The 996,150-nt window shown below is 40.9% G+C and overlaps 1 protein-coding gene across 4 annotated transcripts; it reads right to left on the bottom strand.

The window, feature by feature from the left end:
* Nucleotides 1-21,399: 21,399 nt before the first annotated feature.
* Nucleotides 21,400-703,269, bottom strand: LOC140200858 (follistatin-related protein 5-like). 4 transcript variants are annotated; one of them, XM_072264488.1, is made up of 15 exons: nucleotides 703,121-703,269; nucleotides 696,878-697,008; nucleotides 576,445-576,472; nucleotides 454,393-454,641; nucleotides 251,503-251,693; nucleotides 243,884-244,004; nucleotides 77,913-78,079; nucleotides 76,619-76,739; nucleotides 68,422-68,583; nucleotides 60,583-60,717; nucleotides 38,004-38,122; nucleotides 36,606-36,755; nucleotides 32,060-32,167; nucleotides 26,475-26,599; nucleotides 21,400-22,712 (listed from the first exon to the last, which is right to left on the bottom strand). In XM_072264488.1, exons 2-15 carry the CDS (start codon nucleotides 697,001-697,003, stop codon nucleotides 22,010-22,012), a joined length of 2,505 nt encoding a protein of 834 aa, XP_072120589.1. In that variant the 5' UTR covers nucleotides 697,004-697,008; nucleotides 703,121-703,269; the 3' UTR covers nucleotides 21,400-22,009. The 4 variants fall into 4 exon arrangements, with proteins under 4 accessions (XP_072120589.1, XP_072120592.1, XP_072120590.1 ...); XM_072264491.1 differs by having other exon boundaries at nucleotides 38,013-38,122; XM_072264489.1 differs by lacking the exon at nucleotides 703,121-703,269 and adding an exon at nucleotides 701,330-701,410.
* Nucleotides 703,270-996,150: the final 292,881 nt, after the last annotated feature.

The following is a 996,150-nucleotide window of genomic DNA, read 5'->3' as shown; positions in this document are numbered from 1 at the left end:
ATACTCTCTCATGCCTCTGTAATTTCCTTTACTCCACTGTAATACTGATACATCTGATTTTAGCTACTCCTTCTCAAATTTCAAGGTTAATTCAATCATATTATGATCACCTGACCTTAAGGGTTCTTTTACTTTAAGCTCTCCAATAAATTTTGGTTGATTGCACAACACCCAATCCTGAATAGCTGATACCCCGGTGGGCTCAACCATGAGCTGCTCTAAAAAGCCATCTTCTAGGCACTGTAGAATCTCCCCCTCCTGTAATGCAGCGGCAAGTGATTTTCCCAATCTACCTGCATAATGAAGTCCACCGTGAGTATCGTAACCTTGCCCATTTGGCATGCATTTTCTATCTCCCATTGTAATTTGTAGGCAATATCCTTTCTATTGTTTGAGTGTGTGTGCATGCAGTAACTCCCATCAAAGTATTTTTACCTTTGCCATTCCTTAGCTCGATTCACAATAATTCAACATCTTCTGACTCTCTGTTACCTCTTTCTAATGATTTGATTTCATTTTATACCAATAGAGCAATGCTGCCTCCTCTTCCTTCCTGCCCGACCTTTCAATACAATGTATATCCTTGAACATTAAACTTGCAGCAATGATTCCATGATGCTGACAACATCATATTTAGACCATAAGACAAAGGAGCAGAAGTCAGCCATTCGGCCCATTGAGTCTGCTCCACCATTTTATCATGAGCTGATCCATTCTCCCATTTAGTCCCACTCCCCCGCCTTCTCACCATAACCTTTGATGCCCTGGCTACTCAGATACCTATCAATCTCTGCCTTAAATACACCCAATGACTTGGCCTCCACTGCTGGCCATGGCAACAAATTCCATAGATTCACCACCCTCTGACAAAAAATTTCTTCGCATTTCTGTTCCGAATGGGCGCCCTTCGATCCTTAAGTCATGCCCTCTTGTACTAGACTCCCTCATCATGGGAAACAACTTTGCCACATCCACTCTGTCCATGCCTTTCAACATTCGAAATGTTTCTATCAGGTCTCCCCTCATTCTTCTAAACTCCAAGGAATACAGTCCAAGAGCGGACAATTGTTCCTCATATGTTAACCCTGTCATTCCCGGAATCGCTCTAGTGAATCTTCTCTGTACCCTCTCCAACGTCAGCAAATCCTTTCTTAAATAAGGAGACCAAAACTGCCCACAGTACTCCAAGTGAGGTCTCACCAGTGCCTTATAGAGCCTCAACATCACATCCTTGCTCCTATACTCTATTCCTCTAGAAATGAATGCCAACATTGCATTTACCTTCTTCACTACTGACTCAACCTGGAGGTTAACTTTAAGGGTATCCTGTACAAGGACTCCCAAGTCCCATTGCATCTCAGAACTTTGAATTCTTTCCCAATTTAAATAATAGTCTGCCAGTTTATTTCTTCTGCCAAAGTGCATAACCATACACTTTCCAACTTTGTACTTCATTTGCCACTTCTCTGCCTGTTCTTCCAATCTATCCAAGTCTCTCTGCAGACTCTCCGTTTCCTCAGCACTACCGGCCCCTCCATCTATCTTTGTATTGTCAGCAAACTTAGCCACAAAGCCATCTATTCCATAATCCAAATCGTTGATGTACAATGTAAAAAGAAGCGGCCCCAACACGGACCCCTGTGGAACACCACTGGTAACCAGCAGCCAACCAGAATAGGATCCCTTTATTCCCACTCTCTGTTTCCTGCCAATCAGCCAACGCTCTATCCACGAATGTAACTTTCCGTAATTCCATGGGCTCTTATCTTGTTAAGTAGCCTCATGTGTGGCACCTTGTCAAAGGCCTTCTGAAAATCCAAATATACAACATCCACTGCATCTCCCTTGTCTAGCCTACTGGTAATTTTCTCAAAAAATTGCAATAGGTTTGTCAGGCAGGATTTTCCTTTAAGGAATCCATACTGAGTTCTGCCTATCTTGTCATATGCTCCAGGTACTCTGTAACCTCATCCTTGACGATCGACTCCAACAAGTTCCCAACCACCGATGTCAAGCTAACTGGTCCATAATTTCCTTTTTGCTTCCTTGCCCTCTTCTTAAATAGCGGAGTGACATTTGCAATCTTCCAGTCCTCTGGAACCATGCCAGAATCTATCGACTTTTGAAAGATCATCGCTAATGCCTCCGCAATCTCCACAGCTACTTCCTTCAGAACACGCGGGTGCATTCCATCTGTTCCAGGAGATTTATCTACCTTTAGACTATTCAGCTTCCTAAGTACTTTCTCTGTCGTAATTGTGACTGCGCACACTTCTCTTCTCTGCCACCCTTGAATGTCCGGTATACTGCTGATGTCTTCTTCAGTGAAGACTGATGCAAAATACTCGTTCAATTCCTCTGCCATCTCCTTATCTCCCATTACAATTTCTCCAGCATCATTTTCTATCGGTCCTCTATCTACTCTCACCTGTCTTTTACTCTTTATATACTTGAAAAAGCGTTTAGTATCCTCTTTGATATTATTTGCTAGCTTCCTTTCATAGTTAATCTTTTCCCTCTTAATGACCTTCTTGATTTCCTTTTGTAAGGTTTTAAAAACTTCCCAATCCTCTGTCTTCCCATTAATTTTTGCTTCCTTGTATGCCCTCTCCTTTGCTTTAACTTTGGCTTTGACTTCTCTTGTCAACCACGGTTGCATCCTTTTTCCATTCGAAAATTTCTTCTTTTTTGGAATATACCTGTCTTGCACCTTCCTCATTTCTCGCATAAACTCCAGCCACCGCTGCTCTGCTGTCTTTCCTGCCAGTGTCCCTTTCCAGTCAACTTTGGCCAGTTCCTCTCTCATGCCACTGTAATTTCCTTTACTCCACTGAAATACCGACATATCAGATTTCGGCTTCTCTTTTTCAAATTTCACAGTGAACTCATGTTATGATCACTGCCTCCTAAGGGTTCCTTCACTTCAATCTCACTAATCACCTCCAGTTCATTACACAATACCCAATCCAGTACAGCCAATCCCCTAGTGGGCTCAACAACAAGCAGTTCTAAAAAGCCATCTTGCAGACACTCTACAAATTCTCCCTCTTGAGATCCAGTGCCGACCTGATTTTCCCAATCCACTCGCATTTTAAAATCCCCCACAATTATCGTAACACTGCCCTTCTGACAAGCCTTTTCTACTTCCAGTTGTAATTTGTAGTCCATATCCCTGCAGCTGTTTGGAGGCCTATAAATAACTGCCATCAGGGTCCTGATTTGCCGATCTGTAACTGTGCTGCAAGTTAATCTATTTTATTCTGTATACTGTGCACATTCAGTTACAGACCTGTACATTCACTCTTTTCGATTTTGTCACACCATGCTCAGAATCAGAATCAGGTTTATTATCACCTGCATGTGACATGATATTTTGTAATTTAGCAGCAGCAGTTCAATGCAATACATAATCTAGCAGAGAGAAAATAATAATAAATAAAATAAAAAAATAAATAAACAAGTAAATCAATTACATATATTGAATAGATTAAAAAATGTGCAAAAACAGAAATACTGTATATTTAAAAAAAAGTGAGGTAGTGTCCAAAGATTCAGTGTCCATTTAGGAATTAGATGGCAGAGGGGAAGAATCAGTTCCTGAATCACTGAGTGTGTGCCTTCAGGCTTCTGTACCTCCTACCTGATGGTAACAGTGAGAGAAGGGCATGCCCTGGGTGCTGGAGGTCCTTAATAATGGACTCTGCCCTTCTGAGACACTGCTCCCTAAAGATGTCCTGGGTACTTTGTCGGCCAGTGCCCAAAATGGAGCTGACTAGATCTACAACCTCCTGCAGCTTCTTTCGGCCCTGTGCAGTAGCCCCTCCATACCAGACATTGATGCAGCCTGTCAGAATGTTCTCCAAAGTACAACTATAGAAGTTTTTGAGTGTATTGGTTGACATGCCAAATCTCTTCAAACTCCTAATAAAGCATAGCTGCTGTCTTGCCTTCTTTATAACTACAGCGATATGATGGGACCATTTGATTTCTAACATTGTCTGGTCTTACCAATATTGGTCGCCACAACCTCTCCACTAACTGTTCTGGCACTCTGGTTCTTATCTCCCTGCAACTCTAGTTTAAACCCCACCATGCAGAATTAACAAAACTTCCTGTGAGGATATTAGTCCCCCTCCAGTTCAGGTGCAAACCATCCCACCTGTACAGGTCCTACCTTCCCTGGAAGAGAGACAAATGATCCAAAAACCTTATGCCCTCCCTTATACACCAGCTCCTTTGCCGTGTATTAAACTGTACAATCTTCCTAGTTTTAACCTCACTAGCACGTGGCAAGGGTAGCAATCCTGAGATCATACCCCTGGAGGTCCTGCCCTTTAACTTAGCACCTAACTCCCTGAGCTCCCTAAGCAGAACCTCATCATTCATCTAACCCATATCACTGGTGCCTATATGGAGAATGACTTCTGGCTGTTCACTCCCCACCCCCTCCACATAAGAATGCTTAAGAACAATGGACATGGCGCTTGTGTTTCTGTTTTGTACTGAGGTCTCATTCACCATCACTTGAATGGTCTTTGGTGGCCAGTGGCAGGACTCGGAGATAATAAGAGTTTTCTTATTCCTAATCATCTTAATATTGCCTTTATCCTTCATCTTATAACCACTTATGATTTAGAAACTGAATCTTTCTAAGTGAGCCCCATGGATCTGTGGTCAGTCTCGCAAGTTTCTGCTGTGGCAGGATCAGTGAATTTACCCCAAGTACAGTAATTGTGCAGAGATGAGCTTATCTATTTTGATTTCAGATCAGAACAGGTGGCATTTCAGCTGAGGAGCTTATTTGTGTTGCTTGCTTTTGACGAGTGCAGGCAGCCATAGGTTCAACTTGTGTCCATGAGGACTCCTTGGGTTCTTTCCTTGATGGAAAGGGTGCCCAGTTCTTGCATGTGCAGATGGTTGTATATGATCAAGAGGTTCTCCTGATGGCGAGGGCTGTGTCTCTAGGATTCGCACATGCTGTGAGCATATCTCTGTGGATCTTTAGTTGCCAATTTGCAGTCTTATCACAGTTACAACAAGAATCACATGGGCACCAGAACTGTAGAGGTAATGGCAACTGGTGTTCTGCAAATGAGATGCTGGAGCCAGGATCAGTCTGAGGATGCTCTGTAGTGCAGACCCAGCTGATGCCGGAACTTGTGTTGAGTTGTTAGCTGCACAACCTCACACTTTGATCACAGTAGCTGCTGCCACAGGGAAGCAGTATGGAGACCCAGAGCCCGTGCAGCTTGAGATAAAGGTTGAAGATCAGTAAGAAGAAGTGAAGTGGGAGCTCATTTTCCAGCAGAGAGGAGGGAAGCATTCTCTGCATGGACAATGAGGGATTGCTCTACAGAAGGCTCCAATTTGTGAGGAGCTTGCAAAATCATACACCCAATGTGGCGCTCTCTTCAATTCATTTAATTACACTAGTTTACCAGTAATCAGCCAAAAGAGTGTAGATAATAATTCAGTGCATCTTCCAGTGACCCAGCTGGACTGATTATCAACAATCAGTGACTCCTCGCCAGTTCTGAAGCATGGTCTCTGACTAGGAACATTAACTGTGTTTCTCAGTCCACAAAAACTGCCTGACTTACTCAGTTATTTTTTTTTTATCAACGACTGAATCCCCTGATCTATTTCTTGAAAAATCTTGGTGTTCTACTTATATTCCTTGTGTGTCTCATGAGAATATGAAACATATTGATATACAATGCCTGAGCAAGTGCTCATTATCATAGCTGGAAGAGCCAGTGAGGCCATTCCTCCTGCAAGGCTTTCCCTGTGATTAGTTAATCTTCCTTCAACACCTACTCTTGCCCTGGGGGCAAAGTGGTGCAGCCAGAAGAGCCGTGGCTAAAGCTAGAGCTGAAGCTGTTGCCCCACAGCTTTAGTAACTAGGATTCAGTTTCAACTCCCAATGATCTCTGTGTGAACTTTGTAAGTTCTTCATGTAGCTTTGGTTTCTTTCTACATTCCTGAAGTTTGCAGGTCGGCCAGTTATTGGTCATTGCAAATTGGACCTAGTTTATAGACAAGTGGTAGAACCAGCGATGTTGATCGAAGCTGATGTAATGTGGGAAGAATAAAAAGTTTTAGGATAGCATTAGTGAAAAAAATGGGAACTCGATAGTTGGCGTTGGTTCGGTGGGCGAAAGCTCATGTTGCATGGCAATAAGGACCTTCCTGGTGGCTGCATTCTCACTTTACCCTGGAACCTTTTCTTCCTCTATGCCAGTCACAATGTGTGCATTTTGGTTGTTGTTTCCATGGGGAGTGCCCTTAAGGGTTAACATTATTCCTGTATTCTACTGCTGAACACTATAGACAGTGGTGTCAAATTAAGTGAGGGTTCTTTATGTAGTTCTTGCTTTATCAAATATGTCTAGACCAGTACATTTGCATTTTGACCATAAGTAACATTTTTTTAAATAAATCATTTAATAGTAGGGCAAATTTGGATCTTTGTTCAATGCACATTGCCTATTACACATTAGTGGAGTCTCATAAAGCGTAGCAGTCTGAAACATGAACTGTTTTTCATAGATGCTGCCTGGCCTGCTGAGTTCCTCCAGCATTGTGTGTGTGTGTGTGTGTGTGTGTGTGTGTGTGTGTGTGTGTGTGGCTTGGCTTTCCAGCATCTGTAGCTTTTCTTGTCTTTGTGACTAAATGCACCCCACCACACCACATCATTGATTTTGTATTTAAGATGGCTTCACGGAATGTATGTTCTCTTTTACAACATTGTCTGTATCCTTTGTGAAAGAGATCTTCTTAGCCATGTGCAACTTCATTACTTTAAACAGAGGATGATGATCTAATCGTTATTTTGTTTAGTGCATCTTATGTTCCATTCCCGTTTATATCATCTTCAATATCCTGAAATAGTATGATAACTCACTAAAGCGTTCATGTGCATTACTGTTTTTGTTGCAAGCACAAGTGATGCATTCCCAACAATTAACTCACAAATTGCACATGAATCCATTGGGAAAGGACAGAAATAGTTGAGTTTAAAAAAAAAAATGCACAAATGGATTAAATTCATGGGTTGATAAACAGTGAGTTCTGGGTGATCATAATCATAAATAACAAAAAGCAGAAAACGTTGGCTACATTGGAAAGATAGAAAGAAAGACGTGTTCAATTGCACATAAGATAATTGGATATTGTGTACTGAGCAAATTGAGCAGTATTTAAAAGCAAATGTAATAGCGGCTAATGCATTGGGTGGAAGTGCATACAGTTTGCTTAGAAGTTTAACTGCTCCAATGAAACCAGCCAAAGTGAGCTTTGCTGATACCTTGAGCATAATGCAGGAACATTTCGAACCAAAACCAATGCTGATTGCACAGCACTTTAGGTTTCATAAGTGGATTCAAAAGGAAGGGCAATCCATTTCTGTGTACATGGCTGAATTGAGAAGATTATCTGATGGGCTTAGTGGTGCCCCGAGAGATTGGTTAGTTCATGGAATCTTAAAAGAAAACATTTAAAATGGTTCGTAACTGAAGCACAACTTGTATTTAAAAGAGCAGCTAATTTGCTGCACTAATGGAAACAGCAAGCAGAGACACAATTGAGTTGCAGTCAGTAATGAAAGTGAGTGTGAACAAAATTGCAACATCTAAACAGAATGGTCGAAGAAATGGTGTTACCATTGTGGCCGGAGCTCACATACAACAGACTGATGCAGGTTTAAAGGTGAAACTTCAGTATAGTTCAATAGTTCAATAATTCCATTTAATATCAGGGAATGTATACAATATACATCCTGAAAGTCTTGGTCTCCACAGATACCTACAAAAATAGACAAATACTCCATAGAATGAGTGACAGTAAAATCGTTCGAACCCCGTTCTTCCCCCTCTCATGCACATGCAGCAGCAAAGTTATCAATTTTCTTCCACCTCCACTTACTCAACAAAAAAGCATCAGCATGCACCGCCCACCAAACAAGCAACAGCAAAGCCCCCAAGTGAGACCATGGTCTGCAGTACAGAAAAACTAATTGTTCACCCGACAAGTTTGATGTGCCACATGCTCTCTCTTTCCCTAATAAAGGGGCAGAGGGATGTCACAGAGTGAGAGGAGAGACCAGCAAAAACAAACAACTCATTGACTTACAGTGCTAAAGTCTGCTGCATCGCTTTTTCCAAGTTGTCCAACTTGAGCATCGGCAGTAAACTCTCTCCACCAACGAGAGAAAGAGCCGTTCAATCTGGGACAGAGACTTACACAGCTGATCTGCTGTTCTGAGACACTAGCATGGGATCAGCTTGTCCACAGGGCTGCCAAGCCTTGGAACCCCGAATGCACGTTGGTCTTCTCGGCTGTGCTCTTGTGATATCACCTTGTGTCAATGAGCCCTGGGAGTGGGCCCTGTTGCTGCAAATCAGCACAGTTTGAGTGCAACTACAGGTCAAGAGCACTGATAGAACCAATCCACCTTGAAAATGGGAAAAAAAAGAGACATTGGAGGTAATAATTAAGCTGTTTCTGTAGATGAGCTTGAAGAAGCTGCTCTCTAGTGTCGTTGTAGCTCTGCACAAATTGTCCACCTTGTGCTGTAGAGAAATGTTCTCCCTGTCCATAGCTTTAATGGACTTCTTGAATGCTTGGATAAACCTTTCAGTTGACCCATTCGTTGCTGGCTTGCGATGAGCTGACTTGAAATGTTTGATGCCATTTTTCTTCATGAATAGTCTGAATTCTTCCAATGTGTGTTGTGGTCCGTTGTCACTCACAATTTGTTCAGGTTGTTTCTGGCAAAGATAGTTCTCAGAGTGGAAACTTTTCTGATGTGGTTGACTTCATTGGTATGGCCTCTGGCCACTTCGAATGAGCATCCACAGCAATCAGAAACATGGCGTACATGAATGGTCCAGCAAAATCAATATGTACTCTTTGCCATGGTGATGATGGCTATACCCATGGGTGTAACAGTACCCGGGGGGAGCGGGGTTGTTTTTCGAACTTTTTGGCATTCCTAATAGAATTTGGCCAAGTCTTCAATCTGTCTATCTATTTCCAGTCAAACTCTTCATCTGGACTGTATCCAGATATCTTTCATGCAGATTCTCTAACATTCTCATTTGCAGTTTAGAGGGAACCACAATATCAGCATTCTGTGACATATAGACAGTGGGTCTCGTCTCATCGAGAACTAAGGAAGCATAGGATTACCCTGAACTGCCCATTCTTGCATGGTGATGTCATACACTTTTGACAATATCAGGTTGTTCCTTGTTTTCCTTTGTATTTCAGAATTTGTTACTGGCAACTGGTCCACAAATGCTGTGTTAACATTTCTGCTGGGTCACAGTATGAAGACTTTTCTTTTTCAATTGCCAATAGTGGAAGACTTGACAAGCTATCAGTATTTCTGTGTTGTTTAGTACTCTTGAACTCTAAGAATGGGCTCCTAGGAAAAGTACCCAACCTTGTAAATGAGTCACAGTTATCACCAGAATTTCCTTCCTGGGATTGAAGATGGACACAAGGGGCTGGTGATCCTTCACTTGTGTAAACTTTTGTCTGCAGATGTCATGGTGAAATTTTGTTATTCCCCATACTAGCCTAGGGGTCCCTAGGTTGATCTGTGCATAGTTACGTTCTGCAAACATCAGTGTTCTTGAAGCCAATGCAATTGGACGTTCAGATCCATCTTTCACAGTGTGTGACAAAACAGCTCCAATGCCATAAGAAATCACATCATAAGCCAGTCTGATGGGCAAAGTTGGGTCATAATGGGTGAGCAATTCATCTGATGTTATTATAGTCTCTTTGTTTCCTTGAATGTTCTGTCACATCTTTCTGATCATTCCTACTTGGCTCCTGTCTGTAACAGTGCATACAATGGATGCAAAACTGTAGCAATGTTTGGGAGAAACTAATGGCAGTAGTTTACAAGGCCCAAGAATGACCTGAATTGTGATTCATTTTCCTGCTTAGGTGACTACAGCACTGTTTCCATCTTCTCTTGTGACTTATGTAAGCCATGCTTGTCAATAACTTGTCCACAATATGAGATTTCATTCTTGAAGAACTCACATTTCAATACCTTTGCACGCAGGCCATACTCACTCAACCTAGTAAGCACCTTACTGAGGTTCTGGAGGGGCTCTTCATCATCCTTGCCAGTCACAATGATGTCATCAAGGTAACATTGTGTTCCTGGGATATCTTAGAACACTTGATCCATTGTGCTTTGCACATGTGGGTTCGAATCCCATCCTTGTCGCCAATTTGTTGTGTCTGTACAAATTCATATCAAATAAATAAAGGCACACACACGGGAGGTCTTTAAATTGTGTATTCACATTGCTGTGGGGCGGGTGGGAGAGGAGAGCAGATCAATGGGCATCTATAGACAACAGATCAATGCACACAGGCAAGTAATCAGTCCATAGGTAGTGTTAAGGGGAATCATTGCTCTAAAAGCAATAGATCCATACATTACAGTAGCATTTCTCTAATTTATTCACCTATCTTGTATGTTAATTCTCAATTATTCAACTCCTACAGCCACCACAGAGGAGGCCCAAAACCTGAGATTGTTTCACTGCCAGAAGAGTCTCCTGTCAAGTAGAGTGGCGTCCCTTTTCAGGACGTATATTATCCCACAAGAGTAAGAAATCCTTCACAGCAATTAAATCTTTAAGCCTGATTAGGACAATTTAAAATTTACTATGCTGTATAAGTCTATATAGTAGTTGTATTATATAGTATACTGTATATAGTGACTGTATATATTCCCGACTTTGTGTTTCTTTTCACTTCAATTTTTTTTGTTTTGGAGTTACAAGACATGACACAGTACCTATACACCTCTATCCACCATCAAAATGGCCTTAGCGCTCCCAGCTTCTTTCTTGACAACAGAGTTGATCATTTCCCCTCTACCACCACCTTTCTCCATGTGGCAGAACTGGTTCTCACTGTCAACAATTTCTCCTCCCACAATCCCCAAACTCAGTGTAGCCATGGACACCCACATGGTCCACATCAATGCCTGCTTTTTCTTTGGCTCTGTGGAACAATCCATGTTTCAAGCCTTCTCTGGTAATGCTCCACACATCTTCCTCTGTTGTATTGACGACTGCATTGGTGCTGCTTCATGCATCCAAGCTTCCAACTTCCACCCTGCCTTTAAATTCATTTAATCCATTACTGATACCTCCCTCCCCTTTCTTGATCTCTCTCTGTCTCCGTTTCTGAGGACAAACTGTCTACTGATATCTTTTATAAGCCTACCAATTCCCATGGCTATGTTGGCTATACTTCTCCCCACTCTGTCTCCTGTGTAAAAAAGAAAAAATCTATTCCCTTTTCTCACTTTGTTCATCTCTGTGGCATCTATTCCCAGGATGACGCTTTCCTTTCCAGGATATCAGTATTATAACCTTCTTCAAAGAACGTTTTTTCCCTTCCTCCACCATTGTTGCTGCCCTCACCCTCACCTCCTCCATTTCCCTGACATCCGCGCTCACCCCATCTTCCTGCTGCCTTAACAGGGATAGACTTCCTCTTGTCCACACTTACCATCCCATAAGCCTGTGCACCCAACTCGTCATTCTCTGCAACTTCCATCATCTTCAATGGAATCCTTACCAGTAAACATATCTTTGTCTTCCTCCATTCTCTGCTTTCCACGGTGATCACCCCCTTCATGATTCCCTTGTCCATTCATCCCTCCCCACTAAACTCCCTTCTGGCACTAATCCTTTCAAGTGGGAGAAGTGCTACACCTGCCCATTTACCTCCTCCCTCACCTCCATTCAGAGCATCAGGTAGTCCTTCCAGTGAGGAAACACTTCACCTCCGAATCTGTTGGAGTCATCTACTGTATCCAGTGCTCTTGATGTGATCTCCTCTACATTGGTGAGACCCGACGTAAATTGGGGGACTGCTATGTCAAGCACATCTACTCCATCCAGAAAATGCAGAGATGCACTGGTATCTGTCCTCCAGCTTGTCTTTGACCTCTGTGCATGCAATGGACAAGTGCTGTAGACAAAGGTGAGATGACCTGTGAAGAGGACTTAATTAGTTCACTACAGATCTGCTGACAAAATACAGGAGTATTTCAGATCAAGGGATTTTCCTGAGTTCTAGTACCAGGCAACTCGAGTAAAATTGAGAAACTCAGCTGACACAAAGGGAGTCGATTTTCATGAATTCCTTAACTGTAGCTGCAAAAATCAGAGAAGGAAAGCATAACATAACTGTTGTTAAGAGATATTTCCAGGACCTCCGTGGTTCTTTTAATGACATTACGGTGTAGAAGTTGAAGAATTATAGGTTAAAAGTGCTGAAATGGTAACCTTGTTATGTTACTGGAGGATCTGTCATATTCAGAATCATAAGGCAAAGGAGGATGGAGGTTAATGTAAAAATTGATAAGAACAAAACTGAATAACCATGGGACGTCCTTTACTTAAGCTGTAATATCAGTGGGAGTGCTAGTTAGCACTCCCTCCAGCACAAGCTCCTTGTACTTGAATTTCAGTCAATTAAACTTCTATAAATCAAGCACTGTTCACTGATAGCACATCATTAGTGAATCAGCTTTTATGTTTCAACTTTGAAAATCCAAGAATGATACAGTAATGGGAAGCTGGTGCCGAGGTGGTACATTGTGATAGCATTAAAATATTGCTTCTCTGATTTTCTTTAAAATAAATGGTATTTATTTATTTTCTGTGCTTGGCACTGATCTGATTTAATGTAGCAGACAAATCATTCAAGAATGAAATTTTAGATATATTCCCAGAAGTGATTTTAATATCTAAATTAGACTAGTGTAAGTGAGCTATTTATCATCATGATGTGCTGATAATATGAGGTTTACCTATTTAAGTGCCTTCTGTTTCTTCTAAGAAATTTATTGAAATACATCAGTCTGATGTCTTTTATTTATGCTCATTTGTAAGTTGTGGAAAAAGTCAACAATTTCCTTAGGAACTTTCAAAATCCTTAATTAAATTGTAAAGGGAAATATGATTGGAGGTCAAGTTTGAAGCCCCTCACTGAGAGAGTGAATATTAGGAAAATAAGGAAATGACGGAAGAATTAAACAATTATTTTGAGTCTATTTTCCCAGATGTGCAAAACCTGCCAGATATATCAGAGAAACAATTGTTTTGTGAAAATCAGAAACTGAAAGACGTATTATTAGTTAAAAATAGTGTGCAATCCAAAGGAATTGACGATTGATCTACATCCCAACTTTTGAAGATCCTGGCTTTAGAGATGGTCAATGCTGTAATTATCACCTTCTAGGCTTCTATGTTTCCTGGAATTATTCCTGAGGTTGTAAGATAGCAAACGTGACCCTTATGTTTAAGGAAGAAGAGAGAAAATGAAGAACTACTGACCTATTTGACTAAATTAGTGATAAGGAAAATAATGCAATTTATAATATGTCTAATATAAATTACATTAGGGCTTCATGAGACCATATTGAAATATTGTGTAGAGTTTTGGTCTCCTTACAAGATAGCTTTGGCAGAGAAGGTTAAGGAGAATCCAAATAGATTTTATAAGTATACTAAGAGGGAAAATAGAGAGACAATAGGGCCTCTCAATAGACTAAAATGAATATCTTTGTGTGGAGCTGGAGAAGATGGGTGGAGTCCTCGATGATCATTTCTCTGCTGTTTTTACCATGAAGAAAAACATGAAGACTTTTATACATGAAGACATGTAGAAAAAGGGATGTCTTAAGATGGTCCACATTATAGTAGAGAAGGTACTGGATATCTTAAAACATATAAAGGTAGATAAATCTGCAGGGCCTGGTCAGGTATATTCTAGACCACTTTCGAAATTTAGAGACGTAATTGCGGGAACACTATTTGAAGGACGGCTAATGTTGTGCCTTTATTTAATGAGGGTTGCAAAGAAAATCCTGGGGACTAAACATCAATAAGCCCAACATTTGAAATAGGTAAATTAGTAGAGGGAATTCTGAGGAAAAGGTGTACATACATTTGGAAAGATGGGTTGATTAGAAATAGTCAGCATGATTGTGTGTGGGAGATCATGCCTCATGAATTTGAGTTTTTTGATGAAGTAACCAGGTAGGTTGATGAATGCAGCACAGAAAACACATGGTTTGTATCAGGGGTTCCCAACCTTTTTTATGTCATGGACCAATACCATTAAGACATTGTTTGTGGACCTTGGGTTGGAACCCTTGATCTATATGGACTTCTTATTGAAGACTTTTCATATGGTTCACATGGTAGAATGCTATGTAAACTTGGATCACATAGGATACAGATAGTCCTAGGTAATTGGGTACAAAGTTGGTGATGGTGGAAGTTTGATTTTTTTTGGACCAGAAGACAGTGACTAGTGTGGTTCAATACTAGGCCCATTGTTATTTGTCATCTATATCTTGAAGAGAATGTACAAGGCAATAATTTTGCAGATGACACAAAAATAGGTCGAGTTGTAGACTGTGAAGCTGGTTATCAGGTATTGCAGAGTGATCTTTATTAGCTGGATACTTGGGTCAAGGAATGGCAAATGGAGTTTAATTCAGATAAATGTAAGGTGTTGCATTGGCCTTCATTGGTCAAGGGACTGTGTACAGAAGCTGAGATGTCATGTTACAATTGTACAGAATGTCGGGAAGGCATCAGTTAGAATATTGTGTTTGGTTTTGGTCACCCAGCTATCGGAAAGATCTTAATAAGGTGAATGAAGTGCAGAGGAGATTTATGAAGATGTTTACAGCACTGAGTTACAACAAAAGGTTGAGCAGGAGCATAGGGGAATGAGGGGTGATATAATAGAAGAGTCTAAAATCACAAGGGGCATAGATAGTGTGAATGCACATAGTCTTTTTTCCAGAATTGTGGAATCATTAACCAGGGTCATGGGTTTTGAGTGAGAGAGGAGCGATTTAAAAGGAACCAGAGGGGCAACTTTTCACCTCAGGATGAACTGCCAGAGGAGGTGGCAGAAGCCGGTACATTAATGACATTTCAAACACTTGGACTGGTACATTGATAGGAATGGTCTCAGGGGTTATGGGCTAAAAGTGACCAAGTAGTACTAACTTAGATTGGAATCTTTGTTGGTATGGACCAGTTGGGCCAAAAACCCTGTTTCCATGCTCAATGAATCTATAATTCTGTGAGTGAGGGGGCATCTCATTGGAACATTACTAAATTCTTGTGTTCCTAACAGGCTAGATGTAGGGACACTGTTTCCCCTAATTCAGTAGCCTAGACCAATAGGCATAGTTTCAGAATTGGTGGTAGGATATTCAGGAGTGAGATGAGGAAAACATGCAAAATGCTGGAGGAACTCAGCAGGTCAGACAGCATCTACTGGAAAAGAGTAAATAGTCTATGTTTCGGGCTGAGACTCTTCTTCAGGACTGAGAAGGAAGGAGGAAGATGCCGGAATAAAAGGTGGGGAGAGGGGAAAGAGGCTGGCTGGGAGGTGATAGGTGAAGACAGGTGGAAGGGAAAGGTCAAGGGTTGGAGAAGAAAGAATCTGATAGGAGAGGATAGTGGACGAATAGGAGAAAGGGAAGGGGGGAGGGTAACCCAGGGGGAAGTAATAGGCAGGAGAGAAGAAGTGAAAGGTCAGAGTGGAGATTGGGGGGGGGGGGACATAGGTCAGAAATTTGTTCACCGGAAAGTAAAAATGATATTCATGGGTACCCAGATGGAATATGAGGAGTTGTTCCTCCACCCTAAGGGTATCCTGTTCTTGGCACAAGCGGATGCCAAGGATTTGCACATGGGAATAAAAATGTTTGGCCACCAGGAAGTCCTGTTTGTGGCAGATAGTGTGGATGTACTTGGTGAAATGGTCCCCCAAATTGCAATGGGTCTCACCAATGTAGAGGAGGCCGCATGAGAAAATAATTCTTCATTCGGATTTGGTGAACCTTGGAATTCTCAGTACAGGACAGTTTTGGAGGCTCTGCTGTTCTGTTCATTCAAACAGTGATCAATACATTCCTGCATATTACAAGAATCAAAAGATATGGTCATGGCTCTGACACTGAGCTATAAATGAGTTATCTTGAATGGCACAACAGGCTTGAAGGGCCAGTTAGCCTATTTCTTGCATTCTTCATTTCGATTCCCAAAATCTGCAGTAATTTTTGCTTCCCACTTGGTGGCTAGATAACTGTTCCTTGATTACTACTTGTGCTGTTCTTTGAATGGATTGCAAGGAGAGCTATGAGAAACCCCAGATAGCTTGGCAAGCAATTTTTTATCCTTCTGTGAGGAAGTGCACAGCTTCTGCTCAGAACACCCATCTGTCATGTACGATACAACTACACACATTGCTGTATGACTCAGGAACTCAATGATAAAGCATGAATTACCGTGACCATTTTCAGAGAAGTTGCCCTTAAAAAGATTCATTTCACTTTTCCTTCACTTTCTGTGTTCTGTATTTTTGAGTAACACTTTTGCAATCAATTAGTTAATAAATTTATGGATTATTATTGCAACTACCCAGAGTAAATGACCATAGGAATCAGTAACAGGGCATAATGAACAGAATGTTCAGGCTTTAATGAAGATTACTGAGTGATTTGTGCTGGTGTGGATACAACACTTCTGCAGCCAATCAAAGACTTGTTCTTGGTCTCACTGCATTTATGCAGATCAGATTATAGTATCACACATGCTTTTTCGACTAATAATGCAACTCCCATATTGCTTTTAATGCTCTGGTTATGAATTATAATTATGAAATAAAATAAACTTAAAACTTTTTGTATTCAATTTTAAATTGTCTACATCCCACCTTGAATAAAATGAAACATTTTCCAAGAAATGGCATCCAAATTGACCTGTCATGGCTTCTCTCTCTCTCTACCCCATTCCTAATTCCACTTCTTAAAACAAAAGGGGTGATGTGAGTAATGATATGATGTGAGTAAAATACAAACAAAATATTATTTCAGCCACTTCAGCAAACTGTTGGTTTTTAGGAATGGAAATAACAATGCATATTTACTTCCATTTTCTTCCCATTTTGCATTTTTGTGTTTAACTGTTTTAAAAATGCATATTTACATTTTTCGGGGTGGGAATAAGTAGTTAAGTGCACAGCATTTCCACTGGGATTATGAAAATATATTAACAAGCACAAAATATGCATATTTGTTAAAGAGTCTTGGTACTCATCATTTAAAAATGAGTCATTTCAATATTAATAATTTTGTACAGTAGATCTATCACTTTAATGCAAAATAACCATCAGAGATTTATAAAGCATGTAGAGAGAACACTAAATTCAGAAAACAAAAAGAAACTTAAAATATAAATACATATATAAACTCAAACTACAAAGAGAATAATTCATATACAGAAACTTGTATGAGAAGGATACAATCTGATTTAGAGAAAGCAGTGGTTAGGAAATACCATTAAAATTGCAGAACATAAACAACTTTATACTAGTAATTTTTGGTAGGTCTTATTAGTCTTTACTTGCTTGAAGACTACTTCTGAAAATTACCTTGGAAGCTTTTGCACTTACTACGGATAAATACTTTTCATACTGAAAAGCCTTTCTTGAGTTATTTTTGTGTAAAGCAATTGGTAAATCGGTCCCTTCTGTTTTCCAAGCACCAATATTACCAAGCTATCTTCACCCAGATAAAAACAAGGTAATTTTCTTTTTTCCTTTTTCATTGAAGAGCTTAGAAAAAGTGGAGATCTCTATTTACTTCCATAAAATTCTGATCTCGAATAAAATGAAAGTGTTTCCAAGGAATGCCATCCAAATTGACCTCTGGAAGAAAGTATCAAGTGGAGTTTAAAATGGAGAAATCTGGAAATACTTTGCAACATCCATAGAGGGCAAAAGAGAGTTAATGATTCAGGTGGAGGACAATTGATAAAGTCCCACGCAATCTACTGAGTACTTTCATTTATATTGTTTTTTTTATTTCTGGTGAGTATGGCTAATTTGCAACACTGAGCCAGTGCTAGACAAACTTTAATGAGGAATACCTGGCCTTGAAACTTTTTTTTGGTGTCCTATCACCTTGGGGGTGGGTGAAGGAAGACTGGCTAAGGGAACAGGCGAGCAAGGAGACAGACATAGAAAAACAATAATGATAGTGCTCTATTGCTCCTCTATTGCTTTTTGCTGTTAGAAAATTATCACTATAGCATTGGAAGTGTTCATTTCTGATTTGTAATAACTCAAGTTCCTTGAACCCAGCTCTACAGCTAAACCTGTCGCTTTTCAGTTGTGTTGTCATACTTTAACAGCTCCTAAGCTGTTGCGGATATTTGGCTCATTATGCTTGTTCACTGCACTTTATTAATCAATATTTATAATGAACTCTAGGAAAGCTTTCATCCATCTTTAGTGTGTTTCACAAGCTTTAGCTTACACAATAATCTACAGCACCTTGCTAAACCATTCAATGTACTCAATTAGAATTGATGCCTTGGAAAAGGCATTACAACAAATAGTCTTCATTGGGGATATTGACATCCTTAAATTTAGGTCATAAAATACTATATTATAGTGCCAATATATGTGATTTATAATAATATTTTGTCACATTACAAGGCATTTGTGGGTATGGTTCAAATTTAAAAAGTTATTGTATTTAACAAATAGAGCAAAAATTAGGCTTCAAAGTTTCAAATTATGAAATTCATTGTAACAGTTGAAAAACTCTTGTGAGGGTTTCTGCTTAAATTTTGCCTCTAGGTTCCATACTTATTTTACTAGCTGTATTACAACAGTGAACTCTGAGAATGCAATAACAGGGAGAAAGAACAAATTCACAGTCCCTTGACACAACAACACATTAAGTTATAAATGAATTTTAAGACTGGAAGAAAAAGTAGGTGCTTAAGCTTTAAGGAGCCATCCAGATCAATGGCTCGATGAGTGGTGTTATGTAGTTATTGAAGAGCTGAAATGTCACCGTCCTTTATCATTTCTCTATACTCTACATTTCCTTGCTTATTGCACCACAGGTAATGCCTTAAAACTACTTTGTTAGAAATAGGATTTCACTGGTTTTAAAAATTGTGCTCCAACTATGTACTGTACATAATATTTAAGCTGTATTGGACACCCGAAAATAAATTATAGAATTGGCCAAAAATATGTTGAAAATGCTTTATAGTTCACACCCAGAATTGGGCAGTTTACTAAACACATATTTTGAGAAGGTGAGAACACAATGTATAAGAGGCTGCAGGAATGAAAAAGACTTAATGAATGTAACCTGGTATTTTCATCAGAATGAGAACTTCCAGGTGGGGAGTGGGAGGTTCTGTCTGCTAGGATGGCATTGGAATGTTTTTCTGGGGTGGTGCAGGAGAACATCTAGGTCAACTGAAAGAAAAGCTTGGCATGGGCTAAGTCTGCTTACTGTATATAATTTAGGGATGAGAATACCTACTCATTTTAAAATTTGCACAATTTTTCAGGTCACTGAAAACCACTGTAGTTGAGCCTTGCTGTAAATGGATCAGGGATCATTCATTGAAGTGTTTTAATCAGTGCACTTAATCATGCAAAGAAGAATAGGATGGTTTATTATGTGCTATGTGGGTGCTCTCAGCTTTTTATTGGTGAACTATTTTCATATAAAGAATTGAATGGGGAGAGAGCCATTCTGGGGATCATGAATTAGAAGGCTGCTTATGAAAAGTATTGTTCATTCTGCTTGGAGCTAAAACTGTTGGTGTCATGCTGGGTCCTCATAGTAGCTGCCATTACCACTGCTCCTTCTGCCTCTGCTCACACTTGCATTGCTCTTTCTCAAGCACCAAACTTTACACCGTATAAAGCAAGTGACGATGTCTGTACCCTTGCTGAGCATAAACTGCAGGACACGTCTGGACTGATACTTCAGTTGACCAATACCATTTCTCCCAATTTATTAGAAGAGGATAAAATCAATTCTGTAGGGATTTAGTCTCTGAATGACTGCTGATGCTGCTCTGCGCAAATTATGTGATACGGTTGTTGGGGTGCTTTGGGAGAACCCTATGGCAAGAAAGCAGATAATTAAGATGAAGCAACACACATCAACGTTGCTGGTGAATGCAGCAGGCCAGGCAGCATCTCTGGGAAGAGGTACAGTTGACGTTTCAGGCCGAGACCCTTCGTTCTGACGAAGGGTCTCAGCCTGAAACGTTGACTGTACCTCTTCCTAGAGATGCTGCCTGGCCTGCTGCATTCACCAGCAACGTTGATGTGTGTTGCTTGAGTTTCCAACATCTGCAGAATTCCTGTTGTTTGCGTAATTAAGATGAACCTTGATCTCCATAGAGGGAGCATGTGATGTCTCTGATGACTCATGGATGTAGTCTCTTTATGACTGTAATAATAGCACCATTAGAATGAAGTCAGCAGTATCTCATACTGAGATATCTATTGAATGAATATCTTTAGATAGTGTTAGCACAGTCTGTGTACTGTTTCTTGTCCAGTCTAGTCTCCTGATGTCATCAGTGTTCTATTTAAGTAGACGTATGTAAATATAAGCAAGTGGCAATGGTGAGTTCTTAGTTATGAGAAGGTTAAATATTGCACCTCAATTTATACTAGCAAGGGAGGAACCATATTATATGCAATGAGTGTTTAGTACTGGGAAAATGCCTGACATGAGACATGAATTTCACAGAACATCTATCCAATTTCCCAATACACCCAATTTCATTTGGAAATGACTAAGAAACAGATCTAATCTAGGTGTCACCTATGTATGGTATGTACATGAAAACTTGATCCAACTTCTGTCTTTGATACCGAGTTGCAGAAGGAAACTCTGGATTTGATTATAGGTATTTAGTTTCTCTTGATCAGACCAGGTTGCTTGGACAACAGCAAAGGAACTTTGCTAAAGTTGTTGAATAATCCTAATATGCCAGTTTGTCAGTATGTGTTTGGCAGCTGTTTTTGTCATTAGATTCAATGTGTTTCAGGTATAAAATTCAGCAAACGGCACTCAATTTTGTCTTTAAGAGGATGGTGGAAATCCTGTTTCAAAAGTATTTTCTATTCAGCCCTGTGCATTGCTTATTCACCATCAGGGTTAGGAAATGCATTAATGACACAGTGAGTTATTTTCTCCTCTGCTCTACCTCTTCTGTACAAAGACAGTACACTGCATGAAGGGTCTGACCATACATAATAACATAGCAGAAGCAAATCTGTTAATTTTTGGACACACAAGAGATTCTGCAGATGCTGGAAATCTAAAGCAACACATACAAAATGTTGGAAAAAACCTAGCAGATTAGGCAGCATCTATGGAGAGGAGTAAAGAGTTGATGTTTTGCGAGTCTTGATGAAGAGTTTTGGCCCAAAATGTCAACTCTTTATTCCTCTCCATAGATGTTGCATTACTTGCTAAGTTCCTGCTGAGTTGTGTGTGTGTGTGATGCTCTGTTAAATTTTAGAAATTGTACCTTATACAGAATGTCCATCAATTTAATAAAAGAATCTCAGAACTAGAGGGGAAGAGCAAAATACTAAACAACAATTAGCTGAATTAATTTCAATCAACGTGTATCTTTATTGTTTTTGCTTTGTGACCATTTGAGGACTGTAGTTCATGATCACACCCAAATTTAAAAATAAAGATGGAACAATGTGATTGATTTCAAAGTAAAAATTGTAGGAACAGATGAATAAGGGGTGGAAAAGAAATATCCTGTAGCTCTTGTTTTCTTTTAGAATACATTTATGATAGTCCACAGTGAAAAGTTATCGAAAATATATTTCTTTCTCTGCAGAAATGAAAGAGGTGATGTATGATTTTAAAGATGAAAACATTAAAACATAAAAGGTTTAATTTATTAATAACTCATACTTGCAATCTATGCTCACAATAATATTCAAAACACTAAGTTCAGCAAAGTTGTGTACAGTAAGATTGCTTTTCAGTGTGTAAAAAAATGCAGATGCTATCTGTACAGTTGTCTTAAAAGCAGTGTAAAAGGTCATTGGATGAAGTTAAGCTCCGCTCTGTGGATTTTCATGCTTCCCCAACCCACACAATTGTGTTGCCTCGTGTTATCTTGGATATCTCACAGTTCAATTTCTTTTGTCTTGCTCCTATGATGAATAGGGAATCCTTAGACGGAGTAATGAGATGCTGTCCAAATAGACCACTGTTAACTATTGCCCTGTTATTGCTATTCCACAACCAGTCCTTTTGTTTAATGGGAACTTCCAAGCCCTTAATGAATTTAATGTTCCCTGTGGAGAGTTCCAGAAACAACAAATCCGTTTGAACACGGGAGCTGGCATAGATGTAATATTCATTGGCTTCTGTGAAAGATAGCTGGAAGGTCACATCAACAATGTGTAGATTTGTAGTAATTTCAAATGTAGATATGATCTCACCCCGCAAGGTAACAGACTGGACTGTAATTAGCCCCCTGTAATCATCTGTGCTGACTATGTAGTGTCCATCAGGGGAGATGTATGGAGTACCTGACACTTTATCATTGTATCCAATCACAGAATCAGTGACACTGTCAATGATGATCTGTGACTGAGGCAAACTTGAGTCATTTGTCTGACAATGGATAAAGTAATAGCCACCCAGATGAGTGTAGGCCATTGCTTCTGGGATGCAGCTGTAGTTCTTTAGGCTGATTGTCTTGATGTAGGCCACAGTTTCCAGGTCAATCTTGTGAAGTGCTGCTTCTGAGCTATGAACAATAAATCCGAATCTAAACAAAAAGACATAAATGATTAGTTCTCCATCAAATGGAGATGCAGAGTAATTTCTTTAGCTAGAGAGTGGTGAATTTGTGGAATTTGTTACCACAGGCAGCTGTGGAGGCCAGGTCGTTGGGTGTATTTAAGGCAGAGATTGATCGGTTCGTGATTGATTGGAAACGCCGTCAAGGGTTATGGGGAAAAGACTGGGAAATGAGGCAGAGGAGGGGAAAAAAGGATCAGCCATGATTGAATGGCAGATCAGACTAGATGGGTCAAATGGCCTAATTCTGTTCCTATGACTTATGGTCTTAAATCTACTTTTGGAAGATAAAAGAATACCTTTTGTAAAGAGTTGCTGATTATTTTGGGTAGAGTCTACCCAGCTAGCAGAAGAACCATGGAAAATCTTGTAAGACAAGTTTTTCCTGGAGTTTCCAAATTCTTCAAAAATTATGATAGAGGAGCAATGAACACTTACTGACATTCCCTTCATGTTAAACAATGATTATTTAATTAACAACAACTGCAGTTTTCTAAGGACAACTGGCATCTACAAAAAGGGTTTTCCACATATTCCTGTGGTGTGGTTCTGCAGGTAAGGAAGTTGACTAAAAAGAAAGGCAGTTGAACACTGGATGATTCTATGGTATATATGTGAGTAAATAAGTCACATATGACATTATATGTGTGACATGCAGCCATTCTTTAAGACTGCAGTAAAGTGTATCCACATATTCTGAAGCCCCAATTCCTCTTAATTATTATAATTAACATCTAAACGAGACTGGTTTATAGATCACCTCAGCACACACTACAGATACACTCAGTTATGTTGCAACATCTGAAACAGGCAAAGAAACATGTTGAGCCTCTACCTGTGTTAGTACCCCACATAGGATCACAGGGTCTGATTGAGTCCTTTGTCAGGAACAGTTGCATGAGGAAGGATAACCAATGAGGCAGAGATCACAGTGTGCAGCTCTAGATCAATGAAGGACCTTTTTAGAATCCCAAATTTTGAAAATTCAGGCTGTTGGATGCTACAAGTGAGACACTGATGTTTCAGGGCAGGTCATTTAATTGACATCTTATTGGTGATCTCAGCATGATGTCATTTACGTGAGTGTTCAGTGAAAGTCATAAGTTGTACCAAAAGACTCTAGTTTATGTGTTGGTAAGAGTGAAAAAACATCAGGTGTGACATTTATGACATTTTAAAATCTGCAATTGTTGCTGGGTAATTACACTGCACAACAAAGATTTTGCTTCCTGAATACTTTTAAGTGTATCTTATGGACTTTGGACTGCTTGAGCACGAAAATCATCATGAAATTTCCTTATCACGCACTTTTTAATTTTGAAATCACTTATATCTGTTATTTCAATTCATAAATTCAAGTAAGAATAACTGATGCCCAGATTAAGGAAGGCATTTTTGTTGGTCCACAAATCGAACAGGTCATCAATGGCAGGCAATTCGAAGACTTCTAGTGGTACTGGAGAAAATTGCTTGGAAGACATTTAAGGACGTTGTTGAAATTTATCTTGACAACTACAGAGCACCAAACTACGTGGATTTGGTTGGCAACATGCTTGAAGCAAACAAAACCATGAAGTGCAACATGCCACTAAAGATTCATTTTCTGCATTCCCATTTAGACTTCTTCCCTGCAAAATCTTAGTACTGTCCATGACGAGCATGGTGAAAGATTTCACCAGGATATTGCGGTCACAGAGGAACAGAATCAGGGTAACTGGAATCCATCAATGCTGGCTGATTATTGTTGGACACTTAAGTGAGAAGCCTCAGACACTGAGTGCAAATGAAAATTATTAACAGGACATTTTTAGCTTAGTAGATTGAACAATTGCAATGCATCAGCACCATTATGCTATTGTTGTTTCTCCAAATTCCTATTTGATACAAGTAGCCCAAAATTATATTTGTGTTCAGCTTCAAGTGGTCTATCATAAACAAAAAAGAAATTCTGAGGAAGCAACACTTACAAAAAGAATTTCTGTCCATTGTTATCAATCTTGCTCAAGTGAAGTATTCACCAATGGGGCCAGGCTGATTTTCCTGAGGTGCAATTACACCTGGAAACAACTGCTCAGGGTACCTACCCAGGTCAGATAATGTTTATGTGCATTTTGGAGATGACAAGTGTACTCTAATGAATTGCATTTGCACGGTGTCAGCCAAATTACCAGGAGCAAACATACCAATAAGACTTCAGTGTCATCCTCGATTGTGCTGAGTACTTAGTATACATTTTTGTAGATTTAATGTAATACTAATTAATAAGAATTGTTCAAGAGGAAAGATACCTCCAACATGCTTGCAATGTATGACATATTGCATACTGATTCTAAACACGAAACATCCTTGATAATCATTGGTTCTGATATTACAATACCTTTGAAACATACAATATGAGTTTACTGTTTTTACACCATGAAGATGACAGAATTCATGGTTTTCTCCACAGCTAAGCTTGCTGCAGCTTTTCTTTCAATGGAATTAGGATAAATTAGTCAACTTGGTGTGAGGTGTTTCAGAAGACACTTTTGTGCAATGAACAGTTTTGTCTATAGATCAGGTAATGGGCAAAGTTGAAAACTAACTCAGAGTTAATTGCACATAATGGGAGACCTCACGTTTCAGATCAATTGCCAACACTCAGTAGAGGTCAGGAAGGTCTTTATGACCCATTCTCTCCTGCTGATTGCCACTTGCTATGGTCAGCGTGCTAACCTCTATCAAGGATTAGAGATCTACTTTACTCACCATATACAATTACACGTATTAGGAATTTGCTGTGGTGTGTTGGTCAGGGTGCAACATTCAATAAAAATCAACAACATTCAATAATTATAAAGAGTAATAAATTATATAAAATAAAGGTAGAGGTTAAACTACGGATATGGAATAAGATATGCATAAAAACAGTACGTAGATATCAGCATGCATTTACAATGTAAACAGCCTCATAACACTGTTTTAAAAAGCTTCTTCCCCAGGCAATTGATCTGCTCAACCATTCTAGTAGCCTCCCCTCACCCCCCCACCCCGCCCTTTATCTGTGCCACCATCACTGCACTGTAAACACTTTAAAATAGTGTTAAGTTTTGTTTTAATAGCCCTGTATAGCTTTCCAGAAGGGAGACTTTGGAAAAGGCATTTTACAGGGTGGGTTGTGTTTGTAATGATCTGTCCTGCCTGATTCTTTGAGCTGGACACATACAAGTTCTGTAGTGATGGTAAACAGCAGCTAATGAACTTTACTGCTGCCATCTATGTTGCATACATCAGAGTGTGTGTTAACACCTTAATGATCACCTTGCTATTTTACAGACTGGCTGTCAGAAAGAAATAAAGTGCAAGGTCATCCTCAAGCATTAAGCCACTATATGCCACACAGTGTTCGACCTCATTTCTTGAGAGTCTCTCCTCACTTCCATGTTAAGCCCAAAGCCCACAAGCAGGGCTTGTGGGAGATCCACCACACCAGCCTTGCAGAACTTATTTCTTCCAACCTTGACTCCATCTTTCTCCCCAGGTCCAGTCATTTCCCATGAACATCCTTGATACTTTGGATGGCCTCCATCATTTTAGCTTTCCATTCTCTGGCTCCAATTGGCTTATCTTTAACAAAGGATGTACAATTGCTTTACACTTACATTCCACGTCTTCCTGTAAACAGAGACCCACCCGGTTCCACTCTACCAACACCGGAACCTTCCCTTAAAAGAAAACAATAAGGTTGTACCTAATGTGATTGATGATGAGATTGGTTGGAGGAATGAAGAAGTCATCAACGCGATCAAACTGCTTGCCAACTGGTTGCATGTGGATAGTATGATGGTCTCCATTTCCACTTGCTTGAGTGATAACCTGCAAAAATACAAGTCTGATAATCAGTCGTGTAACTCCAAATTAAAGTTCACTATTTAGATCTCTAACTACAACTGCCAGATCCTGGTGCCTTCAGTTCACCTTCTTTGACATTTACTTAATTTTTTAATACTACATACCTGCCGGATTATGACTCCATATACACTGCCTCTGTTATGCTGTCTTATCTAAGGATGAATTCAACATTTGTAATGCTGCACTGTGTGGAATATTTAATTGAAAGGGATACTGCTGAGAACAACCTTCTGCATCACGTATCCCAACATGTGTGTTAAAATTTCAATGGATGTAAAGTCAAAGGATCCTTTAGGAGGGGTGCAGCTGTTCAAACAAAAATGTTGGCCAGATCATAAAAATGGGAATCTTGCTCCTGAATTTTCCTGCACATTGAGACAAGAACTTATTATTTAGAACTCAGTGTAATCAGGATATATGCAACAATGAGCACAATGAATCAGACCAGTTAATTTTGTACTGTATGGATGCAGGATTTCTCCCTACGGAATGCTGCATGATCTGTTGTGTGTTTTCTGAACACTTTATTATTACAATGCAGATTGGGTTGAATCAAGGGCAGCTTCTATATTTGTATACCTTACTGAATTTCTTACAATGGAGCTCTATATAATTATATCATTGGGTACTTGCAAACTTAGTTAGGACTAAATATTTCCAAGAAGCCTGGAGACAGTGTGTGAGACCACGATTAACTCCATTTCTCACCTATCTCGCCAATTAAAGCACAAGGAAGATTGAAGTCATTGAGACGAGTGTGGAAGGTGAGAGGGTGTTCACTGCTGTCTACCAGCCTCTCACTCGCTGCTGCCGTAGGGAGGCATCTATGTGTGATGGTCTCTCTCTCCCTCTCTCCCTCTTGCTCGCTGCTCTTGAAGGGAGGTTCCTGTGTTCAAATGGTATCTCTCTCCCTCGATGCTGTTGGAGGCTGGTACCAGAGTCCTTGGGCAAGGTTTGATGGATGCATTTTGTGGATTGGACTCTGTAGTCCACGTTATGATGTGTTTCTGGTTTCTGGGCGCTCCTTTTTTGTTGCTATTTTGGGTGACCTTGAATCCAGGCAGCCTGCAGATACTGATCAGTGAGCTGAACTGAATATGCCTGGACTCTTGTTTTTGTGTTTTATTTTCTGTGTTTTCTCAGTCACTTTTTTTTGTTGCTGGTTGAGTGATTTGCTTTTATGGGCTTGGGAGAGGGGTTTGCTGTTTTCTTTGAATGGGTTCCATGGTTTTCTTTGCGTCAAGGCTATCTGTGGGGAAGGCAAACCTCAGGGTTGCATACTGCATACACATTTTGATAATAAATGTACATTGTGTCTTTGAATCATAGTGAACAGCAGGAGAACTTCTATTGCTGCTTACTAATCTATAATTTCAAAGCACCTACCAATTTTACATAAACAGGGAAGATTATTAAAAACTGCCATAACTGAGTACTTCCGTAACATTATTCAGGAGTTTTATATTTTTTTAAATCTCCTTTGAATGGAAATATCTGGAGTTGTTCTCAGAAAAATTATTCTGATTTTATATTTCATAACACTTTACCACCAGTTTTATACTACACAGGCGGTGTTAAATTTCCCTTCATACAAAGTAAAATATATTGTTATTGAAGTCAGGCTAATTCAACTCTCGGGCATACATTCTATGAAATAAATCTTTTTAAGCACTTGGAGATTGTTTGGCAATTTCTTAGAGCAAAAGAGCTCACTGTGCCAAAAAGGAATGCAAGTGAAGGTTTATGGTTTAGTTTTGCTACTCCTCCTTAAGGTCAAGTTGCTCTTTAGCTGCTTGACCAACTCACTTGCTGTAGTGATTGTTTGTTGCTCCAGATTCCAGCATCTGCACTTTCTTGTGACTCCTTTGATCTTACATTTTGTGTAACTGACTATACTACTAGGAGATGGGTATGACATCATCAGCATCCATTTTCCAGCTCACAAAACTGTCCGCAATATGGCGACATTAAGAGGAAGCTGGTAGAATGAATAAATAAATATTTTGATCAATTTCATTTTCAATTTAAAAAGAGTATTTTTAGTTTATTGTGTTTACTTTTAGATCGGACAGTATTACAGAAGGACTAAGAAACAGGAATGGGCCACTCAGCATCTTACGTCTGTTCTACTGTTCATTCAGATCATGGATTATTTATTCTCTCAACGCAATGTTCCCACACTTGCTCAGGTACGTTCATCACTCAATTACTAAAAATCGACATGACTTTCCTAAGAAGAGAACGCCAAAGGTTCATTGGTCTCTCGATGAAGAAATTTCTGCTGAATTTTGTCCTGTATAGCTGGGCCCTTAATTTGAAATAGTCATAAACCACTACAGAGTCTGCTCAGTCCATCTAATCTGTGTTGAATGTTTAATTTGCTTAGTCCCATTAACCTGCCTCAATTCCTCTACCAGCCATGTACTCATCTAAACTTCTCTTAAATGTTGAAATCAAGCTTGCATGCATCACTTGCACTGGCAGTTCATTCCACACTCTTACGACCCTCTCAGTGAAGAAATTTCCCCTCATTTTCCCCTTAACTATTTCATCTTTTATCCTTATCCCATGGCCTGTAGTTCTAGTCTCTCACAACCTCACTGGAAAACGCCTGCTTGCATTTACCCTATCTATACCCTGCATAATTTTGTATACCTTTACTAAATATCTTCTCATTCTTTTACACTAGAGGAAACAAAGTTCTAACCTATTCAACATTTCCCTATAACTCAGCACCTCAAGTCCTGGGCAACATCCTTGTAAATATTCCATGCACTCCTTCAATCTTATTGACATCTTTCCTGTAGCTAGGTGACCACAATACTCCAAATTAGGTCTCACCAGGATTTTATACTGTATAACTTCAACATAACACCTCAACTCCTGACTCAGTACTCTGATTAACATGCACAACACGCTGGAGGAACTCAGCAGGTTGGGCAGCATCCGTGGAAATGAACAGTCAATGTTTTGGGCCAAGACCTTTCATCAGGACTGAAGAGGACTTCCAGCATCTGCAGAGAATTTTGTGTTCAGTACTCTGATTTATGAAGGCCAATGTGCCAAGAGCTTTCTTTATGACCCTATCTACCTGTGACACTGCTTTCAAGGAATTACGGATCTGTATTCCCAGATCCTTCTGTTCTACGGCACTCCTCACAGCCCTATCACTCACTGTGTAAGTCCTAAATAGTGAGCCTTTGATTTAAGATACTGACCAGTAAACATCAGCTTTTCTTCTGTCCAACCGAACCCCTTCAAAATTCTGTGCTTTTCAAGAAGTTTGTCTCTCATTCTCCTACAAGATCTGGTATAGACCCTGTCTGTTTAACCTCATTGAAAAATGTCAACATGAACTTTTTGAGTGTGATAAAGTATTGGCCTAGAAAATCTAAACTTCTTGTCCTGTTGATGGAGAAAAGAAAGTAGAAATATATGAGCTGGAGCTGCAGGTTATGATTTTTTTACTATATATTTAATGTATTCTCTAGTGTATAGGAACTTATTTACATTTATAAAATGTCCCTAGTCCAGTATATGAAAACTATTTCACACAATGAAAACGTTCAGTTTTAAGCCCTGTATAACAAGAAGACTTGGTAGGATGAATGCTCACAATGGTTCTATTGGAAGCTAGCCAGTCACTAACAGAGAAAAGAAGCCAGTTAATAGTAATTAGCTGTCTGTCATCTGTCTGTGTGCAGCCACCAGCTGTGAGGAGCTGCTCAGCCTCCATCACCACCAGCTGAAAAAACCATATCAACCCCAGCATCAACGCTCAGTCACCAGAACGTGCTCTCTAAAACTAATGGCCACCTGCTGGAGATAATCCAACTGCCATTAAGTAACTTTCCAAACTGCAGCCAACCACCGTCAGAAACCATTCTTCAGCCAGGCACCAACAAACAGCTATTAGTTCTCTATCAAACAGCTATTAGTTCTCAACAGGCCATCTCCAAACAGTTCACAGCTATGCATGAGCAGACAGCTCACAATTAAAGACCAACAGCTAGCTGTCTATTGCAGACACACAGGATTCAGCCATCTGCCCGTTAGCCATTGTCATAAAGCAATAGCACTGCACAGTGTAATGAAATTATAGAGAATGGATTTAACCTGCAGACCAAAGGAGTGGAGCAGGATAATGCTCCACTACTTGGGTTTGCAGAAGGAGGCCAATACCTGGATGTTTGGGTATGAAATGGGTTGGCCTGGATTTGGAAGTCTGGGATTGGGAATTAAAAGGACAAGATTTGGAAGTTGCAGTCCTGGAGATGCACAGCATGGGAACTAAAATATTGTACAGAAGTAGACGGTCTAATGTTGTCAGATTCTTGCAGTATAAGTATTCTTGGTCCCATATTTGCTGCTTGGTCCCAGATGTTGATAATCAAGAAATAATTAAGTAGCTAATGACAATCAAAACAAAACTGCAGGTTTGGAAAATCTCAAAAAAATGAAGTGCTAGAAATCTGTGGGAAGACTTTCAGCCTATCCTGCTGAGTACTTCCAGCACTGCTTGTTTTGGTAATTAACGGTAATGTCTCTTGACTATGGACTCAATTCTGATCATTGGTATCCAAAAGATATGGGAGCAGGATTAGACTATACATCCCATAACTGTTTTTTTTCCAACCCCATTTCTGTGTAGAGTTTGCACATTTTTAAGTTCTAATTAAACTTCAAGTTTAATTATGATTCAACCATACATGAATACCCATGAATACAGCCAAAAGAAACTGAGTTCTTCTGGAGCCAAGGTGCAAAACGCAGTACCAACAGTCATACACAGCACAAGGCACATATAAGATGCAGTAAACATATAGTCACATATATATATATATATATAATATAGCCCTAGTCCCTGACTGACATGTCCTGTAAATTGATGGTGTTGTTGACAAGAACAAACAATTCTCTGCAGTCTGCAGATGAACATATGCATTAATGCACGGATGTATGCAATCTAGCTTCCTGTGACCACACATGGGTGGTTCTCCTGAGTGTTTCAGCTCCCTCCCATATCAAAAGCTGCGCTGGTAGTTAGGTTAATAGTGTATTGTAAATTATCCTTAGCATAAGCAGTTCACAAGAGAATGAGTGGGATGTCAGTAAACATACAAAAATAGGTTACAAGGGCAGATAAATGGTGCCTATGACGGTTGGGATTATTCTGTGAAATGGCATTGACTCAATGGTCTAAATTGTCTCCCTCTGTATCAAACAAAAATATAAAATAGGTTATGCAAAATGACCACAGAGAGAGAAATGCTTTGGCAAGGAGTTATTTTATATTGACTAGGAAGAATTAGAGGCTTACCTACCTTTAAGTAGTCTTTACCTACTTTAAATTATTAATTTAAAATTGATGACACTAGTTTTGGTTATTCCTCACAAAAGGAAGATATGTTAACTTTCACATACCTGTAGAGTCGGATTGCTTTTGTTCACATCTCCCCAGCTGAGGACCCAGACTTGGTCATGTGATTTGTCATACTGTAATTTCACTGGAACAGGATCTGTTGACACTGCCTGTGAAGAAATTATGAGAGGTTATTAATGTAACCGGGTGACCGTCGAATCTTATTCATTATCGTTAAAAGTGTACTTAATCATCCATCCGGGTAATGCTAGAATAGTTGTTTGTGCCTTTAAGTGGAGATGGTGATGTCATTATGCGCGCGCGGGATAGTGGGGAGACCATTTTTGTTTACAGCAGAAGAAGCTGGTGGGGCTTTGGGATTAAGTTCCTCCCAGAGATACTGGGCATGGCGAGGAATGGTGAGTATTAATTGACGACATCCATGCGAATTTGTTTATGCTTGTTGGCGAATCGAGAATATTGGTAATTTGACAGGTTTTACATGTGGATACTTTAGATTTTCATGAGTGAAGGCATCGGCGCTGGATAGCGTGGCTTGTGCAAACTTCCTTATCGGCCAAGTAGGTCAGTCTTCCTGTAATTTAACTATCAGGCAATATCTTGTAAAAGTTGTGCCAAAGTGTACCTTTTGTCTAACTTTATTGTATCATGACTGATTGTGCATGTAACAGCGTAACGTGAATGTTTAGTCTCTGTTTGGAAGTTAAGCACGTGCATACTAAAAGGGAGTAGACGTCTTAGATGAGATGTATTTGCTTACATTTTCACTGCTATGTATAAGGTACAGGGTTGGTGGGATTCTAATGTTGTTTGTATTGTGTTCCTTCAGAATTGCCACTACCGTATTAGTTTTATATTAGTTTTGTGCGGTTTACTTTATGTATTTTTATACTGCATACGCGATTCGTCGATACACAAGGGTGTGGATCAAAAGTTAAACTGAGATTGTAACAGCAGGAACTGGTCGTAAATTCATTCGTTTTGTTTTGAGACCTTCTTCCGGCGCTGAAACATCTAAAACAGATAAAGGAATTAAAACCCGAAAAAAGTATTTGTTGTAACACACATAAAAATTGCTGATGAACGCAGATTCACAGGTCGACCAAAAACATCGACTGTACCTCTTCCTATAGATGCTGCCTGGCCTGCTGTGTTTCACTAGCAATTTTTATGTGTGTTGCTTGAAATTCCAGCATCTGCAGATTTCCTTGTGTTTGCATTCTTAAAGTATTTGTTGTCCTGAGTTTGTACTTTTCCCCAGGCTACAAAATTATTAAATGGCTACTCCCCACATAAATAAACACCTTGACCTCCATTTTGAAACAGGTAATATTTACAATAGTGTCAGATTGCACAAAGCAACAAGATAAACTAAAGTTCCTCTATTTCCCACTCTGACCTTTCACTTCTCACTTGCAGATTACTTCCTCCTGGGTCCCCCACCCCCTTCCCTTTCTCTTATGGTCCACTCTCCTTTCCTATCAGATTCTTCTTCTCCAGCCCTTGACCTTTCCCACCCCCTTGGCTTCATCTGTCACCTTCTATTTAGCTTCTTTCACCTCCCCACACATTTTTATTCAGGCATCTCACCACTTCCTCCTCAGTCCTGAAGAAGAGTCTTGGCCCAAATTGTCGACGGTTTATTATATGCTGCCTGACCCACTGAGTTCCTACAGCATTTTGTATGTGTTGCTTTGGATTTCTAGCATCTGTAGACTTTCTCATGTTTGTGAAACTAAAGTTCTATTCTGCATCATGGCTGGTACCAAACTTCTCAAAATCTTGACATGATTTAAAGAAAATCTTAAAATAGAGACATTATATTTTCTGATTTCAAGATAGTTAGTTGGAATGATTTATAGGGAACATAGAATAGATTTAAACTAACGGGCTAGCATCCACAGAATCTGGTCCAATAATCTGGAAATGCATGCTTGAAAGCCACTATGACAGCTGGCGAATTTAAATTCAAGCAATTAAAACCAGGATTTTTAAAAAAATATATAAAGCTCATCACAATAAAGTGACAATGAAGGTAAGATTCTGTTATAAAATTCCATCTTGTTCACTGATATCCTTCAAACGACAAGATATTCCACCTTTACCTGTTTTTGTCTATATGTAGCTAACTAATATGTCTATATGTAGCCCAGTAATATGCTTGATTCGTGAATGCCTCAGTTCTGAGGCAGTTAGAGGTGGATGATAATGGAAACATTGCCAACAAAGAACACATCATGTAAACAAATAAATGAGGAAAATATTTTCAAAATCATGCTTTAAAGTAGAGAAACCCAAAGTAGAAATACCTTTGTAGGCCATTTACTACCATAGGCCCATATATTTAAGTTTTTGTAAACACAGCTATTAGAAGTGATTCACATGTAGCATATGTGATGTAGGTTGCAATAAGATAATTATTGCTGTAAGGTACCTTCAGTTTAAGTACATTAAATTAATTGTTGTCTTGTTTCTAGTATTGTTTGTAGAAGCTTCCAAAGTCAGTCTGGAAGAGCCATTGGAATTAACAATGGTTAGTTTGTCAAACACTTCAAAAGTATTGCCAAACAAAGAGAACCAGGAAACATATTGTTGATAATCTTGCAATGTTGTAATGGTTCAGGCTAGCAGAAGGCATGTTGAATTAAATAAGTATAAGCTAATATGGGGAACTGTGAGTGCAGATAGAGTCTGGGGAGAAGGGACAATATTACTCAGGTTGGATATATTGTAAGATTAGTTACATATAACAAAGATTGAGAGACATTTAGAATATATTTGCATTTTCCCCAATAGTAATAATGTTTTATCTATACTTGAACAATCTAAAGCCACATGATCAGGAATTATTTTAGTGGAAATAAGATTGGATAGTTTATTAGGGTCCTCCAGGTCAATTGACAATATTTCAATGAGGTTACCAAAATATCAGCCAGCCACTATAACCAAGCAACCAGGGAAAGTTATGAAAGCTATAAACACAGTATCCAGTCAAAGACTACTGAAATATCCATGAGTTATTTCACTGTGTTGGCTGTAAATTTTGAAATGTTCCTAGAGTTGGCATTGAGGGATCAGTTTCTATGTGGGTTACAAATGCATTCATTTGTCAAAGTTCTAAAGTTATAAATTTACTTAATAAAGTAAATTTATTATCACATTAAATATATGTCACCATATACTGTCCTGACATTTGTTTTCTTGTGGGCATACACAGTAAATCCAAGAAACATAAAAGAATCAATGAAAGACATCACTCAATAGGTTGGTAAAAACAACCGTGCAAGAGACAACAAACTATGCAAATACAAAAGACAAAGAGTGAAAAAAATAAGTAAGCAATAAATATTGAGAACATGAGACGAAGAGTCCTTGAAAATGAGTCCATAGGTTGTGGGAACAGTTCAGTGATGGGGCAAGTGAAGTTATCCCCTCTGGTTCAAGAGCCTGAAGGTTGAGAGATCATAACTGTTCCTGAACCTGGTGGTGTGGGTCCTGAGGCTCCTGTACCTTATTCTTGATGGCAGCAGTGAAAAGAGAGCATGGCCTTGTCTTATATTACAGTGATTCTTTTAATAAAAAGGAACATGCAATTGCTAGGGTATATACGAATGCTCATCCTATGGAAATAGTGCTGAAGAAAGCATGGGAGTTGCGTTCAGTGAGGGGCATAAGTGCAAACTTGCATGCTGAGCATAAGCTGACAGTTGCAGCAATGATGGTATCTTCTTTAGGCATCATTCGCATTAATGTAAATGGTGGGAGACTATCCTTTGTCATAGACTAGCAGGTGGAGAGGGGATGTACCTGTGCAAAACTCTAGGCTATCCCATGATACAAGGGAATAACCACAACAAGACATGCCTGACAGTTTATGTACAAGCCTGAAGTCTGTAAAACTCTTTCAACATTTGTGACAGTAATCCCTGTAGACTTCTACAACTCGAATCAGCTGTAGAATCACCAAACACTTGCACTGTCAGAACAGCAGGCAGAAGACATTTGCACTCAACTTTAAAGTAAACCATGGTCCCTTTTAAGTAGCACTGATGGTGGGTGGATACAGACATGCAGATGTTAAAGATGTGTTCTGCCATGTTAACCAACGGTAGTGTGTTTCAAAACGTTAGCGAAGGGATCAGATCATCTGTTGCCCTGCCAACTTCCAACTGGCATACTTGAAAGACTTAATTCAACTTGTATTACAACTTCCTTGCAGGATGCAAAATAGTTGTGGGTTCTGAGACCCCTGTGAGTCTCCAAAATACGTGCAATGTCACAATAAAATTTCATCTCTTTTTTTCTCCCAGACAAATGTGATGTTTCAATTTCTTGCTGCATTCTTTCTTGTGGCTTGCAAATGTCAGATTGTGATATATATTTCAAATGGTATCTACTAGAAAGATTGGATCTAAAGGGAACAAAATCATACGCACAAATTTAGTTGACAATGTATGATCAATGGCCATTAGAAATTTTCTTTCTATCAATTTTAGCAAGACATGACACCTATTCCATTTAAGCTAATAAGGAAGATTTAATCCCTTATGAGATGCAATAATTATTTAATATATTAATTAAGGTTACCTGTAAGACTTTCTGAGATGAAATGTCAATGATCAGTATTCGGTTCTGCATGGGTTGGGAAACATAGATGTACTTGTCTCTGATATTGACAGCAAAGGCCCAGACACAACGTGAATGGGTTTGCCCTTCTTCAGAGGGGCAGATTTCTTCCTGTAAAGGAGGAGAATTTATCATTAAGGACTTTATCTATTAAAAAGTCTGAAGTAAATATTCAAATTGAGCCTGTTGTGTTTAATTTCTGAAGAGATGTACACTTCGTTGTTAGCTTTGCAGATTACTGAAGCAAGTTTCTGAATGAGAATGACATGTTTAGTATATTCATTAAGGCTTTTTAGGCTGAGCCAGCCTTTGAATGTGGTATGGGGAAGACACCTTTAAATTTGGAATACTTATTGGAACCATAAAGGAAACTTCTAGATTGTTGAAAGCTTCCCCAGCCTGGTTCATTAGATAATTGATTGCCTTTTAGAAACATGAAACTCCAAGTTGGAACAAGGCTTCTGAACATCATTCAGATTAGAATATTTGGAGATGTCAGTGAATAAAAACTTGTATCCCAAGAGATTAGGGACTGTACTTGGCTTCAGCAATTAAGGAATAATATTTTAAATCATTGCACCAAAACCATTGTGTTCTTAACCATTTGCTTCTGACATGTCTGTATATTTTAATACATTCTCAGTTAAGATGTGCAGCAACATAGCAATGTGATTGTTTTATTTAACTTTTGTATTACTGAAATAATTTTATTTGATTATTGAAGGGGTGAGGGAAAGATTTCCATGCATATCCTACCATGCATTATCTGAAGATCTTCTTGGAAATTCATCTTCTAGGGTCACATTTTGTAACATTAACATATCTCAAGCTTCAGAAGGCATTAATTAAATGCTCAAACATTAATTGTTTGTATCCCATACCAACATTTGGTCCTATTAAATGTACCTAACCACCAATACGTGCATAATTAATAGTTACAATATTTCAGTATGGGAAGGATTTGTGATTGAAATATGGGTACCTTACAACATTTGCCCTAGGAATGTGTATGATTAATTTTCAGATGTTTTGTACAGTAGGAAATGGTTACCAGAAGATTATGGTTCCACCTGCCTTACAATATTGGTTGGAGAATGACTAGGGAGAAGCCCAATCAATATTTGAGATCAAGTATCATTTAAGCAGAATGGGCAATGTGCAGTGCTATGCAGTTTGCTCGGAAGGGCAGGAAATGAAGATGATCATATTGTACTTCACTGGAGCCTGCTACAAAGTTTTCTTTTATAAAAATTGGCCTTCAAAAATAGGTCAAAAGTGAAAGTTTAAGCAATGCAAAAATACAAATAAAAGTCCAAAAATCAGGATGTTTAAAAATCTATTGAAATATCTTAAACTTACAAAGCTTACAATGATCTTGTCGCTAGCTTTGATCTGTCTTTGAATCTCACATCCTGTAGGCTGAATGACTGTGATTCCATCATCAGAGAAAACATAGAACATGTTTCCAACACTTAGCCCTTGAAGACAAAACAGAAAAATATTTCTTTTGCACACATGCTGAAAAGATATTAAAATATTAAAATTATTTATTTTTAAAGCTCAGAATTTCAAAAATAATACGGGAAATAAAAAGGAAAAGCAATGCTGAAGGCAATGAAAATGCAGCCTTCAAAGAAAAAGGAAATTGCACAGATGTGTTTGCCAGTTTAACAATTTTCTACAGCAACTTTTGGCATCAGGAAAAGCATCAAAACAATAATACATAAATTTGTGAAAAAATGCAATTGGTCATTTTCCATCAGTGCCTTCTCAAATTATAACATTAATTTTCTCACAATACCTCAATGACAGGCTTGAGGGATGATTGTTTTGCAATGGAAAGTTAAATCTTATACAGTTTTGACATCTAGAATTTTCAGATCTATGCATGCTATATATGACATGGCTCCTATATAGTATATATTGATGGATTATTCTTTTAAGTAACATATCTAGGGCCTACTGTTATAGTTTGGGGCTCTAAACTCGGCTCTCTGTAATGATGGCATGTATTCAAAGTTTGTTATCAAAGTAAATGTATGTCACCCATATACAACCTTGAAATTCATTTTCCTGCAGGCATTCATAGTAAGTACAAAGAGACAACAAAAGAAAGAATAATAATAATAATAAATAGCTAAGTAATAAATATCAAGAACACGAGGTGAAGAGCTCTTGAAAGTGAGTCATAGGTTGTGGGAACAGTTTAGTGTTTGTCGTATTGTGCAGAGATCAGTTGCAACTACATGCTTCCATCCTGGTGAGGGATGGAATATCCTCAGCACTGCAAACCCAGGTCTGCTACAATATTTCGACTCTATCACTGTCACAGGCAGTTTTACATTGGGAATCTTAAACTGTAAAACACAAAATACTCTGTGGATGCTGGGGTCAAAGCAACACTCACAACACGCTGGAGGAACTCAGCAGATTGGGCAGCATCCGTTGACTGATCGTTTCCACGGATGCTGCCCGACCTGCTGAGTTCCTCCAGCGTGTTGTAAGTGTTGCTTAAAATGTAAAAGGTACTTCTACATTGACAGATTGTTCATTGCACAAGAAGACTTTCTAATTTACATTTTCCCCTGATATTTCATCAGAATAAAGGTACTAGTTGCAAACAAAAGTCTTTATTCTTGTACCAAAAATATGCTTAAGTTTGTATATAAACCCAAACAGATATGCAGTTGCAACCTCAGCCCCTCCTCATGGCAGAGTGACATTGTTCGGGTGGATTGATATGTGCCACAAGTAACTAAAATGTCATTCTCCTTGTATCAATTGTGATAAGTGGCTAAATGCCATACTGCATTATTTGAAATTCATTTCTCTGATTATTATTTGGCTTTATAATAGTTTTAGGATTTATAATTTTGCTATGCCAGAAAGAAAAAGATTAATTATTTAGGTTAATCAGTCTCAAAAATAAATGGTCTATACACAAATCATAGTGCTTTATAACAATGGTATAATGTTTTATTTACATAATGTATGGACTCTTATTATTATGAATAATGACCATTAAATATATCATCTATTATATGGAACACTATGTAAACAATAATTTAATTACATATACTATATAAGTCATTGCAATATACAACTTACTGATTTGGGATTTACAAATGCAGAAAGTACTGTTAATGGTTAGTGTTATTTATTAACACATGCAATGCTATATACCTTTCAAATTGCATGCATATATGCAATTGCATGTAGATCATTCTGTGATTGGTGAAGGAAAACTCTGATCTCAAACCTCCACTGCTTTGCAGCTATACCCAACATGGGAAAGGCTTCTGGAGTAAACTGCAAGGAAAGACCCTGAGCTGGTGTCTCTAAGGCAGTCTTATGCTGAGTATGACTCCTGCAATGCCACTGATGCCAAAATATATCCTTTGAATTCATCAGCTGTCTGGAGAGGGAGAGACTACTGCACGGGCACCAGCTTGCTCTCCATATTATAATGCCCTGGCTGGTGTACTGGCTTGCAATTACAGGTAGGACGTGACATCCATGGTCAATCATGACCAATGGAAGGCCTCATTCTGTGATGGCAGTTTGACAGCTGCCAATTTTTTAATTACGTAAGTTCAAATAGTTCATTTGTCAGCACTGTTTATTTAACAATTTACCAACATCTACTGAAAATAGATCTGGCAATTCATCTGTAACATTGTTAAAACAAGAAAATTGCTGTAAATGCTGATTTATGTCAGATGCTAGTTTAAGCAATGATTTGAGAAACATAAATGATTGAAGTACGTTTGTAATTTAAGAAGTTTATCTAGAATTAGTTAGCTGATTCTTGAAATGAATCTTTAAGCAGGGTTCAGATACGTAGGGCTTTTGGCCTGGATCTTTGACCCAGTCAACAGAACACATAAAGAAGTCTAATAAAAACAGTTGTTGAAGAGTAGAGAGCAAGTGGTTCCTCTCTGATTTAGTAGGCTAATATCTGATTCATCAGTCCATTATACCAGATAGGGTCTAGCAGTTAACCATCTGATCTCAAGCTTTTAAGGAGAAATGTCTGGATTTTTCTATCCTGTTGGAAACCGCTACATGTAAACCCGAACAGAAGACATTAAGGTTTTTGCGTAATATCTACTGTGCTAAAATTTTTCAGTACCATTGTATCAGCTCAGATTTCTCCTTACAGTATAACTAACATATTCAAAATGCACCTCTGTGAATTAAATAATACCCAGCTTATTTTGTCACCAATAGGAGAAGATATTAAGACATTAAGAAATAGATTGTTTCTTCACCAAATAATATCTTACTTGTGAATTGGTATTTATTATATATTTTATAAACAATCCTTTTTATTTTATTGTAAACTAAAACAAAATTTACTTCTTTGCTGAGGTTTGAGCTGCTTTTTTTATTCAGCTGGCTATTGATTTTCCCATGTGTATCTGTGGACATTGCCATCGGCAGAGAAAGAAAATTGTAATTCTTTTCTTATGCAAAATAACCATTAAAATCAAGCACTAGGGCTGTAAGGCTGGGCATCTGAGTGACTTGGATTAAAGAGTATTAGCGATAAGGCTGACCAAACTTGGACTGGTTTCCCTGGAGTGTTGGAGGCCGACAGGTGACCTGATGGAGGTATGTAAAATTATGAGAAGTGTGTAGAGTGAAAAAGGGCCTTGTGTAGGGAGGCTTTTTCTCAGAGTGGAAATGTCAAATAACAGAGAGCATTGCTTTAATATGGGGGGTGGTGAAGTTTAAAGGACACTTATGTGGCAAGTTTTATTTTACACAGAGACCAGTAGACGTGTGGAATATGCTGCCAGGGATAGTGCTGGAAGCAGATAAGAGAGCAACATCTAAGAAGCAATTAAGCAAGTGAAAATGCTAGAAATTGAAGGATTTAGATAGATGCAGGCAGATGTGAAGTTTAAATTCAGAATCAGGTTTAATATCATCAGTATATATCATGGAAAATGTTGTTTTGTGGGAGCAGTACATTGCAATACATAATAATAGAGGAAAAAACTGTGTTATAGTAAAAAAAATATATATATATATATAGTTAAATTCAATAAGTAGTGCAAAAATAACAATTAAAAGAAGCACTGAGGTAGTATTCATGGGTTCAAAGTCCATTCAGAAATCGATGGCAGAGGAGAAGAATCTGCTCCTGAATCGTTGAGTGTGGTTGGCACAGGCATCGTGGGCAGAATGGCCTATTTCTGTGCTATACTGTTTTGCTTCCATCTCCCCTCATACATTCTTGATTGTCTCCTAGAAAGAACATACTTTTTCTGGTGAATAAGATAAATTTCCTTCTATTCTCCTGGTTCCAGATTAAAATAAAATTTGAATTTGAACAAGTAACGAACACTTGTTTCCAAGTTACGGTCATGAGAGATTTGATATCAACACTTCATGCAGATTTAAAACGTGGTAGAGCTCCTGGGGAGTGGACTTCCACCCACAATTTCCTCACTTCACAACTGTCCAAGCTTGTGCTAGGCTGGCAGGGGCTAACAGGGAAATTGATACATTTTCTTCAATGAACAATTAGAAGCAAGACAACAGTGGTTCTGAAGAAGATCTGATTACAAACTGTTATGTTTTGTAACTCCATAATATAAAAACTAATTGCAATAAAAAGGGAGCCCAGAAGATCGTTCATGTACGTTCGTTTTTACTTTAAGTGAGGCATGTGCATATCGTGGTAGCATCATGACATATACAATTCATGTATTTTACATATGACTCCAAATTAATTATTTCAATGAACAAGAATGCTTAATCAAACAACATATTTACAATATTACTCATATTACTGAAATATTAAATACACAACACCCCTCTCTGCTTAGTTATAAACTCCAACTCAATATAGAATGCATCTTAACTATACACAGTAAACTATGTAATACAACTACCATACAGACATCCACAGCATAGCAAATTTTAAATTGTGTCATTCAGGCCTAAAGATTTAATCGCTGTGGAGGTTTTCTTACTCTTGTCGGAAAACATCTTTACTGACAAAAGGGATCATGCTGCTCAGCAGGTGAGACTTGTGGCTGTGAAGCAATTTTAGGTTCTAGGGCTTCCTCCATGGTGATTGACACTGGGGCTGCAGGACGTGGTTCTGGCCGTTCCGGACAGCTTTCTTCTGGATGCGTTGGCATCTTGAACAGTGCATGGCAAGCTTCATCGGGTGATATGGATCATAATGTGTGAGGACAGTGATTGATGTTACCATTTATTTTACCTTTTGGGTGCCACCTCACACTCCTTTGTCCATTGCCATTTCTTCCTAATCTGTAGTAATGAGTTCAAGGGGTCAAGCACAGTAGCCAGGTTTATAAGGAAGCTGTTATAGTATTTGACAAATCCTTAACTGGACTACAACTGTGACACATCCTTTGGCCTTGAGGAATCCACCACTGCTTGAATTTTCTCGGCACACTTGTGAAATCCTTGATGGTGCTGGTGGTGTGAGCACAGTAAGTGATACTTGATTTAAAAAAAATCACATTGTTGTATCATACTCTGAACCCATAATTTTCTAATTGTTTTTAACAATGTCTTAAGATTTTGGAGATGTTCCATTTACCAGTCACAATGAGGTCACCCAGGTAACATTGAATGCCTGAGCAGCCTTGCAGTACCTGGTCCCTAGCTTTCTGCCAGAATGCCAGCGTGCAGGTGCAGATGCTCCTCCAAAAATAAGCCTTTTTATAGTGATAAAGCCCTTTGTGAGTGTTTACAGAGAGAAACACTTTGGACTCTTCTTCCATCTCCATCTGCAGGTAGGCCTCTGCTGAAGTGTTTTCCTCAAGAAAAGTTTGCAAAGATAGCCTCCAGTGACCTACTTTCAGTACTGGGTTGATGATAATCTTAAAATCACCACAGAGCCTGTCTGACCCATTCTTCATGGCTATTAGGACCAGTAGTGGTGCCAATGGGCTCCATTTATTGTTGGAAAGAATTCCTTCAGCCTCCATGCGATCTAGCTCATTGGCTACTTTATCAATGATGGCACGAGGAACCAGCTGGGCTTTGTAAAACATGGGTGTTGCATTTTCATTTAACAAGATTTTAACCTTGATATGTTTGAGTTTTCTAACACCATCCTTGAACATTGCTTTCAGTACCATCACCCAGTTAACCTTTCTTAATTCACTTTCAGTTGACTCTTTCAGGGGATGTGACGTGTAAATGGTGGATGGATCTCCAATCAAGCTTTAGTTGTACTTGTCTCAGACAATCATGCCCCCTCAAGGCTGGCAATTTTGTTTTTACCAATGTGATTTGTTGGTTGCTGTATCTCAATATTAGGAACATCATTCCCACAAGAGTAATCGTTAAGATGCTGTTAAAACTCCTTTTGTGGAATGACTGAAACAGATGAGTCAGTTCGCAGTTGCATGTTATTTAATTTGCTGTTCACTTCTAGTGTAAACTGCGTTGTTTGTCTCTTATTAGTTTTCACATTGTAAACCTCGAGGCTATCCAGTCCTACATCAAAGGATCAAAGGTCCAATTTAATGTCAGAGAAATGTATACAACATACATTGTGAAATGCTTTTCTTTGCAAACATCCACAAAAAGAGAAGTGTCCCAAAGAATGAATGACAGATAAACGTAAGAACCCCAAAGTCCCCCCCAGCTCCCCTCCCTCCCACGCGTAAGCGGCAGCGAGCAAAATCCCCCTTCCCCCCACCAGCAAAAAAAGGCAAGCATCAGCACCATCATGAAGCACTCAAGCGTGAGCAAAGCAATAGCAAAGACACAGACTTGCAGTTACCCCAAAGACTTCGCGTTACACCCGGCATTCAACATACCACAGATTCTCTCTCTCCCTAATAAGGGAGAAAAAGGTGTCTCCATTTTCCCAGTGAGCGGAGAGACATAACAAACAACTCGTTCGATTGCGATGTTAAAAAGTCCGTTACGTTGCTTTTTTTGAGCTCTGATCATTATCAGATTTTTCATCAACACCATGCAGATTAGTGCTCTTTTTGAAACTGCAATTTAACTTTTTATCTTTTTCTCTTCCCTGTGCAGTCTATTTATTTTCCTTTTTTTGCAAGTTTTTCCCTTAAATCTGCATTGGTCTGGTGTATGTAAATCCTTGCCACAATGGTACACAATTCATTCGGCCAGGCTGGTTTCTGATTAGATGTTGCGATTTGTTCACACTCACTTTCATTTCTGAGTGCAGCTCAGTTGTGTTTCTGTCCGTTGTTCCCACTGATCCAACACTTTCAACTGCTCTTTTAATTTGTGACTTGTGCTTCAGTTGGAAGCTGTTTTTGACTGCTTGTGAGATTCCATAGACTAAGCAATCCCTCAGTACATCATTGTGCCCATTACCGAATTGACAATGCTGAGACAGCTTCTTCAATTCTGCCATGTACGCTGAAATGGACTCCCCTTCCTTTTCAGTCCACTTAGGAACCCTAAAGCCTTCTGCAATCAACACTGGTTTTAGTTCTAAATGTTCCTGCATTACTTTCACGATATCAGCAAAGCACACTTCAGCAAAGCACATTTCAGCTGGCGTAGTTGGAGCAGTCAAACTTTGAAGCAAGCTGTATGCCTTTAAATCAAATCCACTCGGCAAAGTAGGCATTTGCTTCCCAATGACTATTCTGTTTGCTTTAAACTATTGATCAATCTGTTCAGTATATAGAATACAGTTATCTGTTGTGGAATCAAATATGTCAATCTTTCCGATGCATCCAGCCATTTCTCCTCTTTTTTATGATTAATATCACCCAGTACTCAATTTTATGAACCCGTGAATTCTTCTGCCTTTTTAAAATCTCTGTCATCTTTCTTTTTGCGAAGAAAACTTGCTGCTCCAAAGAAGAAAATTGTGCTCTTTTTTTTTAAACGATGTTTTCCCACTGTGCTTTTTTTCACTTGAACACCTCACTACATTTCAAAAGGTAGGTAGTTGTCTCAGGTTTTTTAAAAAAAATACCTCACTACCATTGTTGTACTTTGTAACTCCGAAACATAATAACAAAATGCTGTATAAGTGATAACTTGGATATGTTCATTTTAACGAGGCAAGGAGCATGCATATTACGTGGTAACATATGCAATTTGCATACATTTGCATATGACCTTTAATGAATTATCTAAATGAACAAGAATGCTTAATCAAACAATATATTTACAATAGTACTCTAACATTACTGAAATATTAAACATATAACACAAACTGTTGTTGAATTTTTGATGATTGCCTGTCATTCCCAATGATGATATGCCCAGACTTTAAACTTTATTATGACAAATTAATACCTATTAAGATGGCTGATTAATGGTTATTTAAGTCATTGTTTTGGATCTTTTGAATTTATTATATAATTTTAATAATATTTCAAAGTGCAGATTCATACTAGTTATAATAGTAAAATGATTGTAACCAGTTTGTGCTATACTGATTTGATCTTAATTTCACCTCCTTCCTTTCTCTCCTTTCATTGAAAAGGTGATTCCTTCACATTGGCATCAAGGACATAGGTAGAAAGGAGGAAGAGGTCCTGCACAATGAATATAGGAAGTTAGGCAAGAGGCTGAACAGCAGGACTTCCAGGGTAGTAAATTCTGGGTTACTCCCAAGTACCATACGCTAGTCAGGACTGGTATACGATGACGGTACAGATGAGTGAGTGGCTGAGGAAGTGGTGCAGGGGGCAGGCTTTCAGATTTCTGGATCATTGGGATTTCTTTTGGGCAAGATACAAAAGGATGGTTTACACCTGAATCTGAGGGGGACCAATATCATAAGACCATAGGAGCAGCGTTAGGCCATTTGGCCCATCAAGTCTGCTCCGCCATTCAGTCACGGCTGATCCTGTTCTCCCCTCCTCAGCCCCACTTCCCGGCCTTCTCCCTGTAACTGTTGATGCCATGTCCAATCAAGAGTCTTTGCCTTAAGTACACCCAAGGACCTGGCTTCCACAGCTGCCTGTGGTAACAAATTGCACAAATTTAACACCCTCTGGCTAAAGAAAATTCTCTGCATCTCTGTTTAAATGGGCACCGCTCTTTCCTGAGGCTCTTGCCTAGACTCCCCCACCACGGGAAACAGCCTTTCCACATCTACTCTGTCTAGGTCTTTCAACATTCCAAAAGTTTCAGTGAGATCACCCTCATGCTTCTAAATTCCAGTAAGTACAGGCTCAGAGCCATCATGTGTTCTTCATGTGATAATCCTTTCATTCCCGGAACCTCCTCCGAACCTTCTCAAATACTAGCACATCTTTTCTTAGATAAGGAGCCCAAAATTGTTCACAATACTCAAGGTGAGGCCTCACCAGTGCCTTATAAAGCTTCAGCATCACATCACTACTCTTATATTCTAGACCTCTTGAAATGAATGCTAACATTCGATTTGCCTTCCTCAATACTGACTCTACCTGCAAGTTAATCTTTAGAATCTTCTGCACAAGGACCCCCAATTTTCTTTGCATCTCAGATTTTTGGATTTTCTCCTCATTTAGAAAACAGTCTAGACATTTATTTCTTCTACCAAAGTGCAGGAGGATGCATTGTCCAACATTGTATTTCATTTGCCACTTTCTTATCAATTCTTCTAATCAATCTTAAGAGCCTTCTTGTGTCCTCAACACTACCTGTCTCTCCGTCAATCATATCATCTGCAAACGTGGCAACAAACCCATCTATTCCACCATCTAAATCACTGATATACAGCATAAAAAGAAGCAGTCCCAACATTGACCCCTGTGGAAAACCACTAGTCACTGGCAGCCAACCAGAAAGGATCCTTTTATTCCCACTCACTGCTTCCTACCATTCAGCAATTCTCTAACCGTGCTAGTAACTTTCCTGTAATTCCATGGGCTCTTAACTTGTTAAGCTGCCTCATGTATGGAACCTTGTCAAAGGCATTCTGAAAGTCCAAATATACATCATTCACTGCATCGTCCTTATCTATCCTACTTGTAATCTCCTCAAAGAATTCCAACAGGTAAGATTTTCCCTTAAGGGAACCATGCTGACTCTGTCCTATGTTGTTCTGTGTCAACAAGTACTCCATAACCTCGTTCTTAACAATTGACTCCAACATCTTACCAACCACTAAGTTCAGGCTACCTGGTTTGCTTTCTGCCGCTTTCCTTCTTTCTTAAAGAGTGGAGTGACATTTGCAATTTTCCAGTCCTCTGGCATTTCCTTTACCTTAAGCTCCCTAATCCCCTCCGGTTCATTACATAACACCCAATTCAGTATAGCTGATCCCCGATTAGGCTCAGTGACAAGCTGCTCGAAAAAGCCTTCTCTGGGTTGCGGGCTGGTTTGCTAAAGCTTTTGGGAAGATTTTAAGATTAATTTGGCAGGTGGATGGGAACTGGAATGATAGGCCTGAGAATGGGTCAGTCGGTACAAAATTTGTTGCAGTGTGTAGTGAGATTGTGAGATGACAGGGCAAAATTGCATTCAGTTGAATGAGGTGAAATGTAACATGGGGCAAAACAGAAAAAGGTGATGAATACAGGACTGAAGATTTTATATTTGAATGCACGAAGTATACAAAATAAGGTAGATGATCTTGTAGCACATTTAGAGATTGGCAGCTATTACGTTATGGGCATCGCTAAGATGTGGGAGCTTAACATCCAAGGATACATCTTGTATCAAAAGGACAGGTAAATAGGCAAAAAGGGTAGTGTGGCTCTGTTTGTTAAAAAGTGAAATCAATTCCTTATAAGGAGGTGACATAGGATCAGAAGATGTAGAATCCTTCTGGGCACAGTTAAGAAACTGCAAGGGTAAAAGTTCCCCGATGGGAGTTTCATATAGGCCCCTGAACTGTAGCCAGGATATGGAATATAAATTTCAATGGGAAATAGAAAAGGCATGTAATAAGGGGAATACTCCGATAGTCATGGGGAATTTCAATATGCAGTGACTGTAGATTGAGAAACCGGTTTGGTGCTGAATCCCAAGAAGACAGGGAATTTATAGAATACCTACAGGATGGCTTTTAAGAACAGTTTCTGGTTGAGATCACTGGGGAAAGGCAATTCTGTATTGGGCGTTGTGTAATGAACCAGATTTGATTAGTGATCTTAAGGTAAAGTTATTTTTGGGAAGCAGTGATTATAATATGATAGAAATCAACCTGCTGTTTGAAAGGGAGAAGATAGAGTCAGATGTGTCAGTATTATAGTAAGCTGGCCAAAGATGATTGGAAGGGGACACTAGCAGGGATGATGTCAGAACAGCAATGGCTGGAGTTTCTGGGGCAATTGGAAGGTGCAGGGTAGATACATCCCAAAGATGGACAAGTATTCTAAGGGGAGGATGAAGCAACTGCCGAGGGAAGTCAAAGGCAGCTTAAAAGCAAAAGAGAGGGCATATAGTATAGTAAAAAATTAATGGGAAGTTAAAGGTTTGCGATACTTTTAGGGCAACTGAAAAAAACCATGAGGAGAGAAAGATGAAATATGAAGGTAAACTAGCTGTTAGTATCAAAGAGAATTCCAAAATAATTTTCTTTTTGAAATATATAAAGAGTAGTAGGGAGGATCCAGTGGAGGTTCACAAGAATGACTCCAGGAATGAAAGGATTAATGTATGAGGAGTGTTTGTTGGCCTATATTCACTGGAGTACAATGCGGGGTGAATCTCATGGAAACCTATCTATTATTGAAAGGCTTAGATAGAGTAGATGTGGCAAGAATGATTCCTATAGTGAGTGAATCTATAGGGTAGATTCACTTCAGTGAGTACACCCTCAGAACTGAAGGTCATCCATTTAAAACAGATAAAAAGGAATTTCTTGAGCCAGAGGGTGGTATATCTGTGAAACTCATTGCCACAGATGGCTGTGGAGGGCAAGTCATTGGGTATATTTAAAGCAGAGGTTGATAGGTTCTTGGTTAGTCAGGATTTCAGTGGTTATGTGGAGAAGGCAGGAGAATGGGGTTGAGAGGGTAATAAATCAGCCATGATAGAACGATGGGACAAACTCAATCAGCCGAGTGGCCTAATTCTGCTCCCAAGTCTTATGTTCTCTTATGGTATTCCTTTATATAATTTCATTGCTGTCCTTTAAACTTTTTCTTTTATTGTTAGAGTTTGCTTTCTTGGATGCCTAATACAAAGACAATCTCATGCTTACACACCTCCTAAAGAGGTAACTGAGACAATAAATTAGTTAGAAATCTTGACTTGATTTTATTTCTTTGACTAGTACTTATCCTTTGAAGTCCCATTTCTGCCCTGCAGACATCATTATAGATTTGAGATCACATTTGTGTTATTAACAGTCCAATCTATTTGTTCTAGTTTTGTGTGCTATAAACAAATGCCACTCGGTACTGACCTCAGCTTTGTCTGGTTTGAACCCATTTGACATGTACACTCAAAGTGTAGAAACGTTTCAATTATCTGCAATTGGTTTTCATTTAAGAATTTGGCAGATCTTTATTTTATTAGTTATCTAATCTAATGATGTTTATAGTGCTCTAATTAATTATTCTCCAATTTGCACATCAGTAGATGAAAGATATTCATGTGGCACATTGTTCCCCCCCCCCCCCCAAAATAATGTTGGCAGAGTTGTTCCATTAATGATGTATGAACCTGCCGTATGTGGATTGAGAATGATTAAGAAATTTTAGGAGGCTATCCATGTAATAGAAAAACAGTACTCTCTGAGAGATGTTTAATTCATGTAGCCCTAAGGATAATCTGGATTTTTTGTATTTACTCAGAAAAAAGTAAGCAATATTTGCAAAGATGATTGAAACAGCCTGTCTCAGAGGTAGTGAGGATATTCGACTTGGAGGCACAGTATGGAGAAGGACCTGTTATCGTAAGTAATAAATTTGCTATAAACAGTGGACAAGCACATGATCACTACAACACCACAATGCACTGAAGTACCTTCCTCTCGCCACAGTATGTTTGCAACTGCAGCATCAGAGATTGGAGAAAGCCAGACAATGATTTAAAAAAAAAGGGAAAAAAATGTCAAAAATTTCATTCATTCACACATGCAAAGAGCTGTTTACATTTACATTTATAAACATTCATTAAAAATAAGATACATTTCAGCCTTATATGTGTTTCAGATGGTTCTATTACCTTAAATTACTTAAAGCGTGCCTTCTATAGATTGAAGGAGGAAGGTGGGAATGGCTGGCACTTTGCTACCAGTATTCCATAACTCACGAGAGCGGTATTTTCCCTCTAATACTGTCTCATCCTGGGAGAGTTGCTTTTAAGTGCATCACAGGAATATGACTTGGACCAGACCTTGTTCAATTTGTTAAATTTGTGTCCTTCTCTCTTGTAGTGATGCTCCAGTAAATACACAATTTGAAATGGCAATGGATATGAGCAGAAGGAAGATGGTTCTGGCCAAATATGTTTTAGGCAGATTGGTAAGGGCAGGAGTGGGTAAGTAAGATTTTTATCACTTGTGTAGGATATTTTTGGTGCGCTTGAAAATAGCCATTTTGTTATCGTGGCTCTGGTGAAAATTCTGGTGATTGGAGGGATTTACAGTAAGCTCTGTGCCCAGGAAGTGCTTAATTACAGCAATTTGAGGAGTTTGGAAAGGAAAGAGGGTTTACAGGATGGAAGTGTATTTTTGGAAGTTAAAATTTAAGACACCAGATTTCAAGGAGAGGGTGTCATACCTAGAGGTGGAACTATTAGAAGATTTAGATGCTCGAAGGAGTGGAAAGTGCCAGAAGAGTAAGGGATGAAATGAGGTGAAATTTGGTGATAACTTGCATGACCCTATTAATCTATTTGAACTTATATTTTCAGCAGAAATTAGTTATTCCATCTACATTTTGACATGGCCCTAGGTAAAGAAGAAAACGTAACGTGCACAGATTAGAATAATCTCCACACTAAAATTCTAAACCATGTAACATGTCTTCAGGCTGTGAACTCAAGTGGTTCTAGATCATAGCTACCCAATGCAAATGGATTTAATAACTTCAATTTGATTTCAACAAGCATAATATTGAGTGATTCCATCACCACACAGAACTCTAAGCATCAGTTCATTGCAAAGAATAGTGATTTTAGACTGCTTAACTATTTCACTCCATTAGAGATGAAATCAACATAGTTAACTTTGTTAAACAACAGTTTAATCAAGGAGGGGAGGTGCATTTTTGAAGCATTTTAAATTATATATTATGATATTTCAGAATGTGGATCTCTACAGATATCATGAGTAGTGTATTTCCTAGAGTCAATAGCTTTAGATCAGCTCTCAGAGCACAACAGAACAGAACTAATCTAGGAACACAGAACATATAACAGCAGAGAATAGTATAGGCCCTTCAGCCCATGATGTTGTGCTGACACTTTAACCTATCCTATGATCAAATTGACTCTTCCCTCTCTCATAACTTTGCATTTTCTTTCATCCATGTGCCTATTTAAGAATCTGTTAAATGTCCCTAATGTCTTTGCATCTACCATCAACCCTGGCAGTGCGTTCCATGCACCTACTATTTTTTTGTGTAAAAACATAGCTTTGATGTGTCCCCTGTACTTCCCACCAAATCCCTTACAGTTATGCCCCCTCATATTAGACATTTCCACCCTGGGAAAAATTATCTGGCTATCTATGACTCTTATCATTTTGCACACTTCTATCAAGACGCCTCTCATTCTCCTTTGCTCCAAAGAGTATAGCCCTAGCTCACTCTACCTTTTCTCATAACACATGCAATCCAATCCAGGCAGCATCCTGGTAAATCTTCCCTGCGCCCTCTCTAAAGCTGTCACATTCTTCCAATAATGAAGCAACCAGAACTAAATACAATACTCCAAATGCAGCCTGAACAGAATTTTACAGAGCTGCAACATTACTTTGCTGCTCTTGAAGGCCAATTCACCATTTTTAACGACCCTATCAACCGGTGCTGCAAATTTGTGGGATCTATGGATGTGGACCTCAAGATCTCGCTGTTTCTCCACACTTATAAATCTTGTCATTAACCCTGTATTCTGCCTTCAAATTTGATACTTGAAAGTGAATGACTTCACTCTTTTCTGCATTGAACTCATTTACCATTTCTCAGCCAAGTTCTTCATCCTATCAAAGTCCCGATGTAACCCTACACCAACCTTCTACACTATCCACAACACTATCAATCTTTGTCATTTGCAAACTTACTAACCCACCCTTCCACTTCCTCATCTAAATCATTAATAAAAACCACAAAAAGCAATGATCCCAGAACAGAGCCCTGTAGAATACCATTAGTCACCAACCTCCTAGCAGAATACACTCTATGCACTACCACCTTCTGCCTTCTGTGGGCAGGCTAATTCTGTACCCACTCAGCCAAGCTTCCCTGAATCCAATGCTTCCTGACTTTCTGAATGAGTCTACTGTGGAGAACCTTGTCAAATGCATACTAAAGTCTATATGCACCACATTCACTGATCTGCCGTTGTCAATTTACTTTGCCACCTCCTCACAGAATTCAGTCAGGCTCATGAGATAACATCTGCCCCTCACAAAACCATGTCGACCTTCGCTAATCAGACTATGTATCTTCAAATACTCATAAAGCCTTTCACTAAGAATAATCTCCAACAGTTTGCCCACCATTGATGTGAGACTCACAAGACTCATCTTCTTTGTGATTTTTATAAATGACCTGGATGAGGAAGTGGAGAGATGGGTTAGTAAATTTGCTGATGACACAAAGGTTGGGGGTGTTGTGAATTCTGTTAGAGGTTACAGTGGGACATCGATAGGATGCCAAACTGGACTGCAAAGTGGCAGATGGAGTTCAACACAGTTAAGTGTGAGGTGGTTCATTTTGGTAGGTCAAATATGATGACAGAATATAGTATTAATGGTAAGAGTCTTGGCAGTGTGGAGGATCAGAGGGATCTTGGGGTCCGAGTCCATGGGACACTCAAAGCTGTTGCGCAGGTTGATTGTGTGGTTAAGAAGGCACGTGGTGCATTGGCCTTCATCAACCATGGGATTGAGCTTAAGAGCTGAGAGCTAATGTTACAGCTTTATAGGACCTTGGTCAGACCCCAGTTGGAGTACTGTGCTCAGTTCTGGTCACCTCACGACAGGAAAGATGTGGAAACCATAGCAAGGGTGCAGAGGAGACTTACAAGGATGTTGCCTGGATTGGGGAGCATGCTGTATTAGAGTAGGACGAGTGAACTTGGCCTTTTCTCCTTGGAGTGACGGAGGGTGAGAGGTGACCTGATAAAGGTGTATAAGATGATGAGAGGCATTGATCATGTGGATAGTCAAAGGTTTTTTCCCAGGGCTGAAGTAGCTAACATGAGAGGGCACAGTTTTAAGGTGCTTGGAAGTAGGTACAGAGGAGATGTCAGGGCTAAGTTTTTTACGCAGAGAGTGGTGAGTGTGTGGATTGGGCTGCCGGCGATGATGGTGGAGGCAGGTCTTTTAAGAGACTCCTGCATAGGTATATGGAGCTTAGAAAAATAGAGGGCTATGGGTAACCCTAGGTAATTTCTAAAATAGGTACATGTTTGGCACAGCATTGTGAGCCAAAGGGCCTGTATTGTGCTGTAGGTTTTCTATGTTTCTAAGTCTATAATTTTATAATTCCCAGGGTATTCCCTATGACCTTTCTTGAATAAAGGAATGATGCTTGCCACTCCCAGTCATCTAGGACTACATCCATGGTCAGTAAGGATGCAAACATCATTGAAAACAGGCACAACAATTTCTTCCCTTACTTCCTGTTGTAACCTGGAATTTATCCCATCCAACGCTATCTATCTTAATGTTTTTCAAAAGTTCCAGCACATCCTTTTTCTTAGCCTCAACATGTTCAAGCATCTCAGCCTGTTTTATGCTGACCTCACATTTGTCAGTGTCCCTCTCACTGAGAACACTGAAGTAAAGTCTTCGTTAAGGACCTCCGCTACCTCCTCCAATTCCAAGCACGTTTCCACTTCTATCCCCAATCGGTCCTAACCTTACTCTAGGTACCCTCCTATTCTTCACATATCTTTGAATGTCTCAGAAATCTCCTTCATCCTACTTGAAAAGGCCTTCCCATACCGCTTTCTAGTTCTCCTAAATCCATCTTAAGCTCTGTCTTGGCCTTCTTGTAACTGTCCAGAGCCCTGTCTTGCTTCCTAAACCTCAAGTATGTTTCTATCTTCCTCTTGACTAGATGTTCCACATCTCTTTTCAACCATGGTTGTTTCATCCTACCATCCTTTCCCTGGCTCCATTGTGCATTTCTTTGAGTACATATGTTCCCAATTTATGCTCCCAAGTTCCTCCCTAATAACATCATAACTCAGCCTCCCCCAGTTAAATACTTTCCTATACCGTCTGCTCCTATCCCTGTCCAAGGTAATGGTAAAGATCAGGGAGTTCTGGTCACTGTCTCTGAAAAACTCACCCACTTTAACCTGACCAGGCCCATGGCCTAGTACCAGACCCAGAATGGCCTCTCCTCTATTCAGCCTGTCTACATATTGCGTCAGAAATCCATCCGGGTCACACTGAACAAATTCCACCCCAACTATACCTTTTGCATTAAGGGGATGCCAATCAATATTAGGGAAGTTGAAGTCACTCAATGACAACAACCCTGTTATCTTTGCATCTTTCCAAAATATGCCACCTGATCTGCACTGCAATGTCTTTAGAAAACCCCCAATAGAGTGATTGTTGCCTTCCTATTTCTGGCATCCGCCCTCACTGATTCAGGCGATGATCCCTCCATGAAGTCCTCTCTTTCTGCAGCTTTGAATTTATCCCTAATCAGCAAAGCTACCCCACTTCTTTTACCTCCTTCCCTGTCTCTTTTGAAACCTCTAAACACCCTGGAACTATTTATGTTCTTGTCACAGCTAAGTTTCTGTGATATCCACAACATCAGAGTTCCATGTACTGACCCATGCTCTAAGTTCTTCACTCTTGTTTCTGGTACTTGCATTAAAATAGACAGATTTGAACCATCCCACTAACTGCAATTAAGCCCTTTTCAATACATGAATATGGGAGGTCCATCTTCCTACCAGACAAATAGAACAGCTAAGGAGAGCGGGAGAACTCAAATAATTAGGTTCTCTGAGTCAATAAATCTAACAGGTACTGTCTGTCATATTCCATAAAATTGATCATAATTATTTCAAAAACAAAGTTATTCATCCTAGTTAATCCTCCTTTCTTAACTGACAACAATCATCTTATAGATTATTGTGGAATGGCAAATTTAAGAAATGATGGTGACCAGAAACCTTTCTGGTATATTGTTGATATATTACAAACAAAAAGGTGCAAAGGTGATATAAAGGTTATAATTCCCTTCAAGGGTTTGATGATTTACTATTAAATTATTCAAAGCCTCACGGAAAGAATATTAAATCATTCTTAGTTGTTCAATGTATAAATGGTAATTTGTCATAAAAATTCAGTTAATTGACTATTGACTATTTTACTTTAATTTTTATCAGGAATTAAATGTTTAATCAGTTACTTATGAATATGCTGTCTATGAGATCAGGTCTAGCTCCAGACTACTGGAGCCACTGTCAGTCTGTATTAGGCAAATACAATGAAAAGGACAGGAGATAGGATAGATGGCAGGCATTTTATTTAGCAAGATGTAGCTAACATTATCCTGCAAGGACATGTATAGAATGCAAAATGATGTATTGTGTAGATAGATTCTTGAATGGAGTGCCATTCATCAAGATTTATCAATAACAGGACTCCCACACTATAGAAGGACTGGATAGGAAAGAGTTTGTCAAATATGTTCAGTCTAGTTTCCTTAATCAGGACATAGAAGTCCCAAACAGAGAGAGTGTGACACTAGATCTCTTATTAGGGGATGAGCCAGGACAGGTGACAGAAGCTTGTTTAGGGGAACAGTTTGTATGTCCTGAAGTCCCAACCAGAGAGAGTGTGACACTAGATCTCTTTTTAGGGAATGAGGCAGGGCAGGTGACAGAAGCTTGTTTAGGGGAACACTTTGATCATAATGCCATCAGCTTCAAGGTAACTATGAAAAAGGTCTGGACCTCAGGTTGAGCTTCTAAATTGGAGAAAGGCCAACTTTGATGGCATCAGAAAAGAACTGGCAAGTGTGGATTGGGACAGGTTATTTTCTGGCAAAAGTATTCTTGGTTACTGGGAGACCTTCAAAACTGAAATTTGAGATTACAGAGTTTGTACTTTCCTGTCAGAATAAAAAAAAGCAAGGATACAGCTTTAGGGAACTTTGGTTTTCAAAAGATACTGAGGTTCTGGTTAAGAAAAAGAAGGAGGTGCATAGTAGGTGTAGACAGGCAGGAACAAATGAGGAACTTATGTATAAGAAATGCAAGAGAACATTTAAGAAGGAAATCGGGAGGGCTAAAAGAAGACAGAGGTTGCTGAAGTAGACAAGGTGAAGGAGAATCCTAAGGGCTTCTGCAGATATACTAAGAGCAAAAGGATAGCAAGAGACAAACATGGTCCTCTGGAACATCAGAGTGTTGATATATACATGGAGTCGAAAGAGATGGGGGAAGATCTTAAATGGAGTTTTTGCACCTGTATTTACTCAGGAGATGGATACAGAGTCTATAGAGATTTAGATAGACAGGGGCTGATTAGGGATAGTTAACATGGCTTTGTGCTTGGTGAGTCATGTCTAATCCATTTTATGGGTTTTTTTTTCAGAAAGATCCCAGGAAGATTGATGAAAGCAAGGCAGTGGATATTGTCTGTGTGGACTTTAGCAGAGCCTTCAACAAAGTCCCATATGGGAAATTGATCAGGAAGGTTGCCACTAGGCATTCAAGATGAGGTAGTAAATTGGATTAGTTATTAGTTTCACGGAATAAGCCAGAGTGTGGTTGTAGATGGTTACCTCTCTGACTGAAGGTTTGTGACCAGTGGACTTGTGACTCGGTACTGGGTCCATTGTTGTTTGTCATCTATTTCAATGATCTCGATAACATGGTTAACTTGATCAGCAAATTTGTGGATGACACCAAGATTGTGGATGTAGTGGATGGTAAAGAAGACTATCAAAGCTTGCAGTGGGATCTGAACCAGCTGGAAAAATGGGCTGAAAATGGCAGATGGAATTTAATGCAGACAAGTGTGAGGTGTTATACTTTGGGACGACCAACCTGGATTGGTCTTGCATGGTGAGCGGTAGGGCACTGAGGCATGTGATAGAACAGAGGTATCTGAGAATACTAATACATAATGCCCTGAAAGTGGTATCACAGGTAGATATGGTTGTAAAGAAATCTTTTGACACATTGGCCTTCATAAACCAATGTACAGAGTAGAGGAGTTGGGATGTAATGTTGAAATTGTGTAAGATGCTGTTGAGACCTAATTTGGAGAATTGTGTCCAGATTTGGTCAACTACCTACAGGTAAGATGTAAATAAGATTGAAAGAATGCAGAGAAAATTTATAAGGATGTTGCCAGTGCTTGAAAACCTGAGTTATAGAGAAAGGCTGAATAGATTGGGACTTCACTCTCTAGAATGTAGAAGGTTGATGGGAGATGTGATAGAGGTGTACAAAATTATGAGGTTCATAAAAAGGGTAAATGCAAGTAGTCTTTTTTCACTGATGTTGGGTGAGACTAGAACTAGAGGTTATGGATTAAGCAGAACATGAGGGAAAAATTTTTCACTCAGAGCATGGTGAGAGAGTGGATTGAACTGCCAGTGCAAGTGGTGAATATGGGGCCGATTTCAATACTTAAGAGAAGTTTAGATAGGTATATGGATGGGAAGGAGTGGGATGGGTATGGAGGGCTACGGACCAGGTGCAGGTTGATGGGACTAGTCAGATTATTGGTTCAGCACAGACTACATGGGCTGTTTCTGTGCTGTAGTGTTCTATCAATCTATGACTCTATAGTATCACAAGAGAATGATTGAAATGAAGAAATTTGGAGGAGGTGGTTGTATGACACAAATGTGTTTGAACAGATCAAAAAGTATTTCCAGTGTTTTTCTGGGTTATTACATAAATTGATTAAATAAGTCTGCTAAGCTCTTAATGGTTTCTTCCGAGCAACTGCTTAAAAATACATTGATAGAAAAAATTTGGTTTAGATAAAATTAACAGTGTAATTTTAAAACAGGCTACTCTAACTGGGCTCATGGAAGCTGTGTGGCATATAACACGTATCATAAAAGGCTTTTAATTTAAATTCTACAGGATCTAAAATTAAATGAAAAGCCTTCGGGCTTAACAAGTAATAAGAACACAAAGCGATAAATAGAACCGTGATACAATAGATAAAAGTGCAAATGGTATCTCAGAGGAAGGGATTGTTGACTAGAAGTGTTGTGCAGTCAATTGGTTTTAATGCTGCTTTGGTGTGCAGTTTGAGTGTAGCTAGCAACTTTGAAGAAAAAAGATTAGTTGGTCCTAGGTCAAGGTATTTCAAAGTTTTTTGTGGTGAGTTAAGGGAAGTCTCTTACATCTTCCGGCCAAACAAAAATTCCCTTCAAGAATTCATTGTGTCATGGAGGTAACAGTAGTCCCCTTTAGAACTACAATTACGCTGTTCACAACATTTCCTCGAATATTTTTTACAGCTGCATGGACCAACCACTGCTCTAAGCAGGAAATGTTTATACGGACTGAACTCTGCGTAGCATTTTAAATTTTTTTTGGTAACATGCATACTATGAATATTTAGAATGAAAATTTAAAAATCACATACTTTTGATTTTATTTATTAATGGTAGGGTATAATAAAATACAGTACATTAAGGAAAATCTTTCACGTTTTGTAAACCTTTTTCTAGCGATGTTCAATTCTAGCTGTGTGGAAACAGAGGCAACGAGTGCAGGAGCATTTCAGTTACTATACAGCCGCACAGCAGCATAGCTTAGAGGGAACAGTGGCTGCTCATCACCAAGTACAAGTTGCATGACATTCTTAGTATATGGGCCAGCCAGTTGCTTTGTAAAATGGAACGGCAGTCGTACTACAGCAGGAGCCAACGTTGTAGATAAAAGTGGACCCCTGCTCCAAATCATTGGGTGTGCTGTTTCCCTTTTCAAAAGTCCATTTGAAAATTGAAAATGTTAAGTGAAGTTTATCCTCTTGATTTTCAGTTAATGGGAAATAGGAGTTGGACATTTGGGAGAATACCCTTTGAGAAATGAGAGAATTGATAGCAAGAGGAGTTTGCTTTGCCATGAGTAGATTTAAACAGATCAAACAAAATTTGGTCACGCTGAGATCAGAAAGGACATGATAATTTGTGAATGTTATGACACAGGCTGTCGAATTTATGAAGTTTAGGTTTGGTGTTGGATTGGAGCCTGGCTTGTAGAGCACTGAAGATATAAAAAGAACAAAATATTGCTTCACTAGATGCAATGTTGAAGAAGGCAATGTTAAAAATGTTGAATTGAGGTAGTTTTTGATTTAAGAAATATGGTAAAGGGAGTTCTGTACTTCATTAGAGTTTAGTCACACTGACTTTCTTTTCTTATAATTTGTATTAGATTAATAGACCCTATCATGTTCCTACTTAAATTTTATTATAAAATTCTAATTGAAAAAAAGACTTTTTTGAACAGACCTTGCTGGGTTTGGCAACCTTATTATTCATCAAATTTGAAAAACGAATTTTGCTCATCCCACATCGCTTTCCTCGTACAAAATATTTAAAATTTGCCATGATTAAGACTTACAGGTGTATAGATTTTGGAATTAGTTCTGTTAACTTATGACCAAAGCAACTTTACTAGATTTCAGATTAAAGACTATCTAATTTCAAATAAACTTTCATCTGTTTATTCTGTGTTTGTAGTATTCCAACTCTCTGTGGCATACAGTCCTCTCATGCTAACATCCAATGTAACTAAAAACAGATGTTATTTTGATTATTTTCTTACACCAAATAAGCTTTGGAGAAAGTTCAATCATAACAAGTAGTTTAATGCATTTTAAACATACGAGTCTTTCGAGCTGAATCCTCAACAAAAAGTGAAGAGATATCTTCGTCAACTCCTGCATCGTTCTTCGCAATACAAGTATATGCCCCAGTGTCTTCATATCGTACACTGTTAATGTGAATTTCACCTCCATTTGCTGTAGTAGAAACACAGAATACAACAAACAAAAATGCACAAAACAATAATTCTGCATTGATGGGCACCATTTAGACATCATAGCAGCATTTATATAGCATTTTTAATGTAGTAAAGCATCTCAAGATGTTGCACGAGAATAATTATCATACTAAATTTGATACAAGACTATGTGAAAAGCCATTAAGGAAGATAAAAGAAAACTTGGACTATTTTTTTAAAGAATGTATTGAAGGATAAAGGGAATGAAGCGGAAGATTAAGGTAAAAATTCTAGGACTTTACATAGGTTTTGGAATAGCTATTAATTGAAAGAAAGGAATGTACAAAGGGAATATAGGAAACGGAGGACAGTTCAAGAAGTTTACTTTGTAATTCCTCAAAGTAATGATTTGATCTGTATGAACAGTATGCAAGACAAGCTTTTCACTGTATCTCAGTATAGATGCCATAATATTCCAACTGCAGTTCAAGAACTAGAATTGAAGGCCATACAATGATTTGAACATGATGATATAAGTTTTAAAATTGAATTGTTAGCTTTTAAAAGTGTGAGCTCATAACCAGATCTACGTTTACATGACCAAGGACCTGATTTCTTTTGATTTCTTTTCATTGTTGAAGTGCTGGATTTGATGACATTTTTGGGGTAACATCTTTTGAAGAAGTTGCTGACGCCAATGTTAGAAAGAAACCAAACTAGCACATAAAACTGAAACTAGGTTAATGATAATGTAAGTTAATGTGGTCAGTGCTGAACGTTGTTAGATCTCATTAATCTGTGGAAAAACTTGACTCAATTGCCATCAGGACTTTCTGGCAGGTAGCAGTTAGAAAAAAAAATCAATATCCAGAGAAAACTAACTTATGTGCAACGTTATCAGTATAATCTGTAGGCATTTTAAAGTGGAACTCAAAGTTAACTCTTGCCCTTAAACATAAGGATTATACAAAATCCATATTCATGAACCATGATTTCTCAGCCAGATCTAGTGACAACCCATTGATGTGCAGTAGGTCATGAACCATCTCTAGAAGTTAAAGATCTACAAATTCACAGATCTGTTTTTTTTCCACCAGCAGTATTTTAATTCTTTGTTCATTGTGTATGGAGTGACATCATTTTCCTTGCTATTTTCCCTTGCAGCAATGCCTGTGAAATTTAAGTTACACTGTCCTGAAATGCTTGCCAGTGTCTATATTGCATTAGGAGTTTTAGGAGATTTGGTAGGTAGGTATGTCACCAAAGACTCTAGCAAATTGCTACAGATATGCGGTGGTGAGCTCTATAATGGTTGCTCCAGTGCACAAGATTGTGAGAAGCTGCAGAGGGTTGTAGATTTAGCCAGTTCCATCACATGCACAAGCCTCTTTCACATTGATGTCATCTTCAAAAGGCAGTGCCTCTAGAAGGTGGCATCCTTCATTGAGGACTCACATCTGGGACAAGCCCTTTTCTCATTATTATCATCTGGGAGGAGGTAGAGGTGCCTGATGATGCACTCTCTCTGTTTTAGTAACACTTTCCTCTTCTTCATCATCAGTTTTCTGAATGGTCCACGAATTCATGAACAACTGCCTCAGCAACCTTCCTTTGCACCGCTTATTTATTCTAATTTTTATTGTAACTTGAAAGGAGGCATGGGATCCAAGTGGAAATTGCTTTATGGATCCAGAACTGGCTTGCCCACAGAAGGCAAAAAGTGGTTGTAAATGGGTTATATTCTGCATGGAGGTCGGTGACCAGTGGTGTGCCTCAGGGATCTGTTCTGGGACCCCTGCTCTTCATGATTTTTATAAATGACCTGGATGAAGAAGTGGAGGGATGAGTTAGTACATTTGCTGATGACACAAAGGTTGGAGGTGTTGTGGATAGTGTGGAGGGCTGTCAGAGGTTACAGCGGGACATCGATAGGATGCAAAACTGGGCTGAGAAGTGGCAGATGGAGTTCAACCCAGGTACGTGTAAGGTGGTTCATTTTGGTACGTCAAATATGATGGCAGAATATAGTATTAATGGTAAGACTCTTGGCAGTGTGGAGGAGCAGAGGGATCTTGGAGTCTGAGTCCATAGGACACTCAAAGCTGCTGCGCAGATTAACTCTGTGGTTTAGAAAACATACGGTGTATTGGCCTTCATCAATCATGGGATTGAGTTTAGGAGCTGAGAGGTAATGTTGCAGCTATATAGGACCCTGGTCAGACCCCACTTGGAGTATTGTGCTCAGTTCTGTTCGCCTCACTACAGGAATGATGTGGAAACCATAGAAAGGGTGCAGAGGAGATTTACAAGGATGTTGCCTGGATTGGGGAGCATGCCTTATGAGAATAGGTTGAGAGAACTCGGCCTTTTTTCCTTGGAGTGACAGAGGATGAGAGGTGACCTGATAGAGGTGTATAAGATGCTGAGAGGCATTGATCGTGTAGATAGTCAAAGGCTTTTCCCCAGGGCTGAAATGGCTAGCATGAGTGGGCACAGCTTTAAGGTGTTTGGAAGTAGGTACGGAGGAGATGTCAGGGGTAAATTTTTTTTATGCAGAGAGTGGTGAGTGCGTGGGATAGGCTACCGTTGACTGTGGTGGAGGCGGATACGATAGGGTCTTTTAAGATATCCCTGGATAGGTACATGGAGCTCAGAAAAATAGAGGGCTGTGGGTACCCGAGGTCATTTCTCAGGTAAGGACATGTTTGGCACAGTTTTGTGGGCTGAAGGGCCTGATTGTGCTTTAAGTTTTCTATGTTTTGTAGTACTACTTGTGTGTTGCATTGCAATGCTGCCACAAACAGCAAATTTCATAACATGTCAGTGATAATAAACCTGATTCTGATGTGCCTGTTATTGGACTGTTTTAGAACAACTATGAGAAAACCTGAGCCTTTGATGAGAAAACCTTTGGAAAGGTTTCCTTTACTTCTCTCCTCTCCTTTGGATCCCTGCCTCACAATACTATTTCCTCCCAGCCTTTCTCTCACCCCCAACTCTTTGATCACACTTGCATCTATCAATTTTGCCTTGACCCTCAAATCCCTGATGGAGATCTAAATTCAGCCTGAACTCTGTCTCCAACATCAGTCCTGACCCCTGATCTTGACCCCTGCCTCCACAATACACCATCCAACTCCAATAAAACCTCAATCCAACACCCATCTGAGACTGCACTTTTGTGGTGAACTGTCAGATGAATCCATATTTGGGAGTCAGATAGGTATGTGAGGGCTTCTATTGATGGGGAGGGTAGGTGAGGCATTCAAAAGGGGAAAGAGATAGGCTAATTAGGCCACCGTGCAGTCTCTTCTGTAGATGAGGCAGATGTGGGATGTTCTTGCTCCTGTGTACCCAAGGCTCCATTGTGATTTCACTGAATGTGTCAATGAGGTTCTCAGTACCACCCCAAATACTCCTTTTCTGCCTTTAGTGTTCATCAGCCAGAGATTTCTGAGAGTTGATGGGAAAACTGCATTTCTTCAAGGAGGTTTTGAGTCTAATGTTTAATCTTCTGATAACTTGGTAATCTCCTCCCACAAAGGAATGCACAATGCAACGTTGGTTTTGGGAGCCTGGTGTTTGGCATACAAATAACTGAGTGTAACCAGAGCCTGGAAGACATTGCTTTGAAAGTCCTTCCAGTGAATATTGAGAATTTTGCAAAGATAATGTTGGTGTTATTATTCCAGCAAAGGCTGCCTCTGGCAGTCCAGGTCTTAGAAGTGTAAAGGAGAGCAGCTATCAGTGCTGTTCAGCTCATAGTTTTATGCTTGATTCAAAGTATTTCAAGATTAGCTTTAGTTGTCACTGTATATCAACACATACAGTGAAATGCATTGTCTGTGTCATGAATGTGCTGCAGGCAACCCACAATAGACGCAATGCTTCTGGCGCCAACATAGCAAGCCCACAAATTACTAACTCTAACACGTATGTCTCTTCAAATACCTTTTTCATTAACTGAGCAAAGTCTGCATTGGCAACATTGGAGGTACGGTAGTGGTCAATTTCATCACTGAATTTTGCCTTAGTGAGAGTTGGTTCTTGTGATATCAGATGTGAGCCATTATTAGCAGGGTAGGACACGAGTAAGGCATCCTTCCTGTTATATCCAGGTGCTTAAGTACTTATGTCTTTGTGCAAAGAATGTGGGGCCCACATACAACATGAGCACATGTCTAGTTGGAAATACTAATTCAAACTCTGCCAGACTGGACTAAAAATAAACTCCATATCTGTCTCATTGCATAGTGGATTGTATTTTGGTCAATTTTTGTACAAGTTATCTGAATTCTGTCTTAAATTGACACCGAGATCATTTGCAAAATTAGATGCTTTTAATTGCTAATGTTTTTTTGGTGACAGCTCATTGTGTTTATGGATATATACAATTATGTGCCAATGACTTTCTCTTCCTACAAATGATTGTTTACAGTTGAATGTCATTTTAGAAGATGTGACCATTCATAATTGGTGCTCACTCCCTTTTGGATAACAGTAATGCCTGTTTATATCAGAAAGAGGAAGGCATTTTTATTGTTAAATATTTGTTTTAAATATGCATGTGTGCACAGAATTAGAATACTGGGTGTACTAATTCAAGAGGATTAATTGCGTGACAAACATGGCCATTGATTGTCAGAAGTTAAATATTTTTAAATCTACCTGATAGTCTAGTCATTAAAAGGAGCGAGCAGGAAGGACATGGGAGAGAGCCACAGGAAGCAGCAATCAGGTCTCATTCACCCCATAGAGACTGCAGCAGAGCTCAAAGCAGCGTCACGTGGCAGCAAAGGCAGCTGATTGACGAGCATCAATCAGCTAGGTGTTTTCTATTTAACTTTTTCAGGGAAATTATATTGAAGTAAGTAGTGTTTAAAGTAGAAATGTTCCTCAATACAAACAGAACTCTAAGCTGAAGAGAGTAATTAAATATTGAGTCTGGAAGTATGCCAGGAAGGCCTGGCCCTGTGGAAATGCTCCTCCTGCAATATGTGGGAAATCTGGGAGACATTCAGTGTTCCTGTTGTGTTCTCCTGCAGCTCCTGACTGACAGTAAGGCATAGCTTAAGTGGGAAATGGACTCAATGTGGAGATCCATGGTACTGAACACTTTGTGGATAGCATATTTATTTTTAACTTACCGAGATACAGCATGGAATAGGCCCAGCAATCCCCTGATCATAGGGCAGTTTACAATGACCAATTAACCTACCAACCGGTACGTCTTTGGACTGTGGGAGGAAACTGAAGCACCAGGAGGAAACCCATGCAGCCATGGGGAGAACGTACAAATTCCTTACAGGCAGCAGAGGGAACTGAACCCTGGTCGCCTGCACTGTAACCGGTCACATTGTAAACAATGGATGTACAAGTGGGAAAGTGATATGTGACCACCAGGGAGAGCAACAAGTGAAAGCAGATACTTCAGCAGATATTGGTGGCAATTGTCCTTGTGCTCTCTCACTCAAACAGGTGGATCATACTGGATACAGTTGAATGGCCTCTTAGGAAAACAGCAAGAGCCATAATTTATACCCCGGTACAGCAGAAAGCTATAGTGACAGGGGATCAATGGCATGGGGGAGCATATGCTTTGATTGTGAATACGACAGGGGAATAGAATGTTACCTTCCTGGTGTAAAGGCCAGGGAGCTCTCAGAGTGGCTGTAGGGTGCTCTAAAGGGAAAGATGAACAGCCAGTGATTGTGGCATAAATTGTGAAACTGTAGTACCAATAATACCAGTAGAAAAAGTGATGGAGTCCTGAAACGTAATTTTGGGAATTAGGGAGTAGGTTAAAAAGCAAGGCCTGTCCTTGGCTGCTTTGAAAGTTAAGGGAGGAGATCGATGGAGATCTGATGGAGGTATTTAAATCTTAGCTAGTCACAGATGAAGATGCTAGGTGACTGGAAGACAAAAATGTGGAACAATTATTCAAGAAAGACAAGGCAAACAGGGATAAACTAGGGGACTGCAGGCCAATTAGTCCAAAATCAGTGCTAGGGAAATGGCTGGAAAACATTCCGAGGGATAGGTTAGTCAGAACGTATTTTTTTGTGGGAAATCCTGTCTAATAATTTAATTGAGCTTTTTTGGAGAGGTAATTAAATACATAGAGGAGGGCAATATGGTTTATATGGGCTTCACTAAGGCCACTGACAAGGTCCCAATTGGAATGTAGGTCCAAAAGGTTAGATCACATAGGGTCCAAGGAAATTGGCAAAATGGGTCTTGAACTGGTGTAGTAATTGAAAACTGAGGGTGACAGTGAGGGTTCAAAGGTTCATTTTATTATCAAAGTATGTATGCAGAATGCAACTCTCAGATTTGTCTTTGAGGGTTGCTTTGGAATTGAAAGTCGGTGACCAGTACCATAAGGATCAGTGCTAGGACTCTTGTTGTTACATATATTAATAGCTTATATATGAATGTAAGAGGTATGATTAGTAAGTTAGCACATGACAGAAAAATTGGTGGTGGCATTGAAAGTGAGGTGGATGATCTAAGGTCTCAAAACTTATCACCTGGTACTTTGGGCAGATAAAAAGAAAGGGAATTTAATCTTGATGCATGAGATTATATGCCTTGGGATGTCAATTGAGGAAAGTACCTATCCCATGAATGGTAGGGCCTAGAGAGTATTGAGGAACAAAGGGACTTCAGTGCTCAAATCCGATGATCCTGAAGGTAGCAGCACAGGTAGATAGGCTGGTGAGAAGGGAATGTTTTCCCTTTTAGATATTGCACAGAATAGGTAAAAGCATATGTTAGTCTTTATAAAATGTTGCTTTGGTCACAGCTGGTCACTGCAATATAGGAAGGCATGACTGCATGGAAAGGGTACAGAGGAGATTTACAAGGAAGGAGGATTTCACTTTTATGAAGAGTTATCAACATACTCAAGAGTATGAATGTACCCTACCTTTGTAAATTGCGATACAAAGTACTCGTTTTCTATCTCCTCTACTTCTGCTGGATCTGGGAATTAATTCCCTCTCTTGTCCTTGAGTGGTCCCATCCTTTCCCCAGCTACCCTCTTGAGTTTAATGTATGTTTAAAATGCCTTGGGATTTTCCTTAATCCTATTCACTAAGGACATTTCATGGTACCTTTTAGCCGTCCCGATCTGCTGTTTAAGTAACTTCCAGCTTCCTTTGTATTCCTCAGGAGTGTTGTCCGCTCTCAGTCTTTCTAAACCTGATGTATGTTTTTATATTAGTCTAGAGTTCTGGCCAGCTCACCCCACATGTCAGATGCAGTCTTACCCAATGGCAGCTGCCCCAATCTACTCTTCTCAGCTTCTTTTATAATTAGCATACACTCAAATTAATACCTTTTGCCAAGGCAGATTTTCTTTATGTCAGACTGATTATATGGCATAAAACTCCTATAAAACAACTTGAAACCTTCGACTAGTAAGCCTGGAACAAAAGTTTTTAGTCCAAATGATCTGAGTAATTATTCATGGCAAAACAGATTTTATGCTCAGTAATCAAGCTGTTGCTGTTGGGAGCTTGCCAATGCAGAAAAATAGTATAGTTGCAGAATTTGCCTGTTTTAGAAAGTCTGTAGCTTTTGCCTGTATAATCAGTTATTGAGCCTCACAAGACATTAAACTTGTGAAATGCTTTACTAAGTTTTGATGAGGTAAAGTGCTATATAAAAGCAAATATCACTGTATTTAAAAACACAAAATGCGGGTGGAAATAGATACTACCTAGCAGCACAAGTTGATTAGGCAAAGTTGAAGTAATGTCTAAACCATTTTTCAGCCAAGTAATTTTTGGGTTGGGGATTCCATCCGCATGGCATCTCAAACTTGAAGCCACACCGGGTTCTTGGGCCTGGCTCTCTGGGTACACTCTGATCACTGGAGGGACTATCAGTGGAAAAAAAGAGAATACTTCAGTGAGTATCAATTATAATCATTAACCATAAAAGTAAATAAAAACTATCCATGAACCACAGCCAGAGATTGTGACTGAACAACATTATGTCAATTAATGTTAACCTGAAATTAATTATTCTTTAATCTATTTTACAAAGTTCTTTAATCTTTTAAAATATACATCTACAGTATATAGCTGTGCTGGAGTGTTGTTTATATACTTCTAAATATTTCTTTGTGATTTGTATGATATTTACCATTGGCTGGCATAACTAATTAGAGGCATTCTTTGTTTACTTGTAAATTTTGCATTAGAAAAGTATACATATAACCAGGATAATGTTGGTAATCCTTGTCCAACCAGAAGATATGGCTGGGACATGATAAATGCCCTTTTGATACCATTTCTGGTTCTTCTCTGTTAACTTCAGTAAAAGTTAAGTGGTGCTTAAAATATGTGATTGATCCAGACCTGTCAGGATCCTGCTGTGGAGTAAGTTAAAATCTTTTCCTTGTCAAAATGGAGCTTTTTTCTCCCCATCAAAACACGTCAAAATAGGGCAAATCCTTTTTGTAGGATCTAAACAAGATGATCGCAGAGGATTATATGGAATACTGAGCTCAGAAACAGAGTTTCTGCTGAACTAATGCATGCAGGTGTGGCTATTCTCCAATTGATATTTCTCAAAGCAATAACTACAGGCACAAGCATTAGGAAAATGGTAATTTTCATTTAATTTTGATGTAAATTGATTTAAATTTAATTATTTTCTGTTTTCTATATTTTAATAATTTAAATCAAATGTATTTAAAAGTTTTAATAGTTTTGAGTGTCTACGAATGCTTGAGCATCTCAGAGACATTCACAAATATAACCTCTTTGACAGCAGGTTTGACATAGGGTAGGTCTTAATCAGTACTTGAACCTACTCTGAACTCAGCTACTCTGGCAGCAGTACTTAAATGTTTTGTCCAGAAACGATCTGTACTGATGTCCAGTTAGATGTTAAGCTGTTTTCCTGTACAAGATTATAACTGGGGACCCACTCTGGTATGAGACCAGTTGGCAAGACCATATCTTCCTAATCATTAAGATTTAGACATTTTTGAGGGATGTGTGTCAAATGCAGGCATATGGGTCAAGCTTGGGTGGGCCTCTTAGTCAGAATGGATAAGTTTTGCCAAAGGGCCTGTTTCTATGATGTATGGTTCTGTGCTTGGTCACTGCTGTGAAGGACAACTGAGGAGGGTAAATTTGAGTCAAACCAGTATCAATAAGGTGCAGCAGACAAAAAAAAAACATGCAGATGTAATTTTTTGGTTTAATTGACTTTTTAAAATCCCTAAAAATAACTTATCCATTGAAATAAATAGACTGCTCACTTTGCTGGCCAAAGAGCACTGTTGGTATTGAATAACATATTATAATCATGTTGTGAAAATGCATTTATAACAAGACTTATATACAAGTAGATTTTGGAAATATTGAGTAACACACACAAAATGCTGTAGGAAGGAACTCAGTAGGCCAGGTAGCATCTATGTTGGGGACTAAACACTTGACATTTCCGGCTGAGATGCTACATCAAGACTATCCTGATGAAGGGTCTCATCCTTCATTAAAAACAACACAAGGACGAGTAGAAAAATAGATTGTTCAAAGGTTCATTGATTATCAAAGTATAGAACTCTGAAATTTTTCATTTCTCCGGGTAGCCATGAAACCAAGAAAAAGAAAGGCAGCACGACTATCAATACCCCAAATCCAACCTCCCTGCAAAAGAAAAAGAACAAAAACAGAACGGGCATATCAATCCACAGATTCCTCCTCCTGAATAAAAATTGTAGTAACTTCTACTTTGAAAAGGCACACTCGACAACTTCATGCCCAAGAAACAACTTTATCTTGAACTTCAAAACCGTTATGTATATACAGAGGCTTTCACAACCTGTACAGCATGGCAGGAACACTACATACAAAAGCACACTGGAAGTAAAAAGAACGGAAGTAGAACCCCTCATTATCCTAATTAGTATTAACTTACTTTTATTAATGCTCATATCACAACACTTCTCCCCCTTTAAAACCCAACATCCCCAAATGTAAAAAACTAGGAAATAAAAGCAGTGGTGTTATTAACTTGCGTACCCCTGAAAACATATACTAGTATCTCAGCAACAGTTTATTAATACAAAACATCTGGAAAACATGACAGATTCAACATTCAATCTAACAACAACAAAAAAGAACTGTCCAGTCAAAGATTCAGTCTGTCAGGAGGTTTACAAGTGCGCTGTGATCTGCGCACTATCCCCGGTGACCCAGCAGGCACCGCTGGTGAGGGTGTTTTGGGTGGATCTGGTGTTGGGGGCATGAGAGGGGTCTGTTTGTCTGCGTGAGAATGTCTATCCTCTTCAGGGGACCCCGACCCCTCTGCCAGCGTCTCGCCCTCTGGCAAAGTCACTGGTGGACGTGCTTCCACCGTAGTCTGTCTCACAAATGGAAACTCCATGGAACTGTCTGCCTCTGAGCCGGTATCATGATGCAGTTGCACATGGTCCTGATGTCTATGGAAAACACGCCCATCAGTCAGCTTAACAACATAGCAGATGGGACCACTCTGCTTAAGAATAACCCCAGGCAGCCATTGCTGATTGTTTCTCACGTAGACATTGTCATCCGGTTTTAACTGCCTCTCTTGCGCATGTTGATCATGTCCCTCCTTCTGCTTTTCCTGCTTTCTCTCCACTTTCGCCTTCCTGTCCGGGCGCAGCAGGTCCAACCTTGACTTGGGCCTACGCCCCATCAGCATCTCTGCTGGAGTGCAGACAGTTGTAGTCTGTGGCGTGAGGCGGTATTTAAACAGGAAATGTGAAAGCCGCATGCTAAGAGAGTTCCCTGTCATCCGCTTCAGGCATTCCTTCACTGTCTGAACAGCCTGTTCAGCCAAACCATTGGAGGCTGGGTGGAAAGGGGCCGTCCGAATGTGATGAATGCCATTCTGCTGCATGTACTCACTGAACAGCTCACAGGTGAATGTTGGGCCATTTCAGGGACCAAAGTGTCAGGCAACCCGTGGACTGCAAACACTTGCCTGAGTTTGTCTATGGTTGAGGGGGCTGTGATGTTGTTCATGATGTGAGCTTTGATCCATTTAGAATGTGCATCTACCATTACAAGAAATACCTGCCCCATAAAAGGGCCAGCAAAGTCCAAATGTAGCCAAGACCAGGGGTGGTCTAGCCACTCCCATGGGTGCAAAGGAACTGGTGGTGACATATTCTGATTAGTCTGACATTGCGTGCATGATTTTACCTTGTTCTCCGGATCCTGATCCATTCTTGACCACTAAACATAGGATCTTGCAAGGCTTTTCATTCGAGACACTCCTGGGTGAGCCTCATGAATTTCCTCCACAATCTGTGAATGGCCAGGGGGAGGCACGATGACCCTCACCCCCCCCCCCCCCCCCAGAAAATGCTGCCATCCTGCAGACTGAGTTCTGTCTTGCATTTGACATAAGGTCTCAGTTCCACTCCTTCCATGACTCTGGGCCAACCTTGTAAAAGAAAAGTCTTGACTTGGGACAGGACTGGGTCCTTCTCTCTCCACTGCCTGATATGGGTCGCCTTTACAGGTGTCTCTGACAGCCTCTCCAATGAAAACACAGTCTCTGGAGGCACATATGTAGTAACAGGGTCTCAGGTAAGGGTAGTAGACTCAGTGCATCAGCATTTGCATTATTCCTACCCGCTCTGTACACTATAGTGTACCAGTAGGCTGACAATGTAAGAGCCCAATGCTGTATCCTGGCTGAGGCTAGTGGTGGGATGCATCTAGTCTCACTGAACAGGCTCATCAGTGGTTTATGGTCCATATAAATTGTAAATACGTATCCATAAAGGTACTGATGAAAGCGTTTGACCGCAAAAACAATGGCCAGGCCTTCTTTGTCTAGCTGTGAATATCCCTTCTCAGCAGCTGTCAGGGTACGTGAAGCAAAACCAATAGGCTTCTCTGAACGGTCCTCCATTACATGTGAGCGTAAAAAAACGTGGTGTGGCCTCAGGGAGTTTCACTGTCATGCCCTTCAGTGTTCTTAGCTCATCCCTGAAAACATCACTACCGCTGCAGAATATCCTCCGTCGTGTGTGCATACTTAATTTCATGCTAGTTTAGCCAGATTTTGCAAAGCCAATTGCGACCCAAAAGTCTGGCCCCTTGCCCTTAGCTATCACTAGCCTGGCTTCAGCCTTCTGCCCCCCGGCTGAAATGTCCACATATAACACCCCTAAGTGAGGTATGAGCTGCCCCTTATAGGTCCTGAGTTTGAGCTTTGACGGTCTAGTGGGAGGCAGATTGGACCCCCATGTCCTCCTGTAGGTCTCCTCACTAATGACCGATGCAGTAGCCCCTGAATCAATCTCAAATTTAATGTCCTTTCCCCTGACAGTGACTGTGGCATAATATGGTTCAGGTAGTTCCTCATCTGTTTCCACTGCAAACATGTTGTAGGCACACGCTGCCTCTTCATCTGCATCTTCTAGATGGTGTGTGGCTGCCTGAGCCTGTTGAGCTTTCCCCCGACCAGGCTTAATCTTACCCTTTGAACTTCTGCACTTTGCTACAAGTATGGCAGACAGTGTCTTTGAATTTGCAATCATTTGCATAGTGCATCCCTCCACACTGGAAACATTCCACCCGCTTTGCCTGTTTACCAGTCTCCCTCCTGACTTGGTGCGCTGCTGCCGACTGTGAACCCCCCCCATGTCCTTTCTGGATATCCTTGACATTATTAGCAGCCATCTCCATGCCTTCAGCAATCTCTAAGGCTTTCTTGAAAAACTGCAGTGTGGTTTCCCCTAACATGTGGCGTTGTATGCCGTCATTATTAATGCCGCATACCAATCTATCACGGAGCATGTCTTCCAATACCGCTCAGAAATCACAATGCTCCAACAGCTGCCGAAGCTCGGCCACGAAATTGGCCACAGACTGACCTGGCTTCCTGAAATGGCTGTGAAACTTACACCATTGGACTATCACAGAAGGTTTTGGATTGTAGTGATTCCCCATGAGCTTGACCAGTTCGTCATATGGAATGTCCCACGGTTTCCGCGTGCGGCTAAATTCTTTATTAGCTTGTAAGTCTTTGCCCCACACACACTCAGGAGAATAGAGTGCTTTTTATCCTCCTCTGTAATTCCATTAGCACAGAAAAGGTGTCCCAACCTTTCCTCATACCCCGGCCAGTCTTCGTTCCCTTCCAGAAATTCACCGATAGCTCCAAACGTTGCCATCTGAAACGCGAAGCTCCCATTTGAAAAACCTGCCGATACGTTCACAAAACCAGTTCACTTTGTCTCGAAAAATACATAGTAACTTCTATTTTGAAAAAGGCACACTCGACAACTTCATGCCCAAGAAACAACTTTACCTCGAACTTCAAAACCATTATGTGTATACAGAGGATTTCACAACACGTACGGCATGACAGGAACAGTATATACAAAAGCACACCGGAAGTAGGACCCCCCATTATCCTAGTTAGTATTAACTTACTTTTATTAATGCTCACACTACAACAAAAATGAGCAAAATGGAGCAAGCACATCGACCCCAAAATCCCTCCTCCCGCACAAAACAAAAGTGATCGAAGCGGATGAAGCACATTGACCTCTCAAATCCCTCCTTCCACACAAAATGAACAAAAAAAAATGGATCAGGCACATCGATTTCCAAATCCCCCTCCCTGCACAAGAAAAACACGAAGATCAGGCAAGGAAATACAGAATAACAAAACTATAAGACTGAAAAAAAGTCTATAGTTAAAGTCCACATCCAAAACACAGGAAAAAAACCTGGCAACGCTCTCCGGGAGCAGTGATAGGCTCTCCCCTCTCTGATATAGCGCAACCGATCAAAAGGCAAGCAGCCAGCGCTCAGCTCCTGCACTTGCTTTGATGCTTCAATCACCCTCCTAAGTGTGAACAATGGAAGTTATATTCGATGAAATAGAGCCAAACATCGGCTTGCAGTCTGTCCTGCAGCCTGCCCATTACGAGGTTCGGTCACGCTACCTCTACCTCCCAGAACCCTTTTGCAGACTGTAGAGTGCTGGAACACCCAAGTGATCTCCAAACTTCCACAATTGCCTTGATGTTTTAATTGTCCTTGTCACTTCAACTGGGCGAACAACAAAAGCTATAATGAGCAAAATGGGGTCAAACATCAGCTTGTGTGTCCTCCTGCCACCTTCTCAGCACGAGGTTTGCTCACACTGCCTCTGCTTCCCGGAATCTTCTCGGAGACTGCACAGCACTGAAGCACCCAATAGATCTCCAAACAGCAAAAGACAGGCTGTTTTCATATTTTCACATGGAATCATATTCAAGACGAGAAACAAACGCAAAAGACATAAAAGAAGTGAAAAAGATGGTTTCATGATCTACCCAGTAGACGTCAACCAAAGGAGCATCGTACACACACACTATCTTGACCAGATCAAGATTGTGAAAAAGACATGAGGAGGATACAAAAGGATATGGAATAGATTACATGAGTACGCAAAGATCTAACAGAGTATAATGTAGGGAAATGTGAAATTGTTCAGTCTGGCAGGAACAAATAAACTATATTATTAAAAAGGTGAGACATTACAGGGCTTGTACGTGGTTATTACAACAGATTTGGAAAGCCACCAGAATACTGTTTATTTCAATGGGAATTGAATACAAAAGCAAAGACACAAGGGTCACTACAGATGCTGGAATCAGGTGCAAAAAATGAACTTCTGGAGGAACTCAGCCGGTGAAATGGCAAGTGTTGGGGCACGAGGATGGTTGACTTTTCAGATAAGCCACTGCATTGGGACTGAGAACACAAAGGGGAGAAAGCTAACGTAAAGAGATAAGAGGATGGAATGAGATAAGGGCTGGCAGGCAGTAGGTGTAACCAGTACCTACTACACCCCTCCCCTTCACCTCTTTATACCCCTTTATATCTCTCCTCTTCACTCCAAGTACTAATGCAGGGCTCAAATCAAAACATGAACAATCTCTCTGCCTGCACAGAGTTCCTATAAAAGTAGAGATGTCCTGTTTTAGTTATCTAGGGCACTGATGAGAACACAGTGAGTGGTCTGTTGATACTGGCTGCTGAGTTCCTCCTGCATTTTGTGTGTTGCTTTGGATTTCCAGCATCTGCATAATCTTGTGTACAAGATGTTGTTCTCTTTACTTAAAGGAGGATGTGGAAGTATCGGGAGCAGGTCAGACAAAATGTATTAGACTCATACCTGGCAGATTGTCTTATGAGGGAATGTTGGGCAGGTTAATTGCGTATTTGTTGAAATTTAGAAGAGCATGCAAGATCCTGAGGGAGTTTTTACATAGCATGTTTCTTTGTGAAAGGAACTGGAGCTCGGGATTACAGTCTAAAGATAACAGGTTGTCAATTGAAGGCAATGATGAGATGAAAATGTTATTCTTCTGTCTTTGGATACACTTCTGGAAAAGGCAGTGGAAGCAGATATTTTGAATATTTTAAAAGCAGCAGATGATAGATTCTTGATAAGCAAGAGATTAAAAGGATCTGGAATTGAAGTGTGGTCCTTCAGGTCTGCTTTCCCATCTATTGAGATAATAATAGATACTATCAGATCCATTATGATCTTAGTACGTAAATGGAAGTGGAGACCTGGAGGCACAAATTGTCTATTTCTGCTGCCAGTTTATATGCTGACCAGCAATTTGCTGACATTTGTAACTTGCCATTTATCTGATTTCTATTTTAGCAACAGCGTGGTGTGGTTAACACCTCATTATTCCACTAGCAACATCTGGCCGATTTTCATCATTTCTTTTGTTCTTTCCAATGTTCGATGCGGGTGATGCAATGAGCTTAAACACCAGAAACATCAAATTGCAAATCCACAGAGACAATAGTCTAAGTATGGAAATAAGATTATATGTTTTATAACACTTGCAGACTATCTGTGACTGTCAGGTATGATAATTTACTAACCATTCACCTGCAGGATGTGGGTCTGGTGGAGGTCATCATAGCCCAAAGCATGGCAGGTGTAATTCCCCATGTGGATTGTTGTAACCTTTGTAATATAAAGGGAGCCATCATCACCAAAATCCTGCAAAAAGAAATGGAGACACTTAGCCTTGCAGTAAAGAAATGGCATTGCAAATATAAAATAAATTCAAAAACAACATTGGCTTTTCAGTAATATACCAAATTCATTGAAGTGTTGCAATTATCAGCATTAATTAATCATAGTTGAAGTCAATGATTAAACAATCGATAGTCTTTAGCTGGAAAGATTTTGTAAAGAGTAAAAGCAAGAAGATGCACAGAGTAGAAGGCATAAAGAGTAGGGACTACAAAGGTTGAGGAAAAGTGTTACTTAATGAACCTTGAGTTATTCCAAAAATCCACGTGACAGCCTACTGGGCAACCTTCAGTTCTTGCTGGATACTCTGGAGTGGGTGGGTTGAGATGTACTTGGATATTGGCTATGACTTTCACATTTTATGCCTTAATAATAATAATAATACTGAATGCAATTTTTTTTCAGACACTCACATCTGACAAATATCTGCCTCGATATCCACTGCATCACTCTTTTATTTGGTAGATTTTGAGTTCAGATAGTAATAAACATGGTGTCAGGCCCATTTGATCTTCTGATATTCTCAGGTAGTTTTCGAAGGTATAAGCTTATATTAATAATATCTTACAAGTTTATACTGAAGCAAAAATAGCATTCCAGTACTTCTTCATAATCCCTGTTTAAGCGAAGCAAGAGAAGAACAACTGGGACTTAATTACAAATCTGTGATCCCATTATTGGATCTTGATATATCTATGAAAGAAATAAATGAGATCTGGTCCTAAAACCCTTGTATAGCTACAGGCCAAATAGATTAATATTCCTGGAAGTATTGCAGTTACTTTAAAATAATTGGTTGCTTTGATACAATGTAAGTGAAGAAAATGCGTTCAAGACAAAAATGTGCTAATTAATGTGAAGAATGAAACCATTAGAGAATGGAATCCTAGGCAGCGTTTCCACTTTGTTTTAAGCAAAAAGCAGGCAGCCGCGATTCAGCCATCTGTAATATACTCCACCTGATATGGTGAAATACATATTGCAATGGATTTGATTTGGCTGAATTTCACACTTTTTAAATTTTCATTGACTTTATGGGAAATTGTTCTTGGGAATGTGAATTCTTGGGAAGGTGGCATAACATGTCATACACCAAGCTCTTGGCAAATGATATTATATGTTGTTATATAAACTTACATTGATATCTTCTAGATCCAAGAAATTTAATGTGATTCCATTGTGCTTCCAGATGATCGGTGGTCTCAGGGTGCCCTGTACAGCACATGACAAGACGGCGCTCAGTCCAACAGTTACTGTGGTTATACTGACCTTCTTATCTTCTGGAAGATTTAGCTGAATAACCTCTGGAGAGAATAATATTGAAATCGCAACTAATCAAACAATTCAAAATGATCTATATCCAAAAATAGTGCATAAATTAACATATTAAACAATTTAAACACATGATTAACCATTTAAAATTCCACTGCTTAAAAATCCAGTAATGAAGATTTTGTGAGACACTTGTGGACAGCTGCTAATTAAATGAATGGTCTTATTCTTCTTTGGTGGGGAGCATACAGCTTAACCCTCCATTCTTAAAATAGCACCATCCTAGCAGATAACCCATGCTGTGATTAATTCCTCCAGAATGGTCATGGGTTTTCTAAAGGAATGGAACTGAAGTTTGCTTGAGACATCAGGACCTGGGGCTTGGAGATAACTTGGATTATCAATTGCAGAGAGCACAGCGTTGAGTTTGATTGAAAAACAACTTTTAACTCAGGAATTTAAAGAGTGGGTAAATTAATGCAATCAGCGAGTTACGGGAATCTTAGAGCCTTTTCCAATGTTTTAGAAACTAATTTCCCCAACTGTACATTTGACCTAATTTGAATATTTCCTCCTGATGTTTGTTTTATTTAGCATTTTAGCTCTATTGCTGGTGCGTTTGCATTTTCTCTTTCCTTAGTTCTTGCTGCAATCAAAATTACAAAGTTTTTTTCATTATCTGTAATCAAGAAGGCACCTCTTTATTTGACTAGTGCAAGTGTACAATCATTGGCTGAATATATCTGGCAAAGGTTGTTGAAAAGCTAATCTCAATCAAAAAGCAACACTGTCTATATTGGTGCTTTGGCAATTAAAAAGCAAAATATAAGGTTGAGTACAATTTGCTTCTATCTTGATTTGTGGTTTTCTGAGATAGCCAATGAAGCCATTTTGCCCCTGTAGATTCAGCCACAGGTGGGACAGGTGGTGGTGTTAGATGGGTGGGTAGTTTGGAAGGTGGTGCATTCTTTCGGCTGTTTACACCAACTTTCTGTGCACACGTGGCAGAGTCCTTCGGAGCAACATTAGCTTTATCAGCCACCTTAGAACCTATAGAGCCAAAGTGCTCAGAGGTACCTTTCGTAGGTTGTTCATGTCTCAGAAGCTCAGGAACTGCTGCCCAGCAGACCTTTGAGAAAGATGCTGGATTTGAGGTCTTGCTCTTCAAAGACACTTCTCCTCAAAAAGCCAAAGGCAATAATGAATTTAATTAACAATGTCTGACTTTGTTGATAGATGACTCATGAGATATGGTAAGTACTTTCATGTTTTACAGAGTCTTGTTGTGGATTTCTATTTTAGGAAGGCAGAGTTATATAGCAGGGACAGGTTGACGTTGTTAAATAGCAGACCTATTCTTTCACATGCTCCAGCGAACAAATATCAATGACGACTTGAAACTCAGCTTCTGAGCATGTGCTGCAGCTCAAAAGACTAATGTTGGGGTGACTTTTGTTTTGGAGTAGTGGAGACATGAATTATACAGTTTCCAATTTGGCTGCAAACCAGCTCAACATCTTTGTGAAGCTTCTTGAAGGTTCAAAATTCAAGGTTCAAGAATGCTTAATGTAATTTCCAGTACACAAGTGTAAAAGAGAACAAAATAAATATTACTCTGGATCTGATGCAGCACAAAAAGAAAAACACTATGATAAAGAACACAATAATAACGAAACACAATACAGTTAAATACATAGAAAAGTTTATATACATTGACTGTATGTCTATAAAGTGATGCTAGGTACAGGAGTACCTGTAGATAAGGTGACTCTGACAGGAAATGAGGAAGTAGTGGTGGTGGGGGGTGTGGAGGGGTGGGTTAGTGGGCGGAGGTGTTGATCAGCCTTATTGCTTGAGGAAAGTAACTGGTTTTGAGTCTGGTGATCCTAACATGGATACTATATAGCCTCCTCCCTGATGGGAGTGGAACAAAGATGGCGTGGGATCCATCATGATGTTACTGGCCCTTTTCCAGTACCTTTCTGTACATATGTTCTTGATGGTGGGTACGCTGGTGCCAGTGATGCGTTGTGCGGTTTTGACTATCCAATGTAAAGCCGCCTTCTCCATTGCAGTGCAGTTCCACGTGACCCAATCTTTCCTCATAAGATAATCCCCTCCTCTCTGGCTTCAACCCCTGTATCCCCTCCAAAGCCAGGATATCTTTCCTCAAGTAAGGAGACCAGAACTGCATGCAGTATTCCAGATATGCCCTCTCTAGTATCCTGAACAATCATTACATATCCTCCCGACTTTCAAATTCAATCTCTCTGGCAGTGAAGGCTAAATTTCTATTTATCTTCTTGATAACCTGCAGCACCTACAAATCAACCTTCTGTGATTCATGCACAAGCACTCTCAAGTCCCTCTGCACAATAGCAGGCTGCTATTTTTCCCTATTTAAATAAAAATCTGATCTTCTATTTATCCTTCCTAAATGGATGACATTGCACAGAGGCGTAGTGGTTAGACTAATGCTATTACAGCAGGGACAGGTTAGGGTTCTTGACCTGGGATCAGAGTCTGCCGTTTGTATGGAGATTGTACCTTCTCCACGTGACCGAGAGGGTTTCCTCCAAGTACTCTGGCTTCCTTCCACACTGCAAAGGTGTACGGGTTAGTATGTTAATTGGTCACATGGGTGGGATTGTGCTGTGCAGGTTCACTGGGCTAGAAGGGCCTGTTACTGTACTGTGTCTCTAAATAAAATAAAATAAACATCATTCGATGCGATATACTCTGCATAGGGTCTATGACATCGCTGCAATGCAGCAGTGAGATCATGGACCCTATACAGATTTCACAGGAGGAGGTGTTTGCTATCTTGAGGCAAATTAGGGTGGATAAATACACAGGGGCTGATAATGCATTCAAACAGACAATCAGGGAGGTTAGTGCAGAAAATGCAGGGGCTTTAGCAGAGATATTTAAAATATCCTTAGGCACAGGTGAGGTGGTGAAGGACTGGAGGATAGCTTATATTGTTTCGTTGTTTAAGAAAGACTGTAAGTGGGACTACCACTAAAGGTCATGGGTTAAAGGTGAGGTGTTTGAAAGGAATGAGTGGATAATTCTTCACTGAGAGGGTTGAGGGACTATGGAATGAGTTCCCAGCACAAGTAATAGATGTGGGGTTGGTTTCAACATTTAAGGGAAATTTGGACAGGTACATTGATGGGAGGGGTATGGAGGGCTATAGTCTGGGTGCTGGTTGATGGGTCTAGGCAGATCAATGGTTTGGCATGGATTGGATGAGCTGAAGGACCTGTTTCTGTTATGTGGTGTTCTATGACTCCATTGTCCAGATCTTTGATCACTCACTTAAGCCATATATATCTTTCTGCATCCGCATTGACAGAATGAAAGACTAAATGAGGTAAAATAAAGAGGCATGTATAATGGTTGGTGCTGCTCCCTGCACTTGGAGTTTATGTCTATTATGTCTTTTGGTGGGCAGAATCCACACCATAATTCAGAAGGTCGTTCTTTAGCCACTAGAGAGAGATGGTTGAGGTGGATGCTTGCAATGACTTTCTCTATAGCAAGCTACTGTGAAGCCCTTTTGAAGTTAGCGCCATTGGACACGTCTCCTTCGTTGCAGATGGTCGATGAAGAATTACTTCATCTCCTGAGTGCCTTGGTAGTTTCTCATCTTTCCTTCATAGCAGATGAGTTTGCAATTTTCAGAGTGAAGATGAGGTGTGTAGTGGTGTCAAGGATGCTCAAGTCATAGAGAAGTTATTCTTGAGGATTGTTATCAAGCAATTCTTCCTGTGGACACTGACTGTCATCATTAATAGTTTCACTTCTCTCATCCTCCCTCCTTCCTTTCTTATATCCCCTAGCCCCATTCCTCCTTTCCCTAAACCAGTACAGACTAAACTGACTAGCTGTTACAGGACAAACTATTGGTCTGAGCCTGCAAGGAATAAACTAAATTGATCTCAGCAATCTTAACCTAATTGTGGCAGATGCATCCATCCACTTTAACACGTCTACAATTCACAAGTGCACAATCTTTGTGGAGGCAAAGTGTTATCCTTATGCTGTGGAAGTGCTCACCCTCAAAGAGAGGAATTATAATTGCACTGCACGGGTTAGATACAGACCTGGCAGCTTAAAATTGGGCATCTTTGAGATGCTGTGGGTCAACAGCAGAAATATAATTACCATATTCTGTAACCCTGGCATGGCTCTGTTGTGATCAACCCTGTCTCAATGAGAAGTACCGGCAGGCAATTCAGCTAAGGCATCAGGTCCACCTATTATGAAAAAGTGCCAGCCTAATGAAGCTACAGTGCAGGATAATGTGTGATAACTAGCATCAGAGCTAAGCAACATCACAACCCATGAATCAGACTAAAGCTCTGTCGTCTTAACAGAGCTATTTATGTATGGATGGACAATTAACAGTCTTGAAGACTGACTTCAAGAGTATTCCCATTCCCATTCCCATCCTTATCAATGCCTGGTTCCAGCATTTGACTGCTGACAAACGGATGAAACATTTGAACCTTCGTCAGCCAGACATACTGAATAGATAATCCATTTCTGCTTCCTCTTGAGATGACCATTACGGAAGCTACCTTTTGCCAATTCAATTCCACCAACTCATCATGATATAAAGCATTGGCTGAGATCACTGGATGTACAATGATCACGGAACCAGACAACATTCCAGCTGCTGTACTGAAGACCTAAGCTCCATCTTCATCTTTAATCAAGTGGCTCCAACACAGTTACAACTGGCATCCAGCTAATTATTTGATAACTTGCTCAGTATACCTGTTCATAAAAAGCAGGAGAAATCAATCTGGCTAATTACTGCCAATCTGTCCACTCTCCATCATCAGCAAGATGATAAAAGTGCATGTCAACAATACTCTGAAATGACACTCACTCAGCAGTAGCCTACTATCAGTGCCCAGTTTGCATTTTGTCACAACCAATCAGCTCTAATCTCATGACAAACTTAGTGCTTAGATAGAACCATAAAGCTGAACTCCACAGGTGAGGTGAGGAAGTCTGCCCTTGAGTCAAGGCAACATGTGCAACAAGTCCAACAAGTCCTATTGTTAAAATGGAAGTTGGTGGACATGAAAACAAAATCACACCAGTGATTGGAGTCATATATCACACATAGGAAGATGGCTCTGTGTGTCAGAAATCAATCATTCTAGATCCAGGCTAACACTACAGGAGATATTCTTGGGTCAACCAACTTCAACTGCTTCACCAATAGATTTTCATTCCTTCATTAGGTTGAAAGTGGTGATGCTTGTGATGATCTGTATATTATCCAATTCTGTTCTGAACACTTAAGTAAATGAATCCATTCAAGCTTATCTGTACCAAGCCGTAAGTAATGTTCAAGCATGGGCTGATAATTAGCAAGTAAGACCCCTAATAAAATAAAATATTATGACCTATGATTCACATGCAATTGCATTTCTAATGATATTTCTCACCATCAATAACCCAGAGGTCAATGTTGTCAAGAAATTCAATTGGACCAATCACATAAATATCATGGCTATAGGAGGATATCAGAAGCAGGATGCCTTGCATTGGATGACACGTAGTCTAACATCCCAAGACCTTTTTACAATTTACAAGGCACAAGTCTGAAGTGCAGTGTATACGTCCATGGATGAATACAATGCCAACAGTACTCAAGAAGCTTGATAGCATTCAAGACCCAGCTATCTGCTTTATTGGAACCCATCAAATACTCTACTGTTGGCTTCATCCAACAAGGGTCCACAATGATTGCAGCATCGATCATCTACAAAATGCTCTGAAGTTATTCTTTCAAGCTATGGAGCTCACAAAACTATAATCTCCATCATCAAGAAGGTCCGGGGCAGCAGGTACATGGTAAAGCTATCATCTGCATTTTCATGTTCAAAGTGTACAAAAACACTAACTTGGAACTATATTGCCTGTATTTTATTGTTGCTGGATTTAAATCCTCAAACTCCCTCCCCAATAGCACTGTGCAAGTACCTTCATAAAAAAAGAACTGGAGCAGCTCAAGAAGATAACTCAGCATCATCTTCACAAGGCAGTTAGGGAAGAGCAATAAATCCTGACCATGTCCGTGAAGTCCAGATCCAGAAAATGAATAAAACAAAACAGACGCTTCTCCCCTTCATTGCGTACACTGTTACTATTTTGAACAACTTCCTCGAACACTGTTCTTGCTTAACTCAATGCTTCTCATGTCAGTCCACATAGCTGCTTCAGCATTGAAGTATTGTACAGTAATTCATACATTGACAAGGCAATATTGATTAGAAGACCCAAGAGTGGCAAGAGAACCTAAAAAGGCCATAAGACATAAGAGCTGAATTAGGCCATTTGGCCATTGAGTCTGCTCCACCATTCAATCATGGCTGATCCTTTTTTCTCCTCCTCAGTGCCGCTCGCCAGCTTTCTCCCTGTAACCTTTGGTGCCAAGTCCAGTCAAGAAGCTATCAAGCTCTTCCTTGACCACAGCCAATGACCTGGCCTCCACGGTTGCCTGCGGTAACAAATTCCACAAATTCACCACCCTCTGGCTAAAGAAACTTCTCCGCATCTCTCTTTTAATTGGACACCTCTCTATTGTAAGGCTGTGCACACTTGTCTTAGACTCCCTCACCATGGGAAACATCCTTTCCACATCTACTCTGTCTAGACCTTTCAACATTCAAAAGGTTTCAATGAGATCACCCCTCATCCTTCTAAATTCCAGTGAGTACAGGCCCAGGGCCTTCAAATGTTATTCATATGATAACCCTTTCATTCCCGGAATCACCCTTGTGAACCTCCTCTGAACCTTCTACAATGCCAGCACAGCTTTTCTTAAATAAGGAGCACAAAACTGTTCAGAATACTCAAGGTGAAGCCTCACCAGTGCTTTATAAAGCCTCAGCATCACATCCCTACTCTTGTATTCTAGACCTTTTGCTATGAACACTAACATTGCATTTGCCTTCCTCACCACTGACTCATCCTGCAAGTTAACCTTTACGGTGTTATGCACAAGGACTCCCAAGTCCCTTTGCATCTCAGATTTTTGGATTTTCTCCACATTTAGAAAATAGACTTCACATTTATTTCTTCCACCAAAGTACATGACCATGCATTTTCCAACATTGTATTTCATCTGCCACATTCTTGCCCATTCTCCTAATTTGTCTAAGTCCTTCTGCAGCCTTCCTGTTTCCTCAACACTACCTGCCCCTCCACCAATCTTCGTGTTATCTGCAAACCTGTCTATAAAGCCACCTATTCCATCATCTAAGTCATTAATATACAGCATAAAAAGAAGTGGTCCCAACGCCGACTCCTGCGGAATACCACTAGTCACCGGTAGCCCACCAGAAAAGAATCCTTTTATCCCCACTTGCTGCCTCCTACTGATCAGTCAATACTCTAATGATGCTAGTAACTTTCCTGTAATACCACGGGTTCTTAACTTGATAAGCAGCTCGTGTGTGGACCTTGTCAAAGGTCTTCTGAAAATTCATATATACAGTACTGTATCCACAGCATCCCCTTTATCTGTCCTACTTATAATCTTCTCAAAGAACTCCAACAGGTTCATCAAGCAAGATTTTCCCTTAAGGAAACAATGCTGATATTGTCCTATCTTGTCCTGTGTCACTAAGTACTCCATAACCTCATCCTTAACAATTGTCTTCAACATCTTCCCAGCCACTGAGATAAGGCTAACTGGTCTATGATTTCCTTTCTGCTGCCCCTCTCCTTTCTTAAAGAGTGGAGTGACATTTGCAATTTTTCACTCCTCAAGAACCTTGCAGCGTCCAATGATTTCTGAAAGATCATTGCTAATGCCTTCTACCGCTACCTCTTTCTGAACCCTAGGGCGCAGTTCATCTGGTCCAGGTGACATATGTTCCTTAATGTATTTCAGATTATTGAGCATCTTCTCCCTTGTAATAGTAACTGCATTCACTTCTCTTCCTCACACTCTTCAACATCTGGCACACTGCTAGTGTCTTCCACAGTGAAGACTGATACAAAACACTCATTTAATTTATCTTGGATCTCCTTGTCCCCCGTTATTATTTCTCTGGTCTCATTTCCTAGAGGTCCTATATCCATTCTCTTCTGTCTTTTATTTTTTATAGAGTTGAAAAAGATTTTTCTATCCATCTTGATATTGTTTGCTAGCTTGCTTCCATATTTTAGCTTTTCCCTCCTAATGATTCTTTTAGTTGTTTTCTGTAGGTTTTTAAAAGCCTCCTAATTCTCTATCTTCCCACTAATTTTTGCTTTGTTGTATGCCCTCTCTTTTGCTTTTACAATGGCTTTGACTTCCCTGTCAGCCACGGTTGTGCTATTTTGCCTTTTGAGTACTTCTTTGTTTTTGGAATACATCTATCCTGCAGCTTCCTCATTTTTCCCAGAAACTCACACCGCTGCTGCTCTGTTGTCATCCCTGCCTGAATCTCCTTCCAATTTACTTTGGCCAACTTCTCTCTCATAGCACTGTAATTTTCTTTACTCTACTGAAATACTGTTACATTAGACTTTACTTTCTCCCTATCAAATTTCAAGTTAATCTCAATTATATTGTGATCACTGCCTCCTAAGTGTACCTTTACCTTAAGCTTCCTAATCACCACTAGTTCATTACATAGCACCCAATCTAGTTTAACTGATCCCCTCGTAGGCTCAATGACAAACTGCTCTAAAAAGCCATCTCGTAGGCATTCAACAAATTCATTCTCTCTTGAAATCCATTACCAACTTGATTTTCCAAATCGACCTGAATGTTAAAATCTCCCATGACTATCATAACATTGCCCTTTTGTCATGCCTTTTCTATTTCCCATTGTAATCTGTGGTCCACATCCCAGCTACTATTTGAAGGCCTGTATATAGCTGCCATCAGGGTCCTTTTACCCTTGTTGTTTCTTAACTCAACCCACAAGGATTCCACATTTCCGATCCCATGTTACATCTTTCTAATGATTTGATGCCATTCTTAACCAACAGAGTCATGCCATCCCTCCTGCTTACCTTCCTATCCCTCAAATACAATATGTAATCTTGGACTTTCTGCTCCCAACTACAACCATTCTTCAGCCAGGATTCAGTGATGGCTACAACGTCATAGCTGACAATCTGTAAAAGTGCAACAAGATCCTCCACCTTATTTTTTATACCCTGTGCCTTGAGATATAACACGTTGAGTACCATATTTGCTTCTCTTTTTGACTTTGCATCCCTAATACACTGATATTCACTCTGCTGGCCACAATTTTGTCCTGTCATACCTAACGGTCTGACTGCACACTATCTTTGCTTTTTTACCATCCATCCTACCCTGAGTCCATTCATTCTGGTTGACATCCCCCTGCCAAATTAGTTTAGAAACAATCCCCAACGCTCTACAGAAAACCTGCCTGCGAGAATATTGGTCCCCCTTGAGTTCAGGTACAACCCATCCCTTTTGTACAAGTCTCTGCCCCAGAACAGATCACAATGTTCCAAGAACCTGAAGCTCTGCCCCTTGCACCAGCTTTTCAGCCATGCATTTATCTGCCAAATCATCCTGTTTCTACCTTCAGTGGTGTAAGCATGGCTAGCAATCCAGAAATTACTACCCTGGAAGTCCTGTTTCTCAGCTTTCGTCTAGCTCTCTAAATACTCTCTGCAGGACCTCTTCGCTTTTCCTTCCTATGTCATTGGTACCAATATGTAGCAAGACATCTGACTGCTCTTGTCCCTCTCCAAGTCCTCAGGATCTAAGCACTGAATACAATTGTCATTATGATTTATGGTACAATGTTAGCATGAAATAAAGATTAAAACCTAACTGAAACTTAATATTACTTTTCCCATACCTAAAATGTTGAGACTTTTGTTGATAATATTAATTTACAGCCATTGTTATGTGGTAGAAGTACACAGTGAAATATACTTGGCAGGCATTGCACTAGCATATTGTGAAACAGCTGGGTGTGTACTTGAACCAGTCTCTTGCACTCATAGCCTCAGTAGGAAATGAAAGAAATTTCCGGTTCAGAAAGAGGTATTTCATGTTCATATCAATCAAAACAAAAAGTTATTGACATTATTACCAGTAGCAGACTTGAAAGTTATCAGATACTTATTCTCGAACTTTAAAACTACGGCAAATGTTTCTGCCTAAGTTACACTCACAAGCAAGAAGTCCGATCTCCCATCAATCTGTGAGTGATTTTGTTTTACCCTCTTCTAAGCCCAAAATCTTCCACCTATTACCTCAAATCTAGGCACCCCAACAGTCTCCTCTCAGCTTAGAAAAGTAGGTGGAACTGGTGAAAAGTCTTCAGAGTAAGGAATGAGGGGAACATGAAGAGAATAAACCAAAGCATTGGAAAATGGGAAGCGAAATGCTGAAATGCTGAAGTAAAAGCTTGCAGTTTGGCTACGCAGAGTCACAATGTCAGCTTGCAGTGCACAAAATTCTTGAAGAAAGACCAAGGCAACTAACTCGAATCTTACAGAAATTGACAATGTAGCTGATGAAGAATTACAAGTATCATTGGACGAAAGGCACAATGATATGACCAGAAAGACTCAGGTAGTGAAAATTAGCTAACGATACCTACAGTGAGCAGCTGTACAATAAACAAATTATTGTGCCACCATTCCAGAAACTGACCGGAGTTCCAGAACCTCATCACAACCCAAGAGAACTTATACTTTGTTGAATTTCAAGCTGTGAGTTCAGTAACAGTAAGAGAGAAGGGGAAACACAAGCCTAATCTCTAACAATCTTTGATTATCCACAGAGCTATAATAATTATAATATTGCTATAAAATGAAGTATTCATGTCTTGAATCTATTCCAAGTATTTTTAAGTTAAATGACTTAAAATTACCGGTTTACAGTTGGCATCAAGTTGGCTTGGCTCAAAAATGGAAAACTGATGCGGGGAACTTTTTTTTAATGGTTTTTGCTTTCCTCATTTAATGCATAATTCTACTGAATTAACTTCACACCTGAAATAGCATGGGAGTAACATTTACATAATTATCTTTAATCACTTGGAAAATAATTCAAAATTATGACTTTGCAATGTTAAACATTGAATCAACTAATACAAATACCGGACATGAAAGGGAGGGAAGCCAAGGACCTGCTCACTCAGGGTAAGAGAGGAACGGAAGGGGAGTGTTAAACTTAATGTAAGGGAAAAGTGACTGCTGCAATTTCTATTGTTTATGACAGTGAAGTTTTATCATAAAGGTAAAACTTAGCTACAAAGTTATACTGTTAGCAAAAGCAATTTTTGTCAGTCACTGGAATTAGTAACTCAGTTGGACTGTTGGTGGATTGAGCTCTGGGATAGTGGGGAAAGGGACAAAGGAGGACTTCTGGGTGGATATGAGCACAATACATCTTTTGGGGAATCAAGAGACTCATGATGAAATATGACAACTATGTCAGGATTTAAATTCTTTCTTTAACATCCATTCCAAGTTGCACACCAATAGATCTTGACTATGTTCCTCCCTCAGTCCCTACAATGAGTAACTTTTACAGTCGACGTTTCGGGCCGAGATCCTTCACGATGAATGGTCTCTGCCCAAAACGTCGACTGTACTTCTTCCTATAGATGCTGCCTGGTCTGCTGCGTTCCACCGGCATTTTGTGTGTGTTGCTTGAATTTCTAGCATCTGCAGATTTTCTCGTGTATGAGTAACTTTTCATCTTTTTGATTTCAACCCATCATGCCTACATTCCTCTTAAATTATTCTACTTTTTTTTTGTTGATCCATCACTGCACATAAATTTGCCTACCTAGATTCACTTATTTTCTGCTTTGCTATCTCATGAGATGTTTTACTTCCATCACGTTATCACAGATTAAGGCAACCTCATCATCTGGTATCCAGTTCTGTGCTAATCCCTATTGCTCCTCCCCCTTTATCTGACTTTTGAGATAAAAATCTGTTTCTTGAGTTACTTACACTCCAGTTTTAAATGCACTAACTGCTGGTCCTCAGGTTGCCGTTTCCTCGGCCTCATGTCTACCTCTGATGTCACTGACACCATTGTTTGTCTCTTGCATTGGCTTGTGACATGGGGTCGCCTTCCATTCCTTAATTCAAAGTCCTGAACTTTTATGATGAAGAACTAGTTTTTTGCTTAACAGAACAGGCAATTCCTTTGCTCTCCTTACTAAGAGCACAAGAGCAGAGTTCATTGAAAGTGATTGCACAGGTACACAGGGTGTTGAAAAAGGCATTTAGCATGTTTTCCTTCATCAGCCAGGATGCTGAGTATAGGAGTTCAGACTTTATTCTGCAGATGTATAAGCTGATTGTGAGGCTGCACATGGAGTACTGTGTACAGTTTTGGTGACCCATTTATAGGAAAGACGTGGTTAAAATGGAAAGAGTGCAGAAAGGATTTAAGTGGATGTTGCTTGGACTAGAGAGCCTGAATTATTGGGAAGGACTGACCAGGCTAGAACTTTATTCCCTGGAACATAGGAGAACGAGTAGCAACTTTATAGACATTTTTAAAACTACGAGGGGCATAGATTTGGGATACGAGGGGAAAGATAAAAGAGGACTTGATGGTAACTTTTTCATGGTGTGTATATGGAATAAGCTGCCAGAGGAAGTAGTTGAGGCAGGTATAATATTATCATTTAAGCATTTTGATAGGAAAATACAGGGTTGGGGTTTAGCATGATATGGACCGAATGCAGGAAATTGAGACTAGCTAGGTGGGCACTGTGGTCAGCACGGAGTCGATGGGCCAAATGGCTTGTATCCACACAATTTTCTCTCTTTTTGTTCTGTTTATATTCCTTTGAACCCTGTCACCATTACTCCTGTCCATCCATTCTCCAACATTTTCTCGCAGGTAATAGTTCCACCTCAAATTCGTCAGCAATGTGGTCAACCCCAAAATCTGTCTCCATCTTTCCCTTCGTCCACTTTGAGCAGTTTGAATCAGAGTTCTACCCCTACCTGATAACGAGATTAAAATGACCTTTATCATATTTACAAATGAAAATCCCATGTAACATTAAGATTTGTCTGTAGCCTTTTGTATAACAATTTCCAGCCATCCCACGCCACGCTTTGGAAAGTCTGATCACCTGGCTGTATTTCTACCCCTGGCATTTAGGCATGGACTAAAGAATGTAGCACCAGTGGTGAGGACTAACAAGTTATGCTCACTCAAGGGAGATGGAGGAATACTTACGGGACTTCTTTGAGTCAGCAGACTGGCTGTATCGAGGGATTCATCTTCAAATCTGAATGACTATTTCACAGCTTTCACTGACCTCATCAAGACCTGTGTGGATGAGTGTGTGCCTTCAAGAACGTACCAGACATACTCAAATCAAAAGCTGTGGATGAACCAGGAGGTTCATATTCTGGTGAGGGTTAGATCTCTGCCATTCAATACCAATGATCCAGAACTATACAAGAAGTCCAGGCACGACATACAGAGGCTATTTTAAGAATGATAAAGCTAATCTGATTGAAGTTGGAGACAGATTGGGATTCACGTCAGCTTTGGCAGGATTTGTAGGTCACTAATTCCACAAGACAAAACTTAACATCATGAATGGCTGTGATGCTTTATTCTCAGATGATCTCAACACCTCTTATGCAGACTTTGAAAGGGAGAATAAAACTACACCTTTGCAAATCTCTGCAGCATCTGGTGAGCCAGTGATCTCTGTCTTGGAGGACTACATCAGAACATCTTTCAAGAGGGCAAACCCTCACAAGGCTTCAGGTCATGATGGTAAGGCACTGAAAAGCTGTACCAACCAACTGGACATCTTCAGTCTCTCACTGTTGTGGTCAGACATTCCCACCTGCTTTAAGAGGGAGCATAAAATCATAGCAGTACCCAAGAAGAGCAACAACAGCTGCCTCAATGACTATCACCCAGTTGCACTCACATCTACTATGATGAAATGCTTTGAGATGTTGGTCATGGCCAGAATCAACTCTCGCCTATGCAAGGACTGGACCCATTGTAGCTTGCCCATTGCCACAATAGGTCTACAGCAGATGCAATCTCACTGGCTCTCCACTTGGTCTTGGATCACCTGGACAATAGCAGTATCAATGTCAGGCTGCTGTTTTTTTGATTCAGCTGTGACAAGAATACACATAGATTAAGAAGTAGCTGTCCTGTGCTGGCACCAGTGGAATCAGCAGTTGGTCTGCCACCTGTCTTCAGGAGAGAGAGAGATAAGGAAAACAATGGAACAGCATTTGGAGATGTTAATGAAGGAAGGCGAGTTGTCAAGAGCGGCTCACCCTTTGAACCCCGAACTGTTTGAAGTGATGGACAGGCGATACCCCAGCAGGGGGATAAAAAGGGACAGGTTCACTAAGGCGACACACACATGACACCCGAGGTAACGAGACCCTGGAAGCGGTGCGCCTCTCACAAGTCGGTGGGGAGCTTTTGGACGGCTGATCGCGGGATCAAGCCATAGACGCTCAGGGCGGAAAGGCACGATTGGCGGGAACCTGGTGTGTGTCCACCCTTGCCTGGGAAACGATTCGTACCTGGAAACGGAGGGGTCACGGTCGGTGACCTCAGATGACATCACAAAGGACTCGCCCGAAAGCTGACTGCGAAGGTCTGTGTGGAAGCTGTGTTGAATATTCATTCGTTTTGCTCTCTCTCTCCTTCCCCCACACTGTCCATCGCCACGGCAGTGATTACTGTGAACTGAACTGAACTAAATTGAACTGAACTTTGCGTCACTTTGAAACTGGTCATTTACCCCTAGACAACGATAGAGCTTGATTGATCCTGTTATCTTAATTCTGTGTACATGTATGTTTATCATTGCTGAACTGTTGCATTCATTATCCTTTTGATTAGAGTACTGTGTTGCTTGTTTCTTTAATAAAACTTTCTTAGTTCTAGTAATCCAGACTCCAACTGAGTGATCCATTTCTGCTGGTTTGGCAACCCAGTTACGGGGTACGTAACACAGCTCAGTGTTCAACACAATCATAGACTCAATTCAAATCAACAAGCTCCAAAACTGGGCCTCTATACCACCCTCTCAAATGGATTCTTGATTTCCTCACTTGAAAACGATAGACAGTGCAGATTAGAAATAACATCTCCTCCTTGCTTACAATCAAAGTCACTGGTACACCTCAAGGATACATGCTTATCCCACTGCTCTACTCTCTTTACACCCACGACTGTGTGGCTAGGCACAGTTCAAATGCTATCTATAAATTTGCTGATGATACTACTACTGTTGGCAGAATTTCAGATAGTGACGAGGAGGCATACTTGAGCGAGACAGATCAGCTGATTTGAGTGTTGTTGAAACAATAACTTTGCACTCAATTTCAGTAAGACCAAGAAATTCATTGTGGACTTCAGGAGGGGGAAGTCAAGTTAACACACAGCAGTCCTCATTGAGGGATCAGAAGTGGAAAGGGTGAGCAGCTTCAAGTTCCTGTGTGTCGACATTTCTGGGCCCAACATTTTGACGCAATTACAAAGAAGGCACTACGATGGCTATATTTCATGAGGAAACATAGAAACATAGAAAATAGGTGCAGGAGTAGGCCATTCGGCCCTTCGAGCCTGCACCGCCATTTATTATGATCATGGCTGATCATCCAACTCAGAACCCCGCCCCAGCCTTCCCTCCATACCCCCTGACCCCCGTAGCCACAAGGGCCATATCTAACTCCTCTTAAATATAGCCAATGAACTGGCCTCAACTGTTTCCTGTGGCAGAGAATTCCACAGATTCACCACTCTCTGTGTGAAGAAGTTTTTCCTAATCTCGGTCCTAAAAGGCTTCCCCTTTATCCTGAAACTGTGACCCCTTGTTCTGGACTTCCCCAACATCGGGAACAATCTTCCTGCATCTAGCCTGTCCAATCCCTTTAGGATTTTATACGTTTCAATCAGATCCCCCCTCAATCTTCTAAATTCCAACGAGTACAAGTCCAGTTCATCCAGTCTTTCTTCATATGAAAGTCCTGCCATCCCAGGAATCAATCTGGTGAACCTTCTTTGTACTTCCTCTATGGCAAGGATGTCTTTCCTCAGATTAGGGGACCAAAACTGCACACAATACTCCAGGTGTGGTCTCACCAAGGCCTTGTACAACTGCAGTAGTACCTCCCTGCTCCTGTACTCGAATCCTCTCGCTATAAATGCCAGCATACCATTCGCCTTTTTCACCGCCTGCTGTACCTGCATGCCCACTTTCAATGACTGGTGTATAATGACACCCAGGTCACGTTGCACCTCCCCTTTTCCTAATTGGCCACCATTCAGATAATAATCTGTTTTCCTATTTTTGCTACCAAAGTGGATAACCTCACATTTATCCACATTATATTGCATCTGCCATGAATTTGCCCACTCACCCAACCTATCCAAGTCACTCTGCATCCTCTTAGCATCCTCCTCACAGCTAACACTGCCACCCAGCTTCGTGTCATCCGCAAACTTGGAAATGCTGCATTTAATTCCCTCATCTAAGTCATTAGTATATATTGTAAACAACTGGGGTCCCAGCACTGAGCCTTGCGGTACCCCACTAGTCACCGCCTGCCATTCTGAAAAGGTCCCGTTTATTCCCACTCTTTGCTTGCTGTCTGCTAACCAATTCTCCATCCACATCAATACCTTACCCCCAATACCATGTGCTTTAAGTTTGCACACTAATCTCCTGTGTGGGACCTTGTCAAAAGCCTTTTGAAAATCCAAATATACCACATCCGCTGGTTCTCCCCTATCCACTCTACTAGTTACATCCTCAAAAAATTCAATGAGATTCGTCAGACATGATTTTCCCTTCACAAATCCATGCTGACTTTGTCCGATGATTTCACCACTTTCCAAATGTGCTGTTATCACATCTTTGATAACTGACTCCAGCAGTTTCCCCACCACCGACGTTAGGCTAACCGGTCTATAATTCCCCGGTTTCTCTCTCCCTCCTTTTTTAAAAAGTGGGGTTACATTAGCCACCCTCCAATCCTCAGGAACTAGTCCAGAATCTAACGAGTTTTGAAAAATTATCACTAATGCATCCACTATTTCTTGGGCTACTTCCTTAAGCACTCTAGGGTGCAGACCATCTGGCCCTGGGGATTTATCTGCCTTCAATCCCTTCAATTTACCTAACACCACTTCCCTACTAACAAGTATTTTGCTCAGTTCCTCCATCTCACTGGACCCTATGTCCCCTACTATTTCTGGAAGATTATTTATGTCCTCCTTAGTGAAGACAGAAGCAAAGTAATTATTCAATTGGTCTGCCATGTCCTTGCTCCCCATAATCAATTCACCTGTTTTTGTCTGTAGGGGACCTACATTTGTCTTTACCAGTCTTTTCCTTTTTACATACCTATAAAAGCTTTTACAGTCAGTTTTTATGTTCCCTGCCAGTTTTCTCTCATAATCTTTTTTCCCCTTCCTAATTAAGCCCTTTGTCCTCCTCTGCTGAACTCTGAATTTCTCCCAGTCCTCAGGTGAGCCACTTTCTCTGGCTAATTTGTATGCTGCTTCTTTGGAATTGATACTATCCCTAATTTCTCTTGTCAGCCACGGGTGCACTACCTTCCTTGATTTATTCTTTTGCCAAACTGGGATGAACAATTGTTGTAGTTCATCCATGCAACCTTTAAATGCTTGCCATTGCATATCCACCGTCAATCCTTTGTGTCATTTGCCAGTCTATCTTAGCTAATTCACGTCTCATACCTTCAAAGTTACCCCTCTTTAAGTTCAGAACCTTTGTTTCTGAATTAACTATGTCACTCTCCATCTTAATGAAGAATTCCACCATATTATGGTCACTCTTACCCAAAGGGCCTCTCACGACAAGATTGCTAATTAACCCTTACTCATTGCTCAAAACCCAGTCCAGAATAGCCTGCTCTCTAGTTGGTTCCTCGACATGTCGGTTCAAAAAACCATCCTGCATACATTCCAAGAAATTCTCTTCCTCAGTACCTTTACCAATTTGGTTCACCCAATCTACATGTAGATTGAAGTCACCCATTATAACTGCTGTTCCTTTATTGCACACATTTCTAATTTCCTGTTTAATACCATCTCCGACCTCACTACTACTGTTAGGTGGCCTGTACACAACTCCCACCAGCGTCTTCTGCCCCTTAGTGTTACGCAGCTCTACCCATATCGATTCCACATCTTCCCGGCTTATGCCCTTCCTTTCTATTGCGTTAGCCTCTTCTTTAACCAGCAACGCCACCCCACCTCCCCTCCCTTCATGTCTATCCCTCCTGAATATTGAATATCCCTGAACGTTGAGCTCCCATCCTTGGTCACCCTGGAGCCATGTCTCTGTGATCCCAACTATATCATAATCATTAATAACAATCTGCACTTTCAATTCATCCACCTTATTACGAATGCTCCTTGCATTGACACACAAAGCCTTCAGGCGCTCTTTTACAACTCTCTTAGCCCTTATACAATTATGTTGAAAAGTGGCCCTTTTTAATGCTTGCCCTGGATTTGTTGGCCTGCCACTTTTACTCTTCTCCTTAGTACTTTTTGCTTCTACCCTCACTTTACACCCCCCTGTCTCTTGAGTTTGAGGAGACCAAGTATATCACAAAGACTCTCACAAATTGCTAAAGATGTGCCAGGAAAAGCATTCTAACTGGTTGCATGACTGTCTGGTATGGAGGAGTCACTCCACAGGATCGTAAGAAGTTGCAGAGAGTTGTAAACTCAGCCAGCTCTATCACGGGCACGAGCACTGAAGACACCTTCAAAAGGCAATGTCTCGAAAAGGTGGCATCCATCATTATGGATCCTTATTGCCCAGGACACACCCTTTCCTGTTGTTACCATCAAGCAGGAGGTACAAGAGCCTAAAGACAAACAATCAACATTTCAGGAACAGCTTCTTATGCTCTGCTATCAGATTTCTGAATGTACACTACTTCACCATTGATTTTTTTTCCCTCTGTTTTTGCACTAATTATTTAATTTAATGTAATTTACAGTTTATTATTATGTATGCAATATACCGCTGCTGCAAAACAACAAATTTCACATTATTTGCCAGTGACATTGCACGCAATTCTGATTCTAATTCTAATTGATTTCACAACTCTCCACATGCGTACTCACCAGGTTTGCTTCATAACCATAAGACATAAGACCATAAAACATAGGAGCAGAGATAACCAGCTATAACCAGTCATGATCACAAAACCAATCATCTACTCACTCCCACACTCCTTCAGAATCATCCATGGATGTAATCTATAACTTGTATATCTTTCCCCACATTCTCACTCATGATGACATCTTCTGAAAATATCTTAGATTCCACAGAAATCCTAAAGACTCCCAGCTATTCACCACTTCAGCCCTTTCACTGTCATTCATCATTTCTGCTTTTGATCAAATTCTAGTCATTAATGATAACTTTTGTTCCAATCAAATAGTAGAATGAACAATATCACTAGCCAAAGTGGTACCTCTAATTATGAAATTAGAGCTACACAATCACATAATCGGAAATAGCGCTGAGTATGGAGTGAAAATAGCATAGCAACAGCTACCAGTAATACTTCAATGGTACTACTCAGTATGGAGTGCTGCATGTAACTAAATGACACTGTATTTTACAGAACCCAAAGTAGTTGACCATTCTACATTTCCAAACACAAAATCCTGTATTACATTACTCATTTTCTTAATTTATATTTGTGAACAATTTAATGATATTGAGAGCAAAACCAAGTCAAGATTGATATATAATCATACCCTGGAAGGCTTTCTGTAATGCGTTTTACCAAGATGCAGTAATACAGATTCAGATTTAGGGCTTATGCTTGTTGTGAGGAAAGAATTGGATTTAAATTAGCAGCATCTGGATTTGTCAGGGTTGACTAATGCTACAATTAGAATTGACTCTTCCTTACGCAAAAAAAAATACTGATTTTCTTCCTCCCCTCATCCCCTCCACAAGATTGTTCTTGTCAATTTTTACAAATACAATCAAATTAATTCAGACAATTTCTGGAAAAGTAGGGAAGGTTAAGTTCTTGGAAAATTTATATTTTGCCTTGAAATTTGACGAAGTAAATAATCAGCAGTTGAAATAGCAACCCAGATAAAGTTTTTTCTGCTTTCTTCAAGTGCTTAATTCACTGCCAAGAAGATGGATGTCCTCCACCAGTTCCATACTACATACAAAAAAAGTGTGTAAAGCAGAGATATTAGAAAGTTTTTAAACTTTGATAGGAGATAAGGCTCCGACCCTAGTCTTGCCTCCTGATAAAGTCTAACAGAGCATTCTAGGGATATGACATCAGCACCATGGTGGCTGAGGCTTACTTGCCTGTTTGGTCAATGTTCTGCCTATCACGACGGTCAGGAGGCCAAGGATCACTGGACTATGCATCAATACCAGATGAGTACAAGCCTTGAGAGAATGTGGAGAGAGCAAATGTTGCATGACTCAGCTCATTGTCCTCTCAAGAATAAAGGAATAGTCCTTTCCAATTCTCTGCCTGTAAAACTATGCAGCAGCTGTTGTAGAATAAATGCCATTCCTCTAAAATCAAGATATATAGTGTGAGAGAAATGACAGCGTGAGATGCTCAATTGGACTGGAAAGAGACAGAATGAATGTTGCTTTGTCAGAAATGGGAAAGAGAAAAAAATAGCAGCAAAGGTGAAGGAGTAATGTACAGGACAAAGGGAATATCTCTTATAGGACGAGAAAGAAAAAAAAGAGGGCAAATGTTACAAAATGCAGTGCTGTAGGACATGCCCAGCAGGTCAGACAACGATGAGGACAGAGAAAAACTGAGTTTATATCACAGAAGTTACCAATTCTGATACAGCCAGAGAAAACCTTCTTACTCTCCAGTTGCCTTAATTTCATTGTTTTAGTGCATTTTCTCTTTTCACTTTTTCCACTGACCTCTACACTTTGCTCTAGAGTAATCCTGTCCTTGCCCTTTCCATATATATTCCCTTTGTCCTATCCATCACTCCCCCAGCCACTTTGCAACTTAAAACTAGCTTTCTTTTACCCGTTCCAACAAAAAGTCTTCAACCTTAACGTTAACTCTGTTTCTCTTTGCTCAGATGCTGCCTGGCCTGCTGAGTATTTCCAACATAACAGGTGTTACAGGAAAGATACTAGTGTTATGTTCTGTAACTCCCAAAAGATAAAACTACCTAAGGGGAGGGAAACATGAAGCCTAGGAATGCTTGCCTTAATTTCATTTTTACTTTAAGCAAGATGCACACACATGATGCGGTGGCATATGCCAGCGGTCCCCAACCACTGGGCCGCGGACTGGTACCGGGCTGCAAAGCATGAGCTACCGGGCCGCGAGGAAACGATATGATTTCGCGATATGTGTCAGTAGCACCTTTTCTCATTCCCTGTCACACCCACTGTTGAGCCATTACACATGCGAGGTCATTACCTGCGTGTCATCCGTGTCAGCGCAGGAAGGAGATCAACTCCTTAAGCTTGCAACTGACGGCGGGTGGAAAGGTATGTTTGACATAACATCTCTGCCGGCATTCTGGATCAAAGTCAAGGCTAAATATCCTGAGATAGCCACAAAAGCACTGAAAACGTTGCTTCCATTTCCATCATTTTTCTGCGAAGCGGAGTTTTCTGCAATGAATGCAACGGAAGCTAAATTGCGGAACAGACTGGACATAAGGACCCCCCTTCGAGTATCGCTGTCTCCCATCACCCCTCGATGGGACAGTCTTTGTTGCAGGGAAACAAGCCCAGGGCTCCCACTGATTCAGCGATATTGGTGTGTTGCAATGATTTTATATGTTCATACGGGGAAAATATGTGCTGTGTGTTTAATATCCAAACGTTACTTAAAATGTTATGATGCTATTGACTTATATAACCATATAACAATTACAGCATGGAAACAGGGCATCTCTGCCCTTCTAGTCCGTGCTAAACGTTACTCTCACCTAGTCCCACCGACCTTCACACAGCCCATAACCCTCCATTCCTTTCCTGTCCAGATACCTATCCAATTTTTCTTTAAATGATAATATTGAACCTGCTTCTGCCACTTCTACTGGAAGTTCGTTCAACACTTACTTCAAGCTCCCCGTCCTCCCCTGATAATTGACTTATCACTATATTCACGCGAGGAAAATATGCGCTGTGTGTTTAATATTAAATTCGTTAGATAAACCCTTTTAGAAACAAAATTGAGTGTATTAGCCACTCATCACCTATATTCCGGTGGTGATTAACATGCCCCCCCCCACAACAGAATTGCTGAAAACGATTTGCAGGAAAAAAAATCAGCACGTACACCCATACGTAGGTCACGCATGCGCACTGGTGCCCGCACAAGGCTTCATGGTCATTGTAGTCTTTCTTGGGGAAAACACAACGTATTTGCCTGCGACTTTTGCCTGTTGGCAACCCTACTCCCACCGCCCCCCCCCCCCCGGGTCGGCCGGTCCGCAAGAATATTGTCAATATTAAACCGGTCCGCGTGCAAAAGAGGTTGGGGAACCCTGGCATATGCTATTTGTGTACTTTTAGGTATAAGCGACAATGCATTAGGTAAACAATAATGAATGCTTAATCAAACAATATATTTACAATATTACTTAAATATTAAATAGGCAATACTCCTCCCTGTTTAGCTATAAACTCCAACTCAATATAGAATGCAACTTAACTCAAATATTTAATGTATTAATCTCTGGTCATTATATATACATAAAATACAGTGTACTATATAATGCAACTACTATATACCACCCACATCCACAGTATACTAAATTTTAAATTGGCCCATTCAGAACCAAAGGCTGTGAAACAATCTTAGGTTCTGGGGCTTCCTACTTGGTGATTGTAGGAGTTGACACTGGTATTGCAGGAAGTGGTCCTGTAAATTCTGAACATCTTTGTTCCAAAAGCATCCCCAACTATGCATGGGAAGCTTCACTGGAAGATCTGGATCATAATATGTGAGAACAGTATCTGGTATCACCATTTTCTTTACCTTTTGGAAAGCAACCTGACACGGCTTTGTCCACTGCTATTTCTTCCCAATCTGCAGTAATGAGTTCAAGGAGAGGAGCGCAGTAGCCAGGGACCTATTATAGTAATTGACGAATCTAAAAAGGACCACAACTGTGACATGTCATTTGGTCTTGGGGCATCCACCACTGCTTGAATTTTCTCAGCACACTTGTGTATCCCTTGTGCATCAATAGTGTGACCACAGTAAGGGATGCTTGGCTTAGAGAATTCACATTTGTTACGCTGTGCTCTGAGCCCATAATCTTCTAATCTTTTTTACACTGTGTTGATATTTTGTAGATGTTCCTTGTCATCCTTACTGGCAAGAAAGATGTCAACCAGGTAACACTGCATGCCTGGGCAGCCTTGTAGCACCTGGTCCATAGCTTTCTCCAAGAATGCAGGAATGCAGGTACAGATTCTACTCCTTAAAAAAAGCCTATTATAGTGATAAAGCCCTTTGTCAGAGATAATAGTGAAGAATACTTTGGACACTCTTTCCATCTCCATCTGTAGGTAGGCCTCAGCTAAGTCCACTTTGCTGAAGTGCTTCCTTTCCAAAAGGTTTACAAAGATACCCTCTGTACTCTGCAGAGGTTATTGATCTACTTTCAGTTCTTGGTTGACGGTGACTTTCAAATTACCACAGATTCTTCTTGGCTACTGGAATCATTGGCATTCCCCTTGGGCTCCAGTCAACTTGCAAAGAATTCTTTCAGCCTCCATGTGATCTTGCTCACTGGCAACTTTATCATGGGTGGTATAAGGAATTGGACAAGGTTTGCAAAACCTGGGTGTGGCATTTTCATTTAACACTATTTACCTTTGTTATGTTTGAGTTTTCCAATTTCATCCTTCAAACTGCTGTAGCATTATCGAACACATTTCTTAATTCACTTTCATTTCACTGTATTACAGGTGATGTGGCATATAAATGATGGATGGATTTGTCTCAGCCACTCACAAACTCTCAATGTTGGCTCTCCTGTTTTTGCCACATGCAAGCCCAATGTTTTGTTGACTTATGTATTTCACTGTTACAATGTCATTTTCACTGGAATGGGTGTAAGTTCTTAATTGGATATCTGGAGGCATCAGTTCAGTATCTTTGAAATACCATTGAAACTCATTTTGTGGAATGTCTGAAACAGCTGAGCCAGTGTACAATTCCATTTTAATTAATGTGCCGTTCACATCTGGTGTAAGCCCTATTGCTTCTTAATTACTAGTTTTCTCACTGTAAATCTCTAGGCTACCTAGTTCTGTATCACTCTCATCAATATCAAATTTGATCATCAACAGCATACAGATTTGTGTTCTTTTTGAAACTGAAACTTGACTTCTTAGTTTTTTTCTTTTCCCTCTGCAGTCCATTTATTTTGTCTGCCCAACATGCTCTTTGTACTTGTCCTCTTTTATTGCATTTTCTGCAAGTTTTGCCTTTAAACTTGCATTGGTCTTGTGTATGTGAACTCTTGCCTCAATGGTAACACAATTTGCTTGGCCAGGATATTTACCATTTAAATGTTGCAATTCTGTTCATACTGTCTTTCATTACCGACTGCAACTCAGTCTTTTGACTTGTGTCTCTGTCGTCTGTTTCCATTTATACGGTTATTTCAACTTCTCTTTTCCATGTAATTTGAACTTTGGTTAGGAGCCATTTTGAATGCTTTCTTGTAAGATTCAAGAAACTACACAATCTCTCTGTGCATCATTAAGCCCATCACTGAACTGACAATACTCAGATAATCTCATCAATTCAGCCACATAAGCTGAAATGGACTCCCCTTCCTCTTGATTCCATTGATGAAAGCTAAAGTGTTCTGGAATCAACAATGACTCTGGTTCTAAATGTTCTGCAGTACTTTCATGATATTAGCAAAGCTCAATTTGGCTGGTTTGGTTGTAGCAGTCAAACTTCTAAGCCAACTGTATGCTTTTCAAAGGTTCAAAGGTTCACTTATTATCAAAGTATTCATCTCTGAAATTCTCTTTCTCCAGATAGACACAAAACCAAGAAAGAAAAGAATGGCAGCATGATCATCAACCCCAAATCCCTCCTCCCCACAAATACAACCAAACAAAACCAGAACACACACCTCAACCCACAAATCCCCTCCCCCACACACAAAAAGAGAGAGATCCGGCAAAAACACAAATATAAAAACTATAAGACTGGAAAAAAAGTCTATAGTCCAAGTCCTTATTCAAAATGCAGAAAACCTGGGTAACATTCTTCAGGCACAGCTGCAGACCCTTCCCTCTCCTGCAGCAGAGCAAACCACCAGCGATCAAAAGGCAGTCTCCCCTCACTGGTAGCAGAGCGATCTCACCAGCGATCAAAAGGCAGTCTCCCCTCACTGGTAGCAGAGCGATCTCACCAGCGATCAAAAGGCAGTCTCCCCTCACTGGTAGCAGAGCGATCTCACCAGCGATCAAAAGGCAGTCTCCCCTCACTGGTAGCAGAGTGATCTCACCAGCAATGAAAAGGCAGTCTCCCCTCACTGGTAGCAGAGCGATCTCACCAGCAATGAAAAAGCAGTCTCCCCTCACTGGTAGCAGAGCGATCTCACCAGCAATGAAAAGGCAGCCTCCCCTCTCTGCAGCAGAGTGACCCCACCAGCAATCAAAGGGCAGGCAACCAGCGCTTACCTTCTGCATTCGTCTTGATGTTTCAATCTACCTTGTCACTTTTAATAGCAAAGAAATAGAAGCTTTAATTGGAGAAATAGGGTCGAATATCAGTTCGCGCCCCGTCCTGCAGACTTCGCAACATGAGGTTTGCAATGCTGCCTCTATCTCCCAGTATTCTCTCAGAAACTGCAGGGCACTGAAACACCAAAATGATCTCCGAACTACAAATCACCAGCTCCAACAGTTGCAGAATCACATTTAAGATGAAAAAAAAACAAATGTAAAAACATAAAAGAAGTGAAGTACATGGTTTCATGATCTATTCAGAAGATGTTGACCAAAGGCGTCACAGTCCCAACCATTAATTCCTCTAATTTTCCTAATTCCCTTTTCCCCGTGTTCTCCTGGGCTCCTTGATTGCGACACCTGATTCTCATCTAAACCTGCCCATAAAAACCCCGGCTTTGCATCCACTCGTTGCCAGACTGCTGCTTCAGCCAGTGTGGTTATTCACATTCCTGGCCACTTAGAATGGTGTATTCCAAGTTTTACTTCAGTACTGAGGTTTACCTGTGTAACTCTGTGTCTCTGTGTCAAGATAAGGATTGCCTGCCATTTGCCTTTCCATTTAACGTTCCTTATCAAGATAAGTGTTGCCTGCCGCCTGTCTCCTGTTTGCCGTTCAGCTCCAGCAATGCCCTGTGTCAAGAAAAGTATTGTCTGCTGTATGCCTTTCCATTTAATGCTCCGTGTCAAGTTAAGTGTTGCGTCCCATCTGTCTCCGGTTTGCCATTCAGCTCCAGCAATGTCCTGTGTCAAGAAAAGTTTTGCCTGCTTCCTGCTTTTACGTTCATCCACACTATTTGCCTGTGTTAACTCTGTCTCTTGACCGCTTAGAATTGTGTATTCTAAGTTTTATTTCCGTGCTATTTGCCTGTGTTAACCCTGTCTCTCGGCCGCTTAGAATTGTGTATTCTAAGTTTTGTTTCCGTGCTGTTGTTTGTCTATGTTAACTCTGTTTCTCCGTGTTGGATGGCACGTTGGAGCATGGCAGGCCGCCCGCCGTTCTCCCACAGCCACGCTCATCCCCTTGTCCGCATCCCTGCTCTGCCTCGTCCCACTGTCCGTCTACAACTTCTGCTGGCTCAGTGGTTAAACACCATGTTCTCACTGTAGCGACCCAGGTTCGATCCCTGGTCCAGCCTCACTCACTCCTCGGCTTTCCTCTGCCTAATCCTTGCTCCCCGGCCTTCCCTGTAACCATTAATAAACACTTTTCTGGTTTCGCTACCTCCGTGTCAGTATACTGCATTTGGGTTCACCTGTTCTCTTTGCAACAAAAAGAGAATTGTACACAGGGACATCTTGAATGGAAGCACTCAATGCTCTGGTCAATTCCATCCAATGCATTCATCAAAACTGGTACTTGTTTCTCATTTGTTATTCCATTTGATTTAAAATACTGTTGAATTTGTTTAGTATGCAATGTAGAGTTATCTTTTGTGCAATCGAACACATCTATCTTTCCAACGTAACCAGCCATTTCTGCTTTTTCTATTTACGATTATAATCACCTGGTATTCATTATTTATGAACCTGATAACTTAGTTAATTTTCTTCCTTTCTTTAAAACTCAGTTATTTTTCTTGTTTAGAAGAAAATATGCTGCTCTGAAGAAAAAAATTGTGCTGCACTTTTTTTTACTGGACTGTCTCACTTCAGTTTTTAAAAGTTTGAACATCTCGCTGTGCTTCAACAGGCAGGTCGTTGTCTCGGATTCATTTAAAACTTTCTTGTCGCCACTGTTGTGTTTTGTAATTCCCAAAATGTAAAACTAATTGAAAGGAAACATGGAGCTGAGAATTCGTGTCTTAGTTTCATTTTTACTTTAACCAAGATTCATGACTATTGCCATTCACGTACATTTGCATATAACTCACAGTGCAACATGCAAACAAATACTGCTTAATCAAACAGTATATTTACAATATTACTCAGAACTGACTGAAATATAAATGCACAACAATGGGCATGCATAGAAGATTGGCTGACTGACAGGTGGAAAGAATAGGAATAAAGGGAGCCTTTTCTGGTTGGCTGCTGAGAACAAGTGGTGTTCTGCAGAGGTCGATATTGGCACCACTTCTTTTCATGTTATATGTTAATGAGTTGGATGACAGAATTGATGGCTTTGTGGCCAGGTTTGCAGACGGTAGGAAGATAGGTGGAGGAGCAGGGCATGTTTTGAAAACAAGGAGCCTGTAGAAAGACTTAGACAGATCAGGAGAATGGTCAAACAAGTAGCTGATTGAATATAGTGTAGAGAAGTGTATAGTCATGCACCTTGATTCCAAGGTTCATTCATTATCAAAGTGCAACTCTGAAATTCTTCTTCTCCAGATAGCCACAGAACCAAGAAGGAAAATGAACGGCAGCAAAATCATGAATCTCCAAATTTCCCCCCTCTCTGCACAAAAAAAAGAACACAAGTGGAACAGGCACATCAGCTCCCCAATTTCCCCACCCCACACACAAAAAAAAAACGAGAAGAATTGGGCATAAAACATCGAATATAAAGAACTGTAAGACTGAAGAAAAGGAAGTCTATAGTCCATGTCCACATCCAAAACACAGAAAACCTGGGTAACATTCTCTGGACAGAGTGGCAGGCTCTCCTCTCTCAGGTCACAAAGGGTTTTGCAAATGTTCAAAAGTCAGCAGGTGCTCACATTCCACATTCGCCTCAATGTTTCAATCTCCCTCGCCACTTTGATAGCAAACAATGGAAGCTTTAATCAGCAAAATGGAATTGAACAACAGCTCACACCCCGTCTCACAGCCTTCTCACCGTGAAGTTCGTGCACACTGTCTCTATCTCCTGGAATCCTCTCAGAGACTGCAGAGTGCTGAAACACCCAAATAATCTCCAAACTTCCGCATTCGCCTTGATGTTTCAATCTCCCTCGTCACTTTAGTCAGTGAACGACGGAAGCTTTAATCGGTGAAATGGAATCAAACATTGGCTCATGCCTTGTCCCGCAGCCTGCCCATGTCCGCCACCTCTGCCTCCTGGAATCCTCTCAGAGATTGCTGAGTGCTGGAACACCCAAACGATCTCCAAACTGCAAATCGCAGGCTCCAACACTTCCAGAAAAATATTCAAGATGAAAAACAAATGTAAAGGACATAAACAAAGTAAAATATATGGTTTCACCACCTATCTAGAAGATGTTGACCGAAGGACCATTGTACACAGACACCATCCTGATGGAATGTCAAGATGGTTGAAGGGATAAAGGCATAGACATTTTTCTAAACTAGAAGCAAATTCAGAAATCAAAGCTGTAAGTGGATTTGGGAGGTTTGGTGCAATATTCACTAAAGGTTACCTTGCAGGTTGAGTGGCTGGTAAGGAAGGCAAATACAATGTTAGCAGTCATTTTAAGAGGACAAAAATTTAAAAGCACGGAAGTAATGCTGAGGCTCTATAAGGCATTGATATGAGCCTATGTGGGAAAATTGTGAGCAGTTTAGGGCCCTTTATCTAAGAAAGGATGTGCTTGCATTTGAGATGGTCCAGAGGAGGTTCATGAGAATGACAGGGTTAACATATGAGAGGTGTTTGACACCTTTGGGTCTGTATATTGCTGGAGCTAAGAAGAATGAAGAGGGATCTTATTGAAAATTATTGAATATTGAAAGGCCTGGACAGAATGCATGTTGAGAGGATATTGAGAGGAGAGTGTAAGACCTCTGAATGGAAGGCAGCCCATTTGAGCAGAGATAAAGAGGAACCACAGACAAGAGAATATCTGCAGATGCTGGAAATCCAAGCAACACACACAAGATGCTGGAGGAACTCAGCAGGTCAGCCAGCACCTATGGCAAAATGTACAGTCGACATTTCGGGCCGAAACCCTTCGGCAGGACTTTCTTTAGCCAGAGTTTTGTAAATCTGTGAAGTTCTTTCCCACAAGTGGCTGTGGAGACCAAGCCGTTGGGTATATTAAAGTGGAGGTTGAGCGGTCCTTAGTAAAGGCGTCAAAAGTTATTGGGAGAAGGAATTGAGAAGGAACAGGGGAATGGAATTGAGAGGGATAATAAATCGACCATGCTGAAATGGCAAAGATCATAGTGGCCTAATTCCACTCCTGTGTCTTATGGTCTTGGGGAACAACATCTATCTTCAGTTCTGTTGCCAACATTTGTACTTTTCCAACTTTTACATAGTGTAAGTGATTTTCTCTGTAGGTTACTACACAAATTGTGAAGATTACCTTAACTTCTGTGCCACAGAGCAAACTAAACACAAAAACTGTAAGAAACTGTAAGAAATGGGCATTCATCCTCTTCAGCCTGCTTTGCATTCAATTAGATTTTAGCCCACATAACCCTCTAACTCTTGACTCTTATATTGATTGAAACTTAACTCAACTTTGAATATATTAAAGGATTCATCCTCTACAACTTTCTAGGCAATAAGTTCAAAAGACTCACAACTCTTCTGGAGAATAAATTCTTTCTTGTTTCAGGCTTAAATGGATAGTTGATTATTATGAGACTATGCTCTCTGTTCCTATTAGAAATTCAGAAGTTAGGTTTTGCTGGACTGGGATCCCATGTGGGTCAGCAACTGGAGTGCTGAGGTGGGCAAAATTACCTGTTTTTCTATTGATAAATCCCAATTCAATTACCTTTCCAGAATAGGCATGGAAGTGACCTTGTTGAAAATAATTAGTGTTGATTTATTTGAGCAATGAAAGTTAGGTATGTGTTTAAAATATGAATAATATGGTTCAGTATTTGTACTATTAGTATGAAATACTACTTCACCACTTCTAGATTAATAGGCCAGGCTGCACTGCTGGGAACCATCGTCTATCAGACCTCAGGACATCAATGACTTCAAAGCTTATGCAGTAACAAGTAAAAAGTTTGATTTGACAGTGAGTGCCTGCCTGCTACGTCACAGTACTCTCTGCTGAATCCAATGGCAGTATAGTAACTCCCGGAAGAGAGGATAACTTTGGCAGGGAGGCATTTAATCACTTTGTTACCTTCACACTGGTGAGGACAAATGTAGGAACTTTGACCTTGTATAAAAAGTAAGAGATATTTATGTTAATTTTAAATGCTTTGAAATACTAGTTTTAATATATTTTAATTGCATTTATATTTAATTTTAATTTTTTTAAATTATTTAAATCTATTTTAATGGATTCTTAATGTCTGACTTTTTTGGAGGTGATACTGAAGATCACTCTGGTTCTATGGATTGTAGATAATTGATGAGGCAAAAGTGGAATCCACGGACATAGCAACAAATAAGGAAGGGTGGTGAGGGAGATCCACCTACATTACCCTTGGCTTTGTGTGCTCTCCGAAAGATTGGATATGAGGTCTCAATGCCATTCTGGATGCTTCTACTGCATTAAGAAAACAGAATAGGAGTCATTCAGCTCTTCCAGCCTGTTTTCCCCATTTCCTATAATCACAGTTGATCATTTACCTCAGTCACGAGGAAATCTGCAGATGCGGGAATTTCAAGCAACACACATAAAAGTTGCTGGTGAACTCAGCAGGCCAGGAAGCATCTCTAGGAAGAGGTACAGTCAACGTTTTGGGCCGAGATCCTTCAGGGGAGGGGGAGATCCGACATGATAGGAGAAGACAGGAGGGGGAGGGATGGAGCCAAGAGCTGGACAGTTGATTGGCAAAAGGGATATGAGAGGATCACGGGACAGGAGGCCCAGGGAGAAAGAAAGGGGGAGGGGGGAAGCCCAGAGGATGGGCAAGGGGTATAGTGAGAGGGACAGAGGGAGAAAAAGGAGAGAGAGAAAAAGAATGTGTGTATATAAATAAATAAATAACGGATGGGGTACGAGGGGGAGGTGGGGCATTAGCGGAAGTTTGAGAAGTCAGTGTTCATGCCATCAGGTTGGAGGCTACCCAGACGGAATATAAGGTGTTGCTCCTCCAACCTGAGTGTGGCTTCATCTTTACAGTAGAGGAGGCTGTGGATAGACATATTAGAATGGAAATGGGACGTGGAATTAAAATGTGTGGCCACTGGGAGATCCTGCTTTCTCTGGCGGACAGAGCGTAGGTGTTCAGCGAAACGATCTCCCAGTCTGCGTCGGGTCTTGCCAATATATAGAAGGCCGTGTTCAACCCTCCTCTTCTTCATGGACACTCCGCTCTGGTCTTCTGCCTGCTCTGGATCTCTTTATCGCTAACTGCCGACGGGACATCAACCGTCTCAACTTCACCGCACCTTGTTCCCATTCCAACCTCACTCCTTCCGAATGCTCTGCTCTTCAGTCCCTCTGCACTAATCCTAACCTTACTATAAAATTCGCCAATAAGGGGGGTGTTGTTGTAGTCTGGCACACTGACCTCTACCTTGCCGAGGCACAGCGACAACTTGCAGATACCTCCTCTTATTTACCCCTCGATCATGACCCCACTAAGGAGCACCAGGCCATTGTCTCCCACACCATCACCGACTTTATCCGCTCAGGGGATCTCCCATTCACTGCTACCAACCGTATAGTTCCCACACCTCTTACATTCTAAGAAATAAAGCCCTAACAAATTCAATCTTTCCTTATAACTCAGTTCCTCCAGACCCAGCAACATCTTTGTAAATTTGCCCTGAACTCCTTCAACCTTATTTACATCTTTTCTATAGATAGGTGATCAAAACTGCACACAATACTCTGAACTAGACCTCACCAATGTCTTATATAACTTCAACATAACATCTCCTGTGCTCAATACATTGATTTATGAAGGCCAATGTGCCAAAAACATTTTTTACAACTCTACCTACCTGTGACATGACTTTCAATGAATTATGGACCTGTACTCCCAAATCACTTTGTTCTACCACACTCCTCAGTGCCCTACCATTCAATGTGTAAGACCTCCCTTGGTTGGTCCACCCAAAGTGAAATACCTTGACCTTGTCTGCATTAAATTCTATCTGCAACTTTTCAGCCCATTTTTTTTCTGCTGATCCACATCCCTCTGCAAGACATGATAGCTTTCCTCACTGTCCACTACACCCCCAATCTTGGTGTCATTCACAAATTTGCTGATCCAGTTAACCACATGATCATCTAGATCATTAACATATATAACAAATAACAACAGACCCAGCACCTATCATTGCGGCACATCGCTAGTCACAGGCCTCCAGTCAGAGAGGTAATCATTTCCTACCACTCTCTGGCTTCTCCCACCAAAGCAATGTCTATACCAATTTACCTTGTCTTGAATGTTAAGCGACTGATCCTTCTTGACCAATCTCCCACGTGGATCTTCTTGACCAACATCCACTGCCTTGCCTTCATCTAATTTCCCAGTAACTTCCTCGAAAAATTATAAGGTTGGTTCTACTTGACCTACCACGCACGAAGCCATTTTGACTATCGTTAATCAGTCCATATCTATCCCAATACTTACTGTATATATCTGTCCTTTAGAATACCATCAATAACTTTCCCACAACTGATGTCAGACTCACGGGCCTGTAATTTCCTGGTTGAGTAATTTCTAGTTCCTGGGTGTCAACATCTCTGAAGACCTGTCCTGGGCCTAACATATTGATGTAATTACAAAGAAGGCATGACACTGGCTATATTCCACTCTGAGTTTGAGTAGACATGGTATGTCACCAATGACACTCACAAATTTCAACCGATGTACCATGAAGTGCATTCTAACAGGTTGCATCATCATCTGGTAAGGAGGGGTCATTGGACAGGATCAGAAAAAGCTGCAGAATATTGTAAGCTTAGCCAAATCCATCATGGGCACGAGCCTCCCTAGCATTGTGGACCTTCGAGTCGCTCCACCTAGCAACCACCGACACCTCCATTTTAACCCTAATCTAATTGTGGCACAATTTAGATTAGATTATGAGAACACTCAGTCCTCTTTTATTGTCATTTAGAAATGCATACATGCATTAAGAAATGATACAATGTTTCTCCGGCGTGATATCACAGAAAACAAGACAGACCAAAGACTAACACTGACAAAACCACATAATTATAACATATAGATACAGCAGTGCAAAGCAATACCACAATTTGATGAAGAACAGTCCATAGGCACAGTAAAAAAAATAGTCTCAAAGTCCCGAGTCAATCGACTCCCGAGTCCTCGATAACAGGGGCAAAAGGGAGAAAGTCCCTGCCATAAACCTCCAGGCACCGTCAACTTGCCGATATCTTGGAAGCAGCTGACCCTGAGTCCATCCGTCCGAAAACTTTGAGCCTCCGAACAGCCCCTCCGATACAGACTCCCGAGCGCCATCCTCTACTGAGCGCCTTCGACCTCTCCCCAGCCGCTGAAGCACACAAAGCCGAGGATTTCGAGGCCTTCAGCTCCAGAGATTCCGGTTACCACGCAGTAGCAGCTGTAGCAAAGCAGACATTTCAGAAGTTTTCCAGGTGTTCCGCTGTGCACTCACATCTGTCTCCATCAAATCAGGATTGTATACGGTCCCCTACTTGACAGATAACAGATATTTATCACCGGAGAGGCCGTGCGCGCTGCCGTTGTGCCGCCATCTTCTCCCAATTTAAACTGACCAATTAACCTAACCCGGTACATCTTTGGACTGTGGAAGGAAACTAGAGGACACATAGTAAATCCATGCATTGTACAGGGAGGACGTAGAGAGACTCCTTAGAGAGGACTCCAAGATTGAACTCTGAACCCTGACACTCTGAGCTGTAATAGCATCCTGCCACTGTGGTACTCTTCTCATCTACTATCAGCTTTCTGAATGGACAATTAACCCATGAACACTACCTGACTATTTTTCCCTCTCTTTTTTCTAGTACTTATTTAATTTTACTTTTTTTCTCATATATATACACACATATACTAATTGTAATTTATATTTTTTATATTACAGTATATATTGCAATCTACTAATACCACAAAACAACAAATTTCATGTCAGTGATATGCAACCTGATTCTAGACACTAGACACTAGAACACTACAGCACAGTACAGGCCCTTCGGCCTGATTTGTTGTGCCGACCCATATATTCCTTAAAAAAATGTACTAAACCCACATTACCCCGTAATCCTCTATTTTTCTTTCATCCATGTCCCTGTCCAAGATGCTCTTAAATACCTCTAATGTTTTAGCCTCCACCACCATCCCAGGCAAGTCATTTCAGGCACCCACAACCCTCTGTGTAAAAAAACTTACCCTTGATGTCTCCCCTAAATTTCCCTCCCTTAACTTTGTACATATGCCCTTTGCTGTTTGCTATTCATGCCCTGGGAAACAGATACTGGCTATCCACCCTACCTATGCCTCTCACAATCTTGTAGACCTCTATCAAGTCCCCTCTCATCCTTCTATGCTCCAAACAGAAAAGTCCCAACTCTGCTAACCTTGCCTCATAAGACTTGTTTTCTAATCCAGGCAACATCCTGGTAAGTCTCCTCTGCACCCTCTTCATAGCTTCCACATCCTTCCTATAATGAGGTGACTAGAACTGAACACAATACTCTAAGTGTGATCTCACCAGAGGTTTGTAGAGTTGCAACATGACCTCTCTACCCTTGAACTCAATTCCCCATTAATGAAGCCTAGCATCTCATAGGCCTTCTTAACTATCCTATCAACCTGTGCAGCAACCTTGAGGGATGTATGGATTTGAACCCCAAGCTCCCTCTGTTCATCCACACTCTTAAGTAACTGACCATTAACCCTGTACTCAGCTTTCTGGTTTATCCTTTCGAAATGCATCACCTCACACTTATCCTGATTGAAATCCATCTGCCACTTTTCTGTCCAACTCTGCATCCTGTCTATATCCTCTTGTAACCTTCGACAACCTACAGCTCCATCCACAACTCCTCCGATCTTCGTGTTGTCTGCAAACTTACTCACCCATTCTTCCGCCTCTTCATCCAAGTCATTTATAAAAATCACAAAGAGCAGGGGTCCCAGGACAGATCCTTGTGGCATTCCACTAGTCACTGACCTCCAGGCAGAATACTTTCCTTCCACTACCACCCTCTGCTTTCTTCCTTTAAGCCAATTTTTTATCCAACCAGCCAAGGTTCCACTGATCCCATACATCATGACTTTCTGGATGAGGGGACCTTGTCAAATGCCTTGCTAAAATCCATGTAGACCACATCTACCACCCTACTCTCATCAATTTCTTTTGTTACCTCTTCAAAAAACTCAATTAGGCTCGTGAGGCACGACCTTCCCTTCACAAAGCCATGTTGACTATCCTTGAGTAGACTGTACTTCTCCAAGTGCTCGTAGGTCCTATTCTTAAGAATCCTTTCCAATAGTTTCCAGACCACCGACATGAGACTCACTGGTCTATAGTTCCCAGGATTCTCCCTATTATCTTTTTTAAACAAGGGAACCACATTTGCCATTGTCCAATCTTCCGGCACCTCCCCTGCAGCTAAAGAGGATCCAAGGATCAGAGATACTGCCCCAGTGATCTCTTCTCTCACTTCCCACAGCAACCTGGGGTATATCACATCCGGCCCTGGGGACTTATCAATCCTGATTCTGATTCTCCCTGAAGTTTAGAAGAATGAAGGGGATTTAATTGAAACCTATTGAATATTGAAAGACCTAGATAGATTGGATGCAGAGAGGTATTTCTTATAGTGGGAGAGTCTAGGACCAGAGACCACAGCCTCCGTATAGTGGGATATCCCATCTAGAACAAAGATGAGGAGGAACTTCTTTAGCCAGAGGGTGGTGAATCTGTGGAATTCATTGCCATGGATGGCTGTGGAGGCTAAGTCATTGACTATATTTAAGGCAGAGGTTGATAATCTCTTGATTAGTCAGGGCATTGAAGGTTACGGGGAGAAGGCAGCAGAATGGCTTTGAGAGGGATAATAAATCAACCATGATGGAATGGCGGAGCAGGGTAGGTGAGCCAAGTGGCTTAATTCTGCTCCTATCTTACGGTGTCGTGGTTTTTCTAATGTATTAATACTTTCAAGAAAATTAGTAACTTTCGGTAGAAGTCTACTAGGCATTTTGGAAGCATGACCTCGTGATATGTTCTCTGAGATTTAAAATATGGAATTCTAACAACCTCATCGAATATTTATTTAGTGTGGAAAATCAATTGGCTCTGCCTCCACATCAAAAAAAATTCAGGCCAAGCAGCCAGATCAGGTCAGGGACAATTTGGCCCAATGAGTTTCTTCACCAAAAGTGTTATTATCCATTCCATTATTTACAGTTCATTCAGCATTGTTTCTCAGTTTCCATCAATTTCATCTTCTGAATAAGTTGCAACTTTGATTTTCTTTCAGCAGTCTGAATACTTTGTTTTATCAATTTCACTGCAGGCAACTATATCCACAACCCAGTGGTGTTCTGTCCTGCAGTTTTAGGCCTTCTGAGTAGACCGCAGAAACACATGAACGTGCCATCTTTTAAAATTGTCTCAAAATGCATTTGAAGGAGCAATGAAAAGAACAAGATAAGTTGTTTGTTGGTTATTCCACCAGAAACATTCCCTGCAGACATTTAAGGTGTAGTTTTCTAACATCAAATCATAGACACATTGAATATGAAAATAATTATATGAAACTTAAATCAGGTTACATCAATAAGCAACAAGTTGTTTATCAAGATTTGTATAAATTTCTCTTGCATTATGTTGGAAACTGTGCTTCAAAGAAGCTCTACTGGCAGTTTATATCACTGCCAATGCTGGTACAGGGAGGTAGAAAGTTTTTGATTCTCTTTTTGTCACTGTACAGGTTCCCATTGATTTCTTGATATGACATTGACAGTGCAATTAGGTGCCACTTAAGGGGGTTTACATACCTCATAAATGATACAGAAATGATATACTTATTTGGATTAAAAATAATTAGGGATAAGCAAGAATAGTGACAATCTTGTGCCACTCATCAAGCAAATCTTGATCAATGAAAATCAAACAACTGCAGATGCTGAAAATATGGCACAAAAACCAGACAATGATAGAAACACTCAGTAGGTCAGGAAACACTTGTTGGAAGAGGAGCAATTAACTTCTCAGGTCCAGGACCCTTTGTGAGTTCTGACAATGGTGGCATGACACAGTTATTTCTTAGCTGTGAATCAATTATAGCTGTAGGTTATCAATCACATCTCATATGGTGTGTAGATGATCTATCTTTTTATGTAGGTACAGTATGATTTTAAAAGTATGGTCTAATACAAATAAAGAACCCAAATACAAATAAAGAACCCAATACTTATTCGAGGTTTTGAAGTGAAAATCATACGAGGTGTGATTCTAAATATTTGGTAAATCTCTCGGCTCACAGTGAGAGGTAACACGTGTCCCGACATGCAACACTCTTCCACCTCTGTCTCTGCTGGCGTAAGAATCAAATATAGATGTAGTTAAATATGGCTGCTGTAAAGGGGCAGTATTTTGCCCTGTAGTGTGCTTTGAAATGTACCCTTATTACCACAGCCATGCTTCTGACCTTTCTGATTGAAACTAACTAGTTTAATAATGCACGGTAATATCAAATGTTGGATAAATTCATGCTGTGGGCCTATAGTTAAATTAAAGCTTTACCAAGCTCAATTCATGTGGTTCAGTCAGAAAGTCAAGATGTGCGTTCCATCAACTTGTGTGATTTCAGAGGTGAAAGGACAATTTGCTGCCTTATTAAATCCTCCATTCCTTTGGAATGCATCATTTGTCGGATCAGTGCTGAAGTTAGAAAAAGTTGTACTTGTAGGCAGCCCTGCATGCTGGAGCTGAGCACAAGTGTTTCAAAGCTAAAATGGTTACTCATTAAAATGAAGAATTGTCTTAATATGGTTTAGTTCCATCGAAGTTGGCAGCTCTTATTTAGATCTATCGCCCATTGTCAAATGACAACAGCTAGATGAAGATGGTATGCTTTTCTATTAAAGTGAAATGTAGTAACCTGTATAAAATGAATGCAATCACCCCGAGGCTAAGCTAGGCTCATTTAGTCATCATTTCAAATATTCCTTACTCAAAGAACCTTTATCTCCATGATGCTAATAAGAAAAGATGCCATTATTTAAAAAAAAGAGAAAAAGGAAAACTTAAATAGCAGGATTGGTATTCAGATCAATATCTCCAGAGATTTATGTCAATACCATGACAAAGATGTTAAATTAGGATTATTTAATGAAGCTGAATTATACAACATCCTGACCAAAAGTAGAGAATGATAATTGCTAGTGTGGCGTCTCATCTCATGAAACACTGCAGGAAAGATATCAAACAAGACCGTATAAAGCTGGTGATTCTAAATGCATGAAGTAGTTTGTTCTGAAATTCAATGTCATGGAATTTGTTTTATAGTCTAATGGTTTATGCTTTTCACATAGCCACAATTTTTGTAAACAAGAAACAACAGTTTATTCCAAGGTCAGTAAACTAACAGATGATATGATGCAACTGGAATTTATAGTAATCAAGTTGGAACACCTAGGGGGGGATCCTGCACCCTACCGATCCACAGTTGGTAGTCTCAGTGTCTATTTCCACAGGATAAACTGATATTAATCCTTTCAACGTCAATATGGTAGGATGAGGGTTACCCTTCATATGAATACTTAAGTCCAAGTTTAAATATGTATTATCATTTCAAAACATAAGTTGTGAGGCTTTCAATCTTAATGGGGAAAATTTCATCTTTGTCCCATTGGTAGGCAGATAAATGTACAAAGAAAAAAGGAGCATAGATTGAAGTTCAGAATGCATATGGGCAATGTAGGTGTCTGCTGTGCACAAGTTAGTTGCTGGGGTAAATTAATGGGCAGAAAATCGTGCACAGTGTGTGAACCAGATATGTACACTGTGGGGAGTGTAAAGACAGAAACTAATCCATGATGGGAAATCAGTCAAGTAAAAAATGGTTCACAGAGGAGTCTGCATTGTAATGACAATGAGAAAAACAGATTCTAAGATGACTTAATATGAATTTTGTTTTCTGTTTTCTCATGGGATACAGGCATCACTAACAAGGCCAGCATTTTTCTCAATCCCAATTATCCCCTGAACTGAAATCGTTGCTGGGCTATTTCAGAGGTGGATAGCACAATGCTATACAGCTCAGAGTGCCAAAGTTCAGAGCATAACTCTGGTGCCATCTGCAAAGGGTTTGTACATTCTCCCTGTGACTGCGTGGGTTTCTTCCAGGTGCTCTGGTTTCCTCCCACAGTCCAAAGATGTACTGGTTAGTAGGTTATTTGGTTATTGTAAATTGTCCTGTAATTCGGCTACTGCTTATTAGAACAGAAGGTCCTATTTCTCACTGTATCTTTAAATAAATCAAAAAATAAATTACTGGTGTATCTGCCATCACATAGACCATAGATCAGGTAAGGATAGCAGATTTCTCCCTGAAGGAGCTGCTAAATTGTAAAACTAGACAATTAAGCAGTTTCAACGATAGCACTACTGACACCAGGCTTTATTGTTAATTCCAGATTTATGTAATTGCTTCAGTTTAACTGCATCAAACAAAAATAATACAACATCGAGCTATGGTCTAGTAAATGAAGATAATTCTTCATACTTGCTCCATGTTGATGTCTGTACTTTAGCTTATTATATGGTAACCCATGATATGAGGGATATTGGGCAGAAATTTACCTGAAGTTTCATGCACTGAATACTTTTTTATATATTGCTTTTGAAATTCAGTTTCATTGAAGTCAACAAGGGAACTTAGAGCTTGCAACAGTTGACTAATTATTACTCAAATCTTCTTTGTACATAAAGACTTGTAATTAGGAGCCTGGGGGATTCTGCTTTTAAAAGAGGACATGTATTAAGCTTTAAGTATATAGTGACTGACATACTTCTCCACAATTGCTCATCAAGTTTGGATGATCAAATGAACCTAAAACTTTTGAACACAGACTATTATGTTAGAAAGAAGATGAAGAGATACCTTGCACATGTAACATTGCAATAAGAAAGACAGCAAGTGCAGGCAGCAGCATCGGGTTGATTGGCATGAAGGAGGGGAGATGCAGCTGCTAAATTGTAGAGAGTGTCGTCCGGCCGCATTTCATTTGTAAAGGAAAGCTTTCCTTGCAGGGGCTATTTAAACTCTCCATTCCTCACCTCTGAGCTGCAGGGAACATCTTTTGGGAGGGCTTTGCAAGTCAGTGATTTACTTTCTCTCTAGCAGAGTTCAGATTAAATCTCCCACTCCTAGAGGGCAGGATTACACTTTGTTTGGGACAGATTAGGGACATGCATTAGGATAAAGAGAAATCTTTTGCAGCAACTAAACTCTGGATCAATTGAAATATAATTGACATAAATACAGTATATCCAATTTCCGTCACCTTGTATAGTCAGATTACTTCCAATTGAAAAAGAAGAGAATCAACTTTAATTAACCTGTTATGGTTTGTACCTCCAAAATGAGTTGATAGAAAAACACGGGAAAACGTGCACTCTACATTCATTTTATTTTTAGCAAGGCGCTCACATATGATGTGGTGGCATAAAGACATACTTTTAAATATTACCCTTATTGAATTGTTTAAACAACAATGTTTAATCAAACAATATATTTACAATATTAATCAAATATTACTGAAATATTAAATACACTTCAACGTGTAGGTAGTCGTCATTTAAAAATTCCTCCGCACCACTGTTATGATTTGTAACTACAGGAATTATTTGCCAGATATTCTTGTTTACATGGAAAAGCCAGTCATTGAAATTTCAGTAAAGGATGAAATATCCTTTCAGTACTTTTGAGTTAAGCACAGTGCATTTATTCTACCTCTTCGCACCATGCTTTGATGGGTTGTTTTAGTTATCATTTGGCATTATTAGGTGCATTATTCCTTCTCTTAATAAAATATATTACCATTCCAAATAACTTGCAGCAGACAATGACAGTGTATACTTCACAGTACCTGAAGTTTCTAGTAAGATATCAAACCAGTGAAAACTTTAATTAAGGAGTTCATGTAAACCTCAATCGTTTTAATGCAGACTTTTCCTCTCCCACATTCACTCCACACACATCTCTATTTTCAAGAGATTATTGGATATTTATTTTTGTGTAACCTACACAGCAACCATATCTGAATTCAAAGTTAAGCTGAGCAGTTATTGCTTGTCATGCTGCTTTAACAAGGAAATCATTTGGTTGCCGTGATCTGCAGGCTGCTAGAGGCAATGTTTAATATTGAGATGAGGACTTTACATAATTGAGGTCAGTATTTGGATCATGCAGCAACAGGCCTGTGGTGAAGAAAAGCACATTAATTTGCCATGCTCGGGAATAAAGATCACAGTGAGTATAAAGTAAGTTAACATATACCACAGTACCCATGAGCTGAGCATTATTTTCTAGATAAAATTACTTTAACCATTTTATGACCAATGATAATCTTGCAATGTTTAATGTATTTACATGTGATCTTTGTGGAAAAAATTTAATTTCTGTTTATAGATAGATAAGGTATTCTACTGAAACGTCATCTAACAGAACAAAGTGTAAATGGGAATTCTAACCCCATAAAATCAACCACAGGATAGCTACAAACTACATTCGCATGCCATCAGTACCATCTAGTTAACACAATACATTGAAGCTAATCACGAAGAAGACATGCTAGTAGGGATATTTCATTGGGAGTTTGAGGAGATTTAGTATATCAACAAAAACTAAATCAAATTTCGACAGCATACTCACTAGTTCTATCATTGCCTAGTATGGAGGGTCTTTTACACAGGATTGAAAGAGGCCGCAGAGGGTTGTAGGCTCAGGAATCTCCATCATGGACACAAGCCTTTCCAGCATCAAAGACATCGTCAAAATGCATTGCCTCAGTAACAGGACACACACCATGCAGGACATCCTCTCTTCTCATTAGCATTATAAAGCAGAAGATACTTTATACTTTATTGTCACCAAACAATTGATACTAGAACGTACAATCATCATAGCGATATTTGATTCTGCGCTTCACCTCCCTGGATTACAAATATTAAATATTAAAGATATTAAAAACAGTTAAAATTAGTAAATATTAAAAATTTAAATTATAAATCATAAATAGAAAATAGAAAAATGGGAAGTAAGGTAGTGCAAAAAAACCGAGAGGCAGGTCCGGATATTTGGAGGGTACGGCCTAGATCCGGGTCAGGATCCATTCAGCAGTCTTATCACAGTTGGAAAGAAGCTGTTCCCAAATCTGGCCAAACAAGTCTTCAAGCTCCTGAACCTTCTCCCGGAGAGAAGAGGGACAAAAATTCTGTTGGCTGGGTGGGTCGTGTCCTTGATTATCCTGGCAGCACTGCTCCGACAGCATGTGGTGTAAAGTGAGTCCACAGACGGAGAATTGGTTTGTGTGATGTGCTGCGCCATGTTCACGATCTTCTGCAGCTTCTTTCGGTCTTGGACAGGACAACTTTCATACCAGGTTGTGAAGCACCCTAGAAGAATGCTTTCTACGGTGCATCTATAAAAATTAGTGAGGGTTTTAGGGGACAGGCCAAATTTCTTTAGTTTTCTCAGGAAGTAAAGGCACTGATGGGCCTTCTTGGCATTGAACTCTGCTTGGTTGGACCAAGTCAGGTCATTTGTGATATTGACCCTGAGGAACTTAAAGCTTTTGACCTGTTCCACTTCTGCACCACCGATGTAAATTGGGTCGTGCGGTCCGCTACTCCTTCTGAAGTCAACAACAAATTCCTTCATCTTGCTGACATTGAGGGATAGGTTATTGTCTTTGCATCATGCCACCAGGTTCTTAATTTCCTCTCTGTACTCAATCTCATCATTACCCGAGATACGGCCAACAATACTGGAGCTTGAAGATTCATACTCAATGTTTTAGGAAAAGTTTCCTTCTGGACTTCATGCAATTGGTTTCAAAAGTGACTGTCAGGACGTCTACCGAGTGGGGGACTGCAGAATGCACTGGAGACAGGTCCTTGCGGACCTTACATGCCAGTTTTAAAAAGCGACCAGGGTCTGTCAGGACTTACCTGTGGAGCAGCAGATCATGGAGTAAGTTGGAGACAACTCCTTGCGGACTTTACACACCAGGTATAAAAAGGGATGGGGGCCTGTTGGAATTTGTCTGCCAAGAGGGAGATTGCTTGAGTTATTAGTAACTTAACAAGAGACATTAAAAAGAAGCAATGTGTAAGCACATACCACAGTACCCATGAGCTGGGAGTGCCTATTGCAGGAGTGGGCCAGTGTTTGAGCAGTTACACATTAGCTCAACAGGTTTTAGTAACATCAGCCAGAGGCTTAGGGTACTGAGTTGTTTGGGATCATGTAGTCGATGTTAGAACTTAAGCTTAAGAATTTAGAGCTAAAGGTATAACAAGCGTAGACAGGATGGTATGTTAAGGCAGTGGAATGCTCTTTGTGTAAGATGTGGGACTGCAGCATACTGATGATTACATCTGTAGAACGTGTACCCAAGTTCAGTTCCTGACTGACAACTTCAAGGAACTGGAGCAGGAGCTGGATGCACTCAGGATCATCCAAGCGGGTGAAAATCTCATAGCTGAGATTTCTACTGAAGAGGTTATACCCAGGGTGCAGGCTTGAGACCTCCTCAGGAGGAGTAAGGGGAGTAAACAGTTGGAGTGGGTTTCCCCTATGGGCATTCCCTTCAGTAAGAAGTATATCCCTTTGGATACTGCTGGGAGGGTGACTTAGCAGGGCACGGCAGCAGCAACTAGGCCAGTGGCACTATGGTCGGTTCTGAGGCTCAGCAGGGAAGAGTAGAGTCATAGCTGGATTCTAAGAGATGGAATTTGTAGAGCGATAACGATGGGACTTGATAGTTAGCGGGAAAGACAGGAGACTGTCCCAGGATGTTGTACTGTCTTTTGGGTGCGAGAGTCATGGATGACTCAGAGCAGCTGCAGAATATATTCAAGAGAGAGGGTGAGTAGCACATTGGCACCAAAGAAAGGAAATAGGAAATTGCCTTTTTTTAAAACTCATAAGAGAGCATAGGCCATCAACTTTTTGCTGTTGATGTTTCTGTAGCAGGCAATTTCTTTTTTAAGAGGTTGAGTTGCTAGCTCGACGCTCATCCCAGCATGGATGGAAAGCGATTGGCACCAATGACACAAGTAGAAAAGGGGAAGAAGTGCTGTGCAGTGAGGATAGGGAGATGGAGAAGAGACTGATGAACAGGATCTCCAAGGTAGTAATCTCTGGATTACTCTAAGTACCATGTGCTAATCAGGGCAGGTTTTAGGACAATAGTATGAATGCGTAGCTGTGGAAGTGACGCAGGGGCCAGGGTTTCAGATTTCTAGATCGTTGGGATCGCTTCTGGGGAAAGTACGACCTGCACAAAAAGTTTGGGTTACACTTGAACCAGAGGGGCCCAATATCCTTGCAGGCAGTTTGCTAGTGTTGGGGAGGATTTAAACTAATTTAGCAGTGGAATGGGAACAGGAGTGACAGGGCTGAGGATGGGGCAATTAGTATACAAGTAGGCACTGTATAGTGCATAATGAGACTGTGAGGGAGGACAGGCAGATGATAAGGCAAAATTGTAGTCAGTGGAATGAGTTGATGTGTAACATGGGAACAAGATTGAAAAGGGTAATGAATACAGGACTGAAGGTGTTATCTTTCAATGCATGTAGTATATGGAATAATGTAGATGATCTAGTAGTACAGTCAGAAATTGGCAGGTATGACATTGTGGGAATCACTGAATTGTGGCTGACTGAAGTTCATAGTAAGGAGCTTAACATCCAAGGATACACGTTGTGACAAAAAGACAGGCAGGTAGGCAGAGGGGCTGGGATGGCTGTATTGGTTAAAATGAAATCAAATCCCTAGAGGGAAGTGACATAGGATTAGGTGGTGTAGAATCCTTGTGGGTAGAGTGAAGAAACTGCAAAGGGTAAAAAGATCCACATGGGAGTTACTTTGATACATGCTTCCAAACAATAGCCGGGCTGTGGGGTACAAATTAGAATGGAGATAGAAAAGGATTGTAAAAAAAGAAAATGCTATAATTGTCCTGGGGGATTTCAATATGCAAGTAGATTGGGAAAATCACTTCTAAGATTTGCATCTTAGAATTCTAAGATGCTTGAATTCTAAGAGATGAAATTTGTAGAATGCCTACGAGATGGCTTTTTAAAACAGCTTGTGCTTGAATCTACCAGGTGAAAGGCAATTCTGGATTGTGTATTGTGTAATGAACCAGATGTGATTAAGGAACTTGTAAAGGAACTCTTAGGAAGCAGTGATCATAATACGATAGAATTCAATCTGCTAAAGTCAGATATATCAGTATTATAGTGGAGTAAAGGGGAAAAAAGGCATAAGAGAAGAGCTGGCCATAGTTAATTGTAAGGGGACACTAGCAAGATGATGGCGGAACAGCAATAGCTGGAGTTTCTCGAAGCAAATCAGAAGGCACAGCATAGATACATTCAAAGATGAAAAAGTATTCTAAAGCAGGGGTCTCCAACCATTTTTGCACTGCAGACCGGCTGACCGGGGGGGGGGGGGGGGGGGGGAGGGGTTGTCAACGGACAAGAATGGTGATCAAATATGTTGTGTTCCCCAAGAAAGACTACAATAACCATGAAGCCTTGCGTGGGCACCTGTGTGCGCATGCGTGTATGTGCCGATTTTTTACAAATCGTTTCTGGCGATTCTGTTCGGGGGAGGTGTTAATCACGGCTGGAATATAGGTGATAAGTGGCTAATACACTCAATTTCATTTCTAAAAGGGTTTATCTAACGAATTTAACATTAAACACACAGCGCATATTTTTCTCGCATGAATATAGTGATGTCAATTATCAGGGGAGGACAGGGGAGCTTGAAGTAAGCGTTGAACGAACTTCCAGTAGAATTGGTAGAGGCAGGTTTGATATTACCATTTAAAGAAAAATTGGACAGGTATGTGGACAGGAAAGGAATGGAGGGTTATGGGCTGAGTGCAGGTCGGTGGGACTAGGTGAGAGTAAGCGTTCGGCACCAACTAGAGGGGCCGAGGTGGCCTGTTTCCATGCTGTAATTGTTATATGGTTATATAAGTCACTTATAAGTCAATAGCATCATAACATTTCAAGTAACATTTAGATATTAAACACACAGCACATATTTTCCCTGTATGAACATATAAAATCATTGCAACACACCAATATCGCTGAATCAGTGGGAGCCCTGGGCTTGTTTCCCTGCAACAAGATGGTCCTATCGAGGGGTGATGGGAGACAGCGATACTCGAAGGGGGTTCCTTATGTCCAGTCTATTCCACAATTTTGTTTTCGTTCCATTCATTGCAGAGATATGTTGGAAATGGAAGCAATATTTTCAGTGCTTTCGTGGCTGTCTCAGGATATTTAACCTTGACTTTGATCCAGAATGCTGGCAGAGATGTTATGTCAAACATACTTTTCAGCCCGCCGTCATTTGCAAGCTTGAGGAGTTGATCTCCTTCCCCCGCTGACATGGTGGTAATGACCTCGCATGCGTTCAAGTTTAATAGTGGGCATGACAGGGAATGAGGAGAGGTGCAGCTGATTCATATCACCAAATCATATTGTTTCCTTGCGGCCCGGTAGCACATGCTTTGCGGCCTGGTGGTTGGGGACTGCTGTTCTAAAGAGTGGATAAAGCAACTGCATCTGACAAGGAAAGTCAAAGGTAGCATAAAAGCAATATTAGTGGGATGTTAGAGGCTTGGGAAGCTTTTAAAAACCAACAGAAGGCAATTAAAAAGTCGTAAGGAGAGAAAATATGAAATATGAAGGTAAGATAGCCAACAACATAAAAGAGGATACCAAAAATCTTCCAGATATACTGTATGAAGAGTAAAAGAGAGGCAAGAATGCTGTTGAGTCACTGGAAAATAATGCTGGAGAGGTGGGAATGGGGTACAAAGAAATGGCAGATGATCTTAATAAGTATTTTTTATCTGCCTTCAATGTTGAAGACATTAGCAGTATGCTAGAAATTTGAGTGTCCCGATGGAATATACCCCAAGGTTCTGAAAGAGGTAGCTGAAGAAATTGTGGAGACAGTAGTAATGAGCTTTCAAATATCACTAGATTCTGGAATGCTTCCAGAGGACTGGAAAATTGCAAATGTCACTTGATTCTTTTAAAAAGGAGGGAGGCAGAAGAAAGGAAACTGTAGGCCAGTTAGCTTGACTTCAGTGGTTGGGTTGACATTGTAGTCATTATTAAGGATGAGGTTTCAGGGTACTCAGAGGAACATAATAAAATAGACCAAAGTCGGCATGGTTTCTTTAAGGGGAAATCTTGCCTGACAAATTTGTTGGAATGCTTAGGGGAAATGATAGGCAGGATTGGCAGAGGAGAGTCTGTGGATGTTATGTACTTGGATTTTCAGAAAGCCTTTAACAAAGTGCCACACATGACACTGCTTAATGAGATAAGTACCCACGGTCTCACAGGAAAGATATTAGCATAGGTAGAAGATTGACTGACTGGCAGGAGGCAAAAAGTGGGAATATTGAGGGCATATGATGGCTGAGTGCCGGTTACTAGTGGAGTTCTGCAGGGGTCGGTACTGGGATCCTTTTTTTCACATTATATGTCAAACATTTGGATGATATAATTGATGGCTTTATGGCCAAGTTTATGGATGATACAAAGATAGGTGGCATGTCAAGTATTGTTGAGGAAGCAGGGCATCTGCAGAGTACTTAGACCAACTGGGAGAATGGGCAAAGAAGAGTCAGAAGAAATATAGTGTAGGAGGTGTATGTCATGCACTTTGGCAGAAGGAATAAAGGCATGAATTATTTTCTAAGTGGGAAGAAAACTCAAAAATCAGAGGTGCAAGGGGAACCTGAGGATTTATAAAGTGTTAGCCTCACTTGGAGTATTGTGAGCAGTTTTGGGCCCCCTATCTAAGAAAATGTGTGCTAGCATTGGAGAAGGCCCAGAGGAGGTACACGAGAATGAAAGCATTGATGTATGAGGCGCATTGGATGGCTCTGAGCTTGTACTTACTGGAGTTTAGAAGAATGAGGTGGGGGGGGGGGTGGATCTCGTTGAAACCTATCGAATATTGAAAGGTCTGGATACAGTGGATAGAGGGAGAATGTTTCCTATAGTGGGTGAGTCGAGGACTAGTGTGCACAGCTTCAAACTGGTGAGATGTCCATTTCAAACAGAGATGAGGAGGAATTTCTTTAGCCAGAGGGTTGTGAACTGGTGGAGTTCATTGCCATAGTAGGCCAAGTCATTGAGTATATTTAAAGTGGAGGCTGAGAGGTTCCTGATCAGTCAGAACATCAAAGGTTTTGGGGAGAAGGCAGGAGAATGGGGTTGAGAGGGATAATAAATAAGCCATGATGGAATTACAGAGCATGGTCGACAGGCTGAATGGCTTAATTCTGCTCCCATGTCTTATGTTTGTATAGCTTTTTCCCCTCCACCATTAAATCTCTGAGTGATCCATGAACACAACCCTCTTTTGCATTACTTATTTATTTTTGTACTTTTTCATGTCTTGCACTGTACTGTTGCCAGAAAACTACACATTTCCAAATTTCACTACCTATGTCAGTGAAAGCAAACCTGATTCTGGATTCAGAATTCTAATTCTGATAGAAAGGATTCAACAGGATCCATAACTACCAATGAAACATTTGCCTATTTCAGCTTCTGAGAATAATTAATTTCCCACTTTCTATTGTCCGGATTATCTGAGGAAGCAAGCGAAATAGAAAGCAGAATTTGAGACACCTAGCAAAAACAGCACTTGCATAGCCAGTTATACTGACATTTTACAACCAAGTGACCAAACCTTACAGGTAGTACAATAAGAATGGGGTAAAGGAGAAAAGCCAACAGGAAAAAGTAGAGTCTCACACCTTCTATAGAAAGGACATACAAGCGTATGTTGCAACCATGGTAATTAATCAGTTATCAAACTAGGAATTATTTAAGTCATAGCATTTCAAATGTCTATAAATTTTGTCTAAAACAATAATTTTGACCAATGCAAACATCTGTTCAATTGTCCTGCTAAAAGGAACTCTTGAAATCTGCTATTTAAATTCTATATACAGAAGTCCTAGAAATTAGATTGTGTTGTGCTGTTTTTAGACACTAGGAATAGAAAAATTAATTTTACCTGGAGTAGTTTACACCAGTAATTTATTTCCAAGCAAAATCATGCCAATCACATCTCTGTATTTCGCAACGTTGCCTGTAATCCATTTTTTTCCTGTCATCAAGGCTGCACCTAATGGCACTACAATATGTGCATTGCACATTTCTATAACTGTACCAACACTAATTGGAGCTCAAAGGCACTTGCAGGCTGTCCCAATACATCCTTGATTGTGTTGGTTGTTATTGCAAATGACGCATTGCACTGTATGTATATGTGATAAATAAATCTGAATCTGAAAGGTTTATAGAATGATTACCATAGAACAGCCTTATTCCAGTGAGGAACACATCATGAATGCATATTTTTCACTTCATATAAATAGTTCAGCATTGAAAAGTTTGTAAATCTGAGACACGTTCCAAGATCCATGAAACCTAGGTTGCTGACGTTGCAGGAACTGTAGATAATACATTTATACTTCAGCTTGCTGATAATAGCAGACAGACACTTGAGGGCATGTTCCAGGCTGACAGTGCTGCTTTGCTGGAGATTTCTATCCTTGCTACAAAACCTCCATACAAACATATGCACAATGATCTCTGACTTCACTAAATAAATGCAGTTGCAGTGACAGTGAGGGCACAGGAGAAGGTTACATTATTCCAGAGGTTCTTGGGTATCTCTCCATGAAAGCATCAAATAAAGCAGTCTGCAAGAGCTTGTGTCCTGTGCTTAAAACATTTTGTTTGTTTTCCTTTAAATGAAAGTCAATTCTGTTTTTGTAACAAATCTACACTACACGTCATGAATAAGTTTAGGAATTGCTAGATGTGGTAGCAGGTGGAATTCACTGTGTAAACCTATTTGATTTTTACTTTGGTGAGTACCTGAAGATGGTGTCATTGGAAAACTACTCAGAAAAATAACTTCTACCTTTGTCACTAGCACAAGATCTTGAAATACTTCAGAAAAATGTTAAGAAAGGCAAAGATATTCAAGTTATCTTGGAAGAATCATCCTACAGCAATGAAGCTGGAGCAGAAGATAGAATGAGCCTAGCACACCTTGTGTCTTACTGCTTAAAGTTTAATCCACTGGACACTGGCCTAAAGTATGGGATAAATATAAAATCTAACAGTGGTGCAAAAATTCTCATTATCAGCATGTACAATCAAACATTCTCTTCAAGTGGTGTAAATGAATCTCATGGGTGTCTATGGTGACACACACAGTACTCTATGTACTTTGATTACAAATTTACTTTGAAATGTGAAAGGAGAAAGCAAAAAAGCTGACAGATTGTATGATCTGTGCAGAAATGCTACAAAAATCCACCTAATGTTGCTAGTTTCTTGAAGATACTATTGAAGAAACATTCAAGGGCATCTTCTGTTTGGAAATATAGATTACAGGGTGTGATGGAGATTGCTTAAGAAATTAACTTGATCTCAGAGAAAATGAAGGAAATTTCTGATTTAGCAGAAAACATTCAAGTTCAACATGAACTAATTAGTAATTAAGACAGAGTGCTCATGCAGCATGTAAACCTAAGAACATTTCTAATCTCTGATACACTAGGGGCTGATTGGTAGAGTACTTTTGACTTGCAAAACTTAGAAGTAAAACCCTTCTTCTTGTATGTTTTGGTGAACAAGTAAATGATAATTTGAATTTAGTGTCTAATTGCATGCAAAATACAGCTTGACTATTGAGCTTCAGATAACTTGGTTCCAGGGGTATTTGGGCAGTTCCCCATTCCCTGTGAAAATGATCACGGTTCTTACAGGAAGCTTAACAAAAGTGAGATACAACATTCTGGGAATTGGTACAGCAAGTGTGTTAGGAGAATGGCACACACTGTTTTGCTTGGTACTGACCTGCACAGAGATAGAATTCATTGTGTACTCGTCAGTTAGGTTCATGGCGTGCATACTGTCATTAATCAAATCTACGATTGATTTATTTTATTTAGAGATACAGCACGATAACAGGCCCTGTCAACCCAACAAGTCCATACTGCCCAATTGCACCCATGTAACCAAGTAACCTACTAATCTTTTGAATGTGGAAGGAAACGAAGAAAAATAATTTCAGGATGTATATTGTATACATTTTTCTGACATTAAAATGCACCTATTGAAACTAGAGCACCCGGAGGAAACCCAATCTCCTTACAGACAGTGGTGGAATTGAACCTGTGTCACTGGTGCTATAATCAGTCTCTCCTGGTTGATAATAACAAAGGTTAGCATGAGTGAAAATAAATATGTAGTGGCTGATGCTGTTCCCTGCCTCTACCCTGAAGTTATTGTTCAATAAAATTATGTCATTGTTCACCTAAGTGGATGAAATTCACGATGAGAGTCAGTTAGCAGTTTTTCACCCACTGGGAAGAAGAAATTGAGGAGGATCCTATGACAGAAAGCTGGAAGATTCCTCAGTTGTTACTACAATTGGACTTGTCTCTTTTCTTAAAGATAGTCACAATTATTCCACCACTAGTCCCTTAGTATATTCTCCTCTTTCTAAATATGGGCATTGAGATTGTAGATTTATGATCAAAGTTCTTCACTGAGGAGTACAAGGACTTGCACAGAAATGCTTTATGTTTGCAGCTTATCAGATTAGATTTATTACTCACATATTCATCAAAACATATAGTGGGAAGCATTTAAATGTTTTCTGATAGCTCAAATGAAAGTAAAAAGAAAACATGCAATCAAAAATGGCCAATTTTGCACATTTTCCCATTGTACATGGAAGGTGTATATCATACATGGATTCTGTCCCATACTTTGTTCTCCATGAAAATACTACAAACATTAGTCTAGTTTTACCAAGACATCCACAAAAAATGTAGAATATGATCACATAGTCTTTATATTATGTTCCAAGTTGTTTTCCACAAATACTTCCTCAGTCCTAGGAAAGTTGAAACAATTGCGCGTAGTCTCCGACCACTATGTCATGCTCATCACAATAAAAGAAACTATCTGCTTAGAAATTTACCTTCCAGCAACCTGTCAGCAGTACCTCACCTTCAGTTTATTAGTTCACTGTTGTCATCAGTCTAAAACTGCATTTAGCACATTTTATTTCTGCAATACGTATCTACTCGATACTAATCTGATCTAAATGACTTTTGCACTAAAGCCTTATACTGGTAGAGTGCTGAATAATTCACCAATATGGATGGGATTTAACCCATTTCTGTCAGTATACCAGCCATTAATGTTACCAATTGCTCAGAAGGCTTCTGTTAGATTTATCAGGCCGGATCCTCTGTCCCATATATTACCAGCTATTGGTAGAGTCAACACCCCCAGAACTGTGGCCTTGACTTCTGTAGAGTTCAAGCTGGTAATCTCCCATCTCAGGAACAGCTGAATCAACTGTCCCAAGAACTGTTCAATGCAACTGGAAAGTGTATGATGTGGCAAATGATTATGGCCCTAATGTTTTTCTGCCTCCTCATGCTCAGTAAGTAAAAGTTTAACTTTTCCTCCTTCCTATTGTTTTTGAATGTTTTGTACACTTTTTGCATCATTTACATCTGTAGTGTCTTCATAAATCTTCTTGCGCTGGGACTCGACTTTTGAGTTCAAAGATTCAAGATTCAAAAAACTTTATTGTCATTCTAACCGTACATCAGCTCCGCAGGGCAGAATGAGACAGTGTTTCCCAGGAGCAGTGCAATCATAACACAACAAACGCAATGTTAAATAATAAACATAACAATAAATAGTAAAACACAACAGCCACATGTCAGTTAAAATCAAGTTTTAAGTGTCTAGTGCAAGTTAGCCGTGGCCGTAGTTCTGTTGCATATTTTTCAGTGAAATGCCACTAATAAAATAGAGGCATTTTCAGAATGACACATGCAGGATTCCTTGGAAAGCAAACAAGACATTTGGGAACTCAAGCTTGAGAAACACTCTCATCTTCCAGGCACATTACACTCCTTTGTACACAATACTGAATTCTAGCCTTTCCCAAGTGTATCCAGTGCTCCCAGTATGGCCTGCTCTACACTGGTGAGATCCAATGCAGATAGGGGAACTGCTTTGTTGAGCACCTTCACTCTATCCATTGCAAAGGGCGGCATTTCCTGGTGGCCACCCATTTCAATTTGTCTTCCTATTTCCATTCCGACATTCTATCCATGGCCTCCTCTTTTGCCTTAATAAGGTCAAACTCAGGTTGGAGGAGGAACACCTCATATTCCATCTGGAGAGGTACCAACCTGATGGATTGAACATCAATTTCTCAAACTTCTTGTAATTTCTCTCCCTTTCCTTCTCTCTTTTTTCCATTTGTCATCTTGGTTACCTCTCACCTATTCTCTTCTCCTTACCTACCTATTCACCTTCATGCCTTTCTTGGACCACCATCCTCTCCTATTAGATTCCTTCTTCCTCAGCCCTTTAGCAATTCCACCTATCCTCTGAGCATCTTATTTCATCCTCTCTAACCCACCTACCCAACTTCTCCTTCATCTATTCTCATCTCTCACCTTGTACTCCTTCCTCTCCCCCACCTTATTTTAGCTTCTGCCCCCTTCTTTTCCAGTTCTGATGAGGTTCTCAGCCTGAAACATTGACTATCTCCAATATTTCTGCCATTAATTTCATTGCTGATTTCCATAAAGTATGGTATACCACACCTCCCATATTTCCAATGAAACTAGTCCAAAATGCTTATGGATGCATGGGAACCAGTGATATTATTGTTGTCCTCAAAGATCTGAGAAATTTTGAGGAAAGGGCTTCTCAGTAGCTGAGCATCCACAGCCTGATGCACAAGGAGATGCTGGTGTTGTTGTTTCTTGTGGTGCATCGAGCAGCAACTTTTGCCATTTCCTTTGCATTTGTCTGTTTTCTATGAGGCCAAATTTCTAGCTTGACTTTTAACCCAGCATGGATGGAAAGCATGCAAGGAGCCGGCCGGATTCGAATCCGGAACCTTTTTCCTTGAAGTTCGGTGTTGATGCCACTACACCACCAGCCAGCAAGCTGACACAAGGAGAAGTACACAACATATTACGCACACTTCAAATACGCAAGTAGATTTTAACGTGAGTGAAGAAATTTATGAGCTCTGCATTTTTGTGTCAAAGTTGTGCCATGGCACATGTAATATAAAGATAAATGTAGGAGAAAATGTAAAATATAATGATTTTCATCATTTTTTTCCCCTTGTGACATGATCGGCAACCACTAGTTGGTCTTGAACTAACTGTTGTCAGCTCAGAGGCTGAAGGTACTGTTTTGTCGTTAGGTGAGGGTGGGATGATTCTGAGAAAGGGAAAGTGGGTACTCGTCTTTCAGTCCATGAGTGGAGGAACATGAAGGAGCTGCACCCAGGCCAAGTGCAGTTTGGAGTCTTTGTGTCTCAGCAGGTGAAATATTCCATTGAATGCTGATTTGGAGGAGGACTCATTTTATGCTTTGACAGGATTTTATACTTTGCTGGATTATCAATATCGCCAGCAAAGATACTTTCTCTGATGATTTCAGTGCTGGGAAATCCTAGCAAGACATTCCTTTGCCAATGGAATTGAACAAGGAGCCTGTACAGACATGATAGCACCTGTCACTGAGTAAAACTGATCTTCTGTACTCCAGCACATGCACAGAAGTCAGAGGCTTACTTTCCACGGCTGAAAGATTGCAGATGCAGAGTTCCAGCTGGACATGCTGACTTCCGCTCGATTGGACGTACACCACAGGCTGCGCAGCACCTGGAATTACTCTGACCATCAAGCTTCATAGCTGCAATCTACTCACTTCAAATGGTAACACATCCCTTACATATCAGGTGTCTGAGTTCACAGAATAAGTTGTATCAGATACCATTGTAATACTAATAAAGTGTAATAAAACTGAAGTAGGTGTCACAATAACATAACATGGTTAAAGGTTAGAAAAATTAACTAGCTTGGTTTACTCAACTGGAAAGAGCCCAGTAGTTATTCAAATCACTTATTTTACAAGTAAAATGACTGATTTGGCTTCCTGAATTATCAAATCAAGAGCATACATAATAAAGAGTGATATTTAATTTACTAGTAAAGTGAATTGTTTAGTGCAAAGTATCATTCAATAAGAATATCTACATACAGGGCTATGGATCTTCACTTATCTGCTATTAAAACTTTCATTCAAGCCTTTGTTACTTGTTGACTGAATTATTCATACTTCTTCCCTGGACAAATTCTGATATTCCATTCTCCGTAAACTTCAGCTTTTCAAAATGTTGCTTGTATTCTCACCCTGTGCTTATTGACTTTCATTCCAGTTCAATTTGAAAATTCTTTGTGTTTGCTTCAAATAATCTGAAATCTCCTCCTTCTCCTTGACAACCCTCTATGATCTTTGTGATACTCCTTGTTCAGCTGTCAATTTAATCATTTTACTGCAGGGGACCATGTCTTCAGATATCCACCTAGCAAATTGAAACTAGATCTGTCTGTCACTGGCCTCTGCAAGTGACAGCATTAATAACCACTTTGCTTAAACTGGATTGCATGCTGCTGTTTATTTTAGTGATGTTTAAGACAGAATCAATGCAATCTAGAGTAAATAATTTCCAATGAACCACACTAAGTGTCTTCATTTTCCCAGTGAAGTAAGTAACCTTTTTTTTAACTATATGTTTATAGAATTGATTCATATGTGGGGTTTGTAAAGGTGCTTGGAATGGAGAGTCAATGGAAGGAGTGGGGACTTGGGCTGAGGCTGTAGGCGAGGGTCGATATGTCTCTGTGTTTGTGTATGCCAATGCCAGCATTAAACAGAAGAACTTAAAGGTCCTTCAGACCACTTTGACTTATCTACTGATTATGATATTTCTCTGACATTCGTTGACATGGGTTCTCCTCCTGCACTCTATCTCATTCATTAGCAAGCCAATATCTCTGTCAGAGCCTGTACTCTCTTCATGCCCTTTCAGCATGATATCCATATTATATGTTGCTGCTGGAAATGGTTGCTATGGGGAGTATGGCTTTAAGGACTTGGCACCCTTCCCTGCTGGCAAGTGGCAGGAGCTGAATTGAATTGTTGTCCTCTCATTGGGATCAACATAAGAAACCTGGCATTTAAAGCACTATTTTTCTTTGAGAACCATCTTAACACTGCTGTATATTTTGGGTTGAACTTGGTGGTGCATGAGATTTTATATCTCCACAAATGTCACATTTATAGGCATTTATGTTTTAATGTCCAGAACTTTTATTTCAAGTTTAACCAGAGTTCAATTAATATTCTAAGGTTTCTTAGATATATAGGAATTAATACAACTTTTAAAGTTTTGTTTGTGGTATACTCTGTATTTTCAATATTTAAAAAAATCATAATATATAAAATCAGGTCTATTATATATATAAAGTAGTGATTTTGAACAATAATTATTATTGTTATGACTAAATGCTCTCTGGACTGCAACAATGTTCATAGAAAGTCATTGAGATATTCTACAAAAAGTAATTGAATAGACTACACAAACTTTACTTAAGCACATGTGACTTGCACAGATCAATCTGAATATTCTGCTTTGGATGTTGCTAGAGGTTAATACTCCATTGAACATATTTTACAGAATACAATATATAGTGGAAAGCATCTTTTGATGAAGATCCAATAAAAAAGTTTCTGATAATGCAGTCTGCCCTCAGGTTACAAAAGTGTTTAATAGGTTCTACGCAGTCCTATCTGAGTGGAAGTAGGGATTATTTCTGATTTAGCAACAGTGACTACATTTACATATGTTGTTACACTATGAAATGGTCCATTTGGAAAAGCACATTTCTAACGAGAGAGATTACAAGAATAAAAGTGTACTTTTGAAATCTACAGTTTTAGCTGTGACCATTGCAAATTGTGGGTTATTACTTTACATACTAAATTATCTGAAAATATGAAAGGCAAATGTACTTTTGGAAAAGTGCATTAAGTACATTCATTGATCATTATTACAAGAGAAAGATAGCAGAGAATTCAAAGGCTTTCCAAATGATGTAGTACTGAAGGTTAATGATCATCTTTGACCCTCAGTATGAAAGGTAATGAGATGACAGTATTACAACAGACACTCACAATTTCCTCACATTATTCTTCTCCATTTCTCCATAACCATTTGATTTTAATGAGATGTATCCCGATATATAAACAATAGTCTTCACGCTTTCAACTCTTAGTGTTTCTCTCCAATATATTACACTTATGACAAAAGTCTAATAATTTAAATATAAACAGCAGTTTCTGTTTCTTATTTAAAGATTTTTGTTTTGCATTTTCTGCTCATGTACTACCTGGGAGAAATACATACAAAAATATAATTGTATATTTGAAACCCCAGGATGTCAAATGTTGGGCAACTGTACAGACACTCTTTGCCTGATAGTGCCTATCATTGTTGGTACAGGTAGATATGTACTGTACATCTGGAGCTACCTCCAGCATCTCTGAGCTCATGGACAAGAATTTTAAGGCTGGTAAAGGAAATCAATAATCAGCAGGACTTTTTTGAGTCCCTCCAGCATTTTGTGTGTGTTGCTCAATAATCAGCAGGTCCTGATCGGAATAGTCACTTTTTAAAATAGCTGGGGTTAAGGTGGGAACAAAATAAAATTAAGCCAAATAGAATTGCGTATTATAAAATAAAAACAGTCCAATTCTTGTAATCAAGCAGTAGTCTCTGCTGAAGAAAAGCTGGCACATAAAATTGTCAAGAATCCTCTGTGTATCCCATTTTACTAACGTAATTTGTTGCATTAGAAAAGCCAAGGAAACCTAAGCCAGCTTTGAACAGCTGCTCCTTTTTCCTGACCATAGGATTCACTCATTATCCTAGATTCAATGACCAAGGAACGTTTTTTTCTTTTCTTTCTCTCTCCTTCATTTCTTAAATTAACTATCTTACGCATAGTACAGTGTTTCTAACATATGCTTTGTTACCATTGTTGCATGAAATGTGCTACAAAACCCACAACATTCAAAATGATATTTCATGTTCTTTCATCATCATCACTCTTTCCTTGTCATGTAATGTCACATGATAGAACCAGATAAAAGTAAGTTGACAAAGAATTACCAAAGTTATATATACCCCTTCCTGAATGCAAAACCCTTCCGTAAGACCATAAAACAAGGGAGCAGGATTAGGCCATGCAGTCCATTCAAATGGGGAGACTTTCCATAATGGAACCGATAGATGTCTTTCTGGATCTAGGTAGAGTCTTCAGTAAAGATTTATTTCCTTTATCAGCAATAAAATTTTAAGCCAACAAATCAATGTATTCAAATAATAAACCATGCAGAGCCCATGTGTTTTTACGTTACCAAATAATTCTCGCCTCAAAGTGAAAGTACTCTAAGTAATTGAATCTAAAATTAACGTTCACAGCAAAAACATCATTATCCTTAAATCAATGTTGCTGCTTCTGCTCTAGTGACTCATTTAATCTTCCAATAGCAGCAGTTATTCAGGCAATTCAGGTAATGGGTCTCCCCATTATCCCATTGGTCCACTCTTTTCCCATTAATAACTGAAAAAATTCACTTATGTGCTGTTTATTGCAGTTGGTACAGCAGCAGGTTCTTGAGGGTCTATAAACATTTCAATTAACAAAAAAAAATCAGATGTGCTATAGTGATCACCATATAATTAATTATTTCCAAGTTTGTTTTTAGATATTAAGTTACTGATTTACAATACATTCTGTCCCACAAACTTCCAAGAGGACCATAACCTTGTTGTTGGGTTTGGAGATTTGTATGCCTCAGTGACCTGGAGAGCTATGTTGGCTGGAGTCAGGTCTTTCTGATTTGGCTCTTGGTAGGTTCACCCATGCCAAGCAGGTCAAAGGGTAGAGGCTAGACTAAGAGTGGTCCAGGTTTTGGTGTTCAGCTCAGAGCTAACAACCTTAACTGGTAAAACAAAACTGTTTGCAGAAACAGCAATGAAGAATCCTGTATTTGTGTGCAACCGTATTCCTGAGTCTCTATCCAAGACATGCATGACTGACAATAGTGAAAACGAGAGAAGCTACAGAAATGATGAAGGAAGCTGGTCATTGCCAGAGATGGAAGACCTTCATTACTGCTCTAAATGCCATGGGCCATAATAGGCAGTAAGTAAGTAAGTAAGTATCTCAAAAACCATTTCAATGGCAGGTATTATGTCAACTACAATTTTTGTATTTTAATGTGGGCTGTGATCAGAGTATTAGAGTTTGAAATTCCTCAGATTATTAATGTCATTTTGTAATATAATAGGCAGAAGCCAAATGAAGTCAGAGGGAAAATTGAATAGTGACCCAAGTTCTGCTTTCATTGTACTATAATGGCTGCTACTACAGTAACTTTGAAAGAAGTCTGAAGAATGAAGGGGCACCTTCTGAAACAAAGACAGGCAAAAAAGAAAGCAACAGGCTAAAAATTAAACAGACAGATAAATAACTTGTATATTCCAAAGGATAGCTGGGTCCAAGCTGTGATTTGATTTGGCTCCAAGGTAACTGGTTTATATAATCTTTGGCTTCTGCAACACTGTTACGTATTTATAACACTCAACTATTTAGCAATAACTCAAAAGCAAGATGTGGGAGGATCCTTTTAATATTTGAATTATAACAAGATGAAAACATATTAAGTAGATAAAATGAATCATAAGAATATTAAATGTTTGACATGCTATACTTTATAATATGTACTGCTTTGATAATAAAATTAAGGGCTAATAGATAACTAATGATTGGGCTATTGATTGATATTGTCCATGTCCTTTGTGAATGTGGGAAAAAATAGAAGTCTAAAGAAAGGTCTGGATGGTGGAATTATTTTTTTAAATGATTTTGAGTGAGAAATCATCAAAATTTCTATCAAGTTAGTTAGAATTGTCTTTAATACAGAAGCAAGTTCAGAGCAATATTGGGGTGGTTAACTTGAAGCTGCCTATGTAATTTTCTTTCTGGTATATCACATAAAGTAGAATTCAGGCCAATACCTCTAGAGCCACTCAAACAAATGCTGGATGGGGTCAAATTTATAATCTTCCTGGATGGACTAAGTGATATTACTCATAATTGTGTAAATACCCATCCAAACAAAATTAACATAGCATGCAATGTTACTGTCACTGGGCATGGCTCTGTGATGCAGAAGGGAAAGAGGGGAAAGAGGGAGAAGAGGGGAGCAGTAGTGACGGGGGACTCAATAGTCAAAGGAACAGACAGGAGATTCTGTGGATGTAAATTGGACACGCGGAAGGTATGTTGCCTTCCAGGTACAAGGGTCAGGGATGTCTTGGATCAAGCCCACAGCATTTTAGAGAGGGAGAGAGAGCAGCCAGATGTCTTGGTACCTATTGGTACCAATGACATAGAAAGGAAAACAAAGAGGTTCTCTGAAGAGAGAATTTAGAGAGCTAGATAGAAAGCTGAGAAGCAGGACTTCCAGGGTAGTAATTTCTGGAGTGCTACCTGTGCTACAGGCCAGTGAAGGAGAACAAGTATGATCCGGCAGAGAAGCTGGTGCAGGAAGTGGGGCTTCAAATCCTTGGATTTTCTGGGGGATTCATGACCTGTACAAAAGTGATAGGCTGCACCTGAACCTGAGGGGGACCAATATTGTTGTGGGCTGGTTTCTTAGAGCTGTTGAGAAGGAATTAAACTAATTTGGCAGAGGGATGGAACTGGAGTGAAAGGACAGAGAAAATGATAGATGGTAAAAAAGCAAAGGTAGTGTGCAGGCAGATGATAAGACAAAATTGCAGCCAGCAGGGTGAGTTTTAGTGTATTAAGGATGCAGAATCAAAAAGGGTAGCAAATACAGTACTCAAAGAATTATATCTCAATGCATGGAGTATAAGAAATAAGGTGGATGATCTTGTTGCACTTTTACAGATTACTGGGTATCATGTTGTGGCCATCACTGAATCATGGCTGAAGCATGGTTATAGTTGGGAACTGAATTCCAAGTTAACAAGTGTCAGAGGGATAGGAAGGTAGGCAGAGGGGGTGGTGTGGGTCTGCTGGTAAAGAATGGCATCAAATCATTAGAAAGATGTGATACAGGATCGGAAGATGTTGAATACCTGTGGGTTGAGTTAAGAAACTACAAAGGTAAAAGGACCCTGATGGCAGTTATATACAGGCCTGCAAGCAGTAGCTGGGATGTGGACTACAGATAACAATGGGAAAAAGAAAAGGTGTGTCAAAAGGGCAATGTTATGATAGCCATGAGAGAGTTTAACATTGGGAAAATCAGGTTGGTAATGGTCTTCAAGAGAGTGAATTTGTTGAATGCCTACAAGATGGCTTTTTAGTGCAGTTTGTCGTTGAGCCTAATTGGGGATGAGCTATACTTCATTGGGTGTTATATAATGAACAAGAGGTGATAAGGGAACTTAGTGTAAAGGAACTATTAGGAGACTGATCACAATATAATTGAGTTCAACTTGGAATTTGATAGGGGGAAAGTAAAGTCTGAAATAGCAGTATTACAGTGGAGTAAAGGAAATTACAGTGGTATAAGAGAGGAGTTGGCCAAAGTAAATTGGCAGGAGATGCTGGCAGGAATGACAGCAGAGCCGCAATGGCTTGTTTCTGGGGAAGATATGGAAGGTAGTGGATAGATGTCTTCTAAAAACAAGGAAATACTTAAATGGCAAAATAGCACCACCATGGCTGACAATGGAAGTCAAAGCTAATGTAAAAGCGAAAGAGAGGGTAAAAGCAAAAATTATTGGGAATATAAAGAATTGGGAAGCTTTTAAAAACCTACAGACAGCAACTAAAAGAATCATTAGAAGGTGAAAGATAAAATATGACAGCAAGATAGCAAACAATAACAAGTAGGCTAGAAAAAACTTTCAAGTCTATATAAAAAAAGAGAGATGAAAATGGATCTAGGGCCACTAGAAAATGAGGCTGGAGAAATAATAACAGGATACAAGGAAATGGCGGATGAACTAAATTAGTATTTGCATTAGTCTTCACTGTGGAAGACACTAGTAGTGTGCCAGGTGTTGAAGGGTGTGAGAGAAGAGAAGTGAGTGCAGTTACTATTACAAGTGAGAAGGTGCTCAAAAAGCTGAAAGACCTAAAGGTGCCTTGGTCACCTGGACCAGAGGAGCTGCATCCTAGGGTTCTGAAAGAGGTAGCAGTGGAGATTGTGGAGACGTTAGAAATGATCTTTCAAAAATCATTGGGCTCTGGCATGGTACCAGAGGACAGGAAAATTACAAATGTCACTCCACTCTTTAAGAAAGGAGGAAAGCAGCAGAAAGCAAACTATAGACCAACAAGCCTGACCTTAGTGGTTGGTAAGATGTTGGAGTCAATTTTTAAGGAAGAGGTTATGGAGGACTTGGTGACACAGGACAAGATAGAACAAAGTCATCATGGCTCCCTTAAGGGAAAATCTTGCCTGATGAACCTGTTGGAATTCTTTGTGGAGATTACAAGTAGGACAGATAAAGGGGATGCAGTGGATGTTGTATATTTGGACTTTCAGAAGGCCTTTGACAAGGTGCCACACAAGAGGCTGCTTACTAAGTTAAGAGCCCATGGTATTACAGGAAAGTTACTAGCATGGTTAGAGCATTGTCTGAATGGTAGGAGGCAATGAGCAGGAATAAAAGGATTCTTTTCTGTTCGACTGCCAGTGGCTAGTGGTGTTCCACAGGGAATGGTGCTGGGACTGCTTTTTTATTGGGTATGTCAGTGATTTAGACAATGGAATAGATGGCTTTGTTGCCAAGTTTGCAGATGATATGAAGATTGATAGAGGGGCAGGTAGTGTTGAGGAAACAGGAAGGTTATTAAGATAGATTAGGAGAATGGGCAAGAAAGTGGCAAATGAAATACAATGTTGGAAAATGCTTCTTCATGCACTTTGGTAGAAGAAATAAATGTGCAGATTATTTTTCAATTGGAGATAAAATCCAAAAATCTGAGATGCAAAGGAACTTTGGAGTCCTTGTGCAGTATACACTAACGATTAACTTGCAGGTTGAGTCGATGTTGAGGAAGGCAAATGCAATGTTAGCATTCATTTCAAGAGGTCTAGAATATAAGAGCAGTGAGTGATGCTTAAGTTTTATAAGGCACTAGTGAGGCCTCACCTTGAGTATTATGAACAGGTTTGGGCTTTTTATCTAAGAAAAGATGAGCTGGTATTAGAGAGGTTTCAGAGGAGGTTCACAAGGATGATTCCAGAAATGAAAGGGTTATCATACGAGCAAAGTTTGATTGCTCTGGGCCTGTACTCACTGAAATTTAGAAGGATAAAGGGGGAATCTCATTGAAACTTTTTGAATGCTGAAAGCCCTAGACAGAGTAGATGGGGAAAGGATGCTTCCTATGGTGGGGGAGTCTAGGACAAGAGCCTCACTATAGAGGGTATCCATTTAAAACAGAGATGCAGAGAAATCTCTTTAGCCAGAGGGCAGTGAATTTGTGGAATTAGTTGCCACAGGCAGTTGGGGAGTTCAGGTCAATGGGTGTATTTAAGGCAGAGATTGATAGGTTCTTGTTTGGCCATGGCATCAAAGGTTACAGGGAGAAGGCCGGGGAGTGGGACTGAGGAAGGAAAAAAAGGATCAGCCATGATTGCATGGTGGAGCAGACACGCTGGGCCTAATTCTGGTCTTATGTCTTATGGCCTTAACATTCCCTCAAATTTATTTTTGCAGCTGCATGGATCAACCATGGATCTGAGCAGGCCTGAAATCTGCCTGGAAAAAACAACAACTTTTTTTGTAATATGTCCATCAGACAAACACAAGCCACAACAGAGATACTGACAATGTAGAATTAGGGTCAGAATCAGGTTTAATATCACCAGCATATGTTGTGAAATTTGTTAACTTTGCATCAGCAGTACAATGCAAAGCATGGTAATAGAGAGGAAAAAAGTGTGAATTACAGTAAATATATATATAATAACTAAAAAAATGTTGAGCAAAGAATAGGAAATTAAAAAGTGAGTTAGCGTTCATGGTTTCATTGTCCATTCAGAAATCGGATAGCAGAGAGGAAGAAGCTGTTCGGAATCATTGAGTTTGTGCCTTCAGGCTTCTGTACCTCCTCTTTTTTGATGGTAGCAATGAGAAGAGGTCATGCCTTGATGGTGGGGGTCGTCAATGATGGACACTGCCTTTCTTGGGCACCACTCCTTGAAGATGCCCTGTATACTGTGGAGCAGCCTTTCTCAAACCTTTCGCCGTGGAAGAACCTTGAAACAATACTCAAGGAACCCCTGCATAAAAATAATTATACCTGCAGCTCACTGTACATTAGCATGATCAGTGAATTGTAGATAAAATAATCCAAAAATAATTGTCAATGCTTTTTTGATAGAGAATGAATTTTTAGCCAAGCTTTCTTGGGAAAAAAAAACAGGTAGTTAAGCTTAGCTTATTTATCTTGAAATTAATCCCTTTCTTTCCCTTTCACAAATTTTAAAAACTCATATTGTAAGTATAATAAATTTCTGTTAAATAACTGCCTTAAATCAAAATGGGATTTAATTTTTCTGAAGGCAGGCTCGATAGATTTAATTTAAATAAAGATTGTAAATTGATTTTAATTAATGCAATTTGCAACATGAATATTTATTGACAATATTGAATAGTGAAGTTACAAAAAACCATAAGCCAAAACAATATGAATAAAAATATAACCTAAGACACAATTTTATACAAGACTTTGAAAAAAAAACACTTTCTTACTAAGTGACATGATCAGGCTCAAATATAGGCCTAGCATGTGAAACTGTGCTTGCTTTTTACTGCACAAATACTCAATGCTGGGTCAAATTTAAGATAAGCACACATGGATTTCATCTTCAACTGAATTGAGGTGATTTCTATACTTGCTCTTGATACTTGTTAAACAAGAAAAAGCTTGCTCACACATGTAAGAAGTTGAAAACTGCAGCAAATTATTTATTACTTTCTTATGAATGGCAGGAAACTCTTCTTTCACAGAAATCCAGAACTTGTCCAGGTGCAGGTCAGTAAATCTTATCTTGAGTGCATTATCAGATGGCAGCTCACAAAGTCAAGTTATCAGGCTCAGCAGAAATTTCAGAGAAAGGGTTCTTCACTCAGTTATCAACTTGTGTTGAAAGGAGGAAAAATACTGTTCAATTTAGTTCTGCAGTTCTTCCAGGTGGTTTTCAATAAGACTTGAAACTTCCTGGTATCTTTCCTCACTCTCAAGACCGAGCAGCAGTGGAAACATTTCAATATTTCCTTTGGGAACATGTTTTTTTCCAAAGATTCAGTTTCCTTTTAAATCCAAGATTCTTGTCACTTGGAGTCAAAATGTTTTCTCCAGGGCCTTGCAGAGACTTGTTCAATTGGTTCATATGATGAATGATGTCTGCTAAGTAGCCTAGTTTCTGCAGCCATTCTTCATCTTCAAAGCATTCAGCCAAAACTGGCCTACTATTTTCTTGAAAGTACTCTGGCAATTCATCTCACAGCTCAAACACCATGTTGAGAACTCTTCCTCTGCTACGCCACCAGATTTCTGTATGCAGCAGGAAATTAGGGTGTTCTTTGTCCAGGATTTCACACAGTTTTTTAAACATTCTCAAGTGAACTAGTCTTTATTTAATAAAGTTAACCATTTTCGTAGCATCATCCAGTATTTTTTTCTCCAAGAGTTTTGACACCCGCACCTCTCTGTGAAGAAAGCAGTGTGTTGTGATAATGTCAGGATTTTCTTTTTTTTTTACAAGAGAAACAAAACCTCTCACGGAGCCAACCATGATGGGCCACAATCAGTACAGATGCCAACACAATCCCTCTAAGACAGACCTTTTGTTTCCAGATACAGTATGAAGACAAAACATTAAATATATCTTGGCCTTTACTTGTTTTGAGCACTTCTTTGCAACAGATAAAGTTTTCTTGAATTTCACCATCTTACACATGCTACAACATAACATTTATTGATGAAATCTGTTGACTCATCAACATGCATAAGGAAGCTCTTGTTTTTCAGTTCATCACAAAACCTCTTAAGCATCATGTGACATACCATCAACACGCCAATTTATCGTACCGTTTGAGAGTGAAACCTTTTCAATTTCATGTACTGCACCTTGTCCTAGCATCTTTCTCACTATAATTTTACATGCTGGAATTACTAGGCTCTCACCAACTGTATGACTTTTCCTTTTCTGGGTAATAAGTTCTGCTACTAAATAACCTGCTAACTGGGTGTTCTTCAGAATGAAAATTTCCCTCCAATTTTCTACTACACTTGTAGAGTTTTTTCGTTCCCATAAGTCAGTTGGCGCATGCAAGGAAAAGATGAGGGAGATAATGCGGGAGAGAGAGGCTGACATCACAGCAAAGTTGGGTGATTCCATTCAATGCTCTGAAAACGGGCTTCATGCCAACCATCCTCCCCTCTGTGCAATACAGTGCTCACCAGTTATCAACAACTTCCCCTACCTTGCATCGAAAGCAGAGAATGGACTTGACGAAATAAACACAGTCTGACTGTGCACTGCCATAGAGGGCTGAGAGGCCTCTAACGAGGTTGCTAACGGAGCTGCACAGTCACTGCCCACCGCTGCGAGCGCTAACATCAAGAGTCATGCGAAGTTCAAAAAACAATGCTTATTTTTTTTTTAATCACGATCTCTCACGGAACCCCTAGTGACCTCTTACAGAACTCTAGGGTCCTGCAGGATCTCAGTTGAGAAATGATAGAGCTGACTAATTTTACAGCTCTCTACAGCTTACTTCAATCCTGTGCAGTAGGCCCTCCACCCCCCATAACAGACAGTGATGCAGCCAGTTAGAATGCTCTCCATAGTACATCTGTAGAAATCTGTGAGTGTTTTTCGTGACATGCCAAATCTCCTTAAACTCCTAATGAAATATAGCTGCTGTCTTGCATTCTTTATATTTGCATTGATATGTTAGGTCCAGGTTAGGTGCTCAGAGATATTGACACCCAGGAACTTGAAGTTGCTCATTCTTTCTACTTCTGATCCTTCAAAGAGGACTGGTGTGTGTTCCCTTCTCTTATCCTTTCTAAAGTCCACAATCAGTTCTTTGGTCTAACTGATGCTGAGTGCAAGGTTGTTGCTGTGACACCACTCAACTGGCTGATATATCTCATTCCTGTACACCCTCTCATCTCCATTAGAGATTCTGCCAACCATGGTTGTATTGTCAGCAAATGTATAGATGTTAGCCACATAGTCTTGGTCTTGGGTGTATAGAGCAGCAGTCCCCAACCACCGGGCTGCGGACCGGTACCAGGCCACGAGGAAACGATATAATTTGGCGATATGAGTCAGTGGCACCTTTCCTCATTCCCTCTCACGCACTGTTGAGCTTGAACACATGCAAAGTTATTCCGTACGTGAGGTCATTACGCATGCGTCATCCATGTCAGCGCGGGAAGAAGATCAACTCCTCGAGCTTGCAAATGACGGTGGGCTGAAAAGTATGTTTGACATAACATCTCTGCCGGCATTCTGGATCAAAGTCAAGGCTAAATATCCTGAGATAGCCACGAAAGCACTGAAAATGTTGCTTCCATTTCCAACAAAAACTAAATTGTGGAATACACTGGACATAAGGAACCCCCTTCGAGTATCGCTGTCTCCCATCACCCCTCGATAGCACCATCTCGTTGAGGGAAACAAGCCCAGGGCTCCCACTGATTCAGCGATATTGATGTGTTGCAATGATTTTATATGTTCATACGGGGAAAATATGTGCTGTGTGTCTAATATCCAAACGTTACTTAAAATGTTATGATGTTATTGACTTATAAGTGACTTATAATTGACTTATCACTATATTCATGCCAGGAAAATATGCGCTGTGTGTTTAATATTAAATTCGTTAGATAAACCCTTTCAGAAACGAAATTGAGTGTATTAGCCACTTATCACCTATATTCCGGTTGTGATTAACACCCCGCCCCCAAACAGAATCACCAAAAACGATTTGTAGAAAAAAATCGGCACATACACGCATGCGCACTGGTGCCCGTGTAAGGCTTCATGGTCATGGTAGTCTTTCTCGGGGTAAACACAACGTATTTGACTGCTACTTTCGTCCATAGCAACCTCCCCCCCCCCCGGTCTGCCGGTCCGCAAGAATATTGTCAATCATAAACCGGTCCGCAGTGCAAAAATGGTTGGGGACCCCTGGTATAGAGAGTAGAGCAGTGGACTAAACATACATCCCTGAGGTACACCAGTGTTGATTGTTAGCAAGGTGGAGATGTTATTTCTAATCCACACAGATTGTGGTCTTCTGGTTAGGAAGTCAATGAATCAGTTGCAGAGAGATGTCCAGAGGCCCATGTTCTGGAGCTTTTCAATCATAACTGTAGGAATGATGGTGTTAAACACTGAGCTGTAGTCAATGAACAGCATCCTGACATAGGTATTTGTACTGTCCAGGTGATCCAAGGCCACATGGAGAACCAGTAAGATCATATCCGGTGTAGACCTATTGGGGTGATTGGAAATTGCCATGGGTCCAGGTCCTTGCTGAGGCAGGAGTTGATTCTAGCCATAACCGTTATGTTTATTCTTGACAAAGACAAACTGTGCATGGGTAAAATGAACACATCTTTATTCAGGATACCCCAGCAATGGCTTCCAGCTCAGCATGAGCATGTGCAACCCACTCACCAACATCACTTCCAGTTTCGGATAAACTGTCCACATTAACCACCAGGAACTGCAGTTCTTTATTATGTCACACATAATAACAACTATTCCCCCTTTAAAGAAAAAAAATCAAACATAATATTATGTTCTCATCAACCTGCAAGAAACAATAATGTTTTCCCACATTAACTTCAATTGTAATGAGCAAATACAGTCCCTTATTCACTGGCAAGAAGGTTTTTCTCTATCTGCGCACAGTTGGCTTCCACACTTGTTAAACCCTTGAAGCCTAGGCCCCAGGTTGCCATGTGTTATCATGCTGCTGCAGTGGTACTGCTCTAAGGCCGTACCAGGATGCACCAGCCGAGATCCTCGTTCACCTTTCTGGATCATAAAACTTCACCAGGGGCTCTTCAGTTAGGATTCTTTTCAGCCTCTGGAAACACTCTTCGTGCTCATGAGACCAAACCCACCCATTTCACTGCTCAAGGAGTGACCTAAGTGGTACTGACACAGTGGGCAGTCGAGGGATGAATTTAGCCAGGTAAGTCACCATACCCAGGAAACCTCTCACCTCCTCCTCCGTGTTCTCAATGGCTGACATCGTTGTTGGGTGAAGCTTTACTCCCTCTTCAGATATGAAACCTCCTATAACAGTCAATATCTTAACACCAAACTCACATTCATCTTTATTTGATTTCAAACTGACATTCCATGCATCTCGAGCACCCGTCTCAGTCACGCATCATGTTCTTCCTTGGTAGAACCCAAACAATGATGTCATCCATCATGGTCTTGACACCAGGTATGCCCTCAAAGATCATATGGATGGATTTATGGTAGATTCTCGTGCAGACACAATCCCATACGGTAACCAAAGTAAGTTCTATCTTCCCCCAGTGGGTTAGAAGTACACAGTCTCAAACTTCCCTTATTAAGTTTTATCTGCCAAAACCCAGATGACATATCAAGTTTGCTAAACCACTTGGCACCTGCAAAATGGAACAAGATCCTCTCCCTTGTTTGCAGTTTAAAATGATCTCTCTTGTTGGTTTTATTGAGATCTTTTGGGTCTGGACGTATCCGTAATGCTCCATTTTTCTTTTCCACAATGACTGGTGAGCTCACTCAATCTGTTAGTTCTTCAATTTTATGTATGATATTTATCCATTCCATGCATGCTTGCTCTTGTCAGAGTTTGTCCCTAAGTGCAAATGGAATTTTCCTGCATGCATGGACAATAGCAGGAACTGTCTCATTTATATGAACTTTGTGTACACAGGTATGTATCCGAGCCCTTCAAAGACAGCTGCCTACTCTTCCAGAAGTGAAGCGTGGTTATCTTTGTTCTGTGAAGCCACTACAAAAACTCTTTTCTACAATCAATAACTGTACCATTAGATGCTGCCCCTTGTGCTTGAAGGTCACTATACAGTCTCCTTTACAGGAACATTCTCACCAGTAGAGCCTTTCACTTTTAACTTAACTAAGTTAAATCTTGCTCTTTACCTTGAGAGTCTTGTATTGATCAATGGATAACAGATTCACCCGGACTCCAGTGTCAAGCCTGGATGGAATTACTGTTTCATTCACAGTCACTGGAACAATCCATTCTGTTTTACCAGCACCTGTAGTCTGTCACAGCCACGGATTCAGCAGCACAGTAGATATAACAATTGCGCCTGTGAATGTGCACATGTCAGCTAATTATTATTTAATCGTGATAGTACTTAACTCCATACTTGTCATCTTAGTGCTTGTCGAGACTTGGACAGTGCACAGCAACGCTTTGCTGCCTGTTTGCAATCGGCCTTCCTTGGACTATTGAGTCAACTGACTCTGAAGACTAGTGGTATTCATTTCACGTTTAGATGTTCCTTTCAGCCACAGTGTAGGCTTCGTTTTCCACTTGAGAGTTTTAGTTAATGGCCCTATTTGGCCTAGCGTTTATTGTATTATTTTTCCCTTTAACACTGTTCACATTAAAGTCTGTGAACTACCGACCTGCTTCAGTGTCTCTCACTCTGTACTTGGGCCATATCCGAACCTGATGACACAGCCTGCAGAGAGCCTACACAGACTTTTATTTCCTCAGCAATCATGCGCACCTTTCTCTTGGTAGCCCCAGCAGGGCAGCACTCTGAAAAATGATTCTTCTTCCTACAATTATTGTAGGACTTTCCATATGCCGGACATGTTTTTAGGATGTGCCTAACTCTGTGCATTACTATATTTACTGTTTGAGCCTACCTCTTTGCTGTGTTGTTGCTTTGTGAAACGCCTTGTGCTCTGCCTGTTTTCCCAGCATGCATTGTTGGTTCTGTCCTGTGCAGCTCGTTAGCTTGTGATTGTTTGGTCTCCACTGCCCTTCACAAGTTCACAGCCTTTTCATTGTTAAAATCTTTTTCACAGAGCAGACTTTCTCTAATTCCGTTATCTGGGATTTTGCAGTCTATTCTGTCTCTAACTAGTGAGTCTTTCAAATCTCCAAACTCACAGGGCTTACTCGGTGTTGGAACCTCAGCTAAATATTTGTCAAAGCTATCAACTTATTTTTGAATATTGAATCGCTGTTTGAAGCGCTTCCAGTTATCTGTTAAATTGTTGCTAAACTGCATAGGTACGGGAGGATTTAGATTACCCAATATTGAGAATTTCAGTATTTCTCACATTAATCTCTGGAACAATGTGTTGTGTCACCACACTGGCCGCTGACCTCACTTGCTTCTACTGCAGTATTTTTTTCCCCGTCGGAACTAGTGTCTCTTCCTCAGTCACCCACTTTATTGGTTTATGCCCTGTGTTTAGACCTGACACAGACTTCTGACGCCACGCTATGTTCTTGATAAAGACAAACTTAGTGTGGGTAAAACTAACACATCTTTATTCGGGACATACCAGCAATGGCTTACAACCTGATAACAGTGCTTGCGATCCGCTCACCAACATCACTTCTGGTTCCAGGCGAACTGCCAGTAGTGCCCACTGGGAACTGTGGTTCATTACAATGCACACACAAAGCACTTCATCACCGTAGATGTGAGAGTTACTGGATGATCGTTGTTAAGACAGTTCGCCCTGCTCTTCTTGGGCACCGCTCTTGTGCTGGGTTATCCAAGAAGTGTTGGAATGGGACCATAAGGGAACAAGACCTCTACATCTCTGTAATGTAATTGATGTTGATTGGCTAATACTACTGGTATTTTCGTGATCGCTAACCTTGTTGCAATCTAGTTTTATGGAGTAATTTCACAAAATGCTATTTTGTTTAGCAAAGCAGTTATATTCTGCCTGCATTTCTGTTGATTCCTTAATATAATTTTCACAATGGTTCCCTATCAATGCACTGAGAAAAGAAATAGCCTTATATATTGTAACAAAATTAACTGGGAATAATTTGTAGTTTCTAACCATTATCATCAACTTGGCTTCCTATGATACACCCAATGTGACTTTCCCTTCCACTAAGGTCAGTGAAGAGAGTTTTCAGATCGAGTAAGAGTCGAAACTTACTGGTACAGAATCAATCATCTGTCATTCACTACCATCCAGTTTTCCTTTCAAGAAAATCTGTTATTAAATCAATTTATTTAAAGTGGAAATTCTGTTGCTTTCTGAATAGATGATTGGAAAAGAGGTTTGGGTGCATGTCATGGATAATCTAGGTACTAACCAGCTGATCTCCGGGCAGCAGAAGCAGGGGTGGGGATAACAAAGAGACATAAAACATAGAACATAGAAATCTATAGCGCATTACAGGGCCTTGGGCCCACAAAGTTGTGCGGACCATGTAACCTACTCTAGAAACTAGCTAGAATTTCCCTACCGCATAGCCTTCTACTTTTTCTAAGCTCCATGTACCTATCTAAATGTCTCTTAAAAGACCCTATTGTACCTGCCTCCACCACCATCACTGGCAGTGCATTCCATTTACCCACCACTCTCTGTGTGAAAAACTTATCTCTGACATCCCCCTTCTACCTACATCCAAGCACCTTAAAACTATATCCCCTTGTGTTAACATTTTCAGCTCTGGGGAAAAAAACCTCTGGCTATCCACATGATCAATGCCTCTCATCATCTTATACACCTCTATCTTATATACCTCTGTCACTCCAAGAAGAAAAGGCCTAGTTCACTCTCCAATCTAGGCAACATCCTTGTTAAACTCCTCTACACTCTCTCTATAGTATTCACATTCTTCCTGTAGTGAAATGACCAGAACTAAACATAGTACTCCAGCTGGGGTCTAACTAAGGTCTTATATAGCTTTAACATTACCTCACAGCTCTTGAACTCAATCCCATGATTGGAGAAGGCCATCACACCACACACCTTCTTAACAACACTGTCAATCTGCCCTGCAGCTTTGAGTGTCCTATGGACACAGACCCCAAGATCTCACTGATCCTCCATACTGCCAAGAGTCTTACCACTAATATTATATTCTGTCTTCAAACTTGACCTACCAAAATGAACCACTTCACACTTATCTGGGTTGAGCTCCACCTGCCACTTCTAAGCCCAGTTCTGCATCCTATTGATGTCTCGCTGTAACCTCTGACAACCCTCCAGACTATCCACAACACCCCCAACTTTTGTGTCATCAGCAAACATCCTAACCCACCCTTCTACTTCCTCATCCAGGTCATTTATAAAAATCACAAAGGGGAGGGGTCCCAGAACAGAACCCCACAGAACACTACTTGTCACCATTCTCCATGCAGAATACGAACCAGGTACAACCACCCTTTGCCTTCTGTGAGCAAGCCAATTCTGGATCCACAAAGCAAATTCTCCTTGGATCCCATGCCTCCTTACTTTTTGAATGAGTCTTGTATGGGGAGCCTTATCAAATGCCTTGCTGGAATCCATTTACACTACTTCCACTGCTCTACCTTCATCAATGTATATTGTTACAACCTCAAATAATTCAATCAGTCTTGTAAGGCACAACCTGCCCTTGACAAAGCCATGCTGACTATTCCTAATTAGATGATGTCTCTCTAAATGCTCGTAAATCCTGCCTCTCAGGATCTTCTCCAACAACTTGCCCACCACTGAGGTAAGACTCACTGGTCTATAATTTCCTGCATTATCTCTATTCCATTTCTTGAACAAAAGAACAATATTTGTAACCTTCTAATCCTCTGGTACTTCTGTCCCTATTGATGATGCAAAGATCATCAGCAGAGGCTCAACAATCTCCTCCCTCGCTTCCCACAGTAATCTGTGGTATATCTCGTCTGGTCCCAGTGAGTTATCTAACTTAATACTGTTCAAAAGCTCCAGCACATCCTCTTTCTTAATGACTATATGCTCAAGCGTTTCAGTCCGCTTTAAGTCATCCCCATAATTGCCAAGATCCTTTTCGTGATGGAAAAGGAGAAAAATGTGACTGAAAAGATTTTTGCCCCAAACATAGTTCTAAATGCCTTAGGTTAATCAATGGCCCTGGCACTTTGCATCAACCAGCTGCTGATGATGGTACAAATGAGGAAGAGAGTTAGAAAACAGGAATAGCCAGTTTTTTTTTCTCAAGAAACAGCCATAATCATGCCACAGACTACATCTCAATTTATCCAATCCCCAAACAACTGAGAAAGTTCATTAATCATGTGCTTCATTTGAATCAAAAGACGAAAGTGTTCTGTATCACAAGCAAGGTCTCAAATTCATTATCAGCAATCACTCAGAGAACAGCTCCAGATGAACAGCAGGACTTCAATTCGCAAGAAAGTGTAATGATTGTTGAATCTGCCTGTGAAAGGTAATCAAAACTTTACAGCAAAAGCAGATAAATTTTTGATTAGCAGATTATCTTTCTTCACACTTGTCTGCCTTTGATGCTATTGTCCTGCTGTTTATGATATCCTTGTCAGATATCTATAATAATAATATTTGAAAATTTAATGTGTAATATAATATGCAAGGCAGTAAAACATGGATAGTTATTCAAATGCAGTAATATGTTGTGGTTTATATAAGGATCCTGGGTGATATCTTAGTCAAATAAAGCCATGAGCTTCAGCTCTTATTGCCTATCACTATTACATGAGTACTGCTACCTAAATCAGGATTGAAGAAATTTCTTCAAAATAAGTTTCTTGACCTTCAAAAACAAATTTTGGACATAATCATATAATGTCCTTGCACTTGAGAGAAATGAGTAATTCAAAGTTCAAAGTAAATTTGTTATCAAAGTACATAACATGTCACCATATGCTGAGATTGATTTTCTTGTGGGCATACTCAGTAAATCCAAGAACTATAATAGAATCAATAAAAGACTGCATGCAACAGGATGGACAAGCAACCAATGTTCAAAAGACAACAAATGGTACAAATACGGAAGAGGAAAATAATAATAATAATGATAAATAAATAAATTGGCAATAAATATTGAGAATGTGTGCTGAAGGGTCCTTGAAAGTGAGTCCATAGGTTGTGGGAACAGTTCAGTGATGGGGCATTACCCCTGATGGCTGAGGTATAATCACTGTTTCTGAACCTGGTAGTAGCTTCTTCCTGATGGCAGCAGTGAGAAGAGAGCATGCCCTGGGTGTTGGGGGTCCCTGATGATGGATGCTGCTTTCCTGCGACAGCACTTCATGCAGACATGCTCAATGGAGGGGTGGGCTTTATTCTTGATGGACTGGGTTGTATCCACTACTTTTTATATGATTTTCCATTCAAGGGAATTGGTGTTTCCGTACCAGGCTGTGATGTAATCAGTCAATATACTCTCCACCACATATCTGTAAAAGTTTGGCAGAGTATTAGATGTCATGCTGAATCTTCGCAAACTTCTAAGTAAGTAGAGGTGCTGCCATGCTTTCTTTATAATTGCACTGACATGCTGCGAGCACAACAGATCCTCTAAAATAATGACACTGAGGAATTTAAAGCTGCTGACCCTCTCCACTATTGATTCCCTGATGAGGACTGGCTCATGGACTTCTGGTTTCTTTCTCCTGAAGTCAATAATCAGCTCCTTGGTCTTTCTGACATTGATTGAGAGGTTGTCGTTGTGGTACCATTCACCCAGATTTTCATCTCCCTCCTATATGCTGATTCATCACCACCTTAGATTTGGTCAATCACAGTGATGTTGTCAGCAAACTTAAACATGTCATTGGAACTGTGCTTAGCCACACAGTCATGAGTGTAAAGTGAGTAGAGCATGGGGCTAAGCACAAAGCCTTATGGTGCACCTGTGCTGATGGAGATTGTGGAGGAGATGTTGTTGCCAATCCAAACTCACTGGGGTCTGCAAGTGAGGAAATCAAGGATCCGATTGTACAAGGAGATATTAAAGCAGAGGCTTTAAAGCTTATTGATAAGGAGCATCCCGATATATGGATTTTTGCTGTCCAGCTGTTCCAGGTTTGAATGCTGTGGACCAGTTGTGATGGTAGTAGCTTCTCAGGTAGGAGTTGGTATGTTTCATCACTGAACTCTCAAAACACTTCATCACTGTGGAGGTAAGTGCTACTGAACGCTAGTCATTGAGTCAGGTTGCCATGTTCTTCTTAGGCACCTCAGACTGCTAAAACGAGGGGTTAAAGATATCAGTGAACACTCCATCCAGTTGATTAGCACATATCTTTAGTACTTGGCCAGGTGTCCTACCTGGACCAGATGCTTTCCATTGATTCACCCTCTAAAAGGAAAGAATTATTCCCCAAAATTAGCTTAAGATTCTTTAATTCTATAGATTCAGATAGGAAATTCTGCAAGTGGATATTTGAGCAACTAATATGCATCAAAAGCAAATATTTATACTCAATTTGAGACCAAGAAAAATTATAATTATGCTGGTATCACTCTAACACCCAGGTAGTCAATTCCTTAAACAGCTTCAAAATAGTTACTTAGTTATAACTTCAGTGTCTTGCAATGGAATCATTCTTATTTTTATAAAAATACTAATGAATACTGCTACCACTTAAAATGCATTTGAAGCTACTGAACAATCACCTGATACACATCAATATACGTTACAGATATTTTATAAGACAGAATTCATCTGGAGTTTATCTAGATAAAATTTTCATTCTAGATGAACTATTGGCTCTGGGATAAACACTTAAACTCACAGATGTTTAAGAAACTTATTGCTTAACTAGAATCATTGTTATGATGATGATAATGTACATATTGCTTTCAGTACAACAGGCTTAAGTAAGGGGTGAAGGGATTGTGGTGTTGTAAGGGTAGGGACACAAATGGTCAGAACATTAAAGTATTTGTCTATACAATGCCACCTGTGTGCTAAATCACTGAATACTCACTCCCAGGAGGAAATCAATCTTGAAGGGTTTGCACGGTGGGGAAAGGTTTCCAACAAGAGCTCAGCTTACATTTTGGAGGCTTGTGGTATGGTTGCCTCCATCAATCAATATAAATTGATCAGTTCAGTTTGAGAGTATGGAACACTCAATATACCCAATAGCTACATGGGGGTGCCCTCTTTTCATTATTACAATCAGGGAGTAGGTACAGAAGCCTACTCCTTGATGCAAACTAAAGTAATTACTACGGTTTCTCTATTCTCCATCATTTTCAGAAGTTTGTTCCTTCCAATGTATACCCAGCACAAAGTGCAACACTTTCAAGGTTGTTATTTGTAGTATAGCATTTAAAATCTACTCTTCACATGCAGCTTCATCATCTTTCTGAGGTCAATCCTTCCACAATTACCTTCTTTAAGTGCAGTCATCTCACTTCCCTGTACAAGGACATATTTCTGTTCTGGCTCATGGTGTTCTGTAAGGTGCACCTAATTTACCTACAGATATTCTGCAGTGATTGGTTAAGTAACAGAGGTTTTCAGAAATGTCGAGGGATGATGGTGACAGACAGATAAGAAAAGGATTTGAAGTGTATATAGTAAAGGAAGTAACTGTCAGTGTGTCATTGTTGTTGAAGTTAGAATGGCAATAGTCATGGACCATGATCCAGCAGCCAGGAACAGTCCTTGAAGTTGCCTTTCATATCTGACAAATAAAATGATGTTTGAGGCACATACACTTTCATTCGTCAAAGCACAGTTATGTTTTCCACCAAGGAGAAGACCAGTGAACCCAAAAATTATTGATAAACCTCGCTGATATCAATCATTATTCAGACCTGTGTCACATATATTTGATGCTCTAAAGCAGGCTACATTTTGTTCTGATACTGATTTATTGTTTCTTGAGATTACACAGAATCAGAAGGCTCTGGGAAAATTATTTAACCAAGTCTTTGTTAAACAAGAGAAAATCTGCAGATGCTGGAAATCCATGCAACACACACAAAATGCTGGAAGAACTCAGCCGGCCAGGCAGCACCTATGGAAAAAAATACAGTCGATGTTTCAGGCTGAGACCCTTCATCAGGACTGGAGAAACCAAAGATGAGGAGTCAGAGCTGCAAGGTGGGCTGGGTGGGAGGGGAGGAAGAAACACAAGGTGATAGGTGAAAGTGGGAAGGGGGTGGTGTGAAGTAAAGAGCTGCGAAGTTGATTGGTGAAAGAGATACAGGGCTGGAGAAGGAGGGAATTGGACAGGAAAGGACAGAAGGCCATAAAAGAAAGCAAAAGAGGAGGAGCACAAGAGGGAGGCAATGGTATTGCAAGGAGATAAGGTGAGAGAGGGAAAAGGGAATGGGGAATAGAGAAGGGGGCTATTAATGGAAGTTTGAAAAATCAATGTTTATGTCATCAGGTTGGAGTCTACCCAGATGGAATATAAGGTGTTGCTCCTCCAGCAGCAGATGAGGACATGGATGGTCATGTCAGAATGGGAATGGGAAGTGGAGTTAAAATGGGTGGCCTTGGGAGATCCCGTTTTTTTCTGGTAGGTGCTCAGCAAAGCGCTCTCCCTATCTATGTCGTGGCTGAGAAGTTGGTGCAGGGGGCAGGGTTTTAGATTTTTGGATCATTGGGATCTCTTCTGGGGAAGGTGGGACCTGTACAGATTGGATGGGTTGCACCTGAACTCGAGGGGGAGCAATATCCTTGCAGGTTGGTTTGCTAGCATGGTTCGGGAGGGTTTAAACTAATTTGCAAGGGGGATGGGACCCAGAGCGATAGAGCAGTGAAAGAAGTGCATGGAGTAAAGCCAGATCTAACATACAGAGAGGCTTTGAGGAAAGAGAAGCATAATAAACGGTGTAAAGACAGTAAGGTAGAAGGGCTGAAGTGTGGGTACCTCAATGCAAGAAGCATCAGGAACAAAGGTGATGAACTGAGAGCTTGGATACATACATGGAATTATGATGTAGTGGCCATTACAGCGACTTGGCTGGCATCAGGGGAGGAATAGATTCTCAAAATTCCTGGATTTCAGTGCTTTAAAAGAGATAGAGAGGGCAGAAAAGGGGGAGGAGGGGTGGCATTACTGGTCAGGGATACTATTACAGCTACAGAAAGGGTGAGTAATGTAGCAGGATCCTGTTTTGAGTCAGTATGGGTGGAAGTCAGGAACAGAAAGGGAGCAGTTACTCTACTGGGGGTATTCTATAGGCCCCCTGGTAGCAGCAGAGATACAGAGGAGCTGATTGGGAGGCAGATTTTAGAAAGGTGCAAAAATAACTGTGTTGTTACCATGGGTGACTTTAACTTCCCTAATATTGATTGGCACCTGATTAGTTCCAAGGGTTTAGATGGGGCAGAGTTTGTTAAGTGTGTCCAAGACAGATTCCTGTCACAGTATGTGGACAGGCCGACTAGGGGGAATGCCATACTAGATCTAGTACTTGATAATGAACCGGGTCAGGTCACAGATCTCTCAGTGGGTGAGCATCTGGGGGGCAGTAACCACCGCTTCCTGGCCTTTAACATTATCATGGAAAAGGATAGACTCCTAGGAAAAGGAGGACAGGAAAATTTTTAATTGGGGAAGGGCAAATAATGAGGCTATAAGGCTGGAACTTGCGGGTGTGAATTGGGATGATGTTTTTGCAGACAAATGTACTATGGAAATGTGGTTGATGTTTAGAGATCTCTTGCAGGATGTTAGGGATAAATTTGTCCCGGTGAGGAAGATAAAGAATGATAGGGTGAAAGAACCAGGGGTGACAAGTGAGGTGGAAAATCCAGTCAGGTGGAAGAAGGCAGCATACATGAGGTTTAGGAAGCAAGGATCAGATGGGTCTATTGAGGAATATAGGGAAGCAAGAAAGGAGCTTAAGAAGGGGCTGAGAAGAGCAAGAAGGGGGCATGAAAAGGCCTTGGCGAGTAGGGTAAAGGAAAATCCCAAGGTATTCTTCAATTATGTGAAGAAAAAAAGGATGACAGGAGTGAAGGTAGGACCGATTAGAGATAAAGGTGGGAAGATGTGCATGGAGGCTGTGGAAGTGAGCGAGGTCCTCAATGAATACTTCTCTTCGGTATTCACCAATGAGAGGGAACTTGATGATGGTGAGGACAGTATGAGTGAGGTTGATGTTCTGGAGCATGCTGATATTAAGGGAGAGGAGGTGTTGGAGTTGTTAAAATACATTAGGATGGATAGGTCCCCGGGGCTTGATGGAATATTCCCCAGGCTGCTCCACGAGGCGAGGGAAGAGATTGCTGAGCCTCTGGCTAGGATCTTTATGTCCTCCTTGTCTACGGGAATGGTACCGGAGGATTGGAGGGAGGCGAATGTTGTCCCCTTGTTCAAAAAAGGTGGTAGGGATAGTTCGCGTAATTATAGACCAATAAGCCTTCCGTCTGTGGTGGGAAATCTGTTGGAAAAGATTCTTAGAGATAGAATCTATGGGCATTTAGGGAATCATGGTCTGATCAGGGACAGTCAGCATGGCTTTGTGAAGGGCAGATTGCGTTTAACAAGCCTGATAGAGTTCTTTGAGGAGGTGACCAGGCATATAGATTAGGGTAGTGCAGTGGATGTGATCTATATGGATTTTAGTAAGGCATTTGACAAGGTTCAACATGGTAGGCTTATTCAGAAAGTCAGAAGGCATGGGATCCAGGGAAGTTTGGCCAGGTGGATTCAGAATTGGCTTGCCTGCAGAAGGCAGAGGGTCGTGGTGGAGGGAGTACATTCAGATTGGAGGATTGTGACTAGTGGTGTCCCACAAGGATCTGGTCTGGGACCTCTACTTTTTGTGCTTTTTATTAACAACCTGGATGTGGAGGTAGAAGGGTGGGTTGGCAAGTTTGCAGACAACACAAAGGTTGGTGGTGTTGTAGATAGCGTAGAGGATTGTCAAAGATTGCAGAGAGATTAATAAGATGCAGAAGTGGGCTGAGAAGTGGCAGATGGAGTTCAACCTGGAGAAATGTGAGGTGGTACACCTTGGAAGGACAAACTCCAAGGCAGAGTACAAAGTAAATGGCAGGATACTTGGTAGTGTGGAGGAGCAGAGGGATCTCGGAGTACATGTCCACAGATCCCTAAAAGTTGCCTCACAGGTGGATAGGGTAGTTAAGAAAGCTTATGGGGTGTTAGCTTTCATAAGTCGAGGTATAGAGCTTAAGAGTCGCGATGTAATGATGCAGCTCTGTAAAACTCTGGTTAGGCCACACTTGGAGTACTGTGTCCAGTTCTGGTCGCCTCACTATAGGAAGGATGTGGAAGCATTGGAAAGGGTACAGAGGAAATTTACCAGAATGCTGCCCGATTTAGAGAGTATGCATTATGATCAGAGATTAAGGGAGCTAGGGCTTTACGCTTTGGAGAGAAGGAGGATGAGAGGAGACATGATAGAGGTGTACAAGATAATAAGAGGAATAGATAGAGTGGATAGCCAGCGCCTCTTCCCCAGGGCACCACTGCTCAATACAAGAGGACATGGCTTTAAGGTAAGGGATGGGAAGTTCAAGGGGGATATTAGAGGAAGGTTTTTTACTCAGAGAGTGGTTGTTGCGTGGAATGCACTGCCTGAGTCAGTGGTGGAGGGAGATACACTAGTGAAGTTTAAGAGACTACTAGACAGGTATATGGAGGAATTTAGAGTGGGGGCTTATATGGGAGGCAGGGTTTGAGGGTCAGCACAACATTGTGGGCCGAAGGGCCTGTACTGTGCTGTACTATTCTATGTTGGGTCTCACTGATATACAAGAGGCTGATATTCAATCATATTTTTTTCACACCACTGTTCCAAAACTGGAATCTGTGAAAGTACAAGGGTGAATCATTGATTTTGCTCTGTGATTTATAGACAAGTCCTTACGCTAATATTCCCTTCTATTTCAAGCTAATGGCAGCTGTGCACGCAGGTCTTAATCTCTGGAAATTTAATCGCACTGACTTCAAGGCAGGGACATCCTTCTTTAGATACCTAAACCAAAGTAGCCTCCATTACGCTAAATGAGACATAATCTCCCATCACCTTCTGAACATAAAAATAATTACAACATATTTAAATAGTAAGATGAATTGCTTTTATATTTATAATGTTATTAAGTCAAGTTATTTCTTTTTCCAAAGACCAAATTAATTTCAAATGGCAAGTAAGAGGTAAAGGAAGAGCAAAATCCCCAAAACAGTACTTCAGACTCAATGAGAAGCAAATCTCAAAGTATCACTGATTAGAATCTTTTTTCAGTTTTTTATGAAACTACTTTGGCTCTTCTTTTCTTATATTGTAATTGCTGGATATGTTCAGTGGACTGGTTGCTCAAAAGGCTGAGCTTCACAACAAATTACGGTTTACTAGATTTACACTATGCTCAAAATCTGTTGACTACATCCACACCAAAAGCCTCAGACCAACTGATAAAATACCATTCTTAAAAATGCTGACAAAAACTTAAAAACTATATTTTTAATATTGAAGTAATTACCATAAAGCAGTGTTATTTCTTCCAGAGGCTGTGGTGAGGGGGTATATGTTTGATTATCTTTTGAGTTGTTAGTACAGTCATATCACCATTGCACAATTTTTGGTTTGCTACACTATCTTGATGTAGTGATAATCCTTCACCTCAGTATCATTTGGTTGTGGTGGTTTCCAGCAGTAATCCATATATAATTAAGTGCTAGTGTCGCGTGAACAAAGTCCTTCGCGAGAAGTAGCTGAAGTAGTCTCTTTATCTGACAAAATGAGACACAGCAGGCTTAATATTGAGATCCTTTCAGAGGAAGAGGCCTGCTCGACTCAGCATTTCATAACCATTTACATGCTAAAGATCAAAGGACAATCGATATTTACAATGTATCTACAATGCTTTCTTTTGAATTATGTTTAACTTTTACACTTCCTTCTTTGCACACAAACTACAGATTCTCCAAATGAATTTTAAATCAGCATTGTCTGGTCTTCCAATTAACTGTGGTTCATGGCTGTTCGGAACCCATCATCGAGAGCTGCATTTTAAATTCAATCTACAGTCCATTTTCAGATCTGAAGGTTGGTGGATAAATCTATAGTAATCGCTGAAGTTAAAGTCTTGCAATACACCCTAAGTCCAGAATATGCTCTAACACTAGATCATAACTCTGTCTAAAAATGAAACAGAAGATAAACATTCTCCAATGAATTGTTGTAATGCACAGATCTGCACGACAGCTGAGAAGTAACAATATTTATCTCGATACTGCAGAATTGACTAAACATTGGATTAGTTCTCTATTAGGGTTGAGGTTTTGTTTGCCTCTATACCTAGGGAAAGCTTGGATAATCCTCTGCCAATTCTCTGTGTACATGTGTGTGTTTGTGTAAATTAAGGAAATGACTGGAATCACTAGTCATGGTTCAGGTGAGATAATATTCCATCAGAAAACACTGACATCTGGAAATTACAACATGGGATAAAGTACAGGACTCTGACAGCCAAATGAGTGCCCCTATACATTAGTTTGTTTATATATGACCATTCTCACCCCAGGATTGGCAGATTATGGGTTCAAGTTTCACTCTGTGGTCACAGTTCCCAATGTAAAGCAGAACATTAAATAATTTAGGCCATCTTGTTGATATTGAATTCACTTTATAATTACAAAACATTTTTCACATTAGTATAAAACAACAGACTAAGAAAACAATACTTTATTTCTGAACAAAAATTTCTACAGTAGCAAGATAGATTGATTCAATATATTCTTTTTATGGAGTCCCTGACCTTTATCCCTGTTAACTTCAATCTCATCTTCTCTTCATTGTGCAGTTATAATGCTGCATCCATTTAGTAGACACTCATACTTTATCAGCACATGAATCTCGCTGGGACTTAATAGTCAATATAAAACCTTAACGATAATGCCTTTGCCAATTATGTGCAAGTTATTAATTTCACACACTGTTACCACTTGTGTAGGCTTACTCAAAGCAGATCACTAAAAGGATAATAAAAGCATGCCATAAATATATTTTACTGTTTTTACAACAATAAAAGATAACCAGCACTGTATGAATATAATGACTTGCATGATTTGACAAGCATGTCACTTGTTAACTTTTTCCAGCAGTCCAGTAACATATTTATAACAATCATGGTTTAATATTAGAAATGAATTACACAGTATGAGGTAACACTTAAGATCTGAATAGTATTGTCCAAAATTAGATTATCTAGAATTCCAGAACAGCCTCTTGCACATGGCATAACAGTTTTCTGTTTTATCAATGAATGTGTACATTCCTTAACCTTCATACAGTTTATGACTTGCATCATGGCCCACCTAAAATTGATGAGAGTACCTTAGATAGCAGGTAATCTCACCTCTCCTTCACATGTTCTACCAGTCTATTGTCACCAGTACAATCTTCTATGCGGTGGTGTGCTGGGGCAATGGTATCAACACAGGTGAAGCCAACAGGCTCAATAAACTGATTAGAAAGGGTGACTCTGTTTTAAGAGTCAAACTGGAGGCTGTGGTAGAACAAAGGATCCTATGGAAAATCCTGGCAGTTCCGGGCAATGTTTCTCACCCTCTGAATGTCACCTTGGCTGAACGAAGGAGCACTATTAGTAATAGACTAAGACAACTATGCTGCTCCAAAGAGCACTGTATGAGGTCATTCTTACTCTTGGCCATTAGGCTCTATATTGAGACAACCTATAGCTGGGGAAGTGGTGAGCCCCCCCCCACCCCTCCTATTAGACTGTTCGTGGTAACTTATTTTTTATTATTTCTTCACTTCTAGTTTTAGTATACTTGTATATCTGTGTACTTGTAATGCTACTGTGACACTATAATTTCCTTTGGGATCAATAAAGTATCTATCTATCTATCTAGATTCATGACAACCAGAACTTTTACAAGAAACTGAAGTAGATAAGTTGTCATTATCACTCATTATGAACATAAAATTGGGTCTCTAGAGTGAAAAGAGAACAAATCAAGCCAAACTGAAGCATATTATATAGCCTTAGAATGGCAATTAATGCTAAGAAAATATTAATTTACCAATATGCAATCCTAATGATATTATATATCTAGATTCAACACCTAACAGGAAAGAACTAGGAGTAGCTACGTCAAAACTTATGGTTATGCTGGACAAGTGAACAAATAATTTTAAAAAATGATATAAAGAGGACTAATTTGCTTGTGTTTGTGGACTGAATTGTTGTGATTCAGAAACTGCAGTCTTTTTATCCTACAGCTCAGCAAGTAAGCTAGCACTCAACATGAATATTTGCAGAGATGCACAATAATATGAATGCAATCCAATAATAATTCTAAGAGGATAAAGCCAAAGTTTAGGAAGTCAATATTTTAAGAGTGTTCATAAAAATATGGATTTTGAAAAAAATCATATTTTTAAAATCAAAATATGAAATAGAAAAATATACTATTTTATATGGAGATCTAGGGTTAAAATTTCTTGGCTTTCTTCCCCTATTCAATGTCAGCTACAGAGGCTTTAACCAGAACCCATTTCCTTATCGTGCTGGGAATTTTATCCAGTATATATTTGTTACTCTGATTCAGATTCTGATTATTCACAATTCCCTTTAACTATAATAATAGTAGTCATGCTTCAATTCTAAAACTAGGCATATGGTAGAGGTGTCCCCTCTGTATCAGAACCAGGGCTCGGTATAGTTCAACCATTACTGTAGCTTCAAATAAAATTTGGCAGGAATAGATGCAAATATCAGTCGTGGAAGCACAAAGGGGTACTAACTGATTTACGCATGGAAAAGTGGATTTGAGAGCCGCCCTGCAAGGAATCCAGTGGTGCTCATGCACGACGGATCCAGGAAGCGTCAATAGAAAAATTTTACAATTTTGCAGACATTAAACTTCCATGTTTTCTGCTGAAGCCAACCGGATGCATTTCATTAGAACACATAGGAAGTTCAGGATGACAATCTATCTAGTACATTGGCAGAAGAGTTTAGATGTCCGTGTGTGATTGAAACTCCATCTATTTGAAGCGGCAGATCTCTATTGCCACTAACCTGGACTATTCTAGTTTTTGGATGTATTGCTCCTCAAGTAAGGGGAGGTGGGAGTCTGGAGAGAGAAGGTATGAACACTAGACAACCCTGATCATATTTAGCAATCAATTTTGTGCTAAATTTAAATCAGGCAGAATATATATATATATAGAAAATACTCTATACAATTGAATTTCCAAGTCAATGGATTAAAAATGCTGAGAAAATGAATCATTTTCATCACCTTGAAGCGACACAAAGAGTCTGTCCTTTACAACTGTTCTTCAGAGTTGGCTGACTTACTAATTTTTTCAGCGGTAAGTGAGAGTACATAGGGCTAGCTCCTTTGAGAAAAAATATGTTCTTCGGTTTCTCCTTTTAAAAAAAATATGTTCACTGATAAATTCTTCATCTTTGCTATATTGGAAAGGGAAAATATTAACCACAGGATATTTTTCCCATGAAAGGAGGAATAACTATGGGAGATTGATGTCTGAGGTCAGTTTTACACATTTACAGGCAAGTTTCTTCAAAAAAAGGCCATTGAGTAATTGTCTAAGTTGGTCTCTAGGCTGTGTTTGGTGAACTTTATGGGAAAGAAGGAAATAAAAGAAAAATGTAAACTTAAAAGCAATTCAAAATTCCAAATTACCATAAGATGTTGCAGATAGAGGCAAGATAACACCATTTACCTTTGAAATTGAAGAAAATTGTTCACAACTATGCTATGATATCTGTTGTATAGTTATCTGTGAGTGGCACAGTAATGTAATGGTTATCACAGCACTTTACAGTGCCAGTGATCACAATAGGGCTTCAATTCCTGCTGCTGTCTATAAGGAGTTTGTATGTTCTCCCTGTAACTGTGTGTGTTTCCTCTGGCTGATCTGATTTGCTCCCTCATTCTATAAATGTACAGCTCAGGATTAGTAAGTTGCCGGCATGCTACATTGGCGCTGTAATGATGGTGCCACTTGCGGGCTGCCCCTTACACAACTGTGGACGCTATTGGTTGTTCATGCAAATAGCACATTTCACTGCATTTTTCCATATACATGTGACAAATAAAACTAATTCTAAAACTTTCTTACAGATATTATCCTTCCTGTTATTGCACTGCCATGTATTGTTGGCCCCCAGTAACAGAGTTGGCTTCAAGCTGTTAAGGTAACGAAACAACGAGTTTTTACATTCAACTCCAGAAATGTTATCCGTTTCACAATTCCACCATTAAACACCAACAGTTTAATCATCATTACCACTAAATTGGGACCAATATTTAATGGAAAAGTGGAAATGCTTATATTTCTCATATGGCGATAATAAAGAGTAGAATGAATCTCCATATTGTGCAATTAGTCAGACTATCCAACAATTCTGTTTAGTTGAGATAATTTATTAATAGTTCACTTCTGTGAATAACTTGTGGATTTAGCAATTTAACACAAGGTCATACTTATGACCATATTAACAGTCAACCATTAATCTTAAACAGACAAAACATGAATTAATTAGGAATTTAGTGTCAATTCCCTTTTTAATCTGTTTGGAGACCTTCATGGGAGATAAATTTTATTGTTTCCCATTTGTCTATGATTTTACTTATTGACAAGTTCATTCTCAATTCCTAGTAGTTACAATGTTGAAACTTGAGCTTATCTGAAAACATTAAACATGAGCAAGCAAATATTCAGAGTTTACAAAATTACACGAGGCTACAAATATCTGTGACGCTGAACATAATAAAATTTTACTTTATAAATTTGTTTGCTAAATTTTTGCAGCTTGTTGCTTTATGGCCTTACCGTCATTGTGCCTTTCAAGTACATGCTTGATGCCAGCTCTTTATATTGGTTTCAACTGATAGATGTAGTATAACGGTGTAATAGCTTTATTGAACGTTAGATCAAGAATCTACATACCACTCAATTATTGTTCAGCAAAACATGGCGAGTTAAAACAAAGTGCTTTCTTATAAAGCAGACATTTTACCTTGACTAATCATCTCACTTATATCAATATTTTATTACATACAAGTGGATTATAGTTGACATTGCAGTCATTGGCAATGTTGGAAAAAAGATATTGGTTTCAGTGTGATGTAACTGTTAGAGAACCATTTCCTTCATTTGGGTTTTAATTTTATTTTGTTACCCTTTAATCATAGATTCATAAAGTCATGGAAAACCACAGCGTAGCAACAGATCCTTCTAGTCCATGTTGAAGTATTTATTTGCATAATCCCATTGACCTGCACCTGGATTATAGCCCTCCTACCCATGCACCTATCCAAACTTCGCTTAAACATTGAAATCAAAATCGCATCTACTTCCTGCAATGGCAGCTCATTCCACCCTCTCACCACACTCTGAGTGAAATTATTCTCACGATCCTCTTGAACAATCCACCTCTCACCCTTAAACCATGACCTCTAGTTGCAGTCTCACCTGACCTCAGTGGAAAAAGCCTGTTGGTATTTACCCTATCTATACCAATCATAATTTTGTATACCTCTATCAAATCTCCCCTCAATCTTCTGCAATGTAGTGAATAAAGTCTAACTTATTCAACCTTTCCTTTTGACTCGGGTCTGCCAGTCTCAGCAACATCCTTGTAAATTTTCTCTGTACTCTTTCAATCTTATTTCCATTTTTCTTTTAAGTAGGCGACAAAAACTGCACACAATACTCCAAATTAGGCCTCATCAACATCTTGTACAACTTCAACATCACATCCCAACTCCTGTACTCAATACTTCAATCTATGTAAGCCAATGTGTGAAAAGCTTTCTTTACAACCCTATCTACCTGTGACACCACTTTAAATGAACTATGGACCTCTATCCTCAGATCTCTTTGTTCTACCACACTCCTCAGAACCCTGCCATTCACTGTGTCAGACCTGTACCGGTTGAACCTCCCAATGTGCAACATCTCACACATGTCTGAATTAAATTCCATCTGCCATTTTTCATCCCAGTTTTCCAGCTGGTTTCAGATCCCACTGCAAGCTTTGATAGCCTTCCTCGCTGTCCACTGCACCCCCAGTCTTGTGTCATTCTGCTAATTTGCTGATCTAGTTAACCACATTATCATCCAGATCGTTGATATAGATGAGAAACAACAATAGACCCAGAACTAGTCCCTGCAGAACGCCAGGGCCACAGGCCTCCAGTCAGAGAGGAAACCATCCTCAACCACTCCCCGGCTTCTTCTGCAAAGCCAATGTCTAATCCCATTTACTACTTCATCTTAAATGTCAGGGTGCTTTTTGACCAGCCTGCCATGTGTGACCTTGTAACGTGCTTTACTGAAGTCCATGTGGACAATATCCACTGCCTTGCCTTCATCAACTTGCCTGGTAAAATCCTCGAAAAAACTCTAGAAGATTGATTAGACCTGACCTATCATGCACAAAGCCATGCTGACTATCCTTAATCAAACCCTGTCTATCGAAACACTTATGTATCCAGTACCTTAGAATACTTTCCAATAACTTTCCCACCACTGTCAGGGAGGACACACATCTGCACATCTGCTCTCACCCCATCCTCCCACCACCCCACTACAGATAGGGTTCCCCTTGTCCTCACCTACCACCCCACCAGCCTCCAGGTCCAACATATAATTCTCCATAACTTCCGCCTCCTCCAACTGGATCCCACCACCAAGCACACCTTTCCCTCCCTCCCCTTTCTGCTTTCCGCAGGGATCACTCCCTATGTGACTCCCTTGTCCATTCGTCCCCCCATCATTTCCCACCGATCTCCCTCCCGGCACTTATCCTTGTAAGCGGAACAAGTGCTACACATGCCCTTACACTTCCTCCCTCACCACCATTCAGGGCCCCAGACAGTCCTTCCAGGTGAGGCGACACTTCACCTGTGAGTCGGCTGGTGTGATATACTGCATCCGGTGCTCCCGGTGCGGCCTTCTATATATTGGTGAGACCCGACGCAGACTGGGAGACTGTTTCGCTGAACACCTACGCTCTGTCTGCCAGAGAAAGCAGGATCTCCCAGTGGTCATACATTTTAATTCCACGTCCTATTCCCACTCTGACATGTCTATCCACAGCCTCTTCTACTGTTAAGATGAAGCCACACTCAGGTTGGAGGAACAACACCTTATATTCCGTCTGGGTAGCCTCCAACTTGATGACATGAACATTGACTTCTCTAACTTCCGTTAATGCCCCTCCTCCCCTTCTTACCCCATCCCTTATTAATTAATTAATTAATTATTCTCTCTCACCCCCCCCCCCTTCTCTCTCTCTTTTCTCCCTCTGTCCCTCTCACTATATCTTCCTCTGGTACTCCCCTTCCCCCTTCTTTCTCCCTAGGCCTCCCGTCCCATGATCCTCTCGCTTCTCCAGCCTTGTATCCCTTTTGCCAATCAAGTTTCCAGCTCTTAGCTCCATCCCTCCCCCTCCTGCCTTCTCCTATCATTTTGGATCTCCCCCTCCCCTCCCACTTTCAAATCTCTTACTGACTCTTCTTTCAGTTAGTCCTGATGGAGGGTCTTGGCCTGAAACGTCGCCTGTACCTCTTCCTATAGATGCTGCCTCACCTGCTGCGTTCCACCAGCATTTTGTGTGTAATTTTTTGGTTTACTTTCAGAGCCTTTCTTAAACAGTTGAACCACATTAGCTATCCTCCAATCCTCTGATATCTCTCGTGCTGCTAATCAATTTTTTGATCTTAGAAATATCTAAGAGACACCTCAGTGCCTCAATAGGGAGACAATATTTCTTTAGATAGAAGTTTATATTTATTGAAAGACCTTCATTATAATTGTTAGTTGTAGTTCAGCACAGTGCAGCATGCTTCCCTCTTAATGAGGGGGTTTCAAAGTGTCATTGTAATTCACAGATTTAAGCTAAAATATTCCATGCTGACTCCTTCCTGTGAGTGCTGCACTACGGGAAGTGTGTTGTGTCGCTGAGGTATTAACTCTTAGCTCTATCTGAATCCAGAAATGGAAAGAAAAGTTCTATTAGACTACATGAGAAAGGACAAGGGAGAAATTCCTGGGGTCCAGGCTAACTTTTATCCACAAAGGTAGATTTTCTGCTGATTATCTCATTACTGCTTGAGGGAGTACACATACTGGTTGCTATGTTTGCAGCATCACATTAGTAACCATAGTTCAGGGTATTTTGAAGAAAAGTGCTGGTAGAGATCTTAGTCTGTGAAATGTAGTAGAAATATATATTCTATCCTGTGGTATTGTGAATTGCCTACCAAACCTTTCAGTGTTTGGGAAAATTAATGATGTAGCATGCAAATGACATAATGCTGCACTTAAAACAAATTTACATTTTATCATGTCAAGTAATTATAAGCAAACTAAGATTTAAAAATTGTTATTAACCATGTCCCAATCTATTTAGTTTTAATTGTTTGGCATTTGAAAATCAAATGGCAAAATGTTATAACTAAATATTAACCTTGGGAATCCATGTTGAAGCATTAGACGGTGTCTGATATATGGCATGGGGATATCGAATGACATGTATGGTGTGCAGTGGTTGGTTGAGAACTAACCAAATTGTACCGCACCACATGTGTATTTTTCAGAAACGTATCTGCACCTACCATGTGCTGGTTAAAAACAATTAATCTGTAGCCATGGCATTCTGCATGATCTGAAGGCAGCTAAATGCACCATGGGTCAACCAGCTTGCACGCTGTCAATCGCCAGAATCCCCTAGAGCATTACAGGAATCTTAGTGTGATCCCATCAAGGTGTGTAGGGTATCAGCCAGTTTGACATTACATATTGGGCATTCTGGTATAAACAGATCATTTAGCAATCTTAGATCATAATAATGTTAATGACAGAATATTAGATGGAATTGGTAGTCGTGATGGAAGTTTGGAGTTTAGTGTGCCATGATTATGCTCTTACCAACAATGATTACTCTGTACTCTATATAATAGTTTATACCCTATATAATATTTTAAGATGGAGTGCTTCACCTGTCACCTTCAAGCTTATACTGCTACACCTTGCACTATCTTCTCCCCCCCCACCGCCCCGCCCCGCCCCCGGACCTTCTAATCCTGATGAAGGGTCATAAAGTGGATATTCATAGGTTCTTGATTCATAAGGGGCATCAAAGTTTACAGGTTGAAGGCAGGAGAGTGGGGTTGAGAGGAATAATAAATCAGCCATGATGGAATGGTGGTGTAGACTCAATGGGCTGACTGGCCTAATTCTGCTCCTAAACGTTTGCAGGTTCTTGTTGATAAAAATATTGAGTTCAATTCCAAAGGTATTAACTTGGACCTGGTTCTATTTATTGTGTTGAATTTCAGTGTCAAAGGAGATAAGTGTTGATTTTAATATAATTCCAAAACAATGAACAGGAACATTTGCAATTCCTTGAGAAATAATTTTTAATGGACAGCATGGAAGCTTAAATCAAGGATGAAGGATTGATTTTGTTTGCTATTAACGTTTACATCTATCAGGAATTTGCTGTGGTTTGTTGGTGCAACATGCAACAAAAACAACAACATTCAAGAATTATAAGAATAAGGAATTATATAAAAATAAACTTAGAGGTTAAAGTATGCATAACATTTGCATAGTTACATAAATACCAGCATATATTTACAATTTAAACAACATTTTAAAAAGTGGTTTAAAGAGATTAGAGTGCAGTGCAGTGACTGGGGGTGCAAGTGGCTAACTAGAATGGTTGCTTGCATTTGTTTTAATAACCCTAATTAGATGGTATGAAGTTTTTGTTTTAATAGCTTGATACAGCTTAATGAGTAGGTCAGGCAACATCTACATAGAGCAATGTAGAGTTAACATTTTAGGTTCATTATCTCACATTACCATTTGAATTGCTTTGTTTGCGAATTAGTTAATAAAATTATGTTTACCATGTTGGATTTGAAGACTGTAGCTGATTACTTATGCCTTTTATACAGGCCTCACACTTCAATATGGTGACCTTGAGAATCATATTAATGGGTATAAACGATATATATATTTAGGGCTCTTTATTTGTACATGGAGGGAAATGTGATAATACCCATTTTCAGGTATTATCATTCCAACATTTAACTGGGAATTTCACAGTGTGAATAACATTTTCCCCATTAAGGCCACTCACAATTGTTAGACCTTGATCAACATTTTGGTACTGTTGTTAAAGGGAGGCAACTTTTTAGAGGCCTTATATCCTTCTGGCTCAGTGATCATTCTGTACTGACCCTGATCTCCGATGATGCGATCAATGGAACACTCCATTTCTTGAATTATGGGTGCCTCAAATTTCTAGTGCATGATGTGAACATAATAATTGAGTGCCATTAAATATTTCAGACATTCTCCCTCTGCTGATAACTTCAGTCACACCCTTCACTTTGATGGCTATCTTTGTTAATTTATTACAAGAGTTCACAGCTTGCACATGACAGATTCAAACAAGTGGTTTTGTTTTCAAGTATTCATTTCACAATCAAAACTAACTGTGCTATCCACATTTCCAGGGCAAGCTATTATGTTTTGGCTGGGTGATCAGCCTTGCCAATTTTAGAAATGGCTTGGATATTGATCAGGTCTGAACTTCTTGCTCCTCTAAGTAACCAGCCAGAAGCAGACTTTTGTTTAATTTCATTTGTTTCTTCGGGAGTGAGAAAAAAGTCAATTATAGGAGCAGATCTCATAATAAGCAACTTCAGGAAACAATAAGTTTTTGCAAGAGTTTGAATTGATTTAAAACAAGACCACACATCTTTAATTATCTGCATAAAATAATAAGAAATTTTGCTGCAATCCAATTAAATAAGAAAATGCCTTAAAGAATTTCAAATTGATTAACTATCAGATACCATTCAGCAATTAGAACTTACACATCTCTAATAGCAGACTTCAACAGGCTCACACAATTTTATACAGGCTTGTTAGATCTTTTGCTTATCAAGAGCTTACTTAACTCTAATTTCTTTTCTGCATGCCTGGGTTATAGACCAGGAACCATGTGTACACTCGCCGTGGTTAAGCTCTTAGTCATAATGTGTTGATTGATTATTTCTCCAACTCATTTTTCCTCAGCTCAAATTCTAATCAATTTGTTCTCCTTCTTGGAGCAGAATTATTCAATTGTTGCAACACTTGTCATGTTTAAAATGTTAAATTAAACACAGATAAGATGCTAAATTTAGCCAAGTTTATGGCAGTAGTTACTGTTTGACCAGCATGTTTCAGGCCCAAAAAGAGCTTTAAACGAGCTTTAATATGTTTGACTCAGTAGTGTTGTAACACTCAGCGACAAACCAATAAATGATAAACGAGTAATCTCACTTGGCTACTGCACATTCTATGTGACAGAATTGAGTTCCATAAACTGCCTTCTTGGCTATTGTCTTCCAGTTGCTATGAGCATTCTACCTTTTATATACAGGGTGCTCTACTTCTACTTAGTTTGACTTTTATTGGTTTTACTCTCAGCCACCAATTGGCAGTCTGACAGTCTGATTCCATATCAACAAAGAAAGAATGAACTATTATAAATAGTGACGACGTCATCTGGACCTCCATCTTTATCACTGTTACTGTACTCAGGGTAGTCTTTACCTACACATTGCCAGAGCGGGCTTTCAAAATAATCAGCCCCTGGAAAATATTTGTGCCTTAGCAATTGTAACTGTATCTAGGAGCAGATTATATCCTGATTTAATGTTTTCCATAATTCTCACTCCTCCTTATTCCAAGACTTCCTACAAACTGAAGACACAAGAGGTACTGCAGATGCTGGAAATCTAGAGCAATATACAAAATGCATTGGAGGAGCCGAGACCCTTCACGGGTCCTGATGAAGCATCTTGGCCCAAAATGTTGACTGTTTTATAAAGGCAGCCTGAGCTGCTGAGCTCGTCAGGCAAATTTTGTGTATTGTTTTTGCAAATTGGTTTCGTGTGCACACAGCAGCTGTGACGGGATCCTGAATTATCCATATGAACTGTGCTTTTATTAAGAGAGAGAGACAGAGAGTTGTGCAACACAGACACATTGTTATTAAGAGAGAGAGAGGCAAAGACTGCTCACAGTTTGTTTGGAATTTCTGCAAGGACACTGGCAGCTTCTAAGTTCCTACAGAGAGAGAAGGGAGGAGCTACTTGATGGATAGCTGGTGTTCAGCACAACAGTATTTAAACCAGCGTAATTGCTTGTTTCACAGACAGGACACGCAGATGCACAAGGGTGTGGTGAAGTTACCGCTATCCTGTTCAGGTGCCCACGAGTGTGGGACTGAGGATCGATTCTGAGGGATCGATCTGTAATTATTAGTGCATGAAAGAATGACCTTGTGGAGCCTACTAGTGTGTCTAACTCTCGCCTGGGTTGGTAGACTATCACTCAAAAACTGTGCTCTTAAGTTGGTCAAGTTTGGCTAACTTGGAAGTTTCGGAGGACAACGGGAAGATCGACGGCATCAGCTCACCTGAAGAACCAAACACCTCTCTCTCTCCATCACTACTCAACTCAATACCATGAACTGAACTGAACTTCACTTATCACTGTAAGACTGTATCCATTTACCCCTAGGCTTGAAGAAGCTTGGATTTTCTATCTACACACACACACACACACACACACACACACACACACACACACACACACACACACACACACACATATATATATATAATCATTGCTAACCTATTTGATATATCTGAATTTATATTACCGTATTGTGTAGTTACTAATAAATACCATTAGTGAATAGCAATACCAGACTTCGAAGTGTTTTCTATTTCTGCTGGTTCTTTAACCCGTCACGAGGCACGCGACACAGCAGAGCCTACCATCATTGGCTTCATCTTTTCACCAAAATAAACCCTGAAGTCAAGTAAGATCAGAAACTTGATTATTCTTTGGACTAAAACACATTAGTGTATAAATCATGGATGGTAGTTAAAGAGACAATAAAACAGTAATGGTAGCAATTTTCAGTGAGTTAAGAGAACATCCCAGGAAACTGAGATAAAATTGCAGGTCAATGATTTGCCATCAGAACTTGGAAATGTTTGAAATTGAATAAATTGCATAGAAGGGAGGTAAGTGAGGAAAATAAAAGGATTGTACTGTATGTGACTGGGAGAATACAGCACAACTAATCCATGCCCAACTGCTCTGTGCTGACACCACATTCTGCCTGCTAGTACCAGTTGCCTGCATTCAGTCTATAATCCTCCAAATCCCTCCTTTCCAAATACTTATCCAAATGCCCCTTAGATGCTACAATTGTATCCACTCCAACCACATCCTCTGGCAGATCATTCCAGATACAGTACTTAACACTCTCTGCATAAAGAAGTTACTTGTCAGGTCTCTTTTAAATGCTGTTATCTTATATCTGTACCCTCCCTAACACTGGCGAAAAGATGATCACCATCTTGCTTGTCCATACCTCTCATGATTTTGTAAACTTCTATGGGGTTAGCCCCTCATTCTTCTATGTTCTAAGGAATAAAGAGCCACAGTGGCCACCCTCTTCCTATAACTTGGGCCCTCTCCTCCAGGTAGTATTTTCATGAAACTTTTCTGCACTCTTTAAGTATAACTTTATCCTTCCTATAACAGGCTGACCAAAACTATGCACAGTACTCCAAATGTGGCCTCGCCAATGACTTACACAACTGTAACATAATGTCCTTACCCCTAAACCTGATGCCATGACTGATGCAGGCCTGTATACTAGATGCCTTCTTCATCATCCAGTCTTGTACAGCAACTTTCAAATAAATGTGCACTTGTTCTCTCCGGGCCCTCTCACTCATTGTATACGTTCTACCTTAGTTATAATATCCAAAATGCATCTGCTCACATTTATCTAAGTTGAGCTCCATTTGCCATCCCTCAGCCCATCTTCTTAACTAATCAAAATCTTTTTTGCCAAGAGACCAGGAGAAAATGAGTAGTACAGATTGAGATCAGTAGTGGCAAAACATTTGGAAGTTTGACATCAGACACTTCCCCAGTTCTGGGTTTTGTCAACAAGTATATAAACCACTGCTTTCTTACATGTGGATTCCCAGCAGACACTTCAATATTGTAAATTTGAGAATGCAGTTGTCTCCACCATCTTATATGATTTCCCACTGACAATTTACTATTATCTAGATTGGTTTTGATTATCTAGATCTGTTTTGATGACCGAATGATAAATTCTCTGATAGGTTTCTTAGTACACCAATTCTCATTGTTTGGATAACAGGCTTGAACTCTATGTCTATCCTTAATACCCTAGACCTGACTTCATATCAAGGACACACACAAAGTGCTGGAGGAACTCAGCAGCCAGGTAGCATCAATGGAAAAGAGTACTGTCGACATTTCGGACCGAGACCTTTCATCAGTCCTGATGAAGGTGTCTTAGCCTGAAACGTCGACTGCACTCTTTTCCACGGATGCTGCCTGGCCTGCTGAGTTCCTCCAGAATTTTGTGTGTGTTGCTTGGAAATCCAGCATCTCCAGATTTTCTCTTGTTTCCCATATCAAGAACATTCTGTGGATGAAAAAAAAATCTGATAAAATCAAAAATCAATATTCCTAAAAAAAAGTGCCATTGACCAAATTGCTATATTAAAATTAAATCCAATCCAGTTTTATTTAGTTTCACATCCCCTTTTACCTGGTGACAATTTTTCAGATACTGATCAAGAGTAGAGGTCTGGCTGATTTTCTTCCTCCCCACATCATTAACAGTGAGGACTAATATATTGCTGTCTGAGCTGACAGTGACTGGCTCATCATATGCCTGGAAGCTGTTCTCTGTTGACTGTTATCAAATAATATCAGTATTTCCTAAAGCTCACTACTTTCATAAACACTGGATTCATATGTTTTATTTTGTCCATTTCAGCCATGCTAAATTTTGATGAAAATGTTTAGTGTTTGCAAAATTAATCAAACAGATCACTTCAACGGAATTTAACCACAATGAATTATGTAATATGCATTTTAATTATAATTTCATTTGTATTTATACACTTTCTAGCAGTCTACAAAAATAATTTCTGCAAGTAAGCTCCTGTTTCCTTCCAAGTGAAACAAGGCTTCATGAAAAGAACAATGCAAAAAATAATAATTTCAGGCTGAAATATAGTTTCAGTATCTCTTTCAATTTTGCTCATGTCTTGCAGATTAACCTGCCACTTTTACAGGCTACACAATAAAAAAAACACAGCTAGTGATTTATAGAAGAAAGCAGCATCAATGAGTTGCTACAGTGCTGACAACACAATACAGAAACAGATAATGAAGGCCTGAAGTATTCAAAAAAATCTGCCCTTTGAGCCTTGCCCATTTCTTTCTAATCAAAGATATTCATGTACTTCTTGACAAGGAAGTAGGTACACAATTCATTGTGATAGCAATTATTGTTTGATTTTCATTCTTATCTACAATATCTTCTGCAACTGCAGCTGTTGAAGCCAGATCATATTAAGGATTAACTAGCAATTCAAATATATTAAAATATTTTACTCTCAAGACTCTTAGAGTAGACAATTTGGGATGGAAACATTTTGCCAAGATACAAACAAGAAAAATACCCACTTGTGTTACTGAACAAGTGCAGTTGATGCAGGGATATTCCAATTACCTTACATTGCTGTTTATTAACTCAGTATTCCCCATTAAGTGCAGTGCTTTATGCTTGTTTCAGCAAATAGGCAAAATACAACAAAAAATAGGAGTAGCAATAGACCATACAACCCAACGAGCCTACTTCCTCAAGATTCTAAGCTCAAAGTGTGTATTCATTATACAACATTAAGATTTGATTCCTAACAGGCAGCCACAAAACAAGGAAACCCCCAAGGAACCCATAAAAAAGATCATCAAACATCCAATGTGCAGAGAAAAGGAACAAATCATGCAAACAATAAGAACAAGCAAATAGCGTTCAGAATGTAAATCCACAAAGAGAGTTCATCTGGTTGATATTCTACATCAAATCTAGTAGCATGCCAGAAATTTGAGTGCGTCAGGGGGCAAATATGAGTGGCAGAAGGCGCTTGGGAAGTTGAAAGGTCTGAAATAGATGTCAGCTGATCTAAATGGATTACACCCCATGGCTGCTGAAAGAGGTAGCTGAAGATACTGTGGAGGCATTATTAATGATTTTTCAAGAATCATTAGGTTCTGGAATGGTTCTGGAGGACTGGAGAATTGCTAATTGGCACTCTTTAAGAAGGGAGGGAGGCAGAGGAAGGGAAATTATAGGCCAATTAGCCTGACTTAAGGATGAGGTTTCAGGCTACTTGGAGGTGCATGACAAATTAGGCCAAAGTCAGCTTGGTTTCCTTAAGGGGAAAATATTGCCTGACAAATCTGTTGGAATTAGTTGAGGAAATAGATAGATAATTTATTGATCCCAAAGGAAAGTATAGTGCCACAATAGCATTACAAGTGCACAGATATAGAAATATTAGAAGTAAAAAAGAATTAAAAAATAAGTTACTTTAAAAATATAGTGTACAATATTTACAAAGATGACAAGATTTACAAATTCACACTGATAAGACAGAAGTGCAAAAATTACCATAAAATTATACAGCAAGGTATACACATTCACACCATCTGGATAAGAAGTGATGGTAGTATTGCACTTGTATTGCACAGGGTGTCCATGATAACAGGGTGAAGTAAACAGAGCTAAACAGCTTATACAGAGCTCTGGTAAACAGAGGTTAATAGCAGTCTAACATGAGGGGGTCATCACTGCCCTGGCTATAGGTTGACTCATTGTAGAGCCTAATGGCCAATGACATCATATAGCGCTCTTTGGAGCAGCACAGTTGTCTTAATCTATTACTGAAAGTGTACTTCTGTTCAGCCAAGATGGCATGCAGAGGGTAAGAAACATTGTGCAGAATTGTTAGGATTTTCCAGAGGGTCCTCTGTTCTGCCACAATTTCCATTATGTCCAGTTTGACTCCAAAAACAGAGCAGGATAGACAAAGGAGAGTCAGCGGATGTTGTTAATTTGGTTTTTCAGAAGGCCTTTCACATGGTGCCATACATGAGGCTGCTTAACAAGATAAGAGCCCATTGTATTACAGGAAAGATAGTAGCATGGATAGAAGTTTGGCTGATGGCAGGAGGCAAAGAATTGCAGTAAAGGTTGGTTGCCCATGACTAGTGGTGTTTTGCAGAGATCTGTGTAGACACTGCTGCTTTTCAGTTTATATGTCAATCATTTGAATGATGGATTTAATGGCTCTGAGGCCAAGTTTGCAGATAATACAAAGGTAGGCGGAGGCAATTAGTATTGAGGAAGCAGATGGTCTGCAGAAGGACTTAGACAGATTGGGAGAATGGGCAAAGAAGTGACAGGTGGAATCTAGTGTAAGTAAATGTATAATCATGCACTTTGATAGCAGTAAAGGCATAGACTATTTTCTAAATGGGGAGAAAATTCAAAAATCAGAAGTGCAAATGATTTAGGAGTCCTGGTGCAGGATACCTAACAGGTTAACTAGTTTCAGTCGGTGATAATGAAGACAAATGCAAAGTCAGCATTCATTTCAGGAGGACTAGAATATACTTTGACGTTTTCATATTTATTGTTTTACAACATTAAATTACGATGGCTTTTTTGACACTGATCAACGGAAAAAGACTCTTGCATGTCAAAGTGAAAACTGATCTCTATAAAGTGATCTAAATTAATTACAAATATGAAACACAAAATAACTAATTGCGTAAATATTCACCCCCTTCAAGTCAGTATTTAGTAGATGTACCTTTGGCAGCAATTTGGCAGCCTTGAATCTGTGAGGATAGGTCTCTATCAGCTTTGCACATCTGGACACTGCAATTTTTCCCCATTCTTCTTTACCAAACAAAAATGTTGTTTTAACTTTATTGCAAGAGTTTTGTAGTATAAGGATAAGGATTTCTTGCCACAAGAGATGGGGGACAAACAAAATGAAACTGAGAGGCACCATTTTGATCTCCTAATTCATAGAAGAGCACAATTTTTACAGATGGTTGCATCAGAGTGATTCCTAGGATAAGAGACCTATACGAGGGGTGATTGATAAGTTCGTGGCCTAAGGTAGAAGGAGTCAATTTTAGAAAACCTAGCACATTTATTTTTCCTACATTTACACACTTAGTCCAGTGGTCGTGGAGCAATACGGATCCCTTCTTTGTAGAAGTCGGCGCTTTGGACCTCCAGAAAGTGGTCCACAGCAGGGGTAATTGATAAGTTCGTGGCCTAAGGTAGAAGGAGATGAGGAGAAACTTCAAACAGTCTGCATTTTCACTGAAAGAGTTGAACTGCACGTGCATGTAACGAGAGCTGTATAACTCATCTCCTTCTACCTTAGGCCACAAACTTATCAATCACCCCTGCTGTGGACCACTTTCTGGAGGTCCAAGATGCTGACTTCTACAAAGAAGGGATCCGTATGCTCTACGACTGCTGGACTAAGTGTATAAATGTAGGAGGGGACTATGTTGAAAAATAAATGTGCTAGGTTTTCTAAAATTGACTCCTTCTCCCCAAAATAAATGTGCTAGGTTTTCTAAAATTGACTCCTTCTCCCCTAGGCCACGGACTTATCAATCACCCCTCGTACAATGGGGAGATAAAACAGGATAGACATTTATTCTTTGGTTAGGAAAAATTAAAGATGGTCCCTTTGAAGGATATACAATTCTTTGATTGCTTAACCAAGTAAATTCTGATCAGTGTTCCTCTGGTGAAGAAAGCCAAACTGGGTGGAGTCCTTTGGATTATGGAACCAATTTTTAAAGATTGAAATGAGGGGAAAATTCTTTATTTAGAAGGTTTAGAACACTGGGTGATATTGACTGGTTATTTGTGAATGTGTTCACTATAAGATTATTTGTTTCCCATCAGAAATAACGTACCTAGCAATAAAGAAGAACATGGATTTGACCATAAGACATAGGAGCAGAAGTAGGCCACTTGGTCCATCAAGACTGTTCTGCCATTCAAGCATGGCTGATTTATTATACCTCTTAATCCCATTCTTCAACCTTCTCCCCATAACCTTTGACACCCTGACTAACCAAGATCCAATCAACCTCTGCTGCTTCTAAATACACTCAATGACCTTGCCTCCACAGCTCTCCATGGCAATGAATTCCACAGGTTCACCACACTCTAGCTAAAGAAATTCCTTCTCACCTCTGTTCTAAATGGACATCTCTCTATTGTGAGGCTCCATCCTCTGGTCCTAGACTCACGCAGTACAGGAAATATCCTCTCCACATCCACTCTATCTTGAGGCCCTCCACTGGTCGAGGTTGACCATGGACGTTATGCTCCAGCTAGCTGTCTATGTGATACTCCGGCCAATACACAAGAAAGGGCAGGACGATATGGAGAGCAAGCTGTTGTCCCTGTAACAGGCTCCCCCTTTCCACGCTGTTGATGAATCCAAAGGAACAGCAGGGACAAATACAATTTGGCACCAGTGGTGTCGCAGGAGTTGGCAGTCAGTGCTGAACTCAACAAAGGACTGCCTTGGGGACTCCAGCTCTGGATTTTTCCCTTGGGGTTTACTCCAAAAGCCTTCCTAATGAGTGGGTATCACTGCAAAGCAGTGGAGGTTTGAGATCAGTGCTTTCCTTCTCCTAGATGAGCTACCAACCATGTCCGATGGACCCCATCTCCCCAAAGTGACTGGTTTTGAGGCATCAGTGAACCTGTCAGTAGAAACGGTTCTACCACACTTAGAAGCTAAGCCACACATGAAGGCCAGGAGCTGGACTTGATTGTCATTGGCTATTTGAGATGCATATCTCAAATTTAATAGAAAATAGGAGCTTATCCACTCTACCACCCCCAGGCTATAACAACCTTAACGATTCACTTTATCTAGGCCTATCAATATTCAATAGGTTTTCAATAAGATTCCTCCTCATTCTTCTAAACACTAGCAAGTACAGGCCAGAGTCATCAAACACTGCCCACTCATTCCCAGAATCATTGTAGTGAACCTCCTCTGGACCCTTCACATTGCCACCCCATCTTTTCTTAGATATGAGGCCCAAAACTACTCCTAATACTCCAAGTGCAACCTGACCAATACCTTATGAAGCATCAGCGTCACATCCGTGCACTTACAGTGCCTATAAAAAGTATTCATTTCCCCCACCTTTGGAAGTTTCCATTTTTGATGGTTTTACAACATTGAATCTCAGTGGATTTAATTTGGCTTTTTTGACACTGATCAACCGAAAAAGATTCTTTGGTGTCAAAGTAAAAACAGATCTCTACAAAGTGATCTAAATTAATTACCAATATAAAACACAAGATAATTGATTGCATATTTATTCAACCCCTTTAATATGCCACACCAAATCATTATGGGGGCAGCCAATTGGTTTTTGAAGTCACATAATTATAATTAAAGGGAGATCTGCTTTTGGAGACCTGTGTGCAGTTGAGGTGTTTCAATTGATTATAGTGAAAATACACCTGTATCTGGAAGGTCCAACTGCTGGTGAGTCAGTATTCTGGCAAAAACTACACCATGAAGAAAAAAGAACACTCCAAGCAACTCTGTTAAAAGTTTATTGAAAAGCACAAGTCAGGAAATGGATACAAGAAAACTTCCAAGTCACTGAATATCCCTTGGAGTACAGGTAAGTCAGTCATTAAGAAATGGAAAGAATATGGCACAGCTGTACATCTAACTACATTTGACCTGGCCATCCTTGAAAACTGAGTGAGCATACAGGAAAGGGAGTAGCGAGGGAAGCCATCAAGTGACCTATGACAACCTGGAGTAGTTGCAAGTTCCAGAGGCTGAGGTGGGAGAGACTGTGCTTACAACATCTGTTGTCTGGGTACTTCACCTGTTGCAGCTTTATGGGAGAGTGGCAAAGAGAAAGTCACTGTTGGAAAAAAACTCACATGAAATCTCAGCTAGTGTTTGCATGTGGGCAGCTCTGAAGTCAGCTGGAAGAAGGTTCTATAGTCTGATGAAACCAAAATTGAGCTTTTTGGCTATCAGAGTAAATGTTATGTTTGGCATAAGCCAAACTCTGCCCATCGTCGAAAACACACCAACCCTACCGTGAAGCATGGTGGTGGCTGCATCATGCTGTGGGAATGCTTCACTGCAGCAGGCCCTGGAAGGACTGTGAAGGTGGAGGATAAAATGAATGCAGCAAAATACTGGGAAATCCTGGAGGAAAACCTGATGCAGTCTGCAAGAGAACTGCAACTTGGGAGAAGACTTGTTTCCCAGCAAGAAACAACCCAAGCATAAAGCCAAAGCAAAGCAGGAATGGCTTAAAAACAACATAATTAATTACAAGCCTGTAATTGCTGCCAAAGGTGCATCTACTAAATACTGACTTGAAGGGAGTGAATACTTATGCAATCAATTATTTTGTGTTTTATAGTTGTATTTAATTTAAATTACTTATTAGATTCCTTCTCCTTCAGCTTTTTACCTCTTCCACCTATCCCTTCCCAGCTTCTTCCTTCATTCTCTCTCCCCCACCTGGTCTCACTTATCACCTGCCAACTTGCACTCCTTCCCACCTTCTTGTTCTGGCCTCTGCTCCCTTTGTTTCCAATCCAGATGAAGGGTCACGGTCTAAAATATTGACTGTTTATTCCCCTCCATGGTTCTGTCTGACTTGCTGCGATCCTCCAGCGTGTGGTGTGTGTGTATCTATATAAATAAGTGTAATGTCAATACAATGCTCATGTGCAGTCAAAAAACATCAAGGGCACACTCTATAGAATTCTTTCCATTTCATAAGTTACTCTACATGTTATTTCACTATTGACTAGAAACCCACAAAAGGAACGTACACTGCCGGTGCGAATGAAGTGAAGAAGAATTGGAGGTCCATAAAACAACAAGTTCCTTAGATAAATCTGTGCACAATATACTAATGGTGGTAGAATGAGTCTGAATACTCAGAATAATTCATAGAAATTTCAGCATGAAGCAATGGACTTGAACAAAGATTGTCAGACTAGGTCTCAGCTGACATAATCAGGAACCTTGGCAATTTAAAAAAAGCTGCATTTATTTGAGTGGATGAAGATGTCCTTCAGGCTAAAAAGAATATGAAACAGAGGAAGGCGATGCACAGCCATCAAAGAGCAGAAGAAAAACAATATTACTAACAGAGATTATGTTGGATGTATTTGCCACGTTTGGCAGGCTTCCTGGCATTGAATAAGACAAAAGAATCACTTCAACCCAGCATAAAGCATAAAAAGTTAGCAACAGGGATAGACTAAATGACCCTTCAATCCCGCTCTATCAAACAATCAGATTATATTTTACCTCAAAAGCATTTTAAGTCTTTCACAAACAGACCTCTTGATTCTCTAATATCCAAAAGGCCTTTTATGGATCATCACTTTGAATGCTATCTGTAACAAGTCTTCACATATCTACAGGGTGGAGAAATCCAAAGATTCGCCAACATTCTTTCAGAAATAAGGTGGCCTATAATTAGGCAGCATCTCTAGGAAGAGGTGCAGTCGACGTTTCAGGCCGAGACGAAGTGAGTCCTGACGAAGGGTCTCGGCCTGAAACGCCGACTACACCTCTTCCTAGAGATGCTGCCTGGCCTGCTGCGTTCACCAGCAACTTTTATGTGTGTTGCTTGAATTTCCAGCATCTGCAGAATTCCTGTTGTTTGGCCTATAATTAGTTTGAGATTGAAACATCTTTTTCTAGACAACCTTGTCAGGGGAAATATCTTTTCTGTATTTATCCTGTCTAATTCTTTAAACATTTGGGAGCCTGAGTCACTCATTGTTTTAAATTCTAGACAAGAGGCCTCTAACCTGTTCAAGATCTGCTGATCAATTCAAGATCATGTGACCTATCTGCACCTAGGAACAAACCTATTGACTCTTCACTGCGTTTCCCCTATCGCAAGTAAGCCGTAGGCAACACTCCGGACAAGATCTTACCAAAGAATCAGAATCAGATTCATTACCACAAACAAACAATATGTCATGAAGTTAGTTGTGCAGTGCAAGACATAAAAAATATTTTAAGTTACAACAAAAAGTATAAAAAGTAAAAGAGGAACAGTGAGTTAGTGTTCATGGACCGTTCAGAAATCCGATGGCAGATGGGAAGATTCTATTCCTAAAATAGTGAGTGTTCAAGGTTAACTTATCATCAAAGTACATACTGTATATGTCACCATATACTACCCTGAAATTCATTTTCTTGTGGGCATTCACAATACATACAAAAAAACACATTAGAACAAATGATAAACTATGCGCCAAAGATGGACAAACAACCAAAGTGCAAAGGAACAAACTGCAGATACAAAATGAAAATAATAATAATCGTTAATAAGTAAGCAATAGGTATCAAGAACAAGTTGCAGAGTCCTTAAAAGTAAGTCCATAGGTTGTGTAATCAGTTAGCATTGGCGCCAGTGAAGTTATTCCCTCTAGCTCAAAAGCCTGATGGCTAAGGGGTAATAATTGTTCCTGATATTAAATCTGATTCTGATTCAGAACTTGGTAGTGTGGGACTTGAGTCTCCTATAGCTCTTTCCTGATGGTAGCAGCAAGAAGAGAGCATGGCCTGGATATTGGGGGTCCTTGATGATGGATGCTGCTTTCCTGTGACACTGCTCCTTGTAAATGTGCTCAGTGAAGGGGAGACTTTATGTGTGATGGATTGGGCTGTATCCACTACTTTCTGTAGGACTTACTGTTCAAGAACATTGGCTTTCTGATACCAGGTCATGATGTAACCAGTCAGTATACGTGACACCAGGGGTCGGCAACCTTTTTGCCTCCGTGGGCCGGATCGCATATTAATGAGCGGACGGTGGGCCAGATAAATGCCATAAAAAACTTGAAATATGGGAATTATCCATTTAAGCATCTAGTTATGTTTTGCCTCAAATTAATGAGTAGCTCATGCTAGAAGATCATTTGTGCTTAACCAAGGATGCCATTAGTAATCAAAGAAATCAGTTTAGTTTTTCTGTCCCACCATTACTGGTGCCCCATCAGCTGTGATGCCAATTAGCTTCGACACATTAAGTTTCATTTCTGACATCATTTTCAGCAAAGCTTCAAAAATGTCTTCTCCAGTAACCCTGTCCTTCATAGGAATTAATTGAATAAACTCTTCAAAAACTTGAAAAGTTGAGGTCACTCCTCACACAAACACTGCAAGTTGAGCAGTGTCTCTCAAGTCCGTGTTCTCATCAAGTGCAATTGGAAAAAAAAGCAATTCGTTGCAGGCATCCCTTAAACAACTTCTAACATCTGCTGACATTTCTTCAACTTGTCGTGCGATCGTTCTTGCTGACAGGCTGATAGATGCAAATAAAGATTTCTTTTCAGGACAAACAATATCCACCACTGCCAGTAAACATTCTTTGACAAACTCTCCATTTGTAAAAGTCTTCATCTTTTCTGCAAAACGTTTTGAGACTTCGTAGCTGGCACGGGTATTTCCTTCATTTTCACTGCTTTTTCAGCACTCAGCATCTACCTTCCTGCGTTTCACATTCATTGCAATTGGATTTTTTTTCTTTAATTTTATTTCGAAATGTGAGTTATTCAACAAGTATCGTATCACATGTAAATATCTGGATATTTAGCGTGGATTTTTTGTTAAACCACAGTGGCGCTGTTTCTGTTTACAAATTTGAACGATCCCATCTGAAAACCTGCGCGGGCACAGAGAGTATCTATTACATATTAATAAGGTAGTCTGCCTTCCTGTTATACCAGTAACACACATCAAAGTTGCTGGTGAATGCAGCAGGCCGGGCAGCGTCTCTAGGAAGAGGTGCTGTCGACATTTCAGGCCGAGACCCTTCGTCAGGACTAGAGATGCTGCCTGGCCTGCTGCGTTCACCAGCAACTTTGATGTGTGTTGCTTGAATTTCCAGCATCTGCAGAATTCCTGTTTGTATTATACCAGTGTTTGGTTTGGAATAAAACAGAACCTGGGGCCAGTGTAACAAGACGCCATGCATGTCCATCAGTGTGGTCGCGTGAAACACTCAGAATAAGGAAAAATCGCTCATGGGCCGGATAAGCATAGTATCTCAATATTTGCTCGTGGGCCAGTCAAAATACCTTCGCGGGCCGGACTTGGCCCGTGGGCCGTAGGTTGCCTACCCCACTCTATACCATGCGTTTGTAGAAGTTTGTCAAAGTTTTAGATGACATGCTGAATCTATGCAAAGTTTTCAGAAAGTAAATGCACCTACGTTCTGGACCCAGGACAGACCCTCTGAAACGAAAATGCTGAGGAATTTAAATTTGCTGACCCTCTCCACCGCTGAACTGCTGACGAAGATTGGCTCATGGACCTCTGGTTTCCTCCTCCTGCAGTGAATAATTGGCTCTTCGATTTTGTGACATTAAGGGAGAGGTTGTTGCGGCACTATTCTGTCACGTTTTCAATCTCTCTCCTATATGCTGATTTGTCACCGTCTTTGATTTGGCCAATAACATTATTGCTGTCAGCAAACGTAATTTTGGCATTGGAGCTGTGCTTACCCTCACAGTCATAAGTATAAAGTGAATAGATCATGGGGCTATGCACACAGCCTTGTGGTGCGCCTGTGCTGACAATGATTGTGGAGAAGATGTTGTTGCTAATCCAAAATGACTGAGGTCTGCAGGTGAAGAAATCAAGGATCCATTTGGGCAGGGAGGTATCAAGGCCTAGGGCCTGGAGCTTTTTGATTAGTTTTGTGGGGATAAATATGTTGAATGTTGAACTGTGGTCAGTGAAGAGCATCCTGGCATATGCATCTTCTCTGTCCAGATGTTCCAGGGTTGAGTGAAGAACCAATGAAATGGCATCTGTTGTTGACCTGTTGTGATGGAAAGCAACTTGGGGTGGTTCCAAGTTCCTCCTCAGATCGGAGGTGATATGCTTCATTACCAACCACTTAAAGCACTTCATCACAGTGGATGTAAGTTCTGATGGGTGATAGTCTTTGAGGCAGGTTGCCATGTTTTTCTTGGGCACCAATATGATTGAAGCCTGCTTAAAGCAGGTGGGTAACTTAGATTGTTGAAGCAAGATATCAGTGAATACACCAGTCAGTTGAATAACACAGGTCTTCAGTACTTAGCCAGGCATCCCATCTGGATCAAATGCTCTCTGTGGGTTGACCCCCCCGAAGGATGCTCTCACGTCGACCTCAGAGACTGAAATCACGGAGTCGATGGGGGCTGTGGGAGTTCTTGAATGTGCTTCCATGTTTTGTCAGTCAAAGTGAGCATAAAAGGCATTGAGCTTATCTGGGAGTAAAACCTTGCTGCATGGTTTTACTTTGCAGAAGGTGATAGCATTCTAGTCCTGGTACAGGTTTTGAGCATTTTTCTGTGATTCAAATTTGGTCTGACAGACAGTCACTGAAAAGTGTGTATCTTCAGGCTCCTATACCTCCTCCCTGATGGTAGTAAAGAGAGGGAAAATGAAGGATTATGGGCTGTGGAAGAGGGAAGGATTAGATTGATTGAGGAGTAGGTTAAAAGGACAGCACAATATTGTGGGCAGAAGGACCCATACTGTGGAACAGTCTGTTCTCCAAACCTATTCTGGTACTGCTCCCCAACTTTTCCTTCGATACATTGACGACTACATTGGTGCTGCTTCCTGCACCCATGCTGAGCTTGTCAATTTCATCGACTTTACTTCAAACTTCCACCCAGCCCTCAAATTCACTTGGTCTATCTTGGACACTTCTCTCCCCTTTCTTGATGTCTCGGTCTCCATCTCTGGAGACAGACTGTCCACTGACATCTTCTACAAGCCCACTGACTCTCATAATTACCTTGACTATACCTCTTCCCACCCCGCCACATGCAAAAATGCCATTCCCTATTCCCAGTTCCTCCGTCTCCGCCACATCTGCTCCGAGGATGAGGCTTTCCGTTCCAGGACATCTCAAATGTCCTCTTTCTCTAAGGATCATAGTTTCCCTTCTACCGTCATCAATGATGCCCTCACCTGCCTCTCCTCCATTTCCCGCACTTCGGCTCTCACCCCATCCTCCTGCAACCACAACAGGGACAGAGTTCCCCTTGTCCTCACCTACCACCCCACCAGCCTCCGGATCCAGCACATTATCCTGTGCAACTTCCGCCACCTTCAACAGGACGCCACCACTAAGCACATCTTTCCCTCTCCACCCCTCTCCACTTTCCGCAGGGATCGGTCCCTCCGCGACTGCCTTATCCGCACGTCCATCCCCATGGATCTCCCACCCGGCACTTATCCCTGTAAGCGTAAGCGCTACACCTGTCCCTACACCTCTCTTGCCACCATTCAGGGCCCCAAACAGTCCTTCCAGGTGAGGCAACACTTCACTTGTGAGTCTGATGGGGTTATCTATTGCATCCGGTGCTCACGGTGTGGCCTCCTGTACATCGGTGAAACGCGACGCAGATTCGTGGAGCACCTCCACTCCGTCCGCCACAACAAGCAGGATCTCCCGGTAGCCACCCACTTCAACTCTGCTTCCCATTCCCATTCAGATATGTCCATACATGGCCTCCTCTACTGCCATGATGAGGCTAAACTCAGGTTGGAGGAGCAACATCTCGTATACCGTCTAGGTAGTCTCCAGCCCCTTGGTCTGAACATAGAATTCTCCAACTTCTGGTAATTCCCTCCCCCTCCCTTCCTCTCTCCCTATTTCACTCTGCTCCCTCCCCCAGCTGCCTATCACCTCCCTCATGGTTCCGCCTCCTTCTTCTACTACCCATTGTTTTCCTGTCTATGACGTCCCTGCTTCCCCTCCCCCACCCCTTTGTCTTTCAAATTACTGGTTTTTCAACTGAACCTACAAGCACTCTTCAAATCCTTTCCCCTCCTTCTTTCTTCAGTCCTGACGAAGGGTTCCGGCCCAAAATGTTGACATCATTTCCACTGATGCTGCCTGACCTGCTGAGTTCCTCCAGCGTGCTGTGAGTGTTGCTTTGATCCCAGCATGTGCCGATTATTTTGTGTTTACAACCCATACTGTGCAGTATTCTTCAATGGTCTATATTCAAGTACCTACAAGTACCTCGGGTCAAGAATGATGAGTTTGGAGAAGGACATAAAGATACGGAAGGCACTGGTGTGGAGGGCTATGAATGACATGAAAGAAATCTGGAAGTCGAACCTGACCAGAGGGCTTAAAAAGAGGATTTTTATAGCAGTCACAGAGTCCATTCTCACGTCCGGATGCAAGACGTGGACACTCACCAAGACGGTGCGAAAGTCTCTAGATGGGTACTATACACGAATGCTCCAGATGGCTCTTGACGTGAGTTGGCAACAACAACCTACCCGATGCTCACCACTAAAATCGAGGTGAGAAGATTGCAACTAGCGGGGCACTGTCTATGCCACCCTGAGCTACCAGCCAGCCTAGTCATCATATGGGAGCCCAAGCACGGGAGGATGAACCCTGGGCGCCCTCCCAAGACTATGGTCAACATGCTCCTTGAAGACAGCGGTGCGGCTAATGTAGATGAACCGAACACACTGATGAGGGAGAGGGAGAAGTGGAGAGTCCGTCTTTGTGCCCGATGCCGACCCCCTAGGCCTGAGTTGACGTAGTAGTAGTAGTAGTCGTCTATATACTGTAAGTATATTCCTGGATGATAAGGGTCCTTAATGATGGATGCTGCTTTACTGAGGCACCAATGTTGAAGGAGTCCTCAATGTTGAAGGAGTCCTCAATGGTGGGGAGGCTTGCACCCATGATGGAGTTGGTTGAGTCCACAGCTCTCTATAGCCCCTTTCGTTCTTGTCCACTGGAGCTTCCATACCAGATGGTGATGCAACTGGTCAGAATGCTCTTCATGGTCTATCTACAGAAATTTGCTAGTAAATTGTAATAAGGCTTTTTTGGAGATGCAGAAAGCTACAAACTTAGAACCAAAGTTGAGCAAGAGCATTAGTAGTATGTAGCTTTGCTGAAGTATCTGTCTTGACAGTGTAAATTTGGCACCTAGCTGATCAAAGATACAGATATACAGTAGGTGTATGAGCAATCTGAGAGTGGCTGTGCTGATTTATATTCATTCTGTATGAAAACATAAAGCATCACAAATGTTTTGCGCGCTCCACACATCAAATGGAGTCACAGAGTATCTGCACTCAAGGAATAACAAAGCCTAGTATTGGAGAAACTTCATTCAGGCACATGGACATTGTTAAGATACATAGCATCTAGCTTTACCTAATGGTTTGGAATAGAAAGTGACTGGGAAGAAACAAGGCTGCAGTGCAAAATCTGATGATCATTGCCATCAGTAGCATGAGTGATTCAGGAGTGTGGACAGTGTTGGTAGATGAGTGTTCACAACAGATCAAAACAAAGCATGTGGGGTCATAAACTATCAATGAAAGGATAAAAGTCATCTTCATTTTTACAATGGATTGTCATTCTGAGAGGCATCTGATTGATATATGTCCACAATTTTGGAGATTACAATTTGAACATATTGTGAAGTTCAATTGGATCAAACATAGTGTCACATCATCTATCACCCAACCTCAAATGGGGAAGTTAAGAGATCAACACATACAATAATAAAAAATCTCCAAAACAGCAAGCCATGCAATGAAAATAAAGTTTTACATGAAGCTTCAACTTGTGGATTTTTTTTTTCAGAGCCACAGTTTAGTGCTACACTACAGCAGAAATGCTTATTCACAGAAGCCTCAGGTTGTGTCTCAAATTGCCCTGGTGAAACTGAAAGAGAAGGACGAAGAAGGGCACATAAAACAAAGCAAATATCACAATAAATTCTATGAAGGGTGTCATGGTATATCATGATAGGTTGATTCAAAAGATAATGATATATAGGATCCATGGTGATTTGCAAATTTGAATTCAAAACTGACTTGCTCAAACAAGACAGAGAGTAGGAATAGAAGGCTGTGACTTTCCACAAGAAATGGTGCTGGGACCTCTGTTGATAATGATACTGTATATATTAATTATTTGGACAAAACTGTAGATTAGCAATTTTGTGGATGATTTCCAGACTCGTGGATTTGAAAGTGTAAAGTACTATCAAATAATAAGGTGGGATATAGATCAGTTATAGATATAGATACGTAGATACTTCATTTATCTCAAAATTACAGTGTCACAGTAGCAGTACAAATGCACAGATAAACAAATATTAGAAGAGCAGTAAAAAAGAATAAAGAATAAGTTACCTCAAACAGTCCAACAGGAGGGGGTCTTAACTTCCCTGGATATAGGTTGACTCATTATAGAGCCTAACAGCTGAGGGTAAAATTGACCTCATATCGTGCTCTTTGGAGCAGCACTGTTTTAGCCTATTACTAAAAGTGCTCTATTCAGCCAAGGTGGCAAGCAAAGGGTGAGAAACATTGTCCAGAATTGCCAGGATTTGACAGAGAGTCTTTTGTTCTATCACAGCCTCCAGTGTGTCCAGTTTGACTCCTAAAACAGAGCCAGCCTTTCTAATTAGTTTATTGAGCCTGTTGCCATCACCCGTTGAAGACATTGCCTCAGCGCACCACCACATAGAAGATTATACGGGTGACAACAGACTGGTAAAACATGTGAAGGAGAGGTCTGCATACTCCAAAGGTGTTCAGTCTCCTAGGAAGTAGAGGCGACTCTTGCCTTTCCTGTACACATCCTCTGTGTTGGTGCTCCACTCAAGTCTGTCATCCAGGTGCACCCCCAGGTATTTGTAGGTCCTCACCATATCCACACCCTCACCATCAATATTAACTGGGAGCAGTGCAGGCTTAGTCTTTATAAGGTCCATCACCATCTCCTTTGTCTTACTGATGTTGAACTGCAGATGATACAGCTTGCACCATTGGACACAGAAGAGGCGGATGGAGTTTAGTCTGTGTAAGTATGAGGAGTTGCACTTTGGGATATCAAATGAAAGGATAAAGTATACAGTTAATGTTGGTTCCCTTAATAGCATTGAGATACAGAGGGATTCCAGGCCCATCGTTTTCTGAAATAGGCTACACAAGTAGATAACGTGGTTAAAAAAAAAAGGTGCTTGCCTTCATTGGCACAAATGTTGAGTATCAGAGTATGGAAGTCATATTGCAGCTATATAAAACTTTAGTCAAACCGCATTTGTGTGCATTTCTAGTTGCTGCATTATAGGAAGGATGTGGAGACTATGGAAAGGATGCAAGGAGGTATAATAGGAAGCTGCCTAGATTAGAAGGTATGAGCTATAAGGTTGGACAAACTTAGGTTGTTCTTTCTACAGCACCAGAGGCTGAGGGAAGACGTGATAGAATTTTTTTTTAATTACAAGAGGCATAGAAGGGATGGACAATCAGAATCTTTTCCCCAGGGTTGAAATGTTAAACACCAGAGAATGGGGGTGGGGGGTGAGGGTGGTAGACAGAGAATGTTTAAAGGCAATGTGCAGGGATGTTTTCAGTCTTGTGCCTAAGATAGGTTACTAGGTATAGAAGTGCTGGAGTTTAGTGGCTTTTAGATAGACGCATGAATATGAAGGGATTGTAGGAATATGGATAATAAACAGGAGAAGGATATTTAAATAGCTGAATAGCCTGACCAGTGCTGCATTGTTTTATGTTCTAATTGTTGTATCAATCACTGTAGAACAATGCCCTTTGGCTTTTGATCCTTGCGTCATGGGAAATGGTTCTTCCTATTTAGTCTATCCCAGTCTATTTGAGCCTCTCAAAGTTTTGTACACCTTAGCTAACATAAAGGCCAAAGTGAGGGCATGTAATAGACTAAAAATTAGTGAGAAGTTAGAGGGTTGGGAAGTTTCTAAAAATTAACAGAAGGCAACTAAAAAGACATTAAGATGGTAAAGATGGAGTACGAAAATAAGGTAGTCAATAATATTAAAGAGGATACAAAAGTTTCTTTGGATACATGAAGTGTAAAAGAGAGGCCAGAGTGGATATTGGACCACTGAAAAACAATGCTGGAGAGGTAGTAACGGAGGATAATGAAAAGGTGTATGAACTGAATAACTATTTTGCATCAGTCTTCACTGTGGAAGACACTAATAATATGGTGGAAGTTCCATGTGTCAGGGGGCATAAAATGTGTGAAGTTACCATAACTAGAGAGAAGGTTCTTGGGAAATCGAAAGGTCTGAAGGTCGGTAAGTCACCTGGACCAGATAGTGCACATCCCAAGGTTCTGAAAGAGGTGGGTGAAGAAATTGTGGAGGCATTAGTAATAATCTTTTAAGAATCATGAGACCCTGGAATGGATCTGGAGGACGGGAAAATTGTAAATGTCACTCCGTTCTTCAAGAAGAGAGAGAGGCAGAAGAAAATAAATTATAAACCAGTTAATCTGATATTAATGGTTGGGAAGATGTTGGAATCAATTGTTAAGGATATGGTTTTGGGATACTTGGAGGCGCATGATAAAATTGGCCATAGTCAGCGTGGTTTCCTCAAGGGAAAATTGTGCCTGACAAATCTGTTGGAAACCTTTGAAGAAATAACAAGCAGGATAGACAAAGGAGAATTGGTTGATGTTGTGTACTTGGGTTTTCAGGAGGTCTTTGACAAGGTGCCACACATGAGGCTGCTTAACAAGCTACGAGCCCATGGTATTACAGAAAAGATTCTAGCATGGATAAAGCAGTGGCTGATTTGTAGGAGACAAAGAGTGGGAATAAAGGGAGCCTTTTCTGGTTGCCTGCCAGTGAATAGTAAGTGTTCCACAGGGGTGTGTGATGGGACCAATTCTTTTTACGTTATTTGTTAGTGATTTGGAAGATGGAATTGATGGCTTTGTTGCAAAGTTTGCAGACGATATGAAGATAAGTGGAGGGGCAGGTAATTCTGAGAAACTAAAGAGGCTACAGAATAACTTAGACAAATTAGGAGAATTGAGATTGAAATGGAAGATGAATTACAATGTTAGGAAGTGTATGGCCATGTACATTTGCAGAAGAAATGAAAGGGTTTATTATTTTCCAAATGGAGAGAAAATACAAAAAACTGAGATGTAAAGGGTCTTGGGAGTCCTTATGCAGGATTCCCTAAAGGTTACTTTGCAGTTTGAGTCTGTGGTTAGGAAGGCAAATGCAATGTAAGCATTTGTTTCAAGAGGACCGGAATATACAAGCAAGGATGTAATATTGAGACTTTATAAAGGACAGTGAGGCTTCACTTAGAGTACTGTGAGCAAGTTTGGGCTCCTTATCTTAGAACGGATGTGTTGAAACTGGAGAGGTTTCAAAGGAGGTTCAAGAAAACGATTCCAGGATTGAATGGCTTGTCATACAGACAGAGTTTTATTTTTAACAGAAGGACTGCAGCAACTCAAGGACTATTCCCAATTTCTCTGGGCAAAATAAGAGATGAGCTTTTAAATACTTGCCTATCCAGTGATGCTAAGTTTCTCAAGAATAAGTAAAAAAAAATCGATACTCTATAAAAACATATTTTGTGTTTTTAAAGAAATTCTCCACCAATTGGATAGTTTCACATTTCTCCATTTACATTCCACCTGCCCTAATATGTTACAGTTACTTTCCACCTTTGCACTGGTGTAAATTTCGATATATTACACTTGATTCCTCCATGTAAGTTACTAATATAGGTTACAAATAACTGCGGGTTAAGCACTGATTTTTGCATCAGACCAGTGGTTGCAATCTGCCAATTCATAATGATTCATTTACTCTCCATTAGTTAAGACTCTGACCTTTCCCCATGAGCCTTAATCTTGTTGGAGGCCATTAAGGAATATGTTCTGAAAATTCAAATATGCTATATTAAGTACCTTAACTTCCCTGTTAAATATCACCTCAAAGAAGTATAATAGATTTAGTCAATACTTCATGAAACTGTGTTAACATTGTCTAATATTTTCAAATGTAAACTTCCAACAGAATCATAGAGTCATACAGAACTATAGCACAGAAACAGGGCTTTCAACCCATCTAGTCCATGCTAGCCTGTTCTTCTGCCAAGTCTCACCTTTGCACCTGGAGCATAGCCCTCCATACCTTTCTAATCAATGTAGCTATCCAAACTTCTCTTAAATGTTACCATTGAACTCACATTTACCATTTCCTCTGGCAACTCATTTGGCACTCGTTCTACCCTCTAAAGAAGTTCTTCTTCAGTTTGCACTTAAATCTTTCACCTCTCACCCTGAACTAGTCTCATCGAACCTAAGGGGAAAAGCCTGAAACCTTCACTCTGAATAAATTTGTAAGATTTTATTTGTTTATTTAGTTAGTGGGATAGGCCCCTCTAGCCCTTCAAGCCTTGCTGCCAAGAAACCTCCAACAATTCTGATTTAGCCCTAAACTAATCACAGGTCAATTAACAATGACCCATTAACCTACCTGGTATGTCTCTGAACCGTGAGAGGAAACTGGAGCACCTGTGGAAAACTAATGCACTCTACAGGGAGGACGTACAGAGACCCCGACAGAGAATGCTGGGAATGAACTCTGAACTCCAATGCCCAAGCTGTAATAGCATTGCGCTAACCGCCACACTACTGCGGTGCCCCTCATTATCCTGTAATCCAGTAATCCAGTGAACAAAGTCCTAACCTAGTCAACTTTTCTATATAACTCATATCCTTAAGTCCCAGCAACATCCTTGTAAATTTTCTCTGTGCTCCTTCAAGCCTATTAAAATCTTTCCTGTAGATTAATGGCCAGCATTGTACATAATGCACACAGTAATATGCAGTAAGTTCTATCTTTAGAACTTTGGTGCTGCGGTAATGTCAGATTTTCTGAAATACTGGATGTTACTGCCATTAACAAACTAACTCACTATTATTTTAATGTTACATATCAGTACGATGTATTTTCCAGTGATGCAGGTGAGTTTAAATAGAGTGCAAAAAACAGGGTCCAGGAATTTAAAGGGAGTGAGAGAAAAGAGTGCCTGGGAGTTTAAACGAATTGCAGGGACTGTTTTAAAGGAGCATTGAACAGCACCCCTGTAAGTTTAAATAAAGTTAGGACGGGGCACCAGAGACTTTATAAGGATGAATGAAACAGATTGGTGATGAGTTTAAAAGGACCACAGGACCAGCCCCTTGGTGAGAATGAGAGAGCCGGAAACAGAATCAGGTTATCTAAATGCTGAATCATCAATTTCTCCAAAAATCTGAATAGCTGATCATCAGAGTTTTACTATAGCTATTTGAATGATCTTCCACCACTTCTCTAACAACTTACTATGTAACTTTATCCTTGCTGCTGATATCAGACTAACTTTTTAAATTCATCATGGAATGTGCACATTGCCGGTGAAGTCAATAGTTTTGTTCCTCATTCCCAAATCTGCCCTTGGCGAGATGATGTTGATTGTCCCTCTTTTTGCAGATGACCCCTGCGTGCTGTTGGGTTTGTAGTTGCAGGATTTTGAGACAGCGATAATGTATGACAGTGAAATAAATCGCAAGGAAAGATTAGTCATTATAGTTAAAGATATCATGGTGTCATCCTGGCAGATAATTTAAAGGTGTTTTGGCATATGTCTGCCAAATTTGTCCTTTTAGGTGGTTGAGACTAATAGCATGGAAATGTAGCTATGAACCAAGCTATCAGGATAGGATATCACCCAATGGAAAATAATGTAACATATTTGCTATCTGTGATGACAAGATGTAAATTATGATATTGAAATTCTCATCTAAACCGATCATTACTTGTTGGGCAATAAAGACACATGCCATAATAAATGTGAAGGATAAATGATGATCTTACTTATTTCTTCACACTATATTGACAGGTTTGAACAATTTGGTACAAATTCAATCAGCTTGAATGATTTAACTGCACTTTTTGAAGAATCAATGTCTCAACAGAAGGTAAGGTAGCAATAAAGATACATGAATCAGCCACCCGTACCAAGACAGAAGTCTGAAGGGAAGAAAACTAGCAATTATTACTCCCATTACTAAGGAGGTTGACAAATCCAGATAAAGGAGATGATGTGGTGCACCAAGTGAAGCATTGACTCTTGGGTGATTATGTTGTTCTGCTGAGTGTCATGAGTGGAAAAAAAAACCATCAAGACTGCAGGAAACACGTAGTGCAAAATAAAATGAGGATTTAGTTACAATGGTGGATATTATTGGAGACATAGAAGCTGGTCGTTTGATCAGTTTGCAAAGGCAGGGAAAGAGATGGCTGAAGGACAGTAAGTAGTAGGGTGAGAAATGATCAGAGTTTTAGCGAGGTAAAGAAAGATTAAGTAATAAAAGAGCACAAGAATTTTTTGATGATAAGCAGTTAATGCAGAAATGAGACATTGTTGCATGTCACCAGGCAACAAATGATTTAATTTGCTAATATGTTCAAATGCATTTATATTAACAGTAATAAGGCAAAACACACATTGAAGACCCCACACTAATCTGTTAACCTGATCAACAGAGATTGAAAGTAAATTATCATATCTCCTAGAAGGTAGGCAAGACATTTGTAAGCTTACCAATCCCCTGACTTCAATCCTCAGTTTTTCCCATTACAGGAAGGATTCAGATGAGATATATATTTACCCTGTGCCTGCTTCCTGCTGTCAGTATGTTTTGTTGCCATGCTGGCCGAGGGCTCAGAACGTGCTCCACACTGACTGCACAATAACTCTCAGAAACTACAGTACATGAAGGCATCATCCTATAATGGAATACAACTGACATCTGATTGTGGCAAGTAGGTCTCAGTTCATCCCTTGAAAGGGCGGTGAAAGGAAATTCTGTTCTCCAGCTCCTTTCGTAATCATTGCCACATGGATCCCTTTGTCCAATAACCAGCGCCCTCTGGTTAACTGTTCATCAAATCTGACATGCTGAAGAACCACTGCAGCATTCAGAGCGCACTGCACATGATAAATTGTATATGTGCTTACCAGTATATTATAATTTAGTGTAAGTAAGTTCAGAGATGTTGGGGTGAATGATTTTTGAATTCACTCAAACCTAGTGTAGCCCCCCAGGCCAGCCTCAGGGTCGCTCAGCTCACTGTCATCTAGGGAAGCAGCCCTCGGCCCCGCCAAACTGGGTAATAGTTTGTGTGGATGCTGTTTGATGTATCCCACACTGCCCAAATAACAGACAATACACTAGATACGATTAAATGATTTACAGTTTATAGATATTTCTGGAACTATATAATTAATAGAGAATAAAATATAAAAGGAAAATAAAAGGTGCCACACTTAGCAAAGTTCAATCTCTTCGTGCACAAACAGTTGGAGCTCAGGACCCTCCTTCTTCACTCTGCGATCCCCTCGGACCACCTCGACCTGCTGCCTGGGACCAACAACGGTGGTCGACCAGACGCTCCACATGAGTCCGTCTCCGTCTCCGTCTCCTCTCCTCGCTGAACACCTTGGGCCTCTGACTCCTGCTCATGGTCCGACCCCGTTAGCGGACTCACAGCACATGGTCCATCCTCTGTCTCTCTCTCCCGCCTTCTCTCCAAAAACCCGCGCATCACACTAACATACAGACACGCAGAAAGAATAACATCTATCCCAATTGGTTTGTTCACACTCTTATCAGTAACATGATCCAAACAAACTGCTAGCGGGAGGACTTTCTCAGCAGTTAACATAACAAAGAAGTCATTTCAATTATAACATAACAAAGAAGCCATTTTAATTAGACTACGCAATAACATAAAAGAAGAAACCCCTTAGACTAGCATGAAGTCAACAGGCCATTTGCATGACTCACTTGAAAATGATTAATGAATCTGGAATGTTAAGTGAAAAGAAAGCTTTGCATCATGCTGTGCCTCTCATGATGTCAAAACGTTCCCAAAAATCTTATGTTCAGTAAAGTATGTCCACTGAAAATTCAGCAGTCAATTTATGCTCCCATCAGGCTCCCACAAATCATAATGGGATTATGAACAGAAATTCTGTAGTGGCTTAGCTTAACAGTGACCATGTATAACTCAAGATTCAGAAAGAACACAGATAGAGGAAATCCGATGCAAAAAAGCAAAAATGGGAAGTCGAGGATGCTGGGTAAAAGTGAGGGATCAAATGTCCTCATATTCTAACCCAAAGACCACCTTTAGTTCACAATGAGTTAGTTCTGATTTCAAGTGTTTTTTTTTGCAATATATTGACTGCCACAGGAAAAAAGAACCTCTTATCATGCAGCTGTTCCACAAGATTCATTCAATTCTTTGAGGCTATTCAATAACAGGCAAAAATGTAAATCTACCAAAGGACTTCACAGCAAAAATTAATTTTGACTGTAGGATATTAACCTTGAGCTGAACGCCACTACTGAAGCAGTAGAAATACACAGTCAGTTTTATTGTGCTTTCCACATCAACCATGAAACTCATCCCTTTGTGGTTTGCAAAGGTCATGGACTCTGTTTGGCGTGTGCTCATGCTTTTCAGTTTGCACTGATGCAGAATACAATAAACACACAAAAACAACAGAGATCTGACAATAGATATCAGCGTCAGTGGCTCAACAATGACTCTAAAGGATTCAAGGAGTTCAGAGTTCAGCGAGTTGTAGCATTTGATGCTGTGTAATAAATGGTCAAACAACATGCTGTTCTGGTAAATAAAAAAAGATCTTCAAATGATCAAACCTAAATTTAAGGACATCTAAATAAAGTTGCAATGCTGCCTCCCCTTGCTTGCATATTTGCACCTCTTTCCACACTCATCTGCTTGTCTTAAAACAGCTAAATCAGTTGTAGTCCGGGTCACTACTCTCTGTCACTTCACTCGCTGCAGTAAACTGTACTGGAATCAATTTATAATACTTCAGTTTTAAAAGAAAATGTGTTGTTTTGAAACTTCAAAACATTGAACTAATTCAAAGGAAGACATGGGGTGGAGCGAGGTGTACTGGTATCATGTTGACGTATGCAATCCACGTATTCATACATGTAGCTTGTAATGAATTTTTGAAACAAACAAGAATGCTTAATCAAACTATACATTTACAAGATTACTCAATCATTACTGAAATATTAAATACACAACAGAATGAATAGAATTTCTATTTAAAATTATGGAAACAATTCTGGTTTTTAAGATCTTCTGAGTCTTTATGAAGTCAATGCATGTGAAAACATAAGTTTTGTTAATTATAACAGTCAGTGGATTTATGGAAAAAATGCATGCTAGAAATTTGAAATAAAAATTGAAAGTGATGGATGAACTCAGCATGTCAGTCTACATCTATGGAAAGAGAAACTGTTTCTCCTTCCACAGGTGTAGCTTTGTCTGCTGAGTGGCTCCAGCATATTGTCCTTTCATTGCAGTAAATTGATGAAGGCCAATGGAATGATTTTTCCACCTATGGCTCACATTCTCTACATAATATTGTAAAGAAAATACGTATACTTCATTTAATGTAAAATAGATTTGTAATATTTTGGACTTTTAAATCAAATGTACATCCTTTTGCATTACACCTGGCAGAATGGAAAATGGGGTGGAAGAATGTTTTTAATGAAGGATGGTGGTAATGAGAAATGCCTCTGCAGATCCAGACGTGGAATCAGTTCGGGTGAAAATAGGAGACAGCAATGAAAGAAGTATCTAATGGTGAAGGCTTTTCAATAACAATAACAGCATGAGACAAAATATAAATCAATACAAAATGAGGACTTGTCTGAAGGACATTGCAATTATTGTGGTTAATTTATTGTGCATTGGGATTGGACAAATTAAATTACCAAAGACTGTCTTAAGGTGGGAATATGAATTGGGTCCTGTCAATAAGAATAAAGAAGAATAAAGGTGAAACCATCAAAGGATCAGAACATTGTGGACCTCATCAGGTGTAGCGAGACAGGATTAATTAATAACATCACAGTAAAGGATCTGCTGGAGAAACTAATGCTTTAAACTAAAATAAAAGAAAATTTAAGAACATAAAAGCTGAGCTGGCTAAAATGGAATTGAGAAATAGATTAAAAAAGATCTTGGTACAAAAATAGTGACATACAATCATGAAAATAATTCATAATTTTCAATCAAGGCATAAATATTGAAATAATGCGGAGAACACTATTAATCAAACAGAAGTTTCTAAAGAAAATCAGAAGGCATTTCAGTAGAAACAACAGGTTTTATGAAAGATAAATCAGATTTAACACATTGCTTTTATACTTCTTTGAAGTATTACCAACAGAGTGGATGAAGGGGAAATCTACAGTTGTTGAATATTTGAATTTCGCAAAGGCATTTGAGAAGATCATTGAACAAGACAATAAGATTATTGAACAAATTTTGTGTTATACATTAGTGCGGATAGGGAATTGAATAAGTAACGGAAAACAGAAATTGGCAAATAGTTCATTTTCAAGTTATCAAACGTAACCAAGGGGGTAACCATGGGGATTTGTGCCGCATCCACAGCTTCTTAAAATCCACATTAATAACTTAAATAAAATAACTGAATACATTGTTGTAATATTTGCTGAAGACAGTGTGGTTGGAGGAAAAGCAAGTTGTGAGGAAGACCATAAATAAATCTACAAAGAGATATAGGTTGGTTAAGTGACATGGGCAAAAATCTAGAGTACAAGGTCAAGAAATCTACAGTTGTCCACTTAGGGCAGAAAATAGGAAGGCAAGTGGCATTGTGGCCTTTATAGCAAGGGGGTACTGAGTACAAAAGTAATGTTAAAGGGAGATGGGCATATAGCTACAAGATCTGCTCAGAGTTTTATTAGCATGAAATTTGAAGCATCCACAAGGCTTAGACATCTAATTAGGTACACCCCCATGCTGGGTCTCAGAGGATTCTTTGAAAGTGCCTTTAAAGAGCTGTCTTGGATGAAAAAAATAGTACAGCAGGCTGAATGTGCAGAATGGCATACCACTGTTTCAAGGTAATAATAGAGATTGTTGGAGTAAATTGGAGCATTTCAGACCCAGTTCTCATTTACTGCCTCCAACCATAGAGATTTTCACATTTCTATAATATTAAATTTAGAAGCAATTTTCAGGCCATTACACTTATTCCAGTCATTTTAGTGCTTACTGTCAGTGCTAAGAGCTATCATTTCAGTGATGTGTTGTATTTAGCTTGTGGTTGTTTTTTTTTAAAGCTGCATTTATCTGCTGCGACTCTTTAGTAGATTTGTGGTGTAGTTTCCAATATTTCTGCGACTTAAAGTACAGCCATGCAACATCATTTGCTCCAGTTATGCTGTACCTGGTTTCATTATGCAATTCAATATGGTGCTATCCTGGATCGATGCTATGCTATCTACATCTGGGTTCAGAAGGAGATGGTTCTCATATACATTAAAGAGCAAGGTATTGTTGTCATAAGCAGAGGACATTATGTACATTAAAAGCATATAATCTTTGGAGAAGTTGAGGAAATCTGAACTTATCTGCACAATGACCCACTATGTCTCACACTCTTGCAGCTGTGGTCTTTATCTGGAACCATTATTGGAAGTGTGGTGGAGTCTAATGCAAAGTATGCTGGGGTGGGCACAGGAACAGAAATTTCCCAACTCTGAAACTGGATTGGACATTGGAATGGTGTGGCTGGGTACAGCTGGATATTGGAAAGAAGATTGGAATAGTGGCTGTTTGTTCCGAAGAACAGTAAGAAGGTTGAAGAATTTCATACTGCAATTTGACAGGGAGAAGTATAAGTGGCATGTATTAGTATCGCAATGGAATAAAGGGAATTACAGAGGCATGGGAAAGGAGCTTGTCCAGGTGGATTGGAGGAAGATACCGGTGGGGATGGTGGCAGAGCAGAGATGGCTGAAGTTTCAGGGAGTAGTTCACAAAGTGCAGGATAGATATGTCCCATAGAGGAAGAAGTTCTCAAATGGCAGGGGTAGACAACTGTGATTGACAAAGGAAGTTAAGGGCTGTATAAAAGCCAAGGAAAAGGCATATAAGGCAGCAAAAGTGTGTGGAAAGTTGGATGATTGGGAAGCTTTTGAGATCCAACAAAGCCAACTAAAAAGGCTATCAGAAGGGAAAAGATGAAATATGAGGGTAGACTAGCCAATAATATAAAGCAGGATACCAGAAGTTTTTTTTTTCAGTTAAATAAGAGTAAAGGGGGGGGGGAGGTGAGGGTTGATATTGGACCACTGGAAAATGATGCTGGTGAGGTAGTAATGGGGGAATAGGAAATGGCTACTTTGCATCTGTCTTCACTGTGGAAGACACCAGCATTGTGCCAGACGTCCGTGAGTAGGAGTGGATGGCACTACTATTACAAAGGAAATAGTGCTAGGTACATTCAAAGGTCTTAAGGTGGATAAGTCACCTGGACCAGATGGACTACATCCGAGAGTCCTGAGAGAGGTTGCTGAAGAGATTACAGATTCATTGGTCATGATCTTTCATAAATCTCTTGATCCTGTCATGGTTTCGGAGGACTAGGAGATTGCAAATATCACTCCACTCTTTAAGAAGGGAGGAAGGTAAAAGAAAGGTAATTCTAGGCCAGTTATCCTAACCTTAGTGGTTGGGTAAGTGTTGGAGTCTATTACTCAGGTATTTGGAGACTAATGATAAAGGAAGTCAAAGTCAGCATGGTTTCTGTAAAGAGAAATCTGTTAGAGTTCTTCGAGCAAGTAACAAGTAGGGTGGACAAAGGAGAGACAGTGGATGTCATTTACTTGGATTTTGACAAGACATTTGATAAGGTGCCACACATGAGGTTGCTTAACAAGATAAAATCCTATGTTATTACAGGAAAGATACTGGCATGTTTAGTGGAATGGCTGACAGGCAGGAGGCAGCAAGTGGGAATAAAGGGGCCTTTTCTGGTTGGCTGTTACTGACTAGTGGTGTTCCTCAGTGGGCAGTATTGGGACCGCTACTCTTCACATTGTTTGTCAATATTTTAGATAATGGAATTGATGGCTTTGTGGCAAAGTTTGCGGATGACTCGAAGATAGGTGGAAGAGTAGGTAGTATCAAGGAAGCAAAGCGATCGCAGCAGGATTTGGACAGATTGGAAGAATGGGCAAAAAAGTGGCAGATGGAATACAGTGTTGGGAAATGTATGATAATGCATTTCAGTGAAGAAACAATAATGCCGACTATTAGCTAAATGAGGAGAAGGTTCAAACATCAGAGGCGCAGAGGGACCTAGGAGTCCTTGAGCAAGACTCCCAGAAGATTAATTTACAGGTTAAGTCTGTGGTAAAGAAGTTAAATGTAATGTTGGTATTTATTTCAAGAGAAATAGAATATAAAAACAAGGATATAAAGCTGAGCATTCATGAGACGCTAGTCAGGCTGCACTTGGAGTACTGTGAACGGTTTTGAGCCGCCTATCTCAGAAAGGATATGCTGTCAGGTGCCTGAGGAGTATAAGAAGTGCAAGAAAATACTTAAGAAAGAAATCAGGAGGGCTAAAAGAAGACATGAGGTTGCCTTGGCAGTCAAAGTGAAGGATAATCCAAAGAGCTTTTACAAGTATATTAAGAGCAAAAGGAAAGTAAGGGATAAAGTTGGTCCTCTTGAAGATCAGAGTGGTCGGCTTTGTGCGGAACCAAAGGAAATGGGGGAGATCTTAAATAGGTTTTTTGCATCTGTATTTACTAAGGAAGCTGGCATGAAATCTATGGAATTGAGGGAATCAAGTAGCGAGACCATGGAAACAGTACAGATTGAAAAGGAGGAGGTGCTTGCTGTCTTGAGGAAAATTAAAGTGGATAAATCCCCGGGACCTGACAGAGTGTTCCCTTGGACCTTGAAGGAGGCTAGTGTTGAAATTGTGGGGGCCCTGGCAGAAATATTTAAAATGTCGCTGTCTATGGGTGAAGTGCCAGAGGATTGGAGAGTGGCTCATGTTGTTCCGTTGTTTAAAAAAGGATCGAAAAGTAATCCGGGAAATTATAGGCCGGTGAGTTTAACGTCAGTAGTAGGTAAGTTATTGGAAGGAGTACTAAGAGACAGAATCTACAAGCATTTGGATAGACAGGGGCTTATTAGGGAGAGTCAACATGGCTTTGTGCGTGGTAGGTCATGTTTGACCAATCTGTTGGAGTTTTTCGAGGAGGTTACCAGGAAAGTGGATGAAGGGAAGGCAGTGGATATTGTCTACATGGACTTCAGTAAGGCCTTTGACAAGGTCCCGCATGGGAGGTTAGTTAGGAAAATTTAGTCGCTAGGTATACATGGAGAGGTGGTAAATTGGATTAGACATTGGCTCGATGGAAGAAGCCAGAGAGTGGTGGTAGAGAATTGTTTCTCTGAGTGGAGGCCTGTGACTAGTGGTGTGCCACAGGGATCAGTGCTGAGTCCATTGTTATTTGTCATCTATATCCATGATCTGGATGATAATGTGGTAAATTGGATCAGCAAGTTTGCTGATGATACAAAGATTGGAGGTGTAGTAGACAGTGAGGAAGGTTTTCAGAGCCTGCAGAGGGACTTGGACCAGCTGGAAAAATGGGCTGAAAAATGGCAGATGGAGTTTAATACTGACAAGTGTGAGGTATTGCACGATGGAAGGACAAACCAACTTAGAACATATAGGGTTAATGGTAAGGCTCTGAGGAGTGCAGAGGGATCTGGGAATACAGATACAAAATTCCCTGAGAGTGTCGTCACAGGTAGATAGGGTCGTAAAGAGAGCTTTTGGTACATTGGCCTTTATTAATCGAAGTATTGAGTATAAGAGCTGGAATGTTATGATGAGGTTGTATAAGGCATTGGTGAGGCCGAATCTGGAGTATTGTGTTGAGTTTTGGTCACCAAATTACAGGAAGGATATAAATAAGGTTGAAAGAGTGCAGAGTAGGTTTACAATGATGTTGCCGGGACTTGAGAAACTCAGTTACAGAGAAAGTTTGAATAGGTTAGGACTTTATTCCCTGGAGCGTAGAAGAATGAGGGGAGATTTGATAGAGGTATATAAAATTATGATGGGTATAGATAGAGTGAATGCAAGCAGGCTTTTTCCACTGAGGCAAGGGGAGAAAAAAACCAGAGGACATGGGTTAAGGGTGAGGGGGGAAAAGTTTAAAGGGAACATTAGGGGGGGCTTCTTCACACAGAGAGTGGTGGGAGTATGGAATGGGCTGCCAGACGAGGTGGTAAATTTGGGTTCTTTTTTAACATTTAAGAATAAATTGGACAGATACATGGATGGGAGGTGTATGGAGGGATATGGTCCGTGTGCAGGTCAGTGGGACTAGGCAGAAAATGGTTCGGCACAGCCAAGAAGGGCCAAAGGGCCTGTTTCTGTGCTGTAGTTTCTATGGTCCTATGGTTCTATGCTGTCATTGGAGAGAGTCCAGAGGAGGTTCACAAAGATGATTCTGGGAATGATGGGGTTAACATATGAGGAGCGCTTGGTAGCTTTGGGCCAGTAGTCACTAGAACTTAGAAGAATCCGGGAGGATCTCACTGAATCCTACCGAATGTTAAAAGGCTAGATAGGGTGGATGTGGAGAGGATGTTTCCCATGGTTAGGGTATCCAGAACTCAGAATTGAAGGGCAACCCTTTAGAACAGAGGTGAGGAGGAATTTTTTTTAGCCAGAGAGCAGTAAATCTGTGGAATGCTCTGCCACAGACTGTGGTGGAGGTCAAGTACGTGGGTATATTTAAGGTAGAAGTTGATAGTTTCCTGATCGGTCAGGGCATCAAAGGTTATGGCAAGTAGGCAGATGTATGGGGTTGAGTGGGATCCAGGATAAGCTATGATGGAATGGAAGAGGAAGCTCAATGAGCTGAATGGCCTAATTCTGCTCCTATGTCTTAAGGTCTTCTGCACATTCCCTTAAGTGGTATAGGCAGAGTCTAGCTTTTAATGAGAACTTGAGTGGACTTGCTTCACTTAATCAGCGTCTTCCTTTCCAAATATGCTTCATATTATTTCCCAGTTGGTTTTTGAGGTGGGAAGTCCAGCCAAACGTCAACTGTGTGCAAACAACAGGAATTCTGCAGATGCTGGAAATTCAAGCAACACACATCAAAGTTGCTGGTGAACGCAGCAGGCCAGACAGCATCTCTAGGAACAGGTACAGTCGACGTTTCAGGCCGAGACCCTTCGTCGACTGTACCTGTTCCTAGAGGTGCTGCCTGGCCTGCTGCGTTCACCAGTAACTTTGATGTGTGTCAACTGTGTGCTGCTTGTTGATTGACGTCACCACTTGATAACATTCACGCATACGTGCGTCATCTAAGTTCAAGTTGCATTCAGTACAGTCATATACAGTAAAAATGAGGGTATATATATGGCCTGGTGGACAAATGGGGCTCGTCAGCTGTGGTTGGTAACTCATCTAGAAGGGAAACTCTGATCTCAAACTTCTGTTGCCTTGCAGCTATACTCACTCATGGGGAAGGCTTTGGGAGTAAACCCCTAAGGGAAGTATCCAGAGCTGGAGCCCCTAAGGCAGTCCTATGTTAAGTTCAATGCTGAATGGTAACTCCTGTGACGCTGCTGGTACCAAACTGTATCAGCCCCTGCCTTTCCTTTGGGTTCATCAGATGTGTGGAGAGGGGGAGCTAGCTACAGGGGCATGAGCTTGCTTTCCATTTTACACTGCCCTGGTTTGCTAGGGTGGAAAATCCTGACTGACGGAAGCATCCAATAAATGACCTGAAGGTCTTTTTGCAACAGCAGCAGCAACATGACAAACTTACATTAGCATAGATTTGGATTAACATAAATCATGTATAACTTGCACAATAAGCGAAAAGAAACATAACAACATTACTACAAGTTGAGAGTAAGAAGAAATATTCACACATAAGTGTGCAATTTACTGTCACAATTTGTCTTATGGCTCCAGAGAAGTACTAATCACATTCAGTGATCAACTTCACACTTCTTTCAATTTTTTGACGTAGAGAGAATGAGGAAGTGCTCCATGTGTAAATTTCTGAAGTACTTTCTTCTCCAATAAATGAAGATGTAACTGGAAGCCTTAACCTCATTCTCTCTGAATGTTTGCTGCATCTGACTGGATAATACTCTCACAATGAGACTGTGAACTTGCAGGTTACTCCTAGATTTGATCTCAGAATCCAAATAGGCAGTTCAGAGAACCACTGGAAGATTGCTGCATTGCCAGAGGTGTCATCTTTCAAATGGGAATATTACACCAAGGTGTTATCTGTTATCTCAACTGGAGTACAAAATCCCAAGGAATTATTTCAGTCATAACTGGTACTTCAATCAATACTTATCTCTTAAACAGTATTACTGAAACATTATCTGGTCACGGTCCTATTGTGATTAGCAGTAGTTTGGTGCAAGTTATCTGTGCTACTTTCCATTGTATAACACTGACCATACTACAAAAGCATTTCATTGGGCACGAGGCATTTTGCAGGTAGAGGCACCAAGAAAACATTATATAAATGCTAATCTTTCTTTATTTGAAGCTGCAGTGTGAGAAAACCTGCTCCCTATCTATTGTATCAACAGTTCCACAATTTAGCAGGCTGAATATATCTTTATGAGAGAGAAAGGAATTCATTTACTGAGACAATGAGGATATTTGTATTCTGCAGTACCTCTCCTTTGTTCAGTGGTTCAGAGAATGTATACAGTATACAACCTGAAATTCGTGATCTTTGCAGACATCCATGAAAACAGAAGAGAACTCCAAAAGATGAATAACAGTGCAGCATTAGGACCCTGAGGCCTCCCCTCCCCTCTCCCATGCACAAGCAGCAGCAAAGCTTCAACCCTTCCCCCTTCCCCACTTATTTTAGCAGGAATTATCAGTACCCACCTCCACTAAGCGAGCAATAGCTTGTTTGTTGTTTGGGATGTTTCTCAAGGTCTAATTCCTTTACAAGAAACAGTGGTGAGACTTTGCTTTGGTGTCGATGATCAACTGCAACATTTTAGACCTTTGGGCTCACTAGTGATCGATGGCATCGCTTAATCTGTGTCAATGCTCCCTTTGAACTGTCATCTTACAGTTCATAGCTCAAAGAACAAAATGGAGCAGATGTAGTCTGAATTGACCAGGGGATTGTTTGTGAGGATCTGAGATTATTTCCTTTCTCTTTACCATCTATTTTTGCTGGTCACGATGTAGATTTCTGAAGATGCTGTGTTCATCTTACTGCTTCACATTTCATCCTGGCTGAATTTGGATATCTTAGTGTGGGCAGTGCTTATAGTCTACATGAGTCCTACACACCTCTCAAAGTATCATTCAAAGGCCATCTATGAGCCTGCAGGCAGTGATATACATTGGCCAACGTTTCTGTGTGCAGCACTAGTGAATCGTACGAAACAGAATCAGAACCTGTTTTATTAACACTGACGTATGTCGTGAATTTGTTGTTTTGTAGCAGCAGTCACACAGTTATTAAAAGAGTCCAGGCATATTCATTCCTGCTCAGTTCAGACTAACCCAGCACTGTGTCTTCATCATCTGCAAGCCGCCGGGTCCAGTCCGGCCCGATCAAACTCGCGCAAAAATAGCAACAAAAAATGGAGCGACCAGAAATACGTCATGATGTGAACTACAGAGGCCAAACCACAATCTGTGTTGATTAAACCTTGCCCAGCACACATGGATGCCACCCACCATACCCCGGTAGCATCGAGTGGGGGGGGGGGGGGAGAGAGAGAGAGAGAGAGAGAGAGAGAGAGAGAGAGAGAGAGAGAGAGAGAGAGAGAGAGAGAGAGAGAGAGAGAGAGAGAGAGACAGACAGACAGACAGACAGACAGACAGACACTGTTCATACCCAGACACCATTCTCTGGGAGCAGTGGGTGAGGAGAGAGAGAGAGACCGGTCACTTGCAGACACCTTCCTCTGGCAGCAGTTAGCAAGAGAGAGGGGACTGGTCACCGCAGATAGTCAGCTCTGAACTTCTTCTGCTCTCATCCTTGTTGGTTTCAATCTTCCAGGACGCTTCAATCCTGAGAAATTGAGTCGATCATGGGCTCATGCTCCATTTCCAGGCTTCCTGGCCTCCAGGCCCCAAACTTCACTCGATACCTCACTGAACTCACTCGGAGGCAGCAAAGTGGCAGATTGTTCTATCGGCCCAAAAACACACAACCAAAATATAGATCACAGGCTCTGACCGTAGCAGAACGATGTTTGAAAAAAGAAGTAAAAGAAGTGAAAGAAGTAGCTTTGTGAACCATCTGGAGGACGACGCCTTTGGTCGTGTTGTTTGCTGGCGCCATCTTCTTCCGGACATTGATTACAATGATTATAATTTGGTTATATGCAGCTGCAATATGTTTTGATGATTGCACTTACTACACCAAATGATGCCTCAATGATGAGGAAGAGGAGAGTCAGGTAAAGGATCGGGACGTACTCACACAGACAAATTTACTGTAGATTTTATAAGTCTTCTTGAGTGTTGTCAGAGAAGCATTCATCCCAGAAATAAGAGAACATTCCATGACACTCTTTCTTCTTCCTCAGAAATGATTAAAAGGACTTTGAGGATTCAGGAGTTGCTATCTGCCATGGGGGACACAGTCTCTGATTTACCTTTGTAATTATCGTAATAACAATTTTTTGGCTGAAATAATGGTAACCTCAAAATATTTATGGTTGGTGCTGTAAATTTGTTGAGTGTTATATTAAGTCTCTCTCATTGAAGGTGGTCATTGCCTGAACTTCAGTGGCACGCCTGTTACATGCCCCTTATCAGCCAGTGTCTTCATGCTTTCAGTCATGGACAGCTTCACTTTCTGAGGAATTGCTATTTGCAGATAACGTTAATGCCTTTAGCTAGCATTTCTAACATCTTTAAATGACATCCCATCAGCCACTATTTCTAACAGCAGAGGTGCAACTGCCGTATAAATATTTTAAGGTTTTCCTAATGACATTGATAACAGAAAGTTCAGGACAATTTAGTGTGCTTTCCATGAACAGCGAATAAATGTCTAAGTATGTTGTAATTTGATTTCAGTAATATAGTGGTTTCTGGTTCATTGGGCCATCGGTTAATCAGGACAGCTGCTTATTTGGGATAACTCTTAAAGAAAAAATACCAATTGATAAAATAGACAGAACTCTCTTAATTTATTTGAGACATGATGCCACTTAATTGGGGCAGGAGATTGCTCCGGAACAGTTTCTAGCTAGTATCAGACATATGCGCTTGTGTGGCCATTAGACGCGACACGGTATTTAGAGCAAGCAGTCTTTAAATAGTGGCACTTGTGTAGGCTTGTGTTTAAAAAGCAGTGATTTTCATCACTGATGGTGAGAAATTAGCAGCAAGATGACTCAAATGTGTTTTGCTCACAGTAGTTTCAAGCCTTCAAGCTTGAAGATGCCAGAAATGGCCAGAAGTGAAAATGTCACTACTTCAACAAGTTAGGCACTATGAAGAATCCAAAGGTAATGACAATCATCTTGAATGTAACAATGAAGATGAAGATTTTGAACAAGAAATTGCCAATAGGATTTTATGAAGGCAGTCTATTTTTCTCACTAGGTGTCTGCACTGATTTTGTTCATTTACATCAATCAAAATACCGCAGCAGTGTACAGGTGTACTGCAGGAATTCCTCTGCTGATAGCCATTAGGAACGAATATATAGTTTATAGTACTGTAATAGTACTGATAGTTTACTAATTTGTTTTGTATTTTATTTAAATATATAATTTGTTACTCAGGTAAATGGTAATTGGTCTTTTTTTCGGCTAATCGGGCGTCCGTTTAAACGAGCCAAAACGTACTGGTCCTAATGTGACCCAATTAATCGGAATGCACTGTATTTCAAATTCAGCATTAAATAGGATTTTTTTTTCCAATGATAAGTGAAAAGAAGCATTCTTCTCTTCTGTTTGCATTGTCCAGGAGCTAGATGCCATCAATTTAAAGTGAAGCCTTTTCTGAGAATGATGCTCAGGAAATGTTTAATATTGCATGTATTATTTTTGAAATTGTATGGATACTTAAAATATTATTTGAGGACTATTTTACTTAGTTTTCTATTTGAATTTGATAAATATATTTAATATAGCTTCATTTTATAATGATACTGTTGGTAGATAGGCTGTTGTATTTTTATGTGTTCTTTGACAGCTAGAATTAATATTTGAATTTGCATCATTACGGATAGACTAAATAAATATCATTACAAGGTTATGAGATTGTCATGAAATAACAATCAATACTGTATATATTTATTATATAATAAAAATGGTAGGTGCTCTCAAGATTTCGATAGCCATCTGAACGTGAAGACACGCAAGTAATTAAGCATTATAGTTTAGCAACTAACATTACAATGGGATAAGTGGAAAAGACATCAGATTTAGTTTGGAAAGAAGTTCCTGTTTAATTTCAGTCCATTTTGTTCTATTGGCATTAATTGATTTCACTCTCTTTGCCTTCTAGATTTACCCTCACAAGATGACAACAGGGTTGTGGCTCATCTTACATAAATACTGAGAGGTGCTGCTTAGTGTGAACCTAATAATAGGCTGACCATTACATTCATCATTCTGATTACAGAGTAAGTCAGAGGATCAGGGTCCCATTGATCACAGAAACATGAACATAACACAGAACGTATAAAACCTGTGGTGATGAACTTGACTCTTTGTTAGACATTCCAGGCAACATAAAATTAATAATATTTGACCAGCTTCAGGCACACAGAAGCATTACTCCATTCCACCTAAAGATTCATTTCTTTGTTTTCCTCAAGGGCACTCTGTTTCAATAACCTAAAATTTATCTAATTCAGATTATATGGGTTGGATTCTGCAATCAGCAAACCTATTGTTTCCTGCATTCGCACCGACAAATAAGATAATTATAATGAGGTCTCCACACACAAAGAGTGGGCACGTGGCCAAGTGGTTAAGGCATTGGACTAGCTCCCTGAAGATCGTGAGTTCGAGCCCCAGCCGAGGGAATGTGTTGTGTCCTTGAGCAAGGCACTTAATTACACATTGCTCTGCGACGACACTGGTGCCAAGCTGTATGCCCTTCCCTTGGACAACATTGGTGTCATGGAGAGGGGGGACCTGCAGCATGGGCAACTGCTGGTCTTCCATACAACCTTGTCCAGGCCTGCGCCCTGGAGAGTGAAGACTTTCCAGGCGCAGATCCATGGTCTCGCAAGACTAACGGGTGCCTTTACTTTTTACACACAAAGGTCCTGCAATATGCATATAAGTAGTGTAGGGTGATGTAATTGGTAGAAACATACTTAATTACCGACATTGAGTTGGGGTTCATTTTAAGAAGCTGATCTGACATGATTACGTATTACGTGAAGTTATATTACTGTGCTTTTTGTGTTCAGTATTTGGAGTACAATAAAGAAGTTGTTACGCCTCTTGGTAAACATAAAATGCCTCACGTCATTTTATTTGTGAAAACCTACAATGGTGAGCACGATGCTCTAGAAAGATTCCAATATTGTTGAACACTGTCAGCCAACATAGTCATCTTGAAACTGTGGGAGATTTGAGAGCAGAATACCATGGCTTGGTTTGTAAAAGCCAAGACCCGATCCACACTGCAAGAAATCACTGCTGACAACACCAAATTTTTCTATGTGTAGTGTCACTAAGCAACCTCATGGCTCTAAGAGTGGTGATACTCTACTGGAATACCAGCCTCAACACGATAAATACTGATCACTGAAAACTCACCTTTTACAGATTTTTGGACTATCGGGGGCCGAGCGAGCCAAATAGTTTCTCTCCTTGCCAGGCCTCGGTGATGCTAAGCCGTCAGTGCTAATGTACCACGTGCTGTCTCTCCTGGGAAATCATTATCCCATTTTATTTTTAAAGAACTCTTCAAGCAGCAAGTGCCTGATCAAGTTTGCATAGCCTTCGCTAATGCACCTGTGAAGGACTATAGGGAGCTTGCTAGAATGGCCGATTGTCTATACTCAGATGGGCAATAGTGCATCATTCCTTCTCCTTTCTCTGCCTCTCCTCAATAAGAATGGACAACAAGGCCCCCATCATAAGTATGCCCGCTGCTGTGTTTTTACCAGGCTCACTTTGGTATGAATGCTCAGAAGTGCCAACCACCTTGCCGCTTCGACAGTGCCAGCGGATCAGGACATCAGAAATCTGTAAACACCAGGGGCTGCAGCTGCCAGGGTCATCTACTGTTCATTATGAACACCCTTTCAGGGTGATGCTTCCTGTGTGACATGGATACTCAAGTGTGTGTGCTGCCAGCGTCGCCTGCTGATGAGAAAGCAAAGAGCTGGCAGTTGTGTCCCTCGGAAAGGAAGTACAGTCCATTTAACCCTGTGCTTCTCAGTTTCTCTCTGGCTGTCCGCCATTTTTGTTTTCTTCTCGAGGGTCACCATTTCACAGTGTTCCTTAACCACAATCCACCCCCCGCCCCCCCCCCCCGTGCATATAATGTCTAAAGTAACAGACCCTTGGTCTGTTACGGTAGCAACCAGGCTGATGTATCAGAGTTCACAACTGATATACAACATATCAAGTGGAAAAATTATGCTGTGGCTGATTGCCTCTTATGGCCAGCCATTGAGGCCATACACATAGGGTTTGACGATGCCAGCATGGCAGCCAACCAAGCTACTCACCCAGAGGTCCAGGCTTACCGAACAGCAGTCACAGGCCTGCAGCTGGCTGACATTAAGTTTGCGGAAGCTGGGGTTTCTCTCATTTGTGATGTCTCAACTGGCCACCCTCACCCCATAGTGCCCGCAAGTTGGAGGCGGACTGTTTTTATCTCCATACATGGCCTCTCACATCCGGGCCAGGTGCACTGAAGTTTGTGTGGCACGGCCTTAGCAAGGACATGCATGATTGGAGTGCAGCCTGTTTGGTGTGCCAGTTGACATATCAAGGCACCATTGGTAGCTTATGAGGTCGACCACGTCAAAGTAGTGTTACGTACCCTGTAACTGGGTTGCCAAACCAGCAGAAATGGACCACTTAGTTGGAGTCTGGATTACTGAAACTAAGAAAGTTTTATTAAAGAAATAAGTAACACAGTACTCTAATTGTAAGGATATAAATGCAACAGGTTAGCAATGATAAAACACACATGTACACAGAACTAGAGTAATAGGAATCAAACAAGCTCTATCGCAGTCTAGGGGTAAAATGATCAGTCTCAAGTAACGCGGAGTTCAGTTCAGCTTAGTACAGTTCGCAGCAATCGCTGTTGTGCCATTGGAGAGAGAGAGAGAGAGAAGGATGTTATGCAAATCGGATTCAGACAGACCTTTGATGTTCCTCGCAGTTAGCTTTCGGGCAAGCCCTTTTAATGTCTTCTGAGGTCACCGACTGTGACCCCTCCGTTCCGGATACGATCGTTCTTCCGCGGTGAACCCGGCACCCAGGCAAGGGCGGACACACACACCAGGTTCCCGCCGATTGTACCTTTTCACCCTGTGCGTCTATGGTCAGTCCCGCGACCACACCTCCAAACTCCTACCAACTTGTGGGGGCACACCGCTTTTCCACGGTCTCGTTATCTCGTGATCTCGTGGTGTCTGTCGTGCCTTAGCAAACCTGTTCCTTTTATCCCCCTGCTGGGGTATCGCCTGTCCATCAAACTTCAAACAGTTCAGGCTCAAAGCAACCGGTCTGTCAATACTCGGAACTGTGTCTCCTTTCCTTAATCTCTCTCTTCTCTCATTAACATTTTGAACGCTTCTCCATTTGTCTCTCTTATCTCTCTCATCATCATCAATCTTCTGATAACTTGGTTTTTCGTCACAGTAGACATGGTTGGTCATTTTCCCCCTGCCCCATGGTTTTACACACCTCCTTATTATGGTGGTCCACACCAGAAGGTGGCCAGAGATCGTCCACCCAGCATTGATGACAACCATAGACATGGTTCAGGAATTCATCGGCACCTAGGTTACTCGGTCCGGCACCCCATCTGATATTTCTTCTAACCGCAGTCCCCAATTATTTCAGACTATATGTTCATTCTTAATGAAAGAAAGAGAAACATCTCTGATGAAAGTCAGTGTCTTAACACCAAACTCACACTTCTCTTTGTTTAATTTCAAATTGACATTCCTTGTCATGTTGAGTACCCTTCTCAATCGTGCATCATGTTCTTCCTTGGTGGGCCCCCAAAAGATGATGTCATCCATCATGGTCTCGACACCAGGTATGCCCTCAAAGATCATGTGGATGGAGCTGTGATAGACTTCTGGTGCAGATAGGATTCCGTACGGTAACTGAAGAAAGTGATGTCCTCCATCTGGCGTGTTAAATGTGCACAGTCTCGAACTTGCCTTACCATTTTCATCTGCTGGAATCCAGATGACGTGTCGAGTTTGCTAAACCACTTGGCACCTGCAAACTAGGACACGTTCTTCTCCCTTGTTGGCAGTTTAAAATACTCTCTTGATAGCTTTATTATGATCTCTTGGGTCTAGACATATCTGCAATGCTTCATTTCACTTTTGTACAATGACCAGTGAGCTCACTCAGTCTGTTAGTTCTTCAATTTTCTGTATGACATTCATCCATTTCATGTGTGCTAGTTCCTGTTTCAGTTTGTCTCTAAGTGCAAACGGAACCTTCTTCCATGCATGAACAATGGGAGCCACTGTCTCATCTATATGAATTTTGTGTTCACTAGGTAAGTATCCGAGTTCCTCAAAGACGTCTGCGTACTCTTTCATGAGTGAAGTGTAGTCGTCTTTGGACTATGAAGCCACTATGGAAAATAAAAACTCTTTTCACCATGTTGAGCTTTTCAGATGCACTCAGACCTAATATTGGCTGTAATCGCTTTTCTACAATCAGTAGCTGTGCCTTTAGGTGCTGATCCTTGTGCTTGAAAGTCACTATATAGTCCCCTTTTACTGAAGTATTCTCTCTAGTATAGCTTGCCACTTTTAACTCAACTGTGTAAATCTTGCTCTTTACTTTGAGAGTTCTGTAATCATCCATGGACAACAGATTCCCCTGGGCTCCAGTGTCAAGCTTGAATGGAATTACTGTCTCATTCATTGTCGCTGGAACAATTCATACTGTTCTATCAGCACCCGTAGTCTGTAGAGAATCTACAAGAACTTCCTCTGCAACAGCAAGCTCCTTTATCTTGATAGCTCCAGCTTTGCAGCACTTTGCAAAATGATTCCTCTTCCCACAATTATTGCAGGACACATGTTTGGGATGTACCTACCTCCACAGTTGATGCATTTGCTGTTTGAGCTTAACTCTTTGCTTTACTTTTGCTTTGGGAAATGTTTTGTGCTCTGCCCCTCTGTTTTCACGGCATACATTGTTGTTTCTGCCCTGTGCAGCTCCTTGGCTTGTGCTCATGCGGTCTCCATTGCCTGACAGATATTCACAGCCTTTTCCTGTGTTAAATCTTTTTCATGGAGCAGGCATTCTCTGAGTCCATTATTTGGGATTCCACAAACTGTTTTGTCTCTAACTATTGAATGCCTCAAATCTCCAAACTTACTTAGTGTCCGAAGTGCAGCTAAGTATTGGTCAAAGCTAACAGCTTGCTTCTGGTCACAGGAAAAGAAGTTATATCTTTGAAATGTGATGTTTTTTACTTGGGACAAAATACTTCTCAAATTTTGTTATCAGAGTGTCCTCAAAGTGAAAGATGTCCAAAACATCTTTGCCAATTACATGCAGAAAGATAGACATTTCAATGTTATATATATATTTAGATTTTATATAAATATATATAGGACTTAGGTTACCCAATTTGGCCCCTCAGTTGAATCTCTCTTGGTAAATCTGCTGAACAATGGCAGCTCCCAGACACAACATGCTCTCTGTCTGGCAGCTTCTCTCTGTCGGAACCCGGAGTCTCTTTTGTAATCACTCGTAGTACATTTACTCTCTGTGATGAGTCCTCAAGTCGACTTCTAACACCATGTTATGGTTTTTCTAATGAAGCCAAACTTAGCATGGGTAAAACCAACACATGTTTATTTACAGTAAATGGCTTTAACCGGACATGAACGAGTGCATCCAGCTCACCAACGTTACTTCCAGTTCCGGGTGAACTGCCTGCATTGCACGCTGGGAACTGAAGTTCTTTATTACGTACATACGTAATAACTCACAGACCTCTGGGCTGCGATGACCCAGAACCTCAGCGGGGCATATCACTTGCAGTCCAATGGCCTATGCCAGTGGTTTAACCCCTCCTTGAAGGCTGCTCTGAGAGGGTCCCTGAAGGATGACTGTTGGCATGATCATCATGCTGGGGCTCAGAACAGTTCCAAAAGAGGACCTTCAGTCATCCACAGCTGTTCATATACGGGCAGCTCTTACGAGTGCTAGGTGATTTTATTCCTGATGCCATGACTGCCCGGTCAACCTCTCAACAGCGTTCCACCCTCCTCAGTAAATTCAACCCCTTTGCACCTATTCCTACCTCTCATCATGGCATACAGCAGTCTTGGACTCCTGCTGACCTACGTTGTTTGTTTTCATCCATCATGACGCATGCTAACATCCCCTTAGGATCCCTTATGATGGTCCATTCCACATTTGGATTGGACAGAAAAGACTTATCATCCATAAGAGGGGTAAACCTGAATGTATTTCAATAGATCACCTTAAACCGGCCCACCAAGATTTGGAGGATTCTGCTGTCATGCCCCTGCCATCACAACATGACCATAAGCGTATCCACACACCTCTGGACAAGCCAGACGCATCTGCTGTTCCTCCACCCATGGGACACAGGGCCTGGGCTGGGCGACTCTGGACAGGCTCACAAAGCCAGTTTTAGTAAATTCTGGCGGGGGTGGTGCCTGTGTAGGGTAATTTAATTGGTGCAAACGTACATAACTCACAATGAGTTAGAGTTCACTTTAAGAGGCTGGTCTGACATTATGATATATTACGTGAAATTCTGTTACCACACTTTTGGCGTTCAGTTGTTGGACTGAGCTGTTTTGGCTTTTCTTAAACATAAAATGTCTCATGTTGTTTTATTTGTGAAATACTACAATAGTAACACATGGGGTTTTGAGTGGTGATGGGGCTGGGGGGAGATGGGATAAGACAGGATAGAGACAAAAGGCCACTTTTCTTTGAGCCTTTAGAAATCATAACAATATATCGAAAGTGTGGCTGCTATTCTAAAATAGAATAAATCCATCATCGAGAGCCCCCACCATCCAAGCCATGCTCTCTTTTCACTACTACCATCAGGAAGGAGCTTTGGGAGCTTTATGTCCCACACCACAGGTTCAGGAACAGTTATTAACCCTCAACTGTCAGGCTCCTGATCTAGAGCGGATAACTTCACTTACCCCAATACTGAACTGATTCCACAACCTATGGACTCACTTTCAAGGACTCTGCAACTAATATTCTCAATACTATTTATTTATTTATTTTCTCTTTCCAAATGCACAATATGTTGTTTTTTGCACATTAGTTGGCTGTCCATCCTATTGGGTGAGCTCTTTCATTGATTCTATTTCGTATCTTTGTACTTACTGTGAATACCAACGAGAACATTAATCTCCAAATCCTGTGTCCAAAATATTAAATATTGAATATTAATTGCCCAGTAGTAAAATCTTAAATTCGGCAATGCCAAACCACCGTCCTTTTTGGACTTCTGTAAGTATTTTTTACTTAGTCAAGGATTTTTATTCTGCCATATATATGAGAAAATGTTATAATCAATAGAATCAAAAAAGGACTTAGAAATAAAAATTGGTACCGCCTGAAATAGATATAAAATTTAGGTAGAATAATCATCTTAACTGATTCAGCCAATCAGTGATAAAGACAATGGGGACCATTTAGTAAACAATTGTTTAAGCTGATTAATTAACGGTAAAAAATTGAGCTTAAATAAGTCCTCAGTAATTTTAACACCCAGATGAGTAAAATAGTCAGTAACCAATCTGAATGGTGAACATCTTTAAATTGGAACCTGCATATTTAATGGGAAGAGTTCACTCTCACTAAGATTCAATTTGTAGCCAGAAAAGTTACTAAACTGAACAAGCAGGGATATTACTGCTGGAATGGATTTCTCAGGGTTAGAGGTATATAGTAATTAATCAACTGCATATAGTGATAACTTTTGTATCTCATTCCCGCGGTTAATGCCAAGCATATTAGGTGAGTCACGAATAGTAATAGCTAAAGGTTCCAAGGCAATATCGAATAATAATAGACTAAGAGGACAGCCCTGCCTAGTACCACGAAACAACTGAAAAATGGGAGATTTTTGATTATTGGTAAATACCGAAGCCGAAGGGGTATGGTATATCAATTTAATCCAAGATATAAATATCGGACTAAAATTGAATTTCTCAAGCGTATTAAATAAATATGACCATTCGACTCTGTCAAACTCTTTCTCAGCGTCCAGTGAAATGACACATTCTGGAGTTCTAAATGAAGTATAAACAATATTCATTAATCTCCCAATATTAAAGAAAGAATAACGATTTTTAATAAATCCAGTCTGGTCAACAGAAATAATTTGAGACAATACATTCTCCAGTCTAGTTGCCAGTATTTTAGAAAAGATCTTGGAATCCACGTTCAGCAAGCATATAGGCCTATATGACGCACATTCAGCAGGATCCTTATCTTTTTTAAGAATTAGGGAAATAGAAGCTCAATAAAAAGTTTGTGGTAACTTACCTATAAATAATGCATCCTTAAAGATTCTACGTAACCAAGGAGAAAGTACAGCAGAAAAGGATTTTAAAAATTCCGCTGTATTCCAAGACCACAATACGTAAACCTTGAATGTAATTCTGTACAAGGGTTCTCAGTGGTTTCTATTTTAGGGACGTTGCTTCCCCTTTTTCTCTCTAAGTTGAATAAACAAATAGTTAATCCAATAATTAAATACACATTATGAATATGGTTTCAATTTCGTAAATTTTTTGGTTTAAACAAATTTATTTTATCAAACCCTATTATATCTAATTTTTTTCCCAACCCTCTGATATGGATCAAGCCTTTTTGATACGGAAAATGAAGGGTATAATATGTTTTCGTGATTTATTCTTGGATATCTGTTTCATGCCTTTTGAACAGTCGTCTAATAAATATAATTTGCCCAGATCCTATTTTTTTAGGTATTTACAAATTAGAGACTTTTTAAATACTACGCTACCTACCTTTCCGACTTCATATCCAACTGATGTCACGGAAAAAATTTTAGGTTTAAATCTTTATCAGAAGGGTTTAACAGCAATTATTTATGATATGATTGTGAAAATACAGCCAGGTATATCTGATAAAATTAAGAATGAATGGGAAAGGGAACTTCAACTTCACTTACCTATAGAGAAATGGGAGAAGATTTTGCACTTAGTTAACTTTTCCTCTATATGTGCTAAACATACATTGATACAATTTAAGGTGGTGAATAGGGCCCACAGGTCTAAAGGTAATCTAGCTCGTTTTTACTCTCATAGAAGTCCTGTTTGTGACAGATGTCATTCTGAGGTGGCTTCTTTGACTCATATGTTCTGGTCTTGCCCTCTTTTGAAAAAATTTTTGAAAGATATTTTTGATATTGTTTCAACAGTTTTGCGTATTGATTTACAATCTCATCCTATTACCGCAATTTTTGGTTTACCAACGATGGAACATAGCTATTTATCCTCTTCAACTCGATGGATTATTGCATTTGTTACATTAATGGCTAGAAGATCCATTTTATTGCATTGGAAAGAGATCAATCCACCTACTACATTTCAATGGTTTTCCCAAACTATATCATGTTTAAATTTAGAAAAAAATCAGAAGTGTCACTTTTGATCCTTCGGTTAAATTTGAAGAGACTTGGAGGCCATTTATTCAACAATTTCATATGATCTAGCTTGACCTTTTCCGAATCCTTTTTATTAACCTAAAATATATGGACAGAGGAGCAGATAAACGACATTAATGATTTTATTCAATGTAATATAATAGCCCAGCTTTGTTTAGTTTTGTTTAGTTCAGTTTTTGGTTCAGTTTAGATTAGTTTTTTTTATTTTGGGGTTTTTTCCCCTTGATATTTTTTCATTTTTCTTGTTATCATGTTTAATTATATTAAGAGTTTGGGAGGTCTAATATACTTGTATTATCTGTAGTTTTTACTTGCATATGTCAATTACCAATAATGTAATCCCAATCTCTTTGTATTAGTACTGTTGCTATGTTTATGAACTTGAAAATTAATAAAGAGATTAAAAAAGAAAAAAAGAAAATTAATCTCAGGTAATCTATATGTATTTTGATAATAAATTCACTTTGAACATAAATGTGCAGAAATGATACCTGCCTGACAAATTAATCCTACTCAAACATAACTGATTCCTATGAGCTGTCTGAAGTGGCCTTGAAGGCATCCATTTGTATCTAAATCTATATAAGGAAACTTTGTTTGCAGAGCCCATATTCAGACTGAATAACAAAGATTTACAATATACAAAAGGGATCAAGTACGTATATCATAAATGTCCGTGTCAGTTTATAATTGCACTTATGCCAATTCTTCATACATCGTTGTAACATTTTTGTTTCCAATAACTTTTCACACAATTTGAAAACATTGCCACAAAATCCACTCAAAGGATTTCAGATGAGAAGCCATTTTAGCAAGAGCAGTATCTTCCCGCATTTCCAGGTGGGCTTCATCACAGCCAGTATTGTGCTTCAATAAATGTAGTAATTCAGTAATACCGGGCAGCAGGGCCGGATTTAGTGGGGCCAGGGCCCCTGGGCTGGAGGCCCTGATGGGCCCCTGCTGACACCGTAAAATGCTGCTGTACCAAGCAAAAAAAGGCAAGAACAAGAGCAAAGGTCATACTGGTCTAAATATCAAAGCTTTGGACCAAGACATTGGTTTAGTACAATATGCAGGCTATAAACCTACAGGCCTTAAGAGGGAGGACAGAAAGTAATGCAGATTCTTAGTTTGAAGGACAGCAGCTAAAGCACTCAAAAATTGACCTAGGCTGAGTTGGCTTAGTAAAGTAATGAGGGAGACAGAGTATGATGTTCCCAGTCTTAAATTTTCATTTAGCTATTGCTGCACATACCATAGGCCTTATTTCTCAAACAATACCAAAGCATTTTTATCTCGGTATTTTTCTCAACTGTGTGTTCTGAGAAAGTAAAATGGAAACGAGAGACAAAAAGGCCAAGAAAAATGGCACTATGGTAAACTAGCAAACTTGACGATACTCCAACAATCGTTTTGAAAAATGAGATCTAGCACATACTAATCTATTGCTGTGCTCTGTGGCTTGCAGAGTAAATAACACTTATTACTTACTAAGTTTGTAAATAGTCAACTATTAGCCCATTGCCACAAAAACAGGAACAGCACTGACACACAAGCCTAGATATTTACAAAGTCAGATGCTTGTTTTTCAAAATTAAAGCCTAGTTCTTCCGGATTTCTTTGCAGCAAAGTCCTTGATCAGATCACTAAAATCCAGTTTCCGAACAAGATCACTTTCAAGTGACATCAGAGTAAGATGACTCAGCCTGTCCTGTCCCACTGTGGATCTGAGCCTATGTAGTTGCTGTTATCAGGCCTGCCAAATATGTCATTGGAGCCTCGGATGGCCAGTCCCCTCTTGACCAAAAACTTCACAACCACCAACACTCTTCTCTATACATCGGTCCAGTAGACACACTCTGACTCAAGCTGTTTTTGCAGTTCTATATCTATTCTTCCGCTGTCAGATGCGAGTGTAACATAGATCAGTATCGTTTTCCTGTGGTGTTCGCTATTTTCATGCTCTCCTGTGCGCTCAGCAGCATGTTTCCAGTCGCTAAAGCCAGTTTCGAAGATGGACTGACGGTTACCATCACTGAAGATGCGGCATGCAAAACACACAGCTGGTGGAAGGGGAATATAAGAGCCACTGCCTTGATATGTACTCACCGTTTACCAGCTTGTGTTTGAAGTGAAATTTGGAGAAAAGACGTCTCTGCTGTTTGTATATTCGTTCCAAAGCTTTGATATCCACAACCTTATTCTGGCAGGACTCCGGCCCTTTCTTAGCCCAGTATGCTCGGACTGAATCATCTAACGTTTCCTTTCCCCAGCGAGCAGGATCAGTGCCGTAAGGATCCTCAGTAGCGGTAATGTTAACATTAATGTTAATGGCTGCCCAACTTGGTTGTTCGGAGGCCTCTGTGGTCGGGAATCCCAAAGTCATGCTCTCTGCCTCTTCAATGTTTGCTGCTGACTGTGGCAAGGACGGTGGTCCTGTGCTAACGCTGGTGCTAGCGCTAGCTGTTGTACAAGTCTCCATTTGTCCACCGGTCTCAGACTGTGACAAGAGCGATGGTACTGCTGCACCATCGAGAACAGGTTTAAAAAATCCTGTCAATTTCAATGTCTTTGTTAATGCTTCTTTCTCATGGTCCTCCTTTTCTTGTCTCTTTTTTCCTTTCTGTTCTCCACTCTCCTATTTTTTTGTGTCTGCCATGATGATAGCTACCTATTTTGGGCCCCTCTGCAGCTCTGGCCCCTGGGCTGCGCCCAGCCTAACCCTGCCTAAAGTTCGGCCCTGCCGGGCAGGAGATCAGAATGTCCAGTGGAAGAAAATGCTGACCATAAAGAAAGACAGATCATTTATAAGTTCAATACCTGTTCTTTGATGTTGTGACATTTACTGGGAATTACATCTTTTAGTTTTTTAGTCTTTTAGTCTTTTAGTCCCGGTGCCCAACGGATGTTCTTCTAAACATTCTCCATATTTCAGGTGTGTGACATCATATAAAAATCAGAAAAAAAACTAAAAAGTACTCAAGTAGAAATGAACACAATCTTAAAAAGTTCAATAGTGGTTGAAAAATTAGGAACTTTAATTAGAACGGCTATAATAGAACAAAGGGAATTGTCCACAATAGTGTTTAAACTGAAGCTGTCAGAGAAGGCAATAAGATATATTTCAGGTCATGAAAATGTAGAAATACTGCTAATACTTAATCCTACTGTGCCTGTACTGGCTTCTTGAATGATTGCACAAATAATCCCAGCATTGTTCTCTACCCCTGTATTTGCAGAATTAAATATCTATACTTTCCTTAAAAGCTGCTTCCACTGCATGTACAGGCAGTGCAATCCATATATAATAGAGATAAATAGCAAATTTTCCAAACTCAACTTCAATTATGAAATACAAGAAAAAATTGACATATAGTGCTACTCAAAAATTGCACCAATAGTATGTGTGGTCAAATGGTGGGTTTCAGTCTGGTGGTTTTGCACCACCTTATTGTCAATGTCGTTGGAAATTACTTTACTAACACAGCCTAATATCATTGAATACAATATTTATATATTTCATATTTTAATTATTTTTATTATGATTTTTATGCTATAAAAATTGCAGTGTTATTCTCTAGATGTAGCTGAATTAGGGTATGGCATTACCTTATTCTTCTGGGATCACAGTAAAGAATTGGATCATTGGCATATTAAGATAAATGATTTCCGAACAAAAATCCACTGATAAAAAGATCTAAGAGAGTAATCCTATCCTGGGATTGGGGTGACAAGCTTAAAGTGTTGGATTTATAGATGTAATAACAGTCACACTTCCTGACTGACTTCGAATTTGCCCATATACGTTGAAAATTTTTACATCTTTCAGGTGAACTGCTTCATTGCAAGATCCAGGCAGACAATATATAGAGAATGCCAGACAAATATGCTTTTTAAAAATGAGCTCATATATATGCCAAGTAAATAATTTTCCTCTATCAAGTGCCAGTTCTTTGCACAACCACACTGAACAATTGATAATTGCAAAACTTGAAATTGATGTATTAAATTATTGCACAAGACAGTATAGGCGAAAGGAAGAGAACAGAAGGGTTATGACTATCCAGGAATTATTTTCTTCCAATAATAACCTTCCAAAACAACCAGCAGGGTGCATTTAGATCCCAGGCCAGGATGTGAGATCTCAGTGTAATCAATGGCAACTGTAGAGCAAAGATTAGGAAGGCAAAGGGCAAGGAAAGGCAAGTCTGTATTCTTTCCAAATGACCAATCATACACATACTTTTCTATCAGCTGACAGGCAACTCTCTCTTCAGACTTGACCACCTACAGTCACACTTGATAGAAATAAGGTTGGTTCAACTCATGCATCCTTCCTTACTTGCATGCATGCCATCTACCATCACCTTTTAGAGCTTCCTGTTGCTTTAAATTATTTATCGACTTTATCCTTTTTCTAATAACCACAGAGAAAAAAAAAACTTTTCCTTGAATGACTGCAGGTCTATGCCTATTATGCCCACTTCTACTCCCCCCCCAATATTAAAATATGACTTTCAACATCCTTGTAGTGGCACAATGGTTAGTGTTGCTGCTGCATAGTTTTAGAGATCAGCTTTAAATTCTGATCTGTGTGCAAGTTTGCACATTTGCCCTGTGACCATGTGAGATTCCCAAAGATTTACTAGCTTGCAGGTCAATTGGCTACAGTAAATTAAGCCTAGTACAGGTGATTGGCCGGAGAACTGATTTACATTAGAGAGAATAGATTACAAGAATTAATAGGCCACTGGGACTGATGGCAACACTCTGAAAGCTGACAAAAACTTGCTGGGCTGAATGGCCTTGCTGCCTGCTGCAAAACAATATGAGATTTCCTAAATCTGAAAACAATTTTGCTGGTCTTATCTTTCAGTAAATTTCTTCTTTGAGACTTGGTTTTTTATGGAGTTTTTTTTTATATATGACTATTATCATTGAACTAGAAAGCAATTTCCAGCATACACAAATGTTGGTCTTAACTTTTGAAACAAAACCAAGAAATATTGTAAACAATCATCAAGTCAGCCAATATCTGAGGAAATTTCCAATATCTGCATTTTATTTTTCATTTAGACTGAAGTTCTCCTCATTTAGTATTATATATTGTCGAGTCTCACCCCACTTGGTTTTTAGCCTAACACCAGTTCTCTTCCCTGCTGACTCTGGAATTCTAATTTTATTAAATTCATAAACACAAGAGATTCTGCAGATGCTGGAAAGCTAGATCAACAAACACAAAATGCTGCGGGTACTCAGGACTGATGAATGGTTTCAACTTGAAATGCTGACTACTTTTCCTGTCCATTGATACTGCCTGACTTGTTGAGTTCCTCCAGCGTGTCATGGGTGTGGCTCCTATGAAATGCATATTCTATTGGCAATACTTTACTTTTTTGGAATATTTTAGGATTGCCTGTCATATTAAATTCTAATAACACCTACATTTTCCTAGGTCATCGTCAGAGGCATTTCCACCCATTGGTTAATTTTTTGGAAATCTTTCACTTGCAACTTCATTTATCACAACTGCATTCATTTGCAAATTTATTAATGACAATTCCTCAGTTTCCGCAGATGCTGCCTGACTTCCGAGTTCTTCCAGCAGTTTTATTTTAGTTCCTAATATATCACTTGTTCATGGTAATATTTTAACAGATAGTTAAAATAGTGTTCTCATAAAATGTTTTTAAATAATGCCTCTTTTAAAAGAGGAACACAAATGTTCCTTTAAAATATTAATCTCTAGGATTTATGCATATCATCCCAGCTGAACATTGGATTGTTTTCATTCTATAATAACTTGCCCTTTTAAAGACTCCATTGCCTTCCAAAAGAACCTCTAGGTAATTTCAATATAAGACACTGGAGTTACTGTTAAGCATATATGGATGATATTTGGAGGAAATAAGTTTGATAGGATTTCCCATTTTATTCCCTCCATGGAGTGTGCACAAAATATTATTAGGTACATCAGCATTGAAATTCAATGGTTTTGTTGTGGTTAATCCAGCAAAAACACAACCAACATACACAAGATGCTGGAGAACTCAGCAGGCCAGGCAGCATCTATGGAAAGAAGTACAGTTGACGTTTTGGGCCGTAACCCTTCAGCAGGACTGGTGAAAAAATGCTGAGGAGTAGATTTAAAAGGTGAGGGGAGGGGAGAGGGAACTACCAGGAGATAGGTGAAACTTGGAAGGGGGGAAATGAAGTAAAGAGCTGGGAAGTTCATTGGTGAAGGAGACAGTAGGCCATGGAAGAAAGAAAAAGGGGGAAGGAGCAACAGAGGGAGGTGACAGGCAGACAAGGAGATAGGGTGAGAGAGGGAAAAGGGGATGGGAAATGGAGGGGGTGGGGTTGGGAGGCATTACTGGAAGCCTGAGAAATCAATGTTCATGGCATCAGGTTAGAGGCTACCCAAACAGAATATAAGGTGATATTCCTCCAACCTAAGTGTGGCCTCATCACAACGGTGGAGGAAGCCATGGATGGACATGTCTGCATGGGAAGTGGAATTAAAACAGTTAGCCACTAGCAGATCCCACTTGTTCTGGCAGACGGAGTGTAGATGCTCGGCAAAGTGGACTCCCAATCTACGTTGGTTCTCCCCAATGTACAGGAAGCCACACCGAGAGCACTGAACACAGAATATGACCCCAACAGACTCACAGATGAAGTGTCACCTCACCTGGAAGGACTGGATGGTAGTGAGGGAGGAGGTGTAGGGGCAGGTGAAGAACCTGTTCCGCTTGCGAGGTAAGTGCCAGGAGGGAGATCAGTGGGGAGGGTCAAACAGACAAGGGAGTGCTTGGTGGTAGGATCCCACTGGAGGCAGTGGAAGTTTTGGAGAATTATGTGCTGGATGTGGAAGTTGGTGGGATGGTCGGTGAGGACAAGAGAACCCTATCCCTGAATGGGTGCCAGGAGGACGGGTTAAGAGCAGACATGCATGAAACAGAAGAGATATGGTTGAGGGCAGCGTTGATGGTGGAGGAAGAGAAGTCCCTTTCTTTTAAAAAGGAAGACATCTCCTTTGCTTTAGAATGAAAAGCCTCATCATCAGAGCAGATACAGCAAAGACAGCGGAATTGAGAAAAGGGGATGGTGTTTTTATAGGTAGTAGGGTGGGACGAGGTGTAGTTCAGGTAGCTGTGAGAGTCCGTTGGTTTGTAATAGACATCGGTGGATAAGCTGTCTCCAGAGAAAGAGACAGTGAGATCGAAAAAGGGGAGGGAGGTGTCAGAAATGGACCAGGTGTATTTGAGGGCAGGGTGGAAGGTGGAGGCGAAGTGGATGAAGTCGATGAGTTCAGCACAGGTGCAGGAAGCAACACCAATGCATTTGTTGATGTAGCATAGGAAAGGTGCGGGATGGTCACCAGTGTAGGCTTGGAACATAGACTGTTCCACGTAGCCAGCAAACAGGCAGGCATAGCTGGGACTCGAGTGAGTGCCCAAGGCTACCCCTTTTGTTCGAAGGAAGTGGGAGAAGCCAAAGGAGGAATTATTGAGAGTGAGGACAAGTTCTGCTAGGTGGAGGAAAGTGGTGGTGGAGAGGAACTGGTTAGGTCTGGTGTCCAGAAAAAAAATAGAGAGTTTTGAGGCCTTCCTGGTGGGGGATGGAGGTGTATAAGGACTGGGCATCCATAGTAAAATACTTTATACTTTAAGTATAAAGTGTACATCTACAGAGCATTATCTACCATGATGCAGTTTATTAAATATTAGTGACTGCAAATAAGACAATGAAATTCCAGACCAGCACAGGAAGACATTTCAGTACTATCAGAAGTGCAATTATTCTAATGGGACATTCAGCTCAGATAGACATACAAAATCGTACAGCAGTATTTTGAAAAAGAGTAGCAATATTTATCCTTCAACATTTAAACAGATTACTTGGTTATCACAAAAATAGTATGACAGCTGTTCCTCATTTGCTAACCCTTTCATTCCCGGGATAATTTTTGTAAACCTCCTGTGGTCACTCTCCAATGCCATTACTCCCTTTGTTAACTCTGTGGCCCAAAACTGCTTCGAGTACTCTGAATGTGATCTGACCAGTGTCTTATAAAGCCACAGCATTGCATCCTAGCTTTTATGTTCTAGTCTCTTCAAACGAATGCTAACTTTGTATTTGTCTTCCTTACTAACAATCTCGTTTGCAATAAATGCTCTAAGGAAGCACCATATAAACTCACGGTTCATCTTCCGATCAGGAACTTATCTTCCGATCAGGAATGTTAAAATCCTCAGGACTTAACGGTATGTCCTTGCATTCAGTTCAACTCACACTTCTCCCTCATCTAGACCATACCTATGATACACCTGCTCTCAAGAACTCAAAAATCTAATCAGCCTTATTGTCACATTTTAACCATGCTTTCACTCTGAGGCTGTGTTATGTTCTTTGTATCCAATGTGGGAATTCTGGAGACCTCCAGCCTCCCAGATAACCACATCTGCACCACATGCATTGAACTGCAGCTCCTCAGAGTCCGTGTTAAGGAACTGGAGCTGCAGCTCGATGATCTTCAGCTCTTATGGGAAACTAGAGAGGTGATAATTATGAGCTACTGGGAGGTAGTCATCCTTAAGTTGCTGGAGGCAGGTAACCGGGTGACTGTCAAAACAGGGAAAGGAACTAGGCAGCAAATGCAGAGTATTCCTGTAGCCATTCCCCTCAATAATAAGTATACCATTTTGGATACTGTTGAGGGAGACGACTTACTGGGGGGAGCCACAGTGACAGAGTCTCTGGCAGTGAGTCTTGCTAGTGCTGTGGCTCAGAAGGGAAGGGGGGAGAAAAGGACTGCAGTAGTGATAGGGGATTCCATAGTTAGAAGAGTAGACACGAGATCTGATGGACATGAGTGAGACACCAGGATGTTACCTCCCAGGTTCCAGGGTCCGCGATGTCTTGGATCGCATCCATGGCATTCCAAATGGGGAGGTGTGAGTATCCAGAAGTCAAAAGTCATTATGTTTCCTTAAGGGAAAATCTTCCCTGACCAATCTATTGGAATTCTTTGAGGAAATAACAAGCAGTATAGACAAAGGTGAATCAGTAGATGTTCTGTACTTGGCTTTTCAGAAGGCCTTTAACAAGGTACCACGCTTGAGGTTGCTTAACAAGAGTCCATAATATGAAAGGGAAGATACCAGCATGGATAGAAGATTGGCTGATTGGCAGGAGGCTAAGTGTGGGAATGAAGGGAGCCTTTCCTGGTTGGCTGCCTGGTGGCCAGAGGTGACTGGTGGGTCAGCTTCTTTTTTGAGACCACTTCTTTTCACATTATATGTCAAGGATTTAGATGACAGAATTGATAGCTTTGGGGCCAAGTTTGCAGAAGACACAAAGGTATGTGGAGGGGCAGTTAGTGTTGAGGAAGCAGGGAGGCTGCAGAAAGACTTAGACAGATTAGGAGAATGGGCAAGGGAGACTAGATGGTAATGACTGAAGTGAGGATGCTCTCTATGATGACAGTGTAGAACTGCACTGCCATCTTCTGCACCGTGTTATTAAAGGAGCAGATAAGGCTCATCCACGTGAGGTCTCGTGAAGAAATAAAGCTGAATGTTGAAATGGTGTTAACCGTAGAGTAGTCGATGATGTGTAAGTGGAGAGGAGAGATTTCTCCTGAAGTTGATATACATCTCCATGACTTTGAGGCCATTCAGCTCCAAGCTGAGGTAGTAATGGGTGACAAGGACAAACTGAATGAGTATTTTGCATCAGTCTTTACTGTGGAAGACACTAGCAGCATGGTGGAAATTACAGGTGTCAAGGGCATGAAGTGTGTGCAGTTACCATTTCCAGAGAGAAGGTTATTGGAAAACTGAAAAGTTTGAAGGTAGGTAAGTCACCTGGACAAGATGGTGTACACCCCAGGGTTCTGAAAGAGGTGGCTGAGGAGATTGTGGAGGCATTAGTAATGCTCCTTCAAGAATCACTGGACTCTGGAATGGTTGCAGAAGACTAGAAAGTTGCAAATGCCATGTCACTCTTTAAGAAAGCAGAGAGGCACAAGAAAGGAAACTATAGGCTAGTTAGTCTGACCTCTGTGGTTGGGAAGATGTTGAAGTCATTTATTAAGGATGAGGGTTCAGGGTACTTGGAGGGACATGATAAAATAGCCAGTAGTCAGCAATGGTTTTCTGAAGGGAATATCTTGTTTGACAAATCTGCTAGAATTCTTTGAAAAAAATAACAAGCAGGAAAGACAAAAGAGAACTTGGTTGATGTTGTGTACTTGGATTTTCAGAAGGCCTGTAATAAGGTGCCACACATGAGGCTGCTTAACAAGCTATGAGCCCAAGGTATTACAGGAACGATTCTAGCATGGATAAAGCAGTGGCTGATTGACAGGAGGTAATGAGTGAGAATAAAGGGAGCCTTTTCTGGTTGGCTGCTGGTGACTAGTGGTGCTCCACAGTGGTCTGTGTTGGGTCTGATTCTTTTTACATTATATGTCAATGATTTGCATAATGGGATTGATGGCTTTGTTGTAGTTTTGAGGAAATATAGAGGCTACAAAAAGACTTTGACTGATTAGGAGAATGGATAAAGAAGTGGCAGATGGAATACAGTGTCAGGAACTGTACGGTCATGCATTTTGGTAGATGGAACAAAAGCGCAGACTATTTTCTAAAGAGAGAGAAAATTCTAAAATTTGAGGAGCAAATGATTCCAGAGTCCTCGTATAGGATTCCCTAAAGGTTAAATTGTAGGGTGAGTCAGTTAGACACTTATCTGAGAAAGAATGGGCTGACATTGGAAAGGTTTCAGAGGAGGTTCACAAAAATGATTCCTGGAATGAAAGGGTTATCGTATGAGAAGCGTTTGATATTTCTGTACCTGTACTCGCTCAAATTTAGAAGAATGAGGTGGGATCTCTTTGAAACCTATCGAAGTGTTGAAGGGCCATAATAGAGTTGATGTGGAGAAGATATTTTCTATGGTGGGGCAGTCTAGGATCAGAGGGAGCACAACCTCAGAATAGAGGAACATCTATTCAGAATGGAGGTGTGGTGGAATTTCTTTAGCCAGAGGATGGTGAATCTGTGGAATTCATTGCCAGAGGTGGCTGTGGAAGCCAGGTCTTTAGGCATATTTAAGGCACAATTTGATAGGTTCTTGATTAGTCAGGATGTGAAACGTTACTAGGAGAAGGTAGGAGATTTGAGTTGAGAGGGAAATTTGATCAGCCATGATGAAATGGCAGAGCAGACTCGATGGGCCAAGTGACCTAATTCTGCTCCTATGTCTAATGATCATTTTCACACGGTGTATTTTAAAGCACAGAAGATATATCACCTACCAAATGATGGAGGAACTCAACAGGCCAGGTAGCATCTATGAAAAAAAGTACAGTTGACGTTTCGGGCCGAGATCCTTTGGCAGGACTGCATTTGCAGATTCACTCTTGTTTGAGATATAATACCTGCTCTTTTACCTCTTCTTTCCCAGATGAAGCATTGATTTGGTTGTATCTTATCCAACTTCAGCATTTCGTATTGAGTACTCATGATATAGACCATAAGGCCATAGGGCATTCAGCCCATCAAGTCTTTTCCACCATTCCATCACTCTGTCTTATCCTTTCAACATTCAGTAGGTTTCAATGAGATCCCACATTCTTCTAAATTCCAGAGAGTACAGGCCCAAAGCGGTCAAATGCGTCTCATATGTTAATCCCTTCATTCCCGGAATCATCCTAGTCTGGACTCTCTCCAATGACAACACATCCTTTCTGTGATATTAGGCACAAGGCTGTTGACAATTCTCCAACTGTGGCCTGGTTAGCGTCATATAAAGGTTCAGCATTATCTCCTTGCCTTTTATATTCTATTCCCTTTGAAATAAATGTCAACATTGCATTTATTATAGTCTTGTCTACATTAAGAAACCAAATGTAGACTGCATGACCACTTTGCCGAGCACTTTCATTCATTTGATAAGGGTGACACTGATCCTGTAATTGTCCTTCAGTTCAATTTGCCACCCACTCCTACTCTGACTTCACTGCTTTTGGCGTCCCATTTCATATTCTGACAATGCATCTTATAGCCTCTAGACATCAACAGCAAATTCAACAACATTTACCAAGTATTTTGAGTTTTGAGTCAGAACTGGCTAGTTCTTACAAATCGTTCTTCAACTGCAATGTCAACTCAAAGTTTTCTCTCCAAAGATTTCATCTGACCTGCTGGATATTTCCGAAACATACCCGGTTACTTCAGTTTTCCATCGACTGCTGTGCACTGTACTTGCAAATCTAGTAATTTGTTTTTGCTCTTCCATCCTCCATCTCTTTCTATTTTCACCAGGTGGGAGGGTGGATAAGGTTTATTAATTGTAGTTGATCAGCTGTAGATCAACATTTCAACTGTAATTAATAAGTTTGATGTACCCTCTCGCAAGAAGTGTCATTTATTCTCTCCTGATTACCATTCTCTCACAGATGATCCTTAGTTCTTTCCATTTAATTCCTCCTCTCTGTAAATTAACACATTGATTTATAACTTTTCCTATTTTTGATGCATGCTCATTAACATGAGATATATTAACTTTATTTTTCTCTCTCTCTTCTCCTCTGCTGCTTGACATGCTGAGTATTTCCAGTAATTTCTACATTTATTACTTCTGCATTTTTAAATTATCTGGCTCCCATTAAATGGAGTAAATAAAACAGTTCTGAGCCCATATTGGTATTGTCAGATATATTTTAACCAAATGTAGCATTACCTTTTTGAAATCGGCTCTTTCTGCATTAGTCTTTTGATTTCCAATAATTCAAATAATTCAATAACATAATTAACTAATTCACCATCTGATTCAATTATCATCTCTTTCTTGTTCTTTTAAGATTAAATGCACCAGAACAAAGGCATCAAACAGAAGAGTTCTGAGGTATTATAAATCAGCACTTTGTACAATGAGGTATAACAGATTATATTGATACTGGACTCATTCATGTGTACAGAACATAATGAACTTTACAAATGATTAAATTTTAATCCTGTATTGACTCTTCATATGTGTGCATATAAATTACTTGTAATACAAGCACTGGATTTTGAAACTTAGTTGTAAAACTTATTTGGATTTCAAGCAGACATCTTTTGATTTGCCATGCACAGAACCACCGACCACATTGCCTGGTTATGAGCTGTGCAAGGAATGAACCAACCAAATGTCATAAAGTAAGACATAAAGTTACATAAAAGTATGCAGAATACCATGAAAAAAGTTAGATTATCTTACAAACTAATGTGCACTACCATGGGTTTATGATAATACAACCTATGAGAAGCAATTTTCCTAAATAGTAAGGTTCTGGCTTAATTAAAATATCTCGTTAGCTTAACTGAAACATCTTAACCTCTTGGAAATAAACTGTTGCATTGATAATAGTGGATTGGTAATGTAATTTCTGGTTATTCTCCACAACTGCATTGTGCTGCTTCATGCTCCTAGGCTCAGTGTGTCAATTTCATTAACATTGCCTCCAACTTCCACTCTGCCCTTAAATTCAATTGGTCAATTTCTGGCACCGTGCTCCCCTTTTTCATCTTTCTGTTTCCATCTGTGTCTACTGATATCTTTTATAAACTCACCAATTTCCACATCTATCTTGACTATACCTCTTCCCACCCTGTCACTTGCAAAAATGCCATTCCCTTTTCTCAGTTCTTTTGTCTCCGTCACATCTGTCCCCACCTCTTTCCAAGGTGATGTTCCAATGCAAATATTCCCATTTAGGACGACTACAGCTGAAACACACAGTCATAGCCATGGGTACTTCAGTAAGCAGTATTGTTTAAAGATGCTTAAAAACACTGTTGATACAGTGGATTCTGGATGGCAAGCTCAGGTTACAAGTGCAGTTCCCCTTTAAGAGAACGGAAGCAGGGAAGGCACTTCAGTCTACAGGTACGATTGAAATGCAGCGCACTTAGACCCTATTTTCTGACCATCCTGCTGGTGAACATAAGTCTCTGGAAAATAAAATTGAAGACCTCAAACCAATATTGCAGTACAAGAGGAATATCAGGGACTGCTGTGTACTTTGCTTCACAGAAACTTGGCTAACCTCCACCATCTCAGATGCAGCTCTGCAGCCGGAGGGCTTCAACATTCATTGCAAAGACAGGACCATTCAGTCTTTTAAAGACAGAGGAGGTGGAGTATGCTTTGTGATTAACTCAGCATGGTGTACAGACGTAGCAGTTTAGTCTCAGTCCTGCTCACACGATCTGGAACATCTAATGGTCAAATGTCATCCATTTTATCTGCAGAAGGAGTTTTCTGCCATCATCCTGGTAGTGGTATACATTTCACCTCAGGCCCATGTCAAGCAGGCACTGGAGGAGTTGAGCACCATGATCAGCAGGCACGTAACAGCACACCCGGATACCTTCCCTATCATTTCAAGGAATTTCAACTATGCCAGTTTGAAGAAGTCTGAACAACTACTATCAACTACTATTACCTGTGGAATCAGAGGAGCCATAACACTTGACCACCATTACACCACCATCAATAATGCTAACTATACCATCTCACGCCCACACTTTGGATTTAGAACGTCCGATCACCTGGTGTATAGGCAGGTGTGCGATGCCATTCCTTTCTCAGTTCTTTCATCTCCGCCACATCTGTCCCCACCTCTTTCCAAGGTGATGTTCCAATGGGCATCTTCAAATATTCCCATTTAGGACTAAATTCACCGTCACAGCCAGCACCAGTGGTGAGGACCAAGAAAAATGGTCAAGGGAGGTGCAGGAGTATTTACAGGATTGCTTTGGGTTGGTGGACTGTACAGTATTTGGGGATTCATCTCTCAAATCTGAATAAGTATGTCACAGTTTGCAAAGAAAAATGTATCCTGTGAGACTGAGAGCATATTGAAGACTGACAATAAGGCTGGTTAGATTTTTGAGTTCGTGATCCGGAAGCGTCACTGATACGGTCTTGGTGAGGGAGAGGGTCTGAGTTGAACTGAAACAAGGACTAATTGTCCCGATGAAGGGTCTCGGCCTGAAACGTCAACTGTACCTCTTCCTAGAGCTGCTGCCTGGCCTGCTGCATTCACCAGCAACTTTGATGTGTGTTGCAAGGACTAATTGTTGAGTCTTGAGTGTTTTAACATATAAATTAGGTCACTATCTGTAATCCAAAAAACACTGAGCTGTACATTTAGTTCCAAACTCTTCACAATAACAACTGGTCTGGGTTGCTGTTTGAGCAGACTGTTGCACTCTGCATCACCATAGAGGACAGTTTGCATTTTCAACTAGGCAGTAACCTACTACAGCTTATAATGAAGAACAAATGGCATGGTAGAAAGTCCACTCTGAAAGTGGACAGATATATTAAGTTGTTGGGAATCTATACCTAAGTTAAAATGATAACTTATTTTCTCAGATTTAATTGACCATCTCCTGCCAAACAAATTATTTACTTCTGCAGGAAGCCAGTAATTTCCATGTGATAACAGACACCAGCAGACACTGCTTTAATCTTTCTTTCATGATCACCAGGACTTTCGGAAACATTAGGAGAACTTTGCTCTGTCAAATTCAGGTGACCCTCAGACAAATTATTCCCAGCCCATCACCACAATTCATAATGGGACTCTTAAGATACTGATTGATGCAATTATTTTTTCTTTCTGATTAACTAGCCCATTCGGCTGGAAACAATTTTCAGTGCTGGTTGCATTGACCATCTCCCACACAGTTTTATCTTTGATGCGAAATAAAAATAATTGAAGGTTGGCACTGATTACAATATTTTTGAGGATATGCATGTTCTTGGCACCAATAAACATCAAAAAGTCAATTTCAATGAATTTTGTTTGTGTTGAGGTGAAATGTATTAGGCTCAGAATACTATTAACTATTGACTCTCTGGGTCAGGAATGTACAAGAGAGGTCCATCTATTTTTGTTTCTCCAGCTATACACACAGAATTGGAAAAAAGTGTGTAAATGTAGTCTGCTGTACCTCTCCTACTAGAGGATTCCAGACCTGAATGAAATTCACAAACTGGAGGCAAACTGCCTAATTTTAAGTTTTTTGGCCTTTTCAGGAGAAAGAGAAAGAGTCACTTTTACTGGTTTTATTTCTGCTATGCCATCCTTTTAAATCTTATTTGATTTGCTTGATAGTGCATAATTCAATGTAATCAATGCACTTTACTTATAATCATATAAATGTTTATTGTCAACAAATTCCATAATTAATAATTTTTACAGCCATGCAGACCGCAGAAAGTCCCACACTTGAGACTAAGCTGATTAATTCATCTCTGTCAAGGTGGCAATTGTAGGTATTTTAACCAGTCTAAGCACCTTTAAGATAAATTTAAAGGGTAAAAAAACCTGGACGAATTTCTACTCCTAATTTCTTCTAACAGCACCTATCAGAATAATTGACTGAGTGACAATAGAGCTCGGCTAAATTCGATTGCCATGACATCTAACTGACACTCAAAGGATGTTTCAAAATGTATGAGGAGATTTGGAAGCAGTCAGAGGGGACAGGGAAGGATATCATGGCTGCATGTGAGCTTCTAAATGTGGCAAAGTCAATGCACCAGCTTCCTCATTTAACCCAAGTACATCAGGGTATATGTAGGGCATCCCTTAGGGCAAAGTTTAGGGTAACATTAGGGCAGTAATTGCTATTTCAGCATATTACCAAGTGTTTAAAACTTCAACTCAATGTACAGATACCTCATGAGCACCCAGGAAGGTGGTAGTTGGACAAGGTTGAAGCTCAACTTGCAGCTCTCTTACTGAGTAGAGTGTATACAAGTGAAAGAGTAGTTTTAAAAGCTGAGGCCACCTTGTACTATAACTTTGATGCATTGTTTTATCAGACTCTGAGCTCTAGTTGAGAGTTACTGCCTGTTATAGATAGTGATACATCTCTATTTGCTGCACGCTAAAATACAAAAGAGTATACGAATACCACTCTAACTGATTTGGTGAAAATCTGTTTTCACAGAAGTTGTACAGTTTAGGGAAATAGTTCAGAAAGTTTTAGAGAACTTTTTTTTAAATTACATGAGCTAAGTTTAGGAAATTTGCAGTCTGTTGGCAACTTTTAAAGATATAATTTCTGAGTTGCATTTCGTACCTCCCCATGGCAATATTTCTATTTGTTTATTTTGTACTGAGAAATTGTGCGACTGGGAGATCAAAAGGTAAGAAAATAGATGACAGATGTAACAGTAGGTCATCCAGCATTCAATATTATCTCAATATCACACCGTTGATGCCCCTTTAACTAGCTTTGCCTCATAATTATTCAGCGACTTTGGTTCCTCAGCAAGATTAGTGAATTCCAACATATGCCATGCTCAGTGAAGAAAATTCCTATTGCAGTCCTAATTCTCAGCCATTTCCAAACCTTCTCCAGTTGTGTTCCAAGTTATTTAAGAATAAATGTTGCAATGAAAAAGACATAATAATCTGCAATGAAGACAACACATTCCATTAACATCTCATTTTAGCAAGAATTAAGTTGTGTGAAAGCTCCTTTCAGTCCCTATTAGGAAGTGTTATCTGTAAAATAATTTGCACCTTGTAACACACTTGAATTTATTTTTGCACATTTTTCCAGATGACTTCTTAATTTTATAGCTGATTTGACCACCTAACAAATTACTGAAAAAGACAACAAAAGTGTCTATATTAAATCTGTTTATAAAGAAAAGATTGGCCCTACTTGCACCAAAAAAATTGCTTTTCCCTTTTTTTCTCTTCTATGCATTAAGTGTGAGAGGACAGACCCAAATTGCTTCCGAACTCTCATTACTTGTACTCCGAAAACTACTTGGAACTGTGCAAGAAGTCTAACTCCCATCCTGTCTTCGTTGTAATCTGTTAGATGTCCATTTTCTTTTATTGCTGAAGTGATGGTTGCAAATGAAACTTCAGCATAAATGTATCTCTGATCCAAACCCTATATTCAATCACTCTCTGACACAGCAGGTACTCCTGAAACCTATCCCTAATCCACATTTGATATCAATATCTAGAACAATGGAAGATTTGCTTATTATTGAATGTCGGATGAGGGGATAGAAGAAAAACTAATTGTTAACTCACATTATGATTATGTAATCTGCTGTCACATATTTCTGAATGTTCTTGTTGTTGTTGAGTGCCGTCGAGTCGCCTGCTAAGTTATGGTGACCCCCTATGGATAGTGTAGGTGTCCATAGTGCTTTTGTGGCAAGATATGGAAGTAGATTGCCAGGGTGATTACATGTCATAAAATAATGTATGTCCTTAATTACACGATGCTCCTCTTGAATTCAGCATGGAAGTGAAATGACTGATATGCCAAAGATATATCCAGACTTTTTTGTTGAAAAATATTAAATCACAAAGTAGTTCCATCAATGGATTAAAAGTAGTCCATAAAACACAGGGTTTAAATGAATGCCATGAAATAGTTGAAATTTATGCAGATGTTTCATTATGCCATTTGAAGCTACTGATAAATTCTTGTTTCATCATTCAGTTCCAGGTAGCTACCATTCTCTCAGGTCAACCAACTCAATACCAACTTTTCAACTTCACAGAGCCCAAAAACATCTGGGGAAGGAAAAGGAAGTAAAGGAAGGAACAGTGAAACTAATGCAGAGAAAGAATTAATACGGAAAATAGAAGATGATAAATACTTAAAAAAAAGTAATAAAGAAATAAAGCTGTGTATAAACAGAAGGACAGAGGCTGGTCCAGATGATATTGTTCATTAGCTACTACAATCAGACTGTTTTGGATGTCAACTTTGGGACTTATCTTTCCAACTTCCTCCTTTATCTCAATTACTGAACATCTTTGTTTAAAAGAATCAGAAGAATTTTGGGATTAAGACATCATTCATAAGTTTGAAAGAAATAGTAATAGTATGATCAAAAATGGGAAGGTGAGTGATATAAACAAAGGGCTTTATGTACAAGGACAGAGACAACAGCAGAGAGAAAGAATCAGTGGAAAACTCCACATGATTCATGGAGCACTTTTCTCAGTTCTACTACATATTGAGAAGATTTAAAGGCATCATATACGTACATATAAACATTTTGATAATATCATATAAATTTTCTTAAACCTTTGACATGGAGACTACTACCCATTATCACATATACATCCATTAAAGGCTTAGTAAGCATTATGCTCAAGATTGTCATATTGACAGCTAAGGGTTTAGATGACATTGGATGAACATAATACAAGAACAAAGCATTGATTAATGTTGACAGCTGAATATCACCCAAACAACTAAGACTAAACTATCAAGCTTCTGGTAGTTAATAAAGCCACACAGCCTGAAGAAAAATGCATAAATGGTCATTACTTCACAAAGAACAGTTTATCTCATTACTCCTCACTATCAGAAAAAAAGTTAAATGGATTAAAATGTTACTGTATAATGTAACTACATCACCCTTAACTTATTTAAAAGCATCAGTATATGCTCTATTAAAGTAGCAGGTAGCATTGTTGCATTTGTTAGAACATATGGCAAAATATCATTGCATAGTTAAGTATGATCAGTTCTTGTGTACAACACTGGAGGGTGCTCCTACAACCACCCTGCTGTTCATTAGATTACTTTTAAACAGACCTTTCTTGTATACTTTATTTATAGTTAAATTAAATGCATTTTCTTAAAATTAGCTGCAGTTTCCAATGGCTAGCCATAAAATTCTAGTAGATTTCTGAACCTTGGCCATAGTAGGCTCAAATGCTTAACTCAAGCAAACTCTGCCTTCTGCTACCACATTAATTTAGCGAAGACGAAAAAAAATGAAGAGTGTCCTTCTTTAATGTATTCAAACCTTCCCTGTAGCTGTAGTGTCTTTGCAATTTTGGTGATGCCATTCACTACTCAGATTAAGAACGGGGGACACACAAGGGAATCTCCAAAGGAACATTGTTTCCGAACTCCCAGGTGCAAATGACTCATTTCCTCACTGATGCAGCAAGTAATTTGTAAAAAAAGTAAATCAGTCTAATTTAGAAACTGCCAGCAAGTCTCTTTCCTGCTCTCCAGGGCAACAGCTGGGTTTAAGGGCCTGAAGTAATACATACAGGAATAGACTATTGTCTCTATCCACTCCACTTGTCAACCCTCAACCACACACACACATTCCCTTATAATTCAGTGCCTTTGCTTTGCAGATTTCAGATCCACTCTTTGCAGGAAATATATAGCATTGTGGTACTACAATTGATCAAAATAACTCAGAATGTCAGCATATGGGATCTACAGGAGATCCTGTGGATGAGCACCAGCACAAGCAAGAAATTACCATCAGGAATATAGTAAGAGCTTGATAATCTGGCACTTGCTGTACTTGACAGGAGCTCACTAATCAAGAGCAGGCCCAGGTGCTCGCTCAGCACTGCTCCTGTGTCAGCTTGGGAAGTCTCTTTACCAATGAGCCATTCTCTAAGTGCTAGCTCTTCATCAACCCAACTGCTCCTTCCAAAGTGAGGCTTACCAGAGAGCACCGGATTATAATATGCCAGGTTAAAAATATTTTATGAATTTTACACTGAATATTGTTGTGGGCACTGAAACCCACAGTATTTTTGCAATAAAACAACAACAAAATCATGAAGGTGCTAGAAATCTCAACTGTTGATTAGATCTGCTCTAATAAAAGGTCATCAACATGAAACATTAACTTCCACACCTTCCGCACATAGACTGCTTGACCCGCTGAGCATCTCCTGCATCTTCAGTTGTTATAAAAACACTTCAACAAATTGGCATTCTCTGGTGGATGCCATCACTGATATTAGATATTAAATATACTACAACTTCCCCTCTTTTTCTGTTCAGATAAACCATTCATAGTTAAGTTGATGGCAATAAATCTATCTCTGAAACGGGCTAACTGGAAAAAAAGAGATACTAAAAGATAACTTACTTCTGCTATTTTGTAGCTTTCACTCATAGAACCACTAGAAAATGATTCAACTTGTTCAGGGTGGAAAAGGACCAGTTTGCATCCTTCAACCACAGCACTGCTTTGCATTCCAAAATATTCAACTTATGTGATAATATTACAGTACACAAAGCAAAACACTGACTGCTAACAATTCCTAATCAGTCTAAAATTCTTTTAAGCTGAAGCTAACCCAACGCAATACTGGTCCCAGCAGGACATGCTACCAACATGAACTAAATGTGTGGTTTAAAATGCTTAAGCTTGTGCTACACCAGGTGCACAGTAGCCATTTTACCAGGTTAAACATATTTACAGAGGATCATAATAACACACTTCTTGGACGGAACTTACGGAATGCTGTGTAGAGTTCTTCTAGAGTCAGCATCCTGTCATTATTGTAGTCATCGTACTGAAGAAGATCAAATAAGTTGCAGTCAAGTGGGTCGTGATCAAGGGCATCCTGTGTCATTGCCTGACAAAATTAAACATAGCTTCAGTAAACTTAAAAAAATACAAACGTCAAACTTTTATCGCAAGTGTGCTTTGTTGAGAAACTAGCAATGTTTGACTAAGGGCATAAATTTCCCATTAATATTTTTCAAACCCTGTTTTTAGAATCTCAACCTTAAAAGAAATATGCTTTTAGTCTCCTGATGCTGCTTTCCTGGAGCTGAATGTTAGCAGAAGCTTAATGGTGGCTTTAAAGACAAACACTTTAGTTTTTTAGAGCAAAATATTTTGCTGTTCTCCTCAGTTGGGGATGAAGATTTACTATATGTTACAGTGAATCCTGGTATAAAAGTCAAGCAATGCACATTAAGCAGCATATCATCTGTGGCAGCAAATCATTGTGCATTTGATACAAAGTTTTATAGATATTTCAAAACAGTCTATAATTAGAATAGTGTCAGAATTTTGAGACAATTTAGATTTTGATGAGCTGAAATTTTGGGTTAGTTTCAGTTGCAATAGCAAAGGAAACTGAAAAGAGTAACTGGTACTCGCTGCTCCAGATTGCAGTACCTTCCAAAGCATCGCTCCTTCCCTCCTACACAAACTGTGTTTCTCACCTTCGCAAAAGTACTTAGTTATTTTTCACACACTTCTCTCACACATTCATGTACACAGTTAGGGAAAATTGGAGAACTCCAGGACAATACAGTGCAAAATAATATTAATTCTTGGCACACTGAAGCTTGTCTTTGGTCCCTCTGTAATTGATACTTGCACCTCTATATCAATGACACACCACCTTGGTTATTATTTCCTAAATCATAGAGTGCTGGTTCTGTGAGAAGTATATCCAAATTGTCCCTTTAACTAGCTGTTAAAAAAATTGTCCCTGGAATTTTTATTTCACACACATATGTCATTCAATTTTTGCAAGTTACTGTTGAACTTGCCACCACCATCCTTTCAAGATGGGCAACCTAGATCACACAACTTTGGCTGGCATAACTGAGAAAACAGATTACAGTTAGGGCAAATCTGGAAGGACTCGAACAGCTTTGAAAATCATTAGTTAGCCTTTTTTAAAAAACATTCATTGTGATGCACTTAATGCACCATAACTAATGATTTTAAAAAGTCCATGCTGGTTACTAATTTAGCATGATAGGTAGTATTCTTGACTATGATAATTGAATTAAGGACAGCCATGGAAAGTTCTGAAATGTAATAACCTTAAAAAAAGTTCATTGAGGAAATAAAGGGGAGCACAGATTATAGCCTTTGCAAATAGCACAAGCGTCACAGTTGCTGATCAACCCATACCCAGTGAGGGCAGTGTATTACTGTGTTGCCCGATCATCAGGATTTTAGTGCAAAGCCAGCATTAAATACTGTAAATTGGCTGAACACATCAGCAGGGAGATAATGTCACAGACAGGCAACTCTATTCAAAGCTAGCCTGTACCTCTAAAGGGTGGGCTGCAGAGAATGCAGGCAATCAGTCCAAAAAGAACCTGAGAGAGGGAGCTTGAAGAATCCTATGTTATTAGAAAGAATAGACTACAGTGTTTGTAAATAACAAGTCAGAGAGTCATAGAGAAGTACAGCACAGAAACAGGCTATTTGGCCCATCTAGTCCATGCTGAACAATTTAAACTGCCGATGCTCATTAACCTGCACCGGGACCATAGGCCTCCATACCCCTACTATCTACGTACCTATCCAAACTTTCAAATCAAGCTCGCAAGCACCACTTGTGCTGGCAACTCATTCCACATTCTTATGCCCCTCTGAATGAAGAAGTTTCCCCTTAGAACTTTCACCTTTCACCCTTAAGTCATGACCTCTGGTTGGTGTCCGAGTCAACCTCAGTGGAAAAAACCTGCTTGCGTTTACCGTATCTATACCCCTCATAATTTTGTATACCTTTATCAAATGTCCTCTCAATCTTCTATGTTCTGAGAAATAAAGTCTTAACCTGTTCAATTGTCCTTATAACTCAGGTGCTCCAGACTCGGAACCATTCTTGTAAATTTTGCAGAAAAGTGTGTATGGAATTGGAGGAGATAGCAAAGGTACTTAATGAATACTTTACTTCAGTATTCACTACGGAAAAGGATCTTGGCAATTGTAGGGATGATGTACAGCGGACTGAAAAGCTTGAGCATGTAGATATTAAGGATGAGGATGTGCTGGAGCTTTTGGAAACCATCAAAGGTTCAAAGGTCGAATTTAATACCAGAGAAATGTATATAATATACATCCTGAAAGTTAGGTAAGCTGGGACCGGACAAGATGTACCCCAGGCTAATGTGGGAGGCAAGGGAGGAGATTGCTGAGCCTCTATCGATGATCTTTGCATCATCAATGGGGACAGGAGAGGTTCCGGAGGATTGGAGGGTTGCTCCTTATGTTATTCCTTATTCAAGAAAGGGAGTAGGGATAGCCCTGGGAATTATAGACCAGTGAGTCTTACTTCAGTGGTTGGTAAGTTGACAGAGAAGATCCTGAGAGGTAGGATTTATGAACATTTGGAAAGGCATAATATGATTAGGAATAGTCAGCATGGCTTTGTCAAAGGCAGGTCGTGCCTTACAAGCCTAATTGAATTTTTTGAGGATGTGATTTAACACATTGATGAAGGTAGAGCAGCAGATGTAGCCTATATGGATTTCAGCAAGGCATTTGATAAGGTACCCCATGCATGGCTTATTGAGAAAGTAAGGAGGCATGGGATCCAAGGAGACATTGCTTTGTGGATCCAGAACTGACTTGCCCACAGAAGGCAAAGAGTGGTTGTAGATGGGTCATATTCTGCATGGAGGCCGGTGACCAGTGGTGTGCCTCAGGGATCTGTTCTGGGACCCCTACTCTTTGTGATTTTTATAAATGACCTGGATGAGGAAGTGGAGGGATGGGTTAGTAAATTTGATGATGACACAAAGGTTAGGGGTGTTGTGGATAGTGTGGAGGGCTGTCAGAGGTTACAGTGGGACATTGATAAGATGCAAAACTGGGATGATAAGTGGCAGATAGAGTTCAACCCAAGTAAGTGTGAAGTGGTTCATTTTGGTAGGTCAAATATGATGGCAGAAGATAGTATTAATGCTAAGACTCTTGGCAGTGTGGAGGATCAGAGGGACCGTGTTCAGTTCTAGTCACCTCATTACAGGAAGGAGGTGGATACTCTAAAGACAGTGCACAGGAGACTTACAAGGATGTTGCCTGGATTGGAGAGCATGCATTATGAGAATAGGTTGCGTGAACTTGGCCTTTTCTCCTTGGGGTGACAGAGGATGAGAGGTGGCCTGATAGAGGAGTATAAGATGATGAGAAGTATTGATTATGTGTATAGCCAGAGGGTTTTTCCCAGGTTTGAAATGGCTAACCTGAGGGGGCAGAATTTTAAGATTCTTGGAAGCAGGTACAAGGGGGATGTCAGAGGCAAGTTTTTCACACAGAGAGTGGTGGGTGCGTGGAATGCACTGCCAGTGAAAGTGGTAGGTGCGGATACAATGGGGTCTTTTAAGAGGCTCTTAGATAGGTACATGGAGCTTAGAAAAATAGAGGGCTTTGCAGTAGGGAGATTCTAGGCAGCTTCTCGAGTAGGTTACATGGTTGGCACAACATTGTGGGCTGAAGGGCCTGTAATGTGCTATAGATTGTCTGTGTTTCTATGTCTCCTGAGTAAATACAGATGTAAAAAAAATTATTTAAGATCTCTCCCATTGTTTTGGCTCCACACATGGGTTACCATTCTGATCTTCCGGAGGGCCAATTTTGCCCTTTGCAATCCCTTTGCTCTTCATTTATCTGTAGAGTCCCTTAGGAGTCTCCTTCACCTTGTCTGCTGGAGCAATTTCATGCCTTCTTTTAGCCCTCCTGATTTTCTTCTTGTGTTTTCTTGCATTTCTTATATTCCATAAGCACCTCATTTGTTTCTACCTGCCTATACCTGCTATGCACCTCTTTTTTTTTCTCTTAACCGGGGCCTCAATATCTCTTGAAAACCAAGGCTTCCTTACACTTGCTATTTTCACTTTTTATTCTGGCAGACACAAACAAGCTTTGTGCTCTCAAATCTTCTCTTTTGAAGGCCTTCCACCTACCAAGTACACCTTTGCCAGCAAACGGTCTGTCCCAATCCATACTTGCTCAGAAGATTTGACAGAAGTGATGCAAATTAGGAGAATTGCCCTATGCTCAGGTGGTCATCCAGATGTATGCTTAGAGGAGAGTGGGACAGGATAGCCATTGGGGTTATACTTGGTTGAAGATGCTATCATGTGTTCAAGATCCTCATGGATAGTCAAAACCAATAAGTATACAATAGATTCAATATTTTACCATGAGTGTTGATAGTCCCACATCACAAATATGACAATCAGATGTTGTATCATACCTCACACCTAGCAACACTGTTAGCCACACACAGATACACCTACTACCCATACAGATCACAGACAGTCTTAACCAATGGTGTTTCAGTTGCGATAGCCACATCTGCCAAACACTTTGCATGAGATTAACTAATACATCTCACTTTCCTTAACAAAATAAGGTGATGCACAACTGGAATCTGCAGTAGACAACCGGCAAAGGATGGACATAGATGCATAAACCTTTGAACTGACGGGTTTGACCACTGGAATAGTCTGCAGCAGGTCTTAATTCATTGAAGATATCTGGAACCTTAGACCTAGCCTTTCCTGGTGCCCAACACCTTCTCAACCCATACGTCTGCCTTACAATTGCACCATCACTTTCTTCTTTCCCTCTCACAACAACACCACTCAAGTCTTTCTCATTGCAGTTTCCTGCAACCTTGCCGTATGTTGAAGGAACAACTTAAAATCCGAGATTGAGAAGACTGCCATTTGATTTCACACATGCTACCACTATCTCGGATAATGACGGGGCATTATTCTGAAGAAAGCTTAGAAACTGGTAGACCCTGAGCACAAGGGACCTGAAGCCAGGACAGTGACTAATGATAGGCCAGTTCATTGGCTATATTTAAGAGGGAGTTAGATATGGCCCTTGTGGCTAAAGGGATCAGGGGGTATGGAGGGAAGGCTGGTACAGGGTTCTGAGTTGGATGATCAGCCATGATCATACTGAATGGCGGTGCAGGCTCGAAGGGCCGAATGGCCTACTCCTGCGCCTATTTTCTATGTTTCTGTACTGTACGTGCCAACTCATTCGTATGTGAACTTGTTCAGTAGACAAAACTGGTGAAAATTCTGATGGGCAAAATCTCCGATATATTAAGGCACGGCTGAATAGGAAGTGAACAAGAAAACCAAAGTTTCAAATTAACAACAAAAATCTCCATTATACAGTTTAATACGGGTCTGGCTAATGGTAGTCCATAATAGAGCAAGGAAGTACAATATGACCTTTTAAAGATAGATTAGGTTTACTTGTCACATGCTTTCTCACTAACTCCATTAGTATAACTTTCTTTTTCTTCATTTACTATCTAGTTTTCCTTTAAATACACCCATTCTCTTCACCTCAACCACTTTTCATTAGTAATAAGTTCCACATTCTCAGCAAAATATTTAGTTTTTAAAAATACAGTTTTTTTTGTATGCAGGCCACTGTGAATAGAGTGCTGCATAGCTTCAGTGACTGAGGTTCAAGCCAGATCTCCAGTGTGGTCTATGTGGAGTTTGCCCTTGCTTCATGTGGTTGTCCTAGTCTTCCCTGGGCTCTTTGGTTTCCTCCCACATGCCAAGGAGTTGCTTGTAGGTGGAGTAGTTGCTATGAATTATCCTTGTGTAAGTAGGTGGCAGGAGAATCATCAGAGAGTGATGGGCATAAGTGACCTACAGGGGAAAAAATGAGGAGTGGCATTCATGAAAACATTCTTTGAGCCGCCATAGACTTGAGGCTGAACAGCTTTCTCTTTCTAAGGTAGGTTATTTTTTTTTTTACACAAGGCATGTGGAATGCACCGCCACAGGTGATGGTAGAAGAGGATACATTCGGGACATTTAAGAGATTCTTAGATAGGTACATGAATGAAAGAAAAATGGAGGGCTATGTGGGAGGAATTGTCTTCCGTTCAGAAGGCAGATCAATAGTAGTATTCTGCCCAGGAGTCTGTAACTAGTGGTGTTCCACTGTGATCTGTTTTGGGATTCCTGCTCATTGTGATGTTCATAAATTGTTTAGCTGAGAAGTGGATAGGTAGTTAGTAAGTTTGCAGATGACATGAAAGTTGGTGGTGCTGTGGATAAGGTAGAAGATTGTTGTAGGTTACAGTGGGAGATTGGCAGGATGGAAACTTGGACTGTGAAGTGACAGATGGAGGCTAATCTGGAAAAGTGGTACATTTTGGAAGGTTGGATTTGAAGGCAGAGTATAGGGTTAATGGCAGGATTTTAGCAGTATGGAGGAACAGTGGGATCTTGAGGTCCAAGTCCTCATATGCCTCAGAGTTGCCATGCAAGTTGAGGAGGTGGCTAAGAAGGCATATGGCATGTTGGCCTTCACTAGTTGTGGATTGCGCTCAAGATGTGTGAGGGCATACCCTTAACGTGACTGGAGTAAAATATAGGGGGAATGTCAGAGGTATCAGAGATAGTTTTTTTTCACACGAAGAGCGGCAAGTACATAGTGTGCACTTCTGGGAGTGGTGGCAGAGGCAGATAGATTTAAGAGACTGATAGATGGGCACATGGATGAAAAAAAAATAGAGTGCTATGTGGGAGTGAAGGGTTAAATTGATCTTGGAGTAGGTTAAAAGGTTGGCCTGTACTGTACTGTTCTTTGCTCTATACAATTTCAGGATTGATAATAATAGTTTTTTGTTTATAGCATTGAATTAATAGCTCCCAGGTTTAATGGTTCAAAACCAACATGCTAAAGTTCAAAATAGCAGTGATATATCTCGGCTTTTTGCATAACTGCAAACACAAATTGATCGATTGGGGATGAAATCCAGGCTCCCTTATGTATTCAAGATCTGGATGACTCTTGGCACTCACTGCATCCTGTGGTGGACTGTAGACACCATTGTCCAGACACTTAGAGTTCAGTACAATGACAACCTATTAGAGATTCTGCCTCTCAGTCTAGTCACCCAGATTCAGTCTTGACCTCCGATGTTGAGGGTTTTCTTTAGATGAATCCTTCTACACCCATCTCCAAGGTGCGTGGGTTGGTAGATTATGTGGTCACTTTAAATTTCCCTTTTTGTGTTGGTGAGTTGCAGAAACTGGGAAACTGATAGAAATGTGAGAATAGAATGGGTCAGTGTAAGATTAATACAAGCAAGTGCTGATGGTTGATCAGGATCATGTTGAAAGGCTTTTTCCCATGCTGTATTACTTTATAGTATCACTTATATCCTAAGAAAAATCTAACATTAATAAACCAATGCCAGCTTGTCAAGCTTTCAATAAGCTGGCAAGACACATTGTCAAATTGTATTCTTCGAGCTCACTATTAAGAGGAAGAAAAGGAAAGTAAAGTAAATCCTTGCAAGAAGGGATTCAGATCTTGATATTTACCTGTTCTAGTTCACTGTTGTCAACAAAACCATTACTATTGATGTCAAGCTCTTTGAACAGGCTTTCCACTAAATGCCTCTTGAAAGTTACTGTATCTGTTGTCATATTTTCTTGCTGGTAATACTTCTGACTCTGCAGATCCAATAAGATGCTCTTCAGTCTGCTGTACTCTGCCAATTTACAGCGTTCTCCTGGACAAAAGACAAGACATGCAAAATTACTTATTTTTGTTTAGGTTTGTGTCATGATTAAGATTAGGACTGTATTTTAGGTTTGGAATGTTAAATAAGATTTTAGTTAGATAATTAGTTAAAACAATTCTTCTCTCTGTTATTTGTTTCTGAGTATAACAACTAGGTTCAGGCGCTGTGGAGTACAGCATTAATGTAAAATACTGTGATTTCATGTTCAGACACATACTAATGATATTCTACCTGCACTGATTTAGCTATAGTGGTGAAGACAAGAAATGAGACACTTGAGAAAGAGTGCAAAGTTATTTGAATACTCTCATGTGGGAATTGCATCTGATAGGATTTCTTGATTGCACAACAAGCTAAAAATGATTTCCTCTCAAATTTTCAACAGCAGTGCAATGTGTCTGCACTATGCAAGCATAACAATTTCAGGTAAAATGTCCACAAAATCAATCTGATTTTTATATTATTTTGAGATAGACTCCTCAAAAGTTTTTTCAAATGGTAATTATAATTAGCTGTTAAAGAATTTTCACTGAAGGCTTTCAATTTCAATAACAGTATTCCTCTTTATTTTTAATCCACTTTAGAATCAAAATCATGAGGAAATCCATGAGAAATCGCATTTGACTGGAGAGAAACAGACAGAAAATAAAATAGAAACAGCAGATCAAGCAGCATCTTTAATGGTGGGGGAATCAGAATTAACATTTCAGCAAAGGAACCCTTCATCAGAACGGCAAAGGTGTGAAAATAGCATATTAAATTGTTCAGAAGGGAAGGGTGGAAAGAGAAATGGAGACATATTTGAAAGAGTGCAGAGTTTGTCAAGAGTGCATTATGTAAAACAGCAGTACTGCAGATAGAAAAGAAAAATAAACAAATTATAGCATAATGATATAGCCACATCTGCAGGAAGAGAGGAAATAAAAAAAGTGATGATTTGAAATTGTTCATTTATGATTTAATCCTATGGGATTCAACATAACCGGATGGATAATGAAATACAGTTCATCATGCTTCAGGTACCAAGATATATTAGGTATATTTAGAGCAATATAGGAGGCTGAAGTCAAAGGTCAGAGCAGGAATAGAAGGAGAGTTAAAATGACAGGTGACCAAAGCTCAGAATCAACTTTGTAGACTAAATGGAGGTATTCTGTAACACAGCCATCTAAACTGCAGTGTAGGGGAGACCACATCTTAAGCTCTGAATGCAGTGCGCTTAGTTGGAAGAAGTGCAAGCACATTGCTACTTCTTTGAGGTGGATTCTTTAGTTACATGGGTGGTAGAAAAGGAAGGGGTGTTGCACCTCCTGTGGGCACATGGCAGAATACTGTGTAAAGGTGAGTAGCTGTTGGAGAAGGAGAAATAGACCAGAGATTGGGTGGAGTGGGGGGAAGGACAATGATCAGTTCAGAATGCTGAAAGAGGAGGTGGGTAGAACTGTATGATGATGGAAACTAATCGGTAATGTTGGAAAGTATGAAGAATGATTTATTTAATGTAAAGACTCGTGGGTTGACAGGCCGAGACCAGGTATGTGGGACATGGATGCAACATCCTGATGACTATGGATAAGAAAAAAATTGGTTAAAGTAACAGAAAGACACTGGTATAGAAAGTCTTATCATCAGAATAGATACACCACAAGTGGAGAAGTGGGATAATGGAACAGAATGATTGCAAAAAGCAAGATTGAGGAGATACGTATGTCAGTGAACTTAAAACTCACATTGCTAACTAGCCTACACCTTGAGATGGAGAAATGAAGAAGGAGAAGGGAAGAATCCGATATGGGCCATATAAAAATGAGAGAAGGTTAGACATCGGCAGCAAAGATGAAGACCTTTACAGTTCCATATACTATAAGTGGAACAAACAGTACCATTCCAGTCATCAATATAATGAAACACATTGAGGCAGGAGACCTGAAGTAAGATTGTTCCATGTATTGAACACAAAGACAGGCACAGCTTGGACTCTTGGATGTTGCCATAGCTATACCTTTGACGAAGAAAGAAGGTAAAATTAAAGGAAAAGTTCTTTAATGAAGAACAACTTCAGCCAGGTGAGTGAGTGGTCGAAAGGAACCATTCAAGGGAGAAAAAAAGGACCTTTGACCTGCAAGCTGTGGGACGGGGGTATAGAGGGCAGAAGAGATCCGGAATTTAAGTATATAAATGGGAAGGGATAAATAAAGAGAGAAAGGAATGGAAGGAATAAATAAGTTCTCTAGGGTAATAGTGGGCTTGAACAATGGGTTTAACAGGATAATAGAGAAAGGCTTTGGTTTCATAATAAAAAGAACACAACAAGCCAAAGAGTAATTCAAAACATTAATATACATATATTAGCATAACAGCATAGAAGTTTGCTGTAGCATGAAATTTATGATTATTCAATGGTAGCAGCTATGTTGTTAAACAAGTAGCACATAGAAATGGATTTTCAATTTATTGGTTTAATCTTGCAGTTTATGGAGGGCCTGTATTATTACACCATGCTGGTTTCGGGTTCCCTACAACAATTTATTATCCTTTGTTGTCAAAATGCAATGTTGCTTTCTCTCGGGAGTATTTTTCAAGAAACATCTTTTTTGACAATCTCCTGGCACTGCCAGTGAGATGCAACAAATGACTGTTGCTATAGGAAACCAATCAGCATGGTGTCTCCAACAGCACATTTGACAGAATGTAGCTTATGTCACAAAGTTACAATTTTTGTAACTTTTATAAATTGGAAATAATTTTTGGGTTTTAACTTTTTCTTCAAATGCCAATGTTCTACCTAGAGTTTCAGGAAGTTTAATTAAATTATGGTTTATCCAGTATACCGCTGTGTTAGATTTGCTTAAATATTCTGAATAGACATAAATTGAGCATTTTTGATTTGGTAAGGGGTAGGACTGGTCTAGTAGTCAGTTCCAGACTCCCCTCCACAGTAGAACAAATGGTTTCCCTACACTCCCTATCAAATCCTTCAGCTATCAGTTAGATCACCCCATAATCTTCAACCTCAAACAGGACATACTCATTCGCATTATTTAACCCTTTCAGCCTAAGTGCCGCATCAACTAGGGAAAATGAAATGGGTTACATTCGCCCACTCTCAGAATAGGTTGAGAGGCTGGCACAACATCATGGGCAAAGGTCCTGCACTGTGCTATAATGTTCTACGTTCTATGTTTCAATTTATTTCACATGAGATCTTTAAGCCCAGCAGGTGGAAAAGAATTTTATCCCATAAAGAAAGGCTTATTTTGAAAACAGGATTTAAAGTATAGGGCCATTATCTAGCCCATCAGATGGTCCATTTGAAGAAACAATGTAATATCATGAAGCTTTCCTTTGACAAAAGTTTAATTATTAAGTCTAAGTTCTTTTCACTAAGGAGAAACAAGGATTCAATTATTAAAAACCATCAACGGATATTAGAATCAAAGGAAATATCAGTAGATTACAATCAGCAGTGACAACATTGATTGAAGACACTTGAGATATTTGTTAGCTTGGTCATCTTCTGAAGGTAATTGTAATTCAATAGGTTCCAGATCACTTTTGTTGTCTTTTCCAAGTGGCCATTATATTCCTTTAACTAAGAATGTAGCAGAAGAAATTTGGTCTAGATTCAAAGTTCCTTATGGTAGTGGAATGCAACCCATGTGCACTCTGAACTTTAACCCCATTGAAGTAGATAGATTTATGGCTGGAAGCAGGTACTCCATGATTAGTATTGATATAGATGGAGAACACGGAGTTAGTTACAATTGCAATCACTTCTGTAGAGTCTAGAATTCAACTGTACTGCACTATATTATAACATTTGTGAATAACGGCTGTTTATCTCAGATCTGACATCTCTGTAGATTGGAAATTAGACTTTGGCTGAAGAAGAGGAGTCTAAATTTTGACTCAAGCAAGGTTTAATGTGAAATTGGACTACATCAGTGATGTGGAGAGGGGGAACCCACTGCATGGGAAACAGCCGGTTCTTCAAATCTCCCTACCCAGACTTACAGCCTGGAAAGGACACAGTTCAGCAGAGGTGCAAAACCATGATCCCCTGGAATCAAAGGCTGCCTACTGCTATAATTTAAAGGTTCTAAGCATTACTGGCATGGTCAGCAATTATTGACCATCTCTACTGAACCATATTAATGCATAGCTGTTTGTGGCAGCTCGCTGTGCTCACATAGGCAACTACATTATAATAGCGACTGCACATCAAAGGTGCTTCACCGACTATAAAACACTTCGGGATCCATAATGTCACAAAAGTGTTTTAAATCTATCTTCATCGTTTAGTCTTGATTGACTAATTTGTCCACGTCCTAATGCTACGGTACTAACATTTTGAAATATAGTCAGCCTCTCAACTTACAAAAAAACAGAAATCTTTTGTTTAAAAAATACAAAATATAAATTTTTGTCTGTCTCTTTCTCGGTCATACTTTTAGAAAAATATAATTACCACCAACAAAATGCAGGTGGTAATTACAGCTTTCAACATTTAACTCATTAGCTTTTTATTTAAAAAGCAAATTACGTGAGTGAGTGTACTAAGTATGTATCTATGTATGTCTGACAGCTGGTAGTAATCTGAATAGTTATCAACATAATGTGTAATAATCTATTGAAATAATTGATGACATTCTGCATCAAAACTCTATATTTATTAAATGAGGAACTATTTCCAATGTCACTAATGGGCTGTAACCTGGCAGAGTGGAGACAATCACCTTTGTGCACTTTCTATCCAAGGAGTGATCTAATCAGAACTAAAAACACAGCAACTAGAATTGGGACATCCATTGAAAATGTTAGCAGTCTTCACACCTCAGTGGATAATGGGATAACGGCTTGTGACAGTTGTGACTACTTTGCATTTTCCTTACACTGCACCTAATTATCAATCAAAGCTGCATTCATTAACATTTTAAACATGCTATTCTACCACCAATGTAACCTCATCAAAACTGATTCCTAATGAAGAGAAATTATTCCAATTGAAAAGAGTTCTTTTTAAACCTGAGCTACTCTTAGGTTCATAAGAAATGGGAGCCACATAGGCTACTTGGCACCTTGTGCCCACTTTACCATTCAATAAGATTGCAGTTGAAGTTTTTAATCTTAACAACACTCTGCTATATTTGTCTATATTCCCTGATTCCATTAATACCTAAGAATTCATCAATATGTAACTTGAATACATTTTGGGAAGAGTATTCCAAAGATTAATAAACTCTTCTTGGGCTTCAAGCTGGGTACATGTATCAATTATAACTGATGTTTCGATTACAGACTCTGCCATCTCCTTCAGGGATGATGCTTGTGTAAGTGTAGTCCAGTGGCATTTATGCCCCTGTAGTCCATCCCTCCTGATTGGCAAGTTCCTATCCAATCAGGTTTCTGCTCTTCCACCTTGTTTACAATCAAATTCCTATTCTTACTTAGAATGAAACCTTGGTCTTTGTTAAAAATTCTTTTCCTTTAGTTTTATTTTCAATGGCTTCCTTTACAAGGTGGTCCTAAAAGCCATTGGTGTGGCACTTCAGTTTCGTGCCATCGAAGTCAATCCTATGGCCATTGTGAATGCAGTGTTCTGCTACCGCTGATTTCTCCAGGTAGCCCAAATTTGAGGTTCCTTACAGGTTTGTGGATGGTATTAATTGGGTATTTCTTCAGGATCCAGGCGATCCTTCCAGGGACTGTGGAAATATAGGGAAGGCGGGCGGTAGTGACAGGTTCCTCCTCCATGTTAGGTTTCCTTGTTTTTCTGTCAGCCCTTTTAACGACCCAATTGACTTTCTTCATCTTGTAGCCATTCTGTAGGAACGTCATGCACAATTGTCTTATTTCCTGGGGAGACTCTCCAGGTCCAAAATGGTTTTTGCATAGTTAATCAAAGTCAAAAGAACTGCTCTATGTTGGGGAGGTGTGATGTTGGCACTGTTTACATTGTATTAGAATGTCCAGGAACGTGAGGCAACCATTCTTCTCCGTATCTATCGTAAATTGAATGTTTGGATGATCAGATGGTCATAGAAATGTTGAAGTGCCTAGAGTCCTACAAGGTGAAGGATATCAACAGGGCCCTTAAAAGGGCTGACAGAAAAACCAAGAAACCTAACAATGAGGAGGAACTCATTGCTACTGCCTGTCTTCCGTATATATTGACAGTTTCTGGAAGGATCACCAGGATCATGAAGAAGTCACAGTTTATGTGGGTTTATGATGACCTGGGGCTCAAGTCAGCTGGCGTTTACAAGATTCTCTGTGAATGTGAAGCAGTGGGTATCGGCTAGACGGGGCACTTGATGGAAACCCACATCAAGAAGCACAGAAGGTGTATCCGTTTGGGTTCCTCAGAGAAATCAGCGGTAGCAGAAACTGCATTCACAATGGCCATAGGATTGACTTCGATGGCACAAAACTACAGTGCCACATCAATGGCTTTGAGGACCGCCTGGTAAAGGAAACCATTGAAATAAAACTAAAGGAAAAGAATTTTAACAAAGACAAAGGTCTCACTGTAAGTAAGAAGCGGAATTTGATTGTAAACATGATGAGGGAGCAGAAAACTGATTGGATGAGGACTAACCAATCAGGAGGGACGGACTACGGGGGTATAAATACCACTGGACTAAACATACCCAGTCATCATCCTTGATGAAGATGGCAGAGTTTGTCATTGAAACATCAGTTATAATCGATACCTGCACCTGGCTTGAAGCCCGAGAATAGTTTATTTGGCATGTATGCCAGGAAAACACCAGATCCTTATTCCACTGATTCACCAAATTCTAGGTGAAGAATTTTCTTCCAATCCCATTCTTATCTGAATGGCAAGCTTTTACTTTGTGACTCATTCCAGATATTCTATCAAGGGGGAAAAGTTATTTTATCTGAGTCATGTAAGAATTATGAAGCACGGTTGTCACAGACTTTATGAAATCAGTTGTAGATGATTGTATCCCCACAAAATCATTCAGGGTCTTCCCCAACCAGAAGCCCTCAATAAACCATGAGATTCACAATCTGCTGAGGGCCAAATTAGAGGTGTTCAGGTCTGGCGTACAAATAAGATACAAGAGGCCCATGTACAATCTCCGGAAAGCCATCTCATGGTTGAAGTGGCAATTCTAGACAAAACTTGAATCATTGAAGGATGCTTGACAGCTGTGAAACGGCTTGAGTGCCATCACCTTTTACAAAGTGAAATCAAGCAACATACATCAAGGCTTTGCTTCCAGATGAGCTCAATATCCCTATACTCACTTTGATCATCGAAACATGGAGGAACATTCACGGACTCCCCTAGTCTCCGATGACCCTGTGATTTCAGTCTCTGATGCTGACATGACAGCAATATTCAGGCACTTAGTGAACCCACAGAAAGAATCCAGCCGAGATAGTATATCTGGTCAAGTACTAAAGACCTGTGCTGATCAACAGTCTGTAATGTTCACTGTTATCCTTAACCCCTTGCATTGACTATCTGGGGCATCCACCAGCTTCAGGCAGGCTTCAATTATACTGGTGCTTAAGAAGAATATGGTAACCTGCCTCAATGACTATTGTCCAGTAGCACTTACATCCACTGTGATGAAGTGTCTCGAGAGGTTGGTGGTGAAACAATTCAGCTCCTCCCTGAGAAGCAACTTGGATCCACTCCAATTTGCCCACCAGCATAAAAAGTCCACGGCAGATGCCATTTCACTCTTCACTCAACCATGGAACATCTGGATGGCAAAGATGTATTCATCAAGATGCCCTTTATTGACTACAGCTCAGCATTCAATACAATCATCTCCTGAAATCTAATCAAGAAGTTTGAAGACGTTGGCCTCAATACCTCCTTGTGCAATTGCATCATCAATTTCTTCACTTGTAGACCCCAGTCAATTTGGATTGACAACAATATCTCTTCCACAATCTCCATCAGCACAGGTGCACCATAAGGCTGTGTGCTTAGCCCCCTGTTCTCCTTGCTCTTCGCGCTTCATGACTGTGAGGCCAAGCACAGCTCCAATGTCATATTTAAGTTTGCTGATGACACACCACTGTCATTGGCCAAATCAAAGGTGGTGATGAATCAGCATATAGAAGAGAGAGTAGAAATCTAGCTGAGTGGTGCCACAACAACAACCTCTCACTTCTCAACACTACCTCACTTTTTGTGTGTATTTTTTTAAATGTGATGAGAGTTTCTGCCTCAAGGACTCTTTCAGGCAGTAGGATCGTGATCTTCACTGTTCTTTGCTTGAAAAACTAGTTCTCATCTTCTCTCTTATCCCTCCAACAATTATTTTATTTTATTCACCTCCTCTTCACCCTCCACCCCCACCCACTCATTTTGACATCTCTGTTGAGAAAAATATCTCTTTTCCAATTATTCTCTCTGGCACTGTTGATCAGAGATAGTGTCACGGCTGCAGAAAAGGAGGATTTCATGGAACGGTTGTTTACGGAGTCTCTGTGGGTGGAAGTTAGGAACAAGAAGGGGTCAATAACTATACTGGGTGTTTTTTTATAGACCACCCAATAGTAACAGGGACATCGAGGAGCAGATAGGGAGACTGATTCTGGAAAGGTGTAATATTAACAGGGTCATTGTGGTGGGAGATTTTAATTTCCCAAATATTGATTGACATCTCCCTAGAATGAGGGGTTTAGATGGGGTAGAGTTTGTTAGGTGTGTTCAGGAAGGTTTCTTGACACAATATGTTGATACGCCTACAAGAGGAGAGGCTGTATTGATCTGGTATGGGGCAATGAACCTGGTCAGGTATCAAGTCTCTCTGTGGGAGAGCATTTTGGAGATAGTGATCACAATTCTATCTCCTTTACCATAGCATTGGAGAGGGATAGGAACAGACAAGTTAGGGAAACGTATAATTGGAGTAAGGGGAAATATGAGGCTATCAGGCAGGATCTTGGAAGCATAAATTGCAAACAGATGTTCTCAGGGAAACATACGGAAGATACGTGGCAAATGTTCAGGCGATATTTGCGTGGGGTTCTGAGTGGGTGCGTTCCAATGAGACAGGGAAAAGATGGTAGGGTACAAGATCTGTGGTGTACAAAGGCTGTTATAAATCTAGACAAGGAGAAAAGAAGAGCTTACGAAAGGTTCAAAAAATTAGGCAATAATAGGAATCTAGAAGATTATAAAGCTAGCAGGAAGGAGTTTAAGAATGAAATTAGGAGAGCTAGAAGGTGCCATGAGAAGGCCTTGGCAGACAGGATTAAGGAAAACCCCAAGGCATTCTGCAAGTATGTGAAGAGCAAGAAGATAAGATGAGAGAATAGGACAAATCAAGTGTGGCAGTGGAAAAGTGTGTATGGAACCAATGGAAATATCGGAGGTACTCAATGAATACTTTGCTTCAGTATTCACTACGGAAAAGGATCTTGGCAATTGTAGGGATGACTTGCAGTGGACTGGAAAAGCTTGAGCATGTCGATATTAAGGATGAGGATGTGCTAGGCTTTTAGATAGATTCAAGTTGGATATATCACTGGGACCGGATGGGATGCACCCCAGGCTACTGTGGGAAGCAAGGGAGGAGATTGCTGAGCCTCTGGCAATGATCTTTGCTTCACAATGAGCACAGGAGAGGTTCCGGAGGATTGGAGGGTTGCGGATGTTATTCCCTTGTTCAAAAAAGGGAGTAGGGATAGCCCAGGAAATTATAGGCCAGTGAGTCTTACTTCAGTGGTTAGTAAGTTGATGGAGAAGATCCTGAGAGGCAGGATTTATGAACATTTGGAGAGGCATAATATGACTAGCAATAGTCAGCATGGCTTTATCAAAGGCAGGTTGTGCCTTACAAGCCTGACTGAATTTTTTGAGGATGTGACTAAACACATTGATGAAGGTAGAGCAGTAGATGTAGTGTATATAGATTTTAGCAAGGAATTTGATAAGGTACCCCATGCAAGTCTTATTAAGAATGTAAGGAGGCATGGGATCCAATGGACTTTGCTTTGTGGATCCAGAACTGGCTTGCCCACAGCAGGCAAAGAGTGGTTGTAGATGGGTCATATTCTACATGGAGGCCGGCGACCAGTGGTGTGCCTCAGGGATCTGTTCTGGGACCCTTAATCTTTGTGGTTTTTATAAATGACCTGGATGAGGAAGTGGAGGGATGGGTTAGTAAATTTGCTGATGACACAAAGGTTGGGGGTGTTGTGGATAGTGTGGAGGGCTGTCAGAGGTTACAATGGGACATTGATAGGATGCAAAACCGGGCTGAGAAGTGGCAGATGGAGCTCAATGCAGCTAAGTGTGAGGTGGTTCATTTTGGTAGGTCAAATATGATGGCAGAATATAACATTAATGGTAAGTGTGGAGGATCAGAGGGATCTTGGGGTCCCAGTCCCTCTGACAACGTTGCTATGTCAGAGGGACAAAAAGCTGCTGTGCAGGTTGACTCTGTGGTTAAGAAGGCATATGGTGCATTGGCCTTCATCAATCGTGGGATTGAGTTTAAGAGTCGAGAGGTAATGTTGCAGCTATATAGGGCCCTGGTCAGACCCCACTTGGAGTACTGTGCTCATTTCTGGTCGCCTCACTACAGGAAGGATGTGAAAACCATAGAAAGGGCGCAGAGGAGATTTAGAACGATGCTTCCTGGATTGGGGAGCATGCCTTATGAGAATAGGTTGAGTGAACTCAGCCTTTTCTACTTGGAGCAACAGAGGATGAGAGCTGACCTGATAGAGGTGTAGAAGATAATGAGAGGTATCGATCGTGTGGCTGGTCAGAGGCTTTTCACCAGGGCTGAAACGGCTAGCCGAGAGGGTATAGTTGTCAGGTGCTTGGAAGTACCTTCCAAGCCAGCGAGCACTGTGAGGGTCATGTTTTTTGACTTCTCCAGTGCGTTCAACACCATCCGCCCTGCTCTGTTGGGGGAGAAGCTGACAGCGATGCGGGTGGATGCCTTCCTGGTGTCATGGATTCTTGATTACCTGACTGGCAGACCACGGTACGTGTGCTTGCCACACTGTGTGTCTGACAGAGTGATCAGCAGCACTGGGTCTCCACAGCTGACTGTCTTGTCTCCCTTTCTCTTCACCATTTACACCTCGGACTTCAACTACTGCACAGATTCTTGTCATCTTCAGAAGTTTTCTGATGACTCTGCCATAGTTGGATGCATCAGCAGGGGAGATGAGGCTGAGTACAGGGCTACGGTAGGAAACTTTGTCACATGGTGTGAACAGAATTATCTGCAGCTTAATGCGAAAAAGACTATGGAGCTGGTGGTAGACCTGAGGAGCGCTAAGGTACCGGTGATCCCTGTTTCCATCCAGGGGGTCAGTGTGGACATGGTGGAGGATTACAAATACCTGGGGATACGAATTGACAATAAACTGGACTGGTCAAAGAACACTGAGGCTGTCTACAAGAAGGGTCAGAGCCGTCTCTATTTCCTGAGGAGACTGAGGTCCTTTAACATCTGCCGCATGATGCTGAGGATGTTCTATGAGTCTGTGGTGGCCAGTGCAATCATGTTTGCTGTTGCGTGCTGGGGCAGCAGGCTGAGGGTAGCAGACACCAACAGAATCAACAAACTCATTCGTAAGGCCAGTGATGTTGTGGGGATGGAACTGGATTCTCTGACGGTGGTGTCTGAAAAGAGGATGCTGTCCAAGTTGCATGCCATCTTGGACAATGTCTCCCATCCACTACATAATGTACTGGGTGGGCACAGGAGTACATTCAGCCAGAGACTCATCCCACCGAGATGCAGTACTGAGCGTCATCGGATGTCATCCCTGCCTGTGGCCATCAAAGTTTACAACTCCTCCCTTGGAGGATCAGACACCCTGAGCCAATAGGCTGGTCCTGGACTTATTTCCTGGCATAATTTATATATTACAATTTAATTATTTATGGTTTTATTACTATTTAATTATTTATGGTGCAACTGTAATGAAAACCAATTTCCCCCGGGATCAATAAAGTATGACTATGACTATGACTAAGTACGTACAGAGGTAAGTTTTTTACACAGAGAGTGGTGAATGCGTGGAATGGGCTGCCGGCGGCGGTGGTGAAGTTGGAAACGATAGGGTCTCTTAAGAGACTCCTGGATGGCTACATGGAGCTTCGAATAATAGAGAGCTATGGATAAAGCCTAGGTAGTTCTCAGGTAGGGCCATGTTCAGCACAGCTTTGTGGGCCGAAGGGCCTGTATTGTGCTGTAGCGTTTCTATGTTTCTATTGCAATTACTTTTATTTAATATCATGACAGAACATAACAGCTACCCTTGATACTCAAACTGTGACCTAATTTGCTGTAGGTATTTCATTTTAGCAGTTCTGTAAGAGCAGTCAATTCTGCTCTCAGCCTGTTTGGGTTTGAGCTGAGATAAGAGGCCTTGTTGTTCAACTTAGGAATGTGGTGTCAGCCAGTCAGAATGGTGGAATTAGGAGAAGGTCCTAGAGAACGCTAGGAAGAAAGGTTCTTGTGAGGGGCACGGGTATTTTTGGCAGGAGCTGTGAAAAGACAGGAGGGAAGATGGCCAAGAATGCCGGCCCTGTTGCATAAGGTGCTTTGTGCAGATGAACGGCTTCAAGGAGGAGTGGCCAATACTCCCGTGAAAAGGCCCATTTGTTCAAGATGGATTTCGAGTGACATTCAGGAAGGTGGACAGAGGGTCCAGCACTTGAGTTAAAGAAAACTGTCAAGATGAGCCCCAACGTATGTGCATATTTGACTGTTTAGGTATGATGGACCATTTTCCTTTCCTTTCTTTTTTTCCTTTCGTTTCTTTAATAACTGTTTGGTTAAGTTAACATTCTTAAATATATTTCCATTATAATTGTATCCCGTGTACAACCTGTTATTTCTTACTGGCGGCCGATTGTGGTGGGGGCAGTAAATCACACAGCATTCACACAAACCAGGGCTTGGGTGGGCAAGACATCCCAACCTCACAGGTTTGGTGGGATCAAAGTCATATACACCCTAGACATATGGAGTCTGAGAAAGGTGGGTTCGTCACCACAGAGTTCAGTGGCTGTTAGCGAGGGGCTATCAAGCTGCATTTCCAGGGACGCCCGGAGAAAGGGGTTTCATGTGTAATACTCCTTAAATTTAAATTACACATTGTTGATAATAAAGGAAAACATCTCAAATTAACTTTTGATGCCATCTCATTGGCCAGCTCTGCTAATTTTGAGGATATGTGGGCATACTGTTCTTGAAAACCTCTCAGTATCCTTCCAGTTATGGTGCACTCCCATGGTTTGTCACCCCTTATGAATGAAGCTAAGAGAATTGCTTTAAATTGAGGCAAGCACATAATAATTTAAAGGATTTTCAAAATAAGGTAATAAAAAAACACAGCCCATTAGATATAGCATACTGCAGACCTGGTACAAATTGCTTTGCCTTTGTGTCTTGAAGTAAGCAAATGCGCACAGATTAAAATTCGACGAACTTCGTGTTTGGTTAATGAAAGACATTAACAATGAACTCCAGAACATTAATCTAACATGGTTATCTACTGATTCTGCTCTCTCAGGTCATTGTAAAAGATCCCAAGGGTAGAGAAGGGCAGCAGGTTTCTCCGGGCTTTGAGGCCAATATTCATCTGTTAACCAACATCATAACTCATCTGATTGTTGTTCCATTTCTGATGAACTGCTGTACAAAATTGGTTGCATTATTTGTAAAATTAAAATACAAACAAGTCTGCCGTTTCCTTCTCTGTGTGAACTGAATAGTCCAATTCTTTACAACTGTTAATTTCTTTTGAAGCACTTTAGGACACTCTGAAATTGTGAAATAAGTTTTCTTTTTTTACACTTCCATGGCCACATATGGCATTGTTCTTGTCCAAACAAATAATATTCTATGTTTCAGTAAATGTCTCTATAACTAGCTTTAAAACCTTGTCCATAATTCCTTACTCATTGAAATAATCAACACAGCAATAATTACTTTTGACAAAAGTCTGGTATATTAGGATGAGGATGAGACCTGAAGGCACGGTGTCGCCTGTTTGCAACCCACCGGGAGTGAAGAAACAAGGCTGTCGTGCTTCACTGAGAGCGGTATGGCATGACACTGTGTCTAGAACTGAGTTGCAGTTGCCCCCCCAGGATTTTGCTCAGCAGAAGACAGGCTCAGTTGTGGCCAACTGCAGATTTTTTAGTGGCAGTTAATGGACTCAGGTCCCAGGCTGCAGGATCGCTTGCTTTTCAGCCTCATCACGCTCTACTGGGGGGCAGCGTAGCACAGTTGTGGTGACTGAAGATTTAAAAGGGACGATATACATATATATTTGTCTAGTTGTGTTTTTACTAATATTCTACATGCACTTGTATATGCAAGGACTGGGTCTCAAAGCCATGGACTCGCCTAACAGGAGTCAGGCATTATGTCGCGGACTGGGTCTCAAAGCCACGGTGTTGCTTAGTGGGTTTCGAGGGCCAGTCGACAGCTAATATCAGTGGGCTGGGGGTGTCTGGACTGTATACATACATGCATATTCTGTGTCGCTGTATGTTTACTGATGCCCTATATGGGTTTGTTGACTTGTATGCGTCAAGCCGTGGCATTGCAGGGTGGGTGGGTGGAGGGCCTCAGGACTCTTATTATGTGATTGTGATCTTGTGTGTGCTTACTGAGTGTGGCTGTTGGTAATGTGTCCTTGAATCTTGACTCCATAGTTATGCTGTCTCGTTTGACTGTAGTCATGAGTATTCAGATATGGTTCAATGACAATTAAACCTGAATTGAATATGTCAAAAAAGCTGATATTCTAGCTTTTTGCTTTCTTTTTTCGTTAGATTCCAAACATGTTTAAAAACTGGCAGATTTCCTGAGGCTGAATTTTACATTATAAGCAGCGCATGCAATGTAACCATGTCAATTGAACTGTTTCCAATCAAGTTGCATGTTGAAGCAACAGAAAACTTACTTGACTGATGCATGCCAGTGACAAGGTCAAACACTTTGCCAGTTTGTAAACATTTGAGTATACTACAATTTCCTTTCCTCTTCCAGCAATCTTTACTTATTAAGCAACTAAAATTTTACTTCAAAAATACATTGAACTCACACATACTTAGTCACTTGTATCAATATTTGATGACACACAATGAAAACAGGGATCTAACACGATCTATCAGAGAAATAAATATAAATAGCTGGGACCATTTGCACTGTTCTTTACTAGTAGTTCTAGCAAACTTAGGCCTTGTTGTTAATTGAATCTGTCAGTTTGCTCTGTGCTAAGTTATTAGTCAGTTGAATTACTTCTCAGATTCTGCACCAGTGTAAACTTGGCACAATTGAGACTTTGTATTCTTCAATGGGGATTGTAGCACAAAGTTTAAGGAGGCAAAGATGACTTATTTTTTTAAAAAAAGTAAATTTGCCTCAGTTTATTATGTTTATCTTATCTATTATAGGGGCAGGCCACTTGATCCATCAGATTCATACTGGCTCTTTTTCCTTCTTCATTTTTCCATATTCCTGCAATTTACACTCTCTCTCCCCACTGCACTTTGGGTCCCCTGTGATTCTTTTGACATTCATGTAACCCAAAGGGTAATTTATAGGAACCTATTAACCCTTCAGTATTCTTTTGTTTCTTAATTATGTGCATTAGTTGTGCGTGTTTAATGTACTTGCAATTATTTAAATTATTTGGCAGCATTTAGTTGATCAGGTGGTTATGGCGGCACATGATGTGCTGGCCTTCATTAGTTGGGGAACTGAGATCAAGAGCTGCCTTATAATGTCATAGCTCTATAAAATTTTGTTGGTCCTGATGAAGGGTCCTGGCATGCAACTTTGTTTATTCTCCTCTGTAGATGCTGCCTGAACTGGTGAGTTCCTCCAGAATTTTGTGTGTGCCTCTGTAAAACTCTGGTTAGACCATTCTTAGCATTTTCTGTTCAGCTCTGGTCACCTCATTATAGTCAGAACGTGGAGGTTTTGCGAGGGTGCAGTGGAGATTTACCAGGATGCTGCCTGTATAAGATACATGTTTTATGCGGAAAATTTGAGCAAGCTCTTTGGAGTGATGATGCATGAGAGAACTTGATAGAGGCATATAAGATTATGAGAGGCTTAGACAGAGTAGAGAGCCAGCACGCTTCTGCAGGGCGGTACTGGCCAATACCAGAGGACATCCATTTAAAGTGAGTGAAGGAAAGTTTAGGGAGCTGTAAAGATAGTAATTTTTTTCTCTCACACAGACAGATGGGTTCCTGAAATACACTGCCAGGAACAGTGGCAGATGCTGATAAAGTGGGGATATTTAAAAGATTGTTAGATGGACACATGGATTTAAGAAAAATGGAGGGTGTAGGAGGCAAGGGTTAGACTGATGGTGGAGTTGGTTTATAAAGGATGGTGAAACATCATGGGCTGAAAGTCCTGTAGTGTAGCGTACCCTTTTATCTAATGTGACTTTTCTTACATTTTATAAACATTTTGCCTATCATTAGCTATGTACTTCAATTTAACGGTCCCTGTTAAAAGCACAAATGCCTTTAATAACATGCAGAGGCCCTGTTTAAGTTTACTCAAGCCTGCCGGGGACAGCTTGAGCACAAACTTCACAGAAAACCACCTGAGGCTAAGAAGCCACAGACCAAACTGCTGGACTCTGGGTTATGGCACACCAGTGAGAAACAGTGGAGTCTCTGCACTCTGTTCACTGAGTGTAGGCGTCGGCAGACTGTGGGTGCTGATTTCAAAAATGAACATTGGGACAATATTTAAATATCCCCTAGTTCCACATTCAGTCTTTATTCTGTTACTTCATCATTTGAGACCATCTTTTAGTTTGAAGGGCAAGAATTCACAGATCCTCTCTTGCATCTGATCTCAACACTTACACCATGCTGGGTGATAAGGAACAAGTTTTGAAAAATCAACAACTATTATAGATGCTGGAAATTTGAAATAAAATCAGAAAAAAAAAGCTGGAAAGACTGAGCAAAGTAGGCAGCATTTGTGGAAAGAGTTAATTTTTCAGGTGGGAGACCCTTTATCAGAACAATAAAGGTCTTTAACCAGAATCTGTACCTCTGTTTCACTTTCTACTGGTGCTGCCTGATGTACTGAGTATAAGGAACAATAATTCCATGCTTTTCTTCCCTTCTGGGGCTCTTTTGGTTTTAGTTAGTGTAATGTATGACCTGCTATGTGCCGTTTCTTCACATTTTGAGCTTGCCGAAACTTGACTGCAGAATGACCTTTACTCAATTTCTTTTTGCTATTTTTGCTTTCTCTGAAGAGGAAAGATCCACCTGTGCATGTTTCAGGTTTTTAGTACATGAAGTTCAAACACAGAGGGCAAAGTAGATGACAGTGAAGTTTTTTTTTTCTGATAGTGTTTTGGTTCCAACACTGATTGTTTCCTGGCAAGGTCACCAAACTTCCTGCTGCATTAAATAATGCTTTAGTTAATACCATAGCTAAGTTCACTCCTTGTGTTGTGCCTGCAAAATCTCCCTGTTCCTTTACTGTTATACTAATATAAATACAAATATATAAACTTGGAAGTGTTGATACACTGAAGGTTCATGATCTTGAGACATTGCAATGGGTAAGGTAGTTGTGGGTGGAAAGTAACTGTTCTTCACTACACAATTTTTCTGAATGTCCCTTCTTCCTTTTTCTACACCTAGACTTTAATTATCTTGGGAGCCAATGCTGAATATTTGGCGAAACATCACATACGGAGAGTCACGGTAGCTTAGTGGTGCTATTAAGGTTTTGGATGTCAGAGTTAAATTCGGGCATCCTCTGTAAGTAAGTTCCTCCCCGTGCGAATATGGGTTTCCTCCAGGTGCTCCAGTTTTCTCCCACAGTTCAAAGACGTAACAGTTAGAAGGTTAATTTGTCATTCTAGATTGTCCTGTGATTAGGCTAGGGTTAAAATAGTGGGTAGTGTGTCTTGAAGGGCCAGAAGGACCAGCTCCGTGCTGTACCTCTAAATAAAATAATAAATACAGTTATAAACATACAACAAAGTTTGCTTCACCTGGTGAGCAAAATTTGGTTCCAATAACCCTACTAAAGATGGAGAATAAGCTGTGTAATCTAAATTAAATTAAATTAAATTAAGATAGGGGCAGGCAATAAACCCAGGCCTTGTTAGCAATATCCACATCCTGAAAATTAACAAAAAAACATCATATTAAACAGGGTTGTTTAGCTGTTTTCAGCAGCAAATTATGAAAAACACAGATGGACAGTATGACCTTTAAATTATATACAGATGAGACAACTCTACAAAGCAATTGCTGAGATTGACATAAACCAACCATATTCCTTGAATTATGAAGGACAGGGTAATTTATTTTTTACATGTGCAAGATTTTCAAAACTTTCTTGAAAAGTGTTTTATGACGTGGTTTTAAGGAGTAAAAGTTATATTTTTTAAAATTCTGTAAATCTGCAGTTTGACAATGTAGTAAATTAGTAATGAGCTATGAATATCCAAATCAATTTTCTAATTGTAAACAAGAGCTAGCAATACCTTTATGGCAATGGATCAAAGTATTTATACTGTAATTTAATAAAACCATTAAAATATGCTAATTTTTCATTGCATAATATAAATTAAAGTGACATCCTGCTGTTTCTCATTTACTACAGGTTCTGCTGACACCAGTGCCATATTGCACAATGATCTCTGTTGATGCAAACATAACAATTAATAGCACCAAGACAAAGACAACTAATCTGTAATTGTGCTTGAAACGATTTCATACAGAGGGTCATTGTATATGATTATCTCTATAATCACAATATATTTTACTTAGTATTTCAACTTCCTTAGGTAGATTAATTATTGATAATTTTAAAGGAATATGAAGTGTGATTGGTTTTTTGACAGAGTTTGTAAGACTATCTTATTTTCAAGTCAAAACTCTATAATGAACCGTATCTATCAAACCTGGATTCTACCACAAAGGTCAGTAACGATTTAAACTAAGTTGTTATGACAGATCATTAATCTGAACTCTTCAATTATCTTCTGAGAGGTCTCAAATTCATGTGGAGAAATCCATTTTCTTCCATAAATTGTAGCTGACAATTACCGCAAGGTCTTTCCTTTATAACTATTCATGCAGCGAGTGCAAGCAATGACCTTTGTAAGCTTTAGAAGTGCCAGAGAAAGAAATGGGATTTCATTTCAAAAGTCAGCTTTAAATGTTTGGTGGAGAAATAAAATAAAGAGAAAATTGGAACGTCATTGCAATTTTAATAATGACTTTTTTTTATTCATAAACTACATCGGGCACTACACGATGCATGTCTAGAAGATAGACGAGGAGGCAATACCATATGACATGAAAGCTTGCTTCATCAGAAGACTAGGTGGCAAATGCTTAAGTTCCATCTCAAGCTGATGCGATGAACAGCTTCTGTGGCTATAAGTATCTTGTGAGGTGAGTTTAGTCCTGATCCAACATACAAGCCAGAAATCTGAGTACAACTGATAATATCTTTGAAAGCTAGGCTCGATTCATCTGAAAAATGGAAATAATTGTCGGGTTGTTTAAAAATGCTTCAGTACATTAAACCTTGTTTTTTCTAACTTATATGTATATTTTCTGGTGCTGGGTATATGAAATTACACAATATCCAATACCCAATGTTAACAATTCTCTTACAATATAGAGAAAATTTATCTAGGTACTACCAAGTCTTAAAGTCGTCTACACAATGCCAAAGAAGGTGACAAAAAAGACACTGCTACGTTGACAATTCGAGTGGTGCTGAAAAGTGTAATTTTGCACATATTTCTGGATGACTCAGTTGTTAACATTAGATGCTCATTTTTGTGTGAAATTTTCAATTCACTTTTGTTTGCTTTTGGTGCCAAATCCACCCAAAATGATGTTAACAGTTTTGGCAATGCCTCCCGGCTCCCGGCAGTAGGGTTTATTTATGCCTTTATTTATACTTTCTGCCTGTCACTCTTTAATGCTCCTCTGCATGCTCTAGTTTCCATACCATCTCAAATATATGCTGTAAGGTTAAACTAGTTAACACCAATTATTCTTTGGAGTAGATCAATGGCAAAAAGAAAGAAAGTGGAGTTGATAGGCATGAACACAACAGAATAAGTTGAAGGGGTACAGGAGAAATAAGGAAAAGGGATCCTTTTGAGTCCTGATGAACGTTTCTTGGCCCGAAACTTCATCTGCTTATTCTTTTCCATAGATGCTGCCTGACCTGCTGAGTTCCTCCAGTATTTTGTGTATGTTACTGTCTGTAGTTCTGATCTCCAAATTTAAGGGATGATTAACTAGTATGAAGGGTTTGTTGAGAGAAGACCGGAAAAGCGGTTTGGACATTTAAACCACTGGAGTTCAATGGAATGAGAGGTGCTCTTATTGAGATGTATAAGATATTCGTAGGGGATTGATAGGGTGGATGCTGAGAGGATATTTCCCCCGGTAGGAGTATATAGAACTATGGACATGGTTTTTAGAATGATGGGCTGTGTTTCCAAGACTGAAATGACAAGTTTCATTTCCGAGAGGGTCATGAGTCTTTGGAATTCTCTACCAAGACTGCAGTGGAGGTGGTGTCACTCTGGGGGGAATGAGAGCTACTGGAGAACTCTGGCAGTTGTCATTGACTTGGCATCTCCTATGTCTTAAATAAGTACAAGAATTGAATCCATTCAAGATGGGGATTGATAGACACAAACTACAAAAGAGTTGAGGGACATGGGGAGAGGTGGTGCTGAGGCCAAGACCATGTTGTTCATGATCTTATTGAATGGTGAACAGGCCCAAGGGGCTGATTGGATTCTTCTCCCTATGGTTTCTCATGTCCTTATGTACTGATTCCTTTTTCATCCTGGATAATTCAATACAAGCAGCAAACAAATGTAACTTTTATCATGTGAGTCCAGGTCAAATTTGAATCCAGTTTCGGGGGGTCCAGTATCTAGTCCTTTTACAGCATTCAATTTGAGAATATTTATTCTATTTCTAGGACATATCGTTGCTCATTGATTTTAATCTTTAATCTTGCTGTGTAATAACACTCTCAGTGACTTCAATTTTGCCTCATTCTCTGTGGGCAGAACCTTTTCTCTGCCTGACAGTAACATGACTGCTCAGCAATTCAATGGAATAAAGAAAGAATGTTTTGCCATTGTGGACTATGGCATCAATTCACATACTCCTACAATATCTGTCAGCTATGTCCCAGATATGAATATAGAACACTGAATAGTACAGCATAGTAAGGGTTCTTCCGCTCATAATAGACCACCTTTTAACCTAGTCCATGATCAGCTTAACCCTTCCCACCTCCATAGCCCACAATCATTGAATTTTTCTTAAATCCATGTGCATATCTAACAGTCCCTTAAATGTCCCTAATATATCAACCTCTACCACCACTCCCATATGCCTACCACTCTCTGTGTAAAAAAAAACTGCCTCTGACATCTCCCTAAAACTTCTTTCCACTCAACTTAAAAAGGATATCCTGTGGTATAAGCACCTGAGAAACAGGTGCTGGCTGTCCACTCTATCTTTGCCTCTTAAAATCATACATACATCTACCAAATTGCCTCACATCCTCCTTTGCTCCAAAGAGGAAAACACTGAACCTCTCTATGTATAAAAGATTTTATATAATTTCTATTACTGTCTCCAGTCAATGTTATGAATTGGTCTGGCTTGTCATTGGGCAAAATCAGGCTAGACACTTGCTTTCTAATCTCCAATAAAGAACATAACAATTAAACCTCAAATCTGCATATTGTCATGAAAAGACTGTCCATGACAGACAAAGCCCCTCCCAGCATGAGTACACTTACATGGAGTGCTGTCATAAGAAAGCAGCATCAATCATCAAAGACCCCCATCATCTCGGCAATGCTTTCCGAACCAGCATGGATAACTTCTCTCACCACACTTGGAAATGATTTTACAACTTACAGACTCATTTAAAGGACTCTTTGCAACTTATATCCTTGGTATTGCACAGTTTGCATTCTTTTGCATATCGGCTGCTTGCAATGTATAATTGTAACATATATGTACAGTACTTTGATAATAAGTTCATTTTGAACTTTGCAATATTGTATTCAAATATATCTCAAGATTTCATCAAAGATTAGAAACAAATCTTCTTGATTTAAAGATATAGGCAATGCTGAACAGTTCTCATTTATTGTCCCTTCTGAAAAGTTAGAGATAGATTTTCTCCTTAAACTGTTGTGGATCTTGTGGTGAAAATAACAACAGTGGGAATTCTAGCATACTGACTCTTTAGTGACTGGAGAGAGGCAGTTGATGCATCCAAGATAACATTTTGGGAATTATTATAATTAAAGGGGGTTACAGCTCCCAGAAAGTCATGTTAAATCATCAGTGTGCAGTTATGCTAGGGTGGGTAGAAGTGACCTCGGACGTTTTGTCTGAAGGCCATTTGCTCTTAATTCTAAAGAACTCAAAACTAAAGGTATCATAAACAAAATCCAATTTTTGCTTTTATGAAATGCACAGGAAAAGAAGATATTCTCATGGAAAATGGGAGGGGGAAGCTGATGATGTTAGTCGGTTGAGTGGTAGGAAGGTAATAAAGGTCTGATTAGGCTGAAGAGCAAAGATGGGCAGTGCTTAAGGTAGCAGACAAGTAAAGTAGTATTCTAAACTAACTGAAGTTCATGCGGTACCTTTTTAGATTTGGACAAGATTATTGTAAAATCAAATCACGCTCACTGATGTTTTTTTTTGAGAGGAAGGAAATTTGGCATGTTTGCTAGTTGGGCCCCTATCTTTGACTCCAAACCCACATTAATGTATTTTATTCTTAAATGCCAGTGGAAAGGTCTGAAACCTACTGGGTTGATCAAACTGCTCAATTAAAGCAGACAAAAAAAAAATATAGGTAAAGCACACGGCATTGTTCCAGCCATTGAACTTGGATTTAATTCACAAACACCTGGGGACGGATGCCTCAGTTCTGAGCGTTATCCCACAGATTAGTCAAGTGATGGACACAGCAGTCTCTGCTATCATCCATTAATACATCTTTACTACAAAGTGAATTCAATCACTCACCTACACTTCTCGAGTACCACTTCTGTGACATCAACACCATTTTCTTCATGCTCTCCTTCAATTAAGAGAGGCCTCTGTTGGTCAGAGTTGGCCATGGACATTGTGTCCTAGCTGTTTGGATATGCAAGCCTGGGCAGCACAATATGGAGAGCAAGCAGTTGCCCATGTAGCAAGCTCCTCCTTTCCACGCATCTGATAAACCTAAAGGAAGGGCAGGGACTGAAAGAGTTTGGCACCAGCAGCATTTGCAGGAGTTGCTAGTCAGCATTGAACTCAATATATGACTGCCTTACGGACTCTAGTTCTGGATTATCCCCTCAGGGTTTACTCCCGAAGCCTTCCCCATGAGTGGGTATAGCTGCGAGGCAGCGGAGGTTTGAGATCAGAGTTTTCCTTCTCCTAGATGAGCTGCCAACCATGACTGATGAGTCCAATCTTCCCGAAGCGATTGGTTTTAAGGCGGCAGTAACCTGCCTTTGCCCCTTCTCCTCTCAGTAGAAACAGTTCTGCTGGGCTTAGTATATGTGACAATCATAAACCAATTTAAATTCTAATTCTTTACTTCATTGTCGTTGGTTTAAATCCCTATCCGTCAGTACCGTGGGAGTACCTTCAGCAGAAGTCGTGTAGTACTCATGTAGGTGGTACTCGTGACCAAGTTCTCTAAAGCATCCTCCATTCCCTCATCCATTCCTGTCTCAGAGCTTTGAAGCCTGAATCTCTCCCTGCTTCTGCAATAGTGGGGGACAACGAAGAAAGGTTGTTGAAGATGCAAGGCTAGTTTAGTATCACACGATACTAGAGGCCTCAAATAATACTGAATTTCTAAGAGGCATACCCTTAAACAAAACACCTGTGGCTCAGTCAGAGGTGACTAGTCAACCTTGCTCTACAGGCGTGAACCTACACCTCGCAAAGATACTTGAAACATTTATTCGATGCAATGGACAGAGAAGTGCAACTTAGCATGATTAATAATATGCTGAAGTCAACAGATCACTAAAGACTGTCCTGAGTAGCTTCTAAAGTGTGAATAATTGCAACTTAAAAGTTGAAGTCACTGCAACATGTTTTAGTGCGGCAATAAAACAACCATTATTGAACTGCCTTATCAGCCAGCTAAACAAATCTCGGCTGGGGATTTTAAAGCAGTCTGCTACAGTCACTGGCCCGCTGAAATAACTCCTGGAGATTGCCAGGAGGTGAACATCCATTCCGGAAAAAATGTTGCTGTAAGTTTTGTACTTTTTCCAAACACCAATCACAGTGGCATAATCTTCACAGTGCAGCCTCAACACATGCTGAATGTGCAGAATCACTGTAAGCAGTGAACCATTCATCACTCTATCTCTAATGATGTTACGCTTCTTGAAACCTTTCATTTATTTAATTTGGAAGGTCCTCAATGAAGATATATGTTGCATCTAATCTAAGTCATTTACTGATAAAGAACATGCAACCTGCTTTTAAATCACACTCTGGAATTAAACCAGGAATTTAACACACAATTTTCAACCAAGGTAAAATATAACAGTGCAAGTTTAGCAAGCATACAGCTTTGGTTTTCTTTTTGATTTTTTTTTAATGTTTACTTTCACCTTGAAAAATTGTTTCTAACAACAGCTACCATGAGCAAACTCTTTATTGAAATGATGCGGTGTAATTGGGAAAGGCATTGTAAATCTTCACAAATATTCACTGCAAAAAATCCAGGGATTTCTTCCCTTATATTATAAAGCACTTCTGCTCAGGGGACTAATTAAGCTAGGTGTTCTTTCACAAGGTATGTAACCTAGCATTCCGAATCTATTGCTTTCATGGTGTTACGGATTGGCAACATCAAAATGAAAAGTGATGACCAACTTTCACCAATATCACATACATTAAACTACATATTCTATAGTTAGAATTGAAGAAGCAATTAGTTGTATCTCTAGACTTTGATGAAAAGAGTTTGCCGCGCTGCACAAAATATATCACAGATCGGGTTTAAAAGATTGTAGAATGCATCATGGGCATAAATGGACCCTGTGGAAGTTTTTATTTTGAGGATACTATTAATAATTCCTAGCTATGGTTTAATGATGTATCTGCAATAGCAAATCTTTACTAGAAAGAGATCTGTGATTTTTTCAACTTCTCATTAGGGAATACTAGATATAAACATTTTATTGTAAGCACAGTTTTATAAGCTAGATCAAAAGGCACGATCACATTGTGAAAATGTTTTAGCATTTCCATATGGCCTCTTTGAAATAAGGTGAGAATTCTTCTGTTGCACAGTTTGAAATTTACTCAGATATAATACAGGATGTCACAGTATCAGGATCAATGCAGTGCACTCTCCACACATCCTGATATAACCATCTTAGTTTTGTAACAGGCAATTCTGACAATTTCAAGTTTTGTAGTTAATAAAAGGACACACTATTCCCAATGACTGCTAAGTGTACAAAAAAAATGCTGCCCTGTTCTTGTAGCGTCTTCATCTTGCTTTCCTCAGCATTAAAAGACAAAGTTGAAATCAATTAATTCTGCCTGATATATTGTCACAAAAGTTCAGTCTTAAATTGTTGCATCAGTACAAGACTCACATCTTGTAATAAATGGCATCCTGAAGGCACAATAATATTTTCTTTTTTTATTGTTTTTGAAGTAATTGCAGAGCAAGATCTATACAATGCTCAGTGAGACAAGAAGTTGCCTCTTCACCAGTTCTGTACTCATTTCATAGTTTTGTGCTAGTTAGATAAGACTATTAACTGCATTTTATGTTAGTATAGTGATGCATAATAAGGCTATCAGATGAACATATAACAGAAACAATCAATAATAGAAAGTAAAATATTATTTTATTTCTTTGTGAATGGCATCCCTCTACTTTTAGTTTTTCCATATTAAGTAAAAATTGTAAGAATCAGAGACTATTATTGTTGATTTCTGAAATTAGCATCAAATGCAGTTTGCTCTGGTAAACATCTTTTTATGGAGGCTCTGTCAATATCTGTTCAGCAGAGAGCTGTAGGATGCATGTTAGTTTAAGTGGCTTTAAGAACTCAGCATGATTTTCAATACATTATTGCATCTGCCATTGCTCAGAGTTAGGAATAGGTTGCCTTCAACAATGAATGCTTTGTTAGTAGGTCCAACTCTTCCACTTGCTTCAGTAAACAGCACTAAAGGATTTTAACAGATGCGGCACTAATGATGAGAATGGGACATTGCTACTTGAGCAAGTGTCAGAGTACTGGCAATAGTTAATAGAGCAGTGGTGTTGACAGCAGCGGAAGTGTCAGCAAGCTCAAGAAATGCAAATTGTTGCAGTCAATTGCCCTTTAACTACTGCACAGAGTTTTGTCATCTTCAGAAGTTTTCTGATGACTCTGCCATAGTTGGATGCATCAGCAAGGGAGATGAGGCTAAGTACAGGGCTACGGTAGGAAACTTTGTCACATGGTGTGAGCAGAATTATCTGCAGCTTAATGTGAAAAAGACTAAGGAGCTGGTGGTAGACCTGAGGAGAGCTAAGGTACCGGTGACCCCTGTTTCCATCCAGGGGTTCAGTGTGGACATGGTGGAGGATTACACATACCTGGGGATACGAATTGACAATAAACTGGACTGGTCAAAGAACACTGAGGCTGTCTACAAGAAGGGTCAGAGCTGCCTCTACTTCCTGAGGAGACAGGTCCTTTAACATCTGCCGGACGATGCTGAGGATGTTCTACGAGTCCGTGGTGGCCAGTGCGATCATGTTTGCTGTTGTGTGCTGGGGCAGCAGGCTGAGGGTAGCAGACACCAACAGAATCAACAAACACATTTGTAAGGCCAGTGATGTTGTGGGGATGGAACTGGACTCTCTGATTGTGGTGTCTGAAAAGAGGATGCTGTCTAAGTTGCATGCCATCTTGGACAATGTCTCCCATCCACTACATAATGGACTGGGTGGGCACAGGAGTACATTCAGCCAGAGACTCATTCCACCAAGATGCAACACTGAGCGTCATAGGAAGTCATTCCTGCTTGTGGCCATCAAACTTTACAACTCCTCCCTTGGAGGGTCAGACACCCTGAGCTCATAGGCTGGTCCTGGACTTATTTCATAATTTACTGGCATAATTTACATATTACTATTTAACTATTTATGGTTTTATTACTATTTAATTATTTATGGTGCAACTGATCCCCCGGGATCAATAAAGTATGACTATGACCATGACTGTGACTATGTATGTAGACCAAGTGGAAATGTTCCCGAGGACAAACAGAACCCTGGAAAGGACAAAGCAATACAGCTATACATGTAAAGACAAGCTGATATAACTGCTGACAAATGAGGTGAATGCACATAAGATATTAATGTGTCTACTAAAACAATGAATCATGACCAAGGTCTCTTAAATAACATTGCTAAAAACCTTGAAGAGTTTTCTTTAATTTTGAGAACCTCAGGTTTGGTACATGCAAAGAAGAATCAGAAGAAATGATAATGAAAGTATAGTCAGCTTAAGGTTCACGGAAGACTGGGATATTTTCCTGATATTTTTAGATTGCCTACTGTTTTTAGGGCGGCCGTGCAGTTGGGGAAAAGAAACAAGCTGGTGATATGGAGATAGAGTTGAAAATCATTTAGTGGTTCTGTTTAGGTCATAATGTCAAGGTCAAGCAGGCAATGTGCAAATAAGGTGGTGGAAACAATGATTTAGATGACATTTATTGTACAGTTAACGAAGTTAACTCTGATAGCACAATTAGGCTTAACTTGCTATTTGTGAAAAAATATTACAAGTATCATACTGATTCCATGTCAAATCAGCCTTTCTAAGCTAGAATGAACCACATTTCCTCAAAGCAGAGCAAAATGGTGCAAGGTACATATTCGAGAAAATCATAGAAATAGGCTGAAGGATGTAAAGGTGACTCTTACATTACAGAACGGTTGCATTCCCAGAAAACTACTTGTAGAGTGATTTTATGATACAAAACCCCTTTTTCCTTTGAATCCCGTTATAAGAGATGTGTTCCCAAGGAATAGTTTCCTCTCATTTTAAGCCATTTTATTGTAATGACAAAATGACGTATTACTGTTATTTACCAGCATTAGATGTAGGCGTTTTTTTAAAATCTTTAGTCACATTATAAGAGAAGGCAACAATATTTGGGCATGATATCACTGCATTGATTGGGTGGCAGTGACAGCCAAGACCCCATTTGCTATGCCCTCTCCTGTCTGATGAGATGGGAACAGATATCTCAGACTACGGGGCTGCCATGCTCTTCATCCGCGAGGCATTTTCTCTGAAACACAAGGTGCTGAGTTCCTCCAGCATTTTGCGTGTGTTGTTTGCGGATTAGGTAAGGACTTGGAAGGATCTGAGCTCATGGGAGTAAGGTGGTGTAATCCCCTTTTACCAGGCCTTTCTAATGCAGCTCATTAGTCCCTCGCTAACAGCCACCGGACTCAGTGGCAAGAAAACCACCTTTCTCAAACTCTGTACGTCAAAGGTCAATATGACTTGGGTCCCACCAAACCCAGGAGGTTGGGATGTCTGTCCCACCTGAACCCAGATCTGTGTGAATATTGTGTAATTCCTGCCCCCATGCAGTTGCCCATTGGCAAGAAATAACAAACCATACACTGCATACAATGATAAGGAAAGTAAACTTAAAAATTTCACCTTTATTGTACAGTTAGTAGGACAAAGAAAAGGAAAAAAATAAAAAAGGCCCATTACAGTTAACCCAGTCCAAATGGTGCGCTTAAGTTGGAGCTAATCTCGAAGTTGACTTTAACTCACAAGGTGAACCCACAGTCTGCATGAAAGCCCACACCTCCTCCTAATGTTGCTTGAAATTCATCTCGAACAAACAGGTTATCCCACAGCGGTCCAAGCACAAACAAGAGAAAATATGCAGATGCTGGAAATCCAAGCAACACACACAAAATGCTGGAGGAATTCAGCAGGCCAGGCAGCATCTAGGAAAGCATCTAGGCGGCATTCAGTCCTGCTGAAGGGTTTCAGCCTGAAACATTATCTGCACTCTTTTCCTAGTTGCTGACTGGCCTGCTGAGTTCCTCTAGCATTTTGTGTATGTTACCCCACAGGGGTATTGGTCCTTCCTCCTTAAAGCCATTCATCTGCGCAAAGCTCCTTGTGCAACAGGGTTGGCAGCCTCAGCCATCTTCCGTCCTGTCTTCTCCCAGTCTCAACAAAAGGATCTTGACCTACACCAGTGTCCACCACAAAAACCTCTCCACCCAGTGTTCTCTAGAACCTTCTCCCGGTTCCACCATCCTGATTGACTGACACAACTTTCCTAAGTTGAACAACAGAGCTCTTTATCTTTAGCTCAAACCCAAACATACTGAAAGCCGAACAGACAACTCTTACAGAACTGCTAAGTTGAAATACCTACAGCATAGCAGCAAAAATCTTAACCAGGGCATTATGGTGGCTTAGAAGGACTTCAGTGGAGGGTAATGGGCTGGAGCAATGGAACTGAAGCAAAGAATTCCTTTAAGTAGCTGTTCATGGCTGCTGAAGCTCCCCATATTGCAGAGGGGCAGAGAAAACACCTCACAGGTGAAGTGCATAAAAGTGAAGCATTTAAAGTTTCTGAATTTTACGGGAGAATGTCAAATTTGCAAACAAGCAAATCTACAATTCTGCAGAATCATTAATAAATCGATACCATACACTTCCTGGCATGTTGACAAAAATGAAAGGCAGGCATGATGCAAGTGATATATCCAGGAATGAGTATGCAGACATTTGATATCCTCCAAAAAAAAACTTGCCTGATACTAACATGCCCTTCCTGACATTATAGACAATTTTCATTTATAAGCAATTAGGAATATCAATGTCTGTTTATTCCCAATGATGCAAGTATCTAAGAATAGCTATCCAAGCAGACTTTTTATTGTGAGAAATCATAGCAAATGTGTGCCAATAAATATCTTCAATTATCCACTTTTTTATTATTACTTGAAATATGCCTGCTCATTGCAAATAATCTTGTAAATCCACTTATTATTATTTTGACCCTTGGTTTTAACCTGCAATTAAGTATTTATCAAAGCACCTTGGCAGGCTTCTCCTACACTTTATCTCTGCTGTTCTGTTGATTTATCTTATACTAAGCAAAGAGATTTTGGTAAACTGCCAGAGAACTTCCATTTGCTAACCATTATTTGTGCAAAAGGTCCAGAGACGCCAGCTATATAACCATAGGAGTTAACAGCTGATACTTTTCAATTCCATTGTGCAATCAAGCACTTGTCCTCCATTTCAGCATCAGAAAAAACCAATTAGAGGTAAAAACTCTGGCAGTTTTCCTCTTCCTTAGCTAAAGGTCAACTTTAGCAAACTACAACTGACTGATGCAGGGTTCTGAACTGAAACATTGTCAATTCCTTCACTCAGCCCCTTAGATAATGCTGGACCCATTGACTTTCTCCTGCAGATTATTTGTTACTACCAAGTGAATACACATCAAATAACTCTACACAAATCAGAAATAAAAACTACATTACTGAAATAAATATATTTGCCAACCTGCATTTAAACTCTGAGGACACTGAACAAAATGTGTCTTTTATAGATCTGAAACAATTTCAATAGATCTAAAATGGAAAGGGGTTCCAACAGAAAGAAAGAAAGCCTGCATATTGGTGGGGCAACACGGTAGTTTAGTGGTTAGCATTACACTTTTATAGTACCAGTGACTAGGGTTCAATTCCCACCACTGCCTGTAAGGAGCTTGTATGTTCTCTTTATGACCCACATGGGTTTCTCCCAGATACTCCAATTTCCTCCCACATTCCAGAGACATAGGGGTTAGTACATTAATTAGTCATATGGGTGTAATTGGGTGGAATGGGAACACTGGGCCGGAAGAGCCTGTTACCATGCTGTCCTTCTCAATAACTAAAAAAATAAATATAAATATCCATCCATTCATGAGATACAGAATGTAATAGAAATATTCAGCTCCCCCTACGGTAAGGAAAATCGTTAAGTACAAGGAAGATAAAGAGCAAACATTAAATTAAATGATTATAAACCATAGATCAAAATATTAATATATTTTACTGAGATCAATGAAAATGGAGAGATTAAATATTAATAAGGTCATTAAGCGATAGACCTCCTGGTACAGATGGACAATATTCAGGCAAGACAAAAAAATAGCAGAAACGTCACTACACATACTTAATAATCCATTAAGAAAAGGTGCTGTGTTAGGGCAATGATGGAGAGCTAACATAATACCTTTAAGTGAAGCCTGGATATGGGGAAGGGAGCACAGTTAATGCCGACAAATTTAGGTGGAGACAGCCAGAAGTTTAGTGGAACATGTATTCATTGGGCCCTCTTCTGCACTTGATGCAATGCTCATCCAGGTCTTCAAGAAGGCCATTTTCCACCCATTCCTCACTAATAGCATACAAAATGCACAACAGATTTTACAGCACTGCCCTCCAGCAATAAAAAGTCACAGAAATCATGGAAAGTGCAGACCAAATTTTAGATCTCAATAGTCACACCTCAGCAAAGGAAAACAGTGATGAACTTTACAGTTGCCTTTAGCACACTATTATAGTCTTTATTCAACTGATGATGATCAATACCTCAAATTTCTAAGTAAATTTACTATCAAAGTACATATATGTCACCATATACAACCCTGAGATTCATTTTCTTGCAGTCATTCACAGTAAATTCAAGAAACACAATAGAACCAATGAAAGACTGCACCCAACAGGATGGACGGATGGCCGATGTGTAAAGAACAACAAATGTGCAAATACAAAAGCAAAAGATACATAATAAATAAGCAAAAAATAGAGAAACATGAGATGAAGAGTTCTTGAAAGTGAGGTTGTGGAAGCAGTTCAATGACGGGGTGAATGAAGTTGAGTGAAGTTATCCTCTCAGGTTCAAGAGCATAATGTTTGAGGGATAATAACTGTGGGTGTGGGTTCTGAGGTTCTTGTACCTCCTTCTGGATGGCAGCAATGAGAAGAGAGCATGGCCTGGATGGTGGGGACCCTTGATGATATATGCTGTTTTCCTGTGACAGCACTCCATCTAGATGTGCTCAAAGGTGGAGAGAGTTTTACCTGTGGTGACCAGGCTGTATCGACTACTTTTTGTAGGTTTTTCCATTCAAGGGTAATGCTGTTTCCATACCAGGCCATGATGCAACCAGTCAATATACTCTACACCAAACATCTATAGAAGTTTGTCACAGTTTTAGATAACATGCCGAATCTTGACAAGCTTCTAATTAAGTAGAGGCACTTCCTTCATAACAGCAGTTATGTGCTGGACCCAGGACAGATTCTCTGAAGTGATAACACTGAGGAAATTAGAGTTGCTGACCATCTCCACCTCTGACACCCCAGTAAGGACTGGCTCATGGACTTCTAGTTTCCTCCTTCTGAAGTCGATAATGAGCTCCTTGGTCTTATTGATATTGAGTGAGAGGTTGTTTTTTTGACACCACTTAGCCAGGTTTTCAATCCCCTTATCTCTGCTGATTTATCACCATCTTTGATTCGGCCAATGACAGTGGTGATATTAGCAAACTTAATTACGGCATCAGAGCTGTGCTTATCCGCACAGTTAGAAGCATATTGCTAATAGCGCAGAGGGCGAAGCACACAGTCTTGTGGTGCACCTGTGCTGATCGCGATTTTGGAGGAGATATTGTTGCCAATCGGAACCAACAAGGGTCTGTGAGTGATGAAATCGAGGATACAATTGCACAAGGAGGTATTGAGGCCCATGTCTTGAAGTTTATTGATTCGTTTTGAGAGGATGATAGTATTGAAGGTTGAGCTGTAGTCAATGAAGAGCATCCTGATGTATGCATCTTCACTGTCCAGATGATCCAGGGTTTGGTAACAAGTTTATGATCTTTCCCTGTCTTCCTGTATACTATGAGACTGTGACTACATGTAGCAGCAGGGATTTCCAGAGTGCTCTCTGCAAAGCCCTCCAAATACACTGACAAGTATAAGCAATGTCAGCAACCTTTCCGATATGATGATCCCCCATATTAAGGTAAGAACTACACAAGTAAAGCACATGCCACCTCATCAAAAAATATTTGTCCTATTTATGTCAGAGCTTGTAGGTCTACATTGCATCAGTCTCCTAAAAGCCCACAGAGACAAAGTCAAAGCTGGTAACCGTGTTATTATATGTGCATAATAAAGCACTTCTCATTGGGAGGGGTTCACCCAGAACCAGAAGCTATGATGGTGACCTGGTTACACGCACAAAGGGCTGAGCAGCAGCTCAGTAATAAAATATGCTAATATAAAGGCACACCAAGTTTGACTTTATTAAGAACAGACATAACATGGTGCCAGAAAAAGACTGTGTGAGTATGAAAGGTGCTCGCAGCAAGTGAGGTCAGACACAGCTGAAAAACGAGGCAAGAGAGCATGTTGTTGCTGAAGTTCAGCGGTCACTGGACATGTCAAGAAAGATTCAGCTGAGAGGCCAAGAGTTCCTATCATGGATAAACTAGGTTCTCCCACACCAGTGCAGTTTACTGGCAATCTGACAACTGGAAATGCTTCAAACAGAGATTCAGTATATACGTAGCTGCTAGCCGAGCAGGAGGGGCCGATGAAAAATTGAAAGCATCTATTTTTCTACATATAATTGGTGAAGATGCTTTGGACATCTATAACGACTTTCAGATTGAGGAGACAGCCTTTAAACTGGACACTTTGATGACAAAATTTGCTGAGTATTTTGCCCCAAGTAAAAACATTATGTTCGATAGATATAATTTTTGTTTTGTTGTGACCAGAAACAAGATGTTTTCGTCGACCAAAACTTATTTGAGCTTCACGCCCTAAGTGAGTTTTATGAATTTGGAGTTTTGAGAAGCTCACTAGTTGGAGACAGATAGTTTGTGGAATACCAGATTATGGGCTCAGAGAAAGACTGCTGCGTGAAAAAGACGATGCTGGAAAAGCCTGTGAATATATGTAGGGCAGGAGAGACCACAGTAGCACAAGCTAAGTAGCTGTACAGGGCGGACACAGCAGTGCATACTGTGAAAACAGAGGGGCAGGGCCCAAGACAACAGTCCAGCAAAGAGGAACGTTCAAACAGTAAATGCAGCAAATGTGGAGATAGTGACATAACAAAGCCATGTCCTGCTTATGGAAAGTTCTGCAATAATTGTAGGAAGAAGAATCACTTTGCAAAGAGCAGCAAAGCTGGCGACACCAAGAGAAAGGTGCACATGGTTCATGATGAAATGGAGAAACTCTGTGGATTCTCTACAGACCACAGGTGCTGGTAAAAAAAAAAATCGGTTGTTCTAGTAACTATGAATGAGACAGTAATTCCACTTAAGCTTGACACCAGAGCACAGATGAATCTGTTATCCATGGATGATTAAAATACTCTCACAGTAAAGAGCAAGATTTTCCAGTGAAGTCAAAAGTGAGAGGCTACACTGGAGAGAACGTTTCAGTAAAAGGGAGCTGTATAGTGACCTTCAAGCACAAGGGGCAGCACAGTTGCTGATTATAGAAAAGAGAACAGAGCCAACATTAGATCTGAATGCACGTGAGAAGCTCAACCTGGTGAAAAGAGTGTTCATAATGGCTTCACAGACCAAACACTTGTGAAAGAATACACAGCTGTCTTTCAGGGGTCCAGGTACTTACCTGGTGTACACAAAATTCATATAGATGAGACAGTGATTTCTGTTGTCCATGCATGCAGGGAAGTTACTTTTCTACTTTGAGACAAACTTAAACAAGAACTAGTTTGCATGGAATGGATGAATGTCGTATAGAAAATAATAGAACCAACAGATTTGGTGAGCTCGCTGGCCATTGAACAAAAGAAATACGGAGCACTGCAGGTACGTCTAGGTCCAAGAGATCTCAGGAAATCCATCAAGATAGAGCATTTTAGATTCAAGATTCAAGATTTAAAGATTTAAAAAACTTTATTGCCATTCTAACCATACATCAGCTCTGCAGGGCAGAATGAGACAGCGTTTCTCAGGGGCAGTGCAATCATAACATAACAAACGCAACACTAAATAATAAACATAACAATAAATAGTAAAACACAACAAGGTGGGAGGAGATCATGCCCTGGTTTGCAGGTGACAAACTCAACCCATTATCTGGGTTTTGGCAGATGAGGTGTTTGAGACTGTGTACTTTTAACACACCACAGGGAAAATACCATTTCTTCAGTTACTGTATGGGATTCTGTCCACACCAGAAGTCTACCATAAAACCATCCACACGATGTTTGAGGGCATAGCCGGTATCAAGACTAAGATGGAAGACATCATCGTCTGGGAATGAACATGATACATGACTGAGATAAGTGCTTGACGTGACACGGAATGTCAATTTGAAATTAAATAAAGGGAAATGTGAGTTTGGTGTTAAGATACCGAACTTCATAGAAGATGTCGTAGGAGAAGAGGGAGTGAAGCCTCACCCAAGAAAGATCTCAGCTATTGAAAACATGGAGAGGCATTTCTTGAGAATGGTGAATTACCTGGCTAAGTTTATCCCTCAACTGTCAACTGTGTCAGCACAATGTACATCACTCTTTGAGAGGCAAAATGAGTGGATTTGGTCTCATGAGCAAGAAGAATATTTCCAGATGCTGAAAAGATTCATAACTGAAGAGCTGAAGAGCCCATGCTGAAGTTTCATGATCTGGAAAGGTGTACTAGGACCTTGGCTGATGCATCCCGGGATAGCCTTGAAGCAGTATGCAGCAGCATGATGACACATGGCAACCTGTGGCCAATACATCAACAGCTTTAACTAGAGCAGAAGCCAACTATGCTCAGATAGAGAAAGAGCTTCTTGCCGGCACATATGCATGCAAAAGATTCCATCAGTATATCTATAAACAAGCTTTTGTGAAGTAGAGACAGATCGTAAACCACTGGTCTCAATTATGCCCAAACCACTGAATAACTGTCCCATGAGGATACAGTACATGTTGATAAGACCATAAGGCACAGGAGTAAACTTATGCCATTTGGCCCATCAAGTATGCTCTGCCATTCAATCATGGCTGGTCCTTTTTCCCCTTCTCTGCCCATTCCCCAGCCTTCTCCCCGTAACCTTTGATGCCATGCCTAATAAAGAACCTATCAATCTCTGTCTTAAATACATCCAATGACCTGGCCTCCTTAGCTGCTTGTGGTAACAAATTCCACAAATTCACCACACTCCGGCTAAAGAAATTTCTCCACATATCTGTTTTAAATGTATGCCCATCTATCCAGAGGCTGTGCCCTCTTGTCCTAGACTCCCCACCCTGGGAAACATCCTTTTGACATCTACTCTGTCTAGGTCTTTCAACATTCAAAAAGTTTCAATGAGATCCCATGTCATCCTTCTAAATTCCAGCAAGTACTGATCTAGAGCTATTAAACATTTCTCATATGATAACCTTTTCATTCCCGGAATCATCCTAGAGAACTTCCTCTGAACCGTATCCAATGGCAGAATATCATTCCTTAGATGGAGAGCCCAGAACTGTTCACAATACTCAAGGTGAGGCCTCACCAGTGCCTTATAAAGCCTCAGCATCACATCCCTGCTCTTGTATTCTAGATCTCTTGAAATGAAATCTAACCTTGCATTTACTTTCCTCTCCACCGACTCTACCTGCAAGTTAAGTTTTAGGGTGTTTTGCACAAGGAGTCTTAAATTCCTTTGCATATCAATTTTTTGGATTTTATCCCCATTTAGAAAATGGTCTACACATTTATTTCTTCTACTAAAGTGCATGACCATGCATCTTCCAACACTGTATTCCATTTGCCACTCTCTTGCCTATTCTCCTAATCTGTCCAAATCCTTCTGCATTCTACCTGCTTCCTCAACAATATCTGCCCATCCACCAATCTTCATATAATCTGCAAACTTGACAACAAAGCCATCTATTCCATCATCTAAATCATTGATATACAGCATAAAAAGAAGTGGTCCCAACACTGACCCCTGCGGAACACCTCTAGTCACTGGTAGCCAAGCAGAATAGGATCCTTTTATAAACAAGAGAAAATCTGCAGATGCTGGAAATCCAAGCAACACACACAAAATGCTGGAGGAACTCAGCAGGCCAAGCAGCATTGATGGAAAAGAGTACAGTCAACGTTTCGGGCTTAGACCCTTTGGAGATCCTTTTATTGCCACTCACTGCCTCCTACCAATCAGCCGATGCTCTAACCATGCCAGTACCGTTTCTGTAGTACAACGGGCTCTTAACTTGGTAAGCAGCCTCATGAGTAGCAGCTTGTCAAAGGCCTTCTGCAAGTCCAAATATACCATGTCCACTGCGTCCCCTTTATCTATGTTACTTGTAATCTCCTCAAGGAATTACAGTAGGCTGCAGAAATATGCTGTGAAGATGATCTGTACACTGGGAAAATATATGTTTGCCGATGAGCTGTCTCAAGCAGTCGACAAGAAAGAAAAGAGTGACCAAGAGGTTAATGCAGATATACAGCCCTATGTCAACATGATTGTCACCTCCCTTTCAGTATCTCCTGATAGAACAGCAGCAGGGTCAGGTGAAACAATGAAAGAAATCAAAGGCACAATATGGAAAGGATGGCCAGCAGCTAAGAATGATGGTCCAATTTGTAATTAGGATTATTGGGCATGTAGATCTGAACTGTCTGTAGTGACAGATATGGTCTTCAAAGGGAACAAGTTTGTGATTCTGGTGTTGCAATGCAAGGAAATGCTCCAGAGGATACACAAATGACATCCAGTAAGGAAAAATGTGAAGTGATGTACTGGCCAAGAAAGAACCAAGACATCAGCTGGACCATTGTTTCATGTGAAATATGTCTTACCTACAGTCCAAAGCAGCAAACAGAACCACTTACACCACACCCTGTACCAGGCTTCAAATTTGGAATGGATTTGTTTGATTGTAATGAGAAGAGTCATGTTGTTATAACAGACTACTTTTCCAATTACCTAGAGGTTGCAACATTGCAATTAACGTCCAGCAAAGCATTCAACGCCTTCCTGAAAACTGTGTTTGCAAGGAAAGGAGTTCCATGCGAAGTAGTATCAAACAATGGTCCAGAGTTTTTGAGCTGTGAATTTCAGTCCTTTGCCAATATTTGCGGGTTTTGACATATAACTTCAAGTCCATGTCACCCGAACTCTAATGGCCTGCAGAGTTCAGTCAAGGTAGACAAGGCCCTCATGAAGAAAGTGCATGATGGACGTGAGGATTTCCAAAAAAGTCTCATGATTTACAGAAGTGTGCCACTGAGGAATAGCCTTTCTCCAACCCAAATGCTGATGGGCTGATGTCCAGTGCACGAAAACCTTTTGACACCTAAAGAAGCACAAAAGGCCAAATTGGCTGAAGTGAAATGGAAAGAAAAAATGGAAACAGTATCACAATAAGACTGTGAAAAGCCCACCAGTCCTGAAGCCTGGAGGTCAAGTGCTTCAAGTGAGATCATGATTCTGGCACGTGGTCCATGCAAGGATATGTGCAAAAGGAAGTAGATCCACATTCCTAGCAGATCCAGATAGAATGAGAGACATCTCTGAGAAGGGACTGCACGGATCTACACCACAAGCTCCAACCCATAGTTGTGACTTGTTACCTATCAGTACACCAAAGGGGCGAGCATGTGTAAAAAAATGAACATGTTGATCAGCATTCTCAGAAAGACACAAATATTAACACAGCAAATGTAAGCAATACACCTGTGGAAACAAATAGCAGATCAAAAATGATCATTAAACCACCTCAAAGACTGATTGAAAGTGAAGAGTGAGTAAGGGTCTTTAGCCGCTCTTTACAATTGATGTTGAAATGCTGAACAGTTGAAAATTCAAAAAAAAAGAAAAATTACCATCTATGGAATGTAGATATCTTTATTCAAAAAGATTATTGTTCCTCATAGGTTTATGAGGACATAGAATGGTGTTCGTTTTTCTTTTAAGAGGGAAGATGTATAAGTTTGTATGCATAATAAAGAACTTCAGTTCTCAGTAGGCAATGCAAGGGGTTCAGCTGGAACCAAAGCAGTCTTTATTTTGCACTACATAAGCTGTGATAGTGACCTGGTTGCACACACACAGGGTTGAACAGCCGTTCAGTAATAAAATGTTCTGATGTAAATCCACATCAAGTTTGTCTTTCGTAAGAACAAATGTAAGTTACCTTCAGTCTTGAAATAATAATCTGGAACTACACCATAAACTGCAGCCCACCTCCATACACTAATCAGCAACGTCACTCCCCACTGAACTCTTCAGCATTTCTTCCTTCTACTAGTACCTTTGATCTCTTGCCACACTACACAGCCATAGCTCTTTCTTTCCAATTACCAAGGGAGTTTTCTGAGGAACACTAGCTGAAGCTTCTGCTCGTAAATTAGAGCAGCAGAAAGATAACATCATAGGTTCTACTGTGTCCCAGAACTTGGCTAATATCCCTCACAGCTTCATCCCGCCACCTTCCCAAATTAGTGCAAGAAAACTGTAAATTAGCTCAGCAGCTGGAAAAGGGAAAATATTTAATCATACTTAATAAATGGTTAAGTATGTCTTCAAACTTGTTATATGGGGGTCATAGTAACAGGTGACTGATGTGAGGAGAAGACAAGCACTTTAGAAATGTTAAAGTATGTTACTACAAAAAACTCCATGTAGTAATTTCAAAATGCAGTTGAAGAATGGTAGATACTTTGAGATAAACAACAAAAATTCATTAAATATTTAAATTATTGTGCAAAGATACATTCTGCTCATTTCTAATGTGCCATGATCACATCATGCTTTATCACTGCTGAAACAGATTATGGCTCAATATTGAAGGTGAAGAGCTAATGTTTACTAAGCTTAAACTGAAAAAGGTCAGCAACTGAAATATAATAGATGGGAAGATCCAATTATCCAGACCCTCAGGATATTGATCTTTTCAAAAGGGCAACATGGCTGCAGAATGTGTAATTGTCAAGGCCCTCTTTTTGATTTCATTATTCTACAGATTTGACCTGAGAGCTCAAAGCATGGTTTGACACTGTTGACACAAGCTAGTCTGATTTCATGCTGATAGTAACATTAATATTTCTTTAAATCATTAAGAGAAATACTAATAATGATAATAATACAACTGTATTTTCAGTTAATCTATTTAAAAGGATTAAATGATAGGAAATTACAACTTTTCTCAATGAATAACTAACCTCACTGCAATTCTCATTACTTCAGAGGGACTTTACATTTGCCATCCCTTAGAGAACAACCCGCTTGGCAGAGCAAATTGTGCTAATGCTGTGGCAGGGGGTAACACACACTAGACCAATGCAGGTTTAATGGTGAAACTTGCAGAAAATACACATACAAACAATAGGACACATATAAAGAGCATGTCAAGCAAACAAAAACAAATGACTGCCCCTGTGAAAAAGCTAAAAAGTCAAGTTGCAGTTTCAAAAAAAGCACAAATTTGTATGGTATTAAGTAACGATTTGATAATGATGAATGACATAGGACTGAGCAGCCTTGAGATTTAAAATGTGAAAACTAACAATATCAAGCAATAAGGCTTACACCAGAAGTGAATAGCAAATTAATTAAAATGGAATTGGAGACTGGCTTGACTTTTTCAGTTATTCCATAAAATGAGTTTGAATGGCATTTTAAAGATACTGAACTGAATCCTGCAGGTATTCACCCAAGAACTTATACTGGAGAAAAGATAACTCCTGTGGGAAAGACATTTGTAACAATGAAATACAACAACCAACATGCCACTCTGGGTTTGTATGTGGTAAAAACAGGAGGGCCAGCATTGTGGGGATGTGAGTGGCTGAGACTACTACAGTTTGATTGGAGATCCATCCACCACTTTCATGTCACAACCCCTGCAATAGAGTTAACTGAAAGCAAGTTAAGAAAGGTACTGAATGATGCCACAGCAATGTTCAAGGATGGAATTGTAAAACTCAAACATATCATGGGTAAAATAGTGTTAAATGAAAACGTCACAGCCAAGCTTTCCAAAGCCTGTCTGGTTCCTCGTACCATCTGTGATAAAGTAGCCAGTGAGCTAGATTGCATGGAAGCTGAGGGAGTTCTTTCCAAGGTTGAATGGAGCTTATAGACAATGCTAATGGTCCCAGTTGACTTTTTCAGTTATTCCATAATATGATGGGTCTGTCTGGATCTATGGTGATCCTAAGGTCACTATCCACCTGTACTGAAAGAAAATCAATACCCTCTGCCCAGGATACCTTTGCAAATCTTCCTGAAGGGAAATACATAAGCAAAGTAGATTTAGCTGAGACCAAAGTGTTTCTCACTGTAAGTACTCACAAAGGGTTTTATCATTATAATTGGCTTACTTCTGGAGCAGTATCTGCTCCAGCACTCTGGAGGAAAGTTATGGACCAGGTGCTGCAAGGCTACCCAGGAACTCAGTGTTACCTGGATGCCATCATTGTTACTGGTAAGGATAACAAGGAGCATCTCCAAAATCTCAAGAGCGTATTTAAAGATTATGGGCTCACAGCATGACACAAGTGCGAATTCTTTAAACCAATCATTACTTACTACAGTCAACCACTGATGCACAACGTTTACACAATTGTGCTGAGAAAATTCAAGCAGTGATGGATGCCTCAAGGCCGAAGGATGTGTCACAGTTGTGGTACTTTTCCTGAATTCATGCCTCACATTTATCTGTATTGAAACCAATTGGCTCTCCTCAACATTTATCCCTTCGCCAATTAGTCATTGGAGAGAGTCCAGAGGAGGGTCACAAAGATGATTTCAGGAATGGATGGGTTAACGAAGTTTGGCAGCATTGGACCAGTTCTCACTGAAATTTAGAAGAACGTTGCGGGGTGAGGATCTCACTGAAACCTATGGAATGTTGAAAGGATTAGATAGGGTGGATGTGGAGAGGATGTTTACTATGGTGGGTCACCCAGAACTACAGAGCACAGCCTCAAAATTGAGGGGCAGCCTTTTAGAACAGAGGTACGGAGGATTTTTTTTTGCCAGGGAGTAGTGAATCGGTGCCGTAGACTGTGGTGGAGGCCAAGTCCGTGGGTATATTTAAGGTGGAAATTGATAGTTTCCTGATTGGTCAGGGCATCAAAGGATATGGCAAGAAGGCAGGTGTATGGAGTAAAGTGGGATCTGGGATCAGCCATGATGGAATGGCAGAGCAGATTCGATGGGTTGAATGGCCTAATTCTGCTCCTATGTCTTATGGTCTTATAATTTCCTATAATTTGGAAACTGATAGATCAAGCCTTATGCATTTGCATCCAAGTATATACAGTATAGAAACACAAGTAATAAATGTCCCAAAACTGACTCTTGATGCAGAACATTCTTCACTGGCTTCCATTCTGAGAGGCAAATTTCAATCACCACTATCTGTTTCTTACTTCTGCTGAAATTTAGAATTCACTAAACTAGCTACCCGCATTCCATGGGACCTAACCTTCCAGACTAGCCTATCATGTGGGGTTTTGGTCGAAGGTCTTGCTGAAGTCCAAACACACAACTTTCAGTGCCAACCTTCATCTATCTTTTTAAAAAACCTCTAAAATGTTTGTCAAGTATGACATCCCATACGCAAAACTATGTTGACTCCTCCTATACAAACAGAAGAAAATATACAGATGCTTCCAAGTAATACACACAATATGCTGAAGGAACTCAGCTGGACAGGCAGCATCTATGGAAGAGATTATAGTTGACATTTTGGGCTGAGACCCTTCATCAAGACTGGAGAGAAAAAGATGAGGAGTCAGAGTAAGAAGGTGGGGGGAGAGGATGAAAAGATACAACATGATAGGTGAAATAGGCGGGGGAGGAGGTGTGAAGTAAAGAGCTAGGAAGTTGATTGGTGAAAGAGATGCAGGGCTGGAGAAGGGAGAACTTGATAGGAGAGGACAGAAGATTATGGAAGAAAGAAAAGGGGGAAGGAGCACCAGAGAGAGGTAAGTAGATAAAGTGAGAGAGGAAAATGGGAATGCTGAATGGTGAAAGACAGGTGGGGGGGGGGTGGGAGGCAGCATTACCAGAAGTTTGAGAAATCAATGTTCCTGCCAGATGGAATATAAGGTGTTGCTCTTCCTGCCTGAGTGTGGCTATGGACTGACATGCCAGAATGGGTATGGGATGTGGAATTAAAATGTGTAGCCACTGGGAGCTCCTGCTTTTTCTGGCGGACAGGGTGTAAGTGCTTGGTGAAGAGGTCTCCCATTCTATGTCTGGTCTCATGGATATACAGGAGGCCACACCGGGAGCATGGGATACAGTAGATGACCCCAACAGACTCACAGATGAAGTGTCACCTTACATGGAAGGATTGTTTGGGACCCTGAGTGGTAGTGATGGATGAGGTGTAGGGGCAGGTGTAGCATTTGTGCCAGGAGGGAGATCAGTGGGGAGGGATAAATGGACAAGGGAGTCACATTGACAGCAATCGCTGTGGAAAGCAGAAATTGGGGGGAAGGGGGAGGGAAGGAAGTGGTTGGTGGTAGGATCTCATTGGAGATGGCATAAGTTACAGTGAATTATGTGTTGGACATGAAGGCTGGTGGGGTGGTAGGTGAGGACAAGAGGAACCCTACCCCTGGTGGTGGGTGGCTTGAGGATGGAGTGGGGTCAGGCATGCGCAACATTGAGGGCTGTGTTTATGGTGGAGGAAGGGAATCCTGTTTCTTTGAAGAAGGAGAACTTCCCCTTAGTTGTGGAATGAAAAGCCTCATCCTGAGTGCAGATGCAGCACAGTTGGAGGAATTGAGGTAAGGGGATAGTGTTTTTACAAGTCACAGGGTGGGAAGAGGTATAGTCCAGGTAGCTGCGAGAGTCAGTGAGTGTATAATAGACATCAGTAGATAAGCTGTCTCCAGAGGTGGAGACAGAGAGATCAAGAAAGGGGAGGGAGGTGTTGGAGATAGACCAGGTAAATGGACCTGGTTCATTTCTGACACCTCCCCTTCCTCTTTCTCAATCCATCACTCCATGGTGTTCTCTATTGTTGCGATGAGGCCACATTCAGGTTGGAGGATAAACTCCTTATATTCCGTCGAGGTAACCTCCATCTGATGGCACGAACACCAATTTCCCGAACTTCCGGTAATGCCCTCCACCTCTCCTTCACCATTCTGCAGTCCTATTTTGCTCTCTCACCATAACTCCTTACCTGCCATTCACCTCCTTCTGGTGCTCCTCCGCCTTTTCCTTCTTCCTTCTTCCTTCTGTCCTCTATCAGATTCTCCCTTCAGCTGCCCTGTAACTCTCACCAATCAACTTCCCAGCTCTACCCTTCACCCCTCCCCCTCCCAGTTTCACCTATCACCTTGTGTTTCTTCCTCCCTTCCCGCCACCTTCTTACTCTGATTTATCTTTGTTTCTCTAGTCCTGATGAAGGGTCTCAGCCCGAAATGTCAACTGTACTCTTTTTCATAGATGCTGCTTGGCCTGTTGAGTTCCTACAGTATTTTTTTTTGTGTTGCTTGATTCATCCTAATTAGAATTTGTCTATCAAATGTTGGTAGATCCTGTCCCTAAAAATCCCTTCCAGTAACTTCTACTACTGAAGTCAGACTGACTAGCCAGTAGTTTCCTGGCTTGGCCTTGCTATCCTTCTTGAGCAATGGAACAACAGTAGCTCCCTTCCAGTTTTCAGGGGCTTTACCAATGGCTAACGATGAAATAAGTATCTCCACAAGGGCCTTGAAATTTCCTCTCTAACTTCTCAAAAAATCTAAAGATGCATTCAGTCAGACCATGGGGATTTATTTAGATTTAGATTTAGATTAGATTAGATTATGAGGACACGCAGTCCTCTTTTATTGTCATTTAGTATGCATGCATTAAGAAATGATACAATGTTGCTCCAGAATGATATCACAGAAACACATGACAAACCAAGACTGAAAAACTGACAAAAACCACATAATTATAACATATAGTTACAACAGTGCAAAGCAATACCGTAATTTGATAAAGAACAGACCATGGGCACGGTAATAAAAAGTCTCAAAGTCTATTGAAAGTCCCAGCATCTCACGCAGACAGCACAAGGAAGAGAAACTCTCCCTGCCATGAGCTTCCAGTGCCGCAAACTTGCTGATGCAGCACCCTGGAAGTACCTGACCACAGGTGACTCTTGAGTCTGTCCGAAAACTTCGAGCCTCCGACCAGCCCTGCGACATCGAGCACCGTCTCTGTCGAGCGCTTCAACCCCGGACCCGGCAACAGGCAGTAGGCAAAGCCGAGGATTTGGGGCCTTTCCCTCCGGAGATTCTCAATCACACAGTAGCAGCGGTAGCGAAGCGGGCATTTCAGAAGTTTTCTCCAGATGTTCCTCCGTGCTTCTCACATCTGTCTCCATCAAATCAGGATTGTGCAGAGTACCTTCTTACAAATATGATATTATTTTGGAGCAGCCACGCGCGCTGCGTCGCGCTGCCATCTTTTCCTCCCCTCCTAGTAATATGCACTGTAAATCTGCAATTAACCTCCTAAACACCTGCACTTGTTTTGCTTAATCTTTGGAGCATCCATGATTTACTCTTTAATGAACACAGCAGAGAAACATTCATTCAAAGTCTCGCCATCTCTGATTGCTCAAGTCCTACTGATCTCTAATGGATCTACCATCTCTCTAGCCAACCTTTTAGCTGTAGAACTTTTTGGGATTTTCCCTAACCTTACCTGACAGATGCACCACTAATCCTTTTTGCCCTCTTGGCTTCCTTCTTAAGAATATCCTTAATTGTTTTATTGTCAAATGATTCACCTGATTCCCAATCTCCTAAACCTAATGTATGATTCCTTCGTTTTTCTTGTCCAGAGCCTCAATATCTCTTATCATTCCCAAACTTTCAAGATTTACCCTTCACCCTAACAGGAACATGCTGCTTCTGGACACCTGATATCACCAACTAAAAGGACATCCACTTGCAATTCATTCCTTCCCCTTCTAGCAGACTGACTCATTGACCTCTGCTAGATCCTGTCTAATACCCCCAAAATCAGCCATGGCTTAGTTTAGGACCTTAAACCATGTACCTATTTTATCCTTTTCCAGCGCCATCTTAAAACTCATAGAATTAAGGAATTATAATATAGAAATAACTTGCTGCTCATGTTCCTGCTGACTATCGGGGCAACTACAATAAATGGTCTCACTAGAGATACCCTCCTCTTCTTGTGTCTAAGTTTTACCCATTTGACCTCACTGAAACATCTCCAAAGAATTTTATCTTTAGTACATCTGTTACATCTTCCATTATCAAGAAGGCAACTCCCCGCCCTCCCATACCAGTTCCTTTGTAATGCCTGAAGCGTATGTATCCCGGGATACCGAGATGCTCGTCTTGCCCATCTCTAGCATGTTTCTATTATGGCTGTAACATCCTAGTCCTCAGAGCCAATCCATGCACTGAGTCCGTCTGGCTGCCTGCTAAATCTCAAGCACTAAACAAATTGTAGCTTAGCTAGCTGAATATTCCTTGCCCTGCCTTTACTTTGTCCCTGCCTATCCTGATTACTAGACTAGTTACGGCTTTATCCCACGACTTGCTCCTGCCATTCCCCTGCCAATTTTGTATATATCATCCAGTGGAGGATGTACAGTTTGTTCTATAGAATGTGCTGCACAATATCACCAAGGCAACCATCACTGAGCAACTGTTTCCTCCAACCTCAGCACTACAAAGAAAGAAACCAATGTTCTCTATTAAATTCTGATCTGGACATATAATGACTTCTCAACATCACTGCAGGGTTACTACTTTGAAGTTTACACCTTAAGACAACTGTGGACATCACAGGGACAAATAATCTTTTGATTTACCTTTAATAAATCCTTAAATTGGCTTAGCCCATTGTATTTTTAATACAGTTAGATTAACCTTAAACACCTTTTTACTTTTACTTTCTTGGGATGGAAACAACCTCAGTTCAAAGCACTCTTGAAGTAAATTATAGAAGAAGTAACAGGGTGATTTGGAACATCAAATCTATGCATTGAGATCATAAGGAAGCCCTGCAAAAAGGATGGCAGGAGATTTCCACTTCACAAGCCACTCATCCATCTGTCCTGTCCAGCTACATTCCCTATCTGTGGAGGTTTGTGGTTCCTACACTGGCCTCTTTTACGACCTCAGATCCCCTGCAGCTGGAGTGGATAAAAATCATCCTTGATCCTGAGATAAGGTGAAGAAAACTCTGTTAAAAAAAACTCATTAAAACTGCTAAAAAGGAAAATAACTTAATTTGCTATCCGCGTTTACTGAATGGTCCAATTTTGGTTTTATGCTAAAGATCAGTACTTGCTGAAATTGGACTAGAGATTAAATTGGATCAAAGGTGCCAGATTACTGATGTCAGGCTCATACAAATGACTCACAATTATACATTTCTACTTGTTGTGACATCAACTGGTATGGAAAGGTTGACAATATACTCATTGAGAAGTGAACTCAGTGGAACCTTAGAGCATGTTATACTAATGTTTCATTATTTAAAGGGACAGTCTGCTATGTATTTGTCCTAGATATGTATGCACAGGATACCTCATTGCTGGCAGCATTCCATTACAAGAAGTGTCATGAAAATGGATGGGCACCCTTGTTGTGTCAGGGATCTCGGGTGAGGGGGTAAAGGCATTCCCATCAGGGATGAGAATAATCCAAATAAGTCTACAGAGATGCTGCATCTTACCCAGATCTCTCCAGTCAAAAATACAGGCTCAAGTTTTTCAAGGCTGTCATCACAGACGTATGTGACAGTCTGTGGGAAAAACATCAGCCACTTAATGTTTTCTTCATCATGATAAATATCACTGAGACACAAGAGACTGCATCATATTAACTCTCACTCCTTCACCACATGACTTACCCAAGCAGACACAGTAGACTGCTGTCACATCTCCCAACCTGCTATTCACCACTATACCAGGAAGAGCACCAAGGCAGCATACTTGAAAATAAATTATTTTAGGCACTATGATTATAGTGAAGAACAGGAGACACTGTGGCATTGGGATCTGTCAACACTTCTGGCTTCTCAAAAGCAAAGACAGCCATTCATGGGTCTATTAGGGCTACGTGAAGGCTCCAGACCTTTGTGTATATTCTCTCAGTGAGCAGGTGATGTGGATCACAAGACTCAAGGTGAATGCTATCTTTTGGGGAAGCACACAATTCCTCCATCCCAAATAAGTCTACTCAGCCAGATGGTTTCAGAGGACAGCATTGTCAGTTTGGAGTCCACAGACTCCTGCTAATGGGGTTGGTCCATGACATAAAAAAGGCTGGGAACCCTTGGTCTAGTGGGATATATCTTGGGGCTCAAGTGCTGCACTCTACATCCTTGACCACTCATTCCAGTTTGTTTTCCAACTGCAACAACCAAACATATATATGAGACCTGGCCAATTTATGAGACTACAAGTGAAAGCACTTTTGTTGTCCTCGACATGATATTTTGATGCTAGCATCAGTCTAAGAGAGCTTTACAGTGGAAACTGAATCATTAGCTAATGAATGGTGCACAGACTTGCCAGTCAAAGGCAACAGCTACTGACCAAGGAAGAAGAGTAAAGGGACCCACAGCTGATAAATATGAGAGGGTGTATGAAATGGAGAAGGAGCTAGATGACCAGAAGGAAGAGTAAGGCTGCCAAAGGAGCTGCCCAAGCTCAGCACCAAGGCATCTTCCAGCTGAGTGGAAGAAATAGGTACTAGCCTTCTTAATAAAAAATTATTTCCATGGAGTCTAGAAAATTATAAACTTTAAAAGAAATCAACTGCCTTTCTCCATGCTGCAATCCTAAATGACAACGTAGTACACAAATAATCAGACAGAAGAACCCAGATAATGCATAAATAACTCTCACACCCTGCTCTGCAGGTCTTCCAGTACAGAAAATAATATGAGTGACAGAATCTTTCCTCTGTTATGTAAATCGCTTGCTACAACATCCATACACTTAGTAATTAGTGGCATCTTGCTTTGAGAACTTAAAGAACTACATAAAACGGATATTCGGTGAGGATCTTCATTCTGCAAATCACTTTGACATATCTGGTGAAATGCATCTTTTCCCATTGGTTATTTAAACTCCAACAGCAGCATGGTAGCATGATAATTAGCATAAAGCTGTTACAGGGTCAGTTGTAACATTGTGGCTTAATTCCTGCCACTGTCTGTGATGAGTTTGTAGGTTCTCTGGGTGCTCTGGTTTCCTCCCACATTAGAAAGAACTACTCTGACACGGACTGTTAGGAGGAACTGCTTCGCCCTTCCTGTCACCACTGGCTAGTAGACATACATTTTGTATTGACACCGTCTCCTTCTCTTTAAGCTATGCTATTCTAGGGAAGCTGGTCCTCAGATTGGTTTCTCTGGTGGAGTACGGGATATATATAGGACTATAAGGTCATTGATATTTGTGAACTAAAATTCTGCCGTTGTTTCTGAAGAAGCATCTACTTCTGAACGACTGTACCACCCACTTCTCAGGGGTCAATTGTGCCGGTGATGGAAGAGTCTGAATCATTCGCCAAACTAAATTTTCTACGGAGAGTTAGATGTTTGGCTCATCGGTAAGACACTCCTCCCAATTTTAAACAAAATCCCAAGATTTCAGGTGAATGATTTTTCAAGATTAATTGGGCTGGGTAGACTTTCCTTATGACTTTATCCAGAAAGTAGATCTATCTCAGGATGAAGGGTCTTGGCCCAAAATTCTCCATAGACGCTGCCTAACTTGCTGAGTTTTTCCAGCATTTTGTGTGTGTTAACATACATCAGTGGAACAATGGGCTTGATTCTTGTTGCAGCTTGATTTATTCATGAGAAAATTCATGATGCAGCAGAACATGGAGAGGCTGAGCCATCTGTCCTACCTTTCAGTGAAGTACCAACCACAGGCTCAATTTTGCAAGCTCTCCAAGGTTATTGACAAATAATGTCCCTGTCATCAAAAGCAAAGCCCTGTATGCTGGTGTTGTCACATGAATGGGCCACACAGTTTTTGGGAAAGAAGAATACTTTTGCACCTGGCAAATCATGACTTCAGCCCATGCTATTTGTCAAAGTTTCTGAGTATCCTTGAAAATCTGAAACATTCATAACCTAAAAATCATGAACAGAAGTTACAACTGTTAAAACTAAATATGCAATAAATCAGTTAAGGACACTTAAATAGTTAGAAGTACAGTGAATAATTAGGACACATCGGGACCATTTTGGCCCAATTGAATGGCTGCCTCAATTAGCCAAAATAGTTGAAAAGGTATAAAAAAGACAAACTGTACAGACAAATCCTGTCACAGTATGTGGACAGGCCAACCAGGGGGAATGCCATACTAGATCTAGTACTAGGTAATGAACCGGGTCAGGGCACAGATCTCTCAGTGGGTGAGCATCTGGGGGACAGTGACCACCGCTGCCTGGCCTTTATAATTATCATGGAAAAGGATAGAATCAAAGAGGACAGGAAAATTTTTAATTGGGGAAAGGCAAATTATGAGGCTATAAGGCTAGAACTTGCAGCTGTGAATTGGGATGATGTTTTTTGCAGGGAAATGTACTATGGATATGTGGTCGATGTTTAGAGATCTCTTGCGGGATGTAAGGGATAAATTTGTCCCGGTGATGAAGATAAAGAATGGTAGGGTGAAGGAACCATGGGTGACAAGTGAGGTGGAAAATCAAGTCAGGAGGAAGAAGGCAGCATACATGAGGTTTAGGAAGCAAGGATCAGATGGGTCTATTGAGGAATATAGGGAAGCAAGAAAGGAGCTTAAGAAGGGGCTGAGAAGAGCAAGAAGGGAGCATGAGAAGGCCGTGGCAAGTAGGGTAAAGGAAAACCCCAAGGCATTCTTCAATTATGTGAAGAAAAAAAGGATGACAGGAGTGAAGGTAGGACCGATTAAAGATAAAGGTGGGGAGATGTGCCTGGAGGCTGTGGAAGTGAGCGAGGTCCTCAGTGAATACTTCTCTTCGGTATTCACCAATGAGAGGGAACTTGATGATGGTGAGGACAATATGAGTGAGGTTGATGTTCTGGAGCATGCTGATATTAAGGGAGAGGAGGTGTTGGAGTTGTTAAAATACATTAGGACAGATAAGTCCCCGGGGCCTGACGGAATATTCCCCAGGCTGCTCCACGAGGCGAGAGAAGAGATTGCTGAGCCTCTGGCTAGGATCTTTATGTCCTCGTTGTCCACGGGATTGGTACCGGAGGATTGGAGGGAAGCAAATGTTGTTCCTTTGTTCAAAAAAGGTAGTAGGAATAGTCCGGGTAATTATAGACCAGTGACCCTTACGTCTGTGGTGGGAAAGCTGTTGTAAAAGGTTCTTAGAGATAGGATCTATAGGCATTTAGAGAATCATGGTCTGATCAGGGACAGTCAGCATGGCTTTGTGAAGGGCAGATCGTGTCTAACAAGCCTGATAGAGTTCTTTGAGGAGGTGACCAGGCATATAGTTGAGGGTAGTGCAGTGGATGTGATCTATATGGATTTTAGTAAGGCATTTGACAAGGTTCCACACAGTAGGCTTATTCGGAAAGTTAGAAGGCATGGGATCCAGGGAAGTTTGGCCAGGTGGATTCAGAATTGGCTTGCCTGCAGAAGGCAGAGGGTCGTGGTGGAGGGAGTACATTCAGATTGGAGGATTGTGACTAGTGGTGTCCCACAAGGATCTGTTCTGGGACCTCTACCTTTCGTGATTTTTATTAACGACCTGGATGCGGTGGTAGAAGGGTGGGTTGGCAAGTTTGCAGATGACACAAAGGTTGGTGGTGTTGTAGATAGTGTAGAGGATTGTCAAAGATTGCAGAGAGACATTGATAGGATGCAGAAGTGGGCTGAGAAGTGGCAGATGGAGTTCAACCTGGAAAAGTGTGAGGTGGTACACTTTGGAAGGACAAACTCCAAGGCAGAGTACAAAGTAAGTGGCAGGATACTTGGTAGTGTGGAGGAGCAGAGGGATCTGGGGGTACATGTCCACAGATCCCTGAAAGTTGCCTCACAGGTGGATAGGGTAGTTAAGAAAGCTTATGGGGTGTTAGCTTTCATAAGTCGAGGGATAGAGTTTAAGAGTCGCGATGTAATTATGCAGCTCTATAAACCTCTGGTTAGGTCACACTTGGAGTATTGTGTCCAGTTCTGGTCACCTCACTATAGGAAGGATGTGGAAGCATTGGAAAGGGTACAGAGGAGATTTACCAGGATGTTGCCTGGTTTAGAAAGTATGCATTATGATCAGGGATTAAGGGATCTAGGGTTTTACTCTTTGGAGAGAAGGAGGATGAGAGGAGACATGATAGAGGTGTCCAAGATAATAAGAGGAATAGATAGAGTGGATAGGCCGCGCCTCTTCCCCAGGGCACCACTGCTCAATACAAGAGGACATGGCTTTAAGGTAAGGGGTGGGAAATTCAAGGGGGATATTAGAGGAAGGTTTTTTACTCAGAGAGTGGTTGGTGCGTGGAATGCACTGCCTGAGTCAGTGGTGGAGGCAGATACACTAGTGAAGTTTAAGAGATTACTAGACAGGTATATGGAGGAATTTAAGGTGGGGGCTTATATGGGAGGCATGGTTTGAGGGTCGGCACAACATTGTGGGCAGAAGGGCCTGTAGTGTGCTGTACTATTCTATGTTCTATGTTCTATACTTTAACTGAGTAACAAATTATGTATTTAAATAAAATACAGATAAAATTAGAACACTACAAATACCCCTACAATACTATAACACTGCTTATTAATTCCTAATAGTTATTGATGCCGCATTCTTTTGATTGACTGCAAATCAACAAAGTTAGTGCTGACATCTAGTGCAGACAATGTTTCATACAGTGTTTTCAATGATTGCATCATCCAAATCTTCATTTTCATTGTAACATTCAAGGTGATTGTTGATAACTTCAGATTCTTCATCGTTCTTAACATTATGAAGAAGTGCATATTATGTTCACTCTTGGCCATTTCTGGCATCTCCAAGCCTGAATGCTTGAAACCACAGTGAGCAAAATAGTTCTGAATTGTATTACTATCTATTTCTTGCTAACTATCAGTACCATAAATCACGGCTTTTTGAACACAATCACATGCAACTGACGCAACACAAAAGCTTTTCGCTTGATGCACAATGCAGTGTCTTACGGCCATACCAAGTGCACGTGACTCAAGCTCGTTAGAAACTGTTCAGCAACATCTCCTATCCAAATTAAGCAGCATAGTGTTCCCAAATAAATGAAGAGAATCTTGGCTATTTTCCTGATTAGTTTTTGTTCTTTAAGAGTTGTCCCAAATAAGCAGCTGCTCTGATTAACTGATGGCTCAATTAACCAGAATCCACTGAAATTAAGAATATTGTAGCAATCTCAGTTAATTCAGCAGAACAGGCACAGCAGTGGGAGTTCTTCAGGACAATCTCAGACCCAATGATTCTCATCTGTTTCATCAGTAAAGTTTCTCTTCACCATGAGGTCAGGATTGGGGATGGTCACTCATGATTGCACAATATCAAATTCAATTCACAACAGTCAGCAAGGCCCATAAATAATTTGTCATTGGCGAATAAGTAGCAAGTACAGTGCCTATAAAAATTATTCACCCACCTTGGAAGTTTTTGCTTTATTATTTTACAACATTGAATTAGAGTGGATTTAATTTGGCATTTTTGACACTAATCAACAAAAAAACTCTCATGTCAAAGTGAAAACACAAAGTGATCTAAATTAATTATAAATATAAAACACAAAATATCTGAGTGGATAAGTATTCATCCCGGCCCCCTTTTAAATGACACACCAAATCATCACTGGTGCAGCCAATTGGTTTTAGAGGTCACATAATTAGTTAAATGGAGATCTGTTTTTGGAGACCTGTGTGCAATCAAGGTGTTTCAACTGATTGAGGTAAAAATACACCTGCATCTGGAAGGTCCAACTGCTGGTGAGTCAGTATCCTGGCAAAAACTTCACCATAGAGACAAAAGAACTCTCCAAGCGACTCTGCGAAAAGGTTATTGAAAAGCACAAGTCAGGAGATGGATACAAGAAAAATTTCCAAGCCACTCAATATCCCTTAGAGCAGTGGTCCTCAACCTCCGAGCCGTGGACCAATACCGGGCCGCGAAGCATGCAGGGGTGCAGTGGTAGCCGGAACGCACCCAGCACATCTTTAAGAAAAGAGCTGAAATAAACCAGCTAATTAATTAGGTGCCGCCCAGCACGTAAATGTCGGCCCAGATCAGAGGCGATTGCTGATTTCACTTGCTCTACGCGATGTTCATTCCTCTTTCCAGGGTGCTGGAGCCTTTAGCTGTTCCATTGTTTGGTCAATTTAAATCCAGTCCAGACAGGCTGAAAAGACAGGGCTGTCAGGATCAAGGTGACATGTTGAATCTACACAAACATCTAATAAAGTATAGGCGCTGCCGTGCTTTTTTATAATGACAGTTACATGCTGGTCCCAGGACAGATCCTCTGACACTTTTCAGAGAGAGAAACGTCGATCCTTAATGCCGAAGAATTTAAAGTTATTGACCCTCTCCACCAGTTCCTCTAATGAAGACTGGCTTCTGGGCAGCACCTAATTAATTAGCTTGTTTATTTTGGCTTTTTAAAAAAGATGTGCTGGGTGCGCTCTGGCTACCGCTGCACCCCTGCATGCTTCACGGCCCGGTATTGGTCCGCGCCCCAGAGGTTGGGGACCACTGTCTTAGAGTACAGTTAAGTCAATCATCAAGAAATGAAAAGAATATGACACAGCTGTAAATGTGTCTAGAGCAAACCGTCCTCAAAAACTGAGTGACCATGCAAGATGGGGACTAGTGAAGGAGGCCACCAAGACACCTATGACTCTGGAGGAGTTACAAGCTTCAGTGGCTGAGGAGGTTGAGACTTCGCATATAACAATTGTTGCCTAGGTGTATCATCAGTTGTAACTTTATGGGAGAGTGGCAAACAGAAAGCCACTGTTGAAACATCTCACATGAAATCTTGGCTAGAGCTTGCCAGAATGCACGTGAGAGACTCTGAAGACAGCTGGAAGAAGATTCTATGGTCTGATGAAACCAAAATTGAGTTTTTCAGCCATCAGACTAAATGCTATGTTTAGCATAAGCCGAACACCGCACATCATCAAAAACACACCATCCCTACTGTGAAGCATGGTGGTGGCTGCATCATACTATGGGGATGCTTCACGGCAGCAAGCACTGGAAGTCTTGTGAAGGTAGAGGGTAAGATGAGTACAGCAAAATACAGGGAAATCCTGGAGGAAAACCAAATGCAGTCTGCAAGCGAACTGCAATTTGGCAGAAGATTTGTTTTCCAGCAAAACAATGAGCCCAAGCATAAAGCCAAAGCAACACAGGAATGGCTGAAGTACAACAAAGTTAATGTCCTGGAGTGGCCAAGTCAGAGTCCAGACTTCAATCTAATTGAAAATTTGTGGCTGGACCTGAAAAGGGCTGTTTCACTCATGATTCCCATCCAATCTGACGGAGCTTGAGCAGTTTTGTAAAGAATGGGAAAAAATTGCAGTGCCCAGATTTGCAATGCTGATAGAGTCCTATCCACACAGAGTCCATATAGTAAGTACTGCCAAAGGTGTATCTACAAAATACTGACTTGAAAGGGGTGGATACTTACACACTTAATTATTTTGTTTTATATTTGTAACTAATTTAGATCTGTTTTCACTTTGACAAGAAAGAGTCTCCTTCTGCTGGTCAATGCCAAAAAAATCCAAATTAAATCCACTGTGACTCAATGTTGTAAAACAATAAAACATGAAAATTTCCAAGGGATGAGGGGGTGGGGGGGGATGTTGAATACTTTTTATAGGCACTGTGTTTCCCAAGCAATGTTCTTCACCAAAAGGTAGAATCTGGAAAGGTTAATTAATCATCTTTCTGCAGTTGCTGTAAAAGAAAACAAATACTGATGTTGCCTGTATCACCAAAAGTCACAAATAAATAAAAATCTACATATACCAGACTGATTAAGTACAGCAGATTTTCCTTCCATAACGGTCAAAGGAGTATTACATATGACAATTGGGTGGTTTTGTGATCATTATTACTGGCAATTTCATTTCAGATTATTTAGTTAACTGAATTAGGTTTCACCAGCTGTCACGGTAAAATCACATTCCTACGTTGAGGCATCAAGATTATTATGTAAATAGTCCACCATTTTATTATATGTGAATTTGTGGGACTGCTTATGTAGCACAAAATCCAAGATAGAAGCAGGTTATGCTAAATTTAAACTCCATTAACAGTCCCTGGATATTAAGAAACCTGAATCTCAATATTCAAAGCTGTGATGTTAGTTCAGTTTCTTGGCCAGAAAATATCTGTAGTGTTTATTGAACAGTTTCTTGTTATTCCATTGGTGTCCTGGCACTTGCTTGCACTCAATAATTTTGCTGGTTTGTTATCAAAAGCTTATCTGCAAAATCACTGTCAACAGTTACAGCTACATTGAGTTAGCATCAGAGACGTTCTCTCCAATAAACTAACAAGAACAGCTATGCTGCCACTTGCAATCTTCTTTCATTCATAGACATGGAACAGATGAACTTTTGTAGTCAGAATTACATCTGTAATGGAAGCATATACTCTGAAACAACCAGGTTTCATGTAATGTCTGCTGCGGCCATCCCTTAAACTAATCTGATTCAAGGTTACATGTCATGAATGCCGTATCTACTAATAAAAGTAAATATATTATTGATCTGCAAGCTCTTGCCTCTTTTTTAAACTAAATGATAAATGAAAAATAAAATAGAGTTTATGTTCGACATTGGATTGAGACTAGTTTCAATATTTTCCAGCAAGAGAGAAAGATCCCACTGAAACACAGCAAATTTTTCATTCATTTAATCAAAACTAAGCTTTTTTTTATTGCAGCTTGACAGATACAGCAAACCTCAGGACAAAGTTTACATGATGAATAAGAATTGTTCAGGTAATCTTTTCAGTAGATCATATGCAAAAGAACCCCCATAATAATGTTAAGAAAAATATATATTCTACATCTACAATAATCCTAACAGTGATTTTCTTAAATTATTAGCTATTATTTCTATACTTGCTAGATTGTAAAATATTCTTCACCTTAACTTATATCCTCTCAAAAAGTCTGCAGGTTTTAAAGTTTATACCTAATAGATATCATAGTTCAATCTTCCTGCTCTGAATTCCCTAATCAAACACCTATGCATTTATTAGAGAAATAGCAGATCTTTCTGTCAATTGCAATGTGGCAAATGATGTGTAAGGAAAGAACCTGGACAAACTCAGCTCCAAGAGACTGTAACATTTTCAAAGATGCAGGGTGGATTGAAGGATGAACTTCCCTTAGTTACCAATATTTTGGTTTGATGTTGAGTATCCATTCAAACTTTAACAATTTCAAAATTCAAAAGTGGAAGTAACAAGTACTTGATATGCCAGTCAGAAGAGATGTTTAAGCTTACACCAAGGGATTATATAAGAAGAAGAATTCACACAAGTATATCTGGACACCAATCCAAACAGTTTAATGATCCCTCTCCCTTACCTCGTCTGGCCATCCATACCGGTTTAGCATATCACAACTGGATCTCAGCCACTCCTGGTAAAATCATTCCTTACTTCAGGATTTTCCTAGATTGCCCCAGCTTATTTCCAGCAAGCCCATCATTTCTCAAACCCCCTCTGTCCTCAGTATGAACAAAGTCTCTCAACACTTCTTTGTAATGAGTCAAAGTTCCATCTTAGTCACTAAAGTTCAGTTGAATAAAATTACTAAATCTGTGTTGCCACTTTCTATCCTCACAGATGTGCAACATGGATGCTAAAGTAGATAAACCATACTCTGAAAGTTAAGTGTTTCACTCAAAATAAAAATGCAGCAGTTCATTGTATTTAAGTGCTTCTGGGCTGTTTCCCTAGCAAAGGATAAAAACACATATCATGTTTCTGCAACAGGGAATATACTAAATAAATTGCCTACTTAAACAGAACTGACAAGCTGTCAAAATGCAGCACCTAGGAAATCATTTGATGATTCTCATACTGTTTAAATTAGACCTCCCTGTCGGAAAAAATCAGCTTCAGTGCTGCTGCAGTTTACTTGCATTACGAGTGAATAAAGTTACCACCATTTTTTTCAGTTAAAACACTGAACCAGAAAATTATTAGATCGGTGATTATGAACTGCCTGTGTTTATTAGTAGTTTCCACTGACATTTTACACTAAGGTAACTTCATGCTTTTTGTTGGTTCTGGCGAGTTCAGTCACTGAGGTGTATTGATTTCATCCTCGTCTAGTCATCCAAGAGTACCCTATACTCATCCATCATATCATCCACCCGCTTCTTATGAAGAAGCAGCTGGAAGGCCCTGCTGATGATTTTCCATATAGAAAACTTGACATCGGCCCTAAACTTGTTTCTCATGAGTTTGATCTCAACTTGCATTTCTCCCTCATAGTCATGGAAATAAAAGCTGTGGAATGGTAACATGACTGGACTAATCATCCACGGGCCTAAACTAAAGGATTGGAGAATGGAATTCAAATCCAGAAATAAGGAAGAGAATTTTAGTTCAGTTAATTAAATAGGCATGGAATCAAATGTTAGAAAACATGATGATGGTGACCATGAATTGTATAAAACTCCAACTGATTTCATTGATATCTTTGAGGAAGGACAAATGCCTCCCTGTTCTATTCTGTGGCTGTTACATAATTTACTCTTAACTGCCTCGGGAAGTGGTCTAGAAAGTAATTCAGTTGTTCAGAACTTTTATGCTCTGTGGGAGTACCTTCACTGTTCAAGTAAACATTAGCCGGAGGGTTATGGGAGATGGGAATTGCACACTGGATTTGCCAGTGATACCCACACCTCATGAATAATAAATAAATTCTGCCTGCTTTCAAACACAGACAAAATGCTGGAGTAACCCAGCAGGACAGGCAGCATCAACAGAGGGGGATAAACAGGTGACGTTTCTGGACCAAACCCTTCATCTGGATTTCCAGCATCTGCAAAATATCGTGTGCTTTCTGAGTTACACTAGCTCCGTCACACTGTGGGTAAAACAAGAGGTCACTAATGACCCCTTAGGATTTTGCATGTTTCAATCACGTTATCTGCTACTTTTCTAAACTACAGAGTAAACAAGCCTAGCCTGTTCAACCTTTCTTCGGAAGGCAAAAGCAACATTTCTCACTAATTTTTCAAATAATTTATGAAGCATAAAGATTGGAACGGTTAAGATTAAATATTAAGTAAAGATTTAAAAATGAAAATCCATTACACTTACAATATTGATTCAGGTAATTTTTTATTTGCATTCATAAAATACCATAAGACCATAAGACATATAGTAGAAGCAGAATTAAGCCAGTTGGCCCATCTAGTCTGCACCACATTCTATCACGATTAAGTTTTTATCCCTCTCAATCCTACTCTCCTGCCTTCTCCCTGTAACCTTTGACACCAACAGCCTATCAACCTCCGCTTTAAATATACCTGATGACTTGGCCTCAATAGCGGTCCGTGGCAATGAATTCCACAGATTCACCATCCTCTAGCTCAAGACATTCCTTCTCAATTCTGTTAAAAATACATTTACTTGTGGCATAATGTTTGCTAAGATATACAGTAGCTTAAGATTTAGTACACCACTAAAACCTCTTTTAGTTTATGTAAGAAAGCTTAACATTTTCAGAAATAAAATCTGAAAATGTAGGGAGTACTCAGCAGTTCAGGAATATCTGTAGGTAGAGAAGCAAGGCCAATATTTCAGGCCCATCACACTTCATCAGAATGGGAAAATTGAGAGAACAAGTTGCTGTGGGGGGGGGCAGGGGTGGAGAGGTCTGTCTTCATTCATCTATTAACAAGATGGCACCAGAAGCATTGCATCACCTCAACAATCTTGGTCTTCACCCTATCACAGACAACATCTTTTAGATGTTGCCGGATGCAACATCTGTTTAGATGCAGGATCACTGACCTGAAGCATTAACTCTGTTTCACTTGAACACATACAGTCTGACCTACTGAACATTTCCAGTGCTTTCTGGCATTAATTTAAGATTAACAATAAAATTACATTAAGAGAACATTAATATTAAGATATCAAGATACAGGAAGAGGATGTTAGTATAAATTGGCAACAAGATTGACATAGTATCACAAACTCAATGGCCTGTCCACTGCAGAAATATTCTAGGTCCTATCTCCAGTACCTGCAGCCTTATTTTATTTTCATTAGCATTAACAGGGTAACATATGACTTTGATTGGGGGCTGTAATAAGCAGGATTTCCCGATGGCTAGCCATTTTAATTCCAATCGCTATTCCCATTCCAACATGTCAATCCATACCATCCTCTACTGCAATGACAAGGCCACTCTCAGGTTGGAGTAGCAACACCTCACAGTCCGTCTGCTGGGTAGCCCCCAGCCTGATGGCATGAACATCGATTTCACTAACTTATGTTAATTCTTCACCATCCCCTTTCCACATTCTGACTCCCCTCTTACCTCTTCTCTTCTCCTCATCTGACTATCTTTTCCCATGATGCCCCTCCACCTTTCCTGTCACCCATGGTCCCCTCTCCTCTCCTATCAAACACCTTCTTCTTCAGCCCTTTACCTTTTTCATCCATCATCTCTTAGTTCCTCACTTCATTCCCCCTCCCCCAGCCCTGTAACTTCATCTATCACCTTCTAGCTTTTACTCCTTCTCCTCCCCTATCTTCTTATTCTGGTTTCTTCTCCTTTCTTTTCCAGTCCCAATAAAAGGTCTCAGACCAAAACTTTTGCTGTTTATTTCTTTCCATAGATGCCAGCTTACCTACTGAGCTCCTCTAGCATTTTGTACGTTATCCTAGGTTTCCAGCATCTGCAAAATCTCTTGTGGTTAGCTTATGGCAAGATTTATTTATAATTACCTGCAGCTCATGTCAATTCAATAATGTTTCTCGATCCTGATAAGGAAGACTATATTGCAGTGCAACAGTAATAGCCCTTCAACATCATGGACAACTTCTCTCCAAAGCTACTCGACCTGCTGAGTTCATCCACCAGACTGCCAGCTGCTCCATATTCCTGCTTTTGCAGGTTTTTAACTCCAGCTCTGTCAAAGCTTCAGAAATCTCCTGGGGAGGGGGAGTGGTGGTAGATGGTGGTTGGGAGTGTTGTAGTGTGGATGAAATCACCAGACAGACAGAGTCACTGGTAGATATGAAGCAGCTTCTTTATTCGACACAACAAGCAGGCATCATACGGACGGAGACGCTTTTGGTAGAAAGGGCTGCTAGCCCAATGTGGACTCGATATTTATATACTAAACACAAAGGCAATCGCTACTTAAAAAGTTATAGACAATGCATAGACAATGCTTCCTATTGAAGCTACATACAAAATAACACACCACCTAACTCCATCCTTTCCTTCCGACGCCAGCATGTCTGGGTTGGTATCCACAGCCTTTAGGAATGCAATTAAATCTACAATACATTTATTTGGCATTTTACGTGCTAACATGGAAGACAATTAATATTTATAATGTATAGATAATACTGTCTTCGAAACTACAGCATCAGGTCAAACTATGGCGCCAGAAGCATCTGGTATTCACACCTTTTTAGGAAGCGCATTGTTGTGGACTCAATCCACGGTACTTTGTCAAATAGAAGTCTGGTGGCCAAAGTCATTTAAGTGTAAACAAATCATCTACCCCAAAACACTCACTCTAACAGGAGAACCACCCCCATGCTAATTTCTTCTGATCATGCTGCTTCTCCCATGTGAATTCCCACCAGTCCCTGTCACCCAGTTTGTTCCCCTCTCCCATGTGGTCCCATCTGCATATCAGCCACATACTAATTCCTTTGGTGCTTCTATTCCCTCTCCCAAGTGGTTCCATGTACCCATCATAACTTCCTTATCTTGTTCTGTTTCTCATCTTGTGAGGTGCTGCACTTTGGGAAACGAGACGTGCACTGTTAATAGTAGATGGATCTTGGACCCTAAGTCCATAGCTCCCTGAAAGTGGCCGCACAGGTTTACACAGTGGTAAAGAACGTATATGCCATGTTTGCTTTTATTAGTTGAAGCACTAAGTTCAAGAGTTAGGAAGTAATAGCATGTGAGAGCCATTACAAAGAAACCACAGCAGCATCTCTACTTTCTTAGAAGTTTGTGAAGGTTCGGCATCTCATCTAAAACTTTGACAAAATTCTAGAGATCTGCGGTAGATAGTATGCCATTGTTTGCATCACAGCCTGGTATGGAAACACTAATGCCCTTGATTGGAAAAGCCTACATAATTAGTGGATACAGGTAAAGCCCCCTCCACCATTGAGCGCATCTACAAGGAGTGCTGTCACAGAGGAAAGCAGCATCCATTATCAAGGACCCCCACCATATAGACCATGATCTCTTCTCACTGCTGGCATCATGGGGGATTTCAATATGCAGGTAAATTGGTAAAATCAGATTGGTGCTGGATCCCAAGAGGGGGAATTGTCAGAATGCCTAAGAGGTAACTTTTTAGAGTAGCTCGTGGTTGACCCAAGTAGAACAATTCTGGATTGGGTGTTGTGCAATGAACTGGAATTGATTAGAGAGATTAAGGGAAAAGAAACCTTGGGGAAAGTGATTATAATATAATTAAATCCTTCCATAAATTTGAGGAGAAGCTACAATCAGATGAATCAGTATTAAAGGGAATTACAGGGACATGAAACAGGAGTGGGCCAAAATTGATTGGAAAAGAACACTGGCAGGGATGATGGCAGAGCAGCAATGGCTAGAATTTCTGGAGGCAACTTGGCAGGCACAGGATATCTACATCTCAAAGAGGAAGAAGTATTCCAGAGGTAAGGTGACACAACCATGGCTAACAAGGGAAGTCAAAGCCAACATAAACGCCAAGAAGAAGTCATATAATATAGCAAAGATTAGTGAGGAGTTAGAGAATTGGGAAGCTTTCAAAAGCCAACAGAAGGCAACTAAAAAGTCATAAAGATAAAGATGAAATACAAAAATAAGCTAGCCAATAATAAATAAAGTTTCTTCAGATTCATAAGTGTGGATATCAGACTGCTGGAAAATGATGCTGGAGTAAATGAAATGTCTAAATGTAGATAAGTCACCTGGACCAGATGGTGTACACACCAGAATTTTGAAGGAGATGCCTGAAAAGATTATGAAGGCAGTAGTAATGATGTTTCAAGAATCACTAGATTCTGAAGTGCTTCCGGAAGACTGGAAAATTGGAGATGTCATTCCACTCTTCAAGAAGGAAGAGAGGCAGAAAAAAGGAAATTATAAGCCAGTTAGTCTGATATCAGTGGTTGGGAAGATGTTGGAGTCGATTGTTAAGGATATGGTTTTGTGATACTTGGAGGCACCTAATAAAATAGGCCATAGTCAGCATGGTTTCCTCAAGGGAAAATTTTGCCTGACAAATCTGTTGGAATTCTTTGAAGAAATAACAAGCAGGATAGACAAAGAATATTTGGTTGATGTGGTGAACTTAGATTTTCAGAAGGCTTTTGTCAAGGTGCCACACATGAGGCTGCTAAACAAGCTACAAGCCCATGGTACTACAGAAACAATTCTAGCATGGATAAAGCAGCGGGTGTTTGGCAGGAGGCAAAGAGTATGAATAAGGGGAGTATTTTCTGGTTGGCTGCCGATGACCAGAGATGTGCCTCGGAGGTCTGTGTTGGGACTAATTATTTTTATGTTATATGTCACTGATTTGGATGATGGAATTGAAGGCTTTGTTGCAAAGACTGCGGACAATATGAAGATAGCTGAGAGATGCGTGGAAGATGCGTGAAGATATGAAGATGCGTGGCTGAGAGACTGGTGCAAGGGGCAAGGTTTCAGATTCTTGGATAATTGGGATCTCTTCTGGGGGAAGTATGACCTGTTCAAAAAGGACAGGTTACACCTGAACCCGAAGGGGACCAATATCCTGGCGGGAAAGTTTAATAGAGCTGTTAGGGAGGGTTTAAACTAATTTGGCAGGGGGATGGGAACTGGAATGACAGAGTGGAGGAAGGGGAAAACAGAAATAAATCTAAGATAGTGAGCAGTAAAAGATGTCAGGAAAGACAGGCAGGTGATGGGGCAAATTTGTAGTCATTGGGATGAGTTGCAGTGCAATAAAGTTGCAGTGAAATCAAAGCGAAAAGTACCAAATACTGGTCTTAAGGTGTTATACTTAAATGCACGCAGCATAAGGAATAAAGTAGATGATCTTGTCGTACAGCTACAGATTGGCAGGCCTGATATTGTGGCCATCACAGAGACGTGGCTAAAGGATGCATGTGTCTGGGAGCTGAATGTCCGAGGATACACGGTGTATCGGAAGGATAGGAAGGTAGGCAGAGGGGGAGGCGTGACTTTATTGGTAAGAAATGATATTAAATCATTAGAAAGAGGTGATATAAGATTGGAAGCTGCAGAATCTTTATGGGTTGAGCTAAGAAATTGCAGGGGTAAAAGGACCCTGATGGCAGTTATTTATGGGCCTCCAAACAGCTGCAGGGATGTGGACTACAAATTACAACAGGAAGTAGAAAAAGCTTGTCAGAAGGGCAGTGTTATGATAATTGTGGGGGATTTTAACATGCGAGTGGATTGGGAAAATTAGGTCAGCACTGGATCTCAAGAGAGAGAATTTATAGAATGTCTGTGAGATGGCTTTTCAGAACAGCTTATTCTTGAGCCCACTAGGGGATCGGCTGTACTGGATTGGGTATTGTGTAATGAACCGGAGGTTATTAGAGAGATTGAGGTGAAGGAACCCTTAGGAGGCAGTGATCATAACATGATTGAGTTCACTGTGAAACCTGAAAAAGAGAAGCCGAAATCTGATGTGTCGGTATTTCAGTGGAGTAAAGGAAATTACAGTGGCATGAGAGAGGAGCTGGCCAAAGTTGACTGGAAAGGGACACTGGCGGGAAAGACAGCAGAGCAGCGGTGGCTGGAATTTATGCGAGAAGTGAGGAAGGTGCAAGACAGGTATATTCCAAAAAAGAAGAAATTTTCGAATGGAAAAAGGATGCAACCGTGGTTGACAAGAGAAGTCAACGCCAAAGTTAAAGCAAAGGAGAGGGCATACAAGGAAGCAAAAATTTGTGGGAAGACAGAGGATTGGGAAGTTTTTAAAACCGTACAAAAGGAAATCAAGAAGGTCATTAAGAGGGAAAAGATTAACTATGAAAGGAGGCTAGCAAATAATATCAAAGAGGATACTAAAAGCTTTTTCAAGTATATAAAGAGTAAAGACAGGTGAGAATAGATATAGGACCGATAGAAAATGATGCTGGAGAAATTGTAATGGGAGATAAGGAGATGGCAGAGAAACTGAACGAGTATTTTGCATCAGTCTTCACTGAGGAACACATCAGCAGTATACCGGACACTCAAGGGTGGGAAGGAAGAGAAGTGTGTGCAGTCACAATTACGACAGAGAAAGTACTCAGGAAGCTGAACAGGCTAAAGGTAGATAAATCTCCGGGACCAGATGGAATGCACCATTGTGTACTGAAGGAAGTAGCTGTGGAGATTGCGGAGGCATTAGCGATGATCTTTCAAAAGTCGATAGATTCTGGCATGGTTCCGGAGGACTGGAGGATTGCAAATGACACTCCACTATTTAAGAAGGGGGCAAGGAAGCAAAAAGGAAATTATAGACCTATTAGCTTGACATCAGTGGTTGGGAAGTTGTTGGAGTCGATTGTCAAGGATGAGGTTACGGAGTACCTGGAGGCATATGACAAGATGGGCAGAACTCAGCATGGATTTCTTAAAGGAAAATCCTGCCTGACAAACCTATTACAATTTTTTGAGGAAATTACCAGTAGGCTAGACAAGGGAGATGCAGTGGATGTTGTATATTTGGATTTTCAGAAGGCCTTTGACAAGGTGCCACACATGAGGCTACTTAACAAGATAAGAGCCCATGGAATTACGGGAAAGTTACATACGTGGATAGAGCATTGGTTGATTGGCAGGAAACAGAGAGAGGGAATAAAGGGATCCTATTCTGGTTGGCTGCCAGTTACCAGTGGTGTTCCACAGGGGTTCGTGTTGGGGCCGCTTCTTTTTACATTGTACATCAACGATTTGGATTATGGAATCGATGGCTTTGTGGCTAAGTTTGCTGACAATACAAAGATAGGTGGAGGGGCTGGTAGTGCTGAGGAAACGGAGAGTCTGCAGAGAGAATTGGATAGATTGGAAGAATGGGCAGAGAAGTGGCAAATGAAGTACAATGTTGGAAAGTGTATGGTTATGCACTTTGGCAGAAATAATAAACAGGCAGACTATTATTTAAATGGGGAAAGAATTCAAAGTTCAGAGATGCAACGGGACTTAGGAGTCCTCGTACAGGATACCTTTAAGGTTAACCTCCAGGTTGAGTCGGTAGTGAAGAAGGCAACTACAATGTTGGCATTCCTTTCTAGAGGAATAGAGTATAGGAGCAGGGATGTGATGTTGAGGCTCTATAAGGCGCTGGTGAGACCTCATTTGGTCTCCTTATTTAAGAAAGGATATGCTGACGTTGGACAGGGTACAAAGAAGATTCACTAGAATGATTCCGGGAATGAGAGGGTTATCATATGAGGAACATTTATCCGCTCTTGGACTGTATTCCTTGGAGTTTAGAAGAATGAGGGGAGACCTCATAGAAACATTTCGAATGTTGAAAGGCATGGACAGATGGATGTGGCAAAGTTGTTTCCCATGATGGGGGAGTCTAGTACAAGAGGGCATGACTTAAGGATTGAAGGGCGCCCATTCAGAACAGAAATGCGAAGAAATTTTTTTAGTCAGAGGGTGGTGAATCTTTGGAATTTGTTGCCACAGGCAGCAGTGGAGGCCAAGTCATTGGGTGTATTTAAGGCAGAGATTGATAGGTATCTGAGTAGCCAGGGCATCAAAGGTTATGGTGAGAAGGCAGGGGAGTGGGACTGAATGGGAGAATGGCAGCTCATGATAAAAAGGCAGAGCAGACTAGATGGGCCAAATGGCCGACTTCTGCTCCTTTGTCTTATGGTCTTATGGATAGGTGGAGTGGCTGGTAGTTTTGAAGAGGTTAAAGTACAACTTAGACAGATTAGGAGAATGGGCAAAGAATTGGCAAAAGGAATACAGTGTTGGGAAGTATATTGTCATGAACTTTGGTAGAAGAAATAAAAGGGAAGACTATTTTCTAAATGGAGAGAAAATACAAAAAACTGAGGTGCAATGGGACTTGAGAGTCCTCCAAAGCACTGGTTAGGCCATAACGGGAGTTTTGCAATCAGTTCTAGTCGCCCCATTATAAGTAGGATGTAGAGGCTTTGGATAGGGTTCAGAAGGTTTACCAGGATGCTGCCTGGATTAGAGGATATGTGCTACACAGAGAGTTTAGACAAGCTTGGATTGTTTTCCCTGCAGTAGCTGAGGGTGAGAATCAGAATCAGAATCAGGTTTATTGCTGACACACCCTATGTTGTGAAATTGTTGTGAAATTTGAGGAGAGAATGGAAAGGGGTTTATAACATTATGAAGAGGCACAAGTAAACAGCTGGAATATCTGCCCTGGGCTCAAAGTGTCTAACAATAGAGGGCATATGTTTAAGATGAGAGAGGCTATGTTCAATGGAGGTGTATGGGGCAAGGCTTTTTTATACAGAGAGAGATGGGTACCTGAAGTGAGCTGTCAGGAATGGTAGTAGAGACAAATACAATGTGCAGAAATTTGAGGGACATGGAGCTTGTGTAGGCAAATGGATTAATTTAGATAGACATTTAATTACTATTTTACCACATCATGGGACAAAAACCCTGTTTTGTGCTGTACTTCTCTATCCTCTCTGTTCAACTTTCTTTAACTATCAGAATCCAGCATCTCCATATCACTTGCTAGCCTTTGTCTTCGCCCTCCTCTCCCCTCTTCCCACTTGGCTCAATCTGCTTCCTTTTTTCACTATCTTTACCTGTTCTAGTTTTCACTCTTCTTATCTGTTCCACCATCTTTGCCACCTGTGCCTCACCCCTCCCTCTCACCCCTTTAAAGTTTAAAGTTCAAAGTAAATTTGCTCTCAGATTACATATATGTCACCATATGCAACCATGAGATTCATTTTATTGCGGGCATACTCAGTAAATCCAAGAAAGTTAATAGATTCAGTGAAAGACTATACTCAACAAGATGGATAGACAACAAATGTGCAAAAGACAAAAAACAAAAAAAAAACAAAAAAAAAATCGATAAATGTTGAGAACATGAGAGGAAGAGTCCTTGAAAGTGTGTCCATAGATTGCGGAAACATTTCAGTGATGCGGCAAGTGAAGATGAGTGAAGATATCCCCTCTGGTTCAAAAGCCTGATGGGTGAGTGATAATAACTCTTCCTGAAGTCCTGAGGCGCCTGCACTTTCTCCCTGATAGTGGCAGCAAGAAGAGAGCATGGCCTGGGAGGCGGGATCCTTGATGATGGATGCTGCTGCTTTCCTGTGACAGATCTCTGCGTAGATATGCTCAATGGTGGGGAGACCTTTACCCATGATGGACTAGCAAAATACCAGCTATCTCCCTTCTTTGCTTTCAACTTTCTTGTAGGTGGACCAGATATTTACAAAAACTTGGTCTGACTCATTGTTCCTCTAGCAGATTTATTTTTGCTCCAGATTATGACATTTACAATCTCATGTCTTAATTCTAAATTACTGGGTTCCTCCCATGAGACACTTAATCACTGGTATAACGTTGAAAAAATATAGAACAAATTGCCTGCAAACATGTTAGACTTGAGTCCATCATAACATAATCTGGAACAGAAAAATAACACAACAAAACCAAGGTGAAATAATCCCATTAAAAACACTGCACTAATCGACAGCATTGTGTCTCATATACGTACTGCAGATTGAAGCAGAAAAATCTGAATAATTCAAAATAGGCCACATTCAGAAAGCAATGATAAATTGAAGATCAAGTTATGCATCTATGGAATTTCTTAGTTACTGTCAAATATATTGAATATAAAGACAAGCATTGCAATAATTTATTACTTGTATACTGCATTTCTCTGGAGCATGAACACAAGTATTGTCATTTGAATTCTGAAGACCTAGAATGACAGTTGTTAACAGGTGGCCAGGATCTTGTGTAGGAGAGGAAAGCTCTCATGGGAACGTGACTAATGAAGGGAAAAATGAACACTCCCTGAGATGAAATTAGCAAGGAATTAAAGAGGTAGGTTAAAGATCAATGTTTTAGTAATTACAAGTTAAATCTCGGCAATGTATCTGGCTAATTCAGATCCAATGATGGAAAACAGAGGCATAGAAATTTACTTAGACTAGTTTTCAAGCACCGAAACAATTTGCAACCAGAGTTGGTCTCATGTCCTCCTCATATAATGGTTCAGTTTCCCAGGTAATCAGACTCCTCATTAACACATTCAAGGATCTTCACGTACATTTTATTTTAAAATGTTATTTTCTGTAAATGTCAGGAACGTTCAAGCTTTTTGACATTTGGTTCAGCTGGAAGTTTAATCAGCTGTAAATGCAATTTTGTGGGAATTAGAAGCACAAGGCTTTACGTATCACTGATACGAAGGGGGCATAACTTCAGGAGCCAAGTTGTCACAGGAAGTAGAATGAGGCAGGTCGTGGATCATAAACTCAAGAGGTTCTACAGATGCTAGAAATCTTGAGGAACACACACAAAGTGCTCCAAGAGCTGTGCAGGTCAGGCAGCATCGATGGAGAGGAATAAACAGTTAACATTTTGAGCTGAAGTACTTCATCATAAATTAGAATCAAATTTATTTTCATTTACATGTGTCGTGAAATTTGTTTTAGCAGCAGCAGTACAATGCAATACATGATGATATAGAAAGAAAAAATAATAAGTAGATCAATTACAGTATATATATGTACAGATTAAAAATAATTCAAAAATAGAAATAATATATATAAAATGTGAGGTAGTGTTCATGGGTGCAATTTCCATTTCAGAATCATATGGCAGAGGGAAGAAGCTGTTCCTGAATCACTGAGTATGTGCTTTCAGGCTTCTGTACCTCCTTCCTGATGGTAACAACGAGAAGAGGGCATGCCTTGGGTGATGGGGGTCCTTAATAATGTACATTACCTTTCTGAGGCATCACTCCTTGAAGATAACTTGGATCTTGGATACTAGGGAGGATAGTATCCAAAATGGAGCTGACTAATTTTACAACTTTCTGTTCCTTCTTTCGGTCCTGTGCAGTAGCTCCCCGCGCCCCCCCCCCCCCCCCCCAATACCAGGCAGTGATGTAGCCTGCCAGAATGCCCTCCACGGTACATCTATAGAAGTCTTTGAGTGTTTTAGTTGACAAGCCAAATTTCCTCAAATTCCTAATGAAACATAGCTGCTGTCTTGCCTTCTTTATAGCTGCATCGATATGTTGAGACCAGGTTAGATCCTCAGAGATCTTGACACCCAGGAAATTGAAACTGCTCACTCTCTCCACTTCTGATCCCCCCATGAGGATTGGTTCATGTTCCCTTGTCTTACCCTTCCTAAAGTCCAGAATCAGTTCTTTCATCTTACTGATGTTGAGTGCAAGGTTGTTGCTGTGACATCACTCAACTAGCTGGTATATCTCACTCTTGTAAACCTTTCGCCTCCATCTGAGGTTCTACCAATAATATCATCAACACATTTATAGATGGTATTTGAGCTATACCTGACCACATAGGCATGAGCATAGAGGGCAAAGCACACAATCCTGAGGTTCACCAGTGTTGATCGTCAGTGAGGAAATATAATCATCAATCCACATAGATTGTGGTCTTCCTGTTAGCAAGTTGAAGATCCAATTGCGGAAGGAGGTACAGAGGCACAGGTTCTGTAGCTTATCGATCATGACTGTAGGAGCTATAGTGAACAAACAGCATCCTGTCATAAGTGTTCGTATTGTCCAAGTGATCTAAGGCCATTTGAAGAGCCATTGAGATTGCATCTGCTGTTGACCTTTTGTGGCGATAGGCAAATTGCAATGGGTCCAAGTCCTTGCTGAGGCTGGAGTTTAATCTAACCATGACCAACCTCTTAAAGCATTTCATCACCATAGATGTGAGTGCTTCTGGGCGATAGCCATTAAGGCAGCTCACACTACTTTTCTTAAGCACTGGTATAATTGTTACCTTTTTGAAGTGGATGGGAACTTCTGACCGTAGCAATGAGAGGTTGAAAATACCTTAGGATATTGTGTACTGGGTGGTAAATGCAGACAGCTTCTCACTCCCAGGTAGCTCTGAGCCAACATTTGATTGCGTGGAGCAGGTATGGAACAGCTGATACTGGACCTGCGGTCAGGGATACTAGTTTAAGTCCCACCATGGTATTTGGGGAATTTAAATTCAAGGAATTAAATAAATCTTAAGTTACGGTAAAGTTAACCAAAGCAACTACTAGATTATTTTAGTATACTGTTTGCCTGATTCATTCATGTCTGTCATGGAAGGAATTCTGTCATCCTTTCCCTATGGCCTGAATGTAACTTCAGCCCTATCAATGAAGTTGGGTCTTAATCTGTTCCCTGAGTTTAGGCCTGATTGGGGATGGACGGTGAAAGTTGCCATCACCACTATTGTTCGCATCCTGCAAATGACTGTATAAATAAGAGAGCTGTCATGACTAACATTTTTCATTAATGATATCCACAAAACTACACTTTGCAAAGAGTTAAAATGCTACTTTAAACTGGAACGACATTGAATTTCTCCTTTCTGGTTTGTAATACAGCAGGACAAAAATAGCACCTGCACCACTTTTGAGATGTGACAGTTTACCACTGACAGAGGATTGGATTCAGGATCTTTTTTTCCCTCTGTTGGATCACCTCCAAAACAGATTACACACCTACCTAATGAATCACAAATAGCTCTGGTCTTTAGGAGATTGGATGCAGGAAGAATTATCTTGTGCTTTTTTAGAAGTCCCACAGATTTACAATGAGGTAAGTGCACAAACAGGCCCCCTTAAAGAAGGCAGAAATAGAGGAAACACCCCACAGGTCTGGTGGCACCTGAGCAAAGAGAAAAGAAATATGTATTTCAGCTCGAAGGCCCTTCATCAGACAACAACGTTCCGACAAAGAATCTCCAACCTGAAACATTAACCCCATTTCACTTCCCACGGATGCAATCTGATCTGCTGGGTAATTCCTGCATTTCTGCTTCTGTTTCAGATGTTTCAGCATCTGTTCTTGTCTTTACTGATTTTTCACCTTAATGAAGTTTTGACAAATACTATTTTGCAATAAGTTGCCAGGCATACATAAACCATACCTATGCAGGACACGCATGCTTTGGATTTCTATAAAAACTGTTGCCTACAGAGAATACAGTCTACTTTGTGCTATCTAGTAGATATTGCCTCACTTACATCATCAATCCAGCAATGGAGGAAATATGATAATGAAAATGGTATCAGTAAACAAGGTATACTGGTGTGTTGCTTATATCCTTGCCCTATGCGGGTCTTAGTTATAATTCTCCTTTGTTTGCACAGATTAAAATGTTTGCTTAGGGCTGCTTAAAATATAAAAGATTAACAATTTGCCTTCAAGGATCTTGTCTAATCCTGCGAGAGCAATTAGATTGCAATAGAAAACAAGCTGTGTGTTTCTGCATATAATCAGATAAAACTTCTCAAACATCTGTCTCACCTTTCCAAAGCTTAACAGGCTAACAAGAGAATTATTAAAAGTTTCTCTATTGACAACAGCTATACCTGGAATCAAACTTTGAGGCATAACTGCAGAAGATCTGAACTAGGTTCCAGAATCCCTGCAATTACGATCTTCTAATCTGATGGGTTGTGTACACCATCATATGTCACTATCTGACTAAAATGACATTTTATCTTAATTTTCAAAACAGGATAAATATTCTCCTCCTTCAGGAATTCCAGTAGCAATATTAAACAGTTAATTTCCCCTCTAAGACAAAATACTGCTGATTCTGCCCAAATCTATTCTTGCTTGAACTTTCACGTCCAGGTTAAACTATAAATTGTTAGTTCTGACAAAGATTGTGCATCTAAACTTTGTTTTTTATTCTCCCTCTCTTGGATGAGTTACATAATTTGGTCTTTGTCTTTTTAATCTTTTGCAGGTACAAAATCTTTCCACAGAAGAGAGAAAGAAGTGGGAACAGACCATTCGGTCCCTTATTGCCGGTTCCACCATTTACTGATTGTGCTTGATCTTTTATATCAGTACCACTTTCCTGCCTTAACCCACAACCCTCAATTCCTTTACTATCTCAGAATCTGTCAGGCCCTAGCTTGAATATTCCTGGTGACTGAGTCTCATGGATCATTTGGGTGAATAGCTCCAAAGATTCACTGTCCTTTGGGGGTAGAATTTGCTTCCTATCTCTTCCTTGAATGGCCAACAGCTTATTTTGCGAAGGTGCCCATTTTTCACATCCCATAAAGGAGAAAACATAACCACTGACCCCAATTAGACTATTGTTTTCATTTCTGGTTATCTCATTATAGGAAGGAAATGGAAGCTTCAAAGTTGGTGCAGAGGAGAACCACCAGGATGCAGTCTGCACAGAGAAAATGCCTTAAGAGGAGAGGATGAGTAAACTAGGGCTTTTCTCTTTGGAGTAACAGAGGATGAGTGTTTAAAAGAGATGTCAGAGATTTTTTTTTACACAGAATTTACTGGGTGCCCAGAACACACTGCTGAAGATGGTGGTTGAGGCTGATTCAACAGGGACTCTTAGATAGGTACATGTGTGATGAAAAACCAAGTTATCAGAAGATTGATGATGATAAGAGAGACAAATGGAGAAGCGTTCAAAATGTTAATGAGAGAGGAGAGAGATTAACGAAAAGAAACACAGTTCCGAGTATTGACAGACCGGTTGCTTTGAACCTGAATTGTTTGAAATTTGATGGACAGGTGATACCCCAGCAGGGGGATAAAAAGAACAGGTTCGCTAAGGCACGACACACACCACGAGATCATGAGATAAGGAGACCCTGGAAGAGCGGTGTGCCCCCACAAGCTGGGGGGAGCTTGGAGGTTGGGTTTGAGGGAACTGACCATAGACGCACAGGGTGAAAAGGTACGATCGGCGGGAACCTGGTGTGTGTGTCCGCCCTTGCCTGGATGCCGGATTTACTGCGGAAGAACGGTTGTATCCGGAACGGAGGGGTCACAGTCGGTGACCACAGAAGACATAAAAAGGGTCCGCCCAAAAGCCAACTGCGAAGAACATCAAAGGTCTGTCTGAATCAGATTTGCATACCTCTCTCTCTCTCTCCAACGGCAGAACAGCGATTACTGCGAACTGTACTAAGCTGAACTGAACTCTGCGTCACTTGAGACTGATCATTTTACCCCTAGACTGCGATAGAGCTTGGTTGATTCCTATTATCCTAGTTCTGTGTACATGTGTGTTTCATCATTGCTAACCTGTTGCATTTATATCCTTACGATTGGAGTACTGTGTTACTTATTTCTTTAATAAAACTTTATTAGTTTCTGTTAAACCAGACTCCAACTAAGTGGTCTATTTCTGCTGGTTTGGCAACCCAGTTACGGGGTACGTAACACATGAATGCAAAAAAATTGTGGGGTTATGGCCTGGAGCAGGTTAAAAGGATAGCACAACATTGATGGCAAAAGGGCCTGTACAAAATTTTCTATATGTTCTCAGTCCTGCTAAGAATTCTTTATGTTTTGATCTGTCTCATTCTTCAACGCACACAACAGTATAAACTCAGGCTGCTTAATCTTGCACCATGTAGCAAACCTGCCATCCCAGGAAATAATCACAAGTTTATTCACTGCCAAGTTTATACAGCCTATGGTAGCAAGACAAGGCCTGTACAAATGCAGTGTCAACCAAGTTATGCTTTTATATACTACTGTAAAAACAGACAAAAAAAATAGAAGCAGGAGTAAGCTACTTAGCCCTTTAAGGCTGCTCAGAGAATCAAAGAATAATACAATACAGAAACAGGCCCTTTGGCCTATCATGTCCTTATCGATATTCAAATATCCAACTATGCTAAACCTACACTCAGTTGTCACTTTATTAGGTACCTCCTATACCTAATAAAGTGGCCACTGAGTGTATGTTCATGGTCTTCTGCTGCTGTAGCCTGTCCACTTCAAGCTTCAGTATGTTGTGTGATCAGGCATCCTCTTCTGCACACAACTGTTGTAATGAATGGTTATTGGAATTACTGTCTCCTTCCTGTCAGCTTGAATCAGTCCGGCCATTCTCCTCTGACCTCTCTTATTAACCGGGCATTTGTTTTGTTTCTTGCACGTTCCTCCGTAAACTCTAGGGATTGTTGTGTGTGAAAATCCAGGGAGATCAGCAGTGTTTGAGATACTCAAACCACTCCGTCTGGCACCAACAATCATTCTGCTGCCAAAGTCACTTGGATCACATTTCTTCCCCATTCTGATGTTTGACCTGAACAACAACTGAACCTCTTGAACAAGTTCTAAGGTAGGGATATGTTTGGCATAGCTTTGTGGGCCGAAGGACCTGTATTGTGCTGTATGTTTTCTATGTTTCTAAGTCTATATGTATTATGTTGCTGCCACATGATTGGCTGATTAGATATTTGTATTAACGAGCAGGTGTACAGGTACATCTCATAAAGTGGCGACTGAGTTTATTTGTACTTGGTCCTTAACCTTTAGTAGCTTAGAGATTCGAGTGCTCAGCTGAATACATTTTAAATATGTGAGAGACCTTACTTTCATCAGCTTCTTATCACCGTCTGGGTGATATATTTTTCCCTTCTAACCCTTTCTTATTTTTATCCTAAATCAAAAAGCCTTAGGTTCAGATATCTCTGTTATGTGGAAAAGGTTCTTACTATCCCTCCTACCTGTAGACTACGTAATCTTGTACACATCCCTCAAAACCACCTCTGTCTCCTCCACTCCAAGAAAAACAAACAGCCCATCCATTCACTACAGTTTTTTGCATCCTGTTCTGTCTTTCATTATGATCTCTTCTGGTTATTCAAAATAAGTACCATGTTCCAGCTTTTCTTCCACATCTCTTGGTCCCTCCATTCCCAACAACAGTAATTAATTCCTTCTTGATATCAATATGAAATGAAGATTTGGGACATATACAACATAATATCATGTAAAAACTGAGATATGAAGAATGAGCTGAAATTAGTAAGTATTTAGTATGTTGGAAAGAATGGCTTATTGAAATAAGTAACTGAATATTATAGTAATCCCTATATTAAATTATCTTCTCAAGGCCAGAGAGTTTGATAAGTCACGTTTATGACTTTGTATAATATTAAAACTCAATGTATATACATTTTAGCTCTTAAGTTCTGTTTTCAGAGCATTTGATACATGATATTAATTCAAAAAGCTTCTATATTTATAAAAATTGTCTGTTCCCTGATTGCCCCTAACAAACAGGATTGCAGCATGCAATAACATTTCAAGGAATACATAAAAGGTACCGGTGAATCCAGGCCTGTGAACTTCCCCTTTGTTTAAAGCACAGGAAGTTAATTAATTCACAGATCGTTAATATTCTAAAAAGATTCCAACATTCTGTGTGTATGGTGGTTTTGGTTAACACGCTTGTCTACTTTCCTACCCTTCACTCTTCAAAAACATCATCAGTGAAAACTAGTTTTTACAACTTGAAGATGTTAGTAAATATGCCCACGATGATGCTTTCCACTCATTCCAAAGGGGCCCCAGCTCTTCAGTCTGAGAGCAATGTGGGTTAATCATAAATTAAAGTCATCTTATTTCGAGGGGCAGAAAAACGTGTTTCAGACTACCTGTCATTTCGATTAACTGATTTATCATCTCTGAGGAGAGGAAATGGAAAATGAGAAACATGTCACTTTCACAACACTGCCATCAGGCCATTTAACAAAACCAAAAGAAGGAGTTTTATTTTCACTGTCAAAACCATTTGGGAAATACAATTTCTTCCTATGATTGTGTACCTGAGGCTATTTGAATTTTAAAAGTTAATGCATTAAATGCATTACTTTTATTGCCCTAGTTTTTCTAATGTGGTATATATATATATATATATATATAATTTATTTAGTGGTACAACGTGGAGTAGATCCTTCCAGCCCTTTGAGCAGTGCCCCCACCTTCCAGCAATCCTCGACAGCCCTCATTTAACCCTAACCTAATCAGGGGACTATTTACAATGACCAACGAACCTACTCAGCACATTTTGGACTGGGCAAGGGAACTGGAGCACATGGGGAAAGCCCACGCATTCCACAGGGAGGGCGTACAGACTCCTTACAGAGGAGTCTGCGATTGAACTCTGAACTCTGATGTCCCAAGCTGTAATAGCACTGTAATAGCATCGTGCTAACCACAGTGCTACTCTCTGGCGCTTATATATATATATATGTGTGTGTGTGTGTGTGTAAATATACACATATATAGGATTTTCCTGGGCCCAGCACTTAAGTGCAATTATGAAGAAAGGATAGCAGTGCCTCTACATCCTTAGAAGTTTGCAAAGATTTGGCATAATACTAAGACTTTGACATACTTCTATAGATGTGTAGTGAAGAATATATTGACTGTCTGCATCTCAGCCTGGTTAGGAAGCACCAAATGCCCTTGATCAGAAAACCCTACAGAAAGTAATGGATACGGACTAGTCCATTCTAGGTAAAGCACTCCTGACCATTGAGCACATCTATAGAAAACATGGTCACAGCGAAGTAGCATCCATCATCAGGGACCACCGCCACCCAGGTCATGCTGTCCTCTCACTGTTGTCATCAGAAAGAATGTACAGGAATCTCAGCACCCATACCACCAGGATCAGGAACAGTTATTACCCCTCAACCAAAGAACCAACTTCACTCAACCTCACTTGCCCCATCATTGAAATGCTCCCACAACTACTGCAATTACTTTCAATGACTCTTCATCTCATGTTCTCGATTCTTATTGCTTATTTATTATTATTCTTTCTTTCTTTCTGTATTTGCACAGTTGCCTTTTGCACACTGGTTGAACGCCCAAGTCGGTGCGGTCTTTCATTGATCCTGTATGAATATTATTCTATGGATTTATTGAGTAGGCCCACAAAAAAAGAAAATAAATCTCAGGGTTGTATATGGTGACTTACATGTACTTTGAGAATAAATTTACTCTGAACTTTGAAACTATACCAAATATAATTTTCAAATTTACTATCAAAACTATCTGGTTAAAATATCTGCCTTGCTCCAAAATTCTTCGTAAAAGTAAAGAGGAAGCAAAAAATAGGAGGAATTAGAAGCAGATGTAGACTGTTCAGATCCTCACACCTTCTCTGTCATTCAGTAAGATCATGGCCGATGTTTTACCTCAATACCATTTTCCTTCACTAACCATGTACAATATACTCTGTGACTGAGTTTACACAACCTTTTTGGGACAGAAAATCCAAATCTTTGGCCTCTGGAAAGAAGAAATTTCATCTAATTTCTGAATGACAAAATCCTTCCTTTCAAAATATAACCATTGGTTTGAGATATTCCTGCCAAGTAAAAAATAATTTGTAGATCTACCCTGTCAAGCCAGTAAGAAATTAATATATTTTATTAAGATCACCCATCTTTCCTAATGGCAGTGAATATATAGTATGCTTTCTGTGGAATCATAGAAATTCACCTTCTGATGCCAAACTTGCAATACAGTAGATGAAATACATTAAATCACACTCTTTCTACTGTCTTCAACAAATCCAAAAATTTGAAGCAGAGTGTATCTAGTCATACACAATTATACCATGCATCTTAGGTTTGTAGAGATGGTTGGGGGCAGTGTGGGCAGCTGCCGGTCAGGTTAGGGTTTAGGGAGTGGGATGAGCAAAGTTGATAGTCAGGGGCAGTAAATGAAGAGTCAGCAGCAGGAGCCAATGTTCAAAGTCCAGGTCACTTCAGAGTGCTCAGTGATTGAAAGTCATCCATCCCAGAGGGCGAGTCAGCAGTTGCTGAGGAGATCAGTGATTCCCCAGGTCAGAGTGTCAGAGTGATCCAGATCAAAGGTCTGTATGACCCCCCCCCCCCCCCAAAATCACTGGAATCAGAGATTTGTGCAAGGCTGGGGGTTGAGGCCCAAAGGTCAAACACGTGATCGGCGAGAGCTCAGGTTGATACTCTGGGCTGACTTGTTCGTACGTCAGATTCCTTACATCTCCAAGTCTACAAGTTTGGGCTAGTGACTAGAAGTTGGAGGCCCAATATCTGTAAGTCTGAGATCAAGGACTGGAGGCCCAGAGGTAGCCTGGAGGAGGGGGATGTGAGTGAGTGTGAGTGAGACTGAGAGTTGTTCTGCTGTTGTTAGCTTATTTAGTTTTGTTATTGTTGTGCTTGCTGTTTCTGCTTGTGTTGTTCTGCTGAATATTGTGATCATGCTATGTTGGTGCCAGAATGTGTGCCGCGACACTTACGGGCTGCCCCAGCACATACCTGGATGTGATGGTTGTGATGCAATCGTCATATTTCGATGTGCTTGTGATAAATAAACCTGAATCTGAAACTGAAATAAAAAGCTCGTTGATCCTACCTGTTCCTTTTCTATCGTCTTATGTTTCTATGCTTGCTTTCTTCTACTGTGACTGTAGTTGCTCCCTTCACTCTGTGACATTCATGTATTGCCCTCTAAATTGATTCTGTGATGAGACACGGTGGCAAAGTCTAAACCTGAAATTGTATAGTGTAAGTTGAGCTGGCCCCTTGAAAGGTTTCTGCAGCTATGAAACAACTTAAACAGCATCTAATTGAAAGTGCAGATGTCCTGACAACTACTTAAACCAGAACCTCCAGAGAGTTTCTCATGGCAGATCCACAGGAAATTTAGCACAGCATTAACAAGACCAAAACTTGTTTCAGGAATAATATTCAGGGATGCAGAGACATGGATCAAATAAAAGGAAGGAAATCTGCAGGTACTGAAAATCTTGAACAATAAACACAAAATGCTGGAGGAACTCAGCAAGTCAGGCAGTATCTATGCTAGAGAGATTAACTGTGGAAAGGATGTTTTCACTGGCTTGTAGGTAGTGTAGGAGAGGTCGAGAACAAGGAGCCACAGTCACAAAGTACAGGGTGAGACATTAAGGACCATGATGAAGAAAAAATTTCTTCACTCTGAAGGTGGTAGTTCTTTGGAATTTTTTAGGCAATGGAAATCAAGTATCTGAATATATTAAAGAATATAAATACATTTCCGGATAGAAACATTATCAATAGTTATGGTGAAATATGTGGAATATGGCCTTACAACAGAGGACAATCATACTGAATGGTAGAACAGACCTGAAGGGACAAACGGTCTACTCCTGTTACTATTTTTTAAATTTCGCTGTTTGATTTGGCTGCATTCATGTGTGGTTGATGACAAGTAAACTTGAACTTGTTTAAAACTGTGGTGAAACATGACAGCCCAGTACTTTACCTGATCCAGTGATGGAGATGTCAGAAGTGTTTGACAACTCATTTCAGTATTGAGTTTCTCTGAAGGGCTTCCAAATGTGATGTCAAAAAACCCTCAGTTAAACTCCCTACAGCTCAAGAGGCCTGCTGTATTTACTGATAGTGACCACAAACCCAGTGCTGAAAGTGATGGACAATTAATGAAGCATGTTGAGAAAGGGCTTGATCTCCTTAGCCATCAGAGTATTGTGCAGATCAAAAATATTTTTGACAGAATTGTTTCATGTGGTGGATTACTTGACTGAAAGATTCCACCTGAAGGCATTTATTTTAAGATGCTTTGGCTTATTTGATGTCAAAGACCTCCCAATGATTTTTGGACAAAAAAGAACTTCAGAAGTATGTGGAATGATCTGAGAGTGTAAGTTGAGTTCAGCTTTCTGTTCAATGTTCCGCAATCCTTAAATTCATCTCTTTCATTCAAAACTCCCAATGTGTGAGATCCAAAGATGTACTAATGAATAGCTTAATGCGTTTGTAAAAACTAACTTTCCTATAGATGCAGAGGGGCACAGGGGTAAAGGGGCAAAGGGGCAGAAGGGCAAAGGGACAGAGAGACAGACACATTTTATGGAAGTACAAATGGTAATAAAACATTGAATTGAATTTATTTCTTACATCCTTCACATACATGAGGAGTAAAAATCTTTATGTTACATCTCCATCTAAATGTGCAATGATAGGAATTTATAGTAATTTATAATAAATAGAACAGTCATTGTAACATAGAAATACACTCAAATCAGTGTGAGTTCATCAGTCTGATGGCCTGGTGGAAGAAGCTGTCCCAGAGCCTGTTGGTCTTGGCTTTTATGCTGCGGTACCGTTTCCCGGATGGTAGCAGCTGGAATAGATTGTGATTGGGGTGACTCAGGACCCCAATGATCCTTCGGTCCCTTTTTTCACACCTGTCTTTGTAAATGTCCTGAATCATGGGATGGTCACAACTACAGGTGCACTGGGTTGTCTACACCACTCTCTGCAGAGTCCTACAGTTAGGGGAGGTACAGTTCCCATGCCAGGTAGTGATGCAGCCAGTCAGGATGCTCTCAACTGTGCCCCTATAGAAAGTTCTTAGGATACCAAACTTCCTCAACTGTCTGAGTTAAAAGAGGTGCTGTTGTGCCTTTTTCACCACACAGCTGGTGTGTACAGACCATGAGAGGTCTGCGGTGATGTGGATGCCAAGGAACTTAAATCTGTTTACCCTCTCAACCCCACATCCATCGATGTCAATGTCAATGCTCATCTCCATTCCTCCTGTAATCCACAACCAGCTCCTTTGGTTTTGTGACATTGAGGGAGAGGTTGTTTTCTGACACCACTGTGTCAGAGTGATGACTTCTTCCCTGTATGCCACCTCATTACTGTTTGAGATTAAGCCAATCAATGTAGTGTCGTTGTCAAATTTAATTAGCAGGTTAGAGCTGTGGGTAGCGATACAGTCATGGGTACACGGTGAGTAAAGGAGGGGACATGGTACACAGCCCTTTAGGAGCCCTTCAACACAGGAGAGTCAGAGGGGCAGAGGTGAGGGAGCCCACTCTTACCACCTGCCGGTGATCTGACAGTAAGTCCAGGATCCAGCTGCACAAGGCCGAGGTCTCTGAACTTCCTGTTGAGCCTAAATGGAATTATGGTGTAAAATGCTGAACTGTAGTCTAAGAGCAGCATTCTCACATGCATCCTTCCTCTCCAGATGTGTAAGGACGGTATGTAGAGCAGTGGCTATTGCGTCCTCTGTTGATCGGTTGTGTCGGCAGGCAAACATTTGACACAAAACAAGTCAATACAGTGAGTTTAATAGATTAAAGGTTTAATATGATTTCTCCATATCTGCACAGGCAGAAAGAGCATTACATTGCACTTCTTACATCTCAGAATATTTAGTAGTTAGCATTTGGTGAAAAGTGAATTTGATTGTCGATATCTGTTTTGCTGAGAAGTGGAAAGTAGTGCAGTAAGGCTGAGTTCGCAGAAGACCTTTATCTTCAGGAAGTTAAGTGCAAGGCCTAACTACTCTCATACTTCAGACATTGTGAGCCAATGGTGTAATGTGAGTGGTAGAATCTGGAATAGGAGTTGGTTTATGGGTATGTGGAAAGAAGAAAATAAGACTAATGTAGGAAAATGTGTAAATGGTTGTCTGACAATTGGTCATATAGTCATAGACTAATACAGCATGGAAATTAGCTGTCCAGTATATTGTCCCTGTTAGCCCCAGTAGCTCGAGTTTGGACAATAACTCTCCAAACCCCCCCCCCCCACCACCCCTTCACTATACCAATCCAAATGCTTCTTAAATATTACAACTCTGTCTGCCTTGACCACTTCCTCCAGCAGCCCTTTCCAGTTACTCACTTTCTTCTGCATAAAGATGTTACCTGGCAGATATTTTATAACTCTCCCCCTCTAGCTTTGGACATCCCAGCTCTTGAGTTACTTAATGGAAATGATATGACCTTACTTCAAATGATATGACCTCCCATACACAAAACCATGCTGACTATTTCGAATCAGGTGGTGATATCCAAATGGTGGTAGATCTTGCTCCTCTTGTGAATTACTGTAACATACTAAAGAAATGCCATGGTGTTGAGGTGACATTCCCCTACTTTACTGAGTTGATAATATTTGTCTCTGTGCACGCTGCAGGAAGCCAAGGCCCTCCTTATTAAATGTGGTGACTTCTTCTACATGATGTGCTGTGTCTCTCAGTGTTCGTTTCAGATCTGCACTGGAGCAGGAAAGATTCTGATCTCTGGAATATACATAGGATATGAAAAATATTGAAGGAAAAGCCCTGAAAAGTGATGCTGGACAAAAATTAACTGATGTATGAATGGAATCTGGAATGAGGAAGACATGAATTATAAAGGTCTTACCACACTAGATGTCTTTAATTGTGTAAGTACTTGTGGTTTAGGAGCCGTTTTATTCTACAACGCTATGGTCTACTTTTTAATCATAAAAGCTCTGGCAATACACACAGGAATCAGTGAATATAGCTTATAAATTCATTTGTGAAGAAGGCATGCATGGTCGCAGCAGCCACTCTGGGTCCAAACCAAGATGTAATTGTTCATCCTTTACATCTATTTTACAATCGCAAGAGTCTGCTAGTTATCAAGTACAGCAGGTCTACCCCACCTGCGAGTTGCTTGGGTAACGGAGAAGCTGGACTGGACTTGCTGTGGACCGTGTTGCCCCTGCCTCAGGAAGGCATCGGAGTCGGTGTGCAGCCTAACAAATGGACCAAGTGATTGTCTTGGACGTTTGACTTGTGGTTGCAAGACCCTGGCGGGCATTGGTAATGTAGAATACTTCACTGGTTGACTGGGGAGACTGATGGCAGGGGAGCTGCATGGCCTCATTGTAGCGTGGACTAGCGTCGCCCAGGGAGAGATGCCGGAGACAGTGTGGAAGAGAGCAGAGTGCAGCAAGCGTGCTGGAGTCCATGCTGTGTTGACAGCCAGTCCCGCTGTCGCTGATGCCCTCCTGTTGGTGATGCCCCTCCAGTGTTCACTCAGTGGAAGACACGATGGATTGTGTTTGCCCATGGCCGATGATCAGACTTCTACGTGCTTCTTCTTGCTGACAACATCCATGCACCATCAATCTACAGGATAAGATACTTGGGAACTTGGGCTATAATGTATTTTATTGTGTGACTATATGTTTTCTTGTTTTCTGATATCTTGTACATGTTGTGCATGACTGATGGTTCTATGTTTTGCACCTGGGCACCAGAGAAATACTGTTTCATTTGGCTGCATTCGTGGGTATTCACGTATGGTTGAATGACAAGGAAACTGAATTTGGTCAATTTAAGATAGGAAGATACTTTATTGAACCCAAAGGAAAATACAGTGTCACAGTAGCATTATAAGTGAACAGATATACAAATATTAGAAGAGAAATAAGAAAGAATAAAAAAATAAGTTATCTCAAACAGTCTAATAGGAGGGGTCATCACTTCCCCAGCGATAGGTTGACTCATTATAGAGCCTATTGGCTGCGGGTAAGACTGTCCTTATACAGTGATCTTTGGAGCAGTGCAGTTGTCTTAGTCTATTACTAAAAGTGCTCCTCTGTTCAGCCAGAGGGTGAGAAACATTACCCAGTATTGCTTGTATTTTCTGTAGGGTCCCTTGTTCTAACACAGCCTTCAGTGTGTCCAGTTTGACTCCTAAAACAGAGCCAGCCTTTCTCATCAGTTTATTGAGCTATTGGCATCATCCATGATGATGTCATTGCCCCAGCACACCACCGCATAAAAGATTATACAGTACTGGCAACAAAAGACTGGTACAACATGTAAAGGAGAACCTCAGTCTCCTCAGGAAGTAGAGGCGACTCTGGCCCGTCTTGTACACAGCCTGTGTTGGTGTTCCACTCAAGTCTGTCATCCAGGTGCACCCCCAAGTACTTGTAGGTCTTCACCACATCCATGTCCTCACCATCAATAGTAACAGGCAGCAGTGCAGGCTTAGTCTTCCTAAGGTCCTTCACCATCTCCTTTGTCTTACTGATGTTGTGCTGCAGATGACTCAGCTTACACCATTTGACAAAGTGCTCCACCAGGGCCCTGTATCAAGGCAGTTAAAAACAAAGGGAGTCGAAAATGGTAGAAGAAAGCTGCAGAGGTAGAACAGCATCATTCAGAGTTCTAGTTGTAGATGCACTGCACCAGAGATCTTGCAGAGAAACACAGATCTCTTTGAAATACAGGGACACCTTACAGCCAAGTGTATCATGAGTGCTGCCAAGTTGAATATGGTTAAAAGGAACAATGTTAGCTCCTTTATACACCAAACATGTACTTCAGTGAAAAACAGACAGATTTATTGGTCTCGGGAAGATAGGTCGTAAAAAGCATACGAAGCCAAGAATTGCCTTCCAAAATTTATATCATTGACTTGTAAGTTTGATGCACAGTTATTTGCCAACTGTTCAACTTCTTTCTAATTACACAGGCACAGAACACTCAGCTGTGCTGCCAGCATAGAGCATTTGTCCATTAAATAAGTTTTGCAACGAACTGTAACCATGGGGTCCACATAAGCTAAAAAACTCACACACACACACACACAAACGCAGAAGGGGCCATACTGCACCTGGGTGTCACACAGATATTCTATCGGCTGACAGAAGGTGACAACTAACCTGCTACACTTGACTCATTGGAACCAACAGTAAAACCATCTGGGTATGGTTAAAAATCTACTAAACTTGTAACTAATGCATTAACAGTGCGATACTTGAGTCAAATATGATGTTCTCTTGAGACGTTGTCCATCAGTGGATCTATGGACATAGACAACTAAGATATGATGATATGTAGGCAAGTATAAAAATGATAATAGAATGCCTACATATCTTTTGTAAGATGTATTCTCAGAATATGCACATCACTAACAATATCAGCGCTATTTTTCTAATGCATTCTGAATACATTCCTCATTATCACTGACCCAAAAAGACAGCAAAGAGTCAACTACGCTGTTATATCTCAACTCACCTTTGAAATAGAGGAGATAAGGGAGGCAGATTACTGATAACTTCAATCAGAATTGCTGGTTTAAGCCAAGTTACATACCCGTTCACATTAGTTAAGTTAATCTTTGAACAGTGCAACTGACCAGAAGGAATGAACTTTCACTCTGAAGTGATCCATTAAAAGAATAATCATGGTAATATGAAAGATGACTTCCTTTGTAAAATGACTGTAGTAATGATTGCTTTTCATTCAAACAAACACAATGATTTGTGTTATTGAGACGCATTGCAATAAGTAGCATACAACTCTATCAAGAACGATTAAAGTCATTCTTAATATGCTTGTAAAATATTTAATTCTACAAATTAAAGTAAGGGCAGATGTAGTCTTTGACTACGTTTGGAAAATTTGCAGAACAGTTATAAGGTTGGGTTTGTATCAGTAATTTGGTTCAATATTCAGTTTGTCATTTTCTTACTTTCTGTAATATTTTCCCAAAGGAACTGGTGATACCATGCCATCAGTCGAGAGCCACTGGACTGTATTTGAGCTTTCTTTAAAATTAACTGCCTTTGATGGAGATCCTGTGACTCTCTGTAACTTAAAGGAGGTTAATCTAAATGTGTACATTCATAGTAACTTAAAGCAGTTTTGACTGCAAACTGATAGCATATTATTGATGTGGTACTGACAACTAATAAAGATGAACTACATTAAGTGCATCTTGAAAAGCTTTTTCTGTTATAGCGCATAGTACATCATCATAACAAGGTTGGCACATTAATGTGCAAATTCTTCCTGTCATGCTTTAAAGAGGAGCATCATTTTACAGGTTTCTTTAATATGGGTACATTAATGATTATAGAAGGAAGCTAATTATTAAGATATAATACTGGGACTAGTAAAAATGGATCCGAGGGGATTCAGAAGTTCATTACATACGGCACCATTAAAGATTTTATGAACATAGGTATTGACTTTGAATTGTACCAAGAATGTTAATGCAACATCAGCACAGAAGAAATCTTGATGCTAAGGTTTACAGAACTAAAATTAGTAAATGTACAAATTTGTAATATATGGTATTCTGTCTCCCGGACATTATATTTATGTGCTGAATAAAAATCAATGCAATTCTTAGTACGAATCTATGAATCATTTAATAAGAATCATGTAACCATGACTGCTTTTTTAATACTAATTGTTCTTCCATGCACATCAAGCACTATTCCACAACCAACAGCTGAAATACCACCAAGATTTTAAACTGAAATTGCCATAGTATTTGATGGGTTACAGTAAAAATAGGTGTTGAATATAGTTGTTCTTTTTCAACTCGTGAGATGATAGGCATTGAGGATTGTTATTACATGCTACACCTAAAGAATATGACAACATGTTTTAATTGATTGTATAATTGTTTTTGCATGTAAATGAAAATATATTAACCAGAAATTTAAATTTGCCCATGTAAACCATTAGAGTGAACAAAACATGATGTGTTTATAACCTACTGGAATACCTGGAATACTTCAGATAACAAAAACGGATACAAATATATTAAAGGAGTCTGAGGTTGTAGTTTTTGGATTGCCTCAGGTGCCATGAGCTGATGAATTAGCAGAAATAGAAAGAAAGGTCAGATGAATGTGTGCCTGAAGGAAAGGCAAAGGAGGATGTGCTTTAGATTCCTCGATCATTCCAACTCTTTTTAGGAAAGGTGGGACCTATACAAAGACAGATTCAACATAAAGTAAATTTATTATCAAAGTACATATACATTCCTGAGATTCATTGTCTTATGGGCATACTCATTAAAACTACAGAATAATAACCATAACAGAATTAATGAAAGACCTCACCAGCTTGGGCATTCAACCAGTGTGCAAATGACAACGAACTGTGCAAACTCAAAAAGAAATAATAATAATAGTATATAAATAAGCAATAAATATCAAAAACATGAGATGAAGGGTCCTTGAAAGTGAGTCCATAGGCTGTGGCAATATTTCTATGATGGGGCAAGTGAAGTTGAGTGACGTTATCTCCGTTGGTTCAAGAGACTGATGGTTCAGGGTTGGTAACTGCTCTTGACCCTGGTGCTATGAGTTCTGAGGCTCCTGTATGTCCTCCCTGATGGCAGCAGTGATAAGAGAGCATGGCCTGGGTGATGGGGGTCCCTGATGATAAATGCTGCAACACGAAGTTAGAACAGGGCTAGTATCCTGGTGGAGAGGTTTGTCAGTACCATTGGAGAAGGATTAAATTGAGATGGCAGGGGCATGGCATTCAGATGGTATGGTATAGTCACCTAGAGGAAACCCAGCATTCAAAACAGGAGAGTAACGGCACATGAGGTGAATACTGTGCTAAAATGCATATATTTCAATGTTGGAACCTAACTCATAAAGTTGAAGAACTCGTAAGGTTTATCTTAAATGTGTGAGGACAATATTGTTGCCATTACTGAGGCATGGTTGAAAGATGGGAAGGACTGGTAACCAGTATCATGCAGTAGAGAACTTCTAGGCAAGACAAAGATGATATAAACGAGAAGGTGATACTGTACTGTTCTCAAGGAATACATTATTTCCGTATTGATGGAGGATATCTTTGAAGGCTCAGGCACAAGAGATTCTGCAGATGCTAGAGATTCTGAGCATCGCACACAAAATGCTGGAGGAACTCAACAAGATGGGCTACATCTACGGAGGGAAATAAACAGTTGATGTTTCGCGCTGAAAACTTTCAACAGGGCTAAAATGGAAAAGGGCTTAAACTAGAATAAGAAGGTAAATGGAAAGGAAGGAGCACAATCTGGCAGGTGGTAGATAACTCCCAGTGAAAAGGACTGTCCACTCGTATCAAATTCCTTCTTCATCAACCCTTTACCAATTCCACCTATTCCCTGCCAGCAATTTGTTTCATTCCACCCCCTCCCCCGCCTTCCCCCCAACCACTTTCCACATCACCTGGGAAATGAGAAGAAGGCATGGTGAGGGTCCTTAATGGTGAATGCTGCCTTCCTGAGGTACAGCATTTAAAGATTGCATTGACTTTTATTACTTACATACTTCACATACATAAGGAGTAAAAACCTTTATGTTACGTCTCTGTCTAAATGTGCAATCATAGTAATTTATAGTAAAAACAGTCAATGTTATATAGAAATACACTCAAATCAGTGTGAGTTCATCAGTCTGATGGCCTAGTGGAAGAAGCTGTCTCGGAGCCGTTGGTCCTGGCTTTTATGCTGCGGTACCATTTCCCGGATGGCAGCAGCTGGAATAGATTGTGGTTGGGCTGACTCGCGTCCCCAATGATCCTTTGGGCCCTTTTTTCACACCTGTCTTTGTAAATGTCCTGAATCATAGGAAGTTCACAACTACAGATGTGCTGGACTGTCTGCACCACTCTCTGCAGAGTCCTGCGATTGAGGGAACTACGTACAGTTCCCATACCAGGTCAGTGATGCAGCCAGTCAGGATGCACTCAATTGTGCCCCTCTAGAAATTTCTTAGGATACCAAACTTCCTCAACTGTCTGAGGTGAAGGAGGCACTGTTGTGCTTTTTTCATCACACAGTGGTGTGTACAGACTACGTGAGGTCTTTGGTGATGTGGATATCAAAGAGCTTAAAGCAGTTTATCCTATCAAACCCAGATCCATTGATATCAATAGGGGTTAGCTCGTCTCCCTTCCTCCTGTAAGCCACAACAAGCTCCATTGTTTTTGTGACATTGAGGGAGAGGTTGTATGCTTGACACCACTGTGTCAGGGTGATGACTTCTTCCCTGTAGGCCACCTCGTTATTGTTTGAGATTAAGCCAATCAATGTAGTGTCGTTGTCAAATTTAATTAGCAGATTGGAGCTGCGGGTGGAGACATAGTACATAGACCTGAGGGGCACCTGTGTTGAGAGTCAGAGGGGTGGAGGTGAGGGAGCCCACTCTTACCACCTGCCGGCAATCTGACAGGAAGTCCAGGATCCAGCTTCACAAGGCAGGGTCAAGGCCGAGGTCTCTGAGGTTCTCGTTGAGCCTGGAGGGAATTATCGTGTCAGATGCTGAACTGTAGACCAAGAACAGCATTTTCGCACACGCATCCTTCTTCTCCAGATGTGTAAGGACGATGTGTAGAGCAGTAGCTATTGCGTCATCTGTCAATGGGTTGTGTCGGTAGGTGAATTGTAAGGGTCCAGTGTGGGTGGTAGCTTGATGAAGATGTAATCCTTGACCAGCCTCTCAAAGCATTCAATGATGGGGAGGCTTGTGTCCTTGATGGATCTGGCTCAGTCTATAACTGTCTGAAGTCTCTTACGATCCTCTGCATTGGCACCTCCATACCAGAAAGTGATGCAATCAGTCAGAATGTTTTCCACAGTACATCACCAGAAATTTGCTAGACTCTTTGGTGACATACTGTACAAATTCTCCTCAAACTCCTAATGAACTAAAGCCACTGGTGCGCCAATGATGGAGACAGAGGAATAGATAGGAGCAAAAGACGGAGTAAAGTGATGAAAGTAGGGTTACAGTACTTGAAGATTTCAACTTCCAAGACATAACATAAAAGGCTCAGATTGGTGAAAGTTTTGAGGCATGTGTTCAGGAGACCTTTTTAACACCATTTGCAGACCAACCAACAAAGGTTCATTAATGGTTCTTGTCCTGGGAAATATAGCTGGTCAGGTGGATGGAGTGTCAGTGGGGGAATGTTTTACAGATAGTCCATAACTCTGTATATTTCAATGTGTTTAAGGAAAAGTAAATGGATAGACCAGAAGTGAAATTTTTAAACCGGGAAGGACCTATTTCATTAAAGTAAGACACAGCAGGGGCAAACCTGGAACATCTAGCTGCAGGCAAGTCTACATCTGCACTGTGTGAATCATTCAAAGGAGGGAAAGAAACAAGAGTTCATGCCATCATGTTCCTGTAAGAGTGAAGCCAAGGGTAGCTAGTACAGGGAACACTGAATATTGAAGAGTGTTGAGAGATGAATAAAGAGGGAAAAGGGAAGCATATCATGAGTTATAAGAACTTAAGATGGGGGATGCAACTTCATGTATAGAAAGTGTAGAGAAATGCTTAAAAAGGAAATTAGTAAGGCTAACAGCTGACATAACATATCACTGCAGACACAATGAACCTAAATCCAAAGGTGTTTTATAAATTTATAATGGACAAAAGAATAACAAAGGAAAGCGTAGGGTCCATTAGGAGCCAGAAGGCATAGGTGAGATCATAAATTAATACTTTTCATTGACATTTGCGAAGGAAAGGGACACTGCAGTTGGAGACTCAGTGAAGAGGAAAGTGAAATTCTCGTCTACGTCTCAGTAAAGTAAGGTGGAAGTATTCAATACCCTAGCCAAAGCTGGATACATTCCCAGGCCAGATGAGACTTATACATCTTTACTAGCCATATGTGAGATATCAGATTGCTGGAGATCTGCCAACATGCTTCCATCAGAAAAACATGGCAGTCACTATTAGAACTATCAGCCTAACATCAGTAGTGTGGGAATAAATTGCTGGAAAATTTGAAGGACTGGACTAGTCTATAATTATTTGAATAGGCAGGGACTAATCATTGACAGCCAGCATGGTTGCCCGGCCAACATTTTTGATAAATTAACAAAGTTTATTGATGAGTAAAGATATAGTTCACATTGATTACAGTAAGGCTTTCAACAAGTCATTGGTTCAAAAGGTTAAAACCCACGGAGTCTAGGGCAATTTGTCAAACTGGATAAAAAGATTGGCTTGGTAATAGGAGACAGGGAGTTGCAGAGGATTATCTTCTGATTAGATGCCTACGACTAGGATCTTCGCTTGCAGTTTGTAATATAGGTGAATGATTAGGATGTAGATGTGGTAAGTTTGTAGATGACATTAAGATTGATGCAGTTATTGATAATGTGAAGAGTAACCTTAGGTTACAGAGCCATACTGATGTGACGGTGAAATGGGCTAAGCAGTGGCAGGAGGAATATATTCCTGATAAATGAGGTGATACATTTTGGGAATACGAATGAGGTTAAGACACGCAGTGTGAATAGTATAGTCCTAGGGAGTGCTGAGGCCTGGGTGTGCAAGCCCAAAGATCTTGAAGATGCGGTACAGATAGATAGCATAGTTAAGAAAGCAGATAGGATACCGGTATTTGTATGTCATGGCACTGAATACAAAAGCAGGATGGACCAACTTTTATCAACATTCGTCAGACCTCAGCTGGAGGTGTGGAGCCACACTACTGTATAGGAAGTCTGTGATCGTTCTACGCAAAGAGCAGAGGATGTTGCCTGGTATGGAACATTTTACTAATGAGAAGAGACTGGAAAATTTTTTCCTAGAGAAGAGGATTCAAAAGGCAAAACGGATCAGTTATTTAAATGTTCTTCTTATGCCCTTATCTTACGTAAATAAAACTAGAGGATGTAAACAGAAAGGATTCTGCAGATGCTGGAAAGCCAGAGCAATACACACAAAATTCTGGAGGAACTCAGCAGGTCAGGCAGCATTTATGGAAATTAATCAACAGTTGACTTTTCAGTCCGAGACCCTTCATCAGGACTGGAAATGAAGGGAGATGATGCCAAAATAAGATGAGTGGGGGAGGGGATAAAGTAAGAGATTTAGAGGGGATGTGAGGGAGCTGTGAGTGCCTGATGGAAAGGGAGTTGATAAAGTATTAAAAGTGGTCTCTAAATGCTTACTTGAATTGTCCAGGTGTTAAAACTGCTGGAATGTGGGATTAACACATTCAGAAATAAGCATTTTTTAAAATCCCATGCACTCGAGTTACACCATGGAGAGAATGGCATTTCTGAAAGACTTTTACTCATTAATGCATTATATAAATGTTTCATATTTATTTCCTCTTCATTTTGCACAATAAATTTCTCATCCAATAAATCATATTAGGGGATGTTTGCAGAAGTAAAGGTATGAATTCACAATCTCATTCAAACACCAGATTCAGTGCATTGTTATACATCCAACATTATAGTTTCCCATTCATTGAAAGTTAATAAAAGCAGAAAGAGTAAGAATGTATCCTGAAAAGTGGTCTTACCGAATCTTGCTGTTAAATAATTTATTAAAGCAGAGTTAACATTTTGATTAGGGATCACAGAAATGTATAAATTCAATGATAATAGTAGTCTTCCAGATAAATTACCATTACAGGCATTAATAGTTGCCAAATATTTCAAAAAATACATACATAGAAACATAGAAAATCTTCAGCACAATACAGGCCCTTTGGCCCACAAAGCTATGCTGAACATGTACTTACTTTAGAAATTACCGAGGGGTACCCATAGCTCTCTACTTTTCTAAGCTCCATGTACCAATCCAGGAGTCTCTTAAAAGACCTTATCACATCTGCCTCCACCACCATCGCCGGCAGCCCATTCCACACACCCTCTGTGTAAAAAACTTATCCCTAACATCTCCTCTGTACCTGTTTCCAAGCACCTTAAAACTATGCGCTCTCGTGTTACCCATTTCAGCCCTGGGAAAAAGCCTCTGACTATCCACAAGATCAATGACTCTCATCATCTTATACACCTCTATCAGGTCACTTCTTATCTGTCACACAGTGCAGAAAAGGCTGAGTTTACTCAATTGTGACGAGAATACACATAAATTAAGATGTTTGCTGGCCTGGGCCGGCATCAGTGGCATCAGCAGTTGGTCTGCCACCTGTCCTCAGGGGAAGGAGAGATAAGGAACAATGAAGCAGCATCTGGAGATGTGTAATGAAGGGACGGGAGAGAGAGCTGTCTAGAGTGGCTCCCCCTTTGAACCCTGAACTGTTTGAAGTGATGGACAGGCGATCTGGAGATGTGTAATGAAGGGACGGGAGAGAGAGCTGTCTAGAGCGGCTCCCCCTTTGAACCCTGAACTGTTTGAAGTGATGGACAGGCGATACCCCAGCAGGGGGATAAAAAGGGACAGGTTCGCTAAGGCAGGACACGCACGACACCCGAGGTAACGAGACCCTGGAAGCAGTGCGCCTCTCACGAGTCGGTGGGAAGTACCGGGTCTTAAACGCACAGGGTGCAAAGGTACGATCAGCGGGAACCCAGTGTGTGTCCACCCTCGCTTGGGTGCTGGGTTCACTGCAGAGGATCGACCGCATCTGGAGGAGGGGTCACAGTCGGTGACCTCAGGTGACATCACAAAGGACCCGCCCGAAAGCTGCTTGTGAGCAATATCGCCGGTCTGTGAGTGGAAGCCGTTCTGAATGATCAGTCGTTCTCGTTCTCTCTCCCTCCCCCCACGTTGTCCATCGCCATGGTAACGATTACTGCGAACTGAACTAAATTGGACTGAACTTTGTGTCACTTTGAAATTGGTCATTTACCCCTAGACAACGATAGAGCTTGATTGATGCTGTTATCTTAATTCTGTGCACATGTATGTTTATCATTGCTGAACTGTTGCATTTATTATCCTTTCGATTACTGTGTTGCTTGTTTCTTTAATAAAACTTTCTTAGTTCTAGTAATCCAGACTACAACTGAGTGATCCATTTCTGCTGGTTTGGCAACCCAGTTACGGGGTACGTAACACAATCTATTCTCATAAGGCATGCTTCCCAATCCAGGCAACATCCTTGTAAATCACCTCCGCACCCTTTCTATAGTTTCCACATCCTTCCTGTAGTGAGGTGACCAGAACTGAGCACAGTACTCCAAGTGGGGTCTGACCAGGGTCCTATAAAGCTCTAACATTACCTCTCGGCTCTTAAACTCAATCCCACGGTTGATGAAGGCCAATGCACCGTAGGCCTTCTTAACCACACAGTCAACCTGCGCAGCAGCTTTGAGTGTCCCATTGACTCAGACCCCAAGATCCCTCTGATCCTCCACACTGCCAAGAGTCTTACCAGTAATACTACATTCTGTCATCATATTTTACCTAACAAAATGAACCACCTCACACTTATCTGGGTTGAACTCCATCTGCCACTTCTCAGCCCAATTTTGCATCTTATTGATGTCCCATTGTAACCTCTGACAGCCCTCCACACTATCCACAATACCCCCAATCTTTGTGTCATCAGCATATTTACTAACCCATCCCTCCACTTCCTCATCCAGGTCATTTATAAAAATCATGAAGAGAAGGGTTCCAGAACAGATCTCTGAGGCACACCACTGGTGACTGACCTCCATGCAGAATATGACCCATCTGCAAAGGAGCATTTCTTAATACCTTGTCTAATTGCTAATTTCTGCTTAGTCAACCAATTTATTTATAGTTACAGATCAAAATGGGCTTAACATTGCAAAAAAAAACACACACAAAGCTCTTGGAAACATCTATTATTCAGATTTGCAATTGGGAACAAATGTGCAGTTTTGTTCACCATAAAAGTAAGAATTATAAAAACCTGGGGATGAATCTGTAGAACAATGATACAACGAGCATTAATTGTTATCTGTGTGGATATTCTTTCCTTCCTGTTCATTGCACGAGATTGTTTTTTGTTCTGTAAATCAGATCCTAAGGAACTGGAAAATCATGAAAAACACAATGAAATTCTAACATCTACTAGAACGAGGATTTATTTTTTCTCATAAAGTGAGGAAATTCTATTATGAATATTTTGGTGTCAACACCCCTGAGAGAAGCAGAGAGTAACACTCTCAACCTCAGTAACCTTGTCTTTGGAGCAGGTGGGGAAATAAAGTCAGGGGAGATCGTTTCCTTTGGCTTGACTTTAGCAGGCTATGTGTACTAATTTGCCTTTGAAAATTGCAATGCAGATAAAAGTAAAGCCAGCAGTACCTACCAATTGTCATGGGACAAATGATGTGGAGATTGGAGGTACAAGGCTATTAATGTAGAGAACAGGCTTTCAGGGTCATGCATTAAAGTAATTGCTGTCAGGGGAGCTGTATGTTCATAGTGCTGAGGCTGACTTGGAGCATCCCTTTAACAGAAAGCATTGTCAATGATTAGTTATGGAAGTTGCTTAAAGAGGCTGAAGATTGATGGCAACCAATGTGACAAAGAAGAAAAGGATAAGGTACTTAGTAGTTACCTTGCTTGCCTCATTAAGGGTGTGAAACTAATTGCAATAATGTTCTGCAGTCCTGATGATGAGGGAGTTAATAGTCAAAAATATTGCTAAGGCATGCAATGAAGTTATTAGAAAATGAAGCTCCAATGTGTCTTTCAATTTAGCTGAGTTACAATCTTTATTTCACTAAGTCTTTATTTAGAGGTACTTAGACTATGATAAATAGTGGTGATTTCTCTTTTATCTTCATTTCAACCAAAAAGACAGTCAAGTTTTGTATAGTCAGGAGAAATTCTCCTTAATCCACACACAGCCATTGCTTTGTGAAAAGTCTTGATTGGTTCCTCTGAAAGCCTCAATATAAATAATGGCATTTCAATTCTTGTGAAATGATCCCATTTTTATTTATTTCTGACTATTTCTACTGGTAATATCTGTGTGCATTCAACCACAATGCATTTTCTGACTTCTAATTAAACTTGACTATTCATTTTCTCCTGACTATAAAGGTGCTGAGTCCAGCAATACAGCAGATAGATGCACCATCTCTGACCTCCTGCTTGTCTTTGACTGCCAAGTTTCCATGCAGAGATTTAGAAGTCAGAAATGAATTGACCTCAGTGAAAGACATTGCTCACAATTTCTTACCGAACTGCTCAATTCTCATGCAGTTCAATCATGGAAAGGACCCAGGACAGAAAAAGAAAAATCCCATCAGGTTATATTTGGCACAATATTGTTTGTGCAAAATTCATGTCGGGACCCTGTTAATATATAGTTAAACATCAGTTTAATTCTCCTTTTAAAAGAATTATAGCTCATGTCAGAGCAGGCAGCCTATGCCACGCCCATCGAGATATCAAGGCATAATGGTTTACACACATGGGTAGAATTACAAGCGCACATTACTTGTGCTCAGGTGGATATTTAAATGCCAAACTCCTGATATCTTCTACTATGCCCAAATGCAATATCCAATACATGAAATGCAAAACAAAGGACATGTTTAACATATGCAATGAATTCCACAAGGTTTACTGATTTCCACCCTCTCCTCTGTTTCAATGAGACCTGGTCCATACCCTCCCCCGTATTTCACTGAAACCCAGGTTCCCACCCTCCTCACTGTCTCACTGAGGCCCTTGTTTCCACCTTTCCCTCTGCCTTACTGAGACCTGGTTACCATCCAGCCCCCTCTATTTCTCTGAGACCTGGGTTCCCACCTTCCCTTCTTTCTTACTGAGACGCTTGGTCCCACTCACCTCTGTGTCTCACTGAGATCGGGTTCCTACCCATCCCTCTGACTCATTAAGATCCTGGTTGTCACCTTCCTCTTTGTTTCACTGAGATCTTGGTTACCACACTCTCATTCAACTCTTCAGGCTCTGTGTCTCACATTACCTTTGAATTGTCTAGAGTCCTGTTTTCACACTCTGTTTAATCAGAACCAGTTCACTGGGAAATTTATTATAACATTATATAACACTTAATAAAGTGAATTTTAAAACACATTAGGGTATTAATAGGAACAATATTTAACATCATGTTTGCTCAGCACCACTGCAGTCCTGAACATACCAGAATTGGAGTTTTACTGTACTTTGTGACTTGCAGTATATAGAGTAACCAAGAAATATTGTATCAAAAAGCCACAAGATGGTCTTACATTGACACCATTAACACAAGGGCATTTATGAATGTGGAAAGCAACATTAGTATACATTAGGGGAGTTTCAAATTCTCTGCTTTCAATTGGCAATTCTTTTCCATGAGAAGCTATTATCGAGAATTCAATTTTCAATCATCACCTGTATCATAAAATTAAGGATACTTGTGATAATAGAAAATTAAATTCCTGACAAAGGCATTTGGTATATAAACAGCTAATAACACTTCTCTAATATTCAGACAAAAATTGCACAATTTTCTTAAAGGGACTCTGTGGTCAGGTGCAAATACATATGGTAATCTTTAATTAGTTTATCAAAACCACAATACAGAAGATCTGTGTTTCACCACTGTTATATCAATTATGGCTTTCTATCCACTTCTCAAAATGGTTCTGAATTCTTGCTACCCACAATACCATATCCAAGTGACTACTTTTCATTTGTTCAGACAGACTCAGAAGGGCATCACAAATAATCATGAAGGTATGTAGCCTTACATCACTCTTACATCTTTTCATATTTTGAATTAAATTTCCACTGCCATTTGCCATCTATTTTACTAGCCTCTATATTCTGCAGACGCCTCAGCGCTCACATATTCTGACTTCCATTTCAAATGCAAACTGTGAAATCATCTATGTCCAAATTCAGGCATGGTTCACCAGATTGAAGCCGCCACAATGAAGTCATGCCTGTGGCTATACTTCATTTGGAGTTTGGGGCAATTTGGTGTGTCACCGAAGACTCTCGCAAATTTCTACAGATGCACCTTAGGGAGCAATCTGACTGGCCATGTCATTGTCTGGCATGGAGGCAGCAATGCTCTCTGACCCTCAACACAGGAACCCCCCCAGGGCTGTGTCCTAAGCCCCCCTCCTTTAATCTCTGTACACCCATGACTGTGCCACCACCACCAGTTCCAATCTGCTAATTAAGTTTGCTGACGATACTACACTGATTAGTCTAATCTCAAATAATAATGACACAGCCTACAGAGTAGAAGTCATCACCCTGACACAGTGGTGTCAAGAAAACAACCTCTCTATCAATGTTGCAAAAACAAAGGAGCTGGTTGTGGACTAGAATGGAGACAGGCTAACCCCTATTGACATCAGTGGATCTGGGGTTGAGAGGGTGAACAGCTTTGAGTTCCTCGGCATAAACATCACCGAGGATCACACGTGGTCCGTAGATACCAGCTATGTGGTGAAAAAGGCACAACAGCACCTCTTTCACCTCAGACAGTTGAAGAAGTTTGGTATGGGCCCACAAATCCTAAGAACTTTCTATAAAGGTACAATTGAGAGCATCCTGACTGGCTGCATCACTGCCTGGTATCGGAATTGTACTTCCCTCAATCGCAGGACTCTGCAGAGAGCAGTGTGGACAGCCCAGCCCATCTGTAGATGTCAACTTCCCACTACTGAGGACATTTACAAAGACAGGTGTGTAAAAGGGGCCCAAAGGATCACTGGGGACCCAAGCCACCCCAACCACAAACTGTTTCAGCTGTTACCATCTGAGAAACTGTACTGCAGCATAAAAGCCAGGACCAATAGCTTCCTCCACCAGGCAATCAGACTGATTAATTCATGTTGATACAATTGTATTCCTATGTTGTCCTGTTGTACATAATATTTATTATAAGTTACAATAAATTGCACATTACACATTTAGATGGAGACATAACATTAAAGATGTTTACTCCTCTTGTATATGAAGGATGTAAGTAATAAAGTTAATTCAAAAGTCAATTCAATTCAATGCATAGGATCACAAACCTCCTTGCCAATGAGGACATCTTCCAAACGTGTTGTCCCAAGAAGGTGGCATCCATCCGGGACTTGCCCTCCTCTTACTACTACCATCAAGGAGGAGGTACAGGAGAATGAAGATGCAAACTCAATGTTTTAGGAATAGCATCTTCCATATGAATCCATGAACATTACCTCACTATTTGTCTTTTGCACTACTTTTTTTTAATGTTAATTTATAACAATTTGCTATGCCTGCACTGTACTGCTGCCGGAAAACAAGACATTTCAACAGTTATGTCAGTGAAATATCTGATTTTGAGGTTATGAATATCAACTTGTACCAAATGGTGTCCCAGGATTCCCCTGATCAAAGCTATCTTATTTAATGTTTATTGCACAGTTTAGCAGGTTACACTGGTAAAGGCTTCCTCCAGAAATTTGTGCTTGGCTTCTTGGTATTTGGATATTTCATATTTTCAGTTCAGAGTCCATTCAGTTCTACTGGCTCTAATAATTTCTCAGCAGTCCATTCCTTCTGACCCATTCCTTATTCCCTCCCATACGTCCATCAACTGCACATACTCCTCTTCATCCCACCCGGCCCCAACACCAACTCACCAACTCTCACACTATCTGCTCACAATTTAGGGGTGCTCTCCCTATCAGAAATATATGCATCCTCAGAAGACCTGGTACACCAGTTTTTTTTTATGTTTTGGACATGGCTTATTGCTGGTATTATCAACATCAGACAAGCAGCTTAGGGTTGGCGATAGCTGTTTGAAAAATGGAACCTAACCAAAAAACCCTTGTCCAATGTTTGCCCAATATTGAGCCATTAAGATTAGACATGTGACAGAAAACAAAGCTGCAGGATGGTAAAATCCTTCTAGCAATACAAAAGGTAAACAAATCCAAAAAGGTCTAAAGATGATTCAAACATTAACTTTAAAAAAATGCCTCCACATGTCAGTGTTGACACACAATTGGCAATGAACTAACAGTACAACTTAAGAGTGTTGCAGACATCAGGTCCCTGCTCAATATCTTTCAGAAATAAATGCCACATTGATTTATCTTGCATCTGGTTTGAGAAAATTATTTTTCAGGACGATGATATTTAACATTGATTTCAGGCTTCTAAAGATCATTCATAAAAGGCAAAAATCCTTTTGAGAGTTTTCATTGCTTTTAAGCAATAGGACCATAAGACATAGCAACAGAATTAGGCCATTTTGATCCATCAAATCTGTTCCACCATTTGATCATAGCTGATTTATTTTCCCTCTCAAACCCATTCTCCTGCCTTCTCCCTGAAACTTTATAGAACCACGAAGAACTGCTTATCTGCTTCACATTGGTTGGGTGGATATCGGAGCTGAGTAGAAGTAGTCAGGCTCCAACAAATGAGTTTTCCCAGCACAACTAAGGCATTTGGTTAACACAAATGGATTACAATTTATCGATAAGTTAAACTGCAGGGTAATGTAATAGCCGTTGAGGCTGTACACACAGGGTTCGACTATGTCGACGTGGCAGCTGACCAAGCTCCTGACCCAAAGGTCGAGGGTTACGAACAGCAGTCATGGGCCTGAGGTTGACTGACATTAAATTTGGGGAGTCTGGGGTTTCTCTCCTGTGCAATGCCTAAACCAGTCACCCTCACTCCATAGTGCCCGCAAACTGGAGATGGACTGTTTTTGACTCGCATCCGGGTCAGAATGTCTCACAGGAAATGGTTGTACTGCAGTTTGTAAACTGGCCTTGGAAAGAACGTGCGTGATTGGAGTGCAACCAGCGTGGAGTGCCAGTGGGCAAAAATTACCCATCAAGTCCAAGCACCAGTGGCATCTCTTGAGGTCCTAATGGTTTGGCCATGTCAATGTGGACCTTATTGGTCCTCTTCCACCCCCCTCCACGGTTTCACGCACCTCCTTACTGTGGTGGATCATACCACCAAGTGGCCAGAGGTTGTCTCTCTAGCATCGATGATGGTCGTAGGCACGTCTCAGGCATTCACCGGCACCTGGGTTGCTCGGTTTGGCGCCCTATTTGATATTCCCTCTGACTGCCGTCCCCAATTCATGTCCGACCTCTGGGCAGTGGTGGCCCAGACCCTCGGAGTTAGGCTACATCAGACCATGGCATATCTCCCACAGCCTAGTGGCCTATGGGAGTGTTTCATCACTCCTTAAAGGCTGTGACCCCGTTGCTCTAGGGTGATTCCAGAGTTATTGAACATGTCAGCCAATGCAGTCATTTTGAAACTGCTGGAGTTTCGGGAACAAAATGCCGTTGCTGGGTTTGTACAAGCCAAGGCCCAGTTCACAAGGTGAGAAATCTCTGCTGATGACACCAAATTTTACTAGGTGATAGCATTGGTCAGCAACTCCACAGCTGAAAGAGCAGTGAGTCTGCTAGAACACCAGCCTGAGCACGTTAAATACCGGTCACTGAAAACCCACCTTCGACAGACTTCAGGACTATCTGAGTCTAAGCATCCAAACAGGTGCTCTCCATGCCCCATGCCAGCGATGCTAAGCTGTCAGAGTAAATAGACCACACGCTGTCTCTCCTGGGAAGTCACCATTCTTGTTTTTATACGTAAAGAACTTTTCATGCAGCAAATGCCTAATGAAGTCTGTATAGCCTTCGCTAATGCAACTGTGAAGGACTATAGGGAGCTTGCTAAGATGACCGTAGTCTACACTCAGCCAGACAGCAGTGCATCATTCCTCCTCCTTTCTCTATCTCAATATGCCCGGTCAGCAAGGCCACCAACGTAAGGATGTCTCCCGCCTGCGAAATAGAGAACAGCGGGTTTGTGTTTTCACAATGCTCGCTTTGGTACGAATGGTGGGAAGTGCTGGCCGCCTTGCAGCCTTGACAGTGCCAATGTATCGTGACATCAGAGGTCTGTGAACATCATGGGTTCCAGCTGCCAAGGATGTCTACTGTTCATTATGGACACCCTTTCAGGGCGGTGCTTCCTGTGAGACATAGGTGCTCAAGTGAGTGTGCTGCCAGCATCGCCTATTGATGAGAAGGCAAAGAATGATGAAACCTCGCTGGAGGCCGCCAACGGCAGCAGGATCTGGACTTACGGGACAAGTGACACTCTGCTTCGGTGGGCAACGTTACACATGGGACTTCGTACTGGCTAAAGTGGCTAAACCTCTACTTAGCCCAGATTTCTTGTTAGCTGAGCTAAAGAACTGTCAGCTTGCAGGTGTCAAGGACTCTGGGTTGTTACTTTGCTCCCCCAGTAAATTCCCCACAATCACTCCATCAAACACATGCACCACCACCTGAGCTTACTCGACTGCTGAGCGCAAGTCCCAAACCTCACCAAGCCCACATTCTCCTTGACAGTCACAAAACAGGGGGTTGGGAACCACATTTCCACAACTGGTCTGCCAGTCCATGGACACGTGCGCAGACTGGACCCAGAAAAGCTGGAAACCATAAAGAGTGAGATTGCCAACATGGAAAGACTTGGTATCGTACACCTGTTGAATAGCCCCTGGGCTTCGCTCCTCCATATGATCTCTAAGTCCACTGGTGTTTGCCATCCATGTGACGACTGTTACCTAGTCCCACACATCCAAGATTTTTCAGCATATTCAGTCAGAAAGTTAATTTTTTCCAAAGGCAGCTTAGTTAGGAGCTACCATCAGGTGTCTGTGTGCTCAGAGGACATTCCCAAAATGGCTGTGATAACCCTGTTTGACCTCTTTGAGTTTCTGTGCATGTCGATTGGGCTGAAAAGTGCAGCACAGACTTTCCAGTGGCTGATGGACTCTGTATTAAAAGACTTAGATCTTTTCGTTTACCTGGACGACATGCTTGTCACCAGTGCATTCAAATCGGAACACGTATCTCATCTCCGTACACTTTTTGAGCACTTAAGCCAACACGAGTTAATTATTAACCCTACTAAACACCAGTCTGGGTTGTCAATCATTGGCTTTCTCAGCCATCACATCTCTGCAGAAGCTGCGAAACCCCCTCATCAAAAGTAGCTACTATTACGGATTCCCCACTGCACTGAACTGCTACAAACTAGAGGAGTTTTTAGGTATGGTGAATTTCTATCACTGCTTCATTCCCCCTCTCTAGTGCTCTTGTAATAACCCTAATCACATGCTTGACTGGTCAGCAGATATGACCAGGACGTTTGATGATCCCAAGCACGTTCTTTCTAACACAACCTTACTGGCACACCAGCTCCCCAATTCACCTATAGCTATTACTACTGACACTTCAGAATATCCTGTTGGTGCTGTGCATGGACAGTTGGTCGCAGAAGTGTGGCAGCGACTCATTTTCTTCAGCCTGCAGCCTACCACCCACCACCCAAAAGGAAGTACAGCACATTTGACTGAGTTTCTCAGTCGCCATCTGGCTGTCCACCATTTTCATTTTCTTCTCAAGGGTTGCCGCTTCACAGTGGTTGTAGACCACGAACCCCTCGTGCATGCAATTGGCCAAATTATCAGACCTTTGATCTGCACGGCAGCAACACCGCCTGGCCTACGTATCAGAGTTCACAACTGATATACAACACATCAAGGGTTAAAAATAATACCATAGCTGAATACTGTGCAAGTATCCCAAAGATAACAGAGAGGCTAGTTTCAAATAGAATGGAAGAAACTGTAACAATCCTTTTCATGTGGGACTAATTACAGAGAGGTCAGCAGGGCCAATGGCCTGCATCCAAGAGTTTTAATGGAAGCAGCTGTGGAGATACTGGAGGATTTGTCAATTCTTTTTTCCAAAATGCACAGTTTCAGTGTGTACCAACAGGCTGGAAAATCCATAAAGATGGCTCCCTGGTTCAGGAATGGGAGGAGGTTAAAGAATGGGAAATATGGGCCATTAGTTTAATGCCTGTTGTTGACCAGATACTGGACATTAACTAATGAAGAAGATAGTTATTTTATGAAAGTTAATATAGCCAAAACAAGTCAACATGTTTTTTTTTAAACATAACCATATTCTTTCTCTAATATGAGATATTACAGATTCTGCAAATCTGAAGCAATACACACGAAATGCTGGTGAACTCAGCAAGTCAGGGAGCATGAGTGGAGGGAAGTTAACATTAGACATTTCCATAAGACAATAAGACATATAGTTGGGATTGTGGGCTGAGACCCTTCATTAGGTCTCATTCACTCTGGCTTTTACATTATTCTTTTCTAGTGTTCTTTAAGGATGTAACAAACAAAGTTGATCGAGGGAAATGTGTTGATGTAGCGTATTTGGATTTCCAGAATGTATTTGATAAGGTGCCACGTAAAAGTCTGGTGCACAAGATGAGAAAATTCACAACTTTGAGGAAAGTGTGTTAGCATGGTTTGAAAACTTGTTTTCACACAGCACAAACAGAAAAAGTGGATTTATTTTCAGGCTGAAAGAATGTAACAAGTGGAGCACCCCAAGGATCATTTCTTGGCCCTGAGTGATGCACTTTATCTCTTATTGACTTGAAGGAGTGAACAGTGTTCGCTAATCACACTAAAACAGGTTGAAGGGCATGTTGCAGTAGGTTATTTGGATTTCTGCAGTCATAGATAGGTTAAGGGAGAGATTGAAACTTGAGTAGATCTTAGTGTGAGAAAGTGCAAGGTCACACAATTTGCTAAGAAGAAACAAAACTCAAAACTATTATCTACAGGAGAGAGATCGCAGATGACAGGAGTACAGAAAGAGCAGTCCTGATGCAAGGTCTTGACCTGAAAATTCATAACATTCCTTCTGCCTCTGGACATGCTGCTTGATCTGCTGAGTTTTTCCAACAGTTTATTTTTCTTACCCCAGATTCCAGTGCCTGCAGATACATTTCTACAGAAAGATTTTGGTGTTCTTGTAGATGGTTCTCAAAACATTCACTGGCAGGTACGGCAAGTTGACGGTAAAGGAAATGGCACAATGGTGCTTATTGCAAAGGGAAATAGTATTAGAATTGTACATGGTAGTGTTGAGGCCATAATGAGAGTACTTTTCATAGTCCTAGTCCCATTACTTAATAAACAATATACCAGAACCAGACACAGTCCAAAAGAAATTCACGTCTCTAATTCTTAGGATAGCAGGGTTGTCATAGGAGTAGCAAAAAATGTTGAATCTGCATTGTTTGGAGCTCAGAAGACTGGGGGTGTTCTGACTGAAATACATCACATTCTAAGGGAGCACATTAAGGTGTTTCCATTAGTGGAAAGTCTAAAGCAAGTGGGTGCAGTCACAAAACGGGGGTGGTGGGGGGAGGGGTTGGGATTCATTTAAAACCAAGGTGTCTGTGAAATTCTTTTCAGAGAGGCTGGTGAATCTATAATTTTCTGCCCTAGAAGGTTGTGGAGGCTACATTGTTGGTGGTTTTTAAAGAGGCAGCATATAATTTTTGTAAGATTGGAGAATTCAGAACAGTGTTGAATTGAAACAGGAGAGGAGATGACGACCGAGGCATGATGATACTGATTGGCAGGATAGGTGTGGGTGGCAGAAGGTCTTCTCCATCTCCTATTTTCTTGTATTGTTGTAAGCTGAAATTCTTCCACTTATTTATATTTATTTGCCTTCATTCTTATTCTAGCACGAAGGATGCAGTTAAAAACAATATAGATCAAAATAAATGTTTTTGCCGGAGGATCTGTCTACATAGATATAGCAAGGGAACGGAACTTGATGTGTACCTTTTCCAATATTTGTCTGCATAGAATTAACTTCAAGGTCAAGTGCATTTTCATTACTCCTTAAATTGAGCTTGATGCAAGTGTCGGCAAGGAGTGTCAGTAAAGTTCTTTCTTTTTTACAGCTGGAAGTGTTGCATTGTGGAACATCTATTCATAATACATAACAACGAGTCCTTCGGGCTTTCTATTTAATGGAAATTAATTATACCCTGTTCTGCTTGGTACCTGTTAAAAGGTAACCAAATACAATGGAATGTTTATGTTTTGGGAAGGAGATGCAAGACCCATAAGCTTGTGAAGCTTGACTGATTCTCCAGCAAGATGAATTACCGAGACACAGAACCGAACAAGCTTACTAAATACGTGAGAAATCTATTGCAGTTCATTAGCTGAAAATCCAAACAAAATATATATTGAAGAGGGTCTGAAAGAATATATTTTACAATAATAGGACAAGAGGAACACCCTGAATACTAAGATAAATGATCACATTATTTTTAATTGGATGTACAGGGAAAACTTTGCACCAGACTGACAAGTTGTGTTTGCTTGCAGATTGTGTGCTGTTGATTACCTTTCCTAAAATTAACTCAGGCTTTTGCATACTATCTTAGATATGTATTATTTGTGACAATGTTATGCAAATTCACAGCCTATTATTGCTGATGATCGGAAATGTAACTCCATTATAGATGTCACAGAGTATTAATTATGGCCTGGAATACTAAAGTCATATTACCTGCATTGTGAATATTTTAATCATTACCTCATTTCCTGAATTTTCTTTTTTTCTGACCTTTTTTTTTAAGGTATGCAGGATCTTATGCAATAATTAGGTTGGATATGAGATGAGATATATTAGCATCACTGTCAGTTGATATCATAAAATGCAATTATGCATTTCTTTTTGACATACATGTAGTCAAACAGAAAAAAAAGTGGTAAAGACACTGAAAAATAGGAGTGAGCAAGGAAAAGACAGATTCAATGAAGTCATTCAGAGATGTTGAAGAAGAATAGGACAGAGACATGTACAAGTTAGGATATTTCATGTGTACAGCACATTATGAGTGATGTCTTGGTGTAAAAAACCAAATTCTGCTACAACCACATTTCCCTGGCCACTGATTCTTCCAGAGCATTTTCTGCCACCAAGCCAGATCAACTGTAACCTCGGTATCTCGTTTGACCCTACATTAAGCTTCAAATGGCATCTGTGCCAATTGTTCTCCCTCCATGTAATTATTTATTACAACACCTGTCTCAGCTCTTCTCCGTGAATTTTCTATCTTGAGACGTCTCCTTCCACCGTTTCCTTCCCATAACTTAAGCTCATCCAAATGTCTGCTGCTCAAATTCTAACTTCTACCAGTGCGTTTAAGTGGCTTTCAGCTAAATGACAATCCAATTTTTACAGTTAACTCCTATTTTCAAATTCCTGGATATACTGGTTCTTTCCTCTCACCACCCCAGTAATCCTCCATGTTGTCCACTTCGTCCCATTCAGATCTGACTTCAATGTTCACCATCACTTGATAAGACAATATGACCCGAAGCATGAATTCTGTTCCTAATCTGTGCTACCTCTTCATCATTCTCTCTTCATTTTTTAAGAAATTATTTTTAATGTGTTATTACGCAACATGAATTCAAATTTTATTTAGTACTTCGAGACTTTACATTGAAGACCATTAATTGCAACATATGACTGTAAACTATTTAATTCTGTTCACATTTTGCAACCAAGTTTATATTACAACTTTCCATTTTACTAGCAAATATACTGTAGTAGATGAAAGAAAATATAGTAGTAAATATCACATAACACATTATTAAAACAGCCAAACAAATGGCTTGCAGTTAATGTATTAAAATACCTCAAGCCATTTAGCAGGAACATTATTACTGTACAGGAAAATAATATTATAATTTCATATAAGGTATGAGGATGGATAATAGAAAACTTGCTTAAAAGAACTAGTTTTTTTGAGATTAATCATAAAGAAAGAAAGTGAGAAAAACATTTTAGGGTAGGGGACTCATAGCTTAAGGCCCAGTCTGCTAGAGATGTACCCACTATAATCGGAGAAGTTTAGTAAACAGGAATAAAAAAAAATACTTTTCATTCTTTTTTGTTATAGGGAAATTGCACTAATGAGAGCTCAGCTGGACCTGTCAAGTATGTGATACAAATCAAACACAATTGCTTTGGGCATCACTAAACTTGCAGTCACCAGACCACAAACAAGAAAGATTTTCTTTGGCTAAATGTCAAAGGTTCTTGCCTTTTGCTTTGTATTTCTCATTAATTTTCCACATCTACTTTATTCCATACCTACAGAACAAAGCAGCTAAAATGTCTTTGAAGTGAGATGAAAAGTAAACTGGGCAGAATGTGGATAATGGGCCCAGAATCTCAGAGCAATCGTCTCAGAACTCAACTCAAAATGTTCAGTGAATGACAGTTTCCAGAAAAACTAAGGAATGTACAAAGACAAAATCCCAGAGAATATCATTGTATTTATTATTCTAAGAATAAGGTAGTTGCAGATTCAATTAATCTCTGTCAATTTTAGAGTCACAGACTTCAGTTGTTTCCGATTAATAGCACAATGAAGGAGGGGGTGATGTTACAAAGAGGAAAAACAATGTCATTTTATTTTCTTAGCAATCTAAATTTCTCCTACAGAGATCTGCAATTCAGGATCTCCTCTTGTCCAGGGAGTTGCTCTAGTGACGTCCCGAGATTTACGGACAACAAAAACAAATGCATCAAAACTGGCAAGTGACCCTTTTTCATACTAACTCTGTCATGTCTGGTCTGAATCAAAATTGACACAAGGTCAATTTCCAGTTAATATTGTGAAAACCTGCTGGGGTAGACTGAAATTCTATGTTGTCCATCAATCTGTGCACAGCAGCACATTGTAAGAGATCACCCAGTGGAATGCATCCAAAGCAGAATGTATGCTAAGGTAGGGAAAATATTGATAAAAGCATTATCTCTTGGAGAGTGGGAAGGGAAAATGGCCTTACTGTCTGTTCCCAGTACTTACAAGCTGGGTCAGCTACTATATAGCGACAGGCATACCATGCTGGGTTTTCTGTCCACTTGAATTAAAAGCCCAAGAAGAATATGATAACCTGCCTCAATGATTATTGCCCAGTAGCACTTATATTACTGCAGTGAAGTGTTTGAGAGGTTAGTGATAAAACATATCGACTCCTGCCTGAGAAGCAACTTGGATCCATTCCAATTTTCCTAATGCAACAACAGGTCCATAGCAGATGCCATTTCACTGGCTCTTCATTCAACCCTGGAGCATCTGGACAGCAAAGGTGCATACATCAGGATGCTCTTCTTCGACTACAGCTTGGCGTTCAGTAATTTCATCCTCCGAGAACTAATCAAAAAGCATCAACACCTTGGCCTTAATGCCTCCTTGTGCAATTGGATGCTCAATTTCCTCACTTGCGGACCCCAGTCAATACAGATTTGCAATAACATCTCCCCTATAATCTCGATTAGCACAGGTGCACGACAAGGTTGTTTTGCTTAGTTCCCTGTTCTACTCACTTTACACATGACTGTGTGGCTAAGCACAACTCCAATGCCATATTTAAGTTTGCTGATGATATCACTGTCTTTGGTCAAATCAAAGATGGTAATGAATCACCTTGTCCTGGGTATGACTCGAAACTGGAACCGGTGATGAGGCTCTGTTTGGGGACTTTCAGAGCTTTGGGGAAAGTGGAGTTACCCCTTAGTCATTCATTGCTTCCAGGGCCGCTCTGACCCGGAATGGTAGCACCTGCAAGGGTTCCTGCTCAGGATATGAGCGAAGGCCAACGGCAGATCTGGTAGGTTCAGTAACTGAACTTATGACGGAGAAGACGGATGAGCTACAACCTCAAATGACAACGGCTATAGTACAGGTGGATGAACATTTGGGAAGAGAAATGGCGATTTCTTCAGCTCGCCTAACAGAAGGCAATAGCAAACCACCGTTGCTAGATACTAGGTTTCCTAGAATCTATTTGCTAAGAAAACCATGGTCAAACTCACAAAATGTATCGCTACTGCTCATAAAATTCAAGTAACACAAAATAAAATTATTGCCACTTGGAATGTAACAACCCTATATCAAGCAGGAAAATTGGACAATGTGATAAATGAAATAGAAAGACTAAAAATTAACACCATGGGAATTAGCGAAGTTCGTTGGACGGGTGCTGAAACATGTCAGAATAGAAATAAAATTCTAATTTATTCTTGTGGAAGGAATTCTTAAGGATGAAAACATGGCAAAAAGTGTTTTAGGACATAGGGCAATATCAGAAAGAGTGCTCCTTGTTAGATTCTGAGGACAACCATTTGTTTTAGCAATTATACAGGTATATGCACCAACAACAGATGGAACAAATGAGGATATAGATAAATTCTATGAAGAGCTTGAACAAGCAAAGAATGGATTCAAATCTCAAGATATGGTTATTGTCATGGGAGATCTAAATGCTAAAGTAGGACAAGGTGCTGATGGAAACACCACAGGAAAATTTGGACCAGGGGAAAGAAATGAAAGAGGCGAGAAATAGGTAGAATGGTGCAAGATGAATAATCAAGTCATTATGAATACCTACCTTAAAAACCATCCAAGATGCTTGTGGACCTGAGAAGTCCACGTGATAACACCAGAAATCAAACTGACTCACTATACACCAAAGATCTAGAAACTCAGTGACTCAATGCAAAACATATCCAGGTGCGGACTGTAATAGTAACCATAACCCAGTAATATGTCATGTAAAAGTAAAACTTAAAAAACTAAAGAAGCAAAACCTGAACAATCCCTTGACTACTCGCAATTAATTAAAGAAGGAAACTTAAGATAAAAATTTACAATTGAAGTAAGGAATAGATTTCAAAGTCTAGAAATAGAATCTGTTGAAGATGATAGCAATTATGTAGAAATGAAGTTTAACTCTCTGAAAGATGCCTTGGTAGAATCAGCAAAGTCAGTGATTCCTAAAAAAGAAAAAAGCACAAAGAATAAATGGATGACAGATGAAATCAAAAATCTAATGGAAGAAAGGAGACAGAAGAAAGCAAGTCCTATAGAATATAAGTCATTAGATAAAAAAGTTAAAAGCCTACGTCAAAAAGCCAAAGAAGAATGGTTAAACCAGGAGTGTGAGCAACTAGAAAGAATCCCTATTACTGATCCAAAAAGTTACATCAACAAATCAAGAATATTACTGGTAAAAAGCTCCTCTGTTCTTCGGGTGGATGTTTGAAAGCAAAGGGTGGTACCATTATCATGAAAAACGATGAGATTATGAACAGATGGACTAAGGATATTCAGGAATTGTTTGAAGACGATTGAAGCAAAAAAACAGAAATTAAGAAGAACATTGAAGATCCAAGTATATTAAAATCTGAAGATCGTATGCTATAAATAAGATGAAGAAAGGCAGCAGGTCCTGATGAAATAGTAATAGAACAAATTATCGCCCTTGAAGATTATGGAATTGAAAATCTTACTGATTTAATCAATGACATTTATGAGACTGGAATAATACCAGAAGAGATGAAAAAAATCAATATTTATCACTCTTCTTACGAAACCTGGAGCAATAGAATGTGAATTACATAGGACCATAAGTTTAATGAGTCATATCACCAAGATACTTCTAAGAGTTTTGATGACAAGAGCTAAAAGTAAGATACAAGCTGAAATAGGTAAAGAAAAATATGGTTTTGTGAAAGACAAAGGTACAAGAAACGTGATATTGATGTTAAGGATACTATCAGAACGAGCTATTCAAGTGCAAAGAGATTTGTTTGTTTGTTTTATCGACTACACAAAAGCATTTGATAAAGTGAGGCACAATAAGTTATTTGAAATATTACAGGAAACTCTAGATCTAGATTCAAAAGACCTCCGCCTAATCAGAAATCTGTACTGGGAACAAACTGCCACTGCAAGAATAGATGGAGAAGTGAGTCAGTTTATGAAAATCAAGAGGGGCGTCAGACAAGGGTGTGTTTTCTCCCCTGATTTGTTTAATGTGTACAGTTAAACAATATTACAAAAAATAAGAGACATCTTGGGAATCGAAGTTGGCGGTGAAAACATCAATAATTTTAGATATGCGGATGACTCTGTGTTAATTGCAAGTGCGAAGGAAGAACTACAAAACTTAATTGATATAGTTGTTGAAGAAAATGCAGAAATGGGTCTATCTATCAATTACAAAAAGACAGAATGTATGGTGACATCCAAAAAGAAGGAGAATCCTATCTTCAGGCTGAGAATAAACAGGGAAGACATAAAACAAGTACAGAACTTTTGCTACTTAGGTAGCTGGGTGACATCAGATGGCAGGTGCGACATGGACATCAAAAGAAGAATAGGGATGGCAAAAGACACCTTTACGAGAATGAAGAATAAACTGACCAATACTAAACTAGGCATGACAGCCCACCTCAGAGTACTGAAATGTTACGTTTATCCAGTTATGTTATATGGCTCAGAATGTTGGACATGAGAAAACGAATTGAAGCAGCAAAGATGTGGTTTTTGAGGAGGATGCAAAGAATATCATGGAAGAAATGAATATCTAACGAGGATGTCATGAACAGAGCAAGCACAAAAAAAGAAATAATGTATGAGATCATGAAAAGGTAAAGTATCTTCATTGGACATGTGATTAGGAAAGAGGGGTTAGAATGCATGGTAATTATGGGAAAGATTGAAGGGAAGAAAACAAGAGGAAGGCAAAGACAAATGATGATGGAGACAGCAGCCAGAGAAGTGGAAATGAATACCAATGAATTGATCCACTTGACCAGAAACAGGAGTGTGTGGGTCATGGCAGTCAAAGCTCAAAGTGGGCATGGCACCTGATGATGATGATGATGATGAATGAATCACCATATAGGAGGGAGGTTAAAAATCTGGCTGAGGGGTGCCACTACATCAGTCTCTCACTCAACATCATCAAGTCCAAGGAGCTGATTGTTGACCTCCAGGAGGAAATTGGAGGTTCATGAGCCAGTCCTCATGGGGGGAATAGGAGGTGGAGAGGGTCAGTGTCTTTCAATTCCTCATTGTTATTTGAAAGGATCTGTCCTGGGCCTAGCAGGTAAGTGCAATCATGAAGAAAGCACAGCAGTGCCTCTACTTCTTTAAAAGTTTACAAAGATTCAGCATGACATCCAAAATTTTAACAAACTTCCATAGATGTATGGTGGAAAGTATATTGACCAGTTGCATCATGACCTAAGTATGGAAACACCAATGCCCTTGAACTTTATACTTTATTGTCACCAAACTATTGATACTAGAACGTACAATCATCACAGCGATATTTGATTCTGCGCTTCCCGCCCCCTGGATTACAAATCAATAGTAAATATTAAAAATTTAAATTATAAATCATAAATAGAAAATAGAAAAATGGAAGGTAAGGTAGTGCAAAAAAACTGAGAGGCAGGTCCGGATACTTGGAGGGTACAGCCCAGATCCGGGTTAGGAAAATGCAAACAAAAAGTAATGGATATAACCCAGTCCATCACGGGTAAAACCCTCCCCACTATTGTGCATACCTACACAGATGCTATTGCAGGAAAGCAGCATCCATCATCAAGTCCTCCCCATCCAAGCCATGCTTTCTTCTTACTTGTGTGATCAAGAAGAAGGTATAGGAACCTCAGGACTCACACCACCAGATTTAGGAACAGTTATTAACCCTCAACCATCAGGGTCTTGAACCAGTGGGGACAACTTCACTCGTCCCATCACTGATCTGTTCCCACAACTTATAGACTCATTTTCAAGGACTCTTCATCTCATGTTCTCAATATCTATTTTTGTAATGCCCTGGTTAAGAACATGTTTTATTGTATTTCTACTGCTATGCTGTGAAGTAGTTTACTTTTAGCAGTTTTCTGCAAATGCAGCATATTCTGCTTGTTAAGCTTCATAGCCTAGTGTTTTGGCTTCAGCTGACATATAGAGCCATTTGCTCAACCAAGGAATGTTGTGTCAGCCATGTGGGTTTGGCTTGGTATTGTGCCCAGTGGGATGCCATGGAATATTTGAGAGAGATGGACAGAATCAGATTTCTGAAGAACAGTCATCTGGTTTTGGGGTCATTTGTTGGCAGGTGTTGGAAGATGAAAGTGGTGCGGAGTGGAGCACAAAGGAAGATGCTTGCAGAATTCCACCAGAAGGAGAGACCCCCTTGTAAGAAGTGCTTTGTGCAGGCGAATGGTTCCAAGGAGGAAGTGCCAATACTCCTGAGTTAACCAGTTTGTTTGAAATGGTCTTTGAGGGAAGTTAAATCTGTGGCTGGTGTCTTTCATGTAGAACGTGGGTTCAGTGCGTGAGTAATCAAGGTGAAGCACCCGACTACTCCAGAAATGAGCTCCAATGTTTATGTGCATGTTTAGACTGATTTAACTGTACTGGGTCCTTTTCAATTTCCCCCCTGTTAACTGTTTGTTAAAGTTGAAATATCTGTAAATATACTTCCACTTTAATTTTATGCTGGTGCAAAGTCTGTTTTTTCCTGGTAACTTTGCATGGGGCAGCATTTAAATGGCATTCACCATAATTTCCATTCCCCTGTCAGAATACTCCAACTTTGCTGTTGGGTTGAACCTGTATCATATCGACCCTCGATGTGTGTTGCTTATTAAAGGTGGCTTTCTCACCATTACCCATGCAATGCTGTGTCACGTGGCTGTTAGCCAGAGTTAACTAACGAGCCAAATTTGTTAAGAGCTGTGGTGAGAGGGCTACATTGCTAATTTATTTATTATTATATTTTTTCTTTTGTATTTGCACTGTCCGTTGTCTTTTGCACATGGGTTGTTTTTCCATCTTCCATTGATTCTTTTATGTTTCATGAATTTAGTGAGTGTGCCCGAAAAAAAAATGAACCTCGGGGTGGAAAATTCTGACATATACATTATGTACTTTGATAATAGATGTACTTTGTCCTTTGAAGAACTTGAAGTGGACTTAGTTTGTGATTGCCAGGCAACGCCATTTTCAGATTTTGTTCTGAAACAGGTACATCCTTAACTTCAGCCTCTAAGAGCAACCCTGGATAGTTTAGCTCCTTGTTTGAAATTTCACAGGTAAGCAGAATCATTGGGCTAAAACTAATATGTGTGAAACATTACTAATTCTAAGCCATGCCATGGACGATGCAAATCACTTACAGTGCATTAGCAAGTAAGGATGCAAGTTATGGCTCATTTGAAACTGCAGCAGAATCAGAATCAGAATTAATATCACTGTCAAAAGTTGTGAGCTTTATGGCAGCAGTACAAGGAAATAAGTAGCCCAAAAAAAAGAACCAGAAATAAAAAAAGTAGTGAGATATTGTTCGTGAGTTCAATATCCATTTAGAATTCAGATGGCAGAGGGGAAGAAATTGAGTGTGTGCCTTTAGGCTCCTGTACCTCCTTCTCAATGGTAACAGCGTGAAAAGGGCATATCTTGGATGAGAGATCCTAAATGATGGACACTTCCTTCCAAAGGCACCACTCCTTGAAGATGTATTGGATACCACAGAGCTAAGTACCCATGATGGAGCTTACAAGTTTCTGCAACTTATCTCAATCTTGTGCAATAGTCCCTCCCGCCCATGTACCAGTGACGCAGCCAGTCAGAATGATCTCTATGGTACACTTGTAGAAGTTTGCAAATGTTTTAGTTAACAAACCTAATCTCCTCAAGGCTTACTGCTTGCTTGGCTAGTTACACTAGAACAATGTGTGGAATGTCTGGCTGACCACAGTACATGTGCTTGCAACACTGTGTCTCCGACAGAGTGATCAGCAGCACTGGGGCTCCACAGGGGACTGTCTTGTCTCCCTTTCTCTTCACCATTTACACCTCGGACTTCAACTACTGTACAGAGTCTTGTCATCTTCAGAAGTTTTCGGATGACTCTGCCATAGTTGGATGCATCAGCAAGGCAGATGAGGCTGAGTACAGGGCTACGGTAGGAATCTGTCACATGGTGTGAGCAGAATTATCTGCAGCTTAATGTGAAAAAGACTAAGGAGCTGGTTGTAGACCTGAGGAGAGCTAAGGTACCAGTGACCCCTCTTTCCATCCAGGGGGTCAGTGTGGACATGGTGGAGGATTACAGATACCTGGGGATACGAATTGATAATAAACTGGACTGGTCAAAGAACACTGAGGCTGTCTACAAGAAGGGTCAGAGCTGTCTCTATTTCCTGAGGAGACTGACGTCCTTTAACATCTGCTGGATGATGCTGAGGATGTTCTATGAGTCTGTGGTGGTCAGTGCTATCATGTTTGCTGTTGTGTGCCGGGGCAGCAGGCTGAGGGTGGCAGACACCAACAGAATCAACAAACTCATTCGTAACGCCAGTGATGTTGTGGGGATGGAACTGGACTCTCTCATGGTGGTGTCTGAAAAGAGGATGCTGTCTAAGTTGCATGCCATCTTGGACAATGTCTCCCATCCACTACATAATGTACTGGGTGGGCACAGAAGTACATTCAGCCAGAGACTCATTCCACCGAGATGCAGCACTGAGTGTCATAGGAAGTCATTCCTGCCTGTGGCCATCAAACTTTACAATTCCTCCCTTGGAGGGTCAGACATCCTGAGCCAATAGGCCGGTCCTGGACTTATTTCATAATTTACTGGCATATTTTACATATTACGATTCAACTCTTTATGGTTCTATTACTATTTATTATTTATGGAGCAACTGTAACAAAAACCGATTTCCCCCGGGATTAATAAAGTATGACTATGACTATGAATGAATAAACTCTTCTCAGGCTTCCATCTGGCTACAAGTATTGATTTTAACCGTTTCAATGACAAACTCTACCATCTCCATCCAGGATGATTCCTGGGCATGTCTCATTGGTGGTATTTATACCCCCGTCATTTGACCCTCCTACATAAGAACATAAGAAATAGGAGCAGGAGTAGGCCATCCAGCCCATCGAGCCTGCTCCACCATTCAATGAGATCATGGCTGATCTGTCCGTAAACTCAGCTCCATCTACCTGTCTTTTCCCCATAACCCTTAATTCCCTTACTATGTAAAAATCTATGTAACTGTATCTTAAGTATATTTAGTGAAGAAGCCTCAACTGCTTCCCTGGGCAGAGAATTCCACAGATTCACCACTCTCTGAGAAAAACAGTTTCTCCTCATCTCCGTCCTAAATCTTCTCCCCTGAATCTTGAGGCAATGTCCCCTAGCTCTAGTCTCACCTACCAATGGAAACAACTTTCCTACTTCTATCTTATCTATCACTTTCAAAATTTTGTATGTTTCTATAAGATCCCTTCTCATTCTTCTGAATTCCAGAGAGTATAGTCCCAGGCGATTCAATCTCTCCTCATAGGTTAACCTCTGCATCCCTGGAATCAACCTGGTGAACCTCCTCTGTACTGTCTCCAAAGCCAGTATATCCTTCCTCAAATATGGAGATCAGAACTGCACACAGTACTCCAGGTGCGGCCTCACCAGGACTGCCTCATAGTTGCAGCATGACCTCCCTGCTCTTGAATTCAATCCCTCTAGCAATGAATGACAACATTCCGTTTGCCTTCTTAATAACCTGTTGTACCTGCAAGCCAACTTTTTGCAATTCATGCACAAGCACTCCCAAGTCCCTCTGCACAACAGCATGCTGCAATCTTTCACCATTTAATCAGCTCTTCTATTATTCCTTCCAAAGTGGATGATCTCGCATTTACCAATGTTGTATTCCATCTGCCAGACCTTAGCCCACTCACTTAACCTATCTATATCCCTCTGCAGACTCTCCACATCCTCTGTACAATTTGCTTTTCCACTCAGTTTAGTGTCATCAGCAAATTTTGCTACGCTGCACTCAGTCCCCTCTTCCAAATCATCAAGGTAAATGATAAACAGCTGCGGGCCCAGCACCGACCCCTGCGGCACCCCACTCACTACAGACTGCTAACCAGAGAAACATCCATTTATACCAACTCTCTGCCTTCTATTGGTTAACCAATCCACTATCCATGCCAAAACACTTTCTCCGAATCCATGCATCCGTATCTTATTTATAAGTCTCTTGTGCGGCACCTTATCGAACGCCTTCTGGAAATCCAAGTAGAATTGTTAAGAACCTCAAAGTTTAGAGGTAGAATTCATGAATATTGTTTAATCACGCACAGTCCATACATTGAAACTGTTCAAAGCTCACTTGAGCCATTTGTGGGCAAAATTGTGCCCATTAATTCACTGAGATAAGCACGTACCAACACTAATACAGTATTTATTATATCATTTTGAGGGTGTCATCACAGGTGCCCACACATTTACTCTACCACCAGCATAAAGTGGGTGCATCTGACAGCCTTTGCTGAATGCACACTACATAACCAGGAGCACATCATACTGAGATTGGCAACAAGACAGTAATTAAATGGTCTCCACTGTGACACTGATATCTAACACACATCTGCCAGGCTCAGTCTTCAGTTCTCAGGATAATGGAAATGGAATCACTGGCAGTTCTTTACTGTTCACAGCCTTCTTGTATCAATCACCTCACAACTGAAAACTACAATCTTTGTCACCCTACAACTTGCAGTGACATGGGGCCAGGACTTGATCAAGGCAAGGCATTATTATATGTTAGGTATGCACGCACACAGTGAAGGACTATTTTCCCGACAATTATCTTTCTCTCACCTTCCATGGCACATTTTTATGCAGCTGCTCTGGGGAGAGATCATTTAAGGCTTCAAGCCTTAATAATTGGCGCATTGCTGATGAACAACTCCTGACAAGAAACAGTTCAAGCTAACAAGAACAGCACAGGTTCCATTTTGATGGAAGATCTTCAGGATGGGAACTGTTTCAAATGTGCTTCTGATCAATTTCATGATTTTTACACAGCAGGGAATGGGTGCTGTCATTTGGCAGCAGTACAATAGACAGAACAATATTATTTTATTTACTTACCAATACAGCAAGGTAACAGACCCTTCCAGTTGAAAGAGTACATACCACCCAGTTACACCGATGCGACCAATTTGTTGAACATCTTTGGACTGTGGGAGGAAACCAGAGCACCCAGAGGAAACCCACACAGTCATGGCGAGAATGTCCAGACAGCAGCTGGAATTGAATCCAGGATGCTGGTGGTATAATAATGTTACGCTGACCACTGTACTATTTTTGAAACAATGACTACTACAATGGTGTAGCTCTACTTGAACAATCCCACTTAAATTATGGCCAGCTCAGGGAGAGGTGATCCATACATGAAAAAGAATCGATTGCAGGGTGATAAACAGGAGAATGGGAGTGAGGGAAACCTTAAAAACTAGTGTAGAACTAATGGGCCAAATGGCCTCCATTAATGTCATGAAGAATTACGAAAAGTGCGCAGTACATGTTAGATAAATGAAAAGAAATTCTAGGCAAGATACTCATAATTTATTGTCCATGTAAGCTATTGTGAAATTGCTACTCTTTGCATTTGAACAATTAATGACAAGATGAGCCATAAATATAATTAACTTTCTGACCCTTCAAAAACTTAATTAAATACAATATGTAGGAATTCTAAACTACTTAGATATAAATATAACTCCAAAACAAAAGGCTGTTGAAAATCAAGATCACCAGGAGTAGGACAATGTTTCTGAGTAACTTATGCCCCCCTATTTCATTATATATCTGGCATAAATTCCTCAAATGATACCAACAGTAGGGCAAGTTGTAATGTTTGCCTGCAGCACCATTTTCAAACTCAGTAGTTAGAAACACATTTTTTCTTATTTGCTTAAAGCTGACTTTTATTCATTTTTTTCATAAATTCTATTGTATTTTTATTTTCCTGTAAATGCGTGGAAGAAAATTAATCTCAAGGTAGTATATGGCAACATATGCGTACTTTGATAATAAATTTAACATTGACTTTACTTTGACTTTGACTATTTTGCCTGAAACTGTGTTGCATTTGGAGCAAACATTCAAACTGCATCGTCTTCAATGAAACCTATGCCCTCCTATGTCTTCAAAAATCATGTCATGTGTCGTTACTGCTTTGCTTATGAAGATTAGAATCTAAAATTCCTGGCCTCACACATTCCAAGGATGCTGCTACTGATCTCTGCCACACCTATGGTTTACTGCTTACAGCTTCCAACCCTACAGTCAAGGTAAGGGGATTTCATCTACTTTTCTTTCAGCAGGCTCCACAGGCTCATCGGCAGACAACTCCCGACATCAAATCCTTCCCCAAAATAAACTGGACTCACGTCTTCACAAAGACTGCCCTGATAGCGTCCTTCTGGAAGTAACTGGGGGAGGCATCATGGCTTCAGTAGCCTGTCCATGCTCTAGTGGGCAGCATGGTAACATAGGGATGAGCACAATGACTTCATAGCTCGAACGATCACCGATCTGGGTTTGATTCTTGCCGTTGCCTGTCAGGAATCTGTACATTCTCCCTGTGACTGTGTGGGTTTCCTCAACATTCCCAAGATGTATGGTTAGTGTAACACTTAGTGAGACGTGGGCATGCTTTGCTGGCACTGGAAGCATGGTAACATTTGCAGGTTGGCCCCAACACAATCCTCGCTGATTTGATTTGATGCATTTTACTGTACCTATCGATGTACATATGGCAAATAAAGTTCATGTTTAATCTTTCACTTCCACCTCTTCAAGAGCATTACCTCAACCTCCTTTCATCACTGCAGCATCCACTTACTTGTGGCATGTCTGTAGCAGATAGTGCCTGAAATGTGTCATATCCCTTTAACAGTTGCTGGCAAGCGTAGTACCTGACATGTTACATCATGAGAAGTCTGAGAAATTACATCTGTGAACAGGGAACGCCACACTGAAACTGACAATGTCAATTTCGCTGCAGTGTTCCATCAGACAATGCTTCTGTAATACCTCGCTCATTATGCTACTTTCACAAACAGCACAACATCAATGTGTCAAAATTCTGTCAAACAAGTTCTAGGCCAAAGGATTTTAAATTAAAATTGGTTCATGTTCGTTCAGCTTCTACCCTAATACTACATTAGTAAAAAAAACTTAATTTGCCTTCTGTATTATGCTCAAAATGTTTGTTGAAAATACCTGATGTATTCTTCCACGTTTGCTTTCTAAGAGAATCCTCCAACATTCATGTTATTATGCTGAGTGATGTCACAGACATTGAGTTGCAGAGATTTCCTGTAACTGATGTTAGATGTTACATGTCAAGGCAGCAGTCTGCACCAGCAGAGATCCCAAGAAATTTGTGACTATCTTTCTTGATGTTGATGACTGTCACCAGTGAAATCCAGGCCTTTTAATTTATTAGTATACAGAATGCATTGTATGCAAATGAAAAACTTAAATTGCTGTGATTCAATGTTTTTAAATTACTTTCAGTCATTTTAAGTCTGGTTCCAAGTGAAAAGTTCAAGAGTTTCACTATCTAAACCCCTGACAAACAATGTGAAAAGTAGTGGTCCCAATACTGACCTGAGGAACACCACTAGTCATTGGCAGCCAACCAGAAAAGGCCCCTTTATTCCCACTTGCAGCCTCCTAACTGTGAGCCATTCCTCTATCCATGCCAGTATACTTCCCATAACACCAGAGGATTTTATTTTGTTAAGTAGCCTCGTGTGGCACCTCATCATGTGCCTTCTGAAAATCCAAGTAAATGACATCCACGGCCTCTCCTTTGTCCACCCTGCTTGTTACTTCCTTGAAGAATTCTAACATATTTTGCAAGCAAGATTTCTCTCTCCAGAAACCATGCTGACTTTGACTTACTTTATCATTAGTCTCCAAGTAAACCGAAATTTTGTCCTTAATAATGGATTCCAATATTTTTCCGACCACTGAGGTTAGGCTAACTGGTCTGCAATTTCCTCTCTTTTGTCTTCCTCCCTTCTTAAGGAATGGAGTGACATTTGCTATTTTCCATTCCTCTGGGACCATGCCAAAATCAAGTGACTCTTTGAAAGATCATGACCAATGCATCCATTATCTCTTCAGCAATCTCTGTTAGGACTCTGGGATGTAGTCCATCTCGTCCAGGTGACTTATCCACCTCAAGACCTTTCAGTTTGCCTAGCATTTTTTCCTTTGTCATAGCAATGGCATTCACTGATGCTCCCTGACACTCATGAGCCTCTGTCATATAGCTAGTTTATTCTACAATAAAGACTGAAGTAAATAAGTTCATCTGCCATTTCTTTGACCCCCATTACTACCTCAACAGCATCATTTTCCAGTGGTCCAATATCAAGTCTCACCTCCCTTCATTCTTCATATAACAGGAAAAACTTTTAGTATCCTGCTTTATATTATTGGCTAGTTTGCTCTCACTTTTCATCTTTTCCCTTCTTAAAGCTTTTTTAGTTGCCTTTTGTTGGATCTTAAAAGCTTCCCAATCAGTCAACTTCCTGTTTAATTTTGCTACCTTATATGCCCTTTCCTTGGCTTTTATGCAGTCCTTAATTTCCTTGTCAGCCACATTTGTCTACCCCTGCCATTTGTGAACAAGTTCTTCTTTGGAATATATCTATCCTATGCCTTGTGAACTATTCCTACAAACTTCATCCATCTCTGTTCTGCCATCATCCCCGCCAGTAGCCTCCTCCAACCCATCTGGGCAAGCTCCTCTCTCATGCCTCTATAGTTCCCTTCATTCCACTGCAATACTGATACTTGTGAGTTATGCTTCTCCCTCTGAAATTGCAGTCTGAATTCAATCATATTATGATTACTGCCTCCTAAGGATTCCTTTACATTAAGTTCCTTAATAAAATCTAGATTATTACACAACACCCAATCTAAGGTAGTCTTTCCCGAGTAGGCTGAAGCACAGGCTGCTCTAAAAAGCTATTTTGTAGGCATTTATCAAATTCCCTCTCTTGTGATCTGACAGCAACCTGATTTTCCCAATCCCATCCAGATTGAAGTTCCCCACTACAAATCTGACATTACCCTTATTACATACCCTTTCTAGTTCCCTTTTCAATCTCAACCCCCACATCTTGGCTACTATTTAGAGACCTATATATAATTCCCATCATGGTTTTGTTTACCCTTACAGTGAGCTGGTGCTCAGAGAACAACCTGTCTCTAAATCCAGTCTACATTAATGGAGGCATAGTGGAAAGAGTGTCCAGTTTCAGGTTTCTGGGAATACGCATCTCAGAAGACCTTACATGGTCCACTAACACCACAACAATAGTTAAGAAAGCACAGCAACGCTTGTTTTTCCTCAGGACACTGAAGAAAGCTGGTCTACCTGAACAGATGCCGATGACCTTTTACTGCTGCACCATAGAGAGCATCTTAACATACTGCATCTCTGTGTGGTATCTCAGTTGTACAGCAGCTGATAGGAAAGCATTTCAGCGGGTCGTCTCTAGCGCACAGAAGATCATTGGGACACAGCTCCCAGCCCTGGAGGACACCTACAGCTCTCGCTGCCTAAGAAAAGCTATAAGCATCTGTAAGGACAATACACACCCATGCAATCATCTGTTTGAACTTCTTCCATCTAGCAGACATTGTAAGATTTTCTATGCCCACACTTCCAGACTGAAAAATAGCTTTTTTCCCCAGAGCTATAATTGCTCTGAACCAATTAATCAAGCATCATCCATAAATTGCTATATTGCTACCTTAATACTGGTGTTATGGCTGTCATGCATCTGAGTTGTGTTTTTGTACTGCTGGACAATGCTTGTGCTGGCTGGTTACTTGATTTTATTTATTGTTTATTTATTTTATTTATTGTTTCATAGCATTGAGTACGAGAGTTGCAAACTCATTTTCGCTGTATTGGTGTATGACCAATTGTACTATGCAATGACAATAAAGATATTTCAATTTCAATTTCTTAACTCCATTCACAAAGATTAGACATTTGCTGACCCTGTGTCACTTTTCTAAAGATGTAATTCCATCTGTTACCAATAGATCTCTTTTACCAATGCCTATGCCTTCCTGCCTGTCCTTTCAATGTGAAGTATATCCTTTAGGTTAAACTCCCAACTATGACCTTCTTTCAGCCACAGCTCAGTGATGCCCACAAAGTCACACTGATCAATCTCTAATTGCACCATGAGTTCGTCCCCCTTATTCTGAATGCGATGTGCATTTAAATACTGCACCTTCACGCTAATGAATTTTGCCTCTGTGGTATAACTTATCACTTGGCTCTGTCTACATTTGTACTCAATCATTGGCTTGTACTTCCTTAAATTCACATTATATATTACATCATCTACTTGCAGACCTGCTGGCTCATCCTCAGCTCTATCAGAATGGTTCCCATCCCCCTGCCATATTAGATTAAACCACTCCCAACATGTTATGGTATTTCTCTTCTTTTTAAATGGGTATTCTGATTTCTTGCTTTGTGGCTGCCTGCAAACAAACTCATCTCAAGGTGGACAATTTATACATTCTTTGATAACAAATGTACTTTGAATCCTTGAATTCTGGGTTCTTGCTGTATGTAAATTGGCTGCAGCTCTTTCCCACAATACAATCTCAAGACACATGATTTGTTCTGAGGTATTTTGGGACATTGTGAAAGTTGCTTCAAAATGCTCCTTTTGTCACTATTAACCATTTGAAGTTCGAAAGAAACATTGTGCATCCAATGAAGACATTACTGTGCTTCTGCATACGCAGATACATTCCAATCTCCTCTGTATTCTAAAATGTACTTTGTGAACATTTCCCTCTTTTAAAATACAAAAAAAACCCAGTAATTTTCTGTTTTTGTGTAGGAGGGAGATGGGGAACTGTATGGTAAAAGAATAAAACTACCAAACACTGTGAAATGGTTTGTACAGCCTCTCATCTTTGTAGTAGTTTTACCAAACATTGATGGTGTGTACATTCAACTAACAGTTCACTTCTGGTGAGTTACACCTCCATATACAAGATGGATGTACAGTAGGGCCATTAAAGTGTGCTGCTCTGATGCTAAATTACTGGTCTATTGATTCAAAATTACCATATAAATCAAATATCTATCGATGTGCTTCAACAGAAGAAATATTATTTTATATTTACAAAAGTGCCATGTAGCATGATTGATAACAAGGACAGTGACAAGAAATGATCACAGGACACCACCGCATCATCCAGGTGCCACTTGGAAAATGATGTTCTGCATGAGATGGATGTTGTGGTGACTTGCATCACAGACCCTGTTGACAGATTACAGCTGGTGTTTGGTCTCTCCTTACTAAATACTTCTAGTGTAGGGAAAGTAGCCTTTTTGGCCAGTCACTGAAAACATCCAAATCAATCCCACTCAGTGAAAGATGAACATCAAACTTTGACTCCACTCTTTGCTTATCAGTACAATTATGTAGATTGCAAAATAGCAGGTTGAGAACCAAAAGATATGTGTGTGGGGGGGGGGAGGGGGGAGTTGCTGAAAGAAGTGGAAGAACTAATTTTAGTTATTGATTGTATGATATTGTAAGATTTGCATAAAAGTCATGGGAGAAGTGTCACTTTGAAAAGTACTTGAGAACTGCTGAAATGTATTACAACTCTTCTTTTGTTTTTAAGCCCCATTTTGCTTAAAATATATGAAGCACGGTCCTCATCATCCAGTGCAATAAAGTGCCTGATTTATGGCATATCCTTCATTATATGACATTTAAAATAATATTCCTTTCATAATTTGGTCACCCTTATGTAAATATTATGTTAACTCGTTTAGAAATAGCCTATAGTCCATTTCAGTTAATGCCTGCAGCCTTCACAACAGAATAATGTATAGCACGTTCCAGCACTGAATACTCAATAATTGTCTTCAGAGATGCTTTGCTCTCTAACATAGAAAGATTTGTTGCAGGACATATATGTTACCATAATGGTTTGCTGACAATGAGATTGCTAAACTGTGGCAGTGCTTGAATCCAAAGCCCTGCATTGGTCATGGTCGATCATGGATGTTGCATCCCAGCTGTCTACGTGAAACACAAGCTAATACACAAGACAGGGCAGTACGATATGGAGAGCAAGCTGTTGCCCATGTAACAGGCTTGCCCTCTCCATGCAGCTGATGAATCCAAAGGAATGGCAGAAAGCGATACAGTTTATCACCAGGGGCATCGCAGGAGTTGCCAGTCATCGTTTGTCTCAACGTAGGACTGCCATAACGATTCCAGCTCCAGATTTTTCCTCAGGTTTTACTCCTGATGCCTTCCCTATGAACGGAAATAGCCAGAAGGCAGAAGAAGTTTGAGATCAGAGATTTCCTTCTTCTAGATGAGTTGCCAACATGGCTGATGAGCCCTATCTCTCTGAAGATGGGCTCGTTGGTTCTTAAGTAATCAACTTTATACTGCACGTTTAAAGTAATTAAGAGAGGTTGAACTGCAGGTCTCTGGTCTTTCTAATGGAGCCAGAATATAGCTCTAATGTTACCTGTCCTCTTTTCCAATTATCTCATTATATCTTCCAAGTTGCCTTTGGTTCCTCCAATTTTAACCACATACTCTTGACTAATCTCTGCAAGGACATCCTGTTGAAAGTTTAGTAACTTCAGGAATCTGTTTTTTTTTTGTAGCTTAGCAGGCACTATCAAGAACTATAAGACACATCCAGTATGCAGGAGTATTCTAAATGTTCAAAAAGAATATCCCATGTCATTTGCACAGGTGAAAAAAATCATTTTCCAGTTTTGAGTAGACATCAGTCTGGAACAATACATGATGTCATCCATGGATTTAAAGGAAATAATCACATATATCCTGGGTGGTCAAGATCTCTGAGGACCTCTGAGGATCTAACCTGGTCCCAACACATTGATGTAGTCATAAAGAAGGCAAGAGAGCAGCTATACCTTATTAGGAGTTTGAAGTGATTGGGCATGACAACAAATATACTCAAAAACTTCTATAGTTGTACCACGGAGAGCATTCTGACAGGCTGCATCACTGTCTAGTATGGAGGGGCTACTGCACAGGACCGAAAGAAGCTGCAGAAGGTTGTAAATCTAGTCAGCTCCATCTTGGGTACTAGCCTACAAAGCACCCAGGACATCTTTAGAGAGCAGTGTCTCAGAAAGGCAGCGTCCATGATTAAGGACCTCCAGCACCCAGAGCATGCCCTTTTCTCACTGTTACCATCAGGTAGGAGGTACAGAAGCCTGAAGGCACACACTCAGCGATTCAGGAACAGCTTCTTCCCTTCTGCCATCCAATTCCTGAATGGACTTCGAAGCTTGGGACACTACCTCACTTTTTTTAATATACAGTATTTCTGTTTTTGCACATTTTTAATTTATTCAATATACGTAATTGATTTACTTCTTTATTTATTATTTTATTTATTATTTTTTTTTCTCTCTCTCTCTCTCTCTGCTAGATTATGTATTGCATTGAACTGCTGCTGCTAAGTTAACAAATTGCACATCAGAAGCCGGTGATAATAAACTAAGCAAGAGAAACGCCCGAGGAAAGCAGAAGACACTGGCAAGATACGATACACGGCCAAACCAAAGTGATGAAGGTGTTCCACATGGGTCTGTAATGGAACTGCTTCTTTTCATCTCATGGATGAACAGTTTAGATGATGGCTAAGTTTGCAGATGATACAAAGATAGGTGGAGGGGTTAATAGTGTTGAAAGCAGGGTACCTACGGGAGTTTTTACACAGACTGGGAGAATGGGCAAAGACGTAGCAGATGGAATGTAGTGTCGAGAAGTGTATTGTCATGCACTTTGGAAAAATGAATAAAGGCATAGACTATTTTCTAAATGGGGAAAAATTCAAAACTCAGAGGTGCTAAGCGACTTCTGCAGGATTCCCTAAAGGTTAACTTGCAGGCTGAGTTGGTGGTAAGGAAGGAAAATGCAATGTTAGCATTCATTTCATGAGGACTAGAACATAAAAGCAAGGATGTGATGCTGAGTCTTCATTAGACATTGGTCAGACTACACAAAGTACTATGAGCAGTTTTGGGACACTTATCTAAGAAAAGATATGTTCACATTGGAGATGGTCTCAAGGGGACTGATGAGAATGATTCTGAGAATGAATGTATGAGGAGCATTTGATGGCTCTGGGCCTGTACTTGCAGGCATTAAGAAAAATGTGGGGGAGGAGTTCATTGAAATCTATCAAATATTGAAGGGCCCTTATAGAGTGGCGTGTGAAGAGGATGTTTCCTATAGTGGGTGAGTCTAGGACCAGAGGGCACAGCCTCAGAATAGAGGGATGTCCATTTAGAACAGAGATGAGGAGGAATTTCTTTAGCCAAAGCTAGTGAATCTGTAGAATTCATTGCCATGGACAGTTGTGGAGGCCAACTCAAGGAATATATTTAAAGCAGAGATCGATAGGTTCTTGATTTGTGAGAGCATCAGAGATTATGGGGAGAAGGCAGGAGCTTGGGGTTGGTGGGATAATAAATCAGCCATGATGGAATGACAGAGCAAACTCCATAGATTGAGTGGTCCAATTCTGCTCCTGTGTGTTATAGTCTTATGGTCTAAGAAGGGGGACACAATAACCTGCTTAGCACATGGCCATGGCTGAGAGGTTGATAAAAAGAAAGTACCAATAAAATCTCTCCATCATGGGAATGGCTGCTTGGAGACCAAAGGATCCACAGGATTAGTTAATATCTAATGACCTTCCTGAAAGTCAAGGATAAGGGAACTAGATACTATACATGAATGTAACCGAGAGCAAGGACTGCCAAAAACAAGCAGATGTTCAGGACGATGAAAAGTTGATAGAATCAATGTACATGTGACAAAATTATGACGCTGACAAATCACCAGCACTGGACAGTGAGGTCATCAAATCTGAGGCTGATTTTACAGAGCATATGTCCACCATGGGTTATTAGCAAGGTCTTCCCTGGTTAGATTAGGGTGAAGTAGCTCAGCAACTACAAATGTGTTTGTAGTTGGAGACCAGAAAAGAAAGGATTGTTCATTTATTCCTTTTTGATCCTTAGATAAATCCAAGCAGGCAGGTAGCATAGTTCACCTGAATACATGTATAATACTCAGAGAGTGCGGTGTTAGAACTTTTAATAAAGTGGCTTGGTGTAGACAACTTTAGTGGTTCAAAGTTGTTGATACCATGAGTAAATCTATGAACCAGATATAAGAGCAGCCTATATGAACAAGGGTCATTAGCCCACAAAATTCATTCAAGATAGTGCTGTTCTATCTGGTTTGCTCAAATGGCATTGATTGTACTAGAGTGCACAGAATATGTTTCTGCTGGTCTGAATACAATTGGGACTCTTGCTTTAAAGAAAAATAAAACACCTTTCAATAACATTGAAAGCTCAAACCGAATGTTATTAAAGGATCAGGCACATCATCTTGCAGTCATAGGCAGAGTGCTAGACAAATAGCAGCAGAAAACAAAGACAAGCACTTGCACTATTCTCACACTGGAAGTCAGGATTACTCTCAGGATCCTCACGGATTGTCTCTGCTGATATACAACATCGTGCTGCTTTGCAAAGGTCAATAAGAGCTCTACAGGCAAAATAAGAACCTTTCAATGTTAATAAATGTGACTGCAAACATGGAAGGAACAGTTGCTATATTGCAGGGTTCAAGAAAGTGCTAGCATACACGGAGAGAATTCTTGTCATTATGATCACATCTCTGGTAACTTCCTCCCATAAATGTCCTTTGCACAACGAGGTACCACCTGAATGTCCTCTTCATGTGGAAGATTCTTTTGTTCCTTGGGGAGGCCACAGGCCACTCCTTTGCATCTTTAGAACATGCGCATTCTTTGCCAACATTTCCCAGTAGTTCGTGGTTGTATTGTGTTGTAGTATTTAGAGAGTACTTCCCGTGGTCAGAGCTTGGAGGAAAGATGCTATCATTATGCAATATTTGACCACTGTTCCCAAATCCGAGTGGTGTTACATGAAGAAGCAGAACAATTATGAATAAACAATAGGCTATCTAGCTGCTTGAACTTATTCTGCCATTCATCAAGATCACAGTTTTTCTTCTATCTCCATATTTATCATATTTTAATGATCAGAGATTGATCCATCTCTATCTTGAATAAGCTCAAATGACTAACCCTCTGTATGAAGAAATTTCTCCATCCCTTATTCTTAACTGACCGATTATGATCTCCTCATCCACAGGAAATGTCTTTTCTGAAACCACCTTATGAAGCCTTTCAAGAATTTGTCAAATTTCAGTGAGCTCATCTCATATTCTTATAATCTTTAGAGAATAAATACCTAACTTTTTAACCTCTTCTCATACAGAAAAACCATTGACACTAGATAAGTTTGTTAAATGTCTTGTGCACTTTCTCTATGAAAAATACACTGTATGACTGTGTAGCTAGGCATAGCTCTAACTGCATCTATAAATTCAACGACACCACTATCATTGGCAAAATCTCAGATGGCGATGAGGAGCTGTACAGGAGTGAGACAGATCAGCTGGTTGAGTGTTTCACAACAATCTTCTATCTGCTCCACGTGAGCAACACTAATGAATTTGGGAAGGGGGGTGGTGGTTAAGGAGAAAACACGCCAATGCTCATTGTGAGGTCAGAGGTGGAAAAAGTGAGTAGCTTCAAGTTCCTCGACATCAGTATCTCAGAGGATCTATCCTGGGCCAAACTCGTTGATACAGCCATGAAAGAGCAATGAATTAATCATGATTCATTCCTGTTCTGCACTTCTTACACATTTTATGTTTTATTGTAATTTATAGCAACTTTCTGTGTCTTGCACTGTTCTACTGCCATAATATAACAAATTTCACAATATACAGTATGTCAGTAATAATAAACCAGATTCTGATTCCTTTTCATTTCGATCAGGAGACCAAAATTGAAATTGATGCTCAACATTTGGTCTCATCAAGGCCGTACATATTTGCAGTTGTCTGCTGGAATTTGTATAAAGGTCTTTCGGAAACAGCTTAGTAGATGGTTTAAACCAACTTAACGTCAGGAAAATGATTGCAATTGAATTTTATACAAGCATCTTTACCCTTTGATATAGCTCACCACAATGTAACTGTTTAACAACCTGTTTCTCTGCAGCTGACTGGTACCACACTCACATGAACAAGAGAGTCATGAATTCAAACCCAGTTGAGTTCATGTCAAAGTTGAAGCACTGCTGAATGTCAGACAAAATGTTAAACTGAGGTCCCAACTCACTGATTCAAGTATATGGAAAGAAAGATTTAAAAGCACAATTTGAAGAGATTTGTAGAGAAAACCATTGTCATGTGAAATGTCTATGTTCATGTGGAAATTTTTAAGCTGCTCTCATTATGTAGAGAAATATGAATGATATTGACTACTTTAAATAATTTATCAATTATTTGTAGTTGTTCTGCCTCAAATGCCTGCTGAGAATTTTCTATGAGATACCATCTATCAGCTTATATTTATTTACCCTGGCCCAATGATCTGTGCCACCCAGCAACACTAACCTAAATCACAAGACAATTTACGATGGCCAATTAAACTACTAACCGGTACATCTTTGGACTGTGGGAGGAAACCAGAACACCCAAAGGAAGCCCACACAGTCACGGGGAGAATGTACACATCCATTACAGATGGCGCTGGAGTTGAACTCTGAACCCCAACACCCCAAGCTGTAATAGTGTTTCACTAATCACTTTGCTATTGTGGCTGTTAGTATTAATGCAAAAAATAATTAGTAGATATATTTGGAGGGCATTTCTGTTTCAATTCAGACATTCAGAAATATTTTAAAACTATTCTCTATTCACACTACTGAATATATATTAAAAATCAAACAATACTAACACGTATGACCTACAGAAGACCATTGTGAGAGTGAGAAGGCAATTCCACGTGAGGCTAGAGACACAATCAGATACACACCAGCTGTAGCAGGATTTGCATGAAATTACTTCCTTTCAGGTGAACTCTACTGCATAAATGGCAATGAAGTATCATTCCCCAGTGAACTCAAAACCTGTAATGCAACATTTGAAAGACTACATCCGTGCAAATCCCTATAGCATCTAGCAACCCCGTGATCTTTGTCTCAAGGCCGAGGTCAGACTGAAGCCAAGGTTATGGCTAGAATTAACTCCTGCCTGAACACGCAGCAATTTGCCAACTGCCGCAACTGTTCTACAGCGGACACAATCTCATTAGCTCTCCACTCTGTTTTGGAGCAGTCAAACAATATGAGAACCTACATCCGGCTGCAGTACATCAATTACAGCTTGGTATTCAACACCACCATTCCCTCAATATTAACCAACAAGCTTCAAAACCTGGAGCTCCACACCTCCCTCTGCACTGGATCCTCAGTTTCTTTATTGGGAGACCACAGTCAGTGCAGATCAGCAATAACATCTCCTCGTCATGGACAATCAATACATCTCCGGAATGTATTCTTAGCCCACAGCCCTAGTCTCTCGATGCTCATGACTGTCCTGGTAAGCACAGCTCATACACCATCTACAAATTCGCCAATGTCAGCACCGTTGTGAGTAGAATCTCAGATGCCTATGAGGAAGTTGTCCTGTCCAAGACCGGAAGAAGCTGCAGAAGATCGTGAACACAGCCCAGCACATCACACAAACCAATCTTCCATCCTTGGACTCACTTTACACCGCACGCTGTCGGAGCAGTGCTGCCAGGATAATCAAGGACATGACCCACCCAGCCAACACACTTTTTGTCCCTCTTCCCTCCGGGAGAAGGCTCAGGAGCTTGAAGACTCGTATGGCCAGATTTGGGAACAGCTTCTTTCCAACTGTGATAAGACTGCTGAACAGATCCTGACCCAGATCTGGGCCATACCCTCCAAATATCCGGACCTGCCTCTCGGTTTTTTTGCACTACCTTACTTTCCCTTTTCTATTTTCTATTTATGATTTATAATTAAAATTTTTAATATTTACTATTGATTTGTACTCCAGGAAGCGCGAAGTGTAGAATCAAATCTCGCTGTGATGATTGTATGCTCTAGTATTAATTGTTTGGCGACAATAAAGTAAAGTAAAAAGGTGGCATGCAAGAGTGAGATATATCTGCTGTCCATGATAACAACTGTAAAAACTAATTCAAGTATGATTCGAGGAACTGTAGCCTCAAACTTCTTACTCATCACCACAAGGAATTGTAAAGAGTGTAATCAACTGATACTCACTGATAACCTACTCACTGACACTCCGGTTGTGTTCCACCGGGACAGATTGGTTATCCATCGTATCCAACAGTAACAGTTAGATGTGTGCAGTTCTGTTGTGTGTGCAGGTGACTGCTGAGTCCATGTTGTGAGCAACATAGTTGTCCACAATAAAGACATGGGAACAGTGCTGGATCTGGAAGTGGAACCGCTGCTATTGTTTTCCTTCTTTGTCAGGCAGCGATTAGTACTGCTCGGTGTCTCTCCTCCAGGTGGTCGTGAGTGGTTCCAACCAAGACTCGCCAGCCACTCTGGTCTAGTGCACAATGTACCAGCCATTTGGTACAAGCCCAGCATGTGCAATATTAGCTTTCACACAGTCTTTGAACCTCTTCCGAGGCTCGTCTTGATTCCTCTTGCCCAGTGAAAGCATGCCATATAGTAGCTTCTTGGGGATTTGGGAATCTTTCACGTGTATGACATGCCCTGTTCACCGAAGCTGTGCATTTACAACCAGGGTCTCACACTTGTAGTCCCTGCCCTGCCAAGGGCCTCTAGGTTTGCAACTGGTCCTGCCAACAGATGCCAAGTATTGACCTCAGATTACACATATGAAACCCCTTGAGCATGTTGAGGTGTCTTCTGTACACAGTCTACATTTCATACCCATTTAGGAGATTGTTGAGGACAACAGCTTGGTATACCTTTAATTTTGTAGACAGGTGGGTGTTGTGTTGGTTCAACACACGATTGCAGTCAACCAAGGTTCTGGTTGGCCTTGTAAATTCTGGCACTGATTTCTCTGTCTAGTGAGCCAACACTACAAATTATACTGTTGAGATACTTGAGTTCTTCCACTGTTCTCAGTCTTGTCCCTCAACAGTGACAGCGGGGGCTGTAGCAGCCGATCTAGGAGCAGGTTGAACTAGGACCTCAGTCTTGCTCAGGCTGACGGTAAAACCAAAGAGATGTGAAGCTTCAGAAAAATTGTTGACACTTCACTGAAGGTCAGACTCAGTGTGAGCCATCAGACTGCGGCATAGAGGACTTCAAGGATGCAGTGGGACTAATTCAGCTCCAATCTTCAATGCAATCTAAGCAAGAATCAATGAGTTGGATCCAAAGTTGACATGACAGCAACATCAGAACAGCATTTAATGTAACGTGGCATCAAGGAGTCCTTGTAAAAGATAAAGCTAATATGCAGCAACAGAAAAATCCCGTGGCATGCATTATACCTTTCTCAAAGGAAGATGGCTGTGGCTGTTCGTGGGTGATTGTTCCAGCCTCTGGATATCACTGTAATAGTTCCTGAGTCAGTGGCCTAAGCCCTAAATTTCTTAGACTGCTCCATCAATGGCTTTCCTCCCATCACATGGTCAGTAGTGAGGATGTTTTACTGATGCTTGTACAACGTTCAATTCCACAAGCCACCCCTCAGCAAGTGAAACAGTCCACCACTGTATGCAGCAAAATAAAGACAATTTTCAGAGATGAGCTGCAAGTGGCAAGCAATGTTTGTGCCAGTGTGAAGCCAGACAAAGGTCAGTCTCAAAAGCAAGAGTATAAGTACCTAGAGTACACTTGATATTCCTAACACTAACCCTAACCCTAACAGGCGGTACTACCACTGCCAAGTCTCACTGGTAATCACCGCTGACTAGAGTCTCAGCTGCACCTGTCATACAAATAACATAGTGTAGCTACAAGCATCGGTTATACACAAGTAGTGACTCACTCATGAGAAATTCTGCCATGCACTTTACAAAGAGCAAGTCAGGAGAGGAACAGAATACTCTCAACAACACTCTATATACTCACCAGGGTGGAGACAAGCAACACACACAAAATGCTGGAGGAACTCAGCAAATCTCCAGTCCTGCCAAAGGGTCTTGGCCCGAAACACTGACTGCACTTTTTTTCCATAGATGCCGCCTGGCCTGCTGAGTTCCTCAAGCATTTTGAATTGAATTGAATTGATTTTATTTCTTACATCCTTCACACACACGAGGAGTTAAAAATCTTTCTGTTACATCTCCGTCTAAGTGTGCAATGTGCAATCATAGTAATTTAGAATAAATAGAACAGTCGCTGTTACATAGAAATACACTCAAATCAGCAAGAGTTAATCAGTCTGATGGCCTGGTGGAAGAAACTATCCCAGAGTCTGCTTGTCCTGGCTTTTATGCTGCGGTACCATTTCCAGATGGTAGCAGTTGGAACAGATTGTGACTGGGGTGATCCAGGTCCCCAATGATCCTTCAGACCCCTTTTTCACACCTATCTTTGGAAGTGTCCTGAATCATGGGAAGATCGCAACTACAGATGCGCTGGGCTGTCCACATCACTCTCGGCAGAATCCTGCGATTAAGGGAAGTACAGTTCCCATACCAGGCAGTGATGCAGTCAGTCAAGATTGTGCTCCTGTAGAAAGTCCTAAGGATTTGGGGGCCCATACCAAACTTTCTCAACTGTCTGAGGTGAAAGAGGCACTGTTGTGCCTTTTTCACCGCACAGCTGATGTGTACAGACCATGTGTGATCATGGTGGTGTGGATACCGAGGAACGTAAATCTGTTCACCCTCTCAACCCCAGATCCATTGATGTCAATAGGTGTTAGCCCATGTCCATTCCTCCTGTAATCCACAACCAGCTCCTTTGTTTTTGTGACATTGAGGGAGAGGTTGTTTTCTTGACACCACTGTGTCAGAGAGATGACTTCTTCCCTCTAGGCTACTTGGGTTTCCAGCATCTGTAGATTCTCTCTTGTTTGAGAGGGTGCAGACAAAGCCACTGTACCTAATGCATTACTCCAAATGTACACTCTTTCCATCTCAATGCAGAGTGACTGCAATATGCACCACCTATAAAATATGCTACAGTTATTTAGACTTCCCAAGCCCACAATCTCTACCAATCAGGTGGTTGTCAAGGACGCCCAGTGTGGCGCATGGCCAAGTGGTTAGTGTATTAGACTAGCGATCTGAAGGTCGTGAGTTTGAGCCTCAACCGAGGCAGCATGTTGTATCCTTGAGCAAGGCACTTAACCACACAATACTCCAATCCACCCAGCTGAAAATGGGTACCAGCAAAATGCTGGGGGTTAACCTTGTGATAGACTGGCATCCTATCCGGGGGGAGAGTCTCGTACTCTCAGTCACTTCATGCCACGGAAACCGGCATGAGCCTAGAGGCTCGGGACAGACCTTAACTTTAACTTTAACAAGGACGTCCAGATCCTACAAAATTAATACAAAGAATTCTGTGCAGTATACAGTATACACTGCAACTAAGAGAAAACAATAACAATGAAATTACAATAGTGATCTATATTAAGTGTTGCTCTAACCAGGAGATAAAACAAAATCAGATTTTCTATTAACGCTTTAGACTTTAGATGTACTAGTCTGCCTCTCTCCACAGATGTTGTCTAAACTGCTGACTGTTTCCATCATTCTTTGTTTTTGAGTCTTCCAGCATCAACTGTACCTTCTGTCATTGGTTCAGCCCTAATTTTGGATTTCGTTATGTGCCCCCCAGGTGCTGGACAAGCAACAACCTGAAAGAGTGTGCAGAAGACTAGGAAAGTGATTCTCTCTTTGGTGATAAAGTGTTCTACAATTCTGCCACTTAGTCATAATTTCTCCTTTTCCAGATGGCTCCATATTAAAATAACACTGCATGTGCTTCTGTAATTCCACTTTAGCAGCAAATAACCTGAAATTTGTCAAGCTTTTGTAACAAAGATTGCTGATAATCATAGGATAAAACAGAATCCACTTTAAACTTGTTCTGAAAAAAATCCCTGTAATTTACTTTAATTGAGTGCAACAAACCATGCAGAGCCAATTCACTGAAAAATATAATTTTCTACCTTTGTAAACTTCTATTTATAAGCATGTTTGCGCAGAATGAAGTTCATAGAAACAGCCAGAGCTTTTCAAAGCAATAGGAATTTAATAGCAGGATTTCTGGGACTACAAATTTCAACATTCCGGATTAGAACTCAATTACTGCAAGATGTGAAAATTGTCATTATGACCAAAGAGCAGTTCAATAGGAAAGAAAGGGCTCCTTTACAAAACTCAATAGCACCATTGAGATAATTTCTACTACAATGGAGCTGAGGTGCTAACAGAATGGATTAATAGGGAGGTCATAAGGACTGTGTTAAAAAATCCTCAAAACGCAGGACAAGATCAATTCTCATCTCAAATGAGTGACCTAACGCCTATATCAAACAGTGGGGAGATTGCCTGCACTTTACGAAATAAAATGAAAAACATTCACATTGGAGATGACACATTAATGCCAAATTTTGCAACATCGAAGGAGAGACCAATGTGTGAATGTGGTGATAAAACACATTTTTCTCAACACCTCCTCATATCCAGAGTGCCTGCACACTCTGAATAATGATCAGGCAAGTCGTAACCAGGAAGCAATTGTGGTGATATTAGTGATATGGAGACAAGGAAATGAAATACAGGAGATTGATGCAAGGGTACAAAAATAATAATTTTAAACCTGGAGCAGAGTGGATTGGATTCATCCACCATTGTGTCGAAGGTGCTACTGTAAAGGGAAAGCTAGAAGAATCAAAGTAAAGTTGGAGCAAGGTAAATAAGAAATTTATGATTCGCATACTATAGCAGAGATATGTCTCTACCAAAGGAGGTGTAAGGTACTCCTTTCTTACGCTAGCTTAGAAGTCATCTTTGGGCAAGATGTAGCACCTGCTTAGACCCCCAAACAGAGTCATATGAAGCCACGTGAGCAGGTGGTGGATGAGCAGCTGATACATATCACAAGTTCTGGTTATGCGACCAACTGATGCCAGGTAGACAATCTCCGAAGTGTATTGACAATGGCTGGGGCTACCCGTCTTGTAAAGACACTGCCTGGAAGAAGGCAATGACAATCCCCTTTTGTAGATAGATTTGCCAAGAACAATCATGGTCAGGATCCTGATCGCCCATGTCATATGGCAGGGCACATAATAATGATGATGATGATGATTATTATTATTATTATTATTTGTTTGGGGCATGTGGTTAATTGAGCATCTCTTGCATAAACTTATAAGACCATAAGGCATAGGGGCAGAATTAGGAAATTAAGTTCGTCAAGTCGGCTCTGACATTCTATCATGGCTGATTTATCGTCCCTCTCAACCCCACTCTCCTGCCTTCCCCATTACCTTTGACACCATGACTAATCAAGAACCTATCAACCTCCAGTCTCGATATACCCAATGACTTGGCTTCCATATCCATACAGAACACATAGAAGTAGTTAGATGGATCATAGACATCAATCCAATTTGGATTTTCACAGTAGTGATTACAAGGAAATGGCTGTAAGATGGCCAATTGATATATTAAATATACCAATTTAAGGTCTAAAGAAAAGGACCTGGAACATTGATGCTAATAATCAGAGGCTGGAGCCAGAGATAGGCAGGCAGCTGAGATTTGGTCGGGAAAAGTATTGTTTGCACACAGCTAGTGTTCATAATATGAAGTTTTTGTGGGCCAGCAACATCCCAACAGTAGCCAATGATGTTGGCATACGACGACTAGACACTGCTCAGTCCAAGCTGTTTCAAAACAATTCCAGCACTGGTGACTGCCCATAATATGAAGAGTACCCAAGCTTATGCCTATCAGCTTGCTTTCAATGATCAGCAAATCACTGCAAATTATCATAACTGAGCAACATCCATCACTAATAAACTGCTCATATTGCTCATTTTTGGTTTTCCAATAACCACATGGCTCCAAGTATAATAAACTTAGTTGGAACATTCTTATAAAGGTCTGACTTGAAGGAGTAGCTGCCCTTGACCTCAAAATATTCAACAGAGTGGCCTCAATGAACACAGAACAGTTTAGCACAATGGCCAGTAATGTTGTAGGCACAATGGCCGATGATGTCGTAGGCACAATGGCCGATGATGTCGTAGGCACAATGGCCGATGATGATGTAGGCACAATGGCCGATGATGTCGTAGGCACAATGGCCGATGTAGTGGTAGGCACTATGGCCGATGATGTCGTAGGCACTATGGCCGGCGATGTCGTAGGCACTATGGCATCTTACCCTTTCCTCCCACATGTGCCTACCGAAGAGTCTCTGAAATGTCCCTAATGCATCTTTCTTTATCACCACCCCCTGCAGTGCAATCTTACCACTGTCTGTACAAAAAATTTACCTCTGAAATCCCCCCATACTTTCCTCCGATTTCCATAAAAATTTAAACAGAAGGAAGTCTGTATATGCTGGAAATCCAGAGCAACACACACGAAGTGCTGGAGGAACTCAGCAGGTCAGGCAGCATCCATTGTTGTTTGGCGCTGAGACCCTTCTGCAGTCCTGAAGAAGGGACTCGGGCCAAAACGTCGACTGTTTGCTCATTTCCATGGATGTTGCCCGACCTGCTGAGTTCCTCCAGAATTTTGTATGTGTTCCTTAAAAAATATGTTCTCCTGTATTAAGTGTAACTATCCTTTAAAATGTCATTAGTCACAGACCTCTAGACAGAATGCATTCCATCTACTACCAGCTAATTATGAATCTATGCTGCCAAGTTTCCCTTGATCCCATGCCTCCTGACTTTTGGAATGAGCCTACCATGAGGATCCTTGTCAAGCGCTTTGCTAAAATCCATATACACCCCATCTACCGTCATCAAGTTGCTTCGTCACTTTCTTGAAACAGTCACTCAATGCTTTAGAAACAGCTTCTTTCCCTCCAACATCAGATTTTTGACCAGTCCATGAATACCACTTCACTGATTTGCTCTCTTTTTGCATTACTTTTATGTACTGCATATTCTTACAGTAATTGTAAATATTCTTATAGTAATTTATAGTAATAGTTACATATGGAGTTGTACTGCTGCAGCAAAACAACAAATTTCACTACCCATGTCAATGATAATAAACCTGATTATGATTCTGACTCTGAAAGTCAGTCAGGCTCATAAGAAATAACCTACCCTCACAGAGCCATGCTGATTACCTCTAATCAGACTACGCTCATAAATCTTGTCTTTACGAATCCTCTCCAATAAATTGCACACCACTAACGTAAGACTCACTGTTCTATAATTCCCAGGGTTATCCCTATTACCTCTTTTGAAAAAAGTAATAATATTTGCCATCCTCCAGTCTGCTCATACCTCTCCTGTAGCCAGTAAGGACACAAAGGTCGTCGTCAAACATGCAGCAATCTTTCTTTCACTCTCTGTAGTAATCTGCAGTACATCCTATCCAGCCCTGAGTACTCATCCACCTGGTACGAAGGGATGTTAATAATGGTACTCATCATTGTATTTAATGAATAAATATCATTAATATTTTTCAACGGCTGTCTTTTCCTTAGCCTCAACATGTTCCAGCATATTATCCTTTTCTAGGCTGTTCTCACATTTGTCAAAGTCTCTTTCACTGGTGAATACTGAAGCAAAGTATTCATCAAGGGCCACTCCTGCCTCCTCGAACTGCCGGCATATGTTTCCCCTTTTATCCCCGATCGGTGCCACTCTCACTCTAGTCATCCTCCTTTTCTTCACTAATCCTAATCTCTATGGCCTTGTCTCTCCTAAGTCCCTTCTTAAACCCTTACCAGGAGAAACTGACATTTCTTAGCCACTATCGCAAAATAAAACATGAATAAAAATATTGAAAAAAAATATCATAGCTGAATTATAACAAAAATGGCAAATCAGTGGCCCTGAAATTCAATCATGAAGTACATGCTTTTTAAGGTGCTAAGTGATTGATTGAGTGCAAAATCAATTGCTTTTTAGATTGTGGCCTACAGAGCTCCTGGAACATAATGTAATCTTTGATCAGCCACTCAACATGGCTATGCATGGTGCATAGTCTAGTGATTTAAAGTCTGCAGCTGAGTGCTGAAGGAAGAGCAGCATACAGACTCCGCCTGAAGGCCAGGAGACAAGGGATATAGACCAGTAGAATGAGAGAAGTCACAATACCAAAAGCGTTATCGCTCAGCAAAGAGGCTGAGAAAGATAATATATCAGCCATGGTGGAGCAGACTTGATGGACTGAATGGCCTAATTCACTCCTAAGTTTTATAGTTTCCAAGGAGAAAGGATATTGACCGCAAGGGCAATAAGGAAGCTCCTGAAAGAGAAAGATTTGTTAAAAGATACCAGAAAAATCATAGTCTTTAGACAAGACAAAAGTGTCTATCTACAAACTCCAGTCTTTAACACAAATATATTTCACCAATAATTATTTGCAGGACTCTAGATGCTGGATAGTAATTATTTACATACTGTTGTGTAACTTACCCTGAGGTAAGGATGTAAAATTTATTTCTGCAATAGAGGATTGAGAGGGAATTATCAAACATGGATGAGGCATGTTGGAAGCACTTGCTGCCAGATGGTCATAGAGTGTCCTTCATTTCACCCCAATTTTCCTGCACCTCTCATCCTCCCCACCCCTACATCCCAGCAGCTCTCCCCTCAGCATCTTTCTGCTCCTTAGCAGCGTCAATGTAAATTTTATTCTCAAAGTACATATATGTTACTATATACGAGGGGTGATTGATAGATTCATGGCCTAAGGTAAAAGGAGATGAGTTATACAGCTCTCGTTACATGCACGTGCAGTTCAACTCTTTGAGTGAAAATGCAGGAAGTCTGAAGTTAATAACTCATCTCCTTCTACCTTAGGGCACAAACTTATCAGTCACCCCTGCTGTGTACCACTTCTGGAGGTCCAAGACAGCGACTTCTACAAAGAAGGGATCCGTATGCTCCATGTCCGCTGGACTGAGTGTGTAAACGTAGGAAAAATAAATGTGCTAGGTTTTCTAAAATTGACTCCTTCTACCTTAGGCCACAAATGTATCAATCACCCCTCGTACAACCCCGAGATTTAGTTACTTAGGGGTATACTCAATAAATCTATAGAATAAAAGGCATAAAAGAATCAATGAAAGACAGCCCATCTAGGGTGTTCAACCAGAATGCAGAAGACAACAAACTGTGCAAATAAAAAAGTGGAAATAATAATACTGTAAATAAATAAGCAGTCAATATTAGGAACATGAGATGAAGAGTCCTTGAAAGAATCCATAGGTTGTGAGAAATTTCAATGATAGGGCAAGTAAAGTTGAGTGAAGTTATCCCCTCTGGTTCAAAGAGCCTGATGGTTGAGCAGTAGTAACTGTTCCTGAGCCTGATGGTGCAAGTCCTGAGGCTCTTGTACCTTCTTCCTGATGGCAACAGTGAGAAGCGAGCATGTCCTAGGTGGTGGGGGTCCCTGATGATGGATGCTGCTTTTCTGTGACAGTGTTTCATGTAGATGTGCTCATTGGTGGGGGGGGGGGGACTTCACCCATGATGGGCTTGGGCTGCATCCACTATTTTTGTATGATTTTCCATTCAAGGGCATTGGTGTTTCTCATCGAACACCACCACGCTGTTTTAATGTATTTTGGACAATATCATACTTACTGGCATGACCTCCATCTGGATTTGCAGTATCTGCTTAGAACTGTTGAGGAAGATGGTTTGAATGCACTTTATTTCTTGGGTCAAAGAGTGAAAATGGAAGACACACGGCAGGTGAATGGTGAGCTCATGGCAGCCTTGAACTGCAGCCTTATACAGAGACACAAAGTCACATAGTATGGAAAGAGACCCTCCAGGATACACAGTGCACCCTGATCATTGAGAACCTACTTGCACTAATACCATTATAATTCCCCCAAATTCCTTTCAGTTCCTTTCAGTTTCTCTGGCTTCTGAGTAGTTGCAAGTAAAATTCTTATGAGCAATACCATTTATGAAATGCAAATATGCACTGTTTATACTCAGACACATTCGCCACATTTCAGTCCTTGTGTCAGATCAGCATATAGCTCTTAATATGGTGCCACTGTAGCGTAACGGTTAATGCAACACTATTACAGCTTCGGCTGTTGGGGATCGGAGTTCAATTCTGGCTTTGTCTGAAAGAAGTCTCTGTATGTTTTCCCTGTGGAATGCATGGGTTTTCCCTGGGAGCTACTGTTTCCTCCCACAGTCCAAAGACTTACCGGGTGGGATAATTTGTAACATTGTCAATTGTCCCCTGATTAGGTTAGGGTTAATCAGGGCTGTCGGGTGTTGCTGGGGCGATGGGGCCTGAAGGGTCAGAATGGGCTACTCTGCACTGTATGGTTAAGTAAAAATAAATAAAATAATAGAAAAGGGCTATCCTCAATACACGTGGAGCACAATTACTACCAGAGGGGTGGACTCAAGAAGACAGGTAGAGTGTGCCATCCGGGTCACCAAGTTCTGATTCTGATGTGTGGACTATTCAGATGCAATATTGTAACACTTTCTAGAGAGTGTCCAAAGCCTTATCAATGGGGTACGGCAGCGGAAGGAGTGACGGAGAAGCAGGGTGAGGAGGATAAGAAGACATCTCTGAACATTTCTTTACAACCCTGAGATTCTCCTGAGGACTCACTGTACTGGCCCTGGGCCAGAGCAGTGAGAAAGTACTTCTAATAATGCTGCAAGGCTTGGATTTTTAAATACAGATTGCCATTGTGACAATATCAGCACTGACTATGATCACCCCTTCACTGTCGTCTCATGTCCTCTTGACACTCAACAGGAGTAGTTTTGCTCATTAGTAGATTCCCTGGGAATTAGCAATGATCTGGGACTTAATTATTGAAGCAGCAGCAACATGCTGGAAATTGTGAACATGAAGGTGGGAAGCAGGAGCACAAAAAATCATGCATTATCAATAACAAGTCCCTCATGTGGGGAAATGTTAATCTCATTTTTATGGGTTTATGAACTTCTAACCTAATCTGTAGCAGGCTGTCAGATAACTGTGTAAACTGCAAGAATTTTGCATCATCATTTTTAATTCAATCTGATCTTTCTATTCTGTCACAACATAGAAGCCCGGTTTGCTTTCCTTTACTCTCTGCTGTGTGCACAGCAGCATGTTCAGACCACCTGTAGGACTCCCTTCTTATTAAGGCATTGACAAGTGTAGTCAAGAAGCTCGCAGGTGGCCAAGATGACTAGGGCTTTCAACACAAAATTTTGAGAGTATCACAGAGAATTTCAACTGGGAACATTGAAATTCAAATTAACATGCCAGGTTTGTCTTTTCAATTTAATTACATCAATAGAGACTATAGTCATGAAACAAAGTGCCCCAGAAGGCAAACATCAGGACTTCCTTCTGAAAGCATCAGGAACAAAGGTGATGAACTGAGAGCTTGGATACATACATGGAATTATGATGCAGTGGCCATTACAGAGACTTGGCTGGCACCAGGGCAGGAATGGATTCTCAAAATTCCTGGATTTCAGTGCTTTAAAAGGGATAGAGAGGGAGGAAAAAGGGGAGGAGGGGTGGCATTACTGGTCAGGGATACTATTACAGCTACAGAAAGGGTGGGTAATGTAGCAGGATGCCCCTTTGAGTCAATATGGGTGGAAGTCAGGAACAGGAAGGGAGCAGTTACTCTACTGGGGGTATTCTATAGGCCCCCTGGTAGCAGCAGAGATACAGAGGAGCAGATCGGGAGGCAGATTTTGGAAAGGTGCAAAGATAACAGGGTTGTTATCATGGGTGACTTTAACTTCCCTAATATTGATTGGCACCTGATTAGTTCCAAGGGTTTAGATGGGGCAGAGTTTGTTAAGTGTGTCCAGGATGGGTTCCTGTCACAGTACGTCGACAGGCCGACTAGGGGGAATACCATACTAGATCTAGTACTAGGTAATGAACCGGGTCAGGTCACAGATCTCTCAGTGGGTGAGCATCTGGGGGACAGTGACCACCGCTCCCTGGCCTTCAGCATTACCATGGAAAAAGATAGAATCAGAGAGGACAGGAAAATTTTTAATTGGGGAAAGGCAAATTATGAGGCTATAAGGCTAGAACTTGCGGGTGTGAATTGGGATGATGTTTTTGCAGGGAAAGACACTATGGAAATGTGGTCGATGTTTAGAGATCTCTTGCGGGATGTAAAGGATAAATTTGTCTGGTGAGGAAGATAAAGAATGGTAGGGTGAAGGAACCATGGGTGATAAGTGAGGTGGAATATCTAGTCAGGTGGAAGAAGGCAGCATACATGAGGTTTAGGAAGCAAGGATCAGATGGGTCTATTGAAGAATATAGGGAAGCAAGAAAGGAGCTTAAGAGGGGGCTGAGAAGAGCAAGAAGGGGGCATGAGAAGGCCTTGGCGAGTAGGGTAAAGGAAAACCCCAAGGCATTCTTCAATTATGTGAAGAAAAAAAGGATGACAGGAGTGAAGGTAGGACCAATTAGAGATAAAGGTGGGAAGATGTGCCTGGAGGCTGTGGAAGTGAGTGAGGTTCTCAATGAATACTTCTCTTCGGTATTCACCAATGAGAGGGAACTTGATGATGGTGAGGACAATATGAGTGAGGTTGATGTTTTGGAGCATGTTGATATTAAGGGAGAGGAGGTGTTGGAGTTGTTAAAATACATTAAGACAGGTAAGTCACTGGGGCCGGACGGAATATTCCCCAGGCTGCTCCATGAGGTGAGGGAAGAGATTGCTGAGCCTCTGGCTAGGATCTTTATGTCCTCATTGTCTACGGGAATGATACCGGAGGATTGGAGGGAAGTGAATGTTGTTCCCTTGTTCAAAAATGGTAGTTGGGATAGTCCGGGTAATTATAGACCAGTGAGCCTTATGCCTGTGGTGGGAAAGCTGTTGCAAAAGATTCTTAGAGATAGGATCTATAGACATTTAGAGAATCATGGTCTGATCAGGGACAGTCAGCATGGCTTTGTGAAGGGCAGATCGTGTCTAACAAGCCTGATAGAGTTCTTTGAGGAGGTGACCAGGCATATAGATGAGGGTAGTGCAGTGGATGTGATCTATATGGATTTTAGTAAGGCATTTGACAAGGTTCCACACGGTAGGCTTATTCAGAAACTTAGAAGGCATGGGATCCAGGGAAGTTTGGCCAGGTGGATTCAGAATTGGCTTGCCTGCAGAAGGCAGAGGGTCGTGGTGGAGGGAGTACATTCAGATTGGAGGATTGTGACTAGTGGTGTCTCACAAGGATCTGTTCTGGGACCTCTACTTTTCGTGATTTTTATTAACAACCTGGATGTGGGGGTAGAAGGGTGGGTTGGCAAGTTTGCAGACGACACAAAGGTTGGTGGTGTTGTAGATAGTGTAGAGGATTGTCAAAGATTGCAGAGAGACATCGACAGGATGCAGAAGTGGGCTGAGAAGTGGCAGATGGAGTTCAACCCCGAGAAGTGTGAGGTGGTACACTTTGGAAGGACAAACTCCAAGGCAGAGTACAAAGTAAATGGCAGGATACTTCATAGTGTGGAGGAGCACAGGGATCTCGGGGTACATGTCCACAGATCCCTGAAAGTTGCCTCACAGGTGGATAGGGTAGTTAAAAAAGCTTATGGGGTGTTAGCTTTCATAAGTCGAGGGATAGAGCTTAAGAGTCGCGATGTAATTATGCAGCTCTATAAAACTCTGGTTAGGCCACACTTGGAGTACTGTGTCCAGTTCTGGTCGCCTCACTATAGGAAGGATGTGGAAGCATTGGAAAGGGTACAGAGGAGATTTACCAGGATGCTGCCTGGTTTAGAAAGTATGCATTATGATCAGAGATTAAGGGAGCTAGGGCTTTACTCATTGGAGAGAAGGAGGATGAGAGGAGACATGATAGAGGTGTACAAGATAATAAGAGGAATAGATAGAGTGGATAGCCAGCGCCTCTTCCCCAGGGCACCACTGCTCAATACAAGAGGACATGGCTTTAAGGTAAGGGGTGGGAAGTTCAAGGGGGACATTAGAGGAAGGTTTTTCACTCAGAGAGTGGTTGGTGCGTGGAATGCACTGCCTGAGTCAGTGGTGGAGGCAGATACACTAGTGAAGTTTAAGAGACTACTAGACAGGTATATGGAGGAATTTAAGGTGGGAGCTTATATGGGAGGCAGGGTTTGAGGATCGGCAAAACATTGTGGGCCGAAGGGCCTGTACTGTGCTGTACTATTCTATGTTCTATGTTACCACAGAGAACAATACAGACATTGTCATGTACCAGCAGCAGCATATTCTGATTACTGACTGGTTTACAGTTAAATAACAGAAGAGTTAATAGGGAGAATCTATTTCCACTGGTAAGCCAGTCAGTAATCCAAATACAGCCCATATCTCTAAATTCTGCTGACGGTGAAGGAAGCATGCATTGCAAGCCTACAATATAATTCAATACATGTCAGCCACACTAAGATGAACCACATAATGCAATTTACCAAAGGACACTGTTTGACCTGGACAATGATCACCAACATCATGTAACTTGAAGAAAATCACTCATTTGTTCATTTGCATGAGTGGTCCCATTTCAAGACTACAATTTTATATGTATTTGACAAAGACACATGTAGTCAGTAAAGTATTTGTAGTGAATTTGAAGAAACAGTATCACATATACACTTTCCGCTCTCACACTTTGCATATTGCAATCATTGCTGTTTTCATTCAATCCATTGCAAACACAGTAAGTGCAGGAACTTCTAGTGAGGTAGAAGACTGTGAACCTGGGCAAGCACCGAGCAGATGAAATTTAATGTAGGTAAGTGTCAAGTGATGGACTTTGACAGGAAGGCAGAAGACAGTAGACTGAAGAAAGCATTGCTACCTGACATACAAGAGTATTTCAAGTACTTTATCTTCTTTTATAAACCAAATACTTTCATTTTAAACAAGGAGACACATTTAGTTGAGATAGGCACAAATCTTTTTGGACTGCAAATAAACTTGTGATTGTCAACAACCTTTAAACATATAAAACCCAGCAAACTGCCTTTTCCAAAAGCTCCCTACTGGAAAGTGCTACAGGGCTATTAGAACAAAAGCATCATGCCATTTTAAAGCAACACACATCAAAGTTGCTGGTGAACGCAGCAGGCCAGGCAGCATCTCTAGGAAGAGGTGCAGTCGACGTTTCAGGCCGAGACCCCTCGTCAGGACCTCTTCCTAGAGATGCTGCCTGGCCTGCTGCGTTCACCAGCAACTTTGATGTGTGTTGCTTGAATTTCCAGCATCTGCAGAATTCCTGTTGTATGCCATTTTAAAAGTTTCTTCCTCCAGGAGGTTAATCTGATCAATCATTCTAGATAGAACCAGCCCTTCCCACTCCCCCTACCTATTATTCCAGTCACTGCAAAGTATTGTAAATATGTTAAACCATTTTTATAATGCTGTTTACATTGTAAATACGTACATACTGGTATTTATGTATTTATGCACATTCTATTCCATAACTGGACTTTAACTCTATTTTTCTATAATTCTTTATAATTGTTGAAAGTTGTTTTTTTTTGTTGCACATCACACCAATACACCACAGCAAATTCCTGATCTATGTATATGATGAATAAGGTTGATCCTTAATCTTAAAGTATCCTAAATGCTTGCCAGGACCATTATCAGAGAAAATCTGACTCTGAAGCACGAGGAGATATTAGGGCAAATGCATTTTCATGAGATTCGACTTTGGAAGCATCTTAAAGGACTAGAGGTACAGGGAGAAACTTCCAGAAATGTAAGCCTTCTCGCTGAAGGATTGACTGGCAATGGTAGCATTATTATATTTCGCAATGGCATAAAGGCTGGAAGTGGCAAGTGGTCAGGTTGGAAGAGCTTATAGCTATTGGAAAGAATTAATTTCTGACAAGATATGGAACAAGCTTGAGAATTTTAAAACTGAGTTGGCCTTAACAGACACCCAAGATAAGCCAACAACCACAGGGGTGATATGTGTTAAAACAAAATGCATGTAAACAGAGATAAAGTGTCAAAAAGCAAGGTTGTTGTGTATACTGGTTATTAACTCAGCTGAGGGATTGTGTCTATTTATGGGTTTCATGCTTTAGAAAGCTTAAGACCTAACAGGTATGCAGAGAAGCAAGATTAAGACAACTCAAACAAGAGAAAATCCATGGCCTTCTGTCCCCTTCTATCAGATTGCCCCTTCTCCCACTCTGTATCTCTTTCACCAATCAACTTCCCAGCTCTTTACTTCACCCCTTCCCCCCACTCCTGGTTTCACCTATCACCTTGTGTTTCTTCTTCCCCTTCTCTCATCTAACTCTGACCCATCTTCTTCCTTCCCCAGTCCTGATGAAGGGGCTCGGCCCGAAAAGTTGACTGTACTCATTTCCATAGATGCTGCCTAGCTCACTGAGTTCCTCCAGCATTTTGTGTGTGTTGCAAGTCAACTCAAGTTCAAGTTAATTGTCATCTCAACTGTAGACATGTATACCGCCAAATCTAACAATGTTCCTCTGGACCAAGGTGCACAACATAGTATACGTAACTCATACACAACACTTAAAGTAATATGACTACAAATAAATTAACAATAACGTGTATTTCTGACAAAAGTTGAAAATAAAACTGTATAACGCTACTAATGCGTCATATGTGATGAGATCTGAGTGATGGCAGGGAGATCGGTAGTCTCACGGCCTGGGGAAATAAGTTGTTTCCCATCTTAACAGTCCTTGTCCTAATGCTGCAGTACGTCCTGCCTGATGGTAGGGAGTCAAAGAGATTGTTGGACAAATGGGAGGGTCATTGACAATGCTATACAATTGAATGCTACATATATGATGCTATACATTATCAATACAATTGACCTTGGGGAGATATCAGTGTTTTAGATGATGGAATAGATGGCTTTATTGTCAAGTTTGCATATGATATGAAGACTGATATGGAGAGGCAAGTAGTGCTCACGAAACAGCTAGGCTGCAGAAGGAATTGGAGAGATTAGGAGAATGGGCAAGGGAGTGGCAAATGAAATACAATTTTGGAAAATGTACGGTCATGCACTTTGGAGGTAGAAATAAATGTGCAGACTATTCTCTAACCAGGGAGATAATCCAAAAACCTGAGACGCAAAGGGAGCTGGGAGCCCTTGTGCAGAGCACCCTAAAAGTTAACTTACAGGCAGAGTCGGTGGCGAGGAAGGCAAATGCAATGTTAACATTCATTTCAAGAGGTCTAGAATACAAGAGCAGGTATGTGATGCTGAGACTTTATAAGGCACAGGTGAGACCTCACCTTGAGTGTTCTGAACAGTTTTGGGTTCCTCATCTAAGAAAAGAAATGCTGGTGTTGGAGAGGGTCCAGAGGAGGTTCAGAAGGTTGATTCTGGGAATGAAAGGGTTATCGTACGAGGAATGTTTGATAGCTCTGGGTCTGTACTCTCTGGAATTTAAAAGGATGAGAGGAGATCTCATTGAAACCTTTTGAATGTTGAAAGGCCTTGACAGAGAAGTTATGGAAAGGATGGGGGAGTCTAGGACAAAAGGGCACAGCCTCAGGATGGAGGAGCACCCATTTAAAACAGAGATGCAGAGAAATTTCTTTAGCCAGAGGGTGGTGAACTGGTGAAATTTGTTACCACAGGCAGCTGTGGAGGCCAGGTCATTGGGTGTATTTAAGGCAGAGATTGATAGGTTCTCGATTAGGCATGGCATCAAAGGTTACGGGAAGAAGGCCAGAAACTGGGGTTGAGGAGGAGAAAGAAAAAAGGATCAGCCATGATTGAATGACAGAGCAGACTTGATGGGCCAAATGGCCTAATTCTGCTCCCATGTCTTAAGGTCTTATAATCTGGAAATGGTCATGAATCCTGAAAAGCCAAATATAATTTTTTACAGAAATTCACCTCAAAAAGGCAAGTACAGTATCTATGTAACATGTAACAAATAACAATGCAACATTTTTAATAAATATACAAATATGTTCCCATAATCTAACCACCATAATCATCTACTGTGCTGGCAACTCTGCTATTTGCCGCTTCACTAACAAGCACTACCTACTAGCAGCAAATCAAAAGCAAACCATGCTTGCTTTGACAAGCTGAAGCACACAAGTTATTCATTGAACTGTGTGTTCCTACTGATGGCAACGCCACATGGAAGAGCATTATTTGCTGACTAGCTGAATTTCAGTAAATGGCTTTCATTTCCAAAATTCAATTTGAATGCTGGGAAGGATCACTGTTAGTTTATTCTTCTTTGTCCTGTCACTCGTCCAGAAATTACTATATTCATGAAGGGTTTGACTGTGGATTACTGAAACTGAAAAAAAAAATGAAAGGCTTCCTGTAGTGCCAAGAAAATGGAAATTGAGTTACCTAAAAGGCTTGTAGAAGTTGAGGTAGTTTCAGTTTGAGTGCAGAACAGTAAAACAGTAGCTATTATCATCCAAAGTCACAACTGGTTTAGATTACGTGAACAAGAAAAATCAGTTTCAAGTGGCAAAATGGTTATTAACCAATGGACTTAAGAAATTAGACAAAGAATCAAAGACAAATGTAACATTTTAAATTCCCTGGCCCTGACCACCTCAACTTCAGCATGGATATTCAGTCCTCATGCACTTCTATCCTCCATCAGGAAGTCTTCAAAGCCCTCCGCTTCTTTCTTAACAAAAGAACGAACCAGCCCCCTCCACCACTAACCTCCTCCATATGGCAGAACTGGTCCTCACCCTGAACAACGTTTCCTTCAGCTCCTCCCACTTTCTCCAAATCCAACAGGTAGCCATGGGCACTCTCATGGGCCCAAGCTATGTCTCCCTCTTTGTCGGCTACGTAGAACAGTCAATGTTCATAGCCTTCTCCGGCTATACTCCCTAACTCTTCCTCTACATTGGTGATGACTGCATTGGTGCTGGTTCATGCACCCATGTTAAGCTCGTCAATTTCATCAATTTTGCCTCCAACTTCCACCTAAGTTCCACTTAACTTTATTTGGGCCATCTCTGACACCTTCCTACCCATTTTTGATCTCTCTGTCTCCATCTCTAGAAACAAACTGTCAACGGATATCTTTTATAAACCTACTGATTCCCATGGTTATCTAGACTATACCTCTTCTCACCCTATCTCCTGTAAAAATACTACTCCCTTTCCTCATTTTCTTCGCCTCCACCAGATCTGTTCCCAAGATGCAGCTTTCCATTCCAGGACATTAGCGCTGTCCTTTTGCTTTAAAGAGCAGGGCTTCCCTCCCTCCACTATTGATGCTGCCCTCTCCCACATCTCCTCGATTTCCCATACATCTGACCTCACTCCATCTTCCTGCTGCCGTGGTAGTGATAGAGTCCCTCTTGTCCATACCTACCACCCCATCAGCCTCAATATCCAACACACTATTCTCTGCAACTTCTGACATCTCCAAAGGGGTTAAACATATCTTTACCTCCCTGCTTTCTGCAGAGTTCACTCCTTTCGTGATTCCCTTGTCCATTTGTGCTTCCACACTAATCTCCCTCCTGGGATTTATCCCTGCAACTGGTCTAAGTGCTAGACCTGTCCATACATCTCCTCCGTCACCCCCATTCAGGGCCCCAACCATCCTTCCAGGTGAGGTAACACTTCGTCTGCGAACCTTTTGGGGTTGTATATTGTGTCCAGTGCTCCCGATGAGGCCTCCTTTACATGAGGCAATAAAACCATAAGATGTAAGAGCAGAATTAGGCCATTTGGCACATAGAGACTGGTCCACCATTTCATCATGGCTGATCTGTTTTCCTCTCAGCCCCAATCTCCTGCATTCCCTCCCCCCATATCCCCTTATGCCCTGACTAATCAAGAATCTATCAAACTCTGTCTTAAATACACATTCAGATTTGGCTTCCACATCTGCCTGTGGCAACAAATTCCACAGATTCACCACTCTCTGGCTAAAGAAAGTCATCCTCATCTCCATTCTAAAAAAAGATGCCCCTCTATTCTGAGGCAGTGGATTCTGGTCTTAGACTCTCCCATCATAGGAAACATCCTCTCCACATCCACTCTATCAAGGCCTTTCACCATTTGATAGGTCTCAAGGAGATCACCCCTCATTCTTCTGAATTCCGGGTGAATACCTAGAGCCATCAAATGCTCTTCATATCATAAGCTGTTCAAAATGGAATCATTTTTGTGAACCTCTTTTAAACCCTCTCCAGTTTCAGCACATCCTTTTGAAGATAAGAGGCCCAAAGTGATTCACAACTCTCCAAAATGAAGTGCTTTATAAAGTCTCAACATCACTGTACTTCCTTGCTTTTATATTCTAGTCCTCTTTAAATGAATATTATCATCACATTCAGCTTACTCAGCACAGACTCAATTTGCAAAATAACCTTAGGGAATCCTGCACAAGAACTCCCAAATCCCTTTGCGCTTCAGATTTTTGTATTTACTCTCCACTTAGAAAATAGTCAGCCTTTTCATTTCTTCTACCAAAGTGCATGACCATATACTTCCCAACACTGTATTCCATCTGCCATTTTATTTGCCAGTTCTCCTAATCTATCTGTCCTTCTGTAGTCTCTCTACTTCCTCAAAACTATCTGCCACTCCACCTATCTTTGTATTATCTGCAAAGTTCACAACAATATCATCAATTCCATCACCCAAATCATTGACATATAATGTGAAAAGATTCTGTCCCAAAACAGATCCCTGTGGAACACCTTTAACCACCAGCAGCCAACCAGAAAAGGCTCCCTTTATTCCCACACTTTGCCTCCAGCCAGTCAGCCAGTGCTTTTTGCATACAAGAACCTTTCCTGTAATACCGTAGGCTCGAAGTTTGTTAAGCAGCCTTATGTGTGACACCATGCTAAAGGTCTTCTGAAAATCCAAGTACACAACATCTACCAATTCTCCTTTATCTATTCTGCTCGATATTTCTTCAAAGAATTCCAACAGATTTGTCAGGCTTAAGGAAACCATGCTGGCTATGGCTTATTTCATCATGTGCCTCCAAGTACCCCGAAAACACATCCTTAGCAATCAACTCCATCTTCCCAACCACTGAGGTTAGACTAACCGACTTATAATTTCCTTTCTTCTGCCTCTCTCCCTTCTTGAAGAGTAGAATGACATTTGCAAATTTCCAGTTTTCCAGAACCATTCCAGAATCCCATTATTTTTGAAAGGTCATTACTAATGCCTCCACAATCTTTTCAGCCACCTCTTTCAGAACCCTGGGGTGTGCACCATCTGGTCCAGGTGACTTATCTACCTTCAGTCCTTTCAGTTTGCCAAGAATTTTCTCAGAATCAGAATCAGGTTTATTATCAGCAGCATGTGATGTGAAATTTGTTAACTTAGCAGCAGCAGTTCAATGCAGTACATAATCTAGCAGAGAGAGGCGGGAGGAGAGAGAGCAGCGCGCCGCACGTGCGCAGCCTTCCAGTGAAAATGATATCGTATCCATTAAATAGGGGCTGTGGACAATTCTGATTTGATGGAGACAGACATGAAAGCACAGAGGAACATCTAGAGAAATTTCTGAAACGCCAGTTCACTGCGCGATCGAGAATCTTCCGGAGGGAAGGCCTCAAAATCCCCAGCTTTGCCTGCTGCTGGCGACCGAGATTGAGGTCGAATTGTTCGAATAGAGATGGTGCTCGGTACTCGGAGAGCTGATCAGAGCTCTAAGTTTTCGGACGACTCAGAGTCGGACTGTGGTGGGGCATGGCAGGGAGAGTTTTCTTCCTTCTCCCGTCTGCATGAGATGTGGGACATTTGAAAGACTTTGAACTTTTTACTGTGCTCATGGACTGTTCTTCATCAAGTTATGGTATTGTTGCACTGTTGTAACTATATGTTATAATTATGTGGTTTTGTTAGTTTTTTTCAGTCTTGCTCTGTCCTGTGTTTTGTGATATCACACCAGAGGAAATATTGTATCATTTCTTAATGCATGCATTACTAAATGACAATAAAGGAGGACTGTGTGCCTTCATAATCTAAATAAAACATAATAATAAATAAGTAAATCAATTACATATATTGAATAGATTACTAAAAATGTGCAAAAACAGAAATACTGTACTATATATTAAAAAAGTGAGGTAGTGACCAAAGCTTCAAAGTCTATTCAGGAACTGGATGGCACAGGGGAAGAAGTGGTTCCTGAATCGCTGAGTGTGTGCCTTCAGGCTTCTGTATCTCCTACGTGATGGTAACAGTAAGAAAAGGGCATGCCCTGGGTGCTGGTGGTCTTTAATAATGGACGCTGCCTTTCTAAGACACCACTCCCTAATGATGTCCTGGTTACTTTGTAGGCTAGTGCCCAAGATGGGGCTGACTAGATTTACAACTTCCTGCAGCTTCTTTCAGTCCTGTGCAGTAGCCTCTCCATACCAGACAGTGATGCAGCCTGTCAGAATGCTCTCCACAGTACAACTATAGAAGTTTTTGAGTGTATTTGTTGACATGCCTCATCTCTTCAAACTCCTGATAAAGTATAGCCGCTGTCTTGCCTTCTTTATGACTACATCAATGTGTTGGGACCAGGTTAAATCCTCAGAGATCTTGACACCCAGGAACTTGAAGCTTCTCACTCTCTCCACTTCTGATCCCTCTATGATTGGTACATGTTCCTTCGTCTTACCCTTCCTAAAGTCCACAATCAGCTCTTTCGTCTTACTGACACTGAGTGGCAGGTTGTTGCTGCGGCACCATTCCACTAGTTGGCATTTCTCACTCCTGTATGCCCTCTCATCACCACCTGAGATTCTACCAACAGTGGTTATATCGTCAGAAAATTTGTAGATGGTTTTTGAGCTATGCCTAGCCACACAGAGAGTAGAGCAGTGGTCTAAGCACACACACCTGAGGTAAACACACTCCCTAGTAATGATAACTTCACACATCATGTCCCGTGACATCTGAAATTTCCAACATTCTGCCACGTTTTCCACAGCGAAGAGTGATGCAAAATACTTATTCAGTTCATCTGCCATTTCGGTGTCCCCCATTGCTACCTCTTCTGCCGAGTTTTCCAGTGGTCCGATATCCACTCTTGCCTTTCTCTTACACTTTGTGTATCTGAATAAAGTTTTGGTATCCTCTTTAATATTATTGCCTAGGTTACTTTTGTATTCCATCTTGACCTACTTAATGACTTTTTTTTAGTTGCCCTCTATTGGTATTTAAAAGTTTCCCCATTCTGTGCCTTCCCACTAACCTTTGCTCTATTATATGCTGACTCTTTGGCTTTTATATTGGCTTTGACTTACCTTGTTAGCCACAGTTGCATTACCTTGCCTTTAAAATACTTATTCCTCTTTGGTATGTATATATCCTATGTCTTCCAAATTGCTTCCAGAAATTTCAGCCATTGCTGCTCTGCTATCATCCCTGCCAGTGTTATTTTCCAAACAATTCTGGCCAACTCCTCTCTCATGCCTCTGTAATTCCCTTTACTCCACTGTAATACTGATACCTCTGACTTTAGCTTCTCCTTCTCAAAGTTTAGGGTGAGTTCAATCGTATTATGATCATTTTCCCCCAAGGTTCTTTTACCTTAATCTCTTTAATCAATTCCAGTTCATTGCCCAGCACCCAATCCAGAATAGTTATTCCCCTAGTGGGTTCAACCATGAGCTACTCTAAAAAGCCATCTCATAGGTATTCTAGAAAGTCCCCCCGGGATCCAGCCCCAACCTGATTTTCCCCAATCTACCAGTATATTTAAATCCCCCATGACTATTGCAACATTGCCCTTTTCACGTGCATTTTCTATCTCCAGTTGTAATTTGTAGACAACATCCTTATTACTGTTTGGGGTCTGTATACAACTCCTATCAAGGTCTTTTTACTCTTGTAATTCCTTAGCTCCACCCACAATGATTCAACATCTTCCAAACCTATGTCACCTTTTTCTAATAATTTGATTTCATTTTTTTTATCAACAGAGCAACACCACCCCCTCTGTTTTCCTGCCTTTCTTTTCAATATAATGTGTATCCTTGGACCTTATGCTCCCAGATATAAATTTCATTCAGCCACGATTCATTGAAGCCTACAACATCATACATGCCCATTGGTAACTGTGCTAAAAGTTCATCTAGATCATTCCATATACTGTGCACATTCAAATATAACATGCACAGTCCTGTACTCACCCTTTTTGATTTTGTCCACCTTTTATGTTTCAACTCAGTCTGTTGACAGCAATTTTGCCCGGTCATCAGCCCCTCCTTGCAAGGAGTCGCACTATACACTGCCTCTGTTTGTAAACCAACTACATCTTCAACACTATCACCCTGTTTCCAATTCTCCTGCCATATTTGTCTTGGTGACAGCTGTTGTAAATTGGGGGGCCCCTTCATTGAGCACCTCCAAGCCATCTGCTGTAAGTGGGCCTTCCTGGTTGCCAAACATTTTAATTCTGATCTGCATTCCTGTTCCAACATGTTGTTCCACGATCTCATCTTATGCCAAAATGATGCCATCCTCAGGGTGGAGGAGGAAACCTTATATTCCATCTGGGTACCCTCCAGCCTGATGGTATGAATATCAATTTTTCCTTCCAGTGAATAAATTCCATCCCTCCTCTCTTCCTCTATTCTCCACTCTGACCTTTTACTTCTTCTCACCTACCTACTACTTCCTCCTGGGTCTCCTCCTCCTTCCTCTTCTTCAATTGTCCACTCTCTCTCCTATCAGATTCTTTCTTCTTCAGTCCTCGACCTTTCTCACCCACATAGCTTCACCTATCCCCTTCCAGCTAACCTCTTCCCCTCCCCCAAACTTCTAATTCAGACGTCTTCTTCCCCCTCACCCCAACTTCCCTCTCAGTCTTGAAGAAGGGTGTTGGCCCGAAACATTGACTGTTTACTCTTATTGACTGTTTACTCTTTTCCTTAAATGCTGCCTGGCCTCCTGACTTCCTCCAACATTTTGTGTGCGCTGCTTTGGATCTCCAGCCTCTGTAGATTTCCGTGTGTTGGCAAATGAGATTTATTTGTTTTACATGATGAGGTGTTATGCGTTGCTGTTCTTTACTCTTTGTCACTGTTCGAAGGTAACTGTTTCAGCCTCCACCTCCGTAATCACTACTGCATGGGGAGAGGCCATTCAGCCCAAATAGTCCAATGCTGGCTCAGCTCTCATTCTTCACATTTTCATATATCTACTATCCAGAATCTTAAATGTGTCCCCCTAGTGCTTGTGCTGCGAGCTAATGGAAATCAAACACTTCTACTGTATCTCAACCTGTTGTATTGTAAAACCTACTGCTACTAGTTGACCTAAATCAAACCTCCCCTTAGCTACCTCTGCTTCAAGCAGATGAAAACTCGGCATTTCCAACCTGACCTTTAAATCTAATAAACAAGCTGCTTAGAGACCAGGAGATATGGGGTTATCTCAGTACCACTGAGAGAAGCAATTGAATGCTTGAAGGGTTGAATCATCCACTCCTGCCCTTACCTCTAATGTGTTTGTGGACAAATTACCTCATCTCTGATACATATTCTCAAGAACTTTCCTATCCATCCTAAAGTGTCGAGTCATGAACAATACCCTCATTGTGGCTTAACCAGATTTTCTATAAAGATATTGTATTCGATAACCTGTCTTTATGAAGCCACATATTTTTCTAATTATGCACTCAGCATTTCTCACCTCCAAATATCGATGCACCTGAGTCTCCAGGCTCTCATAACCCTGTACAGTTCTTAGGACAGTGTCATTACTTTCTAATAAAGTACACCATACTTTTCTGTATTAAATTCTATCTGCCAAATATATGCCCATTCTGCTGGCCTGTTCACATCCTACTGCATTTGATAGGTATCATCCTTTCTACGAAGTTTACAAATTTGAGTTAATGAGAGCATTTTAAAATTTTACTGCATTATAATCCAGTTTTAATTTCTTTTGATCTGGATCCCTATCAAATACTGCTGTTACATCTTCCCTTTCTCCCTCTCTACTTTTTCCAAATAGGCAAGACCCAGCACAGTTTAATCCTCAGTCCTTATTTTTCTACAGCCATGTTAAAGAATCCTTCCTCTGCCTGGTTCCTCCCAATTCATGCTTAACTCCAGCTCCGTATTTTTAAAAATATGAAGAACTTTGCTGGAATCAGTGCAGGGAAAAGATGGACGGCCATCTGAACTACTACTGCCAGTTTCAGGGTGAAGTCCTAGCATTAATTCTGATTAAAAAGTCATTGATCTGAACTTCACTTCTCTATCCACATGTGCTAGCTGGCCTGCTGAGTACTTTAGTTTTCACTTGAGATTTCCAGCAGAGGCAATATTTTGCTGTTGAATTTAATGTGACGGAGGATTTGGTGTAGTCACATAGTATATCTGGTTTGCTCCAGTCTCCGCTCTGCAAACCTCCGGCCGGTCACTCGCGCCAATACTCCAGCCCCACAAATCATACCTTATTCTGATTCTTCTGCCTCCTTCCTAGCTACACTCCTTATTGATTCAGGGCCAACCATTCTGTTTGACAATCTGACCATACCTCTTCACACTAAGTTTCCGCACAAAATGCTGGAGGAACTCAGCAGGTCAGGCAGTATCAATGCAGGGGAATCAACAATCAATGTTTTGGGCCGAAACACTTCGTCAGGACTGAATGTGTGTGTGTTGCACTAGATTTCCAGCCTCTGCAGAATCTCATGTTTTTATTATCTCTAACTCCCCACGGCCTTTTAATCTATAAGTTGGACTCATATCTGTCATGTATTTCTCAGCTGTGGCAAATGGAATAAAATATTCACTGACCCATGCAAACTAATTGCTTAGATTGCCTAAACGGGCACTTTTTACTTTCTAGGCCGATCTCTTCAATTATCCTTGTGTTCTAAGCTATGAATGAAGCTCCTTCCCCTCCAGAGGGAATGTGTCTAGCCAAAAAGTGTGCTCTACGTAGCTTTCTCATTAGTCATTTACGTTTTACCTGCCAATCCTTTATTTCAATTCACTTGATCCAGATTCTCTTTCAATTCACTGGAGTTTGTCAACTTTCAGGTGAGTGTTATTAGATTTGATTGATCTTTTGCCTCTTTACTAATTGCTTTAAACCAAATGCTGGTCTGATCATTGTTTCCTGGTGAAATGTGCACTAGCAATAAATAGTCTGCTGGAGAAACTTGGTGCACTGAGCAGCCTCTGTGGGGGGAGGTATTGCTGCTGTTACAAGTCGAAAACCTACATCATCGCTTCATTCCGCCGAACCACTGCTTCCTGGAAATGTGCTGATCAACAAAATTATTTTTGCGACTATTTCAAAACTGTTCCTCCCTCATGTTGACTGGTGCCTTCCTACACTACAGGAGGATAATGTGATTTTCAAAATCTCTGTTAAAGAAAATGGCTTTTCCTTATGCTGCATCCAGAAAATGTATTACATCGGCTTGAAGAGACACATGTTTATTGTTTCTGCATCTGAAACAATACTTAATGTGCTCAAGTGCCTGGAATAGTGCTTATACCTGCCACCTTCTGACTCAGAAATAAAATCTCTTCCTTGTTCCTTGAAGTAAGACTGACATCTAAATATATTAATTTTATACCAACAAGCCTTTTCACTGCGTAACCAATAACTAGATAGAAAATGAAATTAATTTTAATAAACTCAATTTGAATATATTTATATAAACTCGATTTGCCAAGGACCCTACCTATTTCCATGTTATATATAATTGAGTATGAGTATCCATTCTCAAAAGATGAACCATATACTACTAGGCATACATTTTATTTTACCACTGGCATTAACATTGTATTATCTGAATAAAATAATTCTGTTACTACCAACAAATCGCAAGTGATCACAGAAAAAGACTATGGGCTACAAATTCTACACTGACTAAAATGCAAAACAGAACAGCATTGTATTGGTTGAGTGTGGCACTCATGGCAAATTTGAGAGACAGCACCTCTCAGCAAAATATTACAATGACAAATTCAAGGCACAAAAAATACTTTGTGTAAAAACAGCTTCTAGCAATAGAGAAAAATCAGGCAAGATGAGAAGTATGGCAGATGGACTAGAGATAGAACTGGGCAAAACTAGAGAGGATCAAAGTTCAAAAGGTCAAAGTAAATTTATTATCACATTACGTATATGTAACCACATACTACACTGAGTTTCATTTTCTTGCAGGCATTTACATTAAAATAAAGAAATACAATACCATCAGTGAAAAACTACACACAAAGACTGACGGGTCATTAATGTGCAAAAGATGACAAACTGCAAATACAAAGCATGATAATAAATAAACAAACAAACACATAAATAATACCAAGAACATGAATTGCAGAGTCTACAAAAGTGAGTCCACAGGTTGTGAAGTCCATTCAGTATTACATTTACAGCAAAGGTGCTACTGCAGGAGGCCTGCAGGTTGGTTGTAATAAGACTTGGGAGGGAGTGGTGTTTACACAAGCAACAGGGGTTCATGGTGAGGGTCAGGAAAGAGATGGATACACAATCAAGAACTCTGAGCTCATAAATGGTGAGACAGGTGTGCAGAGAGTAATTAAAATGAGGGCCAACCTCAGCACCCTAGTAGAACAGATAAAGCCATGCCCCCTTAAGTTAAGCTGCTTGACCCACTGAGTTCTTCCGGTAGATTGTTTGTTGCTCCCCCTTAAGCTTATGTTGAAGTAAGTGTCGATTGTTTGCTGAGATCACAGTTGCCTCGTTAACTTAATGCCCGAACTGACATCAAATTCTTTAAGTTAGTGAATTTAATTCTCATTAATTGTACATTTGGCCCCTGGAATCTAATTAGACATGTTAGATCTTGTTATATAATATGCTTCTATATTCACACATTCAGGCCTCAGTACAGTTCAATACTCCACTATTTCAGCTTTTTTTTAAATCCTCCTGATAATAATGCGGGATAAAGCCATTTAATTGAGTATGTTTCATTGAACTGAGACTCGAATTTGACAGGAAAATGTCCATTTACTCCTTCCTGAACAGATTTCAAAAACTGATCCAACATTTTTTGTTAATCTGATTTATGAAAGAAATATATTTCAACCAGTTCATCAGGCTAAGCACCAGAGGACTGAGCAGGCTGGTTAAATGAGGGAGCAGCTGAATTATACAGATGAGAAGATTTCAAGTTTGATCTGCGTCAGCTGATCTCATCCACCACTATATCTAGCTTTGTTACTACTGAACAGAGGGATGGAAAAGAAGTTGTACAACTGACTGGTGTTCATCAATCCGTTGCAAGTAGATGTTACACACGAATTCCTTCAGAATCATTTAAATATGCCATCAACATATATCTCCCCTTCTTTCCATCCAGTCACCAGTCTTTAAACTCATTCTCTTCCTTTGCCCTCACATCTTCTGCTTGCTTAGGAAAGAATATAGGTCACCAATCACAACGGTGTTGGATAAACAGGGCTTGGTTATTCAGATTGATACAGACATTTCTTTTTACCTGTACTTCTGCTTGACAGGTGCCAGCACCTACCAAGGGTCAGGCAACCATAGTGTAATCTTGTTATCTTAAGTTCCAACCTGATAATTTTATTCTCAATGAAATGACTGGAATTTAATTGAATCTGCAATTTTGAAGACTAATGCCCTTCAATGTTTATTTCCATCAGGAATTTCATAACGTTGTTTTGACAAGTGAGGTCTAAACCATCCATTTTACAAATTTATGTACAATAGATTGATTGATATTAGGTGTTCTTGCATGAACCAGATAAGTACAAGTTAAAATCTGAAGTAACTTTTATAGTTACTGGAGTTTGTTGATCTGGTGCCCCTCCTACTTCCCTTCCTCCTATGGCCTACTGTCCTCTCCTATGAGATCCATCCTTCTTCAAACCATTACCCCTTTCACCTCCAAGCTTCTTACTTCACCTTCACCGTACCCTTGCACCTTTCCACTCAGCTGGTTTTGCCAATCATCTGCCAGCGTGTACCCCTTTCATTCCCCCCACCTTCTTATTCTGGCTTCTTCCCCCTTCCTTTCCAGTCCTGATGAAGGTTCTCAGCCCAAAATGCTGATTGCTGTATTCCCCGCAATGGGTGCAGCCTGCCCTGCTGAGTTCCTCCAGCATTTTGTGTTTATTGAATATAGCATGGTGTTGTTTCTCCCAAATGAAGTTGCCCCTACATAAACACAGCTTCAGCAAATCCATCTGGCCACTCTTCTGTCTCGAGATGCAGATGAACGGACATCAATCAGTACTGACGAAAAGGGTTTTCAACCTAGAACATAAACTCTTTATACAGATGCTGACTGACCTGCTGGGTGTTTCCAGTTATTCCTGATTTTGTTTCTGGATTCTAACAACTGTGCTACTTGATTTTTAATGACAGTTAACAGTCAGAGGATTTGGCTGGTACATAGCCAGCTGTAGAACATTGATACGCTCTTGCTCTTCATTTTCATGCCTTTTTAGAAAATACAGAATGCAGCAAATTCACTATTAATAAATCCACTATTTTGTAGATGAAGCTTTAGGTCCCACACTGCCAGGTTCTGGAATAATTATTACCTTTCAACTATCAGCCTCCTGAACCAGCGTGAATAACTTCACTTACTTCAACACTGAACTGATTCCACAATCTATGCACTTATTTTCAAGGACTTTACAATTCCTGCACTCAGTATTATTTATTTATGTTTTTTTTTGCATTTGCACAGTTTGTCTTTTGTACATTGGTTGTTTGTCAGTCTGTCTGTAGTTTTGCATTTATCCTATTATATTTCTTTGTTCCACTGTAAATGCCTCCAAGAAAATGAATCTCAGGGTAGCATATGGTGATATATATGTACTTCGATAATAAATTTACTTTGAATTTTGAATCCAATAATTTGAAACTTTTGTAGTGTAGCATTACAAGTATTCTTTTAAATTCATATCCAGGAATGCCCACATTATGAGGTCGTTTTTTGCTGAGGCATTTTTCATGATGTGAAGTTCTAGAGAAATTGCATGAATGTCTAAACAGTATGGTCAGGCCCTCATTGCATACGTTTTCAAACCGTCAAAAAGAGTTAAATATTCCACTTAATAATCATCCGAGAGAAAACATTTTCGAAGGTCTAGCTTGTGCATTTGCAGCTATAATTCCACCTGCTTTCACCTAGAGTGTCAGCTTACAAATGCAAGTGATTGAAATAAATCTACTTCATTACATTCAATTTTGCAGGTCTCACATTTCTGGAAATCCTCGCTGTTATTTTATTAGTAGGCAGCTTTGGAGATTTAATGATTCAAAGTTATGCTGTTCTGAAAATGCTTTGATTCTTAGTACCATAACAGGTCCAATTTTATCCATTCATGAAGTCATTAACTTTAAATACATCTCACTACCCACTAATGGGTTTTCATTTTCAGATTCTGAATGGTGGAAACAACTCATCAGTAATAATTATTTTGCAGCACACTGATGGACATACAAATGCTTAGTTTACATCAGCCAAAGAACGTAAAGATGGGTCTTGCTCAAAAGTAAGCAGGCTTTTTGCTTGGACTTTCTTTGAGACATAGGATGTTTAAGAGCAAAAGAATTATAACTACAAATCCCAAACCAGGACTCAGTTTCTAACACGTGTGCACTCAGTTGAAAGGTGTACATTTTACATATTTTTCATGAACATATTGACAACAGCAATCAAATCTCAATATGAAATTTCTTCACTAGCCTTACATCAGTGGTGGGGAAAATGCTAGAGACAGTTATCAAAGATGTGATAACAGCACATTTGGAAAGCGGTGAAATCATCGGACAAAGTCAGCATGGATTTGTGAAAGGAAAATTATGTCTCACGAATTTCATAGAATTTTTTGAGGATGTAACTAGTAGAGTGGATAGGGGAGAACCAGTGGATGTGGTATATTTGGATTTTCAAAAGGCTTTTGACAAGGTCCCATACAAGAGATTAGGGTGCAAACTTAAAGCACACGGTATTGGGGGTATGGTATTGATATGGATAGAGAATTGGTTGGCAGACAGGAAGCAAAGAGTGGGAATAAACGGGACCTTTTCAAGAATGGCAGGCAGTGACTAGTGGGGTACCGCAAGGCTCAGTGCTGGGACCCCAGTTGTTTACAATATATATTAATGACTTAGACGAGGGAATTAAATGTAGCATCTCCAAGTTTGCGGATGACACGAAGCTGGGCGGCAGTGTTAGCTGTGAGGAGGATGCTAAGAGGATACAGGGTGACTTGGATAGGTTAGGTGAGTGGGCAAATTCATGGCAGATGCAATTTAATGTGGATAAATGTGAGGTTATCCACTTTGGTGGCAAGAACAGGAAAACAGATTATTATTTGAATGGTGGCCAATTAGGAAAAGGGGAGGTGTAACGAGAACTGGGTGTCATTGTACACCAGTCATTGAAAGTGGGCATGCAGGTACAGCAGGCGGTGAAAAAGGTGAATGGTATGCTGGCATTCATAGCAAGAGGATTCGAGTACAGGAGTAGGGTGGTACTACTGCAGTTGTACAAGGCCTTGGTGAGACCACACCTGGAGTATTGTGTGCAGTTTTGGTCCCCTAATCTAAGGAAGGACATTCTTGCCATAGAGAGAGTTCAAAGAAGGTTCACCAGATTGATTCCTGGGATGGCAGGACTTTCATATGATGAAAGACTGGATCGACTAGGCTTATACTCGCTGGAATTTAGAAGATTGAGGGGGGATCCTATTGAAACGTATAAAATCCTAAAGGGATTGGACAGGCTAGATGCAGGAAGATTGTTCCCGATGTTGGGGAAGTCCAGAACGAGGGGTCACAGTTTAACGATAAAGGGGAAGCCTTTTAGGACCGAGATGAGGAAAAACTTCTTCACACAGAGTGGTGAATCTGTGGAATTCTCTGCCACAGGAAATAGTTGAGGCCAGTTCATTGGCTATATTTAAGAGGGAGTTAGATATGGCCCTTGTTGCTAAAGGGATCAGCGGGTATGGAAAGAAGACAGGTACAGGGTTCTGAGTTGGACGATCAGCCATGATCATACTGAATGGCGATGCAGGCTCGAAGGGCCGAATGGCCTACTCCTGCACCTGTTTTCTATGTTTCTCTGTTTCTATTCCCTGGTGCAAGTTCTTTGATTAGTGCACTAAGTTATTAAATTCATCCAAATTTTGAAGTCTTTCTGTGTGTATATTATAATCAAAATAGATCTCAGTGAGATTTTAGTGAACCTGTGCGATGTATTCCCAGTTTTTTCCCAATCCTAAAAAAAGCTGTATAGTTTCTGCAGCAATGCCTATGTACGGTTTCAGAAGCATTACTATGGCATACAACTATAGGCTAAAAAAATTAAATAGGGAACAAGTTGGACAGCAAGTTGCAAGGCCACCATTACTGAATTTGTGATAAACATCCCAGTATCTGTAACACTGCATGGTTATCTCCAGCTGATGTTTCAATTAGTACTTCCAGTGACATTATGGTCAACTTTATCATCATCCTCTGCTTCATTGACCTATAGAACAGGAGCCAATGGAATACCAAACAAATAATCATTATGCTATCAATGTTGCAAATCCCTGTAAGCCATTTCAGTAATTTTATCACTGTTATTTGCATCACCATTTCCCATAACATCTAATAGTTTGCTGAATGCTTATTGCCCCACAAAAAATCTTTAACAACACATTTTCAGTCACCTCATATGGCCAGGAAAAACCCCTTTCTGCCTACTTAAAACACTTTGGAATGTATGAAAGAGAGGAGAGACAGAGCGTGCGAGTGCGAGGAAGAGAGAGAGCAAGTGAGCGAGGTGGAGGGAGCGTGAGTGCGAGAGGGGGAGAGGGAGTGTGAGTGCGCGAGGGGAGAGAGTGTGAGACAGGGAGAGAGGGAGAGAGGGGTTTGAGAGTGAGAGTGTGAGTGTGAGAGTGGGAGAGAGAGAGAGAGAAACAAACTCCTAAAGGCACATCTACTGATGGCCGAGACTTTACTCGTGCAGCATAAATTAATTGTATCCAGTTAGACCAATGCTGCTAGCACATCATCTGGCATGACCACACATTTGACCTGTTCTGCAGGAACGCTTTTCTTGTGAATGAGAGAAAAATATTCCATCCTAAACTTGAAACACAAAGTACTTTGACTTAGTCAGAATTATGTGGCAGGAATGTAATTACCAGATCCTATGAAATTTTATAATTGTGAACATCAGTAATTGTTTTTCAGATGAGACTTTAATCTGAGGCTCTGTCTATCCTCTCAAGTATTCATAAAAGGTCTCTTGGCAATACTTCAAAGAATAGCAAATAATTCTTTCCACTGTGGTGAAACTTTTTATTATTCAACCATCATCTTGGAATCAAAACACATTTATCTTAAAGATGGATTTCATCCATTAGTTGGTGCATTTAACATTCTGCATAGCACTAACACCAAATGTATTTATTTATTTATTGAGATTCAGCATGGAACAGGCCCTTCCAGTCCTTTAAACTGTGCCACCCAGCAAACCCCAATTTAATGGGACAATCTACAATGACCAATTAATCTACGAAATGGTACATCTTTAGATTTTGGAAGGAAACCAGAGCACCCGGAGGAAACCCACGCGGTCATGGGGAAAATGGAAAAAAATCCCTGCAGACAGCAGCAGGAACTGGACCTGGGTCACTGGTACTGTAAAGCGTCATGCTATCTACTACACTACAGTGTCACCCTAGAGATTAGAATCACCAAACGGTCATAGCAGTTACTCATCAGCTCAACCTTTCTGGACTTCTCCTTACAAATCTTTCCCCACCGTGTTTATTTAATTCCCTCTTGAGGCTATGATGAAATCTGCCTTCACATCTGCAGGTAGCAACCACTAGATTCCAAAAACACGCTGTGCTAGAGTTTCCCCCCGTGTCACTGTTAATCCTCTTCCATTCTGTTTTATATCTGTGATCCCACGAAGATATAAATGACTCCCACGTTTTTTCCTAAAGAATATATTATCAGAATCTCTAATTTATCACTGTAACTTTTTCATATTCATCCTGATCATGACTGAACTTCTACCTCAGTGATCTTTCCCCATATCCCTTGGTTAGGCCACACTTGGATTACTGTGTCCAGTTCTGGTCACCTCACTATTGGAAGGATGTGGAAGCATTGGAAAGGGTACAGAGGAGATTTACCAGGATGCTGTCTGGTTTAGAAAGTATGCATTATGATCAGAGACTAAGGGAGCTAGGGCTTTACTCTTTGGAGAGAAGGAGGATGAGAGGAGACATGATAGAGGTGTACAAGATAATAAGAGGAATAGATAGAGTGGATACAACACCTTATATTCCGTCTGGGTAGCCTCCAACCTGATGGCATGAACATCGACTTCTCTAACTTCAGCTAATGTCCCACCTCCCCCTCGTACCCCATCTGTTACTTATTGTTATACACACATTCTTTCTCTCACTCTCCTTTTTCTCCCTCTGTCCCTCTGAATATACCCCTTGCCCATCCTCTGGGTCCCCACCCCCCTTGTCTTTCTTCCCGGACCTCCTGTCCCATGATCCTCTCGCATCCCTTTTGCCTATCACCTGTCCAGCTCTTGGCTCCATCCCTCCCCCTCCTGTCTTCTCTATCATTTTGGATCTACCCTCCCCCTCCAACTTTCAAATTCCTTACTCACTCTTCCTTCAATTAGTCCTGACAAAGGGTCTTGGCCTGAAACGTCGACTGCACCTCTTCCTAGAGATGCTGCCTGGCCTGCTGCGTTCACCAGCAACTTTTATGTGTGTTGCTTGAATTTTCAGCATCTGCAGAATTCCTGTTGTTTTAGAGTGGATAGCCAGCGCTTCTTCCCCAGGGCACCACTGCTCAATACAAGAGGACATGGCTTTAAGGTAAGGGGTGGGAAGTTCAAGGGGGATATTAGAGGAAGGTTTTTTACTCAGAGAGTGGTTGGTGTGTGGAATACACTGCCTGAGTCAGTGGTGGAGGCAGATACATTAGTGAAGTTTAAGAGACTACTAGACAGGTATATGGAGGAATCTAAGGTGGGGGCTTATATGGGAGGCAGGGTTTGAGGGTCGGCACAACATTGTGGGCCGAAGGACCTGTACTGTGCTGTACTATTCTATGTTCTATGATCCATGTAATTACTAGAAATCTGTCAATCATTGTTTAGAATCAACTCTGTCACTGTGCTTCCATAGTTCTTCAGGTTAGAGAATTCCAAAGGTTTGCCACCCTCTGCATCTCAGTCCTAAATGATCTACCTATTACTGAGACTCAGGCTTAGTTTTAGACTTTTCAGCCAGGGGAAATATCCTCTTTGCCTCTTGCCTGTTCAACCCAGCAAAAATTTTGTAAATTTCAATGAAATCTCCTGTCATTCTTCTGAGGTCTTGAGAATGCAGGCCTTAGCCTGGAGAATTTTCACAGGAACTAACCTCCCCCACCCCCCACAACCTCAGGCAAGTATGTTATTTTCTTGTTTAGGTAAAAAGACCAAAACTATACAAAACACCTCAGGTTATGTCTCCTGAAGACCCTATATAATGCAGTCAGACAATCAGTAGTCAAATCCCTTTGCAATAAATGTCAACCTATCAATCGTTTTGCTAGCAGCTTGCTTCACCTGCATGTTGGCATCCATTCGCAAGCACACTCATATCCCTCTGTACAACAGCATTACCCATTCTCCCTCCATTTTAAAAAATGCCCAAAAGTGGGAGCAAATAACAGGGAAGTGACACCTTGTTAAGCTTAATTGCAACAGGACATGCCAGGCCAGTTTCTTGATTAGACCATAAGGCATAGGAGCAGAATTAGGCCATTCACATCATTGAGTTTGCTCTGCCATTCCATCATGGCTACTTTATTATTCCTCTCAAACCCATTCTCCTGCCTTCTCCCTGTAACCTTGATACTCTTGCAAATCAAGAATCTATCAACCTCTGCTTTAAGCATACCCAATGTTGGCCTCCATAGCTGTCTAAGGCAATGATTCTACAGATTCACCACCCTCTGGCTAAGGGTTCACTGGGCTTTGTGGTGATGGACATAAATGAAACTAAATACATTTTTATTCATTTTATCATTCAACATCATTACACCACTTACTTTCAAAGAGTAATTCAAATCTTTCACTAGTTATTGAAAAAATAAATCGAAACTTGGTGCAACATTTGGAAATTACTAGCTTCTATTTGGAGGGTTTTAAAATTTGATTCACTTTCCTCACTATATTTTTTGCAAGTCTAGTGCAGGAAACAAACTGAACAGAAATAAGCAATACTTCTTCTCTATCTAGATTAGAAATTAAGAGGCTCATCATATGCTTAATGAATATGCTGCATTCCCCAAAAGAATGAAAAGATTCTCACAATATAAAACAAATTATACTTCACCTTTCCTTTCAACTTCCTTTTCCATTCAAATGTTTCTCTGAGTATACAGAAATATTTTTACAACATTTTAGTATATTGATTATTCACCCATCCATTTACAGAACTGACAACCAAGTAGAGGAGGCACAAGAGCTCAACCACTAAAATTAATAAAATATAAAGAGCAACCAATTCACCAAGCAGAATTCCAAACAATTTACAAGAGCTATATTTTCCTAGATGATGTCCATTCTTAAATGCCTGACCTGTATTTTTCCAGAAATACTCTTTTATATATCAGTGAGCCAATGCATATACAGTACGCTTACATAATGTCTATACAACTAAGTCCACCTAGTAAATCGTGGGATGACTATTGCAGAACATATGTTCCCCAAACACTTTCTTATAATAGTGAAAATGAAAATAAAGCTAAATCATAATAAGTAACTGCCATCTTTATATTTAGATTTCCAGAGAATTGTAGAGATTTAAGTGAAAACCGAAAATTGGGAATAAAACAAAGATAATAGAAGTTCAAATTGGGCATGGTACGGGAAAGAAGCGGAGACCAGAGGAATATACCTGATTATGGTTCAAAGGCATAAATCTAAAAAAAAAATTGTTTGAATATCTGACATTGGAAAAATAGTAGGTAATTATATTTGGCAGCCATCAATTCTCCCATATTGCTGAGTGCCAGGACTTCCACAGGAGATAGGTGCAAACATCAAGACTCGCAAAAGAAAACTCTTTATGCTTGATATACATGTAAAGGAAAGGGGAAGATGTTAATTTCTAAGATCTAATCAGATAAATAAACACATTATTCATCATAGGACCTTGCACTTCAAATATTGGCTGACACATTGTTTCCATTGCAACAGAGATCATTCTTAAAAAGGAACTAGTTGATTTTCTGATACTTATTTTGAGGCATCTCAATTCAAAACATGCTTTCCAAGTATGTGTGATTTTTTAAAATTTACATCTAAAAGGTGTTGCCTTTCTCATATTCCTGGAAACTGGAACAAGTTGTCTGTTGGAATCAACCCACATTGCCTAGATTTGTACATCTATATCAAGAGTATGAGACATCACAGAGTCGGTCGAAATACATCCTTCCTCCCTTGAAACCTCATTTAAAACATCTTCTAATTTAATCTGCACTTGCCTCATATAGCTTCTCCTATCTTCTTAATCTTACATCCAATAAAAAACACCAACAAAGAACATAACTCAGAGCCTAAAATTACTACAAACAACATTATAAAATGATTGCTACTTAATAGTTTCTTCAGTTTATGTATCTATTAAAATAGCAGAGTGGAATTCAATATGAATACTTATAATTGCTAAGTTTGTACACATGGATAAAACAAATGCATTGGAAAATGCCATGTTTGTCTAAATATACTTAAGTACTCTTATTCAGCATGATAATATTTAAACTCAGCTTACTATGTGCAATGCACAACTGATGTGTGTAGCCTCTGACATCACAACGGAGATGTGCATAATTGATTTTTTTTTACAAAAGTATGAGCTTCTTCCTTTTGAATACAAAATCATTCTACAAGTCAGTTCCGTGGTCAAAGATCAAAATCAGATTGTTATAACAAACACCTTCATGTTCACGCGATATGCTTCTTGCACCAGCAATGATGATGAAAATATTGGACTAAAGAAATAGTCAAGTATCTTAAGAGACTTATGGAGCAAATATTGAAGTTTTACAGAAATGCCTTCACTTCTATTCAGGGCACTTGCCAACCTCGATTAGGCGGACATAGCCAATCCACATAATGAAACTGGAATCTTACTGGACTGTGAGATTTCATTGCTTCCTTTTACTCTCTAAAATTATTTTTATCATATCTAAAATATTAATGCCTAGAAATTGAATTCATTAGAAAATTGCATAATAAAATGACTTAAAAAGAGTTTGATACTGCATGTGTTTTCAGCCCTGGCCCCAGTGTTTCTGTGTACAATCTACCTAACATATCCAATGTATCTCTGTTGTACACTAAGTGATGTTACAAGTCATGCAACGTGCTTACCCTGGAGCTTTTAGTATAATCTACTACCTTCCTTTAACATAGGAACAATGATTCCATTTCACTGAGATTACCAATGTGATATCAGTTAAAGGGACATCACATCTTTCTCATCTTGGCAGTCCCTTGGGATCAAGGATGACTCACTTACACTCCAGCTTTGTGGGTGTTGAGGTGACTAATTAGACAAAAGTTGGGTCAGGTGATGACGGATGGGGTTGGTGAACGGAAAATTTGTGAGATGGTCCATTCTTTCTTTACATATGTAGAGCCACTCTGTGCTCCCAATGGATGGTGATGATATTCTCACTTAGATCACATTTCTTCCCCATTCTGATGTTTGCTTTGAACAACTGAACATCTGTATTCTGTTATGCATTGAGTAGTTGCCTCATGATTGACTAATTATATATTTGCATTAATGAATAGGTGTACAGGTGTACCTAGTAAAGTGACTACTGCCTAAATGAACATAAACAGGGCCTCAATACTTCTGAAATAATGTGCACAGTATGAAAGCTCATCAGGCATAGGATATTGACATTGCTTTGCTTGCCCTTCCAGTGAGTTTGAAGGACTTGGAGGAGATGTCTGCTGTGGATAATCCAGGTCTCAAAAGCATATACTGCTGCTCGATAGACCAAAAGCTTTGTGCCAGATGTGAGATCTCTATCTTCAGAAAACATTTGTCACAGTTACATCGAAACATACAATGAAACGTGTCATCTTTGCTTCAACAACTAACACACTCCGAGGAAGGTGCTGGGGGCAGCCCACAAGTGTTGGCCTCTTCTGGCGCCAACATAGCATGCCCATAACTAACTAACCCTAACCAGAGCACCAGAGGAAACCCACACGGTCATGGGGAGAATGAATAAACTCCTTATAGGCAATGGTAGGAATTGAACCCTGGCTAGTGATCACTGTAAACTGTTGCATTATCTGCTAGGCTGCAGTGCCATCCAAATCCTCAAATGACCAAAGACTGCACTGGTGTGTTAATTAGAACCTGCCTTGGCAAAAAAGAAAGTGACTACCAAGCACATATAATTTGCCAAACTTTGTTTTAAGATCTATAACTAGTAGTCCATTTCTGATTGATGTGCTTTCATATTGTACACATCAGAGTTAATGGTGCATTACTTCAGAATCATTCCACAACACTCAGTAAGTTGGTACAGACCTTAGTCAGGAGCGAGTTGAGTGCAAATATGCACAGATCACAGAGTTCCCTTTCTTCCCTGTTTCCCTCACTTCCATAATAGTTTTCATCTTCTTGACTGCCATGGAGAAGTTCTTTTAAGGTCTGAAATCCCTCCCAGTGATTAACACAATTAAGACAATAGGGTGCCTCTTATGTGATCAAACAGATGCCATATTAATGCAATGAATCAAGGCAGACATCACCAAAGAATTATTGTTGATGTATTTTTGGCCAAATTCACTATTTACTGAGGGAGATCAAACTGGATGTTCCCAATAACAGAGGGCATTTTTAGCACATCAAAAAAAAAAATCATGAAATCCAATTGATCAGTGTGAAATCTAGAAATAGTAATTTGGCTTTTAAGAACGCGTGAAAAACACTTCTTGCACCTCTTTTTATAAGAAAAGTTTTTATTCCTTTAAACTAATGTACAAAGATCTATCGAATGAAAGGACAGTGAGGAAAGTCAGTCAGTCAGAGGCAGTGACTATAACTTCCAAATTTCTGACAGAATATTGGCATCTATGTTTGAGTATAATCAGAAGTAACAATCTCGGCATTTTAAAATTCCTCTAGCCATATCTTCAGAAGATGAAGGTAAATTAACTCCCTTCAGTGCAGCCAAGTTATTGACCTCGGTCTCGGTCCAGCTGCAAAGAACATTTAGTATTTCTACGATGAATGGTTAGGAAGTTGCTTGAGAATTTTAATGACTTACATCACTTTTAGAAATTTAAACTGATAAATCTCTGCTTTAACAAGAAGAGCAAAAATATCATTGGTTACATAAACTGTGCTGAGGAATTTCTATGTGAAATACTCATTACAAACATATCCCCAATAACAGTAACATTTACACACAGTGATAATTCAGTGACACAAATGTTTTTTTTTCAAAATCTAGCATTTTTAATAAAATAAAACTGCAGCATATCACAGAATATATGAAGGAGTAAAATTGGCACTGCCGTAGTATGGAAATTTCTGAAGTCATGATCACTGCACCATTTTTGTTTTATATTGTATGCACACCAAAGACTTTAAAATGAGATACCAGGCAGAGAAAACCTTATAAAGAACCTTCTCTGACATAATTTTTGTTGTCTCTGTAGAAATACATATCAAATAAATAAAGTCACATACTCGGAGGTGAAGATAACTGTCTGCAGCAGTGCATTCAATGGGTTCATCACTGTAGCAAGATTTGGGAGAAATCTGTGGTAGTAATTTACAAGGCCCAGGTATGACCTGAGTTCTGAAAGGCTTTTTTCAGTTTGGGTGCCTGCAGCACTGCTTCCGTCTTTTCTTGTGACTTATGTGGGGAATGGTACCGGAGGACTGGAGGGAGGCGAATGTTGTTCCCTTGTTCAAAAAAGGTAGTAGGGATAGTCCAGGTAATTATAGACCAGTGAGCCTTACATCTGTGGTGGGAAAGCTGTTGGAAAAGATTCTTAGAGATAGGATCTATAGGCATTTAGAGAATCATGGTCTGATCAGGGACAGTCAGCATGGCTTTGTGAAGGGCAGATCATGTCTAACAAGCCTGATAGAGTTCTTTGAGGAGGTGACCAGGCATATAGATGAGGGTAGTGCAGTGGATGTGATCTACATGGATTTTAGTAAGGCATTTGACAAGGTTCCACACAGTAGGCTTATTCAGAAAGTTAGAAGGCATGGGATCCAGGGAAGTTTGGCCAGGTGGATTCAGAATAGGCTTGCCTGCAGAAGGCAGAGGGTCGTGGTGGAGGGAGTACATTCAGATTGGAGGATTGTGACTAGTGGTGTCTCACAAGGATCTGTTCTGGGACCTCTACTTTTCGTGATTTTTATTAACAACCTGGATGTGGGGATAGAAGGGTGGGTTGGCAAGTTTGCAGACGACACAAAGGTTGGTGGTGTTGTAGATAGTGTAGAGGATTGTCAAAGATTGCAGAGAGACATTGATAGGATGCAGAAGTGGGCTGAGAAGTGGCAGATGGAGTGCAACCCGGAGAAGTGTAAGGTGGTACACTTTGGAAGGACAAACTCCAAGGCAGAGTACAAAGTAAATGGCAGGGTACTTGGTAGTGTGGAGGAGCAGAGGGATCTCGGGGTACATGACCATAGGTCCCTGAAAGTTGCCTCACAGGTAGATAGGGTAGTTAAGAAAGCTTATGGGGTGTTAGCTTTCATAAGTCGAGGGATAGAGTTTAAGAGTCGCGATGTAATTATGCAGCTCTATAAAACTCTGGTTAGGCCACACTTGGAGTACTGTGTCCAGTTCTGGTCACCTCACTATAGGAAGGATGTGGAAGCATTGGAAAGGGTACAGTGGAGATTTACCAGGATGCTGCATGGTTTAGAAAGTATGCATTATGATCAGAGATTAAGGGAGCTAGGGCTTTACTCATTGGAGAGAAGATGAGAGGAGACATGATAGAGGTGTACAAGATAATAAGAGGAATAGATAGAGTGGATAGGCAGCACCTCTTCCCCAGGGCACCACTGCTCAATACAAGAAGACATGGCTTTAAGGTAAGGGGTGGGAAGTTCAAGAGGGATATTAGAGGAAGGTTTTTCACTCAGAGAGTGGTTGGTGCGTGGAATGCACTGCCTGAGTCAATGGTGGAGGCAGATACACTAGTGAAGTTTAAGAGACTACTAGACAGGTATATGGAGGAATTTAAGGTGGGGGCTTATATGGGAGGCAGGGTTTGAGGGTCGGCACAACATTGTGTGCCGAAGGTCCTGTACTGTGCTGTACTATTCTATGTTCTATGTTCTCTGTAAGTCATGCTTGTCAATGACATGCCCACAATATGAGACTTCATTCTCGAGAAACTCACATTTGTCTCTCTTTGTGCGCAAACCATACTTACTCAGCTTTGTGAGCACCATACCAAGGTTCTGGAGTTGCTCTACATCATTCTTGCCAGTCACAAGGATGTAATCAAGGTATCATTGTATTCCTGGGCTATCTTAGAACACTTGGTTTATTGCTCTTTGCCAAATTGCTGGAGCTGATGTGACACCAGAGATGAGACAAATAAACTGGAATATTCCCTTGTGAGTGTTGATGGTGAGGAACTTCCTACTTGACTCCTCCATCTCCATTTTAGGATTGTCTTGTGACAAGTCAACCTTTGAAAACCTCTCCCCATCTGCCAAAGATGCAAACATGTTTTCTATTCATGGCAAGGAATACTATACAGTACGCAGCACACGGTTGATGCTCACTTTGAAGTCCCTGCAGATACGAACAACTCCAGCCTTCCTTTTCTTGACCACTGGGGCAACGGGCATGGCACAATCACTTCATTCAACTTGAAGAGAATGCCAGGTGCCTCCAAACTCTGTAGTTCAGCATCCACTTTAGGATGTAGTGTGTAAGGTACCGGATGTGCTTTATGGAATCTTGGTCTTGCTGCTTCATCAAGTTCAATTCTGGCCTTCATGCCTTTGAGTTTACCAATTCCCTCCTCAGCACTTTCTCATTAGCATTAAACAGTTGTGATAATCTCTGGTTAGTGCGACCATTTGGGCTGCTGTTGCCTGTTGATAATACATTGAGAGCTTTGATTGTTTGCCAGTCCAGCTGGATTTTTCCTCAACTCTTCACATCCAAAAAGTGCGTGCCTTCACTTTTTAACACAAAGCTCTAACTGTTGTGTTTGGCCTCCATTTGTCACGTTCACTTTTAGTTTGCCTTTCGGAGACATGTTTTCACCTGTGTTGGTCTTTTGCATCACTGATGGGTTTTCTAATGCTAGCTTAGAAAACAGTCTGTTGTGCTTATCCTCTGAAATTACAGACAATGTTGACCCAGCTTCATTTTCAGTTTTACACACGAAGCATCTGTTGTGATCCATATGATTTCACAATCTGCTTCAGTTCGCCGTATGACAGCTCACCTTTGTCAGACTCTGTATTATCTGATTCAGTTTCATATTCAATCACTTTATGCATTTTTTAGTTTTGTGTTTGAAACTTTTCAGTCTGTGTGGTTTTTCTCTTTGGTTGTGCTTTTCTGTCGGACTTACACATTCACTCTATGTGGCTTTGTCTGTGACACTTTCTGCAAACTTTTTTTCTTTGAACCAACAGTCATTTGCCATATTGATAACATTTTTGTTTTTTGCACCATTCAGGGAGATTTTGTGTGTTTCACATTCTAAACTCTTTTTCTGTAGTTCTGATGCATCCTTTCTTGTTGTCTCCAATGATAATGCAATGGTCAATGCCTGTTCTTTGGTTGGGTCTCTTTCTGATAGTAGTCTTTTTTGAGTGCTCTGACTATGTGTGCCACACACATGCCTGTCCCTTAATGCATCAGAAAGTCCATCTTCAAAATCACAGTACTGGGATTTTTTTTTTGCAGTTCTGCAATGTATTCAGAAATGCTTTCATTCTTTGACTGATTCGTCTTGTAAAATCTAAAATCTCTCAGCTATTACTAGCAGCTTTGGGCTGCAGTGATATTGTAAAACTTCAATTATTTTGTCAAACGTCTTTTGCTCGCTGGCTTTTCAGGAGTTATTAAGTTGTAATAAGAGACTGTACGTTTTAGCACCCATTAAGCTAAGAGGTATGGAGACCTTCTTTTCCTCCTCTGTGTCATTAGCATCACAGTACAGTTCGACCCTCTCGATATACAATTCCCAGTCTTCATTAGCACTATCAAATTCATCAACTTTCCCAACTAAAGCCATTGTCATGTTATTTTCACTTTTAGCTTTGCTAGTTGTGAATCTCTCACTATGTACTGTGCACTGTCACTCATACAGCCCTGTGCTAGCAGCCATGACTGTCTACTCTGTCCTGGTTCAATATTTCCTCTCACTGTCTCTCTCGCTTCCTCCAACTTCTGTCTTCTCATAGCGGTTGCTGCAGTTGGCGATGTTTCCTGGCATTCAGGTTCGTACTCGTTGCCAATTTGTACTGGCTGTGCAACTACATATCAAATAGAGTAAGGTATGCACTTGGAGGCGAAGTTAACTTGTATATTCAATTCGCAGAGAGAACTACAAATCAATGTGCATGGATAAGTTATCAGTCAGTAATTAGTGCTCGGCGGAGTCACTGCATGAAAAGAAATTGAACCATACACTACAATCTTCTAAAGTGCTCCTTTGGCACCATGGAAGAAAATGAGGGTCACTTTCTCACTTCAGATGATGCCAGAGTGAAATGGCACAACACAAGACTTCACCTGAAAAAGAGTGATATGCCATTTCTCTTGGAGAGGTGAAGTAAATCAGTAAGATAAAGGAAGTAGCAATTTAAGGAATAATCTTAATTTTTTTTTAAAAGATGAGGTGATGAATTAGCCAATGGAATAGACTAAGAACAAGAGTTTAACAAAAGAAATAACTCATCAGATTCTATTTTGGGCAATAGAAAAATCCATGTGACAAAAAGGTTAGGATTAAGAATGAAGGTAATGATTGAAAATCAAGAAATACAGATAGTGGAAATCTGAAATAAAAACAAATACTGCTGAAAACATTCACATCAATGGAAAACAGCTGAAGTGATTATCTAGTGTGTCTGGTGCCAGGGAAATAGTAGGATTAAGGGCCCAGATTAAATTTTCATGGATGCAATGAAAAGCTCCATCAATTTGGCATTTTACTCACTTGCTTGGAGTTTTCGAATTTGCCTTGAGAAATTGGGGAACATTATATAGTGATCAGATTGAAGAAGTTATAGATGAAAGCAAACAGCACTCCACACAAAGCACCACCATTTGCAGTGCACAGCTGGATTATTCACTATTTGTATTTGATTGAGCAGTTTTGACAGGAGAGGTATTTCTACAATGCCACAGCAAATTTGTTCCACGTACTGTGAACATCTTTGCAGCTCACATACAGGCACCATTTTAATACAGTTTCCTTCATTTCTACACTGCAATTCAGAAATGTCAATACAACTACACAGCCATACAAGATATGCTTCCTCGGCTGCCACAAGGAGGCCGCACTCAGGTGGGAGGTGTAACACCTCATATTCCATCTAGGTGGCATCCAATGGCACGCACATTGATTACTCTATCTTCTAATAATTCCTCCCCCTCCCCCTTCACTCTTTTTCCATTCACCATTCTGGTTCCCTCTCACCCCTTTTTATCTTCCATCACCTCCCTCTGGTACTTTTCCTTTTTCCCTTTGTTCCATGGTTGAATGTCCTCTCCTTTTGGATTCTTCCTTCTTCATCCCTTTTCCTCTTCCTTCTATCACATCCCAGATTATTACTTCAAACTCCTTCCTCACCCACCTTCTCCCTCAAATGGTTTCACCTATCTTCTGCCAGCCTGTACTTCTCCCCCTTCCCCATCACCTTATTCTGGCCTCTGACCCCATTCTTTCTTGTCCTGATGAAGGGTCTCAGCCTGATATATCAACTGTTTATTCCCCTTCATAGATGCTGCCTGACTTGCTGAGTTCCTCCAGTGTTTTGCGTGCATTCCTCGGGTATTTTGTTCTCTAGACCTTGCTATATAATCTGCTTTGCTTCAGGAACCAACACATCATAGCCACTTGATCACAATTACTCCTGCAATTTACTCAGAAATTCAGAACACTGGAAGAACTTCGCAAGTCAAGCAGCACATGCGGGTGCAAAAAGTACAAGCTGATATTTGGAGTCTTGTTCCTGTACCTGGACTAGAAGTGCTGATCAGGAGTTCCTACTTGGAGTTTCTCATCTGTTGTTCACAAGTGGATGAGTGAGAAATGACTCCTATAATGAAACACAGTCAAGGCTGGATTTTCTATGGTCTCTGTTTTCCTTCATCAAGAAGAGGAAATGAGGCGATCATGGATACCTGTGCAGATAGATTAATTTCACCTTTAATTGGTTTGACACAGTAAGGTCTGATAAGGTCAGAAACAGGGAGTTTCTCAGGTTGAAGATTGCAGTCTTTCAGTAACGAAGACTGCTGTCTTTCAGTAATGAAGACTGCATAGCTTAAGACTTAATCAACATTCTTGTTTGGACTAAAAAGTGGGAACTAACATGCACAACGAGGATCATCCTCCAAAAGAGAGAATCTAAACCTCTACCCCTGCCATTGAAGCACATTCCCCAACATGAACACTGGAGCAGGAAGGTGGGCTAGTGTGGGTGGAATGCAGGAGGAGCAGAAGTGATTATTGTCCTCAACCTTAACTGGACCAGACATGTGAATGTAGTGGCCACAAAAGCAAGGGCTGGTTATCCTGCAATAAATAACTCAGTCCCAAATGCCTTTCTACCAATCACAAGGTTGAGTCAGGAGTATTATGGAATATGGACCCTTGCACATGGATGATAGAGAAATGGAGGGCTACAGATGATAATAAATGGAGGACTATGTAGGAAGGAAAGCTTAGATTTACAACATTGTGGACTGAGGGGCCTGCACGGTGCTGTAGTGTTCTGTGTCCTGTGCTTGAGTGCAACACTAACAACAAACTAAAGGCGCTACAGCATCCAGGACAAAGCAGAACAATTAATTTGTACCCAATCCAACATAGCTTACATTCATTTTCTCCACCTTGTTGTACTTTTGACCACCTCAAAGGCACGGCAGCAATATTCCAAGGCTTCTTCAACACCAATTCCCAAATGTGTGACCTCTACTGCCAAGGAGGATTAGGATGGTAAATGCATGAGTTATTTCTACTTGGTCCTTAATAAGCTATTTATAAATCATCACCATTTTTTTTTAGCTTCTAAAACTTGGAACTTCCTAACAGCGTGTTGGCAGTATCTTTACCGGAGGTACTGCAGTGGTTCAAGAAGGTGGATCACTTCTCTTCAAGAAGTCATTATTAAGGGACTTTTCAGGTCAGAATCAGATTAATTATTACTGACATATATTGCAAAATTGCTCTTTTTGTTTAAGAAAGGCTCTAAGAAAAATTCAAGGAAATTATAGCCTGACATCAGTAGTGGGTAAGTTATTGGAAGGTATTCTCAGGGACTGAATAAATGAGTATTTGGATAAGCAGGAACAGATTAGGGACAGGGAACATGGCTTTGTGCATGGCAGGTCATATCTAACCTAACTCATGGAGTTTTTTGAGGAAGTTATTGGGAAAGTTGATGAAGACAAGGCAGTGGATGTTGTCTGCATAGACTTTAGCAAGACCTTTGACAAGGAATATTAGTCAAGGAGGTTCAGTTGCTTGGCATTCAAGATGAGGTAGTAAATTGGATTAGACATTGGCTTCACAGGAGAAGCCAGAGAGGGGTAGTAGATGGTTGCCTTTCTGATTGGAAGCCTGTGACTAGTGTTTGTGCCACAGGGATTGGCGCTGGGTCTGTTGCTGTTTGTCATCTATATCAATTAACTGAATGATAATGGGGTAAAATGGATAAGCATTTTTTCAGATAGCAAGGAAGGCTATCAAAGCTTACAGTGGGATCTAGACCAGCTGGAAAAATGGGTTGAAAAATGGCAGATGGAATTTGATGCAGGCCATGCTCTTTTCTCACTGCTACTAAAAGTAGAAGGTTCAACTGTCTCAGGACTTGCACCACCAGGTTCAAGAACAGTTACTACCCCTCAGCCATCAGGCTCTTGAACAAAAGAGGATAACTGCATTCATTCTACTTCTGGTGTTACCATAACCAATGATCTCAATTTAACAACTCTTTATCTTATTATTTCAGGCTCTCATTATTTATTGCTATTTATTTGTATTTGCATTTGCACAGTTTGTTGTCTTCTATGCTCTTGCTTTTTCATGGATCTTGTTTACAGTTACTGTTCTATAGATTTGCTGAGTACGCCTGCAGGAAAAAGAATCTTGGGGTTGTACGTGGTGATATGTATGTATATCAGATAATACATTTTCTTTGAGATTTGAAGTGTGAGGTATCGCACTTTGTGAGGACAAACCAGGGTAGTATTTACGTGGTGAGAGGTAGGGCATAGAGCAATGCAATAGAACAGAGGGATCTAGGAATACGGATCTATAATTGGCATCACATGTAGATAGGGTCGCAAAGAAAGCTTTTGGCATATGCACCTTCATAAATCAAGGTATTAACTATAGGAGTTGGAATGGTATGTTGAAATTGTACAAGACATTGGTGAGGCTTAATATGGAGCATAGTGTGTGTTTTGGTCACCTACCTACAGGAACGGTATCAATAAAATCGAAAGAGTGCAGAGAAGATTTACAAGAGTGTTGACAGGACTTGAGGATCTGAGTTACAGGGAAAGGTTACAAAGGTTTGGACTTTATTCCCTAGACCGTAGAATGATGACGGGAGATTTGATGGAAGTTTACAAAATTATGAGGGGAATTTCAAGCAGGCTTTATCCACTGACGTTGGGTGAGACTAGAACTAGAAGTCATGAGTTACAGTTGAAACAGAAACATGAGGGGGAATTTCTTCACTAGAGTGTGGAATATGCTGCCAGTGGAAGAGGCGGATGTGGGTTCGATTTCAACATTTGAGAGAAATTTAGATAGGTACATGGATGGGAGGGGTATGGACAGGCTATGGTCCAGGTACAGATTGATGAGATGAGGCAGATTAGTAGTTTGGCATGGACTATCTGGGCTGAAGGGCCTGTTTCTGGGCTGTAGTGTTTTATGACTCTAGCAGTACAGTGCACGACCTAAGAATTATTATAAGCTATTACTTTAAGTTGCAAGATGGCACTGGCAACCAACAGCGCTGTTTTGCAGACACCTCACAAAACTACTAGATCCTCTATTAGATATATTTCTCAAACAAACTCTACATTCAAGACAGAAATTAATATATTTTTGAATATTAAGTGAATTAGGAATATGTGGCGAGTTCAGCAAACTGGTACTGAGGTAAAAGACCCAGTTAAACAACGGAGAAAGCACCAGAGTCTGGTTTACTCCTGTTGCTATTCCCTATGTACTTATGTTGTCAGTGACACTACATCAAATAAACTAATTTTTTTAAAAAAGAGTGAATCAACCAAACAATTATGTACAAATATATAAATCAGGCTACAGATGTCGCTTTGTTCTATAAACCTAGCAGTGTAATCTGCTTTGCTCTGGAAATCAAAGCACCGTGACCAGGCAGCTGCTATGTACACCTGCAGTTTATTCTCTAATCCCCCTGTAATAAATGCCTCTGGCCTGCTCCTTTCAAGTGAATGAGTGATGGCAAACATGATAACATGCTGGCAAGCCTGCACCCAGGAAGCATGTGTTTTCCTTCTAAAAGTACTTTGTTAATAGAAAATAAAAGGATATGAAGCTGGAAAAGCTTACCGAGCAGTTAGTAATGGTTACAGTACAAGAAGAACCCCTGTACTCCCTTGACCAGGACAATTCACTAATCACACTCCTTCTTCATTGCCTTGCAATTATTTTTCTCTCTAATTCTCTCTGAGAACTTGTCTCCAACATTTGTACAGGCAATGACTTTCAGTTTCCAACTGTTGAGGCCCTCCATTGGTTGGAGACAACCATGGATGCTGTGTCTGAGCTGCCCACATGTTACGCAAGCCAGTACACAAACCAGGCCAGTACGATATGGAGAGCAAGCTGCTGCCCATGCAGTAGGATCCCCTCTCCACTCAGCCAGTGAATCCAAAGGAACAGCAGAGACTGACTCAGTTTGCATAAGCGATGTCGCAGGAGTTGCCGGTCTGCATTGAACTCAGTGTAGAACTGCCTTAGGGACTCCAGCTCCGGATTTTTCCACAGGGTTTACTCCTGAAGTCTTTCCCATGAGTGGGTATAGCTGCAAGGCAGAGGAGGTTTGAGATCAGAGTTCTCCCTCTTCTAGGTGAGCTGCCAGCCATGGCTGCTGAGCCCCATCTGCCTGAGATCCTAAGCACACGTTGTATAAACACGTTTCTTCCACCTGCCACTGTTCTCTTCCCATGAGCTTTAGCCCACGATCTCTCCCTCCAAGTGAACAGTCTCTCATTATCCATTCTGTCCAGGTCCCTTGTCATTTTATAGACTGCCATCAGATTTCCCTCAGCTTTCTCTTACCGTAAAGATACAGAACCAGCCTCTCAAATCTACCCTTGTAACTGGTCCCTCATCCCAGGATCAATTCCTGTATATCTCCTCCCACCCTCCCTACTGAATCCGCAGCATTTCAATCAAAAGGCAAGATGAACTGCCAGAATGCAGCAGCTGAACTGACCCAGTGGTTTATAAAGTCACAACATGATTTCCCTGCATTTTTCTCTATACCTCTGTTGATGAAGCCTAGGAGTGTGTGTGTATGGCTAATTAACTACTTTTTCAACCTATCCTGCCACTTTCAATGACTTTTGCACACATATCCCTGGGTCTATCTACTCATGCGTTCCTTTTTGAATGATATCCTTTGTTCTGTTTTGCTTCTGCTCAGTCATCCTACCAAAAATCATCACCTCAGATCCCTGCTTTTAGCTTCATCTGCCAAGCAACTGCCAATTCTAACAGACTGCTTAAATCCTGCTACAATTTATCACTTCTGTTTGCAATGCACAATAACGCCAAGGATACGTCAACCACACATTTAGAAACTGTGGCTTGCACTACCAAATCATGGTCATTAAAATAAAACTAACACTGAACTGTAAGGAGTACCACGAATCACTTTCCCCCAGTGCAAAACCAAATATTTACCTCAACCATCTCCTCCCTATTTTGTGTCCCTGATATTGACATCTCTTTGACTTTAAACAAGATTTCATTGTATGGACTTTTGAAGAAAACATGAAGCACAATAGGCCGATGAGTGGAAGCGGAATGAAGAACCTGCAGTTAGGACTTTCTTTCTTATTTTCCCTTGGTGATCTGCCAGCAACAGATACCTAAACTAGGAAGCCCTTGGAGGGGCATAAATTCTTTTATTTACTTATTTACAGATGCAGCACAGTTACACACCTATCTGGCCAATGAGCTCATGCCACCCAATTACATCTATGTGACCAATTAACCTACCAACTCACACGTCTTTGGAATGCGGGAGGAAACTGAAGTACCCGGTCGTGTGGATAAGCTTTGCCCAACTAACACAAGCAAGCTGCGGGCTTCTCTGATATCTTCACTGACAGTGTGCTCTCATGCAAGAAACAGTTATCGGTTCTCCCTAGGTTATGGCAGAGAGCCATTCTGGTGAACTGCTCGTGGCATAGTCAGGGCACAAGTTGGAAATGTGACCACTAACCAAATCCCCAGGCTGGCCAATCCATCCCACCAGTATCTCAAATGCTCACTTGTATATATGGTCTGTACATTACTCAAGTGTTTGTAACTTGTAGAAAGAATCTGGCTCACCAGTAGGGTTGCCAACTTTCTCACTCCCAAATAAGGGACAAAAGTAGCAGTCAAATGCAGGACACTCGTGTTTACCCCGAGAAAGACTACTATGACCATGAAGCCTTGCGCGGGCACCTGTGTGCACAAGCATGACGTGCGCATACGTGACATGTGCGTGCGCATGTGTGTACGTGCCGACTTTTCTACAGATCTGTTTTGGCTTAATCTTCCCGATTCTGATACACTGTACATATATTATTTCTACTTTATATAGGCTGTGCATTTATCATATCATTCCTACTTCCACTATATGTTAGTGTTATTTTAGGTTTTATGTGTTATTTGGTATGATTTGGTAGGTTATTTTTTGGGTCTGGGAACGCTCAAAAATTTTTCCCGTATAAGTTAATGGTAATTGCTTCTGCGCTTTACGCCATTTCGGCTTACGAACGGTTTCATAGGAACGCTTTACCTTAGCGGGGGAAATACGGGACAAGGGCGGTCCCGTATGGGACAAACCAATTTAGCCCGATATATGGGACGTCCTGGCTAAGACGGGACAGTTGGCAACCCTACTCACCAGTAACAGCTGTGTGAGAGTGTGGGAACATCAGTGATGGGGGAATAGTGGAGGAGGATCCTTATAAACAAGTTTACTTTGGAAAACCCTTACTCCTCTGGCTTCACATGATAGTTAAAAAAGTTAAAGCTCTCAAGATGCATCCACATTAAAACCATAAGGCATATAGCAGAATTAGGCCATTCAGCCTATCAAGTCTAATCTGCATTAAGTGCCTTGAAAAGATTGGATGTCTGCTCCATGTGTTAGGACACCAAACTCCCGAAGATGGATACTGAATACATAACATACACATGCTAGACATTCATTGCCAGGGGTGTGTGAATTGTGTTCTGGCAGAAGTTTAAAAAGGCATCATTCAGGAATCAATAAAGCAATGACACAATGGTTCCAAATTCATGAATTATATGGGTCCTAGAATGAACTGACACACTGTATACCTGACAGGAAGAGAGAAGTAATTTTATTTTGCCTTGATGACCATGTTTGAATCTCAATGAATTTCAACCACATCACTGACCTCAAACATGTTACCCAACAAATTTAATTCAATGTAAAATAAGGAAGAATTATCAATTTAAAATCATGGGATAGATTCAAATTAATTGTGTTACCTTAAGAATTAGATTTTGAATCCAAAATACTTTCTGAGTTGTTATTTGGTCTGCATTATATCTTCATAGAAAGCACTGCTTGCACATCGTTCTTTTATACAAAACTCCACAATGTCGTCCTACTTTGTAGAGGATTTGTCTCCAGAACACCAGTTATAGATGGGTTGATGAGTAAGTGAGAGAGAGAAAAAGACTGAAATCCCCCTTCACTTCTCTCCTTCATTACATTCTCTAGGGCAAAAAAAAATCCATACAGTATTGGTAAAAGGGTCAGAACTAATTTGCACAACTCACATTGGATTGATTATGAAATTATGAATAATTGGCACTGGGGTAAACAGGAGAATCTTATTATTCCTCGGTCACACACCCAACTCCCCAAAAATGTACATATTATCATCCATTTTGAGAATTGCTCGTTTCAATCGAGCGAACGTTTTAGAGTTCAGACACTAATGTTGTGATTTCATTAAATCAAATACCAGAGATAAGTGGAGAAGATGATGATTAGAATGCCCAGGACATTTACAGAATTTATCCCATCAAGTTATCTAGAAGCCTATTTAACTCCGGTATTGCCGTTAATGGGGGAAAAAGTCAAGACCTGGGGAACAGGTTATTTAGGAGAACAATGGGTGGGGATTGCTCACCTAAGTCAAATTATCTTTGACCATTTCTCCTTGCATGGAACAGTTTTTTTGCGCATTTATTCTTTACTTGTCTCTGACCCTTACAACAAGGAATTTGAAACTTAAGTAACTTTTCTCAGGCAGTGAAAGTGTCCTTCGACGCCTAATGTGTTTTCTGTGGAACATGGGTATTTGCGAGATCATTTATTCACCATTGGCAGACACACTAGCTCATACACAGTATATAGGGATGTACAGATCCAGAGGTGGCAGGCAATGAAGTTAATCAGCATGCAATGTCAGCTTGACGTTGATAGTCAATACCATCATTTGAGCTCAATGCTCTAGCTAGCTAATGCAATCTTTTAAGCTTCACAGAGTTAAACAGGTTCATCACCAAGGAACAGTTGAAAATAATCATCAACTGCTAACTGGTTACTTTGTGGTTAATTTCTTCTTTCTTTTGCTCCAATTGGTTTCTTTACAGCAATCAAACGTGACCTGCACAGGATGTGATGGCTTCTTGGATTATGTACAAAGCTATTGCTCCAGAAACACATTTATAGGGATCATCCTTGGAATACAGAAATGGACAAGTAGTTACGACTGTTTTAGGAGTAATTTGCCTATCTGATCCTCAGTAACAGGGGTTCCCAGCCTTTTTTATGCTGTGGAACAATACCATTAACAAAGGGTCCATGGACCCCAGGTTGTGAACCCCTGCATGCTCAATAATCTGTGATTCATGAATAATGTCCCCTCCAAATTCTGCAAACGACTTTTTTAAACTTAGAGCAGGACAGAGACATAGTGGTCACCAAGCACTGTGGCAATGAATATTTATACCTCTAGCTTCTGCCAGGCTGGAACTGGAGGTATTTACAATATGTCACTTTTTGCCATCTATAATTGAGAAACGGGATCACTGAGACCTTATTCAAAAAGAACTGACTACATTTATGTTTTCAGAAAAGATTCGGGGACAGCTTTTTCCCAGCTGCTACAAGATTTCTGAGGCGGTCCATGAATACTACCTCATTATTTCAGCACTATTTATTTGTGCAATTTATAATTACGTCTTTGCATTGTACTGCTGTTGCAAAGCAACAAATATTACATCATTTACAATACCTGTAAGTCAGCGGTAATAAATCTGATTCTTCTTCTTAATTTTCTTTCTAGAAACCAGTGACAATATACAGCCTTGCTTGAAGAGGTTTCCTAATAGGATATTGTGACATTTGGCTTTACGGCCTCTACGTTTATGGTTACCGCATCATCTACACTCAGAAGCCACTTTATTAGATACTGGTGTATACTTAAAGTGGCCACAGGAATGGAACCTGGTGTGGTCTTCTGCTGCTGCAGCCCATCCACTTCAAGGTTTGACATGTTGCGCATTCAGGGATACTATTCTCCACAGCACTGTTGTAACTCATGGTTGTGTCTGTTAATATTGCCTTCCTGTCTAGCCATTCTCCTCCGACCTCTCATTAACAAGGTGCCTTTGCCCACAGAACTGTCTCTGGTAAGATGGCTGTGCATTCGGATGCAATGGCTTCTTGGGGGGGGGGGGGCAACTAAAACTGCTTTTGTCTTTTTTATGATCGCAGGACAATGCTGGACATTAAGAATTTCAGGTACTGTAGATCTGCCCCATTAGTGAACTCTGCAGATTGGCAGAGGAGCTGGTCTTGGTATGGATCGCATTACTGCCTGCTACAGGAAGGCATCAGTGTCGTTGTGCTTTCTACCTGCGAGTGATTATCTTGGACGTTTCTCTTGTGATTGCAAGGGGGTTGCATGGCCTTGGTCATAGCAAGGACTGGGCCTCAAGCTGTGGGCTTTCCTGTTGCAACAGTCCAGGAGGGGGAGACGCCAGAGGTGCTGTAGCGTGGCATCCAGGTTGGATTGGGGACTGGCCCCTCTTGTCAGTGCTGCCCTCCAGTGTACGATTGGTGGTACGACAAGCTGGATTGCATGTGCACGCGTGTACATTCATTTGTAGATTGCTGAGAACTACTTGCTCTTGCTGATAATAGCCATGTACCATCAATTTACAGGGCCTTGGGCTATATAAATAAATCTTGTGTGACTATGTTTTACTGTTATCTTATACGTGCCATATGTGCCTTGAGTTGTGTATGATTATTTGTACTTGTTTTGCATCTTAGCCCTAGAGAAATGCTGTTTTATTTGGCTATATTCATAAGTATTCATATATGGTTGAATGATAATTAAACATGAATCTGAGCTTGCTGCATATTAGATGGTTTTTATGTTTTTATCATTTCTGTAAACTCCAGAGACTGTTGAGTGTGAAAATCTCTGATCAACAGTTTCTGAGATACTCAGACAACCCTGTTTGCCAACAAGAATCATTCCACAATCAAAATCACTGAGATCAAATTTGTTCTCCTTTCTGATGTTTGGCCTGAACAACAGCTGAACCTCTTGACCATGTTTACATGCTGTTCTTTTGTTCATATACAATATCACTCCATGGGCTGCATCAAGGTCCTGTAGATAGCCTTAAAGACTGATCACAAGGAACTCTGAGCCTAAAAAACAGAAATGGGCTTTGCACCATTTCAACATGTTTGGCATCATTACAGATTATCCAGCTGACAAGTAACAACAATGGTTGAAAGTAGTGACGGGAGCATGAATGAAAGTTGATGATTTTTATATAGGAGTCAACAACTTACATGAACTAGATGGGCCAAAGGGCCAGGTTCAGTACTGTAGTGTTCTATAACAACTCTAAATGTTTCCATTGACACACACAGGCAGCACCAATGGAGAGGAATAAACAATCAACACTTCAGGCCAAAACCCTTCATCAGTCCAGATGAAGGATCGTGGCCCAAAATACCAACCATTTATTCCTCTCCATAGATGCTGCCTGACCTGCTGAGTTCCTCCAGCATTTGGTGTGTTGCTGTGGATTTCCAGCATCTTCAGAATCTCTTGTGTTTATATTTCCACTGAGGAAGTGATTTTTTTTTTTCCCCAACCAAAGGTCATGGTGAAAGTTTGCAGGTGATTGTGTAGGGTGCCTTTCGGCACCTGGATGAAGTTAAATGGTGAGCTAATCAGATAACTTTCTCAAATTGGTATTGTTCTTGCAAAGTGAAAGATTTCCAATAATCAGCAGGAAAGAACTGCCTCCGGGGTCAGAACAGCAATCGTCAGTGCTTCAAGTGTAGATAAGGAGGATGCGCTTCAAGTCCACAAAATACAGAGGCAATGGAAGATTGGGAAATACAAGGCACATTGTCGAGAATAAATTGGCAATGGTCTGAATTGCCCATGGTATAATGAGCTATTATCATCTTCACTTATTTCTCTTTTTAGTAAGACTCTTTTGCTCTAATATAATCACCAAAGTCAATGGAAAGGACTTTTTTCCAGAAACCATTTCCTTTGTGGTACTTGCTTCAACTCAAGTACTTGGGCCTTTGTGATAATTTGAATGGACTAATAGTGCAGCAGGCCTCTATTGTTCTGTTGGCCTTGGGGACTGTGTGCAGGCCCCAAGCAAATCTTTCAAGGCACTCAGACTAACTAAATATTCTGACCGTCAATTCAATAAGAATTCAAGCTGCTTAAAGTGTCTTCTTACATGTATAATGCTTCCTCCACTTACCACATCCCCCCTGCACTTTATAAAGCAGGTCAATGAATGATGAAAATGTTTTGGTGCAATCATGTAGATGTACTTTATTGACAAGCCCTACAGCTTTATAATGTGTAAAATAAAATGATAACCTGCAAATCAAACTAATAGAATAGATTCCAGTTTACAGCATTGAACGGAAACACAAACATTGTTTTTTCTTAATCTATATGTTCCATATTTATGGCAATATACATTTGTGCAAAAATGTTTGTGTCCTTTGATATAAATTCCCCTGCTTGTTCACTTGTTCTTTGGAATGTGATTATAGAAGGTGTTCTCTTTTACTTAAGTCAGCAATGGACCAACGTTATCTACATCATTTGAAATGTCTTCGAAGAACCCAACAAGAGACAATAGTTTACAAAAAAAAATGGTGTTGCTTGACGATATGAACTGCAAACTTCAGCAGTCACCTGGGAGGCTCTTATGCAGGAAATAATAGATTGGGCATGATCCAGGCAGCTGTTGATAGAAATTCCTGTATTAGAATGAAAATCAGAGTCTGGTTTAATATCTCCACCATATGTCATGAAATTTGTTGTCTTGAGGCAGAGATAAATGCATTACATGTAAAAATAGAGCACAGTATTGAGGCTGTGTTCATAAGACCATGTTATGGAGCAGAATTAGACCATCTGGACCATCAGCTCTGCTCTGCCATTTCATCATGCCTGATTTATTATTTCTATCAACCCCACTCCCCTATAACCCTTGATGGGCTTATAATCAAGAACTTATCAACCTCTGCTTTAAATATACCCAGTGATGTGGCCTCCACAGCCATCTGTGACAATGAATTCCACAGATTCACCACTGTCTGGCTAAAGAAATTCCTCCTCATCTCTGTTCTAAAGGGACAGCCTTTTATTCTGAGGCTGTGTCCCCTGATCCTAGGTTCCCCCACAAAAGGAAACACCCTCTCTATATCCACTTTGTCTAGGCTTTTCAGTATTTAATAGGTTTCAATGAGATTCCTCTCCACTGCCCCACTTCTTTCTTCTAATCCCTGGCGAGTACAGGCCCGAAGCCATTCACCCCCCTAGACATTTTCATTCTCACAAACTTCCTCTAAACCCTCTCCAATGCCAGCACATCCTTTTTCAGATAAAGTGTCCAAAATTGCTCACAATACTCGAAGTGCAATTTGATCAATGCATTATAAAGCCTCAGCATTACATCCTCGCTTTTATATTTTACTCCCCTTGAAATGAATGCTAACATTGCATTTGTCTTCCTTACTACCAACTCAACTTGTAAGTTAATCTTACATGAGGCCTCCCTTTGCACCTCTGATTTCTAAGTTGGCTACACCTTTATTCTTTCTACCAAAGTGCATGACCATATGCTTCCCTACATTATATCCTATCTGCCCATTCTTTGTCCATTCTCTTAAACTGTCCAAGTCCTTCTGCAGACTCCCTGCTTCCTTTACTTGCCCCTCTACTTATCTTCTGCAAACTAGGCCACAAAGCCATTAATTCCATTATCCAAATCATTGGCATTCAACATGAAAATAATCTGCCCCAAAACTGACCCCTGTGAAACACCACTAATCACCCCTAGCCAACCAGAATAGGCCCCCATTTATTCCCATTCTTTGCCTCTTGCCAGTCACTAATATCATTACTAATGCCTCAATAATCTCATCAGCTATCTGTCCATTCAGAAATTTGAAGGTGGAAGGGAAGAAGCTATTTCTAAAACATTGAGTGTGTATCTTCAAGCTCCTGTACCTCCTTTCTGATGGTAGTAACAAGAAGAAAGAACATCCTGGGTGATGGGGCTCTTTAATGACGGATGCCACCTTTGTGAGACACTGCCTTTTAAAGATGTCCCTGATGCTGGTGCTGCAATGCCCCGCTTATCTAACCTCCAGCTTAGCTCCTTTCAACAGAGGAATAAGCAAACTTCCAAATAAAGATACTTATAGTAACAATGTTAATTTATGTTTAAAATTAGCCAAAATTTAGTTTTTGGAGTAATTCTATTTCCAACTCAGGATCTGTAGCCTGGCAGATTACACATTTCCATGTTCCTCTTCCAGATACGTTTTAAGTGTGATGTTGACTTCTGATAAGCTTCAAACCCTCAATACTCAGAAAAAAACTATATTCTTCACACTCTCTTAACATTTTATTAACATAAATCAATAACTCCTAGTTACTGAGATGATCAGACTCTCCCTCTATACCCATAACTGTGCGGCTAGTGTTACGTACCCCGTAACTGGGTTGCCAAACCAGCAGAAATGGATCACTCAGTTGGAGTCTGGATTACTAGAACTAAGAAAGTTTTATTAAAGAAACAAGCAACACAGTACTCTAATCAAAAGGATAATGAATGCAACAGTTCAGCAATGATAAACATACATGTACACAGAATTCAGATAACAGGATCAATCAAGCTCTATCGTTGTCTAGGAGTAAATGACCAGTTTCAAAGTGACGCAAAGTTCAGTTCAATTTAGTTCAGTTCAGTTCGCAGTAATCGCTGCCGTGGCGATGGACAGTGGGGGGAAGGAGAAAGAGAGCAAAACGAATGAATATTCAACACAGCTTCCACACAGACCTTCGCAGTCAGCTTTCGGGCGAGTCCTTTGTGATGTCATCTGAGGTCACCGACCGTGACCCCTCCGTTTCCAGATACGATCGTTTCTCTGCGGTGAACCCGGCACCCAGGCAAGGGTGGACACACACCAGGTTCCACCCTATCGTGCCTTTCCACCCTGTGCGTCTATGGCCCGGTACTTCCCACCGACTTGTGAGAGACGCACCGCTTCCAGGGTCTCGTTACCTCGGGTGTCGTGTGTGTCCGGCCTTTGCGAACCTGTCCCTTTTTATCCCCCTGCTGGGGTATTGCCTGTCCATTACTTCAAACAGTTCAGGGTTCAAAGGGGGAGCCGATCTTGACAGCTCTCCTTCCTTCATTAACATCTCCAAATGCTGCTCTGTTGTTTTCCTTATCTCTCTCTCTCTCCTGAAGACAGGTGGCAGACCAACTGCTGATTCCACTGGTGCCAGCACAGGACAGCTCACATCTTAATCTATGTGTATTCTCGTCACACTAGGTATAGATCAAATGCTATCTAGAAATTTGCTGATGAGACAACCATTGTTGGTAGAATCTCAGATGGAGATGAGAGGGTGTACTGGAGTGAAATATACCAGCTAGTTGAGTGGTGTCACAGCAACAACCTTGCGCTCAATATCAGTAAGATAACAGAGCTGATTGTGGATTTCAGAATGGGTAAGACGAGGGAACACGAACTAACCCTCACAGGGATAAGAAGTGGAGAGAGTGAGCAATTTCAAGTTCCAAGGTGTTAAGATCTCTGAGGATCTAACCTGGTCCCAACATATCGATGCAGCTATAAAGAAGTCAAGACAGTGGCTATATTTTATTAAGTGCTTGAAGGGATTTCATTTGTCATCTAAAACACTCAAAACCGTCTATAGATGAACCATCAACACACATAAAAGTTGCTGGTGAATGCAGCAGGCCAGGCAACATCTCTAGGAAGAGGTGCAGTCGACGTTTCAGGCCGAGAGCCTTCGTCAGGACTAACTGAAGGAAGAGTGAGTAATCCCTTACTCACTCTTCCTTCAGTTAGTCCTGACGAAGGGTCTCGGCCTGAAACGTCGACTGCACCTCTTCCTAGAGATGTTGCCTGGCCTGCTGCGTTCACCAGCAACTTTTATGTGTGTTGCTTGAATTTCCAGCATCTGCAGAATTCCTGTTGTTTGCGTATAGATGAACCATCGCTGTCTGGTATGGGTCGGGGGGGGGGAGGTGGGGGAGGGTCCACTGCGTTGGTTCAAATGAAGCTACAGAAAGTTGTAAAATTATTCAGCTCCGTTTTGGGTATTAGCCTCTGTAGTATCCAAGACACCTTCAAGGAGCAATGCCTCAGAAAGGTGCTATCCATTATTAAAAATCCCCTTCAGCCAGGGCATGTCCTCTTTTCATTGTTACCATCAGGAAGGAGGTATAGAAGCCTGAAAGCACACATTCAGTGATTCAGGAACAGCTTTTTCCCTTCTGCCATATGATTCCTAAATGGATATTGAACCCATGAACACAACCTCACCTTTTTATTTATGCTAATTATCTTTTGCACTATTTTAAATTATATATAACCTGCTTCTGATTATTGCTTCCCTGCTAAAGGGGATCTTTTATTTTGCCAAACAAAAAGTGATTGCGGTAAAATTTAAGCAAAATTCTATCTATTTTAGGCTTTCAAGAATTACATTTTTCAAAAACTCTGTGGATACAAAATTGTAGCAGCTCAGTTGATATTATAAATTAATATGTATGTAGAACTATGAGTAAAAGAAACATGTTTATTTGAAGAATTGTGATTGTGCAAGAATATTTTCAAGAGTGGTATTTTGGGGAAAAGACTATCAATATTCAAAACAAGCATTGGATTGGTCGATAAAAAAAAGTTCATTAGAATCAGTTAGGAATATGTGATTAAGATTGTAATGTAAAAGTACAGAGCAATGAGAATAAGGTGATCAATTAACTTCATTTATTTCTTTTTTTTAAGTGCCAACTGACCTTTATTATTTCATATTTCCAGTGGCCTTGGAGCAGAAGGATGGATAACCATGGGATTCATTGATATTTTCATTTGGTTTTGATAAAGTGAATTCAAACAGAGTTCTAACGAGAAAAATGCTAAATGCTTTTGAGTTGATGACAAGCAAAAATATCTCATTGCTCCATTATCCTTATTTTACTCTTGCTAAGCAGACCAAAGACTCTCTAAAGATTTATCTTACATTCTCTTCAGTATTTGTTGCCATAAAATTAAGAAGCTCCATGTATCAAAATATGCATCTAATTGGATTGCAATCATTAAGAATGCATCACACACACATATAACAAGTTAAATGGCTGAATACGCTAATATCACAGCATGAGTTGGAACATCAACTAATTACCTCCATGAAATTAACCCAGAGGACTGTGTTAGTCCAAAGCATTGATAATTGTTAAGATATTTCTGGCCAAGATTTTCAATTTGATTTAAGCACTGGAGTGCAATTTACATTTCAATCGAGGTATTTGATTGGTCTTTGAATGAACCAGCCTCCTCCATCTCAAATCTCTCAGTAAAATAACAGATATAAAAAAAAATCCAATCATAAATTCTTCACTGCTTTCCAGATGTCTTAATAATGCGTGAGCATTCTGGATCAGGTCATAACCAGCTTTCATATATAAAAAAAGTTTTTTCAGTCATTGAGCTCCACTAGCTGTGACCACCTGAATGATATCAGGCTACAGAGCTTTCAAATATTTTGCTATGGATTGTGATCCTTCCTCTGAGGCATTTTAATCTGATTATCGAAATCGCCACTACCTTCTTCACAACTCTGCTGCATGAAAATGATAAATCCAAACAAACAGCTGGCCTTTATTACTCCAAAGTATCTATATGGGCCAATCGGATGCCTCCTAACTAGTTTTTCTAATTCAGAGAACAAAATATACACAGTTCGTTTAAAACTAATATGTGTTTGCTGTTTAACCGAATCTCATAAAAATTGCACGCATAATAGAGGCAAGCCTTTACTCATTAATAGGCATTATTAAAATACATCTTATGTTATTGTTTCAATTAGATAAATTGAATCTCAAACAAATATATAAGACTCCACTTTTATTATGATTTTAGATTGTACAAATATCAAATACAATTTCAACTCAGAACTCTTCAGCTCAAAATTTTATTTGCACAATAAAAAATGTGCTAAAATGGCATCGTCTGGGGTCCTGCCCAGCTTATTCTGATACCATTCTAGGAAAAAGTTCACAGGCAGCTATCATACATGTGCATGGCAGGGGTCACAATATTTTAAGGAGTTGGAATATTAATCAGGTCGGTTAAGGAGTCATATTCGCACTAGGCTGTGTTTTGTCATAGCTAGAGCTTTCCAGGTGATGGGCAGCACAGGCCAAGTTGATCACCTGCCCTCTTTTGGGCTGATGTCTACATTTACCCCGAGTTGCCCCTGGAAAAGAGCATGTTGTATCCATGGGTATAATGTGGAATTTATGGGAATGATGTGCCCTTCAAGGGCTCAAATGTGCTATAGACAGTACTGCAGCATTTTAATTTGAAACTGTAAATATCGTGTTTTATCTAGACTTGAATATTATATAATGTGATATTGGGGTAACTGTTTATAAAATAAAGAAAATGGCTAGAACTTAAAGATGCAGTGTCCATCTGTAATCGCTGCTGCAAGTTGATGCTCAGCTTGACGTGAATTGGTTAGAAGAATGAAAAGACAGTCATTGGAGCATGAAGCCCAGTTACGAAGTGGTTGTTGTGGTTGAGGTAACCATTCAGATATTGCATCAAAATGCACATAAACCCCACAAAAGCATAGACGTTTTCATTAAAATAACAAATGAGAAAACTGTTCTATTGTTGCTGCTGAAATGATCCAAACAGCTTGGTATATCAATCAATCAGACCAAGACTGAAATAAATTACAGAGAGTTATGGACACACGTCAATCCTTTATGAAAAACAAATTCCCATCCATTGACACAGCCTACACTTCCCAATGCCTCAGAAAACCTGCCAACATAATCAGAGACCCCTCCCAACCTGGTCATTCTCTAATCTCCTCCATTCTATTGCGCAGAAGATGCTAATGCTGCACACCACCAGGCTCAGCAACAGCTTCTATCCTGCTGTTGCAAGACTCTTGAGTGGTCCTTTTGTATGAAACAGATGAACTCTTGATCTCACCATCTACCTCATTGTAGTCCTCACACCTTATTTTTGCACTGCACTCTGTAACTGTAACAATGCATTATGCATCAATGCATAATGATCTGTTTGGGTGGCATGCAAAACAGTTTCTCACTGCATCTTGATTCATGTGACAATAATGACCCAATTACAAACCATAATTAATACTACGTGCATGCATAAAGTATGCTGAGATTTCAGATTGGTTAATTTTGTGTAAAGCCATTCATAGGTTTGATCCACAACGAACACCAGAGAACTAGAATTAGTGACTAAATCTATTCTGCATTATTGCTAGGAATAGCCTGCTAACAAATCACTTAGACTAATCTCATATGTACTAGCAGTAAAAATCCAAAGATTCCCTTGAACTGAACAATAAGCACTGAAATGCAGTTTAGCACAGTTCTCTGTTGCTTCAGGTGGGATTTGGTTTGATCTTTCCTTGGGACTCAGAATGGACACAGAATGGCTCCAAATATAATTCCATAAACAAAAAAGAAGCAAGTCTTCAAGCTTTATATACATCTTCTGCTGTCTCACTTCACAGTATCTGATCTTATAATTTCATTTATGAAATGTATTTTCATTTATTTTTAACAATACATCATATTTATTCGTAAGTCAAAATCAATATTATTTGATTATTGTTTGCTGATCTCTCACAAGTCACTTTACACTTATTCTGGACAAGACTTGTTAGAAAACCGCACACACAAGGTAGGTCTCGGGCAGTGTTAAGACTACCCACTTCATAGTTGAGACAAGACTTGCACCCTACCTGCATGTATTACAATGGCCATGTGATGATGATACCAGGAATGATCTGCAACTTCTTTGAATACTCTGATAAAAGAAGACAAGCTGCAAGGTTGCTTATTGTCGGCCAGCCATTAATGTGGAATAAATATACTGTATAAGCGAAATTTTGTTGTGCAAAAAAATGGTAAATGATTCCATTGGACTTCATTTATCATGGTGGGTCCCCAAACCATACTGATTTTCTTTGCTTCCTGAACACAGGTCCATGACTGGTTACACAGGCTTTCCAGCACAGGTCAGACATCATTTATAGTTTCCCTGTGGGGCAGATAACCTGGAGTGCCACACGGAGGAATTCCCATTGCATTAAACTAAACAGCAGAATCCGCTATGTTGTCCAGCTGGTGTTGTATGTAATTTGCCACCCTTTTACATTAACATGGGTTCTTTACCTGCTTCAATACTCTTCAAGAACATGATTTTGCTCTGCATGTTTTCGAACTACTGAGAAAACAATTTCATTTTCTTGATGCCATGTTTGTTTTTTTTAAGACAAGGAGTTAAAATGCTGAATCTTCAGCTCATATCCACAGATGGAGTTTCATACACGCAGACATCAAATCCTAAAAATACTGATGTCTTTTGATAAGATTTCAAACAATCATATCATACATTACAATGACCTCACTACAACCTTTTTAAAGGTCCCACTTCCACCTTTCTGAATTTGCAGTATCATATTTGACATGGATAATTCACTTGGCTAGCTCTGGACAGGTCCTGGGGCTTTACTTTGGATTAGCTTGTTGCTATTATTTTAGCTTTATATTTGAAAACATGACAGAGCAATCTGCAATAGTAGGCCGCTGTGATAACAGAATGGCACTTAAAGTAATGGCAGCAGCATCAAGAGCATAAATCCATTACCGTTACCTTTATTTATAACTATTGATAAATAAAAGCAACACTATCACAACTGACACAGTATTTATCCATCCAACTGATAACATTATCCAAGCAGAACATCATGATGAGGCACTAATAACTGCACCTTTTAGCATCAGTTGGAGGAGATAACAAATTCAACATCACATCCAGTGGTACAAAGTTGTGCCATCCTTTAGCACTTCTGTTGATTGAATTGCTTCATTTACTGTTTAAGCACAGCTCTCTAGCTTTAAGCAGTTTTGGGCATCTTATCTAAGAAAAGATGTGCTGACGTCAGAGAGGGTTCAGAGAAAGTTCACAAGAATGATTCTGGGAATGAAAGGCTTATTGTATGAGGAAAGATTGATGGCTCTGGGCCCCTACTTGCCAGAATTTAGAAGAAAGAGGAGTGATCACATTGAAATCTATCAAATGTTGAAAGGCCACGAGAGAGCGGATGTGGAGAGAATGTTTCCTATGGTGGGGGAGTCTTGGACCAGAGGGCACAGTCTCAGAACAGAACAGCCTCCATTTAGGACAGAGATGAGGAGGAACTTCTTAAGCTGGAGAGTGGTGAATCTGTGGAATTCATTGTCATTGGCAGTTGTGAAGGCCAAGACATTGGGCATATTTAAGGCAGTTGATAGATTAATGATTAGTCAGCACATGAAGGGATATGGGGAGAAGGCAGGAGATTGGGGCTGAGAGGGAAGTGGATCAGACATGATGAAACGGTGAAGCAGACTTGATGGGCCAAATGGCCTAATTACACTCCTATATCTTATGGTCATACAGTCTTCCAGCTTGTGCAATATATTGCATTTGGGCTGCTGAATAGGCAGCAGTAACTTCTTTTGAAGAGAGCACAGTGCACAGTTTCTGTCAATTAGCCTATTGCAAGTTACCCTGAACAATCCTGTTTAGTTATATTTTCTGCTTCCACTTAAGCCTTTTCTGTGTTTTCCCAGGCTTTTAAACATTTTTTATGAATTGGAGGCCTTTACTGGTTGGCCTATGATGACAACTGGTGTTCTGCTGGGGTCAGTGTTGGGTCCGCTACTTTTCATGTTAAATGCTGATGATTTGGATGACAGAATTAATGGCTTTGTGGCCAGTTTTGTGGATGGTGCAAAGATCAGTGGAAGGTAGTATTGAGAAAGCAGGGAGTCTGCTGAAGAACTTGGACAGATGGGAGAATGGGCATAGAAGCAGCGAATGGACTACAGTGTAGGAAGTGTATGGTCATGTATTTGATAGAAGGAATAAGGGCAGAGACTATGTTTGAAACAGGGAGCAATTACAGAATTTGGGATGCAAAGTGACTTCAAAGTCCTAGTGCAAGATTCCCTAAAGGTTAACTTGCGGGTTGAGTCAGTTGTAAGGCAGGCAAGTGCAATGTGAGCATTCATTTCAAGAGGATTAAAATATAAAAGTAAGGGTGTAATGCTGAGGCTTTATAAGGCATTGGTCAAGACCACATATAGAGTAATGAGAGAGGTTTTGGGCTCCTTACTCGAGAACGTGCTGGCAATTGAGAGGGTCCAGAAGAGGTTAACGAGAATGATCTTGGAATGAAAGGGTTAACATATGAGAAGAGTTTGATTACTTTGGGCCTGCACTCGCTGGAGATTTGAATAATGGGGGGGGGGCGGGCTCATTAAAATCTACTGAATATTGAAAACCTAAATAGAGTGGACGTGGAGAGAAGGTTTCCATTAGTATGAAAGTCTAGGACCAGAGGCCAGAGCCTCAGAATAAAAGGATATCTCTTTAGAACAGTGATAAGGAGGAATTTCTCTTGTTATAGGATGCGACACTCTGGAGATTGTTCCCACAGATGGCTGTGGGGGCCAGGTCATTAGGTATTTTCAAAGTGGAGGTTGCTGGGTTCTTGATTAGCAAGGCTGACAAAAGTTATGGGGAGAAGGCACGAGAATGTGGTTGAGAGGAAAAGTAAGTCATGTTGAAATGATGGAGCATACTCGATGTACTGAACGATCTAATTATGCCTTCATATCTTATGGGTCAAAGGCTGAAATGGCTTTAACAGCACAGCAAGAATACTTGTTCAAACCAATATTTTAAAGTACATCACGAGGATTATCAATCATATATGGATGCATAACTTTCAGTCAAATATTGTAGCACATTTTCTATCATATTTTAATCAATATAGAAAAACTTACAAGTTCAGTAGCAATCTCTGTTGTTCCAAACTCAACTGTTTTATACAGTTTTGCAATTCCTGAAAAGTCCTTGATGCATCTATTAAATTGTTTTATAATAAGCAAATAAATTGTATAATTGAGAAACTAATGTTTCATAATTGCTATAGGAGTACTTAAAATTACATATGGCTTGAATTCTGATTCCTGAGGAAAATTCCAGCTGATTTCAATGCGGCTTGAGGTAAGAAAACAATGGAAAACTAAATCTAAAGTAGTATCAACTGCCTAACTTCACAAAAATGAAACTCTCATAATTGCTGTTAAACGGTGCCTTACCTTGGAAAAAACACTCTTTATTGTCTACAACGTGGATTCTCTTTTGCTGTTGACAGGCAGCACGATGCAGTTCACAGTGATTCTCATAAAACTCCCCATCGGAGCCACAAATGGGTAAATAATTTGGCTTGCACTCTTGTATACATACACATTCAGGCAGTTCAGTCTGTTTACTGATGATGCACTGCTGTCCACGGCCACAGTACTTCTTTTGACAAGCTCTGTCTAGACCATCATGACCAGCGTGCACTGCAGAAACAAAAAGCAATTTAAGTCGTGCATTAGAGAGGGTCAGATGTTGTCATTGAATCCATGGTATTTACCATAGACTTAATAGTTGTTCATAGCAATTACAATTATTCTCCTTGGAGTTAGAAGATCAAGAGGGGACATGACAGAGACATACAATATTATGAGGTTATAGACTACAGGAAGATTGTTCCCATGTCAGAGCTGGATAAAACTCATGTACATTGATTTGAAACCCTCCATTGGTTGAGGTCGACTATGGATGTTGCGTCTTAGCTGTCTACATGATACACAAGCCAGGGCAGTACGATAGGGGGAGCAACCTGCTGCCCACACAGCAGGCTCCCTCTCTCCATGCAGCTGGTGAATCCAAAGGAATGGCAGAGACCGATACATTTTGGCACCAGCAGCATCACAGGAGATGCCAGTGTTGACCTCAAGGCACAACTGCCTAAGGGATTCCAGTTCTGAATTTTTCCCTCAGGGTTTACACCCGAAGCTTTCCCCATGAATGGGTACAGCCGCAAGGTATCGAAGATTTGAGATCAGGGTTTTCCTTCTTCTAGATGAGCTGCCAACCACAGCTGATAAGGCCATTTGCTCAAAGTGAATAGTTTTAAGGTGCCAGTAACATGCCATTGTTCTATCTCCTGTCAGTAGAAACCGCTCTGCTGTGCTTAGTAGCTAAGCCACACAGGAAGGCTAGGAACTGGACTATTTGAGACACACGCCATTGGGAATATTTAATAGGTAATGGTAATGGGATCTTATCCGCACAACCTCCCCCAGCTGTGACAACCTTAAGAAACTGACATTAGGGTAAGAGAAAAGAGACTCAGAGAGGATATGAAAGGGACCTTCTTCACACAGAGAGTGGTAAGTACCTAGAATGCCTGAAAGAGTGAATGAAGCTGGGTCCCGGAGAGCACTTCTCAAACATCTTGATGAGCACTTGAGTCACTCAGGCAAAGAAGGCTATGAACCAAGTGCTGGGAAAAAGGATTAATACAGAAAGCTGCCTCTGGTCAGCATGGGTGAGCAGGGCCAAGTTTCCTATGCTGTACAGGTCTATGGCTTTAAAATATTTGTGTCAAAAGACATAGGTACTGAAGAATAAAATTTTAACTGTTTCACAAGTCATGTCTGTATTAAATACATTTACCATTTATCTCGGAATAAGAAGTAATATGTACAACGGCAAATTATAGAAGAGATGGGATGTTATGTTGAAGTTGTATAAGACATTGGTGAGATATAATATGGAGTATTATGTGCAGTTTTGGTCACCTACTTAGAGGAAAGATGTAAATAAGGTTGAAGGAGTACAGGGAAAATTTACAGGGACATTGCCGGGTCTGGAACACCTGAGTTATGAGGAAAGATTGAATAGGTTAGGACTTTATTCCTTGGAATACAGAAGATTCAGGGGTGTGTAGATAGAAGTATACAAAATTACGAGGGGTACAGATAGGGTAAATGCAAGCAGGCTTTTCTCACTGAGGTTGAGTGGGACTACAACTAGAGATCATGGGTTAAGGGTGAAATGTGAAAAGTTTAAGGGGAACATGTGGGAAAACTTCTTCACTCAGAAGGCTGTGAGAGTATGGAATGAGCTGCCTCCACAAGTGGTGTATGTGAGCGCGATTTTGACATCTAAGAGAAGTTTGGATAAGTACATGGATGGTAAGAGTATGGAGTGATATGGTCCCAGTGCAGATTGATGGGAGCAGGCTGTTCAAATGGTTCAGCACAGACTAAATGGGCCAAAGGGCCTCCCTCTGTGTTGTATTTTTCTATGACTCTATGACTCCTTCAGCACTACACTGAAAGAATCAGAATCAGGTTTATTATCACCAGCATGTGTCATGAAATTTGTTAACTTCACAGCAGCAGTTCAATGCAATACATTATAGATATATATATAAAAAAAAGTAAAGTAGGTAAATCAATTATAGTATATGTATATCGAATAGATTAAAAAATAGTGCAAACACAGAAATAATATATATTAAAAAAGTGAGATAGTGTTCATGGGTTCAATGTCCATTTAGGAATCAGATAGCAGAGGGGAAGAAGCTGTTCCTGAATTGCTGAGTGTGTACCTTTAAGCTTTTGCACCTTCTACCTGGTGGTAATAATGAGAAAAGGGCATGCCCTGGATCCAATTGCAGAGAGAGGTACAGAAGCCCAGGTTGTGTAACTTATCCATCAGACTGACTTCTATTTTCCAGTCTTATGCTCCTATGTCTGATGCACTGTGAAGTAGAGCTTGGATCATTATACTCAATACATTATAGTCAATAAGAGTTTTTTTATGCTTGACTATAAATGCTATTATCAATTACAATATATTGAACATAAAGACTCAAGCACTACTTCACTGACTTGAAAACACATCTCAGCCTGGGGTTTCAAGGCTGCGAGACTATCAAAAGATGCTTTCTTCTGGATGAAATGCTAAATCAAATCCCCATTCTGCCAGTCAATGAATCCTAAAAATTACTCGGCCGTATTTTGAATGTGAAGAGCACTCCCCAGTTATCTGACCAATATTAATTCCACAAACAGCAATTTTTGGATGCCTGCAGGACTGGGGACTACCTTTGCTAAAAGCCTCGGGAAATTTATTGGGTAATACAGTTGACCAAATGATCTTTCTTTCAATCCCCAACTGAAATACTTTATCAGAGCACAAATAATAATGGAAATTCTAGGAATAAAACTTCATTATGCAAAGTAGTATCTGATGATGTATTTTTGGGAGAACAGACTATTGACCTGACAGCATGGAAATTCTTTTGTGTGATGCTGAACAAAAGCACAAATGTTCATTTAAAAATTGGCTTAATCCGGAATAGCAAACACAATAAAAATCTGCAGATGCTGGAAATTCAAAGCAACAGACACAAAATGCTGGAGGAACTCGACAAGCCAGGCAGCATCTATGGAGAAAGTGTAAACAGACTTATTTAACTCTGGAAGTAATAGTGCTAATTCAAAAACCTGAAATCTGACTTTCATTTGCATTAGTGCCTTTCCTCCTCCTGTATAAAGCTCATCAAAAAGGCAATGGTGCAATGCCCAAAATTTCTCTGAAGAATGACAATTCTTATTTGCTCACAGAACAACCACCTCAGAACATTCATCTTCTTCTTTCCCTTTAGTAAAGCAGTAACACTCCCATGTAACTGGAATAACATTGCTTCAATTGTGACACATCTCTTTAACAGCTAGTCACTTAGCTTGCAGCTGCTTGGTGAAGTGTTGGCTGCTGTGAGAATTTGGAAGAGATTAATATAGTAGCACACTCTGAAAGAAGCACTGAAAATATTGTTCACTAAGCATTGAAAATGAAAACAATGGCAATTATGGGACTTCTAAAAAGCATTAAGTAATAACCAATGCAGTTCTAACAGCATTAAAATTTAGCAAAACAACTTCTAGTCTATGTGTTTGATTGCAGGCTCATGATTTAAAAATGTTTTAATTTGGATCACCAATGGGAAAAGGAAATATTCATTTTGTTGTCTAACCCTAAACCTGTATTTCCTGAGAATATAGACCAACTTTAAACCAACAAGAGTGAAAATACTGAAGATTCTAACAATCTAATTTTAAAGAGTAATTGCTGGAAATATACAGCAGTCAGTTAGAAAACCAAAGTGGAGATTATAGAATGGAAAATTCTTAAAAGCTTAGATATATACCAACCAATACTCAACCATGTAATGATTAGTTGATTTTCTTATAAAGACAGGAAAGAAGGGAAGGTGACAAAAGTGTACAGCCAATAAACTGAATGTAAAGTTCTGAACAACAAAAGGAAGGATGTGCTGAGGGTTATTTGGTAACAGGTATATCTTGCATTATACCGGTAATGTCCTATTTGTAATACTTACAAGACAACGCACCTTCCATGAATTGGGCGAAGAGACAACTACCAAAGATGTTGGCAGAATGAAAAGTTCTCAGGTTAGAACTCCAAAAGTACAAACTCAGTCTAGTTTTATTACAGAATAAAATGCTGAACAGAAATAAATATTACTCAAAATATAACCAAGATTTGAGCAAAAAATCTTGAAAACGGTAGGCTTAAAATTAACAATCCTGAAATTGGCTAATTAACAGAATTTCATAACAGCATAAGACATAGGAGCAGAATTAGGTCATTAGGCCCATCGAGTCTGTTCCACCATTCCATCAAGGTTGATTTACTATCCCTCTCAGCTCCATTCTTCTGCCTTCACCCTGCAACCTTTGATGCCCTTGTTAATTAAGAACCTATTAACCTCTGCTGTAACTTTACCCAATCATTTGGCTTCCACAGCTGTGGCAATGATTTCCACAGATTCACCACCCTCCGAGCGATATGGTAGCACAGTAGTCAGCTCAGTGCTATTACAGCTTGGGGTGTTGCAGAGATCGGCATTCAATGCCAGCGCTACCTGTGAGGGGTCTGTAGATCCTCCCCGTGGAACATGTGGGTTTTCTCCGGGGTGTTCCAGTTTTTTTTTCACAGTCCAATGGCGCAGCTGCTAGGTTAACTAGTCATTGTAAATTGTCCCATGATTAGGTTTGAGTTAATTGGGTTTGCTGGGGATTGATAGGGCAGTGTGGCTTGAAGGGCCAGAAAGGCCTACTTCAGGCTGTGTTGCTAAATAAATAAAGATAATATTATTATCATTCCCCTTTTACCCTCTTTCAACCACATCTTCTGCATTTTTTTGTAAGATTGGCCCATTACTATTATCCTTTTGCTTGCCATCCGATTAAAGGCCTTTCCTTTTTTTATCCTTTTCTCACTCTCTTCTTTCCAGCATCTTAAAACATTTTTCCCATTTATAATGAAGATCATCAACATGAATTGTTATTTAATTTTTCTCTTCAAAGATGCTCCCTGATCTGTTAAGTATTTCCAACATTCATTAATTTTTATTGGGCTTAGCTCTGATGATTCATAATATTTATTACTCTGACAGTTCTCCCTATCTAGCCTTTTGCAGGCACTTAGCTATTAGCAACAGAGCTGCATCAAAAATCATAACAAAATTTAATTTGCAGTACCCTTGAATAGGGTAGTGAAAGAGAGTCAGAGGTACTTCCCAAATTAAAATCCATAGTAAAAACTCATGATACCCACTTATGCCCAGGCATTGAAGAGTAAAATTGACTCCCTAATTTTGATAATGAACTACGTGGCCAGTGCAGCAGCAGAAAGCTTAAATGGTACAAGTCCTAAAAGGAATAATGGTTGAAATCTCATTCACTTTAATAATTGGTATCCAGGTCTGCTAAGGGCTTGAGCTAGTTACAATCCCAGAGATCATATTTTTGCTGTGCTCTCATTCTTAAGGTTATTAACAATATCTGCATCTGCCAAACTGTCAGCCAGAAATATCAGCCTGATCTGGTCTAAAGACAAGAGAACTCCTCAGAGTAAAAGAATTTCCTTATAGAACACAGAACTGAATGCAAGATCATTAGCTGGCAGTGCATTCTTTAACGAACATTGAATTCAGATGTAATGGATTAATTAAACAGGCCCCACATCAACATTTCATTTTTTTTTTTATTAAAGCTGAATTATTTCCTGAACCCACAAGGATTGGGAAATGCAATAATGGAAAGTGTAATCAACTGAGACTGTGCATTACTGGATTTTACTATTTATAAGTTTCATAACCACAAAGTGAGAAAGGTAGGGTTTCATTTAGAAGAAAAATATGTTTAATCACTTGTTTTAATTAAAGCAATTGAAGTAAAATAAAATAAATCGAGATGAAATTTTGAAGCAGTCTTTTGCATAGTACCAGGAAATGGGTGTATAATACCCAATTAAAGATTTTATTTTCTTTTAACTCGTAAAATAATCAAAATAAGGAACATGAAATGAAACCCTCACTTACATGCTGACGTATATAATGCACAGTGACAGAGATCAAGACATGTATCGACCACTTGCTGTGGGAGGGAACTACGACTGTCTATGAAATGCAGAGAAGCTTATATGCACTTACACCTGACAATAAAGAGCAATGCTGATAAGTGTAGAGAAAAGGATTGAATGTCTATTTGTTCAATTAGATTTAGCTAAGAAACTGATGATGATGGCATTTTTGCTCTTTTACATACTTAGTTGGAGAAAATCTTTGATTAAGTATGGGATGCAGGTCAAACAGCATGTCAAATAAGGGTTGAGAGGAGCAGTGATGTATAGCTAAGCCCACAAATGGAAACTGGCATCTTCTTTATAGGATTGAGAAAATTGGGGTGCAAGGAAGAACTTTAGGGGAATTCAGAAGATTCAAGTACAAGAACAAGAAGGCAAAGCAGCTGATTTTCTTTTATGGCTGAATAAACAAGAAGGAACCTGATGAGATAGATGCACCCAGATCTACAATGACAAAAGATGGTATCACAAAGTTGTACATGATTCGAGAAGGTTCAGATTCACTTATTTATCGCTTGTACAGTACATCAAAAAACAAATGGCACAGTTCACCTTGTTAACGACCAACACAACCCAAGGATGTGCTGGGGGCACAGATTTCGGCACCAAGCCAGCATGCCCACCATGTTCAGCAGAACAACACAAGCAGCAACAAGAGTAACAAAACGACAAGGAGCATCGATTAACCTTTGGGTTCTGTTATACCTAGAAAGGCATATTCTTCCTTCTACAACAAAAGCAATCGCAAGAATTGAAAAGTTTAGTTCTTGGAAATTTGGGAAAAGAAAGGCAAGCATTGACAGGCTCTGGAAGAAGGGAAGTTAGAACGTGAATGGTAGCTTCCAAGAACAAAGGAGCTGAGGTTTTTTTCTGAGGTAGGGTGATGTCATGGCAATAGGAGATTTCAAAGAGAGGGGCTTATATCTGATAACATTTGCAGATGATGGAAATCCATGAAACACACAAAATGCTGGAAAAACTTAGCAGGCCAGGCAGCATCTATGGAAAAGAGTACAGTCGACAAATTGAGCCAAGACCCTTCAGCAGGACTCAGCCCGAAATGACGACTGCACTCTTTTCCACAGATGCTGCCTGGCCTGTTGAGTTCCTCCGGCATTTCATGTGTGTTTTGTGGATTTCCAGCATTTTCAGATTTTCTCTTGTTTGTGATTAGAATATTACACTGTGAAGTCTCTTCCAGTGATGCCTACCCTGAAGAAGTTTAAATCTTCCAATCCTGCTGAAGGGTCTTGACCTGAAACATCAACTGTACCCTTTTCTATAGATGCTGCTAGGCCTGCTGAGTTCCTCCAGCATTGTGTGTGTGTTCCTTGGGTTTATATCTGACTTGAGCAAACTATTACAAATATCAGCTAATACATATCCCAGATTAGTACACAAAGCAGTGAGCATTTGGTAGGGAACAGGTAATAGGGAGAAGATTGCAGAGGTCCTGACAGACATCTTTGTATCCTCTTTAGCCACAGGTGAGGCCCCAGTGGACTGGAAAATAGCAGATATTGTTCCTCTGTTTTCCGAAGGCAATAGGGACAAACCAGGCCACTATATGTTGGTAAGCCATACATCAATGTTTGGGAAGCTATTGGAGAAGGTTCTTGGAGACGGAATCCATTCCCATCTGTAAAACCATAGACTTACTTGGGATCATTCATATGGCGCTCTGCAGGGGAGGTCATGTCTTTTAAACTTGATTGAGCTTTTTCACTGAGACGGTGAAGAAGATGTCTGATGAGGATAGGGTAGTAAATATTACATACGGGGACTTCAGTAAAACTTTCACAAGATCCCTCATAGTAGACTTATCCAGAATATTAAGCCATGTGGGATGCAAGGAGACGTGGTACTCTAAATTCAAAATTGGCCTGGCCAAGAAGATAGAGTAGTGATGGAGGTCTGTGATCAGTGTTGTTCCTGAAGGTATACAGGCCAGCTACAGATACCTGGGGATCCTGCAGCTGCATGGAAACCACAATGAGGACACAAGGAATGCTACAACATCTAAATACCTGCAAAGAGTGAGACAGGTCCTAAAAAGCCAGCTGAATGGGAAGAACAAGATCAGATCCACCAACACATTTTCCCTGCCAGTCATCAGATACCAGCCACAATAGTGTGCTGGCCAAGAAACGAACTGGAAGCCGCTGACTTCAAAACCCGGAAACTACTAACAGTACATGGAGGATTCCGCCTAAAGTCCAACGTCGAGTGACTGTACACCCATCGGAATAAAGGAGGACGGGGACTTGGAAGTGTCAAGGCCACTGTCCTGGAAGAAACGTGAAACATCCAAGAAATATGTCAGGAAGACGTCCCCTAAGAATGGCCTACTAGGAGAATACTTCAGACAACCTACTAGGAGTATACCTTCAGGAACAACACTGATCACAGGGACATGGAAATGGAAGTGTGTGAAGCAGAGCCAGAGGACCAGCAGGACAAGCCACTGCACGGGATGTACCATCACAAGATATCTGAGGTCATTGACATAAGAAAGTCCGATCAATGGCTGGAAATGGTAGGGCTGAGGGACAGCACGGAGGTGCTGCTCTTGGCTGCACAAGAACAGGAGCTGAGCACAAGAGCAATAGAAGTAGGAGCCTATCACACCAGACAAGACCAAAGATGCAGACTGTGTGAGGAATCCACTGAAACCATCCAGCAGGGTGCAAAACACAGGCAGGGACAGCATCCACTGAGCGGCACCACCAAGTTGCAGGAATTTGGACACTCTAAGTATGGATTGAACACTGCCAAGTCCAAATGGGAAACATCTGAGTTGGTAGTGGAGATCCTGTGGGACTTCTAAATACATGCTGATAAACAGGTACTGGCCACCCTACCAGACATAGTAGTACTGGAAGAGGAACAGAAGAAAACAATAGTAATAGACTAGACAACAGAGTGACCTGTTGGGGCACCCTTTGAGAGAAGGGTAGTGCAGTCTGATGTGACCAGAATGAACATGAAATTTTCCTGAATGCTATTGGTATCGCTTTGCTTTGGAAACTGAAGTAGAAAACCTCAGTTTATTAAAGAAGAACGACGCGTAGTAAAGCAAATATAGCTTCTCCTCATTTAACGAAGGACACTTTTGGTGGCATCATTTCTGGTTTATCTGCCACCGTTGTGCCTCTCGTTGTCATTCTGGAGACGTGCAGTCCTTTCATCCCCCGTCTCTTTATCTCTTCCGCTGTTTGTTCCTTGTCTCTGATCCTGGAGATGTGCATGCCTCTCCTCCTCTGTCTCTTCTTGTTTCATCTTATTTTGTCCTGACTCTTTGATCCTGGAGTCATGCGGCCCTGGCCTCATCCGATTCTTGTTCTCTTCCTCTCTTTGCCACTTCCTGACGACGTTTGGCGTCATCTCTTGACCATAGTGTCCCCCTTCCCTTTCCACGTGGTATAATTAGGCTGACCATTTTTTTTTACCCTAATACTGTATAGCAGATACAAAGCAGTAACATCAAAGGATCCTGATTATTCTTGATGATGTGGTTGGCGCTCTCCTAAATGGACGTGATATAGTCACCGCTGTCCTTTAACTGCAGCAAAGGGTTTTATGGGTGTCTTGAAGTACGTCATTACAATAAGATTTAATTACCTCTTACTGATGGGTCTCAGTTTGGTCTGTCCCAATCCTGCACACACTGATGGTGATTAGCAGAATGTGACCCCTCGAAATAAAGCTGCCCTGCCCTTTTGCTCCGGTAGGTGTCGCTGCTGAGGCTGGCCGTGCACATGCGTCGGGTTGTCGCATCCCGATTTCCATGGTGGCAGATTGGCTCTCGGGTGAAAGTGAGCCTGTTGATTGTAGCGAATGAGGAACTTTATACAAATATATAACCCTGAGCTTTGCCTGCATTCTGTAAGTTAGCGCATTTTAATTCAATTTAGCCAAAAAAGTGCTGCTGTAATGCACCGTTTGCGCTAATTGGAGGTCACAAACAGACAGACAGAGCATGAGAGTTTTAGTAATATATAGATAGATGTAGCGATCCCAAATGACAGTAACATCAAGGAGAAAGAATATGAGAAGCTGGAGAAATAACAGTGCTTGAAAGAGAAGATAGAAAGGATGTGGAAGGTTACAGCCACAGTAATCCCAGTGGTGATAGGGGCACTTAGAGCTGCGACTCCTGGACTGGGAGAGTGACCCCAATCAATCCCAAGAACAGCTTCTGAGATCTCGGTCCAGAAGAGTGCACTAATAGGAACAGCTGAACCCTCAAGCTCCCAGGCCTCTGGTAGAGGACACCAGATTGAAGGAAAATACACATACAGACCATCCATTTGGGGTGAAAAAATATATATATAAATATAAATGTTTTGGATGAAAATGTAGGTGGGCTGATTAGTAAGCTTCCAGCTGAAAAAAAATTGGCACAGTCGTGGATAGTAAAGAAGATTGTTAAAGGATTCAGCAAGATACAAACTGGATGGAAAATGGCAGATGGAGTTTCATCTGTAGAGTGTTGGACTTTGCAAGGTTAAATGTATGAAGAAAGTATACAGCAAAAAGCAGGACCCTTAAGAGCATGATGTAGAGAGGAATCTTGGGAGTCCAGTTCATGCTTCCCTAAAAAAAATGACAACATAGGTAGACAGAGAGCAGAAGTACAGTATACTGTAGGTACTTGCGCTCATCAACTGGAGAGTTGAGCATAAAAGCTAGGAAGTCAAGTATGAAACTTCAGTTACACAGCAGTTGGAGTATGGTTGCTATAGTATCGAAGGATGTGACAAGTTTGGAGAGAATGCAGACAAGGTTTTTCTAGGTTGCTGCGTGGATTAGAGTGTATTAGCCATAAAGAGAGGACTTACAGATTTATGTTGTTTCCTCTGGAGTGTCAGAGGCAGAGGGACGACCTGATAAAAACATGTAAAATTATGAGAGACGTACTGTACAGTAGACAGGGTCGGAATCTTCTCCCCCCTCCACCCCCGCGTGGAAATGTCAAATACTGGAGGGCATAGTTACAGGATGTGAAGGGGAAAGATGAACGGAGATATATGAGGCAAGTTATTTTTAGTGGTAGGTGGCTGGATCTCCTCAGGGGAAATGGTGGAGGCAGATATGATAGTAATATTTAACAGGCATTTAGACAGGCACACGAACAGGAAAAGAATGGAGGGATGTACAGTGCCTATAAAAGGTATTAACTCCCTTGGAAGTTTTCAAGTTTTATTGTGTTATAATGTTGAATCACAGTGGATTTAATTTGTTTTTTTGACACTGATCAACAGAAGAGACTCATTCGTGTCAAAGTGAAAACAAATTTCTACAATTTGGTCTAAATTTAGTACAGATAATAGGAAAAAATAGGAAATTAAAGAAAGCTGACTGAAGGTTAATAACGGCCATTTAAAATAAGCATCAACTTGTAATGAGAACTAAAATCCATCTAGTATTAAAACCAGGGGATTTGCAACAATTGAAAAGAGGATCTGGAAGGAAGAGTTGGTTATCTCATACTTAATCTACATTTTTAATTTAAATCGACCTGTTTGAAATTTCCAGGCTTCAAAAAATTCACTGACTAAAGAGAAGCCAAAATTGGTCCTCAACCTTCTCGACGTTGTGGAACTGCATTCACACGCAAGCCTTCTTTTTATCTTTATAGGCGTCTGTGATCCTACCTTTCCAGAATCAAAGCTTCCCTTCCTCTCTTCAATACATCTTCACAATTTGGCTGTGTATGAGCAGGAAATGGAGATAAAAATAATTAACCAACTCCTAAAGCTCCTGAAACTTGTCAGGTCTCTATGATCATTGGTGGAGATAGTAATAGAAGCTGAGTCACTGAAAGCATTTTAGAAGTGACTATGTGAACAGTTGAATCATACAGGCATTGAAGGCTACAGACTAATTGCTGAATGATGGGGTTAATATGCACAGGTGTCTACTTGTTGGCGTGGAACTGGTAGGCCCAATGGCCTATTCCATAAAGTATGACTCTTTGACTCTATGCTAAACCTCCCAGGTTTTCAGGCCCAAAATGAGAGGAGATCTTAAAGAAAAATATAAACTTATGAAAGGGATAGATAAAATAGAGGCAGGAAAGTTGTTTCTACTGATAGGTGAGCCTAGAACTAGGAAACATAGCCTCATGATACAGGGGAGTAGATTTAGGACCGAGATGAGGAGGAACTGCTTTTCCCAGAGGGTGGCAAATCTGTGGAATTCACTGCACAATGAAGCAGTGGAGGCTACCTCAGTAAATATATTTAAGACAAGGTTGGATAGATTTTTGCATTGTAGGGGAATTAAGGTTTATGGGGAAAAGGCAGGTAGGCGGAGATGTGTCCATGGCCAGATCAGCCATGATCTATCGAATGCCAGAGCTGGCTTAACTCGCCAGATGGCCTACTCATGTTCCTATTTCTAATGTTCTTAAGTTCTTATGAAAGGAGAACTGCTGTCGTCTCCCTCCCTCTGTTAGGACTCTGTTCAGGCTAAAATGGTTGAACCATTCTTTGAGTTGCTCTCTTCAGAAAAATAATGGTTTTATGAAGAACTAATGTTTTTTGTGGCACGAATTGTACTTTATACTAGGTTAAATTCTTTAAATTAATAAATATTTACCTCATCAGCGACATACCTGGCTTATATGAAAATCGATGTGTACCTTAAGAATTGTACCAAGTTCTTACATATTGCTATATTAAGTGTATTGGATGGGTTTGAATAGCCTAAGAGTAGATGCACAGATGAAAAGAAATGTTCCTTTCTTCCTGTCACTTCTTTTGTTATAAAAAGTTAGATTGGCTTACCAGCTATCCTCTAGTATCTTAGAATTACTGATACAGCATCTTGCCTCATTTCTCAGTGTGTATTCGAAACAGGAGAGTTATGCCAAAATTATCAGATCTAACATGCTCCATTTCCCACCCCCCATCCTCACCACATTCTACAGAGGTTGTATTGAGAGCATCCTGACCAGTTGCATCACTGTCTGGTTCAGAAATTGCACCATCTCGGATCGCAAGACCCTGCAGTGGATAGTGAGGTCAGCTGAGAAGATCATCGGGGCCTCTCTCCCCGCCATTACAGACATTTACACCACATACTGCATCCGCAAAGCAAACAACATTATGAAGGACCCCACGCACCCCTCATATAAACTCTTCTCCCTCCTGCCATCTGGCAAAAGGCACCAAAGTATTCGGGCTCTCACAACAAGATTATGTAACAGTTTCTTCCCCCAAGCCATCAGACTCCTCAATTCCCAGAGCCTGGACTGACACCAACCTACTGCCCTCTACTGTGTATATTGTGTTGTTTATTATTTATTGTAATGCCTGTGCTGTTTTGTGCACTTTATGCAGTCCTGGGTAGATCTGTAGTCTAGTGTAGTTTTGTGTTGTTTTACATAGTTCAGCGTAGTTTTTGTAATGTTTCATGTAGCACCATGGTCCTGAAAATCATTGTCTCATTTTTACTGTGTACTGTACCAGCAGTTATGGTTGAAATGACAATAAAAAGTGACGACTTGAGGAAAGGCCATTCTGATGAAGAGTGATCCACCTAAAACAGTAACACTGCCTTTCTCTCCACAAATGTGGGCTGACCTGCTGAGTATTTCAGCAGTTTCTCTTCCTGTAATTAACTGAGGCAGATGCCATGTCTCAGATACCTAAGGATTGAGAGTGCAATCTGCCAAGCACACAGAATGTGTGTTTCAGCAACAGCTCAGTGCACGATCAAGAAGTAAAGGAAGAGCACTCCAGCACCAGACCACCAGACATCAGACGTCTGAACTGGGATCTAGAACATAGAACATTACAGCACAGTACAGGCTCGTTGGTCCAGAATGTTGTACTGACCTTTCTACTCTAAGATCAATCTAACCCTTCCCTTCTAAATATTCCTCCATTTTTTTCTCATCCGGGTACCTATCTAAGAGTTTCTTAAATGCCCCTAATGTATCTGCCTCTACCATCACCCCGGCAGGGCATTACATGTACCCACCACTCTCTGTGTAAAAAATTTACCTCTAACATCCCTGTATACTTAAATTCAATTTTCTTAAATTTATGCCCCCTTGTATTAGCCACTTCCACCCTAGAAAAAAGTTTCTGGTAATCCACCTGATCTATGCTTCTTATCATTTTGTCCACTCTATCAAGTCACCTCTCATCCTCCACTGAAAGAGAAAAGCCCTAGCTCACTCAACCTATCCTCAAAGTCATGAAACAGGCAGCATCCTGGTAAATCTCCTCTACAACCTGTCTAATGCTTCCATTTTCCCCGTCTTTTTATTAGATACTATTTTATCAGAAAGAAAGCTGAACAAATTGCCAGATGTTCAATAATCCACAAAGGCATCTGGAGAAGAAGAAATTGAGGAACAGAAAGTGTGGCTGTATTTGTTTAAGTCTCCTTTCTAACTTTTTTTTTTGAAGTCAGCTCTTTTGCAAAATGGATATTACACAGAATGAATTGATATCATTGCCTTCTACTGGAAAAGGATGAACATTTGTCCAGGATATGGCATAAGAGATTATTGAAGTCAATATCTTCATTGTAGAAGGAAGACCACCACCATTACATGTCAGCAAAGTGCCATAATGATATAATTAAACAGAAAAATTGTTGCAGGAGGCGTCTTGTACATTGGGTAGATAATACTGCGAGATGACAGCATTGGAGAATCTAGCAAGCACTCAAGAGATTAGCTGGAGTAGGTGATGTATATTTTTCTTGCATATGTCCCATTCTTGCAAAGTTTGACAGATGCTAAACATAAATTTCACATCAGTCATGTTTTTTTTCTAAATTCACTATCATCATGGGCACTGAATAAAGATTATCTGATTAGATTAAGTTTTGTTCTGCTCATTAGGGCACACTCCATGATAAAACCCTACATTAATTTTATTCACAAGTATGTGTCTGAAAACAAATTAATTACCATCCTTTGTTTTCGTTAATTCTTCAAGGATGCACATTGCTTGCAGCTGACAGCATGGACAACTGATATGCACAATTCCTGAATTAGCATAATGGGTATAATAGCGTACTGGCTACACAACTGAACCAGTTATCCAGAGGCCTGAACTAATGTTCCAGTGTTGTGAGTTCCAATCTCACCACAGCAGCTAAGGGAGCTTAAATTCAGCTAATTAAATAAATCTGGAATTCAAAAAGCTAGTCTCAGTAATGTTGACTATAAAACTACCAGATTGTAGTTAAAAACCCATCTGGTTCACTGATGTTCTTCAGAGAAAATAATGTGCAGCTTTCACCCAGAATACAAAACACCAAGAAAAATGATAAAGCAACCAGCAACACTGAATTGGACAAAGTGACAACTCATCCAGTAAGTCCTTTAAATCTACCTTCAGAATTGTGTCCACAAACTAACCACTTATTAAATATATATTTAGAGATAGCACATCCAGAGGACAGATTCTTCCAGCAAACATGACAATCATACTTATATGATAGTTAAATTAAATAAGTAATACAAAAATAAAAATATAAAAGTAGTGGGGTAGTGTTCATGAGTTCAATATTCATTCAGAAATCAGATGGCAGAGTGGAAGAAGCTGTTTCTGAATCATTCAATATGTGCCTTCAGGCTCCTGTACCTCCTTCCTGATGGTAGCAATGACAATAGGGTATGTCCTGGGTGATGGGAGTCCTTAATGATGGATGCTGGTTTTTTAACGCATTGGTCCTTAAAGATGTCCTGGATACTTTGTGCCAGATAGGATCATAGCCAGTGGTGGGCTTTATCCCAGTTCAAGATCGAGGTGAAAAGTTGTTAAGGATATTCATGTCATTTATGCCATTAGTAACTAATGAGAGCGTGAATTATCTCCTTAGTCCGTGCCATTATCATTACCATATATACACCTGAGTATACTTGGTGGGGTGAGGCAGGGTTGTGTGTCAAACAATAGAAATTTAACTAGGAGGCCGAAAACCAGTTTACTATCCTTTGTTCTCACTATTTCCTGAAGTGTAGAAGTGTAGATGCCAAGTACACTGGGGCTCCAGGAATAGGTCATAGGTTGATTATTTGCTGGTGACTCACTCTCCTCCTATTTCCTGAAACTTTGCTTGCCCTTTATGCTCCGCATGCCTAAAAGAATGCAAACCCTGTGTCATGTATTTAATATTTCAGAAATATTTGAGTAATATTGTAGATATATTATTTGATTAAGCTTTCTGTTGTTTACATAATGCATTTGGGTTATATATGTGAAAATATGAAAATGGCATATGTTATCATGACACCATGTCATACGTACATGCCCTGTCAAAGTAAATTGAACCTAAGACACATTATTCCTGGCTCCGTATTTTCCTTCCATTAAGTTTTATGTTTTGGAGTTACAAAACATAGCAGTTGCGACAAGGATGGGATAAAACAAATCCAAGAAGACTACATACCTGTTGAAGTGCAACGAGACCCTCAAGTTAAAACAAAACAGTGCAGCACGAGTTGGTTGAATTTTTTTTTTAAAAAGGCAGTAAGCAGATGAGTTCCAGGGTTCATACACAGAGTACTGGGTGATAATAATCATGTTTAAAGAAAAACAGAAATGGCTGGCTACATCGGAAAGCTGAACGCATTTGATTGCACAATAGGCAATTGGCTCATGTATACTCGACAAATTGGGTGATATCTGGAAGCAAATGAAATAGCCAATGAGAAGCAAGTACCCATTTTGCTGAGTGCATTAGACTTAAAAGCATATAGTTTGATTAGAAGTTTAACTGCTCCAACCAAACCAACCAAAATGAGTATTGCTGATATTGTGAAAGTAATGCAGGAACATTTGGAACAGAAACCATTGTTGACTGCAGAACACTTTAAATTTCATAAGTGGAATGAAAAGGAAAGGGAGTCCATTTACGTGTACACGGCTGAATTGAAGAGATTGAGCATTGTCAGTTCAGTAACGGGCTAATGATGCACTGAGAAATGGTTTAGTTTGTGGAATCTTACAAGAAAGCTTTCAAAAGCGGCTCCTAATAAAGCACAACTCACATTTAAAAGAGCAGTTGAAATTGTTGTATCAATGGAAATAGCAGACACAATTGACTTGCAGTCAGGAATGAAAGTGAGCCCAAACTAAATTGTAATGTCTAAACACAAAAGAGCCTGGCTAAACAAATTGTGTTACCATCCTGGCAGGGGCTCAAGTAGACCAGACTAATTCAGGTCTAAAGGTGAAACCCGTCGAAAATGCAAAGTAGGGCACATACAAAGAACACTGCATGCACAGAGAAGAGAAAAAGCTATAAGTTAAATTGAGGTTTCAAAAAGAGCACTAATCTGCACGCTGTTGATGAAAAACCCGATAATGGTGAGAGTGACACAGGACAGGGTAGTCTTGAGATTTGAAATCTAACAAGAGACAAGCATTATGGTTTTACACCAGGAGTGAATGGCAAATTAAGTAAAGTGGAATTAGACACTAGTTCAGCTGTTTCAGTCATTCTATAGTATGAGTTTGAATGGCATTTCAAAGATACTGAACTGAAGCACGTAGATCTCCAAATAAAAAAGTTATACTGGAGAAAATACAATTCCTGCAGTACTGACATTTGTAGCAGTGAAATACAACAATCAACAAGCCACTCTAGGCTTATATGTGGTATAAACAGGAGGCCCAGCATTGTGGGGACGTGAGTGGCTGAGACAACTACAACTTGATTGGAGATCTACCTGTAATGTGGATGTGACATCCCCTGTAATAGGGTCAGGCTAATTAAAAAAAGGTAGAGGATGATGCCACAGCAGTGTTCAACAGCGGCATTGGGAAACACAAACATATCAAGGGGTAAATTGTGTTAAATGAAAATGCCACACCAAAGTTTTACAAAGGTTGTCCAGATCCTTATACCATCCTTATAGCCAGTGGGCTAGATTGCTTGGAGGATGAAGAAATTCTTTCCAAGTTTGAGTGGAGCTCATGGACAATGTCAGTGCTCTCAGTAGCTCTGTCAGGATCTGTGGTGATTTTAAGGTCACCATCAACTCTGTACTGAAAGTAGATCAATATCCTCTGACAGGATGGATGATATCTTTGCAAACCTATCTGGAGAGAAACACTTCAGTAAAGTGGAATTAGCTGAGGCGTACCTGCAGATGGAGATGAGAGCAGAGTCCAAATAGCTTTTTAGTATAACAAACAAACACACACACAAACACACACACACACACACACACACACACACACACACACACACAAAGGGCTTTATCGCTACAACGGGCGTAGCATCTGCAGCTATACTCTGGAAGAAGCCTATGGACCAAGTGCTGCAAAGCTGTCCAGGCACAGTGTTACTTGGATGACTTCATTGCTACCCATAAGGATGACAAGGTCCAAAGTCGCAAAACAGTGTTAAAAAGATTAGAAGATTACAGGCTCAGAGCGTGACCCAACAAGTGTGAATTCTTTAAACCAATCATCAATTACTGTGGTCACACTATTGATGCACAAGGAATACACAAGGTGTACTGAGAAAATTCAAGCAGTGGTGGAAGACCCAAGGCCAAAAACATGTCACCATTGCGGTCTTTTTTAAGATTTCTTCTACATTTAATTTTTTTGTAAACTCTTCCTTTATTATAGCTTGCAACCATCACAGTCAAAATATCAGATCACTAAACTAAGGTCTGTGTGTACCATTTTTTCACCACCTCCTTCCATTTCCAGCTAACACACATTCACTGGAAAATACTCATGACTCTAGTATTTCTACTATTTTTTAAAAATGTTTCTTAATTGTACATATGATTTTTCTGTGTTCTATCCCGAAGCAGCAGTGAACCATCTGATTGGCCTACCAGAGTTCTCTTTGGGAACTAGCTGACTTGATCGGCATTTCTAATCTGGCGATTGTTCACGATTGCACTTAATAAAAAAAAAATGCTACATTCATTTTCTGATAGCTCAACAGACACAAGCTGGAAGCAAGTAACCAACTGAACTTTTAGCTAATAAGTTGTTCAATGTGCTTGAATGATTGTTATTTGTGAAAAGTCTCAAACGGACATATTAGTTAGTTACATCCTTATTGAAATTATTTGGCAAATATTCAATGACAGTTTTAAATGTAGCCAATCTGAAGAGACTGACTGAAATACTATACTGTCATTTGCACATGACAATGCAACGAATGTAGCTCTACCAGTGACTTCGCACACTTTGTTGAAAACAGATTGCACACACATATTGCCGACATATAAGCAACATTTTCAGATGTTTGGAATATCAAAATATTTGGATAGCATCATCATTGATAAAATATAATTAATAATGAAAACTGTGATAAAATACAAGATGAAGGGGCCGACATAATGGCACAGCTAGTGAAACTACTACCTCATGGTCCAGTGACCTGGCTGCTGTCCTGACTTCCTGTGCTCCCTACATTCTCTCTCTGACCACATGGGTTTCTGTCAGGTCCCCCATCCCAAATATGTTCAGCTTGGTAAGTTAATTGGTCACTGTAAATTGCCCTTAGTATGTAGAATCTGTGTGTGACTAGCTGACAACATGAAGAGATAAGTTACAGCAAAAGTTAGTGTGGAATGGGATTGTGTTGTGAGCAAGGTTAGTCTTGATAGGCCAAATGGCCCATATTATAAGGAAATATGGTAATATAGCAAATATATGATATAAGCAATTATGAAAAAAAACATAACTGTCAAATGAACCTCAATATAGATATATGTATGGTTTGAATGGCAATTAAATGATTTGACGTTGTCAATACTGGGAAGGTGACTGCTAAACAAAAAAGTAGAGAGCAAAGGAATGTTAAGTCAATGACAGGTAGATAAATCAGGTATAACAAAACGGGGAAAAATCTGCAAACAATGTGAACTAATTACTGGAGCTTATTTCCAGAAGCATGGAATTGAGGAGAGAAATTACATTAAATGTATAGAACCTTGACTAATTTTGTACTTTGCATTACAATAGTATAGAGGTGATGGAAAAAATTAGAAGAATGAGTCAATAATTGTCCATTTATAAATAGAAGGAAGCATTAAATGGTTCTATTCTCTATTTGGAGCGCAGGACATTAATTCAGTTAATGAGAAACTAGAAATGAACTTAAGGTGGAAAGCGCTGAACGATTTGTGACTGATAGGTGAAAAAAACGGAAGTTTGTGTAAATTACAAACGTCAGCTCAGTTCTACTAGTATGAAATTACTCGGTTTTGTCATGAAACATTGGGTGTGGCTGCTTGTATTCCAGGCACCAAACAGAACTTATCTGTTTAATCAATTTCTCCCTCTGGGCTTTGTTTGATTTTAGGATTTTTAACAAATCATTGTGAACCAAATCAATACAAACTCTGGACCACTCAATATATATTGCACCAGTTAATTTTCTTTTAGCTGATAATGCTTCAGCATTGCTGTGCCGTATAGCTTGCTGTTCAGCTTTTCAGATCATAACATTACAAAACCCTTGAAGAAGCAGTCTCCAAATTCTGTTATTTTGGAATCGATTGAATTGATTTAATGTGAGGAATATTTGGAGTATGTTGCTAAGTTGTGCAGCCATCAAGACAGATTTGAATTAAGCAATAAACTGTGAGAAGAAGATGCCAGAATGCAACTGGAATCTTTAACATTTCCCCCTCAAGTATCCCTTAATTTGATTTATCTCCTAGCAGGATTTTTTTTTAGCTCACACAGATAAGGATTGCTTCGCTGATGAATAGAACACATTTTCTTTGTCCTCATGTCTTACTGCCACCTTTGAGTTACTAGTACCAGGGTAAAGCTATTTCATTGCTACCACAATGTGTACCTAACCTGGATCTCATCCAGCTCTATCTCTGTATTATTTTATTCCTTCTACTGTCCTCGCGGGGTGCCATGGTAACATAGCGGTAAGTGCTACGCTATTACAGTGCAGTGTGTTGGAATTTGGAGCTCATTCCCAGTGCCGTCTATAAGGAGTTTTTTACATTCTCCCCATGGTGTTTCCTCCGGGTGCCACAGTTTCCTCCCAAAGTGCAAAGACACACTGGTTAGTAGGTTAATTGGTCATTGTAAATTGTCCCGTGATTAGGCTAGGGTTGAATTGATGGTTTGCCGGCTGCACAACATGAAAGGCCAGAAGGGCCTATTCCGCACTATTTTCTTCAGTTTGTCTGAGGGAGGAAAAGATGGTGGCGCGACGCAGCGTGCGTGGCTGTTCCGAATTGATATCGATACGTGTTAACTAGGGGGCCGTGCACAATCTGGATTTGATGGAGACAGCTGTGAAAAGCGCAGAGAACATCTGGAGTAACTTCTGAAATGCCTGCTTCGCTGTGCGATCAAGAATCTCCGGAGACGAAGGCCCCAAATCCTCAACTTTGCGTACCGCCTGTTGCCGAGGCCAGGGTCAAAGCGCTCGGCAGAGATGGTGCTCGGTGCTCGGTGTCGAAGAGGTGGATCGGAGGCTCGGAGTTTCTTGGACGGACTCAGGGTCGGACTGTGGTCGGATGCTTCCTGTATGCTGCATCGTCAAGTTGGCGGCACTGGAGGTTTACCGTGTGCGTGAGGTGATGGGACTTTCGGGAGACTTTGAGACTTTTACTGTGCCATGGTCTGTTCCTATCAAATTACGGTATTGCTTTGCACTGTTGTAACTATATGTTATAATTATGTGCTTTTTGTTAGTTTTTAAGTCAGTTTGTCATGCGTTTTTGTGATATCATTCTGGAAAAACATCTTATCATTTCTTAATGCATGCAATAAATGACAATAAAAGGGGACTGCATGTCATAATAATATTTGCCTGGCAAAAATTAAGCCTAATGACATCATCAGATTCACAGTGGCTATTGCCATAATTATTGAAATGTTAGTGCATAAAAGTGCTACTTAAAATCTTCCCTTGTTAGTAATTCAAAACATGAAGTAATCCTGAGAGCTATTTGGAAAGAGATATGATTAAAAGGTTCCTAATGTAATGTTGATATTTATACGCAGATTGCGTCAGTCTTGTTTCTCCGTGTTCAATTTGTATGCACGAACATCACTGAGGGCCTCCTTGGTTACTGCAGTACCTCAATGCTATACTTCTTGGTTCTAAATGTTTAACTAACTGCTGGACTGACCAGAATGAATCTTGTGGCACTGTATTCAATCAATTGTAGCAAATCGTGTAGAGTGGGCCACACACACTCAAATTTGCTGCTTCCCCCTCTCCATTTCCTTTAACCCTTGTGACAGCCTTTTCTATGGCTGGTTTTCCAATGAAGAGGTCTTTTAAGTTTTGACCACCTTCATAGCATTCAGCACTGTAATGATATAACAGCTAGAAGTTCAGCACTCAGATTGTCACAGGAACTGCATACTAGCTTCCATTTTAACATGCGAATCAAGCCAAAGGCCACAGCATTGCTTCTACCCAACCTCTTCCATTTTCACACGCTGGAGGGTACATTGGAACTTTAATGTATGGACAAAGTGTCCTATAATGATTCCTTTCTTTTTAAAAAGGAATTGCTTTTAAGGGGCGGGGAATATTTCCAGTGGATTACACAAGCATCTTGGATTACCTTAAAAGTCAACCCACACAATTTGATCCTATATAATGTGGATCAAATGAGATTCTCTTTCAACAGAAAATGTTGAACCTGATGGAATTTTACAGAAATTCTTCACATTGTTAAGTACCTTAAACGATTAAAATATAGAGGAACAGCTCTGTTTAGTAAGTCCAAGATTACCTTCTTATAGCAAAGACTGAATTATTGTGCAGCAGCAGAATTTTTTGTAATTTCTTCTAGTACTTACCCACGAACGGTCATTTTTATGAAACTCAGACTACCAGATCTCAGCCTGAAATGATGGACTACTTTGATCTAAAGTATACTGGTTAAACGTGAAATGCAACCTCACGTTCCCTGTTTACTTTGGTTCTTCTTGTGATTGAGTGATATCATACCTCAACATTATATAGTAACATATCTGAAAAATGTAAGTCAAGTGGCTAAGTATGTTGTTACAACAGGGAGTAGAAGAAATTAATAATGGATCTTATTGTAAATTTGAATTGGTTTCAGAGTTTACTACAAAGATTTAGTAAGTCATCAGCCCATCATCTTAGTTCTTAGAAAAGTTTTTTTTATCTGTTACATCTGGACTAATAAACTCACTTTACATGATACAAAAATTATATCTCCCCTTAGCTCATCATACTGCGAGCATCAACGTATTCCCATTCCATCCCTGAACAGCATTACAAACTTTATTTAAGATAAGTCATTCAGAAAAATAAATCATTCTCTTCTTATCAGTATGATTTACTCTCACGACACTAATGAACAACTGAGGCAGAGGACTGAAGAATGCTTCTTATGAGCCTCTTCAAAAAATTCACACTCTATTATCATCAATTCAAAAAAAAGTGAAGTAATACATAAGACACTCTAGTTTTCAGTCCATACTTCTGCTAAATAACAAACTAGACTCCTATAATTGGGAAGTGTGCCTGCAGTGTTGACTTTTACATATTATTGTTAAAATTCTGAATAAAATGTCACAGTAGATATACATTATCCTTGTCTAATTTAACTTGTTAATGCTACAGTGTGCATTCTTAAAAGTTCACTAAATGATCAATCACTTGTCTGTATATTTATCTTTCTTTCTGTTGAGCAATACAGATAGTGGTACTTGGAGTATTACTAGATGCTTGAGCTAATACTATTTTCTAACTTTTGGGTTCGAAACAGCTCCAGTGCAGACTCCATGTACCTTTTTCCAGTTTGGTAGATTTATTCATATATTTTGTAATTTACTCTACTCCAATTGATTGTCTGCTTTTTATTCGGGGAATAAATGCAGATTAGATGACTGTTTTGGAGAACACCCAGTCTACAAGGGTGACCACGAGTTTCCAGTTACCCATCACTTTAATACCCCATTCACATTCTGATCTCTGTGTCTTTGGCTATAATGAGTAAGGAACAGCAAATCATCTTCTGACGAGTCAGTTTGCTGCATTTAGGAACTGAATTTCATCATTTCAGATAAACAGCTATAACAGCCTTGCACCTCATGTTTCCACCGTTTATTTTCTTTCTCTTTATCTGGTAATTTCAGATTCCATGGGTTTCCTACATGCATCTCTACCTTCACCTGATATACCTTTCATTATGCATTAGATCTTGCCACCTGCTTTCAATCAATACCACTGTCCCTTATTGTCATTCAATGTCTCCTGGTCTCTATCTTTCCTTTTTGATAGCTCTCTTCATCTCCCCCTCCCCTGCAATGTTAGTAGTGTTCATCACCCTCCAACATCTTCATAATTCTGCTGAAAGATTATTGACCAGAAATGTTAACTCTGTTTCTCACTTCACAGATGCTGTCTGATTTACTGAGCATTTCAGCATTTTCCTTTTTCTTTTACAGGCAGCGTGATTGCTTCATCCATAATTTAGTGGGAAAGGGGGTTATCGTGAGTGCATGACTGGACAATACCCAATTCTTCAGCAGGAACTGAAGTGAGACACGAATATGAAATCATGAACTTTAAATAAAATAGAGCGACATGAGGCAGACATGGTGTCCGCTGAGTGCTGTATCATTAGCTCCATTACTGCTCTGCAGCAGCTGGGCTTCAATTCATGCAGAAGGAAATGGCCCATAATTGCCTCAGTGAACAGGAAGGCTGTCATCTGTGATTCACAAACAGCTAACTTAACTTGGTAAATAATGGAAGATTGCATGTACATATGCATGAGTGCCCATTTTCCCCTTTTGTAAGGCAATCTTTCAAAAGTGTAATATTCATCCTTTTTACAACACTGCATATAGCCCAATTCCTTCTCGGTATACATATTTTTAAATCTCCAAAACACAGAACTGAATTTCTGTGGGATTTATCTGCCTGATTCCATAACTTTGATGGAAAAGCCATGGAAATCCTGGGAATTCTGTACTTCAGAAGCTGAAGTTACTGTGGACCAGAAGGAGCAGACCAGCAAAAAAAGAACATCACTTCTCAACCTAGAATCGGATCTTTCTCACTCACATCTTCTATTTCCAGGGCAGAAGTGGGCATGGAGGGTAACGTACAGATGTGGCATTGCTGGAAAGTTTAAATTAAGAGCCCCAAAACCGTGTAAAGGGATCATGATACATATTTAAAGAAGGGGATCCAGTAGAATACAGACTGGGTGCCTAGTTAAGGTGCCAGCTGCCTGTAATGAATGTAGCATCCAGCCAGTGTTAACTGCCTTCTTCACTAAGCTCCAAACTACATGCACTCTGCCCACCACAGCCGGCTGGATCTCTTGCTTGCCAGCCATTTTAATTCTCTCCCTCATTACCATGCCAACATTCATTCATCGGCCTCCTTTATTGACAAGATGAGGCTAAATGCAAACTAGAGGAAAAGCACCTAATATTCCACTGGGTATTCTATAACCTAATGGCATGAACACTGAGTTCTCCAACTTCTGGTAATCTTTTTCCTTCTCCACATGTTTCATCTGCCCATTATCCACACACTCTGTCCACTGGTTCCTCTCCCCAACTCCCCTCATCTGCCCTCCCACCTCTCTCTTTCCACATTCCACTTCTCTTTCCTATCAGATTCCATCATCTTCATCTCTTTCTCACTTCTATCACCTCCCAGCTTCTGCTACTATTTTCACTTTCCCCTCTGCCTATCAAGACCATACCACCCACCTGGATCCAGCTATTGAACATAAGAACATAAGAAATAGGAGCAGGAGTAGGCCCATTGAGCCTGCTCCGCCATTCAATAAGATCATGGTTGATCTAGCCAAGGACTCATTTCCCTCTACTTGCCTTTTCCCCATAACCCCTAATTTGCCTATTATGCAAAAATCTATCCAAACTTGTCTTAAATATATTTACTGAGGTAGCCTCCACTGCTTCATAGGGCAGAGAATTCCATAGATTCACCACTCTCTGGGAAAAGCAGTTCCTCCTCATCTCTGTCCTAAATCTACTCCCCCCGAATCTTGAGGTTACGTCCCCCTACCCTCTACCCTTTTATACTGCCTATCACACATCTATTTTCCAATCCAGATTAAGATCTCAACCTGAAAGGTTGACTACCCATTTCCATCCATGATGCTGCCTGAACTTTGGAGTTCCTCCAGCTTTTTGTGCATCGATCTACCATCTGCATTAGCTGGATCTTTCAGAAGGTGATCAAATATGGTGACTGATTAGCACTAGTTCAAGACAGAAAACACTGCACCTGAAATAGTACATGAAACCCTCAGATTACAGATGTCCAGGTTATGGAATTCACAAATAACAACCCAAACTTTTGAGAATGAAATTCATTCTCATAGAATTTATGTGAAAAAATTGGATTAATCCACAAAATTTGTTTCTGAGTAGCGCTCTTGACAAAAGTGCAGATGATGTTGGTTCATATTGTGGATACCTATTTTTCTAAGAACGCGATAACCCCCAACCCTATTGCCGCTCAATTTTGCTGGAAGCAATAAATGTTCTTTGCTATGGTTATCTTTATGGCAACTGGTATCCTACTTAAAGGTTGCAGATGATTCTAACAACTGGCAGATTTTAGAGACATATCTCAGTCTCTGATGAGGTGCAAGGAGAAAAGTTGTGAAGACTTTGCTGGAAAATAGCCTCCCGCGGAAAGCTATATTCTCTCTCAACGCTGCACTACAGGGATTCCCTGATTCTCCCACACAGGCCATACTTCAAGTGAAATGCATCTAATACGCCCATTTCCGCAAGCAACTGGTGGTTCAGAAGCCTAAAGTCAGCAAAAATCCCACAGCAGCTGTCACATCCCTGTGGAGTTCTGCAATTTAAAACAAGGGTAAAATTCGCTGAGCACTTGTACATTTACATCAATAACAAGAAAAAGTCAGCAACAAATTGTGACTTCTCCAGAAAGCCAGCTCCCATCTGAACCTGAAGCATATGATTTTCTGATTTTAAGTCAGGCTTAAATGCTTTAACAGACAGAGCTGGCCATTAGAATCAGAATCAGGTTTATTATCACTGCCTGACATGGTGTGAAATTTGATGTTTTGCAGCAGCAGCACCGTGTAAAGACATAAAATTACTATAAATTACAAAATAAATAAGCAGTGCACATGAAAAAGGACTAATGAGGAAGTGTCTATGGACCACACAGAAATACGATGGTGGAACAAGCTGCTCTTGAATCATTGAGTGTAAGTCTTGAGGATCCTGTATATCCTCTCTAATGATAGTAACAAGAAGAGGGTATGTCCCAGATGGTGACAGTCTTTAATGATGGATGCTGTCTACTTGAGGCAATGCCTCTTGAAGATGTTTTCAATGGTGGGGAGGGTTGTTCCCATGATGGAACTGTGTGAATCTAATACTCTCTGCAACCTCTTGTGATCCTCCAACTCCATCTGTAGAAATCTGAAGAACCTTTGGTGACGTACCTCATCTCCTCAACCTCCTAACCAAGTACAGCCACAGATGTCCCTTCTCTGTGATTACATCAATGCATTGAGTCCAGGACAAGCCACCTCAGAATTTACAGCTCTCACTCTTCCCACCACTGATCTCTCAATGAGGACTGTTCTCCAAATTTGATCTTCCTGAAGTCCTCAGTCAATTTCTTGGTCTTGCAACAGCACTCAACCAGACAATTTGTCTCATTCCTGCTACACCACTCTTCATCTCCATCTGAAATTTTACCAACACTGATGTCACCTGTGAATTTTATAGATTACATTTGAGCTGTGCTTCACCACACAGTCATGAGTGTAGAGAAAGCAGATCAATGTGCTAAGCATGTATCGTTGAAGTACACTTTGTTGATTGTCAACATGGAGATGTTATCAACATTCTAAGGTGGCCCAGTCCATCACAGGTAAAGCCCTCCACACCATCTACATGAAATGCCGAAGGAAAGTAACATCCAGCATCAGGGACCCCCATCAGGGCATGCTCTCTTCCCACTGCTGCCATCAGGAAGAAGTCTCAGGCCTCACACCACCTGGTCCAGGAACAGATACTACCCCTCAACCATCAGGCTCTTCATTCAACTTCACTTCATCATTGAAGTGTTCTCACAACCTACGGACTCACTTTCAAGGATGATTCATCTCATGATATTGATATTTATTACTTATCAATTTATTATTATTTAATTATTTTTATATTTCCACAGTTTGTATCTTTTGCACATTAATTGAACACAAGGTTGGTGTGGTCTTTCTTTGATTCTATTATGGTTATTATTCTATTATGGATTTATTCAGTATGCCCACAAACAAACAAACCTCAAGGTTGTATGTAGTGACATATACGTATGTACTTTGATAATAAATTTACTTTGAAAGTGACGGTGGTCTCCCAATGAGGAATTTCAGGATGCAGTTACAGAGGGAGACACAGAGACCTATGTTTATAAAAGATAGATCAAAGATGCTAAAGAGCTTTTATGACTGTTATATATCCAAAATTATCAGTATCCATAAAAATTAAAGATGCTTCAAAATTTCTTATTTTAAAAACATTTTTTACAATTCTGCTTTGCTTACCTTCACATTCATTCCCATTTAAATGCATATCCTGTTGTTCATGCATCAGATCTAATCTTACAATCTAATACAGAGGCAATAGGTAAGTTTCTTAGCACACTGCTAGGAAACTGAATGAATCCAGATATCCCTGATTGTCTGCTTTGTAGGAGCTTGAGATGTCCATGAAAGCTCTGACCTTTCAAGCATTACATGTCGGCCATTCTATGTGGAACTTCTGGGATTTCAACAGAAGATTCGATAACTACGCAAAGCTTCAATTGCCTTTTCAACTGCAGCTAATAAGAAATGCAAAGCACCAACTTTTTGAGAACTACTAGTGATGGTGTTAAATGCTGGCTTTCTCAGCAACATCCACATCCCTAGACAATGAAAATCAAAAAAAAAAACGATGGTACTGAAAATCGGAAATAAAAATTGGAAATGTTTGATATACTCAGTAAGTCAGGCATCATCAGGTGAAAGAACAACCAAATTAATGTTTCAAGTAAAACACCTTTCTGAATGGGACACGAGGTTCTGCAGATGCTGGAAATCTTGAGCAATATGCAGAACATGCTGGAGCAACTCAGCATTGCAAGCAGCATCCATGCAGGGGTATAAATAGTTGACATTTTTGGCCAATGCCAACCATCAGGTCTGCAAAGGATGGGGGAAGAAACCAGTATAAGAAGGTGAGGGAGGGGAAAGAATACAAGATGGCAGGTGATAGGCGGAAGCAGGTGATGGGGGAGGAGGAATGAAATAAGAAGCTGGGTGCTAACAGCTGGAAGAGACGAAGGGCTGAAGAAGAAGGCATCTAATGAGAGACAACCGTGGATCATAGCAGAAAGGGAAGGAAGAGGGTTTTATCCAGAAATATTTAAAATTCTTTTTCACACTGGTGTTGCTAATCTACTAAGTGTTTCCAGCATTTTCAGAAGAGCAGAAGAATCGATGATAGACTTCAGGAAGGGAAAGTTAGAACGCACAGCAGTCTTCATTGAGGGGTCAGCAGTAGAAAGGGTAAGCTGCCTCGAGTTCCTGGGCCGCAACATCTCAGAAGATGTATCCTCTTCCCAACATACTGATGCAATCATGAAGAAGGCATGCTGGTAGCTCTTCTTCATTAGAACTTTGAGGAGATTTGGTATGTCACCAAAGACACAGAAATTTCGACAGTTGTATGGTGGACAGCATTCTAACTGGTTACATCACTGTCTGACATGGAGGTTCCGATGTGCAGGATTGAAAAGGGCTGCAGAGGTTTGCAGACTCAGCCAGACTCATTAGCACAACCCTCCCTACTATTGCGGACATCGTCAAGAGACTGTACTGTACCTCAAAAGTCAATGTCCATCAGCAAGGGGGTCTCAGACGCTGGGAGACGCCCTCTTCTCATTTCCGCCATCGAGGAGTAAGTATCAAAGGCTGAAAACCCGCACTCGGTGTTTTAGGAACAGCTTTTTTCCCTCCCCATCATGTTTTTGAATAGTCCATGAACCTATCAATACTACCTCATTATTTCTTTTTTGTATTATTCATTTGTGACTTATACTTCCACAAAACGACATATTTCACAATGTATGCCAGTGATAATAAACTTGATCCTTATTTCAAAAATACAGGAATTATTGGTACAAATAAATGCATGACTCCACAACCATTACAAAGGTGAGTTTGCAAGGTGACTAAGATTGGGAATTAAATATTCTAGAAGACTTATAGAAAAGATAGACAAAATGGAAGAGGGTTAGTCCTCATAATAGTTAATGAGATAAAGGCTGTAGAGGGAAAAATATCACCATTTGGAAAATGAAGTAATAAAATCTGTTTGGATGGAGCCAAGAAGCAGCAAGAGGTACACTCTTAGAAACTGTAGTACAGTAGTCATATAGAGCCTAGAATAAATTAGGAAATTAATGGTGTATATAATCAGGATGAAACAATAATCATGGAGACTTTAAACATATATGGTGGGGAAATCAGCAGTAATAGAAGCACAAATTTGTGAGTATGAATTATGCTGATTAAGAAACCAATGACAGATAAGGCTATTTTATGTGTAATACAGGCATCCGGCAGGTAATGAATGGGTCTCGTTTTTATAGACATCCGTAAGTCAGCTTCGACCATAAATCGAAAATTACACGAAAGACACTCAGTATAATAATAATATCTCATTATTTTAATGAATAATTCAAAGTTCAAGGTAAATTTATTATCAAAGTACAAAGATATCACCGTATACAACCCTGAGATTTCTTTTCTTGCGGGCATACTCCATAAATCCAATAACCACAATAGAATCAATGAAAGACTGCACCAACAGGACGGGCAGACAGTGTGCAAAAGACAACAAACTGTGCATTACAAAAAAAAAACAATAATAATAAATAAGTATCCAATAAATATTGCGAACATGGGACAAAATGTCCTTGAAAGTGTGTTTACAGATTGTGGGGACTTGTCAGCAATGAGACAAGTGAGATTGAATGAAGTTATCCTCCTCTGGTTCAAGAGCCTGATGGTTGAGGGTTAATAACTGTTCCTCAACCTGATGGTGTGAGTCCTGAGGCTCCTGTACTTTTTTCCTGATGGCAGCAGTGAGAAGAGAGCATGATCTGGGCAGTGGGGGTCCATGATGATGGATGCTGTTTCCCTGAAACAGTACCCTGTGTAGATGTGCTCAATGGTGGGAAGGGCTTTACCTGTGATAGACTAAGCCACATCCATTACTTTTTATAGGATTTTCCATTCAAGAGCGTTGGTGTTTCCATACCAGGCTATGACACAGCCAGTCAATATACTCTCCATCACACAGGTATAGAAGCTTGTCAAAGTTTTAGATGTCATGCCAATTCTTCGCAAACTTCTAAGGAAGTAGGGGTGCCATCATGCTTTCTTCGTAACTGCACTTACGTACTGGACACAGGACAGGATTAAAATCTCCAGATTCCTCCTCTTACAGTCAATACTCTGCTCCTTGATCTTGCTGACGTTGAGTGAGAGGTTGTCGTGGCACCACTCAGCTAGATTTTCAACCTTCTTCCTATATACTGATTCATCAGCAGCTTTGATTCGGCCTACGAGTGTGGTGTCATTGGCAAACTTAAATATGGCATTGGAGCTGTGCTTAGCCACGCAGTCATAAATGTAAAGCACATAGAGCAGAGGACTAAGCACACAGTGCTGATGGACATTGTGGAGCATCAAAATGTCAATCGTATCAAAACCACACAAAACTTATAAGAAAGAATGATTACTAAAAGTAGGGAGGGTTGAAACAGCTCTGTCATTTGTAGGAACAAATATATGTATATACCATATGTCCAATTTTTAAATTTAGCAACGTTATAGAGTTTGTTCTTATCCGCGGGTGTCCATAAGTCAGCCATTGGTAACCTGGGGACAGGCTGAATTGCCCAAGGAGAAAGAGTGATTTAATAATTTGGTTGTTAAGCAGCCTTTATGGAAGATGGAATTTCATATCAGGATTTAAAGTGATTTAGTTTAATGTGAAACCAGAATCTTAAATCTAAACAAAGCCAGAATCTTAATTCTAACCAGAACAAATTATAAAGATAAAAGGTTTGAGTTAAACACATGAAAAGGTGTGACAATAGCTACAAACAAATTAATACTTAGACAAGCTTTTCACTGTATATTGGTACATGTGACAGTAATGAATCAATACCAATACAAATAATTAGTTTGCCACAAAATTGTAACCTTTTAAGCAACAAACATGATAGGAAAAGTAGTTCAGCTGCGGAGTATGTGAATTTTTCAGAGAAAGGCCTATAAAGCAGTCAGCCCCTAGATTAGGTCATATTTCAGCAAAGGACCAAGAAATAAATAAGCAAAGGGAAAGTAGAATGTGGGGGTAGATTAAGAAAATAAACTGGAGAAATTTCATTGGGAAATCATCAAATTTTACAAAGATAAAACAACTATTCTCTCACTTCTCTCTCATGCAGAAGAAAAAGGAGGAGAAGATGAAGAAGACAGAAAACTTCTCAAAAATATCAGACAGCAAATATATTAAGTGAATGAGGTATGAGCACTAACTGAAAGAATACTATTGGAGAAAGTCAAGAGATTGAAATTGTCCTGGAGCATGACATGGCTTTGAAAGATGTAGCTGTGGCAATGATCTCAGTCCTTTAAATTATAACCATTACTTATTTTTTCATATCTTTTAATGTTGTTTCTACCGAGATAGGCACTAATTGTTAGTTTGCAAGATCACAGCTTCCACAATTCCTAGGTATTCAAAGGAGGTATATGCAATCTCACTATCTAAGAAAGGAGGGAGAACATATATGAAGCTACAGACCAATTAACCTGACATTGTGAATATGTTCTTACAATCTTTCTGATTGGCAGAGTAGGCAAATGGACTACAACTACTCCAGTTACCTGTATGTCCATTTTCTAATACAGCATTTTTATTCGCTAGAAACAACACAACAAAAGTGCACTAGATTGATTCCCGATATATCATGTTTGCCCCATTTTGAAAATATAAAATATACCGGGCTCACTCATACATTCTAAGATTGAAATAGAGAGGTTCTCTATTTCAGAAATGCAGAATTCTTACCAAGCATAACAGGGTAGATTAGGAAAAACCTTTCTCCTGGTTGCCAAATCCAGAACAAGGTCAGTTTCAAAATAAGAGGATGGCATTCAGGATTGATGGGAGAAAAGAAGACTCCTCGCCCAGAAGGACAGCATGTCTATCAAATACTCTAACTAATAAGGCTGTGAAGGCCCAGCTGCTGAGTATAGTGAATATATTGTTCGATATTAATGGAAAGAGATAGAAAGTTAGTAGAGGGAACCCAAACACGAAGACATCCACAGAGGCTGGAAATCCAATGCAATGCACACAAAATGCTGGAGGAACTCGGCAGACCAGGAAGCATCTATGGAAAAGAGTAAACAGTTGACGTTTAGGGCTGAGACCCTTCATCCAGACTGGAAAGGAAGGGGAGAAGCTAGAACAGAAGGAAGTAGGTGTAGATCTAAAAGATGAGCCATGAGCCTTTTGATTGGCAAAGTATAAGGAACTCTTTTATGTCTTCATGCTTCTATTTATGTTTATTCTACTTCCCCTTTTAAATTCAAAACTGAATGGTGTTATTTTACCCAAAGAAATCCATTTACCACTGTCTTGCTCAATGTATTACGTCACTTTACTATACCTCTACCATGACTCAATGGCTTAAACACTTTAATTCATATGAATATTATCATGTAAAATGTAAATACAAGCTTTAATGTGCCATCTAGCCCACATAGCCATAGAAAATGCATCAATTATCAAGTCAGTATTTTGTAATTTTGTTGGGTGAAAGATTATTTACTTTGGACAGGAAAATTCTCAAGCACCCAAGGGACTGCAGCAAAATACGTCAAAATGGAGAGCTGGCTGGGCATGAATTGTGGAGATGTGAATAGACAGACATTCTCCACGTTCACCCATTTATTTCCAGAGCCCCGGGAACTTTCTCCCAGCAGTTATCTGACACGTGGAGATAACTGGTGGGACACTTAGTGCTGCAAATTTTACATGTTCTGTGGAAAACATGGAATTGAAATACTACCTGGCTTTTCTAATTCCTTTTTCAAATTAAGAGGTTACAAATCAAAGAGGTTTCTTAATTAGCACCTAGTCATTTATTGATAACATTTATAATTGTTTTTAATCTCAATGCATTAATATATCACCTTATATTTTAATTATAAAAAAAACAGAAGGGTCTCATGTCTCACTATTACATTATGGTATGATAGCAAATGACAAATCAAAGGAGGGGAATGGGAGTAAACATAACTGATTTTAGAAGAGCTTATTAGTCCAGAAACACTCACCTTTCCTCAGAAATTCTGCATATTTAGGGTGATGTGCCCTTTGATGGGAAGTGTATTGAGAATACTATTACAGCAACCAGGACCTGGACCCATCTGATGATGGGTGCCACCAAGCCAATCTTCCTGGGCATCAGCATTGCTTCAAAACATACTTCCTGGAGTTTAGAATAATGGAGTCATCTATTGGAACATGAGATACTGGGAAAGCTTGACAGCGTAGACTTAATGATGATACTTCCCTTGTTCTTGCACCAAAAACTTAGTTGCAAAGAGCGAAGTAAAAGGTTAACCACTTAAGACCGAAATGAACAGGTATGTCTTTCTTCAATGTGGTTATGAATCATTGGAATTACAAAGGTATCAAGCATTATGGAAATAGGTAAAAAAAAAATGGCAAAAATCAGCTCAATCATGATCCAACTGATGGGATGGATTTCCTTCTTGCACTCTTTTTCTTACAATTATCCTCTAAGTTGGTGAAGGAAGCAAACGCTTTGGGCCAATAATCTTTGAAGTGATCAGAAAATGAGAGATTTTCTTACTGAAAGATGAGATTCTGAGGGGGTCAACAGGGTGAATGCTGAGAGGATAGGGGCATAATGTCAGTATTACACAATGCCCATTTCAGTTTGAGACAAGACTGGAAGTTCTGTGGATCTTTGGATGTCTCTACCTCTGAGAGCTGTAGGCACAAAGTCATTGAATATATTCAAGGTAGAGAATGACAGATTTTATTAAGAGGATCAAGAGTAATGGGGAGAGAGGAAGAAGATGTTGCTGAGGACAAGACTGAATCATGCATGATTGATTGAATGGTGGAGCTGGCATGTAGCATGACTAGCCTACTCCTGCTCCTGTTTCGTATGTTATTAAAACATGGCTCTTTCAATACTTGCCATAAGTAGCTTGCTTATCCTAGCTGACATGTGAAAAATGAAAGAGGGATGCCAGTGCTTGTGAAGCTGTTGAACAGTATGTGCTACCCGCTTTTAAAAGAAACAATTAAGTCTGGGGAGAAAAACCAAAAAGGAATAAAACCTTACTAAATAAAATTATTAATATATATCTCGATAAAAAATGCTGAGATTTTACATTGCGCAAATTATCCATTTCCCTCAAAATTTTGACTCTTTACTTTGAAAAAAAAATCCAGTAAGATGGTAGAGCACATGGGTCACAGCAACCTCTCTGGGTCCAAGCAAAGGTGTAATAGTTCATCTTTTATGTCTTTTTTATAATTCCAATACACTGCTGAATTTTTTTTTGCGTGTGCCTGCATGTGTGCAAGTCTGTGCATGTGCATCTGCGTGTGCGTGCGTGCGCGTCTGTACATACATCTGTGATGAAGTCTTTTTCATGGCTTTTACAAGGCGCGGAGCGAGAGAGAGACTTGTGGTGCACCAGTCCTCACACAGACATTTTCTCATTGTTTTCCCTTTATTTCATAAGGTCGAGTTGCGTTCTTGACACTCAACCCGGCACGGGTGGAAAGCGTACTTGGGAGCAGACCTGACTGGTTTCGAACCCAGGAACCTCCGCTCTTGGGTCCGGCGCCAATGTCGTTGCACCACCGGCCGGCCCTGCACTGCTGAATATTAAGAACATTAAATACTGCAGGACTCTCCCATTAGTGAGTTGTTCAATAGGTACAAAGATGGACTTGTTGAGTACGGTGTCGTGCAGAAATGATGTATGGTCAAATAATCAGTGCAAATGATTGCCTTGGACAATTAGATTTATTGAGATCGCGAGACCCTGCTGGATGTTAGTAATGTAGAATACTGCAAGTCCAGCTCACTGGTTCATTGGCGAGACCGATGATGGGGGAGTTGCATTGCCTTGGTTGTTGTGCGGACCAAATACTCATGCTGCGGAAGTTGACACACTCAGGAGAGGGTGTGTCAGAGGCGACGTGGGTGAGAGCCAAGGCCTCTGCAGGTGCACTGGACTGTGTACTGTGTCGGGTCCAGTCAGTGCTGCTCTCCATTGTTCCCTCAGTGGAAGACAAGCAGGTCCAGGACAACATCCCATGCACCGTAAATCTACAAGCAATGCCACTCAGGGACTTGGGCTCTATAATTTTCTGTGGCCATATGGTTTTCTGCTATCATTGCTATATGTGCTACGTGCTGTATGCTGTTGGTACTGTGTTTTGCTCCTTGGTGCTGGAGGAATGCTGTTTCATTTCGCTGTATTCATATGTCTGGTTGAATTACAGTTAAACTTCAACTTGAACTTGTAAAGAGATAGTTTACCGAAAGGTATTGGGCTAACACCCTATACATTACTTGATGGTACTAGCAACAGCAATTGGGAAAAAACTATTGATTTACCATCAATATCAATTAAAAAAGATTTGTTAAGAAATAGAGAATAGGCATTCCAAGATATTTTCAAAAGAAGCTGAACGCGAAATGCAATCACTCAAGCATCCCAGTCTATTCAAATCTCCAGCAAACTACATTTTGTAAAAAGAATTTTAAAAGCTTGGCTCATTTTCATGTTTATTTTGCAATCTGCAACAAAACTCCAACCACAAGGAGGCAGGTATCTGGGTGGCAGTCAGAAGGAAATTGGCAGCCAGTGCAGAGCACCTCTATGGCCATTCCACTCAATAAGTATGCTGCTTTGGATAGTGCTGAGGGGGGGATGACCTAACAGTGGGGAGTTGCAGTAACTAAGTCTCTGGCAATGAGTCTGGTGCTGTGGCTCAGAAGAGAAGTGGGGGAGTGTAGTCGTGATAGAGGATTCCATTAGAGGAATAGACATGAGATTCTGTGGATGTGAAAGAGACAACGTATGGCATCTTTCCTCCCAGGTGCCATTGTCAGGGACATCTCAGATCAGGCCCATGGCCTTCTAAAGGGGGAGGGAAAGCAGCTAGAAGTTTTGGTACATATTGGCACCAATGCAGACATCCCACCCTGCAAAAACTCATTTCAGGGAGGTAGCACCATCAATTTGCCGGAGACTCCTGGGACTTATGGGAGAGGTGGGATGTCTGCAATAGAGTAGCTCCTTAGCAGCTAGCCAGCTAGTTTAAATAACGTTAGCTATGCTAATGAATGAATGACACCTGTTAAACTCACTTCAACATGTCTTTTACCGTCTTAACCCACCATGGGCTATAGAAAAGTCACTGTTACAAACAGTGCAGCGAGCAACACTGTCATTATTTTTGACCCCTATTAGGCAGTGGTACACTTTAGTGTAGTCTGGGGTGAAGTACGTTTTATATTTTCTTTTTTTGGAACACTCTGCCATGGCACATGCGCGCACGCTCTCTCTCTCATGCTTTTGCTCTCTCTCTCTCACTCTCCCTCAAAAAAAAAATCGATTTCCGGGATATTGTATATAATTTGCAGGCATCAGGGAGTCGGTATCAATATGTGGGAGACTCCCGGAACTTCCGGGAGAGGTGGGATGTCTGCCAATGACATACTGAGGGTAGAAAAAGGGAGGAAATCCTGAAGAAAGAATTTAGGGAGTTGGGTAGAAAACTGAAAAACAGGTCCTCCATGGTAGTAATCTCTGGTTTGCTGCCTGTGCCATGTGCCTGTGAGGATAAGAATAGAAAGATTTGGCTGTGTGGCTGAGGGCAGGGCTTCAGATTCCTGGATCACTGGGATCTCTTCTGGGGAAGGTATGACCTGTACAGGGACAGATTACAGCTGAATCCAAGGGGGAATCAACATTCTTGTGGGCAGATTTACTAGAGCTGTTGGGGAGGGTTTAAACAAATTTGCCAGGAGGATGGGAACTGGAGTGATAGGGCAGGGGATAGGGCAGTAGGTATACAAGCAGATGCAGTGTGTAGTGAGACTGTTAGGAAGGACAGGCTGACGAAAGAGCAAACTTGCATTCAGAAGGATAAATTGCAGTCTAAACTAGGAACAAAATTGAAAAGGTGACAAATACAGGTTTGAAGTATTATATTTGAATGCATGCAGTATATGGAATGAGTATAGATAGATAGATATACTTTATTAATCCCGAGGGAAATTTGGTTTCGTTACAGCCACACCAAGAATAGAGCGTAAATATAACAATACAAAAAACCCCAACAATCAAACAACAAAATGCAAACTATGCCAGATGGAAAATAAGTCCAGTACCAGTCTATTGGCTCAGGGTGTCTGACCCTCCATGGGAGGAGCTGTACGTTTGATGGCCACAGGCAGGAACGACCTCCTGTGCCGCCATAGTATAAGGAATATAAGTTTTAGCTCAGTTAGAGTTTGGTAGGTTCTGCCAATAAGGCTGTTGTGGGCATCACTGAGTCATACCTGAAAGAAGATTATAGTTGGGAGCTTAACATCCAAAGATACACATTGTATTGAAAGGACAGGCAGGTAGGCAGAGGGAGTCGGGTGGCTCTGTTGGTAAAAAATGAAATTAAATCCTTAGAAAGAGGTGACAGAGGATCTGAAAATGTAGAATCCTTGTGGACAGAATAAAGAAACTGCCAAGGTAAAAGACCCTGATGGGAGTTATATACAGGACTCTGAGCACTAGCTAGGATGTGGGCAAAAAAGTACAATGGGAGATAGAAAATGGATGTCAAAATGGGCAACATTACCATAATCATGGGGGATTTCAATATGCAGCCAGTTTGGGAAAATCAGGGTGGTTCAGTATCCAAGAGAGAGAGTGCTTACAAGATGGCTTTTTAGAGCTGCTTGGGGTTAAGCCCACTAGGTGAAAGGCCATTCTAGATTGGGTGTTGTGTAATCAACTGGATTTGATAGTGATCTTAAGGTAAAGGAACCAATGGGAGGCAGTGATCAGAACGTAATAGAATTCACCCTTTAATTTGAGAAGAAAAACCTAATGTCAGATGTATTAGTATAGAGTAAAGGGAATTATAGAGGCATTAGAGAGAAGCTGACCGAAGTTGATTGGAAGGGGACACTAGCAGGGATGACACCAGAACAGCAGTAGATGGAGGTTCTGGGAACAATTTAGAAGGTACAGGATCGATCCGTCTGAAACTAGTCTAAGTATCCTAAAAGCAGGGAGACACAACTGTGGCTGACAAATAAAGTCAAAGATAATATAAAAGCAAAATATAAGGCTTATAATAGAGCAGAAAATAGTGGGAAGTTAGAGGATTGGATTGCTTTTAAAAATTAACAGAAGGCAACTAAAAAGCCATAAAGAGGAAAAAGATGAAATGTAAGCTAGACCATAATATCAAAAAGGATATCAAAAGATTTTTCAGATAGACAGTCTAAAGTGTAAAACACCGATGAAAATACAGTAGATATTGGACCACTGGAAAATGAAGCTGGAGAGATAGTAACAGGGGACAAGGAAATGGTGGATGAACTGAATGAGTATTTTGCATCACTCTTCACTGTGGAAGATACTAGCAATATGCCGGGAGTTCAACAGTGTCGGGGGTAGAAGAGAGTGCAATTGATATTACTAGGGAGAAGGAACTTTGGAAGATGAAAGGTCTGAAGATAGAAAGGTCACTTGGAACAGATGGATCCAACCCCAGGGTTCTGAAAGAGGTAGCTGAAGAGATTACAGAGGCATTAGTAATAATCTTTCAAGAATCACTAGATTTTGGTATGGTTCTGGAGGACTGGAAAATTGCAAATGTCACTTCAGTCTTCAAGAAGGGAGAGAGGCTGAAAAAAGGAAATTATAGCCCAGTTAGCCTAACTTCAGTGGTTGGGAAGATGTTGGAGTTGATTGCTAAGAATGAGATCTCAGGGTACTTGGAGGTACATGATAAACTAGGCCAAAGTCAGCATGGTTTCTTTCAGGGAAAATCTTGCCTGACCAATCTGTTGGAATTCTCTGAGGAAATAACAGAAAAGATAGACAGAGGAGAATCAGTGGATATTGTTACCTGGATTTTCAGAGGGTGGTGAATCTGTTGAATTTGTTGCCACAGGCGACTGTGGAGGCCAGGTCATGGGTGTATTTACGTGGGAGGTTGATAGGTTCTTGATTAGTCAGAACATGAAAGGTTATGGGGAGAAGGCAGGAGAATGAGGGTGGGAGGGAAACTGAATCAGACATGGTGAAGTGGCAGAGCAGACTTGCTGGGCCAAATGGTGTCTTATAGTCACTGACGACTTCATATAATATCTGCTGCATTTCTGCATTTGGCCTATCTGTCATTGCACCAATACCTCTCTTTTGTGCATTCTCATTCACTCAAAAGAAGCTGCTCTTTCAAGTTTACCTGAAACCACAAGCATGATCAACAAGTACCTTAGAATTCACTTCATTTAATCACTGGTACACCTCAATATAAGAGCAGTCGAAATGATGTTGTTGTACAACAATCGGTGAATAAATCATGAGAATAAAAGACAGCATTTCATAGAAATGAAATGTAAATGCTCTTAAAGGGCCATGCTCATTGAAACAAAGTATGAATCAGCACAAATGAAGCTATTTTACCACAATGCCCATTTGCTTTCTTGAGGAACTTAATTCAATTTTTTCCCACTTCCTACGCTTGACCATTACCTATATAAGCTTTCTTCCATTAAAGTATTTATTCATCTTTTTGAATAATTGTCATAGTCTGCTGCACCATCCATGCATGAAACTTATTCCAGATCATAAAATTTTATTATGTAGCAATTGCTTTTATCACACTGACTCTGGCTCTTTTGCCAATTACCTTACATCTGTGACCTTTTGTTACAGCCATTTGCCTTTGAAAACTAATTCACCTTTCCTTCCTTTGAAAACCCTTCTTAATTTAACTGCCTCGATCAAATACCCCCTGGACTTTCTCTGCTCTTGATAGAATACCAGCTTCCACATTGGCATGGCAAGTGACTCTGATAGAACCCTGTGCTAGTCATAGCTACTATCAGCTGATTGACATCCTCACTGACAAAATTACTCTAGCGTTTCATCCTTTATCCCTGATCATTTCCATTAAAGCCCCACTGTACCTGTTCCAACAGCTAGACATTCTGACTAAGGTGTGATGCTCAGAACTAATCACATTACACAATTTGGAGCCTTGCTTCTATGCTATACAATGTGCCTCCATTTTCACTACCAAATTAACCACAACAATTTTGCAGTCCTCTGATCTGAGTCAATTTTAATCAGAGAATTACATAGAAGGGAAATAGGCCCTTTGGCCCAGTTTTTCCAGGCCCACTTAGGTGCCTGTCTAAGCTACTCCCATTTATCTGCATTTAGCTCACATCCCTCTAAAAACCTTTCTGGTCCATGTACCCATCTGAATGCCTTTTAAACATTGTGATTATACCCACCTCTCTAGCTTTCTCTGGCAGCTCATTCCATATATCTAGCACCTCCGTGTGGAAAAGATTTCCCTCAGGTCCCTTTTAAATCTGTCCCCTTGCACTTTAAATCTGTGTCCTTTAGTCTTAGACTCTCCTACCTAAGAAAAAGACTGTGATTATCCATCATATCTATGCCCCTCATGATCTTATGTACCTTGATTAAGGTTGTCTCTTATATCCAGGGAAAGAAATCCCATCCTCACCTTATAATTCACGATCTGCGGATCCAGTATGATCCTCAAGAATCCTTTCTACACACTTTCCAGCTTACTGTATCTTTTCTACACTCTTTCCAGCTTGATGACAAACCTTCCTATTTCATATCTATTCCTCTTATAATATTATGGGCTGCAATTTTGCTAATAAATGCTATATGTTTTTTTAACATCACTTTTATGTCCAGGTATATAATAGTGATTCCCCTCAAAAACCCACTCTCTCACTTCATCCAACAACTCATATTTAGTTGCACTTTACAAGCGCATGCTGGCTTTTATTTACTACTCTATATTTTTACTAGATACTTATAAGTTTGTCCTAGGTTGGTTTTCTGCAAGCACTTCCCTAACAATACTGCTAGGTCGATTGCCATGCATTTCCAGATTTACCTTATTAATTTGGATAGGATTACAATATTTGTTGTACCTGATTCTTGGTTCCACCTCCATATCTATGGGAGATTGTGGACTGAATCTCCCCAATGACCAATTCTACACTTCTCATGAGTCTAATCTACAACACCATCCACTGGGTAACCATATACTCTGAACACTTTATGTGATTTATAGGTGACAATATTCTATCTATTCATATCTCATCATATGCCCCTGCCACTCCCTATTTTACTGAGATCTTATCAGAACCATCATCTTGCGAGAGGTAAGAAGTAATCTATCAGCACATCAAGCATTCCCTCTGCCTCCACCAAATCATCTCCTGCTGGACCACAAACAGCTATACTTATGACTTGAGGTTCTTTTTGTATCAACAAGAGAGCTTTCTACCCATCAATGGTTGCTTTCTTGTAGATAGTGAAGATAGAAACCCTAGTTCTTCCTGAAGGGGATTGCAGTGCTGCCCATTTTCATTGCCCAGAAGGATGGATTCTAGGAGAAAGTGCCTACCTTAACTTCTCTAGCCCCTCACACCAGTATGCTGGGCAACTACCGCGGCTGAACAGAAATAAAAGAGCAGTGGAAGGCCATAATGGTGGGGGAAACTGCTCAGGATCTCCTCAAAATAAGTTTTCATTGCCATGACTAGTTCTGAGACATACTACAGTATGCACTAAATACAGAAATTGTGGAGATTTTATTCTGATGTGAAATTGTGAACCATGCACACCAAAGTACAGTCCCGCCTTCCAGAAGTTGAAGGAAACATTGTTGGTGCAGTGGAGTATATAGTTTTCATGACCCTTTATGCTCAGAATTCTACCTCAGGAATGTATCTTGTTGACCAGGGCTTCGATGTCTGTTTGAAGGAACGTGGGACGTCTCTCCCTCTCTCCTATATCCTTTATATCAACCATTCAAGCTATTTGGATGCCCTGCAGAATCTGACTTTAAGGACAATTAATGTTTTCTCCGAATGCTGCGACACAAAGTATTAGGGATGTCTCTTTCTAGACTGTGAACGTTCAGTATTAGTACACCTTTCTGGGTGTAAATTATCCTAAAGCTGTTCCTGTGTATTATGGCCAATGCAATGGAGTTTTACAGAGAATATGATCCAGTGTGGTCACAACAATAATTTAGCAGCTCAAAAAACAGGTAAAATCTATTTATACCTGGCCCTGTGAATTCAAAGCCCTGATACTTAGGATAACCTAACGGTGAAAGAAGGAAAGAGTCAAAATTTTAACTATTAACAAGTGTGGCATCAAAAAAAAAGCAATACAGTGGATTTTGGTTAATTGGTCCATCAGTTACAGGTCAGCTGCTTGTTTGGGACAACTCTTCTGGAACAAAAACTAATCGAGAAATTTGTTGGGATTCCCTTCATTTATTTGGGACGCCTTGCTGCTTAGATGGGGCAGGAGACTTACTGAATAGGTACTAATAAGGATCAGCCATATGTACTTGTGTGTCTGTTAGACACTACACCCTGCTTCAGGTGAACAGTTCTTAAATAATTGTATTTATGTATGGTCAAAAAAAGCAGTGTTTTTTTTGTCACTGAAAATTGCTGAGAAATGAATGGCAAGACAATTCCAAACTGTTCAGCTCAGTGCAGTTTCAAGCATTCAGTCTCGTAGCTGCCAGAAATGACCAGGAGTGAAAATGAAATGTTATCACCACTTCAACAAGTTAGGAACTACGAAGAATTTGAAGGTATCGATAATCATCTTGAACGTTACAATGAAACATTCTGCTCTAGGTGTCTGCTCTGATTCTATTCATTGCATACACTGGATGAATCAAAGTTCAGAGTAGATTTATTATCAAAGTATGTATACATTATACAACCTTGAGAGTCATCTCCTAACAGCCCCCTAAAGTATTTAGTTGTTTTCCTTGTTTCATTAGCCACCAGCCAGAAGTCACTGAGATTCACCAGTGACATCTTAATCGTTCTGTTGATAACCACTAGGAATTAACATACAGTTTTATAGTACTGTGGTACTATTGATAGTGTTTTACCTTGTTCTGTATTTTATTTAAATACATAACTTGTTACTCTGTATTTTTTATACCTTTTTAACTACTTCCATGAAATTTTGGCTAGTCAGAGCAGCCGCTTGATTGGGCCAAAATGCACGTGCTCTGATGTGTCCCAACTTGCATTTCCATGGCAAGTTTCACATCACTTTTAGGATGACTGTAAGTGTTTCATAGCCACACTTGTGATGTGGGAAATGTAACAGCCCATTTGTGCACAGCAAGTCCAAATAAAGCTGGAATGTGATAATATTCAGTCTTTTAAAAACAATGACTGAGGAAAAACTAGATTGGCCAGGATAACTCATCTCTAAGGCTTTGAAATTGTTTCATGGGTTTTTTGTTCTGTTGACCAAAGAGAACAGATGGCAACTAAAGACAGCACTTTTAGCAGTGGCACCAAAGTGCCAACTTGCATTATTCATGTTGAAATCACTGGTGCAGGACTTAACTCACAACCTACTGATTTAAATGCAAAGTGAGTTGTAGCTGCCTCTTATACAGTATGGTCACAAAGAAGATTAATAATAATGCAGCTGGTCAGTAGGACTCACCACAAGCTGTGAAACTCATTATACCATAGACTAGACTTCTTTTTTTTCATCTGAATATTAAACGTTACCTGTCTGGGATGTAGAAAGAAAACAGCAAAGTTGCACAATAACATATGGAGGATTTTCAAGATTGACTTTGCCCAAAGCAAGTTTGCTGTTTCTGAGTTTGGTTATTATAGTCTATGGTTCAATGCAACTGTAAAGGGAGATTGAGTAGTTTACAAAGCCATTTCAGAGGACATTTGAAAGTCAAGCACAATACTGGGTCTGGAGTTGCATGTTAACCAGACCAGGTAGATTGTGGCTGAATGGCATGGGCTTTTGGGAAAATCTTGTTGTTTTATCATCATTAGAGACACAAGGCAATGCAGATGCGGGAATCTGGAGCTACAATCTTGTGAAGGATGCAGACAACCCCTCTCCTCCCACAGGTGCTGCTTGACCTATTGAGTTCTTCCAGCAGATTCTTTTGTGGTTATTGTTGCAATTGAAGGAGTTTGATGTGCTCTATGATCATGCAGGAAATAGACCAGCATGTTTGCATACATGTCTTTCCTTGTGAATCAAATACAATAATGATTTGTGGCCTTAATTTTCAAAATTATTCGGAGGAGTGCAGAAAGTCAGAAGTAAATGAAGGCTATTACTACTGAAGTATTTTCAGATTATAACAAATTATTTGAGGCCCTAATACAATAAATCATGAAACAGGCAATGTCAAAAAATATTCCAAAGACCTTAGGGGAAAGAAAACCTTTGCACACAGTTAGATGGGAAACATTGATTAATAAGGATGCACTGATAGGTGCAGCATTCATTGAGAAAAATCTGAAAGTGTGATGGATGTTCACTGTCCAGAGCCAGGGGAACTTTGCTTTTTCCATCTTTCTAACATAGCATCCGGAACTTCTGGAGTTCAAAGGGTTGTTTTTGGGTAAGATAAAATTCCAAACAAAATTCTTAGTTCAGCTTCTTGTCATAAATGGGAGCCAGTCTCAGTTCAAAAAATAATCAGTTTGAAGTTAAAAGGACAATTTTGCAAACAAATGCACTGTCAATAGAGCACAGAATGCTGGTTCACTGCAGCTGGGTTGATTTCTCAAAAGATACAGTGTGAAACAATGGGATTATTTAACTGGACTTGTTTCAAAGCAAACAACAGTGGCTGTTATTTAGTTCAAGGAAACTTACAACCAGATTGATATTATTACTCAGCACATCAAATAGCTGATCTGTTAATAGTTGGAAGGTTTGTGTGCTCAGAGAGATGGCTTCATAGCATTAATTGTAGGAATCTAGGAACTCTGACTCCAGAAGTTTTTAGACCATTTGTATAAAATGGTATCTGAAAAATATCATATATATGTGAAGCCGCCCATGTGGCAGAAAAACAGTGTAAAGGTAGAGAGCAGTCAAGCTTATTAGAAATGGTTAAGGATCAGCAAGAAGAACGATAGAAACATAGGGTGAACTAGAATCCATTCTTCTGCCATCGATTTCTGCGATGAATGATTCATTTGCTTGCATTGTTGGTATGTCTTTTTAGCTTATAGAAATGGTGTCTGTGTTTTAGAAATCATTTGTAATTTGGAAATGTTTTATAAGTTAGAAAACTTCTGAGTTTTAAATGAGTTTTAAGAATTCTGTCTGGATTTAAATGTTTATCAACAAAAATAAATTAACAGTGTTTACACTAATTTGTTAGCTGTAAGTACCTCCTCCTTGGTAGAAAGGGGTGACCCTCCACTCAAATAGTGGGTATTGACAGCTAAATTTGCCATGGAGAAGAAAAAGGAAAGTGAACTAGTCTTTGAAGAGTAGTTAGTTACAGTATAATCTCCCTTTAATAAAGATACCCTTAGCTCTTTATTTTGGATAGAACTTAAAGTCTTTGAGTTTAAAACTTTGTGATCAGCAAACCCTATACCATCACAAAGGTATGAGGAAATGAAACAACACTGAATATCAGAAGCCATGCTATACTCCAGCAAGTTGGCTTTGTGTCTTGTAATGTCTTTTTAATCTGAAAAATGCATACTCACAACAAACAACAAGGTCAGAAGTTCATGTGACAGCTGTAACACAGGTTGTCAAATGCTTTTAACAACTGTATAGATTTCGTTAATGTTTTTTTTGTTCTTCTTTAGATTTGAACTGATATTGCCCCATGAAGCTGAGAAATATTAGCAAGGTGGAAATCTTGGAAGATGAACCAACCAATGCAGGTTCCTCAACTTAGTGTTATATATTCAGTGTCAATATCCTTTAACTAAAATCAGTTACAGAAAATCAATGGTTGATTGCAAAGGGCACAATAAATGCTATGGGGCATGACCACAATTTAACTATGATGTTGAAGATCTGTGAGCTTGTGACCTGCTGCTTCTGGTCAATCTATCCCTGTGGAACCTTACTACTGATAACATGGAGAGATTTCCCCATTAATCTCCTCCCACTCATGTGATAACAGGAGGTGACCTGAAAGAGCCCTATTTAACAATTTTTAAATGTCATGGCCAGAAAGATGCTTCTTCATGGACGATAATTGATGAATACTGTTGTTTGGCTGTATCTCAGATAGTTATGTTGCATGGAATTCTCATTGTAACTTTCTGTTCCCATTTCATAGGTAAATCATTTTGGCTTCAGTCCTTATAGAAAAGCAGATCAAATATATAATACAAATTCCCTGAATATTCACTAAAATTTCATACTGCAACTAAAACTCTGTTCAGTTATCATGAAAGTAACTTTGGTCATGATCTATATGTAGAACCATTACCGATATGTTGTCTGTTCATATTATTTTTGCAGGATGTTGCAGCTTTTTTGAAGCTATTTATCATTTATTACATATTTTCCTGGCTAACATATGCCCTATATCATAACATCTGTGGTTCCCATCCACAAGTTATATCATTCAGACTCAACTCATCTCCCCAGGGTTAATAGATCTAATTGTGCATTCTCACAGAATGCAACAATTTTCACCAACGGCAGACAATGTTTTAATTTTGAAAACACACTTTCATTTTGATTAACAAATCTTCATTTGAATTCAACATAAAGAAAATTGCTTCTGGGCTGTTCCAATTGAAATCCCTCTCATCTGAAATGAGAAAAACTGCCTTGTAAGATGCTGAGCCCCGTAACAAATTGCTTCAGCAATGAACTGATCGAATGGCGCAAATAATGTCAGCATTTGCAGCTGGAAGTTCAAGTGCTGTGCTGCTCATTTGCATTTACAGTGTAAATAATGTTGCACAACTGCTTTAATGTAAATTGGAGCAGTAATAGAGTTGAAAGGTTAAATATAGATGCTAGGATGCATCAAAGTATCCTTGAAGCTGTTTAAAAGAGACCACCTGAGGGAAATTGAAAGACTTATCACAATATTCAGTTATTAACCATGCACTGCACCACCAGGACTAATCCAAGTATCTAAGTAATGCTTTTTCTCAGGGACTGTGGCAATCATCATTTTCACATTTACCAGCTCACTCTTTAGGGGTCAATTATGCACTTGGGTAAAGTGGATGACAAGGGCTGATCAGCTTTAAATCACAGTCAACTCACTAATAGCTGTTTTAACACCGCTTTGAATTAGATTTGAATCAATTTGCACACAAACTTGCATTGCAAAATTTTATATTTCTTTACATTGTATCCACAGCGCAGAAATAGACCATAGGACTTATAACCTCCTCATAAGTTTCTCCCTCTCCCACTTTGCATCCATTTTATTTTGCTGAATACTCCGTGTTAGCAGGTTCCACGTTCTGACCATTCTCAGAGTTCAATATCCTCCTTAGATTTATTATTGGCTTTGTAAGGAACCCTCTTATGATTATGGCCCCTTGGTTTTGGACTGACTCATACTGAAATATCTCTCTACACGTACGCAATAAAACCCCTTCATAATTCTAAAGGTTGCAAACATGTTAGTTCAATTTCTTTTTGAACATAAAAGGACTCAATATTTTCAATCATTCCCAACTATTGCAGCCTCTCAATTCTGATGTAATTGACATAAATTTTGGCTACACCAAATCTAATGCCTCTAAATCCTGAATAAAATATAATGATATTCTTAGAGTGTGATCAAACTTATCTGTTTAGGCTCAATTAAACTTCTCTATTTTTCAGATTTATTCCTTCAAAAAATGTTTTGTTTACTTTTTTTTCATAGCCTTGCATGTCTACTTTGGATGATTTGTGATTTTTCATCCAGGATCCCATTGTTCCCTTATCGCATTTGAATCTTTACTTTCCATGGAACAATTGGTTTATTAATTCATGCTCCCAAAATGAGTAAGAGCCATTTTATCCCAAAGTAATTAACTTTTCAGTTGCATATCTATTGCTCAAGTTTGTTAACATCTTTTTGCAACAATGCAGATTAGTTCTTCATCTATTAAACACATCAAGACAAATTGGCAACTTTAGATTATAGCTAAAAGAGAAAATGCTAGAAATACTAAGCAGGTCACACAGAATCTGTCAAGAAAGTAAAAGTTAATGTTTCAGGTTAATAAGCAGGAGGTCATCAGACTGAAACTTTAACCCCCACTCCCCCCGCTTAGAGACTGCTTGATCAGCTGAATGTTTCTAGTACAGGCTGACCACCAATTTTCCAGCACCCTCAGTTCCTTCCAGTTTCATCCATTTTGTCATCATCGCTTCCATCTTCATCACTTGTAGTGTTTTTGTCAGCGTTCAGAACACTGTCTATAGTTTCTGAGTCCATAAAGAGATGCATAACAGGTGTTTCATCAATAATCATCCACTTACTTAGATTTTCTTCATTAAGACTACTTGCTTTATCTTTGAAAAAAGGTCCTGTAGCACTTCTTGCATATATAAGAAAAATCATGAACAACTACTTTCTCCTGTGATACACGAAGTCCTGTAAAATCATTATTAAGCTTTGCTTCAGGCACATTGTTAAACATAAAGGCAGGCCACAACTTATACCAGCTATTCTTTAGTTTTGAAGGTTCTACCTTCTCCCACCCTTCAGCAATGAACCAAAGAATGTCCTTCATGTTAAATTCTTTAATAAATATCTGTACAGAATTGCCAACATTCACGTCATCTAACAGAAAGAGTGCAGTATTCTTTGGTGTTTGGGTTGGATAAGCGATGTACAGTTTAGTGGTTAAACGGCGGGAGGAGAGAGAGCAGCACACCGCGCGTGTGCAGCCGTCCGGTGAAAAATGATATCGTCTCCATTAAATAGGGGCCGTGGACAATTCTGATTTGATGGAGAGGGATGCGAAAGCACAGAGGAACATCTGGAGAAATTTCTGAAACGCTCATTCGCTGCTGTTGTTGTTACTGCGTGGTCGGGAATCTTTCGGAGGGTAGGCCTCAAAATTCCCGGCTTTGCCTGCTGTTGGCGACCGAGATTGAGGTCGAGTCGTTCGGACAGAGATGGCGCTCAGTAATTGGTGTCGGACAGCTGATCAGAGCTCGAAGGTTTCGGATGACTCAGAGTCAGATTGTGGTCAGCATGGCAGGGAGAGTTTTTCTTCCTTCTCCCGTCTGCATGAGATGTGGGACATATGAGAGACCTTGAACTTTTACTGTTCTCATGGACTTCTTCATCAAGTTATGGTATTGTTGCACTGTTGTAACTATATGTTATAATTATATGGTTTTGTCAGTTTTTTCAGTCTTGGTCTGTCCTGTGTTTCCTGATATCACACCAGAGGAAATATTGTATCAATTCTTAACGCATGCATTATTAAATGACAATAAAAGAGGAATGCGTGTCTTCATAATCTAATCTAAATACACTGTAAAAATATTACTCTTACACGGGAGTTCAGCTTTGGGGTGAGCTGAACAGTTATCCGAAATAAGAAGAATTTTGCAATCTACGGGTAGTCCTACAGATGTGCAATGTGCTCTGGTTTCTGGCACAAAATATTTTTCAAACCATTCTAACATAATATTGGTGGTAATCCAGCCATTTTTATTTGTGTGATATGTTACTAGACAAATTTTAACACCTTTGAGGTCCTAGGAATTTATTTTTTCCAATCACCAGTGGTTTATATCTGTCAGTACCTGGTGCATTGGAGCACCCTAAACTGGTAACTCTGTCCTTAGATTGTTTGAATCCTGTGGGAACTTCTTCGTCTTCTGTCGCTAATATTTTCCTAGTGTGCATTGCCAGTATAATACATTATACATCCGCTCAGGTCTGAGGTTTTTGTCAGATATGAGCTTAGCAAGTTCGCCCATATACTTGGCAGCTGCTTCATCATCTGCAGACTGTTTTTCTCCACACACTTTATGTGGAAATTTCACGGCACGTCTTAAACCTTTGAAGTCATCCTTCACTATAGTCACACACATGTTCTAAGTTACGTTCTTTACGGATCAAATTAACTTGGTTCATTATCATACTGCCCAATAAATCGACTCCATCACTCCGACACTGGTGAAACCATTCAATCATCACTCGATCATGCTCAGTGCTCTTACCAACTCTCATAGTTTGTCTAATGCTCATTTGCTTTAGCGAATCGCTGTTTGCATAGAATTGCATTTTTTTTCTCTTTGGTGCTTTATATCATACACAGTTGATGAACCAGTGCTATATGAGGCACACAGATTACACATAGAAACACCTTGGTCCAGATTCTTCAACATTTGAAACCTTCTTTTGGTTCGATATGGACTGATATTTACATTTGACATTACCACTGGTTCTTGCACTTGTCTTAGAAGCCATAGCTAGGGTTAAATTTGTGTAAAATAAGCAAAAATAAGCACAAACTATTGGGACTACCACCAACAAGTGCAATGTAAATATTAAAAATAGCACGCTTTCATCAAAACGAGTCTCGCCACAGATGGCACTGTGTGTGCTACACATGGCTACCCGGTTAACTAGGTCTCATAATTTCTTCCGAATTAAACGAGGTGCCAAACCATTAGTTTCTGGAAAATTGGTGGTCAACCTGTACTTGTCTTATTTCCAATTTTCAACACTTTGCTTTGCAATAATAACAAATGGTACATGTTTGAAAATCCTGCTTATACTTTTATGTAGTAGTGCTTGAGCAACATTTTATAACTTTTAATGGGATGGAAGCTTCTACTGGAAGATGCACACTCAAGTACATTAGTGTTGTGCAATTGACAACATGATTTTTCAGGCAAAAATAGTCTTGTTCACTTGTGCACAAGTTTTGCCAGATAATTTTAATGTAGCCCATGACTATCTAATTTAAACACCAATTAATTCTGATGGAACTCAATAGCAGAATAAGGATTATTGAAACATTTGATCCAGAAAAAAAAACCATGTTATGAAATTGTAACTAGCTTATCTGCTTCTAGTTTTATGTCTGTCACACCATTATGAAGTACATAAATGTTACTTGGAGATGGATGAATTAGGGGAGAAATGATAGAGTCAGGTCAAAGATTAATGACTTTTGCCTAGTTGAAATCCCAGCCTTGACAGTTAATTTTTAGCCCAATTGAAAGACAGTATTTTTTTGGTGTTACGTACCCCATAACTGGGTTGCCAAACCAGCAGAAATGGATCACTCAGTTGGAGTCTGGATTACTGGAACTAAGAAAGTTTTATTAAAGAAATAAGCAACACAGTACTCTAATCAAAAGGATAATAAATGCAACAGTTCAGCAATGATAAACACACATGTCCACAGAACTAGGATAATAGGTTCAATCAAGCTCTATCGTTGTCTATGGGTAAATGACCAGCTTCAAAGTGACGCAAAGTTTAGTTCAATTGAGTTCAGTTCACACTAATCACTGCCGTGCTGTGGGGGTGGGGAGGGGGAAGAGAGAGTGAGAGTGGGAGAGAGAGAGAGAGAGGGGGGGGGGGAGAGAGAGAGAGAGAGAGAGGGGGGGGGGGGGGGGGGGGGGGGAGAGAGAGAGAGGGAGGAGGGGGGGGGGGGAGGGGGGGGAGAGGGGGGGGGGGGGAGAGAGAGAGAGAGAGAGAGAGAGAGAGAGAGAGAGAGAGAGAGAGAGAGAGAGAGAGAGAGAGAGAGAGAGAGAGAGAGAGAGAGAGAGAGAGAGAGAGAGAGAGAGTGAGTGAGTGAGTGAGTGAGTGAGTGAGTGAGTGAGTATTCCAAACAGACCTTCGATATTCCTCACAGTCAGCTTTCCGGCGAGCTCTTTGTAATGTCTGCTGAGATCACCGACTGTGACCCCTCCGTTTCAGATACGATGGTTCCTCTGCAGTGAACCTGGCACCCAGGCAAGGGCAGACACACACCACACACCAGGTTCCCGCCGATCGTACCTTTCCACCCTGTGCGTCTACGGCTTGGTCCCGCGACCAGCCCTCCAAAAACTCCCACCGACTTGTGGGAGGCGCACCGCTTCCAGGGTCTCGTTACCTCGTGGTGTCGTGTGTGTCCTGCCTTAGCGAACCTGTCCCTTTTTATCCCCCTGCTGGGGTATCGCCTGTCCATCACACTTCAAACAGTTCAGGGTTCAAAAAGGAGCTGATCTTGACAGTTCTCAGACCGGTGTCTCCTTCCGTTAAATTCTCTCGTCTCTTCATTAACATTTCCAAATGCTGCTCCATTGTCTTCCTTATCTCTCTTTCTCCTGAAGACAGGTGGCAGACCAACTGCTGATTCCACTGGTGCCAGCCCAGGCCAGCTACATCTTAATCTATGTGTATTCTTGTCACACTTCCCCCCTTTAAGGATTTTTACTGGGGGTTAAAAATTACAAACATGAATACATTATTTGGTACACACAAATATAACTGCTGATCCCACTGGTGCCAGCACAGGACAGTTAACATCTTAGTCTAAGTGTACTTTTTGTAACCCTCTTTTGTCACATTGGTTACATGGTGTAATTAAAAAGTAGTATTTTTCTGTAGTTGTATGGTATCAAGTCAATATATTCTGCCTTGATTTAGACAAATATATAAAAATATTCAACATAGAACAGTACAGCACATGAACAAGTCCTTGACCCTACCATGCCAATTTAAACAAATCCTATTTGCCTGCACATAGAACATGGAACAGTACAGGCTGGCACATCAGTCCACATTGCTGTGCAAACTTTTAACTTACTCCAAGGTCGATCTAACCCTTCCTTCCACACAGTCCTCCATTTTTCTGTCAACCATGTGTCCAGCTAAGACTCTCTTACGTACATATCTACCTCTACCACTCTTCCCAGAAGTTCATTCCATACACTTATCACTATCTGTGTATAAAAACTTCAACAGGCTTCCCTGCATCCCTTACTTTCCTTCAATCACCTTCTTCACCAATTCAGGAACAGCTTCTTCCCCACTGCCATCCGATTCCTAAATGGACATTGAACCCTTGGACACCACCTCATTTTTAAAATATATATTATTTCTGTTTTTTGCATGATTTTTAATCTAGTCAATATACATATACTGTAATTGATTTTCTTATTTATTATTATTATTATTTGATTTTGTTTTTTTTTCTATATTTCTTCTATATCCTGGTCATGGAGGGAGGAGAAGATGGTGGCACAACGCAGCGCGTGACCGTTCCGAACGATATCGATATGTTTAACTAGGGTACTGTGCACAATCCTGGTTTGATGGAGACAGCCGTGAGAAGCACGGAGGAACACCTGGAGAAACTTCTGAAATGCCTGCTTCTTTGCCGCTGCTACTGTGCGATCGAGAATTTCCAGAGGGGAAGGCCCCAATCCTCAGCTTTGCCTATTGCCTGTTGCCGGGGCCGGGGTCGAAGCGCTCGGCAGAGATGGTGCTCGGTGCTCTGTGTCGGAGAGCCGGTCGGAGGCTTGGAGTTTTCCGACGGACTCAGAGTTGGACTGTGGTCGGATGCTCCCAGGATGCTGCATCGGCAAGTTTGCAGCGCTGGAGCTTCACTGTCTGCGTGAGATGATGGGACTTTTGAGAGACTTTGAAACTTCTTACCGTGCTCATAGTCTGTTCTTTATCAAATTACAGATTGCTTTGCACTGTTGTAACTATATGTTATAATTAAGTAGTTTTTGTCAGTTTTTCAGTCGGTTTATCACGTGTCTCTGTGATATCATTCTGGAAAAACATTGTATCATTTCTTAATGCATGCATTACTAAATGACAATAAAAGAGGACTGTGTGTCCTCATAATCTAATCTAATATTACGTATTGCATTGAACTGCTACTGCTAAATTAACAAATTTCACGTCACATGCCAGTGATAATAAACCTGATTCTGATTCTGAAAATTATGCCTTCTCATGTTGGTCATTGTCCACTCTGGGAATGAGGTGATGAAAGTCTACTCTATCCATACCTCTTATCATCTTATACACCTCTATCAAGTCTTCCTTCCCTTTCCGTCAGTCCAAAATAGAAAAGCCCTAGCTTGCTCAAATGTTCCTTATAAAACAAGATCCAGGCAGCATCCCGGTAATTCATCTTTGCTTCCACATCCTTCTACTAATGATCACAAACCCTGTATCTCCCATCTGTTCACATATTCATTTAAATTCCTAGATCTTCAGTGTTGATACCTGGTTCTACCACTTCCCTGACAGTGTCTTCCAGGCACCTACCACTACATGTGTAAAAATACTTGCTTCACAAATCCCTTTTAAACTTCCCCTCTCACCTTAAACCTGTATCCTTGTGTGTATAACATCTCCAAACTAGGAAAAAGACCGACCATCTACCCTATCTATGCCTCTGATAGTTAGATATACTTCTATCAGGTTGTCCCTCATCCTCTGATGTCCCAGAGAAATCAATACAGGTTTGTCACACCTCTTTATTATGGCTAATACCGTCTAATCCAGGCAACGTACCAGTGGAGCCTCTCTGCAGCTTCTGCAAAGGCTCCACATCCTTACTGTAACGCAGCAGCTTGAACTACATGCAATACTCCAAATGTGGCCTAACCAAAGTTTTATACGCCTGCAACTTTACTTCCTGACTTTCACACTCAATGCTGCAAATGATAAAGGCAAGTTTGCCATATGTCTTTGTTACCATCCTGTTCACCAATGCAAATATTTCAGAAAGTAAAGGATTTGCACCCTAGAATTGCTCTATACGTCAAAGCCGCAAAGGGTCCTGCCATTTACTGTATACTTTCTGCTTACATTTGACCACTGCCATTTCTCTCTCTCTCTCTTCACACATGAAAGCATGGCCTAATTTCATATAATCAATCATTCTGCAAAGTTCAGAAGTTGGAGTTCCAGGCACTCAGTTTATTTTCTTTGTGTTTTATTTATTCTTGGAAATAAGAGGATATAGGTAAACTAGCTTTATTATCAATTTCTGATTTGTCCTAATATTGTCTTCTCCTTCAACTAACGCAAAATTTGAGACATTAATAGTTTTTCATATTTGCTTAGTACAGAATCACAGACTTTAATCAAATAACAAAGCAGGAACACCAATACATTTCTAAGTAAGAAGCATGTGTAGTGTGAATGTGATAATATTCTCACAAACAATGATGTTCCTGTAATCTTTAGCAGTGTAGTTGTGGGGGAGGAACTGCTGACTAGGCAATCTTGGTGAGCTGCTGTAATGCATTCTGTTGACAGCACCTGCTGTTTCTAAGATTTCAACAAAAGAAACAAGAACACAACACAAAGGGCCTCTTAAACCTAATCTACTATTCACTAGAATCACAGCTGATTCTCAGCCTCAAAGCTCTTCATATTATTTAATTCCATTAGAATCAGTAAACTATCACCCTCAGTTTTGTATTATACAGTACTTAATGATTGTCCATTGACCTCTAGGATAGAGAATTCCAAAGATTCACATCACCTTGAGTGAAGAAATTCTGCTTCCCAGTACTAAACTGGCAATTTCCTCCTGAAACGGAGGCCCTTGGTTCTCAACTCTGCAGGTGCTAAGTAGGGAATGAAGACTCGTTGACTGATAGGATCAATGGTTTAATATACGTCTGACTCCTGAGTGTTATCACTCCTCTCCGGTATTGTTTCGATGCAATAATTCAATCCAACGCTTTGCATATATCCATTTGTATTCTTGTTCTGAGCCACTCTAGTCCTGTTCAGAATGAATTCCAAGGCTGAGAATATAACCAACTTGTCACAGTACCCATGTTCCATCATGGTCTAGAGGTTACAGTTGTCATGTATCCATTGTTTCGGCTTTCGACTACAGTTAACCAAAGACTGTTAATATAAGGACATATAGCAGCACAATCTTCATTTTACTTCTTTCCTTCTGATGTCTGGGTATCAATCAGTTCATTATGAGAGGAATTGTAAATGGAGTTGGGCACAACACATCAATCACATCACAAGGTACAAACCTCTTTTTTAAGTCACTGTACCCAATACAAGCAGCACCTTTCACTTTCTAACCACTTTCAGGTTAACGACAAACAAAATGGTGGAACTCAGCAGGTCAGACAGTGTCTATGGAGGGGAAAAAGACTCCCTTTCTGGTTTATTCCCTTTTCCTTTCCAGTCCTGATAAAAGATCGCGGCCTGAAACATCGAGGGTTTCAAAGACCTCGAGTTCCTCAAGGATCTTGTGCGATTTCTTGGAATTTCCCACATCCGCAGAATCTCTTGTGTTCTGGATAAAGACGTTTTTCCTGTACTGTATATTTGGTTTGTGATACGATTAGGCATGGTTTTATCTGCACTAACACTTTTGTGTTTACTACTTATGCCAGGTGAATGTTTCTTATAACTTCTCAGAGTTGTGTACTAACCAGTTTTCCTATGTAGATACAAGGGAGACTGCAGATGCTGGAAACTGGAGCAACATTCAAAGGTGCTGGAGGGACACAGCGGCTCAGGCAGTAACTACGGGAATATATTGATGCTTCTGGAAAGGAAGACGGAAGAAGCCAGAATAAAAGGGTTAAGTGGAGGAGGGAGGGGAGGAACACAAGTGATAGATGATTCCTATTCGGGGGGGGAGGTCAAGGCAAGAGTGTGGAGGCAAGAGCAAAAAAGGAAAATGATGCGAGAAACTGGGAGGTGATATGTGGAAGAGACAAAGGTCTGGAGAAGGAATCTGACAAGAGAGGATAGCAGACCATGGAATAAAGGGAGAGAAAAGGGAACTTGGTGGCAGAAGTGTGGCTGATGCGGAGGTCATGAGGCAGGGTAGGGGAAAGAGAATGGATAATGGGAACAGAGAGTTAATGGAATCAAAGTGGGGAAGAGAGCAGCGACAGAGATGAGCGGTTACCAGAAGTTAGAGAAATCATTGTTTGTTTTCCTGTACTTCCGTGCACCTTTTTCTTTCCTCTCTGCTGCCCCCCCCAGTGACCTCTTATCACCCACACATTCTTCCCTGTGGTTCCCCATCTCCTTCCCTTTATTCCATGGTGTACTGCCCTCTTGTCAGATTCCTTCTTCTTCATCCCTTTGCCGCTAACACCTGTCACCTCCCAGCTTCTCACATCAATCCCTTTATCATCCTCTCCTTCACCTTCCTACCTTACAACCCTCGTCTTGGATTCACCTATCACTTGCCAGCTTCAGCTCCTCCCCTTCTCTCTATAGCTTTGTTTGGCTTCTGTCCTCTTCCTTTCCAGTCTGAGTGAAGGGTCTGTGCTCAAAACATTGACCGTTCTTTTCCCTCCATAGATGTTGCCTTACCCATTGAAATCCTCCCCCATTTTTGATATAGGAGGCAAGGCATAAGATTTTTGGATTATTGGGCTCTCTTCCAAGGCAGGTGGGACCTGCACAGAAGAGACGTTTTGCACCTGAATTGAAAGGGGACCGATATTCTAGCAGGAAGGTTTGCTACTGCTGCATTGTTGGTGGGTGGGGGGTGGGGGAGTCGAGTCAGGGGAGTGTTTAAACTAGAGTTGCAGTGGTGTGGGAACCAGAGTGCCAAGACGGTCAGTGGAGAGGTTGTGGAGACAGATGTTGTTAAGACCTCAGACAAAGTCAGGGATCGAAAGGTTGAGCATGGTGCATGTATTTCAATGCAAGTAGTATCGTAGAAAAGGCAGATGAGCTCAGGGCATGGATCAACACATGGAATTATGACATTGTAGCCATTAGTGAGACTTGGTTGCAGACGAAGCAGGTCTGGCAGCTCAATGTTCCAGGGTTCTGTCATTTTAGATGTGACTGAGCAGGAGGGATTTGGGGGGGGAGAAGCGTTGCTAATCTAGGAAAATGTCAGGGCAGTGCTCAGCCAGGACAGACTGGAGAACTCGTCTAGTGAAGCGTTATGGGTGGAACTGAGTAATAAGAAAGGTAAGACCATGTAAATGGGGCTATATTAGAGAACACCCTACAGTCCAAGGGATTTAGAAGAACGAATTTGTAGAGCCATCGCAGACTTGCAATAAACATAAGGTTGTTATAGTAGGAGATTTTAACTTTCCACGTATTGACTGGGACACCCCGTACAGTTAACAACTTGACACTATAGAGTTTGCTGAATGTGCTCAAGAAAGTTTTTGCAATCAGTACATAGAACTCCCAATGAGAGAGAGTGTGTGATACATGATCTGTTTTTAGGGAATGAGACAAGGCAGGTGACAGAAGTTGGTGTAGGTGAACACTTTGCATCTAGTGATCACAATGCCATTAGTTTCAAATTAACTACGCAAAAAGATAGGTCTATCTGAAATTCTAAATTGGAGAAAGGCAAATTTTGATGGTATCAGAAAGGATTTGGCAGATATGGATTGGGACAGGCTGTTTTCTGGTAAAGGTGCACATGGTAAGTGGGAAACCTTCAAAAGTGAAATTTTGAAACTACAAAGCTTATATGTGCCTGTAAGTATAAAAGGTAAAGAAAGCAGGTTTAGGGAACCTTAGTTTTCAAGTGATATTGAGGCCCTGGTTAAGCAAGTATAGCAAGTAGGAACAAATGAGGTGCTGATGGAGCATAAGAAAGGAAGAGAACACTTAAGAAAGAAATCGGGAGGGCTAATAGAAGGCATGAGGTTTCTTTAGCAGACAAGATGAAGGAAAATCCTAAGCGATTCAACAGATAAGTTAATAGCAAAACAATTGCAAAGGACAAAATTGCTCCACTGGAAGATCAGATTGGTAATCCATGTGTGGAGTCAGAAGAGATGGGGGAGATCTTAAATGGATTTTTCACATCTGTATTTACTCAGGAGACAGACACAGAGTCTATAGAAGTAAGGCAAAACAGCATCAATTTCATGGACTCTATACAGATTTCAGAGGAGGAGGTGTTTGCTGTCTTGAGGCAAATTAGGGTGGATAAATCCCCAGGGACTGACGAGGTGTTCCCTCAGACCCTGCTGGAGGCAATTGCAGAAATTGCCAGGGCCCTAGCAGAGATATTAAAATCATCCTTAGCAACAGGTGAGGTACCAGAGGATTGGAGGATAGCCAATAATTTTCCACTGTTTAAGAAAGGCTCTCAAAATAAACCAGGAAATTATAGGCTGGTGAGCCTGACATCAGTAATGGGAAAGGTATTGAAAAGCATTCCAAGGGACTGGATATATGAGTAGTTGAATAGACAAGGACTGATTAAGGATAGTCAGCATATTTCATACATAGTAGATCATATCTAACCAATCTTATGGAGATTTTCAAAGAAATTACCAGAAACATTGATGAAGGCAAGACAGTGGATGTTGTCTACATGGACTTTAACAAAGCAGTTGACAAGGTTCCGCATGAGAGTTTGATCAAGAAGGTTGAGTTGCTTGGCATTCAAGATTAGGTAGTAAATCGGATTAAACATTGGCTTTATGGGAGAAGCCAGGGAGTGGTAGTAGATGGTTGCCTCTCTGTCTGGAGGGCCTGACACTAGTGGAGTGCCGCAGGGATCGGTGCTGGGTCCATTTTTGTTTGTCATCTATATCAATGATCTGGATGATAATGCAGTTAACTTGATCAGCAAATTTGCAGATAACACCAAAAGTGGAGCTATAGCGGACAGCGAAGAAGGCTTGCAGTGGGATCTGGACCAGCTGGAAAGATGGCAGATGGAATTTAATGTAGACAAGTGTAAGGTGTTGCACTTTGGGAGGACCAACCAGGGTAGGTCTTACACAGTGAATGGTAGAGCATCAAGGAGTGTGGTACAACAAAGGAATCTGGGAATACAGGTCCATAGTTCATTAAAAATGGTGTCACAGGTAAATAGTGTCTTAAAGAAATCTTTTGGCACATTGTTCTTCATAAATTAAAGTATTATACAGGATATGGGATGTTATGTTGAAGTTGTATTAGATATTGGTCAAGCTTAATTTGGAGTATTGTATACTGTTTTGGTCACCTACCTATAGAAAAGATGTAAATAAGGCTGAAAGAGTACAGAGAAAATTTTGAAGGATGTTGCTGGGTCTGGAGGACTTGAGTTATATGGAAAGATTGAATTAGTTAGGACTTTTATTCCTTAGACTGCGCAGTAGAAGGTTGAGAGGAGATTTGATAGAGGTATACAAAATTATAAAGGGTATAGGTAGGGTAAATGCAAGCAGGTTTTTTCCATGGAGGTTGGGTGGGACTACAACTGAAGTTCATGGGTTAAGGTTGAAAGGTGAAAAGTTTAATGGGAACATGTTAAGAATCTTCTTCACTCAGAGGGTCATGAGCGGGTGGAACGAGCTGCCAATGCAAGTGATGCAAGTGAGCTTGATTTCAACGTAAAACAGAAGTTTGGATAGGTACATGGATGGTAGGGGTATGTTCCCAGTGCAGATCAAAGGGAGTAGGCAGTTTAAATGGCTTGGCATAGACTGAATGGGCCAAAGGTTCCGTTCTGTGCTGTACTTTTCTATGACTATTTTGTGTGTGATGCTTCATTTTATTATGTATTATTCTTCACTGTCAAAGATATTAAAGTTGAAGGAATGAAACCAATCTGGTCACGATGAACTTTGGCAAACTTATTATAATAACTACCCTTGTTGATTTTAAACCCAAAAGATTCTGCAGCTACTGGAAATCCAGTGCAGCGCACACAAAATGCAGGAGGAACTCAGCAAGTTAGACAGCATCCACGGAGGGAAATAAATATTGTTGATTTTGTCGGTTGAGGAATAAATACTCTTTTCTCAAAACTGTATAACAGAACCTTCAACAGACATATGGAGTCCTGGGTTAACAGTTCATTCAAGAAATGCTTCTTCAGACTTACCTCTTACTGACATTCCTTCAGTGCTGCAGTGCATCGTTAGCCCAGATTTTTCATTTAAATCCCTGGAGTAGAATCAGAATCTTCATAGTCTAAATCAGAGTGCTTGTTTCCAACCAAGCTCCAGCTGATTCAGTTTATTTTTTTTTTAAAAAGCAAGGACATAAATAATATTATGAGGCCAAAATAGAAGTCTAATCTGAAAGGTTGATGCAATCACTCAGCACTAAAACACTAACAGCATTTTGCTATTAGATATAATGGACAACATGTGTCACAATAAAAATGTAAAATGTGCTTTCCTTGCTGTTTACAAATTAAAGCCTAACAAACACTTTGGATAATGTAGGAAAACCTATTACTGCAAGCAGAAAATTAATCATAGATCCAAATGCTATTTGAAACAGAGGCTGGAGAGGGACACAGAGGACAAAAAATACCTAATATAAAATTCATGTCAACTAATCAATTCCTAAAGATGGTTCCTGATGATCTCAGTGTTATTATGGCTGATGTTTTGCTTCCTTGTGCCTATTTTACTCTAGCCCTGAAATTTCCAAAGTTCACATTTTAAGTAGATACAACAAATTTTGCATTAACCCCAAAATAAGCCAAAGTACAATACTTACTTTGAGAAGTATTGGAGCTAAGCCCTGGCAGCCTTGGAAGAGTTGGTATATCAAATCTTCAGCAAGACATCTATACCATCCTCTTAGATGCACACATTCATTTCAAGTGTGATATATTTCTAGTATACCAACATTACCAGTATAGTGCACAATGAAGAAGAGTATCTAAGATTGCAACAGGATCTAGATCAAATAGGAAAGACGACCAAGAAATGGCCGATCGGATTTAACTAAGTCAAGTGTGAAAGGTTGCATTTTGGTAAATTAAACCAGGACAGGATTTAAGCAGTAATAGCAGAGTTCTAGAGATTGCTCTAGAACAAAGAGTCTATTCTTGGGGTGTTGTGGGCAGTACTGATTGTCATTAAGCTGGAAAGGGTACAAAAATATTCACAAGAATGTTACAGGGATAGGAGGATTTAGGATTAGGATTATGAAGACACATAGTCCCCTTTTATTGTGATTTAGTAATGCATGCATTAAGAAATGATACATTATTTCCTCCGGTGTGATATCACAAAACACAGGACAGATCAAGACTGAAAAAACTGACAAAACCACATAATTATAACATATAGTTACAACAGTGCACAATTCCGTAACTTGATGAAGACGTCCATGAGCACAGTAAAGTCCAAAGTTTCTCAGATGTCCCACATCTCACTCTCCCTGCTATGCCGACCACAATCTGACTCTGGGTCTTCCAAAAACTTCGAGCTCTGATCAGCTCTCCGACACCGAGTACTGAGCGCCATCTCTGTCCGAACGATTCAACCTCCTTCTCGGTCGCCAAAAGCAGGCAAGGCCGGGGATTTTGAGGCCTACCCACCAAAAGATTCCCGACCATGCAGTAATGACAGCAGCGAACGGACGTTTCAGAAATTTCTCCAGGTGCTTTCACGTCAATTCTCCATCAAATCAGAATTGTCCACGGCCCCTATTTAACAGATACGATATCATTTTTCACCAGAGGGCTGCACATACGCAGGTGCGCCGCCATCTTCTCCTCCCGCCTCAAAAAAAAACTTGAGTTATAAGGAGAGCCTGGATTAGCTGTGGATGTTTTTTTTTTTCTCCCCCTGGACTATAGGAGGCACAGGAATAACCTGACAGAGATATATAAAATCCTGAGAGGCAGAGATGCAGTGAATGGTAACACTGCATTTCCCCACATTGGAAGAGTCTATAGGGTGAGAGAGAAAAGACTTAAAGGGAATATGAGGGGTGGTGGATATGGAGAAGTTGTAGATGCAAATACAATAACAATATTTTAAAGGAAATTTGGACAGATTCATGGACAGGAAAGGTTTAGACGAATGTGAGTTAGCATGGTTGATTTGGACTGAAGGGCCTGTTTCCATGACTTGAAAGTGCTCTTACAATTAATTTGAAAAACTACGTTTTGTTATTCTCAGAAATGCCATCCTGACAACATCATATAAAATCAGTTTAAACACTGTATTAAGTTTAACTATTTAACAAACCATGGACTATTTCTTACTCTCTATCTGTAATACATGTTTCCCATGGGATATTGAAGCACCTTCAATTACTCCAAAAGACTGAGGTTGGGTAAAATACTGAAAGGCTTTTATTCGCTGTACAATACGACCTCCACAGTGAGTGTCTGCCCCCGGACTGAGGGGGAGGGGCAAGGCGAAACACCTTTATACAGGACTCTGTGGGAGGAGCCACAGGGGCAGTCAGCAGAGGTGTGTGTCCAGACAGGTAACCGAGTTACAACATATATACATGGTTTACCACAGATATCCAGTGAGTAAAAGCATTTATTTTAAGCCTTATGATGCATTGTTCGAAAATCTCTGATTGGGCAGTAAAACTGATATTTCACCTTAATGTAAAAGCCATTCATCAGATACGATCCATATCTGCACTTGACTTTGTGAAGTACACACTTAATGATCAAGTAAGAAATTAAACATATACTTTCACATGTGGAAGTCTGAAAACAGGATTGAAGCCTAATAAATATGTGACCAAAGAGACATTAAGGTATACATAAATGATATTGAAATCAAAATCTATTGCATTATTTTGGTGGTTGTAGCAGATGCAAGAATTGTGGAAACATCTGGAATTATAGCTATTGTTAATGGCAACTTACCTCTTATTGAGAGAAATTACCTGCAATGTATAATGAAGATGAACAGTACTGTGTTTCAGTTAGACATGTCACATGCTGCAGCACAACTTGCTTTGAGTTTTTACAGATGTTGTTTCCATCAGTACTGCAAGAGACCATTCTTTCAAATTCTGAATAAGTTACAGACCCAATTTGTTGAAAAAATTTATGGAAGTCTAGGATCTGTGAACTCACTATATGTTACTTCTCTAATTCTTTAATCCTGCTCATTTTACCCTTGTAAGTAAGAAAGCTGGACTACGATTCTATAACTGTAAAAAGCAAGCACAGCTTAACAGTATAAAACCATCAGGGGCTAGTTCAGGATTCTAGGCTAAAAATAGTATAAACTTACCTTAAGGTTTAAATTCCAAAAAGTATATTATCAAAGTATCTTGAGACTTGACTCCTTATAGTCAGCCAGAAAGCGAAGAAACCAAAAAGAACCCATAACAAAGAAGAATAATAAACACCTAATTGTGCAGAGAGAGTACAAAAAACAAGTTGTGAAAACAATAAAATTAAGCAGATAGCCTTTAAAATGAAAGTGAGTCCTCAGGCACGGACCCCAGAGCAGCCACAGCAGGCCACGTGCCTCACATCAGTGCAGTGCAGAGCGTAGTAAATGTCACGGAGCAGCAAGCAGAACTGGCCTGACCCTCTCCTCCGGTCCCGACACCCTGCCTTTTCAATCCATCTGACCCGGCATTTAAATGGTCCAAACATTGGGTCACTCCCCGCTCTAAGACCTGGGACCTGTCGCATCGATACATTCTAGGCTGTGTAGCATTTCTAGTGATAGCCTTTAATAATGGAAATCTGAACTGAGCTACTTTGATCAGCTATTTTTGAATGTATTTAAAAAGACAACAGCAATCCCATTAGTCTATTGCATTAATTTCTAAACTGCAACCAGCCTGAAACAACCACAATTATTATACAATTAATTACTGTGAATACACTGACAAGGCTGCCAAGTAGACAACAGGCATGAATTATATTATTTTTCTTTTGCCAATTCTAATTAGATCAGTTACCTGTTGGAGCATTAATCACATTTGAAAGATATTCAGAACAGAAGGTAGTATTTGTGGAGCTGCGCAGTGGGAATCAATCAATAAGCCTTCATTAAAACTTTGACAACTGGAACTACTGCGTTTGTAATTCCTTGTACTCTTTCAAATCTCTGGCTGCAAGGGCATGATAGAATGAAGGGTGGAAATAGTTTTGTATTGCCGAGGTTAGAAGCAAGAACTTAGTAAACCAACGGAGGAAACTTGCTTGGAGTGGTTCATGTTCTGTCAATATAACTTTTTACCTCACGTGCAAAGGAAAATTCATTTTTTGTTAAAAGTGAAATTGCATTCACCTTTTGGTAGTTAGCAAAACTGTTCAGGAATAGCTCAAATGAAATTCTCCATCAAAGATCTTTATTCATGAACTGTTCTCTTGGTACACTTAATATTTGGAAATAGGGTCCTGAGGATTCCTCAGGGACATCATTACAATATTGACTTAACATCCACCCCAGATAAAGAGGCAGAAATCCTCCAAAATTGCAATAGTTGTTACAGACTCTTGGAATCGCTATGATGCTTTAATGGACCCAGCTCAGTCTAGCCTAGTAAATAACAGCACCCCCATGGTGCTATGTCAGACATAATCAGGTAGTTCAGTTAAATGTGCACCACTTAAAGACCACTCATTCTGTGGACCATTCTTGCCAGTGCACTCTGGGAGCATCTAGTCGAAGGACACTATGAGACCACGAATATTCTGCACATCTATTAATGTCATCCGGAGTTAATAGATGTCAGCACTCCTGACTTCTAAAACACACTATTTCTTCCAGTCATTCCCTGTGCTTTAGTGCACTGGCAATTAACACTGGCCCTCCACAGGGATGTCTGCTTAGCCTACTGCTCTAGTCTCTCTACACCCATGACTGTATGGCTAGGCATAGCACAAACAGCATCAATAAATTTGCTGATGATACAACCAGAATTTCAGATGGCGACAAAAGGACATACAGGAGCGAGATAATACCAGTTAGTTGAGTGGTGTCACAGCAACAACCTTGCTCTCAACATCAGCAAGACCAAAGAGCTGATTGTGGACTTCAGGAAAGGTAAGACAAGGGAACACACTGATTTGGCTTCCACCACAGTCTATGGCAGAGCATTCCATAGATTTACTACCCTCTGGCTAAAAAAACTCCTCCTTACCTCTGTTCTAAAAGGTTGCCCCTCAATTTTGAGGCTGTGCCTCTAGTTCTAGGTACCCCCACCAGAGGAAACATCCTCTCCACATCCACCATATCTAGTCCTTCCAACATTCGGTAAGATTCAATGAGATCCACATGCAATCTTCTAAATTCCAGTGAGTACAGGCCCAAAGCTGCCAAATGTCTCTCATATGTTAACCCCTTCATTCCTGGAATCATCCTTATGAACCTCCTCTGGACTCTCTCCAATGAAAACACATTCTTTCTAAGATATGGGGCCCAAAACTGTTGACAATACTCCAAGTGCAGCCTGACTAGTGTCTTGTAAAAGCTCAGCATTATTTTCTTGCTTCTATATTTTATTCCCCTTGAAATAAATGCCAACATTGCAGTTGCCTTCTTTACCACATTCTTAACCTGTAAATTAACCTTCTGGGAGCCTTGCATGAAGACATCTAAATCCCTCTGCATTTCTGACGTTTGAAACTTCTCCCCATGTAGATAACAGTCTGCACTATTACTCCTTTTACCAAATGCATTATCATACATTTCCCAACACTATATTTCATCTGCCACTTCTTACGCCACTCTTCCAATTTGTTTAAGTCCTGCTACAAGCGCACTGTTTCCTCAGCACTCCCTACCCCTCCACCTATCTTTGTATCATCCGTACTCTTCAAGGAGTCCTGACTTTGGAAGGTGATGTCCATCATTAAGGATCCCCACACCAATGTTCCCTCTAATTTTTAGTAGTCAGTGTGCGCAAAAATCTTATGTTGTGCAAATTTTTTTCCTGCGACAAAAGTATGTGAACGCATTGAATGCACACATGGGACAGTTTATGTAGGTTTACAAAATATTTGACATAAAACTGCACAGAATAACAACAAAATAACATATTTAAGTCAACACAAAAAATGCTGGTGAACACAGCAGGCCAGGCAGCACTTATAGGAAGAGGTACAGTCGACGTTTCGGGCCGAGACCCTTCGTCAGGACTAACTAGAAAAAGAGATAGTAAGAGATTTGAAAGTGGGAGGGTGAGGGGAGATCTGAAAAGATAGGAGAAGACAGGAGGGGAAGGGATGGAGCTAAGAGCTGGAAAGTTGATTGGCAAAAGGGATACGAGGCTGGAGAAGGGAGAGGATCATGGGACAGGAGGCCTGGGGAGAAAGAAAGGGGAGGGGAAGCCCAGAGGATGGGCAAGGAGTTATAGTCAGAGGGAGAAAAAAGAGAAAAAAAAAGGGGAAAGAAAAAAAATCATCATAATAATAAATAAATAAGGGATGGGGTACAAAGGGGAGGAGGGGCATTAACGGAAGTTAAAGAAGTCATTGTCCATACCATCAGGTTGGAGATATTTAATTTTTATTATATTTAAGTCACTGAGTTATTTTTTCTCTCTCCTGTCTTTGGCATTTACCCATTCTTTGTAAACTCTATCTCGACTAATAGAACTTCTATCCCATTGATAGCTTCTGATTCTCATTAACATATCCAAATGACATTCACCTATACATTTTTTGAGTTGATTCATTAGGCTAAAACCTCACTCACGGTCCACACTAGACACCAGGAAGGTTCCCCCAATGTCCATCAACTGTGCAAGGTCGCAAAACTGTTCATTTTGAAGTACAAATGCCACCATTTGAGCAAAGTTTGAAATTGGTTTGGATTTAAATTTTCCTTGCACGAAAAATTTGAAATCATTAAACTGTCTATTACAATATTTCAGCTAGAAAATCATGATATTTTAGACATAAGGCATTAACTTGTTCATCGCCAAATGTGAAGTCACAATCTGCAATTGTGGAGAAATCAAAAGCTGACCATTCTTGTACCTCAACCTTGATCTCCTCTGGGTTTGATTGTTTTCGCTCTCACTCATCTGCACTCAACTGTAACATGCGTAGCACTCCTGTAACGGGTAATGACGGGTTCTGTTGCCTGAGCTTTTGTACGCCGTCCAAATGTGATTCACTTGCCAAATTATGCTTCAAAAAGTCAAGTTTCCAAATATCATCCCACTTCTTTCCACTAGCAAATTCTCCAGCAACTTTTGCATCATGACAATACAAACAGGTAACTCCAGTTTCTGAATCATACATAAATGTTTCTCATAGCTGAACGTACATCACCTCATGAGCTTTTGGTGTAACAGTTTCTACTATTTTGTTAATCCATTCAACTTTAAACAAATTTGCAGTTCTTTTGCACTTCACGCCCTTCGCTTCTTTTGAATTCGACATGGTGAATCAATATTTCTTCCAATAAAAACTTAGTAAGCTGTCTACAGGATTTGAAACAGATCTTTGTAAACTTTACGATATGAACACTGTCTGCCAAAGATGGCTGCCGCCGTGATGCAGCTGTACAAACCAGAACAGGAAAGGTGAGGTGACGTAAATTAGTGACGTGCATTGTGGTATTTGAAAAAAAACGACTAACTAGTTACCAGAAACAGTTAGCTAAAAGGTTATTTTCAGTACATATAATTATTAACTACTACATTGTTTTAGGTAACCAACCTTTTGTGCGCACATTAATTTCCTTTGTGTGCTGGTTGAAAAACGTGTGTGCGCGCGCACATGTACACAGCTTAGAGGGAGCTATGCCCACCACCCAGGATATGCCCTCTTCAGACTGTTACTGTGGGGAAGGAGGTACAGGGTACAGAAGCCTGAATTGCACACACTTAACAATTCAGGAGCAGCTTCTTCTCCTCTACCATCCAATTTCTAAATGGACATTGAACCCGTCAACACTACCTCACTGTTTTTTTATTTCTGTTATTTTCCACTACTTAACTATTTAATAGAGATATATACTTAATGTAACTCAGTTTTTTTCTCTATATTTATTTATCATGTCTTTCATTGTACCGCTGCTGTAAAGTTAACAAATTTCACAATATATGCCTGTGATATTAAATCTGATTCCGATTCTGACGATGGAAGTAGTTCTATAGTACAGGGAATAGATCCCAAGACAAGATTCTGCATAAACATTTGGAGGAGTGGAGATCATAGTGCCAGTGGGAGGAGTGGCCAGAAAAATAATACATCCCCATGGATCAGAGGAAAAAAAAATTATATCTCACTAGTGTGGTCAGAGTTGATAATTTGACCCTTCAAATTCCAGCACTCTAAGAATTGCTGGAAAATATGCAAAAATACACACACACACACACACACACACACACAATTATTGCAGCTACTTTACACATACACATCTTCTTGACATGCCAGGTGACGTTACGAGAAACAGAACACAGTTTCAACAGATGGAAAGAGATTCTGCTGTCCCAAGATTCATCATCCTAGAGAAGTAGGTGCTGAAGTCAAGGGGGATAACAACAACATAAGCAAACAGCACGAGGAAGCAAAGATAAAATGGTGAAAGGATTTCAGTTAGTTAATCTGCTTTTCCTTTCCACATAGCACCAAAAGCTTGGCACATCCATTTATGTACACCAAGGAGCCTTGTGATAGATTTGGGGATGATCCTCCATTGGTCTTTTCTCGTCTGGCTAAAGGTTGTGCTGGCACATTAAATTCAATCATGAATTTCATCATCACTATCTGCCAAGTTGAAAATGGCTCACGTTGAGAGTAACATTGGATGTAGTTCACATCTTCCACAAAATCCTCCATACCCACTTTCTCAAAAAGCAAACCAATGTCAACATCTCTCTCCTGTCAACAATATAATTATATCATTCACTGTCCTGACTCCCAAAATTGATAGGCCACCATCAGGTTAAGAGTTCACTTTCTATGGCTGTGGGCTACTACTATTACAGCAGAGTCCAGAGCAGTTTAGTGCCAACTCTTCAGTGCAAGGCCATGCAGTAGTTCTGCTCCAGAGTGCTAGAATGAGGATCTAAATTGGTGTGCCTTGATGGCAAAGGCAATGAGGATCCATAATGATAAGCACGATATCTTGTCCAGCATGCGGGGAGACCTCACAGAAACATTTCGAGTGTTGAAAGGCATGGACAGACTGGATGTAGCAAAGTTGTTTCCAATGATGGGGGAGTCTAGTACAAGAGGGCATGACGTAAGGATTGAAAGCACCCATTCAGAACAGAAATGCGAAGAAATTTTTTTAGAGGGTGGTGAATCTATGGAATTTGTTGCCACAGGCGGCAGTGGAGGCCAAGTCATTGGGTGTATTAAGGCAGAGATTGATAGGTATCTGAGTAGCCAGGGCATCAAAGGTTATGGTGAGAAGGCGGGGGAGTGGGACTAAATGGGAGAATGGATCAGCTCATGATAAAATGGCAGAGCAGACTCGATGGGCTGAATGGCTGACTTCTGCTCCTTTGTCTTATGATCTTATGCCAATGTTTACTAGTATGCAACAGTTCTACAGGCCGGAATTCTCCTCAGTGGAGCAAATTCAGAAAGGATGGGGCACCTCAATCCCAACAAACAATCTAAGCCCCAGCAACTGATGAAACAGATTTTGGCTATTACTGACGATTAAATGTCACAACTTTGACCAAGTGATTTTGACTGGACTGAATGGTGCTCCAAATGTGGCAAGAGATGAGGAGGTAGAATGAATAGGTCAGGTCATTTCCTGCTGTTCAACTTATGAAGAAAATCATTTTGTGTCACCAATGAGGAAGATAGTTGGCTGAGGTTGCCGTTATTAATCTGAAACTCACTTCCTGAATTTTTTTTGCCGTGATTAACGCTGAAAAGCCAATTATTTAGATGGTGGTCATTCTCGATATAGATCAGTTTCCTAAATCCTGTTAACATACAGACAATCCTTAATAAGATCAAGTACATTCACCTATGCATCCAAATATCTTACAATATCTGAATATTCACTTATCAATATCCAAGGTGAGGTAATGAAGGCAAGTCCATTCCCTTACCATTTCAGTAAAATTTGAACCAATCTCACTGTGATCTTTCTTTATGCATGGATTCAAAGGAAAATACACTGTCACTTCAATAAAAATGTAAAATATCATTGATTCTTGAGAATTCAGATAAAATAGGTTTTAATTCTGAAAAGAAAAAAAAATTAAATGTTAAGAAATCTAAACTTATATGTTTATAGAACAAGGTCTCAGCAATCAAGCAATATTTCAGTGCAACCTCCTGATTTTGCAATTTTTTCATAAAATATGCATTTTTCCTGTCATTACATAGTTTTTGTCAACACAGTCAGACACAATAAAAAGCTAATTATTCCTATTTATTTAGTCTTATATAGATTTAGAGCTGTTAAATCATTGTGTCTACACCATAGATACACATATATGAATATTCACTTTTGTTCATTTTTTATATTATTTCATGTGCACTCTTTTAAAAACTCTTACATCATGCAACTTTTATCATTAGCATTAAATATATAAAATAACAATTTTGGACATGAAAAAACACATTTTTAATTTTAAAGAGACAATTAGTTTAATAAATCAACTATTTTGGAGGAACAGATTGTAAGCATATTAATTTAAAACAACAAACACGAGGAATTCAGCAGATGCTGGCAATTCAAGCAATACACATCAAAGTTGCTGGTGAACGCAGCAGGCCAGGCAGCATCTATAGGTAGAGGTACAGTCGACGTTTCAGGCCGAGACGCTTCGTCAGGGGTCTCGGCCTGGAACGTCGACTGTACCTCTTCCTATAGATGCTGCCTGGCCTGCTGTGTTCACCAGCAACTTTGATGTGTGTTGCCTTAATTTAAAACAAACTAAGTTCCACCTGACGGTGGTGGCAGTGGCCTAATTACAACAAACAATTCCAACCTTTTCACCACTCAAGTCAATGCTTCCTTGCTTAACAACTTTATTTAACAATTTGGTACAACAAATAGCAATTTGTCATGTACATATTATCCTTCTGTATATATTAACAACGGTAAACAGCAAAATAAAAACTACAGTCCAACTGCAACGCTTAAGCATAAACATCAGAAAACACACCAGGAACTAAAAAAAAATCCATCCATTTTTGGGCTTGAAAATCTTCAAAAACGTTCAGTCAGCTTTATCAGGAAGTAGACGATTAATATGCTCCTCCTCTATGAAGTCCATGACTTCAGCAGACAGGTGGTAGATCTCCCTCATCCTGCTTGCACGACTCGGTGATGATGTCTCCATCAGTATGACCAGAATATCTTCAACAGTTACGAAGCACATATCCTTTCCACTTGGTTTTAGATGGAAGCGCGTGTTGGGCCGATGAGGGTGGAAAAACTCCACTTGAACATCTTGATGATGAGCATCCACAGTGACAGCCTTTGCTAACCACCAATTTTGGTCATAAATGACTGCAAGCCAATCTCCACAATGATTGACACCAGCAGATATATCTGTCGTAGTCCCGTCAGAACCACGCTGGGGTTCCTGCTCCATTTCCTCCATCAGCATTGCTAAAGGCGCTCTGTTCTTTCCCATTGTGGTAGGGCCATCATTCTTCTCAGCCTGTACCCTGGCATGTGTATTTTCAGTCAACTGAAATGTTGTTGGGCTGAAACACTGGCACATCTGTGGCTCACTGCGGAAACATGACAATGATCTGCAATGGATGCTGTTTCCGTAAGGTATGACCTGATGGATTTTCCTCGTTGCTGGTACAAGTTTTAGTGGCTGAGAAAGGTGTGCATCATATGTCTGCATGTCACCTTCAGCAATATGATAGAGCTGAGTACTGCAAAGGCTTCTCCCAACCATCTCATGGAAGATCTTGCCATCCACAATGTCAATCCCCCGTAGTACAAGGCTGTCTGCAGCCCTTTTCACAGTTCCCCCAATGCCATCCGGAGCTCCCTTCCCATGTGAAGTGGCAAAGAAGTTCCAGGTTGTTCTCTGGAAACCCACTGTTGGAGGGACATTTTTCAAAGCTTTCATCTCTCTCAAGTATCTTGCTCTTGTTTTCTTTCTTTCCTTTTCCCCTGCTATAGACTGCCTACTGTGAGCTGGCTCCTGTATAGTCTGATCCAATAGACTATCTGGGGGAGTTTCTGGGCGTTCTGGGCCCTTTCTCTTATGCTGTCTTGACTCTTACTGTCCACGTTTCCACGTCTTTTTCTTACTCCTCTTTTCCCTTTCATTCAAATCACTGACAGTTTTTATCTTCCCACCCTCTATTCTCCTCTTCCATCTTTGCTTTTCCTTTCTCAGGTATTCCTCCTTTAACTCTGGCTCACTATATATTTTCCCTCTCCGCTTTTTTTGGTATTCCTGTTTCTTCTCCTTCGCTCCTCCACTGATAGCTGCTGCCTAGCCATAACTTCCTAAAGTATATAAAAGGAAGGTCAGAATTTAATGGAATTACTATGAAATTGTGCAAAATTACTATGAATTTGATTGTTTAATTTGGTGGATAGAAACTGATTATGAAATGGTGCAACTAAATTCATTTATGGTTTTTGTCATTGGGGATACATATAGTAAGGAAATATTGTAGGCCTGTGTGTGGAAGAAATAAAGGGGAAATTATGTATACTATAAATAAAGAGGTTAATGAAATATTACAAGCCATATTACTATTTATTGTGATCATAAATTATATTCAAGCCTCCACTGAGGATGATTTGGATGTTTTTGTCAACACTGTCAAACTATGTGTCACCACCGTCAGACAGAAAACCTAGCGGTGGTGACAAGACACACTTTTTTACATGACATGTGTGAGTTGTATACAGGAGCCATCTTGCTTTCCCTGTGCTGCTAGTTGCCTCTGGCCTCTACTTAAAATGCATAAATTCATGTCATAATTTAACATAATTCTTTCTATACAAAAGAGACAGTGTTGACATGTCATGGTTGTGACAGTAGCAACATCAATAAATATGTAAAAATTATTGAAAAAATAGCAAACTTACAGAAGCTTGTTTGACCTTGTTGCATTTAGCAGAGTTGGAGGGTGGAAAGGGGGTCCTCAGGAATATAGTTGACCATGTGGTTGCCTGATTTTATTGCTTTTTTTTTAATATCTGACGGTCTTGACAAAACTTGGGACATATTTTGACCAACCACAAAATAAGAGTAAATATTGTTGAAAATTCAGATCTTTTAGTTTTAAAGAAGTTTTTCACTCTACTCTTTCATCTGGCATATATATTATATATTTTAAATGATTTTTTTCACAATTTTGTATCAAATTGGATTTATAATCTCTTGTCTGAGGTCAACTGATTTTGTGGGTACTGGGTTATCATATAATTTACAAAATTAAAAACGAACATATGAAAAAAATTTGCATTTGTGCAAAAGACCCTCAGATGATCAACCTTGATTATTTTAAATAAGAAAATGTTATTAATTTTCAACGGAATTAGCACTTTTTTCGTGGGACATGTTTTTGCCGATGTCTCAAGAATTAGTTATACTTCAGATACTCAGCAGATCAGGGAACATCCTAGGAGAGTTAACATTGCAGTTCAGTGACCTTTAGTCAGAATGAGAAGAGTGAGAAAAGGAAACAAACTGTGGAAGGGTAGAAAGAATAAAAGAGATGTCTGCCATAGGCAGAGAGCAAGACTATCCAGGTGACACAAATGCTCTGGGTGTCAGCTCAAAATGGGTGTTTGTTAATCTCCGCAGGTCTGCTTGCGGAAGTGTCAAAAGAAAGAGAAGAACAACGACAGTATAGAGAAATGAAACAATGTTGGAAATGTGAGATGTAGGAGACAGCACTTTCTGTATATCAAAAACAAAATACAGCAGATTTGGTAGCATTGTGCAGACAGAAAATTGAGAATATTGTATATGACCTTAGAACAGTACTGGCTTAGTTCTGGCACCAATAAGGAAAGCTGGCTTTCTGAAATTAACTTCAATACTGAGCTTGACAGCTGCAAACTGCCCAGACAGAAGATGAGGCACAGTCCTTTGAGTTTACATTACAACACTGTATGAAGCAAAAGAGAGAGAAACTGGAATGAGAGCTTGATAGGGATACAAGGCAACAAGTACCTGGAAGCTCAGGATCATCACTGTGTTCGACAACAAAGTGCTCTGTAAAACTGTTATCACAATAGAAAAGGCCACATCATGAATAGTGAGTGCAGTGCAGTAAATTGGAAGAAATGCAAGTCAATTGCTGCTTTGAGCTGTTTTGGTCCTTGGATGACAGGAAAAGTGCATATTCACTTACTTTATTTACAGAGGAAAGTACCATGAGAATGAGATTAGTTGGTAGATATGGAAAAGTAGACATGTATTCTGAAGGGATAAGAGGAATCTTGTTTATTTATTTCAGATTTCTTAGTTTTCTTATAGTTCTGTTTTTCTTGCAATCCATATGGAATTCAGCCTGTCAAATCACTCCAATTTCTGGTAACCCAATATCTTTAATGTCCTCTTCAATTTCTCCCCAATTTTCCTTCCACTCATTCACCATATTTACAATTTCTATATTAACCAACCCAGTACTTATTGTAAAGTGGGAGAATCCTGTGACAAGAATACACATAGATTAAGATGTAGCTGGCCTGGGCTGGCACCAGTGGAATCAGCAGTTGGTCTGCCACCTGTCTTCAGGAGAGAGAGAGATAAGGAAAACAATGGAGCAGCATTTGGAGATGTTAATGAAGGAAGGAGAGCTGTCAAGATCGGCTCCCCCTTTGAACCCTGAACTGTTTGAAGTGATGGACAGGCGATACCCCAGCAGGGGGATAAAAAGGGACAGGTTCGCCAAGGCAAGACACCCCGAGGTAACGAGACCCTGGAAGCGGTGCGCCTCTCACAAGTCGGTGGGAATTTTTGGACGGCTAGTCGCGGGGCAAGCCATAGACGCTCGGGTGGAAAGGCACGATCGGCGGGAACCTGGTGTGTGTCCACCCTTGCCTGGGTGCCGGGTTCACCGCAGGGAAACGATCGTATCTGGAAAGGGAGGGGTCACGGTCGGTGACATCAGATGACATCACAAAGGACTCGCCCGAAAGCTGACTGCGAAGGTCTGTGTGGAAGCCTTGAATATTCATTCGTTTTACTCTCTCTCTCCCTCCCCACCACTGTCCATCGCCACGGCAGCGATTACTGCGAACTGAACTGAACTAAATTGAACTGAACTTTGCGTCACTTTGAAACTGGTCATTTACCCCTAGACAACGATAGAGCTTGATTGATCCTGTTATCTGAATTCTGTTTACATGTATGTTTATCATTGCTGAACTGTTGCATTTATTATCCTTTTGATTGGAGTACTGTGTTGCTTGTTTCTTTAATAAAACTTTCTTAGTTCTAGTAATCCAGACTCCAACTGAGTGATCCATTTCTGCTGGTTTGGCAACCTAGTTACGGGTTACGTAATAATCCCGAGGAGCAGTGGAAAACTCATACAGTCACAGGGTGCAAACTCCACATAGACAGAATCCAAGGTCAGGATTGAGGACAGGTCATTAGTATCCACACTATGAGTTTCATCACTGTCCCATCATTAATCCTCAACTGGAAGCTGAAAAAGGTTCAAGCCATAGCTATCTCATGAGTTGCGAGCCATTGACTAGTGAACATTGTGCCCACATGCTGAGGCTTCCCTGGACTATTTACAAAAATTAAAGCTTGGAAGAATGACCATGCCTGGAATGCTGTGTGTAGCTTTGGGCATCAGGAAGGCATGTTTCATATCCACAGATCACTTTCAGATTGTTAAGAAATGAACAAAGATCATGCGGTCCAGGCTGGTGAGTACGTAACACAGCAGGTGAAGTATTTTAGTAAGTTTGAGGAAAAGTGGTATGATAGATTGAGATAATCATGTTCGGGTGCTGAGGGAAACTAGGGTACGGAAGCAAAGCCTGAAAATCAGAGTCAGGCCACGAAGTAAAGAAGTTGGAAAACTTGATATAAAGAAAAGTAGAAGAGTCAATTTCTCCCACCCCCACAAAAAGCAATACATGATAGCTCAGTCAATAATTTCAAACCTGAGCTCAAATGGATTTTTGCTTTCCGAGCATATATAGACAATAGTAAGCTAAGATGGATGGATGGAGTTAGGATACAAAACAGTTACATTCACATGGAAGTGTTCAGTGTTGCAGTCCCATTCTTAAATTAGTAAAACTACTCTGCATAGAGTATACTCTGCATAGTGTCAGCTAAAGCCTTCTAGCTCAAGGTAGCACTTCACTAGTGATGGTTAATAATGAAATTTTCAACCATGTGTTTTTGAAGTGACTAAGGTATGTTGATAGCTTGAGTTAACCCAGAGAAAACATTGGGCAGCTAAATTTACAACATTCAATTTTGTAATTTGTTTAGTATTATGCACACTTTACGCAGGTGCGATTCTGATTTCTGTACACATAGTTACTTCACTGAATAATTTATGGGCATCAACTTCAGTTGATGACTATTCAATGCCTATATAAATCTTTTTAAAGCAGATTAAAGTGAAGCATATGTAAGTCTTCTGTTCATAAGAATACATGTCAAGAAGAGGTAAGTAAGAGAAAGGATTGTAGAATCTTAGAGTCAAAGAAGAATACAGCATGGATACAAGTCCCTTGGTCCAATCAGTCCATGCTGACCACACTGTCATAGTCCTCTGAGCTCCACCCCTCCAGGTGTCTATCCAAGTACCTCTTAAATTATTCTATTGTAACTGTCTCAACCACTTCCTCTGGCAGCTCCTTCCATATACTCATGACTCTTTGCATGCCTTCCCAGGTCTCTTTTAAATCTTTCCCCTCTCACCCTGAACTTACTGTATGCTCCCTAGTCTCCTCCCCTGGGAAAATACCATCGCATCTACCCTATAATATATCCCATCAACTAGCAAAACCCTAATCACTACAGTATAGCAACGCTATACTGTAGAACACTGCACTCCAATGGATTTCTTTTTTTTTGCTGTAATTATATTTTCTTGGAAAAACCATGTATAATTTATGTTTATATTTTTCTTATGAAAGCTGCTTATATGATGCTATGGGCCAGTGATGGTGCTGCAGGTAAACTTTCATTGTACCTGTGTATGCATGTACTTGTGCATATGACAACAAACTCAATTTTCCTAACACAGCTTTGCTCCTGAACTCCTGTGGACTGACTTTCGAGGACTCTGCACTCCATGTTACTTCTTTACTTTTTCATTGTTTGTCCTCTTTTGCACATTGGATGTAATGGGTGATTTTTTTATGGATGCTATTGTATTTCTTTGTTTTCCTGTGGCTACTTGCAAGAAAATGAAACTCAAAGTTGTATATGATATACATACAGCATTTTGATAATAAATTTACTTAGAACTTGATATCGCACTTTTAAAAGCCTCCCATTGGCTATTAATTACTTTCTTTTCAAACAGGTTCACCCAGTCAAATCTTGCTAGATCCTGACTAATTCTCCCAAAATTAACCGTGTTCCAATTTATGATCCTAAGCTGCCCTACCCTTTTACATCACCATCTTAAAGAGCCATGGCCACTGGAGCCAATATGTGTTCTGACTGCCATTTCAGTTACTTTCCTTGCCATGCTCCCTGAGAGGTCTAGTATTGTACATTCCCAAGCAGGGCCCTCAATATATTGACCTTGGAAACTTCCCTGGGCACATTTCACAAACCACCCCATCCAGGCCCTTAACACTCTGGGTGGCCCTGTCAAAAGTGCGGAAATTAGAGTCTCCCTCTCATAATCTTCATACAGTAAGAATGCATGTGTTGAGGGTAATGTATCAGCAAAGACAGAGGATTGCTTAATTATAGAAGATAGAGAGTTGGCATAAATGGGTGTTTTTCTGGTTGGCAGACAGGAAGGAGTGGAGTGTTGCATGGATTGGCGATGGGCCCACAACTGTTCACTAATGTTTTGGAAGACAGGACTGAGAACAGCCTATCTAAGTTTGCCGATGACACTAAATTGAGTGGTAAAGCAGAGTGTGGAGAGTCTGCAGGATTTATTAAGTGTGTGGGCAAGCATCTGACAGATGGAGTATAATCATTGTAATTATTAAGGGCATTCACTTTAGAAGGAAAAATAGAATATTGCATTATTACTAAAATGATGATAGACTGCAGCATGCTGTTGTGCAAAGGGTCTCAGGAGTAGGTGTCATATGTGTATAAATCGCAAAGGGTTAGTTTGCCATGCAACAGACATTAATAAGGCAAATAGAATGTTAGCCTTCATTGCTAGAGGGTTTGATCCTAAGAGCATGGAGGTTATGCTGCAACTGTACAGGGTACTGGTGATGCTGCATCTGGAGTACAGCATTCAGTTCTGGTCCCCTTACTTGAGGGAAGACATACTGGCTTTGCAGATGATGCAGAGGAGGTTCACCAGGTTGATTCCAGAGATGAGGGTCTTCACCTACGAGGAGGGATTGACTATACTTGCTGGAATTCAGAAGGATGATGGGATCTTATAGAAATGTATAAAATTATGAATGGGATGGCCAAGATTAGAGGCAAGAAAATTGGTTCCACTGGTTGGTGAGACTAGAACTAGAACTAGGGCAGAGATGAGGAGAAAGTATTTTTCCAGTTGTAAATCAGTGGAATTCTTTGACCAGGAAAGCCGTGAAGGTTACCTTACTAAATCTAGTTCAGACAGTTACATAGATAGTTCCATAGCAATAGAATTAAGGGTTATGGGGAAAAGGCTGGTAGGTGGATCTGAGTTCATAGCCCAATCAGTTATGATCTTATTGAATGGCAGAGCACGCTCGATTGGTCAAGTGACCTACTCCTGTTCATAATTCTTCTGTTTCTTATGTTATGTTAACATAATCCTATTACTCTTACAACCATGAGTAATTTCTCTACTCACCTGCCCCTCAAGTTTGGGCTGCCTACTGGGGGAGGGGATGTACCTTCCCTTCTTGTTTCTAAGTTCTACCTATATGGTCCCACTGGACAATCTCCCAAGAATGTAATTTCTACATACTGCTCTTACCTTCCTCCCTTATCTAAAAGGCTATGCACTGCCCCCTCATTTACTTGTACCTCTGATGCCTCAAGCATCTGTATCCTGGAACACTGAGCTGCCAGTAATGATGTACCCTTTGCCATCTTTCTGTTTTGACGATAACATCACAGTGCTTGGAACAAATCCATGCTCGGAGTTCATCCACCTTACCTGTTAAACAACAAGCACTGAAATAAATGCAGTCTAACTGTGTATTCCTTTACCTGCCTTTACTGTGCCCCTCCCTATCCTGATTACTAACGCTGCTCTTGCTAAGTAAGCATTGCTTTATCCAATGACATAGTGTTCCTCAGAGTCCTCCTGCCCCCACCCCCAGACCTGACCCACTATTTCAAACCCTGCCACGCAGCAGTAGTAAATTTCTCTTCAAGGGTATTGGTCCCTCCGTAGTTCAAGTGAAACTCATCCCCTTTTACAGCTCACCTCTACCCCAGAAGGGATCCCAAAGATTCTTGATGGTGGATACTGCTTTCATGTGGCAGCACTCCTTGTAGATGTTCTTAATGGTGGGAGGGCTTTTCCTCCTTGTCTGTCTGTTCCCTTCACTATCAGGTGTCTTATCACCCTTTCCCTCTGAGCCTCAGAATCAGTCACGGTGCCAGAGATCTGTCAGAGATGCTGCTAGCTGCTGAAAGTACATCCCCTTCAACAGTATCCAAAGAGATATAGTAGTTAGTGCGTGGAATGGCCACAATGAATGCCTTCTCCCTTTACTTCTCCTGGTGGTTATCCAACAATATGAAGCTTGGGAGTGCTTGTGCATGAATCACAAAAGGTTGGTTTGCAGGTGCAGCACGCTATCAAGAAGGCAAATGGATTGTTGGCCTTCACTGCTACAGGGATTGAATTTAAGAGCAAGGAGGTTTTGCTGCAACTGTACATGGTATTGGTGAGGTCACACTTAGAGTACTGCATGCAGTTCTGGTCTCTTTACTTGAGGAAGGATATATTGGTTTTGGAGGTGTTGCAGAGGAGGTTCACCTGGTTGATTCCAAAGATGAGAGGGTTAGACTATGATAAGAGATTGAGTCACCTAGGACTGTATTCAATAGAAATATAGAAACATAGAAAATAGGTGCAGGAGTAGGCCATTCGGCCCTTTGAGCCTGCACCGCCATTCAGTACAATCATGGTTAATCATCCAACTAAGAACCCTGTACCTGCCTTCTCTCCATATCCCCTGATCCCTTTAGCCTCAAGGGCCATATCTAACTCCCTCTTAAATATTGCCAATGAACTGGCCTCAACTGTCTCCTGTGGCAGAGAATTCCACAGATTCACCACTCCCTATGTGAAAAAGTTTTTCCTCATCTCGGTCCTAAAAGGCTTCCCCTTTATCCTCAAACTGTGACCCCTCGTTCTGGAATTCCCCAACATTGGGAACAATCTTCCTGCATCTAGCCTGTCCAATCCCTTTAGAATTTTATACGTTTCAATAAGATCCCCCCTCAATCTTCTAAATTCCAACAAGTATAAGCCTAATCGATCCAGTCTTTCATCATATGAAAGTCCTGCCATCCCAGGAATCAATCTGGTGAACCTTCTTTGTACTCCCTCTACAGCAAGAATGTCTTTCCTCAGATTAGGGGACCAAAACTGCACACAATACTCCAGGTGTGGTCTCATCAAGGCCTTGTACAACTGCAGTAGTACCTCCCTGCTCCTGTACTCAAATCCCCTTGCTATGAATGCCAGCATACCATTCGCCTTTTTCACCGCCTGCTGTACCTGCATTCCCACTTTCAATGACACCCAGGTCTTGTTGCACCTCCCCTTTTCCTAATCGACCACCATTCAGATAATAATCTGTTTTCCTGTTCTTGCCACCAAAGTGGGTAACCTCACGTTTATCCACATTAAATTGCATCTGCCATGAATTTGCCCACTCACCTAACCTATCCAAGTCACCCTGCATCCTCTTAGCATCCTCCTCACAGCTAACACTGACACCCAGCTTCGTGTCATCCGCAAACTTGGAGATGCTGAATTTAATTCCCTCGTCTAAGTCATTAGTATATATTGTAAACAACTGGGGTCCCAACACTCAGAAAAGGTTCTGTTTATTCCCACTCTTTGCTTCCTGTCTGCCAACCAATTCTCTACCCACATCAATACCTTACCCCCAATACCGTGTGCTTTAAGTTTGCACACTATTCTCCTGTGTGAGACCTTGTCAAAAACCTTTTGAAAATCCAAATATACCACATCCACCGGTTCTCCCCTATCCACTCTACTAGTTACATCCTGTTACGTACCCCGTAACTGGGTTGCCAAACCAGCAGAAATGGATCACTCAGTTGGAGTCTGGATTACTAGAACTAAGAAAGTTTTATTAAGGAAACAAGCAACACAGTACTCTAATCAAAAGGATAATAAATGCAACAGTTCAGCAATGATAAACACACATGTACACAGAATTCAGATAACAGGATCAATCAAGCTCTATCGTTGTCTAGGGGTAAATGACCAGTTTCAAAGTGACGCAAAGTTCAGTTCAATTTAGTTCAGTTCAGTTCGCAGTAATCGCTGCCGTGGGAGATGGACAGTGTGGGGGGGAAGGAGAGAGAGAGCAAAACGAATGAATATTCAAACGGCTTCCACACAGACCTTCGCAGTCAGCTTTCGGGCGAGCCCTTTGTGATGTCATCTAAGGTCACCGACCGTGACCCCTCCCTTTCCAGATACGATCGTTTCTCTGCGGTGAACCTGGCACCCAGGCAAGGGTGGACACACACTAGGTTCCCGCCGATCGTGCCTTTCCACCCTGTGCGTCTATGGCTTGTCCCGCGACCAGCCGCCCAGAACTTCCCACCGACTTGTGAGAGACGCACTGCTTCCAGGGTGTCATTACCTCAGGGTGTCGTGTGTGTCTTGCCTTAGCGAACCTGTCCCTTTTTATCCCCCTGCTGGGGTATCGCCTGTCCATCGCTTCAAACAGTTTAGGGTTCAAAGGGGGAGCCGATCTTGAAAGCTCTCCTTCCGTTACTCTCTCCCGTCCCTTCATTAACATCTCCAAATGCTGCTCCATTGTTTTCCTTATCTCTTTCTCTCCTGAAGACAGGCGGCAGACCAACTGCTGATCCCACTGGTGCCAGCACAGGCCAGCTAACATCTTAATCTATGTGTATTCTCGTCACAATCCTCAAAAAATTCTATCAGATTCATCAGACATGATTTTCCTTTCACAAATCCATGCTGACTTCGTCCGATGATTTCACCGCTTTCCAAATGTGCTGTTATCACATTTTTGATAACTGACTCCAGCATTTTCCCCACCTCCGATGTCAGGGTTACCAGTCTATAATTCCCCGGTTTCTCTCTCCCTCATTTTTAAAAAGCGGGGTTACATTAGCCACCCTCCAATCCTCAGGAACTAATGCAGAATCAAAAGAGTTTTGAAAAATTGTCACTAATGCATCCACTAATTCTCGGGCTACTTCCTTAAGCACTCTGGGATGCAGACCATCAGGCCCTGGGGATTTATGTGCCTTTAATCCCTTCAATTTACCTAACACCACTTCCCTACTAACATGTATTTCCCTCAGTTCCTCCATCTCACTAGACCCTCGATCCCCTACTATTTCCGGAAGATTATTTATGTCCTCCTTAGTGAAGACAGAACCAAAGTAGTTATTCAATTGGTCTGCCATGCCCTTGTTCCCCATGATCAATTCACCTGTTTCTGACTGTAAGGGACCTACATTTGTCTTAACCAATCTTTTTCTTTTCACATATCTATAAAAGCTTTTACAGTCAGTTTTTATGTTCCCTGCCAGCTTTCTCTGATAATCTTTTTTCCCTTTCCTAATTAAGCCCTTTGTCCTCCTCTGCTGGAATAGAATTCAGAAGAATGAGAGGAGAAACATATAAAATTATGAAAGGGATAAATAAGATAGAGGCAAGAAAGTTGCTTCCACTGACAGGTGAGATTAGAACTAGGGGACATAGCCTTAAGATTCGGGGAAGTAAATTTAGGATGGAGATGAGGAACTACTTTTTCAAGGAGTGGTGAATCTGTGGAATTCTCTGCCTAATGAAGCAGTGGAGGCGACCTCAGTAAATATACTTAAGACAAGGTTGGATAGATTTTTGCATAGTAGGGGAATTAAGGGTCATGGGGAAAAGGCAGGTAGGTGGAGATGAGTCCATGGTCAGATCAGCCATAATCTTATTGAATAGTAGAGCAGGCTCGATGGGCCAGATAGCCTTCTCCTGCTCCTATTTCTTATGTTCTTATGTTCTACTTTTGGAATGACCATTTCAGTAAAAGATCAGTGATCAGTGGTCAATAAATCAGTTAAGATCACTTCTAATCCCTCTCCCCTCCCACTCTCTTTTTCCATTCCCCATTCTGGCTCCCTCTTACCCCTTTTTCTTCTTCTCACCTGTTTATCACCTCCCTCTGGTGACCTCCTCCCTCCCATTTCCTCATGGACTCTCATCTCCTATCAGATTCCTGCTTCTTCTGCCTTTTACCTTTTCCACCTAGCTCCTCCCAGCTCTCACTTCATCCCCCCTTCCCCACGCACCTACCTTCCTCTCACCTATTTTTACCTATTACCTTCTAGCCTGTACTCCTTCCCATCCCCCACCTTCTTATTCTGGCTTCTTCCCCCTTCCTTTCCAGTCCTAATGAAGGATCTCGGTCCAAAACATCAGTGCTTTATTCCTCTCCATACATGCTGTCTGACTGGCTGAGTTCCACCAGCATTCTGTGTGCATTCATTGAATCTCATTTCATTTCAATGTCTAAACTGTGACCATAATTTCAATTTTCTCTTTTGTATCAAACACTCTCTTTTGATTCATCAGTTCTTAAACTCCTGACGAAACACAATCCCATCCAAACCTTTAATACTGCACAAAATCAGGGAGTGTCTTACACTTCCAGGTAGTAGCGAAGAAAAATGGAACTGAAAAAAATATGTTTAGCTTCTCATTTAGAACCATAGAACCATAGAACACTACAGCACAGAAAAACAGGCCATTTGGCCCTTCTAGTCTGTACCGAAACTTTATTCCGCTAGTCCCATTGAGCCGCACCCAGTCTATAACCCTCCAGACCTCTCCCATCCATGTATCTATCCAATTTGTTCTTAAAACTTAAGAGTGAGCCCGCATTTTTCACGTCAGATGGCAGCTTGTTCCACACTCCCACCACTCTCTGAATGTTCCCCCTAAATCTTTCCCCTTTCACCCTAAAGCCATGTCCTCTCGTGTTTATCTTTCCTAATCTAATTGGAAAGAGCCTACTCGCATTTACTCTGTTTATACCCCTCATTATTTTGTAAACCTCTATCAAATCTCTCCTCATTCTTCTACGCTCCAAGGAATAAAGTCCTAACCTGTTCAATCTTTGAAGGCTTTGTGTGTCAATGCAACGAGCATTCGTAATAAGGTGGATGAATTGAAAGTGCAGATTGTTATTAATGATTATGATATAGCTGGGATCACAGAGACATGGCTCCAGGGTGACCAGGGATGGGAGCTCAACGTTCAGGGATATTCAATATTCAGGAGGGATAGACATGAAGGAAGGGGAGGTGGGGTGGCGTTGCTGGTTAAAGAAGAGATTAATGCAATAGAAAGGAAGGACATAAGCCGGGAAGATGTGGAATCGATGTGGGTAGAGCTGCGTAACACTAAGGGGCAGAAGACGCTGGTGGGAGTTGTGTACAGGCCACCTAACAGTAGTAGTGAGGTCGGAGATGGTATTAAACAGGAAATTAGAAATGTGTGCAATAAAGGAACAGCAGTTATAATGGGTGACTTCAATCTACATGTAGATTGGGTGAACCAAATTGGTAAAGGTGCTGAGGAAGAGGATTTCTTGGAATGTATGCGGGATGGTTTTTTGAACCAACATGTCGAGGAACCAACTAGAGAGCAGGCTATTCTGGACTGGGTTTTGAGCAATGAGGAAGGGTTAATTAGCAATCTTGTCGTGAGAGGCCCCTTGGGTAAGAGTGACCATAATATGGTGGAATTCTTCATTAAGATGGAGAGTGACATAGTTAATTCAGAAACAAAGGTTCTGAACTTAAAGAGGGGTAACTTTGAAGGTATGAGACGTGAATTAGCTAAGATAGACTGGCAAATGACACTTAAAGGATTGACGGTGGATATGCAATGGCAAGCATTTAAAGGTTGCATGGATGAACTACAACAATTGTTCATCCCAGTTTGGCAAAAGAATAAATCAAGGAAGGTAGTGCACCCCTGGCTGACAAGAGAAATTAGGGATAGTATCAATTCCAAAGAAGAAGCATACAAATTAGCCAGAGAAAGTGGCTCACCTGAGGACTGGGAGAAATTCAGAGTTCAGCAGAGGAGGACAAAGGGCTTAATTAGGAAGGGGAAAAAAGATTATGAGAGAAAACTGGCAGGGAACATAAAAACGGACTGTAAAAGCTTTTATAGATATGTAAAAAGGAAAAGACTGGTAAAGACAAATGTAGGTCCCCTGCAGACAGAAACAGGTGAATTGATTATGGGGAGCAAGGACATGGCAGACCAATTGAATAATTACTTTGGTTCTGTCTTCACTATGGAGAACATGAATAATCTTCCAGAAATAGTAGGGGACAGAGGGTCCAGTGAGTTGGAGGAACTGAGCGAAATACATGTTAGTAGGGAAGTGGTGTTAGGTAAATTGAAGGGATTGAAGGCAGATAAATCCCCAGGGCCAGATGGTCTGCATCCCAGAGTGCTTAAGGAAGTAGCCCAAGAAATAGTGGATGCATTAGTGATAATTTTTCAAAACTCGTTAGATTCTGGACTAGTTCCTGAGGATTGGAGGGTGGCTAATGTAACTCCACTTTTTAAAAAAGGAGGGAGAGAGAAACCGGGGAATTATAGACCGGTTAGCCTAACGTCGGTGGTGGGGAAACTGCTGGAGTCAGTTATCAAGGATGTGATAACAGCACATTTGGAAAGCGGTGAAATGATCGGACAAAGTCAGCATGGATTTGTGAAAGGAAAATCATGTCTGACGAATCTCATAGTATTTTTTGAGGATGTAACTAGTAGAGTGGATAGGGGAGAACCTGTGGATGTGGTATATTTGGATTTTCAGAAGGCTTTTGACAAGGTCCCACACAGGAGATTAGTGTGCAAACTTAAAGCACACGGTATTGGGGGTAAGGTATTGGTGTGGGTGGAGAGTTGACTAGCAGACAGGAAGCAAAGAGTGGGAATAAACAGGCCCTTTTCAGAATGGCAGGCGGTGACTAGTGGGGTACCGCAAGGCTCAGTGCTGGGACCCCAGTTGTTTACAATATATATTAATGACTTGGATGAGAGAATTAAATGCAGCATCTCCAAGTTTGCAGATGACACGAAGCTGGGGGGCAGTGTTAGCTGTGAGGAGGATGCTAAGAGGATGCAGGGTGACTTGGATAGGTTGGGTGAGTGGGCAAATTCATGGCAGATGCAATTTAATGTGGATAAATGTGAAGTTATCCACTTTGGTGGCAAAAATAGGAAAACAGATTATTATCTGAATGGTGGCCGATTAGGAAAAGGGGAGGTGCAACGAGACCTGGGTGTCATTATACACCAGTCATTGAAAGTGGGCATGCAGGTACAGCAGGCGGTGAAAAAGGCGAATGGTATGCTGGCATTTATAGCGAGAGGATTCGAGTACAGGAGCAGGGAGGTACTACTGCAGTTGTACAAGGCCTTGGTGAGACCACACCTGGAGTATTGTGTGCAGTTTTGGTCCCCTAATCTGAGGAAAGACATTCTTGCCATAGAGGGAGTACAAAGACGGTTCACCAGATTGATTCCTGGGATGGCAGGACTTTCATATGAAGAAAGACTGGATGAACTGGGCTTGTACTCGTTGGAATTTAGAAGATTGAGGGGGGATCTGATTGAAACGTATAAGATCCTAAAGGGATTGGACAGGCTAGATGCAGGAAGATTGTTCCCGATGTTGGGGAAGTCCAGAACGAGGGGCCACAGTTTGAGGATAGAGGGGAAGCCTTTTAGGACCGAGATTAGGAAAAACTTCTTCACACAGAGAGTGGTGAATCTGGGGAATTCTCTGCCACAGGAAGCAGTTGAGGCCAGTTCATTGGCTATATTTAAGAGGAAATTAGATATGGCCCTTGTGGCTACGGGGGTCAGGGGGTATGGAGGGAAGGCTGGGGCGGGGTTCTGAGTTGGATGATCAGCCATGATCATAATAAATGGCGGTGCAGGCTTGAAGGGCCGAATGGCCTACTCCTGCACCTATTTTCTATGTTTCTATGTTTCCCTACAACTCAACTGCTGAAGCCCAGGCAACATTCTAGTAAATCTTCTCTGCACACTTTCAATCTTACTGATATCCTTCCTATAGTTAGGTGACCAGAACTGCACACAATTTCTGACATTCTCCTGTAATAAATGGGAATGTAACATTATAACACCATTTTGCACCTTTGTATTCATCAGCTTTGTTTTCCTTGTAATAAATAAACAATATCAAATATTTTACATGACAATTACATATTAACACACTAAGTAGAATTTGTCATAATTCAATTTTAGAGTCATTGAAAGATACAGGCTTACTGAGTTCATACCAACCAATCGAGCATATCTTTACATTGAACTTGCTCTAACACATCCTGTCTCTCCATATTGCTACAATTTCCCCAAAAATTCTACCACCTATATACTAACTTGGGGCAATTTATAGCTGCTAGTTAACCTACACATCTGCATGTTTTAGGGATAAGGGAGGAAGCTGGATCCACCAGTTCAAACGCCCACAGTCACTGGGTGAATGGGCGACTCCACATAGACAGCACCAGAAAAGTCGGGATTCCACCTGGCAGCAGCATTGGTGAGGCTTTGGTTCTACTCACTCTGCCACATGCCATACTGCTCCTCGTTCTAACATCCTTTTTCAAAACTTGGTGCAATTCTCCTCCGCAGTCTTCTATTCTACCCACATTTAAAAGCTAAATTTGATAAAGCTCACCCATGCAATGTTAATACAAGAGTAATTAACTTCCTGATGAAGGGTCTCGACCCTAAATGTCAACTGTTTATTCATTTTCATAGGTGCTGCCTGAACTGCTGGGTTCCTCCAGCATTTTGTGTGTGTTACAGTAAATTATCTTCTAAAGCTTATCTCATTTTCTTACCAACAGTGGATTTGGCTTCATGCAAGGTGCCCAACAACTTTTCTGTGGATGTCAAGGACCATTATATACAAACTTGATCTGGCCTTCATCTGCCTTGTGCACAAAAATAATGTTGTGAAATTCAGAAAATATGAAAAATCTGCCATTTGTTTTTATTCCCCTTTCTGAACCCTAGAGTAATAAATTGTCCTAGTCACCAATCAGGCTGAGCTTGAGTATTTTAGCGAAAACTTAAAATTAAGACAAGGCAACTCTTGACCTTCGTAGTTCAATTCCACACTGGGACCTGACAAAAACTAATGTTTCCATTACCAATAAAAGGCTCTGCTGGTAGTTGAACACAATGGTGTTGCACAAATCAAGCTAGGACATGTAAATTCAAACAGCTAGGAAGTACATGAAGATGGAAAGTCTTTTCAGAAAATGGTTTTAAGCCCAATGCTTTTTGTTTCCCTTTGTCTTCACCCCTTGGAGATTTTTCTGCATTATGTGCAGTTTGCTACCATGAAGATAGGTAGGCAAACTGGAACAATTTTGTTGTGCTGAATGTCCAGTACATGAACAAAGGAATGCAGATTACAACACAGATCTGCAGAAGCACGTCTCCAGAGTGCCTGTTTGATACAGGGCTGTTCGATCTCCTATGAACAGCAATGCAATAAACATGGAAGAAAAACTGTCTGACATGTGACTCCACCGGAATCTCCTGTGGTGTGACCGTGACTTGGATTTATTTTCTCTTATTCTTCTGCCATCTGAGTTACACAAGTCAAAGACAGCAGTAGTTTGGTGCTCTATAGGTGAAAATTTTTTGTTGTCACACTAATTTAAAATACATTGAGCTGGATCACCTGACTCACTGTTCAATGCCTTATTAAATTAACAGATTGTGGTGCAGACATGAGTGTGTGTTCAGTTCCATACGAAGTATTGCATTCGGTCAGTGTCAGTCTGTCCTGCAAAGGCACAGCTAGCCATGGGGATTGATCAGATCGAGACAAGAAGGTCAGTACACATGTCTGAGACTGTCACTTCCCTTGGCTTCTCCAAAAGGTAGGACATGACCCTCTGGAATGTTTGGGAACAATTCTCACCACCATCGAGGACATCTTTAACAGGCAGTACCTCAAAAAGACGGTGTTCATCGTTAAGGACCCTCACATTCCAGGACATGTCCTCTTCTTGCTACTATCATTGGGAAGGAGGTACGGGAGCCTGAAGACCTACACTCAATGTTTTAGGAACAGGTTCTTCCTTTCTACCATCAGATTTCTGAACAGCGTATGAATGCATGACTACACCATTATTTCTTTTTCATTACTTATTTTAGTAACTTACAGTAATTTTTGTGCCCTGCACTATACTGCTTCCACAAAACAACAAATTTCATGACACATACCAGTGATAATAAACCTGATTCTATAATTACAAAATTATACTGTCCAATCTATCAGTGAACCAGTAATGCCATTGACTTAATCAGTGTGTACTGAAGATGTTTGTGATAAGTGGTTATTCTGATGGTGTACCTTTCAGTGTCTGTATTTGGTGGAAGACACAATGCCATAATATACTGACTGGTTCCAAGGCATGTCAAGGAAAGAACATTAATTCAACCCTAATAAATATTATGAAAAATTAGGATTTTGTTCAAGCACCTTGTTAACTTAATTACTGAATATTTCCAGTATCTTAGTATAAAATGAAAATACTGCAATGCAATTCAGATGCATCAGATAGATATGATGTTGAGACAATAATTCAAAGATTGGCAGCTCGTATCCAATCACAGCATGCTATGATGTTGAAATTAGTAGTCCTGGAAATTTACGGAATGACCGCAAGAACAAGAATGCGTTACCCTGAAACTTGATCATAAAAATTAACGTTCATCGGTGACATCCATTACATTACTCTACTCCATCCCTGCAATCCCCACAATTTTGTTGAAGTTACAGGTCACACGTTCTAGTTCAACATTGAATGGTTAACTCTCAATACTTTCAAGACAAACAGACATGGCAATACTGAAGTTAATGTTGTTCACATCCCAGGAGGATATACAATGCATTGAATACAAACGATGGAGGACTGATAGCCACAAATGAACAATTATAAATAACATAACAATGCAGATTAGAAGAAACCCATCGGAAAGGTCACATCTACATACAGCTTGAGACTAATTCCTCAGGCAATATTAATTTGAAAATTCTTACTAGATGAAACATGGACAATTGTAAGAAAATATTTGTGCTACAGTCAAAGCAATTAGGACAATAAATGCAGCAAGGGAGCTAATGCATATGATGGAAAGCTTGAAAATAAAAGTCCAAGAACACTCAAGCCAGCAGATTGGAGTTTGATAGATAACAATCATTATATCAAATAAATAATTTCCTGTTGCTAGACCAGCATTAGCCATACTTAATTAAGGGAACAAACAATGCAATTCAGTTGTGCATCACAAAATGTTGTCAGTAAGAATATTTATTCCATTGTAATTTGTCACATAAAATTTTACCCATTTATTCTAGCTATCCTATCTTCTCAACAGTCCAAAGTACACAGCAAGTGATTTCTGCTTATCAAATATACTACAATTTTCAGCTCATCAGTGAAATCTGGACTCAAAGGAACAACAGCTATAATTTCTGGTTTTATTAATATGGTGTGTTCATTATATGACAGATATTGTCACTGGCCAATGCAGCACATCCAAAATGTGCAAGATATCAAGTATAATCAGGTGAGGTTTCTGATTAAATGCAGAACTAAGCTCTTTCTGTCTATACTGAACCAATGTCAAATCACAACCTCAGCCTTTACTGATAACTCCCTACTGTGGTTTGTTTACTTTTCACAGGAATTGCCTTCCTGGAGTTTCCAAGATTGAAAAACAAAGATCAAGGTAAATTTATTATCTCATCATATATGTCACCCTGAAATTCATTACAGACATACTCAATAAATCCATCATATATGTCACCCTGAAATTCATTACAGACATACTCAATAAATCCATAGCAGAATTAATAAAACACTGTACATCTTGAGCATTCTACCAGCATGCAAACACAACACTGTGCAAATATGAAAAGAATGAAATAAAAATAATAAAACAAATGAGCAATAATTCTTGAGAACATGAGAGGAAGACACCATGAAAGTGAGTCCATAGATTGCGGGAACCTTTCAATGGTGAGACAAATGAAGTTTGTGAAGTTATGCCTTTCGTTCAGCAGCCTGATGGTTGTGGGGTAATAAATGTTCCTGAACCTCGTGGTTCAGGAGGCTCCTGTACCTTCTTCTGGATGGCAACAGTGAGAAGAGAGCATGTTTTGGGTGGTAGGGGTCCCTGCTGATGGATGGTGCTTTCCTGTGTCAGTGTTTTTGTGTAAATGTGGTCAATGGTGGGGAAGGCATCCCTGATGATGGATGCTGCCTTCTTGCGACAACATTTCATATAGATGTGCTCCATGGTGGGTAAGGCTTTAGCTGTATGGACTGAGTGGTATCTACTACTTTCTGTAGGATTTTCCATTCAAGGGCATTGGTGTTTCAAGGTTTGTGATGCAGCCAGTCAATATTCGCTCCACTACACATCTATAGAAGTTTTTCAAAGTTTTAGGTGCCATGCCAAACCTTCGTAAATTCCCAAGGAAGTAGAGGTGCTGCTGTGATGGGGCTAGGCCAGGTCCTCCAAAGTAATAAAGTTGCTGACCCTCTCCATCGCAGACCCTCTGATGAGGATCTGGTCTCCAGCTCCTGAAGTCAATAATCATCTCCTTGTTCTTGCTGTCTTGCTGACTTAGAATAAGAAGTTGTTGTTATGGCACCATTCATGCATATTTTCAATCTTCCACCTATATGCTGATTCATCACCACATTTAATTTGGCCTACAACAGTGGTGCCATCAGCAAACTTGAATATAGCATTGGAGCTCTGCTTAGCCACCCAGTCATAAGTGTAAAGCAAGCAGAGCAGGGGGCTAAGCACACAGCCTTGTGGTGCACATGTGCTGAAGGAGACCATGGAGATCTTGTTGCCAATCCAAAATGACTACAGTCTGCAAGTGAGGAAATTGACAATCCAATTGCACAAGGTGGTATTGAGGCCAAGATCATGGACTTTATTGATTAGTTTTGAAGGGATGATGGTATTGAATGTTGAGCTGTGGTCGATAAAGAACAACCTGATATATGCATTTTTGCTGTCCAGATGTTCCAGGGTTACAGATGAGTGAAGAACCAATGAAATGGCATCTACTGTGGACTTGTTGCTCTGGTACGCAAATTAGAACGGATCTAAATTGCTTCTCAGGCAGGATTTGATACGCTTCACCACCAACCTCTCAAAACACTTCATCACTGTGGACGTAAGTGCTACTGGATGATAGTCACTGAGGCAGGTTACCAGATTCTTCCTGGGTACTGGTACAATTGAAGCCTTTTTGAGCAGGTGGGTACAACAGATTGCCGAAGTGAGAGGTTAAAGATCTCAGTGAACACTCCAGTCAGTTGATCAGCACAGATCTTTAGTTCTTGACCTGGTACCCCATCTGTGCCGGATGCTTTTCTTGGGTTCACCCTCCTGAAGATCATCGAGGGCTGTGGGAGTTTGTGATGATTCCTCCATGTTTTGACAGTCAAAGTGAGTACTGAACTCCTCTGGAAGCAAAACCTTGTGATTGCCTATGTCACTGATGTAATTGATTTTAACGAAGGCAGAGCACAACAGCGTCTCATCGTTCCACTGGGTCTTTCTACTGTCTCTCCAGCAGTTATCACCCTCCTCTGGCCTTGAATCTCACCCACCTTTACCACACTTCCTTCTTCTTCCTTCCCTCTCTCCCCCTCCTATTATCCTCCTCTCCCTTTCCTGAAAAAAGGCCTTGCCTCAGCTCTAGCCTCTTCCACATCTTCAACCAACAACCCCCCCCCAACCTCCAACCACCAATCTACCCCTTGCTGACACTGGGCTGGCATTCCTCATCAGATACCTTTGTACTCCCGAGCCTGCATCTGACAGTTATGGACTCATAGTGACATTGAGTTCTTCTTTGTCATTTCTGGTCTCTGTGCCTATTTCTTTAGCACAGTGCCTTCATCCTCACTGATGACCTCATTGCAGCTCCAATGCGGTTTCTTCTCTTGGTCACTCCCTTTGGGCCTCCTGCCCTCTCATCACCTTGTCATTTCCAACTGATGTCTCCACTCCTTCCCCTACTCCAACCTCACACTGACTAATTGCACAGGCCTCAGTTCACTTGGCACCAATCACAATCTAGTCATCAGACGTGCAGTGCAGGCAGTGCCCCTGTCCTCTGACAGGCTAACCTCTGCTTTGCAGAGGTCAGGCAGCAGCTCCTGGAGAGCTCCCCATAGCCACCCCTGGACCACGACCCCATCAACAAACACCAGGCCACCACTGCACTGCCAGAGATCTCACTACATTGGGAGATCTCTGCTCTGTGACCTCCAACCTCTTGGTTCTCCATTCACCATTCAGATCCATCTGCCTTTCATTTCTTCCATTATCACCTTCCTTGGTCATCAGATTCCAACACCAGCTGCTTCTGTGCTTCTGCTTATCCCCACCTAGTCGTCTCCACCTTCATCTACTCTTCCGTTACCAGGTTCCTTCTGTCCATCATCCTTTGTCCTTCTTCAGTCCAGCAATCTTCCTCCACTCCCCTCCCCATAACTCCCCTCATCACCCTCAATCCCGATGCAGCGTTTCAACCTAAAAGGGCAACAATTCCTTCTCCCCCAGCTCCCACTAGCCCCACAGATCCTGCTGGACCTGCTGTGTTTCTCCAGCAGATTACCTTTTGGCTCCAGATTCAAACATGTGCAGTCTCTTGCCTTTCAGAATCAGAATCAGGTTTATCATCACCAGCATGTGTTGCAAAATTTGTTAACTTAGCAGCAGCAGTTCAATGCAATACATAATCTAGCAGAGAGAAAAAAATAATAATAATAAATAAAATAAAAATACTAATGATAATAAATAAACAAGTAAATCAATTACATATATTGAATAGATTTAAAAAATGTGCAAAAACTGTATATTAAAACAAAAGTGAGGCGGTGTCCAAAGATTCAATGATCATTTAGGAATCGGATGGCGGAGGAGAAGCTGTTCCTGAATTGCTGAGTGTGTGCCTTCAGGCTTCTGTATCTCCTACCTGATGGTAACAGTGAGAAAAGGGCATGCCCTGGGTGCTGGATGTCCTTAATAATGGATGCTGCCTTTCTGAGACACCGCTCCCTAAAGGTGTCCTGGGTACTTTGTAGGCTAGTGCCCAAGATGGAGCTGACTAGATTTACAACCTTCTGCAGCTTCTTTTGGTCCTGTGCAGTAGCCCCTCCATACCAGACAGTGATGCAGCCTGTCAGAATGCTCTCCACGGTACATCTGTAGATGTTTTTGAGTGTATACAGTATACTCCTAACAAAGTATATTTAATGTAATTTCCTGCCATTCAGAACCAGTGGATTTACCAAGATGGACTAGTCTGAGATTTATTTATACTAAACTCATAAGGTAAATATTTCACTCATCGTGTCCCACTATAATGGTAAGTCTTTACCATTTTCTGGTGTGTATGTAAGTACATGTTCAGCATGGCATTGTGGGCTGAAGGGCCTGTATTGTGCTGTAGGTTTTCTATGTTTCTATGTTTTCACCTGTCACAACTAATTTTGAAGACAAAAACAGGATCGGGGTGGCATCATTTTCACATTGGATCCTGCATTCATTAGCCTTATGAGCTTTTATGAAAAACACGTGATACTTACCTGCAGATTATGCAGCCTCGGTTACATCCAGTACAACAGATTGGGGTTCAAGTCCTTCACAAGCTTAAGTGTATTTTAATACAATACAAAATTTAATAGATAGCAAAAAAAGCACACTTATATTTGAAAAACTCAGTGCAACTTAAAACAAAATTCTTACAGCATTTAAGACAATGAAATAAAAGTATATCTGGTACATTTGAGAGGGATATTTCTTCAGACATACATGGTTGGCTGGTAGTCAAGTGTTTTACTGTGGTCCAGTGCTGGCATGCTGTGTTGAATTAGTTGGTTGAGGTCCCACTGCAGAGACTTGTGCAAAATCTAGTCTGATATTCAAGTTTAGTACCAAGGGAATAATGAAGTCAAAGAAGCTACCTTCTGGATGAAATGTTAAATCAAACTAGTACCTGCTTTCTCAGATAGATGTAAAAGAATCAGTGTCAGTGTTTTGCAGAACACCAGGGGAAATCTCCCCAGTCAACAGGATGGAAACAAATCATCCAGTCATATCACATTGTTGTTTCATTTTTACTCTTTAGAAAGTGATCGCCTCATTTTTCACATTAAAGGTGTGGTTGAACTGTAAACATGCTTAATAGTCTACAAAGTACTTTAGATGTCTTGAAGTCCAATATAAATGCAACTACTTGCTTTGTAATAATCTTTATTACATTTATTATTCACTGTTGCAAGTTTTAGATCTTTCGTGAGGCAACAGATTAGGAGTAGTGAAAAAGAGAAGTAATTTTAGTGCCTATATGCATAAATCATCAATAGCTCCCAAACAGGTATGGCGAAAAAGAAGCATTGTTCTTCGTCAGAATATAAATATAAATGCAATTCTTCAATTTTAGAGTACTCAACTTGATCTTCAATGTTGCTCTTGAAATGGATATAAATCCAACGGAATTTTGTCAATGCCTGAAGAACTAAACTATAAAGTCAAGCTAAATATACAGTAACTAGTTTATGATCCCTGGCATTTGAAAGGTTGAGATGTGGGTGGGGTTTTAATCTAAATTAGATCTTTAAAAAGGAATTTAACAGAATGGATATTGGTGATCAATTCCGAACTATAGACTGCAAGCTTAGAATTGAAATCAGGGTTCACTATTTCCACATGAAATAGAAGGCTAATTCTGAAACTCTTCATATCATCCCAGCCTTAAATTCCCATGAAAAGTCTATGGATACTGGATCATATAGAAGTAATGGTAAAAATAGATATAGAGCAAATATAACTGAGGAATAGATTATCTGTGATTTAACTCAATAGTAGCCTCAGAGACTAAATAGCCTGTTCCAGTTCCTAGCGTATAATGACCTTGTTTGTTTAAATTTGAAATCTACAAATATGTTTAAATTTGAAATAAAGTGCTTCATTGCATGGAAAATATTTCACAAAACTTATATGCAGTGACTTTAATTCTATATGGAATCGAATAGATATTCCATGTATTCATTTGCATGGTCAGTTCTTCCTCAGTTTAATTATGCACTGTAATAGTTCATCTAATTTGATATTATTGGAATGGAAGTTGAAAGTTTCAGGTCCAAGAGTAATAATCCCCTGCCGTCCTAACTTACATCTCCATGACCAGACAAGGTTCTATTGTGTTCCTCTGTTACTCCACCTATCCTGCTTCAGAGACATTCACATTGATGGATGAACTGTCCAGGAAATTCTTCAGCTGCCATCCAATCATTATCCTTGCAGACTGAAATAATCCACCCATCTCCACCAGCGCTACAGTCAGAAGCCACACTGCTTTTATCTTCCCTTTCAAGATGAATTTAAAAATCTAGTTTGGCAAGATGCTCAACATCACTAGAAATGTAAATTCTTTCAAGTTTATGTTACAACTTACTAGAGTTACAAGAACAAAGAAAATTATACATCATTTTATCCAGTCGGAATACACAGCTTGGCTGTGAATTTCCAGAACATTGTCAAGGTGATATTTATATATCCCAAAGCAATTTTACACCACTAATGCTTTTATTGGCACAAATGAGAAGAATCAACAATTCTGCCCCACTAAGGATTTAATTGTATCAGGTTAGTAGAGAATAACAAATGCTCACTGCATTCTCTAACAAGGGAATGGAAGTTCACCAGTAAGTATCACATAATCTTGAAATCGAATGTTCAATAAAAAAACATTTTTTGAAATAGGGATGCATTTGTGAAGTTTAGAAATATAGCCATTTTTGTTCTCTCCTTTTACCATTATCATCCATCACTACACCCATTTCCCCAGTTATTATCTTCCTCACATGAACCTCTTTCGAAGTGCTTTGAAGCTTTGATGCGAGCCCAAAACTAATCGGATAATAATTATCTTAACAGCACAAAAAAGGAGGCTAATCATTGATTTGTTTTCCCCTGCCCTGCTTCCATTTCATGCTTCATTGCCGGTCAGCTGAGATCCAGACTTCGGAAGGTCTATTCACTGGTGTTTAAGTGCACATATCTCAAGTAGTCTTGCAAAATGTGAGACTGTTTACGGACTTCCACAAAAGCTGGTAATTGAAGAGCATGAAGTATGAATTATTTATTGATTGTGTGGTTTCCCTTTGCAATGAATGTGACAGGTGAGCGAGTTTGAAAAGGTTATAAACATGTGTGCAAGGTTTCTGAATCCCATGATCCATTTCTTGAAGTGCATTGAGTTGCAAATTCTCCCCGCCAATAGTGAAATAATGCCAGGAATCAAGCAAAAAACTCATTAGAATATCATTAGAAGGGTCATAAGCACAATCACCAGGCCTAACACTGTATAGAATGCTTAGAAATATATAGGAGAATTATCAGTGAGCTTAGAGCTGCAATATTTAAAGATTGATTTCTCCTAAAACAGAACTAGCAGCTACAAGCTGAAGACACAGCTTCAACAGGAATTAGTAGTAGATTTCCCAGAAAGCAACATACAATTTGCAAGTGAAATTAAGTACAAGAGATGACCCATTGTCTGAGTGGTTGGAGAAAATTTGTCAATATGATAGCTAACACTGGAGGACAGTGCTTTCAAGTGCAGTCGCTAAAGCCGAGACTGTTACTCCCGTGTGGGCCTCTACAGCCACAGCAGACGCTGCTCTAACACAGACTGAAGCAAGACTTTCCAGGCGCAGATCCGCGGTCTCGCGAGATGAATGGATGCCACCACCACCAATAGCTAGCAGAATGTAAAACCAATTGCCAGATAGTGAAAAGGGGGAGAGTGGTAACTATTAAATCTCGAATGTCCTGCTTCCATGAGAGGCAAGGTTTAATAACGAAACTCTTCCTGCTGGACGGGAGCACTGTCCGGTTGCATCACCACCTGGTATGGAGGGGCCACTGCTCGGATTGGAAAAATATGTAGAAGGTTGCAAACTCAGCTATATCTATCAAGGGCTCTAGCCTGCCCAGCATCAAGGACAGCTTCAAGGAGCAATACCTTTGAAAAGTAGCATCCATTATAAAGGACCTCATCACCCAAGACATGGCCTCTTCTCTTTTCTACCATCACAGAGGAGACACAGGAACATGATGGCACAAACTCAGTGTTTTAGGAACAGCTGCTTCCCCACTGCCATCAGATTTTTGAACAGGCAATGAACAAAGCCATGAACACTACCTCACTATATTTTTGCTCTCTTTCTGCATTACTTATTTAATTTAATGTTTAAATTAGCATTTGATAATGAGGACACACTACGTGATGTTTAATGAAGATTGAAAGATTGAGGCATGTAAATGATTCCCAATTTTTTTTTTGCAGCAGGAACACCCCCCACTAATTCAAAGCCCTTAAGGTTTTATTTGTAGCACATCTCAATTTCCTACAATTTTTTTGAAAACATTAAAGTTTGCACTGAAGTTTTGAGAATAGGGTAATTTTCTGACTTAATGTGTTCTCTCTTGACAGCGCAGATTGACAATTTGGACACGCACTCTCTACAACTTTCCAACACAAGCAGCTGGCAGGCAAAGCTCCTGACCTGGCCCAGGAAGACAGAATATTTACCTCATAATAAGCCTACTATTTTGTCATGTGTAACATAAAATCTATAGGTAAAAAAAATAGAACAGACTATAAATAATAGATTATAAAGCAAAATCAAAACCATAGGCTACATGATATACATTAAACCTCATTGATAAAATACTTACTTCGTACCTGTGCTTGAATGAAACATAAGGTTACCATTCTGCATTATTTTTATTGTTGTCGGGTGAAGGTGGAAAATTTGGTATTTCAAGCAGGAATATAATCATTATACAATTCAACAATAAAAGAGCTGACTAATTTAAGATTCTATATATGGAAACTGCAGAACCCTCAATGTAAGTATATTTAAAAAAATTATAGGTGCATTAACAGAAACTAGATGTTAACTCATTGGAGCCTCTTTAATATCAATTCATAATGCCTAGGGGGGAAATACTGTAAAATGGCTGATAGCAAATCAGCTGCCTATTTCACATCGCTGCTGATTTTTTTATTTCTTGTCTCTTTTTCAGAAATAAAAATTTTGTGATAGAAGAAATGGAATATCAGTTTGCCAGCATTTGTTTAATAGCTATGTGCTAAATTGAAAGTCCATTCCGCAGAGTGAAAAAAATCATCCTCGCCCAAAAAAAATTCACTTGTATATTCTGTGGCAAATTTAAAAACAATAGATGTTATATTTTTGCAGACAGTACACTTAAGTGTACTAGTGCTGAGAGACTGCTGAACTGAGAGTTACTTGCAAGGGCTTACAATGGTAATTGCCAGTCTGAGACACAAGAGTTTATTAGTGCCAGTGGTGTTATAAGATTGACTTATTTACATTGCTGCCACTGCATAACAGTTCTGATTTGTAAAAGGATGACATGGTGAAAGCAATAAATTTCAAAGTAAATTTATTATCAGAGCAGCTGTGTACATACATCTATTGATGCTTCTGGACATATCTTCAGTGATGTTCCTGGAATCATCAGGTGTTTCGGGTCTTTCAACATCACACAACCTCCTCCAGGTGACCCAGCCGGCGCTGATCAGACCCCAGCTTGTGTCCAGATGGCTAGCTACTTATGACTCCATGGCTCCCCTTTTTTGAGCCACCGCCGTCTTGAGGCCCTCTCTGCCGCATCGGTGGTACTGCGGATGGCTCTCCTCTTCCTCTCTCCCTCGATGCCCAAAATGCTGAAGGCTCTAACTAAAGAACGGGCTACGAATCCCCTACAACCAACCTCCACTGGGAGACACCTCACTCTCCATCCAGCCTGCTGACAGTTGCTGACCAGTCCTGTGTACTTGGAGAGCTTCCTTTCAAAGGCCTCCTCCAAGCTATCTTCCCATGGGACTGTCAGCTCCAGCAGCACCACTTGCTTAGTAGACTCAGACACTAGGACAATGTCTGGTCGCAGGGTGGTGGCTGCGATATGGTTGGGGAACTTCAGCTGCCCTTCGAGATCCACCAACAGCTGCCAGTCCCTTGCAGAGGTCAGAATGCCTGCAGATGTTCTTCTGGCGGGTATTGGCTGCTCCCCAGCTCTGACAAAGGCAATGGTCTGCTTGGAGGGTCGGGACCGCTTCGCCCACTCAATTCCTGCGCTGACGGCTTCAGCGATGGTCTTCAGGACCTGATCATGCCTCCACCTGTACCGTCCCTCTCCAAGTGCCCTTGCACAGCCGCTGAGGATGTGCTCCAGGGTTCCTCACTTGGAGCACAGTGGGCACACAGATGACTCTGCCTTGCCCCATGTATGCAGGTTTGATGGGCTTGGGAGCACATCGTACACTGACTGGATGAGAAATTGGATGCGGTGTGGTTCAGCTTTCCATAGATCAGCCCAGGTCACTTTCCTCTCAACCGCATTCTCCCATCTTGTCCAAGCTCCCTGTTGCTTCATTCCCACCGCCTTGCAGGCTCTCATCTCCTCCACTACTGCTCTCATCTCCTCCTGAACTAGACGACGCCTTTCCTTCCCTCTGGTGTCCATTTGGGGAGTTGGAAAGGATCCTAGCCCAGCTCGGCCTTGTGTGACCACTCCCACCAGCCTCCTGTGACGCAGCCTCGCCTCTGCCTCCTGAACAGCTTCCTCTGCCCTCCACTTCCTGCCAGTACTTACTTGGATCCCTGCTCTAGCCACCTTCAAGTCACGAGTCCCTATACTGTAGCACTTCTCTGGCTCTTGTTACCTTGAATTCTTCCTCCAAGGATTTGAAGGGCAGTTGTAGTTTGTTGTGGTGTCCATAGAGCGTGATGCTGCTCAGGCTCTTTGGCAGCCCCAGCCATATCCTGAGGTGGTTGCTAACCCTCCTCTCTAAGGTTTCGACTGTCGAGATCGGAACTGCATAGGCGGGAAAGGGCCACAGGATTCTGGGAAGAATGCTATGCCGATACACCCAGGCTTTAAACTTCCCAGGTAGGCCAGACTTGTCCACAGATTTCAGCCAGCCATCCAACTTGGTGCAGGTTGCCTGAATGGATGTTGTATCCCTTAAAGAGCTGTCAAAAACTTTGCCTAAGCTCTTGACTGGCCTTTCTGTGATGGTTGGAATGGCTGTGCCTGCGAAGCTGAACCGGAACTTGTTCTCCACCTTCCCTTTCCTCAGCACCATCGATCTTGATTTGGCAGGTTTGAAACGCATCCGGGCCCAGCACAGATATGTCAACATATACAACATGGAGATTCATCTTAAACCATAAAATATGAGATCAGAATTTGGTCATTTGGCCTATCCAGTCTGCTCTGCTAATTCATCACAGCAGATCCAATTTTCCTCTCAGCCCCAATCTCCTGTCTTCTCCCCATATCCTTTCATGCCTAGACCAAAAAAAATCTATCAACCTCTGCCTTAACTATACAGTAAGACTTGGCCTCCACAGCTGCTTGAGGCAAAGAATTCCAAAGATTCACCACACTCCATCTAAAGAAATTCCTCCTCACCTCCATTGTAGAAGGATGCCCCTCTATTCCGAGACAGGGTCTTAGCCTCTGCCACCTTAGGAAACACCCTCTCCACATCCACTCTATCAAGGCCTTATACCATCTGATAGGTTTCAATTCGGTCACCCTTCACTCTTCCTAACTCCAGTAAATACAGGTCCAGTACAGTACTGTTAAACGCTCCTCATATGACAAGCCATTCAATCAAATTATTTTTGTGAACCTCCTTTGAACCCTCTCCAGTTTCACCACATCTCGTCTAAGATAAGGCTGCCCAAAACTGCTCACAATGCTCCAAGTGAGGCCTCACCAGTACTTCATAAAGGCTCAATATTCTAGTCCTCTTGAAATGAATGACATCATCACAGTTCATTGCTCAACACCCAATCCAGAATAGCTGATCCCCTAGTGGGCTCAACCACGAGCTGCTCTAAAACACTATCTCATTGAGACTCTAGGAATTCTCCGAGCAGGAATCCAGCACGACCCTGATTTTCCCGATCTACCTGCATATTCAAATCCCCCATGATTATTGTAATGCATGCATCCCTTCTGGCATGCATTTTCTGAGTCTCATTATAATTTGTCAACCACATCTTTATTACTATTTAGGGTTCTGTACACAATGCCCAACAGGGTATTTTCACTTTTGCAGTTCCTTAGCTCTATCCACAAAGATTCAACACCTTCTGACTCTATATCACCTCTTTCTAATGATTTGATTTCACTTTTTACCAATAGAGCCATGTGCCACCTCTGCCGTCCGGCCTCTCCTCTTGATTCAAAGTGTATTCTTGGACAATAAGCTTCTAGCTGTAACTTTCTTTCAATCATGAATCAGTGATGCCTACAACATCATACCTGCCAATCTGCAACTGTGCTGCAAGTTCATCGACCTTTTTCTGTATTTTGTCCACCTTTTATGTTGCAACTCATTCCGTTGACTGCAATTTTGTGTTGTCAACGACCTCTTTTCACTACACTTTGCCTCTGTTTGTAAAACCAGCTACCTCATCTTCAGCACTATCATCTGACTTTCCTACAAAACTCCTTGCATTGAAATATACGCAGCTCAGCACACTACTTCCTAATTCTGTCTGAATTTTTATGAATGTCTGCTTCTACAAACCCTGCACGAACTGATCTGGCACTCAAGATCCCATCCCCCGAAACTCTAGTTTAAACTCCGCTGTGCAGCATTAACAAGTCTTCCCGCTAGGGCATTAGTTCCCCTCCAGTTCAGGTGCAAACCGTCCCTCCCCTACAGGACCCATCTTCCTTGGAAGAGCCCAATGATCCAAAAATCTTGTACCCTTTCTCTTACACCAACTCTTTAGCCATGTATTAAACTGTATAATCTTCCTATTTCTGGGCTCACTAGCACGTGGCATGGGTAGAAGTCCTGAGATCACAATCCTGGTGGTCCTGCCCTTTACCTTAACTCCCTGAACTCTCTAAATTCCCTGAATTTTCTTGCAGGCATTCTCAATAATCTAATAACCATAATAAAATCACTGAAAGACCCCACCAAAAGGTTGGACATCTAGTGTGCAGAAGTCTAACAAACTGTGAATGACAGTGAATACATATGTATTATCTATCGGGAACATAAGAGGAAGAGTCCTTGAAATTGAGTACATAGGTTGTGGGAACAGTTCAGTGATGGGGAAAATGAAGTTGAGTGAGGTTATCCTCTCTGGTTCATAAGCCTGATGGTTGAAGGTATTGTTCCTGAACCTGGTGGTGTGAGTGCTGATGGTAGCTGTGAGAAGAGAGCATGACCTAGGTGTTGGAGTTATCTGATAATAGATGCTTCTTTCCTGTGACAGCGCTTGGCATAGATGTGCTTAGCGAGGGGAAGACTTTACCCGTGTTGGACTTGGCTGTATTCACTAATTTTTGTAGGATTTTCCATTCAAGAGTATTGCTTTTTCCATACCAGGCTGTGAGCCAGACAGTCAATATATTCTCCACCACACATCTATAGAAGTTCATCAAAGTTTTAGATGTCGTGCCAAACCTTCGCAAACTTCTAAGTAGAGACACTCATGTGCCTTCTTTGTAACTGCTTTTATGTGCTGGGCCCTGGATAGGTCCTCTGAAATGATAACACCAAGCAATTTACAGTTGCTGACCCTCTGGTAGGAAATGGCTCATGGACCTCTGGTTACCTCCTCTGGAAGTCAGTAATCAGCTCCTTGGTCTTGCTGATACTGAGCACTGGTTGTTGTTGTAGCACCATTCAGCCAGATTTTTAATCCCCCTCCTATGTACTGATTATTCGCTACTGTTGATTCGGCCTATGAAGATGGTGTCATCAGCAAACTTGAATATGACATTGGAGCTGTGCTTAGCCACACAGTCATACGTGTAAAGAGAGTAGAGCAGGGGGCTAAGCACCATTTTGAGGTGCGCCTGTGCTGTTGGGGATTATGGAGGGGAGGTTGTTGCCAATCTGAACTGAAGCAATAAGAATAAAGCATGCAAAAATATTTATATTGGAAATAACTGGTATTACCATAGCAACAACTTCTGAGAGACCAGTACCAGTTTTACACCACTTAGATGTGTACACTGCAGAGATGTGAACACAGTTTACTAAACAGGGATGAAGGAGCTCCAGCAGAATTGCTTCAGCATTTTCAGATTTATTTTGTTGTCTTGAACCCTTTTGCAGTTCTCTCAATCACGTTTAGTTGATGAAAATAAATTTCAGAACCTTCTTTCAGGGAAAACAGCACAAATAAAAAGAAAATAAATTGGCCAAATGTTGGGAAATCTGTGGCAAAAAAAACTACAAAATTAAGCTCAGTGGTCATCCTCTCACTGAGAATCAGAATGTATATTTTAGGGCCCTGCTTTCCACTTGAACGCATAACCAAAAGCTAGCATTTCAGTGCATTTCTAAGGAAGAGCTGTATCATGAAAGACATCAGCCTGGAAATTGAACTGAAATAAAAAATTGCGTGTGATTAAAAAAGATGAGCTGTCAGTTCATTACTCATATACAAAGTCAAATTCTAACCAGTAAGTGTACAAAAAAAAAATCACCTCAGAGAAACAAATCCCTGCATTTTCAGTGAAACAGTTTGGAAAAAAAAAGATGTATGCACATCTAGTTTTCTCATGTGTTCTGCAAACAATCAGTGCACTTAAATGGGCCCAGTGCAGACATGCTGAAGTGTTTCTGTGTGACACACCATTGACGGTTTTGGCACAGTCTTGCTGTAGTAAAATTCAGCATTACTCAATGTTGAAGGCAGGGTTCTCACCCACAGGCTGAGATTTACTCAAGCAGCTTTGATATTAAAGCACGATTGTTCTGAGAGTGGCCTCCAACAATTGATCTGATTTCCAGAGCAACCTTTTCAAGGGCCACTCCAATGTGAATTGTTTGATGTTGTGCATGATATGCATGGACATTTCAGCGGCATACCATAAGTACCTCAATAAATTTTCAGTAAGGTATAATTCAACATGGAAATGATCACAATTTAATTCTACTACAGAAAGAATAGTTCCTATATTCTGAATACTGTGGACAGTACAATGATAGGAAACTTCTTGGGTATCATGATGTACATTCATTCAAATGCAGAATTCTCTACCATATTTTTTCACAAAATAGTAAAATAAAAGAAGGAAATTTAATAGTTGTTACAATACTGTTTGCAAATTAGCCTCTAAAGTTTCCTGTATAGTGCAGGTTCATAGTGTATTGTACATGTGAGTCTCTTATTGTAGACTGGTATAAATTGTAGATTATTGGAACTTTTTTTCAACATTGGTATCAGACCAATCAAATGATTCATGTACTCAGATATCCCATCATCATCATTGCACCTTCCTTCTCATGACACTGCACTTGACACAGTTAACAGTAAAACTAAAAGTAAAGTGCTGAATAGCTATTAACACAAAGAACAATAAATGTCTGGCACTGAAATGATTTTAATGATCAACTACTGTATCAGTTGTCATCCGTAAAGTACTGGCCATTGAGGACATCTGGTTGATTTATATTCTGGGCTTCGATGACCAGTTATATTGAGAATTTGTGTTTGAAACGGCATGATATGAGAGATCGAATAAAACAGCCGAGAAAGTCAATGCTCTAATGCACGAGTGATGAAAAGAAACTGGTCAATCGGTGGCAGAAGATCAAGAAAGAAAAAGGAAAGAGTGCACAGAGAGCGTTACTGGGAGAAACTAAAAATGAAGAGACATCTTAATTCATTTTTACACTTGCAGCTATCAGAGCCTTATCACAGGAAGGGAACACACACTAGAAAACGAGAGCAGGAGCACAAGCGAGCTATTAGGCTTCAAAGCATGTGCTGCCATTTAATATGCTCTTGGGCCATTTGCCTCAGGCCTCATCTCCTTCTATGCCAGTTTTGCAAAGCCTTCAATGCCCACAACTTTCAAAGACTTATCTCCCTCCCCTTTAAATGCCTCCAGAGTGGCTACCCTTTGTTCAAAGTGATGCTCAATATTCGGAGGAAATTTAATGCAACTAAACCGGAGCAATTGATTTCAACACTGAAATGGCTGAAATATCATTCCAGACTAGCCAAACTGCTAACTTTAAAACATTCAAAGCTTCAGTAAATGTGAAAAGACTCATAAAATTGCACAATGGAGACACAAGAGATTGTATTTGCTGTGATCTGGAACAGAAAGCAAACTGCTGGAGTAACTCAGCAGGTCAAGGTGGATTTAAGGAGGCAGAGGCATTTTGGGTCAAGACACTAAATCAGGACTCAAAAGGCTCAAAATCTGCACAAGCTGCCGGAGGAAATAATTCAGCATCCTGCCATGAATACCATGACACTTTTGATTAGCACTGGTGGCCAGACCTTCTTTCTTTGTAAGGCTAAGAGAGGAAATTGGCTGAACATGCTGCCCAAGATGCCAACAGTAACTGTAAATCAGCATTCAGTAACAATTTACTTTATCAGCAGTTGATTGGCAATATATCCAACGACTTTATCAACATGTTAAATCCTATCTTATTGCATGCAAGTATTTGCTACATGGCAAAAACCATATTTGAGCACTTGGTGCTCATACAACACATTTTAAAAAGATACCTAGCCCAATTCAATCGCCATATTAAATGACAGTTATGGTCCAGAGCTTGTAATTGAAATGACAACAAAAAGTCAGAATTTTCTATCATTACGCTCTGAAGCTGGCATCACTTTCGAAGACATAGTTAAATGCAATAATCCACAAGCAGTTGTCAGTGATACCCGACTCAGCCACAGAGTGTTACGTCAAAATCTCCACAGATGGAAATTTTTTTTAAAGAAAAAAAAACACATATCTGACAAGAACTTTCATTTTAGGAAGCATCAATTTTCTTAAATTTCTTGAAAAATGTTAACCTAATTGCATGAAGTGTAACTGAGCTTTTAAGCAATGTACTAAATCATATTACTGTGCAAGTTCTCTGACCTTGAAAAAACATATTGTAAGAATTTTATCAGAATAGTCATTTCACAATTACATGGCTTTTAAAACAATTAAAAGATATATACTTGCTTTGTGTGATTGAGCGATACTTCAGCTTCTCACAATTATATTTTTATAACCCAATCTTCAATTTACTTAAAATGTTAATTGAAAATTAAACCTGTTGCTTCCAGTTTGCCAGCTAAGGCATTTCTGTGATTGGTTGATCACCTTGTCTAATGACATCCCTGTTACTAGACACCATTTCTAATACACCAAACTGAAATTAAAGACTAGAAAGGGGAAATCTGTGTGGAAGAGCTAATACAGCTTTGTGGTGTTTTCCTCAAGATCGCTGCCAACAGCGAGAAATTTTATTAAACCCAGGCCCATGTTTCAACATAATTTGCCTTACAAACCACAATATATTAAAACAAAGCAAACCTAGAAACTCCTTCTTATTAAAAAATAGAAAACTGCACAATTGACAGTAAGTTTAACATGGAGTAGTGTAAAATAGTTTTTCTCTTCAGAATCTCTTAAGACCCTGAAGGAAATGACGCCCCTGATTTTCTAGCTGTATTCCCAAAGAACATTGTTTCCATGCAATGTCCCCAAATTGCATTAACACTGGTCCATATTCCTTGCCAGTATGATTTCCAGCACACTGGTCTAAAAACAAACAGTTCCTGGTTATCACAGAACCACCGTTTTTTTTCTGATCCTGATTTCTAAGGAAAATGTCATTTGAATTGCATTTTTTGGCAGCCTATGCCACAACACTCTGCAGTTCAACCACTTGCCACTCATACTGTTCACACTTGACATTCAGCGTTCAGAACTCCAATGAAAGTTTGTCAACGTCCAACAATTCTCTTGCTGGATGGCATCGAGTTGGATCACAGGAGTCAAGATATCACAGGCAGGCACAGAGATCTTTTGAGGATGAGTATAAAAAGGCTGCATACACCCACTACCTATAGAGACCACATCGTAAGAGCAAGACTTTGCTGAAAAATAATGTTTACAAAGCCAGGCTATACCAAGACCATCCCTACTGTGATCTGTAACTTTTTGAACCCCAAATACAGCCTAAGACACGTATTTGACTTTGTTTCTCCATAGTGATCAATGCCATGTTCACTCAGCCCTGTTATCAGTGGAGCACGAAGCCACTGATCACTGCCACATCTCTGCTTAATTCTGCACAAGAGAGGTCACCCAAGTTCCATACTGAAGTGAACCATCTACTTTTCCTTTCGATAACAAAAGCATGAATGTGGGTTTTCTACTATACCCCAAAGGAAAGGAACAAAGAGAGTACGATTCTTCATTAAGACACACCTGGTAACCTCCTGCAGGAGATGCTTACTAGTTAGTTGCCACTGGAGGCATTACAAGGCAGGCAGAGTATTTCACCAGCTTCTCCATGTCTCTCTGAACCTCAGGGAGCACTCCACCCATCCCCTTCCCATCACTGCAGTGCACCCATTCCTGAAGAAAGCAGCATTTTAATAAGTGAAATAGCACAGCTAGTATTTTACCTATGTTTAAGGCCCCCTATGCATCACACTTGCAAAGCTATCTTGCCATAGATCAATGGAAGGACAACTCTTGAAACTGATACTGTATACCGTTTTGTGAAGAAACCCAAGAACTCTGTTCAGGTAAACCTTTCATTGATAATTGTTATTTCCTTCAGAACTTTTCAAAACGTTGTTAGTGTGACACATGGGATTGCTTGGGCACCATTAAAAGGAAGGAAGGAGTTTCTAGGCTAGTGTCCTCTGATAACTCTATTTCAGAGAATGAATGGAAGGCAGAGGTGGAATTAAATAGGTTCATAATGAACAAATATTTATTGGAAAAAGAGGTATCGATTTGGAGAATGGAAGAAACTGAATGAGGCTGAAATTGCAGAAACTTCTCCAAATTAAGTTGGGCAACTACTTCAGAAAACTCTGAATGCAGGACAACTGCATGGAAATGTTGTGCATAAATATCAGTCCAGGATGGGCAAAAAATGCTGATCTTTTGAGCTTTTGATCTACTCATTAATACCCACATGCTGATGAATGAATAAAAAAAACAGCATTCAGACAAGATTGACTGACACATTACCAAATATTTCCATGGCAGCTGAGAATAACACTTCCACTATATCCAGCTTTAATAACTTATTTTGTAAAGCAAGTCATTTTCAATTTGCAAGTGAACCAAAACCCCCCCATTATCTAAGCAGGAAACTAATGTGGATAGTGAATAAGAGAAAGAAAATGAAACATGCAGAGTTACAGTTATGGTTTATGCATGTGGATATATGCCCTTAGCCCAAAGTCATTCAAGGACAGATGGTGATACAGTCCCAGGCCCTTTTGAGGTAGCTTGGGAAATCCTCCCCATCTCCTGATGGCAAAGCATCTAACCTCTGCTATCATTTTTTGTAGGAAACAGGAGTAGCAACTTGCAAGGAACCATGGGCAAGAACAAGTCTTCCAGCTGTCCCAATTGGCTGCATATTGGTTTAGTGAATCTAAGCATATACTGTAGGTAATATTGTTTAACACAGTGTTTTACTTCCAGAGGCAGATCTAGAGCACAAAACACCTTCACTTATTTTCTTTAGTTGTTTCACTGAATGCAAGATGATCTGCTGGCAAAAACAGAATCTAATTTGCAGAAGAATGGAAGTCATTCTGAAAGTTTCCTTTCTAAGTAGCAGTATACTAGTACAATGGGCTGCCCTAAAGCAAATGCTGCACAAAAGCTGCAGTGAGATCTACCATTGACTTGCACTGTTCAACACTGCTAGCCCAGCACAAAGCCTAAGCTGAAGGAGTAATAGTCATTCCTGTTGATGTCATCTGTGGTATTAAGTAGAATACGCAACCTCTTGATCTCACCCACTGTATACTTCACTTGAATCCTGCCATGTATTTGTCTGTCATAATCATGTTTTTTTGGAAAATACATTAAATTCCTTCAGAGTTTTAAAGGACAAGCAATGTCCTGCACATAGAGCATTATTAATAATTGGCAGCCACAAATGCCTTTAGTGAAGCTGCTACTGATATATTTTGTATCACCTTCTTCAATTCCCTTGCTAAGTTTTTTTTTCTGCCTTTCTTTTATGATGCTCCAATACTTGACTCACTGCCTAATCTTTTGGTCACTTATGCGGCCCATCAGCCAAATTTTCTGTAATTATTCTATGGTTCATTGTATAATGTGAAAGATGCTGTAGAAAAGCATGAGATTATTCTTCTAAGACTCAAAAATGGCATTCTCTGAGAAGGTAGTCTCTGCCAACAGCAGTCTAGCATAAAGCCAGATTGATGTAGCTGCCGGTGCTTGTTTTGCGGGGTAGGTGAAAAATTCATTACAATTTCATCTTTTGTTTGTAGCTCCCAAGCAGAAGAGATTTTTTAAAAAATCCACAAAGTCTAAAACCAATTTTGTTACATATGATGAAAAGTTTATTGTTTTGATCTCTGAAGTAACAGGCTTAAGTAGAAGACATGGCTTTCAATTCCATACAGATTTGTGAGTAGCTCAGTTATAGACATGATTATCTCTTCTTTTCAATGTGGCCGGCGTTTATGAATTTATGTGGAGTCTTGGCAACATTTCATGTGCTGCACAAACAGTGAATTAGCAGCACTGCTCAATGTGTAGGTGAATCCAAGAAGATGCTTAACGTTAATCAGCTTGCAGCGTTTATTGGGAAACAAAATCATAGTGATTTTTATACAGAACAATTGTTCATAAAGACAAAAGCTTGCTTTTTATATCAGCAATCTTTAAGAGGCTCTGAGATAGTGTGAGAGCTTTTCTGCCATACATATATTATTTGCTGCTATATATTGTACTGTTCTTTTTGTTTAATATGTTTGCTTAATAAATTTTAAATATAGTGATATATGATGAGATGAAAGTTCCATTTATGGAGTACTGTGGAGATCCTATTAAGAGGCAAAAGAGTACTTCTAATACTGTGGAAATAATTGACGAAAATTTTCCATTGTCTCAGCATATTATCAAGTAGTGACTTTGATTGACAAAATCCTTACGGGGGTCAGGCTCATTCATGGCAATAATAAAAGACTTGAGCCTGAAAGATTTAAAGCATACCAATGACAAATCTAGACAGGAATAGATTATTTGGCCCTTTATACTTGCACTACCATGACTACTCTTTAATCACTGCCATTTTCCTGCTTTAATCCCATTTACCTTGATATCCTTAATATCTAAAGATCAGTCAATTCCCATCTTGAATAACTGCAACAGCTGAGCCTACACAGGCCTTTTGTGTAGGGAGATCCAAAGGTTTCCTACCTCCAGTTGAAAAATTTCTTCTCATCACAACCCTGAATGGCCAAGCTCAAAGTTCAAGATACTCCGGCTAAGGCAAACATCATTTGTAAATGTAACCTGTTATTTATTCATTTTTCAGGGCGTTAATGTCACTGGCAAAGTCAGCATTCATTATTCATTCCTAATTGCCCTCAAGGGTGTATTGGTGAGCCACTATCTTGAACCATTGTGGTCCATTTGGTGAAAGCATTCCCCAGCAAAGACAAGTAACATTCCTGCTTGTCAAGCTACAAAAGAATTCTGCAAGTTTCGATGAGATCACCTCTGGCTCTGTAGAATCCAGAGAAGATAGGCCCAGGCTTCTAACTCTGTCTTCATGGAACAAATCCTTCATCCCATAAATTAATTTGTTAAACCTTTGCCGCCATGCAGTGACTCCAAGTAAAATACAGCAAACAGCAACTGAACTATACATGTTGTTTTATATGCAAACAACAGGAATTCTGCAGATGCTGGAAATTCAAGCAACACACATCAAAGTTGCTGGTGAACGCAGCAGGCCAGGCAGCATCTCTAGGAAGAGGTGCAGTCAACGTTTCAGGCCGAGACCCTTCATCAGGACTAAGTTAGTCCTGACGAAGGGTCTCGGCCTGAAACGTCGACTGCACCTCTTCCTACAGATGCTGCTTGGCCTGCTGCATTCACCAGCAACTTTGATGGATGTTGTTTTATATCCTCACCAAGGCTTCTGACTCTATCAGCCTGGAAGGACTGGCAACCTCCATCCACACGAAGTATCACAACCTCCTTAAGCTCACTCCACAATGGCATGGAATCCATCAATGAGTGCACTGCAGAACACAATGTCAAACACAGTGCCTTCAGCCCAGAAATATCTTCAAACTTTCCTCTTTCAATATTGCATCTGGCTTCCAACAAATTTCATAACTGGTGGGAAGCTGTTCAAACTAGACTCCAGAAAAAAATGTCCTAATTAGACTAAATACAAATGATGCTCATGTCTGTACATGCTCAGTGGCTAAATCTCAAGCCAGCATCATCACTTTGACAGCAATATACAAGTATGTGGGCTTCCCTTCCAAACTGCACTTCAACAATAAAGATTCAAGGCCAACCCTAGAAAGGTGAATCGCTTCCTGTTTGATGGATGTTACTTGAACTTGCTGGAAATAATAATGGCAAATGCTATAAAAAATGTAATAAATATCCAGCATAACATTTTCCAGTCTATTTAAAAATTATGATTATCTAAGCCATTTGAGAATAATGGTGTAAATGTTCCCTGGTTTGATTCCTACATGACATGCATTCACTAATCTCTGTAAGCCTGCTACAGCCCAGGTGAGTGAAGAGGAGTTATTCCAATGAGTAAAAGAATGTCCCAGAGCAGAAACTCCCAAGCTCGTGCTTGGTTAATAAATCTCAAAAGAGGTGCCAGCAGTAGGATAAAGTATCGGTAGCCAGCCAAGAAACCGTCTACTGCTGATTGCTATCTAGCAATCCTGATGGAAGTGAACAACTATCCAATTCAGGGTGGGTACAGAAAAATATCACCTGTTCTCTTTGTGTTTCTGCTTAAAATAGCCTGCCTACATCACTACTGAAACAGAGTCGCATTTAGAACAGAGCAAGAAAGGCAGTGAGGTTTGCAGCCATCAACCACGGAATACAGCACTGAATCATTGGAATACATTTGTAATAGAGATATTTTTCACAATGGCGATCCACATTTATTTTATCCTGATGCATGCACATGCAGTATGCAAACATATTAGGAAGATGAAAGCCAGCTAAGTATCAAGGAATTCAGGTTAGATTATTTACATTAAATATAATCTGTCACAGTTGAATTCTCTCACAAATGTAATAATAATTCAGTTTCAAAAAAATTCAAATTACATGCCTCATATCATTATTACAGTTATTATGGATCTGAATGCTGAATTTCTGCAGGTATTAGTGGCTATCGGATTTAAATACTCTACCTCAAGGAAGGCCACAGGAGTTATCACTCAATGTGAGGTTTATTCAGCTGCACTGAAACAGTGCCACAGAAAAATTTCCAGCCAATCTGCTGACCTACAACCATAGTTTATAGCCTTTGGGTTTTCACAGTGAGCGCTGCTGTACACCTCTGCCTTTTCAATCCCATGGTTCTTCAACAAGTTTATCCAGAGACCAACCATCATTCACAACTAATCACAAATGCTCCATATTTGTGTATGTGATGGCTTTGATGGCCATGATCACAGTGAGTGGCGGTGCTGGCTCGAAGGGCTGAATGGCCTACTCCTGCACCTATTGTCTATTGACTACTCTTTTATTGCTTGGTCTTCATACGGCACAGCCTCTGCTCATCGGACTGTCCTTTGTTGCTTCATGTGCTCTTATTTCTCTGCCTGCTCATCCATTCCCATTATCTTTTGTACACCCCTGCAAATCCAAGCTACTATTTAGGATTTTGCTGTATTGTAACAAAGAGGAATCATCTATACAGTATGATTACAGGACCTCCCGGCCCAATGAGCCCGTGTTGCCCATTTACAGCCATGACACCAATTAACCTAACCTGTACATCTTTGGGATGTGGGAGGAAATCGGAGCATTTGGAGGAAATCCACCTGGTCTCAGGGAGAACATGCAAACTCCATACATACAGTGGCAGGGATTGAATCCAGGTCACTGGCATGGTAATAGTGTTATGTGAATCACCACGTTACTGTGCTGCCTCCATCCTGCAGTATTGTATTGTTAATCAGAACCACGTAATCAGTTTTACAGGGCTGGTCATTTCTATTGCAATTGACCTCAAAACCAAACATTACATAACATATTTCAACGCGAACCTTGTTACAACGTGGTATACCTAACAAAGGCAAATGAAAAGGTCTAGTTTATCTCTGTCATGTTTTTAAACAGGTTTGAATGTAATGTTCTTCTTTGAACCCTGACATGCTGGGGCTCTGCAAATGGCATACTATGACAGGCAAACAATATAAGATATAATTGAAGATAAATGCTCTAGGTATTCATCTTTTGGATATAGAAGAAACTTAGGATGTTTATTCCAGAGATTAAATAGACTAAGTGTTACAAATTCTGTGTATTATTTATGGCCTTTGGAAAGATGAGCTCATTGGGATTTGGCATCCTCCACCTACGGAATACTTTGCCAGTGTCAACAACTTTTGATGCATTCACATTTTCCCCACAAACTGCGACACCTATCTGAGAAAGTTTGAAGTCACCCTCTTCTGAATATAAACCCAACTACCTAATTTGTATATCCCGACATTAGAATTACTTAAGTTATTGATTGCTTATGGGGAAGAGATGTTGAACTTAGAGACAAATGATAAATCTTTTATCCTAATGCATTTCATTTAATAATATATTGTCAACTGTATAGTTTTATTTGCTGCTTTAGCGATGAAATTTATTATTTTCTATCCCTCTTTTATAGGGCATTTCATATTCAGTTGCTAGGTGACTAGGAAGCTCTGAAAAATGTGATATCTGACCTCTGAACCTCTTTTATGGTTTCACTTCAAGAGTAATTGTAATAAAAAGTCTCAAATTGATACAAGAAATCATGTGGGTTGGAAATCTCTTGGAGGCCTTGCAATAAAAATGTTTATGTGCCCAGAAGAGATTTCTACTGCATTTCCAACAAAATTATGATCATAGAGAAGCCCCAGGAAATTGACTACCGTGGTTTAGTTAGAAAGTAAAGTCATTCCTTGGTGACGCTGTACAATAGGTTTGAATAAATTTGGTAACTATGTTACTCTCAGTGTATTTTCATACAGCTGACAAGTCAAAAAAGAAAAAAAAACAAAGATGAGTGCATAATCCACCATCGGTACTTTATGTGACCTGGTCATGGATAGATGCTACACTCTGCCTTCAAAACTCTGTTCACTTAAAGCTCTATTGGAAATTCAGAAACGGAACACAATGAATGTTGTGTATTACACTAGGATCAGAATCAGAATCAGGTTTATTATTACCGGCAGCTGTTGTGAAATTTGTTAACGTAGCAGCAGCAGTTCAATGCAATAAATGATAATATAGAAATAAATAAATAAACAAGCAAATAAATCCATTTCAGAATATATAATAGATTAAAAATAGTGCAAAAACAGAAATAATATACATTTTTAAAAAGTGAGGTAGCGTTCTTGGGTTCATTGTCCATTTAGGAATAGGATGGCAGAGGGGAAGAAGCTGTTCCTGAATCACTGAGTGTGTGCCTTTAGGCTTCTGTACCTCCTCCCTGATGGTAACAATAATAAGAAGGCATGTCCTAGGTGAGGGGGGTCCTTAATAATGAACATCTATCTTAGAGAACCTGCAAATTCCACAATGCAGTACCAGATTGAACCTAAATTGCTATATCTGTGAGGGAGCAACCCTGGGATCTGCACCAGTGTGCCATTTTAAATGTATGTGCAGAGTCTGCAGGTTCTTGTTGCATGAATGTGTTTCTCCTCTGTTACTAGGTAATACAAAATATGATCCCAGTTGGATTATTAAACCAAAAGACCATAAGACATAGGAGCAGAATTAGGCCATTCAGCCTATCAAGTCTGCTCTGTCATTCCATCATGGCTGATCCCAGATCCCACTCAATCCCATACGTCTGCCTTTTTGCCAGGTACTATGATGCCCTGACCAATCAGGAAAATATCCACTTCCGCTTTAAATATACCCACAGACTTGGCCTCCACCACAGTCTGTGGTAGAGCACTCCACAGATTCACTACTCAATGACTAAAAAAATTCCTCCTTACCCAAATTATTGTAGTTGGAATGTGGACATTGCCACATGCTCTCCTCCATCCAGAGAAATAACTGCTCACCAACACTGCTTTCCAAACCTTAGCCAATTTTATATTGATACCAGTATTTAGCACATAAGCCTCGCAAATTGCAGTCTGCTGTGTGCCTGTTGAAAATGTCCACACATATTAATCATACATTTCTCATCAGTTTTTCCTGTTACTTTAAAGAACCCAGTCAAGTTAAATGTTTTAAATTCACAACATCAGCAGTTGTTTTGCTTTCTAATGAAACTGACGGAGTAAGATTAGGGCAGAAATGTGGGGATGTTAACCTGGGAAAGGACACATATATTTGTTCACCTGCCTTTTTGTCTTTCCATCAGATTTGAAAGAGTTTTCAGGGATAGTGATGGCAGCATGTTTTGAGTGCCTTGAAACACCTGCTGTGGGAATTGATGTCTCAGAAGCACATAAAGCGGCAGTGATTACTGTTGCCCACAAGATCAGGTGTTTTATGTCAGGTCTTGAGCTTCAGACAACTTCTTCCTCAATCAACCAAAGGTTATGGAAGCATACTGAAGGCAATGGTGGATTTCATCATCCATGACTGCCTTGATTAACAGGGCTGATATAATAATTCACATTTTCCAGGATTTTGCTGCAAATGAGGGTCATGTTGTAAAACAGAAACAGATTGCATGATACTTTTTTTCTTGCAAAGTATGAGCAAAGCCCATCTTCCCATACATGCACTGGTTACCTTACCTAGAGAAGTATACTACTTCACTCTAAGCAGTTCATAAAAGGTTTATCAGACTAATATCCATGTGGAAGATTGGGGAGGATAGGCTTGTGTTTGTGGAGCTGAGGGGAACTTGTTTCAAACATATCCTGAGGGGTCATGATGGAGTGGATGCAGAGAGGATGCGTCCTTTTCTGGGTTAAACTAAAACCACAAGTTACTGTTTAAGAAAAAAATGAGGCCTGGCTATTTGAGATGGATTTCTTATACCACACAGGGAGTGGTGAGTATTTGGAACATTCTTCTTCAAAAGAGTGGTGGAAGCTAATCCTTTTGATACTTTTAAAGCAATGGTGCGTAGATACTGAACAAATCAGGGGATGAAAAATTACTATAGATAAACAGAAAAATAGAATTGATGTCACAATCAGGTGAGCTAGAATCTTATTAAATGGTGAATTAAATTTGAGAGCCTAGGTGGACTACTCCGAATCCTAATCTATATGTTTATTGAAAGCCGTTAAAGAAGCTTTATTATCAGTCGCAATACAATAAGGTGAATTATAAGTAGTGTGCCTCATCACTGTCTATAAGGTCTTCAAATGATTGATACAAGATGAAGGAAACTGAACATGTCAAGTTGTAACTGTGGAGAGAGAAGCAAGCTAGCAATTCAGCCTTTATTAGAAATGTGGATGGTTATCTCTGTTTCTCTCTCCATAGAGCTTTTTTTTATTTTAGCAATCTAGCATTCCATATTAATGTTCATCAACTTTAGTGTTTTACTTTCAACACTCAAAGTGGTAGCAAGAATCAAGAATAGTGGCAACGTTTGCACAGAGCAGTGTGCCTTTGCTAACACAGGGGTGATTTATGGACTCCTTCAAAAATGTGACCCTGTGAACAAGCAACATATGACAATGTGACTGCTGCAGTCATTTCTCAGAAGCCAGATCTGACAAACCTGCCGCCTTGACTAATTCACATCATTTGGGCTGAAAAGTAGCTTTTTGTGAGGCACATGTCATTCGTCAGGAGCAGGTACTGGTGAAATCAATGCAAGTGACATCACTATCAGAAACACATAGTATGTCTCACACGTCTCAAAAGGCATCATCGACTCAACTCATACATAATGATTGCTGGATCCTAAAAGCATCCATATTGTCAAGCTATGCCCTCCAGTTTGAGAGCTGTGATGACTGATGTGCATTATATGAAGGTCATGGATAACTTAAGGTTTCATTAGGCTAAGAGGAGTGGGTAAAGAGTATCCTTCCTTCCAAATTGCATCTTTCACAATGACATTACTTTCCATGCACACTTTTGCCTTTCCAGCAAACCTGGTGAGAACGAAAGAGTCACTTGCAGGTATAGATGGAAATCAATGCTTCTATGCCTGGATCTGCATATTAGGATAACATTCTTCCTTATCAACACACATCAACCCTTCCTCCTAACTTCCCACCATTCAATCCCATTTGCTCAGTCACGTTGAAGCTCATTTCTTCTCAGTACATCCTCATTCACTTCTTTCTGAACCCTACTACCCTAATTCATTCCTCCTTCCCTCAAGCTGTCCTGCCCTCTATCAAGACACCATTCTCTTCTCAGAATCAGAGTTACGTTTAATATCACCGGTATATGCCGTGAAATTTGTTGTCTTTGGGATAGCAGTACAATGCAATACATAATAATCAAAAGAAAACTTATGAATTACAGTGTATATATGAAATACAGTATAGAACAGTTAAATTAAATAAGTAGTTCAAACAAAGAGTAGTGAGGTAATGCTCATGGATTCAATGTCCATTCAGAGTCGGATGGCAGAGGGAAGGAGCTGTTCCTGAATCATTGAGTGTGTGCCTTTAGACTTCTGTACCTCCTTCCTGATGGTAGCAATGAGAAGAGGACATGTCCTGGGTGGTGGAGGGTCCTTAATGATGGACGCCACCTTTCTGAGGCATCGCTCCTTGAAGATATCCTGGAGACGACAGAGGCTAGTGCCCATGATGGAGCTGACTGAGTTTACAACTCTCTGCAGCTTATTTTGATTCTGTGCAGTTGTTCAACACCTCCACACCAGACGTTGATGCAGCCAGTCGGAATGCTGTCCGTGGTACATCTGTAGAAATGTGCGAGTGTCTATGGTGACATACCAAACCTCCTCCAACTCCCAATAAAATATAGCCACTGTCATATTTTTTCTGTAGCTGCATTAATATGTTGGGCCCAGGTTAGATCCTCAGAAATACTGAGATCAGGAAATTAAAATTGCTCACTCTTTCCGCCACTAATCTGTCTATGAGGACTGGTGTTTTTTCCCTTGTCTTACCGTTTCTGAAATCCACAATCAGTTCTTTGGTCTTACTGACATTGACTGCCCATCCGATTGATCTCGTTTGCTCCAAGCAAGCAGAATGCTTCTTTCAACACAATACCAATAAGGAAACTGTCAAATAGGGGTAAATCCCAAGCCTTCAGTGACAGATAGGAAAAATTCAACAAACTGCATGAATGAATGACACGCTTTTGTAATTCTTTGAAGGAGTTGGGGGAGTGTATCAGAAGATAAACCGAGGAATGAAATCTCCAACAGCAGATCACCTATGGAATTTCCGCAGGTTGCCGAATTGAAAAAAATGATGACAGATTCACAAGGCACCCAGCTGAAGCACTTATTGTATCCTGCCCCCTACTGTGGTTCTCTGACTGAAATTCACTTAGCGTACATTTAAGTCTGATTCAAAATGATATTCACTTACCTCTTCTCTTCATTAAAGGTTCACTCCGCTGCAAGGAAAATAAAGAAATTGTTTAAATAATCAAAATAGCAGTTATTTACAACAGCTGTTATGAACAGCATATTATTACATCCAATATATTACAATTACAATTTAGTCAAAATGCACAATTTTATTATCACTGCTCCAGAGGCAAATGTTATTCTTTGACCCAAAAGCTTAGAACTGCAGAAGCTTGAATTCTGAATTAAAAACAGAAATGTTTCAAATACTCAGCATATTGGACAGTACCAATGGAGAGTTATCTGCCCAAAACATTAACTCTGTCTCTAATTTTCACATACGCTGCCTGGCCTGTTCAATGTCTAAGCATTTTCTGTTTTTGTTATTATTGTTCTTTGCATTACTTGTTGTCCTCTAATCTGACAAATCAAACTGTACATTTCTATGATCTTCAAAACAGCTTGCATTAAGATTCTAAGGTTGAAATGACTAAATATTGAAAGCCACCTTGATGTGTTCCATGTATTTATCTTCAATAGCTAGCTCCAGCCCAAGGGGATTGCTTCAGTCAACTGCTCTTTAAAATAGTACAAACCCATTAACTTACCTTTGAGAGAATTGGTAACTAATCTAATTGGTAACAGAAGTAAAACAGAATAACCAATCATTAGGTAATACTAAGTTTGCTGATACATTACAACTCACTACAGATGAAAGTGGTTTTGGATGAAAGGCCAATGACTAGAAACATTGACATCGTTTTCCTGCAAGTAACGTGCTGAGCCTTTTGGAGTCATGAAGCACAGAAACAAATCCTTTGGCCTATTACGTCCATGCTGGCTGTCAATAACAAATCTATACTAACCCCATCAACCTTCACTTGGTCCATAGCCTGGTACTGTATATACTTAAGCAATTCAAATCCAAATGCTTCATAAATGTTGTGAAAGTACTTGCCTTCACCACCTTCTCGGACAGTGCTTTTCAAATTGTAACTACGTTTATCAGAACCCCTCAAAACCTCTTATTCCTCACTTTAAATCTCACCCCGTAAGTTTCAGACACTTCCCTAATGGAGGTACAGTTGGAGGTACAGTTTCTTACTATCTGTACCATCTATGCCTCTCATAATTCTGTTCCCTACTACCTCCCCTGCTCTAGGGACAATAAGACCAGCCTATCCAGTCTCTCCTTATGACTGAAGCATTCAATCCCTGGCAACATCCTGGTGAACCTCCTCGGCATCATCACATCCCTCCGTTAATCTGGTGGCCAGAAATGCTTACAGTATTCTAGCTGTGGCTCAAACAATGTTTCATAGAATTGTAACACGATCCCCCTGCTCTTATCCTGACTAACAAAGCTAAGCATCCTGTATGCCTTTATCATCACCCTTTCTACCTAAACTATAACATTCAAAGATCTTTAGACTTGTACACCAATGTTCCTTTATTTCTCAATACCACCTAGAGCCGTACCATTCATGGTATATATCTTACCTTTATACATACTACACCTCCTCCACAAATGTATCAGCTCACACTTATGCAGATTAAATCCCGCCTGCCGTTCCCCCATCCAGTTTAGCAGCTGATCAACATCATGCTGGAGCCATGACTACCCTGTTCACCATTTATGCCACTAAATTTTGTACCATCTTCATTTTTATTCAACGTTTTGTGCTTTTTTCTGTTTAATCAAGTTAAATTATTGCTAGTTTATGTGTCATTGTATCACCACTAAAATTACAGAAGCAAAGTGAAGGAAACTTGTACTTATACGGCACTGTTGTAAAGGCATTCTACAGCCATTGAGTGATTTCACAGTTGTAAATGTGATACACTGCAGTAGCCAAAACGTGCAGAGCAAGATCTTAAGGACTGTGATGTGATGAAGTAATGGCTTGCGTATGCTATCGGCAGATCACCAACCACAGTCACCCAAACATCAATCCAAACAACAGACCCCCCAGTCTTTGTCAGCAAAAGCTGATCCATTGTTCCCTATTTGCACAGTAGAACACAGCCACAACAAGCTTTAACATCCAACAAAGTGATGACATTGGTTTGCCGTAAGTGTTTATAAAACTTGACTTTCCTTGACTTACTCAGCTACACCCTATCCTCATTATATGCGTCTTCAGACAATGCCGATTCACAGTTATGCGTTGAACTTATTTCTACCTACCTCTCCTTATATGTGTCCAAAACTCACAGTTATGCGAGGCTGTTGCGACAAGAAGCGCCGCTTTCCCGCCAATACAAGTCACGTGCGCACGCCTCACAGTCTCACTCCAGTCTCAGATTGGTTTTGGCAGTGTGTGGATGTGCGATCTTGCGCTCTTAAACTTTTGTTGTTATTACCTACGGTGCGCTGATTTTGTGCTTGAAATATTTAACTATGCTTCCCAAGCATCCTATGTCAAGTCCTGGGGCATCAGCCAAGCGGCAGGGAACCGCTTTAACACTCAAAAAAAAGTTGGAAATTATAAACAGGGCGGCGTCAAGTGAAGGTAACACAGCTCTGGGACACTACTTCGGCCTGGGTGAGTCCACGATCGGAAAGAGAAAGAAAAATGCTGAGAAAATAAAAAGTGCAGTGATTGATTCATCACAAGTGTCTTCAAAGTTTGTTACCAAACTATGTAACCGGATTATGACAAAAATGGAGAAAATGGTGAGTTTGTACATTGAGCATGAAACAAATCTAGCTCCCCCTGGCCACCCTCAGGCCAAAACCGTTGGAGCTCAAGGATCTTCTCCTTCACCCTGCGACCCCCTTGGACCACCTCGACCGGCCGCCCGGGACCAACAACGGTGGTCGACCAGATGCACCACACGAGTCCGTCTCCATCTCCTCGCCGAACGCCCTCCTTGGGGTCCGACCCTGTTAGCGGACGTCACAGCACCTCGTCCATCCTCTATCTCGCTCTCCCGCCTTCTGCCCCAAAACCCCGCGCATACAGTATCTTCAAATACACCAAAACCATAACAACTATCCCAATTGGTTAATAGCACTCTCTTATCAGACTCTAAAGCAAAAACAAACTGTTAGCGCAAACTTTCTCAGCGTTTAACACAACAAAGCCGCATTCCCCAGATTAACATAACAAAGATGCCATTTTAATTAGCCTCCGCAGTAACATAAAAGTCGAAACCCCCTTACACAAACAAAAAAACAACACTCAGTTCCGATCATCTTCATGTGAAGGCTTTGGAAATTTATGGTCGCCTTTGTTCAGAGGCTCGTGAGGAAGTGTCAAGTGATATTGTTAGCTTCAACGCAAGTAGGGGATGGTTTTCTAAGTCTGTTAATCGTCATAGGCTTCACAACTTAGCTGTGCGTGGTGAGCAAGCCAGTGCTGACCATGAAGCTGCTGAACGCTACCCTTTGCAGTTGCGGGCTATGATAGCTGAGTTAGGCATCACACCAAAGAAGGTGTTTAATGCAGACGAGGCTGGGCTTTTTTGGAAGCGTATGCCGAAACGCACTTACATGAGTAAGGATGAAAAGACTGCATCAGTTTTCAAGGCAGCAAAGGATAGGTTGACTCAGCTTATGTGTTCCAATGTTGAAGGAGACTGTAAGATGAAACCTCTCGTAGTTTACTATTCACTAAACCACCATGCTCTTAAGAGTTTGTGTAAGAATATGCTTCCTGTCCACTGGGCGCTGCCAAACAAACAACCCTACCACTTTCTTCAAATGGGTGTCGTCTCCTGCTGCCAGCAGTTTTGAGAGTTCTGTGAGTCTTCCTTCACCTCTTGCTGTCCTTGATGATCCTGATGACACACAACCATCCACCTCATCCATGTAAAGCTGCCCGACGCCACTGCACAACCACTCATCTCCCGGAGCCAACACACCTGCCACTGTTGGTGAGTACTGTACACCCTAGTATGTTAACCTGCTATGATTTATTACGTTGAATATTACTTTAAATTGATGAAATATAATACGAATGTTGCCTTGTGGTACTGCTTTTGTGTCGTATTGGTATGAAAATGTGAATAAATTACAGATAAAACATATTTAGGAAGCCCACCAGAACACATCCCTATTTTCTCCATTTAAATAGTTATTCACATTATGCGTTTTCCATACTATGTGTCAACTGCGAGGAACGTATCCCCCGCATATAACGAGGATAGGGTGTAGTTGCAGTACACGCAGATCACTGGTTTGTTAGAATGTTTTTGTTCCACCAGTCTGAATAGTTACACAGACATACCCACTGTACATATTAAAAAAAGACATTTCTCAGTTGAATGTCGCTGTGTTGAGAAGCTGGGATGAGCTGCTGTCCTGCCCATTGTGTGCTGCAGCACCAGGAGGATGGGTGCCGGAAAACTAGTATAATTCCAGGCTTGCTGCTGGCTTTCCCACAGCTCGCTCTGAGGAGATTGTCTGCGAGGGCTGGTCGCAGGCAGGTCAGAGCAGCACTGCTGCCTGGGGGTAAGAAGCGATGCTCGGACCTGCACATTGAGTGCAGTCTTTTGTTGATGCTGAACAGCATCTGCTCTCGGTCTTTCTCCTCATTTGTTATTGTATGAATGGAAGCTACTGTCCTCCTCTCTATCTATCTGGCTGAACAGCACTGCATGGTTGGAAGACATTTCTATGGTAATGAACTTGACGACCAGCAATCACCATTGAACTTGTTACCAAGGAAGGGGAGGGTAGTGGTTTGTACTAATTTCCAGAGAAAGCAAGGAATTGAGTACTGTATCTCTCTCTATATGGGCCTTGATGATCCATTTTAATGCAGATTCCATGAATGCTGTCATACCTAGGCATGTATCTCAAATGTTGAGTACCAACGTACATTTACAACAAAAGGTGGAGACTGTTTGGCCCATCATATCCTTGTCATTTCCCAGCGGGATAATCTCATCATTTCCATTCCCTCTCTTTCTGATATGCAGACACATTTTATTTTATAGGCAGAGCATGGAACAGATCCTTCTGTCCCAATGAGCCAAGGTGCCCAGCAACCCACCTATTTAACAGTAGCCTAATCACAGGACAACAACCAATTAACCTACTGACGGGCATGTCTTTGGACTATGGGAGGAAACGGGAGCACCCAGAGGAAACACACACACACATGGGAAGGACATACAGACCTTCTTTCTGAGGATACCAGAATTGAACTCTGAACTCGGATGCCCCGAGCTGTATTATTGTCACATTACGCTACAATGGCGCCATTTAAAAGACAATTAAAGACAAAGTAAATAATTTAAAGAAGACAAGAGGAAAATCAATTTAATTAAACATAAATAATTAATCTAAACTGAAATCTACTAAAACAAGAATACTTATCTTTTTCTTTGTTTTCTTGTCCCCAGGCCTAGAATCTGACAGCTAATAACCCAATTCAACAGCCAAGTGCTCTTATACAAGTTGTGACAATTCCATTCAGTACGCTTGGGACTTCCATGTTTAATTCAGTGTGTGTAGAAGTTACAGACTTGCTACCACTTAAAAACAGGCAACTGGGGACAGTTCTACTTGAAACCACTGGCAATTATAAACAAAATGCAGACCATTTCTTTTTGGTTGAAAGATAATTTTGGGCCAGTTCACCAAGTGAACTAATCTGCCTTTCTCAAAGAGTGATTTGAACCTTTTATTTCCTCCACAGCACAGAAATACATATACTATACCTAATAAAGTGGCCACTGAGTGTACGTTCATGGTCTTCTGCTGCAGTAGCACATCCACTACAAGGTTCAAAGTATTGTGCGTTCACAGATGCTCTTCTGCACACCACTGTTGTGACGCATGGTATTTGAGTTACTATTTCCTTCTGGTCAGCTTGAACCAGTCTGGTCACTCTCATTAGCAAGGCATTTTCACCCACAGAACTACTGCTCACTGGATTTTTTTTTGTTTTTTTGCATCATTCTCTGAAAATTCAAAAGACAGCTGTGCATGAAAATCCCAAGAGATTAGCATATCCTGACGGGAGTTATATACAGGCCTCTGAACAGTAGCCAGATGTGCGATACAAATTAAAATGAGAGAGAGAAAAGACATGTAAAAGGACAATGTCACAACAGTCATGGGAGATTTCAATATGCTGGTAGATTGGAAAAACAGGTAGGTGCTGGATCCTAAGAGAGAATTTGCAGAATGCATACAAGATGGGTTTTTTTTAGAGCAGATTGTATTTGAGGCTAGTAGGGGGAAGTCAATTCTGGATTTGGTGTTGTGTAATGAATCAAATTTAATTAGGGAGCTTAAGGTAAAGGAACTCTTAGGAGCCAGCGATCATAATATGATAAAATTCACCCTGCAATTTGAGATGGAGAAGCTAAAGTTAGATGTATCTGTGTTAAAGTGTATAGGGAGTTACAGAGGCATGAGAGAGGAGCTGGCCAAAGTTGATTGGAAGGGGACACTAGCACTAGGGTTCTGAAGGAAGTAGCAGTAGAGATGGTGGAGGCATTAGTAATGATCTTCCAAAAAATTATTTGACTCTGGCATGGTGCCAAAGTACTGGAAATTGCAAATGTCACACCACTCTTTAAGAAAGGAGGAAGGCAGTAGAAATGAAATTATAAACCAGTTAGCCTGACCTTAGTGGTTGGGAAGATGTTGGAGTCAATTGTTAAGGATGAGGTTATGGAATACTCGGTCACAGGGCAAGATAGGACAAAGTGACCATGGGTTCCTTGAGGGCAAATCTTGCCTGACAAACCCGTTGGAATTCTTTGAGGATATTACTAGTAAGATAGATAAAGGTGATGCAGTAGATGTATATTTGGAACTTCAGAAGGCCTTTGACAAGGTGCCACACATGAGGCTGTTTACCAAGTTAAGAGCCCATGGTACTACAGGAAAGTTACTGACATGGTTAGACCATCAGCTGATTGGTAGGAGGCAGTGATTGGGAATAAAAGGATCCTTTTTCTGGTTGGCTGCCAGTGACTAGTGGTTTTCCACAGGGGTCGGTGTTGGGACTGCTACTTTTTATGCTGCATATCAATGATTTAGATGATGGAATAGATGACTTTGTTGGTAAGTTTGCAGATAGTATGAAGATTGGTGGAGGGACAGGTCATGTTGAGGAAAAAGGTTGGCTGCAGAAGGACTTGGACAGATTAGGAAAATGGGCGAGAAAGTGGCAAATGAAATACAATATTGGAAAATGCATGGTCATGCACTTTTGTAGCAGAAACAAATGTGCAGAGGGGGGTGAATTTGTGGAATTTATTACCACAGGCAGCTATGGAGGTCAGGTTGTTGGATGTATTTAAGGCAGAGCTTGATAGGTTATTGATTGGACATGGCATCAAAGGTTACAGGGAGAAGGCAGGGGAGTGGGGCTGAGGAGGGGGAAAAAAAGGATCAGCCATGATTGAATGACAGAGCAGACTCAAAAGGCCAAATTCTAATTCTGCTGCTATGTGTTATGGTCTTATTTGTAATGATCTTTCAAGAATCACAAGATTCTGGCATTGTTCTGGAGGTCTGGAAAATTGCATCTGTCACTCTACTCTTTAAGAAGGGAGGAGGCAGAAGGAAGGAAATTAGTTAGCCAGACCTCACTAGTTGGGAAAATGTTGGAGTCCATTATTAAGTTACTGTGTTTATTTATTTATGCAATGCGGAGTAATCCTGCCCTTTGAGCCACACCCCTCAGCAACCCCGACAAACCCAATTAACCCTAACTTAATCACCGGACAATTTACAATGACAAATTAACCTACCTACCTGGTACATCTTTAGACTATGGGGGCAAGCTAGAGGATATGGAGAAAAACCCAGCTGTTCCACGGTGATGAATTACAGACTCTCCTTACAGACTGGATTCAGAAATGATCTTTGAACTCCAGAATACCGAACACCATGTTATTGCGGTCCCCCAAAGATGAAATTTCGAGGTACTTGGAGGCACATGACAAAATAGGCCAAAGTCAGCATGGTTTCCCTAAGGGCAATTCTTGCCTGACAAATCTGATGGAATTCTTTGAGGAAATAACTGGCAGGATAGACAAAGGAAATTCAGTGAATGTTGTTTACTTGGACATTCAAAAGGCCTTTGACAAGATGTTGCATATGAGGCTGCTTAACAAAACAAGAGCCCATGTTATTATTACTTTACTTTATTACTTGATTGTCGCCAAACAATTGATACTAGAACGTACAATCATCACAGCAATATTTGATTCTGCGCTTCGCGCTCCCTGGAGTACAAATCGATAGTAAGTATAATAAAAATTTAAATTATAAATCATAAATAGAAAATAGAAATGGGAAAGTAAGATAGTGCAAAAAAAAATGAGATGTAGGTCCGGATATTTGGAGGGTACGGCCCAGATCCGGGTCAGGATCCGTTCAGCAGTCTTATCACAGTTGGAAAGAAGCTGTTCTCAAATCTGGCCGTACGAGTCTTCAAGCTCCTGAGCCTTCTCCCAGAGGGAAGAGGGACGAAAGTGTGTTGGCTGGGTGGGTCATGTCCTTGATTATCCTGGCAGCACTGCTCCAACAGCATGCGGTGTAAAGTGAGTCCAAGGACAGAAGATTGGTTTGTGTGATGTGCTGGGCTGTGCTCGCGATCTTCTGCAGCTTCTTCCGGTCTTGGACAGAACAACTTCCATACCAGGTTGAGATGCAGCCTAGAAGAATGCTTTCTACGGTGCATCTATAAAAATTAGTGCGGATTTTAGGGGACAGGCCAAATTTCTTTAGTTTTCTCAGGAAGTAAAGGTGCTGGCGGGCCTTCTTGGCAGTGGACTCTGCTTGGTTGGACCAAGTCAGGCCATTTGTGATATTGACCCCGAAGAACTTAAAGCTTTTGACCTGCTCCACCTGCGCACCACCAATGTAGATGGGGTCGTGCGGTCCGCAACTCCTTCTGAAGTCAACAACCAATTCCTTCGTGCTGCTGACGTTGAGGGATGGGTTATTGTCTTCGCACCATGCCACCAGGTTCTTAATTTCCTCTCTGTACTCAAACTCATCATTACCCGAGATACGGCCAACAATTGTGGTGTCATCAGCAAACTTATATATTGAGTTCGATGGAAACTTGGAGGGAAGATATCAGAATAAACAGAAGATTTGCAAACTGGTATAAAGCAAAGAGTGGGAATAAAGGGGGCCTGTTCTGATTGGCTACCAGTGACAGGGGTTAGTTTTGGGACTGATGCTTTTTACATTATATGCCAAAATTTGGATGACAGAACTGATGGCACTGTGGCCAATTTTGTGGACAAGAGGAAGAACGGTAGTAGGGCAGGTAGGGTTGATAAAACATGGAGTTTGCAGAAGGCCTTACAGAAAATATTGAGAATTGGCAAAGAGGAATATAGTTTAGGGAAGTGTATGGTCATGCACCTTAGTAGAAGAAATAAAGATGTAGACTATTTTCTAAGTGGGAAGAAAATTTGAAAATTGAAGTTGCAAACTTTGGATCTGTCTTCACTAGGGAAGACACAAACAATCTCCCAGATGTAATAGTGGCCAAAGGACCTAGGGTAATGGATGAATTGAAGGAAATTTATATTAGGCAGGAAATAGTGTTGGATAGGCTGTTGGGTCTGAAGGCTGATAAGTCCCCGGGACCTGATGGTCTGCATCCCAGGGAACTTAAGGAGGTGGCTTCAGAAATCGTGGACACATTGGTAATCATTTTCCAATGTTCTATAGATTCAGGACCAGTTCCTGTGGATTGGAGGGTGGCTAATGTTGTCCCTCTCTTCAAGAAGGGAGGAAGAGAGAAAACAGGGAATTATAGACCGGTTAGCCTGACGTTGGTGGTGGGAAAGATGCTGGAGTCAATTATAAAAGATGAAATTACGACACATCTGGATAGTAGTAACAGGATTGGTCTGAATCAGCATGGATTTACGAAGAGGAAATCGTGCTTGACTAATCTTCTGGAAGTTTTTGAGGATGTAACTATGAAAATGGGCAAGGGATAGCCAGTGGATGTAGTGTACCTGGTCTTTCAGAAAGCCTTTGATAAAGTCCCACATAGGAGATTAGTGGGCAAAATTAGGGCACATGTTATTGGGGGCAGAGTACTGACATGGATTGAAAATTGGCTGGCTGTCAGAAAACAAAGAGTAGTGAATAACGGGCCCCTTTCGGAATGGCAGGCAGTGACCAGTGGGGTACTGCAGGGTTCAGTGCTGGGACCGCAGCTGTTTTTCGATATATATTAATGATTTAGATGAGGGAATTAAAAGTACATTAGCAGATTTGCCGATGACACAAAGCTGGGTGGCAGTGTGAAATGTGAGGAGGATGTTATGAGAATGCAGGGTGACTTGGACAGGCTGGGTGAGTGGGCAGATGCATGGCAGATGCAGTTTAATGTGGATAAATGTGAGGTTATCCACTTTGGTGGTAAGAACGGGAAGGCAGATTATTATCTAAATGGAGTCAAGTTAGGAAAAGGGGAAGCACAACGAGATCTAGGTGTTCTTGTACATCAGTCACTGAAAGCAAGCATGCAAGTACAGCAGGCAGTGAAGAAAGCTAATGGCATGCTGGCCTTCATAACAAGGGGAATTGAGTATAAGAGCAAAGAGGTCCTTCTGCAGCTTACAGGGCCCTGATGAGACCACACCTGGAGTATTGTGTACAGTTTTGGTCTCCAAATTTGAGGAAGGACATTCTTGCTATTGAGGGAGTGCAGCGTAGGTTCACAAGGTTAATTCCCGGGATGGCGGGACTGTCATATGTTGAAAGATTGGAGCAACTGGGCTTGTATACTCTGGAATTTAGAAGGTTGAGAGGGGATCTTATTGAAACATATAAGATTATTAAGGGATTAGACACGTTGCAGGCAGGAAGCATGTTCCCGCTGATGGGTGAGTCCAGAACCGAAGGCCGCAGTTTAAGAATTAGGGGTAGGCCATTTAGAATGGAGTTGAGGAAAAACTTTTTCACCCAGAGAGTGTTGGATATATGGAATGCTCTGCTCCAGAAGGCTGTGGAGGCCAAGTCTCTGGATGCTTTCAAAAAAGAGATGGATAGAACTCTTAAAGATAGTGGAATCAAAGGTTACGGGGATAAGGCAGGAACTGGATACTGATAGTGGATGATCAGCCATGATCACAGTGAATGGTGGTGCTGGCTCAAAGGGCCAAATGGCCTACTCCTGCACCTATTGTCTATTGTCAAAGGGTCTTGGGAGTCCTCATGCAGGTTTCCCTAAAGGTAGACTTGCAGGTTGAGTCAGGGGTGAGGAAGGCAAATGGAAAAATAACATTCATTTTGAGAGGACTAGAATACAAAAGCAAGGATGTAATGCTGAGGCTTCATAAGGTATTAGTCAGACCACACATGGAGCATTGAAAAGGGTCCAGAGGAGTTTCATGATAGTGATTCCAGAAAAGAAAGGGTTAATGTGCAAGGAACTTTTGATGGCTCTGGGCCTGTGCTCTCTAGAGTTTAGAAGAATGAGGGAGATCTCGGTAAAAACTTTTCAAATACTGAATGGCATAGATAGAGTGGATACAGAGAGGATGTTTCCTATAATGGGGGAGTCTAGGACCTGAGAGCACAGCTTCAAAACACAGTTAAGTCCATTTAGAACAAAGAGGAGGAGGAATTTCTTTAGCCAGAAGGTGGTGAATCAGTGGAATTTATTGCTACAGATGGCTATGGAGGCCAAGTTAATAGGTATGTTCAAAGGAGAGGTTGATGATTCTTGTTTATTCAGGGCATCAAAGGTTACAGGGAGAATGGGGTTGAGAGGGAATCAACCTGTAAGGAGTTTGTACGTTCTCCCCGTGACCGCATATATTTCCTCCAAGGGCTCCAGTCTTCCTCCCCATGGTCCAAAGATATACCAGTTGGTAGGTTAATTAGTCATTGTAAAATTGTCCTGTAATTAGGCTGGGGTTGCTGGGCGACACAGCTCGAAGGGCCTATTCTTCACTGTATCTCAATAAATAAATAAACCAAGGTGGGATGGTGGGATTGACGCGGTTGGCCAAATGGCCTAATGACTATGGTCTTATAGTTTCTGAAATACTCAACCACCTCTTCAGGCACCAACTGAACTGCTTGTCCACGTCTACATGCTTTTATGCATTGACCTGCTGCCATATGATTGGCTGATTAGATATTTCCATTAATAAACAGGTGTACAGCTGTATGTAATAAAATTGCCACGAAGTGTAGTCTTCTTAAAGTTGCAATAGCATCTTATTAGAAATGGACAGTATTAATATGTTGGTTCTTATTCTTTAGCCTTTTATCTAGTGGACTACGTTATTCTTATATTTTCCTCCATACACTAATTGGATCCAACTACTGATTGTTTTTCATCTGTCCAGTCATACTGAGAGAATCACATAGCATGTCCTCTCTTCCTGTTCTTGAATGTTCATCTCTGAAGTCCTTCAAAGACCCATCTTTTTTTCCCCTACCAATTTCCCCCGGGATCAATAAAGTATGACTATGACTATGACTATGACTATGCTAGTTGCCAGCATTATCTGAAAACACAGTACTGAGTTCCACATGTTTGTTTGGTATATCCACTCTGCCTAATCACATCTCTCTTTCCCTCAGATCTGACTCCTTGTCTGACATCCAATACCAGATGAGCAGAAGTGTCCTCCAGCTGAACATTGGCAAGACCAAGCTCAATGTTTCTAGTACCTGATGCAAAATGCATTACCTGGTCACCATGAAAGGCTGAACCAGACAGGCTCCTCAACTCAGAAGTGTAATTATTATTTATCAGTTGTGTGATCAGGGGTTTTGAACTGGACCCTTGTAACACTACCCATCTCCCTATTGAAATACTCATCCCTGGATCATTGTGAGCAGTTTTGGGCCCCTTATCAAAGGAAAGATGCGCTGGCTTTGGAAAGAGTTCAGAAGAGTTTCAGGGGAATGGTTCCAGGAATGAAAGGTTAATGAATGAAGAGTATTTGATGGCTGTGGGCCTGCACTCTCTCGAGTTTAGAAGAACGAGGGAGAAATCAGATGCCTCTTTCTTCACCTATACCTATATACCGGCCTATGGTCAGACCACACTTAGATCCCCTCCAGTTCGCCTTAGCAGCCCCGATTAGGAGTTGAGGATGCCATCGTCTACCTGCTGAACCGTGTCTACGCCCACCTGGACAAGCCAGCGAGCACTGTGAGGGTCATGTTTTTTGACTTCTCCAGTGCGTTCAACACCATCCGCCCGACTCTGCTGGGGGAGAAGCTGACAGCGATGCAGGTGGATGCTTTCCTGGTGTCATGGATTCTTGACTACCTGACTGGCAGACCACAGTATGTGTGCTTGCAACACTGTGTATCCGACAGAGTGATCAGCAGCACTGGGGCTCCACGGGGACTATCTTGTCTCCCTTTCTCTTCACCATTTACACCTCGGACTTCAACTACTGCACAGAGTCTTGTCATCTTCAGAAGTTTTCTGATGACTCTGCCATAGTTGGATGCATCAGCAAGGGAGATGAGGCTGAGTACAGGGCTACGGTAGGAAACTTTGTCACATGGTGTGAACAGAATTATCTGCAGCTTAATGTGAAAAAGACTATGGAGCTGGTGGTAGACCTGAGGAGAGCTAAGGTACCGGCGACCCCTGTTTCCATCCAGGGTGTCAGTGTGGACATGATGGAGGATTACAAATACCTGGGGACATGAATTGACAATAAACTGGACTGGTCAAAGAACTCTGAGGCTGTCTACAAGAAGGGTCAGAGCCGTCTCTTCTTCCTGAGGAGACTGAGGTCCTTTAACATCTGCCGGACGATGCTAAGGATGTTCTATGGGTCTGTGGTGGCCAGTGCAATCATGTTTGCTGTTGTGTGCTGGGGCAGCAGGCTGAGGGTAGCAGACACCAACAGAATCAAGAAACTCATTCGTAAGGCCAGTGATGTTGTGGGGATGGAACTGGACTCTCTGACGGTGGTGTCTGAAAAGAGGATGCTGTCCAAGTTGCATGCCATCTTGGACAATGTCTCCCATCCACTACATAATGTACTGGGTGGGCACAGGAGTACATTCAGCCAGAGACTCATTCCACCGAGATGCAGCACTGAGCATCATAGGAAGTCATTCCTGCCTGTGGCCATCGAACTTTACAACTCCTCCCTTGGAGGGTCAGACACCCTGAGCCGATAGGCTGGTCCTGGACTTATTTCCTGGTATAATTTACATATTACTATTTAACTATTTATGGTGTTATTACTATTTAATTATTTATGGTGCAACTGTAATGAAAACCAATTTCCCCCGGGATCAATAAAGTATGACTATGACTATGACTTAGTCCTGTTCACTTTTCACCTCTGCTTGGTAACCAATACTGATTCTGGCAACACTTCTATTTTAAAATTCTTATTGCCCTCCTTCTAATGATCTGTCTAAGTATTTAACTATGCAGTTCAGTTCAAAATCTTGTTAGTAAGGTACATCTTAAGTAATTTTTACCCTTTTTAAATGTAAAAGGAACTGTATGAAATAAAGTTGCTCTATATGAACCAAAAGGACAGAGGAAGCCTCAACTTAACACCGTCTCTAAGAAATTACACATTTGTGTGGAGCTGTCTCAGTATTGTGTAAGTACCTTCGAGTTGTGTGTTGAGTCATTGGAAAGGAACTTGAACACACACCCTCTTGACTCATGATGATCATGACACCAGAAACATATTGAAAGTAGCACTTGCCCAGTGATTTCAACAAACTATCACTTTCACTACACCTCCTACATATCACTCAGGTCCATGAGATTACTTCTGTTAGACTAGAAGAGGTCTGAGATTTATGCTTCACACATCTATGAATCAATTTATGAAAGCTTGATGTTCAAGGTGCTAGGACCTTCTCAAGTCGTACTCTAATTATGTGCTGACTCATAAACCTATTCGAGCAGGGTAGCTGAATTGTGACAACAAAATCAACTGTTTCCACTCAGCAATCAGCAGTTAAGAGAAACCAGATACCTTTCGGACAAGAGATTACTTATACTGTATATAGTAATTACTTCTGTGTGCCAAAAAGTAACTCAACAAGGTGGAAAATAAAATACATAGTGAGTATTAGCTTGAAGCAAGGGTATTATCAGAGAGCACTGATAAATTCTTACCAGAGGTCAGATGGAAGTATTTGACTTTCTCTCCATGTCAGAGTTTGCTAATAATAAATGGCATGGAATTTAATATAATACTGAATTCAAGTCATCCCAAAAAGCAGAGCTGTTTTGCATACCCTTAAGGACCTTGGATATCTTTAATTATTTTCAATAACTACTTTAAGTATGTCTATGCTATCTATTTGATACAGGCAGAGCAGAAAATGCAGTAGGTGCTTGCATGTAATATTAAGGGGCTTTATTTTGGGACACCTCTGTTGTCATGGTCACAGTTACTAGGTAATTTTTTTAAAATGCCGCTGTCTTAACAGAGAGGTTGCAGTACATTACTGGTACCCTAATAGATGGCAGCATTCCTCACTGATTTTGGTGAATTGGTGTCAAAAGTTGAAGTATTTTAATATTTATTTTTCTAACTCATCTCATGATACTATTTACAGTAAGTCAGAGCCAACATATTTACATTGTGTCTGCTGTACAGGGAAAGAGAAATGGAATGGAGCACAAATCTCTACATTTGAAGAAACAGGGACAGAAGGCCATTCAACCCCATTAACTGTTTCCAGTATTTACTCAGGTCATAGTAATTGTACCAAAAAACAAACAGCTGCTGCATGAATTCAGTGGATCAGGAATCATCTGTTAACGGAAATGGACAGTTGAGTGGTAATCTATAGTTCAATTCCATTTCCCTGTCTAAAATCTACACTTCTGGAGACACTTCACTAAACAAAAAACAACTGATTTTACTCTTTAAATTATCATTGGTGCAAGATTCATTGTTTTTTATTCCAACGTCATTTGCGAAAAAGAGGTATGGTATGTGGCAACACAAACAAAAAGCTGGAGGAACTCAGCAGCCGAGGCAGCGTCTATGGAAAAGTTACACAGTCAGTGTTTCGGGCTGAGACCCTACATTAGGGCCAAAACGTCGATTGTTTACTCTTTTCCATAGATGCTGCCTGGCCTGCTGAGTTCCTCCAGTATTTTGCATGCGTTAATTGGATTTCTAGTATTGTATCTGCAGACTTTCTCATCTTTGTGGTATGTGGCAAATAGTCTTTGCTTTGGCATATATGCGGGGACAAGCAGAAGACTAATTGTAGAGCGGTGACTGGAATGGCTTTTTGAAATGGCCTCTGATGATACTTGTACAGTCATATTTCAGGAGAAGTCCAGGAAATTTGCATTCCATTTCTGAAGTCCATGAGGAGTTTGCAGCCAGAAAATTCCAAGCAGGCCCTTGTCACAAAGTTTGAATCATCTGTTGTGTAGCACCATACAAAATTTTAAGAAGAATTCAGAGCACAAAGTTTAAGAGCTTTTAAAAATAAATAGTGACTTTGCGCTTGTAATAATGTAACATTAATCTATCCAATTGCAAAAGGGAGAAAAGCAAGGAAATATAAAAGAACTTGAAGTTAAGACAGCCCTGGTCAGAAAGTGAATGAGGACTGCATTTAATGACACTGGGTGAAAAAGGTACATTGGTATGAACGAGGGAAATGATGAGAGAACTGATTACCTGGATTTAGAGATTCATTGTTCATTCACAGAGTGGCAAAGTGGCCAGACAGAAGATAAAATGTCGTTCTGCTAGATTACGTTGGGCCTCACTGTATCAGAGAAAGAGTCTGCAGAATAACAGTTTGGAATGGGAGAGGGATTGAGAATTAAAGTGGCATGCAACAGCAAGCTCAGGGTTACCCTGGCAAGCTGATAACAGGCGCTCTGCCAAGCCATTATCCAATTTGCATTTCGTTTCTCAATTGCCAAGTTGAGAACACCAAATGTGGTAAACTAGGTTGGATGAAGTTCAAGTGAGTCAGAGTCAAAGTCAAAGTTGAGTTTGTTGTCATATGCACAAGTACGTATACAGTATGTACAGGAGTAAAGAAAAGTTTACTTGAAGCAGTATTACAAACCACAGACAATATACAAGCAGCATTCACAAGAAAAACTATTTTTTTACAATAAAAACTATTAAAATAAATAAAGTACAGTTTAGTTGAACACAACAAAGGTGATCATAGTATTGCTCAACTCCAGTGATTAGTGTCGCACTGGTTAGTTCAAGAACCAACTAGCTGAAAGGAATTAGCTTTTCATGGACCTGGTGGCATAGGACTTCAGGCTTTTGTACTTCCTGCTTAATGGTAGATGCAAGCAGATGGCACGGTCTGGATCTTTGTTGATGGGTGTTACTTTTTTAAGACTTGTGTTGGGCACGTGGCCAAGTGGTTAAAGTGTTTGTCTAGTGATCTGAAGGTCGCTAGTTTGAGCCTCAGCTGTGGCAACGTTTGTGTCCTTGAGCAAGGCCCTTAACCACACATTGTTCCAGTGTCTGTGTGAGGAGTGGCGCCCCACACAGACTTCCAATCTGCGCCTTGTAAAGCTTGAAAATGCCCGACGCAGGCCTCTCATGGTCTGAGTCGATGTTCTCCCTTCCCTCCCTCCCTCCCTCCCTCCCTCCTTTTTAAGACAGCACCTCCAAAGGAAATAACGAACAGTGGGGACTGATGTGCCTGTGCTGTGTTGGGCAGAGTCCACTAATCTCTGCAACTGACATTCCTGTGCTTTTGATCTGCTGTACCAGACCACGATGCAAGTAGTCAGCCACCCCACTTGGAATGATTGGGGGGCCTGGATGATGGGAAGGCTGCGGGTGAATGAACAGGTGTTGCGTCTGCTCTGGTTGCATGAGAGGGTGCTGTGGGAACGGAAGTGCTGGGTGGGGACTGAAATGCAGGCTGGGAGGTTGGGGGGGGTGCAGAATGTGTGAGTAATGAAGTTAGCAGCCCCTATGAAATGCAGAAAGGAAAAAAGAATATAACTAATGGTGCATTCAATTGGAGCTGGCAGAAATTGCCAAGGATAACACATTGAATAAGAGGAACTCTTCTCATTCTTTAAAATAGTTTTGCCAATGATTGGTGTTCGTGTCCCTTTTCACCTGATAAGCCTCAACTCCATATGTCCTTTTATCTTAAACTTCACTCCTCCCAAAACTTTGCTATAAAAACTGCAAACCCCGCACTCTTCTGAGTAAGTTGTGGGCATGCCACGTTGACTCTCGAAGCAAGGTAATCCCCTTGCAGGCTGCCCCTAACACAATTGCTGTACTGTTTTGGTTACTGATGCAAAGTACACAATTTACTGTATGCATATGTGACAAATAACGCACAACTTTCTTCCCCCAGTTCTGAGGAAGGGTCATTGATCCAAAACACTGATTGCTTTCTCTTTCCAGGGATTCTGCTGGACTGACTGAGTTCTTCCAGCATTTCCTTTTTCATTTCAGATTCCAGAATCTACGGAATGCTTGTTTTCCAAGCCACAAGTAAAAGTTGATTTGGGCTGGGCAGCTAGCAAGTGTCCAGAAAAGCCTGTGTGCTAAGCATTTTTGTTGAATTCATAGAACTCTCCTCATCAGTTTTCAATAATATAAGAATATCATAAAAATAGGTCAATGATCGGAAATAGTGACTAGTATGCATGGTCCAGATATGACGGTGGGGAATATTCATTTCACTTGTAGAACTTTTCAGATGGTTCTAAATGAAAGAGCTTAGTGAAGGGGAACTAAGCACTGGAGTATCATAGAAGCTCCTTTATTTCCACTCTTTCATAATAATTACGCTGCAAGATTACATGTATATTTTGAAAGTGTGTATGCCTGATTTACACATTGATCTAACAAATCTGTGCAGCTTGAATAGATTATCCTGCATGAGCCTGATCAGCACACTCAGCTAGTGAGGCCAAGCGGCTTTGTAGGATCAGCATGCACGGGTCAGATCCGGACACTTATCGAGGACGTATGAACAGGTACAGCTTATGTTGTTGCATTTGAGCTTCAGCCGAGGAGAGAGTCAACCAGCAGAAGCAGAAACTGCCTCGAGAGAACAACGGCAGCAGGAATAAAACAGGAGCGGTTACTTGCTGCTCACGGACTGCGGCTCCACTTGAAAGGAGAGCTTGGCAGAGATATATCGTTTACAGGCTTTATGGGCAGATAATTTTGAACACATCATCTACTGTTGCTCAGAGACAACAAACCTCACAGTATAGCCTCAGCAACCAAATTGCTTCTTCAATGATTCCCTGATTTTCATGCACACTTCATTTAAGAAGCAGTTAGACAAGCACTTGAGTCAGCAGGGCATGAAAGGCTACAGACCTATGGGGGTAATGGGATGGTATCAACAGGAAAGTGGGCAGCATGAACAAGGCAGGCTGAAGGGTCTGTTTCTCTCCTGTCTGATTACAATAGTTCACTGATCACAGTATGCTTGTCCCCTTAATTCTGCTTCTTGCCTTCTCTCTTTTTCCTCGCCTCAGAATCATCAGCAGATCCCCACTTCCTTGTCCTCAATACATTTGTGAGGAACAAGTGAGGCCTATTAAGTACTGGTACCTAATAGGCTTCACTTGTTCTTTTTTTTTTAGATTAGGAGAACACTCAGTCCTCTTTTATTGTCATTTAGAAATGCATACATGCATTAAGAAATAATACAATGTTTCTCTGGAGAGATATCACAGAAAACAGGACAAACCAAAGACTAACACTGACAGAACCACATAATTATAACATATAGTTACAGCAGTGCAAAGGAATACCATAATTTGATGAAGAACAAACCATGGGCACAGTAAAAAAAAAAGTCTCAAAGTCGCGAGTCGATCGATTCCCGAGTCCCCAATAGCGGCGGCAAAAGGGAGAAATTCCCTGCCATAAACTTCCAGGCACCGCCAACTTGTCGATGCCTTGGAAGCAGCCGACCACAGCCGACACTGAGTCTGTCCATCCGAAAACTTCGAGCCTCCAATCAGCCCCTCTGATACAGCCTCCCATGCGCCATCCTCTGCCGAGTGCCTTTGATCTCGCCTCGGCCGCTGAAACACGCAAAGCCGAGGATTTCAGGGCCTTCCGCTCCGGAGATTCCGGTTACTACACAGTAGCAGCGGCAGCGAAGCGGGCACTTCAGAAGTTTTCTGGATGTTCCTCCATATTTTCACGTCTGTCTCCATCAAATCAGATTTGTTCTTCACAAATATATTGAGAGATTAGGATGTGCCTTTCAGTAATACCAGCCAGACTCTTCAGGATGGCCTTGGTGTGCTGTTACACAGTGTTACACAACACTGAGGTTTGTATCTGCAGGAAGGATTCCTCAGCTCCACCGTCAGAGTAATCACATCCCTCCTCATAATGTGACAACTAGAACCAAATACAAAATTCCATGTGTGACTTAACCGATGTTTAATAACTTTGTGAAGCTTATTCACTACTGTCCAAAGTGCCTTGAAACTGTATGGAAAAATCCACCCATATCCCCACCATTCACACAACATGAATGTAAAACACTAGTTAAGAACATGTTTTTTTGTAGTACTACTGTTATGCTGTCGGGTATTTTATTTTCTGCAGCTTTTCTGGAAAAGGCAGTGTGCTCTGCTGATCAAACTTTACAGTCCAGTATTTTGGTTTTCCTTAAGGAGTTATTTGATCTGCTTAGGAATGAGCAGATCAAATAATGCTTAGGACAGAGTTAAGGAGGAACTACTTCTCCCAGAGAGTTGTGGAGGTGTGGAACGCGCTGCCTCAGAAGGCAGTAAAGGCCAATTCTCTGGATGCTTTCAAGAAGGAGCTAGATAGGTATCTTATGGATAGGGGAATCAAGGGTTATGGGGACAAGGCAGGAACCGGGTATTGATAGTAGATGATCAGCCATGATCTCAGAATGGTGGTGCAGGCTCGAAGGGCCGAATGGTCTACTTCTGCACCTACTGTCTATTGTCTATTGAATGTTGTGTCAGCCAATTGGTTTGTCTTGATACCATTCTGTCTGGTGGAATGCTATGGAACTTCTGAGAGAGATTGGTGGCATTGAACTTCTAGGAGAATATGGGTTGGTTTTGGGTCTTTTGCAGCAGTTGGGGGAAAGTGAGGTGCGGAGAAGAGACAATGGAGATCACTCATAGAACCCCACCTGAAGGGCAGACACCATTGTACGAAGTTCTTTGTGCAGACAAATGACTCCATGGAGAAAGTGCCAATACTTCTGAGGTAGCCAGTTAGTTTGTATCGGATTTTGAGGGAAGTTTGAATTGTTGCTGGTGTCTGCAATGCTCTGATTGAGAGTTTTATCGTTATGCTGTAGGTATTTCATTAGAGTAGTCTCCCCGCTTTCAGCCTTTTTGGGTTTGAGCTAAGATAAGAGGCTTTATTGTTCGACTTAGGAATCTGGTGTCAGTCAATTAGGACGGTGGAATTGGAAGAAGATTCTGGAGAATGCTGGGTGGAGAGGTTTTGTGAGGGACACTGGCGTGGGCCAAGGTCTTTTTTGGCAGGAGCTAGGAAAAGCCAGGACGGAAGACGGCTGAGGATGCAGTCCCTGTTGCATAAGGTGCTTTGTGCAGATGAATAGCATCAAGGAGGAAGGACCAACACTCCCCCTGGGAGATCTGTTTGTTCAAGATGGATTTTGAGCGACATTGGGAAGGTGGTGTGTGCTTTCATGCAGACCAAGGGTCCAGTGTGTGAGCTACAGACAAGTTCAAGATGAGCTCCAACTTAAGTGGACCCTTTTTGTTTGTTTTTAATAACTCTTTGGCTAAGTTAACATTCATAAGTATACTGTCTTTATAATTGTATGCATTGCATGATCTGTTATTTCTTGCCGATGGGCAATTGCAGGGAGGCAGTAAATCACACAGCATTCACACAAACTGGGGTTTGGGTGTGTAAATTATTCCAACCTCATGGGTTTGGCAGGACCAAAGTGTATACACCCTAGACGTACAAAGACTGGGTCACAGAGTCCAGTGGCTGTTAGCAGTGGGCTAACAAGCCGCATTTCCAGAGACACCCAGTAAAAAGGGGTTTTATGTCTTTCACACAGAATGTGGGTTCAGTGCTGTGAGTAATTCAGGCAAACCACATGACTACATAGCAATGAGCTCCAAAGCTTATGTGCACATTATAGACTGGTTTAACTGTAATGCGTCCCTTTTCTGATAACTATTTGTTAAAGTTGAAATATTTGTAAGTTTACATCTACATTAATTTAGGAGCCGAGAGGTAATGTTGCAGCTATATAGGACCCTGGTCAGACCCCACGTGGAGTACTGTGCTCAGTTCTGGTCGTCTCACTACAGGAAGGATGTGGAAGCCACAGAAAAGGTGCAGAGGAGATTTACAAGGATGTTACCTGGATTGGGGAGCATGCCTTACAAAATCAGGTTGAGTGAACTCGGCCTTTTCTCCTTGGAGTGACGGAGGATGAGAGGTGACCTGACAGAGATGTATAAGATGATAAGAGGCATTGATCATGTGGATAGTCAGAGGCTTTTTCCCAGGGCTGAAATGGTTGCCACAAGAGGACACAGGTTTAAGGTGCTGGGGAGTAGGTAAGGAGATGTCAGTGGTAAATTTTTTACACAGAGAGTGGTGAGTGCGTGGAATGGGCTGCCGGCATGGTGGTGGAGGTGGATACGATAGGGTCTTTTAAGAGACTTTTGGATAGGTACATGGAGCTTAGAAGATTAGAGGACTATGGGTAACCCTAGTAATTTCTAAGGTAGGGACATATTTGGCACAACTTTGTGGGCCGAGGGGCCTGTATTGTGCTGTAGGTTTTCTATATTTTTATGTTTCTATGTTTACATTAAGTTTATGCCAGTGTAAGTTCTGTTACTGCCCGGTGAATGACAACTTTTGCATAGGGCAATATTTACACAGCATTCACAATAATTTTCATTCCCTCCACTGAATATTCCAACTTTCCTGTTTGGTTGAACCTGAAACCATAATGACCTTAGTATCAGGGAGGCAGCCCTCTCCAATAAGCAACACACATCTGAGTCACGAGGCTGTTAGCCAGAGATAGCTAACTAGTCTTATTTGTTACAAGCCATGGGGAAAGGATTACATGAAGCAGAATAACAAATCTTCCAGCAGACTTTTGACAGACCTCAGTTTACATTCCAACATTCTTTACAAGTGTTAAGGTTAGAGGGTTGCCAGTAACCAATCATAGGCTAGAGGGCAAATACTGAGAAACACTAACACAAGGGATTCAGCAGATGGTGGAAATCTTGAGCAACACACACACAAAATGCTGAAAACACTTAACAAGTTAAGCAGCATCTATGGAGGAGAATAAACGTTCAATATTTCGGGCCAAGACCCTTCACCAGGACTGTTCAGGAAGGGGCAGAATCCAGAATAAGAAGGTGGGGTGGAGAAGAAGAAACAGTATTTGCATGATCAAAAAAGGGAAGAGAAATTTATCATTATATAAAATTCTCATACCACTTCATCTATGGGCCTTTCACTGCAAAACTGTGGAGTTGATGGATAGGCAAAGAGTTATCTATCACATTCTAAGCGGCTGTGGGCACAAAAATTACTGGAATGAGGAATGCACAGGTGAAGGAGTCAACAATTGATGGACTGACAGGAGTCTGGGTTGAAATATTCAGTGATTTGTGTGAGGTGATTGATCTAGTCAACACCGAGTCAATGGATTGCAGAAGACTGTGGATGTGAAATATAAAAAGGTAAGGACTGGTCATTGGTCTGGTTCTCCATGCCCATTTACACACTAACCCATGTGGAAATCACAGCATTGTCACAAGGATGATTTACAGAGAGTTGTTCCCAATTGAATTTCTGGAAATGAACAGTTTTTAGTTGTGCAATACTATCTGAAGGAATCAAAGCCTTAAGGTCATTAAAGGCTGGGCTAGATTTAAGGTCAGGCTCAAGTGAAAATCCTCAGCCTGGCCCTGTATGCTGTGCAGATCCCTGACTCTAATAACAACATGAACTCAGGCAGGAAAGCAGCTCGACCTTCAAGACAATGTACATAACTGACAACAATTAAACAAATTTGTTTAAGATTGGAAATGCACACAAAATTACTGAACGTACACACCATGTCTGCCAAGGAATATCTTGCCGACCTCAAGTTTGCCATCAATTTTTGACAGAAATAGCTCATTGATTTAAACACAACCCGAAAATTATAGTCTGATAGACAAATTATTTCACATGTAAAATCTGCTGTTGGGATTGAGAGGCATTTGAGATTGAGGCTGAGCATTTAAAATCCAATAGCTTTATGCAAATACATTGAATGGAAAAGGTGTTCAACCTTTTGAATTTTCTAAATGCAAAGTAAAGGAAGTGTGCTTTTGTCACTAGAATTTTATTCACGCTTGCCATGTCACTATCTGAATGGTGCTTGATAAATTACATGTGGTGGTACATTTGCTTGGTATATATATATAGATAGATAGATAAAATGAAATGCAGTGCAAAGAATCAGTTTACAGTAAAAAAAAAATGGACTGTAACTTTCCCATACTAAAAAAGAAGACAGCAGACCAAGCCAAGGCTTGATCATAGATAAGTAGTATTTCAAGGTCCGCCAAATGACAAATCAATAGATTTTCAATGAACACATAAAGATTAGGACTCCATTATGGTGCAAGGATCAATTAGAATTATGTTAGCTGAAGCAACATATAACTTAAATGGTATATGAAGGGTTAAATGCGATAAGAGTGCCAGAATTTAGCATCTCTGTTCAACTGTTGAGTACGGCCATTTATTATTTCATGACAATTAAGCAATTTTCATCTAGAAATTAAACAATAAGAGATAGAGAACAGAATAATGTCCATAATATGAGCAAAGTCGAGATTTAACAGATGTACAGCACTTGTTAAGACAGCTAGCTGGAGCTGATTTTAGGACAATGAATATATTAAAGGAGTCAACCGCCTGAAGATCAGATTAGGCACATAAGTAATGACAGGTAACCTGCTGCAGTTCTAGGATAAGACGGATGCTCAAGACAGAGGATGGGTTATTTATTGGACAAAGGGTGTTTGTTTTTTAATTCCTGATCGGGCTACAGATAATCAACATAGAAATAGAATAATTTATTTAATTGCATTAAGTAGAAATAATGGAATATTTTATCACGGTGTTAAATTGATGTTTTGTAACAACTGAAGCTGTGCACTTGCAGTAAAACGCTGCTTCTGTTTATTTTGTAATGTGTTCATTTTGATAATGGATGGCAAAATTGCTACTTTTCTGCTTGCATGCATACTCCTGAACGAACAACGTGAGAAGTACCAAACTGAAGTGAAAAGATAGTAGCGTGTGCATTAAAATGTAATGAACTTAAGCATTTTATAAGCAGACATCTGTGGTAGTACAATTTCTGCCTTGATATATGGCGAAAGGTAGAACTAAAGCTTATGTATTATTTTTTAACTTACAGTTTTTATAAAATCCATAACCTAAGTAACACCTGTGTAGTACTGGTCTGAACGTATGTGACTGGTCGCCACATTCTTTGTGAGAAAAATTTAATTACATAGTACTACACCAGGTGCTAGTGGGCTATCAGAAGCTGTAGGTATTGAAAGGAGGCAGTGAATAGAAAGCACACTCTTCTGGAGGTAAGTTTTGTGTATAAAAGTAGCAAGATATACAATATGTTTACACGAGTAAGAACAATTCAAAATTGCAACATTCTGGTTCATCCAAATCTCAGATATCAACAGAAACCAAATTCCACTTTAGTTAGAATCAGCAAGATTCATTGGAATAACCTTTACTATTCCAATTTCTCCAACTAATTAGGTCTAGTGTTACTTCCTATTTAAAGGTTTACAGACTAACACTTGCCTTTTAATTTATCCCTAGTTAGTGAGGAAACACTGAATTCCTATTTTTAAGTATCATGGTTAACTTCAGTTTCAGTTTCAGGTCAGTATGCCACAAATTCAAATTCAACTCCCTCTCCCCAAAAATAATATATTGTGGCGCTCCAGGCGGGGTGCGTGATTGACAGCCTGCCCCAGCGTTCCTAATGACCAGTGCTATTTATTGTTCTTGTGCTAAAATGCTTTTGTGGGATTATGGTGAGATGTTCAAGTTAATTTATTGTTACATTTTAGCCTGGGTTATACAGTTATTCACTTGTGTATTGGTGAGTCACTGTGACTATAACTGGGATGTGTGATAATCACTTCCCTCATCTGTATAAGACGAATCTCTTCTCTCCCTGGGTCATAGTGCCCAGTCTGTTTTTTGTTTATCACAATAAAAATGGTTGTGGAGTTAAACAAGTTTCCTCATCTGTCATTATGGATCAAATACTCACCACATTGGCAAGATTGAAGAGCAATAAGTCGAGAGACTGCCTTTCCCACATTCCCAGGCTGGGCTCCCAAAGACGGGATGTTGATCCAGAGGGAGAACCTGGGAACACAGCATTGTGCCTTCCAAGGGAACCCCGACTGGGTGAGCATACCAAGGCTCCCCAACCCAGGAGACACAGCGGAGTGCATCACCCACCTCCCTCGTGTCCCACACTGAGGAACCCAACATACCTCAGTCATGAGAGGACAGGCAGCAGGGCAGGCATCACCAGCACTGCCAGACCAAGAGGCAGACCAACGAGCCTCAGCAATTCACACCACAAGATCCACCCTGAAGCTCCCCAGATGCAATGGCACTGGCAGCCTGGAGCCTTACCCGGTGCATTAAACTTGCCCCAAGGCACAACAGGTGGAGCCCCACTGAGACGTGGCACACCTTGCCCTAGATTGGAATGCCCTCTGGGCCCTCCTCAACCTAATGCCAGTGTGCAACATGACTGCAGGGCCCTCATAGTGGCGCTTTGGGCAAAGGCCATTGAAGGAAGCAATGAGGGAAAAACTGGGCAGCAGGGGGCGCCGGATGGGAGAAAGCCTGGAGGCATTTGCAGCAGATTGCCACTGTGCTCAGCATGGCTACCCCCAGCCCAGGAAGAGCTCGTCCTCCACTCCTTTGTAAATACACTAATGTCAGAGCACCTTTGGCAACATTTTTGCTCATAACCACCATTATTGCTGGCTGAGGTGCTGGCTAGGGTTGCCAACTTTCTCACTCCCAAATAAGGGACAAAAGTAGCAGTCAAATACCGGACACTTGTGTTTACCCCGAGAAAGACTACCATGACCATGAAGCCTTGTGCAGGCACCTGTGTGCGCATGCGTGACATGCGCGTACGTGCCAATTTTTTTTCTACAAATTGGTTTTGGTGATTCTGTTCAGTGAAACTACACTGTACATACATTATTTCTACTTTATACAGGCTGTGTACTTATCATATCATCCTGCTTTTACTATATGTTAGTGTTATTTTAGCTTTTATGTGTTATTTGATATGATTTGGTAGGTTACTTTTTGGGTAGGGAACGCTTAAAAAATTTTCCCATATGAATTAATGGTAATTGCTTCCTCGCTTTACACCATTTCGGCACGAAAGGTTTCATAGGAACGCTCTACCTTAGAGGGGGAAATACGGGACAAGGGCAGTCCCGTATGGGACAAACCAATTTAGCCCAATATACGGGATATCTCGGCTAATACAGGACAGTTGGCAACCCTAGTGCTGGCAGAGGCAGAGAAGGCGGAAGCAATTTTAACTCCACAAGGCATTCCAGCATCCCCCGAAACTTCCAGCAGAATCCCTTCACTGTCACCTCCCTGGGTGGGCCATTTGGATGAAGAGCCGGGCTCATACGTGGACTGCATGGTGAGGTGCCTTGCGTTGGTGGATCTTGGCATTGAAGCCGTAGCTCTCTGGCAGGGCAGCTCCAGGAAGTGGAATGGAAGGGCCCGGCAACAACCACCACTGATCACCCTAGAACAGCCCACCGTGCCCCCTATCATCAGCAATCACATCGGCGCAGCACAATAACATTGGCAGTGTTACTGCGCCGTCCTTCAGCAAGTCTGTCCTGGCAGTGTAAGAGTTGTGCAAAGAACAACAAGGGCTTGGATCAGGACCCGCGGCGGTGGCTGAAAGACCTCCTGGACCAGCACCTCAACATCTTCGCAGCCAGAGACAAGGGCTGCAGACGCAGCGGGCTGGTCCAACACCACACTAACACCAGAGACACCCAGTCCTTCTGCTTGCGGCCCCATCGCCTGGCCCTCACCAAGCGCCAGGCAGCACAGCAACAGATCAAAGAGGTGGCAGCGGCTGGCATCATCGAGCCCTCTCACAGCCTGTGGGCAGCCCCAATGGTGTCGATCAGGAGAAAAGATGGGTTGTGGTGCTTCTGCATAGACTACCACGGTCTCAATGCTGTGACCCAGATTCCTACCCACTGTCTGGAATTGATGATGTCCTGCACTGTATCATGGGTTCGACCTGGTTTAGCTCTCTTGATCTTCACAGTGGCTACTGGCAGGTCAGACTGACCCTGAGGCCAGGCCCAAGATTTTGCTCACCATTGGTGAAGGGCTGTGGCATTTCCAGGTAATGCTGTTACACCCCGGACACATTCAAGAGATGGGAGGAGAAGGTGCTGGCTCACATTCCGTGGAGTCACTGTGCATTCTATTGGACGATCTCCTGGAGCACATCACCATTTTTGATGATGCCCTGCGGAACTTTGAAGGGGTCTTCACCACCATCTGCCAGGTGAACCCACGCCTCAACGCCACAAAATGCTGCCAGCAGTGCCACCAGACGAAGCTCCTGGGGCACGTGGTGGGTGTAGAAGGAGTGGCGACAGACTCTGAGAAGGTGGTGGCGGTCAGGGATCAGCCCACCCCCGGTGATGTCTCAGAGATTCGCAGCGGCCTGGGACTGGCATCATACCACCGCCGGTTTATTAATGACTTTGCCACCATCGCCAGTTCCCTGCACCAGTCCACCGAGAAGGGGAGGCCCCTCGCCTAGACTGAGACCTGCGCTGCCGGCTCCGATCAGCTCCGAGCATCGCTCACCCAGGCCCTGGTGCTGGAGTACCTCCATGCCCCTTCATTGTTGACACAGGCACCTGCTACGGGGGCTCAGTGCAGTGCTGTCACAGGAGGGGGGCAAAGGAGAACGCGTTGTGGCGTAATTCAGCTGCAACTGGAGCCGCACAGAACAGAACTGTTGTCACCCGCCAGGAATCCTTGGTTCTGATCCAGGTCCTCCGCCATTTCCGCCCCTACCTCTTCGGCTGACTGTTCCAGCTTCGCACGGACCATGCATCACTGACCTGGCTGTTGAGTCTCTGCAGTCCCGAGGGGCAGCTGGCGCGGTGGTTGGAGGCTCTCGAGAACTCTGATTTCTTGATAGAGCACCGTGCCAGAAGGCACCAGGGCAATACCGATGCCCTCTCTCGCCGTCCCCGTGAGGCCACCGAGTGTCGCTACTGTTGGCACCTCGAGGAACAAAGCCAAGGACAAGCGGCATAGGGTGGCGATCACCCCACCATTGACCACCGGCAGCTCTGCAGTGAGCAGCTGAGTGATCCCATGCTGATCCAGGTGAGAGGATGGCTGAGCATGGGACAGCAGCCTGGCTGGGGGGAGGCATCAGCCCTGGATCCAGAGATCCTTGCACTCTCAGCAGAGCACGCTGCAGGCGCACAGTGGGTTGCTGTTCTGGCAGCAGCGGTTTCCTGATAGCGACAAACATCCCCTGCAGCTGGTGGTCCCCAGGGCAGGGCTCAGCGCTACGGTGCTGCGGTCGGTGCACGGGCTGGTGGGGGCTGGCCATTTCAGGCCTGCAAAGACATTGGGCAAGTTTTGCGAACACTCCTGTTGGTCTGGGTGCAGGCAGGAAGTGGAACTTGCACGTCACAGAAGGGGACGGGCTGTCAGCCTGGGGCACCAATGCAGCAGTACCTGGCAGGGGAGTGCATAGGGGTGGGTGCCCTGGGCCCATTCTCCCACACTGACACTGGGAATTGCTACATCCTCGAGGCCACGGATTATGTCACAAAGTGGCCAGAGGTGCGTGTGGTCCTGGGCCAGAGTGCCACCACCACTGCTGAGACATGGAGAAGTTCTTCTGCTGTTTCGGTGTCCCTAAGGAACTCCACAATGACCGGGGTGCAACTTTGCAGAGCAGGTGTTCGGTGAGGGCTGCAGGCAGCTGGGAATTACCAAAATGTGGGCCACCCCACTTCACCAACAAAGTCATGAGCTGGTGGTGCACCGTGGCACGCAGCTTGCCATCTTTGTTAGGCAGCACTAATGCGATTGGGATCACCACCTACGCCTAGTACTGAGGGCATACCGGAGTGCACATCAGTAGAGCACCAGGTGTATACCGGTTGTGCTCACGTTTGCTTGGGAGCTGCACACGCCGGCAGATCTGGTGTCTGGCCCCTCTCCCGAGCCAGAGGATCCTAGGGAGGCCAGGTTGGGCTACCTGCAGTACCTCAGGGGTGCCTGTAGGCTGTTCATGATGTGGCTTGGCAGAACCAAAATGCAGCCAGCAGCCACCCAAAGCCGGGGACAGGGCTTTACTGGAGGGGACATAGTATGTGTCTCTGCCCCTTGCAGAAGAAGGAACCATCCCTCAGACTGGGAAGCCACAGGAAGGGGCCTGGAGAGGTGCTCAACTGTATCTCTGATGTGGTGTATCAGGTGTGGTTGCCCGAGCGGCGGAAGTCAGTTGTGCTGCGGTGGACCCGGCTGCCACCGTATCGACCCTTGGCCATGACTGACCCCACAAGGTTGAAGGTAGGAAGTGACAGTCCTGGTACCCTGCCTCTTGCCTCACAAAACAGTGCCTCCCCTGGGGGGCTGCAGAACATCCCTGCCCCCAGCACCCCAGGCAGCAGCCTCGACCACCACTGGGAGTTTTGAACTTTGTCGTGGACTCAGAGTTGCCAGGGACGGCTGACCCCTCAGGTGGGAGCAGTGTGGCACTGCAGGGGGACGTGCTCAGCAATCCTAATAACCAGCACTATTTATTGTTCTTGTGATAAAATACTTTCATGGGATTATGGTGGGAAGTTCCAGTTCATTTATTGTTATAATATAGCTTCGGTTATACCGTTATTCACTTCTGTGTTTGTGGATCACCCTGACTGCAACCAGGGTGCGCGAGATAATCACCTCCCCCCGTCTGTATGAGACTGAGCTGTTCTCTCTCTGAGTCGTAGTGCTCGGTCTGATTTTGTGTTTATCACAAGAAAACGGTTGAGTTAAAAGAGTTTCCTCGTCTGTCATTACGTACCAAATGCTCACCACTATATATATATTTCATTCAGTCATTTATCAAAGTCCTTGCAAAAATAATTAGTTCTTCCAGAAAACAAAATCAAATTCAGATCCTTTGAATGAGAAATAAACTTGTACATCCAACCGTGTTAAATCCTCTACATCTTGAAGCATTCCGGTCCTGCCTGGTTCTTCAATCTTTGGTGGCTTGGCATCTTGTTTCTTAGTTCGTTGGATGAAATGGTGGGTCATCCATGGAAAATCAATTCACCATAATTACACAACAAAAGTGAGCAAATCCCTTGGTATGATTTAACAGAATTAATTCCCATCTACACGGTAGAGGTCTTGGACCTTTATCTCTGCCCATATCATCTCACTATAGCTCATTATAGTCATAGCTTCAATAAATCTCTTATTGATATCATCCCTCTTCCAGGGGTTTCACCCTGAGGATTTCCGGAGAATAGGGTAGAGATACTAACCACTAATTCCTCTTTTAATCATTTATATTTTTTGTTAGTTTCTACAGTTTGCTGTGTTTCTCACCGAGTTTCATGTCCTCTCCTCTGTGGCGCTATGTCTCGTTCTCGCAAGTTCATTTTTTAAATTTGCTAAGTCTTATTTTCATCCCTCTATGGGTGGAGCTTTTTAACATTACATCTTTGGGTTTAATTAATCTGGGTTACAGAAGCTAACCACACAGTCTTATTACTAGCTTTGTCTCCATTAAGTTACTGTTACACCAAAAGAAAACAAATACTGGAAGTCACTGCTAAATATCCAGATAGATGCTGTGGAAAATAAATCTTCCACCATTTTCCCCAGCAACGGCTCAGCAAATGTGCCTACGTGATCATATTCGAACTCTTCCTGGAATCAGTCAACTGGCAACATCAATGGAATTTGTGCACGGGGCCGCCGGGGGTGGGGGGGGGGGCATTATTCCCTGCTCTTCAAGCTTTGCATGGGTGGGAATTCAGAACATCTTGCTCTGACAAGGTTCATCAAGCAGCCCTAGAGCAACATACCTTTCCAATACCATGATGAGCTGAGAGACGAGAGAGTAAAATCATTATACTTTGGTACTTACAATCATAGCACAGTAGCTACCTACCCTTACTGTCCCTTCTACAATGTGAATCCTCTTTAATAAGCTCCCTGACTAGCATTTCTGATTCCCCTCTCTCCTGAACTCCATCTTACCTAACAAAATGTGTTAGATATAGCCACTGATTTCCTAAAGCATAATACCAGGCTACTCCTCTGACCTCTAATACAAAATGCTCATCCTCACCCTTCCTGCACTGCATCCTCCACAGGCTAGGTCAAAATGGCCTTGCAGATCCCTAACCAACAGACCCAAAAGAGCTAAAATGAATGCTGACATGTTTGTCCCTAAGTCATTATTCAGAAAGATCATGATTAATATATCATGAAACACCTTCTATCTGCCCTTGCACTTTATACCTTAATGCTTTTGTATAATAAAACAACAATCTCAGATTTAAAGTTAACATTTGACTAAGCATTGGTTGCCATTTGCAGCAGAGAATTTGAAACTTCATTCAACCTTAACGGATTTCACACTGCTCCTGAAATGTTTGAATCTCATTTCCAAGCAGCAGAGAACCTCAATCCATCAGTGAAATAGGGATACCAGTAAAGTGAGAACAGAAGTAGAGAGGGTGGTGAAGGTGTTTGACATTCATTGTTCAGGACACTGAGTACAACAGTTGGAACTCCATGTCCCAAGTGATCAAGGTGTTGACAACCGTAAGATACAAAGAATAATTGGGCCATTCAGCCCATGGAGTCTGCTCCACCATTCAATTATAGCTGATTTTCTCGTTCTCATCCTCATACTTTCCCCCTTAACCATACTTGCCCTTAACCATTTTGCCAACTGAGAACCCATCAAATTCTGTCTTAAGTACTTTTGTTTTGTCCACATTCCTCCCAGACCTTTCCCTTTTCGTGCACCTCTCATTTAAACACTGTAATTATACCCTCCTCCATTACTTCCTCTGGCTGCTCATTCCATATGCCTTTCATCCTGTGAAGAAACATAGAAACATAGAAAATAGGTGCAGGAGTAGGCCATTCGGCCCTTCGAGCCTGCACCGCCATTTATTATGATCATGGCTGATCATCCAACTCAGAACCCCGCCCCAGCCTTCCCTCCATACCCCCTGACCCCCGTAGCCACAAGGGCCATATCTAACTCCCTCTTAAATATAGCCAATGAACTGGCCTCAACTGTTTCCTGTGGCAGAGAATTCCACAGATTCACCACTCTCTGTGTGAAGAAGTTTTTCCTAATCTCGGAAAAAGAAGAAACTCATAAATGGGATTAGATGCCTTAGGCAACTTGGTTGACACGGAAAAGTTGGGCATAAGATCCTTATAGATCAATAATACTATTCTATCGGTTTTCCTTCACATAACTTTGATAAAGTCACATTTCTTCTACATCCTGGGGAATCAGTATGGAGGTGCATTCTTTCATAATGATTCAACACTTGGGAGTATGAGCATTGTTTTGGTACAGAGATAATGCTCCATTTCGGACCAGAACACCTTTTGTAAAGGATGTTGACCTCAACTGCTACAATATTCTCCATGTAATCTAAGTGAACTGTTTAACCACAGCACATCCTTTATCCTAATAAATGACCTTCAGCTTTAAACATTGCATCTTTTACTGAAGCAAGGACTCAGGTTGTCCTTTTGATTATTTTCTGCCCTTGTTCACAGACATTTAATCATTACATACACAAATCCCCAACTACAACGGTTAGAACCATAGAACCATAGAACATAACAGCATAGAAACAGGCCTTTTGGCCCTTCTTGGCTGTGCCGAACCATTTTTCTGCCTAGTCCCACTGACCTGCACCTGGACCATATCCCTTCATACACCTCTCACCCATTTACCTGTCCAAGTTTTTCTTAAATGTTAAAAGTGAGCCCGCATTTACCACTTCATCTGGCAGCTCATTCCATACTCCCACCACTCTCTGTGTGAAGAAGCACCCCTAATGTTCCCTTTAAACTTTCCCCCCCTCACCCTTAACCCATGACCTCTGTTTTTTTTCTCCCCTTGCCTCAGTGGAAAAAGCCTGCTTGCATTCACTCTATCTATACCCATCATAGTTCTATATACCGCTATCAAATCTCCCCTCATTCTTCTACACTCCAGGGAATAAAGTCCTAACCTATTCAACCTTTCTCCGTAACTCTGTTTCTCAAGTCCCAGCAACATCTTTAGAAACCTTCTCTGCACTCTCTCAACCTTATTAATATCCTTCCTGTAATTTGGTGACCGAAACTGCACACAGTACTCCAAATTCGGCCTCAACAATGCCTTATACAACCTCACCATAACATTCCAACTCTTATACTCAATACTTTGATTTATAAAGATCAACATACCAAAAGCTCTCTTTACGACCCTATCTACTTGTGATGCCACTTTTAGGGAATTTTGTATCTGTAATTCCAGATCCCTCTGTTCTACTGCACTGCTCAGTGCCCTACCATTTACCTTGTATGTTCTACCTTGGTTTGTCCTTCCAAAGTGCAATACCTCACACTTGTCTGTATTAAACTCCATCTGCCATTTTTCAGCCCATTTTTCCAGCTGGTCCAAATCCCTCTGCAAGCTTTGAAAACCTTCCTCACTGTCCACTACACCTTCAATCTTTGTATCATCAGCAAATTTGCTGATCCAATTTACCACATAATCATCCAGATCATTGATATAGATGACAAATAACAATGGACCCAGCACTGAACCCTGTGGCACACCGCTAGTCACAGGCCTCCACTCAGAGAAGCAATTCTCCACTACCACTCTCTAGCTTCTTCCATTGAGCCAATGTCTAATCCAATTTACTACCTCTCCATGTATACTTAGCGACTGAATCTTCCTAACTAACCTCCCATGTGGGACCTTGTCAAAGGCCTTACTGAAGTCCATGTAGACAACATCCACTGCCTTCCCTTCATCCACTTTCCTGGTAACCTCCTTGAAAAACTCTAATACATTGGTTAAATATGACCAACCACGCAGAAAAACCATGTTGACTCTCCTTAATAAGTCCCTGTCTATCCAAATACTTGTAGGTCCTATCTCTTAGTACTCCTTCCAATAATTTACTTACTACCGACGTCAAATTTACCAGCCTATAATTTCCCAGATTGCTTTTGGAGCCTTGTTTAAACAACAGAACAACATGAGCTATCCTCCAATCCTCCGGCACCTCACCCGTAAATACTGACATTTTAAATACATCAGCCAGCGCCCCTGCAATTTCAACACTATTCTCCTTCAAGGTCTGAGGGAATACCCTGTCAGGTCTTGGGGATTTATCAACTCTGATTTGCCTCAAGATAGCAAGCACCTCCTCCTCTTCAATCTGTAAAGGTTCCATGATCTCACTACTTGTTTGCCTTATTTTCATAGACTCCATGCCAGTTTCCTTAGTAAATACAGACGCAAAAAAACCATTTAAGATCTCCCCCATTTCTTTTGGTTCCATACATAGCCGACCACTCTGATCTTCAAGAGGACCAATTTTATCCCTTACTATCCTTTTGCTCTTAATATACTTGTAGAAGCTCTTTGGATTATTCTTCACCTTGACTGCCAAAGCAACCTTATGTCTTCTTTTAGCCTTCCTGATTTCTTTTTTAAGTATTTTTTGCACTTTTTATACTCCTCAAGCACCTTATTTGCTCCCTGTTTCCTATACATGTCATACATACATACACCTCTCTCTTCTTCTTTACCAGAGTTCCAAGAGCCCTTGAGAACCAAGGTTCCTTATTCTTATTCACTTTGCCTTTAATCTTGACAGGAACATACAAACTCTGCACTCTCAAAATTTCTCCTTTGAAGGCCTTCCACTTACCAATCACATCCTTGCCAGAGAACAACCTGTCCCAATCCACTCTTTTTAGATCCTTTCTCATTGCTTCAAATTTAGCCTTTTTCCAGTTTAGAACCTCAACCCGAGGACCAGATCCATCTTTATCCATGATCAAGTTGAAACTAATGGTGTTATGATCACTGGAACCAAAGTGTTCCCCTACACACACTTCCGTCACCTGTCCTAATTTGTTTCCTAATAGGAGATCTATTGTTACCATCATTCAGAAAATAGCATATTCTACTCATTTTAAGGTCTTACATATATTTAATATATCTCTACACCCAATTGTACCAACTTTTCTTTTACTTAGGGTGTTCCATTTACTTAATGAATTAGGACGTGATGGAAAAGTTCAAAGGAAGATTCTGGACACCTCCTTGGTGGAATAGTTAAGAGTACAAGATTTAAGATGTTTGACCAAAGAACTAAGAGGGCGAATAGAAAAACAACGCTTTCTATTCAGTTACTGGAGCAGCTTATAAAAAAGATTAATACTAGTAGACCCAACACAGATCATTACAGGAGACTGCCTGTCAAATCCTGACAATTACCTGTCCGTTATACCTAATTGTGGTTTCTTCTTATTCAGACAATTTTTGTATCTGCTTGACAATTTTGTCTTCAAGTGTATGGATTTTATCTTTAGATAAATGTTTCTAAATATTCCCCCCCCCAGAGAGTAATACTCATTGTTATTCCTTCCTCAAGAATCTCAGTCAGGTTCATCAGCTGTGATCTACCTTGAGCAAATGCTGGTATTCACTCTCAGCTCCACTAAAAACTGCATGGGTTTATTCATGTTTTTCCTAACTATAGATTATTGCATTTCCAATCATAGACATTAGACTAATTGCTCTATAATTACATTCTTCCCTCTTTCACCTTTTTTTGTAAATAGTGAAGTAATGGACTACATTATCCCTTTAAAAATCAAAGGAACTCTGGAAAATTATGAAGACACAAGAGACTGCAGATTTTGAGTCTGGAGCACAAAAAAAAATTGCTGGAGGAACTCAGTGGATCAGGCAACATCCATGAAAGCAAAGGGACTGATGCAAGTTCTTGATCTGAAACAATGGTTATCCCTTTAACTACACAGAACTTGCCTGAGCCACTGTTTCTTCCAGCAGTTTGTTTTTTTTTTGCTCTGGAAAATTATACTGGGGCATTTGCAATGTTTTCAGCTATTTCCTTTTAAAAAATGACAATTCCATGACAAGAAACTGTTCATTCCAGACTTTTAAAATCACAGCTCTTTCATGACTGTTACCTTGCTTAGAGTTATACAGTACAGAAACAGTTTCTTGGCCTATCCATGCCAACCAAGTTGTCTACCTGAGCTTAGACTATATGCCTGAATTTGATTCACATTATTCTAAATCTTTCCTATCAACTTACCTATCAGAATAACTTAAATGTTCTAATTGTACTCACATGTATAGCTGCCTCTGGCAACTTTTTTCTATACACCTCCCACCTACTCTGTGAAAATTTTCTCCTCAGATAATTTATAAACTGATTTATAAACTCTTTTCTTAAACCTATGTCCTCTAACTCTAGACACCCCATTCACCTTATCAATGCTTTGCTAATTCTGCTGTGATCCCAAGATCGTAAAGGATAACGTGATATACATCAGCTTTTTAATCAAAGTTACACAAAACACTTTGCATCCAATGAATTACCCTTGAAATGTCATCGCTAATGATGCAATGTAAACAAAGCATGGCAGCTAACTTGAGCACCCCAAGATGCACAGGGAACGAAGACAATGGGGAGAAAGCTTAATACCATTTCCAAAAGCAGCACAGGAAGGTTGTTTGTTATATTCCTGGACCATGCCCAATGGCCAATTTTTTGCAAGACAGTGGTATCTGGAGCATTTTCTGGATTTGCTCAAACAAATGTACTCAGGATAAATAATACTGTGTCTGTGTACATATACATACATATATAATATAGAATTGAATTGAATTGACTTTATTACTTACATCCTTCATATACATGAGTAACAAACTTTACGTTATGTCTCCATCTAAATGTGCAATGTGCAATTTATAATAATTTACAGTGAATACTATGTACAACAGGACAGTCAATATAACACAGAAATACAGTTGCCTCAGCATGAATTAATCAGTCTGATGGCCTGGTGGAAGAAGCTGTCCGGGAGCCTGTTGGACCTGGCTTTTATGCTATGATATCGTTTTCCAGATGGTAGCAGGTGGAACAGTTTGTGGTTGGGGTGACTCAGGTCCCCAGTGATCCTTCGGGCCTTTTTTTTTTACACACCTGTCTTTGTAAATGTCCTGAATAGTGGTAAGTTTATCCTTGAACTGTGAGATTTTTAATGTTTGTCAAGCTTTGATTGAAGTGCAGCAGGTCCTAATCAGATCTATAGCTAACAACTTCTCTTCCACATCCACACCATCTCTGTACTCTCAACCATGACTCAATTCCTGATAACAAACCTTGCAACGTAGAAGTTAGCAAGACCTTACATTTCAGATACAAGTGAAATGTGAACCTCTGGTCCATCAGTTTTCAGAACTGCATGAAACAACCCAAAACGGTCTCCGTTTTTTTGCGTTTCACTGTGTGGAAAATAAAGAGCAATTCTCAACCACTTCAGTTAAAAAACACAAAGTTAGGTGATTGAATTTCTAGGCATTTCCCACCTTCTGGGAAGACCTAATTGCAAAATATCTGCTGCAGTAAATTAATCTCCACCCATGCTTAATCACAAACCTACAATCAGATATGCATTCTAGTTAACCTGCAATCTCCTACCCAATTTACACACTGATAAATATATTGAAGTAGGTGAAATGGTATTCATCATATTCATACTTGTGTTTATTACTGAATTCCCTAATGAGGTGAGACTGATAAGTATCAGATCAAATCACAAACTGCAACCTGCAGTAGGTTTCTTCAGAAACTAATTTCATGATGTCAGGTTACACAGAGGCAGAAACAGCTCACAAGGGCTCTTGGGTCTGCTCCATTCATTCCAGCAAATTATGACAAAATTCTTGCATCAATTCAGCAGCCTTCAATTCCCTGGATGCCTCCTGATCTCAGTGGTGAAAAGACTCAACAACAGAGCATCCATGATAGTTAATTCTAAGGATTCAATGCTTTCAGGGTAAAAATAGTTCTCATCCAAATTCTAAACAGCGATCTCTGATCTCTTGACATACAGCAACTAGAAATTTCTGCCCGGTTAGTGTTCTGCAGGTTCCAGAAAGTCAGCGATGAGTTTGATAAGAATCAATCAGATTCAGTTTTATAATCACCGGCATATGTTGTGAAACCTGTTAACTTTGTAGCAGCATGATAAATATAGAAAAAAATACTGAATTACAGTAAATATATATTTTTCAAATAGTTAAGTTAAATAAGCGGTCCAAAAACACAAATAAATAAAAAAAAGTGAGGTAATGTTCATGGTCTCAAGGTCCATTTAGAAATTGGATGGCAGAGGGGAAGAAAATGTTCCTGAATCATCAGATGGTGTGCCTTCAGGCTTCTGTACCTCCTTCCTGATGGTAGCAATGAGAAGAAGGCATGTCCTGGGTGGTGAGAATCCTTAATTATGGACATCTCGTTCCTGAGGCACCGCTCCTTGAAGATGTCTTGGAGGCTATTACCCACAAACAAGCTGACCAATTTTACAACATGCTGCAATTTACTTTGATCCTGTGCAATATCCTCGCCATACCAGACAGTGATGCAGTCTGACTGTTTTTCACGGCATAGCTATAGAAGTTTTCGAGTGTTTTAGGTTACAAACCAAATCTCCTGAAATTCTGAATGAAATATAGCTGTTCTCTAGCCTTCTTTACAGCTGTTTCAATATGTTCTCAACCAGGTTAGATTCTCAGAGGTATTGACACCAAGGAATTTGAAATTGCTCACTTTCTCCACTTCTCATCCCTCCATGAAGATTGATTTGCGTTCCCACGTTCTACCCTTACTGAAGTCCACAATCAGCACTTAGGTCTTGCTAACAGTGAGTGCAAGGTTGTTTCCACAACATCACTCAACTAGCTGGTATATCTCACTCTTCCTATACGCACGCTCACCACTATCTCAGATTCTGACAACAAAGATTGTATCATCAGCAAATTTATATATGCCATTTGAGCTATGCCTAGCTACACAGTCATGGGTATAGAGAAAGTAGAGCAGTGGGCTAAGCACACATCCCTGTGGTGCACCAGTGTTGATTGTCAGCAAGGTGGAGGTGTTATTTCAAATCCACACAGTTTGGTCTTCTGGTTAAAAAAATCAAGGATCCAGTTGCAGAAGGAGGTATAGAGGCCCTGGTTCTGTAGCTTATCAATCAAGACTGCAGGAATGACAGTGTTGAATGGTGAGCTATAATCAATAGACACAGGTACCTAACATAGGTACTTGTATTCTCCAGGTGATCCAAGGCCACATGGAGAGCCATTGAGATTGTCTCTGCTGTAGACTTTTTGATAGGCAAATTGCAGAGGGTTCTGTTCCTTACTGAGACAGGAGTTGATTCTCGCCGTGACCAGCCTCTCAAAGCATTTCATCATCACAGATGTGAGTGCTATTGGATGATAGTTGTGAAGGCAGCTCGCACTGCTTTTCTTGGGCACTGGTATAATTGTTGCCCTTTTGAAGCGCGTGGGAACTTCTGACAATAGCAACCCCACCAGTTGGTTGGCACAAGTTTTCAGAGCATTACCAAGTACTCCATCAGGGCCTGCCACCATGTGAGAGTTCACCCTCCCAAAAGACAACCTGACATTGGCCTCTATGACAGAGATCACAGGGTCATCAGATGCTGCAGGGATCCTCATTGCTGTAGTTTTATCCTGGCTTACAAAGTTAGCATAAAGGATATTGAGTTTGTCTGGTAGTGAAGCGTCACAGTTATTCTTGATGTCGGGTTTTGCATTATAGGAAGTAATGGCCTGCAAACCCTGCCAGAGTTTACATGCATCCAACATCGCCTCTAACCTCTCACATAATTATTTCTTAGTTCTTGAAATAGCCCTCCACAAGTCACACCTGGTTTTCATGTACAGACCTGGGTCACCAGACAAATGCTACAGATCTACCCATCAGCAGACGACGAACCTCCCGGTTCATCCATGGCTTTTGGTTTGGGAATGTACAGCAAGTTTTCGTAGGCACACACTCATCTACACGGGTTTTAATGAAGTCGATGACAACCATGGCATTCTCATTCAGGCTTGCAGATGACACCCTGAATACAGTCCTGTCCACTGATTCAAAGCAGTCCTGTAAGTGTTCCTGTGCTTCCCTGGTCCATACCTTCTTGGTCCTCACTGCTGGTGCTGCAGTCTTCAGCTTCTGCCTATACTCAGGGAGTAGACGTACAGCCAGGAGATCAGACTTCCCAAAATGTGGGCACGGATAGCATACTCTTGATCTTAGTGTAACTGTGATCCAGTGTGTTGTTTCCTCTGACTACAAGTTATTTGTTGATCATAATTATTTAGTGACTATATCAAGCTGACCTGGTTGAAACCCCCCAGAATGATAGGAAAGGCATCAGGATGTGTTGTTTCATGCCTGTTGATTGTATCACTCAGTTTGCCTGGAGCCTGAGGAAGAACGTACACTGCCACCAAAATCACTGAAATCTTCCGTGGCTGGTAAAATGGATGACACTTGATTATGAGGCATTCCAGCTCCAGTAAGCAGAATAGGGACATCACTGATAAATTTAAACACCACGAGGAACTGATTCTGTAACATACACCTCCACCTCTGCTCTTAAGACTCGACAAATACAGAAGGTAATAACCAAGATTTCATTAAACAAAGGACACAAGCAGTCCTAATGTTCCCTTGATACAGCACCATAGCTCTGAGTTCATTAATTTTACTTACTGGAGGTTGTATGTTTGCCAGCAAGTTTATTGGTAGTCAAATACTTCATTTTTTTTAAGCGCACCATTCACCAGCCTGAACCCACCAGTGGTTTAAAGATCTATCCAATCTATTTCTGTCAGTTTTGAGCAGCGATAGATTGCTTAATTGCATTAAAATGTCATTACTGACTGTACACACTTTAGGTGCGGTCGTGGTTCTCAGCTGTAGCAGACGAAAATGAGAGTATTTGATGATTTCCATCGTTTCAATCACAGCTACTACATTGAGTCATCCGTATTTTGGTATCCCAGAAGTAAAAGAGAAAAAGATAAGATAACCTCTCCTTCTTCAAAGAGCAGAAATTATATTCCCACTCTGTCTTTCCTCATCCGACAACTGTCTTAATCCAGGACATACAAAACATGATCAGCAGAAGCAGCACTCATTAAGCATCTATAGATATCAGCTGCAAGTTCGTCTTGTGAGATGGAGACAGGGAGATCCAAAAAAGAAAGTGTCAGAAATAGTCCAGGGCTCTTTGACAGCAGGGTGGAGGTTGGCAGCAAAGGAAATGAAATGGACAGGTTCTGCACATGTGCATGAATCAGCAATGAAAGAAAGGTGAGGGTGTGCCAGAATGGAATTGAATTGACTTTATTACTCACATCCTTCATTTACACGAGTAAAAATTTTTACATTACATCTCTGTCTAAATGAGCAATTTATAGTAATTTATAGTAAATAGTATGTAATGGGCTTGGAACAAGTACTGTGTAGCATAGCCGTCAAAGAGACATGCATAGCTAGGACCCACATGCGTGTCCATAGCTACCCTCTTTGATCTGCAGAAACATTGAGGAATTGAAAGAGAAGATGTTGAGAACAAGGAGAGGTTCTGCCAAATGGATGAGAATTTTAGCAAGGAAGAACTGGTTGGGTCTTAAGGTGTTCCTTGTGGGGTTGGATATGTTTAAAAATTGGATACGTTTAGAAATTGGATACATGGTAAAGATGAGCTGGTTAGGACCAGGGAATTAGAAGCTTGAAGTGCTGGAGGGTATGAGAGGTGGGAAGGAACAGAACAAGGGAAAACAGGAAGGAGCCCATGTATAAAGAAATGAGTTCAGTGAGATGTGTGCGGACGGAAACAAGGAGCTTACCAGGGCAGTCTCGTTTCTGGATCTTAGGTAAGAGACAGTAGTGGCAAGTGCAGGGGTTGGGACACAATCAGACTGATGGTGACGAAGAGTAGCCATCTTGCTGTGATGAGTTCTGTATAGGTCCAGGAGAAGGTTGTCTGATATAGATTGGTGGGCTCATAGCCCAAAGGAATTTACGCCCTTTGCTTCCACAGGTAATGCTTGAGATCTTCCAGAATTCTGATTTCTCCCCCCAGATTCTAGAGTCTGTAGTCTCTTTTGTCTTATTGGAATTAATGGTGGCAGTATAGATATATCATAGACCTTGGTTACAAGGACATGTACTTGCTTCACATCTTCAAACCCTTAGGATGAGAATCAGGAGGTGATTCTTACTTTGATAAAGGCTATTCCAGAAGGAAATAAGTTATTTAAACCAATATTTCACCCAGAAGAGGTGCTGAATTTGACTTTCTAGTTGTATGGTACTGAATCCTCTATATATTATTTGCTCTTTGAAACAAAGTTGTCCAAGATAGAGTTCAATGAACTTTTTGTTCTATAAGATGAACTTCAGTTGAAGAGTTTTCCCTCATTCATTATTAATGTGATTTCTGTATCTGACCTAAATTGCCCCAAACAAAATCTTCAACATCCAGTTCCATATTGTTTACTAAGTGATAAATCTGTCAACACATCCCCAGTACGTCCTCAGACTGTGTTGGTCATTGACACATCACACTGTATGTTTGAATGCTTGTGATGATAAAGCTAATCTCAATCTTTAAAATATTCATCTCGAAGCTTGCAACAAGAAACCTATTTATTACAAACTCTGGGAAATATTGCTGCTCTCTTTTCACAATGTAGAGTATTGTATCAGTTACCCAATACATTGAACAAACTATTTGAATATGACCATTAAAGAAGTATAGTAACACTGCGGGGAGAGCAACTTCATATGACCAAAAGGACACCTTGTTCATATTGCATCAGATTATTGGACGAAGGATTTAGTGTCACTTGCCTGAGATAAATGTCCCAATCCCCAACATTAAAAACTAAATGGCATAACTTACTCTTACTAGCTCTTCTTTCAGTTAGTCCTGACGAAGGGTCTTGGCCCGAAACATCGACTGTACCTCTTCCTCGAGATGCTGCCTGGCCTGCTGCGTTCACCAGCAACTTTGATGTGTCTTGCTAAAAATTGCTTTATTATGTTTTAATGAAGTTAAAACAGTTAGTGCATCATCCTGTTGCGTTTTTGCATTTAGAAGAAAGCTCCATAAACACTCCATAGAAGAAAGGACTGTAAGGGCATACTGCTGTGTACATACATCTTTTTTTTCAGTAGATGTATGTACACAGCAGAATACATTTTTCTGACATTAAATGTACCTTTGAAACCTTTAAAAGAGCACTGTTGAGTTTCCCTGTCAGATTCAGCCCACACTATCTGAAAGGTGAATTGCGAGATCTTACAGCTGCCAGTAGTTAGCCTCATAGGTGGAACTTAAGATGGCCATCGGTAGGGTCATTCACACAATACATTGGCACTCCTCGTTGCTGGTGATTGAACCTCCTTAAATAATGCATCTGCACATTGGATATGGCTGAGGAGTGTTCCCAGGTTCTTGCACTGATTTGGACAAGCTGCTGCTGAATTGCCCCCACGTGGAGCATCTGATTACATACAGAGACCAATACCATCCAGAATTAGAGCCAAACAAATATCCATGCTCACCCTGCCCACTCCTATGGACTTAGGTTGATTAAATCTTATTTAACTGAGTAGGGAGTTGGAATGACCACCCTCTAGTAACAGTGCACTGCAAAGTGTGAGATGTGGCAGAGATTAGCAGCTGGCAGCAATCCCAGAATCGGGAAGACTGCAAAAGCAAAGCAGTCAGTGTGCCTGTAGCAGCTCAGAGACGTTAGCAAGAAGAGCAATTGGAGTTTGATGGGTGCCAGAGTTTCAGGGGGAGCTGGATCAGTAAAACACGATTGGTCTATTAGTAATTATGAACTTTATTTTTCAGGGAGACAGTCCTGCTGGAGAAAATTTGGATTTTACACTTCTGTTGATGCCATTTGAGAGAGCTTAACACTGGGAAGAATAATTTAGTGTTAACAAAAATCCTGCCAGAATGTCAGGGGTTAAAATTCTTGCCCGGTGCCAAGGGCGCAATAATAATCCACCCTGAGCTGAGCTCATTTTCAATGGATCATTTTGGTCAGCTTATGAAGGAATTTTCAGGCCATGTTTTCCCATGTTTGAGGGATGCAGAGTTTAGTTATTTCATTTAGATTGAACAAAATTTTCAAACCAGGGTTATCAGGAGGGAGAGTTAGTATTACGTGTTCATTTAATTTCCGCATAGCTTCCAGTCAAAACCAGCTGGTGTAATGATTGCTTCTGCAGAATCTATCAAGCATTCGTATAGTCCACAGGGCTGCAGAGAATGCGTACCATTTGCTGTATAGGAAACTCTGCCAGGCAAGATTATTTACTTATGTTACAAGGTTCATTTTTAAGGTGTCTGTACTGGGGATAAAGTAAAAGTGTTTAACTAATATACCAATTAGGAACAGAATAATTCAAACCCACTTTCACATTTGATTTTACCACCATTAGTGCATTATCAAACACAAAAATTCTTCCAACGTGTTAGTGAGTGTACAGTAACTATCACACCCATCACGATTGGTAGAGGATTCTTTCATCAACCATAAAATAGTAACTGCTATAATCATTACTCCTGTCAAACTGTGCAGGGAGAGAAGCCCTTCATCAAATCACTGAATTGTAGCATTCAGCTCATCTGGGCTCCCAGGTCTCCTCACAACCAGTTGTAAACATCTGTTTTAAGACAGTAATTTAAGTATCTACTATTGCAATCGAGACATTCCTGATTTATTGCGTATGTCTACAGATGAGCTTGTAGGTATACACTTAAATTTTAAAAAAAATGATAATTAGTCACAATTACTTTCAAATAAATTTAAATCACCTTAATGTTTGCCATAATTTACGAGAGAACAAAATTCACTGCCATAGAGCAGAAGGAAAGGAGAGAGACAGCTAGATGATACAATTCATTTGATATCTTTCCCCAAGGCAGATGGACAAGCAATTTAACCAGTTTTGGCAACATTCAAAGCTTTGTACAGTGGAGTTATCAGCAAAATTAAGAGGGATACATTTCTTATTAGCATTAAGACAGACAGAAAAATATATTTTATAAGAGAAATTTCAAAAGAGATTTCATTATTTCTTAACGGCCAGAAAGTGGACAAGAGCAAACATGGGTGGCAGGCACACCATTGGAGCGTTTAATGTCAATCATTCAATCCTCTCTGTATTTTAATAGATGGACACATGCTGAACTGCAGGGATGATCACCATCAGCAACTTAGTGAGGCACTCTAAACAGTAGAAGGAGTGGAAAAACCCATCTAAAATTTTAGTTGACTGACAGTGTAGGAAATTGCAAAGATGCTGAGCAGAAGAAATCCGACAGACCATGACCATGGTCATGAAGAACTTGAATAGCAACTTATGTTGTCTTGATTAATGTAGCAAATACTTTACCTGCAGCAAAGTAGCCGCAGTGTTGTGGCATTGGATGATAAGTGAAAAAGATATATCACTCTGGTGTGAAGGAGAACAGCAACTGTGGTGAAGCCCTCGTACAGCAAAAAGACTACAGAAGTAGCAATTCCAGGCTGTATTCTCACTTCTCATGTTATTGATCCCAATGTGCTACTCTGTTTCCCAGTACTCAAGTTTACCCTGGGATAGGTAAAAACTGAGGTGGGGCTCCTGAACATTCCAAATGGCCAAGGCTGTATCGAAATCCAAATGGCAACCAGTGTTGCGAGAAACAATTTCCCCCGGGATCAATAAAGTATGACTATGACTATGACTAACCAGAATCTACTGTTTCATAACTACGCAGTAGAGACAAAAAGCCCTTAGTGAAGGAACTGTAACTCAATGGGATCTTGCAGACAGATATTTATACTTCGTAACATTTCTTCCTGAAAAAGAATTATAGGAGGCAGTACAATGATGCAGCTAGAAACGCTATCGTCAAAAAACATAATTAGCACAACACCACAGTACAGGAGTCCTGGGTTCAATTCCTGTAACTGCCTGTAAGGAGTTTGTACCTTCTCCCCATGACTGTGTGTTTCCTCCAGATGCTCTGGTTTCCTCCCACAGTCCAAAGATGGTTAGTTAATCTGGGGATTGCTGTGCAGCACGGCTTGAAGGGCCGATTCCATGTTGTATCTCAATACATAAAAATAAATAAAACCAGGTCAAATTCTGACCTTGAGTAATCTCTATGTGGAGTTTGCATATTTTCCCTGCAACTGTGTGGGTTTCCTCCTGGGTGCCGTGCTTTCCCCCCACATCCCAAAGACGTGCAGGTTGGTAGGTTAATTGGGAACTGTAATTAGTCTACAGTGTGTGGGTGAGTGGTAGAATCCTGGGTATTGATGAGTTTATAAAAAAATTAACATCAGGATAGTGTAAATGGGTTAATGATGTTTGACATGGACTCTGAGCAGAATTGGATGTTTCGATGATGCATTACTTTATGACTCTATGGCCAAGAAATAATGATTTATACTTTTACAGACTGGTCATTCGTATTCCTAAAGTTAAATGCTGCTTTGTTCAAGGTGGATGGACCTTTACGACGTGAGTATGTGTTTTAGGGACTAATTGTTGCAAAGAGAATTATGGCATGTGTGTTACGGAGTTGTTTTAGAAGATGGTCAGGCAGCTAGGAGTGGTCCAAAGTATTTTCATATCAGATTTCATTCCGGGGGAATCTTCACAACTTTTTTTTCGTATACTTGACAATATTTAAAACCAATCTGGCACTTCATCTTCAGCCTAAACTTTCTCAGCTGGAGGTTACTGATCAGTGCTATGTTCTTTAATTCTAATCTTCCTCCCTGTAGACATCCCTGCCATAGAATACTCACACTGTTACAATGATAATGACCTTCCTCCTTTAAAACACTGCCAAATTCTTGCTTTTATTCCTGGTTTTGTCAGTTTGATATTACCCAACATCAATAAAAAGCTAAATCCACATGAAAATTGCCAGAAGGAACTGCAGCAGTAGCTGGTCTAGGAATACTTTATTCAGATTGCAAAGAACAAGTGCAAATGTCCCGTTTCACATGACAGGTTCTTGAGCTCCAGGAAGCCTTTTATGCTGAAGGAAAATTAGTAGCCAATTTGAAGCAATATTAGCATCCCATGTCAACATCTCCCAGTGGATTAAAGTATTGCAGCTGCTGAAAGTCTGAAATAAACAGTATATGTTAGAAATATTCAGCAAATCAGGCAGCAACTCAAGATGGAGAAATAAAGTTATGATTTCACATTAATGACCTTTCATTGGAACTGATAAGCACAGATGCTAAGTATTCACAGTTCTTGCTGTAACACATGTTTCTATCCATATTAATGTCTTTGATTCAGTTGGTATATTTCCCCAGATACAGCTCTGTTAGAGCTGGAGATAGCATTGTTTTGACTCGCTCAACTCCCAAGCCTACCATAAGTAATATTTTTTTTACCCTCCCCCAGGTCACATCACCGTCCGTTCTTTGTAAGCAAGATTACATATAATGCCTTCAAAAGACCACATTTTTTTGAAGATCATGAAGGATTTATGAATTTGCATGAACCCTCCATGTATCACTGGAACCTTGGTATAGTGCCATATCCATTACATTAACTACTGGTTAGCTGAAATAAAAATTAAACTGCTAGAAATGCCCAGCAGATCAAGCAGCGTCTGTGAAAAGAAAAACGGAGTTAATATTTCTGTCTTTAATTCAAATTTCCAGTATTCACAGGTTTCTCTTCTGACTTACAAATTTTAGTTATCCTTCTTTCTGAGAAAATTGAGGTATTTTACTATTATGTTGTAAATGAGTCTATGGGATATGCCCAACAAACCAGACCATATGAATGGAATAAGAAAAACTGAGCTAACTTAATGACAAGCAGAAATGCCAATTATGATACAACAGAAAGTAAGAACAAACTACCTAAAGATGGATACTGGATATTAAGAGTTTGTTGGCTGACTAATGAAAGAGTGTAACTGAGTTCTTTGTGAGTGAATACAGGCAGGTCTCTAAAGACTTTGCCTACCAAAAACAGAAATTCTTTACATTGCGTGAATACAAAATAGAATGCTTGTGGCTGAGTGACCTTACTGCTTAGGAAAATCTTCAGAAATTTAAAATAGTTTCTTAACATACTATCACAACATACAAAATCTATAGCCGGCTGGTGGCGTAGTGGCATCAGCGCTGTTCGAATCCAGCCGGCTCCCTTGCCCGCTTTCGATCCGTGTTGGGTTGAGCATCGAGCTAGCAGCTTGGCCTTGTAACAATGAGAAAGCCTGCTAAAAAACGCTGTCATGACAGCGTCCTGATGACTCCACTCGGAGTTAAGGGCTTTCTTCTTCTTCATACAACATCTAGGACTACTTTTAAATCCTAACTTACTTAAGATGAAAGGGTTTGAGGTTTTCCCATAGGGAAAAGGTTAGGAAGGTAGAAAGAGTATCTTTCTCAGGGTATATGTCTGTACTTCCAAAGGCTTGAAGGAAGTTAAACCACACAAGGACAGGAATAAAAGAGATAAGAGCCAATGGTGCACATCTTGCACTATTCCAAAGATTTGTACTCAAAGTGCTAAACACATTAACTTCAGATTTCATCCAATCATTGCTTGTGGTATTGGGTTTCCCCTCATCCTGGTTAGTGCTGAGAACATCATGGGCCAAAGTTTCTACTTGTTCTTGTTTTATCCTTGGCCATTTACCACTTCCTGGGTTCACTAACAGTTTTCTCTCTGCAAAAATAAATCACTATTTCTTATACTGTGGAATGACCTACAAGCAGATTCCTTCGTAAGCATGGACATTCTATGGATTTTTCCTGGTCTCAAAGCGTTCAAATAAATTAATAAATAACTCAAGGAAGTCAAGTGGACTCTCTTTGAACATAAGTAAGATTGTGTCAATCTTAGTCATCTGAGTGGAGACCATACGTAGGCCAGGAGGGTGGCAAAAAATGCTAAGGCTTTTATTTATGGCAAAGATGAGAGATCTAATCCCAGCAAAGCATGCATTCATTCTCCCTTGCCATATCTGTCTCCTGTCCTTCTTATCAGCAGACAAAGATGGTGCAGCTTTGGATATTAAACCATTATGGAATAGCAGACTGGAAAACTTCTGTAAAACCAGACAGCAGTTTAGGGAAGTTCATTCAGAAGATAACCTGGTAGGAAGTAACTTACAGTCAAGAAGCACGTCTGAGAGCCACACTAGATTTCCACCCAATGAGTGCAAGGAAGGCACCATGTAATCGTAGCCACAGAATTGATAGACCAAATTATACCAATACTTCTACTCTCTGTGATCTTTAAACAGGCAGTCTTTAGCACAAACACCACAGATAAAATGGATAATCATGCTTGGTTGAACATTCCAATGAACGTCATTATTCTTCCAAGTACTTCCATTCTTGTTATTGAACTGGTTTAAAACAAAGATAACAAGATCTGGCAGCAGGGAAGCTTAAATTCCAAACCAGTTTATTGATGAATGGTTTAGCATTACAGGTAGCAGATTAACATCAGTGGATTCATAGGTGGTGGCAAATATGCTTGGTAAACAACTAGAAATACTCAGTAGAATGCATCTAGTGGAGTTGAGGGTGAATGATGATTTCATGTCATTTTATAATAACGGTCAAGAAAATCTCCTGATTATCACAGACACAAACAACACATTTCACTGTATGTTTTGATGTACATGTAACAAACAAATCTAATCTCTAATCTTTTTATATCTCATTGAGACAAACTACTGAGTTCACAATGATGACACATTCTGCTTTGTTTTACAGCACTATAGACTGCTAAGTATGAGAAATGACATTTCAAAACTAGATGTCCATGGAGGGTCAATGGAACACCTTAATCATCAGAAATGCACAGCATTTCTATCCGCAAACTCATACTTCAGCATACATTCAGTGGCCACATATTAGGTACAGGAGAGGACCATGGTGTGGTCTTCTGCTGCTGCTGCTGCAGCCCTTCCACTTCATGGTTCAACATGTTGTGCATTCTGAAACACTCTTCTGCACACCGCTGTCATAACAGTTGGTCATTTTGGTTATCGTCACCTTCCTGTCAACTTCCAAAATTCTGGTCGTTCTTCTCTGACCTCTCTTACAACAGAACTGCTCACTGGATGCTTTTTGTTATTTCTGCACAATTCTTTAAACTCTGGAGACTGTTGTGCATGAAAATCCCAGGAGATCAGCAGGTTGAGATACTCAAGCTACTCCATCTGGCACCAACAATCACTCTGTAGTAAAAGCCACTCAGACCACATTCTTCTCCATTCTGAACAACAATGGAATCCCTCGGCCATGTCTGCATGCTTTGATACATTGAGTTGCTGCCACAATTGCCTGATTTGATATTTGCATTAACATGCAGATGTACCTAATAAAGTGGCTACTGAGCGTAGAGCTCACTGTTTTGTTCCAGCAAGCCAAGAGATCAATCCTGGTACAGCAAGGAGTGCAGAAAATGTATACTGGAAGCAACACCAGGCACATCTAAGAATAAGGACCGCAACCTGGATTAGATTATGAAGACACTCAGTCCTCGTTTATTGTCATTTAGAAATGCATGCATTAAGAAATGATACAATGTTCCTCCAGTATGATATCACAGAAACATAGGACAGACCAAGACTAAAACTGACAAAAACCATATAATTATAACATATAGTTACAACAGTGCAAAGTAATACCATAATTTGATAAAGAGCAGACCATGGGCACGGTAAAAAAAAGTCTTGAAGTCCCAATAGCCCATCATCTCATGCAGACGGTAGAAAGGAGAAACTCTCCCTGCCATGAACCTCCAGCACCACAAACTTGCCGATGCAGCACCCTGGAAGCACCTGACCACTGCCGACTCTGTGTCCGTCCGAAAAATTCGAGCCTCCAACCAGCCCTCCAACACCAAGCACTGAGCATCATCTCTGCCAAGTGCTTTGACCCCGCCCCGGCTGCCGAGCAACAAGCAAAGTCGAGGACTCGGGGCCTTCCCCTCTGGAGATTTTGGATCACGCAGTAGCAGCGGTAGCGAAACAGGCATTTCAGAAGTTTCACCGGATGTTCCTCTGTGCTCTCATGTCTGCCTCAAACAAATCAGGATTCTGCACGGCACCCTACTTGACAGATAACAGATATTCATCACCGGAGTGGCCGCTGCGCACTGCGTCGCGCCGCCATCTTCTCCTGTCCTCAGGAGATGGTACAATTCAGGACTCAGCAGAAACAACATGCAATGTGCATCAAAATAATCCCACAACCAACAGATCAATGCAAGCACAACGGTCCAATCATATCTCATCATGAATGGAGTTAATCAATTAAATAGCTAACTGAATGAGAAGAGTGCTTGAAAGTTTAACCTATCACTGCCAAGGACAAAACAGATAGCTTTACAACAATGTTTAGCAAGAAGGGCCAGGTAGATCTATTTCAGTTTCTTCCCAAAACCTCCACTGATACAAATAAAACCAAGCTTTAGCAACTGCAAATTACTATACAATATGATGAAACAAATGGAACCATTGCTAAGAACAAAACCTATGGAACTGGATAACATTGTGGCTGTAGTGCCGAAAACCTGCATGCCAGAACAACCTCACCTCTACCCAAGCCAGTACAACACTGGTATTAACTTAAAAATTCATCATGCAAGTTCTAGTCAGAAAAGTGATCTATTCTAATCTTTAACACGGCAATGAAGCTATCAACACAAATGCTATCAAGCAGCATTTACTCACAAATAACTGCACATCAATACTTAATTTGGATTTCACAACAATCATACATCATCACGCTTTGAACCAAACATGGACCAAAGAGCTAAATTCTTGAGGTATAATGAGTGTGGATGCCCTTGAGATCAAGGCAGCATTTGTTGAGAGCTTGGTAGAAATCAACATATATCAAGGAGAAAACACTCAACTGGCTGTGGTCCTATCAAGCATAAAGGAAAATAGTCATAGGTGGTTAATCAGGTTAGCTCTGGAACTTCACTACAGGATGCCTTCAGGGCATTACCTAAACTAAAGCATGCTTAGCTGATGACTGCACCAAGTTGCATCTCCTCAGTGAATGAACCAGTAAATAGCCTACTGCGCAAAGGTCTAAATGACATTCCGGCATGGGCTGATAAATGGGAAATAACATTCACCTTTAACATCAAATAGCACTACTATAGCCAACAGCATCCTGGAGGGACATCATTAAAGAGAAGCTCAATTAATTCAACCGTATAATTGGGAATAAACAGTCAATATTTCGGGTTGAGACCCTGCATCAGGACTGGATGACAGCGGTCCTAATGAACAGTCTCAACCCAAAATGTCGACTGTTTATTCTCACTCATCAGTGCTGCCTGACTGCTGAGCTCCTCCTGCACACTTTGTATACTGCTCCAGATTTCTAGCATCTGCATTACCTCCTGCATCAGCCCTGTAATTACTGTGTCTACAAGAGCAGGTCAGAAGATGTGTACCTTACAGTGTGACTCAACTCCTCAGAGCTCAATGGATGTGGTAGATGGCGACAATATAAATCAGGGGCTTTGTGACATAATCTGCACATGCCTAGAAATATGAAACTCCAATGATACAAAAGGAATTCAAAACCATTCAGGGCAAAGCAGTGCACTTGAACGGCCCTCATCACCCAAGAAAACATTCAAATCCTTCCACCACAGCTGTAGTACACATGCACTCTTTATAAAATGCATAGCAGTTACTCACTTCAGTTACCCTGACAAAACCCATCACCTGCACCTTTTACAAATGCAAGAGCAACAGGAATACGAGAACATTATCACTTGCAGTTTCCCATCCCAGTCACACATCAGTAGGACTTAGAAATCTAGAATTGTTCCATCATCTCTGCCGGGCCTAAACCCTGGACTCCCTCAAGAATCTTGTGGGGTACAATTACAACAATAAATGAAACTGTTCAAGAAATTGTCTCAACACCTCTTCTCAATGTCTTTGGAGTTGGTAAATAAGGCACATTGCTTTTATTTAAAGTCTTTCTATTGTTTGTTTTCTAGCTGTAAGATAAAAGTGTAGATGAAGAGGACTCTTCCTCTTCCGGCATCCAGTGTTTGAATGTGGCACTGTCATATCAAGAATGTGGCAGATTAAAAGTAAGGCTCCTTCAGTTCTCAATCTGTCACACTTTAATGTCATTTCCATTTGACAACCCAGCTACATGATTATGATTTCCATGTATGACATTACTAATTTAATCTTAGTTTGTACAGTTATTCAGCTGATGGAGAAAAATAAATCAATATTTTTCAGGCAAACTTCACTGATAATGACTTTGATTAAATAAAAATTGGGTAATAGTTGTAATTAAATAATAATTGGAAATGCAGTGTAGCAAATTGAATATTATTTGCAAATAGAAGCAAAAGGAAGGAAAATACATGACAGTGTCCAAATTAATGCTGCAGTGATCACAGTGTAAACTCAAAATAAATATACAAATAAGTTTGCAAGTTCAATTATTTTCTCAACCACATTTTTGACTTGTGAGGATCATTTGAAGCAAATTTCAGCCTGAGCAAAAGCAAAGTTTCCCCTAACATACCACAGTGTTTTTTGTGGTATGTATTGCACAGCAACATTTGTGGTATGTATTGGCTTCCCAGAATTCAATTTTTAAAATCAGGCCAGGATAATGAATGATGGAAAATTACTGGGAAGTTTGGGCAGTTCGGGGGCACAAGTGCAACAAGAGTTCAGGAGCTTTGTTCTTTCAAGGAATTTCCTGAAATATTCCAGCCATCATAAATCTACTGAAATTCCCCATACTTCAGGCTGAGATATCTGCTAACTGATCCTGTGAAGGTGATGGGGGTAAATAAATTACACTTCTTAATTTGTTCCATTTGTTATAGCATCTGTCATCAATCGAGAGTGCTTTTTACCCTTACAAAAATAACTTAATATTTGTTTCAAATCACTTCATTTCATTATTTCATTTTTAACACCTATTTAATATTTCAAAATGATAGGAACATTCAGAATCATTCAAAAACACCAGCTTTAACAAAGACAAAGCAGTGTGTGTGACTGTTCCTGTGACTTGCAAAATGCTCAGTCTGATTTGCTGTGTGAGGTGATAGGAATAATCTAGCAATGATGACATAAACAGAGATAACTAGTTCACATGAGTTTTGGGTAAGAGCTCACCACCTTCAGGTCTGCTGTTGTCAGCAAAGTTACTGATTAGACAACTGAGCTGATTGTGTTGAGAGGACTACATCAGAATATAGAAAGTGTTCGAATGCCAAAGATCCTATGAGGGGTGTCACAGGAATGCCAGCCCAGCACAGAAGAGCAACATTTTGGCATCACAGATTAACCACCATGACAGCAGAGTTGAAAGTCTTGGACATGATCCACATTGGCAAAATAGAGAGTGATGAATTTTTGAGATCAATAAGGCCAGTTGAAAGATCAAAGTCCTGGTATCTACCAGGAATCAGGATGCAAGATCGATGGTAGAGAAAGGACAGAAGATGAAAAACTCCAACCAAATATTGTTGTGAGTTCATGATGCCCAGTAATGTACTAAACACAATGTAGAACTGTGTGTAATAACTGATGACGGTTATTAACTTTGTTGAGTTTTATACAAACATTTCATTATTTATAGTCAAGAATTGGTTAAAGTGCCTTCACGGTTATGAAAATAATTATGTAATAGCAAATAAATGAAAAATAAGTTGTGACACCAAATGCACAAAGTCTATCTGGAAAAGTGATCCACTAGGATTATCAGTGGCTGAGTCAATAGTTCAGAAATGCTAATATGATTTTAATTGCAAGTTAATTATCACATTAAATCATCTGGTCTCATCCTGTCAGAGACATACTTTGTTCAATCCATCCATTCGCCACCTTTCCTCCTCCTTAAAATTAACTTGTTTCTCTGCTTTTCAAATCAAATGAAGGGTTGCAGACTTAAAACATTAACTGGAGACGAGACGGCAGCAAAGCACACAACACCAGGGGAACTCAGCAGGTCAGGCAGCACCAAGGGAAGGATGTGGACAGTTGATATTTCAGGTTAAGATTCTTCATCCGAGAGAGGCCTCCTTTGGTCTGGTCAACCATACATGGTTTGTCCCAGCTGTCTAGATATGCAAGCCTGGGTAATATGGAGAGCAAGTTGTTGCCCATGCAGCAAGCTCCCCCTCTCTAGACATCTGATGAACCCAAACCAACAGCAGAGACCAATACAGTTTGGTACCAGCAGTGTCACAGGAGATGCCAGCTAGCACGGAACTCAACTTACGACTGCCTTAAGGACTCCAGCTCTGGATTTTTCAGAATCAGGTTTACTATCACCGGCATGTGACATAAAATTTGCTAATTTAGCAGCAGCAGTTCAATGCAATACATAATATAGAAGAAAAAACAAGATAAAATAATAATAATAAATAAATCAATTACAGTATATGTATATTGAATAGATTAAAAATGGTGCAAAATAGAAATAATATATATTAAAGAAGTGAGGTAGTGTCCAAGGGTTCAATGTTCATTTAGGATTTGGATGTCAGAGGGGAAGCAGCTGTTCCTGAATCGCTGAGTGTGTGCCTTCAGACTTCTGTACTTCCTGCCTGATGGTAACAGTGAGAAAAGGGCATGCCCTGGGTGTTGGAGGTCCTTAATAATAGATGCTGCCTTTCTGAGACACCGCTCCCTAAAGATGTCCTGGGTACATTTTAGGCTAGTAGCCAAGGTGGAGCCGACTAAATTTACAACCCATTGCAGCTTCTTTCAGTCCTGTGAGGTAGCATCTCCCCACCCCACCCCTTACCAGACAGTGATGCAGCCTGTCAGAACGCTCTCCATAGTACATCTATAGAAATTTTTGAGTGTACTTGTCGACATACTAAATCTCTTCAAGCTCCTAATGAAGTACAGCTGCCATCTTGCCTTCTTTATAACTGAATTGATATGTTGCGAACAAGTTAGATCCTCAGAGATCTTGACAGCCAGGAACTTGAAACTGCTCACTCTCTCCACTTCTGATCCCCCTATGAGGATTGGTATGTGTTCCTTCATCTTATCCTTCAGGAATTCCACAATCAGCTCTTTCCTCTCACTGACGTTGAATGCCAGGTTGTTGCTGCGACACCACTCCACTAGTTGGCATATCTCATTCCTGTACGCCCTCTTGTCACCACCTGAGATTCGACCAACAATGTTTGTATCAGCAAACTTATAGATGGTGTTTGAGCTATTCCTAGCCAGAGAGTCATGGGTATATACAGAGTAGAGCAGTGGGCTAAGCACATACCCCTGAGGTGCACCAGTGTTGATCGTCAGCAAGGAGGAGATGTTATCACCAACCCACACAGACTGTGGTCTTCTGGTTAAGAAGTCGAGAATCCAATTGCAGAGGGAGGTACAGAGGCCCAGGTTCTATAACTTCACAATCAGGATTGTGGGAGTGATGGTATTAAATGCTGAGCTATAGTCAATGAACAGCATCCTGACATAGGCAATTGTGTTGTCCAGGTGGTCTAAAGCCATGTGGAAAGTCACTGAGATTGCATCTGCTGTTGACCTATTGTGGCAATAGGCAAATTGCAATGGGTCCAGGTCCTTGCTGAGGCAGGGGTTCAGTCTAGTCATGACCAAGCTCTCAAAGCATTCCATCACTGTAGATGTGAGTACTATCGGTCAATAGTCATTAAGGCAGCTCACATTCTTCTTCTTAGGTAGTGGTATAATTGTTGCCTTTTTGAAGCAACTGGCAACCTCTGCCCGTAGCAGTGAGAGGCTAATACTGTCTTATTGACTGAGTGCTTCCAGTACTTTTCCCTCTGGTTTTACTCCCAAATCCTTCCCCGTAAGTGGAAGGCTTGAGATCAGAGTTTTCCTTCTCCTAGATGAGCTGGCAACCACGGGTGACAGGTCCCATCTGCCCAAAACCACTGGTTTTAAGGCGCCTGTAATCCACCTTTTCCCCTTTCTTCATCTAGACTGGTAAGAATGGTCTCAACCTGAAATACTGACTGTCCACTACCCTCCACCGATGTTGCCTCCCCCTCTGTGCTTTGGCAGTGTTGCGTGTTACTAAAATATCAACTTTCACTTTCCACAATACTGCCTTATTGGCTGAGTGCTTCCAGTGCTTTTTTTATTTAGAAATGCCTGGTATAATTTACAGAGAACTATTCAGTAAACAAACACCAAGTCTTAAACTGAAAATTGGACAGTTATTAAGCTGTTCCTTTCATACATACAAAAGCCAATGCTAGAAAATTATCTCATTGCTAATCTAATTTTCTTAAAGAATCTTGGGTTGAGCAAGCACATTGTCAAGTTCGCCAAAGACATGACAATGATGATGGGGCTCACCACCAACCATGAGACAGCCTACAGAGAAGGGCTGGAATAGCTTGAGGTCTGGTGCTATGCAAATAACCTCTTCATCAATGTCAACAATTCAAAGGAGGTGGTTATCAACTTAAGGAGAATTTGCTCCACTCACACTCTTCTTTACATCTTCTGCACAGCAGTGGAAACAGCAAGTACTTGCAAATTCCTGGGAGTGCAGATCATACACAAACTCTCATGGTCCCAGAAGACATTCCACATGATCAGAAAAGCTTAATACTTCTATTTTCTGAAGAGGCTGAAGAGAGCTGGACTATGCACATCTATATTCATGTTATTCGACAGATGTGCAGTACAGAGCATCACTGTATGGTATGGAAACTGCACTGCAGCAGACCAGAAGGCTCCACAATGGGTCGTTAAAACTGCCCAACACAACACTGGCACCAGCATACCCATCATCAAGGACACATATACACAGAAAGGTACCATAAAAGGTGCCAGTAACATCATGAAGGAACACATCCACCCTGCTCATAGACTGTTGCTCCTACTCCCATCAAGAATGGGGCTGTGTTGCATCCACCGTGAACCCTCAAACTCAAAAACAATTACTTTCCCCAAACAGTAAGGCTGATCAACAGCTCCAGCCACTAACACACCCTCAATAACCACTACTTTATCATTTCCCATCAGTCACATTATGTACGCTCGATGGGTTGAGTGACCTAATTCTGCTCCTGTGTCTCAGGTTCTCAAATGATTTTAACACTTCTGTTTAAATAGCAGTGGAAAATCATACTAGTGCATTGTACCAAATCCATATGCTACTGATCATCATCAGTAAAATCAAAGTTGGTATTTACATTAATGATATTCTTTCTTTATAACCATTAGGCTTTGTTTCCTTCCATCTGATTCTTGGAGACAACACATAACCAGTCAACAAAACTGGACATAAAGGCAAACTATTATATTGTGGGATTTTTTCCAGCTATTTATCAAATTAGTTTTCTGCATACACCAATTTTATTTCATTCATCCACATGAATCCTTACCGGTAATATTTTCATAGATGCTAGCCTATTTATTTTAAATTTAAGCATGATCAATTGTTAAAATATCTCAAGTAGGTAGTTCACTGTTCAAACGTATAGTCTTGGTAAAGCCAAGTCTTGGTTAGAGCAGTATATTTTATTTAACATCTTTTTTCTCAAGGGAAACATGTTCTTATAATTGCCTGCACAGGTAATGAAGATAAAAGATGCATGGGCTAATGTTTCTTCTACATCAGGTACTTGCAAGCAATCGTCGTAGTTCTTTGTTACCATGCCAGTAGCAATATAATCTGACATTGAGTAATTTTTGGTCTCACTGTGAGTTTCAATCCAATGCTATTATAATTGCCACTGATAACATCCAATTCATATGTTACTGACTAACTTGTAACATGAAAATTAATAGATAAAAAATATTAAATAGAAACACCTTTCTCACCCTCATGTAAATTAATTAAATTGTCAAGTTGTTAATTATAATATCTTGGTGAAAATTAACCCTGCACGCATAGGGACCACAATGCAAAAGTAATTTAAACAGAGCCTCATTATTTTCACAAGATGCTAACAGCTGATTCTCTACAAACAACACTATTTACCACTGTATCACTGAGTCTTCTCTCCACATTAAAGATTTTAATTCTTTAAATTGTTTGGATAATTCTTGCAAAAGGTCTTCAATGTCCTGGGCCTGAGCATTTCTAGCTGTTTCAACATATTCAATCACAAGGTCAGAAGTGAGGAAATTCTAACCTTCAATTCCATTTCAAACCACGAAGATAATAAAGTAGGATCAGAACCGTGTTCTGATTTGAACTCAAACTATGTGACATTTCATGCAACAAAGTATTAGGCAAATGACTGTCTCCAGCTGAAATAGGTCTAGTTACCCTGAGATTCAACAGCACCGTCTTTACTGAGAGTTCTTCACTAGTGACCTGAAACTTAAGTGGAATAGCTATACGTACCATGGCGTTAACAGTAAATCAAAGACCAGACTGCATATCCCGAGATTATCAGCTTTAGGTTAAAGTTTAAGGTAAAAGCATTATCTTGTGGAGATTTGAAGTACATAGGCAAATTTATTCTTCCTTTAGAATCAGTATCAAGTTTATTATCACCAGCATGTTTGTTAACTTCACAAGAGACATAACAAATTCAGCAAAGTTGTGCACAGTTGTGCCTGATCACCTTTGGTATCCATCTGAAGTAACTGCAACAAGCCTGGCTTAAAATTACGTTTTAGATTTGCCAACTTTGTGACATTCCAGGCAGCCGCCCAGGATTGTTGAACTTGGAATGAGTATTGAAGGTTCCAGCAATGCTCAAAATACTGGAGTAACTCAGGTCAGGCAACCTTAATGGAGGGGAAATGGACAGTCAGCATTTTGGGTTGGAACCCTTCTTCAGGAATAGAAAAAAAGAGGGGAGACAATCAGTATGTAATCATGGGGGGGAAACCATGGAGCAAGAGCTGGCAGGTGATAGATAGATCCATCCGAGAGGGGGAGGACTGACAGGTGAGGGAGTGGAGAGTGAAAATGATGCAGGAAGCTGGGAGGTTAGAGTTGCAAGTGACAAAGGTCTGAAGAAAGTAGAATCTGACAGGAGAGGACAGTGGGTCTTGGAATAAAGAGAAGGAGTCGAGGAGGCATACCTGAGGGAGGAATGTGTGGTGATGAAAAGAACAAGAAGGTGGGAGAAAGGCAAAAGAAACGGCAATGGGGCCAGTGGAAGAAGAGGAAAAAAAGATGGATGCAGAGGTAGTGATGAAAAGATAAAAATATCTATGTTCATGCTGTCAGGTTGGAGACTATCAAGGTGGAACATGTAGTGCTGTTTGTTTAATCTGCACTGAGCCTCAGCTTGGCAGTGGAGGAGGCCATGGACAAACATATCAATGTGAGAATAGGAAGTGCAATTAAAATGGTTGGTCACGCGATTCCGGTGACGTCATCGTTCAGAATGGCAGCTTAAATCAACAGCTCCTCTGGAAAAACACATATTTTGCCCCGTTAATCCATCAAATATAAGATCTTTCGAAAATATCTGAATTGATAAGGTGGGCAAGAATGGAGATAGGAAAAGCACCACTGCGGAGGCTATGGACGAGAGAGGTACAATGAGCGGCTCTCCTACACGTGCATGTGGCGGCAAGGCTGACGATGGGCCTTGTGCAGACAAAGCAGCAAATATGATGAGGATTTTGGAAGAGATAAGGGAAGTCCAAAAAGATATAAAGCAGCAACTCAATGATATAAAGTCAGAGCTCGCCAACGTCAATGAGAAAATAGCGGTGGCAGAGACTCGAATTGAGAAGATGGAAGATTGTGTGTAAAATATAGAACAGATACTAAGTAAGATGATAAAAATATTAAATCAACAGGAAAGTAAATTGCTTGACCAGGAGGGAAGATCGCAACGGAAAAATATTAGGATTTATAATGTTCCTGAAGGAGCGGAGGGATTGTCAATGATGGACTTTGTAGACAAGCTGCTGCTTGTCTAGACTGCTGCTTCACCAGACTATAGAGATCGAAATTGAAAGGGCACACCGTTCTCTTGTCCAGCGGTCTCCCGGAGACACAGAAGGTAAACCGCACTCCATAGTACTTAAATTCCTTCGACTCAAGAGCAAGGCGGAGGTTCTATGAAGGGCCTGGGTTAAGAAGAGGGTGTTTTGGAACGGGAAGTTAATATACTTCGACCACGATTACCCCCCCCACCTCCCACAGTCCTACAGAAACAGAAGGAATATTCCGAAGTGAAACAAATATTAAAGCAAGAAAAGATTAAAATCCAAACCCCGTACCCTGCTAAACTGAGGGTATTTTACAAGAAGGGATATGACTATATCAGACGGTGGAAGAGGCGACTACAGACATGAAGAACAGAGGACTGCCCAGTAGCGTGGTCAAACCAAGGGAAACTCTGGTTGAGCAGTTATCCCGAAGGGCTTGGGAAATAGTAAGAGAACCTAGAAAGCAGGGGACGGGAACAGGACAAGAGAAGGATTTTAGGAAGAGACTGTCAGTTCTCTAAGGGCAGCCCTCACCTCCTCCAGAAAAGCCATAAGGTTTGGCTAACTTTAAAAGTGCTGATAAACTAAACGGAAGCAAAAATAGACAGTGATATATCTATCTCGAGAAATACATGTTATAATGTGGATTTTAAATTACTCAATTAAAAAAAATCATTTATTCGTTCCCTTTTCCCCACCTAAATGAGAATATATACATTATAGAAATACACAGGGAAATCATTTCTGTGTAATTGACATAGTTTTTCTTACTAACTCATATAGGTACTGCAGCGGGGGCCCTCAACCCACAGGTAGGAGGGGGTATCCTCCATGGCTAGACTTTTCTTCTAGCCCAACCCAGGGTCACCTAGAGACCCCAGCCTTGGAACCACACCTTCCTTACCTTTCTTTTTATTATTCACTTTTCTTGGCTCTTATTTGTTCAGGGAGTAGATTGATTAAGTTATATTCTGCAAATTTCAATGACATACTAACAGATAAATACACTTAGAGAGTAAGACCATATATTTTGGGTATATACCTCAAGAATGGTTGAAAAGAGATAGATATAAATATATAATGAATGTACTGCTGGCGGCTGGTAAAACGACCCTTACCAGGAAATGGTTATCTCAGGAGACCCCAACTTTAAATGTATGGATGGAAATTACAATGGACATTTACAAAATGGAGAAGATAACGACATCTGTTAATCATAAGTTGGAACAATTTTATTCATACTGGAAAAAATGGTTTAACTACATAACATCTTATAGGCCTGATTTTATTCTCACAATCATGAATATGTTGTTAAAAAAAAATCACTCCCTACTCTGTACATAGTTTTCTTCTTTCGATTGTTCTTTCTTTCCTTTTCTTTCTATAAGAGTATACTTCAGATAAATATTATGTGGAGATTTGTGACAAGTGTGATTATATGATATATATGTACAGTATCTGAAATACATCTTATGGAAATGTTTCTTTGATGATAAAACTCAATAAAAAATAAATTACAAAAAATAAAATGGTTGGTCACTGGGAGATTACAGCAAAAGGAGAAAAGGCGCTCGATGAAGTAATCCCCCAATCTTCGTCAGGTCTCACCGATGTACAGAAGGACACACAGGGAGCACAAGATGTAATAAAAGACACTAATAAATTTTTGTGTGAAGGACTGCCTCACCTAGAAGGACTGTTTAGGGCCCTGAGTGATTGTGAGAGAGGAGATGGCAGGGGCAGGTGAAAATTTTGCTCTATGCCTTTCCCCCAGTCTTTATAGCAGCTGCCTGCCCTCTCTTTTTCCCCAGACCTGGTGAAAGGTCTTGACCTAAAAGGTCAACTGCCCATTTCATTCCACAGATGTCGCCTAGCCCACTGAGTTCCTCTACATTGTGTGTTGATCCAGATTTCCAGCATCGGCAGTTTCTCATGTCTCCGTGACTGGATGGTCTTGATGTCACACAAAATGTACTGTCAAAAATCAAAGACAAAATTAAGTGGGAAAAGGCACACAAAACATCAGAATTTCTCCTTGGTGGCAGCCAGAACCAGTTTAGGGGAGAGCAGCTGAAATAAATTCTTGTATTTGTACTGGTTGTAATTCAATCGGTAATTGCGATCAGCACACTATATCTAGCGATGATTCAAATTTCAAGTTTATTTGTCACGTGTACATGGAAACATACAGTGAAGTTCATCATTTGTGTTAACAACCAGCACAGCTGAGAGCAGACTGCAAGTGTTGGCACACGTTCTGCTGTCATCATTGCGCACCCGCAAAGTTCAGCAGCACAGAGCACAACGGCAGAAACAAGTCCCATTCCTCCCTTCCACCCACGCCCATACACGGTCCTTCAAGCCCAGCACAGGCCTCGAGCGGACTTGGACTTAGGCCAGCAGACATTAGGCTTTGACCTCTCCAGCAGATTCTCAGAGATTCCCAGACACGGCTCTAGCCAATGAAATACAGAGGTATAACAATGGACACGGTAAGAATGAATAAAAAAGGCATGAGATTCCAGTTCAGCAATACAGAAAAAAGTGGTGTAAAATGATTAATTCCTTGAGGTCACCTTTCTGTCATCGGTACTTTGGGTTGAACTGCTGCAGCCAAAGCCTTTAGAATGTGCACGTTGGCTCTCCGTTATACGACTAGGATTAAAAATTTCCCCAAATTTCTATCCCAGCATGTTGTGAGGAAAAAAAGAACTGTATCATGAAATTCTCACATAGGTTCTGAGCTGAGAGCTATGAAAAAGCTGTTCATACAAACACAAACAGGGACCCCTGGAGTATGACTGTCAGCAAAGATTTACAAGTCAATACATAAGTAACGAAGATGAAGCCAGCGTGTCTGGTTCAGCCCCAGAACACTTTGAAGGAGGTAAGCATCAAGAACATCAAAACAAAATTCACTCACCATCCTTTTAGAATGATAAAAGCCTCTGAATTTCCCAAAAAAAACATTAATATTATTCCAACAGTGAAAAATTAAACATTTCTGTTCGGGGCAGTCCATGAACATGGCAGGCAAACAGGGCGGAACTGGTGAAGATGGCACAATCAAACTGGTGGGAGCAGTGCTGGGGAGAGGAGTCCTATCAATTATATTCAAACACTTAGTTTTGTATTCCCCCCTTCCTCCCTCCCCTCCCCACACCCACACCCTCCCCTCCACCCACCCACCCCTTACTCCAGGGATCATTCTCTAAGTGACTCCCCTCCTCACTGATCTCTCTCCCCTGTTACTCATCCCTACAAGCATGACAAGTGCTACACCTGTCCCTATACCTCTTCCCACAACACCATTCAGGGCCCAAAACAGTCCTTCCAGGAGAGGCAACACTTCACCTGTGAGTTGTTTGTGGTCATCTACTGTACCTGCTGCCCCTAGTGCGGTCTCCTCTACACCGGTGTGACTGTGGACTGCTTTGCTTCGTCTGCCACAAAAGGTGGCCACCCATTTCAATTCGACTTCCCATTCCAACATATTCATCCATGGCCTCACTGCCACAACAAAGCCACGTTCAGGTTGGAGGTGAAACACCTCTTATTCTGAGTAGCATCCTACCTGGAGCATAAGCATTGATTTCTCTAACTTCCATTAATTTCTCCTCCTTCCCCTTTCTCACTTACTATTCCCCATTTTGACTCCCCTGTTACTTTTCTTCACCAGTCCATCACCTCCCTCTAGTGCCTCCCCTTCTTTCCTTTTTTCCATGGACCATGGTCGTCTCCTATCAGTATCCTGGTGGGACGAGAAGATGGCAGCGCGCCGCGCATGCGCAGCTCTCCAGTGAAAATGATATCGTATCCGTTAAATAGGGGCCGTGGACAATTCTGATTTGATGGAGAATGGACGTGAAACTACAGAGGAACATCTGGAGAAATTTCTGAAACGCCCGTTCGCTGCTGTCGTTACTGTGCGGTCGGGAATCTTTCGGAGGGTAGGCCACAAAATCCCCGGCCTTGCCTGCTTTTGGCGACCGAGAAAGAGGTCGAATCGCTCGGACAGAGATGGCGCTCAGTACTCGGTGTCGAAGAGCTGATCAGAGCTCAAAGTTTTCGGATGAGTCAGAGTCGGATTGTGGTCGGCATGGAAGGGAGAGTTTTTCTTCCCTCTCCCGTCTGCGTGAGACGTGGGACATTTGAGAAACTTTGAACTTCACTGTGCTCACGGACTTTCTTCATCAAGTTATGGTATTGTGCACTGTTGCAATTATATGCATAATTATGTGGTTTTGTCAGTTTTTTCAGTCTTGGTTTGTCCTGTGTTTTTGTGATATCACACTGGAGGAAATAACGTATCATTTCTTAATGCATGCATTACTAAATGACAATAAAAAGGGACTACGTGTCTTCATAATCTAAATCTAAATCTTCTTCAGCCCTTCAGCTCTTCCAGCAGTCACCTTCTTACTGCATCCCTCTCTTCCAAAAAATATACCCCTAACTCAACAGAAAACCATCTCTGACTGTCACTGGTGGCAGCTTGCTGATCAATTTATGTTGCTATGGGTGGAAATGGGCATTATGGGAATGATGATGTCACTTGGTGCTCACTTGATGACTGTAAGATACCAGCCATGCTTACATGGAAGTACTCAATTTAATTTTTCACCCAGTGTGATTTCACTTAGAAGTATTTTCCTGCACAATTCATTCCATCTAAACGTCAAAATTTGACTGTATGCACTCCAGAAAAAAAGCACAACAATCCATTGTTTACAGTCATTCATTGCTATATTTTGCATTCACTGCCACCAACCACACACCACACTGCTCCTTTCCATCTTCTACCCAAGATCCTCAAACCCAACAGTCCTGTGCTCCATATCACAGTAGCATAGCTGTTAACACAATACTATTTAAGCTTGGGACGTCGGAGTTCAGAGTTCAATGCCAATGTCATCTGTAAGGAGTCCCTGTAGAAAGTGTGGATTTCTCTGTGTGCTCCAGTTTCCTCCCGGAGTCCAAAAGCATACCAGTTAGTAGGTTAATTGGTCATTGTAAATTGCCCCATAATTAGGCTAAGGTTAAATTGGGGATTGCTGGATGGTGCCGCTTGTAGGGGCGGAAGGGCCTATTCTGTGCTGAATCACAATAAATAAATGACAGTGATTCTATAATAAATTATGAAGCCAACAGCTATGGATGATTTTGGGGTGGGGAGTTGTGAATTTCAGATAAGCAAGGAAATTTGTGAAGGGACAGAGATCAGGAGTGAAGGATGAGTGTCCAGAAAGATGAAAGGGATGTTCAGTGATGGTTGCCATAGGAAAACAGTAAGTCTCCTCAGATGGCTTCGAAGAATTGCTGCGTAGGGAAATCTAATCCTCTCCACCCCAATACAGAAATGATATCTGGAGTGCAAAGATGACTCAGGCCAGTAAATGCCTATTCACATTTCCAGAATGACACAAGATGATTCAGAAACAATTGTGATTGCATTTCAATTTGAAATGAAATGAATTTCTGTTGCATAATGCTGACAAAAAAAGAAATATTATGCAACTGATTTTCTGCACAGAATTGGATTTGAATTCTAATCTTCAAAAATCAGTACACACCGCAGCAGAATAGCTAATGATGTTTGATACACATTGTTGTGTTTTTAATATTTCAGTAATATTTGAGTAATATGGTAAATGCAGTATAATCTTTGATTACCCATTGTTTATACATGTTATTATGGGTTATATGCATGAAGTACATGAATGGAATAATCATTGCACCAGCACATCATAGGTGAGTGCTTCACTAAAGTAAAATGAGTTAGACACACTCATCGTGGCTCCCATGTTTTTCATTGGATTAACTTCTAGAGTTACAAAATGTAATAGAGGCAAAGAGGTAATTTTAAAATGAACTCGTGGTGACTATCTACCAGTTAAAGTGCAGCACACATTTTCCCTTTGCACGAGTAATGTTCAATTTTTTAAAAAAGCACAAGTATATCTTTGGAAGGGGAGAGAGAAGGCTGAATTAAAAAAACAGAGACAAAATGTACAGAATTCACAGGTTCATAAACAGTGAGTACCAGGTGATAATAATAATGAAAAACTGAAACGGCTGGCTACATCAGTTAGACCCATTCAATTACACCGATTATCAGATAGATTCTGAATGAATTGAGCAGTATTTAGAAGCAAAGACAAAAGCTAATGAAAGACAAGTTCCAGTATTATTGAGTGCAATAGCTGGAAAAACACAGTTTGCTTAGAAGTTTGACTGCTCTAACCAAACCATCCAAAATGAGCATTATTGTGCAGGTAATACAGGAACATTCAGAACCAAAACTAGTGTTGATTTCAGAATGCCTTAGGTTTCATAAGTGGAATCGAGAGGAAGGTGAGTCCATTTCAGCTTGCGTGGCTAAATTGAAGAAATTGCCTGAGTATTGTCAGTTCATCGATGGGCTTAATGATGCTCTGAGTTTAATTAGTGGAATTGTACAAGAAAACATTTTAAAAAAACGGCTCCTAACTGAACCACAACTTGCATTTAAAAGAGCGGTTGAAATTACCGTATCAATGGAAACAGCAGACAGAGATGCAATTGAATTGCAGTCAGGAATGAAAGTGAGCGTGAACAAAAAGGCAACACCTACACAGAAACTGGCCTGGGCAAACAAATAGTGTTACCGTTGAGGAAGAGGCTCACAAACACAAAACCAACGTAGGTTTAAAGGTGAAACTTGCAGAAATTTCAACAAAGTAGGACACGTACGTAGAGCATATTGGGCAGATAAAAATAAATGGACTGCATAGGGAAGAGATAAAGATAAAAAATAAATAAGTCAAGTTGCAGTTTCAAAAGAAAGCGCTAATCTGCATGGCATTGATGAAAAGCCTCATAGTGATGAGAGCGACATAGTACTGAATAGCCTTGAGACTTACAATGGGAAAAATAACAGATAAGCAATATAGTTTATAGCAGAAGTGAACAGAAAATTAATTTAAGTGAAACTGGGTGCTGGTTTGGTTGTTTCAGTCATTACACAAAATAAGTTTGAATGGCATTTCAAAGATACTAAACCCAAGCTTGCAGATATCAAACTAACAACTTATACTGGAGAAAAGATAATTCCAGTGGGAATGACGTTCATCGGAGTGAAGTACGATAACCAACAGGACACAAACAAGAGAAAATCTGCAAATGCTGGAAATCCAAGCAACACACATTCACAATGCTGGAGGAACTCAGCAGGCCAGGCAACTTCTACAGAAAAGAGTACAGTCAACGTTTTGGGCCAAGACCCTGCATCAGGACTGTATGTGGAACGAACAGGAGAACCTGTATTGTGTGGCTGTGATCGGCCAAGACAACTATAACTTGATTGGACTACCACTATTGCATACAATATCCACTATTTGCATACAATAGATTTAACCGAAAGAAAATTAAGAAAGATACTGGATGATGCCATAGCAATGTTCAAGGATGGCATTGGAAGATTCAAACACATCAAGGATAAAATAGTTTTAAATGAAAAAGCTGCATCCAAGTTTTACACTCACAAAGGGCTTTATCGCTAAAACAGGCTTATTTTTGGAGGGGCATCTGCACTTGCGCTCTGGCATTAAGCTGTGAAAGCTACGCAAAGCCACCTAGGCATTCAACGTTACCTGATTTGGAGATTATGGGCTCAGAGCATGACACAGGTGTCAATTATTTAAACCAAGCATCAATTACTATGGTCACACTATTGATGCACATGAATTCCACAAGTATGGTGAGGAAATTCAAGTGGTGGTGAATGCCCCAAGGCTGAAGGACGGATCACTGTAGTGGCCCTTTTTAGGAATTGTCAACTACTATAACAGGTTTTTGTCAAATCTGACCACTGGGCTCCACCCCTTAAATTAGTACAGATCGACATGAAATGGCAATGGACAAAGCAGGGCGAGATGGCTTTCCAAAAGGCAAAGGAAATGGTAATGTCAGACGCTGTGTTTACACATTATGATCCATATCATCCAGTGAAGCTTACCTGTGATGCCTTTGCTTACAGTAGACTTTCACTGCAGTCATGTCACATGTTTAAATGATGGAAGAGGATGTCCCATTCCCTTACCGCTACAGAGAAAAATTACAGTGATTGACAGAGGCCTGCAGTCCGGTTTGCGGTGTAAAACATTTCAACAACTACTTGTATGGGCGAGAGTTTACCCTCATTACTGATCATCAAACACTGGAGTCCATTTTCAATCCACAGAAGGGTGTTCCACTAACAGCAGCAGCACAAATACAGAGATGGGATCAGTTTCTTGCAGGACTCAACAACGAAATTGAATTCAGAGGACAACTAATTATGGAAATGCTGATGGATTTTCCTGTTTACCCCTAGAAAAGGAAATACCTGAAAACTTTACAAAAGATGACACTCCTTTTGAACTATTCCCCATAATGCAAAAGACCCCACACCATTTCAGGTCTACACAGCCACCCACAAAGGCTCGAATCAGCAGAAATCCCAGTTCCCCTCTTTTTAACAGTGCCGGGATGAACTGGCCCTTGATGGGTGGTGCCTTGTGTGGGGATAAAGAGCCATTGTACTAATTGAACCTGAGAGCTGAAGTGATGGGGGAACAACATGCCAGTCATCTAGGTATGGTCAAAATGAAAGTGCTGGCTCAGAGCTTTGTCTGGTAAACTGGTACAGATCAGTAGACCGAGCAGCTTGTCATGCACTGTTTAGGATGCCAACATGTCCAGAAGATGCCAACAGCAGTGCCTCTCCATCCTTGGGAATGGCCTATATTTCCCTATGCCCTGGTATTTCTCCAGCTTCTCCTATTCTTTCTCCCTGTTATTACTGTCATTTGAGATTGTCACATCTATTACTATTGCTTTCTCCTGTTCCTTGTCCAATATTATCATGTCTGGTTGGTTGGCTAGAACCTGCTTATCAGTGCATTTGGAAGTCCCACAGAATCTTAGCTCTGTCATTCTCCATTACCTTCTTGGGTGTTTCACATTTTAACTCAGGAGTGTCCAGTCCATACTCAGTGCAGATGTTCCTACACACAATTTCTGCAACTTCTGCCATTGAGTTTTTGCTGTCTCTGCTTGCATCTTGCACCCTGTACTACATGCTGGATGTTTTCAGTAGATTCCTTGCACAGTCTGCATCGTGGGTCTTGACTGGTATGATTGACCCCTGCCTCTATTGCTCTTGTGCAGCCATGAGCCGTTCTTCTGCGCTGTCATTTCCAGCCATTGGTAGGACTTTCTTATGGCAGCCTCTGATATCTGGTGATGGTCCATCCTGTGCAGAGGATGGTCCTGCCATGGCCTCTAGTTCTCTGGCTCTGCTGCACCCACTTCTATTTCCATGATCCCTACCTGCTATCTGAGGCACTATCTTAGCAGGTTGACCTTAGGGGCGTGGATGCTCCCATCCAAATCCCCATCCTCCTTGATTCCAGCAGATGTACACTCATTTGACGTTGGATTTTGGGTGGAATCCTCCATGTATTGTTAATAGTTTCCTGATCTTCAGGTTAGTAGCTTCCAGTTCATTCCTTGGCCACTACACTATTGCAGCTGGGCATTTGATGACGGGTAGGGCGAATGTGTTCAGCACTTTGATCTTGTTCTTCTCATTCAGTTGGCATTTTAGGACCCTTCTCACTCTTTGGAGGTATTTGGATGTCACAGTCTTCCTTGAGTCCTCATCATTGCTTCCATGCATCTACAGGATGCCCAGGTATTTGTGTGTGTATATGTATATTATATGCATACATATACACACACACACACTATATTTACTCACTAAAGTAAAATTAAGTAGACATGTTCATCCCTGTTCTTGTGTTTTTTCCTGATTAATTTCACCCACGATCACAAAGGGATTAGCATGCCCACCATAGTACAATCATACGAACAAAATAAAAGTACAGAAGGGATAAGCGGAGCAGTCATTATCGGGCGTGGGCAGTGGTGAGAGCAGAAGCGACAGACTTTGGCTCAAACCAGGCTTCGGCTCAGAAGAAGCGTCGGCTCTGTGTGAAAGCGCCTGTTAAGGTTTCCTTTTTGTTCTTTTTCCCCTCTCTTACTGAAACATTTAAGTGGCTGTGGTGTGATCTTTGTGCCAGATGTTGGAGAACTGGGAGAGCCAGTGTCTCCAGGAGAACTACATCTGCGTGAAGTGCATTTGTCTGGAGCTCCTTGAAGACGGTGTTAGGAATCTGGAGCAGCAACTGGCTGACCTTCGGTACGTATAGGAGAGCGAGGATATAATTGATCAAAGTTACAGGGAGGTAGTCACTCCAAAGTTGCAGGAGGCAAGTAGCTGGGTGACCATCAGGAGAAATGGAAATAGGCAGTTAGAGCAGAGCACCCCGTGGCCATTCCCCTCATAAACAAGTATACCGTTTTGCATACTTTTGTGGGGGAATGACCTCCTAGGAGAATGCCATGGCAACTGGGTTACAGGCACTGAGCATGGGTCCATGGTGCAGAAGGGAAAGAGAGAGAAGGGAGTGGTAGTGATAGGAGACTTGACAGTGAGAGGAACACACAGGAGATTCTGTGGGTGTGAACAGGACACCTAGATGGTATGTTGCCTCTCAGGTGCCAGGGTCAGGGATGTCTCAGATCATGTCCACAACATTTTGGAGAGGGAGGGGGAACAGCCAGATGTCTTGGTACATATTGGTACCAATGACATAGGAAGGAAAAGCAATGAGGGCCTGAAAAGAGGTTTTAGAGAGCTAGGGAGAAAACTGAGAAGCAGGACCTCCCGGGTTATAATTTCTGGATTGCTGCCTGTGCCACGTGCCAGTGAGGGGAGAAACAGGAGATTTGGCAGATAAATGGGTGGCTGAGAAGCTGGCACAGGGGGCAGGGCTTCAGGTTCCTAGATCATTGGGATCTCTTCTGGGGGAGGTATGACCTGTTCAAAAGTGACAGGTTGCACCTGAACCTGAGGGGTCAAGTGTTTTTGCAGGAACTGAAGTGAAGGGACTCAGGAAGGCATGGATGGTTAAAAAAAAGTGAAGATAGCATGCAGTCAGATTGTCAGGAAGAGCAGGCAGGTGACGGGACTTAATTGCAGCCGACAGGCTGAGTATCAAATCATTAGGGGTGCAGAGTCAGAAAGGACTGGAAATATGGTACACAAGGTGTTGTATCTAAATGCACATAGTATAAGAATTAAGGTGGATGATCTTGTTGCAATATTACAAATTACCAGGTATGATGTTGTGGAAATCTCTGAATCGTGGCTTGAATGATGGTTGTAGTTGGGAGCTGAACGTCCAATTATTATATTGGAGGGATAGGAAGGGAAACAGAGGGGATGGTGTGGTTCTACTGGTAAGGAATGGCACCAAATCAGTTGAAAGTTGTGACATAGGATCAGAAGATGTTGAATCCTTGTGGGTTGAGTTAAGAAACTGCAAAGGCACAAGGACGTTGATGGCAGTTACATACAGGCCTCCCAACAGTGGCTGGGAGGTGGAACACAGATTATAACAGGAAATAGAAAAGGTGAGTCAGAAGGGCAATGTTATGGTAGTCATGGGAGATTTTAAACATGCAGGTTGATTGGGAAAATCAAGTTGGTAATGGATCTTAAGACAGTGAGTTTGTTGAATGCCTAAGAGATAGCTTTTTAGAACAGTTTGTTGTTGAGCCTACTAGGGGATCAGCTATACTCGATTGGGTGTTATGTAATGAACCAGAGGCGATTAGGGATCTCAAAGTAAAAGAACACTGAGGAACCAGTGATCACAATATGATTGTGTTCAACTTGAAATTTGATAGGGAGAAAATAAAGTCTGATGTAGCAGGATTTCAGTGGAGTAAGGGAAATTACAATGTATGAGAGAGGAGTTGGGCAAAGTAGATTGGAAGGAGCTGCTGGCAGGGATATCAGCGTTTCTGGGGAAAATGAGGAAGTTGCAGGACATGTGTATTCAAAGAATGAAGAAATACTCAAATGGTAAAAAAGTATAACCATGGCTGACAGGGGAAGTCAAAGTTATTGTAAAAGCAAAAGAAAGGGCCTTTAACAAAGCAAAAATTAGTGGGACAATAGAGGATTTGGAAGTTTTTAAAAACCTGCAGAGAGCAATGGAAAAAAGATCATTAGAAGGGAAAAGATGAAATATCAAAGCAAGCTAGTATATAATATCAAAGTGGATAGTAAAAGTTTTTTCAAGTATGTTAAACATAAAAGAGAAGTGAGAGTAGATATAGGACTGCTAGAAAATGAGGCAGGAGAAATAATAATGGAGGACAAGCAGATGGCTGCTGAACTAAATGAGTATTTTGCGTCAGTCTTCACTGTGGAAGACACTAGCAGTATGTCTGATGTTGTAGTGTGTGAAGGAAGAGAAGTGGGTGCAGTTACTGTTATAAGAGAGAAGATGCTCAAAAAGCTGAAAGACCTAAAGGTACATTAGTCACCCGGACCAGAGGAACTGCATGCCAGGGATCTGAAAGAGGTAGTGTTAGAGATTGTGGTTGCATTAGAAATGATCTTTCAAAAATTATTGGACTCTGGCATGGTGCCAGAGGACTGGAAAATTGCAAACATTACTCCACTTTTTAAGAAAAGAGGAAGGCAGCAGAAAGTAAATTATAGACCAGTTAGTCTGACCTCAGTGACTGGGAAGATGTTAGAGTCAATTGTTAAGGATGAGGCAATGGAGTACTTGGTGACACAGGATAAGATAGTACAAAGTTTGCATGGTTTCCTTCAGGGAAGATCCTGCCTGACAAACCTTTTGGAATTCTTTGAGGAGATTACAAGTAGGATAGATAAAGGGGATGCAGTGGATGTTGTATATTTGGACTTTCAGAAGGCCTTCGACAAGGTGCCACACATGAGGCTGCTTACCAAATTAATAGCTCATGTTATTACAGGAAAGTTACTAGCATGGTTAGAGCATTGGCTGATAGGTAGGAGGCAGCGAGTGGGAATAAAAGGATTCTTGTCCAGTTGGCTGCCAGTGACTAGTAGTGCTCCACAGGGGTCGGTGTTGGGACCACTTCTTTTCATGTTGTATATAAATTACTTGGATGATGGAATAGATGGCTTTGTGGCCAAGTTTGCAGATGATATGAAAATTGGTGGAGGGGCAGGTAGTGTTGAGCAAACTAGAGAATGGGCAAGAAAGTAGCAAATGAAACACAATGTCAGAAAATGCATAGTTGCATAGTTCTGCACTTTAGTAATCAAAATAAATGTGTGGACTATTTTCTAAATGGAGAGAAAATCCAGGAATCGGAGATGTAGAGGGACTTGGGAGTCCTTGTACAGAAGGTTAACTTGCAGGTTGAGGCGGTGGTGAGGGAAGCAAATGACATGTTAGCATTCATTTCAAGAGATCTAGAATATAAGAACAAGGATGTGATGCTGAGACTTTATAAGGCACTGGTGAGGCCTCACCTTGAGTATTGAGAACAGTTTCAGGTCACTCATGTTAGAAAAGATGTGCTGGCATTGGAGAGGGTCTAGAGGAGGTTCACAAGGATGATTTCAGGAATGAAAGGGTTATCATACAAGGAACATTTGATGGCTCTGGGTCTGTACTCGCTGGAATTCAGAAGGATGAGGAAGGATCCTTTCGAATGTTGAAAGGCCTAGACAGAGAAGATGTGGAAAGGGTGTTTCTTATGGTCAGAGAGTTTAGGACAAGAGGGCACAGCTTTAGGATAGAAGTGCGCCTTTTCAAAACAGATGCGGAGAAATTTCTTTAGCCAGACGGTGGTGAATTTGTGGAATTTGTTGCCACATGCAGCTGTGGAGGCCCGGTCATTGGGTGTATTTACGGCAGAGATTGATAGGTTCTTGATTGGACATGGCATCAAAGGCTATGGGGAGAAGGTTGAGGAGGATATAGAAAAAAGGATCAGCCATGATTGAATAGTACAGCAGACTTGAAGGGCTGGATGGCCTAATTTGGCTCCTATGTCTTATGGTCTTTCTTAGCTGGTGTGGTGTGTAATACATGCATTCTGCTCCCTTTTTGTGAACTCTACCTTCCCCTGTTACAAGATTTAAAAGGTATGAGGAGGCAGCAGAATATTCTTAATTGGAACATAAAATTTCTATACCTTGCAATATCTGCTTATAGTTAAATGATAAACATTTAAGGGACAAGATTCATAATAACTCATTTTAATTTAAAAGTTCAGCTGTGTATTTGTAAGAAAGAAATGCAAATTCAGTTTTACCAATTCCAATTTTATTTTCCTTGCTTTGAAACTAGATAAACAGCAACCAATAATCTCATAAAAGAAAATCCATTCCCTTTTTCCCAACCCTTCATATCCAAGCAGTGAACACATCATCCCTTTAGGTACTGCTGCATCTGCATAGCTCACCCATATCCAGAATACGGATAGTTATTTGAGTGAACTTCAAGAGAAGGTTATTGAGCAAGAATAAAAGGTGAGAAACTAGGCTGATTTTTAAACTTTCCCGGTGTAGCCATCAGTACATCAGTTCAGATCAGCCTGATATATCTGAGTAGAGCAATAGGAACCCAGCATCCCTTGAGGCCAGGCTGCAAGTTTATGGCAGTCCAACAGGGAGACCATCCCTGCAATGCCAAAAGGTAGTCACCCAATATTAAATAAGGGGGTAAAAAGTCAAACAAGGAAATACAGTTTTATTTTTAAAAAAGTTGAAAAGTTTAGTGTTTTAATTAATGTGATTAAAGTTTAAACTGGTTTTAATACAAACAACATTTCATAGAATGGTCTTATAGTAAATCTTCAGTCTAGACTAGCTTCAAAAATGGAATCAAAACTATAGGTTGTGTATTTCCTTCTGTCTCATAATTGCTATCCTATGTGATTTGGTCCCTTCTATTTTAAGAAAACTAGTTTTGCAGTATATTATTTTTAATTTGCCTTTTGTTAACAATGACATTTTCAGAATTCTACAATTGAAAGTTGTTTTCTTCTGGAGTGAGAAAAGCTAATGATAACAATTTGGAAGCTATACATCACTTAGAGAATTCAGCTGCACTTTGCTGTCCAATCGCAATTTTCCAGAGCTGGTGTTGTATGAGATGGCATTATTTCCCCATGAAAGAGTATTGCAGTGAAATTTGGAAGGCATTAATCTGGGACACCTGTTACTGAGCACTCCCAGGTCAACCTGGGCTTATCCCTGAAGCACAAGAATGAAACACTTATAAAATTAGGGAAATACTCACCTGTATCTTTGTCTTTCCCACTGCCAGCACTACACAGAGTACATTTTGCCACCACACCAAGCCCCGCTCTCCACCTTACTCCCTGACTGAATCACTCTGGACACCTCCCAAGCCCATGGACATAACCCCACCTATGTGTTGCCTGTCCAGAACCACTCCACACCAGCACTCAAGCTTTGATACAAAATAGACACTTCTTTCACCCACCCAAACTCTAACGTAGAATATTGACCAGTATTTCTGATTTCCTGCAGATTTCACTCTGCCTTAATCCCTAGTGCAAAATGCTAGTCTCTTTCCCTCATCTCAGTACCATTACTCCCTCAACAAATGCTATTCCCTGCTGTCTCAAATTCAAGATCCAAAATTGCTTAATGTCATTTCCAGTGTACAAGTGTAACGGAAGAACAATTATTTCGTTCTGGATCTGGCTGCAGCGCAAAGATAAAGAACATAGTAATAAAAAATAAATAGATATAAATACATTAAATACAAACGTAGTTTATAAACATTGATTGTGTGTGCATAAAATGATGCTAGGCAAAGGAGTGTCTGTACACAAGGATATATCGATATTTATATCCTTGAAAGCAAGGAGGCTGGTGCCTTTGATGCTTTGGGGAGTTTTGACTACTTGTTCTAGAGCTGTCCTGCCACAGTGCAGTTTCCGTACCATACTGTTTGCATGTTTGTTTGCTCTCTACAGTACACCCATAGAACGTCGTAAGCATAGTCCAGCTCTATTTAGCCACTTCATAAAGCAGAAGCATTGGTGAGCTTTCTTCATTGTGTCGGATGTGTTCTGGGAGCATGAGAGGTTGTGTGATATGCACACTCCCAGGTGCTTGATATTGCTCTGTCTCCTCTGCTGTAAAGAGGGGTGCAAAGTGATTCGAATTCTCCTGAAGCCAATAACCATCTCTTTTGTCCTACTGAATTGAATTGACTTTATTTCTTACATCCTTCACATACTAGAGGAGTAAAAATCTTTACATTGCACATTTGGATGGAGGGGGGAGGGAACGTCGACTCAGACCATGAGAGGCCTGCGTCGGGCATCCCTCCTCCCCTCCCTTTGGATGGAGATGTAATGTACAATCATAGTAATTTATAATCATTTATAATAAATAGAACAGTCAATGTAATATAGAGTACGCTCAAATCAGCGCAAGTTAATCAGTCTGATGGCCTGGTGGAAGAAGCTGTCCCAGAGCTTGTTGGTCCTGATTTTTATGCTGCAGTACCACTTCCCAGATGGTAGCAGCTAGAATAGATTGTGGTTGGGATGGCTTGGGTCCCCAATGATCCTACGGGCCCTTTTAACACACCTGTCCTTGTAAATGTCCTGAATTATGGGAAGTTCACAACTACAGATGCGCTGGGCAGTCCACACCACTCTCTGCAGAGTCCTGCGATTAAGGTACAGTTCCCATACCAGGCAGTGATGCAGCCAGTCAGGATGTTCTCAATTGTGCCCCTGTAGAAATTTCTTAGGGTTTGGGCGTCCATACCAACCTTTCTCAACTGTCTGAGGTGAAAGAGGTGCTGTTGTGTCTTTTCCACACACAGCTGCTGTGTACAGATCACGTCAGGTCCTCAGTGATGTGGATCCCGAGGAACTTGAAGCTGTTTACCCTCTCAACCCCAGATCCGTTGATGTCAATAGGGGTTAGCCCGTCTCCATTCCTCCTGTAATCCATAACCAGCTCCTGTGTTTTTTGCAACATTGGGGGAGAGGTTGTTTTCTTGACACCGTGTCAGAGAGAGATAACTTCTTCCCTGTAGGCCACCTCTTATTGTTTGAGATAAGGCCAATCAATGTAGTGTCATCAGCAAATTTAATTAGCAGATTGGAGCTGTGGGTGAGTCATGGGTATACAGGGAGTAAAGGAGCGGACTCAGTATGCAGCCCTGAGGGGCTCCTGTATTGAGGGTCAGAGGGGTGGAGATGAGGGAGCCCACTCTTACAACCTGCTGGCGATCTGACAGAAAGTCCAGGATCCAGCTGCACAAGGCAGGGTCAAGGCCAAGGTCTCTGAGCTTCTTGTCGAGCCTGGACAGAACTATGGTGTTGAATACTGAACTGTAGACCAAGAACAACATTCTCACCTAAGTATCCTTCTTCTCCAGATGTGTCAGAACAGTAGGTAGAGCAGTGGCTACTGTGGCATCTGTTGATAGGTTGTGTCGGTAGGTGAATTGTAGGGGGTCCAGTATGGGTGGTAGCAAGCTGCAGATGTAATCTTTGACCAGCCTCTCAAAGCATTTGCTTATTTCTGAGGTGAGTGCGACAGGACGCCAGATATTTAGGCATGTTACCTTGGTCTCTCTTAGTACAGGGACAATGGTGAATAATTTGAAGATGGAATGCACTCTACACTGTGGGGGGAGACAGGGGGAGAGAAACAGAGAGACAGAGAGACATCATGGAAGACATTCCAGTTGATGTCATTGAAGCCGTCCTGCAGCACAGAGGCCCATTGATCGGACGAACAGTGGATAGTTTTAACTATGGCCACCTCTTGTTTCAGCTTCTGCTTGTACGTTGGCAGAAGCAGGATCGGAGAGTGATCTGATTTTCCAAAAGCTGGGCAAAGGAGAGCTTTGTAAGCATTGCGGAAGGGAGTGTAGCAGTGGTCAAGTGTGTTATTTCCACGAGTGCTCACCTGGATGTGCTGACAAAACTTCGGAGAGACTTTTGTCAGCGACATTCGATTAAAGTCACCAGCGACGATGAAGGCAGCCTCTGGGTGTACAGTCTCCAGTGTGTTGATGGTCTCGTACAGTTCCTTGAGAGCCAGGTCGGTATCAGCCTGTGGCAGAATGTACGCCGCTGTAATGATTACAGCCGTGAGCTCCCTAGGCAACCAGTAGGGTCTGCACAGCAGCACCAGGAATTCCAGGTCTGGGGAACAAAAGGGTTTGAGTGCATACACATTCTGGGGAGGGGAGGGGGGTGTCGCACCAAGCATTGTTGACCATAAAGCAAACCCCTCCTCCTTTACTTTTCCCAGAGAGGTTTTTTGACCTGTCTGCCTGGAACAGGGAGAACCCAGAGGGCTCGATGGTGTGATCCGGTATCTCCTCTGTCAGCCAGGTCTCCACGAAGCACAAAACGATGCATTCTTTTGTTTCCCGCTGACAGGAGATTCTGGCTCTCTGTTCCTAAAACTTGTTATCCAGGAATTGAACATTAGCCAGGTGTACACTAGGGAGTGGCGGTTGACTTGCACACAATCTCAGCCTCACCAGGATGCCGGCCCTTCTCCTTCGCCACCAGAGCTTCTTCTGAGGTAGTGGTGGTGTAAGATAGGAGTCTCCCATAGATCGAGCAAGAAGGGTTTCCCAGTGTAGAAAAGGCAACACATAGTGGGTAAATGCCATCTTTCCAATGTTCAGAAGGGTCAGTCTATCGTATCTGATGTGACTATCAGCTACTGGAACAGAAAATGCTAAGAAAATTGTAGAAATTAGTAGTATACTGTAGATTTTGAATGGAGCTCACAAAATGGCCACTGCACATGGCGCCATCTTGGTCATTGTTGAAATTGAGGAAGAAGTTATTTCCTGGCTTCAAACTCTTCCACCTCCTCTGTTGGCTGTCTCATCATTGTTGCTGATGAGCCATGTTATTGGTGAACAAGGAGGCTACTCACAGGCTAGAGAAGCAACACCTCATGTTCCATCTACGTAACCTCCAACCAAATGGCATGAAGATCGATTTCCCCAATCCAGTATCTTTTCCCCACTGGCCCTCCTCTTACCTCTTCCATTCACCTGTCTATCGCCCCCTGCTGGTGCCCCTCCTCCTTCCTGCCCATGGTCCACTCTCCTCTCCAATCAGTTGTCAGGTTCCTTCTCCGGTCCTTTACCTTGTCCACCTGTCACCACTCAGCTTTCTCCTTCATATTCCTTCCTCCACCCACCTGGTTTCATTAGTCACTGTCCAGCCTGTACTCCTCCCTATCCATCCCACCTTCTTGTTCTGGCTTCTCCCCTCTTCCTTTCCAGTTCTGATGAAGGGTGTTGGTCCAAAACATCAACCAATCTGTGAGTACCTCCATACTTTGTGAGGCAGCAAAGTGTTTCAGTTTCTAGGAGAAAAAAAAATTGCAGGGACTGTCTTTCAATTAGACTCTTTGCTTTCCTCTTTATTTTGTATTATTACTCTTGCCACACACCACCGAGATACTTTAATTTTGAATGGATCATAGCAGATCAATAGGGACCCAAACAGAGAACTTGGAGTTTTGCATCATCAGAGAGAGAGAAGTTAGGAAGCAAGTATTACATTAGTTATTGAAAACTGCTTCACAAAAGACAAGGTCAATTTGGGAGAGAATGATGAAAAGGTTTACAGTGCTCTCTTTGTTACATTACAAACTATAGTATGCCAAAATATGTGGAATTCATTGCCACAGGCAACTAAGGATGCAGAGTTTTTACAAATATTTAAAGCCGGAGGTTGATAGATTTGTAGCCCCCCTGGCCAGCCTCAGGGTCGATCAGCTCGCTGTCATCTAGGGAAGCAGCCCTCGGCCCTGCCAAACTGGGTAAGAGTTTGTGTGGATGTGTGTGATGTACCCCACCCCGCCCAAATAACAGACAATACACCAGATACGATTAAATGATTTACAGTTTATAGATATTACTGGAACTATATAATTAATAGAGAATAAAATATAAAAGGAAAATAAAAGGAGCCACACTTATCAAAGTTTAATCTTCTCGTGCACGAACAGTTGGAGCTCAGGACCCTCCTTCACCCAGAGATCCCCTCAGGCCACCTCGACCTGCCACCTGTGACCAACAGCGGTGGTTGACCAGACACTCCACACGAGTCCATCTCCGTCTCCTTGCCGAACACCCTGGACCTCGGACTCCTGCTCGGGGTCCGACCTCATTAGCGGACTCACAGCACCTGGTCCATCCTCTGTCTCTCTCTCCCGCCTTCTCCCAAAAACTCGCGCATCACACTAACTTACAGACACACCAAAAAAATAACATCTATCCCAATTGGTTTGTTCACCATCTTATCAGTAACATAATCCAAACAAACTGCTAGCGGGAGGACTTTCTCAGCAGTTAACATAACAAAGAAGCCATTTCAATTAGACTACGCAGTAATATAAAAGAAGAAACCCCTTACAGATTTTTGAGTGGTCAAGACATTAAGGGATGCAGGGAGAAGGCAGGAGATTGTGGCTGAGAGGAATAATACGTCAGTATTACAAAATGGGGGAGCAGAATCAATGGGCCAAATGGCCTAATCCTGCTCCTATATCCTCTGGTGTTTATGGAAATGAATATCCTGTGTTTTAAAATCAAGGCCTTTGCCAATGGTTTCTCTTGGCTGCAACTGGTGGCATTCTCGTTTCAGTGTTTGATTTACAGTTTTATAGCATTGCAAAGCTTTTGCTGAGAAAGACTAACCTCTTTAGTTTCATAGTCACTTGGAAAAATGCCCAAGTTGTGTAAAGGGAAAGGAATGAACACTTCTTTCCTTTCCAGGTGAGGCGACACTTCACCTGAGTCGGCTGGTGTGATATACTGCGCCCGGTGCGGCCTTCTATATATTGGTGAGACCCGACGCAGACTGGAAGGAGGCTGGAAGACCGTTTCGCTAAACACCTATGCTCTGTCCACCAGAGAAAGCAGGATCTCCCAGTGGCGACACATTTTAATTCCACGTCCCATTCCGATATGTCTATCCATGGCCTCCTCTACTGTCAAGATGAAGCCACACTCAGGTTGGAGGAACAACACCTTATATTCCATCTGGGTACCCTCCAACCTGATGGCATGAACACTGACTTCTCTAACTTCTGTTAATGCAATGCCCCTTCTCCCATTCTCACCCCATCCCTTATTTATTTATTTTTAAAATTTTTCTCCTCTATCTCCCTTTCACAACTACTCCTTGCCTGCTCTCCATCTTCCTCTGGCACTCCCCTCCCCCTTTCTTTCTCCCTAGGCCTCCCGTCCCATGATCCTCTCCTTTCTCCAGCCTTGTATCCCTTTTGCCAATCAACTTTCCAGCTCTTAGTTCCATCCCTCCCCCTCCTGTCTTCTCTTATCACTTCAGATCTCCCTCTCCCCCTCCCACTTTCAAATCTCTTACTATCTCTTCTTTTAGTTAATCCTGACGAAGGGTCTTAGCCTAAAACATCGACTGTGCTTCTTCCTATGGATGCTGTCTGGCCTGCTGCGTTCCACCAGCATTTTGTGTGTATTGCTTGAATTTCCAGCATCTGCAGATTTCTTCACGTTTGACTTCTTTCCTTAAGATGTCAAGTTAATAACCTTAGCTGTTCTGCATTTAGTTAATAAAACAATGATCTGAACTAAAGTGGCTTAAGTGATTTTACATGAATAGATTTTTACAATAATTTGTGAAATTCTGGTTATTGTAACTTGAAAAAGAATTTCATTTAAAAATCTCTTCTACATAATATAGTATCTTCTGCATAATAGAAGAGGTATAATGTATAGTTAAGAAATGGCATTCTTAAATCTTTAAATGTTTAACAAGTTCAAGAATGTGAGGGAGCCATCTGTATTCATTGGGGAACTCCAGTTGGGGGAAAAAAATTACTTTCACTCCTTCCCCTACCCCCCCTCCAAAAACAAAGTCCACGGTAGTGAATTTCAGAATCAGGTTTATTATCATTGGTATGTGTCATGAAATTTGTTAACTTAGATGCAGCAGTTCAATGCAATACATCATAAAGTAAAAAACAATAAAATAATAAATAACAGTATATTTATATTGAATAGATTAGAAATTATGCAAAAACAAGTAATATATTTAAAAAGTAAATTAATCTTCAAGAGTTCAATGTCCATTTAGGAATCAGATGGCAGAGGGGAAGAAGCTGTTCCTGAATTTGCTGAGTTTGTGCCTTCAGACTTCCGTACCTCCTACCTGATGGTAACAGTGAGACAAGATCATGCTGTGCGTGCTGGAAGTCCTTAATAATGGACACTGCCTTTCTGAGACACCGCTTCTTGAAGATATCCTGGGTAATTTGTAGGCCAAGACCCAAGATGGAGCCAACTAAATTTACAACCCTCTGCAGCAGCATCCCTCCCCCATATCAGACTGTGATGCAGCCTGTCAGAATGCTCTCTACAGTACATCTATAGAAGATTGAGTGTACTTGTTGACATACCAAATCTCTTCAGACTCCTAATGAAGTATAGTCACTGTCTTGCCTTCTTTATAACTGCATGGATATGCTGGGACCAGGTTAGTTCCTTAGATGTTGACACCCAGGAACTTGAAACTACTCATTCTCTCCACTTCTGATCCCCTTATGAGGATTGGTATATGTTCCTTCATCTTACCCTTCCGGAAGTCCACAATCAGCTCTTTCACCTTACTGATGTTGAGTGCCAGGTTGTTGCTACAACACCACTCTGCTATCTGGCATGTTTCACTCCCATATACCCTCTTGTCACCATCTGAGATTCTACCAACAATGGTAGTATCAGCAATGCGTTACCCTTAAAGCATTTATTTGACTTTGTCAGGTCTACGCTTTAAATGATTTGTTTGTAACTATTTTCTAGTTAAAGCTAAAGGTTGATAATTAAGTTACAGTATAACAAAGATAAATTCATTGTCTATGGTATATCGCAGCATGTGAGAACGTCACCTCCAGTTTCGCCGCGTCTTGTGTGTAACCTCTGGTTCAGAGAAGGTGTGAAGGTGGGTGCCATGCGTGCAGCATGATCGTGAAGAGCTCTGTTTCTACCCACAAAGAAACATTATAGAAGCAACACCGTAAGTTCATAAGAATGTATTTGAAGTAAAAATATTAACACCAGTTTCTGTTAAGGAAGCGGTGGTTGGGGCGGCCCGCGTGCCGCCTTTTCAATTTCAAACGCGGGGTCAGCTCGAGCCCGATGGGGGTTTGACGCGACCCCCTCGTCCGCTACTCGGGGCAGCTGGAGACACTCGCTAAAAGAAGAGAACACACATGGTCTCCAGAATGAAACAGACACTATATGTTTGTATTTTTTTTTTTAAAATCAACATTTTTTACCATACGATGTTAATGTGGAAGAGTGCACAGTAAATGGTTAACCTTACACGACTCTGTCTTCATTGGCTCCGGTCTAACTTGGTGTTTAGTCAGAGTTTCAACACACTGCACGAGAACACTTCAAGCAAATTTATAGATATATTTGAGCTAAGCTGAGCTACACAGTTACGGGTATAAAGAGTAGAGCAGTAAGCTAAGCACATGGCCCTAAGGTGCACCAGTGTTGATAATCAGCGGGGAGGAAAGGTTATCACTAATTTGCACAGATTACGGTCTTCTGGTTAGGAAGTAGAGAATCCAATTGCAGAGGGAGGTACAGAGGCCCAGGATCTGCCACTTCTCAATCAGGATTGTGGGAATGATGGCATTAAATGCTGAGCTATAGTCAATGAACAGCATCCTGACATAGGTGTTTGTATTGTCCAGGTGGTTTAAAGCCATGTGGAAAGCCATTGAGATTGCGTCTGCCATTGACCTATTTTGGTGATAGGCAAACTCAATGGGTCCAGGTCCTTACTGAGGCAGGAGTACAGTCTCGTCATGGCCAACCTCTCAAAGCATTACATCACTGTTGATGTGAGTGCTACCAGGAGATAGTCATTAAGGCAGCTCACATTCTTCTTCTTAGACACTGGTATAATTTGTTGCCTTTTTGAAACCAGTGGGAACTTCTGCCTGTAGCAGTGAGACGTTGCAAATGTCTCTGAATGCTCCCATTAGTTGGTTGACACAGGTTTTCAGAGCCTTACCAGGTACTCCATCGGGACCTTCCGCCTTGTGAGGGTTCACTCTCTTTAAAGACAGCCTAACATCTGCCTCTGAGATAGAGATCACAGGGTCACTGGGTGCAGCAGGGATGTTTGCAGCTGTAGTTATATTCTCCCTTTCAAAGTGGGCATAGAAGGCGTTGAGTTCATCTGGTAATGAAGCATCACTGCCATTCATGCTATTGGGTTTCGCTTTGTAGGAAGTAATATCTTGCAGACCCAGCCAGAGTTGTTATACATCTGATGTCGCCTCCAACCTCATTTGAAATTGAATTTTTGCCCTTGAAATATCCCTCTCCAAATCATACCTTTTTTTTGGTACAGGCCTGGATTGCCAGACTTGAATGCCACAGATCTAGCCTTCAGCAGACTATGTACCTCCTGGTTCATCCACGGCTTTTGGTTTGGGAATGTACAGTAAGTCTTAGGGCACATACTCATCCACACAGGTTTTAATGAAGTGGGTAACAACTGCGGCATACTCATCCAGATTCAAAGATGAATCCCTGAATACAGTCCCATCCATTGATTCAAAGCAGTCCTGTAGGCGCTCCTGTGCTTCCCTTGGTCCATACCTTCTTGGTCCTCACTACTGGTGCTGCAGTGGAAGAACCTGGTAAGCATTCTTGATGGTGATGTAACAATGGTCCAGTGTTTTGGTTTCCTCCAGTATTGCAAGTGATCTCTTGATGGTAATTGCTTAACTTTGGGAATGATCTGTGAATTTTGCCAGGGTATACTTACATAAATCAAATGGCCATAACATGTTGGGGGGAGCGGTATGGAATGAGGCAGTAACCCGTACAACTGATGTTATTCCCTGATCTGGGTGATAGCAGGCTTTTAGTGTGGGGAAGATTTTTCATTCTTAGATAAACATGTCATTGAGATGTACAAGATTTTGAAAATGCACAAGGGAGATGTAGAGTTGCCGTGTTAGCTGGTTGGAGTATCGAGGACAAGAATCAAAATGTATATATAAAAAAAAAAATCAAACCAACAATTCACAATGGAAATTAGAAGATTTTTTTTTCCCGGCCAGAAGGTAGCAAAACTTTGGATTTACTAGCCAAAAGGGCAGTGGATGTTCTAGAGCTTATTTGAAAAGAGCAATAGATTCCCCCCCCCCACCCCCGATATTAAAGCAAGCAACTAGAAAAATGAGATGGAGATAGAACGTTACCAATGCCAAAGGATGCACAAGGCATAGAATAAACTCCTAAATTTTTATGTTCGCATATCGGAAAGAAACTTGCCCTTTTTTCTGAGTTTGAATATGTGTATTCAATATATTTATTTAAAGCAATTCTGTTCATATAATTATCTTAGCTGCAATGAATGTGATTATGTTCAATTAGGGATGCCGCATCCCTCAAGACGGTGTTAAAGTTTCAGTGTGCACCACTTCAGTTGAACACAGAATGCTTGAGGAACTCAACAGATTAGGAAACATCAATGATGAGGAATAAACAATTGTTGTTTCAGGCCAAGACCCTTCAAGCATCTGCAGAATCTCTTGTCTTTATGACTTCAATCTCGCCTGCATTGCTCCAGCTAACACACACTTCTTAAACGGAGGTGCATTAGGGCTATGGCAATTATTTCTGGGCTCAGTCTTGCTGGAGGACACCCTTCAAAAGATACATGCAGTTTTCTTTACTGAAATTCAAAGCCTCCACTAAACATACTTCAGTCAATACTTAGGAACACCAGGTCAGGAAAGCAATGGGTTGGTGTCTTTAATATTGCAAATAAGATTGCAGACATTAGAACGAAGTGGGTACCCATTATAAAATCAGAACTACCCTAAGACACTGCCCAAAAAGGAAATGGCAAATCACTTCTGTAGAAAAAATTGCTAAGAACAATTATGGTCTTTAAGAACATGATCACCCACATTATATGACACAGCACAATGAGACTGTCCCTTAACATCCAAAAAAAACAAACAATTGAATTGAATAACTGCGTTCTTTTTAAATGGAGCTTTTCATTGGATGTATTAAGGCATTTCAGTTTTTTGTGAAAGATGTTTTGTGGGTTCATGGAGGTAGGGTAGGAAAAGAAATAACCAGTCCAGTCATTAAAATTGTACAACTTTCTAGATTTGGGATCATTCTCAAATGAGAAATAAACTTGATATATTGTCTGAAATTGCAGACACTTAGTTTCTACTCTGAGAGCTAATCACAACATTTTACTGAATAGTTTTTTTTCTTCTTTCACCTTGCCTACTGAAGAATGTGGTGTTATCCCTTGCAAATACATTGACTGTATATCTTGACATGAATCTCTGCAAAGTAATTGATTTTCTTTTGGAAGACACCTGAAGATTGAGCCTCCCTTGAGTTTTAAAACTCAACGTATTCCAAAAGTGATTAGCTGATATGTTGTTGAAGATTGCCAAGCAGCTTTCAGCATCACATTCAGTCTGACCTGTTTCAGACCCGCATACCTTCACTTAATTTCTAGATTAGATTAAATGCATGTGCTTTTAAAAGATGCCTGTACTAAATGCAAATGCTGTATCTCAGCTCCTGATCTATTTGCAAGTTTTATCTGTCAAATGAACTAGTTCCTGACCCCTCATCCTTTAATCAAGCAGCCAATTTCAAGTTCTGAGTGTTCTGACAGTCATAATTAATCACTTGAACTACACACAGCGCCATTTAAAATTACCAAGGACAATTATCTAGGCTATGACAAAGCTTACTGATATTATTGTAGGTTTGATACCAACATTCATTGTAAACCACTGGATGGCTGATTTCCAAAATACAGATTCCCCTTTTGTTTCTTCATTAGGAGGATGCTAGATTGTTTCATACACAGGGCAGTCTAGAAACTTTATTGTTTCCAGAAGTAATTAAAATGGGTTCTTTATTAATTACCAGCCTTAATTTCCATCATCGCCTGTTCACCTTGCAAGGCTTTAGGTTGCTTAGCTTGTTAGGATCACAAATCTATTGGGCCATTTTACTCTTGGTCCAAATTTAAAACACTTAATTAAAATCATGGCATTGGCAAAACAAGTTACTGTATATAAAAATAAAAGCTACTTTGGACTGGATCCTCAAAAGAAAATGTCAATGCTGCTTTACTTTAAACACTTATACCTCTTATGGATAAATTTCAGTACACTTTCTCCCTTGTCCCAAATTCCATTCAAACAGTCAGGCAGCATCTATAGAGTGAAATGCAGAGTTGACATTTCTCATCTTAAGTTATAGAAACAGCAGGAATACTGTCAGATATTCTATGACAAACAGTTACACTCCATATGAGTAGGCTTTCTCGATGTACAGGTGGGAATAAAAAAATCTCTACAGGGTGAGGGATGGTGTCCAGTTAAATATGAAGCATTTACTGATGTCATGTTGAGCTTTTCAAAGAAGAAAACAGGATATAGGAGCACAAAGAGGCCATTCAGTTCATCTTCTGCTCCACTATTCCATCATGGCTGATTTATTATCCCTCTCAACTCCATTCTCCTGCCTTCTCCCCATAACCTTTGATACTCTTACTAATAAGAAACCATCAGCCCCACTTAAAATATACCAAATGACTTGACTCTACAACCATCTATAGGAATAAATTCCACTGATTCGCCAGACTGACTCAAGAAATTCCTTCTCATCTGTTCTAAAAGGAAGTCCCTCTATTGAGGCCATCCGCCCTCATCCTAGACTTCAATACAAGAAACCTCTTCGCTACATCTATTCTATCTAGGCCTTTCAATATTTAATAGGTTTCAATGGGATCCTCGCCTAATTCTTCTGAACTCCAGCAAATACAGACCCAGGGGCATCAAACACTCATGTTAACTCTTTCATTTCTGGAATAATTCTCGTGAACTTCCTCTGGAGGATCTCCAATGCAAGCACACCCTTTCTTTGATAAGGGCCCCAAAACTGCATACAATACTCCAAGTGCAGTCTTACCGATGCCTCAGCATTGCATCCTTATATTATAGTCCTCTTGATATGAATGCCAACTTTCAATTTGCCTTTCTTACCACTGACTTAACCTGCAAGTTAACCTTTAGGGAATTCAGCAAGATGACTCAAGTCCCTTTGCACCTCTGATTTCTGAATATTCTCTCCATTTAGAAATAGACTACTTTTATTCCTTCTACCAAATTGCAGAAACATACACTTCGTTATACCAAATTCCATCTGTCACTTCTTTGCCTATTCTCTTCATCTGTCAAAGCCCTTCAGCAGACTCCCTGATTTTTCAACATTTGCCCCTCCACTGATCTTCACATCATCTCCCAAACTTGACCACCAAAGACATCAATTCCATCAAAATAATTGACATAAAATGTGAAAAGTCATCCTAGCACTGGTCCCTGAGGAACACTAATCAGCAGCAGCCAAGAAAAGGCCACGTTTATTCCTACACTTTGCCTCCTGCCTGTTAACCAATGTTCTATCCATGCTAGAACCCAAAATAACATGGGTTCCTGTTAAGTAGCCTCGTATGGTACCTTGTCAAAGGGTTTCTAAAGATCCAAGTAAACAACATCCACTACTCTTTGTCTGTCTGTCTGTTATTTCCTCAGAATATTCCAACAGATTTGTCAGGCAAGATTTTCCCCTCAAGGAAACAATGCTGACTTTACCCCATTTTATCATGTGCTTCCAAGTAACCCAAAACTTCACCTTTAACAGGCTCCAATATCTTCCCAAGAACTGAAGTCAAACCAACTAGCCTTTAAATTTCTTTTACTTTGCCTCCCTTCCTTCTTAAAGAGTGGAGCTGAAATTTTCCAGTCCCCCAAAAGCTGTGCCAAGTCTAGTGTTTCTTAAAAGATCATTACTAATGCCTCCACAATTTCTCCAGCTACCCCTTCCAGGTGTTGAAGTGTAGCCCATCTGCTCCAGGTCACTCATCTACCTTCAGACCCTTCAGCTTCCCAACAATCGTCTCCTTAGTAATAGCAACTACACTCACTTCTGCCCCGACACTCAAATCTCTGGCATACTGGTAGTGTCTTCCAAAATGAAGACTGATGCAAAAACACTTATTTAGCTCATTCACCATTTCTTTTCCCCCTATTACCTCTCTACTGTCATTCTCCAGCTGTCCAATATCCACTCAGCTCTTATTCTTTACATCATAGGGCAACGCAATTGGAATAAGTGTACATAATTCACAACCATTGATATTAAGATGGGGTTTAGCTTTAAAAGGCTCATATGACATGATGATATTGTTACATAAAGAGTTTTAGTATGCTTGTATGTTTAGAATATGGAGTTCAATAAAATGTGTCACAGGTTTCATTACACATAAAATGATTCATTTTGTTTTTTTGCAAAAACCTACATTGATGACCCCAATGCTCTGGGACAATTCCAGAGTTATTGAATGTCAGCCAGTCACTTTGAAACTGCGTGAGCTTTGGGAGCAAACCACCGTCACTTGGTTCATACAAGACAAAGCCCAATTCACTGAGAAATGTCAGCCGACTGCACCAAATTCTACTACGTGGTAGCATCACTCAGAAGTTCCACAGCTGCAAGAGTGGCGAGTCTACTTCAACACCTGCCTGAAAATGAGGAATACCGATTGCTGAAAACTCATCTGTCAGATTTCTGGATTTTCTGAGTTTGAATGCACCAAACAGTTGCAGGCCTTACCCAGTTTCTGCGATGCTAGGCCTTTAGAGCTAATGGACCACATGCTGACTCTCCTGGGAAATCACCATCCTTGCTTTATTTTCAATGAATTCTTCATGCAGCAAATGTCTGATCGAATTTGCATGGCCCTCGCTGATACACCCATGAAGGACTATAGGGAGCTTAGTAAAATGGCTGATGGTCTACACACAATTTGCCAGAGGTACAGCATTCCTCCCTTCTCTATCTCAATAAGCAAATTCAGCAAGGACCTCAACATAAGGATGCCCTTGCCTGTGAAACAGATGATGCCAGGCCTGTTCATTTACCAAGCTCACTTTGATAGGAATGCTAAGGAGTACCAACTGCCTTGCAGCTTCAGCAGTGCCAGCACCAGCACATTGGGACATTGGAGGTCTGTGAACACAATGGGTTCCAGCTGCCAGAGTCATCTACTGTCATTTACCAACCCCCTTTCAGGGTGATTATTCCTGTATGACACAGGTACTCAAATGTGTGCTGCCAGCATCGCCTATTGACAAGGTGAAAAGCTACGAAAACGCACTGAAGGCTGCTGACGGCACCGGGATCCAGACATACAGGACACGACGAGTGACACTCTGCTTCAGTGGGCGATGTTACACATGGGACTTTGTTCTGGCTAAGGTGGCTAGACCACTGCTCAGTATACCACTAATCATATACTTTACTGGTCAGTGGACATAACCAGTCATTTGGTGATACCAAACAAGCCCTTTCTAACGTGACCCTACTGGCGCACACGCACTCCAATGCACCTATAGCCATTATTACAGACGCCCAAGACTATGCTGTGGGTGCTGTGCACAAACAGCTGGTTGAAGGCATGTGGCAGCTGCTCACCTTCAGTCGTCAACCCCATCAGCTGAAATTACAGCATATTTAACTTAGTTGCTCAGTCTATTTGGCTGTTTGACATTTTCATTTTCTTCTGGAGTGTCACCATTTCACTGTGTTCATTGAAAACAAATCCTCCTTGCATGCGATGGCCAAAATATCAGACCCTCGTTTTGCATGGCTGCGACACCACCTGGCCTACATAGAGTTCACAACAGGTACACGACACATCAAGGGAAACAATGCTGTGGCCAATTGCCTCCATGTTGGCATGGCAGCCAACCAAGTTACTGATCCAGAGGTCCAGACTTACAGAACAGCAGTCACGTGTCTGCAGTTGGCTGACATTAAGATCAGGGAAGCTGAGGTTTCTCTCCTGTGGGATGGATCAACCAGCCGCTCTTGCACCATCGTGCCTGAAAACTGGAGTCAGACTGCTTTCAATTCTGGAAGGCCTCACAGAAAATGGTTGCACTAAGGTTATGGTTGGTATGGCCTCAGAAAGTACGTGCATGGTTGGACTGCAGCCTCTGCGGATACCCGTGGGCAAAAAATTAACAGCCATGTTCAGGCACCATTGGTATCTTTTGAGGTCCCTCAGTGATGGTTTGACCATGACAATGTGGGGGTTATTGGTCCTCTTCCTCCCTTTGGCAGTTCCACACACCTTCCTACCATGGTGAACCGTACCACCAATTGGCCAGAGGTCATCGCTCCAGCATCAATGACAGTCGCAGATGTGATTCAGGCGTTCATAAGCACATGGGTTGCCACTTCAGCACCCCATCTCACATTTCCTCTGACCACTGTCCCCAATTCATTTCAGTCCTCTAGGATACAATGGCCCAGAATCTCAGTGTTAGACTATATCACACCACAGTACATCACTCAGTCCGACAGCCTATGAGAGTGGTTTTACCACTTTTTAAAGGCTGCTCTGAAGGCTCTCCTGACTAATGAGTGTTGGCATGATTGTCTCCTACAGGCTCTGCTGGGGCTCAGAACTACTCCAAAAGAAGACCTGCAGTCATCCGTGGCGGAGTTGCTATACAAAACAGCCATTACGAGTGCAAGACGATTTCGTTCCTGAAGTCATGACCACCTGGTCAGTCTCTCAACAGCATTCTACCCTCCTCAATAAATCCAGTTCCTTCTTACCTGTTTCTACCTCCCATCATAGCATACAGCAAACTTGGGTTCAAAGCTTCAAAGTACATTTATTATCAAAGAATGTACAAATTATACTACCTTGAAATTTGTTTGTTTACAGACAGTCAAAAAGCAAGGGACCCGAAAGAACCAATTAAAATGAAACAAGACCAGCTCCCAGAGAAATAAAAAAAAACAAAATCATGCAAACAGAAGCAAGTAACAGAATTCCAAACCAAATTGAGTCCTCAGATACAAATCCCTGGAGTAGCCCAGAGTAGGTCCAAAGGCTCTGTATTCAGTTTGGCATATTAGCAGGCCAAATCGCCACAACGTTTGCAGACAAAGTACAGAAGCCAGGGACAGTCTCACAGACCTAGCATCATAGAGAGAGGAACTCCCAGACTATCTGGGCCAGCACTAAAATTGTCCAAACCTCACACTAGGACGCGGCTCCACCATGGCAGATCCTTCCCTGCCTAGATTTCGCTGCTGGAGAAGCCATTTTCAACCTTTCCAAATGGGCTGGGTGTTTAGACCAGCTCCACTCAACTCAGACCAGGGCAACTTCCAGTTTACCTACATGCCTTGTTTGTTTTCAGCCACCATCATGCACGGCATCATCCCCTTAGGCCCCCTTACATAGAAACATAGAAAACATAGAAAATAGGTGCTGGAGTAGGCCATTCGGCCCTTCGAGCCTGCACCACCATTCAGTAAGATCATGGCTGATCATCCAACTCAGAACCCTGTACTAGCTTTCCCTCCATACCCCATGTCACGGTCCTGACCATTGATTCTCCATTTTCTTTTAATTCCCTTTGATTGTGCCACAGTTCCAACTGTTAATTCCCCATTTTGTCCTAACTTCCTTTGATGGCAGCATACCTGGTTTTCATCAAGACCTGCAACATAAGAACCCCGTCTTTGCACCCACTAGTTGCCAGATCATTGGTTTTGCCAGTGCAGTAATTAACATTTCCCAGCCACTTAGGATTGTGTGTTCTAAGTTTTGCTTCAGTTCCGAGGTTTACTTGTGTAATTCCGTCTCTGTGTCAAGTATTCTAAGTTTTACTTCAGCACTGAGGTTTACCTGTGTAACTCCATCTCTCCATGCCAAGAAAAGTTTTGTCTGCCACTTTCCTTTCTACACTCCATGTCAAGATAAGTTCTGCCTGCGTCCTGCTTTCCTGCACTCCCTCCTGTTTGCCATTCAACACTCACGCCCACGTCTGCATCCTAACTCAATCTCCATGCCCGTGTCCTGTGTTCGGGTTTGCCTCGTTCATTGCAACATTACAATGGCCTGTTCCATGTTTTAGAACAGGGAGAAAAGACTTACTATAGATAAGAGGGGTAAACCTAAATGCATTTTGGTCAATCACCTTATACCGCTCCACCAAGATTTAGAGTATTCTACTGCCATGCCCCTAACTTCACAACATGACCATGAGCCTGTCAAGATGAGCCAAAGGTACCTGCAGTTCCTCCACACACAGAACGCAGGACCCAAGCTGGACAGCTGGACAGCTGGTCTGAGCTGCAGACAGGTTCACAAAGCCAGTTTTAGTGAATTCTTGGGGAGTGTGGAGGGGGAGCTGTGCAAGGTAACACAATTGGAGAAATGTACACAATTCACAACCACTGACAGTGAGTTAGGGTTTCATCTTAAGAGGCTGGTCTGATGTGATGACATGGTAAACAAATCAATGAAATGCATTATGGATTTCATAAAACAATACCATAGACGTCATGACATAAGAGTAGAATTAGGCCATTTGGCTCACGTCTGCCCTGCCATTCAGTCATGGCTCATAGTTCCCACATCCCCCCGCCCCTTTAAATGCATTCCCTGGCCTCCCCCCCCCCCCCCCACCCATGATCTTTGATGCTGTGTCCAATCAAGAACTTATCAAGTTCTGTCTTAAATATACCCAATAACTTGGCTTCCACTTGGTCTGTAAAACAAATTCCACAAATTCACCACCCATGGCTAAAGAAATTTCTCTGCATCCATTTTAAATGGATGCCCCTCTATCCTGAGGCTGTGCCCTTGTCCTAGACTCTACCATCATGGGAAACATATGTTCTACATCTACCGTCTAGGCCTTTCATCATTCAAAATGTTCCAATGAGATCACCCCTCATCCTTCTAAATTCCAGCAAGTACAGGCCCAGAGCCATCAAACATCCCTCATATGATAGCCCTTTCATTCCCAGAACCATCTTTGTAAACCTCCTCTGAACCCTCTACAATGCCAGCACAGCTTTTCTTAAATAAGTGGCCCAAAACTGTTCACAATACTCAAGATGAGACCTCACCAGTGCTTTATAAAGCCTCAGCATCACATCACTGCTCTTGTATTCTAGACCTCTTGAAATGAATACTGCATTTGCCTTCCTCACCACCGACTCTACCTGCAAGTTAATCGTTAGGGTGTTCTGTACAAGGATCTCAAGTCCCTTTGCATCTCAAATTTGTGTATTTTCTCCCCATTTAGAACATAGTCTGCACATTTATTTCTTCTATCAAAGTGCATGGCTATGTATTTTCCAACATTGTATTTCATTTGCCACACTTTTTGTCCATTCTCTTAATCTGTCCAAGTCCCTCTGCAACCTATCCGTTTCCTCTGCATTACCTGCCCCTCCACCAATCTTCACATCATCTCCAAACTCAGCAACAAAGCCATATATTCCATCATCTAAATCATTGATGTACAGCATAAAAAGTGGTCCCATCATCAACCCCTGTGGAACACCACTAGTCACTGGGAGCCAACCAGAAAAAGATCTTTTTATTCTCACTTGCTGCCTCCTACCAATCAGCCAATGCTCTAGCCCTGCCAGCAAGTTTCCTGTAATACCATGAGCTCTTGACTTGGTAACCAGCTTCATGTGTGGCTTCTTGTCAAAAGCCTTCTGAAAGTCCAAATATATAACATCCACTGCATCACATTTATCTATCCTACATGTAATCTCCTCAAAGAATTCCAACAGGTTTGTCAGACAAGATTTTCCCTGAAGGAAACCATGCTGACTTTGTACTATCTTGTCCTATGTCACCAAGTATTCCATAATCTCATTGTTATCAACTGACTTCAACATCTTCCCAACCACTGAGGTCAGGCTGAATGGTCTACAATTTCCTTTCTGTTGCCTTTCCTTTCATAGAGTGGAGTAACATTTGCAATTTTCCAGTCCTCTGGCACCAGGGCAGAGTCCAATGATTTTTTAAAAGATCATTACCAATGCCTCCACAATCTCTTCCACTGTCTCTTTCAGAACCCCAGTGTGCAGTTCATCTGGTCCCGGTGATTTATGTACCCTCAGAACTTTCAGCTTTTTGAGCACCTTCTCCCTTGTAATAGTAACTGCATCCACTTCTCTTCCCTCACACCCTTCAACACCTGGCACACTGTTGGTGTCTTCCACAGTGAAGAGTGATGCAAAATACTCATTTAATTCATCTGCTGTCTCCTTGGCCCCCATTATTATTTCTCCAGCTTCATTTTCTAGCAGTCCTATATCCACTCTCACCTTTAAAAAAAACACTTGAAAAGCTTTTACAATCGACTTTAATCTTGTTTGCTAGCTTGCTTTCATATCTCATCTTTTCCCTCCTAACAATTCTTTTAGTTGCTCTCTGTAGAGTTTTAAAAGCTTCCCAAACCTCTGGCTTTGCACTAATTTTTGCTTTGTTGTACACCTTTTGAAACATAACAGAAACATACAGCACATTACAGGCCTTCTGGCCCACAAAGTTGTGCTGACCATGTAACCTATTCTAGAACCTGCCTAGAATTTCCCTGCCACATAGTCCTCTATTTCTCTAAACTCATGTACCTATCCAAGAGCCTCTTAACAGACCCTATTATATTTGCCTCTACCAGTTTCACTGGCAGTGCATTCTATGCACCCAGCACTGAGGGAAAACTTGCTTCTGACATTCCCCTTGTACCCACTTCCAAGCATCTTAAAACTATGACTCCTTGTGTTAGCCATTTCAGCCCTGGGAAAAAGCCTGAGGTTATCTACATGATCAATGCCTCAATTGTTTTCACATTAGCTTTGACTTCCCTTGTCAGCCACAGTTGTACTATTTTCCTAATTGACCATTTTTTTGTTTTTGGAATACATCCTGCTGCACCTTCCTCATTTTAGAACATAGGACATAGAATAGTACAGCACAGTACAGGCCCTTGGGCCCACCATGTTGTGCCGACCCTCAAACCGTGCCTCCCATATAACCCCCTCACCTTAAATTCCTCCATATACCTGTCCAGTAGTCTCTTAAATTTCACTAGTGTATCTGCCTCCACCACTGACTCCGGCAGTGCATTTCATGCACCAACCACTGAGTAAAAAACCTTCCTCTAATATCCCCCTTGAACTTTCCACCCCTTAGCTTAAAGCCATGTCCTCTTGTATTGAGCAATGGTGCCCTGGGGAAGAGGCACTGGCTATCCACTCTATCTATTCCTCTTATTATCTTGTACACCTCTATCATGTCTCCTCTCATACGCCTTCTCTCCAAAGAGACCCTCTGCCTTCTGCAGGCAAGCCAATTCTGAATCCACCTGGCCAAACTTCCCTGGATCCCATGCCTTCTAACTTTCTGAATAAACCTACTGTGTGGAACCTTGTCAAATGCCTTACTAAAATCCATATAGATCACATCCACTGCACTACCCTCATCTATATGCCTGGTCATCTCCTCAAAGAACTCTATCAGGCTTGTTAGACACGATCTGCCCTTCACAAAGCCATGCTGACTGTCCCTGATCAGACCATGATTCTCTAAGTGCCCACAGATCCTATCTCTAAGAATCTTTTCCAACAGCTTTCCCACCACAGGCATAAGGCTCACTGGTCTATAATTACCCGGACTAGCCCTACTACCTTTTTTTCAACAAGGGGACAACATTCGCCTCCCTCCAATCCTCCGGTACCATTCCTGTGGACAACGGGGACAAAGATCCTAGCTAAAGGCTCAGCAATCTCTTCCCTCGTCTCAGAGCAGCCTGGGGAATATTCCGTCAGGCCCTGGGGACTTATCCATCCTCATGTATTTTAACAACTCCAACACCTCCTCTCCTTTAATATCAATATGCTCCAGAACATCAACCTGACTCATATTGTCCTCACCATCATCAAATTCCCTCTCATTGGTGAATACCGAAGAGAAGTATTCTTTGAGGACCTTGCTCACTTCCACAGCCTCCAGGCACATCTTCCCACCTTTATCTCTAATCAGTCCTACCTTCACTCCTGTCATTCTTTTGTTCTTCACATAATTGAAGAATGTCTTGTGGTTTCCTTTACCCTACTCGCCAAGGCCTTCTCATGCCCTCTTCTTGCTCTTCTCAGCTCCTTCTTAAGCTCCTTTCTTGCTTCCCTATATTCCTCAATAGACCCATCTGATCCTTGCTTCTTAAACCTCATGTATGCTGCCTTCTTCCACCTGACTAGATTTTCCACCTCACTTGTCACCCATGGTTCCTTCACCCTACCATTCTTTATCTTCCTCACCAGGACAAATTTATCCCTAACATCCTGCAAGAGATCTCTAAACATTAACCACATGTCCATAGTACATTTCCCTGCAAAAACATCATCCCAATTCACATCCACAAGTTCTAGCCTTATAGCCTCATAATATGCCCTTCCCCAATTAAAAATTTTCCTGTCTTCTCTGATTCTATCCTTGTCCATGATAATGCTAAAGGCCAGGGAGCAGTGGTCACTGTCCCCCAGATGCTCACCCACTGAGAGATCTGTGACCTGACCCTGTTCATTACCTAGTACTAGATCTAGTATGGCATTCCCCCTAGTCGGCCTGTCCACATATTGTGACAAGAATCCATCCTGGGTAGACTGAACAAACTCTACCCCATCTAAACCCTTGGAACTAATGAGGTGCCAATCAATATTAGGGAAGTTAAAGTCACCCATGATAACAACCCTGTTATTTTTGCATCTTTCCAAAATCTGCCTCTCAATCTGCTCCTCTGTATCTCTGCTGCTACCAGGGGGCCTATAGAATACCCCCAGCAGAGTAACTGCTCCCTTCTTGTTCCTGACTTCCACCCATACTGACTCAAGAGGATCCTGCTACATTACCCACCCTTTCTGTAGCTGTAATAGTATCCCTGACCAGTAATGCCACCCCTCCTCACCTTTTTCCACCCTCTCTATCCCTTTTAAAGCACTGAAATCCAGGAATACTGAGAATCCATTCCTGCCCTGGTGCCAGCCAAGTCTCTGTAATGGCCACTACACTATAATTCCATATACGCATCCAAGCTGTCATTTCATCACCTTTGTTCCTGATGCTTCTTGCATTGAGGTACACACACGTCAGCCTTTCTGCCTTACTACCTTTACACAGTTTATTCTGCTTCTCTTTCCTCAAAGCCTCTGTATATGTTAGATCTGGTTTTACTCCATGCACATTTTTCACTGCTCTATCGCTCCGGGTCCCATCTCCCTTACAAATTAGTTTTAACCCTCCCGAACCATGCTAGCAAACCTACCTGCAAGGATATTGCTCCCCCTCGAGTTCAGATGCAACCCATCCAATCTGTACAGGTCCCACCTTCCCCAGAAGAGATCCCAATGATCCAAACATCTAAAACCCTGCTCCCTGCACCAACTCCTCAGCCACGCATTCAACTGCCATCTCCTCCAATTCTTACCATCACTGTCACGTAGCACTGGCAGCAATCCTGAGAACGCCACCCTTGAGGTCCTGTTCTTCAGCCTTCTGCCTCGTTCCCAAAACTTGAAACTCACACTTCAGGACCTCATCCCTCTTCCTGCCTATGTCGTTGGTACCAATATGTATCACGACTTCTGGTTGCTTTCCCTCTCGTACCAGGATGTCGTGCACCCGGTCAGAGACATCCCGGACCCTGGCACCCGGGAGGCAACAAACCATGCGGGTGTCCTTCTCACATCCACAAAATCTGCTGTCTGCTCCCCTGACTATAGAGTCTCCAATGACGACAGCTCTCCTCTTCTCCGTCGCACCCTTCTTCACCACAGGGTCAGACTCAGTGCCAGAGGCCCTGCCACCGTGGCTCACACCTGGTCAGTCGTCCCCGACAACAGTATTCAGGACGGTAAACTTATTTTTCAGGGGAATGGCTACAGGGGTGCTCTGCACTACCTGTCTGCTCACCTTCACTTCCCCCCCCTCTGACTGTCACCCAATGACCTGCTTCCGACAGCCTAGGTGTGACTACCTCCCTGTAGCTCTCATCTACGACTGCCTCATTCTCCCTTATGAGTCGAAGGTCATCCAGCTGCTACTCCAGATTCCTTACATGGTCTTCCAGATCGCCCAGCCGTATGCACTTCTGGCAGATGTGACTCTGTGGGAGAGGGGCGTTCCCCCAAGACTGCCATATCTCACATGAGAGGCACATCACCGTCTCAGGAGACATTGTAAAAACTAACTGCGAGCTAGCTTGTCCTCCGCCTCTTCTCTTTGAAGCCTCTCGAGTCAAAGCCTCAAAGCTCCACTCCTTCACTGGCCCACTCACTCACTGGTCGCTTTCCCCCAGAAATTCACAACATAGCTGCTCTGCTGTCAGCCCTACCAGCATCTCCTTCCAATTTACTTTGGCCAAGTCCTCTCTCATACCACTAATTTTCTTTACTCTACATCAGACTTTACTTTCTCCCAAATTTCAAGTTGAACACAATCAATTGTGATCAATGCCCCTTAAGGGTTCTTTTACCTTAAGCTCCCCAATTACTTCCAGTTCATTACATAAAACCCAATCCAGTACAGCCGATCCCCTATAAACTCAACAAACTGCTCAAAAACACAGCTATCTCATAGGCATTCAGCATATTAACTCTTGAAATCCATTTCCAGCCTGATTTTCCCTAATTGACCTGCATGTTGAAATTGCCCGTGACTATCATAATATTGCCCTTTTGACATGCCTTTTCTACTTCCTGTTGTAACCTGTTGCCCGCATCCCAGCTGCTGTTTGGAGGCCTGTATACAACTGTCAGAGTCATTTTACCCTTGCAGTTTCTTAAATCAACCCACAAGGATTCAACATCTCCAGTCCTCTGTCACATCCTTCTATGATTGGATGCCATTCTTTACCAGGTCACCTGCTCTGCTTACTTTCCTATCCCTCCGATACAACATGTAACCTTAAACATTTAGCTCCCAACTACAACTATTCTTCAGCCACAATTCAGTGAAGGCCACAACATCATATCTGACAATCTATAATAATGCAACAGATTCTTCCATCTCATTTCTTATACTCTGTACATTGAGATATAACATTGTGTGTTGTAGTTGCTACCCTTTTGGATTCCCCATCCCTATGCACTGATATATACCCTGCTGGCTGCAATTATGTCCTTTCATCAGCATGCCCTTCCTGATAGTGACTGCATGCCATCTTTGCTTTTTTACCAGAGTCCCTTCACTCCAGTTCCCACCCCGCTGCCAATTTAGTTTAAGCCCTCCCCACCAAACCTGCCTGCAAGAACATTGGTTCCCTTTGGGTTTAGGTGCAACTTGCTACTTTTGAACAAGTTATATCTCCCTCAGAAGAGATCCCAATGGTCCAAGAACCTGAAGCCCTGCCCCTTGCACCAGCTTCTCAGCCACACATTAATTTGCTAAATCATCCTGTTTCTACCCTCACCAGTATGTGGCACAAGCAGCAATCCAGAAATTACCTGGGAGGTCCTGCTTCTCAGCTTTCTTCCAAGCTCTCTCAATTTTTTTTTTTTTTTTTTTTTTTTTTTTTTTAAGAACCTCTTTGTTTTTCCCCCTCATATGTCGTTGGTACCAATATGTGCCAAGACATCTGACTGCTCTCTCTCCCTCCCTCTCCAAAACATTGTGTATGTGACCCAAGACATCCCTGACCCTGGCACCTCACTTTGTTTTGTTTGCAAAAACCTACAATATATCCAAAGGAACTTTTGATATTCTCTTATATCTTTGGCAAGCTTACCTTCATATTTAATTTTTTTTTTCCACTATTTGCTTTTTTTTTTAAAAAAAGTTGCCTTCTGCTGGTTTTTGTAAGTTTCCCAATCCTCTCACCTCCTACCATTTTTGCTATATTTATGCCCTCTCTTGCTTTTATGCTGTCTTTGACTTCTCTTATCACCCATATTTGCTTCATCCTCCCTTTAGAATACTTCATCTTTGGGATGTATCGATCCTGAACCTTCTGAATTGCCCGCAGAAATTCTAGCCATTGCTACTCTGTCATCACCTCCCCTTCCAATCAACTTTGGCCAGATCCTCTCATGCCTCTAGAATTCCCTTTACTCCACTGTAATACTGATACATCTGACCATCTTCTCCCTCTTTAACTGTAGGGGAAATTCTATCATATTAGGAACAACCAAGAGGTATTTACCTTAAGCTCCCTAAATCTGGTTCAGTACACAACACCCATTCCAGAATTGCCATTTCCCTAGTGGGCTCAACCACATGCTGCTCTAAAAAACCATCTTGTAGTCCCCATACAGATTCCCTCTCTTGCTGCTAGAATTGGCAGTAACACTTTAGTACGTCAAGGTGAAGTCATTAAACCTTTTAATTGGAGAGGGTCACTCTGGAGTACTTTAACAACATTTTACTTGTCACTTATTATTCCATTCCCCTAGTGCTATTTAAAGTCTTGCTGCGTGCAAGCGTAGAATGTTTCATTTACTGAGGAACTGAGATCAGAAATGAACCTTTAGCAATGATAAATTAACATCACCACTTCTAGCATTATGCTGGAAAGACGACCAATGATTAAGCAGCAGATGTTGGGTTTGGGGCACAGTCTGGAGCAACTCACGCCGTGATGTCCTGGGACTGGGATGATTAGATCCCTATTCTTGCAGCATTCTCTAGAAAAGAGACTTTTGCAGAACAGTCAACATTTGGCTATAATATCTCTGCCAGCTGATGTTTTATTTATTTGGAGACAGTGCAAGACAGACCCTTCTAGCCCAATGGCCCACACTACCCAGCGACCCACTGATTTAACCCCAGTTTAAAATCACACAGCAATTTACCTACTAATTGGTACACCTTTAGAATGTGCAAGGAAACCAAAGAACACGGAGTAAGCCCACACATTCACGGGGAGTACATGCAAACTTCTTAATTGTGCCGGAATTAAACTCTGAAACCCCAAGCTACAACAGCATCACGCCAACTGCTAATGCATTCTACACCAGTACCCACCTGGAGGAAGATGGTGTTGGGGCTGCCATCTGGCTTGTGATCCAAAAGGGTGTACTTACTGTAATCAGCTTGCGACATTTTCAGGGAGATACCATTTCAAAAGCTTTAACAGTGAAAGCAGTACTATTAAATACAAATGAACCTAGTGTATCCAAATGGGAACCTTCAGAATTATATGGACTAACAGTACTCTAACTATACTGTAATAAATATGGTGAGAATACATGCATATCAAATGCAAGAATTGTGCCATCATGAGTGCAATTCACAACTGGAAGTGCTCGAGTTTCTGTAGTCACACAATTAGATTGAAAATCAACACAACTACTACCTCCATAAACAAAGCACAAACAAATGTGATTAAACAACTGAATTCCTGGGCACTTAACTCTGTTTATGGGTTATGGCATAGACATCAAGACTATGGCAAGAGGTGGTATTAGGCCATTTGGTCCATCACATTTTCTCTGCCATTCTATCATGGCTGATTTACTACCCATCTCAATCTCATTTCTTCTACTTTCATGCAACTTGAATCTCTCACTAATCAAGCTATCAATCTCTGCTTCAAATACACCCAATGAATTGGAGTCCACAGTTGTCCATGCAATGAATTTCAGATTCGCCACCCTCTGCCTAAAAAGATCCTTCTCATCCATGTTCTGAAGGAATATCCTTATATTCTGAAGCAAATTCATGCTCTAGAATCCTACAATATAGGAAACACCCTCTCCACATCCACGATCTTGGCCTTTCAATATTTGATGGGTTTCAATGAGATCTGCCCTTCATTTCTATGAAATTCCAGCAAGTATCTGCCCACAGCTATCAAATGCTCCTCCTAGGTTAATCCTTTCACTCGAGGATTATTCTTCTGAACATTAACTGGAGGCTTTTCAATGCCAACGTATCCTTTCATAGAAAAAAGGCCCCAAACTGCTCAGAATACTCCAAGTTCAGTCTGACCAGAACATCACATTATTAAAGCATTAAAGTACCTTTAATTTTAAACTCTAGTCCTCTCAAAATGGATGCCAACATTACATTTGCCTTTTCTACTACTTGGGGTTGCAAGTTAACCTTCAGGGAATCCTGCACAAGGACTCCCAAGTTCCTTTGCACCTCTGATTTCTTAATTTGTTCCCCATTTATAAAATAGTCTACTCCTTTATTCCTTCTACCAAAATGCATGACCATACAATATCCTACATTGTCATCCATCTACCGATTTGCCCATTCTCCTAATTGATTCAATTCATTTTGCAAACTTCCTACTTCCTCATCACTACCTGCCCCTCCACTCGTGTTTGTATCATCTGCAAACTTGGTCACAAAGCCATCAATTCCGTCATTTAAATCATTGACATTGATGATCAATGTGAAAAGAAGCCGTCCCAACACTGACCCCTGAAGAACACTAGTCCCCGGTGGCCAGCCAAAAAACCGCCTTTATTCCCACTCCACTTCCTACCAGTCAGCCAAAGTACTATCCATACTGGTATCATTCCTGAAATACCATGGTGCTAATCTTACTCAGCAGACTCATGTATGACACCTTGTCAAAGGCCTTCTGAAAATCTAAGTAAACACATCCACTGACCAACTATCCAAAGTTCAAAGTAAAATTATCAAAGCACGTATATGCAACCATGAACTATCGAAGATTCATTTTCTTGTAGGCATTCACAGTAGAATAAAGCAACACAGCAGAATCATTAATAAACTACCCACGTACAGTCAATGTTCAAAAGAGAAACTGCAAATGCATAATAACAACAATAATAAGTAAATAATACTGAGAACACAAGTAATTGAGTTCTTGAAAACAAATCCATGGGCTGTGGAATCAGTTGTGTTGAGGTGAGTGAAGTTAACCACACTGGTTCAGGAGCCTGATGGTTGAAGGGGAATAACTGTTCCTGAACTTGCTGGTGTGGGAACCAAGGTTCCTGTACCTCCTTCCCAATGGCAACAGTGAGAAGAATGCATGGCCTGGATGATTAGGTGTGTGTGTGGGGGGGGGGGGGGTGTTTCCTTTATGATAGATGCTGCTTTATGTCAGTGCTCCTTGCACATGCATTCAATGGTGGGGGATAGTTTTTCCTGCGATGGATTGGGCTGTATTCACTACTGTTTGTAGTCTTTGCTGTTCTTGGGCATTGGTGTTTCCATATTAGGCCATGATGCAAACAGTCAGTGTACTCTCACTGATATATGTGTCAAGGTTTCAGATTGGAGCTGTGCTTAGCCACACAATCACAAGTATAATGTGAGTAGAGCAGGGTCTAAGCATGCAGTCTTGTGGTGCACCTATGCCAATGGTGATTGTGGAGTGATGCTGTGGCCAATCTGACCTGGCTGGACTTTGCAAGTGAGGCAGTCATGGCTCTACTTGCACAAGGAGGTATTGAAGCCTAGCTTTTGGAGCTTATGGATTAGTTTTGAGGGGATGATCATGCTGACTGCTGAGCCATAGTCAATGAAAACATCCTGATGTGTGCATCTTTAATGCCCATTTTTCCAAGGCTGAGTGAAGGGTCAGTGAGATGGCGTCTGCTGTTAACCTGTTTTGATGTTAGGCAGATTGAAGTGGATCCATGTCATTCCTCAGGCAACAGTAGATATGTTTCATGATGAACATCTCAAAGCACTTCATCACAGTGGATGCAAGTGCTACTGGACCATAATCATTGAGGCAGGTTACTGCATTCTTCTTGGACAGAAGTATGACTGAAGCCTGCTTGAAGCAAATGGGTATATCAGACTGCCTAAACCAAAGGTTGAAGGTGTCAGTAAACACTCCAGTCAGTTCATTAGAGGTCTTCTGTACTTGGCCAAATACACTGCACACTGCAGATGTTTTGTGGGTTCACCCTCCTGAAGGATTCTCTCATGTTACCCTCAGATTGAAATAACAGGGTCACTGGGGTCTGTGAAGTTCATGAAAGTGCCTCCATGTTCTGCCGGTCAAAGTATAAAAAGGCATCAAACTCATCTGGGAGTGAAACTTTGTCACACATGCCAGTTCTGATTAAGGGTCTTGGCCGAAACCATTGACTATTTACTCTTTTCCATAGATGCAGCCTGGCCTGTTGAGTTCCTCCAGTATTTTGCACATTTTGCTTGGATTTCCAACATCCACAGATTTTCTCTTGTTTGTCACATAGATTACTGGGGTTTTGCTTTGTAGGAGATGATAGCACTCAAGCCCTGCCACAGTTATTCAGCATCCTTCTGTGTTTCAAGACTGATCTAGAATTTACATTTGCATGTGAGATGGTTTTCTGGAGGTCATACCTGGACCGCTTGTAGTTTCCTTGGTCACCATACTTGAATGCTACTGATCTAGTCCTCAACAGATTGTGGATCTCTTACTTGATTTAGGGCCTCTGGTTGGAGAATACTCTGAAAGCTTGTGTTGACATGCTTGTCATAGTTCTCAATACATAGAGTGCTTGCTTAATATCAGTCTTAGGTAGTATGTAAACTGCAGTCAAGATCACAGCAGAGAACTCACTATGTAAAACAGTCAGCATTTAATCATTGATGTTCCAGGTCTGAACATCTGATTCTGCCTGTTAATTCTTCAAAGAATTCCAACAGATTTGTCTAGCAAGATTCCCCCTTATGGCAACCATGCTGACTTTGGTCTACTTAATCATACGACTCCCAATACTCCAAAACCACAATTAATAATGGAATCCACATCTTCCTAATCCTAACCACTGAAATCATGCTCAAGGATCTATAATTTCCTGTCTTTTGCCTCTTTCCCTTGCTAGAGGAAAGTCGTTTATTGCCATTTAACTATGTACATGTATTTAATCATATAATATACCTGTATAGAAACAAGACGTTTCATCGAACCAGGGTGTTAAGCACAGTAGTAGACATAACATAACTTTAGGAATAAATGAAATCACATCAATTTTAAATATTGGAAGGTATAGAATATATTAACCAGTGCCACTTCAAATACAGTTCAGCTGGGAGTTCAGAAGCCTAATTGCCTGGGGGAAGAAACTGGTTCTCAACTGATCGTTCTTATTTTTAATGCATCGGAATCTTCTGCCTGATGGTTAAAAAAAAAATCAAAGAGGATGCTGGAGGGATGGGTGGGATCCTTAATAACACCAAGGGCAGAGCTCCTGATAGATGTCCCCGATAGATGGTAGGAAGACCCTCAGTTGCTCTCAGTCCTTTGTAGGGACTTCTGGTCCAATGCTTGACTGCTTCCATACCGGATGAAGATGCAACTTGTCAGGACACTCTCAATGGTGCTCCTGTAAGATGCAGCTAAGATGGAGGTTAGGGTGGGGCATGGGGGTGAGGGTGGAGCCTTGCTTGCCTCAGTCTTCTTAGAAAGTAGAGGCATTTCTGTGCCTCCTTGTTCAGGGAGGTGATACTAAGGGACCAGGTGAGGTCATCTCAAGTCAAGTCACTTTTATTGTCATTTTGACCATAACTGCTGGTACAGTACACAGTAAAAACAAGACAACATTTTTCAGGACCATGATGCTACATGAAACAGTACAAAAACTACACTGAACTACGTAAATAAACAACACAAAACTACACTAGACTACAGACCTACCCAGGACTGCATAAAGTGCACAAAACAGTGCAGGTATTACAATAAATAATAAAAAAGAAAATATGCACAGTAGAGGGCAGCAGGTTGGTGTCAGTCCAGGCTCTGGGTATTGAGGAGTTTGATGACTTGGGGGAAGAAACTGTTACATAGTCTGGTCGTGACAGTCTGAATACTTCGGAGCCTTTTGCCAGATGGCAGGAGGGAGAAGAGTTTGTATGAGGGCGTGGGGTCCTTCATAATGTTGTTTGCTTTATGGATGCAGTGTGTGGTGTAAATGTCTGTAATGGCAGGAAGAGAGACCCCGATGATCTTCTCAGCTGACCTTACTATCCATTGCAGGGTCTTGTGATCCGAGATGGTGCAATTTCTGAGCCGGGCAGTGATGCAGCTGCTCAGGATGCTCTCAATACAACCTCTGTAGAATGTGGTGAGGATGGGGGGGGGGGGGGGGGGGTGGAGATGGAGTTTTCTCAGCCTTCGCAGAAAGTAAAGACACTGCTGTGATGTGAACTCTGAGGAACTTAGTGCACTTAATTCTCTCTATGGAGAAGCATTGTATTCACAGAGGGGGATGGTTTATCTGGAGTTTCCTGAAGTCCACAATGATTTCCTTTGTCTTCTTCACATTCAGGTTGTTCTTCTCACACCAGTCCACTTTCTCTCTATACTCAGTCTCATCATCATTCTTGATAAGGCCAACCATTGCTGTGTCATCCACAAACTTGATGGCACATTTTGCGCTGGGTCCTGTGACAATCATTCATCAGCAGCGTGAACAGCAGTGGGCTGAGCACAACCTTGCGAAGCACCAGGATAATAGGATGAGGGATGCTGCTACCCACACGGACTGTAGCCTTGCTGTTAAGAAGTCCAGTATCCAATTACACAGGGAGGTGTTCAGACCCAGTGAAGACAGTTTCCCCACCAGTTTGAGATTTGATGTGTTGAACGTCAAACTGAAATCTATAAACTGTTTGGCATATGAGACCCCATTTTCCAGAGTGCAGGGCAGAAGTTATTGCAGCAGTGGATCGATTTGAGCAATAAGTGAACTGGAGAGGGTCCACTATTGCTGGGAGAAAGGTCTTTAAATGTGCTCCATGACCAGCCACTCAAAGCATTTCATAATGATTGATGTTAATACCACCAGACGATAGTGGAGTGACATTTGCAATTTTTCCAGTCATCCGGAACAATTCCAAAATCTAGTCACTTTTGAAGAGATTGCCTTCACAATCTCTTCAACCATCTTTCCAGCCCTGCAGTGTAGTTCATCTGGTCCTAGTGATTTAACTACCTTCTGCCCGTTGACACTCAAATTTCTGGCAAAGTGCTGGCATCTTCCACAGAGAAATCTGATGCAAAATACTTTTGTTAGTCTGCCATTTCCTTCTCCCCATTACTATCCCTCCAGCATCATTTCTGAAGGGATGTATCTATTAATGCCTTGTTATGGAAATTATGGTTTTAGGGCAGTGACGTTGATTAATACAAGGCTCGGTGCACACTTGAGGTGCTTCATGAACTCCATCCATGTACAATGAGAGATTGGGATACATGTTAGAGCATTTTTTGAAAGTAAAGATGTTCTATTGACATTTTACAAAGGATCCTCAAGACTAATCTCTGAAATACAGAGGCACCTTTGCTTAAAAGCAGACCATTTTCAAATGTATGGTCATCAGCAAACATACACGTTATAAATGCAGTGGAAGTAAAAACTTAAATTACAAAGCCATCACATTTATCCAAGCAGGAGAGTAGGGGAATTAGCTAGCCAATGTATTAGCTCCATTATATGCATAGAGCAACTTTACAGTAGCACACATAACGAGGAAATTGTGGTTCTGTCTACATATTCAAAAAGAAAAAATAGTCTAGATATTTTAATACATTGTTATAGCTGTCTGGTGAGGTGACTCGTCTGAGTGCTACTGGTACCACGTAACCCAGAACTACCTGTCACATTGTCCGGCGGTCGGCGGCTAAACCAGCTCCCCCACCAGGCTTGCCTGGTGAGGAGAGTGGCTAGACACCCTGCAGGATGAAAAGCAAGACCTGTCAAAGGGCGGATGAACCCTCTCATAGGGTCAATGACCATCTAGCAAGCACGCGCCGTGAAGCGCGGAAAGGGCATCCCTTGCATCGAAGCTTGGTCTGGCCATTCACTGCAACAGAACTTCCCACAGCCATCTTGGACCCCACCGTCTGGACCTGTGCAACCCCCTACTCACCCAAGATCCATTCACACACACGCTGTTCCTCTGAGGAGTGGGGTATCCTCTATTAAACCTCACTAACTGACTGAAAGGAACTGTCATCATCCTCTGGGATGGATAGCCAGACAGAGAGTTACAGCCGTGCTCTGTGGAGGTTGTGCAGTCTGACATTAACCACTTCAATTGGGACCCATTACTCCAATCGAGTATATGCAAAGTTGTTTTGACAAAACAACAGGATACTTGCTCCTTTACGTACTGTTAGCCATTCAAAATGAAGAGGAGCAGTCAATGGTTTTATAGATAGAGATGGAGAGAGGAAGCCAACAAACAGAAGCCCTGTTGGAGTAAGATTGGGTTGTGGTGTCTGGTTTGTAGGAATAAAAGCAACATTGAGGATTTTTTTTGTGGAAGTGTTATGAAAATATAATGATCTTGGAAAAAAATCCAACACTGGTTGCTTTTAGGACAACAAACATTAATTTCGCCAGACTGAATTCACACAATTATGCAAATAATCAGTAAAATTACATTAAATAAATACTGCTTGAACTGAATTTCTAGACCAAAATGAAAACTTGATTGTGAATCATTGCATCTGTATAAAATACAGAAGACAATTGCAATTTAACATTAGCAATGAATATTATTAATTCTTGAATCTGTTTACTTGCAGCTTGTCATGGAAAGTAGTGTGGAATTTGCTGATTTAAGAAATCCTATTTCAGGAGGCAAGTGTAGCAAGTAGGACCACAGATTGGTAATTTGAACCCAGTTCTGGCACCAGAGATTGATATACCATTGGATTAACCCACATTTGATTTTGTCTTACAGAAGGATAATATGGTTGTGTGCGTAACTGGAGACAGGTTTGAGAAAGGCTGTATAAAACACTCATTCCAATACTATAGAATGCACATTTAAGCCATATTTAATTACCTTTGGGCTCACCATATTCCAGAATGTGATTTGGGCAAGAGGCACAGGACAGCAGTGGTACAGAGGGGAAGGAAATGAAGATGAAAATACATGAGTTTCACTGTTAATTTCCCCCTGAATGCCATGGGTTAAATTATATAAAAAAAGAAAAGTGTCTTTGCTTCAAAATCCAGAAACATAAATGTAAACTTGGTAAGAGGGGAAAGATCTCCCAAAAATGTTACTTTGATTTCTACACTTACTTCCCCCCCCAATATAAAAACTCTATATGCAAAAAGAGTAATAGGAAAAAGTGATAAATATCTCTATACAAGAGGCAGATAGTTACTGACATGCCTGTTTTCAACTGGTGAGCCAACTATTCGGTTGTGCTCCAAGATATGGATCAGATGTCTCTGCAAGCTACGATATCACCTTAACTGAGCAAAACTCTGATTGTAATTAATCTCATCCTTGCACCTTCAAATCATCATCTACTTCAAGGATAGCAAAAACAGACAATTAAAAAGGAAGTCAACAAATGAATAAATTAGTTTATATAACATTCTTGTATCAGGAAAGATTGTTATTTTTAAGTTTATAGTTATATTAGCCTTCTTTTTCCGCTAGCAATACTAATTTAAAAAAGGCAATTGCATGTTACGTAAACAAGATATCAAGAGTACAAGGCAAGAAGGTTGCAGACTGCTCACTTTATTGGCTATAAAATGATATATGATCAGCTAGGAACATGAAAGATGAAGATAATTAATTCATTTGGTGATCAGGCATTTTCTCTCAGACTTCTATTTGCCCTTGTGCAGCTCTCATCCCTACATAATCTATAAAGCATCAATACCCTCATGACTAAGATGGTGCTGTTCCACCACAGCCAACTTGCAAGCTTCACGTCTTGGATCACCTGTCTAGTAGTTGTTTTAAGGAAAGGGCTTCAGTATCTAATTTTTTGGGGCTTCCTCATTCCTTAGTAACTGAACATATACACCAGTATCATGATGTAGTCCTCATCTAGCTTCAAGGACATGCTTGCATTCTGACCATTCTCACTTAGATTGGAGCAATTAATCATACGTACTAAAATTTTAATCCTGAACCCAAATTATTAATAAGCACATTTGAAACTTGATCATTTTGATTTAGAGTTTCACTATTGACCATGAAGAGAATGCTCTGATGTCTTTTTGATGATATTACTAACAAATTCATAAGTCTGTTTTAACACAGTGGGTCACGAAAGGACAAGTCCTAAATTTAGATGTATGGTGAATTGCGTAATAATAGCTTAAAATTTACACCCATTGACTTCCCCACTTGGAGATTTTAAGCAAAGCATTTTTCATTCAACATTTTAATTATAAAACTGTGCAAATGTAAGAGATATTGCAAGATGGTTAATCTTGGCTCAGTTTAGAGGTGGTGTTTAAGCTTCATTCAATCCACTTATTACTGAAGTTTTGATTATTATTATTTTGATCACTACATACAAATCTATCTGACCCTTCAGTCAAATTACAGCAGACAACTGAATCCTTGGCATGTGTCCAAGGAAGAATACACATGTACAGAAAAATGAAAAGCATTTTTTCACAGCACTTTAATAGAGAGACTATGAGGCATAGGCAAAGAAGGACCTTGTGTTTGGTAATGTTCTTCAAATATGCCTTGAAGTTTTTATATTATATTCCTACATTGATTTCATTAGGGAAATATGATTGCACTCCAAACATGGAAAGCATTCTATACCAATATATGCCACATCTCAATATCTTCCATTCTACCCCATGCCAAGGATGACAGATACCTGTTGCCACCCAGCAATTGAATGTCCTTTTAATTTATTCATTCAGATTATTAATATCTGCTCTGGCTCAAGTTAGATCCCATTACTTCCTACAACTACACCATAAGATGCAGGCTGATAATTTAAATTGAACCAAACTGGGTGCCTGAAACTCCCCCACAAACAGGTTCTTTTTTTAAAAAAAGGATTAAGGATAGTTGCAACGATAGAGCAATATGACAGGATCGCTGGACTGGTTATAGTCAGCTGGTTTCATTATTAGAGACAAGAACCGGCCAGAACACTCCTAGTTTTCATAATAATTCCACAAAATCTTTTACAATCTGACTGGACAGAATGTTAGTTTATCTTAACATCCCCGAAAACTACTCCTTCAGTTTAACATAAAAGGGTCAGCTGGATCTTTGAACTCAAGATTCTGGACTGGAACTCACCTACAACCATCTTAATCAGATCAAACAGAAGCACTAAGCCACAGCTTACAACTTGGTGACAAGGTGAATTTTTTGATCATTGTGACTGAACAGCTCAGAAGGTCAACCTTACTTACAAATAGGTATTGAATTTAAGATCATCCTGGGTTATATTTCTTTGTATAGTACCAAGTGATACATGCTCCAGTAATCCACTATAGACACTTCTGTCATTCATTTATTGTAGTGTACACGGCATTTGGATTAGCATCTCTTTAGTGATGATTAAACTGACTGACTTAAAACTGCGTACGGCTTACAAATCATGCAAATTGATTTCCTAGATAATAACAGACCATTTGTTATAATGAGGTGAATGCTCCATTTAGCTTTTGTGCTTCTTCTGAGCGAGGCATAAACAATAGGTACCAAATCAAAAGTCACTTTTATAGAATGCTCTTGTACCTAATGATCTGCACTACCAAAGTATAAATGCTCCAGACAAACCCTTTAACATTATTCTTGTAGTTCTAAGCCTGTCCCTTACTACCAAATTCAAAGTATAGAAACTTATAATGAGCAGCTTTTGTTCATTGTTTTTCCAAAAGGTTAGAGCTTCATGAAAAATGACTTTCTGAATGAAGGTTAAACAGTTTTCTATTCATATCTATATACCAATTATCCCATTTCCATTCCGAAGTCATCTGGGTATAATTCTATAGCAGAAATTCAAGGACAGGATCACTCAAAAGGAAAAAAAAAATCACTGAAATTCAGGTAAAAAGTTGTTGCTTTAAGAGCAAACTACATCAAGTGTAAATATGGTTTCTATAGTCTTTAATGATTAAATAAAGGATTTTTGCACAGAGCCAGTAGCCAAATCAAAACAACAAGGATGGCTGGTTTTCATTGAATCTGTCTTTGCCTGTTCAGAGTCTTTTTGAGTTTGCCTTTACAGACAAGTTGTTAGTGAAAATGTTTCAAAGGTTTTCAAATTAACGAAACTAACAATGAAATTAGTTAGAACTGCTTCTTTCCTCTGCCATTTCAAAGTTATTTTACAACATTAAATAATCAGGTTACTCTCTGGTGAATGATGGAGCAGTTAGCAATGCCATTGGCAGCTAATTAACTTTGTTGTAGAATTAAAACAGCATCAGGTTATCCCTCTTAAGTACATGTTGTTTTAAATACAAAGAAAGTAAACTATTACTCATGTTGCTGGCTGCTCAAGGTATTTTAAACTTTTTTTTTTAAAAAAAAGAGTAAATTTGAGTAAAGTACAATTTCCTTGTTACAGCCAGAGGATGAACTCTCATTCAAAAAGAAAATGTATCTGTATTATGCCGAAACAATACAAAACTGTTCGCATTGCTGATGCACAACTGTATTGTTAATGATAATCACATTAATTTCACTGATGATGCAATACAGGTTGGCCTCATTAGCAACAACGAAAGAGGAAGTACAGGTACAGCGGCTTGTGGACTGGTGTGAACACAACAACTTGAGTCTCAATGTGTTCAAGAGGAAAGAAGATGGTAGAATTCAGGATGGTGCAGGCTGACCATGCCCTTTTTACACAACAACTTCACCATGGAGAGAGCCAGAAGCAACAAGTTTCTTGGAGCAGATATCACAGATGATTTCATCTAATGTCTCAACACTAGTTAAGAAAACACAGCAGCACCTCCACTTTCTGTAGAGAAAGAGGTGAGCAAGGTTCTCCATCCTCATTCCAACCACAATCTACCAGAGGACCAGTGAGTGTCTTCACCAGCTGGATCACCATCTGGTATGGGAATTACAAGGCATGTGACTGCAAGACCATGCAACAGAATGTCAGGACTGCTGAGAGATCAGGGTTTCTCCCCCCTATTTAGGACATAGATCAGAAGTGTTGCACTTTCAGAGCCCTCAGCATTGTCCAAGTCCCCTCCCATCATGTCATAATGTCTTTGACCACCTACCATCAGGCAGAAGGCGCCACAGCACAATAACAGCTTCTACCCCCAGGCGGAGAATTCTGAGCATCCTGCTACCACACAGCACATATTATTAATGACAGGGCCGATAGCAGCAGTGTACTGTTTTATAATCAACTAGGTCATATGTCTAATTGTACATCTACAGAGTACTTCTTAAATCAGTTAATATTACTTAATGTGTTGTACGTACTTTGTTTTGTACTTGGTCCGAGGAATGTAGTTTTGTTTAGCTGTATACATGTGTACAGTTGAATGGCAATAAACTTGAACAGTTCACATTTTAAACCCAGAGCAAGAATATAATGGACAAAGCAAATGACAATGCACACCTCATTAACATTTCATACCAAATGCCTGCAGAAATGACCTTCCAAACAACACGAGAAGAAAAAATAGGAATCCCAGAGGCTCCATTGAAGATGCAAGGAAACTGCCCCACTAAAAAAAACGGGGAAATAAGAACAGATATGTGATGTGGTGTCATCTGAAAAGTTTAAGCTAGCCTTTGTGACTAAGTTCTCATCCTACTCACACTGTTAATTTTATGCAGCTTGTGGTGGTGAATGATGTTTTAATGATGTTGTCAAGATGTGGCAAGCAGTTAAGTTCAGACTCATCTCTGGAGCAAGCTACAAGCTGCTCTCAATGTTAGGATAATTACAACAATTGGATGGAGAAGAGTTGGGTTGAATCAGGAACATTGTCCACAAAAGCTGTCATGGCAACTGATTGGGAAGGAGGGTGTGAAATTTGCTTGAATGCAAAGCAAAGCCATGGGATGGCATTTTCCACCAGTGCTGCAGGTCTATTATTGATTTGGCTGTTATTTGATTACTTTTATTTAATTGCATCAATATCCATGTGAATTTGGCAAGTATGCTACGTGTTCGTGGATTAACAAATCATTGTCATTGATATTACAATTGACAAGGTATATTATTGATTGTCACATGTATAAAGCACAGGACTAAATCCTATGCTTAACACAAGAAATAATGCTTCACAACTAGTGTTACACTCCCCAGAGGTTATCGCAGTCTGTTATTTTATTTCACGCCACGGATAATTGGAACAGACAAGCTATTTCTATTGCATTCCATTATTTCTATGAGCCTCATTTCATAAAACCATGTGCCCATTTCTATTTTTGGCATCAACTACAGTCAGCTTTCCTTAATCAAGCATCATTTGAGGATGGTTGTAGAGATCTGCATTCCTAATGTGTTCATGGGTAGTTGGCAAATGCAGATATCAAATTGTACAATTATCCGTAGATTTAGAGTTAGATCATTTTATAAATTTCAGTTCAGATGTTTATCCAATTTGAATTGTCATTCATCAAATTTACACAAATTGTTTTTTAAGCCCCTGTGGAGAGCTAAAGCTAGTAATGTTTCACCATGTTAAAATGCTATATACAGTGCATGCAAGTTATTGTTGATTATTAATCTGTAGTGATAAGCTTACCAGTGATAATCCTAATATTTGATGTTTTAATATGAATTGGAGTGATAATAGCTTTTCCCCTCATACGATTTGATTGCAATTTGTACCAAAAGATTTATAGCCAAAAGTTATATCAAACTAAATCAAATCACAAACAGTTTGTTGCATTAGAATTAAGGTTGTAAAGACGTGCATCACAATGGAAGTGCTTTCAGTGGAAAAGGAATGAGACATTTGAATGAGACATTGTACTTAAGGACAGATGCATAGTGGACTAATGACCATGTTAGTCTTGGGCTCACTTCGATAAAGTTCAAAGCTCTGAGGCCTGGAATGTTTGATGCACATGTATTTATTCTTTCTTTCATCTCATGAACTTGTCCCTCCTAAAGAACTCGGCAAATATCTCATTTCTTTTCCACTGACAGCACTTTGATTGTGACACACATCTTTACAATCTTAATTCTAATGCAACAAACTGTTTGTGATTTGATTTAGTTTGATCATTCCAAATTGCTTTCTGCAGAGAAGTCCAACTGCTTTGTAATCACTGGAAAAGACAATTGCAGCTCACCATTTTGGAATTCTCTAGCTACAATGATTCACCCTAGGGTAGCTCTCTTCAACAAGAGCCATTGAAATTATTGCTGTTTCTTTGTCTTCCTCAGTTAATGCTACACATTTTCTGAATTGTCTTGGGAAACTTAGTAAAATTTCCCAATACAAGTTGTGATCATAAATATTAGAGTAACCTTCACTTTTGTGATAGCCTTTTTTGTACTTAAAGTCCCCCCTGAATAGCATGCATTTCACTTTTACAAGAGCTGTAGAAATAAATGAACCATTTGTTCAAATGAATCTTGTTTCCAGTCTGATCAAATGTTCAGTTATGGTACATGAACTAAATAAAGCAAAATTGCAAAAAAAAAAAAAAGAAATACTATTATGCAGGCCACTTGACTCACTTCTCAATAATTCATCTGACTGCATCTTATGAAGTAACATCTTACCAGACTGGAACTTAGTTTGGAGAATCAGATGAGAAATTCAATGAATTAAATGATTGGACGACTAAATTATCATATTAGATGCTGGCTTCTATCAGATACAGAAACTCAATTCTACTCCTAATCCAATTATAATGTCTTCAATGTACATTAATAAATTTCAATTACTAATATTTAGGACAAATTATTCAAGTATAGAATTCATTATCATTCTTTCCATTTGCCTCATTGCAATGGACTTTAGTAACGAAAGAGCAAATAAAATTTATACCTTTGAATTTAAGGCTTATTGTAGACAATTCACTCTTTGCAATACTTTCATATAATTCACTTAAACATAAACCAGTTAATTGAATACAGTTTGAAAATGTTACAATATTTTAATGAAATTAGTCAATTGTTTTAGATTAGTTAAATTATTCAGTTGGATTTTCATGACTATGAGCATCCCATGCAATTGAGCCCATGTTAATCTTAATACCCTTCAGTAGCTGAAGGGTGGTGTGGTGCATTTGATAAGGTTGCACACAAGTTAATCAAACAGTAAGCACATTGAACTAGCATGGATTGAAAAATGGTAATTGGCTATAAAGCAAAGATGGAGAATAAGCATCCTTCTCAACTTGGTAGGTATTGCTGTAGGAAACCAGAGGAATTGTTGCTAGGGTTGTGGAATTTCAATTTACAGTAATGATTTGGCTGCAGGAATAATTTTCATGTTAATAATAAACTTGATGGGATTGTGAGGATGCATGCTGTAAAGAACCTTCAAAGAGATATGGATAAGCTAAATGCCAGAACAGGAACATGGCCAGATAAAATACAACGTGAAAAATGTAAAGTTAACTATATAACAAAAATAACCATTTGTTAAATAGGAGCTTGGCTATCATTGATGGTCAAAGGGACCCAATTGTACTTGCACATAATTTTCTGGAAAGTAACAGGCAGAAATGCTGCAAACGCTTGAGAGATTAAAATGATATGTTAGTCTTTAGGGAAATGTGTAGATTCCTCAAGAGAAGTGTTGCACACGATCTTGGTCTCCTTAAGATATGCTACCTTAGAGGGAGTGTGGGGGGCGGTGGGTGGTGTGGAAATCACTGGACTAGTATTAGACATGGCAACTTCGACAAAGATTAACTGGGATTAAAAGTTTTAGATTTGAGAAGAATGAGGCCATTTCACAATAGTGCAAACACAATTCCTTAAACGCTCATCAGGCTGAATGTTTCCCCTGGCTGGAGAGTACAGGATAAGGTAGTGATGAAACCTTAGAATTCTCTACTACAGCTCAACAAGTTGCACATTACTGGATCTTCATGACACAGTTTGCAATATGATAGAAAATGACACTGAAGGAGAAGACCAGACAATTTTAAATGGTACAGCAAGCCTGAAGGTCCTCAAAGCCAATTCCTACAGCCATTGTTTGTGTTTTATTGTTTTACTGGGCCATACATTTGTTTATTTTAACTCAGAGCCGAGAAGGTTCATGTCATTTTTATGACTGATGAATAGAGTATGGTAGCTCTCCAAAAGGATAAGGCAGCACAAATTACAAGACAGAAGTTCGGTGGGAAATGCAAGACTTTCCATAAATCTCTTCACCAACGTTTATTTAACAATTAACATTGATACTGTGTCTCAGCAGGTCTATGAACATTTAAATTACAAACATAGTTGCAATGTTTAACTAGTTCTGATGTGAGGGATTCTAAGTTTCAGATAGGCTCCAATGGTCAGACTCAGGTTCCTGCATAACTTCCAGGGTTTGAATATGAATTGGGTAGGAAGCTTAAAGAAAAACCACCCTGAAAAATCAGCACTATTACAAATTCGTTTCACATCCACTAATCCATCTAAAAAGTTACACGTAAACTCGCTAATCACTGCAGGGAGCTGTCCCTTGGTTGAGTTGCAAATTAAGTTCCAGTGCTGTTACATTTGATTTGACAAGTCTGTGCATATAACAATGAACTGTTTAAAACAGAGTTACCTCTTCTTGGAGTGCAGCTCCATGTACAAAAAGCTTCCTGGGTGCTTTCTTTTCCAACCATCCTTCTGCCATCAACAAGCATATTCCAAGCAAGCAAAGAAATGGCCACCACACTTTGGACTTCATTGGATCTAGTATGTCGGAAAGGCAACAGTCACAATTTGCTCTGGTTGTTTTAATTTTAAACAAAGACTTGCTTTGATTTCACTTGACTCAAATGATTATGCCGAAACATGTTCAAAATAAACAGAAGGCTAGAGATCAAGTGCCTACAGAGGTATTAATTGTTGCAGGATGGCATGTGCATGCACCCTTGACATGAGCATACCACTTGAAATTTCAATACTGCCCAATAGCTTCAGACATTACTGAAATTATCCACAAGATACTGTAGCTGTTCTTCCTTGAAATGCACAAATAAAAATGAGCATGATAGGAGAACTCTTATAGGCAAGCAATCTGGGCCGAGGTGGTGTTGGGCCAAGTGGTAGATTTCATTGAAAGGGTGGGGGAGGGCAGGTGTTGCCAAAAGGGAGCAGGTATGGAACTGCTGATTGAGAAGGTCTTGCTATGGAGGGTGTTGTGAAGGGGGAAGTAGTAGCAGAAAAGTTGTTAATTAAAATAATTTGTCCTGTCTGTAATGAGTTCCCACTGCTGCACTGGCACAAGGATGCCGTTTGTAATGTCTTTGCTTCAGAGCAAGCATTCTGATGAAAACTAGTCTGAGCTAAGAATATTCAATGGCAGGTGCATGTCAGAAAAACTCTCTCTCATTGCGTGGGGAGTGACATTATGCGTGTTTATCTAAAATACCCCCTCCCCCTCTCGGTGGTAAAGGAGAGTTGAAGAACTCCAAACAAAAACAACACAGCAGACTAACATCATAATCAGCTAGCTGCTTTGTTAGTCTCCCCTCTCGCTGTGGAAAAGGGAGAGAGAGAACCTGCAGAATGTCAAATTGTCAGGTGAGCAATTAGCTTTTGTTGGACTGAAGATCATGGTCTATCTGGGAGCTTTGCTACTGCTTGCTTGGTGTGTGGTGGGTGCTGATGCTTCCTGTTGAAATAAGTGTGCATGTATTTTGGGTGTGGGAAGGGTTGATGCTTTGTGTGGGGGGGGGGGGGGAGGAGAACAGGGGCCTTTATGGTTCCAACATTTTACTGCCATTCTTTAGGGTTCTCTTCTGTTTTAATTGATGTCTGAAAGCCAAGAGTTTCAGGTTGTATACTGCATGCATTCTCTGATATTAAATGGAACTATTGAAATTTCCTGGCATTCAATTGAAAACCAATGTCTTCCATTCCAGGAAAACAACTGACACTTGTACATATTATTCCAACTAGATTCTATACAAAGGTTTTAAGAAGCATATCAAAAGAGATGCCGAGAAGTTTGGGAAAGCAACTTTGGAGTTTGGAGCCCAACAGCTGAAGTGATTGAGTCATAAATTTTAAGAATGGTTAATTATAAGCATAAACAAGGATGTGTGAAAGAACCAATTTTAAAGTTTTAAATTTTAAAGTAAAATACAGTCAGCCCTCTGTATCCGTGGATTCCACATCAGCAGATTCAACCAACCGCAGATTGGGATCAGAAAAAAAAACGGAAATTCTCTCTCCAGCACTTGTTGTTTGAGTACTGTTTGCCTTGCGTCTCGTTCGTTACTTGTGTTGTGAGTGAGAGGAAGGAGCTTAAGGCTAGTAAGGGATGGCTGGGTAGCTATGTAAAGTGCTACAGCCTCAAGAACTTAAAGATCGAGAGAATCAGCATCAGCGTTCCCAGAACAGCTGTGCTGGTTGCGTTTGTACTAAGCATGTAGAGACTTTTTTTGTCATTATTCCCTAACAACTACTTACATAGTATTTACATTGTATTAGGTATTATAAGTAATCCAGAGATTATTTAAAGTATACGGGAGGATGTGCGTAGGTTATATGCAAATACTATGCTATTTTATATATGGGACTTGAGCATCCATGAAATTTGGTATCCATGGGGGATCCCAGAACCAAGCCCCCGCAGATACAGAGGGCGGACTGTAAATGGTACGCTAAATACTCAAAATATGTAAACCAACAAGTCTTAGAGAGAGAATGGCATAGTGAGTCAGATAAAGTGCCAGTAGTGATCTGGCAGAGTGGAAATAAAATACAATTACAGAATAACATCTATCATTAAAGTTGCATGTTGCTACATCACCACAATATACAAGAATGAGTCACCACCTTGGGAGTCAGTACTGAACCTAGAATAGTTAGGATCCTTCCACATGATTTGCTACTCCACTATTAAAGGAGAAATAGATTTAGCTGGTGGTCTCCATGGATAGTGTGGTTCGGTCTAGCTGCATTCCATGAACATTTCAAAATTAGTGTGGGAAACAATGATTCAGTAGTTATAGAATGAATCAATTAGATGCACTTTGAACTGGAATTCATGGCAAACAGAAAAAGCTTCAATCGACCTTCCTTACAGCTCATTTTGAGTTCAAACAGTTGAGCATCTGTGTCAGATACCATGCCAATTAAAGAATAGCAGGGAAGCAATTTACAGGTGAAAATATGATTTTCCCAGTAATCAGCAGGATAGAGAGAAAGTTGACTTTGTGATCTTTTAAAGAGACAAGCAAAAAGGTAAAGGCAAAGCAATTTGCCAGAGCACTCCATGATCCACAGCAGATGAACCACAAAATGAGAGTAAGCTTAGAGCACAGAAGTATAGTGTTGACAGTGATAACTGACTGGAATTTATAGAAGATAGGCTTGAGGGTGGATATGGAGAACTTAAGCTGCTTCACTGAGGCATGAGGAACCAGTGGAACATCACAACATTAAATATAGGCATGGGCTGGATGGGATTGAATGATACAGACAAATATTAAGTGTAAAATAAAACTTACATCTAGCAACTCATTGATAAATTTGAATTAAAGTGCATTCTTATATCAGCATATTAAAATGAGTCAGATTCCTAGACACCACAAGACCAAAGTTCAATTAAACTCAATTTTCTTATATAAAGTTATTGTGTTGAATTCACTTGAAAATGCTCCTTAAAAACTAATGCCTAGACTTTAAATAAACCATCATTCTATAGGAATTCTGGTAAACAATGTTTTAGTTTCATTGAAGTACAAGGGCATAATTTAGAACATTTTTATTCTTACCCACTTTGAATCCACCCATGCCCCTTATCTGGAAAGGGCTGGTCCATGGAGAAGAAAGTCTTAGAAGGGCACAGGCTTAAGTGAAGCATGTATGGATTTTTAAACAGGAATAATTTTACAAAACAGATTTCCTATACACTTCGTGGGAATTATATACCTTTTAAAATTTAAAATATGCTCTCCATACAGAGAGGTACTGCGCTATATTATGCAAAAAGAATCACATTGCAACCCAAGGAAGCCCAACTTCTCCTTGAAATATGCTTGCAAATTTGTGTCCCAAATCCCATTACAGAAAAATTGCAAACGTAGAAGATTCTTAATAATCCGCAGTTTAGCCAGATAATTAACTTCAAACTAACTTATCTATAGATATTCTCATTTATTCTTTCTAGAGATTTTGTTCTTTCTAGATTAGAACTTATTTTAACCCCACTCATTAAAGCTACAAAGCAGGTTGTTGTACACCGCCGGCCTCTCTGTAGTTGCCATTGAAACAAAACGCGGAGATCAAACAATGTTCGGTGACTGAAATTCGAAAGATGATTTTAAGATCACCAAACACACGAGTCCAATAGAATTCATTTTAAATTAATAATTAAATCAAGGTCAATTAAATTTTGCACTTTTTAAAAAAAAATAGCAAACAAAAACAAATTATTCACATCGCCTCCTGGTTACAAACAAAAAAAAAAGGCTCCCGAGTACTTCACGGGTAAACAGCGCCACTAAACTCCACAGCACCGCTATCTCCCGTTCCTAGCTGTCGTGGAACAAGGTTTGGCGAAGAGCAGGAGGAAGTGAAAAATAAAATAAAATAGAACTTAGTCAAATGCTGTTGGTACTGTCATGCTGAGGGAAAGCGTTGATGAACTCACAGAAAATAGTGCCGTATGGCAATAAAATTCTATCAACACGGTCAACAGCTTAAAAGCAAACTATACCACAGTTGGAATGAATGACGTTCTTAGAAAATGCGCTATAGTATAATGTGCTATCGGTTTTCAATAGCGAAGGCTCAAAAGCGTATGGGACCTAGTCCAAGTCAGGATCGCGGTAAAGGTACAACACAATCAAGGATATGCTTGCATTCTACACCAACACATGTTGTCTACTCAGCGTAGCAGCTCAAAATCTTGATGCGCATCTACAATTTAAAGTCTACGGTCTACTTTTTACTTTATGGTGTTGTGTGCAAGTGTTAAGTAGGATTACAGTTGCTGAAGCGGAGAAGACAGGATTGGATTTCAGCATTGATATATGGATAGTTCATAGGGGGCTCCAACCTTACAGCACCAGACTCTCCACAATCAACTCCGGCTTATCCCGACACCAACACTAAGGCGAGACTTAAACTTGCCCTTCGCACCGTAAAAAGCAAGTGCAACATTCATATTGCGCCTGCGCACGGTTAGGGAAGCCGCTTCACAAAAGGACAAAGTGTAACCTGAACGGCATTTTTAATTGGCTGCTCTCGACTTATTTAGATTTGACCTGACAATACAAAATCCTAAATTATGCTCGGGTATTGTTTATCGGCAGACTCAAGCCGTAATTTCCAAAGAGCTGATAAAAAACGATCGCATGAAATTTTAAAACACATCAGACGTGCCTGCATATGTACCCAATTACTCTAATTGACAAACGACACCCTGGAATAAAGCCGTTTAACTCAAAAGGTTTCCCATTTCAAACGTATCAGCCGTGGCTAGTCATTAATTATGGTGGGCGAAAAATTGTTTGCGTTGAGGGTTCCGCTCAGTTTTGTGGGCAGTGAACACCGTCTAGTTAACTTGACCGGTGAGCACAGTTCAGCGCAGCATCTGCACAGCACTTTACAAGCTGCAGGTGCAAACCGGTATTGCGCCACACTCTGCGCAGAGTCAGGAAAGCTGTGTTTCACCAAAGAACAAAACTACAATTAATATTCACCGGAACTTGTGAGTTAAAGCACCGGGAAGAAAACAACCCATTTGTGAATGGCTCCTCTTTCATCCTTCAAAGAACACTTGGGACAGGTAGACTAATGCCTTTCCAAATACTCATTCAAGAAACATTCACAGTCATAGCAGCTCGCTGTAGAAGATGCTGAAAATAGTGTTGGCATTCAGCGACACATGCAGTACCAAACGGAAGTAGTGGAGATTTAGTAGTTCTAAAAGTTGCTGCAGTTTCTCGGGGTAATTGAGAAGAAAATTATGAATACCAAACTCGGCTGTTCGCTCTCAGTCTGCTGAGAGATAAATACAACAGTCCGGGCCAAAAAAAGAGAAATCCACAGAGTGCAAGGGTTTCTGATTTCTTGCTTAAAAATATCATTTAAAGCGGAGTCGTTTTCTGCATCTGCGACACATGTGGACAAATACATTAAAGTTAATAAGCCTGCATTTTATCAAAGTATGCCGCAAGGAAAACCTTCCCTATGGAGGCAGCTAGCGGATGACACAACGGGTATAATAGTTTAGAAATGTCAACGGCACCAGCTGGATAAAGCAAACGCGCGTGGGGCGAATATCGCTCGTTTTCTAAGAGCAACTCAAATCAAACCATTTAAAGACAGGTTCAGAACTAGCGAGGGCAAGCAAGTTCCCTCGGGGAAAAACAGTTGGCCCTTTCTGCGGCGTCCGATCACAGCCACATCCAATTTGCATTTAAAAATAACTGAAAGTCATTGGCATGAATTATTCAAATAGAAATGCATCAATTATAGCAGGGGAAAAGAAGGGGGGTATTCTTCAATTAACCCTTTCTGAGACTGGATTGCTTTTGGAACCGACCAACCTTAATGGACAGAATGTCTTCTGTATTATTCTGTGGTTCTAGCGGGAACAGTGTCCTCTGTAGTTTGGACGCTCAGAGAAACGCTTCCGCGGTTCTGCTTAGAGTTAGACTTTTGAATTATTAGCCATTCCCAGTGCTCCGTGAGACTCGTGCATCGCAAGTCAAATAATGTTCTCTAGCGGGTGAAACAACGATAAGTCTATCGCAGCCATCTGTCTCTTTATCGTAACAGAAATACGTTAAAAGAATGCAGAAAAGCCAGATGCAGCGATGACAATTGCATTGCCGAGTTTTACCTGCAACAGCCCGCAGTCACGGGAGAAATCCGAGACCGGCAGCCACAACTGAGGCAAAGAAAATGTTAACGAGTCCTCGCTCACTGCCCAAGAAGTGCTCCGGGTCTAACGGAGACCTGTACGCGGCGAGCAACCTGCTTTAGGCTCGGGGTCGATATCACCAGCAGCATCAACACCACGCTTCGCAGCAGCAGTTCCCACCTCCACTCTTCATCTTTATGCTAACACGCGACACGGCTCCGACACACCCACGAGTGCATGCCAACCAATGACCGCAGTACCTCGTGTTTCTCTGTATCTGCGTGTACCCTGCTTCGCAACTTATCCGCAGGCCGGCGCTCCCCTGTCTTTGGGGGTCAATTCTCGACCAGTCAAAGCTATTTGAAGAACAAGTGGATAACTAATTAATTCTAATATCCTACCATTCTGAATTTACAAGATGCATTGGATCAATGAATTCATAATCTATCTAATGTACAAAGACAGGCTTGCTGAAGTTTTATTGATTTTTACGAACCCTCCTAATCCAGATTTCATATATTTTCCAAAACTGCATTTGATGGTAGACACCTGCAGTCATGATTGGAAATACTGCAGTCAGTTCTAACAACATCATCTCCAACCCCATCACCGCTCATAATACTTGCTGGAATATATGGCAAGATATCAACTTCTACCAAAACTTGTTGGACAAAAGAAAAGTTTATTGCTCAAAATCCATTGCATTGCTCATTTTGTATCTCGAAGAACCATTGTTTAGTAACTGTATCTACGTTTGTTGGATTTAGTTAGATGTACTATAATAATTAGTTTAAATTTAACAGGGTTTAGGAGATTTTTTAAAAGACAGACTTTATTATCCATTACCTTTGGAAATGAATGCATAAACTCTGTATATTATTTAATGACTTTCACAATATCACAATGACAAAGTGGCAAATAATCTGCTGGATAGCATTGATTTAGGGACAAATATCTCCCTGAGAACTGAAGAGTTCAATTTTTTTAATTGTGCCATGAGATATTTCTTCTATGGGGTCTTGGTTTAATGTTATAAGGTATTTTAAGAGACCCTTGAATAGGTACATGGAGCTTAGAAAAATAGAGGGCTATGGGTAATCCTAGGTAATTTCTATAATAAGTACATGTTTGGCACAGCATTTTGGGCTGATGGGTCTGTATTGTGCTGTAGGTTTTCTATGTTATTTTCAAAAGGCATAATTGCCTCAAAATGTCTTTAAAGGTGTACACTATATGTTCAGTTGCTGAATAGATGTACAGAATTGTAAAATTAATAGACTTTTGGGCACTTATGGAATTATGATAAGTTAAACAAGTCAGTGGACCAGCCATAATATTGAATGGAAGACCAGCTTGATGTACTGCTCAGTGTACTTTTTCTCCCATTTCTGGTGTTATGCATTAAGCCTTCAGAATGATACTTACATCAGGATCAGCTTTAATATCACTAGAAAATGTTGTGAAATGTGTTTTGCAGGACCAGTAAATTGCAATAGATAATAATACAAAAAATAAATTGCAATAATTATATATAAAAAAGAAAATTAAATTAAATAAGCAGTGCAAAGGTAGAGGAAAAGATACCGAGGTAGTTTTTATGGGTTCACTGTCCATTCAGAAATCTGATGGTGGAAGGGAAGAAGCTGTTCCTGAAACACTAAGTGTGTGTATTTGGCTCCCGTACCTCCTCCTTGGTGGCCACACTGAGAGCGGGCATGTCCTGGTTGATCGGTGACCTTAATGATGGATGCCGCCTTTCTGAGGCATCACCTTTTGAAGGTGTCCTGGATGCTGGGAAGCTGGTGCCCATGGTGGAGTTGGCAGAGTTAACAACTTTCTGCAGCTGTTTTCCGCTCCTGTGCAGTGTTCCCTCCATCCCAGATGGTACTGCAACCAGTTAGAATACTCTCCACGATACATCAGTACAAATTTGCAGTGTCTGACTCAACCTTCTGACTCGAGACAATGCCGCAGAGAAATGGGCTCACTTTTGATTCCCAGGTGGCTAAAAAGCTTTCTGATACTCCGATTACAAGAAATCCCATCAAGCTGTCAAACCAGGATTGTATCATATCATTGCTTTTTTTTGTAGCATCGAAGAAAATTGGAGACAATAATTATTCTTTGATTATCCTGGCACATTGTAACAACAGAATACAGGGGAAGAAGAACAGTGTATTAGACACTTTATTCTGATTTGGACAAGCAGCTTTGAGAACAGCTCATTCAGCTTCAACATTGACTGTGCAATATGATCACTCACTGCTCTTAATTGTGTAGTCTTGATGTGCCATTTATCTCAATCAAATGGACAGCATGGCAAAATAGGTTAGCAAAGTCTTTTTAGCTTCTGGGACCTTGGTTCAATTCAACTCTGACTGTTAAGATATAATTTTCCATTTTCATTTAGTTGTAGAGGTCCCATCTGCAAAGGATTTGAGTAAAACTATGAGAAACCGAAGCATAGAAATGCCATAATATGTCACATATTGATAACATCACTTGTGATAGTTGTAAGGATGGTTTATGCAGACAGTTGGAAACATATTCAAGCTGGACAGAATGTGTACTTCAGTCATGTTATCCGTTGGGTTAATACATGTAGTGGATAAATCTTTGGTTTTGTATGCAACTCTTGTTATGCCCAATGAAAAAACTAGCAAATATTTCAATGTCTAATTCCCACATTTTTCATTCAGATCTGAAGGATCCACCAGAAAAACTCAGTGGCAGGTCACCATAACCAATTGGATTAGTTTGCAAGAATATGGTATCTCGTACCTGATGACAGTAAACTGTAGAATTGTCCCTTAAGCAACTTCACAACACAGACACTCTGCTCCACCCATGCACTTATTGAAACAAATTTATTTACCATTCACCTTGCACCATAAAGAAACATTAAGACATTTAATCATCATTAATGTTTCATCTTTCAATTATACCTTGAGTTTCAAGAATATCCCGTAATCATATCATAGTCCATTATTAAACGTTAGTCTTAAGTATTAAATTCACAAAAAGGACATAGGTATTTTATATTAAAAAAGTCAGACAAATAGGAAGCTACTAAAAAATGGCCATATTATCCCATAAAGTTTTGAGGAAATAAACTGAGTTCCAAAACATAAACACAGGTCAATTAAGAAAACAACATTTTTGTAATTACGGTATATAGCTCCTTTAACATAGAAAAATATTCTATAATGCTTCACAGTGGTTCAAGTTGCTGACACTGGCCTTAGTGAGATCAAAAACATGCTGAAATAGGTGGGCTTAAAAACAATTTAGAGGAGAAAAGGGAAATATAGTAGAAGGGAGGCTTAAACTCTAGATAATTGAATGCAAGCCAAGATAAAAGATGTACTGACAAGAAGTGATTTACAAAATAGATGAGCATATTAAATCACACTCTCAATGAAGCAGTAGCCAAAATAAATCAGCTAACATAAGGAATGAGGAGTATGAGTAAGTTCATGGAGAGGAGAGTTTTAAAGAGTGGGCTGAATGTAGGATACTCTCGAGGAAAGCATCTTTACATCTGGAGATAGCAAAGCCAAGTTTGAGTGTTCCAGTGCCAAGCCAGGCTGACACACAAATAATGAAATAGAAGTTGCTATAATAAGATAGTTAGGGTAATGGCGTTCAAAATTAATTAGTCATGAATGATGCAGCCATTTCAGGCCATGAGAAGAGCAGTTAAATATGAATAAGCAAAAGCTGCTGTATGTTTGTGTCATTCACTAATTTGGCTCATGACTGATTTGCTCTCAATATCCTTGACCAAAATTTGGCAATGAATTGTGTAACAAACAAGTATCTTGTTTCTGCATTGGTACAGACGGACTGCTGGGCATGTCCACAAGTATGCAATGAGCAAAACCTAGCACAGAAAAGACGCATCATTGTTTCTAATTACCATATTTAGTTTAACACTATCAGAGATATTCTCTTTGTCCTATCCATCCATCCCCACCTACTCTGCAGCTTTGAATTAAACAAATTCTTTCCTGTCTTTACCATGTTGATGAAGGATAGCAGACCTGAAATGTTACCTGTTGCTTCTCTTTTCACAGATGCTGTTTGACTTGCTGTTTCCAACAGGTTCTGTGTTTGTTTAAGATATCAACATAACCAATAATACTCCAAAAAATGAAAACAAACAAAAGACATCTTTAAAACAAACACAAAAGGAGGGTAAATTAAGAACATGGATTCATTGTCAAATTTGATAGCAAATAAGCAGAGATTAGGCAAGTGAAGCACAGGCAAAATGGGAAAGCATAAAAATAAAGCAGTTTAAAATTCCAGAAAATTATAATACAAATTATTAAGACTCTGTGCCTTCATTAACAGCAAATAAATAGTATTTAGCAATTATTACATTAAACGAATATATACATTTTATTAATAAATACAGTACTTTTTTCTAAATATCAGCAGCAGGTTTGGTTCATATCTACTGTATGCACAGGATTTTTTACTCTAAGAGTTTTGTTGTAGGGTCAAATTCTGACTCACACTAAAGGCATTAGAGTTTCTGTCGCAACAAATTTCGATCTAGTGTCAGTTTATTGCCTCGATCTCAAAGTCCCTTCTATGGTTTCGAATTCTTCAATGGTCTTACTGTCCATAATCTCCATCAATCCTCAACTCACAAGGATTTCCTCCAAATTTCCCTTCTTGAACAGCCAATATCTTCTCCATAGGCCCCAGGCTCCACATTACCTTCCCAAACCTTTCCCAGTTTCACCCTTCTTTGCATTAACCAAGATTTCAATCAATTAACCTAACACAGGTAATCAAGGCTTACAAAAGATTTCTGTTCCTGATATTTATCTGTGAGACACCGTAGGCTGGACCTTCCCCTGGAGGCCCCCTCTGATGCCAGGAAGGGGTCCTGCCTTTCCTTTGGGATGAGGAGCATGGTTGCCAGTTATGAAGACTCCAGCTCGACCAGCCTGTCCCAGGGCAGTGTGACCTGGTGTTTACCCAGCAACATTAATACTATCTGGGATCAGAACTCCTTTGAGATGGATGCAGATTTGCCAGTGGGCTGGATGAGGCTGTGCAACATGTCAGGGACCTGTTTCTGGCACATTCCCACAGGGACCTCACAGTGAGAGTCACCAGCACCCATCAGCAAGCAGGAAGGTCCCAAAACCCTCTGCCACAACACAGTGCACCACCCGCTCAGAGGAGCCGCAGCTGACATTGAGTGGTTTCTCTGCAGACGATAAGTGCGACGATGCCAACATTTGGAAGCAGGAGCCAACCCCAACCGAGACTACATCATGAAGAAATCTGAGGGGACAATGTTACAATACATGTCCTAGAATCTTGAGGGGCCAGAGGATGAGGAAATTTGAAAAACATTCATCAAGGTTGAGGATTAGTCAAAATGCTTTGCAGTCCAGTCGCAGGGCTGGGTGGAGATGCTGGAGGATGTGCTGTCTCCGAAGAAGAGCAGTGTCACTATCAACAACTGCATCCGCCAGCTCTCTTACCACAGGAGCAACTTGCACAGCAGCACAGGAACCTGAGACAAGGGGAAGGAGATATTGCTGCTGTCGGAGAATATTTATTAATATGCAGGTAGATTTTGAAAATCAGGTTGATGCTGGATCCCAAGAACGGCAATTTGTAGATGGCTATGTATATATTTTAGAACGGCTCATAGTTGAGCCCACTAGGTGATCAGTTATTCTGGATTGAGTATTGTGCAGTGAAATTGAATTGATTAGAAAGCTTAAGGTAAAGGAAAGGGCTATCATACAAGGAACGTTTGATAGCTCTGGGTCTGTACTGGCTGGAATTCAGAAGGATGAGGGGGATCTCATTGAAATATTTCAAGTGTTGAAAGGCCTAGACAGAGTAGATGTGGAAAGGATGTTTCCCATGGGGGCAGAGTCTAGGACAAAAGGGCACAGCCTCATGATCAAGGAGTGTGCATTCAAAGTACAGATGCGAAAAATTTTCTTTAGCCAAAGGGTGGTGAGTTTGTGGAATTTGTTGCCTCATGCAGCTGTGGAGGCCAGGTTGTTGTGTGTATTTAAGGCAGAGATTGATAGGTTCTTGATTGGACAAGGCATCAAAGGTTATGGGGAGAAGGCCAGGAACTCGAGTTGAGGAGGAGATAGAAAAAAGGATCAGCCGTGATTGAATGGCAGAGCAGACTCAATGGGCCAGATGGCCTAATTCTGCTCTTATATCTTATGGTCTTATGGTCTAACCCTGAAGGGACAATAGTCATAATATGATAGAATTCACCCTGCAATTTGAAAAAGGAGAAGCTAAAGTCAGATGCATCAGCATTACAGTGGAGTAAATGGAATTACAGAAACATGAGAGAGGAGCTGGCCAAAATTGACTGTAAGGAAACGCTAGCAATGAATATGGCAGGGCAGCAATGGTTGGCATTTCTAGGAGCAATTCAGAGGCACAGGACACATAATTCCCAAAGAAGAAGAAGTATTCTAAAGATAGGATGATGCAGCTGTGGCTGATAATAGAAGTCAGAGCCAACATAAAAACCAAAGAGAGGGCATATAATAAAGCAAAAATTAGTGGGAAGTTAGTGAATTGGGAAGCTTTCAAAAACCAACAGAAGGCAACTAAAAAGTCATAAAGAAGGAAATGATGCAATATGGAGACAAGCTAGCCAATAATATTAAAGAGGATACCAAAAGTGTACCATGGAAGAAATTGAAGATGGAGGAGAACCAGAGGAAGGTGATGGGCAGAAGATAACCAGAATGGGAACCAGGAAAAGAGAGGAAGGAGGGGGGAAAATATTAGTGGAAGTTAGAGAAACCAAATATACTTTATAAACTAAGGTTCAGCATAACCTCATTCCTACTGTAATGTCAAGAATTCTCACTTCAAAAGAAATCAGCTTTCCGGACCAGCACTTGTAAAGACTTGTAACCATATATTCGCAGGAATGCACCCGTGCAAACCACTTCTCTGGATTAAAGTTTATCTGTCGTATAACTATTTATTTCATGTTAACTTAATTCAGAAGTCTGTTATCTACATTGTACATATATTCTCATATGCAAATTAAGGAAGTTATGATGAAAACAACCATATTTTGGTCATCTATGTATATATACAGCGTTCCAAAGGCCCAAGGTTGACAGACACCCCCATGCAGAATATAAAGCAAACACTCACCACAACTTTCTGCTCTGTCCTTCAAATACTTTAAATTCACCATTGGCCATTTCTCAAGGGCTTTAATTCACTAACAAGATTGTTAAAAGGCATTTTGTCAAATGCCTCTTGGAACTCCACAAACACAAATATCAGTTCTGCTGCCCTCATCAACACTGCCTTTGTTTCAAATGAAAATCAATCAAATTAGTCGAAAGCAATGTTTTGTTACCCAAATCTCACTGACTTCCATTCATTATTCATTTATTTTTAGCCTTCAAATTCATTCTTTTCAAAGTGCAAAACCATTCTTTTCGCAAGATTATTAAATCTCAAAGTTTGCCTGTTTGGTGGTTCCCAGATTTATCTCACGCCTTTTTATTCAAATAGATCTGTAACATCTTTCCATCATCCTGTAATCCAGCATCACCATCATATTCAGGAAGATTGTGGCCGCAACATTTGCTGCTTTCTTATTCCTCAGTAACCCAATGGCATTCTGTCCATAGCATGATCTTTATTACTTTGAGGACTGTCAATAAAATTCTCTGTAACTTCCTCTTTTCTACTGAAGACAGGTATAATATACTCAGCCTGCACTCCATTCGTACCCGTTACCTACTTAAGACAATCTTTCTGCTACTTAATCAGCCACCTTCTTCATTTGACAACGTATTTACCATTTATGTTTTCATTGAAAAATTAGATTTTTCTGTTCCTTATTGACTAACTTACAACTCTGTGATTTCCTTTCTTTGCCAGAATCTCTTCCAAGATAAAAAAAATTCTCTGTACTGTTCATTTTTGTTTTGATTCTCCAATGCATTTTGATCATTAATGAAGCACATGGAGAGTAATGCTAGATGGAATATTTTTGCAGGCATCCAGCCCAACTGTATTAGTGGATCAGATTTATGAAAACAATCAAATAATCAATTAGCTGCTGAATCATAGTGTCATACAGCACAGAAATGAAGTCCCCTTGTCCACTCAGTCTATGCTAACTTTCAAGTACCCATTTCTCAGAATTCTGCACTAATCCTATTTTATTTTTCCCATATTTCTTACACAATCTGTTGCCACTCATGTGGTGGCAATTCAGTGCATAAAAGCATGCAGACGTGGTCAAAAGTTTCAGTTGTTGTTCAGACCAAACATTAGAAAGGGGAAGAAATGTGATCTGAGTGACTTTGACTATGGAATGATTGCTGGTGCTAGATGGGGTGGTTTGAATATCACAGAAACTGCTGATCTGGGATTTTCACACACTCAGTCTTGAGTGTTTACAGATGATTGTGCAAAAAACAAAAAATGTCCACTGAGTGGCAGGTCTGTGGGTGAAAACTCCTTGCTAATGAGAGAGGTCTGAGAAGCATAGCCAGACTGCTTCAAGCTGACAGGAAGGCAACAGTAGCTCAAATAACCAAGCATTACAACAGCGGTGTGCTGAAGAATATCTCTGAATGTACAACACATCGGACCTGACAAAGGGTCTCGGCCTGAAACGTCGACTGTACCTCTTCCTAGAGATGCTGCCTGGCCTGCTGCGTTCACCAGCAACTTTGATGTGTGTTGCTTGAATTTCCAGCATCTGCAGAATCCCTCGTGTTTGCGGACCTTGAAGTGGTTGGGCAACAGCAGCAGTGACCACACACGATTTCACTCCTGTACCTAATAAAGTGGCCACTGAGAGTATTCTGAAGTACAGCTGTTATCATGAGAAGAAGGTTGCATCTGTTTTACACAAAGCAAAATCTTGTAACAATGGATGTGTCTAATAATTTTGCTTTGGTGATATGATGGCTGGGAAAGGAATGTTGCCCAGTGTACAAGAAAAATCACTGCATTAAAAAAAATCTGAAGCATGGAATTATTTACTTACCAGAACTATCTAAACAAGTTTACCATCAGTTTACCATCTTAATTGAGCGTATCTTCAGCCTCTCTTCTATTGACCCTGTCTACACAGCTTGTTACCTTAGGAAAGCAGCCAACATAACCAAAGATACCTTCCACCCTAGTTGTTCTTTCTTCTCCTTCTGACCGTTAGGCAGAAGATACAAATGGTTGAAAACATGTACACCAGGCTCAAGGACTGCCTTGAGTCAGTAGACTGGTCCACATTCAAAGACTCAGCAGCCAGACTAGATGAGTATGTTACTACCATCACAGACTTTATCATCAAGAGTGTTGAGGACAGTAAACCAAAAAGGACAATCCAGGTGATTCCAAACTGGATACCATGGATGAACCACAAGATCCCCTCTCTCCTGAGGGCTACAGTTGATCAGCAGCAGTCAAATCAGTTGACCATGACCTTTATAAGAAATCAAGATATCACTTTCGTAAAGCTACCAAAGACGTTAAGATACAGTATAAGTCCAAAATTGTCTCAGTCCAGCTGTTAGTTGCGGCAGGGCTTACTTATACAATGGGTTACAAAACCAAGTTGGGAAGCATCACCAACCACAGCATATCCTTCCACTGAGCTTAACACATTCTATCCACGTTTTAAACTGAAGGAATGGGTCGTAAACAGAAAAGAATGGGTATGTCATCATCCACCCTGATAGCCTCCAGTCACCACCATGTCTGTACTGTATGTTTAGTTTTGCAGAGGGTGAAACTGTGGGAAAGATTTTGTCTTTGGCCATGTCTTTAGATCCTGTGTGGAGCAGCTGGCAGGGATATTTGCATATTTGCATAACCTCTCCCTGCTTCAGGCTATGGTTCCCTCCTGCTTTAAAAGACCATTATCGTCCCAGTACTCAGGTAAAACAAGATAAGCTGTCTTCATTATTTCTGCCCGGTGGCTCTGATATCTATCGTCATGACATTTTTCAAGAGGCTGATTATGGCACACAGCAACTCCAGCTTTCCAGAGAACCTTGACCCATTGAAATTTGCCTACAGAGAAAACAGGTCTACGATGGACACTATCTCCTTGGCCCTACACTCATCCCTGGAACATCTAGATAGTAAAGTCACCAATATCAGACTGCTTTTTACTGACTTCAGTTCAATCTTCAATATTATTAATCTAAGGAATCTCATCAGCAAATTATGGACCCTAGAAGTTAATGCCTTCCTCTGCAACTAGATCCTTGACATTCCTGCCAATGGGATGTAATGGGTAAGGATAGGCAGTAACGCATCCACCATGATATTTTTAAACACTGGTGCAACACAAGGTTTCTCATCAGCCCCCTGCACTACACCCTGTACTCTCATGACTGCAAGGTGAGATGCTGCTCCTGCTCCATCTACAAGTTTGCAAATGATACCATCATCGTGGGCCACATTTCAAACAACGAGTCAGAGTACAGAAGGAAACTAAATGGCTTGGTAGCATGGTTTCACCACAACAACCTTTCCCTCAATGTCATCAAAACAAAGGAGCTGGTCATTGACTTCAGAAAGAACGTGGCGCTCATGCTCCTGTCTACAACTACAGTGCAGAGGTTGAGAGGGTTGAGAACTTCAAGTTCAGAATCAGGTTTAAGATCATCGGCATATGCTGTGGAATGTGTTGTTTTGCTGCAGCAGTACAGTGCAATACATAATAATAAAAAAAGAGTGCAAAAAGGGAGGATAAAATAGAGTTGTGGTGTTCATATATTCATTGAGTATTCAGAAATTTGATGGTGGAAAGGGAGAAGCTGTTCCTGAAATACTGAGTTTCTGTCTTCAGGCTCCTGTACCTCCTCCTTGATGGTAGCAATTAAAAGAGGTCATGGTTGATGGAGGTCCTTAATAATGGATGCCAACCTTTTCAGGTATTATCTTTTGAAGGTGTCCTCGATGCTGGGCAGGCCAGTGCCCATGATGGAGTTGGCTGAGTTACAACTTTCTGCAGCTTTTCCCGATCCCGTGCAGTGGTGCAATCAGTTAGAATGCTCTCCACAGTACATCTGTAGAAATCTGTGAGAGACTTTGATAACATACCAAGTTCTCTCAAACTCCTAATGAAATTCAGCTGCTGTCCTGCCTTCCTTGTAATTACATCAATATATCGGGCCTTGGATAGATCCCTAGAGATGTTGACACTAAGGAAAATGGAACCCCTCTCCTTTTCCATTGCTGATCCCTCAATGAAGACTGGTGCATGTTCCCACGATTTTCCCTTGAAATCCTCAATCAATTCCTTGGTTTTACCGATATCGAGTGCAAGGTTGTTGTTGTGACACCAATCAGCCAGCTGAACTACCTCACTCCTGTCACCATCAGAAATTCTGCCAACAATTGTTGTATCCTCAGCAAATGCTTAGATAGTGTTTGAGCTGTGCTAAGCGACAGAGAAAATAGAGAAAATAGGTGTAGAGAAAATAGAGCAGTGGGCTAAATATCTACCTTTGTTGTACACCAGTGTTGATTGTCAGTGAGGAGGAGATGTTATTTCTGATCCACACCGACTGTGGTCCTCCAGTGAGGAAGTCAATGATCTGGTTGCAGATGGAAGTACAAAGGCCCAGGTTTTGGAGCTTATTGATTAGAACTGCAGGTGTGATAGTATTGAACTCTAAACTGTAATCAATAAATAGCAGCCTGGCATAGATATTGCCAAGGTGTGAACATCACCAGTAGCCTGTCCTGATCCAATCACATTAATGTCACATTCAGGAAAGGTCATAAATGTCTTTACTTGGCCAGAGGGATAGAGAAATTTTCATGACCCTGTTGACTTTATCAATGCAACATAGAAATCATCTTATATGAATGCATAATGGCCTGGAATAGCAACTGCTCTGCACATGATTGCAAAAAACTACAGAGTGTTATGGACACAGCTCAGCATATCATAGGAAACGGCGTCTCCTATATGGACTCTGTCTATACATTTTGTATATCAGTAAAGCAGCCAGCATAATCAAATCCAGGGCATTCTCTCTTCTCCCAATTTCCATCGACAGATGATAAAAATGCCTGAAAACACATACCACCAGCCTCAGGAAAAGTTTCTATCCCATTGTTATCAGAATCTTGAATGGACATGTTCCACAATAAATTGGCCTCCTGACCTCACCATCCACCTTGTTATGATTTAACATTTAATTGTTTACCTGCACTGCACTTTTTCAGTTGCTTTTACACTTCATTCTACATTGCTATTGTTTTACTTTATTGTAATTTAATTCACGGTGTAATGATTTGATCTGTATAGACTATGTGCAAGACAAGCTTTTCACTGTATCTTCGTACATGTGACAATAATAAATTAATACCAATCCCATTGATATAAGACTATTGAATAGTCCTCTTATACAATAAAGGTAAATTCTTAACCTAACAATCAAACTCAGCAAGGTCCCTGTCCTTTATCTTCTCCCTGCACTGCACTAACTGTAAGTCAAAATTCTGTACTTTTTATTTTCACTTTTGTACTAGCTTGATATACTTATATGTAGAACAATCTCTCCGTATGACATATAAACAAAACCTTTCACTGACTCTTGGTATATATATGTGATCATAATAAACTATTTATCAATGCCGTACTTCCTTTCTAAGTACAGCCCTGAAATATTTCAGTGGATCACATACCCTGGACTTGAAATGGGACTTTGCCCTTAATTTCTAAATGAGGAACCATGAATATTATTAAAACCAAGACTAAAAAAGAACAATAAGTGGGGCAAATTATCTCAATATCTTGATTGTGATCTGCAGTGAAGAACTCTTGGAAAGCTGATGATCAAAAGGTTTCACCAATTACAAAAGCATCTGTAATCAAATGAATGGGAATCCACTTATGGTTATGGGCCATGCAATTGAAAACATCTCTTTACATTTCAGATAGATCCTACAATATACACAAGCGAAGGCTTTCAACTATATAAAAGAATGGAAATTTCTTTCTGAAAGTAAAAGGATTATTTCAAGAAGAACCAATTTCTCCTGCAGAAATATAAATGTTTGATGGGCTAAGTAAATATCTGGCAATCAATACTAATTGTCAGAAATTACTAAATTTTAAGTATTCAACATTAAAAAGCAGGCAGATATAACAAAGGAAAAGAATTTTAAACATTTAACAATAACATTCTTACAAGTGTACTGTTTATTTTTAGTAATATTTGCGCAAATGTAAGGCAATATGAGGCAAAACGTGAAAGTAGATGTTTATTGCTAGTGTCATTTTACCCTAAATCTTTGTGTTCTATGTATTTAAATATTTTATAGGTGATGTCAATGGGCCTCCTAATCCTAAACTATAATCTTTTCTATTAATGTGAGTACGTCCTCAATACCTCAACACGTGTCTCAAGAAGGAGCATCCATCATCAAGGACCCTCTCCATCCGGGACATGCCCTCTTCTCGTTACTGCCATCAGATAGGAGTGAGAGGAGCTTGAAGATGCATGCTGCTGTTTTAGGAACAGCTCCTTCCTCTCTATCACCAGATTTCATGATCCCATGACACTATCTCACTATTTTGCACCCTCTTTGGACAAATTATTTATTTGTATATTTCTTATTGCAACCTAGAGTAATGTTTGTTTACTGTACTCTACTGCTGCTGCAAAAAACAGGTTTCATCACATAGTCTCTGATAATTAACCTGATTCGAATCCCTCTGATCTTTGTGATTGTACTTTAAAGAACACAACTGATGTAAAGTGATGTACCCAAGGTGTTATAAGGATGTGCTCTTAACCGACACACACAAAATGCTGAGGAATTCAGCAGGTCAGATAGCATCTATAGAAATGAATAAATAGTCGACATTCCGGCCTGAGACCTTTCTTCAGAACTGAGAAGGAAGGGGAAAGCTACCAGAATAAAAAAGTGGCAGGAGGGAGGGAGAAGAGGCTAGCTAGAAAATGATATGTGAAACCAGGTGGGTGGGAAAGGTCAAGGGCTGGAGAAGAAGGAATCTGATAGGAGAAGAGAGTGGACCATAAGAGAAAGGGAAGGAGGAGGGGACCCAGGGGGAAGTAATAGGCAGGTGAGAAGAAGTAAAAGGTCAGAGTGGAGAATAGTGCAGGGTGGGGGTGGGGTGGAATTTATTCGCCTGAAGGAGAAATTGATATTCATGGTTGGAGGGCACGTTTTCCCCTTTACTTCTTAGCCCTGAAGAAGGGTCTTGGCTGGAAACGTTGACTGCTTATTCTTTTCCATAGATGCTACCTGACCTGCTGAGTTCCTCCAGCATTTTGTATGTGTTGCTTTGGATTTCCAGCTTCTGAAGACATTCTTGTTGTTTATGAGTTCTTACTTCTAATGAAGTCCATTGTATAACATGAGGCATGAGAGATTCAAATGAGTGTGTGTTATTTATTCTGGCTACTTTTCGTGAGCTCTTTTCCAGCCACTATCTCTCTGAAACTTTCCAAAAATACAGTAACAGAATGCAATTAATATGAAACAAACAATAAAGGAGTGACAATCTTAGGTTCTAATCACTATTTTCCGCCCGTATTTCATACACATGACAAGGGAAAGGCCCAAGATGTGGTACCTGAGCAGTTTTCTAGGAAAGGAGTATAATCCTGCCAAAAGAAATTGATGAGCTAATTACATCGCATGGTTAATTGTAGAGCAGGCAGTGTATATTCTTTGCCTTGCCTGCTAATTTAATAGCAAGTACTGCTCAGCCATGCAGTCAGTGTGTCACTGTTGAGTTGCCTCATCACAGCAGGGGGCCTATAACTCTGAATGGTTTGTTTCATTTCAAGCTAGGTTACACAGTTTAAAGCCAAATTTCTTCTCGTTTAAAGGACAGGTGCTCCAACCTCTGCTCAATCAATTCTGCATGATTACTCCCAGACATGGGACATTAGTAGGTCTTCCAGCATGACCAAAAGAATGCAGAAACTTCATGCAGAGTTAGTAATAGAGAGAAAAGGGTTTGTAACAGGAGAGACGTATTCAGAAGTTCTCTGAACTGAATCTCAGTGAGAACCACTGTGAGAAGTGTCTGAAGTTCACTTCAGAATTGCTCATTGAAAGCTTTCACCTCCTGCAAGCTGTATCTTCAACCTCTGAGTACATCAATGACTACATTTCCTGACACTGTCAAAAATGTTCAAAGACCAAAGTAAGATTATTATCAAAGTATATATATGTCACTATAAACAACCCTGAGATTCATTTCCTTGCGGACATACTCAGTAAGTCCAACAACCATAATAGACTCAATGGAAGACTGCAGCAACAGGGTAAAACCAAAAGCTCCTTTTTAATTTTTCCAACTGAAGCTGCAGCTCAGCCTCAGTAAGTACTTTACCTTCAGCAAACATTTTCAACATGTTCTCAGTAAATTGTTTCGTCGAAATATAATATTCAACAATGTTTCTTTGAATTTCTACCTTAGTCATATCCTTCTTTACCATCTTAAGTTCCAATTCCTCAACAATTATCTGCAACTCATCCTTTTTAGCTCTCTTCAAGACCACAGGGTTCGGCGATGCCAGAAATTTCCTAACATCCATTTCTGCTGTTTTTCCACACAACTAAATAAAAAAGGGATTTTCCCCAATCAATTCAAACAAACCTCCCACACGATTTGTTCATATCACGGACGCAGGCCCCAATTTTGACATGTACCCCATGATGGGTTAAAGAACCAGCAGAAATGGAAAACACTTTGGAGTCTGGTATTGTTATGAACTAATGGTATTTATTAGTAACTACACAATACAGTAATATAAATGCAGATAAATCAAACAGATTAGCAATGATTGTATATAAGTAAGTATATCAGTAAGTATGGAAATATATGAAAACTAAGCTTCTTCAAGTCTGGAGGTGTGGGAGGAGAGAGAGCAGCGCACCGCGCGTGTGCAGCCCTCCGGTGAAAAATGATAATATATCCGTTAAATAAGGGCCGTGGACAATTCTGATTTGATGGCGGCAGACGTGAAAGCACAGTGGAACTTCTGGAGAAATTTCTGAAACGCCAGTTCGCTGCTGTTGTTACTGCACGGTTAGGAATCTTCCGGAGGGAAGGCCTCAAAATCCCCGGCTTTGCCTGCTGTTGGCGACTGAGATTGAGGTTGAATTGTTCGGACAGAGATGGCACTCAGTACTTGGTGTCGGAGAGCTGATCGGAGGCTCGAAGTTTTCGGATGACTCAGAGTCGGACTGTGGTCGGGCATGGCAGGGAGAGTTTTTCTTCCTTCTCCCGTCTGCGTGAGATGTGGGACGTTTGAAAGACTTTGAACTTTTTACTGTGCTCATGGACTTCTTCATCAAGTTATGGTATTGTTGCACTGTTGTAACTATATGTTATAATTATGTGGTTTTGTTAGTTTTTTCAGTCTTGGTCTGTCCTGTGTTTTGTGATATCACACCCGAGGAAATATTGTATCACTTCTTAATGCATGCATTACTAAGTGACAATAAAAGAGGACTGTGTGTCTTCATAATCTGAAAAAAGTTAACAGTCTTACGATGATGAGTAAAGTTCAGTTCAGTTCGTGGTATTGAGCTGAGTAGTGATGGAGAGAGAAGGAGGGAGAGATTTGAGTCTTCAGGTGAGCTGACGCCATCGATCTTCCCGTTGTCCTCCAAAATCCTTTAGAAGTCACTGACTGTGACCACAACAAAAGGGGATTGTTCTTCTGTGGTGGAGTGATCAAAGCAGGCAAGGGTTGGACACAAATAACTCCCCACTGGTCATGCCCTGTTCACGCTGTGAGAGCCACTGATCGATCCTCCAAAACCCACTTTTTCTGTGGGCACAACAAAGCTCATTCAGTGTCCAAAACCATGTGTCTGAGGTCTATCATCTGACCTTCTATTTATCTCCCCATGCTGAATACCAACTGTCACTCAAACAGCTCCTCCCTTCTCTGTCTGTAAGAATTTCCAAGCAGGCAATGTCCTTGTACAAATGTAAATATACTGTGTGCAGTCTTTGCCTCTCTCTCTCTTAAAAACAAGATGTTGGTGTTAAATACCTCTCTCTCTCTCTTTTCAAAAGCACAGTTCATAGGGGTAATTCAGGAGCCCGTCACAGTAGACAACCAGCGTGCACTGGCAATATAGTATGTCTGTTGGGTTCCTTTTAGGATGGAAGTAAAAATAGTATCACTCTACATGCTGTTCTCCATTATTTTATGGTAGTCATGGTGTCCTCATTACATTTAATCTCAGTTCCCAGAGCAGGAGGCAGGATGGATGTAAATGTGGCATTACGGGTTGTAAATAACAACTAAGTGCCACAACACAACCAAGAGGATTCCATTGCATCAATGCCCAAATGGTTTATAACTAAATCATTCAAACAATAAACAATTCACAGTGGATCAGCCTGCAGCAGCTCCAGTGGGGAGCCAGCTCTTCTACACCTTCAGATTTAATTCATGAAATTACTTGCTGATTATGTGCTTAACTGTGGTAAAGAAGCACAAATCATTCCATTTTTGTACATAGCATCAAATGTGCTGGCAATATCTCGCATGCCTGTGGTCATAACTTAGGTATTTATTGATCCAGTGACACTGAGCATCATATCCTCAACTAGATAAAGGCACCAGAATCTGGTCTTGATCCTATGGCTAATTCTTGCTTTGGAGTTATATCAGATATATGCCAAATTGCCTTCTAAAAATAGGAAAATGTGCCAGTGAATGTCATTTTGAAAGAAGTGGCTGTTACAATCATATGGGTGTCATTCTCATACCTAATCCAACTGTTCACCTGGTCTAGCATCTTCTGATTGCACATGGCAAAAGTATACAACTCAATTTTCCCAGCTTCTCTTCACTGTACCTTCTCATCGTGTATTCTTCTACTCAGGAAGGCAACATGCTAAAACAGCATTGAATGGAAAGCTATGGCAGTCATGGGGGAAATTGTCAATGTACTGTCATTATGCACAAAATTATTCCAGACTTGGTCACGGTTAAGAATGGTAACCATAATTAATTTTAGAAATTGATGCTGGCGGTCTGAAATCACAGGTTCTCCAGTGGAGCTGTTGAACAATGTATCAGCTGATGTCAAATGCTGTAAAAGATAAGGGGGTGCAGCTGGTACCACCAGGGATGGAAAAGCACTGGTGTGATAATTATGTTATGCGTTGTAGGACTCTTAAAGGAGAGCTTTGGTCTTAGGCTAGGTCACAATCGCTGCTAATGCTAAGAAGACAGGGACAAATACATTGAGAAAGTTAGAATATGTCCAGTCAGAGTAACAGAGAGAGGAAAAAAATGCATGTGGGATTGTCAGATTTGTGGCCCCCCTCTGACGTTGTAGAGATTGGCTTGTTTAGTGAATGATCAGTATTATTTTGATTTCTGTACTGCTACTATTCTAGACTTCTGTTTTTTTTCTTGCATTTGTGCTAGTTCTAACAAACTGTTTTCTTGTGGTCTTGAATACGTGCGCAGTGTCGCCTTTGTTTGTGAATATGTATTTGAACAGTCTGAAATGAATCAAAAAAGAGCACATAATGAATTTTAAGATAATTTTCATTACACTCACACAGTGCTCCTCCCTGACATTCAGTTCAGAGAACTTCTTCCTGAAAACTGTGGAGAGATGCCGCTTGTTACAGTACCTTTTTCTTCACCTGCAAGCTTTGCACATTGTTTGCTGATGTCTGGGAGCAACTGATTGTACAAAACTGTGCACAGGTTGGGGCAAGTCCCTTTGTACATTAGACAACTCCCTGTAGACTTCGGAAACTCAGCAGTCCAGCAAGCAGCAAGAAGAATCCAGTAGAGGTAAAACAAATGGTGGGTGATCTATTTAAACAGTGCTGATGCACCCCCCTTCATGGATATGTGAGAATGGGGGCATCAGATTGAATATTATGCTCCAGAATGTCAGCACTGATATAAACCATTGTTGTCTCAAAGGGAGATGTAAGTCAATGACAAATAATCCAGAGGCCTGGACCAACAATCCAGAGACAAGAACTCAAATATCATCTTGAAATCCAATTATTTTTTTTTTAAATAGCAATTAGGAATGATGATAACAGAAACTATTGGATTGTCATTAAAAAAAATCAGCCTGACTCATTGAAGTCCCTCTGAGAAAGAAACCTGCTATTATTACCCAATCTAGCATGTACACGGCTCTAGACTCCCACAGAAGTTAATGTCTCTGAAATGGTAAAACATGTCACTCAGTTTTATGATGTGAAGGTGCCTTTACAAGCCCAGTTTACACCTTGTTCCACTGGTAGGTTTAGGCCCCCCAGCAGTGGTGCTACATTAGCATACGGGAAGAATGAGAAATCCGCACAGTTCAATTTGACTCCTGATTCCATGGGCAAATGTACTTACTCCAGATTACCACTGAGCCTCCTCCTCCAGCTGATGAATCAATGCCCCTCCATTTTGAATAATAACTTAATGAAAAAAATTGCCACTGTATATCTTTATGTCAATAAATATCAAAGCAAATCACTAAATCTTTCTCCTTTTACTCACTTTAGTCACACAGCACCAAATTCACTACGAAATGTGCAACCCAGAAGTGATCACTAGAACAGAATGTGTTATTCCCATTGTGATCTGACTCAGTTTGGCATGTTTCCTGTCAATTTACTTTACAATATTCAGGGTAAAGTGTCAGCCATTAAAGGCACACATCCCCATGGCAGCCACACAATAGCCATGGTGCAGACCGAAGCTGCAGCGAAGAGGGAGGCTGCTCTGATACTGATTTAAAGAGAAAAGCAAGTTTGGTTAATGATATCTACGCTAGGTTCTAGGTTCCATGAATTATGCGGATCACAATAGATGACAGACCAACCATTAATAAGATCATCGTAGGATGGAGTAGGACGGTATGATCCAAGACTGAGAATCCTCGGACAATGGAGCAACATGAAAAGACGTTTTGTGTCTGAGTGATCTGCAGATACACCTATTGAAAGGAGATCCTCATGGGAAAATGATATACTCTTCATCAGGAAGCAAAGTTGCAGCAAGCCATTTAAGTAAATGGAGAAGGAATTCATTCATTCATGTGTTATCAACACTGAAGGTCGGCCAAAAGTGCATGTTTGGAGGTTTTCTTGTCTTACACAAATGAGTTCTTTGCCTAATTACTTATGTACCACATTTTTATTTTACTGATACAGTGTGGATTAGACTCTCCTGGCCCTTCAAGGCCCGCCACTCTATCAACCCCACAACTCTGATTAATCCTAACCTAATCACAAGACAATTTACAACAAACCGACTTACCAGTATATCTTTGGACAGTGGGAGGAAACCTAGGCAGCAGGACCAAACCCATGCATTCCATGGAGAGCACGTACAAAATGGTGCTGGAATTGAATGCCCTGAACTTACTAATGTTGCGCTAACCACTACGTTACTGTGGTGCCCCACTGGTGGTCATTAGTCTTGCGTTAGGTGATATGATTTTGGAAGCTCTGTCCACAAAGGGAAACTGAGGTACCTGTTTCCCTCTTCCGCTCATTTTTGAGATGAAGCTGTTGATGCTGAACAGGAACATTTCCTGGAGGTTTCTTACTCCAGTGCTCTTCAGCCTCTGCCTCATGGTTTTCACATATCCTTGCTGCCTTTCCTTGATTAGTGCCTGGAATAGGTAGGTTATCCTATTAAGAAAGAGTAGACAGCGATATCCATCGAGGCTTTGGAGGTTGAATGGAGACTCATTCAAAACCGCAGTTGAGTATAGTTGCATGGAGAGCTGCCACAGGAAAGCAGCATCCATCAGCAAACACTCCATCGCCTAGGCCGTGCCATCTTCTCACTCCTACTATCGAGCAGGAGGTACAGAAGCCTTTGGTCCCACACCATCAGGTTCAGGAAGAGTTTCACCCTACTACCATTATGATCTTGAACTGATGTGGATAAACATCGTCTACCATGACTATGAACTGATTCTACGACCCACAGACTTACTTATAAGGACTCATTACAACTCATGCTCTCAGTATTATTTTTTTTTGCACTGTTTTTTCTTCTTCAGTGCATGGGTTGTTTGTCTGTTTTCGCCTGTTTATACAGTCTGTTGTATTTCTTTTTCTCTTTAAATGTCTGCAAGAAAATACATTTCAAGATAGTATTTGAAAACTGAGATACCGTAGGTAGATTTATCAATATTACTGGAAGTAAGAATATAAGGATAGGCCAGTAATAAGATTTTGAGGTAAAAGATCAACCATGGTCTTGTTGAACAATGAAGCAAAATCAATGGTCCAAGTGGGTGACTCCTGCTCCTATTTATTAATTACCTATCTCCTCAGGATGCCATATCATTGCATATATCAATCTGAGAGTGACCTCTAATACAAAAACCCAGCAGATGTGCGAATTTCATTATCGTGTGCATGGCATGCAAGATGCTGAGAGGTTTTGGCAGACTGTATGTGGAGAGGATGCTTCCTCTTTGAAGGAGAATCTACAACTAGGGTGTTATCCTTCCCAAGTAAGGGGTTGTCATTTTAAGACAGAGATGGGCACCATTTTCTTCTCTCTTAGAGTTTCAGTCTTCAAAACGTTCTTCCTCAAAAGGATGGTGCAAGCAGAGTCTTAAACATTACTCTTAAGGCAGAGTTAGATCGCTTTTGAAATAAGAAATAGGGTAAATGATTGTGACAGGTAGATAGGAATGCTGAGTTGAGGTTACGACTAGGTTAGCTATGGTTTTATTAAACAATAGAGCAAGGCTGAGAGACTGATGCCTGAGCTTGTATGTTCCTCAGGCACCAGTGCAGCTTTTAGTGTATAAGATAGTGCAGCATACAGGAAACCATAATCGAGTTTACATAATCTCTTTTCACAGATTAAACACTGTAAAGAGATTAAGCACACCGGACCTATACTGGATATTCAAAGTTCAAAGTAAATTTATTATTAAATTATGTATATGTCACCACATACTATCCTGACATTCATTTATTTGCAAGCATTTATGGTAGAACAAAGAAATATAATAGAATTAATGAAAACTACACACAAAGACTGACAAACAACCATTGTGCAAAAGACAAACTGTGCAAATACAAAAACATTAGCAAAAATAATAAGTAATTGGAACAAATGAAATCCTGACAGAATTTTTATAGCTCATACGTAAGACATCGATTTCACTGTTTGCGGTATCTATAGTTGAGGATCACAAAATAGTAGGAGAATGATCCTGTTTCATCACTCAACAAGACCATGGTTGATCTTTTACCTCAACATCTTATAACTGCCTGATCCCTATATCCCTTAATTCCTGTAATATTGATAAATCTATCCATCTCAGTTTTCAAAGTTCAAAGTAAATTTATTTTTAAAGTTACCATATACTATCTTGCGATTTTTTTTTTTTTGGCAGACATTTACAGGGAAAAAAAGAAATACAATAGAATTTTATGGAAAACTACATACAGTATAAACAGGCAAAAACAGACAAACAACCCATGTACTACAGAAGAAATAACAGTGCAAATAAAATAATACTGAGAACATGACTTGTAAAGAGCCCTTAAACTTGAGTCTGTGAGTCATAGGATCAGATCATAGTAGTGGTAGATGAAGTTTATCCACACCAGTTCAAAATACTTCTTCCTGAACCTGGTGGTGTGGGACCACTCAGGGCTGCTTTAAGATAGAATTCTCCACTCAAAGCATGATGACCTTCAGAACTTCCCAGCTATTCAAGACAGAGACCTATAGATCTTTAGATATTAAGTGAATCAAGAGATATAGGACTAACACAGGAAAGTGGGTTTGGGGGTAAAAGAGCAACCTTAATTTTGCTGAATGGTAGAGCAACTGTGTGTGGCCAAATGCCCCGCCATTGCTTCTGTTTATCTTATATTTCATTCTCTTGAGGTCAGTAAACTGTCCCTTTAAATAATCATCAATGGAACAAAGTGGCAAGATGAACTTCTTATTGTAGATGAAAATTCAAAGGTTCTGGGTTCCACACAGAACTTCCATTTTTTTACTGACAGGATTAGAAAACAGCGCACAACTTTAGAGAACATCTAAAGTTGGGCAAAGAGGGGTTGGGGATGCAGAGAGAAACCAGTGTGTTAACATGAATCATAGGTAGCAATGCCAACTCCAGTTTTGTGTCAGGTGGTGTTTCAACTGGAAAGGGCTGCTTGCAAGATCTAGTCCACGTAGCATCAAATCCTACACTGTACGTTTAGTATCGAGAAAATGAGGACTTAATATTTCATTATTTAGATTTGTTTTTGTTCATTAGTAGTTTCTTACATCTTGATTAATTCAAGAATCACCAGGAAGCGTAAATATTTAAAATAGACTGAAACAAGTTCTTTGATAATATCTTAATAGAATTATTACAAAGCATTTTCTACCATGTAAATTATGTAATTTTGCAAAAAATAAATCAATGAATAACTTATTCTCTTTATAGTCATTTTATATCTAGATTTTTTCCCTAAGATTATCAACATGTAACAATGATCTGACACTAAATATTTTAATGAATATCTTAATCCATGAACGTTCAAGATATGTGTCTTAATAATCCTTCATTACATTCAAGTTTATTGGATGTAAGCCTGGTCCTTTCCTTCCTTTATGCGAATATATTATTGGTTATCGTATTGTATACCTTGGTGATAATGGCTGCATGATTTACTTCTTCTAAAATGCTCATCAATTTAACAAAACATGTTATTAAGGAGGTATTATTTTTCTCTCTTAGAAATCATGCAACACCTTAACTACCTTCTTATGTCTCGTGTATTTGTATAAAAGTCCTCTGTCTGCATTGCTAGATTTTCTTCATTATCTGAGAGTCTTTGTCTGGCTCTAAATGTCCTCTCTTACTCTACATTATTTTACCTACAGGTTTTGATGGCCCTCTATAATTTTGTTTGATTTTTAAATATTTTTGTCCTATTTAATTATGGGAAATTGACAGTGAATAAACTTATTTGGTGTAGTTAGAAGAATGTTTTATTCATATAAAACAATATTAGTGTTGAATTTTAAGCCTTGTTATAATTTTTCCCACCTGACTCAAGCTTCATCATTCTAAAATCTACCTTTTTCCAATTCGCTGTTCTACTTTTTATGTTGCCAAGCACCATGCAGCTAGCAGTTAAAGAGCACAACTAGTCAGAAATATAAGGGATGCATTTTTCCCAACAGTACAGGACAGGAGAAGAAATACCAGGGTAGAGAGAAAAGATAGCAAGGGTGGGGGGAGCTGCACTTCGAATCAGGGACAATATCACATCTGCTCTCAGAGGGGCTTGTCCACTGAGTCTATATGGGCAGACCTCAAAAATAAAATGAATGCAATCACTCTGATAGGATTGTGCTACAGACCCTCCAATAGCATTGGGACATTGAGGAACAGATGTGCAGGCAGATTAAGGAAAGGTGTAAAAACAACATTGTTGTTGTCACGGGGGATTTCAACTTCTCTAATATAAACTGCAACCTTCTTAATGCAAGTGGCTTAGATGGGGCAGAATTTGTTAGGTGCATCCAGGAGGGTTCCTTAAACCAATATGTTGATAGTCCAACAAGCAAAAGGGATGTATTAGATCTGGTGTTCGGTATCGGGTCTGGTCTGGTAACCGACCTTACAGTGAGTGAGCAGTTAGGGAACAGTGACCATAACTCCTTAAGTTTTAGGATAGCTATAGATAAAGAAAAGCTTGGACATTGCAGAGAGTATTAAACTGGAGCAGGGCAAATTACGAGAGCATTAGGCAGGAACAAGGGAGTGTTGATTTGGAACAGCTGTATTTGGGCAAGTCCACGTCCGACTTGTGGAGGATGATTTTAAATGAACTGCACAGAGATCAGGACAGTGTATTTCCAGTCAGAAAGATGAACAAGGATGGAAAGGTAAGAGATGCTTGGGTGTTTGGGAAGGTGATAATTTAATCAAGAAAAAAAAAGAAAAATTTGTAAAGCTTAGGAAGTTAGAATCAAATAGAGCCCTGGAGGATTATAAAGAAAAGAACTCAAGAGATTAATCTGGAAAGCCAGGAGGAGCTATGAGATTCCCAAGGAATTCTATACATACATTAGGAGAAAGAGTGGGACCACTCAATGATAAAAGAGGGAACATTTTCTTGGATGTGAAGGATATGGGTGAGGTCCTTCATGTGTACATTGGTATTTCAGAGAAGGATGTGAAGGATTCAGAAATCAGTGCCAAGAGTGTTGATATGCTAACACATTTCAAAGTAAAGGAGGGGGTAGTGTTGGGTCTCTTAAAGAGCATTGTCCCCAGGGCCTGGTGGGATATATCCCAGGTTATTGAGACAGGCAAGTAAAGAGATTGCTGGGGCCTTGACCGATATCTTTGTGTCCTATCCAGCCACAGATGACATCCTGGAGGAATGCTGAGGAGCAAATGTTATTCCATTGCTGAAGGATAATCCTAGAAGCTATAGACTGGTATGTCTCTCATCAGTCATGGGGAAGTTACTGGAGAGAATTCTTTGGGATGGGATTTACGACCACTTGGAAAATTATGTCTTAATTAGGGAGAGCCAGCATGGCTTTGTGTAGGGCGAGTCACGTCTTACTAACAATTGCATTTTTTGATGAGGTGACACAGGTGATTGATGAAGATAGAGCTGTGGATGTTGTCGATATGGATCTTAGTAAGATGCTCGACAAGGTCCCTCCTAGGAGGCTCATTCAGAAGATTAAGATGCGTGGGGTCAATGGATTCAGAACTGGGGTGCCCATAGAAGACAGAGGGTGGAGGGGATTTATTCCAGCTGGAGTTATGTAATTACTGGTATTCCAGAGGAACATCTACTAGGACCTTTGCTCTTTGTGGTGTATATAAATGACCTGGATGAAAATGTAGATTGGTGGGTAAGTAAGTTTGTAGATGGTACAAAGATTGGAGGTGTTGTAGATAGTGTAAATGACAGGCAAAGAATACAGCAGAGTCTAGATCAGCTGCAGATATGCAACTGACATTAAATTGAACCTTTGAAATGGCAGATGGGGTTTAACCGGCCTAATGTGAAATGTTGTATCTTGGTAGGTCAAATGTCCAGAGACAGTATACTGTTAAGGCCAAGACCCTTAAAGTGTTGATGAGCAGAGGAATCTTAGGGTCCAAGTTCATAGCTCCTTGAAAGTGGTTACACAGGTTGACAGGGTGCTTAAAAAGGCATATGGTGTGACTGACTTTATTAGTTAAGGCATTGAGTTCAAAAGTTAGGAAGTTATGTTACAGTTTTATAAAACTCTAGTTAGTCTGCATTCAGAGTATTGCATGCAGTTCTGGTCACCCAATCATAGAAAGGATGTCAAAGATTTGGAGACGGTGCCGAAGAAGTTATCTGGGATGCTGCCTGGATTAGAGGGCATTCGCAATAACGAGAGGTTGGATAAACTTGGGTTGTTTTCCCTGGAGTAGTGGAAGCTGAGGGGAGATCTGATAGAGGCTTATAAGATTATGAGAGACATAGTTAGAGTAGACAGACAGTATCTTTTTCCCAGGGTTAAAATGTCTAATACCAGAGGCATGAAGTTAAGATGAGAGAGGGTAATTTTAAAGGAGATATGAGAGGCAAGTTTCTTTTTTGACAGAGAGTGTTGGGTGCCTGAAATGTGCTGCAGGGGTGGTGGGTGAGGTAGATATTTTATGGACTTTTAAGAGATATTTAGACAGGCACATGCGTGTGAGGAAAATGATGGGGTACCAACATTGTGTAGGTGTGAAGGATTAATTCCATTGGCCATTTGAATACTACCTTAATTGGTTTATCACAACATTATGGGCCAAAGGGCCTGTTTCTGTGCTGTACTGTTCTATATCCTATTTTCTAAGTATAGTTACACCAAGAAATCCTGTATCTGGGAAAGGTTTCTTTCTCTCACCTGCTTAAACGAAAAGAAAGAAGAAAACTGCCAGATCAAGTGGGATGTCCCAGTGGCCACCTGTTTTAATTCCACTTCCCATTCCCATTCCAATATATCTATCCATGGCCTCCTCCACTATCATGATGAGGCGACATTTAGTCTGGAGGAACAACACCTCATATTCCGTTTGGGTAGCCTCCACCCTGATGGCATGAACCTCAATTTCTTGAACTTCCGGTAATGCCCCCCCCCCCAACTCCTTCACCATTTCACATGCCCTCCCCCCACCTTTTAAGACTACGCCTCAGCTTTTTTTTCTCTCCAGTCCTGCCGAAGGGTTTCAGCCCAAAACATCAACTGTACTTTTTTCCATAGATGCTGCCTAGCCTGCTGAGTTCCTCCAGCATTTCATGTATGTTGCTTGGATTTCCTGCATCTGCAGATTTTCTCTTGTTTATGATAAGAAAACTTAGATCACTATCTAGGAAGATTATTTTACAAATGCAATTGAATTTTGTTTTTTTTCTCTCCATCGGAGCAACCACAGGTTTGTCTTTTAACATCTATTCGAACCTCAAGGCCTTTTCTGTAATCATGATAGAAAGCAGATGGATGCTGCCCTAAACCAAGGTTATAACATATTATCATGTGCAATATACAGTATATATGAGTATAATTATGTAGGTTATGTAGCCATATTATGTAGATATTTCAATTTACCATAAAATAAAATACACACTTTAAATTTCTTCCAAACAATGTTTACACTCACACTCAGTAAAGATGTTCCTTAAGAAATGTATAGCACTCTACAAAGATAGTAAAAGAAACACATTTGTTCTCATCAAGTCCTAGTGTACAATATGTGTACTGAGGAATATAGCACTACTATTTGTAACACAAAGGTTTGGAATGAAAATATCCTGATCTGGTTGCTAAGAGTGACTGATAGAGAAGGAGAGGGATCACTGTTTGGTTCCTAACTATTTGCAATCTGTACTGATGATTTGGCCGAGGGGACCAAATATAACATTTCCAAGCAGGCGCAGGAGACGTGATGCTGGAATCTGAAAACAAAAATTGCTGGTTGAATTGAGCAGGTGAGCAAGATCTGTAAGGGTAAAAGATCTGTCGACGTTGGTCATTTCATTTCCAAGTTTGTCACTGACATGAAACTAAATGGAAATGCTAGTCATAACAATGATGCAAAGATGTGTCAAGATATAAACAAATCAATGAATATGCAAATTGAAGACAATGTGTAAAACTGTGAGTTATCTGCCTCAGAAGAAATAGAAATGCAAAGTAGTTTTCAAGTGGTGAGGGATATATTCTTTCACTGTATGATCTCTAACCTACCACGGTAAAGCACACTGCTTTCAGATCTGGACTAAATTGATTCTTTTGTGTAAAGAAAAAGAATGTCCAAAGCCTGTTCAATAGCTCAGCACTCCTTGGACTTCATGCTGCTACAAACTGAATTTCTCAGTGGCGAACTCTGCTAGCTCTCTGCAAGACAACAGCTTCATGTATCTTTGAAATCCCTACAAATTTCCAAGCAAGCCTGCATAATTCAGGATATAACTATAGAAAACTTACTTGTAAGATACAGAATTATACAGAGGCAAAAATAACAACAAATTTATCACCTTTCTAAAAAGTATTGAACATCTTATCAATGCTGGATTCTCAGCTGTGATAAATTACAATATTAATAATAGAATAGGCTTTTTTGCTAGAGACCACTTCTGTTTTTTGGATATATATATATATCAGCTTTAAAATATGGAAGCAGATTGAAAAGAGATCTAAAAAATCAAAATGATGGATAGATATGAAAGGGGTAGCAGACACAAGTGTAAGTGTACATTTAATAACTGTGTGTATTACATGTGCGACTTTGATACATTGTATGAGATAGTCAAGACTTAGTGCCTTCAATAAAGAAAGTATACTTGATTATTTCCTTATACGAAGAACAATAACAAAAAAACTACCCATAAGTAAACCTGAAGAAACAAAGGTCTTAAAGACACCAAACTTTCAAAACTTATGCAATGCCATCTCGAAAATAAATTCCCTCTTTTCATGTGACTTGATCCAATCTATTCTCAGATCACTTGTAAAATGCTTACCGAGCTTGACTATGTTAGAAATTGGACTCTTTTCCTTCTCCCACGGACTTAGTAGTCCACTTCTCTTTAACTAAGGTCACAGGGAGAATGTCGAGTAATGGAGTTGAAGACGGGATAAAGGATCAGCCATGATTGAATGGTGAAGCAGACTCGATGGGCCAAATGGGCTAATTCTGCTTCTATCTCTTGTGGTGTAACTTGACTTGTTCTTCTGCAACAATGCCTATTTTGCATTGCCCAGTAGAAAACAATTGAGGTGTATCAGAAACATGTCCTGACCTATGAGAGACTAAAGTGCATACCTGTAATTGTTTCCTTATTCAACAAAGTGTGGTTAAATATACTATCTTTATTATATAGTAATAAAAACCATTAAGTATCGCTGTTTCCATCTCTTTTTTATGAACTGATCCTATTTTATCTATGGCACTACTGTGGGATAATTCCATGACAAAAACAGAAATGATGAAAGAAATTAGCACTCAACTCAGTCAAGTATCTCTGTGGAAAGAGAAACCAGTAAATTTGGCGTCAGGAATTGAATGAAGGAAGAGTAGACAGTTAACAGTTTCCAAAGCAGAGTTAATGGAAGGAATGAGATACAGGACGAAAGGCTATAAAGAGAAAGGTGCAGAGATCAAGTAATAAAGCGAAAGAGTACTCACCATTAGCAACATTTTAAAGAACTGAGGTGAGAAAGGAATGAGTATGATAATGGAAAATAATTGAGAATAGTTTACATTACTTTAGAAAACTCCAAGGGTTGCAAAGTGCCTAGACGGGGGATAAATTTACATTGGGCATCACTTTGGCATTGGGAGAGACCTCAAACAGACAGGTTGAACCGGGAATGGGAGTGAGAATTAAAGTGACATGCTTTGTTGTATAGAAAGTGTAAAAGAAGGAACTATCACAAAGAACAAGTCTACTTGAGTGTCAGTTTAACTTGAACCAATTAAAAGAAGTGAGATTTAAGCAGAGCAGCCATTGTGAGAACAGCCAGAGTTAGAGTGAGATGAAGTTAGTGTGGGGAACAAAGAGGCTTCAGCAAGAAGAGGGAGAGGTCAAGGTCCTGGAGGCCATTGTGTTAGTAGGCCGGTAGGGGAGTCTAAGATCTGAGGATTTGGCTCAAGAAATGTCAGCAAGGAGACACAGGTAGGTAGCAGGTAAGAGTTGGGGCAACAGGGTGTAAGGGTAGGGGTGACTCATCCATTATTAAGGATGAGGTATTGAGGTACCATACTTGAAGGCACATGATAAATAGGTCAAAGTCAGCACTGTTTCCTTAAGGGAAATCTTTCCTAATAAACCTGTTGGAATTCTTTGAGGTGATAACAGGCAGGATAGACAAAGGAGAGTCAGTGGATGTTGTTTACTTAGATTTTTAGAAGGCCTTTGACAAGGTCCTACACAGAGGCAGTTAAACAAGATAGGAGAACATGGTGTTACAGGAAAAAATAACATCAAGGACAGAAGATTGACTAACTGGCAAGAGGTAAAAGGGACCTTTTCTGGTGACTATGTGTCTGCTACTTTTCACATTCTACAGGATATTAATGATCTGAATGACAGAATTGATGGCTTTGTGGATTTGTGAATGATACAAAGATAGGTAGAGGGGTAGGGAGTCTGAAGAAAGATGGGCAAAGATTGAATACAGTGTAAGGAAGTGTAAGGCAATGCACTTTGGAAGAAGGGATAAAGGTGTTGACTATATTCTAAATGGGAAGCAAATTCAGAAATCAGAGGTGCAAAGGGACTTTGGGATCCTAGTGCAGTATTCCTTGAAGATTAACTTGCAGGTTGAGTCCATAGTAAGGAAGGCAAGTAAAATTACAGCATTCATTTTGAGAAGACTGCAATATAAATGCCAGGGTGTAATGCTAGGACTTTATAAAGCATTGATCAGATTATATGTGGAGTATTGTGAGCCTTTTGGGCCCCACCTCCTAGGAAGGATCTTGAGAATGAAAGTGTTGAAGTATGAGGAGGATTTGATGGCTCTCAAATTATACTCACTAGAGTTTAGAACATTGGGAGGGGATCTCATTGAAACCTATCAAATATCAAAAGGCCTAGATAGAGTGAATGAGAACAGCATGTTTCCAATAGTGGGAGTGCTTAGGCCTCAGGGCACAACGGCAGAATAGAATATGTCCCCTTAGAACAGAGAGGAGGAGTAATTTCTTTAGCCAGAGGTTTGCGAATTTATAGAATTTATTGCCACAGAAGGCCAAGTTATTGGGTATATTTAAAGTGGAAATTGATAGGTTCTTGAACAGTAAGTGTGTCAAAAGCTATGGGGAGAAGGTAGGAGAATAGGGTTGAGACAGAAAATAAGTCAGCCATGATTAGAAGATGGAGCGAACTCAATGGGCTGAATGGCCTAATTCTGTTCCTATGACTTATGGGCTTATTGCAACTGGAAACTCAGGATCACCACAGCTGAATAAGAACAGGTGGTCTGTGAAGTGAGCATCCAATCTGCATTTGGCTTCACCAGTGTAGGGAAGGCAACATTGTGAATACTGAGTGCAGTAGACAAGACTGGAGCAAGTGCAAGTGAATTGCTGCTACACCCTATTATTTTCTCCAAGATAATGGGGACTAACAGCTGCTGTCTTTAGGCCTTTCGATTCTTATGCAGTAAAACAAATAGCCACAAAATTTGCCCCCTAAACCAGGGATTCCAAGGCTGGGTGCCTCCCACAATATCAATGTCAAGGCCTCCCCACTGTTACAAGGCCAGCAGTCTTCCTTCCTTCTACTCTTGACTCGTGTTTTTCTCACTTTACTGTCTACATACATTGCATCTCAAAACAACTCCTCATTTTAAATAATATCTGATTAGATTAGATTATGAAAACACACAGTCCTCTTTTATTGTCATTTAGTAATGCCTGCATTAAGAAATGATACAATGTTTTTCCAGAATGATATCACAGAAACACATGACAAACCAAGACTGAAAAACTGACAAAAACCACATAATTATAACATATAGTTACAACAGTGCAAAGCAATACCGTAATTTGATGAAGAACAGACCATGGGCACGATAAAGTCTCAAAGTCTCTCGAAAGTCCCATCATCTCACGCAGACGGTAAACCTCCAGCGCCGCAAACTTGCCGATGCAGCATTCCAGAAGCATCCGACCACAGTCCGACTCCGAGTCCATCCGAAAACTCCGAGCCTCCAACCAGCTCTCCGACACCGAGCACCGAGCACCATCTCTGCCGAGCGCTTCGACCCTGGCCCCGGCAACAGGCAATAGGCAAGGCCAAGGATTTGGGGCCTTCCTCTCCGGAGATTCTTGATCACATAGTAGCAGCGGCAGCGAAGCAGGCATTTCAGAAGTTTCTCTAGGTGTTCCTCCGTGGTTCTTCATGTCTGTCTCTATCAAATCAGGATTGTGCACAGCATCCTACTTCACAGATACGACATCATTCGGAACGGCCGTGCACGCTGCATCGCGCCACCATCTTCTCCTCCCTCCTCTGTATTGTAAAACTTTGTGAAATATTTCTCTGTATTGTAAAATTCCCCACATTTTGGCTGAACATTTTCAACCACGGGCCTCAACATTGGATAATCCCATAACGTCCAACTCTAAAAAGTCTTAAGCTATTTAGCCCATGTCTGTAGTTCAACTATAAAATCAACAGGTATTTCCTCTGATTCCACATGCAAATATTTTTCATGAAATCTCCAATGGTGCTGGATTAGAATTCCTTTAGGTTTCAGTATGTCCTAGTATGAGAGACTTACTCTGTGGAGCTACTAATCTCTTTTGTATTTCCAGCCCTAACACAATAATACTTTCCCCTTTCTTTGTATCCTTCATCCATTCATTCTCGGTCCCCAATACATTGACAATATTGCTTATTCTCTGGAACACCTCCAGTCTTTCAACTGATTTTGCTTACATCTCTCTGATATGAATGTAATGTTCAGTTTCTCTCATCATCACTGCTAGACCTAGAGTATTCTATTCTCTGTCTTCTTTTATCTGTCACAGTGTCCTGTCCCAATCTCAAGCCAGGGAACCCTAATCTGAATATATCTGTCAGCTGATTGCATAAGCAAATAAACAAAGGTAGAATTATCAACAGAATATCCTTTAATGAATACATTAAACAGTCAATTAACAGTAGCATTTGATAATTAGGAACAATTGTCAAGGTCGTACCATATGTACATACATTACAACTGGTATATAGGAACAGATCATTTCAATTTCCACTGAGTAGTGAATCTTTAATAATGAAGTATGAGTTTAGGATTAATAGTCGGTCCCAGTTTTGAATTAGAATATGAAGTCCAATATCAAGTGTGAATTATAAGCCAATGCAGAAAAAAAATCATATTCATGAAGTAGAGTGCAAATAGATATTGGAATAAAGGAAAGGCTATATAATTCCTACATAGAACCAACTGTTGCTCTAGTACCTACTGTATGTCTGAAGTAATTTTTTTTATTTAAATACCTTTGTTGATATGTCCAATAGAATAGAAAGCAAATTAAATAGCTAACACTAGAAAACACTTTCATTTTTACGGTAAGGTACAACTGGCATCATCCCTTAGAATGGAATCCAGGTTGATGTTCCAGGAGGATCTGTAACTGCCCAATCCTTGACACCTGTCTATAAAGAAAACCAATTCCCCAGCTGTTTGCAAATGCAAAATTAAAGCTCTCATTGCAGTCTTAAAATTATCAATAACTTTATTGTCTAGAATTTAAAATCATTTGAGAGTTCAGTCCAAGAAAACTGACCGATTTTCGCATTAGAGCCATAGAAGTTTTATTTCCTCTACTGCTTCTTCTCGCTCTTCGACCTCTAAATCTTTCCTGGTGCTACTTAAGTTGAAGCATTGCTTGAGGAAGTCAGTTTTACAATTAGGTCAATCGATAATTCCGAGATGATATACAAGAAAAATAAACTACCTGGTTATTTTGAAACCCAGGATCTCGAGACCAATGTACAATGTGGAACTTCAGACCACAGCTAACCCCCATCCCCGCCCCACTCCCAATGGATGGCTTTTTGAGCTTATAGGAGGTAATTTTAGGGACAGAAAGGAAAGCAGAATCATTGGGAGTATTCTAGTTTTATGCCCTTTATATATGCTGTCTGGTCTATTGAGTATTTTCCAGTTTTATGTCGAAGTTTCTGAATCTACAGACTTTTTAGAAAAATAAATCTATGACATTGCAAAATGTTGCCATGAAAATTGAATCATATTGCACTGAATTATGCCAATTGTTAGCTACTTCTGGAGCCAACAGACCTGTTAGAGCAACTCCCAGTCTGGTGTTAGGATTCCCATTCAGGGAAGTTCTCATTAGTTTTAATATAGCTATCTACTGATTCTCTTTGGCCCCTCATCCATGACTTTGTCAAGGGCAGGTGATGCCTTACGAACCTGATTGAATTCTTTGAAGATGTAACAAAACACATGGATGAAGGTAGAGCAGTGGATGTAGTGTATATGGATTTCAGGATGACATTTGATAAGGTTCCCCATGCGAGGCTCATTCAGAAAGTAAGGTGGCATGGGATTCAAGGAGACTTTGCTTTGAGGATCCAGAATAGGCTTGACCACAGGAGGCAAAGGGTGGTTGTGGATGGTTTGTATTCTGCATGGATTATGGTGACCAGTGGTGTTCCACAGGGATCTGTTCTGGGACCCCTCCTCTTTGTGATTTTTATAAATGAGCTGGATAAGGAAGTAGAAGGGTGGGTTAGTAAGTTTGCTGATGACACAACAAATTAGGGCTTTGTGGATAGTCTGGAGGATTGTCAGAGGTTACGGTGGAACATCAATAGGATGCAGAACTGAGCTAACAAGTGGCAGATAGAATTCAACCCAGATAAGTGTGAAGTGGTTCAACTCCGAAGGTCAAATTTGAAGACAGAATTTGATATTAATGGTAAAGTGCTTGGAAGTAGGTATGAGGGGGATGTCAGAGGTAAGTTTTTCACACAGAGAGTAGTGGATTCATGTCCATCAGATTAATGGCTTCTTTCTCCTTTTTATGTCTATCAATACAGAATGAAGCACCCTAGCTAAACTCTGGTAGGATGACTGTGGTTAAAAAAAATGTTATATTTATTTATGTTAGATTTGTCATTTGAAAGAACCCTACTAAGGATCTCATTAATTGTCAGTGCAATGACAGTTAATTATAGTTATTTTAAAATTACAGTTACTTTATATTTTTATTTACAATATAAAATATCTGGGAAACCTAGAGATTGAATTGTAAAATCTTATTAAATAAGTTTAGTAATGATTGTACCAAATAGTCAAACTGAGAAGGTTAGACAATGTCATAAATTGTAGAAGTGAAGTTTAAGTGAAATGTCATTGAACAAGTGACATTTCATTTGCTTTTACTTGCCAATTGTCCTCCAGAGCAATTGATTCAATTGCAAGATATAGTTACAGGAGTTAATTTAACTCCTCAATAAAATTGAAATTGAACTTTATCATTGCATCTAGTTTCAGAAAAGAAAATACACAGCATTGGAATATGCCCTGAAATGGCCTAATATGTTTTACACATAATGAAATAGAGAGTCTACATAAACTGCAAAGTTATTTTGTCTGGTTATTGCTGAGCATACAACCTTGCCTAGGCACTAAAAGGGGTCTCATTTCTTCTGTGAATAGTGTATGGAATCTTTTAATGAGCCTTGGTTTACAGCTTTGCTGAAATAGGTTAACTCCAACAATGCAACACTCTCTTATTGCAAGTCTAGAGCAACAGTTTGATAAATTCTACAGAGGACCTACGATTTTCCATCATCTAGAAACAAGAATACTATCAAGAAAACAAGGTGCAATTTTCATCCTGGCACACTATGGAATGTTGACTTCAATGGCACTGAAATGGATCCAATGGATTTTAAACTAATTTAAATTATTTTGACCAGTCATCTGGCTGAGATGATGTAAATCAGAGGAAATCAAGGTTTAAACTTGGGTCCATGCAGCCTCATATCACTCAATGTTGGCTATTTTTCTATTGAGACCTACTGACAACCTCATATATCGTCAGTAATAAGACAACGTTTAGTATTAAATTATAGCTGCCTTTTTTATTATTTGTCATAAAGAGGACCTTGGAAAACCCAGGGAGTGGATTACAAAATGCTATTGTATGCACCATTAAAATATTATCAAAACCATATATTTTATATATAGAGTCTGGGGAAAAGTGCAAGTTGGCATGTATTGAATTATGAAGGGCCTAGAGGCAAATAGAAAAGCTGAGTGGCCAAAAATCTGAGACAAAGATGTAAAAGTCATAGGTTGCAGGATTATTAGGGAGATGAGGAATGTATTTCCCAGCTAGAGTGCTGGATGTCTGGAATTCACTGCTTGAAAGGATGAGAGATGCAGGAAACTTCAGCATATTTAAAAAAGAAACACATGTTTGCATATTTGAAGAGTTGTAATCACTAGGTTGCAGGTCTAGTACTGGAATGTGTATATGGTTATTTTTCCACTGGGACTGATATGATGCATTATAGAACTTCCTCTGTATCATAGTCAAGTACTTCATGAAAGCTTATGTCATGTATTTTTCCTTACGTAATAAAAGACTGAAGTGGTAGCTCCTTCAATTATCACTCAAGCACATCTGGGGCTCACAGTTAAGATCTAGTAATTTACAGAGATTATGGAATTTTTAATGTAACTTGAATTTATGACATAAAATCAGTATTCAAAAGTACAAGATAATTTTTAAAACTATAATAAACAGCAAAATAATAAAAGCATGTTTTCAGTCATACCTTAAACTCTAGGTTAGAGAAATGCAACTACAGGGATCTCTTTCTGAGAATATGAAATTTGAATCATAGTGACGAGTGGACATACTTTCTGGAGGTGGGGTCAGGTGAGGTAGGCATAGATTCAATAAAATGACAGAAACAGATCAAGACCTCCTCCCAAAACATTTGAAGGCTCATGCTTATACCCAGAGTAAATCAAGCCATGTTTTAGTTGCACTGCTTATTCAGAATTCCAGCCACTGACATTTTCTAGGAAGTGCAGTTTTGTTGTTAATATTCCATGAAGACTTGTTTACTGCTGCAGAACATTAAAGTGAAACTACAGTAGCTGTTGTATTCCTGGCATTAATATGTAAGATCTGTTTAGGTGTCAACGGGTTTTATGATCTTCCTCCAATGCAGTTCTTTACATTCTGTAAAACAACCACAAGATAGATTTGCCAGTTCATCCTGAACATTTGCCCTCATCATAGTCGATGAAAAGAAAGGCCACGTTTGAGAACTGGCAACACCTGTATTCACAGAGGAAATCAAGTCAGCTCTGGATTTCATCAAAATGCCTAGGGTATCACTGCATTAGTATTACATTGAGTCATAACTTAAGCACAGAGAAAACATAAAAGCAAGAAACAAACACAGAAATGTTGAACAGTTCTGCAGTGAATAACTGAATAAATATTCCAAGTGTGGACTTTTCTTCAGAAGAGGAAAATAATAACTGAAACGATTCCACAATCAACACATTAACTACAATTATATTGTTACATTTGAAAAGCATGTTCTCATTTATGCCTTTATATCTTGAGTATCACTGGTAGCAGTTGAATAAATCCAGTAAGATTGCTCTTTCTAGCTTGGGGATTTATGCTTGCCTTTAGGATTACTATATCAAAGAACCACCTTAATTTGACAGAAAGATATTAGAGATACTCAAAGATAAACAAGTCATGAATGGGAGATTTTAAAGTGTCCAGTAATGACTAACACAAAGAAACTAAAAGGCTCTCAATGCCATCTTGCAACAAAATCATTTAATAATGAATTATATATTATATTTCTGTCAGCAATTCTCATAGCTGGATTGCACAAAAGAGTAATGTCCTAGTTACATACATTCATGAAGAAAATAAAAACTGATGACCTCTGTTTAATTTATTCACACCCAAATTTTCAGGAATTAGTTTTACTGGATACCAGTGAAACTATTTTTGTTAAGTTATAAAATATCTAACTGACTGTGAATCAATTAAACATTGTACATTACAAAATTGATTAACATCTTATTGTAGAAGAAATCATTTTCTAAATGACACCATCTTTAATTCTTCAGCTAGCATTTCCAAAAGCTGTCACTTAGCTAAAACAGCTATGCAGTGTTAAATATTGGATATTATTCCCTTGAACCTTAATAGTCTCTTCAATATAAACTGTATTTTGTTGGGATAATAACGAAATTGACTGGAATCAGTTTCAAATTTTTTTTTGGATTGTACATATGCTACACTGAGGCTAAGGAACAATGTCATTTTTCATTTGCTGAATGGACAGTTATAAATTTGTTGTCATATCATCTTGAATTTGCCATTGCATTTCACAGGAAGTTAAGATCATAAGCAATAGAAACAGCTGTAGGATATATAGTTTTCCAGGCATGCTCTTCTATTCTGTATGAACATGGCTGATCCTTGCTCGCTGTCCACCTAATTTTCATATTCATTGATCTCTGCCTTGAATATAATCAATGACCAAGGCTCACAACTCCATACAGCAGAGAATCCTTAAAGATTTATAATGCCCTTGAGCAAAGAGGTTTCTTCTCATCTCTAAACCACATGTCCAACTCCTTATTCTGTGATTACGCCCCTGATTCTAGCATCTTTAATTCAGGGAAACGGCCTCTCAGCACTCATTTCACTATCCCTCCTGGAATCTGTTGTGGCTCAATGAGATTATCACACGTTTCACTGAACTTCAGGGAAAAAAGTCAATCTTAGCCAAGACCGTCCAACCCAAAAATCTCATGAAGCTATGCTGTATTAATCTCAAGGAAAGTATGTGTCTACTTTTTTGGTTATACAAAGCAAACTCCACCACAGGTAAGGTTTGTATAATAGTAATAAAAAATACTTCTTTAGATTTGTATTTAGGCCCTTTGGCGGGAAGATACATTATAGGAACAACCCTTCATTTGCTTTCTCATGTAATTTCTGCACTTGTACTCATGAATCAGTGCTCCATATGTCTCTGTATACTTATATTGATCAGATCCTCTTCATTTACCAATTTTTTTTTTCTCTTCCTACCATAGTGAATTATTTCACATAATCATCCCATGTGCTCTTTTGGCACATGCCTTGTGCCCTTTACACAGCTCATTTTCACACTTAGCTTCATAACTTCAGTAAACTGGAATGTATTATGCACTGTTTTTTTTCAAATACATCAATATAAATTAAGAATACCAAGTTCTGATCCCTCTGGTTCTCAAATGGTGGGACTTGTTTGAAGTAATGAGTGAGACAGCGACATCTTGCAGAGCGGGAGCCATTTGAGAACTGCAAGTCTCATCAAGAGTGAGTCATTGTTTGAAGTGGTAAATGAGAGACAGACGTCATTGCAAGGCTGGAGCCATTTGAAAAGAACAAGTCTCATCAGGAGTGAGTTTTATTTGAGCCAATAAAAGGAAGTGAGGTGTAAGCAGAGCAGCCATTGTGTAAGCGGCCCGCCTTTAGAGTGGTCTGGCTTCTGCTCAATGCACTTGGTTGAGGACAGACAGAGATTCTAAGTAAGTTTCCAGAATGTTTTTGTTTCTCTTTCTTTGTCTATTACTACAAAGGTAGAGTGCTGAGAATGGGTCCAGAGTTAGTGGTATGTTCTTTGAGTGAAATGTGGGAACTCTGGAAGACCTCCAGCCTCCTCGATAACTACATCTGCAGGAAGTGCATTGAGCTGCAGCTGCCTAGAGATCACGTTAAGGGAATGGAGTTGCTGGTCGATGACCTTCAAGAATGAGGAGGTAATAGGTAGGAGCTACAGGGAGGTAATCACCCCTAAATTACAGGAAGCAGGTACCTGGGTGACTGTCAGAGGGAAAGAGAATAGGCAGCCAGTGCAGAGTACCCCTGTGGCCATTCCCATCAATAATAAGTATACCACTTTGAACCCTGTTGGGGGGTATTGGAAACGCCCGACCAGGAATAATCCGCAATGACCAGGTCGCTGTCACTGAATGTGGCTCTGTGGCTGTGGCTCAAAGGAGAGAAAGGAGAGAAGAAGAGTGTGGAAGTGATTGGGGATTCTATAGTTATACATTATCCTTTATACTTTATACTTTATTGTCGCCAAACAATTGGTACTAGAACGTACAATCATCACAGCAATATTTGATTCTGTGCTTCACACTCCCTGGATTACAAATATTAAATATTAAAGATGCTAAGAATAGTTAAAATTAGTAAATATTAAAAATATAAATTATAAATCATAAATAGAAAATATAAAAATGGGAAGTAAGGTAGTGCAAAAAAACTGAGAGGCAGGTCCGGATATTTGGAGGCTACGGCCCAGATCCGGGTCAGGATCCGTTCAGCAGTCTTATCACAGTTGGAAAGAAGCTGTTCCCAAATCTGGCCTTATGAGTCTTCAAGCTCCTGAACCTTCTCCCGGAGGGAAGAGTGACGAAAAGCGTGTTGGCTGGGTGGGTCATGTCCTTAATTATCCTGGCAGCACTGCTCCGACAGCATGCGGTGTAAAGTGAGTCCACGGATGGAAGATTGGTTTGTGTGATGTGCTGCGCCGTGTTCACGATCTTCTGCAGCTTCTTTCGGTCTTGGATAGGACAACTTCCAAACCAGGTTGTGATGCACCCGAGAAGAATGCTTTCTATGGTGCTTCTATAAAAATTAGTGAGGATTTTAGGGGACAGGCCAAATTTCTTTAGTTTTCTCAGGAAGTAAAGGCGCTAGTGGGCCTTCTTGGCTTTGAACTCTGCTTGATTGGACCAAGTCAGGTCATTTGTGATATTGACCCTGAGGAACTTAAAGCTTTTGACCTGTTCCACTTGCGCACCACCGATGTAAATTGGGTTGTGCGGTCCGCTACTCCTTCTGAAGTCAACAACAAATTCCTTCGTCTTGCTGACGTTGAGGGATAGGTTATTGTCTTTGCACCATGCCACCAGGTTCTTAATTTCCTCTCTGTACTCAAACTCATCATTACCCGAGATACGGCCTACAATTGTTGTGTCATCAGCAAACTTATATATTGAGTTTGATGGAAACTTGGCTACACAATCATGGGTGTACAGTGAGTACAGCAGGGGGCTGAGTACACAGTCTTGTGAGGCACCAGTGCTTGGAGTGATTGTAGAGGAGAGCTTGTCCCCTATTTTTACAGCCTGGGCTCCTGTCTGTGAGGAAGTTGGAGATCCAGCTGCAGATCTGAGTGCTAAGGCCCAGGTTCCGGAGCTTAGGAATCAGTTTATTTGGAATGATGGTATTAAAGGCAGAGCTGTAGTCAATGAAAAGGAGCCTTACGTATGTGTCTTTATTCTCCAGGTGTTCTGAGGAGGAATGTAGGGCCAGAAGGATGGCATCTGCCGTTGACCTGTTGCTCTGGTAGGCGAATTGCAAAGCATCGAGGTTGACCGGTAGGCTGTGGTTGATGTGTACCAAAACCAATCTCTCGAAGCACTTCATAGCAATTGATGTCAGAGCCACAGGTCAATGGTCATTCAGGCATGCCACCTTGTTCTTCTTCGACACTGGGATTATCGTTGCCTTCTTAAAACACGAGGGGATCTTAGACTGAAGCAAGGAGCAGTTAGAGATGTCAGCAAACACTCCAGCTAGCTCGCTTGCACAGGCCCGGAGAACCCGTCCTGGGACGCCATCTGGGCCGGTTGCTTTCCTTGGATTTATCTTCAGGAAGGCCCTTCTAACGACCTCCTTGGTGACGATGAATCTCGATACCACCAGGTCTGGTTCGTCTGGAGGGAGCGGGACGCTCCTCTTCTGTTCGAATCTTGTGTAGAATACGTTAAGTTCATCAGGAAGAGAAGCGCCACAGTTATTGATATTCCCAGCCTTTTCTTTGTGCCCAGTGATCTCATTTAGACCCTGCCATCATCTACTGGCATTCCTCTGGTTAGCCTGGGCTTCCAACTTGGTTCGATATTGCCTCTTGACGCCCTTAATGGCTTTCCAGAGTTCACGCCTGGATTCCATGTAGCGACTGGTATCCCCGGACCTAAAAGCCGCAGCTCTAGCCTTTAAAAGGAACTTGACCTCATAATTCATCCAAGGTTTCCGGTTAGGGAATACCCGGATCGTCTTGCGAGACACACAGTCCTCTGTGCATTTCCAGATAAAGTCCGTGACAGCTGAGACATACTCATCGAGGTTAGCTGCTGAGTCCTTGAATACTAATCAGTCCACCGATTCAAAGCAGTCACGGAGGACCTCATCCGTTTCCTCCATCCAACACGACACTGCTTTTGACACCGTGTCCTCCCACTTCAGTTTCTGTTTGTAAGCCAGGAGGAGGACTATGGCCTGGTGGTCCGATTTTCCGAAGTGAGGTCGTGGGACGGAAGGGTAGGCATCCTTGACTGCTGTGTAGCAGTGGTCAAGTATATTCGGGCCTCTAGTGGGGCAGGAGACATGTTGGTTTAACTTTGGCACCGCCTTTCTGAGGTTGGCCTGGTTGAAGTCCCCATCTGTAATAAGCAAAGCCTCCAGATACCTGGTCTCAAGTTCACTGATGTTGGCATACAGTATGTTCAGAGCACACTCCACGTCCGCTTGGGGGGTGAATGTAGACCGCTCTCAGTATGACCGAGGTGAATTCCCGTGGCAGATAGTAGGGTCGACACTTCACCGACAGGTGTTCCAGGTCCGGGCTGCAGGAGTTTGTCAGTGCCACTGTGTCCGAGCACCACGCAGTGTTGATCAGTAGGTAGACACCACCTCCCCTTGTCTTGTCCGAAGATGCTGTGCGGTCCAGCTGATGGATCGAAAATAGAGCAGCAGACAGGAGATTCTGTAGACAAGAAAAAGCAAACCCTGTTGGTATTTTACTTTCCATGTGCCAGGGTAAGTGTTATCTCAAATTGAGTCTACAGCATTCCAAAGGGGGAGGGTGAGCAGTAGAGGTCGTAGCTCCATCTTGGGTACCAGCCTACAGATTACCCAGGATATCTTCAGGGAGCGGTGTCTCAGAAAGGCAGCATCCATTATTAAGGACCTCCAGCACCCAGGGGATGCCCTTTTCTCTCTGTTACCATCAGGTAGGAGGTACAGAAGCCTGAAGGCACACACTCAGCGATTCAGGAACAGCTTCTTCCCCTCTGCCACCCAATTCCTAAACGGACATTGAACCCTTGGACACTACCTTACTTTTTTAATACACAATTATTTCTGTTTTGCACGATTTTAATCTATTCAGTAGATGTATATTGTAAGTTAATTTACTTAGCTATTCTTTATTATTATTTTTTCTTCTTTTATATTATATATTGCATTGAACTGCTGCTGCTAAGTTAACAAATTTCACAAAACATGCCAAGGATAATAAACCTGATTCTGATTCTGATTCTAACATATTGGTACCAGTGACATTGATAGAAAAAGGGAGGAGATCCTGAACAGAGAATATAGGAGTTAGGTAGAAAGCTGAGAAGCAGGACCTTCAGAGTAGTAACCTCTGGATTGTTGCCTGTGCCATGTGCCAGTGAGTGTAGGAATAGGATGCTCTGGTAGATGAATGTATGGCCAAGTAATTGGTGCAGGGGGCAGGGTTTCAAATTTCTGGGTCATTGGGATCTCTTCTGGAGAAAGTACAAAATGGACGGCTTGCATCTGAACCAAAGGGAGACCAATATCCTTGTGGGCAGTTTTGCTAGAGCTGTTGGGAAGCGTTTAAACTAATTTGGCAGGGAGATGGAAACCAGAATGATAGGGCTGAAGATGGAGTAGTTGGTATATAAATACATGCAGTGTGTGGTGAGACTACGAGGAAGGACAGGCAGGTGTTAAAGCAAAATTACAGTCAGTGGGATGAGTTAAGTGTAACATGGGGGAAAAATCAAAAAGAGTGATGAATACAGGACTGAAAGTGTTGTATTTGAATGCATGCAGTATGCAGAATAAGGTAGATGATCCTGTAGTACATTTAGAGATCGGGAGCCATTATGCTACAAAGTCTACAAGCAGTGCCCAAGGCTCCTTGTGCGACTCTGGAAGATCTTAAAGGTGATCTGGCGGAGAGGAAAGGTAACTGCTCAGAGGAGGCACGCGTAAGGTGTCTGGATACCAAAAGAAGAGGATTCAAGCAACATCGAGCAGTTTTGTATTATCTTGCTGCTCAGCGTTGAAGGGAAGATCTTCTTCAAGACTATGGCCCAATGTTTAACTGAGTTCCTTTTGAAGAGTGGATACATAGACACCTCAGTACAGAAGGTGGGAGTCCCAGGAGTACCTGGATGCCTAGAGCACACAGGAGTGGTGATCCAGCTGATCAGGGAGGCAAGGGAGAACAGAGGAGACCTTGCAGCACTCTGGCTAGACCTAACCAACGCCTATGGATCCATCCCACACAAGCTCGTTGAAACAGCACTGACAAGACACCATGTTCCAGAGATGATCCGAAACCTCACTCTGGACTATTACAGCAGCTTCAGGTTGAGAGTGTCCTCAGGGTCACTAACATCTGCCTGGCATCGGCTGGAGAAGGGCATAATCACTGGCTGAACAATCTCGGTGTCACTCTTCTCATTGGCCATGAACATGATTGTCAAGTCAGCGGAGGTGGAATATAGAGGCCCCTTGTCTAGATCCGGTACTCGGCAGCCCCTCATAAGAGCATTCATGGACAACTTGATGGTGATGGTAACATCAGTCCCTGGGTGCAGATGGCTCCTTCAAGGGCTGGAACGGCTCATCTCATGGGCAAAAGTGAGCTTTAAACCAGCCAAGCCCAGGTCTCTGGTCCTGAAGAAGGGAAGAGTGGCCGACCAGTTCCGCTTTAACCTGGGAGGGATCCGGATTCCGACAGTGACAGAAAGACCAGTCAAGAGCCTTCTCCCCCGCTAGATCTTTGACAGTTCCCTGAAGGACACAGCTGCACTTCAACAAACCAGGAGCGACTTGATAACCTGGCTCACTGCAATTGACAGTTTGGGGCTTCCAGGAAAATTCAAAGCCTGGATGTACCAACATGGAGTCCTGCCAAGGCTACTCTGGCCCCTTCTAGTCTACGAGGTGCCAATGTCAACAGTGGAGGCTCTGGAGAAGACCATCAGTCAGTTTCTCTGGAGGTGGTTGGCGCTTCCTCTGGACCTTAAGCTGCATTGCCGTGTATGGGCATTCCACCAAGCTGCAGCTCCCCATCAGCAGCCTATCAGAGGAATTCAAAGTCACTCGAGCCAGGGAGGTTATGATGCACTGAGACTCCTCTGATGTTAAAGGAACTTCGGCAGGAATCTGCGTAAAGACCGGAAGGAAGTGGCAGGCACAGGAAGCTGTCGACAGAGCGGAGGCACGGCTGTGGCACAACATTTTGGTGGGCACTGTGGCGGTGGGGCGGGCAGGACTGGGCTGATTTCCCGAGCCACGCTATGAAAAACCCGTGGAAAGGAGAAGCGTCAACGGATTCAGAACGAGATACGAGCAGGAAGTGGAGAAAGAACGATACAGCAAGATGGTCGGCATGTACAAACAAGGCGCCTGGACTAGATGGGAGCATGCGGAACCTCGCAAGTTCACCTGGACAGAGCTCTGGAGAGCCGAACCGCAGCGCATCAAGTTTCTCATCCAATCAGTTTTTGACGTTCTCCCAAGCCCGGCCAACCTGCACAGGTGGGTCAAGGCAAAAACTCCAGCATGCCAACTGTGCCAAAGGAGGGGCACCTCGCAGCATATCCTAAGTTGCTGCCTGAAGGCACTGGGGGAAGGGCGATATGGCTGGCGCCATGATCAGGTCCTAAGGTCGATGGTGGATGCAATTAGCACAGCTATTCAAGACAGCAAAAATCAGCACGCTCCCAAACAGTCCATCATCTTTATTAGAGCGGGGGAGAAGGCTCAACATCGGCCTAGCTCCACGGGAGGTCTTCTTGCCACCGCACGAGACTGAAAGTTCCAAGTCGACCTAGGGAGGCAGCTCAAGTTCCCAGAGAACATTGCAACCACTCTGCTTCACCCGGACATGCTGTTAATATCGGAGTCTACAAAGCAAGTGGTCCTGCTGGATTGAAGAGACCAATGAGCGCAAGAGGGCTAGGTACACAGATCTTGTTGCAGAATGCTGGAGCAATGGCTGTGAGCCAGTCGAAGTTGGGTGCCAGGGCTTTGCTGGGCATTCATTACAGTGGACTTTAAAACTCCTTGGAGTTAAAGGACTGCAGTGCAGAAGAGCCACCAAGAACATTCTGGAGGCTGCTGAAAAGGCCTCGCGGTGGCTGTGGATCCGGAGGGGGAATCTGTGGATTAGTGCGCCACTTGGACACAAGTCGGGGGCTGACCACCCCCGAATGGGTCGACCGGGGGAGGGTGTCCAATGATTAAAGACCTGAAACACCCGATGACCCCAGGTTCATCACTGAAGACGTGCCCAAGTAGCACCAGAAGGTGTATTCTACAACTGGGCATCATTCAGTCAGGGATGAAAGAAGATCACAGTTGGAATCTTATCATCCAAGGATGCACATTGTATCAAAAGGTTGGCAGAGGAGCTGGGCTGGCTTTTTTGCTAAAAAAGTATAATCAAATCCTTAGAAAGAAGTGACAAAGGATCAGAAGATATAGAGTCTGTGCAGGTGAAATAAACTCTTCTTGGGCTTCAAGCTGGGTACAGGTGTCGATTATAACCGACGTTTCGATGAAAAACTCTGCCATCTTCATCAGGGATGATACCTGGTGTCTAGTCCGGTGGTATTTATACCCCAGAGTCCATCCTTTCTGATTGGTTAGTCCTCATCCAATCAGGTCTCCACTCTCCCACCTTATTTACAATCAAATTCCAATTCTTACTAAAAGAGAGAGCTTTGTCTTTGTTAAATTTCTTTTCCTCTAGTTTTATTTCAACGATTGGAGCGACTGGGGTTGTATACACTGGAATTTAGAAGGATGAGAGGGGATCTGATGGAAACATATAAGATTATTAAGGGTTTGGATACGCTAGAGGCAGGAAACATGTTCCCGATGTTGAGGGAGTCCAGAACCACAGGCCACAGTTTAAGAATAAGGGGTAGACAATTTAGAATGGAGTTGAGGTAAAACGTTTTCACACAGAGAGTTGTGGTTCTGTGGAATGCTCTGCCTCAGAAGGCAGTGGAGACCAATTCTCTGGATTCTTTCTAAAAGAGTTAGATAGAGCTCTTAAAGATAGCGGAGTGAAGGGATATGGGGAGAAGGCAGGAAAAGGGTACTGATTGTGGATGATCAGCTATGGTCACAGTGAATGGTGGTGCTGGCTCGAAGGGCTGAATGGCCTACTCCTGCACCTATTGTCTATTGTCTATTTCCTTCACCAGGTGGTCTCAAAAGCCATCGGCGTGGCACAGTAGTTTTGTGCTGTTGAAGTCATTGGGCCATTGCGAATGTAGTGTTCTGCTACTGTCGATTTCTCCAGGTTACCCAAACTGACACACCTCCTGTGCTCCTCAATGCAGGTTTCCATTCTACGTCCCATCTGGCTGATATACACTGCTTTGCATTCACAGAGAATTCACAGGAAATGAGGCAAAGTAATTAAGTATATTTAAAGTAGAGGTTGACAGATTCTTGATTAGGCAGGGCATCAAAGGTTATGGGGAGAGGGGATTGAGGTGAATAATACATCAGCCATGATGGAAAGGTGGAGCAGACTCGATGGGCCAAATAGCCAAATTCTGCTCCTATGTCTTATGCTTACCAACCTTAAATGGTTTCCAGTTATCCAGTCTTTTCTCTTCTGATCTTTAACCAATCTCCTATTGTGTTGATAGATTGTGGCCAGACTTGTGACTGCCTCATTTTGTATCTTGACCTTTCCTGAGTTACCTTATCAATTTACTTCTGTGTACCAATTTATGCTACATTAATTGACTTCCAGTTATCCATCCTTCTGGTTGCTTCTTTAAATACTCTACTGAATTCTATCTTCCATTAAATCATTAATATTCTGACTAGTTATGTCATGATATACTAAGTAACCTGCTATCACATTTTAAATAATGGACTCCAGCAATTTGCTAGCAACATATCCCCAGCCACTAGGTTCCTGTTTTCCTACTTTCCCCTCCCTCGTTTTTCTTAAATAATAGTGACCTTTGCTACCTTCTGATCAAAGTTCTGGGTCTGCAGTTTGTGAATTACACTGTAGGTCCTGGTCACTCCTTTTTCAGTTGCGATTTTGGGTGACTTTGAATCAGGGCATCCTGCAGATATTGAACACTGAGCCGAACTGAATATGGACTTTTTTGATTTTGTATTTTATATTCAGTGCTTTCACCCATTCTTCCTTGTTGCTGTATGCGCAATTTGTCTTTTTGCACATGGGGGGGGGGGGAGGTGGGTTGATGTTTTTCTTTGAATGAGTCCCAAGGTTTAATTTTTTTGTTGCTGTCAGTGTGGAAGACAAATCTCAGGGTCTTATACTGCATACGTACTCTGATAATAAAGGTACTTTGGATCCTTTGAATCTGGTGGGACTATTCGTGAATCAAAGCAAATTTTGAAGATCATTACCTTTGTAGCTATCCCCCTCAGAAACAAGAATCCAGGCCATCATTTTCTTGTTCTCTTAATTTCTCCAATATTATCTTTTACTATATTCTAAAGTGAAGGCACATACAAAGTATCAGCCATTTACTTTGCCTCATTATAATTATTTTTGCGTTTATATCAAAGGAATTCATGTTTATATTTGGTCCACTTTTCTTCACAGAATTATAGAAGCTCTTATATTTTTCTCCATTTTTCTTCCTATTATCCTCACAGTGTATGATTTATCACCCTTTGTGAAGGTTATTCATTACTGCATCCTAAAGCTCTCTAACTCTTTCACTTATTTAGTCTTATTATCATTTCCTTTTAGATCAACATTAACCTCCTTAGTTCACCACAGATTGAATATTGTTCTATGGGCCACAAGTTCATAATTTTCATTTCTGTTGGCATATCATTACCCTTCTGCTTTGAAGTCCCAGCAATTTCATCTCTTGCCTCTCTCAATAACCTGGGATAGATCCTATCCGACCCTTCAATGGCATCTTTGTTGAAGATGGTACATGAAGGGAAGATGTTATTGTCATACAAAATGAGGCTGATTATTGTTGGACAAGTCTCTCCATCAAACCTCCCCATGTTTGTATGAGCAGAAATTGAATTACTATGAGCTTACTAGTATCTAAGCCTGGGACATAATAATGTCAGACCAGAACTTCTCATCCTTTGATGATCTACCTTTGTCCAATTTATGAGATTACAATAGCCTAACAGAATGGCTGACAAGTCCCAATACCATCCTCTCTAAATTACAAGCCTTGTGTACTCACAGCTATTTTGGTAGTTAATTTGCCCATGATTCAGAGACCTACGTACGTCTTCTGAAGACTGACTGGATCATCTCTTCCTGAATTTCTGCTTTCTTCTTTTTTTTCAGGGCAGAAATAAGAAGACATAATTTTAATCAGATTGAAGGGAAGTACAGGGGAGATGTCAGAGGTCATTGCTTTTTTTACAGACTTGTGGGGCCACACGGGGTGGTGATAGAGACAGTTATACATTAGAGACATTTAAGAGACTCTTAGATAGGCACATGGATAAAAGAAAAATGTAGAAGGGAAGTATAGGATTGATCTTGGAGCTGAAAGCCAGCACATCATTGTGGGCAGAATGGCCTGTACTGTGCCATATGATCTATGAACTTGACTACAGTTTCAGTGGTAAATCTGTTAACATCTTATGGTGACTGACTAGATCAGATCTCCCTGAGTGCTGTGTCTTTGTAACTGAAGTGTTGTTCTTTTCAAGGCCAAACTCTGTTGGCTGCTATCAGCTGATAATGCAGATGACGCTTTGATATACATGTGATAAATAAATCTGAATCTGATGCTAGAAACTGGAACAACAAACAATCTGCAGAAAAAAAGCCCCAGAAATACGCAGGACCAAAAGTTCAGTCAGATCTGTTTCTTCTAGTGTATAAGGGAAATCTATCTGGTCACAGTAGATTGTTTTGTCTTTTCGAACAGCCATTTATTGTTGATGGAGTTTAGGGATATTCTGAAGTTTAAGGACATCGATGAACCAGGAGATCCACTTGCTCTGAAACCTGCAGTATCAGCAAAGCAACCAGCATAATGAAAGACCCCACCCAACTCAGACATTCTCTCTTCTTCCCTCTGCCATTGGATAGAAATACAGAAGTCAGAAAGCCTGAGAGCATCGGGCTCATATCCCACTGCTGTCAGGACCTTGTACAATAAGATGAACTTATAACCTCACAATCCACCTTGCTATGGTTTTGCACTTTATTGTTTATTTGCACTGCACTTTTTCAGTAACTTTTACACTTTATCCTACATTGTTATTCTTTTACTTTAATCTAACTCAATTCACTATGTCATGATTTGATCTGCATGAACATGATTCAAGGCAAGCTTTTCTCTTTGATAATAATAATAAACCAATAACAATTTTGCAAGATATAACATTTTTATGGTGCTGATTACGTATAATGAATCTCAATTCACTGCAAGCAGACCTAAGGTCCTCAAAAGACTGGCAGTTTGATCATTTCACAAAATCACTTTCCCCAGAGTAATGAAAAGGCAGAGAAAACTGTGAAGGTCATCTATAAGGCACTACACAAGAGACTATTAAACCAAAGTAGAATGTACAAACTGAAGTGGTTTGAGAAATAGTTAATGGACGAAAAAAGAGAATAAAATTAAATGGGTCATTTTTATGTGAGAGGCTATGACCAGGGGACTGTCACAAAGATCAGGGCCATGTTCGAGCTTTCTCAATCTAGTACAATAATTTGAAAGGGGGGATAAAAAATGTAACATATACAGTATAATACAATAGTATAATAGAGGGCATAGACAAGTTATTAGTGCGGACAAGGAAATAATAAATGGAATATTATATGGACAAATGTGAGGTCATCTTCTTGGGTAGAAAAAATAGAAAGGTGGTATATTTAAATGGTGAAAGATTGACAGAGAGGTGTTGGTAGTTCAGAGGGAATTGGAATCGGTTTGTGATTGTCACATGTACAGTGAAAAGCTTGTTTTGCATAACGTTCATGCATATCAATTCACTACACAGTACTTAGGGGTAGCACAGGTCTAGATGTTCTTGTGCACGGATCATTGAGAGTTAACATACAAGATAGGTGAATAAATTAGAGAAATGGCTACTGTAATGTATGGATCTATTTCTTTTAGAGCAATGATTCCCCTTAGTACTACGTATGGACTGATAACTTGCCTGTGCGCATTGATCTGTTGTCTACACATGCCAGTTGATCTGTTCTCCCCCTCTCTCTCCTTCTCTCATAACAATGTGAACACATGAGTTAAAGACCTCCCGTGCATGTGCCCTTATTTATTTGATATGTATTTGTACAGACACGACAAATTGGCGACAAAGATAGGATTTGAACCCACACGTGCAAATCACGATGGATCAATTGCTCCAAGATATCCCAGGAACACAATGTTACCTTGATGGCATCATTGTGGCTGGCAAGGATGATGAAGAGCCCCTCCAGAACCTCGGTAAGGTGCTTACCAGGCTGAGTGAGTATGGTCTGCGTACAAAGGCAGAGAAATGTGAGTTCTTCAAGAAGGAAATCTCATGTTGTGGATATATCATTGACAAGCACGGCTTACATAAGTCACAAGAGAAGATGGAAGCAGTGCTGTAGTCACCCAAGCAGGAAAATGTGTCACAACTCAGGTCACTCTTGGGCCTTGTAAACTACTACCACTGGTCTCTCCCAAACATTGCTACAGTTTTGCATCCATTGAACGCACTGTTATAGACAGTGTTCTGCCCTATGCTGGCCCCCTAGGCCTGAGTCGACATAGTAGTAGTAGTTATAGACAGGAGCAAAGTGGGAATGATCAGAAAGATGTGTCAGAATATTCAAGGAAACGAAGAGACTCATAACATCAGATGAATTGCTCACCCATTATGACCCAACTCTGCCCATCAGACTGGCTAGCAATTTGTCTGCTTATGGCATTGGAGCTGTTTTTTCACACACTGTGAAAGTTGGATCTGAACGTCTGATTGCATTGGCTGCAAGATCACTGGTGAGTGCAACTACGCACAGATCGACCAAGAGGCCCCTAGTCTAGTATGGGGAATAAAATAGTTCGACCACTACCTTGACCTCTATGGACAAATGTTTACTCTAGTGGCAGACCCTTGTGTCAATTTTCAACCCCAGGAAGAAAGTCTCAGTGATGACAGTTACCTGGTTACAACATTGGGCACTTTTCCTAGCTTTTGACATAGAGTTCAAGGGTACCAAACAACACAGCAATGTTGACAACTTGTCACATTTTCCACTGTTGGCAACTTCATTCTGTGACCAAGAGAGGCATTCCACTGAGCATTTGTAGACCAAATTCTGAAATACAAAGAGAAACAAAGCAAAAGCCCATGACATTACCATACAAGAATGGCCATCTCAGGGTAATACTACTGTATGTTTCCAGAGTTCTCAGTGAGCCGAGACCAGCTGTCCATATGTCAAAGAATGCTGATGTGTGGATCTCGTGTTGTGGTTCCCTTTAAACTGCACACCAGAGTGTTAGAGACTTTGCAGGAAGGATACTTGAGTACAGTCAAGATGAAGAATTTCACCTGGAGCTACGTGTGGTGCACGAGAATAGATAGACAGATTGAAGACTTGATCAAAAGTTGTTCAGAATGCCAAAAAGTTCATAAAGCACCCCCACAGGCACTGTTACACACATGAGAGTGGCTATCTTCACCATGGCAAAAAATGCATCTTGACTTCGCTAGGCCATTTATGAACTCCATGTTTCTGATTGCTGTGGATGCTCATTCAAAGTGGCTGGAGGTTATACCAATGAAGTCAACCACCTCAGAAAAGACTGTTCCCACTCTGAGGACTATATTCGCCAGAAATGGCTTACCTGAACAAATGTGAGTGTCAACGCACCAGAATACACGTCAGAAGAGTTTAGACTATTCATGAAGAAAAATGGCATGGAACATTTCGAGTCGGCGCCTCACCATCAGCAATGAATGGGTTAGCAGAAAGGTTTATCCAAACCTTCAAGAAGTCCACTAAAGCTATGGACAAAGAGGACATTTCTCTACAGCACAAGGTGGACAATATCCTTTCTGTGTATCGGAACTCTGCTCACGTGACGACAAATGAAACACCTGGAATGCTGTTCATGAGCAGGAATCTGAGATCTCGTACAGACCTCCTGAGAAAAGTGCAGAATGAACAGATCAGCCACTTGCCAAGTGAATCAGCAAGGAGCTTCGTGGTTGAAAAGGCATTCCTAGAAAATGATTACCGAAAAGACAAGTGAGCTCCCGATGGGATAGCTACAAAACTGGACCGCTGAAGTACACAGTGGATGTTGGATATTGTACCTGGAGATGTCATGTGTTCTGTTGTAGCATGGATGAAGTCACTGGAGAGACAGAGTCACTGGTAGATACAAAGCAGCTTCTTTATTCGACACAACAAGGTACAGCAGGCATCATATGGATGGAGACGCTTCTGGTAGGAAGACTCCTAGCCCAATGTGGGCTCAATATTTAAATGCTAAACACAAAGGCAATCGCTACTTAAAAAGTTATAGACAATGCATAGGCGATGCTTCCTTTTGAGGCTACCTACAAACATCACACCTTCTGACTTCATCCTGTCCTTCCAACGCCAACATGTCTGCGTTGGTATCCACAGCCTTTAGGAATGCAAGTTAAATCCACAAGATATTTGTTTGGCATTTTACATGCTAACATTGAAGACAATTCATATCTATGAAGTATAGATAATGCTGTCTTCGAAACTACCTGTAAACTTCATCCCAGAGGCATCAGCAGCATCTGGTATTCACAGCTTTTAGGAAATGCATTGTTACAAATGAACTCATTCCACAGTACCTTGTCAAACTGGAGACTGGTGGCCAAGTCATTTAAGTGTAAATGAATCATCTACCCAAAAAACTCACTCTAACATGGACCACATACTGGATGCTCAACCAAAGAACACACCTGAGTTGACTGCACCCAACAAGATGGACACATTACTGCCACCGGCCCACCCCTCAGTGAGGATCATGTGACACCTGCAACAGAGAAAGCTGTTTTTGACAAAACCCTGTCAATCCTGATTCCACTCCACAGATCCAAAGGCACTATCCTGAAAGAAACAGAGAGCCACCCAAAAGACTGAACATCTAGTATAGTGAAGTTAGTTATGGACTGTTATTGTGAAAGCAAGTTTATTTGAATATGGTTTGTTAATCAGAAATTGAATGTTTCGTTACATATACAGTTTTATGTTTCATTAATCTAAAAGGGGAAGAAGTGTAATGTATGGATCTATTTGTTTTAGAGCAACGACTCATGGACAGATAACTTACCTGTGTGCATTGATCTGTTCTCCCCCTCTCTCACTGCAGTGTGAATACATGAGTTAAAGCTCACCTGCTGTGCGTGCCTTCATTTATTTGATATATAGTTGTACAGACACAACAGCCACTAAGTTAGCGTAATTGCAAAAGTATTTGCATACAAGAGTAGAGGTGATGTGCTCTATACGTTGGCACTGATAAGGCTTTATCTAGAATAAGAGTTCACATCTAATCTCCCTAATCCAGCAAAGTCATATCTGCAATAGAGCAAGGGCAATAAAGATTCACGAAATCGGCTTCTGAAACAGTGGCTCATTGTCGAATGGAAGATAAAGCAGACTGACTCCATACTCCAGACTTTAGGGAAAAAAAGAGGTGATAAAATTGGAATGTCTATAAAATTTTTGGTAGGCTCGACGGAACAGATGTAGAGTTGATGTTTTCTCAGGCTGATGTGCATAGAAACAGTCACACATTAATGGCTCAGTAAAGAGATTTAGTAGAGAGATTTCAGTGACAGAAATTTCTTCATCCGGGAGGTAATGAATCTTGGAAATGCTCTAACCAAGAGCACTGTGGAGACTCGGGCACTGAGTATATTCAACGTATCAATCAATGTTCAGTTAAGGAGCCAATGATTGTGAACTATTGCAGGAAAGTGATGGTAAGGCCACGTAATCAGCCATGATTTTATTGAATGACTGAACAAGCATAGGGGACTGAAAGGCCTAATTCTGCTTCAGACATTCTTAAAGTAAACTGATAATGATGCAATGCCCACCACACCTGTGGATTTGCAACCCTGATAATGGAAGACATTGCAGATCAGAATAGCTCACTGAAGAGATTAACTTTACTGGAAGAGATAAGGAGTCTCTAGTGGATGCACCACCTAGCTATAAAGACCAGAGTACCAGAGCTTGACATCAAAACCCTGGAGAAATGCCCTGAATGAACATTCTATCTTTAAATATCTGGAAAACTGTGTTAAGGTACAGCATTTTAGAAATGACTGGAGAGGTACTTCCAATAATGATTTTTCACTTTTTTATTTCTTTATTAAAGGAAGGTTAGAACGTGTACTTACATTGAGTAATATTGGTTATGTCACTGAGGATTATTGCAAACAGTCATATCATATGTGTTAACTAGGGGGCCGTGCACAATCCTGATTTGATGGAGACAGCTGTGAGAAGCACAGAGGAACACCTGGAGAAACTTCTGAAATGCCTGCTTCGCTGCCGCTGCAACTGTGCAATCGAGAGTCTCCGGAGGAGAAGGCCTCAAATCCTCAGCTTTGCCTATTGCCTGTTGCCGGGGCCGTGGTTGAAGCCCTCGGCAGAGATGGTGCTTGGTCCTCGGTGTCGGACAGCTGGTCGGAGGCTTGGAGTTTTCCGACGGATTCGGAGTTGGACTGTGGTCGGATGCTTCCAGGATGTTGCATCAGCAAGTTTGCGGCACTGGAGGTGCACCATCTGCGTGAGATGATGGGACTTTCGAGAGACTTTGAGATTTTTTACCGTATCCATGGTCTGTTCTTCATCAAATTATGGTGTTGCTTTGCACTGTTGTAACTATATGTTATAATTATGAGGTTTTTGTCAGTTTTGCAGTCGATTTGTCATGTGTTTCTGTGATATCATTCTGGAGAAACATTGTATCATTTCTTAATGCATGCATTACTAAATGACAATAAAAGAGGACTGTGTGTTGTCAAAATCTAATCTAATCTAGAATCTAAACAGGTAAAAAACATATTTACTCTGGCAACACACACAAAATACAAGAGAACTCAGCAGGTCAGACAGCATCTATGGAAAGGAGTAGATAGTCAATGTTTCGGGCCAAAACTCTTTTTCAGGTCCTGAAGAAGGGTCTTGGCCTGAAACATTGACTGCTTACATGTAGGCTCTGCCTGACATACTGAGTCCCTCCAGCATTTTGTGGGTGTTGCTTTGGAAATCCAGAGTCTGCAGATTTTCTCATGTTTGATATTTCCTGAAGAGCAGGAGGGAGAGAGAATCCTGAGAGCAAGCTTTCCTTTTTTTAAAAAAATTGAAATGTCTTGTTATTAGTTTGAATTATTACATTCTAATGCACTTGAGAGAAAAACACAGAGGCAGTACAAGGAAAAGTCAAATTACAAACAACTTTTTTATTTCTCATTTTATTAACTTAATCCTTCTGACAATTCTATTGATGCTTTTGCAGTGGAGAATGGCACATGGTGACTTCAGCAGGATATTTTCCCTTACTTCTTTTTATCCTTCTCTTGTTTTCTACTTTGTTCAAAGTATTCTAGCTTCCATTTATGATGCCGATTATTTGTACCATAGGTCAAAATATCCACTACTCCCTTCAGGTTCTCAAAATGCTTCACAAAGCCTTCTCTGAAATTTCAGTTGGATTATCTCCAAAAAGATGCTCAAACCATCTGTATATCCCAAAGCTGTCTTGAAAACATTGCTATTGCTTTGTCTAGGATAAGATGATAATAAAACTCTCATTCTTATGGCTGATGTTGACACAGAACAACATTTATGCCTTGCTCTTCAGGAGTTTTAACTAAAAATTGCAATGGGAGTGATAAATGTGTTACTGGGAGGCTTCCACTTTGTATTTAAGAATCAGCAATTGAATTATTATTTATTCTACTGTTTGTTCTAGGTGAGTACAATCGCACACTAAAGAGTTTTTAAATTTGCATTTAGTCATCACAGAAGTTGGATCCATATCTGCTACAGCCTGTGGATGATGTTCAAAACTTCCCAAGAGTCCAGGATATTTTTTTTTGCATTGATTCTTATTGTGAAGCATCTATCTTGCTTTTATTACAGAAAAAATATATAATGCACCAGATGAATTTTTAATTTCTTGTTCATACAAACCTTTAATGCTTATGTGAACTATTTTACATCAATTAATTTAGATATTACCAGCCAACATGCAAATGAAGTTCATGTTGTGAATCAGCAGAATTATTGAACAAGACAGACAACGACAAAAATGAATTAACATGGTATCAATATACTTGCTACAATAATATTTTCTTTCTAAATATTAAAGGTAGCAAGTATATAAACACTCAATTTGCCAGAATTGCATTGCTGACAAGCACACTATCATATCACAGTCAAGTGGATAAGCAAGCGTCATATCATGTATGAAAACCTAAAAAAATACATCCCATCCATCCAGTAAAATATGGTCCATAACAAAGATACCAAATATGATCTAGCTCTAAAATTCATCCATTGAATTTGATGAAATTAACTTAAAGCAGATTTCAATCCATTAACGTCACTTTAAAGCACTGTAAAGTGATGTATTATTATATGTAAAACTTATTATTTTAACTATTATGCTATGAAACTAGGAACAAAATACTAAACAACTTTAAATATCGCTGTATGTTTCTGGTGAAGACTTTCCTTATAGGCATGTGCCCTACTGCACCAGCTTCAGTGCAAGTTGTTCTATATCTTCAAACATCATTTTGTTAGAGTTCAAAATGTCAGCCAGTTGTCAACACATAAAAGCTAGCACAATGATTTATATATAGTTGTCAATGAGTTAAATTTCCTGTTAGAACAGAGAGGTTGTGTGCAAGATGCAGTTCAACTGAATGGGTTAGGTAGGAACCAGCAACAAGCAGCTGTTTAAATTTTAGCAAGTGCACTGAAAAATAAAGTTAGAGACATATTGATAGACAAATGAGTCACATCTAACCCTATGCTCTATTATCAGATTCCAGTGTAATGCTCGGAAATCACCACATGACCCTATATCAGGACTTAAACCAGTTGCAGGAGCTATAATTTCACTGACTTTAATGACACTTCTAGGCTTGTTGATCAGGAGGAAAAATGAATACGTAAACAATTATTTTACTTCATTATTTTGTGTGTGTGTTGTTCATTTCACTTGGTGTAAAGTTTCATGTTTTGTGTGTTTGCGTGTATCTTAATTAAGTTAATTATTGTAAGGACGATTGCTTTTGGTTTCATTATTATTAAATCTGAATGTCAATGATTTAAAAAGTTAAAACAACTCAGGGATTTTAACAGTAGGCAATGCTTCCTCCCCTTGCTTTGTCCTCCAGAAGGACAGATCCAGGAGCATGGCACCATCAATCTGTTGCTTGAACCCTAGGCACTGGTAAAGCCTTGTCATGTTACACTGTTTGCATCTGAGCCGCAGAAACATGGCTTCACAGGGGTCTTTGGTGATTATCCCTGGGAGGTTGTCCGACAAGAGTCTCTCCAAACGAGTAGGAAATACCACACAAGTGATGTATTCCAGTGGCAAAACATGTACAAGCCTGGTTATCACTCCATCTATTGGATAAATGGTGACACGAGAGATCGCAGATGCTGGAATCTGGATCTGCACATAAAACCCTGGAGAAACATGATGTGTCAGGCAACAAACATGGAAAGAAATGGACAGTCAATATTGCGGTCGAGACCCTTCATCTGGACTGCTCTGTGTTGTGTGTTGCATCTCGTGGATAACAGAGTTACATAATTCTCAGAAGACAACTTGGATTATATCATACACTGATGAAACTTATTATCTATCTCCACTTTTTCAATCTCTGTGTAACAGTTCATCAGACTGAAATGCTTACCTTTACCTCTGACAGCAAATTCACAGTTAAAAACATTAGGAAACTTGAATGTTAAATTAACCCAACTAAATGCAAAAAAAATGTAACCTATCTGTAACCTATCTAAAACTCTTACTGATTGTTCCTTTCTTTCCAAGTGAATGGAGTTGCTTATCACTTTCCTTTCACTGGGAAATTTCCCATTGCATCAGTGGGCTTCAATAAGGAGTTCACTGTCGGGGAATGATGGCATGTGCTGAGTGTACAGAGGTCTTCATTCTTGGATTCTTGCAAGAGGACTCCAACCATCTGTATGGTTACAGAAGTAAAGCTCACTGGGCTCATGTGGAACTGCTACCTGTAATATAACTTGCTAAGCTTTTCTTTTTGCATGAATGATCGATTGCAAAAGCACAACAAATAAAAGCAGACGTAGGCCAAAAGGTACATGAACCTTGCTGTGTAATTTAATATCATCAAAGTTATGCCATTGCCTCTCTACTTTCCCTTTCTGCTGCCAACCTCAATTCTCATGTTCCCCATATTTTCCAAAACCTATCTACCTCAGCTTTGAATATACACAATGATGTGCATCCACAACTTTAAAGTAGTGAGCTTCAAAGATTTACAACCAAAGAGCACTATTTGAGGTCATTCTTACCCTCAGCCATTAGGCTCTATAATGAGTCAACCTATAGCTGGGGAAGTAATCTTGTAATCTTTGACTTGTAAATCTTGTGCATCTTACTTTTAAGGTAACGTATTTTTGCTCTTTCTTACTTCTCTTCTTCTATTTGTATATCTGTGTGCTTGTAATGTTACTGCAACGTTGTCATTTCCTCTGGGATCAATAATGAATCTGTCATCATTATCATCTATCAACCTTTGGCAATGTGAAAATTCAACCCAGTTTAGCTCTAAATGGCTATCACTTTACACTGTGAATTACCCCTTAATTCAACACTCTCCATCCAGAGCCAACATTCTCTCACCATCTAGAATTTTAGTCTCTCTCAGTATCCTATAGTTCTTGGAACTCATTCCTGCTGATTCATTCACAAGAACTGATTTGCCATTTAATTTTGTCTTTGCATTTTCTTCTTGAACTAACACTGTCAGTGTCTGCAAATTCTTACGGCTTCACAGATCTTTCGCTTCCCATAAATTAACACCTTTCAACTTATTCTCTGTGCTACCTTCAGCACTAGACAAGCAAGTACTTGGCCTCAGCAAATTAATACTTTGTCAGTTTTACATATATTTTCTCCAATATTCTAGGCAACATTTCACTGGAGTATCCAGAATTTCTAAGCAAAATTGCATTGAATATATGTTTTGATATTTCTTCCTTCCTTGAAAGCAGCTGGAATAGAAATTGCTTACAATATTTCAGGCAAGATGTAGAGAGAGTTTTACCTTTTAATTATATGTCATTTTTGTATAAAAACTTAGTTCTTTTCTGACATCTGTATATCAAATTCTTTTCCTTTCCTAAAAAGTGCCTGAAATTATAAGAAAGTATAGAGTCATTTCTTTAACATGATATTGGAATTTTGATACCTTGGTTGTTACTAAAACTTCATCCATTTTGGTCACATCACCAGAAGAGATAACTTTCACCTTTCTAAACATGTTTTTACAAGTTGAAGTACTTCTGCTAATGTGGAAATGCATTAAATATAGCATTATTCCTTCCCTTATATTTTGTATTTAGAGATATAACACGGTTAACAGGCTCTTCCAGCCCAACGAGCCTGCACTGCCCAGTTATACCCATGTGACCAATTAACATACTAACCGGTACGTTGTTGGAATGTGGAAGGCAACCAGAGCACGCAGAAGACACCCACGTGGTCACAGGAAGAATATACAGATAGCACCAGGAATTAACTGATATTACCATGCTGCTTCCATTAATTTTCTTAGAAAATTCATTGGGATTATAGTTAATGTCACAGAAAATCTTTCCAGTTGAGAAACAGGCAACAGTGATTTCAATCATTCTTGTTGCCGTTTATCTTCCACGCACCGCACATGAATCTCAGCAGCTAAGCAAAAGCAGGCAGATGGGGCTTACATCACTGCACCCTCAGAAGATCCAGATCATCTCGAAATCTGCCTTACTGTACCACACCAACCTTCAACAATAGAGATTCATAGTGAGACCCTGGAAAATATGGAGCATATCCCAGTGTTGAAATTAACTATCATCTTCAATGTACCAATGCAGCCTTCTGTTAATTGTGGAAAAGGATACTTGAAATTCAAAGCCTCAAACCCAGCAGGAAACTCATAATATATTACTCAGTGCAAACCTTAGCTATAGGTTCCTGACCACTGTACCTACAGCAGGCATTTCAGGACAATGTTATGACACATTCAAGGCAAAGGCAGCACAGCAGCGTAGCAACACACACAAAATGCTGGAGGAACTCAGCAGCCCAGGCTGTATCAATGGAAAAAAGTACAGTCAATGTTTCTGGGGCCAAGAACCCACTTTTTAAATATACTCCTTATCTTTTTTTCTCCAGTCCTGCCAAAGGGTCTCGGCTGGAAACGTGAAACGAAAGGGCAACACTTTATAGCACCCGCAGTAAGATTGGGGGTTTGATTCCCACCGCTGTCTGTAAGGAGTTTGTATGTTCTCCCTGTGACCGTGCAGGTTTTTTCTGGGTGCTCTGGTTTCTTCCAACAGTCCAAAGAGGTACTGCTAGGGTTAGTGAGTTTTCGGCATATAACATTGGCACTGGAAGCATGGTGGCATCTGGGGACTGCTCAGCATAGACTCATCCATTTAATTTGATTTGACACAAACTACTCATTCCACCGTGACAAATAAAGCTCCTTTCTTTAACCTCTGTGAAAAGATACCACTAATTACAAATAAACTCTTCTCAAGCTTCCAGCCAGGTACAGCCATCGATTATAAACATTAGTTATAATCGATAGCTGTACCTGGCTGGAAGCCCGAGAGGAATTTATTCATCATATATGCCGGGAAAGCACTTGATCCTTCTTCATGATACCACTAATTCTTTCAAGTTCACAGGAAGGTAAATGAACCAGCATTACCATCCTTTCCCAGGCCAGCATAACAGGTAGTCTATTGAAAACTTTGTTATGAAAAGGCAGCAACCAAATGGATAGAAGAAAAGTGTCAAGAATGTCAGGATCACAAAGAGGCAGCAGCAGCTGACTTCTTCACAAGTTATTAAAATATCCCATTGTTTACCATTGTCTCAGCTGTGGAAGAGACTGGTTCCCACATTGGCTTTCTTCAACTTCGCATCCCAAAGAACTGGAGTGAAGGCATACCCTCAATTCCGAAGGACTGCCTAAGAATAACTTCAAAATAAAAGATATAGTCTTGTTTACAAATATATCTGATCTATATCCCTTCTTGAAGCATTCTCTGGGGACATTAAATACAATTCTGACATCATCTTACTCATGCCTGCAGGTAATATTTCCAGTTCTTGCTGATTTTTCTCTACTTGATTTGACTCAGCAGACTGAAACAGGAATAGCTATGATTCTGATAATATCCAAAGTGGATGAGCAGAACAAAATGTTGCTGAAAAGAGTTTTCAACAGTTCTTTAAAGTTGCACAAACTGACCAAAAACTTGTCTATTGGAGCAATTTTTCTTTTGCAAAAATTACTTCTGTAGCCCCCGGTAAGCCTCAGGCTCGCTCAACTTGCTGTTGTCTAGGGGAAGCAGCCTTTGGCCCTGCCAAACTGGGTAATTAAGCTCGTGTGGATGCTGTGTGATGTACCTCACCCTGCCAAATAACACACAATACACCATATACGATTAAATGATTACAATTTATAGATATTACTGGAACTATGTAATTAATAGAGATAAAATATAAAAGGAAAGTAAAAGGTACCAAACTTATCAAAGTTCAACCTCTTCGTGCACAAACAGTTGGAGCTCTAGCAACGGTCCTCTTTTCACCATTCGATCCCCTCTGACCACCTCGACCCGCCGCCTGGGACCAACCATGGTGGTCAACCAGACGCTCCACACGAGTCTGTCTTCATCTCCTCTCCTTGCTGAAGACCCTAGACCTCGGACTCCGGCTCGGGTTCCGTCCCGTCGGCCAGCTCACAGCATCGCATCCACACTCTCTCGCCCCATCGCGCCTTCTGCCCAAAAACCAGCGCATCACAATAGCTTACAGACACACAAGAAAGAATAACAACAATCCCAATTGGTTACCAACTGAATACAACTCTCTCTATAACCCAAACAAGCTGCTAGCGAGAGAACTTCCTCAGCAGTTAACATAACAAAGAAGCCATTTTGATTAGCCTATGCAATAACATAAAAGAAGAAACCCCTTACACTTCATTCCATGTTTCATTGTAACTATATTCTAAAAATGAGACATGACAAAGACATAAAATAACCATATCCAGCTCCAGAACGTAACTGCCAATGGCATCATTGCAGAATATTCTAAATCACAACATACACAATGAAACTGTTCATTGTGGAGGTCAAAACTTCACCACAGAATGGAGTCATAAGGAGAATAGTTCTGCTTTGAGACCAATCAACCAGGACGTAGCTGCATGAAATGCTCAATCTGGTTATCCAAGTGAGGCATAATACCTATTCCTACTCAGACTTCGTTAGATTATGATTGCAGTCCAAGAAGAGCAGAGACATGTTTAGGCTGTTAAGCAGTAAGCAATGAATGTGCTGCAAAAGTGCTAAATAATGATTATTCGCAACAAGAGACATTTTCCCTGTCTCCCAGTGTTATTATATTCACATTATCATTGTCAAATACGTCACCATAAATAGCCTGGGTGTTACAATTGAAATGAAATTTAATTGTACCTTCTATGTAAAAGTAAGCTAATTAATAGTTATATATGTTATGCTAAGTGAATAACTATGAGCCTACAAGTCTTTTCATCACTGACAAGGGATAAGGTAGGAGGCAGAGGGGCTATTCTCTATCTGGCTCAAAAATAACAATACCATTTAGAGCAAGATAATCTGTTTGATCAGCATACTATTCATCATCACAAACTTTATTGAAAACTCAGAATTTAATTTCCAATAGAGAACTTGTGCATTAAGACCATCACTAACTGAAATAAAAAGCATCACTGCCATACTTGATCATCTCAAGAGAGCCAGTATGAACCATTTAATTTCTTGATTTATGGATAGTAATAACTATATTAGGGTGGCTAATGTAACCCCACTTTTTAAAAAAGGAGGGAGAGAGAAACCGGGGAATTATAGACTGGTTAGCCTAACGTCGGTGGTGGGGAAAATGCTAGAGTCAGTTATCAAAGATGTGATAACAGCACATTTGGAAAGCAGTGAAATCATCGGACAAAGTCAGCATGGATTTGTGAAAGGAAAATCATGTCTGACGAATTTCATAGAATTTTTTGAGGATGTAACTAGTAGACTGGATAGGGGAGAACCAGTGGATGTGGTATATTTGGATTTTCAAAAGGCTTTTGACAAGGTCCCACACAGGAGATTAGTGTGCAAACTTAAAGCACATGGTATTGGGGGTAAGGTATTGATGTGGATAGAGAATTGGTTGGCAGACAGGAAGCAAATTGTGGCAATAAACGGGACCTTTTCAGACTGGCAGGCAGTGACTAGTGGGGTACCACAAGGCTCAGTGCTGGGACCCAGTTGTTTACAATATATATTAATGACTTAGATGAGGGAATTAAATGCAGCATCTCCAAGTTTGCGGATGACACGAAGCTGGGCGGCAGTGTTAGCTGTGAGGAGGATGCTAAGAGGATGCAGGGTGACTTGGATAGGTTAGGTGAGTGGGCAAATTCATGGCAGATGCAATTTAATGTGGAAAAACGTGAGGTTATCCACTTTGGTGGCAAAAACAGGAAAACAGATTATTATCTGAATGTTGGCCGATTAGAAAAAGGGGGGGGGGGGTGCAACGAGACCTGGGTATCATTATACACCAGTCATTGAAAGTGGGCATGCAGGTACAGCAGGTGGTGAAAAAGGCGAGTGGTATGCTGGCATTCATAGCAAGAGGATTCGAGTACAGGAGCAGGGAGGTACTACTGCAGTTGTACAAGGCCTTGGTGAGACAGACCACACCTGGAGTATTGTGGGCCGTTTTGGTCCCCTAATCTGAGGAAAGACATCCTTGCCATAGAGGGAGTACAAAGAAGGTTCACCAGATTGATTCCTGGGATGGCAGGACTTTCATATGATGAAAGACTGAATCGATTAGGCTTATACTTGTTGGACTTTAGAAGATTGAGGGGAGATCTTATTGAAACGTATAAGATCCTAAAGGGATTGGACAGGCTAGATGCAGGAAGATTGTTCCCGATGTTGGGTAAGTCCAGAATGAGGGGTCACAGTTTGAGGATAAAGGGGAAGCCTTTTAGGACCGAGATTATGAAAAACTTCTTCGCACAGAGAGTGATGAATCTTGAAATTCTCTGCCACAGGAAACAGTTGAGGCCAGTTCATTGGCTATATTTAAGAGGGAGTTAGATATGGCCCCTGTGGCTAAAGGGATCAGGGGGTATGGAGGGAAGGCAGGGACAGGGTTCTGAGTTGGATGATCAGCCATGATCATACTGAATGGCGGTGCAGGCTCAAAGGGCCAAATGGCCTACTCCTGCACCTATTTTCTATGTTTTTTTCTATGTTTCACAGATTTTGGGGAGGCAAACTCCAAAATTCACGCCAATACTGTTGGCCAGAAGTTGCATGGCTCTTCTGCTACCACCCTACTAAACTGAATGAATCCAGAATAATTATTGGAAGCAGAAAATGGCTACCAACCTGGTGAAGGTGACAAACCCTGTTCGTGGGAAGTAGCAGAGGTAACATGCTGGGTTGTGGGATTTAAAATACAACAGAGATCGAAAAGGCATGTAGTAAGAGCAATGCTACGAATGTCATAGGAAGTTTCAACAGGCAGATGGGATGGGAAAGTAAGGTTGGTGCTGGATCCCAAACGAGTGACCTTTTCATGGGAGGTTTCAATATACAGGTGGATTGAGAAAGTCAAGTTGGCACTGGATCCCAAACGAATAACTTTGTGGAATGCCTACAAGATGGGTTTTTAGAGCAGCTTGTGCTTGAACCCACTAGGGGAAAGGCAAGTCTGGAGCAGGTATTGTGTAATGAACCAGATCTGATTAGAGAACTTAAGGTAAAGGAACCCTTACAGTGATCATAATATGGTAGAGTTCACCCTGGAGCTCGAGAGGGAGAAGCTGAAGTCAGTTATATCAGTATTGCAGTGGAATAAGGGGGAATTTTGGAGGCATAATACAGGAGCCAGGCAAAGCAGATTGGGAAGGGAGGGGATACTATCAGGGATGATGACAGAACAGCAAAGGCTGGATTTTCTGGGGCAGTTCAGAAAGACAGGATAGATACATCCCAAAAATGAAGAAGTGCTCCACAAGGAGAATGAGGCCACTCTGCTGACAGGGGAAGACAAACACAGCGTAAAAGCAAAAGTGAGCTCGAAGTTAAATAAAAATGTTCAAAGTAAAGTTTATCAGATTACCGTACATACAGCGCATGTCACCATATACAGCTCCTGAGATTCTTTTTCCTGCGGGTATACATAACAAGTCTTTAGGACAGTAATTGTAACCAGGATTAATGAATGACAACTGCGCAAATGCAGATATAAATAAATAGTAATAAATAACAAGAGCATGAAATAGCAAGATATAGAGTCCTTATAGTGAGATTATCAGTACTGGGAACACGAGAAATAGAATGAGTGTGATTATTCCCTTCTGTTCAAGGGCCTGATGGTTGAGGGTTACTGTTCTTGAACTTAGTGGTGCAAGTTGTGAGGCACTTGTAACTTTTACCTGATGGTAGCAGTGAGAAAAGTGCGTGGCCTGGGTGGTGAGGATCTTTGATGACGGATGATGCTTTACTACCTCAACTTTTCATGTTGATGTGCTCAATGATTGGGAGGACTTTACCCACGATGTAGTTGGCTTAATCCACATACTTTTGTAGGATTTTCTGCTCAAAGGCACTGGTGTTCCCACACAAGGTCATAGTATAGCCAGTCAGCACACTTCTCATCACACGTCTATAAACGTTTGCTGAGGTTTTTGATATCATGCGAATCTCCACATTGAAGTCATCAGGAGTCATATATTGTAGCAAAAAATGGTAGGAAGTTTGATGCTTTTAAAAACCAGCAGAAGGCAACTAAAAAATCTATAACGAGAGAAAACATGATTTATGAAGGGAAGCAAGTCAATAATATAAAAAAGGATACCAAAAGTTTTTCAGGTATATAAAGAGTAAAATACAGCTAAGAATGGGTATTGGACCACTGGAAAATAAAGCTGGAGATTTCAACCCAAATCTGCCCTACCGCTTCTATACTCAGTAGCCACTTCATTAAATAATGCTGTATCTAATAAAGTAGCCACTGAGTTTACGGTCGTGGTCTTCTGCTGCTGTAGCCCTTCCGCTATAAGGTTCGATGTGCTGTGCAATCAGAGATGCTCTTCTGCACCCCACTCTTGTAACATGTGGTTATTTGAATTACTGTTGCCATCCTGTCTGTTTGGACCTGTCCGGCCTTTCTCCTCTGACCTCTCTCATTAACTGTCACTCAGCGGATGTTTCTTGTTTCTCGCATCATTCTCTGTAAACTCTAGTGATGTTTGTGGATGAAAATCCCAGGAGTCCAGCATTTTCTGAGATACTCAGACCACCTTGTCTGCCACCGATAATCATTCTATGATCCAAGTCACTTAGATCACATTTCTTTACCATTCTAATGTATGGTCTAAACAGCAACTGAACCTCTTGACCACAGCTGCATGCTTTTATGCATTGGGTTGCTGCCGTATGATTGGCTCATTAGATATTAGCATTACTGAGCAGGGGTACTCAACAAGAGGTCACTGAGTGTACCCCTGGCCTTTACTTCCTTCAGTTTAAGTATTGATAACAAAGACTTTTACAACGTATCCATCCCATCTATAACTGAAAATTAACAGCTCTATTGAATGCGTGATGTATCGTGAGAGTACAGGGAAGATCGTAAGCAGTGAGCTGCTGCAGTCTGTGTGCCCAGAGACCCGAGCTCCTTGGGCGTAGAGCTCAGAAAAAGTGACGCAACAGACTTGGTATGTCGAGTTATCAGGTGAACGAGTAGTCTTTGGGGTACTGCAAGTCTGTGTCTTTATTGATGCTTTGCTGCACACTTGAGTGTTCAGTGGAGGGTGCTGATGCTTTTTTTTTGCTGGTGGGGGTGCCGTTGCTTTGCAGTTGCTTATGCGTGGTGGGGGGAGCTGGTGGGGAGGCTTTGGGGTTCTAACATTTAACTGCTATTCATTATCGGGAGCACTCCTCTGTTTTTGTGGATGTTTGCAAAAGGAAAGAATTTTAGGATGTATGTTGCATATGTAACACTCTGGTACGTAAGCCTAAGGAAGATAACCCCTGGCCCTGCCAAACGTGAGAGATAGAAATGTAAGCCCCCCAAATCCCCCTGTTTGCATGGATGCTATGTGATTTGTTACCCTGTTGTAAATAAGAGCCATGAAATAACAGACAGAACACTGCATACAAAATACAATTAAGAGATTTAGCTTTATCATTCTTAATTTGACTACAGGGTTCATAAAAAAAAGAAGAAAATGAAAAAGGCCCATTTTAATGAAACAGCCTAATGTGCACAAGTTGGAGCTCACGGTTTTCCCTTTGCTGATCCTCATTTCGATCTCCCCGGGCTTCATCGAATCACGGCCCCACTCCGGGTCAGCTCCTCTGACCTCTTCTCTCGGCATCTTCTCTCTTCTCCCCTCTCAAAAGCCCCAAGCCCAACCTTAATGTCCCTCACCAGAGAAAGCTCTCCTGAATCTGTTCATCCCAATTGGACGGCACGCATTTCTCCCATCTCTTATCTTCAACAGTAACCCAAAAAAGCAGCTTACACAGACAACAGAAAAGCATAACAGAGAAAAAAACATGAACCATGTGAACTAGGGCACTACATATATATTTCTCTGACATTAAATGTACCTATTGAAACCTATTGAATGTCTATTTATCTTCTGGTCACTGTCAGTTCAGCTACTTTCAATTTGTCCCAGTACTAATGCTAACATTTTATGAAAATAAACTCCTCCTTTCCAATCATAGCTTCAACCACATATTTCGCTTCCTGATCTTGTTCATCCATATGTCGAACCGAATGGAGATCAGGTAATAAATGGATAATCATAGCCCTTGATTTCCCTGTTCTTTAATTTAAATCCTTGCTCTTGGTAATTAAGAATGTAAGACATAAGTATTAAGGGCAGTAATAGCTCGTGTGGTCCCTCAATAAAATCACGGGAGATTTGATTTTGGCCTTTGTGAGCAGTTTTGGGCCCCTTATCTAAGAAAGGATGTGCTAACGTTGGAAAGGGTTCAAAGGTGGTTCACGAAAATGATTCCAGGATTGGAATGCTGATTATATGAGGAGAGTTTGGTGGCTCTGGGCCTGTACTAGCTGGAACTTAGAAAACCAAGAGGGGACCGCATTGTAAACTATTGAATGTTGAAAAGTCTAGATAGAATGGGGGAGCCTAGAAGCAGAAGGCACAACCTCAGAATAAAGGGACATTCATTTAGAAAAGATTAGGGGCAATTTCTTTAGCCAGAGGATGGTGAATCTGTGGAATTCGTTGCCACAGATGACTGTGGAGGCCAAGTCATCGAATATATTTAAAACAGAGGTTGATAGGTTGTTGATAAGTCAGGGCGTGAAAGGTTATAGGCAGAAGGCAGGAGAATGGGGTTGAGAGGGAAACGGATCAGCCATGATCAAATGGTGGAGCAGACACGATGGGCCAAATGGCCTAATTTGGCTCCAATGTCTTATGATATCATGGCTTTAAAGTCACTTTCTTGTCTGCCCTTCCCAAACCTTTCTGCAGTTTGTATAGCTGTCCAGAAAAGAGAATTCCAAAGAGTCGTGACCCTCAAGGAAAGAAGTAACTCCCCATCTCCTTCATAAATTAGTAACCATTTTAATAAAACACTCTCCCTAATTCTGGATTTCCCCCAAGATGGAAAATGTCCTGTCAGCAACTACTGTACCTGGCCTCCTCAAAACTGTTTACACTTCAATCAATCACTCTGATTCTTATAAACTCCAAATGGTATACACTCAAAATACTCTTTCATTAAAGACAACATCTTATCTTCAAGAAACAACAAATGAAACTTCACAAAACTGCCTCCAATATGTGCATACCTTTTATAGAATAAAGAAAATTTGAATGAAAAGACATTGCAGGTCACCAGCAGCAGAATTGCATTCTATTAGAATCTGTCATCTATTGATTCTGCTACTCGCACAATCTAAAGCACCCTTAGTTTACTGGCAAGGGAAGGTTATGGCATGAACATCATCAGATGCAAAAACATTTCCTTAGTGAGAGAATAGCTACTATCTACAGGGTGATGTGGTCTCATCAATGTCCAATGTAAGTGAAGCATATGCTCTTCAATTATGTTATATACAATTCCATCTGCAATAAACAATAACATTCTATTTCTCTTTCCTAATCTCTTGCTGTATTTGAATTCAAACATTTTTGTTAACCCCAGACATTCAGATCTCCCTGCATCTCACATCTATGCAACCCTGTACTATTTGGATAGTTTTTTAAAAAATGTCCTGGCAGAGTGGATAACCTACATTTGCCTGACATTAAATAACAGTTGTTATCTCCTTGCCTACTCACGGACATCTTTTCGTCATTTCCTTATATTCTATTTGACCAATTTACTTTCATAACAAGGCTTATGCTTTCATTAAAATTTTTAAACATTATTTCTGTTATCTTCATCCAAATCATTTGTTAAATACCAAGTCTTTAGCATTGATTTCTCTGATGTGCCTCTCATTACAACTAGGCAAGTAGAAACATGCCCTTTTCTGCTTATTCTTTGTCCTGTTAGCCAGCCAACTTTCCGTTCAGATGGTCACCACCTACACCATGAGCTGTTCATCAAATTCCTTCTGGAAATTTAAGTATATCACCAGTTCCCTTTTATTCTACGTATTTTTCAAAGTACTGCAATAGATCTGTCAAACATGATTTTCTTTATAAAAGGAGGATTTGCTGTATTACTCTGAATTTTTTTCTAAGCATCTTGCACAAACATCTTTAACATTAGCTTCTAATGTTTTCCTAGCCTATAGTTTTCTGCTTTCTATCTTCTTTTATGTTACATTTCCTATTTTCTAATATAATTGAACTCAACTGTAATTAAGGAATTTTGGAAAGTTAAAACTGACATATTAACTACACTATTTGCCACTTCTTTTAAGACTCCAGGGTGAAGTTGAATTGGACCTGGAGACCTCTCACACCACAGCTCCAACAATATCACTTCCCTGAAGATTGTGCCTTCATACCTACTATCCCTGACAGAGTTCCTTCATTCCTTTCAATTCCTAGTTTACAGCTGAATTGGAGATGTTACTTCTATCCTCTATAGTGAAGACTAATGCAAAACACTTTGTCAGTTCATTGTCATCTTCTTGCTTTCCATTATTATTTTCAAAGACTCACTGTTTATGGAACTAATCATACTTTATGACTTCTCTTATAAACTTCCATAGAAATTTACTGTTTTTTATATCTGGCTGGCTTTATCTTTTACTCTAAGTTTTATTACACTAAGCCATTTTTGTTAATTTTACTTTTCTGCTGTTCTACCCAGTCTTCAACTGTTTTTGCACAGTTGTATGTTTCCTTCCTCTTTGTTTTCTCTTTAAGTGCTTGAAGTGAATTTCAGCTGACCTAGTTTACCAAGTCACTTTAATGAGATTGGCCTTCATGCCCTCATAATTGCCTTGGTCTCCTTTTGTGTAACATTGTTAGCAATAAGAGTAAGGGTTAATATGTATAATGATGAAAGGAAGCTCCACTAACACTTTTAATGGTAAAGATAGTTATAGTATGAATTAAGAAACAGACTAATTTTCTTCTTCATTTGTTTTCAATTGCCAAAAGTGAGATAAAACATGCTAGGTAATGACTTCACTATGATTTATTCAATAAGCAGAGCCAAGTCACAGCTCACAAATTTTCTGATGCAATCCCATGAAACAAACCTGTTCAGACACAAGATAATTCTACAGAATAAAAATAAGTCTACATGTTAAAGATGCAGTGGATAAGCTTACACATGTCTTAAATTAATATCAACCAATGGCTTATGATAGCCACCACTCCCTCCCCCTCTCCCATTCTCAGCAACTGGTTAGACCTTCACATGTTCTGAATATTTGTTTAATTTCTATTGTTTGTCAAATTGTTCTTCTTTTCACACATTGGATGTTTGATGGTCTTTGATGTGTGGGGTTTTTCTTAGAGTTTCTTTGTTTTGTGGTTGCCTGCAAGAAGATGAATTTCAAGGTTGCATATGGTATACTGTACATACTTTGATGATAAATATACTCCGAACTCACAGCTACAATTACAGTTTCATTCCAACTTGGGAGCTGAGAGTTTTAGGTCAACTAGAAGAGTTTCATAAGTAGAACAATCAGTCTCACTCATTCTGGTGATGCTTTATGTTCATGTTCAGAATCAGAAACAGGTTTAACATCACTGGCATATGTCGTGAAATTATGTTGTTATGCTGCAGCAGTGCATTGCAATACATAATAATAACAAAATATAAATTACAGTAAATATATATATTTAAGTTAAATTAAATAAATAGTGCATTATCCATTCAAAGATCTGATGGCAGAGGGGAAGAAGGTATTCCTGAATCGTTGAGTGTGTGCCTTCTCCCTGTACCTCCTCCCTGATGGTAGCAGGACCTGGGTGATGTATTTCCTTAATGAGGCATCCCTCCTTTAAGATATCCTTGGTGCTGGGGAGGCTCATGCCCTTGATGGAGCTGATGAGTTCAGAATCAGAATCAGAATCAGGTTTATTATTAATGGCATGTGATGTGAAATTTGTTAACTTAGCAGCAGCAGTACAATGCAATACATTATCTAGCAGAGGGAGAAAAATAATAATAAATAAAATAAACATAATAATAAACAAGGAAGTATATTGAATAGGTTTTTTAAAATGTGCAAAAACAGAAATACTGTTTATTAAAAAAAAAGTCAGATAGTGTCCAAAGCTTCTATGTCCATTTAGAAATCAGATGGCAGAGGGGAGGAAGCTGTTCCTGAATCGCTGAGTGTGTGCCTTCAGGCTTCTGTACCTCCTACATGATAGTAACAAAGAGAAAAGGGCATGCCCTGGGTGCTGGAGATCCTTAATAATGGACGCTGCTTTTCTGAGACTCTGCTCCCTAAAGGTGTCCTGGGTGCTTTGTAGGCTAGTGCCCAAGATGGAGCTGACTAGATTTACAACCTTCTGCAGCTTCTTTCGGACCGAAAGCTCTCCACAGCAGACAGTGATGCAGCCTGTCAGAATACTCTCCACGGTACAACTATAGAAGTTTTTGAGTGTACTTGTTGACATACCAAATCTCTTCAAACTCCTAATAAAGTATACCCACTGTCTTGCCTTTTTTATGACTACAGTACATCGATATGTTGGGACCAGGTTCGATCCTCAGAGATCTTGACACCGAGGAGCTTGAAGCTGCTCACTCTCTCCACTTCTGATCCCTCTATGAGGGTCAGTATACAACTTTCTGCAGCTTATTTCAATCCTGTGAATTGCCCCACATCCATTCCAAAAAGTGATGTAGCCAGTTAGAATATTCTCCGTGGTACAAAAATCCTTGGTCCTGGTGACATACCAAATCTCCTCAGACTCCTAATGAAATATAGCCACTCTCGCACCTCCTTCGTAACTGCATGAACATGCTGGGACCAGGATCGATCTTCAAAGATGTTGAGGGCCCAAGAACTTGAAATTGTTCACCCTTTCCACCATTGATCTCCGGATGAGGATTAGTGTGTGTGTCCTCTTCTTACCCTTTCTGAAGTCCACAATCAATTCTTTGCCCTTGCTGATGTTGAGTGCAAGGTTGTTGCTACAACACCACTCAACCAGCTGATCTTATCTTGCTCCTGTACGCCTTCTCGTCACCATCTGAATTTCTGCCAATAGTCATCAACAAATTTATAGATGGCATTTAAACTGTGCCTAGCCACACAATCATGAGTGTAGAGTGTAGAGAGAGCAGAGCTGTGTTTTAAGCACACATCCTTGAGGTGTGCCAGTGTTGATTATCAGCAAGGTGGAGATGGCATTTCCAATCTGCAGAGACTATAGTCTTCCAGTGAGGAGATCGGGGATCCAGTAGAAGAGCAAGGTACAGAGGCCCAGGTTTTGGAGCTTTTTCTTAAAATTTTTTTTCTCCTCCCTGACCCTTTCTCAGAGCTTTTTGATCAGAACTTTAGGAATGATTTTGTTAAACGCTGAGCTGTGGTAAATGAACAGCAGCTTTACATACGTATTGGTATTGTCGAGGTGATCCAAACCCACTCAAAGAGCCAATGTGATTGTGTCCACTGTGGACCCATTGTGATGATAGCCAGAATGCAGTGGTCCAGGCCCTTGCTTGGTCAGGAGTTGACTCTAGCCATGACCAACCTCTCAAGGCACTTCATCACCATGAGTGCTACTGGGTGATAGTCATTAAGGCAGCTCACTCTGCTCTTCTTGGGCACTGGTATGATTGTTCCCCTTTTGAAGCCGGTGGAAACTTGCATCTGTAAAAAAGAAAGATTGAAAATTCCTTCAACACACCCGCCAGCTGTTTGGCACGGGTTTTCAGAGTTCTACCAGGTACACCGTCAATGCCTATCACTTTCTAAGCGTTCCTCTGTCTTCCTTGTCCATGCCTTCTTGGTCCTCTCTACTGGTGCTGCAGTATTCAGTCTCTGCCTGTACTCTGAGAGTAGAAGTACAGCCTTTCCAAAATGCCTTTCATCAACACAGTTCACCACAACAGTCTTTTAAAAGGAGAAAGATAATTAAAATCCAAAAATCAATGATGCTATAAAAATTGCAATGCAATTCTTTTGATAATCCTGATTAATTTCCATTTGAATAATTAAATTTTAATGATACTTGTTTATTAAATTTTTCTATAATCATTTTTTATTAAATTCCATTTTTATGGGCAAGTACTCCCTCACTTCTCCTACTATAACTGAACAAGGATAACCAGGGGCTTTAAATTACCTCTATGTGACCTTATAGGAGATCAACAACCATTCACACAGTGGTGAACTCTCTCTCATTAAGCACAATTAATTTATACAATACAGCCTGTCTAGATTTGAGGAAATAAAAGGCAAGATAGACAAAGGAGAGTCAGTGGATGTTGTTTACTTGGATTTTCAGAAGGCCTTTGACAAGGTGCCACACATGAGGCTGCTTAACAAGATAAGAGCACATGGTATTACAAGAAGTTACTGGCATGGATTGGCTGATTGACAGGAGGCAAAGAGTGGGAATAAAGTTAGCCTCTTCTGCTTGGCTGCCAGTGACTAGTTGTGTTTCGCAGGGATCGGTGTTGGGACCACTTCTTTTCATGTTACATGTCAATGATTTAGATGATGGAATTGATGGCTTTGTGGCCAAGTTTACAGACAATACAAAGATAGGTGAAGGGGCAGGTAGTGTTGAGAAATTAGGGAATCTGCAGAACTGAATTGACTTTATTTCTTATATTCTTCACATACATGAGGAGTAAAAATCTTCGCGTTACATTTCCGTCTAAATGTGCGATGTGCAATTTATAGTAATTTGTAATAAACAGTATGTACAACAGGACAGTCAATATAGCATAGAAATAAAGCTGTATTGGCGTGAATTAATCAGTCTAATGGCCTGGTGGAAGAAGCTGTCCCGGAGTCTGTTGGTCCAGGCTTTAATGCTGTGATACAGTTTCCCAGATGGTAGCAGCTGGAACAGTTTATGATTGGGGTGACTCGGGTCCCCAATGGTTCTTCAGCCCTTATTACACACCTGTCTTTGTAAGTGTCCTGAATAGTGGCAAGTTCATATCTACAGATGTGCTGGGCTGTCCGCACCACTCTCTGTAGAGTCCTGCAAATTGAGGGAATTACACTTCTCATACCACGCAGTGATACACCCAGTCATGGTCCTCTCAGTTGTGCCCCTGTAGAAAGTCTTTAGGATTTGGGGACTCATGCCGAAAGAAGGACTTGGACAGATTGGAGGAATGGGTAAAGAACTGGCAGGTAGAATATAACGTAGGGAAATGTACAATCATGCATTTGTGTAGAAGGAATAGAAGTGTAGACTATTTTCTAAATGTGGAAACAATCAAAAATCAGAATTGCAAAGGGACCTGGATGTTCTTGTGCAGGATTCCATACAGGCTAAGTCAGTAGTATGGAAGGATGTAAAGCTGAGGCTTTATAAGTTATTGGCCAGACCTCACTTGGAGTATTGCAAACAGTTTGGGGTCCCTTATCTCAGAAAGTATGTGCTGGCATTGGAGAGGGTCCAGAGGAGGTTTGTGAAAATGAATCTGAGATTGAAGGGATTAACATATGAGAAGTGTTTGATGTTATGGGCCTGTACTTGCTGGAGTTTAGAAGAATGAGGGAGGATCTTATTTAAATCTACTGAATATTGAAAGCCTAGATAGAGTGGGTGTGGAGAGGATGTTTCCTATGGTAGATGAGTCTAGGATCAGAGGAGACAGCCTCAAAGTAGAGGGATGTCCACTTGGAACATAGACAAGTAAGAATTTTGATAACCAGGGGTTGGTGAATCTGTGGAAATTGTTGCCATGAATGGCTGTGGACGGGAAGTCTTTGAGTATATTTAAAGCAGAGGCTGATATTTCCCCACTTAGTTAGGGTGTCAAAGGTTATGGGAAGATGTCAGCAGAATAGTGTAGAGAAGAGAAGGATAATGAAAATGTCATGATGGAATGGTGGGGCAGAATCGATGAGCTGAGTGGTCTAATTCTGCTCCTATGTCTTAAATTTTAAAACAGTCTAAATTCTTGAGACTGTAAAAGCATGCTGTGCCATTGACAACCAATCCCTAAAATTGCTTTTTCATTTGCAGGATTTATAAAGATCAATGGGAGTTCTTCACCTATCATAATTGTTACTTAATCAATATTAGCACAAAGTTTTTACTAACTAACTTCATTAAAAACAGCCAATTTAGGCAAAACTAGTAAATACAACATGCAAATCCTCTACCATCAGTAGGTGAGGCACATTAGCTCAGGCGGGGTGCCAAGGTAGCGTAGTAGTAAGTGTGAGATGCTATTGTGGTTCTGGGCGTTCTTGAGTTCTGAGTTCATTTCTGGGGCTGTTCTGTTAGGAGTCTCTATAAATGCTCCCAGAGGAATGCATGGGTTTACTCCGGGTCCTCCTACAATCCAAAGATGTACCATGTAGATTAATTGGTCATTGTCAACAGTCCTGTGATTCGGTGAGGGTTAATTGAATTTGTCAGGGTTGCTGGGAATCGTCATGGCTCAAAGGGCCGGAAGGACCCACCCTGCTCTGTATTGCTAAATAAATAAGTAAATAAATCAATAAATAGGTTCAGCACAAATATGCTTTGTGAATCCACTGACTTTTCTCCATCCCCATTTGATGAAGCATTAATTCATCTGTTTCTCCATCTGCTGACTTCAACATCCTTTTAATCTGGAAATGGATATAATTTATTCTAGAACATATATTTGGAACTATCAAAAATGACTTTAATTCAAAACACTTTTTTAATTGTTTTGTCAAATACAGCCATCGAAATACACAGCTTGTGTTAAATATAGTCAGTATTATCCTATCAAACGAATCCGAATCAAAATCAGAGTCAGATTAATACCGCTGGTATGTGTCATGTAATTTGTTGTTTTGCAACAGCAGTATATTAAAATTACAAAACCTATAAATTACACAAGAAATATGTATTAAAATCATATTAATACATAGTGCAAAAAGAGAGCAAAAAATAGTGAGATAGTATATGTGGATTCATTGTCCATTTAGAAATCTGATGGCGGAAGGGGAGAAACTGTTCCTAAAAAGTTGAGTGTGTGTCTTCAGACCCTGTAGCTCCTCCTTGATGGTAGCAGTGAGAAGAGGGTATGTTCTGGGTGATGGGGGTCCTTTATGATGGATGCTGTCTTTCTGAGGCATCGCTATCCGAAGGCGTCATCGATGCTGGGAAAACTCGTGCCCATGATGGAGTTGACTGAGTTTACAACGTTCTGCAGCGTTTTTTCGATCCTGTGCAGTTGCCCTTCCATATATGATAGTGATGTAACCAATTGGAATGCTCTCCGCTGTACATCTGTAGAAGTTAGAGAGTCTTCAGGGACATACCAAACCTTCTCAAACTCCCACTGAAATATAGCCACTGTCTTGCCTTCTTTGTAATTGTATGAATATATTGGGCCCAGGATAAATCTTCAGAAATGTTGACACCCAAGAAGTTGGAAGTGCTCACCCTTTCCACTGCTGATCCCTCAATGAGGTCTGGTGTCTGTTCCCTCAACATCCTGTACCTGAAGTCCACAATATTACTGATGTTGTGTTATAACAACACTCAACCAGTTGATCTTCCTCACTCTTGTACTCCTCATCACCATCAGAAATTCTGCCAACAATAGTTGTGACATTCACAAATGTATAGATGGCATTTGAACCGTGCTTAGCCATATATTTGTGGATGTAGAGAGAGCATAGCAGTGGGCTAAGAACATACCCTTGAGGTGCACCAGCAGTAATTGTCAGTGAGGAGGAGATGTTATTTAAATGAAGCCCACGTGTTCAGTTTTAACGTAAGTCAACATGAATACAAAACAAAATCCCTCTGCATTAAAGTGCTGGCTTCATGCAAATGCGATGCTGGCTAATTTTATATATATGCTAAAGTCCTGACAAAATATTGCATCATGGAAACAATTTATCTTCAATGCAGAAGAATTAAATCTAAATAAATGTCTTCACTCCACATTAAATTTTGTAAAACAATCAACGAATGTCTGAACAGTTTAAACAACAATATAACTCTTTCTGAACTCTTAGTTTATGGCACTCTGTTTGTTTGTGAGTAATATTTGCAGAATGTCTATATGAAGCATACACCTTAGGTCTGTTAATATCTAATGTCTGTTGATAGCAGCTGAACTCTTTCTTAGTCTCAGGCACCATTAATATGAGGATGCCCATTAATGACTAAATGTCTGTTGGTCACTTTGGGAATTAGGTTGTTGTACTCTTTCTTAGTGTCCGTCAAGTTGGCTTGATAGTTTTTTAATGGATTTGAACTTATTGCTTATATAATATGTGTAGCCACCCCACCCCCCCCAACCCCCGGCCAGCCTCAGGGTCGCTGTCGTCTAGGGAAACAGCCCTCGGCCCTGCCAAACTGGGTAAGAGTTTGTGTGGATGCTGTGTGATGTACCCCACCCCGCCCAAATAACAGACAATACACCAGATACGATTAAATGATCTACAGTTTATAGATATTACTGGATCTATATAATTTATAGAGAATAAAATATAAAAGGAAAATAAAAAGCGCCACACATATCAAAGTTCAATCTCTTTGTGCACAAACAGTTGGAGCTCAGGACCCTTCTTCTTCACCCTGCAATCCCTCAGACCACCTCGACCGGCCGCCTTCGACCAACAATGGTGGTTGACCAGACCCTCCACATGAGTCCGTCTCCATCTCCTCTCCTCGCCAAACGCCCCGCTCGGGGTCCGACCCCATTAGCTGACTCACAGCACCTGGTCCATCCTCTGTCTCTCTCTCCTGCCTTCTGCCCCAAAACCCCGCACATACAATATCTTCAGATACACCAAAAACACAACTATCCCAATTGGTTCGCAACATCTTCTTATCACAGTCTGACCCAAAACAAGCTGCTTGCGCAAGAACTTTCTCAGCATTTAACATAACAAAGAAGCATTCCCAAATACAAGATAACAAAGAAGCCATTTTAATTGGCCTAGGCAGTAACATAAAAGACGAAACCCCCTTACATATGTAATATCAATGTTCTTTTCTAAGTCTGAGGAATGATGTGTCCAAAACATGGTTGGACTAATAGATGTAGAATGACCATTAATGTGTCTAATTGATTCATGAGGGTATGCTGAATGTTGTATTGATGGATGTATGTGCAGTTTCAATGAAAGAAACCAGGCTGTGTTGAGATAAAACATTAAAGAGCTGGTATTTCTTCCTGTCCTTGTGGAACTCATATTTAATGGGGTGCCTGTCCTGGGTTTGTTGGACTTTGCCCAGACTGAAAATTGCAATCAGTTTCTGGGACTCAGGGATGGTTTCATGAGCAAGGCAGAAATTGGAGCTCCCCCGACAACACCAACAATCAAATGGTGACTAAGAATCATGAACCCTGAAAACCTTGTGGAATTCTTTGTGACTTGCTATACAGCAAGTGTGTGTAATTTGCCTCACACCATAACAGGCCTACAACTGGGGCCTCTGTACATTTCTCTGAAACTGGACCCTTGATTTCCTCATCAGAGAACACAGTCAATGTGGATTGGAAATAAAATCTCATCCTTGCTGACAATCTTCATATGCACACCTCAAGGATGTGTTCTTGGTTCGCTGCTCTACTCTTTCTACACTCATGAATGAGTAGCTAGGCACAATGGAAACACCATCTACAAATTCACTGATGACACAACTGTTGTCAACAGAATCTCAGATGGCAATGAGGAGGTGCAGAGTAATAGGAATAGGTCAGCTGGTTGAGCTGTATCACAAAAACCAGCTTACGTTCAACATCAGTAAGGTTAAGGAACTGTTGTGGATTTCAGTAAGGAGAAGTCAGGACAACACACACAAGCCCTCGTTGACGGACCAGCAGTGGAAAGGGTGAGCAGTTTCAATTTCCTGCATGTCAACATCTCAGAGAACCTAACCTGGGCCCAAAATTACAAAGAAGGCACGTCAGTGGCTATACCTCATTGGGAGTTTTTACGTGATTTGTTAAATCACCCAAAAACTCTAGCAAATTTCTACAGATGTATCGTGGAGTATATTCTAATTGGTTGCATCACGATCTGGTATGGAGGCACTAATACACAAGATCAGATAAAGCTGCATAGGGTTGTAGACTCAGCACTGGCCTCTGAAGACATCTTTCAAAAGCAACATCCATCGTGGAGGACTCTCATCAATCAGGATATGCCCTCTTCTCATTGCTACCATCACAAAGGACTTACAGGAGCCTGAAGGCACGCACTCAATATTTTAGTGCAGCTTTTTCCCCTTCACTATCAGACTTCTGAAAGGTCTATGAACACTACCTCACTATTTCGCTTTCCTTTAGCACTATTTATTTATTTTTTACATATTCATATTGTAACCTATAGTAATTTTTATGTAGTGCACTGTAAAGCTGCCACAAAACAGCTTGTGTCATGTATAAAGTATAAACAATAAACCCTACATATGTCAGTGAAATAGATCTATTCTGATTCCAATTCCTATTCCAATTCTGATTCTGATCTAACAGTCCTTTACTAATCAATAGGTTACCAAGGACTTGACTGCAGACGGCATCACAAAGGAACCAGGATCAAATCACAGAGCTACCAGAGCATATGCACATGAAAGCCTGGGCCATACCCATTTGAGGAGTCAAATAAGAACATAAGAAATGGGAGCAGGAGTAAACCATTTAGTTCTTTGAGCCCGATCTGCCATTCAGTATGATTAGTCCATGCACTCAGCTCTGCCAACCCACCGCTCCCAGTAAACTATTTAATGATGTAGCTTCTACAGTATACTTGGGCAGAGAAGTGAAAAGCAGTTTCTCTTAATCTCTGTCCTAAATCTACTCTCCCAATAGGGCTATGTCCCCTAGTTCTAGACACCTGCTCGATCGTATTGATCCCCTTCATAATTTTATATAATTCTATGATATCCCCTCTCATTCTTCTGAATTCCAGCGATTTTAGTCCCCGGTGATTCAATCTCTCCTTATAGACAACTCCCTCATCTCCAGAATCCACCTGCTGAACCTCCTCTGCACCATCTCCAAAGACAGTATATTGTTTTTCTTGAATAAGAAGACCAGAATTGCATGTAACACTCCAAGTGTGGACTCATCAGTACCCTGTGCAATTAGAGTCTTAGAGCTGTAGAACACCACAGCACAGGTCAGCCCTTCTTCCCATCTAGTCTGTGTCAATGTTTTTCTGCATTGTCCCAGCTCCTCTTAACTCTCCCATCCACATATCTATCCAAACTTCTCTTAAATATTGCAATTGAATCTGAATCCATCACTTCTGCTGGTAGCTCATTCCACACTGTAGCACCCTCTGAGCAAAGAAATATACCCACACATTTCTCTTAAATATATCACTATTCACCCTAAACCAATGACCTCTAGCTCTAGTCTCATCTAACCTGAGAGGAAAAAGCCTGCATGCACTCACCCCATCTATACCCCTCATAATTTGTATACCTTTATAAGATCTCTCCTCATTCTCCTATGCTCCGGAGAATAAAGTCCTGACCTACTCAATCTTTCCCTCTAATTCAGGTCCTCAAATCCCATCAACATCCTTGTAAATTTTCACCGAGTTATTTCAAGTTTATTGATATATATTTAACCCCCCGGCAAGCCTCAGGCTCGCTCAACTCGCTGTGGTCCAGGGGGAGCAGCCTTCGGCCCCGCCAAACTGGGTAATTAAGTTTGTGTGGATGCTGTGTGATGTACCCCACCACGCCAAATAACAGACAATACACCATATGCGATAAATGATTACACTTTATAGATATTACTGGAACTATGTAATTAATAGAGATAAAATATAGAAGGAAAGTAAAAGGTGCCAAAGTTATCAAAGTTCAAGCACTTCGTACACCACAGTTGGAGCTCAATTAACGGAGTCTTCTTTCCACCATTTGATCCCCTCCGACCTCCTTGACCCGCCACCGGGGACCAACCACGGTGGTCGACCAGACACTCCACATGAGTCTGTTTTCGTCTCCTCTCCTCGCCGAAAACCCTGGGCCTTGGACTCCTGCTTGGGATCCATTCCACCACCCAGCTTACAGCATTGTGTCTCCTCTCCCTGTCCCCATCACCTTCTGCCCCAAAGGCCGTGAAAAATAATAGCTTACAGACACACAAGAAAGAATAACATCTATCCTAATTGGTTTGTTCTCTCTCTTATCAATAATATAACCCAAACAAGCAGAGAGAAAGAGAGAATTCCTTACATCGCAGTTATTATTACAGAAAAGCCATTTTGTTAGCCTTTGCAGTTACTCAAAAGAAGAAACCCCTTACACTCTCCCCCCACCAAATAAAGTCATGTCCTCATGACTTCTAAATAACTCGTCAACCCTTTCTGCAGACACAAAAACCCAATCCAGGTACAAACAGTGACATTGCTCCCCAAACAGTAGACCTTACGATCTGTTCTACTGGCGCTACATAGGCCAACCTATCTGAGAGTTTCCTAATCCTCCAATACCTCCGTAGCCCCTCACTTAAACCCTTCAGGCTCGGACCCTACTGGGGATACCTCAGGTCTGTTTGCCAAATCCTCTCTCAATCTCTCACTCCTGCCCCCACTGCACTTCGGTGCCCCCTGTCCCGTGTCCACGGCCCTGCTTCTTTTCCTTCAGGGTCCTGCAGTAACCCAGGCTGCCCACAGCTAGCCCTCCTCACTACACCTGACTCAGTGGAAGAAGGGCCAAAAGTCTCTTCCTCAATCAAGGGGAAGTTAGCGAAAGGCAGCATGTACCACACATCCCGCTCATCATCCTTCGAATCTGTATTCTTCCTCATTCCCTCGATCGGTAGCTGCTGTTTGATTTTCTCCGAACTGAAGCACTTAGCCTGGGCTCCCTCTGCAGCCTCTTCAGCCTCCTGCAATCGAGACGTCAGCTTCTTCCCTACCTCCTCCAACTCTCGCCCCAGTCTCAGCAGTTCTGACCCACGCTTCATGTCCATTTCCATGGACGCAATTACACCACCAGTTTCTTCCAATCTGTTCTGGATCAGTTTCTTGAGTTTCTGCTGATCCTTTCGAAGGTTGGTCATTGTTCCGTCTCTCTGGATTAATTCATCAGTAAATGACTGCAGTTTCGGCTCAGAATTCCATTTCCCCATCTCCACTTTGACGAGCGTGAACGCCAATTCTTCATTGGTTGCCTTGGGCTCCGGCACTCGCCTCACATCATAGTTCCCCAAGGCGAATCCAAACCCTAAGTGATCATCCACATACGCCAAAACTCCAAACACCTCCACATCCCCCATGGTCTTCCTCATGCCCTGTGGGAAGGTTGCAGGGGTTCTGGATATGCCCTGTGGCATCTTTTCAGATTGGAAAAATCCTAGGGGACCTATAACAGCCACCTTCTCCTTGTTGGCCTCACTCATCGGGTTCTGGCAATATGCACTCCTCAGATCCAGTATATTAAATCACGTCGCACCATACAAACAGACCATAGTGACTTTGGCCCTCAGGACCGTATTTTAGACAATGACAATGTGCCTGTTCGCAGTCCTATAATCCACACACATGCTGCCTACGTCTTCCATGGCTACAGGGGCCAGTCGCCATGACCCCTCCCTCACCAAGATGTCTTCAGCGTTCAACTCCCCTCCCTCGTGGTACTTCAGAGCACCTACAAAGAGGGTCTCAGCCTCAGATACTCCCCCCAGGCTGTACCATCATCGGCTCTCGTTTAAATTCGGTACTGGCCCAGGCTGCTACACACATCCTCACAAGCATCCTCTACCCACCGCCTGGGACCAACCACAGTGGTCGACCAGACGCTCCACATGAGTCTGTCTTCGTCTCCTCTTCTCGCCAAAGATCCAGGGCCCTGGACTCCCACTCGGGGTCCTTTCTGCCGCCCAGCTTACAGTATGGCGTCTCTTCTTTCCCTGTCCCCATTGCCTTCTACCCCAAAGCCCGCGAAAAATAGCTTACAGACACACAAGAAAGAATAACATTTATCCCAATTGGTTCGTTTTCTCTCTTATCAATAATATAACCCAAAAAAGCAGAGAGAGAGAGAGAGAGAACTCCTTATATCACAGTTATGATTACAGAAAAGCCATTTTTATTATAACATAAAAAACAAGACATTTTGTTAGCCTTGCAGTAACTTAAAAGAAGAAACCCCTTACATATAAATATCCTGTAGGTAGGTGACCAGAAATGCAAATAATACTCAAAATTTGGCATCACCAGTGTCTTATTTAACTTCAATTCAATTCATGGAATTCACAGTCCTGTGGGAGGATTCAGTGGCTGAAGCATATGAGCACAAGAGGTTATGCTATGCAGATCTACCAGATGAAGCTCGGTGACGGGGCTTGAGAACCAAAGTTTGTCCTGTGTAAGTGGGTTGTAGGAGATTTATAGCCATATCCACCATCAAATTGCTGAAGGAGTTAGGGATCCATGGTCAGACTTTATGGCAAACCATCAGATCCCATCAGAAGCAGTGGAAAGAAGCAGTCAATGGCTTTGGATGAAGTGAAGAGACCTCTCCTAGGCTCTAAGATAGCATCAAGAGAGTGGAAGGACACAACGGTGGGGGGGAGGGGGGAGTGTGACTCTGGGAGAGATGTAGTGGACTAATTGATGAAATATCAAGGAAAGAAGGTGCCCACTTGAAAGCCCCTGCGTAACAAACCTGTGCCATTCCCAACATTAAGGGAGTCTCAAGCAAGTACTCACAGCCCATTGGCACGAGGGATATTAACATCTTATCCTGTGTTTTTTGATTTTTTTTCAACATAACCCAGCTCGCGTACTCAGTGTTCTGATTTTGCAGCATAACCTCCCTCGTTACATGGTTAAATGGCCATATAGCCAATTCTGCTCATGGCATATTGATGCACAAGTGTAATCAAATGCTGTACATTCAAGTACTGCTCCTAACTCAGTTTTGAATGTAGTTTATAGGATTAGTGATTTTACATGCTCCTTTATGTTTAGAAATGAGGTTTGTTCCCTGAAATGCAAAGGTGCTTCATTGCCACTATTTGTAAGAATGAAGATCAAGATTAAGTAACATTACATTGGAGCATAAGATGATGTTCTCTGGGCAATAATGGATTATGTGAAGCCATCATCTTTTCAAATATTTCAGATTATTAACAGCGTAGGTTAGGCACTCAACAAGGATTTCCCTGTGTTGTCTCATCAGTCCCTCAGAGGGCAGGAAATTGCTGAATAAACTCAGCAGGTCAGGTAGCATCAGAATCCAGCAATTTTGGCATAGTTGGCCGGGTGATTGCAATGATTTATGGACTTGGAAGAATTGTAGACAAAGTGGAAAGTTTTCAGCTCCTAAATTAAATGGGATATAGAAGGTTCACCTCTAATTCCAAATTGTTTGGGAGAAAAAAATTAGTTCTGGCTTCGATACATTATCATATTGAGGAATCTACTCCATTGCTATTTTGAAAAAGCATATCTGTAAATGTTAAATACACAAGCCAGCAGAGGGCTAATTAAATACGCGAGACAGTAGAGCATTAATTAAATACTTGTAAACCTGGGCTGGCCAGTGGTGAAGTGGCAACAGCACTGGACTTCGAGGCGGATGGTCCTGTCAGAATCTGGTCCTGTCCCAATCTGGGCATCTACATGGAAGAAAGGCCTGGCAATCTACTTCCATAACTTGCTGCAAATGCCCGATGGACAACTACGCTATCCGCAGGGTCACCACGAGTCGATGTTGACTCGATGGCACTCAACAACAAGCCAGCGGAGCACAAAAGAATTAAATACATACAAGCGGTGGGGAACAATACATGCAAGTGAGTGGAATGTGGAGAAAACTTTAGGTTGCAGAACAACCTATTGAAATTTTGGCCGCAATTGCACAGTAATAAAAAGTACATACAAATTAACAAACCAACCACAGAATTTTCAGTTATATGGGAACAGATAACTGAGAGTTTGAGCTATTACCTGAATAAAATGTCTTAGTTTGACAAAATTATTGAGAAAGTCTGGATAAGTTATACAAACAATTTGAAGTTTATTGAGGAGGCATGTGATCAGATCCAGGGCATCCCAGAAGGAAATAAAAAGCTTGGAATGTGTAAGTTAAAGATAAGGCCACACGGTGAGCAAATGAAAGAGTTAACAGGGCAAGTAAAGACTTTCCGTGATCAATTGGAAAAGAAAGGCAAAGCCTGTGATTAACTTCAAAAGCAGCATGATATACACAGTAAAAAGTCTAGAGAGCAAATCTCTGCATTAACCACGCAAGTGAAGAAATCAATATGATAAATGTAATCAAATTGAAGTGGTGTATGGAGGTTCAAAGCAGACTGAGTCAATATGAGAAAGTTCAGCCGGGACTTCACGTGGTTAGTCTGTCCAGCCCAGTGGGCAGTACTAATGGCAGTGCTTCCAGTGACAGTTCTGTGGTGCTTCTAATGACGTTGCTAATGACACTGCTTCTGACACCCCTATGTCAGACAGTCCTCCAAAACAGCGACACTACCTGAACTCCATGAAATTACATCCAATTTTGAACAGTCCTCCGAGACAGCAACACCATCTGAACTCCGAGGAATTGCAAGATGGACATGACATGGTCCCTGGCGACTCTAGTGAGGATGGCATTGATGAAACGATAAGACTGGCAGTTATGTCTCAGCTTGCTACAACAATGACCAAGGAATTGAAGACATGCTTGACTGAAGATGAAATAATTGTTGATCGTTGTGTATGCAAGCTAGTGGCAGATCCATCAACTATTGCCCAGCCACTCAGCAATCTGCCGAAAGGCAGAAAGTGCTCAGACAGCCCTGTGACTTTTAATGAAGAACAACTGAAGGATTCAAATTTTAAAGGCAGTATTGTGTACTGCACCTGTATTAGCAATCCCTGATACAGGCAGATCATTTACCCCTTATATCAATGAGAAACATGGCTACATGAGAGCAGTCTTAACTCAAGGACATGGAGAAAGATGACATCCTGTTGATTATTACACTGTTAGCGATCTGATTCTATACATTGATTGTCATCAATGATTGAGAGAGGAATTCAAATGGCTCCTGGTACCTCTGTGCAACACGCAGAACTAAAAGCTCTGACTAAATCCTATAAGTTGGCAGAAGGAAGATCAGCTAATATCTACACTGATTCTCAATATGTTTTTAGAACTGTTCATAGTTTTGGAAATTTATGGAGGCAAAGGGGATGTCTTATGGCTGTAGGAACCCCAATAAAGAATGATGAACCAGTACAAGAAATCATGACTATCTTTATTAAAATGTTAAAGTCACTCCAAAATTACTACAATGGAAAGCCATGGAAATGTATTCATGAGTGAAATTGAAAAAGGGCAGTACAGGTAGGAGTACAAGAAATAAAGGAATTAGAAGTACAGGGAACATACGCAGTGAATCCAACAACCGAAGTTATGTTTCACAGACGAACATACAAGATACTCAGGAGATGCAAGGTCAATGCTCTAACCAAAAAAAAAAGTAGTTCTGGAAGTGGAATGGTGGGATGTTACAAAATGATGCACTAGTCATAGAATAGGAGCTCCAACAATATTGCATCCTTATCTGGCACTCCCGAGGACACATTAGAGTGCAAAAGATGATCGACAGATTGTCCCAATGGTGGTGGAATCCAAAGTTCAGGGCACAGGCATGATGAACATTGGAAAAGTGAAAGACATGCCTGAAAACAAATTCTGGAGCAAGGAAAAAGCTACCACAGTTGTGCTCCTGCCCCACCTTCTTCATTTTTACACTTACAAGTGAACGACATTATTTTGCCAAAATGTCAAGGATACTCAGACATACGGATAGTAGGAGACATTTTCAAGATGGGTGGAAGGAACTCCAGCAAAAAAAAAAACACTGCCGCACACACTGCAAAAATTCTGATCAAGGACTATATTCCTCAGTGGGGATTGTCATGTCACAGCAACTCTGACCAAGGAACACATTTCACCGGAAGTGTTTGTCCGCAATTATGTCGACTGATGTACATTGAATGGTCTCTTATAGTCAACGTCACCCAGAACCATCAGGACAAATCGAAGAAATGAATGGACTCATCAAACAATGACTGACTACACATCATGAGGAAGGCGTACCATGGCTTACAGCTCTTCCTATGGTCTTATGTAACATCAGAGCAATCTCAAACAAGAAAACTAAATTAAGTCAGTCATGGTGGTAACAGGGCATCCTAAGTCCCTACTGGGAGCCCTCAGTCTCAGAGAGGCTGATATACACATGGCAGACAGTTTAGCTAACTATTGTGTGAAATTAACCAAAGCTGTCCAGACTGTTTATCAACCAGTTTCTGGCACTTGGAATGATCCAACAGAAGGGGGACACACCCCGATTCTTGGTGAGTAGGCACTGATTAAGAAACCGCATAAGCAACCACTGGGAGCTTAGTGGAAGGGTCCTTATCAAGTCCTGTTAACTACCAACTTGGCAGTGAAGGTAGAAGGCAAGAATAAGTGTATATACACCAGGCACTACAAGCAAGCTAAAGTGATCCTGAGGAGGACAACAGGTGCTGTGGTTAACTGCTAGTAATGTCTGACACTGTGCCAAAGCTGCTGGGCTACAGTGAGCAAAGCACTAACCAGTCAGAAGATTTGATACAAAGTTGACAGCTACCGGACATTATGAAGTTTATTCTGGTATGATTTGTTGTTATATTTTTGCCTATTTTCCCTACCCACAATGTTGTCAGTTGAGATGACTTATAGTGGATACTTGCAAGTATCACAAGAATTTGCTGATGCTGTTAATTGCTCTAGCTACTGGATATGTCAATATATACCATACACTTTAAAATATTTGCCAATGCAGATCCAGAACAAACATGTGTCACCTTTATTAAACATACCAGCAATGGCGAAGTTGACATTATGCCCATGATTCATTATTGTAAGGGAGACTAATAATACAATAATATATTATTAATGATCATAATATTAATAATATAATGATCATGTCCCCCACAGACCATCTTAATGGGATCATTTATGTAAATACAATCAGCATGATTTAGGAAATCATGCTAATTGGGCTATCTCCACATTCGCATCTAATGTTCATGATAAAGCTATTAAATCTTATCATGAGTTCACTATAAAAGCTGCCTTTTGCTTGAGTTCAGAAGGTACCGTTCCAGTAGGGCATAGTGTAGTTCATGCAATTATGCCTTACATTGACCTAACAGGGTAATAACTTTGGAATTTTCATTCACGATTTCCATCAGAAAAATATTACAAGTAAACAAGGCTCCTGTCAAGTAATAAGAGGACCAGCCCAAGTTTGTGGAACAATATGCATTTGATGTGCAAAAATGGAGCTGATACCTCCCTTCCCAATTGATTAGGACCCTTTCCACAGTGGTTAGGATATATTTTCCCTGATATAAGCGACAAAGTCTAGAGCTTTACCTTTAGCTCCCAAGTCTAGAGGTAAACTAGGGATTTCAGAAGGAGATCATTTTGCATTGATTTTATTTCCATTTTATGATGTTGCAAGGAGTATGAGAGATTAAAACTGCCACAGCAGCTTTAGAAAGGGTAAGCAATGGCACTATCAGTGCCTCGGGGAAAGTAACAACCGAAATACTTGCTGTGCATAAGATGATTCTTCAAAGTTATCTGGCATTTGATCTTCTCCTAGCAGTTAAGATGGGAACATGTGCAGTTGTTGGCAAGGAGTGTCATACTGATGTACCTGACGAGTCTGAAAATATTACTGAATATAACTGATCATTTTCATAGAGGTAGCTAAAATGCATCAATCTGATGAACAGGATTTCTCTGATTGGATTCATTTAAGTCTTTAATGCTGAGGTTACATGATATTATAAATCATATTATTCATACTAAATGTGCCTTATCTAATTTTACATTCTTTTTTCCTTGTATGAGCTAATAGTTCATTAATTGAATAGTTCAAACTTATCTAATTGTGCTTATTAATCTGCGGAGTGTCCAAGGATACACGTCATATTGAAAAGATAGACAGGAAGGCAGAGTGGATGGCGTGGCTCTGGTGATAAAAAATGAAATTGAATCATTAGAAAGTGGTGACATAGGGTCGGAAGGTATGGAATCACTGTGGATGGAGCTAAGGATTTGCAAGGCTAAAAAAACCATGATGGGGGTTATATACAGACAGTATATACAATAGTAAGAATGTGGTCTACAATTTACAACAGGAGATAGAAAATGCATGCCAAAGAGCAATAGTCATTGGGGATTTCAGTATGCAGATAGGCTGGGAAAATCACGTTGGTGTGGGATTCTAAGTGGGGAAATTTTGAGAGTGCCCATGAGGTGACTTCTCAGAGCCGCTCGTGGTTGAGCCCACTAGGGGATCAGCTATTCTGGTTTGGGTGTTGTGCAATGAACTAGAATTGATTAGAGAGCTTAAGGTAAACTAGAATTGATTAGAGAGCTTAAGGTAAAAAAACTCAGAAAAATTTGAGAAGGAAAATCTAAAGTCAGAGGTATCAGTATTAAAGTGGAGTAAAAGAAATCACAGGGTTAGGGGATTAGGAAGCATTTAAATACCAACAGAAGGCAGCTAAGAAAATCATTAAGAAGGTAAAGATGTAATACGCTAGCCAATAATATTAAAGAGGATAAGAGAAGTTCCTTCAGCCTCATAGAGTGTGAAAAAGAGGCAATAGTGGATATCTGACTACTGAAAAGTGATACTGGAGTGGTAGCATTGGGGAACAAAGAAATTACAGATGAATTGAATAAGTATTTTGCATTAGTCTTCATTGTGGACGACGTTAGCAATATTGTGGAAGTTCCAGGTGTCAGGGGTCATGAAGTGTGTGAAGTTACCATTACTAGAGAGAAGGTTCTTGGGAAACTCAAAGAAAGGTCTGAAGGTAGATAAGTCACCTGGACCAAATGGTGTACATTCCAGGGTTCTGAAAGAGATGGCTGAAGAGATTATGGAGGCATCAGTAATGATCTTTCAAGAATCACTAGATCCTGGAATGGTTCCGGAAGTCTGGAAAATTGCAAATGTCACTCCATTCTTCAAAAAGGGAGGGAGACAGAAGAAAGGAAATTATAGACCAGTTAGTCTGAACTCAATGGTTAGGAAGATATTGGAGTCAATTATTAAGGATGTGTTTTCGAGGTACTTGGAGGCACATGATAAAATAGGCTGTGGTCAAGGGAACGTCGTGCCTGAGAAATCTGTTGAAATTCTTTGAAGAAATAACCAGCAGGATAGACAAAGGAAAACGTCGACTGTACCTCTTCCTAGAGATGCTGTCTGGCCTGCTGCGCTCATCAGCAACTTTCATGTGTGTTGCTTGAATTTCCAGCATCTGCAGATTTCCTCGTGTTTGCGTTCTTAAAATTGGTTGATGTTGTGTTTTCAGAAGGATTTTCAGAAGGCCTTTGCCAAGGTGCCGCACTTGAGGCTGCTTAACGAGCTATGAGCTCGTGGTATTACAGGGAACTTTCTAGCATGGATAAAGCAGTGGCTGATTGGCAGGCAGCAAAATGTGGGAATAAAGGGAGCCTTTTCTGGCTGGCTGCTAGTGGCTAGTAGTAATCCACATGGGTCTATGTTGGATGGGTTCTTTTTACATTAAATGTCAATGATTTGGATGATGGAACTGATGGCTTTGTTGCAAAGTTTGTGAACAATAGGTGGAAGGGCAAGTAGGTTTGAGGAAATAGGGAGACTACAGAAGGGCTTAGACAAACTAGGAGAATGGGAAGAGAAATGGCATATTCAATACAGTGTTAAGAAGTGTATGGTCATGTACTTTGGTAGAAGAAATTAAAGTGTTAACTGTTTTCTAAATGGAGAAAAAATACAATAATCTAAGGAACAAGGGGATTTTGGAGTCCTTCGGCAGGATTCCCTAAAGGTTACTTTGCAGGTTGAGTCTGTGGTGAGGAAGCCAAATGTGATGTTAGCATTTATTTTAAGAGGTCAAGAATATAAAAGCAAGGATTATAAAGTTGAGACTTTTTAAAGCACCAATGACGCCCCACTTGGAGTTTTGGGCCCTTTATCTTTGAAAAAATGTGCTGAAACTGGAGAGGATTCAAAGAGATTCACAAAAATGATTCCGAGATTAAACAGCTTGTCTTATGAAGAGTGTTTAAAACATAGAACATAGAATAGAACAGCACAGTACAGGCCCTTTGGCCCACAATGTTGTGCTGACCTTTAAACCCTACCTCCCATATAACACCCACCTTAAATTCCTCCATATACCTGTCCAGCAGTCTCTTAAATTTCACTAGTGTATCTGCCTCCACCACTGACTCAGGCAATGCATTCCACATACCAACCACTCTCTGAGTAAAAAACCTTCCTCTAATATCCCCATTGAACTTCCCACCCCTTACCTTAAAGCCATGTCCTCTTGTACTGAGCAGTGGTGCCCTGGGGAAGAGGCGCTGGCTGTCCACTCTATCTATTCCTCTTAATATCTTGTATATCTCTATCATGTCTCCTCTCAACCTCCTTCTCTCCAAAGAGTAAAGCCCTAGCTCCCTTAATCTCTGATCATAATGCATACCCTCTAAACCAGGCAGTGTCCTGGTAAATATCCTCTGTACTCTTTCCAATGCCTCCACATCCTTCCCATAGTGAGGCGACCAGAACTGGACACAGTACTTCAAGTGTGGCCTAACCAGGTTTTATAGAGCTGCATTATTACCTCACAACTCTTAAACCCTATCCCTTGACTTATGAAAGCTAACACCCCATAAGCTTTCTTAACTACCCTATCTACCTGTGAGGCAACTTTCAGGGATTTATGGACATGTACCCCCAGATCCCTCTGCTTTTCCACACTACCAAGTATCCTGCCATTTATTTTGTACAGGTTTCCCCTGTCGTCCGAAGGTAGAGTGCTCCTATGAAACTGTTCGTAAGCCGGAATGTCATAAAGCGAAGAAGCAATTACCATTTATTTATATGGGAAAAATTTGTGAGTGTTCGCAGACCCAAAAATAACCTACCAAATCATGCCAAATAACACATAAAACCTACAATAACAGTAACATATAGTAAAAGCAGGAATGATATGATAAATACACAGCCTATATAAATTAGAAATATTTCTCTACAACGATTGCCTGCACTGTTCCCATAGCAAAAATTTCACGCAAGCGCTGTTGGCAAAAACACTTTGTCCAGTAACCTTTAAGCTATGAAGCTGCCAAATCATACCAAATAACACATAAAAATACACAACCAATATAAAGTAGAAGTAATGTATGTACTGTGTAGTATCACTTACTGGAATCGGGAAGACAGCGCCGAGCATACTGATGATAGTGTGTTAGGCTGAGTCGTCGGAGGTTGGGGTGGTGCACTGGCCCCCACCCTCCGGGCAGCGAACCGATACTGATCCGCGAAGCATGCAGGGGTACAGCAGCAGCCGGGAGGCACACAGCACATCTTTAAGAAAAAAGCTGAAACAAAACAAGCTAATTAATTAGGTGCCGCCCGGCACGTAATTAATTAGCATGTTTATTTCAGCTTTTTTTCTTAAAGATGTGCTGTGTGCCTCCTGGCTACTGCTGCATTTTCCACGAATTGGCATCTGTCCGCGGCCTGGGGGTTGGGATGGTGGGACACCTGGATGTCATCTATCGTCGTCTGTTTCCATTAGGGCAGGCAGGTCATCTTCTCCTATGACTGCCCACCTCAATGTCGAAGGTCGAGGTTTGTCGTCTGCTGTGGCTGATGTGGAATGCTTGCTTGACTGCCTAGCCTCACGCATTTTTAGATCATACAGTTCTTTGTAAGCACTCAAACCATCCTGCAAACATGCCCTAAACCAACGTACCCTTTCAAAATTAAAGTCGCACTTTATCATTGCAGCAAAAATCTCACGTAGTTACTTTATGTTCAGTTCCTGGACAACTTCACTTTCGCTACTGAATTCGGTTTCGATTGTTATCCTTTCCTCTTCCAATTGCATCATCTCTGCATCTATCATTTCTTGGTCATGGAATGCCAAAACCTCTTCAACGTCATCTTCGTCAACTTCCACAAGCCAAACTCACTTCGTCCTTACTTCGTTCACCACGATTGAAATGCTTAATTATGTCTAGTTTTACACTAAGTGTAACACCCTTTCAAGCTCTTTTAGACTTTTCCGATACCTTAGAACTCATCTTGCAAACGGCTGCTCACAGGCACATGTGTAAGCAATGCCGGCGAGAATGTCATTCCCAACCTGGGGGATAGCGGCTGCTTGGGGCGCGTGCTGCTTTCTTTCGCGCGCTGCTTTTTTCGTAACAGTGAAAACACCTTCTGTTAGCGAAAACAGATAACTAATGTAGGTCTTTCGTAACAGTGAGGTTTTGTAAAGCGAACGTTGGAAAAGTGGGGGACACCTGTACTCTGCCTCGGAGTTTATCATTCCAAAGTGTACCACATCACACTTCCCTGGGTTGAACTCCATCTGCCACTTTTCAGCCCACTTCTGCATCCTATCAATGTCTTTCTGCAATCTTCAACAATCCTCTACACTTTCCACAATACCACTAGCCTTTGTGTCGTTTGCAAACTTGCCAACCCACCCTTCTATACCCACATCCAGGTTGTTAATAAAAATCACGAAAAGTAGAGGTCCCAGAACAGATCCTTGTGGGACACCACTAGTCACAATCCTCCAATATGAATGCACTCCCTCCACCACAACCCTCTGCTTTCCGCAGGTAAGCCAGTTCTGAATCCACCTGGCCAAATTTCCCTGGATCCTATGCCTTCTGACTTTCTGAATAAGCCTACCATGTGGAACCTTGTCAAATGCCTTACTAAAATCCATGTAGATTACATCCACTGCACTACTCATCTATATGCCTGGTCACCTCCTCAAAGAACTCTCAGGCTTGTTAGACACGATCTGCCCTTCACAAAACCATGCTGACTGTCCCTGATCAGACCATGATTCTCTAAATGCCCAGAGATCCTATCTCTAAGAATCTTTTCCAACAGCTTTCCCACCACAGATGTAAGGCTCACTGGTCTATTATTACCTGGACTATCCTTACTACCTTTTTTTTAACAAGGGACAACGTTCGCCTCCCTCCAATCCTCCAGTACCATTCCTGTAGAAAACGAGGACATGAAGATCCCAACCAGAGGCTCAGCAATCTCTTCCCTCACCTCGTGGAGCAGCCTGGGGAATATTCCATCAGGCCCCGGGGACTTACCCATCCTAATGTATTTTAACAACTCCAACACCTCCTCTCCCTTAATATCGACATGCTCCAGAACATCAACCTCACTCATATTGTCCTCACCTTCTTCAAGTTCCCTCTCATTGGTGAATACCGAAGAGAAGAATGCCTTAGGGTTTTCCTTTACCCTACTCACCAAGGCCTTCTCATGCCCCCTCCTTGCTCTCCTCAGCCCCTTCTTAAGCTCCTTTCTTGCTACCCTATATTCTTATTTGATGGCTCTGAGCCTGTATTCACTGGAATTTAGAAGAATAAGAGGTGATCTAATTGAAACTTACTATTGAATGCTGAAAGGCTTTGATTGAATGGATGTAGAAAGGATGTTTCCTAAGGTGGGAGTGTCTAAACAGAGGACACAGCTTCAAAATAGAAGAGCATCCTTTTAGAATGGAGATGAGAAGGAATTTCTTGTCAGAGAGTGGTAATCATGGCGTTTAACTGCGACGAAGGTACTCTCAAGACCGTAGAGAATGATACCATTAAGAAAATCTTTGACTACAAGTACCTCGGGTCAAGAATGATGAGTTCGGTGAAGGACATAAAGATACGGAAGGCGCTGGCGTGGAGGGCTATGAACGACATGAAGGAAATCTGGAAGTCGAACCTGACCAAAGTGCTTAAAAGGACGATTTTCATAGTAGTCATACAGTTTACTCTCACGTATGGATGTGAAACGTGGACACTCACCAAGACGATGCGAAAGTCTAGATGGTTGCTATACATGAATGCTCCGGATGGCTCTTGACATGAGTTGGCAACAGCACATGAGGAACATCGAGCTCTATAACAACCTACCGATGCTCACCACTATAATCGAAGCGAGAAGACTGCAACTAGCGGGGCACTGTCTATGCCACCCCGAGCTACCTGCCAGCCTAGTCATCATATGGGAACCCAAGCATGGGAGGATGAACCCTGGGTGCCCTCCTAAGGTGCTCCTAGAAGACAGCGGCGCGGCTAATGTAGATGAACTGAACACACTGATGAGGGAGAGGGGGAAATGGAGAGTTCGTCATCGTGCCCAACGCCGGCCCCTTAGGCCTGAATCAACGTAATAGTAGTAGTAGTAGAATCTGTGGAAGTCTTTGCCACAGGCAGCTGAGGATGCCAAGTTTTTATGTACATTTAAGACAGACATTGAGAGATTCTTGATTGGTCAGGGCATGGAGGGATACAAGGGAAAGGCAGGAGATTGGGGCTGAGAGGAAAATTGGATCAGCCATGATGAAATGGAGGAGCAAACTCAAAGGGCCAAATGGACAAATTCTGCTCCTATATCTTATGGACTTATGGTCTAACAATGACATAATCTCATGAATACTTTAAGAATATTTATCTTTTAATATTTCCATTGTTTAAGAAGTTTTTAAATATTTTATATTTCTCTTGGTACCACAAGTTTTTCTGCCTCTGAATTATCAGAAACAATGATTCAAAATGTGAGATTTAGAAACAATGGGTCGATTGTTGGATTAGACTGTTTAAATGTTACTTTCTTTGCAGTTTAACAATTAATTGCTTGTATTTTTTAAAGCACTACTTATATACATGTAACAGTTTAGTATATTTCCTCGTGGCTACAGTAGGTACTGTACATACATGCAGTAGTTCAGTGTGAACATACATCAGAACATATATAGCACTTGTCATCCAGTATATTAACAGCTCCAAGCAGTTCATAATTTACAAGCTATTATGAAGTTTTCAGTAACACTGTGATTGAAAATATATGTTGGGAGAATTAGGTTGGAGATGGAAACCAAGAGAAGGAGTTGTAGCTTACAGTTGAGCCCATTAGGGGAAAGAATATTCCGAATTGATTATTGTGTAATGAATCAGATTTCCTTAAGGAGCTTAAGGTAAAGGAACCCATAGGAATCAGTGATCATAATATGATAGAATTCACCCTGCAATATGAGAGAGAAGTGAAAGTCAGATTTATCAGTATTACGATGGAGTAAAAGGAATTATAGAGGCATGAGAGAGGAGCTGGCCAAAGTTGACTAGAAGGGAACATAAACAGGACTGATGGCAGAATATCAATGGCTGGAGTTTCTGCAGAAATTCAGAAGGAGAAGGATAGATACATCGCAAAGAAGAAGGCAAAAAAGGCAGGCTGACAAAAGAAGTCAAAAACAACATAAAACCAGGAGAGGATATATAATAGATCAAAGATTATTGGAAAGTTAGAGGATTGGGAAAGTTTTAAAAACCAACAGAAGGCAGCTAAAAAAGTCATAAGAGAAAAAAGATGACATATGAAAGTAAGCTAGCAAATAATATCAAAGAGGATACCAAATGATTTTTTTCAGTTATATAAAGAGTAAAAGGGAGGTGAGACTAGATATCAGGCCATTGGTAAGTGACACTGGAGATGTAGTAATGGGGGAGAAAAAATGGCTGACAAACTAAACAAAGTATTTTGCATTTATCTTCCCTGTGGAAGACATTAGCAGTATGACAGAAGTTCAAGAATGTCAGGGATGAACACAATTACTATTACTAAGAAGAATGTGCTTGGGGAGCTGAAATGACTAAAGTTCAAATTTCAAAGTAAATTTATTATCAAAGTACAAATACATCACCATGTACAACCCTGAGATTCATTTTCTTGAAAACATCTATAATATAATCATAACCAACTAGACCACACTAACTTGGATATTCAACCAGTGTACAAAAAGCACAAACTGCAAACACAAAAAGAAAGGAATAATAATAATAAATAAATAAGCAATAAATATTGAGAACATGAGATACAGAGTCCTCGAAAGTAAGAGGATGTGTTGTTCCCAATCTGAACTGACTGGGGTCTGCAAATGAGGAAATCAAGGATCCAATTGCACCTGGAGGTATTCAGGACAAGGTCTTAAGCTTATTGATTAGTTTTAGGGGATGATGGTACTGAGTGTTGAGCTGGAGTCAATAAAAATCATCCTGATGTATGCTTCTTTGCTCTCCAGATATTCCAGGGTTGAGTGAAGAGCTAATGAGATGACATCTGCTGTAGACAAGATGCTCCAGTAGGCAAATTGTAGAGGATCCAAATTGCTTCTCATGAAAGAATTGAGATGTTTTATCACCAACCTCTCAAAAAGCTTCATCACTGTGGATGTGAGTTCTACTGCACAATAGTCATTGAGGCTATTTACCACATTTTTCTTAGCCACCGGTATAATTGAAACCTGCCTGAAGCCAGTGGGTACCTTAGACTGCCGAAGTGAGAGGTTAAAGATCTCAGTGAACACTCCAGCCAGTTGATCAGCACAAGTTTTTCATACTTGGCCAGGCACCTTGAATGAGTCAGATACTTTTCATGGGACCCCGCTCCTGAAGGCTACGTGCACATTGGCCGCAGGGACTGAAACCACAGGGTCATTGAGGACTGTGTGAGATGGTGATGATTCCTACATGTTTTGATGGACAGAGCAAGCATAGAAAGCATTGAGCTCATCTGAAACCGAAGCCCTGTTGTCACCTATGTCGCCTGATTTAACTTTATAAGACGTAGTAGTATTCAAGGCCAGCCACAACTGCCAAGTTCCTCCATTGATTCAAGTTTGGTCCGGAATTGCCACTTTGCCTCTGAGGTGGCTTTTTGAAGGTAGATAGATCACCCAGGCCACTTGAACTATGGCCCAGGGTTCTGAAAGAGGTAGCTGAGGTGATTGTGAAGACATAAGTAATGATCTTTCAAGAATCACTAGATTGTGGCATGGTTCCAGAGGACTGGAAAATTGCAAATGTTGCTCCAATTTTCAAGAAGGGAGGGAAGTAGAAAAAAGGAAATTGTAGTCCAATTAGCCTGACCTCTGTGACTGGTAAGATGTTGGGGTCAGTTGTTAAGGATGAGGTTTCAGGGTACTTCGAAGCACAATAGAGTCATTGTTAGCACAATGCTTTACAGTACCAGTGACCCTGGATCAATTCCTGCTGCTGTTTATAAGGAGTTTGTACATTCTCCCCGTGATGGTGTGGGTTTCCTCTCGCTGGCTACGGTTTCCTCCCACAGTCCAAAGGCTTGGTTGGCAGGTTAACTTGTCATTGTAAATTCTCCCATGACTAGGCTGGGGCTAAACTGGGGGTTGCTGAACGGCACACTGTGGAGGGCCAGAAGGTCCTACTCCGCACTGTTTTACAATAAATAAATAATTAAAATTAAAATAGACAACAGTTAGCATGGTTTCCTAAGGGGTAAATTTTGATAGACAAACCTGCTGGAATTGTTTGAGGAAGTAACAAGCAGGGTAAGCAAGGCAGTATTTGAGCAGTTTTAGGCCCTTTGCCTGAGAAGGGACGTGCTGACATTGGAGAAGGTTTAGAGGAGGTTCACAAGAATGATACCGGGAAGGAAAGGGTTATCATATGAGGAGTAGTTGATGCTTCTGGGCCTGTCCTCACTAGAATTGGGGGTTTGTGGGTGTGAGGGAGTGGGGGAGTGGGGTAGTCTAGGACCAGAGGACACAGCCTCAGAATAGAGGGATGTTTATTTACAATGCAGATGAGGAGTAATTTCTTTAGCCAGAGGGTGGTGAACCTGTGGAACTTGTTGCCACAGGAAGCTCTGGAGGTCAAGTCATTGAGTGTATTTAAGGCAGAGTTTGGTAGGTTCTTGGTTAGTCAGAGCATGAAAGATTATGGGGTTGAGTGGGAAAATTGATCAGCTATGAAATTGCAGGGGAGATTTGATGGGCCAAATGGCCTAATTCTGCTGCTATCTTTTCTGGTCTTATGGTCTAAATATAGTTTTTCCCTCAAAAGTTGGTTTCTTTTAGTAAATTATACAGTAGTTTTCAATACAAAAGAACAAACATTTGATATTAGTATATTGAAGATGAAGGGGCTTTGTTAGTTTATATACGAAGGCTGGTTGAAGGCTCACTTGTAAGATTCTGCTGAGTTCAGCAGAGTTCCTTCATGGTTGATATGAATTTATCTGCAATTTGACTGCTTATATGCAGCTAATAATAATGAAAGACTTTATCAATGTTAATAAATTTAATTGTTCAAATTGTTTGACTTTTAACAAATTATTTTTAGTTTTCCTTATTAATCTGTGAGAGCAGTTTGCAAACATTTTAACATTCATTTATCCTGCAAATGTGGACCCAGTTTTGTGGGGAAATATTTGGGAGGTACACATGTATTTCTTGAGATTTTCTGTGTTCCGATAGTAACTTAGGGCTATTTGCTGGAACACATTAAACTTAATGTTGAGTTCAGTTTTTATAGCTGCTGTCTTAAATTTATGGAGTTGCACACTTACAATGGAGAATCCATATGAACACCCCCAATCAGACTGGGTCTGAGGCAGGAACAAAGTATTGCATTCGTGCTGCTGCCTCACCCTTCAGGGCGTCTGCCCAATCAGACCCTTAGGTGCTGTCTATGTGGAGCCTGGGCATGCTCCCTGTGTTAAGATCCCTAAAATGTGTTTTTGGTTGATTTCCTATTGGTAAGAATCCTTTTAATGTAGTTTGTGTTAAAAGTAACCAAGGGAGATTTTTATTAATTTTGGAAGTTTGCAGTTATTTAAAAATCATATTAGTTTTTAATGCTTTGGATGTTTCTAATACAAAAAAAATGCTATTAGATTAGCAAGAGGCAGAGCATTTCTTAGCCAACATTTGAAAACACTTTCTGTTTCTTGACTTTATTCCCCTGATCCTACCATCACTGTGTGGTGCCTATGTAGTGAGGACTGTGTGCTCTGCTTGCCTATAGGAGCTTGCAATGAGGCATGTTGCAGATTTCTCACTATGTTCCAAATGGGGGAACTGCATAAGGTCGGCCTGAACGTTCTTCAGAGGTCTCATTGAGAGGCTCACTGCTGACTGCTAATTCTATCGCAAAGTCTTTTCACTGCTGGAAGCATACAGAGAAGAAATTACAAGACCAGTGTTATTATTCTATTTATGAAGTGTGGAACTGGATTTTCTCTGCTACTTTTTGGAGAACTAACAAATAAAATCTGGCAGTAGGCCAGGAATGAAGACACGGGGCCAGACTGTGATGGCTTTTGCCAAAATTTCTGCATGAAGTCAGACGCTGGAATTCCCAACACTCATTCCGGGGAATCTGCTCTCATATCTTGCTTGAGTTACACCTGGTGCAGGATACACTTGTATTCATTCATTCATTTAAATGAGGACTGTTGCACTACAGGGTAAAGGTACACATTAATATGTACAGTATTCTAAATAAATAGTTTAGATTGATTTTTAAATTGGTAACTTCTAACATTTTGGATTATTTTTTCTATTTTTAATCGCTTCTGAATGTCAGACATAGTCTGAGGATTACAAAACCTTGATATAAGATAAAACTGCCTTTTACTGCCAATTGAAGCATTGTGAATCAATCATGTCAGGCAAGATTTGAAGATGCCTCAGTCATCAGGTCTACAGTCCAAATGAAGGCAAAATCCATGGTGAGATAGGGCGGTGGGTCCCACAGCAGAAAATGGGCAGCAAGGATTGATGATCAAATAGCTGGTCAAAGGAGTAAGCTTTCAGGAGCAGGGTGTATTGATTTATAGAGATCTTTGCTACTGGATGCTCATAATTATGAATGACTTTGGTTCAGTTTCTTCTGCCAATAATCTAACATTAGACCAGAAAACAATTGTTGAATCTCTCTTATGCTTTAATTTCAGGGTTTAGACCCAGTACGTTGAAGGAATGATGATAAAATTCCGAGTCAGGATAGTGTGTGACTTGCAGTGAGATCTATAAATGGTGGTGTTACCATGTGGCAGAAGCCCCTTTCTGTTTTAAAGATAAAGATTAGCTTTACTTGTTGAAACATCGAAACATACAGTCAAATATGTTGTTTGTCAAATCAAATGAGTGGGGATTGAGCTGGATACGACACAAGTGTCACCACGATTCCAGCATCAACGTAGCACGCCCATAACTTACTAACCTTAGATATCTGTCTTTCTTTTTGCAATATGGGAGGAAACCAGAGCACCTGAAGGAAGCCCATGTGGTCATGGAGAGAATGTACAAACTCCTTACAGACTGCAGTGGGAGTCACACCCCAATCTTACAGCTGGTGTTGTACTAGCACTTTGCTAACCACTATGCTGTTTAGGGGCAGGATAATACAACTGGAAAAGCCTAAGCAAGTAAACACAGTGCACTTTGCACATAGCTATAACATAGCCATTCATTGCTGTTAAGAGAAAGAAGGTTTGGGGTAGCAATCAAGCAGTCTATTTATTCTACAAAGTGTATATGTGTCTTCAGTGCCTTTACTGTTATTGGAGTTCCAGTTATCTAGGCAAATTAAGAGTATTCCATCATATTCCTGACTGTACCTTGTAGATGTGGAAGTATGCTATGATGACAGAGGGAGACATGTTCATTGCAGGGAACCCTACCTATGGCCTGCTCTTGTAGCTACCATATTTTTGCAGTGGGTCTAGCTGAATTTCTGTGATCAATTGCCTATGGTCTTCAACAGGCTGATGGTGTTGGTATTTTGTGATGGTAATGCAATTAAACATCCGGGCTAGGCTGCTCAACTCTCTTATGTTGAAGAAGGCCTAGCACTTTTTTGGCAGGAATATAATTTGCAAATTATCAGTTCATTCTTGAATTTTGTATAGCTTGTGTGCATGCTGACCAGGTCTGCTTCATTAACTGAGTCTCTTGTCCTGTTTATATACTCAATCATGAATAACGTAGTTTAATAGTAGCATAGCAAAACAAGTAAACAACAGCATATCCCTCCACATGTTAAAAGTTCTGAGTATGTAGTATCTGCATTTTATATGCTTTGATCAAAAGTCTTTCAGAAGGTGCTTTCTACAAGTATAATAGATAGTACTTGGTTACTCTCTCATGTGAGGGTGCTGTATATTGTGCCAATTGGGATTTATTGGTTTTAGTGGCAAATTTGACCTAATCCACTTTAGTTTCACTATTACTGAGAACTTCAAGAAATAGTGTGTTTCAGGTGATAATCAGTGAACCACAAAATGCAGTGATTGTGGAACTTATTGTTGTAGTTATTTTAAAGGCCTGCATGTTATATGGAGTTCCTTGTATCTAAAAAGTTATTGTATTTTATAAGTACTGTATCTGCTGATTGTAATAACATAGATCTACACTCAGTTTATTAGGCACAGCAGTACACCTGCTCTTTAATACAAGTATCTAATCAACCCATCATGTGGCAGCAGCTCAGTGCATAGAAACATGCAATCGTGGTCAAGGAGGTTACAACGATGGCATGCAGAAGAGCATCTCTGAATACACAGCATGTTGAACCTTGAAGTGGATGGGCCACAGCAGCAGAAGACGACAAGCATACAGAAAGTACCTAATAAAGTGGCCATTCAGTGTCCATTCCGTATTTTTTGTCTGATTTTCCTTTCACACTGTTTTACTTTTCTCTCAGTAGACATTTATCATCCACCTCATGGGAAGATGCCACCACACGGTGAGCAAAAATCAGGGTTGTTGTTGATGTTCTTAATGTTGAAGGTGTTGTTCCTCTGCAATTCGGTTCTTGCTTCCATGATTCTTCTAAATTTCATGATACCTTGATAGCTTTCATGAGAAATGTCTGTTATGCATTTGTTGTACCACAAGAGCAGAGGTGTGATTGTGAGTCCATTGTGAACTTTGTGCATATCTTGCAATTTTTGTGTGATATCACAAGAGGGTGCAGTTTCTTTGACATGACTTGCACTCTTGTGACTAAATGCTGGCAGTGATGGGCCAACAGTTTGTTTTGTTACAGCTTCTGATTTTGCTCAGTGTCATTCCTTTTATATTCATGCTTACATAACCAACATGCATCCTTTTCCTGAGACAGATGGGTTCAGCTGAAGATATTGCATATATGATCACTATAATGTAATGAAAAGATGTCGTGTGAGACCGCAGAGAAATGCCATGGTCACCTGAGGGTAAATAGAATCTTATGATGATGCTCTCAGATTTGATTATCATTTATGATGAAAACATTGCCAGAACTGACAAAATGTTAATATTATTATAATGAACTATCCCAGCTTTTTCTTGCTGAGTTAGTGTAGTTTGTTTTCTTTTGCTCATTGCACTGAATACTTCACCTTTTTTTTCAACCAGTATATTGTTCATGAGTTTTGGATGTTCACTTCCATCTGTGGCTTACTGTCATTCCAGGTGGGCACACCCAGATTATTAGAATTTGTCTTTGATCTTTGCATTAGCTTCAACGTTCACTCCATGCTTTAATGAGTTCTGATGCACTGGGCTGGGTGGTTGGCAGACTTTTGCAATACTTTTAAGTTTTCCATATGAGTTACAATGCTTTTCTTTGCAGACAAAGTACTTTTTGAGGATAATTGCCATCTCAATATTAGTGAACTATATTTTCAGCTCCCATTCAGGAGAGTAGCATTTTCACATGTTGCAACAGGTTGTTCCAGGCATATGCAACATTGGTTAGTACTTCATTTGCTTTTTGCCTTGTGCAGTGAAATGTAATTGTCTCATGTTCAACATTTTGGTTTGCGATAAGACAAACAGTCAACACACTTACCTATATCTTTATTTTCATCGATTGCTATTTCATAAGCAAGAGTTAGCTTTCCATATGTCATCTCTGATTCCTTATCCTGTCATTGCTCCCATACTCCAGTGATGTTTCTTTAACAAGGAAGGACAGAAGTGAGAATGAGTCAGAAAGCAAGGTAAATAGCATAAGATCAGGCATGACTATTGGCACTGTGACAGAACGTATACAGCATATATTTTCTTGTACTTACCTTTTCAATATTGGATCACTTGCATGGTTTTAACTTAATTAGAGTTAATTAGATTCGATTAGATTAGATTATGAGGACACACAGTCCTCTTTTACTGTCCCATTTAGTAATGCATGCATTAAGAAATGATACTATGTTCCCCCAGTGTGATCTCACAGAAACACAGGACAGACCAAGACTGAAAAAGCTGACAAAAACCACATAATTATAACATATAGTTACAACAGTGAAGCACCTTCAATTACTCCAAAAGACTGAGGTTTGGTAAAATACTGAAAGGCTTTTATTCGCTGTACAATACGACCTCCTCAGTGAGTGTCTGCCCCCGGACTGAGGGGGAGGGGCAAGGTGAACACCTTTATACAGGACTCTGTGGGAGGAGCCACAGGGGCAGTCAGCAGAGGGGTGTGTCCAGACAGGTAACCGAGTTACAACATATATACATGGTTTACCACATTCACCCCTCCTTTTTTTAAAAAGAGTCCCGCGGGGTGAAGTGACTGACAATATTTACAAGAAGTATATTTACAGGCTAAGTATATCAGGCGGACGAGTCCGTCGCTGTGATCTACTTAACACCGGCGATGGCGGTTGTGCTGGCTCCGGCCTGACTTCAGGTGCCAGCACATTAGGCGTCGGTAATCCCTCGTGCGTGTGTGTCATGCCCGGTATGGGAGTGTCATGTGGTGTCTGTATAGGGTTTGGGGCGCATGGTGTCTTGTAGGTACATACATTGGTGGGTACGGGGTCAATAGTCACCACAGAGTGTTCAGGGTAGGGACCTGGAGCTCCTGCGGGCGCCAGGTCGCGGATGGAGACCATGTCCTCCCGCCCATCAGGTAAAACCACGTAGGCATACTGGGGGTTCGCATGAAGTAAGTGAACCCTCTCGACCATCGGGGAGTATTTATTGCTCCTCGGATGTTTCCGAAGCAGGACTGGCCCCGGGGACGTCAGCCAAGTTGGTAGGGTGGTTCCAGTGGTCGATTTTCGGGGAAAAGAAAAGAGCCGCTCATGAGGGGTGGCATTGGTGGCTGTGCATAACAGGGAGCGGATGGAGTGGAGTGACTCGGGAAGGACCTCCTGCCAGCGGGAGACTGGCGGTCCCTTTGACCTGAGGGCTAAGAGTGTGGCTTTCCACACTGTGCCATTCTCCTTCTCTACCTGTCCATTCCCCCGGGGATTATAGCTCGTGGTCCTACTGGTTGCAATTCCCCTAGCCAGCAGGTATTGGCGCAGCTCGTCACTCATAAATGAGGACCCTCTGTCACTGTGGATATAGCATGGGTATCCGAGCATAGTGAAGAGCTTGCGCAGGGCTTTTATAACTGACGTGGTAGTGGTGTCGGGGCAGGGGATGGCGAAGGGGAACGGCCAGTACTCGTCAATTACGTTAAGAAAGTACACATTGCGGTCGGTGGAGGGAAGGGGGCCCTTAAAGTCAACACTCAGTCGCTCAAAGGGGCGGGTGGCCTTGATGAGTGGTGCCTTTTTGGGTCGGTAGAAGTGCGGTTTGCACTCTGCGCAGACTTGGCAGTCCCTGGTCATCATCCTGATCTCCTCAAGGGAGTAAGGCAGGTTCCGGGCTTTCACGAAGTGGAAAAGCCGGGTGACTCCCGGGTGGCAAAGGTCTACATGTAGGGCGTATAGCCGGTCGATCTGCGCGCTGGCACATGTTCCCCGGGATAGGGCACCGGAGGGCTCGTTGAGCTTCCCAGGACTGTACATGATGTCATAGTTGTAGGTGGAGAGTTCGATTCTCCACCTCAGAATTTTATCATTTTTGATTTTGCTCCACTGCTGATTATTAAACATGAACGCGACTGAGCGCTGGTCAGTTAGCAGGGTGAACCTTTTGCCGGCAAGATAGTGCCTCCAGTGCCCTATAGCTTCCGCTATGGCCTGGGCCTCTTTCTCTACCACAGAGTGCCGAATTTCAGGGCCTTGAAGGGTACGGGAGAAGAACGCCACTGGTCTTCCTGCCTGGTTGAGGGTAGCAGCCAGCGCAAAGTCGGAGGCGTCACTCTCTACTTGGAAGGGAATGGCCTCATCTACCGCATGCATTGCTGCTTTGGCAATGTCCCCTTTTATGCGGTTGAAGGCCGTGTGGGCCTCGGCAGAGAGGGGAAATGTGGTGGACTTGACCAGGGGGCGGACCTTGTCTGCATAGTTAGAGACCTATTGGGCGTAATATGAAAAGAAGCCCAGGCACCTTTTGAGGGCTCTGAGGGTATTGGGAAGAGGGAGTTCCAACAGGGGGCGCATACAGTCGGGGTCAGGGCCAATGACTCCATTCTCCATGACACACCCAAGGATAGCAAGTCGGGTGGTCCCAAATACACACTTGTCGTTGTTATAGGTGAGGTTGAAAGATTTGGCCGCTTGGAGAAATTTTTGGAGGTTGTTGTCGTGATCCTGCTGGTTGTGACCGCAGATGGTGATGTTATCCAGATATGGGAATGTGGCCTTCAGTTGGCACTGGTCCACCATCTGGTCCATTGCCCTCTGGAAGACAGATACACCATTCGTGACACCAAAGGGGACGCGCAGGAATTGATAAAGCCTGCCGTCCGCCTCGAAGGCAGTGTAAGGGCGGTCCTCCCGGTAGATGGGGAGCTGATGGTAAGCAGATTTTAGGTCTATGGTCGTGTACACCTTGTACTGTTCTATCTGATTGACCATATCCGCGATGCGGGGCAGAGGGTACGCGTCGAGCTGCGTGAACCTATTGATGGTCTGGCTATAGTCCACGACCATCCTATTTTTCTCTCCGTTCCGAACAACGACCACCTGCGCCCTCCAAGGACTTGTGCTTGCCTCAATGACCCCCTCCCTCAGCAGCTGCTGCACCTCCGACTTAATGAAAGCTCTGTCCCCCACGCTGTACCTCCTGCTCTTAGTTGCCACAGGTTTACAGTCGGGGTCAGGTTGGCGAACAGCGGTGGGGGAGGGATCCTGAGGGTGGAGAGGCCGCAAGTGGTGTCGGCAGTGTGGCAGTTGGCATGATGTTGGGTGGGATGCGCGGGTCGGTGTGTGTGTGTGGTCAGTAGCGGGGTACGTGACATATCTCTACAAAACAGGAGATTTATGACAGTAATTGGAGGGAGGGGCCCATCATACTTCATTGTCACGCTTTTCAGGTGGCTCTGGAAGTCCATCCCCAACAGCACAGGGGCACACAGTTGAGGCAAGACCAGTAACTTAAAGTCCCGATATTCTGTGCCCTGCACCACTAGCGTCGCTACACACCCCCCCCGGATGTCTGTTGTATGCGACCCGGAAGCCATGGTGACCCTCTGACTTACCGGCAGTATCATGAGTCCACAATGCTGCACCGTGGCCGGGTGGATAAAACTCTCCGTGCTGCCTGTGTCAAACAGGCAGCTTGTCCTGTGTCCCTCCACCAGGATGTCCATCATTGACCTTGCAAGCTGGTGGGGAGCGCTTTGGTCGAGGGTCACAGAAGCCAGGGTGGGGTCGCTGTCTTGGTCCGGCGTGGTGGGGTGGCCCGTGAGCACCCATTGGTCATAGGCGGTGGGAGGTGGCGCCGACCAAGATGGCCGCCCCCATGTCTCGCACTTGGTGGCGGCGTGCAGGGAAGATGGCGGCAGGGAAGATGGTGACCCCCACGTCTCGCACGTGGCGCTGCTCGATCCCGCTCGCGGTTTTGACTTACAGACCCTGGCGAAGTGGCCCTTCTTTCCACAGCTGGAACAGGTAGCTTGTTGGGCCGCGCAGCGTTTCCGGGGGTGCTTCTCCAGTCCGCAGAAGTAGCACTTCGCGGACTCACAACTGGCTGCAGCCGAGGTCGATTCGTCGGCAGGTTGCGGGGTCTGCGGCGCCCACGAGGCCATCGGGGGATCGCATGCCTGGAGAGCCTTGGAGTTATGCAGAGCGGCCTCCAACGTATCAGCCAGCTCGATCGCCGAACTTAGGGTAAGATCGGCTTTTTCCAGCAGCCGCTGGTGCACGTACACTGACCTGGTTCCCGTGACGAAGGCGTCTCTCACTAGGAGTTCTGCATGCTGCGCCGCCGTCAGCTCCTGGCAATTGCAGGCTCGCACGAGCGTCCGTAGGGCCTGGACGAACTCAGCACTTGAATCTCCGGGCCGTTGTTGCCGTGTCGCTAAGCAATGCCGAGCATAGACGCTGTTTATCGGCCGCAGGTATTGTCTTTTGAGTGCGTTCATCGCGCCGTCATATTTCGGCTGGTCTCTGATCAGCGAATAAACCCGTGGACTGACCCTGGAGAGTAGAACTCTGCGCTTCGCTACGGGGTCGGTCGCTTTAATCTCCTCTAGATACGCTTCGAAGCAGGTCAGCCAGAGTTCGAAAGCGTTTCCAGCGTCAGGCATTTGCGGATCAAGGTCTAATTTGTCTGGTCTCAGGGCCTGTTCCATGTTTTAAAATGTACAGCAAATAAAATTGAAGCACCTTCAATTACTCCAAAAGACTGAGGTTTGGTAAAATACTGAAAGGCTTTTATTCGCTGTACAATACGACCTCCACAGTGAGTGTCTGCCCCTGGACTGAGGGGGAGGGGCAAGGCGAACACCTTTATACAGGACTCTGTGGGAGGAGCCACAGGGGCAGTCAGCGGAGCTACAGGGGCAGTCAGCAGAGGGGTGTGTCCAGACAGGTAACCGAGTTACAACATATATACATGGTTTACCACAAACAGTGCAAGCAATACCGTAATTTGATAGAAGAACAGACCATGGGCACGGTAAAAAAAGTCTCAAAGTCTCATGAAAGTCCCAACATCTCACGTAGACGGTAGAAGGAAGAAAGCTCTCCCTGCCATGAGCTTCCAGCGCGGCAAATAAACCGATGCAGCATCCTGGAAGCACACGACCACAGTCTGATACAGTTAGGGTTTTCAACTTCAAATGTACAGGAATAAGCAAGGCGCTGAATCATTTTTGAAACACCACAGCAATAATGGTGGAGCCACAAATCCTGGGTAATTTATCAAAGACATTTGACCACAATTAAATTATGGTATTTGCATGCACAAAATGCTCAGATTTGAAAGCAAGTACATTTCCTGTATCCTCAACCTCATCTCCAGTGTAAGCACTGTTTAACCCTTACACTTGAGATTGTTATATCCACTCACCACTGAACATGATATAAACAATGGCTGCTTTTCATTATCATAACAACTGAAATACTAGTCATGGTTAGAAAAATGACTGTAAAAAGGTCTGTAAAAGGCAATGCTCATAACGTCATCTGCAGTAACAGACCATAACAATTATATTACACAACAGAATAATAACACTGCAACTGTTTAACTCCGTAATAGTCATACTGCATAATGCTGAATAAAGCAGTGAATTTACATGCCACAGTAAACTTTTAATTTAGGGTTTACAGCTATTTGATCCCAGCTAAGTGGAAGCAAAACACATGCTTAAATGATCCAATGTTATTCACTCCAAAATTTCATCACTTTTCATTGATCTAAATATAAAACAATTTTGAGATTGCATACATGATTGCATGTCAATTTACTTTTAATTAGTACTGTTTTATAATGATAATGCCTCAAAGCCTAATATTAAATATTCTGGTATAATTGCTGTAAAATGCATTTTCATTTGACCTTTATTTACATTTACAAATAAGTCTGCACTTGACATCCCCCACCAAATCATGCTTTAAATCTCTTCTAAGCTTCTTATCAACAGATTTGTGGTTTTAATCTATTACTGAATAACCAAAATCTAAATCAATAATGTACCATGTTGCTATTCCATCTATCCTCCAGCTTTTCCCCAAATGGCTGCAACATGGCTTTTGATTCATTTCTCTCTCAGATCAATTTTTATTCTTCAGAAGGAATGGATGAATAAAATATTAAAAGAAAGTCATTCTTTTTACCAACTATATTTTGGATTTGATTCCTAAAGGCTTTCATTACAAGGCTAGATACAAAAACTCCTTTCCTTAAATTTGTTCAGGAGTGAAAAACCTGATACTCAGTTTCCATATACCAGCATATAGCCAAAGAGAAAGGAGCAATTTTTCAAGTGAATACTTTAACAAGTGATATATTAAAAGAGTTTAAAAACCAAAGAATTAAAATATGTTAGCAATTTTAGACACAAACTCCTAGCCTAAATGATAAAGTGCATTAACTAACTTTGCATCTTTTAGATACAAGATCAATTTGAAATAAATTTGGCTCATTTTTCCTGCATTCCTCCCTAAACAAAACTATTAATAAAACATACTTCATTTAGAAAGGTTGAAAAATTAAAAGAACAGTGATTTGGATGTAGTCCTGATTTATTTATAAATAACAATACATTTTTGCATGGATTATGAAAATATATTAAAGTAAATAAAAAATTCTACTCATCTGTGTTCCCAAAATATTTAGCAAATACCTGGTGACAAATGGAATTAAGCAAAACAAACCATAACTCCAGACTCACATGTTAGTTTGCATAAGGATATTTATTTAAAGAATAGCTATGGTCCTTCACCCTGGCAATGGGACCAGCAGGATATCTTTTACAAAGAGCTAGTATGGACTCAACCGCCCAAATTGCTATTTCAATGCTCTGACCATTCAGTAAATACTGTAAAAATATATTCACAACAGAATGCAATGACGTAATTCAGAATAGGACAGTGACAGTTCTGAATTTATTATCTTTGGACAAATGTGTGACAGTTCTGGGGATGTTGCCAGCTTTATATGTGTCAATGGTAGCTTCAGGGAGAATGAAAAGGCTTTCAAAGTCAATATAGTTCAGAGTAGTTTTAATTTCAGCAATTTTAGAGTAAACTGCTCATTTGAAAACATCAGTTTTAGTTCTATGTGATGATCATAATTTTATCCAACAATAGTCACAGGAAGTCTTATTTTCACAACTACAGTTGCAATAAAAAGTTTGTGAACCCTTTTCAATTACCTGGTTTCTGCATTCATTACTCATAAAATGTGACTTACATTGTGACTTACATGGAGATCAGTCCATATTTTATGAGTAATTGATGCTGAAAACCAGGTCACTGTAAAGGGTTCACAAATTTTTTCTTGCAAATTATATCTCTTTCTTTCTTGAAATTGAAAGCTTCAATTTACTCAGCAGCTCTAACAAACCTTCACCACCCTTACAGCCACCACTTGTGTCACTCAGTCCTTCTCAGTGCCCATGATCTCCTTGCTCTCTCCACTCCTGCCACATGTCAACCAACTTAAAACATTTCTAACATTTTCTTATTCTAACAAAAGATCATCCACCTGAAATGTTCATTCTATCATTCTCCAATGTCTTTGCTGCCTGACTTGTGAATGTTTCTGTCATTACCTGTTTTTATGACATGATCTACTGCTCATTTTTATTTTCCTTTTAGATCTGTATTTAATGAAGTAACTGTAGTTATGTGGTAAATAGTAATGTGGTGTTTGATGTTGTAACACTGCCAAGATATCTAACAGAAAACTTAGCTGACAACAATCCACACTGAATTGCACAGTAGGACAGCCAGCAGAGTTGTTGCCTCAGAGTTCCAGTGACCTGGCTTGATTCTCACTTCACGTGTTGCCTTGTGGAGTCTGCATGTTCTCATGTCACAATGCAAATTTCCTCGAGTTGCTACAGTCAAAGATATATTATTAAAGAGGGGAAAAAAGTGGAGGGCAGAGGGATTTTTTCTGGGGGGGGGCGCAGGAGGTTACTGAATTTAGTGCCATATTTAGTGCCAAGATGATGGTTTTCATATGCACCTGTTTGGCGGAGTTCACAACTGGATGAATACAGATAGCTACGAGTGTGCCAGAGTTAAAGGAAATTACAGAAAAAGAGAAATGCAAAACCTTGAAAATATTAGAAACCAAGTGTGCAAATTTTAAATATCAAATCACAGCATAACTGGACACAGTTTGGGAACAGCAACACAGGGGTGAGTGCTGAAGTGAGCGTGGCTTGATGAAGACGCATGCAGCAGAATTTAGAGGACCGCATGCAGTAGAGCATAAATGAAAGTGCTATGCAGTCTCATTGCTGCCTTGTAGCTCTGATGACCAGGGTTCAGTCCTGAAGTGTCATCTACAGTACGTCGCATTTGTACGGTCTCCCTATGACTACGTGGGTTTCTTTCAGAAAATTAGGCTTCCTCCTACAGCCCAAATATGTGTAGTTTGGTAGGTTAGCTGGACACTGCCAATTGCTCTGAATGTGTAGGTGTATGATAGAATCTAAGGGGAATTGATGGGAATGTAGGGAAACCCGATTGGGATTAATATAAATAGGTGTTTGAAGACCAGCACAGAATCTGGGCTGAAGGGCTGGTTTCTGTACGGTGTAACTCTAAATTAGAGGCAACCAAGTCCAGAAGGAAGTAGTAAGTGTGAGGTTGGACCAAAACTTGGGTGGCATTATAAAAGTGGAAAAAGATTAATTATAACCTTTGAGAATTACTTGGCATTGAAAGTGAGAAAAGGAAAACATTATCTTTCACAAGTTTAGAATGTTCCAAAATTATTTACGATACAACTACTTGTTTGCTGTGCTCTCCAGAACATAAGTGTTATTATAACGAAGGTATGACAATGTCTCTGCCTTCTTAAATTTTGTGTAGATTTGGTGTGTTACCAGAAATTTTGGCAACTTTCTTTAGATGCACAGTGGAGAGTATCCTAACTGGTTATCTCACAGCTTGGGATGGAAATACCGTTGCCCAGGAACAGAAAAGGCTACAGAAAGTGATGGATTTAACACAGTCTATCCCAGGTGAAATTCTCCCCACCATTGAGTATGTTTACAAGAAGTACAGCCACAAGAAAGAAGCGTCCATCATCATAGACCTCCACCATCCCGGCTATTCCTTTTTCTCACTACCACCATCCGGTAGGAGGTACAGAAACCGCAGGCCACATACCACCCGGGTTCAGGAACAGTCATTACCTAACAGCCATCAGGCTCCTGAACTGGCATTGAAAATTACATTCACCACTTCTCAGAACTTATTCTACAATCTACATACCCAGTTTCAAAGACTCTTTACAACTTATGATCTCAGTATTATTTTTAATTGGTCATATTGTCTTTCTTTTGCACATTGGTATTTGTCAGTCTTTGTCTGTTCATATCTTTCACAAGTTTAGAATATATATATTTTTTTTTGGAAAATTCTATTCCTTTTTTACCTGTAAATGCCTGCAAGAAAATGATATAATATAGGGAAACAAAGAAGCCAATATACGCACCTTAAATTTAGACAAGCAGAAAAGATGTAATTCACTAGATAAAACTATTTTAATGCTGTATAGTCAAGAATAAATGTTGGCACAGCTTCAGGCTTTCAGTTATAAATTATTACCCTCATATATAAAATGTAGAATTGATGCTGCCTGCTTGGCTTTTAACCATCCATGTGTAGCTCACAGACCGTATGAGTCTCAAATGCTGAACAGGCTTTTCTTGGAGATTTGAGACTACTTTAGCCTTAATTAAAGAACCCTCTTCTGCTTGGGCTCTCGTCAGGAAATCTTCCTTGGGTTGTAATCTTCCTTAAAGAAAATTTTTGTCTTATTTTCACATTGATTGTGATCTTCACCCCTCCCTCTCCCTTCCTCCATTCACTTCACCCAGCACTAAGCAATATTTCCCACCACATCCAAGACCCCTTTGTCAAACTAATGTTCCCTCAGGGATGCACAGCGTTCTCAAGCAACACACATTAAACACTGGGGGAATTCAGTAGGTTAGGCAGCATCTATGGAGAAGAATAAACAATTGACATTTCATGCCAAGACCCATCATCAGCACCCAGTGCACAGTGTACTATCTGTCATTGTGAACTCCTTCTCAACCTTCTCCTCAGCCATTCAATCTCCTTTCCAAGGTCCCTAAACATCTTTCCAGACCAGCCTAATTACCTTCCAGATAAATATCCTCTCTTTAAATTAATATCCTTGCTACCATGTTTCCCCTTAATTATAGTCCTCTTGATCTTTCTCCAAATTTCCGAATCATTCCATGATTCTCTCTCCACCCACTAACCCCAGGGTTTGAGATCTTCCTCCATTACCTGTAACCTCAAACCTCCAGCCCCTTCCTTATTCTCCTCATTCCGCAATCTACTTCATCACTGTCCAATACTGACTCCATTATCTTCATTCTTCACAACTCTGCAGAGAGAGTCCAAGGAGGAAAGACTTGTGATCCCTTGTGTGTCAGGTGGGGGTTAGTTTACTTGTTGACTGAAAGCCACTTCTACCGTGGCATTTGTCAATTGGCTTATTCAAAGGGTGCAGCAGCTCTTTCCCATTGGCTGTTATACATGCCACAGCACCGGTGCCCAGAATTAGGCATTTCATACTTTCCTTTGTCCCTAGGCCCTCATCTTCACACTGAGGCTGCAACCAGTGTCGAAGAAACATTGGGGAAGTATGCTGCAGTTTAGGAGGGCCCATTGGCACTCACCCTTAGCTAAGTATCTGTTTGTTCAATGTTTAATTTTGTAGTTGTATAACTTGGGGGCACTTAGATGTTTGGTGGAATGTGCTTTACTGTTGATAAATAAATGATTAATGTGCTTATTTGTAATCAGTGCCTTGTGTCTCACTTACTAAATCCATGAACCCAATTCCTCATAACAATGTGTGAGGTTAGGACTGCCATAAACAGTGCACAGATCTTTAACATGAAAATATGTATTGATGAATTTCCTGTTCATTAATCAAGTCTAAAAGAAGAACTGATTACTTTGTAATGCAGTATACCATCGACTAGCTCCATTTTTGGGTTCAGATTGGCGCTTGCACAATATATGATGATAATTCTCTAAAGATTTCCCAATTACCATCCATTTTGACACATAACATTGGAGTAACTGCTGAGTGAACTAAAGATTTAGTCCACATACAGGTCTTAATATGGCAAGAGAGCTCATTTGACTTCCCTTATAAGTTGGCTTTTTCAGAAATTGCCAGTCTGTTTCCCTTGCAGCTTGCATTTTATCACTGAGTGGTATCTGTAGTGCTCTCTAAAGAGAAAATGTGGGCACAAGAGACAGACAGATGCTGGTGTAACAGAAGCCAGAAGGCAGAAGCCAGAATTAAAGAGTGAGGAGAGCAGGAGAGGCACAAACGGGTGGGCAATAGGTGAATCCAGGTGAGATGGCGAGGTTGGGGGGGTGGGGGGTGAGGACAAAGGAATGATAAGGTGGAAGAGGCGAAGGTATGAAGAAGGAAAATCTGATAGGAGAGGACAGTGAATCATAGGAGAAAGGAAGGAGGTGAAGAACTAGAGGAAGGAAGTAGTAGATGATGGACAAGTTATAAGGACAAGAACTTGTGGAGAATGATGTGTTGGATTCAGAAGCTCCTGGAGTGGTAGGTAAGGACAAGGGAACATCTATCCCTGTTATTTCAGGAAGGGTTATAAAATGAGATGAAAACAGAGAATAGAGGAGATACAGGTGAGGATTGCATTGATGGCCCATAGAGGAAAGGCCTTGTTTTCTATAAAAAGGATATCTTGGATGTTCTGAAAACAAAAGCCTCATCGTAAGAACACATGGGATGGAGAAGGAAGAAATGAGAGATGGGATGACATTCTTGCAAGACAGGATGAGAAGAGGTGTAGTCAAGGTAGCTTTGTGTATCAGTGGGGTTGTAAAAAATGTCACTAGATATTGTCTCCAGAGCTGGAGACAGAGAGATTAAGAAAGGGGAAGGAGGTGTCAGAGTTGGGCTGTGTGAATTTAAGAACGGAGTGAAAGTTAGTGGCAAAGATGATAAAATTGACAAGCTTCATGGTAGTTTTGGGACATAGTAGCTGGAATGCAAATGCCCAAAGCTGCACCTTTGCTCTGGAGAAAGTGGAACGAGCTGACAGAGAAGTTGCTTCAGGGTGAATACCAGTTTCTGCCAGATGGAGGACAGCAGTGGTGCAAGGGAGCTGTTGTGTCTGTTATCAAGAAAAGAATATGGAGGGTCTTGAGGATTTCTTGATGGGGAATGGAGCTGTACAATGACTGGATATCCACGATGAAAGTGAGGCAGTCGGGGCAGGAGAACAGAAATTTGTTGAAGTGGTTCAGTGCATGCAAAGTTTCATGGATGTAGATGGGAAGGGACATCCAAGTGGGACAAAATGGAGTTGAGATACAAGGACAAGAGCTCAGTGGAGCACGGTCCAGGTGGAAACAATAAGCCTAACTCAACAGTTAGAGTTTGTTATGAGGTAGAAATAGTCAGTGCAGGCGTAGGGAAATTATGAGGTTGAAAGCTGTAGAGGGTTGTTCTCTTGAAGTGATGTGGTTGACAATGATGTGGAAGGCAGTGTCTGATGCTTCTTAATGAAGAAGTGGTAAGTAAGAGGAAGTGTCTGAGCACTGCCATCTGCCTTTGACAACGCAAAGGTCAATCCACCAGACTACAACAGCACTGCTCTTGTCTGAGAGTTTGGTGGTGAGTTTGGGATCAGTATGGAGACAGTGAAGGGCAGTGCATTCAGTGAAGTTGAGCTTGGAATAGGTGAGAGGGGTGTTGAAGTCAATACAGTTAATGCCCTATCAGTAGTTAGAGATGAAAAGGTCCAGAGCAGGCAGAAGGCTAGAGCTGGGTGTCAAGAAGATGAAGAGGGGTGAAGGTGGGAGAAGAGTCTTCGGTGGGAGATAGTGAATCCTTGCCAAAGAAGTAGGCCTGAAGACAGAAGCAATGGAAGAAGAGATCAGCATCGTGTGTGTGTGTGTGTGTGTGTGTGTGTGTGTGTGTGTGTGTGTGTGTGTGTGTGTGTGTGTGACCAATGGTGTCAAACAGGGCTGTGTGTTCACACCCACATTGTTCAGCATGATGTTTACTGCCATGCTGAATGATGCCTTCCAGGACAGTGATGCTGGAATCAGCCTCAAGTACAGAGTGGATGGGAAGCTCTTCAACCTGAGGAGACTTTAAGCTATTACCAAAGTGAAGGAGACTGTCCTAGAGACTTCCTCTTTGCCAATGTCTGCGCCCTGTATGCTGGCTCGGAGCCAGAGATGCAAGTCAATATGGACAAATTCTCCAGAGCTTGTGGCAACTTTGGACTCACGATCAATATCGAAAAGACCAAAGTCATGCACCAGCCTGCTCCTCATGCACTGTACACAGAACCGAAAATCACAGTCAAAGGACAGAAACTACAGGCAGTGGACCAGTTTACTTACCTTGGCAGCACCCTCTCCCGAGCAGTGACTATTGATACAGAAGTTAACTGCAGAATAGCGAAGGCAAATTCTGCTTTCAGTAGACTGCGTTCAATTGTATGGGAATGCCGAGGAATCAGTCCAGCAACAAAACTGCAGGTCTACAGAGCCGTGGTACTCACTACCCTCCTGTATGCCTGTGAAACGTGAACTGTGTATCGAAGGCATGCAAGACAGCTCAACCATTTCCACATGACTTGTCTTCGCAGAATATTAGGCATCAGATGGCAAGACAAAGTACCAGACACTGAAGTTCTCTCTAGAGCAAGTCTACCATCAGTCCACACACTGCTGATGAGAGCACAGACCCGGTGGGCAAGTCATGTCATCCGCATGCCGGACGAGCGCATACCCAGGCAGTTCCTTTTTGGAGAACTCTCTGCCAGAAGACGCTCGCATGGAGGGCAGAAGAAATGTTACAAAGACACACTAAAAGCCTCCCTGAAGTCATTTGACATAGACATGACCTCTTGGGAAATGCTGGCACAAAACCGCCCTACCTGGCGCGGCCTCATCCACAAGGGCTGTCAAGCTTACGAAGCAAGGCGCATTGCAGAAGCACAACATAAGCGCAAGCTGCGCAAGTCCAGAGCCACCAGCGCAACAACTGCAGTGCCTACACATGTCTGCCCAACATGTGCCAGGACGTTTCGTGCCCGAATTGGCCTGACCAGTCATCTTCGGACACACTGCATCCAGTCACAAGTGACTAATGGTGTCGAGGTCTTCATCGATGTCAACGATGCACGAACGAAGTCTGTGTGTGTGTGAGTCTGTGTGTGTGTGTGTGTGTGTGTGTGTGTCTTCATGTTCTGAAGGACATAAGAACCAGGAGCAGGCACTACTTGAAGAATGGTGGAGCAGTCTTTCATGTCCTCTCTGCCAACAGCAAGGCTTTGGTCCATCCTTCATCTTGACAATATCTTGCCCATTTCCCAAATAATTTGATTGCCATGAATTCCAAAAGTCCACAAAATCTATTTCAGATTTGAATATTCTACAAAAGTAGGCATTCAGAGAATTTCAAAGATAACTCTAAACCTTGAGTGATTACATTTCTTATCTCAGTTCCAAATAATATCTTGTTTTTCCTGAGCTTTTGGCCAAGTTCTGGACCCTCAAGGGCAACCAACCTCTACTTTATCATTTACTTTGTAATATAAAACACAGCACAAGAACTACTCAGCATTTCTTCATAGGAGGGGATAGTCCCTTTCTCCGAGCAGTAAATTCAGAATCAGAATCAGAATCAGATTCAGGTTTATTATCACTGGCATGTGATGTGAAATTTGTTAACTTAGCAGCAGCAGTTCACTGCAATACATAATCTAGCAGAGAGAGAAAAAATAATAATAATAAATAAAATAAAACATAATAATAAATATACAAGTAAATCAATTACATATATTGAATAGATTATTTAAAAATGTGCAAAAACAGGAATACTGTATATTAAAAAAAGTGAGCTAGTGTCCAAAGCTTCAAAGTCCATTCAGGAATCGGATGGTAGAGGGGATGAAGCTGTTCCTGAATCACTAAGTGTGTGCCTTCAGGCTTCTGTATCTCCTACTTGATGGTAACAGTGAGAAAAGGGCATGTCCTGGGTGCTGGATGTCCTTAATAATGGACGCTGCCTTTCTGAGATATGTCTCCCTAAAGATGTTCTGGGTACTTTGTAGGCTGGTGCCCATGATGGAGCTGACTAAGTTTATAAGCTTCTGCAGCTTCTTTCAGTACTGTGTGGTAGTTCCTCCATACTAGACAGTGATGCAGCCTGTCAGAATGCTCTCCATGGTATAACTATAGAAGTTTTTGAGGGTTAGAATTGAACCAATCAGTTTTATTGTATGTATATTCTTCCTTCAGTACAAAGACAAAAAGTTGCTCATGGTTTCAAAGCCCTCTAACATTTCAATATGACATTCTTATTTTTGTACATAATTTTTATTTCAATAGAATACAACCTAAAGTTTTTTCACTGCATGCTGTTCTTGCAAATGAGCTATTTGTGTGCTGAGCAAGCATACTTAAGTCACTCTGAATCTCATCATATGGGAATTTCTCACTACATAAAATGTTTTGGTGGTGTTGAATCTTAATGCTTTTACAATTCAAAGGTTCTTTGGAAGTCAAAAATGAGGCATAAAGCTTATTGCTTTTGATCATTTTATTGATGGTTAAGAGCAAAGAAGAAGAGGGAAGAAAAAGTGTGGCAAGAGACAAAGGAAAGAGACTAAAATGTAGTGTGATCTTCTCATACCAGACTGCTGATAACAGAAAATTCCATTGATAGATAGTTAACCAGTAAAATAAACAGATTGAAGTAACATGACACCCACCACTGAAACCAAGAAGTTTCCACAAAAATACAGAGGCAATTGTAACCACTGGAAAACATTGAACAATCATGTGTATATCGGATATTATATAAAATTACTAACAAACTTAAGAAAGTTAAACTACAAGAAGAAAATCACAGTTCTCACCACTACAATCCAACAGTGGGAATATTTGTCCTTTGGTTATTGTCTCTGAGTATGGGGTTCTCAAGTGCCAGCTATTAATATTAATAAAATGGAATGGCAAGAGGTAAAGGCTACTGGTGGCAAGTTTTGGTGTTTCCAATTAGTGCAAATAAAGATAAATTTTTCACCTGTTCTGTCACTATTACTTCTACAAAAGTGAGAACTTTTTGGATAGAGTGAAACATGCTAATGTCAATTTACTTACATAAATGTTGCTTGTCTTGAAATTCGTTAACATTCATGAGCGATTCCACTAATATATTTGATTATTTACATAAATTTCCATACATAGCATATTATGTATGAAAGATTTGAGATTCTGGGAGGAAGAGGTTAAGGGGCAAGTAAAGGTAAGCTATTGGATTTCGTTTACTTTGATTTAATGATTTCTAACCATTGCCATGTGTCTTAAATAACATTCAAGTGTTGGATAAAACAGTATTTATGTCTTAGATTTATCAGAATTAATAGTTCTTAATGTTTCTTAAAAACTGTGAATCTGAAAGTGGTTTTAATTGTTAGCATAGCCCTGTTTCTGCCTGTTAAAGGTGCTTCTAATCTAAACCCTCTGAGGTCTGGTTGTCGTTCGAACCTCATCCACCAACTTGAGAATTCAAAGGGTTGGTGAAAACGTTGTCATGTTGAATTGAATTGACTTTATTTCTTACATCTTTCATATACATGAGGAGTAAAAATCTTTACGTTACGTCTCCGTCTAAATGTGTAATGTGCAATTTATAGTAATTTATAATAAGTATTATGTACAACAGGATAGTTAGTATAATAGAAATACAGTTGCATCAGCATGAATTAATCATTCTGATGGCCTGGTGGAAGAAGCTGTCCCGGAGGCTGTTGATCCTAGCTTTTATGCTGCGGTACCATTTTCCTGGATGGTAGCAGCTGGAACCAGTTTGTGGTCGGGGTGATTGGGGTCCCCAATGAACCTTTGGGCCCTTTTTACAGATCAGTCTTTGTACATGTCCTGAACAGTGGGAAGTTCACATCTACAGATACGCTGGACTGTCCACGCCACACTCTGCAGAATCCTGTGATTAAGGGAGGTACAGTTCCCATACCAGGCAGTGATGCAGCCAGTCAGGATGTTCTCAGTTGTGCCCTTATAGAAAGTTCTTAGGATTTGATGGCCCATACCAAACTTCTTCAACCATCTGAGATGAAAGAGATGCTGCTGTGCCTTTTTCACCGCACAGCCGGTACTTACAGACTATGTGAAATCCTTGGTGATGTGTATACCAAGGAACTTGAAGCTGTTCACTCTCTCAACCCCAGATCCATTGATGTCCATAGGAGCGAGCCTGTCTCCATTCCTCCTGTAGTCCACAGCCAGTTCCTTTGTTTTTGTGACATTGAGGGGAGGTTGTTTTCTTGACACCAGTATGTCAGGGACCACATGCAGTAATTCCAGCCAGAACACTGGTGTAGCATGCAGTTAATCAATTTTATTGATTTTGATGCTGGTTAAATGATGGCTCTTGGTGAAGAAAATGAATAACTTCCCAAAGTTTTGAAATATTGTTGCTGGTTCCTTATAGAAAAGATTCATAGAGTTAGACAGCTTGGAAATTATCCCTTTGACCCAACTCATCTACGCCAACCAAGCTGCCTTCTTGAGCTAGTCTCATTTGCTTTGATTTGGTCGCTATTCCACTAAACAATTCCTATCCATATTCCTACCCAAATGTCTTCAAATGTTATAGATGTACACACCTGTACCACTTCAATGGTCAGATTCCAAATACCTACTACTGTCTGTGTGAAAAAGCTGTCCCTCAAGTGCCCTTTAAATCCTTCTCCTCTCATCTTAATCTGTGTTCTCCAATTGTAGACCTCCCCTACACTATCTGTCTCCCATAACTTATTTACCTTGATAAGGTCATCCCTCGGCATCCCAACCCAGACTTTGTCAAAGGCCTTGCTAAAATCTATGTAGTGAATTTTTACTACCCTGCTCTTGTCAATCTTCTTTGTCATTTCTTCAAAAGATTCAATCATATTTGCAAGGCAGGATTTCCAATGCACAAAGCTATACTGAAGGTTTACCAGCACTGCCTTTCCAAGTGCTGGTAAACCTTCTTGTTCAGAATCTCCCTAGTAATATTTCCACCACTGATGTTAGGCTTTCTGGTATGTATTCTCCTGGTCTGACCTTGCAGTCCTCCTTAAATAAAGGCATTATATTAGCAGTCTTCCTGTACCTGATCCATAGCTAAAGATGATAGAAATATTTCTGACAGACCCTGCCAATTCCTTCCCTGCTTTCCCACAATGTCCTAACACACACTTGTTCAGGCCTTGGGGAATTATCCTCTGTATGCACTTTACGACCACTGGCACCTCTTCTTTTGTAAACTGAAACTGTTCATTTACAAAGTAGACGATACCCCAATTTAATGTCACACATTAATGATTTAGTGATGGAATCTCTTATATTGAACCACCTTGCACCAGTGTTTCAGCTGTCATTCTTGTGCTCCATTTTCTGAAGGCGGACATGCAAATCATTATCTTTCTGACTGTGGCAAGAACTCAATCTACTGAGCCACCATTGGCAACCATTGAAAGTGGGGAATACAAGCTGTCTTGAATCCACTACAATGTGCATTGAAAAGATGACGACAAAGTTGTAAGGTTTGATACAGTATATATTAATCTTATTGGAAGCACAATAATAAATTGAATCATAGCATCAAACAATATCCAAAAATGAAAAATCTAAGAAATCATGAAGAAAGCATATTACTAGTATGTATTACATAGTATACTGACGCAACTAATTCTTATTCATGAATTAGACTTGTATGAACGATATCTCAATAACTCTGAAGCAACAAGAAAAGATCTCATTGTTCAAATAATTTAAGTTTTTTAATCATGAAATCTATTCTTTAAGTATAGATAGTACAGCTTTATTGACCAGAGGCTGGAGCCAAGGAAAGGTTTTCCAATTCCTGATTCCATTCAGTGCCGTCAGCTGAGTGATATGTGTAGATTAGGTAAAGGGGATGCAGTGGATGTTCTATATTTGGACTTTCAGAAAGCCTTTGACAAGGTGCCACACATGAGGCTGCTTACCAAGTTAAAAGCCCATGGTATTATAGGAAAGTTACTGGCATGGTTAGAGCATTGGCTGATTAGTAGGAGGCAGCGAGTGGCAATGAAAGGATCCTTTCCTGGTTGGCTGCCAGTGAGTAGTGGTGTTCTGCGGGTGTTGGTGTTGAGACAATTTCTTTTTATGCTGTATATAAATGATTTAGATAATGGAATAGATGGCTTTGTTGCCAAGTTTGCAGATGATACAAAGATTGGTGGAGAGGCAGATAGTGTTGAGGAAGTAGGTAGGCTGCAGAAGGACTTAAGCAGATTAGGAAAGTGAGAAGAGAGTGGCAAATGAAATACAATGTTGGAAAATGCATGGTCGTGCACATTGATAGTAAAAATAAATGTGCAGACTATTTTCTAAACGGGGAGAAAATCCAAAAATCTGCAAAGGAGATGCAAAGGAACTTGGGAGTCCTTGTGCAGAACACTCTAAAGGTTAATTGTCAGTGGGCGAGGGAGGCAATGCAATGTTAGCATTTATTTCAAGAGGTCTAGAATACAAGACAGGGATGTGATGCTGAGGCTTTATAAGGCATGGTGAGTCCTCACCTTGAGTACTGTGAACAGTTGTGGGCTCCTCATCTGAGAAAAGATATACTGGCATTGGAGAGGATTCCAGAGGCAGATCACAGGGATGATTCCGGGAATGAAAGGATTATCATACGAAGAACAATTGATAACTCTGGGTCTGTACTCACTAAAATTTTAGAAGGACGAAGGGGGATCTAATTCAAATGTTGAAGGGCCCAGATAGAGTAGAGGTAGAAAGGATGTTTCCTATGGAGGGGGGAGTTTAGGACAAGTAGGCAAAGCCTCATGAGAGTAGCGTCCATTTAAAACAGAGCTGCGGAGAAATTTCTTTAGCCAGAGGGTGGTGAATTTGTAGAATTTGTTACACATGCAGCTGTGCAGGCCCAGTCATTGTGTCGTAGGGCGGTGGCTGGGAACGGACCCAAGTGCAAGACACAGACACTGAGGTACTAGGGACAGGACTAGGATACAGGGCGATGGCAAGGACATGGACACAAAAACAGGGAACCCGGAACAGGACTGGACAAGAGAGCTAGCAACCCGGGCTTGGATTCTGAGCCAGAGACTGGACAAAGACCCAGTACCTGGGTCTTGCCTGTGGCTCGGACCCCAGAACTAGGCAAGGACGAGGCTTGGCTGGCAAGCAGGACGAGGCTGGAGTCTTCAGGCTTGAGGCTAGAGGTGAGGCTTGGCAGGAGGCAGGAGTCTGGAGTCTTCAGGCTTGAGGCTAGAGGCTAGAGGTGAGGCTTGGCAGGAGGCAGGAGGCTGGAGGCTAGAGATGAGGCTTGGCTGGAGGCAGGAGGCTGGAGTCTTCAGGCTTGAGGCTGGAGGCTAGAGACAAGGCTTGGCAGGAGGCAGGAAGCTGGAGTCTTCTCCTGGGCAGGGCGCGGATCACTACCCGACGGAGGCAAGGGACAGGACGGGACAGAACCAACCGCAGGTAACGGCAATATGGCCTGGCTTACCTGATGGAGGCAAGGGTTAGGAAGGGACAGAACCAACCGTAGGTAATGGCAGTACAGCCTGGCTTACCCAACGGAGGCAAGGGACAGGAAGGGACAGAACCAACAGTAGGTAACGGCAATACGGCCTGACTTACCCGACGGAGGCTAGGGACAGGAAGGGACAGAACCAGCCACAGGGTAATGGCAAGACAGCCTGACTTACCTGGCGGAGGCAAGGGACAGGAATGGAGCTAGGTACTGGGTTGCTCCAGGGCAAGACTGAAGGTGAGACGAGGTGAGAGTTGCCAGCAAGACCAGGCAAGGCTTCAGGCAATGCAAGGCTAAATGAGAACTTCAGGTGAGGCGAGAGTTACCGGCAAGACAAGGCAAGGCTTCAGGCGAGGAACAGAAGACAGAGGAAGGGATACAAGGAGTAAGGACAAAAACAGTCCAGCCGCCACGCCCTGGTCTCTGAAGGTATTTATGCAGCCAGCCCCAGTGAGCATCAGCTGCCTCAATTAGAGCTCAACAAGAACAGAAACAGGGTAGACAGGAAAACCTGGAGCAAGGGTCAATAGACCAGACCGTGAACCGGAATACAGACTTCACGGACCGGACCGTGACACATTGGGTGTATTTAAGGCAGAGCTTATAAGGTTTTTGATTGGACACGGCATCAAAAGTTATGGGGAGAAGGCTGAGGAGTGGTGCAGAGGAGGGTTAAAAAAAAGGATCAGCCAAGATTGAATGGTGGAGCAGACCAGATGGACCAAATGGCCTAATTCTGCTCCTATGTCTTATCATCTTATGGACATATTCATGTATGTAGTATGTATGTTGGATCAAGATCAAGAACTCAGATAGTATGGTCGGATATACCTAACAAATGGCACATAGATGAAGTGCTCAAGAGTTGCTGTTGATGGAAACCTAAGCCAATAATATAAAAATAGCTCAAAATACCAAATAAATTCCTTTTCTGTTAAATGTACAAAGTGTTACCAGATATCTGGAACTATAGCCAACGAGTTTACCTTGAGATTCCTTGAAACATTTCCACCATCTACAAGGCTGTCCCCTAGAGTCTGGTCCAAAGTGACATGTGTCCAGTGTCTTTTAATGATTGGCTTGCAACAATTAGAAACGTCTTCCTTTTCCTGCAATCCCAAGATTGAACTCCAATTTTGTTAATGAAGCACTTGAACTATGCTACCCTTCGAACTCTGATGTTTTGACCTTACCTTTGGAACTTGGGCATTGTTGAAGTGAGGGGTCAGATAGACCTGGAAGTACCCAGCATCAGCAGAATTGAGCATTATTCATAAGCAACTGGAGCTCACTATCACTGCCAGCATTCAATTAATATTTGTTGATATTTGTGAGTAAATTATGGAGAAACACTTGGCTAAGTTAGATTAGACCTGCTTTATTCTGGACAGGGTATATCTCGGCAATTGCAACGTATTAGGTAAATACTAATAAGGTAAGGTACAGTTTGTTTAACTCAGAAGCACAAATTTTCAGGACTGGCTGTAAGGATATTGCCTGAACCCATAGTCTCTTCTGTATGATGTCAAGAGAGTAGTTTCTTGTTGTCATGTGAGGTGAATTAAACTGACATACCATTTGTTTCCTTGACTGTCAGAACCTTGAAAGATGGATTACTTACTGAAGGTAAATACCTTACCCTTGCCTTTGGGACAACTGCTGAGTTCACTGTCACTAGAGCAAGTTGTGTGGACACAAAGTGAATTGGTTAATGGTTGAATCTGTGATGAACAGGTCGTCGGGAGATAGCCAAGATGAACAATCCACTTGATATGTAAATGTGTCTATCATTTTTAATTGTAAAAGTTATTGATTCAGGTCCAGCACTTACAGTATAATGTAGTCCAAGCTCCTTTTCAGAAGGTTTTTTTTCCATTACTGTGTGCATCGCCACATTGCATTTCATCTGTCACTGTCCTGACCACTCACAGGTTTAGTTCACAATTTTTCACAAGGTCCGCTCCCAGTTATTTAAATATTTTAGATGTGCCATCTAGATTTTTTTTAAAGTGTATCAACATATAAGTCTCTGCTTCTGAAATAAATCCTTCACTTGGTAAAACAAATGTGCAGACAATCAACAATCTTTACGGCAGCACAAGAATAAATGCCCTTCAGCATTCAACAGATAAATTAAATTCCTTCTGAAGAATATTTATTGGATTTTTGATTCTGCTTCAATTTATCATACGTAAATCATATGGAATTTATTGGTCAAATTTGAGAATCATCTTCTGTTGCTTCATCAATAACCTTTTTATCATCATAAGATCAGAAGGAAGAATAATAACTAATGTGTATGTAAAAGTCGAAAGCATTCACAACTCCATGCTCTTAAGTCATTTGTATCTGCATGCAGAAATGAAAACGAATAAGAGCAAATGTTGGAAATCTGGAACAAAAAGAGGAAACGCTGCATCAACATCAAGAGTTAATTCAGGTGCAAGACCCTCTGACAAAACTGGGAAAGAGAAAAACAAATTAGTTATAAGTTGGAGACACAGGAGATTCTGCAGGTGATAGAAATTTTGAGCAATACACAAAAAATGGAGGAACTCAGCAGGTCAGGCTGGGTTTCTCCAAGAAGGGAAGTGAACAGTTAATGTTTCAGGCTCAAACTTTTCACCAGGAGTGGTAAAGCTAGGGGCAGAAGCCAGAATTAAAAAGTAGGACAAGAGAGGAGGGATTAAAAATAATTGGTTTGAGAAGCTAGGAGGCGATAGGTGGAAATGAAAGATCTAAAGAGGAAGAAATCTGATGGGGGAGGACAGTAGACCATGTAGAATAAAGAAAAGGAATAAAGTAGAATAAAGGAAAGAAAGTGGGGAACCAGAGGGAGGTGATGGACAGGGCATATGGATGGGGCAGTGGAAGAAAGGCGGTGAGGGGGCCACAGGAATGAGGAAAATAAAAAGAGGGGAAAACATTGGGGGAGGGTTTGAAATGTTGCAGAATATTGGTAGCTCAGGTTGGCTATTTGGAACCGAGCTTGGCAAAATGATTGCAGATGATTCGGCTCCGATCGAGAAGCCATCATTAGTGCACAGTTGGTGATGTTGCCTCCTCAGAATGCTGACTTATACACTCCTCTGGGGACCAAATGGATATTAGTTAGACATTGTGATCTGATTGGCTGGTTCAAAACCCTGTAAACAATTTAGCAGTAGAAAATTCTGATTGGCTAACTTCGAGGGAGGTCCATTGGAAGTGATTGCTTCACTAGCTGGATTCCAAGATTTCTGGCAATTCATTGATTGATCACATCATTGTTTCACTTTTCTCCGTAAGGATGCATGTACTAGATCAATGTCAATGTGTTTGTTTATGGATCATTCTGTAGAGAACCATCCTTCATAAATTCTCATTCCTTTCTTGTTCTTGCTTGAGTCAAGACTCTGGCTGTTGTCCAGTTGAAATTGTGTCCTTCTTCTTCTTCAACTGGACAATAGCCAGGGTCTTGAATCAAGTAAGAACAAGAAAGAAATGAGAATTTCTCTAAGCTACACACTCAAAATGCTGGAGGAACACAGCAGGCCAGGCAGCATCTATGGAAAAGAGGACAGTTGACCTTTTGGGATGAGACTCTGCATCAGTTTCCTTCTTCTCCAGCCCTTGACCTCTCCCTGGCTTCACCCTATCACCTTCTAGCTAGCCTCTTTCCCCTCCCTCCCTCCACTTTCTTATTCTGGCATCTTCCCCCTTCCTTCTCAGTCCTGAAGAAAGGTCTTGACCCGAAATGTCAACTGTACTCTTTTTCTTGGCCTGCTGAGTTCCTGCAACATTTTGTGTGTGTTGCTTGGATTTCCAGTATCTGCAGATTTTCTCTTATTTGAGAATTTCTCTAAGCATGGTTCCCTACAGAAGGATCCATCAACAAACACATCATCATAAATATACTATATGAACCCTTATGGAGAAAAGAAAACTAGATTAAGTAAGTGATTGTTTAGATAACAATGTCTTAATGTGCAGTGGCAGGGTTCATTTTCTGACCTCAATCTGATAGAAAATTTGTGGGCAGAACTGAAAAAGCGTGTGTGAGCAAGGAGGCCTACAAACCTGACTCAGTTACACTAGTTCTGTCTGGAGGAATGGAACAAAATTCCAGCAACTTACTGTGAGAAGCTTGTGGAAGGCTACCCAAAACATTTGACCCAAGTTAAACAATTTAAAGGCAACACTACCAAATACTAACAAAATGTATGTAAACTTCTGACCCACTGGGAAAGTGATGAAAGAAATAAAAGCTGAAATAAATCATTCTCTCTACTATTATTCTGACATTTCACACTCTTAAAAGAAAGTAGTGATCTTAACTAACCTAAGACAGGGAATGTTTTCTAGGATTAAATGTCAGGAATTGTGAAAAACTGAGTTTACATGTATTTGGCTAAGGTGTATGTAAACTTCTGACTTCAGCTGTATGTCCTTCAGTAGATACTAAATCTGATCATATCTCATATATTGATGCTGTCACTTTTCTGCTTGATTTTCCACATCATCTTGTTTTAAACCTTCAAACAATTACGTATAAAGTACAGTTCATGGTCTTTTTAATTGATTAACTATTTCCACCTTCAGATGGTAGAGATTTCAAACGCAGCTGAAGCCCCAAGAATTCACAAAACTACAGTTCTTTGGCTGTCAGTTCACCTGATCTCAGCTGCAAAACAATTAAAGACAATTTCTAGGGTAATACCTGCAGTTTATTCATTCACATCGCTTCAACACTTATCAAAGTTTACTGATGTAATTTGCATTCAGTGAAAATACTGTATGGATCTATGATAACTCAAAAGATTTTCTTTATATATATATATAGAGAGACCTTGCATTTGCATTTCCAAACAGTTCTGTGCCTAGATGGGCCATTATACTATCTGCACCCATAAACCACTTCATTTTAAAAGGACTGAATATTACACTGCTCTTGAATAAACTGATATTCTCAGTGTCTTTACAACAACTACTTACGAGAGAAGGATGTGCATTAAAATCTGTGTTCTGCATCATTAAACCATCACTCTTTTGTAGGTGTTCCCATCTTGCTGCCTGTAATTCAGTACCAGAATGGGTTAAGATCAATGCAAGAAAACACAACAGTAACTATTAGACCAAGAAAATGAAATTTACTAATAGCATGCAGTAGATTGCTTGCAGTATTAAGCTGGTTTTATGAGTCCAGCCATATAAATTAAAACTAGGGATAGAAACAATCAATAATTTGGAATAATTCAATTTAATGGTCAGAAAATTATAAACAGTAGACTCTTTATTTAGTGATGTGATTGTTCTTAATTTCCTTTATTTTCAGGCTGTGACTATTCTGGCAAATTCTGCATTTATTGCCCATCCCAAGGAGATCTTGAGAAGTTGGTGTGGGTCTCTGATTAAACAACTAAACCGTTCTGCTGAGGGTACTCAAAAACAATATTGTAGAAGGATTTCCGCAATTTAGATGGTGACGGTGAAGAAACAAACAGTATGCTTTCAAATCTTCATCCTGCGCGTTACTGTGTCTTTTTCTCTTTCGGCGTTAGAGATGACTAGTGAGAGTTTCTGCCGTTAGAACGGATGGTTATGTTTAGAATATTGGAGCAGTCATGGTGACCAATAGTGGTGGAAGTGAATACCTAGCATGGTGGATGAGGAACCAGTCAAAAAGATGGCCGGATGGTGACAAGCTTGTTGTTGATGGAGTCATAGTCATTCAGGCAACTGGTATGCTATCACATTTCTGACTTCTACCTTGTTGATGGTGAAAAAGTTTTGAGCTGCAAGTCGGTAAGTCACTTACTGGAGGATAGCCACGCCTTAATATGCTGTTAAACCCAGTCCAGCTGAGTTTCTGGTCAATTGTGAACTTCAAGATGCCCTTGGTAGTGAACTCAGTGTTGGTGAAGTCATTGAATATTAGGAGTAGGTGGTTAGACATTCTTGTTGGAGACAGCCATGCTTGATATTTTGTGGTGTGCTTGATATGTACCACATATTGCCCCACGACTGAATGTTTACTGGATTTTGTTGCATGTACATGTGGACTATATCATTTGCCAAAGAGTTGTGAAGGGAATTAACATTGAACAATCACCAGTGAACAGGCACACTACTGACTCTATGATGAAAGGAAGAACATGAAGAACTGAAGATATTTAGATCTAAGACACTACCCTAAAGAATTCCAACAGCAATAACCATCTTGCTTTGTTGTGAGAAGGGGTGACTCCAAATCCTGAAACGTTATCCCTTTGATGCCTATTGATTTTGGTTTTCACTCAGACTCCTGCTGCACTCTGTCAAATTATGCCTTACTGGGTAACCACTCTCTCTTCACCACTACATTTTAATTATTTATTTCATTTGTAGACCTAGGCTGTGATCATGGCTGGAACTAAGTAGTCATTGGTAGTTAATGGAACCTATGGTGATAAAAGTGTCACTGACAGCCTCCATCTGATAACTGAGAGCAGAATTGATAACCTGCTTTTGAGAAGAGGCCCTATCAAAACAATATTGCAATTTGTGGCAACCTTTTCCTGGAACAATTTGGACAGAAGCTCATCAATGTCTTTAGTGCAGGACCTCCACACTGCAGCTAGGACATTGTTTTGTCCCAGAAACCTCTCTTGACTGAAGTGAATTGAAGTGACTGGTAAACAAGAAGAAACACTATTATCCTGAGACTATTTTATTTCAGTCTAAACTGTTGTTAATAATACTAAAAACTACAATATCATTACCGATGAAAGAAATAACAAAGGAAAGAAAGGAAGAATGAAAGAAAAAAAGAATATAAAAGATTTGCTTTTGTGTTGTAACTTTCATATTCTATATAGAACTATAATGGCTCATTTTTAAAGAATAAACATTGTTGTATTGAGAACAGCAACATATCTCTTTACACATGATATTCTGGCTCAGTGTTAGAAAATAGCTTTGCTGTTATTGATGCTGGGGGTATGGGCCTCCCAATGCATCTCTTGTGGTCACCCTTGCTGGTAGCCGTGTGAAACATTTTCTTTCCTTCCAGGAACACAGGAAGCATAAGCAACATCCTTGACATTCCCAGGCTAAGTACAACAGCGGACCTGAAAGCAAAAGTGTGAACGGTAAAGCCTTCTCATCATATTTACGTGTGTAGCCATGATTACAATGCCTTCATTTGAATTTCAATGGTCCCATTACAGCAAAAAATAAAATTCTAAAAAGTATAACATAGATTCAAAAACATAGACCCTGCTGAAATAAATTAATATGTTTTATATACATATATTTGTGAAATATTCTCAATACGTTACTTCAAATGTAATGTTAAACAGCCATAGACGTTAAGTAGGAATGAATTTACTGCATTTTGAGCCATACTCCGAGATTCTGTGCTGTGTGCCAGTAATAGGCTTGACCCATGGTTAAAGACTAAACATTTTAGCGCACTGGAGTGACATTATAAGCCCTTTATTTGAACCTAATGCTGAAACGAATTGACATCACAGAACTCATTAGCTTAACAATATCACTACAAAGATGAAAGAGTATGTCCCTAGCTAATGATACATTAATACATTATTGCAGATATAAAGCCAACAGAAAGAGATACCACACAGCATGAGCAAAAAGAAGTTCCTTTAAAACTGCTGGTCTGAATGACCCCCAGTGACATAATATGAAAATGTTGCTGGACTTCAGAGACTTTGAGATATTAAAGAGCTGTGAGAAGATACAGCTTCAAATATATCTAAAAAAATCATGGATTAAACATACACCACTCCATGAATATCTTTGCTTTAACTTCAGTGTTAATCAACACAATTATACTACTCGAACAGGCAAGGGATTAAACCAACATTAAAGAATTTTTTTTATCTTGGGTGTCTGAAATAGGTCTGATGGATTACTTATGTCAGCATGTTCAACGAATCAAATGGCAGAGGGTGTGAATGAAATAAGAACACAAGATGTTCTGGGAGTCATGATGAAATTTTACTTTGCAAGGACTGCTTCGGGTTTGAACCAACAAGATGGACCATAGTTGGATCCCTTTACCCATTTATGCCAAAAGGCACTAAGCCGTTTCATGGGTTGATACCTTTCTCCATAAATGTGGACAAGGCCAGCTGTAAGACATGGACATCTTCACTCAATAAAGCATCAAAGAAATAGAAGGTCCTGGAATTAGAGGCCCCTCCATCATAGACTTGGGAGATGACTCACTTTCTGGAGACGGTTATTGTTGATATAGTTGCTGACACAATGAAATTTACTCAGATACTCACCACCCCACCAGCTTCCGGGTCCAACATATTATTCTCCGTAACTTCTGCCACCTCCAACGGGATCCAGCCACTAAGCACATCTTTCCCTCCCTCCCCCTGCTTTCCACAAGAATCGCTCCCTACGCGACTCCCTTGTCCATTCGTTCCCCCCATCCCTCCCAACTGATCTCCCTCCTGGCACTTATCCGTGTAAGCAGAACAAGTGCTACACATGCCCTTACACTTCCTCCCTTACCACCATTCAGGGCCCCAAACAGTCCTTCCAGGTGAGGCAACACTTCACCTGTGAGTTGGCTGGGGTGATACACTGCGTCCGGTGCTCCCGATGTGGCTTTCTATATATTGGCAAGACCCGATGCAGACTGGGAGACCGCTATGCTGAACACCTACGCTCTGTCCGCCAGAGAAAGCAGGATCTCCCAGTGGCCACACATTTTAATTCCACACCCCATTCCCATTCTGACATGTCTATCCACGGCCTCCTCTACTGTAAAAATGAAGCCACACTCAGATTGGAGGAACAACACCTTATATTCCATCTGGGTACCCTCCCACCTGATGGCATGAACATCGACTTCTCTAACTTTCGCTAATGCCCCACCTCCCCCTCGTACCTCATCTGTTATTTATTTTTAAACACACATTCTTTCTCTCACTCTCCTTTTTCTCCCTCTGTCCCTCTGACTATACCCCTTGCCCATCCTCTGGGTTCCCCCCCCACTTGTCTTTCTTCCCGGATCTCCTGTCCCATGATCCTCTCGTATCCCCTTTGCCAATCACCTGTCCAGCTCTTGGCTCCATCCCTCCCTCTCCTATCTTCTCATATCATTTTGGATCTCCCCCTCCCCCTCCCACTTTCAAGTCTCTTACTAACTCTTCCTTCAGTTAGTCGACTATACCTCTTCCTAGAGATGCTGTCTGGCCTGCTGCATTCACCAGCAACTTTATGTGTGTTACTCAGATATTGTCTTTTTAATCAGAAAAATGGTGTAGTGCCTATATGTTTTTGAACAAGCAGAGAGAATGTGAGGTGTTCTCAGTTTATGACCAGGACATACCTTTATTAACTGCTACCATATCTAGAATCAGAATCAGGTTTATTATCACTATCTTAAGTGACATGAAATTTATCATTTTGTAGCAGCTGTGGAGTGCAAATACATAAAATAAGTAAATAGTGCAAATGATAGAATAACAAGGTAGTGTTCAAGGGTTAATGAACCATTCATAACTCTGGTAACAGAGGAGAAGATGTTGTTCCTGAATCTTTGAGTGTGGTTCTTCAGGCTCCTGTACCTGTGTCTGAAGGTAGCAATGAGAGAAGGGCATGGCCCGATGATGATAGACCTTAATGATGGAAGCCATCTTCTTGAGGCACTGCCTTTTGAAGATGTTCTTGGTGGTGGGAAGGATTGTGTCTCTGATGGAGTTGTCTAAGTCTACAATCCTCTGCAGCCTTTTGTGATCCTATGCATTAGAACCTCCAAACCAAGCAATGATGCAACCAGTCAGAATGCTGTTCACCATACATCCATAAAAATTTACAAGAGTCTGTGATTCTGGGCATTCTGGTGTTCAGAGTTGACTTCTGGTGTCATTTGGAAGGAGCTTGTATGTTCTCCCTGTGAACCAAGTGGGCTTCCTTTGGGTGCACTGGTTCCCTCCCCCAGTCCAATGATTCCTTTCGCCAGAGGGTGGTGAATTTGTGAAATTTATTACCACAGGCAACTGTGGAGGCCAGGTAGTTGGGTGAACCTAAGGCAGAGCTTAATAGGTTCTTGATTGGACATGGCATCAAAGGGAGAAGGCCTGGGAGTGGGGCTGAGGAGGCAAAGAAAGGATCAGCCATGATTGAATGGCAGAGCAGACTCAATGGGCCAAATGGCTTAATTCTGCTCTTATGTATTATGGTCTTATTATGCATGGGTTAATAGGTTAATTGTTCACTGTAAATTGTCCTGTGATTCTTCTTCTTCTTCAGCTGTCCATCGATTTCGATGTTGACTGTGCTAGAGTTTAGTCTCTGCAGGCACGTTTATGGGCCACAAGACCAGCATTGGATCAGCACTGTCTCCCATATTGGTGGCATTTGTGATTTGACTGGTCTAGCACCGAATGTCTGCATTCATGACCTGCTTCATATTTCTTCTGCCTTTTCTCCTCGATAGCGGGGATTGATTTCTTGACAACGCAGTGCCAACCTCTTCTGTACAAAGCATCTTTCTCCCAGGTGTTGACATTCATGTCGATGTTCTTCATGATGCACTTGAGCACATCTCTGTAGTGCAGCTTCTGACCACCGTGCTTCCTCTTTCCTTCATGTTGCTCGCCATAGAAAACAGCTTTGGGTAAACAATCATCGCTTATTCTTGTGACATGACCAGTCCAACGCAGCTGAGGAGCTGTGATAAGTGATTCTACGCTGACTGTCCCAGTACGTTTGAGCACCTCCACATCTGGTACCCTCTCTTGCTACCTGATGTGTAATATTTGGCGTAAATGCCTGTGTTGCGTCTTGGTCAATTTCTTGATGTGCTTCCAATACAATGCCAGCATTTCAGCTGAATAAAGTACAGATGGTAAAACAGCTGTGTTATACACTTTGACCTTGGTTGCCATTTTAATGTTGTGGCGAGACCAAAGTCGCTTCTGCAAAGCACCAGAGGCTTTTGTAGCTGATTGAATTCTCCTCTCAACTTCCAGATCTTTTATCAACTTAGATCTTCCAGATCTAAGTATGTGACTCTTTCACATACTGAGGAAGCGCTGTGACCAACACCAACTCATCTGAAGTTGAGAGGAGAATTCACTCAGTCTTGTGATTAGACTACTGTTAAATAGGTGGGTTGCAGAGGGGTGTGGCTTATTGAGCGAGAAGGGCCTGCCCTGTGCTGTATCACCAAATAAACAAATAACCTTCGAATGATACTTGTTTTAAAGATAACAACAACTTTAAACAATCATTATCAAGGATATTTTACTTAGATGCAGTATCCCTATCTTCCTGAGCTCCTGAGAAAATCTGCACATATTTGAGTTATTAAGTTAAGATTATGCTTTATAGGAGTATATTCTCTGAAGCTGCCAACTTGTGTGAGAGTAAAGAATATTTGATATTGGCAACCAGTTTGTTTGAGGAAGCCGTTTAGGTTTGCCAAACACATTTCATACTGAACTCTCGATACTACCAAAGACAAGAGACTGTCAGACTCAAGCAATCAGATTGGATTTGTTCTCAAGTCCGTGCAGTAAATAAATAATGTGGCATCTACATCAGTGCCCAGGCTCTCTGAAATCCTAATCCTATATTCAAAGGAGTTTATGAATTATTGACATTGAGGAGTGTTTGTTTATGATAGCTGCTAAAATTAGATTAAAAATCAGAGTCCAGAGAAAATTTTCACTAATGCAGTCAAATAAAACAAATGGTGATATTCTGTTATTTGCATGAAAATATCTTTTTCTGATCTGACATGATGAAGTGACACATAATTAATTTGGAAGTGTACACAGGTTATGTAATTACAGTTTGAAATGTGGCTCCATAAAGCGGCAGGAACACAAGTGTTAAAACTTACCCAATTACTTATTTCAGTGTTTAAGTATTCTACCTGGTGTGGAGGAAGACTTCAGTCAGAAGAGAAAAAGAATTAGGATATTGGTGCCTCAAGACATGCTTCTTTCCTCTCAGATATTGAATTAAAAGTAAATGCAATGCAGCAGATCATTGGAAAATATATATCCATTAATAACAATACATATTGGTCTTCCGCTCTGCAAAATGCTGAACATGCATGACTATCAGAAACCTTCTATTCTCTATTTTACCAAAGATAAAGTCAAGATCAGCAAACATAACAGAAACAATTGAACTGTTGGACAAAGTTTTACAAAAGAAATTGTGAGCTCTGACCCAAGGCCTGGAAATTGACATTCAGGAGGCACACCTACATTGTTAGAAGTTAGCTAGAATGAAAAGTAATTTTAAAAGCAAGTAAATCAGCAGATTACAGCAAGAGATGATGTGGTTTATTGTTTATGAACAATGAAATTTAAATTGAGGAACAGAAGTGTCATTTGTTAATAATTTTTGCACTAAACTCTCTGGAATAAAGTTACCTCTCATGTCTCTTTAATCTCTCTCCTTATATCTTATATCTGTACCCTCCAATTGTGGACTCCCCAACCCTGGGGAAAATATGATAGTCCACCTTTTCTCTATCCATCGTGATTTTATAAACTATGAGAACACCTCTTGTGTTTCTGCGCTTCAAGGAATAAAGATCCAGCATGGCCAACTTTTCCCTATAATTCAGGCCAGCTAGTCCAGGCAGCATTCCCATAAATCTCTTCTGCATCCTATCAGCAAGACCCCCTAATGCAGTATCATCAACAGACTTACTAATTGTATGTACCATGCACATTCTCATACAAATGATTTAGGCCTTAAGACATATGAGCAGAAATAGGCCATTCAGGTCTGTAACACCTTTCCATCATGGCAGATTTATTATCACTCTCAACCCCATTCTCCTGCCTTCTCCCTGTAACCTTTGACACCCTGATTAATTAAGAACTTATCAACCATAGCCTTAATTATACCCAATGACTTGACTTGCACTTGCAATGAACTCCACACCATCATCTGACTAAAGTAAACTTTTCTTATCTATGTTCTAAATGGATGTCCCTGTATTCTGAGGCTGTGCTCTCTTCTGGTTCTAGACTTCCCCACTATCGGAACCATCCTCTCCACATTCACTCTATCTAGGCCTTTCAATATTCAATAGATTTCAATAAGATCCCTCCTCATTCTTCTTAAAACCAGCGAGTAAAGGCCCAGAGTCATCCAACACTCGTCGTATGTTAACTCTTTCTTTTCTGGAATCACTTTCATGAACCTCCTCTGGCCTTTCTCCTATGGCAGCAATTCTTATCTTAGGTAAGGGGCCCAAAACTGTTCACAAGTGCAGTCTGACCAATCCTTATAAAGTCTCAGCGTTACATCCTTGCTTTTGTATTCTAGTGCAGATCAGCCTGCCATGTGGGGTCTTGTTGAAATTCATGTAGACAACATCCACTGCCCTATCTGCATCTATCTCCACAATTAGTTCTTTAAAAAAACTCCAATAAATTTGTGAGACATGACCTCTCATACACAAAACCATGCTGACAATTCCTCAGCAAGCTTATTGAGGTGATGGTTTGTCATATATATTAATGATCTGGATGATGGGGTGGTAAATTGGATTAGTAAGTATGCAGATGATACTAAGATAGGTGGAGTTGTGGATAATGAAGTAGGTTTTCAAAGCTTGCAGAGAGATTTAGACCACTCAGAAGAGTGGGCTGAAAGATGGCAGATGGAGTTTAATGCTGATAAATGTGAGGCGCTACATTTGGGTAGGACTAAATAAAATAGGACATACATGGTAAATGGTAGGGCGTTGGAGAATGCAGTAGAACAGAGAGACCTAGGAATAACGATGCATAGTTCCCTGAAGGTGGAATCTCATGTGGATAGGGTGGTGAAGAAAGCTTTTGGTTTGCTGGCCTTTAGTAATCAGAGCATTGAGTATAGGAGTTGGGATGTAATATTGAAATTGTATAAGGCATTGGTAAGGCCGAATTTGGAGTATTGTGTACAGTTCTAGTCACTAAATCATAAGAAAGACGTCAATAAAATTAAGAGAGTACAGAGGAGATTTACTAGAACGTTGCCTGGGTTTCATCTCCTAAGTTACAGAGAAAGGTTGAACAAGTTGGCTCTTTATTCTTTGGAGCGTAGGAGGTTGAGGGGGAACTTGATTGAGGTATTTAAAATTATGAGGGGGGTAGATAGAGTTGACGTGGATAGGCTTTTTCCATTGAGAATAGGGGAGATTCAAACAAGAGGACAGGAGTTGAGAGTTAAAGGGAAAAAGTTTAGGGGTAACATGAGGGGGAACTTCTTTACTCAGAGAGTGGTAGCTGTGTGGAATGAGCTTCCAGCAGAAATGGTTGAGGCAGGTTCGATGTTGTCATTTAAAGATAAATTGGATAGATATATGGACAGGAAAGGAATGGAGGGCTATGGGCTTAGTGCAGGTCGGTGGGACTAGGTGAGAGTAAAAGTTCAGCAAGGACTAGAAGGGCTGAGATGGTCTTTTTCCATGCTGTAATTGTTATATGGTTATATGGTAGATCTCGTCTCTCATAATTCCCTGCAGTAACTTCCCTACAAATGAATTCAGTCTTGCTGGCCTGCAGTTCCCTGGCCTGTGCATGCAACCTTTCTTGAAACAAAACAACATTAGCCATCCTCCAGTCTTCTGCAACTCAGCTATCAGCTAAGAATGAAGCAAACACTTCTACAAGGTCTTCCACAATTTCTTGCCTACCCTCCCTAAGGACTGGGTGTGCACTTACTCAGGCCACACAACATATTGCTCTCATTCTTTGGTCATCCATGATATCTTCCTTAGTAAACACTGAGGAAAAATACACATTAAAAATTTCAGCCACCTCCAGCAACACTTCACATAGGCAGGCATGATGATTTAAGCGGACCTAGTGTCTCCCTAGTCAAGCTACAAGGAATGTTGTTTTGTTTGTTTGTATGCATGTACAGTCAGATGATAATGAAATTGAACACGAACGTGAGCTATTACTGTTGTATAACTGAACAACATTTTGGGTTTATCTTTAACCCTGCCTGCCAAATCCATTTCATACCCTCTTTAGCCTGCTCTTAAACTTACTACGTTCATCCAGGGAGTCATTCGTACCCACTTGTCTCAAAGTGATGTACACTTCCTATGTCTTGCCACCAAGGTTCACAAGCTCGCTATTTTACCCTTCATCTTGCTGCTCCTGAACTTTTAGTATAACCCTTTTGAAGGCCTCCTGCTTGTCCACTGTAGCTTTGCATTTAAAGAGAGTCTCCCCGTCGATTCCAGCCAGATCTTGCCTCATGCCTTCAAAGCTGGCTCTGCTCCTTTTGAGAGCATTAACCTATGGACCCATTCTGTCTTTTCCATCTGACCATAAGACACAGCAGCAGGATTAGGCCACTGAACCCATCAAGTCTGCTCCGCCATTGCATCTTGGCTGATTCATTTTTCCTCTCAGCCTCAATCTCCCACTTGTCCCCAATTCCCCTTATCCTTTCTTGCCCTGACCAATCAAGAATCTATCATCCTCTGCCTTAAGTGGCCTCCACAGCTGCCTGTGGCAATGAATTTCACGGATTCACCACTCTCTGGCTAAAGAAATTCCTCCTCATCTCCTTCAAATTCCCCCTCAGTGTCTAAAAAACTAAGGAGCGGATTGTGGTATACAGGGGGAACAGAGACAGGCATGGCCTGATCAACATCAATGGGTCTGCAGTTGAAAGGGTGAGTAGTTTCAAGTTCCTTGGTATACACATCACTGATGGTCTCACCTGGACCGTACACACTGGCTTTGTGGCAAAAAAAAAGCACAACAGTTTCTCTTCCACCTCAGGTAACTGAAGAAGTTCGGCATGGACCCCCAAATCCTCAAGACCTTCTACAGGGGTACCATTGAGAGCATGCTGACTGGCTGTATCATCGCCTGGTACAGGAACTGCACCAACCTTGATTGCTGGGCACTGCAGAGAGTGGTACAGACAGCCCAGTGCATCTGTGATTGCGAACTTCTCTCCATTGAGGAGATTTACAGCAGCAGGTGCAGAAAGAAGGCCTGGAAGATCACTGGGGACACAAGTCACCCCAACCATAAACTGTGTCAGCTGCTTCCATCTGGCAAACTTTACCAAAGCATTAAAGCCAGGACCAACAGACTACGGGACAGCTTCTTTCTACAAGCCATTAGAAATAAATTCACATGTCTGTACATTACAACAGAGTCATACCGCAAAGATTTTTTACTCCCTCACGTTGTGGGATGGATGTAAGATTTAAATAAATTCTAATTCTAAAGAGATGCCTCTCTATTCTGATGCTGTGCCCCCTGGTGTCAGACACTCCCTCCATAGGACACATCCTCTCCACATCCACTCTGTCAAGGTCTTTCACCATTTGATATGTTTCAATTAGTTCACCACCCAGTCTTCTAAATTCCAGTAAATATAAACCCAGAGCCATGAAATGCTTTTCATGTGACAAGTTGTTTAATCCTGGAATCATATTCGTAGACCTCCTTTGAGCCCTCTCCAGTTTCAGCACATCCTTTATAAGATAAGGGGCCCAGACTTGCTCACGATACTCCAAGTGAGGCCTCACCAGTGCTTGATAAAGTCTCAACATTACATCCTTGCTTTTATATTCTAGTTTTCTTGAAATGAATGCTAACATCACATTTGCCTACCTCACTGCAGACTCAACCTGCAATTTCTTTAGGGAATCCTGCACAAGGACTCTCAAATCCCTTTGCACCTTAGATTTTTGTATTTTCTCCTCATTTAGAAAATAGTCAACCCTTTCATTTTTTCTACCAAAGTGTATGATCATACACTTCCTGACACTGTATTCCATCTGCCACTTCTTTGCCCATTCTCCTAATCCATCTCCTATATTTTAAACTAATAAAAGTGTAGCCACTGTTCCTAAAGTGTTCCCCAGCTGCTACTTTAGTTACTTGGTCTGCTATGTTCCCCAAGAGGAGGTTCTGTATTGCTCCTTCCCTAGCCAATGCCTTTATGTATTGTGTGTGGAAACGGTATTGAATACTTCACACAAGCTCCAACCCATCCAGATCCTTCACACTCTGATTGGTCCTTTTATACTGGGAAAATTGGGATTTCCCATTAGTATTACCCAACTATTCTCACGACTACATGCAATTTCTTGACACATCTGTTCCTCAAGTTTCCTTAGACAGGAGGGGGACTATAATGTAACTCTAACGAGGCAACCACCCACTTCTTATTTCTAAGTTCTATGCAAATAGCCATGTTAGACGATACCTCAAGGACATCCTCTCTAAGCACTGCTGTTTTGCCCTCCTTATTAAAAGGGCAGGAAGCCCCTACTCCTACCTGTTCCTCGGTCACATCTAAAGCATCATATCCCAAAATATTGAGCTGCCAATTCTAGTACCACACACACACAGTGCTGGAGGTACTCAGCAGGCAGCAACTATGGAAAAAAGGGTTTCCCGCCGAAGGGTTTCAGCCCGAAACATTGACTGTACTTTTTTACCATAGATGCTGCCTGGCCTGCTGAGTTCCTCCAGCATTTTTTGTGTGTTTCTCAGATTTCGTGCCTCTGCAGCTTTTCTCTTGTCTGTGAGCTGCCAATTCTGCCCACTTCTCAGTCATGTTTCTGCTATGGCCACGATAACAAGTCCCTAGAGTCAATGTACACCATATTGAAGTGTTTGGCAGTCTGTTCTCAGCTAACATAAATGAATGTCTAATAGTGTATCATGCTCATTCCCTTTCACTGATAAATGTTTTTAGAAAAAAGAACTGAAATATGATTAAAACAGAGGTATTTAAATGTACATGAAAGCTAATGCACTAAATAAATATGCAATACCAAAAACGCTGCAGCTGATGCTAAATTGTATTTAATCCCTTTTCAATCAGAGGCAGATGCAGATACACAAACAGAGGATTTGTTGTTTGATAATTCAGTTAAACTTGTGAATATCTGTGATTTGCATTAAGTGCGAACAGAAGAGGAGCTGCAATGGCTCTTATTTTCTTGAAGATGATGTATGTGTTAGCACAGCTGAATTTGTAGAGCAGATTAGAATAAATAATGGCTACAAATAGCAGGAGAAATCATCATTGCGATAGGAGAGTAGAAGGCAAGTAATTTCAAGTAATTTAGTTTTCTATCTGAATATTTCAACAAAAGAACCAGTCTTACTAAACCTCTCAGGAAATGGAGAGAAGAGGGAGACTAGGGGAAAAGGAGACAACAAAAACACATTTAGGACATGAAGAATTTAAGAGGAAACATATACTGTTAGTAATCTGGAAGGAAGGAGAAAGAATAATGCAGAAAATGAGTGATTCGTCCACAAGGAAAACTAGCAACAGTAATACTTTGCGTGATAACTTGAGATTAATGAAACAGCTATCAGGATAGCAGCTACAGGTGTGGACAAATGGACACGGTGTTAGTCTATTCCTGCCACTGATTTGTTTCTATATTATAAGGTTTCTTCAATTACTGATCCTCATCCACTTCATCATCAGCTATTGTTTCATCATTCATAATATATATACAAAATCTAATTTTCCTTCCACTGTGGTACATTACAACAAACTGCATTCAATTTCTTTTGCCATAATTCTTACAAGTGCTTACAAAAATCTGGTCTCTACATGTTAGTATATCATGTGTGGGCAGATGGATATTAAAATGATGCATATGGGGCACACATAGCATCTGCCATGTTTTACTTCACGTCATTCTTGGGAGCCTTGAAGCTCTTATGTCAAAGGAGAGTACAAGGTGCCCCTGACCAGTGCTGAGAGGGGAGCCATGTTCAGGACCCAATGGATACTGGGAAATTATATGTATATCATTTAAGGCATTGTCTTAATTGTAAAGCTGATTTAATTTCCCAGCAAAGCCACTCATTTGATTATCATCACAGTGGCAGAAAGCCATTAGTTCATGCTTTTGTTTCCAAAGTGAGAAAGCATCTGCCCCTCATTTCCACAGCATAATGGTCTATCTGAAAATAAAATATCCCATTTTGCAGATTCTTTCCAATTGCTTCATTATTTCTCCCAGATTTATTCTAATCTAAGGACTTGACCATTTACATTATGTATCAGAATGTTGATCAGAAATATCAGAAAGTTAAGAGGCTTTGCCACAGTACTTTCCCCTCCCCAAGCTTAAACCCAGGATAACAAGTGCCTAGAACAGCTTTAACAACCTAAGATATAGAGCATTACTTATGGATTACTGACAATTAACTTTTCAAAAAAAAATTACTGATAATCTTTTCCAATAAAAATGGGGTGCATATCAGAGCATTTATTTGACACCAGTGTGGACCAAAGGCTCTACAGAGTAGATCAGCCCTCTTGTAATGTACATTTGACACTACGTTGTTAAATTGGACTCTACTAATGCCATTTGATATCCATGTTTTATTTCATAAGCTTAGCATCAGGAAGAGTAATCCCTCTCACACCTCCTCCTAAATCTAGATACCATTCTTCTGCCTGAAAGGATTCTCAACAATGTTTGGGTTAATTAGCTTTTAAGTTAAAGCTGAGCTGGATACAGGAAGAGACGTTGTTTTCATCAGTGATTTACTATTACCCAAAAATAGTTCTCAGAATGATGGCTAGAAATAACATAATTCTTCATTAGATTTTATTCAATAGAATGCAATATGTTCTTTCATTCCTCTTTTGAATAAAGACTGCTGGATGCTTTATTACCCATCTAATATTTATGTTGAAGATACTCACTCCTTCTGGACTTTTATACTGATATTCTTTCTTTTCAAGGTTCAAAGTAAATTTATTATCAAAGTATGTGTATGTCACGATGTATTACCCTGAGGTTCATTTTCTAACAGTAGAACAAATAAATGTAATAGAATCAATGAAAAATTACACACACTGACAACCAATGTGCAATTGAAGACTAACTTGCAAATAGAAAAAAAATCTAATAATAATAATAATAAGTACACGAGAACACGAGCTGTTGAGTCCTTGAAAGTGAGTCTATAGGTTGTTGAGGAGCCTGATAGTTGAACTGTTCCTAATCTTGGTGGTGTGGAACCTCCCCTCTACTGAGCACATCTCAAAGGATGTCCTTTTTAGATAAATTCTCCTCTTCTTCATTAGAAACATTATTCATTGTTGAGGGTGCATGTGTGCATCATTTTCCATGTATTATAAAACATTTCCAACTTACATTCTGGAATTTTCCTGATAAGACAATAGGTTTATCCAATGAGTAGCTAAGTCATAAAGACTACATGTGCCTCATATTAAATCCTTGTTATCTGTTCAATTAGCTAGTCTCAGCCAACACACATGTAATGCCAAACTTTGGTGAGAGGAGAAGAAAAATAATCAGAGTCAACTGTACCATTCAGTGGTTGGTAGATTGTAGTTATTTGAAAAGAACCCTGAACTTAAAGGAAAATCTGGATAGTTATTGTCCATCCTTCAAAAAACCATTTTATTGAAATCTATGCAAACCATATCATGGTATGTAAACTGAATTGTCAAACGAATTAAAGAAACTAACTAAAAAATAAAAGTTATTAAATGTACGGTGACTGCAGAATTCTACCTACAAGTGAATACTGAAACTGTTTCAAAGTAAAATCTGAATATGTGATAGTAGGAAAATAAACACATCAGTTTTGTGCAGTAGGACCTAACTCTTCATGGTGGAGTAGAAAATGTTTATCCCATGAGGATATGCCAGTTTTGGATGTGCTGTCAGAGCAGAGGTTCTCCCTAGGAATTATTTCTGGAAAGATGCAGCAGCTGAGACCAGTTTCTCATCAGAAAATATGGTTGAATATTTTTCAGGAAATGTCAGTTCCACTGCAATTCCAGAGTTTACCAGATTACTCAATTTAATACTTTTTTGATATGCTTAGTCCAGTATTTGTACATCCCCCCTCAGGCTGAATTATTTGACAATATGCCTGTGAATTGAATTCAACAGTTTTGCCAGAAAAATGCCTATTTACAGACAGACTGCAAGTTTCTCTCCTTCCTCTTTATTTTGCAGGTGAAATCATTAGCTTCCACTCAGAATGATCTGTAGACAGCAGGGAGCAGTTCATCAGAAGGAATCGCAAAACAGATCCATGCTGTGCAATCCCGAAAACTAGCAGCTTAACAACACAACAGGATGCCCAGTAAATGCTGTATTCCTAAAATTGATGCAGTTTTCATTTTTTTTCCTGATTTTTTTATGAGGAAGCAAAATGTTCACACAAAGAATCAGCATCAGAACAGCATAGTAAAGCAGAAGTCACTGTTAAAGATGATTGGTCAGCAAATAAAGGCCAAGCAAAAAGGCGTGACCCTCGCACGAGGAAATCTGCAGATGCTGGAAACTCAAGTGTAGCCCCCTGGTAAGCCTCAGGCTAGCGCAACTCGCTTTCGTCCAGGGGGAGCAGCCTTTGGCCCCCCCAAACTGGGTAACCAAGTTTGTGTGGTATTGTGTGATGTACCCCACCCCACCAAATAACAGACAGTACACCATATGCGATTAAATGATTATATTTTATAGATCTTATGTAACTAATAGAGATAAAATATAAAAGGAAAGTAAAAGGCACCAAACTTATCAAAGTTCAACCACTTTGTGCACCACAGTTAGAGATCAATTAATGGAGTATCCTTTCCACCATTTGATCCCTTCCGACCTCCTCGACCCACCGCCTGGGACCGACCACGGTGGTCGACCATACGCTCCACATGAGTCTGTCTTTGTCTCCTCTCCTCGCCAAAGACCCTGGACCTCGGACTCTCGCTCAGGGTCCGTTCTGCAGCCCAGCTTACAGCATCGCATCTCCTCTCTCAGTCTCCATCGCGCCTTCTCCCCAAAGCCCGTGGAAAACAATAGCTTACAGACACACAAGAAAGAATAACATCTATCCCAATTGGTTCATTGATTCTCTCATCAATAATATAACCCAAACAAGCTGCTAGAGAGAACTTTCTCAGCAGTTAACATAACAAAGAAGCCATTTTATTCTAACATGTCAAAGAAGCCATTTTGATTAGCCTCAGCAGTAACATAAAAGAAGAAACCCCTTACACTCTCCCCCCACCAAATTTAGTCATGTTCTCATGACTTCTAATTAACTCGCCAACCATTCCTGCAGACAGAAAAACCCAATCCATGTACAAAGAGTCACATGGCTCCCCAAACAGTAGACCTTACGCCCTGTTCCACGGGCGCTACATAGACCAACCTATCTGAGAGTTTCCTAATCCTCCAAGACCTCCGTACCCCCTCACCTAAACCCTTCAGGCTCGGACACTACTGGGGATACCTCAGGTCTGCTTGCCAACTCCTCTCTCAATCTCTCACTCATGCTCCCACTGCAACTCGGAGACCCCTGTCCCGTGTCCACAGCCCCGCTTCTTTTCTTTCAGGGTCCTGCAGTAACCCAGGCTGCCCACAGCTAGCCCTCCCCACTACACCTGACTCAGTGGGAGAAGGGCCAAAAGTCTCTTTCTCAATCAAGGGGAAGTCAGCGAAAGGCAGCATGTACCACACATCCCTCACATCATCCTTCAAAGCCGAATTCTTCCTCATTCCTTTGATCGGTAGCTGCTGTTTGATTTTTTCCAAACTGAAGCACTTAGCTTGGGCTGCCTCTGCAACCTCTTCAGCCTCCTGCAATCGAGACGTCAGCTTCTTCCCTGCCTCCTCCAACTCTCGCCCTAGTCTCAGCAGTTCCCATGTTTCATGTCCATTTCCATCGGGGACTCAATTACACCACCAGCTTCTTCCAATCTGTTCTGGATCAATTTCTTGAGTTTCTGCTGATCCTTTCGAAGGTTGGTCATTGTTTCGTCTCTCTGGATTAAATCATCAGTAAATGACCGCAGTTACGGCTCAGAATTCCATTTCCCCATCTCCACTTTGACGAGCGTGAACGCCAATTCTTCAATGGTTGTCCGGGGCTCCGGCACTCTCCTCACATCATAGTCCCCCAAGGCGAATCCAAACCCTAGGCGATCATCCACATACGCCAAAACTCCAAACACCTCCACATCCCCCATGGTCTTCCTCATGCCCTGTGGGAAGGTTGCAGAGGCTCTGGATATGCCCTGTGGCATCTTTTCAGATTGGAAGAATCCTAGGGGACCTATAACGGCTGTCTTCTCCTTGTCAGCCTCACTCATCGGGATCTGGCAACATCCACTCCTCAAATCCAGCACATTAAACCATGTCGCACCACACAAACAGATCAGGGAGGTACTACTGCAGTTGTACAAGGCCTTGGTGAGACCGCACCTGGAGTATTGTGTGCAGTTTTGGTCCCCTAATCTGAGGAAAGACATCCTTGCCATAGAGGGAGTACAGAGAAGGTTCACCAGATTGATTCCTGGGATGGCAGGACTTTCATATGAAGAAAGAATGGATGAACTGGGCTTGTACTCGTTGGAATTTAGAAGATTGAGGGGGGATCTGATTGAAACGTATAAGATCCTAAAGGGATTGGACAGGCTAGATGCAGGAAGATTGTTCCCGATGTTGGGGAAGTCCAGAACGAGGGGTCACAGTTTGAGGATAGAGGGGAAGCCTTTTAGGACTGAGATTAGGAAAAACTTCTTCACACAGAGAGTGGTGAATCTGTGGAATTCTCTGCCACAGGAAACAGTTGAGGCCAGTTCATTGGCTATATTTAAGAGGGAGTTAGATATGGCCCTTGTGGCTACGGGGGTCAGCGGGTATGGAGGGAAGGCTGGGGCGGTGTTCTGAGTTGGATGATCAGCCATGATCATAATAAATGGCGGTGCAGGCTCGAAGGGCCGAATGGCCTACTCCTGCACCTATTTTCTATGTTTTCTATGTTTTCTATAGCGTATTCGGCCCTCAGGACCGTATTCTGGTCAATGACAGTGCTCCTGTTCAGAGCCCTATAATCCACACACACGCTGCCTACGTCCTCCACGGCTACAGGGTCCAGTCGCCGCGACCTCTCTCTCACCAAGGTGTCTTCAGCGGTCAACTACCCTCCCTCGTGATATACCTCCCCCAGGCGGTACCACAATCGGGTCTAGTTTAAATTCAGTACCGGCCCAAGGCTGCTACACACGTCCTCACAAGCAGCTCGAAACACTGGGTGCACAGACAATGCCCCCATGAACTCCAGTTTCACTGACCAATAATCGTCTTCTGAATAATCACTGGCACTGGTACACCAAATCTCCAGTGCCCGTAATGTTGTCAAGGGTAAATGCTTCAGAAACCGGTTGTAAAACAAACTGTACAACAACCTGACCTGCGCCCCGGTGTCGAGGATGGCTCTGACATAGCTTCCATCTATCCGTAATGACACACAGGGGCGAAGTCCCTCTAAGCCTTCAGGAATAGGGTCTTTTCCTTTCGGAAGTTCCTTAGTACATTGCTGGGAACATGCTGCCCCAGAGACCCCAAGCCGTTCCCCCACTGGGCCTTCACTAAGTTTCCTGACACCTCGCTGATCAGCGGAACAACTGAGGGAGGGGCTGATCCCCTTAAATGATCCCCCTGGCACAGCAAGCAATTTAGAGGCCCTCCCAGCCAGAGAAGATACACTGAAAGCTTTTCCCCAATCTCCTGACACTGGTATGGAAAGCACCCCCTCCGCCAGGCGCTGCATTTTACTTCCAGTCGAACCAGACGCATTTCCCCCACTTTCAGATAACCGGCAGCTGTCACTACGGGGTAATTGAACCTGACAGTTCTAACACCATCAGCAGCCCCCCTACTCAAACTTTCAACCAATCCCTGTCACTCTCCCTCAATCGAGCACTGCCACTCATCTAACAACTGAGCGATCTGCTCCGCCCACATCTCGCACGCCTCCGCCCCTTTAAGGGTGGACAATATCCCGAAAACCAGGCGGAGCATGCCATAACTGGAACATTTATTCGCAGACACTACCTCCGGATCAAACCACTCTTTCCTCTCTCTCCTAACAGTATGGACAGCCCATGGTCCCGCCTCACCCGGGACACCAATAGACACTGGCAGTCCCACCACCAACTCGTCAGCGCTAGTCTGAACTCGAACAAAGACCTGCAAGGTACCAACAGCCACCCCACCCAAGATGCATGCAGTAATCACCAGCAATCCCACAGAGGCACACATTACTGACTTCAGTCCCAGAGACACAGCAGCACTGATTTAAACAGGGTAATCACACAGCACCGCACTGAATCCAATCTCAGACTAAGCCCCCAAATGTAGCCCCCTGGTAAGCATCAGGCTCGCTCAGCTCGCTTTCGTCCAGCGAGAGCAGCCTTCGGCCCCGTCAAACTGGGTAATCAAGTTTGTGTGGATGCTGTGTGATGTACCCCACCCCGCTAAATAACAGACAGTACACCATATGCGATTAAATGACTACACTTTATAAATCTTACTGGAACTATATAATTAATAGAGATACAACATTAAAGGAAAGTAAAAGCTGCCAAACTTATCAAAGTTCAACCACTTTGTGCACAACAGTTGGAGCTTAATTAGCGGAGTCTTCTTTCCACCATTCGATCCCCTCCGACCTCCTCGACCCGCCACCTGGGACCAATCACGGTGGTTGATCAGACGCTCCACATGAGTCTGTCTTCGTCTCCTCTCTTCGCCGAAGACCCTGAGCCTCGGACTCCTGTTCGGGGTCTGTTCCACCGCCCAGCTTACAGCATCGCGTCTCCTCTCCCCGTCCCCATCGCACCTTCTCCTCCAAAGCCTACGAAAAACAATAGCTTATAGACACACAAGAATAACATCTATCCCAATTGGTTTGTTCCCTCTCTTATCAATACTATAACCTAGACAAGCTGCTAGAGAGAGAACTTTCTCAGCAGTTAACATAACAAAGAAGCCATTTTATTCTAACATAACAAGGAAACCATTTTGATTAGCGTCAGCAGTAACATAAAAGAAGAAACCCTCACACAAGCAACACACACAAAATGCTGGTGGAACGCAGCAGCCAGGCAGCATCTATAGGAAGAGGTACAGTCGACGTTTTGGGCCAAGTCCCTTCATCAGGACTAACTGAAAGAAGAGATAGTAAGAGATTTGAAAGTGGGAGGGGGAGGGGGAGATCCAAAATGATAGGAGAAGACAGGAGGGGGAGGGATGGAGCTAAGAGCTGGAAACTTGATTGGCAAAAGGGATACAAGGCTGGAGAAGGGAGAGGATCATGGGATGGTAGGCCTAGGGGGAAAGAAAGGACTATTCCTCTTCCCACCCTTCCTCTTACAAAAATGCCACCTCCTTCTTGTAATTCCTCCTTCTCCGGTGCATCTGCTCTCAGGATGAGGCTTTTCATTCCAGGACGAAGGAAGTGTCTTCCTCTTTTAAAGAAAGGGGCTTCCCTTCCTCCACCATCAACTCTGCTCTCAAATGCATCTCCCCCATTTCACGCACGTCTGCTCTCACTCCATCCTCCTGCCACCCCACTAGGCATAGGGTTCCCATTGTCCTCACCTACCACCCCACCAGCCTCCGGGTCCAACATATAATTCTCTGTAACTTCTGCCACCTCCAACGGGATCCCACCACCAAGCACATCTTTTCCTCCCCACTCTTTCTGCTTTCCGCAGGGATTGCTCCCTATGCGACTCTCTTGTCCATTCGTCCCACCAATCTCCCTCCTGGCACTTATCCTTGTAAGCGGAACAAGTGCTACACATGCCCTTACACTTCCTCCCTTACCACCATTCAGGGCCCCAGACAGTCCTTCCAGGTGAGGTGACACTTCACCTGTGAGCCGGCTGGTGTGATATACTGCATCCGGTGCTCCCGATGTGGCCTTTTATATATTGGCGAGACCGACGCAGACTGGGAGACCATTTCGCTGAACATGTATGCTCTGTCTGCCAGAGAAAGCAGGACCTCCCAGTGGCCACACATTTTAATTCCACATCCCATTCCAATTCTGATATGTCTATCCACGGCCTCCTCTACTATCAAAATGAAGCCACACACAGGTTGGAGGAACAACACCTTATATTCCGTCTGGATAGCCTCCAACCTGATGGCATGAACATTGACTTCTCTAACTTCCGTTAATGCCCCTCCTCCCCTTCTTACCCCATACCTTATTTATTTATTTATTTATTTGTTTCCCCTTTCTTTCTCTCTGTTTTTTCTCCCTCTGTCCCTCTCACTATATCTTCCTCTGGTGCTCCCCTCCCCCTTTCTTTCCCCCTCAGCCTCCCATGCCATGATCCTCTCCCTTCTCCAGCCGTGTATCCCTTTTGCCAATCAAGTTTCCAGCTCTTAGCTCCATCCCTTCCCCTCCTGTCTTCTCCTATCATTTCGGATCTCGCCCCGCCCCCCCCCCGCTCCCACTTTCAAATCTCTTACTATCTCTTCTTTCAGTGAGTCCTGACAAAGGGTCTTGGCCCAAAATGTCGCCTGTACCTCTTTCTATAGATGTTGCCTGGCCTGCTGCGTTCCACCAGCATTTTGTGTGTGTTGCTTGACCCTTGCCTTTGTTTTGCCTTGCTCTGTCAGTGGGGGAATTCAAATGCAAAGTTCATGTTTTGTGCCTTGCATGACAAATTAAAATATAATATCAATCACAGAATGTAATCTAAACATTAATGTTCTTTAAAGACACAGTGAAATATAAAGTGTGTGTTTATGGAGGCATAAAGCTTGAGTGGATGAAAGACACTGGACACAGAGTCTTGATGCTAGTTGTGTGAAAATGCATTGATGGGTTCAAAGGTACATTTAATGTCAGAAAAATCTATACAATATACATCCTGAAATCCTTTTTCTTCACAACCATCCATGAAAACAGAGGAGAGCCCTAAAGAATGAATGACAGTTAAGTGTTAAAACCCCAGATTGCACCCCCCAACTCCCTCACCCATGCATAAGCAGCAGGAAAGCAACGATCCCTTCTCCCTGCCAGCAAAAAAACGCATCAGCGCCCCCCACGAGCACTCAAGCGTGCAACAAAGCATCAATAAAGACACAGGCTTGCAGTACCCCAAAGATTACTTGTTCACCTGGTAATTTGACATACCACAGGCTCCTGCTCTCCCTAATAAGGGAAAAAGGGATGTCTCCATTCCACAGCGAGAGGGGAGACATAACAAACAACTCACTGATTTACAATGTTGCTCAACTCAGATACAGCAAATGATTTTTGATCATTGTTCAAGCAAAGCCTTCTATATTAGACATGAGGTGATGGAGAGTCAGGAAGCGCTGGGATGAAGTGATATGCCTCCTGAGGCCCACTCTGGATGTATCTCCGCAACCTCAGGCTCCAGGAAAGAATTGGAGAGGTAGGATACCTATTCCCCTTTCTGACCTGGCTGTCCATCCCAATCTGTCCTATTATATCCAGCAATGGATCTAATTTGAATCATTACTTTAACAGACAACATTACATCCAATAGGTTAGTTTCTATTTTATACACAGCTCCTGAAATTACGCTTGGTTAATTTTTTTGCAAAAGGATCATGAACCATCCTGATTATACCCATGATAACTTGTATAATATGAGAATGCAATCGATTCCTGAGTGGCTTTGACAATGAGAGTATGACCTCATGCAGAACCACACTTTAGCATTTGCTTGTAAGAAACTATGGCATCTTAGAGCATTGTCTTACACATCTATCATAAAATTAGTCAGCTTCCATTTATGTGGTTTTATACTTGATTATAGCATCATGAAGAAAATTATTCTGATGATAAAAATATAGCATATATTTCAGAAGAAGCCTACCTGCATGGGTGACTGTGCCACCGTGCAGCAAAGACGTAATCCAAAATATGTCCATCTTTTCATGTGACTGTAAAAGATCCTTTGGCATTTTTTCAAAGATATACAGAGGAATTCGTCTCGTGTCTCAAAGCGGATTAGCTAATCATTCATTTCTCTGTAGAACCATCTGGTAAATCTGTGTTTTCCTACATTGTAACTGTGAGTAGACTTCAAAAGTGCTTCATTAAGGGTAAAGTGCTTCAGGACATCCTGAAGTCATGAAATCAACAGAATAAAGATCCGGAGGTAATTTCAAATCAATTCACTATTGCTGTTTTACACTTTTACAGAAAGCCAAAATCATAAATTCTGCAATTCTACTTGTTCATTCTCACTTGGTTCCTCTCCTTCCTCCATTTATCCCAAACTATGTAAAGAATTGCTATCAGCATCTCAACAATAATACTGCAAAGCATTCTGTGAGACTATTGGCTGGTAATTGGAAGCAGTTACCACAGTGAGATTGTCATCAGTTTAAAATAAAAATATCCTCAGTGTGCCAGTTTCAGCAGTTTTCAATGTAACTTTTTCTAAGAACTTTCCCTACCTTTTCAGTTTACTGACAGCCCTCATCACCAGGATTACCACCATCTGAGGGAAATAACATCTGGCGAACTGAAGTACAACACATGATGCAAGCAAAGTGGTATTTCATCAATCTGATCGCACTTTTCTATCACAAATACATTCTTGCATAATGTTAACTTATTTTACATGTAGCTATTTGGAGCAATGACGATCATTTCTAAAACGTTGTTAGTCACTGCATTATTGTTGATTAACGGTGAGTTTCACTGAGGCTGTTATTGTATAAGTACCCTGAGCTTGTCCCAGTTTGTGGCATCGGTTGACATAATTTTGAAACAAAGCATTCTACTTTTTGAAATCCTATAATTCAATAATTGCTGGTTCAAGCTATACAAACATTGTTTGCAATTCAACAATCCTCTCTTTTCCTGCGGCATTCCTCTCCATGGACAAATCTAACAGTTGTGTTCATAAACAACCAAATCATACCATGAAGGAATAATTAAAGATAACTTCATAGATTCAAATAAAAGAGGGGGGGATGGAATTAACACACAAGGATGGCAACTGATTGTTGTTGAACAGAGGGGCCAAATGGCTTGTTTCCATGCCAGAAAATACTATGACTCTGGTTAGACATTGCTGAACTGGTTGTACAGACGCAGCTTCTAATTTGAGTAGAATGGATGTGGCACGTTATGCTAGAAAATAAAAACAAGGAGACCACATTGTCCTCAGGAAAGAAACGTCATAACAGGATAGAGGAACAGAGGGTTTGAGAATAATAGATGCATAAATCACTAAAATTAGAGGCATAGGTTAACAAAACAACAAACAAGGCATTTCAGCTTATATGTAAAGGCAAACAAAAACAAGGAAATATCTTGTTAACTTAATAAAAAACATACTTGGACCACACTTGCAGTACTATGTACTGTATATAGTTTTTAACACCATACTATACAGTACTCTGCAGAAGTCTTAGGCACATGTATACTGTATAGCTAGGGGACCTAAGTCTTTTGCACAGTATTGTATTTGTCAACGTGGAGTGGAGTGTGAGTTTGTCATTCTGGCCGGAGCAAAGGATGTCAGGAATGGCAAGGGTGGAGTCCGCAAGAGGGATGCGGGACAGGTGGCAGAGAAGGAATGCCAGGGGAGGGGGTAGCATAGGTTCCAGCACACCCATCCATGAGACACCAGGCAAGATCACCTGATTCCAAACAATTAGTTTATTGATTACTATAGAATGTCTCTCTGGTGCTTCTCACTCCCTTTCCACCCACAGTCCACAATAGAGGCCCATAGTAGAATCACGTTTATCATTACTCAACTACGATGGATTTTTTTTTGCTGCAGAAGCAGTAGTACAGTGTGATACATAAAATTACTACAGTACTGTGCAAGCTTTAGGTACCCCGACTATATATATGTGCCTCAGACTCTTGCACAGTACTGTACATGCATATTGAGGGGCTAGTAAATGTTCAGAAAGGATATTATAGACATGAGAAATTATCCTTATCAGGGAGGCATTTAAGATCTGAAATCCAATAGAAGGAAAAAATGAGAAATTCCAACTGTGAATGAATCCAATACTATGCAAAAAGCTCATGCTGATAATGAATTTCCACAGGCAATTAACGTTGAATTGTTTTAAAATTGTAGTCACTGCTGTAATATAAAATTAGTGCATATTCATTTGTAGGACACTCCAGCCATGGTTTCAGCTCAACTCGAGCACTTGCAACCAGCTGCTGAATATTACTTCCAGTTCCGTGTGAACTGCTTGCATTGCACACAGGAAACTGAAGTTCTTTATTATATACACACATAATGACACATCTTCCCCCTTTACAAAAAAAACAAAATAATACTATGTCCTCAAAAACCTGCAAGAAACAATAATGCTATCCCACAAAGGTATTTACATTAACGTGAATTGTAATGAGTAAATACAGTCCCATATTAACTTAACAACTCCCAATCAGTCTCTGAAGTGGTTTAATTATCCTTTTTGGTTTGCTATTTGTCTCCACTGGTGTATTGCTTTCAATTGCTGTGTTAATATTATTGTCTTTCTGAGAACTCTGAACAAGTTTATTTTTCACATCTTCTGACCCCTTTGGTGTACTGACAGCTATGGGTTGGAGCTTGTAGTTGTAGATCAAAATGGTTCTTCTCAGAGGTGTTCATTGCTCTTTCTGAATCTGGTCAGAATGTGGGGCAACTTCCTCTTGCATATATCCTTGCACAGTTGTACAGTTATTCTCTATTCTCTATTCTTGGTTGGGGCAACTGTAACAAAAACCAATTTCCTTCGAGATCAATAAAGTATGACTATGACTATGACTATGGACCATGTGCTGGAATAGTGACCTCAGATTTGCACTTGTTCTCCAAGCTTCAGGACTGGTAGGCATTTTGCAGTTTTGTCGTGATGCAGTTTCTGTTTTTCTTTCCCTTTTTCTTTGGCCAATTTAACCTTGTGTGCTCCTTTATTGTGTCAACAGGTTTCCATGCACTGGAAAGTTAGTATGTGTGCGTCAACCCAACAGCATTTTGGGCTGGTGAAAGGCCATTCTGCAGTGGTGCACTTCTGTAAATCACCAGACTTTTCTGAAAGTCCTCTCATCCATCTTGCGCTTTCTTCATGAGGCCCTGCACTACTTTGACCAAACTTTCTGCTAGGCTATTAGATTTGGGTGATGTGGGCTTGAAGTTATATGTTGACACCCCCAAACATTGGCAAAGCACTGAAATTCACAGCTCAGAAATTGTGGGCCATTATCAGATACCACTTCACATAGAACTCCATATCTCGCAGACACGACTTTCAGGAAGGTGATGTTGATTGCAATGTTGCAACTTCTGGGTAATTGGAAAAGTAGTCTGTTACAACAACATGACTCATCCCATTACAATCAAACAAATCCATTTCAAATTTGAAGTACGGCCTGTCTGGTACAGGGGGTGGTGTAAGCAGTTCTGCTTTCTGCTTTGGTCTGTAAGTAAGGCATATTTCACATGAAGCCCATGGTCTAGCTGATACCTTGGTTCATTTTTTGCCAGTCCATCACTTCACAAGCTCTTTGTTTACATTTTTCCTCACCAAGATGCCTTTCATGTATATCCTGGAGCATTTCCTTATGTAGCAACACTGGATTCACAAATCTCTTCCCTTTGAAGATATTATCTTCACTTTCGACAGTTCAGCTCTGCATGCCCAATAATCCTGAGTACCCATTGGACAGTCATTCCTTTCTGTATTGTCTCTTTGAGTACATTCATTGTTTCATATGACCCTGCAGCTTTTCTGATCTTCTCTATTCTATCAGGAGATATTGGAATGGAGGTGAAAATCATGTCAACATAGCCCTGTACATCAGCATTAATCGCTTGGTCATTCTTTTCTTTCTTTTTGACTGCTCGAGACAGTACATCAACGTCAAACGTATATTTTCCTGGTGTGTAGATCATCTTCACATCATATTTCCGCAGCCTTATCAATATGTGCTGTATCCTCATGGGACAGTCATTCGGTAGTTTGGACAGAATTCAGACCAGTGGTTTATGGTCAGTCTCCACTTCAAAAGCATGTCCATAGATGCACTGATAGAACTTTTCGCATGCATATGTGCTAGCAAGAAGCTCTTTTTCTATTTGTGCATAGATGGCTTCCACACTTGTTAAAGCCCTTGACGTATTGGCCACAGGTTGTCATGTGTCATCGTGCTGCTGGAGTAGTACTGCTCCAAGGCCGTGCTGGGAAGCGTCAGCCAAGATGCCACAAAACCCTTCTGGATCATAAAACTACAGCATATTAAGATTCTTTTCAGCCTCTGGAAACACTTCTCTTGCTTCTGAGATCAAATCCATTCATCTCGCTGCTCAAGGAGTGACCTAAGTGGTGCTGACATGGTTGACAGTCAAGGGATGAGCAGGTAAGTCACCATCCCCAGGAAATGTCTCACCTCCTCTTTGCTTCGGGACATTTCCATGTTCTTAATGGCTGGTGTCTTTCTTGGGTCAGGCTTCATATCCTCTTCCGATATGACATCTCCTTTGAAAGTCAATGTCTTAACACCAAACTCACATTCCTCTTTATTTAATTTCTAATTGACATTCTGCATCACGTCGAGCACCTGTGTCACTCGTGTATCGTGTTCATCCTTGGTGGACCCCAAAAGATGATGTCATCCATCATGTTCCCGACACCAGGTATGCCCTCAAAGATCATATGGATGGTTTTATGGTAGATTCTGATGTAGACAGAATCCCATACGGTAACCAAAGAAAGCGATATCTTCCCTCTGGTGTGTTAGAAGTACACAGTATCAAACTTGCCTCATCAAGCTTCATCAGCCAAAACCCAAGCGACACGTCAAGTTTGCTAAACCACATGTCACCTGAAAATGGGGACACGATCTCCTCTTGCGTTGGCAATTTAAAATGATCTATCTTGATGGCTTTATTGCGATCTCTTGGGTCTAGATATATCCGCAATGCTCGATTTTTGCTTTGCACAATGACCGGTGAGCTCACTCAGTCTGTTGTTTCTTCAATTTTCTGTACGACATTCATCCATTCCATGGGTGCTAGTTCTTGTTTGAGTTTGTCTCTAAGTGGAAACAGAACATTCCTGCATGCATGGACAGCAGGAGGCACTGCCTCATCTATATGAATTTTGTGTACACCAGGTAATCATCTGAGCCCCTCAAAGACATTTGTGTACTCTTCCGCAAGTGTTGTGTGGTCATCTTTAGACTGTGAAGCCATTATGAAAACTCTTTCACCAGGCTGAGCTTTTCACATGCACTCATTGCTAATATTGTCTGTACTGTCTTTTCTACAATCAGTAGCTGTGCCTTTAGGTACTGCCCCTTGTGCTTGAAGGTCACCATGCAGGCTTCTTTTACTAGAGTGTTCTCTCCTGTATAGCTTGTCACTTTTAACTTCACTGGATAAATCTTACTCTTTATTTTGAGAGTCTTGTAATCATCCATAGATAACAGATTTACTTGGGCTCTGGTGTCAAGCTTAAATGGAATTACTGTCTCATTCATAGTCACTGGAACAATCCATTCTGTTTTACCAGCACCAGCAGTCTGTGGCGAATCTAAAAAGACTTCCTCCATTTCCTCAGCAACAGTGTGCATCTTTCTCTTGGTAGCTCCAGTGTTGTAGTACTTTGCCAAAATGATTCTTCTTCCTACAATTATTGCAGGACTTTCCAGAAGCAGGATACATCTTTGAGTGGTGCCTACTTCCACATTTGCTGTTTGAGCCTAAATATTTGGTTAGTCATTGCTTTGTGAAACACCTTGTGCTCTGCCCTCTGCTTTCACAGCATGCCCTGTTGTTTCTGTCCAGTAGTGATCCTTAGCTTGTGATTGTATGGTCTCTGTGACCCTACACATATCCACTGCCTTTCCAATGATAAATCTTTTTCACGGAGCAATCTTTTTCTGAGTCCATTTTCTGGGATTCCACAAACTATTTTGTCTCGAACTAGTGAGTCTCTCAAATCTCCAAACTCACAGGACTTACTCAGTGATTGAAGCTCAGCTAAGCATTGATCAACACAGACACCTTGTTTCTGGTCACAGGAAAAGAACTTATATCTTTCAAACGTCACACATCAAAGTTGCTGGTGAACGCAGCAGGCCAAGCAGCATCTGTAGGAAGAGGTGCAGTCGACGTTTCAGGCCGAGACCCTTCGTCAGGACTAACTGAAGGAAGAGTGAGTAAGGGATTTGAAAGTTGAAGGGGGAGGGGGAGATCCAAAATGATAGGAGAAGACAGGAGGGGGAGGGATAGAGCCAAGAGCTGGACAGGTGATAGGCAAAAGAGGATACGAGAGGATCATGGGACAGGAGGTCTGGGAAGAAAGACAAGGTGGGGGGGGACCCAGAGGATGGGCAAGAGGTATATTCAGAGGGACAGAGGGAGAAAAAGGAGAGTGAGAGAAAGAATGTGTGCATAAAAATGAGTAACAGATGGGGTACGAGGGGGAGGTGGGGCCTTGGCGGAAGTTAGAGAAGTCGATGTTCATGCCATCAGGTTGGAGGCTACCCAGACGGAATATAAGGTGTTGTTCCTCCAACCTGAGTGTGGCTTCATCTTTACAGTAGAGGAGGCCGTGGATAGACATGTCAGAATGGGAATGGGATGTGGAATTAAAATGTGTCCCCCCCATCCCTCCCCACTGATCTCCCTCCTGGCACTTATCCGTGTAAGCAGAACAAGTGCTACACATGCCCTTACACTTCCTCCCTTACCATCATTCAGGGCCCCAAACAGTCCTTCCAGGTGAGGCAACACTTCACCTGTGAGTCGACTGGGGTGATATACTGCGTCTGGTGCTCCCGATGTGGCCTTTTATATATTGGCGAGACCCGACGCGGACTGGGAGACCGCTTTGCTGAACATCTACGCTCTGTCCGCCAGAGAAAGCAGGATCTCCCAGTGGCCACACATTTTAATTCCACATCCCATTCCCATTCTGACATGTCTATCCACGGCCTCCTCTACTGTAAAGATGAAGCCACACTCAGGTTGGAGGAACAACACCTTATATTCCGTCTGGGTAGCCTCCAACCTGATGGCATGAACATCGACTTCTCTAACTTCCGCTAGGCCCCACCTCCCCCTCATACCCCATCTGTTAGTTATTTTTATACACACATTCTTTCTCTCACTCTCCTTTTTCTCCCTCTGTCCCTCTGAACATACCTCTTGCCCATCCTCTGGGTCCCCCCCCCTTGTCTTTCTTCCCGGACCTCCTGTCCCAAGATCCTCTCGTATCCCCTTTTGCCTATCACCTGTCCAGCTCTTGGCTCTATCCCTCCCCCTCCTGTCTTCTCCTATCATTTTGGATCTCCCCCTCCCCCTCCAACTTTCAAATCCCTTACTCACTCTTCCTTCAGTTAGTCCTGACGAAGGGTCTCGGCCTGAAACGTTGACTGCACCTCTTCCTACAGATGCTGCTTGGCCTGCTGCGTTCACCAGCAACTTTGATGTGTGTTGCTTGAATTTCCGGCATCTGCAGAATTCCTGTTGTTTATCTTTCAAACGTGATGTTTTTATTTGGGATAAAATACTCCTCAAATTTTGTCATCAGAGTGTCCAGTGTCAAGGCTGTCTCATCAATTTGAAAGCTGTTCTAGATGTCCAAATCCTCTTCATCAATTGCATGTTGAAAGATAGACAGACATTCTGTGTTGGCACTGGCAGCATGGCAACACCTACAGGATGCCCCCAATTCCATTCTTTTCACTTTTGCCTCATGTAGAATTCTCACGCTTGTACTTAACATTTCAAACTGCAGGGAGTCTGGTTGGTCTTGAGGCCATTCTGTGGAGCCCTTCAGCAGCCCAGTGAAGGAAAAGCAAAACACAAATGCAGATACTGAAAAAGAAATAGGGAATGCACAAAGTATTCAGCAGACCAGGCAACAGTTTTGTAAAGAGCAACTGTATGTTCCATATTTCCATGTTGGATTGCTCTGAAATGGCATTAAGAACATACTGACACATATACCAGTGCCAGTCAGCTCTTCTCCATGGAACAGTAGGAATGCCATTAATGTGTTCTAAGCAATGAATGGTGACAATAGTAATTGTAAGTCATATCAGAGCACCTATATTTACTCTGTAGAAGTGACACTGAGCTCCCTGATGAGCTCCCACTATAATTCGCCATGCCACTCCCACTCTGACCTTTCTGTCTGTGGTCTCTGCATATGGCCTAACACAGGCCTGAGAAACAAGACCTTATTTCTACCTGGTCATATTGAAGCTTTTCGTTTCAATTTTGAATTCTTCTACTTTAGATAATTCACTTATTCTTTCTGCCTGTAATATTTTTGGTTTTTATTTGTCTACTGATATAATCTGGTCTGCTGGGTATGTTCCGCAAGCTTATTATTAACAAGACATTACACAGGCAAAGAACTATAATGTGTGTGTGCAATTGTCCCATTAACTCATTTGCTCTCATCCTATTGAGAGATATTTCCTTTGTTTTACTATCCTCCCACCTCTCTGCTACTGTGCTAATGTGTCCTTCTCCCTGATTGAAGATACTGAACCTGAAACATTAACCATTGATGCTGAATGTTTCCAACATTTTCTGCATTTGTTAATGATAGGTGACAATTTTGAATCAAAAATGTTGCAGTAAAGCTGCAAGGTAATAATTCTGGTCTGATTCATGAACAATTGCAATCTTGTGCACAAGCAATAAAATCAGGGAACTTACGAGCAACTAGTGTTCTATGATGCAATAATTCAGTCAGTTTATTGCCTTGCATGACAAGGAATTTGAAGCATTTTTAGTCAAGAAATTACAGGATGCAATATTAATAAACAAATCTATATTGCAGCTCAAGACATCGAAGTTCTACTCTGTGTTAACTGGCAAGCTGCACCAGCTTTGGATTGGCAGCGGATGATAGTTTCATGATAAAGATGCCCAAGGATCAATTTGAAGCAATCCTCTGGCCAGCTGGTCAGGAACTGATTAATTTCTCCCTCACTGAGTCTGTAAATTACGAAGAAATTATTGATTATCAAATCACCTTTGGAGCAGTTGGTTAATGTACTGTATGTAGGGGAAGCTTCAGCTCATTTTCACCAAGATCTTGCCAATGCAATTCAAGCACGCTGTATAGTACAAATCAGGGTTCACTTCCAAATCCAGAATTCTGGGTCATCAATCCAGAATTAATTTGTGATGCCATTATTTTTAACAACATGAAGTGGAGGAGGGGGGGAATCTGCTGCATGAGCATCAGCTTGCTCTCCATATTATACTACCCTGGCTTGCATATTGACTTCACCTTGCAGCTCGTCACTATTCAGGAGAGGACACTCCTGCCTCACCTCATGACGTTGACACAACACTGGAAGCAATAATTACTGGCTCTAAGTCACTATGCTCAGTTGACGTAGAACGTGGCACCAGGGGTAGGCTTCTGCTGGTGGGAGAGATTCTTGGATCTCACATGTTCAGATGGATAGCCTCCACTCTAAAAGGTGCTGTACCGGCACGGTCTGTTTTCCTCATTGAGTGCACGGGGACTAGATATTATCCAAACTGCAGACTGAAAACACTGCACCAGGCAAAGCAGCACAATGAATGAGACCAGCTCTAAAAGCCTCAGGGTACTGAAGGCCTGTGTGAGCCAGCTGTCTGGTATTTTGCAGAACCTTTACAATCTGAGTAAGAATCAGGAAAAGATATCAGTGTTATGGAAGACTTTCTGCTTAGTTCCTGTACCCAAGAAGGCAACTCTATCTGAACTTAATGACTAAAGACCAATTGCCTTCACATCTCATGTGATGAAGGTGCTGGAAGAGGCTGATCCTGACTTACCTTTGACCGCAGGTGAGATCTTCATTGTACCCTCTACAGTTTGCCTACCAACCTCATGTGGGAGTGGATGATGCCATCACCTACTTGTTGTAATGAGCTCACTCCCACCTGGATGATGCTGGTGGCATTGTGAGAATCACACGTTTTGATTACTCTGGTGCCTTCAATACAATCCAGCCACTCCTTCTGATTGAGAAGCTGCAAAGGATGGGCGTAGTCAAATCCACTATCTCCTGGATTACTGACTACCAGACAAGTAGACCCCGGTTTGTATGGCTGTGCAGTTCCCTGTCTGAGATGGTGGTGAGTGGCACTGGAGTGCCACAAGGGACTGTCCCTTCTCCCTTTCTGTTCAGACTGTACACAGACTTTCAGTCTTGTCACTTGCAGAAGGTCTCTGATGACTCTGCGGTGGTTGGGTGTATCAGAGATGGGCAGGAGTCGGATTACAGAGGACTGGTGGACAAATTTGTGTAGTGGTGTGTGAAGAATCACCTGGTCCTGAATGTTGCCAAATCCAGGGAGATGGTGATTGATTTTAGGAGGAAGAGGACTGTGACGAGTCCTGTATACATTCGGGGAGAAGCAGTTGTGGTGGTGGAGGAGTATAAATACTTGAGTGTTCACCTTGACAGCAGACTTGACTGGAAAACCAGCACCCTGGCTGTTTACAAGAAGGGGATGAGCAGACTCTACTTTGTAAGGAAGCTGAGATCCTCCAATGTGTGCAGCACGGTGATGCAAAAGGACAAAATAAACTCATCAGACAATGATGACTGGCCTCTCTGATAAACTCCGAGATATCAGTGATGTCAGGAAGACAGCTGTAGTAGACAAGGACATAGCCACCCTCCAGGAGATGCGTCTGACTGACTAGGGAATATTAATGGACAAGGACTATCACCTCAGAAGAGTCCAGAGAGCATGGAGTAGGCCTTGCAGTGAGGAATACATTGTTGAAGAAAGAGTAACCATGCAGGAATGGATCTGAGTGACTTTGTTCTCTTCGCCTCAACACCACCGAAGGTCCAGTTACTCTTGTCAGGGTGTATACTTCCATGCTGTGCTTCACAACTGAGGCAAAGAGTGAGGATTAAGTTATAAAGCTAAGTTATATTTATGCCTTAGTTTTAATCATTGGTATGGGTGCCAAAATGTTATAATAAGTTACAGGCACTCGAAAGGTTATGAAATTCATTCCACATAATGCAAGCGAAAAGATACGTTCCTGTAAGTCATAAGCAAAATTCCAAAAGCCACAGACTGTAACCATGGTAATGTGCCAATCACCGCGGCAAAATCTCTGTTGCATAAGGAACGCATCGCACTGAAATTTATCATGTATTCTCAAAATTGTTTCAGCATCTGCAAACATCCTATCCGTCACCATGGTTACTGTGCTATGGACTGCTGGTCCTCCACAATATGAAAGTAAAATATCACTATACCATTCCAAAACTCTAAGAAAAACAGACAATTATATTTTAATTCTAACAAAACAATATCAAACGTTAATACATAAACACATAACAAAATACTATAGTAAGAGAATGTGTATTTTAAGTTCAAACTATCTGTTCCATGAGCCTTTGCTGTTCTTGAATGACACTCATGGCTTCCTCTTCCATGGAATAAACATTCAGTAACTTCTCCTACTGCACTGCTGCATCACAATTCAGTAAACACAGTGTACAGCCAGTCATGGGTAGCACTGGAAGGTAGAAATTATCATTCATAAATTGTAATAAGACTAGCAGAGATGTTGTAGTATAATTTCAATCTTATAGAGCCATTGCAAACTGGGTTACTTACACTTTTACTTTATACTTTATTGTCGCCAAACAATTGATACTAGAACGTACAATCATCACAGTGATATTTGATTCTGTGCTTCCCGCTCCCTGGATTACAAATCGATAGTAAATATTAAAAATTTAAATTATAAATCATAAATAGGAAATAGAAAAATGGAAAGTAAGGTAGTGCAAAAAAACCGAGAGGCAGATCCGCATATTTGGAGGTTACGGCCCAGATCCGGGTCAGGATCTGTTCAGCAGACTTATCACAGTTGGAAAGAAGCTGTTCCCAAATCTGGCCATAGGAGTCTTCAAGAAATAACCCTTGGACCCTTCTTTATGGATACACTTTACAGAATGGATTCTAAATGCTCCAGATAATAGCCTGATGACCAAGCTCTTTAAAAATTAACTTTTAAATGTTTTCTCCTGTCAGAGTAAGAAGAAAGCTTGTAAGTATGTATTTGCAAAGCATAATAGACATTTGGATACAATATAAAACATAAATATGGGAAGGACTAATCCAATCAAGTAAGTCACTATCTAGCCTCTACCCTCCCTCTCCTGCTACTTGGGTTGACTAACCCTTTCCTCACCTGGTTCCACCTCATAGTTGCCAGCCCCAGACATAGGTGCAAAATTTTGGCCCATTGAGTCTGCCCTACCATTCAATCATAGCTCTCATCCCATTTTCCTGCCTTCTCCCCATAACGTTTGACATCCTTACTAATCAGGAAACTATGAAGCTCAACCTTAAATATACCCAATGACCTGGTCTCCACAGCCAGCTGTGGCAATGGATTCCACGGACTCATAACCCTCTGCCTGGAGAATTCTGTCCTCATCACCGCTCTAAGTGGATGTACCTCTATTCTGAGGCTGTGCCCTCTGGTCTTAGACTCCCTCTACCAAAGGAAACATCCTCTCCACGTCCACTCTTTCAATACCTTTCAATAGGTTTCAATGAGATGCCTCCCTCTGCCTTCTGACTTCTAGTGAGTGCAGGCCCAGAACCATTAAAATGTTTGTCATATGATGAGCCTTTCAATCTTGGAATAATTTTCATGAATCTCTTTTGAATCCCCTCCAATTTTAACATCACCTTTCATAGATGTGTGGAATGGGTTGCCGGCGGCAGTGGTGGAGCTGGAAACAATAGGGTCTTTTAAGAGACTCCTGGATAGGTACATGGAGCTTAGAAAAATAGACGGCTATGGGTAAGCCTAGGTAGTTCTAAGGTAAGGACATGTTTGGCACAACTTTGTGGGCCGATGGGCCTGTATTGTACTGTAGGTTTTCTACGTTTCTATAAGGGGCCCAAAACTGTTCACAACGTTCCAAGTGAGGCCTCATTAGTGCCTTATAAATTCTCACAATTATACGTTTGCTTTTATATTCTAGTCCACTTGAAACAAATGCTAATATTGTATTTGCCTTCCTCCCCATTGAAACAATGTGGATCCTTTGATGTTAAGCCCTAGGCTATAATCTTCTTTCATCTGCGATTCAGCGATGCCGACACCATCATACATGCCAATCTCTAACTGTGCTGGAGTTCCATCGTCCCATTGACAGCAATTTTGCCCTGTCATCTGTCTGTTCTTGCTAGCAATTTCACTGGACTCTGACTTTGTAAAACAACTGCCCCACCCTCAGCTCTTTCACTCCAGTTTCTATCTCTCTACTAAATTAATTTGAACCGTCCTGAGCGAGCAGCTGTAGCAAACTTATCCGCAAGCATATTGCTCTCCTTGGGTTTAGGTCATGCCTTCCACAGAACAGATCCCAATGATCCAGTGCCCCCTGCACTAGTTCCTTAGCCACACATTCATCTGCCATCTCATCTTTTTCTTATTCTCACTAGCACGTGCCACAGGCAGCAATACAGAAATGCCTGCCCTGGGGGTCTTTCTTTTCAGCTTTCTATCGAGCTCTCTAAAATCTCTCTTCCGGAAATCCTGGCCTATCCTACCTATGTCATTGGTGCCAATATATACCAAGACTTCTGGCTGCTCACCCTTCCCCTTTTGAATGCCCTGGACCCCATTCAAGATGTCCCTGGCCCTGGCACCTGAAGGCAACATACCATCTGGGCGCCTTTATCACATCAACAGAATCTCATCTCTATTCCTCTAACTATGGAATCTCCTATCACTACTGTAGTCCATTTTACCCTTCTTCTGTACTAAACCACAGCACCAGGCTCAGGGGAATGGCCATAGGGGTTGTCTGTACTGGTTGCCCATTCCCCTTCCTTCTCCTGACAGTCACCAGTTACCTGCCTCCTGCAGTCTAGGGGTGACTACCTCCCTGTAGCTCCTGTCCATCACTTTCTCAATTTCCCATATGAGCCAAGGGTCATCAAGCTGCGGCTCCAGTTCCTTAACACATGGAGCAGATGTGGTTATCAGGAAGGCTGGGGGTCTCCCAGAATTCCCATATCTGGCAGAAAGAACACAACACAGCCCTGGAGCCATTCTCACTACCATGAAGTGCTGGTTTTATAATCTTCATTCATGGACTTCACGAAGATTGGCATCAATCCCTCCAGCCGGTATTCTTTTATTTCTGAAGGTGTAGAGTTCTTTGGTACATGGATGATGATAGCTGATTTGAAGCATGTGAGGACAGCAATCTGGATGAGTGAAGTGTCCCCGAAGTTGGTGTGCGCACTCCCTGAGTACTCAGCCTGGGACTTTGTCTGTCCCGGCAGCCTTATGTGGGGTTGACTTCCTGCAGATCCCTTCCTACATTTGCTACTGTTACAGACAGTGGCTGCTCACGTGGAAGTGGGGTAGCTCTCGTGGCTGGTGTTGTGCTGCATGGATCATAGTGTGTACAGAAGTTGTTTGAGTCACCCCAGATCCCAGCATTTGCAGTCTTTTGTGCCTGCAAGTATTTATGTACAGCTTCAATTGGATTTGAGGAATATTGGATCTGGCAGAATATCCCTTACTGGAAGCATATTCAGGATAATCACACTTAACAACATGCTACATATGACATTAACCTATTATCAGCCTTGCATTCAATAGCTGGAGGGAGACCCACTGCAGTATATTGCATCATCCATGTCTCCTCCATGTAGAACCATAGCTAACAGCTGGCCTCAAATTCAGTTATGCATTGACATCTAAACACAAACCTGCTTGGTCATTTTGCTTAAGATACATCTGTTGGTTATCAATATACACAGTCTAAGCTTAATATAAACTGACTGAGCCTGACAGGATAAATAAAACAAAAAAGCTATGAGAAGTGGCTAATCGGGCACTTCAAAGAAAACAGAGGTTTATTTGCTGCTTAGAATATGCATGAATCACTTTTATAAAACAACTGGTCATGGCTGAATAAACTGGACTGGCTGATTACATTAATAACATGGAAGTTAATTTGAAAATCTTTAAGGGCTGAAGAGAAATTGCACAGAGCCTTTTCTGATGTGGATTTTTGCATACGATTATCAGCTCACAGTAACGGAGGAAATTGGAAGTACCTCCCAATGAGACAGATTCTACATGGTCTGTGGAGACAACAGGTTTGAGTGGCCTGATGGATTCTTACATTCCATGTTATGTGCTTTTGAGTGTTTGACGGCATTGCAGGATCGCAATAATATTCACACTGGGAAATTCATGATAAGGAGACATGGCCTTTTGGTAGATGTCAAAACATTAGCATCTCTTGTTGAAAATTTAAAGATTTCTCAGCAACAAAAAGATGGATTAATTATTTGCTCTTGTGAAGAACAGAACTCAAGAAGGAGCAGAAGATAAATGTTAAACATTATTTCCAATCATAAACAATCGTTCAGTGGTCTGTTGCAGCCCAGGGTGTTCATGTGCACAGTGCAATATGAATACTAAGGATCCAATGTACTCAAGCTGCCAACTACTTCCCATAGTTATAGATATTTAAGCCCTGCCCTTGGCATTCTTTCTGTTCCCAGGATATGCAATAGGTTTATTTAATTTTGTAAATGCACTGCTGGGAATCTTTACAGGCAGCATTTGGAATGCAAAATAATGATTCTTGTAAGTAATGATAAAAGAAGAGTGCTCCAATGACTCATTTCTTCACAAAGAGATTTAATAGCTCTTAAATATTTGATAGATTAGAAGTGATAAAACTTCGAAAAAATATTACAGTATTTTTGCCCAATTGTGAATGGAAAAGTGCAATCATTTAGATTGCATTGCAAGTAATAACACATGGCTTAGAATCCATAATTGATATGACAAGTGAGAGTGAAGAAACAGATCATAAGTAATCAGGTTGTGTCTGACTGCACTCTCAAATCACCAGGTTGTTTTGTTTAAGAAGGGGTGGTGCACAGCAAATTGGTGTCTCAAAGTAAAATAGCAGAAAGTATCTGTATGTATGAGATGCACTGCACTCCCAAGTAGTTGGCAAGAGTAAATCACAGGAATATAGCTGAGCAGAAGCATCAAACATTGATAAGACAGATGTCATAAAGAAGAAAATGCAAAAGGCAGAGCAAATTTGGGTTGTTTTTCCAAATCTTTGAAATGCTTTTAGAATGAAATTTGAAAGAGCTTGGAAATGAACACCTGCCCACCTTACTGGCTAAGAAACAGTATGTGGCCGACACAACACAAATAAAGAAGAATAAACTGAGCATTGAACTGTTGAAACAAATGATAAAATGGGTAGAACTTCAATCAGCTCCTGAACATTAAAAGGTGGATTAGCATTTTTGATGTAATTCTTCTTTAGAATCAAAGTAACAAAAAGCATCATTATTAATCTGTATCCAAAGGGGTAAAGCAGTTCCAATGCCTATTTTAACTTCCCCTCAGCAATGATCCTTCTGGATAATCTTTATCACATTTAAACCAAACTATTGTCAGTGCAATACAACCAAACTAAGTGAATAATACAACTTGAGCCAGCCTTGAATACTTGAATGCTTGCAATTTAAGTATGATGTCCTGGATTTTGATTAGCTTCTGGAAATCCACAGAAGCATTTCTGGAATGAAAATTATGACTGACTTGAGTGCATTTTGTTTGCACTATATCAATTCTAGCATAAAACTAAATACAAGAGCATTTAACGTCAAATTTAATCACAACTATTTTCTACAGAACAGAAATTATAAGAACTATTAATTCAGAACAGTGAAAATGACTTGTAAAATAAGGAAGACCATCAATAAAAGTAGGAATTCGATCCACCAACTAATGGAATCTCCAATGCCAAAGCCAATTTCTGATTCTGAAGTAAAGCTTGTGAGACTACCCGAGATCCCATGAATTTGGATCCTACATTCTTGATTAGTTTACTTTGTCCATTATAATTGTATTACTGATTTAATACTAGAGGACATGCATTGAAGGGGAGAGGGGTGTAGGTTGTGAGGTTTTTACTTAGAGAGTTGTGGATGCCTGGTATGGTAGTAGAGGTAAATACACTGGAGGCTTTTAAGAGATATTTGGATAAGCACATGGATTTAAGGAAGATAGAAGGATAGGGACCTGATGTAGGTAAGAGGGTTTAGTGTTTGGGTGTTTTTGATTTGATTTTTTTTTAATTTTATTTTTATTTGGATAAGGAATTCACAAATATCGTGTACTTTTTCACACATATAACCTTTTCCATTTTTTTATATGTATAAAACTACAATTATTTATACATTCTTAAGTACACATTGAGATGATATAAAAGGAAAATAAACATTTAAATAGATAATTATGTACTGTGGTAAATCTAACCTATTAGGCTAAGTAATGGAATTAGTTGTTAAGAAAAATGGTAATAATAGTTTCCATATAACCCTTCTGGACCATTTCCACTGGTCCAAAATGTTGTATATAAACCTATGTATCAACCATTGTAGGTGTTTATATCCTAATTTGTTCATGCTTGCTCCTGCCCGCAGACATAATTATCCACTTATCTATGTACTTATTTACTTAATTTTTTCATTTTTTTATCCCTTTCCCAAATCTTTCCCTTTACTTGTGTTAATTCTCTATTTTCCAAAAGAAAACAAAAAAAAACAAACATTTAGACTAGGGGTGCTTACGTTAGCAATATTACTGTGTTGATGAGGAGAGCAGTATAAATCATTAGGAGAGTCATCTAAAGTCTGCTCGCATTGGGGTTATATATTCAATCCATTAATTCCAGATTTGATAAAATTTTTCTTTTTGAGTTCTCAGGGAGTAAGTCAACTTTTCCATTTTAAACATTTCCAAGATAATTTCGTACCAATCTTCTAATGTAGGTGGTATTGGATTTAGCCATTTTCTAGATTGATTTCTTACTTGCCGCTAAGAGGGCCTGCAGCAACTTTATATCTTCCTTCTGTTCAAGAAACAATACATGCCCCAAATAGAGCGTCTCAAAGTTCAGAGGTATCTGGGACCTAAGTACCTTAACTAATGTTCTATGAATACCTTCCCAAAATAGACTTAATTTAGGGCAATCCCAAAAAATATGAAAATGATTTGCCTCCTTGGAGCCGCACCTTCTCCAACACATCACATTTGTATCTTTATATTTTTCCTGACATGGGGTCTTGAAATATCTTATAATGTTTTTCCAACAATGTTCTCTCCAAGTCAAAGAATTAGTCGAGGACCATTGGAAGCTGCAGATTTTCCCCCAAGCCTCCTCTGAAAGTACCAACCCCGCTTCTTTCTTCCACTTCTCTTTAATATACAGTGTATTTACATTTTTAGCATGGGAGAGTGCGTTATATAATCGAGAAACTGATTTACTAGGTATTGAACTGCAAGCCAAATTCAGAATCTTGAAAAATTCTAATTCTACTGTTGATAGGTCTGTATATCTACAACTCTGATTAACATAGTTTCGTACTTGAAGGTACCTAAAAAAGTCATTATGTTCTAGGCCATGTTTGTCCTGCAGGATTTGGAAACTTTGTAATACTCTTTTATCTATAAATGAGAGGTAGGTTGTAAGACCTTTCTTTATCCATAGCTCAAATCTTTTATCTCCTCTGTTGGGAAGGAATTCGGTATCATATGCACACAATCTAAAGAGTTTTAACATGTTATTAATTCCACATGAATTAACCACCTTCTGCCATACTTTTAATGTAAGATTTATCCAAGCGTTTTTAAATTTTTCCAACTGGGCCATCAATCCTTTGTCAGCTATTGAGGCCTGAAGAGGAAAACTGTCAACTAATCCAAATTCTATTTCCTTCTATCTAGCCTTATGTTCCCTATTACACCAATATAACAGAGGGGTTATCTGTGAGGCATAAAAATAATTTCTCAGGCAAGGAAGAACCATACCTCCTCTTTCCTTCCCTAACTGTAAGCTGTTATATCGAATTCTAGGTTTCTTTCCTTGCCAAATGAAGCGGGAAATCCATTTGTCCCATTCCCTGAATTGATTATCATCCATCTCCACCGGTAAAGTACGGAAAAGATACAATAACCGAGGAAGAATATTCATTTTTATAGTATTTATCCTTGAGTTTAAACTTAAAAAGGGGATAAGATTCCATCTATGCATATCTGCTTTTATCTCTGAGATTAATGTGACAGTGTTGAAAGATCCTTCGGCAGGGTTATTCCTAAATATTTTAATGATTTAGTTTCCCACTTAAGATCATATGTATCCTGCAATTTTTTGGATGGTGTATAATTTAGGGACATAACCTGCGTTTTTTTTACATTTATTTTATAACCTGATATTTTCCCAAAGTCATCCAACAGTGTAAACAATCCTATAAATGATTTTTCTGGTTCACTCAGATAGACCAAAACATCATCTGCGAATAACGCCACTTTCTGTTCAATCCCTGCCACCTTGATACCTTTTACGATTTCGCTCTGTCTTATTAGTTGGGCAAGCGGTTCGCCACAACATTGTGGACTGTGTCCTGTACTCTTCTAAGTTCTATATTTCTCTGTTCAGCTACTAAAGAGGCAGATTTGCTGGAGAATAAATGACAAATCAAAGTTTACAGAGAAACACTCCCAAATCTCTGACCTATATGCTGATTTATAAGCAAGGGAATATTTACTCAACGAGAAATTTGTCTCCATCTAGAATTTCAAAGGCAGGACAGGACAGGATGTCGTGTGCTGACTCTATGATATTATTCAGCATTACCAACCAGGATGGGTTTCTAAGCAACCATGTTCATGAAATGTTTCATGTTTTCAAGTATTTCTTTGATTGGGGAAAGAAGGACAGAAAAGCACTTGGGTCACTTACATGATTACAGAAAATTCTAAGAAAACAGTGATGTATTGCACTATCAGTCTGATAATATTGTGCACAGATAATAGGCTTGCTAAATATGTTTTTATTTATAAGAGAGTTATGTGAAAGCACAAGAAAAGTAATTCTCCAATATAATTGAACAGGGGCAATGACAAATTTGTTCTGACCCTCACTTTCTGATACTATATTTTCTGAAAAGCTGAAGTTTCTGAATTCTAACAGTTGGAACAGCCTCTCAAACTTATATGAATCCATTTTTAGAGTTGATTTTCATTCTAATTAAAAATTTCTTAGAGCCATAGCTGTTACTTATTTGCTTCAGATTGCCTGGCAGAGAAATAAAATGAACCATATTTTAAAAACATGTAAATTCTGTATTGTCAGTTGTATATTCTGTTATTTTTCAGTCAATTTACATCTAAGGTATTCGAAAGATAGAGATTGCTTCAAAACATCTTAAAAGTATAAAAAGTACATGAAAATGTATGACCAATTCGTTCTTCGATTCTTCTGATTGTCTGACAAACTGTCTAATTTACTTAAGATCTTTGAAAATGGGAAAATGGTAAAAAACAATTATTAAAAAACAAGATGATCATTAAGAAACAAAGCAGCAATAACAACTTTACATTTGTAAGAAATACTACTATTTGCACTCCTGGTATATAAGAAACAGCTGAAAACTTGCTCTGTTTGCTATGAATACTAAACACTTCATAGCAGAATTTAAAACAAGGATCTTGACTCCTAGATATCAGTATTTGGATTTATTGCATATGCCCACAAGAAACTGAATCTCAGGGTTATATACGGTGACATAATGTACTTTGATAATAGAGTTACTTTGAACTTTGACTGTTGGGAATCACTGGTTCATTGTCTCTCTAACCGAAGAGTGACCATTTGATATTGAGATGAGAATCTTGAGTTCATGCTTTAGGATAAAGACCCAACATAAATAGCAGAAAGAGAGCAGTGCCTCACTAAGTTTCAACCAGGTTGACGTGTCTGCCTCCTTATGCCCATGTGCGGTAGTGTCCTCTGTTTCCACATTGACGCTATTAGTTTTCCCAGAATTGATAAAAAACAGAGTGGAAACAATTCATCTTAGATTCCAGGGGGAAAGAGGAGACATTTCCTAGATACAACAATGTGACAAAGCAAGGTTTTATATCTTGTTTTTGGGTAAACACTTGGAAGGGTTTCAAATGATTATCATGGGATTTTTTTTACAATCAAGTGAGAAAGCACATTAGGCTTTGGTTTAGCATCATTTTTGAAAATCTCATTGACAACAATGTAGCAGTGATGGAAAATCAGCCTAAGTACCTAGTGGTTGATCTGAACCTTCTGGCTCAGACATCTGCTGATGCTGGTTTAAGTTGAGTACATGTTAAGAAACTCAGCAAATTAGAAGATGAACTGGTTTCTCCAAAACCTCTCTTCAACCTTGTTCCTTTTTAATTTCTTTGACAAAATTGCTCAAGTAAACCATGTAAGATGCTGGAATTCACCAGAAAATCCAGCAATAAAGAAGCCGAGCCTTCAGTAAAACTCACAAGTACCAATTAATATTACATCATCTGAATTGACCTTTATTTGTAATGCATTTATACAAAGTTAAAGGTAGAGATCAGAAATATAACTGAAAACAGTTATATTTTAACATAATACAGTTTTCAGTGGCCTGATTCTGCTCCTATATCTTATGATCTAACCCTAACCCTGAGTCTTTTGAATGTGGAAGGAAACTGGAGCACCCAGAGGAAACCCATGCAGTCATGGGAAGTCATGCAGCAACAGCACAACACTAAATAACCTGGCAGTGGAAGGGTTAATGGTTTAAGAAATAAGGTAAACACAAAAATAATTAAGGAAATCTCTTAAGTGCTGATGTCCTTGACAATTCTGTGCTCAGTTGTTAGACCATTAAGAAATCAATACAGTAGCATTAAGTGATAAATATTTTATGAAATGCAAGGTAAAGTATATAGAAGTACAGTAATGTAATTCCAGAGTTTGCTTTGCCCACTCCAATTTCAATAATAAGTATTAATCTGAGGAGGACACCTCCTCAATTTATTGATGTGTCTGGGCATGATTAAAGGCTCCAAGTTTTAAAGCTGCTCTGTGATAAGTACATTGATCTCTGCTGCACAGCAACCACAGCGCCACAATTTGCTGGGTCACTTGAATTCCAGACAGAGGTCAACTAGACTTCTCATTCCTTGTTAGGGTTTCAATGCACAATCTCACAGGGAAGTGGGTCACAGACTTGTGCTGTGATATTTTGACTTGTCATGCCATTTTCCCAGCTAACGACTGAGGGTAAGTGAAAGTTGACAAAAATTGAGACATCTTCAATTCGTTACTATTTCATTAACATTGAACTTAGATGTTTCAATATCCCATTGTAGTTGGCAATATAGCCTGGTTGGAGTTTCAAGCTATCACATGTTAACAAACGAGTCTTGTTTCTGAGCTTCACTTAATAAGCAAAACTACCTTTTGGTTTAACAGTAATTAACTATCTATGAAGGCCCCAGTTCTGATTTCTGATCTGTGTTCATTTAGGTCAGAGCCTCATATGATAGTTATAGCACAAAAAGTGTCCATTTGTAATTCTACATTGATTCTTGATTGCCCGATCAAACCAGTTCCTTTCCCATGCACTCTCTCCACAGATCTGCAACGTGGGTAACTCCATGTGATCTAAATGCCTGTCTGTCAGTGAGAAAAAAAGTTAGAAAGGACTTTCGTTCAGCCCAAAACGTTGGCTGCTTAATACCCTCCACAAGTGCTGCTTGACTTGCCGAGGTTACCCAGCAATTTTTGTGTGTTGATGAAGATTTCCAGCATCTGCAGAATTCCTTGTGTCTCTCATTCCTTAGGGTACCCAACGATTGATGCTGAGTGTGAACAGGATTTGATTAAGCTATAGTACTTTCCACAGTTAAATGATACTCACTATAATACACTGAAACACATCCAACATGGCAGAAGGTTATTAAGTGCATTGGCAATAGTGTTTTAATCAGCACTTTCACAGGACAGTCTATTGGAGAAAATGTTATCGGAAATGCAAAGGATAGGCTATGTCTGGATTTGTATGGAGATATAACAATTAATACATTCATCCCAAGGCATAGTTGGCAAAGGAGGAAATAAACCATTCAATAAAGCATTCAGTTGAGAGGAAAACTGGATCAGGTATTATGGCCTGAAAACACGCCTGCACCGCGAAAGGTGATCCAAAGCAATTTGTCAGCTGCCAGAAAGCTAAAAAGCTATATGTGCTGAAAATTTCAATAAAAGGAAATGATGGTACTATCATAGGTTCATGTATGAATGTGGATGGTGGTGGAGGGGGGAAGAGGTCAGCCCTCTGTTTAAGGAAGAAGTGAAGGACTCTCAAACCATCCAGGTGAGTGATGGAGGAACAGAGGGATTGCCTTATATACACACTACAATGGAATAAAATGTGCATTTAATCCGAATACCTTTGTTACTAACAGAGTTGAAATCATTAAAATGAAACAGACCAACTTAATACTGAACTCCAGTCTGCCTGCTGAACATAGAACAGCAAGGCATAGGGACAGTTCCTTCAGCCCCCAGTGTTGTGCCAAATTACTTAGAATCAGAATGAGAACTGGTTTAATATCACTGGCATACATCATGAAATTAGTTGCTTTGTGGCAGCAGTAAATAATAATAAAAAGCTATAAGTGATAATAACAATATGCTTTTTCTAAATAAATTAATTAAGTAATGCAAAAAAGAGAACAAGAATGAAAAAAATAGTGAAGCAGTGTAGATGGCTTCATTGTCCACTCAGAAACCTGATGGTAGAGGAGAAGAAATGTTCTAAAATGTTGAATGTGTATCTTCAGGCTCTTATACCTCCTCCTTGATGGTAGAAATGAGAAGAGAGCATCTCTTGGGTGATGGGGGGGTCCTTAACGATGAATGCCCCTTTTTTTGAGGTATTGCCTTCTGAAGATGCCCTCGATGCTGGGGAGGCGAGTGCCCATGATGGAACCGGCTAAGTTTCACAACTTCCTGCAGCTTTTTTCAATCCTGTGCAATGGTCTCTCTGACTCAGACGGTAACGCAATTAGTTAGAATGCTCTCCATGGTACATCTGTAGAAACTTGCAGGAATTCTTTGCTGACGTAGCGAGTCTCCTCAAGCTCCTCATAAAATATAAACGCTGTTGTATTGCCTTTGCAGTTGTATGAATATGTTGGGCCCAGGATAGAACTTGAGACATGTTGACTCAAAATTGCTCACTCTTTCCATTTCTGATCTCTCGATGAGGACTAGTGTGTGTTCCCTGGACTTCCATTTCTTGAAGTCCACAATCAATTAAATTAATAATCAAATGCCCAACTAAACTAATCCCTTCTGCCTACACATCACTTCTGTCCACATCCTTCTACCTCCTTCACATATATGTGCCTGTCCAAGAGCCTCTTGAATGCCTTTATTATATCCACCTCCACCACCAGTTATGTCTCTCCTAATCTTGTAAACCTCTATCAGATCTCCCCTCAGCCTTCACACTCCAGAGAAAACAAAGAAATTTGTTCAAGCTCTCTTTAGAGCATATCCTGATAAACCTCGTCTACACCCTTCACAAAGCCTCCACAACTTTCCCATAATGGGGTGACCAGAAGTGAATACAGCACTCCAGAGGGGACCTAATAAGAGTTTTTTTTAATAAAGCTGCAATGTAACTTCCCAACTCTTGAACTCATTAGACGAGCTAATAAAGACGAGCATGTCATATGTTTTCTTCACCATCCTATCAAACTGTGTAGCTACTTTCAAGGAGTTATGGATTTCGATGCCAAGATCCCTCCACATATGAACATTGTTAAGGGTCTTGTCATTAACAGTGTACTGTCTCTTTACATTAATTCTCTCATTGTACAACATTACATTTGGCCGTCAAACTTCACCTGCCATTTCTCCACCCATATCTGCAACTGATCTAAATTCCACTATGACTGTGGCTAGAGAGGACATAAAGATATTGTTCAAGACCCTAACAATTTGCTCTTTTGCCTTTCTCAGTAACCTGGGTGTACGTTGTCAGGGTCTGGAGACTTATCCACCTTATTGTTCTTTAACTGACCCAACACTATCTCCTCCTTTACCTTAAAATGCCCTAGCAAATTTGCACGCAGTCTAATCTCCCTATCCTTCATGTCCTTCTCTTTGATAAATACTGATGGAAAGTACTCATTTAGAACCTTGAGTGGTCCTACCTTGTCTCTATTATCCTCCTGCTCCTGATGTATGTATAGAATGCCTTGGGATTCTCTCTAATCCTATAGTTCTATCAAACAACAGAATGGGCTGAGGGTCTTTCACTGCTTTGAACAAAGGCCCAAACTCTCCCCTCTTTGTCTGCCATTTTCTATTTTTATTTGCTTGTGCGCTTTGTGTGCAGCTGCCCACCCTTCCAGAAATATTCTGTTGCAAATGAACCCAAAGACATTGGTGCTGTAGAATGCAACCACTTGAACTTATATCATTCTTCTGCTGGTTTCACAGGTGCATCAAAGGATTGTCAGGGCACTAATTGGGGAGGGGTAAAGGTGTGACTTCAGAAATCACTTCAGGGCACTGGGTGTTGGGGAGACAATTAAGCTAATGATGGTTTGGGGATATAATCAGCACAGGATCAGGTAGTGGAGAACCAGAAAGTTATGCACAATGAAGTTGGATTAAGGGATTGCATTTCCAAGACAGTTAAAATATTTGCAGCTACATGATCACACAGTCATTGAATTCCCAGAGTAAGGACAATCTCTCTTTAATGGTACAAAGGCAATTCTCATCTGCCTTCAGATAGCCTAACTCTGTGCAAATGGCCTGGACCATTTGCCAATCATAGACTACACATGGGCAAATAAATTTCTTGCATTTCTTCTGATTTTTCCTCCTTCCCTTTGTTATCTATTACTCTTGTAAGATCTTTGGTGACTTTGACTTGAAGAACAATGGAAAATCATCATTTACTATCTCTGCCATCTTTCTATTTTCCCTTCGTAATTCTTAATTCCATATTCTCGTCTTTATGGAACAAATATTAACATTAATGTTTCTCTTCATTTTACATACCTGTCAAAGCACTTCCTGTTATTTTATCTTATGTTATCTGCTAGTTCATTCCCATTACTATCTTCTCCGCTTCATAATTTATTTTAGTTTTCCTTTGTTTGTCTTTAAAGCTTTCCTGATGCTGGGTCCTCAACTACTTACAATCCGTATTGATTGCATGAATGCAAGGACTGTGTATAGAGTGGCCACATTTACTGAACATGCAGAGGATTTGTAGGATGTGAGGCTTTCAGGGGATTGTACAGCTGGTAGGTTAAGTGATTAAACAAGTTAGCAGATATGAGCAATGAAAATACAAATTATTATTTAAATTAATTAAGACTACAAAATGTTGCAATGCAAAAAGTTACATGAACCATAAGGTATAGGTACTTGGAAGGCTAATGGAAAATTAATCTTTTCATAAAGGAAATGCATATATGAATAGGAAGCTGGTGAGACTCCAGATGCACTACATGCTCTTTTGCTCTTATTTAAGGAAGTAAGGAAGAATCCCTGATGCAGAGATGGTTCAGTAGTTTGATTCCTAGGATGAAGTTGCTGATGTGTAAAGAAAGGTGAAGGTGAGCAAATATGGGAATAATCAGAAGTAACATTGAAGCATCTGAGAAGGTTGACAGGATGGGTGTTACGAGGCTCTGAGAACCAGTCTTATAAATGTTTAAAAATATCTACTGCAGAGACCTTGGAGATGGTTTCTTTGAATACTGCCAAGGTAGAGATTGATGGACATTTAACATAATATGGCAAAGTAGTAGGAAAGTGGTGCTAAGGCCAAGAATGCGTTAGCTCTAATCTTATTGAATGAATTGACAGACCTGAGGGGCCAGTTGTTCCTGCTTCTTCTTCTGTTCAAGTCCATTGTTAATTGTGCACACCATGTAATAGGTTAATTGCTATTGGTGGAGGGAACACAAGAGGGTAATATATTTCGGTGGGTGCCACAGTACATTGGGTAACTGGAACAGAGAGGCTGGTAGCCAGTCTGCCATTTGTGCCATGTAGATATTTGGTCTACAATGATCTCAAATGGGTCAGCAACAAAGATGTCATTATTAACTTAAGTGGAAAGAAACTGCAAATTGCCCAACATTTCTGCTTTTGATTTTTATCCAATGATGTCTCCTGAACAGTAGACTCATGAAACAGAGAGAACATGACTCATTCAATCCTCGCTTTCATACCTCAGTCATGCATTATTACCTGCCCATGCATACAAAATCGTATTGATTAAATCTTTTTGTGTTAATGTTCCCCTCAGAATTACACTTAGAAGCAACACTCACAACACGCTGGAGGAACTCAGCAGGTCGGGCAGCATCCGTGGAAATGATCAGTCATAGTTTCGGGCCGGAATCCTTCATCAGGACATACACTTTGAAGCAGATTTGCTCTGCGCTGAATGGGGCTAGATGATTTGCTTCAGACACCGGCTTTAACTTTATATCTATTAGTCTCCAGTGTTTAATTTCACTAGTTTACTGTGAAATGGCGGAAAATATCTGAAGGATATATAATAGCCAAAAATAAAAGCTACACCATGTTAGGATTTATGAATGAAAATATGAGGCAATGTAATATTTGTCATTTTAACAACAGGAGTCTGTACAATTGAAACTGAAATAAATTTCTTTCCTTTTTGGTGGTGACATTATGAAAAAGATTTTTTTCTCTATTTCCCAATTCTCTTCCAACTACAAGAGCCTAGAAAGTTCAGAAAGTTTCTCTGATATCACACTCAAATCGCCATAACTCTCATATTTTTATTCATAAATCCCAATATGGTGTAGATTTTATTATTTGGCTATTATATATCTTTCAGATATTTTCTGGCACTTCACAGTAAACCAGTGAAACTAAACACCTGAGACTAATAGATGTAAAGTTAAAGCCAGTGTCTGAAGCAAATCATCTAGCCCCATTCTGCGCAGAGTAAATCTGCTTCAAAGTGTAATTCTGAGGGGAACATTAGCACAAATAAATTAAATCAATATGATTTTGTCTTAATTGCAAAGAAAATGGTATTGTTGATTTTCTCTGCTGAATTAAGTTATAACTTGCATCTCCTAGATTAGGAACACCAATTAAGCTGGCTATGGAGAAGGCATCAGTTTTGGCACGGATACATAGAGTAATACAGCATGGAAACAGGCCCTTGTCCATGAAAATCACAGTATCCACCCTGCTAGTCACTGGTGCTTGCGTTTAGCCCATAACCCCCCAAGTCCCTCCAACCCATCCACCTATGCAAATGCCCCTTAGATGTTGCAATTGTACTCACCCCGACCATTTGCTCTGGCAGCTCCTTCTAGACATTTGCCTCCCTCTGTGTAAGGAAGTTACCTCTCAGGTATCTTTTAAATATCTCCCCTCTTATCTTGTATCTGTGTCCTTGAGTTTTAGATTTTCAACTCTTGTGAAAAGATGAGACAATTCACTTTATCCATATACCTCATAAATTTATGGATGTAAAATAGCCGCAATGATGAATGATGCAAAGGTCTGGGAGTTGGGCTTCACCCAGACGGAACAGGTATGCCAGCGATGTGGACTACCTGCACTGCTTATGGCCGACTTGGCTTCTGAATGGTTGGGAATCCTATTTCCTTTAGCAGAGACCAAAGGACCAAGATTCAAAATAATTGGTATAAGGAGCAGAGAAATATATTTTGTATCCATAGAGTGACTGGGGTCTGCAAATCATTATTTCAAAGGGTAGAAGATGTTGAAACCATTGTCACATCCATAGAAAGCCTGGCCCATTGCCAGGGGGTTGAATACTTTATGCTTCAGTAATATAAAACAATGGTTGAATACCCCTGCAGTAATAGTCTCCTTTTTCAAAGAAGAAAGTCAATGTATTGAAAACAGGTCAAAGCAGGTTTACTATTACCTGGAATATGATGGGAGGTTTCACAAACTAGGCTTGTATCAGCTGGAGTTTAGAAGAGTGAGAAGGGACGTGATTGAAATATGTGAGATGATGAAAAGTTTTGGCAGGGTTGATGTAGAAAGGTTCTTTCCTCTAATGGAAGAATCTACAACCAAGGGTTACGGATTCATCCATTTACGTCAAAGATGGGGCTTTTTCTTCCTCTGAGAAGATCATAAGGCTTTATAATTGTCTTTCCCTCAGGGCAGTGAAAGCCTTGTAATGTTTTTAAAGCAGATATAGATAGATTCTTGAAAAGCAAGGCAATGAAAGAGCATTTCTGGTAGATGGCAATGCAGATCTTATTGAATGGTGGAACAGGCTTGAGGAGACAAATGGTTGTACAACTATCTAATTCAAATCTGCATATATTTATATGCATATACGTGCCCTTGAAGAGCTATAACCTAGGAGAAATCAAGTGACATAAAGTGGGATTCCTCTGGGTAGCTCTTTCTAACTGGCTTCAACAAAATGGGCCTTCTGAGTAGAAAGTTCACTATCAATCATTGACAAAAAGTGGGGAAAAGAGTCCACAAAAAATCCAGTTATAATCCAGTATTCAGTGCTGCATAGGTTGAATTGAATTGACTTTATTTCTTACATCCTTCATATACACGAGTAAAAATCTTTACGTTACGTCTCCATCTAAATGTGCAATGTGCAATTCACAGAAATTTATAATAAATAGTATTGTCAACAGGACAGTCAATATAACATAGAAATACAGTTGTGTCAGCATGAATTAATCAGTCTGATGGCCTGGTGGGAGAAGCTGTCCCGGAGCCTGTTGGACCTTGCTTTTATGCTGCGGTACCGTTTTTCAGATGGTAGCAGCCGGAACAGTTTGTGGTTGGGGTGACTCAGTTCCCCAATGATCCTTCGGGCCCTTTTGACACACCTGTCTTTGTAAATGTCCTGAATAGTGGGACGTTCACAACTACAGATGTGCTGGGCTGTTTGTATCACACTCTGTAGAGTCCTACAATTGAGAGAAGTACAGTTCCCATACCAGGCAATGATGCAGCCAGTCAGGATGCTCTCAATTGTGCCCCTGTAGAAAGTTCTTAGGATTTGGGGGCCCATACCAAACTTCTTCAACCGTCTGAGGTGAAAAAGGCACTGTTGTGTCTTTTTCACCACACAGCCAATATGTATAGACCACATGAGATCCTCAGTGATATTTATGCCGAGGAACTTAAAGCTGTTCACCCTCTCAACCCCAGAATCAATAGGGGTTAGCCGGTATTCTCACGTAAGCATCCTTCTGCTCCGGAGGTGTAAGGATGGTGTGTAGAACTGTGGCTATTGTGTCATTTGTTAATTAGTTGTGTTGGCAGGCAAATTGTAGGAGGTCCAGTGTGGGTGGTAGCATGAAAGCACCAGAAAGGTCTACACAGCAGCACCAGGTACTCCAGATCTGCTGAATGTTCCAGCCAACCTGTAAAGATCAGGCACTAGTCTAGTCTATCAGAGGACTACACCCATGTGACAGGCAAGCCCCTGTTGCCTGAGAGAAATGGTTAGCTTAACCTCTATGCATGAGCACACTGCCCATAGGGCAGGTCTAGTTTAGCCCATGATCATTTGGAAAACATGAAGAACCAACCATCTCCTGCAATGGTGAACATCAGGAGATACCAGAATAGGAAAGGAAGAAAGGACACCAGGAATTTACAATCTTAATATTAGACTACGTACACTTGGGAATTCACTGCAATAAAATAGAATGTGCACAGACTTTGCACTTTGTTATTGATGGAGGTTAGAATTATTTAAGCCAAAGGACCCATTTAGCAATGATCTTTTCACTCATATGATGATTGATACCATTATCTACAACAGTAAATGTAGGCTAATGAGCTGCTGGTTTGAAAGAGAAGGAAGAGTAATTAAGCAAGAGATGTCAAATGTAAGCCTTATTCCAAAGAAGGGAAGGCTTCAATGACAGCATGTTAATGCACAGTTAATACTGCCTAAGTCGCAACATTTCCATCTTGTGTTCCTTCCCCACTGCTGTGACAATGCTGAATAACACAACGCCTGCTGGGAATACCACGGCTGCTTCAGGTATTTTAAAAAGAAGTCAGGTGATGTTGGGGGGGAAAGAATCCCATCGACATTTTGACCCTAAGAACATGATTGTTTTCCAATCAGCCACCATAAATCAGATAAAGAAGGGCCTCAGAACATATTTATCTGATAACTCTAAGCAGCTGATGTCTGCTGGCTATCGTGAAGTGGCTAGTCACTGAATTGAGCTGAATCTCCAGCTATTCTACACAAGGTTGGCCCTGTGGGGAGTGGGGAGGACAATTGAAAATGGTCGAATGAGATGTCACCATTTCCAGACTACAGTAAAATGAATTGTCAATAGTATATAATTTTCACTCCAACATATAAGAAGAGATGGGAGCTCCATACAATGTTTAAAAAATGTTTGTAAATTTAAAAGCAGAGTAGATATAGATAGCCGAATTATGTTACTGTTAAAATTCCTGGTTCATTCATTCATCGTGAATATGCTGAGTCAGAAGTATTCATTGTCAATTTGTTCTGCCCAGACTGCAATCACCCTCCAGAACAGCACCACAGAGACACAAATACCATCATAGTATGTTGCCAATCCCATATGTCTATTCAAGAGGTCTCCTTTCAACCATAACTTCAAGCTAACCAATTAGTTGTATTGACCTTCATTTTTAATTTATGTTAATTAAAAAAACAATTGCATACAAGAACTCTGTCTCAGACATATTAACTTGAGGGAAAGTCATAGGACTAGGTCCCAATTACGATACAGAATGTTGGTTTCATAAAACGATTATATTACTAGACAAACATATGTCCTTCCTTGTATGTAACAGGCATGAAATTTACAACAATCCAAAATTGCTTGTTATTGTTCCATCTCTCTCGATCATAGTAATGTTACTTCTAATTCTTGCAGAAGCTTTGAAAGTGCCATCTAACAAAGTAATGCTATCTGTCATTTTAGGTTTCTATCGCCTATGAGCAGCTGCCCTTTGCAAACAGGTAGCATTTCAATAACTTGATTTCTCAATCTTCAAAGGCAGCTCAGTCAAGAATCAAAATTGTTTTCAATGAATAACAACATCCGAGGTGACAGTGCATTCAGTTAAGAGAGACATGCTTTGATTTACAAGTACAGACACTTACTCGTCAACAAGGGGCTTGTTGGGTTGGGGGGTAGGAATGAAAAGAACAAAGCCAGAGGCTGAATACAGCATCAGAGCCAAAGCTCCACTCCAAATACTTCACCATCCAATATAACAAGAGTGTCCATTAAAGGCTATCAAAAGCAACACACTCTTCTGTATTATCTGGGCAAAGGTTTTCTCTGCGTTATTTGTAGGAAAACCATGAAGGGTGGGTTCTCCACATGTATGACATCCCTGCAAATAGCAAACAAGAAAGTCTTCCTTCCTATTGTTAACTGCAGGTATTCACAGATTACACAGTACAAAGATTCATTGTGGAAGGAAATGTTCTGTCCACTCACCTTTATAACCTACATTTTAGCAGTAAGCTTTATCTGAACTTGAGTAAACTTTTAAAGCAAGAGGTTTGTTTGAATTTTCTGAAATGGTGAAAGGTCAGCACTCCCAAGTTGCAGATATTGGCTATAAAAAAAAGAAAAAAGCTGTCTCTCCTCCCCCACTGTCAAAGTGTAACAAAGATAGGTTATCCTTCAATATATTCATATTGCCGAGGTAAAATGTGAACTTTTCCCTTGATGGTGCAGCTGTGTAAAACTGCACAATTTCCAGATTTAATTTAATCTTTCTCCTAACAACCTAAAGGCAGACAGCTTATGAATGCTCCTTAGGCCATTGTTGGAGAAAGGAAAATCAGTGCTCAACCCCGCCAATTTGTGTGATTGAGTGTTGGGTCTACGTGGCAGCACAGTCCATTTGTATCTGCGTTTTGCTGAAATCAGTATAGCCTGAAAAATACAGTGCGGTTGTTTAAATGTCTACCTCTACAATATTCAGAAGCTTGTGCTAATTAAAAGAATATACATTTGCCTTCATTGAAGTTTATACTGTAATACAATAATGAAATGAAGCAGAAGGGAAGGCCCCACCTATGAGTTGCTTCCTAATTTCTTTGCAAAATATTACGTGTCTTTGGCAAGACCCTTTGTGATTTAGGAGCCACAGGCCACTTTGATGTGTTGCCAGATAATTGATGGCCTGTACAATCCATAGGCTTACATCCAAGCTATATAAACTGCTGAATTCTGAACTGGCATTTCTCCATTTGTGTATTTTCCCTCACGCCAAAATTCATTTGAATGGAAATCTCTTAACCTAACATTCATGTTAGTATCTCCTAAAGAGTTCCTTCACTTGGAATTAATTGTGAGGTTTCTCTATTTTCAGCATCTTTAGGTGAACTACTTTAAGTGAGTGATTTCATGCCAGGATTTTCTTTACACTGAAACAATCAGGATCAAAATCATCTTCAAAAATGTGTGAGGAATGCTGATGCATTTCCTCATATCTGGTTTACTTTATTTCCTTGCTGATGCAGAAATGCTTCCTTTTGTCTCTTTTAGCACTGATCACATTTGCCAGTGCCTTCCACTGTAAACACAGGCGATCAAACACTTTCCCATTCATCCAGGAAGCAATATTTTCTGGCAGAATCAGAAACGTGTACTTCCACCAACTGGACAAATTTGCACCTGCTGCTAAAACTTTGGACATGTCTGTTAAGAACAGCATAACAACATTGCAGGTAGTACAGATGCGTCCTAGCTGCAGTGGCCCAGGTTTGATTCTGATCTCAAGAAATATCAACATGGACATGACAATTTCTTTCTGTTATTCTGTGGATTTCTCCTGAGTGCTCCAGATTCATCTCGCATCCTGAAAGTATGCTGCTGTTATTAAATTAGCTACTGTAAAATAGAAGCTGGGCGAGAGAAGGATCAAATGGGCATGTGTCAAAGAATAAATGACTGAGAAATAGACGATAGATTGAGATTGATAGGTTTACAGTGACAATAGGTTGAATCAGCCAACTGGCCTTCGTCTATGACATTAGAGTAAAAGCGATATGAAATATGGAACCAAATACAACTTGGCGATGCTTTGATGAGCACCCCTTTGTTCGGTTAATGCATTCCTGAACTTCCATCACAAGCCTAGTCTGCACTGCACTATCACTGATGTATTCTCCAACAATAAAATGTAACATGGGCCCAAGGAACATTATCCTGCTGGACATTTTCTAGTCCTCCGTTACAACAGTGATTCCAGAACTTAACAGTAGTTAAAGATCAGCTTTATTGAAGCATACAGTGAAATGTGTCATTTTGCACCAATGACCAACATAGTTCAAAGAATCTGCTGGGGTAGCCAGTAAGTCACAGGGAAAAGATACAAGTGCCTTACAGGCAGCGGCAGGAATCGAACCCCAGCCAGTGATCGCTGGTGCTATAAAGCAACTGCACCAATCACAATGCTACCATGCCATTGTTCCTTAGGTTGTAGGTGACATCATGCGTTGGATGTGTCATGGCTTGGGTAGAAAATCAGATTCTAACTCAGTGTGGATCTAAAAAAAGAGCCACTTCCAGCTAGGCTGATCATCTGCTAAATTGGCCTCCAGGCCCTACTACAAAAACCTGCAAAGAATTGCCACTGTTCCCTGCTTCCCATTCCGCTTACTCAGCCATCGTAACCCTTCTCACTCTCTGCAGGGAGAAAATCTGCAGATGCTGGAAATCCAAACAGCATACACAAAATGCTGGAGGAACTCAGCAGACCAGGCAACATCTATGGAAAAGAGTAAACAGTCGACATTTCAGACCAGACCCTTCGCCAGGACATAATCTCCCTATAATGCAAACACGAGGAAATCTGCAGATGCTGGAAATCCGAGCAACACACACAAAAACTGCTGGTGAACGCAGCAGGCCAGGCAGCTTCTATAGGAAGAGGTACAGTCAACGTTTTGGGCCGAGACCCTTCGTCAGGACTAACTGAAAGAAGAGATAGTAAGAGATTTGAAAGTGGGAGGGGGAAGGGGAGATCTAAAATGATAGGAGGCGGGGGAGGGATGGAGCCAAGAGCTGGACAGTTGATTGGCAAAAGGGATACGAGGCTAGAGAAGGGAGAGGATCATGGGATGGGAGGCATAGGGAGAAAGAAAGGGGGAGGGGGAGAAACCCAGAGGAGTTATAGTGAGAGGGACAGAGGGAGAAAAAAGAGAGAAAAAAGGGGGGGGGGGGGGAATAAATAAATAAATAAATAAGGGATGGAGTACAAAGGGGAGGAGGGGCATTAACGGAAGTTAGAGAAGTCAATGTTCATGCCATCAGGTTGGAGGCTACCCAGACGGAATATAAGGTGTTGTTCCTCCAACCTGAATGTGGCTTCACACATCAAAGTTGCTGGTGAACGCAGCAGGCCAGGCAACATCTGTAGGAAGAGGTGCAGTCGACGTTTCAGGCCAAGACTCTTCGTCAGGACTAACTGAAGGAAGAGTGAGTAAGGGATTTGAAAGTTGGAGGGGGAGGGGGAGATCCAAAATGATAGGAGAAGACAGGAGGGGAAGGGATAGAGCCAAGAGTTGGACAGGTGATAGGCAAAAGAGGATGCGAGAGGATCATGGGACAGGAGGTCCGGGAAGAAAGACAAGGGGGGGGGACGCAGAGGATGGGCAAGAGGTATATTCAGAGGGACAGAGGGAGAAAAAGGAGAGTGAGAGAAAGAATGTGTGCATAAAAATAAGTAACAGATGGGGTACGAGGGGGAGGTGGGGCCTTAGCGGAAGTTAGAGAAGTCGATGTTCATGTCATCAGGTTGGAGGCTACCCAGACGGAATATAAGGTGTTGTTCCTCCAACCTGAGTGTGGCTTCATCTTTACAGTGGAGGAGGCCGTGGATAGACATGTCAGAATGGGAATGGGATGTGGAATTAAAATGTGTGGCCACTGGGAGATCCTGCTTTCTCTGGCGGACAGAGCGTAGATGTTCAGCAAAGTGGTCTCCCAGTCTGCGTTGGGTCTCGCCAATATATAAAAGGCCACATCGGGAGCACCGGACGCAGTATATCACCCCAGTCGACTCACAGGTGAAGTGTTGCCTCACCTGGAAGGACTGTTTGGGGCCCTGAATGGTGGTAAGGGAGGAAGTGTAAGGGCATGTGTAGCACTTGTTCCGCTTACACGGATAAGTGCCAGGAGGGAGATCTGTGGGGAGGGATGGGGGGGACGAATGGACAAGGGAGTTGCGTGGGGAGAGATCCCTGCGGAATGCAGAGGGGGGGGAGGGAAAGATGTGCTTAGTGGTGGGATCCCGTTGGAGGTGGCGGAAGTTACGGAGAATAATATGTTGGACCCGGAGGCTGGTGGGGTGGTAGGTGAGGACCAGGGGAACCCTATTCCTAGTGGGGTGGCGGGAGGATGGAGTGAGAGCAGATGTACGTGAAATGGGGGAGATGCGTTTAAGAGCAGAGTTGATAGTGGAGGAAGGGAAGCCCCTTTCTTTAAAAAAGGAAGACATCTCCCTCGTCCTAGAATAAAAAGCCTCATCCTGAGAGCAGATGTGGTGGAGATGGAGGAATTGCGAGAAGGGGATGACATTTTTGCAAGAGACAGGGTGAGAAGAGGAATAGTCCAGATAGCTGTGAGAGTCAGTAGGCTTATAGTAGACATCAGTGGATAAGCTGTCTCTAGAGACAGAGACAGAAAGATCTAGAAAGGGGAGGGAGGTGTCGGAAATGGACCAGGTAAACTTGAGGGCAGGGTGAAAGTTGGAGGCAAGGTTAATAAAGTCAATGAGTTCTGCATGCGTGCAGGAAGCAGCGCCAATGCAGTCGTCGATGTAGCGAAGGAAAAGTGGGGGACAGATATCATCCGCCGCATCTGCTCTCAGGATGAGGCTTTTCATTCTAGGACGAGGGAGATGTCTTCCTTTTTTAAAGAAAGGGGCTTCCCTTCCTCCACTATCAACTCTGCTCTTAAACGCATCTCCCCCATTTCACGTACATCTGCTCTCACTCCATCCTCCCGCCACCCCACTAGGAATAGGGTTCCCCTGGTCCTCACCTACCACCCCACCAGCCTCCGGGTCCAACATATTATTCTCCGTAACTTCCGCCACCTCCAATGGGATCCCACCACTAAGCACATCTTTCCCTCCCCCCCCTCTGCATTCCGCAGGGATCGCTCCCTACGCAACTCCCTTGTCCATTCATCCCCCCCCATCCCTCCCCACTGATCTCCCTCCTGGCACTTATTCGTGTAAGCGGAACAAGTGCTACACATGCCCTTACACTTCCTCCCTTACCACCATTCAGGGCCCCAAACAGTCCTTCCAGGTGAGGCAACACTTCACCTGTGAGTCGACTGGGGTGATATACTGCGTCCGGTGCTCCTGATGTGGCCTTTTATATATTGGCGAGACCCGATGCAGACTGGGAAACTGCTTTGCTGAACATCTACGCTCTGTCCGCCAGAGATAGCAGGATCTCCCAATGGCCACACATTTTAATTCCACATCCCATTCCCATTCTGACATGTCTATCCACGGCCTCCTCTACTGTAAAGATGAAGCCACACTCAGGTTGGAGGAACAACACCTTATATTCCGTCTGGGTAGCCTCCAACCTGATGGCATGAACATCGACTTCTCTAACTTCCGCTAAGGCCCCACCTCCCCCTCGTACCCCATCTGTTACTTATTTTTATGCACACATTCTTTCTCTCACTCTCCTTTTTCTCCCTCTGACCCTCTGAATATACCTCTTGCCCATCCTCTGGGTCCCCCCGCCCCTTGTCTTTCTTCCCGGACCTCCTGTCCCATGATCTTCTCGCATCCTCTTTTGCCTATCACCTGTCCAACTCTTGGCTCTATCCCTCCCCCTCCTGTCTTCTCCTATCATTTTGGATCTCCCCCTCCCCCTTCAACTTTCAAATCCCTTACTCACTCTTCCTTCAGTTAGTCCTGACGAAGGGTCTCTGCCTGAAACGTCGACTGCACCTCTTCCTACAGATGCTGCCTGGCCTGCTGCGTTCACCAGCAACTTTGATGTGTGTTGCTTGAATTTCCAGCATCTGCAGAATTCCTGTTGTTTGAATGTGGCTTCATCTTGACAGTAGAGGAGGCCGTGGATAGACATGTCAGAATGGGAATGGGAATGGGATGTGGAATTAAAATGTGTGGCCACTGGGAGATCCTGCTTTCTCTGGTGGGCAGAGCGTAGGTGTTCAGCGAAACTATCTTCCAGCCTGCGTTGGGTATCACCAATATATAGAAGGCCACATCGGGAGCACCGGACGCAGTATATCACCCCAGCCGACTCACAAGTGAAGTGTCACCTCACCTGGAAGGACTGTCTGGGGCCCTGAATGGTGGTGAGGGAGGAAGTGTAAGGGCATGTATAGCACTTGTTCCGCTTACAAGGATAAGTGCCGAGAGGGAGATCCGTGGGAAGGAATGGAGGGGACAAATGGACAAGGGAGTCATGTAGGGAGCGATCCCTGCGGAATGCAGAGAGAGGGGGGAGGGAAAGATGTGCTTAGTGGTGGGATCCCGTTGGAGGTGGCGGAAGTTACGGAGAATAATGTGTTGGACCCAGAGGCTGGTGGGGAGGTAGGTGAGGACAAGGGGAACCCTATTCCTAGTGGGGTGGCAGGAGGATGGGGTGAGAGCAGAAGTGCGTGAAATGGGGGAGATGCGTTTGAGAGCAGGGTTGATGGTAGAGGAAGGGAAGCCACTTTCTTTAAAAAAGGAGGACATCTCCTCCCTATAATGTCTTATTTTGTCATTTATGATTTTACTACTTAATCATCTTCTTGTGTCCACACACACATTCTACTGAGTGTTTTTCTCTCTGCCAGTTTGTTTTTTAATTGTATGCTTCCTTTATAATCTTCCCTTTTCTGTTCCTCGTTAAATATTACCTATCCATTGAGTATGACTGGAGTCCAATTGGACAGTGCAAACTCACTCAGGGTTCTCAGCTCTCTAACTGGAGAACCTACCTGGGGTGAGTACAGTGCAGCGTGCAGAATAAAGGAGGCGAAGGAAACAGGGAGGAGAGTGCTGGGGGACATAGAAGTCACCTGCCAATCAGGCATTCGCTTTTCCCTGACAGCCTGGCTCAGTGGGCTCGAGCCAGCGTGAATGGCACGCTCAGGAAATGGGCAGTGATTACAGCATCCTCTATTAAGATATATAAAATGGAGAGACTGTGATCATCGTCAGTGAAGCTTGCGAGTACAAGTGGAGCTCAGACAAATGAGTCTGGCAGAGGCTGTGGGCAAAACATCAATCTCCCTGTGGGGACTTTTTAATTGCTGTCACCTTGTCAACATGATGTGGAGTGTTCTCCTAGAACCCTGAGTGGAAAATACAGGTTCTAGGTCCCACCTTTAACAGCCAATTTCTCTGGAAATTGCCACTGCTGATGATAATAATAATAATAATAATAATAATAGGGACAGTCAGGGAAATATCAGCCTCCTTAACTTGAATCATGCCTGGACATGTCCCTTATGATCACTAATTGACGTGGAAATAATTAGAAATGCAAATTAGTGCGTGCAAACTGGCTTTCATGCATGAAACATGTAATAAAAAGAGAAAATAAGAGAAAATCTGCAGATGCTGGAAATCCAAGCAACACACACAAAATGCTGGAGGAGCTCAGCAGGTCAGGCAGCATCTAGGAAAGGCGTACAGTCAACATTCCAGGTCGAAGCCCTTCAGCAGGACTCAAACGTCGACTGTGCTCACTTCCCGCCACTCCGAGACGATGAATGTACTGCTTTTCTAGGTGCTGCTCAACCTGCTGAGTTCCGCCAGCATTTTGCAAATAAAAGGAGCAACTGGATCCCTGGAAACTCTTTACGCAATCCAACAACTATGGTGCTATAGAGTTGAAAACAGAGTTAAGCTGGAGTAGAGCAATGCAGCCATTTCAGAAGGTCTTGACACCTCCCATCAAGAAATTCAGTCTCTGGTATGCCAGTGGGACTTTTCTTCACAGTAGAACCTATTTTCCAGTGTAAAACTCACCCAGGAAACATCAGCCTTTACTCTACTCCAATCCTGGCATGACATTTTTATTTCATTGCTATGAAAACGGTAGTTCCAATTTATCTATAGGATGAGCAGATGTTGTTCACTGTGCTTCCCTTATTATTTAAAAATCTAATACTCAGGACATTTATGTCCTCACCAAGGTCTATAATCTTTGACCTCAAGTACAACCTCACAAATCTGCTAGGACTACCCTCAGCATCTCAGCCTCAGGAACACTCCCGCCTGCCTACTGCTGATTCTGCCACAGCCCACGGTTTACTGCTCACTGCTCCTATAATCCATAACACCATAAGACATAGGGGCAGAATTAGGCCATTTAACCCATTATGTGTGTTCTGCCATTCGATCCCTGCTGATATATTTTCCCTCTTAACCCCATTCTGCTGCCTTCTCCCTGTAATTTTTGATACCCTTACTAATCAAGAATCTAAAATCCTCAGATTTAAATATATTCAATGACTTTGCCTCCACAGATTCACCATCCTCTAAGTAAAAAATTCCTTCTGAACTCTGTTCTTAAAGGATATACTCCATTCTGAGGCTGTGCCCTCTGGTCCTAGAGTACTTCACTATAGGAAGCATCCTTTCCTCGTCCACTCTATATAAGCCTTTTACTATTTAATATGTTTCAATGAGATTCCCTCTTATTCTTCAATGAGTACAGGCTCAGAGGCTAAGGGAGCTCATCCAAATCTTACCTTCCAGAGGTGAAGACTCAATCTACCTTTTCTTTCACTTACTAGATGGCATGGACATAGCATTTTCCCGTCTTGGTGGCACCTTACAGAAAATTCCCTGGTAACCAAGTGTTAGGAGTCCAAGCTGTAAACATGGACCTTCCCATCGCAGAAGGAGCATGCAGGTACTATTCTGCACCTGGGGAGTACTCATCCATCCCTTCGCGTCATTGTAGCATTGATCCTTTAAATAAATCTACTCCTCTGTAGCAGAATGAGTGTTTGCAACAGATCAAGAGTAGAATAGACCTTGTTTCATAGGAGAACCACATATTGCTGTTCTGCGAATTTGCGATTCAAAATTGCGATATTTATGGGACTGTCACAAGTGGTAGTAACGCAACATTTAAAAGTGTTTTTATATTATTAAAATTTATTAAAGCACTTCATAAGGAAGCCGGCTGGTGGCGTAGTGGCATCAGCACCGGACTTCGGAGCAAAGGCTCCCGAGTTCGAATCCAGCCGGCTCCCCCTTGCACACTTTCCATCCGTGCTGGGTTGAGCATCGAGCTAGCAACTCGACCTCTTAAAAATAAGATAAAGCCTGCTAAAAAAACATCGTCATGACGGTGTACCAATGACTCCACTCGGAGTTAAGGGCTTTCTTCTTCACTTCATAAGGAAGTTTACTTGATCGACAGCCACTCCTCTATCTCTTAATCTGACCTTTGAATCTACCTTGTGTCATCGCCCCATCTACCCACTTATCCCCATCACCCTTCCACATCTCGTACTATTACCTTTATTTAAGCTTCAGTTTCTTACTTTAATCTTACGTTTGACATTCTCAAGCTGAAAGTGAGATTCCTTAACATTATGATCATATTTCCCCAGGTGCCTTTTCACGATGTAATTACTATTAAACTTAGCTCACCTTGTTTGCATTATATCCATCCATATTCAGTCAAAGTCTTGATGCATCTAATAATATGAATACATGAGTGGAATTTGCACATGGATACAAATACAGTTTCATTGAAAGAAACTTCAGTAAATTTCCCCATGTCATCTTCAGAGTTGTGTGGTTTTGAATGAACCATCCTTTAAATACTACAATTAGTAATAAAGCATTTAATGTTTTACTCTCAATGCTTCATAGTTTGTTTAAAATCTTACTGAGAATTAACATCTGTGTTTAAAAGCAATGTTGTCATCTTCAAATTTACATTGTTTAATTAATGATTGCAGTAGAAAAAAATGGCTTGGAGGCGTTTCTGTGCTCAATGGTGTAAGAAAATTCAATATGAGTCATCCCTTATGCTAATGACTATTATCTATCCTGATTCTAATTCTGCCCCATCATGCTGGCGGGCTCAATAATTTCTCACTGCCAGCATCCTAGCTAACTGATTGCATCTCTCAGGATGTTAGTCCAATTCCCTGTATCATTAACATCAGTAGATCCTCCTGGCCAAGACTCTTGAAAATGATATTAGTAAACACTGCTGCCAGCTTTAGCTCTGTTCATGATTATTTAGAGAAATAAGTATTGTAAAGTTTTGATGACTCAATTTCTTGGTATGATTACAATACTATCAAAAGAATTATTGTGAAGGCAGTAATGTGCAGAAATTTATCCCTATCTGGTAGACTAAGTCCCAGAAAAAAGATTATGATTTCTAACTTACCTCTAAAACTTATTCTGTTGACATCAATGGGCTGAATTAGGACACAGGGAATAGTACCTAGCACCTATATAGTGCATTTATTTGACATCATGTGGAATGAACTTCTAGGCAAACATTTTCCCGTTTACATGAAATGTCTAGAAATAATGTTTCAGATCTTCTGTTACAAAGCACGTATAATTTTTCTGATCTGCAGTTTTTTAAATCTTAAATGGGTAAGAAGTAGTGACTCCCCAAGCAGAGCCTGATATTCCAGTTAGCTTGGAAGTTAGAATCCGTCAGAATTACAATCTTTGCTATTGCTTAAGTGTCTGGAGCACCCCCACCCCCGGCATGAAAACGTTCGAAAGAAACTGCTTCCTACAGAAAAATAAGTAGCCCTCTATATTTAACATAGTTCAGTTGTTTAGAAGCATTTCATTGATTTTAATTGGAGATGTTTTTAAATGGATGATTTTACTTTGAAAGTATTAACTTTATTTTCTAATAGTCCCCAAGTGTCTTTATATCTTTGTGAATGTCAAGGACAAACCAGCTTGTCACTAACAGTGTTGTGCTGGGCGAGCCTGTCAAGAATGGCCTCCCTGATTGAATAATTCATCTGGGATTCCACCCAACACAGCAAAAGGTGGGTGCCTAGTGATTTTGGGCAATTGTCAGAAGATCTGTTCCAAATCTAATTTTGACTGGTCACTGTTTTCAGTTGCCTGCATGTTGGTGTAGTACCTGCTCAGTGTTTCAGCCTTTAGGCTACTTGCTGGCTGCAGATCTGAGGATATTAAACATTGTATGTTCTGTGCTGTTAGAGGTCAATGACAGAGTTGTGATAAAAGTTGCATCACGTTACATCGAAGGGGCAAAACAGAAAATTAGCTCTTGAGGCTTAGCAAAAAGGATCAGATACCAACTTGATTTGGTAAACGAGATATACTCAGCAAAACTTTAGATATGGAGGTTAGTGCTATTAGATCATTTTGACCTTGGGCAATAGTGCAAAATGGGAGATATTGATTCAGTCTCACATTATACATCTCTCAATTTTCATTTCCTTTGACTTTGGAAGTGATGTGTATCTGAGTTAATGCTACTTAATTCTATCAGCCATGGTCAAAGCTAACCTTTGATCCCCGTCAGTCCATGAAATTATCTATTTATTTTTCAACACAGTGGGAGGCTTTTAACAGAACCAAGGCCTTTGGAAGCAGAATGTCACAAAAGATAGCTAAAAGTAAAAAACATTGAGAAAGAATAACATTACCTTGTGCTTCTGAATAGGATACAAAGGGATTCTTCGGAAAGGCTAAAGCATAACACCAGTTTAAAGTAAAGTAGCATTTCAGACCCCATCAATATATATTATGATTGAATTAGTTAAACCTGATAATACTCATTGATTTGTATGTTCACCTTACTGTGGAACAAAGCATCTTATGATTCCAACATGAGGTTATCTCACGCTAATTTAGTCAGCATTCAGCGAAACTGATGAAATTCTCATGATAAAAGGAAAGAATTCCAGGTAAAGTCTCAAGGGGATCGTTGAACCATTTGGATTTGCTTCCAAGATATTATATATTAGATTATTTCCATAATCATCTGATGTCATTAAAACCCAAAGACTTTCGGCACGGACTAGAAGGGCCGAGATGGCCTGTTTCCGTGCTGTAATTGTTACATGGTTACTATGGTCAATTTAGTTTACCAAGAGATAAAAGATATTCCTAGTGTTTATTTTAGCATACCTTTGCTTGTGCTGGGACAAGACACTGAGTTGTGAATTTCCGTGCCCTATCTATTCTCAAATCTCCAGCAATACTGACATTGTAAGTGCAACCCTCAGACTTGCCCAGCTCATGTTCGTCTAGGGGAATCAGCCTTTGGCCCCCACCCCCGCAGACTGGGTAATCACGTTTATGTAGAAGCTGTGTAATGTACCCCCAGTTACAAACCCACAATGCAAAATATCTGACAGTACACCATATGCAATTAAATGATAGAACTTTATGAATCGTAATCTGAATATAGGGTTAGTAATGAAAATAAACAAAAACAAAAAGGGCCCAAGACAATTCAAAGTCATTTTGGAGCTCACTCAGTAGTCATTCTTCCACCATCGGTCTCCTCCGAACGTCGCCGACCTTCGGACCCTCAGATCCCAGTCCACTCCGTCCGGTGGTCTACCAGCTCTCTCTACATGTTGCTGGATCTGGGAGGGGATGTCGAGAGGGTGGGTCTGGACCTGTGCAACCCCCTACTCACCTAAAATCCATTCACGCACACGCCGTTCCTTTCTGAGGAGTGGGGTCAACCTTACTAACTGACTGAAAAGAACCATCATCATCCTATGGGATGGATAGCCAGAGAGAGAGGGAGACCTCTCTCCACACATGTCTTCTCTCTTCATCTCTCCTTCTCTCCTCGACAAAGACTGTGAAAAACCCAGCTCCCAGACACACAAGAAAGAACAACATTTCCTCACTGGCTAACCCCTGCATTCCAAAGCCCCGTTGTCTCTAGCCATAACCCAAACATTGCTGCTACAGAGTAACCATTACCTCAGCAGTGAACATTGCAGAGAGGCCATTACATTAGCCTTAGCAGTGAAACGTTACAGAGAAGCCATTACACAAGTATGGCCTAGTAAATTGTAAATAAGTGAAAGAACCACCTTATAAGATATTTCCCTCACATACATTAGCTAGTGGTGGCTGAACTATGGACACCTCCAAGTATCCTGTGATATAAAAGCTACTGCCTGGACACCTTGGTCTCAAAACCTTCAAGATCATACTGAATGACGGTGCAGGCTCAAAGGGCCGAATGGCCTACTCCTGCACCTATTTTCTATGTTTCTATGTTTCTAAGGCTTAAATATTTCCAAACACATTAAAAAGAGCATCCTAAACATCTTATTAAAGTATTATTAAAGGATTGTTGAATAAAGCAGACTCTACAGAGAAAAGGAGAAAATTGAAAATGATTTTAAAACAGAAATGATTTATCAGGCAGCGTTCAACAAGAATGCAATAATAGAAGCCAATCTCCTAACAATCCAGAATATGAAAAGGAAATACTGGCATTTTAAATTTCTTGGATTACACCTGGATAGAAATTAGACCTAAAACTTAGGCTGGTCTTAGTTTTAATCACACCACTTATTTCCCTTGGAATATAAAAACTGTTAAAAAAGAATAAACAGGAATTCTGAATACTTTTGATCCTAATTTAATATTTATACATCTCAAGGTGTTTCAGTCCAAATAACACTGATTAAAACTAGGAGACACAAAAGACTGCAGATACAGGAACCTGGAGCAACGAACAGTCTGATGCGTTCTTCCAGTAGCTTGACTGTTGCCTAAAACTAAAGACTTACAGATCAACATTATTATTTCACTGTTTTTTTAACTAATCAAATTGGATGATAAATATTACTTGTGTATTAGGGGCTGTTTAGGAGGGTGACTAATTCAGGAAAGTCAATGTGAAAATTTAGAGAACAAAGTTTTAAGTATAGTTACAATGAACTACACCTGGCATTGTACAGTAATCATTATAATGAGATGTGGAAATCAAACTGGACAACAAAAATATGACCTGTCAGCCAGATGGAAATATCCCCAAGGACTCACTCCAGACGCACTGATAATGTGCAACAAGTTGAAAGGTTGAAAGTAACCTCTAAAATCAGGATTACAGTTGCAATATCCAGTCACATCACATAAAAGACTTCATACATAATACATATTTTATTTTCTGTAAACTATTGAGGATAACCTTTCCAGTACTTATTAAAACCTGCAGCTGCCAGAGCCACTGGGGAGACTTAACATCAGTAATAGCAGAAATATAATCAGTCCAATAAAAGGATGGTGGAAATATTTTGTTAAGTGAAGTATCAGTTGTATTTCTTAGAACATGCAGCAGCATTAATCTCTATTGGGTGGTGAAATTATGATTCATACCTTTTCCGAGTAATTAATATTGCTGAAAATGAATGTATTTCATCCTGCGAGAAATGTAAAAGACACTGAAATACTCAAGCAGGTTCAATAAAATGTAATGCAATTGATTTTAATCCAACTCCTGCGATTAATTTTTCTAAACAGTTATTATGTGATAATGAATTAGAATAAATGTTTTCATTTTAAGGTTTCCTTTTACTCAAACATTATTCATGTGTATAATGCAAAAGAATAAGGATCTGTGAAGTTTATGTGCTAATGTCCCTCAGCATTTTCAAGTTGGCCAGCAATTTAGGAATTGACAAAGCCTTCCTGACACAAAACTCTTATTAATTCCACATGCAGTCTCGCCCCAATAATCATGACCAAAGGTGACCAGAGTCAGCCATTGTGACTTTCACTGATATCATTTCAGGCCCCTGTTTAATCTCTATTTGCTTTATAGTTTGGAAAATAAAAAGCAAGAGTGAGGTACAAAGGGCAGTCGAATCAATAATGCCCAATTCAGACTTCCAAACAAAGTCAAAACTGCCTGCAAGTCACGCTATTTCCCTCCAGCAGTGCAACACGCAATACCTTTGTAAGAAATTATTTCACATTGCATTGTAATAATGCCACAGCAGAGATCAATCTCCTTCAGGAAGACATTAACAGATGCTAATTTCCTCCTCTAATCTGCCACTAAGTATATTTTTACCTCCCCCCCCACTCCATTCTTTCCACAGGAATTTTTCCCTCTATGATTCCCTTGTTCATTCATCCCTTCCCCCTAATCTCCCTCCAGGCACCCATCCCTGCAAGTGGTCTAAGTGCTACACACGTCCATACACCTCCCCTCTCACCTCTATTCAGGGCCCCAAACAATCCTTCCGGGTGAGGAACACTTCACTTGTGAATCTACCAGGGTCGTCTATTGTGTCTGGTGCTCCCGATGCAGCGTCCTCTACATTGGTGAGACCCATTATAAATTGGGGAAACTGCTTTGTCGAACATCTCCATATCATCCATCACAAGCAGGACTTCCCAGTGGCCAAACATTTTAATTCCGATTCCCATTCCCATTCTGACCTGTTGATCCATGGCCTCCTCTTGTGTCCTGGAAAGGAAAGCCCCATCCTGGGAACAGATGTAGTGAGATGAAGAAAATGAGAAAAGGGAATAGCATTTTTACAGAAGTCAGGGTGGAAGAGGTAGAGTTAAGATAACCATGGGAATCAGTGTGTCTGTAAAAGGGGAGGGAGGTGTCAGAAAATTCAGGGGTTCTGTCCCAAACACAGCATGCAAGTGCAATTATGAGGAAAGCACAGCAGCGCCTCTACTTCCTTAGAAGTTTACAAAGATGACATCTGGAACTTTGACAAACTTCTACAGATATGTAGTGGAGAGTATATTGACTGGTTGCATCATGACCTTATATGGAAACACCAATGCCCTGGAATGGAAAATCCTACAAAAAGTAATGGATACGGCCCTGTCCATCATGGGTAAAGCCCTCCCCTACATTGAGCACATCTACATGGAGCAGGGTCGCAGGAAAGCAGCATCTACCGTCAAGGACCCCTAACACCCAGTCCATGCTCTCTTCTAGTTGCTGCAATCAGGAACATGGTACAGGAGCCTTAGGACCCACATCACCAGGTTCAGGAGCAACTGTTACTCCTCAGTCATCAGGCTCTTGAACCAGAGGGATAACTTCACTTTCCCATCACTGAATTATTCCCAAACTTATGCACTCACTTTCAAGGACCCTTCATCTCATGTTCTCAATATTTATTGCTTATTTATTTATTTTTTAATTTTTCTCTTTTTTTTTCACAGTTTGTTGTCTTTTGGACATTGGTTGTTTGTCCATCCTGTTGGATGTAGCCTTTCATTGATTCTATTGTGTTCCTTAGATTTACTGTGTATGCCCGCCAGAAAACGAATCATACAGTATATGGTGTCATATGTTGTATGCACTTTGATAATAAATTTACTCTGAACTTTGAGGTCGTCAGACAGTATGAACCACTACAATGAAGACAGCATTGCATTTCCATTTACACTTCTCTACAAACGTGATATGCCAGACCAATGAAAATCTGGACCTTGCAGATAATGACGGCTCATAGACAGCTTCTATCCAACATGGTCAAAATGCTAAAGGAACTCAGCAGACCAGGCAGTATCTATAGAGGGGATAAACAGTCGAAGTTCTGAGATGAGGTTCACTGTTTCTATTACACTATTATAAGACTATTTAAAGGCTCCCTCGTGGGATAAGATGGATTCCTCAAGTTCAAGTTTATTGTCATTCAATTATACACATGTATACAGCTAAACAAAACATCGGTCCTCTGGGGCCAACTTGCTAACACAGTACATGTAGTCACACACAGCACAATCCAGACATCAGAAATGTAGAGAGGAGGGGACTTCAATCAGGTCCACTGCTTGAGGATAAAAGGCAGCAGTGGGTCGCGGCAGTGAAAAAGAGCTTTGACCAGACGTCGGAAGTTTGGAGAGGAGGCGACTTCAATCAGGTCCACCGCCCAAGGATGGCAGCAGGGGGTCATGGCAGCCAAAAAGAGCTGTGACCAGCGACCAATCGGCTTTTAGGATTGATTAGTAACAGCAATTAAAGGCAGGTGGGGCAAGGGCAGCGGATATCATCTCAGTGGAGGTAGTCAGAGTGGTGACCTTGAGGCTTTAGCTCTTCGAGGCTTCCACAAAGGCAGGCTTCAGTCAGAGAAAGGAAAGCTCAAGTATTTTTTTTCCTTCTCACTTTTATATCTCCTCAGCTAGGATGGTAGAGATGCCAGGCAGGATAGTGAGATGCTCCTCTTGCAGGATGTGGGAAGACAGAGAGACATCCAGTGTCGCTGGTGGCTACACCTGTGAGGAGTGCATCCAGCTGCAGCTTCAGACAAACCACATTAAGGAGCTGGAGCTGAAAATGGATGAACGCTGGATCATTCAGGAGACTGAGGGGGTGATAGATTGAACATATAGAGAGGTAGTTACACCCAAGGTGCAGGACACAGGAAACTGGGTGACAGTCAGGAAAGTTGTTTGGGGAGTTAGTGCAGAGTACCCCTGTGGCCATAGGGAACTGAAGTTGGAGCTGGATGAACTTCGGATCATTCGGGCGGCAGAGGCAGTAATCAATTGGAGTTTCAGGGAGACAGTCACGCCTAAAAGTCAGGGGGCAGGTAACTGGGTGACTGTCAGGAGAGTGAAGGGGATTAGACAGAAAGAGCAGAGTACTCCTGCGGCTCAGAAAGGAAGGAAGGAAAAGAGGAGAGCAGTAGTGATAGGGGATTCAACAGTTAGGGGACCAGATAAGAGGTTCTGTGGGAGAGATTGAGAATCCCAGATGGTCTGTTACCTCCCTGGTGCCAGGTCTGCGATATCTCGGATCGAGTTCTCGGTATTCTCAGGAGAGAGGGTGAGCAGCCAGATGTCGTGGTCCACATGGGGACCTATGACATAGATAGGAGTTGGGATGAGGTCCTGAAGAAGGAATATAGGGAGTTAGGAAAGAAGTTAAACAGCAGGACCTCAAGGGTGGTAATCTCGGGATTGCTGCCTGTGCCACGAGACAGAGAGGGTAGGAACAGGAAGTTATGGCAAATGAATGCGTGGCTGAAGAGTTGGTTCAGGGGGCAGGGGTTCAGATTTCTGGATCATTGGGATCTCTTCTGGGGAAAGTCTGACCTGTACAAAAAGGACGGGCTGCACCTAAACTGGAAAGAGACCAATATCATAGTAATCTATAATAAATAGAACAGTCAATATAACATAGAAATACACTCAAATCAGCATGAGTTAATCAGTCTAATGGCCTGTTGGAAGAAGTTGTTCCAGAGCCTGTTGGTCCTGGCTTTTATGTTGTGGTACCATTTTCCAGATGGTAGCAGCTGGAGTAGAATGTGGTTGGGGTGATTCGGGTCCCTAATGATCCTACAGGCCCTTTTTACACACCTGTCTTTGTAAATGTCCTGAATCATGGGAAGTTCACATCTACAGATGTGCTGGGCTGTCCACACCACTCTCTGCGGAGTCCTGTGATTAAGGGAGGTACATTTCCCATACCAGGTGGTAATTATGCCCCTGTAGAAAGTTCTTAGCATTTGGGGGGTCCATACCAAACTTCTTCAAACATCTGAGGTGAAAGGAGCACTGTTGTGCCTTTTTCACCACACAGCTGGTATGTACAGTCATGTGAGGTCGTCGGTGATGTGGATGCTGAGGACCTCAAAGCTGTTTATATTGGAAGTTCCAGGTGTCAGAGCGCATGAGGTGTGTGAAGTTAACATAACTAGAGAGGAGGTTCTTGGGAAACTGAAAGATCTGAAGATAAGTCACCTGGACCAGTTGGTGTTCACCCCAGAGTTTTGAAAAAGGTGGCTGAAGAGATTGTAAAGACATTAGTAATGATTTTTCAAGAATCGCTGGATTCTGGAATGGTTCCAGAAGACTGGAAAATTGCAAATGTCACTCCACCTTTCAAGAAAGGAGAGAAGCAAAAGAAAGGAAATTATAGGCCAGTTAGTTCAACCTCAGTGGTTGGGAAGATGACTAAGTCGATTATTAAGCATGAGGTCTCAGGGTACTTGGAGGCAAATGATAAAATAGGCTATAGTCAGCATGGTTTCCCAAGGGAAAATCTTGCTCGACAGATCTGTTGGAATTCTTTGAAGAAGTAACAAGCAGGATAGACAAAAGAGAATTTGTTGACGCTATGCACTTGGATTTTTAAAAGGCCTTTGACAAGATGCCACACATGAGGCTGCTAAACAGTTATGAGTCCATGGTATTACAGGAAAGATTCTAGCACAGATAAAGCAGTGGCTGATTGACAGGAAGCAAAGAGTGGGAATAAATGGAGACTTTTTTGGTTGTCTGACAGTAACTAGTAGTGTTCCACAGGGGTCTGTGTTGGGACTGATTCATTTATATTATATGTCAAGTATTTGGATGATGGAATTGATGGCATTGTTGCGTTTGCAGATGATATGAAGATAGGTGGAGGAGCAGGTAGTTTTGAGGAAGTAAGGAGGCTACAGAAGCACTTAAACAAATTAGGAGAATGGGCATAGAAATAGCAAATGGAATAGCAGGTGTTGGGAAGTGTATGGTCATGCACCTAGCTAGAAGAAATTAAAGGTTTGGCTATTTTCTAAGTGGAGAGAAAAACAAAAAAAACTACAGTGCAAAGGGACTTCGAAGTCCTTGTGCAGGATTCCCTAAAGATTAATTTACAGGTTGTGTCTGTGGAGAGGAAAGCAAATGCAATGTTAGCATTCATTTCAAGAGGACTAGAATATAAAAGCAAGGATGTAATTTTGAGACTTTATAAATCACTGGTGACAGTTCACTTGGAGTACTGTGAGCTATTTTGGGCCCCTTATTTTAGAAAAGATGTGCTGAAACTGGAGAGGGTTCAAAGGAAGTTCATGAAAATGATTCCAGGATTGATTGATTTGTCATATGAAAAGTGCTTGATGGCTCTGGCCTGTGTTCACTAGAATTCAGAACAATGACAGGTGACCTCTTTAGTGAGAAGCCTTGATAGAGTGCCTGTGGAGAGGATGTTTCCTATGGTGGGAGAGTCTAAGACCGGAAGACACAGCCTCCTAATAAAGGAGCGTCCTTTTGGAACGGAGATGAGGAGGAATTTATTTACCCTGTGAGTGGAGAGTCTGTGGAATTCTATGCCACAGTCAGCTGTGGAGGCTGACTCTATATATATTTAATGCTAGGTTGGTAGATTCTTGATTGGTCAAGGTATGAAGAGATATGAGGAGAAGGCAGGAGATTGGGGTTGAGAGGAAAATTGGATCAGCCATGATGAAATGGCAGAGTAGACTCTATGGGCCAATGTCTTCATTCTGCTCCTATATCTTATGTTCGCATGGTCTTATGGTCTTATATAGCTCCAATACAGTCACAAAACCATATTAGCACAAGTCCCTGAGTGGTATGGTCTTATGACTGGTGGTGCATGAGTTGTTCTCCAGGAGCCGCAACCCTGTAAGACCAAGCACATAGCAGTTCCTCATCTCGCGCTGGGTCAGTTGCAAATGAAGGTAATCCAGTCTAACTTGTAACTTTGCAGTTTACTGTCTACCTGCACTGCACTTTCTCTGTACCATAACACTTTTTTCTGCATGTTGTTATTGTTTACCCTTGTATTAGCTCAATGCAATGTTGTAATGAATTGATCTATACAGCTGGTAAGCAGGACAAATCTTTCACTGTACCTCTGTACATCTGACAACAATAAACCAATTTACCAAGCAACACACATAAATGTTGCTGGTGAATGTAGCAGTCCAGGCAGCATCTCTAGGAAGAGGTACAGTCGACGATTTGGGCCAAGACCCTTCGTCAGGACTAACTGAAAGAAGAGATAGTAAGAGATTTGAAAATGGGAGGGGGAGGGGGAGATCCGAAATGATAGGAGAAGACAGGAGGGGGAGGGATGGAGCCAAGAGCTGGACAGTTGATTGGCAAAAGGGATATGAGAGGATCATGGGACAGGAGGCCCAGGGAGAAAGAAAGGGGGAGGGGGGAAGCCCAGAGGTTGGGCAAGGAGTATAGTGAGAGGGACAGAGAGAAAAAGAATACATATAAATAAATAAATAAATAATGGATGGGGTACGAGGAAGAGGTGGGGCATTAGCGGAAGTTAGAGAAGTCAATGTTCATGCCATCAGGTTGGAGGCTATCCAGACAGAATATAAGGTGTTGTTCCTCCAACCTGAGTGTGGCTTCATCTTTACAGTAGAGGAGGCCGTGGATAGACATATCAGAATGGGAATGAGACATGGAATTAAAATGTGTGGCCACTGGGAGATCCTGCTTTCTCTGGCGCACAGAACGTAGGTGTTCAGCGAAACGGTCTCCCAGTCTGCGTCGGGTCTTGCCAATATATAGAAGGCCACATCCGGAGCACCGGATACAGTATATCACCCCAGCTGACTCACAGGTGAAGTGTCGTCTCACCTGGAAGGACTGTCTGGGGCTCTGAATGGTGGTGAGGGAGGAAGTGTAAGAGCATGTGTAGCACTTGTTCCACTTACAAGGATAAATGCTGGGAGGGAGATCGGTGGGGAGGGATGGGGGGACAAATGGACAAAGGAGTCACGAAGGGAGCGATCCCTGTGGAAAACGGAGAGAGAGGGGGAGGGAAAGATGTGCTTAGTGGTGGGATCCCATTGGAGGTGGCGGAAGTTATGGAGAATTATATGTTGGATTCCTAGTGGGGTGGTGGGAGGATCGGGTGAGAGCAGATGTGCATGAAATGGGAGAGATGCGTTTGAGAGCAGAGTTGATGGTGGAGGAAGGGAAGCTCCTTTCTTTAAAAAAGGAGGACATCTCCTTCGTCCTGGAATGAAAAGCCTCATCCTGAGAGCAGATGTGGTGGAGATGGAGGAATTGCGAGGAGGGGATGACATTTTTGCAAGAGACAGGGTGAGAAGAGGAATAGTCCAGATAGCTGTGAGAGTCAGTAGGCTTATAGTAGACATCAGTAGATAAGCTGTCTCCAGAGATAAAGACAGAAAGATCTAGAAAGGGGAGGGAGGTGTCAGAAATGGACTAGGTAAACTTGAGGGCAGGGAGAAAGTTGGAGGCAAAGTTAATGAAGTCAATTTACCAATGTATTTTTGCTCCAGATTTATTTTTCATAGCAAATGGATCACATGGTGTGCCAATGTGAGATCTATTCTGGATAAACATGGAAGTGCAGAAATCCATTTCACACAGTGATTACTGTTCATATAAATTCCTGAAATCAGTCCTAAGCTTGTCTTTTACTAATTTGAACTCATCTATTTATCTTCCTGTCACAATTTAATTTGAAAACACACTCAAATTTTTCCAAGTTACTGTTTCATTAGCTTTTGCTGTCTTGCATATCTCTTTAAAATGATTTCTCTATTGTATTCTTTCAGGTCTGAACGGGACACATCTTTCCAGTTTTCCCTCATAATTCAGCCTGTTGAAGTTATTGATCTGTTTCAATGCTCTCCCCCGCACCATTTCCAGGGTATTGGTGACTTCAGTGGATCAGTGACATCAAAGTGGAAGAGTATTAAGGTTAGAGCTCCATATTTTACGACACGTCTTTTTATATCTTGAATTCTCCTTGTTTTATTACACCGTTCAGATTTCCACATGCTTTGTTGACTGCTGCACCATGTAACTCACAGGCTTTTTATACTTGTAATTACTGGAACACAAATTGTGTGGACAGACCACTAAACTCAATGCTTCCAAGCTGATAACAATCACTAAAATGTTGAGATTGTATTTGGTTGTATTTTAAGATATATGTTTGCTCTTTATATTAACTTCATTCTGTGCTGCACTCCTTATTTTAACAAGGTGCATTCTTTTATATGAGAGAATTCCAAAAAGATATGCGCATTTGATCTTAGATTCAATAAAATTCAAGGCTTTATTTTCTTTCTTGTAATGATTGAGGAAATTTGATAAAAATATTAGCTATGGTAAGCAGTTAAAAACAGGCTCAAAGTACAAATGTTTTTTTTTGAAGCGTACAGATCCTGCACAAAGTGTCACATTTCCAAATTACATTAGAATAACCTGTAAAAGCTAGAAGAAACATTTTAATTATTGAATCCTTGATAAGCAAGCAGAAAAGTTTACTCGCATAAGATTTAAAAAACTTATTTTGGTCATTGGGCTTTGAGCTTGTTCCAACATTAAAAAAAACCTTGGGATGGGTGAGACATGCAACAAAATAAAGAGAGAGGGAGACAGCAAGTGACACTACATCCAACAGCAACAAGTTCACCAACATATAAAGGCAGTCACTTCCTGTCACCTGCAATGGCCTGCACCCACTATGCCATTGCTGGCCATCATAAGTCTCAGCTGAGTGGCTGCATGACACGCCTCAACCTGCCCAACACAATCCCTCACAGACACATTGGATCACTCAGCTCTGAAGCATATGGTGATGAGATCACTGTGCCCATTTCACTGTTTGCAAGAGCATCAGCAGAAAGGTAAGCCCTTAACCAGGCATAGTGGCACGCAGCAGTGGGGAGCGTAGGAGTTCACGCCAGGGTGTTAGCATCCAGGTTATGAGTTCAATGGTGCACAGCACTGGGGGACAGTCAGGGTTCACACTATGCCCCTGACATCAATGTAACAGGTTCACCAGCACACAGCAGTGGGGACAGTCAGGGTTCACACTACGCCCCTGACATCAATGTAACAGGTTCACCAGCACACAGCAGTGGGGACAGTCAGGGTTCACACTACGCCCCTGACATCAATGTAACAGGTTCACCAGCACACAGCAGTGGGGACAGTCAGGGTTCACACTACGCCCCTGACATCAATGTAACAGGTTGACCAGCACACAGCAGTGGGGACAGTCAGGGTTCACACTACGCCCCTGACATCAATGTAACAGGTTCACCAGCACACAGCAGTGGGGACAGTCAGGGTTCACACTACGCCCCTGACATCAATGTAACAGATTCACCAGCACACAGCAGTGGGGACAGTCAGGGTTCACACTACGTCCCTGACATCAATGTAACAGGTTCACCAGCACACAGCAGTGGGGGACAGTCAGGGTTCACACTACGTCCCTGACATCAATGTAACAGATTCACCAGCACACAGCAGTGGGGACAGTCAGGGTTCACAGTAGGTCCCTGACATCAATGTAACAGGTTGACCAGCACACAGCACTGGGGGACAGTCAGGGTTCACACTACGCCCCTGACATCAATGTAACAGATTCACCAGCACACAGCAGTGGGGACAGTCAGGGTTCACACTACGTCCCTGGCATCAATGTAACAGGTTGACCAGCACACAGCAGTGGGGACAGTCAGGGTTCACACTACGCCCCTGACATCAATGTAACAGGTTCACCAGCACACAGCAGTGGGGACAGTCAGGGTTCACACTACGCCCCTGACATCAATGTAACAGGTTCACCAGCACACAGCACTGGGGGACAGTCAGGGTTCACACTACGTCCCTGACATCAATGTAACAGGTTCACCAGCACACAGCAGTGGGGACAGTCAGGGTTCACACTACGCCCCTGACATCAATGTAACAGGTTCACCAGCACACAGCACTGGGGGACAGTCAGGGTTCACACTACGTCCCTGACATCAATGTAACAGGTTCACCAGCACACAGCAGTGGGGACAGTCAGGGTTCACACTACGCCCCTGACATCAATGTAACAGGTTCACCAGCACACAGCACTGGGGGACAGTCAGGGTTCACACTACGTCCCTGACATCAATGTAACAGGTTCACCAGCACACAGCAGTGGGGACAGTCAGGGTTCACACTACGCCCCTGACATCAATGTAACAGGTTCACCAGCACACAGCACTGGGGGACAGTCAGGGTTCACACTACGTCCCTGACATCAATGTAACAGGTTCACCAGCACACAGCAGTGGGGACAGTCAGGGTTCACACTACGCCCCTGACATCAATGTAACAGGTTCACCAGCACACAGCAGTGGGGACAGTCAGGGTTCACACTACGCCCCTGACATCAATGTAACAGGTTGACCAGCACACAGCAGTGGGGACAGTCAGGGTTCACACTACGCCCCTGACATCAATGTAACAGGTTCACCAGCACACAGCAGTGGGGACAGTCAGGGTTCACACTACGCCCCTGACATCAATGTAACAGATTCACCAGCACACAGCAGTGGGGACAGTCAGGGTTCACACTACGTCCCTGACATCAATGTAACAGGTTCACCAGCACACAGCAGTGGGGGACAGTCAGGGTTCACACTACGTCCCTGACATCAATGTAACAGATTCACCAGCACACAGCAGTGGGGACAGTCAGGGTTCACAGTAGGTCCCTGACATCAATGTAACAGGTTGACCAGCACACAGCACTGGGGGACAGTCAGGGTTCACACTACGCCCCTGACATCAATGTAACAGATTCACCAGCACACAGCAGTGGGGACAGTCAGGGTTCACACTACGTCCCTGGCATCAATGTAACAGGTTGACCAGCACACAGCAGTGGGGACAGTCAGGGTTCACACTACGCCCCTGACATCAATGTAACAGGTTCACCAGCACACAGCAGTGGGGACAGTCAGGGTTCACACTACGCCCCTGACATCAATGTAACAGGTTCACCAGCACACAGCACTGGGGGACAGTCAGGGTTCACACTACGTCCCTGACATCAATGTAACAGGTTCACCAGCACACAGCAGTGGGGACAGTCAGGGTTCACACTACGCCCCTGACATCAATGTAACAGGTTCACCAGCACACAGCACTGGGGGACAGTCAGGGTTCACACTACGTCCCTGACATCAATGTAACAGGTTCACCAGCACACAGCAGTGGGGACAGTCAGGGTTCACACTACGCCCCTGACATCAATGTAACAGGTTCACCAGCACACAGCACTGGGGGACAGTCAGGGTTCACACTACGTCCCTGACATCAATGTAACAGGTTCACCAGCACACAGCAGTGGGGACAGTCAAGGTTCACACTACGCCCCTGACATCAATGTAACAAGTTCACCAGCACACAGCAGTGGGGACAGTCAGGGTTCACACTACGCCCCTGACATCAATGTAACAGGTTCACCAGCACACAGCACTGGGGGACAGTCAGGGTTCACACTACGCCCCTGACATCAATGTAACAGGTTCACCAGCACACAGCAGTGGGGACAGTCAGGGTTCACACTACGCCCCTGACATCAATGTAACAGGTTCACCAGCACACAGCACTGGGGACAGTCAGGGTTCACACTACGTCCCTGACATCAATGTAACAGATTCACCAGCACACAGCAGTGGGGACAGTCAGGGTTCACACTACGCCCCTGACATCAATGTAACAGGTTGACCAGCACACAGCAGTGGGGACAGTCAGGGTTCACACTACGCCCCTGACATCAATGTAACAGGTTCACCAGCACACAGCAGTGGGGACAGTCAGGGTTCACAGTAGGTCCCTGACATCAATGTAACAGGTTCACCAGCACACAGCAGTGGGGACAGTCAGGGTTCACACTACGCCCCTGACATCAATGTAACAGGTTCACCAGCACACAGCAGTGGGGACAGTCAGGGTTCACACTACGTCCCTGACATCAATGTAACAGGTTGACCAGCACACAGCAGTGGGGACAGTCAGGGTTCACACTACGTCCCTGACATCAATGTAACAGGTTGACCAGCACACAGCAGTGGGGACAGTCAGGGTTCACACTACGCCCCTGACATCAATGTAACAGGTTCACCAGCACACAGCAGTGGGGACAGTCAGGGTTCACAGTAGGTCCCTGACATCAATGTAACAGGTTGACCAGCACACAGCAGTGGGGACAGTCAGGGTTCACACTACGCCCCTGACATCAATGTAACAGGTTCACCAGCACACAGCAGTGGGGACAGTCAGGGTTCACACTACGTCCCTGACATCAATGTAACAGGTTGACCAGCACACAGCAGTGGGGACAGTCAGGGTTCACACTACGTCCCTGACATCAATGTAACAGGTTGACCAGCACACAGCAGTGGGGACAGTCAGGGTTCACACTACGTCCCTGACATCAATGTAACAGGTTCACCAGCACACAGCAGTGGGGACAGTCAGGGTTCACAGTAGGTCCCTGACATCAATGTAACAGGTTGACCAGCACACAGCAGTGGGGACAGTCAGGGTTCACACTACGTCCCTGACATCAATGTAACAGGTTCACCAGCACACAGCACTGGGGACAGTCAGGGTTCACACTACGTCCCTGACATCAATGTAACAGGTTCACCAGCACACAGCAGTGGGGACAGTCAGGGTTCACACTACGTCCCTGACATCAATGTAACAGGTTGACCAGCACACAGCAGTGGGGACAGTCAGGGTTCACACTACGTCCCTGACATCAATGTAACAGATTCACCAGCACACAGCAGTGGGGACAGTCAGGGTTCACAGTAGGTCCCTGACATCAATGTAACAGGTTGACCAGCACACAGCAGTGGGGACAGTCAGGGTTCACACTACGTCCCTGACATCAATGTAACAGGTTGACCAGCACACAGCACTGGGGGACAGTCAGGGTTCACACTACGTCCCTGACATCAATGTAACAGATTCACCAGCACACAGCAGTGGGGACAGTCAGGGTTCACACTATGCCCCTGACATCAATGTAACAGGTTCACCAGCACACAGCAGTGGGGACAGTCAGGGTTCACACTACGTCCCTGACATCAATGTAACAGGTTCACCAGCACACAGCACTGGGGGACAGTCAGGGTTCACACTACGTCCCTGACATCAATGTAACAGGTTCACCAGCACACAGCAGTGGGGACAGTCAGGGTTCACACTACGCCCCTGACATCAATGTAACAGGTTCACCAGCACACAGCACTGGGGGACAGTCAGGGTTCACACTACGTCCCTGACATCAATGTAACAGGTTCACCAGCACACAGCAGTGGGGACAGTCAGGGTTCACACTACGCCCCTGACATCAATGTAACAGGTTCACCAGCACACAGCAGTGGGGACAGTCAGGGTTCACACTACGCCCCTGACATCAATGTAACAGGTTGACCAGCACACAGCAGTGGGGACAGTCAGGGTTCACACTACGCCCCTGACATCAATGTAACAGGTTCACCAGCACACAGCAGTGGGGACAGTCAGGGTTCACACTACGCCCCTGACATCAATGTAACAGATTCACCAGCACACAGCAGTGGGGACAGTCAGGGTTCACACTACGTCCCTGACATCAATGTAACAGGTTCACCAGCACACAGCAGTGGGGGACAGTCAGGGTTCACACTACGTCCCTGACATCAATGTAACAGATTCACCAGCACACAGCAGTGGGGACAGTCAGGGTTCACAGTAGGTCCCTGACATCAATGTAACAGGTTGACCAGCACACAGCACTGGGGGACAGTCAGGGTTCACACTACGCCCCTGACATCAATGTAACAGATTCACCAGCACACAGCAGTGGGGACAGTCAGGGTTCACACTACGTCCCTGGCATCAATGTAACAGGTTGACCAGCACACAGCAGTGGGGACAGTCAGGGTTCACACTACGCCCCTGACATCAATGTAACAGGTTCACCAGCACACAGCAGTGGGGACAGTCAGGGTTCACACTACGCCCCTGACATCAATGTAACAGGTTCACCAGCACACAGCACTGGGGGACAGTCAGGGTTCACACTACGTCCCTGACATCAATGTAACAGGTTCACCAGCACACAGCAGTGGGGACAGTCAGGGTTCACACTACGCCCCTGACATCAATGTAACAGGTTCACCAGCACACAGCACTGGGGGACAGTCAGGGTTCACACTACGTCCCTGACATCAATGTAACAGGTTCACCAGCACACAGCAGTGGGGACAGTCAGGGTTCACACTACGCCCCTGACATCAATGTAACAGGTTCACCAGCACACAGCACTGGGGGACAGTCAGGGTTCACACTACGTCCCTGACATCAATGTAACAGGTTCACCAGCACACAGCAGTGGGGACAGTCAAGGTTCACACTACGCCCCTGACATCAATGTAACAAGTTCACCAGCACACAGCAGTGGGGACAGTCAGGGTTCACACTACGCCCCTGACATCAATGTAACAGGTTCACCAGCACACAGCACTGGGGGACAGTCAGGGTTCACACTATGCCCCTGACATCAATGTAACAGGTTCACCAGCACACAGCAGTGGGGACAGTCAGGGTTCACACTACGCCCCTGACATCAATGTAACAGGTTCACCAGCACACAGCACTGGGGACAGTCAGGGTTCACACTACGTCCCTGACATCAATGTAACAGATTCACCAGCACACAGCAGTGGGGACAGTCAGGGTTCACACTACGCCCCTGACATCAATGTAACAGGTTGACCAGCACACAGCAGTGGGGACAGTCAGGGTTCACACTACGCCCCTGACATCAATGTAACAGGTTCACCAGCACACAGCAGTGGGGACAGTCAGGGTTCACAGTAGGTCCCTGACATCAATGTAACAGGTTCACCAGCACACAGCAGTGGGGACAGTCAGGGTTCACACTACGCCCCTGACATCAATGTAACAGGTTCACCAGCACACAGCAGTGGGGACAGTCAGGGTTCACACTACGTCCCTGACATCAATGTAACAGGTTGACCAGCACACAGCAGTGGGGACAGTCAGGGTTCACACTACGTCCCTGACATCAATGTAACAGGTTGACCAGCACACAGCAGTGGGGACAGTCAGGGTTCACACTACGCCCCTGACATCAATGTAACAGGTTCACCAGCACACAGCAGTGGGGACAGTCAGGGTTCACAGTAGGTCCCTGACATCAATGTAACAGGTTGACCAGCACACAGCAGTGGGGACAGTCAGGGTTCACACTACGCCCCTGACATCAATGTAACAGGTTCACCAGCACACAGCAGTGGGGACAGTCAGGGTTCACACTACGTCCCTGACATCAATGTAACAGGTTGACCAGCACACAGCAGTGGGGACAGTCAGGGTTCACACTACGTCCCTGACATCAATGTAACAGGTTGACCAGCACACAGCAGTGGGGACAGTCAGGGTTCACACTACGTCCCTGACATCAATGTAACAGGTTCACCAGCACACAGCAGTGGGGACAGTCAGGGTTCACAGTAGGTCCCTGACATCAATGTAACAGGTTGACCAGCACACAGCAGTGGGGACAGTCAGGGTTCACACTACGTCCCTGACATCAATGTAACAGGTTCACCAGCACACAGCACTGGGGACAGTCAGGGTTCACACTACGTCCCTGACATCAATGTAACAGGTTCACCAGCACACAGCAGTGGGGACAGTCAGGGTTCACACTACGTCCCTGACATCAATGTAACAGGTTGACCAGCACACAGCAGTGGGGACAGTCAGGGTTCACACTACGTCCCTGACATCAATGTAACAGATTCACCAGCACACAGCAGTGGGGACAGTCAGGGTTCACAGTAGGTCCCTGACATCAATGTAACAGGTTGACCAGCACACAGCAGTGGGGACAGTCAGGGTTCACACTACGTCCCTGACATCAATGTAACAGGTTGACCAGCACACAGCACTGGGGGACAGTCAGGGTTCACACTACGTCCCTGACATCAATGTAACAGATTCACCAGCACACAGCAGTGGGGACAGTCAGGGTTCACACTATGCCCCTGACATCAATGTAACAGGTTCACCAGCACACAGCAGTGGGGACAGTCAGGGTTCACACTACGTCCCTGACATCAATGTAACAGGTTGACCAGCACACAGCAGTGGGGACAGTCAGGGTTCACACTACGTCCCTGACATCAATGTAACAGGTTCACCAGCACACAGCAGTGGGGACAGTCAGGGTTCACACTACGCCCCTGACATCAATGTAACAGGTTGACCAGCACACAGCAGTGGGGACAGTCAGGGTTCACACTATGCCCCTGACATCAATGTAACAGATTCACCAGCACACAGCAGTGGGGACAGTCAGGGTTCACAGTAGGTCCCTGGCATCAATGTAACAGGTTGACCAGCACACAGCAGTGGGGACAGTCAGGGTTCACACTACGTCCCTGACATCAATGTAACAGGTTGACCAGCACACAGCAGTGGGGACAGTCAGGGTTCACACTACGTCCCTGACATCAATGTAACAGGTTGACCAGCACACAGCAGTGGGGACAGTCAGGGTTCACACTACGTCCCTGGCATCAATGTAACAGGTTGACCAGCACACAGCAGTGGGGACAGTCAGGGTTCACACTACGTCCCTGGCATCAATGTAACAGGTTGACCAGCACACAGCAGTGGGGACAGTCAGGGTTCACACTACGTCCCTGGCACTGGACAGCTGTCAGTGGGGCATTGGAAATGCTTTAATAACCCCTACAAAGCTGATTCCAAAAGCACTCTTATGGGTATCTGTGTTAAAGATCTGACCACAGGAGTCTGTGCATGCATTTATTTTACTTTATTTCCCATCACTCACAGGCTGGGAGAACACAGTCAAAAAGCCAATGGAGAAAACACACACAAGGTGCTGAAGGAACTCAGCGGTTCAGGCAGCATCTATGGTAAGGAATAAGCAGTCGACATTTCAAGCCGAGACCTTGACCTTGGCCTGCTGAATTCCTCCAGCATCATCTGTGTGTTGCTATGGGTTTCCAACATCTACAAAATCTCTTGTGTTTAGAAAGGGGAGTATATGCCTTCACTATGTATTGCCACCCGTAACCAACAAACCTGTGCACATTTTAAGTGACCCATATTAGACCACTGTTCAGTACATATTTCCTGTGTGCCAAAGGACTGTTAGTAGGTCTTAAGAAGTGCTGGCTTGTGCACACAAAAAACTTTGGGTCTTTACCTTGTACCCCCAGTAAGTTCCCCCCAACTCTGTCTTGCTCATGTACCACCACATGTCAGTTCACTCATCTTTTGGCAAATACCCAAAATCTCAACAAGCCCACATTTTCTATTACAGTCACAAAGCACAGGGTGGACTCTCTCTACACCCATGACTGTGTGACTAGGCACAGCTCAAACAGCATCTATACATTTGCTGATGATACAACCATTGTGGGCAGGACCTCATATGGTGATGAGAGTGTGCACAGGAGCGAGGCATAACAGATAGTCGAGTTGTGTCACAGCAACAACCTTGCACAACATCAGTAAGACTAGAGAGCTGATTGTGGACTTCAGGAAGGGTAAGATGAGGGAAAACATCATCATGAGGGAAAGCAGAGGGATCAGGTAGAAAGAGTGAGCAACTTCAATTTCCTGGATGTCAAGATTTCTGATGATCTAACCTGGTCCCAACATGTCGATGTAGCTATGAAGAAGGCAAGACAGTGGCTATATTTCATTAGGAGTTGAGGAGATTTAGTTTGCCAATGAAAAAACTTGAAAACTTCTAAATATGTACCGTGGAAAGCATTCTGACTGGCTGCATCACCATCTGGTACGAAGGGGGCTACTGCACAAAATAGAAGCAAGTTGCAGAAACTTGTAAAATTAGTCAGCTCTATCATGGGTACTGGCCTTCGTAGTACCCAAGATATCTTCAAGAAATGGTGCCTTAGGAAGGCAGTATCTATCATGAAGGATCCCCCCCCCCACCCAGCATATGCCCCCTTCACGCTTTTACTGTTGGGAAGGCGGAACTAAATCCTGAAGGCACACACTCAGTGATTCAGGAACAGCTTCTACCCCTCTGCCATCTGAGTTCTAAATGGACATTGAACCCATGATCACTATCTCATTACTTTTTTATTTCTGTTTTTTGGCACTATTTATTTTAACTTAGCTATTTAGTAGATGTATATATACTTAATGTAACTTAATTTTTCTCTATATTTATTTATCATTTATTTCATTGTACTGTTGCCATAAAGTTGAAGAATTTCACAACATATGCCAATGATATTAAATCTGATTCTGAGTATCACCTTTACACAACTGGCTTGCCAGTCCACGCTTGTGCGTGTAAACTAGTTTCAGAAAAGCTGGCTAGTGCGAAGGCTGAGCTTGCAAACATGGAAATGCTTGGCATTGTATACAGGCCAAATAGCCCTTGGATTTCACTCCTCCACATGGTCCTTAAGCCTAATTGAATTGAATTGACTTTATTTCTTACATCCTTCACATACATGAGGAGTAAAAATCTTTACGTTACGTCTCTGTCTAAATGTGCAATGTGCAATCATAGTATTTTATAATAAGTGGAGCAGTCAATGAAATATAGAGTACACTCAAATCAGGGTGAGTTAGTCAGTCTGATGGCCCGGTGGAAGAAGCTGTCCTGGAGCCTGTTGGTCCTGGCTTTTATTCTGCGGTACCACTTCCCGGATGGTAGCAGCTGGAATAGATTGTGGTTGGCGTGATTTGGGTCCTCAGTGATCCTATGGGCCCTTTTTACACACCTGTCCTTGTAAATGTCCTGAATCATGGGAAGTTCACAACTACAGATGCACTGGGCTGTCTGCACCACTCTCTGCAGAGTCCTGCGATTAAGGGAGGTAGAGTTCCCATACCAGGCAGTGATGCAGCCAGTCAGGATGCTCTCAATTGTGCCCCTATAGAAAGTTCTTAGGATTTGGTGGTCCATACCAAACTTCCTCAACCATCTGAGGTGAAAGAGGCAGTGTTGTGCCTTTTTCACCACACAGCCGGTATGTACAGTCCACGTGAGGTCCTTGGTGATGTGGATGCTGAGGAACTTATAGCTGCTTACCCTCTCAACCCCAGATCCATTGATATCAATAGGGGTTAGACCATCTCCATTCCTCCTGAAATCCGCAACCAGCTCCTTTGTTTTTTGCGACATTGAGGGAGAGGTTGTTTTCTTGACACCACTTTATGGTGCAACTGTAGCGAAAACCAATTTCCTTTGGGATCAATAAAGTATGACTATGACTATGACTGTGTCAGGGAGATGACTTCTTCCCTGTAGGCCACCTCGTTATTGTTTGAGATAAGGCCAATCAACGTAATGTTGTCAGCAAATTTAATTAGTAGATTAGTGCTGTGGGTGGTGACACAGTCATGGATATACAGGGAGTAAAGGAGGGGACTCAGTACGCAGCCCTGAGGGGCTCTTGTATTGAGAGTCAGAGGGTTGGAGGTGAGGGATCCCACTCTTACAACTTGCTGGCGATCTGACAGGAGTCCAGGATTCAGGTGCACAAAGCAGAGTTAAGGCTGAGGTCTCTGAGCTTCTTGTTGAGCCTGGATGGAACTATGGTGGTGACCAGGCATATAGATGAGGGTAGTGCAGTGGATGTGATCTACATGGATTTTAGTAAGGCATTTGACAAGGTTTCACATGGTAGGCTTATTCAGAAAGTCAGAAGGCATGAGATCCAGGGAAGTTTGGCCAGGTGGATTCAGAATTGGCTTGCCTGCAGAAAGCAGAGGGTCGTGGCGGAAGGAGTACATTCAGATTGGAGGGTTGTGACTAGTGGTGTCCCACAAGTATCTGTTCTGGGACCTCTACTTTTCGTGATCTTTATTAATGACCTGGATGTAGGGGTAAAAGGATGGGTTGGCAAGTTTGCAGACAACACAAATGTTGGTGGTGTTGTGGATAGTGTAGAGGATTGTCAACGATTGCAGAGAGACATTGATAGGATGCAGAAGTGGGCTGAAAAGTGGCAGATGGAGTTCAACCCGGAGAAGTGTGAGGTGATACACTTTGGAAGGAAAAACTCTAAGGCAGAGTACAAAGTAAATGGCAGGATACTTGGTAGTATGGAGCAGAGGGATCTGGGGGTACGCATCCACAGATCTCTGAAAGTTGCCTCACAGGTAGGTAGGGTAGATAAGAAAGTTTATGAGGTGTTAGCTTTCATAAGTCGAGGGATAGAGTTTAAGAGTTACGAGGTAATGATGCAGCTCTGTAAAACTCTGGTAAGGCCACACTTGGAGTACTGTGTCCAGTTCTGGTCGCCTCACTATAGGAAGGATGTGGAAGCATTGGAAAGGGTACAGAGGAGATTTACCAGGATGCTGCCTGGTTTAGAGAGTATGCATTATGATCAAAGATTAAGGGAGCTAGGGCTTTACTCTTTGGAGAGAAGAAGGATGAGAGGAGACATGATAGAGATATACAAGATATTAAGATGAATAGATAGAGTGGACAGCCAGCACCTCTGCCCCAGGGCACCACTGCTCAATACAAGAGGACATGGCTTTAAGGTAAGGAGTGGGAAGTTCAAGGGGGATATTAGAGGAAAGTTTTTTACTCAGAGAGTGGTTGGTGCATGGAATGCACTGCCTGAGTCAGTGGTGGAGGCAGATACACCAGTGAAATTTAAGAGACTACTAGACAGGTATATGGAGGAATTTAAGTTGGGGGGTTATATGAGAGGCAGGGTTTAAGGGTCGGCGCAACATTGTGGGCTGAAGGGCCTGTACTGTGCTGTACTATTCTATGTTCTATGGTGTTGAATGCTGAAGTGTAGTCCAAGAACAGCATTCTCACATAAGCATCCTTCTTCTCCAGATGTGGAAGGACGGTGTGTAGAGCAGTGGCTATTACGTCGTCTGTCAATCGCTTGTGTCAGTTGACAAATTGTAGGGGCTCCAATATGGGTGGTTGCATGCTGCAGAAGTAATCCTTGACCAGCCTCTCAAAGCATTTGCTTATTATTAAGGTGAGTGCGACAGGACGCCAGTGGTTCAGGCATGTTACATCGGTCTTTTTTTGTACAGGGACAACGGTGGATAATTTGAAGCAGGAGGGCACTCTGCACTGGGAGAGGGAGAGATTAAAAATGTCAGTAAACATGCCTGCCAGATGTGCTGCGTACATCCCGAGTACTCGCCCTGGGACCTAATGGTGGTTGCCGTCCATGCAAGTTAGTGAGACCATCGCCTCCAATTATTACCCAGTCCCACCTATTCAACACTTCTCGGCACATTTAGCTAGAACGGTAATTTTTTTCTAAAGTGGACTACCATCAAGTGCCTGTGTACACTGAGCACATTCCTAAAGCTGCTGTTATAACCCTGTTTGGCCTACTTGATTTTCTGAATGTGCCATTTGAACTAAAGAATGCAACACAGGCATTCCAGCTACTAATGGACTCTGTGCTAAAAGACTTAGATTTTCTTTCTGTTTACCTGGATAACATTCTTATCAGCAGCACATTCAAAACCGACTACCTATCACATCTCTGCACACTTTTCAAGTGCTTAAGCCAACATGGGCTGATTATTAACCCTGCTAAATGCCAGTTTGGTCTGTCTACTATTGACTTCCTTGGCCACCGCATCTCTGCAGTAGACGCAACACCCCGTCATCAAAAGTCATAGTTATTATGAACTTTACACTGCCCCGCACTACCAAAACACTGCAAGAGTATCTAAGTATGATGAACTTCTATCAACGCTTCATTCCATGAGCTGCCAAACGTATGCTCCCCTTGTACAGTGCCCTTAAGGCAATGTCCCGAATTGCATGCGTGAGTGGTCAGCAGACATGACCACAGTATTTGATGAAACCAAATCAGCTCTTTCGAACGCAACCCTACTAGCGCACTCATTCCCCAACAAACCTATAGCCATCACTACGGAGGCTTCAATCTATGCTCTAGGTTCTATGGACGAACAGTTGGCTGAAGGTGTGTGGCAGCTGCTCTCATTCTTCATCCAGTAGCTCTGCCCAACCCCAAGTGGGGTACTAGGGTATTTGAGTCCTGAATGATTGTGTCCCGGTCATTAGCGTCCCTGGACATTTACATCCGTTTTTTTTTTTGCGTCCCACTATACGTAACTATTACTGGGTAACAAACCCAGTGTTATATATGCTAAACCTCTTATCTCAGCTCAAAAAGCAACCATCTAATCAATTAGGGTCCTCACAAGGACCGACACGACATCTCATTAGAACAGCTTTGTCAAAACATAATGAATTTTCAATGGCAGAAATGCCCTCTGTCTCAGCAATGGGGAGAAATGTTCGTCGTTGGGGACAGAAAGCACAAAATGCTCCATCTATACCAAACCAAAGATGTAATTACGAAATACCAGAAGAATATTGTACTCTCCCCACTGGACAAAGGTTTCTTGCAATTGACAGTGGCATAAATGATGAAAACTAGAAGCAAGAAAGGGTATAGCAGAAACATATCCTAATGCAACAACAAGCTCGTGTATTTTCCATTTGTCAAAATCCATCTTTAAGAAAATATGCGACCTCGGTTTAAGACAACAGTATAACAAAGATCAAGAATTGAATTTAAAAATTAGATGTTTCTCTGCATTAGTTTTCCTTCCAGTAAATGATGTGGTATCAAGTTTTTTGGATCTGAGTGAAGATCAGGACTTACCTCCCGAATTCATCGCATACTTTGACGTTACATACATTGGCCAAGCAAGAGGTAGAAGTGGATTGCAGCAACCTTTTCCATTGCATCTTGGAATGTTCATGATCGAACAATGAACGACTTGCCTAGAGCTAACAATAGTTTAGAGGGGTGGCATAATGTTATTCAAAATTAAATTAAATCAAACACCCCTCTGTTTGAAAATTAATTGATGCTTTGAAGAAAGAGGAAGCTATGGCCACAAAGAAGAAAATTGACTACCAAAGAGGGATCATTGTCCAACCAAGAAATAAGAATTTCAATAAGCGCCTTCAATTATTAATTGCACGTTACAATCCTGAGGACAAATTAAGTTTCTTACGAGGGGTTGCCCACAACATGCATACTTTTTAAGTTTGGACTTATAAATTAAACTTTTAATCAATAAAATACATGCTACAATTCCTTTTTTAATTAATAAAACTGTTTTTGATTTTAAAAATTACATGAATATGTAAAAATATATTTTTTATGAAATATACATATATTGGGACACAAATATCTGGGACGCAAAAAAAAATGGATGCAAATGTCCAGGGACGCCAATGACCGGGACGCATTTGAACGGGACACAGTTGTCCAGAATGCAATTGTCCTGTCACCACCCCAAGTGAAAGTACTGCATGTTTGACCAGGAGTTTATCAGTCCACCATTTTTATTTTCTACTGGACGGTCTGTATTTCACAGCATTCATTGACTACAAATGCTTAAGAGGTAGTTAGCATAATATGATTGAATTGACCCTGCAATTTGAGAGGGAGAAACTAACGTTAGATGCGTAGGGTAATGTAATAGGTGACAGCTGACACATATTGTTCATAATAGAAGCTGTTCCACATGATTCACAAAGACTGTCATTGAGTTGTTCTGTTCACTTTAAGAGATGGTGTCTGACATAATGACACCAGTCTAAGGTGACCATTTGTAGCTTGCTCATAATGGAAGTAAAGGACTGCAACTGTTGTTAAGCACATAAAATGACACTCACATGTTTTATTCACAAAATCCTAGTGGAGTAAAGGGAATTATAGAGGCATGAGAGAGGAGCTGGCCAAAGTTGAATGGAAGGGGACACAAGTAGGGATAATTTCAGAACAGCAACAGCTGGAGTTTATGAGAGAAATTCAGAAGCAGCAGGATACTACTACGTCGACTCAGGCCTAGGGGGCCGGCGTTGGGCACGATGACGGACTCTCCACTTCCCCCTCTCCCTCATCAGTGTGTTCATTTCATCTACATTAGCCGCACCACTGTCTTCTAGGAGCGTGTTGACCATAGTCTTGGGAGGGCGCCCAGGGTTCATCCTCCCGTGCTTGGGCTCCCATATGATGGCTAGGCTGGCAGGTAGCTCGGGGTGGCATAGACAGTGCCCCGCTAGAGCCTTCAGTCTGCAGTCTTCAGAATGCAGGATAGATACATCCCAAAGAAGTTGTTTTCTAAATGTAAGATGATGCTGTCAAACAACATAAAAGCAAAAGAAAGGGCATATAATAGAGCAAAAATTAGTGCAAAGTTATAGAGTTGGGAAGCTTTTAAAAACCAACAGGAAGCAACCACATAAACCATAAGGAGGGAAAAGATGAAATATCGTTTCAAAAGATTAAGATAAGCTAGTTAATAATGTCAAAGAGGATACTATAAGAATATGTACTTTAATATATATAACCTATAATGAATTATTTAAAGAATGCTTAATCAAACAATATATTTACAATATTACTCCAAAATTACTGAAAAATTAAATACCCAACTCTCCTCCTTGCTTAAGTATAAACTCCAATTCAATATAGAATGAAACTCATCTCAAATATATAAAGTATTCCTCTCTAGTATATAAATATTCAGAAAAGCTGGCCAATGCGAAAGCTGAGTTTGCTAACATGGAAGTGCTTAACACTGTATACAAGTTGAATAGCCCTTGGGTTTCACCCCTCCACATGGTCCCCAAGCCTGATGGCAGTTGCTGTCCATGCGGCGATTACTGCCACCTTAGTGGGGCCACCACCCAAAATATATATATTCCCAATGAAAGTATTTACTCCCTCGGAAGTTTTTCTGTTTTTCTTTACAATGTTAAATCACAGTGTATTTAATTTGGCTTTTCTTGACACTGATCAACAGAAAAAGAATCTTTCATGTCATGTGAAAACAGATCTCTACAAAATAACCTAAATTAATTACATTTATTAAATACAAAATAATTGACTGCACAAGTTTTCACCCCTTCAAGTCAGTATTTAGCAGATGCAGCAATTGAGTCCTTGTGGATAGGTCTCAATCAACTTTGCACATCTGCACACTGCAATTTTTCCCCAATCTTCTTTACAAAACTATTCACACTCTATCAGATTACATGGGGATTGTGAGTGAAATCCAGCCACAAATTCTCAATTGGATTGAGGTTTTGACTCTGACTTGGCCACTCCAGGACATTAACTTTGTTGTTTTTAAGCCACTCCTGTGTAGCTTTGGCTTAAAGCTTGTGGCCATTGTCTTGCTGGAAGAGAAGTCTTCTTCCAAGTCACAGTTTTCTTGCAGGCTGCTTCAGGTTTTCCTTTAGGAGTTCCCTGTATTTTGCTGCATTCATTTTACCCTCTACCATCACAAGCCTTCCAGGGCCTGCTGCAGTGAAGCATCCCAACAGCATGATGCAGACACCACCATGCTTCACAGTAGGGATAGTGTGTTTTTGATTATATTCAGTGTTTGGCTTAAACCAAACAGAGTGTTTAGTCTGATAGCAAAAAAGTCCAATTTTTGTTTCATCAGACCATAGAATCTTCTTCCATCTGACTTCAGAGTCTCCCACATGCCTTCTGGTAGATTCTAGCAAAGATTTCACGTGGCTTTCTCTTTGTCTGTCTCCCATAAAGCTGTGACTGGTGAAGCACCTGGGCAACAGCTGTATGTGCAGCCCCTTCCATCTCAGCCAGTGAAGTTTGAACTTTACAGCTGTGCCATACTCTTTCCATTTCTTGATGATTAGCTTAACTATACTCCAAGGGATATTTAGTGATTTGGAAATTTTCTTGTAACCATCTCCTGACTTGTGCTTTTCAGTAACTTTCACAGAGTTGCTTGGAGTGTTCTTTTGTTTTCCTGGTGTAGTTTTTGCCAGGACACTGACTCACCAACCGTTGGACCTTCCAGATACAGTCGTATTTTTACTACAAGCAATTGAAACACTTTGACTGCACACAGGTGATCTCCATTTAACTAATTATGTGACTTCCAAAACCAATTGGCTGCACCAGTGATGATTTGGTGTGTCATATTAAAGGGGGTGAATACTTTGACAGAAAAGAAGTCTTTGTTTGTTGATCAGTGACAAAAAATGCCAAATTAAACTCACTGTGGTTCAATGTTGTAAAACAGTACAACATGAAAGCTTCTAAGAGGGATGAATACTTTTTATAAGTACTGTGTATATACATAGTATACTATAAAATATAAGTGTGATATACACATCCACAGCATAGTAAGTTTTAAACTTGTTCCATTTAGCTCTGAAGATTTAATTGCTGTGGAGGATTTCTTACTCTTGTGAGATAATGTTTTTCCTTACCAGTGAGGATAATCTCCTTGGCAGGTAAGACCTGCGGCTATGAAACTATCTCAGGTTTGTGGCCTCCTCCATAGTGGTTGTAGGAGTTGACTCTGGCATTGCAAGACATGGTTTGAAGTACTGGGCATCTTCCTTATCTAATAACTGACTTTGTTCTCCTCAACTAATTGATGGGTCGTCTCCAGATGACATCAGACACAATCTCTGCTGTGTAAAACTCAGTCCTTAATTCCTCCCAAATACCCACTTTTGATCACCTCTGTAGTTCCTCACCAGGACTGCTCGTCTTGAAATGAAACATCGAACCTCCTTGTTTGAGGAGCCTTAGATTTGTTTCAGCTTTTAAAAATCAACAGGAAGCAACTAACAAAGCCACAAAGAGGGAAAAGATGAAATACCTTTTCAAAAGATGAAGATAAGTTGGCCAATAATATCAAAGAGAATACCAAAGTATTTTCAGATAGAATGTATAAAGTGTAAAACAGAGACGAGTAGATATCAGACCACTGGAAAATGACTCTGGAGAGTTAGTAATGGGGGAACAAGGAAATGGCGGACAAACTAAATAAGAATTTTGCACCTGCCTTCACTGTGGAAGTTACTAACAGTATGTTGGAAATTTGAGAGTATCAGAGGGCAGAAGTGAATGCAATTGCTATTACTGGAAAAAAGACGTTTGGGAAGTTGAAAGGTATGAAGTTAAATAAGTCATCTGGACCAGATGAACTACACCTAGGGTTCTGAAAGAGGTGGCTGAAGAGATTGTGGAGGCATTGGTAATGAATGATCTTTCAAGAAACACTAGATCCTAGCATGATTTGAGAAGACTAAAAAATTGCAAATGTCAGAATGGGCAAAATATGAAAATGGGCAAAGAAGTGGCAGATGGAATACAGTGACAGGAAGGGTAAGGTCAGGCACTTTGGTAGATGGAACAAAGACATAGACAGTTTACTAAACAGAGAGAAAAATCAAAACCCTGAGGTGCAAAGGGACTTATGAGTCCTGATGCAGGATTCCCTAAAGGTTAAGCCTATAAGACAATAAGCCATTGGAGCAGAATTAAGCCATCTGGCCCATCAAGGCTGCTCCAGCATTTCATCATGGCTGATGCATTTCCCTCTCAAGGCCACTCTCCTGTCTTCTTCCCGTAAACATTCACACCTTGACCCATCAAGAATCTATCAAACTCCACTTTAAACCCACTCACTGATCTGGCCTCCACAGCTGCCTGTGACAATGAATTCCACAGATTCACCACCATCTGGCTAAAGAAATTCCTCTTCGTCTCTGTTCTAAACAGACATCCCTCTAATCTGAGGTTGTGCCCTCTGGCCTTGGACTCTACCATTTTAGGAAACATCCACTCCATATTCACTCTCTCTAGGCTTTACAACATTCGAAAGGTTTGAATGAGATTCGGCCCTTCCCCATTCTTCTAAATCCAGCAAGTACAGCTCCAGAGCCATCAAACCATGTATGATAAGCTTTACAATTCCAGTACCTTTTTTTGTAATACCTCTTTAAACCTGCTCCAACATCAGCATGTTCTTTCTTAGATAAGGGCCCCAAAGCTGCTCACAATACTCCAAGTGAGGCCTCACTACAGCCTTATAAAGCCTCAGCATTACATCCTTGTTTTTATATTCTAGTCCTGGCGAAATGAATGTTAACATTGCATCGCCTTTCCTCACCACTGACACAACCTGCAAGTAAATCTTAAGAGAATCCTACACAAGACTCCTAAGTCCCTTTGTACCTCAGATTTTTGAATTTCCTCCCATTTAGAAAATAGTTTACACTTTCATTCCTTCTACCAAAGTGCACAACCATAGACTTCCTGACATGGTATTCCATCTGCCACTTCTTTGCCTAGTCTCCAAATCGGTCTGAGTACTTCTGCAGCTGCACTACTTCCTCAAAACTACCTGCACCTTCACCCATCTTCATATTGTCAGCAAACTGAGCCACAAAGCCATCAATTCCATCATCCAAATCATTGACATACAACGTAAAAAGATGCATTTCCAATACTGACCCCTGCAGACCACTACTAATTACCGGCAGCCAATCAAATAAAGCTCACTTTATTCCAACTCTTTCCTCCTGCCAATCAGCCTATGCTAGTACCTTTCCTGTAATACCATGGGCTCTTGTCTTGCCAAGCATCCTCACGTGTGGCACCTTATCAAAGTCCTTTTGACAATCCACACAACATCCACCAGTTCTCCTTTGTCTATCCTGCTTGTTATTTTCTAGCAGCCATTTTCCAGCAGTACGATATCTATTCTTGTGTTTATTTTACTCTTATTATATCTAAAAGAATTTTCTTGTTATTGTTTAGTATTTTTGTATGATAAAAGACTCTTTGATATTGTTGGCTAGCTTACTTGCTTATTTCATCTTTTTACTCCTTATGACTTTTTTAGTTGTCTTTTATTTAATTTGTAGGTTGAGTCAGTGGTGAGGAAGGCAAATGCAATGCAAGGATTCATTTCAAGAGGACTAGAGCAAGGATGTAATGCTGTGGCTTTATAAGGCGCTGGTGAGGCCTCACTTGGAGTATTTTGAGCAGTTTTATGGCCCCTTATCTGAGAAAGGATGTGCTGACATTGGAGAGGGTTCAGAGGAACCTCATGAGAATGATTCTGGGCATGAAAGGGTTATTGAATAAGGAGTGTTTGATGGTTCTGGGCCTCTACTCACTGGAATTTAGAAGAATAAGGGGGATCTCATTGACATCTGTCGAATGTTGAAAGGCTTAGATAGAGTGGATGTGGAGAGAATGTTTCCTATAGGTGGGAGGTATAGGATACAATGTGCACAGCCTCAGAACAGAGATACATCCATTTTGAATGGAGATGTAAAGGAATTGCTTTAGCCAGAGGATAATAAATCTGTGGAATTTGTTGCCATGGACAGTTGTGGAGGCCAAGTCATTGGGTCTGTTTAAGGCAGAAGTTGATAGGTTCTTGATTAGTCAGGGCATGAAAGGTTACGGGCAGAAAGGAGAATGGGGTTGAGACAGAAAATGGATTAGCCATGATTAAATGGTGGAGCAGACACGATGGGCTGAATGGCCTAATTCTATTCCCATCTCTAACAGTCATATGGTTTCAGTCAGATATGGGTATATTTGCATTGAAGCATGGGCAAAATTGTATCTCGTGCATTATTAATGTAAAATGAGTCACGTTTCTAAGTATGTACATGTATATCCATGTGCTGTTTCCATTCATGTATGGGAACCACTTATAAATGTCAGATGATGATGTGGAGCAATGTCAGCTTTACTGGAGCTGTGATCATGTTTAGCCAGTGCTCCAGATGGACAATTGAGCTGTCCTGCTACTTGGAAGAAAGTGAATCACAGCAGGAATACACCCCTGTAAAAAGCAAAACATCTTCAATGTTTTAAATTGCAAAATATATTTTATCTTATTTCAAGATACAGCACGGAAAGTACCCTTTTGGCCTATTGAGCCACGCCGCCCAGCAATCTACCTATTTAACCTGTGGGGGCATAGGAGGACAGGGTTGTAAAGAAAGCTTCTGGCCCATTGGCCTTCATAAATCAAAGTACTGAGTACAGGAGATGGGATGTTATATTGACATTGGAGAGGCCTAATTTGGAGTATTGTGTGCAGTTCTGGTCACCTACCTACAGGAAAGATGTAAATAAGGTGGATAGAGTACAGAGAAAATCTACAAGGGTGTTGCCGCTACTGGAAGACCTGAGTTATAAGAAAAGATTGAATAGGTTAGGACTTTAATATTTGGAATGTAGAAGATTGAGGAGCGATATGATAGAGGTATACAAAATTATGAGCGGTATAGACAGGGTAAATGCAAGAAGGCTTTTTCCACTAAAGTTGAATGGGACTGGAACTAAGATCATGGTTAAGGGGGAAAGGTGAAAAGTTTAAGGGTAACATGATAGGAAACCTCTTTACTTGGAGAGTGGTAAGAGTGTGAAATTAGCTGCCAGTGCAGATGGTAGATGCAAGCTCGATTTCAATGCTTAAGAAGTTTGGATAGGATTTGATGTGGGCACGTGGCCAAGTGGTTAAAGCATTGGACTAGTGACCTGAAGGTTATGAGTTTGAGCCCCAGCCGATGTTGTACTCGATTGGACCCAATGCATTAGCAATTGTACCACAAATGCACTGACACATGTAATTCTTTTCAAACCTTTATTCTCTACTCATAGCATGTCATGGGAGAAGTTACAGACTGATCTCCCAAAAGAGCCAGTCCAGAAACTGCCCCCGAATTACACAATTCTCCACAATTTATAACATTGATCAGGTAGCAGGAAATCTTACGATTACAAGTTTAGACAATATTAGAATCATTTCAATCACATGTTAAGATGTAAAATAATCATTGGTCAGTTAGTTATAATTATTTTAAGCCAAATCTACCCATCAGTTCCTCACTCACACCCGTCCCCTTTTCTCCAGAACATTCTAGCCCCTACACTATACTTCCCATATTTAGCTGTACCTTGAGCTGCTTCTGCAAGATCAGATAATTCCTGATTTGAGTCTTTGCCTATCTTTAGACAACAATGACTAGTACATCACCGGTTGTTGGGTAAAGCTTCTTTTTGACTGTCCAAAACAGTAAGCTAAGGCACCCATAGGGTGATTGATCATTAATTAATCATTGTCCTTCGTTTTCCCCCTATTTACCTATCCCTTCATTCTATCACCGAGGCAACATGTTGTGTCCTTGAGCAAAGCACTTAATCACACATTGCTCTGCAATGACACTGATGCCAAGCTGTATGGGTCCTAATGCCCTTCCCTTGGACAGCATTGGTGTTGTGGAGAGGGGAGACTCGCAGCATGGGCAACTGCCGGTCTTCCATACAACCTTGCCCAGGCCTGTGCCCTGGAGAGTGAAGACTTTCCAGGCGCAGATTTATGGTCTCGCAAGACTAACGGATGCCTTTACTTGTACATGGATGCAGCTCTGTGTTCAGGTCAATGGGTGTAGGTGATTTAAATGGTTTGACATGGTCTAGCTGGTCCAAAGGGCCTGTTTTTGTGCTGACTCTATGATCACAGGACAGTTTACAATGACCAATTAGCCTACTAATTGGAATTGGTGGGTCTTTGGATTGTGGGAGGAAACTGGAGCATTAGGAAACTGGAGAAAACCCATGTGCTCATGGGAAGAGTGCACAAACTTCTTACAGACGGTGCCTGCACTGAACTCTGAATTGCTCTACACTACTGAGGCTCCGTATATGATTCTGTGACTCGCTGGACCGTAGTAGTCCTGGAACCTGATTCTGTTCCTGACATTAGTACAAACTGGACATAACTGAGCATGAAGAATCAGAAAACCCTTAATCATTTACCCATCAACAAAACTTCATTCTGTCAAACTGAAATCCACAATTTTGTTTTGATTGATTTGCTCATTGTCTGTGTCACTGGACACGTTGGCATTTTCTTGTCCATCCCAAAATGCTCCTGAACCGAATAGTAAACCACTTTGGATAAGAATGGTCAATTTGCTTTCCTGATGGACATTAGTGAAGAAAAAGATTTATTAACAAAAATCCAGTAATTTTGTAACTTGCTTTAATTCCAGTTTGCGCAGTGGTATTTGAACTTGTGTCTTGTTCAAAGGTCCTGAGTTCTGGCTGCTAGCCCAACAATTTAATGTAGTAACAATTATTATGATACCAAGTCCATTAGTTATTACTAAAATGCAGATAAATAAAATACTTAGAAGGATACCAGATAAAGTAAACTTTATAAAATGATATCATTTTATTTCAATTAAGGAATAATATAGTAAAGTTTTATTTTTAAAAAGGCAATTGAAAAAAGGTATTCCCACTCTTGATGCTAGAACACTATTTAAATTACATGAACATTTCAATCATACAGGAAGTCTTATTATTGTACTTTATGAAAATATGACACAAGAGAAGAATTTATTGTACTCCTGACCAACCATGTAGCTCATTACATAGTCTCACTAATCAAAAGTCACAGCTCTGTTCTGTTTTAATGAAAACAGTTTCATCTATTTCCAATTTGTTACTTCAAGTCACATCTTCTTGTTATTCTTATCCGTATCTAATGATACCTGGCAAATCCTGATGAGAGTGTTGAAACCACAGCAATTCAGATAGTTTAGACCAGGAACTCTCAGATATCCTTTATGTTATATATATATATATGTTACATGGTTCAATTATTTTACATTTCTCAGCAACTATGTAATATATCACTCAGTGGCCACTTTATTACGTACCTCCAGTACCTGATAAAGTGGACACTAAGTGCATGATTGTGATCTTCTGCTGCTGGAGCCAATCCACATCAAGGTTCAATATGTTGTGCATTCAAGATTCTTCTTCTTCACACAACACTTCTTTACACCACTGTTGTAAAACCTGGTTGTTTGAGTTCCTGTCGCCCTCCTGTCAGTTTGAACCAAGTCTGCAAGCAATTGTACATCGAGTTTCTGTCAAATATTCGGCTGATTAGATACTTACATTAACGAGCAGGTGTACAGGTGCACCTAATAAAGTGACCACTGAGTACACATTCCATGTAAAGTTTTATAACTACAAAACAAAAAAAACTAATCAAAAGAAAAAAAGGGAGATCAGGGATAAAGCACGTCTGCTTCAATTTTGTTTTTACTTTTAGCGAGAAGCATGGTGGCACGATGACGTGTGCCATTTTACACATAACCTGTAATGAATTATTTAACCAAAGAATGCTTAATCAACCAATATATTTACAATATTACTCAAAAATTACTGAATATTAAACATACAGCACTCCTCCCTACTTAAGTATAAACTCCAACTCAGCTCAAATATGTAAAATACTCCCCTCAATACAATAGAATTTTATACTATACAAAACAAGTACCGTATACACATCAACAGCATAGTAAATTTTAAATTGTGTTACTTAGCCCTAAAGATTTAATCACTGTGACGGATTTCTTACTGTTGTGGGATAATGTTTTTGCTGGCAAGGGGGGACACTCTACTTGGCAGCTGAGACTTGTGACTCAGGTTCATAGTGGTTGTAGGAGTCGACTCTGAGACTGCAAGAAATGGTTTCGCAGTCGGACACCTTTCTTATCTAATAATTGACATTGTTCTCCTCTGCTGATTGATGTGTTGTCTCCAGATGACATCAGACACAACCTCTGCTGTGTAGAATAGTGGTCCCAGTCCAATTCTTAATCCTCTCAAGTACCCATTTTCGGTCACTTCTGTAGCCCCTCGCCAGAACTGCTTGTCTTGGCGTGAAACATCAAGCCCCCTTATTTGAAGAGCCTTCAGTTTGTCTCAGCTGCTTGTCCTGCATACTCCTTCTGAGGTTGGGCTTGAAGAGATCCAAGCATAAGTGCAAGGGATGACCCAGGAACAACAGAGCGGTTGGTTGTGGAGTGTGCTGTATTGTGATATGCAAGGAGGAAATTGGCAAGCTTCTGATTCAGTGTCAGTGTAGTGTGTTCTGCTGACATTGCTCACAGTGCATTCTTTAAATTCTGCACTAACTTTTCCACCAAACCATTTGTATCTGGGTGGTATGGTACAGACATAATATGTCTTATTCCACTCATTTTCAGGAAGGATTAAAACTGTTCAACAACAAATTGCATTCCAATGTCACTGACTTAGTGTTCTGGAATACCAGTCCTTGAGAAGAGGCTTCTCAACACATTAATAGTGTGTGAAGCTATTGAGGAGGTTATTGGGAACACTTCTGGGCACTCTGTAGCTGCATCCACTACTACCAAAAACATTGCACCCATGAGTGATTCAGCGAATTCCATATGAAACCTCTGCCACAACAATGTAGGCCATTCCCAAGGATGGAGAGGCTCTGCTCTTGGCATCTTCTGGGCATGTTCAGCTCTCAGCTTGGATAGTACAACAACTCTCAATTCCCACATAAGCCAACCTCCAATAAGGGCAGATTTATCTCAGTGCTGGTAAAAATGGGGAAATCGGAATTTCTGTGGCAAATTCCAGCCATTGTGAGTTGCACTGTAGACCTGTTACAGAGTGGAGTCTTTTCTGGTTGCTCTTTGGATTATCTCTGCTGTAATGGAGAGATCTTCAATTTGCATTAGGGTGAATATATCAAGTGGAGTGTCCTCTTCTGTAAATGTTTCAGGTAACTTCTTTTCCAAGGGTAAATGGGACAATCCATGATTGATTGTCCTCTTGAATTTGATTTTGAAAAGAGCCCTTTTCTGCATTTGTGCTGTTGCTGTTAGTGGAACACCCTTCTGTGGATTGAAAATGGACACTAGTGGTTGCCAATAACTAATGATGGAAAACTCTCTATTATACAAGTACTGGTTGAAAGTTCTTACACCCCAAAGCAGACTCAAGTCCTCTCTGTCAATCTGTGGGTAATTATCTTTGTAGTGGTAAGGGAAGATAATACAAATCCTTAGGGGCATTCTCGTCCATCACTCATAACATGTAACATGACTACACCTATACTATGAGGAAAGGCATCACAGACAAGCTGAACTGGATGATGTGGATCATAATGTGTGAGTACAGTGTTGGACATCACCATTTCTTGAAAGCCACCTCACACTGCTTTGTCCATGGCCATTTCTTCCCAATCTGCAGTTGTGAGTTCAAGGGGTGGAACACACAACACAGGTTTGGCAAGAACTTCTTACAGTAATGGACAAATCCTTAAAAAAAAAGACCATAACAATTACACTTTCTTTGACCTTGGGGCATTCACCACTGCTTGAATTTTCTTTGAACAATTGTGTATTTCTTGAACGTCAATGGTGTGAACACAATAATTAGTACTTGGTTTAAAGAATTCACACTTGTTGCATCCTGCTTTGAGCCCATAATCTTCTAACCTTTTTAACATTGTCTTGAGATTTTAGAAATGTTCCTAGTCATCCTCACCAGTAACAATAATGTCATCCAGATGATACTGAGTAGCTGGCCATAACTTTCTGCCAGAGTGCAGGTGCAGATGCTTCTCCAAAAATAAGTGATGAAGCCCTTTGTGAGTGTTTATGGTGAGAAACACTTTAGACTCCCCAGTCAACCGTTAACTCTTTTCCATAAATGTTGCCTGCCCTGCTGAGTTCCTCCAGCATTTTGTGTGTGCTCCTTTGGATTTCCAATATCTGTAGACCATCTTGGTTTCTGGACTCATCTTCTAGCTCCATCTGTAGGTAGGCCTCAGCTAAGTCCATTTTGCTTGAAGCGTTGCCCTCTAAAAGGCTTTGCAAAGATATCCTCCATCATGGGCAGAGGCTATTGATCTACTTTCAGCTGGGGTTAATGGTGAATTTAAAATCACCATAGATCCTGACAGACCCATTCATCTTGGCTACTGGGAGTACAGGTGTTCCACTCAACCTTGGAAAGACTTCTTTCAGCTCACTGGATATTTTATCATGGATAGTATTCGGTATCAGTTGGGCGTTGCAAAAGTTAGATGTGGCATATTCATTTAATACTATTTTACCCTTGATATGTTTGAGTTTTCCAATGCCATCCTTGAACATTGCTGTGGCATCATCCAGTATCTTTTCTGATTTGATTTCTGTTGACTCTATTGCAGGGGATGTGGCATGCAAATTGTGGATGGATCTCCAATCAAAGTGTAGTTGTCTCAGCCACTCAATGCTACACATTGCTGGCACTCCCATTTTCATCACATACATGCCCAATGTGGATGTTGATTGTTGTATTTCACTGTTACAAATGTCATTCCCATATGAGTTATCTTCTTTCCATTGGAGGTTTTAAGTTGGATATCCTTTAAATTTCAGTTTAGTATATTTGAAATGCCATTCAAACTAATTTTGTGTAAAGACTGAAATGACCAAGCCAGTCTCCAATTCCATATTAACTAATTTTCCATTCACTTCTAGCATAAGCCATATTGCTTATCCATCATGAGGAAATCTGCAGATGCTGGGATTTCAAGCAACACACATAAAAATTGCTGGTGAACACAGCAGGCCAGGTAGCATCTATAGGAAGAGGTACAGTTGACGTTTCCGGCCAAAACCCTTCATCAGGACTGACGACAGGTCTCAGCCCGAAAGGTCAACTGTACCTCTTTCTGTAGATGCTGCCTGGCCTGCTGTGTTCACCAGCAATTTTTATGTGTGTTGTTTGCTTATCCATCATTAGTTTTCACATTATAAATCTCAAGGCTACTCAGTCCTGTGTCAGTCTCATCATTATCAGATTTTTCATCAACAGCATGCAAATTACTGCTGTGTTTGAAACTGCAACTTGACTTTTTATCTTTTTCTCTTCCCTGTGCAGTCCACTTATTTTTAGCACTCAATGTACTCTTTGTATGTGTCCTACTTTGTTGCATTTTCTGCAGTTTTCGGCTTTAAAGCTATATTGGTCTGGTGTACGTGAGTCCCTGCAACAACGGGAACACAATTTGTTCAATCAGGCTGGTTTCTACTTAGACATTGCAGGACCCCTCCTAGGGAACAGGACGTAGGGCCGGGACTTGTTCACACTCATTTTCATTCCTGACTGCAACTCAATTGTGTCTCTGACTGAAGTTTCTATTGATACAGCAATTTCAACTGCTTTTTTAAATGTGAGTTGTGCTTCAGTTAGGAACGGTTTTTTAATGTTTTCTTGTAACATTCCAAAAAAACCAGTTGATCTCTCAATACATCTTTTAACTCATCATTGAACTAACAATTCTCAGACAATCTCTTCAATTCAGTCACATATGCTGACAGTACTCCCCTTCCTTTTGATTCCACTTATGAAATTAAAAGCGTTCTGTAATCAAGAATGGTTTCAGTTCTAAATGATCCTACATTACTTTCACAATATCAATAATGCTCATTTCAGTCGGCTTGGATGGAGTATTTAAACTTCTAAGCAAACTGAATGTCTTTAAGCCCAAAGCACTCGGCAAAACTGGTACTCACTTTTCATTGGTTATTCCATTTGCTTCAAAATCCAGCATTTCTGGTTTTCCCTTGTCCTGTTGTGTGCCTTCATTGAGGCACATGATTCTCATTTTGGGCTGGCTACATAAACAGCTCCTGGGTTCAGCTTCAGTTGCTGGACTATACCCTCCCTTTCCCCTTCCTTCTGAAGCCTCACCTGCTACCTTCGCCAGAAGCCTCGCCTGCTACCTTTGCCGGAAGCCTCACCTGCTATCTTCGCCTGTGTCCTTGTCAGTAATGCCATCAGGTTCAACCGCCAGGGCAAGATCGGGGCCTTGTTGTGTCTAGATAAGGAACTGTCTTTCGTTGTTTGGAACTGTCTCTTTGTGTCCTTGCCTTCACTAGGTAGGTCCGGCCGTTTACCACTACCTTGAGTTGGGAACTGTCTCTGTGTCCATACCTTCGCTAGGTAGGTTCAGCCATTTGCCGTTACCTTGTGTTGAGAACCGTCTCCTTGTGCCCTCGCCTCCATTGGGTAGGTTCGGCCGTTTGCAGCTACCTTGTGTGGAGATCTGTCTCTCAGTGTTCTGTGTACGAGTCCCGGCCCTACGTCCTGTTCCCTAGGAGGGGTCCTGACTCTGTGTTGAGCCCCGGCCCCAAGTACTGTTCCCAAGCAGGGGTCCAGGCTCTGTGTTCCATGTTCCTATTCTCTCACGACCCAGGCTCTTTGTTCCTATTCTCCCTTGACCAAGGCTCTGCGTTCCTGTTCTCCCTCGACCAAGTCAAGGTTTCGTGTTCTCGTCCTGTCCATGTGCCTCACCCAGTCCAGGAGTACCTCACCCCGCCCGGCGCTAGGGTTCCCTTGTCCTGTCCAGCAGTCTCACATCCAGTCCTGTTGCCATTCCTCGTCCTGTAGCCACGTCTAGTCCTCTCCTAGATCCGGGGTCTGAGCCCAAGTCAAGACCCAGGTTCCGGGTCCCTGTCCAGTCTCTGGCTCGGAGTTCTTGTCCAGGTTCCAAGTTCCTAGTTCCTCGTTCAGGTCCTGCTTTCCTAGACTAGTCCTAGCCCAGGCCCTGTATCCTAGTCTAGTCCAGGGCCTGTGTCACTGTCCGGCGTCGTTTCTTCCTCTCTTCCCTTGCTTGCTTGACACACCTAGTCTTGTTCCTAGTACTTCAGTGTCTGTGTCTTGCATTTGGCCGCTCCTATCAACGCCCACCTTATGACAGGTTCAGCCATGATTGACTGATGGAACAGAATCAATAGGACAAATGGCCTAATTCAGCTCCTATGTCTTATGGTCTTATGATTATCACCCAGTACCCATTGTTTGTGAACCTCTGAACTTATCCATTTTCTGCTTTTTTTATTAAACTTGAATGCCTAACTTCTCTTTTTTTTAAACTCAAACACCTCACTGGGCTTTTTTTGCCAAATCAAACATTTTGCTATACTTCAACATGTTGGGAGCCATCTCAGGTTCTTTTAAAACTTCCTCGTCACCACTGATACATTTGTTAACTCCAAAACATAAAACTAATTGAAAGAAAAAACACAGGGAGCCCAGGGATAACATGTCTCTACTTTAGCTTCGTTTTTTTTTAGCGAGATGCGTATTTATGACATGGTGGCATCATGGCATATACCAATCACGTACAGTACTTTTACTTATAACCCACAAAGAATTACTTGAACTAACAAAGAATACTTAATCAAGCAATATATTTACAATGTTACTCAAATATTACTGGAATATTAAATACACAACAGTTGAATGTTCATTTCAGGAGCATTTTGGACATAAACAAAACCAGGCCATCTTTGGATTGAGTTAGTGATGCCTCCATCAGTCAGGGTCAACCTTGGATGCTGCATCCTAGCTATGAAGAGGCACAAGCCCGAGCAGTACGATATGGAGAGCAAACTGTTGTCCATGTAACAAGCTCCCCCTCCCCATGCCTCTGGTGAACCCAAAAGAACACCAGAGACTGATACGGTCTGGTACCAGCAGTGTCGCAGGAGTTGCCAGTCAACATTGAACTCAACGTAGGACTGCCTTAGGAACTCCAGCTCCAGATTTTCCCTCACGGTTTACTCCCGAAGCCTTCCCCATGCATTGGATTACAAACACTGATTCCACCATCATGATGTTATCTCTGGGATATATGTCTGAATTGAGAATGAACACGGAGCTGGCGATTCATCTAATTAAGATCCTCTGATAGAAGACTTGAATGAAATTAGTTTATGCAACTTCAGATCTGTTCCTAGCGGATTCAAATACAGAGCATGAAACCAGCCATAATTTGCAACTGATTGAGCAATCAAACTCAAGCACTGGTAGGATAGCTAACATGGATAATAAATTAATTGACACATATGTGGTGACAGAAAGCTGCTTTGAATTCAGTTGTAAGGTTAATTAGTAGAGAAAAGTGGGGGAGAGCTGTAATTGTCAGGTGACCAGTGCAGTTTCGGAGCTGAGAGCGCTTGACACCAACACTCGAGGACAAGCTTTGCCACTTGGGCAACAGGGCTTGGAAATTAGTCACTTGAATTAAAGTCTGGAAACAGTTTTGTTATCTAATTTAATTCTATTCAGTCTTTACTATGATAAACATTAGAGTAAAGCAGAAGTTTATATGTCTTTGGACTAATTAACACTGACTTGAACCCAGCAAATGCTGGATTTGGCATGGAAGGCAGAAGGCATAATTGTTGGCCCTGAGCATGGTTTTTCTTTCCATTAACCTAAGTGAGAAGGAAACTAAGGGCTTTTCCTGACTACAGAAGGGAGCATGGATTGTTTATAGTCCTCTGCTATTTCTCAGGTATGTTCATCGAATCACTGCTGATTTGCTTCCCTTGGTTCTGATGAAATTAAGATTATTTCAGTAACTTTAATCAATAAGCGTACTCCTCCAGTACTTTTTCTAATCTTTCTATAGATCTTGTAACATTCAGTGTTTAACTCTCAATCATGACCAACCTGCAATCCTGTCTCGGTAACGGTCGCCATTCCATTTATTGCAAGCTATACTTAAACCACCAAATCACTGGGTTTATCTCTAACACACTACACAACACTAAATTAACTTGAACAAAAGATCCAAATCTGCCCTTCTTCTCTAGGAATCAAAAATCTGTCAGTGTTCTGTCTCATACTGTTCAATTTGCCTCTACCAGCAATTACTTTGGTTATCTTAATATTCACTTCACACCAACTGCCTAGAACACTGTCTGCTATTGTACCCTTCAGAAAAATCTTTAAACTATCATTTTTACTGATGCATTTGACAGATCACACCCTCTTTAATTTAATGTTTCATACTACTTATAGTCCACCTGTTCATCCCTTCCAGTAGGATTTCAATTACAGTTCAGTTCAACACTGATTGCAGGTGACTCATAGTTAGTCCGTGAGGCTTGTCAGGTGCTGAATGGAGGTATGTGGTTTATACATGATCACTAATACTCACAAAGCTTTCAGTAAAGAAATACTTTTAAAAAAACATACATAATCCAGTATGACTGTTTCACGATTGGGAATTGTGTTGTGAAATATAGATTTCTCTTCACAATTTAAAGTTGACAATTATATGAATTATCTAGTAATTAGTTCATTCAAATTAAGCACTTGCATCAATGTCACATAGGAAGTGTAAATTAGCTGACAATTCAGTTTAAAGCATTTAGAAACATCAGGAGTAGACTGTGAGCTGGCCTTTTGTTTCATGAAAGACTGACAATTTCTGTTCTGTTTTACAATGCAGTAAAGAGGTAGCATGCAGCTTCTCGCTCTCTGTAATTACCCAGTTACACGCTGTGACAGCACTCTTTCAGAAACTAAAATCTTCATTTCCAAAGCATTTTTGGTCTCTTCTGCCACCCCTGCTATAAACCGGTATTATTACAATCCATTGTGTAAAATAGAAACAGGGTATACCAATAATGCAACTCTTCATGCAATAGCATATCTGCTTTAGACTACAAATTATTTAATCTTGGCTGATATTAGGGTAAATTGAATGCAAGTTAGAAGCTGGACAACAGACACATAACTTCAATTTTCTGACAGCACGTGCTTCTGCAGTGGTTCTCCACCAGAAATGTGTTATATAGAATGGATCTTAAGACACAGACATGTCACAATTTTCAAAGTAATTGAACTCCATTAGAGCATCAATTCAGTCTATTCTCAACACTGAACATTTCATAATGGTGCTCTGAAGGAATTTTAGCTTCATGGTAAGAAATTAAAATATCAGCAAGCCACATTTTTAATTCTCCATGTAAGCAAACCTCAAACAATTTTAACCGAGCATAATTGCACATTTAGAAAATGATGTAGAATAAGATACCATATATTATTAAGCAATTTTCTTTAAATGAAAGCTTTAACAAACAACTTTTCTCCTGAAGACACTTAATTAAGTTACACTTTGTATCTTTAAAATTAATTTTGCTCATGTACAATTTGTTCACCTTTCGAGTAACAGCTGAGATACTGTCTGATTGTGATTGACAGGAATGCTGGAGAGAAGAGTCATTGGCAGCTGCCTTGCTGACCTTGCTCAAAATTGGAAATTTTCCAGACAATTAATCCATTTTTACCTAATTACATCTTTATATTTTTTAAAGTAAGCCGTTGTATTCTACGTATGATGAAAATACATCTGTGCGAAGCTTTATGGATAATCCCATTATAATAGAGTCCACATTAACCTGTTGTAAGTCCTGACTGTAGGTGAAGATTTAAGACCTTTCAGTGTTATGCCCTGCTAACTTCAATGGCATCATTAGCACTTTATCCAAATGACACATCTGGAGAAAATGGTGCATTGTCAAAAAGGAAGAAATCATATTGGATTTCAATAACAAAGTCATTCCAACATTCAATATTAAAACATTACCATTAAAAAAATGAGCTCAGTTCATTTCATTATAGAAATAGAATTTTTAAAATTATTTTTATTCAGAGACACACCACGGTAACAGGTCATTCTGAGCCAATGAGCCCATGCTGTCCATGTGACCAATTAACCTACTAACCCTTTGGAATGTGGGAGGAAACCGGAGCATCTGGAAGAAACCCACACAGTCACGGGGAGAACACAAACTCCTTACAGACAGCGGCAGAATAGTTTTAATGCTACTGTGCTATCCTCTGAAAGCTGTAAGATCACTAATGAAAACACCTTGACACCTTAGTTTGAACTCTTAAAACTTCTTTCAACACTCCAGTTTCTTGTTCCACAAAAGCTGCTTGGTTGATGAGTACTTCCAGCTATTTCTATTGTTATTACAGCTATTTTTAACATCTAAGTACAACAACTCTGCTTGGTGATGAGCAGGTTTCATTTTCCCAATGACATTGCACAGATGTTGTGAGCTAGGGTGACTGCAGGATAACACAGAACACTGACATGAAGAATTTCATGATAGCTGTCCATGTTAAGCTGACCACTTTGCTAAAACCCTTTGTTCTGCCCTCAGGTGTGGTGAACGGTCTCGGCCCGTGATGTTGACTTTTTATTCTCCTCCATTGATGCTGCCAAACTTGATGAGTTCATCCAGTACTTTGTTTGTGTTGCTCAAGATTTCCAGCACCTGCAGAATCCCTTGTGTAAAGAAAATTTGGAGTTAACTTCGGATTCATTTTGATAACTTTCAGTAATGAATTGGGACATAAGACCATAAGACACAGGAGCAGAAATAGGCCATTTGACCCATCGAATCTGCCCTAGCATTTCATCTGGCTGATCCATTTCCCAATCAACCCCATCTTCCTGTCCTCTGCTTGTAATTTTTCATACCTTGACTAAACAAGTATCTATTAACCTCCGCCTTAATTACATCCAATAACCTGCCCTGCACAGTCACCTGTGGCAGCAAGATTTCACAGATTCACACCCTCTGGCTAAATAAAATTCCTCCTCATCTAAATGAACATCCCTCTATTCTGAGGCTGTGCCCTCCGGTCCTAGATGCTCCCACCATAGGAAACATCCTCTTCACATCCACTCTATCTAGGCTTTTCACTATTTGATAGGTTTCAATGAGATCACCCCTCATTCTTCTGAATTCTGTGAGTACAGGTCCAGAGCCATCAAATGCTTCTCATAGGATATGCTTTTCAATCCTGGAATCATTTTCATGACCCTCCTTTGAATAGTCTCCAATGTTAGCACATCCTTTCCTAGATAAGGGGCCCAAACGTTCTCATAATACTCCAAGTGAGGCCTCACCGGTACTTTATAAAGTCTCAACATTACATCCTTGCTTTTATTTAGAGCAGAATAGGCCCTCTAGCACTTTGAGCCGCACTGTCCAACAACTCTCGATTTAACCCACGAGACAATTTACAATGACCTACTGGTATGTCTTTGGATTGTGGAAGAAAACTGGAGCACCTGGAGATCACATGATTACAGGCTGAACATACAAATCCTTTACAGATAGTGACAGGAAATCACCCTGGGTCGTTTGTACTGTAAAGCGTTGTGTTAACCACCACACTACCATGCTGCCCTCTAGTCCTCTTGAAATGAATGCTAACATCACATTTGCTTTCCTCACCACCAACTCAACCTGCAAATTAACCTTGACAGAATCGCTCATGAGGACTCCCAATTCCCTTTGCGCCTCAGATTTTTGAATTTTCTCTCCATTTAGAAAATAGTCTATGCTTTTATTTCTTCTACCAAAGCGCATGACCATACACTTCCTGACACCATATTCCATCTGCCACTTCTTTGCCCATTCTCCTAATCTGTCCAAGTCCTTCTGCAGCCTCCCTGCTTCCTCAATACTATCTGCATCTCCACCTATCTTCATACCGTCTGCAAACTTGGCCACAAAGCCATTAATTCCATCATCCAAATCATAGACATACAATGTAAAATGAAATGGTCCCAACACCGACCCTGTGGAATACTATTAGTCACCAACAGCCAATCAGAAAAGGATTCCCTTTATCCCCACTCTTTGTCTCCTACCAGTCAGTCAATGCTCTATCCATACTGTTCTCTTTCCTGGAATACCATGGGTTGTTATCTTGCTAAGCAGCTCATGTGTGGCATCTTGTCGAAGGCCTTCAGTAAAATTCAATCTCTTGTCTATTCTGCTTGTTATGTCCTCAAAGGATTCCTGCAGGTCTTATTTCCAACAAGATTTCCTTTTAAGATATTGTTTGGAAGGCTTTGTTTGATAATAAGTTCCAAAGCTGTTTTACATAGAGCCTGATAGGCAATGAAACCAATTTGTACTCATTACAGATGTTAAACTTCAGTGGCTGCTTTTGCATTTATCCAGTTACTTTACACTGTGAAATGTAAATTTAGAGATCTGAATAACTTCTGTTTTTCTTGATTTATTTAGTTCATAGAAAAGGAATTAATAATCCAGTGCTACCACTGACCAATCAGCCTTAACTACAGATGTGATGAACCAGAACAGGGGATCTCTGCTCAAGTCAGAACCTACCTCATTACCTGTATGTGCCCCTGCCAATTCACGGTGAAGCATAAGGTGATAATGAAATTGCAATAAACTCTATTTTTCTCTCCTCACATTGCTTTCATTTAAATTCATGCTGATATAAAGAAGAGCTGTAAAGCAGTGAGGTGGATGTTGAAGAAAGAACATTTTAAGGATTCAGTTTCAAACAAGAGCCTGTTAACCTCATATTTTGGCTTTTTGAAAAACAGCTTAATTCTCCAATTGCAAATTTTGCTCTTTTGTTCATGATCCAATTATCCCATTGTCTGCCTTGTGCCCTATTTTTGAGAGGCTGCTATTCCCTCCCCCATTTTAATACCTTTGCCTTTCTGATAATTTCCCTTGGAGCTTCAGCAAAGAAGAAAAGAGCTGTGAGAGTGGTGAAGTGGGCCAGCGAGACTGGGGCTGGATATTACCCATCTGCTGACATTTGCCAACTTCTGACCCGATAACATTGCCTTTGGGGAACTTCACGCTCACAAAGGGACCCATTTCTGAGCAAGGTTACATTTCACAAGTGTCCCCAATCATCACGGCTGCCCTCAATTCTGGTATCGCAGGATTGTTCTCGGCTGCCTCCCGGGGAACCTACAGCATTAAACACACAGCTGTGTTTGGTCGAATTAAGCAAGTAGGGAATTATTCTTCATATGTTTCAGAAATAAAATTAAACTCCTTCCCTATAGATATATAATCACGATGCAACAGAACAGCGAGATTGCAGGAGCTCCTGGGTATGAGGAATTATACTCCTTCGGAAACATATCCTTGATTGATCAATGCTTAATAACTAGGGTGTCAGGAAAGAATTACACTCTCCACAGCTTGAAGCTCATTTGCAAGCCGCATGCAACTGATTGCCTGCTTTCTTGGAGTTTCTACCTTATGTTCATTTTAATGCAGGACACCGTGGCAGCATTTTCACTTTCTTCAATGAAAGACAAGCCCCTTGCGTCGTTGGAGATAATATTCATTTGCAGCAAAGATTAATGCTGTGTATGTGCTCTCCCAGGATACCATCTGAGTATTGGAACAATACATTAATTCATCCAGCATGTCATTACTGGGCACACCATTGAGATGTTGAAATGTAGTAGATATGTGATGTAGATATGTGACAATTTCAGAATCACACCTCTTTGCTCCAGGCTGCAGAATTCTGCCCACGTAATTGGTTACCTTGTAGGCACAATGGAACCCAATCTTCTTCCCTTGTATTTAATAAAGAAGAGGAGCAGCAAGTTCCAAAAGATGCAGATTACAGCCTCTTTTCAGCTACAGAGCATATGGTCACTGTTCTAACAGTGATGTTGTGGGGATGGAACTGGACTCTCTCACGGTGGTGTCTGAGAAGAGGATGCTGTCTAAGTTGCATGCCATCTTGGTCAATGTCTCCCATCCACTACATAATGTACTGGTTGGGCACAGGAGTACATTCAGCCGGAGACTCATTCCACCGAGATGCAGCACTGAGTGACATAGGAAGTCATTCCTGCCTGTGGCCATCAAACTTTACAACTCCTCCCTTGGAGGGTCAGAAACCCTGAGCCGATAGGCTGGTCCTGGACTTACTTCATAATTTACTGGCATAATTTACATATTACTATTTAACTATTTATGGTTCTATTTATTATTTATGCAGCAACTGTAATGAAAACAAATTTCCCCCAAGATTAATAAAGTCTGACTATGACTATGACTATGACTAGGACTAATAGGCTGTATAATTTGTCCCTTCCCACTATGACTAAAATTGGATCTATCCATGATCAGGGAATCTTTAGATGCCTAAGAAAGAGGAAGGCCATGCCAATCTAAAGAAAGCAACTAGGAAATGATCCTTTCATCTTAATACCTATTTTAACAATGATACATAAGAAGGACACAACAATGAAGGAGATCAAATCCAGGCTATTTTGTTTGTGCAACACACGTCAAAGTTGCTGGTGAACGCAGCAGGCCAGGCAGCATCTCTAGGAAGAGGTACAGTCGACGTTTCAGGCCAAGACCCTTCGTCAGGACTACCGAAACGTCAGCTGTGCCTCTTCCTAGAGATGCTGCCTGGCCTGCTGCGTTCACCAGCAACTTTGATGTGTGTTGCTTGAATTTCCAGCATCTGCAGATTTCCTCGTGTTTGCTATTTTGTTTGTGTCAAGTTTTCAGTTTAGCTATCCAACTAAACATGGAGCTTAGAAAAATAGAGGGCTAAGCGTAACCCAAGGTAATTTCTAAAGTAAGTACATGTTCTACACAGCTTTGTGGGCCAAGGGCCTGTATTGTGCTATAAGTTTTCTATGTTTCTATGTTAACCCTATTTTCCTGCATTTCTTCCTTGTTTTGTACATAATTTTCCTTCCTTGTTTGAATTATCTGTTGCGTATGCATCGTATCAATTAAAACAGTGAAATCCAGATCAATGATTTTGTGTTTAAAAGAGATTTCTTCCATTTATTTGTCAATCACATTACTGATGCATATTTACTGATTTCAGACCCTTCAGACACTGGAACTGCTTTACTTGTATCAATTAATTAACAATTTGAACATCTCAATCAAGTCTCTAGTTAGATGTTTCTAAAAACAAGTGCAAGTTCCTCAGTGCTGAAGAACATAATTGCAAGTCCCTGACTCCATTTCATTAAGTCTGTTTTGTATCATCTTCATGGTCTTGATTACCGTTGTTGATGTATAGTAATGTTCACAATTGAACATAATATATATACGTGCAACTCAAATTTTATGGAGCTTTAGCATAGCTTTCTTAGTTAATGTTGTATTTGTCTATTCTTATCTATCAAAACATGGAGGTACCATCACGAACTCCCACAGTCCCCAATGGTCTTGTGATCCCAGTCTCTGAGGTCTACATATAAGCAGTCTTCAGGAGGGTGAACCCAACAAAAGCATGAAGCCCAGACAGAGTACTAAAGATCTGGGCTGATCGACAGTCTGAGGTGCCCACCTGCTTCAGGCAGGCTTCAATTATTCTGGGGCCTAAGAAGAAGGTGGTAACCTGCCTCAGTAACTATCATCCAGTAGCACTCACATCCACAGTGATGAGGTGCTTTGAGAGGTCGGTGATGAAGCATGTCAACTCCTGCCTGAGAAATGATTTGAATCCACTCGAATTTGATACCAGATCAACAGATCCACAGCGGATGCCATTTCATTGGCTCTTCACTCAACCTTGAAGAAACTGGACAGCAAAGATGAATACATCAGGACTACAGCTCAGCATTCAATACCATCATCCTCTCAAAACTGATCAATAAACTTCAAGAAACACACATAAAAGTTGCTGGTGAATGCAGCAGGCCAGGCAGCATCTATAGGAAGAGGTACAGTCGACATTTCAGGCCGAGACCCTTCATCAGGACTAACTGAAAGAAGAGCTCGTAAGAGATTTGAAAGTGGGAGGGAGAGGGGGAGATTCTAAATGATAGGAGAAGTCAGGAGGGGGAGGGATGGAGCCAAGAGCTAGACAGTTGATTGGCAAAAGGGATATGAGAGGATCATGGGACAGGAGGCCCAGGGAGAAACAAAAGGGGGAGGGGGGAAAGCCCAGTGGATGGGCAAGGGGTATAGTGAGAGGGACAGAGGGAGAAAAAGGAGAGAGAGAAAAAGAATGCATGTATATATATAAATAAATAACAGATGGGGTACAAGGGGGAGGTGGGGCATTAGCGGAAGTTGGAGAAGTCGATGTTCATGCCATCAGGTTGGAGGCTACCCAAACTTCAAGACCTTGGCCTCAATACCACCTTGTGCAATTGGATCCTTGATTTCCTCACTTACAGAGCCCAGTCAATTCACGTTTGAAGTAGCATCTCCTCCACAATCTCTATCAACACATAAGGCTGTCTGCTTAGCCTCCTGCTCTACTCACTTTATACTTATGACTGTATGGTTAAAAACAGCTCCAATGCCATATTAAAGTTTGCTGATGACACCACTACTGTAGACAAAATCAAAGGTGATGTATCAGCTTATAGGAGAAAGATTGAAAGTCTTGCTAAGTGATGCCATAACAGCAACCTCTTACTAAATGTCGGCAAGACAAAGGAGCTAATAATTAACTTCATCAGGAGGAAACCAGAGGTCCCTGAGACAATCCTCATCAGGGGATCGGAGATAGAGAAGGTCAGCATCTTTAAATTCCTCAGTGTAATTATTTGGGAGGACTTGTTAAGTACAATTATAAAGCATGGCAGTGCCTCTACTTCCTTTGGAGTTTGCAAAGATTCAGCATGATGTCTAAAACTTTGACACACCTCTATAGATGTGTAGTGGACTGTATATTGACTGGCTGCATCACAGCCTGGTATAGAAACACCAATGCCCTTGAATGAAAAATCTTACAAAAAGTAATGGATACAGCCCAGTCCATCACAGGAAAAGCTCTCCCAACCATCGAGTACATCTACATGAAGTGTTGTTGCAGGAAAGCAGTAATCATCATCAGGGACCCCTAACACCAAGGATATACTTTCTTCTCACTGCTGGCATCAGGATGAAGGTACAGAAGCCTCAGGACTCACTCCACCAAGTTCAGGAACAGTTTTTACCCCTCAACCATCAGGTTCAATGATTCTATTATGGTTATTATTCTATTATGTATTTATGCAGCAATACATAGAGGTACCAACTAGAGAAGGGGCAGTGTTGGATCTCCTGTTGGGGAATGAGATAGGTCAGGTGACAGAGGTTTGTGCTGGGGAGCACTTCGGGTCCAGTGATCATAATGCTATTAGTTTCAATATAATTATGGAGAAGGATAGGACTGGACCCAGGGTTGAGATTTTTGATTGGACAAAGGCTAACTTTGAGGAGATGCGAAAGGATTTAGGAGGTGTAGATTGGGATAATTTGTTTTACGGGAAGAATGTAATTGAGAAATGGAGGTCATTTAAAGGTGAAATTTTGAGAGTACAGAATCTTTATGTTCCTGTTAGGATGAAAGGAAAAGTTAAAAGTTTGAGAAAGCCATGGTTTCCAAGGGGTATTGGAAACTTGGTTCGGAAAAAGAGAGATACCTACAATAAGTATAGGCAGCATGGAGAAAATGAGGTGCTCAAGGAATATAAAGAATGTAAAAAGAATCTTAAGAAAGAAATTAGAAAAACTAAAATAAGATATGATGTTGCTTTGGCAAGTAAGGTGAAAATAAATCCCAAGGGTTTCTACCGTTATAGTAATAGCAAAAGGACAGTGAGGGATAAAATTGGTGCCTTAGAGAATCAGAGTGGACAGCTGTGTGTGGAGCCAAAAGAGATGGGGAAGGTTCTGAACAATTTCTTTTCTTCAGTATTCAAAGAGAAGGATACTGAATTGGGTAAGATAAGAGAAACAGGTAGGGAAGTTATGGAAACTTGATGCTATAAAGAAGAGGAAGTACTGGAGCTTTTAAGGAATATGAAAGTGGATAAGTTTCTGGGTCCTGACAAGATATTCCTTAGGACCTTGAGGGAAGTTAGTGTGGAAATAGCAGGGGCTCTGACAGAAATATTTCAAATATCATTAGAAACGGGCATGGTGCCGGAGGATTGGCGTATTGCTCATGTTGTTCCATTGTTTAAAAAGGGTTCTAAGAGTAAACATAGCAATTATCGGCCTGTGAGTTTGACGTCAGTGGTTGGTAAATTGATGAGAAGTATTCTTAAGGATGGTATATATAATTATCTGGATAGCCAGGGGTCTGATTAGGAACAGTCAACATGGATTTGTGTGTGGAAGGTCATGTTTGACAAACCTTATTGAATTTTTTGAAGCAGTTACTAGGAAAGTTGACGAGGGTAAAGCGGTGGATGTTGTCTATATGGACTTCAGTAAGGCCTTTGACAAGGTTCCACGCGGAAGGTTGTTTAGGAAGGTTCAATCGTTAGGTATTAATATCGAAGTAGTAAAACGGATTCTGCGGTGGCTGGATGGGAGACGACAGAGAGTGGTGGTGGATAACTGTTTGTCAGATTGGAGGTCGGTGAATAGTGGTGTGCCTCAGGGATCTGTACTGGGTCCAATGTTATTTGTCATATATATTAATGTTCTGGATGATGGGTTGGTAAATTGGATGAGTAAGTATGCAGATGATACTAAGATAGGTGGAGTTATGGATAATGAAGTAGGTTTTCAAAGCTTGCAGAGAGATTTAGGCCAGTTAGAAGAGTGGGGCTGAAAGATGGCAGATGGAGTTTAATGCTGATAAATGTGAGGTGTTACATTTTGGTAGGACTAATCAAAATAGGACATACATGGTAAATAGTAGGGCATTGAAGAATGTAGTAGAACAGAGGGATCTATGAATAATGGTGCATAGTTCCCTGAAGGTGGAATCTCATGTGGATAGGGTGGTGAAGAAAGCTTTTGGTTTGCTGGCCTTTATAAATCAGAGCATTGAGTATAGGAGTTGGGATGTAATGTTGAAATTGTACAAGGCATTGGTGAAGCCAAATTTGGAGTATTGTGTACAGTTTTGGTCACCGAATTATAGGAAAGATGTCAACAAAATAGAGAGAGTACAGAGAAGATTTACTAGAATGTTACCTCGGTTTCATCTCCTAAGTTACAGAGAAAGGCTGAACAAGTTGGTTCTTTATTCTTTGGAGTGTAGAAGTTTGAGGGGGGACTTGATAGAGGTATTTAAAATTATGAGGGGGATAGATAGAGTTGACGTTGGTAGGCTTTTTCCATTGAGGGCGGGGGAGATTCAAACAAGAGGACGTAAGTTGAGAGTTAAAGGGCAAAAGTTTAGGGGTAACATGAGGAGGAACTTCTTTACTCAGAGAGTGGTAGCTGTGTAGAACGAGCTTTCAGCAGAAGTGGTTGAGGCAGGTTCGATGTTGTCATTTAAAGTTAAATTGGACAACTATATGGACAGGAAAGGAATGGAGGGTTATGGAGTGAGTGCAAGTCGGTAAGAGTTTGGCACGGACTAGAAGGGCCGAGATGGCCTGTTTCCGTGCTGTAATTGTTATATGGTTATATGGTTATATGGTTATTGAGTACGCCCGCAAGAAAATTAATCTCAGGGTTGTATATGGTGACATATATGTACTTTGATAATAAATTTACTTTGAACTCCGATAAGACCACAATTTTCATTGAGTGGTTGACCAGCTATCTTCGAAGATCTGTGAACATATACATTGCTACCTACTAAACCTGAACAATTTAATTTATATTTCTACTTCTCACTCTACCAACATAATTGATCTTTTCACAGGACTCCGGGTCCCTGCTCCTTTCTTCATTCTATTGTCTCCTTAAGTTGGTAGAGTTTTCCTCTGTTTTGTATCATACACCCATTTTGAAGTTACGGATTATTTTACCAAACCCTAATTTTCTAAAACAATTGAAAAAGTACTCTGGGAAGTAAAGTAAAACTGCTAAGTGGTCTAAGAATGACTGCCAAAAAGTGTCTCTTTCCTTTTACCCAGTCTGCAAAGCAATCTCTTACAACTATCTTCTGTTCTCCATTTCCAAAAAAAATGTCGTACCTGAATATCCACCATCTCATGAGTACTAATTGTTTGCTCACAATGATACGGCGCCTTGACAAACACTCGTGCGGCTAGGAATCAGTTAAAAGTTGATGAGATTTTTCCAGTGAAGCAGTGGTTGAAATTTCAGGGATGTGACTCTTGGTGAACTGTGATCAGTGTGCTTTAGTGCCAAGTGTGGCTCTGGGCAGCCAAGCAAACACTTTCTGTCCGACACATCAGTCAACAGTGAAAGGGGGCAGAAGAATGATTTGGAAAATTGTTATACAAACTCATAAAAGAGCTTGGAGGAGACTGATCTTTTAGCTTGAAAGGGAAGCAACCTCATCAAGGTATATAAACTTCTTTGTTACTTTGGCATCCAGCTGATCTCTCGATCTAAAACTGTGATCTTGTGCAGTGACCCGTGTATAACATAGGAACTTCAGTCATCCATGAAGGACATGTTAATACTCTATTTCAGCATTGGAACTCTGTACAAACTCATCTTTGTTATTTCTTCTCTGACATGATTGTAAAAGAAATTATTTTGTTTTCAATCATCATAGCTCAAGAAACTCGACTATAGTGCTGAGCTCTTATAGCAGATCATTAACAATATCGCAGTTATTTTGCTCTGCTGCAACTGTAGTATTATTGCTTTCCTTATTGAAGACCCAAACATAACCTAGCATTGCTCTGGCATATTGTCATCATTTGGTCCAGGTAGGTGGATGGCAGCATCAGTTTGATGTAGCTTGTGGATTTTGACAGCCACTGCATATGTTGGATTCATTCTTTTGAGAACAATGCCAGTGAGGTGCTGTCAGAGAAGTCTGTGAGGGTAGGGCTTTCCCTTCTTGAAAAACAAAACATCCAGATATGAGTGTTTTTATGTGTGTTGCTTGAAATTCCAGCATCTGCAGATTTCCTCGTGTTTGTGTTTTTACATCCAGATATTTAAAGTTTTACCCACCAGACAAAGGAATACACTCCAGATATATGATTTGTGCCCACGGATCAAAGTTTTTCTATCAGATTCAAGTCCTGTACTGAACAAATTTCCTCAGTACCTGCTACTCTCATCCATGACAGTGTCATGCTCCTGTTCTTAACAATATTCAAATCTGTCATTCACAAGGATAGATAGAGATCTCACTGTCTCTACTATATATATAGCAAAAACAAAGAGCAGTATTCTTGCTACTCTGGAAAATTTTGTCTGCTTTTTGAATTTTATGCCTCAGAAATCTGTCCTGTATGCATATAGAACAACTTATCCTTCGTAGAGCAATCAAATACAAGTCCTGATTCAAGAATGTGAGGGCTACTGTTGGACTCAGATAAGGCAACAATTGTCCAGGAATTGTCGGAGAATGTAATGGGAGGGCATCGCTAGGGGCTCTAAATTTTATCCTTCATTCCGAAAAGCCTATTACTTTCTCTGCTCTGCTTTCTTGGAGAAAGTATTCTTTTTCCTTAAAAAGCACCAGACGTCACAATAAATAGTGTGTGGAATTCTGATCAGGCACTTTTTCAATTCCTTTCACATTCAACCATTGGTAACCCTATAAAGAAACAACAAACACAAAATTCTGGAAGGACTCAGTAGGTCAGGCGGCATCCGTCTGTCACTTCCCAATTTTCACTTTATCTCTGCTCTCCACCCACCCACCTTCCCCATCTCCTAGTTTCACATTCACTTGCCAACTTTTACTTCTCCTCCCCTCAATGTCTTATTCTAGCTACTTCCCCCTTCCTTCTCAGTCCTGATGAAGGATCGCATCCCAAAATATCGACTATTTAATCCACTCACAGATGCTGCCTGACCAGCTGACATCCTCCAACACTTTGTATCTGGATTTCCAGCATCTGCAGAATCCCTTCTGTACAGTCACAAAAAAACAAGACTTCTATGTGGTATAGAACTTCTTCTGAGCACTATAAAGCATTTTATTAATGGCATAATTAATATTGCTTCCATGGCACTGATGGCTGAGAGGTTAGTGAAATAGTGGTTAGAGTGATTTAAACTTATCCAGTATTCTACAAATAATATGCACTTGAGTATTTTCCATATTGTTAGATAAAACTCTTGTGTTGTACAGGGACTGGTTGCAGCCATAGCAAATTATTGTATAGATCCATTACCTTATGTGTATTGGGTATATGACAGACAAGTTTTGGGTGTCATATTGAGTGACCAGATTGGATGAATCTGGTGCCTATGAAGGGCAAGTTTCAACAGAAAGCCACATGGAATTAAATGTTGAAAATACATAAAACTTATTATCCCTGAAAGCAAGATTGCCACTGAATATTAATAGGTAGAATGGGACAGAAATGCTGTTTCGGGGAAGGATTTACTATGGAAAATATCAGATACGTTTTTTGCTTCATCCCCTTATTTCTTCCACCCATCACCTCCCAGCTTCTCACTTTATCCCCTTCCCCACCCACCTACCTTCCAAATTACCAGACTTCTCCTATCACTCTCCAGACTGTACTCCTTCCCACCTCTCCATACCTCTCTGTTTCTTTCCCTTTCCTTGCCAGTACTCATAAATGATCTCAGCCCTAAAGGTCGACTCTTTATTTCTCTCAGTAGATGCTACCTGACCTGCTGAGTTCCTCCAGAAATTTACGTCTGTTGCTCTGGATTTCCAGCATCTGCAGAATATCTTGTGTTGATGTTATGGGGAAGATGGGAAAGAGAACCCAGTGTCTGATGACTGTTTGTACCCTGCTACATGTGGTTAATGTTGGGAACTTGTTCCATTGGCACTCTCTCAGGTTTAACTCTGAATAAAGTGGCTCATCTTCACATGAATGAATTAGTGTGTAAACCACCTGAACAAATTCTTTTACTGGGTTTCTCTCTGATTTCCTTATTGATTTTTAATGTGTTAGCTCTATGCAGACTGTTTAGCAGGTAAAAAAGGGCAAACCTCAATTCTAGACAGATGGCCCTGGTCTAGAAATTCAATCACACATCATTATATTTTCTCACTTCTGCTTTAAGGTCACTTCAGCTCAATGAGGAGGAAGTAGAGCAGGAATGGGCATTTCTTTATGTCCCAGGCTACTACAAAGTGTAGGCATTCATAAACTACACTCATATCTCTACAGAGCATGACCAATCTATTGCCAAAATTGTTTGGGAGCAGATGTGCACAAAGAATCCATCTCCTGAGGACACTGTTCTTCAACAGCTTGTACCATGTCTCTTTGACCCACTTTTCCACATCTCTTGTATCACTGCAGCATCCATTATTCAGCAGTAACATTCCCCTGTGCTGGAAGAGTGTTGCTTGTATTGGTATATGTCACTTTAGAAGCAGAATACAGAGATTACATTTGTGAAGCTGTATTCTGACATTTTGTGAGAATTTGCAACACATCAATAGACAACACTGTGTCAAAACTAACAAATGCCTGTTTCAGCACTGTTTAACACTGGGAAACCTGACAGTACTATTATTTAAATTTCACAGCTGAAGGTTTAGATCTGTTGGGAATTTTATGAACAATGTTAGGGTGGCAGAAGCAGTTGATCCTATCCTCTACCAAAAAAAGAGGGAAGTTAAGGCTGTTTCGCCACAAAGCAACACTCTGATGGATCAAGCTCAAGGGCATCCTGGAATGAACAAACTTTAACTCTCCTATAAATAAAAATAGATAAAGTATTTTAATCAGGAGTTTCAATCAATTTTAATCCTACATTTACACATTAAAAAGTGTTTTATAAGTTATACAAGTGCCCTTTGCCATGGAGTTAATTCAATTCTCTCTACACCAAAGCCCAAGAAGTTTTCATCAGGAACTAACAAACTGGCTGATAATTCAGTATCTTTTCACTTTCTTTTGACGTTTGAAAGACCATGGGAGAACTTAATGACTTTTCCCTCAAATAGACTTCAAATTGGAACTAACTATTCAATCTACAAAATGAAATTTGTGCTGATTATGAGATACATATTTTTCATTTGCCTCAGGTCTTATCATACAGTAGACATTTCACACAAAGACAGTAAAGCAAATGTGTTAGAAATTTTGAAAATGTTGGAATAAAACTATTGTGATATAAATAGGCATTTTTAATTCGGAAGAAATAGTTACTAGCTTTTCTCTCCAGTTCCTGTTGTTTGTTTCTCTGTGGCAAGTCTGTTCCATTATATCTGTTGCCCATCCTGTTATCATTTGTTAATGCCTATGCTCTATGTTCTCACAGGAGAATGGCATTAAATTTCCAGTTAATGTTTGGAACGGTAGATTAAATTGACTTTCATAATTCAATTGGAGCTACAATTTATTAATGTATTTTGCATTACTTGCCAGAGTTATTTCAGCAATTGAGCTTCCATGGTATTTAAGCTAGCTGAAGAAACATTTTCCTGGCAGTCAAACCCTCCACAAAACAGGCTGTGAATCTTTGTCACATTAATTATTTTAATAATGGCTCTGCTGGTATGCCTTCAAGGAGACTATTATAATTACACATTTTCTTTCAATGTGTTTGCAGGATGTTTGCAACTGGAGAGATGGGGCTGAGGATGGGGCAGTCGGTATACAAGTCGATGCAGTGTGTAGTCAGACTGTGAGGAAAGACAGGCAGATGATAGGGCAAAACTGCAGATAGTGGGATAAGTTGCAGTGTAACGTGGGGGTAAAATTGAAAAGGGTAATGAATACAGGTCTGAAGGCATTTTATTTGCATGCACGCGGTATATGGAACAAGGTAGATGAACTTATAGTGCAGTTAGAGATTGGCAGATACAATGTTGTGGACGTCACTGAGTGTGGCTGAAGGAAGATCATAGTTGGGAGCTTAACATCCAAAGATACATCCCAGGGTGGGATGGATCTGTTGGTAAAGAAAAAAATGAAATCAAATTCTTAGAAAGGGTTGACAGCGGATCAGAAGGTACAATATCCCTGTGGATAGAGTAAAGAAACTGCACGAGTAAAAAAGACCCTGATGAGAGTTATATACAGGCCTCCAAACAGTAACCAGAATGTGGAATACAAATTACAATTGGAGATAGAAAAGGCACGGAAGAAGAGCAATGTTATGATAGTCTTGGGGGAATTTCAATATGCAGGTAGATTGGGAAAATTAGGTTGGTTCTGGATCCCAAGAGAGGGAATTTGTATGCCTATGGGATGCCTTTTTAGAGCAGCTTGTGATGGATTCCACTTGGGGAAAGGCAATTCTGCATTGGGTGCTGTGTAATGAACCAGATTTGATTAGAGAGGTTAAGGTAAAGGAATCCTTAGGAGTCAGTGATCATAATATGATAGAAATCACCTGCAGCTTGAGAGGAGAAGATAAAGTCAAATGTATCAGTGTTACAGTAGGGTAAAGGGAATTCCAGAGGCATGACGGAAGAGCTAGCCAAAGTTGATTGGAAGGGGACACTAGCGAGGATGATGATAGAACAGCAACGGCTAGAGTTTCTAGAAGCTGTGGAATAGATATATCCCAAAGATGAAAAAGTATTTTAAATGGCGGATGAGGCAATCGTGGCTGTCAAGGGGAGTCAGCATAATAGAAAAGCAAGGGCATATATAATAAAACAAAAATTAGTGGAAAGTTAGAGGATTGGGAAGCTTTTAAAACCACAGAAGGCGACAAAAAAATCAAAGAGGAAAAAGATGGAATGTGAAGGTAAACTAGCCAATAATATTGAAGAAGATACAAAATGTTTTTTTACAGATATATAAAGAATAAAAGAGAGGTGAGGGTGGATATCAGATCTCTAGAAAATTATGCTGCAGAGATAGTAATCGGGGACAAAGGAATGGTGAACAAACTTAATAAGTATTTTACGTCAGTGTTCACAGACAACAGATCAGATGTAGTGCTCTAAATTGCTCTAAAATAAATAGATTTATACATTGCACTTCCTCCCCCTTTAGATTAATGCAACATAAAATGGTATATGTACAAAACATTAAATTTCCTTTTCACAACCCATATTCCAAACAAACATGCTTTCACATATATCACAAACTTCACAGATCTAAAGATTCAGTCCTTTGAGTGGCACTCTGTTCCCTTCAGGGTAGAGCCTCTGGACCTGTAGAATAGCATCAGGTTTGGTAGTTGTCTTGGCTAAGACAACATTTTCGGTTTCTGGTGTCACGTTGCTGTCAGTGACATCATCACTGAGACACAAGTCTGGTGACCAATTTATCCATCTTGTTGGATGCGGTTGACTCAGGTGTGTTCTTCGGTTGAGCATCCAGTATCTGGTCCAATGAAGTCTCCATGTCTGACCTCCAATGTCCACCGTGTACGTCAGTGGTCCTGTTCTTGTCGCTATCCTATCGGGTGTCCACTCGTTTTCTCGGTACTCATGCCCTAGGACCTTCCTATCCAATCTCAAAGCTCCTTACTGATTCACTTGGCAAATGACTGAACTGTTCATTCTGCACTTCCCTCCATAGATCTGGTTTCAGGATGTCTAGGAGAGATCTCAGATTCCTGCTTATGGACAGCATTGCAGGAGTTTGATTTATCATCAAATGAACAGAGTTCTATACACAAAAAGAAAGTTGTCCACCTTGTGCTGTAAAAAAATGAGCTCCTTGTCCATTGCTTTAATAAAACTTTCAGCTAACACATTCATTGATGGGCAGAGAGGAACTGACTTGAAATGTTTGATGACATTTTTCTTCATGAACAGTCGAAATTTTTCTAATGTGTATTGTGGTCCGTTGTCATTCACAATTTGTTCTGGTAAGCCATTTCTAGTGAAGATAGTCCTCAGAGCAGAGACAAGTCTTTGCTGAGGTAGTTAACTTCATTGGTATTGAATGAGCATCCACTGCAATCAGAAACATGGAGTCCACGAATGGTCAAGGAAAATCACTATGTACTCTTTGTCATAGTCACTTCCATGTAACGGTGCCTGTGTGGGTGCATTTTGTATATTTTGGCATCTTAAACAGCTTTCGCCAAGTCTTCAATCTGTTTATCTATTCCCTTCTCAAACACCTTCTCATTAGCATTAAGCAGCTGTGACAGCCTCTGGTTAGTGATACCATTTGGGCTGCAGTTGCCTGTTGATGCCACACTGAGAGCTTTGACTGAGTGCCAGTCTAGTTGGATTTCTCTCAACCACTAATGTCTGAAAAGTGCTGGCCCTCCACTTTTCAAAACGTAAAGCTCAAACTGTTGTTTGGCCTATATATGTCACATTTACTTTCAGTTTGCCTTTGGGAAACTCTTCTTCGCCTATGTAAGTCTTTAGCATCTCTGAAGTCTTCTCTAATGGTCTCAGAAAACAGCCTCTTGTAGTCAGCCTCTAAAATTATGGACAAAGCTGACCCTGTATCCAGCTCTATTTTCAGTTCTACACCTGACACGTCTATTGTGATCAATAATATATTGTGATCTCCTTCAGTAATACTATGCAGTTCTAGGCATGACAGGTCACCTTTGTTAGACTCTACATTGTCTGATTCTGTTTTACATTTGGTAACTTTATGCATTTGCTTATTTTTGTGTTTGAGACTTTTCATTCACTTGTGCTTATTGTCTGCCTTTCACATTCTCTGCTTGTGACCTTGTCTCTGACACTTTCTGTAGACCTTTTCTTTGAACCAACAGTCATTTGCATAATGGGAGGATTTGCCAAAACAATGATATCTTTGCCTTTTTGCACCATTCAGCAGTGTTGTGTGCATTTCAGATTCTGTCCTCCCTTTCTGTAGTTCTACTCCATACTTTGCTGCAGGCTCTAATGATATTGCAATGGTCAATGCACATTCTAAGGTTAGATCTCTTTCGGACAGTAAACTCTTTCGAGTGCTTTTGACTATACAAGCCTGTCCCTTAATGCATCAGAAAGTCCATCTCTGATGTCATAGTACTGGGAAAGTTTGCACAGTTCTGCAATGTATTCAGAAAGGCTTTTATCTTTTGACTGATCCCTTTTGTAAAATCTATATCTCTAAGCCATTACCAGTGGTTTAGGACTCAACTGATTTTGTAAAATCGTAACAATTTTGTCAAACATCTTGCTTGCTGAGTTGGCAGGGATTACTGGGTTGTCTAAGAGACTGTACATCCTTGCGCCATTAAGCTAAGATTTGCAGGGGCTTTCTTTTGCTTTTCCACATTGTTCACGTTACAATACAGTTTAATACTCTCGATATATGACTCCCAGTTTTCATTAGCACTATCAAATTCATCAACTTTCCCGACTGAAGCCATCACCATGTTATTTTCACTTTATGTTCGGCACGCCTTTCACTGTTACTCACGGTCCTTCAGCATACTTGTGCTGTTTAACTCTCGCTGTTTCGTCCCATAACTATCGGTGCAGTTCGTGCTAAATTCTGACATTCCGGTTTCTACTTGTCACCAATTTTTGTGATTGTGCGCAACTACATGTCAATTAAATAAAATTATGAATGCAGGAAATGGCTCTAAGTGGTGTTTTTATACTGCAGTGTGTGTGTGTGTGTGTGTGTGTGCGCGCGTGCGTGCGCGAGTGAGAGAGCAGTGCACATGCATAGACAACAGCACATGTACAGTCAACAGATCAAATGTAGTGTTTGGGGGGAGGGTCATTGCTCTAAAAGAAATAGATCCATACATTAGAGTGGAGGCAGAATCACTAGATTCTGGAAAAGTTCGGGAGGACTGGAAAAGTGCAAATGTCACTCTACTCTAAGAATGGAGATAGGCAGAAGAAAGGAAATTATAGACCCATTAGCCTGACCTTAGTGGTTGGGAAAATGTGGGAGTCCATTATTAAGGATATGGTTTAGCTGTTCTTTGGAGGCCAAAGTCAACATGGTTTCCTTAAAGAGAAATCTTTTCTGGCAAATTTGTTGGAATTCTTTGAGGAAATAACAAGCAGGATTGACAAATGGGAGTCAGTGGTTACACAGAGATGTTTAAAAAGTTTCACAGAGATACCAAATACATCACAATGTGACAGGATCTGTATTAGAGCTAAGTGCATTCATAATAATTCAATAATATGCCATTTGGGCTGATTTTAGCACAGGTCAAATGGGCATGATTATTAGTTTTACATCAAAAATTTCAGAATTTGATAAGAACTTAAAATGGCATTGAGTAAAGGTGGCTTTCTACTAAAGCAGACATTTTGGCTAAGAATTTCATCACCCGATGTAAACGACCACAAGGAAGTGACCAAGGCAATAAGATATTGATTTTGCTAACAGCAACGGGACAGAATACATAAAGCAATATCGTTAAGGTCAGGACCAAGTTCTGTCGAGATTAAAGGGAAACAGGTCCTGATTTGGAGCAAGGGGCAGCTGCTGGTGGTATTGGCGGGATGTAATTTAACTAGTTGGTGAGTCCCAAGCATTTGCAAACCAATTTACTGAAAGAAAATGATTTTCAAATAATTCTCAGTGACATATTAAGTTTTTAAAACCCTAGGATTGATCAACTTCCATTGTGTTTTGCTTCAAGGAAATTTTGTAGCTTGGGAAAAAATACACACTCAGGACAGCAAATACTTTTTTGGGTCTTTAATTCCTTTATTGTTTTAGATGTTTTAATGCAGAAAGAGGGTATCAAAACAAAAACAAAAACATTTATTTAAAAAAAAACACAGTTCCTGCTGTTACACTCTCAGCTTAATTTCAGACTTGTGGTTCGACTAGTTATGTATGCAGTATGAAAATAAATAAAACACAATATACAAAACCAATACGGTAGTAGCAATCACAATAAAAAACAGACATTAGAATCCCACCAACCCTGTACCTTATACACAACATCAAAGATATGAATAAGTACATCTCATCGAGGTATACTCACTTTGGCACACACATGCTCAACTTCCAAACACATATAGGCGAGACACTGAAACGAGTTCTCCTCACTCATGCCACGTGAACGTATTCACAGTACTCTGCTACATTTACATTCAGTCATGAAACAATAAAGTAAGACAAAAATAAACTTCTACAAAAATTTTTACAATACAACTACCTTGTAGTTAATTCACTAGAAATACTAACCTACTAGGCCGATAAGGATCTTTGCACAAGCACGCTATCCAGCGCCAAAACTTTACCAAAACTCATACAACCAGTACTCCTAGCGGAAAAAAAATCAGCTTCCAGCACTTGATGTACTTTCTAGAACATTGTGACTCTTCTTTGCACTCCACACATGTATAATGATGTCACTATTTTCTCTTAAAGGCACAGACAGCTATTTTAGCATTTTTTTTAGATTATGAAGACACGCAGTCCTCGTTTATTGTCATTTAGTAATGCATGCATTAAGAAATGATACAATATTTCCTCCGGTATGATATCACAAAACACAGGACAGACCAAGGCTGAAAAAAAACTAACAAAACCACATAATTATAACATATAGTTACAACAGTGCAACAATACCATAACTTGATGAAGAAGTCCATGAGCACAGTAAAAGTTCAAAGTCTCTCAAATGTCCCACATCTCACGCAGACGGAGAGAAGGAAGAAAAACTCTCCCTGCCATACCCGACCACGGTCCGACTCTGAGTCATCCAAAAATTTCGAGCTCTGATCAGCTCTCTGACACCGAGTATTCGACCTCCTTCTCAGTCGCCAACAGCAGGCAAAGCCGGGGATTTTGAGGCCTACCCTCCGAAAGATTCCTGACCGCGCAGTAACAACAGCAGCAAATGAGCGTTTCAGAAATTTCTCCAGATGTTCCTCTGTGCTTTCACATCCATCTCCATCAAATCAGAATTGTCTACGGCCCCTATTTAACAGATACGATATCATTTTTCATCAGAGGGCTGTGCACACGCGCGGCACGTTGCTTCTCTCTCCTCCTGCCTTTACCAGGGTGAATACATAAGTGCACTTTTACAATAAAAAATAATAGTTAAAGTTGATTTGGTTACACAAAAGTGATTATATTTGGTTCATGCGACACAGAAGTGTACAGAAAAGAATGTAATAAAGTAAAAGGAAATGGAAAGGGTGAAGGCAGTGAACAAGATAGAAACTTGAAGCAGAATCCACTAGGATGTCTTTTCAGTATCTTCACAATATATTTGATGATGTATGATTATTCTCTTCCAATATTATTACAAACACTCAAACAGATACTTTGTTTCTCAAAGTACATGATGTTCAGATTATTAAACATTTAAATATCATTGATTTAGCACATTCATTAGATTATGAAAACACTCAGTCCTCTTTTATCGTCATTTAGAAATGCATGCATGCATTAAGAAATGATACTGTGTTTCTCCGGAGTGATATCACAGAAAACAAGACAGACCAAAGACTAACACTGACAAAACCACATAATTATAACATATAGTTACAGCAGTGCAAAGCAATACCATAATTTGATAAAGAACAGACCATAGGCACAGTAAAAAAAAGTTCTCAAAGTCCCGAGTCGATCAACTCCCGAGACCCCGCTAGCAGGCGGCAAAAGGGAGAAACTCCCTGACATAAACCTCCAGGCACCGTCAACTTGCCGATACCTTGGAAGCAGCCGACCACAGCCGACACTGAGTCCATCCGTCCGAAAACTCCGAGCTTCCGAGCAGCCTCTCCGGTACAGCCTCCTGAGTGCCATCCTCTGCCGAGCGCCTTTGACCTCTCCCCGGCCGCTGAAACACACAAAGCCGAGGATTTTGAGGATTCCTTCAGCTCCGGAGATTCGGGTTACCACAGTAGCAACGGTAACAAGCAGTCATTTCAGAAGTTTTCCAGATGTTCCACTGTGCTCTCACATCTGTCTCCATCAAATCAGGATTGTGCACGGTCCCCTACTTGACAGATAACAGACATTATCACCAAAGTGGCTGCACGCGCTGCGTCGCACCACCATCTTCTCCCCCCTCCCAGGAGCAGCTAGCATTGCTTTCATCCAGCAACTAGTAACTTTCCTGAGGTTATAAAAGGCAATTTCCTGAACTTCCTAATCCCAACCTACATCATTGAAAAAGACATTACAGTATAGCACAGAAACAGGTCTTGCAGCCCACAATGTTGTACCAAACTCCACCTGCCATTTCTCACCACTATATGCAACTATTCTATATCCTGCTCTATCCTATGATAATCTTCCACACTCTTCATATCACCAATCCTTATATCATCTGAGAACTTACTAACTCATGCATCCATATTTTAGACCAAAAGATATAGGAGCAGAATTAGGCCATTTGGTCCATCATGTCTGTTCTGACATTTCCTCATGGCTGATCCAATTTTCCTCTCAGCCCCGATCTCCTGCCTTCTCTCCAAATCCTTTCATGCCCCGACCAATTAAGAATCTATCAAACTACACCCTAAATATACGTAAAGACTTGATTTCCACTGCTACCTATGGCAATGAATTCCACAGATTCACCACTTTCTGGCTAAAGAAATTCCTCCTCAGCTCTGTTCTAAAAGGATATCCCTCTGTAACCACACTGGTCCAATGATGTCCTTGAAGATTTATTTTTATCTCTCTCTCTCTTTCTTCAGCAGACACCGTGAAAACTACAAGCAAATAAAAGACATATAAGGTTTGAAACATGCATCTCTCAGTCTTTTAAAGTCTGTCAAGCTAGGGTCCACTGATAAACAAGCCCAAAACACATCAGCACAACAGAGTGTGCTGAAATCAAATAAAATCACTAAAAACGTACCACACCGTCCACGTAAAGGCACATCAACAACATTATACACAATATAAAACAAATAAAACCGATTACCGTGTGCGCCTCTTGGACCACATGCAGAATGAGGTTATTTTAGGGCCACATGTCTTTCTCTGCATCCATGTTGGTTCTGACCCATAATGCCACAGTCATGCTCTTATTAAATTCTGGTCATGTGACCTGTTACGCTCTACATTAAATAAAACCTTACATAAAAAGCACAACATTTTAAATCAAACATTATTTTAAGATTTTAAAAAATCATGAATTCATGACAAAAACATATAAAATAAACATCTCAATGAAACATGTCTCTGAGACAGTTACACCCTCTATTCTGAGGTTGTGTCCTCTGGTCTTACACTCTCCCTCTATAGGAAACAGCCTCTCCACATCCACCCTGCCAAGGCTTTTCACCATTTGATAGGTTTCAATTAGCTCACTCCTCATTCTTCTGAATTCCAGTGAATACAGGACCAGAGCAAGCAAAGCTTCTTCATATAACAAGACATTCAATCCTGGAATCATTTTCATAAATCTCCTATGAAGCCTCGCCAGTTTGAACACATCCTTTCTAAGATAAGGGGCCCAAACCGGGTCACGATACTCCAAGTGAGGTCTCACCAGTACTTTATAAAGCCTCACCATTACATCCTTGCTTTTATATCCTAGTCCTCTTAAAATGATGGAAACACAAGGAAATCTGCAGATGCTGGAATTTCAAGCAACACACATATTAAAAAAATGCAAACGCGCGTCCTCTTAAAATGATGCTAACATCGCATTTGCTTTCTCACCACAGACTCAACCTGCAAATTAACCTTTAGGGAATCCTGCACAAGGACTTCCAAGTCCCTTTGCACCTCTGTTTTTTTTTGTACTTTTACTCATTTAGAAAATAGTCAACCCTTTCATTTCTTCTACCAAAGTGAATGACCATACTCTTCATGACACTGTATTCCATCTGCTATTTCTTTGCCCATTCACCCAATCTGACTAATTCCTTCTGTAGCCTCTCTACTTCCTCAAAACTACCTGCTCCTCCACCTATCTTCATATCATCTGCAAACTTTGCAACAAAGCCATCAATTCCATCATCCATCATTCCATCATTGACATATAACATTAAAAAATCAGTCCCGCCACAGACCCTGTGGAACACCAGTAGTTAGTGACAGTCAGCCAGAAAAGGCTCCCTTTATTTGCACACTTCACCTCCTGCCAATCAGTCACTGTTTTATCCATGCTAGAATCTTTCCTGTAATACAATGGGCTCGTAGCTAGTTAAGCAGTCTTGTGTGTGCACCTTGTCAAAGGCCTTCTGAAAATTCAACTACACAACATCAAGTGATTCTCCTTTGTCTATCCTGCTTGCTACTTCTTCAAAACATTGCAACAGATTTGTCAAGCAAGATTTTTCCCTTGAGGAAGCCATACTGATTATGGCCTATTTTATCATGTGCCTCCAAGTACACTGAGATCTCACCCTTTATAATTGACTCCAACATCTTCACAACCACCGAGGTGAGACTAACTGGCTTATAGTTTCTTTTCTTCTGCATCTCTCCTTTCTTAAAGAGTAGAGTGAATTTTCAATTCTCCAGTCTTCCAGAACCATTCCTGAATCTAATGATTCTTGAAAGATCATTATGAATGCCTGCACGATCTCCTCAGCTACTTCTTTCAGGGCCCTAGGGTGTACACCATCTGGTCCATTTGACTTATCTACTTTCAGACCTTTCAGTTTCCCAAGAATCTTCTCTCCAGTTATGGTAACTTCATACACTTCATGCCTCCTGACACCTAGAATTTCCACCATATTGCTAGTGCCTTCCATAGTGAAGATTGTTGTAAAATATTTCCATCCACGTCATGATTTGGTTGTTTCCTTTGGTTTTCAAAAGAACTGAGAAATCTTATTTCTTAGTCATTTTTGTTCTTCTAATTTTTTCACAATTTTAAACAAACAAAAAAAATTTAAAAATATAGACTCTTTGACAGTTCCTCACCAGCCACGTGATACTCCCTTAATGAGAAACATTATCATATCCTCTATATGATACTGTTCATAATTGCACACGGGCCTATGTATCACTCATCAGCTACTCACTCTCAAAGAGCCTTCCTGCATCAAAAGGTTCAAGCTCATTTGAGGGGGTGCAGTATTTTAGTGGTTTAGTTACTGCATTAATAGTAAGAGCTTCGGATCATTGATCCAGAGATATGCGGTTGAATCTCACTACAGCAGCCAGGGAATTAAATTTCAAGTATTTAAATAAATCTTGGAGTTTTAAAAAAATCTAATCTCAGTAACAGTCATCATGAAACTAAATGACTGCCATTAAAATTAACCATCTGGTTCACTAATGTCTTTCAGAGAAGGAAATTTACTATCTGTACTAGGGGGGCCTGACATAGTTCCAGATCCCAACAATGTGGTGGCTCTTAACTGTCTCCTCAGTTTTTGGAAAAATTAGTGAGGTCAATAAAGATTAGTATTTTCAGCAATGGCTCATCTTGTGAATGAATAAAGTAATCAAAATATTATGACTTCTTTCAAAAGAAAAGATCTGTAAAGAGATATGTCTGGTATAATGGCAGAGCTGATACAGCAGCTGCCTCGTAGTTCCAGTTACCTGGGTTCAGTGCTGGTCTCTGTAATGTTTAATAACCCCAAACATAATAGTAATTGTAAGCAGAAAGATGGGAGCCAAGGAGAATGGGTATTTGTTTATTTTTACTTTGAGCAAAGCACGCACTTATCACATGGTAGGGTAATGACTGGCTTTGGAGGCAGTGCAGAGGAGGTTCACCAGGATAATTCCAGGGATAAAGGGGAGGAGAGATTGAGTCACCTGGGACTATACTCTCCAGAATTCAGAAGAATGAGGGGGGATCTTATAGAAACATACAACATTTTGAAAGGGATAGGTAAGATAGAAGTAGGAAAATTGTTTCCAATGGTAGGTGAGACTAGAATGAGGGGACATTGCCTCAAGATTCAGGGGAGAAAATTTAGGACAGAGATGAGGAGAAACCGTTTTTCCCAGAGAGTGGCCAATCTGTGCAATTCTCTGCCTAGGGAAGCAGTTGAGGCTTCTTCACTAAATAGATTTAAGATACAGTTACATAAATTTTTACATAGTAAGGGAATTAAGGGTTATGGGGAAAAGGCAGGTAGATAAAGCTGAGTTTACAGACAGATCAGCCATGATCTTATTGAATGGTGGGCCAGGTTCGATGGGCCAGATGGCCTACTCCACCTCCTATTTCTTATGTTCTTATGACATATGCCAATTAAGTATTTTACATCTAACTCGCAAAGCATGATGTAAACAACAAAGAATGCATAATCAAACAATATAGTTACAATATTACTCAAATATTAAATACACAACACTCCTGCTTAGCTATAAACTCCAACTTGATATAGAATTGGCCAGCTGGTGGTGTAGTGGCATCCACACTGGACTTCGAGGCAAGTGGTCCAGGTTCGAATCCTGCTGGCTCCTTACACGCTTCCCATTCATGCTGGGCTGAGCATCGAGCTAGCAGCTTGGCCTCATATATGTATATAAGTTGAGATGAATTCTATATTGTGCTGTTTCTTTCTGTGCCCAGTGGCGCATCAGACAGAAACCTTGCCATTTCTTTAGCATTTTTGTCTGTTTTCTTTATAAGTGCCTGGGGAAGGTTTTAAATGCAGGTAGAGATGTGGCTACCATCCGGAAAACCACCAAGGAGTTAGAAGTCTGGCTCACCAGTGCGAACAAGTCAGGCCTACCTGGAAAGTTCGAGGCCTCGATCTACCAGCAGCCATCCTCCCCCAAATCCTCTGGCCCATGCTGGTATATGAGGTACTCATGCCAAAATTTGAGGCACTTGACAGAAAGGTCAATGGCTACCTTTCAATATGGCTGAGCCTCCCATGTAGCTGGAGCAGTATTGCTCTGTATGGGTAGAGGAAAGAGCTGCATCTTCCCTTCAGCCGCCTGAACGAAGAGTTCATGGTTTCCCATACAACAGAATTGCTGCTTTACAGGGATTTCAGCAAACCCAATGTCTCGTCAGCAGGCATTGAGGTCTGGACAGGTAGGAAGTGGAAGTCCGGGGATGCAGTGGAGATAGCTGAGTCACATCTCAAGCACAGGGATCTGTTCGGGATGGTTGCGTCTGGTCAAGTGCTGCAGGGCAGCTTTACTTCAACCGGCTTTGACAGGGACAAATGCAAACTTGTTCAGGAAGAGGTGTGAGCAGCTGTAGAGGAAACACATACCCACCAGGATGGTAAGAATGGGGCAGCAGGGAGCTTGGACAAGGTGAGAGGGTGCACTATAGCAGAAGATCTCCTGGTTCTACATCGGGCAGGCAAAACCCCAGCGCATCATTCATGATCCAGGCTGTGTATGACGTCCTGCCTAGTTCAGCAAACTTGCAGCAAAAGTGAGACACCATCATGTCCTTCCTGCACTGGCAGAGGGACACTGCAACATATCCTCAGCAGCTGCCTAAAAGCCCCGAGAGAAGGCCTCTACCGCTGACCTATGACCAGGTGCTGAATGCAGTGTCAGAAAATATCTTCTTGCCCATTAACACCAGGCTCCTCCGCGAACTCAGAAAGCCCATAGCCCTTCTCAAAGCAGAAGATCAACCACACCCTCAGCCCAGACCACCAGCAGGCTTGCTCACCATGGCATCTAACTGGCAACTGAAAGCAGACATTGGCAAGCAATTAAAGTTCCCTGACTTCATGGCATCATCATCCCTGAGGCCTGACATGGTCATGCTGTCAGAAACCATGAAGCAGGTGGTCATGGTAGAACTGACCACTCTTTGGGAATACTGGACTGAGGAGATACTTGAATGTAAGAAAGAAAGCCAAGTGCCAGGAGCTGGTAGAGCGGTGCCAAGGACAGGGGTGGAGGCACATTGCGAGCCTATAGAGATGGGGTGTAGAAGTTTTCCTGGATGCTTGCTGAGCAAAACATACCTTCTCCTTGGCATTAGGGGGGGCTGCAAAGAAAAGAGCCGTCATGACTGTCACAGAGGCTGCTGAGTGAGCCTCCAGAGAGTTATGGATCAAGAGATGTGACCCATGGACCAATGCAGCTGGAAAACATGCCAGGGACTGATCAACCCTGGCTGGGTTGCCTGGGTGCCTGGGTGAGTGTGTGTCCCAGGTCCCAGTGCATCCTAACATGCATCTCAGCAATCTCAGCAGCATTCTATTTGTCTGTATGTGTGTGTGTGTGTATGTATGTATATATATATATAAAATAATGTATATTATATATATATAATACAACTAATACTGTAAATTTTTAATTGTCCCACTCAGGCCTAAAGATTTAATTGCTGTGGAAGCTTGCTTACACTTGTGGGATAACTTCCTTCCTGACAAAGGGGATCACTCTGCTTGAGGTGAGACTTGTGACTGTGAAACAATCTCAGGTTCTGGGGCCTCCTCCGTGGTGGTTGTAGGAGTTGACTCTGTGACTACAGGAAGTGATTCTGTGGTTGACTCCGGATACTTTTCTATTGGATGTCTTGGCATCCCGAGCAATGTAAGGCAAGCTTCCCTGGATGATGTGGATCATAATGTGTGAATACAGTGTCTGATGTCACCTGCATACAGTAGCCAGGTTTGCTGGGATTCTGTTACAGTAATCGACAAAAACTAAAACAGAACTATAACCGTGGCATGCTCTTTTGTCTTGGGGCATCCGCCACTGACTGAATTTTCTCAGCACACTTGTGTAAACTTGCATGTCAATGGTCTGACTGCAATAAACAATACTTGATTTAGGGAATTCACATTTGTTACATTATGCTGTGAGCCCATTTTTAACAATGTCTTGAAGATTTTAGTGATGTCCCTTGTTAACCTTATTAGTAACAATGATGTCATCCAAGTAACACTGAACGCCTGGATGACTTACAGCACCTTACAAAGCTTTCTGCCAAAGTGCAGGTGCAGATGCTACACCAAAAATAAGCCTATTGGTGTGATAAAGCCCAAAATGTGTTCTTACTGTGAGAAACACTTTGGACTCTTCTTCCATTTCTATCTGCTTGTAGGCCTCAACCAGGTCTGCTTTGCTGAGGTGTTTCCCCCCAGAAAGGTTTGCAAAGATATCCCCTATCCTGGGAAGAGAGTATTGACCTAGTTTCAATACTGGTTTCAAGGTGACCTTTAAACCACCATAGATTCTGACAAACTCGTTCTTTTTGGCTACAAGGACCACTGCCATTGCCCACAGAATCCACTCCAGTCTCCATGTGATCAATATAGCTCACTGGCTATACTATCATGGACAGTGTAAGGAACTGGAAGGGCTTTGTGAAACTTGGGTGTGGCATTTTTGTTTAACACTATTTTACGCGTGAGTTTTCCAATGCCACTCTTGAACACTGCTGTGACAACATCCATTACCTTCTTTAGCTTCGCTTTCAGTTGACTCTGTTACAATGGATGTAACATGCATATGGTGGATGGTTCTCCAATCAAGTTGTAGTTGTCTCAGCCAATCTCAATCCTGCAATGTTGGTCCTCCTGTTTTTACTACATATAAACCCAATATAGCTTGCTGGTTGTTGTATTTCACTGTTATAAATGTAATTCACACAGGAATTATTTTTTCTGCAGCATAAGCTCTTAGCTGGCTATCTGCAGGACTCAGTTTAGTTTTTTTGTGGAATGTCTGAAACAGCCAGGGAAGTATACAATCCATTTTAATTAATTTGCTGTTCGCCTCCGGTGTAACCCATATTGCTTGTCTGTTGTGAGTTTTCACATTGTAAATCTCAAGACTGCTCACTCTCGTCATTTTCCTAGCAGCATGCAGAATAGTGCTCTTTTTGAAACTGCAACTTGACCTTTTATCATTTTCTCTTCCCTGTGCAGTCCATTTATTTTTGTCTGACCCACATGCTCTTTTTCCTCTTTTTTTAACTCCACCATTTTCTCTCTCCTAACTTTCTGAAGAGTCAAGTGCTGTGCTGCTGTTTTGTAACTCAAAGTCTTACTGACCTTTTTTAAACTCCAACATCTTGCTTGCTTCAATGGGATAGGTAGTCATCTCCGGTTCATTTAAAACATCCTCATTCCCACTGTTATGTTTAGTAACTACAAAACATAAAACTAATTGAAAGCAAAATTACGGGAGCCCAGGAGAATGGGTCTTAGTTTGTTTCTACTTATAGCGAGGCCACGCTTACCACGTGGTAGTGTAATGACGTATGCTATTTGCATATGTTTGCATATATTATGTAAAGAATGAGAAATGCTTAATCAAACAATATATTTACAATATCGCTCAAATATTACTGAAATACTGTACAAAATGCACAATAGGCTCCAATGCTGTAATGTTGCTCCTCTGCGTTTCCTCTGCGTATTTCAGTTCTACACTTTAAAGACATGCAGGTTTGTACATTAAATGCCTACTGTAAAGCACTCTCCGTCATATGTGTACGTATGGTAAAATCTTGGAGAGTCAAGGCAATGTAGGAAGAAAAAAATGGGATTAGTCTTGATGGTTTATTGGTAGAAAGACTTGCTTCTGTAATATTAGTCCTTGATCTGTGAGAATGTTCACTTTGCTGACAATATGATAACAATTCTTTAATTTACAGCGTTTTAGATTAACCATGGAATTAATGGGTCACGGTTTCTACTGCTAAAGCAACACATAAAAAAAAAAGCAAATTAACCACATTATTTGGTCATCAGAAAATCTGGTCACATATGTCAATCTAACTTAAGTATTTTGTACCCTGCTTTAATTTTCAAGTTCAGTTACTTTGGCCGGGCCTGATTCTGGAAGCAGAGATCAACACACATATATTGTTGCATCACTGCAAAGTATTTAGAAAAAATGACCAAGGACAAATGTCAACGCCCACAGATCCAAGAATGCATATACTTTAGACATCTAGGGTGACTTGTGTAAAACCTACATGATTCCCAGTGTAGCAGGTCATATATTTCATCCATTGCCCTCTGTGGCCCTCCAGGTGAAGTGCAATCTCTTAATGAGTTTTTTTACATTAAATACTAGGATCACACAGAAATTACTCAATTCTAAGAATTTACAGTGACCTTTTCAATTTAGAAATTGTAAGACAAAATCAAAACTGTCTGTTGCGATATGGGAGCTATAAAATGCAAAAAAGAAGCTAAAAAGTGCAAATGTAGCACTTTAATTAAATGATTGCATTTAACAGCACGTCAGTCCATCTGAAGCTCATAATGCAGTAATAAATAAGGCACATGAAATGAGAGAAGGTTTACCCTTTCTGATACACCAGCTCATTACAAGAGCTTCTGAGTATCTTCAGAATGGTTTAAATGGCCCATATTGGTAAAATGATGTAATTCAGTGCTTCAGGATCTAAGATTCACTTAAGATTAAAAATCCACTTTTTCCTGCTGCCAATTAATTAGACTGTGCATGAGGTAGCCAGCGAACCACATTAAAAACTTAAAGCTTTCAGACATTACATCCGGAAAGAGGATCAGACATAGGATCCTTTTAATTTCCCATTAGTGATCATTAAAGGTAACATGAATGCTCAAGGGGAAGGTTGAGGAAATTAATGCACTTTTTATACATAAAAATGATGACTTTTGATCTTCATGGTACCATTTTGGAATGAGCACATGCAACATTAACTGTTTTAGTCAATATATTATGTATGGAGCACAAGTATGAGGAAATATGTCTAGAAATTAAAATGAAATCTCTTTTAGCGCACTAATTACATGCTGTGTATTGCACTAATGCCTATTCAAACCCTCCAAAACATTTGCAAAACTGGCCATAGACACATGAAAAGCAGCACCCAGCATGACAAGCATCCAAGTGCACCATGAGCAAATAATGGAGACATTAAGGCTTCTAGCTAAAAGCTCCAATTTCTGTAACTTTGGACATCATTAGATGTAAAGCTAATGCTAGTCTATTTTTGGCTGCATGAAGGTGAATCATGGCTAGAGTGCAGAGGTCAATTTCTCCCAAAGAATGAACATGCACTCAGAAATGATTGCCTTCGTGAGCTAATGTTCAAAAGACGACAATAAAAAAGAACTTGTGCAAATGGCCCGATTTCTGCTTTCCAGAATATTTGTAAAGGATATTTGTGGCGGTACAGGAGAATGATTGGCTAACATCTGCTATTCATTACAGAATGAAGCTTTGTACAAACTATTAATGAAGATTGTACACCGGTATCATTAAACTTTTACTCTTTGTGTTAAAGATACTTTACAAAGATAATGTTGCTGTTGTTTTTGTGGTGATTCTTGGCCATAGTTACCATAATTAGAATTTAGACTCACCTACCTGAAATGACAACTCCATTCATCATCATCATCATCAGGTGCCATGCCCGGTTTGAGCTTTGACTGCCATGACCCACACACTCCTGTTTCAGGTCAAGTGGATCAATTCATTGGTATTCATTTCCAGTTCTCTGGCTGCGGTCTCAATCATCATTTGTCTTTGTCTTCCTCTTGCTTTCTTCCCTTCAATATTTCCCATAATTACTGTGCATTCTAACTCCTTTCCTAGTCACATCTCCAATGAAGTTATGTTGCCTTTTCATGATCTCATACATTATTTCTCTTTTTGTGTTTGCTCTGTTCATGACATCTCCATTACATATTCGTTTCGTCCACGATCTTCTTTGCATCCACCTCAAAAACCACATCTCTGATGCTAACATTCATTTCCACATGTTACTGGATATTGTCCAACATTCTGAGCCATATAACAGAACTGGATAAACGTAACATTTCAGCACTCTGAGGCAGGTCGTCATGCATAGTTTAGTATTGGTCAGTATACTCTTCATTCTTGTAAAGGTGTCTTTTGCCATCCCTATTCTTCTTTTGATGTCCATGTTGCACCTGCCAGCTGATGTCACCCAGCTTCTTAGGTAGCAAAAGTTCTGTACTTGTTTTATGTCTTCCCCATTTATTCTCAGCCTGCAGATAGGATTCTTCTTCTTTTTGGGTATCACCATACATTCTGTTGTTTTGCAATTGATAGATCCATTTTTGCACTTTCTTCAGCAATTATATTAATTAAGTTTTGTAGTTCTTCCTCTGTACTTGCAACTAACACAGTGTCATCTGCATATCTGAAATTATTGATGTTTTCACCGCCATCTTTGATTCCCAAGATGTCTCTTATTTTTTGTAATATTGTTTCACTGTACAAAATAAATAAATCAGGGGAGAAAACACATCCTTGTCTAACGCCTCTCTTGATTTTCGTAAACTGACTCACTTCCCCATCTATTCTTACAGCGGGAGGTTGTTCCCAGTACAGATTTCTGATTAGGCGGAGGTCTTTCGAATCTAGATCTAGAGTTTTCTGTAATATTTCAAATAATTTATTGTGCTTCACTTTAAGTAAATACTTTTCTGTAGTCGATAAAACAATCAAATCTTTTAACACTTGAATAGCTCATTCTGATAGTATCCTTAACATCAATATTGCATTTCTTGTACCTTTGTCTTTCACAAAACCATATTGTTCTTCGCCTATTTCAGCTTGTATCTTACTTTTAGCTCTTGTCATCAAAATTCTTAGAAGTATCTTGGTGATATGACTCATTAAACTTATGTTCCTATGTAATTCACATTCTGTTGCTCTAGCTTTCTTAGGAAGAGTGATAAATACTGATTTTTTTCATCTCTTCTGGTATTATTACAGTCTTATAAATTTCATTAATTAAATCAGTAAGTTTTTCAATTCCATAATCTTCAAGGGCGATAATTTGTTCTTTTACTAATTCATCAGGACCTGCTGCCTGTCCTTTCTTCACCTTATTTATCCCATTACGAACTTCAGATTTTAAAATACTTGGACCTTCAATGTTTTTCTTAATTCCTGGTTTTTCGCCTTGATCGTCTTCAAATAATTCCTGAATATACTCCGTCCATCTGTTCATAATCTCATCTTTTTTCATGATAGTGGTACCATCCTTTGCTTTTAAACATCCACCTGAAGAACAGAAGAGCTTTTTACTAGTAATATTCTTGATTTGTTGATGTGACCTTTTTGGATCAGTAATAGGGATTCTTTCTATTTGCTCACGTTCCTGGTTTAACCATTCTTCTTTAAATTTTGACATAAGCTTTTAAATTTTTTATCTAAGGACTTATATTCTATAGGATTTGCTTTCTTCCATCAGATTTTTGGTTTCATCTGTCATCCATTTATTCTTTGTGCTTTTTTTCTTTTTTAGGGATCACTGACTTTGCTGATTCTACCAAGGCGTCCTTTAGAGAGTTAAATTTCATTTCTACATGATTGCTATCATCTTCAGCAGATTCTATTTCTAGACTTTGAAATCTATTCCTTACTTCAATTGTAAATTTTTGCCTTAAGTTTTCTTCTTTAGTTAATTGCAAGTAGTCAAGGGATTGTTCAGGATTTTGCTTCTTTAGTTTTTAAGTTTTACTTTTGTATGACATATTACTGGGTTATGGTCACTATTACAGTCCGCACCTGGATATGTTTTGCATTGAGTCACTGAGTTTCTAAATCTTTGGTTTATAGTAATAAAGTCAATTTGATTTCTAGTGTTATCACCTGGACTTTTCCAGGTCCACAAGCATCTTGGGTGGTTTTCAAAATAGGTATTCATAATGACCTGATTATTCATCTTGCACCATTCTACCCATTTCTCACCTCTTTCATTTCTTTCCCCTAATCCAAATTTTCCTATGGTATCAGCACCTTGTCCTACTTTAGCATTTAGATCTCCCATGAAAATAGCAATATCTTGAGATTGCATCCATTCTTTGCTTGTTCAAGCTCTTCATAGAATTTATCTATATCTTCATTTGTTCCGTCTGTTGTTGGTGCATATACCTGCATAATTGCTAAATCAAATGGTTGTCCTCTGAATCTAACAAGGAGCACTCTTTCTGATATTGCCCAATGTCCTAAAACACTTTTTGCCATGTTTTCATCCATTGGAATTCCTACTCCATTAGTATGGGATGTTCTGCAAGAATAAACTAGTGTTTTATTTCTAATCTGACATGCTCCAGCACCTGTCCAACAAACTTCGCTAATTCCCATGATGTTAATCTTTAGTCTTTCCATTTCATTTATCACATTGTCCAATCTTCCTGCTTGATATAGGGTTCTTACTTTCCAAGTGGTAATAGTTTTCTTTTGCGTTACCTGAATTTTATGATGATGATCAGGGATCCCCTGCTGGCCAGAATCAACCCTGCCGAGCAAAGCATCTTCAGAGTTGTCTTGAAGGTCCTCTTGACGCTGTTGTTGTGTGATACATTTTGTGAGTTTGACCATGGTTTTCTTAGCAAATAGCAACGGTGGTTTGCTATTGCCTACTGTTGGGCGAACTAAAGAAATCGTCATTTCTCTTCCCAAATGTTCATCCGCCTGTACTATAGCCATTGACATTTGAGGTCCTAGCTCATCCGCCTTCTCCGTCATCCGCCTTCTCCGTCATAAGTTCAGTTACTGAACCTGCCGGATCTGCCTTTGCTCGTATCCTGAGCAGGAACCCTTGCAGGTGCTACCGTTCCGGGTCAGAGTGATCCTGGGAGCAATGAATGACTAAGGGGTAACTCCACTTTCCCCAAAGCTCTGAAAGTCCCCAATCACAGCCTCATCACCGGTTGCAGTTTAGAGTCATACCTAGGACTGAAATTCGGGACCTACCCTCGCCTCTGCCTGTTTACACAGAAGCCTGTTGAGCCGTTCCACTCTGACTTAGTCCACTCCGACGATGGCTGCTACGCTAGACTAAACTTCTTTTACAATTCCATTATATCTCCTTTTGGTCCACAAAGTTTGGTACAACATGAGAAAGTGCTGGTGACACCATATCAGGAGTATTGCACATGATCCCCTCTTTAAAGAAGGGGATCTGCATTGGAGGCACTGTAGAGAAGGTTTTCTAGGTTGATTTCTGGAATACAAAGAAAGGCTGTGCTGGTTAGGCACTTACTCAACAAAGTTTAGGAGAATGAAAGGTGATCTAATTAAAATGTATGATTTTGATGGTATTGGACAGGATGAATTCTGAAAGGCTATTTCCCGCAGTGGGATTATCCTTAATTAAGGGACATAATTTCAAAATGAGTATTGCCCACTTAACAAGAGGAATTTCTTCTCTCAGCACATCATATATTTTTGGACTACAAACATGAAAAAAATCTGCAGATGCTGGAGATCCAAAGCAACACAGACAAAATGCTGGAGTAACTCAGAGGCCAGGCAGCATTTATGGAAGAGCAAACAGTCAACATTTCAGACCAAGACTCTTCTTCAGTCTTCAGTTTACCCTTTTCAATAGACACACCTGATATGCTGAGTTCCAGCAATTTGTGTGTGTCACTATAAATACTTGGAATTCACAGTCACAACATATTTTGAAAACAGAAATTGACAGATATTTAAACTAAATATGAGACAATGTGTGGGAACAGAGTGAAATTAATGGATTGAATTACCATGAAGACCTCAATAATTACTGAGCAGTCTCAAAGGACTAATTGACCCAGTTCCTGTTATTTTCTTATAGAGGACCTGGAAGGAAATTTATAGACTCTCTGAGACTAACAGCAAGACCCATATTTCCATTAACTTTTATGTTTCATTCAAATTAATAGTATAGTGCACAAGGCTGTGATGGTAGGTGTTCCAATTTATGTTCCTAGAAATTGCATTCAGACATTTCTTGCTAGACAGCGGGGTCAGAAGAACACCCTGGTGCAGTCATTGTGTGCTATTTCGGTTTGTTTTAAGAAGTGGGGCTTTTAATTTGCCTATTCTTTTTTTATATACATGTGGAAGGAATGTGGTGCAATTTTCCATTTGATCTCAGACTTGACATGTAACTTTGTATTGATTTCCTTTCACCAGAATGTTCATAGTCTGTATCCAGCAGAAAAGCTGGGAAGTTAATTGGAAAAACTGCTGGTCACACAAAAAAAAATGATGAGTATTGGTTGAGACAATAACCTAACCTGCTGAGGATCTAATGTTTGAATAACAGTGTTTATAAATTGAATTTCTATTTTATGGACACCCTGTAAAGGTTTGTTATATTTATCTGATGTTCAAATGTATTACAAGCTTTACACTAATAAAGAGTTGTATAGAAAATTACTATGAACAGAATTCAATATTTGCACAATTTGGAAAATTTTCAGGTTTATCAGCAATTGAAATGATAGGAGATGACGTGTGAAAATCTGAATGGTGTATATCATAGAAATATTAATGGAATACAATAGATTCTGACTAATTGGGACACATGGGGGCCAATACATTTTGGCCCAATTAAGTGGCTGCCCCAGTTAGCCAAAATCTCATAGAAAAAGTTAAAAAGGTATAAAAAGGACAATCTACCCTTTAGCTGTGTAACAATTTATGTGTTTCAATGGAAAACAGATCAGATTAGAATCCTATCAATACTACTACAGTGCAATAAAACTGTATTATTGCTTAATAGTTATCAACAGTGGAATTCAGAATATCCTGTCGTGTTCTTTTGTTTGTCTGTAACAAAATCAGTGCAGTCACCTAGTATAGACAATGACTGCCTTCATACAATACCATCAATGATGGCATCTCTCAAATTTTCATTGTAACATTCAAGATGATTGTCGATACCTTCAAATTCTTCATAGTTCCTAATAAGCTGAAGCAGTGAAACAATTTCATTTTCATTCCCAGACGTTTCTGGCATCTCCAAGCCTATATGCTTGAAACAGCAGTGAGCAAAACAGTTCTAAGTTGTCTTCTTGCTCATTTCTTGCAAACTATCAGTGACAAGAATCTCTGATTTCTGATTTCCCTCGCAGCACCAGTCTCCTGCCTTCTCCACATGACCCTTTATGCCCTGACTAATCAAGAACCTTTAAACCTCCACTTTCAGAATATCCAATTACTGGGACTCAACATCCGTCTGAAGCAATAAATTCCACAGATTCACCACTCTCTGGCTAAAGAAACTCCTTTTCATCTCCATTCTAAATGGACATCCTATTTTGAGGCTGTGCCCTCTGGTCCTAGACTCCCCCAACACAGGAAACAACTTGTCCATATCCACTCTATCGAGGCCTTTCAACATTCAATAGGGTTCAATGAGATCACTCCCCGCACCCACCCTCCATCATTCTGAATTCCAGAGTACAGGCCCAGAGCCGTCAATCAGTCCTCATTTATTCGCATTATCATTCTCGTGAACCTCCTTTGAACCCTCTCCAGTTTCAGCACGTCTTTTCTAAGATAAGTGGCGCAGATGTCTCACAATGCTCCAAGTGAGGCCTTACCAGTGCCTTATAAAGTCTCAGCTTTACATCCTTGCTTTTATGTTCTAGACCTGTTGAAATGAATGCTAACATTGCACTTGCCTTCCTCACCATCGACTCAACCTGCAAGTTAACCTTTAGGGAATGCTGCCCAAGGACTTACAAGTTCCTTTACATCTCTGAATTGTCTCTCCTAGAAAATAGCCTACACTATATTTCTTCTACCAAAGTACATGACCGTGCATTTCTCAGCACTGTATTCCATCTGCCACTTCTTTGCCCACTCTCCTAATCTGTCTAAGTCCTTCGGCAGCCTCTCTGCTTCCTCAACACTACCTGCCCCATCACCTATTTTAGTATAGTCCACAAATCTGGGGAGAAGGCCATCAATTGCATCATCCAAATCATTGACATACCATATAACTTAAAAAGAATCAGTCCCAACATCGACCCTTGTGGAACTACTAGTCACGGGCAACCAATCAGAAATGGCTGCCTTTATTCTTGCTCTTTGCCTCCTGCCAATCAGCCAATACTATATCCATGCTCTATCTTTCCTGTAATACCATGGGCTCTTAACTTGTTAAACAGCCTCATGTGCGCAGCTTGTCACAGGCCTTCTGAAAATCCAAGTACACAACATCCACCAATCCTCCTTTGTCTATCCTGCTCGTTACTTCTTCAAACAATTCCAACAGGTTTGTCAGGCAAGATTTTCCCTTAAGGAAACCATGCTGACTTCAGCATATTTAATCATGAGCATCCAAATACCCCAAAATCACATCCTTAACAATCGACTCCAACATCTTCCCAACCACTGAGGTCAGACAAACTGGCCTATAATTTCCTTTGTTCTGCCTCTGTCTCTTTTTGAAGAGTGCAGTAACAACTGCAATTTTCTAATGCTCCAGAACCATGCCAGAATCTATTGATTCTTGAAAGATCATTACTAATGCTTCCATGATACCTTCAGCCACCTCTTTCAGAACCCCAGGGTGCATACCATCTGGTCCAGGTGACTTAGCCACCTTCAGACCCTTCAGTTTCCCAAGAACCTTTCCTCTAGTTATGGAAATTTCACACACTTCATGCCCCCTGGCACCTGGAACTTCCACCATACATAATGTCTTTCACAGTCAAGGCTGATACAATACTTATTCAGTTCATTCAATGTTTCAATGTCCCCCGTTATTACCTCTCCAGCATCATTTTCCAGTAGTCCAATATCCATTCTCACCTCCCTTTTGCTCTTTATATATCTGAAGAAATAGCGTCAGTTGACGTTAATTGAAAACTGTTTGCTCTAAGCACACAGTGGTGTATAATGGCCACACAAGTGCACACGTGTGACAGTAGAAACTATCTGACAACAGTCTCCTGCACCAACTAACCAGCATAGTGTGCCAAAAAGTGTCAAAGAAATGAAGGGAATCTCAGTGATAATCTTTTTTATTAGTTATTGTTCTTCAAGAGCTGACACAAATATGCACTGCCCCAGTTAACCAATGGCTCAATTAATCAGAATCCACTTGTAACAGAACATAGAACATAGAAATCTACAGCACATTGTAGGTCCTTCGGCCCACAATGTTGTGCTGACCATGTAACCTACTCTAGAAACTGCCTAGAATTTACCTACCGCATAGCTCTCTATTTTTCTAAGCTCCATGTACCTATCCAAGAATCTCTTAAAAGACCCTATTATATTCGCCTCTACCACCATCACCGGCAGTGCATTCCACACACTTATCGCTCTCTGTGTGAAAAACGTACCTGCTTCCAAGCACCTTAAAACTATGGCCCCTTGTGTTAGCCTTTTCAGCCCTGGGAAAAAGCCTCTAACTATCCATACGATCAATGTCTCTCATCATCTTACGCACCTCTATCAGTTCACCTCCCATCCTCCATCATTCCAAGGAAAAAAAGCCAAGTTCACTCAACCTATTCTCATAAGGCTTGCTCTCCAATCCAGGCAACATCCTTGTAAATCTCCTCTGCACTCTATAGTATCCACGTTCTTCCTGTAGTGAAGTGACCAGAACTGAACACACTACTCCAGGTGGGGTCTAACAAAGGTCTATAGTGATCAATATTTCAGTAATATTGCAAATATATTGTTTAATTAAGCATTCTGTGTTTGTTTACATGATTCATTATAGGTTTAATGCATGAAGAAGTATGTGAATGGCATACATCATTATATCACCATATCATATGTGTGCACCTCACTAAGGAAAAGGAAAGTAAAACTAATTAAACACATTTCATCCCGGCTCCCAGGTTTTTCTTTCAATTAGCTTCTAGAGTTACAAAATACACCATTGGAAACGAGATAGTTCTAAAACAAACGCAACAACAACCAGCTACCTTTTGAAGTACAGCACTTCACAGTTTTAAAAAGTGCAGCATTCGTTTCTTTGGGAGGAAAGCAAGACATTCAGATTTTTAAAAAGGCAGGAAATGAACAAAATTCAAGGGGTCATAAACAATGAGGACTGGATGATAATAACATAAATTAAAAAAGCAGAAATGGCTGGCTATATTGGAAAGATAGACACATTCAATTGCACATCAGTTAACTGAATGATGCATACCAAATGAACTGAGCAGTATTTTGAAGTAAATTAAATAGTCAATGCAAAACAAGTGCCAGTCTTCCTAAGTGTAATAAGTGGAAAAGCATATGGTTAGCTTAGAATTTTAACTCTCCAACCAAGCCAGCCAAAATAAGATTTGCTGATATCATGACATAATACAGGTACATTGAGAACTGAAAGCACTGTTGATTGCAGAACGCTTTAGGTTTCCTATGTACATTATACTTTATACCTTATTGACGCCAAACAATTGGTACCAGAACGTACAAGCATCACAGTGATATTTGATTCTGCGCTTCACACTCCCTGGATTACAAATATTAAATATTAAAAATATTTAAAATAGTTAAAATTAGTAAATATTAAAAATTTAAATTATAAATCATAAATAGAAAATAGAAAAATGGGAAGTAAGGTAGTACAAAAAATCCGAGAGGCAGGTCCAGGTATTTGGAGGGTACAGCCCAGATCCGGGTCAGGATCCGGATGTGGAGTTAAAAGGAAGGGGAGTCCATTTCAGCATACATGGCTGAATTGTAGAGATTGTCCAAGCTTTATCAGTTCCATAATCAGTTTAATGATGCACTGAAAGTTCATTTAGTTTATGGAATCTTATAAGAAAGCAACCAAAAGCAGCTCCTAACTCACATTTAAAGCAACAGTTGAAATTACTGTATCGATGGAAACAACAGCCAGAAATGTAATTGAGTTGTAATCAGGAATGAAGGAGAGTGTGAATGAAATTGCAATGTCTAAACAGAAAACTGTTTCTCCAAAATATTGTGTCCCGTTATGCAGGAGCTCACATGCTCCAGACCAAAGTGAGTTTAAAGGTGAAACTTGAAGAAAATGCAACGAAGTAGGACACATACAAAGAGCATGTTGGGCAGACAAGAATAAATGGACTACACGGAGAAGAAAAAAGATAAAAAGTCAAGTTGCAGTATCAAAAAGAGCACTAATCTGCATTATGTTGGTGAAAAATCTGATAGTGGATGACACAGGACTGAATAGACTTGAGATTTACAATGTGAAAACTAACCCGAGACAGGCAATAGAACTTATGCCAGAAGTATGCAAAATGAAATTGGACACTGGCTCGGCTGTTTCAGTCATTTCACAAAAAGAGCATGAAAGCCATTTCAAAGATACTGAACTGAAGCCTGCAGATATCCAACTAAAATTTCTATTACAGAAAAGCTACCTCCTGTGGGAATAACATTAGTAACAGTGAAATACAACAACCAACTAGCTATGTTGGGCTGGTATGTGGTATAAACAGGAGGGTCAGCATTGTGGGGACATGATTGGCAAAGACAACTACAGCTTCATTTGAGATCCATCCACCACTTGTATGCCACATCCCTTGCAACAGAGTCAACTGAAAATGAATTAGAAAAGTATTGGATGATGGAACAGCAATATTCAAGGATGACACTGGAAAATGAAAGAAGAGTCAGAAGAGTTTTCTAACCATAATCACTCACATAGGGCTTTATTTCTATAATTGGTTTATTATTGGAGTAGCATCTGCACTTGCACTCTGGCAGAAAGCTATGGACCAGGTGTTGCAAGGCTGCCCGTGCACACAGGGTTACCTGGATGACATCATTGTTACCAGTGAGGATGACAAGGAACAGTGTTAAAATATTAGAAGATTATGGGCTCAGAGTATGATGAAACAGGTGTGAATTCCCTAAATCAAGCATCACTTAATATGACCACTATTTAGGAGACACTGATCACAGTATGATTGAGTTCAACTTGAAATTTGATAGGGAGAAAGTTTCAGTGGAGTAAAGGAAATTACAGTGATATGGTAGAGCAGTTGACCAAAGTAAATTGGAAGATGCTGGCAGGAATGACAGCAGAGCAGCATTGGTGTGAGTTTCCGGGGAAAATCAGGAAGGTGCAAGATAGCTGTATTCCAAAAATGAAGAAATACTCAATTGGCAAAATAGTACAACTGCAGCTGACAAGAGAAGTCAAAGCTAATGTAAAAGCAAAAGAGAGGGCATAAAGCAAAGCAAAAATTAGCAGGAAGAAAGAGCACAGGAAGCTTTTAAAAACCTACAGAGAGCAATTAAATGAATCATTAGGACGGAAAAGATTAAACATGAGAGCAAGCTAGCAAACAATATCAAAGTCGATAGTAAAAGCTTGTTCAAGTTTATAAAAAATAAAAGAAAGCTGAGAGTGGGTATAGGATGGCTAGAAAACGGCTACAACTGAACATATTGTTACCTCACCTCCGCCTCCGCTTTCCATAGGGAATACCCCCTCTGCAATTTCCCTGTTCATTTGTTCCCACCTCCCCACACTAATGTCCCTCCTAATATTTATCCCTGCAAGTGGCCTAAGTACCACCTCCATTCAGGGCCCCGTACTGTCCTTCCAGGTGAGGCAACACCTCACCTATAAATCTGCTGCTATCGTCTATTGTGTCCAGTGCCCCCGATGTGGTCTCCTTTACACTGGTGAAACCCGCTATAAATTGGGGAACTGCTTTGTTTAGCACCTCCACTCCAACTGCCAAAAGCAGAACTTACTGTTGGCCAAACTCCTTAATTCCAATTCCCATTCCCGTTCCGACATGTTGGTCCATGGCCTCCTCTTCTACCAAGATAAAGGCACCCTCAGGGTGGAGGAGCAACACTTTATATTCCATCTGGGTAGCCTCCAAGCTGATGGCATGAATATCAATTTCTCCTTCTGGTGATTCTTTTTTCTCCTCTCCCTCCTCTTTTCTTCTGTTTCCCAATCTGGCCTTTTACCTCTTCTCACCCGCCTATCAATTTCCCCTGGGTCCCCTCCTCCTTCCCTTTGGTCCACTTGCCTCTCCTATAAGGTCCTTCTTTTACAGCCCTTTACCTTTCCCACCCCCCTGGCTTCATCTATAACCTTCAAGTAGCCTCCTTCTCCTCATCCTGCCTTTTTAGTCCAGCATCTTCCCTGTTCTATTTCAGTCCTAAAGAAGGTTATTGGCTCAAAACATCAACTGTTTATTTGTTTCCATAGTTGCTGCCTGACCTGTTGATTTCCTCCAGCATTTTGTGCAATGCACTGTGAGCAATGTTAGCAGAGCACACTACACTAACACTGAATCACAAACTTGCCAATTTTCTCATTGCATGTTGCAATGTAGCACACCCACAACCAAAAGCAAAACTTCTCATTGTCCAAACATCTTAATTCCAATTCCCATTTCCACTCCAACATGTTGGTCCACAATATCCTCTTGTGCCAAGATAAGGGCACTTACCTTGCAATGCTGCTCCGGTAACCTCCCTTGCTCTCATGTTTGGGTCTCCTCAAACCCAATCACTTTTTTTATCCGGCAGCCCAATCAAATTGTGATTCACTGGCAAGGGCAAATAAAAATAAGGGAAGTTCAAATGGAGCAGTCATTGTGTGATTGGACCAGTGTTAGAGTGGGGAGGCTGTGGCTCAGCAAGGTCAGACAAGGAAAGTTTCTCGTAGTTTGTTCTTTTTCCTTCTTCAACTGTTAGCGCATAGTGACGTGAGAGTGGCTCCAGAGGCTGTGCTGTGTCTTCTTGTGAGGTGTGAAAATTCTGGGAGACCTCTAGCCTCCTGTATAAAAAACATCTGCACCTGGGACACCGAGCTGCAGCTCCTCAGAAAATGTGTTAAGGAATTGGAACTGCAGCTAGATGGTCTTTGGCTCCGACAGGAAACTACAGGATAAATAGGAGCTACAGGAACATAGTCACCCTAATATGCAGGAGGCAGGTACCTCGGTGATTGTCAGGAGAGTAAAAGAAAATGGGTAGTCTGTGCGGAGTACCCCTGTGGTTGTTCCCCTCAATAATAAGTAGACCACTTTGGATACTATTGTGGGGGAGAAGGGTAATGACCTACCAAGTGGGAACTGCAGCAACCGGGTCTCTGGCACTGTAGCCCTAAAGGGAATGGGAAAGAAAAGGACTGCAGTAGTATAGGGGTTTCCATAGCTTGAGAGGTAGACCAGGTATTCTGCGGCCGTGAAAGAGACTGCAGAATCTTTCACAGCCGCATGAAAGATGGATGTTTTGTTGCCTCCAAGGTCGTTGGGTCAAGGTGGGTAATTTCTTGATCATTGGCATCACTTCTGGAGAAGGCATGACCTGTACAAAAGGGGTAAGTTACACCTGAACCCAGGGGGGACTAATACCCTTGCATCAGGTTTACTAGGGTTGTTCAGGAGTGTTTAATCTAATTTGGTGGGGGGGGAATGGAGTGATAGGGCTGAGGATGGGACACTTGGTACGCAACCAGATGCAGTGTGCAGTGAGACTGTCAGGAAGGGCAGGCAGATGAAAGAGCAAAATTGCCGTCAATGGGATGGTAGTGTAACATGGGGACAAAATCAGAATGAGTGATGAATACAGGACTGGAGGTTTAATATTTGAATGCACACAGTATACAGATCTCGTAACGCAGTTAGACATTGGTAGGTATGACATTGTGGAAACACTGAGTCATGGTTGACATGCAGCGATATACATTAAATTGAAAGAATAGACAGGTAGGAAGAGGGGATGGGTGGTTCTGTTGGTTAAAAAAAAGTCAAAATCCTTAGAAAGAGGTGAAAGATGTAGAATCCTTGTGGGTAGAGTTAAGAAACCGCAAGGGTAAACAGACCCCCATCGGAGTTATACATATACAGGCCTCTCAACAGTAGTCAGGTTGTTGACTACAAATTACAATGGGATTTAGAAAACACATATCATAAAGACAATGTAAAGATAGTCATGGACGATTTCAATATGTAGGTAGTTTGGAAAATCAGATTGGTGCTGGATCCTGAGAGAGAATTTGTCGAATGCCTACGCGATAGCTTTTTAGAGAAGCTGGTAGTTGAGCCCATAAGGGCAAATGTTATTCTGAATTGGGTGTTGTGTAATGAACTAGATTTGATTAGGGAGCTTAAGGTAAAGGAACCCTTACGAGGTAGTTATCATGATATGATAGACTTCAGCCTGCAATTTGATTAGGTAAAGTTTAAGTCATATGTATCAGTATCACAGCAGAGTAAAGGAAATTATAGAGACATGTGACAGGAGCTGACCAAAGTTGGAAAAGGACACTAGCAAAGAGGGTACCAAAAGTTTTTTCAGATACTGTGTATAAATAGTAATAGAGGGGCGAGGGAAGATATTGGACATCTGGAAAATGATGTTGAAGAGGTAGTGACAGGAGACAAGGAAAGGGCAGACAAACTGAATAAGTATTTTCCTCAGTCTTCACTGTAGAAGACACTAACAGTATGCAGAACTTTGAGAGTGTCAGGGGGAAGAAGGGAGTGCAATTGCTATTAGTAGGGAGAAGGTGCTTGGTAAGCTAAAAGGTCTGAAGGTGGAGATGGAGTACAACCCAGGGTACTGAAAGAGATAACTGAAGAGATTGTGGAGGCATTAGTAATGATCTTTCAAAAGTCACAAGGTTCTGGCATTTTCGAGAGGACTGGAAAATTGCAAGAAGGGAGGGCAAAAGAAGAAAGTAAAATATAGGTCAGGAAACCTGACCTTGGTGGTAGGGAAGATATTGGAGTCAATTGTTAAGAATAAGGTCTCAGGGTACTTTCTTGACAAATCTGTTGGAACTCTTTGAGGAAATAACTGGCAGGATAGACAAAGGAGAGCCAGTGGATGGTGTTCTGCAGAGGTCGGGAGGTCGGTGTTGGGACTGTTTCTTTTACATGATATGTCAATGATTTGAATGATGGAATTGATAGCTTTGTGGCCCAATTTGTGGAAGATACGAAGATAGGTGGGGAGGCAGGTAGTCTGCAGAAGGAGTTATACAGATTAGGAGAATAGGCAACGATGTGGCAGATGGGATATAGTGTCTGGAAGGGTATGGTCATGTACTTTGGTAGAAGGATCAAAACCATAGACTATTTTCTAAATGAATGGGAAATTCAAAAATCCGAGGATAAAGGGATTTGGGAGTCCCTTGTGCAAGATTCCCTACAGGTTAACTCGCAGGTTGAGTCAGTGGTGAGGAAGACAAATTAGCATTCATTTCACTAGGATGAGAATATAAAAGCAAGAATGTAATTCTGAAGCTTTATAAGGCACCTGGAATATCGCGAGCAGTTTTGGGCCCCTTATCTAAGAACAGACTGACATTGGAGAGGGTTCAGAGGAGGTTCACGATAATACTTCAGGAATGTAGCGATTATCATAATAGGAGCACTTTGTTGGCCATGGGTCTGTACTTGCTGGAATTTAGAAGAATGAGAGGCGATCTCACTTCATTTAAACTTATCGAATTTTGAAAGACTTACAGTGGAGAGTCTATAGTGGGGAGTCCAGGGCAAGAGGGAATAACCTTGGAATAGAGGAATGTCCATTTAGAATAGAGTTAAGGAGGAATTTCTTTAGCCAGAGAGTGGTGAATCTGTGGAATTCATTACCACAGGGGCTGTGGAGACCAGCTTGTTGGGTGTATTTAAGGCAGAGGTAGACAGGTTCTTGATTAGTCAAGGTCTGAAAGGTTACAAGGAAAAGACAGAAAAATGTGGTTAAGAGGGAAATGGATCAGCGATGATGAAATGGTAGAGCAATATTCAATGGACTGAATGGCCTAATTCTGCTCCTTTCTCTTCTGGTCTTATTGTCTTGTGTTCTCAGAAGGAATATGCAGAACAAACAGCTGAGACAAATTGAGGGTTCCTCAAATAAGGAGGTGGAATATTTCAGTCCTGGACAAGTAGTCCAGGTGAGGGATGATCAAAAGTGACTACTTGGAAAGATTAGGGACAGAACTGGATCACTCTCCTACACCGTGGAGATAGTGTCTGATGATATCTGGAGACAACACGTTAACCAGTTGAGGACAGCAGAGTCAATTGTTGGAGAGGAAAGGTGTCCAGAGCTGTCAGAATCACATCCTACAGTCCCAGAGTCAACTCCTATCACCACCACAGAGGAGGCACCAGAACCTGAGATTGTTTCATAGCCACAAGTCTCACTGGCCAAGCATAGTGACCTCGCCCCCCCTCCCCAAAACTGCTCCAGTCAGAAAACAAGTTATCCCACAAGAGTAAGAAATCATCCACAGCAATTAAATCTTTAGGCCTGAATAGGACAATTTAGAATTTACAATGCCACTAACTTCACTAAGTAAAAGGAAAGTAAGTAAATAGACACGTTCATCCCAGCTCCTGTGTTTTCAAACACCATGTCGGAGGCCAATTAAAGGTGCTTTTTTTTGGTTAAATGTCTTTATTACAATCACAAGAAAATGCTGCAGGTCTGCCCCATCAGTGAGCTGATCGTCGATCGGAGTAGCTAGGCCAGATTTGGAGTAGCTAAGCCGGGTTCGGTGCAGGCTCTGTTGCTGCTGCTACAGGGAGGCAATAGAGTTTATGCGTTAAAGCGGCATGCAGTGTAACGGTGGCGGTAGCTTTGGAAGTTTCTCTTGCGATTGCAAGACCCTGTTGGACTTTGATAATGTAAGATGGTGGATTGACAGACAGCAGGGGAGTGTGTGACCTCGACTGCAGCAAGGAATCAGCATTGAGCCGTGGTCTTGGCCGCTGCAGTGCAGGAGAGGAGATGCTGGAGGCAGTGTAACACTCGGCCAATGCAGTGAAGACCTCCTCACCTTCAGGCGTACAGTACAGAGAGCATTTGACAACTAAAGAGCACCACTGAGTACCTCCCTCAGAGGCCAGTGATTCCTTTGTGAAGATTGGAGGCACAAATTCAGTTTAAAATGCACCACAGCATGCTATCTTACTCTGTCAAATGCACTTCAAGAAGAATTGCTGATTAGTAATTGGAAGTTTATTATTACCAAAGGCATTGAATTACTATTGTCCTCTTGAAATACTCACTGCAATCAGATATTTCAGAACAAACAATTTAAGCTGTGATCAAGGCAAACAATAACATGGTTAGCAGGTTATTGATCCTTGTTGGGAGAGATTTATTTAAAAGCTTTTTTGAATTGTCATCAACTCCCTCTAGTTTTTAAGATTATGACACAAAATAAAATGGCTTCACACGTAGAGAAATGCTCAAAGTGCATTTATTACTATATACAACCTTGAGATTTGTCTTCTTGCAGGCAGCCACAAAACAAAAAAAAATCCAACAGAACTCATACAAAAAGAACACCCAATGTGTAGGGGAAAAAACATGTGCTGCGAACAATAAAAGTAACCCATTAACATTCAGAACAGAAGTTCATGAAAGTGAGTTCACAGTCATGAAGCCAGTCACAGCCAATCCAGGACCCCATTAGATACAGGCCAGAGCCTCAGTTCGGCACAGAGTTGAGTAAAATTCATGAGCAGTGAGCTGAACACTAACCCATTCCTTGCATCTGGGCCCAATACCCTGACCTTTTCATTTTTTTTTTGTAATTTATTTTTATTGAAGTTCATCATCAAACAAACATTTCCATAAGGTGTATTTCAGATACTGTACACATATATCATATTTCCCACAAATCTTCACATAATATTTATCTGAGGTATACACTTAT

The sequence above is a fragment of the Mobula birostris genome, chromosome 7 (assembly GCF_030028105.1).
Source record: "Mobula birostris isolate sMobBir1 chromosome 7, sMobBir1.hap1, whole genome shotgun sequence".
In the NCBI taxonomy this organism is placed as follows: Eukaryota; Metazoa; Chordata; class Chondrichthyes; order Myliobatiformes; family Myliobatidae; genus Mobula; species Mobula birostris.
Note: the sequence above shows the minus strand (reverse complement) of the source record. Positions and strands in the feature narration are given on the sequence as shown.

Coding starts and splice junctions, on each gene's coding strand:
- LOC140200858 (XM_072264488.1), bottom strand. CDS start 697,003: ATGAAGTCCAAAGTGTGGTGGCCATTTCTTTGCTTGCTTGGAATATGC. Junction 76,740..77,912: donor TGGATCTAGAAGATATCAAT/GTAAGTTTATAT, acceptor TTCTTTTTGCAG/GATTTTGGTGATGATGGCTC. Junction 32,168..36,605: donor CATCTCAGAAAGTCTTACAG/GTAACCTTAATT, acceptor ATTTCTTCACAG/GCAGTGTCAACAGATCCTGT.